This window comes from Lissotriton helveticus, chromosome 12 (assembly GCF_964261635.1).
Source record: "Lissotriton helveticus chromosome 12, aLisHel1.1, whole genome shotgun sequence".
NCBI classification, from domain to species: domain Eukaryota; kingdom Metazoa; phylum Chordata; class Amphibia; order Caudata; family Salamandridae; genus Lissotriton; species Lissotriton helveticus.
Window position 1 is genome coordinate 635423392 of NC_136073.1, and position 1117719 is coordinate 636541110.

The window sequence follows — 1117719 nt, forward strand, 5'->3', positions numbered from 1 at the left end:
TTATGCTTGCTGATCCAGAAGTTTGAGGTTGGATTACTTGCTAAGTATTTTATACCATCACCTTGGACCTGGAGATTTGCCCATTTCTCAAACTTTTCTTTTCTCCAGTCATATGTTGCTGACAAATTCAGTTCATAGCTCAGATAGCAACTGTCCATAATGTGGAGTTTGTGTGTTTTGATTATGTTATCAATTTTATCATTTATATTTTCTCCTACATACATGAATGAACGTGCTATGTACCGGTCCTGAGCATCCCTGAGATACAATAGACTATTGATTTTATTGATACCAATTTGTGTACATAGTTTTGGTATACTGAGGCCCCCAAAGGATCTTTTCGAATATAGGAGACCATCACATGTGTATGCAGGAAGGTGTAGAAAGTGTTTGACATACTTTTTTATTGTTTGATCAAGAACATTCAATGTTTTTGCTTCTGTTGTCTGACATTTCTAATTTGAATAATAGTTTAGGTATCAAGTACTGACATCATATTTCAATTTTCTGCGTGGGCTTAAGTGGTAGATTATCAAGTTTTTTAGCCCAATTTACAAGAACCTCATTAATTCTGTTGTTGCTTGTATGACCCGTGTGTGGATCAAAGTTCAATCCAAGGTATCTCTCACTTTCTCCTGGATGAATATTTCCAATATTTTTTTTTCAAATTGCCATGGTTTACAGTTTGTGATCAGTATTTTGTCTTTATGGTGACTGATATAAAAACCATGTGTCTTTTTCACATTCAGTTTTAGTCCTGTAGCTTTACTGAACTTTTCAATGATCTTCAGATTAGTACTCATGCCTTCCCAGGTACTGCTGAGTACTGCAATGTCATCAGCAAAGGCGAGAGCGGTGATTTGCTCACTAAGATCATCTGATCCAAGTGTGAATCCCTTGCCATTTTTTTGAAGATCACAGATCAGAGGATCCATGGCAATGTTAAATAGTAGTGGGGATAAAGAGTCACCTTGTTTGACCCCAGATTTCATTGTTATTTCAGGAGTTTCTTCGTTGTTCTTTCCCTTGAAAGATGTTGTTGAGTCAGTGTATAAGTCTTTTATTATTTCTCTGATGTTTGGTGGAACTCTTTGCCTTGCGAGACTCTGTATAATGTGACCATGGCTGACAGAGTCGAAGGCTTTTGATATATCAATCAACACAACTGCTAATGAGTGTCTGTTTTTTCGTGCTCCTTTTATGGTATTTTGCAGGATAGTCAGATTCTCGAGACAGCCTCTTACCTTCATGAAGCCTTTTTGTCTCGTATTCAATTCAACAAAAACTGAGAGTCTTCTAGTTAATATTTTTGTGAATAGCTTCATGAATGCAGTACCAATGGTAATTGGACTCCAGTTACTGATTTTTGTAAGTTCATTAATCGGTACATTCTTGGGTATCAAAATTGATCGATTCTTTTTGATAATTTCTGGCACTCTTCTCATCAACAACCAAGACGATAGAATTCTGGGCAGCAGTCTTGGTTGCCTGCTGTGCACTTTATATAAGTCATTCAGACCTATCTTATCAGGACCCACTGCTTTCTTCATATTGGAGCTCTCAAAGGCATGAGTTATTTCGAGCAGTGTTATTTCTTTGCATAGATGTCTAATTTCATAGTCCTCTGGTATTCGATCAATCGGCATGAATTTAGGGTTCTTTTTGTTTTCTTTTTCAATTATGCTTTTGTAGTATTGAAAGATTTCATCAGCACTGATTTGGAAAGTGGCATCTTCTGCCCCATCAGTGATAATCCTGGCAATTTTCTTTTTGTCTTTCTTAAACATTGCCTGGTATTCTTTATAGCTGCCCTTTGCTTTTGCATAATTTTTCTTGTGCGTCCGATTAAGCTTTTCGTTTTTCTTGTCTTCTTTTGTTATTTTGTTTCCTGCTGAGGCATTCTGGTGCTCGTCTTGAGCAGAGTTCATAGGCTCATTATTGATTACACTTGTTGGTTCATTTGTTGTTACTCTTGCTAGATGAGGACTTACATCAGTGGTGTTTTCTGCAATATAAGTCACTACTTCTTCCATCAGATCCATAGCAGCATCGTGCTGCTCTACGTTTTGAGTGTATTTTTCGATTTCTGATATTCTGTCTTCCAGTTCATCAAAGTTCTTGTTTTTTTGTGCATGATTTCGAGTGATAAAGTCTATGTGCTTTTCTGTTGTTACTTCCACTGTAACCTCTGGTTTATCGCAAGAGTCATTTTCAGAAACATTTGATGCTTTCAGTACATCTTTTGCGGATTTTTTTCTTTTATCTCTTCTATCTCTTCTTTTTTCTGCAATTTGTTTACTGTTCTTGTTGTCAAAATGTGTAACCATCAGCACATTAATATTCCTCTTATTTTCATATACTTTTTCCAATTCTGCTAGTAGCAGTATTTCTTCCTGTGACCATAACTTAGACGGTTTGCTGCTTGCTAGAGCTGCTAGTCTAGCCTCATTTTGCGCTCTTGGATGCGCATGCCGAGCATGTTGAGAAACACCAATTTTTGTTTCAAATCTGATATCACAGAAGCTGCACAGGAATGGCAGCTCTCCCTTTTGAGGTCTTCCTTTACATTTGGCATAATGGCATGCAATATTGTGATATTCGGCTTCTTTGTCACATTTTGAACAGTACGTTTTGAGATAGAAGCCTTTGTGCTTGTTGGAGACATGTTTTCTCAGTTCTTTAAAGGTTCCCAGTATGTCTCCACACAAGTCACATTTATATTTTTCGTTTGGGTATTTCCAGTAAGTGACTTTTTTGGTGTAATCACTTTTCTTTATTGTTACATCTTTGCTGACCTCGTACACATCGGGAAGATCATCAAATTTTGCTGTACCAATGTCAGTCTTGGCTGAGGTGGCTACAAACTCAATGGATTTGCTGAGGTCTACTGTTGTGTCTTCTTCTACTATAGTGGGTGTACTAAGGTCTATATCGTGATCTTAATCGTTGTTATTCGTTGCATTGTTGGAAGCTAGTGCTGGTTTGTCAAATTCGGTGAGGAGGTTAATAATTTCTGGGAAAGACAGCACCTCCTTACGCCATCTTAACGGGGTTTTTATTCTCCGGGAACTACCCTATGTGGAATTGGGTTCGTTTGCTTCGCCATTTCTCACTATCACGCTCGCTGCCATGATAGAACCTTGTTTGGCCTGTCTCTATATGCTTCTCTACGCAGAGTCTAGCATTTCAGAGACAGTTACCGGCGGGACCACTGGGAGGTAAAGGCCACTACAACCGAGAATAGGTTAAGAGAGTCATAGTTACTCCCGCCTTTACCCGCGCTTCATTGAATTTCTTCACTTTGACATTCAGAGCACTGGGCAGAAATCACATCGCGTCAACACCCGCCTCGGGCCTTTGCGATGCTTTGTTTTAATTAAACAGTCGGATTCCCCTGGTCCACACCAGTTCTAAGGTAGCTGCTAGCCGGCTGAGGCAGAACGCCAGCCCCGCGCCCCCGGGGAGGGGGCACGGGAAGAGGCGACCGCCGCAGCTGGGGTGATTCACAGGAAGGGCCCGGCTTTCGTCCAGAGTCGCCGGCGCCTCGTTCAGCCGCGGCGCGCGCCCAGCCCAGCTTTCGTGCCCCAGCCCGACCGACCAAGCCCTTAGAGCCAATCCTTATCCCGAAGTTACGGATCTGACTTGCCGACTTCCTTTACCTACATTGTTCCAACATGTCAGAGGCTGTTCACCTTGGAGACCTGCTGTGGATATGGGTACGGTCCGGCGCGAGATTTACACCATCTCCCCCGGATTTTCAAGGACCAGCGAGAGCTCACCGGACACCGCCGGAACCGGAACGCTTTCCAAGGCTCGGGCCCCTCTCTCAGGGGGAACCCATTCCAGGGCGCCCTGTCCTTCATAAAGAAAAGAGAACTCTCCCCGGGGCTCCTGCCGGCTTCTCCGGGATCGTTTGCGTTACCGCACTGAACACCGCGAGGGCGAATGGCACCTCATCGGGACTTCCAGGGAAACCGGCCATCTGGTCGCCCCATTCGGAAGCATTGGGTGCGACCAGATGGCCGAGGCGAGAGGGGCGACCAGATAGCCGGGACCGAAATGACGCCAATCTGGGACCCATGGAGGCTGTCCCAGGTACTTTGCCACGCCGCGGGCCGGAGGAGGGAGCCCCGGACGCCTGGGAGGTGTTGCCCTGGAACACAGCCCATCTGGTCCCCGGCAGGGAAACGCCGGCCTGGGAGGGGTCCCAGAGTACCTTGTCCCTAGTAATCCGGAGGAAGGCTACCCCTCTTTCTGGGAACAAGTGCGCACCGCACGGCTCCGGGGACCCTAGGCGCGAACGTTCCCGACTTCCTGGAGCCCTGGCTGGGATCCGGGAGGCGAATGGCACCTCATCGGGACTTCCAGGGAAACCCGGCCATCTGGTTGCCCTATTGGGAAGCGTTGGGTGCGACCAGATGGCCGAGGCGAGAGGGGCGACCAGATGGCCGGGTTCGAAATGACGCCAATCAGCCTGCCCCGAGCCTCCGCGGGAGGGCTCCCGCCTGCCCTTCCAGGGCTCCGGGACCGCAGGGCTCTGAGGCTCCAGGGCTCCGAGGCTCCAGGGCTCCAGGGCTCCGGGGCTCCGGGGCTCCAGGGCTGCAGGGCTCCAGGACTCCAGGGCTCGGGGCTGCAGGGCTCCGGGGGCTGCAGGGCTGCGGGGCTCCGGGGTTCCGGGGTTGCAGGCCCCGGGACCCATGGAGCCCGTCCCGGGTACTTTGCCTTGCCGCGGGCCGGAGGAGGGAGCCCCGGACACCTGGGAGGTGTTGCCCTGGAACACAGCCCATCTGGTCCCCGGCAGGGAAACACCGGCCTGGGAGGGGTCCCAGAGTACCTTGTCCCTAGTAATCCAGAGGAAGGCTACCCCTCTTTCTGGGAACAAGAGCGCACCGCACGGCTCAGGGGACCCTAGGCGCGAACGTGCCCGACCTCTTGGAGCCCTGGCTGGGATCCGGGAAGCGAATGGCACCTCATCGGGACTTCCAGGGAAACCCAGCCATCTGGTCGCCCCATTGGGAAGCATTGGGTGCGACCAGATGGGCGAGGCGAGAGGGGCGACCAGATGGACGGGACCGAAATTTCGCCAATCTGCCTGCCCCGAGCCTCCGCGGGAGGGCTCCCACCTGCCCTTCCAGGCTCCGGGGCCGCAGGGCTCTGAGGCTCCAGGGCTCCGGGGCTCCGGGGCTCCGGGGCTCTGGGGCTCCAGGGCTCTGGGGCTCCAGGGCTGCAGGGCTCCGTGGCTGCAGGGCTCCAGGACTCCAGGGCTCCGGGGCTGCAGGGCTGCAGGACTCCAGGCTCGGGGGCTGCAGGGCTCCGGGGGCTGTAGGGCTCCGGGGTTGCAGGCCCCGGGACCCATGGAGCCCGTCCCGGGTACTTTGCCTTGCCGCGGGCCGGAGGAGGGAGCCCGGACGCCTGGGAGGTGTTGCCCGGGAACACAGCCCATCTGGTCCCCGGCAGGGAACCGCCCACCTGGGAGGGTGTCCGGGCATACCCTTGCCCCTAGTAATCCGGAGGAAAATTACCCCCTTTCTTGTAATCTGTGCACTCAAGGTGACAGAGGGGACCCACGGCGCAAACGTGCCCGACCTCCTGGAGCCCTGCCTGGGATCCGGGAGGCGAATGGCACCTCATCGGGACTTCCAGGGAAGCCTGGCCATCTGGTCGCTCCATAGGAAAGCATTGGGCGCGACCAGATGGCTGAGGCGAGAGGGGCGACCAGATGGCCGGGACCTTAATGACCCCAATCTGCCTGCCCCGAGCCTCCGCGGGAGGGCTCCAGCATGCCCTTGCAGGGCTCCGGGGCTACAGGGCTCCGGGGCTCGGGGACTGCAGGGCTCCGGGGCTGCAGGGCTGCAGGGCTCCGGGGCTCCGGGGCTCCGGGGCTCGGGGACTACAGGGCTCCGGGGGCTGCAGGGCTCCGGGGACTGCAGGGCTCCGGGGGCTGCAGGGCTCCGAGGCTCCAGGGCTCGGGAGCTGCAGGGTCCCGGGGGCTGTAGGGCTCCGGGGCTGCAGGGCTCCGGGGCTCCAGGGCTCGGGGACTGCCGGGCTCTGGGGCTGCAAGTCTCTGGGTCTCCGGAGCTGCAGGGATCCCGGGCTCCAACCAGGCCGGGGAGATCAGGGAGTGTGCCCAGGCACGAGGGACCCCTGTCCCGGGCACACGGACCCTCAGGACGCGCCCCCGTTTTCCACGATTTTTTTCCCAAAATTCTGCATAGTATGCATAGTGGCACTACGCAAACTACGCCCAGCCCTAATTAGTATCTGTATAAGTGATTGGGTATATGAGTATCAGTATGGGTGAGTGATTGGTTGTGTGCCTGTATGAATGAGTGAGTGGCTCTATGCATGAGTGAGTAGGTGCATGAATATTTGTATGGGGTTGTGAATGGGCATGTGATTGGTTGTGCTGGTGTGTGAGTGGGTTTATGAGATGTTGAATGGGTGTGTAAGTGGTAATGTGGATGATATCATTATTGATATCATTTGAAATGCCATCAGTGATGTCACTGACCATGTCATGAGGGATGTAATCTGTGAAGTCATAGGCAGTGCACTTTGGGGGCGTAAGTTATAGTTAGCTCAGGTAACTGCTGAATGTCTATGGATTTGTACAAGTTAAACATGAGCCTAAATATGATGTAGTCCCTGAAACCTTTGATTTTTTCATTGAATTTCTAAGAGTTTTTAAATTCTATTTTCTAACTATAATGTCCCAATAACCTTTAACTTTTTCAGTGAATTTCTCCGTTTAAAAACATTCTATTTCCTAACTATATTGCCCCTATGACCTTTGTTTTCTTAAGTCATATTTTACAGCTTTTTAATGTTATTTCCTAACTGTAACCTTTGAGGGTGAGTGTGCTAGTGAGTGCATTAGTTAATATCATCGTGGGTATGTGAGCGAGTGCTTATGTGTCTCACTGGGTGTGTGAGTGGGTGCATGAGTGTCTGAGTGGATCTGCGAGTGGGTGCATGAGTGTCTGACTGGGTCTGTGTTTGGGTGTAGATGTCGGAGCTCATCTGTGAGTCGGTGCACGAGTGTCTGAATGGGTCTGCAAGTGGCTGAGAGTTTCTGAGTTGTTCTGTGAGTGGGTGCATGAATACTTGAGTGGGTTCAGCTCGTTTTCTGCTTCTTTCTGTTTGTTCTGAGCATTATTCTTCCTCTTTCTGTCCTTTACTTTGCCTTCTTCTGCTTGTTTCTGACCTTTGTTTTGACTTTTGCTACTCGTACTGACCTCTATTTTGCCTCTTTCTGCTTGTTTATGACCTTTATTTTGCCTCTTTCTGCTCGTTGCTGACCATTATTCTGCTTCTTTCTGCTAGTTTCTGATCTTTATTCTGCCAACTCACCACATTCATTGAAGAGCACAACATCCTTGACTCCTCCCAATCCTGCTTCAGAAATAACCACAGCACGGAAACCGCCCTCCTCGACGCAACAGACAACATCTACACCCTACTGGACAAAGGAGAAACAGTAGCCCTCATCTTCCTTGACCTCTCAGTGGTGTTCGACACAGTCTCCCACCGCACCCTTATACACAGACTCCATGACGCAGGGATTCAGGCCCTCGACTGGATCCGCTCCTTCCTTTCCGGCAGAAAATAGTGGGTCAGACTCCCCCCCTTTCTGCACGGACCCTACACCAACCACCTGCAGAGTCCTTTAGGGTCCTCCCTCAGCCCTACGCTCTTCATCGTCTACATGGCTCCCCTCGCCCCCATCATCAGAATCTATGGACTCAGCATTGTGTCATACGCAGACGACACCCAGCTCATCCTCTCCCTATCCAACGAACCCAATACGGCCAGACACAACTTTTGAAAGGCATGGAATAGACCGAATGTGAAACAAAGTAAACATTTATCCCCAGTCAAAAGATTTGGGTTAAATCCATTGTTCTGTTGCTCACCATGCCACCCTAGTTTAAACCCAGCCATATGCAAATCAGTCTGAACCCTGCTCCTCATCGGAACCGTCCTGTCTGAACTGCAAAGCCAAGTTCTCCCTGGGCAATGACACAAGCATCCTTGGACCAGTTTCAGAGTATTACACCTCATCAGCCAGGCTAGCTTGAATCCAGTGGCACAGTGAGTCTGGGACCCACGTCTGGGCATACCCGGCGCACTTAGGGCAATAATACAGAAGACACATGGTTCGGGCTGGATTGTTCCCAAAGGGGAACAGGGTTAAGACTGATATGCATAACATGCATCATCATCGGCAGTCCTCGCTCTCCAAAAACTAGGTTTGATGGAGAGCGGGCCTACACCTGTAGACAGGGAGGCACTTCTAAAGCTAAGTGGGGGTCCATATAGAGAGTGAGTTTGGTAGGATAACACCACTGCGTAGGCTGATCCACTGGGATGGAGAGTAGACACACACAGGTTAGGTGAGAGAAGGACCTTGACGAAAGTGTGACTACAGGGGTCTCTCCCTCACTCTCCTTCCATGGGGCATCTAGGTTTCCTTAATATGACTATATGAAATGTATATTAGGTAGAGCATTGACATACCCGCACTAATAGCTATAGGCCCTTTCACTTGATCTCCCCTGAAGCCATGAAGAGCGCAATGAGTTGCCACCCCATTCCCATCAGTGGAGTTCTGGAGACAGATGTTCATTCCTTAGATAGCTGGATCCAGCTCCGGGCTCTCGAACTTGCCTACTATGAGGGCTGCAAAAACCACTAGAGTCTCTGCTCCTTGGTTCATGGAGGTCCTCCAGAAGAGTAAAAGCGCTTGCAAACGCCTCAAAAGAGTATGGCGGTCAAATTATTATTTGTCAGATAAAGCCATATACAAAACAAGCGATGAAAGAACACTTCGCGAAAGTCCGCGAGGGCAAGAAACTCTACTTTTTTGCTAAAATTGATCAGGCCGGCAATATAAGTAGAGAACTCTTTAATATTGTAAAAAACCTCTTCTCTCCTGTGGCAATGAGCTGCCTGTTTCTCCCCACGAGTGACTGGACCGATTGCATGGCCCATTTCTTCCACAATAAAATCAAAAAGATTCAACTCTTTTAAAATTCAGGCACCTGTGCCCTTAGCTGCCACGGGCTTGCTCCCCGACGCCAGTGGTGAGATTGATTTTCGCTTCACTCAGTTTCCTGTGATCATTCCGGAGAAATCCCTGGAACTTATGATGGCTCTCAAGACAAGCTCACCATCCGACGCCTGTCCTGCTAAAGTACTTTCATCTTTGGCTGAAGTGCTCAACCCTGACGTCAATGTGATCTTAAATTCTGCTTTACGAGAGGGTTATATGCCGCAATCCTGGAAACAATCAAAAGTTCTCCCACTTTTAAAGAAACCTATGGCAGACCCTGAGGTCCCGATTAACTACCCTCCCATATCTTTACTCCCTTTCTTTGCAAAGGGTTTGGAAAAATACGTGAACTCCACTATTACAGATTATGTGGAGACTAACCACCTCCTGCACCCGAGTCAGTCGGGTTTCAAAGCTAATTTTAGCATGGAAATGGCCTTACTTGAAGTGGTGGAAACCATAAAAGCCACCCGGAATAGAGGAGGCAATGCGGCTCTAGTGCTGCTGGACCTCTCTGCGGCCTTCGATACCGTTCCTCTTGACAGACTATTACAAAGACTGATGGAGGGCGGTATTGGTGACACAGCACTAAAATGGTTCATAGCCTTCTTAAGTGACTGTAAACAAACTATCTGGGCCCCTCCTTTCGCTGCTAATATATCTCCCATGAATGTTGGGGTCCCACACGGCTCTATTCTGAGCCCTACTCTATTTAACCTGTATATGGCCCCTCTTGCCGATAAATTTGGAGCCAAAATAGTGTCATACGTGGACAACACTCAACTATTGTTCACGTGCGAAAAGGGGGCCGAATTTAAAGGCAATGTCATCAACACCTGCCTCTCAGAGGAGTTTTCCTTGTTCGGTCAAAATCAATTAAAGTGTAACTAGGAAAAATCTGAGATCATTTTCTTTGGCGCACGCCCCTGTGAATCATGGCATAAATGGTGGCCGCAGGACATGTCTCCTCCCTTAGCCCCAGCCACTATTGTGAAAAATGTGGGTGTAAAACTAGATGGAACCCTTTCTATGAAAACCCAAATACAGACAGTGGTAGCAACTTGTTTTGGGTCTCTCACAGAAAAACAGTAGTCCAGACTTTGGTGGTCTCGAGATTGGACTACACAAACTCCTTGTACTTGGGGCTCCGAGACTATTTGGTTGACTGTTTGTAGGTGGTTCAGAATGCGGCGGCCAGAGCCATCTGTTTGGCAGGACCTAGGACGCGCATCTCCCCTCGGTTATCTTCTCTTCACTGGCTCCCGGTTGGAAAAAGATCCACTTTAAGGCGTTGGTTCTTGTCTTTAAAGCCTGTCACAAGATAGGAGCCCCATACCTGGGGAAAAGATTCCAACAATATACTCCCAATGCACCCTGAGGTCTTCTGCCCAACTTTTGACATCCACACCTAAGGTCTTGCTTTCCAGGGTGGGAGGGAGATCCTTTCAAGTGGTGGCCTCCCGTCTGTGGAACAGCCTCCCGTTGTCTCTTAGACAGGCTCCGGACCTTATCTCTTTTAGAAGGAAACTAACGACATGGCTGTTTTCAATCTAGGCCTTGGGCGCCTTCTGCTTTGGGTGCTTTTCTTTTATTGTTGTGTGGTGTTTTTTTTCGGGTCTACGCCGGGACAATCCTAGGAGTAGCCGTGCGCTATAAAAATACCTTTAAACATAACATAACATAGGTCAGCCTATGCAGTGGTGTCATCCTACCAACTTGTGTGGTAAGATAAGGAACCCTTTCTCTATTTTTCTTGCCCTGATGAATGCCACGGCCCCTTGGGCCAGATAGGCAGAAACATGTTGACAACACTTACCACTACTGTGATGGGGCAAAAAATTCCCCATGCTCACCTGTCTTGTATTTTAATATCATATAAACCCCTCCTCAGAATAAAATTAATTCTGGAGATTATACAGATTTTTAAACTCACTCACTATATGGGCCCCCACTTAGCTTTAGAAGTGCCTCCCTGTCTCTAGGTGTAGGGCTGCTCGCCATCAAACCGGATTTTTGGAGAGAGAGGACTGCCGATGATGAAGCATGACATCTGGTGGTGTGTGAAGACAGTCCATACCTTTTTGTGAGATGCCATTACTCACTTCACTTTTCATTGTCTAGGTTACAGTCGCGAAACTTGGAGTATCTTCTGTTGTGTTATTCCTTGCTCACCATGCCACTGAAGTCAAGCTAGCCTGACTTATGAAGGGTGATACCCTGAAACCGGTCCCAGGATGGTTGTTTCTGATCTAGAGACGACCTGGCCTAGCAATTCGGGCTGGACTGTTCCCATGGGGAGCAGGGTCAAGACTGACTTGCATATGGCGGGATCTAAACTGGAATGGAATGGTGTACAAAAAACCAACAGATTTAGGTCTAAATGTATGTATTGGGGTGAATGTTTGACATTGTTTCTGCATTCGTCCATCAATTGTTCTTTTTGCATTTGTAGGCCTGGGGTGCTGGTCCCCAGGGCCATATTTGGATCCAGGAGGCGGGCTACATAGCTCCCCTCCTTTCATTTGACAAGCAGGCCCAGGGAGCTGGTGGTTCCTGGGGCCCTATAAGGCTGGGGGAGCAACGTGGTCCCGCTTCCTTTTTTTAAAAAGGAATTGGCCCCATGGAGCTGGTAGTCCCTGGGGCCGGGGGTGTCCGAACAGCCCGTTAAATGTTAACACTAGCCATGGGGAAGTGATGGCCCCCAGGGAGCAGGGGTCCATGTAGGCCCTCCCACTAAATTGTATTAATAACCCTGAGGATGCAGTGGTCCCCCAGGTCTGGGGGGTCCGTCTGCCCCCACTAAATATAAGCAATACCTGTGAGGAGGTGGTGGTCCCTGGGGCAAAACAAATGGCCCATGGAGCGGGGCCATGTGCCCCCCTCCTTTTCTGTTTAAAATACCAACATGCCCCTGGGTCATGGCTCACCCGGGGGCTATAATGTAAACAAGAGCTGGAGACAGATTCACAGCTCTGTCACGTTCCTGCAGCAAAAACGTTTCTTAAAAGTGCTTTTTGGCCCTGTTGGGGTCACAAGGGGATCCCAAGACCACAGTTAGTGGGTCAGGGTATTCCTACCCTGCCACTGTTTCTTCTTTTTTAACCTTTTTTCAGGTACTCGGCTGAAGCCTAGTCCCAAGATGGCTGCCAACACTTCATGGTGTAAGTGTTGGCAGCCTATCAGATCTCATCACGAGATCGGGAGATTTTGCAGAACCTTCATGTCCCTAGGGATCCAAAATAGTTTTTTCTTTAATATCTCACAAACTACTGAGCAGATTTGTACCAATTTAGAAAAAGGTCGCTCCCTGGACTAACCGTTACCTTCTGCCAAATTTGGTGTATTTCCATTCAGCAGTTCGGGCTATGTTTGTGTCTAAAATTTTTATGGAAATGAACATGAAAAAAATACTTTTTTTTTTACTCCCCCTTTTTTATGGAACACGCTTGATGGATCGCCACTAAACTTTCCATGCACAACAAGACTGTGAAGATTCAGCAAATGGTTCCAAAGATATACGATTTTCCTATGGCAACATGGTCCTAACTATAGCTACCTAGGTGTATGGGTCAATAAGAGAGGTGGTCACAAAGAACACTTACATTTAATAGACCAAAAAACTACTTTTTGCACTTCCTATTTAACACTTTACTGAGATTAATAAAAAACAACTACATTATCACCAAAATTTAAAGTTCCAAAGTCCAAGCTAATTCCCATTCTAGTGGATGGAGTGAAAGCGATTCCTGGCAATTTATTTTTTAATGTATTGCAATGTTAGGTCAACAGACCTTTATTTATGCTTCCACAAAAGTTATCCCAATGCCAGATCAGAATGGAGTTGGGTCTTGTGGACCAACATCTAGTGCAGAAATCTGTTTCCTAAAAATGTTCCTTTAAACCGAAAATTGCTCAGATTAATTCTTTGAAATCCTTTATCTGGCAAGAAATTAACCTTTGGTTAAGTATAACAAAAAGCTCTTGGCACCAATGATGTCCCTTATGGCCAGAGGCATGTGAGAGTCAGTCTATTTTCTGCATTCAAAATTGTAATCAACATAACTACAAAAAGAAATTCATTTCTTGAAGACAAATTTATGCTTCAAAAGAGAAGGCAGGCTTGACTAGTAACAAACAGCTATAAACAACTCAGACTGCAAAAGTACTTTACCGATTCACATTCAGCTTATTACAAATTTAAACTAACACAGCTGAGATCGGCTATCTTACAAACACTGTGTTGTCCCTCAATGGGCACAACGCCTGATTTCGTTGAGGCTGTGTGAATATAAAATAGAATCACTTCCCCAAATTTAATGGTTGAACACATGAAATGGTTACTAGATTTGTTTACTGATTATAACATCCATAGTTGTCGTCAGTCTATCATATTTTGCTTGAAAGGTGAGCATCTGCAATTGGTGACTAGATTCATAAAATATATGAACCACGCCACAGCCATCCTGTCAAAAAAGGAATGACATTAGATCAAGATGGAAGGGCTGTAAACTTTATTACTGTCTCAAACTTAGACCCCGGTCTTCCAGTACTATCCTGGAATATAGTGGGAATTGATTGAAAAATAAGAAACAAGGATTGGTTGGATTTTGTTTTGGGCTATCTTTCAATCTGTTTACAAGAGACATGGTCAGTGGTGAATTTCCATATAAATGGGTTTCGTTCCTTTTGTACTGCAGCAATTCCCTCTACTTCTAAGAGAGCAGCGAGGGGGGGGGGGCTGGCACTTCTTATATCTGTTAAATATGTAAAAGTCAAAATCATATGCTCTGCTTGGTGTAAAATTTTCCTATTGTCAAATCTAGGTGTGGTAGATTTGTTGATTAAAAATTTCCACTATAATGTATTTGATCATCGTATCTCAATAGCAGTTGTTAGCTTGCAGGATGAGATCTGAGAGCAACCTCTGAAAGAAACTTACTATGTAGTATGTGTTTTGGGGATTTTAACTGTACAGTGTGCAACTATTGTGGTTCACAAGTATGCTGGATGGAAAATAGTGAAGGTTATCCAATGTCACATTTTGGGCATTCCCCTTATGAGGAGGCATTAAATGGCATAATATTGACAAATGGCTGCTCTTTTGTAAATGAATGTGTTGTTGCTCCTGTGATACAGTGTCCGACCTTTGTGGGGGGAGTCATGATAGTGTCATTAATTTCATGCTATTATCCAGCAGCTTTGTTAACTTAGTCGAGGAATATCAAGTTGTACCCCATTGTTTGAGTGACCATAATCCGCTAGTTCCATTTTTTAAAGTAAATTTAGGTTATAAACAAACTTTGAAATCTCCCATTAGATATGACCCTAAACAAGGCATTAGGTTAAGATAGGGTTGTGTTATCCCATCGATCATTGAGAAAAAAATAGTCAGTGAGAACCTTAAACTTATTAACAGCTGTTTAACCCAAGAAAAATGTCCACCTGTAATCATACAAGATTTTCAGGCATTAATCGTTGCTATTTCATCTAGCCTCATGGTTAAAAGTCACAGTAATAAGGAAAATCCAGTAATTCGATGGTTTGATAGCGCTTGTTCAAAAGCACTTACAGACTTTAAAGGAGCTTTACAAACTATTCCCGAGACAAAATGTTTGTTAAGGCTGTCAGGACGAAGTATATGGCCACGATTGGCCAAAGAAAACAGGATTTGAGAACAGAAGCATGGATGGACCTAGTTGCAGGAGGGCCCCTTAAGACCATGAGGCATTTTTTAGAGGTTGGAATCTGTGATATTAGGGGAAGCCTGGGAGGCTCATTCTACTTATATTTTTGACCCTTCAAATCATATACATGTTTTAGACATCCACGAATCAGTAGAGCCATAAAAGCAGGTGAAATGTTACTTCTCAGTGAGGATATTTCAGTAAAAGAGATGGAAAATTCGCCCTAAAGTGCCTGGTCCAGATGGGGTACCCTTAGATTTGTTTCAGGAGCTGCCATTGTTGGTCCTATGTCTGGTTCTTGGGGTGAGGCAACAGTGGACTGGTTTTTAAAAAGGGGGACAAAAATGACCTGGCCTGCTACATACCGATTTAATTGACATTACCGTAAAGGTTTTAGGAAGACTACTCCTGGCTCGATTAACACAATGGGCACCCAACAATCATGTATTATCAAGGGTCCAGTACGGTTTTCAGCAAGGATTAGGTACCATAGAGCAATGCCTCAACTTGTCCATGATTGAAAGTAGATTCACTAGGTCCATGAAGAGCTCTTTACATCTTGCCTTCATGGACCGATCAAGTGCTTGTGACACTGTCAGTTGGTACAAGTTAAGGCTCATGATAGGCAAGATGGGAGTGGAGAAACCACTTGTCATCTTAGTACGCAGATTACACTCTGAGAACAGAGGGAGGATTAGCTACAGCCCAAATGAGGAGAAAACGAACTCCATACCATCAATATAAGGAGTTCAGCAAGGCTGTATGTTGGCCTCCTTTTTGTTTATTATTTGCAGGAATAGCTTAGTGTCCGACTTGTCGAAGGAAAAACTTGACTATCCCAAAGTTGGGGGTCATTTTATCCCTACATTATTATATGCGGACAATACTGTCCTAATAGCTAGGACAGTTTACAGAAATCCCTTGATGCCTTTGTAGTTTTTATGAAATCTCTGGACTTAAAGATGAACCATAAAAAAAAATCATATTTTGGTGTGCGGTCCCAAGAGAACTAAGTCCAAGATATTGAAGGTACAGTGACTGTGGTTGAGAAGGTTCCAAGCTTCTCCTACTTGGGAATTGTTTTAAATTCCTATCTTTCTTAGAGTCTTTTAGTGGTACTAAGAACTATACAGACCACCAGAGCTATGGAGGCTCTATTCCATTTTGCTGCCCCTTTGGGTTTTAAACTGTCAAAGAGATAAATTACCTTATATAAAGCACAACGCCTTACGTTTCCTTCTTATGGGGCAGGAGTTTGGGGCTACAGTAACTGTTCCAAGCTCCAGGTGGTAAAGAATACTTTTATATGAAGGCTTTTATCAGTACCCAATGGTTCATCTACTGTCCTTCTGCCATCACGAATTGGTCTTGGGACACATTAAAAAACAGGCTCTGAGTGGCTCTGTACCTGCTATGGGCAAAGATTTGGCTTACCCCAGAATTGGAATTTACAAGGTACATTATTCTAGATTGTCTTCTTTTATGCAATATTGATTTCATTCCCTGTTTCAGTTATCTTAAACGTGCATTTCAGGAATCAGACCTAGCTGAATTTTATCTTAATCCTTCTAACTTGCCCCATCAAGCAAATTCTATTATTAAAACAGCTTATGGAAATAGAGTGAGTGCAAAGCATTTACAGTTGCTGAATCAGCAGAGTTGTTTAAGTCATCGGACTGTGGGTGACTTAGTCACAGAACCTCAACCTTATCTTATTCTATTTACAAATCCGCAACACAGATTTTATCTGAATAGGTTCGGCTTGTCCTTAATTCATTTTCTGGTTGCCTTCCCGCAACAATGAGTATGGGCAAACAATCTTTCATTGTGCCCATGTAATAATATGATAAAAAAAGCATTTGCACTTTATCTTGTTTTGTACCCTGTATGAAAGAGAGAGAAATAACGTTATGTTACCTTTATTAAGGACTCATCTACCCCTTTTTTATATGGAAGGTTTTAGGTTTCTTCTTTCTCTGGATTCTACTGATATATGTTACTGTGTACTTGAAATTATTAAAGCAGCGATCACAATTAAAAAAGAGGTATGGATAAGAGGGAGAGTTTGTGTTTTAAAGTTATTTTGATATAGCATTCTTCAATTATTTAATTTTAAGAATATTTTAAAGGACAATTGTTTTAATCAAAATGATAATGTAATTTTCTATGAATTGTACTAATTGTGATAGTGTTATAATGTCTGCAATGCTTTTATGATACATATATGAATTTGAATATAGCTTATTTGACTGACTGAATAAAATTAGTTGAAGCATGGTCCCCATACATTTTTACTAAACTCACCGACAGTCTGCAAGAGGATGGGCTATTTCCGTTAAGTCGATCATAGCATATACAACACAATTCTATATGAAGACTGAAGGCGAGGATTATGCTGTTCTTTCTCCATTTTATTTTTCCCAGCAGCCATAAATTCATAATATCATAATTTTGATAAACTAATTTTCCCAGCAACACTTGGGAAATTAAAATACAAAATCCTATCCAATCACAATCCACATTCCTCATTAGAGTCTTATCTCTCTTTTCATGTTCTCTTTTTCTTCGCTGCTGCAGTAGCCGTTCAGTTAAGTGAATGTAGGTCTCCTCTGTGGGGCTTGGGTTTAATGTGGTGAAAACTGTTTTGCAATATTTAAGAGTGGTAATAATCGATTTCCCTTCATAGATGATGTACACCGTCCTCATGTGGCTTTCAATTCACTGTTTAATACAGGGGGGACGCATCCATAGAGGGGTCCGCCAACCACAAGAGGGTGCTCGCACTCCATAAAGAAAGTCTCCATTGGAGATGCGCTAACTTACTTTCCTTTCGAAGATGAGTCCTATGAGGTTGAAATGCTCCAACAGGGTGGTCTCCTATGCCATGACACCCCTAGGAAAGAAACTAGTACAGCCAGTACAAAGTTCTCTTGATGCACTCTTTTTGAGGGAAGGCCAATTGGGACTCTCCCTGGTCCCTAAGCCTCAGGAAAGCCTTGCACGATACCCTCCAAAGCGAGGGTAAAAAGGAAGCATGACCAGGGTGTTGACCTGGATGCATTTGATAGACTCTGGAGGGAATTTTTCTCCCAATGACATCCCATCCATGGGATCCACGACCACATACTCCTTCGCCTGGGGGTAAGAACACAGGAAAATATTCAATTCAATTTCAAATCTTTATTTCGATCATAAAAGATATACACAGGATAGAATAATCATTAATATACATTATAGAATAATCATTAAAATACATATAAAACCCAAGGAACCGTATACAGATATACTCAGTACAGCACAGGCCCATATACAAGGGAAGTAGAAGAAGTGTTCACAATGTTGTGGTGTCCTTAATTATTCGAGCTCGTGCCCGCCACATTGCAGTCAGAAATTTTGCCATAGCGAACACTGTTGGCGGAGATAGATCCGACTTTAGTACTCTATACGCCGGAGCATATGTTCTGAAGCCCAAGTTTTTTAAGAGAGGGACCAGCCAATGTCTCCTAATTCTAGTGTAGGCTCCACAGAACAGGACCACATGCAAGTCATTCTCCGATTTGTAGGCACATGCCGGGCACGCCCCTGTCTCCGATCCACCTGCCCAAGCCTTTGTAAAGGACCTCAGGGGGAGAGACCCATACCTCCATTGCAGGAAGATCTTCCTTGTAAGCACCGGTGTCATGCCATCCAAAACACATTCATGGCTGTACGAGTCTTTGATTTTGGTGAAGAGATCTGTTAAGGACCCCTCCCGAGTGGTATCCAGTGTTTTTTGAAGCATGTGGTTATAGAACAGAGTAGATAATGCTTTTCTGGACATCCTTGTGCATGCGCTTCCCGGATCCGACCATAGGTCAGGCACTCCAATAGTCACACACATTCTCCTTATATACTTTAACGAAGGGATTTTGGTGGCATTAGGTAACATAAGGAATTCCTGCAGCTCCGCTCTGTAGTTGGCAAGATCCTGGCTACTCCAGAGACGACGCCAGTAGATCAGAGGTTTGAGGCCCAGTTCTTCCGTAATAGGTCTCAAAGCCAAGTCCAGTCTCAGTGGGAGAAGTGGAGTGCTTGGGGGGAGGGCAACCAGCTGTCTGATAAATTTATTTTCTATGGTTTGAATGGTGTGTGTAGGGGTGTGGCCCCACAGCTCTCCTCCATAGATAATTCCCCCCCGAGCCTGGGCTTTGTAAATCTGAATGGCAGGTGCCAGCGGGCGAAGTGGGGATTTCCTGGCGATTCTCGTGATACCTCCCGCCCTCTGCGATAGTTTCATACTAGCTTTTGTTATATGGGTCGACCATGTTAAATTCTGGTTTAGGGTTATCCCAAGATAATCTATTGTATGTACCCTTTCCAGACATGCTGTGCCCAGGCGGGGATTTGGGCGATTATTGTCCTTTGGATTGAGAATCATGAATGTAGTCTTTGTAGGGTTAATTTCGAGCCCCCTTTCGTTACAAAAACCTGGAAATCCGTCCAGCACCCTCTGTAGCCTCATAGGTGATTTGGACAGCAGCAGGGTGTCATCCGCAAACATGATTGCGGGCACCCTGCTGGCGTTCAATTTTGGTGCATCGATGTTACTAATCCTCCTCAGGTGTTCTATCACCCCGTTCACGAAGAGGCAAAACAGGGTCGGGGCTAGCACACAACCCTGCCTCACCCCTCTGCGAACGGGGAACCTGTCAGTCAACATGCCGCCTTTCCCACACCTAACTCGTGCATAGTTATCTTTATGGAGTCTGATTAGGATTTCAAGGATATCTCCCGGGACGCCCAACTCGGCCATTACCTCCCACAGTTTTGCCCTTGGAACCAGATCGAATGCGGCACGTAGGTCCACAAAGACCGCATACAGAGTGCCACCCTTGATCAATGCTGTCTTCCACTAGATGATGTTTAGTCGAAATAATTGATCGACTGTGGAGACTCCTCTTCTAAATCCTGCTTGGAGTGGACTGAGGGTGTCTGTATCATCCAACCAGGTCTGTAGCCTGTTGAGTATTAGCCTACCAAATAACTTCTGCGATACATCAATGAGGCTTATTGGGCGATAGTTGGCTGGGAGCAAGGGAGATCCCTTTTTGAATATCGGGACCACCTCCGCCCCCAGCCAAGTATCAGGTAGTTCCATCCCCTCTAGGACTGCATTGAATATCAGCAGAAGGTAGGGGGCCCAGATGCCTGGTTCCTGTTTAAATAAATCTCCCGGGACCCCATCCAGCCCCGGTGCCTTACCAGAGGATAACCCAGCAATCGCCGCCTTTACCTCTTTTTCAGTGAAAGGCTCCGGGGCCTGGATACTTTGGGGGATTTGTGATGGGGATTCCAAGGATTCAGCCTCCGGGGCGTATAAGGACTGGTAGTGGTTTTGCCACACGCTCGGGGCAATGTTTGGTTCGATTGCCGATGGAAGGTTTTCAGAACCGTGGTTAACCACACGCCAAAATTTGCGGGAGTCCCTGGTTGCTAGTGACTCAGAGAGCTTCTCCCAGTGTTGGAGATCCCATTCCGCCTTGGCATTTGCCACGAGTGTCTTATACGCCCGCCTTCTGGCACGAATCTCGTCCCGTGATCCTCCCGCTTTAATTGTAAGCACATGGTCACGTTTGGAGTTTCGGCATGTGATGTTAAACCAGGTGTCTTTGTGTATTCCCCTGGTCCCGGAGGGTCCACTACTAAACAGATCCACCTCTAGGGTTTTAATTAGATGTTTGTGTATACTCCGGAGGTGCTCTCTATTTTCCTGAGTACTCGGTGGCGCCCGCGAGGCAAATGCCTCTTCTAAAATCGGTGTGATCCTGTCATAGAGGATCGCTATCTTATCGTCCCTAGTGGACAGCTTCTCCCATCTTATTCTCTTCCTATCATTTTCTAGGAGATATCCTGCCCTGGCCCTTTGGTCGTCCTCTACCCTGTCCTCAATGCGAGGGATGACATATTCCAGTTCCAGGGCGTTATGGTCGCTGTCTTCTCTGGGTATCACTCTAAAATCTATAACCCGTTTCCAAGCAGATAGCTGTACAAGGAGGTAGTCTAATCTTGATTCTCTCCCTGTTTTATTATATGTACATTTACTCGGGATGTCAGATTTGGTGCGGCCATTGCAGGCCCTAAGCCCATGGGTGAGGGTATGTGTGTTTATCTGCACAGCTAGTGGTGTCCATGCTCTCGGTGGGGGGGCCTCTGAGGGAGGAACCTGCCAACTTGAATCCTCCTCTAGGGAGGGTCCATCAAGTAGGCCCGGTAATGGCTCGAAATGGGAATTGAAATCCCCCCTACTATATAAGGCGTACCTCCAGGGATGGCCTCCAGGGAAGACGACAGCTCTTCTATGGTTTTTGAGACGCTAGATATAGGGAGTGGTCTGGAATAAACATTTATTTTAAGTAGTTTGAGTGATCTGGGCCATTCCAAAAGGACGGCCAGTATGTCTTCTGAGTCCACATCTTGGCGTGTGGCTAGACAGCCCAAATGGGATGCCACCCAGATTGCGAGTCCTCCCGATAGACGACCCCTCCCTCCCCATTTTGCCGGTATCTCAAATATCTCAAAGCCCCGAAAAGTATGCTTCTCCCTTGCCCAGGTCTCTTGAAACAGGCATACACTTTTGGAATCGATTAGGGCAGCCCACGATTGGGAGTCTATTTTATTGGCGAGTCCGGCTACATTCCATGACAGCAGCTTTAGAGTGTGGTACTCTCTTGGTTGGGTGGCATGCTGGCTGCTCTCCAGTGTACCTAGGTTTGAGTTATTATAGTATTTTGGGGATGCCCCCCGTGTGGGCCCTTGTCCCCTATGGTCATCAGGTGATTCGGGTGCCATTTCTGCTCTATGTTGGGGATCTCCTAGCTTTGTGCGGGGTGCTTGCTCTTCCCCTTGGTTAGTGTTACATAATATGGCAGGCAAGTTATCCCCGCCACCCTCTGTAGTAATTGGTGTAACTTGCCCATAGAAGTGTGCCCTACCTTTGGACTCAAACTGTCAGTCCACCATTTCAAGGCAATCATACCGATTGGAGATTGGGAGATAAGGGGGCTGGTAGTATCTAGGGGGCCAGGGTGCTCCTCGCTCTCGTCCACCCCTTCCCAACCCTCTCCTGGTGACAGTTTCCCAGCCCTCAGCCTCGTCATGTATCATAGCATGCCCCAATGCCATTCTCCTGTGATGGTATGGGTCCCTCCTCCCTCCTTGGTTGTACTCCCAGCTCCCCGATAAATCCTGGGGGCATCCCCATCTCTGTTCATTAGCTATATGGGTATTTGATGGGTAAAAGAATGAGAGGGAGCGACTGGATATTATTCCCCTCGTCGTCCGGAAAGCAACCACAAATATAGGAGACTGTTCCTTGTTCTTTAAAACTAACCAGTATGCAGTCGCCACTGATTGTTTTGGGCCTCTTCCCCACCCAGGAAACTCTTCTCACCATACGAATGTCGCTAGTCATGCCTCTAGGGAGCGGCCTGAATGTAGATAGCCAGTTTATAACCTTGTTTTTTAGCGAGGCCCCTGTTTCGATGGCTGCTGGTTTTAGTTCCGGCACCCCAGCCAGGATTACGGTATATGTAGCTACCTCTGGTGGAAGATTCACTGTTACAGATGTTTGTGTCTTCTGTAGTATGATATTTGGGTGTTGGGAAATGGTTTGTGGAAGGTTAGGAAGTGGAGTGGCTATTGACTGTGATTGTGCTGCCTCGGTCGATGTTGCTAATGACTGTGGGCATGGAGGAGGATTGCTGGTTTTTGCACTAGCCGCCTGCTGGGTAGTGTGTATTTGCTTAGGGTTTGGGTTCAGGGATTTGGCGGTTTCTGTCCCCTTTTCCTTGATCAGGTTCTGAGGCTTCGAACCCTTCTTAGTCTTTGGATCTACGCTTGCTGTAGGGCCGTTCTTCTCGGCTTTCCAACTATCCACAAACTGGGTGGTGGATTTCTCAAGGTTGGTCAACCTTGCCTCTATCCTGGTCAGGCGAGCTTCTATGGGGCTAAGCAGGGACCTGAGCAGGTTACCTATGTCTGCAAGTGTGATATCCTCTCCATCTGCCTCCAAGGTGTCAGCCGTTATGAAAGGTGGAGGTTCAGTGGAAACGTTAGCAGATGGAGGAGGTTCTGTTCTGTCTAATATGGAGGTCTCCACTCTAGTGTTATCGGGACTGCCCTTATCTAGTGTGGTGCCTAGTCTCGGTGTTTTGGCCTTCCTCTCTTTGTCGCATGGTCTCCCCATCTTCCTTTTTCGTATAGCCCCTTCCCTTGCTCCCCCAACTCTACTTAGTGAATCTGCTGTGTCGGGGGTATGCAATACCACCGGGGCTTCCTCCCTGAGTAGGTTAAGGGGTTGAGGGGGAGCTTCCTCCGTGGTTGAGTTTGAGGGTTGTGCTGTTTGGGTCAGTGGGAGGTTCAATAGGCTCATGTCTTCCAGATCACTTAAGGTTTCCTCAGAGAGGTCCAAGTTGGCGGGTATCTGATCACCCCACACGCCCCGGCCAGTGATCCATTTACATCCATCCTTCCCTCAGGGGTCTTGGCTAACGCTAATCTGCCCATGGATGATCTCCTGACCCACTCGATTTCCTGGGAGATGCGTCTTTCTAGGACTGTAATGTCATCAATCAAGAGAGATCCTGCCTTGAGGAAATAATTGTCGATTTTACCTTGGGCGGATCCAGCCGCGACCGGTCCAACCGCAGCCAAAGTTGTTTTGCTCCTGGTCTCCATATTACTCATTATGGAGCGGCTATTATACAGCTTGGGTGAATCCTGAAGCCAGTACGTGGGCGAAGAAATGGGCTTAAAAGAGGGAGGGCCCGGTCCGGTCTCTGCCGTCCTCGAACGGCCTCAAACGGCCCGCTCTTTGCCCCGCGCGCGTCCCGCGATGCGCGTCCAATGCCCCTCTGTTGTCAATGGAAGGGGGGGCATGACATCCAAGGGGCGGGAGGCGTGGTCAGCAGGAAGAGCCCCAGGTGCGGCTCCAAGAACGCCGCAGGCTCCTGGGACTCGCAGTCCCACTCTGTATCAACACGCCCGGTGTCAGATTTGCCCCGGCTACTCCGTTCGGTGAAGGTTTTCAATTCTCGTGCAGGGAGACAGCAGTCCTCAGTATCCTCTGGCAAGCGACTCGAAGCGGCACCCGCGAAGCGGGGGCTGCGAGTCGTGATGTAGCACCCAAGGGGCGGGAGGCGTGGTCAGCGGGAAGAGCCCCAGGTGCGGCTCCAAGAACGCCGCAGGCTCCTGGGACTCGCAGTCCCACTCTGTATCAACACGCCCGGTGTCAGATTTGCCCCAGGAAAATATGATTTTGACTTGATCAACCATCCTATCCCAGGCCAGGTAACTGGGGACACCCGTGATGTAGCACCCAAGGGACGGGAGGCGTGGTCAGCGGGAAAAGCCCCAGGTGCGGCTCCAAGAACGCCGCAGGCTCCTGGGACTCGCAGTCCCGCTCTGTATCAACACGCCCGGTGTCAGATTTGCCCCAGGAAAATATGATTTTGACTTGATCAACCATCCTATCCCAGGCCAGGTAACTGGGGACACCCCTTAAAGGCATTAAGATGGGGTTATAACACTCACCAGTATCTGGCGCCCGTCTCCTGATAACCCGAAACTGATCTTCAGCTGGCAATATCAGTAACATAACAGCAGATATACTAGGCCCCAAGGATGACTTCCACTCCCTCCAGCAAAGAAAGTTGCCATGTATGTAGCAGGCAGCTTCAGAAAGTTCATAGATAAAGAAATTCACAAGCACCTTAGGACGGATAGGCCATGTCCTTATGTAGAAATAAAAGTAGTTCTGACTCCAGAAATGCATACTAAAATGGCAACATTCCTAACTAAATATGTAAAGAGCGGTGTGGACTGCTCCGAGTGATCATGCCGGGACATACTTCTTTAAGTCCTCATACAAAAATGCTAGAGATGGTTGAAGAGGCCAAGGAGTCAGGTTCTCTTACACTTTCTGACATCCTTTCTGGGTGGGCCCAAAGCGCTGCCACATTTCTTGAAAGCGTCAACTGTGCTCTCTCTAAGAGGTGTAGATCCCTCTTCATCAAGTGGTTCTCAAATTGAGGTACATTGCCACTCAGAGGCAGGGTCGGTGGCCAAAGGGGGATTATTCGGCAGCCTTTATTAAGGAGTTAGGGAAATTAGCCACCAAGTTCACATCCCTGGATAAAGCCCAAGCTTCTATTAAAAGGATTTTTTGCCTCGAGATTTTTCCCTGGGACCAGTCAGGCAAGGGGCACTCGGCCTCTGTTTCTACTCTCAAGCTCTCTTAAGAGCAAAAGGCTCCAGACATGGGTTTCTCCGCTCCAGATGCTGGTGGCATCAACTGGGATCCAGAGTCACCTTCCACAGAAAGGATACCCAAGGAACCCTTAATGGTGAGTATTCACCCTTCTTCCCAACTAAATGTAAAGGGCAGATTGGCAAATGTTACACACAGAAGGCATGCTCTCACCATGAACGCCTGGGTCCTACACATAGTATGGGGTTCCAAATAGAGTTCTATGAGTTCCACTACCATAAACAGAAGCCTCAGATCCAACTATCAAAAACAGAGGCCACCACCTATAGCCCTCTCAGAAAGAGACAACTCCCTCCTAGACAAGGATGTTGAAGATTTACTTTCAAAAGGAGCCTGTTCCTCAACAACACTCTTTTCATACTAAACATCTTTCTGGTAGAAAAGAAGGATAAAGGATAGAGCTAAGTCATCTCTTCAGAGACCTGTTATGCTCAAAGACTGGATGGTCTGCTTGGACCTGACAGACGGTTATCTCACGATTCCCATATTCCCACCTCATAGCAGATTTTTCCAGTTCATGTGGAGATAACAAGCCTTCAAATTCGCAACCTTTCCATTCAGATTGTCATCGGCAGTGTAGTGCTTCACCAAAGTACACAGACCAGCAGTGGAATAGCTCAGAGCAAGGGTCATCTGTTGATAGTTGATTGAGACGATATTCTACAGATGGATCAATGCTAGACTAAGCTCTCAGAACAATCACAAATGACGGTTTACCTCTGCTTTATCTTCAACAAGAAGAAATCCTCGCTGACTCCATCACAGAACACGACATTCCTTGAGTTCATGATAGACTCCAAAAAGACTACACTGAGCCTCCCATTGATTAAATTGGCAGAGACCAGGCAGGAACTTTGTTAGACTGTTGCAAGACCCAGTACATCATTGCGTCAGATTGCCCATCAAGTTGGCCTGTTCTCCTTGTCTATACAAGCCATATTCCCAGATCTAAGGAATTAGAGGGTCTTTCACAGTGCAATATTGGATCAAGGGCAGGGCCCAATGCTGCATCCTTCTGAAGATAGACAATATTTCAACAATATGCTGCATCAACCACTGGGGGTGGAGGATATGAGATCCAAGGCCCTTTCAGAACCGGCCAAGCATTTCTGGGACTTTTACCTCAACAACCGAATATCAGTGATGGCAGAACACATCTGCGGTAGGTCCAACAATGTGGCTATTGGCACTGTCGACATTCACAAGACATGAGCATGTGGAAACTTGACTATGGAGCATTGTAAAAAATATCGGAAAGATGGGGACTGTTCATGGTGGATTTCTTTGCCTCAAGATTGGATCACAGTGGACAAGGACTTCAGCTGGAGGAAGGATCCAAATGCAGCAGTGACGGATGCCTTCCTTCAAGTATGGAGGAAAGAATAGGTTTCTCTTTTCCCTTGTTCGCAATGATCACCAATCAGGTGAAGCAACAACAACGGGACTTGGTCCGAATGACCACGAAATGGAGATGTCAAGTATGGTATCCAATTCTGACAATACTTTCTAAGGATTCTCCAATCCGTCTTCCCCTATCTCAGGATCTCTTCTTGGATCCATCCGGGTATCCTTAAAGACTAGTGGTGGAAGGCACACTACAACATTTGGCATGGCAGACTACAGCGAACAATAGAAAATTCCAGGAGTCAGAAAACCTGCTTTCCAAAGTCTGGACAGATGGCATGGTTAAACGGGCTGGACTGTTCCCATGAGGTACAAGGTCAGACTGATTTGCATATGGCCATGTGTGAACTTGGGTGGCAGAGTGGGCTAAAGAACGGTGATGGATTAAACCCAGATCTTTTGACTGGGTGTGAGTGTTTGATTGGTTCAGATGCTCCGTCCATCACCACCCCCTTTTGTACTGCTTTGTTCGCCATAAGTTGGCGCTTTCTCTATAGAATGTAGCAAATAATACGAGTCCCAATATCGCTATTACAAGGGATGCACTCATGCCAAATGTCAGAGATAACAGTATCGGGGCACACTATCTAAAAAAGAGAATCAAAATGGAACATACAAAAACATGCTTCTTAAGTTTTCAATGGTTAAAATAATTGCATGTTTATCCTATTGTGACTCAGGATAATGATTGGGGGCGTGGCTTGGTCAGTAAGATGGCGGAATTGGAGCTTCCGATTTTCCAACAATGGTGCTGGCCCGTAATGTTAAAATACATTATACGACAAGCAGGGCGCATGAGAGGAGCTCAAGGGCAATGGAAAGAGAGACTAATATGGACTAAGTGAGAGAAAAAACTATTATTTGGTAAAATAACCAACATTGTTGAAAACTTTCAAAACAGAGAGGGAAAAGAGTGTGTGTGTGTTTTTGTCTGTGTGTAGGTTAAAATTCCTGTTGAAATCTGAGACATCTCACCATACCCGACTGAAAGCACCTGAACCCAAATATTTAGCAGAAAATACATTTATCAGGGAGGTGTAACACCCCAAATACCCTCTCCCCAAAGCTAAGCCCCTGATAATGATGGGCCAAACACACTACCAAGCGAGGAATACGACAAATTAAGATCATGTCCTCCTTAATCAAACAGGCTATTAAGTAAATCCCCTTTAAATAATTTGTGAGTATAGTGAAAAAAGAGATCGAGTCATCACTAGGTGGAGAGCCATAACGAGATCCAGGTGATTGAGAAGGAAGCTTAACTGGTGTTGCATGAGCGTGTGAAGATTGTAGATGTCTTTAAAGCATATTCCAAGTCATATGCAAACAGAGACTCTGCACGGCTAAACAAAACTACGAACACCTTAAATGTTTTGGTTCACACCTAACTTACCAATCAGCAACCTGAAATTTAATGTACCTAATAAGATTCAGTCTACCATTAATAATTTGCCTAAATCAAAACCAAAAAGGCAAGGATCGATTGATAGCAGAAATATAAAAAAACAACTTAATCTGAGATTGGCTACTACAAAGATATTTAAATGAAGGCCCGGTTGCAAACATTTCTGAAAAAGAAACCAAAATGAGGGAGTGATTCATAGTAATTACAAATGGATCAGAAGAACAGGAATGGGGACCACATATGATTTGGTTCCAAATCCAATCAATTTGTAAAATGTGCATCTTAGGAGATAGAACACTTGAGTAAGTATACTTTCTCAATACTAACTACTCTGAATGACTTTCCTATAAACCGCTGATAAGCAGTCTACTGATTTCTCACATCTAAAGATCACTGCAAGGACACAGACACCAACTCAGTACTTTTTGCCTCTAGTCTTTATCCTCACAGGTTCTTTAACATTATCTTTTGGAAATTCATTAGAATTAGAAGTAATTAGACATAATTGTATTTCAAACTGTTAAGAGCTTATTGTAAAATTACGCCACACCACCACATGGCCTTGTATTCTAAAGAGGGCCTTTAATACTAAGTAGACAAGGGGATATTTGAGAAACCTAATATTGCATAGACAGAGGGAAGAGGTGTAGTAAGGAAAAATGGAAGCAAGCATAATCAGAATCATGCATTTTGTAGCTGATTCAGACTAAAGGAGTGGGCCAGGTTTTGAGGAAACATTGTAGTTATTCTCTGAATTGGGCCTGAACTATATGATGTAGTTCCTCTGCGTCAATGGATCAACTACATGAGGTTAGCAACTCTACGATATAGAGTATATGGTACCTAGCATCTTTCCTGATATTGTAGTTACTGTTTTTCTGACACTTGACGTGCACCCAATATATTCCTTGTTCAATTTGAAGAACTCTGTTGCACTTGGTGGCTTGGCCGATAATACTTTAATTCCCTTAACAGAGAAGAATTAATTGAATAGAAAATCTAAATGCTAATCAGTCTTGACCTATGAACAAGCATACAGGACTTCACAGCTTTGGCAAATGTAAAATGGTTGAACTTGCTTTCAGAAAGGTGGAATCATACAAAAGTATGGGTATCTGGAAAATACGTAAGTATGACAAACGCATAATAGGCATTTCACAATATTGTGTGTGCTTGGGTATCCATTTGATGAAGTCTATGTAGGTCATACAACATGTAGACTGAAAAACATGTGGAGCATGTATCTGCTATTAAGAGCCAAATCACAGTCACCCTATGGTTCACATTCCTAGAAATCTATTCACATTTGTTTTACTAAAACATAGCACATAAAATTGGCAGCTAAGAATCTAGGTATATACTCGTACTCGAGAAACATACACCAATAGGTCAGAATGCAGACAAAGAGATTCACATCTTTCATGGCTAATCTATGTATAAGAAGTACATGCTCCCTTGATCTGTTGTTTGGAAAGACCCCTCCCTACTGCAGATACGCCCTTTAATGGTTTTGATTGGGAAGGTTAGCTACAAGGTTGGGGCAAATTGTTCGACTGTTTATAAGCAGGATGCGAAGTATCTTGTAAACATATTATGAAGTCCTACTTTAACAAACATGAATTAGTTCTGAGATGAACCACAAGAAAACATTTCAACACTGCTGAAATATTATTGGACACACCATACACAGAAGAGCTTCCAATGGGAGCAACGCTACCTAATGAACAAAGAAAAATTATTTGCAGTATGCAGCACCTTTTACGGGGAGAGATGGATATTATGGGTTTTAGCTTTGAACTTACTGCCTGTGTAAATGTGTTGTATAAAGTTCCAGGATCAAAAGCAACATTAGATAATAATATTAAAATTGGACCTGTCACCCCTTAAAGGTTCCCAACTTCTCCATTATCTTTTGGATTGGCAAAGAAGCCTCTATTTTATGTGGTTCTTTAGAAATCGAAAATCTTTCCTGTTCATTACCAATCTGACTGAAAACGTAGTGTAGATCAACAAACTGTTGTAACATGTACAGTATACCCAGAATGAGTGGCACACAGATTAGAATTTCTTGCACATAACTTAGTGAGGGCAGAACTTCTTGCATATACATTAATGACATAATTGGGTAACCACTTACACACGTACAAAGCTAGTATCATCACTTTTACCTAATTTAGAATCACTATTAATTCTAAAGCAACTTACATACATGGGGATAAAGGTGGCTGCAGACTATAACAATTTAATGGAAACCAAGTTTTTCTTTTACTTTCAAGAAACTGCATATTTTTTGCCACTAGGAGAACTATGTAATGTCATCAAAATGATGAGTCTGCACACACTATTTGGGGTCTCGTTTGTGCATTAATTGTCCATAAGCCTACTAATGTCTTCAAACATTGTACTCAACTGCATGCAGTTTTTCAGCTTATAAAGAATTAATACACTTCAAATGTTTCACCATCATACAGTGGGACTGAACTCTATGAGAGTTCCACCTTTATTTAATGATAGCAAAAGCAGGCCAACTTTAATGATCTTCATTCTTGAGATGGGAACAGCTTTCTTTTTTGCAGATTAAAATGAAACAATTCGTATTTTGATGTCTCTCTTTAAATGCAAAATCCAAATATATTTTAGGTCTGGATGAATATTCTTGGGACTTATTTAAAGATTTGGACCAATATTTCATGTAAACACAAACTCCTATCCTTCTTTAGAATCATACTGCTGTGGAATAATCTATCACTGCATTAAATCATGTGTGCCCATGCTATAACTAATTTGCAAAACTCTGCACTCAGACCACTCAATTAACTTTTAAAATAAGACCACATTTTGAATATTTTCTCTGAATGTAACCTACCACATACATGCAGAAAACTCATATCTTTATAGTAAGTGTGAGATTTCAAACTGAATATTCAGCTAAAACTTTCTTCTCTCAGATGTGCTAAATCATCATAGTTACCCAATGGTTCTGTTCAAGGTTTGATTTGTCCACCAACCTTTGAAATTGGCTGAACGGCACGCCCAGAAACAAATCAAGCAACTGCCCGACCAAGACCTTCTTTCTAGATAATATTCCATGTCTATGCTAGACTGCTAACCAACAGACTTTCTGTAATGAAAGGGTACTAAAAGCACAAACACTACTATCCTCCTGGCTTGGTCAGTTCATATGTTTTCTGTCTGCATGGAACACCAATTTGGCTCTTATATTCACGCCAGTAGGCCTCACAGCAGTTTCTTCAATCAGCAGATTTACTTTGTCTGCTATTTCCTCTAAACATCCTTACGGGGTCCCCATGGCTGTGTCACTGAACAAACAAAAGAAACATGGCCAGAGCCTTCAAAGCTAGCACAATTTCCATTGAAATGGCCACTAAATGTTCACAGACAGTTTTACTGATAAACCTATATAGCACACAAATGATAATGCGTGGAAATAAGGTTTCGGTGACTATTTACCATTTGTGCATCACCAAGTAGGTGTCTTGATTTTCTGATCCTATTAAAATCTCTGTTTCCAGCACACTTCAGAATTACAACACAATTGCTTCATTTTTGCTTCCTAACTGCTGGATGCATACAATTTATTTACAGGTGTTTACAATTTGTTATGTATTGCAAAAACCAACATCCTACATTGTCACATAAATCACATTAAAAACTCCTCTCACTTTACAGACAGAAAAAATGTAAACACCAATCCCCATGTTAAAATAATAAAGCAGCCAGACATCTGACCTCTGTCTTTGAATCGGATGTATGACGGTACGACGCGTACCGTCACAACGCGTGCTTTAACAACGCGTCCCTTACAACGCAAGTCGTTACCACGACTTGTTTTGGGGGCGCGGATTGAGAATAGTATAATTTACTATTCTAACACCAGTACCCGTGGACAAATAGTAAATATACTATTCTTAATCCTCTAGCGCCCTCCAGCGCAAGTCGTAGTTACGACTTGCGTTGTAATGGACGCGTTGTTAAAGCCTTGCGGAGTAAAATCCGCGTGGTAAAGGATGTTTCCCCTATGAATCACTAGCAAATACAACAAGTTACACATAGAAGTTAGAGGCATCTTTATTTGTTGCTATGATTTTTGCGACCCACTAAAAACACGCTTGCGACCCACTAGTGGTCATGAACTACAGTTTGGGAAATGCTGATCTAGAGGGATCTCTTAATTGAGACCAGTTTGCAGAATGGGGAGGATGGGAAAGGTCCGTGAGGAATCTGTGGTTAGATAGTTTGTCTACCAGAATAAGTGTTGCTGATAGTAACTAACTTGTTCTTATGGAGATTCCTAACCACAGATTATTCCCTTAGATTATATACCAAAGCAATACCTCCCCAGAGATGGGGCTGCAAACATTCTCAAACCAAAAACTCTGGGAGGACTGAACTGGTGAAAAGCCTGTCTCAACAGGTCTATCTATCCAGGCAGTAGTTTGGTGACTGTGTGGGGTGACACCCACATAGCTGGCAGATATCCAGACAAGGCACTCCACATGCTAACACAGTAGTAGTGGCCTTGACTCCATGGGAATTGGCATGCAAGCCCTCAGGGAACTGTGTGTTACCTAATGTGTAGCAGATGTTAATGCAGAGTACAATCCATCTGGAGATGGACTTCTTCCGCACTGGCCGGTCTTGTTTTGCGCAAGGGAACCCAATGAAGAGCTAATTGTCCTTCTGGTGTTCTCTGATGCGATCGATATACAAAGACTTCGAAACAGATGCGCTACGAGTCTTCTCGTCGGCCGCTAATAGCCCCGCAGTATAGTGCGACACTTGATGCGCTTTGGTTCTCGACTTTACTTAGCGTGAACCTCCTATGTTTTCGTGATCCTCGTACGTTGTGAGATCAAGCGTGGATAAAACTTAGTATTTAATTCAGATGTGTATTAGGACTTTGTACCAAGCTTCACCTTCTTACCTGGGTGAATACCCTGCAGAACCTTTTGAATGTTTTGCTTCTTGGACCGTATATTGCCCTGAAGAAGCCAGCAAGGGTGAAACGCGTTGGCTGTGTTGCACAAATTAAAGCATTTCATGGAATTATGAAAGCTGTTCCTGTCATCGTGATTCTTTCTTGTTTTAGGAATTTAATCCAAGGATTGTTCTTCAGTTGTCCTTGCATATGTGCCTCTCTTACCTTTGTGTTTATATGCTGTATTTAAGACCATTAACGGTGGCTGGTCTTTAGAGGTGGGCACTTTGCTAGAGACTCTTCAGGAAGCCATACCTAGGTTTTTTTCTGAATATATTTTGTATAACACTGGTAGTGGTGCTGCATTGTATACCCTGCCACTGTGACGTTGTGTGCTCGATATACAAGGACACAGCTTTTTTTAGATCCAGGCAATGGAGTCTATTCTCTTCTTTGGATGTCGGCACATGTTGTTTTGCCCAACATGGAAGGGAGTCACTACCTTGGGCAGAATGGAGGCCCAAGTTCAAAGAACCAGTTTGTCTGGGTGAAAGCTTGTGTACGGAGTGTTAACTGAACAAACTTAAAGCTTGTTGACCCTCCTAGCTCATATAATGGCCACTAGGAAGACTGTCTTAATAGTCAGAAGTCTTACAGGAAAGCTGTGCAAGGGTTCAAATAGAGAACACCTAAGATGCATCAAAACTAAATTAAGATCCCATTGGGGCAAAACAAAGGGGTATAGAAGAGAAAAAATGTAAACCTTTAAGGAAGCATGTCACAATTGGTGACTTGAACAGAGAGGGATAATTCGGCAACCGCAAAAAAGCCAAAATGACAGAAAGGTAGCCTTTAACAGTACCCAGAGCAAGGCCTTGCTGGGCTAACGACAACACAAACAACATCACCTCTGACAGAGAGGTACAGAGTGGTTCAACTTGTCATGAGGAGCACCAAGACACAAACTTGTCCCAATTGCAGGCACATACTGTTTTGTTGAAGGGTGCCTGGCTGCCAGAATGACATTGCAGATCTTGGAATGAAGATTAAAGACACTCAACAGCCGCCACTCACTCTCCAAGCATGAAGGTGGAGAGTGCACAAAATTGGGTGCAAGACCAGGCACTGTTGCTGTGACAGGAGATTTTCCAGAAGAAGCAGCCTAACCAAAGGATACCACATTCTCCCTACTCAATCTGGAGCCACAAGGATTACTTTGGTTCGGTTAGTTCTGCTCTACTTGAAAGTTCAGGCTAGAGAAATATCAGCAGAAATGTGTACAAGAGTCATGAATTCCATTCGATACAGAACACGTCTCAGAGTGAGAGCCACTTTGGAAACTCCACAGCGCAGTACTGCTGACATTTCACGTTCTCGACAGATTGATCCAAGTTTCACCCCAGATTGTAAGACCCTTATGATGTCCTGATGTTCCAGCCATGTCCAGAGGCTTAGGACCTCCTGACACAGGGACCACATGGAAGTGGTTTTGCTTTTGAACACTTGGACCAGTATCCCTAGATGGATAGGAGGAAGACTTTCAATGCCAAGTAGATTTCCCTCAGCTCCAGAAAGTTGCCTTGGAGCAGTGTCTCTTCCACAGACCAGAGTCCTCTGATCTCCCCCTCTCCCAGGTGGCCACCCCATCCTAGAAGTGGTGTATTGGTCACCAATGTCATATCCGCGTGGGAAAGGGAGAGCAGACTACCACTGACCAACCTGCAGTTCAGCAACCCCCACTGCAGATGGTTTGCAGGCTCCTTTGAAATGAGGACCAGATCAGAGAGATTCCCTTGTGCCACGCGCACTTGGACTTCAGGTCCCACTGCACAGCCCACATTTGCAATCTGGTATGCTTCACCAGCAGGATGCAGGAGGCTATCATACCCAGCAGCCTCAGAGTCAGTCTCACTGAGATCCAGGACTGAGGCTGAAACATTAGGATCATAGCCTGAATGTCCTGGACCCACCTCTTGGGAGGATAGACTCGAAACTATACCGTGTCCAGAGCAGCACTGGTGAAAAGGAAAATCTGGGAGGGAGTTAGGTGAGACGTTAGCATGTTAATAGTGAAGCCAAGGGAATGCTGGAGGTTCGTCGTAGTCTGGACGTAGGTGATGACTGGTTGTAGAGAGCCTGCCTTCAGTAGCCAGTCATCAAAGTTGGGGAAGACTGGAACCCCTGACCTCCGAAGATGTGCTGCAACCACTGCCATTACTATGGTGAACACAAGAGGGGCACTAGTAGGGCCAAAAGGGAGCACATCAAACTTAAAGTTCTCCTGATACACCGCAGGTAGGGCTAGTGGGCCTGCAGGATAGGAATGTGAAAATACACATCCAGCAGGTCCAACGCTACCATCCAATATCCAGAATCTAAGGCAGATAGGACCTGGGCCAAGGTGAACATCTTGAATTTCTCTTTTCGTATGAAAGTATTGAGCGTGTGAATATATAAGGGTAGAAGCCTCCATTCTTTTTAAGCACCAGAAGGTAGCGTGGATACAACCACTCTTCATTGCTTTTTTGGTCAAAAGAGCCATCACTTCATTATGTAGCAAGTAGAGGTGGACCTCTGTTAGGTGAACTGAGGATGGTGGCAAGGGCGATGGGGTTTCCAGGAACAGAGGGCATAAGCCCACTAGACGATTGGCAGCACCCACTTGTCAAAGGTTATCGCTTGCCATTGGGGCAGATGGTACCTGATCCCGCCTGCTGCCAACAGGGTGAGTGTGCTGTGTTGAGGGCATATTAAAAAGGTTTTGAAGCTGAAGCAGCCAGAAAGGCAGTGAACAACTGGACAGTTTGCTGGCTCTGGGTCCCACAGCCTTTGTGGGAGCCGATTCCATGGTCATGAAAAGGCTGAAAAGACTCGTGGCCTAGGGGTACTTATGGTATTGCGGACGCAGCTAGGTGCTCCTACTGTAGCAATGGAAGGGTGGAAGAAGTGCAGTTAGCGTGGAGCCAAGGAAAGGCCCAAAGATCTGGTGGTGAACCGACTCTCCTTGAAGCGCTTGAGCGCTGTATTGGCCTTGTCGCTGAACAGTCAGGAGATAGCAAGTGACATATCTATCAGAGCAGAATGGACACACCCTGAGAAGCCAGTTGATTGGAGCTAGGAGTGACGACTGAGTACCACCTTTGGGGGAATGGCCCTGCCTAGCGAGTCAGTGGTTTATGGTGAACTTTGCTGTGTCTGAGCCATCCATCATTGCCTGGTTCAGTATGGCTCGGGCCTCTTCCAGGGCCATAGGCAACACTTGCACAACCAAGTCCCACACAGTATGGTTGTACAGGCCCTAGAGGCATGGGTTGTTCACCGACTACATTGCAAGGCTGATTAAAGAAAAAATCCTCTTCCCTAAATTGTCCAGGTTTTTGGATTATCTGTCTGGTGGGGTGGTATGGAATGTACTAGGGTTGACTTTGGTGGCTGAGGCCTGCACTACCAGGCTCTCAGGGGTGGGGTGTTGGGTGAGGAAAGCTGGGTCCCCCGTGCAGGTTAGAGAATGGTCTTGTGCACAAGCGCTCCTGTGCAAGGTTTGGCCCAGGCCTCAAGAGGAATATCCATGAGGGATTCATTAAAAGGGAGTAGAGGCACCACCGATCTTAGCTCAGGTTGATGCACCTCAGTCGACTTGACTTCGATAGAGAGAAGCTGCAGATCAAGGACCTCCGTTGCTTTCCTCGCCACTATAATGAAGAATGCACCTTCCTCTTTGGCAAGTCCAAGGAAAGACCAAACCAGATTCTGGAAACATGTCCATTCTGCTGGCATCTTCTAACTTCTCATACCAGTTGTCTTGGTAGAACTGGGCCAGTTTGCTGGCTGGGTCTGAAAACTCATATTTGTTGCCATCATCACCCTCCACAAAGCTGAGACTCTCAATGGACAGAGGCCATGAGTCTGAACCAGAGGGGTAGCATAGTCTGGTCAGCGCAGGTGTTGACATCGAAGGGCATCGTGGAGGTGCAGAGTCAGAGTCAGACATGTGATGGGCGATGGGTTCTGCATCACCATGAGGCACCGGTGAATTAGCTTTAGCAGAGCAGGTCCTGATCTGGTAACAGCAGTAACCCACCTGGGGCACCTCTCAGCTCCCTAGGGCCCGAGGGAGTCGGTGGCCCAATGATAGAATGCACGGATATGTGAAATGTCCTAGGTTGAGAAGGGGGTCGCTGGGCCTCTCGGGCAATTCGGAAAGGCGCAGAGCAGACCAAGCTGCCAGCTCCCCCGGCGGAGTGTGGGAGCAGGGCCCATAAGTGACAAAGACTTGGAAATTGAAGATGACCATCTGTGAGACTGGCTCCATGACCGGGCTCGAGATCTCCCCCAGAACCAGGAGTGGAGCCTTCTTACGTTGTGCTGTAAGAAGCTTCATTGCTCACACCCCAATCACCTTCAGGTACATTGACCAGCAATCAGCGCTGGATCCAGGGTTATGGTCCGACCCTAGGCACCATAGACAGACCAAGTGGGGATTAGACACAGGCATCTGTCTGTGACATTCACCACAAGGTTTGAAACCTGCAAGTTTGTTAGGGGACATGTATCTAGCACACTGGGAGAAATTGATCCCAAAAGGTCAACAAAAGGGTCAAAAATGATGGTCAGAAATGACGATGGTAGCTCTCTGGATCTGTGACGATGATGCTGAAAGAAAGGAATGAATGTAAGTGTGCTGGTGTTGCACTTATAAAGACACCACTAAGAACCATAAAAACCATGACAAACAGGTGTGCAATCATTTGAGGTGGGTTGTATCACTAGACTATCTGTGGAAAGTAAAGTGACAGAGACCACTAACCTGGTCACACGTAGGAAATAAACATGGGAAGTACCACAAGAAAGGAAAGTTAGGCTCACTACTTAGGAGCATCCCGGAGGAAATATTACACTTCCCAAGACCACTCACAATAATTGTTGAGACAGCTTAAACAGCGAGGGTAAGGGAGGAGTTTTTGTAGACCTGAAAGTGAAAGACAGAGAGGGAGATGTGTATTTTAGGGAATGCTTACTGGCTCATATCAATATAAAGGCAGCATATTTTGCCGATAAACTTGAGTCCAACATTAGGGGAAGTTTTATAGGTGCAGAACAAATGAGAATTCTTTCATCCTGTGATGAATCCCAAAGTGTTGACTTGCTGCCTGGATTACAGGAACTTCAGTGTGGACGACACGCATTGTGATATCCTTTTGAAGAGATACTTTCAACAAAGCTATACTTACATTACCCTAGCTTTTGGTGGAAAGTTATACATCCCACAGGAAGGTTTATCTGCTTATCTGGGTGGCACAGATTTTGAGGTTCTCCCGTTTACTCTTCGGACCATCCTCAGACCCATTTTGTTTCACTCAAGCCAGGGGCGGAGTCTCTCTGGGTGAATCCTGTCTGGATGACAATTTATGTGTGGGAACCGATCTTAATGTCCAGGGCAGGCTTGATACACAGGTATAAATGGTCCTTTTGAACTGATTGAGTTTCATCATAAACAAAGTCAAGTTAGATCAGATGTCAAAACAGAGACTAGATTTCTCCTGGTTCACAATATTTGTAGCAGCAGCCTCCATTAGCCAAGATCAGAGCAATAAAGGAGGTGATTGCCAGCATGCTACAGAAGGCATCGTGTCTATGGATGCTGTCCATGTGGGGGTATGCAGGAGGATTGCCAGCATGCTACAGAAGACATCATGTCTATGAATGCTATCCATGTGGAGGGTATCCAGTAGGCCTTGATTCAGCATTTTTCTCAGACAACTCCACTGTCAAGATAGTGCTGGAAGGATCTAAATCTAAGAAAAGGTATACCTTATATGAAGCAGGAATCCCTTCAAGGACAGACTATATTTGGTGGCTTCGTCACAAAAGCATGGAATGGTAAAGTATTACTTGGCAAGGACCTGCACCTCACATTCAGATCGGATGGCAGCAGATCTGGCTGGGATATTTGATGTAGGCACATCCTGCTGGGGAAAGCGACTGAAGGAGGAAATGCAGTCTAGTGGGTCCCATTGCAATCAAATGTCTTGAGAGGGACCAAGTACACTGTTGATTCTGCTTGGATCAGCAATATTCCCTAGTAAAGTCTATAAATGACGTCCGATGGCCATGACCCAAACCTTTAGCATATTTCTGGATAACCCTTTGACATTTCTGCTTGGAGTATAAGATTTTTGTCAAGCTGACCATCTGTCAGGTTATCTCAACACTTACTTGGCCCGATGACGGGTATCTCTGGGATTTGAGGAATTCGGTGTTGGACTGGATGTAATAAAAAAGCCAAGCTGTAACAATTATGGCAGATGTATTTAGGAGAACTAAAGTAGCAAGCAGGTAACATGCCTCAAGTAATGAGGTTTTTCTCGTGCATATCCAAAGATACCATTGGGTCTCCAAAGCATGCACAATTTTTATCTATGGACCCATGGCCTCAAAAACATGAAAAGAGCTAGAAATGTTCTGTGGGAAAAAAGATCCTCCTGCACGGCTTAGCAGCCAGTCCCTATTAAAAATGCAGACCGATAGACAACCCCCCGAAGACTAAAACAGGGAAAACAAGGATACTCTGAAGACCAGTGTGAAATCTGAAGTGAAATGGGTTGTAATGCAGCCAAGTATTATGGCTGTTAACTGTTTGCAACGTATCTGACTTTAAAAACGCAGTGACTTTTAATGTCAGAAAGTTTAGTATGTGCCTGATCTTACAGTTTCCTCCCTGAACGCGAAGGTATATCAAGGCTATGACTATGGGAAATATAATTATGTTAGAAGGATTGATGTGGCTAATTATATATGATTCATCAGCAAATAGGACCTCCTTAAAAAAAATGTATTGCTCATAGGAGGATTTATTAATGCATGATATATGACCACAAGATAGATTTTTTAATAGACAACATGCTTAATTAAATGTGATTTTTAAACTGTTGGCAATAAGGGCCTCAACTTAAATTTAAATACAATTAGACCACTTTGTTTTATATTGTCAGTTTTGTATTGGGCCCTGTTTTGTTTATAGGAGGTTGGAAGTTTTTTTTGCAAGACCTAGGCTACTTTTGTGTTGGATTAAAAAGGAAGAAGCAGGTCACACGTTATTTTAGCATTCAGCTATTATATAACAGACTTCTCCCTTTTTTACCTGCATGTGCGTTGTGGACTTCTCTTCTCTCAGATCTGTGATGGGACAATGAATAACGTCCATGTGGAACTAACACTAAAGCAGGAAATCTAAAGAATTTTACAACATTTGATGCTTCAGTACTGCAACCACCTTGTACCAACACATGGGCTTTTATCTGTCTCTACTCCCATTTGGGTTCTCTTGAGTGAAATATTGTGTTTCCCCTAAAAGAAGCTTTTTTCACATTCATTACATTATGCGTTCTTTGGTGTCCAATAAGATGGTGTTTTAAACTAAAGTTTTTTCCACACTCTGTACAGTTAAAGGGTCTCTCTCCAGTATGAGTTCGCTTGTGTCGGGTGAGATGATGCTTCATTTTGAAACTCTTTTCACATTCAGTACATGCATATGGCCTCAAATGTGGCTGTACATTTGGATGATCCTTAAGAAGCTTTGCCTTCCACAAGTTGCCAGCAAGCTCATCATCCATGTAAGTTTGTTTTACTGTGGAAGTTCTGCGACTGCCATCCGAATGTTCAGGATTAGTGAAGCTAATTTCATGAGACGATGAAGTTCCTTCTCCAAGTTCTATATTATGATCTGACCACAACTGGCTATCGAACTTCGTTCTCATGTCAGAGCTCTGGAGTACTTCCGCCTCCTCTTTTGTTTGCTCATGCTCGTTGTTGACTGCTGTTGTTTTATCAGTGTATTCCACAAAAAAGTCTGTTCTCCTTTTCCTGCATTTTCTTCCTCCACCTGTTGGATTAAAACAAAATTCAAGTAATCAGACATATATGTGTGAATAAATGTATCTTGTGTCAGTCTGCATTATGGATGAAGTACATCGAATTTAATTCATGTGCACAGATCAGCAGGTTACACACACATGTATTTATAGGCACCTGATCTCCATGATTAATTAGTAATTATTTTATTGTATTGATAACAAATGAAACTCTTTCTTCTCAATATGTAATTGTTCGGCTTTAGGAACTTTCTCAAGGCTTAAAATCATGCAATTTAATGACTGTTTTTCACAGAAATTCAGTTAATATTTAGTCACTTGATGGTTGAGTTCATTTTAAATTTCCCATTCCCGACTCTGAAGCCAAGAAGTACCAGATATAATTCAAGAATTTGGCCTGCACAGCTCTTTCAAAACATAGTGGCAGGGGTTTGTTATCTTTTCTCTACAAAGACAGGGTTAAGCTGTTGCACTAAAATGTTCACTGTTGAGGTAAAGTGTCACAGGATGGAGGATAAGGATCACATTACCATCAGAAGATTATTGGAAATCCCTTTTGCAGGTAGATAATGAATGACTGCATGAACCTAGTGGGGATCCACTTGCATGCTTAGAAAAGGGCTTATAGAGAGGAGGGACTGTAAGCCGATCTGATTGAGTATTCTTTCTTCTACTGCAAACTATTGTATCAGGAATGGCTGCAATGTTAGGAAGAGAGAAACAACTTTAGGCATTCCTTTACGGGCCAAGAGCAGAGCCTATCTATTAACAAATGCCAAACCTAAGGGTATGATGCACTGGAAAGAGAAAGGAATACATATGGATTAATATAACAGAAGCGGGTCAACATGACTACTGAATAAGTAAAAGTCAGGTACCATCTGAGGAGTAAGAACTTCAGCAAAGAGTTCTCCAAGCCCAGCAGATATAATCATTTGGCAGAGTTTCAGAAGAGAAGCCTCTCTAATAGAGGGAACAGCACTTAATGCCAAAGTAGAATACCGCACTCAAGATAATAGGATTAAAGATTGAGTCCATTCAATTCAATTATCTTTATTGCATGATTAATTAAAATCTTTGCAGTAGAAAAATATATTCAGAATCGGCCTGTGCCAAATACGCATGAATTACAGTAAGATTAATTTACAAATCATTTAAAACTGCAAGTATTCATACTGTTGTGAGTCCAGCCCTCCGCCTGTTTTGCTGTTTGCTGGAAATCACAAAAGAGGAAAGGTTGCTGGCTAAATCAAGGACACCAATTAGCTGTCGTGCTTTTGGTAGCAGAAGAGACACACTGAATAGTAAGTTGGGAACTGGGAATAGACCCCTTCATGGTTATTGATAATATTCTACACAGCCACAGAAGTTACCTAAAGAAATTTGTGACAGTTTGGACGAAGTGACAAGAAGTGACTTAGAGGACGGAATAAAGGAAATTAAATTATGACATTATGATGAGAAAGCTGAATTATTAACGTGGAGAGCCTATAAATGAGAATGAACCATACCAAGGCTTTCCTGACTTCAATTTCTATTAGTTGTTGATCCTAATAGGGTTATGCAGTATTTTCCAAAGTTTTCAAAAAGTATAAAGATCAGTGGTAATCACTGATTTGCTTTTTCATTCCTTACAAAATTGCAGGGATGGCATTTTTATATTGTTTGTACAGAAATTTGCTCTTATCAACTCCCTTCACTTTTCATTTGCACAGTCAATTATTCCTCCCTTGTTTCTTGATCCTAACTCCCTTTCATTGAATTTGATCTTTTAAGTATATTTTCATTATTTCGTTCCATTGAATGTTTAATATCTCAGTACTCAAACCCCTCTTTCCAGCAGTCCAGCTGATATAATATTTGGGTTTTCTGCTTATGTACTCGCCTATTGAATTTCCTAGATCTCAAATATTCATACAAGTGTACATTGTCCATATATAAACGAGTACTGCATTTAGTATGCTAGTATTATTGGCTTCATAATTATTTGATAGTGCATTGATTATTCATATATATGTAAAATTATGTTTTATATTATTTATAGAAATAAGTGGATTTGCATTGAGATTAATATGTTACTACTTGCATTAAACACCATTCATTGTGAGGCCTGCTCTTTTCAAAATAATTAAAAAATGTATTCAAGATGAGACAAGCAGTAGGCAGAGAGAAAAAAACTTTAATTTCCTGGGAGGCTTGATTTTATGCAAGCAGAAGCTGTGAACATCTTTCATGAAGGTCGCAGGCAGGCTTTTTGGAGCCAACTTTGTCTTGCAAGATTGCTGAGGACTCAACAACTCTGACTGCAGCGACAAAGAAGAACAATGATCTTCTTAATACAGGATAACACCATTGTTGTTCAACCTACGTTATGCGGGTGAGGGGCCACCTTAGAAACGTATGCAGACCTCATTGAGTGCTAAGGAGAACAGACACTGTTTCCTTCATTTTTATGCAAGTAAATTCTGAAAACATCACAACTAATGTCAAACACGTACAAGGATGGAGAAATGTTTCCTCATTTTAATATTTCATTGTAGTAGATAAAAGGTGAATTATAGGCATTTAACATACTTTCCTGCTGCTCTATTCTTTAGACAAATGGCAAAGATCAGCTGAATTAACATTTTCTATTTACAATAAGAGACATATGTATTATGGGGTGCTCAGTAATCTGCTATTACAAGCCAGTGTCACACTGCCCTGTCTCGATATACCATGCAAGAATTGAGCTAATAAACGTATCATTACTGTCTGCTCTGCCTGGTTGTAGGGAGAAGACTGCTTTGGAATTAATAAGCATTGTGTTAGCTGTGGACATTGGTGGCAGCAAACTATGCTCCTGAATGTAGACGTAGCAGCGGTTGTAAAGAAATGCTATTATCTGCAGTACCATTTGCCTGTGCAGCTAGAATGAAGTTTATATTACATTCTTTTACTACGTCTATTTGAAAGCCAGAAAAAGGACAGCTTAATACTGATTTTTACCAATCATGACGGCCTTTGTTTATTGGAAACTAGTACTGGATTGTGTTCCTGCCAGGCATCTGTGAGAACTGCAGAAGGTACTTTACCTTAGTGGTCTGTGCAGCTTTTACTGTTCTAGTGCATCTTCCATCTTGGGAGAAAGAATAACCTCAGTTCAATATGTTTCCAGTAAATGCAGTCACAGTGGTGAGCACTGATGATGTTTAAGATACGGCCCCTGGTCCTTCTGTACAAGGGGCTGTGACTAATATAGGAATCACTTTTCAGACTATCATGGAGTAAAACTAGAAAAAGGAGTGCTGGGTGCAGTATTTTTATCAGAGACCATTGATTCTGTATGCATCTTTAAGCACTATCAGCATTTGAACTTGTCCCCCGTATCAAACTATGGGTGGTTCTGCAAGAAATGGGGATACCTCTTGAACTACTAACCCTCATTATCAGACTACATGAGGATAATTATGCTGAAATTTGATGTGGGTCACAGGGTAATGTTACCAGGCCCTATCAAATTGAGAGAGGTGTGCGCCAGGGCCGAGTCATGGCACCCACACTATTCTCCTTGTTTATCAACGGAATAGTGAATTGTATGGAATCTACTGCTACTAACTCTTCAATCTTACCAGGTGTAAAAATCCCGATTTTAATGTTTGCAGATGATGCATTAATTATTTCAAACACTCCGAGTGGTCTTCAACGAGCCCTGTCAATTTTTAAGGAGTTTTGCTTTGTGCGAGGCTTGTAAGTTAATGTGTCAAAAAACTAGCTTTATGTCTTTTAATCCACATAGAGAATTCAAAAGTGGCATCCTAATGAACAACCGCCCCTTGGAACAAGTCAAATCCTTTACATACCTGGGGGTTAATATACAGAATGACGTGAAATGAAATCAACAGATTAATCTGGCAACATTATAGCAACGGCAACTATCGGGAGTGCTTCAACTCGAGTATAACGCCTCACTCACCAAACCAGTCAGTCCGGTGCTTCAGATGTACACTATGAAAGTGGTCAGCTCAGCCCTTTACAGGGCTGAGCTATGGGGTGATGAGAATCTGTCTAAGCTTACCGTAGTAGAAAATAGGTTCCTATGCAAGATCACCAACCTCCCACAAAGCACTCCAGTGTGTCCCCTACTTTACGACCTTGGCACATACAGCTAAATTACACCCCCCTACTATACTGGCCTAGAATTTAGAGTACACCTGAATTGGCAACATATGCTGCAGGCTTTAAAGATGTAATAAAGGCTGATAATTTCCATTGGCTATGGGAGGCTAGAGCCACTTTAATAAGCATTGGCATGACAGCGTTGTGGGATGATCCCTTTGAAAAAGAGCTTAAAAGAAAAATACTGGGACATGGTAACGTACAACACGCTGAGAAACAGTGAGTCATCTTCGATAACTGGAGGCGTCTTGGAAGTTAAACTAACTCCTATTTTAGAGCAATACTGGGACACCATAACAAACCTGCACGATCGGAAGTTATACTTCCAATTTAGGGTGGGCTCACTGCCAATAAGAGATTTTACTGCCAGATGGGCTAAAATAGGCAAGAATATGTGTCCCTCATGCCAGGCCAATGTGGAGTCGCTGGCACATCTATTGTTTGCTTGCCCAGCATATGCTGTCCTGCGCCGTGCATGGCTTGTTCCAATTTCCAAATTCCCAGGCACCCAAAGAAGTGGTGGAGCACTAAGGATACTATGCACCGACACGTCAACTGCTATTGTCATTGCACTAGCAAAATATCTGGGGTGGTCTTAGGCTATAAGATCGCGTTCTCTCCCAGTAAAATAAGGCCAAGCCTGTTATTGCCCATTTGCACATGCATTAGGGAAGCCGTAAGCCACATACTCTGCAATGTAGGTAGGAGTTGCAACTAAGTGCCTGGATTAATTATCTGTGGCCAAATCATTGTACCCCTTTGGTAACAAATTTTAGTAAAGGCTATTGTTTTATAAATTGAGAACATGTAGTAGTCTTAAATGTTTTAACTGAAATTTGTTATTTATGATGACATAATTTAATTTCCTCAAACAGGCTTTAAACCATACCTTCATACTGTGTTTTGTGGAATATTTATGTATCGTGCTTTTATGACTAATATGTCAAAAAATGCTTGTTTGGATTGGATTGGGTATGCATCTGTATGCACTATGATCTTTGTAACAACAATCCTGTTACCAGAGCTTGGATAAAGCAAAACTCAATTGTTCTCTCAGTGAAGCAGGATGACATAATAAGGCACTGTTTGCCTTGGAATTTAGCTGCTAACATATAGGCCACTAGACAGAAACATTTGAGCTGGAGTGTCATGAAATTTTCAGGCTCATGAAACCGGAATGTAGCAGATCCTGGGGATCCAGGGACATTGAAGTTGGACACAAGGGCATATGACCAGAGCAGGAGCATCCATCACAGAAAAGAGCTTAGAGGTAGGGGCTGTGCCTAAAATGTTTGAAACCAGAGGGTGCTAAAACAGTAAACGTGCAGTATATGTGAAGTAAAGTAAAAGCAGTAAAACCCAATGTTTTCTGCTTTCTACTATAATGTGAACATGCTTTGTGGTGGTGGTTTATCAGTTATAATATGTTTAACTGAATGCCAGAAACTAACTCTGCTAAACAAATGTTAAGCAATGAGACACCTTGGGGCCTATTACGTTCTTGGTCGGAAAGCTTCCGACCTTAGGTCTGGGGTTTTTCGACAGAGATCTTGGGTTTCAATTCCAACCATCTAATAACAATATAGGCGGTCAGAATTGAAACTGGCCGGTCATTTCGGCTGGATTGCAATGGGCTCAAGGAGCCTGTCGGCCAGTTGGAGGCCGTCCCATAATCCCAATGGACAGCATCTCCACCATTGGGATTACGATGCTCGGTTTTCGACAGGCTTTCCATGCCGGGCTTTCTGACGGGTAAAGCCTGTTGGAAAGCGAGTTTGGGGGCTCCCAGTGAGGGCCCCCTTCTCTTTGCGGCCTCCGGTTGGGGACCGAGGGGGTACCAATGGTGCCACCCTGTTGATCCCTGCATCGTGTGGCAGGCACCCTGAGGAGCCTGCAATGCGGTGCAGGGATGAACACAAGCTCCCAGTTCCCTATTGGACCTTGTGCTATGGCCGGTTTATGGCTGTAGCACAAGCTCCCATAGGGAAATGTCAGTATGCAACCGCACCATGTGCGGTTGCATCATAATTCGGCGGTAGGGACAGCCGACCAGAGTTCGGTCAGTCCCTATTCCACCATGATATTGGTCAGAGGCAACTCCGACAGACATCATAATCGGGCCCTTTGTTGTTTAGAGGACTAGAAATCCTCAGTTGACAATACATGGTGCACTGTGAGCACTTTAATGAAAAATATTTGTGTTTATTGCTGAAAAATGCCAATTAAGAAAGGTACTAAAAATGTTACTTTCAAAAACAAAAGTTTAAATTTGAATAGTACAGTGGCACAAAAATGATGACCACGAATAAGGATCCTGTAGATCTGGGGCATACCAAGTGTTCTCTTGGTAGTCCTGAGGTTGCCACCCTCTGTAGGGTCCCTTCATACTGTATTGTGCCGCTTGGATAAACTCTAGCAAAGTTAAGTCTTGTAGCATTTATAGAAGATATTTATTGCATTTTACATCTTGTTTTCAAAACAAAAGTATTTTTATGGTGAATCTCCGTGGTCTTTTAAAATTAAAATGTCTCTTCTCTGCTGCTACTGTAATGGACCGACAAAAGAGTATTCAAAAGTTTTATGTTGTATCATTTGTGTTTGTAACTGCTTTGTTCTGTGTAATAATTTTTTGATCTAGAGTGATTGAAATAACGTTTTTTTAAATGAATTTAATTAAATTACAATATTTGTATTAATGTATAATATGTAATAAAGATTCTAATAAATACTTAATTTGAATATTTCTTTTCAAAAATTGATAAATATTTTTTCTACTTAATTACTAAAAATGTTATTCAATATTGTTACTCCTCAGCAATTTAACATTTTCTCTACTATTGCACTGATTGGAGTGGGAATGGTAAATGTAACCCCTCCACAGTCCAACCGCTTCCCTACTGTTGCGCTGACGGGAGTGGGAATAGTAATTTTTACCCTTCTGCAATCCAATACTTTCCCTACTGTTGTACTGATTTGAGTGGAGATTGTAAATGTAACCTCTCCGCAATCCAACACTTTCCCTACTGTTGCACTGACTGGAGTGGGACTAGTACATTTGACCTTTTTGCGATCCAACACTTTGCCTACTGTTGCACTAATTGGAGTGGGAGCCCGTCTTCGCACTCAGCACTTTTCCTAGGGACTCCAACCTCCGCATGGCTTTGCGGCAGGCACTGCCACCATTTGTGACTCACGCCAGGAGGTGCTTAACGGCTGCTCACGGCTCGCACAGTGCGAGTGCCCGTCATCTTACTCAGCACTTTTCCTGGGGACTCCAACCCCCACCAGGCTTTCCCCGCAGGCGACGCCAATGTTTGTGACTCATGCCAGGAGGTGCTTAAAGGCTTCTTGGGGCTTATGCAGCACGGGACGCATGCAGGTGCACCCAGGTGAAGCCTCAGCCAAGGGGGGCCCATCTGCACTCGTCAGTGACTAGCAGAGGCTGGGCTGGGGCCCCCTCTTTCGTCCACCCTACAGAAGCCATCATGGGTAAGCGTAAACAACCTTGTCGCTCTGATTTGGGCAAGACTAAAGCTAAAGTTCCACTGAACTGTGCCTCTAATATTTCGTATTTAACTAAGGCTGTGGGAGACCTAACAGAGTAGATCCAAAATGCTGAGGAGCAGCCTGATCTGGGGGCTGAGCACTTAATGTCGAGTACATTATCAGTTGTTGCTTCATTGATCACAACACCATGTGAGGCACCTGTCACTACCATGGAGCAGATTGTTTTAAGGCAGGACCGCAGGATCTATCACGGGGTCTCTGACAGAGGAAGGGGAAATCTGGGTGGGGCTGTCCCATCTCCACCTCACTTGATTACGGTCTCAGTAAAAAAGAAAAAGAAGAAGAAAGGCACAAAATCCGGCACAGGCACGGCTAAACCTCTGTTGTGCCAGGACCGGGGAGGAGGCCTGGACTCTGATTACTTATTATACCCAGCAGAGAGACAATCTGTGGGAGGTCTTTTTCAGTCATGTTTGGAACCACTTTTTTCAACACTCCTAGAGGATATTTCCAAACTTTGTGAAGACATTGGTGGAGGGGCTGATGGGGAGAATGGCACAAATTGAGACTCATTTAGTGGATTTGAAAACCAAGAGTGAGATTAAAAATATGCTTGATGCAGACATTTTGTCATATACTGCTTATAGATGAAAAGGAGGGGTGTCACTGAGTCAGGAAGGCCAAAGCACCTCACATTTTGGCCCAGCTAACTACGATAAGGTGAAGTCTGGCGATAATTTGGGTGCCAAGGTGGTAGACACGAATTTCAAGTGTATAGGCGAACACCTTCCCTCAGAAAACCAACTTCATGCTGGGCAGGGTAAAATACCTACAAGTAGGAATGCAATTACGATTGCTAATAGCTGTAGGCTACATCTCCCCCCTGAAGTACCCCTTTGGTAGCAGTATTAATAGGAGTACCCCCGCTTATAGACAAAACTATTGAATCTACTGAAGAGCTCATGTGTAAAACAACATTTGGGTGTAAACAACTGTCAGTAAACGGGGCCCTAGCCTCCGACCATATCATTATGGCTAGACAAGTGAGTTGGGTAGGAAGGAGGGAAAAACAGGGAGATGAAGTCTGCATTATTATAAATTTTGACCAGACAGATATGGCAGGGAAGTTGTTTCAGGGAGGCCTAAACCAGGGCCCGGAGGATATTATAAGGCTTTGCCTCTTGTTTTTTTTTATCCTCATATAGTGGGTACCCAGGTCAAAGGCCCGAGTGATTTGTGGAGATTAGTACTGGAGTCAGCAAAGGCAAGACTGGTTAATAGATTAAGAGTCAGGGACGGCCTCTCTCTTTTGGACGATTCTCCCAATATTCAAATACCTTTCTCAAGACCAGGAGATCTAAATGGGGGGTGGGTAGGGGAAAACAGACCCAAAACTACTAACAGATTCCTTCCTTTGAGCCAGTTGGATAACAGTGATTGACTGGCATCATCCCCTCCCCACTTGAACCAGAGTACGGCTGAGTTAAGAACTACCAATCCTCCTGGCCCCATTAATTAGAATGACTAGGTAGTTAAATCATATCTAAGGGTTCTTAGCTGGAACATAGCGGGTCTTGGAAATAAAAGAGATGATCTCAGGTGGTCTGATGTTCTGAGGGAGTATGATATGGTGGGCTTAAAAGAAACATTGGAAATGCATAATAGCTACTGGGTGGATGGGTATAAGAGCTACTGGGAACACACACAGACCTCCCTAGCAGATAGAGCAAAGGGGGGCTTAATAACTTTAATTTCCCATAACCTCTCAGGAACTTACTGCATATTGGACTCTGGCTCCCGCAACTGTTTAGTGAAATAACGCCTGTTCACATGCTAACATTACTCATTGTAAATATTTATAACTCTTTTGAACGTACTTTTATAAATGAAAATTTATGGAAATTTAAATGTTTTTAGACTCATATAGGGAAAAGAAATCCACTTTTTATTTGGTAATAATCTTAGGCGATTCAAATATACATTTATGTACAATGAATTGTCATGTTGCTGATATTCTGGGCCCCTGAAAACTGTTCTTGCTTGCATTTTGAGCACACATAGCAAGGAGGGTTTCTTGAGGAGCTTTTGTCTGAATTTGATTTACTACAACCAAGTGTAAACCTAAGAGAGTCCACGATCCCCACTTTTAAGGGGCGAGGCTTGAATACATAATAGACTACATCTTTATTACTCCAGGCATCTTAACTCACATGACGTCCTACAACGCGCTGTGGTCACATTTTTGTTATCAGAATCCCATATATCTAATATTGGGTGGGGGCACCGGAGTAGTTAGAAAATTGGGAGAGGCCACCGCCAGTTGTGTTTAAAGCTAAAAGATCAGAGCCGTAGGCTGAAATGGAGTAAGGTAGTCCCGGGACTTTTTCTTAATGATCTATGTGAAATCTCTAGGGAGGACATTGGTTTCTGTCTTGATCATACTAAGGTGTGGTAAAAACGCTCAGAGCCTTTGAAAGGATCTGCAAACAAGTGGCAAGAGGTCTCATATGCCCAAGAAGGAATGGTAATGAAAGAGGTGAGAGGTGATTTGATCACAAATGTTCTGAAGCCCACCAAAAGCTTTTTAATGCCCTTAAGCAAGTACCCCCAAGATAAACCCCAAATAGCTGTTCTTAGAAAGACATATAAGCCTGTGATAGAAAATCGTAAAGCTGAAATTACACAAGAAGCCTGGAATGACTTACTCGCTGTGTATGTACTTAAGAATAGTGCTAGGTTCTGGCCGATTGTAAATAAACCTTATTTCACTGGGACCAGTAATTCCCTGCTGGAATGTAACATACCTGAGGATCAAGGGTTCACTCATTTTAAACATATATATGATGATCAGGTTGACGTAGGAACCCTATGCCCACACACATCAAATATGGGTACACACAAAGTCTAACGAAGAAGAAGTAGGAGTGGCAATAATGCAGATGATTAGTAATAAAGCTCCCCGTCCACATGGCATCCCGGCAGACCTTTATAAGCTGAACGTGGCACTTTGGTCTAAAATGTTAACTCTTGTTTTTAATGTGGCAAGTCAGCATGGTTCCCTGAGGTCGTGGTCCCAATCTATTTTCATACCTGTTTTTAAGAAGGGGCAGAAAGGAGATCCGCAATGTTATAGGCCCATATCGTTGATTGGTTCCGCTGTGAAACTATTGGAGAGAGTGATCCTTAGCTAACTAACAGAATGGTTAGAAGAGAGTCTTGTGTTATCAAATCAGCAGTACAGTTTTAGGAAGGGTAGGAGCACAATGGGCCAGTGCCTAAACCTGCAGCTGTTAGTTGAGAAATACATAGGTGCTAAGAAAGGGACACCACCCATGGCCTTTATGGACCTGTTCTCGGCCTTTGACCGAGTTCATAGATTAAAATTATGGGTCCTATTAATAGAAATGGGAATGGACTGGTGTATAGTAAATTTCCTGTCAGATTTGCACAGGGACCTCTCTGCCATGTTAAGATATGATCAGAGGGGTAATCATACCAAGCACATTTGCATTGGAAGAGGAGTCAGTCAGGGCTGTACTTAGCTCCCTTTCTTTTTACTCTATATATAAATAATCTTGACTCCTCTCTGTGTACAGCCTGCAAAGATATTCGTCGAGCGGGGGATTGGTTAATCCCTGCTCTTTTATATGCAGATTATGCAGTTTTACTAGCTCGCACAGCAGTGGGGCTCCAGAGCCTCCTGGACTCCCTTGCGGTCTTCATGAGATCCCTGTATTTAAGCATTAACTTTTCCAAATCACATACAATGACCATGGGTCTGAGACCGAAAAAGATAAAAACGTATTTCTGTGAAGGAATCAAAATAACAAGGGTGACAACGTTTACATACCTAGGGGTATTGTTTGATGAATGGGGCTCATGGGTACCGCAAAATTGTAATGTCTTTGTTTCTCTGCCTACCTTATTATGTAATGTTTTGCTCGTATCTATGTACAATTTTGCTTAGCGCAGCATGCTAGACTCCCTTACTATCTCTTCAACGTCCCCTTACTTTGTTTCCTCCCCCCTCTACTGTGAAGCGCTCTAATACCCTTCGGGGTCTTGTTCACGCTATCCAAAACTTTATATACATAAAAAAAAAAAAAAAAAAAAATGCTATGGCAAGATCAACAGTAAAAGTCCTGGGCTGTGCACGCAGGCTCGGGAGTAAGCCAATTGAAGCAATGCTCAGATTTCCCAGAGCTGAATGTGTTGCAATCTCCAAAAATGGGTCTGAAATCTGGGGCTACGAGGAGGCTGAGGAACTACAAATAGTGGAAAACTAGTTTCTTAGAACTCTGCTCTCGGTCTCGCAATCAACTCCCTCCTATATTGTGCATCAAGAATTAGGTATAGGCTTGGTTTCCGACTTGATAGGTTTGGCGCCACTTATGAGCTGGATACCGATCTGGATCAATCTAGAACTGGTGGAGAACAGTGAGATTGCCAGAGATTGCTTACACCGGGACAGAGCTAGCAGTATCCTGTGGTTAGGGTATGTAAAGAACTCAACAAAGAAACTAGGGTGCCCCCCATCTCTCTGAGTCCCCAGATAACCTTAGGAAAGAGGACTTTCCTTGGGTTAAAAAAACATTTTTTAAATTTGATGCATATTACGAGAGAGGCAAAAGAGCTATTGAAACCCAAGGAATGAGCCTCTTCTGTTGAAAACAGCCCCAACGACAGAACCTTATCTAAGTGTAGTACCAAAGCCTTACCGTCACTTTCTTTTAACCAGATTTGTCATGAGTGATATCACTGACCATGTCATGAGTGATGTAATATGTGACGTCATCAGCAGTGCATTGCTGGCGCGTGAGTTATAGTTAGCTGAACTAACTATAACGGGGGAATTTCTATGGATTTGTACAAGTGAAATGTCCAGCTAACTATAACGCCCATGAAACCTATGGTTTTTGCAATGAATTTCTAAGGTTTTTTAAATGCTAATTCTGAACAATAACGTGCCTGAAACCTATGTTTTTTTCAGTAAATTTCAAAGGTTTTTTAAATGATAATTTCTAACTTTAACGTGACTGAAACCTATCGTTGTTTCAGTGAATTTCAAAGGTTTTTTAAATGCTAGTTTCTAACTATGCCTACAGAGGTAGTACATGTAAAGAAAGAAGAAAAAACGCACAGAAATAAAATATAAGTAATGCAGAAAGAAGCAACAGAAGTCCTCAAAGATGAAGAAAAGTGCAGGAAGAAGGAAAACGTGCAGAAAGAACAAACAGAGGAGCATAAAGAAGCCTTGTTGCAAAATCATCCTCTACCCTCAACTTTTTCAGACGGGTACTGGTGGTAACTGAGTCTGACTAACCAGTCCTAGAGCCAGTGCTATGTTAAAAGATACTTAGAATACAGTTAAAACACCTACATACACTAGGGAACACTATGCGTTGGGGTCCCCCTGTGATTAGCATGACCTCCTCTGTAAGCCTCTAGTATATAATAGGGCAGGGGATTAAAACTACTTCTTAAAATGCATCACAGGGTGCATTTGCACACTGGTGAAGGGAGGGGGGGGCTGAGGTGACATGTGTGAAAATACTCCTTGTGGCCGTTTTAATTTGGGGGATAAAGTCCCCTTGAATCCAGAGAGTCCCTAGGGTCAAACTAGCCCACTAGGTACCTCTAGTAAGCGCTGTTGCGGAGAGGTGTAAAAAGGGGCACGGCCTGGATCACCTCTCTTTAACGCAGCACAATGGCGCTTACTGGAAGCACCTGGTGGGCTAGTTGCCCCCCAGGGGCCCTCAGGATTGAAGGGGAATTATTTTCCCAACTTAAAATGCGCCACAGGGCGTGTTTTCACACGTCACCTCAGGCCCCATCCCCTCCCTTCCCCACTGTGTAAACACGCCCTGTGGCCTTTTTAAGTTGGGAGATTAAGCCCCCATGAATCCTGAGAGTCCCTAGAGTCAAAGTAGTCCACTGGGTACCTCCAGTAAGCGCCGTTGCAGAGAGGTGTAAAAACTGGCACGACCTGGACCACCTCTTACTGGAGGTACCTGGTGGGCTAGTTGGCCCCCAGGGCCCCTCAGGTTTGAAGGGGAATTATTTGTCCAACTTAAAACACACCACAGGGGATGTTTGCACATGTCACCTCAGGCCCCGTCCCCTCCCTTCACCACTGTGTAAACGCGCCCTGTGGCAGTTTTAGGTTGGGAAATGAAGTCCTGTTGAATCCTGAGGGTCCCTAGGGTCAAACTAGCCCACTAGATACCTACAGTAAGCACCACAGAGCTGCGTTGCAGAGAGATGTAAAACCAGACGTGGCCTCTGAACACCTCTCTGCAACGCAGCTCCCTGGCGTATACTGGATGTACCTGATGGGTTTTTTGGCCCTAGGGGACCCTCAGTATAGAAGGGGAATTCATTCCTCAACTTTCAACTGGCAAGGAAGCACGTTTGCACAATGGTGAAGGAAGGGGGCGGGCCTCAGATGACACGTCTGCAAACACGCCCTGTGGCGTGTTTTAAGTTGGGGAATTAATTCCTCTTCAATCCTAACGGAACCAAATATATGCGAGCGCTTTACATTAGCACCGATTACGATATATACAAGAACACATTGGCATGGACATAACGTTATATTAACAACTACTCACAAGTGTGTGTGTTCACGCAGGCGAGTACGCACACACATGCACACGCCCCTACTGTATTCCTTTCACAGAAAATAAGGAGTGTGTGGTTGTAGGGCTCGCACCCCTCCCTCCACACCCCTAGCAGTGAGCGGCCTCTGAAAGGCTGTGAAGCACTTTGCTGCTGTGTGTGTGTATTTATATATATTTTATATAGCGCAAACTCAACCGGATATATGCAAGCGCTTTACATTAGCACTGATTATGATACACAAGAACACATTGGCATGGACATATCGTTATGTTAACGACTACTCACAAGTGTGTACACACAGGCGGGTACGCACAGACATGCATACGCCCCTACTGTGTTCCTTTCACAGACAATAAGGAGTGTGTGGTTGCAGGGCTCACACCCCTCCCCCCACAGCAGTGAGCAGCCTCTGAAGTGCTGTGAAGCACTTTGCTGTTGTGTGTATTTTTATTTATATATATTTGATATAGCGCAAACTCAACCCGAACATATGCGAGTGCTTTAAATTAGCACCGATTACGATGATCAAGAACACATTGGCATGGACATATCGTAATGTTAATGACTACTCACAAGTGTGAACACACAGGTGAGTATGTACAAACACGTGGATACGCCCCTACTGTGTTCCTTTCACAGACAATAAGGAGTGTGTGGTTGCAGGGCTCGCACCCCCCCCCCCACTCCCCTAGAAGTGAGCGGCCTCTGAAGTGCTGCTGTGCGTGTGTATTTATATATATTTTATATAGCGCGAAATCTACCCGAATATTTGCGAGCGGGATTAGTGGCCCGGGGAGGTGGCGGTCCCTGGGGCATGTGGAGGGGCTCGACCCCCCCACACAGGTAGATTATTACAGGCACAATCTAAGGACTAACACAAACGGGTTAAATACCGATTGGATCAATGTATTAACTGATGCGTTTTTGAGTCCAATTTGATGTGCACTTGTATATGACAAACGGCTGTGTCTTACATTTGTGTTTGTCTTTATTATGCTGGCCATAATTGTGAATTGTTGCTAACCAATTTCCCCGTGATTCATATGTACTGTATGTTTTTATAACAAAAGAAGAATCTGTTTTAATGTGTTGTAATTGTGATGCTATGTGCGGTTTTAATCTTTGTGTAATGGAATGTGAATATGAAGGTTTTTTATAATAAAATGCTGTCATACCATATTGGATATAGTATTCAATGTTTTAATGTATTGTCAACTACTGTATTCAAACATTTGAATTGTTGGGTCAAGGCAATTCTTTTTTATTTTGGTTATAAGTACCTTATTTCCCTTAAGAGTCTTAATGGGTCCCTCTCTGTTTTTCACCATTCATTATGTAGTAGACAGCCTATGAGGAAGGGAGCATTTCTCAAAACGTGTTGGGTCTCTGCTGATGTCGAGTGCGCCTATTCTTCCCTGACCCTATGGATGTTGAGAAGTGAGTGCGCCCCGCCCCACAAGGGCACAACAAAAGATATCCCCATGCAGCACCTACCTGGAACAGGAGAACACTGGGACTTGCAGTTCCGATGAACAGCGGACGGTGAGCGGACACTGATTTGGGGCGGAGTGGGTTCCCACCAAAGGGAAAGCGGCAGGACATACATAAGTGGGTGTTACCAGCCTCCTGAACATTAAGACGAAGTCCGTAAGGGCCTAAATGCATTACGCCGTTCGTTTAATAAAGGAGCTTCCTCAGAATCCCCTGCGTTGCCTCTGCTCTTTCAACTGGAGGAGTTTGGTGTATCTGTTACTCAGTCAGAGACGCGCTACAGAGGCCCCCATCCCACAAGTTGGCCCAGGCATCACTGGTTTCTGCTTCGGCTGTTTTTTCTTCACATCCAGGGTACTGGATTGGCCTGGGCCAGCCTCCTAGTCCAGGCGAAGCAAGGGCGGCTGCAGCGTGGTCCGTGACTTCACGGAGGATGGGGTGCACTGTCATTCCTGCCCCTGCCCGGTGGAGTCTTGGACCTGGCGGCTGGAATGCTTGGGGACCCGAGGAAGCCCTGTGAGTCATCCAAAGCAGGAAATTGGCAATTGCTATCACCACGAACTGCCCTGCTCCCCGCCAGCCCACAAGGGCACATCAAAAGATATCCCCACGCAGCACCTACCTGGAACAGGAGAACTCTGGGACTTGCAGTTCCGATGAACTGCGGACGGTGAGCGGACACTGATTTGGGGCGGAGTGGGTTCCCACCAATGGGAAATCGGCAGGACATACATAAGTGGGTGTTACCAATCTCCTGATCATTAAGGCATCTGACGAAGGCCGTAAGGGCCGAAATGCATTATGCCGTTCGTTTAATAAAGGAGCTTGCTCAGATTCCCCTGCGTTGCCTCTGCTCTTTCAACTGGAGGAGTTTGGTGTATCTGTTACTCGCGTCAGCCAGAGATGCGCTACAGAGGCCCTCATCCCACAAGTTGGCCCAGGCATTACTAGTTTCTGCTTCGGCGGGTTTTTCTTCACATCCAGGGTACTGGATTGGCCTGGGCCCGCCTCCTAGTCAAGGTGAAGCAAGGGCGGCTGCAGCGCGGTCCGTGACTTCACGGAGGACGGGGTGCACTGTCATTCCTGCCCCTGCCCAGTGGAGTATTGGACCTGGCAGCTGGAATGGTTGGGGACCCTAGGAAGCCCTGTGAGTCATCGAAAGTAGGAAATTGGCAATTGCTATCACCACAAACTGCCCTGCATCCGCCAGCCCACAAGGGCACAACAAAAGATATCCCCACGCAGCACCTACCTGGAACAGGAGAACTCTGGGACTTGAAGTTCCGATGAACTGCGGACAGTGAGCGGAAACTGATTTGGGGCAGAGTGGGTTCCCACCAATGGGAAATCGGCAGGACATACATAAGTGGGTGTTACCAGCCTCTTGAACATTAAGGCAACTGACGAAGGACGTAAGGGCTGAAATGCATTATGCCGTTCATTTAATAAAGGAGCTTCCTCAGAATCCCCTGCGTGTCCTCTGCTCTTCCAACTGGAGGAGTTTGGTGTATCTGTTACTCGCGTCAGCCAGAGACGCGCTACAGAGGCCCCATCCCACAAGTTGGCCCAGGCATCACTGGTTTCTGCTTCGGCGGGTTTTTCTTCACATCAAGGGTACTGGATTGGCCTGGGCCCGCCTCCTAGTCCAGGCGAAGCAAGGGCGGCTGCAGCGCGGTCCGTGACTTCACGGAGGACGGGGTGCACTGTCATTCCTGCCCCCGCCCGGTGGAGTCTTGGACTTGGCGGCTGGATTGGTTTGGGATCCGAGGAAGCCCCGTGAGTCATCAAAAGCGGGATATTGGCAATTGCTATCACCACGAACTGCCCTGCACCCCGCCAGCCCACAAGGGCACAACAAAAGATATCCCCACGCAGCACCTACCTGGAACAGGAGAACGCTGGGACTTGCAGTTCCGATGAACTGCGGACGGTGAGCGGACACTGATTTGGGGCGGAGTGGGTTCCCACCAATGGGAAAGCGGCAGGACATACATAAGTGGGTGTTACCAGCCTCCTGAACATTAAGGCATCTGACGAAGGCCTTAAGGGCCGAAATGCATTATGCCGTTCATTTAATAAAGGAGCTTCCTCAGAATCCCCTGCGTGTCCTCTGCTCTTCCAACTGGAGGAGTTTGGTGTATCTGTTACTCGCGTCAGCCAGAGACGCGCTACAGAGGCCCCATCCCACAAGTTGGCCCAGGCATCACTGGTTTCTGCTTCGGCGGGTTTTTCTTCACATCAAGGGTACTGGATTGGCCTGGGCCCGCCTCCTAGTCCAGGCGAAGCAAGGGCAGCTGCAGCGCAGTCCGTGGCTTCATGGAGGAAGGGTGCATTGTCATTCCTGCCCCTGCCCGGTGGAGTCTTGGACCTGGCGGCTGGAATGGTTGGGGATCTGAGGAAGCCCTGTGAGTCATCGAAAGCAGGAAATTGGCAATTGCTATCACCACCAACTGCCCTGCACCCCGCCAGCCCACAAGGGCACAACAAAATGTATCCCCACGCAGTACCTACATGGAACAGGAGAACTCTGGGCTTTGCAGTTTCGATGAACTGCAGATGGTGAGCGGACACTGAGTTGGGGCGGAGTGGGTTCCCACCAATGGGAAAGCGGCAGGACATACATAAGTGGGTGTTACCAGCCTCCTGAACATTAAGGCATCTGACGAAGGCCGTAAGGGCCGAAATGCATTATGCTGTTCGTTTAATAAAGGAGCTTCCTCAGAATCCCCTGCGTGGCCTCTGCTCTTATATATATTCCCAACAAACAGTTGCCTGCTATGATGGAGCCACACACAGGTACGTTTCTATAGCCAACTTTAATGGAGGGGTACAATGTTCAGCTACAGCAGTAGCGCCTTGTAAAGAGTAATGTCCTGCCCAACGCGTTTCATGCTCGATAGCACTTACTCAAGGGCTGTGGGCATCTTCATGAATGCAAGACACAGCAGTTTTTTCGGCACCATTTTCAAGAGGTCTCTTCCGCCGCCCAAAGGTGCGTGGCCATCCACATGGCCTGATGGTTGCAGTAGTGCCAAAGTATTGCTCATGTGAGTCGTCGTGCATTGCTTCATATTACGAATATTTAAAATCCTCAGTGGGTTACGGGCATTCTCCCGCTGTCTGTTATGTTCGTGAATCCTCCACCGGCATACCTGTCCCTACGCTACAGTGCCGTTTGACTCCACAGCGGGACTGCTCAAAAGCGCAGCGCGGTTCCCATCGCGGCCCAGGCTGTGCCGCTTCAATTCCCAACAAACAGTTGCCTGCTATGATGGAGCCACACACAGGTACGTTTCTATAGCCAACTTTTAATGGAGGGGTACAATGTTCAGCTACAGCAGAAGCGCCTCGTAAAGAGTAATGTCCTGCCCAATGCGTTTCATGCTCGATAGCACTTTCTCAAGGGCTGCGGGCATCTTCATGAATGCAAGACACAGCAGTTTTTTCGGCACCATTTTCAAGAGGTCTCTCCCCCCGCCCAAAGCAGCGTGGCCATCCGCATGGCCTGATGGTTGTTGCAGTGCCAAAGTATTGCTCATGTGAGTCGTCGTGCATTGCTTCAAATCACGAATATTTAAAATCCTCAGTGGGTTACGGGCATTCTCCCGCTGTCTGTCATGTTTGTGAATCCTCCGCCGGCATACTTGTCTCTACGCTACAGTGCCGTTTGACTCCGCAGCAGGACTGCTCCGAAGCGCAGCGGGGCTCCCATCGCGATCCAGGCTGTGCCGCTTCAATTCCCAAAAAACAATTGCCTGCTATGATGGAGCCACACACAGGTACGTTTCTATAGCCAACTTTTAATGGAGGGGTACAATATTCAGCTACAGCAGAAGCGCCTCGTGAAGAGTAATGGCCTGCCCAACGTGTTTCATGCTCGATAGCACTTACTCAAGGGCTGCGGGCATCTTCATGAATGCAAGACACAGCAGTTTTTTCGGCACCATTTTCAAGAGGTCCCCCCCCCCGCCCAAAGCGGCGTGGCCATCCGCATGGCCTGATGGTTGCTGTAGTGTCAAAGTATTGCTCATGTGAGTCGTCGTGCATTGCTTCAAATTACGAATATTTAAAATTCTCAGTGGGTTACATTAAGGCATCTGACGAAGGCCGTAAGGGCCGAAATGCATTATGCTGTTCGTTTAATAAAGGAGCTTCCTCAGAATCCCCTGCGTGGCCTCTGCTCTTTCAACTGGAGGAGATATATATATATATCCTACTGACGGTCACCAGTAGGTAGTTATAGTTAGGGCCAAGTTTCCATAGGAAAAGCATTTGTTGTTTTGCTTATAAATTGGCGTTGTTTGATGAATCTTCATGAAATTTGCCAAACTAATTCTTTGTTCATATTAGCTCCTATGTTGAAAGTTCGCGGGTGATACGTCAAGGGGGGGCCGAGAATAAAGGGGGGGTCCCAAAACGTATTTTCTCAATGTTAATTTCCATAGGAAACTTTAGACAGACCTACAGGTCGAACGGGCGAACGGAATGACCCCAAATTTGGCAGGGAGAGGGGTCTTGGTCTAGAAAGCACGCTTTTGTTTATTGGTGTAAATCCATTCAGTAGTTTTGAAGAAATATCGAAATGGGTATGAAACCGAGAGTCTAAACTGTGAGCTCCTTGCTGTAAAGTGATGTGCTCTGGTCTTTGTAGCAAACGTGTGCATGTAGTGGTAGTAGGCATTTATACCATACTGGTAGTGGAAAGCGAACTACTGACCTCTACCGTGCGTTTATACTATACCAGAAGTGGGAAGTGAAGTACTCACGCCTACCAGTGTGAAGACTCGGGGATCAAACCGAGGTGATTGCTGTAAAGTGACGGACTCTGGGCACTGTAGCATACTGCCCGCTGTAGTATAACTGTGTAAGTAGTGTTAGCATGCATTTATACTATACAGGGAGTGGGAAGCGAACTACTCACCCCTACGGGTTTGAAGACTCTAGGATTAAACCGTGAGCCTAAATCATGAGCCCATTGCTGTAAAGTGATGTGCTCTGGGCGGTGTTGCATACCTGTGTAAGTAGTGTTAGTTTGCGTTTATACAATACAGGGAGTGGGAAGTGAACTACTCACCCCTACCGGTCTCAAGACTCGTGGATGAAACCATGAGCTCATTGCTGTAAAGTCATGTGCTCCGTGTAGTATTCCAATGTAAGTCATATTAGAATGTTAGTATGTAATGCTAGTAGAATGTAAGTATTTAATGTTAGAATATAGGGCTGTCATGAGAGGAACCTTGGGGAGTTTGTACATGGTGCTGGAGAAGATGGTTGCCTTGCTGTCTGCTCCTGTTGGTGGCTGTTTAAGCTGTCTTCTTTTCCTGCAATAAATTTACTTATCGGATCCACTGCTGTCTGCCTCTTCACTACATACATTTGGCGACGAGCAGGAGAAGGTATAAAAAGGCAGCACTCACCAATATTTCGAGCTTCCTTGTGTTCTGCTGAAGACCAGTTTTCTTCGTGAAGCTATTTCTACTCATCCCAGGGTCATCGGCTCATTGAACTATGTCATCCGACCTCTGGTAGGATTTATATTTTTTGATTTTGGGCTTCCTCTGCCTCTTCACTACTCTCTGGTCGCTGTATTACATGTTTGCAAGTAGTGTTAGTATGAGTTTATACTAATTCTGTAGTTATGCAGTAACCAATGCACCATGACAGGTACGCCTCCATTGCGCATGCGCTGCTGCTAGCGCTGGTCATATTTTAACTTGTTCTACCTTTTCTTATAATTTGCTTATTTTTAAATCGTTTTTGCTCATTTTAGCGGGATTAGGCTGGGCTTTCCATTCTCCCATCCCTCTCACCGCATATAACGGAACAAACATCGCCGTTTTGGCGAGTCCGGGTCCCGGGGGTTGCTTTGCCCAGGAGCCATCTTAGATTGGGCAACTTTCAACTTTAACGGGCGCCATCTTGGACCGCCCTCACGATCGCGCTGGGCTTGGAGGGCCTATTTAAGGCGAGCCTACCTTTATTTCTGCTTTGACAGGTACGCCTCCATTGCGCATGCGCTGCTGCTAGCGCTGGTCATATTTTAACTTGTTCTACCTTTTCTTATAATTTGCTTATTTTTAAATCGTTTTTGCTCATTTTAGCGGGATTAGGCTGGGCTTTCCATTCTCCCATCCCTCTCACCGCATATAACGGAACAAACATCGCCGTTTTGGCGAGTCCGGGTCCCGGGGGTTGCTTTGCCCAGGAGCCATCTTAGATTGGGCAACTTTCAACTTTAACGGGCGCCATCTTGGACCGCCCTCACGATCGCGCTGGGCTTGGAGGGCCTATTTAAGGCGAGCCTACCTTTATTTCTGCCTTGACAGGTACGCCTCCATTGCGCATGCGCTGCTGTTAGCGCTGGTCATATTTTAACTTGTTCTACCTTTTCTTATAATTTGCTTATTTTTAAATCGTTTTTGCTCATTTTAGCGGGATTAGGCTGGGCTTTCCATTCTCCCATCCCTCTCACCGCATATAACGGAACAAACATCGCCGTTTTGGCGAGTCCGGGTCCCGGGGGTTGCTTTGCCCAGGAGCCATCTTAGATTGGGCAACTTTCAACTTTAACGGGCGCCATCTTGGACCGCCCTCACGATCGCGCTGGGCTTGGAGGGCCTATTTAAGGCGAGCCTACCTTTATTTCTGCCTTGACAGGTACGCCTCCATTGCGCATGCGCTGCTGCTAGCGCTGGTCATATTTTAACTTGTTCTACCTTTTCTTATAATTTGCTTATTTTTAAATCGTTTTTGCTCATTTTAGCGGGATTAGGCTGGGCTTTCCATTCTCCCATCCCTCTCACCGCATATAACGGAACAAACATCGCCGTTTTGGCGAGTCCGGGTCCCGGGGGTTGCTTTGCCCAGGAGCCATCTTAGATTGGGCAACTTTCAACTTTAACGGGCGCCATCTTGGACCGCCCTCACGATCGCGCTGGGCTTGGAGGGCCTATTTAAGGCGAGCCTACCTTTATTTCTGCCTTGACAGGTACGCCTCCATTGCGCATGCGCTGCTGCTAGCGCTGGTCATATTTTAACTTGTTCTACCTTTTCTTATAATTTGCTTATTTTTAAATCGTTTTTGCTCATTTTAGCGGGATTAGGCTGGGCTTTCCATTCTCCCATCCCTCTCACCGCATATAACGGAACAAACATCGCCGTTTTGGCGAGTCCGGGTCCCGGGGGTTGCTTTGCCCAGGAGCCATCTTAGATTGGGCAACTTTCAACTTTAACGGGCGCCATCTTGGACCGCCCTCACGATCGCGCTGGGCTTGGAGGGCCTATTTAAAGCTCTCCTCTACCGCGCAGCGGGACGCGCAGATGGGTCGCCCTCGCTTAGCCGGAGTCGTGCCTGAGTCCTGCCCGTCTGCGCCCGTCCGCGCTGAGGACGGGCTGCAGGACGGGCTAATGTTTGCCAACGTGACTTCAGGTACGTTAAACCGGAATAGCTATGTTATGTATCCATCTGCAATTCTCCACTCAATGAGACCCCGTATTTCCATTGACTGTGCCACATGTATCCTGCCTTGCCACAATTTTGTATGTTCCGGCTGTGGTTTTTCCACTGGCAAAATGCAGCTCTCCAAAACTCAACAGTACATTAAACACTGTAGGGGGAAAAGGAAGCCTAAGAAGGGTGGTATTTCTCCTCCCTCCTTGCTCCACTTTTGGAGCTTAAATTGTAGATCGCTTCCTAAGAATAAACTTGACATTTATGATTTCATAATTGAGGAATCGCCGGACGCCTTATTTTTGACCGAGACCTGGATTCATGGCAGTTCAGGTCCAGATATCGCCGCAGCGATTCCACCTAACTATGTTATGGTACATCAGGATAGACCCTCAGGTAAAGGAGGTGGAATTGCTATTATTTTCAAATCCACCTACCAATGTAAACTGGAGGCGTTACATCTCCCAGGTAGTGAAGCTGCATTATTTAAACTCATGATCAATCCCCGACTGACGCTTTCTGGCCTGTTAATTTATCGGCCACCGGGGAATGCTGCTTCTTGGATTCCTTTGCTCGTGGATTGTCTATCTACTATACTTTTGAAATCAAATAATTTCACCATACTTGGTGATTTAAATATCCATCTAGATGATGTCAATAATTCCCTCACTAAATCATTTTTGTCTGATCTTGAGGTCTTTAACCTCAAACTTTATAATACTGGAGCTACTCATCTTGCCGGCTATTTGCTGGATCCAGTCATTTCTACTATTCCATTTGACTGTTCGCATCCGGCACGCCCGCTGGTTTGGTCCGACCATTACGCTGTACTTTTTGTGTTACCATCCGGTCTTTTTATAGCTAATGATCACGTAGAGGAAACTAAACCTTCACATCGATGGGACAGGATTGACATAGCTGCTTTTAATCTGCATCTAACTGAGACTATTCCTTCTCTCAGCAATACTGAGCAAAATTTGAATACCCCTATTTTCAAGTGGTTAACTGATGCAGTATCTATTTATGCTCCTTGTACTGGCAGCAAATTTCGATCCTTGCGTCCCCCAGCACCTTGGTACTCGGATGAGTTAAAAACCCAACGTGTTAAATGTAAAGCTCTGGAGAGGAAGTGGAGACAGTCCTACTCCGCTCCCTCTAAACTGATTTACAAAGATGGGCTAAAGGCTTATCATGCCAATTGTAAACGGGCCAAAGCTGCTTACATTACCTCTACCATCACCTCAGTGCAGAATTGTCCTCGGACTCTTTTTTCCACTGTAAAGAAACTTACAGGTGCTGACACTGTTCCTGCGTCGCCGGCTCTAGATGGTAAACACTGTAATAGCATTGCGGACTTTTTTGTATCGAAGGTTGAGGGCATTCACCAATCCCTAGCTTCTATTTCACCCTCTATGGATTCTTCCTTGCTAGGCATTTATTGTAATGTCCCTGCTCCTCCCACTGAGTTTCTGTACAACTGGAAATTATTTGATGATGCTTCCTTTCTATCATGCCTAAAAAGCATCAGGTCAGGCTCTCCTCGGGACCCTGTCCCCATGAAGATTCTAAAGCAACTCGACCTTGAACCACGTAGATTTTTAATGAGGTTACTCAACATCTCCCTCAGTGAATCGCGTGTTGAACAGGTTTGGAAACATGCCATGGTCGTTCCCCTACAAAAAAAATCTGGTGTGGACATTACTAACCTGGCCAACTTTAGGCCTATATTCCTGCTGCCAGCTTGTTCTAAAATACTAGAACGCCATATTAACATCCAGCTAAATGAGTTTGTTCAAAAAACAGGATACCTTCATCCATCCCAATCAGGTTTTCGCGCTAACTATTCCACCGAATCCGCACTTCTGGGGGTGACTGAGCGACTCCGACACGGTATCGACAGCGGTGAGACCTTTGCGCTTATCCTTTTGGATTTAAGCGCGGCTTTTGATACCGTGTCGCATTCTATTCTATTGGAGTCCCTTCGCTCCCTCGGTGTTGCTGGATCGGCGCTTGCCTGGTTGGCCTCATTTCTAAATGAGCGTACATTCCAGGTTTTTTCAAACAAAGCTGAATCGGCAATTTGTTCATCTGCATACGGCGTCCCTCAGGGGTCTATATTGAGCCCTCTGTTGTTCAATATTTACATCAGACCCCTTGCTTCCATCGTTGAGGACGCCGGTCTGTCCATATATTCATATGCAGACGATACGCAGATTGTGTTTTCCTTGTCTGGCAGCAGGGACCAGGATACCTCTGCCCTTAAAATCGGCCTTTCTCGGGTAGCTGCCTGGATGCAGGCCAATCTGTTAAAACTTAACGGTGAAAAGACCGAGGTTATTATACTTGGCAAGCATAAAGATCTGTGGGGCTCCAAACACTGGCCCTGTGTTATGGGTCCATTGCCTACCCCCGTGCCAGTTGCTCGTAACCTCGGCTTTCTAATCGACGAGAAACTTTCGATGCGACAGCAGGCAACTAAGGTCGCTGCAATCTGCTTTAACACCTTACGCTGGTTGCAGAAGATCCTATGGATGTTGCCTGAGTCCACTCGTCGAATGGTTGTTCAGGCTCTGGTAATGTCCCGTATCGACTACGGTAATGTGCTTTATTTGGGAGCCGATAAAGCCACTATGAATGTTCTCCAGGTTGTGCAGAACTCAGCTGCCCGCCTGTTGTGCAATGTCCCACATAGAATGTCTGCTACGCAAGCCCTGTGTGACCTTCATTGGTTAAAAATTCCTGACCGCGTGGCTTTCAAAACTCTATGTTTTCTGTTCAAGATTCGCCAGGGCTCTGCCCCGACTTATTTGCATAATCTTGTTCAGGATTATCAGCCTTGTCGTTCTCTCAGGTCCTCTAACCAAGCCAATCTTGTAGTTCCCAGAATTCGTTTGGCAAAAATGGGTGGCCGCTCATTTGCCCATTTGGGGCCGAAGATGTGGAATGCTCTCCCACTGGCGCTAAAAATGGAGACTAATCTTCTTATTTTTCGCAAAAAATTGAAAACTTTGTTGTTTAACTGATCACTGCTCTGTGTACTCTTTACTCAGCAATTACCTGTCTTCTTCTTCAGTCTGTCCCTGGCGCCGGGAAACCCATTACGGGTAGCTGTGCGCAATATAAATATAATAAATAAATAATAAATAAATAAATAATGGTCCTAGGGAGCACCACCTCCCAGGCACAGCTCATACAATGTCCCGGGGTGTGCATCTGCGGGACATTTAGGTTTGCTATTACAGGGCGGGTGCATGGCTTCCACCCTGTGATAGCAAATCCTTGTTTGCCTCGTTGAAACTTGTGGAGGAAAACCTCATATCGCTTTAATAGAGCGGATCCGGATGGTAAAAATGGAGAAAAAAAATGAAGCGGGGTCTCACCCGTTAATTTAAATGAGCCCCCTGGTGGGTTATGTTCCAGGGCCAAGCCTATTAATATATGGCGGGGTTTCTACAGCACTGGGGTCCTTAATCTCACATGTAAATTAGGCGTGGGAGGGTACAGAGACGTTTTGCAGCCTAGGGGATCGCCAAGTCCCGTGGTATTGTTTACTAATTGTTCGGGGGATTCAAGGCCAACTTAAGTCCGGGGATCACCACCCTCCGGGGCTTTACTTAAATATGCAGGGTGGGCCTCACCAGTCCCTGAAGCCTCGGTGGCCCTAGGCAGTGCCTTTTTGGTTATGTAATCACACTGGCAGTACTCATGGTGTTATAAAGTGATGCACTCATAGAACCCTAGCAGTTGTAGGATTAAGCAGGCTTCATTTCTGTAATAGTTTGTTGGTTTATATTTGGTAGTTAAATTACAAATGTTTTCCCTCATAACCTTCTATAAACAGCCGATTTTCAGAATAAACTACAGAGAAGTGTTGTCAGAAAAAGAAGACCCATACACTCACGTATTTATAGGGTAAAAAAAAATAACTTTATACAACAAAACAAATCAATGGAAACGCAACTTTATCCGGACAAAAAACAGTATAACATGAAATAAGTGGGTGGGACTCCTCTGGAAGCAGCGTACAAAACATGTAAGACAAAAAAGAAACATACGTATGTGTGCCATGTCCAAGAGAAAAAGAAAGGTAGTCAGAAGGAAAGTTCTTAGTTCTCTAGGTCTGTTTTTGGCATGTGAGAGTTGTAGATGGAAGAAAGAAGCTTTTTCAGTGAAGATGTGTTTTTTGTAAGAGGATCTTGCAGTTCTGAGGGGAGCAAGATGGGATGGTGAGGGGTGTTGTCTCCATGTTCTTTCTGCTTATCTGAGTGAGTGTCTTTCTTTATTAAGGTCAAGGGTAATCCATGATTTGGCCCTAATTTCCATGGAGGTCTGCCGGGACCCCTCAATCCCTCGCTTGAGACTGTTGCTTGATTCAGTACATCGAACCCTCCCCCAATCCTGCCCCGAGTACAGGCTAATCCAAACCAGCAGCACCCCTACGGCCAACGAGTCCTGCTGTAACAGCCACCCTATACCCCTGGCCCACACTGAGTTTGCGTGAGGCTGAGGCGAGATTCTGGGTGAGATTCTGGGCCTGCTGAGCCCCCGAGATCATCTGAGGCCTTCCGGGACCCCTAAATCTCTGCATCGCCTGAAACCGACAACTTAATTGGGCCACCTAGCCCCTTGTGCCCTGGATAGTCCAAACAACGCCTCCCCGTTGCCCACTTGAATCCCGCTGATACAGAAATCTGGTTTTCGTCCTGCGGGACCCCATCAAGCTTCGCTAGGGACTGATAAGTCTCAGCAGTGGCCCCTGCTACATGCCGGAAACCTCTCCTCCACTGTAGAGCATCAAGGCTCTTGCCGGCGGCCCTGATGACCTCCCCCAACATCCGATTGATCTCTGGATCACCTCCACCGTCAGGCAACGCCTAACAATCCTTGGCGTGAATAACAAATTCACCCCTTAAACACTATTGTGATTGCCTTGACACTGCAATTCCATTTTATACCTTTGCTGCCAATGTTGTTCTCCACCACGTATCTACTCATTACTACTACACTTCTACCCTAACCTTTTTCCTGTCCCTCTTTATCCTTGCTCAGCCACTAATCTCCCACACTCCCATCTAACCCCCTTCCCACATGCACGTTACCGGCTGCTTTGAACTCTCCCACTTGAGATCCTCCCCTACCGCTCTCAATTTCCTCTTCCTCTCCTACAAGCTCTCCTTTTCTTCATCTCGTCTCATAGTCTATTTATTCTAACCAACATGTATCTTTAACCGAATTTATTGATCTTATCACCTACAAGTTATTGTCTCTTCCCTTTTACTCATAACCACTCAATCCTCCTTGACTGTTTAATCTGATCCATAAATATATGCACGACTATGTACACCTCATAAATTGCCTGTCTTGATTGTATGTTTATTAGTTCTGTGGTTGTATTTCACTCCCTATATTTCCAGGGAGTAACACTACTGCTTATTCGAACTCTGAATTGTACTGCACCTCATCTTCCTGCATACTTCCTCTTGACCCTTGGTACAAACCTTAGCCCCCCTACCCTATTAGCACCTTATACCTTCATGGACGTCACCCTCAGCCGGAGTTGCTGCCGGGACTTCCAACACTTACCCCCCTCCTTCCACACCATCCGCCTCCATGCTCTTACCTAACCCACCCTTATAACCCCCCCCCTCTGGCCTACTCACCGATTCTTCCCCAGCCTATCCTCATCATGTCCCACCTCAATACCATCCATGCACCTTACCCTCCTCATGCCTTTATCGACACACATCCCGCCCTTACCAAATATGGACCCAACTCATGAACCATCCCATACCCTTCCAACCTCTCAAAAAATGCTAAAAATAATCTTAAACACAAAGTCCTAATCCGTCATAGTGAAACCCTAATTGAAGACAACTACCACAGCCCCACGCCCCCATCAAAACTAACTACATCTTCTACACCAAACGCCCCTCCAAATGGAAGAGCACCTTTTTACGCCACCTCTCAGTTTCCAGCGCAACAAAAATCCCCCACGGCTTCAAACTCACCACTTCTTCAACACCTCTTTTCCCTGGTGAAATATCCATTTCCATCTACAAAACTGGAAACATCCTGTTCCAAGCCTCAGAGCAGCACCTCACAATTTTTGAACTGCTCTTCAGCACACTATCTGCCCAGTTGTCACTACCGACACCCCCCAGCACCCTCTCAATCCCAAAACCCTTCCTGGCTCCCCCCAGCTGCACCAACTCATTATCACCTCCCTAACAACATCCCCTATCTTGAACCCTCTCCTTTCACAATTCCTCTCCCCCTCCCCAACCTAGCTCCCAGCCATACCCACCCCCATCCGTCCTCCACCTCTTTGAGACAAACTCCACACCCCCAAGACACAGCTGCCCCAACTCCTAACACCCTCCCCAACGACATTCCTTCTCCTGAACCCTCCCCTGCCGCAATCCGCTCCCCCTTCCCCACACCAGCCCCCTCCCATACCCCCGCCCAGCTCTCCTCCGCCTCTCTAAGACAAACCCCTCACCCCTAAGTCACTCCTATCTTTATTGATGCATCCATCTCCCTAACTCCTATTCTGCCTCCCTCATTGAATCTAGCCCCCTACACTCCCCTCTTACACTCCACCAAACTCCCACGTACCCTAATGACAGCATACCCCAAGTACCCTACCACCTCCCTAGCACCCCTCCTCCCCCTCTAAACCGTCCCATAATGTCCTTAACTCCTCATACTCTTACCCCCTCCTCCACAAACAATACCTCCACGCTTCACGTCATCACAACATCCCCTCTCACCCCTCACATTCTCCTCTCACCTCTCCCCCTTTACCCCCCTCTCCCCACCAGTCCCTCTTACTCCACGCCCACCCCCCTCCCAGTACCGACCAACACCCCACCCCCCTCCCCTGGCCTTCCCCAACCCCCCTTCTAACACTGAACTCCTTACATCAATCCCTCCTCCCACACGTCATCTCCAAGTTATAAACCCTCTCACCATAGCCAATCCATCCCTAACTACCCCTCCATTCTAGCAACCGCCACCACCCTCCTCTCCAACCTCAACCACACACTTCATAACGTGGACTACAATCTCACTACGCTGATTAATGAACTTACCCTACTCAGAAAATACTTCAATCGGATCATATCCGACAAATCCACAGCCCGCCCCACCTGGCCCCCTGCCCCAAGCACCAACCCTCATAAACGCACATACCCCAAGCATTGGTTAACTATGCCTCTCCTCTCCTGCTCTCACAGACCCCTCCGAACCTTGTATACCTACTCCACCCTGACATCTCTATCCTCTGAAACGCGTACATTACAAACTCCCACCTAATGATCTGTCCCCCTCACTCGATTATCCCTGTTACCTTCAGGACTAGCAGAACCCTGCCTACCCTAACTCCCCAGACGCCCCCTCAACTCACCACCATTCAACTACTCCCCCCCAACACCGACCCTGAACCCCTTACTTGTATGCTCGTGAACTGCCGCTCGGCCGTCCGGCAATCTATCGAATTCTCAGAAACCATTCTTAATGAAGATACCGACATCGCCTTCCTCACTGAAACCTGGCTCAAAGACCACTCCGCACCCATCCTTGACCTTCTGGCCCCCCCGGGCTACTCTATTCTCAGAAAGGACAGACCTGATAAAATAGGGGGAGGATTAGCAATCATTAAAAAAAAAAAGAACTTCAACTCTCCCTAGTCAATAACAACGACTACTCAACTTTTGAATACCTACGAGCCGAACTTAAAATGAAAAGCTCCCCCCCAATTCGACTTCATAATATCTAACACCCTCCTGGTGAACACCTTACCTTTGCCGAAGAACTTTTGGACCGTCTAACAAAATCGCTACTCTCCAACTCCAGAAATATCTACCTAGGTGATCATAACCTGCACTGTAATGAACCAGATGATCCTTCTACCAACCTCTCAAAAACCTCCTTGAGATTAGTGACCTCAAACAACTCTGCCACTCCCCGACCCATGCCAAAGGAGCCATTCTAGACGCCATCATCTCCAATCCTGATTTGACATCCTTAACCAACATCATCCCTATCGACTGGTCTGACCACCATCTCATTCTGTTCACGATCTCCCCACCAGCCCCACCCGCCCCAATTAAAAACACCAAAACTACAATTATGACCAGAAATCTTAAGCAAATCCCCCCGGCGCACTAGAACTCAAACTCCAATCCCAACTCAGTCTCGCCCCCCCTCTTCAAATGCAAATGAACTCACGGAACACTTTAACAAAACTGTCTCAGAGGTATGAGACCAGCTTGCCCCTCTGAAAAGTAAAACGCTAAAAAAAGCCACGCCAAATCATGGTTTACCCTTGACCTTAATAAAGAAAGACGCTCACTCAGATCAGCAGAAAGAACATGGAGACAACACCCCATACCATACCATCTTGCTCTCCTCAGAACTGCAAGATCCTCTTACAAAAAACACATCGTCACTGAAAAAGCTTTTTTCGTCCGTCTACAACTCTCACATGCCAAAAACAGACCTAGAGAACTATTCAACATTATTAGAAACCAAACCTCCATGCACCCCCTAACCCGGTGGCCTCCATTAACATATGTGAAGAAATTACCAACTTTTTCTCCCAAAAAATTGCCAAAATTGACCGTGCTTTTCTTGATACTCAACCCTCGCTCACCCCTCAACATCCCCGGGATACTAAACCTTACTCTCCTCTCCCCTAGAAAATACTACTGATGCCCGCACCCACCCTCCCCGCACACTCCCCCTCTTAACCCCCCCTTATACCACACTGTTTAAAAGCAACGCCTCATGGCATAATTTCCTCCCCGTTTCTGAACAGGAAGTCTTCAACATCGTATCCAAACTTAAACCGTCCTCCCACACCAAAGATCCTCTCCCCTCCTCACTCGTCCAAGATCTCAAACATGTCATAGTCCCCTATTGGACCAACATCATTAACGCTTCCCTCTCAACAGGGAATGTTCCCCCTCCCTTCAACTCGGACAAATCACCCCCATTCCCAAAAATCCTAAAGCCGACCCTAATGATCCGAACAATCTCCACCCTATCTCCAACCTCCCCCTCCTCTCTAAAGCCCTCGAAAAGTGCCCCCTACTTCAACTGGATGAATACATTAACACATTCAACCTCCTAGACCCCCTGCAAACTGGCTTCCGTAAAGGTTGTAGCACGGAAACTGCACTGCTCAACATATTCGGTGACATACACTTTGCCCTGGACAAGGGTGAGACCTACCTACTCATCCTTCTTGACCTCACCGCTGCATTTGACACAGTTTACCATCCAACCTTACTCAATACACTCAAAGATCACTTTGGCCTAAATAGCACTATCCTTAACTGGTTCACCTCCTACTTCCAACATAGAACACAACAAATTAAAATTCAAAACTGCGTGTCTAGCCCAACTCCTGTCTCCCTAGGCATCCCGCGAAGGATCCATCCTCTCTCCTGGCCTCTTCAACCTCTTTATGGAACCCCTTACCATGATACTTAAACAAGCCAAAATCAATTATCACCTGCACGCTGATGACACTCAACTGTACTGCAAAATAAAATCCCATTCAGATATCTTACACCTTAACACAGCACTAATCAAGATCCAAACTTGGTTCCACAACAACCATCTTAAACTCAACCCTAACAAAACTGAGATCATCCTCTTCTCGCCCAAAAACAACCCTCTCCCCATTCAAACATGGATCGTTGACCTTAATGCCCTAAACTGTCCTCTCTCCCTCGCTGAATCTGTCAAATCACTCGGCATCAACATCAACAATAATCTTACACTAAACTCCCATGTTAAAAATTCAGCAAAGAGTGCACTTTTCACACTTCGGCATTTAAAAAACAAACAAACCCTTTATTTCATCTGAAGACTTCAAAGTTATTACCCAATCTCTTGTCCTTTCCAAAATCGACTAGGGAAATGCCCTTCTCTCTGGTACTCCCAAAATCCACCTTGCCCCCATCAAATCCATCCTCAACCTCACAGGCAGACTTACAACAGACTGTAAACATTTTGACAACATCTCACCTGCCCTCAAGGCCCTCAAATGGCTCCCTATTGAAAGTAGATCCTCCTATAAAGTTACCTGTATTACGCACAAAGCCCTCCTACCTACCTCTCAACTAAACTTAAAAAAGATGGCTGCACCCAAACACTGAGAAGCACCAACTCTCTTCTTCTCATACCCGCTCTACTGAAAAAAAGCTCCTCACAATCCCGCTCCTTCTCTGGCAAGGCCCCTACCATCTGGAACGCCCTCCCCAAAGACATTCGCTGCAACCCCTCCTATGCCCACTTCAAAAGAAACCTTAAAATACACTTCCTCACTAAATATTGGGAAATGTAACCCCCTTTTCTAATTTTTTGACTTTTGTCCCTATTGATGTTCTGTTTTTCTTATCTGCTCTCCTCACAATATGTACTCTAAATGGTTCCTTTTATTTTTGTCTAATCAATTGTTAATTTGTGTCGAGCATTACTATTATTGCTTTCCTGAGTCCTCATTGGCACACTGTAAAATAGCTTTCTACTATGACATTATGGTTTCTTTAAATTGACGGTCTGCATATATGTTTTGTACTCCTCACACTATGTACTCCAAAATGGTTCCTTTTAAATTTTTGTCGGACCAACTGTTGAATTTGATTGCGTGCAATGCTAATGTTGTTTTCTCGAGTATTACCATTCTTTTTTTTAAATTTTTTTATTAAACAGTTTTTATTTGCAATTGAACAAACGGTGAGAACAAATCAAACGAATACAGTTGTCTCCTGTTCCAGCAATCAAGGCTAATCATCCTCATATCCCGAACAGTATGTGAGCTTAGGACATTATTACTATAGTATAAACCCCTCAGACCCTTCCACCCCGCATACCACCCACCGCCCCTCCGTCCTGTTAACATAATCAGGCTATCGGCATCAGTAGGATCATATCTTTCACGGGCTGCTCTCTGGTGTGAGTTCTGTGCGTGGCGGCTCACATAAGTTCCCTCTAGCTTCATTCCATTTACCCCACACCCGTGTCCACTTCTTTGGGCAGCCCCTATTCGTATAGACCGCCTTCTCGGCTAACATGGCGATGTCCATGTCTTCTTCCCACTGTGATTGTGATGGTGTCACCCCAGAGCCCCAGTTCCGTGCTATGTTCCTTTTTGCCAGGGCCAAACCCAACGTCACCCATGTTTTCTGTGCCACATTAAGATCTGTCGGTTGCCATAAGTTCAGGATACAGCAGCGGGGATCCGCCAACACCTCCACTCCACTCACTTCCGAGAGTTGCTCCAGGACGCACTCCCAGTATGATTGTATGTTGGGGCAGGCCCAAAGCGTGTGGTAGTAGGTCCCGGCTTGACCACATCCCCTGAGGCACAACGGATCAGACCCCCGCCCTATTTTGTGTAGCATTGTGCGGGAGTAGTAGACACGATGTAGGATTTTAAGCTGTATCAATCTCAAACGGGAAGGGATTGCGGCCTCTCTCGTTGATGCAAGTGCCTCCATCCAGTCAGAATCATCTATATCCCCTAGTTCAATCTCCCACCTGCTTCGCAGTACCACTGTGGGGTCTGGTAGGTTGTTAATCAATTTCCGGTACGTTAGTGAGATGGCTTTTTTGTCTAAATGATCTGTGAGGAGCCTATCTTCCAGCGGGGAAGCGTCCACCAGAGTGGTGTCGGGGGCAATGGCACATTGTAGTGCATGCCTGATTTGAGAGTAGCGGTACAACTCCGTGTCTGCCATGCCGTATTTTTCTTTGAGCGCAGCAAAGGGGAGGATTTCCCCCCTGACCCATAAGTCCCCAATGTTTGTAATACCTATGAGGTCACAATGTCTAAACCCTTTTGTGTTTGCTAATGTTCCTAGACTTCGTGTTTCCCAGAGTGGAGTAGCCAGCGTGAAGACTCACTTCCATCCCAACGCCCTCTGGGCCGTGTGCCATATCCGAATCGTGTGGGCCGTGGGGCCAGTCAATGCCATGCGTCTCTTAGTAGTGTATAAAGCCCTCATCAGGCGGTCAGCCGGTAGTACCTCCCTATCCAGTCTGTAAGCTGGGTCGTCGTGGGGTGCATGCAGCCACTGATTGATTACCACTAATTGAGCCGCCCAGTAATACAATTTTACACTTGGTAGTGCTATGCCCCCATCATACCAACTTCGAGTCAGTTTGGGTTGCGCTATGCGGGCCTGACGCCCATCCCACAGTAAAGTCGTCACTTCTGCATTGATGGATTGGAAATATGAGAGCGGGACCGGGAAAGGAGTGTTCTGTAGTGCATAGAGAAATCTGGGGAGCGCTAACATTTTAAAGAGCGCTGCTCTACCTAACAGGGTGAGCGGGAGAGATCGCCAGTGGGCCACATCTGATTTAAGTCTATGAAGTGGTTTCAAGAGATTCTCCGCCATGAATGTGGTGGCCTGAGGCGTAATGTAGATTCCCAGATATTTAAATCCCCTGGTCGCTATCTGTACCGGGCAGTCTGGGGGTAGGGCCGGGGCCTGGCCGCGCAACACACATAGCAATGATTTGGACCAGTTAATTGTGTAGCCGGATTTCTCCCCAAAGCCGGTTAATATATCCAGAAGGGTCTGTAGGGATGCTGTCGGGGATGTCATGTATAACAAAACGTCATCGGCATACAGGGAGATACGGTCCTCCCAGCCCGCCTCCCATGTGATCCCTTGATATAGAGTGGTGTTGTGCGTGTCAAGGTAGCCAGTGGTTCCAATATTAAGGCGAAGAGGAGCGGCGAAAGTGGGCACCCCTGGCGTGTCCCCCTGCCCAGTGTGATTTCTCTCGATGTGTGACCGTTGGCGATCACCTGTGCCAGGGGTGCTGTGTAGAGGAGTCTAATCCAACCACAAAAATTGGGGCCGAAACCCATCCGTCGTAAGACAGCAAACATAAATGGCCACTCCACCTGGTCAAAAGCCATCGTCGCATCTAGGGAAAGGATGGCCGCGTCCCGGCTAAGGAGGTGGGTCCGGGTCAGCACGCCATGAAGGCGTCGTAGATTAAGGGAGGTGCTGCGGTTGGGCATAAAGCCGGATTGGTCTGGGTGAACCAGCGTTGCTAGATGGGGCTGTAATCGCATCGCCAGCGTTTTGGCCAGTAGTTTCGCCTCTACATTAATCAGGGATATCGGTCGATAGGAAAAAGGACGTTCCGGGGGCTTACCCGGTTTATGGATCGTTACTATTGTCGCGAGTCTCTGGTCTCTGGGTAGGGTTCCCTGCTTTAGGCTGTCATTGTACATCTGTACCAAGTGGGGGGTGACCCTACTCGCCGCTTTTTTGTATAGTTCTACTGGCAGCCCATTGGGACCCAGTGCTTTACCCGTGTGTAGTGCCCCCAGTGCTTTCAGGACTTCTTCCACCGATAGGTCGGCTTCCAACTCATTCCTCTCTTCCTCCTGTAACCCTGGTAGTGGTATGTCCGCCAGGAAAGCCTCACATTCCACCTCTGTTGCCTGTGCCCGGGGAGTGTAAACCCCTTCGTAGTGTGTTGCCAGCTCCTCGACAATGAGCCGGGGGTCAGCAGTCCGTGTACCATCACTAAGTGTCAGTTGCGCTATCCATCTACTCGCTCTTTCTTTCTTTTCCAGCCATGCAAGCATTTCCCCGTTTTGTCCCCTAGGTCATAAATCCTGTGCATCGCGCTCATGTGTCTTGCTTTGGCCTCGGTTTCAGCATGTGCCCGAAATTCCTGCCCTGCCAGTGTTAGTGCGTGCGCTGTGGTGGCCGTAGGCGCTAGTGTGTGCTCCCTCTCCGCTTGCAACGCTGACGCCTCTAAAGAGTCCATGAGTTGTTTTTGTTCTCGTTTATGTCGGGTGATAGTGGAGATTGCCTGCCCCCTAATGACCGATTTGTACGCCTCCCACAGTACACACGGGGAATCTACTGATCCAGTGTTTTCAGCAAAGTAAAGGTCTGTGGCCGTCAGTAGAGTCTTTGCAATCTTGCGGTTATGGAGAAAGCTTGGGTGTAGCGGGTAGATCCGCTGTGGCCGTGGACGGTGTGTATTGTAAGTTAGCTGTACCGGGGAGTGGTCAGAGATTCCCCTAGCCAGATGGTCAATCGCTGCCACATTCTCAGGGGAGACTGCCAGAGTAAGGATACAATCGATACGGGAGAGGCTGTTGTGTGCTGCCGAATAGTATGTATATTGCTGATCAGTGGGATGTGTGAGTCTCCATATGTCAGTTAACCCCATAGCCCCCAGGAAGTCTCTAATAAGTTGGCTGGGTCTAGTACTATCCCTGGGGGGGCAACGGTCTATCGTCGTGTCAAAAACAGCGTTTAAGTCCCCACCTAGGAGTAATTCACCTTCTGGTAGTTCTACCAACAGTGTGCCAAGGTCCTGAAGTGTCGCCTGGTGCAGTGTCGGTGGAATGTATACCGAGACCATATTGTAGCTGCGTCCCTCCCACTGGCAGGTCAATGACGCAAATCTACCCTGGTCGTCCCTCCACGTCTTGGTGATCACTATTGGGAATTTTTTTTGTATCAGGATGCCCACACCTCTGGAACCGGAGGAGAACTCCGCGTGTACTGCCATTTTAAACCCCCAGCGGTTGAGCGCCCCACATGCCGGCCCAGTCAAGTGGGTCTCCTGCAGCATAACCACTGCCGGTGCCTTCCGCTTTAAGTATTGCAGGACCAGACCCCGTTTAATTTTGTGGCCCAACCCGTTGACATTCCATGATATCACTGTGAATGCGGGGGTGACCATTCGTGGCGTCCGGGGATCATCTCCCTCTCGGCCGGTGTTCTGCATGGTGTCTGTGAGGGGTAGTATCAGGATTGAAGCCTAAAGTAGTGTATCCATGTCCTACATGTGGTTCCCGACTGTCAGATCTGCCCACCACTGATCCTAGGAGCGACTGCGTGATTACAACCTGCAAAGAAATGCATAGAAACATTGCAAAACTAGAAATCCCGTCCCCCCTCCCAGTCTCCCTGCCCGGCGGAATCTGAACCTGTAAACAAATGCATACTAACAATGCGTAACTGAAAGTCCCTTCCCCCCTCTCTGCCTCCCTGCCCGGCGGATCCTGAACTATCCACCTCCCCAACTGAGCAGAGTGCTTACAGTCCCTTATATTCTGCATAGCGCTGGAGGGTGCGACCCCGTTGGTCCCAGTGAACCCCCTTTCGGAACTAGTCCCCTTCTGGCTATTTAGATACAGCATCTCCTACCTCACGCGGTCTTCACCAGGCAGTCTGAAATGTTCACACACTATCGGTACTGATGATTCAGGTCGAGCGGATTCCCCCCTCCCCCTTTAATGTGTCCGAGTATTACCATTCTTGATGTAAAGCGCTCTGATACCCTTGGGTGGAGCTAGCGCTATATAAAACCTTCACAATAAAAAATAAATAAAACAAATAAATAGAATGTACAGGTTTTGCAAATTATTTAAAAATGTTGAACGATGAAATTGATCAAGAAGCTACTATTGCAGCTGAGATTGCTAGAGACAGTTCTCAAGACAGTCAAAGTTCTGCTCCACTGAGTCAAGATCCACAGGACAACCAAATCTTGAAAATGAAGCAGCAATCACGATGAATGAAGTGGAAACAGCAATGCATCAAGCTCAAGAAGATATTATAGACTTAGGAAACTTGGAAGAACAACTAAATGTTGAACAGAAAGAAATATATCAGCAAGTGAGAGAACAGATTAACCATGGATTTCTTCATGAAAAGAAAGAATGCACATGAACATCATTTCAACCTATCCAAATGTATGTCAGTGGTCAACCTGGAACAGGAAAAAGTTTCTTAATTAAAGTTTTGACCAGTTATCTACAGAAAACAACTGATTGACATTTGTCTTGTGGTGTAACTGCTCCAACTGGGTTGGCAGCACACAACAGTAAAGGAATTACATTGCATTGTTTACTTATGCTACCTGTAGAGCATGAAAACAAATTGGAATATCACAAGCTATCTGGAGAAGCTTGTTATGAAGTTTCAAGAGTGCTAAAGAAAAAGAAACGTCTAATTATTGATGAGGTAAGCATGGTCTCAAACTTAATGCTTGCTTTTGCGCATTTAAGAATGCAGCAAATTCTTAAAACAGAGTACGATGTCTAATTTGGAGGAAAACATGTCATAGTTTTTGGAGATCTACTGCAACGTACTCCCGTAAAAGGACAACCAGTATTTAAAACAGTTGTGCATGAAGACACCAGAAAGTCTTTGGGAAGTGTTGGAAATGTTAACATTTGGTCATATTTTGAATACAAAGTACTCATTGAAAATATGTGACAGGCAAATTATGCTGATTATGGAACCATTCTTCAAGATATACAAATTGAAGTACTGACAGAACATGGCAAACAAGCTTTGCAAAGTTGACCACTTACAAACTTGTTTCCCAATGAAAATATAGTTCCTGAAAAAATATACATGAAAATTGCAGAAAATCTATAATCTGCTTAATGTCAACACTGCGAGAGTGTTCTATAGTCAAAGAGCAACTTTTGAAGCTAGAAAATGAACAAATAATAAAATTGGAAGCCATTGATAAAATAGAGCATGAAGGAATCACTATTATTTTGATGGAAAAATTGAAAACAAAATTGGATTCTTTAGAACAATCTATATCTAAAACAGCTGGTTTAGTAAAGAATCTATAAGTATGTGTAAACTGTCGGGTAATTTTAACGCGTACTTTGGATGTAGAAAAAGGTTTAGTAAATGGAGCAATGGGTAAAGTTGTTGATTTTGTTAATTATCAATATAGAGATGGAATTGAATTTTTAAAAATCAAATTTGAACAAATTGAAGAAGTAAAACAAATTGGTTGTTGTTCAGTTCGTTTTTTGCTTGTTAAAGATTTATATGTCCGTAGAAAACAGTTTCCACTTTCTCTGGCATATGCAGTGACTATTCATAAATCTCAAGGATTAAGTGTAGACAGTGCTTTGGTGAACATTGGAAGTACTGTGTTTAAAGAGGGTATGGCATATGTTGCTTCGTCCCGAGTCAGAACTTTATCTGGATTGTATTTGATTGATTTTGATGAGAGAAAGATTAGTGCAGATGCAAACTGTGTAAAAGAGTATAATCGGTTAAGAAGAGTATATGCTCCCAATTTTGGTGAATATCCTGTATTTGAAAAGTGTGTAGTGGATCAAAAAAGAAGATATGAGAATATATATAGTGAAGTTATAGAGAAGGAAAAAAATCAAGATAATGTTGAGATTGCAACCAAAAAGAACAAGCATTTACAATGCAATGGTTTCGCCTTTTGAAAAGTTTGAGCTATTGGCATTGTAAATGACATCATTTGTATTTATGTGTTGGTTTTAAAAACAGATAAATAAATGGCATTGTCATTTACAATGTCAATAGTTTAGTCTCTGGCAAATGCCACACAAAAACACACAGACCCCCACACACACACAGACCCACACACACCAACAGAGCCCCACCCACACACCTGTCAGTTGGCTGTTTATTATTCTGCATCTTCCCCCGCCCTGAATTGACCCACTGCACATTTTTACCGACCTAGAAAAGATGAGAGCCAGACTTTACCCGGCGGCTGTACGAACATGTGACGGACAAGGTCCCGGATCTCTGCAGCAGGCGCTGCACCCACTCATCTACTGCGTGTTATTAACTTCTCCCGAATCAGTAAAAAGCTGCAACTGTGTGCAGTGGGATATCATAGTAAGCATCAAAGATACGCCAAGCGGTGCATTACGTCACTGGCAGCTACTCCGTGTCCTCTCTCAACAGAAGCAAGAACAGAATAATGTCCCTGCATTCAAACAACACGTAGGAGTATCGTTAGTGCATGGCCGCCTACCTCCACCACCCCTCCTGTGCCACCTTCGCCCCTCCCCCAGCGCATGATGTATTCACTGGGCTACAGATTCCATTCCCTTCTGGGCCGTCTCAGATTTTCATCCCTCTGAGGCCGATGATATGAACATTATTTAGTGGCCTAATAGTTCCCACCTGTTGCCTGTAGCACTATCAAACGACAAATCGGTGGCGTTTAAACTTGTACATGAACAACATGTTCATTAAATACCATGTTTTGAAGAGCACCACAAACACATGCAGGTGACGTGATGGTGAAAGAGCGCGCGCGGTGGCAGCCCGTCACATACCTGGCCTCCTTTCTGCGTGGCCCACGCCGTATCCAGTGTGACCCACATAACATGGGTAAAAGCAGTTCTTCCACGGGTGGTGATAGCGCGTGCTATTGCCACTTGCAAGGCGCCCCGAGACGATAAAGTGCAACAGACAACGGGAGGGGGGAGGGGGGCGGGAAGGGGCACACGGACAGCGGGAGGGGGGGGGGCGAAAACTGGATAAAAAAAATATTTAAAAATGCCGCTTACCTGCAAATAGGCCGGGAAAACCTTCCTTACCTGATCGCTTCGTGGGAACTTACATCTTGCAGCCAACTCCAGCAACAGACACTTCTAAAAAGAACAAAACAGGCCGACACGAAAAAAAAAGAAAATAAACACGCCCACCGCCGCATGACGTTGTCAAAAGGGGCAGGATGAGTAAAAATGGCCGGAACGCCCCCGAATCTGGTCCGGCCATGACGGACAGATCTCTGTTCCAATGGCTAGCCTCCATTTATGGAGCTAGCCAATGGAACAGAGGGCGGATTCCAAAGCCACTCTACTGTTCTCATTAGGTTTTCACCTGCGTGAAAAGCCTGCGCAGTGCGCAGGCTTTCACTTAGGCGAAACCTAAAAAGGACACTATTGAAGAGATTGTTGGGTATCAGTTAGAAAATAGTTCAGGTATCAACTGCTATGCTAATGTAGTGGCCAATGTTGTTTTTTTTCTTGAAAGTTTGCAACTCAAAATTATGGAGAATCGTGAAAAAAGATTTTGTTCCTTGTTGCATTGTATTTATGAAAAATTGAGAACTGATAAAAGTAAAACGCAAAGTGTTTGTGATATTTGTAATCTTTTGGATATATGTTCTGGTTCTACACAATTTACGCAGAATGTCTAACAAGATGCTCAGGAATTTCTAATGTATATGCTTGCAGTATTGGAAAATGAAGGAATAGAAATTGAAAATCTTTTTGGCCTCTGTTATAAATGGGAACATCAATGTGAAAATTGTATGTTTACATGTAGCACTAACATAGATACTGAAAGATTTATATATTTGACATTACCAAACTGTAAAACAGTGTCTTTCAACAAATTAGTTAAAGCAGCAAATCAAAACATGGAGTGTAGCCAATGCAAATCAGAAATATTATGAACATTATTTATACGAAAATATGGACAATATATAATTTTAATGATACAACGTTGTACAGCTGATGGAAGAAAATTGGAAACTTTAATTAAACATTTTGTAGCAAGTCAAGTATCAATATCAGGAAGAACTTTTGTAGCAGTAGCAATTATTTTCCATGATGGTCCTTCAACATCATCTGGACATTACACTGTCTATTTAAAATGCAGTAAAGGATGGACATATTGTAATGATGCTCAATTGGTTTTTAAACAAAGTTTGCCTAGCGAATTACCAAATTCGTACCTAATATTTTTAAAGCCAAAGTTTTAAGAACATAATTCGGCTTATGAGGAATATGTTAAAAAGTATTAATACAATTACTATTGAACAATTTCAGCATAAAGGATTTCATGAATACCATTTGGCCTAGAGAAAAGGTATACATTTAAATTAAGGACTTTTTTCTTGGACATTCTCACAGCATACATTTTTAAAGAACATCATTTAAATTATATGAAAATGATAAAGAATTGTTCATTTAATTATTAATTCAATTCTTTAAAATTGAAGTAAGAACATTTTCTTACAAGAAAGCATTTAATATATATGTGATTTGTATTATATGGTATGTTATTGAGGATGTTGTTTTTATGGAATGTTGAGAAATAGTTGAGTATATTGTAAATATTTTTTACACCCATTTGTTTTTTTTTAAACAATCTTATTGATTGTTTTTTTTGCCTGCTATTATGTGATGAATAACATTGAAATCACTGTTTGTAGTAAAATTCAATATATTCTGACAACAGCAATAAAGGCAAACAACATATTTTATATAATGTTCAAATTATGTTGTGTTGTAAAAAATATTATGTTATATATTATAACTGTTTTTTTCTTTTCTTTCACAGATCCTAATTCTTAAATATGAAATTTTTAGAAATTTAAATTATAAAAAACTACTGAAAAAAATGTTTAGCATTTTTTCAAATCGACTACTCTCCAGGTAAGATTAACTAGTATTAAAATGCACAATGGGCTGTGTTTGCAAACTGGTGAAGAAAGGGTGGAAGGACTGAGTTGATATGTGTGCAAACATGCTCTGTGGGCGTTTTAAGTTAGGGAATAAAATCCCCTTGAATTCTGAGGGTCCCTGGGGACCAACTAACCCACCAGATATGTGCAAGAAGTACCAGATAGTTGTATTGCAAAGAGGTGTAAAGTGGGGCATGTTCTTGAACCACCTCTCTGCAACGCAGTTCTATGATGTTTAATAGAGGGACATGGTGGGCTAGTAGGACCCAGGGAATTTCAGGATTAAAGGAGACTTAATTCCTCAACTTAAAACACAACACAGGGTGTGTTTGCACATGTCACATAAGGCCCCATCCCCTTCCTTCACCACTGTATAAACACGCCCTATAACCTTTTTATGTTGGGAGATTAAGTCAACTTGAATCCTAAGGGTTCTAAGAGTCCAACTAGCCCACTAAGTATGTCCAGTAAGCACTAGAGAACTGAGTTGCACAGAGATGTAAAAAGGGGCACAGCCTAGACCACCTCTCTGCAATAAAGCGCAGTGGTGCTTACTGGAAGCATGTATTCTCTTTACAACAATAATATTATTTAATTAACTAGTCAAGTATCAAAGGAATGGCCTAAAAAGAAAAACTAGTACAGCAACAATATTCTGTGCAGTATGTATGCAAACTTCTAATCACCTACATAGAATTGATACACTCTTTTAAATACTCAGTTAGTAACTAAGCAGTCTAGGAAACCTTCTGTCTGTCCCAAACACTTGTCCGTTCATCCATCCAGCACTATGTATGTATCCTATCACTTTGCCAAAACATAAATACTTATAAATGTATCTTGCACTCTCTTTGTAGTACTGAAGTTACTCTAGTTATTAGTCATATACTTAAGGTTTGGCCTAGCCACTAACCCTAGTACAAGGCAATTTCTTTATATGCTATGCATACAGACCTGCAAGAAGCTACAAAGTGTTAATACACTCTTCAAAATACCCAGTTTATACCTATGTAGTTTTGGAATCTGTCATAGGATCCCATGTGACCTGAAAAAAAAAGATTTGATTGGTTCATAACATTTTCCATTGTACCTATTGAAAGCCTGCAACAATTTCAATCATTCTTCTTTGAGCATCTTTAGAGAGATCTCTCTGTGCTTACCTCCTGTCACTCTCATGCAATTTTTCAATCAATCAACTAGGAATATGTTTTTATTGTGATAGTTTGCCAATACCCAAGCACTTAAGAGGCAGATTTAGAAGCATCCTGTACCAACAATATGTCACTTTTTGTAACATAGTGATGGTGCCAGACACTCCTTCATATTTACAAGGAGAGGAAAAGGCACCCTGTGTAGCTTTTCTTCTCCTTGTAAATACGATCTGTTCATACACACCACTTTGCGTTGAAAGGGCGTTCCATAAGTGTTGCTGTGGGTGTTCCCACACAATACTCATAGAACAAGACACATCTCCAGATTTACCAGAAATTATAAATCTGGAGATGTGTGTGAATGCTGCACCATCCTCCAGTTGGTGTAGCTAGGCACAACAAGGAGAATTGTTTTCATTTCTCCTCATTTTATCTCTTTCAATGTATGCTGCATTGCACAGCATACATTGAAAGAGGAAAATGCCTTTACTGATTGTTTTTGTGCAGGATGGTGTCCCTTCCTGCACAAAAACAATCTCTCCACGACACAGACGTGCTTGCACCATGGTGCAAGTATGCCTGTGTCACTGTATGTCTGCAGTTTGTGCAGCAGTGCAGAGGGAAGCATAGAGTTGCAACATATTTATGTACATATGTTGCATCCCTGTGCTTCGGAAGTACCACAGCACAGTGCAGCTAAAGAGCTTACAGTGTCATGCTGCAGCACTTCCTTATAGCTCTGCACTTCGCCATACACTACTAATGCATTTTTTCAGTCAATTAAGCTATACACATACATTCAACCAAACTTTCACACATTAACATACAAATATAGTTCTTTCTTTCACCAGAGAAGTTAGTTCTGAGAAGAACTTCTTTTTGTCTTTTATCTTTTTTTTTATATTTTTCCGAACAATTTTGTTATTTTTTTGGTGTTTTTTCAAAAGAAAATGAAAAAAGAACGAAAAAAAACAGGAAACTTCAGGGAATTAACAGGCATTCCCTCAAAAAGACAAACAAAAGTCTAGCAACGATGATTATGTTGCGTAGCACACACTGCTTCAACAGACTGCTCGCCATATGAAATCAGTTTGTTGCACTTCACGCAGTGCTGCTTCAAAAACACAAATTCAGGACGTATGTCCGGTGGTGATGTGGTTGTAGAAGCTCCAGATGTTCCAGGAACTGCAGGTGGAGGGTTTTGTTGGGCTCTCCTACACTCCTAACGAGCCAGATTCACTGGATGGAGAGTCTTATGGTGCTTGTACATTGAGGCAGTACCGCACTAATATTTTTTGTCAGCACTACCTCTTGAAAAGACTCTTTCGCAGATCTGGCAGGTATTCACCTTTTTTTATCCCTCCGGAAAAGTAAAAAACTTTAACATGTATGATGAGGTGTATCTGATTGTGACGTGGATGATGTTATCAGTGATATCATCAATGATGTCATCAGTGATGTCACTGATCATGTCAAGAATGATGTAATATGTGACATCATCAGCAGTGGATTGCGGGCGCACGAGTTATGGTTAGCAGAACTAACTATAACAGAGGAATTTAAATGGTTTTCGACGAGTAAAATGTCCAGCTAACTATAACAGCCCTGAAACCTATGGTTTTTTCAGTGAATTTGTACGGTTTTATAAATGCTAATTCCTAACTATAACATGTCTGAAACCTATGGTTTTTTCAGTAAATATATATATATATATAAAAATATATATATAAAATCCGACTTGCCTCCAAAGTGCCTCGAGCACAGGCAGGTACGCAGACAGCAGAAATGGGCCAGAGTCAGGCTTCTTCTTTTCAAATGCTTTTATTAATGCATAAAGTGGTACATGTCCTCAGACGCGTTTCGGACATGTCCGTGCCCTTGCTCACTGATGATAAAACGGTGATTAAGCACTGTGTTTTAAAAGGATCTCCCATGAATTTCGCGCCAAACAATTGCGGTGCATTGACATAAAAACAGGACTGATAAACCAGCACTGGCCGTTTGTCGTTGCTAAGGCAAGCGCCATTTTGGAGTGCATAGCGCTAAAAGTTATAACATGGTATGTATACATAGCGTAGGGATAACCAATATTAACTGACAGATACAACAGTAAGTATATATCCGTTAAAGTGCTGAAGTGCAAATAGGATTCAGAAGGTATTCATAAATTCATTGCAAAGTTAAAATACAGTGAATAAAAACATTATCTATACAAATACAAAACCACTCAAAATCAGTCCAATATATGAATAGGCACAAACTACTGCGCAAGTTGTAGCAGGGAGTTATAGATTCTAAATGCATTGAAAAAATGGACTACAACAATTTAAATCAATGTCTGTACAAATACAAAAATATTCAAAATCTACCCTTGCATAAGTTGAACACAACCAACTGCGCATGTTATCACCGGGACTAATAGATATTCCTATATATTTATACTAAAGTGCTTATATGCAATTGGCAATTTCATAGTTTGAAATACAATCGAAAATCAATCATATTGCACCAGTCAATAATCTTTGGTAAATTCAATGAATCCCATACACAAAGTATACATAGGTGCATATCATGTGCGGTGTGTAAATAAACTTTTTACCTGTATAAATACATAATATTTAACACCCATCATGGATAGGCACAACACATATAACATTTTGCCACATAGATATACTATTAATAGCAACATCCAATGTAACATATTGTCTTTTTTATGGCGCTTTTAATTTAATACAATCTGTCCGCTTCTAGGTATGTCATGCGTGCACAAATGTACTACGCTAAATCACCCCGATGTTTGGTTAGTCTATCCTACAACGGATAGATATGGTACACCCTCACTATTTAGGTATATCAAGTAGGTGATCTAGGCCTAGTTATGTACTTAATGCAAGGCAGGGCCGGATTCCCGGATCCTAGAATATTAATAAAGTGCTCAAGAAAATGTGAAAAATGAGTGTGAATATAAATGTGAAGTAAAATCTAAGAATTCAATGCTTTAATGCTCTGTTCGGGAAGTGCACAATCGATTAGATCTTATAGCAGTGAGGAGAGAATCCATAGGCGTAAAAATTGGTATATATAGGCAATATATAAGACGCTGAGAGCCCTCAGCCTAACTTATTACTGCTGGATACCAATACAACATCACTCAAAGACAAGGCTGAACTGATTCAAAAAGACCTAATTAGTGAAGCTCTGTTAGATGTGCCAGTTTATAAGAAGTTGCGTAAATCTTCCCCCATGTTGAGGCCTCCTGGGGCCTTACTATTCAGTTGGACAATGTATCTGGACTCCAGTTGTCTTAGAGTCTTTGCATTGTCTCCCCCTTTCTTGTTGGGGATTACTGCATCAATCACGAAGTACTTGAGGTGTGAAACATCTTTGCCATGCGTAGTTTGAAAGTGACGCGCTACGGGGTAGCTTTGGTCAGCATTAATTATCGCTCGTAAATGTTGCAAGATGCGAACGTGGACTGCCAACTTTGTGCTGCCCACGTATACTAGATTGCAACTACACCGAAGTACATAAACCGCCAGTTCTGTGCGGCACGTGAAATGACCCTTTATGGCTACCGGGGTTGCATCAAACGGGTTAACATAGGTGGAGGTATTGACCCCGAATTTGCAAGCCCGGCACGAACTACAACGGAAAAATCCTTTCTGTGGTGATAGCCATTCAGTTTTGGATGCAGTTTCCGGGCTACTGGTAACCAGATCGTTTCGCATTGAGTAGGCCCGTCTGAAGGGGACCATGGGGGCGTCTGGTAGAACCTCTTTGAGAACATGATCTGTCATTAAAATAGGCCATTGCTGCTTTATTATTTTGGTGATTTGGCGTGATTGGCGGCTGTAGCCTGTTATCAGCCTGATCATCCCACTGTCCTGGCTTTTAGCAGGTGTTTCCATGTTCGATCTATTCGGATCTATGAGGTCAAGGCGATTCAAGGTATTTGCTTTTCTCATGGCCTCCTCCAAGCTCATGGGGTTATAGCCTCTAGCCATCAATCGACATTTGGCCTCTCGTTGGTGTTGGTCCCTCAATTCAGGAGAGTTACAGGTTCTGTGTATCCTGAGAAACTCTCCGTAAGGGATACTTTTGATGGTGTGGCGTGGGTGGAAACTCCCTGCGTGTAAAATTGTATTGCCTGAGGTGATTTTGCGATACAAGCTAGTGACTATCTTATTCTCTTGTATTTCCACATGCACATCAAGAAAATTAGCTTCTTTAGGACTGATATTGGCAGTGAAATTAAGGTTCAATGTGTTCGTGTTGATATCTCTAACAAACTCATTGGCCTGTGCCACAGAACCCCGCCAAATGACGAACACGTCGTCAATATACCGCCAATACCTCACAACATTATTGGACCAATAGCCCACATGTTGTCCCTTGAGTACATGTTCCTCCCACCAGCCTACGTGGAGCCCCGCGTAGCTGGGGGAGAAACATGCGCCCATTGCCACGCCCCTCAGTTGTTTATATACCATGTTGTTAAATAAGAATACATTGTTGTTTAAACATTTATCAACCATCTTGATGAGCATCTGGTTGTGCCGGTACATCTCTAGTGGGCGTTTGTCAAGGTAAAAATTGCATAGCTCTGATACCATCTATGTGGGCTATACTGGTATACAATGTTGATATGTCCATAGTTATGAATAAAAGGTCATCCGACCATGAACATTGACTGATGTGAAATAGGAACTCTGTTGTATCTTTAATATACGCTGGTAATGTAATAACAAACTCTTGCAAATAATGGTCAATGTATATGGACGTATTTTCAAAGGTGCTGTTGATTGCAGACACGATGGGTCTGCCCGGTACAGGGGTTTGTTGTTCATGCACCTTAGGAATAAAGTACATATTGGGAACTACAGGAAATTCCTTGTAGAGGAATTTGAGTTCGTCTTTAGACATGAGTCCATCCCGCTTCCATTGGTGTAAATCATTACGATACATTTCTTGGATGCGTTTTACTTCTGCCATGTCTGTTTTTAAATAACATGATTGGTCGCTCAAATGTCGATTTGCTTCCTCAATATATTCTTTTTTGCCCCAGATCACAATGTTCCCGCCCTTGTCGGACTGATTTATTAGTTTTTATTGTATTTCAGTTTCTTCATCAAGGTGGAATATTTTCTCATTGTGTTGGAGGGCAATTTATGAAATCTTGACGTTTTGTGTTGCAGTGTCTTTAGTTCTTCTATCAACCTGTCTGCATACACGTCAATGGCGTCCCTTGGCATGTTAGGAATGAACGTTGACCTTGGTTTAAAAGGGCTTGAAGATAGATGGCCCAATGATAGGCCTTCTTGGTCGGCTATTTCTTGGGTACTGCTCAGATTTGTGTCTTCATCACGCAATCCATGTAAGGCACGCATTAGCCCCATATCCTTTGCTTGTAATCCGCTGAGATCACTTTTTTTCCTTCGATCTAAGTTCTTTTTGGCTTCCAAGCTGGTTTTGATGGTATAATATTTTTTACGTTTAATTTTGCGGATGAACTTGAATATGTCTATTCTTGTATTACAGTAACTGAAATTGCTCTCTGGGCAATAGGAAAGTCCTAGGGATAGTAACTGTTTCTCTGCTAAGGTTATGTCCATTTCTGTCAGGTTGATGATGGTGTTGTCATCCATTATTTTGTTTTTTTCCAACAGCGCTTCTTCTGTTGTCTCCCTTTTGGTTGTGGAGCACCTGCGTCGTTGTCTCCGTCTTGCGTTTCTCCTTTGTCTTGCGTTTGCTTTTGAGTCCTCGGTCGAAGAGTGGATTTCCGTTGCATGCGGATATACTCTATTTCTTCGGCAAGGGTCAAGTGCCCCATATCCCCTTGCTTTGAACCTGGGACACTATCTTCCGATTCATTTTCACTGGGTACTAAGCTGGTGTCTGACCCAGATGCGGTTGACTCGCTTACGCCTGCTGCTGTGCTGGGCATTGTTGTCTTTGTATTAGAAGCTGCAGCTCTTTGTTTGCGCATCTGGTCGAATTTCCGGGCAAATGTATACATTTGGCCCAGCTCGTAATCTTGTTGATCACGAGCGAACTTATAGGCCTTCCTTGTTTTTATGACGTCTTCCTGTTTTTTTTAGATGTTCTTTCATTTCTTTGATTGTTTTGTCAATGTATGCCCGGTCTTTGTTGAATTGTTCTTTCTTTAATTCTTCGGTGATGCGGGCAACCTCATCTAAATTAGTCTGTCGATCTATTTTAGCAAATTGAACTAGCAGACAGACTAAACGCATAGAAGCCTCAAGATTGCTTTCGACCCAGGCTTTTAATAACAGCGGGTTAGGATTCTCAAAGCTTGGGACAAGCATAATGCGCCGGCCGCGCGGTACTCTCCCCACCTCATGGTACTTCTCTAGTGACCTTATTTCCCATCATTTGAGATGTCATCAGTGATGTCACTGACGATGTCATGAATGATGTAATATGTGACATCATCAGCAGTGGATTGCGGGTGCGCGAAATATAGTTAGTACAACTAACTATATAGGAGCAATTTCAATGGTTTTGTATGAGTGAAATGTCCAGCTAACTATAACACCCCTAAAACTTATAGTTTTTTGAGTGAATTTTTAAGGTTTTTTAAATGCTAATTCCTAACTATATAAGGCCTGAAACCTATGGTTTTTTCAGTGAATTTCAAAAGTTTTTTAAATGCTAATTCCTAACTATATAAGGCCTGAAACCTATGGTTTTTTCAGTGAATTTGCAAGGTTTTTTAAATGCTAATTCCTAACTATATAAGGCCTGAAACCTATGTTTTTTTCAGTGAATTTCAAAGGTTTTTTAATGCTAATTCCTAACTATATAAGACCTGAAAACCCACCAGGAATCTCCAGTATGCGCCAGGGGACTGCATTGCAGAGAGGTGTAATGAAGCCACACCCCTTTTTACACCTCTTTGCAACGCAGCCCCCGTGCATGTTTAAAGAGGGGGATCTAATTCCCCCTGCATACTGGGGGCCCCTGGGGGCCAACTAGCCTACCTTGAACCTCCAGCATGCGCCAGGGGGCTGCATTGCAGAGGTATAATGAGGCTATGCCCCTTGTTACACCTCTCTGCAACGCAGCCCCCTGGTGCGTTTGCAGAGGGGGAACTAATTCCCCTTGCATACTGGGGGTCCCTGGCGGCCAACTAGCCCACCAGGAGCCTCCAGTATGCGCCAGGGGGCTGCATTGCAGAGAGGTGTATGAGGCTACACCCTTTTTAACACCTCTCTGCAACGCAGCCCCCGTGCATGTTTGAAGAGGGGGGACTAATTCCCCTTGCATACTGGGGGTCCCTGGGGGCCAACTAGCCCACCTGGAACCTCCAGTATGCGCCAGGGGGCTGCATTGCACAGAGGTGTAATGAGGCTATGCCTCTTTTTAAAACTCTCTGCAACGCAGGCCACTGGCGCGTTTGCAGAGGGGGGACTAATTCCCCTTGCATACTGGGGGTCCCTGGGTCATATATGCCCAAACGCCGAAATTCCGAACGATTGAAAATGACTTTTCTTGAGAAACATTTGGATTTGGATTATCATGTCCTATACTTTGGAGTTTTTGAAAGACTGACTTTGAGGATGCTATAAATTACTCAAGTCTGCCCGAATTGGGTGGGTAAAATTGATACCTAGTCACTTTGAATAAGAATGTACTTACGTCTCGTCTAACATTTGGAAGAAATATCTAGTTATATGACAACAGGATACCGACATAACTTGAAGGAAATAAGAACGCCCTGAAGAAGTTCTGTTGTACAGAACGAAACGCGTCAGCTGGCTGTGGTACATAAACTTAAGGAAAATAAAAGCATTTGAATATACACCAAAATTCAGCACTTCAATAATGACTAAGTGATATAATTTGATTGGACTTATTGTGAAAGTGGTGCTGTGCCAAACTTTGGAATATTCTCCACTACTCTCTAATACTTACTCTTTAATACTCACTCTCTACTACTCATTCTCTACTACTCTCTCTCTACTACTCACTCCCTACTACTCACTATCTACTACTCTCTACTATTCTCTCTCTCTGCTACTCACTCTCTACTACTCTCTACTACTCACTATTTACTACTCTCTACTACTCACTTTCTCCTGCTCTCTACTACTCACTCTACTACTTACTCTCTACTACTCTCTACTACTCACTCTCTACTACTCACTCTCTACTACTCTCTACTACTCACTCTACTATTCACTCTACTACTCTCTACTACTCACTCTCTGCTACTCTCTCTACTACTCTCTACTACTCACTCTCTACTCTATTACTCACTCTCTTCTCTCTACCTCTCTACCACTCTCTACTTCTCTCTCTACTAGTCTCTACCTCTCTACCTCTACCTCTACCTCTCTACCTCTACACCTCTACCTCTACACCTCTACCTCTCTACACACGCACACATATACACATATATATGCATATATATGCATATGCATTTATGTATGTGTATATATATATATAAGCAAAGCTAAAAAGTCAACTCATTACAAACAGAATGGCTTTAACTTAAACGAGGGCGAGATCTATTGCATTTTCAATGCTTGTTTACTTTGGTTCCATCAAGAAGGCATTCAGATGTGTCACACATTTGCCATAAATTCTGAATGTTAGCACTCTAGTTGCTCATTAGATCACTGTAGTAAAGCTACTGCTCACCAGGGAAGTCTGCTGCTAATCATACTTTCTATGGCAAAATGAACACCCTCATTTTGTTCCTTTTTGAATTAAATGTTTTCAGACTTACCACTTCATTCCAATCAAGATGGCTTCTGGTGTGCCATACTTTTGTCATAAGTAAGACTGTTAGCGCTCTAGTTGTTCTTTAGAACACTCTGGGACATTCTGTCATTGAGCTATACTTGGGCTACATCTGGGTGATATTTGGGCTACATTTGGGCTCTTTTGTCTCTGGTGGCCATCTTGGGAGACTGCATGTCAGAATTTTTTAATGAAATAGAAGAGGATTTGGGAAGTCACTCAAAATGTGCCCTAATTTTTCTTTCTGCAGCACTAATCATACTTTCTATGGCAAAATATACCCCCTCATTTTGTTCCTTTTTAAATTAAATGTTTTAAGAGTTACCACTTTATTCCAATCAAGGTGGCTTCAGGTGTGCCATACCTTTATAATAAGTAGGACTGTTATCGCTCTAGTTGTTCTTTAGAACACTCTAGGAGGCTGCAGTAGAACACAAAGGAATCAACTGACAGTCTCTGTCCTTGTTGGATGTACATGTTTTACTGAGAATGTCAGACTTCATGCTCACATGACTGAGAAAGATAATGTGAATTTACAGAAACTATGCTTCCAGTTTAGCTTATAGATCCCCTTCCAAACCACTGTGGGAAAAGCATGAGATAATAGTTTTCTTTCAAACATGATTCATGATATCCCAGCAGAAGGTTTTTTCACATGATAAAATCACCTTAGAACACACCACAATTCCTAAAATGAGTATGGTACCATCAACAAATGATTTATAATGTAACTAAAGTCCAAAAACCCTCTATTAACTACAATGCTTTTTAATGAGGTGCTATCATGTATATTGGTCCCAAGATGGCTGCCAACACTTCTTGGATGAAGTGCTGTCAGCCAATCAGATCTCACGATGAGATGTGTGGTTAGGCTCCGCCCAGATATATATGTGTTTTTGAAGTTAATTTTCATAAAAACCACTGAAGCAATTTTCACCAAATATAGCAAAGGCACTTCTGCGTACCAGTCCCTACAATTTTGCCAAGTTTGGTGTAATTCCGTTCAGCGGTTCGGGCTGTAGCCTTGTCAGAACGTCCTATGGAAATTAACATGGGGAAAACACATTTTGGGACCCCCCTTTTTTCTCAGGGGGTCCCAAAACGTCAGTGTTACAATTCATAAACTTCCCAATTTGTTAATTTCTGCCTGTGGGGAGAGGATACGTCTTGACATTTTTGCTATTGGCACAGGCTTTGCACTTGCCACATTTGTAAAAGCCTTTTTGCTCTTTTAGCCAATCCTTTGTCTTTTTCGGTGTCTTAAAGTAACTCCTCACTAGCATGTCTTTCAAGGAGCGAGCCTTCCTGTATGTTATCTGGGGTTGTCTATTGATTGTTTTGCCAATCACCGGATCACTCCTGACAATGTGCCAGTGTCTCTTCAAAATCTCGCGTACACTACCCGCCTCTACATTGTAGGATGTTATCAGCCTAATATTGTTAGATTCCTGGCTTTCTGTAGTTCTTGATCCCTTTTGGGTCAAGAGTGTCTTCCTGTCTCTGGCTTTGGCTTTCTCTTTTGCTGCTGTAAGTACCTGGTCAGAATAACCCCTGGCCCTAAATCTCTGTCTCATAGAGACCTGTTCTGTTTCATATGTGGTTTCTGAACTACAGTTACGTTTTGCCCTTAAGAATTCCCCATACGGGATACTCTCCTTTAGACTATTGGGATGGTGACTCTTGGCATGTAAAATGCTGTTGCCTGAGGTCGGTTTTCTGCACAGACTTGTTTGTATGGTCCCTTCCTCAATTCTAACTTTTATGTCAAGGAAGTCCATTTCTGTCTGATGTGTCTTGGTGGTAAATTTTAGATTTATATCATTCCTGTTAAGGGAGGCAAGGAATTTGTTTAGTTCTATTTTGGAGCCATCCCAAATTAGAAAAATGTCGTCAATGAACCTCGTATAGAAGGCAATGTGGCGGGTAAGGTTGACATTTGCATCCGACCATAGTACTTGTTCCTCCCACCACCCCATCAACATGCAAGCAAAACTTGGGGCAAAGCAACTTCCCATCGCAGTGCCCACCTCCTGTTTATACCACACATCGTCAAACAGAAAGAAATTGTTTAGTAAACAAAACTCCAACATTTCGAGTAGCATTTCCGTTTGGTGAAGAAAAAGACAGATCTGTCCCTTAGGAAGTGTCTACATGCCTTCAAACCATCAGCATGCCTAATACAGGTGTACAGTGATACCACGTCAACAGTAACTAGCCAGTGACTGTCCTCCCACCTGATACCATCAATTTTGGAAAATTACACGCAAATTCCTCAACCGGCGCCAAAGTTATTCCCAATAGAATGTTGCGGATTTCCTATGGTAGCCAATCCTAACTATAACTACCTACTGGCGACCGCCAGTAGGAGAGAGATATATATATATCTGGAGTACGAAAACTCAGTGAAAGCATATAACATTCAGCTTTCACAATGGAGGCATACAGAGGTAATTGAAGAAGAGGAATTTAAATTTTTAGAATGTAAATTCCCCAAATTACCTGCTATGTATCTTCTACCGAAGATACATAAGAGCATTGAAAATCCCCCGGGCAGGCCGATAATTTCATCAAATGGTAGCTGCCTAGAGAATACTTCGAAATACGTGGACCACTTTTTACAGAGTGCAGTACAGAATCTTCAATCCTACGTAAAAGATTCTGGTGATTTTTTGAAGCAAATTGAAACAATTGAATGGAAAGAGAGCTTTTCACTTCTGTCCTTAGACGTAGTGAGCCTTTACACAAGTATCCCCCACCAGCAAGGCTTAGATGCTTGTAGATATTTTTTGGCTAGAAGATCAGTGTCATACCTGCGCCACACACAAATGCTCATACAAATGATGTATACATGCCTTATCCAAACTTATTTCTTGTTTGATAATAAGGTTTTTAAGCAAACTCTCGGTACTTCCATGGGGACTTGCTTTGCTCCTTGCTTTGCGGGTCTCTTCATGGGGTACTGGGAGGAGGAAATCACGTACCGATCATCTATGTACAAAAAGCACGCAATCAAGGTGATGCTGTATATAGATGATATTTTCGTGATATGGGAAGGCACTGAAGATGAAGCTTTGAAATTTGTTCACATACTAAATGAAAACACGTTCAACCTGAAATTCACGAGTCACTAGTCAAAAGATTCATTGGAATTTTTAGATTTGAAACTGAGGGTCAATGACAATAAGTTAGAGAGTGAACTGTTTAGGAAAAAGACATCAGGGAACAGTTTGTTGCACGCGCGCAGTTGTCATCCGAATTCCCTTATCCAAAGTATCCCGGTAGGAGAATTGTTGCGAGCGAAACGTAATTGCAGTACCAGTAGCGCTTATGCCATAGAAGAGAAGATAATGTGTGGTAGATTTGAAGCAAGAGGGTACTCCCACAAAACCATTGTAAATGCCCAGAAGGTAGTAGCGGGAAGAAGCAGAGAATCACTACTCGAAAAACAACCTGAGAAAATAGAGCTAGGAGCCAAAACACGTTTCATTACAACGTATAGCAGTAAAGCGTATTTATTGAGGAAAAGCCTCAATAAATTCTGGCCAATGTTGCAATCGGACCCAGATATAGCGACCAGTGTTGAAACATCACCGCAAGTAACATTTAGGAGAGCAAAATCCCTAAAAGACCAACTGTGTAAGGCGATTGAACCAAATAAAAACACATTGCAGAATATACAGGGATTTTTCACTTGCAGGAACTGCAAAGCCTGAAAGAACAGCCGCAATGTGAAAGTAGCCTTGTTATCTCCGGCAGCAGAACCATTTGTAATTCGGGAACACACATCCTGTAACACTGATTATGCTGTCTACGCATTGTTCTGTCCATGTAAGAAGACCTACATTGGCAGTACGATTAAAAAGGCAAAGCTACGTATATTGGAGCATTTGCGAGCAATCAAGAATATGGATAAGACCTATCCTATAGCAAGACATTTCCAGAGTTATCACAATCAGAACTCTGATTTGTTAAGCTTTTGCGTCTTAGACACAATAAAACACAATGAAAGAGGTGGAAACAGACAGCAGTGTCTGCGCAGATTAGAGTCGAAAATTATAATCAAGTACAGAACCATGGCGCCTCTGGGACACAATAATGATGAGGAAATGGAAGTACATTTAGGCTGATTAAGTCTACGCTGTATAGCAATGTAAACTGATAAGTTCTGTTCCCCCTAAGTGCCCTAGAGTCTGTCCTAATAGAGTCTCTGATTGCTGACAGTGACATATGTGCCCGTATGTAAATATTCTCTTTTTAACTCTGTACAAATATCATGTTTGTGTGTTTTAAATATAATTAGTTTATGTTTATTATTTTTTTCAGGGAATGTGGATCCTTTTGACAGTGAGAAAATAAATGCAGTTTACTACACTCAAATGTTCAAGGGCATGCTGTAGGAACTTACGCCCACATGGGCAAAACTGTTGTTGCTGTGAGAGGTCTCCGATATGTTATAAACAATGTAAACCCTTAGTTTGGAGATTTGCTTGCCCACTTGGGCTGAAAATGTAAATTGCAAATGTTGAGTGCCAACTGTTTTTTATGCGGTTGTAAATTTTCAATTTAAGGACTTATTGGAGCATAAATATAACGTATCGCGTTAGCCGTGGAATTGTTCTATAACCGCAGTGTAAACAACAGCACTTATTGAATGTAAGCCGACTCCGAGGTACTAGAGTTAGCTATTGGAGCTGATCGATAAATTGTGCTTTGAATTTGAATTGCACTGAAATGAACTCCTTGCACTATATCATATTATTTAAAGGCATGAATATAAAATGTAAATTGCACATTACAACGTTGTAAAGAAGGAACATTCCTGACCACCGCTTTGTTTATTTAATCGCGGCAGTCTGTTGTTTATGTTATTTTGTCACATGGTTGCTTATTTAACCCAATGAAATGCACACAACTTGACTCGTGAGCAAGGGAAACTTCCCGAAACGCGTCGAGTTATTTTTCTGTTGCCAGTTACATAAATAAATCTTTGGATGCAACTTTGGGCTCGTGGTTTTCATACAACCTTGGACGAGGAGTATTGTGTGGATCTGAGAATTGATATATATATTGATATATATATATATATATATATATAAATATATATATTTTTTTCCATACGCATTATTTTCTTTCAACATGAGCACTTATGCACTTTATCTGTCGCCGTTTATAACCCACGAAATGTAAAGTGAATTTAACACATTGTAAGATGGCCACCGCTTTTTACAATTGAAATCCCTCTTCTATTTTGGAGAATGCAAAAAGAGGGTGGGGAGGGTTTAAAATGGTGAATTCTGGCAATACACAAACTGACACGGACGAAGCTAGTAGAGCGAAACGCGTCTGTCTGGGCGAGGGGGGTTTGCAATAAAGAAATTTGAAAACTGGATACCAGTCTGCTGACCATTTTTGCGACAGGATCGTGTTGCATCGTGTTGTAGTCTGTAAGCGTCTCACCAACGCTGGCCAAGAGCACCCGGGAAGTAGGAAGAGCGACGGCGGTGAGGAACCTGTGCCTGAAGTTAATATGGCCGTCTGCCCCGAGGCACTGTGAGCAACCAGCGAATTGGAGGGACCGATCACGGCCGTCCGAGAGGAACGTGAAGGAAACGGAGCATCCGCTCCGCTGCGCAGGAGCGGCCGGAGGGTAGACGTCGGCGGACATCTGCCCAACGCCGGGACCGGCAGCGGTGAGTGAAGCTTCGCCGAAACGGCGTTCACGAATAATACCTTGCTCAAGCCTCTGTCCCGTTTGGTACCGTCTTAGACTATTGCAAACCCCTGAAAGCAAGTGGTTATCCACCGCCCGATGTTAAGAATTGTTCTAATTGAGCACATTTCCAAGCTGAGCTAAAATGTCAAATAATGATGATATCACAGGCGAAAGAGAGGCAGCAGCTAAGGCAATGTTCAAGGCCACTTCAGAAAGACCAAGAAATACAGAAAATCTTGAAACAACATCCCAACTAAACAGCAATTTAAAAACACTCTACATGAAACTGGAGAAGTTAAAAGAAAGAGAGGTGAGAAAATGGTGGGAAGCCACCTCTCTAGAATGCTATATAGAGTGTAACAGAGTCCCCAGAGGTCTGCAGATTTTCATAATACCATCATATGAAAACCCAGACCCTGCGCTTCTGAAGGATTGGGCGGAATACACTGAGGAATCCTCGAAAGGGATGGTTCGCATGCTCATCCAATACGCATGGAGCGACAGGGAAAAATGTATAAAAGAAATTACTGAATTGGAGGAGAACAATGCGAAAGACAAGGATACACAGACAAGTGAACAACTTAAAACCACCGTGCTTATAAGATTGAAAGAGTACGAACTAACAATAAGGAAAAGGAAACAAACGAAATTCCTTTGTGACGAGCAAGATTATCTAACTGGCAGAATTTTAACCTTTGCTCGCAGATTTGATGCGACTAGGAGATGACTAGCTCAAGGAAATGCAGCAACCAACGCTGCTGATACTGAAGAATCGGAAGTAGAAGTCTCGGATGGAGAACAACCTTCAACGCTGGCAACTAAAGAGAGAACAACTAAACAACCTTTTTTAGACGAATATCAAATAATGAAGGAAACCCGCCAAAGACCGCAACAGAGAAATCACCCTCCACCAACAAGCCAAAAAGGAGGTCAAGGCGGGGGAAAAGGGGCAAAGGTAAATACGCAACAAGCCACCTCGCCAAGAGTAACGGGGAGTGCGGCAAACCGAAAGAGACGTTAACATCACAAGAAGACAACAACATCATCAATCTATCTAAAAGAGAACTAACAGGTGATGAGATCAAGGTACTGAAAAAGGGACTTAGTTTCTGTCCGGCGAGCGACTTTAATCTTGTGGACACGAAAATTGATCTGTTCAGATATAGACGCAAACTAAAGTTCAAAAAAATCTTTCTCTTGAATCCAAAAAATACGGAAGTGGGAACGTATTCTGAATCCACCACGGAGGAATCAGCAGAAGAACAATCCAACACGCTATTACAAGTGCTGGTAACCCCAACTCAAGAGCTTCTGGAAGAAGGAACGCAAAATCTGACAAACTGCGAGACATCTAGAACACAAACAAGCGATCCCAGCAAGTTGAAGAACAATTCGAAAAGACTGCCGAATGCTTGTCATGATGCAATAGATGTTTTTAGCGATGCTGTGTTTTCTGATCTGGAAAAAATGGCAAAGGACAAGATGGACATGAGATCGTCTAATATCACACGAAGAGAATGGGAGGCAATTAAATCCCTTAAAAATGACAAATCTATAGAAATAAAATCTTCGGACAAAGGGGGAAATATAGTGATTTTTAGTAAAGAGAACTATGAACAAGAGGCGCTGAGGCAATTAAATGATTCAGATTGCTATACGGTCATACAAAGAGCAGAATATGTTAACAGCGTGACACAATACCAATCAATGCTAACGGAATGGAAAAATGATGGCATGCTGAGCACAGAAGAGTTTCTCTTTCTACAATGTGAATCACCAGTACTCCCCACATTTTACCACCTGCCAAAAATCCATAAGAATGCCAAAAGGCCACCAGGGAGACCGATTGTGTCAGCGATTGGTGGACTTCTAGAAAACACATCTCGCTTTATTGATTCCTACCTGGCCCCATTTGTTAGAGACTGGTCCTCGTACGTGAGGGATACACAGGATTTCCTCCGGATGATGGACAATATTACATGGGAACCGGACATGCTTCTCATAAAACTAGACGTGGTAAATTTGTACACCTGCATAGCACATGAAGAAGGCCTAAAAACAACAAAGTGGTTCCTTGATAAAAAACCTGAGAAATACAGGACACACAGTGATATGTTGCTAAATATGATACGGTGTTGCCTGTACAACAATATCTTTATTTTCTCAGGTCAGCTATACAAACAAATTAGAGGAACCTCGATGGGCTCGTGCTTCTCCCCCAGCTACGCGAATCTCTTCGTGGGCTGGTGGGAGAAGCACGAGGCATGGGGAGGAGTGAATGACAGTTGGAGTGACAGAATACTCTTATGGACCAGATACATTGACGATTTGTTTATTGTCTGGAGGGGGGACTATACCTCGGCTGAGGAGTACATCGCCACTCTAAACAATAACAATCTTAACCTGAGATTCACGAGTACAATTAGCCCCACCAGCGTATGTTACTTGGATTTGGAGGTGTTTATCGACGAAAATACCCTACAGACCAGACTGTATAGAAAACCTACAGCGGGGAACACCGTGTTACACGCGGCAAGTTTCCACCCAAAAAGTCTGATCAAAAATGTACCCTACGGTGAACTATGGCGACTAAAAAGAAATTGTTCTGCAAACTCCGATTACCATCAGGCCCAAATAGAGGCTACTAAAAGATTTCAAAATAGGGGGTACTCCAGTAACATTCTAAAATCAGCATCAGAAAAAGTTGAAACAGTGAACAGGAGGGATCTCCTGGTGGTAAAAGAGGGTAAGAAGGAGGAGGATCAGGTACGAATGATCACCAACTTCAACACCAAGTCTGGTGAGCTGGTACAAAGTTTAAAAAAGAATTGGCATATTTTATCCACAGACAATGTACTGAAAAAATATCTTTCGGATAGGCCTTTAATAACATACCGCCGATGCCAATCATTGTCGGACCATCTGGTCCATAGTCACTTTTCTTCTAAAGTCCAACCCACAAATCTGGCAGGTGTAAATGGATTCTTTCCTTGTCTCTGCTGCAAAGCCTGTAAATTTAGCAGAAAAACTACTTCTTATCCTGGTAGAACAGGAACAGATGCACCCACCAGAAAAATAACCAAACTCCTAAATTGCAATTCGGACTATACAATTTATTGCTTAGTATGTCCATGCAAAAAGCGATATATAGGGAGTACAATCAATCCCACGAAGCTCAGAATCCTGGAACATATGCGAGCAATTGCTAATAAGGATAGATCCTATCCAGTTGCTCGCCATTTTTCAGAACAACACCAAAGTAATAGGGATCTTCTGAGCTATTACTGTATAGATCAAGTAACAAGATCGGAACGCGGGGGAGACAGAGTTAAGGCACTCCGTACCTGGAGTCTAAATACATCATCGACCTTAAAACATTAACACCATGGGGTTTGAACAATGATGATGAGATGTGGGTTCACCTGTAATTTAAGGATATACATGGGAGCATGTATAATGAAAGCTGTATTGACTATGACGGGGGATTAGATGTTTTTTCTCTTATCCATAATGAATAGGTCACCTGTGATGTTTAATAATGAGACAGAACCACTCAGCAGAAAAGAATAGTGCAGACATTGCCCATACAGGGCAAGAATTGGCTGTTAAACACATCCAGATAGGAAATAACAAATATAAGTTAAGTGGAGAACTGAGGTTTAACAGATTTCTATGCACTTTAGTATTTGAATAATGAAATGTAATCAGAATTGTATTATTTGTGGTGCCATACACATTATTTTCTTTTAACATGAGCACTTATGCACTTTATCTGTCGCCGTTTATATATATATATGAGAGATGTCATCAGTGATGTCATGAGTGATGTCACTGACCATGTCATGAGTGATGTAATATGTGACGTCATCAGCAGTGCATTGCACGCGCAAGTTATAGTGAGTCCAACTAACTATAACGTGGGAATTTCAATGGTTTTATGCAAGTAAAATGTCCACCTAACTATAACTGGTGTGAAACCTATGGTTTTTTCAGTGAATTTAATAGGTTTTTTAAATGCTAATTCCTAACTATAACTGGTGTGAAACCTATGTTTTTTTCAGTGAATATATATATATATATATATATATATATATATATGTATTTATATATATATGTATATATATATATATAAAATTTCTATGGCAAAATGAAACCCCTCATTTTGTTCCTTTTCAAATTAAATGTATTAAGTGTTACCACTTTATTCCAATCAAGATGACTTCAGGTGTGCCATACTTTTGTCATAAGTAAGACTGTTGGCATTCTAGTTGTTCTTTAGAACACTCTGGGACATTCTGTCATTGGGCTATAGTTGGGCTACATCTGGCTGATATTTGGGCTACATTTGGGCTCTTTTGTCTCTGGTGGCCATCTTGGGAGACTGCATATCAGAATTTTTTTAATGAAATATAAGAGGATTTGAGAAGTCACTCAAAATGTGCCCTAATTTTTCTTTCTTCAGCACTAATCATAATTTCTATGGCAAAATGAACCCCCTCATTTTGTTCCTTTGCAAATTAAATGTTTTAAGTGTTAACACTTTATTCCAATCAAGATGACTTCAGGTGTGCCATACTTTTGTCATAAGTAAGACTGTTAGCGCTTTAGTTGTTCTTTAGAACACTCTGGGACATTCTGTCATTGGGCTATAGTTGGGCTACATCTGGCTGATATTTGGGCTACATTTGTTTTTTTTGTCTCTGGTGGCCATCTTTGGGCTACACTAGGCTACATTGGGCTACATTTGGGCTCTAACATATATATAGCCCAATGTAGCCCAATATATATTTTTTCAAAGTTAATTTTCGTAAAAACCACTGGAGCATATATCTTGAGACATAGCACACATCGGGGTACCAGTCCCTACAATTTTGCCAAGTTTGGTGGAAATCCATTCAGCCGTTCGGGCTAAAAGTGAGTCCAACCGCCCTATGGAATTTAACATGGGAAAAACACGTTTTGGGACCCCACTTTTATCTCGGCCCCCGCTTGACGGATCCCCCCTAAACTTTCAGGGAAGGAGCGGAGCGCAGCGAGGCAAAGTTAAGGAATATATATATATATATATCCTACTGGCGATAGCCAGTAGGTATATATAGTTAGGACCTAGCTACCATAGGAAATCCGCAACATTCTATTGGGAATAACTTTGGCGCCGGTTGAGGAATTTGCGTGTAATTTTCCAAAATTTTGGTTAGCTCCGCTGCGCTCCTTCCCTGAAAGTTTCGGGGGGATTCGTGAAGTGGGGCCTGAGAAAAAAGGGGGTTCCCAAAACGTGTTTTCCCCATGTTAATTTCCATAGGACGGTCTGACAAGTCTACAGCCCGAACCGCTGAACGGAATTACGCCAAACTTGGCAAAATTGTAGGGATTGGTACGCAGATGTGCCTTTGCTAGATTTGGTGAAAATTGCTCCAGTGTTTTTTTTGAAAATTAACTTCAAAAACACATATATATCTATAGGCGCTCTCCGAGCGCTCACAGGTGCGCGTCCCGGTGAGCGCACCCGGCGCGCTAAGGCAGTGCACGAGCGGAAAGCTGATTGGCTGTCGGGTGTCTATCAACATTCTAAACAGTCCGGAGAGTCCGCCATCTTGTGTCTCGGTAGAATCGAGATACAAGAGGTGAAAAAGAAAGGGGGAAATAATTAAAAGGGGGCAGAGTAGACACCCCCTGACCCCCTAGGTTTTCTGAGGGGGGTCTAGAAGGACCCTGAAGGGCAAAAAAACTTTTTTTTTTTTTTAAATCGCGGGGTAAGCGCTGGGTGCGTTCCCAGGTGCGCGCTACGGTACGCGCACCCTGAGCGCACCACAGGGAAAAACATTGTAAAAAATTATAGTAAAAACGTCACTCCTCTTCTATCACACTCACTCACTCACTCACTCTCTGTAACACAGCCACACTCGCTCACTTATTTTTCTTTCCTCTCTCACTCAGGGCCTCATTTATGAGAAATGACGCATCGCTGCGTGAAAGCAGCGATGCATCACTTCTCAGTGCGCACTCCTTGCGACATTCCTGATGCGTCATATTTAATGTATGACGCATTATGTCGCAAGGAGTTACAGATACGTCAGTATTTCTGACGTATATGTAAGCGCAAAAGTGATGCATTGCTGGAGTGTGTCACAAAAGTGACGCAACTCCAGCAATGCATCCTTTCACATGGGGCCAGCCCTATGTGAAAGGGCCTGCGTCAGTCTTACGCCTGCTGTGAGGCAGGCGCAAGATTTTGACGTAACGGCGTCCTAAAAGTGACGCAGTGAAATCTCATAGATTTCACTGCGTCACTTCTACGACCCTTCCTTGCGTCAATACGCCCCCTTTGCATACATTACACCTGGCGCAGGTATAATGTGGCGCAGGGGTTTACAAAGTGACGCATCTACCTAGATGCGTCACTTTGTAAATATGACTCAACAAGGTGCATTTTTTACACCACTGGTGCGTCACAAAAAGTGACACACCGGCGGCGTAAAAGTGACGCATGGCCTCATAAATGAGGCCTTCAGTCTTCTACTCTCACTTTTTCTTTCACTTTCTCTGTCTCTTCACTCCCTTACTCACCTTGTCTCACACTCACTTGTCTTTATCCAGTCTGTATCTCCACTCTTTCCTAAACATCAGTGCTCTTTTCTTACCCTTCCACACCCCCGTTCCTTTACTACATTTTCTTCACTTATCCTCATTCCCCATGTTCACTCTTCTTCTCCTCTCTCTCCTTCCCCACACTCACCTTCTTTCAGTCCCCCTACTTCACTTCCCTTCCCCTCTCGTCCCTTTCTTTGCTTTCTCACTCATTTTCCTCTCCTCTCTCACTGCACTTCAGTTACTCTTTTTCATTTTTTTAAGAATACAGCTCTTTTTTGAGAATTGTAGTGCTAAAAAGAACTTTTTTTTTCTTCTTTTTTCGTTTTTTTCAACAAAAACAAAGAAAGGGAATGGCAAACTGCTCAACAGGAGCAAAAAAATAAATAATCAAAATTAGGGCTGGGGACGGCAGCGGTGGTTCTCTATTGCTCGAACAATGTTCATAACACTTTGTTCCCCATAACAAAGTAGTTGATCACAATGTTTGCATTTGATTGTGGCTTCATTAAAAACAGGCTGAATAGCTGTTCTGGTTGCCCCCTCACCGATACAGTTGCTCCTCCAGTTGAAGTAGAAGCACCATCCCTTGGAGCCTCTCATGCAAGAGCCCTGACACTCTCCTGGGCATAGTTCTGGGGGTGCCTCCTCTGGACGTGCCGAATCATGGTCGATTTTCCGAATGAGTATTTTCTGGTAGGGTCTACCCGTGACAGGACAGTGTGACAAATTCGGCACTCCACCTTTGGAGCATTTACTTTTTTTTGGTCTGCAGGTATTGAAAAAAATTTCCATATGAAATGCTCATTTACTCTAGGCTGAGGAGCCTCTTCCTCCAGGAACCCATCTGAGTCCTCACTGCTACTGGTGGGTCTAGCAGCCATGATAATCCAAAAAAGATTAAGCAAGAAAAAGACAGGTCTTGCAGTCACAAAAGTGAAAGAAGAAGTGAAGGAAATAGGTGGGGATTTCATTCTTTGTAAAAAAAACTGTTAGCAACCAATGAAAAGTGTTATTTTAAGGTCACATGACTTGACACGCTTACGCTGCGTGCACCGGAGCGCTTCCGGGGGCGCTTACGCGGCTCGAACGTAGGCGCTTCCAGGGGCGCTTACGCGGCACGCCTGAGTGACGTTTTGGTAGCTTTACAGAAATGCAAAATCATTTTCATTCGGAAAATCAAAAATACTACTTTTATAAGCATGGTACTGAATGTCCTGCATTATTATTTAGTTTTCATACATTTTTTTTTTACGAACGCAGAAATAGTGCTCTCGCTGCGCTCTCGGGAGAGCTTACCGGTGCGCGCACCCTGAGCGCTCCAAGTCAAAACGATACGGGTAAGCTTACCAGTGCGCGCACCCTGAGCGCACCAGGAGAAAATGATACAAAAGAAAAATACAGTGAACAAATAATTCTTTTTAAAAAATAATTATAATTAATAGTTATAAAAAAAGCTAATAAAAAAATAAAAAATCGTAGGTAACAAAGTCGATATACAAAGGAATTAACTTTTAAAAAAACTATGAAATTCACTGAAAAAACCATAGGTTTCACAAACATTATAGTTAGGAATTAGCATTTAAAAAACCTTTGAAATTCACTAAAAAAACCATAGTTTTCACAATCGTTATAGTTAGGAATTAGCATTTAAAAAACCTTTGAAATTCACTAAAAAAAACATAGGTAGCATGTAAAGAATCAATCACACTCCCATTTCCTCATCTATACAGTTATACAAACAAAACCTTACTTATTTAAACATAGACTAACACATACTTACTCTCTTTTACAATCACTGATACAAGTGCACATTGATAGATACATTCACTTATGCAATCACAGGCTGTCATATATAGTCATTTATATATGCCAACTCTCACATGCACTGTGTTTTTTCATATGTACTTACTTGGACATGTAGCACTGAGATATCCATTCACTCACCAACACACCCATGCACACAGTAAACCGCCTATACAGATGTTCCCACATACACTCTTGAACCCATACACCAACTGAATCAACTGCTCGCACATCTATGCACAGAGTCACACACCTCCCAGCCACCTCCACACACACTCACCCTCACATACAAATACTTGGGTTACCAATTAATAACCCATATAGCGAGTCATATAGCTACTAATCAATTCATGCAGCAGCTTACACAACAACAGACATAATGATGCACACATTCTAACAGTTTAGTCACTAACCCATGCATTCAGTAAGACGCATTTAATCTCCCACTCTTACAGTCAGTCACGCACCTACTAAATCCATTATCCAGACACTCATACATACACTCATTCTTCAATATGTTAAACACATTTTAACTTTACAGGAACACACATTCACTGGATGATGTCATCAGTGATGTCATCAGTGATGTAATTTCAGATGTCATCAGTGATGTCATCAGTGATGTCATTAGTGATGTCATCAGTGATGTCACTGACCTTGTCATGAATGATGTAATATGTGACATCATCAGCAGTGGATTGCGGGCGCGCGAGTTAATAGTGAGTCCAACTAACTATAACGTGGGAATTTCAATGGTTTTGTATGAGTAAAATGTTCAGCTAACTATAACTGGTGTGAAACCTATGGTTTTTTCAGTGAATTTCAAAGGTTTTTTAAATGCTAATTCCTAACTATAACGATTGTGAAACCTATGTTTTTTTTAGTGAATATATATATATATATATATATATATATATATTCACTGAAAAAACCATAGGTTATAGACCATATATAGTTAGGAATTAGCATTTAAAAAACCTTATTTTACTCACACAAAACCATTGAAATTCTATATATAGTTAGTTGCACTAACTATATATCGCGCACCCGCAATCCACTGCTGATGATGTCACATATTACATCATTCATGACATGGTCAGTGACATCACTGATTACATCACTGATGACATCTCAAATGACATCACTGATGACATCACTGATGACATCTCAAATGACATCACTGATGACATCTCACTTGACATCAATGATCACATCACTGATGATATCATTCATGTCATAATACAATGCATCTCCTCACACTGTAATATAACCTCCGTTACACCCAGTGTTAAATAGAGAGTATCATTTTTGAAACCATTGACACACCAATACTAGTTACTACATACGCACTCACTGATTCCTATGTCTACACACACATTCACTCATACAATCATTCATACATACAATCACTCATCTTTACAACACTATCGTATGCACTCATACACCTATACAGACACTCACACTCTGCCACTCATCCATGGAGTTACTCACACACCTAGTCAGTCCTGAAAAGAATCAATCACACTTCCATTTTCTCATCTATACAGTTAAACACAGAACACCTTACATTTTTGAAACATATACTAACACATAGTTACTCTCTTATAGAATCACTGATACAAGTACACATTGATCTGCACAGAGTCACACACCTCCCAGCCAGCCATACACACACTCAGTCTCCCATACAAATACTTGTGCAACCAATCAATAACCCATATAGCTACTTATATAGCTACTGATCAACACATGCAGCAGCTTGCACAACAACAGACATACTGATGCACACTTTCAGACAGTTTAGTCACTAACCCGTGCATTCAGTAAGACGCATTTAATCACTCACTCATACAGTCAATCACGCACCTACTAAAACCTTCATTCAGACACTTATACATCCACTCATTCTTCAATATGTAAGACATATTTTAACTTTACAGAAACATAGTCACTGGATGTTGTCATCAGTGATGTCATCAGTGATGTCATTTGAGATGTCATCAGTGATGTAATCAGTGATGTCACTGACCATGTCATGAATGATGTAATATGTGACATCATCAGCAGTGGATTGCGGGTGCGCGATATATAGTTAGTGCAACTAACTATATATGGAATTTCAATGGTTTTGTGTGAGTAAAATAAGGTTTTTTAAATGCTAATTCCTAACTATATATGGTCTATAACCTATGGTTTTTTCAGTGAATTTTCAAGGTTTTGTAAATGCTAATTCCTAACTATATATGGTCTATAACCTATGGTTTTTTCTGTGAATTTCATTGGTTTTTTAACAGCTAATATCTGTAGCTGTAAAATGTATTCTTCTTTAAATCCAAAAATATATTTTATATGTTTATGAATAATTTTTTTTTAAAATATTTTTTTTTCTTCGTTCCCGCTTCGCGAATCGGGAAGCTTCCCGTTAGCTGACCTTGATGCCGCGAAATAGACCGCGAGCCGGTAAACGTTTCTTTACCGCAAGTGCCGCGTTAGAAAACAACATCGTGACGCCTCCCGTCCGCATGACGTTTCACGTTGTCGCGTGATACGTCATATGACGTGCTACGTTAGCGAACTGGTACGCGAAGCGAGTCGCAAAGCGCAGGTTTCTAGAAGCAAACCGGGAGGCCCTGCAAAGCGCTTAACGTAAACACAGCAAGTCATGTGACTTGGTAATAACACTTTTCATTGGTTCATTTCACTTTTGGTTTCCTAATGATGTAAGACTAGGTCATATAATCTAAAATGAACACTTTTGATTGGTTGAGAACTCTTGTTTTTCCCAAATGATGAAAATCCCTCCTTCTTTCCTCACTCTGACTTTCATCATTGTGAGAGAAAGACCCTTTGTGATCACTGAGCAATGGCTTCTTTAGTAGCTTCAGCTGGTGCTTCCCCACCACCTCCACCACATCCAAGGAAGAGTGGACCACCTGCTCAAGTTGTAATTCAACAAGAAGAAGAAGAAGAGGAACAGGAGGAAGAGCACGAAGAGAGGCAGTTTTTGCCTGAGCAGCCCAGGACGTCTCACCGGAAAGAAAACTTCATTTGGCAATTTTTTAAAATTCCCAAAGGTCAGAAAAAAGTAAATGCAAGATACGTAACTTGCCTTATATGTCAAGATAGACTGTCCAGAGGGACCGACAAAAAATACAGTTTCGGAAACTACACAATGCATCGCCATATGACTAGGTGGTATCCTAACAACTACAGTGCTGCACAGTTTCGGAACGACCTAGATAATCTCCCTATTATGGCCAGAAGATCTGTTGTACCGGAAGTAACGGGACCAGAGGGCAGGGAGATGGTGCCAAATATACAAATGAGATTTGGTGATGTAAAACACATCTGCGCATTTTGCGATGGATTCATTTCCTACGGAGAAAAAAGCATCACTCTGATCAACAGAGCTATTGACTATCATATGCAAGTTTGTCCGAAACGCCCAAAATAATAAATACTTCTTTTTTTTGTTTTGTTGCTCCTGTTGAGCCCTTTACAATGAATCGTTTTCATTGCCCCCTCCAAGAAAAACCCAAAAAAATATAAAACTGTTCCGAAAAATTCAAAAACAGTAAAAAAATGTTCAGAAAAATAAAAAAAAAAGTTCTTTTCAGAACTACCTCCCCGTTATAAAAAAATTGGTACAATATTTGGAACTGTGCCAACCTCTATTTCTCTTAGTTCGCTTCCCAGTTCGCTCGCGGGTACGCGAACCGGAAGCGACCCAAAAACAGTAAGTATAAGGGAAGGAAACAGACACTTATGTTAAAAGAAAGACAGCTATAAGGGAGTAAACTAGAGATACCATTACCCGTAATCCACTGCTGATGATGTCACATATTACATCATTCATGACATGCTCAGTGACATCATCAGCAGAGGATTGCGGGTTTTTTGGCAACATGCCTTATCCACGGTTTAATAACGCTGCCTTTTGCTTTATATAAGTTTTCAAATTGTATGAAATATATACCAATAGGTCGTTATGAACCTTTAGGTAGTGCTTTTCTTCATGAGGTCTGGTCGCTTCCATACACATACAGATGTTTCAAAGATGATCAAGAAGTTTATCTGAATGGAGAGGAATGCACTGAGACGCCAGATCATTCACTAATGTGTAGGCACATACATTTACACGGTTCATGCAACAAACACCGACCAAATATGGCTTGCGTGTTGCAAGGCACGCCAGTTCCTGCTATCATCCCCACGTTCAAGTTGTTGGAAAATGGTAGTTATTTGATGCTCAATAATGAAGATTGTTCTGAGTTAATTAAAAGTATTCCTTTTATCGTAACAGTAAGTGAACGGGTTATTTGCTGCAGAAATGTTCTATTTCCTCCCACACATGAACATAGGGAGTTTTCAATCTGGCCACAAATACCAACCTTGAGACACGTTTCAACGGCATGGCAAGAATAAGAGCTCTTTTGTCTCAGAGAGAGGTGGCCTTGAGTTCGGCCCGTGAAACTTTCGTACTTCACATAGCGAACACCCATACAGAGGTGCAAAACCTTTTTCAATTAACATTTGCCTTTCAATTTCAGCAACATGTTTCCGACTATCTTTAACGCATCCTCCACAAAGTCCCTGGTGCACTTTTTTAAAGTTGTTACCAGTGGTCTCGTCACTTCATTTGAGAAAATCTTTGGAGTCATCCCTGCTTCCTTTCATTGTATTTTCTGCACTCTGGTTCGTGGATTGGCATTTTTACTTGCATTACCAGCGGACGCTCTTGTGCTTTTTTACATTTTTAAATATGGATGTCCCTCCTATGCAACCTCCGACCCTGCAGCTGCTGACACTGTTCCGCAATCGCATGCTAGAATATTATGGCACAATGCCGTTGGCGATATTAAGCACGGCATATGGATTATCTTTTCGGTTCTCCTACTTCACCTGTGTCCAGCCTGTATTTCACTGCCTGACCTGTGATTTCGATTGGGCCATTGATTTGTGTCTCTGCGGACCGGTTTCTCCTGACGTCGACTTTAATCAGCTGATGACTCCTATCATTACTCACGAGTTGGTTTGTCCTGGCGAAAGGATTATGGCTGTGGCATTGATGCATGGACTACTTGGTCCCTGGAATTTACTGGCGGCAGCACAGTCTTTCTTGGAACAGAGCTTTCTTGAAAACCCACCGAGCTGTCCTCTGATGGTGATAGAGGATCCGGTGCTGGGAGAGCACGTATGTTCTTTTCCGCTTTTAAATTGGATGGCTGAACTGTTTTCGGATGAAGACGGTGACTTCCTATTGGAGGCTGTTGCAGCTTATTTTGCATACACAGTTATGTCATAGACCTTTTTCATGTTTGATATGCTGAGTACTAGCATTTCATTGACAATTCATTGACTTATTTGTCAAGTTTGTATTATTTACCTTGCCTATTGGCTTAAGACTCGATAAAGTACTTGGCTGTTTTATTTTTCTTTAGCATTAAATTTTCCTAGTTTTTAATGCTTTACCTTGCGGACCGTCCACATATAAACTTGCAATCTGCTCTCATGAGATGGCACTTCTATTATCTTATTCAGTTCGTTTCCGGATCATGAGGAGGTGTCATCTAGGTCCTGGATATCTTTACACCGTGTTAAGTTAGCATGGGCTCATTACCGGTTTAAACGCCATTTTTCCTTTTTTGCAACTTCTGCACACGACACTTAGTTGTTGCTTTAGCTTTCCACCTAGTAGTTCATCGTGGTTTACATGAGAATAATATGTTATTGGTCTACTATCTGCTTTACTTGTTAAACTATATCTGTACAGCGAGTGCTAAAGTTTCAAGAACAACACGATACAGAATTGTTATGAGGTCTGATCTCCACGACTTCATACTCATAACATAAGTGCAACTTCTGCCAATTCTGGGCATGAGGCGGGTTTTATATTGCTTTGCCGAACACACATACACAACAGTTGATGCGGTTCACATGAAGAGAGAGCTGGTGTATGCTGATGTGATTCCTTCAAATCTAAGACACTAAAGTATGGGCACGCCCTAAACCAACACAAAGAGACCTTCTTAGCAAATAATATAATATGTGTATTAGGGAGGGTGAGATATAAGCAGCCGCGGGCCGTGGAGGGAGTTACGGTGAAGCAGGGAGGCGGGGAGGGGGAGAAGCAGGGTGGAGCCCTCTCTACCTTGCCCCTCCCCCTCCCCGCCTCCCTGCCCCACCGTAACTCCCTCCACGGCCCGCGGCTGCTTATAAGTGTTGCTAACTCTTATTCATTTACAGCATGTTAACATACTGTCACCATTCGCTTTTTATGTACTAGTAACTATGCTGGTAATTTTGCTACTGATAATATGTGTACTTGTATTCTCCACCCTGCTTCTCCCCCTCCCCGCCTCCCTGCCTCAACGTAACTCCCTCCACGGCCCGCGGCTGCTTATAAGTGTTGCTAACTCTTATTCATTTACAGCATGTTAACATACTATCACCATTCACTTTTTATGTACTAGTAACTATGCTGGTAATTTTGCTACTGATAATATGTGTACTTTTATTATCTAAGGTACTACGCCTGAGAAGACGGCATTAGTAAATAAACATTTCAAATACACATCTGTTCTTCTTAACTCCATGTTCTGGTTTCTAAGAAATCTATAACGACCGACTGTTCATGAGTTCCACGTATCCTGAGGTACTATAAGTTCATATTCTGGATTGTCTAAACATTGAGAGTTTGTTATATCCAATGTGACACTGTACCTAGCTTGCTAAGGAGTTTTTGATTACTAACGTGAGTTTTGGGACACCCTAATTCGCCGAGGTTCCAATCCTCTGTCCACAGTTCTGTGTGAGAACAGAAACCCTGCGACAAGGGCACCCCCGACCCTTGCTGGAGCTTCATCACACTTGCGATACAACTCCAGCAATGCGCCACCTTTACGGCACAGATACATCACGCATCTGTGCTGTTTTTGCCCCATGATGCGCCGCATTGTAAATGCAGCACACCATAGGTGACGGAACAGCGGCACAGAATGACTAACACATCCCTGGTGATGCGCCAGTCATCATAAATGTATCCCTATGCTTCTTATCTTGTTAGAGATGAACCGCCATATGTATCATCAAAGTTTTTTGCATTTCCTAAATAGCGAACTTTAAGCAATAAATAGCGATTCTTTACCATTCCTAGTTTGCGATGAGCTATTTGCTAATTAGCCGAATGTAGCCCAATGAAGCCCAATGTAGCCCAAAGATGGCCGCCAGACACACAAAAAAACAAATGTAGCCCAAATATCAGCCAGATGTAGCCCAACTATAGCCCAGTGACAGAATGACCAATCAGCTTCGCAAACCTCCGTTACGCGAAGCGGAGCGCTGTTACAGATATATATCTTTTTTTAACGTTAATTTCTCAAAATCCACTGGAGCACATATATTGAGACCTAGCAAAGGCACATCGGGCTACCAGTCCCTAATATTTTGCCAAGTTTCGTGCAAATCCATTCAGCCGTTCAATTATTATTATTATTATTTTTTTTTGCCCCGCGGGGCCCTTTTAAAACCTCCACATCAAACCTAGGGGGTCAGCGAGGATCTACTATGCCCCCTTATAGTTATTTCCCCCTTTGTTTTGACCTCCTCTTGTCTCTCGATCCTACCGAGAGACAAGATGGCGGCCGCTACGGACTGTTTGGAATGTTGACAGACGCCGGAGAACCAATCAGCTTCGCTTCACAAAGCTCCGTTGCGCGAAAAGTCCGCGAACCAGTGCGCTGCCCAGTCCGCGCTTACAGATATATATCTTTTTTTAAACGTTAATTTCTCAAAATCCACTGGAGCACATATATTGAGACCTACAAAAGGCACATCGGGCTACCAGTCCCTACAATTTTGCCAAGTTTCGTGCAAATCCATTCAGCCGTTCGGGCTAAAAGTGAGGCCAACCGCCCTATGGAAAACTCAATGTTAAAAACACGTTTTGGGACCCCCCTATTTTCTCGGCCCCCACTGGACGAACCCCCCCCAAATTTTCAAGGGCTGCTCAGAAACAAAATGTGCCATTTTCCTGAAAATTTCAGCCAATTCCGTCCACAAACGCCAAAGTTATTAGACATAGAATTTTCAAAAAACCCATAGAGAAAAAATCCTAACTATATATACCTACTGGCGACCGCCAGTAGGTAATATATATAACACACAAAGGTGTATTGAAAAAGGAGTGGGTGTATGAGTGTCTGAATGGATGATTTAGTGGGTGTGTGACTGACTGTATAAGTGAGTGATTAAATGTTTCTTAGTGAATGCATGCGAGAATGACTGATCTGTGTTAATGTCTGTATACGTCTGTCAGTTGGTGTGTAAGTGGCTGCAAGGGTTGGTGAGTACCTACATGAGTATCTATATGGGTTAATGATTGGTTGTCTGAGTACCTGTATGGGTGCCTGAGTTTCTGTGTGGGTGGGTGGGGGTGTGTGACTCCCTGCATGGATGTGTGAGTGGGTGAGTCACTGGGTATATGGGTTCATGAGTGCATCTGCAAGGGGTTTTATAGGTGAGTGAGTGTGTGTACGGCTATGTTGGTGAGTAAATGGCTGTCGCAGTGGTATATCTGTGAGTAACTACATATCTTAAAGGCAGTATATGCGAGTGTTAGAGTATATAAGTTACTATTTGTGAGAGTGATTGATTGTGAGAGTGGCTGTATGGATGAGCGTGTGCTTGTGTCAGTGATTGTGTAAGAGAGCAAGTATGTGTTAGCATCTGTATGAATAAGTGAGGTGGTGTGTGTATAACTGTATAGGTGAGTGAATGTCAGTGTGATTGATTCTTTGGGGGACTGACTAGGTGCATGAGTAACTATGGTAAGTGGCGGTATGTGAGTGTCTGTATGAGTGTATGAGTGCATATATCAGTGGCTATATTGATGAGTGACTGCGTGTTTGAGTGACTGTATGGGTGAGCGAGTGCATGTGTATAGACCTATGAATCAGTGAGTGAGTATGTACTAACTGGTATTAGTGTGTCTGTGGTTTTGAGAATGGTAGTCTGCATTTTAGAGTGGGTGTATGAAAGGTTATATTAGGGTGGGAGGATGTGTATCAGATATTAAGTGGATGATGTCATCAGTGATGTCATGACTGATGTCATTTGAGATGTCATTAGAGATGTCATCAGTGATGTCACTGACCCTGTCATGAGTGATGTAATATGTGACATCATCAGCAGTGCATTGCGGGGCGCAAGGTATAGTTAGCTAAGCTATCTATAACAGCTGAATTTCTCCGGTTTTGTACAAGGGAAATGTCAGCCTAACTATAATTTCACTGAAACCTCTGTTTTTTCAGTGAATATCTAAGGTTTTTTAAATGCTAATTGTTAACTTTAACGTCCCTGAAACCTCTGGGTTTTTCAGTGAATTTCTAAGGTTTTCTAAATGCTAATTCCTAACTATAACGTCCATGAAAACTCTCGTTCATTCAGTGAATTCCTAAGGTTTTGTGAATGCTAATACTAACTATAACATCCCTGAAACCTGTGTTTTTTCAGTGAATTTCTAAGGTTTTTTAAATGCTAATTTCTAACTATGCCTACATAGGTAGGACATCTACAGAAAGAGGAAGAAAGGTGGCACAGAAAGAAGCAAGAGATGCAAGAGAGGTACAGAAAGAGGAAGACAGGTGCTGAAAGAAGTAAGAAAAAATGCAGAAAGAGGCAACAGAAGCAGTCCAGAGAGAGGAAGAAAGGTGCAAAAAGGAACAAGAGAAGTGCAGAAAGAAGCAACAAAGGTGCAAAAAGAGGCCTACTTTGACTGTACCTTACCACAGACTCCTACAAAGTACCCTAAACACTAATCCTTCTACCAAGATGTATTAAACTTCACTTTTCTCTTGAAGGTTCACTATTCATCAACTGCTTAGAATGCCAGGCCTACCAAATGTAAAACAGCAATCCTAACCATATCACTATTATAAGTCTGACCAAGTTTGTAAAGGTATGCATGCGTGTGTCTATGCTGTTACCTAGTGACATGTTACATAAAAATAAACATACTTGAATACCTGTGTTTAAACCAGCATACTCTGTAAATGTGTGTACAAAAAGGTGTATGTATTTCTTTCTGCCCATAATGCAGGGCACATGGGTATTCCATAGTATATTTAGGAGCTCTATAACACCTATAAACATAAGACATAAGACATGTCTGCCTGTGTAACTGAATGACAGAGAAGCACAGGGAACATTTACCCATTTACAGAAGCTACCTGCTTTTTAAGCGAACACATGCGAAAATACATATTCAAGTAGACATATAACTCAGTCATGAAAGCACAAAGACCTTTGAACTTGAAAGCCTGCACTTTCCAGTTGAGTACAGAAAGCAGCAAGAGAAGTGCAAAAACAAACTAGAGGTGCAGAAAGAGTGACAAATGAGCAGAAAGAAGCAAGAGAAGTGCAGAAAGAGACAAGAGGGCTGCAGAAAGAGGCAAGAGAAGTGCAGAAAGAAGCAAAAGTGGTACGGAAATAGGCAAGAGAACTGCAGAAAGGGGCAAGTGAGGTGCAGAAAGAGGAAAGACAGGTGCAAAAAGGGGAAGAAGGATGCAGAAAGAGGCAAGAGGGGTACAGAAAGAAGCAAGAGAGGTACAGAAACAAGCAAGAAAACTGCAGAAAGAAGCAACTGAGGTGCAAAAAGAGACACGAGGGGTGCAGAAAGAGGCAAGAGAAGTGCTGAAAGAAGGAAGACGACTGCAAAAAGAGGCAACAGGGGTACAGAAAAAAGAAGGAGTACAGAAAGAAGCACCAGAGATTAGAAAGAGGCAAGAGAAGTGCAGAAAGAGGCAATAGAGGTACAGAAAGAAGCAAGAGCAGTGTAAAAAGAGGCAAGAGGGATGCAGAAAAAGGTAAGAACGGCAGAAAGAGGCACAGGAAGTGCAGAAAAAGGCATGAGAGGTACACAAAGAAGCAAAAGAAGTACAGAAAGAAGCAACAGAGGTACAGAAAGACACAAGAGAAGTACAGAAACAGGCAAGAGAGGTGTAGAAACATGCAGGAGATGTGCAGGAATAGTCAAGAGAGGTACAGAAGGAAAGAAGATGGGTGCAGAAAGTGGCAGGAGGGGTGCAGAAAGAAGCAGGTGAGGCACAGAAAGAGGCAAGAGAGGTGTAGAAAGAAGCAACAGGGGTGTAGAAAGAAGCAAGAGAAGTGATAAAGGAGACAAGAGAATTGTAGGAAGAAACAAGAGAGGTCTAAAAAAGCAAGAGAAGTGCAGAAAGAGGCAAGGGAGGTGCAGAGAGAAGCAAGAGAAGTGCAGAAAGAGGAAAGCGAGGTACAGAAAGAACCAGCAGAGGTGCAGAAAGAGGCAACAGGGATGCAGAAAGAGGCAAGAGAAGGGAAGAAAGATGAAAAAGGTGAACAGAAAGAGGAAAGTGGGGTACAGAACTTTATAAGAGAGGTACAGAAAGAAGCAAGAGCAGTGCAGAAAGAACCAACAGAGGTAGCACAAGAGGTGCACAAAGAGAGAAGAAGGGTACAGAAAGAGGCAAGAGGGCGCACAAAAGAAGCAAAAGAGGTGCAGAAAGAAGCAATACAAGTGCAGAAAAAAGCAACAGAGGTGCAGGAAGAGGCTAGAGAAGTGCAGAAAGAGGCAAGATAGGTGCAGAAACAGGCAAAGAATGACAGAAACAGGCAAGAAAAGTGCTGAAAGAAGCAACAGGGGAGTAGAAAGAAATAGGAGAAGCGATGAAAGAGACAAGAGAGTTGAAATAAACAAGAGAGGTGAAGAAAAAAGCAAGAGAAGTGCAGAAAGCGGCAAGTGAGGTACAGAAAGAGGCAAGAGAAGTGCAGAAAGAGGCTAGAGAGGTAAAGGAAGAACCCACAGAGGTGCATAAAGAAGCAACAGGGGTGCAGAAAGAGGAAAGAGAAGTGATGAAAGAGACAAGAGAGTTGTAGAAAGTAACAAGAGAGGTTCAGAAAAAGCAAGAGAAGTGCAGAAAGAGGCAAGTGAGGTGCAGATAGAGGCAAGAGAAGCATAGAAAGAGGCAAGAGAGGTACAGAAAGAACCCAAGGAGGTGCAGAATGAGACAAGAGGGGTACAGAAAGAGGCAAGAGAAGTGCAGAAAGTTGCACAATATGTGCACAAAGAGAGAAGAAGGGTGCAGAAAGAGGTAAGAGGGGTGCAGAAAGAAGCAAGAGAGATGCAGAAAGAAGCAATAGAAGTGCAGAAAGAAGCAACGTAGGTGCTTAAAGAGGAAGAGAAGTGCAGAAAGAGGCAAGAGAGGTGCAGAAACAGGCAAACAAATTACAGAAACAGGCAAGAAAGGTGCTGAAAGAAGCAACAGGGGTGTAGAAAGAAGCAAGAGAAGTGATGAAAGATACAAGAAAGTTGTAGAAAGAAACAAGAGAGATACAGAAAGAGGCAAGAGAAGTGCAGAGCGAAGTAAGAGATGTGCAGAAAGAACCCACGGAGGTGCATAAAGAGGCAAGAGAAGTGCAGAGAGAGGCAAGAGAAGTGTAGAAACAGGGAAGAGGGGTGCAGAAAGAGGCAAGGGAAGTGGAGACATTAGCATAAGAGGTGCACAAAAGGAGAAGAAGGGTGCAGAAAGAAGCAAGAGAGGTACAGAAAGATGCAAGAGAGGTACAGAAAGATGCAAGAGAGATACAGAAAGAAGCAATAAAAGTGCAAAAAGAAGCAACAGAGGTGCAGAAAGAGGCAAGAGAGGTACAGAAACAAGCAGCAGAGGTGCAGAAGGAGGGAACAAGGATGCAGAAAGAGGCACGATAGGTACAGAAAGAGGGAAGAGGGATGCTGAAAGAGGCAAGAGGGATGCAGAAAGAAGCAAGTGAAGTGCAGAAAAAGGCAAGAGGTGCAGAAAGAGGAAATAGAAGTACAGAAACAGGCAAGAGAAGAGCGGAAAGAGGCAAGAGAAGTGCTGAGTTAAGCAACAGAGGTCTACAACGAAGCATGAGAAGTGAAGAAAGAGACAAGACAGTTGTAGAAAGAAACAAGAGAGGTGCAGAAAAAATCAAGAGAAGTGCAGATAGAAGTGAGGTGCAGAAAGAGGCCAGGGAAGTGCAGAAAGAACCCACAGAGGTGCAGAAAGAGGAGTGCATAAAGAGGTAAGATAGATGCGGAACAAAGTATGAGAAGTGCATAGAGAACCAACGGAGGTGCAGAAAGAGGTAAGAGGGGTGCAGAAAGACACAAGAGAAGTGCAGAAAGAAGTGACAGAAGTGCAGTAAGAAGCAAGAATGGTACAGAAAGAGGCAAGAGAGGAGCAGAAAGAGGGAAGTGGGGTACAGAAAGAGGCAAGAGGTGTGCAGAAAGAAGAGAGTGAAGAGCAGAAAGGAGCAAGTGAGATACAGAAAGAGGCAAAAGGATTGCAGAAAGAGGCAGGAGAGAATCAGAAAGAGGCAAGAAGGGTGCAGAAAGAAGGAAGAGGGTACAAAAAGAGGGAAGGGAATTGCAGAAAGAGGCAACAGAGGTACAGAAAGAGGCAAGAGTGGTACAGAAAGGGGGAAGAGCGGTGCCTAAAGAGGCAAGAGGAGTGCAAAAAAAGCAAGAGGGGTGCAAAAAGAGGCAAGAGAAGTGCAGAAAGAAGCAACAGAGGGGCAGAAGGAGGTAAGAGAACTGTACAAAGAGGCAAGAGAGTTGAAGAAACAGGCAAAAGGGGTGCAGAAAGAGGGAACAGGGTACAGACAGAGGCAAGAAAGATGCAGAAAGAAGGAAGAGGGGTGCAGAAAGAACCACCAGAGGTGCAGCAAGAGGCAAGATGGTACAGAAAGAGACAAGAGGGGTGCAGAAAGAAGCAGGAAAGGTGCAGAAAGAAGCAAGAGAAGTGCAGAAAGGGGCAAGTGAGGTACAGAAAGAGGCAAGAGAAGTGTAGAAAGAGGCTAGAGAGGTGCAGGAAGAACCCACGGAGGTGCATAAAGAAGCAACAGGGGTGCAGAAAGAGGCAAGAGAAGTGATGAAAGAGACAAGAGAGTTGTAGAAAGAAACAAGAGAGGTGCAGAAAAAGCAAGAGAAATGCAGAAAGAGGCAAGTGAGGTGCAGATAGAGGCTAGAGAAGCACAGAAAGAGGCAAGAGAGGCGCAGAAAGAACCCAAGGAGGTGCAGAATGAGAAAAGAGGGATACAGAAAGAGGCAAGAGAAGTGCAGAAAGTTGCACAATATGTGCACAAAGAGAGAGGAAGCGTGCAGAAAGAGGTAAGAGGGATGCAGAAAGAAGCAAGAGAGATGCAAAAAGAAGCAATAGAAGTGCAGAAAGAAGCAACAGAGGTGCTTAAAGAGGAAGAGAAGTTCAGAAAGAGGCAAGAGAGGTGTAGAAACAGGCAAACAAATTACAGAAACAGGCAAGAAAGGTGTTGAAAGAAGCAACAGGGGTGTAGAAAGAAGCAAGAGAAGTGATGAAAGAGACAAGAGAGTTGTAGAACGAAACAAGAGGGATACAGAAAGAGGCAAGAGAAGTGCAGAACGAGGTAAGAGATGTGCAGAAAGAACCCACAGAGGTGCTTAAAGAGGCAAGAGAAGTGTAGAAAGAGGGATGAGAGGTGCAGAAATTTGCAAGAGGAGTGCAGAAAGAAGCAGGAGCAGTGCAGAAAGAACCAACAGAGGTGCAGAGAGAGAGAAGAGGTGTGCAGAAAGAGTCAAGGGAAGTGGAGACATTAGCATAAGAGGTGCACAAAAGGAGAATAAGGGTGCAGAAAGAAGCAAGAGAGGTACAGAAAGAAGCTAGAGAGATACATAAAGAAGCAACACAAGTGCAGAAAGAAGCAACAGAGGTGCAGAAAGAGGCAAGAGAGGTACAGAAACAGGCAGCAGAGTTGCAGAAGGAGGGAACAGGGATGCAGAAAGAGGCAAGATAGGTACAGAAAGAGGGAAGAGGGATGCAGAAAGAGGCAAGAGGGATGCAGAAAGAAGCAAGTGAAGTGCAAAAAAAGGCAAGAGGTGCAGAAAGAGGAAAGAGAAGTACAGAAACAGGCAAGAGAAGAGCAGAAAGAGGCAAGAGAAGTGCTGAGATAAGCAACAGAGGTCTACAAAGAAGCATGAGAAGTGAAGAAAGAGACAAGACGGTTGTTGAAAGAAACAAGAGAGGTGCAGAAAAAATAATGAGAAGTGCAGATAGAGGCAAGTGAGATGCAGAAAGAGGCAAGGGAATTGCAGAAAGAACCCACGGAGGTGCAGAAAGAGGGGTGCAGAAAGAGGCAAGATAGATGCGGAACAAAGCAAGAGAAGTGCATAGAGAACCAACGGAGGTGCAAAAAGAGGTAAGAGGGGTGCAGAAAGACACAAGAGAAGTGCAGAAAGAAATGACAGAGGTGCCGGAAGAAGCAAGAATGGTACAGAAAGAGGCAAGAGAAGAGCAGCAAGAGGGAAGTGGGGTACAGAAAGAGGCAAGAGGTGTGCAGAAAAAAATAGAGGTGCAGAAAGAAGCAATAGAGGGGCAGAAAGATAAAAGAGAGGTGCAGAAAGAGAAAAGAAGAGTACAGAAAGAACCAACTGAAATGCAGAAAGAGGCAGGAGAAGTGTAGGGAGAGGCAAGAGAGGGGGCAGAAACAGGCAATAGAGGTACAGAAAGAGGGAAGAGGGGTGCAGAAAGAAGAGGGTGAAGAGCAGAAAGAAGCAAGTGAGGTACAGAAAGAGGCAAACGGATTGCAGAAAGAGGCAGGAGAGGTTCAGAAAGAGGGGTGCAGAAAGATGGAAGAGGGTACAGAAAGAGGGAAGGGAATTGCAGAAAGAAGCAACAGAGGTAGAGAAAGAGGCAAGAGTGGTATAGAAAGGGGGAAGAGCGGTGCCTAAAGAGGCAAGATGAGTACAAAAAAAGCAAAAGGGGTGCAAAAAGAGGCAAGAGAAGTACAAAAAGAAGCAACAGAGGGGCAGAAGGAGGTAGGAGAACTGTACAAAGAGGTAAGAGAGTTGAAGAAACAGGCAAAAGCGGTGCAGAAAGAGGGAACGGGGTACAGACAGAGGCAAGAAAGATGCAGAAAGAAGGAAGCGGGGTGCAGAAAGACCACCAGAGGTGCAGAAAGAGGCAAGAGGGTACAGAAAGAGACACGAGGGGTGCAGAAAGAAGCAGGAAAGGTGCAGAAAGAAGCAACAGAGGTTTCTGCGGTACCTTCATTTAGGTTAAAAAAACTCTAGTTTCCATTCTTTAGTTAGAGCCACCCAGTTGATATCTTGGAGGAGTAGCCGATCCATCTGCCACCTAGATTGAACCTTCCCTCCCCTTTCGATCCCGAACTCAACTGTTATTAAAGAATGAACTGAAAAGGAATTAATCCCTATGGTGGTATCTAAAACCTTGAGGGATCGCGAACTGAGGAAAAAGTCAATCCGCGAGGCCGTGTGCAATTGGTTGGAATAACACGTAAATTCAGCCGCAGACGGGTTACAGTTACGCCATTGATCTACCAATAAGTGCTCCTGTTTTAGGGCTTCCAAGACTTTCTTTGTTTGGGGTTTCATTCTTTTTTTTTTATTTCAAGTGTCTTTTTTTAAATCTTGAATGAAATTGAAATCCCTGCCTAGAACTATTTTTCCAGGGGTCCCTCTGAGTAGTTCGGTGATCCTGAGCAATGGGGTAGTGTCATCTACTATTGGGCCGTAGTAGTTTATACAATTTAAAATCATCCCATTCAATTTGGCCTCCACCCAGATCCATCGCCCAAGCGGGTCTCTCCTAATTTGCCCAAATTCCCAAGGAAGATTGCAGATAAAATATATAGCAACCCCTCTTTTAGCTAGCCCGGCAGAGGCGAAAAACACATGAGAGAAATACCTGGGAAGATATAATTTAGGAAAACTTGTTTTTAAATGGGTTTCCTGAAGAAAGAATACCTGTGCGGAGCAGGATACTAGCCACCTTATTAATGCTCCATACTTGGATTTATTTAAAATCCCATTGACATTGATAGAAAAAGTGTGACACCTATTAACCACATCGCTGCTTGATAGTTTCCCCTGCTGTGCTGGACAGCAGCTCAGCTCGTCATGAACACCTGAGAGGTATATGCCATGACGAGCTGAGCTCGTCATGAGCATGGAAGGGGTTAACCATTTTTTCCCTTCTTTTCAAACATAACTATAAACGTATACCGCCATTTTTTGATTTCTTTACCTTCAACACCCCTGCTACTGCTCCTTTTACTGCTTTTCTTTTTAACTCCCCATAACACTTCCCCTACCCACCCCCCCAAGATGTGTAACCCCAGCCGGCCAAACACTCCACTTTTTACCCCCCCAACTACTTTGAAGGGTGCCATGGATCTGCACCCAGGTTGACCCTCACCCCCCCGTGGTATATGTATATATTGTAGACAATCTGGCTAAAAAAGACAACCTTTGATTCATGTTTGGTTCATATTTTCATCACCCACCAAATTCTTGAACAAAGGAAAAAAGAAGAAAGAAAACCCTTCAACCCATCCAGTACCAGGAGGCAACTGTCTACCAACTTACGGAGGCCCTGACATTTCCTTAAGAAGTTCCTGTGCATCTTCCATATTAGTAAACATATGGAACTTCCCCTTAACAAGGACACGTAATTTAGACTGTTGATGCCTGCGCGCCTTGTGCCTTAAACAAAAAAAGCAGTTTAACAAATTCCTTTTGCCTCCGGGCTGCAGCTGCAGACATATCTGGAAAAAATCTACAGTTAGAGGTATTGTTCACTGGAAACTGCTTTTGTTGTATGGCTTGGCCAGGATCTTCTCCTTAATCCGATAGTCTGAAAAATTAACTAGGATTATACGTGGACCACTTGAGCTAGGCAAAGGATGAAAAGGAACTCTGTGGGCCCTGGTGATTGTCAAGTCTCCACTGAACTCCGGGAGAACTTTTTCTTTAATGAAGGACTCCACCCATTGCGGCGCTTGAGCCCCCTCCCCCCTCTCTGGTACACCCACTATGCGCAGATTTGAGTGACGTGAGTGGTTCTCCAACTCCTCCAGTTTATTTTGTAATGAAACTTTGTCCATGGTTACTTCACACATTTTGATGAGCAGCCCAGACATCTGATCCTCCAGCTGGGAGATCCTCGTTTCTGCTTCCTTACTCTAACCGGAAGACATGCAACTGCCTCCTCTATTTTGTTTAATCTTGAATGGAGAGAAGTGATTTCGTTCTCCTGTGATCTCTTCATGTCTCTATTCTCTTCAAGAATAAGGTTCAGCAGTGTTTTAATTTCCAACTGTTTGGTAGTACCAGTGACTGCTGGATCCTCTATTAAAGCATTAAGAGATTCTAAATCAGGCTCTGAGGCAGGCACTTGCTGGTTTTGCATGTCTTGTGGCCCCAGGGAAGGTGTCGGACTGCTCCCACTTGAAATCTGAACTTGGTTAGACTGGATTGACAGAGTTGATGGCTGAGCAGATGGCTGCAGAACAGGGTCAATACAAGGTGGAAAGGCCGAATTTGGCAGGTTCGATTTCAATTCTTGCGGCAGAGAGGTTGAGGGTGAAGCTAGAGGATTTTGAATGTGCGAGACTGCTGGAACCACCGAGGAATTGTCAGGTGATGATGATGAGCTTAGGTCCAATGGAAGCTGGCGGGGGAGGCAAGATCTAAAACCACATTCTGAGATAGATTAGGCTGTGAGGGGATAGGCTGTGCTGATTTTTTCACAAAAAGGGGAAACTCCTTCCTACTCTTTTCCTCCTTTTTGCCGGTTTTATCACTTTCAGATGTTCCTGTCTGACTAGTAGTATCACCTGGTCCGCCCAAAGATACTGCTGGGGAGGTTCTAGCTCCCAGGAGTGTCTCAGAAGACTCTGCTGTTAGTTCCAGTGCTGGTTCTTCCTCTGAGCTCTCAAAGCTGGAATTTTGTTGATGGCGCTCCCCCAACAATCCTGCTTTGCCTCCTCCCACAGACGAGTTTTTATTCTGTGCCAGAGCCAACCGAGTTTTTGCTTTTAGACCGGTGGCAGTCTCCACTCTGGGTGCTGGCTGATTTAGTTTATTGTGTCTCCCCATATTAGCCTCAGCCAAAGAATATCACTATAAGGAGAGGAGTAAAACCATGCGAGCAGTAATACTAGTCCAAACCAGACTTTCCTCTGCACAAAAAAAAGTGTCCTGCAGGTGCTGCACAATCCGTTATATTTCCTTTATCTGCGCTTTATATTTTTAACACAAGTTGCCTCTCCACCTCTCCTGTCCCTCCTCACCTCCTCGCTTCTCTCTCCCCTCTCCGAACGCTTCAGAGCGTTTTCGACTCCAAGCTTAGGTGTCCCAAACCACCTCGGCAGCGCCTAGGCCCCCAAACAACACCCGGAACCACTCCTCCTCCTTTCGAACGAAGATGAGAAACAGTCAGATGCCGCTCTGCAGAAGGGCCCGCACAGACAGACGCCCTCTCGTCCCTCCGCATTCAGCATTCAGTATTCAGTATTTCGGAGCACCTTTCCCCCGAGAGCCGCGATGTTCAGAAACATGGTTGTCAGCTCGCACTCACGCCAGGTATGTCAGGATTCACCGCCATTACCACAGGGGGCATGGTCACCTACGGCTATCCGGAGGTGTGGTTCTCCGGCATAGCTACCCAGTCCCAATGAAGGTACTGCAGAAATCTTTACAGTTTGGTGAGGGTTTAAGGTAGCCATCAGAGGCCGGATGATAGCACGCTCTACTGCACAGACGAGTGAGAGGCGTGATAAGATCAATAAACTTCCGCTGGACGTGTCTAATGCTTTAATTTCTAGAGATACTATACCTCAGGGGAGGGTAGATGCTGCTTTGCAACTGGAAAGTGCTAAGGCAGCCTTAAAAGATTTTTTTGTAATTGAGGAAATTAATAGCTCAAAAACGTATCAGCAAAAAGTATATGAGGAGAGCCAAATGGTGGGGAAAATGTTAGCAGGGCAAATAAAAACTAAACAGGAGAAAGCTATAATAATGGAGATCATCAATCCGAAAACGCAAAATATTGTTAGAGACGAGGACGATATACCCAGAGTGTTCTTGGACCACAATTCTCAGCTATACTCCACGACATATGAGGTAGGGGCAGACCTTATTCACAGATATTTTGATGAAGTCCATCTCCCTGTTTTACCTGCCCTATTATCGGATAAACTGGAGAGTGAAATTTTAGATTTAGAAATTCTGGATATAGTGAAATTAATTGCCGGGGCAAAAGCGTGTGGGGCTGATGGGATCCCAATTGAATTTTATAAAACTTTTGCCAAAGAATTGACTCCCTTCTTGGTTAAATTATTTAATGCTGTTAGATTGGGAGGATCTGTTCCTTCGAGCTTTAAGGAGTCCATTATAGTCAGTTTTGTTAAGAAGAGGAAAAATGAAAAGGACATCAATTCATATAGGCTGATCAGCCTTCTCAACGCTGATTTCAAGATCCTAATGAAAATACGGGCCCAGCGTTTTTCCCCGATCGCCCAGGCATTAATTCACTCTGATCAGTCTGGCTTTGTCCCGGGGAGATCTATGGCCTCAAACACCGGGTTTTTAATACAGGCTTTAGACTTTGTTTCTAATAATAAAATTCCAACTTTAATTTCAATGGTCGATGCCGAAAAGACTTTCGACCTTGTGAATTAGGATGCTCTATTTATTGGTATGCAAAAGTTTAGTTTTCCGGATAAGATACTTAATATGTTGAAAAATATTTACCAGGATGCGCAAGCAAGGGTAGTAGTAAATGCTAACTCGATAGGGACAGTTAATATCAATCGAGGTACCAGGCAAGGCTGCCCGATGTCCCCATCCTGTTTACTTTTTTCATCGAGCCACTAGCGACAAGAATATGTGAGAATTTTGAAATCAAGCCACCCATAGTAGGAATAGCCAAAATTAAACTATTCGCCGACAATATTATTTTATACCTACATCCTGATAGATTAAATCTTGATCAAGCATTAGGTGAATTTAGTTGGTTTGAACTGATTGACGGATATAAAATTAATCAGAATAAAATCGAGGTATTGGTACTGAATTCGGATTGTAATTCTCTACCTGTAAATTTAAGATCACAAGCTTTAAAAAAAAGAACCAATCAGATACCTGGGTATTTATGTTTCCAATCAGTTTGATCAATTATTCAACTTGAATTATTTAACAACGCAAAATAAAATTAAAATCTTGCTGGAGAGATGGACTCTTTTACCATTGACTCTGATTGGTCGGGTAGCCCTTGTTAAAATGTCGATTCTTCCTTATTTGTTTTTTTTTTTAAACGTACCGTTAAGGATTAATTCTTATTATTTTAGAGAGATTGAGTCCATGATCAGGGGTTTTGTTTGGAACAAGAAGGTTTCAAGGGTGAAATTGAGTACACTTCCGCTGGGAACTACACAAGGGTGCCTAGCTTTATCAAATATACGCACGTGTTATATGGCAGCGATAATGGAACTCACAGCACGTTTATTGAAGCCCAATGGACTGTTTGATATGTTTTTTTATGAAAAAATGGTTCATGAGGGAGGTTCACAAGTTGTGGTTTTTTTTAAAACAGCAAAATTACCAAAAAAGACCAGGTACAAGACTATTCGAGATTTTGCTTATAGATTACAATTCTTTTTTAAGCAGGAAGGGGTGGTGGCTTGTATTACTTGAAATTAGAGGAGTGCAAGATCTTGGGGCTTCAAATTCATTCGAATAAGCTCTAAAAGTGGAGAGACTTAGGTTTTGGTGATCTAGCTTCTTTTTTTATATTGCGGAAACTTATTACTTGGCAAGAGATCCTGGTTAAGTCTGACATATAAATATAAATTAAAAACGGGATTTCTTCAATTTCTGCAGATTACAAACTTCATAAATAAATATAATTTATTGGCAGGCGTAACGCCTTTGGTTACCGTTCTGTATAAAATAAAATTAACTGGAGTAGGGACCTGGTATAAGTTTCTGAGAAAGGGTGAATAATCTCCTTTAGATAATGAAATCCTGGTTAAAATATCTCAGGAAACCAATTGCTCCTTCTCGAGACAGGAATGGGATCGGATCACCCAGTGAGGAGGGAGGGCTCTAAGAGCGGCCAATTTTAAAAGGATGTCTTTTTGATCCCGGTGGTTGGCCTATCTAACCCCCAAAGCTTTGAATAAACGCTTTTCGGGAGTAGAAAATAAATGTTTTAGATGTCAGCTTCATGAGGGGGGAGATTGGCTTCATATTTTTTACACACGTCCGAAATTGGAGAATTTTTGGCGAAAAATCTTTTCCTCAATAAGTCAGGCTATTAACAAGGTAATTGAACCTGAAGCCGAGATCGCTCTTTTTGGCATCTCAATGAAGAGAAATGATTTGCCTAGTGCAGAAGAAATTTATATTGCAATCTGCACTTTGGTTGCCCATTCTCTAATCCTTCAAAATTGGAGGTCTGAGGAGGCACCATCCTATTTTAAATGGGTGAACAAAATGAAACGGACAAAAAATTTCGAAGAGGCTTATGCTAAAAGAGTTGGATCAACGCAAAAATGTACCAAAAATTGGAAATACTTTATTAGTAGTGAGTCTACTAGCACCACATAGCACTTTAACAAGTAATATCTTATTTACCCCTTCAATGCTCATGACGGAATTGTTCCGTCATGAGCATCGGTGCCCCTGTGCTCATGTCGGAACCATTCCGTCATGAGGCCAGGGGCATGAAATCCCTCTGCTGCAGACAGCCCCAGGAGGGCGATCCCCAAGCAGGGATCCACCCACTAGACACCAGGGAAGGGAGAGCGGCCCCTTGGGCAAGGGCCTTCACTCCCCCCATAAGGAAATTACCATTATTCAGTCTTTCTGCCCCCCCTGGGGGCAGATGGGGCAGCAGCCCCCAATCTGCCCCCCCCGGGGGGGCAGAAGTCCCACTATACACCAGGAATTTTTTTGGGGCACTTTTTTTGGGGTGGGGACTGCCTAAAACGGGTGTGCCAATGCCCCCACCCCCCCCGGCACCATTACAGCCTTGCTGGTTTTGCAAGGGGGGGTCCCATGAGTTTTTGGGCCCGGGCTTGACGGCCATCTAGGGAATCCTACCAAATGCACACATTTCTGAAAACTAGACACCCGGGAGAGTCCAGCGAGGTATGGCTTGCGTGGGTCCCCTAACGTTTTCCTACCCAGAATCCCCTGCAAACCTCAAATTTAGCACCACGCTGGGTATTATGATATTTGTGCTGGCACGGTGATCCCACACAAAAATGTATGGAAAAAGTGTTTTTTTTAAGCTAAATTTGAGGTTTGCAGTGGATTCTGGGTAGGAGAATGATGGGGGACCCATGCAAGCCATACCTCGCTGGACTCCCCGTGTGTCTAGTTTCCAAAAATGTGTGGGTTAGGTAGGTTTCCCTAGATGGCTGCCGAGCCCCGGGCCAAAAACTCATGGGACCGCCCTTGCAAAACCAGGTTGGTTTGTGATAGGTAATTTTGATGTCGCCTCAAAAGGTTTTGGGCCCTTGCCTGTCACGGGTCCTTGACCAACCCACGCAAGTGAGGTACCATTTTTATCGGGAGACCTGGGGGAACACTGGGTGGGAGGTAATTTGTGGATCCACGTAGATTCCAGAACTTTCCACCACAGAAATGTTGGGAAAGTGTGTTCTTTTAAAATGTTTTAGGTTTGCAAGGGATTCTGGGTAACAGAACCTGGTGGGAGGAAGTCAAGTCACCCCATCCTGGATTCCCCTGGGTGCCTAGTTTACAAAAATGTATAGGTTTCCTAGGTTTCCCTAGGTGCCGGCCGAGTTACGGTTCAAAAACTACAGCTAGGCACTTTGCCAAAAAAGGGTCATTTTTCACTGTGAAATTGAGGTGTGTTCATGTTGCGTTTTGCGCCGTATCCTGTCACGGACACTAAACCGACCGAGACAAGTGAGGTACCATTTTTCTCGGGAGACTTTGGGGAACGCGGGGTGGGTGGACAGTTGTGGATCCACGTAGATTCCAGAACTTTCCACCACAGAAATGTGGGGAAAATGTGTTTTTTTGGACAATTATTTAGGTTTGCAAGGGATTCTGGGTAACAGAACTTGGTGGGAGGCAGTCAAGTCACCCCATCCTGGATTCCCCTGGTTGCCTAGTTTTAAAAAATGTATAGGTTTGGTAGGTTTCCCTAGGTGCCGGCCGAGCTAGGGTTAAAAAACTACAGCTAGGCACTTTGCCAAAAAAGGGTCATTTTTCACTGCGAAATTGAGGTGTGACCACGTTGCGTTTTGCACCGTTTCCTGTCGCTGGCACTGGGCCGACCCACATAAGTGAGGTACCATTTTTCTCGTAAGACTCTGGGGAACGTGGGGGGTGTGGGAATTTGTGGATCCACGCCGATTCCAGAACTTTCCACCATAGAAATGTAGCGAAAATTTGATTTTTTTGACAATTATTTAGGTTTGCAAGGGATTCTGGGTTACAGAACCTGGTGGGAGGCAGTCAAGCCACCCCATCCTAGATTCCCCTGGGTGTCTAGGTTTCAAAATTGTATAGGTTTGCTAGGTTTCCCTAGGTGCCGGCCGAGCTAGGGTTAAAAAACGACAGCTAGGCACTTTGCCAAAAAAGGGTCATTTTTCACAGCGAAATTGAGGTGTGACCACGTTGCGTTTTGTGCCGTTTCCTGTCGCGGGCACTAGGTCGACTCACACAAGTGAGGTACCATTTTTCTTGGAAGACATTGGGGAATGCGGGGTGGGTATAAATTTGTGGATCCACGCAGATTCCAGAACTTTCCACCACAGAAATGTGGAAAAAAATAGTTTTTTACAATTTTTAAGGTTTGCAAGGGTTTCTTGGTAGCAGAACCTGGTGGGAGGCAGTAAAGTCACCCCAACCTGGATTCCCCTGGGTGTCTAGTTTTAAAAAATGTATAGGTTTGCTAGGTTTCCCTGGGTGCCGGCAGAGCTAGGGTTCAAAAACGACAACTAGGCACTTTGCCATAAAAGGGTCATTTTTCACTGCGAAATTGAGGTGTGACCACGTTGGGTTTTGTGCCGTTTCCTGTCGCAGGCACTAGGCCGACCCACACAAGTGGGGTTCCCTTTTTTTCTTGGAAGACTTTGGGGAACGTGGGGTGGAAGGACATTTGTGGATACACACAGATTCTAGAACTTACCACCACAGAAATGTGGAGAAAATTTGTTTTTGGGACAATTGTGTTAGGTATGCAAGGGTTTCTAGGTAACAGGACCTGGTGGGAGGCAGTCAAGTCACCCCATCCTGCATTACCCTGGGAGTCTAGTTTTTGAAAATGTATAGGTTTGCTAGGTTTCTCTAGGTGCCGGCAGAGCTAGGGTTAAAAAACTACAGCTAGGCACTTTGCCAAAAAAGGGTCATTTTTCAGTGCAAAATTGAGGTGCGACCACGTTGCGTTTTGCGCCGTTTCCTGTCGCAGGCACTAGGCCGACCCACACAAGTGAGGTACCATTTTTCTCAGAAAAATTTGGGGAATGTGGGGTAGGTGGGAATGTGTGGATCCACACAGATTCCAGAACTTTCCACCATAGAAATATGGGGAAAATGTGTTTTTTTGTCAATTTTTCAGGTATGCAAGGGATTCTGGGTATCACAACCTGGTGGGAGGCAGTCAAGTCACCCCAACCTGGATTTCCCTTGGTGTCTAGTTTTAGAAAATGTATAGGTTTGCTAGGTTACCCTAAGTGCCGGCAGAGCTAGGGTTAAAAAAGTACAGCTATGCACTTTGCCAAAAAAGAGTCATTTTACACTGCGAAATTGAGGTGTGACCACGTTGGGTTTTGTGCCGTTTCCTGTCGCTAGCACTAAGCCAACTCACACAAGTGAGGTACCGTTTTTCTCGTAAGACTTTGGGGAACGCAGGGTGTGTAGAAATGTGTGGATCCACCCAGATTTCAAAACTTTCCACCACAGAAATGTGGGGAAAATGTGGCTTTCTTGACATTGTTTTAGGTTTGCAAGGGATTCTGGGTAACAGAACATGGTGGCAGGCAGTCAAATCACCCCATCCTGGATTCCCCTGTGTGCCTAGTTTTAAAAAATGTATGGGTTTGCTAGGTTTTCCAAGGTGCTGGCAGAGCTAGGGTTAAAAAACGACAGCTACAAATTTTGCAAAAAAAGGGTAAATTTTCATTGTGAAAATGTGGTGGGTTCACGTTGGGTTTTGAGCCCTTTCCGGTCGTGGACACTATGCCTACCCACACAAGTGAGGTACCATTTTGATCGGGAGACTTAGAGTAATTCAGATTTGTAAAGCAACTGTTATTACCTATTGAGTTTTGATGCATTTCTGCCTTCCAAATGAAAGACAGTGTGTAAAATAGAAGTCATTTTAAAAAAATGACCAATAATTCTCATGCTAGTATGAGTATTGTTATGTTATGTTATCAAAATTTTATAAAGCGCTCGCACACCCAAGGGTTTCATGGCGCTAAGAGTATTCTCAATTTTGACAATGTGCAAATATGTACTGTTTCTAAACTCTTTAATTTGTACCCATTTCAGAAACACATAGGTGTCTTTCATACCGATTTTTCCATGTATACATTTTCGCACAATATTTGCTATATACTTGGTATATAATAAAAAGCCATTGCAAATTGCTACTCAGTTTTTAACTCTTGGTTCATCTGCTTCTTGGTGAACCTACAAGTCCTATATATTCCCACAACTAGGAAAGTTCAGCGGATGTAACGGTATATTGCTTGCAAAGAGCTGTCATAATTACAAGAAGTTACAGGTGAAAACGTTGACATAAAAGGCTGTATTTTTCAACTAATTTTCAATTTCTCCAATATTTAATTGTTAGTTTCTATAAAGAAACCTTGATGGATCTACACAACTGACCCCTTTCTGAATTCGGAATTTTGTCTACTTTTCTAACATGTATAGCTTTCCAGGATCCATTATTGCTTTCATACTCATTTGTACCATTAACTGGAAGGAGGTTGAAAGCACTAAAAATAGCAAAAATAGGCTATGTCCCAAAAAAATGCCAAAACTGTGTAAAAAATGTTGGTTCTCTGAAAAAAGACTATCATTCCCTAAAAGCTGGGCAAATGGTGATTTCAGCCCCACAAACACTTTTTTGAAAACATTTGCAGGGAAAAACCCAGAGGCTTTCATTTGTAACCCGTTTTTCCAATTTTTCTGAAAAAAAAACAAAAATGTGACTGTATTTTGGCTAATTTCTGGGACCCCTCCAAGGGAAGCCACAAACCCTGGGTACCTTTAGAATCCCCATGATTTTGGAAGAAAAGGACGCAAAATTGGTGTGGATACCTTATGTGGTCAAAACGTTACAGGGGCCTAAGCGCACACTTCCCCAAATAGCCAAAAAAAGGCTTAGCACAGGAGGGGAAAAGGCCTAGCAGCGAAGGGGTTAAAACAGAAGTACAGGCCAGGTAGGGTAATACTCGTTGCTATTTTGTATTTTGTATTTTTTATTTCTTTATAGTACTGTGGCACATAGCACTCCGACACTTTAGCACAAGACATTTTATAAATACTAATAGTCTAGGCTAGACATGTCAACACATTCTCTTGTGTAGGGATCGCATACAAGTAGCTCTGACCAGACTACAATAGTTTGAATTAACTGCACTTTGATTATTCTAACTGTGAAATTGCGATTGGAAATAGATTGCACTTGGCACTTTCAGGCTACATATATTTTTGCTCTGTACATAAATTGTATATTGATGACTATTGCTGAATTATGATGAATTATGATGAATTACTGAATTTTACTTGATTTCTCTCAATGTTTACAAATACCCCTGGAGCAGCATTTTTCTTTATATAAATGTTTTAACTGCCTTCTGCTTTGCTCAATAAAAAAATATATATAAAAAAAAGAAGCAACAGAGGTGCAGAAAGAGGAAGAGAAGCGCAGAAAGATTCAAGAGAGATATAGAAACAGGCAAAAGAATTGAAGAAACAGGCAAGAAAAGTGCCGAAAGAAGCAACAGGGTTGTAGAAAGAAGCAAGAGAAGTGATGAAAGTGACAGAAGAGTTGTAGAAAGAAACAAGAGAGGCACAGAAAAAAGCAAGAGAAGTACAGAAAGAGGTACGTGAGTTGCAGAAAGAGGCAAGAGAAGTACAGAAAGAGAGAAGAAGGGCGCTGAAATTTACAAGAGAGGTGCAGAAAGAAGCAAGAGCAGTGCAGAAAGAACTAACAGAGTTGCAGAAAAAGGCAAGAGGGGTATAGAAAGAGGCAAGAGAAGTGCAGAAAGTACAGCACAACTGTGCACAAAGAGAGAAGAAGGGTGAAAAAAGAGGCAAGAGGGGTGCAGAAAGAAGCAACAGAGGTGGCGAAAGAGGAATTAGAAGTGCAGAAAGAGGCACGATAGATGCAGAAACAGGCAGGAGAGGTGCAGAAAGAGGAAACAGGGATGTAGAAGAAAGAGGCAAGAGGGGTGTAGAAAGAAACAAAAGAGGTGCAGAAAAAAGCAAGAGAAATGCAAAAAGAAGCAAGTGAGGTGCAGAAATAGGCAAGGAAGTACAGAAAGAGGAAAGAGAGGTGCAGAAATAACCCACGGAGGTGCAGAAAGAGGAAAGAGGGGTGCGGAAAGAACCCACAGAGGTACAGAAAGATGAAAGAGTGGGACAGAAAGAAGCAAGAGAAGAGCAGAAAGAGGGAAGAGGGGTGCAGAAAGAGGGAAGAGGGGTGCAGAAAGAGGCAAGAGGGGTGCTGAAAGAAACAATTGAGTTACAGAAAGAAGCAATAGAGGTGCAGAAAGATGGAAGAGAGGTACAGAAAGATGGAAGAGGGGTGCAGAAAGAGGCAAGAGGGGTGCAGAAAGAAACAATAGAGGTTTAGAAAGAAGCAATAGAGGTGCAGAAAGATGGAAGAGGGGTACAGAAAGAGGGAAGAGGGGTGCAGAAAGAAGCAAGTGAGGTACAGAAAGAGGCAAAGGGGATTGCAGAAAGAGGCTGGGGAGTTTCAGAAAGAGGCAAGAGAGGAGCAGAAAGAGGGAGGAGGGGTGCATAATAAGGCAAGAGGGGTGCATAATAAGGCAAGAGGGGTGCAAAAAGAAACAATATAGGTACAGAAACAGACAATAGATGTGCATAAAGAAGAAAGAGGGGTGTAGGAAGACGGACGAGGGGTGCTCAAAGAAGCAAGTGAGGTGCAGAAAGAGGTAAGCGGATTGCAGAAAGAGGCAGGAAAAATTCAGAAAGAGGCAAGAAAGTTGCAGAAAGAGGGAAGAGGGTCCACAAAGCAGTAAGAGAAGTGCAGAAAGAATCATCAGATGTACAGAAAGAGGCAAGAGAGGTACAGAAAGAGGGAAGAGGTGTACAGAAAGGGGGAACTGGGGTGCAGAAAGAGGCAAGAGAGTACAGAAAGAAGCAAGAGAGGTACAAAAACAGGCAAGAGAAGTACAGAAAGAAGCAACAGAGGTGCAGAAGGAGGCAGGAGATCTACAGAAAGAGGCAAGAGAGTTGCAGAAACAGGAAAAAGAGGTGCAGAAAGAGGGAACATGGGTACAGAAAGAATCAACAGAGGAGCAGAAGGAGGCAAGAGGGTGCAGAAAGAGCCAAGAGAAGTGCAGAAAGAGGCAAGAGAGCTACAGAAAGAGGCAAAAGAATTACAGAAGCAGGCATGAAATGTGCTGAAAGATGCAAAAGTGGTGTAGAAACAAGCAAGAGAAGTGATGAAAGAGACAAGAGAGTTGTAGAAAGAAACAAGAGAGGAGCAGAAAAAAGCAAGATAAGTGCAGAAAGAGGCAAGAGAGCTGCAGAAAGTACCAAGAGCAGTGCAGAAAGAACCAACAGAGGTACAGAAAGAGGCAAGAAGGGTGCAGAAAGAGCCAAGAGAAGTACATAAAGTAGCACAAGAGGTGCAGAAAGAGAGAAGAAGGGTGCAAAAAGAGGCAAAAGGGATACGGAAAGAAGAGAGGTGCAAAAAGAAGCAAGAAAGGTGCAGAAAGAAGCAATAGAAGTGCAGAAAGAGGGAATCGAAAAGTGCAGAAAGAGGCAAGAGAGGTACAGAAAGAGGGAAGAGGGGTACAGAAAGAGGCGAGAGGGATGCAGAAAGAAGCAAGTGATGTGCAGAAAAAGGCAAGACAGGTGCAGAAAGAGGCAAGAGAGGTGCAGCAAGAGGCACAAAAGTTACAGAAAGAGGCAAGAGAAAAGCTGAAAGAGGCAAGAGAAGTGCTGATATAAGCAACAGAGGTATAGAAAGAAGCAAGAGAAGTGATGAAAGAGACAAAATAGTTATAGAAAGAAACAATAGAGGTGCAGAAAAAGAAAGAGAAGTGCAGAAAGCGGCAAGTGAGGTACAGAAAGTGGCAAGGTAAGTGCAGAAAGAGGCAAGATAGGTACAGAAAGAACCCACGGAGGTGCAGAAAGAGGAAATAAGGGTGCAGAAAGAAGCAATAGAAGTGCAGAAAGAGGGAATCGAAAAGTGCAGAAAGAGGCAAGAGAGGTACAGAAAGAGGGAAGAGGGGTACAGAAAGAGGCGAGAGGGATGCAGAAAGAAGCAAGTGATGTGCAGAAAAAGGCAAGACAGGTGCAGAAAGAGGCAAGAGAGGTGCAGCAAGAGGCACAAAAGTTACAGAAAGAGGCAAGAGAAAAGCTGAAAGAGGCAAGAGAAGTGCTGATATAAGCAACAGAGGTATAGAAAGAAGCAAGAGAAGTGATGAAAGAGACAAAATAGTTATAGAAAGAAACAATAGAGGTGCAGAAAAAGAAAGAGAGGTGCAGAAAGCGGCAAGTGAGGTACAGAAAGTGGCAAGGTAAGTGCAGAAAGAGGCAAGATAGGTACAGAAAGAACCCACGGAGGTGCAGAAAGAGGAAATAAGGGTGCAGAAAGAAGCGAGATGCAGAAAAAATCAAGAGAAGTGCATAGAGAACCAACGGAGGTGCAGAAAGAGGGGTGCAGAAAGACACAAGAGAAGTACAGAAAGAAGCGACAGAGGTGCAGAAAGAGGCAACAGTTGTGTAGAAAGAGGCAAGAGAGGAGCAGAAAGAGGGAAGCAGGGTGCAGAAAGAGGCAAGAGGGGTGCAGAAAGAAACAATAGAGGTGAAAGTAGTAATAGAGGTGCAGAAAGATAGAAGAGGGGTGCAGAAAGAGGGAAGAAGGGTGCTGAAAGAAGCAACTGAGGTACAAAAAGAGGTAAGAGGATTGCAGAAAGAGGCAGGAGAGATTCAGAAAGAGGCAAGAGAGGAGCAGAAAGGCAGAAGAGGGTACAGAAAGCGGTAAGAGAAGTGCAGAAAGAAGCAAGAGATGTACAGAAACAGGCAAGAGGGGTATAGAAAGGGGGAAGAGGTGTGCATAAAGAGGCAAGAGGGTGCATAAAGAAGCAAGAGGGGTACAGAAAGAAGCAAGAGGGGTGCAAAAAGAGGGAAGAGAAGAGCAGAAAGAAGCAACAGAGGTGCAGAAGGAGCCAAGAGAACTGCAGAAAGAGGCAAGAGAGTTGCAGAAACAGGAACAAGAGGTGCAGAAAGAGGGAACAGGGGTACAGACAGGGGCAAGAGAGGTGCAGAAAGAAGGTAGAGAGGTGCAGAAAGAAACAACAGAGGTGCAGAAAGAGGCAAGAAGGGTGCAGAAAGAGCCAAGAGGTACAGAAAGAGAGAAGAAGGGTGCAAAAAGAGGCAAAAGGGGTACAGAAAGAAGCAAGAGAGGTACAAAAAGAATCAAGAAAGGTGCAGAAAGAAGCAATAGAAGTGCAGAAAAAGGGAGAGAAGTGCAGAAAGAGGCAAGTGAGGTATAGAAAGAGGCAAGAGAAGTGCGGAAAAAGGCAAGAGAGGTACAGAAAGAACCCACGGAGGTGCAGAAAGAAGAAAGAGGGGTGCAGAAAGAGGTAAGAGAGATGCAGAAAAAAGGAAAAGAAGTGCAAAGAGAACCAATGGAGGTGCAGAAATAAATAATAGAGGTGCTGAAAGCGGTAAGTGAGGTACAGAAAGTGGCAAGGGAACTGCAGAAAGAGGCAAGAGAGGTGCAGAAAGAACCCGCGGAGGTGCAGAAAGAGGAAATAGGGGTGCAAATAGAAGCAAGATAGATGCAGAAAAAAGCAAGAGAAGTGCATAGAGAACCAGCGGAGGTGCAGAAAGAGGGGTGCAGAAAGACATGTGTTTGCACAACATATGTGCAGAGGCCAATTCCAGGGGTACAACAGGGTGTCTTTTTGACACCCTTGCACCCTGAAATTGCATACGCAATTTGCGAGTACCTATTGGTACTCACAAATTGTTCTTGCAATTTCCCATTCATTCCTATGGGTCTGTAGGCCCATAGGAATGAATGGGAAGTTATTCCTTATTTGCGACTCACAATTATTATAGCGATTCCTACATGCATAGGATTTTGAAAGTTCTTATTTGCGAATCCTTAGTATTCGCAATTAAGGACTCGCAAAATCCTAGCTTGATGCATGTGCCAGAATGTCCTTATTGCTTGTCTCGACCTAACATGTAACTATGTAGCTATGCTCTAATAACTGTGTAACCTTTGTAACGATGTAACCTGTAACTATGGTCTGATACTCATGTAAAGCGCTCTGATACCTCCGGGTCTAGCCAGCGCTATATAAAACCTTTCAAATAAAATAAAAGAAAAATAAAACATCTCAACCTTAGTCTGTACAGTGAGTGCTGAAGCCTCCAAGGTTATCATAACAATGTTAGCTGTTGTTCGGGCTGATCGTCCCACGCTTAGACACAACATGCACGCAGCTAACTGAAATTCTAGCGCCTTTAATACTGGACTGCATGCATGATTTGAGCACTTGGAGAAACTCCATTTCCAGAGAGAGAGAGAGCTTTTGCAGATCCTGATGAAGTTAATAGTGCAATAAATGATTCAGGCAAAGGAACAACTTCAGGCTAGCCAAATGCTAATGAGGAGTGGTGCAGCCAGAAAGCTACGCTGACTGGCTATAAGGAAGGTGAGAACACGGTGGTGCTAAAGCTTATTTGCCCTAGGGCTTTGAAGGACAGATGGTGGAGGTAATACAAGGAAATTCAGAAGGATTCTGAGGTTAGCCACTTTGTGGACATAGGTGCCACAAGGGTTCCCAAGAGGTTTTCTATGTGAACAGAATAAAACCTTAGAGAGATTACACAGAGAATGTCGTGGATAAGTTGAGGAAGACAGTGAGCCTCTTCCTGACTTGCTGCATAGTGGCATGAGGGGTGGCACTGTGGATGGAGTTCAGTTAACCCCATAGTTAATGCCTGAACAGCAGAAAGAGGTGTTGTGACCCTTTTCCAGCTTCTTCTCACTGGCTCACTGTGGTTCTATATGAACTACTGAGCCCTCAATGCAGTAACCAACACTGTTGCCTGTCCAATCCCAAGAGCAGATGATCTTGTGGATCAGTTAATTGCTGAAAAGTACTTGAGCACCTTGGATCTAACCAGTGGGTACTGGCAGATTACTTTGGAAGCATATGACAAGGAAAAGACTGCATTTGTTATGCCAGAGGGGCTATATCAGTTTAAGGTAACGCTCTTTGGTTCGAAGAATGCACCTGCCACTTTTCGGCGCCCTGTGAACCATGTTCTCACAGGGCTGGAGGAGTGTGGCCTATCTGGATGACATTGTGGTGTGCAGCACCTCATGGCAGGACCCCTTCAGGTCCCTCAACAGGTGATGGCTAGAATACAGCAAGTAAAACTTACTATGAAGGCGACCAAGTGTCAGGTGGGGCTGTCCTGTGTGGCCTACCTTGGTTATGAGGTGAGAAACAGGCAGATTCGCCCCATAGATACCAAGATTCAGTCTGTAATGGAGTGGTGGTCCTACTACCCAGACTGAGGTGAGGTCCTGTTTAGGACTCACTGGTTATTACAGAAATTTTGTGGGACACTATGAAAGCATAGTTGCCCCACTGACTGCTTAGACTTTCCAAAATCAGGCCAAGAAAGTGATGTGGACTGAGGAGTATCAGAAAGCATTTGAGGAACAGAAGAAGTCACTTTTACTGAAAGCACCTGAGTATAGTGAGCCTTTCTTTGTATAGACAGATGTCTCTGACAAGGGAGTTGGAGCGGTGTTAGCTTAACTGGACGACAAATGTAGGCAGTATCCGGTAGCCTATTATTAGTAGGATGTTACTACCCAGAAACCAGAACTGGACGCTATTGAGAAATGCTTTCCATAGGTTGGTCTTGCATAGGTTTCGCTCTTACTTGTTTGGCTCTTAGTTTGTGGTAGTAACGGATCATAAGACACTGAGTCAGAGTCCGGAATACTTCCTCCCTAAAATGTACTAGTAGTGTTGTTATCCAGAGAAAAAAATCGCAAGTTCCGAAGTGATCTGACTGACTACCAAAGGGGTAGAGTTTATACATTTGCCAAAAAATATGACAAAATTACTACCACAATGTCATCGACTAACAACAACATCTCAACAGAAACCATGCAATCATCTGAAGCAGAATCGGTGGAAGAACCAGAAACTGCTAGCAACATCCGTCCAAAAGAAAATTTTCTGGAGGAAGGACAACGACCAGACCACCCAATCCCTCTACATTAAACCCAAATGGAATGGGAGTACAGACAAGAGCAAGGAGCAAGGAACTGAACAAAACACCGAACCCAATCCAAAAGTAGTTACTAATAATTTGGTGATCAATCTTTCCACAATCACACTTACTGAGATACATGATCAAATCCTTAACAAAGGCCTATCATTTTGTCCAACTGGACACTGGGATCTTGTTCAAACTAAGGTTGATCTCTTTAAGTTTACGCGAAAACTTAAATTGCACTCCTTCTTCTCGGATTGCCTTACACAGACAGCATCAAGAGACTCTCCCCGAATAATGAGTGATCTCACTGTGCAAGATTTGGAAAATATCAACTTGCTGACTCACTTGGCCACCGATGATGCCTCAGACAACTTGGAATCTCAGACAACAACTGCTGAGGAACTGGGAATAGATATGTTCCATTCTAAACCAACTCCTTTCAAAAGGAAATCTAAATTTATACCAGCCTTACCTTCTGGCAACTCCATTGATATGTTCTTTACAGCCGTAAATAAAGACTTGGATAAAGAATTTCTAAAATATCAGTCTAATCAAAAATACGCTCACAAAAATATTACATATAAAGAAAAACAAGCATTGATGGAATGGAAACATTACCCCAATTTAATAATTAAAGAAGCAGATAAAGGGGGAATGTTGTCTTACTCAATACCACAGACTACCTGGCAGAGGCCCACCATCAATTAGGTGACTCTACTTGCTATCAGAGGTTCAACCACAATCCCACAAAAGAGATTCAAGAAAAACTCCTGCAACTCTTAAATACTTGGTACGCAAAAGAACTCCTTACCCTGGAAGAAAAACAACTCATATATTGATAACCCGACCACTCCGACCTTTTATTTACTACCTAAGGTTCATAAGCCAGGGAGACCACCCAAGGGAGACCAATCATTGCAGGAATTGACTCAATCTGTTCAAATGTGGGAACCTTTATTGACGCAAAGCTTCAACCGTTCATGAGGGACCTCCCTTCCTTCATTAAAGATACCAAAGATGTTCTACAAAATTTGGAGAATATAGTTTGGCAAGACGATTATGTACTGTCCTCAATCGATGTCACCAGTCATTATACTTCCATTAAGCATCCGGATGGAATAGCAGCAACCAGAAAATTCCTTCAAACTAGATCAGTTCAACGAACAGCAAGAAACTACATGATCTTGGATTGGCTTGAATTTTGCAGTTTTTAACAACTACTTTTTCTTTAACAGCAACTACTTCTTACAACACCAGGGTACGACTATGGGGGCTAAATTCACACCACAATATGCCTACCTCCTGATGGGGAGGTGGAGCGCCAGTGGCTTTGGGGCGAAAGAACAGACGACCTGACTGGCAACATAATTATGTGGGGAAGGTATATCGATGATATCCTGCTCATATGGCAAGGACCAGAAGAACTCCTGAAACTTTTCATTGATTCCCTCACTTCCAACAGATGGGGCATTGATATCACCTATACCATCTCGAAAAGCAAAATTGAATATCTGGATCTAACAATCTACATTGAGAACACCAGACTGCATACTAAAATTCATAAAAAAACCACCTCTGCCAACTCTATCTTACATGCGTTAAGCAGTCATCCATATCACACCATTGTCAACATTCCAGCTGGAGAATATCATTGAGCCCGCATGAACTGTAGCTCCAATATGTAATACTCAGCTAATTCCAAAGAAATAACCCAACGTCTGAAATAAGGGGGATATAAAGAGTAAGCACTCAACAAAGCTCAGAAACGCTTTGCTGACAATGAATACAATCTGTTGCTACATAACAAACGTGTCGAAGATCACAAACCAGTTATTTGCTTCATTACACAATACACCAACGGACAACAACACATCCGGAGAACCTTCAATAAACATTGGCAACTCTTGAAACAAAACTCTAATGTTTCCAATGCTCTTCCTGTTACACCACAATTCAGCTTCTCTAGAAGCAAAAATCTGAGGCACATGCTTTGTCCCTCTTTTCTAGACACTAAACAAGAGTCAACCACTTTCCTGCAACAACCCAAAGGTTTCTTCACCTGTTCAAATTGTTCACTGTGCAAACTGGGCAAACCTAGAACTAGGGATGTTAGAGTCAATGGCCATTCTTACAAAATAAATGACTTGATCAATTGTGAAAGTACTAATGTGATCTATCTTATTTCTTGCCCCTGTGAACAACATTACATCGGGAGTACAACGGGTCCACTCAAAGTACACATCAAAGAGCACTATCGCAATATACCTAAAACGGACACCAGGCAACTACTAGTGGAACACTTTGCAACACACCATCTGCATCAACACACTTTCGTCTTTATCGGCCTCCAAAAATTGAAACAGCACAACCGAGGCGGAAACCTGAAATCATGCCTCCGCAAAGAAGAAAGTGCGTTGATTTTTGGACTGGAAACAGTGAAAAAAGGTCTTAACAAAGAACATGAGTGGCACCACTGGCTTTGAAAAATAGCATGTAACATAGCCCTCATATCCTGATTTCGCAAAGGATACTCTATGGCACCCGGAACTCAGTCTACCATCAAGGGACACTGTTTGGGGTTGTTTCTACTACTGTTGTTATTATCATCGTTAATGTACTCCTTCCTAATATTTCCTGCATTCTTTTTCTACATTTGCATGCATTTCTTCTGTTGCTCATGATTCTAGTGCCAATTTGTGTTTGCTCCCTTTTCGAAAAATTGTGGATTCTCGGAGTTCTTCACTGGCTACTGCTTACAGGATATACTTTCTCTGGTTTTTATTTTATATATTTTATTTTATTGAAGCTACTGGACTCGTTAGAGTCACGTAGCGATCATCCTAAGAGGCTGCAAATCATATATATTTGCCCTCTGCTGTTATCTCTCTTACACATTTTTATGCTAGGGGCTCCTGGCATATCTCTGTCTTTGTCAAAAACTCTGAAAATGATAATTTATGGTTATCATTTTCATAGTTCGCCTTAAATGTAGCAATAACTCGATTTGTTCCTATGATTTATTCTTTGTATTAGTTTCTCTGCCTTCAGTGACTTTAAAGTATGATATTGCCCTTGGATACTCTTTCTCTCCCCAAAATACTGCCTTCCGCTCGTGTTCCTTTTATGGCATAATCTGTTTTCTTTGTTATGCGTAATCAATAGTGTTTATTTTCATAGCCAGTGGTAGGTACCCACTAGGCTGTACACATGCCACTTTCATTACCACACAGCACCGCTGCTATACAAAGAACGTAGGTCTCGTTTGAGACTCACTTGCAATGCCGCTTTCTTGTGTTAACTGAACCTACTCCATCATGATGGCTAAACTTTAGCCGTCAATCTACGTGAGCAACAGTGGCGCCTGTGGCCAACGTCACACCCATTGATTTGACGCTGAGGGAGGGTGCCAGATATGCCTTCCGGGTGCTCGCCCACGACCACATTTATCTCGTATCTGTCATACATGCATGGCATTTTATTTTTGAAGACCACGCACAACATATGGGTCTCTATAATAATAATTTTCCATTCTTTCATCACACGTATTATCCTCCCCGTTAGCATTCTGATGTTTCTGACCTTTTACTTCCGTCACAATGCCCCAAATGTACTATTTAAATATGGCGACGGACACCAACACCGGTTCATCGCTGGATGAACACTAAATGGGATTACCTCGGGACCCTTTCGCCTGTACAGATATGATATGGACTTAAATGTAAGTTATTCTCTGCTCTGTTTTCCCGTTTTATGCTCCTCCCCATTTCACCCTTTCGTATAGATTTGGATGCTCATTTCATTTCTTGCTTTGGCTGAAAAAAATATATTGCGCTTTGAAATCGCTTGCGCTTAGTTTCTATTGCATCCTCTTTGCTTTTAATCATTACGCTGTTGTTAATACAGATACGGGCGTGTCTCTATGTTAGCTGTCGTATTTCCATAATACTGCATACAGCATGTCAAACTATGTAAAAGATAGCTCGACATGCATTTCATGTAATGTACACCTTAGATTTACACATAACTATTTTCCCCTGCCATTTTCTAGAATGACCCCAAAACTATGCTAGCTGCTAGCTTAGATGTAATATATATGTAATCATTTACTTATACACAGTTTTATTGAGTGTCAAGGCAATTACACAACAGCTTGTCTTTGTACTCAATTATATTCATATTTTTTGCTGAATTGATACTTCTCCTTGACTCCACTTCTATCGGATTTATTCTCCTCTTGTAGACATGTTGATGTTGATATTAGTCCTCTGAAGCAAATATGAATTCATATATGAATCCTTTGATCGCATGACTACTGAAAACAACAATTAGGTATTTCAATTCACTATTTTTAAGGATAAAACTTGGTCTTATGTTTCACGCTATTAGGCTGGATGTATGCACTTTTTTATTTTCATCCTTTATCACACCCTTATATAACTATCCTCTTAAACACCCTTTTATAACTATCCTCTTACGAGACTAACAGCATGACTTCTTTATAAAACCCTAGAATACGCCTGACTAGATACTTATGTCGCTCGCATGATTCTGTAATATATTAGATTAATTTTGATTCAAGACAAGCCGTTCAGTACCACACTACACTGCTTCCTGCCTTTTTTTGCCTTTCCTTAGTCCTCCTACTGTCTTCTTCAGGTTGTCTACCTTTATTTCACTTTTTTGCTCTATTGTCTACAGAACCCTGCCTGGTTGATTGGATTATTCTGCTCATCACTCACCACGGATGCATCACTTAAGTTTTTAGCCTTTTTAAATAATAATAAAATGCATACTTTTTTTTTTTACCTATCACAATTTTTCACTTACAGCATGCTTTTGGTGGCATCTCTCTCTGTCTTTCCGCCGTGCTGTTACATCTGGTACTTACTGAAACTCCTTTCTTACAGCCTTGAGAAAGCCCTGGCTAATAAACGCAACGAAGGGCGAAACACGTGTCTGCTGTTCCATTTGTCCCAAAAAGTGAATTTTTTGCACAATAGAAATAACAAAGTGGCTGATGCCAATAAAAAACTTTTTTATACACAAAAACGTTGATGATCATTGTTTTGTGTCACGAAATTGGAATTATCCTTTTGATTGAACCTGACTATGAGGGAAAGAGAAACACAAGCTCATACCCCCACCTTCATTTAACACATTTGAGGCTGAAAAGGTCCAGAGCCTTAAGTACAGTTTCTCTATTACAATAGAATTAATATCCAGATCCAGGACCTCTGGACCTTCCTTCTTTGCCTTGAGCCACCAGTAACCAATGTAGGAAGTTTAATCTACATCTTGTCAGCAACAACCAATGGTGAGGTATTGTGACCATGACTAAGTAGGGCTCTAGTGAAGGACAACTTTTTAATAATATGTGGGCTTGATTGGAAGGTGTATAAAGTTCTCTTGCCTCTCTTTCTGACTCCATAATTGAGCAGAAATGTACCCAAACCAAATCTATATTTATAATGCTCTTCAGGTTTTCAAATAGCTCTGGACGTCCCAGTTTAACTGTTACATCCTTAATTTATTTTACTTGTTTAGATTGTATTTTTCATGAAATTATACAAAGAAAAAAAGAAAATACACTGTTATTGCAGTGTGGATCACTTGAACCACTCATTGCCGGATAATAACAAAAACATTAAACCACACATAGCATCGATAGGTCAGTGATCATGAACAACGAAACAACAATAGAGGCTCATTTAACAGAAATATTTTGGCATTCCCGATCTATAGGAGCGGTCGGCTAATCCAACATAATTTTATCCATTTCAGTCAGTGAGTTCCGATGTGATAATAGATAGGAGCGGGGCGGCTGCCAAATGTTTTAAGGGCGGGAGGCAAGCAGGAGTAGGGACGCATACACATCGCTAGTCATATCACAGTACATCATATCTCTGAGCCATGCCCCAGCTTGAGGCGAAGCGGTGCCACCCAAGGTCAGGGACACCTGCCTTTTGGCCAGCACTAGCGCAATTGCGGTGAAGAATCTTATACCCTTGCTCAACAGGAGTACATGACCCAGCAGGGCCAACAAGGGTGTATGTGGTGGTTCAACTTCAACCATTTGTTCGAAATGCCCAAATACCAGCTCCCAATAGGCCAGCATCACGGGGCAATTCCATGCCAAATGTATGAATTCGGCATGCGCCATCGCACATCTCTGACAGCAACCCTACTTCGCACAGTCCAACTTTGCAAGCAGTACAGGGGTGACATAGATTCTGTGTAGGTATTTGAAGTGCAGGAGTTTATGTTTATAATTATTGGATACTAAGCGTGTCTGCTCATAACAGTAAGCTCACATTTTCTCAGTCATAGGCTGCACTAGGTCCCTCTCCCATGCTGCGCATGCTCCACTACCCACCATCAGGCCTGCGCTTGTCGGTATAGCCTGGAAATGAAATGCGCACCATTGGGCGCGGTGATTATCTTTGTTAGTAGGGAGAAGTCTGAAGGTTCCTCTGTCTCATGTGTGCAGCGCAGTGACCAGTGCCATTCTCATCCTATGCACAAGAGAGCGGACCAACGTGTTTACGTCCCAGTCCGTTGTCAAGTCTGCCAACGTACGTAATTGACCATCCCTGAACATGCTGCCCGTGTTTTGTATTTGACAGCGGGTGAGTGCCCGCTGCGTAATCATTTCAGTCATGGGTGCTAGCCATGGATTATTGAGAATCGGTAAATGTAGGGAATACACTCGCTCAGCACCCAGGTATCTGCGCAAGCGCTCCCACGCCCAACCCATGGTTTGTAAGGTATGTATCTCAACCGGCGTTCTCCTTAGCCCGCAGGGAAGGATAGTGAAAAGAGGGTAAGGGCGAGCCTGCATGTGCTCAAGCCTCAGGAACTGTAAGCAGATGGTACCAAAAGTAGGCATTATGGGCCTGCGCAGCTAGGTAGTACAGGTAGAAGTCAGGTACTCCAAATCCCCCTCTCTCAAAGGGTTGAATGAGAGTTTTCCAACCTACCCGCGCCTGCCCTCCCACCCACATCAGTCGGGTCAGCAGCCCTTTAATGGTTCTACAGAAGGAGACTGGGAGTGGAATATGTATATTAAAAAATAGGTATAGAAACCTGGGCAGCACAACTACTTTAATGATCGCAATGAGTCCTGCTACCGATAAGGGAAGTGGAATCCAGCGATCTATCTGTCCAGATAATCGAGCAATGGCCGGACCATTATTTAGCCGCCCAACCTCTGAGGCTGTGCAATGAATAATTACCCCACGGTACTTGGAGGGATCGTCGCACCAGCGCAACGGGAACTCCAGTGTGAATGGTGTAGTGGCATCTGTCAGAGGGAATAGTCCAGAGTTTTTCCAATTAATGACCAGGCCAGGAAAGATGCCAAATACACCATCTCTCTCATAATAGGAGGAAGATTTAAAGCCGGCTCACAAATGAACAAAAGGATGTCATCTGCATATAGTGATGCAAGTAAAGGGCATGGTGAAATCCTATTCCCCGCTGCAGGTGCCGCTCCTGCAGATGTCGCACCAGGGGCTCCATTGCGATGATGAAGATCAGTGGCGAGAGCGGACATCCGTGTCGGATGTCTCTTGACAAGGTGAATCTATCAGATAATACCCCATTTATATGTAGCTGTGCAAATGGACTAGTAAACAGTTGGTGGATCAGTGACCGAAAGTTTTGATGGAAGCCTAGTTTGGTCAGTGCTGCATGCAAAAAGTCCCAATCTGGGGAATCAAATGCATTTTTCAGCATCTAATAATATTGCCACGGCAGGAAGCGCAGGGTTGATCTAATTGATGACTTTACGAATAGGGGGGTGGACTCAATGTAGACCAGCGTTTTTATTTTTGCAATTTTAGACAATTAATGTTTTACTAATGCAATCGCCTGTTTTTAAAAAATTACACTGAAAATCAGAAAGACTATCTTGCTTTAAGTGTTACACAGGCATGTGTTTTTGATATTCTGTGATGAACTTAAATCCGTAAGGCATTGATCTAATGGTCATTTTTTTTTTACTTTAATTGCTTTTGCTGTTTGTTTACAAATAAGATTTTTATACAAGTTGTTGTGCTTTTAATTGCTGTGTTTGCTTTTGTGATTTTACAAGCATAAAATCGAATAAAGCTTGTTCTGATCTGATCTGATTGATGACTGCAAACAGCATAAGTAAATTCACTGAGGTGGACCTGCACAGCATTAATCCCGATTGAAAGGGGGATATAATCTGCCCAATAATGAGCGAAATACGTGTGGCCAAGACTTTAGCTAATATTTTATAATCCTGGTTTAGTAGGGACAATGGCCTATACGAGGCACAATGATCAGCCGGCTTGCCCGGTTTCAGGAGCAAAGTTACTATTGCCTTGTGTATAGTGGTGAGGAGTTCACCGGATTCTAGCGCTTCTGCATAAACCTCCAATAATTACAGGACAAGTTGCTCCTTGTACGTTTAATAAAACGTGCCAGTTAGACCATCCAGGCTAACTATGGCCCCAATAATCTCATCTGCACCAATAGGTGAAGCGAGGAACTCTTGCTGCCCTCGTTCTATCCGCACCATTGCTATTTTATTTAGATAATCTGCCAGCACTTTGCCAGTCGGTGGTGAGCACATTGTGTAGAGGCAAGGGTAATAGGACAAAAAGCTTGATTGAATGCCAGCACTATCCATGACATGCATCCCTTTTGCAGTCGGAGTTGTGTAATATATGCAGCGTGGTGCTTGGGAGTGAGTAAACGTGCCAAAGTGCGTCCCAGCCTCTCTCCCTCCCCGCATATCAGGGCGCAAGCATACTTTCCCAGGTAGGCAATTTCCCGCTGTGCCAGCTCCTGGAATTCTCCCAGTAGTTCAGCATGGTGATGGAGCGGAGAATGGTCCGCACCAGTCAACGTCCTGGTATCCAAACCTTGTAGTTCCTGCTCATTGCATCAAGCTTTGGATGAATCGTACGGAGCACCACTGCCTTTTTAGCAATGCAGATGCCCATGATGTAAATTTAAAACGCCTCCTACAGAGTGGCATAGTTAGGCACAGAGCCAGTATTTATCTGAAAAAACTCTACAATCGCATCCTGTACTTCAACCCTGAAAACGGTATCTAGAAGCGCCTCAGCAGGAAAGCGTCATGACGCGGAGGGGCGCACAACAGCGGGCAGGGCCAGGGACAGCAGCACCGGCAAGTAGTCAGATAGAGTGCCCAGCAGGTGGTACACCTCCTGTATGTTGAGGAGAAAGTCAGGGGTAACATACCATCGTTCTATACAGGACCAACTACCATGCGGTGCTGAATAAAATGAATATCCCTGAACAGCTGGGAACCGGTGCCGCCAGGCATCTGCCAGGAGATCCATGTGTATTAGTATCTGAAGCTCCCTCGCTGAACAAGATTTAGTGTTGTGTCCAGTGCCCGTGGTGTCTGACCCGGTTTGTAGTGTAAGGTTGAAATCACCACCAAATATTATAGAGTCAATTGGAATGCCTGTATTGTGAGTTTAAATGTTAGCGAAGAAGCCCAGGGCATCCATGTTAGGGGCATATACATTTATGAATAGCAGGCGCTGTGAACCAATAGATCCAGCCACCAGCAGATAGGGGCCCTCCGGGTCCTTGATCAGTCTGTGTCGTGAAAGGGAGCGATTTACGAATTAGTATACTGACTTCCTCTCATTCCTCAAAGTTCGTTTGATATCTTGAAACGTGCACCGGGCCTCCTGCACCATGGGCGTAAAGTCTGGGTAGAGCGATAAGGTCATTCCCTGATATTGCAGATTTTCCATTCCCCGTCCATTTCTCAATGCAACATCTCTATCATGGTAATTCAGCAATCGAGCAATGACGAGCCTAGGGGGCGCATAAGGAGCAGGTCTGGGGACCAGGGACCGGTGAGCCTGCTCCAACGCAAATGTAGTTGAAAAACTGTCTCTGCCAAAGAGATCTGATAACACCCGCTCCACATTAGCCTCCATGGGGCCAGTGTTGGTGGACTCCACGATCCATGCGATTTGTAGGTTATTGTGGTGCATTCGCGCTTCAAGGTCCTCCGCTTTTGCCGCTGTTGTTTCCAGAAGGCGCTCAACACGGTCTAGGCGCTTAGACATTGCGGCCTGTGCATCATCGGTATTGGAAATGTGCTGCTCAGCAGCCTCTATGCGGGTCTCATGTTGTTCAAAGCAGCCGTTATGCCATCCATCCACGTGCCCAACTCATCGAAGCACGCATCTATGGCCTTAAATCCAGCACGCAGCTCAGCCATAATGGCGCCTGCTACTGCTCAGCCATAATAGCGCCCGCTACTGCACCACCAGCAGCCGGGGGATTGGCGCGGCCAGGAAGGCTCCATTTCCAGCCGCCATCCTTGGGGTCCTGGGGCCCCAGAAGGTGAGCTGGCTTTGTTCAGGGTCACCCCGACCCATGGCTATCAATTGTATTCTGCGGTGAGGTAGGGGAACAGATCGTCTCTCCCAGTCCATAGTGCAGGACGGAATGCACAGGGGGGAGACCACTATTCCCGCCGCCCCACTGCTTGTGATTCTGGGTGTGAGTAAACGTCAGATCTTAAAAGCACCTCTCCGCTTTGCAGCGCCTCCTTACTATTCTGCTGCGAACTGCATCCAGATTAGTCATTACAGAAAAGCATGGGGTCTCACACGCACAAACCACACAGAGGGGTCTCCACAGCTATCCACCACTCATCCCAATGATGGCAGATGGTTGTTTTCCGTCACAAGCCATGCTGGACACTTCTCTTCCCTCTCTTGCACATTGAAACTATAGTAAAAGGGGGGGAGGCCCCACATCCAGGTGCTGACTCACCTCCACCTCCTGCGTCAGAATCAGGGGAGTGCTGGTACCTTGCAGCCGCTTCAGAGGAGGCCGCGGCTCCCCAGGCCAGAGTGAGTCTTGCAGATGCTCTCGGCGATCGCGGCCCGCCCCCAGGCTCGCCCGCGAACCCTGAAGTCGCGAGGCCTCCGAGGGCCAGATCAGGCCACAACCCAGAGACAGCCGCTACGTAAGCCTCGGGGCACTCTCACTGCCCCTGCAGTTCTTCCTGCATGCCTGCAGGTCATAGCCCACCAGCGCCACCCCCGGGGGTTAAGCTCTTCACGATAATGCATCTGTGTGCAGCATTAGCAGCGTGGTTGCTGTGGAGCTTCTCTGTCAAGCCACCATCTTGGTGCTCGACCAGGCCACGTCCCTCGAACCGTTACATCCTTAATATATTTGAGCCATGGTATATAAATCGCCCTATACAAAGCCATACAATCATCTATCAGTACCCAATTAAGATCTAAATCCAGGTTAATCCTGATCCTCACCTATCTCATCAAAGGAGCGAGGGCTATTAAGTCAGAAATGTGCCCCATTCCCAGTTCTTCGTGCACTTTGTATAGGAATACAGACTGTGTTACTACTAACAACAGTCTTAGGAATTTATTTTCCACTATTTTGAGATCTGAAGTATCCTTGGAGCCCCAAATATCACTACCATAGCTGGCAATGTATATACCCTTTGCTTTGTAAACTTTAATGAGAGCTTGGACTGGTTTCGCTCCCAGTCTTTTTGCAAAATCAGAGATCGCCACTGCAGCTCTTGACAGTAAATTCCTTTTAGCATTCCTTTGGGGGACCCACAAGCCGCGCTCGTCAAAAAGAACCCCCAGATAAGGAAAAGTGGACACCCTAGATATTTCTGTTCCACCTCCAAAACATTTTTTTTTACATTTGTTTTTGGGGCCCACAACCATAGCATGTTAAATCGAGCGAGTTTATGAAGGCTACAGAGGAATTGAACAGCTGATACAACCCCATTGCAGTTCTAGCTATCAGAACTGCGTCATCCTCATATAGAAGCATGGGTTCAACTGGGTTCTTGGCCGTAAGTGGGGCCCAAATCATCAATATATAAAGTAAATAAAAGTGGAGCAAAAATAGAGCCTTCTTTTACCCTCCTATCCATGTTTAAGTGGGCGGACAGGCTCACATCCTGGTTGTACTCACTGACACTGCCAGGTTCACATAAAGATCATGTAAAAAAATTTACTAAATTACGATCCACCCCAATGTTGAACAACACACAGCAAAGTTTGAATCTATTGACTCGGTCGAACGCTGATGTTAAATCTATGAAGGCCATGTGTAATGTGCCTCTCTTAACCACAGTATATTTTCCATTAATCAATTGTAAATGTAGGCATTGATCTAATGTACCTTTCCCTGGCCTGAACCCATATTGTAAGTTGGAAATAACATTGTTTTGGTTCAACCACCTAGTTAGCCTAGAGAGAATCACTCTACGCATGATTTTTACAGTTGAATCTTCTAAGGGAGATAGGCCAGTAACATATTGAATCTGATCTAGATACCTTCTTAAAAATAGGTACTTTTGTGGAGCTGGACTATAAGAGGAATAGAGACCTTAGAAACCATAGAGGAATGGAGACCTTTTCACCATGCAGCAGTAAGCACACGGGTTAAAATTGTGGCCTAAGTGAGTGGGTCGACTTTATAGAAATCTGCAGGGACTCCATCAGGACCGGGTGCTTTATTTTTGACATTGTTGAAAATGCCTCTAAGTCCTCACCCTCAGAAAAAGTAAAGACATAAAAACAGCAGGGCAAGATCTGGGTTCTGTAGCTCTCCTGATATTTTACCACAGATGCTTGAGAAGTGCAAGACCCAAATGTATTGGGCAATGGTGTAACCTATCATACTGTTACTAGACAAAACGTTGATTAATTATCTCCCAGAATTTAACACTGTCATTCAAAACATTCATCTGAAGGATGTCCTCCCATGCCCTCTCCTTAATTTCTTTCTTACAGGCTGCCAGGGCTTAATTATATATTTTCCTCCTCGCGTTTATCTCGTACCTGTCTCTGGGATTCTGCTTTAGGCCCTTCATCAAATTCTGATGGCCTTTGAACATTTGTGATTGAAGCACCTCTCCCCAACTAAATTACTTTTCCCCATGTGCCTCTAGAGATTGTTTGCAACCTGCCCGCATATCCAATCTAAGGCAATTAAAAAATCCCCATGATTAGTGGTGGCGGCATCTAAACAGGCACTGAAGTCATGTCCACATTCGGTATAGAGACTGCTAGGGGTAACTTCAGTGTTCCTAGGTCCAACTATCGAGCGATCAACAACACCTTTACCCCATTCCAACTCAATGAATAAAAGGTTATTATCGGTAAATTGGCTACATTTGGTCTCAAAGTGTTTTACATATTGGATCAGGGCAACCAATATTAAAACGTGATCAATTAATGAGTTATAGCCTCTCCCACTACTGTTTAAATAGCTTCTCCCTCTGACTCATTATTAGTATACTGTAGGTTACTATCAGCAATAATACCCTCAAGCAAATCCTCCTGTGGAAGGTGCTCAAAATGTACAGTCTCAGGACTTTCAGAACAAAAAGAATCATAGATAAAACAACCCATTAAAATAATAACCGAATAAGCTGAACTCTGTTTTTCAGCATAAAAGTCAAGAAACTATTTTAGACTTAACAAGTTCTCTGTGGTATTGGTCTTCAAAAAATAAGCTATAAAAATGTATGACCAGTAGGCTTGGGGCTTTCTTAAAATCTAACTGAGCCACCAACATGTTACTAGAACCTGTCTCAATTAAAAGGGGGTACATGATATTTCCAACAAAACTAGAGTACGTAAATCCCTGTTAGCGCTTCCAGAATTTGAGGGTATGGCAGCTTCAAAAAATGATAGGAACCCATCCATACAGAATGAATTGCCACTATCCCCGGTTTTCTGTAGGTCCATTATATGATGACCTGTTAAAGTACTAAGCCACCTTTATCTTCTCTTTCATTGGTTATGCCTGCTATATTCCAGGTGATTACTTTCAAACCAAGGCCAGGCCTAGTGGTAATCATCAGCGAGGAACAAGTCATGTCACAGTCCCTGCTTTCCCCAGCCTGGATTAGAATTGTAGGAGCAAGGTTCAGTCTATTATTAATATCCAGGCCACTCAGGGGCTGACATCTATTAGTCAAACAGATAGGCATTGTCTGTTCCCCTCTCACTGCCTCTTGGTGTACACATTGCTATGTACCCCCTCTCCTTGGACTAGGAAGGATTCTAGGGAAGAAAAAATGCCCAATAGTGGTGCTCTAAAACCCGTTGTGAGCTTGCTACCATGCACCCTATGTTGTAAAACCCTTCTGGATCACTCAGGGTGCCTAAAATTTAAAACTATTCAATCCCCCATCCTCTTTTTTTCCATTTCTCAGCCATCCCACTCTTCTTGACTATATTAAATTGGAGGCTCCCTGCTTCCGATCCAGTGTTTAGCTTTACGCATTAACTCTGGTGTTGGTTCTGCCATTGCATCTTTTATAAGGGAGGGGCGCCCACCAAGATGGCTTCTAGCAGGTGGATTCTGGTAGGAGTTGCAATCTAATGGTGCTCCCAAAGGACTTCTTCTTGTTCCCTGGAAACTTCTCCAGGCCTCTTGATGTTCCCTGTCGGGATTGACTCTAGGGCACTGAATAACTTAAGAGGAAAGTCCTTCTGCCCAGACCCCCTTAAAGTTTGTATCCGTATGCTGGAGTAATCCATAGAGGCAATCCTAGGCCCTCGAGAATCTTGCCCAGCATCTACCGGCAATGATCCAGTGGTCCTGGAATATGAGGGATGGGGTATTGTACTAGGGCAGGTTTTATAAGCCCCTAGAGCACTCTGAACACCAAAGGATAACTAACTGCCCACATCCATTCCCAGCTATCATGGATTTCAAATGATCTACTGAGCATTCTATGGCACCCAGTTTTGTCCGCAAGCCCTCAAATAAGCTAGAAAATGTATTTATAACATTGTCATATAAAGCCTTAAACAAAGGTTCCACGACAGTTTTTAGTATCAGACAGATTTACAACTGTGGAACTAACACTAAGAGAAGTTGCCATCAAATTATTGGTTACATTGTTATCCTTATGTGGGTCTGCAGGCATCACACTGGTAATACTTAGTCTTCAGGCCCATCATTTTCCTTTGTGCCCCTACGGGGGCATATCATACATATGGGGTCCGCCAGTGTGGTCGGTTTCAACTATAGTGAGCCTCTCTGAGGGGGTCCCACCACCCTGTAAGTCACTCTGCTCCAGGCTCAGGAGTATTAAGGCACCCCCTCCTTGAACCCTGGACACCCATTCTTCTCCTGAAGACCAGTGCAAACTAAACCTTTGTCTGCCCTAAGCCCCAGTGTTGCTTCTGCACTTTATTTTTCTTCAGTTAAGGCCCCCACCACTGATGTAAGGTATGAGATAATAGAGGCTCGCTTGTGTGGGACTTTGAGGTGTTGACTTTTGCTTACCCATAGTTGGTATTTGAAAGGCAAATGAAACAGGGGCAGCCCAGCCCAGCCTATTCCAGTCACTGATGGGCCCACCCTTGGCACGGTCATTGCCCAGACAGGGCCAGCACACATACTATGCTGCAGGACCTTTAACTACGCTTTATAGCACAATCAAACAGGTGCGGGCAGACTCCTGGCCCCAGTGAACACTGGAAGATATAGTCCTGGCTGCTGGTTTCTACTTGCTTTCTACAGCGCTGAAGGACCTTTCACAGTACTTGATTGCACAATCAATCAGGTGCAGATGAAGGTGTGGACATCCTTCTGGCCCCCATGAACACTGGGACATGTAGTCCCAGTTGCTGGCTTCTTGCTTTCTCCTGCACTGCAGGACCTTTCACAACACTTTATAGCACAGTCAGTCAGGTGTAGATGAAGGAGTGGGCCGCCATCTGGCCCCCATGAACACAGGGACCTAAAGTACTCTCTGCTGGCTTCTCCTTACTTTCTCCCACGCTGCAGGACCTTTCACAGCAGTTTTATAGCCCAATCAATAAGGTGCAGAGGAAGGTATGGGCTGCCTCCTAGACGTCGGGAACACTGACACACGTAGTCCTGGCTGCTGGCTTCTCCTTGCCTTCTCCCACTGAAATTGTTGATGGCTATGGAGGAAAAGAATCTCAAGTTGGTGAGATGGTCTATTTCTTTGCAAGGGTTAGACTTTATAGTGGAACACAGAGCATGATTGAGCCACAGGAATGCTCATGGACTTCCTTGCCCTGTTTTACCAATCTGACCACCTAGACTCTCCGGATTAGGAGTGGATGTGGGGCAATCTGATCTGGGAGGGGTGTCTGTTTGGTCTGAAAAGTCCCTAACATGGTGATGGAGGTCTACCCCTGCCCGGAGTGCCCCCAGCTACAATGATGTCTGGATCCCTGGTGCTGATGTTTGTTGTCATGGGTGAACACAGATCATGTCTGTGCACCATGACATAAACCTGTCTCACGGATTGTGATCTTTGTGGACATGGAGGGGCACCCAAAGCCTGAGTGCCTATGAATGGTGGACAACACGTGAGATTCTGGGTTCCATTTTGGGAGACCCAAGGCTGACAGGAGATAGAGGAATCCCACCAGGCAGACTTGTGGATTCCTGCATTCTTGTGAGCTGGTTGGAGACACACCAGAGGAAGGAGACCCAGGCTCTCTAGCACACATCAAAGAGTACTCTTTTATTCAAAGAGAGGTCAATGGAATGGGACCTGGGTACCTCTCAGGAAGGAGATGGGCTGAAAAGAGAATCATAAATAGTAGGCCAGCAGACCAGGGGTAACCTTTTGAGGCACATATTACTGTAGCGGACCTCCAGGTATGAATTTCTAGGCACTCCCAGGGCCTGTGTTGGGGTGCTATCATATTTGGAGTTGCTGCTGCTGTGAGAAACTGCTTTCAATAGGAAGGGCAGGACAGAGGAGAGGGCACTTCAAAAGTAAGCAGACCCCCAATATAAACTTTAGTGACTCAGACAAAAATCATATCTGGAAAGAGATTATAAGAAGGGAAGCTCGAGGCCCCAGAAATGGTCAACTGTCAAGCAGCCAGATGGACTGTGTGAGGAGGGAAATCTCTGCAAGACTTCTGCCTGTGAGCAGGGCTGGAGACTGTGGCCTGCCAGCCTCCCAGCTGGGTGAGGGGACATCACCCAGGGACATCCAAAACCACTTGACCCTGGAGCACCAGTGTCTACCTACTTGCCAAGAACAGAGAGCTCTGTGAGGAAGAGGAGAGAGGGAAGGAGAAACATCAAGTGGGGGAGCCTGGCGATTGGATTCCTGCTGCGATATTTGAGAAGATGGCTGCCTATGTGGTTGTTGCCTGGGTGCAGGATTAAGCCGCCAACTCCTGTAAGCTACAGCAGGGCTGCAGTGAAGATTACTGTGCCAATCGTGCCATCACAAGTGTAAGGTGTGAGTAGGCAATCCTGTATACCAGAGGGGGCAACGTGAGGAGGCCAAGGAGCACAGCCTGGTGGATCCCTTTATCGTGAAGAGAGGTCTGACTGAGGATCGGAACCAGGAACAGCTAACAATCCCCCCTTGTGGGGAAGACCAAAGGAAACTTACAGTAGCATTTAAGAAGCACTGAGAACAACCAGTATTGGCCCCTGCAGAGCTAAGTGTGTGATACTCACCGAAACAGCCACTGCAGCCGCCGCCTCATGAGAGAGACACTCGCTGAGACTTTTATAGGGACCTTGCCTGCCATATAGCGCTTCGGGCTGGAACACTTTTGCCTTTTATAATAGATTCGGAGGGAGATTCCTGAAACTCAAACTGCTAGTGGGGCCTGACCTGGATGTTGTCAGTAGTGAATGGGGAATAACCACAACTGCCATTGAGAGGTAAACGAGACTCAATGTACTGCCAGTCAACACTGGCGCCCTGCCCTTAATGGGCTGTGTGTACTATGAGTGTATGCTGTTTTACACTGGTTGTATATAAATGCTACTTTTGTCATTAAAAAGTATTTTACTGGACAGTTATTTATTGCTGGAAATGAACATATTTTGAGCTGCGAAACTGTATTCATTAACTGTATCCCACCCCCAGACAAAGTTTTGGACTGCTAGACCCATGCTACCACTGAGAGACAAGTACTGATTGGGCACTCAGCCCCAGTTGCTCAGAATCCTTAGTAGGTCAAGCCCCAGGACATAAGGAGTAAAATGCCTCATCCCCCACTGTTGGGCCGGGTAGCACCTGCTTCCCCTTGGTCTTCTGAACATGGTTCTGACACACCTGAGGAAACGAGTACTTTCCACAATGGGAACTATGGGCCTGATTTAAAATTTGGAAAACAGGTACTCCCTCCTAAACATGACTGATATCCTGTTTGCCTCATTATGACTGGATTATATCCTAAAGCCCTTGTAATAAGGCAAACAGTACCTGTTCACTAAACTCTAAATCAGTGCTTAATTTTAGCCGGTGGTTTCCGGTGCTAAAACCGGCACTTAATCATCAACACCGGTGCTTTTAATGAGCACCAATTCAGGACACATTCACATTCATTCATGGTAGCCACAGGGAAATTAAGTGATTTGCCCACAATCACAGGATGTTGAGCCGATGTCGAGACTCAAACCTGGTTCCCCAGCACCAAAGTTGGCAGCTCTGGCCATAACGCCACATCATCTCTGAAGAGTGAACCACTGGAATTCCTTGAACTACCTTATAATAAAGCTAGAACTTGTAAAAGTTGACTTTGGAAGTGTGTTATGGGAGCAACGTTCACATGTTTGAAATATCCACCCCCAAACATTAATGCAGTCACAGTGTTTTCTAAGGCACACTGATTAAAAAGCTTAAGATAGACTAGTTTTCAAATCACTTGCATAAGACAGGTAAGAAAAGTATTAACTCAGTGTGCAAGAGGCGATGTATGTGAGGCAAGTTTTTCTCTGCACATGGTAACTTTTGCTTCTGAGAAGACCAAAAACCTTATGTCATTTTACTTTAATCGCAGTGTTTCCATCTTTTATACTCATGAAGTATCGAAGAGTAAAACTACTTTAAATTCCTCCAGTCCCCAATATCACAATTAAGTCAAACTGGTTTCTAAGGTAGTAACAAAATAGGCAGCTGGGACTAGTGTACCATTTTTAGATCATCCAACTATCCAGCTGCAAGCAAGCCTTCATTCAAGGGCCTGCAGCTCTTTAAGGACTATGGAAGGTGAAGATGATTTTCCTCAGCTGTGTAACACCACCCAGTTCTCACCTAGATCCAATTTCTTACCCCAATTGTTATGGTTTTCACTCACCAACACATTTGTCATCAGACTTTAGCTCCTTCTGAGGGTGTGTTTGTTGCGTATGTTTCATACTTTGTGAAACCACAGATGCAAATACAGGAGAACCTGGACAAAAGAAATAGCACATATTATTGTGTTTAGTAATAAGTAAAAGACTAGTTGCATCGTTATAAAACATTAATATGAGTTACATTTTTCAATTCTAGAAAATCTGGACACTAACATAGAGTATCTTTAGCATATACACCAATTATAGTCCAGATATTTGGCATTGCACCAATCCAAACGTTAATACTGTAAAATCAAAGCGTAGGTATATTACAAAATTATAAGGTTTATTATATTGCCTGTTCATTTTTAACATCGCAAAGTATTTTGAGCTATCAGGCTATTGATTTACAACTCTTTATTCAGTCTTGGCAGTGCTAGAGCACAGAGTTTTATGTAGGAATGCGGTAGCCATACAGTTATGGTTGTGCACGCTGAATGTATAAGGCGTGTCCTGTAATTTAATAAGGTCGGCCATCTTTATCTCTATTTCTCTAGGCCTTTGAGCTTCCGACCCATTAAATGAGAAGGCTATCACACCCTTTAGCTTCAATTGTGAATACCACCTGATCATGCACAACCAAATATTTATTATAAGTGGGAAATTTAAAAACTCTTTGATTTTTAAGTATTGTCACTACCAAACAACCATTTAAAAAAAACCTGCGTACAGACTACCGTTGCATTAACAACTATAGACTTTTGGGAGGGCTTGCAGATACTCTTATTTTATTGATTTGTAAAAAAAAATCTAAAAAAGTTCCTGAATCAAATAGAACTAAAAGAGATCTTCAGCATGATAGTGACACATCTGGCTTTTATTTAATACCAAGGAAGTTAGCTGTATGTAAATCCTGGTATGTTAGTTAAAATTGAACATTAACCGTATACAAAACAAACACATATGCTGATATATTAAAGATGCTAAATACGTTTTGAAGGTGATTCTGAAAACATTTTTCATGTGCAAGGTAGCAGTAGGTATAGAACTATATTAAATTAAATTGTGATTTGCACTAGAAATAATTCATTTTTCTTTTAAACATCTTTGTTTATTTTTTTGTTTTTCAATTACTGATAGAACACAATTTCAGCACCATATTTGATAATGTGCAGATAATACAAATGCTACCCCCTACCCAGATAATCTAGTACATTTTGGACACACATTATTAAAGGGGGTGGAATTCCAATGTACAGGACAAACTGTTTTTGGAAAATAAGCATTGGTAAAGCCTTTGGGACCTATTGGATTTGCCAACGCCCTTTGGTCATGCTGTGGAGCACGGTTCTCCAAAGTTGATTCTCGAAGGCCAGAACCTATAAGGGTTCCAGAGCAGCGTGCTACTTGCCGAAAAAGTGCTTCAATGCCTCGTCATGGGTAGTAAGTGCTATATAAATGCAATTACAATTACAATTACATACAGGAGAGAGCTGGAAAACATATGCACGCTCATGGGGTGCTTAGGCAAAAAGAAAAATATAGTTCTCTAAAAGTGAGCAGCAGAAGAATAGGATCGAGTCGATCACAGAGATGGTAAACGAGTTCCTAGGAGAGGGACAGACACAGGAAGGATAGACTGGAAGAAGGGCAGTCATTGAATAAGCTGCAAGCACATGATAGTGACCAAAAGGCTAGAGAATGGTAAGCAGTTGGCCGAATGTAAACCCATTGTAAGTTCTTGGTAAGGCCACAAAAGGACTTTTGCAACCAGACAGTGTGCACTTTCTAGTGTGCTAGACTTCACGAGGAACGTAGAAATGCCTCTGATCCCTTGCGGGTCGGATCTGCTTTGGGTACTTAGGTCAACTAACTGTAAGAAATCAGAGGACCAAGGCAACTTGCACAATAAAAGAAGGGTATTCATTTTTATTTGTAAGTTAGTAACTACCAATGATCACACTCAAAGAATATTTAATCGATAAGGCCATCTTGCACCTTTTCGGTATGTGATACTAGTTAGGAAATGATTGGCAAGACGCCCCATTCACCGCACTGCAGGGTGTTATTTTTATTTCAGAAATCTTTATTCGGCTATATTCCAAGTCATAAAAGAATGCACAAAAATAAAGGATTTCTGATTTAGAAAAATAGATAGTATAAACAATATTTCTTAAAAACAAAAAAAAGAGACAATTCATATCACTGCCCTATACAGAACAATAATTTTACTCAGACAGAAAGGAATCTACATTCCTGGTGCCATATGGCAACATTTTTAAAGGGTCAGTATGTATATAGTACAATGATAAAATACAATATAAGCTCATTTCCCCAAAATATTTCAAAGTCGAACTGAAGAGGAGATATAGCTATAAACCATCCGACAGATAAATTCATCCTTTAAAAGCTGGAGATAGTGCAAAGCTGCCTGGCATCTTCTTATTTTCAAATGTTTTAAAAGTAGTATTAAAAAAGAGCGCCTTGGAGTAATATAAAGATTGCAAAAAAACATATCGGGATGACGTCGTCGGAGTACTTAGACGCCGCTCTCGCACGCTGACGTCAGTTCTGTACATAGCTTTCCGCGCCAGGAACGCAGAGCCATGATAGAAACCGACACTGGTGCAATCAAACTAGGGCCCTGAAAGGGATGACCTTAACCCTAGATATCGGTTCGCAGAACGGGGAGGATGGGTGGGGCGGGAAGGAATCTAACACTAACTACTGTTTCTTACAGATATATTGTTACCGAAGGTAAGTTACTTGTGCATCTGAAAGAAACAGGTTAGTGTTAGATTCCTTACCTTAGAATAGAGACCCCAGCAATACCAACCCCGGTGGTGGGTCTGTGAACCAAGATCACACCAGAAAGCCCTGGACAACGCAAAGGCCGAAAAAGCCATCTCTCCGGACTTGGCTGTCCAGGCAGTAGTGCTTAGCAAACGTGTCCATAGAGGCCCACGTAGCTGCCTGACAGATGTCCTGCAAGGGGACTCCCCGACCCAGGGCAGTAGTAGCTGCCGTGGCCCAAGTGGAATGGGCGCGAAGCCCCACAGGAGGCTCCTTTTTCGCCAAAGAATAACAGACATTGATGCACAAAATGACCCACGAGAGATGGTCCTCTTGTGCACCCCCCGTCCCTTCTTAGCGCCTACATAACCAACAAAGAGCTGGTCGTCCACCCGGAACTGGCGTGTGCAGTCTAGATAAAAGGAGAGTGCACGTTTTGGGTCCAGACGGTGGAGCCTCTCTTCCTCTTTAGAGGGATGCGGAGGCGGAAAGAAGGTGGGCAAGGTGATGGACTGCCCGATGTGAAAGGCCGTAACCACCTTGGGCAGGAAAGAAGCACGAGTTCTCAGTCAGAACGACTATGTCCAGATGGACATAGAGGAAAGGAGGCTTCGAAGACAGAGCCTGGAGCTCACTCACTCTCCTGGCAGAGGTGATGGCAACCAGGAATGCAGTTTTAAGAGTCAGAAGACGAAGAGGACAGTTATGAAGTGGCTCAAAGGGAGCGCACATCAGATAAGTTAGTACAAGTTTCAAGTACCACTGAGGCATCACAAAGAGAACAGGAGGAAACATGTGTGTGATGCCCTTCAAGGATCTATTGACAACCGGGGACTTGAAAAGAAAAGGCTGATCAGGAAGCCTTAAGAAGGCTGAAATGGCAGAGAGATAGCCTTTGATAGTGCCCAGAGCAGAGCCCTGCTGGGCAAGAGAAAGAAGGAAGAGGAGAACCTCTGAAAGGGGGGCATAAAGTGTATCCACAGCCTTTGCTGTGCACCATGCCACAAATTTGTTCCACCTGCAGGCATATACCGTTTTTGTGGATGGACGCCTGGCTGCCAGAATCACATCATAGACTTCAGGAGGCAAGTCAACTGGCCTCAACTGTCGCCGCTCAATCTCCATGCATGTAGGTGGAGACTGGACAGGTTCGGGTGGAGGACCGTCCCCTGTTGCTGCGACAGAAGGTCCTCCTGAAGAGGCAGACGTGTCGGGGGATCGACTGACATGCTGAGTAGCTCGGTATACCAGTATCTTCGTGCCCAGTCTGTAGCCACAAGGATGACTTGGGCCCGTTCTCGCCTGATCTTCTTTGAGCAAGTGCCGCCTTGGAAATTCCAACGCGCAGAACTGATGAGATTGCACGTTCTCTTCGGTGGTGAATATATCTAACCAAGGCTCTCCCCACTGCTGAAAGAGACCTTGCGCCACGTCCGAGTTCAGACGCCATTCGTGATCCATCATGCACCGGCGGCTGAGTTCGTCCGCCCTGGCGTTCAGGGAACCTGCCAGGTGTTGAACCACTAGGGTGATGCCCTGGTGTTCCAGCCATGTCCAGAGGTGCAGAGCCTCCTGACAAAGGGACCACGACCCCACCCTGCCCTGTTTGTTGCAGTACCACATGGCGGTTGTGTTGTCCGTGAACACCTGCACTACACTTCCCTGGACAGAGGGAAGGAATGCCTTCAGTGCAAGCCGGATTGCCCGCAGCTCCAGAAGGTTGATATGGAGCCGGGACTCCACCAGAGGCCTCTGATCTCTGCCTCTCCCATGTGGCCCCCCCCCATCCCAGGAAGGACGCATCCGTCACCACTGTGTGCCCTGGTTGTGGAAGGGAGCCACCACTGCAACTGTCTCGCAGTGCCCTCCGAGATCAGGACGTGGTCGGACAGGTTGCCCTGATGCTGTGCCCACTGAACTTCAGGTCCCACTACAGAGCCCGCATCCGCCACCTGGCGTGATGCACCAATAGAATGCAGAAGGCCATCAGCCCCAGGAGCCGCAGCATCAACCTGACCGAAACTCGGGATAAGGGCCGAAAGATTGGAATCAGAGCCTGAATATCCCGAACCCGCTGCTCGGGAGGATAAGCCCGAAACTGCGCCGAGTCCAGAACCGCTCCGATGAAAAGGAGCTTCTGAGAGGGGCACAGGTGTGACTTCGGCACGTTGATGGAGAACCTCAGCGAGTGCAGGAGATCGGCTGTAATCTGGAGGTGGGAGACGACTGTCTGGGGCGAGCCCGCCTTCAACAACCAGTCGTCGAGATAGGGGAAGACTGGAACCCCTGATCTGCGCAGATGAGCCGCGACGACCGCCATCACTTTCGTGAACACCCGAGAGGCACTGGTGAGGCCGAAGGGGAGTACGGTTAACTGAAAGTGCTCAAGGCCTACCGTGAACCGCAGGTAGCGCCGGTGGGCCGGCAGGACGGGGATGTGGAAATATGTGTCCTGCAAGTCCAACACTACCATCCAGTCTCCAGGGTCTAGGGCAGCCAGGACCTGATCTAAATTCAGCATCTTGAACTTCTCCTTCCGGAGGAAGCCGTTGAAGCTCTGGAGGTCCAACATAGGACGTAGGCCTCCTTTGCCCTTCTTGGGTACCAGAAAGTAGTGGGAGTACCAACCACGTCCTACTTCTGGCCCAGGAATGCGCTCGATAGCCCCCTTGGCCAAGAGGGCCGTAACTTCCTCCTGCAGAAGTTGTAAGTGATCCTCCGACATGCGGTGGTACTGCGGTGCCATGGCTGGAGGGGTCGCCTCGAAGGGGAGGGATTAGCCCCTTCGGATGATTTGCAGCACCCACCTGTCTGAAGTGATGGTACGCCAGTGGAGAAAGTGATGGCAGACCCTGCCCCACACTGGCGTCAAATGGGCCTGAAAGCTCGGACTAGGAAGGCTTTGAGGCAGATGCTGCGGGAGTGGATGTGGACTGACCTGGCCTTTGTCCCCCTGCACCGCCACGGCGGTTCCCACGTCCGCAACCGCGTTGAGGTTGGTTCTGCGGCCTGTGGCTGGACAAATGTGTGGGGGCGCCCCTTCCTTGTCCACGAAAGGGGCGAAAAGCAGAGGTCTGCTGGCGCTGGCCCGACAGGACCAAGGACTTGGCCGTAGCCCTGGAGTCCTTGAAACGCTCAAGCGCACTGTCTGCTTTGTCGCCAAAAAGGTGACGGCCATCGAAGGGCATGTCCATGAGCGTGGACTGGACATCCCCCAAAAAATTGGTGGACCTCAGTCAGGCATGGGGACGGATCGCCACCGTCGTGGAAATCGCTCTGCCCAGCGAGTCCGTGGTATTAAGTCCACATCGGATGGAATAACATGCTGCATCCCGCCCCTCAGCAAGAGCTTGGGCGAGCCGTGCCTGGGCCTCCTTCGGACACTGGGGCAGCACGTCCGCAACCGTATCCCACAGGGAGTGGGTGTAACTGCCAAAAAGGCAAGCGGTGTTGATAGACGCAACCCCAGACTAAGTGAAGAGAACACTTTCTTCCCAAACTGGTCAAACCTTTTGGATTCCTGATCTGGAGGAGCAGTCCGGAATGCGGTCTGGGAAGTAGAGGCCTGAATGACCAGACTCTTGGGGTGGGGTGTACGGACAGAAAGCTGGGGTTGCCCGGATGTCGGGCGACGTTCCGATCCACAGGGGGCACTGTGGAGGGCTTGGACCAAGTGCCCATCAGAACGTCCGTGAGGGCCTCATTAAACGGCAGCAGAGGCTCCGAAGGCGGCTGAAGCACCTCGGTGAGGAGATTAGTCCTCACGGCCGCAGCAGGGAGCTCAACAGCCAAGGCCTTGGCTGCCCTGCGCAACACCACACCATAAGTAGAACCCTCCTCCATAGCCACGGAAGGAGGAGAGATGAAGCTAATGTCAGGCGATGTGTCAAGACCACTGGCCCCCCCCAGCTCATCTGCCCAGTCCTGAGATAACTGTCACTGTCATGCCAGAGGGTCATCAGACCCTTCCCAGTCCTCCCCTTCATCCGTGTCGTGATAAACAGGCAGAAATGACAGAGCCGGGTCATAGGTGAATTGCTCACCCACCGACGCCGGAGACGGCGCCGAGCAGTGCCGCTCCGACGCCGGACCCAGACTGGGGCTGAAACCGGGAACGACGTCGTCCGAAGACAGCACCAGGAGCGACACCAGAGGGGTCGGCGCCAGCGGAGGAGTCGTGTGGTCAACTGGCGTCGACCGGGATCCAGGCCTGGATCCCACAGGGTCCTGTGGCGTCGGGACCGAAGTCGACGACGGTGCCGGGGCCGAAGCTGCCGGCTCACTAGGACTCACTAGGACCCCCAGTCGGGTCTGCGGAGCCCGAAGGCACGCCGGCAGGCCTCAACGGAGGGAAGTGAGCCCTCATGGCAATTAGGAAAATCACAAATCTCCTCCAGCGTCTCACGCCGTCCAGGGACCGGAGGGTATGTGACCGGATGCAATGCCTGCTGCTCTGGTCGCTTCTTCGACTTCTTTTTAAAGTGCCTCGACCTACCTGAATGCGAGGACTTGGAGCCCGAGGAACGGTGTGGGCTCCGGCTCCGCGACCGGCCCCTCGACTTCCTCCTCGACCGGGACCTTGAGCGGTGCGGAGCCGACTGGCGGATCTCGAGGAGCTTGCGGGACTGCTCCCGCCTAGCCTTTGACGTTAAGGCCCAGCAGTCGAGGCACGACTTGTCGTCGTGGTCGGCCCCGAGGCAGTAGAGACACCGGCTGTGGGCATCGCACAGCTTGAATCCAGGCATTCCTACCGGCACCAGGAGTCGATATCGACTCAAAAAGAATAGCCAAAATAGGCTAAAAAAGTAGTCAAAAATTGACGAGGGTACGTTCTTCCCGGATCTGTGCTTGCTGGTGCGGAAAAAAGAAGAACTGACGTCAGCGCGCGAGGGTGGCGTCTAAGTACTCCGATGACGCCATCCCGACGAACACGACGCCGACAACAGACGCGGAGCCGCAGACGACGCCGACCGACGCGCAAGGTTACTGCTGGCGAAAACTTGCCGGATCCAGCCTAACGCATGGGGATATTCTAAGGTAAGGAATCTAACACTAACCTGTTTCTTTCAGATCCCTTCTTTTACCCATCTCCTGCATATCTTTTTCCAAGTACAGATACTCCATGTATTCTTTCTTTAGCTTGGCCCTTGGAATTTTAGCAGTACTTGCTGGGTTGTCGAAACAATCTGACAAACCCAGGTTCCTCAGTTGGGCTTTGACATAGTAGAGCCAAGGGATTTTGCATACCCACTCTAGTTTTAAACAATCTACAATGATGGCACGATTCAGGACTGTTTCTTCTTTTGCCCAGATATTGTGACACAATAAGAGCGGTGCTAGTTGCATTCGAAAGGACAGGGGATCACACCAAGTTCGCTATGGCACATGGTAGCAGGGGTGCTCCGTGAAAGGGTCAGTAGGCATTTCAAAAACGAGTTTTCAACTCGCTGAAGAACTAAAGTCTTACAGGAGCCCCAGACTCCTGCGCCATATAAAGCGGCAGCGCATGTGTGAGCTTTATAAATCTCTATTATTGCATTTACAGGATGTGAGCCTAGCTTTTTACTGAATCTAAAAATAGCTTCCAGGCAAGACCCCCATTCACCGCCCTGCAGGGAGTTAAAAGAAATCATGTTCACTGTAAGAAAAATGAATAGGTGTATTTATCTCCATTATAATTTGTTGGTTCACTGGTTTTTATAAATATTATACACCTTAAATCTTCTATCAAAACATTCCAAAGTAGCCAGTAATTGGATATTTGGACAACCAATTTCGACTATTTACAATGTCATTGTGTATACACTCGATACTCAAGACTTGTCTCCATACTAATTGCTTTACATATGGACAACAAATACCACCCTTAATGACTAGACCTGAACATGGAAGGTAGCCTTTAAATTATGGGGGAGGGAGTTTGAGCCACATTTTCTTGCAGACTTTTGGTGCTTTTCTCTTCACTAAAGCGCTGCCACTCCAGATCCAGCATTATGGAAACAAGGCTCACTGTGTTGAGGCTAATTTAAACTGAATATGCCAACTACAGAAGTTGCCCGCCAGTAGGCCTAAAGGAATAGGTTTAAAAAAAATTAAATGGTCCCTTTGAAAGATAACATTCGTGCTGGTGGGGATCCAGAGGAAAGTATTTTTTTTCCAAAGTGGAAAACTAGACAGGAGCTGCAAGGAGTTGGTTTTGTACTCGTGCAGATTTCATAGACAATCACAGACAGTCTAAGACTCTTCTCCCAGGCTTTTGCAGAGTCGACATGCGCCTCAATGGACCTTAATCTGTTTAAAAATGACAAGGTATGTGGAGAAAGTGTTCAGGCAAACGAGGTCAGACTACACGAAAGGCCTGTAGGGACCTGTAGTCACAGCCTCTCATAAGACTGCTTTAACAGCAGAATGCTTCGAGAAGTGGTGTGTAGGCGTATTTCGTTTTTAAAAGGCAACTCCAAGTAATAATAATAATAATAATAATAAAGGGGTTTATAAAGCGCCTGGTGACGCCATCCCGGCGTATCCCCGCGCTGTGGAGCGAGAGTCAAGAGGCACAATCAGGATAGCAGAAATATGAGAGAGCAGGCAAGGGTTCTAAACAGAGCGGAGAATACATGATGAGTCTCTGGGCCCCTACACACACTGTTCTTCTCGAGACACCTATCACCCTCCCACTCACGGCAGGATGTACGAGAGGGGGGCTAGAAAGCCAGCGGAGACCATTCTACAACAGAGCATGAGGAGGACTAGACCATGGTAAATGATGTGCTGTGAGCTGCCAGATTGAGTATCAGTTCCTGGAATTGCAGTTCGCATCATTGATCGTGGAATTTCACACACAAAAGAAAAAAACAGGACTTCGTACTAGCCCACTGTACTTGTGTCAATCAGCCAGATTCATCATTGTCCCGTTTTGCGGGTCCTTATTAGCGATTATTAAGGAGTCGCGATTAAGGACTTGCAAAACGGGATTCATGTAGGAATAGCAAAAAAAATTGCGATTCCTACATCTTCCTTATTTGCGATTAGCAAATTGCTAATCGCAAATAAGGATGCGATTTCAAGGGTGCCAGGGGTGTCCAAAGGACACCGAGTAGCACCCCTGAAAAGCAAATGTACACAGGTGTTGCGCACACACATGTCCAAAGGACATGTGTGTGTGTAACATACAAATTAGAAAAATGCACTAAAGCGCATTTTTCTAATTTTTCGCTATTTACCACGAAGTCAGACTTCGCGGTAAATAGCGGCCAAAAATTGCGAATTCGCAATTTAAAAATCGTTAATGAATTGCATTTAAGGATTCTCAAATAGAGATTCCTTAAATGCAATTCCTCGCAATTTTGCTGTTACCGATTTTTGCATTTGGGATGCGCTCGAACCTGTTCCAGGTGAGGTTGCCCCACCTCCGCTGCTCCTGCCCGCCGTGGCCAGGACCCTGCCCTGCTGAGTGCCGCGCACTGCCTTGCACACCCTCGTTTCGCCGCTGTCTGTCTGCTGCGGCGTGCCTGCTCCCCCCCTGTGTCTTCTGTGCGCCTGCTGCTTGTACTATCCACTAGCCCCCCTGGTAAATTCTCCTGTTTGCCTCCACTCGCATCTTCTCCTTCCCCCCGTTGTGTAACTTGCCTCCACTTGTTTTTCTGTCTCCCCCCGGTTTCTACCTGTCCCCCCTCGCCTTCCCTCACTTGCCTCCCCCTTTTGCCTTCTGTACCCCTGTGCTGCCCTCCCCCTCCCGTTCGCTCCCTCGAGCCGCCCTCCTTCCCGCCACTGCCCCCCGGTGTCTCCACCCCCCTCCTGCCCATTGGCCGCCCCGCTCCCGCCACCCAGCTGACCCGCCCTCCCGGCTCCTCACTTATGACGCCCCCTGAGCGACCGCGCAGCGGACGCGCGCAGCGGGAGCACCGAATGAGCGCCGAAGGTGCGCCAAAGGTAAGCCCGTCTGCGCCCGTCCGCGCCTGGACCGCGCCCAGTGCCAGGACCCCTGGCCCCCACCGACGGAAGCCGACCCGACGGACCTACGACGCCACCGAACTCAACGCACTCAACACCGGCCGAACCCCGGGTTGCTACCGAGCCACACCGAGACGCACCCACGGACCCTTCAGCTGCCACTCCTGCAAGTTCACCTGCAACCGGACCCACGCCAAACCAGCACCCACCAAGCCGACCTCCAGCAGCACCCACCTGAAGTGCATCCTGCTCAACACCCGCTCCATCCACAGACACGCCGTCGAGCTCTGGAACCTGCTCGACACCACAGACCCAGACGTCGCCTTCCTCACGGAAACCTGGATGAACGCCTCCTCAGCGCCCGACATCGCCATCGCCATCCCAGAGGGTTACAAGATCTCCCGGAGACACTGCGCCAACCAGACCGGAGGAGGCATCGCCATCATCCACAGGAACACCATCCGCATCACGACCAACACCGACGACACTCTCGCACCCGCCGAACACCTGCACTTCCAGATCCACGTCAACCCCAAGACCACCCTCAGAGGCACCCTCATCTACAGACCCCCGGGACCACGCACACAATTCAGCTAAGACATCGCCGACTTCATCAGCCTGCACGCCCTCCCCTCCGCCGACTACATCCTCCTCGGGGACCTCAACTTCCATCTGGAGAACAACAACGACCGCAACACCACCACCCTGCTGGACAACCTCGCCAACCTCGGACTCAAGCAACTGGTGACCACCCCCACCCACTACGCCGGACACACACTAGACCCGATCTTCTCTTCCAGCAAGGACATCGCCTTCAGCCACGCCACGGGACTCCACTGGACGGACCACAGCTGCGTCCACTTCAGCTTCAGAAGGACCACGCTCCACCATCACCAGCAACAGGCTCCCCTGCAGAAGCTGGATCAAGATCACTGCAGACCAGCTCGCCACTTCCCTGAACAAGAACCCTCCCACCAGCACAACAAACCCCAGCCAAGCAGCCACCAACCTCACGAAATGGATCAGCGACTGCGCAGACGACCTCGCCCCGCTGAAGACCCCGCCGAGCTGACCCGGCAGCAAGAAAGCCCCATGGTTTAACGACGAACTCAAGAGCTCCAAGAAGAACTGCAGAGCACTCGAGAAAACCTGGCGCAGAGACCCAACACCGGACAACATGACTGCCCTCAAGCTCGCCACCCGAAAACACCACCAGCTGATCCACGCCACCAAGAAAAACACATTCAAGGAACGACTGGACAACAACGCACACAACAGCAAGGAACTCTTCAACATCGTGAAAGAGCTCTCCAACCCCAACGCCGGAAACAACGACATCACCCCTTCGCAAGACCTCTGCAACTCCCTCGCCTCCTACTTCCACAACAAGATCGCGGACATACACAACAGCTTCATCACTCAACCGACGCACGCCACGACCGAACCACCGCCCCCCACCACCACCCTCCGCGCCTGGACCCCGATCAGCACCGAAGACACCATCCGCACGATGAACTCCATCCACTCCGGATCTCCGACAGACCCCTGCCCTCACCACGTCTTCAACAAGGCCGACGCTGTCATCGCACCCCACCTGCGGGACATCATCAACACCTCCTTCGACATCGCCACCTTCCCGGAGAGCTGGAAGCACGCCGAACTCAGCGCTCTACTAAAGAAACCATCAGCAGACCCAACCGACCTCAAGAACTACCGCCCCATCTCGCTGCTCCCGTTTCTGGCCAAAGTCATCGAGAAGACAGTCAACAAGCAACTGGCCGCCTTCCTCGAGACGAACGGTTCCCTCGACCTCTCGCAGTCTGGCTTCCGAGCCAACCACAGCACCGAGACCGCCCTGATCGCAGCCACCGATGACATTCGAGCCCTGCTCGACAACGGAGAAACAGCGGCCCTCATCCTCCTGGACCTCTCCGCGGCCTTCGACACTGTCTGCCACCGTACCCTAGTACAGCACCTCAGCAACGTCGGAATCCAGGAGAAGGCACTGGAGTGGATCACCTCCTTCCTCGCCGGAAGGACACAGAGAGTCCGCCTTCCCCCGTTCAGATCGGAAGCCACCGAAGTCATCTGCGGCGTTCCTCAAGGCTCCTCGCTCAGCCCAACACTCTTCAACGTCTACATGAGCCCCCTCGCAGCCATCGCACGCCAGCACAACCTGAACATCATCTCCTACGCCGACGACACCCAGCTGATCCTCTCCCTCACTAACGACCCCGCCACCGCCAGAGCCAACCTGCACGAAGGGATGACAGACGTAGCCAAATGGATGTCGAACAGCCGCCTGAAACTGAACTCGGACAAGACGGAAGTCCTCATCCTGGGATCCTCACCCTCCGCCTGGGACGACTCCTGGTGGCCCCCCGCCCTGGGCAGCGCACCCAAACCAACAGACCACGCACGCAACCTGGGCTTCATCCTGGACTCCTCCCTCTCCATGACCAGACAAGTCAATGCCGTCTCCTCGTTGTGCTTCAACATCCTGCGCATGCTACGTAAGATCCTTCAGATGGATCCCCACTGAGACCAGGAAGACGGTCACCCAGGCCCTCGTCACCAGCCGTCTGGACTACGGCAACTCCCTCTACGCCGGAACCACCGCCAAACTCCAGAAGAGACTCCAGCGGATCCAGAACACCTCAGCGCGACTCATCCTGGACATCCCCCGCCGCAGCCACATCTCCGGACACCTGAGAGACCTGCACTGGCTCCCGGTCAACAAGAGAATCACCTTCCGGCTCCTCACCCACGCACACAAAGCCCTACACAACCAAGGACCAGGATACCTCAACAGCCGCCTCAACTTCTACGTTCCCAAACGCCAGCTCCGATCGACCAGCCACGCCCTTGCCGCCGTCCCCCGCATCCGAAAAGCCACCACAGGAGGAAGGTCCTTCTCCTACCTGGCTGCCAAGACTTGGAACTCCCTTCCGACCCACCTCCGCCTGACCCAGGACCACCTTGCCTTCAGGAAGCAGCTCAAGACCTGGCTGTTCGAGCAGTAGCGGACCCCCCCCCCCAGCGCCTTGAGACCCTCCGGGTGAGTAGCGCGCTATACAAATGCTCTGATTGATTGATTGATTGATTGAATCCCAAATGCAAAAATTGCGCTTGCAAAGGACGAGATTCTCAGAATCTGGCCCTTTGCGAGCGCTATTTGCAATGATAAATCAGGCTGATAATTCTTGTACAACACCACAGTGGGCAATTTATATTATTTCTACACTTGGCTGTACGTGCCCCTTTGAAACACAGCATCATTGAGCTATCCACGTTCTGTTCCAGCAGAATCTAACATGTGACAGTCAACCAATAAAAATTAAAGTACAAACACTAGAAAAACACCATTGTGGTAATGAACCAATAAAGACAACAATGACAAGTGTTCATGTTGCATGCAATACTTGGTGCTGTGCATAGGTCGCAGAAGGTTAAAATTAGGCCTGATTCCTTTAATCATCCCTCTGTTGATTGCGACATGCTATTCCTTTCGAGTATCCCCTCAGATCTGGCTTCGTTAGTTCATCTGCAAGTCTTCTTGTTTGCTACCTCTTGAAGCAAGACGTCTGGTATTATATATGCATTACGAATAATAAGTAGCCAAGCATATAGTCCTGCGCAAAGACGTACAACCTTAGGGCTAAGGCCAACATTGCATTTCTAGATATTTTGTTTTTGGTTTGTTGAAAGGTCCTTCACCTAAGGGGTCTCCATACCGGTCCTGGAGGGCCGGATCCCTGCCAGATTTTGTGCATATCCCCATTTAGATACATGTATTTATTTTAAAAATCTGTCATGGATCTGGCCCTCCAGGACCGGTTTGAATCCTCCAGAAATGAGCACCTACAATAGAAATGGATTATTATAAAATACATGATAATGCGAACAGCAGCTCAGGTTGGATTGGAATGTGTTTATATGACATAAAGCACATCAAAACTGCTGCATCATGTTTTTGGCAGTGAAACCTTATGAGCGTATTACTTTTCAGTTCACAAGCTACCTAAGGTACTTGTGGTTGATCACTGTGTGGTTGCGAAAAATAAAATAAATGCTAAGTACTCACCTTTGGGGCCGCAGATACGGTCAACTCTCCTATTGTTCTTCGAGTCGATGCAAAAGGTCTCTTCCTCTTCTTTTATACGGGCTGAAATAATTTCATGTCCTCATTTATAAAAAAAAAGAAAGTTCATTACGACACAACATAAAGAAATAATAATTTTTCAATAGATTGCTTTTCTGCAGGTAATGGTTAAATTCAAGAGGAGAGGGACTCAATGTTCAAGTTATATCAATACACCTATTTTGATCTAGCATGCATTAAAAAGTGATATTCCAGTAATGTATCCATTAAGGTTAAGTGGCTTTAGAGAGCTTATGTATTCCATAAGGGTCTCAGGACATGGTTCACAAAGTTAAACTTACTCTTCCCTATAAGTTTACGATTGTTTGCGATTAACAAGGGATTTATTTACGAGTAGTATCTTTATGAGTGCAGAGTTTCTGCACATAAAAACATAAGTCTTTTTATGTGCTAAGACACAATCCCTGTTAGGGTGAGGCACAAACCAACCCCAAATTAACCTGCCACTAACCCCCTCAGAGCATCAGGCTTAACTTAGAGGCAATGTGGAAAGTATTTGTACAACACTTCAAACAGTAATGAAGTGAAACCACCACACAAAAAGGATCATATACCAAGTTAGAAATATAAGGCTTTCATTAATAAAACAAGACCAAGTTAACAAACACCTTTTACACAGCCCCACCCGAGACTATGAACACGTCAATTAGTCCTTCTGTCACTAGGGTCTTTATATTGGTGTCAGAAGTTGAGGATGCCATACACCAAAGCGTAGGCAACAAAGCCCCAGGGCAGGATGTGCTTTCTATTGATCTTATCAAACACGAACCGGACTTCTGGGCAATGTTCCCTCTAATTTTTTTCCTCTGTGTGCGTCAATGTAGGGTCTCTGTGCACTGCAGCCATGGCTATGTGCGCCAGGAACCAGACCGTGCGTGTGTGCAGCGCCAAATATCACTCCAAACTTTTGCCTAAAAATCTTAAAAGATGGTACATTTCCACACATACAGTGCCACGTTAAGGGTCTTAAGGCAGATTTGCAATTTGGATATACCTGCCATGACATGAATTGGTTACACAGGCAAGTACACTTCAGGTTTACAAAAGCACAAGATTCCAACGGTGGTGTCATCATAAGATTTTACTAACGATTCTTAACTGGAGCACTATTCATTGGGTGGGTAAATGTTGAGAGCCTACACAAGATTACATATACACAATACGTTGTGGAATGGAATATTTTTGCTGTTGCCTAAAGCGTTCATCTTCATTTGGCAATTTCAACTATTGCCAATAACTGTGGGATAAAGTACTTAATTTGTAAAACAATAAGTGTCAGGGATCAAAGCTTAGCTCAGTAGATGTGCATTGTTTTCTGTCTGTGGCCCTGGATGAAATTTTTTCAAGGAAAAATATATAATCGTCCTCAGGGTGCAGTAATGATGGAATCCGCAAAGGTTCAGTGGACTCTGGTGCCCCAGAGTTGTCTCTTAGAAGGTCTGGAAGGAGAGCTATCCTACCTGCTTACGTAGGGGAGTATTTAAGATAGATATACTCTTTACAGGTGGGTGGTTGGCATTTTAAATACTTATGTTTGTTTAAATCTGCTGAGTGAAGGTACCCATGGATATGGAATGAGGCTATGCCATTTTGAATGCCTAGGGGGGTGTGACTCAACCAATGGATGCTGAACATATTATACCAATTCTGAACCCATCAGGTTTCACGTGCATGTCTTCCTTGTAGGACTGATCAAGAAGAATACTGCCTGAAGATATTACCCATTTGATTAAAGTCTTTTTACTATTTGGATCCTATGCTCTGATCTCTTCCCCATACTATTCAATGTTTATAGGGTTCCTCTTGCACCCTGTCACAGTCCATAGCTCTTAATAGGTCAAGTAACTTTATACGTCTGCAGTAATGCCCTGATACACAGAAAGTAGGTATTGCATAACCATGAACCATCTGTCTTAATATCAGTAAGACCTAAACCTTATTTTCAGTCATGAAGCAAAGCAGTGTGAATGTGGTCCAGTTGAATTCAATGATACACCTCCGCCTTCTCAAACACTTAAACCGCTGGAAGTTTTAGGTGATGCATCCTTGTTAATTGACAAGAATATCTCCACCCTTTTTCAAAAGTAGTCTCCACGGTGAGGACATCTCATTTACTCTTATAAATGTATACCGTATTTTTTCTAGCTTACTGTATTACTCCGCTGTCTGTTTACATGTCATGAAACTGAGTCTGAATAAGCCGCAAACTATTCAAATCAAGCTTTGAAAGGAGTGCGATGTCTTAAAAAATCTGACCATCTATCATTGCCCCATAGGTCATTTGGATGGTTTCCTCATTGACAGATTGTTTCCACTATCCAAAACGGAGGAGGGTACTTTCTTCCATTGCATGGCTGGGTTGGCGGTAGAACATGAATTGGTGAAGTTGGCGGTCTGACGGCAGGCCGGGGGAGTGCCTCGAATCTTCACCACATCCTGCCTTTGTAAAGGTTGGGCATAGCCCGACATCTTTCCCAGCCATGGATCGCAATATTAAAAAACCCAAAAGAAAGTGACCCTAAATTGTGGTAGCCTTCTAGCCTGCCGCAAGAGGCCATGTGAAACGTTTCTGGTCCCCTTCCTTAATTTTTGCTCTTGCCTTCAAATTAAACCTAGCATGGCAAAGCAAGGCTTTAGTTAGCGGCTTAGACTATAGCGGCAGGTTTAAAGACTACATCTTATCTGCTGTGAACTTAGCCAGGTGGCGGTAAGAATGCTGCTGTGATGTCCTCCTGTGCATTGGGACAGATTGGCATAGCTTTATAAAAAGTTTCGTCTTGATATGTAATGAAAGAAGAAGTTGGAAATAGTGTTTATAGGTGTCACAAAGTTGTTGCAGAAAATTCCTGATATGAACAGGAAGGGAACGGACAGAGTCGCATTTGTGGAACAGCTAACTGCTATAAATGAATGCTCCTTTCTTCATTTGAGGAAGGGCTGGAAGACGGAAACAAACACTGAAAGTTTCCGTTCCTATTTGCACCGCCCGGCCGCACTCCAATTAACACAGTCTGATCCCGAGGAGAGACCGAGAGAACAGGGCAGTGGGTTTGTTAGCGAGGGGCTGGCTGCCAGTTACGTTACACTGGCCAAAACCAAGTGCCGACAGCACACATACAGTGTTATTAGCTGTTTGAACTCCGCTTTCCATTTTGGTAAGCCATAAATATGCCTGCTTTATAATTTATTATTTCTTTTGCGAAGTTTTTGATTGTGTCAGTAAACAATGCATTTTTGGGACATTTGTAGCATTGACTGGTGACTGTGGGTAAACTTTAGCTGTGTGATGATTTAAAAACGACTTGCATTACTAGGCCTATGAAATCACTAGTAATGCAGCTGGCATGTTGTCACTTTTCACCAGTGGGTGCATTTACATAAAAACATCTTACTTTTCATTTTTTTTTTCCCTTGTCACCAGCCCAGTTGGTTTTGTGCACAACACTTGCGCTGGTCTGTGCTGTACTGTGATGTTGAGTTTTTGGTATCGGTGCAGGATGTTTTCTCTAACTGCAGCCTCCCCCAACCCATCTGGACATAATTGGCAGGCCAGAAGGATCTGAACTTCACACTTACCAGTGAAGCCCTCCAGTCATGTGCGTTTGTCACAGTTTGGAGGACAGGCTTTTATTTCATCCCTAACGAGACCCGTGGAAGAGAGATACTACAACAGAAAGGCTGTCTGTCAGATGACAGCGCCGGCACTATCAAGCAGCCCTGCAACAGTTTCAGGGAGCAGAGCTGGCCAGAGGAGCCGAGAGCTTTACTGTGTGAATCACCGCTCAGGTGCAAGGCCATCCCTGCTGCTGTAGTACACTTGTCACAAGCGTTTTTAGTTCAATAGCAATTTTGCATTCATTTATCACTACAGGCCCTCGTGTGAAGTTGGTGCCCTTCCATTTCTGGTGCTGTGCAAAAGTTTTAAGATTTCCTTAGAGTGTTTTGTTGCTCAAATTGGTGTAATTTCTGATATTTATGTTTTCCTCATCTTCATTGCTTGATTTTGCACACAGGAAAGTGTCACTCATAGTCACTGTATCTCACTCATAATTACACTGAAATTATGAAAATGTCACATAGCAATCTGAAACCTTGGCGGCTATGTACAGTTTAATAATTAGTGCTTGTGTCGGCGGCGCCACGGAGGGGTACGCACAGTCTTATCTCTGATACATTATTTTAGTCACACACAATCAATTTAGTTTAAAATCTGCAGGCTGGGCTGCTCTGTCTCATCATCGTTCTGAATGAGCCTGGTTTATCTCCAGATCGATGTAATCACAGTAAATCTGTAGGCCCAGCCAAGGGCTGCTCTGTCTTCTAATTTTTTTTTTTTTTTTTTTTTTTAAACTTTATGTGTCATTTTCAGAAGCATCATACACAAACCATTAGCAATGGAAACAATACACCCCATCTTGCAGTACAAAAACACCCTGAATGACAGCTTTCGGCGTAGGAACAAGTGCAAAGTCCAAAGGGATTGGGGATATCCACAACAGTTTATCACAGCCAGTAAATAGCCCCGGATGCAATAACAAGCCCAACCGGCCCCCACAGATAGTGTTCAGCAGCAGCGCATAAGTTGTACCAACAGCACAGGCTAACCCACTCCCTCCGGGTACAGTTGGTTGTCTAGCTGCGCCTGGTGGTCAGCTGCGAGTTTAGCAATGTATGCGCGGTACGGCCCCCATATGTCTAAGGGTCTAGACGATGTAGGGATGGTGGAGGAGTACTCTACGCAGTTGACATTGCAGGAGGCCAAGCTCTTCAACCAATATTTCACCGTCGGGCTTCTTGCGGAGCACCAAAGTAAGGCCACCTCGCGCTTAGCTAGCAAGAAGCCCAGCGTCGCAAGCCTGCGAACCGCTGGTGGGAAGTTCGTCACAAAGCCTAACAAAGCAATTTCAGGGGTCGGAGTTAGGGGGACGCCTAGTATTTTACCAAATGTGCTGTGTACCTGTAGCCAGTAGTCTTGCAGTCGGGGGCAGGTCCATGATAGGTGAGCAAAATCAGCCTCTGTAGTTTTACATTTCGGGCACATAGGGGATCGGGAGGGGTCTATTCTGTGGGCCAGAGCAGGGGTGTGGTACATGCGCCTCAGGAATTTGAAATGAATGAGCTTGTGCCGGGTGTTCAACGATACTGTTTTTGTTACAGCACAGCACCGAGCCCATTCCTCATCCGTGATCTGTTTCCCCAAATCTCTTTCCCAAGCCAGGCGGACCTTCTCGTCTGCTGCAGGAGCAGCCGCTAAGCTAAGTCTGTATATCTTAGTAACCATGTGTGTCCCCGATGGATGTTGAATAACTGCGGTCAGGGGTTGCGCCTCCTCTGGAGCCAGTGGGAAGGCGGGAAATGTGGCTCGCAGTAAGGAACGCAGTCGGGACAGTACAAAGGAGTCCATAAAAGTACGGTCCTGGAACCGGGGGTCCTCCGTCAAACTAAAGGCTTTTCCGTCTGGGAATAGGTCCCCCACCGTGTGTAGGCCGAACTTAGAGAGTGTAGTACGCACCACCGCCTCACCAGTGATCGGAAGCCAGTGTGCATTAGGGAGGGGGAGGAGTGGGGAGTATAGTATATCAAGTTTAAGTAACCTCCGGATTTTCTCCCAGGCCCAGCATGTGGACGATACCGTTTGGATATCCTGGGGGTCGCGGGGGAACCCTCTCGGGAGCAGTGTAGCCAAGGAGTGAGGCAACACCAGGTCTGTTTCCGGCTTCAAGAACAGTATGCGCGCATCTGGGTGGAACCAAGGGTATGCGAAGGAACCCTGTGCTGCCAAAAAATATCGATAAAAATCGGGCACTCCCAGGCCACCTCTTTCGTAGGGCAGGGTCAAAACGTGCCACGCAACTCGAGGGGTTTTGTTGCCCCATATCAACCGCAGCAGCAATGTTCGCAGCTGCGTGAAAACATTTTTTGTCAGAGGTATTGGGATGTTATTAAATAAGTACAAAAACCGAGGTAGCACCACCATTTTCACTATGGCAATGCGTCCCACCATTGAGAGCGGCAGCCTGAGCCACTTGGTAATGTTGTCCTCCAAAAAATCCAGCGCTCTGCCATAGTTGAGCCGGATAATGTCCACCGTGTTAAGATGGACGTGTATACCCAAGTATTTCACCGATTCGTCGCACCACTCCAAGGGGTACTCGCATTCCCAGGGCGTAGTGGCGGCGGTCAGTGGAAAAATGAGGGATTTGCGCCAATTAATGCGCAGGCCGGAGTATGTGCCAAACCGCGTGATTTCCGCTAATAATGGTGCCAAGTTTTCGGCCGGAGCCCGGACATAGAGTATTAGATCGTCCGCATACAATGAGGCGAGCAGAGGACCCGTGCGAAACTGTAGGCCCCGGAAGCTGTGGTTGTCCTGGAATTGACGGACCAAGGGGTCCATCGCTAAAATGAACAACAAGGGGGACAGGGGGCACCCTTGCCTCGTGCCTCTGGACAGGGAGAACGCCTCTGTAAGGGTGCCATTTAGGCGTATACGAGCCGTTGGCTTAGTATACAGCAACGCCACTGTGGAGACAAAAACCTCCGGCATGCCCATCCGTCTCATAATGGAGAGGAAAAAGGGCCACTCCAGGGAGTCAAACGCCTTCTCAGCGTCTAAAAGCACTGCGGCTGCCGGAGTGTCGGGGTCTACCAGGTGAAGCACTGCGAATAAGGTGCGCAGATTCAGCGAGGTGGATCGATGCGGCACGAACCCCGATTGAGCTGGGGATATGATGAATTCCATTAAAAGGGCCAGCCGCGTGGCCACTACTTTTGCCAAGATTTTATAGTCAGTATTCAATAGCGAAAGGGGCCTATAGGAGCCACAGAGGGCAGGGTCCTTTCCGGGTTTCGGGAGCAAGATGATAACTGCCTCCCTAAACGTGGGGGGCAAGACACCCGTCTCCAGAGCCTCAGCATAGACCTCTAATAACTCCGGCACCAGTTCCTCCTTGTAGGCCTTGTAAAAATCTGCCGAGAAGCCATCGAGACCTGGAGCCGCCGAGCCTCGTAAAGCGTCTATGGCTTCCACTACCGAGTCGGATGTTATCGGGTGTGCAAGGAACTCTTGCATGTGTCTTTCCAGAAAGACCAATGCAATTTCGTCAAGGTAGGAGCCTTGAGCGCGCAGGTCGTTGGCAATGGATGAGGAGTAGAGGGTAGTGTAGTAGGAGAAGAAGGTGTGGGATATTTCGGGGGTGGTATGCCGCCGCGTACCATCCGGGGCCGTTATTTCCGTGATGTATTGCGCCTGTCGTGGCGGGCGTAGTAGGTGTGCTAGCAGCCTCCCGGGTCTGTCTCCCTCCCCATACTGCCGTGCCGAGTGCTGCGTGGTCAGAAAATGTAGCTCTCTATCGGCCGTTTCCCGAAACTCCAGCAGCAGGGAAAGGCGGCGCGTTTCAAGTGTCTCAGAAGGGGCTCGGAGCTGGTCCTCCTCCACTTGTCTGATGTCTTTCTCCAGGCGTGTAAGCGTGGTTCTAATAGAGCGCAGAACTCCCACATGAGTGGCAATGCATACCCCCCTTATAGTGGCCTTAAACCCCTCCCACAAGGTAGGGTGTGTGTCCACTGACCCCGTGTTCAGCTCAAAATAGTCCATGATAGCAGTTCGGAGTGTTTCGGTGAACACCGTGTCAGCAAGGGCCTTACCAGGGAACCGCCAGTGCCGTTCAAAGCCGCCAGGTCGTGGTATATCTAGCTGTAACGCCACTGGGGAGTGGTCCGAAAGTGTACGTGGCAGTGTGGTGTGTGATGTCACCCATTCAGCCACCCCGGGGGAGAGCAGCCAGTAATCTAGTCTAGTCCAAGTGTTATGGAAGCTGGAATGGTGTGTATACTCCGTGGAATTCCCGTGTAGTCTAGCTTCGATGTCTACGAGGGAGTAGTCCTCACATATTTCAACCATGACCGGTCTGGAGTGTTTCTTAGTGTCTGCAGCGGTGGAAGTCCCGTCCCGTGTGGGGTTAAGGAGTAAATTAAAGTCCCCCCCGACAAGTAAGTGGCCAGTGGCTGTCGTGGTCAGTTTCGTCTGTAAGTTGTGAAAGAAGGCAGGGGTGTCAACATTGGGGCCATACACGTTTACCAGGGTAACCGTCTGATGAAACAGTGAGCCTGTCACCAACAAGTATCTGCCCTCCGGGTCTTCCACCGTGGAGTGGAGCATGAAGGGTATTCGCTTATGCACCAAGATAGCCACCCCCCTGGAGTATCTGCTAAAGTCAGAGAAAAAGCGGTGTGATCCCCAGCTCCTCGCCAGCAGCCGGGACCCCGTAGGACTCAGGTGCGTCTCCTGAAGAAACGCAATATCGATTGTATGTCTGCCGAGGTAGTTGAAGACCTGCCTGCACTTCCTTGTGTCGTTTAGGCCCCTGACATTCCAGGACATCAGGGTAATCCGGGATAAGTCATCCCGCCTAGGCTGTCTGGTCATAAGAGATCGTGTCTATATGTGCAATCCAGGGTGAGCCAGGGGCTACTGAGACGTGCGATGGAATGTGGTGTGTGTCTGCCATCTGTGCGCAGAATGCTTTCAAACTAACTAACAAACTTACCCTCCCCCCTCCCCCCACCCAGCCTCCAAACAACCCAGGGAGGCATATCCCTATGAACCAAGCAGCGAGCCAAACAAAACACAGAATTGCAAAATACAATGAAAGAGTATAGCTCAGCTGCATTAAGAAAAAGAGTAGTGAGACAACAGTGGCATCCGCCATGGGGAGTGGCAACGCCACGCCGGTTGGGGAGTAAACGATATCGGATGATCTGCGCACGAGCGACCAAACCAGTTCGTGCGCCAGGTAACAAGAGCAAAAAAAAATTTTCAGCCCAAAATGTCTAGATAAAATGTTCAGCCATTGCCCGTCTCAGCAAATAAATCAACGCTGGTTTGGGAGGCATGTCCGAGCGGGGAAGCAGGCGGGTGGGACCCAGACCGAGAGGGGCCCTCGTCACGTCGCTTGTAATGGTGGCCAAATTCCTGGGCCTCCGTGGGTGTTTCAAAGATGCGGGGCCTGCCATCAATGTCCACTTTGAGTCTAGCTGGGTAGAGCATTCCGTAGCGCAGACCAAGATTCCGAAGTGTGGCCTTAACCCCGTTGAACTTTTTTCGCGCTTCCTGGACTGTGAAGGTGAAATCAGGAAAGAAGGAAAGCGTGTTGCCCTGCCATGTCACCTCACCACGGTCCCTTGCCGCCCGGAGGACTGTGTCGCGGTCTCTGAAGTTCATGAGGCGGGCTACGATGGGGCGTGGTGGGAGACCTGTTTTGGGCCAGGGCCCCAGCGATCTGTGGGCACGTTCCACCACAAAGCCCTGAGTGAAGGATTCTCGGCCAAAGAGATCAATGAGCAACTGTTCAACAAACGTGTCCATCCGGCCAGTTTGCGTCGTCTCCGCCAGGCCAGTAATGCGCACGTTGTTTCTTCGTCCCCGGGCTTCAAGATCCTCATTTTTGATGGCCACCTCCTTGAGGATCCTCTCCACTCTCTCCAGCCTCTTCAGGGATTTCGCTGCGCCATCTTCTACATCGGAAATCCTGGATTCTGCTAGGTCCAGCCGTCGGTCGTGTGCCTGGAGTTTGGAGCCCATGTCGTCCATGCGGCGCTCCAGACTGTCAAAGCGCCCGTCCAGCGCCTTGAAACCTGCTCTCATCTCTGTCATCATGGCTGTCATGAGGGAGGTGGTATCTTCCCGGTCCTCACCCCCAGTCGCCTCCATTCGGGGCTCCAGTGGGGGGTCGGTGACGGGTAGGGAGGCCCCAGCAAAGTTCAGTTTGCGCTGATTGAGGTCGCGCTTTCCCATTGTGGTCGCGCTGCAGGGCCACCCGGCCCAGGTCTTCGTGTGTCTTCTCGTCCCCTCGCACCGGCGCTGTCAGAAATGGCTATGTGGCCGTGCCGGGCAATGGGTCTTGTACCCTCTGTAGTGGCTGAGTAGGGCTCTGTCTGGTTCGGGTCACCCGCAGCAGTGGATGGCGTCCTGTGAGGTGTGGGTCAGGCGACCACGGAGCAATTCCTCCAGGCGCCCTCGTGGTCCGGTAGGACAGGCTGTGAGTCCTTGTAGTCCCCTCCCTAACGTACCGGGGGGGGGTAGAGGGGGCAAGCCGCGCCGCAGACGCGAGGACGGGCAATGCTGGCGCCAGCGGCACCCAGAGCGGCCCCACAGGCCAACCGCCAAGCAATCCGCCCCCGCGCCGGGCCTACGTCTCCGCCACAGGCCCAATGGAGCACCCGGCTTTAGCCCGCCCCCAAGGCCGCAAAGGCCCGAGAGCGGATCCGGCGCGCAGCGCCGCCCTACGGTAGCCGGGCAGCAGCGGGCCCGCCGCGGAGCCGAGCCCCCAGCCCTCGGAGCACAGAAATCGCAGCGGCCGGTCCCTGCAGGCCACCCAGGCGCCCCCCGCGCTGCTCGCCCTACCTCCGCACTGAGCCGCCGCCTCTCCTCGCGCTCCGCCCGGCCGCAGGTCGGGTCACCGTATCTCCGGATCCGCTGCCGCCACCGATCTGGAAGTTGCACCCGTCGTGCTGTAGAGGATGTAGCGCAGGATCGAGGGTGTGGGTGCACTGTAGGATCTGGGGTTACCGCATATTGCGAGCGCTAACTCCCCGGACCGGCGGAGCTTCAACAAGAGGCGGCCATCTTGGTCTCCTCCTTGGCCACGCCCCCTGTCTTCTAATTTTTCAATAAGTAAAATTGTGTTTGTTGCTGTGAGTCAAAGCACGAAACAAAACTATGGCTACGCACTGTTTACCTGTTTGAACTTGAACTTTCACAGTGTAGTCCTCTGTCTGTTTCGAGAGCAGAGAGCAGGGAATCCGTGTGTGTCAGGAAAAGGCAGGCTGAATGTGATTAGTTGCAGGCTTCGACTATGCAGATTTTTAAAGCAGTGAGTCACCCAGGATCTACTGAGAATGCTTTATTGCGAAGAATGCGTCAGCCTGTGCATCTTTAGATTGTCATTTTGTGGTGTTATACAGCCATATATTTTTGTTGGAATTGATGATGACAAACCTTTTCTTACTGTATGTTAGAAAGGTTTTTACTTTTCTAGTCCGTGTGAGCTGCAATCGTCTGTTCGACTATGGAATCAGATATCATTTCCGTTCTTTGAAACTGAAGAAATGAGTCTCTAAAGCGTTCTTTCGCTAATTACGAGGAAGAGATGTTATGATCCCTTCTGAATGCGGAGAGACTGGACAGTGTTGCATTAATGCAGCTACTGTTTGCCTTGAACGTAACGCTTTTCATTACTCTTCTAATAGTGCACAGTTGCTGGTGTGCGCAGTATTGAACACGAATATCAAATCAAACTCCGCAGCTGTGCACTCTAAGAGTCGTCGCCTAACGCAATTAGGAAATGGCAGTTTTTCGCGCCGCTCGGGAGTGCGCGCTAAATATAGCACACTGCGCGCTAAAATTTGAGAGTCACTTGCCTAAACATTGTATTTTATTTCTCACCTGCTTGCAGCTTACTCTTAGGGCAGAAGCCCACACCCTGTCATCCCGCACAACCGATTCTGAACGCTGTCGCGGACTTTGGGCTCAACAAACATTGCTGCCGCCATCTCCGGCGTGCACCCTGGCCACGCCCCTTCGAGGCCACGCCCCCCCCGCCCTGCTTAAAAGGCGCGGAATACGAGCGTCCACTGTATACCTTACTCCTGAAGCGGAAAGCCGGGAGCGCTAGGTGTGCTTTTTTAAAATTTGAGAGTCACTTGCCTAAACATTGTATTTTATTTCTCACCTGCTTGCAGCTTACTCTTAGGGCAGAAGCCCACACCCTGTCATCCCGCACAGCCAATTCTGAACGCTGTCGCGGACTTTGGGCTCAACAAACATTGCTGCCGCCATCTCCGGCGTGCACCCTGGCCACGCCCCTTCGAGGCCACGCACCCCCCGCCCTGCTTAAAAGGCGCGGAATACGAGCGTCCACTGTATACCTTACTCCTGAGGCGGAAAGCCGGGAGCGCTAGGTGTGCTTTTTTAAAATTTGAGAGTCACTTGCCTAAACATTGTATTTTATTTCTCACCTGCTTGCAGCTTACTCTTAGGGCAGAAGCCCACACCCTGTCATCCCGCACAGCCGATTCTGAACGCTGTTGCGGACTTTGGGCTCAACAAACATTGCTGCCGCCATCTCCGGCGTGCACCCTGGCCATGCCCCTTCGAGGCCACGCCCCCCCTAGCGCCCTCCTCACTACTATAAAACATGTGTATTTGTCGGAAGCGCAGCGGGAGCGCCGTCTGCGCGTCCGCGCCAGTTCCGGGCCTAGGGCCAGCCATAATGTCAGTATGCCACCCGCTCAAAGACTGACCTGGACTAGATCACAGCTCCTATACATAGGTAAGACATCCTGCCCATCCCCCACCGCATGTAACCTCCCCCTACCCATTCCATTCCTACACAAATGCTTAAACTGCCCTTACTCCCTTCGCCCCGATTGGTCTCACCCCCGTAAACCTGCACCTTATAATTCCCCTTCGACCAAAACATACAGCATGGGCTTAGTGAACTGCCGCTCCCTACCATGCCACGCCAATGACATATGGCTTCTACTATCCTCCACATCCTGGGATGTATTATTCTTAACGGAGACCTGGATCAAAGACTCTTCCAACCCAGACATCGCCTTAGCTGTACCCACGGGTTACAGCTTCACCGGATTAAGCCGTGAAGGCTCCAAAATGGGTGGGGGAATCGCTGTGATCCTAAAAAATCACCTGAAAATCTCATCTAGGAAAATCTCTAACACCAAACCTATAGAAGCTCTATACTTCTCAATCACAGACTCCACCACCGCCATCTCCTCAGGGATCTTGGTTTATAATCCCCCGAACTCCCCCCAACCTGCTACTTCAGAGCTCCTAGCAGTCGTGGCAGACCTCTCCCTTAAACACCCCCATTTCATGGTACTGGGAGACTTCAACCTTCATGTTGACGTAAGCAATTGCAAACGTGCCTCACAGCTCCTGGAATCTATGCAAAATCTTAATCTTGCACAAAAGGTAATAGGCCCCACTCATACCGAAGGACACACCCTCAACCTTATTTTCTCGAACTGCGAGACACTTAAAACCCTCCCCCCCTTACCTCTTACTTGGTCTGACCATCACTTAATACCTTTCGAGGTCCCCGTGGCCAAACTTATCAAACAGGAGTCCGCCATTAGAACACAAGGCAGGAAATGGCACAAGCTCTCATTAACCACCCTTGAGCAAAAATACCACACTAGTCCAAACACCTCACCGGGTGATCTCGATGCAGCAGTACACATACTCACTACCGACCTCACGTCCGCAATTGAGAAAATTGCCCCTTTACAAATCCTTACCTCCCACAGACAAAAACCTTCTGCCCCTTGGTTCACTCAAACACTCAGGACAAACAGAAGCAAGTGCAAAAAATTGGAACGACTGTGGAGACAGCACTATGACCCGGAAACCAAGGCCCTCTATCGTCAAAGCCTTAAAGAATTTCGCAAACTCAAACGTCACGCTATGAGTACCTACTTCTCAGATTCCATTGCCAAGGCAAAAAATTCGACCAAGGCCCTTTTTAATATAGCAAAAGACTTCACTCATCCCAGTGCTCTGGCCACCCCTGTTCCTATTTCTCAAGCCTTGAGCGAAAATCTTGCTAACCACTTTGAAGAAAAAATAGCCAACATTGCAGTAACTATCCTTCAGAATGGCTCCAACAATATAGAAGGACCCACCTCTAACTGCAAACATGCATTCACAGCATTCCAACCACTTACTAAGGAATTAGCCCTAAAGTTGTTTATGGAATGTAAATCAGGCTCTCCCCTGGACCCTGCCCCGGCATTAATCTTGAATGAAATTGCCCCCCTAATCATCAACCCCCTTCTCAATATCTGGAACTCCTCTTTAAGCTCAGGAGTTATGCCTTCCATCTGGAAGCATGCATTATTAATCCCCATCCAAAAAAAATCAGGCTTAGATCCCTCATGCCTAAACAACTACAGGCCGATTTCACTTCTACCCAAACCCGCCAAAGTACTTGAGAAAGTTGTCCAAATACAACTATCACACTACATAGAATCAAACTCTCTGTTCCACGACTCCCAATCGGGTTTCAGGCCGGGCTACAGTACCGAGTCGGCACTACTCGAGGTATCTGAGTCGATCCGAGAATGCACGGATAGGGGAGAGGAGGCCATGCTGGTCCTCCTCGACCTTTCCGCGGCATTCGATACCATCTCTCATGACAAACTACTGACCCGCCTTCAAGAGATAGGTATCGGCGGGCCCCCCCTCTCATGGGTAAAATCTTTTCTCACGAACAGAACTCAACAAGTGATGCTTGGACCCTTTCTTTCTTCCAAAAAATCACTGATTTGGGGCGTCCCGCAGGGCTCTGCCCTCAGCCCGCTTCTTTTTAATGTATACCTCCTACCTTTGGCAAAGGTGGTGGAATCCTGGGGCGTCGAAGTAACCTTTTACGCTGACGACACCCAGTTGGTGTTCTCTTTCAAAGACCACTCTGAAAAATCATTTGACAATTTCCGTCATTGCATGCTGAATATCACCTCCTGGATGTCGGCGAATAATTTAAAACTCAATACAGACAAGACGGAAATCTTATTCTTCAATCAGAAATCTCCCCTACCCTCCTATCTCTGGTGGCCGTCCGAACTCAACCCTCCTCCAGATCCAGTCCAAGCCACCCGAAACTTAGGCTTCCAATTTAACACCTCTCTCTCCTGTAATACCCAAGTCAACAAAGTCACCTCTGCCTGTTTTGGGAAACTACGTATGTTAAAAAAAATCATCCCCTTCTTACCGCTGGACTCTCGAAAAACGGTAGTCCACGCCCTCATTACCACCCATCTGGACTATGCTAACAGCTTGTATGTAGGTGCCCCCTCCTACATCATTAACCAACTACAGAGAGTCCAAAACGCTGCTGCCAGGCTGGTATGCAATATTCCTTACCGCCATTCCATTGCACCCCACCTGATCAAACTTCACTGGCTCCCTATCAGACTGCGCATCCATTTTAAAGCCTTAACTCTGGCTTTCAGAGCACTCAACAACCAAGGCCCCATATACCTACGTCGCAGAATGAGGCTCTCTCAAGTCCCGCTAAACCTCAGATCTAACCATCTACGCCGCATGGCCTGCCCCCGTTATCGTCTGGCACACACGGGAGGAAGGGCCCTTGCAGTGGCCACCTCCAAACTCTGGAACCAACTGCCCACAGAGTTAAGATTTCTGACATCAGAATCCCTGTTCCGAAAAAAACTGAAAACCTGGTTCTTTTCTCAAATTTAATCCTTAAAGCCTCCCTTCTCTCCCCACTGACTCTTCAGAGATAAGGTCCTTAGCGCCGGGACACCTCCGCTGGAGGTAGCTGCGTGCTTTATAAAACTCTAAATAATAATAATAATAATAATAAGGATGACTTCTGTACGCGCGCGCTCACGCGCGCAGGTTATTGGGAACAGTGCTTCTGGGCACCCCTTTTACGTAATGTTTTTAACAACTTAACAAATACCTTTATTACAAGCACCTGGTCTATCAGCATTATCGTGCCTATTTTTAAAAAAGGACATCGATCTAATCCGAGGTGTTATAGACCGATCTTTCCGATTGATAACAACTTAAAAATCCTAGGGAGGGTCGTGTTTAGCAAAATTAGGACATGGGCCGAAAAGAAACAAATTTTAAATCGGTGCCAGCTGGGTTTTAGAAGCAAACTGGGAACAATCGAACAGTGTCTTAATTTAAATCTTATTATTGCTACGTATACAATAGCACAGAAGTCACCTATTTATTTGGCCTTCATGGACCTTACCTCGGCGTTCGATTTTGTCAACAGGTTACGCTTATGGTCGGTCCTTTTAAACTATGGGTTGAACGAGGCTTTGGTTCACTTTTTGGCACATTTTCACAGGGACTTGAAGGCGCGGGTAAGGATCAGTAATGATGGGGAGGTCTCAGGAGACATCGTTATTGGTAGAGGGGTCAGACAGGGATGTGTACTGGCCCCTCTCCTATTCATTCTTTACATAAACAAATTACATTATGCCCTGTCAGAACTCACTAAAGACGTACCAAAAGTTAATGGAAATGTACTTCCCGCGCTCTTTTATGCAGATGATGCGGTCCTTATGGGCCGCACTCCGAATGCACTATGCACTTTAGTTGGGTTTTCGTGTCCTTTATGGCAGAACTAGACCTCTGCACCAATTTTAAGAAATCCTTTATAATGACTTGTGGCCCAAAAAAACATTGTATCAATTCAATAACCTTAGGTCATGAACGCCTACTAGGCACCCGCACTTTTCCCTATTTGGGTTTAGTATTTTCTGACACTTGATCTTGGGCAGCCCATGCTGCCCATAGTAGAAGTACGTTTTTAAAAGCAACTAACTCTATTCTAAGTCTACCCTTAACCAAAACAGGCAGAGGTAGTTTTACCCTTAATGAAGATCTATAAATCGCAGTGTATCCCCACCGCCACATATGGCGCTGAGGTCTGGGGCTTTATAAATTGTAGTGGAATCCAAAGAGAGGAGAATACATTTTGCAGAAACTTCTAGGGGCGCAAATTTCCTTCCCGAATTATGTATGTCATAAGGAACTAAAATTGTATTATATAGAAGATTTTATCAGGTCACGCCCAGCTATATTTTGGCAAAAAATCTGGCTAAACCCAGCAGCAACTTTAATAAGGGAGATCATTGTAGACTGCCTTAACTGCAACAAGGGAGGATCCATACCCTGGCTTTTCGCTGTTAGAAAAAACCTAACCAGCGTGAACCTTGAACATATCTTCTTAAACCCATTAGCACTAGAGGGTATGAATAAAAGAGTCCTCGTGGGTACATTGTATGAATCTTATAACATCGAAAGACACACCACAGAGCGTCTAAAACCTTCAGTCGCTAGGTATATGTCCCTACTGGAGTTAAATAGTCCTCAAACGCATATGCCATCTAAATACCTTCTGAAGAGTATTGGACGTTGGGGGGAGGAGCCTGCTTTTTCGCCTTAGGGATGGCAATTTAAAATACTCACTTTGCTTCCCTCTGGGATTTAACATTAATCTTGAGCAAATGCCCTGCCCGTGTGGCACCGGCAGCAACCAAACAGTAGTAAATTTTTAGGTCTCGACTAGCGTAGGCTGCGCACATGCGCAGTCGTGCTGGCGAAATTTAATGAGATAGAGAGAACATTACTAGCGAGGTTAAGCCCTGCCCCTCTTCTCCATTGGCTGGCCTCCTAAACGGTGGCCAGCCATTGGAGAAGAGGTCCTAGTGACGTTCTTCTTTCTATCTAAACCCCGTCCTTTTCAGATTGGGTTACTTGACTTACTGCTGAAGTAAAAGGTTCCTTATCTTCTTTATGGGTCGAGATGGCCCCATAAAGAAGATAAGGAACCTTTTACCCCAGCAGGAAGTTGCGGCGCCCAGTCTGAAAGGGACGGGGCTAAAAGAGAAACTTCCATCTGTGCCTGCTACCTCGCTGTAAAACCTGCTCTGTTTAATTGCCACCTATTTATGTTATTTTCGCATTTATATTTTTAATTTCTAGCGGGTGGCCACCCAGCGTTATGGCCGCCTATTTTTGTTATCTTAATTACGGGTGCCCACCTCGCTTAATATTTTGAATTAGAGGGAGCCTACCCCTCGTTTGCTTAGAGACCCCAAACTGGACGTCAGGCACCTCCTGCCTGGGACCCTCGTTGGCTCTACACTAAGTCCCGGTCCCGAGATAGGGGACCGGGTGAAACGGGGCCCAGGCGAGGCGGGGCTCCCCTGAGTAGGGAGAGCCCTGCCGACTCCAATACATGCCCCTTTGTGCTGCCGGGCGTGAGGCCCTCCAGACCCGCTCCCCGTGAGCAGAGGGGTCCACGGGCCAGCTGAGCGCAGGTGAGTGTGGCACCGCGACCCTGGAGCCACGCGCAAGATCTGCCGTGCCTAGATTTTTAAACCAGGCACACCCATCAGTGACCCACTTTAGTATACAAATATTTGACTTCATCCTATTTGGCAAAGTGGTGTAATGCATTTAAGGGGCCATGTATGAGTCATGTGGCATGGGATGCTCGTATGTCTGAATCCTAGACATGAACCTTGAGGTATGTCAAGAACGCGCCCAGATGCTCACGCGCAGGCTTTGTTTGCCCACCGTGGAGGGAGAAGGAACAGCATCCGGAACAGATGGCAGAAAGGTGGCTGCTTCTGCCTCGGTGATCTCAACAAAATGGTGGCCACTAGCGGGCGCCCTGTGCATAGCAGCTACTGCTTGGTCCTGTCCTTAAGGTTGATGGCGGGCGGTGGAGGAAAAGGCTGAGCTGCGCAGGGGAGGCGATCAGTGTGTGTGCTTAGGGGCCTACCTGTCACCGGGGTGACGCAGCGAATAAACCTGGCAGTGATGGGGAGGGGGCACAAAGCAGGACTCATAAATGTGATTCTGAAAGCTATCCTTTTCCTGTACGGCCCCATAAAATGTGAACATGTTGACACTTTATGTTCTGTTGCACTCACGACCGCCAGAACCCAGCTGCTCGACAGTGGCTGTTCAAAGTCTCATTAACTCGCGCCTGTCGTCGTACCTCTTCTTTTGAATGTGGGCATACCCGAATCGGGTGGTGAGGGCACACCGCAGCTTTGGCCCGGGCATGCATGTACTCCCCTTCCCTTCAGCGGTGTCGAGGGGGAGGGCTGGCCCGGAGCGCGCTGTCAGTGTGCACTTGTGCGTAACGCTATAAAGTTGTAACATTTTAAGGTTGCCTGCTGTTAATTACACTTTTGGATTGCGCCAGACGATGGTCTATAATACTCCCTACGGGAGCCCACCTAATGTATACATGTTCTTATAGTTTACTGTCTGGCCCCTGTCACTCACATCAACTGCTCTCAAGTTAAAAGTCAAACAATTGTCATCATCTAAAACTAGCTTACCCAGGCTGTACTAAGGTGGCTAACTGGGCTAGCGCCAATTCGACCCCAGGTTTCGTCATCGGAGTCTGAATTTTTAACCATCAGGACTCGCAAGCTGAGTGGCGACATTTGTTAGTTTGGCTACATCTTTTTATATTTCTTTTCTCCTTCATTCTACCAGTGGCAGGTTTTTTTGGGGAGGCGGTGTACATTTTTTTTCTTTCTAAAGCAGGCGTTTTGCTTTACTTAGGACCGCGGTCCATCCTCTTGAGTGCGCTCGTTCATGGGGTGGATGCAGAGCTGCGGATTGGGGTGCATATCTTCACACGACTTTGCTGCAGTATTTGGCTAAAATCCATCTTCTGCCGTGACCTTGCAGTTGTGATGGATCAGTCATGGGGCTTAAGCGGTTGCTGTGCAAGGACTTGGGTTCTTTCCTAGGGTCGCAACGTGGACTACACCTTACAATGGCCTGCAGTGTGTCGGTCTCTCCAACACCATTGTCGTAGGAACGGCAGCCCCTTCTGTATTGTGTAAACTGTGGCTACTCCCAGCCCTGCAGACTGTATTGTGTCATCTGCTTCGAGTTTCTCCTTGGCTGTAGTGGGGGTGATGCTCCTTCGTTTATGGTGCGTGAGTGAAACCTTGTTCAGCAAAAGCTTTCACTTATGATGGGCTCCTGGTCAGTGGTTTCAGCAATGGCTTCTTTTTCCTGCAATAAACCTCATGTTCATGGCCCTATTTTCAGTTCCTAGGGGATCACTGCTTGTTAGCAGTGGTGCCACCTTTCGTCTCCTTTAACTTCTCATGGTGTCGGCGAGACTCCTAGGCCGCGATCTTATTAGATCGTTTGCGGAGTCTCTTTGCAGGTGTTAGCAGCTTGTTCTTTCAGTTTCTCACCGTGGGCTTGTGATTAACCCTCTGGTCTGTTATCAATGGCTTCTTATAAGATCCCGGCGATGCCTCCCGCCCCACAGACCTCCGCAATAGATTGTATTTTGGTTGTCCTGCAGTGTATATTGGCGAGGGAGCCTCCTGTGGTTTGTTGTGACCTGCAGGCCCTCGGTGCATCTCCTCCTCTTGTCCTGCAGTGTGTATCGGTGACGGTGTCACCTCCGCCAGTTAGCTTCACAACTTGTTCCAGAGCCAAGTAATCTCTGTCTCTGTTTGCAGTGCAGACCGGTTAGTACCAGTTCCTCTCTGTCTTCCTCTCTACCAGAAGAGCATATGTTGCGTTGGAGTGCTGTGTATGTTTATGTTAGGCCGGCGTGCCCCTGTTGAGCCTAGTGTGTGGCTCTGCGTATGGCTCTGTGTGTGGCTGTGTGTGTGTGTGTGTGTGTGTGTGTGGCTGTGTGGGTGTGTGGCTCTGTGTGTGTGTCTCTGTGTGTGTGTATGGCTCTGTGTGTGTGTGTGTATGGCTCAGTGTGTGTGGTTCTGTGTGTGTGTGTGGCTCTGTGTGTGTGTGTGTGTGTGTGGCTCTGTGTGTGTGGCTCTGTGTGTGCCTCTGTGTGTGTGGCTCTATGTGTGTGTGTGTGGCTCTGTGTGTGTGTTGCTCTGTGTGTGTGTGTGTGTGTGGCTCTGTGTGTGAGGCTCTGTGTGTGTGTGGCTCTGTGTGTGTGTGGCTCTGTGTGTGTGAGTGGCTCTGTGTGTGTGAGTGGCTCTGTGTGCGTGTGGCTCTGTGTGTGTGTGTGGCTCTGTGTGTGTGTGTGGCTCTGTGTGTGTGTGTCGGGCTGTGTGTGTGGGGGGGGCTCTGTGTGTGTGGGGGGTCTGTGTGTGTGTGTGGCTCTGTGTGTGTGTGTGTGGCTCTGTGTGTGTGTGGGTGCAAATGCAATAGGTCTCGCATTTGCGAGAGATTAAGCTATTGGCATTGTAAATGACAATGCCATTTATTTATCTGTTTTCAAAACCAACACATAAATAAAAATGTTGTTATTTACAATGCCAATAGCTTTAACTTTTGCAAAGACGAGCCCGTTGCATTGTAAATGCTTGTTTATTCTTCTGTAACTTTAACGGAAAGTACACAAACAATACTTGATTCTGTATTTTAAGGCATTTGCTAATATTGATTACAGAACAGCGCACCTTGAGATTCTTAGACTTGAAAGTGACGATCTGTTTTTCTGTGTCAGCTCGTTTCTGAGTGCGGCAGTCCGCTCACGTATTTTTATGAGCAATCTTAAATGTGTTAAGGGCACTCAAACACATAATATTGTTCTTATGCACGCAGTTACATCTATTTTCTTAGTTGAACACCAATTAAAGTGCTATTTGTAGGCCGGAAAATAAAATCTTAAAAGCCTAAAATTTAATTGCACTTATACTATGCTGCTAATATTGTTTTTTAACAGTGCTCAATCCTAGCAGGGAGTCCGAATGAGGGACCTCTGTGTAGAACGCGCAATTTGAGATACATAAGGAACATTGGCTGTGATTGTGGCCCTTGGATTCCATCTTTACATATAGTAATTATATGCATAATAGACATCAAAGTTATTTGAAGGACTCTTTGGGTTCTCTACAGAACAACCCTTTATCTGAAAACTGGGATTACGAATGTGCTGATTATCTTTGCCCTGACGAAGTTCCGTCTGGAACGAAACGCGTTGGCTGATGTCCATGTTTTTACTTGAAATTATATAAAGAATTTATTTTGGAATAAATACGGAATCCTTTCACTTCATCCTGGTGCACCGTCTACATTCTCTTAATACGTTTATCTGGCTTCCAGTGGAGCATAAGTCTGGCTTACTCCGGATGTGTTTGCACGGACATTATACAAATTGGTTGATTTAAGGAACTGAGGTGCTGAGCTTCTGGACGGCCACATTCTCTCTTTTAAGTGCTCAATCTGGTTGACATATCCATCCATTAGTCACAGTGCATCGGATAAACAGGCAGTGTACAGCATGAAGAATAATCATATTTAGCCAGCAACAGGACAATCACAATAGAACCCAATAACCTAGGCCTCCTCCATTTACCTGTACCTTCTCCAAGGCCCCCAAATCTTCTTCTATTTTTTTGGGGCATCCCCTGCTTTTATAAACGGTCTCCTCTGCCCTCTGGCACCTGTCTAGGTCCCGCTCCCACTGATCCCACTGCGGAGGCGCTGACCCCCCCGGCCCACGTGATGTTCCTTTTTGCCACTCCCGCCGCCATAGCCAACCAGATTTCCCCATTCCTGGTCCAGTCGGTGGGCCCCTTTATCATTAAAAGCAGCCATTTAGGTTCCCTCGGGACAGGGGACCCCACCACCTCAGTCATTATGTCTGTGACCCTGATCCAAAACGGGACAATCGCCGGACATTCTCAAAGTATGTGGTAGAAGGACCCTTCACCTCCAAATCCCCATGTACACAGAGCAGACTGGCATCCCCCCAGGTGTACAAACAAATGCAGGGATAATACACCCGGTGCAGAATTTTAAGCTGCACCAATCGGAACCGGACCCTGATCGTGATTTCCTGTGGGCTCTGCAGGGCGTCCTGCCAATCGTCTTCTTCCAGGGGGCCAAATCCCTCTCCCAGGGCGCCCTTAATGACACCAACGGGTCTGGCATATTGTTAATTAACTTGCAGTAAATCGTGGACGTGGGCCTGTCCAGAATGGGATCAAGCAGTAATCGATCCTCCATGGGGGAATATTCCAGGATGGAGGCGCCCCCGCGAATATGGGAACGCAGCGCGTGTACGAGACGCATGTAATGATAGCGCTGCGAGTTCCGCAAGTTATATTCCTTCTGTAAATATGCAAACGAGCGTGGGGCGTCCCCTTTTCACACATCCCCCAAATAGTCAATGCCAATGAGCCGCCAACCCCGGAAGCCCTGTAGTCTGGCCACCTCACTCAGCTGCTCCCCAATCCACAAGGGATTCCAACCCGTCAGGGTCCCCGTCCACCCTAGAAATCGATTAGCTTCTTTCCAACATTGGGCCACCACGCCGGTATGAAAGGGCCAAGCAGTGCGTGTCTTCCTGGTGTACAGCAGGGACTCGCAATTTCCGCCAAGCATCACTGAGCGATCCACTCTATAGGCCGGCTCAGACCTATCCGCGTACAACCAGTCGTTTACCACCTGCGCTGCTAATATTGTTAATAACCAATTGCACTTTATTTCAACATGATGTTGCTGCTACATGTCTGTCCAACCCTTTTAATGTGCTAACATTTTAACACCGTTATCTTCTTATCAACTTGAAAATTTTAATTATATTGTTGTCGTATATTAAGCCCTTTTTAATGTTGTACACAATTGTAATCTTTTTAGCGAAAGTTCCTTTTAACTGAAGCTTCTATGCTCCGTGCTTTTCCAACAAGAATTGTATTACTGTTGATGGTGTTTGTACAATGGTTTTATGGATATTTGTATCCGAATAAAGAATATTGAATTTAATTATTGCTCACACAGTCGAAATGATTAGTCAGTTCCAAGGTGTGGCTTGGCTGCGATGCAAGGTCCTGTGTAATTATCAAGGTTACTGTTGATTGGGGCTTGTGATGAAAAGTCAGGCATCATGCATGTGTTGCGCAGTCGGTGCGATGAGTTAATTCAGAGGAGCTGTGAGGCAGCGATGCAGAGTCCGGCATAATTTTTTAGGCTGACAGTGATGAGGGATGCAAGGGTCTGTGCCAAGGATGCGTCATGCAGCAGCGGTTCTGAAGAGGGTGCAAGCTGCAGGGGCGATGCAGGACATTGCGAAGGGTCTAAACTACACAGAAGCGCAGGTGTGTTAGTTCTGCTTGGGGTTGGAATGTGCCGCAGAGGAGATGTGTCAGTTCCACAGGCACCGCAGCAGTTAGTAGAACACCTTAGGCCCACTTCCAAGGGTCCAGTACTGTTGAGGGTCCACTTGGCAGGGTATACTCACAGATGGGAGTGTCTAAGTGCAGGATCAAGGTAATTGGAAGCCTGTTATGTCCCTGAGGCTTCAGATCAGGAGCCCAGCCAACTAGTCCATGGAGTCACTCTGGGTTTTTGGGTTCAAGAGATACAGGTCAAGTCCTTTCAGCAGGACAGCAGTCCTTCTACCAGGCAGATGATCTACAGGTACAGAGGTGTACTCAAAAGTTGGTGTTCGAGCTCTTTATTTAATACCCAGTTGTGCCTTTGAAGTGGGGAGAATATTCTAGAGGCAATCCTTTGAAGTACGCAGTTGCCTGCCTTTCTGTCCCTGGCTCCAGCCTACCTACAGGGAGTATGCATCCCTTTGGGTGGAGCGAGGACACAGTCTATTCAAGTGTAAGAGGGTCTGTGCCCAGCTCCTCCCTCCCATCCTGTCAATGATGAACTACCCAGGCACACCTAAGCTTCCTATTGTGTGTGGCTGTCTAGGAGGAATACACAAAGCCTAACTGTCAACTACACCCAGGCATGTAACCCAGAGACAGGCAACCGGCACCAAATGGATAAGGCAGGAAAACGCCAACTTTCTAAAAGTTTCTTTGTATGTGGCAGAACGCGTACAGAACATTGCATGCGCTCAAATGAAAAAGTTTACAATTTAATCAAACGCTCAAAGCCAGACATTTTTTATTGCGATCCTGGTTCGTTTTCTGTCCAGACACGCAAAACTTGATCAATCAGCTGGTGCCCAAATGGTGCATTATGCCCAGGATGCACATCCATAATGACATTGATCCATTTTTTCATCATTTTTAACCATATTTTCACACTTTTATCATCTATATTGCAATTTTATCATAGTCTTTAGTCATTTACAATCAAAACAAGGATTTGCAGATCTTCCTTATTTTATTCGCAAATAGTGGTATGTAAAAGTCATACACTCAGTCGCTTCAGGCTCATTTCTACAAAGTGTGACGATATAAATGCATCCATCATAGCATAGACTCAATGCATTTCGGGAAGATTCCCTTCTTCAGTAGACACTATGATACAAGAAGTTGAACGAAATCCTGCCAGCATCATAAATGAGGAATGTTAGTCTAACAAGAATTCATAATAACACAATAGTTTCAAACCAAGTATGCATACCGTCAAAATGTAAAGATACAGAAAGCAATTAGTATGAAACCCACCCCAAAATCTGTACTTATAAACACTTTTAAGCAACAAACAATGTGTAAACACAAATGTAACCTGTCGCATAATTGTGAATACTCCAAATCAACAAAATAGAAACTGTGGGGCTTATTTACAAACCTCTTGCGCCGCTGGTACATCACTTTTAATTAAGTATGGGCGCAAAATCCGTTCAGCTCGCGGAATTTGCGAATTTTCGGCAATTTCGCAATCCGCGAATCTTGTGAAATTGCTGAAAAATGTGCAAATTCGCTCGCGGGCGGATTTTTGCACATGCCCGAGTTGAAGCTCAAATAATCAGCCCAAACAACTAGTGAACACGGTCTAGGCTAGGCAGGTGTGCTTCCTACCTATATCTACCGCCTCCAATTAGATGTAATCCTTGATGGAGGTCTTTGCATCCACGAGTTTCGAGCGTAATCCCCGTGTACTTCCTGTGACCAGGAGGCTGCTTTCTTCTCCTCTGCTGCTCTGATCGGTCTCTGACCCTTTATGAACAAGAGGCATGTGAACTCGCATAGAAGCCCCACCCGTTTGGCCCCGCCACACACACACTAGGGTATGCAACGTCTTCCCGCCCTTTCCTCACTATGATGGACAGCTCACTCGAGGGACCTCGGCACTTTCGGCGCGGTGGCAAAGTTACAGACACACGTGGTCACTGGAGACAACTCTTCTGGCCCTTTACGCACCTGTAGTGTAGCAAAAGCACTATACATTTATCCAACGAGGTAGGACTTACTAATTAGCCAGTAGAAAGTACTCCAGTTGTGTAGAGGTATGGCACAACACAGTGGCATCTTCGTGGATAAATATGCAGGCAGGATTCATTCTGGCACGATGCTCCTGTCACAAAAATTAAACCTCAACAGGAAGCACTTGCAGATATAAGCATGGGCCCGAGTTGAAGCTCAAATTCAGTCGCGCATTATAATCAGCCCAAACAACTAGTGAGCACGGTCCAGGTGTGCTTCCTCCCCATATCTACCGCATACAATTAGATGTAATCCTTGATGGAGGTCTTTGCATCCACGAGTTTCTCGAGCGCAGTCCACGTGTACTTCCTGTGACCAGGAGGCTGCTTTCTTCTCATTTGCTGCTCTGATCGGTCGCTGACCCTTTTTAAACAAGAGGCATGTGAACTCGCATAGAAGCCCCGCCTGTTTGGCCACGCCACACACACACTAGCGTATGCAGCGTCTTCCCGCCCTTTTCTCACTATTATGGACAGCTCACTCGAGGGACCTCGGCACCTTTCGGCGCGGTGGCAAAGTTACAGACACATGTGGTCACTGGAGACAACTCTTCTGGTTCTTTACGCAGCTGTAGTGTAGCAAAAGCACTATACATTTACCCAACGAGGTAGCACTTACTGATTAGCCAGTAGAAAGTACTCCAGTTGAGTAGAGGTATGGCACAACACAGTGGCATCTTCGTGGATAAATATGCAGGCAGGATTCATTCTGGCACGATGCTCCTGTCACCACAAATATTAAACCTCAACAGGAACCACTTACAGATATAAGCAGGTGCCTGAGTTGAAGCTCAAATTCAGTTGCGGGACCTCGGCGACTTTCGGCGCGGTGGCAAAGTTACAGACACACGTGTCACATTATTTGTGCAAATAGCAAAAAAAAACGCGAGCTCGCGGGAAAATCGGCGCACTCGCGGATTTTGTTTGCCATTTCGCACGAATTCTCAGACCCCGAATCGGCAAAATTCACCCATACTTACTATTAATATGGGAAAAGGTGACATACCGGTGGCGCAAGAAGCTTTTAAATAAACCCCTGTGTGTTTGAAAACATGCTTAACTTAGTGTAAAAACCCACGGCATCACTAAAAATAAGCTCATGTATTGGTTGTGCTGCACATAATGCAAAGTAATTACCCACAGAAAAACTCAGTGAGAGCGAAAAGTTAAAACAAAATGTAACTAGATCCATTTACAATGTATTAGGCTTGAGATGAAAGATTTCTTACATGTATTCAGTCAGTCCATCAGTAGCACAATTGTATAAAATATGTAGGCCGATTGTTGAACCCAAAATCTTTCCAAGCATGTTTAGGTAAAATAAACTAATCAGTGATCTGGCCACTAGCATATGGCCCCTCAAGTGACTGCTCCTTACAGGAAAACAGGTGAAACAAATTACTTTAAATATCCCCAGGACGAACCCGTGCTCGTGAACAAAATAAACACAATACTATACGTCACCTCGACATCTTTTCTTGATGAGGAAATTGAATCTCCTAACTCAGAGGAGGAGAGGGCGCCAGAGAGCTAACCTTCCGTTCAAGCTTCCTGTCGGCGTTTTTCCTCGACTGCGGCGGCGGTTGGAGAGAGGAGCGGCGAGGCTTTTGGACGATTTTTGGAGCCGTGAGCCGTTCAGCCGGACCGCTGGTAATCTGGTCCGGTCCGGAGCGGAGCGGAGCGGAGAACAAGCCCGCAAGTCCACAAGTCCGCAAGTCCAGGCGCAACCTGCGAGCCCAGAGGCAGGACCAGTCTGGTGAGTGAAGCCGGTGGGAGCCCCGGGGGAGGCGGCCGTCTCGGACGCGGAGGCAGCCGAGGCAGAATTAAAGGACAGACTTGCAGCCGGCAAAGGCGGAAAAGGTGAGCGGGCAGGCAGGCGGGCGGTGTGAGCGCTGGGGAGAGCAGTGAAAGCAGTGCGATAACGCCGTCATGCCGCCTGCCACCACCACCATCTACTAATAGGGACACTGACACTGCCACGCCGTATCCCCAACGGCAGGTGAGTCCTGTGGTACGGTACGGTGTAGCCTACGGTGTAGCCTACTACGGAGTCCCCACGGAGTCCCTAAAGGAGTGAGCTAATCTGAAAAGGGGGGCAGACCTTAAATCCCCGAAATTTCACCCAAAAAATAAATAAATAAAGACCAGACACTCCTGTCCATAAACGACGGCAGAGGGGAGCAGAGGGGAGCAGCCCACAGGAGTGGAAAGGAGGAGAGTCAGGGGTGGGAGGGGGTGTGCACGTTAAGTGCTGAGCCCCATACACTGAGCGTAGTACGACAACAACAGCAGCGTTCCTACCATCGCACCACTGCACCCACCATCGCACCATCCTCACTGACCCCCAAATCCCTGCCAGCTTGAACAGGAACATTCGAAGAAGCAGCTAGAAGCCAGCAACGCCTCAGTTAAAGGAAAAATAACCAAAAAAGGGCATCACCAGGGAGCAAAGCAAGACAAAATGAGATCCGGCACAAAGAGGCATACCAATCCCAGCAAAAAGCAAAAAAAAAAACCCAACCAGAAACTAACCCCCAAAGAGTTTTTATCTTCAGCATCAGACGGAGATAACGAGAGAACAACGGAAAGGGATAACCAGGGGAAACTAGGGTCTACACTGGTTAAGTTGGTGGCAATATCGGAGAATCCTTGTTCAGAGACACGCAAATACGGCCAGCGTAAAATAAACAAATTCTTTTACTTGAAAGACCCGGTATCGGCGATCTTTTCAGCTACAGCAGAGTCACAAAACCTCCCAAGCCCAATACTTCCTGAGATATCAAAAACGCTCACAGCATCAAAGGTTCATACCAAGGATAGAATGCAAATAAATCGAAGTACACAGGAAAACGTACAAGGCAATCCTGAACACAAGTACAAACAGACAGAAACAGTCCAGGTCCAAGTACACAACGTACTCAGTCCATCTGAGAAAATGGGCGTCAGTCAAGAAGGCGATAACATACCCACTGCTTGTTCACGCATTCATGAAACAAAGGAACAAAAGAACTCCAAAAACTTCCTGTCATCAACACAAGACCTTGAATCACTGGAAAATCTTTTTGCACAATCAGGTTTACAAAACAGTAGTTACAAAGAACACACTAATATCAAGAAACAAGTAGAAGGAGTGGATACGGGAGTCACACTAAGACAAAAACCCGACCGGGAGAAAGAGCCCGAGAAAGAGCCCGAAAAACCTGTCTCAAGTAATAACACAAGAAAGCTGATCAGCATTACTAAGAAGAAAACAAAAAGAGCACTAGATTTTGATTATTCGACAACCGAATCCCCGTCCTCAAAGGGGCATACACATGAGCAAAAGGCCTCTACTCCACGAAACACAAAGGATCATGACAATGGCCGAATTATTTTGATCGACGATACCATTACTGTCAGGAGCGAAGCAAAAATCCAAGGCCAGACGGACCCCATTCTAATCTCATCAACAAGTAGGAACGAACAGTCAAGCGCGAATTTAGGAAACAGAGCAGGTCCTCAATATAACCAAAATTGGGGGAAAGCCCTAATCAGTGCATTGGACCAAGCAATAAAGGCTTTAAACTTCCAGTCGGACAAAATGGAAGTACAAATAGATTTGATAAACATCATAGCTGAGCACATTTCTAAAATAAGCGCAAAAGTAGACACAATATTAACAGCACTACCCAAAAAGGAAAATGGGGTTAACAGTGTGATCAAAAGTAGAAATAACTCAAACATAGGAAGTGGATCACAAACAAATAACAACACAAAAACTAGTCGGTGCAAATGCGGCAGCATAATTGAAAAACTGGCAGCCCTCCCAGAGATTCTAACCGACATCCTGGGAGCAGTCAAATCCTCCGGAGAACAAAACAGAAACTGGGAACACGTGATCGACACACAAAAGGAAGGAACCCTAATAGTCCAACCCGGAAGCCACATTCAGGACCAATCCCCCAACAGGGGAGAGAAGAAAACAGTCAAAGGTCCAGACAAAGGGTCGTTGGAAAGCCAAGAAGAGCAAATTAACGAAGGCTCGCCAACGCACTCGACCGAACAACAGGACAAACTTACAAAACGCCAACGAAAAAGAGCAAGGAAGGCCCGGCCCAAACAAAAGAAAAAACTCATCTGCGTTCCGGACCACATCTTCCCAATGTTCAGAGAGACAAAGCCAAGACCCTGAAAAACCAAGGGACAGGCTCAATAACTCAGCCATTTTACAGGACCAACAAGACCCGGAAAGGGTAAGCTTTTCCTTTGAGAACTCCGCAAAGATGGAAGAATCGCAAAAATTAGAATCAAAGGCCCTTTATGGGCAAACGAAACCAAAACAACTAACAGTAGACAAAATTAAATTCAGACGTAACTTCAAGGACACCCCTCGAATACGATATGATCTAGACAATGTCCCACAGGCCAGGGATAAAGACAAGGTCATCCACACCATCAGTAGCAATCTAAATCCAACTCTTTCACCACCTCAACCAAAAGAGGTAGAGGAAACAAGTAACAAGGAAAAAAAGCCCCTGAGGAAAAATGCAAGTTTGCCTGTAAGAGAGCAAATAACGACTCAACGTGACCACGACCTAAAAGCATTAAAGATCACGACCCATGCAATAGGTAGAAGTGTTATAAGAAAGCAAGATCTCAACGAACATGCGCAAATAATTCAAGGTACAGGAATTAGGTTTGGGATGCAAACTGTAACTGGAATGGAAATGCCACCTGCCACCGTAACAGAAAGCGATTCTAAAACTAGTCCTACCAGTACGAAAAATATTTCAAAACCAGAAACAGACAATACAAGAGTATTACCAGAAGAAATCGAACCAATAGTTACATTTATTCCAGAGTTTGAAACATTGGGAAAACACGACATCCTCAATCGAGGAAACATCTTAAAATTGATCAAGGAAATTCCAGCACTTAAGGGAATTGTCTCCCAAGATATGGAAGTAGTAGAGTTTCAGCATAACAGAGCAAGGCCAGGAATAGAAAATTCAGTTACTACTTGGAAATCGAAAGAGATAGCAGCACAAATCTATGCACACAAAGAAACATTCAAGAACTGGGGAATTAAAATAATTCAACACAAACAACCGAAATATCCCTATCCCCTATATAACAGCACGGATAATCAAAAATACAAGGAGCCACAAAGGCCCCAAACAAAATCGTGTTTATACTCAGCTCGAGCAACCTCCCCAGAGAAAGGAATAGTAACAAAAACTACACAGAAAAATCAGACACTTACTTATCGGGTTCACGGTAGTAACCAAAACTGGTCTTGGATCCCAACCGCACTAAACGAAAAGAGCTCCTAGAACTAACAATGCAAACGTATCCAGAAAACAAGCAACCAGCAGACAAAATGACACAACATCAGGAGATCAAATTAAACTATGTTCTTGGAATGTGCATGGTTTTAACTCTCTAGAGCAGGATCACGAAACTCTAACTTTTTTTGACAACTCAGACATAATACTCTTGCAAGAAACATGGAATTTAACACAATTAGGAATTCTGGGTTTCTCGGATTATCACATACTTGCAGAAAAACATGCCAAATACGGTCACCCTCGTGGTGGTTTATCAATCCTCATCTCTCAGAAATACAACTGGACCCAAGAAACAATGGACCTTGGACTAAACTGGGTACAAGCAATAAAAATAACAATACAGCCTCTGCAACAACTACTAATATTAAACATTTACATACATCCAGATCAGAAAACTAAAACCGATAAACTGGAAACATTACTAACCCTTATCAAAGCTTTACAAAAAACAAATAAACAAAGTTCCATGATAATCTCAGGAGACTTTAATCAAAACGTACTTACTACAAATACGTCAAGTTCGCAAAGAGTAAAAAGGGCAGCAGTTGCAACCACCCAAAACATTCGAAGGAACATAGAAAAAATGGGCCTAACAACACTAAAGAGTAACAAACCGTGCATCACCTACGCGAGCGGCAGTGTTAAATCAGTACTGGACTTCACACTGGTATCAACGAATCTAACAACTGCAATTGTGGACTACACAATAGCTCAGCGTCCTGAAAGTGACAACTTTCCGCAAATTCTCAGGCTTGACATCTTTGTCCCTATAGCTGAGAGAATGAGACAACTAATTCAAGAAACAGAGAAATTTAATTTACGGAAATTGAAATGGAGGGGCGAGGACACTCAAAACATTATGATCACGGCCACCACTTTCATGCGCCAACACGGGAGTTTTGACAACGGTGAGACAATAAAAACTTGGGAAAATCTATTAGAGGTACTAATGGAAAACCACTCAGCCCACCCGAGAAGAAACAAAGACCACACAAGAAAACCAGTGCCCTGGTTTAACAAGGACTTAAAACAAGAAAAAAAGAAATTAGCCAGAGCCCAGCGATTGGCAGTAAAGAGCCAACACACAAACATCGCAGACCTTAGAATTATGAGAAAGGAATACCGAAAAAAACTGTGGGCAGCTAAAGGCCAATACAAAGAACAAGTATGGACAAAGCTACTGATCTCGACAAAAAAAGCATCCCCCAGAGAGTTCTGGGCAATTATAAACGAAATAAACATGGGACCCACATTACAACAGGACCCCGGGATCAGCAACACGGAATGGGAGAAACATGTGAAAGATCTTTATTTAAAAAAAGAACCCCAAATACCCAGAAAAAAAGAACAAGGGAGACCAATGGAGGATGAGGACCCTAGTTTAAATCCACAAGACACCGCCATAACAGAATCAAATCCTACCCAAGAAGAACCAAAGATAACACACGCACAAATAAAAAGACTAATACAGAAATTAAAATCAGAGGGGGCCCCGGGGCCAAATGGCATTCCAACCGCAGTCTATAAATCAGACACGGACTTCTGGGCCAACCTCCTATCCACACTTTTTAACGACATCTTAAAAAAAGGAACGCTCCCGGAAACTTGGAGAGGAAACATCATCCACCCAATTCACAAGAAAGGGGATCGGAAAGAGCCTGGAAACTACCGTTTAATTTCCTTAATAGATGTTGAAGCCAAGTTGTATGCATCTTGCCTATTGAAAGAGCTGCAGGACTGGGAAACCTTAAGGAAAATAATCCCAAGGTTTCAAATTGGATTCAGAACAGGGATGGGGACAACTACCAATCTGGTCAGCCTTTGCTTAATAACAGACAAGGCAAAAAAAAGAAAACAGAACCTATATGCCTGTTTCGTCGATATAAAATCAGCTTTCGACCATGTTAGCAGGCCCAGGCTGTGGAGCAAGCTAAGAGAGTGGAAGATGCCGGAATACCTAATAAATGCGATATCTACACCATACAGTGACACATGGGTTAGGGTTAAACAAGGAAACGGTCGCAGCCTGACCAACAAAATCGAAAAACAGGACGGACTTAAACAAGGCTGCGTCCTTGCTCCTAGCCTCTTCAATTTATATCTTGCTGATATTGGAAGAATAATTGAGGTAATAGAAAGCCACGCACCAAAACTAGGAAACGCTCCCGTTCCCATAATGCAGTATGCCGACGATATTGTCTTACTTAGCAAAACACCAGTCGGGCTGCAACGTCTAGTGAACACGCTGGTTACGTACCTATCAGAGGAAAACCTGGAGTTGAATAAAAACAAAACTAAAGTGCTGCGAATCACGGAGGGAAAGAAACTTAAATATACATGGACAATCAACAAATCTCCACTCGAAGAACAGGATTCGTACAAATATCTGGGGATGACCATCGAGAGCGGTATCAAAAAAAATAAGCACATCCAGGTACTAAGAGGAAAAGCGCAATCACTAATTTATGCATATAGACAATTGCACAAGACAGTGGGCGGCCCAAACTACACCCACTTACTAAAAGTCATGGCCGCCCAGATTATTCCAATCTTGTCTTATGGTCTAATTGGATGGCTCGGGAGCGAATCATCAATCTTAAACAGCTTACAAAACAAAATATATAAAGTGGTGTTTGGGTTGCCAAAAGGAGCATCAGCAGCCCAAGTTCGATTAGAATTTGGTTTACAAAATCAAGTAATTAGGTCAAATTCTACATTCGTAAAACTTTGTCACAAGCTCCGTCTCGCACCAGGTGACTCCTGGGATAAAATGTGCTGGGAGGATATAAACTTCCAAATAAACAAGCCGAATACCAACCATTGGGGAGAATTCCTTAACCAGAGCTTGTCAACCCTTGGACTCCACGAGGTGTGGAACAAAAACATTGACCACAAGCAGTTTTGCAAAATTGCAAATGGATCAGCAAAAAAAATCTCCTTGCTTACAGACAAAAAAACCCTAAGCAAACGGAGACACGCCTGGACAGTAATCAATACATATTCCACCCAAAAACCGCAAGCTTTTCTAGCCCAACACTACTGTCAATATTTAAAAAAAACTTATATATCGTACCGTATGGGCTCGCATTTTACAAAAGACTTAATGCCTTCCTGGAAACGCAAAATAGATAGTGCCAACTGCAGACTATGTGGAGACAAGAACGAAACAGTGGCCCACATATTATGTGTATGTCCTACACTCCAAGGCCTAAGAATAAGACATCTTCGGGGAATTTTCAACTCACTGAAAATCCGGACCTGCAGACAGGCGGTTATACGGTGGCTAAGCGGCGTTTCCCCCATTCTCACATGTCGAGGAACTAAGTTCATGTCCATGGCATTAAAACAGATACAAGAAAAGGAACAGGCAAATGAATTGACAAAGACTAAAGCAAAATAATTGGACTCAATATCGTTGAATGAGGCATATGACAAACCGTAAAGACTATTGTTAGATAATCATTAGACTTAATGACAATTTTTAAACCTGTATTTTAAATTTTGTGGATGTACATTTCTTACTGATTGTAAAGATTGTAAAGATTTTTATTAATCATACAATAAAAACACTATGACTATACGTCACCTGTGCACTTTTCTGGAAGCCAAAACGAAAACATCAGATCTCAAACCATTATCATCAACAAATGCTTAAAACCAGAATGATACATTAGAGTGACTCGAAAGATGCTTTACTAAAACCATCCTTTAAAAAATATATATCTATATAACTATATATAACTATATATATAAAACTATAAATATATATAAATATATATATACTAGCAGCCCGTCCCGACGTTGTCTGGGAGCAATTAGGCTTCAGGGCCCCCGCCCGCACCAACGTTGTCCGTGGGTCCCCCGGAGCCTTCCTCCATATATTGCAGTATTATACCTCTATGTTTACTTTGTACGCTTTTGTAACCTGCACACGTCACTTTTTCCTCCTGTAATGCAGTATTATACCTCTATGTTTACTTTGTACGCTTTTGTAACCTGCACACATAACTTTTTCCTCCTGTAATGCACCGTTTGGCTCACTTTTGTAATGCTCCGTTTGCTTCCTCTTGCTCACGATGTACGCTTTTGTAACCTGCACACGTAACTTTTTCCTCCTGTAACGCACCGTTTGGCTCACTTTTGTAATGCTCCGTTTGCTTCCTCTTGCTCACGATTGTCATTTTTGCTTCCTTTTTCCGCCGCTCACCGCTCCTAACTAAATAAATAAATAACCTACCTCATCCGCCGCTCACCGCTCCTCCCCGCCTGTCCGCCGCTCCTCACCGCCTGTCCGCCGCTCCTCCCCGCGGCATGTCCGCCGGTCCTCCTCGCGCTCCTGGACGCCGCTCCTCCCCGCGCTCCTCACGTCAGCACGCACGTCGCTTCTTCCAAGGGACTACTTTTCTAATAACGTATATTTATTAAGTTTATATAGCCTATGTCCATCTGCACACCCTGACGATTACAACAATGTATCGGGTGTGTGGATTGGCGCTGTGGTTCCCGAGTTTACCCGGCTCAAAGGTTCAAAGTTCTTCCTTTATAATAGTAGTATATATATATATATATATATATATATATATATATATATATATATATATATATATATATATATATATATATATTAAACACACAAAAAGCACCCCTTTTGGAAGAGCCACATTTGCAGGTTGGTAAATATTCCGTGTTTATTCAGCAAGAAACAGCACAGTGAATGAAAACAAAGTCCAGAGAAATCTGTAAGCCTGACGCGTTTCATGCTGCTTTAGCATTTCCTCAGAGGCTTCTTTTGACAACTCTGCGTGAAGCACCAGCCTAATTTAAATCCCTTACACCTGCCCCAGTGGGCGTTGGCTCACCCAGAGCCTTCAGGTAAAGGTAGTATAATGATGTCACTCCAGTGAGCTGCTCCTTCGCATTGTTCAATGTTCCACAATTAAAATACCCCAGTGGGCCTGGAAATTGTCTCACATACTCGACGCTGTTATTTCAAACCTGCCACACGACCTTCCTGCCCTTGCACTGCTAGCCGAGTGACTGCAGCAAAGACCACCTTTCAGTAGCAGGGCTCCTCCACGACCGGGATCGGACGTTTTTCAATTAAACACACAAAAAGCACCCCTTTTGGAAGAGCCACATTTGCAGGTTGGTAAATATTCCGTGTTTATTCAGCAGGAAACAGCACAGTGAATGAAAACAAAGTCCAGAGAAATCTGTAAGCCTGACGCGTTTCATGCTGCTTTAGCATTTCCTCAGAGGCTTCTTTTGACAACTCTGCGTGAAGCACCAGCCTAAGGTGTAAGGTGTAAGGGATTTAAATTAGGCTGGTGCTTCACGTCAGGCTTACAGATTTCTCTGGACTTTGTTTTCATTCACTGTGCTGTTTCCTGCTGAATGCTATAAATAATGAGTTACCATGAAAATTGCTGTATACTGCCGACCACTGTGCAAATATTGGAGTAAATAAAAATAAATGTAAAGTAAGACAATTATATAAATACCATATAACCACTTGTGTGCCATGGGACCTCACCAGCAGACATTAAGTCACAAATATTTATAGTAGCAAATGTATTGATCAATCTTCAATGTGTGTTGTACATGTCAATAATTTGGACAATTATTGGGGGAAAACTGTTGGTGGACAGAAATGTAAATGCTTCACTGTATGAGGCATAATGCAGGGCAAACATGGATTATGGGGTGGGTTTCTCACTAATTGTTTTTTGTATCTTTATATTATGTATTTTGAAATCATGCATACTTGGTTTGAAACTATTGTGTCATTATGAATTTTTGTTAGATTAACATTGCTCATTTTGGGTGCCAACAGGGTTTCTTTTAACGTCTTGTATCATAGTTACTCCTGAAGAAGGGAATCTTCCCAAATGCTTTGAGCCAATGCTATGATGAATGACATTTATATCGTCACACGTTGTAGAAATAAGCCTGAAGCGACTAAGTGTATGACTTTTACATACCACTATTTTTGAATAAAATACGGAAGATCTGGAAAGGTTTGTTTTGATTGGACTTACATTGAAGACTATGATAAAGTGCAATAAAAATTAGAAATATGTGAAAATAGGAGCAATGTTGTTATGGCTGTGCATCCTCAGCCCGATGCACCATTCGGACACCAGCTGATTAATCAACTTTCTAAAAGTGGCATTTTTAAAATTTTCTTTTAAATTTTTTTATTTTTATTGATAACATGAGGTCAGAATAGCAAAACAACAATATACAAATCATAAAGAAAATATTTTCATAACTCCATACTATCCAAAGTAGAAAAGAAAGGTAGGTATAGATACAATTTACCGTCAAAATCAGAAGTAATAAGAGGAGTAAGGAAAAATTCATAAGAGTATTTAAGAGGTTGAGATTTTATCTTTACATTTACACAAATTCTCCCCAGATTTTTTCTAGTTTATGCAACGACCTGGTCCCCCTGGTTTTAGCTAGTGCGAGCTCCATGTTATATATATCTTTGACAATGTCCCACCATTCCACCGTCACTGGTGGGCACCGTGCAATCCAAGCCTGAGCTATAGATAGCCTAGCACAAGCCAGTAGGATGTTTATAAGGTCTCTCTGACTAGAGTCTCCTGTCTGTAAACCCAGTAACACGGCTGATACTGAAAATGAGATAGATCTTCCAAGCTTATGAGATATAGTTGTTTCGACTCCTCGCCAGAACTTTGTTAGTGACGGTCATTGGAAGAACATATGTAGCAGGTCAGCTGCAATTAGAGTGCATTTTGGACATCTAGTCCTATCACTAGTAGAATTGCCTTGTGACCATTTCGCTATCGTTCAGGGGTGTAATACAGTGAGCAAATAGTTCTAATGATTGTAGCCTCAAGTTAGAGGAATGTACTGACTTACAGATACTGATAAGTGCATATGAAATAGTGTTAGCATTGATACTAAACCCCATTTTCTGACTCCACCGTGCAGCTAATCTCCCACAGTCATCTTCTTTATGGGAGTTAAAACCTTTATATCCAACACTAATCAATGATCTATCTTTAGCTACATATATACAGTCCCATATGTCGGAATCTGACAGTTTTACAAGATTCATGCTATGTATGAAATAAAGGAGTTTCAGTCTATCAAACGTTGAGAACCCGGTAGAGACATATAAATCCCTGAAGCTTTTAATACCCAAATTAACCCACTGTCTCCCACCCCCCTCATGAAAAATACCTGGAAGAGCTGGGTTATCCCATAAGGGAAATTTGGGATGATACATCGGTATTTTATATTTATTGATGATAGCCCTCCAGATAAATGCTATGTCCCGTGCAGCCTTAAATTTGACCCGCTTAAAACAATTCGGGTCATTGATGCGGTACAAAAACATTTTGGATTCTGCTCCTAGCGCAAATACATAATAGAAAAAGGGTTATTGCTAGGATTTAATTAACTGAGAATGCGTCCTAGAAAAGCAGACCAAAAAATACTCTTTGAAATCTGGGAAGTCGAGGCCCCCTTGGCTAAATGAGAGTTTCAGTGTCTCAATTGCCCAACAAGCTTTTTTATAACTCCAAATAAAACTACTTAAAACACCCTTTAGAAGTTAAAAAAAAAGTGTTATTAAGGCGTAAGGGAATCGACCGGAATAAATAAAGACATTTAGGGAGAATCTTCATTTGAATTAAGTTTATCTGCCCAATTATACTAAGAGGAACCTTGTGGGGAGGAGCAAGATGGCGGACTGAAGCTGCCACAGAGAACAGCAGTGGAGGTCCGTCTCTCGCCGGCATGAAAACGGCTGAAGAAAGATAGCGCTATTTTTGTTTTGTTTATATCCTGCCAGAACCAAGTGCTCTTTTACGTGCGGACATCGAAAACATTAGCAGGAGTGAGAGCTGTCGTTGCAGCTGAAAAGGAGGAGGAAACGGCGCATGAGTAGATCTCGGCTCAGACCGGGTGAAAAGGTGGATGTGACGGCCAAGCGGGGCTCACACTTGGTGGCTGCTACGAGCTGTATCCTGTTAGAAGCAAGCGCTCTCTTACCTGCGGACATCGGTTGAAAAAGATTTTGGCCCAGACTGGGTGAAAAGGTGGAAGTGGTGGCTCAGACCGGGTGAAAAGGTGGATGTGGCGGCCAAGCGGGGTTCGCATTTAGTGGCTGCTACGAGCTGCACGGCTGCCCACAGTGAGAATCTCGGGCCGACCGGTGCTCGATTGGCCACGTCTGCCGGTTTCTGTTATTCTCGCCATACCACAGAGCACGACGGAGGTTGGAACCCAGGCTCTGTTACTACGAGAGATGGCACCTAAGAACCCGGCAAGGTCCACGCGTGCTGGCAAGATCACTGTTAACGGTGAAACGAATACTATCGGAGCTGAAGTCGCCACGCAGGAGAAAACAGGTCAGACCTCTAACAATCTTCCTACTCGTACTCCACAGCTCCTAAAAGGAGGGTATGAGAATACTGAAGGTAAAAACGGAAAAGAGAAAGAGCAAAAGGCAACTAATAGTAACACTGTTGCCATGACACCAATTATAGCAACACAGCTGGGCAACATAGTCGCAGTACAAGGCAACAATGATTCCTGCCCTAATGGGGTTTCAGTTCCAGCTCTAGCTAAGGGAATAGAAGAGACAAATGAAACGCTGACCGAGGACTCGAGGGCAATATATGATAAGGATACACTGATATTGGCAGCAGAACTCATGGGTAAAGAGCACATAAGCCCCCTTGACTCCTCCGGGGAGGTTGATGCAGCTAATCACTCGGATCTGCCAGATACATTATCGAGCATACTGGACTCTTTAAACCTCGGGATGCTCTCCCCTAATGTAGGTGTGGACCCGATCAAAGAGCTGGGCGCAAAGATGTGTACTGCTATAGACAGCATGACTGAAAATACAGGTGTATGTATGGACTCTGGCTCTAATGATGAATTTGAAGAGTTGGAAGAGACTGCACTAGGAACCTCACTGGAAAATGCTCTGCAGGGAAGAAAGGCAGAGGGAAATTTAAGAATAAAACCAAAAAAACAGTCAATGTGCTATCCGCTGTAAAAGCTAAAGCTATCGCCGATAACAGTCCTTTGCGGAAATGGGTGCAAGCAAAGGGAGGCGTAAAGACGATAGCACTTCGGCTGTCAGGCCCCAGCCCATTGGAGGGGGGCTCCACGAAATCTCATACAGCAATAACAATGGCATCTGATAGCCCCAAGCTTGACTTGCCTGACCAAATTATACCCCCAGCAACATCTCCTGCCAACGGAATGGCCCATATTATGGATAGTCAGAATGGGAGTCTGAGTCAATCGGCCGCTCAAATGAGGGCTGAGAATGGGATCAGCAAAGAGGATGTACCACTCGACCTGATAGTTCAGCTTCTCAGCGAGCAGAGACATGAGTCACAGCAACACTATTTACAGGTTCGCGAAGATAATGACAAAATACAATGTTCCTTAAATGAGCTGGCAGGCAAACTAGGAGGCCTGACGCAAGAGATGTCAGAGCTACAACAAAGGGTGGTTGATACTGAAGACCTGTCATCTAGCACAGAGGTCTGTGTGCACAAACATGAAGCTCAGATTGCAAGCCTACAAGCAAAGGTAGAGGATATGGAGAATCGAAAACGAAGACAAAACCTCTGACTTTTTGGCATTCCAGAAGGGGCTGAGGGGGGAGACCCAAGAGCGTACATGGTTCAACTTTTTCAAAGACCATTTCCGGATCTCTCTGATTGGGACTGGGACTCACAACTGCAAAGGGTCCACAGATTACCATTAGTACAGCCGAATAAGGGTAGCCAATATCCTCAGCTGTTTCTGATTTATATGGGGAATTTTCTGCTAAGACAGGCAGTATCATTGAAGGTTCGTCCTAATAACCCAGTCACAAAAGAATCTGTAACTTTCTTTGTCAGGTCTGACCTAAGCAAAATTACTATCGAGAAACTTTGGAAGCTGCGACAGTATATTGATCCAATCAAGGCTCTCGGGGGCAAGCATTTCTTCAAGAACCAGCGCGGCTAAAAGTACTTAAGAATGGTCATACATACTTTCTCATGGATGATCAGGAAGTTGAAAAGATGCTAGTCAAATGGCGTGGAGAAGCTACAGACAAATAGTAGAATCATAACATAGATGCCTGTTATTGATAACTTGCTAATGGTTAAGTAGTATAAGAATATATAGTACTTTAATTTAATTTGTCATGGGGGGTTTTGTTTTATCTTCCTTAAGAAGAATATGTATAGCGTTATTTAAGGCACTGATATGATGAGAGTTAGGGGGAGAGGGGTTTACCATGGCTGTGTCTCTTTTGGCTGCCTAAACCAACGGCAGCTGGTAAGACAGAGGAATCCTCCTCTATGGAGAAGGGGGTGGTGTTTGGGAAGGGGGTGCGGGGTGATGGTTGGGGTGAGGGGGTTTATGGGGGGGTAAAAATCAGTAAAAATGACATGAGGGAAATGTATAGCGAGAAAATAAGTGGCAAGACCTTCTGGTTTTGTTATCCTTTTCCTTTTTTTTATTTTATTTTATGCACAAGAGAGAAGAAAGGTCAGGGAGGAGGGGGGGAATTCTTTGAAATGGATAGAATAAGATGTTTAGCTTGGAATATCACCGGATTGAATAGCAGGAACAAACGAAGGTTGGGTTTCAAAGAGCTAAGGATGTATAATCCACACATAGTCCTACTCTCTAAAACACATATCTCTTATAAAGACCGCAATTTATTAAAACAGCTAGGCTATGATGTAGCTGTCAGTTCTGAATTAAATGCTTCAATTCGAGGCGTTGCAATTTTACAGCATGAACAATTCAAAGCTGAGATTATTAAGACTTACTCAATAAAAATGGTAGATATGCTATAGCTCAGTTTTTTGCTGAGGGCAGTAAATATACATTTTGTGTGGTGTATGGCTCAAATACAGATGATCCTACTGTTATTGATAAGGTTAACATGGAGTTGCTTGGTTGGGAGGGTGAGCAGGTGGTAATGGAAGATTTTAACTGCATTTTGAACTATGATATCGACACTACTAGACGGGGGGCATTTAAAAGGATGCGTAAAACACGGGCCGCAATTAGAGAAATAGGTCGAATACCTGATATAAAAGTTGCTTGGCGGGTATTACATCCTGATATTGCTGGTTACACCTATTACTCAGCTGCGCATAAATTGTGCTCTCGCATAGACATGGCCTGCGTGTCTGATAGAATTTTGGAGACAAGCAACATGGAGATATGCCCAAGGGTCACTTCTGACCATAACCCCATCCTTCTCTCTTTTAAAATTAAGACAAGAAAGCAGAGTTCCCGTCCTTTTTCATTCCCTAGGCATCTTTTGTTAAATGAGGATTTTATATTAAAACTTAAAGCACATCTAAAATAATTTATTGAAATTAACATTGGCTCAGCTTCACATAATGTGGTTTGGGATTCCTGTAAAGCCAGCATTAGGGGCTTCGCTCAACAGTATATATTCAGACAAAATCATGAATGTAAAAAAAGGACAGATTAAACTATTGCTAGAATACTCTCAGCAGAAAGACAGATGGCTGAAGCACTCCTGCAGGGCTCAACTGAAGTAGTAGCATTGGGCTATATTTTAGTTGATCTTAAATCGGCTTTGAAGAACACACTGAGGGAAAAAAGCCTCATCAAAATGAATAAATACCATCTATCTCAGTATGAGGGCGGGGAAAAAAATAGGAAAAATACTAGCATATAAAGTGGCAGATGATAAAGCAAAAACTCTAGTCAAGTCTGTCTAAGGGCCTAATATTTTAACGTATAATAATCCTCAGCAGATACTCGAGTAATTTGCTAATTACTATAAGGATCTATACACCCCTGAAAGTAGACCAGTGTTAAGTGACATTTATGCTCTACCATCAGGCAAAGCGTCCGGGGAACATTCAATTCCTCTTGAGCTGTATAAAAAATGTATTGAGGAACTAGCCCCACTATTTAGCATGGTAGTTGGATATATTGGATTGGGAGGAAAAGCCCCTGAATCATGGAATCTTACGCAGATTTTAAATTTTATTTTTTAAAACAAAACAGCGGATGAATGTGGGTCATATAGATCTATTTCTCTTATAAATACCGGTGCGAAAATATTTACTAAAATATTGGCAAATCGTCTTGCTCCGATAATATCTGGCTTGGTATCCCCACAACAACATGGGTTTATCCCGGGCAGGGATACTACGAATCACATAAACACGGCCTTCATAGCATTTGATGTTGCCAGGGTCAAGTCAACCCCACTCGGTATGATACTATTAGATGCTGAGAAAGCATTTGACCGAGTAGGGTGGGACTATCTCTGGGCTGTATTGGAAATATTCGGGATTAAAGGCCAGTACTTACAGTGGATACAGGCCTTGTATGATAACTCTTGTGCTAAAATCTGATATGCAGGGATGCAATCAATGTCATTCTCTATATCTCGGGGTACCCGTCAAGGGTGCCCTCTGTCACCTTTATTATTTGCCTTATCTATGGAACCTTTTTTAGTGGTATTACAAACCCAGCCATGCAGAATACCATTTGCTTCAGGTCTGAATACTCTTAAAATAACGGTATATGCAGACGACATCGCGGTTTACTCAGTCGATGTAGTAGAAGCAATGAAAGGAATTGTAATGGAGGCTGAGAGATTTGGGGCTGTTTCCGGCTATAGACTGAATACAAATAAGACTCAAGTAATAATGAATTATAAACCACGGACTCCGGTACAAGGAGTATGTAAAGCCGCTATCTACCTGGGGATTAAAGTTTCTGCTAATTTGGAAGAAATAGCTATATTAAACTACGAATTATTATTAAAAGAGACATCTATTTCATTAAAAAACTGCATTTTTAAAATTTTCATTTAAAATTCGTCTTCACCATAAGTAAGGATTTGTCATTACAATTCCAAAGACACCAAACATGAACTGGTTACCTGCTCCCATTTGGAAATTGCAGTTTATTAAAGGTAATAAGTGACTCCACTGTCGTCCTATGGGAGAGGTAAGCCTTTCAATAGTGAAAAATTAATGTAAGAGTTTTTCACTATCAGGACATGTAAAACTAAAACATTTATGTTCAACTTTTTAAATATACTATACACTGCCTGCTGGGCTGTCCGGGGCCAGCCGTAGGGGTGACTAATATATATTTTAAAAAATGGTTTGGGCCTGACCAAAGGTTTATTTTGCCAGATCGAAATGGAAGTTAAGAACTGCAAATAGAGGCTGCACTGCCAAGCCTGAGCCATGTTTAAAGTTAAACTTAAGTGGGTGGCACAATCAGTGTTCCAGGCCCACCAGTAGCATTTAATTGACTAGCCCTGAGCACAGGTAGTGGTACTTTACCAGGTATTTACAGTTACATTAAATACGTCAATTAGTTATAAGCCAATTCTACCATGTTTAAAGGAGAGAGCACAAGTATTTTAGCACTGGTTAGCAGTGGTAAAGTGCGCAGGGTCATAAATGCCAACAAAAACGGGTTCAGAAACAGGACGGTGAAGGAAAGAATTTTGAGGATGACAGTGCAGAAAGGGCCAAGTCAAACATTCTCTCTTCTTGTATTTGCATGAAAAGTTGATATGGGGTTAGAATGATAAATGCCTGTCAAGTTTGATGCAGATTCATATCAGATCCCAAAGATATAGGATCATTAAAATTGGTTTGCCTGCTTTTCAACATTGCCCCCCGCTGATGGAACCGCTCAAAGCCTGCCATATCTACAGTAGATTAAACATGCTATATGACCCCCCTTTAAAAATGTCTATTTAATGAATCTGCACAAATTTAAAAGTTTCAAAAAGTAAGCTAAACATCTGCAAAATTTCATGTACATTCATCAAACAGCACTAATGTAATAGGCAAATAAAAAATGCAGCTTCAAAACTGTCAAGATATCTCTTCATGACGAACCAAGCACCTCTTTAAACTGTAATTTCTAGAAAACAATTGAATGGATTTACACCAAACCAACAAAACACAATCTTTGAGTAAAGTTCTAACTGTGTGGAAGGTTTTGTGAACTTCCATTCCGCTGTTTATTTCTGCATCAAAGAGTAAAGGACTGTAGGGGGGATGTATGACGTTATAACGCATACTATTACTCCGCATACCATTACAACGCGACTTTTACTCCGCATACCGTTACAACGCATAGCGCCTTGGGGCGCTGGATAGTGGTAAGTATAATTTTCTATTCCAACACCAGTCCCCATGGACACTAGGGAAGGTGTTGGATAGAAAATTAAACTTATTCCCTATCCTACAGCGCCCCCCAGCGCAATGCGTTGTAATGGTATGCGGAGTAAAAGTCGCGTTGTAATGGTAGTGCGGAGTAAAAAATGCGTTGTAACAGGTGTATACCCTGTAGGGGAAGTTAAAATTCCAAGTTGCATTTTTGGGATTCCTCCCTCCAGGCAGGATCATAGAAATAAAAACAAATATGTTATTTCTATTTTCTAATACAAAACATATTTTATATATTCTATTCATTTCAATAGCTATCTCAAATATGAAATCCCAAAACTTCATCTTACCTCAGTTCCCTTTTTAGCAGACACCAGCACCTGAAATGTGAGATGGCATAGCACATAACTTATAGTGGCCAATATTACAAAGAGATTACCCATTTTATGACCTTCTGAAGCAATTTATGTGACACTAACCAAAAGTTCGGACATTTCTAACATGTTAGTATTAACATTGGAGTCTTGAAAAAGCTTCTCGTCAATCTGTAGGAACAAAACACATGTTTGCTGAACCAAGTCTCATCACAAGTAAACACTACTTGTTACACCTTCTTTGATTCGATCTCTATTATTAGTTTAGTTATGAGACTTAAGGTGTTTTGCCACGCTTCCTAAATCTTCCTTTTCAGTAACAGTAATGCTGTAAAACCTCCTATAATAGGCGTTATTAGTATGTATAGCCCTCACTTGAGACCTTTTGATTTAGTTGAGCACATATATTGATATAGATATTGGTTTGAATATCCTTCACTTGAGAACTATTATTTAGGTGAGCAAATTTGTATCACTCGAAAGCCCCTCCCCAAATTGATAACGTTAACCCCTTGCGCGCTGCGTGCGAAATAAAGAGTGGGCGGTGTTTGGACGGCCCCCGGCCGTCCTCCGCACACGCCCACTGTGACGTCAGACGGCCCGGAGGCCGTGCGCAGCATGCAAGGGGTTAAGGTTGATTTACATCAATGTATGCAGATAGCATTGGAAGGTTTGATGTGGCACAGAGATTCCTAAATAACCTGAACATCTACTTTAACTTCCACATCCAAACAATCAGCATGGAATATGTTTATTTGTATTTCAATTTACTACCACCTAGTACTTTATTAGAGTTTCACTTCCATTATTCTAGAACTTTTAAAACCCCTCATGTTGATGGCCACAAACCTTCTAATTTTGGGTGACTTTAGCAGTTGCGCTGACCACAGCGCCTGGACATATACAACTAATTCTTGTCCATATTTAGGGCTGGTCCAATTTCTTAACTCTCCAACCCATGAAAAAGGATCACATATTCAACTTAATTTTCTCTTGCCTAAGCAATGTCAAGCTCACAGAGGTATTCCCCAACACCTATGGGGATCTATTCGACAGGAAGTCAGGGGGACATCAGGTGAAGAAATCATTGAAGAGCTGTGCTTAGCGCAGGACCTGCCACAATGTTTCACAACAGTCTCCATGCCAAGCATTGGACTCAACTCTTGTGGTGTCCTAGATTAAGTATTACATTTTGAACTCTCGCATGGAGAACTGGTTAAACAACTCTGGATTATATGGCGTTGTTCAATTCGATTTCTCCTCTATGTTCTCAACCTTTGGCATAGTTTACTCCTGACTGAGAGACAGTATAAAACATGAAAGGAGGTGGAGACGATTTTATGATAGGTCTATCTGGCTACTCTTTCTTAAATGGAAAAGATCCTTGAAGGATGCCTGCGGTTAATTCTGTGTACAACAAATTTCCTCTTCATCTAATACTTCAAAGGAAAGTTTTAAAACAGAACTTCACAAGCATTAACATTCCTGTTTTAAATGCCAGTGATGTATGTAAGTCCCTGACTGATTTATTTCTGAACAAAATAACGAAGATCTATTCCAGCTTGTACGTCACTGACATTTTTCAGTTATACATCGCTACTTACCAATTGGAAAAATGTAACACTTTCGTTGATCATTAAATTTGATCATATTACTCCAGAGACTGCAAAAGCTGTCGACCTATTTTTTAGATCGGGGTATTCCTGGGAAATACCCCCAGCAGGGATTCTACACTTGGGGATGTGATACGTCTGTTATAGCAGCCAATTTCTGTGAAGAAGCTATCTCTACTTCCTATGTGTTAGCCACAAGCAAATAAGCTGTTGTAACTCCCATACTGAAAACAAAATCAACAGGTTCTAGTGCCATGGGCAATCATCCCCCTTCCCCACTACTTCCTGATCCCATCAAAATACTGGACAAACGTATCGACAAGCAATTTCTTTGCATCAGAATACAGCATATAACCTAGCCCAATTGAGTTTCAGACCTCTAAATTTCACAGATTTAACCATTGTCTCTGTCGTGGATGAGCTGCCTTGGCTATTTGATGAAATAGGTCAATCTTGTTCCATGCCATCCCCTCCAATAGCTTGCCGATCCTGTTTAGTGAAATGGGGATGAAGAACAACACCCTGAACTGGTTTGTCTTCTTCTAGAATGACAGAACCTGAGCAGGGAGAATGTTGTCTTTTTAACAGAAATTCATTAAGTACGACTCTGCTTAATATCAACATTTGATTCAATCTTATGGTTTTAAGTTTATGACCTTTGTGACTGATACACAATTGATCACCTGTTTACATGACCCTTCCAGCTATGACACAGAACAATTAGAAAACGGTCTCTCCTCCATAGCCCTTATCCTTGGTGGTCCCCAAAACGATTGGGGGGGCCTTAGATCTAGGAACTCATATTCTACCAATCAGAAACCATGGGTTCATTCTGTGGTTATTCTTGAAAATTCATAGACCTTTATATTCCAAAATATTAACGTCACATCCTACTGTTTTAATAAATAAAGATGCTCAAGAAAAGCTGTCCTTTCGTGTCATTTAATAGCTGTAAATTAGTTTTATGTAACTCTGCAAAACTGCTGATATCCAAGATGCAGAAGCTTCAGAATTACGACATATGCGTGATTTAGGTTTACTGGATGCGCACCTGATACCCGATTCCTCTTTTCAGACACATCTGAGTTGCCACCGACTGAGAAAAGAATATTGTTTACAGCTGGGTGAGTCATATGTCACTCCTTTCATCATTGTGTAGCTAACTACATCAAAGCTATCCAAGTCATGGAAGCGCACCTAGGCAGGAATCCAACCACCCGAGCTTTAGGAAAACCTTAAAGACTCTGCACTTCCTAAAACAGTAAGTTCCTTCAAGTGGCATGTCCTCTCACCACCAGTGCACCATAAAGGACTACAGCTACACATCACAATTCACTAACGTAACATAACATAACATGAGAATTAAAAATATTGACTCATTTTTGAATGAATGCTTCTTTGCTGAGCTCAAAAAGACACAAACTTGGACACACTTTAGACCACATTTTCAGCGATTTGCATGTGGAGGTGGATTCTCCAATACTTCTAATATGGACAGACCACTTCCTTGTTAAGTTTCGAATACCAGTCATGAGGAAGCATATCTCACCAGGGGAGGAAAAGGCAGAAGATATATACAGAGATCTCCATAAAGTATCTCTGCCTGCTCTTGACTCCTCAGCCCCCTTTTTTGTGGGCAGTCCCGTGGCAGACGCTCACACTCTAGAAGCATGACTGAGAACAAATATCGATGCAGTCACCACCCAGACCGCGCGCAACTCTAGGAGGACAGGCCTTTCGATGCCTTCATTCAATGAATCTCCGAGAGCCAGCAAAAGCAAATGCAAAGACCTGGAAAGAAAATGGCGTAGGCAATATCTTTCAGAGGACAGGAATATTTATAAGACAGCACTCAACTCACACTGCAAATTGGCGAGAATGGCCAAAGTGAACTGTCTGGAGCGTAGGATTGCAAAAACCAACAACAGGGGCAAGGACATTTTCAATATCGTACAATCATTTACTGCCCCTAAGGCAGTAAACAAAAAAGCACGTCTATCAGCAGATTGGACGAACCAGGTGGCCCGTTCCTTCCATGAAAAGATAATGACGATCCAGCAGTCATTCTCCATGGAGGCGGAGGAGGAAAGCTCCTCTCCTCACACCCAGGAGGGAAGCATCACTCAACCCCTGCATGGCTTTTTCACAATGGCCACCTCTGTTGCAGATCCCTGCCATTGAACTTAAGGACTCACTCACTTATCTCTCAGGCCTCAAGTCAGGCTCATCAACAGATGCGTGCCCAGCTAAACTGATACCGGCTCTTGCAGCTACCTTAAACGCACCTGTCAATAAAGTACTCAACTCTTCGCTTGAAATTGACATTGTGCCGCCACTCTGGAAGCAGGCTAAAATGTTGCCTCTCCTGAAAAAAACTAATGCGGACCCCAACATTCCCACGAACTACAGACCCATCTCCCTCCTCCTGGCTTTCTCCAAAGTATTGGAGAAACATATTAAAAAAGTACTCATGTAGTATGCAGAGAATCACACTCTCCTGCAGCCCACGCAATCCGGCTTTAGGGCCAATTATAGCACAGAGTCAGCCCTGCTGGAAGAGACAGAACATCTTAGAGACAAGCTGGATCATGGGGGCAAAGCAATGTTTAATTTACTCGATCTGTCGGTGGCATTTGACACGGTTCCCCATGGGAGGCTCCTAGACAGATTGAGGAACATGGGCATTGAAGGAAAAGCATTAGCCTGGATTCCATCCTTTTTGGAGGACAGAGAACAGGTCATCTGGCCCCCGTTTTCAGTCTCTATGCCCAGAATTCAGTTTGGAGTCCCGCAGGGTCTCTCATTAAGTCCAACTCTGTTTAATCTATACATGTCACCTCTAGCATCATTGGTAGAGGCACAGGGTGCCAAAAATGCCCTCATGTTGATGATACACAGCTGATTTTTACATGCAACAAAGGCACAGGCTTCAATGGGGATGCAATTAGATCTTGCCTCCCTAAACTTTTTAGATGGCTGAAGGATAACCAGTTCAAGTGCAATCCCGACAAAACTGAGATTGTCTTCTTTGGCCAACCCGCTGTGAACAATTGGAGCCAGTGGTGGCCCTCCGTTCTCTGCCCTCTCAGTACTGCCCTATCTACAGTCAAATACCTGGGTATCTACGTTGATAATAAACTCTCGATGCAGTCCCAGGTTCAGGCCCTAGTAGGACCCTGTTTTGGCTTACTACGGATGCTGAAGAAATTCCTCCCGCTTCTCCCCCTGGATTTCAGAAGACAGTGGTGCAGGTGTTGATCACGTCCAGATTAGACTATGTCAATGTCCTCTATCTGGGACTACCGGACTATCTTCTCCAGCGCCTTCAGGTAGTGCAAAATTCATCAGCCAGGGCGATTCTCAAACTGAAACCCAGGTCGCATATGACCACCCATCTTAAGTCCTTACACTGGCTCCCAGTAAGAGAACAGATCAAATTCAAGGCCATGGTTATTTTCTTTAAAACCTTCTATGGCATGGGCACCGCCTACCATAGAAAACAAGCTAGCCGATACACACCTACCAGGGCACTCAACCTCTGCCGATCTGGCCTGCATCCCCAAAACATGTCTGGTGCGCAGACGTGGTAGGTCCTTCGGCTTCTTAGGAGCCCACGCTTGGAACAAACTGCTGGCAGCTCTGAGAGCATCAACAGTTCTCTCCCACTTCAAAAAACAGTTCAAAATATCGCTTTTTAAGAACTAAGCCTTCTAATAGGGCAGCCATATATGAACTGTTAGCGCCGGGACACTCCAGTTGGAGTAGCTGTGCACTCTATAAATACAGGTAATCCATTCATTAATTCATTTGCTGAGAAGAAAAAAAAGAGGACCATTACAAAAAATGAGAAACTATTGCTCCTTCCCTCCCTGTGCTTTTATGCACATTCCAAAACTCCTCTATTAGCCATTATGCCTTCTTGAAACATAGCTGGATGCACCCCACAATCCACATAGAAATTGGCTTACTAACGGCTGGCTTACCATAAGCACAAGAGATCAAAACCAGTCTACTTTATATGAAATCCCTTTAACTTAGTATGCCACTGCCATTCCCACTTCCAAATTAAAGAGAGTGCTTTCCACAGGGTTCGTTGTGTGCTGGAAGTAAGTGATAAGGTAAAAGGATGGGGTTAGTGTGAAAATCCTGAATGTTTTATAATTTAAGAAAGTAGTATGTGATCTAAGCATCTTTCTTCCTCAATGGAATATTGTAAAAGGCTCATGCAAATGGAGCACTTTCTTACTAAACCTTCTGACCAAACCTTGTGGCGTTCAACACAGATCCCCTCTGTGGTCAAGACTTTCTAGTATTTATATGGTGCACTTATTTAATTTATTGCGCACCAACAGTGCTGGATACCAAATACACGCCAGTGACTCCCAAATTCACCTCAAATTGGAAGATTAAAACATTACACAACAAGCATACTGCCTCCAACACATCTAGTCCTGAGTGCTACAGAATTGTCCTGCTTCAACAGTAAAACACAGAAACCAGTTTTCCTGGGTAACCTTAATCCAATTTTAGCTCTCTCTTGTCTAGCTTCACTCCATGGGTTCCCAACCTAGACCTTCCATAAACATCCGAAATGTATGAGTCTTCTTTGATACAGACCGTACCTTCTCCCACCACGTGAATGCCATTACCAAAATTGAATTTCTGACATGTCTGTGGTATGTTTACACTCTTATATTTGTCCCCAAAGAAATGCACTCATTCTTGCAGAAATCATTTCTTTCCTGGACCACAGCACCAGCCCATGTACTGGCAACCATTCTTACAAGAGCCTGAAATTAGCATCCACCAATCATCTGAAATTTCCTATAAGGCCCAGAGATCTGGAAGACAAAACGTTGTATGTACAGGATCTAACCCTCTGTATCGCTGCACCTTCACTTACACTCAAAGAGGCCAACCTAAGATCTAGAAAAAATCTCAAAACCTGAAAACCTAAGTCTTTTGTACTACCTGAATCCAGCCTAATCCACATCAGATTACAAAAAACTCAAATCCTCTTCGATGCGTCCGACGGCCGGCCGACGTCACGGTGCTCGTGTGCGTCGGACAGCCGGGGGCCGTTCAAACTGCGCACGCGTCAAATTCCACTGCACCACAGCAGAATTTGCGCCACGTCAAAGAGGTTAAAGATCCCTTTTTCTATTCTACCTTATTGTTCAGACACTGAAGACAATTCAGCATTAATGACGTAGCATTCACACCAAATGAACTATTGCAAGATAGCTTTCATGTTCAAGTCATCTCTGGAATCCATCCTTGTTATTATACCTGGCTTTCTTTCAAAGACTTTGGATTACTGTACCATTTTCATGGCTCATTCTCTTGCTACTCTCTACCCTTGACCCCATGATGCTGCTTTTGTTGTGTGCAGTGCCTTACAAGGCGCAAAACATGATTAAATAAATACATAAATATCATGATCTGAAATATTATATAAACAGCCCATTTCCCAAACACCAGGACTTGGTTGCCTGGATGATTAAAGATGACATTTCTTTTTCTTTTCATAAGCAAATTAATTTAGAAGAGGAAATAAATTGCATCTGGCAGCAATTGACATTTCTGCTTTCTTGAGAAGTCGCTGGTGGTGGTACATACCTGGGCCCGCATTACATATAGAGTGATCTGTGCTTGTTTGCACCACAGAGCACCCTCAACAGACTGCGCCGGGCATAAACAGGAACTTTTAACAGTTAATGCACTGTACTCAGGGCAACAGCGAACATGCTCTTACCTTGGGGGCAGCGCATTCGGTGAGATATGGAGCAGCTGTTTACAAGCGCTTTATGTTTCAAATTGCAGGTGGCATGCCGCCTACACTTTAACACCTTCGCTGCGGCGGCTACTCCGCCGCATCGCTAAGGGGGCGCGGGGGCCGTGCGGCGCGCCCATGCTGGTGACGGAACCGCTCCGTCACCAGCCTCGGTTGAGCTGTGCTCATGACGGAGCGGTTCCGTCATGGCCCCGCCCGCTCAATAGAACGCGCTGCGTAGGTGCGTCGGGCGGGCCATGATGGAACCGCTCCGTCATCAGCACAGCGCTACCGCGGCTGATGACGGAGAGGTTCCGTCATCAGCACGGAAGTGGTTAAAGAGAGGAGTGAGAGAGATGCCCTAGCAGAGAGATCAAGTACCAGGCAGGTGAGGTGGGCACTGCACCTGTCTACAGGGGAATTACTGGGGGTACATAGGACCCTCTTTAGCTCCACCAGAGGGCTGCCCTCAGGGGGTGGGCTGACATTACACCACATTTTTATGGCACACTGTCAGCGCACCGCCTAAGGGCCTATTTACCTCTGCGCCCATAATATGGCACAGGGGCAAAGTAATTTAATCATTTGCATGAGACTACACCCTCATGCAAATGAGGGAACACCCTCTGAATGTAGCTCTATTAGTGTTACAGAGGGGTCTGCACAAATGTCTGCGGCCCTTTCTGTAATACCATAGTGCCCCGGTGGTGCAAAAAGCAGGTAGGCAAGCCCATCACACACCCGGAGGGCTATTTGTAATAAGGTATCTTGTAGCACGCTGTGGTGAATCACCCAGTGCCCACTTGTTGGGCTTTCCTGACCCTTGCCACATAAAACATTACAACCGCCGGAAATTGCCACATTCGAACATGTGGTGTACAACAAACTCACAGCTGCCACTAAATATATACCCCCCCCCAGCTACAACATCTCGTCTGAGGAACATCAAGCCCTCACAGAATTGAAAACAGACCAAGATATCACGATCAAATGTTGTGATAAAGGGGGAGGTATAGTGGTGATAGACACCAATCAATATATACTGAACATGGAGAAATTACTACATAATACCAACCATTATATCCCAGTTCAAAAAGATCCCACCAAAAGAGTCCAGTCTGCAATTTTGTCTCTAACAACTAAGGCCCTTGACGACAATGTGATATGTGATAAGGAGTGGCAATTCCTTAATGTTCGCCAACCCAAAATGGCAGCTATCTATGGAGTCCCAAAGATACACAAAAACAGCCATGATCCTCCGTATAGACCGATAGTCTCCACCATCGGATCCATTACCGAACCCTTATCAAAATACATTGATACCATTCTTAGGCCTCATATACTAAAAACTCCATCCCACGTCAAAGACACAAGAGACATCATTAACATCGTTGAATCTCTCACCTTTGACCCTGACAAACAGTGGCTAGCCACTATGGACATAGAGGCGCTGTATTCTAATATTCCGCAACCAGGAGCAATTAAAGCCGTCTCCTGGTTTATTGATACTTACCAAATTGACTGCCCGAAAGATTTCGTCCTAGATTGCTTAAAAATAGTTCTATCGGAAAATACATTTGAGTTCAATGGCTCCCTCTATCAACAAACCATGGGCGTAAGCATGGGTGCTTCATGCGCGCCCACCGTAGCCAATATCTACATGGCTGAATTTGAGTCTAAATTCATTTACAATGAAATCGCTCCCTTTAGCGAGTCCATCTCATCATGGGCTCGCTATATTGATGATATTTTTTTCATTTGGTCCTCAGACACAGAACCATTATCCACCTTTGTGTCATGGCTTAATTTATGTGACACAAATATGCACTTCACTGTTGCGTCCAGCCAGACACGTGTCGAGTTCCTAGACATCAACATCATCAGTAAGAACTACCGCCTCAGTGTAGACCTGTATGTGAAGCCAACTGCTCGCAACACGTTACTTCACTATACGAGCTACCACCCCAAAACCCAGAAGTCCAGCATCCCATTCAGTCAGTTCCTTCGGGTCCGAAGGAACTGCTCTTCTGTCATAGATTTTGACAAAAGAGCAACTGATATGAAACTCAAATTCATATCCCGTGGGTACCCCAAACGCCTAGTACGAGAATCTTACAAAAGAGCAAGGTTTTTCGACAGGCAGCACTTATTAACACCCCAAATCAAAGAACCCCAATCTAGATTGGTCTTCGTTACCAGGCACTCCACCATGAATGCGAAGCTTCAACATATCATATTCTCTAACTGGCACATCCTGAACGCAACAAAACCCAAAGAAAGTCAACTCCCTAAGCCCATGTTTGCATACAGGAAAAACAAAAATCTAAAAGATCTGGTAGTAAGATCAAGAATGGAGCCGAATAAAACAGCTCCCACACAACGAACACTCACTGGCTTGAGTCCTGCAACAGGCAACTATAAGTGCCTGGATTGTGTAGCCTGCAAATTCGCAATTGAAACCAAAGAGCTGAATTTCAACAACTGTAGTATTCGCTCTCAAACCCTTACCAACTGTAAAACCACCAATGTGGTTTATCTTCTACTGTGTCCATGTAACAATGGCTACGTGGGCGAAACAGCAAGGATGATGTCCACACGCCTATCAGAACACAGATCAGCCATCCGTACAGGCAAAACGCAGGCCCCCCTGGTTAAACATTACCAGGAGGCCAAGCACAACTCCAACGACATTCGTTGGTTCATCCTGGAAAAGATCCATAAAACATCCGGCACACTAAGCACACAGGTGCGCAAATGTCGCGAAGTTTATTGGATTTTTACCCTTAATACTTACCTTAAGGGTATGAATAACGAAATACCGTGGGACCAAGTCTTGAGACACAACTATGGTTAAATACACAAATGGGGCCCCACATCCTACCATTCCGGACATAATTTTACTTTTTCTCCCCCACTGAGGCGCATTATATCTTTTTATCTCTTTTTTTTCCCTTTATTTTTTCAAACAATACCCTTCACCATATCCACTCTCCTGCAAACTTTAATAAATTGTTAACATCATTCAGTATCAAGAGGTCTACTTCATCCTCTCCAATATGGCTGCCAGCCCTTAATAATTTTTCACTTCTCTAAAAAGCAGATGGTACTGAATTAAGTCTGGCTTCTACTACGAGGCATTAGACACCGAGAGGTTTAGTCCACCCTCCCAATATGGCCGCCAGCCTCATGGCATCTCCATATGACGCTATTATACATAGTCCTTCATCGAGCTTTAGGCTATGTATCCATTAAACAACGAGAGGCTCATTTCACCTCTCCAACATGGCTGCCAGTTCTCGCCATTTCCTCAAGGCGCCACCAAACATAGCCCGTCATCGATCTTTATGCAACTCGAGACGCGCCCACTTTCGAAACTGACCGCAATGGTTTAAATACGGCTCCTTTTAGCTTTCTTGACCCCTGGCTCTACGTGGTTAGATGCCGGCAGACCCCTCCATCGGACAGCGTAGGCAAGACAACTATCAGGTAAGCCACTTGACGTAGATCTAAGCCCGACTAAATAGCGCTTACACCCGCCCTGCACAAAACAGCACGATAATAACTGCTGGCTTCATTTATCCTTGTCACACAGATTGCCTCCGCACTGCCACTAACATGATGGCACACGTCGGCTAAACAGCGAAACCGCTAGACCCCCAACTTAAATACAGTGGACCGAAGCCAAAGGTAAATGGTTGTAAATTAATAACTGTTCTTTACTATCCACGTAACACAACCCGCCATCCCAACACGCTGTTATTGTCTGTACCCATTTTAGCCGAGCCCACGCTTGAAATTGACCGCAAGGGTGCACATACAGCCGTCTCCGTTCAGACGTTCTGAATCCTGGCTCTACATATCTAGACGCCATCAGACCCCCTAATTGGAAAGTTAAGAATAGACAACCATCAGGTAAGACAGCGGTCACCACAGATTCTTGCTCGACTTTGTAGTGTCCATACATGCATGGCAAGACATAGCCCGACAATAACTGTTGGCTGCATGTCTCCACTTCTCTATCTTTGCCATACAGATTGTCCCCGCACCGTAACCACAATGACGGCATCCAGCAGTTAAATTTTAGAACCTTACAGACCCCCAGCGCAACCGCAGTAGACGGAAACTAAAGGTAATTACTGTTAAGCATATAACCGTTCTCCACCATCTGCGCACAACTATATGCCTTTTAACATGTTATCATGGCCTGTATCTTTTTTGACACACAGATAGTCAGCGCTATAAGAAATGCTCAACGATCCTTCCCAGAGCACCTATGACCTATAGCTACAGGTATTTATTACCATGATTGCCCAATTTCCCCCCCTTGGATATGCATTACCCACAGTTTACCATGCATGTCCTCCGATAATTAGGCTAACTATACCATACTTCCTCTGCGCCTAGAACGCTCTACTAAGCAACTGTACACAACCACCTGTACAGGCAACACCCCTGCTACGCTCCTTCAATTAAGCCTCCTGATATTAATATGACTTAATAATTCCTCCCCATGTCTCCTCCATCTAGCAGCTCCAAAGTCAAAGTCTGCCGCATGATAGCAGGATACTGATTGAAAGAGAGACACAATACTCAACACGACTAACTATACAGGTAGTTCTTAATTTCCTTGCGATACTTTCCTTTGACAATCCATCTGTTCTGAATTATTAAACATCTCATTTTTAACCATGTCCCCCTGCAGCGCCCACGTCTCCGAGTCAGACCCATCACAGGTCTAAATCTCTCTATCCTCTTGGGAGAACCAGCTTCTCTTATTTAACCAGGTACAACTATTGCTCCTTACATGCCCCCCCTGCTCTGTCCTCCCTTTCTTCCCCCGGACTTTCAGGGTCTCAATCCTTCTCTTTGACCTTGTGTCATCATTGACACTCTTTCTATCCTCCACTACTCCTCTTCCCCTTCCCTCTCTCATGGCTATCTGTACAACATTATCGCTTTATGCCTTTTTGGCAGTTAGCATCCAGATTTGTTTAAATATGGTGTAGACAATTTCCCCTTGTGTACCCCCTCATTTTTTCATCGCCCCTATGTTGTAGTTTGCTGCATAGAAATATAATGACACCAGCAATGTATTAGCCCATATGGGCATCCAACTGTACATAACTGTAAATAATAGGAAAGTCTGTTTCAGTCTGCATTTTTCATCGCCCCTATGTTGTAGTTTGCTGTATAGAAATATAATGACACCAGCAATGTATTAGCCCATATGGACATCCAACTGTATATAACTGTAAATAATAGGACAGGTTCAAGAATCTTCATAGACTCTATTGTCATGCTATGTATTATTGTATAAATGTATCATAATGTTCTTTCGCTGTATTTTAACATGTAAATATTTTAGACAATTTACGGACAATGACAAGCACTGTTATTACTTATTTTCTTATCTGTATAGGTCCATTGGGATACACACATGGCTCCCTGATGAAGGCCCCCAGCCGAAACGCGCGTAGATGTCATATCTAGCCATGTTTTTATGTATTGTGTGTTGAAATAATCTTCCACATAACCTCCAAGCCCTTACCAATCACTTGAAATATGTATAGGATGTATATGTAGACTGATAGTCACATGTATAGTGGAGGTATACACAGGATAATTACTTGTAACAGAATAACGATATTGTGTATAGAATATTATTTGAATAAAATAAAATAAAAGCCATATTTTTGTATCACACACCTTGTTTATGCAATAGTTCTTGCTGTCATTTGTCCGTTTTCACGTTCTATTTCAAACCAGTTCCTAATTATTTTTCTTCCAAATAGTACACATAAAACATTACAACCTTGTTGTTACATCTGTGACAGGAACTTACCCAAGGCAATGAGATGCAGTTGAGAGAAGGCAATACATTTGTTCCCTTATTTCTTCAACTCATTCATCACCTATTTGCTATCATTTTTGCTCTACTTAGCAGATGGATTCCTGCCTGGATTTTAGTCATGACAGATCTGTTCTGTGTTCTTTCTCATCTGTTGTTAAGGGTTATTTTGGAGCCTTGCTTTTCAACACCGACATAAATTCATGACAGATCTGTTCTGTGTTCTTTCTCATCTGTTGTTAAGGGTTATTTTGGAGCCTTGCTTTTCAACACCGACATAAATTCATGAAAGATCTGTTCTGTGTTCTTTCTCATCTGTTGTTAAGGGTTGTTTTGGAGCCTTGCTTTTCAACACCCACATAAGTTCATCGTTTTCAATCAAGAACTACCAAGTTCTATCCTTAGTGTCGTTTTCCTCTTCACCAGGACCCTCTTAGAGAGTTGCTTGACACTTTTCAGTTGTTTATTAACTGCATGGTAGTCTCCAGGCTACAGAGAAGAGACATCCTGTAGTCCGGCAGTCAAAAGGGAGACTTGTTAGATCCTCACAGTGTGCAGTCCTTGACGGCTGTGTGTCTATGAGTGTACCAGTGTCACCACCCATGCATCACTCAAAGCAATAGTGGATGAGCTGGCATTTTGGCTCTGATGTCCAAAGCGTTTATATGGTCCAGGATCTCCAGAGGGGACAAAAGGCTAAACTAAAAGATTGTATGAGCCTCCCAACCATTGACTGAAGCATGCGTAGTGGGGTTACATGCTGGGACACTGATGCTAATGCGAACCATCACAAAGAGTTCTTAATGCCTATCCAATGTTGAAGAGACTGAAGCGCATGGGATGATAGAGTTATCTTGTTATCCCTGTAACTCGATATCTAAAAAGTGAAATTGAAGACAATGCTGCAGCAGTTACAAGTGCAGCTTGATGTGTAGGATCAAGTTGTGGGAGCGCAGCAAACTCACTAGAGAGGCATTTTTTTAACATAAATCTTTTTTATTTGTACAAACAAGAACATATAAGTGCATATGCTGATTAAACCAGCCATGCAATATGGCTTGCTCTGGCTACACATATTACAAAGACAACTGGATTTATAAAAGCTTGAAAGGGCAATTTAGTCTTCATTTTGACTGCAGAAAACGTATAGAAAAGGGCAATCTGACTTCTTCTGGCAGCAGATTCTGTGTTTCTGATACTTCTTGATCTCCTCTCCATCGTGTGACACCAGTTTCTGATTCTACATACTTTCACACCCTTGGGAGCCTTCATACCATCGCCCTGTATTTCCGCCAGTGATCCCAGTTCTTGTTGAATTTCTGGGGGAGCCCCTTGCTGTGTAAATGGATTCTCCTGCCTGCATGCACCAATCAACATTCCAAGACAAGCTGCCTACCTTGTTGCTCAACATAGCTTAAATAATCACACAGAATATGATTAAAAAGGTAAACATTGGTTACATCGCAGTGTTCACACCGCAATACCTTTACAATGCGGGCATTACAACGGAAGTCATTACAATGACTTGCGCTGGATGGCGCTCTAAGCTAAGGAATAGAATGATTTACTATTCCAACACCTTCCCTACTGTAACGTATGCTGGATTTGGAATAGTAAATCATACTATTCCTAAGTCCTGCGCTCTCCAGCACAAGTTGTTGTAACAACTTGCATTGTAATGCCTGCTTTGTAAAGGTATCGTGGTGTGAACATCCGCAATGTAACATCGTATTTTCGATTAAAACAGCACAAATTCATGTTGCGAGCAATGAGAATAAAATGAAAATTTCTGACATGGTTAAAAAGTAATCTAAAAACCTAACACCCTAAAACCTACTTCTTTGCACTAGGCCAGGAGAGCATGGAAAGTAGAATAATTTGCCAGTAGCTTTTCAGAGGGAAGATGAGCACACTGCATACTTTACTTATAGCAAATAGTTATAATTATCAGGAATCAGGAAGGCTGTGTTCCCTGTGAAAAGCAAACACGCGTTTAGCATCAGCACTTCCTGGTCTTGGGCTTAGTATTATTTTTCAGTACAGAGTGTGCTAAGGCAGAGACATCTCTAGCAAGCAGGATCATCTTCTGGACTGGCAGTATCTTGCTCATGACAAACTTGGGCGAAGGACCTCTCTTAACAGGTGGGCAAGAGGAAGTCCTTATTTACTGTATTTTACCTGAGATGGAATTTTCATTGTCACCTTAGGAATGTTTGATTGGATCATTAAGCATCAAAATGCTAGTCTAAGATGCATTTCTTTAAACATATAAGGTAAAAGCATGAAAATTCAAACTGCGCTATGTTGACTATTGTTCTTTGTTTGACCTTCAAATTGAGATGATAAGGCACCAGACTGAAGTTGCATCAGGTATTATCATGTTGATGTCTATATCTAAATGACTGGACACTTTCGCAGTTCTTGGAAACATAAGGACAATCATCTGTGTCAAATCAATCTTTCAAACAGGATTTATAAAGTGCAGCCAATTACCTGCAAGGGTAGCCAGTCCCTGGTAACCTTTCTGCTTAGGAAGGGATCAGTTCAACAGCCAAGTCCTGAGACCCTTCCTCAATTCCAGAATAGACAGTGAGGTCTGGAAGTGAAGGGCATGTCGCTCCAGGGCTTTGCAGGGAGGTAGGAAATGGAGCATCTTCCTCTATTGCTTCGGCAGACGCGGGGTGCGTGCACGAGGGAGACAGGAAAACAGGTGTATGTCAGCATCCTGAGTTGACATCCCTTGTAAATGAGGAGCCAAGAGAGCTTCTGGGGCTAAGGGGTGATGTGGGTCCACTTGGGGAGGTTGAGGATGAGTCTGGATGCTGAGTTCCGTATAATCTGCAGTCTCTTCAGGATGTGTGTGGAGATTCCTACGTTAAGTGCGTTAACTGTAGTCCAGTGGGCTGGTGACTAGGGCTTGATTGGCAAATTGTCTGGTACTGATGGGGAGTAATTGGAAGATTTTACGAACCATGTGAAGAGTGAGGAAGCAGGCAACAGAGACTGCATTAATCCAGCTTTCTATGAGCTGGCTGTCCAGGATAATGCTCAGGTTGTGGCCATTGTCTGTCGAAGTGGGTGATGTCCTAGTACAAGAGGCAACCAGGAGTCATCCATGGGGAGGTATTGTTCTTGAAGATCAGCACTTCCAGTTTATATGTGTTGAGTTTAAGGCAGCTATTTTTTAGCCAGTAGGCATCGCTAATCATGCACCTGCGGAAGTTGGTACTTGTGGTGGAGGGAGGGGTCTTATGATAGCGAGAGGATGAGCTGGGTATTGTCTGCAAAGCTTATGATGCTTATTCCATGGGTTCTGACGATGTCGGCCAGGGGGGCCATGTAGGTTTTGAACAGTGTAGGGCTGAGGGATGAGCCTTGAGCGATGCCATAGAAGATGTTCTTTGGTTTGAAGGCGAATGGTGGTAGGCGAAGTCTCTGGGTACCTTCGGTGAAAAAGGAGGCAATCCATTTGAGGGCATTTCCTTAGATTCCAATGTAATGAAGCCTCTTGATAAGGGTGTGGTGGGATACAGTGTTGAATGCTACTGAAATGTTGAGGAGAATCAGGGCCGCCATTTCTCCCCAGTCAAGGAAGGTTCTGATGTTGTGAAAGGCAGCAATAAGGGTGGTTTTGGTGCTGTGCTTATTGTGGAATCCATATTGGTAGGGTGTCCAGAGATTGTTGTTCTCCAGGTGGTCTGTGAGTTGGCAGTTGTTGGTCTTTTTGAGGACTTTGACAGCAAAGGGGGGCAGAGAGATGGGGCGGTAGTTCTTGAGGTTGCTGCTGTCTGCGGAGAGTTTTTTGAGAAGGGGTTTGACATCTGTGTGTTTTCATTCTGCGGGGAAGGTGGCTGTGGTGATGGATGCATTGAAAATAGAGGTGAGATTGTTGCTGATCATCCGTCAAAGGCAGACACGTTGATGATTCTGTAAAAATACAGACTAATGAGTTGCAACCAACTTAAAATAGAGTTGGGTATTATATCTTATATCTATTCTAGGGTGTGCTGAATCAAGGGAGACATTGTTTAACACAAAGGTACCATTCTTAAGTGGTGATGTACGATGGCATGTGGGCTTAAATTCCTACATAGGCAGTATGTCAGACTAGTAAATGACAGCAAGCAAAGTGAATGCATTTTCCTGGTTTGTGACTGGTCCCAAGTCCCACAGGGATATGCAAGGGCCCCTCCATCCTTGTAGTTGTCATGTAAATCTGCTTGGGTGCAGTATATCAACACCATTGCAATGTTGAACCATTTAGCTAAGAGGGGTCACAAGGTGTCCCTACAAAATCGCAGTACTGTCAGAGGGAGGTCTGTATCTATGACATCATATTGAGTTGGGAGATAGGTAAGTGTCGCAAGAGACAATCTTTACAACCCTGATAATGACCCCCATGACACAGAGAGAAGTCGGGATGTTTCTGAACATGGTGGACTACTGTCATTAGTGGGTTCCCAACTTTTCCCTATTGGCAAACCCTCTAAAGAGTCTTTCACTCAACAATGTTTCTGACCCACTACCCTGGGACACTAAACACATGAGCACCTCCCATAAGCTGAGAGAAAGTCTCTGCTGTGCCCCGGTTCTAGAAATGCCAAAGTATGAAAAATATTTGCCTGCTATGATTATAAACACAGAGGATGCACCTTGTCTGTGTTGACAGAGGCCCGCAATGAAGCTAAATGACAAGTTGCCTATTTCTCGGCCACCCTTGACCAGGTAATCGCAGCATTATCTGGATGTCTTAAGATGGTGGCTGCATTCAGCAGTGTGACGAAATCGTGATGGGATACTCACTTACTCTAATGGTCCCATACACAGACAATAGTTTGTTAACTTAAACACAACACACGACAAACAGCAGACCCAATAGATAGGCACAGGTTATTCTAGTGGCTGAGAATGTCACTCTGCGGAGATGCCACACCCTGAACCCTGCTACACTTATGCCTTTGCCTGTGTCTGTGTCTGATAACGATGATGATGGGGTTGATTCTGACTATGTTAATGTGACAGAATTATTTATCAAACCAAGGCTGATATTCGAGACATCCCTCTGAAAGTGCCCAATTTTACCTTGTTCTTGGACAGGTCATGCCTGAGAGTTGGACATGGAATTCTGAGAGTGCCTTATACTGTACGCACCTTAGAAGGTGTAATGGAAGTTCTCTATTTGTGCAATGTAACATCCACATGGGTAGCTGAACTGATTGCTCTTATTAGAGCAGGCTATGGCTCTAACAATTTGAGAGTTATCCTCTATACGGACAGAGAGTATGGGTTTGTCATGGTCTCCTGAATTCTTTGGGTTTCCCAATTAGGAATGGAAATAATGTGATGGATTTGGTTGATGTATTGTAATTGTCTACAGAAATAGCTGTAGTGAAATGTTGCGCACATAAGAGTGGATGAGATTTTGTAACTGCTGGAAACCACTAAGCAGACAAGAAGACAAGATACTGCGCTCTTAAGTCCTGTATATTCAATGGAGACCATTCATGTGACGCTGTTTCAAACATGTTATTGACTGTTGCTGATACCTGGAAGGAAATAAAAGTATTCAAGAAGAAGCCCCAGAATGAGAGCATGAGAAGTGGGTTAGAACAGGGCGTTTAAAGAATTAGGATGAGATCTGGGTTTCGACAGATGGGAGACCAGTCCTTGTCACTACTATGTTATCTACCATGGTGTAGGGAAGTAGAATCTGCTTCTTATAGTTACCCCCACTTTTTGCTTCATGTTACACTGTTTCTGAATAGTCTGACTGGGGGAACAGCCTTTACAACATGGGCATTACCACGCGCTGCCATTACTATGCTGCTTTTGCAACGCAAGTCGTTTCAACGACTTGCGCTGGAGGGCGCTGTTGGCAAAGGAATAGTTTAATTTTCTATTCCAACACCTTCCCTACTGTCAACGTGGGCTGGAGTTGGAATAGAAAATTAAACTATTCCACTATCCAGCCCTTACAGCGCAAGTCGTTGTAACGACTTGCGTTGTAAAAACAGCGTTGTAATGGCACACGTGGTAATAGCCCGCGTTGTAGTGACATACATCCGTCGGACTGGGATCCTGCTAATCAGGACCCCAGTGTATCTGCTTTTCCCCTAAACTATTACGTCATGTACTTGGGTACACTCCAGATTGGATACTGGGGTACCCTTATCAGTCCATAGTATATGGTACCCATGTACCCAGGGCATATGTACCCCAGGGGCCTCCCATGGGCTGAAGCATGTATCATGCCACCCATGAGAGGCCATGCAAAATGGATCTAAAGGCCCGCCATTGCAGCCTGTGTAATTTGGTGCATGCACCAATTACTAAAGGTATAGGTTTACTATATCTAAGGGTCACTACACTTAAAACCTATAGGACATCCCTATAGCAGTCCTTGACAATCCTGAAGGCAGGGTGCTTGGTTCTAAGTGAGAGGGTGCCACTGCATGAGCAGGACACACCTGCAGCCTATGAATTCCATTCTCCCGGGTTGTTAGTGCTACAGCCAGTTACGACATATAGAGTGGCATTATGCGCCCACGTGAGGACCAACTCTAAAACGGCTGAAAGTAACCCTATCGTGTTTGATATCAAACATTGTGGAATCATACCACCACACCGGTAATCGTGTGTGGTCGGTATGATTCCACCTCTCAGAAACAAGCTTTGTGTGACCACCTCCCAGACAGGATTTAGTGTATTATGCCTGGGCGGGTGTGCTTGCCAGCCACCGAAAGTCTGCATGAGGGGCACATTTGGTGTCCCTGTGCATAGTCCAGTTCAAACCAGTCCTGGGAGCCGTTGGCTCCTGCTCTGGCATGCAACTAGACAAAGGACATGGGAGTAACATCCCCACTGTCCAGAAACTACCCTGGGAGGGTCCCCTGAATCTGGGTACAAAAGGGCTTAATGGGCTGTAGGACCCTAGATTCGATGTGGATAAGATTCTGATCAAGAAACCACTGATCTTCGACAGTCTGCACACTCTGGACTTCGTTTGGGCCCGACTTCGTCTCAACCTCAGTCCAATGCATCGTCTGTGCCCATGCACCATACAGGCACTGTGCAGGACCTGTGGCGCATCAAGGACAACTGAAGATATCGGATGTATGACATTACAACGCATGCTTTTACATCGCATGCCTTTACAATGCGGTTTTTACAACGCAAACCTTTACAACGCATAGCGCTTTGGGGTGCTGGATAGTCAATAGTTTAATTTACTATTCCAACTCCAGTCCCCGTGGACACTAGGGAAGGTGTTGGACAGTAAATTAAACTTATTCCCTATCCTAGAGCGCCCCCCAGCGCAATGCGTTGTAATGGCTTGCGTTGTAAAAGTTGCTTTGCAAAGGCACTGCGTGGTAAAAGTTGCGTTGTAAAGGATGTTTCTCGAAGATATCTCACTTGGAGTGAAGGAGTCACTCCCCTGGAACCGCAGGCATCACATCTCAACTGACTCGTCTGCTACTCCTGAGCTCCTACCGACTCTGAAGGTTTCAGCAACACAGGCAGTGGGTTCCAAGTCTCTTGAGGTCTGGCTGCCCTCTCACCAAGTTTGAGGGGATGTATGTCGTTACAACGCATGCTTTTACCGCGCATGCCTTTACAACGCAGGTTTTACAACGCAAGTCGTTACAACGACTTGCGTTGGGGGGCGCTGGATAGTGAATAGTTTAATTTACTATTCCAACTCCAGTCCCCGTGGATAGTAGGGAAGGTTTTGGATAGTAAATTAAACTATTACCTATCCTACAGCGCCCTCCAGCGCAAGTCGTTGTAATGACTTGCGTTGTAAATCCTGCGTTGTAAAGGTACTGCGTGGTAAAAATTGCGACGTAAAGGATGTTTCCCGTTTGAGGTCAAAATCCCTTGTGGGGCCCGTATTTCCCGTACCCCTCTGGACACGTACTTTTGCAAGTGCATATACTTGTTGACGTTCCCAAAACAAGTGCACTGGGCTCTGAGTAGCCCCAACCTCTGGCATCATTTACACCAAAGAACTTTGGCCTCTTCGCACTGAGTGCTCCGTGGGCTGTTGCTTTGTAAGCTCGAGGTCCCCCAACTCCTGTGCCTCCAGCCTGTGGGTCCTCTTGAGGGTCAACACTCCTTTTCTTGGGTTTCCCTGGTTACTCCAGGCTTGCCCCAACTCCCTTGTGTTTGTGAGTTTCCTGGATCTTGCTGGTCCGAACTGTAACCTTTCTTGACCATATTTGTGCTTTGCCTTTGCCAAGGCTTGTTTGTTAGTGCTCCAGCCGGACACTGACCCCCTCAGCACTCAACATCCTTTGTGGGACAGCTCGTATCTAGCTCCTGGTCATCCTTGATGTCTCCTGTCCCGGTGGCTGCAGAGTCAAGAACCCCCTCAACGCACCAGAAGCACCCGACATCGGTTGGCATTCATCTACCTGGACCCTGGTCACTCCTTAGTGACCCAGACTCTGTCCCCTCTACTTTCAGGTACTCTCCATCTAGAATCCACCTTTGGTTTCCATCAGACACTTTTCTTCTACCCGGCAGTGGCATTTCCTTGAAGTGTTCCATTGAGATTGACGGCGGTTTTCAACACCATTTCAGCCCTATGCACCTGGCTTCCGTGGGATAGGTAACTCTGATAACACGGTATCCACGGGTGGGTTGGCTCTTCAACCTCCTATGATTCGAAGTGCCTCCTCATAATCCACTGGGAAGGGTCATTAAACTTTAAAACTACAACCGTGACTCTCCCATAGAATTGTACGGCGCGCGCTGTCGTGTTTCCACACTGCACCCATCCTCTGTGGGGTCCCTACTTATTCATCACCTTGGGTGGTTTCTTGGTGTCCCAGTGATTCTACATCCTCTAGGCACTGTTTGGACTCGAGTCGTGAATACCACTATTTTAGTTTATGGTTTGGTCTCCCCCTGGAGCCCACTGTGTATTATTGCTACTTACGATTGTTTCTGTGCTACACTATTGTGTGCTTTGTGTTTATCTGCATGTAGCAGATAATGTGAGGTATTTAGAGTGTGTTATAACAATAAATACATATTTTATAACTACTGTGTGGTTCTCCTTTCATTTAAGCAATACAATAAGGTTGCATTCTGGTGAAACAAGCTGCTTAACATTCCTTCAAGACTCAGCCTGTAGGCTGCTCTCCACAGCTACCACTTGGATAGCTTTCAAAGGTTATCTTTGACCTCTTAAATTACCATAAGGGTTGTTTGGAATGGTACACGGTGCCCACTTTAATTAGTGGAAGGCATATACCAGGCTAACTTCTCACACATGACAATGCATTTCTGCGATCCCACTCATACATGGCTAGATGCTGCAGTTCATCTCTTCAAAACCTATTGGTTCAACTCCCACTTCTTTTTCATTGCAGCAAACCTGTCCCACAGATGCATTACTTCACATTTGTGATGCAGTATTCAGTACGCCAAACTCTAAATAGGGCCCACTGAGTCACATTGGAAGATCAGGTGGTTTTTTTCAATTGCATGCAGCTTGACTTCATGAAAATGCTCATTTGCAATGGACTCTGCTTTATCCTGGCACTAGTCTTTCTCTTTTCTTATTGGGTTGAAGCATATCAGACTACAAAAAATAATAACCGCACTTTGGCCAAACTGTTGTTGAGGGAATTGATTCCCAGGTTCGGACTACCAGTTTCTCTGGAGTAAGATTGTGGAACCCATTGCAGGAATGAGTTTAGGAAGATGCTGTGTGTAGCCCTTCAAGTAGAACAAAAGTTCCCTTGTAGTTACAAACCAGAGGAATAAAGGATGTCCAAGCATAAAATATATATGAAGAATCGTTCATCCACCTTGCAGTTAATTCTCTATTTTTTATCTGCTTGAAGAGCGTTTTTGCAATATGCCTATGTTTCGAGAAATACTCTCCTGGTAGAGCCTTGTATGTGTGCCAGGTGTGAGATCAGCTCAGATCTGCAGCTTTTCTTGGAAATTGTGATTTTGCATTACTAGGATCTTCGAGACTAAGATAAGAGTGTTGAAAGTATAAGTGAATCATTTGTTTGAACTCTTAGGACTGACCCTTCAATCATTATCTGCTTGGGGGTTTCAAATCAATCAACATTATTTGCATTTGATAAATGCATAAAAGTACATAAGACAAGAAAAGATATATAGCATGATAAAAGGCCGACATATAGATAACTATCCATATAAAAAGATATATAGCTTTAAAATTTCATTGGAAGATTACAATGACCTATCTGTGTTGTGCAAAGCTCACAGATAAAAGAAAAAATGACAAACACTAACACTTATGGCTTACAAAGCACAGACATCCATTGGCCAAGGAAGACCTCTTTATAATCAATACTAGCAGCCCGTCCCAACGTTGTCCGGGAGCAATTAGGCTTCAGGGCTCCCGCCCGGCCCGACGTTGTCCGTGGGTCCCCCGGAGCCTTCCTCCTTATATTGCAGTATTATACCTCTATGTTTACTTTGTACGCTTTTGTAACCTGCACACGTCATTTTTTCCTCCTGTAATGCAGTATTATACCTCTGTTTACTTTGTACGCTTTTGTAACCTGCACACGTCACTTTTTCCTCCTGTAATGCACCGTTTGGGTCACTTTTGTAATGCACCGTTTGCTTCCTCCTGTATTTTGTTGGCTCACGATTGTCATTTTTGCTTGATTTAAAGTAACGTTTGCTTACTTTGTACGCTTTTGTAACCTGCACACGTCACTTTTTCCTCCTGTAATGCACCGTTTGGATCCCTTTTGTAATGCACCGTTTGCTTCCTCTTTTTTTTTGTTGGCTCACGATTGTCATTTTTGCTTCATTTAATGTAACGTTTGCTTTTGTATTTTGCCGCCGCTCACCGCTCCTAAATAAATAAATAAATAACCTACCTCATCCGCCTCTCACCGCTCCTCCCCGCCTGTCCGCCGCTCCTCACCGCCTGTCCGCCGATCCTTACCGCCTGTACGCCGATCCTCACCGCCTGTCCGCCGCTCCTCACCGCCTGTCCGCCGCTCCTCACCGCCTGTCCGCCCTCCTCACCGCCTGTCCGCCGCTCCTCATCGCCTGTCCGCCGCTCCTCATCGCCTGTCCGCCGCTCCTCATCGCCTGTCCACCGCTCCTCACCGCCTGTCCGCCACTCCTCAGCGCCTGTCCACCGCTCCTCACCGCCTGTCCACTGCTCCTCACCGCCTGTCCACCGATCCTCACCGCCTGTCCACCAATCCTCACCGCCTGTCCGCCGCTCCTTACCGCTCCTCCCCGCGCTCATGTCCACCGGTCCTCTTCGCGCTCCTGTACGCCGCTCCTCCCCGCACTCCTAACGTCAGCGCGCACGTCGCGGCCGGCGCTTCTTCCAAGGGACTACTTTTTTGGGGGGGGTAAATTTTTTAAATTACGTATATTTATTACGTTTATATAGCCTATGTCCATCTGCACACCCTGACGATTACAACGATGTATCGGGTGTATGGATTGGCGCTGTGGTTCCCGAGTTTACCCGCCTCAAAGGTTCAAAGTTCTTCCTATATAATAGTAGTATGGATGACTAAGTGCAGGAAACTCACTGTCATAAAGCATAAGGAAGGAGTTTCAAATGATTAAATTGCTACAAGAGCTTGTGAATGTGAGCGCAAACTCAATCTTCTCAAAAGCGGGATAATTCATTTTTTCCTCATATCTTTATAAAATGAGCACAAAAAAAAGAATATGAGAAATAGATTGAGCAAATCGCTTGTCAAGGGGAATAAAGACAGCTGGTTAAGCGAATATACTTGGGACAGGTAGCCACCATTAGGGGAAAAATATTCAATCTGAACATTAAAAGCAAAAAGCGGTGGATATTATTAGATACAAAAGGTAAATATGAGGCACGGCCAAATGCCACCAGGGGCAGTACCTAATAAGTTAGCACCAAGGATTTAGAAAGATTTTGCTGCCATCTATCATGAACACACTTGTCAAGGAAGAGTTTATTTAAACTAGATTCGGGAAAGGTCACACAATGAGATGGAAAATCATACAGAGATGACAGGCCCAGATTATGGAGCGACTGCTTCACATATGCTAACCAGGGAATACAGAGTCAAGAGTGACAATGTCCTCAAGCAGCATTTGATTTAATTTAACAGAATTATTTTTCCAAAGTGTTAACCATATATGATCAGAGCCATTTTAATGGTATCACTTATATAGGGGAGACCTAGTTTTTTATCGTCAATAATATTATGTCAAGGAGCTAGGATTTACAGTAATCTTTTTAAAAACGTATCTTCGATAACTTGCAAAGTGCCCACTTGGGCTATACCCCAGATTGCAGTGCCATAGGTTGCTAGAGATACTGATTTAGCCAAATATATTTCCGCCATTTCCTTGCTGAGTTTCTTTCCTAGATTTGAGGCAAATTTCTATAGTGCTGCAAAGCTCATAAGATTCGACTTATTGGACACCATTGTGGACCAATTGAATTTGGCATACAAAGAATCCCCAAATGCATAAAGTTCGCCACCCGTTCAAAGATTCAACCCTCTATATGTAAGGTCATTATTTTTTTCTTTCCGGTGTCAACCACCATTACGAATGTCTTAGATTTATTTACAAAAATACCTAATTCTGACATATAGTCCGAATATAGGCCTTTGGAGCGCTGTGGGTCCATTGGGGTTCAAGCCATTAAAACCGCATCATCCTGATAATGCAGGGTGGGTACGGGTAAAGCTCCAATGGCTGGGACATCCTTACATTTGAGACTAAGGGCTTCACTTAGTTTGTTAGTGAGTAAAGAGAAAAGGAGTGGAGCTAGGATACAGCCCTGTCTCACTCCTAAATGGAGTTGAGATTCGTCCTGTTTCCCATACCGAACTACTGTCCCTACGTCTCTATGAAGTTCCCTAATAAAATGGATTATGGAGTTGTCTACACCCGTCGATTCCAAAATGGGACACAATTTACTGTGACACATAGTCGACGGCCGCTGACAAGTCCATAAAGGCAAAAAGAACAATTGATGGACAGAATGCAGAACAAAGTCATACATTCACCCCAGTACAGAGATCTGGGCCTAAATCAACAATTGATTGAAAGAATGCAGAACAATGTCATACATTCACCCCAGTACAGAGAACAGGGCCTAAATCAACAATTGATGGACAGAATGCAGAACAATGTCATACATTCACCCCAGTACAGAGATCTGGGACCATAAAGGCCATATACAACTGCCGTTTCTAGCAGAAGCATATTTAGCTGCAATTAGGGATATATTTAGACACTGGTCTACTGTTCCCATGCCCTTTCTGAATCCATATTGAATTCCTACCAAGACATTATTCTCAGCAGCCACTCCTCCAGTCTATACACGTAGCAATCTCCCAATTAGCTTAGATGCACTGTCCAATGGGGAGATTAGCCGATAATTAGCAGGGTTCGAAGGGTCTCCCTTCTTACAAATTGGAATAATCAGGGATTGTTTCCAAGATGGCACACAACCCTATTTGGCTATAGCATTAAAGGCTAAAGTCATGAGCGGAGCACACAAATGTTTATTATCAAGAAATATGTCCAGCTGGAGACCATTCGGGTCTGCTGCTTTCCGAGCCGGTGATTGGGCCAAGGCAAGCACTACTTCCTCTATGGAGAACTCCAATGCCGGTAAGGCGGGAAGACAGTGCTCCATATTCAATTCGCTATAATCCACCTCAGAATGAAATATATTTTGGAAATGGGATAATCATGTGGACTAATCTTTATGAAGATCTAAAGATGGACCACCCTCCTCCTGAGGAAAGGGGCAATAGCCGCTTTCCAGAAGCTCCTACTACCTTTCCTCTGTGAGGCTTATCTCAAATTTCCCCACTCTTCCTCACGTAGCTGTCTCTTCCTCTCCTCCATTGCTGATTTGTAGATCGCCCTCAAATTTTTAATGAGAATTTTGATTCTAGGATGCGTTTTGAGGGCTTTCCGTTGACTACTGGACTCTTTGGGGCAGTTTTTCTCAAACCACCTCGTAGGTGTAGGCCTATTTTGTGTTACTGGACAAAATAATTCAGTTCTAATGGATAATAAAAATTTGGTAAAAGCCAAGGCATCTTGGGTGCTGGTGGTTTGTGGATCCAGATATAAATGAATCTCGTGTAACAATGGCGATATGACTTTAGGCAATAAAGAATATGAATCAATTTTATCCAACTTTAGAATATAACAATTTTTTCTAGATTAACATGGTTTGGGGACACGATGATGACTACATTTCTTAGAGGAGGCCCATAAAAAAGATTACAAAATTAAAGCGTGGTAGCTGTATTCGGTCAACTGCACCATCAGATTCTTGTAAAAACTCTTAAAATTAGCAGGGATGATTATAAAATTAGTAGTTGAGGTAGTTCCCACCCACTGGAAAGTTGGGAGCATATGTCCCATGGAGGGGGGTAGTGGGTTTATTATAACTAATTCCCATGTCACCAAAAGGCTGTTTAAAACATTACCATAACTTTGATGATTAAAATGACGGATCTGGGCCTCATTTGAGTCGATTAACCCACATATTCGCTGGTCAGTTCTACTACATATGTGTATATTGAAATCTCCAGCCCAAACAATAAATAACAGTCTGGGGGGATGATATAACAAATCCTCAAGGGTTCTCCCCAGGTCTTAAGCCCCTAATGTGTGGTTAGCAAAATTATTATTGTTAAAATATATCAACTAAAGGTCTGTCTTCCTACGCCCAATAGCTACTATGATATGAAAATAAGGTGAGGTATTCCGGTAAGAGAGCTTTTCAAAAGAGATGGTATTTGCAAAGAGTGTTAATAATCCCCCGTTAGCTGCCTGACTTTGAGGGCAGAGCTGGAGTAAGAAAGAAACGATAACAATTTACGAATATAGGATTCTTTTTCCAGGTTTACTGGAAACAGATATTATCCGGATTCCGCAGCGAATTTATGCTATTCCAGATTATCCTTCATATTGTCATAACCTGCTATGTTCCATGAAAAAAAGTTGACCTCCTCATGACTTCCCTAGGAGGAATACTCCCCTTGATGCCCTACAGATAGTTTACTATGGGGATTATGCAGGCTATCTAGACCTTGCAATTCATGATCTTAAGTCTAAACCCCTGCATTAATTGCAACGTATAATGGGTTTGAACTTCTTCTCTCCCGCTTGTTTAGAGACTGTGGAAAGACGGGAGAAATAGGAAGGTAATCCAGGAGTTCATGTCCTCCAGAGAGGCAAACCTATTAGATGTAGGAAGAAAACTGTTAGGTTGCTGACAAGGAATGGCCACATTTCTATCTACCAGGTGGTTCAGACCCTGTGTATTTAAACTGTACAAAACTGGTGGCTTATAAAAGAAACCCACAGGAACAGTGTAAATCTGTGACTGAAATGATGGAGTGAAGTGGTAAGTTGCCTAGCAAATCTTTAACCAACCATTGGTTGTCAAAATGAAAAACAACACAATCATTGTCAATTGCCTTAGAGTCCAACCCAATCCAAGGTGTTCATCTAGCCATAATTAAAGGGTTTTGTAGAAGATGCCCTATGTTTGATGCTTGCGACATCCAGTGCCGGGCTTTAGCCATTAACTGGGATACTCACTCTCTTTGGTTTTCCATGAGTGGTAGAACATTAACCAAAATAAGTACAAAGGGACTTGCTGCAGGAGGTAAATTCATAAACTGATGGTTATTTTCAAGTAAGGAAGAGGTAGGGTAAGGGATACGTGTGTTAATATTTGGTAGAGTACATTCCCTGCCTATATTGACTGGTTTGTGCACCTGAATTGAGCTTCGTTTTAATACAGGGGCTGGGGTACCCACTGGAATAGTCACTGATGGATTTGTGGAATTTGATGTTTGGTATACTTGTTATTCCTTTGTGAGACAAGACTACATCTGATGTGCTTTTACAACTCTGTCATGTGTTGTACTTATTAGAAACACAAGGAGGAGGTGGATTATCAATTGGTTGAGATACAGGAGTGGTATTATCTGAATTGCAGTTTACACCCTCCAGTGGATGTTGCAATATTTTGTTAGATATTAACACATCGAGTGCATGATCAATGGCATCTAAACGTGACAAGATTGGTTCCAATAACTGTTTAAAATTATCCTGGAATTCAAGCAAGTTTGTAGGTAACAATACCGAATCCTAAGGAGATCTAATGCTGGATAATAGGCCCTGGGGGGTAGAAGTATTTTTGTTTGTTTTGGTGGGACAAACAGTAGTTGACTTGACAAGTCCTCTTTTCTTTTTGTCGTTTAACAAAGTTTAGTATTAAATCTGTTTATTAAGCAGAAAGAATAATCACACTGCACCTCACAAAGAGAATTAGCATCGACGCCGAGGGGCGGCTGTCTGGGCCAGTGGCATAGTACACGCCCAACATAGTGATACCAGACGGTCATAGTTAACACAGCAAGCCGCCTACAACCCATCCGGGCCGGCCGCGTCTAAAGAGGTGCTCGGAGGATGCAAGTGGAGCTAGTGACAATGCGAAGAAACAAGAGTCTGCAAAATGAAACAAAACTAACCCCAAACTCCCTGCCCCCCCCGCCCCCCCCTCCTTGTCCAGTAGTCAAGCACAGGGTATCACATCTACGCCATCTCATCTACGAACCCAGTGGAGCCGCCGTCACCGGGCCCTTGCGTTTGCGTGTACGCGCCTCAGGCTCCGGCAATGGGGTATCTGCGAGGCGTAGCAGTCGGAGATACCGGGGACAGCTTACCTCCCGGAATTCCCCGGTCAGCAGGGAGAGGAAGGGCTGCCACAAAGCTGCAAAATCCACCCCCCTCCCTGTCGCGGTTAGTGAGAGCTTTTCCATACCCAGTATTGCCCAAAGCCTATGTAACCAGCCCAATTGCAGTGGAGCCTGCGCCGCCCTCCAGTGAGCCACAATGTTCTGTACCGCCGCCCCCAATGCCAGTGCAATCAGTCTACCCCTCCAGGACTTCAGAGGGTACATGAGGGCGTTAGGGAGACCAAGTATGATGTAGGCAGGGAAACGGGGCAGTTGTGTATCTAGGTGGGAGTCAATGAGTTCCAGGATGGGGGTCCAGTACGGACGGAGCTTATCGCATCCCCACAGCAAATGCTCCAGTGTCCCCAATTCCCCACACCCCCTCCAACAGCGATCGCTCACTCGGGGGTCCCACTGATGCAACCTCTCGGGGGTGTGATACCAGTATGTGGCAATTTTGGTCATCGTCTCAGTGAGGCCTGTGTGATGGGCCGAGTGTCTGGCCCTGTAGTAGACACCCTCCCATTCCTTCCTCGTGAGTTGGCGCCCCAGGTCCCTTTCCCACCTAATCTGACCTGCGTTGTATGAGTGAGTATTGGTGAGGAGAAGCTGCTGGTATAGATCCGAAATGATTTTCTTATCTGATGTGCGGGTCCATAGCCACTTCTCATAGTGTGTGAGATGTCGTTGGGCGCCCGGTGAGATGGAAGGGTGAAGGACCCAGTGCCGCACCTGTAGGTATCGCAGTCGGTCTGCCTCAGCAACACCATAGTCCTGCTGCACCTGGTGAAACGGAAGTATCCCTTTGAGGTCAAACATGTGGCCCACCGCCCTGCAGGGGGTCGCCCGCCATGCCTCAAAAGCCTTCGTGTCCAGTCCCGGTGTGAAATCCGGGTTATCAAAGATCGGCGTCATCGGCGACGGAAAAGAAGTCAACCCCTTCTTCACAGCAACCTTGTCCCAAACCCCAAGGACGGTGCTCGTGATGTCGGAGGCGTATAAGTTGGGGGGTCTGTGGCACCGTGGGAGAAATGGGACCCCCTGTAGTGGACGGCCGGCCACTGCCTGGTCTTGAAAGAGCCAGTGCTTGCCCGATTCTAGTTGATGCCACTCCACCAACGTGCGTAGTTGTGCCGCCTGAAAGTATAGCGCGAGGTCGGGTATCCCCACTCCCCCATGTTCCGGTGGCAGAGTCGCTATAGTATGCTTGAAACGCGGACGTCGCCCATTCCAGATAAATCTCGACAAGTCCGACTGTGTGTTCTTGAGCCACTCACGTGGTGGTCGCAGGGGGAGTGTCTGGAACAGGTACAAAATCTGTGGGAGCAAGGTCATCTTGACCGCCGCGATTCGGCCAAGCCACGACAGCGTGAGAGGCCTCCAACGCCGCAGCTGGTCACGGATCTTTCCCGTCAGAGTCGCGTAATTGGCCTCTGCAGTGGCCCGCACTGTCGGCGCCAAGTGGACTCCTAAGTAGGAGATGGAGGAGGCCGACCATTGCACCTGAAACTCCGCCTTGACCTCCGTCAGGACGTCGGGGGCCAGTGAGATATTCAGGGCCTCCGATTTCGCCTCATTGATTTTAAAGCCCGAGGCTTGCGCGAAGGTGTGGAGTTCCACGAAAAGCGCTCACAGTGATTGCATCGGGTCAGTGAGGGATAGCAGTATGTCGTCCTTATACAAACTAATTTTGTGAGTGTCACCACCAAAGCGGACACCCGAGATGCGATCGTGTTGTCTCACTCTCTGCGCCATCGGCTCCATATAGAGGGCGAACAGGAGGGGAGAGAGCGGGCAGCCCTGTCGAGTACCCCTGCCGATTTCGAACCTCGGGGAGGTATGGCCATTGACCCGCACCGCGGCATTGGGACGCCGATAACAGTTGAATATGCGGTGACAGAGAGTTTCCCCAAACCCGAAGCGCTGCAACACCTGTTCCAGATAGGGCCAATGCACCCTGTCGAACGCTTTTTCTGCGTCGATGGTGAGAAGCATGCAACCCGGTCTCGTGCGCGAGCCAGCCTCGATGAGATGGAGGACTCGCCGAGTATTGTCGCTGGTCTGCCTCTGGGGGATGAATCCCGACTGGTCAGGGTCTACCAGCTGCTGCATATACGGCGCCAAGCGGCTCGCAATGATGCCGGTGTAAAGTTTCAAATCCACATTTAGCAGGGAAATGGGCCGATAGGAGCCGCATTCCGTCGGGTCACGACCAGCCTTAGGGATCACTGATATGGCCGCCTCCAGCAATTCAGGGGGAATGGCACCGGGTCGATCAAAGGTGTTAAACAGGTCGCGCAGAATGGGGGCGACCTGCTGGCAGAATGTCTTATAGAAGGCCGCCGTATAGCCATCCGGTCCCGGCGACTTCCCCACCTTGAGGCGGGATATCGCTGATATGACCTCCTCCAGGCCAATGGGCCGGTCTAGGAAGTCCGCTTGTGCTTGCGTGAGGGTGGGGAGCGTCGCGCCGTGCAGATAGTCCAGGCCCACCTGGGGGTCAAGGCGATCCGCGTCGTAGAGGCCGGCGTAGAAGTCGCCAAAAGCTGCCGCTATATCTGCATCTTCCGTAACCTGCGTCCCGCGCGTGGAGTTGAGGGCGCCCACTTGGCGTCTCTGCTCCTGTGCCCGCAGCCTACTCGCTAAAAGCTTCCCGCAGCGGTCACCACCGGTGTAGTACACGTGCTTGAGACGGATGGCGGCGTATTCTGCCACATCCTGGTCTAGTGCCGCGAGCATCTTCCGCTCCGTGCATAACTGGCGCCACGCCCGCGCGGCCCCAGTGCGTTGGTGCATCTGTTCCAATTCAGCCACCCGTTGAGTGAGTTCGGCTCTTTTCAGTGCTCTGTCCTTGTTATCAGCGGAGGCGATAGAAATGATCTCGCCTCGCAGGACTGCCTTGAGGGCCGCCCATTGAGTGGCCTTGGACGTGTCGTCGTTGGCATTGTGGGCCAAGAATTGCGCGAGCGCGGTCTTGAGCCTATCCTGTGTTGCGGGAGACAACAGGAGTCCGTCCCGAAGCCGCCAGTGGCGCCGTGGTGTCGGCGTAGGTGCCATCCGGAGAGTCGCCACCACCGGGGAATGATCAGACAGCGAGGCTGGGAGTATCTCTACGTCCTCGGCCTGCGCCATCAGCTGTGCGGAACACAAGAAGTAGTCCAGTCGCGCGTAGGTCTTATGTGCCGCTGAGTAGTAGGTGTAAGCCGCCGAATGTGGGTGGAAATGTCGCCATAAGTCAGTGATGGCCAGGTCAGAGAGATGTGCATGCCCCGATTCTGAGAGTGCCCCCACCTGTCCAAACCTCTGCCCGGTGCGGTCAGCCGTGTTGTGAAACACCAGGTTCAGGTCTCCCCCAAGCAGTAGGTGTGGATGTGTAGTGGCTGTGGCAGCTTCCAGTGCCGTGAGAAGGAACTTTTCCTGCCCCTCATTAGGTGCGTACACCGAGCCCACCAGCAACGTCTGCCCCGCCACCTGGAAGCTGTGGAGGAGAAGCCGCCCCTTGATCTCGGCCTCTTTCTGCATGACCCGCCCCTGGAAGGACCTGGCAACCAGTATAGCCACCCCAGCAACCTTTTTGTGTGAGGAGGAGAAAATTTGCCACGGGAAGGCGCGCGACCGCAGCCTAAGGTGGTCCTTGGGCACCAAGTGTGTCTCCTGTAGGAGGCAGATATCTGCCTTCGAGTGGTCTAGGAAGGACAGGACTGCTCTGCGTTTGACCGGGTTGTTGAGGCCTCGCACATTAAGGGAAAGTATCCTCAGTGGGCGTGTCATGGTGGGCGTAGTGAGTGGTAAGCTATCGTTATGTCTGGTGCTCGCGATGTGGCGGCATGGCGCGGGGCAGTCCCCTGGTCTGCGCCACCCCAGTTCGTGACCCCCAGTAAAGAGCCCACAGGCCCTGGACAAGGAGAGTGCCCTCCCCCCTCCCTCCCTTCAACCAACTCCCTTCCAACTCCCTCTTGCAGAACACCCCCTACCCACCCCCTCCCCCTCCCCCTCTCCCCAACTGACCCTTCCCCCAATCCCCCCCCCTCTCTAGCCCCAAAAATGAACTGTCCCCTGCGCCCCCACCCTCGCTTCCCCCCCCACCCCAATCCCCAAAACCCAACCAAAGAAACCAGAATGAACATCATAGTCCCAGGTCAACCTAGTGAAGGAAGGACCTGTGGAGTAGTCAGTGTCCAAAGTGACCCAAGCCAGTTGGAGTCAAAGTACAGATAGGGTACGTGGTGGTAGCGACCGTCGTGGCTCCCCACCCCGCCACCCCTCATGATGCTACTGTCTCTGCATGCCCCCGCAAGGAGTGACTCATGGAGGTCCAGAGGTGTCCTTTGCTACTTCCTGAACAGCGTCAGCCTGCTCCTTGGCAATTGTCAATGGGTCCGGTCGGGCCCGCTGCTTGGGCTGTCTCCGTCTGCGGACCTTCTGCCAGCCGTCGCGACGGGGTCTTGATGAGCGTTCCTGTGACGACTCCGTATTAGTGTCGTCGCCGACATCCTGCTCCGGGAGCTCGATCCCCAGCAAGGTGCAGACGTCCTGGAGGGAACGCATCTGGTGGAGAGAGCCATCCCAACGGAAGATTAGTCGAAACGGATGGCCCCAGGAGTAGGGCACCTCCTAGTCTCTCAAGAAAGAGGTAACAATCTTGAATTCCCGTCTCTTTTGGAGTGTGATCGCCGAGAGGTCCTGAAAGAGCTCCACTGATGCATCTCGGAAGCGGAGGGGTCGAGACTGGCGCGCCTCTCTAAGGATTCTCTCCTTCAGGGGGAAGTCTGGGAGGAACGCCAGTATGTCCGGGGGAGGTGCAGGAGCCCGGCGGGGCAGGCCCACTCGGTGTGCACGGTCAATGCGGATGGGGAAGTCCGCCGGCTCCTTGAGGATTTCCCGGAACAGCTCCTGGAGATATAGGGTGACACTATTCCCCTCCGTCTTCGATGGCACGCCCCGGACCCTGATGTTGTTCCGCCTGGAGCGGTTCTCCAGGTCCTCGGCGTGTGCCTGTAGACCTATCTGCTGTTCATGGAGCCGCAGGACTTCTTGCTGAAGATGCACCATCTCCTCGCAGCGGACCTGGTTCGATTCCTCCATCGCGGCCACCCTTTCCCCCAAGCCGTCCATGTCTCTGCGTAGTTCCTTTTGTTCGCTCACCAACTCCTGCTTAAGAGTCTGGAAGTCCTCTCTCAGCGATCCGAAGAGGGCCTCGAGGAAGGATCTCGTGACCGGGGCCTCCTCCTGGTTCCCACTCTTACTGGACGCGGGTATGGGCGACAACGACGCCGGTTGAGCCTTGTCCCCTTTCTGGGATTGTTTCCCCAGCAGGTCGGCGATAGAGCGGCCTCCTCTTCGATTGGCATTTGCCATCTTGGTGTGGTTCGCCGAGCCCTCTCTCTACGTTCACGTTCCCGGGCTGACGCTCCGGCAGGACAGTCACTACCCCCCGGGGGATCGCTGTGACTCCGGGGTTCAGAGATTATGCAGTGTCTCTGGGGGGCCGCCGGGTCTGACAGATCGCCACTCGCCAATGGCCCAATGCCCCTGTTGTCCCGTGAGTGCTCCCCGGGCGTCCGCGGTCGTCGCGGCCTAGTCCGTCCGACGCTAGTCGTGCCCCCACTCACCGCCAGTAATGCTCAGGGCTCCTCCGGGGGACACCGCTCCTTCCGAGATTGCAGACGTCTCCAACCCCCTGGCTCCTCTCCGCTGGTCCGCCTAGTCCCAGACCGGGCCCTCTATTCTGGCGATGGCCGCCTCCCGCCCGGCTGCCGGTCAGGGTGCGCGCTCGTGGGTAGATCCTACGGTGATCAGGGCCGCAGGTGTCACTATCGCCTCCCAGCCGCCTCCGGCAGCCCCGATCACAGCCCTCACTCGCTGCTCCCGAATCTGTGCGCTCCTCCAAGTGGCGCAGGTGAGGTCCTGTCCACAGCCGGCCCTTTTCCCGGCCGGTGAGTAGGCCCCGACCGGGCCTTTGATGCCAGCACTGCCGGCCTCCTACGTCGCAGGGTGGCACACCTCGGGGACTCTCAGCGTGCCAGTCAGTGGCGACCGGGCCCCGAGCGAGGAGGCGCAACAACACTCAGCTCGGCCGCCAGCCACCCGGCGCTCCCCTTTCAAGCCTGCTCAGGCCCAAGCCGGGGCCTCGATTTGGGCGCCGGTGTCATCCGCTCCCGGGGCCGCTCAGCCGGGACCAAGGCTGCCGCGGGCCCCGCCGCTTCTCCGTGGCTCCCTCACCGGCAATCCTGTGCTGTGGCTACGCCTGCCGCTCCACTTGCCGCCGACGGCGAACTCGCCGCCTCACTAGCCACCGGGGAGCACGGCCTGGGTTGGGCCCCCCTCTCGACTGTTCTGTGGAGCTCACCGGCCGCCGTCAGGAGCCAGGTACTCCAGGTCTGAATACAGGACCATCCGCCCACCAGGGGCCAAGGCGGGCGGGCGAGGCGACTCCCGGCCAATGCTCCAATCTCCCAGGGTCCCGACTCTGCACCCGCTCGGCCCACGCTATCCCGCCAGGCCCCGACCGGGCCCTCGATTTATAAGCTCCCGGCCCACCTTGTCACTCACTGCCGGGAGCTCCACGGGCCGCTCAAGTCTCTTCTCTCCCTGCCAGTCGCCTCAGGGGCCAGGTGCTTATATTGCGTGGGCCAACTCCTCCAGTGCTCCGCCGTTGCCCAGTCGCATAGGCCCAGACCGGGCCCTCAATTTTCGCGCTCCCGGCGTATCAGATTTCAGCCGCCGGGAGCTCAGTGCGCCAGGCCAGCCCCTTGCTCACTCGGCGCCTCCGGAGGTTGGGGGGGTGCGCGGCGTCCCCCGATAGGGTCCCCGGCCGCCCAGCACCTCCTCGGTCAGTCCGCTTAGGCCCAGCCCGGGGTCTCGATTTGGCGCCTTCCGCACCTCTCGCTTCTCTCGGTCGGGGTCTCCCCCGGGCGGGACCAATCTCCGGCTTCCCGGTGTTTCAGGGGACGCCGCTGGCCTCTCAGTCGCGTCGGGGGTACTTGCGGCGGCTGTGGGGAGCAGGGCCTCTTGAAGGTCGATGTTTGGGGGCAATTCGCTATGTTTATGGGTGCTGAAGGGGAATTAGGGCAGGGAGCCACGCAGACCTGCGACTGTTCAGGTCGCCATCTTGGCCACGCCCCCGTTTAACAAAGTTTAAACCGGCAATGATGGATCCCCAGTAGCACTAGAGGTCGCAGATTGGGTCTGTAGGGGAGTTGGATAGGGTTGAGGATATTCAATTATATCCGTTCGATCAGATGTATTGTGCACCCCCAGAGGCAAAATGGGATTGAAAGATTCCCCCCCAGCAACAGACTCCTTTCCTTTCCTTTGTAAACTCTTCAATCCACAGTATTTGTACTAAACTATCACTTAGACAAACTAGATCTACAAGTTGATCACCTAAACACACTTGCCGTGTATACAGGGATTGATCATAAACTGGAAGCCCTCAACAAGCTGATCACAAAAGCACAATCCAATGCCAAACTAGTACAAGCAGTATGTTGCTGTTCCCCAATAATAGACAGTCTGTGCTCTCTCCCTCAGTTTCTTACTACAGTCCTAACAGAAATTACCACCATCTAGACAGGACCGAACTCAGCAACAGCACTCCTGTTCAACGGACTCAGCAGCGCCGATAGTCCCCAAACAGCATAATGTGAAACAAGGTCTTAACATATGCAATATGTATTCTGATGCAATTAAATCTGCCCGGCAAATAGTTATTCCAGCAGACAATCCAATGCCGGATAATCGATCTGCCACATTGAAGAGTAGTTCTAATTATCAAGATAAACTAGTCAATGGGGACCTGATGGTATCAGGGATTGACCAGCAGACCATGCCAAAGTTAACATTTTCATCGGGCAATGGGGACTCAGTGTGCACCAGACCAGATAATGGTACAACAAATAACTCACCACAAGAGCATAAGCTGAGCATAAGGGAGACAAAAAGATTACGAAAAAAGTGTAACAAGCACACTACAGAGACTCAAAATATAATTAGCAATTATTTTTCAAAACATAAAATCAGTAAACGATCTGGCTCGTTAAGTACACCAAGCACCATCAGCAGTCTGTCTCTGCTACAACAACTATCTCCAAAACCAGCAATTGTCCCGACAAGCAACTTGCTCCCAGTAACACATCCTCATAACGAGCCCAGACAACCATCTGGGAAAAAACAGGAAGCGGTACCAAAGAATTTACAAGATCAGTCTCCTGCGGTACAAGACATAGATCTCAAACAAGTGTCTGCCCAGAATCCCCTAGCATGAGGACTCGAAGTTTGAACATCCCCCCTAATACCAGTAAGAAAGACCAAGTCAAAACAGAGAATGGTAGTCACCGAACAACTCACTGACAATTCAAATCCAATAGCCAAGGAAAGACTTCGGATAACACTAACAACGATTCAACAAACTTGTGTAAAACTGTCTTCAACAAGGCGGTCCCTTATCTTCATGGCAAACCCGTAGGATCCCTACAACGACCAATCATCGTCCAACGGAGAATAGATCAAACACAGAAAAAGGACAAGAGCATTCCTATCGCCACATGACATGTCCCGGCCATAAAAAGCCTCCACTCTAAATTATTATTTACTCCAGAGTATATCTCCTGAGGCCCGCATGACATTTTAAACAGTGGGAATATCCTCAAACTCTTCACATTTATTCCGAAATTATGAAATATGGAATCCAACGACGTAATATATATTAAATTCATCCCCAGTGAAGGCAATCAAATATCAGAAATAACATTAATTTCATTAGCATCAGAGGCAATAAAGGAACTGGTCCTATCAAAGGCCGACCAATTCAATAGCTGGGGCATTAAGATATCTATATCAATTGGACCACTGTACCCGTCGGTAATTGCAAAATCTCCGGTTCCCCCACGTAACTCTGGTAATCTACCTTTCTCAAAACTAAAATTGGCTCAAATCGGAGCCTTCAATGAAAACGATCAACTGGTAACCGGGAATCCAGCTATTACGATGCCAGAATGGACTTGGCTGTCAGCTGCCCTGTCTGGGGGTTCCCATGATTGAAATAGCTCCCATTTTAGCTTCACAATATGCTCTTGGAACATTAACGGTTTTATTGTGAAATCCCAATCTCCTGACACGTTAAAGTTTATAAAAAACAATTAGATCAAATTCCTCCAGGAAACATGGTCGGAGGCAAGCATTCCAATAGAAGGTGATCCAATGAGCCAGCAACCTGCGAAAATCTATCACCATACATTCATCTGGGCCCATATACACATTCACTCATATAGGCTGGTTAACACCGTTGGGGGTCAATGCTTTAATTTAGATCAGTTACCTATCATTTCTCTAATCTTTCACTGATCATAAAGCCTTTCTTTAGTCAATGAACCTATTTAGTTGGAATAGTAATCGGTGATATGACATAGGTTCATTTACCTCCTATTTATTAAATAACCAAAGACTCGAGAAAGTTTAAATGTTTTATCTAATTATATCATATGAGCAAACAAATTACAGTGTTAATTCCATCTTTCCAAGGAAGTAAGATCTTTACCAAAATGTAGTATTCTATTTCAATGAGATTATCACAACAACAGTACCTCAGGAAAAAGAGGATAGAGAGAGAGAAGTACATTGACACAATAAACTGAGATATATTTACCTAGGATGGTGTGAAAAACAGACCCCTCTGGCAAAGAGTTTAAGGGGTCCTCTGGGAAAGAACAGGTTACAGGGACTTCAGGATAGGATTCAGGACAGGATAGATGACATCTTCTTGAATTTGACGCCTGCGTCTCACCCAGTGGCGTAACAAAACTTGAGAGGGCCCCCTGCAAAGTACATAGAGGGGCCCCCCCCGGCGGCCCGGCCCATCACCTACCACTTCGCACCACAGCCCAAAAATCTGATCTATTTTGATTTGAAACCTCCAACATTTAATGAATGCTTCTATATTGTCTTGATCAAAGTTCTAATAAGAAAGTGGGAAACACTCAACATATAAAATACCCCATTTGTAACATTGCCAGGATTAGACTATTTAACTGAGACAGCAATCAGAGCAATGCCAAGGGGTGATCCTATTGTCTCAGGAACTGCCTATTGCTAAAGAACAACCATGAAGGGTCTGAGTTAGAATTTATATTGATGGACAAATCTTGAAACTTTGAAAGTCTAACCTAAACCTGCAATTACACATACTCGACTGACAATATACATGAGTACACAAGCTATAAGACAGTATCCTGCCAACACACATTATCTTCATGCCATACACTTGTGACTGTCAATTTTGTGCATGAAAATAATGTCAACTGAGGCAATTTCCATTCCTACCATCATGTCTTTATGAGTAATCAGGACAAAAACGTACAAGCAAGAGGCTGAGGATACAAACTGCTTCAATGTTTCAGAATTGAAGGCCTGCGTATTACAAGCAAGTGCAATCAACACCATAAATAGCACAGAATGTAGAATAAAAACTAACCATATCAGCAAGCACCTAATTACAGAATCTATACAAACTATAGTTGGTAAAGCAACGGAAAAAGTGCAAATACTTTCAAAGTGCTTAATAAAGCAATCACAGTTCAGCAATATACAAAACAATCAAGCATATTTTGTAAAACAATCCCCCTTTCTTCTTGCATCAAGGTGATCCAGGGTCTTCCCTTGTCTGTATCTCCAGCGTTTTCCCAGGTTTGTGTCAATCCATGAATCCTAGTGCAGGTGTCTCCCAGTGGCTGTTTATGTATCCCAGTGTCTTCCCTTGTCTGTATCTCCTAGTCTTCGTGTCTCAAAGTGTCTCTTCGAGTCTCCCAATGTCTGTGTCTTCCAGTCTCCCAGTGTCTGTGTCTTCCTGTGCTTGTGCCTCCCAGTGTTTTCCCAAGTTTGTGTCTATCCAGGAAACGCAGTGCAGGTGTCTCCCAGTGTCTGTCTATGTCTCCCAGTGTCTATGTCTTCCTGTGTCTACCCTTGTCTGTAGTCTTCATGTCTCCCAGTGTCTCTTCGAGTCTCCTAGTGTCTGTGTCTTGCAGTGTCTGTGTCTTCCAGTGCTTGTGTCTTCCAGTGTTTTCCCAGGTTTGTGTCTATCCAAGAAACCCAGAGTAGGTGTCTCCCAGTGGCTGTGTATTGCAGTATTCATGTCTCTAAGGGTCTTCCTCTTTCTACGTCTTCCAGTGTTTGTGTCTCCCAGTCTCTTCCTTTGTCTGTGTTTTCCAGTGCTTGTGTCTCCTAGTGTTTTCCCAGATTTGTGTCTATCCAAGAATCCCAGTGCAAGTGTCTCCCAGTGGCTGTGTATTGCAGTATTCATGTCTCTAAGGGTCTTCCTCTTTCTAGGTCTTCCAGTGTTTGTGTCTCACAGTGTCTTTCAGTGCTTGTGTCTCCCAGTGTTTTCCCAGGTTTGTGTCTATCCAAGAATCCCAGTGTAGGTGTCTCCCAGTGGCTGTGTATTGCAGTATTCATGTCTCTAAGGGTCTTCCTCTTTCTATGTCTTCCAGTGTTTGTGTCTTCCAGTGTCTTACTTTGTCTGTGTCTCTCAGTGTTCATGTCTCCCAGTGTTTTCCCAGGTTTGTGTCTATCCAAGAATCCCAGTGTAGGGGTCTCCCAGTGGCTGTGTATTGCAGTATTCATATCTCTAAGGGTCTTCCTCTTTCTATGTCTTCCAGTGTTTGTGTCTTACAGTGTCTTCCTTTGTCTGTGTCTCTCAGTGTTCATGTCTCCCAGTGTCTGTTCGCGACTCTCAGTCTCGGTGTCGCTCAGTGTTCTCGTCTCCGAGGGTCACTTGCCTGTGTCTCCCAGTGTTTTCCCATGTTTGTGTCAATCCATGAATCCTAATGTAGGTGTCTTCCAGTGTCCATTTGTGTGTCACAGTGTCTATGTCTTCCTGTGTTTGTGTCTCCAGGTGTCTGTGTCTCTCAGTTTTCTGGTCTCTCAGGGTCTTCCCTTGTCTGTATCTGCCAATGTTTTCCCATGTTTGTGCCTCTCGGTGTTCCAGTATCCCAGTGTCAGCCTTTGTCTGTGTTTTCCAGTGTTTGTGTCTCCCAGGGTCTTCCTTTTTCTATGATATTTCCTCAGGTATGTTTCCATTTATAGAGCACGGTGTTAATTGAAGGGAAAAAATATGCACCTTTATTACTTATATCTTACTCTGGGCATATCCTTGCAAAGTGTGACTCCACGTCAACAAAGTGAGACAATTCATTTTTTTCTATTTTATTTTACAATTATTATTTTGAGGTGTGTTAATAAACCTGGATGAACTGAAAAGCACCAGGACCACAACACCAAGAAGGCAATAGGCCGCTCAACTGAAATTCAGCTTTCTTGATAACATTGAGTCGTCTTTGAACTTGCAATCTACGAACCTCGCCGCCACATCACGCACACACAACTGTGAACATTATTGCATGAGTTCTACCTGCAGCCATTTAAAACCACTATATGTTATACCATGTTTAGTTCCAACCTGCATTTTGTAAAACAGTTTGGAAGGCTCTCTGCTATAGTAACCAAGTTATACACAATATACTTAAATAGACGATTTTAAAAATGTAATTGGTGCCTTTCTTTACCATACTTCAATTACCAATAGCTGCACGATTTGCCTTGAGCTCTAAGCAATGTGATGAAACACGTATTTTTATCTAACAAGATTGGCTTTCACAACACAGTAAACAGGTGTCCATGCTACCACTGCGCCTACTAAAGTTGGCTGACACTTGACATGATCTGGTCACTGATAACGGTAGTGTATCTACAAGAAAACCATTTTTGTTGGTTTTTTTGTAGAGTTTTATATAGCGCGAACTTGATTGTGTATCAGAGCGCTTTACATAACACCAGTTACGTTACATGAGGACACACATTCATTTTTGCTAGGCAAGGGAAGATTAAGTGATTTGCCCAGAATCACTGTCACAGGATGTTTAGCGTCATTACCGAGACTCGAACCCAGTACCGCCATGTCGAGCGCCCTAGCCGTTAGGCCAACTCATCTCCCCTTGATTGATAACATTCTTTAGGCTTAATTTATTCATGCGGCTTGTTCCCTTTAATCATGGCCAGGATACCCTTTGGGTGGCAGCCGCGCTTAACAAATAAATAAATAAATACATACATACATACATACATACATGCATACATACATGGCTGCTTTACTGACTCTAGGTTGGCCGTGTGTGATTATGATAATGTTTCAATTAATGAGAACTTGCATACAGTCTTAGTCTGTCTGAAATATAATTATTTGCGTTCTAAATATATACTTCCACTCTTGAAGTCAATGAATTTCAACCAAGTGAGTCCTGCATTACTGTTCCTTCAGTTTTTAACCACCCCCACAGGGTGCTACTTTTTTATCCCGCCATCTTTCTGGCGTTTTAAAGTCAATCTCATTGTAATTTATCTGATTCTTATTTTTATTAAATGTATTGTACTGTGCTTGACTTTTATGATTTTAGTTCCCAAAATGGAATATTGATTGACTTCATATTGAGCTCATTCACAGGGAAGTAGGCTTACACTATATTAGGGATTTAGTCGCCCTGCGTCCACTGACTTTATGGCGGTCTATATGGTCCAAACCCGAAACTAAATTCACCCAAAGCGTAATCAAGGATTGTTTAAAACTGGAGTATTGTATGCGTATACCATGGCTCAGACATATCCGGTTTTGGTATAAGTCACTTTTTGACTTGGATCCCTTTCTTGATATGGAACAGGGCGTCCCCATATCCAAAAAAGAGCTGAAGGAATCCTTCTTAGAACATGCAAGGAAGGTCAGGGCTGTCGAATATGCAAAACAACGCACCTTTGTTTCCTATCAGGAGTATAATGTAAACGAAGGTTTTCAGCAATATTTGACAGAAGTTACAAGAAGCTCTCACCGCTTTGTATTGACACGGTTAAGATTAGGCACTGTGCATCACCTTGTGTCCTTCCCTTATACCAGACGGAACAGCACCTCACCTTGTCCTTGTGACGGGCTATCCAAACAGAGCTGTTGCCATTTTATGCTTTTCTGTAAATTTTATATTTTTTTAAGGAAATTATATCTAAAGTCCATCTTTTTAAAATATAAAACAAGAACAACTAAGGATGCACTGCAGATAATGTTTGAATTGAATAGTTCGGATGTATGTTTTTATGTAGCTACTTATATTTTAAAATGTGTATCTGCAAGGAAATCAATCAATATATGATTATGAATTATCTGATTCCCATTGTGATACTTTGTAGTATGAGAAATGAGCCCATATGTACTGTTTATTAGCACAGGTCACTTTAATTGCATTTTTCATACTTGGATTATTGCAGAATTTTTTTTTATACTAACGAGTTTTTTGTATATGTGTTTTTAGGAATCCACATATAATTAATCCGAGATTGGCACGAATTACTATATTGCGAATTTTGCACATGTATTTAAAAAAAACCACTTTTTTTAAACTTGTTTATTTCTGTAAAAATTATCTTATGCCTGTGTACAGAAATTGTAAGGCTTGCATCATTATAGAAAACTGTTTTTATATGTACTGCAATGTATAATTTTATTCTGTCTGCTATATGGTTATATATATATATATACCGAATGAAGCATTTTTTAATTTGAATTTGACTTCATATTCAAGGGTGGGTGCCAAAAAAAGCAGGGATCGTAGTTCATCTTCTTACAGATGGCAAACCAGAACTGTTCCCTGCAACCAGAAGCCAAGGTTATAGGCATTATGTTAGAAAGATTTAATAGAGTGCATTTCTGGGGAGGTATTTAAAAGGCGTTCACAATGAGAAACTCAAATTGAATTCCACAGAAGCTCAGACAGGTGTAGCAGGGTTTTGATGTCAGCCTCCAAAAATGGAGTCCTAAAGCATACAGAATAATCAACCTCCTGCTTGTAGGGAGAAAAACAGAAGTGGGCAGGGGGGCTACATGCATTGCTGACACAGGCACCCAGGATGCCCTTTCTTTTAATCATAACTCGTGCCGGTTTACATGGGGCAGACTCTCAACACTTCACTTAGAAGCCCAAACTGGATGTGTGCTTACTCACCACCTTACACAGCAATGGGTAGACATACCTAATGTTAAATGCCCTCGTTGGTGCACGGGACCAACAGCCAACTGTGTGGTTTGATTCAGAACATTAAATACAGTCGTCATAAAAGGTTCCTAGATGAAAGAACTGTCAGAGAGAATTTTATAAAACTTTATATGGGCTATGAAGAAATGGAACTTGTGTCTATCATCCTGGCTTTGTGGCATTAAAAGATGCTGATTAGTTAGAAGTGCCTGTGCCAACGAGTGAGACATCTAGCAAACAATCAAATTTGGCACAGATAATATGTACATTATCCCATCTTTGTGTGTATGAGGTAGAGAGCATGCATGTGTGTAAACGTCTTTGCAAGAAAGATGTGGGTAAGAGTGCAATCCTGCAGACACTAATGCCAGCACCTGAATCAATAAGGGGGAAATTAAAATGTGTTCACGTCATTTATGCTTATAAAGGTTTTTTTTTTTTTAAGAAATTTACTCTCATAAGTGAGTGTAGTCTGCTGTCTGCTAGTTCACTTTATGTTTAGTGGGCAAAGATGTAGATATGCAGTAAACATCTATCTGCAATTATTTATGATGGACAAGAATGACAGTCAACAGTTTAATTTCGTGAAATGCGCTACTTTGTAAAAAATAAAATAAGCATGAAAAACAAACTAATAAGCACTATGGAAAGATGCACTGTAACTCTAATAAATTTGGCTTTAGATTTCTAAATCTGCTTCTACAAATATTCAATCAGCATTCGGACAGCATCTCGGTCTCTCAGCATTTCCTAATGCGACTGTGTGGTGATGTGATGCTGGAGGCCTGTGAGTATTCCATATTGTCATTTAGAGTGTTGGCAGACACCCTGCCCTGAATGTTCTGTCAGTGGCAGTTGCTGTCTGTGCCTTGGCTGTACCAGCTGGGACGGGTTTCTGTACTCCCTCAATAAACCTTCAACTGGAAACATATTTTATGTGTCCATCATACCTCTCTTCAGTGGCGACAGAGGATGGGATACGACTCGTCTTAGAGGTATAAAGGTATTGCCTACCTATGCACTACGGCTCAACTGTGAGTAATTTTTTTTAAAGCTTCACAAGGAACTTCTGCTTCGCAGAAGGCACCTCTGTTTCAACAGGTACAGAGAGCCGTACCCTTGCTTGTTTCGGCGCCTGCCCGCGTTGTGCTACCGTCTCTTTTCCCGCTAGTTGCTTTATTTCAAGAACTTGTTTAATTGACATTTGCTGCTTCCTGCTCTGAATGTATTCCACATTGACTGTTTAAAGGGCCTTACTTTACGATTTTGGGAGAATCCGGAGCATTCAAACGTGAGCTATTTCTAAACACGCGTAATTCTAAACCTGCCGTTTGTTCACTTTCAAACGCGCTTCCCCTCACCTTGGCTCCTGTGACGTCTTGCTCGGCCATCTCACTGACACGCAGTGCCTTCCTGGAATCACGTTGTGGGATGCAGCGTCTATGCGCAGTTGTTCCATTCCCTTGACAACGCGCTTTGCTGCCTCCGTTTGCACGCTGATGCGCACATCTCTTTGAAGAATGCTCATTCTTGTTCCACTTCCGATGCCTGGCATTCTGCGCTGACACGCTCAGCCTTTGTGTGCCAATTTACCCATTGTTTGAGACCTCGCTGACACGCACCGCATCCAAGCAGGGTTAAAGCCTACATTTTTATTGCTTTCTCAACGGGTATCAGATTACTTATGCCCTTACACTGACACACACAGTTACGACAACAGCAGTTGTCTCCGATAACTTCCTCACCGATCTTATACAAGAACTTTTGTGGATCTCTTTCAAGTCTCCCATCTCACAACTGAACCTTAACGCAACACTGCCATCTTGTGGCTAAATTGTGACCAAGCTGTCAAACCATATAATTTTTCAATTTTGCACTGAAGCTCACATTTTGCGCAAACAACCAGCTCTTCACGTGGAATTTCTTCAGTGTGTTACTTCTGTGACACACACACTCATATTTACATTGTTCCATTGGTATTCTTTAAATTTCTTTAGTGTGTTATTTCTGTGACACACACTCATTCATTTGTATATCACTCCACTGGTGGATTTGTATTTTATTACATCATATTCCTTTCAATTGCCTTCTTCTTTGCCATTCTTCTTACTAGCTCTATTGTTTACTTTTCTTTTTCGTTTTCTTCTTCTCTTCTTCCTGGTTCTCTTTCTACATTCTTCTTCTTCTTTACTGACATGCAGAGTGTTACAGCCCCTGTACCTTTTTTACAGGAACCCAGAGAACCTCAACTTGAATGGAAGTTATGGATTAGATCCTTTAAAGCATACTTAGGTGCAATCGATGGTCAAAGATACAGACCTGAGAGAAGGAAGAATCTTATGTACGATCATTTAGGAGTTGAGGGTCAAAATGTTTTCGACTACCTACCTCCTGTGAACCACCTGAAGGTGAAGATCCAGATGAGTTCGATACAGCGGTAATACAATTGGACAAGTACGAAAAACATAGTGGTACACATTTTTCACAAGAACACAAAAACCCAATGAAAGTATAAACACCTTCATTACTGCTTTAAAAGTACTAGCTGCAAAATGCGAATTTGAGAACTTTACATCCCAACTCGTAAGGGATCAACCTGTTGCATGATGTTATTGTAAAAAGGTCCAAGAAAGATTATTTACTTGCAAAGACCCCACCCTAGATGAAGCTGTAGACATTGCCAAGAGCATTGAAAGCTCCATGGGTGATGCAAAGTAACTTGAATCTGCTTTATCCAATTCTACCATTTCCGGTGCCATCCCTGCTAAACCTCCTTTTTCTTCCCCTTCTCTCCCAAATATCTCCAGAGGATCTACCATATTTAGAGGTGGAAGAAACTTCACACTAAATAGAGGTGGAAAAACGTGTACACCTAACAGACAGTTTAACTACACAATAAGTTGTTATAGGTGTGGGTCATCTATGCATGTTTCTTCTTTCAAAAACTGTCCTGCTATTAATCAACAATGTGACCAATGTGGTAAAATGGGTCATTTTGCAAAAGTTTGTATGGGGGGAAGAAGAAGAAGTGTAAGATGTGTACTCAACGATTCTGATGACCAATTTGATGACAATGTCACTAATCAAGAGTATGTCGTAGTAGTCAAAAATTGCTCAGACAAATGCATTACGCAACATATTCCTGATCCCGAAATCGATGTTATCATTGAGACTAATCACATTCAGCTCCTTGTTGACACAGGAGCGCGCATCACCATAGTATCTCAAGACAGGTATCTGAAGTTTTGGTCTACCAAACGTTTGCTACCCTGACGTACTAACAGTAGCCTTTGAAGGCAGTAGGATTAATTTACTAGGCTATTTCTGGGCTAAAATAAGTGTTCTAGGAGTAGTTATCTATGGTAAATTGTATGTGGCTAAACGTGGGATCAATGTTCTCGGTCTAATTCATCAGGCTGAGTTTGGCCTCACTATCAAACCTGGCCTACCCAACCCAGTTTTTATTGCTCATCAATTCAACCATAATCACTTTACCCCCACTAAAGACATTATCTCTCTGTCCAGCACTCAATTGGCCACTCCTTGGGAACAGAAGTACAGTAAAATTTTTGAAGACCGTCTAGGCAAGATCACAAACTTCCAACATTTTATTAGAATCAAAGAATATGCTGTTCCCATCAAGCATAGACTGTGCAACGTCCCTTTGAGCATTAGAGGTGATCTTTCCAAGCATTTACAATCATTATGTGACCAAGGCATAATCGAAAAAGTTGACTCCACTCTCTAGGTTTCACCCATTGTTTTGGCCAAGAAGAGGTCTGGGGACCTGAGGATGTGTGTCGACTTGAGGAGCCTTAACAAAGCCATTTGGGTTGCCAGATTTGCCCTTCTGCGCATTGAAGATCTCATCGCCAAAGTGGGTTCCTCCTCATGGTACACTAAACTCGATCTTAAGGCTGCCTACCATCAAGTTGAACTACATTCTCAGTCCTGACATCTCACAGCTTTCGTCACTCCAGATGGTGTATTTCAATTTTGTCGTTTACCCTTTGGTCTCACCTTGGCTGCTGCCGTATGCCAAAGATTAATGACTGAGATGTTCCATCACAATCCCCATGTTGTTGTTTTCCAAGACGGCATTCTCGTTTTCCACAAAACTGAAGCCGAGCATGATTCTGTCATTGATCAAGTATTCAACGTTCTAGCAAACAGAGGTGTCCCTTACAAAAAAGCAAGTGTACCTTCAGAAGTGAAGGAGATCGAGTACTTAGGCCATGTCATCTCTGAACACGGTATGAATCCAAGACCAGTTCTTATAAAGAGCATAGTTGACACACCTCCTTTCCAAACCAAGGACCAACTCATGTTCTTTCTTGGCCTCAGTGAATTCTATTCGAAGTTTACGAAAGACTTTGCCAAGACCACAGAGTGTTTCAGGGCGCTACTAAAGAAAGGAGCAACCTATGTATGGTCCGAGGAGTGCCAAAAAGGTTTCCAATCCATCAAGGACCATATAGTTCAAGCCCCCGCTCTGCAAGCATTTGTAGAAGGAAAACAAACAATTATCACCGTTGATGCCTCTGAGTATGGTCTGGGAGCTGTTCTATCGCAATATGCTGATAGAAAAGAACACACAGTAGGATTTGCATCCAGGAATTTTTGTCCTGTTGAATGGAAATATTCCGTCATTGAAAAAGAACTTTTAGCCTGTGTCTGGAGCATTGAAAAGTTCAAACCATATGTATGGGGCAGATCCTTCATCCTCAAGACTGATCATCGTCCCCTGGTTGACATCCTCTCTGGTAAAAACATCAAAGGAACCACCGCTTGTTTAGCATGATTATCCACATTAATCCTAGAATACACTTTCACTGTGGAATATATTCCTGGAGGAAAGAACTGTAGAGCGGACTGCCTATCAAGACTCCCCATTTTCCGACACGAATGAACAAGACTGGGAAAATGAAGTCGAAGAGTGCTTTGTGGCACTTATTGGTAAAGACAACTTGTCTTTTGCAGAAGAAGACTGAAATATGCAGATTGACAAAGATTTCATTCTCAAGGATGTTGCATCTTTGATTAAGAAAGGCTGGCCAAAAGAGAGGTGTATTTCACCCGATCTTCAGATGTTCTGGAAAGTTAGTGACAAGCTTTCAGTGGAAGGTGGAAAAGTAGTCAGAGGTGACAAACTCATTCCTCCTTGTTATCGTGAAAAGATCATTCTAGCTGCACATTCTGGTCATCTTGGAGAAACTATTACAAAGAGGAAAGCCAGGACTGATTTCTGGTGGCTCAGAATGGACATCCAAATTGATGACTTGGTAAGGCAATGTTCACCTGTAATGCCAGCGATAAAGTCTTAGTATTCGAAGGTACAGTTGAATCCCCTGTACCCCCTCCTGGCAGAGCTTGGCAAATACTCTGCATGGATTTTCTTGGACCATTCCCTGTTCTCCCTTCCAGCTCTAAGTACTTTTTAGTCTTCATTGACCATCTGTCCAGGTGGGTGGAGGTTGAACCCATCTCTACACCCAACTCCAAAAGCGTCATTAACTGTTTGAATGCCATTTTCCTCAGGGAGGGTTATCCTGAGGAAATTCTCACCGATAACGGGGTTCAATTTATCTCACATGAAATGACTTCATTCCTGCACTCCTGTCGCATCAAACACACCAGGACTCCACTCTACCATGCACACAGTAATGGCAAAGCTGAGAGGTTTAACAGGGTTGTGGTGGAGTGTGTGCAAGCAGCCTTTAGGTCTAAATCCTGTGCTTTCCAAGCTGTGAAAGATCTTTTCTGGGCTTATCGCACTTCACCTCATGTCGCTACCAATTTTTCTCCCTTCGAACTTATTAGGAGCAGAAAAACACCCTCCCAAGTGTATCCCTTCTGGATGGTCAAATCCTTCCATTTTGGTTGCGACATGAGATGCATGTGGGAATCTACCAAGAAGACTTCAACTGAAGCTTGTTCCAAACCTCACCAATTCTCCACCATGAAAGAAGCTCACAAACTCCGTGTTGGAGACTGGGTCAGGGTCAAAAAACCTATCTCAGTAAAAAAAGGTTTTTCTAAATTTCTAGACTCACAACAAATTGTAGATATTCAAAAGAACGCTGTTAAGTTGTCTAATGGAAACTGGTGGAGCGCTTCTCGTGTTGCCAAAGATCCTTCTATTTGTTCCGAAACTGTCAAGGTCAACCAAAATGTTTCAAGGGGGGATGGTGTTAGGAAGAGCACCAGAGTCAGTGTTAGACCACGAAAACTACAACACTATGTTTACGTTTTATTGCTTGTTCTCTACTTTGTTTCCTGCCTTCTCTAGTGCCTTTTTCCTTTATGTATCCTTTCCTCTTTTCCATTGTCACAGGTTTTATTTTATCAAAAGAGGGGAGGTGTGGTGATGTGATGCTGGAGGCCTGTGAGTATTCCGTGATGTCATCTAGAGTGTTGGCAGACACCCTGCCCTGAATGTTCTGTCAGTGGCAGTTGCTGTCTCTGCCTTCACTGTACCAGCTGGGATGGCTCTCTGTACTACCTCAATAAACCTTCAACTGGAAACCTATTTTATGTGTCCATCATACCTCTCTTCAGACTGCCTAACTATGCTAACTAACTGCCTCAATTATACCTTCCTAATGGCATTTACCGCCCCATGCTAAGTTTTAATAATTTTCTTTAGTTAATTGTTTTAAGTTCCCGCCCATTAATTTGTTGTCCCAAGCTTTATTTCCCACCTATATTTTCAACTTTATCAACAACAATGTATACAATTTACAGTTACCAAAAATCAAAAAAGAGGGAGTGAAGAGGTAGTGCTAGAGAGCACTGGGGTGGATGCACCCTCCTCCATGCAATGGTATTAGAAAACAAAAAGATCCACCTCTAGGAGGTTTGCTGTGAGCCAAGGAATAAAAGGCATACACAGTATTTGTTAAAATACCCCTCACACACCAAAAGGGCCCTTGGTGTCATGCTTCATCATCGGGGTCTGCCCGCCCCGCTGCGAGACGGGGCGTGCTACGACTGGCGACTACGCTGGAGCACTTTCAATTTGTAAGTGCTATGTGAGGTGTGTTTGAGTGAGTGAAGTAGGGTCAGGGGTGAATGGAAAAGTGAAATTAAAAAATACCTGGCCTTATGAATTAAAAGTTTTTTTTATTAGTCATAGGCTGGTATTATTAAAAAGGGGTGTATCGGAGAAACAAAGCTTTAATGTGCTGGTTCTCCTGGTGATGTCAACATGTTTCGAGGCTTTGCATGCCTCTTCGTCAGGACGGAGTTAGATCCCTCTGTCACTCACTTAGTTGCTATCAATATGTGCACAGTGTATGTACAATTGAAATAAAATACAATACCTATGTGGTATGAAAGTATATCTAATTATAGCCCTGTCAGTATTTCTGAATAATGAGCCTGTAAAAATAAAGAAAGAAAGAGCACAGTTACTCTCCGTGCGCTTCCCAATGCGCATGTAAATGTCACCTAAGGAAGGAAAAGTGTAACATATAGTGACTTTTGATTGAGAAAGTCTCCTACTGTTAAACTCAGGTGTTGTGACCAGTTGAGGGAAAAAGGGGGGAGACACTACATAACATAACGCACGCAGAAAACAGAAAACACACACTCTATATCGTGAAAATCTGAGTAGATAATAGTGAATTGAAAAACATGGCATGGTTATTGACTGTAGACTAAATACATGCTGAAAAAGAAAGGAGTCAGTGCCCCATGAGCCGTCCAGGTCGAGAGGTAAATGAAACTCTCATCTGTTGGTATGGGAGAGAGGTAAGATAAAAAATGTAGAAGGAGGCTTAGTTCCTGCAAATTAAGGTCGATCTCAAGTGAAAGGCAAAAGTCAGGTCTCTCCTCAAAGCGGCTATGCCGTACTCACTACAAGTCGATCAGTCCTCGCTCCTTCTCTCTCCCGCGGCTTCCGTGGTATGAGGGAGAGGGTGGGCAGGGGTGTATTTATGCTCAGCCAAATTGATTAAGGGTTTGCACCGGGCCGTTAGTTATCGCGGCCACGATTGTGGGAAAAACTAGAACGGTCCGTGTTGCGGCGTGTTGGAAAGCGTGGTGGCCATATTGCTTCCCCGTTATCCGCCATGCGCTAGTACACCCGTTCATGGGTTACCGATTAAAAAACTCGGACATTAGTTCACTGGGTTTATTTGAAAAAATGTGATGCTTCCTCACTAGGGAAGGGCATACACAAGGCATGGAATGCGCGCCGAGAGACAGGGGGTGGGGGTCGTAGTGCGCATGCGCCGACGAGCTGCTCTGTTTCCTCGTGTTCACGTATGATGGCAACTTCTGTCCCGATGGTCCGCCATTTTGAAGTGGTTTCAGGATAACCACGAGCCTGATACTAAGGACTATATTAATAACTAAGTGATCAATTCCGTGCAGTTAGTTAAAGATATAATCTTTTTGGCCATAATTGGTGGTAATTGGACTACGTGGTCACGGAATTGATCACTTCGTTATTAATATAGTCCTTAATATCAGGCTCGTGGTTATCCTGAAACCACTTCAAAATGGCGGACCAGGGAGGGGGCGTGGCTAGCGGCCAAGAGAAATGGCCGCTGCTTAGAGGAGCTCCGGGGACAGGATCGCTTCCCCATTAATCCTGTAATTTATCCGACGCCTAAATTGCACCCAGAGTCGCCACATAGAAACCGGAGACAGAGCGCCATCCGCCGATCCGATTCCAGAGCCCGGGAGTGCCCAAAATCGTGCGGGACGATCTCCGTTAAGAGAGGCCTACGCAAGTCACAGAAGCCGCGGCCTCCATTAGTGCCGGTTGCCCAAGGAGGTAGGCCAGCAAGCTGTAAGGAGGCGGGGTGCGGGGGAGCGGATCCGGGGCACCGGAGGGGGAAGAGGTGCACCGGCTGACGCTCGCCACCCGCGGAAGTGTACAGAGGCCCGTGAGGGGCCGCCGTGACGGCTCAACGGCAAATCCTCCAACGGGGGCAGAAAAACAAGCAGCCGGTCCGGCCTGCGGCCAGCATTTTGGGGTCGCAGACGGCTGGAATTCCTGCGGCCCTGAGAGACGGTACGGGGTCCAGTGCCCAGCAACGCTGCAATCTGAATTCTGCTTTACTGCCGCATACAAGAGAGGATTGGAGGCCTCGGCGGGCGTTCAGAGCGTGACACCTGAGGAGAGGCCCAAAAGTGAAGGGCTACATTTGCTGCCTGGGAAAACAGTGACAACCGGGTTTTGGGTCTGCCAGAGGACAAGAAACACTCCAACAAGACTGGCCTTGGACTATCCTAATCTCCCTTGAACCCCCAGTAGTGCAGGAGTTGTTGAATATGCCTGCGCTGTAGAGCTCACATAATACTGAACACTTGCGTGCCACCAGCTGGAAGAGTGTTGCGCCTGCAGAACCCAACATTGGAGTTACAGCCACCAGCAGCATGAGTGGTAGAGGTACAGGTACGAACCACCAGGGTAAGTTGGACCAATATGCCTACACGAAAGACTTCCCACCACTCCCAGGCAAGGCGGACCAACCGAAGGACTCAGTGGCGCCGGGGGGACCCAAGGTTACACTGGAAGACATTATGGCGGCCCTAAATAGCGTTCAGACGACGGTGGGCTCCATATAGTCGGACATCACCTTCCTGCGCGCTGACTTCCACAAAATGTTGGCTAGAGTCACAGATGTCGAACAAGTGACTACATCCCTCTCAAAGGACTCCGCACTCCTAATCCACAAAGTCACGCACTTGGAAGAAGAAAACAGACGGATGGCGGCAAAGCTCGACGACCAGGAAGGACGTTCCCGCCGCAACAACGTTCGAATTACGGGGATTCCGGAGTCGGAAGGCGGCCCTGCAATGGACTTATATGTTGAGGAACTCATCAAATCACGCTTGCAACCGAAAGGCCTCGCTGCCTTTTTCTCAGTAGAACGGGCGCACAGGGTGCCGGGTGGACGTCCAAAACCTGGAGCACCTCCACGGCCGGTGCTGGCCCGTATCTTCAATTTTAGAGATAGAGGCGCCGTATTACAAACGGCCCGGGTGGCACCACCAGTTAAAGTCCAAAACTCGGTCGTCTCCTTCTTTCCAGACTATACTACAGCGGTTACGGCAAGGCGCAGGAGCTTCCTGGAGGTAAAGAAGGCACTGAGGGCCAGTGAACTGCCATACTCCATGTTATTTCCAGCTAAATTACGTGTTATAGTGGACGGCAAGACATGGTTCTTTGAATCACCGGAGGAGGCCCACGACTGGCTAGGGATGGAGAGTGGCGGGAAAGGACGGCAAGACACCTAAAGGTAGACGACCCCGTGGTAGACATGAAAGCCCGGAGAAGGATGAACGTACTCAAGACGACAGCAACCACTCACAGGAGAGGCTGGACGACGCGGTGGGCTGAAAAAGAACACGGACACTTCTTGGCGCTATATGGACGATGAACTATAGCTGAAGCAGACTCTGGAGCGTGGGGAGCTGATATCCTCCCTGGACTTCCCGCTCCCAAACGTGCAAGTACTGTTTTCAGGGTTGGATATTAAGCACTCTGCTCAGTTGGGGTGGCGGGCAGTTTTGAGTCCGCAGGGCAGGGAGGCAGGGAGAGGTTTCGGGAGGGTGGGAATGTTCTATGCTTATTTCTACAGGAGTTTTCTTAAGTATTCACACACGGACAGCAATGTTGTAACACGGTTCATGGAACATGATTCTTATTTTATCCTAATTGATGGCGTCAGTGGGGGTGGGAATGGCGGGAATGTCAATGGAGAGTGTATGGCGGACTGAGCCTTTGAGGGACACTGATGCCATGCGACCTACTCTCTCCCTGCTAACATGGAATGTGAGGGGCCTAGGACACAAAATAAAGAGAGGCATAGTATTGTAGAGTATCAAGAGAACGGGTGCAGCAGTGATATTACTGCAAGAAACACACTTCATAGGTACAGCCAGTAAAGCGATGGATAGATGGGGATATAAAATGGTAGTACAAAAATAATTTACGTCAGGCTCCCGTTGGGTAGGCATACTACGGAAAAAGCAATTTCCACTAATAGTGCTTAGTACTAAAAATGGATGCACAAGGGAGATTTGCAGTGATCAGTACACAATGGGAGGGACGTCCCCTTAACATTGTCTCAGTCTATGTTCCCCCGGCGCTACATAATGTGGCTTTACCGGACCTCAGTGACTTCCTACTTAGCCTTCCTGAGGGAGAACTCCTTATCGGTGGGGATTTTAACGCGACCTTGCACAACACTATAGATAGAGTCCCGGAGAGAGTGGGTACATCTGGAGGATCGCGCCTGCAGAGCTTTCTGGAGGCATTGGGCCTAATAGATCTTTGGAGACTAAACCATTCTACAGAACGCCAATATACGTATCATTCCGGGGTACACAACAGCCTCACTAGGATTGACTACTTCCTGGGATCATTGGGGAGTCTACAGAATATAGACAATATAGAAATCAGATCCCGAGGCATCTCTGACCATTCCCCACTCTTCCTTCAGTACACACATCACCAACATACACGCCGCAGGGTGTATCCAATTCGCCCGGTTATTTACGCATACCCCACATTAGGAGGGAGCTTAAAAAAAGGGATTGACCAGTATTTTCACGAAAACGTGGGCTCAGTGGAATCACGTACCACCCTCTGGGAGGCCTTTAAAACAGTGTTAAGGGGTAGAGCCATCTCTTCTATAGCAACACATAAAAAGGAGGGTCAGGCAGAATTAAACAGCTTGGAATCTGATCTAGGTACAGCAGAGGACTCTCACGCTAGAAATCCCACCCCTGACACGGCTGCTGAACTCCGGCGCCGACAGCTTCAACATAAGGAACATCTCACCACACTGTCCAAGCAACAGATGCAAGCCATAAGATATATGAGGTTGGGGACAAAGCAGGGAAGTTATTAGCCTGGTTAGACAGGAGGGAAAAAAGTGACAGATGGATAACACAGCTCAGTACTGTAGATGGAGATGTCACAACTGAACCAAACACGATAGTAGACATGCTGGCGCATCACTTCCACGCAATTTATTCTTCCGACTCCGACATGACCGTGGAAGAGGCATTAACTTACATCCAAGACCTGCATATACCTAAGCTGACGCCTGAAGCGGCTACCGAATTAGAGGGCGACCTGACATTAAGTGAATTGATGGGGGCAATGGGGGCACTGCAGTCGCGTAAGGCTGTGGGGCCGAACGGGATCCCGATCGAATTATATAAAAGTGTGGCTGATCACCTGGCGCCTCACATGCTAAATATGTTCCTTGACAGTTTGGAAAGGGGTGAATTGCCCCCGGACCAACGCACAGCCACAATCGTAGCAATTTTAAAACCCGGTAAGCCAGCGGAGATGTGTACCTCATACCGACCCATCTCCCTTATGAACGCAGAAGCAAAAATCTTGGCGAAGCTACTGGCTAGACGACTCACGCCACACCTCACAACACTCATACACCCAGACCAGTCCCGCTTCATGCCAGGCAGGAACACGGCATTGAATCTAAGGAGATTACATGGGGTGTTGGCCCGAGCGGAATACGTGGAGGAACCAGCAGTAGTACTATCGTTGGATGCCCATATGGCTTTCGACATGGTTAAGTGGTCATTCTTATTCGCGGTATTAAAGCATTTAGGGTTCGGCCCCAACTACATTTCCTGGGTCCGACTCCTCTATTCCAAGCCGTTGGCACATGTTGCTGCTAATGGTCACATATCACATGACTTTCCCCTGGTGCGGGGCACACGACAAGGCTGCCCGCTATCGCCCGTTACTTTTTGCATTGGTACTTGAGCCTCTGGCGGCGTGGCTACGGTGGGAGCCAACGATCAAGGGCATTAAATGGACGGACGACTGGGAGGACCGAGTGTCCCTCTATGCCGATGACCTGCTACTTTATTTGACCGACCCGAGACGCTCCATACTGACCCTCCTAAATGTATGTGCGGCCTATGGTGAGGCCTCGGGATATACCTTCAACTGGTCACAATCCATACTCTACGTACTTAGTGGCCCTCCGCCACTCCTCTCTGACGGCTGTCCTCTTACGATAGCCGGCAGCTCATTCAAATATTTGGGGATTCATGTCACTGCCGATGATAGGGAATTTTACACAAAAAAACTGCAGCCCCCACTAGAACGGCTTAAAAGGGATGTGCGCCACTGGGAGCAGCTACCACTCACTTTGTTAGGAAAGGCGGCGCTTTTCAAGATGATGGCACTGCCTCACTTCCTCTATGTTCTGGAGGACACACCGTATCAGGTACAACCTCACTACTTCAAAGCTATCAAAGCACAGGTCTCTAGTCTCCTATGGGGTAACAAGCTGCCGCGCATAGCTCAGGCCAAGCTGGTGAAGGGGTGGTATGACGTGGTATGACGGTGGAATAGCGCTCCCTGATGTACAGCTCTACTACTGGGCAGCAAAGCTTAAGGTAATCAACCACTGGCTACATGTCCCGCACTCAGACTCGGCATATAAGGCAGATCGGGCGCAACTCGGCACCAGCAGCATACTCTCTCCCCTCTATGATAGAAACCTGGCATTAACAAAGTTCGGCCCCATATGGCATGTTGCGCAGACAAAATTGGGGTGGAGGGGGGTACTGACACAACTCACTCCGTTATGGGATAACAAAAAATTGGGGCAGCTTCGAAACAGTAAGGGCTTCACCCATTGGGACGACATAGGAATATCTACAGTGGGTGACCTGTGGCGGGATGGGGAAGTGGTGTCGTTTGAACGTCTCCAGCAGTTATACGATATGGCACCCTCTGAACACTACAGGTATAAACAAATTAGACATGCCCTAATGTCGGTGATTACTCCCGGCTCAGATGTTCCAGAGGCGTCACCTATGGAGGATAGACTATTGATGGACTTTATGCATAAAAAGGCTACATCATTCACATATCGGAAATTGATAAACAACTTACCCGACCCCACTAGCCCGCTTAAAGAATAGACCACCCCTTTTGTCTCAGAGGGTGTGGGGATGAAGGAACGTTCTACCACACGATCTGGGAATGTCCCAGAATAGTAACATACTGGGCCCAGGTGATGCGTACTGTGTCTCAGGTGCAGGAGGTATCGCTGGTACCTGACCCACGTTGATGTTTGTTAAACAAATGGGAACCCAATGATCTTACACGCCATGGGCAAACTTGTGTCACGCTTGGAATAGTGATAGCGAAGAGGAACATAGCACAGAAGTGGGGCGGGGTGGAGATGCCTTCCCTCTCAGCATGGAGCATAAACATGGATGAGACTATGATAACTGAACGGGCAGTGTTTGTTAATAGAGGATGCCCCAGAAAGTGGTCTAAAATTTGGGGAGCTTGGAATGATTATAGGGGGGGTATTTGTGATCCACCTGCAGACAATGAAAGCGATGGCTCGGATGAGGAATGATGGGTGGGGGGAGGGGGGTGCGGCTGGAATGTTACTGACAAATAATTGGAGAAATAGAATTTGTATGTATTTTGCAGAACTATACAATGATGTGTTGAGAAATGTTCCAAAAATGCCGTATATAATATTGATACAACTTGCTTATGTGATGAAAACAATAAAATGTTGTTTTTTTTTTAAATGGCGGACCATCGGGACAGAAGTTGCCATCATACATGAACACGAGGAAACAGAGCAGCTTGTTGGCGCATGCGCACTACGACCCCCGCCCCTGTCTCTCGACGCGCATTCCATGCCTTGTGTATGCCCTTCCCTAGTGAGAAAACATCACATTTTTCAAATAAACACAGTGAACTAATGTCCGAGTTTTTTAATTAGTAACCCATGAACGGGTGTACTAGCGCATGACGGATAACAGGGAAGCAAGATGGCCACCACGCTTTCCAACACGCTGCAACACGGACCGTTCTAGTTTTTCCCACAATCATGGCCGCGATAACAAGCGGCCCGGTGCAAACCCTTAATCAATTTGGCTGAGCATAAATACGCCCCTGCCCACCCTCTCCCTCATACCACGGAAGCCGCGGGAGAGAGAAGGAGCGAGGACTGATCGACTTGTAGTGAGTACGGCATAGCCTCTTTGAGGAGCGACCTGACTTTTGCCTTTCACTTGAGATCGACCTTAATTTGCAGGAACTAAGCCTCCTTCTACATTTTTTATCTTACCTCTCTTCCATACCAACAGATGAGAGTTTCATTTACCTCTCGACCTGGACGGCTCATGGGGCACTGACTCCTTTCTTTTTCAGTATGTATTTAGTCTACAGACAATAACCATGCCATGTTTTTCAATTCACTATTATCTTCTAAGATTTTCAAGATATAGAGTGTGTGTTTTCTGTTTTATGTGTGCGTTATGTTATGTAGTGTCTCCCCCCCCTTTTTCCCTCAACAGGTCACAACACCTGAGTTTTACAGTAGGAGACTTTCTCAATCAAAAGTCACTATATGTTACACTTTTCCTTCCTTAGGTGACAATTACATGCACATTGGGAAGCGCACGGAGAGTAACTGTGCTCTTTCTTTCTTTATTTTTACAGGCTCATTATTCAGAAATACTGTCAGGGCTATAATTAGTTATACTTTCATACCACATAGGTATTGTATTTTATTTCACTTGTACATACACTGTGCACATATTGATAGCAACTAAGTGAGTGACAGAGGAATCTAACTCCGTCCTGACGAAGAGGCATGCAAAGCCTCGAAACATGTTGACAGCACCAGGAGAACCAGCACATTAAAGCTGTGTTTCTCTGAAACACCCCTTTTTAATAATACCAGCCTATGACTAATAAAAAATGTTTTTAATTCATAAGGCCAGGTATTTTTTTATTTCACTTTTCTATTCACCCCTGACCCTACTTCACTCACTCAAATACACCTCACATAGCACTTACAAATTGAAAGTGCTCCAGCGTGGTCGCCAGTCGTAGCACGCCCCGTCCCGCAGCGGGGCGGGAAGACGCCGATGATGAAGCATGACACCAAGGGCCCTTATGGTGTGTGAGGGGTATTTTAACAAATACTGTGTATGCCTTTTATTCCTTGGCTCACAGCAAACCTCCTAGAGGTGGATCTTACAATTTACAGTTGTCCATTGATTCTTCAGGATGTTCAGCTGGTTCCCAGGACATGTACCGAGAACGTCCTTGGACGAGTTTCAAGATTTGACATCACTGTTTCTGGTTTGCCATCTTTGCGCACATGTGAGGAACCACGTGGGGTTCAGGCTTTTAGTATCATTCAGAGGCCCAAAAGGAAAAGCATTAATTTCAAATTAAAATGATTTCATTGTATACCACCTATCTCTACTCTAATCCCATTTACTTATAAAGACTCTCCATACTTTAGCATTTAGTATATAACTCATTTTAGTTTCACCAAAGCAGATGCTTAGCATGCGAGTTTCCAAACGGCCATTTTAGGTGCTTTTGCGCAGAAGCAGAAATTTCCCTCCAAGCGTAAAGACATCATTTTGCGTAGATGCAGCTGACGAATGCGCAATACAGTTTCCTGCGTTAGCAGCCATTTTAAGTCACACTCTGGTTACTCATTAGTAGAACACATAAGCAAGCCTCCTCTATCTATAAAATAGATGAAATGTGGTGCATATTAGTTTCACAATACATTATTAATACTTCGTTACGGTTTATATGAGAGGCTTGCATCCGAGCAAGTCTCTTTCATACCAGTCCCTGCTCCATCAATCCCCTCTCTAATGGCATTTAGGCCATCATAAACTAGTTATACCCAACCAAATGCCAACTTTAGCACATCTCAATTCCCTTCCCTGTCTTTTCAATTTCCACTTTATCTTTATCTTTCATGTTTTTAATCTTCTAGTACAATTCTCCTTTCATTTCTTCACGTTTAATTTATTCATATTTTCTTTCCTTTCTCACTTTATTTACTTCGTACTTTCTTCTCCTTCTACAACATTTGCACTATATCATTATTACTAGAGCTATTATTGTTATTCCAAGTATAGGTAGTATTATTTGAGCTACAACTCCTTTACCTAGGTTAGCAAACCAAGACCCTATTGATGTTAGGCTATTTGTTAATTTCTTCCATACATTATCAACTTCCAGTGTTTTCAAATATTCTTCTAATTTTGTAACATTTTTAATATACCTTCCAATTTCTACACTTTTATCCAGAATATAAGTGCAACAATGTTGCGTTTTCAGCATTTTACAGAATCCACCCTCTTTTGCCAATAATATATCACGGGCAAGTCGATTTTTTGAAAACCATTGATCTGATTACAACCATTTCAGTATTGATCTTGAGAAACCCTCCTGCAGTGTCAGTCGATAAGCGATCAACTACTGTTGATAATTGACAAATTCTTCGTGAATTCAGAATTACTTCCACTGAAGGTATCAACGCACCAAATATGTCACCTACTATTTCAGAAAAACTGGCTCATTTATTACGGACTAGTTCATTATTGTTTTCATTGCTTAAAGTGATTCTTTTCCCATGATAACCTTTAAGGAGTACTAGTCCAAAATAGAAACTCCCATATCGTCTTGCGGGTAGCTTGAAATAAGCTTTATCCCCACATACATAATAAATTCCAGGAAATACTGGATCAGTTCCCCCTTTAAGTCCCCAACATCCAAGAAGCAGGAGGTTATGTTCACATTCACTGGAACCAATGAATGCACTATTATAATCAGTTTTTAATCTGTGGAGACAGAATTTTCCTTTCTTTTCAAAATCTAGAAACATCGCAGCCAGGTGTATAAATCCCTTCTTTTCCAGCCCATGGTGGAATATGACTTTTCTGTTCAATGTCCTTCTTCTGAAAATCCTGTCTCCTTTCTTCTACTAAATTCAAAAATATATTCTCTTCTTTTAATGAGCAAGTTAAATTATTCTTATGTGCTTCTGCTATATCTATTGTCTTTTATGTTAGGAAAAATTCACCCATAAACTGTGCAGCTTGATTACTAAGTACTGGATTCATATTCTTTCGAATAGGAACCTCTGGAAATATCACATCTAAATTTGAATAATAATATTGTATCTTTCCTGTTCTATAAAACAGACTTGTTAATACACTACATGATATGTATGTTAGCGGTAAATGGTGACATGTAACACCTTCTGCTACTAAAGCTGGTAATTTCATACATACATAACAATCATTAATTTCCATAGTGTCTACATACTGGATCAATAACTTGGTGAGTACATTTAGAGCAGTGTTATTATCTGTTACGGTGTGATGTATTTCTAACTCATCTGATGCTTCTAATTCTACTCTATCTCCTTTCATGTTAGCTAACTTTCCATGGGTGTCAGCATTATTTTTCTCTTCTACTTTCATCAAATACGGTATTGCTATTGTCACAAATAACCAAACTACAATCACTAATAAAATGCTACGTATACATAATCTACAACATTTTGTTTAAGCAATTTCGTTTCAGTCTTTCAGCAACTCTACCTCTAGCCATTTTAAGAAGATTTTTCTTCTTTCACTTTATTTTCATAACTTTAATTTTCTTTTATTAGTTCAATGGGGTCTCACTTCTCCTTCATCAATCTGTTCTACATTTAATTCTTCGTCACTCTCTTCATTTAAGTCAAAATTCTCAAGTTCTTTAAGAATCACATAGGTCCATTCAGGGCCTTTGAATTAATTATTCAGTATTTTTAGTCTTTGACTTCTTCGCCAGTGTTTCTCAATTGATTGTCCTAACTGACTAGTAATTTCATTCACTTGTTCAGGTTCTTCATCTATTGTCTTTAGGTGATATTTTAATCTTTTGACATAACTGGGCCAATTATGAACTTTTCTAACCCTTTTACCTTGCACTGTACTTTCACTGTCCTCGTCTCTTTTAAGAGACCTTTTATTTTTGTTAAGTTGTGGCAAAATTTGATTTTCTACGTCTTCTAAGTCCCTCTCTATCTTTCCTGGTTCAGGTCTTATTTTTGTGGCACCATTCGCCTGAACACATTCTTCTATATGATCCTGTTCAGGCCTTGCTTCAACCCTTTCTTCTTCTCCCTGAACTTGTTTTTCTTTTCCTAACTGGCCCTACTCAGGTCTTACTGCACCTTGTTTGTTGGTAGCCTGAACATGTTCTTCTAAGCCTATCTGTCCTTCCTCAGATTTGTGAATATTTTAGTTCACCTCTGTCTGGGTATATTTTTCTTTCCTTATCTGTTCCTGTTCAGGGTCTCCAACAATCTCAAATTCAATTTCCCGAGCTTGTTCTTCTATACCTGTCTGGTCCTCTCTAGTTACTTGCTTTTCTAATCTTGTTCTATTTCTTGTTTTGATATTCACATCAGGTATGTCAACCCCTGGTATCCAATCCTCCTGACTTGTGCTTCGTTGTACTTGATCAGCTACTTCAGAGTCTGTTATTCCAGACTCTTCAGTTGCACAACCTTCAGCACCCTCAACTGCTGGTATCAGTTGTGAATTTTCTTCCTCAGGAGCTGGTACTATCTTGGTATGACTGGCGTGTATCCAGTTAGGCAAACCTGCACATTTCACTGCTGTTGTTATAACCAGTATGACCTGTCTTGGTGTATCCCACCTGGGTGCTAGGCACGTCTCTCGGGTGTGATTCTTCACCACCATCCAGTCTCCAGGATTTAGTGCTTGATCCAGCTGCCTGGCAACTGCGCCTTCTCCAACCTGATGAGAGACAGAACGCACCAGGTCAGCCAATCTTTTACAATAGTCTAATACCAGATCATCAGTTATACTTAACAGTTTAAGTCCTGGTATAAAGGCTAATCTCATTGTTCTTCCCATGAGTATTTCATGGGGACTCAATCCTGTGTTTCTGTCAGGATTGTTTCTGAGTCCCATCAAAACAAGAGGTAATGCATCTGGCCAACACAGTGATGTAGATGTGCACACCTTTGCCAATCTTGATTTTATTGTGCCATTCAATTGTTCTACCACCCCAGAAGCCTCTGGACGGTAAGCACAGTGCAATTTGTGTTCAATTTTAAATGCTTCACAGATCAAATGAATTATTTCATTATTAAAGTGCGAGCATCTATCTGATTCCACAGTTACTGGAAAACCGAAACGTGGAATCAGTTCTCCCAAAAGTAGTTTGGCAACTGTTACGCTGTCATTTCCTCTAGTAGGATATGCTTCCACCCATCGTGAGAACAAACATACTATGACAAGAATGTACTTCAATCCTCTACATGGTGGTAACTAAATAAAATCAATCTGCAACCTCACCAATGGTCCCTCTCCGTTTCCAATTTTTCCCCAACTGACCACTGTTTTCCTGCCTGGGTTATTCTTTTGACAAATTAAACATCTCTGGCAAAGACTCTCTGCGACAGTTCTAAACCTCGGATTGTACCAATTTTGTCTAAAGAGTCTGATCATGGCATCTCTCCCTTTATGTGTATCTCCATGGTACATCCTGGCCATTTGTGAGAGAGAGCAGTCTGGCATAACCGGTCTACCATCAGGATAAATCCAGACATTATCTTCTGCTCTCCTTTGACATCCCGTTTTCATCCAACCTTCCTTTTCACTCACTTCCACCTCATCCTATAACTGTCTTAATTAATCCGATGTTTCGAATGCTGAGATTAGCATACGTTGGCATCTGATTCCACTTGTTTCAATTTTCTTGTTTACTGCCATTTTGTATCAGCGTATCGATTACCAGCAGTCACATTGTCATCTCCAGACTGATGTGCAGCACACTTGACCACTGCCACTTCTTTTGGCAATTGTATTGCCTCTAAAAGCTCTTTCACAAATTTCCAATTTTGATAGGGGTTCCTGAAGAAGTCATGAAATCCGTGTAAATGGTTACTCAGCAATTCTTCCCAATTTTACATGCTTTAATCAAAGCTATTAATTCGGCTATTGCCGAAGACTTGACTCCTGGTAAATAGGATGCTTCAACTATTCCAGCCAATGTACAGACAGCATAAGCAGCACTTAAACCTCCTTCCTGATGCCTCATGCACGAGCCATCTACAAATAGCTCGTTTTCGCATTCCTTCAGGGGCTCTTCCTGTATGTGTGGGTGAGGTTTGGTATAGTATTTAGTAAAATCTAGACAATCGTGCTCAACGTCATCTCTCACTTCTTCCCCATGTACATCAGGCAATAGAGTAGCCAGGTTTTTGATAGTATACCTGATCACTGTCACATTTTCTGCTCCAAAAATGGTTCTTTCGTACTTAGTCATTTGATTTGGAGTAAGGTACTGAGTTTGTGTTCTAGTTAAAAGAATTTCCACTGAATGTGGGACATAAACCTTTACGGGATGTCCCATTACAATGGGCTCACTTTGTTCAAGACTCATGCATGCAGCAGCTACTGATTTTAAGCAGCCAGGTAATGCTGACGCTACAGGGTCCAAAGTAGCAGAGAAATATGCTACTGGATGTCGCATCAGACCATGTCGCTGAGTTAATACTGATAAAGCACAATTTTCTCGTTTACAACAAAATGGCATACCTAGGGCAGGAGCTTCACATAAACAATTTCGTAATTTCACGAAAGCCTCTATGCTTTTATCATCCCAGACTATTGGGTCCTTTGCTCGCTTTCTTGTCATTTGTACTAGTGGTTTGGCCAGTAAACAAAAACCTAAAATCCATTGTCTACAATACCCTACCACACCAAGAAACATTCTGATTTCTCTCTGGGTTTGTGGTAACTGCATTTGTTTTATTAATTTTATTCTTTCAGGTGTCACTCTTCTTACTCCTCTTTCTAAATGATGTCCCAAATATTTAACTCTAGTCTGACAAAATTGTAATTTCTCTGGTGACGCCTTGTGTCCTCCATCAGCCAAATGATTTAATAAAGCAATGGAGTCAATGACACAATCATCTCGTGACTTTGATGCAATGAGCAAATCGTCAATATATTGCACCAAAACGGAATTCCTGGGCATTTCTAGTGTTTCTAAACACTTTTTCGAAATCTGATTTAATATCTAAGGCCCGTCTGTGTACCCTTGAGGAACCCGATTCCACACAGAAAAACGATTTTCAAATTTGAATGAAAAAAGATACTGGCTGTCTGGGTGTAATGGGATGGAGAAAAATGCATGACATTACTCATTTACAGTAAACCTTCCTGCATTCCATGGTATTTGATACAGGATTACTGCTGGGTTCTGCACTACAGAACAACAAGGCATCACAATTTTATTACATTTTTTAAAATCTTGCACTATCCGATATTTCCCGTTAGGTTTCTTAATGGCAATTATAGGTGAATTACAAGGAATGCTCATTATTTCTTTTAAAATGGCCTGTTCAATCATTCGCTCTATTTCTGCCATAACACCTGCTTTAATTTAGGGGCTCATTTTGTATTTTCTCGTGTTTGGGTAGACAGCACCTTCCTTTACAGTCACTTTTACTGGATCTACATCTGCCATTAACCCTACTGCTTTTCCAGTGAAGTCCCACACTTCTGGATTTACTTTTAAATTTCAATTCAACAGGTAAGTCATCTTTTGTCAGCATCGAATACATCTCATCTACTTCTGTACCTTGTTTTGCTAGCATTATTTTATAAATACCATCTTCATCAGGGGTCTGAATCGCAACACCATCCGATGTGCAATAAATTGTACACTTAATCTTGCATAATAAGTCTCTTCCTAGCAAATATACTGGACTATAATAGCACACTACAAATGTGTGCATCTCCCTAAAATTACCAATGCATAGCTCCATGGATTTTGCGATTGGAGTACTAATCTGTTTATTTGAAACACCTACAACTTGGATGGCTTCTCCCGAGAGGGGTAAGTTTGGGATGTCTGCTGTTCTCACAGTAGAGCGGGTAGCACCAGTATCCAATAAAAAGGTAATATCCTTTCCTTCTATCTTCCCATCAGTACATGGACCTGATTGATCTACAGGTAAGGAAGCACCAAGTACGCACTCCTCTTCCTCCCCCCTCAGGCTCCGTCATTGATCATCTTCAAAAGAACAACTGTTCTGCAAAAGAAATAATGAAGTTACAGAATTTATCTTACCACTTTCACCTGGGAATCCGGCATCTGCACTGTACTTTGCTCTGTTCATAAAATTCAGCATAGGGGCAGGGGGTAACTGACTCTGTTGACTAACAACCTGTTGCGGCTGACTCATTATCACCTCATTCTGCGTCTGTGGATTTAAATTTTGATATGGACCATCTTTATTTTGAATATTTTTACACTCGTTTTTCGAATGCCCCAATTTTCCGCACCCATGACAAGGACATTTCTTCTTTGCTTCCTCTCTACTCATTTTCCCTTTTGGTTTTACCCCATTATTTTCATTTTGTCCATATCCTTTTGCTTGATCATTAGTCTGACTATTTAATTTAATCTCTTGTTGTTCTGCCAATTTTACTTGTGCCCACATTACTTTTTCTTCCAACTTTTTGCATCTATTTTCAATGTCATCTCCGCAATACTTTGCATATTTAAGTATTTCATCTATTGGTTTTCCCTGTCAACACAACATGTGCTGCTGAATCATCTGTGAAATTTCAGGTCTAAGTCCAGATACAAAACGATACACAAAAAGTCCCATACCTTTATTTCCGATATTCTCAAATCCACTATACTACTTGAACATCTGTAGCAGGCGTTCATAATAAGCATGTACAGTCTCATTTATTTCTTGAGTTGTTATGTCTATTTTGATCCAGTCTGTTTCCTTTGGAGGAATGTTCCCTTTCAAGAAAGTGATCACCTGTTGATATTTCTTTATTACCTCCTATGAAGGTGCTCTTGTTTTCTCATCTCTTTGGTATTCATCACTAGGCCAATCAACTGTAATTTTACATTCAGTCCATAAATCTGTAGGCACTACTATATCAAACAGACCATCTAAATCCTTCAACAAAACTTTAGAAACTTTCACAAACTTGTCAGCCTGTCTATACCATTCAACAGGCTTTTTCCTGATTTTCGGGAAGTCATTAGTAAATGACAAAATATCTTGTCGAGTCCATGGGACATGTACATATCCTCCTCCTGGTACCTCTCTCATTGAGCATAATCTTTCTGTCTTTTTAGATTCTCTTAACAAATATTCGGATGCGGTGCCTGTGATTCTTCCTTTTTCTTTGCCCACCTAGTTTTCCACCTGTCCAATTCTCCCCATTTCTGTAAAATTGTCATTAATTCCTTAATCTTAAATTTTTTTCCGGACATATTAATATTTTCCAAGTCTTTGTCAGTAAAATCTGCTATGTACGGTTTCTGTAATACCTTCGATCTCCCTATTTCAATTCCCAACTCAGAAGCAAGCTCCATCAATTTTTCATGAAATAATTTTACGTTTCTAGTTATACTCCTGCATATAAACAACAATTCTTCTTCACTGTACGTATTTAGCCTGTCTATTGCAACATTTCCAGCTATCATCTCTTCCAGTTCTACTTTTAATTTGAAGATGACCAATATTCTCGGCTGTTGATTCGGTTTGTCTATTTCCTGTGCCCACCTTTCTAATTCTTCTGGTGATACTATTGTGGCACGTTTAGTTCCGGTAGATGTTTCTAATCTTACTTCTTTTTAACAACTGGGAACAACTCTTTTCAGAGTTTCAATTGCGTGTTCTCTTATCGGTAAATCCATTAGAGATATTACTGATTCGCATTCACTGACATGATCTTCAATTTGTATGTTTTCCTATTGTAGGTTCTATTATAAGAGTGGCCATAACTGGTGGTTTTGGACAACTTCCCTTATCTCCATACAATGGAACAACGGGACCTATAGTCACTGGTATAGTTAAAGTTTCAGGGTGTGCACTTAATTGGGTTATTTTCTGTATTAATTCTTCTCTATTTTTGTTTATTGATTCTCTTTCTTTTTCCTGGAGTATCCTTCCATTTATTTAGTCATGCATAATCTGAGGAACCAATGGTGTTTCTAAAGCGGGGGCACTTGGAGTAGTTCTACTCGGTTCCTCCTGGTATGGCGGATGATTCTTTGTTAAGATATCTTCCATAAACTCATCTTCTGATTCCCCACAGCCTGACATTGTTAAATGCTTAGTTTTCCCAGACTGTTACTCTAACATTAATACAGGATACAGTCCTTCTGTAACCATTGCCTGTCTCCATTGTTTTGTCTGATCTTCACGTGATTCACCCACTCGTTTAGGATGGAATCCTCTATAACTCCTAGTAGTTCTAGATCTGTCTCATTCAAATGCCTCTGTTTCCCATTCTTCTAGAGCGTCATACTGTGTTTGCCTGGGTCTGGGCTCTAATTCATTCACAGTTGTCCTTAAATTCTCAAGAATTCGCCCATTGAACGTGCCAGTTTCTCGGAAAGCTAATATTCCGTCACTTTTAGTATATTCAATCCAATTTTCTATCCACACACAGGTATGATAGCCTCTTTCCATCATCATAAATGAGGCACGAGTCTTAAGTGAGGGAATAAGAATCCCCTCTCTAGTTTTGATGGGTTTATCTTTCTTGAAGTCATTTTTGATTTTCTGCATAAACAACATTTTCCTTTTCTCTCCCTACATTCTAGGACAAGATCTTCTTATATACTCATCTCTTACAAAACCTAAATATCTCCTATCTGGGCGATTTCCTATTAATGTTGGGCCGTGTTTCCACATACAAGTTCCACTGTCTATTATTTTTACTGCTTCTATTTTATTACCCAATTAGTCCTTTTGTTTACACTCAGGTTTCTCCAGTCCTGTTGCAGCTTTTATTCTTTCATCCAACGAAGCTCAAATTTACAAAATTGACTCAGGCAATACTAGCGCGGCTCTATTGTGACGTCAGTATCACCCCTTACTACTGACCCCTCCTTTACAAACCCCCGTAAATCACACACCCGCTGTTTCAACCAATCCCGGCGTGGCACTCTGTGACATCAGCGCAACTCCGGCAGCTGACCCTCCCTTCACAAGGTAATACGAAAACGTATTTTCTTTTAACCTTTTTTCATTAATAACAACATAAAAACATCTGCTACTCTGTCTGTTTCATTAAACCAAAGAATGGTTGATTTCTTTTACTACGAGTAAAACCTTCCACTTACTCTTCATACACTGCGAGTAAAACCTTTCTGCTTACTCTTCACCCAAGCTCAGAAGAACCTGCTACTCCTCAAGTGTTACCCTTTCTAGGTGATATACCCCCAAAGTTTCACCAGTGAACTCTTTGCTAACAATCACTCTCACTTTTTCACAAAACTATTTAAAAAAACAGACGAGTAACCTCACTGCAGTGTGGCTTCCATTCACCACTTCCTGTGAATTTCCAGACTACATAATACAATATACAAACATGTTTGTTAAAGCATAAATCGATAACCAATAATCACTAAACTAATCAATAAAAACCATATCTCTGCTACCAGCAAACTGATCCAGCGATCCACCAAACTGAGAAAATCTATCACCATACATTCATCTGGGCCCATATACACATTCACTCATATAGGCTGGTTAACACCACTGAGGGTCAATGTTTATAACTGCTTTAATTTAGATCAGTTACCCATCATTTTTCTAATCTTTCACTGATCATAAAGCCTTTCTTTAGTCAATGGACCTATTTAGTTGGAATAGTAATTGGTGATATGACATAGGTTCATTTACCTCCTATTTATTAAATAACCACAGACTCAAGAAAGTTTAAATGTTTTATCTAATTATATCATATGCGCAAACAAATTACAGTGTTAACTCCATCTTTCTGAGGAAGTAAGATCTTTACCAAAATGTAATATTCTATTTCAATGAGATTATCACAACAACAGTACCTCAGGAAAAAGAGGATAGAGAGTGAGAAGTACATTGACACAATACACGAAGATATATTTACCTAGGATGGTGTGAAAAACAGACCCCTCTGGCAAACAGTTTAATGGGTCCTCTGGGAAAGAACAGGTGACAGGTACTTCAGGACAGCATTCAGGATAAGATAGATGATCTCTTCTGGATTCGATGCCTGTGTCTCACCCCTCTCTGACACTAACTTCAACCTCGATTCTTCCCCGATCTTCTTCTAATATTTTACCTCCTCGATTCTTCCGCGATCATCTTCTAATAAATTTGGCTTTAGAATTCAAAATCTGCTTCTTCAAATATTCGATCAGCATTCGGACAGCATCTCTGTCTCTCAGCGTTTCTTAATGTGACTGCCTAACTATGCTAACTAACTACCTCAATTATACTTTCCTAATGGCATGTAGCACCCCTAAAGGTTTCAAATTTATGAAACTCCTATTTCTGATTGGACAGGCTGAGGGGATGATCATGACATCATGCAATGTTTTAATAATTTTCTTTAGTTCATTGTTTTCAGTTTGCGCCCATTAATTTGTTGTCCCAAGCTTTATTTCCCACCATATTTTCAACTTTATTGACAACAATGTATACAATTTACAGTTGTCCATTGATTCTTCAGGATGTTCAGCTGGTTCCCAGGACATGTACCGAGAACGTCAGATGCCCTAACTTCATCAAACAATTGCTCGTGATCACGTATATATTCCACCAAATGCCAGAGAGAAAAAAGCTAAACTGGAACCCCTGATCCGGACTATGTGTAATCAAATAATGGAATACAGGAGCACACCCTGTCTAATTTCAGGCTATTTTAATAAAAAAATCATCCAAAATACACCAGAAGAGCTTGATGATATGTACCTAGGGGGGACTCAACATCTTATGGATCAAATAAAGCCCACCAGTACCTGGCCCTGTAAAGGAGGAGAATATACGGTCCTACAATTTAGTAGTTTGGGTTACACAATACCGAATGGCCATTGCCCCTTGGACATACCGTCAAACTGGACTAGAACAAACAGACATACTCAATCCTATTTCGATTACACACTATGCAACAATTAAATGCTCTCCTTGATAGAAAATTTCTCCATCACATCACAGGGACAGAGCGACCATCGCCCCTAAGTAATAAGTTTGTCTTTCAGTGTCGCCCAGCATGAGGCAACAAGTCATACAACAAATGGAATCTATACAGAGAACCGTAAAAGGTTAAAATGGTCAGACTTTTCCATTACCAATATAGTGACAAAATGTAGAGTTCTTCTAGGTGCAAGGAGCACCGTTGACACTGCACCGACTGCAGCATGGGAGTCCTTCTCAAATCAATTGTTCAGCAAATTCCTGTCCACTCTACGAAAACGTTCAACGGGGAATCTACTACTCACTTCTGCTGAGACCAAAAAATTAAAAACCATATGTAATTCAGCTAGAAGACATGCCCGGAAGTGCCCGGGGGATGCTCAGTTATTCAGCATCTAAAGGCAAGCCCAAAAAGCATTCAGGCAAGCAATACACTGAGACAAACAAAAAAACTTTGACTAATTCAAGTTAAAATGAGTACATGCTTGCAAAAACCCTAACCCAAAGTTATTCTGGTCTCTTGTGAACAGGAGGAGACAAGGCCCTAGAGGGCAAAGCAGCGCTAACATAGGTGAAGTCAAATGAGTATAATTTTTAACAAATCACCTCAAAAATGTCCAAAATTGAAGAGGGATGATCTGCTAAACCCATATCATCTGCCTCCTCGTTCATCTCCAACTATTCGCAGCTCTCCCTGGGAACAACATGTACCTAAAGGCAAGAGCAACCATCAGATACAGCTGCCCAGACACAAGTCGCAAACATCACCAAAATCTCAAACCAGTAAGATGAGCCTGTGTCAGGCATCAAAGGTACCTGAAGTACTGAGATCCAAAATAGCATGAATTATAAGCAACGGCCAGTCGGATGGGGCTCCTGGGCCAAATGGTTTTCCTCAGGCTTTCTATAAAGCAGACATCAAGCTGTGGTCTGAACACCTGCCACCCCTATTCTCCTATTGTTGGTTCAGTCAGCACATACCAGAGACCTGGAATGGAGCCATCATCCATCCAATTTGTAAAGGGGGTAGGAAAGCTGACCCAAAAACTATAGGATGATAGCCCTCCTGGACGTTGATTCCAAATACTATGCCAGCCTGTTGCTCGAAGAGCTGTCGTCTTGTCCACACAATAACCATCTCTTATCCTTCAATCAGATTGGTTTTGTGGTAAAATCAGGAACCACAACAAATCTGTTTGCACTATCTGTACTGATGGAGAAAGCATCATCCTCAAGAATGTCACTCCACTGTTGTTTTGTCGACTTCAAAGTGACCTTCGACTGCGTGCCCAGGGGCCTTCTATTGCTTACACTGCAGAAATGGGGAATCCCTCCTGCTCTCCTAAAGGTCATAATCCAGCTTCATTCCAATACCTGGATCCTCATAAAGTTGGGGAATGGATCTTACGTCTCTAGCTAAAAACACAAACATTCTGCAGTATAAAACAAGGATGTATGCTGGCTCCCCTTCTTTTTAACCTTTTTATCTCAGATTTATTACAGCTATTTGACGATGTTAATTCCCACTCTCCAAAACTCATTGGTACCCGCGTATGCAATTTGCTATACACAGATGATCTTGCTTTGCTTAGCCACAGAAAGGTCGGCCTGAAGAGGCTTCTTGATCAGCTCCTCCCCTATACAATTATCAAAGAGCTGGAACTGAACCTATCAAGGGCAAAGACAATTACCTTTTGGGAAAAGGAACCCACTAAATGGCGGGTGGCAATTTAACGGCAAAAGTATCAAAAACACAGCCTTTTACAAATATTTGGGGGTTAACATGGACTCAAGGGGCACTATCTCCAAACAGAAGGAAGTGGTCGGAGCCAAGGCTCTGTCAATGGAGGCAGCATTAATGAAGCTCGCGAGGCAGCTATCAGGCCCAAGTCTGACCCCGCTCTTAACTGATATGAAAGCCAAAACATCCAATTACTTATCATATGGCCAGGAGATTAAGCTGGGGAAAGACTCCCGTATTGTGAACAAGACAATAACAAGAATTTCCAAGGGAGTATGGCATCTACCCAAATCTTCATCTCCAGCTCAGTTAAGACTTGAGTTCGGCCTCCTAGACAATTGAGGGGTGGGGGCTGACGCCTTCATTTAGCTGTGTAACAAATTGCACTCCTCAAGTGAAGGAAGCCTGGAGGCCCTGCTGTGGCAAGAAATATCGTCCAGCCAAGTGGGACAAAAACATCGCTGTTATCTAGAACACTCATTGAAAATACTCAATGCAACTGAATACTGGGGAACTAACCCACCCCAGCAGGCCTTAAAAACGTACTTTAAAAAAAGAGTCTGTTCTTGGTCTTTACACTATGGCAGGGCACAACTGGCAAAACAGCAACATGCCTGGATGGTTTTATCAGGCTTCAAGGCTGGTGTTGGTGTGCCATATCTATCATGCCTCTATGCAGCAGCATGGAAAAAATGATTCTTGGCACTCAGGATGGGTGAATGGCTTCTTTTGCATCACCTACCTGATTGGCGCCATTCAAATGACAATACAGTGTGCAGGGGGTGCGGATGCACCTCGGAGTCAATCGAGCATGTGGGATGTGTTTGTCCCACCTTATTTAACAATCGAAGGACACTGCTACGGGGAAAATGGAAAAATCACGGTGTTCACTCCTGCCGCCAAGCCATCATAGCAGCCATGAATACGGAAAACCTGATGCTTAACATCCGGTTCACCAGGTTCGTCACAAGAGCGGTAAAAACTTTAACGCAGCGGGAGTGCCAGTAACCCTAGCCACATTATTTTTTTTATTTCTTTATTTGACTCAACCCGTTAGCTGCACCGTGTGGTCTATTGGCATTCTCACCTCATCGCATCAGTTTGAGTTTCTCGGTGACTCCAGAGACCACATTGAACAGTTGGACTCTGTTAGATCTGGGGGTCTATAGTTGGCAATGGTTATCACCTTTGTTCAAATAGGGACCCTTACTTCTAAGTCAGGATAAGGGGATTACACTCCTTAATAACCCCTGCTCACCCCCTTGGTAGCTTGGCACGAGCAGACAGGCTTATCTCAGAGGCAGTGTGTTAAGCATTTGTGAATATACACAGTAATACAGTGATAACACTACAGATGGACACAACACCGGTTTTATAAAAAATAAGTATTCTTTATATAGACTTAAACACAAGACCACATATGACAAAAATCCACAATACTACACTTAAGATTACTTAAAAGATGATTAAAGTCTCTTAGTTCAAGCTGATGGTAGATGCTACAAAGTTGTCAACAAAGTACCTGGATGCGTAATGCAAAGTAAAGAAAAGGACTCGCAGAAGGGGAGATACGTTGGTTCCGTGACCCGGGGGAACAGTTGCGTCCTTCCTCAATGCTTGCGCAGAGTAGGGGACTCGTCGTGAGCCTTACCGGTGCGGAGGTGATGCGTACATTCTCGACCTTTTGCGGTGCGCAAAATTGCGCCGCGATGCGATGATCCAGTTGCGATGCGAGAAGATGGCGCCCTTGATGCGGCGATGCAATGATGATCCGGTGATGCCCTGGCAGCCTTGCGACGACTCTGTACTTTGGAGCCGCGACAAGCCCTGCGACGTGCTTCTCCGGCAATTCGATGGCGACTCTATCGATGGGTCACGCTTCTCCGGTGATGCGACAGCAGGCAGCTTCGATGAACACACGCTTCCAGGAAGATGCGACGAAGGCTCGCTTCTCCAGCGTTGCGACGATTTCAGCTGCGGCGGCGACACGCTTCTTTTCGATGCGTCACGCTACCAGCTCCCAGCGGCACGCAAGTGACTGGAGTCAGAATTCCCACCAAGGAAATTCAGGAGGGAGCTGGAGGTGAAGTCTTTTGGCCCTGAGACTTCAGCAGGAGGAAAGCACAGTTCAAGCCCTTGGAGAATATTCTGTAGTTGAAAGTCCTTACAAAGTTCCTTCTCCTTTCCCTTGGCAATGAAGCAACCATTGCAGGCCAACCCAGCAAACAGCACAGTGGCAGAGGGGCAGTCCAATGCCTGCAGCTTCCTTGGTTCTTCTCCTTGGCAGAAAGATTTCTTGTTCCAGAAGTGATCTAAAGTATGTGGGACTGGGTCCCAATATTTATACCCAAAATCCTTTGTTCTCTGAAGGCAGAGAGGCCTCTGCCTAGTTCAAACCAGTTCCTGAGCACTTTGTTGACATGACTCTCCTCTTCCTTTCACTGTGCAGGGCAGAGACATCAGCCGCCCCACAGGAGGTGGAGCCAGCACAGGGGAGGGAAGATACAGCTCTGGAGCACTCTGTTGACAGGATTCTTCTTCTCCTTTCACTGTGCAGGGCAGAGACATCAGACAAGCCACAGGGGGTGGAGCCAGCATTGTAGAGGGAAGGCCCAGCCCTATTCAGGTCCCAGGTGCACTCTCCCCCTCCCATATGGATGTAAATCTCCCTATTCACCACTGGGCTGTCCCAGACTGTCTCCTGGAATTTCCCCAACTCTGTCACACACAAACCCAGACAAGGAATACACAACTCAGCAGAGGCGGGCTCAAATGGTTAGGCAAGCAAATACCTACTTTCTAAAAGTGGTATTTGCAAACACAGCATATTAAAATAAACTTTACTAAAAGATGTATTTTATTATTCTGAGTTCAGGCATACTAAATTCGAATTTCTACCATGTTCCCTGAGTCAGTTAGGATTATAAGAATGTAATAATCTTCACTGCCCATTCTGGCCTATGAGAACAGGTAGCCTTCAATAGTGAAAAACGAAAATGGCTGTAATTCACTATTAGAACATGCTACACACATCAGAGCATGTCCTGCCTTGTTCTTACAATGCACCCTGCCCTTGGGCCTACCATAGGGGTGTCTAATATGAAGCAATGGGAAGGTTTAGGGACTCTCAAGTGGGTGCACTTGGCCAAGTCGACATGGTAGTGCTAGACTGCACACAGGCCTTGCAATGGCAGGCATGAGACATACTTTACAAGCTGCTTCTGTGGGTGGCACAACCAGTGCTGCAAGCCCACCAGCAGCATTTGATCTACAAGCCCTGGGCACACAGGGTGCACTGTACTAGGGGCTGACAGTAAATCAAATAACCCAATTGTGGAATAACCAATCAGTACATCAATTTAACATATGGAGCACTTGCGCTGTGGCACTGATTAGCAGTGGCACAGTGCCTAAAGCATAAATCCAGCAAAAACATATCAAAACAGAGGCAGTCCGTCAAAAATGGAAGGCAGACTCACGCCAATGATGTCAGGTCTAACAGACTCCTTGGGACTTGTGCCATGTATGTCTTTCTTACTATGTTTTAATGTTCCCTTTTTAGTAAGGAAGCTTCTGCACCCCTCGGCATACATCTTTTTATAGATGACGCATGTCATTGGAAAATTGCGGAAACTTAAATCTTGGATTTGTGGCCATGTGCACTATTGTAATGTCAAAGATTTTAACTTTAATATAATTGGCTTTTAAAAATATTTTTGTTTACTGTTCTTAAAGTGTTTTTCTAATGTAAAGATTTTAATTTATCAAACAATAAAACGTTTTTCAACTTTCAGTAAAGGCGATCTCCTTTTCCAGGGCTGTGATTGCCTTGATCAGAAATGTATCCAATGATGTAGTAATTACCTCGTCCGTAGTTACTTGAATCGCCTTTTTCCTGCCCATGTTGCTTTAAACAATTGGGTGACCACATTAGGGGGGGGGCAAGTCCAGCCTCCTCCTTGCTCCAATGGGCGTGGACGGGTCAGCCCTTGGCCCGAGTGCGTCCCGTGCCACGGGCAGGTGTCATATATAAGAACGCTCTCCAGGTGCTTGGGGTGATGGGAAGCGTAGCCCCCTACCTAGTCCACAACCAGGCACGACCTCTCCCCTCCTGGGGAAACAATGATGACGTTTTCAGCAGCTACGGAGGCTGCGGGCAGGTGTTGCACTTAAGAGCGCTCTCGAGGTGCAGGGGGTGATGGGAATCGTAGTGCCCCCCTGAATGAGTCCACAACCCAGCACAACCTCTCTCCTCCTGGGGAAACAACAAGGAAGTTGTCAGCAGCTACAGAGGCTGCGGGCAGGTATTGTGCTTAAGAGCTCTCTCCCGGCACAGGGGGTGACGGGAAGCGTAGTGCCCCCCTGAAGAGTCCACAATCAGGCGCGACCTCTCCATTCCTGGGGAAAAAATGAGAATGTTGCCAGCAGCTATATAGGCTGCGGGCAGGCGTAGCCCTTGAAAACTCTCTCCAGGCGCAGGGGCTGACGGGAAGTGTAGGCCCCCTGAAAAGTCCACATCCAGGAGTGGCCTCTTCCCTCCTAGGGAAACAATGAGAAAGTTGTCAGCAGCTACAGAGGCTGTGGGCAGGCGTCGCACTTAAGAGCGCCTCTAGGAGCAGGGGGTGACAGGAAGAATTGTCCCCCCTGCAGAGTTCACAACCAGGAGCGACCTCGCCCCTCCTGGGGATACAATGAGGAAGTTGTCAGCAGCTATAGAGGCTGCGGGCAGGCCTTGTGCTTAAGAGCGCTCTCCAGGCGCAGAAGGGTGACGGAAAGTGTAGTTCCCTCCTGCAGAGTCCACCACCAGGCGCGACCTCTCCCCTTCTGGGGAAACAATGCGGAAACTGTCAGCAGCTACGGAGGCTGTGGGTAGGTGTCATGCTTAAGAGTGCTCTCCAGACCAGGGGGGGTAATGGGAAGTGTAGTCCCCCCCTGCAGAGTCCACAACCAGGCGCGACCTCTCCCCTTCTGGGGAAACAACAAGGAAATTGTCTGCAGCTGCTTGTGGGTTGTTTTTCCAATTTGTTTGCTTAGGCAGAAACTTGTGAGCTATCACTTTTTCCTCGCAATTTTCAGAGTGCAGGTGCAAGACGTATGGTACTCCCACTTAACTGAAAGATGTTTCCACTGCCTTTTACAAATTGAAAGAATGTACAGACAGACATGTAAAAGCTGCCTTATCTCCACTTTGCACAATTAGGAGGTCATATGTCTTGAAACTAAGAAAATATTTAGTTACTGGCCACATATTTACTGCCAAAATGCTAGTCTTTGAAACTGATGCTTTTAAGTTCTTAATAAGAGTGGCCTTGCAGTTGCAGAAAGTAGATGATTTAGCTCTTAATATGTATTTCTATAAGTGACTTCACCTGTGTAACACTCTAACTGTAACCCAGTTAAGGCGGAATACTTGGCAGTTGGTCACTGCATGTGTGCTTCCACTGTAACTTGTGCAATAAACTTTGCTCTTTGTTATTTCCATGACTGTGTATTAACTGTTCATTTCTTTGCGGATAAATTGTGCTTTCACAAATGGTGCTATGACTCGGATAGACTGATAGAGGATCCAGCAGGAAAAAGATACCACAGTCAAGGACCAGTGAATTCCTGCTGTCTCAGAGCATGCATGCCAGATTGGACTTGGTTCCCAGCAGACCCAGATGAAGGAATTCCCTGGAACCATCCGAGGCATGTGATCTCATCTGCTCTATCCGGACAATAAGCGGTGAAGTGACTAACAGTCATTCACAGTGATCATGGACCAGATAAGGTAAGACCAGGGGATTGGAAGGGCTATGAGACTGCCTGCAAGTGCCCTTGTGAATATCACAGATTATATGGTATTGGACTACTGCAAGACAATGGCTGGCGTAGTTCTGTCTCTCCTCAGGTACCGGCTGCTATACTAGAACCTCACCAAGAACAGTGCCACAACCTCAATCCTGGTGACTGGGTCATGATCAAGACTGGTCTAGAACCCAGATGGAAAGGCACCTTGTAAGTCATACTGACTACAAACTCCGCTATAAAATGTGCTGGCATCCCGAACTGGATACATGCCTCACACACCAAGAAGGTGAGCAATCCAGAAGGTGCGCCTTTGGTCTATTAACCTCAAAGAAGACCATTAGTGGTCGCACCACCAGTCAAGAGACAACCCTAGACCTGCAGCACCAGCACCTGTTCCGGTTCAGAGAAAGGAACTAGGAGAAGAAAGGGGTGAAGATTTGCAAACTGAGAAACAAGTACAAGTGCCTGAAGTAACACCAAGTGGCATGGAAATCTCTGACAATGACCAGGCAGAGACTGAACTACATGCTGAAAGCATCTGTGAAACAGTGCAAGGAAACAAACAAGACCCTGAGGAGGAACAAGCTCTGAAACAATAAGAGTTCGCCGACAAGCAGAGTGGACAAGTAGTCTTAGAAAAGAGAGACTAAAGGAGAAGCTCGTTGACAGCACAAATTCCATAAAAATAGCATGAGGAAAGTGAAACAGAAGACAAAGGTGATCTTGATCCGAATCACCAAGTCCTAAGGAGATATTAAGCACCTGAATGTTCTTATTATGTAAATGCAGCTCTGAATGTTACTTTGGAAGATCTGTACAACGGGAGTCCTGAAATGTTAGCACCCCCTTGAAGTAAAGAGACATTAAACTGGAGAAATCACTTTGAAAAATAAAAACTAACTCACAGCTCAGTCAATTGTTTTACAGAAGACTAACGTAGGTCCGAGAAGAAAGTTACAGAATAATAGGTATGACATTTTGTAAGAACACGGAGTAGGGTTAAGGATTGGCTATTAGGGAACTCAGCAACTAAGAAAAAAATAAAAACTTACCAGCAACTTAAAAGTGTTAAAGAAGATCGTCTACTAATCTTCTACAGCAAGCTGGTCAAATACTGACTCAGAACAATGTGTTGAATTAGAAATAAGTGTAAATGTATCATTGGCATGGTTTTCATATTAACAGTTATAATGATCACAATACTACTAATAGGATTTTATCTAACGCCTGAATTAGAGCCGCCAAGCATGACTGGCACTAATACACATGCACACAATATTAGGGATAACTTGTTCAATAAAGCATTTGTGAGTTACAAAAAAATTATTATTCTACTAATGTATATTCTAGGCTTGTTCAGGAATACACTAATGCTATGGATATTAAACATTGCTATGTCTGTGCACAGTTACCCACTTCCGTTTCTGAGGAAGTTACATATTATCACATACCTTTGTCTTACGCAGTTTCGTGTAGTCTTTTGCCTTCACCAGTTTATAGTTGAGGACATTTCGAATATTTTTATGTAATTATGATTTAGTTTTATATAGGGTGCCTTTAATGGAAAGCATGAATTTACACCAGCAAGCAAAGATGATGGATACAGCTTGGTATTATTTATTCCCGCATACAACTGTAGATAGTGTAAAAGCTTACAAAAACAATCTAACTTGCTTAATGTGACCTGTAGAAAAGGCATACATAAAGGCGTTCGCAAAAATATACATGAACATGACAACAGCTACAGATAGCAAAAGAGACGTTTTCGAGAGCGTGTGGAAGATGGAAGAAAATGAATTTAGAAGTAAGGTGATTTATCCAAAACTCAGACTAGACAGCTGACACAAAGGGAAGGTTTCTTTTTACAAAAGAAGAATGCCAAAAAGAACAAGACATTTAGGGGTCAGTAGTTGCGAACACACATTTGACTGACAGAGGGAACATGGCAAATACTGCAGAGAGACGAAAATGCAACGCCAGGGATTTATTACATTTTTGGACAAAAAGCTTATTTCTAATTACCTGCTGATTGGGAGGAAACTTGCTATTTAGGCATACTAATCCCAAAGATGTACCATGTCACAAGCTTGGATGCATTGACTTTAAACGCCAGCACACAGATAGAAATGTAGTACAAAGAAAGGACTTAGTTTAGTGGGGGATATATTTGGATCAATGATACCACCTCTAGGAGTCATTTTGAATGAGGAAAAGATCAGAAAGTTAGCAACTGTAGTTGACAAAATGGAAACCAACACTTATGGAGCTTTTGATTAAAACTAAACTAATTGCAATAAGGTCCATGGTTTTGCAAGACCGTCTTGCTTCAGACATATTATTTGCAGAGATGGGAGGAGTCTGCCACATGCTGTAATTAACACACTGATGTGTATACATACCAAATGAAAGCAAAGAAATAGAAGGTTATGCAAAGAACATTTCAGGGTTAGAACCCGAATTACATGAATTGGAACTTTGGGAAAGGACTAAGGACCATTGGAAATTGGTTTTCAGCAGCTGGGAAAGGTATATTGAAAGCAATATTAATGCTGATAGTAATAGTAAGGATTTGTCAAATATTCCTTTATGTCCTATTTCTGAGCTGTAAAGGTTTCATGCGCAAATGACAGGAAAAGTTTTGGTTTTTTTTTCCCAAAGGGACATGGAATTATGGCATTATGAATGACGACTACATGAAGTCACTAAAAGTTAATAGGGGAATAAAGAGAAAAAGACAAGACACATTTGAGGATGAAAATACTTTGTGTGCCAATTTAAAAAAAACACAGAATGAAGGGACTGCAAGAAATCAACGTCAAAAGCAAATTTTGACCTGCACACCATATTAGAATTGTACCTTGGAATGCGCTAAAACCTTTGCAGGAATGAATTTGCATAGGAAAAAACATATGGAAAATGTGCCTACTTTAAGTGTGTAAAGAATCACTTTTTTATGTACATGTTTTGTTAAGGAAAAACAATAAAAATATATTTTTTAAAAATGTGCTTGCTTTAAACGAATAGGAAAATAATGTGGGAAAAAATTTGAAGGCAATCATTCTCAACGAGCCTCTGTAACTAGGCCCAAGCCATGTTTTCTTTTGAGTCTTGCTCACAGCTCAGTAGACATTTATTCAGAGTTTTGGCTAGCACCAGCATCCTGGTAAAGAATGTGATGATTTCAAGATGATGTTCTTTTGCTTCATCATACATATTAGGTCATCTTCATTAACAATGAACTTGCTGAGGATTCATACTTAATAGACTGTCAGAATGAGTAATAATTTAGATATTTTATGTATGCTTAACCAGGACATTTTTGATAGATTTGTTTCATTGCATTTGACTACCCTTTGTATTCGGTATACAACCTTTACAACGCAACTTTTACAACGACCTACCATTACCACGCATTTTTTACAACGCAGGATACATTACAACGCATACCATTACCACGCATGTATTTACAACGCAGGTACTTTTACAATGCATACCATTACAACGTAAGTATTGGTAAGTATATTATTTTATTAAAAATATTATTTGGGTTTTTGGGTAACGCGGTATTTTTAGGGTTCAGGGTCAGTTTTCAGTTTTTGGGTAAAAGGGTATTTTTAGGGTTCAGGGTCAGTTTTCAGTTTTTTGGGTAAAGGGGTATTTTTAGGGTTCAGGGTCAGTTTTCAGTTTTTGGGTAAAGGGGTATTTTTAGGGTTCAGGGTCAGTTTTCAGTTTTTGGGTAAAGGGGTATTTTTAGGGTTTAGGGTCAGTTTTCAGTTTTTGGGTAAAGGGGTATTTTTAGGGTTTAGGGTCAGTTTTCAGTTTTTGGGTAAAAGGGTATTTTTAGGGTTCAGGGTCAGTTTTCAGTTTTTTGGGTAAAGGGGTATTTTTAGGGTTCAGAGTCAGTTTTCAGTTTTTGGGTAAAGGGGTATTTTTAGGGTTCAGGGTCAGTTTTCAGTTTTTGGGTAAAGGGGTATTTTTAGGGTTCAGGGTCAGTTTTCAATTTTTGGGTAAAGGGGTATTTTTTAGGGTTCAGGGTCAGTTTTCAGTTTTTGGGTAAAGGGGTATTTTTAGGGTTCAGGGTCAGTTTTGGGTTTTTGGGTAAAGGGGTATTTTTAGGGTTCAGGGTCAGTTTTGGGTTTTTGGGTAAAGGGGTATTTTTAGGGTTTAGGGTCAGTTTTGAGTTTTTGGGTAAAGGGGTATTTTTAGGGTTCAGGGTCAGTTTTGGGTTTTTGGGTAAAGCGGTATTTTTAGGGTTCAGGGTCAGTTTTGGGTTTTTGGGTAAAGGGGTATTTTTAGGGTTCAGGGTCAGTTTGGGGTTTTTGGGTAAAAGGGTACAGGGTAAAAATTGATTAAATTAAATTAAATTAAATTAATTAAATTAATTTACATTAAATTAAATTACATTAAATTAATTAAATTAAATTAAATTACATTATATTAATTTTAATTAAATTAAATTTTAAAAAATATTATATACTTACCAATACTTACGTTGTAATTGTATGCGTTGTAAAGGTATATGCGTTGTAAATACATGCGTGGTAATGGTACTTCGTTGTAATGAATTCTGCGTTGTAAAAATTGCGTGGTAATGGTAGGCGTGGTAAAAGTATGCGTTGTAACGTCATACATCCTTTGTATTCACAACAGGACATTGAACGCAGCTAATAGTTAATGTCTTAGGTAAGAACATTCTCATGAGAATGAGAATTTTCCTTCATGGTTCAAAATTCACTACACTTGTTCAATTATGTACTGGCATGAATGTTAACCGTGGAAATCGGATGGAGATGCAATGGATGTTGACAACACCATTGGATGAGTGGTTTTCATTGAATGAGAGCATTGTGCAGCTACTAATTTTCATTACATTATTGTATGATTATTTACTATATTTGAATGTTACTAGTTAGAGAGTTGAAGTTCTGTCCTTCGTCCGCACCTTGTTCCTAGATGCCAGAAGCTACTGCTGACAGTGACTATACTTTCCTTCGCCCTGATTCTTCTTGATCAATGCTTCTGAAATGATCAATCCTCTGCCACTGATATTTCAATAGTTGCTACTGCAGCTGTAGGGAATTTGGCTGGGTTTCGAAAATGCCTCTTTATAGGAAGTTCAAGACCTTATCTTTGCTATAAGAACCTTGCTCTTTTCTAGAAAGAACTCTTCATAGGTTCCCTATTTAGGGTAGGTTAGGCTCTTTAGCTAGTTTAGTAACAATCTTCTTTATGGAACACTCTGTTTGATTTATGCTGTCACTAATCAATATTTTATTTGAGGAAAGGCTGCCCTCTGTCCCCATTATTGTTTGCACTGACCTTGAAACCATTGGCTCACTGGATACATCGAGACGCCTCCATTCGAGGATTAAAGTGGAGCTAAGATAAGGAGGATAAAATCTCGCTATATGCTGACGACATCCTTATTTATTTAGCTTCCCTCGAGCCTCCATCAACAGCTTGCTCAATGTCATTATTAACTTTGGTAAATATGCCGGCTACTCTATTAACTGGCCCAAATCGGTCTTATATGTGTTACATGGTCCCCCACCCCACTTGCCCCGTGGCTACACCATCAAACTGGCCTCAGAGGGCTTTAAATACTTCGGCATCTTTATCACACCAGATCCTAAATTGTTCTATGAACACAATCTTTTGGGGCTTCTTAAAAGACTACAAGAAGATGTTACGCACTGGCTGTCATTGCTCCTGTCCCTCCTAGGCAGAGCGGTCTTATTTTAAATGCTAGCGCTTCCTAGATTCCTATACGTCCTCCAAAATTGCCCCCTCCCAATTGCGGACTCCAATTTTAACACCCTAGAAGGGGAACTTCTTCTCTTGCTCTGGGATGGGAAGGCACCTCGTATTGCTCTCCAAAAGCTCACAAAGGGGTGGTATGACGGAGGCATTGCCCTTCCAGATCTGCGTCTCTCCTACTGGGCCTCACAGCTGGTGGCCACAAATCAATGGCTCTATGGATCCCCTACCAACCCGGCCTTCCACCTTGAGCACTATCAGACGGGTCGAGAGGGGTATTTGGGCGCACTTTACAGCAAGACCCGGATAAAACGATACCAAGGTCCAATGGCACAGATGGTAGCCACATGGCACAGAGCTAATAAACGTCTGGGGTGGGCCGACAAATTCACAAAAGCCATACCGCTTTGGTCCTCACAGAGGTTGGGGTCTCTATGCTTCCACGTGGGATTTGACAAGTGGGACATCATTGGCATAACTACATTGGGGGGTTTAGTCAGCAAAGGGAAACTTCTCACCTTTATAGACCTACAACAGAAATATGCTCTCACACAGGGTCAGATGTATTTTGTGACCCTTGAATGCCATTGTATTATTGTATTGATGACTCTGCACTGCTTTAACTCAATAAAATTGTTATATTAAAAAATATATATTTTATTCAATATTTTTGTAATCTGGACCAACTGGAATATATCCACTAATCCTTTGAAGATATAATAAAGGTTTTGAAAAATTCTACAACTTCTCATCATTGATCGAAAATATAGAATCTGACAGTTGATGCTATTTATGACTTGTATTTATTTTCCTTTCTCAATTCGCAACACAGTGGCAAAGGTCCATCTGATCTTTCAAGCGCCATCTGGGTTTGGAGGGTTCAAGCTATAAGCCGGGGTTTTTGGCTTAATACCCTATTTTTGCCAATCCTTGGGCGCTAACTTGCCAGCACTTCCAGATTTTATAATACTTCTGAGGACAACCCGATGCAATGTAAACAGTATACTCAAGGTCTAAGCAACAGTCCAGTTCCCACCTCAACTTTGGTGACCAGATAAATGCTGTAGCGTCAATCACCTTCTATACACTCAAAATGATTAAGAAAATCCTACACTTCTTGCCGGAAGACAGTAGGCGGACAGTTGTCACGGCACTTATTATGTCTGTTACTGTAATTGTCTCTAACTAAACATTCAAGAATGCTTTATGAACAAGCTTTAACTGTTGCAAAATGCAGCAGCTAGATTGCTCACTGACACACCAAAATTTAAGTCTATTGCTAAAGAAATCAAAAAGCTCCACTGGCTGCCTGTGAGGAAAAGAGTATGTTTTAAAGCTCTGTGCAATGTGTACAAGTCACTGCAGGGCACCGACCCAGGCTACCTCAAGCAGCAGCTGCAGTACCACCCATAAAAAGAGTTTCATGGGGTGGGAGAAGCTTCATTGCTGGTGCCGCAAGGGCCTGGAATGATCTCCCCTTCCACTTAAGAAACTCCACCAATCTCCTGACATTCAGAAAACAACTTAAAACCAGGTTCTTTAACCTTTAATTGTGCCTCCACCTCAACGTCCAGAGGAAAGCAGTTACCGCCAAGACACCCTTGGGTAACCGTTCGCGCTTTAGAAATGCCCTTAACTTTAACATAACACCTCCAAACGTCCAACAAAGAAGCCAAAGCCCCCTTCCAAGATTTCGCTATGTCGCGTTTGTCAACAGTGAGCCACAACCACAATAGGGCCTGATGGTATATACTACCTGGGAAACAGCCATCACATTGCATGCGTTACAACGCATGCGATTACAGCGCGGGATAGTTACAACGACCGCGTTGTTACATCGCAGTACCATTACAACGCAAGTTGTTAAAACAACTTGCTCTAGAGGGCGCTCTACACTAAGGAATAGTATAATTTGCTATTCAAACACCTTCTCTACTGTTGCACACACTGGAGTTGGAATAGTAAATTATACTATTCCTAAGTCAGCGCGCCCCCTAGAGCAAGTCAATATAATGACTTGCGTTGTAATGGCTATGCGATGTAACAACAAGGTCGTTGTAACAACATCATTGTAAACGCATGTGTTGTAAACACATGCGATGTAAACGACTATATTCCTACCATCCACGTCATCCGACATGCGCAGTAATGCACATTGTGGCAAGTGGGGCAAGGAAAGGCCCAATAAATCCTCTAAACAATCTAAGCATCCATTCCAGAAAGGAATAAGAACAGCACAGTCTCAGACAGTATGAACAAAGTCCCCCATTTCAGTCTGACACCTCAAGGGATTGACAGATGCAAGTTGGCCTCTTTGCCACAACCTCTCCCTGGTATAAGAGATCCTGTGTAAATCGCACAGCTGAATAAGGTGGTACTGGGAGGAGATGGCTGCCTCAAGAAGAGAAGCCAGTCCTCATCCTCCAGGGGTCCCAGATCACAAACCAATGCCTATCTGAAGTCCCTTGAAGAAGAAGGTATACTCCCTATACAAGGGATGAGAAAAGTGCCAGGCTTCCGACAAGCCCATTGCTTCAATGAACTGGGCGAGGGGCATCTGCAGTGAAGATGCTCACAGGCTTACAAAAGACCAATCCAGCTGCGTGGAAACTACACAATTCATGTCTCTACCAAGCAGCCAGATCCCCATGGGGAACTGTAAAACAATGGCACGAATGGTGTGCAAAAACGCTTCAGACAAGGAGGAGTGCATACATATTGAGAAGAGAAAAGGGGGTGCACCAGAGGGGGCCAGAAATTGCAACATACCAGTCCTGGACACAGTGTCTAGTCCGAATGCGATGGAACGAGTTAAGCGCCAGGTGAGTGTAGCCACACCCCTGGACCCTCTATGCAACACATAATGAAACATCTGTTCAAATCCCAGTCGAGTCCAAAAAAGAGCATTTGTTCCCAACTAAGTGAGTTTCCCGTAAAGGCAGGAAATCCGCAACCGACCTCCGGGCAGCCTGCAAGACCGTGCCCCATTGATCTTGTCCAGACATCCACTGACATTCTTTTTTTTTTTTAACACTTTTTATTGAGTTTTTCCCCTTTTTTTTTTTAATAAAATGTACAGAGCACAAAGACAGTAAAGTTATACATAATACATATATAGCAGTGATTATTTCATACGGAGAGGCATCTTCTTGAAATTACAATCTTAAATTCAATCCTACTAACCAAAAACACATAATCATCAAGCTATATTTAAGTGCAGAGGCACAGAGAAAACAGTGATGAAAGAAAACAGAGAAGGGAGAGAGAAGAGAAAAAAAAGGTATGGAAAAGAAGAAAAGAAAAGAAGAGCAACAAAGCAGCAAGGTATCTATTAACTAACATTCCCTTCTTTCCATCGTGTAATCGGATCCCAGATTTGTACGCCCAACATTCTTCCCTTTTTCCCCTTCCTAGCATATATAGTAATTTCTAACTTATAAATTGACAGTAATTTAGCTAACCACTGATGGTACGTCGGGGGGAGGGGATCAAGCCATGCCGAGGCTATACATAATCTCAAAACTGTCATTGCCAAAAATATAAAGCTTCCGCCCCGTGTCCGCCCCTCTGTTACAACTCCTAGTAGTATTATTGATGAGGTTAATACAATTTCTAATCCTTATGCGTTGTTTAAGAAATTCTCTATATCTTTCTTTGTTGTCTCCAAGCGAGGACATAATGCAAAAATATGTTCTAAATCAGCCTCTGAATTATCACATCTAAAACATCTGGTACCTGATGTCGCTCCCCATTGGGCAAGTTTGGCTGGTGTATAATACAAATGGTACAAAGTTTTATAGTGCTGAGACTGTAATGAGGCTGTGCATAGTAATTTCTTACCCATATCTAATGATAAAGAAAACTGGTCTCGGCCTATATCTAAGCCAGTTGCCCATTTATCGACCCATTTCTCCAAGTCATCCTTCTTCAAGTTTAACAGTTCTGAATAAAACCTCTTAATCGTACAATTTATGCCAGTTTGTATAACCTCCATTATTGAGTTCTTCGCAAATCCCGCAGCACCACCCTTTTTTTTATTAATAAAACTTCTCACTTGGAGATATTTAAAGAATTGTCTAGTCTCTAAGCCATAACTTGCCTGTAACTCTGAAAATTGCATCATACCTTGTGGGCTTAGAATATCGCCCAGTTTCCGAATTCCTTTCCTCCCCCACTCTTTAAAGACTGCGTCAGAGAAAACCTCACTAGGAAGAGTAGGGTTACCATTGATTCTTGTATATGCGTTATACTTCCCTATACCAAACCTCTTGGCGAATGCTTTCCAAATGTTGTAAGCTGCTAGGATAGTCTTAAATCTTGTCCTTTTGAAATAGCTTGCGTCTGTGTATTTCAAAAGTAATTTTTCTGCCCCCGGTCCGATAGCTAATCCATAGATAGCTAATGTACCAAATTCATCCTGCCCTTCTGCCTCTGCACCTCCCAGCAAACCCACCATATATTGTAATGCTGATGCCCAGTAATATAGCTTTATATCCGGTAGCGCCCATCCTCCCTTTTCTCGTGGAAGTGCCCTATACCCGAGCGCTCTCCTTGTTTTCCCCTTAGCCCAGATAAACCGGTTAATCATATGTTCACAGATCTTAAACCACTTGTTTTCAAAAGTTAGTGGAACAGCTCTAAATATGTACAAAACTTTTGGGAGAACCAGCATTTTAACAATATTTGTTCGACCAACAATTGAGAGGTGTAAATTATCAAGTCTATCTAGTTCCTTCCTTACTTTAGTGATTATTGGGGCAATGTTTTTTTCCACTAACATATCAAGATCAGCAGTGATATTCACTCCAAGGTACACCCCTGCTTGAACAACTCGGATATCGTTACAATATGTATGTGAATTTTTAATTATTTGCGTCTTAGATGTATTTAGAGCGTATCCAGAGATACGTCCGAACCTCCGGACCTCGATCTCCATCTGCCCGATAGCCTCCGTGGAATTTGGTGTAATTACTGCCACATCATCGGCATATGCAAGAATCTTGCATTCCCCCAAATGAGTGGACAAGGGTGTAATTCTGTCGCACATCTCTATCCTGCGAATTAATGGGTCCATATACATTGCAAAAAGGAGTGGGGAGCATGGGCACCCCTGCCTCGTCCCCCGTTTAATCCTAAATTGCAGAGTAGAACCTGCATTAACTCTTATAGAGGCAACTGGGTCAGTGTATAAAGCTCGAAGTGCTTTAGTATATCCCTCTTTAATCCCTGCCCTCATTAACACATGCCACAAATAGTCCCAGGAGACCCGATCAAAAGCCTTTTCGGCATCTAACAACATGACCGCCATCGGGTCTCCTGTGACTTCAGTGACATCGAGCAGAGTAATAACCTTACGTATATGATGTGTTGTACCCCTTCCAGGGATAAATCCATGTTGATTATTACTTACATGATTTCCTATTATTTTAGCAAGTCTTGTTGCCAGTGCCTTAGAGTAGATTTTGGTATCAGTGTTCATTAATGTAATCGGCCTATACGATCCGGGGTCAGAGGCAGGCTTTCCCTTTTTTAAGATTAACACAATGTCAGCTCCTCCCCATGAGCCTGGGATAGATTCCCCTATTTGGGTTGCCTGTTTTTTTTCAGAACAAATTTTATTTGGTTTTAGCAGTTGACAGAATGTAAAAGAAACACTGCTCCCATTGAAGCAGGAAGACAGTGAGCTTATAAGCGCAATAATGGTCAAAGTATTCAATCAACATTCCCCTAAACCGCCTCCCCGTAAACCAGCCCAGTACCCACCCCCCACCCTGCACGGTGTTTACATTGTCTAGAACAGGAGCTTAAGCATCTCAGTAACAGCATGTGGTTCAGTTCACTCAGGGGTAGTGCGAATTGGGTCCATATCTGTGGCACGTGTCGTCGGGGGGTCCAGTAGCAGGCCCCTATAGTCTGCCCATTTTTTCCAGATCCGATAGTGCTTCATGGGGCAGCCCCTGGCCTCAAAGATTGGGCGTTCCAGGCCCATGTTGAAATCCATGCCTCGTTTCCACACCCCTACCAGTGGAGCCCTGGGGGCCTTCCAAGCCTGGGCTATGTCCCTCTTGGCCACCGTAAGACCCAGAAGAAGCAGGTGGCGTTTGTATCTATTACCCCCCACTTGTTCCATAACATGAAGGAGGCCCAGTTTCGGTGTGCGAGGGAGTTCCCATGCCAATACTTCCTCGAGACAGTCCCACAAGCCAGTCCAAAATCTCTGCAGTCGTACACACCCCCATACTGTATGTAGGAAGGAGCCTATCTCACTTCCACACCTCAGGCACTCCGGGGAGGCTATCAGCCCCGCCTTCCACAGTCGCTCTCTCGTATAGTACGCCCTATGTAGGTACTTGAATTGGATGAATCTCAGGCGTACTGCTATCGCAGCTCCCATAGGGGCCTCCAGGGCTTCCCTCCAGTCTTCCTCCTCTAACTCCCCCAGCTCATCCTCCCAAACCGCCCGCAGTTTATCAAGAGAGGGGGAACAATGGGTCACCAGTGTTTGGTATATGGTCGAAATTTTCTTGGTTTCCAATTCACCCATAAATATCTTAGCTTCTAATGGACTAAATTCTGGTAAAGATGTTATGTCTGCTATTGCGGGGGTCAGAGCGTGTCGGAGCTGTAGATATCTGAAGAATTGGGACTGGGGCATGTCATATTCTTCCCGCAATACTTGGAACGATTTGAGGGTCGTGCCCTTTAGAACGTGGCCCAGCGCCGAGATGCCAATAGCGTCCCAGCCTTCAAAGCCCCGCAGTGCTGCCAACCCTGGCAACCTCCCATTGTGCCACAGGGGAGTCTCGCTCGTTAACCTATTCCACCACCCCATGCGGGGGAGAGCGTCGCGCCATACTCTGAAGACTACCTGGGTGACCATCGGAAGTCGGTTCCGGAGAGCTGCCGAGTATAGGATAGTGTGGAGCGTGTCCGGGTCCATCATATACCTCTCTAGGGCGTAGGTCGGGTCACTTCGATCCCCATACCACCATTCGTTAAGGACAAGTAGGTGCGACGCCTGATAGTAAGACTGGACGTCCGACGAGGCCAGCCCCCCACAGTAGGTCAACAGGAAGCAGGTGCGGAGCGCCACTCTCACTGCTCCCCCGGTCCACAGGAAACGACCCAATGCGGAGTTCACCTGCCGAAACCACTGCAGCGGAACAGGGTACGGGTGATTCTGCAGTTGGTAGAGAACACGGGGCAGGGCCACCATCTTAAAAATGGCTGAGCGGCCATAGACATTCAGGGGCATCCTGGACCACGTCTGCATATCCGAACGGATTTTGTCCCATACTGGCACTATGTTGCGGGACCACGACACTCCCGGTATATCCGTCAGAAAGACGCCTAAGTATTTAAGGCCTCCCGTCGCTTCCTGCAAACCTGAGGCCCAGGGACCCAAGGTCCCTGCGTCACCCAGGACCCATAATTTCGACTTCCGTACGTTAAGGCCAAGACCCGACACCTCACCGAAAACGCGCATGATTTCCAGGACTCTCGGCCCTGATTTATTGAGGTCCGTGAGAAAGAAAAGCATGTCATCCGCATAGAGGGCAATCCTATCAGACGGGCCTCCCACCCACTCCACTCCGCGCAATTGGGCATCAATCCTCACCCAAGCCGCAAGCGGTTCCATAGCTTGCCTGTATTGTTTTAACCAAATCATCTCCTAGTATGTCCCAGAATGATTTATAGAATTCCATAGGGAGCTGATCCGGGCCAGCAGCTTTCCCTGAAGGGAGATTTAATATAGCTGTTATAATCTCAGCTGAGATTAGAAGAACCTTTGCACTCAGCTGAGATTAAAACATCCACTGACATTCCAGGTAAGCAGCCACAAGGACCAAGGCCTGTCTTCTAGAGAAAGGTCAACGGCCATGGAGGACAGCCACCAAGCCAAGCTTAGGGTGTGGAGAAGTTATGCAGTAAAAGAGCAGGAACAGCAGTGTGCATATCTGCAGTGTGGTGTAAATGAAATCAAAAATAAGACAACAATACAAAAACCAAACCCCAACTACCTCCATACTTGAAGTACCTGTTGGAGAACGAACAGCAGGGTGGCGCCAACCAGGTGTGCTAGGGAGCAAGCCTCTCTCGGACTGTCACACAAAACTCACCCCAACTGAAACCCCCACCCATAAACCGGGAGACATGAACAGATAGGTCAGAGGCAATGCAGTATGCCCTCCCCCGCACACAGGATACAGAACTGTAAGGGTAACAGAGCATGTGCAGAGGCAAAAACAGAAATACAAAACAGAAAAGTGAACGAATCATGACGGAAGCAGCATAGAAGAAAAAAGCAAAGCACATCACATCAGACAAAATGCAAGCCTCCGTGACCAACATGACAATAGGAAGATAAACATGAAGAAGCTGCGTCAGAGGGTATGTTTGTCGCAGCAGGAGGGGCTAATTCAAGTTCCACGTTAATGGTCGAAGGAAGATGTTATTCCTCTTCAATGGCATCCCGGCGATCAGAAGAAGGCACCATCTTAGAGCAATGGGAATCTCGCCAGTATTGAGGCCTCTGATGTCGGGCGGCAGTCTGTGTCCCTCTAAAGTAGTGTCTGGCACCAGACCAACCCCGCCTCTTGGTGACATTGCTCTTCGGTCCAGAAAAGATCTCTCCTCTGCCCACTCCCAGGCCATCTCTGGAGTGTCAAAAAAGTGACTTGACCCCCAAAGAATACTTTTGGGTGCATAGGAAAGAGCAGCATACATTGAACACCCAAAGTCTTGAGTTTTCGCTCTAACCCCTGGAAAAAGCAACCTTGCTACTGTACGCCTGGGTATAATCGAGGTACACCATCACCTAGGCAGAGTCACAATGCACCGACTCTCGGGTATGAGAGAACTTCAAGATAGCATCACAGTCAGCGTAATCCAACACACAGGATATGATGGGCTGTGGTGGGGATTTGTCTGCTGGAGATATGTGGGCACGTCCCACAATGAAAAACTGTGACACAGCATCAGGCAGCACCCGGGACTGGAGTCAAGTAGTAACAAAAGCAGTCGTATTCGAACCTTGTGCTCCCTACGTTCTGCCCACCACTCGAATGCTGTTCCACCAGGAGCACCCCTCTGCATCCTCCCCTCACCTCTAGGACAGCCACGAGGCACCGCAAAGTTGTCACCTCGGGTTGGCAAGTTGTCAGGGAACACTCCACCAGAAATAACCTAGTTTCCAGGTCCGCAACCTTGTCTGCCGTATTGTGTAATTCTTGGCGAATAAGAGAGAGATTAAATTGGAGTTCCCCAATCTTTCCTTCCTTTGACAGATGTGTGAAGTTCCAGGATTGCTTGCAGGATGAGGGAGGCTTCCAAAGCTGGAGGGGCAGCTCCTTCAACGTACATGGAGGCAGGCGAGGTCTCTGGGGGGGATCATACATTTGTATATTTGTCAGTCCTCCCCTGTATGGAGGGCTGGGGCAGCTTATCCTTTCTATCGAAAAAAACATTGGAGGAGGGTGGCTCCACTCCCAGGAGTGTCAAGGAAGAACAACACAAGCTAGGGAGCCTCTTTCAGGTAAACAGATAGAGCTAAGACAGACCCACCACTCAGCAATGTACCTTAGTGCTCCCACAATGAAGACAGGGTAATAAAAAAGAAAGAAAAATCTGTGCCGGGGAAGGCCTTCACCTCAGAGTCTATCCCCCGCTTCTGTCAATCAGGGCACAAGCCGCTGGTGTACACTGGGCAGCGATCCGCAGACCATGGGGGAAAGGAAGGTGCACAGCCAGCCCCCGTGCAGCCAAAAGGGTTCAAAAAGTGAGCAGGAAATGTCCAACATGCCGTGGTCCAAAAATGGCTGCCGAGCACACACCAGCACCCGGCCTAAACTAAGACCCAGAAGCGTTACTGCTCTAGAGGGAGACCCCCACAAGAGAATAGGGGATCATTTGTTACGAGACACAATCAGCAATGACTGATTGACCCCCATAGACAGGAGAGGTTGGTAAAGCATCCCAGATCATGCCCCATGGCCCGGCACAGCCGCTGAGCTCAGGCTGGAAGGCATGGCAGTCGGCAAACGTAGACAGGATCCCCTGCCTCACAGCTAGGGCAGACCGTCCCAACAAGAAAGGAGCCTCATCTCCTGCAGCTCTTCAGCTAGAGCATGGCCCACGGCCTGACTCTCCGGTTTCCTGGCCAAATGAAGGGAAGACCTGGGGGAGGGGAAGACATCATGAGTGTATGCTGCAGGCGTGGGAACACCCTGAGGCAAACAGGGGGCTGCAGAAGGACCTTCCAATCCAGACACCAATGGCAGGGCAGGCCTCTACCCCGCGGTTGGGACACTTTGTGGCTCAATTGGTCTAGGATTCAAATCAGTGCCCAGCTGCACAACAATGCCAGCGGCGATTCACTGAGCTCAACCGCCCTCTGGCCCGGCAGCCACAGCACGGACACCAGAAGGCAAGAGAAGGGACAACTCCACCAGCCACTGCTAACAGGGGAACAGAGACTGAACCCTGGGACGAGTGTATGCCCTAGTGGCCACACCCAGCATCAGCGACGGTGCAGGAGCATGTGCCTGCCTCGCAGGCTGTCCCGTAATCGTGGTCAGCCCAGGGTCAAAAACAGGCAGCTGCTGTCCCCTCATGATGGCCGCAGCACTCACGAGACTGCTGGAATGACAAATCACTGTGGATTCTGATGGATGTGGTCCGGGCAGCTGGAGCTCAAAACAGAACGACCACCATCTTTCATGGCAATGCCAAGAGACAAGTGATTTTTAGTTACTAACTCTAACTTCTGCATTCAAGGAGTCACCTACTGAAACAAGTATAGATAATGGCTCCACAAAAGAGGTTATTTGTTTTTCTGCACCTTTAGAAAGGCTCTGTCAGTGTACGATGACTTCAACCATTCAGGGTCACAGATGCCAAAAGTTAAGGAGCAAGGAGGTGATGGAGCAGGGGTGAGACAAATATTTTTGTGTACCCCTTGCAAAGTTACACTCGCATGACTATAATCAATCTAATCGTTTGAAGCATGAATAATTAATCAACAATAGTGCATTTAACATCAACATTACACGAGGGTACCAACTAAACACATTTATTAACAATTGTGAACGAGTCATTCTAATATAGTGCTATCATACGAAAACCGCATGTGTGTTTTGCTTTTGTAAACGTGCGTGTCTTATCGTGGCTAAAAGAAAATAAACGCGTTTGGTAAGTATACGAAGCGTAATTTACTAATGGGAATATTAGAAAAGTGGGAGGTTAACAGTGAAAATAATAATTCTATATTTAATATTTTATTTGTGTTTGTTTTCGCACTAGTTCTCATTGAGGTCTACGTGGCCTGGGCACTAAAGATGGCTGCTAACTGCAATCTTGACAGTGACCTGAAAGAAAGAGTCTTTACGCATGCGCACAAAAGAAATGGTTGGATCAGCGAGGTGCCTGGTACACTTAGCGAACGATGTCAAGTCCAGTCTGACACAAGAGTGTAAGAGAGTGCCAAGAATTGTTGTGCATCTGAAAACCTGGGAACGGAAGACCAATGTATTGACTGAATTGAATGACAAAATAAAATACGGAGATGACATCAATGGGAAAAAGTGAAATGATTGTGCATTTTGGAAAACCAGTTCTGCCAAGGATGGATGAAATGATCGTTGTCACCCCATTGCTGGACCAATCAGAATAAACTATGGACCCTAAAAGTTTCAATTTTAGTCAGATATTTAGTGGAAAAGGGTATAAAAGATCTTGTCTGAAAAGGGTAAAAAAGCTTGCTCCTGATTTTTATTTTTGCACCACGACATGATGTAGGTTTGATCGATTTTCATGGTGCTAGAGACTTTGAAATATTATTAGACTTTAATGTTCGTGGAGCAATGAAGATGACCGAATGCAGCGATTTTATTTTGAGGCGTTAAGAAGAATAGAGAGGCAGATTGAGACTCGTGCGACTCTGTTATTCTCTTACAACAGAGTTAGGTAATATGATTTCTAATTTCATTTTTCCTTCTAACATGTACTAAATAAATAGCTAAATCTTCATTCATTTGAATAAACTAAACTTCTGTTTCTTAAATGAATAGATACAATTCTTTTAAAATGTAAACACGAGTTGTGTTTCATTTAAATAAAGTCATGACAAGATAAATGTTAATGTTTTATTTGGATTACTATGATTAAGCTGGTCTTTGTCTCCATCAACTAACTTCTACTAGATGATCTATTGACCAAATAGTGGAGTATCTTGGTGTAGGGTTTTCCAAGTAACATGTTGGCATATAATAAATAAAAGCTAATGTATAAAATTTAAACCTAGGTACCCCGCTAACCAGCAGCTCTACCTCGTTGTCACCGATTCAGATGCGATGTGTATGTGTGTGAGTGTGTGTAACTCGCAGTGTTATGGGCCCCACCGATGAGTAGATGGTAGTTGCATCTGAGCCGAGTAAAATAGGTATTAAAGGTTGTTAGAGAGCCGCGCTGGATCAGAGGCACAACAACAAATACAAAAGTATTTATTTCAGACATATTCTCAAAGATTTAAATTGTCTTTCTATTTTGCTTCTCTCCATCCAAAGGCTTAGTGTAATAATCTTCATATGTCTGTAAGGCCTCCATTTTATTTGTGATAACAAATTCTCATGTAGCTAAATCTAGCTTCATTTAACAGCCTTGTAAACTGATTTTACCATCAACCTGATGAAGAACTATCTGGTGAAGTTGATCTTATTAAAATATTGGGGAGCTATCTAAAGAAGTTTGTAGTATTTTTTCAAGCAACCAAATGCATCCTAGCCCAATTAGACCTCGGAAACTTTGGACACAGGTACATAGGAGGTTCATAGAGAGCTTGTGTTCCAAAGGATTGCGTGAACTCCACAGAAACGGAAAACAAATTAGTCATTTGTGGTAAAATGTATATACTTTTTTTCTATTATTTTTTTCTATTACTTTATTTTACTTCCCTTAACTTTACTGCACTGTGTACACTTCTTACTTGTATTGTTATGATATAATTTGTCACTATTATCATTCGTTTAATTAGTTGTTTATTTCTTGAAAATCAATAAAAAATTATTTGAAATAAAAATTATGCTACAGATAAGAAATCAATCTAAAATGGATTTGAGTGTTAAGTGATCGCTATTTAAATACAATTCTAAGCAAAGGAACATTTGAAACTTACCTAGGTTAGTACCAGTGTTGCTTTCATGGACTTCTACACCAAAATGATCAATGAGAATAGGGGTTGGCTCTTCTTTTCTCGAAGAAATGTCTATGTCCAAAAAAGTATATCCTACAGAACAAGCAAAATATTTTGTGTTAAATGAGATTTACTTGAAACGATAGATGGAGAGAGAGAGAGAGAGAGAGAGAGAGATTGACAGAGGAGTTTGATAGGGTAAGCACACGTGTGTCTGTTGGTGTGCTTGTGAGTCAAAGAATGGTTTTTCAACATTTTACAACCTAATAATATAAATGAGCTTTCCAACCATTTATCGAGAAATCTTTGCCAACACAGCCACATGTGCATTAGTGCAACCCTCACTGAATACCTAGATAGGTCATTGCAGGATTAATATGTAAATCAAACAGGAAAATGTTTTGATTTAGGTTTCAAAATTGCTGTAAGTTGCTCACATCACCACAAAAAAAACCTGGAACCCAAAGTAGAATTTTGATACACGTGGGGTATGGAGTCTGACAATACATAATATACAAAGGTTTATATGAAAAACTCTGGCTACCTTAATACTCATCTTCCTTTTGAAGGCAAGCAAAGACAGTAACTCACCAGCATGTTAAGACATTAGTTGCAGGAAGGCAATACACTAATTGAGGTATTGCCATTCTTTTAGTTAGGTCTTAGTTAGTCAGCCACAACAGGATTGCAACTTTTTTTTAATAAATCCTGACTCAGCCCAGAGGAGTATAAATCTCTAACTCAATACAACTGGATGGTTGCATCTGCCTCCAATGGAGTGCATGTGTTGTAGTGCATGAGGGACTAGTTGAGTTCTCCCTGTCTCTTCCTCCATCAGCTACTCATTACTACCGAAAGCACATATCCGTGCATGTGTATGCCTTTTTTTAAATACTGTAATAGCATTTAAACCTAGACCGACTGTCTCAGTCAATGCTTGTTCTTGCGAGATGTGTTTCTACTGAGGTTTTCTGGTTGCAAAGATTGTGTTAATGAGTGTGAAACACCTAATAAGAGTCTTAACTTGGTGCTCAACTCTCCTTCTTGATATAACCCAAGTGCAGTGGGTATATGTGGGTAACGTGGGGGATTTGTGTTTAAACAACTTCATAAAAAGGTATGCTGCATTCTCTTTTCCTCCATACGCAGAAATAATTAGATAGATGCATAGGAGTAGAAAACAATTACACTTCAGTATTTCCTAGGTTAGGGAATTTGTATAGCATCTCCAATGCTGTGCCTTTCAAAAATTTGTAATTTAGTTCAATGAGTGAATATTTCTATTTATGGGAATTTCTGCCGAACTGAGGTGTATCATAATTCATTGGGAAATGTGATGTCTTGCCTCAGTGAGACTAGCTTTTAGGGATTTGTCACTGTAAGGACAGGTTTAACATTAAATTCCGTCATTACATTCCTACTTTTAAATGCCATAATCTCTGTCTTTATGAGCAATAAGGCCTGCATAGGAGTGACTTATAAATATGTAAAAGGAAAGTTTTGACCCGGCAAACGGGGTAATATTGACAAGCTAATTTGCAGCTTCATCATCAAATATTCTTTATTTATTTTTGCAACCATAAAATACTATAAAAGCAATCATCAAAACAGCAATAAATATCAAATATATAAATTAAATTGCGCATTGCCACTCGCAGTTTAATACTGCAAAAGTCAGGCCTGCAGTCATGTTTGCATTATCACTGTAGTGCGTGCCAAAATGGGTGCTACAGCCCACTAGTGACAACTAACTTACACTAAATTCTCCATCGTGAAAGGGGACGTACAGGCAATTTATCACTGGGTAGCAGGGGTATGTTACACTGTTCCTATTAATTTAGTAAGACTGTATATTAGGTAAAATCATCTGTAAATATTGGTTTGGCTAGTTCACAGTACCGCATCAAAACCCCTAACCTTACAGAGTTATAGATGTTGTTGTTAACCTTGTACATGACCGATCCGATTCCTAAGGAATTTGAGGAAACCGATCTAACGCTTTCGTTAGTCACTTTCGCATGCTCAAGGTTCTACATAGAAAAATATACGAGAAGACATTTTAAAATATTTATTGAAATGATCTGATCCTTGTAACTAAAACATGAGCTACGATTACTAAGTAGATGACACACCAGACATGTCCTCCTGACCTATTTTTAACCTGCACCTTCTTGATACACATTTTGATTACTCACACCAATCTACACTTCTGTAGCCCTACACCTAGGCTTCTTATAAAACTAAGGGAGTACCAAAAAGTTCTCCGGTAAAGAGCCCCTTGTGGGTGCCTGTCTGGCATTGCAAAACCAAAGGGGATGATGGACGGAGTGTTGAACATTGCAAGCAGTCCCCCCCAGTCAACTGATCTGGGTTTAGTCCATCATCATTCTTTAGCTCACTCCGTCACCCCAGTTCAGGCATGGCCATATGTAAATCAGTTTGACCCTGTGCCTCATGGGAACAGTCCAGCCCGAACTACCAAGTCATGCCTTCCCTGGACTGGAAACGAGCATCCTGGGACTGGTTTCTGGCTAATCAGCCATCATCAGCCAGGCTAGCTTGAATCCAGTGGCAAAGTGAGCAAGGGATCCACGTCTGGGCATACCCTGCCAACTTAGGGCAAACAATTCAAAACCATAGGTGATGATGGACGGAGTGTTGAACATTGCAAGCACTCACCCCCAGTCAACTGATCTGGGTTTCATCCATCATCATACTTTAGCTCTTTCTGCCACCCCAGTTCAGACATGGCCATATGCAAATCAGTCTGACCCTGTGCCTCTTGGGAACAGTCCATACCGAACTACCAAGCCATGCCTTCCCTGGACTGGAAACAGGCATCCCGGGACCAGTTTCTGGCTAATCAGCCGTCATCAGCCAGGCTAGCTTGAATCCTGGGCTCACTGTGCCACTGGAATCAAGCTATCCTGGCTGAAGAGGGGTGAAACCCCGAAACCGGTCCTAGGATGCTTGCCCACTGGATCCATCTTGGATGTACAGCTTTTGCTTTAGGTACATTAGCCTTGGGGCCAGCCTCTAAGGCAGGAACAGGAGACATCACAAGTATGATTTTCCTCTGAGCCAATGCACATTCCTGGTGTACAGCAGTCATAAAATGTCAGTGGAAGCAAAACGCATTTCAACATTGGAATATAGAAGCGATTTATAGGCAATCAGCTCTGTTTCGCCTTCAATAAATAAAACATATGTGGGGAGCCATTTGTTACTTTTCTGCCGGTATTCAGAGGGGACTCCAACCCCCAGCAAGCCCTGCCTCACGCGCCAGGAGGCGCAGACGCTGCTGTGTGCGCCCAGAGGAGTACAAAACCACTCGCGGGATGTGTGCCGGGTGAAGCCTGGGCCAATGGCGGGCCCGTCTGCGCCCGTCCGTGGCTCGACACGGCTGGGCTGGGCCAGGTCTCTTGGCCCTATAAAGACAAAAGAATTGGGACATTATATCGGTGAAGCAATTTAACCCCAAGGTAAGGAGCAATGAGGAAACGCAAAACTGTCATGACATCTGCTAAGGACCGTGCAACTGATTCAACAATTACTAGCTTCCTGACCATAGCTATGGGTGCGATTGCAAGTGAGATAGAGTCTGTGGAGGAGAGGCTAGGGGTCACACAAAGAGCATTAAATGACGATTTATTGTCTGAGATAGCCTCTGAACAAGATCACTCGTTGGGCTCCATCACGGCTGGTGAGATTTTATTGGACAGTGAACAAGCTGTGGGGGGCTCAGTCAGAGCTGACTTGGACACATCCAGGACCGTTGCAAATACTAGTGCTATGCATCGGGGGGATTTACTAGACACTCTATGCCCGCCGCCATTCAAAAAACCCAAGGCATGTGGCAAGGTCAAGAAAGACGTACTCCCCCCGTAACAAGAAAGAGACCTTTGGTGCTCAACCCAAGGATAGGAGAAAGGGCAAAAATCCTAGATACTGGTCCAGCCACTAAAAATACTGAGCCTACAGGGGGGTCCATCCCACTGACAGTTCTCATCCAGCACATTGGAGGCTTCTATTAAATTATTGTTACAACCATTAATAGGGGTGCTGAACAGTATCGACACTTTGTTAAAAATATGAATTGGTTCCAGTGCCTCTAAGTTATTTTCCACTCCTGGTAATGTGTTTGACTTAGCACCTAATCTGAATCAGAATACATTACAAGAAATACCTCCTCGGCCGGCAGCCCCAGCTAAAGTCTGTCCTATTAACATCCCACAGAAGGTTTCGCATCTAGAGAGGCCGCAGGTGGCTGATTTGCAAATACGGGACTATACCAGGCCAAGCCCAATACCTAAGCATAGGATACCTGAACCCTCTAACTCTATAGATGGACAATGTAATGCTCTTTCAAGTGGCAATCGGAAAAATGCCCAAAGAACACTTCATCTCCCCCCCGGATGGGACACCTTATGTCATAATTCTTAAAAATGTTCCGCCTTTGCCATCAGACAAAGAGGAGGAAGGGAAACAGCTTAAGAATAAAACTGTTCATTGGTTGGCAAAAGCCACGGTCTGGCAAAGTACTAGTGAATTTCAGTTTAACATAAACAATGTCGAGCGGGTGTCATGGGTAGGTCTGCAAGTCAAAACAGATTTAGGGGATTGTATTGTTATCAATTTTAGGGATAGGTCTCTAGCCCATTGTTTCATGGATAGGCTTTCCTGGGGTGGCAACACAAGTGGCTCCATTGAGGCAGTCCCACTTGGGTATTTTTATAAACCGGAATTAAAAAGAGGTCTAGGTCCCCAATTACCAGCTGTTAACATCCCTCCTGTTTTTGCTATCCCAACTTTTAATTATTTTTCTCCCTTGGAATATGTAGATTGACTGCATCCCCCAGCTATGAGCTCCCGTTGGGCTACTTATGGGTTATCACACATTTCGTTAAATACCAAGGAGCAAGGGAAGGTCAAGTCATTACCATTCAATATGACCATGTAAACAGTGCCGACCACTTAGCTCCCTCGAATCCTAGTACTTATGTCACAACACATAATGCTCATGCATGCAGTGTAGATAACTCTGCTTCCCCTGCGAGTTCAAACTTAGTTAGTTTCACCTCACACATATTATCAGAGAGTATTGCATCACTAAGGAACGCTTCGCTACATGGAAAGTTGGAATCCCCTGTGGCACAAAATGATATGAGCCCCAAAGTCGTTCCTTCCTCACCTATGTCTTCCATAGTGAACGGGCTCACTACCCCAAAAATTATGACCACTTCTGGAAGTCTATTTTGGAATATTGCAGGACTTTTACATTAATTAGAACTCACCGAATGGGTCTCTTTTTATCAAAAACTAAAACATAGTGTGCCTTCAGGAAACATGGTTGAGAGACATTGTACATATAAATGGTTTCTATTCTATTCATACACCGGCTATTGTTCCTTTGGGCGGTCATGCAAAAGGAGGTTTGCTTAAACTTGTTTCAACAACAATGAATGGTAGATTGGGTAGGATCAAATGTGATTCATCGCACTTTCAGATTATTAATATCTCCATTGGACGAAGCCTGACATTGGTTCTTATACATTTTTATCACAATAATTTTAATGTTACAAATATAAGCATTGACCAAGAACTGGAATACGCACTGACAAATCACTTAGAGGAACTAAAAACTGATTTCATAGTGTTATGGGGAGGCGATTTTAACTGTAAATTGTGCCCTCTCACAAGACAAGGCGCTTATCATCTGAAAGCCGGAGATACAGATGACAGTTGTTATTTTATTCATAATCCCTGTGGGAATTTTTTTCATTACATTTTGTCAAAATTCTCACTTTTTCTCACTGTGGATCTTATCAATTTAGCAGGTTCTGATATAGTAACATACCCTGGGAGAGGCCAAGGCACTTTAATTGATTTTATTGCTCTTTCAGAGTATTTTAAACCCCACTCTTTGGTTTTGAACATGTACAAAATTCTTTATAGCGATCACTATCCTATTTCCTTAGAGATGGTGACAGAAACTGATGTCCAACCGGTCTCAGTCAGTACAGGTCCACTATTTTACGATAAAAATAAAGGGCTACTCTGGAAGTGATCTACAATAAATTCTGACCGGGTCTTACATCAAATTATAACAACTAATTTGATTAAAATCTTAGATTGCTTGTAAGAAAACATAAACCCCTCAGCTATGGTAACCTCTTTTGAGGGAATAATAGAGACCGTTAACGCCATATTACACAAGAATTTAAGTTCTAGGTCCCCAAGTGCCAAAGGGTGGTTTAATGATGACTGCTCCTCTTGCCATAATCAACTAGCTAAGGCACTGAAAATAAAACGCCGAAACTCAAGCTTAAAATTAGGCAGGAAGCATGGTACCAACTGCACATAGCCGGTCAGAGCAGAGATTCCAAACTGTTCTGGCAAACTGTTAATCAGGATTATTTTAACGAGTCTAAAAATGGTAAAATTGATGCAGCCATTATGCCAGAGACCTGGGTCGAACACTTCTCGGGTCTTTATCAAACAGATAGTGACCCTGTATTTGGTTTTAATATTAATTATGGGGCAACTACCTTGGCACCCCCGACACTAGATGAGGTAGACAGGCCCCTAACTCAGACCGTGAGGAACAAGGCCTCTGGCCCAGATGGTGTCCCAGCGGACTTATTCCTTGCCAATATACCCCTGTGGCTTCCGCTTTTAACAAGCATTTTAAGCTGCTATACAGCCCAAGGACCTCCTGATTCCTGGAGAACTGTGACAATAATTACCATTTTTAAAAAAGGGAGACAGGGCAGATCCTAAATGTTATCGGCCTATATCCTTGATCGACTGAACTTGTAAGATCATGGGCAGAGTAATTTTAGAAAGGTTGGAGGCCTAGGTAACAGAGACCGACAAGTTCTCTCATATGGCTTTAGGAGAGGGTTGGGCACTGTAGAACAGTACATAAACCTGCACCTAGTCATAGGCAAATATACTTTAGCCAGGCCGGGATCCCTATATCTAGGGTTCATGCACCTGACGTCTGCCTTTGACTGGGTGCAGAGAGGAAAGCTCTGGAAGAAGATGTTGAAGATGGGCATTGATTCAGCGATAGTCCATTTCGTAGCAGCTATGCATTAGGATGTCACCGGGAGGGTCAGCTATGGAGCAGGTGGGGAACTCACAACACAAATTAAAATGGGCTGTGTGGTTCGCCAGGTTTGTGTGCTTGCCCCTTTTTTATTTTGTCTGTATATAAATGACTTAGAAACCGCTATTACAAATGGGCGTGTGGGTGCTCCACAGATTGGCCAAAGGCCGTTACCGGCCTTATTATATGCGGACGACTGTGTTTTAATGTCTCGAACCGGGGTGGGATTGCAACGACTTTTAACGAGTTTTAATAATTTTATGAATGACCTTGGCCTCAAGACCAATGTGGCTAAATCCCATGTTATGGTGGTGGGCAAACAAACTACACTTGTGAAGACTTTCTTTATAGGCAGTGAAAAATTGTTTTATGTGTCCACTTTCCCCTATTTAGGAATCCTTTTTGATTCAAAATGTGAATGGCACCACTTAATGGAGTCTAAGATTAGGGGATTCAACAAAAATCTGGAGGCTATTTTTAGATTCGCAAAAAACTAGGATCGAGCCCCATAAAAGTAATTCTTGAAATATATAAGGCACGCACATGTGCCTCTACCTTATATGGTGCTGGAGTCTGGGGCACTTGTAATATCTTAGGCCTGCAGAAAGCTGAAAACATGTTTTTGAAACGCTTGTTGACTGTTCCTACAAGTACTTCCAAAACTATGTGTCACACTGAACTAGGCGTGACTCCCCTATCCTTTCGCACTAAATTAGCGCCTCTTCTTTTGTGGTATAATATCTGGGCAAAAGAAGAGCCAGTCCTGAATCGTGCTCTTATCACAGACTGTCTAAAGCTAGAATGGGTAAACAAAATCCTGTGGATTGCTTATATTAGAGCCCAGTTGAGGGATTTGGGATTATTAGATTGTCTTCACAATCCAGGAAACATTCTTAAAATGTCAAGGGTAAAGCTGAAGAAAGATTTTTGGGTATTTTCATATCCAAAAAGAGATAAGCAGGACAAGGGTAAAAAAAGAGTCACTGAACATTCGTTTTTAGTCTCTTCCTCAGGCACTGAACGTTACCTCTCCTTTTATTGTAGTCATTCCAAATTATATTATTTTATAAGGTTTAGGTTTGGAATCTCACACTTATTGGTCTCATACCCAAGAACTGCATTTTCTGACGCTAGCCTGGATGTATGCCCATGTGATTCGCAATCAAGGCAGAGCACGTTGCACTTTATGTTCTTCTGCAAACTTTATATTAACCCTAGGCGTGCCTTTTTAATCCCACTTTTAAAATTCATAAATATAAGGAAATGTCAGGCTGCATTGTATCACCTTCAGCTTTTCCAGGATGAATTTACTTGTTCAATGGTCTATAAAAATATCTCCTCTGCAGTTCAACTCGGGAACATTGTTGGAAAATGAGGTCATGTTACTGGTGACAATGCCATTTAAATTGCCATCTTTAAGCCTAGTGTACAAAGATTGTCTTTTGCCTCCACTATTATCATTAATTCAAATATTGTTTCATGTAGATTACTGATGCATATTTTAAGAATTTTAAGAGTTTTTATATATGTATTAATTTTATGATGGCAAGAGAACACAACCCTGGATTGTGTCATTCCAGATGATCAATGGCTATCACATTTTAGGGAGATTTACGGTAATGAGGGCCTTGGTTCTCTGGTAGATGATAATATTCTTACACAGCCTTTGCCTCCCATAACTTATGAAGTGGCTGAAGTCGAAAGAGCAATACTGGATATGTCAAAAAACAAAGCACCAGGCCCGAATGGGGTCCCGGCGGACCTGTACGGAAACATACCTAAATTCTGGGCTAAGATCCTAACCAACGTATATAATGGCTCAAGTTCCAATGGGTTTCCTGCCTCCTGGGCTACATCCATCATCATCCCGGTTTTTAAAAAGGGGCAGAGAGGGGACCCTTTGTGCTACAGACCAATCTCTTTGATAGACTCAGCAGTAAAAATTCTGGGCAGAGTCATCTTGTACAAACTCAGGGATTGGTTGGATAGCAGGGGTTTCTCTCTAATCTTCAATACGGCTTTAGGGAGAAGAGAAGCACCCTAGATCAGTGCCTGAATTTACAGCTTCTGATAAGTAATTATACAGTGGCGAAGGAAGGGTCCCTTTACATGGGTTTTATGGACCGTTCCTCAGCTTTTGATTTGGTTAATCGGGCAAAACTTTGGTCAATTTTATTAGATGTAGGCATTGACCCACCTTTGGTTAATTTTTTAGCTGTTTTACATAGGGGTCTTTTAGCGTCAGTCAGGGTTACACGGGATGGTAGATGTACTAGTCACTTTATCTCAGAGAGAGGTGTCAGGCAAGGATGTATTCTGCCCCCCCTCCTTTTTACCTTATATATCAATGCTCTGGAGAAGTCCTTAGGGGGGCCTCCCTGGATGTTCAGCTTACAGGAGACTCGGTAATCCCAGTTCTCCTATACGCGGATGACGCTGTTCTATTGGCCCGTACTGGCCTAGGTTTCCAGAGGTTGTTGGACTCCTTTGGGGATTTCATGGGGTCCCTGGACTTGAAAGTACATATTAGGAAGTCACATGTCATGGTGGTTGGGAAACATTGTAGGAAATTGAAGTCGAAATCCTTTTTTTGTAATGGTGCTGAGGTAACGAAGGTGCCCGTTTTTACATATCTAGGGGTCCTCTTTGATGAAAGAGGGACCTGGGGTCCTCAACAGAAGCTCAAAAGTAATGCTGTAGCAAGGTCTACCTCAGCACTTATGGGTTTTGCAAAGCGGCTGGGGGCAAGACCAATGGAGGCACTCTTGAAAATTTATAAATCTAAATGTTTGGCTATAGCCACGTATTGCTCCTCTATATGGGGCTATGCATCGCAGGATAGGATCCAAGTTGCGGAAAACAAGTTTTTAAGATCTCTTCTCTCAGTACCTCAGTCTACCCCAACTTTTTCAATACATACGGAATTAGGGTTGGGATATGTAACGGATCTGTTGAAAGTTGCCCCACTGATTTGCTGGGTAAAGACCTGGCTAAATCAAGAAATTACATTGAATCAATCAATCAATCATAGCATTTGTATAGCGCGCTACTCACCCGGAAGGGTCTCAAGGCGCTGGGGAGAGGGGTCCGTTACTGCTCGAACAGCCAGTTCTTGAGTTGCTTCCTGAAGGAGAGATGGTCCTGAGTCAGCCAAAGGTGGATGGGGAGGGAGTTCCAGGTCTTGGCTGCCAGGTAGGAGAAGGATCTTTCTCCGGCAGTGGCTCTGCGGATGCGTGGTACGGTGGCTAGGGCGTGGCTGGTCGATCGTAGCTGGCGGGTGGGCGTGTAGAAGGTCAGGCGGTCGTTGAGGTACTTGGGGCCCAGGTCGTGGAGAGCCTTGTGTGCGTGGGTGAGGAGCCTGAACGTGATCCTCTTGCTGACGGGGAGCCAGTGCAGGTCTCTTAGGTGGCCGGAGATGTGGCTGTGTCGGGGGATGTCCAGGACGAGTCGTGCGGAGGCGTTCTGGATGCGTTGGAGTCTTTTCTGAAGTTTGGCTGTGGTTCCGGCGTAGAGGGTGTTCCCGTAGTCCAGTTGGCTGGTGACGAGTGCCTGGGTGACGGTCCTCCTGGTCTCGGTGGGAATCCATCTGAAGATCTTACGAAGCATGCGCAGGGTGTTGAAGCACGATGAGGAGACGGCGTTGACTTGTCTGGCCATCGAGAGGGAGGAGTCCAGGATGACGCCCAGGTTGCGTGCGTGGTCCGTTGGCTTCGGAGTGGTGCCCAGGGCAGGGGGCCACCAGGAGTCGTCCCAGGCGGAGGGCGATGGTCACAGGATGAGGACTTCCGTCTTGTCTGAGTTCAGTTTCAGGCGGCTGTTCTTCATCCACTCAGCGACGTCTTGCATCCCTTCGTGTAGGCTGGTCCTGGCGGCGGAGGGGTCGTTGGTGAGGGATAGGATCAGCTGGGTATGGTCGGCGTAGGAGATGATGTTGAGGTTGTGCTGGCGTGCGATGGCCGCGAGGGGGCTCATGTAGACGTTGAAGAGGGTTGGGCTGAGTGATGATCCTTGTGGTACGCCGCAGATGACTTCGGTGGCCTCGGATCTTAACGGGGGGAGGTGGACTCTCTGGGTTCTTCTGGCGAGGAACGAGATGATCCACTCCAGTGCCTTTTCTTGGATTCCGATGTTGCTGAGGCGCTGTACTAGGGTGCGGTGGCAGACAGTGTCGAACGCTGCGAAGAGGTCCAAGAGGATGAGGGCCGCAGTTTCCCCATTGTCGAGCAGGGATCTGATGTCATCGGTGGCTGCGATCAGGGCGGTCTCGGTGCTGTGGTTGGCTCGGAAACCGGACTGCGAGGGGTCGAGGGATCCATTCGTCTCGAGGAAGGCGGCGAGCTGTCTGTTGACGGTCTTCTCGATGACTTTGGCAGGAAAAGGGAGGAGCGAGATGGGGCAGAAGTTCTTGAGGTCATGGGGTCCGCTGTGGGTTTCTTCAGGAGGGCGCTGAGCTCGGCGTGCTTCCAGCTCTCCGGGAAGGTGGCGGTGTGGAAGGAGGTGTTGATGATGTCCCGGAGTTGGGGTGCGATGATGGAGTCGGCCTTGTTGAAGACGTGGTGGGGGCAGGGGTCGGTTGGTGATCCGGAGTGGATGGTGTTCATCGTGCGGGTGGTGTCTTCGTTGCTGACCGGGGTCCAGTTGCAGAGGGTGGTGGTGGGGGGCGTTGGTTCGGTGGTTGGGTGCGTGGTTGGTGCGCCGAAGCTGTTCTGTATGTCGGCGATCTTGCGGTGGAAGAACGAGGTGAGAGAGTTGCAGAGGTCTTGCGACGAAGTGATGTCGTTGTTTCCGGCGCTGGGGTTGGAGAGCTCTTTGATGATGCTGAAGAGTTCCTTGCTGTCGTGTGCGTTGTTGTCCAGTCGTTCTTTGAATGCTGTCTTCTTGGTGGTGCGGCTCAGCTGGTGGTGCTTGCGGGTGGCGTGCTTGAGGGCGGTCATTTTGTCTGTGGTCTGGTCGTGGCGCCAGGCTTTCTCGAGGGCGCGGCAGTTCTTCTTGGAGTCCTTGAGTTCGTCGGTGAACCAGGGGGCTTTCTTGCTGCCGGGCCTGCTGGGAGGGTTCTTTAGTGGAGCGAGGTCGTCGGCGCAGGCGGTCAGCCACTGTGTGAGGTTGCTGGCTGCTTCATTGGGGTCCGTTGTGCTGGCGGGGGGGTTCTGACTGAGGGAGGTGGTGAGCTGCTCGGCGGTGATCTTGCTCCAGCTCTGGCGAGGAACCTGTTGCGGGTGGTGGTGGGTCGTGGTTCTTTTGAAGCTGAAGTGGACGCAGCTGTGGTCAGTCCAATGGAGTCCGGTGGAGTGGCTGAAGGAGATGTGCTTGCTGGAGGAGAAGACGGGGTCAAGCGTGTGGCCGGCGTAGTGGGTGGGGGTGTTCACCAGTTGCTTGAGTCCGAGGTTGGTGAGGTTGTCCAGCAGGGTGGTGGTTTTTCTGTCCTTGATGTTCTCCATGTGCAAGTTGAGGTCCCCTAGGAGGATGTAGTCAGAGGAGGCGAGGGCGTGCGGGCTGATGAAGTCTGCGATGTCTTCGCTGAATTGTGTGCGGGGTCCCGGGGGTCTGTAGATGAGGGTGCCTCTGAGGGTCGTCTTGGGGTCGGTGTGTATCTGGAAGTGGAGGTGTTCGGCGGCGGTGAAGGTGTCGTAGGAGTTGGTCGAGATGCGGATGGTGTTCTTGTGTACGATGGCGATGCCTCCTCCAGTCTGGTTGACGCGGTCCTTCCGGGTGATCTTGTATCCGTCCGGGATGGCTATGGCGATGTCGGGTGCTGAGGAGGCGTTCATCCAGGTTTCTGAGAGGAAGGCGACGTCTGGTGATGTTGTGTCGAGCAAGTTCCAGAGTTCGACGGTGTGTCTGTGGACGTAGCGGGTGTTGAGCAGGATGCACTTGAGGTGGTTGTTCCTGATGCTCGGCTTGGCGGGTGCGGTGCAGGTCCGGAAGCCGGTGAACTTGCAGGCTTGGCAGGTGAAGGGTCCGTGGGTGAGTTTCGGGGTGGCTCTGTAGCAGGCGGGGTTCCGTCCGGTGTTGAGTGCGTTGAGGGTGGCGTCGTCGTAGGTCCGTCGTGTGGGCTGGTTTCTTCTGGGGCCAGGGTTCCTGGCACTGGGCGCGGTCCAGGCGCGGACGGGCGCAGACGGGCTTGCCTTCGGCGCACGTTCGGCACGCCCGCTGCGCTCGTCCGCTGCACGTACGTGCGGCGACCTCCATAAATGGCGAAGTGGGAGGGAGGAGCAGCTGGGAGGCGGGAGCGGGGTGGCTAATGGGTGGGATACAGAACGAAAAAAAGGGGGCGGGCCGCAGGGGAGCAGCGGCGGGGAGCGGGGAGGGGGAGAAGCGGCGGGAGAAAACAATCACGGGTACACGGGGCAACGAAAAGCAGGGGTACAGCTAATAAAACAAGAGACTGGCAAAAACAGGGCAAAAACAGATACAGAACTAAAAACTGGCACAAGTTACTAACACAACAGTCCAGGCGCTCAGTCAATCCAGGCGCGAGGCAGTGAGGCAGCAGCGGAGGGGTCAGGGGACCTGGAACTCACAGGGGGGGGGGGAGCCGCACGGTGCGTGGAGCGACCGGCCCTGCAAGCAGGGACAAAGGTCACAGCTCACCACCGTGCGGCAACCTCCATAAATGGCGAAGTGGGAGGGAGGAGCAGCTGGGAGGCGGGGCGGGGTGGCCAATGGGTGGAATACAGAACAAAAAAAGGGGCGGACCGCAGGGGAGCAGCGGCGGGGAGGGGGAGAAGCGGCGGGAGAAAACAATCACGGGTACACGGGGGCAACGAAAAGCAGGGGTACAGCTAATAAAACAAGAGACTTGCAAAAACAGGGCAAAAACAGATACAGAACTAAAAACTGGCACAAGTTACTAACACAGCAGTCCAGGCGCTCAGTCAATCCAGGCGCGAGGCAGCAGCGGAGGGGTCAGGGGACCTAGCACTCATGGGGGGGGGGGGGAGCCGCGCGGTGCGTGGAGCGACCCGCCCTGCAAGCAGGGACAAAGGTCATCAGATCCTAGGTGATTGTGTATCCATGGATAAAGCTAACAGGGTTCCCTGGCTTGTGTATGTAAGACTAATGTTTACAAGACTAGGGCGCCCCGAGATTTACACATCACCGGACTGTATTAAAAAGGAGGATGTGAGCTGGACAAAGACTAGTTTTCTAAACATGTTAGCAATGGAACGTGAGGAGCAGGAGCTAAAGAAACCTTGTGTAAAAGATAATTATGTGTTATTAACTACCCCCTCAGTTGAGCCGTATTTAAAAATTGTAACTAGACCTTTTCATCGCCAGCTTCTGATTAGATTTCGATTCAATTTAATTAATTTAACATTAGGTTTTTTTCCCTACTTGGGGCAAACCTGAAAATTCGAATCCATGTCATTGTGATAATTCTTCAACACAGGACACTTAGCACTTTTTATGTTTTGTTAATTCTACTCTGACATTCAAAAAAAAAATGTAATACCGATTTTAAGAGAGGCAGGTTTTTTACAAGTCAGGCCCGCTCTCACTTATTTACAGATGCTAGTAGCACTCGCAACATTTTCTGTGTTGCTAATTTTTTGGTGGCTGCTGTTCGGAGCAAAACTAAAAGATCAGCCACCCTTAACAAGCCTGTCTGATTTTATTGTTTTTTAAACGAAATTATGGGTATTTATTGTATATCGATTGTTATTGTTTATTTTACACATATGAAATATTTGTAATTATGTGTTTTAGGATTTTAAATAATCAAATAAAGTGTTTTGACTGACTGACTGAGTATCATGAGTAATTACACAAATGGTATCAAACACAGTACCCTAGGTAGTACACTCCTGAATATGGGGAACAATACTACGTAGAAGACACATAGTGAGCGTTCTAAATTTATCATGCGGTCCCATAAGGGGAAACACAACATAAATGTGATTTGTTATTTGTGTAATACAAAACAGAATTTCATCAAATTTAGTAGGGATTTTATCCATAATGACATTAATGGAAACTAAACTAACTGCAGGCACAGTTATCTGAGCCGGACCAGCTTGAGGAGCCCTTGGTGGGGCAATATTTAATGTACGCATAATATACTGCATCAGACGTTGATACAGGTTAACCAAATGATTCAAGAGAGCAAGTGTTTCACGTTGGTTTAATGCATTTGCATGCGCCTAACCTGCCTAAGACTGACCAGGTTGCCCCTTCAATACTGAGATGGCCCGTCTTACATTTTGAAGTGTATGTGGGGGCGTACATAGGAACCAATTATGATGTTCCTGGTAACTTAATGGTATTTCTAAATATTCATAAGGTCTATATGCATCTGGGACTGCAGCCTCAGTGTATGTGTGAAATGTGTGTCAAGTGGCATTGTCTGCTGGAAAATGTACTCTGGAATAAAACAACTTCACATTTATACTCTTCATGTGCCCCTGCCATAATGGTAACCTCTCTACCACTATTGGCAAGACCATAGCTAGACAAATGATTAGTGACAGGTTTTCTACAATTAACAGCAATAATTACTGGTTGCGCCATATTTAATTAATGATATTCAAAGAAAAGAAAACACTTTGGGGGTAATTGTTTTAAAAGAGCAATCTTGTTCAACATACAGACAATAAACAGGCGCTTCCTATTAAAGCTGAGGAGGATAAACTCTTATCAACTCGGACATCTTCGTATAAAGGTAATAAAGGAGCCTTGGGCACACACAAGACAACTACTCAGGAGACCCATTAAATAGGTACCAAACCTAAAATGTTGGCGGCGCCCTGTTATATGGTTCCTACAAATTTAGTAGGACTGTGAACGAGGTCAACAAAACTTCAAAATACAAGACTGAGCATATGTTGGTTTGGCTAGCTCACAGTACTGCTTTTAAATCTCTAGCTCTACAGAGTTATAAATGTTGTCAATATCCTCGAGCATGACGACTCCGATTCGCAAGGAATTCATGAAAGCATATCTAAACCTTTCTGTTGTCACTTTTGCATGCCCAACGTGTCACAAAAAACATCTGATCCTTGGAACTTAAAAAATGAGCTACAATTATTAAGAAGATGGCATCATTGTAGTAAGCATTATTAGAAAGGTGAAAAAAGACAACCAATTCAACCATAGTAATTGTTCCTAACATTACTCCTATCTATCACTAATGCCTCTATACTGGCAAGAGCACAGAGGGAGTACCCTTCTGCCAGACCTGTTGGAATGATCTAAACCCCATACCTTTGTACATTGTGTCAGGGGCTGTCTCAGCAGGAAGGCCAGGGCTGCATCTCAGTCACAGCTCGCAGCAGTTTCCATGATAGCTCCAGTGTGAAGTACCTCTCACCGACTTCAGCACGGATGCAATAATCCACAACAGGCTAATTGTACTGCACCAGAGGTACAGAACAACATCTTTTGTGAAGAAAGAGTTGTCTCCTATTAGCTAAATAAAACAAGGGCATATCGTTCTAATATGTATGACCCTGGAGCTATTTGTGCAGACTAAAAGGTGACAATGCTTACCAGGAATATTTGGGTGTGTGGCACATTCTCGAATTGGGAAAAACTTGCTCAAACCACCATTAAAAAAAGATGCCAAGTTAAAAAGGAAAGCTAAAATGAAGACTAAATGCAATCTCTACGACAGGTAAAGTGCAGCGAGTTCTACAGCCAGCAAGAACATAGGGACCAGCAAAAGGCAAAAATCAAGCGTGATCCTGCCGAAAGGGAACATTTCCGATAGCAGGAACACCAGAACTGAACCGCTCAGATCAAAATGGATATATCTCAAGAAGGAGCAACTCTTTACATCAGACGTTTATTGTAAATACTAGATGTTGCGCCCCTCCACCAGGCCTATTTTGCACACGTATTGCTTGACTGTGAAAAGGCCTTTGACACTTAAAAAATGTCAGTCCAATTATTTGGCTTTGGTAGAAATCTCATACAGTGGTTAAAACTGCTGTATGCAAAACCATTGACCAGAGTGATAGCAGGCAATCATATCAAAGATAATATCTGTATGATGTTCGACAGCAGGGGCAATGCTAATCTTTTTTTTTTTTTTTAAATATAACTATATTTATTATTTTCCGAAAATAAAACCAAAAGCAAAAAACAACAGACCCGAAGCTGGGCCACACCTTATTACATACAAACACGAATGGTCTGGACAGGTCATAAGCATATACAGTGCATGCAGATACAGACAAATAATTCACAGGACTAATGGAGATGGCTTATGTATACAACTGTGTAGTGAAGCCAATCTCAGCAGTTAAGGTTACACATCTGAAGGTTACTAGACATATGTGGGGGTGCAGGGGGTAATTTATTTGGGGTATCTGAATCTAATATTAATAGATAGTCTTGGAGGGGTTGCCAGATATCCCTCAGCTTGGAGGTGGGTGGTTGCAACATTGCATTCATTTTGCTTGTGGTGTCACAATGAATCATACTTTTTAATCAGGTCTTAGCAGTGGGGCGAAAATTGCTTCCCCGTCGTAATGCTAGTTCTCTCTTGTCAAAAAAGAAGGAAATTCCAGTGATTCTATGGATGGATTCTGGGAAATCCGCCACTAAGCCAAAGAGCACCATAATGGGGTCTGGCATCAACACAGACTCCACCATCTGGGAGAGACACTCAAATATGTTGCCCCAATATGAATTAACAACGGGACATGTCCAGGTCAGGTGCACAAAGTCTGTGGTTGGTGAGTGCCATTTCGTGCAGTTGGGCAATCTGAAGGAATCTATTCCAGCCAATGAGCTAGGGGTTGTATATGCCCTATGTAGAAATTTAAAGTAGAGCAGTTTGTGTTGATGATTTGGGGACACGAATTTAGTCTGTGTGCAGGAGTAAGCCCACTCCTTATCTGAGAGGGTTCAGCTCAAATCAGCCCCACATTTCTCTCTGGTTCTTGCATCAAGTGTGGTTTTGATGGTTATACTGGCCTTATAAAGCTTGGATATCAGTCTCACACCTTCAGTATCAGAGATTAGGGATGTCAACGAGGGGTAATCATCAGGAGCAATGAGGTAAGACGGAATGCAAGTGTGCAATGCATCATGTAGTCGATGCAGCAAGAAGTGATCCATAGGTGTAGCATGTGTAAATCTGGTATCATCAGCATGTGTAAGGGCATGGCCGTTGGGAAACATATCTCCCACTGTATGTAGTTTGAATTTGGTAGGTGTACATTGTACTGCTCTCTCCTAACTAGGGGGAGTGGGGAAACCACAGGTTGCTTTTTTTTTTTGCAGAGTTTTATATAGCACGAACTTGACCCGAATCCGAATCGGGTATCAGAGTGCTTTACATAGCACCAGTTTTGTTACATGAGGACACACATTCATTTTTGATAGGCACAGGGAGATTAAGTGATTTGCCCAGAATCACAGGATGTTTTAGCGTCATTACCGAGACTTGAACCGGGTTCCCCAGGCCCGAGGTCCAGCGCCCTAGCCATTAGGCCAACTCCTCTGCTTTCAAGTGGAAGTTATGGTGAGTACAGAGGACCCCCCAAAGAAGCAACTATGCTTCCTCCATGTACAGCTCATAGTCAATAGATTTTGAATATCAGTTTGGTCTAACTTAATTCCATGCAGTAGAATCGATGAAAGTGGGGCGTCTTCCACTTGCTCATTTTCCGGGACAGCACATGGAAGATGTGCATCAGCATGGACCAGTGAAAAGCAAACTGGCACTATGCCACTAGATAGTACAACTGAAAATCAGGGCATCAAACCCGCCTCTATCTTAGGGAAGCACAAGTGTATTCCAGCTAATTCTAGGCTTGTGGCCAGCCTAAATGAGTTGAAGCAAAAAGTTTTGAAGGAAATTGAGGCAGGGCCACTATCTTGACAATGGCTATGCAGCCAGCCATAGAGAGAGGGTGACAAAGCCATATCTCAATTTGGACGGTTAGCCTTTCGAAAGCAGGGCCGTAGTTCAAGTGCAGTACCTGCTCCTTATCTTTATGGTCTATGATACACAAGTATTTTGTGGAGTCATCATACTATTTAAGTGGATATGTGCAGGTCTGTGGCGAAGTGGCATCTGTAAGCGGGAATAATTCTGACTTCGCCCAATTAATATGTAGCCCAGGACCCTCCCAAAATTGGATAATCTCACGAACCAATGGGGCAAGATTTTACAAGGTTTGGCAAATAAACAACAAAATGTCATCTGCATACATGGAAATGAGCAGGGGACCCGGGCAAAAACATAGACCATGCTGCATGTGTTTTTCTTGTAGCTGAGAACTAGGGGAACCATAGTAATTTTAAAAAGAAGCGGCAATAGGGGGCAACCTTGCAGCGTCCCTCTAGCAACTGTAAACTGACCTGTAAGGGAGAAGTTCACCTTAAGCTGTCCCACTGGTTGAAAGTAAGAGGATAATCAGGGTAGTGAAGACACATGGAAGTCCACTTTTTGCAGTTTTGCAAGAAACACGGGCCATTCCAAAGAATCAAATACCTTATTATTATTTTATTGAATTTATATTGCGCACAGCTACCCATAAAGGGTTTCCCGGCGCCAGGGACAGCCTAAAGAAGAAAGATAGGTAGTTGCTGAAACAGGAAAAGCAGAAGCATTTGACCAACTAAAACAGAAAAGTTTTTAGCTTTTTGCGAAAAGCCAGAAGATTGGTCTCCGTTTTGAGCGTCAACGGAAGAGCATTCCACATCTTCGGCCCCAAATGGGCAAAAGAGCGGCCTCCCATTTTTGTCAAGCGAATTCTAGGAATTACAAAATTGGCTTGATTTGATGACCTAAGGGGACGATTTGGCTGGTATAGCCGGACAAGATTGTGCAAGTATGTGGGAGCGGAAGGAACCCTGACGGATTTTAAACATAAGGCACAAAGTTTTAAAAGCTACACGGTCAGCAATTTTTAACCAATGAAGGTCACATAGGGCTTGTGTTGCAGACATTCTGCGTGGAACATTGCACAGAAGGCGGGCAGCTGAGTTCTGCACAACCTGGAGTATATTCATTGTAGCTCTATCAGCTCCCAGATAGAGCACATTGCCGTAATCAATACGGGACATTACAAGAGCCTGGACAACAGTTCGACGAGTAGACTCAGGCAGCATCCATAGGATCTTCTGCAACCATCGTAGAGTATTAAAGCAGATTGCAGCGACCTTAGTTGCTTGTTGACGCATCGAGAGTTTCTCGTCGATTAGAAAGCCGAGGTTACGAACAACTGGCACGGGGGTAGGCAATGGACCCATGTCACTAGGCCAGTGTCTAGAGCCCCACAGATCTTTATGTTTGCCAAGTACGATAACCTCGGTCTTATCACCATTGAGTTTTAGCAGGTTAACCTGCATCCAGGCTGCAACCCGAGAAAGGCCGATTTTAAGGGCAGAGGTGTCCTGAGACCTACTGTCAGACAGGGAGAACACGATCTGCGTGTCGTCTGCATAGGAATAAATAGACAGACCGGCGTCCTCTACAATCGTGGCAAGGGGTCTGATGTAAATATTGAACAACAAAGGGCTCAATATAGACCCCTGTGGAACGCCATAAGCAGATGAGCAGATCGCCGATTCAGCTTTGGTTGAAAATACCTGAAAGGTACGCTCATTAAGAAATGAAGCCACCCAGGCAAGCGCAGATCCTGCAACACCAAGGGAGTGAAGGGACTCTAGAAGAATGGAATGCGACACGGTATCAAAAGCCACGCTTAAATCCAATAGTATAAGCGCAAAGGTCTCACCACTATCAATACCGTGTCGGAGTCGCTCAGTCACCCCCAGGAGTGCGGATTCAGTGGAATAATTGGCGCGAAAGCCTGATTGGGATGGATGGAGATATCCCGTATTTTCAACAAATTCGTTTAGCTGAAAGTTGACATGGCGTTCTAGTATCTTAGAACAAGCTGGCAGCAGGGATATAGGCCTGAAGTTGGCCAGGTTAGTAATGTCCATACCAGATTTCTTCTGTAAGGGAACGACCATGGCGTGTTTCCATTCCTGTTCCACCCGAGATTCACTGAGAGAGATGTTAAGTAACCTCATTAGGAATCTACGTGGTTCAAGGTCAAGTTGTTTCAATATCCTCATAGGGACAGGGTCCCGAGGAGATCCTGACTTGATGCTTTTTAGGCACGACAGGAAGGAAACATCATCAAATAATTTCCAGTTGTGCAGAGACTCAGTGGGAGGGACAAAGACATTACAACAAGAGCCAGATAAGAAGGGATCAATAGGGGGCGGAAGGGAAATTAAGGATTGGTGAATGTCTTGAACCTTCGATATAAAAAAGTCCGCAATAGCATTACAATGTTTACCATCCAAAGCTGGCAACACAGGAACAGTGTCAGCACCTGTAAGTTTATTAACAGTAGCAAAAAGAGTCCGAGGACAATTTTGCACTGAAGTGATAGTAGAGGTAATGTAAACTGCCTTGGCCCGTTTACAGTTGGCATGATAAGCTTTTAGCTCATCCTTGTAAATCAGTTTAGAGGGAATGGAATAGAATCTTCTCCACTTCCTCTCCAAGGCTTTACATTTAGCACGTTGGATTTTTAACTCATCCGAGTACCAAGGTGCTGGGGGACGCAAAGATCGAAATTTACTGCCCGAACAGGGGGCATGCACAGATACTGCATCTGTTAGCCACCTAATAATAGGGGCATTCAGATTCTGCTCAGTATTATTGAGAGAAGGAATAGTCTTCGTCAGATGCAGATTAAAAGTGACTATATCGATTTTGTCCCATCGATAAGAGGGTTTTGTTTCCTCTACATAAACATTGGCTATGTAAAGACCGGGCGGTAACACAAAGTGTACGGCATAATGATCGGACCACACTAGCGGACGTGCCAGATGAGAGCACTCAAATGGAAGAGTGGAAATAACTGGGTCCAAAAGGTGACCGGCAATATGAGTAGCTCCAGTATTGCAAAGTTTGAGATTAAAAACCTCTAGATCAGAAAGAAGAGATTTTGTAAGGGAATTATTAACATCATCTAGATGAATATTTAAATCACCAAGTATGGTGAAATTATTTGATTTCAGGAGTATTGCTGATAGACAATCAACAAGTAAGGGAATCCAAGAAGCAGCATTCCCCGGGGGCCGATAGATTAGCATCTTCACTTCACCTTCACTGCATCAAGTAGGGCAACGGCCTCTGGAATCTCCAGCGACACCCTATTAAGTATTGCAACGCAGGGCAGAGGTTGAGGGAGGTAGACCTATGGGGTACAACCCCAGTCTGGCCTGGTGAGATGATCTGGTCCATCAGCAGCAAGAGTCGGGTGGAAATGACTTTGGCAAGGATTTTATTGACATTGGCAAGGATTTTATTATCAAAATTTGGTATGGAAAGGGGTCAGTAGAAGTTACAGAGTTGGGGATCCTTGCCGCGTTTCAGCAATAGAGTTATCACTGCCTCCCTCAGAGAGGGTGGCAATGCGCAATGCGCCCTCCTCTAGGGCTTTGGCATACATATCCAATAAGGGACAAGAAAGTGTTTGTATTGGGGTCTTCGACCGTCCAATACATCAATGGCCTGTGTGATCTCCTCCTAGGATATTGGCTCACTTAAGAACTGACACTGTGCATCACTGATGCACACCATCGTCATTTCAGCCAGGTATTCCATCCGGGAGGTATCACCCCCTCTAGCCTGGTTGAGTACAACTGTTCATAGTAATGGAGGAGTGCTTGAATAATGTCAGTGTTATCAATGACCTGTATGTCGAAACTCAGTTGGAGCTCGGATATAAAATCCGGACCACGGTTGGGCTGGAGGAGGCGGGCCAATGTACATCCAGGATACTCATCCTCTCCGTACTGGTGAACGCATGCGCCTAAGTATGAAGCCTCCCATACGGCCAGAGAGTAAAACTCATCCAAAAGCATTGCACGACGGTGCAGCTGGGTCCCAATCTGCTGTTGTGTGTCAAACCTGTCTGTGTCTTTAAGTTCTGCTTCTAGATTTTTTATGCTATTTCAAATATCTCTGAGGACCCCAGCATGTTTTGAAATACAACCGGATATATGCCTTAAAAGCGTCTCACAAATTAGCCTGGCAGGTTACAGAACCAGCTTTTATCTCAAAATATTTCACTAGGGCGTCACAGAGATCAGTGGGAGCACTTGCTCCAAAGGGCAGTACCAAGAAAGCGCCATTTCTTTTCTAGGCCATCAGTATTAGGGATGCATAGTACCATCCTCACCGGACAGTGATCCGACAATGTATGTGGCAAGTGTCACGTGTCAGTTAGCCAGACAGCTGCATTGGCCGACATGAGCCAGTAGTCAATGCATTTCCATATACCATGGAGAGTAGCGAAAAAGGTGTATCTAGGTGTGGTACTTTGTATGTGAGGCCATACATCCCTCAGGGAGTATATGTCGCTGATGTCTTTGAAGATCCACGTAACGTAGCATGTGGTTTACTTATATTGGGGATACCGGTAGAGTCAGCCTTTGGATTCTGTACCATAAAGAGATCTCCCCCGAGTATAAGAGTGTTTGCGTCAGTACATTCCATATGGGAGGAGAGCTCATGAAAAAAGTAGAGGAGTCAACATTAAGTGCATATATGTTCACAAGTAGTACTTTCTGATCTACTAGTCTGACTGCAAGGAAGACATAGCGGCCTTCCTTATCAAAGAAACTAGTTGTAAGATGGAATGGGACACTTTTGTGAATAAGTGTACATACCCCTTGAGAATATGTGTTGTAGCTAGAAAAATAACTATGGGGGAGCCCCACATTTTTGCAAAGTTGGGAGAGTCTTGCAGCAGAAGAGGTGCTTCCTGCAGGAAAGAACCTTTCCTCCATGTCTACTGCAGTATGCTAGCTTTTGCCTGCACTCTTGAGGGTTATTTAAGCCTTGAATGTTCCAAGTGAGAAAAGTAACCTCTGCTACCTGTGCTTGTCCACTCATTGTCTCAGACATGAAAGGGATTGAATGTAATGCATGGCAATATGAGAAACATTTGCAGCCCTATCCAAGGGATTGACCATGAGAAAGAGCAAAAATGAAAAACCCAATAACAGTCCCTAGTCAAACAGTTTACCTCCACCCCCTCCCAAACAATCAATGAAAGTCCTAAGTGATAATGTGAAGTCCAGATAGAAAGAGGCAGTGGTGCACTGCTAATGTATAGGACGTTGCTCAAGAGCCAGTCAGAGTGTTGTGTCCCCGTCTCGGAAGTTAAATAAAGATGCAATGATGCGACAAGGAACAGTTCCAGGAGGTAGACGGGCCCCAAAGATATATGGGCTCATTCATCTATAAACATGTATGTGAGGCTTTGGTGGTCAAAGATATCCATAGGGAACTGCTCTACAAATGTGTCCGGAGGTCCCATATTCGTGGTTTCTGCAATCCTGCCGATGCATATATTATTCCTGTGTGATCTTGCTTCAAGGTCTTCATTTTTAATGGCGACTGCCTTAAAGAGTTGTCCCATTTTTTTCAAACATTTGGTAAGCGATGCAGTGACATTTTCCAAGGCTGAGAAGCCATCTTCTGCGCCATCCAGTCTGATGCCCTGGCGATCAATTCTCACACCCGTTCGATCCAGGCGACTCATTAGTGAGTCAAACCTCACGTTCATAGAGTGGAATCCAGCCCTCAGCTCTGTGATGCTGGCGCTCACACCGGCCAGCTGTTCTTTTTGGGTTAGGATAGGAACCCTTGTCCTCTGTGTCCAACATGGAGTCAGGCCTCCTGGATTGTTTAGCCAGTTCCAAAGGGAGGTTACTATGTTTGGGATCTCCTCTCCCCATGGCAGCGTACAAGGCTGCAGGTGCCGTGTTAATGGGTATTTTGTGGGCTAGGCTCACTGTGTGAGATGGTCGAGGTATAGCACAGCCAGCGGTCTAGTTTAAGCCATTGTTTAAGAATGATCATGAGCGGGCAGTCACCCAGCAGTCGAGTGGCAGGAAGATAATAGCCTGATGGTGAGGTAGCTGATTGTAGGTATAGGAAGCAGACCAAAAATGGGCCCCAACAGTTTACGTTAAGCATAGGGGACTCCCCAACATGGTACAGGTGTAAGAATGCAGGATCATGTAGTAAGAAAGGCAACAACCAGACGGGAACAACACAGCAGGCCGCAGGGTGTCGCAACACTTCGCAGGTCTCAAGGCCCCAGTATTCTCAGCCAAATGGAGGGTGAAATTGCAGATGTATTAGAGTGGAGATCAGGATGGTGGCTATGTCATACAGGCAGGAACAAGTAGGAAATACCTCAGAGTGATCCAATCCCAGCCATCGAGCCACTAGGCTGGAGCAGCCACCGCAGGGCCATTAGGGGGATTCACAGTCAGCAGATGCTGCGCCTCTTGAGGCATCTTAAAGGTAGGTGGAGAGGCATCCCAGGCCTCACTGGAGTAGCAGTGATTCAGGCCTGTACCACACCTCAGCCCACAGCATAAGCGAGCTGCCTGGGCCACGCCCCTATTCCACAGCTGTAGCGGGTTGTGGCCCGATCCCAGACACAGGAGTGGTCACCGATGTCTGCAGTTGGCAGAGAACAGCCAATGACTTGAGTAACAGGCGGGGACTCAGCAGGGCTTGGTAGTCTGGTCCTCATGCTCACCCGTCGCCCCTGTCACGGTGGGCCATCTGAGGATATGCCATGACAATCTTGTCCGCACACAGTTATACCATCTACAGATCTCACATCATGGTAAAAGTGGCATCATTGCACTCCGCAGGGGTTAGGGGCACGGAGATGGGTTCTGGTGATGCCAATGGGTATGGATGAGGATTCAGGCCTGTAACCAAAAATGTAGGGCTGTTGAGGCAGGAGCTTCACTGCTGAGCAGTCATCTTTGTCACCAGTGTGGCCACTCCCCAGGGCAATACTACTCTTATATCGATGGACCATAGCTCTGTTTATGATACCATCTCTCATGCTATTGTCATCAATCAGCTTAGGAGTGTTGGTGTAGTGGACCTCAATGGTTTAAATTATTCTGAGCAATCGGACCCAAGCAGTATATCTCAAGCTATTTAGATTAAGTTCCAAGCCTTAAACTCACATTGTTAAACTGATCTGAAGTTTTGGCTTTGCAATTAGGTCTTGCGCTAATGAAACACAGATTGTTATTTACTTTGCCACAAACAAAGTCGCTCCTAAGATTAAACTTCTGAGTTGCACATCTGGAACTGGAGACTGAATGCAGAGTTCCTCTCTTAAACATAATTGTGACTTAAATGCACCTTTTCGGTGACAACTCAATGCTTTGGCTCAGCGAATGGCGGCCTGGAGATTAAGACCCCGTCCCTACCGCCAAAGGACGTGGGTAAAATCCGGGGGTGAAATTGGTCACATCTTGCTGCTTTGTCAGTGAGCCAGATTCATTCAATAAGGTCTTCTTGCATTATTTGGGTCTACTTAGTAAGCCACTCTCCTTACTTCTAGAATCAGCAAGTAAGTTGATTGTCTGTGTAATGTGTGTTTGTGATGTGCTCTTTGTTGGCCTACCAATAAAATCAATCTTACTTCTGCAGCAGATTCAAAATGCTGAAAGAGTCCATTTGAATATGCCTCTTTTTTTGCTCCATCCCTCTTTTTCTTCATTTTTTGCACTTGTTACTTTCACTTACGCATTCAATCCAACGAACTTTGGGGCATATGTAGAAGGGAATAGTGGAGTGTGGCACTAAGCACAAAATGCTAACGCCATGCTCCGCCATTCTGAAAATGCAGGGATGAGCCGTATTTACAAAGATACAGCACTTCCCTGCATCTTCCCTAGCGCTGGAGCTAAATTAAGTAGTCTAGCTCTAACGCAGGCACTCTTGCACCATAGTGCAAGGGTGTCTGTGTTGTTCTTTCTATGTGTTTCCTAAACTATGCAGCACACATTGAAACAGCAAAAACGAGCAGAAATAACCAATTTCTTCTTGTTTTGCTATGCTAAGACCAGGTTTTCCCTCGGCTTAATTTTGGTGCTGCCTACCATTTAACCCACCCTTGTAAATAGGGGACAACGTCAAAATCAATGGGTGTTGCGGCAAAATGACCACAGCAACACTCATTGCCCATCCCTTTCATGCTAAGTATAGGGTGAAAGGGTACCTTATTTGCAAGAGACCAAACCAAAAACAAGGGCTCTCATAATTTGTTTCAAACTATCTAATAACTTTGTACATGAAAAAACTCCCTTGTGGGCACCATTACCGTATACTACTATTTGCAAGGTGGGCAATAAGCCACGCTATGTGGCGTAACACAGCCTTGTAAATAAAGGCAAAGCCCCTATCGCCACAGGAACGTCCTTAAAAGTGACGTTCCTGTGTCAATAGGGGCTTGCAAATATGCCCCTCTGTCTTTATCATCAAGCCTTTTACCGCATGGGTCCCACATTTCTTCAATCTATACTCACGTGGTAAACACCTTCCTACTCTCTTAGATCTACTAAGGTCTTGATTATGGTTGTGCTGTGCATCAAGTATGCAAGGTTGGGTGGCAGAGCACTTTCTCTTCCACGTCCTTCTGTGTAGAATTTGTTGTCATTTTCTTTTTAAGAACTAAGGGCCAGATGTAGGTAAATCTGAAATACAGATTTCTTAATAGCGAATTTTACCGATTCGCTATTATGAAATCGGTATTTCCTATGTAGGTAAAGAGTCGGTAAAAAATACTGAATCCCTAATATTCCTTATTACCGAATAGGTAATTGAGATCCGGTAATAAGGAATACCTACCCATTCATTTCTATGGGCTTGGAGCCCCATAGGAATGAATGTGAAGACATTCACTATTAGCGATTCGGTATTACCGAATCGCTAATAGCGGGGGCATTTTCAAGGCCAGGGTGTCAAAAGGACACCCTGTTGCACCCCTGAAATGTGCCTGTGCGCACATGTGGCGCACATACATGCCCTAAGGGCATGAATGTGTGCCACATGGCACTTAACAAAAAACAAAAAACAAAAAAGTGATTTTTTAAAGGAAATCGGTAATTACCACCAACTTGAAGTTGGTGGTAATTACCGATTTCTTAAGGCTCAAAAGCACTCTTTAATGTGCTTCCTACATTGCATTTAAGGAATCGGTATTACCGATTCCTTAAATGTAAGAGCAATAAGGAATCTGTATTTACCGATTCCTTATTTATCGATTCCTTACCTACATTAGGAATGGCTAAATACCGGTCGGTAAGGCTGAAATTTACAGAATTTCGGCGTTACCGACCGGTATTTAGCCGCCTACATCTGGCCCTGAAAGTCAACTATGCACCTCAGAAAAAGTATGAGTAAATCCTCTACCAGTTTTTATATTTTCTAGCACACCTTTTGGCACCGATGGTGGCCAGATTAGGACGGAAAGAGTAGAACTGTCAAATAGTCAAAATTGTGATTGCTCCTCATCCACACCAATATGCCTGTTCAGACAGTAGTAGATCTGGTGTAGAGAAACTGAATTGAAACTAACAATCTTTTGTTATTTGGGGAGAAGGTATGCCACTTTACCACTTCCAAGCTGATTTACCTAGATAGAAACATGAGAAAGGCTATTCGTGCACCGAGGTCTCAGGTAATATTTTAGAAAATAGCAGTAAGAGAGAGAATTGCAATGGACACATTGTCATACACCCACACTGTTTTTGTTTTGTGTGCAAATCATCCATTGCAACTACCCAGAAAGTCCTTTGAGGCAGTGGAAATGCTGTTGATTGACTTAGTCTAGAGCACCAAGAAGGTTTATTATTTTGTAGCCCAGTTCTCAGAGTACTCAACTTGACACCACCCTTACATTCTCAAAGAATAGCTGAATACGCTATTCCTCTCTCATACACAAGCTTGTCGTGGAGTGTCATGGCTGCAGCAGGTACCAATAGGTTGTTTCAAGCAGTGTTTACCGATCACAAGGCAAATTACACAGTATGCCCCAGTGATACCAATATTAGGTATTCCTAAACATAAAATTTGTTTCACAAAGAGAGAACTGGCCATCTGGAGTATTTTGATGTTAAGTGATTTGTTCCAAAAGGCCCAGCTAGCCACCTTTGAGATGTTAGTTGAACAATATAAGGTACAAAGGGGACAATTCCTCATCCACTGCAGATTGGGTAGGGTCCTTCAAATACATTGGGGAATCAAGGACCGCAAACTCTGACTCCTAATATAGTCTAAGGTTTACACACCATGGGAGATGGTAGGAGGCTGGTCAGGTAAGGCAATACTGGCCCATGCAGGAATACCTCTGACTTAGCATAGAGAAAAATGGGAGGCAGAGGCTGGGAGAGCATTCTATGACTGGGAGCAAGGTCTATCCTACCTGCATAAAGTGTTTTACAATGCCAGATTTTAGTTCATTTAATTTAATCTCCTACATAGGATCTACTTAATACCAAGCAAAATTGATCGACGAGAGATGTTATGAGATACAAGCTGAATTAAATCATATGACGTGAGACTGTTCGGAGATTACTGGATATTGACTGGGAGTTGCAAACACAATAACAATTAGAACTGGCAGGAAAGACCTATATAATATAGGGAGATGTATCCTGGGACTTTTTAGACACTTTAAAACACACAAAAGAAGATAATTATTTTGGTTTTAACCTTGCTCCTAGTACGGAGGGCTAATATGGTGATTGAAAACACTACCACACCCTTTTCGATGGCTAAGTGGGGAAACAGATGTTGGGTGGGCTGAAACAGTTCAGTACAGAGAGGAAATCAGTGGGCTGAGAAATGCTTCCATCACCATACAATGATAGTGACAGTAGAGAAGCCCCAAATATAACAAAAAGGTTATGCAGCATGCTCAACTGTTTTATTAGATTTAGTAGACTGAATTAATCTCTCTTGAGTTAGGCTTGAAATGTTCCAGAAAAATTGTAGGCAAGCTCAAACCTCCTTAATGACTATTGATGACTGTCCTCTTACCAGGATTTATGCTTTCATAAAATATACTGCTTGTGCAGCCTCAGTCCAAGGGGTCTTCCAAATCTGTAGCAGGCCACCTTACCAGTTGTCGTTTTTGCTGTCTACACATTTCTTAAATCATTTTAATTTGTATCTAATAATATGAACATGTCACAAAATAATAGGTTTGCCTCAAATTAGCTGTATTATTGATACAGCGACTTTACACACCTAAAAGTAATATTTGTCCATGCGTAACGAAATAAATAAAGATAAATAAAAAAACTATGACTGATGAACAAATTCAGTGTGCTGATGAAGAAGCCAGTGATTTATTAGTCCTTGAAACTTTCAGTCATCATGTACTGAGGGACATATTCGGAAGCAATGTCCAAATCATTGATTTAAGAGCCTTTAAGTAAACAAAATGAGTGCAAGAGTCCATCGGTTTTGACCACCATTGTGTTGTATTGCATTTTAGGACCCTAGTGTAATTTTCCCGATTCATGCCCTTATATAGGTACAAATCACCTTGCCCTAATATAGGCATAGAAAGCATAACCATATTTAGACATAGCCCATGCAGTCCAAATACAGGCATGAACACTTCCACCAGTTCCGAAAAGTCACAACGATTTCTTGGAAAACTCGGCTTCAGCAGTCAGGGTCTTCCCCTTGCTTGAATATTGATTTGTCCAAGAACTCATGGAGTTTTCAAAGAACTGCCATTCTTTATGACGTTATTATGTCCAACCTTACGTCAAACTCAGCACCTTCAAGGTATAAATATGCCCACACTTGCCCTAGCAAACACACGGTGGTTTGGAGCAGTTTGACTATCTACTTGCCCGACGCAGCTCGCTACAGCAAGTGCTGAAGGAAAGCGACCCTCCAGCTGACGCACTGAGAGAGATGCTGTCTTTTCTCTAGCCGAGAAATCCAGCTCCAGTGTTTCCAAGCTCCCCTTGCGGGGTGTTGGGAAATTGAGTCCCGAGACAGAGATACCAGACCTCCTTCATTCAAACCAAGGTACGGAGATGATTAGACCCTAAGAGAAATCTTGGATAGATTCTTGGCAAAGAATACTAAAGCTATGCTACAACATACTTACTTCTTCCCTCGTACTAGACTTCGGTTAGGTACATTGGGGTAGGCGTATTTTAGAAGCACCAGTTGGGTACTTTTAGTCTTTATTTATTTATGTATGTACTTTATGGCTTAGAAACCATACCATGCTTTTACAGTATTATTTTATAATACTCTTCTTGCTGTAAGCATTATACTTTGCAGCCAGTATTACGATTGTAGCAGTTCATTTCTTCTGCATGAGAAAGAAGACTGTTCAATAAATACTTGTATTGAAAACACCTGTCTCTCTATTTCTCTGCACCTCTGGTGAAACGAAGCATGCACGATTGACTGAGTAAAATATCTATCTATTGTTTCCACGACTCTGAAAATACGTTTTATTCTTGGGAAACAAAGTTGTCATGTTTATGCGGCTCTCAGAAACTAATCCCTTCTTGTTTATTCGAGAAAGTTTCTAGTGACCTCTGAGCTAGCTGGCACTCACTATTAAGTTTAGTATATTCGATAGAGACCTAGTCTACCTAAGTCCTACGTCAATTCTATAGGGTATATTATTCCAATGTGCAGAGCCTATTGGGAATATAGGAACTACACTACATGGCGCCCAACATTTGGTAAGGCACTAATTTAACTCTAGATACTAGAGTACCTCAGTTGTGCTTTTCACAGAGACCCCTTTTCCTGTAAAATACTCCAATAGACGTCTGGAGTGGGTAAAAGGAAAATATCCGCCATAACTGAGTAGGACGAAATATCCTAGGTATTAGTTTTTGGGTTAGTTCAACATTGAAGGATATAGTGTTCCAAAATATTGTGCACCTTATCTTTGTTTCCTTGAAACTTGCTCTGCAAACTTGCAGTCAACAAAATGTCGGATAGCGATACCGAGACCGGTAGACCGACAGAGAAATATTGCAACCGGTGGAGCTGCAGCAGCAGACCAACCAGGTTTAGACGTTACAGGTTTTAACGAAACCGACCCGGATGCCATAATCATCCCGGTAAATGTAAGGAAAACCATCACTATAAAGCTTATAACAAACGGTGTATCATCGAGAGGTGGTAGGGTAATTTTTGTTATAGAGGCACACGAATATCGGCAGACAGAGGTATTCTATTCATGGATTGTCTTCCTGCAAGCAAATCCAGTAACGCATGAGTTCCACTACTACAAAGTAGAGGAACCTCCAGCGGAATACACTCCTTTCGAGGATGTTGAAATTCCATTAACATACCAAAAGTATGCGCTCTGGTTTAACCCCTTCGACGCTCATGACGAGCTGGGCTCGTCATGAGGTAGCCTCCCAGCACGCTCATGACGAGCCCAGCTCGTCATGAATAATGGGTTTTTTAAAACATGAGCACAGGAGGGGAATTTCGCTAGCGCTCATGTGGTTAAAGGCGCCCTATAACATCAAAATCACATTACCAGGCTTGGTCCACTAGGTAGACCAGGAGCAACATGGCAGGTACTAGCCAGCTATACACCACATCCTGCCACTGAAGGAATGACAGGTCCAGAACTATTAGTTCAACTAAAACAATTAATCAAAATACATAGACAATTGGTTCAATATGTCATGCGGACTTTAACAGTCCAACCTGCTATAAGGATTCCACAATTTGTAGAATTTGAACTGTTTAATTTTATTTCACTAGGTTTGATTACATGCTTCTTTTGTTTTCTTCCCAAGTTGCAGTAAATTGTTCACACATTTGTTGCTTGAGAAGGAGGGTACTATTCGCTTTCTTACATATTTTTGATTTAGCAAGGTCAGAGAAGGAAAGTCGCAAGGCCAAGGAGGCCATGTTGGCATAAGAGTACATGAAACAAGCTTTCCAGAGGGCTTAATTTGAGCTGGTGATTTCCGGTGGCGACCAGCTGTACCTATTTATAACGCATCTGATTTTTACCGAGCTGAAGAGAGGAAAAAGAACACAGATCAGAAAGACGAAAGAACCATAACAGAGGGAGAAAGCAGGAACCTTCTAGAGTTAGAGAAAGGGGCGAGGGGGTCTGGTAGGGTATTTAAGACTACCAGCCTTGGCACTTGGCACGTCCACGTTTTATTAAACCGGCCGCTGAGCTTCGGGCACCGGCACTCTTTCTTTTACAAACTAAGCACTAGTTTTCAGGTTGTTGTTTTTAACCCAGGCAGTAATTCTCTTCCTTGTTTCCTGGTGGATGATCAGTTGCTTTTTGACAAATACGCGCTGAAGGGGTGTACAATATCACATGAATTCACTGAAGGCATCTGTGTATGTTTAAAGTGTTACTGTAGCAAGGAACCAGGGATAAACAGACCAAAAGTAGGCCCGGACACCCCAAAAAAGTGTCCCACATTTGTAGATCGCAATTTTTCACGAACTGTGGCTTTATTAGAACTGAGGGCTAATTTGTGGCAAAATATTTGATAAATGACAAGCGTTCCCTTAGCTCTGCTCGGCCCTACTGATTTCTTCACCTACCCTCATGCAACTCTCATTCTTCTACCTTCTGTCCTGCACCTCTAGCTCTTCATCCCTCTTTTTCATCGTCTCATACCACCAGTATTCCCCATTCAGCTTGTGTGTCTTTCCTCCCATGTTGTCTGTTCTCCTTTCCTTTTCTCTACCCCCTTTTTGCCCTGCCATTCCCTTCTTGTATTTGTTCTGAGAGGGAAAAAGCTCGCCCTGTTGCTACCTGGTTTTTCATCGTCCATGTACATGACAGTACCTTCTGCCCAAACCACAGCCCATGATGCTCTTGCCTCTTCTTTTCAGAATCATTAAGGTTGGTAGGGGAAGGGCAGAGATGACCTTGTAAAGGCGAATACCTTCCTAAAGCTAATGGACAAACGTTAACACTTTTTAAAAACAAATGGGCCTGCTGACAAAACTTTACCTAAATGTAGTTTTACCTGCACCTACCACTCCCCATGTGTTGACCAGCATTAGCAGCGTAACATACCTGAAGAAACACAGGAAAAGTTCTGTGCTAGGGAAAATTAACCTCCTTTCCCACATACTCTAACTTATACTCTTCTGTGGAAGTGCCTCTGCTCAGAGCAGTGCTGCAAGAGAGCAGAAACAAGCCACACTTTGTGTTCTGCCATCCCATGTCAGCCCATCATACTTCTCAGTATGACACTGAGCCAGCCAGGGTGTGTGCATGTTCAGGGTGGCGGCAGGCTGTTGGACTGTGAGGAAGCTGTGATAGTTGGCCCACACACACAAAGCAGGGGGAAAAAGCCAATGGTTGGCAGGCCTTGGGCCTCGGGCCTCCGTCGATTGGTTGACTACCCAATCAGACCCTTCAAGGAGCTTATTTTGGTGGATATAGCAAGTTTACTGGGTAACTTTCTATTAACCCACTCCCTGCACCATCTTATAACATACATTTTAGGCAGTCACCTAGCCTTGTGAAATTGCACACTTACTTTGTCTAGACTAACTTTACCTTATGACCTGCCTGCCTGGGTAGGACATGGCATTGGTAATGCACACATTCCTCCAGCAAAAGCTGACTCTTGGACCCGAAATCACCAAGCTAATTGTATTCTTTCAAACTCTCACCTTCGCAGTGGCGCTTGCATGCTGTCCTTTGGTAACAGCTTGGCTCCATCCTCAAGTTCTCTGTCCCATGGCACAACTGTTCAAGTCCCCTCTTGGGCTTGGCCCCAACTATGGTGCCAGCCTTTTCACCATTGTTCCTGTACAAGCCCGGAGTTCCTCCCATCATCAACAAGCATTAGAATAGCCAATAGGTCTCGCCTTTGGGACCTTATAAGTGTTTAGCCAGGCAACAGTTGATGTTGTTGCACCAAGGATATTGTGCTGGATAACCAAACACTTATAAGGTCCCAAAGGCGAGACCTATTGGCTATGCCAATGCTTGTTAAAAATTGGGATGATTATGGCCTTTACCCACAATGAGGAAAAACTACAAGTACTAGCAGCATTAAAAACCCGCACCAGTATTACAGCCCATACCAAAGGATCTGCCTTATACAGATCAGCTGGTACACCAGGGGCCTTTCCACCCGCTGTGGCTAGAATAGCTCCCTCGACCTCAACAGCATTAAAATGAAGTGATTTTAGCGGCAGGGCAGGCTCTCACTGTGGCTCCAACCTCTCCAACTCATCATCACTATACATTCCCCCCCAAAAATGTAACCCACCTTCCAGGGGTTACCATACAATCTGTGTTGGCATTTCCAGTCTCAGAGAAAAACAGACTATGCACCACCGCCCAGAACAACTTGCTATCCGAACATATACTTGCTTGTCCAAACTCCTCCCAGGCCCTTTCCCTGATAGCCTTCTTCCTCTCCTGGATGGCCTTCTTATAGTCTGTCCTGCATGCCCTGATTTCCCTCACATTTCTAGGTTTTTGTTTGAGGGCCAATGCTAACTTCTTATGTGTGCTAGAGCAGGTGCCATCAAACCACCTCTTCAGTTTGGAACTGTTGCCCATGATTGAAATGGTTAGGTTGTTAGCTATCTTATTGGTCAGTATTCCAAAGGTGTCTAATACCTCCTGGTCCGCCCCAGTGCCACCCATGCACACTGAAACCTCAGCTATACACTCCAAGTACAACTTATCTAGAAACTGTTCAGGGACCACTTTCGTCCACTTCTGTCTGAGTGACTGGTCCTTGGTACTGATGTCAGGATTTGTGACACCCCTACTCTCCCTTATTAGAGGCAGATGAATGTAATAAATCAAGTGTGAGGGGATTATGATCACTATGAGTGTTCCAAGAAACACTGAAACTGCCTAACGCAGGAGCTAAAGATGCAGAAATCATTATAAAATCAATGATGCTGAGACAACCCCTTCCGATAAAGTGGGGATAGGAGTATTCACCCCTGTTTGCTCTAGACAATACAAATTATTTGCAGTCAGAAGTCCCTCTAAAAGTGTACCTGACTCTGTATGTTAAAAGTGTGTATTTGAGGCTAAACAGTCCCCAAAAGGTTTGTTCATAATACAGTTCAACTTGCAAAGGTGTGTATTAAAATCACCCAAGATTAAGATCTCTAAATAAGTATGTTTGTGTTTTTTTTTATGTTTCAACAAAATCTTCCAAGGCATCTAAATGTTCATTAGCAAATGTTCTAGTAAAAGAATTGTAAAAAATATATTAACAATAGAGGGTAATGATCTTTAAAAGTCAACTCTATTGCCAAAATGTGGGGAGAATTACACTCTAAACGGTTTACTTTATAGGCTAGGTCAAGAGAAACCAATAAAAGAAGACCTACCCTTGCACGCCCTGACATGGAGGGGACTGCGCGCTTAGCATATGAGTTATAACTATCCAGTTGAAAGCCTTCACCTGTATCCCATGTCTCTTGTAGTGCAATTATTTGGCAACCCTGGAATGTCCTGTGCCAGAGAACATCATTCCCCTTAGTCCCAATATCTTGTGCATTCCACGTGAGGACTCTCAACCCAGCGGGGTCTATCAAAGAAGGTGTTATACTGAGAGGGGGAACAGGATCAGGCTTCTCAGATGGCATTATGTTTCCCACTCCCATAAGGGATAGGCTAGGGGGTGAAGGACTTTCAGTTTCTAGATAAATACCTTTATTGGCAGAAGGGGGATGATCAAATGAGGGAATAATATTAATACTCAGGTCAGGGGATCTTAGCCCCTGTAGTTCTTTTCCAAATGGTTGTCAATCTACAGCATCCAAGCCCTGTAAATTTTGCAGGGGTTAATACCTATTCGACAGAATTAGGGGCTGACCTACACTAACAATTTGACTTGGTTTGGTCATCATGGTAGCCTGCAAACATGGCCTTTTTGATGAAAGAAAATTAGTGGGCAGGTAAAAGTACGTGGGAGGGTAAAAGTACTGTAGGGGAGCTATGCTAATCAGTGTTTTAGAGCTACCCTTGAGCTCACAATCTATTAATGCATCAACTTTTATGGAATGTCTCATATTGACTATCACACAGTCACCCCCAATATTTTTCTCCACCCTATAACTCAACCAGCCCACTCTTCAAGCCATGATAATGTCCGGAGATATGCGTTGGCTATTCCCAATGTTCGTGTTACACCAGCGTATGACCTTGTGTTTCAAATCCACAGTGGTTTCCTTAGTCTACTGTGTGGTTGAAGGGACCCCCACCAAAACTACTGCCAAGGGTGCAACCTCTGGAGGCAGATCTATGATCTAGTAACTGTTAGTCAGGGGTTTGTCAAGGTAATTGGTAACAGATTTGTTAGGTACATGCCCTCTTGTCAATTGAGCCTCACTGGTTGGGCCGTCTTCCCTAACTACATCACAGCGGGGGATTCACAAGATGACTTGTACGTCGTACTCAGGAACCTGACCTTTTTGGTCACCCATTGATCCTGGGACCCAGTTTTTTCAGTTTTTTCGGCTTTTTTGTGGTATTGTAGGTCGGAGGGCATCCGAGTTGGGCAACCTTGGACCACTGAGTCTTTCAATATGTCTATGTCTTCTAACACCTATCAGGCACCTGTGATTTGGTGTTCCTGACAGGGCCAGTATGACCACCTCCCACTGCCTCCCCTTTAGCAGGATGAGATGATATAAATAGTAGAGCAACGTTAACTCTTGCACCCAACCCCTCCAGCATTTCCATTATAGGCCTTAAAAGATTTTTAAAATAAAAATTCCAATTTGGGTAAAAGTAGGTCAATGATATGTTTTGGGTCGAACTCAGTTAAAGTAGCAGATTTTTCATGGAGAGGGTTATGAGCAGGTCTTTTCCTACTATTTTCTTCCTCTTTGTAGGGGGCTGAAGAAATGACCCTCCGCCAATCTTGTGACCGTCTCTAGCGTGGAATCTATAATGTCTGTGTTAGCCTCAGGGGCAGACATAGGCCCGGGATCGATTCCATCTGCTCCACACCCAATCAATAATGTTTGAGCGGGGGTAGATTTTCCAATTTCCAGAGTTAGTTTTCTTTCAGTAAGAACAATCTCTTTTGAGATAAAACTGTCCGCCCTTGTTAAAAAAGAATCAACAGTTGTGGCATTGTTGCCCCTGTGCCCTGCACCTCCAGCTGTTGTTTTTCTTTTGACCATGTTTTGATGGTTTGGCACAATATGTATTCTGTAGCTCGATAGGAGTCTGGGAAATAGAGTCCCTGCCTCTACACCAGGTGTCTCCAGAAGCGTATCCTGTGCAGCAGGAAGCCTTCAGCAGCCTTATGCAGACCCTCCAGGATTTCGCGATTTGCAAAAAAATTGCGAAATCTTCAGTTTTGTAAAAAGACTGCCCGCAAAATTTGGAAAATGCGTTTTTTTCCGGCAAACCACAGAGGAGAGAACCACTGGCACCTCGGATACTGCTGGGCCCGCAGAACCACTCACAGAGAGGTGGCAAGATGAACTCAAGCGCAATCTCAGGATATTTGAAATCAGTAGTACACACGCCCCCGAAACCGTTTTCATCCATTACTTTTATGTGCTCTTGGTATGGCTTTACTTCATCTCAAAGGGGGGCCCGGGCTCCGTGCCAACTTTAAATGGTTCCTGTTTGCAGTTGGTGCTGTTCCCATTTTTTCACGAAGCATAATTTGCATTTGGGCTCAGTCACCTGAAGCAGCCCCTCCCGCGTCACCATGGCTTCTGAGAATATCAGCAGAAACCATCACAGACCTCATTTCCTAAATGTAATGTCCTGGAGAGGCAGAGGGTGGCTGTGGGTGGGGCACTGATTTCCTCCATACGGCTCTGGACTCTGGAGGACGCCCCCTCCTCGGGTCATCAAAGATGTGTGGTGAATCGGATGGGAAGCTCCCGTCGCAGCACGTGGGTGTTGCAAACCCCTGTATGCACGAGCCTGCAGCAGAACTCTGTGTGCAAGACTTCAGCATGTGCTACAATGCTAGGATTTCGGGCCTAAAATAAACGTTACTGGAAACGTAAAATGTAACGTAACTGGAAAATATGTAAAGCGCTCTGATACCTGATTCAGTTCGGGTCTAGTTTGCGCTATATAAAACTCTGCAAAAAAAAAAATATATAAAAAAATAAAAAAAACTGCACCCACTCGGTGCTTAGTGGCAATTTAACATACAGTGCTACCTTATTTATTATTTTTATGTATTGGTTTGTTTTTGGCGACATTAGACCATATATAAAGTAAAACAACGACAAACAAAATGTGATGCAAAAGTCTTAAGATGATCTTTTTAAGTTACACATTGAACCTAAACTTATTAGACAAAGGAATGTAGGATTGGTCCTGTAGAAGACCCAGCAGGTGCAATTGATTGCAACTTGGTATTCTGCTTCGCACTGACAACGTCCTCTTAGGTTTTATGATGCCTCTGTGTATTACGCACAAGGAATAGTATTAGGGTATTAGGTGTATGCTCAAGTCGACCTATGAGGACTGGACCAGGTAAGCAGGAGGTGACCTCCCTATGCAGTCTGTCTTATTTGGATCAGCCACTACGATCCTGCACCCTAAGGGTGCCTGAAGAAGAGGTGTCCTGCCTCACGGATCCGGGAGGCAGCAGTGCCCCTGCAGGGGTGCATACATGGGCACTGGAACATCCCAGGGAGAAATCCAGCTCCCTCCCACAAGGTTAGGCCTGGCGCTGTCATTCCATAGAGCTGCATAGACTTTAAACATGCCTATTGCAAACTGGAATCCTCTGATAAAACAGTCTCTATTGATTTTAGGTTGAAAATGAATTATTATGAGTAAAAAAAAGTGCCACAAAAATGCCGCTAAATTCCCATATTTGTGCAGCTAAATTTCCATATTTGTGCCGCTAAATTTGCTAATCCATGCCGCAATATCCTGGGGGGTCTGCTTATGCTCCTCCGGGAACAGAGAGGGTGGTGAGATGCAGTGGTGAGATGCGGTGCGGGGGGAGCCTGGGAAATGGAGTCCCTGCCTGGGACACCGGTGTCTCCAGAAGCGGATCCCGCGCAGCGGGAAGTCTCCAGCAGCCTCATGCGCCTCCGGCGCAGAGAGGGCATCAGCGGTGAGATATGGTGCGGGGGGAGCCTGGGAAATGGAGTCCCTGCCTCGTCTTTACCCCCCCCCCTCCCCCGGTGTCTCCAGAAGCGCGTCCTGCACAGCGGGAAGCCTCCAGCAATCTTATGCGACTACAGGTGCAGAGAATGAAGTAGCGGTGAGATGCAGTGCGGGGGAGCCTGGGAAATGGTGTCCCTGTCCCTGTCTTGGCTCTACACCCGGTGTCTCAAGAAGCGAGTCTCAGAGGGATTTTGAACTGTGCACACTAAATCCACTTTCTCTGGCAGACAAAAAAGACAATCGGACAAAAAATGTTTGGCTCCAGGTACATATTGAACTTGATAATTGTATTCATGGAGCCTATACTGCTATTTGACCATTCTTGGAGTCGCTTGTCCCCTCCCTCCTTTAGTGGTAATAATTTTAATAGCAGTTTATAATCAACATGCACAGTAAAGTGTCTGCCCCATAGGTAAGGTTTGAAGTGGACAATACTACAACAGCATGCAAGAGCCTCTCTTTCTTTTATTGACTATAGTGACTCAGCTTCTCTGGCTACATGATGCAAATGCAACAACTTCGCATCTACCTCTCCAGCGTTGCATGAGAACTGCCCCCAATCCCTTTCTGACTGGAATCAGTCATGACTATACTTTCATCTCAAGTATCGAAATAATTCACTGAAATAGCATGTACCACGTCATTCTTAACCATATTGAACCCTTGATTACACTCATTACTCCATTCAAACTGGAGGTTCTTTTGCAAAAGATTTCTCATATTATGTTTTTCTGCAAATTTGGGAATAAATCTGGTATGAAATTCAACTGATCTCATGAAAGATCGTACCTGATCTTGCTTTTCCGGTGGAACGAAATCTTCAATACCCTTAACAAGGTTTGGTTTTGCTTTGGCTCCATTGGCCGACAATTGATAGCCTAAATAATCTATGATGGGAGTGCTGAATTTACATTTTTCTCCACTGAGGGTCACCCCTCTGCCTCTTAAAATGGATAGCACCCGATGAAATCTATCATCAAATTGCATCTGATCTTTTCCAAAGACCAACACATAGTCCTGGAATGCAATCACACCTTCTTTATCTTTAAACAGGCTATTGACCACCATGACTGAAGCTGACACCAGCTCGAAGGGCATGCACCTGAAGTAATGCAAACCTTCCAGGCTTATGAAGGAAGTATAATGGCACGAATCAGAAGACAGATTGAGCTAGTGGTATGCTGAGGCCATGCTGAGAAAACTGAAAACCTTACCTCCTAAGTTGCACCTCTGTTATATTTGGAAGAGGGTAACGATCAACCATATGTGATCATTTAAGTCATGAAGAGCCACAAACATACGAATGGATCAATTAGCTTTAAGAGCCAAAACAATTGGAGCTACCCAATCAGACCTCTCTATAGGTTCTATGCCAATCTGACCACATATTGTATCCAATTCCTTCTTCAGTTCTCGTCATAAGGCTAAAGGCACTCTCTGAACGTTATGCACTACTTGTTGTACTCCATCCATTATACTAACTTTCTGCATAAAGCCCTTAAATAAACATACATTTTCTGGAAAAGGAAGAAGCTCCTTAATGTGACCTGTGCACTGATGACAAGATGATGAAACATTTAAAATGTGAGTCAAAATATCTATTTCATAATCCTAATTGGAGAACCTCACACTTGCAAATCTGACTTTAAAGATGCCACAATGTTAATGGGTGTAAACTGAGTGCAAAAGGAAAAAAGCCAGGGCAAAAAGTTAGCAACCAGCAGAAACAGGCAAGGCAGCAAGAACAGGCAAGGCTGAAGCGAGAGGTCAGTGACGGAAAAGATGAGGTAAAAGCAAGGCAGCAACTGCAACAGAGAGATGGTGATGTATCAGGTGCAGGAATGAAGCTGATTTGATTAGCTAAGTGCACAACAGTGTGCAAGGGCTGGTCATGGACAACTGAGACTGCCTACTTTTCTTTACCTCTGTCTCATTTGTACTTATCTAACAGAAGGACTATTAGAAGTCTGTTTACCTCAACCATCCCACTTTTCTTTATACCTCTAGCATGTCTGCAAACTGCCCTGTAGTAACACCAGTTCCGGAAACATGTTGTACAGCTATACGGAGGACTACACAGTGAAATGTAGAGGTTTGACACCCTTGGCCTACAATTGATAGCCCAAATAATCAATGATGGGAGTGTTGAATTTACATTTTTCTCCACTGATCGTCACCCCTCTACTAATAAAATGGAAATCACCCGATGTAATCTATCATGTTGCAACTAATCTTTTCTAAAGGTAATTCAAGACTAACCCATCGTCCTAGAAGACAGTCACACCTTCTATATCTTTAAACAGGCTTCTCACCAGCCTTTGAAATATGGCCAAAGCCGACGCTAGTCCGAAGGGCCTGTGCCTGAATTGATTTAAACCTTCCGGGCTTATGTAGGAAGTATAATGTCACGACTCAGGATGCAGGTTGATCTGGTAGTATGCTGAAGCCATATCGAGCAAACTGAAAACCTTACCTCCCTTAAGTGTGGATAACATATCTGTGATATTAGCAAGAGGGTAATGATCAACCTATATCTGATCATTGGTGTATTCTCGCTGCGCACAAGATGGCCGCTCTCGGAGTATGCTCTGCCGGCCGAGACTTAATCCTGTCATAATACACACATAAAATAACCAACGATGCTTGAATTTGCGCAATACCTGTTCCTGATGTGGTAGAGAGCATGATTTCGGCTTCTTGCTAGTAAATGGGCCACTGAATACTGCACCAATGGCATAGCTGCCAAGGTTTCAGATTGCGATGTGTGACATTTTCATAATTTCAGTGTAATTATGAGTGACATTTCAGCGACTATGAGTGACACTTTCTCACGAGCAAAATCAAGCAATAAATACAAGAGGAACATATAAATATCAGAAAATACACCCATTTGAGCAACCAGAAACTCAAGATATTTGAACTGCTGCAAAGCACCAGAGCCAGGTGTAGCGTTGAACGCCATACGTTCCAGGCTGCATTGGCCACAGAAGCAGTCAGAGTGAACCCCCATTCTGTGTACTCAGATGATTACTACAGGCACCCCAACCACCATGCTATCTTTCTCGGTTCAAACTCGTCTTGCGGGATGAATACACAGGTCTTCAAGGGTGGCACATAAAGCCACTCCATTAACATCCAGTAATCAAACTTGTAAACTGTAGTTTACACATAGTTTTCCTCCAGCAAGCTCACTAAGTGTCTGTGCTCTGTCACCATGGTCGCCTCACTTCGGTCCCTGCAAGATGTATACACATTAAAGCAGGGGCACACAAATACCCCGAGCTGCAGTGTTTAAAACTATAATTTGCAGTTTACACATAGATCACACCTCCTAAAACATAAACAGACCTTTACAGCAGGCACTCTGGTCACTCCAAAAACATAACCTGCACACACATCTGCAGCTAGCGCATGACCCACTTGGGCTGTTTTATCGTGCAGATACCTTTCCCAGTGTTTGCCCCTCCTGTTGAGTTTGCTGCTGTCCACTGGGGGCACTGGTTGGCTTCTCAATGCATGCCCACTGGGAGCCCCACAGAGAGTCCCCATGTACAGATACCTTTATGGCAAGCCTCTGTAACTCAAAACTCAAGATTGGACAGATTTTGTTTTGATTGAGCATTTTATAGCAACTATTTACAGGTTCAAAATCAGGGCAGGAAGAGGGAAATGAAGGAAATTCAAAGGTGCACCTGGTATGGACTTTGTTTCTGACCGTCACCACCCACCTCCCAAAACCATTCCCTTCCATCGTCCACCCACCTCAAGTCCCTCCTCGCCCAGTAACATGATACAGACCTATGTACAAATATTAGTATTGTATATATTTGTACGGTTACAAGCCATAGCATCAAGTTATTGCACAGCAGAGTTATTAAAGTGGGCCTTCAGCACTAATAACACATTCTATGCGTGCATCCAATGTTGCGGTTTGATCGACCTAATGAAGATGAAAGGCTGCGCTCCGCTGCGAGAGGAATCTATGAGGAAAGGATAAACTCGTAGGCACCTTAATCCACTGAGCCACCTGGCCGACTTGAACATAAAGGTAGGTGAAAAGTGCTGTGAGCAGAAGGAACCACACAAATCCTCCCGAAAATACACAATAAAGCAAGGCGTGAATGTGTGTAGATGAGATCAAACTCAACTTTTTTAAACCTGTTAAAAACATGATGTTTTTCAAACTGCAAGTGCTGCCATACGTCTCCCTAAAATCGATTTGTCAGTGCACAAAGAAAGATAGCACAATACAGCAGAGCCTGCACTTGCGGCTTCACTTACCACTCAGAAAAGGTGTGGAGCTACCTCTGGTCTCTACAGGGCCTGCTGGACTATGGAGTGCTGTCTGGTTGTGCACTGTAAGCAGGGGCTGAGGCTCTCTCAGAGGGTCAGGGCTGCTGCAAGTGTTGCGCCGTCTCAGTGAGACCTCACTCTGTGCAGTGCTTGGAACTCCCTTTTTATGGCCTCGATCAGTTTTCGCTCATGAGTGTTTTTTTCATCCTGACTTGATGGTAGCAGTGGCACCTTTATTATTGAGTGCTCTTCGCCCAGCTGCCACCCGAGCACTCATCCCCTAACTACAACTTACTATAGAAAATTAGTTGACTAGCTCTGGATGGTGATTCAGTTTCTGGGGCCGCCGTGAGAGACACAGCAGAGTAACCACAGGGCTCTCTGGTGCAGTTAAGAGAGAGAGTCCGAGTCTAAGTACTAGTAAATAACAATAAATAAATCACCGAGAATATTTTACCTTATTGTTACCTGGTGTCTTTTCTATCCTGCAGTAGTATATGGGTTGTGTGACATGATATACCAGTGACAAGCCGTGATAGTGCGTTAGATTGAAAACTGAGTTTTTGTGGTATTGTATCTCCCAAGGGGTAGCCTTACTTTTACTGTTTTAAACGGTGCCTTTTAACCTTGTTGATAGGGCCCTCTCTCTAATTTTGTGTGTCTTTCACCTTCTCTATGTGGGATATTTCCGTGGCCGCTTCTTACGTCTAATTGTCAAATATTTGATACGTCATCCCTTTTATAGCGTACAGCCACAAACGCTGCCTCTCCTCCACCAGACATGAGGTAAGCCCTCATCCTATTTGGAAGTGGCAACCAGCCTGTATACCCAGTGGCACCATCACTCATTTTGCTTTTAGTCCGGCTTTACCACTCAGGGGGCTCAACCCTTTTGGAATATGTGTCCACAGGGTGGCAACAGTTTTCTCCATGCTATAATTTACAGCCACTTCTTTGGTTGTGATAGTTACTCCTGGGGCCAGCACTCTGTTCTGGAGACTAAGCTGGAGATGAAGGGGTGAAAAAACAACAAAGCCTGGTTAACACGTAGATGGTCTTTTAAAGACCTGTGAAGTACTCGGGTGCAGCTGCGATAAGCTTTACACCCCTTGACCCGGGCTCCACTGGGTGCGGCTGCGTGTCCCGATCCTGGCGGGCATCAGAGGGAGTGCAGGTCCGGGACAGATGAAGGTGACCCCAGATGCTGTGCCCGTCCTGGGCGGCCTGTCGAGAGATGAGACGCCCGCCGATAAGCGGAGTTCCTGCCCGAGATAATAAACCCAGAAGGCCGGCGCAAGACATGCGGCAGAGAGGCCTCGGCCGAAGATGGTCCACGGGGCCCTGGAGGGGCCAGACCCCAATAAAGGACAAAGGGAGATGAAAGGCGCCTAGAACAACAGACGTGTGTGCACCTTAAAAGTAATGAGGCTGCAAGCAGGGAGAGGATAGAGAGAGGTTTGTGGGGGTGGGGGGGCACTCTGGGCTCCTCACTGCCTGGTGGGGGTCACTGCCGGTCACCCAGCAAAGAGGCAACTGGGGCAGTGGACGGTAGAACCTTAATTAGCTGGAAATTGATTGCTGAGGCTCAGGGATTCAGAAACCGGCGCAGACCTCAAGGAACAGAGGAGGCCGGTGACCCAAACTGGCATATCTCAAAGCGCTACTGCACCGTAAGAGCAGGGAAGTGTTGGCCCTTTCAGCTATCCGTACCCAAGAGAGCTAGTCTCTGTCCCGGAATTCCGTCTTGGGTCTTTACTGCTTTACACACGCTACAGCCAGAGTGAGAACCAATGGCGTCCGAACAGATACATTCCTTGACCAGCGGTACGAGGCAGGGGTGTCAGATTGTATTCTGGCAACGCTCCCCAGATATGTCTCCTCCTGCCTGCACTTCAGATTCCCCCGCCGCTTCTGCCTACTTGAGTCCGGACGTGACGGCACATCCGGATATTATCCCGGCCCCCATGGTGCCACGCCAGTGACTGACAGCAGTACTATCACGTCTGCTGAGAGGGCATCCCCTCACTCCCCCTGCAGTGTGTGATGAGAAAGCCCCGAGCCGCCTGCGCCGCATTCAGTTTCCAGGCCAACACAGCAGGCAGATACATTGTAACGCTCTCAGCCACACCACAGAGGCTGAGAGCAGTTAACTATTTAGGAACTCGGGCTGAGGCAGCACAGCACATCTCGATCAGTAGTCAGAGCCCAGGCACAGGCACCGCTGGTGGCGTGCCTGGCACTGGTGGTAAAATGCGTGACAATGCATTTCAGTGCGGTGATGCGGATCACCGCACTGAAATGCGGGAGTGTCACACCTGTTGCGTGACGCTTGGCAGGACTGCAATGGAGCACTGTGCCAGGCCCGGCGGGACAACCTGATGGCCCAGGGCAGCCGCGGTGTCTGCCTCAGGCAGAGTTGCTGCTGATTCCTGTGGGTGGGGACCAGCGGTCTGAGCTGCCGTCGATGCGCCCCCCACGGGAGACCCCACTGATATTCCTCTGAGCCGCAGTCTGCATTTGACCAGGACGTTGCTGCTCTGATACCCGTGGCAGAAGGGGCCGCCATCTTGCAGCGAGGAGAGGCGGCGTGACTGCTCGGGTGGCGCCGCGGTGGAGATCGAGCCAGTTGGGGAAAGAGCGTGGCCAACATTGCCGGGACAGCACCCTGCGGTGGCCGGCGCGCCTCTGTTGAGGAGACAGTCATTGGGCTGAGAGGAGGTACGGGGGGTGGGAGGATTAGGACACGCCTGCTGTGTACCCCGTGGCGGGCACTGGCCTCTCCCCTGTGCCGACTCCGGCAGCGTTCACCGTGAGGGAGTCTGGCTGGTCTTTCTTAGCGTGTGCTTGGTTCCCCAGGCCCCATACCAGCTCAAGCCACTGACGCGCTCTGGCGACAAATTCGCCGGAGCCCGGGACGCGGAGCATACGAGGACACAATGCTGCTTTGAGCGCTGAATGAACTGGGTTCTGTTACACACAGCCGCCCGCTTCTGAAAGGCCGTCATAGCCTTCATCAATACCCGGTCTGTACGCACATAAGTGCTTTTTTAAAGAAGATCCAGCAGCAAGACCGGGTGAATGCGGCTACCTCTGCATTAGCTATCCTACCGTCTGCTGGCTGTGTCGAGGCCCCCTGACTATTGGCCTGGTGACTACATCCCCATTGGGCATATCACCCCTTGAACTGCTTTTGTTACCCTCGGCAACTGGTGCCACGAACGAGTGTAAGTGGCCTTTAATCTCAGAGCAGGGATCGCTGTCACTTTCCAAATTGCCGAGGCTGAACTTACTGGTCGCTCTGTACCCTACATGTCGCACTGTGCGGAGCCTGGGTGTTATTTGAAAATAAGAGACTTACACGGCTGGCGGACTCTAGTACTGAGGGGGAAGGCGACAACCCTACAATGGTGCCTGCGGACGATAGAGATGAGGATCTCCACGCACTCTTTCCAGAAATGAGGTCCAGCCTAAAGACCATCGACAACAAACTAGACGTACTTACCTCACAAATCGACCAGGTCACGAAGAGTGTAGATGCGCATGAATCAAGGCTGGATCAACTCGAAAATCGCTCTTCAGATGGCCAAAGAGCAGCTATTGCAAATGGACAAAGTCTTAACCCTGATAAGAGCAAAAATGATGATTTAGAAGCCCGGTCAAGATGAAACAACATTCGCATAACGGGCATTCCGGAAATGACAGTCATTTCCAAAATGGAAACCACATGGAGCATCTTCTGTGCAACTTGTTTGGGCCTGACCTATCGCCGTTTTTTATCGTTGAGCGGGACCATCAAACATTAGGGCCTAAACCTCCGGTGGGACCCACTCCTCGACTGATTCTGGGCCGTCTGCTGAATTACCGAGATCGGGATCTTGTTCTGTGCCTGGCCAGGGAACGTGGGACTATTCAGCCCAAAGGTAACACCATTGCATTTTTCCAGTACTTCACACCTACAGTCTAAGCAGCATGGCGCGAATTTGTCCCAGTCAAAAGCCTGCTCCTGTCTGCAGAGGTCCCGTACACTTTACTGTACCCAGGTAAATTGAAAGTCACACATGATGGCACTGCCCATTTCTTTACCGATGCTAAGTCAGTGATGAAGTTTGCTAAGCAAGCGGGCGGAAGAAAACAAACTGCTAAAACCAAAGATAATGGGAGCCCTGCTAATTACCTCAGTGATAATGACTGATTGTTTGCAACAGTTGATGAGCACACAGCCAACTGTTATTGATTCTGCATAGGTCCGGAGACAGAATATACTTACGCATATCCCAAGGTTCTGAAAAATCTGAGCTCCTGCGAGCACCTCAATGACAAAGACTGAACACTGTGTATAACTGCCAATGCATGTTCAGTCCCGAAAGGCCTTTGAATTTATTATGTCTTGGGTTTCTTGTGGGTGAATAGTACCGACATATAGATACACTGTTGGTATGGATTTGATGATTACTAGGAATCCTTGTTTATATGCCGTTGGTTTCCTGTACTGTTCTCAGCCACCCTGCCTCTTGGCAGGGCTGTTTGCCGGTACACCCACGCTTCCGGGGAGAGTTCCCAAGTTTTGCTTCCAGCCATTGATCTGGGGCGCACTAATTTGTATTTCACTATGGGGGGGATGTCTTACACAACGTGATTGGGGGGTTGGTGTGTGCAGGGGCAGCGAGGGTGTTGATATGTTGGGTAAGTTTGTCAGGACAGCTTTTCATACAGAGCTATATGATATATCGAATCGCAATCTTCACAGAGCAGACTAGCATGGGACTCACGAAGATTCACTGTTTTAAAGATATTGGCACACGGGGCAAACAGGGCACCCTCTGCATTGATCTTCCCAGACCAGGTACTCCATACACATGCCCCAGATGAAGATGACTGACTACAGGTTCCTATCCTGGAACATCCAGGCTTAAACGATCAAAGGCAAACCAAACAAGTACACTCTCACCTATGCAGACATCGTATGACATTCGTATGATCCAAGAAGTATACTTGAATAGCACATTACACCTTACATGCACAACAACTATTGGGATCATACCTTCTTCTCCATTTATTCTCGTTATGCGAGAGGGGTGGCGATAGCGCTTCGGAAAGGGCCAGCCTGGAAAACTGTAGATCCACAGACAGACCCTGAAGGCCGCTTTGTGATTCTTTGTGGGGTATTGGGAGGGGTGGAGGTGATCCATGAGGCAGTTTATGGACTAAAGGTTGATTGCTTGATTGATTGATTGAAATGGGTGCGCTTCCCGCCCAGTTTCAGAGGGGCACAATCTGGGCATCATCATCGATGAATCCCTCAATATGCACCAGCAATCGGTAAAAACCTCAGCCACGTGTTTTGCCATCCTCAAATGGCTAAAAAAGATCTGCTGGATGTTGCCTGACTCTACTAAGAAAACCGTAGTCAATGCCTTAATTACCTCCAGGATTGACTATGGAAATGTGCTTTATCTGGGTTCAAATAAAGCCACTACACGTAAACTGCAGATGATACAAAATTCAGCAGCTAGATTGTTATGTAAGATCCCTAGGACTACCTCCACTGCCCAATGTCTCCGGGATCTTCACTGGCTCAAGGTTGAAAACCGAGTCAAATTCAAAGCACTCTGTTTCATGCATAAGATTAAAGTTGGTAGTGCCCCGAAATATCTTCAATCGCTTGTTTGCCCGTATCTCCCATCTCGTCTTCTCCGCTCCTCCATACTAAAGAAGTTAGTCATTCCTAAAATCAAGCTTTCTCGGATGGGCGACAGATCTTTTTCCTACTTAGGGCCCTCGCTGTGGAACGCTTTGCCTTTCTCATTACGAAATGAGATTGATTACATTAAATTCCGTAAAGCCCTAAAAACTTGGCTATTTAACACCTAGACACTCGTCTTTGCTTGACTCTTTTACGCAACTCCGTTAAACCGCGCTGGGAAACCCTTTTTGGATAGCTGCAGCGCGTTACAAGTGCAAATAAATAAATAAATAAATAAATCGCCCTGAATTATTTTGTACTGTGTGGGCCAAGATACAAATCAGTGGGTGTGACATCATATGGACACATGGGGTTGCCTGGGCTTTCTATGCAATTCTCTTTCTAAAATTAGGCACTAGTTACACATGCCTCAGGCAAGGGTGACTGAATACAGATTCCTAACTTGGAATGTCTGGGGACTAAATGATCATCAGAAAGTTAGATTAGTCCACTCTTACATAAGCAGGCATCACATCGACATCTGTATGCTCCAAGAGACACACTTGAACAGCACCTCTTCCCTTAAATTACACATCAAACATTGGGGTCGCACCTTATCCTCCATCTACTCTAACTATGCGAGAGGGGTGGCGATAGTGATTTGGCAAGGAATTGACTGGAAGACTATAGACTTGCAGATGGACCCTGAAGGTCGATTTGTGATTCTTTGCGGGCTCTTGGGGGGAGTGAAGATGATAATTGCAGCAGTATATGGACCCAATGTCGACTGCCCCAAATTCTTTTGTAATGTGTGGGCCAAAATGCTAATTAATAGTTGTGACACCATAATATAGTGGGCGATTTTAACGTGGTGCTAAATGATACTATGGGTAGAAAAGGGCAGCGCTCGCGACCTGCACTCCAACTCTAGGGATGCTCTACACACCATACTAGAGGATGGTGCTCTTATCGACATTTGGAGGCTGAGAAATCCAGGGGTGGCAGAGGGCACTTGCATATCAGCACATCATAGAGCTTGGCTCAGGTTGAATTACTGGTTGATTTCCCGGGACATTGCGGCATGGACCATAGACATCACACATCTCCCCAGAATGCTGTCTGACCACGCCCAGTGTCGCCTACAACTAACAGGCCCAAATGCACCGCATACAATGTTAAGCTGGAGACTAGCCCCTAACGCCCTGCTAGACTGTGCCTTCGGGGAGGAACAAAAACATTGAGGAGTATTTTGACACAATGTGTCGGTCTCCAAGCATGCAACATTATGGGAGGCATTCAAAGTGGTTATTATGGGGAAATGCATTTCACTTCAACCCGGGGTGCTCAACCCAATTGAAGTACATTAAAGGCTCTAGAGACTTGCATCAGGGAATTGGATACCACATACTATGCTAGAGGACCCGGCACGCTTACTGTCAATTAAAGAGTTACTCATTGAATTTGAGAAGGAGGCCCGTAGGGATGTACAATTCCTGGGCAAATATACTCTAGCAAGGCAATACAGGGAGGGAGACAGACCTGGCAAAACCGAAGCTAACATGCTCAAAAAAACCACATACGGTCACTTACATCTCTGAGATAGCTGGCGAGGATTTAACAGTAGTCAGCGGTCCTCAGGGAGTCATGGACTGCTTTACTAAATTCTATACTAAACTATACACCGCCACTCATCAGACGGTACCGGAGGAGCTTCAATCATTCCTTGAGTCTATCGAATTACTGTGGCTCGGGAGGGCTCATAGAGAATACTTAGATGAACCCTTCACATCTCATGATATTCTGCAGGTAATTAGCAGTCTGCCTGTGGACAAGGCCCCAGGATCCAACAGCTTGACAACCGCCTTTTATAAGGCATATGCTGACTTACTGGTACCCCAGCTCCTCACAGTGTTTGAGGAGGCTAAGACGTCTGGAATACTCCCTTCGTTGAAACGAGAGGCAATAATTCAGACCATACCGAAACCCGGTAAACCAAGTCACGAGATAGATTCTTACAGCCTGCTTTCCCTGATCAATATTGACACTAAGATATATGCCAAATGTATTGCTAACAGACTGCAACCTCTGCTCCTTTAATTGCAAGACCTGATCAATCCGGGTTTATCCTGAGCAGATCCACTTCCCACAACCTCCACACATTTTTTACGGTGCTGTATTATTTGACTCTCAAGGTTAAGGCACTAGTGGCATTCCTTGATGTGTCTAAAGCATTTGACTCGCTCGAGTGGCCATACCTTTTCACTATCCTAGAAAGAATGGGTATAAGTGCAACCTTTATAGCATTAATAAAGCTCCTTTACACAGGCCCCTCAGCTGGACAGTGCATGAATGGGCTCATATCAGACCCTTTTTGGGTTTCGCCTGCCGAAGGCTGCGCTCTGCGCAGCTTTTCGGCGCAGGTGAAATCCTATGTTGACCATAAGGACTTCGGGAACGTCCCCCGGCTCTCATTGGCTAGCTCCATAAATGGAGGCTAGCCATTGGGTGCCGGATCTGTCCGTCAAGGCCGGACCAGATTCGGGGGCGTTCCCGAGATTTTTTCCCTGGGCGGAGTTACGTTTTTTCCCGTTCCCTCCCCTTTCACTGAAAGTCTGTCCATTCCCGCCCCCTCCGTGTGCCTTTCCGCCCCCCCTCGCTGTCCTGTGCACGTTTCCCGCCGTCCGTGTCCTCTCCCGCCCCCTCCCGCCGTCCGTGTCCTCTCCCGCCCCCTCCCGCCGTCCGTGTCCTCTCCCGCCCCCCTCCCGCAGTTTATTACAGGAGGATTGAGGCACCTCTAGACCGCTCCATTAGTGTTTTGGGAGTACCTTCTCTAGAAGATTTGAACTTAACACTGGGGCCTTCGCTCGCCCTTTGAATGCTTCAGCTTCACTTTCCTGAGCCACCTTCCGATTTTTAGGGGATCCCCTCACCCTTTCACAACCAAACACTCCCGCCCCCTCCCGCCGTCCGTGTCCTCTCCCGCCCCCTCCCGCCGTCCGTGTCCTCTCCCGCCCCCTCCCGCCGTCCGTGTCCTCTCCCGCCCCCCTCCCGCAGTTTATTACAGGAGGATTGAGGCACCTCTAGACCGCTCCATTAGTGTTTTGGGAGTACCTTCTCTAGAAGATTTGAATTTAACACTGGGGCCTTCCTTTAGCCCCCCGCTCGCCCTTTGAATGCTTCAGCTTCACTTTCACTTTCCTGAGCCACCTTCCGATTTTTAGGGGATCCCCTCACCCTTTCACAACCAAACATACCATGTCTGACCGCAGCCAGATCAAGACAAATAAATAATCCCGGCCAACTTGTTTCATATCATGTCCGACTTGCCAGTGTTAATGGCAAACGAGGATCATATCACTGGGCTTCTGTACTCCTGTAGTAGCAGGATCCACAAGTCATGCCACAGAGAGCAAGATCTGGGGAATGTGAGGCAGCAAAGGAGAACAGGGCGAGCAAAGAGCACCAGGTGAGCTGTGATGAATCTGAATGAGGTGCTGGGCCTGGGGCTCCAACTGTTAAGAGCTGTGTGTGCGCGCCTTGGAGTGGTGTGCATGTGTAGGGGAGCAATGTTGGAGCAGTTTGATATACATAGGTTATGAGATTTTAGTACGGTGGGTAGGTTTCTACATGCCACAAGAAAAGCAGCATTTTAAAGGCAAGGTGCAATACAAAATTCACGTACGTACTTAGGTTCTCCAAGACCCCTCTTTGGAAAATGTTCACATTACAGCGCAAACTTCTTTATTGACGTACACAGTTGTTTTTGTGAACAGCTAAGATCTCCGGCTTGTGAGTCAACGCTCTTAGCGTCTGATTTCCAAATCGGTAATGTTCCGATTATTGGCAACACTAACTGCCTCTCAGTTTTCTAGAACGATCCCCCCAATGTTCTATCCAGACTTGTAGTGCTTTCCCCTTCACCCTCTGCCTCTAGTCCAACTGCCTCCTTTCGACTATCCACCTTCTTGTTGAAATAGTTACGTTTGGTCAGAAAACACCACACGCAGGTTTTTTTATCATCACCTTTCTCTTGTTCCCTCATTCCGTTTCTCATGGTCTTACGGTAACATCTTCTCCCTCAAGCACTTTGAAGCAATTTTAGATTAGCGTAAAACACTATAGAACTCAGCAACATACCCTGCAACATAAACAAATTACTGATGAAAGAGCTTAGCCCGCTGCACAGGAATGAGACCTTACAACGAATAACACTGAAGCTTTCTGCCAAATGTATAGAAGCATATTAGAAGGTAGTCCAGCAATGAGCACATGGGAACATAAAATAACAATTATCCAGTGGGCCACTTAGACAACCAAACCTTTAATTGTGGACCTTCAGCGACAACATCACATGATCAGGTTCAGTATGATGCAGTGCTGTTGTGGGACAATACTCCACACAATTGTTCTGGAGTATGCTTGCGGGAAGGGAATACTCTTGCCACCTTAGTTTTTCATCCTTATAATAATGGTGCAGGTAGGTTTGCACTACAGACAAATTATGATCAATCAATCATTTGCCATGCCAACCAGTTGCACGAGAGCGAGCCCAGGTTACAATAAGCCTTGCACGTTCTCTAGTTACTTAACACCTGGCTAATGTTTTTTGGATCATGCCAACACACAAAAACAATTGTTGTGCAAAAACTTGAGAATGTTGGGCAGCCTAACACCAGGTTTAAATTAATTCTAACAGATTAGCAAGTATTAGGTGTTACACGTTTTCATAGACATAATCACGTAAGCCTACTATCTACAAAAAGGAATAAAAGGATGAAAAAATTCACACCCAACCTAGCTGGGTATGCAGTCTGAGAACCACAATACCCTCTAATAATGGCGCAGCATCTGCGCGTTTCAGGATCTAGTTTTTAAACTCTGTATTATTTGCTTGAGCTTAGGCGAACAGGACGAGCCATCGTTTTAAAGTGTGCCCAGGGTTCATTTAAACAGTAGTGCTGTGCTGGGCTGGTATGTAGGTGTGAGGTTTATATTTCCATGGACCTACAAATAACAGGTAAAAGAGGTCTAGTTAAAGACTTTCATGTCACGCAGCTAGAAAGGAGTTGCTTTTATCATTGGATGAAACTCTTTGGTTAGTTCACACAAGTGGAAATTCATAATTTAGTACACCTTCAGTCTTTCTCTGAAAACGGAAACGTCATGCTTAGCAAACTCACTCTGGGACAGGGAAGAGGGAGGTAAGCTTGAGAGAGCAGGAGAGATTTAGGAGGGAGTTTGAAGACACCAAGACCGGTAGTCGGTATTCGAGATCCAAGTGGAACTGACTAGATTGGAGTCGTCGTCAAAAATTATTTGTTTTCATTGCCAGGGGCTAGCATGCGAGATGGGATGTTGCAGAATGCTTGGAGGAGCCTAAGGCCTGCTAAGAGTCGATAAAATGAGGCTGTGACTAAATGATTTGCAAATGGTCCCCAGGCATTTTCTGTGGTGACCTGCATACAGATAGGGCAGGGTCAGGTGCAGGAGTTAAACATTTGGTGGTTTATTTAACTAGGAAGTTATATGGCAACGTGAAGTTGGGCAGAAGGAACATGCTTTAAGAGGTGAAACTGGCGTTATGAACTTAGATAAAATAGAGAGTTAAACTGCCATTTACCGGTTACACGCTTTGTTACAATACAACTGCCAAGGTGTCATTATACCGACTTGCGTGCTTTCCGATATGACATGAAACAGCCAGCATGGAATTCCCAAACTTATCACAACCAATAGTCTACTGTTGAAGATATAGTTAAGTTACACAACAAATGTGTTACTCTGCAGAAAGACTCAACTGAAATATATTACAGAATATAGTAGCAAACAATCAAATGATTATTTGCTTAGGCGAACCATCATGTGCAAGGTAACAAGAGAATTTGTTTGTGGCTAACCAAAGTTTATAAAATAAAAGGCAGCGAAATGTGGTCAAACCAAAGTAGTGCTCGATTAAGAATCCGAAGCATTTACAGAAAACAGCACCAAATAACATTCAGAGAAGGGTTTTTAAAAACAGTTATCTATTGACATGATGTTCCTAATCTCACATCAGTTTGCAAGGGTGTGTTTGGAAAAGCCAACCCACTGAAACCCCCCACTAAACAGCACTGCCAGCAGAATTATTTTTGGAGCTATAATCGCTCGAGGACAGGCTCATGAAGAGAAAGCCAAAGAAAATAGGCAGATAAACTGAATAGCATCCAAATCCTCAAAGATCCTAGGGCAAATTATTTGTACATTATTCCTTCACTCTTTTATCTTTAAGTTGAAAGGTTATTCGAATGACATAGATAACCATAAATAGGGTTTGTGCTGCTGAAAAGTCTCATACGCGCTTTCATGTCGCCCGCCCTGCCAGATATTGTATTTCTCCATGCCCATAGCACGCTGCCAACTGCAGTCACTCCAGGCAGAGGTGTTTTGCTTTAAAAATAAATAAATATTTAGTGTGCATTTTAATGTGTGCACCTATGCGCCCCAGCTACCGAGGAGGCATGCCTCCGGCGCCCCCTGCAGCCCTGGTGAAGTCGATGCCCCCGTGCCTGCAGCGGATTTCGCAGGACGAACAGCAAAGAAAGCCTCTTGACACAAACCCAGCCGGGTTGCGCCGCACTTGGCATTTGTTTCAAATGACTTTGCCGTGAACTTTGAGATGACACATTTCACAAACAAGAAACCTCAAACTGCCGTCCTTTAAAGGGGGCGCATTGTTTTAATTTCCACACGCGCATTCCAGATACGCCAGTGGTAAAATCCTCGTTGGCGGAACGATCAGTTTGTGTTTCTTCTTCGGGCAGGTCGGCCAGGTAATTACATGGCACACGTTTTGCACAAGAAGAACCGATCTGTTTATGGAGCAACAACGGAGCGGCTGACAAAGGGACTGCTGCCAAGTTATTTCTTTACATAGCGCTGTTACCAGCTAGTGGGGTAACTGTTTAGGGTGGCATAGAAGGGTGCGAATACAAGCAATAGTATGTGTATGGCACGTTACTGAGGCTCTACGCATTGGAGCTTTCGGGTTTTGAAGGAGGTTAGACTGCGAGAGTTTGAGGCGTGCCCTTCTCCACCATAGTATAAACTGAAGGCTCATATCATGAGTCAGGAGTCCATGGGCACAGACCCCGGCCAGCGTTGATTACTGTTAAAGCACCTCTGCCCTTTTACACTCCTATTATGAGTTTACACCTCTTGGAATGGGTGAAAACTGTGCGGATATTGATTGAATTAGCCTGTGCTGCTCTGCGTGTTATTCTCTCTACCGAAGTGTGTGCATTTGCGAGAGATTAAGCTATTGGCACTGTAAATGACAATGCCATTTGTTTATCTGTTTTCAAAACTAACACATAAATAAAAATGTTGTCATTTACAATGCCAATAGCTCAAACTTTTCAAAAGGCGAAACCATTGCATTGTAAATGCTTGTTATATATCCTGCGGCACTCGTCAGGGTTGCCCCCTTTCCCCTGTCCTCTTTGCTATTGCGATGGAGCCAATAGCTGCTCGGTTACACCAACATCACGCAGTAAGAGGACTGGGATTTAGTACTAGAGGACTTCTTATTTCTTTATAAGCAGATGATATGACACTGTACATTTCGGACCCTGAAACTAATTTAAATCCGTTGCTTAGGGAGCTGACCAAATTTGGCAGGCTCTCTGGTATCTTTATAAACTGGGTCAAGTCGACCCTATTCCCACTTACAGAGGATACCAGGTCTTTTGATTTGGACCACCCATTGAAATAGGCAGATGGCCCGGTAAAATACTTGGATGTTTGGCTAAGCCACATTGAACAGGAAATTTGGAACTTTAACTATGGGCGCGCGATCTTCTGGCTGGAGGAAAAGGCAAAGCTGTGGTCTCGGTTACCACTATCCCTTGCTGGTAGGATAGTCACAGCCAAAATGGTTGTTTTGCCTAAATTTGTATATCTTTTTGTGAATATCCCAATTCCGCTCACCCGGTTCTTCTTTATTCGCTCACTGCTGATCTCGATGCTGTGGGCCGAGAGGCAGGCGCGTGTCTCCTGGGAGCTGCTTACACTCTCCCTCGTGCAGGGAGGACTGGGAGCACCGAATATTCCGCTTTACGTGTAGTGTGCGCAAGCTCAATTTTTACATTACCGGTTACACCCTACCCCATTTCAGCTGTGGAGACGGACGTGGCGGCTCTGGCTCCCCTTCAAGTTGCTATCTGTCAGCCATACCCAGATCACGGGAAGGCATAGATACTGTTGAAGCCCTTACATGGTCCTGGGACAGACTGTGCACCAGAGTTCGCTTGCAGATCTTATATGCCCCATTTATCCCACTTGCACGGACTCTGCTCTGGCATTGACTGACGGTGGAAATATTGCTGTGGCCAAATCCATGGAATTTAAAACCTTCGCTGACCTCTATCCTGATGATGCTTTTTGTGCCCAGCCGAGTCCCATGGCTGAGGGCGCGAGGAGCTTCTAGGAGCTGTTTTTATATTACAAGGTGAAAGCGCCTTGCAGACAACTTCACACCACCTTTCCGAGTCCCCCCCACGCCACTACCCGCACTCGAACAGATGATTACAAATGCATCTCCGCACAAACTAATCACATGATTGGATAATTCCATGCAATCCACTGCACCAGTGATTCTGCTTACTGCCCAATACAATTGGAATTTAGATCTAGACAACCTGATCATGGACAACATCTGGGACTTCTGCTGTGGCCAACTCCTAATGCTCTCACCAAACTATAAACTGAGACTGATTAATTTCAAATTTTTACTTAGGTTTCATAGGACCCCCTCTCAGCTGCATCGTATGGGGATCAGGTCTGATGAGAGCTGCTGGAGGTGCGGCTACGCCCCCCCTACTTTCCTCCACATGTCCTGGAGCTGTCCACTTGTGGCGGCCTTTTGGGCAGACATATTTAGCAAACTACAGGAGATCCAGGGGATCTCAAGGGAGCCACAACCGCTCATCGGACTGTTGGGATATGTCAAACACAGTAAGCCTGAGAATCGTAAATTAAACCATATACTTCTGCTTGGATTAAATATGTTACTTTCAGCCATACTCAACTGACTACCTTTTGGGGGAGCTAATGCCAATGGCCTCTCGCTCCAACAATATATGGGGCCCCTTTCTGGATTGGCTGGAAGCAATAAAAGCTGGTAGCACTCCTTCCTCTACCACTGCAGACACTTGAAGGTTACACTAGCAAGGACTGTACAGGCGTGGATGGAGTAGTAGGTTGATATCTTGGAGGGTTATGCCGACCAGATGCCTATGAAATGCCCGTCAGTGGGATTCTATACGAAAATGTTCTATGTGCCATAGTGATGCGATGCACCTGCGACCCAGTTCGTTCCTAAGTTTGTAATTTGACTCTGAATGAGAATGTATTGCTTCCTGACTGTTTTGTTATGTTTTGCGGTTAATCGAAATGCATCCTGTTGCTTTTCTTGTTTGAAAATGCCAATAAACAAATAAATAAATAAAAAACGAATAATTTAAGTCATGAAGATTCACACACATACGAATAGATGCATTAGCTTTACGATCCAAAACAATTGAAGCTACCCAGTCAGAACTATCTATTGATTCTATGATACCCAAACCACATAGTTCATCCAATTCCTTCTTCAGTTCTCGGCATAAGGTTAAAGGTACTTTCCGAACTTTATGCATTTCTGGATGTGCTCCATCCATTATTCTCACTTTATACATAAAGACCTTGAATAAATCTTCATTTTCTTGGAAATGTAGAAGCTACTTAATGTGGCATGTGCACCGATGGCAAGATGATAACAAATGTATATTGTAAGCAAACATATCTATTTCAAACTCCTATGCAGATCACACACTTGCAAATATGATTTTAAAGATGTCACAATGTTAATGGGTGGACAAAAAAGCCAGGGCAACAGTCAGCGATCAGCAGGAACAGGCAAGGAATCATGACTTAAGCAAGAGATTGGTGGCATAAAAGATAAGGTAAAAACAAGGCAGCAATTGCATCAGAGAGATGGTTGTGTATCATGAGCAGGAATATAGCTGAGGTGATCGGCTCATTGCACAACAGTTCACCCCGAGTTGGACGGGTATGCTCAGACGTGAGTCCCGTGCTCTCCATGCCACTGGAATCAAGCTATCCTGGCTGTTGAGGGCTGAAAGCCCGAAACCGGTCCTAGGATGCTTGTTTCCAGTCCAGGGAGTACCTGGCTTGGCAGTTCGGGCTGGACTGTTCACATGGGGCACAGGGTAAAGACTGATTTGCATATGGCTGGGTTCAAACTGGAATGGCATGGTGAGCAAAAAAACGATGAATTTAGGCCCAGATCTCTGGACTGGGGTGAATGTATGACATTGTTCTGCATTCTGTCCATCAACTGTTGTTTTTGCATTTGTCACACAACTCATCCAGCATCCGGTGGTCTATAGTGCAATATTTCAAAGAAGATGAAACTTCCTAACTCAATATATTCAGTCTTCCTGCAAAGTAGGACACAACCTCAGACCTGGCTACACCAGTCTGATAACAATACCCAAATAAAAAAGAAAGGAGCACAGGTGAAAAAGAGCGAGAGCTCGGGGGGCACGTTTTATAAATTCATTGGTTATACTTTTTTAAGTCCTTCTCTATATACATCCTATAAAATACAAAACTATCATAAGACACCCATAGCCTGTAAGCAGACTTTACCTGGGACTATCCTCACTTTTCATTGGTATAGGACCCCACACCTTGCATTTGTCAACAAGCTCCCTGACATGTCTATCGTGAAGGTGAAATCCTGACTGTGGCAACACCTTATCAATAAAATTAATCTTTCTTACCTGTGTTAAAACAGTCATTTATTTCTCTTTCTTGGCTGTCCAGAGAATTCATTTGATATTGATGTCCCTCTCTATTAAGCCTGGACAGCACTTCAGGATGAGCAATCCTATCACCTGTTGGAAAAGCAGACAGAAATTCACAAGTCACAGAATGGCATGAAATGATTTAGCATTCACCTTCAGGCTAGTACCACATCTTTAATTTCCAATTTAATTCAACACATCTTCTCTTTCAATATCTTTGTGGTATGTAATGCTTAAAATAAAAAATTTCCTAAGAATGACTGTATACTACAGCAATATTTAGTGATACAGTAAACACAACTAAGTACCTCAGACCCAAAATACGCCAGGTTTTGCTTACCTAGATAGGTTACACGTCCATATTGCCCTCCTCCAAGAATCCCATTTAGCCCCTACACATAAAAGTAATATAGGCAAAAGATGGGCAGAGACAGTGTTGAGCTCTTCATACTCTTCTTATTCAAGAGGCGTGTTAATCTTAGTAAAGAAAGGGACACAATTTCATATAGATAGCACCATTATGGATGATCTATGTCGTTATGTGATTGTAACAGGACACATTAGAGGACAACGACTGGCCTTGGTTAACACTTAAGGCCCGAATGTGGATGACCCTGACTTTTATAAACTTATTTGGCGTAAAATTATGGAACTACCTGAAATGACTCTACTGTGGGGTGGGGATTTTAATCTCCCCTTAAATGATAGACTGGACAGGTCGGGCGTTTCAAGGGAACCTCATAAATGGGCGGTGGGGGTGAGGAGAGCTATCTTAACCGAATGTCACTTAGTTGATCTTTGGAGACTGCGCAATCCCCAGAGTATGGAGGCCACACATACTTCTGTGATCCATAAAAGTTGGTCTCGGATAGACTATTGGCTGGGGACGGAAGAGATAGCCATCTGGACACGAAATATACGACACCTGCCCAAAACCTTCTCGGATCACAACCCGGTACTATTAACATTAGACCTCACCCATTACACACCTCCACCATATATGTGGAGATTTAATGCGAAAGCACTACTAGACTCCACATATACTGACACCATTAGCCAGGCCATAGCGGACTACATTGTGTTGAATCAATCATCTACTGATGACCCATGTTTACTATGGGAGGCTTTTAAAGCCAACTACGGGGAATCTGTATTAGCACCAATGCTGGCATATTGAAGGTCATTCGTAACCAACTCATAACACGGGAAGCCACATTACGTGCTCTGGAGCGCGAATACGAAAGTATGCAAAATGAGGCTACATTGGGGTTTATTAGAAAGGTCGTATCGGAGTATCAGACATTTGCAGATGACGAGCTTAAATATCTAATGAAACGCCAAACTGCACGGTCCTACGATGAGGGGGGTAGCCCAGGGCGAACTTTAGCGAACAAAATATGCTCTGGTTTTACGCTGCAAACGGACCTTTCCATACGGGACGATAAAGGTAAGCCCCACTACGATATGAAACACATATTGAGTGCATTCATGGAAACATATGGGGACCTGTACACGTCATGTGATACTGCGGAAATGGCTGAAATATTGACCTATCTGGAAGATGTGGCGATAGCATGGTTGTTGGATACGCAGAGAGAATAGCTCTCACTGCCGGTAACGGTGGAAGAAGTTATTGAAGTAGTTAGATCACTCCCGAATGGTAAGGCACAAGGTCCAGACGGCTTCACCAGTGAATTTTATGAGGCATTTATTGAACAACTAGCATCCCATCTTGTGGAAATGTATGGGGACGCTCATGATAAACAGATATTACCACCCACGTTAAGGGAAGCCATGATTATTGCTTTATTAAAACCAAATAAGGACCCTGAGCAGTGTGAATCCTATAGGCCGCTGTCCTTAATAAATACTGATACTAAAATCCTGGCCAAGATCCTCGCAAAACTACTGCAGCCATTAATGGCTAATCTTGTAATCCCGGATCAATCAGGGTTTATACCCGGGTGATCGACCGCTCAAAACACCAGGACACTGTTTGCGCTATCACATTACCTTACCCTAAAAACAAAGGCTGCTGCAGTCCTTTTGGACGCAGCTAAAGCCTTTGATTCAATCGAATGGCTCTACCTCCACACTATACTACAACAAATGGGAATCCCCTCAATCTTCCTACAATGGGTTTGGATATTATATACAGCACCTATGTCGCAAATTAGAGTTAACAAATATGTTTCTGATGCTATACCAATAGCAAGAGGCACAAGGCAGGGGTGTCCATTGTCCCCCCTGTTCTTCGCGATAGCTCTTGAACCATTGGCATGCAAAATTCGACAAAGTCATAAACATGCTGCGCTCTAATTCCCACAACGACCATTAAATATCTCGCTTTATGCAGATGATATGGTGCTATACGTCTGTGACCCTGATACAAACCTGTCCCCACTTTTGAGAGAATACATTAAATTTGGCCATCACTCTGGACTCCAAATTAACTGGTCTAAATCTATCATCCTTCCATTAACAGATGACACATACCCTCACCCAGCGGAATTCCCGCTTGAATGGCAAACTGATCCCATCAAATATCTCGGGATCTGGTATCATCGTGATCTAGACATAGTAATTCGCACAAATTATGAGAGGGCAATCAGTAATATTGAGGATAAAATAGAGCGCTGGATCCATCTCCCATTAACATTGGCGGATCGATTGGCCATTGTCAAGATGGGCATTTTACCTAAATTATTATACCTTTTAATAATATTCTCATCACACCACCACACCATAGTAACTCGACTAATATGGGCAGGTAAACAAGCCCGCATCGATCTGCGTGCACTTACACTACCTTTCTCCAGGGGAGGTTTTAAGGTCCCAGATTTTCTACTCTACTTTTTGAGTGCTCAAGCGCAGTATGCGCATCATTGGTACCACAATGTTCCCTACCTACCACATGTAGCGGTTGAAGAAGGGGATGCGCACCCCATTCTGCTAAATGCTATATTACCACATCATCTGCCCCGCTTCACACTCGCGACATTAATACAATTGACACTACTAATGCCGCATGGCGGAAGCTGGGCAAACTGGCACACAAATTGCCGCTCTATGCACCTGCATTGCCACTGCAACATCATCCAGAACTATCAGTAACTCAGGAAAAAGTGGGAATTGGGCTGTTGGGACAAGTAGGTATCGATACAATGGGGGATTTGTATAATAATGGCACTTTCATAGAACCTAAAGAACTGTTCTATATCAGCAATCAGACTTTACTCTTCCGGTTCACATATTATAGACTTCAGAGGGCCATCAAGAAACTCTACCCTTCTTACCCTAATCAAACGACACAACTATCCGCATTACAACTGCTACTCACCGAACCTCGAAATACACATATGGTATCGAAACTATACATTAAATTACAGGCAGACATTGATAACAACACACACAAAGCATTAGAGAGATGGAATAACACGCTTGAAACCACCAGACGGAGGACGAATGGGCGATCTGTGGCACCATAACCAGCATGCTCACACCTACAGGCAACCTGCGCATGTTACACTACAAATACCTGCATCAAACGTGTCATACTTTATAAATATGGTCTCCGTTCGGACGCACGGTGTAAACGCTGTACGGTAGAGGATGCCAATTTTATACATCTTGCCTGGGAATGTGAGTTGGTTAGTAGATACTGGGGAGAGGTTGTGCGGATGCTAGGTGAAATGGTGGGTGTTCAGATTGAATGCACGATTCGCACCTGCCTGCTAGGTCTCATCAACAATGTACGAGCTACCAAGAGCAAATTTTGCATGATAGCATTACTCCTGGCCAAGCGGAGGGTTTCACTGCGTTGGCGTAGTAGGGAAGCCCCAAGAATCAAACAATGGCTTAAAGATATGGTCTATTGTAAAGACACTTTACAGACGTATGAGGAGGAGCTGCCCACGGGTTCCAAACCAAGAGATTATTGGATATACCTCGTTACCTATCTACAAGTAAATCAAACTGCCTAAATGTGCATTGAGATGTAAAATGTATTTTCATGTTCAAAGGTGACACTGATTGTTCTGCAATATACTGGATGATGAACATAACTATACTGTAATCTATATGTTGACAATATGTTTTTGGACATTGTAAGCCTTGACAAAATGTTAAAAAAAAAAAAAAAAGTACCTCGGACCCTTGCTGTTATTCTGTGAAAGATATGCAGCATCCTGGCTGCTCCTTCAAGATCTACATAAAAGGTAGCTAGATGCTGGCCAAGCTTAGGTATTCAATTCAGAGGCTCCGAGCAGCCAAGTTGGATCCTGGCTCCTAATCCTTTCCCCGAGGTGACACCCCAGAATGCAGCACTGAAGCATGGCCCTGATATTTATGGTAAGGCGTCCCTCAGTTAAGTATACTTGCAGAGGAAGGAAACAAGCAAAACCTCACTGTGCCTTCCGGTGTGCGAGGCACCCAAAAGGTGGTATTGCGTGTCACAGGCGGTGTGGCAGGAGAGATTAGTAGCAATGGTGTCCCAGGCGCTTGTCTGCTACTGCTTGGGCGGAATGTCGGTGCTTTCACTGGTGATAACGCCTTCTGGTGGCCACCATTTTAGGGTCAGGCAATGGCAGTCACTGCGACCAGCCCGCAGTTAGGCACTTCCGCGAGTGGGTGGGGGGTTAGTAGAGCGGGGTTTAGTGCAGCTGAATCAGGTCCCCGTCCCTCTCACCTCCTTTGTTGCGGCTGCCAGATGTATGTTTTGAGGAATGGCCCATCTCCAAATGTTCTGCGCGAGCTGGGACAGTTGCAGAGAGTGTCCCCCCCCTGTTTTTGTATATAGTACATGGCTGTCATATTGTCCATCCGGATTAAGACAGCTTTGTTTTGTACTTGCAATTGAAAAGTTTTGAGTGCTAGGAAAATTGCTAGCAGCTCTAGATGGTTGATATGGAACAGTCTTTGTTGGTTGTTCCATTGGCCTTGTGTGGTATAATGTAAGAGATGGGCTCCCCATCCTGTGAGGGATGCGTCCGTCGTGAGCACTATCTGTGGAACAGGCTCGAGGAACGGCCGTCCTTTTGTCAAGTTTTTGGTGTTCCACCATTGCAGAGAGCGATATGTACGGCTGTCTACCAACACCAGGTCTGTGAGCTTACCTTGAGCTTGATTCCACTGTTGTGATAGACATTCTTGTAATGGGCGCATTTGCAATCTTGCATGTGGAACTATGAAGATGCAAGATGCCATCATGCCTATTAGTCTCATGAACACTCTGGCTTGGAGAGGCTGCTGGTGTTGAAAAATGGAGACTAAGGCTTGAATGCTGTGTATCCTGTCTGGACTGGGATACGCTCGAGCTGTAGATGTGTCTATGGTGGCTCCTAGGTACTGATGCACATGCGAAGGCTGCAGGTGCGACTTGGTGTAGTTTATTGTGAACCCCAAGTTGTGCAATGTTTGAATTGTCTGATTTTTGTGTTGGACACATTGACTGAATGATGTTGCTTTTATGAGCCAATCGTCGAGGTAAGGGAAGACATGTATCTGTTGTCTTCTGAGATGTGCCGCTACTACTGCTAAGCACTTTGTGAACACTCGTGGTGCTGTTGTGACCCCGAATGGAAGGACTTTGAACTGATAGTGCTGTTCTTGTATGACAAACCTTAAATACTTCCTGTGAGCAGGATGTATAGGAATGTGAAAATAGGCGTCCTTTAGGTCTAGTGTTGAAAGAAAATCGCATTGTTGTAGTAGTGGGAGTACTTGTTGCAGAGTGATCATGTGAAAATGATCTGATTGTATGTAATGGTTGAGGGGCCTGAGATCGAGAATTGGCAGTAGTGTCCCATCCTTCTTGGGGATTAGAAAGTACAGGGAGTAAACTCTTGTTCCCTGTTCTTCTAAAGGAACTAATTGAATAGCATCCTTTTGTAGAAGCGCTAGAACTTCCTGTTGAAGCAGAGTCAGATGGTCTGTAGACATTGGACGCTGCCTGGGTGGTATGTTTGGGGGGGTTGCTGTGAGTTCTAGGCAGTAGCCATGTTTGATAATCCGTCTCACCCACCTCTCTGTTGTGATGGAATTCCAGACAGGTAGGAACTGTGATAATCTGCCCCCCACAGGAGTGGAATGCTGTAGGGGAAGCAGAGGGAAGTCACTGTTTGGGAGTGGAAGAGGAGTGGTTGTTGTTGTTACCTCTACCTCTTCCCTTATTATTATTGCCTCTGTATCCTCCTCTAGAGTAGCCTTTGTTAGAGGAGGTCTGTGTGTGCGTTTTGAAAGATTATGTTGTATCTGCACCTGTTTGCTTGGAGCCTCCTCTATAATAGGAGCGGCGAAAAGAACTTCTAGTCTGTGTGGATTGTAATGCTCCCATAGACTTAGCTGTGTCTGTGTCCTTTTTCATTTTTTCTAGTGTAGTGTCTACTTCCGGCCCAAACAATTGGTTTTGATTGAAAGGCTTGTTCAAGATGGTAGTCTGCACCTCCGCCTTAAACCTGGAAATTCGTAATCACGCAAGTCGTCTGAGTATAACACTAGTATTGACTACTCTGGATGCTGTGTCAGCTACATCTAGTGCACATTTAATTGACGCATTGGATATTAATTTGCCTTCTTGTATGAGCTCTGTTGCCTGATCTTTGTATTGATCTGGTAGGTCCTCCAACAGTTATTCTAATTGATCGTAGTGAGCCCTGTCATAGCGTGAGAGCAGGGCTTGTGTATTTGCTATGCGCCATATATTTGTAGCCTGCGCAGCAATCCGTTTACCTGATGCATCAATAACCTTGGATTCTTTGTCAGGAGGGGGCGTGTCGCAAGAAGTCTGGGAATTAGCTCTTTTCCGTGCATTAGATACTACTAGGGAGTCTAGTGGCAAATGTCCCTTAATATAGAGTGGATCAGATGGTGCTGGTCTATATTTCTTTTCTATTCTTGGATTTAACACTCTACAACGCACAGAGTCTTTAAATATTTCCGGAGCATGTTTGATGACTCCTTTGATCATGGGTAGTATTTGTGTAGACCTTTGCGACTGCTCAAATGTGTCCAGTAAAAAATCCTCCTCAATGGCATCAGAGTGCATTGTAACCCCGTGGTAAAGGGCAGCTCTATTTAAGAGGTGATTAAACCCAATACTATCTTCTGGAGGGGAAGGTTTCGTCAGGTAGGACTGAGGATCAGGAATGTCAGGCACATTATTTGGTGGGTACTCATATATATCTTCATCTGTAGGATATGTATCTGGGTTGATACCTTCATCTACAGGGTATGTGTGTGGGTCTGGTGTGTCATCCCCCCCACCTATATCATACTCATCATCAGTGTGTTGTGATGATGCAGGAGATTGAACAGGAGAAACTCTTGGTGAAAAGTAAGGAGGAATAGGGGAGGAAGAAGGTAAAGGAGAGGAAGGGTGCATTGGCGAAGTTGCACAATCCTTCTTTTTGGCAGGAACCACAGGTAGAAGTGGTGTGTCTGCTGGTCTCTTCTTGTGAGGAATAGCTCCCACATGTCCAGTTTTTGGGTTGATATGGACCTTCTTTTGTTTAGGATCTGGTCTAAACAGTTCTTCTTCCTCTACAACCTTCTTCGGCGTTGATTTTTTTGGTGCCGATAGGGGTTGTTTTGTGTTTTTTGCTGTAGGAGGCGTTACTGAGTCCCGTGGCAAATTGTTCGGTGCCAAAGGCGGTTTTGGCTTGGTAGGCTTGTTAGAGGGTTTAGGTGCCTCTGAATCAGGCCTTGGAGTCTTTGGTACCGAGGTTGGAGTGGAAGCAGGTGTCTTTGGCTTTCCATCCTTATTCTTGTAACCGGAAGGTTTCGGAGCCGGAGCTTTTTGCGGATCCGGTACAGTTTTTGGCTCCGGCACCGGTGCATCTTTGGGTTTGGGTGCCGAAGCATCTTTGTCATTGGGCACCGAAGGGTGTTTTGGCTTCGGTGTCGAAGAATCCTTCGGTGTCAAAGGAGGTGAGTGCTTCGGTGCCGATGGAAGAGGTAGAATTGGCACGTGTGGCTTGGTCGGTGCCGAGGCACCTGAAGGCGTAGTCGTTTTCCTCGGAGCCGAGCCCGAAGGCGGGGCGTCTGAGGGAATATTTCGGTCTCGACTGGGCCCCATGGCGGAGTGCTGACCATTGCCTTTGGCTTGGGCAGTGTCTGTGGTGCAGGGGCAATAGTACTCACTGGTTGACGAGATGGAATCGAGTCATCTGAGTCCTCTGCCTCTGATATGATCTGGAGATCAGGCGAGTCTTCTTCGGCGGCGAGTGGAGGCTCGTCCTCGGAGATGTCTTCCTCGAAGATCTCCTCCTCGAAGATGGCCTCCGGTGCTGGGGCCATTCTCCTCATTTCGTGTCGACGTGCCCTCCGATCCCGAATGGTCTTCTTCGATCGGAAGGATGCACAAGCTGTGCAGGTCGACTCGTCGTGTTCCGGTGATAGACAGAGGTTGCAGACCACGTGATGATCGCTATGAGGGAATTTTGCTCGACATACCGGGCATCTCTTGAATGGAGTTCTGTCCATGAGGCGTAGGCCGTACTGCGCCGATAGGCCCAACGGCCCGCGTCGACGCACCGGAATGTAGCTGATGGTGTCGAAAGTAGTCTATTCGATGTCGATATTGTTTGTATAAAGTTTTTACGCTTCGAAGTTGCTGGAAAGGTTTTTCTAGCCGGAGTGGAGAACTTTCATCCGAACCCAGTGCCGGAAAAAAACAATCTGAGGATGGAGTCGATGACCATGCGCAGTATTGTCCAAGGGAGGAGTCACCTATCTCGTGACTACAAAGACTTCTTCCAAGAAGACAACAACCTGCAATCATCCGAGCCCAACACCAGGTGGGGATCTAATGCTAAGTGTACACTCTGCAGCTCATATGCCTCGAACAGGAAGGCTTTATTAGCACAGAAAGGTAAGGTCATCACAACAAGGGGCGATTTTGGTGCAAAAAAGAATGCTTGGCACACTGATAGTTAAAGGTTACTGCCAGAGCCATGAGAAGCAAGTGACAGAAATTACTGCACGGGACAAAGTACGCAGCAGCACCACGCACAGGGATAATAAAAAGGGGTGGGCAAGGCTATGCTGCACTACAGTACAGCAACAGAGTCCGAAAATAACAGCTCCCCTTTAGCGTAGTCATATGGCAGATACACTAAGTCCCTCATATATGCATCCACAGCAGGGAAGACTGGTGCAAAGGAGCGATTAGGGGGGGTATCCAAAAGATTTATATATTTGTTGAGCTGCAATAATATTTTGAGAAGAAACGTTGTAGACAGTGTAAGGTAACGGTACATAACGCAAGAGTGGAGAGTGGTTAAATGAGTGGGAAGCGGTATACAAATGAGGGAGTAAGAAAGCAAATGGTCTCCCACGAAGTGCTGAAATAAAAAAAACAAGCAAAGCAATAAAGTGAGGGCTTCGGATGGCAAATGGTGATCACTTTCGCGGCCGCTTTGATGTTCTCAGTGGCCGCGCCGCTCACTGAGAACATCAAAGCGACCGCGAAAGTGATCAGCAGGCGGACGAATGGCGCGCATGCCCGGCGCACAGGCACTGTACCCGATCCGCACTTTGGGAGCACTTTTGAAAGCCCCCTTACTTAATATCTCGCCAAAGCATCGCTAACGTGATGGCTTAGGCGAGACCTAAAAAGGAAGGTTTGGACTTGGCATAAAGGGCTATTTTGCCATGTGGAGTTGGCATTTTAAAAGCTACAAGCCTACAGGAGGCAGACCTAGATCAATGTGTTCACTGTCGCAGCAGTGGTGGCACAAGGGGTGGGTGACGTTTTTTTTTTAACTGAGTTTTACATAGCGCGAACTTGACCCGAATCGGGTATCAGAGCGCTTTACATAGCACCAGTTGCATTACATGAGGACCCGTTCATTTTTGTTAGGCACAGGGAGATTAAGTGATTTTCCCAGAATCAGAGGATGTTAAGCGTCGTTGCCGAGACTCGAAACCAGGTCTCCAGACTCGAGGTCAAACGCCCTAGCCGTTAGGCCAACTCCTCTCCCCATTAGACTTACAAGCCCTAGGTACACTGAGTACCACATAATAGGGACTTACAGGCAAGTTAAATATGTCAATCAGATATTAGCCAATTGTACATCAAATTGAGGGGTAAAAGCCATGTGCACTGGGGCCTGATCAGCAGGACTTATTGCACTTCAGAGTCTGTAAACCAGCACTACATCTAGCAAAACGTTGGGGATATCCTGTAAAAAGGGCATTTCCTCACAGGCTGTACAAATCTTTTCTCAACCATTTGCTTGCACTATATTCCTTCTCTGCCTTTCTTACATCCTTCTTCCTTTATCACTTACTTGATCCAGCCATTTTTCACTGCATATCTTAACTCCTTCCTTCTTAATTGTTTTGCTTTACTGCTTTTTTTCTTTCTTCACCTTAAATTTTTAAAGCCCTCCTTTGTTTTTTGTGTCGGCTGTTTTCCCAATGCAACATCTTTTACAGCTCCTTGGAAACATGTACAGACTTTTCTGAAAAAATATAAATTTTACACAATACCAATTCAATGTTTTAAGGAGTATCTATGTTCAATTCCTCAAAGCTCTATAGAATATTCCACTTTAGTATCAAAAGTGTGTTTAAAGTAGCGTTCATCCCAGCATGTAGACCAGCATCTTCACAACGCAGGGCCAGAAGGTGTTAGGTCTACCACTACGTCTGAAGGTTCTGCCTCACCGAGATGCTTCTTTTTTTTTTCCGATGAGCAATAAAGACTGCAGACCAAAAAATGAAGGAGAGCCCTTCCTTCATCTGGGACCTGTGACAACACAAATAATGGCCCCCCACCCATGAGAGCACCCACCACTCTTTAAATTTCCACAGTGGGTAAAGATGATTAGGCAGGGTTAGCTAAGCTTTCACACCACCCATGATTTGACTTGTGAGGGAAGGAGCATTCCCTTGCTGCCCTCTATTTGAGTTAGAAGACTGTGCACCAACATGTCACACTGTGACTACTGCTGAACAAGCTCACCAGAGGGCAGTTCTCGTTCCTTGGCAGCATGGTCTGACATCGCACCAGCGCAGTGGAAGGCAGTGCCTTTCTTGTGTAGTCTGCATGTCTTGGAAGGGTCCTTGTGCCCAGTTGCCAGGGAGGAGTCCCTATTAGATTTCCCTTGGACCACAAGTTGGTATCAGTGTGCAGCTGTGTCCCAGAAAGTTTCCTCTTGGTGTTTCAGAAGCAGTTGAGGACCACAGGCTGAGGAGTCAGAAGATGAAGCATTGGGACGGAGGAAGGGCAGTAGGGAAGCTAAACGCTCGGTTTCCATTCTTGTGCATGTTATACAAGGGCAATGCCATGTTCGTAAGAAGATGGGTGTGGTTGAACTTATCTCATTCCTAACCAACATGTTTGATAACTTTTGTCCTATATTTTTAGGTCTCGGCCTGCGAAAGACAGCGCACATGCGCAGTCGAGCTGGCGAGATTTAATGATATAGGGTATTTTTCACTAGCGAGGTTAAGCCCCGCCCCTCTTTTTCATTGACTGGCGTCACCGTTCATGCTAAACGGTGGCCAGCCATTGGAGAAGAGGTCCTAGTGATGTTCTTCTTTCTCTTTTAGCCCCGTCCTTTTCAGACTGGGCTCCTTGACTTACTGCTGTGGTAAAAGGTTTCTTATCTTCTTTACGGGGCCATCTGTTTCGCCCCATAAAGAAGATAAGGAACCTTTCACCGCAGCAGTAAGTCATGCCGAGCCCGTCTGAAAAGGACGGGGCTAAAAGAGAAATTTCTTTTATTTTAGTATGATCGCGGCAACAGCGCATTACTTCTAAAATGTTATTAAGTGAAGCGCGGGTGCCGCGATTATACTAAAATGAAAGAAATAGAAAAAAATCTATTTCTTTCATTTTGGTATAATCGCGGCACCCGCGCTTTACTTATAACATGTTAAAAGTAATGCGCGGGTGCCACGATTAACCAACATGAAAGAAACAGATGTTTTCCTGCTGCTTCCTCAGAGTCAAAGATCACACAGTGAGTCCTGGTTCACCTCTCACAGTGAGCCTTATGTACTTGACTTTGATGCCGTCAGAGTCAAAGATCACACAGTGAGTCCTGGTTGTGCAGGCTCGCAGGGGTCTGAGTGAGGGACTACTTCAGGACCACAGACCCTTCTACGCCTCACACTAATGTACGAGGGGCGTTCGCTCGGGCAGTAACCCCAGCCCTGCTGGCCTGCGTGCATGTGAATCAAGGCGTCAGAGTTTGGAAGGAAAGCAATTGCGCTGCGTTTGATTATATCTAGATTTGATGCCGAGAGGACATAGGTCTGGCATCATGATTCCTAAAGCGCCTCCTGTGACGCATGCAGAGCTGTTACTGGAGCAGCTTCTTGGCGCTAAGAGGAGCTTCGAGGGACACCATTGTGTGATCACAGGATGAAATTGGGCCCGAAGACTCATCTGAACACAGAAGTGTGAACACGGAAAGAAACTGACACAAGTATTATTTCTTTATTACACGAAAGGGCGGGGCTTGCACGCTCAGTCATTGCACAGATTGTACACAAACTGTTCTACCGGCAAGGGCGGCGCCACAGATACCTCGATCCAAGACAGAATCCTGGATTTGTATTGACTGACATCTCCAGCAGGACATGAAGGATGTGTACACTGCAGAGTTTAATATTTAAAAACGGCTGCTGTTTCCTCCAGCAGGGGGCGCCCTTTCCTCAGTCTCTGTTCGAATCCCAGCGCATCCACAGCATGTCTCAGGCCGGGCCTCTATCATTAATCTCTCAGGCCGGGCCTGTAATGTTAATGTCTCAGTCCGGGCCTGTAATGTTAATGTCTCAGACCGGGCCTCTAATGTTAATGTCTCAGGCCTGGCCTCTAATGGTAATGTCTCAGGCCGGGCCTCGCAAAGTTCCTTTAATCACATCCATTGCACACGAAGGAGGAATCGTGAATTCACAGACAGCTCATACTGTGAGCTTGCCTCTTAAAGGGGGTCGGGCGGGGGAAGAGACAGGCGTTTTTTCTGTCTCTTTTCGCTAAGGCCAGTAGGGCTGGGCAGGAGTCTGTCCCATGTCAGTGAGTTCTCAATGAAAGGGCTGCAGGGCTGGGGCTGACTCAGTGCGAGAATTAAGATCAGTTACACTCCAGGCTACTGTATACAGGCTAGGTCGGTAGAGCTATGGGGAGTCATATATGCTACCTTGTTTGCGAAAGGCAGGTAGGGCTGGGGCGGAGAGATTCGGGGAAGGGATCAGTGACATGCTAGACCACTTTATTCACGGCCGGTGGGGCTGTGGTGAAGCCGGCCGGGTCCGGTTGGGACCCGTGGTTGGGGGTGGGGCTGTTGGAGTCTGAGACAATCTCGCACTCATTGGGGTCTCTTTGTTAACCCCCTGGTTTCTGGACGGTCGGCAGTCCGCGCCTTTCTTTCTTTTGTGTAGTTATTCATTAGTTTTGTTTATGTTTAATTGTCCGCACTCACTGCAGCGCCCATTTCAGCAGCTCCCTGATGTTTGGAGATAGGTGGATGATTGTCAAAGGCTCCGCATTTCACCCGGCCTGTCCCTTTAAGAGGAGGCTGGGCGCCTCCCTCCTCGGTTTGCCAATGGTATCTTTCTCGACTTCTGACAGAGGCTGAGATAAGAGACCTGAGGAGATTATCAGCCTTTGAGGGGGTCACGTGAGCGCGCCCCATCCAGAGGAACAGTCCAGACACACCCCCGGCAGCATTCACACCAGAGCGAGCTAGAGGGGTGTCCTGCACTCACGCGGAACCCCCAACCTCTCCTCCGACTGAGTGACCGCCGCAGAGCCTCGCCCCGCCTGTGTGTGTGGCTCTGTGTGTGTGTGTGTGGCTCTGTGTGTGTGGGGCTCTGTGTGTGTGTGTGGGGCTCTGTGTGTGTGTGTGTGTGTGGCGCTGTGTGTGTGTGTGGATCTGTGTGTGTGTGGCTCTGTGTGTGTGTGGCTCTGTGTGTGGCTCTGTGTGTGTGGCTCTGTGTGTGTGTGTGTGGCTCTGTATGTGTGTTTGTGGCTCTGTGTGTGTGTGGCTCTGTGTGTATGTGTGTGGCTTTTGTGTGTGTGTGGCTCTGTGTGTGTGTGAGACTCTTATGTGTGGGTGTGGCTCTTGTGTGTGTGTGTGTGTGTGTGTGTGTGGGGCTCTGTGTCTGTGGCTCTGTGTATGTGTGTGTGTGGCTGTGTGTCGGGGGCTCTGCGTGTGTGGCTCTGTGTGTCATGACCTGCCTCGATCCACGTGAAGCGCCTGCATGAGTAGCTGACATTAGATGTGCAGAATACTATAGAGCTTCTTATTTGACTACAAGTCCCAGAATCCTAGGACTGAGAGGAGTTGGGTGGTTACTTAGGTGGCCATTTTCGGCAAGCAAACTGTACGTGATTTGCTACCCGAACTTGAGACTGGTTCTGATCTTGTTTGTGCTTTTCCTGTTCGTTTCCGTTCAGCGGCTGCTGAGCGTCCGAGTTCCCGAGGTCGTGTGTGTCTCGGCTGGTACACGCAAGGAGCTGTGGCCTTTGGATCGTTTGCTGGCGTTGGGCGGCTGCCGAGCCTCCTCTGGACTCGCTTGTGTTGTTAATCAAACACGAGAGGAATTGTTGGTATTTCCCTGCTACGGATGCACACGTTCAGGCGGCTGCCGGACGCTACTCCCAGATCCGTTTCATTCCTTCGGGCAAAAGAGGGAATAGCGAAAAGGTCTCGGCCGAGACCTTTCATTTTTTCTCCTTGTTTTTGAAGAGAACGGAGTCCCAGCGTTTTTGACTATCTAATGGATTGATTGATGGGATTGCATCTTTTCGTGAGTACTCATTGTCTTGGATGAGATGTGTTAAAAACATTAGTTTCATTTATCCGGATAAACTATCACTTGATAAAGAACCTGGCTATTAGTGATTGGAACTTTTATTGACTTCAGGAGGAAAAAGACTTATTTGTTCCTCACCGTTTTTTGGATGAGTCGGACACAACTGTTGTTCAGCCTTGGATTAATACCGGAACTATTTCTTTTTCACTTTATGCATTTGGAGTGAACTAAGGGGATTCTTTTCAGTTACAAAGGGAAGGCTGGAAGGTATGCATGGTTCTGTAGAGTGCTGAAGGTTGGGGCCTGTTGTGAGACCTTCTGATTTTGATCATTTTCTTGGTTTATGTATTGCAGAAGTGGATGCTAGGGTATAGAGACTATTATCTGATACCTGCCACGAAAGAGGAGGAGAGCAGTCCACAGTTAGTTGAAAGTGGTAGGTGCTGTTCTAGCGAGAATTGAATGAGCATAGTCAGAGATTTCTTGTACTTAACCTTATATGTGTTCTTCTTTTCTCGTTTCAGCCTCCCTTCCCGTTTCGGTCCCTTCCTTACCTTTTCCCTCGCCTGATTTCCTTTATGCTCTGTGTAATAATTAAAGTCGGAGTATAGGGCAATCCGGAGGTGGACCCCTTTTAAGCATCACCTGATCCTGAGGAAGCGTACTCGTGACACTGTGTGTGTGTTTGGCTCTGTGTGTGTGTGTGTGTGTGTCTCTGTGTGTGTGTGTGTGGGTGGGTGCAAATGCAATGGGTCTCGCATTTGTGAGAGATTAAGCTATTGGCATTGTAAATGACAATGCCATTTATTTATGTTTTCAAAACCAACACATAAATAAAAAATTTGTCATTTACAATGCCAATAGCTCCAACTTTTGCAAAGGCGAGACCGTTGCATTGTAAATGCTTGTTTCTCTTTTTCTGCAGTAGTATTTCCAGATGGAATCTCTTCTCTGAAGGACTATTACCTAGACTCCTTCTGTACTCTCCCAGGGTGATTTTGATATCTTGCTTTCCCAATCCTGTAAAACTAATCATCTGCAATCAATAAGTAATATGATTGCCAAGGAAGTTGTTTTTTCTGCCCTTAGTGGCCGTTTTCTCGGACCTGCACGACAAGAAGAGCCACTCTTACCCAATTAAGAAGGGAACAAAAGATACCGTCACTGCCTTCAGTCCTTAACACACTCAGCCAGCGATTGGCCTGGGCAGACCACTCTCTTACAGGGTAAAGTCACCCCTGAACCATAAAGATTACAAAGAATAGTAGTCAGTTTACCTAGCAGCATGGAGGCGAATGACTTTGTAGAAATCGAGCCCAAACTGAAGAGCTGCAGTTACTTGGGTATTAACCTCCACAGCGGAACCAAAATCAGAGAAAACTCTGAGGCAGAAGTTGAGAAAGAATTGAGTTATAGGTAAGAAAAGGTCGAACAGATCTGGGACTGAAACCCCACACATCCCTCTTCTGAGATCAACAGTAACAAAGGAGGCTGTGCTGTTGAAGGCTGGAGATGACGCATTACAGCTGGTTTCACCACTAGTGTGGATAGGTCGTTTGATGTGTAATTTTGTTAGATCTGTTTTCCCTGGTATTCTGGAAAATGACGGCGATCAGTATTTATTGTGATTTGCTTCGTGTAGGCTACAGACATTTTAGAAAACAAATAACGTATGCATAACTTTTGCCTCCATATCTTTAATAAATGTATAATTTCACTGACAATAGTTGGCAAAATCCACATAATGAAAATGTTGAAAAAAAGTAACAATCATGCAGCAATATTTCAAAGGTACATGGATCAGGATATATACTGCAATTAAGAATTACTGTCATAAATTTTATTTAAAAGTATTTAGCAAAAAACATGGACTGACGACCTTCCCTGCCCGCAAACGATCTAGCCAGCAACAGCCTGGGGTGGGACTACGTACCCCAGATGCAATGTGGAGGAGGCGGGGACAAGGACAGGCCAGGTGCTAGACACGCTTTTAAGTGCTGGAGCTATCTTGCGGTGTGGGTTGCCAAATGCTCTTCCCTGTCTGCAAACAAATTAGCCAGCAACAGCCTGGGTTGGGACTACGTCACTCAGACTGCTATTAACCCCCGCACTGTGCCCCAACTCCAGAGTATGTACACATATGTATGGGACCCACGTTGGTCCTCCGAATGAACAAGCAAACACCAGTTTGGTTTCTTAGTGGTCAATGTTGGCCGCAGTTTTTATTAAAATACATGCATATACTGTCTGTCATATGTTATATGCGATTGCCATACAAAACTATTTGTGAACTGTCATGCATGGTCATAAATCATCAGTCTGTGTTTGCTGATCACTTCCATTGTCCACTCGCCTTTAGACTGGCAGTTCGTTCGTTAGTTATTTTGGGTTGTCTCTGCGCTAACTTTGCGCGGGGGTAGCTTCCTTCCCGGAGTTAGGACCATACTCGCTACCTTGTTAGGCTCTGTTGTGCCCTGCCAACCGGCGGGGGCTGGGCAGCGAGTGCCATCTCAGTTTGCTACCCCCTTCTCTTTGTTTGGCCACTCACCCTGCCGTCCCGCATCCCAGTGTGAGGGTGCCAATTCTTACACACCGCCCGTCAGTGTGTCTCCGTAGCAACCATTGTCTCCTTATATTCTGCCCATTCCCTGCCCGTTTTCCAGCACTGCGACGTTGCTGCTCCTTTGGTGTGGGTGGGTGGGACAAGATTCCTTCGCCGTGCTGCCACTGCCCCCGCTCCAAGATGCCAATTGGACCCGGGCGCAGGGCTTATATGCCCCCCTCTTTGCATCCTTGGCTAGCTGGCCTTCTCCCCCATTGGGGGCTTTGTCCCCCGCACTGGCCCCATTGGCCGGTGGGCTAGGCTCCCACTTGGCGCAGCTAGCGGGGGGGGGGTGGCACATCAGTATTGTGACACCTCCTATCCCATCTTCTATGCCACCAATGCCCCCAGGCAGGCTACCGCACACTCAAATATTGGCCCCTGAGCCTCAGGGGCATGATTCGTCATCAACTAGCCCAGTAATCAAGGAGAAGATGACTTGCCGTGATCCCATTACTATTAATTTGACACCAGCCTGATGTCCCTATGTGGCAGTAGTGGTTAACGTAACACCGCTGAATTTAGGATGGAGTGAATTCACTGAGTATTTAAATAATAAAGTTGTACACTGGCTTGATATAAACGATATATTTCTATCTATATCTAATAGATCACATCAAATATTGCCGACTCAGTGGGTGGGATGGGTAGGGCCCTTAAGTAAGATCTTCAAAGGTAATTGTATCATCATTAATGTACAACAACCCGACTTTCCTGGAGAAATCCTAGCAAGGCTTCTCGCCTGTCTCCCAGTTCTCCAGGTATATTGCTCTACACCCAATGGGTTTTTTCTATGTCATTTACGACATTTAGAATCAGGGCAAATGATGAGCTTAATAGTCAACAAATGGCAAGGAATGTCTTTCTATTTCCTCCCCTACTAGCCAATTGCTTCAGGTTCCAAGTGTTGGCCTCACTAAACATAGCAGGGTCTGTGTTGTGGGGGTGGTATGATATAAGGGTGGGTGCTGAAAATAATACAAAGGAGTCTGTCAAATCCCAATAATACATAGCCAATCAAAAAATCAATCAGCTTTTGTAAAGCACAACTCTATCACCCCAAGGGGTATCTGGGTGCTGTGTCTCTGATGAAGAGCCAGGTCCTGAGTCTCTTTCTAGAGCCTGCCAGAAAGGGGGCCTTAATGGAGCTGGAAGGGGAGATCATTCCGGGCCTTGGCTCCGATGTAGGAAAGGGAGCGCCCGCCGCTGTGGGTGCAGTGAATGCGGGGTATCTTGCCGAGGGTGAGTGCAGGGGAGCATAGGTGTCTAGCGGGTTGGTGAAAGTTCAGTAGATGGTTGAGGTAGGCAGGTCCTAGATCACATAGGGCTTTGTAGGCATGCATGAGGATCTTGAACTACTATCTTTCCTGGTTGGAAAGCCAGTGGAGGTTTCTCAGGTGAGGGGCGATGTGGGATCATTTGGAGAGGTCCAGGATGAGTTTAGCTGCAGCGTTCTGTATGGTACGAAGTCTCCTGAGGAGCTAGATAGGGATGCCGTCATAAATGGCATTGCCATAGTCGAGGTGGCTGGTGATGAGGGCCTGAGTGATGGTCTTCCTGGTGTTGGTAGGGTCCATCTGAAGATTCTGCGGAGCATGCACAGTGTGGGGAAGCAGGAGGAAGTGGCTGCATTGACTTGTCGTTTTATGGTTGAAAGAAGAAATTAGCTTTACAAAATTGTTTATACTTGATTGTTTAAAATTGGATTATGTTTCTCGTATTCCATGGTTGGCTCATAAAGTCCCTATGTTTAGTTCTATATTTAATTTGCCAGTAGGGGTGGAGCTATCCCAGATCTTATCACTAACTAAGAATCTCATCAAGGTCACTTTTCTACATCATAGGTCTGAACATAGCTTATGTGACGAGATGCGAAAAGGAATATGCTACTTACCAGTATGCATCTGTTCTTGGCATAGAGGGCTGCAGAGTGGTACATTTATGAATAGATAGCCATCTGGTGTTGGGATCGGATGATTGCACTTGTTTTTCTCTTGGAGAAGTCTTTTGTAGTCAAGAGGCTGGTGACTCCTCCCTTGGGTGATAGTGCGCATGGGCATCGGCTCCATCCTTAGATTGTTTTGCCATAGTAGGGTTAGATGGAGTAGTATGATAGAATACAGAAAGAGATGCCCATGTAAGTGTATCTAAATAAGATAATGTTGGAACAGACACAGGTTTCCGGGGAGGTAGGGAGGGCATGTACCACTCTGCAGCCCTCTATGCCAAGAACAGATGCATACTGGTAAGTAGCATATTCCGTTCGAGGCATATGGGCTGCAGATGGTACATTTATGAATAGATTACACAGCAGTTAACTCTCTAGCGGTGGTCACCGGTGTCTGTTGCAACAGTTTGAAATAAAGCTTTTAGTACAGCCTGGCCCACCCTTGCTTGCTGTGTTGCTTGTACGTCAACACAATAGTGTTTTGTGAAGGTATGCGGTGTAGACCAAGTTGCTGCTTTGCATATGTCATCTAGGGGAATGTTCCCTAAGAATGCCATAGATGCCCCTAGTTTGCGTGTAGAATGAGCTCTAGGGGGAACAGTTAATGTTCTATTTGCTTTAATGTAACATATTTGTATACATTTTACGATCCATCTGGCAATGCCTGCTTTAGAGATAGGATTGCCTTTATGTGTTGGGGAAAACGCTACAAATAGTTGTTTAGTTTTTCTGAAAGTTTGAGTTCTTTCTATGTAGTATAATATTGCCCTTTTGACATCTAGTGTATGTAGGGCCCTCTCTGCTACCATCTGTGGCTTTGGAAAAAAGACTGGTAGTTCCACTGGTTGATTGATGTGGAATGTTGAAATTACTTTAGGCAAGACCTTTGGGTTTGTTCTAAGAACCACTTTATTCTGGTGTAACTGTAGAAATGGTTCTTGTATTGTTAATGCCTGTAACTCACTAACTCTCCTGAGGGAGGTAATGGCTATAAGGAAGGCCACCTTCCATGTAAGAAATTGTATTTCACACCTATGCATAGGTTCAAAAGGTGGCCCCATTAGTCTGGTGAGTACTATGTTGAGATTCCAGACTGGAGAATGTGGTAGTCTTGGTGGGATAACTCTTTTGAGTCCTTCCATGAAAGCCTTAATTGCGGGCACCCTAAACAGGGATAGGTGTTGCCTGTTTTGCAGGTATGCTGCTATAGCTGCAAGATGTACTCTAATTGACGGGTAAGCAAGGTTACATTGCTGTAAATATGTAGTAGGTAGCAAATGATATTTTGTGTAGATGCGTCCAGAGGGTTGATGTTGTTACTGTTACAGTATATAGCAAACCTTTTCCACTTTGCTGCATAGCAGGCTCTGGTGGTGGGACGTCTTGCTTGCTTGATAATTTCCATACAGTTTGGAGGTAGATTTAAGTATCCAAATTCTAAGATAAGATCTCAGGAGCCAGATCGCTAGGTTCAGTTGTTTGGGATCTGGGTGCATTATTTCTCCATGGTTCTGTGTAAAGTGCATGGGTGAGATTCTTAATTTTTGGTGTGGCGCCTGTGAGAGTTGTAGGAGCGTGGTGAACCAAGGCTGCCGTGCCCACGTGGGTGCCACTAGTATCATGGTCATTGAATGCTGGTGCAGTTTTCGAACCACTAATGAAATTAGTGGGAGAGGGGGAAAAGCGTATGCAAATTTGTTGGACCAATTTATCCATAATGCATTGCCCCGCGACAGGTGGTGTGGGTACCTGGAGGCGAAGCTTTGGCATTTTGCGTTCTGATGAGTGGCAAAGAGATCTATCTCCGGTTGTCCTCATCTTTGGAAGAATGGCTGCAGTATTTGGTCGTGCAGTTCTCATTCGTGTATTTATTCTGACTCTCTGCTTAAGATGTCTGCTATCTGATTCTGAAGCCCTGGTAGGTGTTCGGCTAACAGATAGAAGTTTTGAGGAATGGCCCATCTCCAAATTTCCTGCGCTAGTCTGGATAGTTGGAGAGAGTGTGTCCCCCCCTGTCTTTGAATATAATACATTGCTGTCATGTTGTCTGTTCTGATCAGGACTGCTTTGTTGAGAATATGCATTTGAAAAGCTTTTAATGCTAGGAACACTGCTAGTAGTTCTAGATGGTTTATGTGTAGTTGTTTTTGCTGTACACTCCATCTCCCTTGTACTGTGTATCTGTCCATATGAGCTCCCCATCCGGTGAGCGATGCATCCGCTGTTAGCACCACTTGTGGAATTGGTTCCAGGAACGACCGCCCTTTGGAAATGTTTGTTGTATTCCACCACTTCAGAGAGCAGTGTGTGCGGTCGTCTACCAACACCAGATCTGTAATCTGACCCTGAGCCTGATTCCACTGTGTTGCTAGACATTCTTGCAGCGGCGCATTTGTAGTCTGGCATATGGGATCAGCAGTATGCACGAGGACATCATCCCTAATAACTGCATGAACACTCGAGCTGTTAATGAGTTTTGCGTTTGAAATTTTTGAATTAATGTGAGCATTGTTTGAATCCTGACTGGATTGGGGTATACCATGGCTTTTTCTGTATTTATAGTAGCCCCTAGGTATTGTTGAACCTTGTTTGGTTGCAGGTGGGATTTTGTGTAGTTCACCGTAAACCCTAGCTGGTGTAGCAGTTGAATTGTCTTTTGTGTGTTTTGAAGACATTCCTGTTGTGACGTGGCCTTTATTAGCCAGTCTTCCAAGTAAGGGAAGACATGTATTTGCTGTCTCCTTAGGTGTGCTGCAACCACTGCTAGGCATTTTGTGAACACCCTTGATGCTGTTGTGACTCCAAACGGAAGGACTTTGAACTGATAATGCTGTCCTTCTACCACAAACCTGAGGTATTTCCTGTGGGCTTTGTGAATTGGGATATGGAAGTAGGCGTCTTTTAGATCTAGTGTAGAAAGAAAGTCCCCTTTCTTCAGTAAAGGAAGTACCTGTTGGAGCGTGACCATGTGGAAATGTTCCGAATTTATGTATGCATTGAGAGGTCTGAGGTCTAATATTGGCCTTAGAGATCCATCTTTTTTGGGAATAAGGAAGTATAGAGAGTATACTCCTGTTCCTTGTTGATGTTGTGGAACCTTCTGTATGGCATGCTTTTGTAGTAGTGATAGTACTTCCTGTTTTAATAATGTTAGATGATCTTGACTCATTGGACGCTGTTTGGGGGGGATGTTTGGTGGGGTAGCCGTGAGTTCTAGGCAATAACCATGTTGGATAATTTGTCTCACCCACCTGTCTGATGTGATGTTTCCCAGACAGGTAGGAACTGTGATGGGCGTCCCCCGACCGGTGTTAAATGGTCTGGGGGGAGCTGTATGAAGTCACTGTTTTGGGGTAGGAGAGTTGCGGTTGTTGTTGTTTCCGCGACCCTTACCTTTGTTGTTATTACCTCTGTAACTGCCTCTAGAATTCCCTCTGGGTGATGTTGGGGTAAAAGATGTTGTTTGCTGGCTTGTGCCTGTATTCTTTGATCCGCCTCTATAGGTGGACCTACGAAAGGAACCCCTCTGAGCTGGCTGTTGCCATGCTCCCATTGACTTAGCTGTTTCTGTGTCCTTTTTCATTTTCTCTAACGCCTCATCTGTACCTGAGCCGAAGAGTGTTTTCCCATCAAAGGGCTGGTCCAATAAAGCAATTTGTACCTCCTGTTTGAACCCTGATACCCTTAGCCATGCATGTCTTCTTAACATGATACTGGTGTTTATGGAGCTTGCTGCAGAGTCTGCTGCGTCTACAGCGCACTTAATGGAAGTGTTAGTTATTATCTTCCCTTCTTGTATCAGCTGATCTGCCCTCTTTTGGTGTTCCTTAGGGAGATGTGTAATGAGTTTTTCCAACTCATCATAATGGGCTCTATCATAACGTGCAAGTAGCGCTTGAGTATTTGCTATGCGCCAGCTGTTTGCCGCTTGGGATGCCACTCTTTTGCCAGAGGTATCTATTAACTTTGACTCTTTGTCAGGAGGAGGAGCTTCTCTTGCTGTTAGTGAGTTTGCTCTCTTACGAGCGTTTGATACTACTAACGAGTCCAGAGGTATTTGCCCCTTAATAAATACTGGGTCTTTTGGGGCTGCCTTGTATTTTTTGTCAATTCTTGGGTTTAACACCCTAGCTCTCACAGGATCTTTGAATATGTCTGATGTGTGAGTGAGGAGACCCTTAAGCATAGGTAGGGTCCCTGAAGATTTCTGTGCAGCAGGTAGTGTTTCTAAAAGGAAATCTTCTATCTGAGGTTCCGCACGTAAATCTACCTTGTGTTATTTAGCTGCCCTATTAATCAGTTGTGCAAAACCCGAATTATCATCAGGAGGAGAGGGTTTTGAGGGATACAGGTCAGGGTCATTATCAATATCTGACACTGCGTCATAATCCTCCCATGGGTCTGTGTCTTCTGGGATAGTATTGTTATCATCCCGAGGAAGGTCCCCATCCCCTGTGTCACTTTCTACATCTTTTTGAGGTGTAGATGGGTGTGGTGTAGAAGGTGGAGGATTAGCTGGCAGAGTATGAGGAAGAGGAGAAGAGGGTGTGTCCATAGGCTGTGGAGAAAGGGGAGGAGTTGAATTTGTTCCCATTGTTCTCTTCTTAGGAGGAGGGACCTTGTCCTCCAACGGCTGAGTCTTCCTCTTTTTAGGTAGTTTTGTCACCACCTTGCCAGATTGTGGATCTATAAACAAAGTCTTTTGTCTTGGATCTGTTTGTTGCTCCTGTGTCGGTACCGAAGTTTTTGAGTCCGAAAGGTGCTTTTGCTTCTGCGTCTCGGTGTGATGTGTTTTCAGCACAGAGAGTTTGCTCGAGTCCGATTTTTCGGTGTCGAGGGAGTCTTCGACGTCGAAGCATGTTTCGGTTTCGACATAGAATGTTTCGACTGCAAGCTCTCTTTGGTATGGAGCTTTGGTGTCGATGTCGATGTCGACCGTTTTTCGGATCCGACATGGTGGGAGTCCGAAGGTTTCGGTTTCGTTGCCGAGCTGGAAGACGGGGCGTCGAAAACTTTTTTCGGTTGTCTGACTGGACTCGAAGGCGGGGTCGACACCAATCGGGGTCGGTTTTTCGGTAAAGGGACGTCGTCACTCACGGTTTGATGAACGTCGACTTCAGACTCGTCCCCTTCCGACCCCGACCCGTCTTCATCTTCTTCTTCCTCCTCAGGGTGTTGGACCTCGAACAGTTCTGGGATTGCATCTGACTACATCCTCGACATCTCGTGTCTTCGGGCTCGACGGTTTCTAATCGTCGACTTGGAGGAGAAAGCCACACAGGCTTCACAGTCCCTGGATTCGTGGTCAGGTGATAAACAGAGGTTGCACACCTCGTGTGACGTTGGACATTTTTTGAATGGAGTCCTTTCCATGGACTCCGGGCTGGACTACGTCGAGATAGGCCTCCCGGTCTCGTCGACGTAGAGTTGTAATTTTTTCTTGTTGATGTCGAAGCGCATCGAGATGTAAATGAAGTCGCGCTCGATCAACAATACCATCGAATTGGAAGTGGAATACGCGCCGAAATATAACTTTTTCCTCGAAGTCGATCCGGGGCACTTCGATCCTCATCCGAACCCGATGGCGGAAAAAAACAATCTGAGGATGGAGCCGATGCCCATGCGCACTATCACCCAAGGGAGGAGTCACCAGCCTTGTGACTACAAAAGACTTCTCCAAGAGAAAAACAAGTGCAATCATCCGAGCCCAACACCAGATGGCGATCTATTCATAAATGTACCATCTGCAGCCCATATGCCTTGAACATGACGGTTTCGCTTTACACGTCTTTGATAGATAGGGAGAACTGCCAGGAGTATTTGATATATATCAATAACTTTCAATATTAGTTTCTTCTTTCTAGATTTAGATGTGAGATAGCTCACCATTTGGTTGCATTTCGGAAAATAAATTAATGCCTTCTTGGTAACTTGATAAGGTTCCTTGCCAATGCGATGGGACGAGTAAACAATGCACACAGCACTTTATTCTTAGTTTGCAAGTTCTATAAGAATTGCGATGCCAACATTTGAAACCCCTTTTTATCCCACAGAATATAAGAAATCATAAAAATGCACTGATGGTTCTGCCTGCACTAAATTATCATTTTGTATTTTTTAATGTTGCCTTTTTATTCCGAAAGCTATTTATTTAAGGAAATATATTGTGTAAGAAATTGTATAGTGCATATCGTTATTTATTTATTTTATGTGATGTATTACTGAGCTGGTTTATGAAGGGTTTTTATCGATTATATTTTATTTTAATTGTATTTTATCATGTATGAGAATTATCAGTGCACTTTTATGGCAGTTTTTACTATCCTCATTTAGTTTTGAACAACGACTGAAAGGAAATTGTAACTCTTTTAAAGAAAATGTACATTCAGGAACCCATTTAACTTGAGGAAGTCAGTAAGTATTACCAGTCTGTGTTTGCCAGTAACAAGGACTCAGCTAACGAATGTCTTCCTCCATCCTTCTTCCCATAGTGTGGCAAAGAGAGAATGTTTGATGCTGAAAATTCTTTGACTAGAGGCCTGATTTAGAGTTTGGGAGACAAGTTACTCCATCACAAATGTGAAGGATATCTAATCCGCTGTATTACAATTCCATTATGTCCTAAAGAAACTTGAAATGCGGAAGACAGGATATCTGTCACATTTGTGATGGAGTAACCACATCCGCCAAACTCTAAATTAGGCCCTTATTCTCATGTGCAGGGTTATAGCAAACTGAGGAAAACTCCCAAGCAAATTTGCCAAAAGTCTAATACTTGTAATGAAGTTGTAATGGGTGAAGCGCATGTTGAGTAATACTTCAGAGGCTGATGCCAGAAAGCTAAACCAGAGGATTGTCACACTCCTCTGACTGCTGCTTTATTGATAAGGTCAAGAAAATCTGGAAAGGTTCCCCACAGTTACTTCTCCTATGACTAAGGACACAGATATATTTGAAGTTGGACAGGTGAATGGAAATTGAATATAACCCTCTTCTTTAATAGGATCATGTAGTAAATTAGAATAGAAGCAGCCTGTATATCTTAAAATGTGCAGAAAATGCAACCTCCTTGCTTGGTGTCTGACTTCATCAGGCAGGAAGAAAAAAATGTATGTATAAGAATGTGTATTTCTGCTACAGATGTACCAAAATGGAGTATCTGCTGACCGCATGGTGACTGTGGGGAAGACAGCCTCTCACATCATATCTACATCACACTTACTGAAAGAATAATCCATGCCTTGTCTTCTCTTGGACTCCTGGTTACCCTTTCTGGTAGACTCAGCCTGCTCTTTGGCTCTTAATGAAAACACAGTGGTGGCAATAAGAGGGCCTGAAATTAAAGTAGACATAAATTAGCAACAACTCTTGATGCAATGAAACAACACCCTCTTAACAAGACATGGTGTAACAAACAATGACACAACTCAACTGAAGAACTGCCTAGAAATGGAAGGTGTATGCTTAAACTATAATTTTATACCAATAGTCTGAACTCACAAAGTCACTATGTGGGAAGCTGGGTTCATGTTGCATACCTGACCCCACTTTTACCTGTTTTTTTATTTAACTTCGACTGAGGTGTAATGAATCCCTACTAACCAGGTTCCCAGTACCAGTGTTCTTTCCCTAAAACTGTACAACAGTGGGCACACCTTCAGCAACTCCTATAGGTCCCTAGTAAATGGCACCCCTGGTACCTAGGGCATTGAGACTGAAGAAGGACCACTGGGGCTGCATCCCAAATTGTGCCACTCCAGAGACCCCTCACCAAGACCATGCAAACTGCTATTGCAGGCTGCGTGTCTTTGTGCAGAGAAAACCAACGAGTCGCCATGCCCCCATTTACTGCATGAGGTATAGGTATGTCACCCCTACTACAGTCCTTCCAGCCATAAGGCAGGGTGGACTAGATCACATGTGTGGACATATCTTTATGAGCAGATTTGACCCAATAATATCTTAGTCCATTCTTATATTGTTAGGGCACAGGAAAGCCATAGAGAGTACATAGGCTGGATACTGGCGTCACTGTACCCTGAGATGTTTGGTACCAAACATCTCATCTTAATAAAGCCTCACTGATTTCAGTGTTGGATTTATTAATACATGCACACAGGAGACACCTTAGAGGGTCCTTGAAACCATACCAAGCACTGCGGTGGTCTCTGACTAGTCTTAGCCAGCCTGCCACCACCAGACATGTTTCTGACCTCATGAGGTGAGAGCCAGTGCTCTCGGAGGCTAGGAAGAAAGCCTGCTCTGGGTGGAGGTGCTTCACACCTCCCGCGGGTCAGGATGGCCTTCCAAGGAGGGACGCTTCAAAGGCAATGTCACCTTTGAAATGCGATCCAGGCCACTCTAGCTAGTGGAGGATGTCTATCCCCCTGTCCTGCTCCACATTTTGCAGCAGGACAGGAGGGAACATTTGCTAAATTAGGAGGTGACGCAGGTAATGTGGAGCCCACTTTCCATTTCCCTCCATCTTGGTTTGAGAGGGAATTAGCCAATTAGGATTAGGGTAGTGCCCCTTCCCACAGGAAGTGGTCACTTAGAGGGTGTAGACACCCTAAAAGTAGGTAGCCCATTGGCTACTACCTGTCTCCCACTGTAACACCCCCGAAATTTAGTATATAGGTGGCATCCCTGACCCTAAACTTGAGATTCGATGGACACAAAGAAGATACAGACAAAGGTAGAGCTGCTGACCCGAGAACAGAAAACCTGCTGCAGAATTTTGGTGCGAAGCCCTGCCTGCCGCTTCCAGGACTCGACAATTGTGGTGTGCTGACCAACACTGAAATCAGTGAGTCTTTATTAAAATGAGATGTTTGGTACCAAACATCTCAGGGTACAGTGACGCCAGTATCCAGCCTATGTACTCTCTATGGCTGCAGCTTTCAACCCACTTGTAGTGCCATCTCTGTTATAACAAGGAACGACAAAACTAATATGTCTCGCCTTTTGGACCTGTTGGCTTTGCCAGCATTGTCGATGCTGTATGACATGACTTGTAGGTGCACCCACCATGTATGCGCACACGCCTAAAAAAAGATGAGTTTTTTTTTCTTTGAAGTGCTATTGTGGGAATGCAACATATAGAGGGCAGGTTGGGGAGGAGAAGCCATATGGAAAATGGGGGAAGAGAGGAGAAGCATATCTGAGCGAGAAGGAAGGTACGGGTGGACTTAAGCAAAACATAGGGCAGGAGTGGGAGAGGAAGCAATGAGCGAAAGAGGAGGGAGCAGATGAAGGAAGGCAATATGGTGGACGGGTGTGGGAAAGAGAAGTAACTGGGGAGAGAGCAAAGTGGAGCGGCGTTGGGAGAAGCACTTGTGGGAGCAACAGAGGAAATACAGGGGTTGGGAAGAGAAGCAACAGACGTGAGAGGAGGGCACAGGTGATGGATGGGAAGCAACATGAAGTGCGAGTTGAGAAGGAGAAGCCACAGACGAGAGAGCAATATGGGTGTGAGGAAAAAGTTCACAGGTGAGATAGAGAGCAACACAGAGGGCTGAGGTGGGAGAAGCACTCCAGGAACAATCGGTTGTCTATGATGTCAATAAGTTCTTTATTAGAATGTTAAGAGTCACGTGACTGAACAGCAGCAGGTGTCTGTAAGCTTTGCTAGCACAACCTCCTCCTTGGTGGTCTCTATATTACTGTCCAAATCTTCATGATCAAAGTACTTGAACAGCGTAATTACTACAACTAATTTGGCGACAAACTGTTAAGAGACTGCAGAACCCACATTTAAGCCATCGACCACTGTGCCTACCGCACTATGAACCGATATGGAAGCATCCATCCTGATCGTGCTCACATCAGAGAGTGTATCTTCTGAAACTGGAAGGAACACTGATTTGAGAAACAAATCTTTTCGCAAGTATCCCGCAAGAAAATATTAGGAGAGACACAGAAATGGCCAGTGTGCATTCTCAATAATCATCAGAGGGAAAGGCTGTTGTGGCGTATGACATAGTGCGGTGTGTTCCACAATATTGTTGCTGTTCCACCCGAGTTAACATGTTTACAGCCTAGCATACGTTTGATGTTACAAGTAAAGCGGTCTTTGCCAACGTATCACCATTTTGCGATAATATTAATTATCTATCAGTCTAGTAGTTCTCTAAGCGTTATGTGGTACCACTATGGGAGACATCGAGGTGCCGCCATCTTGAATGCAGTGTTTTTATTTACTGCTTGCATTCTACTTCTACATTAAGTGAAACTGTTTTAAAAATAGCGCTATTTTCTTGCATTTTGGACGTAACATGTACGTTGCACACATCACTGTGATGAGGAGACTTGGAAAATTGACATGTTTCTACAGTGTGTGCGCATCGCGGTGATGTGCACACCCCTTTAATTAAAAAAATGTAAAATACAAGCTTTGGAAGTAGTGGCACTTAAGCACTGTAAAAAGAGGTGGAGGCGAATGTAGGGGTTCAAGTAAGTTTATTCCACAACAGCCCCCTACCAATGGTGCGGTTCAGGGATCAGCTCGCCACTGCTGTTGGAACTATTGGTGGACCAGTAAAGGGGAAAGGGAACGTGGAACGTTGGGGACCAATGGGATGGCAGGGTGACAGTGGGTGCTCTCGCGCAGGAGAACTATGAAACACATGTTGTCACGCTTCAGAGCCTGGCGCGTGACCGTAACAGTAAATACAACACATCTTCCTCTCTTGAGTGTTTAACAACATAACGGTTATTCACAAACAAAGTCATCAAAACGTTTTGGTTTGTTGATGGTTCTACCAAACCTGCCCCAGAGACCAAGATTGTCGGACATAACCTCAGTATCAGAATGTGGATCGCTAATGGTTCTACCAAACCTTTGCCTGAGACCGCGATTGTCGTTCATGGCTTCAGTATCAGAAAGTAAATCTCCTTCATCGCTCTGATAAGGCATGGGAGCGTGAGGACTAACTTCATCATTCTTGTCCGGTGAGCGACAATCAGTGGACTCAGCGGTGGGTGGAGGACCACTATCTTGAACGTCAACATTTCTTGAATACATTCTGTTATTAGAAGGCATGGAACTGTGACCACATACAGGTTCATCGTAATCAACCCACAAATCATTATTGGCTCTTATTGGCTCTACTGGGCTGGCACTGACTAGACATATCTTCATTATGAGAGTAGTGTGGGCGATGACTAAACAGTTTTCCATTGAATGGCATTCGGCCAACCTATTCATATGCCATACTTTGCCGCCACTGAGTCGGGCAGCATTGGTTTACAGTTAGCTGATGCGAAGGGGGTGGTGAATCTGCTTTCTCCCTTCTTGACTCTCCTTTCAAGACGAACTTTGACCAGATCCCCAATTCTGAAGGAAAATGCTACTTACCAGTATGCATCTGTTCTTGGCATGTAGAGCTGCAGAGTTACACACTATGCATAGATAGACACCTAGTGTTGGGCCCGGATGTTTGCAGTTTGTTTTGGTATAGAAAAGTCTTTGGAAGTCACGGGATAGGTGACTCCTCCTTTGGATGATACTGTGCATGGGCATCGGCTCCATCCCCAGATTGTTTTTCGCCATTAGAGAAGTGATGGAGCTGTAGAAGAGGTAGTGATGTCCATGTGATTTGTATCTAATTAAGATAATACTGGAACAGATATAGGTAGCCGGGGAGGCGGGTGGGCGTGTGTAACTCTGCAGCTCTACATGCCAAGAACAGATGCATACTGGTAAGTAGCATTTTCCGTTCGAGGCATATGAGCTGCAGATTACACACTATGCATGGATTGTATAGCAGTACCCAGACCTAGCGGCGACCACCAGTATCTGTTGCAGTTGTTTGAAACAGTGTTTTTAGTACAGCCTGGCCCACAGTGGCTTGTTGTTTAATTTGCACATCTACACAGTAATGTGTGCGGTGTAAGCCATGTAGCTGCTCTGCATATATCATCTAGGGGAATGTTCCCCAAGAATGCCATTGAAGCCCCTATCTTCCTTGTTGAATGGGCTTTTGGAGAAATTGTTAACGTACGTTTGGCTTTCTGGCAACATATTTGTATGCATTTAACAATCCACCTAGCGATCCCTGATTTTGATATGGGGTTGCCTTCATGTGGCGGTGAAAAAGACACAAAAAGTTGTTTTGTTTTGCGAAAACTTTGTGTCCCTTAGATATAGTACAGTAATGCTCTTTTGACATCTAAGGTGTGTAGAGCTCTTTCTGCGACTGTTTAAGGCTGCGAGACAAATACGGGAAGCTCAACTGATTGATTTAGATGGAATGGTGAAATGACTTTAGGAAGGAATCTAGGATTAGTACGAAGAACCACTTTGTTATGATGAATTTGCAGAAAAGGTTCTTGAATGGTAAATGCTTGTAGTTCACTAACCCTTCTGAGAGAAGTAATTGCTACTAGGAAAGCTACTTTCCAGGTTAGGAATTGCAATTCACATTTATGTAATGGTTCAAAGGGAGGACCCATTAATCTTGTAAGAACTATGTTTAAGTTCCACACTGGTGCAGGTGTCGTTCTGGGAGGAATTATTCTTTTGAGTCCTTCCATGAAAGCTTTTATAGCTGATACTCTAAAAAGAGATAGATGTTGTCTATTTTGTAAGTATGCTGCTATGGCAGCAAGGTGTAGTCTGATAGACGTATAGGCTAAATTACACTTTTGAAGGTGTAATAGATATCCTATGATGTGTTGAATAGACACGTCTAAGGGATTTATTTGGTTGATTTGGCAGTATATGACAAAGCGTTTCCACTCAGCAGCATAGCATGCTCTAGTAGTGGGACGTCTAGCTTCTTTGATAATGTTCATACATTCTGGAGGAAGGTTGAGGTAACCAAACTCTATGACCTCAGGAGCCAGACCGCTAGGTTGAGCTGAGCTGGGTCTGGGTGTCTGATCTCGCCATGGTTCTGTGTTAATAGGCGTGGAGATAGGTTTAGTTTTTGGTGTGGTACTACTGACATCTGCAACAGCGTGGTGTACCACGGTTGTCTGGCCCAAGTTGGAGTGACTAGAATGAGCGTCAGGGAATGTTGTTGTAGTTTGCGTACCACTAACGGAAGTAGTGGGAGAGGAGGAAAAGCATACGTAAATAGTTTTGACCAGTTCATCCATATCGCATTGCCTTTGGACAATGGGTGTGGGTATCTGGCGGCAAAGCTTGGGCATTTTGCATTTTCGTGGGTGTCAAAGCGGTCTATCTGAAGTTGTCCCCACTTTTGAAAGAATGGATGAAGAACTTGCGGATGAAGTTCCCACTCGTGGATCTGCTGGGTTTGTCGACTTCGCAGATCCGCCATAGTGTTTTGAACTCCTGTGACGTGTTGGGCTAAGAGGAAGATCTTTAGTGGTATAGCCCATCTCCATATCTGCTGTGCTAACTGAGAGAGCTGCAGATAGTGTGTTCCCCCTTGTTTATGTAGTACATAGCTGTCATATTGTCTGTGCGGACTAAGACAGCTTTGCCTGACACTTGCATTTAAAATTCTATTAGTGCTAGAAACACAGCTAGCAACTCCAAATGATTGAGGTGGAGTAACTTCTGTTGCGGTGTCCACCTGCCTTGCATGGTGTGATGCAGTAGGTGAGCTCCCCAGCCGGAGAGGGATGCGTCCACTGTCATGACTATTTGAGGAACTGGCTCTAAAAACGGTCTCCCTTTGGAAAGGTTTTTGGTGTTCCACCATTGCGGAGAACGATGAGTCCGACCGTCTACCAACACTAGGTCTGTTAGATGACCTTGAGCCTGGTTCCATTGGCATGCTAGGCACTCTTGAAGTGGACGCATTTGCAGTCTTGCGTGAGGTACTACAAATATGCAAGATGCCATCATTCCTATGAGCTGCATGAACACTTGAGCTGGTAGCGAGTGTTGCGGTCAGAATTTTGTTAAGAGAGTTTGTACACTTGTTATCCTGGCTGGAGAGGGATAAGCTAGTGTTACTTGGGTGTTTATTGTAGCGCCGAGTTACTGTTGTATGTGCGAGGGTTGCAGATGTGATTTGGTGCGATTTATTGTGAATCCCAAGTCGTGAAGCAGTTGAATAGTAGCGTGAGTGTGTTGTACGCGCTGGCTGTATGAGCTGGCTTTTATGAGTCAGTCGTAGATATCGGAAGACATGAATATATTGTCTTCTTAAGTGTGCTGCTACTACTGCTAGGCATTTGGTAAACACCCTTGGCGCTGTTGTGACTCCGAATGGGAGCACTTTGAACTGGTAGTGCTGCCCGTCTAGCACAAATCTGAGATATTTTCTGTGCGCTGTGTGGATGGGAATATGGAAGTATGCGTCCTTGAGATCTAGGGTGACCAGGAAGTCATTTAGTACCAGAAGAGGAAGGACTTGTTGGAGTGTGACCATGTTAAAATGGTCCGACTTTATGTAAATGTTTAGAGGTCTGAGGTCTAGGATGGCTCTTAAAAAAATATAGGGAGTATACTCCTTTGTTTTTCTGATGCTCTGGGACTATTTCTATTGCATTTTTCTGCAGGAGGGATATTACCTCCTGTCTGAGCAGTGTTAAATGTTCTTGTGACATTGGATGTTGCTTGGGTGGTATGTTTGGGGGGGTGGATGTTAGTTCTAGACAGTAACCTGACTGAATTATTTGGAGCACCCACCTGTCTGATGTGATGTTTTCCCAAGCTGGCAGGTATTGTTGAAGTCTTCCCCTGACAGGAGTGGAATGGGACGGGGTCAGGGGAAGGGAGTCATTGGGCAGGGGTAGAGCGGGAGTTGTTATTTTTCCCTCTGCCTTTGTTATTGTTACCCCTGTAACCACCCCTTTGGTAGCCCTTGCGGTAAGTGGACTGTGTAGGGGCTTTGTACAAGGTAGAAGCTGTGTCCGAAGAGTATCCCCTGGTGGCACCTCGATAGGATAAGCGACGAAATGAACGTCTGGGAGCCTGCGACTGCATGGCTCCCATAGATTTGGCGGTATCTGTATCCTTTTTTCATTTTTTCAAGTGATACATCTACGTTAGGCCTGAATAGGTGTTGCTCATCAAAGGGTTGATTAAGAATGGCACTTTGTACTTCAGGTTTGAACCCTGGTATGCGTAGCCAGACATGTCTACGTAATAGGACGCTGGTGTTAACTGCCATAGAGGCAGTATCTGCTGCATCCAGTGCACACCGAATAGAGGTGTTTGTAATGTTTTTCCCCTCTTGGATACGTTCATTTGCTCTATCCTTGTACTTATCAGGGAGGTGCCTCATTAATGATTCTAATTTGTCATAATGTGCCCCGTCATATCTGGCTAATAATGCCTCTGTATTGGCGATATGCCACATGTTTGCTGCTTGAGACGCTGTTCTTTTCCCTGATGCGTCATGTAGCTTAGACTCTTTATCTGGTGGTGGAGCTTCACCTGATGTTTGTGAGTTTGCTCTCTTGCGTGCATTGGAACTACAAGTGAGTCTAGTGGTACAGGACCTTTAATATATGCTGGGTCTGAGGGAGCAGCTTTATATTTTTTCTCAATGCGAGGGTTAATGACCAGAGTTCTGACTGGGTCTTTGAAGACTTCAGGAGCATGCTTAATTACTCCTTTAAGCATTGGTAACATGGATGAGGACCTTTGTGCACTATCAAAACTATCCATTAAGAAGTCTTCATCTACAGGGTCTGTATGCATGTCTAACCCATGATATTGCGCAGCCCTGTGAATTATTTGATTGAAACCCATAGTGTCTTCTGGTGGGGAAGGCCTTGAGGGGTATATGTCATCCTGAGGGACAGTTGGGACATCTAGGGTGTTATAATCATCCCACGGGTCAGGTGATCCTGTAGGAGTAGCTGGATCAGGAATGTTACTCCCCATGTCATCAGAGCTATCATCCCTGTTGTCATCGTCTGGTATGATAGAGAATGCTGGGGAATGTTGTGGTATGGGAGGATGTGGTGATGGCACAGGTGAAAGAGAAGGGGAAGGCAGTCTTAAGGGAGAGGTAGCCATATCCTTCTTCTTTGAATGCGGAACTGGAGCTGGTGTGTCCAGTGTTCGCTTTTTTGAAGCCAAAATCAGCTGTCCAGTGATTGGATCTTTAGCTAGAGTCTTTTGAGCAGGGTCTGGATAAAGTAAGTCCTCTGCAGGAGGCTGATCTTTTGGTGCGGAGGAAGGTTTTGGCACCAAAACGGTTTGTTTTGTTTTTTTGGCAATTTCTTTAACCGGAGAAGCAGGAGTCTTTTTCGGCACCGAAGCTTTTTTCGGTTCCGAGGAATTTTTCGGCTCCAGTATGTTTTTTTTAACCAACGTTTTTTTCGGTTCCGGTGTTTTTTTCAAATCCGAAGCGGGTTTGCTTGGTTCCAACCTGGGTTTCCGTGCCAAAGGAGTAGTGGTATGTTTCGGCGCCGATGGTTTGGATGTCGGCGTGCCGGTGAAGTTGTCTTTTTCGGTGCCGGTAAGTGTGTGCCGGCACCGTGCGAAGGCCGACTCTAGCCTGAGCCGCCTGAAAGCTTCATTAGCTTCTTAGCCGGGCCCGAAGGTGGGGCAGTAGAAGCAGTGGGTCGGCGTGCACCCGAGCCCGAGGGCGAGGGTGAGACTGGGGCCTTCTTGGGGTGTGTCGAGGAAGGGTCGGGGTCGACGGTCTTACTTACGACCCGCTGTGCTGGAGTGATGTCCTCGACTTCGGAGTCTTCTGCCTCGGAATTGCTGTCGACGTTGTGTTGTTCTGGAACGTTGACGCCTTCCTCAAAGATGTCGTCCGAATCGAAGCTGAAGATCGAGCCATTGTTCACCTCACTCTTCGGTCCCGGATAGTCTTCTTGGAGCGGAAAGAGGCACAAGCGGAACAGTCTTTGGCCTCATGCTCCGAGGAGAGGCAAAAGTTACACACTTCATGAAGGTCGGTGTGGGGAAACTTCGACCCACATCGAGGACACTTTTTAAATGGCGTCCTTTCCATGAGCTGGAGTCGAGGCCTAGTTAGGCCCGAAGGCCGTCGACGACGACCGGAATCGAAGTTTTCGGGGTTGAAGAGTAGCGTCGACTGGAAAAGCGTTCGAAACTTAATTTCTGTAAGTTGGTGAGGATTGTGTGCCGAAGGAAATCGGTTCCAACACAGAGCGCTGGAAACACATCCGAGCCCGGTGCGGAAAAAAACAATCTGGGGATGGAGCCGATGTCCATGCGCAGTTTCATCCAAAGGAGGAGTCACCTATCCCGTGACTTCCAAAGACTTTTCTACAGCAAAACAAACTGCAAACATCTGGGCCCAACACTAGGTGGCCATCTATGCATAGTGTGTAATCTGCAGCTCATATGCCTCGAACAGAATGTTTTTTGACACTGTGTCTGGTGTCGTACTAGTCTTTATAGCACTTTTGTGCCTTCTCAATGTTTTCTCTGTTGGTTTCTGGTGACCATTCAATCTGTTTGGATGTGGGCATCCAACCTAAGTCTTTGCTCAGGGGTTGTCTGCTTCTCATGAGGACAAAAGGTGACTCGTTGGTACTGGCACATGGCTAGATCCTATAAGCCCACATGAGTTTGAATACTTCTTCTTCCCAGTTGAGGTTGGTATTCCTGGACAATTGTATGTTTCCTTTAATGACTCAATTGAAATGTTCAACGAGGCCATTACCTTCAGGATGATAAAGAGAGGTGGTGAGGTGAGTGATACAGTTTCTCTCCAAGAATGATTTGAATGCATCTGACAGGAATGAGGAGCCATTGTCGGTCAGTAGGTATTTGGGTAACCCTGCACTCAAGAATAATCTATCTAAAAATGAAATGACTGAAGAACTGTCAGCACTGTGAACAATCTTTATTACAGGCCATTTGGAGAAATGATCCATAACCACCAGAATGTACTTGATCGCACCATCGTGGCCTTCCATGGGTCCAGTTATATCTAGACCTAACCTCTCCCACGACATATCTGGAGGGTTGAGGGAAGTGAGAGGAACTCTGGAGGTTCTAAGGCTTTTGTCTGAGTCATTGCAACTCATGTAGTCTCTAATCATAACTTCAACTTGCTTGTCGATTCCTGGCCACCAATAGCTTTATCTGACTCTTTGCTTCGTTTTGGAAATGCCTAGGTGACCAATGTGGCACAGACCGAGGATTCTGCTTCTGAGTGTGTTGGGTGGAGTTGCCTTACCTGTTCAGTTTGTTCCTTATTTCCCAAAATGTTTTAACTTCATCATTAAGGCGTTTCTTCTCAGGCCAGGAGCTGTTGGTGTAATTGCATACCTTAAGAAGGGTGGAATCTTTCATCATGTGTTCTTTCCACTCATTCGCTGTGATCCCGTCCAGGTCTGCACGGAACAGTAATGCTACTTTCTCTGCTTCTTCTTGATCATTCAAGACTTCCTCACGGGGTAGGGGTAGTCTGCTTAAGAAATCAGCCACTTTGTTCCTAACTCCAGGCCAATACTCAACTGTATAATTGTAGTCCAGCAATTTGACAGACATCTTGCTGAACCTGGAGGAAGCATTCTGCAGGTCCGATGCTGAGAGGATTTTGATGAGCATTTTGTGGTCAGTACGTAGATGTATGTTGTAACGCCAGACATACACCCTGAAGTTGTTTAGAGCCCACGAACAAGCAAGCATCTCCCGTTCGATCACTGAGTACCTTTCGTTAGCAGAAGTCATGGAACTTGACGCGAAAGCTACTACCCACTCATTGTTGTCCGAGTATACCTGTGTGAGCACAGCACCGAGACCTTTGTTACTGGCATCAGTGGTGATGTATGTCTGGGTTCTGGGGTCGAAACCTTTAAGAAAAGGTGCATTGCCTATTTCTTTTTTGATGACATCAAAGGCATTCTGACAATCTTAGGACCACAAAAATGTGATCTTACTTTTTAGTAATTGTCTCATGTTGTACGTTTTTTCAGAGAAGTTGCGAATGAATTTCGAATAATATTCGGTAAGACAGAGAAAAGCTCTCACATCATCTTTGTTGGAGGGACAAGGAGCTTTAAGGATGACATCCACTAATCCCTGCTTGGGTTTTATACCCTCATGACTGATGATGCGACCTAGGTAATTAACTTTACATTGAGAAAATTTGCATTTGTCTAGCTCGACTGTCAACCCATGCCTTTTAAGATTTTCAAGTACCTGCTTTAAGACGAAATCATGTTACATTTGGCTGCTGCCCATAATCAGGATATCGTCCTGAAAGAACCTCACACCGGTAACGCCTTCAAAGATGGAAGCCATCATTCTTTGAAAAGGCGCAACAGCCGAGGCCAATCCAAACAGTACCCTGGTGAAACAATAACAGCAAAAAGGTGTGATGAAAGTCGTGTACTTTCTGCTTTCCAAATGTAATGGTACCTGATGATACGCAGACTTTAAGTCTATGATAGAAAAGACATTCATATCTTTCGTGGCATTGAACATTTCACTTATGCGTGGCAAGGGGTACTGATCAACTATAATGTTCTTATTTAAGTCTCTAAGATCAATGCAGAGTCTAATTTTTCCATTGGGTTGTTTAACAACTACTAAAGGTGAAACCCACTCTGAAGATTCGACCCTTTCTATTACTCCATTGGTGACAGTCTGTTCAGTTCTGTTTGGACATCATCTCTAACGGAAACAGGAAGATGTCTGACTTTATGTACGCACGGAGAGGCATTTTCTTTTAATTCAATTTTGTGCTGGAAACTGTTAAGTAGGCCTACTTTTCCAGTAACTACTTCGGGGTAGTCTCCGAGTAGGGTGCTATTACATGTATTATTATCCTCGATAGACATAACAGGGTCATCACTGTTTGGATTTAGAATGATCCCTAGGTCAGCTTGATCATTCCATCCCAAGACGGAAGGTCCTTTTTTAGCGACGAAGAGTTCGCAGAACGCCTTCCTGCTTTTGAATTTGAATTCCAGATCACGAGTACCTATGAATTCAATGTTATCACCAGTGTAGCTCTTCGCAATTACATTGGATTTTTTCAGGGTGGCACTAATTTTACTAACAAAATGTTGTTTCCAGACATTTACCTTAACAATAGAAAGAAGAATTGTATAATGTTGTTTTAATTGTAAGTTTTTAGTAACTGAACAATAATTTTTTTTCATTTCATTTCATTCCTTAACAATAGTGAATGGGGAACCAGAATTGGCGACAATGTTCATGGGCACACCCCCCATTTTGATTTCACATATAGGTTTCTTGATCCTCGTGGGATCAAGCTCCAGAACATCATACTCTATTGAGAACACATAGTTGATGTTGCCAGACTCTGAATCATCAGACTCCTCTGACTTGGAGTCGTACTCACCCTGGATGTGTTCAACTGGCTTACTGCATCTGGAGGATTTCCTATGGCATACTTTAGCAAAATGCCCAGTGAGTCCACATGACGTGCACTTCTGAAATCTGGCTGGGCACTTTTCGAAGTCAGCAAGATGAGACGGGGACCCACAGCGATAGCATTTTCGTTCCGTGTCTTCTGTATATCTCTTGGTGTGTGTTGTCTCATAGTTGTGTTTTTTCTTGTTTGAATCATTTTTCTTGTCCCTCTCACCTGAATTCTGACAAGTACCTTCCTTGGATCTGATTTTGCTTGCATTAGAAGTGTTGACAACTTTAACGACGTTAGGCTCATCTAGAACAGCCTTGGCACATCTGCCTGTAAGTTCTGCCTTTTTAACTAAGCTACCAATTCTTTAAGTGGTGACTCACCATTTACCCACAGTTTGTCCTGGATGTTGGGGTTACTCGTGTGCATTATGATTTGGTCACATATGAACTCTTCTTGAAATTGTCCAAATCTGCATGTTAAGGCTAAATTACTTGATGCAGCAACATATTCATCGATACTCTCATTTTTGCCCTGTTTTGTCCGTGAAAATGTGTAGCGGTCTACCGCCACGCATATAATAGGTGAAAAATGGGCATCTAAATCATCCAACGGATGATGAAAAACATTGGCACCCTCCCTTACTTTCTTCTCAATCTGGTTGTAGGTTTTTAACCCACCTGGGCCAAGGCAATACAATAGAACTTTCTTTTTCTTTATAGGAGTGAAATCCTCATCTTCGCTTGTTTCTATGTAATTGCAGAAATATTCCTTCCATTCCTTCCATGGCATGCATGGTTCCACTTTGAATGGAAGAAAAGGTTGTGGTTGGGAGAGATTCAATGAACTTAGAGCACACATATGGTATGGAGTGAATAAGAAAATCTCTAAAAACTGCGTGACAGATGCTGATATTATGTAGAATGGGCTTGCAGTGTGCACATTACTGTAAAATTTCCATCAGGACAAAGGGTAACCATGTAGAAGGGTGTGCACTTCACTGAGACATGATCGAAGAGGTGAAAAGGATGCAGTGGAAATGGCAAAAGTATGCGTATCACTTGAGATAGGAACGCACTTATAAAACGCTGGGGCTGGAGTCAATAGACATTGCACCCTGCTGAAAGAGAACGCTGACGAAGCACGAAAAATGGATGAGGCTGTGCCTATCAGCGAAGAAAAGGCACCTTGAAGGAATTATTTCAGTTGGATGTGTGAAGGCTCCTAGCAGGATATAAACACACTGAAAGTTAATAACTTCAACAGCTGTGAGGAGTTGACCAAACTGAAGCAAATGTGCTTTAATTCTTCCTTGACAGGATTTCTCTCAGCTGAGGAGAAAATCCTCCTTTGCGCATTACTGGGGTTCTAAAATACACACAGCTGATAGGCAGTTCACTGTATGCGCAAGAGCAATAAGGAATCCTCTGAGGAGGTTTGAAGAGGCGGCTGGAGAACACTGGCGCGCAAATTGGAGAGTTCGGTAGTGCGCATGAGCAGAAATCCACTGAGAAGGATTGAAGCGGAGACGAAAGAATGCTGGAGCACAGTGACGTGTACTGTGAGAGAAGGCGGGAACCGCTGTGAAGAAAGTATGAGGAGAACTGCTGAGGCGTTAGCGGTCACAGAGTGGTGTGTGCTGGCGGCAACGTGCTCAAATATGTGCCAATCTCACCATGATTGATCGGTGTGGAGATTCATTGTTCCTACATGGTGATCAGACGTCGTAGCTGAGGCAGTGCAGGATCGTAGGAAGGATGCTTCAATGTCGCTGTCAGCCTGAGTGCAGTTCAGAAGTTCAACATTTGTAGTGATGACAGTGACTTTCACGAAGTTGACCGGTTCCGTAGAAGTAACAGGATACCGCGGTGGGGGGCTGTTTGTGAAGTCCGCTCGTCGCCACTTGTAATAACGAGGTGGAGGTGAATGTAGGGGTTCAAGTAGGTTTATTCCACAACAGCCCCCTACCAATGGTGCAGTTCAGGGATCAGCTCGCCACTGCCTTTGGAACTGTTGGTGGACCAGTGAAGGGGAAAGGGAACGTGGAACGTTGGGGACCACTGGGACGGTAGGATGACAGTGGGTGCTCTCACGCAGGAGAACTATGATACACATGTTGTCACGCCCGGAGCCTGGCGCGTGACCGTAACAGTAAATACAACAAGCACATATTCAAGCTAACACGCTGATTAAAAGTTTGCTATGAGTTGCACATGTTATGTTATGTTATGTTATTCAGTTTTTGTATAGCGTACAGCTACTCACAGGGAGTGTCCCGACGCTTTCCACCCTCAACTCATAGGAAATAACACAACACAGCTAAAAACCAACAACAAACAACGCAGAAACAGTGAAAAAAAAAAAAAAAATTAAAAACCAGACTAAGAGTTAAAAAGCCAGGTCTTCAGGCCCCTCCTAAACTGGAGCAGATTGACAGTACTCCGAAGAGAAAAAGGAAGCAGATTCCAGAGCTGGGGGGCTCTGCAGCCAAAAGACCGCCCTCCCGCACGGGCCTTTCTCACCCGTGGGACCACCGCTTTAAAAAGAGCTTCCGAGCGGAGGGAACGAGCTGGATGATAGAAAGATAATCTCTGCTGCAGATAGCCCGCTCCTGAACCATGCAGAGCTTTATGCATCAGGGTCAAGGATTTAAACTGAATCCTCTTCCTGATGGGGAGCCAGTGAAGCGTCTGGAGCAGGCCAGAAGCTCGTGCTCGTCTCCCTAAGCCAAAGATCGCCCGGGCAGCAGAGTTCTGCACCACCTGTAGGCGCTGGACCAGATAGTCAGGGAGGCCGAGAAAGAGAGCGTTGGCATAATCTAGCCTCGAGCCGACCAGAGCCTGCACAGTAATCCTCCTGTGCTCCTCAGATAACAAAGGCAAAAATTTGCGGAGCATTTTCAGTAATCCGTAGCAAGTGCCGGCCAGGCCAAGAATGTGAGTTCGGAGCGACAGCTGATTGTCTAGCTTGACGCCCAAATTTTTGGCCACCACGGAGGACTGTGCCGGAGGACTCATGTCGGGCGGCCACCAATGCTGCCACTCTGGATCGGCAACGCAACCAAAAAATAAAATCTCGGACTTGCCTGAGTTGGCCCTCAGACCGTTCCGTTGGAACCAGTCGAAGACCAGCGCCAGGCAGTCCCGGATTCTCTCTCCCACAAACTCTTGATCTTTCCCGCATGTGAAGAGGAGTTGCGTGTCGTCGGCATAGGAGACGATCTGGGCCCCATACGCCTCCACCAAGGCGGCCAAAGGGGACATAAAGATGTTGAATAATGTGGGGCTCAACACAGAACACTGTGGAACCCCAACTCCCAATGGCGGCATCTCGGCGGAGCTCTGGGAAACCCAGACCGTCTGGCGGCGGCCTTCCAGGAAAGAAGTAAACCACCTGAACACCGTCCCCCTCAGGCCGATGTCATAAAGCCTGGCTAGAAGCGCCTTATGGGGAACGGTGTCGAAAGCCGCCGAAAGGTCTAGCATGACCAACATGGCCCTTCCGCCGACATCCAGAGTCTCCCTAATGATCTCAGTCACCTCTAACAATTCTGTTTCCGTACTAAAATTAGGACGGAAGCCCGACTGAGATGGATGGAGCAGATTATTAGCTTCCAAAAAACTAGAGAGAACCCCATGGGCATGCTTTTCCGTCAGCTTCGCCAGTGCAGGTAGCAACGAGATTGGCCTGTAGTTCGCCAAAACTTCGGTGTCAAGGCCCGTTTTTTTTAGGAGGGGGATCACCATCGCTCTTTTCCAAGAGCTGGGGACCCGTCCCTCCCTCAGGGAGGCATTGAGGATGAAGTTGACCAGAGGGTTCACCACTGCCTCCATCCCGGCCAAAAATTTAGCAGGGCAGGGGTCAAGTGGCGAACCAGATTTAAGGTTGGCCAACAACGTAAAAGAGGCCTCACTGGAAACAGTGGGGAAGTCGGACAGCACCGCCACCGAAATCTGCGGCAGTCCACAATCCAGCCTCACACCACTACCTCCATCCGGTTCCTCCGCAAAGGTGGCCTGAATGGCCTTGATCTTATTTGTGAAGAAACCAGCGATGCAAGGATGCAAAGGCCTCTGTCCAGCATCACAGCTGATTTTCGACGGTATATTTGGGAAGAAGGCACATCTGCCCAGCCTCCCACATATTGAGGTGATGCGCACACCTGGTACTGGTATTGGTGCATTAAGATCTATCTGTACTACGCGAGCATCTGGAGAAAAAATATTACAGAAATGTTATAGAGTCTGCTGCACATATGGGTGATGCGCACACCTGGACATTAAGTGTTCCATTCTTGTGCATCAATGTGGTATTAAGAATGAGTATGGGAATTCGCAGTTTACGGTAATTCACAGACCTGCTCGATGCTCTCTATTCTTCATTGGAAACAGTGCAGTGGAGTTCAATGGGTTGACTTATAGGTCATTGTTACATTTTGTCAACCTGTAAAGTAGGAGATGAGAGGAATCTCATAATATTATAATATATCATATACTTCCATCATATGTGTACAATGCAGTCAGTTACACCTCGACTTCTTCAGGGCTGTTGGGCGGTATGTGGATAACCTTCCACCCGGTAAGTATTACATCCATAGGACAGGATAGTGCCAAAGTCTGGTAAAGTCAAGGGGGGTGTGGCTTGGTAGCCGAGAATGGCGGTCGCATGAGTGAATGCACACAAGATGGCAGCCAAGGCCAGAGACTCAAGAGGAATGGACCGGGGCTGAGAAGTCACCAGAAGCGATGATGAGGGCCTGGCAGCGTATGAAACATGCTCAAGTACCTAGAGGGCTGGTTCTGAGATGTGGTTGCACCGGAGGGCTTTTTATCTTTCTACACAAATGTGAGAGAGAGCACGAGTACCTGGCAGGCCTACGGCCCCGGGGCGGCGACCGTGGCCGGTGGTGGCCAGACTCCTCCACTTCAGGACAGAGACACCCTCCTGCAAAAGGCTCGAACTGAAGGGCCTTACGTGGTTGAAAATAGTAAAGTTTCACTCTTTCCCGACTATACTTTGGATGTTCAGAGGTGTCGTACCTCTTTTCTGGAGGTTAAGATGGCCCTGCGAGAGAAAGGGATCCAGTATTCATTGATGTTCCCGGCCCGGTTCCGTGTCCAGTTAGACGGGAAGACGCACTTCTGTGAAGATTCCAAGGCTGCGTGGGACTGGATTGAGGCTTATGAAATGGAAGGCCTACCTGCAACACAGATGACCGAGGCATCAGCAAGGGAATGAGAACCTGGGAAAAGACTCAGGAGACGCAGACGGAGAAGGAATGAGCTGAGGCGCTGAAGGCGGTGGCAGTCATGATGCAGCGCAGGAGATCACCATCGGATAAGGGTTCCAGATCTGGGAAAGGGACTGATGGATTGGACTCAGACTTGCCCCGCAGTGGTAATGTAAAACTACCAATAGTGACCCCAAACACAGCTGATGAGATTATCCAATCTGTTGTCTGCCATGTGATTTCTCTCTCTCTTTTTCTTTACGGTCTTGCCTTTCCTCCTTAGTTTTGGGGTTCCTGAAAGGGTGGGTGGGGCGGCTGGGTGTGCCCCTCAGAGCTGACCTGTTCGGCCAATTGCGGCCGTAGCACCACACGCATAACCTTCTTGTATTGTATTCCTCATTTGGGGTGATTGACACTCTCCCTTTAGGTCCTTCGCTAGCTTCTTTGGGCCTTTACTCGCTGATACAGTTCTATCTGCAGTTTGGGCGGATGGCCGTTGCCAGACGGTTCTGGAAGTTGTCTTACTGGGATTTTTTTAGCTTTTTGTTTTAAGTGCAGAGGAGGGTGGGAAGGTGTACCTGAGAGAGCTAACAGCTGGGAGTGCAGCATGGACGGGGAGAGGGGGGTACTCCGATGCTATGTTACCTACTCGTACTGCCCTAAAGTTCATAACATGGAATATAAAGGGGATGGGATCCATGTCTAAGAGACACAAGGTGAACGCATACTTAGAGATGGGATGTTCATGTAGCCCTTTTGCAGGACACCCATTTGATTGGTAGTGAGGTTGAAAGCTGTGGAGGAGATGGAGGGGTTGAATATACGCTACTACCTTTTCGGCGTATGCCAGAGGGGCGTTGATATGGGTGAGACCTGGGGATCCCCTTTGATCATATTGGCACCAAGAGTGATAGTGAGGGCAGTTATGTATTAGTAACTGGGAGGCTAGCACGGAGGGAGGTGATGCTGGGCAGTGAGTATGCAACCAACACAGAACAGGTGATGTACCTTAATGCCCTTTTGACTCGGATGGCTGGCTGCATTGGGAGGTACTCAGTGATTAGGGGTGACTTTAATTGCATCGTGGACATCGCGGCAGACCGCTCACATCCGCCTCTCCTGGGAGCACAAGCCCACCGCGTGGCGGCGGGGTTCCGAGGTTGGAAAGAACAGTGGGATTTAGTGGACAATTGGAGGGTACAACATGCGACTGACAAAGAATACTCATTCCTCTCCCCAACGCACCAGGTAAACACCAGGTTAGACACTTTCCTGTGTAAACCAGATTTTAGCGCCTCTGTCACACATACGGAGTATCTGGGAAGGACCACTTTGGACCACAGTCCCCTGCTTATGATGCACCAGCCACTAGGGAAATGTCCTCCAATCCCACTGTGGAGATTGAACCCCAGGACACTGGAGGATGCACCTTTTCAGGATTCCCTCGGGACCCTTATAGACACATATTTTTCCGATAAATGCCAATTCGGCGTCCTCTGCGTTCATGGACTGGGAGGCCTTTATGGTGGTAGTGAGGGGGCACCGCCTAGGCCAGTCAATTGGAGCTCAGAGGAAAATCAGACAGGAGCTCATGGATCTAGAGTCTAGGATCCGATGGCTAGACAACGCCCAAGTACATGATACCACCTCTGCAGCGCAATCACGGCTGGCGTGGCCGATCAAGCCTGAGAGTAGGGGGTCGCCGATCATGCAGATTCGGATGGATGCAGGTGAACTGGTTTATGACTCTGATGCCATCAATAACCTGTTTTGTGTATACCATGAATGGTTGTACACTGTTCCTGCGTCGACCTCTCACTCCAGTTTCTGAGATTTCTTGGACCCATTGCCACTCCGGATGCTGGACAAGGAGGTGCAGAGAGACCTGGGGGGCCCTGTGATGCTGCAGGAGGTGGAACAGCCATAGCAGACATGGTGACCGGGAAAACACCAGGGCCAGATGGCTTACCAGCCGAATTTTATGCGAGATATGTGGACCAACTGGCACCACACTTAGTGACCCTGTATGCAGAGTCTTTAGGACTTGGCGGCGTCCCTAAATCCACTCAGAGCACACTGGTGATCCCCCTTCCCAAGACGGAAGAAAACAGTGTTCCAGTTACAGAGTATAGACCGCTATCTATACTTAATCTTGATTTTAATATTCTTAGCAAAGTACTAGCGCTTCGACTTTTCTCGCACATGCACTCCAGCATACATTCTGACCAAAATGGTTTTATTCCCTCTCGGAATACATCATATAACCTATGCAGGCTCTTCTCAGTCCTTCTCCACGATGAAACGAAGTTTATGCCTTCGGCCGCAGTGCTCTCGGTCGACTTGGAGAAGGCCTTTGATACGGTCGGGTGAGACTACCTTTGTGAGGCAATGATACTGCTAGGTCTGGGGGAGGGTTGGGTGAAATGGGGGGTACTCTATACAACGAGGAACCGACAGGGGTACCCTCTCTCGCCTTTACTGGTCGCCATAGCGACAACCTCTTGCAGCACTGATCCGGGAAGACAGGGAGGGGATAGGTCTCCAACAAGGGGCACCGATGCACACTGTCTCCTTGTATGCTGACAACCTGTTTTTTTTTTTTGAGGACGGAGGTAACGGGCACTGTATCTGCCCTTTCACTTTTGGAGTGGCTTGAGGCTCTATCGGGCCTGCGGGTCAATAAGAAGAAGACTTATCTTTTTCCATTGGTGGAGCAGACCCCTCGTCTGGTAGGGTTACTAGCAGGCATTAACGGGGCCCCATATTCATTTAAATATCTGGGCGTACATGTCTTCCATTCTGTGGAAGACCTGAAAGAAGGGAATTTGGGAAGGGCGTTGAGGTCCCCCCAAGCCTGCGTGTCTTTCTGGCACACCTTGCAGCTGCCCGTTATGGCACGGATCTCCTTGACTAAGATGGTCATGTTGCCGAGGTTATTGTATTTATTTGTGAATTTGTCAATCTTGATGCCCCGAGGATGGTTCAGACCGTTGAACTCAGTATCGCGAGACCTGATATGGGGGGATGATAGACAAAGGATTTCCCTTAGGACGTTACAGCGTCCCTTGACAGAAGGCGGGCTGGGAGTGCCTGATTTTGAGCTGTATATGTTGGCTGCCTAGCTACAATGGCTGGCATAGTGGGTGGAGGGGGTGAACACAGAAGGCACTTGGTTGATGGAACCAAATGACAGACCTGAAGTCCTGATAGCAAAGTTGCTGAGACCAACAGTGGTCGCTCCTGCCCTTGGTTGCGCTCCCCCAATGGGATCCTGTGACGACGTTCTCGGCGAGCAATTGACACCATAGACGGAGGTAGGGCTGGACACTGTGGGTGACTGTTACCAAAATGGCTCTCTGGTCCCGTTTGCTAACCTGATGGACAGTTGTGGTCTTCCCCCCGGACAGTTCTTGCACTTTGAGGCTTTGGTCTGTACCTTTGAACAGCTGTGGAGCAAGGGTAGGGAGGAGCCGGTGATCCACCTAGTGCTGCACGCGCTAATTACCTTGGGTACCGCGAGGCACCAGGTGAAGTACCATTTAAGTCCCTGTCCTAGGAATTGAACTATCCATCATTCAGGGGGTCCTTGTTTTTTCTCACCAGGTGAAGTGGCATCATGAGGCCTTGTTCTCTGCGTCTGTCGCTCCACTGGGGTAGCTCAGGGGGAGGTGGGAGAGGGCGATAGATAGAGAATTTACTGAAGCAGAGTGGAGTAAGGTCCTTCGGTCCCCCAAGAAGATATCCCGGAACACTAGGCTCAAGTATAAGCAATTCAATTACATACACATGGTTTATAGGACTCCTCACAAACTCAATGTTATGTATGGGGGAGAAGTGACAGGCTGCCCGAGGTGTAAACAGACAGATGCATGCTTTCTGCACATGACTTGGAGCTGCAACATTATCCGAACATATTGGGAGGGGATTTTAGCCAAGATTAAGGAGGTACTGGAGAGGGCATTGGCCCCCGCGATAGAAGCCTGCTTACTTGGCCTTTTACCACGACCAGCTAAACTGGAGGTGGGGAATGGACTAATTGACCTGGCATTGGAACTGGCCAAATGCAGGATAGCCCTAGGGTGGAAGACTTTTTCTGGACCACAGGTGGCCAGCTGGAATTGGGATGTCATTAGTTGGGCTGGAGCGGAGAGTAGAGCCTTAAGCTGGGAGGAATCTAGAGGCATTCAGAAGCGACCCATAGTAGAACGTTGGAGATAGGCTCTGACAACCTGGGAGAATCCAGAGCAAGAGCAGGATACAGGAAGGGAGACTGAGGGGGACAGTGGGTGACCCATGTTTTACTATAATAGAGGGCCCACCTTTGGTAGGGAAGGCCTCGCGCAAATGCATGCTAAAGGGACTACATAGACCCCTGGTTGGGTAGCAGGAATGGACCCAGATGAGGATTAATAAGAGGAAGAAGACCCCCCTGAAAAGTAAAAACATTTTGGCAATGGTAGCTCAAAGTTATCACTGAAAAATACCTTCCCTAGAGTGAGATACTCCAAGAAGCCCCTCTGCACAAAGTTTTGTTATCTGTTTAAATGTTCAAAAATAGGAACTGGAATTGATGACGACATTACTGAGCCTGGTCTATGGCTGGAGCCACTTATCGAGACGGGACCATAAAAAAGAGGTAGACATTTTCCATAGAAAATCTGGATGCAATGAACAATAACTGGCAGGTATGAGTCGAGGAGGATGCAATACACCTGGAATAATAATGGTTTGTGCCGCGATGTATTACCTGACTACCATGTATAGGAAATGCCTCAGCAATAATCATGGAATGTACAGTAAATAATTGAATAATATGTATGTACAAATGTCTTAAATACAAAATGTCAATAAAAGTATGTAAAAAAAAAAAGTCCGGTAAAGTCAAAAGTTGTAAAGATCATCAATACAAATAGGGATCACTGTCTCACAGGAAAGTGCTCCTCGTGTCCATGTCTCGTGTCCATAGTTACATTTACTACAGCCCTAGCCACTAGATCCCATCACACATAGGGGAGTCTCTACTTGACCTCCCATTCACCCATACATTTCAAGATGGCCACCACTTTATAGACTTGATGCCATATAGAACCCTGACATCCACAGTTCAAAGAACTGCAACAGTGAACCTGTCACAGTTGTCTCTTGTCTCTAATATGCAATACGCCCTTATATGACATTCAATAAGGACGGCTATTACGTTAACATGCAATTGTACACTAGAAACCGCTTTTTGTTACCAGTCAGACCGGTTTTGGTTAAAGATAACACTTGAAGATGGTGCCCTTCCCACTAGGTGCCCGTGACCCAGAATACGATGCTTCGCCCGACCACGGCGCAGAAAAGGCTCACCCCCTACAGGATGCCTGCCTTGGCCGACTGATGCGCATATTGACTACACTCGTGACCATATGAGACCAAAGTAAGTGTTAGCTAAATAGCCATGTCCAGTGCGGACTCCCTTTTTTAGGTCTCGCTGAGCCAGCGCATGCGCTGCCCTGCAAGACATTTAGTGTGTGGGCTTTTAAAAGTCCTACCACATGCTTTTGGCTGGCATAAAGAGTGCGGTTACGCGCACAATGACGAGCAGAGGTGCCATATGGCTTTCCTCTCTCGTCATGGTGCGCACACACCACTCGCCAGCCTGCGTGTTTTTTTTAATTTCTTTTTGCGTGCGCGCACGCACACAACTCCCGCTTCACCCCCTCCCCCACCACATATCGCGTTGCGCGGCCAAAGCTTGTTGACCTTTTTATCACGTCAGGCGCCTTCCGGTGAGGGAGGTGGGTGTTTGGCCGTCCGAGCGCCTGTTCTCTTTGGCTCGGTCTTCTGGGCTCTTCTTTGTCGGGTTAGCGTGCTTGTGTATTGCCTGCTATTGTGCTGCGCCTCACTGTGCCTGTCATTGGCTTGTTATTGGGGTGGCGCCTCTTCTCTGGAGGTGTACCTGAATGTTTGGGCCTGTGTGCTTCTTGCTTCGCTCTTTCGTCTAATCTGGGGGTTGGGGCCTTCTAGGCGCTCCTCTTAGTGCTCCGGGATTTATGTGCTTTGCTGCAGGTGGGACGGTGGGCTTCAGGCATTGGTAATTTCTCGGTTAGGAAGAGGAAGGCTTGAGAAAGTAACACGCTGATTACTTAGCAGTAATCCTCATTATTCCAGTTACCTTTCCTTGTTCACAGCTCACATGGTGGCCTCGCCTTCGCTTGACCCTCGACCCCAGTGCTTGGTGAGGTCAGGACAGATGTGGGCGCGTTGAAAGGGGCCTTGAGGGAGGTCAGAGGGTTGAAGTGTATATTTTATATTTGGCCCATACGAGTGACATAAGTACTGGGGCGTGAAAAGGGTAATGAAGATTATCGTGAAGTAATCAGTGCATTATCCTACTCATCTACATGCAATATACGGGCTCCCTTCCTACCCAGGCAGGCCGTGGCAGTACTGACCCCAAACGGGACCCCCGAAAACAAGCAGCGCACACTAATTGTGACATTCACCTCGTGACCAGGACGCAGCACCCCTCCACCCTCCCACCCCCTCCCACTCACTCCCTGCTGCACTATAACACACGCATTACTTAAAAGAAGCATTTACAATGCAACGGTTTCGCCTTTGGAAAAGTTAGAGTTATTGGCATTGTAAATGACAAAATTTGTATTTATGTGTTTGTTTTGAAAACAGATAAATAAATGGCATTCTCATTTACAATGCCAATAGCTCAAACTTGCATAAATGCAAGACCAATTGCTTTGCAGATGCTTGTTTAATGTCACGCTTCATACTGAAGACTACCTAGCTTTCTAGCTTCCCACGTTTTAGCAGGTAGGGGGCTGAGATTCAGGGAAAATAAAAATAAGGTGCTGTTTCCATGGTCACACAATGTGACCACTAGGAAAGCTAGGACCTGAACTCAAGTTTGCAGGTTTTAAAGCAAGCAACATAGAGCCTTATTTATGGAGGCCTTGCGCCGCCGTTGCGTCACTTTTAACATAGGAAAAAGTGACGCACCGGTGGCGCAAAACTTTCATAAATGAGGCCCATAATCTCTAGAATATGTTTAGCAAAAGGCATATTGACAGGCCTGGGAGAAATTTGCATTATGCTGGCATAATTAGCTTAATTTTGATAATTTTGCGTTAGTATTGTTACACAGAACTCCAGAAATTATGCTATTATGCCACATTGCATGATTATTGGCTATTTGTGGTAACAAAAAAACTACAGCGAATGTGCTGTATTTGGTGAAAAAATACCATGAGTGCAGGGTAACAACGTGAATGACAGAGTTCAAACAGCTGTTGTTCAAGTTGCTTTTGTTTTTGTTGCACTGGTTTTTTTTAGCACCAAATGCATTCTTGTGTCCAAAGTGGATGTGAGGGCGCATTTTGTGCTAAAATACAGTGCTGGGTATCTGTTTACAGTTTAGGGTAATTTCACCCAACTGTGCAAAATAGCAAATCACACGATTTTTGCGTACCTACCCCTAAAACTGATGCTGTATCGCAACTGTACATTGATGTAGTGGTTTCTCCCTAATGGGGTGTACGATCAGTCGTCCACGTATTCAGTTATCCTCTTACACCTGTGTGATCTTGGATAAATGCCTAGAAGAGACTGTAAACCTTTATTTCCGCAACACTTTTTAGAGTACTTGGGAAGGAGGTGGAATAGGGTGTGTGTGTGTGTGTGTGTGTGTGTGTGTGTGTGTGTGTGTGTGCATGTCTGCCTGTATGTGTCTGCGCGCATGTGTGTATGTATGTATGTGCGTGTGTGCAATATTCTGCATTAATGCACTGCTCTGCTTACCTATCTGTGTGCTTCGCCTGTTTTATTAGGAAAAGTTGAAAAGCAGCAAGCACTGTTTAAACCTCTTTCTTATTAATAATTCAATTAAAAGGGCCAAAAAGTCCGCAACGATAAGGATCTTTGTGACAAACAATGTTGTGGCTGTTAGGATTGTGTCTGGAAAAACAGTGGTGAAGATGCTGGTCTGGGAACTAGGAGCCCAACGTCCAATCCCAGCTTCACCATTTCCTCAAAATGTGTGATCTTGGGAGAACCAAGTTATCTTGCTGTGCACTTGTTTTCTTATCCGCCAAAAATTGGGAACGCTTAGAAACGCAAGTATTTAAATACCGATAGATTTAAATGTTCAACCCTAAGGGGTGACTATCTCTTACCACAGCATGTGATTGATTACAGCTCTCTGGTAATTTTTCCCTGTCTCCAACGGAGTGGCAACATCAATACTCATCGGCGAGATGGGAAACCGGGGGTGTAATCAAGACAATCCCATTAAAAAGGAAGTAATGCTAATGTACACACTCATTCAACTCAAAGAAGGTTTATTTGGAAAATTTAAAAAAAAAGCATGTCCCACCTGACGGTGGATTGCTCGCTGAGCGTCACTTCTCTCTCTCTCCTCTCTCTCTCGAGCGCACACTCTCTCTCACGGCATCTCATAAATCTCCCGCACAGCTGTGTGACATTGTGATTTTGTAGCACTTTGATGCATGCGCTCTGAAAGAAAAATCTGCTTCGGTGGGGCTGGGGAGTGCTGCAGGGCTGGCGGGCGGATCTGCTTGGCGGGGTCTGGCTTTGGCAATCAATCATACTGCAAGCGCCGGCTGATCGTGAAGGCGCGGAAGGTGGGGGCGTGGGGTGGTATATGCCCGTTCCTTCTGCCCAGTGATGATCACCAAGATGTAACCCCGGAAAGAGCCAAAATAAATAGCTCCTTGGGTTCCGCGCGGGCATGGTGACATTGCTAACCACTTCCTGTGTCATTCTGCATGCGACCGACAAAGTAGCAGCTGGCGTACACGAAAACCAATTAATAATGAAAAGGGTATTTTTTAATTCAGAGCTTACATCCCAATGTGACGTCCTTCACGTTCATTTTGAATCTCACACAGCCAACTCAGTTCGACACTTCTAACAACAAGCATGTACAGGTGGGGCCGGAGACACGGACAGCGGGAGGGGGGGCGGGAACGGGCACACGGACAGCGGGAGGGGGGACGGACAGCGGGATACAACCATGCGGGACCAGGACGATCTTAGAAATGAGGAAAAACATCCATGTAAAAAAAAAACAAGCATTTACAATGCAACGGTTTCGCCTTTGCCAAAGTTAGAGCTATTGGCATTGTAAATGACAATATTTTTATTTATGTGTTGGTTTTGAAAACAGATAAATAAATGGCATTGTCATTTACATTGCCAACAGCTTAATCTCTTGCAAATGTAAGACCTATTGTACCCTACTGGATTTCACTGAAGAAATTCAGAGTCTGGTCTGCAGGTGTCACGTGACAGATGCCCAATTGACAGCTGAGGGGGTTAAATCGTGCTGGGGTGGCACATTAAGGCAACGCTTGCTGAAAGCACTTCACTACCCTACTGGAGTGTCAGTCTTTTTGGACATGGTTCACTCACTCATCTTGAAACAGGAAGCTCGCCACCAGTTCCACAAAAAATACCGTCATTAAATCTTTCCTTTTTAAGGGTTGGACATTTCAGTTGGCGTCTGCTCTCAGTCACGCTCGTCTTGTCGCCCATTGTCAATCAGGCGCCTCTCTGTGCCTGGCTGTCAAGTGCCGGCGCCATCCTAGTGCGCATCTTCAGTCAGCCACGGTGTGCTAGCCAACCGAACTGCATTATGGGATGGCATGGTGGGTTAAAGAACCTGTTTTACAAACATGTGTCCGTGCTTGTGAGGAGGTAGTGCACCTGTTGAGGGAGAGAGAGTGTGTTTGCATATGTGCGTGCATGCATGTGTGTGTGTGAATAAGCACTTCCAAGATTTAGTGGGACTAGAGTTTTTATCTACAAATATTTGTTTTCAGCTGTGTTCTAATGGAATCAAAGCAACACTACACCCCCCATAATGCATAGTGTGATCACATAAAAGTACAGAACTGGAAAGAGTGTCCATAATGACCAGCAAGACGGTTTTCACCCTAAGAAGGATGTGCTTCAGTCTCCAGTGCCACGGGCGAGTGGAAACACACACTGTGCTGGTGGAGAAGTAGAAGAAGTACAAGTGTCCATAGAAGAGAAGTAGAGGGGATGCACTCTCCATTCCCTATGCACTCTCCACTCCCTATGCACTCTCCACTCTCCACTCCGTATGCACTATCCACTCCCTATGCACTCTCCACTCCCTACGCACTCTCCACTCTCCACTCCGTATGCACTATCCACTCCCTATGCACTCTCCACTCTCCACTCCCTATCCACTCTCCACTCTCCACTCCCTATCCACTCTCCACTCTCCACTCTCCACTCCCTATCCACTCTCCACTCCCTATCCACTCTCCACTCTCCACTCCCTATCCACTCTGCACTCCCTATGCACTCTCCACTCTGCACTCCCTATGCACTCTCCACTCCCTATGCACTCTCCACTCCCTATGCACTCTCCACTCCCTATGCACTCTCCACTCCCTATGCACTCTCCACTCCCTATGCACTCTCCACTCCCTATGCACTCTCCACTCCCTATGCACTCTCCACTCCCTATGCACTCTCCACTCTCCACTCCCTATGCACTCTCCACTCCCTCGAGCTGCACTCCCTATGCACTCTCCACTCCCTATGCACTCTCCACTCCCTATCCACTCTGCACTCCCTATGCACTCTCCACTCTGCACTCCCTATGCACTCTCCACTCCCTATGCACTCTCCACTCTCCACTCCCTATCCACTCTGCACTCCCTATGCACTCTCCACTCTGCACTCCCTATGCACTCTCCACTCTCCACTCCCTATGCACTCTCCACTCTCCACTCCCTATGCACTCTCCACTCTCCACTCCCTACGCACTCTCCACTCTGCACTCCCTATGAACTCTCCACTCCCTACGCACTCTCCACTCTCCACTCCCTATGCACTCTCCACTCTCCACTCCCTATGCACTCTCCACTCCACTCCCTATGCACTCTCCACTCTCCACTCCCTATGCACTCTCCACTCTCCACTCCCTATGCACTCTCCACTCTCCACTCCCTATGCACTCTCCACTCCCTATGCACTCTCCACTCCCTATGCACTCTGCACTCCCTATGCACTCTCCACTCTGCACTCCCTATGCACTCTCCACTCCCTATGCACTCTCCACTCTCCACTCCCTATCCACTCTGCACTCCCTATGCACTCTCCACTCTGCACTCCCTATGCACTCTCCACTCTCCACTCCCTATGCACTCTCCACTCTCCACTCCCTATGCACTCTCCACTCTCCACTCCCTACGCACTCTCCACTCTGCACTCCCTATGAACTCTCCACTCCCTACGCACTCTCCACTCTCCACTCCCTATGCACTCTCCACTCTCCACTCCCTATGCACTCTCCACTCCACTCCCTATGCACTCTCCACTCTCCACTCCCTATGCACTCTCCACTCTCCACTCCCTATGCACTCTCCACTCTCCACTCCCTATGCACTCTCCACTCCCTATGCACTCTCCACTCCCTATGCACTCTCCACTCCCTATGCACTCTCCACTCCCTATGCACTCTCCACTCCCTATGCACTCTCCACTCCCTATGCACTCTCCACTCCCTATGCACTCTCCACTCTCCACTCCCTATGCACTCTCCACTCTCCACTCCCTATGCACTCTCCACTCCCTATGCACTCTCCACTCCCTATGCACTCTCCACTCCCTATGCACTCTCCACTCCCTATGCACTCTCCACTCTCCACTCCCTATGCACTCTCCACTCTCCACTCCCTATGCACTCTCCACTCTCCACTCCCTATGCACTCTCCACTCTCCACTCCCTATGCACTCTCCACTCCCTATGCACTCTCCACTCCCTATGCACTCTCCACTCCCTATGCACTCTCCACTCCCTATGCACTCTCCACTCCCTATGCACTCTCCACTCCCTATGCACTCTCCACTCCCTATGCACTCTCCACTCTCCACTCCCTATGCACTCTGCACTAAGGAGGAAAAGTTTCAATGTGTCCAGCACTTCAAACAATCATAGAACATAACTTCAAATGACCAAAATGCCAGGAGCAGAAGTAACATTAAATAACTTTTAACTCCTGATGCCATCACAAAATTAACGTTCTTGAAGGATTTTTTTTTTTTTTTGGAAGGGAGAAAAATTCCTTTAATTCAGTCTTAAAATAATGCGTATAAAAGAACAGGGTGAGGTGACGGGCAATTCTGCACAGGTGGAGGCAGGTGTGTACTTCTGCCTGTGACGCATCTTGTTAATTACTATATTCCATTGCTTTCCGTCCTTATAAACACTCTAAAAAAACATAAAAAGAACACTGGGTGAAAAATACGATTTCCATGAATTAAATTCCGAATACAATTGAAGAAATGTCAAAAAAGAATTATACCTTTCTAATGCAAAAAGCTGACTTCTGTACATGTGCTGCTTCAAGTGATGGACATATCTGCCTCGAATCCCTCCAGCACACAGCCTCTCCACATGAGTCACATCGGTACTTATCATCGCCCTTTATGAGCGACACTGAATTATTGACAAAGATCACGGGCTCGGAGGCATGGAAACGATTTCTTTGTTAACCCGGAGCTGGAAGGTGTTTTCTGCCCGCTCCTACCAAGAGGCTGGATGAGGCCCCTGGCGATGAGGCCCCTGGGGTTTGGCGGCCCTGTGCAGGTGCACAGCTTGCACATGCCTAAGGCCGCCCCTGGTATTTACAGTGTGGGTTTGTGCAAATATAATCTCTCCTCCAATCAGTGTGTTCCACTGGCGGCGAGATGAGTGCCTCCGTGGTGCCAGCTGAGATGCCACTAACAACCATTGACAAAGCCAATAGTCCCGACTTGTAGGTATGATGTTACTTGTTGTATCATATCTGGATGCAATGACAGAAACTGCAAAATACAATTTGAGTGGCACATTGTGCTAAGCACAGATTCTTAGCGGACGTGTATGTAAGCCACGCCCATAATTAGATTGGCCGCGCCCCTGTGAGAGACCCTGTGTTTTTTCATCTCACTTAAAGCCCTGACACAAATACTATAACACAACACTGCGCTCTGCTTCCCCACTAGCTCTTGTTTCCACCCTGTCGGACAGAAGGCCAGGGCGAAAAGGAAGGGACAGAAGGAGGAAATAGTTCAGCAAAGGGGGGAGTTTAGAGAAAACAGGTCAGAAAAGGGTAAATGAGGGAGAAAAGTTACAGAGTTGGGACTCGAGGGGGGCAGAAATGCTGAGAGTGACTGGGGGATCATAGGACCTGGGGCCAGGGGAGAACGTGTAGTGAGGCACTGAGCCACCCGGAGGATGGCAGAGGGAGACCTGTACAGTGATCATCCCTTGGAGGAGGAGATGTATGTGTGGGTGCGGGACTGTGTGAGTGGGATAAAAGGTGAAACAGCGCTCTGCTGGAGGGTCTGCAAAGTTTGGAAATGTGCGACCTTCCGGCCGCTTCCTTCGCCCCGCCACCTCACCCTGGTACATCTGCCATCTCAATCTCCTGTACGGATATGACCCTTCCTTAGTGGGGGTTGTTGTGTTGCTGAGGCTCCTGATCCGTCATAGAGAGAAGCGCTTCCGGCCTGCACAGCAAGGCAGGCGGGGGGGGGGGGGGGGGGGGGGGGGCGGGGGAGGACAGAAGTGGTGCTTTGTGTAAAGTAGGAACCAAGTCAGAACATTAACTACACTTTAACCAGCTGACCTTTCAAAATGGAAGATATCGTCGCAGTTATATTTATTTCATTTGCAAAAGCATGTCTTTCCATACAGCCATCCAATGCGTTCAGTTGCTCTTGGAGGCCCGTTTGAGGTTGTATTCTGAAGGATACATTGGGGAGTTGGTGCCTCACACAAGCAGTGACTCTGTGACGGGGAGGAGATCATGGGGGAGAGGCAGGGAAAGTGAAAGCACCCCATCCGCACATTGTACTGAAAACGCTGCGAGCCAGCGGATGTGATCTCCTCCCCGTCACAGTCACTGCTTGTGTGAGAGATGTTGTAAGGCGTTCTGCGTTATTTAAAACTGTATAAAAAGTGTTCAGCGCTATTGAAATGCATTGGAAAGTGATCTGCGCTATTTAAATCTTAATAAAAGTGTTCCACGTTGCTAAATTGCATTTAAAAGCATTTAAAAGTGCATTTTTAACTGCGCTATTAAACTGCATTAAAAGGTGATTCGCGCTATTTAATACTGTGTTTTCCGCTGTAAATCTGTATTTAAAAGTGTTCCAGGAGCTGTTTTCTAGGAGCAGCAGAGCTCATTTCGTAAGGGAGGGGCTGTTTTGGAGGAGTGCGAGCGTGGGGGGAGAAAGACAGACTGCAGCACCACTGTGCGTCACTGCAGCGCGCTCTGATAGGCTGAAGTGCTTTTCAAAGGGCCGTGCCGTGTTGGGTTTCTCTACAGCTGATTAATTAAATGTACATCACAGCTGTTTGACCAACAACAACAAACAAGCATTTACGGACGGACAGTGGGAGGGGGGGGGGGGCGGGAAAGGAACGGACAGCGGGAGGGTATAATTTATTGACACATACATTTAACAAGCACTCACCTGGGGAACAACGGAGGCCCAGCACGGAGCGGGCATTTCGGCAACCCCGCCCACGGCCGCGGTAATGTGCGCTTGAAAAACATGAAGCACAGGGGGTGGGGGGGCGGGAACGGACAGCGGGAGGGGGGTCGGGAAGGCTTTCTCCGTTGGCGGTCGGCCGCGGAATGGCCAAAAAAACCTGGTCAACAAAAAATAAATAAACCCCGCCCACGGCCGCATGACTACACAGAGGGCACGCCCAGGGAAAAAATCTCGGGAACGCCCCCGAATCTGGTCCGTGAATGACGGACATATCTCTGTTCCAATGGCTAGCCTCCATTTATGGAGCTAGCCAATGGGACAGGGGGGCGTATTCCAGAGGCCTTACTGAAATCAAGAGATTTCTCTTGGAGGCGGAGCTTACGCTCCGTTCTCCAGGCGAAACCTAAAAAGTACACGACCACAGTGGCCACGTCTTCATGACGTTGCGGAGAGGGAAAGAATCTGCGGAACGCCCACCAATCGCCTCAGTGAATGACGGACAGATCTCTCTTCCAATGGCTAGCCTCCATTTATGGAGCTAGCCAATGGAAGTGATGGAGCAGATTTCATCTGCAGTCATGCATTGTTTTATTTTTTGTGCTTCAGACAGGCTGCATTTAAATTGCCACGCACATTTTGGTGCAAGTTAAAAACATGGCACATGAAAAACATGAAAGTGAGGCCTATTTAGTCTGTAATGCTTGTGCTGAATTAGCATGTGTTTTACAGTGTAGAGAAAAGTGGCCTTTTTAGCTTTGAAGATTAATAGAATGTGTTTTTCTCTTCCCAGCTCATCCCTTGCCAATCTAAATTTATTATTCCTGTCTTAATAGACTTTGACTTGTTGCATATTTTGATAAACATTTTCAGTTAATAACACCTCTTTTTATAATGTGTGTGAATTAATAATGCACCAAACACGACACAAGGGACTAAATGCTTGTTTGCATGAAAAGCTATCTAAAACAATAAAGCATGTTGTGTGTGCTGTATTAACAGTGTGCGCTATATTAACTGTGTGTGCTTTTAAATGTTACACTAAAAGCATGAAAATGCTATTTTCACATTTATTTTGCATGTTGTCATAAATAATAGAAAAGCTGCTTTTCACTAATAGCTTGGCTAGGTAAACATTTATAAGGGGTATTAGTATGAGGGAGGGAAACATAATGGACTGATTTACATGAAATTAATATTATCTTTGTGTTTGTTTTATTTTTGGGGCCTACACAAAACATGGCTGCCTGTGAATCCATCAAGGCTATGGCTTGCAATTTAATGAGAAGGGAGCATGCGCAGACTGTGGCAGCTTTCCTCATGACAAAAAGTCAAGGACAACCTGAATTTTTGTAACTGTGCCAATGTACCAGTTAGTTAAAAGTGTCCATCTACTGCGCTGAGAAGGAAGGAAGGATGAATTAGATTGAAACATTTTTCCTAGTAAATGTTGCAAATGTTTATAAATGTAGTTATTCATGTATGCTTCTTTTGTTAAGACTAGTGAAGTCAGGTTTTTAGAATGAGTCAGGGAAGTGTGACCTCATGCATCATGACTGACCAATCACGTAAAGGTTTTACTGAAAAATGTTACATCTTTGTGTACTCTGCCAATAATTATGGTATAAATATTGTCCTCTCTGGATGGGGGCTGGCACTTCTTCTTTTTCTCAGCTCAGCTGGCTTCTATGGGTTAGGTACGAGAAACGTCCCGGGAGATTGCTGAAGGGCGGGCTTGCGTCCGAGGAGTGTCAGGGGGAGGTTTCTTCCTTCCACGTCATATCTTGGCACTTCATGCCACATTCCTTTGAGGCCTGTGAAGGGCGGGCTGCTTTCCTCTTTAGACACAGACAGACAGAGAGTGCAGTGGATCAGGATAGGATTAGATGCTAAACTTTAAGTTTATGTTTTGACTAATTAATTAGGTCTGAAAAGATTTATTTGATTTATGCATTTATTTCTCTTAATAGCATATTTTTGCAAACTATTTAAGTACTGATTAGCTTTGCAAGACTATTTTTCTTAGAAACTCTTTAAGACTTTTGCGCCACATTTTTCATAACTACATGTAATGCTTATATGCAGACTGTAATGTGTTCTGTATTATTGATATTTTTCCTGTTTTCCAAATTCTGTAACCTGATTGATATTTTACTAATGAATAAAGGGTCAGAGAAAAATTAACTTTTTGACTAGAAAATAAAACCCTTTAAAATAATCAACAACTCTCTTTATTGGCTTACAATAATAATTGTATTTTGACTGTTCATCTTTATTTAAAGTCTCCTGAAGGTAATACATGGTGTGAAGGGCCCAACACCTTTTGAGCGGTAAATTAGAGGTAGTATGGAGGTTTTACATTGAGAAACTACCAGAAGAAATTACCGCTCTCCATCAGTTTTTGGTAAGCAGAGGATGGTCATTATTGATTAGTTTGGTGATTAGTAATTATTGATTTCACCATCAACTACTCAACTAATGGATCATTGACCTTAAGAGGGAGATAAAATAATTGCCCAAGTTAGATAAATGTCCAAGTCCTGATTCCTGACTCCAATGCTCAGAACCTGAAGACTGGCAAAGCAGTACTGGCAGGTGATGCAAGAAGTGGTGTGAGTATCAATAGGGTTGTGAAATGTTGTTAATATGCTAGCATGTTTTGTGAAGTGTTGAAAATAGTAAGGATTTTTTACTGTTGGTGATATTTGCTCATTTTGAATTGATGGTGTTATTGATTATATTGGTAATTTCATAGGACATACTTTTTTGGTTATTGATTACATGTTTTAACTCTTCATGTTAAGTTAGTGTCTTGTTCTTTGTTGTCTGGAACACGCAGGTATGCACACCTGTGGAATCCCGGGAAGGAATAGCGGGTGGTAAATGGAAGCCACACTGCACTGAGGTTACTCGTCTGTTGGAATAGCACTGAGAAGCTAGGTAGGGCTGGCAGTGTTAAATTAGGGACTATTTTCTGTGTGAGTGATTAATAGCAAAGAGTTCGCTGGTGAAACTTTGGTCTGATATCACCTAGAAAGGGTCACACTAAAGGAGTAGCAGGTTCTTCTGAGCTTGAGTGACAGCAAAAGGGTTCGCTGGTGAAACTTTGGACTAAGATATATCCTGAAGGATAAGTCCAAAGGAGTAGCAGGTTCTTCTGAGCTTGAGTGACAGCAAAAGGGTTCGCTGGTGAAACTTTGGACTAAGATATATCCTGAAGAATAAGTCCAAAGGAGTAGCAGGTTCTTCTGAGCTTGAGTGAAAGGTAAGCGGAAGGGATTTACCTGTAGTGTTTGAAGAGTAAACGGAAAGTCTTACTTTGTGAAGGGTAAGCGGAATGTGTTACTCGCAGTGAATATAAATCTATCCTTTATTTAGCACAATAGACAGAGTAGCGAATGTATTTATGTTGTTACTAACAGAGTTATTGATTAAGAGAAATATTGCAGTAAGATTTTGTGGAGGGTCAGTGGTAGGTGTAAAACTGACTAAAATTTAGACTGACAGCTTTGGAGAAAAGAAATTGCATTGAACTATTGCAAAAATGAAACTGTTTGAAGGTTTAAAGAAGCTGTTAGGAGGTAAAGTGAAAAATTCGTTTTTTATTGGTGATGCTCCTGAAGGAACACCTGTGCATTTTATGTCTACCAATGTGGGACAAAATACATGTATGTGGGTTCACCAATGGTGCAAGATTACTGAAAAAGAAGGTGTTTTGAGGTTTCCAAAAGATGGTACTTTTGAATTGCAAATAATTGACAAATTAAGGGAAGTCTTATGTGAAATAAAGACACCATCTAAAGCTGCACAATTTGAGGCCTTAAGCCTGTGGGAAAAAGCAGCAAGAGAGAAAGCAAGTGAGGATGAAAAGGTAAAGCACCAAATGCAGGAGAAGGGAATTAGTGATGATAAAGAGCTTCAAATAAATAATAATTCAGGGGATGAAATAATGGATGAATTGTTAACTGAGTGTCCACCACTTTATGTGGTTCCCATGAAAAAGACTGAAAATAGTGCACCAGTAAATACTACAGGGGCTACTGCTTCTGTTGAACAGAGAGAAATACAGATTGAGAAAACTGTGCAAACATTTTATATTGACCCACAACCTGTTGATTCAGTACTGACAGTGATACCTCCAGGTATTACTGCGTTAAATATGACTGATTCAGTCCAAGAATTGCAAACTGCAGATGCACAGTTAATGCCTAGAAAAACTATGACTGTCCCAATTAATATGGTCCCTACTGAAAAAGTTCAAATAGCTGCAGAATCAGTGATTTTGCCAGGGTTTATTTCAGAAACTCAGAATTCACAGATTTGTGAACAAAAACTAACCCAGACAGATCAAGCACTGAAAGGTGAGGGAAAAATGGTATTTACAACTTCTGCAGCCCAGGATAAAATAAATATATTTGAAAATGGGATTTTTCAAACCTGCTATGAGGAAGCAGCAGTGATTAAAAATATAGAGAACATGGGAGAACATAACAACACAGGCCCTGAAAAAGAGAAACAGCTTAGTGTTTTAAATTCAACATTTGAACATGAAGAAATTAACTGTCCCTGCTGTTTAAATAATGAAAATGTGAACCATTGTCAGGAAAAAGAATTAATTTCCCTGAGTAAGGAAACAGCTGCATGTGCATTAACTACACATAATGGACTGACAGATTTGGCTCAAAAATATGAAACTGATGTTTCAGGAAGTTTTCCATTTCAGAAAAGTTTTAGGGTACACATGGATGATGAAGCAAATGAGAAAATGTGTTCTTCAGGAATGCATTTGCACATTGCAGAAATAAAATATGGTTTTAAATGCAATGAGCTTGAAAAATTAGGAGACAAGTGGGCAAGAAAACATGAGAAGAAAAAAACCACCAGACCTAGCAAGGAAAATGGATAAGGAAAAGAAGCCACCAGATATAATTGAGAAAAATAATAAGCAGAATGAGGGAGAAGCTTTTGCTTACTCATTGAGAGAAAAGGTGGGAGAAATGTATGTTCATATGCCACAGAATAAAAGTGAACTTGCAGCATTTCTGAACACAATCCCACAATTGAGAGACAAAATTATGCTGTGGTACCCACAAGTTGATGGATTTGTTGAAATTTTGAAAGAGTTGTGCATTCATTTGGAAATGTTCTTTTATATTGCCATGCTGACTAAATTGTGCTTTGAATCTAAAGTTGTTGTTCAAGGGCCAAGTGAAGAGACAATGAAAAGGGTTTGCATGAATGCACCATCATTTTCTGTTGTTATGGAGAAAAACATAGCAGTGATTATTTTCCTGAAGGGCCAAGTGCCAGCAAAGGATGTTGATTGGGTACAGATTAAAAGAGCACAGGATGGAAGTAAAGGTATTTTGGTTAGTGCAAATTCAGGTATGGATGTTGTACTGCTGGAAAATGTGTCCTTTTGCCATCTTTATAGCAGATTTGAGCATTGGAAGAAGAAATATAAATTTAAACATGATGCACAAAAACATGGAGAATTGCAGATGCAAAATATGCCAGGTAAGCAAATGCAAATGTCAGTTCAGAAACAGGTACCAATGGCAGGAATTTTTCAAGCACAGATGGTCCCACAAAATATGGAAAATGCCAACATGAATTTAAATAAGTTGTCCAGAGCCAATGTGAATTATTTCCAGAGACAAAATCAGAACACAGTTCAACAGGTTACTGTGTTTGCAAATGAGAGTTTTAACACTCACAATTCTGAATTTACCAAGTCCATTGTGAAGGCAGTGGAAAGTCCAGATTTAGTTGCAGGAGTTTTAAAGAAAGAAATTACAAACCCAGTTTTAGAAAAATGTGCACCAAAAATAGGCCCATTTGAGGAAAACTGCAAAACTGTTGTCTGTGACTCAGGCCTAGCAGGAAAACAATTATTTTGCAAATTAAGCAGCACAGATTACTGTACACCAGATAATGCTATTTTTCAGATTCCTGATGAGGATGTACATTTTAAAATGGCGCAACAAGAGGCAGTTGTAGCAATGTTTTCAGAAAAGACAGTTGAAAAATTACCTTCTGCTTTGGAAAAAATAATAAACACAGAAATAAGAGAGTTCACAGAGAAGGATGCCAGATTAATAAAATATGCAGAACATGTCTTATTAAAATTAGAATCAGATGACATGTATTCAGGAACACAATCAGTTGCAGGAATTTTACCAATAAAAGGATTTTTGATGGAATTGATTAGAAGTTTGTGTAACTTTCTGATCATAGGTTCACAGAAAATAAATGAAAAGAACAGAATAGTGCAGGAGATTAAAAGCATATTTTTTCCATGTTGTCCTGTGGTACCGAATCCAGCCAATATATTTTTTCACATTCCATGTGGTGAAGAATGGCTTATTTTTATTGATTTTTGCCAAGCTCATGTCACAGTGCCATTGCATGAGAATAGTCAGGAGTACTGTCAAAAAGAAGATGAATGTCTGGGACACAAAATTGGAAAGGGAGGTAGAAAGGTGTCACCAGAGAGGGTGGAAATAATTTCCAAGATGAATTCACCTCAAATTCAGAAAGAAGTCAGGAAATTTTTGGGAATGGTTAGCTGCTGTGGAGAGTGGTTACTAAACCTTTCCCTAGTGGCTAAGCCTTTACTGAGGCTGACACACTCAGGTGTGTCTGATCCGCTTCCATTGGACAACAACTGCACAAAAGCATTCCTAGAGTTGAAAGAGAAAAAATGGCGCGCCCCAGCACTAGGAATGAAAGTTTATTTGAAAGAAAATACACTAATTTGCAGTGAGAGGGAGGGCTGCGCTCTCTCATTGCTTATTCAAAAAGATGAATGTTTTCAAGGGTCTGTGATGTATTGCCCAATGACCCTTGACCCTAACTTCACAGAAATGTCAGCAAATGAATTGGATTATGATGAAACTGAATATGAGTGTCTAAATATCATGAAAATATGCATACAGCCAAATTCAGACTTGAAGGATGAACATCTGAGTCAGCCCAACAATGTCCATTTTGTAGATGGCCCATGTTTGAAAGATGACACATTAAAAGCAGCACATGCTGTGCTCCTTATACATGATGTTGTCAAAGCTTCATGGCTTTTAGTAATTACCCCAGCCCAAAATTCGAAATTGATTGCCCTAACCATAACATGCAGTATATCTGCTCAATTGGGAGTCACTGTAGTCATGGGAGAGAGAAATGCTAATTCAGTTGCACAAAATTGTGTTCTGTTAGCATATACATTCTATGGAATCTTCACAGTTGAATTAAAAGAGGCTCAAGAAAATGTTTTTGAAGCAGCACAACAGGGTTGTATCAGAACTGTTTTTGAGAAAAATGACAACTGCAAAGTGGCAAATGTGTTATTGCAAAGACTGATGCCCAGGTATAGATTGCCAGTTTCTCTGAAATCAGATCATAATGTGATCTCAAAGATAATGAGTGCAGAACAACAGATTGGACAAGAAATGGATTGTAGCCATCTGCCTGAAGTGTCACGCATAATAAAGCAACACAATGGCAGCACAGAGTTACCTTTTGCAAAAGACTGTGTTTCAGCAACACTAAAGTGGCTTGAAAATGCATATGCAAATGCACTTGTGGAAAACACTAGCCATTGCTGTGTAGGTCTGGTTGATGTACAGTGTGCAGTTTCTCACCAGATTGCAGCTGCTACACAAGATCTGCATAATGGATGGTGCAACGGTTTTGATCTGAGAGATGCTGTGCTGAAACATCTGAATGTGATCAAAGTGAAATTAAGAGTGAAAGGCCTTGGTTGAAAAAGTGCAAAGGATTGATGGTGCTCTGTCAGAGTTTCTCTGCACCTAAGTAGTCCAATTTGCATGGAAAGTATGAGCCAATCTGATGGCAAGCTGATGACAATGAGCAAAGAAATGCTGAAACTGTCCTGTTGAATTCCTTTTTTATTATTTTAGTTACTTATTTTAAAGAAGACTAACTGTTCCAAGAAGCTACTTACAGATCTCTGCACTAAAACATTTGAGCTTGGCTATATATGATCTGATTACAGACCAGACTTGTGTTTGCCTTAGAAATAGAAGTAACATTATTATATGCTCAGCTTTTGCAATTTAAAAAAAAAAAATAAAAAAAAAAATTGTCACTTGTGAAATGAAATATGTGTGATTAATTATAAATCATTTTATTATGATTTGAATTATCAGAAGGGTGGATTGATGGAGCAGATTTCATCTGCAGTCATGCATTGTTTTATTTTTTGTGCTTCAGACAGGCTGCATTTAAATTGCCACGCACATTTTGGTGCAAGTTAAAAACATGGCACATGAAAAACATGAAAGTGAGGCCTATTTAGTCTGTAATGCTTGTGCTGAATTAGCATGTGTTTTACAGTGTAGAGAAAAGTGGCCTTTTTAGCTTTGAAGATTAATAGAATGTGTTTTTCTCTTCCCAGCTCATCCCTTGCCAATCTAAATTTATTATTCCTGTCTTAATAGACTTTGACTTGTTGCATATTTTGATAAACATTTTCAGTTAATAACACCTCTTTTTATAATGTGTGTGAATTAATAATGCACCAAACACGACACAAGGGACTAAATGCTTGTTTGCATGAAAAGCTATCTAAAACATTAAAGCATGTTGTGTGTGCTGTATTAACAGTGTGCGCTATATTAACTGTGTGTGCTTTTAAATGTTACACTAAAAGCATGAAAATGCTATTTTCACATTTATTTTGCATGTTGTAATAAATAATAGAAAAGCTGCTTTTCACTAATAGCTTGGCTAGGTAAACATTTATAAGGGGTATTAGTATGAGGGAGGGAAACATAATGGACTGATTTACATGAAATTAATATTATCTTTGTGTTTGTTTTATTTTTGGGGCCTACACAAAACATGGCTGCCTGTGAATCCATCAAGGCTATGGCTTGCAATTTAATGAGAAGGGAGCATGCGCAGACTGTGGCAGCTTTCCTCATGACAAAAAGTCAAGGACAACCTGAATTTTTGTAACTGTGCCAATGTACCAGTTAGTTAAAAGTGTCCATCTACTGCGCTGAGAAGGAAGGAAGGATGAATTAGATTGAAACATTTTTCCTAGTAAATGTTGCAAATGTTTATAAATGTAGTTATTCATGTATGCTTCTTTTGTTAAGACTAGTGAAGTCAGGTTTTTAGAATGAGTCAGGGAAGTGTGACCTCATGCATCATGACTGACCAATCACGTAAAGGTTTTACTGAAAAATGTTACATCTTTGTGTACTCTGCCAATAATTATGGTATAAATACTGTCCTCTCTGGATGGGGGCTGGCACTTCTTCTTTTTCTCAGCTCAGCTGGCTTCTATGGGTTAGGTACGAGAAACGTCCCGGGAGATTGCTGAAGGGCGGGCTTGCGTCCGAAGAGTGTCAGGGGGAGGTTTCTTCCTTCCACGTCATATCTTGGCACTTCATGCCACATTCCTTTGAGGCCTGTGAACGGCGGGCTGCTTTCCTCTTTAGACACAGACAGACAGAGAGTGCAGTGGATCAGGATAGGATTAGATGCTAAACTTTAAGTTTATGTTTTGACTAATTAATTAGGTCTGAAAAGATTTATTTGATTTATGCATTTATTTCTCTTAATAGCATATTTTTGCAAACTATTTAAGTACTGATTAGCTTTGCAAGACTATTTTTCTTAGAAACTCTTTAAGACTTTTGCGCCACATTTTTCATAACTACATGTAATGCTTATATGCAGACTGTAATGTGTTCTGTATTATTGATATTTTTCCTGTTTTCCAAATTCTGTAACCTGATTGATATTTTACTAATGAATAAAGGGTCAGAGAAAAATTAACTTTTTGACTAGAAAATAAAACCCTTTAAAATAATCAACAACTCTCTTTATTGGCTTACAATAATAATTGTATTTTGACTGTTCATCTTTATTTAAAGTCTCCTGAAGGTAATACATGGTGTGAAGGGCCCAACACCTTTTGAGCGGTAAATTAGAGGTAGCATGGAGGTTTTACATTGAGAAACTACCAGAAGAAATTACCGCTCTCCATCAGAAGCGAGAGGCGGAACTAAGGCCACACTGTTCTAACATAAGATACTACGGCCACACTGTTCTAACATAAGATTTCGCCTGCGCGAAATGCTGCTTGCGCAGCTGTTCGTCAGGCGAAACCTAAACACCCTGAAAAGACGAAAGCCTCAATCGAAATGTATTGCCCATGCAGATAGATATGGGACTTTTATCAACATAGCAAGGATGTAATTGTGAGAATAAGGATGCTGTCACCTGAGCTTGCAAACAAATTCACATCGAAGGTGCAAAAGTTCTCCTGAAATAAAAGTACTCAGGGAGAAATAAAAATGCCCTAGGGGAACCTGTTGCAGCGATGTCCCCAGTTTAAGGGCGGTGTTTTCAATTTGCTAAATGTTTGAGTTGACGATTTAGAAGATCTATTCTCTAAACCCAGCTCCACCCTGTTGACAACAAGAGTTGTGTGATCCTGGGATTCGCCCTTCTCTCGTCTCTCTTGCCAACACAGTGGTCTCTCTCCCTTTTTCCTTCTCCATATGTTACCCCTGAAGAGGATTGATGGCCATTGGCGGGCAGGGACAGTACTTCAGGCCGCAGTACTTTTGACCCCACACCCCTCACCAGTACTAAATGCCCACCCTATCCGCGAAGCAGACGGTGGGGTACCAGGTCCCCTTCGTTAAGGAAAAGGGCGAGCTCACTAGAGCCCTTAAGCACACGTCAAAGATCACACATCGTAACGTATCATACATCTTGCTTCGTACTTAATCTGTGGCAGAGGGTTGGTTTTAAGTTCACTTTGCTTAATAGCAGAACGTCTGGAAAACATTTCCAATTGAGGTTTTCCCTTAATGACCAGAAATCGAACTCACATGATCACTATTCGCATTCGCACATGATATTTCGACAAAGATCATGGCCAGTCTGGGCGATCTGTGCTTGAATCTGCCTTCCACCGGCGATCTGTGTGGATCCTGGGCAAACCTCTTTATGGCTTTGCCTGTGCTCTGTTTATTTTCTCTGCCAAAACTATGGGTGCTCAGAAACAGACTAAAACCAACACAATGACTGTTGCATCAGGAATTACATTTGTCGAAAAATCCTCGCATCTCCATACATAGCGTCCTAAAAACATCACCAAATAGACAGGTTTACATGTTCGTCGGTATGACAGGTTTACACTAAATGAATTAATAAAACAAACTGTTCGGAGCTCGTTGCGGGGATGTGCGAGTTTCATGCGGCCACCAGGTTTCAATCTACGCAGAGTGAACTCTTCCTTTCATTGTATTGTAATTGTATTGTAATTGCATTTATATAGCGCTTACTACCCCTGACGAGGCGTCGAAGCGCTTTTTCGGCGGGTAGCACGCTACTCCGGGACCCACAGAGGATTAGTGTTGAATTAGTATAGTGAAACATGCAAGTACATTTTAAGTGGTGGATAAGTTAATCAGTTATTTGGATTTGGAATGATAGCAGAAGGATAGAGTAGGACAAAGGTTCGTATTTATCTATCGCTCGCTTGTTGACGCATGCTATTCAGGGAGCCTATAGAGGATTAGTGGTGAATTAATATGGTGAAATATGAGGTAATTTCAGTGGTGGATATTAGTCTGTTACTTGGAGTGAGAAGGATAGCGGATGGATAAAAGGGGAAGAAAGATTTGCATTCATATAGCACTTGTTACCCCTGATGGGCGTTGAAGCGCTTTTCTGGCGAGTAGCACGCCACTCCGGAACCCATAAAGGATTAGTGTTGAAAATTAGTATAGTATAAATATGAAGTAATTTGAGTAGTAGATATGTTATTCAGTTATTTAGGCAGTATATTAGTATAGTTGAATATGGAATTTGAGAAGTGAAACATGTTAGTCTGTTAATTTTTATTGAAAAAAAGGATAGTGGAGGGATAAAAGAGTAAAAGATTTTTTTTATATATATATTAGTAGTAGGAAGAGGCTTTTGGATGAGTAAAAAGGAGTTTTGGAGGGAAGGAGTCAGAGGGGAGAGTTTAGAAATGTTTGTTTTAGGGGATCGGTGTAGTAAAAAGGTGTCAGATGATGCATGGAGGGGTAGAGCAGGAGAGAGTCTAGAAAAGGTTATTTTGGCGATCATAGTAGTGGTATGGGGTTTGGGATAAATGAGAGAGTGGATGTAGAGGATATATTGATAGATCTATAGGATGCGAGATAGGGTAGTGCATTAGAAGGAGTAGTAGAAAGAAGTTTGAGAGGAGTCTGAAGGTTGGGCTAGAAGATATATTGAGTGAAGTATAGGCTGAGAAATAGGCTAGTGCATTGGAAATGCTAAATTAGAAGAAAGAGATAAGTATATAGATCCATAAGTACATTAAAAATATATAGATACATAAAAAAGTAAGTATATTTAGATTAAATATATTGATAGAGGCACAGGATGAGAGATAGGGTAGTGCATTGGATATGCTTTTTTTCAGGAGAAAAGTAACAGACACACAGATCCAAGTACATGGATGGTACATAGATGTACAATGGAAGTATGTACATGTAGACCAAAAATGATTTTTATTTATTGATGATTATTATTTTTTTTTTTCTTCTCTTAACAACATAATTGTTTTACATGTTTTATAAAGTAATACACAAAGATAGATACATATCTATAGTGAAAACAAATGCTTATATACAGAGGGATATGCTGTAAATTTCTATTTCCGTATGGTACCTATGTGGGGAAGAGCCAGATCTTGAGTAGTTTTCTGAAGATAAGGTGGTTGTCGGTGGATCTTATGTTGGGGGGTAAAGAGTTCCATAGTTTGGCTGCTTGAACAGAGAAGGATGTGCCACCCATTGTTTTTTTCTTGTATGGTGGGATTTTGAGGCGAGATGCTCCTTTAGAGCGTAGGTTCCTTTGTTGAATGTGTTTGGTGATTTTATTCCTGATGAAGAGTGGTCCTACTCCATGTATTGCTTTGTGGGTAATACAAAGCAGCTTGAACGTGGATCTTCTGGCAACCGGTAACCAATGCAGGGCTTTCAAGGCAGGGGAGATGTGGTCTCGTGGTTTGATATGCAGGAGTAGTCTGGCAGCCGAGTTCTGAATCCGTTGTAGTCTTTTCATGGTCGTTAAAGGTGATCCGTGGTAGAGGCTATTGGCGTAATCGAGTTTGGATAGAACAAGGGAGATGGTAGCTTGGACCTTGTGTGGAAATCCCAAATGAGGGAAAATTCGTCGCAGCGTTTTTATAGTAGCAAAGCTTGATCCTGCAAGTTTATTTACTTGGACATTCATCGACAGCTTGGAGTCCATGGTCATTCCGAGGTTTCTTACTTCCTTCGATACTTTAGGCAGTGATCCCAGTTCATCAGGCCATGCGGCAAGCGGGTTGTAATTTTTCCAATCGCCACACGTGAGTATTTCAGTTTTTGAAGCATTCAATTTGAGATGGCTCCAAGTCATCCACTGATCCACGGCTCTGAGACAGCTGAAAATTGGTGATTTTCCAATGTCTTTGGGGCATTCCAGTTGAAGGAGTATTTGCGTGTCATCTGCATAGTTGTAGCACGTGAGGTGAAATTTATTGATCAGTACTGGTAAATACTTCATGTAGATGTTGAAAAGCATGGGCGAGATGATAGAACCTTGAGGGACCCCTGCTTTTGTGGAGTACGGTTTGGACGAGAAAGGTGGGGTGTGGATGACATTAGTTCTGTTTCGAAGGTAGGACGCGATCCAGTCTAGAGCAGTTCCCTCTATGCCGGCTTCATAAAGTCTTTGTTTCAGAGTGTCATGGTCAACCGTGTCAAAGGCTGCTGAGAGGTCCAAGAGGAGTAGCGCAGCAACCCCGTTGCGGTCAACTGTATTCTTTAGGTCATCCCAGATGGCAAGGAGGGAAGATTCAGTGCCTCTTCCCGGACGGAATCCTGTTTGGAAATCTGAAAGTATGTCATTCTCTTCAATGAATTGGGACATCTGGGCGAACGCTGCTCTTTCTATCAGTTTGCCCAGGAAAGGTCCATTTGTAATGGGTCTGTAGTTTTCGGGGTTCAGCGGGTCCAAGTTTGTTTTCTTCAGTAAAGGGCGTATGTATGACTTTTTGAGTTCTTCTGGAAATATTCCAGTAGTTAAGGAATCGTTGATGATTCTTCTTACTGGAATGGCAGCAGACGTTGATAAAAGAATTGTCTTGAAAGTTTGTGGCGGACAGGGGTCAGAAGGGCTGCCGGCAGGCCTGCTTGCTTTGACCAGGTCCATAAATTCATCGTGTGAGATGTGTTGGAAGGAACGGAGAGGCTTGATTAGAGCATTCTTGGATAGTTGTTTTGAACAAGGGTTAGTGCTGGTGCTTTGTTTCTGTTGTAAGTATGAGTCCAACGTGTCTGCTTTGTCCTTGTAATGATTTGCCAGTTTGTCTGTGAAATCTTGAGTAACAGGATGAGTTCCTTCTAGGCAATTTGGTTTTCGAAATTCATTGAGTATTTTATAGAATTCTTTATTTGCACATTTAGCGTTTTGAATTCTGTCTGAATAGTACCTTTTTTTAGCTTTTTTGATAGCAGACTTATATAATCTGTTAATTTTTTGTAGGTGAAGTTTGTCTTGTTTGGCGTTTGTTTTGAGCCAGGTACGTTGCAGCTTTCTAATTTGTTGTTTTATGTTTTTTATTTCTATGTTTCTCCAAGGCGCTTTTTTCCTTTTGTTCTGTTGTGTGGTTTTGAGTGGTATCAGGATGTCAAAAGCTTCCTGTAGCCACTCGTATAGATTCTGAACAGAATTTATGGTTTCCAGATTTATACTGGATGTTAGTTGTGTTTCCAAGTGTTCCAAATTGAGTTTGTTCCACGGCCGATAGGTGGATGGATGTAAGGTAGTTTTAGGTGAGTTGCTTAGTGTTGTTATTATTCACAGGTCGATAAAAGGCAACCATTGGGTCGGAGAATAATGACACCTGTTATTTACTACAAACTATTAAGCAAAATTCGCCGCAGCTGTCAGGTCCCAGTGGGGGGTGAAGGTTTCTGCCCCGAGGTTTCGTTGTCAGATCAAATCCGGTTCTAACCACTTGCTCTCTGCTTGCTTGTGGAGGCAGATGGTTGCTCAAGCGAGACACAGAAATACCCTTCCTGATGGTGCCACGGTTGATGGGCTTTAACGTTCTAGTCTTCCGTTGCGGCCATTTTGTGCGCTCGTGCCTTTTCCTCAGCGCACTTCAACGGTCATTTTCCAGCGGAATGGACGCATTCGTGAGAGCGCGTCTTGTTTAGTTTAGTTTCCTGTCAGCTCACAGTCAAGTTAGGTATTTCCCATTCCTCAGAAGTCTGTGCGCTTGTCTAAGTAGCGCTTCCCTGCCCTCCCGTTCCAGATATCCCGCTTCTGCAGAGACGCAGATTTTTTCTCGCCACAAGGTCCTGGTAGGACGCTTCTTCTTTTGGAACAGTTCTTAGTTGGAGGGAGGTAAGAATTTGATTCTGCACTGTATTCCTAATTTGAATCCTGTATCCAGCCGTCAGCACGGGAGTCCTTCCTGGTGCACTGAACTCTTGTATATTGGTGAATCTCTTGAGGCACATGAATGACAGCAAAGACTCATGATCGATCCAGTGTCTGTCAGCCAGCGGAATACTAAGATATAAGGCTTATGAACTAGAGACTCTTTGAGGAGTTGTGCAAGCAGCTATTGTTCTTCATCCTTCCGGAGCCTAGAAGACAACAAGTATAGTGTTGTATATGTTGATATGCATATTAATTATACATAGTTATACCACCGTAAAATTACAGCAATTGTCGAAATTACCAGAACTGTCTGACGAACTCAATCTGGATTATTTCCTTTATCTGGATTTCTAAACCTTCAGACTCAATTATAGAGAGAGGCAATTGTCCACACACATTCAGGTACTAAGATTGGATTCTTGGGAGAGAGAGTAAGGAGGTTGTGCCCGAGTGTAGTGGGGAACTGTATTAATGTTTTGCTTACTTTTACAGGAGATGCCTTTCCTGAAGTAGAAGTAACCGAAGACCTTTTGTGTGGTAGTCTCTCTGTGTGTTATCCACTTCCCCTTTCCCTTTCATTCCTGGGCTCAGAGTCCTCTGGGTGCAGGGGTGTAGGGGAGCTGGGAATTTATCCTCTAGCAAGAACCCACTGGCCACCTGCTCCCACGGATTCGAAGGATTACAGGTACGCTCTCTGACAGCAGCACGCGATATAATAAAACATGTCATTATTTCATGTCCACAATTCTTACCGTACAATCCGCTAGATTCATCAAAGACCCGTTTTGCGAGTCTTTAATAGCGATTCATAAGGAATCGCTATTAAGGACTTGCAAAACGGGATTCATGTAGGAATTGCAAAAAATATTGCGATTCCTACATGTTCCTTATTTGTGATTAGCAAATTGCTAATCGCAAATAAGGAATAACTCCCCATGCATTCCTATGGGCCTACAGGCCCATAGGAATGAATGGAGAGTTATTCCTTATTTGCGATTAGCAATTTGCTAATCGCAAATAAGGATGCGATTTCAAGGGTGCCAGGGGTGTCCAAAGGACACCCTGTAACACCCCCGAAATGCAACATTACACAGGTGTTGCGCACACACATGTCCAAAGGACATGTGTGTGTGTAACATGCAACAGAGAATAATGCACTAAAGTGCTTTTTTCTATTTTTTTCGCTATTTACCACGAAGTCTGACTTCGTGGTAAATAGCGGCCAAATATTGCGAATTCGCAATTTAAAATTGGTTAATGAATTGCATTTAAGGAATCTCAAATAGAGATTCCTTAATTGCAATTCCTCGCTAAAATGCGATTTCTATAATAGCGATTTTTGCATTTGGGATGATGAATCCCAAATGCAAAAATTGCGCTCGCAAAGGGCCAGATTCTCAGAATCCGGCCCTTTGCGAGCCGAATTCACGTTGATGAATCAAACTGAATGTCACTACAATATTCACGGGTCTTACACACACACATGCCACAGTGAGGTCAGACCGTTGAATTATCGACAGGGAAACCGTCAGATCCCGGCTCTAATTCCAGCTTTGCTGCCGGTACACTGGGTGAGATCCTGGGCAGACTGCTTTATCTCCGCGTGTGTCATGTTTCCTAGCTGTCAAAGTTGGGAGCGCTTCGAAACGGGCTAACGCCACTGACGTGTTATTTATATTAATCAAACAAATTGATATATCTTCCCCCAATTAACGCTTCACAACATAACATGTAGACAAGACACAGACAGTGAAGAATCCAGAAATAACGAACTCACCTGCAATGTCTTTTTTGCATCATTAGAGCACGCGTCTCCGGGGGCGTTGTCGGGGGTTGTTGGTCTTGGGAGGGGGTGCCACACAGCGGGGGCCTCCTGCGGGCGATGGTAGAGGGTCCTGGGGGGGAGGGAGGTGGGGGGATTAGGGAAGTGAGGTGACTCCCAGATCTGCCGTGGTAGATCGGGCCACACCCACTCACGCACGCACACATACCAGACACTCATGCCATGATGAAAACTGCCTTGCGCCGATATACTAGCTTGAAGGTGCCCCTTAACTATCGGTCACTCTCCTTAGTGAAATACAGATTATGCCGGGAGTTGGAGGCTGGCCACTTGAGGTGCAGGAGCACTGTCCTCTAGACAGAACAAGCCTTGGCATAGCCAATAGGTCTCGCCTTTGGGACCTCATCACTGTTTGGTTATCCAGCACAATAGCCTTGGTGCAACAACATCAACTGTTGCATGGCTAAACACTTAGAAGGTCCCAAAGGCGAGACCTATTGACTATGCCAATGCTTTTTTTTTGTCGCATGGTTCTCCTTGGCAGGGGGGTGGGGTGCCCTTCTCTTTTTGAAACTCAGGAGCAGCAACATTGTTGTGGTGTCACCAGCGCTGTAAGTGGCTGAGGACCTACTACACATCACCCGGACAGTTCGAGATGCCTTGAATTTTGCAACATCGAACAGCATAGAGTAGTGTTGCAACTTTAAAACAATTTTGGACCATAATAACACTGAACTAAATACATGTTTAGCATCCAAATACTGCAGCCGAGAACAGCAGTCACCCATCCAGACTCACACACATCAAAGTTGGACAACGTTACAAAGTTTGTAAACATTCCGAAGTCACTGGGACTCTTGAAGCATACTCTCTTTCAAGAACAAAGGGAATAAACCTCAACAGACTATCAAAACAACAATAACACTTTTTTTTTTATTTCACAAATTTTTATTAAAATGCACATATCGTACAGAAAGCAAATGGCTCAAGATGTCCACGTATGCTCCAGGAAACTATTTTTGCACAAGCATCTTAAAACCAATAAGGAAGCAATAAATTGGAATGTTTTCATAAAAAAGAGTGACTACATTAACTTGTTCTGGCACATCTTAAAGCTTTGCACTAGTAATGGGGAAGGGGTCTCCCACTGTCAAGAACAAGTAACCTTCACCAGATATGCTCTATTAATGCAGGATTGCTAAGGATCTAGATCCATTACCCCATCTCTCTGACCATGACTTTCTTCCAGGGTCTGCTCAATTTCTGTTCTTTGCTGGGGATGCTTTGAGTAGTGACATATTGTAATGATAATGTCAATAAATGATGGTCTGACCAGAGTATTGGGATAGGGGGCTCCACTTTATTATGAGGGGTGTTGGTAAACAGGAGGTCGAGGGTATGACCTGCGGAATGGGTGCGCCAGGTTACCAATTGTCGAAGACCCAGAGTGTTAAGACTGGAAATCAGTTGGCACGTGTTGGTGTCAGATGGAAGTTCGGCAGGGAAATTGAAATCACTGATTGGAAGAAAGTTGTTAGCCACAAGTACATGTGGTGCAATAGTCTCCATCAGGTGGTTGGTAAAGTTAGTTTTAGTGCATGGGGGGGGGGTCTGTAGTCTAAGGCACCTCTCCAGGCTCCCTTAGTAGAATTCTCCATTCTGAAAATACAGATTTCTCCCTATTCCAAGAGAAAGGTTTCCAGTTTTTAAACCTTAGAGCAGACCCTGGATGCAATTGCTAGGCCGCCTCCTCTCTTATTGTTCCTATCAAGTCTAATCAGCTGATATTCCGGTGAGTGTGATTGCGATATCAGGGAGGTCAGACTCATGGAGCCAGGTTTCAGTGATGAAAAATAAGTCAGGCTTTTCGGAGTCTAGCAGGCTCCATATTTCAAGAGAATGTCTTGGAATTGAACGGGCGTTACAGTATAAACCTAGTTAATTGTTTAAGTTGGTCAGCCAAATTAGAACCTGCAGGGTTAGTCGGGCAAAGTTTGGGGTGAGGGACCGGTTCAGTTAGAACGTTTCCTGTGTCTTTTTCGGGAGGACATATTGGCAGGGGTTATCGTGAACCTCTCAGTGTGGCTGGCCGAGTTTAGTGCCCTACATTCTTTGCTCGAGTAGCGTCAGATTGCTATTGGTATGGGCAAAGATGAAGGTAAACAGGTGGATAAAGGAGGGTGCGAGTAGAGAAGGAGGCAGAGGGCAAAAAGGACAGGGGGTACGGCGTCCAGCGGCAGCCAGGCGTGGATGGGCGCAGACAGGCTTGCCTTTGGCATGCCAGCAGCGCGCTGGCAGCTCTCCGCTCTACGCAGACACTGCACGTCTGCGCTGTTTCCTGATTTATGAAGAGAGGGAGGGAGAGGGAAGAGAGGCAGCAGCTTTTAGAGTTATAAATGACTTAGACTTAGGTTGGTTTGATAATAATTGTACCAAAAGCTACTCAAACCTAAAGAATGCCTTACACAGCGAGGTGAGAGATATGAACGAGATATGGGTATGTAGAAAATTATATCATGAAGCAAGGAAAAATAGGATATCTGAGCTGAAAGATAAGGCCTAGAAGGACATTAGTGAGGCCGCTGAGTCTAAAGATAGCTCGAAATTCTGGGCAGCTGTAAATGCACCCTTCCTTATTAATACAATAGATGCACCAGCCATTGAGCTGGCCATAGCAGAACAGACTTGGATTGACTTATTTTCTAATGTATATGCTAGACAGAAGTCTAATGAGGAGGCTTCCCAGAGGCCCGAAATAGGGAATTTAGATCAGTCTTTTACACCCATTAAATTTGATATCTCGCTTCAAGATGTAAATGCCGCAGTCAAAGCAAGTAAGAGTGGTAAGGTCGCGGGCCCTGTTGGCATACCAATTGACCTCTACAAGTCAAACCTGGAGGTTTGGGGCCCCATTTTAGCCAGGGTTTTATAAGCATGCTGCGAAAGAGGATTCATTAGTACATGGTCCGAATCCATCATAGTCTCCATTTTTAAAAAGGGAGATCGAGAGGACCCTGCCTGCTAACGTCCGATATCTTTGTTGGATTCCCTGATGAAGGTAGCAGGCAGGATTGTTCTAGATCGATTACAGGGATGGACCGAAGAAAAAGGCATTTTAAGCGACGTCCAATATGGTTTTATAACTGGCTTAGGAACTAACAAGCAGATTTTGAACTTAAGCCTTTTAATTGGTAAATATTCTAAGGCCAAAGTAGGTAAGTTTTATTTGTCCTTCGTAGACCTTTCAGCGGCTTTCGATTGTGTAGTCCATGAAAAGTTGTGGGGTGTCCTCAATGAATTGAAAGTTGACTCTGTTGTTTTAATTCAGTTTTTAAGACAGTTATATACCGGAGCCACTGCAAAAGTCCGCTATGGTATCAAGGGAGAGTGCACCGCCTATAATCTTGGTCCACATAGGCAGTAACAGAGGAATGAAGTCTTTTAATTGGCTAACGGGGAGGGGGGGGTCAGTGAAATGGTTGGATGGGTTCAGAGAAGTGAGCATTTTCGCTATCGCATCTTCACTGTATGAGGTGAAGGAGGCCCAAGAAGCATTGGTTTTTTTAGGTTAAACTTAGAGGGGCATATGAGTAGGGCTCCTGGGTGGGGGTGGGGGGGGGGGGGTTAGTGTTTTTAAATGCCAGAAAGGGTTGAGTCGTTGAGCAGGTCCGCTTTTATGTTTTCTGTCTTCAGCATGAAGGAGGCAACTTCTTCGCAACTGAGCATGGAATCTGAGTTGGATTGGGGGAAGGGGCTGAGGTATGTCCTATAACTGTATTTTGATTAGTTCAAATAATTTTTGGGGCCGTTTTTTTGCTTGGTCCAGTTGATTTACTGAAAAAGATTGCCTTTCATTGTTTAATCTTTCTGTAGTAGTTTTTTCTTGTTCTTAACAACTTGAGGTGACATGAGGAAGGAGTTGACCTCCATCTTCCTTCAATTAATCTCAGGGATCTTCTCTCCTCATTAAGTCTACCATCGTACCATGGTTTGGAGTCTTTTGTAGAGGTTCTTTTCCTTTGTAGAGGCTCTTTTCCATTGTAGTGGAGCGACTTTGTCTAGGAACTTATTTATGGAACAGAAGTAGTGATCAGTCAGATCTTGTACATGCGTTAGACCCTTCGGGGGGCAGCAGGATGTTGGGACAGGAAGTTGTGACTACATCTGCATCTACATTTTTTAGATTTCTCTTCCAAATTTTTGGTCCCCGGGGTTGAGTAGTGAGATGTTTTATTGCTTCATTGATGAGGAAAGTGATGATGTGATGGTCAGCCAATCACAGGGAAGGATCGCTACCAGCTGGGTGACTTCCGCTTTGGAGATGATTAAGTCTAGAATTGATCCTTTATCATGTGTGGGGGTGCTACACATTTGGGTGAGGGCGAGGTCTGAGAGGAAAGAGTTGAGGCTATTGACTGCTGAGTCATTGAGGTCAATCCAATAGAGGTTGAGGTTTCCGAGGTATATTTGTGTATTTGGTTGTCCCATATTGGCAGAAACAGTGTCCATGAGATGTTCAATAAAGGTAAGGTTATCCCCTAGGGGGTGGTTAAAAGTGTGCAATGTACACACTGGTTTGTTGTTATTCTTGATTTCTAGGCAAAAGTATTCGCAGGAAGAGAGAACCGGTGAATGGGAGCGGTTCACTAAAAGGTTGGACCAATGTATGCAAGCGATGCCTCCTCCAGGAATAAGTTAGGGGGAAGATTGCTTGAGCTTCCGAAACTGTCCAGAGAATGAGTGGGAGAGGAGGAAAAGCGTAGGCAAATATCCCTAACCAGTTCATCCATAGGGCATTGACTTTGGAGAGCGGGTGTGGGAACCTGGAGGTGAAGCTCGGGCATTTTGCGTTTTGATCTGTGGTGAACAGGTCTTATGAACTTACCAGAACTTTCCGATCGATAGTCATGTATAAATTAATTTTCTTTCAATGTAATATATGATGATGTACTTTCTTTTTTATATGCTTGCTTTTATGATTTTAATGCTCAAAATCGAATAAAGTTCGTTTTGATTTGATTTGAACTTTCCTGCCTGTTTGCTGATGAAGACGGCTGCTAGTCTTTGTCAAATTTGAAACTCTGCTGTCTGCCCTGAACTCGCTCAGCTACTGAGTTCTCTACAGCGCTATTTGGAAGCGCCAGTGCTTTCTCTACATTCTGCAGCGCTATCTGTCAGCGCTTGACAACCACCGCTCGCGTTTCCCGCTCCGCGGGAAACACTCGCTGACAAGGGCTTGCTGGCCGGTTTGGAGGACACGGAACATCAACGCCCACAAGCCAGTTGGGCTCAGAGAACCTCCCTGCCACGCCCCCCTCAGCTGGAACAAATTGCGCTGAGGTAACGCGCATCGCGGGACGCGCGCGGGCGACGCCGGGCTAAGCCCGGGCAAAGGGCGGGCCCTCTGTGGCCCTCAGAGGCCGAGGTAGGCCGGGCTGGGCCCCGTTATTTTAGTTTTATTTCTTTTTCGTTGCTCTGATATTGCAGCAAACTTACATACATCAATATGCGGATGATCTTTTGACTATATTCTTGTTTTCTGTTTACTGTGATCTCTTCGGCTATCTTCCGTAACCGACTATTTATATTTTTATAATTTAACGGAAGGACTATATCTTAAAGATTAATCATGTCTACCAAGAAACTACGTTCTGGGAAAGTACTAAAGGATAAAGAAGAGGTGATATCTGACCCTATACGCCTGAGGAAAAAATCAGAAAATAGTGCGTTAATAAAAGGTCAGATGCAACTGGAACATATTTGGGAAAAATCAGGAAATAAACTTGCAAAAGACCCAATAATTTCAAAGTCTGGTTTATCGCCTCACTCCCATTCACAAATTAAGTTAGAAATAGATTCAAATATTGGTGTACCGATTGAATTAAAACAATCTATTTCCCCTCAAAAGATGGATAGTATCTTCTTGGCGCATGATCATAATATTTTTATTGAGAGAGAAAAGGAAGATGAAGACTTTGCTGTTACATCCATTTCCACTAGTATTGATCTTGAACTTTGTGGTCGATACATGGATAAGAAATCATCTGCCCAGGTTGTGGACAGTAAAATTCCAATTAGAGCAACACCATCTGGAATGGTTCTATATAGTAGCACACCATCAAACAAATCTCAAGATGACTATTTAACAAACAGTGATTTGAAATCTCCTCATCTTAATATATCAGGGATTTGTTCTTTTGTTCAATCTAGCTATCCAAAAAATGAGAAACCGATATCAGAATCGTTGATTGCACTTGAACAAATATTGTCATCTATACTGTTGCTCCTTGGTAAATTTGCTGTGAGTTCTGATTGTATTCTATCATCTGTGTCTGAGATTTTGAAGGAAATGTTGGCAAAAAAGGGTGCGAATGTTCAAGCACCGACCGCTGAACCTGTAGTAGAAAAGACTAAATTACCTTCTACTGAATCCGCAGTTCAGAGCCTGCCAATTTGTACTAATCCTTTGCAGGGCAATATTCCTTCGAAATTAATTGTTAAAGTAGACACCCATCCACCCCCGAAGAGCTCTGTCCTATTTGGAGAGAGTAAATCCATAAAATACACTGACAAAGATGATAGTCTAATAGAGACGGTGCAAACGACGGGAAATGAACTTTTCCCAATCTTTGTCAATGAAAAAAAGGGCCATGATGGAGTGCAGGCTCAGACTAAAACTAGAAAAGAAAGAATAAAAGGAAAAAATAGGAAGTTATTACGTAAATATAAGAAAAAAAGACCAAGGCAAATTGTTTTTCAAAGCATATGTGCTGATGCACGAGAGGAGCCAGGAAACGGGGAAAATCCACTATTGAATGTAACTAAAAATAAAGCAGTGGCCGTTGAACTTAATGATGTATTAGATGATAGTACGATTAAGAACTGTACAAATGAACAGTCTTCTGCTCATGTGGTACTAGTTCCGGAACCTCTATCTGTGTTGACTGATGTGATAGACATTCCGCCACAAATAGTAAAAGTACTAAATCCAACTGCATTTACTTTCCGACCCCAACTTAATACTATTAGTGGCCCAACTCCTCAACCAGTAAAATGTGAAATGAGAACAGTAGATACATTAATACTGGATTTTCTTCCGTTGTTTGACCAAGATGTAAAAATGAATAGATCTTGGCTCCTAAACTGCTTTAAAGAAATTGAAAATTTAAAATTGATTTTGTCAAATGATATTGACCTGGTTTTCCCAGTAAAATCAAGCATTGGACAGCGAACAAGAGTAATATTTTATTCAAAAATAATTTCTAATCTTGTTCTACAACAAGCGGAATTTTTCCAATGTAGAGGAATAGATGTATTGCCATTCTATAATAGATCCACATCTACTACCCTTAGAGATAGTATTAGTAATCCAGTATCTATATATAATGATGGTTATTCAGGTAGTAAAGATCTGAAAATCTGGATCTCAAAAGGCAAAAGAATGGTATCTCAGGCCTTGTCATTGCCTGAACATGCAGATGTTCCTTTAATAGAAGACAATCAGAGGTGGAACTGGCTACCGGGGGTTCTTTCTACTAACTGTGTGAACAACCCAAGACTTTTCCAACATCTTTAACAATAACTTAAAAATTGTCTCTTGGAATGCTGCTGGCATGTTTAATTCCCCTGAGAAATTCGACTTTCTATCCAAATTAAATGTTGATGTAATATGTTTGCAGGAGACGTGGTGTAAAAAGCTACCCTATATAGGGAATGAGTTTTATGTCCTAGAGGCCCCTGCAAAATCTTCAAAAAAAGGCCATGCGAAAGGAGGAATTGCTTGTTTGTTATCTACCTCTTTTCAATGGCATTACACGCATTATTCAGATTCTAGCAATCTTTTTCAATCTGTAACTATCACTAACCTGGGCAAAGTTGGAACACGGTCTTCGTTTGTTATTTTAAACGCATACATTCCCCCTGAGGAATGTTTTAATTGTATCATGAAGCGAATGTTTTCCTATGTAGCGAATCTAATGAATGCTGAATTTCCCCCCTTTATACTAATGGTTGGAGATCTAAACAGTAAAATATCCAACTCTACTCTAGTTAAGTTTAGAAATAAACTGAAGGAAGAAGTATATAATATACCCCAAATGTCCTGGCCTCCTAATATAAAAACTAGTAAAAGAGGTAAGATCCTGTTGGAGGAACTAAGCCTTCTAGAAGGACTTATCATTAATGGCAGAATGCCCTCTGATAGTCCTGCCCATTTTACACATGGTTCGTATAGGGGAGAGTCTATTTTGGACTATGCCATCACGGATTTTGAGTCATTCCACTTGATTGAGGATATGGAGGTCACTCATTCTATACTGAGTGATCACAAAATAATAAATCTGACTCTTCTATTAACCCCTTCTGAAACTAATACTTGGTCCTTAAAGCATAGAGATCTTACTATCGATCGAAGATCAGGTAGATGTTTTTGGGGTTCCTCTTCCATGAAGGAAGTACAAAGCCTTTTGGCTCAAACCCTATTAGAACTTGATCAGTGGGAGGGAATAGAATTCCTGCAATTTGAAACTTTTATTAAAAAAGTTATTGGATTCGCCAAGAAAAAGGGAGGTCCAAAAAAACCCCACTTTTCACCTACTCCACTATTTTTTCTGAATAGGGAGATAAATGCACTTATCAGGAGCCAGTATCTTAATAGAACGGTAGAAAATGAGTCTCTACTAGCGTTATTAAAACGCAGAAGAGTTAGATTGAGACTGAAACTGAAAAAAGAAAAAGAGGATCTTCTTTGGATTAGCCTGAGGGAGGCAATAACCTTTAATCGAACCAGAGAATTCTGGTCTATAATAAGAAAAGGCTGTGGTACTATAATAACTCCCCGTCCTATATCCATAAGCGAAAAAGTATGGACAGTATTTGTAACCGCATTATATGCCCCAAATGAAGTATTGGAGGATACTGGTATGATGGAATCAAATGATTTACAAAAATGCAATTTACCTACAGAAAAAATAATTGTGTCGGCAATAAAGAGTATGCGCTCTACTGGAGCCATGGGTCCAGACGAACTCCCTATGACAATTATTAAGCAGGATATTTGTACTTGGAGCCGGATTCTTCTCCCCTTATTTCAGGCCTGCTTTTTAACTAGAACTGTCCCTGACTCCTGGAGGGGCAGTATATTAATTCCTATATTTAAAAAGGGGGATCGGGAGCTGCCATCTAATTATCGCCTAATAGCGTTATTAGATGCCATAGGGAAAATTTTCGCAAAATGCGTATTAATGTTAATTATAGAATGGGCAGAAACTAATAAGATTTTACCAATGGAACAAACTGGTTTTCGTGAAGATCACGGAACGCTTGATAATTTGACGATGCTACAGGTGATCAGTGACAAGTATGTACGTATCCGTGATGGTGGCTTATATGCCGCATTTATTGATTTCTCCGCGGCGTTTGACAGAGTGGACCGCCCAACGCTGTGGAGAAAACTGGCGACATTGGGTATGCCAGGATACTTACTTGCGTTGGTCCGTTCTTTGCACATGAAAACATGGTGTAAGGTACTACAAGGTGGTGAAGAGGGTATTACAACATCTATTCCCTCTCAGAACGGTCTCAAACAAGGATGCATGTTAGCACCTATATTGTTCTCTTTGTATATAGCTGACCTCCCAATTCTTATTTCATCTTGCGAGGGTGCTGCTCCGAAAATTGGAGGATCAGCTATATCTATCCTAATGTACGCAGACGATATTCTTATCTTGGATTTGACCCCGAAGGGTCTATCTAATCGCCTGCTTGCATTGCATGAATTTGCTGTAGCGCACCATATGAAAATTAATTCGTCAAAAAGTAAAATCATGTGCATTTTTGGTAAAAGAAAATGTAGATCAAGCAATTATAGGTGGTCTATAGGGGGGCAAAGGCTAGACGTGGTTAAAACATATCAGTTCTTGGGTAAAATAATATCATCTAATCTCAGTGAGACACCTCATATCGAACATAACTCTCGTAAAGCTTTGGCCCATGGAAGGGGGTTATGTTCGTTATATAATGCTACGGGGAAGAGACATTTTTCTCCTCTTTTGGAAGTCTTTAAAGCAAAAGTGCCAGCTACTCTCCTGTACGGAATAGAATTAGTGGAAATGAAATATTGGGGGTTCCTTCAAAAAATGGAAGGACGGGTGCTACGGAAAATTATGTCCCTAAGCAATGCATGTTCTACATCTTCATGCAGATTAGAACTTGGACTCCGTAGCTGTTGGACACAGGCATTGGTGGCATTAGTAAGATGGGTAGCATGCTTGGCTAGAGGAAAACCAGGTACACTAAGAGAGCTTGTTAAAAAGGAATTACTGGGTAATCTTAATGATTTTTCCTCTTTACTAAAAAACTTTAGGAAAGCTGTAGCACTGTTGGAGGTAGATGAGGATACCCTATTCTTACTTTCTCCTTCTGAGCTTAAAATTTCACTAAAAAGAGCCTCGTGGGAGCTATGTTATAGGTTGGATACTCTTGCCCAACCCAAATTATATAATAGGGAACCTTTGTTGGAGACATACTCCCCCAAACTGACCCAACAATATTTGACGTGGAACGTTCCCCATGGAGTGCGTAGGTTATGGTATCTCCTACGACATGATCTACTCCCACTTAATTCACTCCTAGCAAAATGGCACGGAAGCTCCCCGATATGTAACTTTTGTGATGTCACTGTTCAAGATCGTAACCACGTCTTGTTCGTTTGCTCTGCCTTACGTTCTCTGCGACTTAAATGGATTAAGCCTATTTGTTTACAATTGGGAATCTTAAATGCTAAACTGTTTATACATGCACTTTACTGCCCTCCGAATGAATTGTTTTGTTGTAGGATTTTTAAATTTTTTAAAGGGTTCTTAAATATTTATTAGGTTGCTGTAATGATGCCGTGGCTCACTTTAAAAATTGATAACTCTTGTGATTTGTCCTGTATTATTGTTTATGTAAGTTCATATATTCATATTATTTGTGATTATTGTATTATGTAATGTTTATTTTTCTTTTTATGTGGCCCTCATCGAGAGCCAAAACATAATAAATAAAAACTTGAAACTTGATTTGATTTGATTTGGCTTAGACTCACTAACTGAGGATGTAGGAGCGTTATGCAAAGCGAGTCCCTCAGCTCAAGCGCCACAAGCCGTGGCGGAACAGGAACAGCTTTATGGAAGCTAAGAGGTGAGAGATAAAAACATGAAAACGGCAAAAGTTAAAAGATATAAAAGTGTGATACAAAAAGTTAGGCACTGTGATTGAGTGATAGGCGCGCTGAGTGCCTTGCTGCATCTAACCTTCAGCAGCAGGGATTGGGCTATGTGTGCGTGCTCTTTCCTGGTTTATGAAGAGCAGGAGGGAGGGGGAAGAGAGGCAGCAGTGTCTAGAGCGTTAACAGAGTAAGCACTCACTTCTGGAGGATGTAGGAGCATTATACAAAGCGAGTCACTCCGCTCAAACGGCACAAGTCGTGGCAGAACGGAGACAGTTTAACAGAAGCCAGGAGGAGAGAGATAAAAAACATGAAAACGGCGCAACTTAAAAGATTGAAAAGAGTGATGCAAACAATTAGGCACTGTGATTGAGTGATAGGCGCGCTGAGTGCCTTGCTGTGTCTAACCTTCAGCAGCAGGGTTTGGGCTCTTTGGGGAAGCTGCTGAGAGATTAGACATGAGCGACAGGGTAAATTTCGAAAAGGCTTTGGCTGTGGTTGACAATGGTATGACCACATGGTCATCTAGGATTTATTCACCGGGCAAAATATTGTCTTCTGCAATTGGCAAAATACAGCAAGGCATGTCTATTTTACAACATGAGCAGTCACAATTACCGACGATTGTAGTTCTGAGCTGGACTTTACCAACAATCAGTTCTGGCCCTGTGCCATGGCAGTACATCAACAGTACTGGTCTGGTTTTTTAATATGATTAAACAGATCGACAGATGGTAATGGCATGCAGAGATGCAAGGTATACTATGTTGCACATTCAAAAATTAGAACAATTACCTTTCACCGTGGCTGAGACACCATCCACAGACTGGATAATCCATGGTTACATCACCCTAACGGTCACAACTTTCCAATTCCAAAACTTTCTCCAATACCAACAGGAAGGCAGAAATGAAGACCTAGGGGATGGTTGTGTGCATGAATATTGGGAATTTCTGTTCAGGTTTGGATGCAGGAATGGGCACACAGAGGTTTTCCTTAGTCGTTCAGATTGAGAGGATGCTTTAAGCGGTTCCTTAGTCTGCAAGGACATTTCTCTCCATGGGGCTTGCAATGCTTCAGTAGAAACATTGTCTTGTTAGCTGAAGGGTTGTCCAGCTGCCATGATTCATCCAGTGTTCAAGCTCCTCTTGAATGCGAGCTATTTAATGCTGCATGATCAAGGTTGCTGAAGAATGGAACCAGGCACCGCTTATCTAGTGACAGTTAATTACATAGTGACTTGTTGCACACAAGTTCTGTTTCCACCTGACCGTACAGTTAGGGAGGCAGCGCTATGGCCTTTGATAAATGTTTCCGACATACAGTTTGATTCTTTGAGCAAACTGAAATCCATGTTTTTAAAAAAAGATGTGGCCTTAATTTCAGCCAGAGAGATGTTTGATCTCCCGGTTGCAAGGTCCTCGTCTGAGATACAGACACTACTCCACACTAACTTCCCGCTGCATTTTGGGGAGCTGGTCCACCGTATTGTTAACATGTCAGATACATAAGGAATAGTGCACTTTTTCAAGTGTATCAGCTCTGTTCTGGTTCGCACCTTTGAGACGATTTTTTGGACTTATACCATCTTTCATACACTCCACGATGGGAAGCGTTTTTGGAGGGCTCCCACTTGTCCTGCTACTTGTGGCAAAAATCCTGATTTTATTTTTTCTGCTCCTCAATGGACGTGTTAGTTCAACCTGGAATGGAGACAGCACTGCCACTAGAAAGGGAGGAAAAGACAGAAAGGAAGGCAGCCCAGCAATGGCACTGCCCCTTACACAAATCCCAGGGAGGTGGTCGAAGATAATAGGATGAGAGTCATTGTCACAGGCAGGGAAAGATCCAACAAGATCAAAACTGCTGTCCCCTTCATCAAGAGGCAGTCTAGTATTGTCAAGGGTAACTGTAATCAGAGACGTATGCTAGATCAGGGCTGGAAACCAACCTAGAGCGGAATCAAATATCTTATGCTACTCGATAAAAGTTTAAATTTAGAGTCGATGGAGCTCTCACTGATTTCAGAGGGGAGAGAAAGCATAGAGATATGATGGTAATTGGCTAGGATGTAATAACTGTAAAGAAGGTGTGTTAAAATTGCCAAATTCAATAACCCTTATCATTTCGGCTTCAAGAGGTCTAAGACTAAGTTGTTGATTTTTGTCTTATATAAAGGCAAGGAATCCAATCTTTCATCCTGAAAGGTCATGACCATGTAAGGGGATAGACTTTGCATGGGACATTGTTGGGATGGGCCAGACAATTCTTAGCAACTTCACTGTCAGTAGCATGCAGGTTATACATCTCTCATCAAAGACCAGGAGAGCAGAGCTTTTTTTTCTGGTGAAATGTTAAACCACTTTCAGTGGTGTACTACATCTACATAGAACAAGAAAGTGAGCCTTCAAAGATGTCCAGTATCTGTGAAAGACTAGTGCAACAGTGCAGTGCTTGTCTCACCTCTCCAAGGTTCTGCAAAAAAGTTAAGGTTGAACGCCTGCATTTACCCTATAATGTAAAATGGTTGGAATGCAACTGGGCTCAGATATTGCTCTGCGAAACCAAAAAAAATATTTTTCCACATCTATTCAAGACATAGCAGAATATAAAATATAGCATGGAAATCGCAAAAGTAAATTGTGATAATGAAAATTTGTAAAACAGGCACCACAAAAAAACTGTCTTTAGGAGGTGAAAATCTTATTTCGGTGAGGGAACATTTCTTAGTACAAAATGAACAGAAAAAGATAGAAAGTGCCACATTACCTAGTGAGATTAACGCTTGATGAATTTCTTTCATCACATTCCGATAAAGGTCCTGCTGCCATTCTTGCAAAAGCTTCCAATCATCAGCAGAGAAATAAGTAGAAACATCGAAGAATTCAACCTGCGATTCAAACAGCAAAGTTTACATAAGTAATGTTGCAATTTAAACAGGAGCGGCTTGTATCAGGGAAAAGAGGCGGGCTGGGGGTTCAGGGTTTTTTGATAGGGGCGACAGAGAAAAATGAAAAAAAAAGAAAAATAACTCCAGTGTCGCGATCTTTTGGCTCTACTGCAGGCAGGCACAAGCTCCCAGACTGCCCTGCAGCCAATCCTGAAGCTGCTCTTATGCATGAGAGCAGCTTCAGGATTGGACTGAGCGCTGTGAATTTGCACTCTCAAACAGACTGGGCTCTCTCCAACCCGGCAACACAGTTTGGGTTGGGGAGAGCTTCAGTGCGCATGACGGTTTTGCCGGCCTAAGACGGTATCCAAACCGCAGTGCCCACCACTCCCTCTTCAGTACTGTTACCCCCAGGCCCCACCTCCAAGACTTGGCACAGAGAAGAAAAATAAACAAGAAGAAAATGGGTTTTAAACCCATGTTATTTTTGTTTTGTTTTTCATGTTTTTGAAGGTGATGGCAAGAAGGGGGCGATGCTCCTCCGCCATTGCGGGAGAGCCCCCACTGAACTTAAATGGCCCGAGTATTATATCTTATGCCAATTCCATTCCTTGCTCATTCACACATTCACATTTTGAACAGAAATCTCAATACCTGACTGATCTAAAGACCTGATCCAAAACCAACAGGGGTGTGAGTGCTTTGGCTGGATTACTTACAGTTCATCTTCCTTATTTTCATTTTTCATCCCAGCACATGCTAACCTTTCTGTAGCATTCCTAACATCTAAACTCAGAACTTTTTCACTTATTCTCTGGAAGACTCGCCTGCCATTGTGTATGGATAAAGAGCATTGCTGCATCATACTTGGACTGGCTAATAACACAGATCCTTTGGCAACCTTTTGTATCTCAATGGTCACAAACCAAGTAAACATTATAACAAGCATTGGACAGCCAATAGCTGTCTCCTTTGGGACTGGCAGGCTTTGCTCATGCTTTTTGGTGACACTGAAGTGGTAAAAATCAATGCTTTTCGTTGTTGCTGTTTAGCATAGGCAAAAAAAACAGGGCATGATGATGCAGACACTGCTGATGATCGAGTCATTCTGTAAACGTGTGCCTCTTCTTGCTGGTGTGTGCCAACAAAAGGAAGAGGGTGGCCATTCTTTTATTTTTTGACAGTACTAAGATAGTGGGCACACTTTAACAAAATAAAAGAATTTGTAGAAGTGCCAAAGTGCTTTTGCAGCGGGACGGCAGCAATTTGCTGCCCGGCACTCCAACAAATGAAATTAAAAAAAGAACAAAGGAGGTGGGGTAATGAAGGAGTGGGTTGGAGAAAGCAATGGGGCTTGGCGGGGCTCGAAGAAGAGAGCAACAATTGGTGCAGAGGAGAAGCACATGAGGGAGACAGCTATATGAAGTTCAGTGAGAGAGAAGCATACGAGCAAGAGAGAGCAACACTGAGCTAGATGGGGAGAAAAGTATGAGGACGAGGGGGTTACATGGAGCGCATGGGGAGAGCACAGGTGAGAGCACACAAGGGAGATAGCTGGAAAACACATGCACTCCTATGTAGTGCTTAAGCAAAAAGAAAAAGTAATTCCATAAACGTGAATAGTGGTAGGACACAAATAAAGAGCATATGCTCCAGTGAGAGACAAACACTAGATGGACAAGGTAAGCCATTGAATAAGAAGCAAGCTAATGCGAGTGACAATAAATCCAGCCAATAGAAAGCAATGGGCGGGCTTTAGGCCCACTGGTAAATTCTTGTTAAGCTGACTTTTGCAACCAGACACCTTGCATTGTCTGGTAGGCTCTGCCTGAAAATCAATAACCACTGAATTAACCCCTAACACTAGTTTCTAGAATAGATTGTTACTTGTCCTAAAACGCTTCAAGGATTGTAGGCACTAAGTAAAAGCCAATACAATACAATACCAAAACCTAAAATCTTAGTTTTCTTTTAAGGGATATAAAACCTTGTGTCGGCTGATTCAGTACTTTCAGATATAGGCACATATAAGGAAACAAAAATAATCTAGTCTTTACTTGCACTTATTTGAAAAGTTGGGTTACAAAATATAGGCATAAATGCATTGAAATTGCTTTTTATTATGTATAGTGCTTATTAACCTAGACCAAGCGTCTATAAAACAACGGGGCATATTATCAAGGACCGGTGTTAAAATTATCGCCGTTTTATCGGCAGGAAACTGCCGATAAAATGGCGATAATGGGCTTGATAATACGCCCTTGTTCATTCCCATAGAACCCCATATTAACACAAGAACATGGGCTTCTATGGGAATTAACAAGGGCGTATTATCAAGCCCATTATCGCCGTCCTGCCGATAAAACGGCGATCATTTTAACACCGGTCCTTGATAATATGCCCCATAGTACCAAAAAAGTCACTACTTCGCATTTCAGTGAAAGAAGGAATTTAATGAGAATGTTATTTTCTCATCCCTGCAGAGTCCGCTCCTCTTTTTCACACCTGCCCATATTCTACCTTAATAGAGAAGACTGTTATTTTGATAAATTAACCAGGTTTATTGGATTGCTTATTTGTCACCCCCTCATCTCCTCTCCTGTCCCTTCCTTCCCAGCTCATTTCAAGAGGCGAGGAGGAGGAAGAAAGAAGCAGGGATGTGTGGGAAAGCGCATGCCAAGGTGATCTTTTTCCCCTCTTTCTTCCTTTTCTTTTTTTGCCTCCAGTCTCACACATCTGTTTCCATTTCCCTGCTGTTTCTCCCACCTCATATTTATCTTCCTCCAAAAAAAAGCACACTGCAGGTGGCACAGCACCTTTAAATGCATTTCTCCTCCTCCTCGCTATCGACTGAAAATATTTCGTTTCAACCCAAAAGCAAAAGACCCGGAGTGCTCCCCCCTCGCCCATACCTTGTTTGTGTAACCTAGAGGTAAAAAAAAAGGCTACAAAAAGGGGAAAGAATAGGGAAGGAAGGAAGCAGGAAGCCTGGAGCAGGAGGAAGGAGGCTTGGGGGTCAGGGCCATAAAGGTCCCAGCACAGCAAACATGGCAGCTAACGCATATAGGGTCAGAGGTAAGAGGCCCTGCAAATACATCAGTTCTTGCCTTGTTAGCTTGTGATTTACAGATAGATAATGTTTATTGATTGATTATTTAAAATCTTTACCAAAAGAGAATGCACAATATAACATTTCAATTATAGTAATACAGTAAAAGGGCGATGACTTTAAAAAAATAAGCGATAATTTCATAAGATTAAAAATTTAGAAATGTAAACAGTATAAAATGTGCTTTACAGTAATGTAGATTTTTTCCTTTCCAGACGCAATCTCGCCAACCTGTGCCCTTGTGGTTGTTATGCAGAGTAACCAAGGGTTTTCCCTGCACCAATATCTTTATTTACCGGAAATGGCGGCTTCAGTTTTTGTTCTACTTGATGGGTACAAATGTTTGTTTCGTGCATTTTATGAGCATGCATGCATCTGTAAAGTTGAGGGGAGCAGCAATATTCCTCAATGATTTGTGCAATGCGGTTGGAAGTTTTTTTTTTTTAAATAACGAAATGCGTGGGGATGGGACTCACTTTGTGAGGGTTTCTGGACACTGTGCATGTTTTTCCCCTAAAAACAAGATTTTACAGCACTCCACTAACAAGGGGAAGTGTTTAGGAGCAGAGGTGAGAAAGGATCCTAGGAAAAATCGATAGACTATAGGAGGAAGTGGCGAGTAAGTGCTGCTTGTGGTGTTTGCTGCTGGTTTTCAAAGGCTCTCCCATACCAGTCCTCATCCCCCTAATAGAACCATGCTTAAAGATGTAACACAGCGTGCCATGTCAATAAGCCATTTAGGAGGATGACAGCAGAGGCCCTCTCGTAACACCTGATAAGGGTTTCTACAAATGATGGACCAAAACCCATCGCTTTTAAAGTCTCCCAGAGGTAGACCCAATTGACACGATCGAACGCCTTGGCGGCGTCGTTAGCCACCGCCAAGGGTTCCGACCGTGCCTCTGCCAGATCGATGCAGCCAATTAGTTGTAACGTTTTTTCTTGAATAGATCTTCCCGGAATGAAGTCCTTTTGATCTACATTGATCAGCTGGGAGGCAACCCTGACCAACCTCCCTGCCAAAATGCTAGTAAAGATCTTATAGTCTGCATTCAGCAGGGAGATTGGTCTATAAGAGTCCGCTTTAAACGGGTCCTTTCCGGGCTTCAGGATTAGCACGATTGTTGCTTCCTTCCATGACGGGGGATCCTACCTTCAGGGCTATAGATGTAATTAAACAGCTCACATAATCTAGGCACTATCACATCTTTCAGGGTCTTATAAACTTCGCCCGGGAGAGCATCTGTCCCTGCAGCTTTGTTATCCTTAATCCTTTTTATATGGAGATTAATTTCTTCTTCTGAAATGGGGCAGTCTAGCATGTCCCGGCCATCTCTTGTCAATGTTGATCGTGCTTCATTTTTTAACCATTCTTGAATTGAGTCAGTACTTGGCACTGTCTCCTCTTTGTAAAGCCTAGAGAATAAGGAAAGAAGGCACCTCTGCATATCCTCCTGATTGCATGAGGTCGCACCAGTCTCGTCTATAATCAATTTGTTAATATTATTCTTTACTCTGTCAGCCTTTACCTTCCATGCCAAAGTGGCTCCTGCTTTTCCCCCATATTCATAATTTTCCATTTTATGGGCTGCCCATTGAGCTCTAACTTTTTGGTCTAGTTTACCTCTATAGTCCGAACGCAGGCGCTCCAAGTCCCTAAGGACTTGTGACAAATCGTCAGATTGGCAACTCAACCTGGCTTTTTCTAGCCTGGATATCTCACTTTCCACCTTTTGGAATTCTAACGCCTCTTCCTTGTTTTTAGAACATATCAAGCTGTGTAGCACGCCACGAATATGGGCCTTAAATGTGTCCCATACGGAATCTAGAGATGTTGAGCCTATATTTTCAGTAAAATACTCGACGGTTGATGTTTTAATAACACTAATTATCTCCTGGTTAGATAACATAGCCCTTTTTAGTGTCCACCTGGGGGGGGGGGGGTTAGGTTTACTACCTAAATATGAAAAGGTTATAGGGGCATGATCTGATAAGATGCTTGGAAGGATGGAATTAACCACTAGGTTATCCAAACCCTGTCTATCAGTAAGAATATAATCTATACTCGAGGAGTGGCCATGTTTTTTACTAAAGAATGTAAAACCTGGTTCTCCGTCCCTTTTAGCCCTCCAAGCGTCTACCAACCCAAGCTCGTGGATCATATTAATCATCGCCCGACGTGGGCGAGGTGCGGCCACATGTCGGCCATGATTTGACCTATCTTGAATAGGATTAAGGAGAACATTAAAGTCACCCCCGATTATTATCGGAACGGTGACTTCTACAAGTTTGGTCTGTACTCTAAAAAGGCAGGCAGGGTCATCAACATTGGGGCCGTAGTAAGATACCATGGCGAGCTCGGACCTCTCAATGACCACCTGTACCAAGATCCACCTGCCAGATTGATCAGTTAGCGTGGACTTAATGGTACCACCTACACCAGATCTAATCAAAACCACAACCCCCTTGTTGTGTACCGTCTGCTCAGAACATCAGAAATGTTCAACCCATCTATATTTACCAAAAACAGTTCAAGACTCGAGGTGACTTAAGTGAGTCTCTTGTAAGAGACAGACCTGGGCTGAAGATTGTTCCAAGAATTTCATAATCAGCCTTTGTCTTCGGGTACATCGTAGCTCGTTGACATTCCATGAAATAAACTTTATCTTTATGTGCGTCATTCTTTACCAGGTCTTCCTCCCTCCCTCGCCTTGGCCAGGCATGCTAAAAACAACTTAATCTTCAAAAGAAAATGGAGAAAGAGGACATTATTTATATTTTCTCCCACTGCAACCCCACCCGTGCACCCTCCCCCCCCTTTGCTCCCCACGTGACCCCATCAGCCACCCGCACCCCTCGGGAACCCTACCTTTCCTTCAGGGCATATGCCCTTGGTCAGAACCCCCCTCAATGTGTGGCTGCGAAGGAATAATTACACAGTTAAGGCTAATAGACAGACCCTGCCCAGCGGCAACGGCACATCTCTATTCTATTCATTCCCCCCTGTTGTTACTCGATTAAGATATTACTTTATTGTAACCTTTATAGTTAAATTTGTGTAAGTGTCATACACGCCCTTAGAGGTTACACCTTACTAACTCAATACACAAAAGAGCAGACCAGGTCTGGGAACAATGTGTAGCTCTACCAGTCACCGCAGGCAAACGTAGTGTATGTGCGGGTGGAAAGTTGCTGTCTGTGTGGATTCTTTGAGAACACATTTTAACAACAATGGTTGAACAAAAACTAAAGCAATTCCCATCAGACCACCCTTTTTGGTGGATTTTGCGTCATGTGGGGATTGCTGAACATTCCATCCGACCATATAGTGCCAGTGTGGGAATGACAGGGCGGCATCTCCTACACCTCCACTTCCGCTCGCCACCAGACGGGAGGTACCGACGGAGAGGTGAGCCACCCGCTGTCCCGTTCGTTAACCCTCTTTTTTACCGGTCCCTGTACCTTTTTCTACACTACAGAGCGGGGCCTCATACTCCCGAGCGGTCGCCGGGTGAGGTGAGGTCTTCACCCACACAAAGCTGGGTGAGTATCATCCTAAGGAAATGCCTCAGGGTGATGAAGCTAATATGCTTGTTTAAAAATGTTTAAAATGCAGAATGCAAATTACTCTTGCAGTTGTGGCCTATCGGTCTCTGTGTACACGTGTGGTTGTTTGTGTATGGTTTTAGTGTTGTCTGATGAAATGTTTTCAATTTTTTAATAGGAAGAAAACACATTGATCACCTTCCAGTGGACACTTAAGTATTGAAGTTCCTGGTAGACAATAATTTATATGTTGTTTTTGTAGTACAAGTTTGCATATCCTTCACTAAAGGTGCAGTAGCAAATTTATGTTATAAGGTCCTGAAGAAAGCCGGGGTAATGGCCCCTATGGCTGAAACATGTCGACCGCTCTGCACTGCGCCAGTAAGCAGCTCTACTACTTGGCGCATTTTTTAACTTTTGGCACATGGACTCCTGTTTAAACCTACTTTTTGAGTCTGTGTAGTCATTTTTATCCATCACTATCACTGTAGCACTGCACTTGTTCACCAACACCACACTGAGATGTTGATCATGACTACATTATTGTTATTCATTCCCACACTGGCACTATATGGTCGGATGGAATGTTCAGCAATCCCCACATGACGCAAAATCCACCAAAAAGGGTGGTCTGATGGGAATTGCTTTAGTTTTTGTTCAACCATTGTTGTTAAAATGTGTTCTCAAAGAATCCACACAGACAGCAACTTTCCACCCGCACATACACTACGTTTGCCTGCGGTGACTGGTAGAGCTACACATTGTTCCCAGACCTGGTCTGCTCTTTTGTGCATTGAGTATATGGCATAAGGGGTATGAGCAGACAGGTCGTTAAAGATTCCCCTTGACCCTCCACATACCTGTTTTGTTTAATACACCTTACTAACACCTCCACTTCCACCTCCGCCTCCATTTCTGATCTTATCTATTAAAGAGTCAACTTCATCTAGTTGGCGCAAGTTGTACATGTGGTTATTCCACATGATCCGCAGGGATGCAGGTAATCTTAGTTGGGTCTTAGCTCCTAATGCATTCAAAATTGTCATCCTTTTGCCGAGTTCCCACTGCTTTATAGCAGTGATATGAGAAACATCAGAACGAATGGAAAAAGAGAATGGGCTGGAGAACGAGCTACACTTAAGATGGTATAAGTGAGAAAATTCACCGACATTTTCCTAGGACGCTCCTTTCCGGGCGTTCTCCTGAATGGCTCATGGTGGACCCTTTGGATATCGGCAATCAAGTCCAAATCCACATCCAGGGAAAATCTTTCAAAATAGATGCTTTCAAGAGAGAGACAACAAAGTTCTTAATATCACTCCCGTCCAGATCTTTGGGACATTTAAGATTTTCAAGTTGTTTTTCCTGGAGTGGTTTTCCAGGTGCTCAATGTCGTCCTTCGAATCTTGATTCCGCTTAACCAACTTGATCATCGTGCGAGAAGAAGAGCATAGAGCCTCCTTAATTTTAGGGATCTCATCCTCAAGAGCATCCGTTCTCTGTGAGACCTCCTCTACCTTCTGTGCTAGTAGATCGCAGGAAGCCTGGATAGCCTCCTGATTGACCTCTGAGGTTGTAAACCTCCTACTAATGTCGTCATTCAAACTTAACAGAATATCAGCCAGTGTCCCAGGTGCAGACAGGGAGGGTGGCAAAAGAGTGATAGAAGGTCCAGTCGAATGAGACCCCGATTGAGACTCCAATGTCGTAGAAAAGAGGACCTCTTCCCCCCTTCTCAGATACAGTGCTGAAAACATTTCCCTGATCAAGGCTCTGAATTTCTAGGGCTGAGAAGCTATTTGATAATTCAACCGATGGGTGTACTACCAGATGATCTTGCAAGGCTAAACCCTCCACTGTTCTAACAGAAGTGCTAGGAGGGGGCTGGGGGCTCTTCTCACTAACCATAGGGCCAGCTGAGGCGGCAGTTGTGGAGGTAGCGGAGGCAGCAGGGGCGGTAGCCATATTGGTAACTTTATCTTGCCCACAGACCACGGTAGTGGTGGAAAGAACCTTATAGAAAGACGATAGAAACCCGCTTATCATATTTCCGGGAGCTTTTTTGAGCAAGACTCATCAGAAAGTACAAATACAGGATTATAAACAAAGCCTTGAAGAAGTCTAGTGGAGATGAAACGCGCCGTGTCGGCTATGATCTTGTATTTTGTTTTTATTGAATGAAAACTTCATCTATCAAATAAAGAAAGAAGAGAAAAACTTTTTGGACAAAACAAAGTCTCAAGAAAACTTATTGGGCCTTGGGAGTCTATCCATTATAAGTGTGGCTGATACTAGATTGCATTCGTAAAAACTGTATTACATCATTCTTTGATGTTCTAAATATACTGGTATGTGCTGAGCACCTTCTTGTCTGTGGCATTAATTTTAGCTTTACAATAGCAATCAGATAAAATGGATATGCAGCTATCAGTCTTTCCTTCTCTAGTAGTATAAATGTCTAGAATTGATGAGAAGCTCCCAAAACTGAATGGTCTATTTAAATGAGAGCAGTTGCACTCACAAGTAGTACAAGCAGACTACACTTGCATACCAATTTTGGAAAAAATTATCTACGCTTCCTACTATGCTGGGAAATGTAATAACGGGCCTGAAACAAAACAATAACCTGAAAAAAGCTGCCCATCTTGAACATTCAACCTCACAACCTGGGACAAATGGTCCAGAACTACCCCATGTTGTGAACCAGGATAAGGATGACGGGGCAAGCAGGACTCAATACTCAAACAATTCTCTTGCACTCCAAAAACAGTGATAAACTTGCCCTCCTCTCCTCTGTATCAGCAGGTGGACTGCAAACCTGAGCTGAACAATGCTCAAGCCCACCGAAAACAAAGAAGGAAAGGCAGAAATAGGAAGAATGAGATTGCTGGTTATTTTCGGATGGTAACTACCACTCAGGCGCCACTAGACCTCAAACAGAGCCTTCATCACACTTTCCAAACTCCCCACTCAACAGCCCACTAACCATGATAGAAGAGATCTCCACAGTGGCATTGGAAGCAGTCCCTGAGAACATCAGAGGGGCTCAGGATATTTCCAACACCAGGGCAATTATACCAAGCCAACATGTGATAACCCTCTTGGGAGCTACATCAAGCCCATCACTGCCACCCAAAAAAATCACAAACTGGGACCAACACAACCTGGCTGTGAACCAACCAATAAAGGGAAAAACAACTGCCCAACAGACAAAATTTCACGGCAGCAGCAACACTGTCAGCCACGAAGCACATGGCCATCACAACTGGAATAACCAAAGAACCTAATTCAACAATGACATGCATTAATCTTCAGCCATAGTTTAGGGGCCAGCAGGACACCACCTTCTATAATAATAATAATAATAATAATAATAATAATAATAACAATAATAATATTTATAAAGCGCATGGTTACGCCATCTCGGCGTGTCCCTGCGCTAGGTGAGAGGGAGTAGACAGAAGCGACCGCAGGAACTGCCTTGCGCTAAGCAGAGAACAGGTGGGTTTTTAACAGCTTTCTGAACTTAGTTTCAGAGCATTCTAGCCTCAGGGGGATCGGCAGTCTATTCCAGTTCTGAGCAGCTAGAAACCGGAAGGAACGACCACCCATTTTGGCCTTCTTTATCTTGGGGATTACCAGCTGTCCCCTCCTGCTGGATCTAAGAGATCTACTAGGAACATACTTGGTAACTAGGTCTCTTAGGTATGCCGGACCCTCGCCATGGACAATACGGTGGCATACGACACACATTTTTAACAGTATTCTTTGCTTAACTAGGAGCCAATGCAATGAGTCAAGTGCCTTTTTTGAAGCCGCTCTCCTGGGCTGCATGAGAGCCAACCGAGCTGCGGCATTCTGTAGAACCTGTAATCTCCCAAGGCCCTTTTGCAGTGGCTCCCAGGTAGAGTACGTTCCCATAGTCAAGGCGAGACGTAATTAGTGCGTGTATCAATGTCTTCCTGGCCCCTAATGGGAGAAGATCCAGCGTTTTCCGTAGTTTTGTTAATACGCCAAAATATTTCCCCACAACTCGTCAGATGTGACCATCATACGAGAGAGTAGGATCAACCCAGCCTCAGTGCAAGGAGTAGGGATAGGACCCAGACTCGGAGGCCATCATTCCGAGGTCCAGCTAGAGTTGTTGCCTCCCACCACCAGCACCTCCGTCTTGCTGCCGTTCAATTTCAGGCAGTTCTTGTCCATCCAGGAGACAAGCTCCTGCATAGAGGCTCTGAAATTGGGAGCCGCAACCCTAGGCGCCTAGGATAGGGAGATCAGTAGCTGGGTGTCATCAGCATAAGAGACTACATCTGCTCCGTAGCCCTGCACAATCTCCGCCAAAGGAGACATGTATACATTGAACAGGGAGGGACTAAGGGCAGTGCCCTGGGGAACTCCCTGCTCCAATTCATGTCTTCGGAGTAGTGTACACCCTGCCTGACCTGGAAACTGCGCCCAATTAGAAAAGATTTAAGCCATTTCAGGGCCGCAGCAGAGACTCCACCCTTGTTCAGACACTGTAGCAAGGTGTAGTGTGCCACAGTGTCGAACGCGGCACTTAGATCTAGCATAATCAGTGCCATGGTGTGTCCTGCGTCTGTCCCTTGTCTGAGGGTTTCCGTAGCGCGAAGTAATGCAGTTTCTTTAGAGTGGCCCACCCGAAAACCAGATTGTGAAGGGTGAAGGAGACAGGCGGCTTCCAAATGGGCCATAAGTTGGTGATTGACCACCTTCTCCGCCACTTTAGCCAGATAAGGCAAGAGGGAAATAGGACGCAGATTTTCTAATATGTCAAGGCTTACATTTGTTTTTTTTCTGATTGGGAGGACAATCGCTCGTTTCCAACTATCAGGCAACATGTGCTGTGTAAACGAGGTTTCTAGCACATGCCTGATATAAGGTTCAAGGGCGTCCAAACTGGCCCCCATCACTTTGGGTGGAGCAGGGTCTCTAGGGGAGACAGATTATACGCTCAAACAGATGCTCTTTAAGGACTCAGGGGGGGGGGGCCACGAAGTTACTGAGTCTCAGCCCTGAACTACTGTCCTGCATCTGTTCTTCAAAATCAGCCCCACTGACTGTGCTACCTGAGAAGGATGAATTGATTTTTTCCACCTTCTCCGAGAAGTACTCTGCTATCCGATTGCACTCTCCAACGGACTCACAGCTCGGCACTGTAGCCAAGGAAGATATTTCTTTAAAGATTTTTAAAAGTTCTTTGGTGGAATTCTCAACAGCTCCAATTCTATCTTTGTAATGGGTGGCTTTAGCCCGTCTAAGCATGTTTCGATAGCTCCTCTGCTCCAGCCGATATAGCTGTCTGTCCTGGATCTTAAAACCTTTCCTCCACTGCCTTTCCAGGTGCTTACATACCGCTTTGGCCACCTGTAGGGCGGTTTTGCGCCCTCTGTCCCTAACTTTGTTCGGGAGCAGCTGTGCCACCCTATCGAGAGCAAAATTGATGCGCCTCTCCAGATTCTCACATGCAGTCTTAATATCAGAACCTCCCGGCGGGCCACCCCCTAGACAGTTCTCTGTTAAAATTGTCCTGGGCAAAGTTTTTTAACTTTCTACATGGGTTACCGCTCGAATTCCCCTCCTTGCAAACACTCGTGGGCAGCAATAATATAAACGGGACCAAAAAGTGGTCAGACCAGGGGACAGGGAGAGGAGTCATAACCTCAACTTCCTCCCAGCTGGCAAACACCGGGTCGAGTAGGTGTCCTTGCTGATGTGTAGGACAACAGGATTTTAAGTCCAGATGTAATGACTGTAAGTCCTGACGCAGATCGGCTGCCTCCTTATGCAAGGGGTTCTCCAAGTGTAGATTCAGGTCCCCTAAAACTAAGAGTTTGCTACGTCTTATAACTAGATGGGCAATACTTTCAAGCAGACTGGATCTAAAACGAGTAGAGGAACCGTGCGGCCTATATATCAAAATCCCAGTAACCGAGATATTGGAATTCATCTTTATTGTAAAAAGGCCCGCCTCGCTGTCCCATATAGAAATAGGCTCCATAATACACTCCAGGTGAGCTCTGGTGATAATCGCAATCCCACCCCCTCTGCCTTCTGCTCTGTCAATTCTAGTCATGGAATATCCGGGTGGAAGTGCCTCTATGATGTCCGGATCGGAATAATCTCCCAGCCATGTTTCCGTAAGGAACAGAAGGTCTAAATTTGCATCTGCGAGTAGCTCCAAAATTTCAATTTTATGTTTGCTCAGGGACCTGCAATTTAGTAAGCCACCTGAGAGAGACCCTCTTACCTCCTGCCGAGTGTGCCCTAGGCTCCAAATAAAAGAGCATTGTTGACACGTGCTAACTTGCATAGCTGACATGCTGTGCCTGCAAGCAGGGTGCAACCGCAGGCATAGATTTATCAATTCCTCCCTGCTATACTGTATTTTCGCATTAAAATGGCCAGGGGTTGGGGCCCCGGCCCTCGAACGTCCGCGGACGGGCGCAGACAGGCTTATCTTTGGCATACCTTTGGCTTACCTTCGGCACGCCCGCAGCGCGCATCCGCTGCGCGTCCGTTTGAGCATTTGCCTTATATCCCTAATGCCTGCTCAGGGTCTGGCGACTGGAGCGCTAACCGTCCCCCAACCAGAAGTGCCTGTCTGTACACCTTCCACACCCTCCGCGCAACGGTGCTCTCACCGCGTCGGACCGGGGCGGGAAGGAGGGAATATAGACAAGGCTTCCAAGTACCACTATTGCGGGCCCCCAAGCAAGTAAGTGCCTGTATTTCAGTACCGTAATAAAGACTCTTCGTGCCCCAGTAAAAATTAGTTAAAAGTACTGTGCCGGTGATTACAGCTACGGCGATACACAAAACAGGTTTAAACAGTAATAATGCTCAGCAGTAAGCGGCCCTGCCACAGCCCACTCACCACATCGCGGCCATCCTGTCTTCGCCTTATATCCCTAATGCCTGCTCAGGGTCTGGCGACTGGAGCGCTAACCGTCCCCCAACCGGAAGTGCCTGTCTCTACACCTTCCACGCCCTCCGCGCAACGGTGCTCTCACCACGTCGGGGCGGGAAGGAGGGAATAGAGACCAGGCTTCCAAGTACCACTATTGCGGGCCCCCAAGCAAGTAAGTGCGTGTATTTCAGTACCGTAAAAAACACTCTTCGTGCCCCAGTAAAAATGAGTTAAAAGTACTGTGCCGGTGATTACAGCTACGGCGATACACAAAACAGGTTTAAACAGTAATAACGCTCAGCAGTAAGCGGCCCTGCCACAGCCCACTCACCACATTGTGGCCATCCTGTCTTCGCCTTATATCCCTAATGCCTGCTCAGGGTCTGGCGACTGGAGCGCTAACCGTCCCACAACCGGAAGTGCCTGTCTCTACACCTTCCATGCCCTCCGGGCAACGGTGCTCTCACCGCGTCGGACCGGGGCGGGAAGAAGGGAACAGAGACCAGGCTTCCAAGTACCACTATTGCGGGCCCCCAAGTAAGTGCCTGTATTTCAGTACCGTAAAAACCACTTGTCGTGCCCCAGTAAAAATTAGTTAAAAGTACTGTGCCGGTGATTACAGCTACGGCGATACACAAAACAGGTTTAAACAGTAATAACGCTCAGCAGTAAGCGGCCCTGCCACAGCCCTCCTCAGTGAACCCCCGTAATTACAAAAACACCAATGCAACACTTTGCAGCCCAATGGTGAGCCAGCTAATGAACAAGAGGAGACATTCTTAACAGAGGAACCATACTTCGCCTCTTAGGAATGATCAAGGGACTGGAGAACCTGCATTCATCTGATCTTGTGTCAATCAAGTGTATTCACACTGACAATCAGCAGGAAATCAAGGCAACTAAAGCCACATGGTCAACAATTGAGACAGGGAGAATGGTCTTGGACGAACTGTCTACATTCCAACGCTAGGGAATAAGGCTATTAGCCCACTACAAACCTGGCTATGTCACGCCCTTGCAAATTGGAAACCAACCTAGGACTACCCCTCAAGGCCACAATACTATTTATTCAGTACTCAGGAGCACAAAAATAACATCTCCCTCTAAAAGTGACAAGGTTATCCACCAAACGATAGAAATACCCTAAGGAAAGAAGCAGATGAAAGGAACTGGAACTGGCTAACATGCACAATAATGTCAGCGACACCCAATGACATACAATTCAACGCCCTAGTTCCACCCCTGCTGAAACCAGACCATTTTGTTTATGCCCGTGAAACATCAATGGCTTGGCAAGCAAAGCGTCAGATTTGCAGCTCCGGTTCTATTTTCAATCTTTTGACTATATACTACTGCAGGAAATCTGGCTTGAACAACCCCTAAACTTTCAGGGGTTCAAGAACTTTCATGTTTCCATGCAGAAAGGTGCTAGATGTGGCCATCACATTAATGGTCTGGCATTATATACATCAATAGCAACCATGGGTCTTACCAAAGAGTTAAAGGTAAACTTTACATCCCCAAGCGAAATCCAAACAGTAAGAATGACACATAAGTAATAATGAAGAATGGACAGTAGTGATAGTAAATGTCTATCTGCATCCCAGGAATAGGACCAAGGGTCCAAAGCAATTAGCTAGTGATTCACTGAGGCTCCTTGAAGAAGAACAAACAGGCAATGTTATATTATCAGGAGACTTCAATCTCCACCTCTTGGGTTCAACAGCAGACGAAGACCTGCTAACGGATCTGACAGAGGAATGGAACATTCCGGTACAGGGGACAAGAAACTCAGGAACTCAACTTCTGAGGAAACTGGAGGACCTCAGCTTCCGGGCCCTGAAAGAAGACAATCTGCCAGCACCAGCGTTTCAATCAACATCCACCAGTTCCACTCTTGACTACACATTTATCAGTCTCCAAATGTTCTATTAAACTTCCTCCTTCGGCTTGGGGGTTTCACAAATGAGTGACCAAGTTCCACAATAAGTCACCCTCAAAGGCTTAGTTAAACCTCTCTTCCCCCCAACTGGAACAATGAACTCAGTATTCACTACTAAAAACAGGCGGGTAAAGTGCCCCTGATTCTCTCAGGATAAACTACTGGAATCGGCTAAAGATTTCCTATATTAGAAGTGAACCATACGGGGAACCATTTAGCCATATGGGTGATGTTCCTCACAGATTTCAGCAATAAATGTGCCACCGATTTAATTACTAGAAATGCGCCTTAGGCCGAGCGATGTCCATTACACCTTAACATCTCCCACATTAAAAGGCTTAAGCACTTCATAAACAAAATATTAACAAAACTTTGCAGGAGACCCCAAGAGCTCATTCTGCAGTGTTAACTAAGACGCCACAAACCCACCAAGCCGCCTTAGAAAAGCAATATTGGACTACAAAGAGACAGAGCTGGGTTGAATCCATCATCGCTTTTTAGCTCACTTCGCCTCTCTAGTTCAGACCCAGCCATATGCAAATCAGTCTTGACCCTGGGCATCCTCACTCTCCATAGCTAGGGTAGCTGTACCACTGAAACAAATCTGGATTGTTTGTAGAATTGAAGACATGATGTAATCTGGCTTCAAATCTTAGCTATATCTTTTAAAAAATTGGGCATTTCTTGTTGGATATGTATAGTGCAACGACAGAGTATCCCTATTGCAGTTGCCAATTGTTCTACATCTTTAGGTCTTGCCTAGGCAGCGCTTGTGCTGGGTCTTCGAGATATGGGAATTAAGCAACACCCATCTTTCTCATTGGCTCCTTTAATTGTGCTTTCTAAATGGCTGCTTTTCATTGGTTAATATTGTTACTAGTTCCTCCTTTTTTCTTTTGTAACCTCCAATGAGGACTGCCCCCTTACATGTGATGTTCCTCAATTTTCAGCCATGCTCTTGCCGCTTCTTCTCAGCGTCTCGCGCTTGTGAGAGCAGCTTTTCCAATAAAGTTCATATCTGCTGTTTCAAAAACTCACACACTGATTTTATTGTTTATTTGCAAAGCATGATTACAATTAACCAGCATTGCCTCTTTAACAGGTCCCACGAAACTGCACAGAACTAAGGTGTGTGATGTTTCCTTGGGGTGGTGTTGCATTCCTTTGAGGGAATGTATAGGGGCCTCCCAGTATTTCCATGGAACGCCCTAAAGAGTTTACACGAATATGAGGATGACGTTGTGCACAGGGTACAACTCTTTTCAATCATTGATTGCTCCAACCTGCCCTTCTTAACTCAACCCCTCCTCCCTCGCGCCCTCTCTAAGTTATGCCGTATCCATCTCCATGGATTGCTCTGACCTCCCCCTTCTTAACTTACCCCCTTCTCCCTCGCCCCCTCTCTAAGTTATGCCCTGTCCATCTTCATTGATTGCTCCGACCTACCCCTTCTTAACTCACCCCCTCCTCCCTAAGTTATGCTGTGTCCATCTCCATTGATTACTCCGACCTGCCCCTTCTTAACTCACCCCCTCCTCCCTCCCCCCTCTCTAAGTTATGCTGTGCCCATCTCCATGGACTGCCCCAACCTGCCCCTTCTTAACTCACCCCCTCATCCCTGGCCCCCTTGTAGTGTTGCGCTCTAGTGTTTCCGTCGTCACGTGACGGAAGACGCTAGGAGCGCGGGGCGGCCATCTCAGGCGAGAGGTAGCCAGCCATAGCCAGAGAGCCGAGCTAGGCAGATACGACCACAGCCTGTCCACGACGCGGCAGCCGAACACACCCGGTGGCGTGGCATCGAGATAGAGCGCGGCAGGGGAGCCAGCACACGGAGGCGGGAAGAGGCACCGCAGGGGATAGGAGGAGAGCAACACCAGCAGCAGGCAAAGCAGCTGTCCAGCCTCACTCCCATGCCAGAAGGAGCGGCAGAACTGTGAGTAAGCAGTGCCCCTCTCCCGCAACGGAAGCGTATTGGAGCTAGAAGCGGGGGGTGCGTGCACCAGCCTCCACGCTGAGGGTTAGGTGGAGACCGGGAGCAGGGCACAGCGACCCCTTCCCGCAAGCAGGAAGGGTGCTGCAACAAGGGCCAGACTACAGGGTCCCACAACAGCCACACAGCAGACCCCGGTCCCAGGGAGCAGCAGCTAGGGGAGCGCGCCACCGCTGACAGGGAGGTACTCCTAGTCTCCTACTCCAGGGGTGTGGAGAGTACCCAAAGCCACTCGAGCACCGGGTCCCCCAATGACAAGGGCATAGGCTGCTAGGAGAGGGTGAGAGAAACCCAGCACCAGTGGACACCACAGAGCAGGACAAGGTGAGAGCAGATCAGCCGGTCACGGGGGAGCAAGTAGCCAGGAGGCACCGCCCTATACCCCATGTGACGGCCAGGAAGGAGCCAGACCCACATCGGAGGTTGGGGAGACCAGAAGCAGCTATGCCAGGCACCCACGGACCGGCGGGGGAAGGCACACTGAGCGACAAGTGGACAGCCGATCCTTGTGCACCAGGCTCAAGGCAACGTGGCTGAAGACCTCGAGGCCCAGGTAGACACGGCGGGTCCGCAAGACCAAAGAGTGCCAGGGAGCCCTCTGCACAGAGCAGATGACGCCCCACCAAGACGGCAAGCCGCCATGTGTGCCCAAACCTTCTCCCTCACAAACCCCATCCCCTTCCTACCGAAACCGGGGAACCGGCCATGAAATGGGAGGATTGGAAAGAATACTTCCTGAACTATTTGTCAGCTCTGGAGGACGAAGGCTGTGAAGTTTTTTCTGAGAAAGCGGAAAAAGAAGATCCCATTGCACAACTTGGGTACGGAAGGCATCAGGGTGTACATGAACTTGGTAAAGAAGACCAGGGCTCAGGACGACAATGATGTGTTTCAACACGCCATTGAGGACTTGGACAGCCAGTGGTGTGCATTGCAATAGACCGCTTCAAATTCTTTCAACGGAAACAGAACGTGGGGGAATCAGTGGATGACTACGTGGTGGCGTTGAAGAGACTAGTGATCACCTGCAAATTTGGGTCCTCCACGATGACTTCATTAGGGATCAAATCATCATGGACACGGTGAATACATCCATACAGGAGAAGTTATGGGTCAGCGGTGAAGCCCCCCTCAAGGAGATAGTGGCCATGGTAAAAAAAGCGGAACTCTCAAAACGGTGTGCGGAAGCCGCCAAAAAGGAAAGTGCCAGCAAAGCCATGGTGGGCAAAGTATCAGACGCCACCCCTCAAGTGCGCATGCAGCCATTCACGGGACGCTCAAGACAGTCCACAAGGTATGCTCCCAAGACACCTACGAACCGGAAACCCCAAGGGGAGGACATGAACCCTTGCTACAGGTGCCGCAGTCAAGCCCACTCAGCCACTGACAAACGTTGTCCCGCCTTCAGAGCCAAATGCCTGTACTGCGGTATCATGGGACACTTCGGGAAGGTCTGCAGACGCAAACCCAAGAAACCGACAGTCAAATATGTGGCCCGGGACCCGGAGACTGAAGAAGGAGGGGGCGAAGACGACGACGAAAGGGTCCTGGGCATAGACGACCAGGCCTTAGGCATGGACTGTTCACACACGCGAAAGCCGTTGTGCGAACTTTTAATAGGGGGGGAGTCCAAGTAGCAATGGTGGCCGACTCGGTATAGTGAAAACAAAACAAAGAGCCAAACAAGCATACTGGTGGCCGGCGCTGGATAGCCAGGTGGAGAGGCATGTCAGAGAATGTAAACAGTGCAGCAATGCACACAAAACACAGACCACGATGCGACCCCCGTCAGGCAAGTTCTCCAACCCAGCCAATCCATGGGAAGAATTGTCAGTTAACATATTGGGCCCCATATTAGATGCAAACAGTACCCAAGTATGCCATTGTGCTCATCAACAGGTACTCTAAGTGGCTGGAAGTTGAGATATGTGAGACCGTGGACAACGATGCAGTACTGGCCATTCTCAAATCCACATTCCTGAGAGAATGGATCCCACGAGTCATAACTTGTGACAATGGACCCCAATTCGCGTCTGAGAAATGGAACGCATTCATGGAAAGGAACGGAATACAGATCAAACACACCCTGATATACCATCCAGCAGGAATGGCCTGGCCGAAAGATTTATATAGTGAGAAAGAGTTCTCCCAAATACTTAAAGGTCCAGAGGGGGGAGAGATAAACCAAGCACAAATAAACAGAACCTCAACAAGGACCTATATTTCTTTTTAGCATTGAATCAATCTTATCATTTTTTAAAACGATGCCAAAAGAGAGAACATATGGGTGATTATTTGAACAAGTTTATTAATATTTTTACATTTTTATAAGAAGGAATTATTTTAACACATTTTTACACTGAATTGTACATTGTCGAAACAAACATTAGAATTACTCAATTTACATATAGACTTTCTTAAGAGACATTAAGAGTGCCCTCTAATAACAACTAATCTAATCTTTCATACATACATACAAACATGACAATCATACTATAATCTAGTCTAAAATGACATATATTTCTTCATATACACAAAAAGTAAATTTATACTAAACAAAAAAGACTAATACATTTGGCAGTTGTGAGGTGTACTAAGTGGAATACACAAAGGATCCAAGATGGTATGGGTCATCTAGTTATGGTGGAATAAACTAGCTTGTATCCAAGACAATTGGTGTTAGGCCGACGTACGTTTCGGTAAGAAACCTTCCTCAGGGCCAAGGACAATATAAGCAACAAATTAACAACACAATATATTAAAAAGGTTTGAGGGCATCAGACAAATTTCTGAAAAGTAAAAAAAGTACAACAAAAAACATGTGAGTATCAATATTACTATTTCTTTTACATACTCTGTTTCTTTTACATGACATACTAAATCTGTGGCATCATGAATAAACCCAAATTTTTACTTTAAATAATGACAAATGTTTGCTCATAGCTAGTGATTACTCCTTGCTAGTGATTTTTCCTAATGAATAGTTTAGATTAGGTAGATCATAGAGATGAGTGTTTAGCAGTGACAGAAGTAGAAATCAGATCCTGAGTATTCCCTTTATATAATGTGCACCAAGAAAGAGGTGGGTTTTAGAGCATGCAGTGCTGGTAAGATTTATGAAGAAATTCTAGATTTTAGTAATGACATATAGGCAACATAATTTACCAATTATGTGATCTTTGTAGGTATAGAATGTAGATCCTGGTTTGAATCTGGGGACATGATCCTACACAACTGTAATGAAGTAAAATAACAGGATATCTAAAAGGCGATTTTATGTCTACACAGAATATTTGCTATTTGCACGGAAGCCTCATGCCCTATCTCTGTTGCTCTCACAGAGAATTCTGCCACTCACATCGAAGTGGCAGACATCGCGCCAACACAGCCTCCAGTATTTAAAAACCGCGGTTCACCGTTTTAGAGGTAAAAATAACAGGAGCCCATTGACATTTTCTAACCGTACCTTATGCCCACATAATCATGAAAGCTCTTTTAATTTTCCAGTTCTAACGTTTCCACCAAAGACTGACCAGGATCTACATTCTATACCTACAAAGATCACATTATTGGTAAATTATGTTGCCTATATGTCATTACTAAAATCTAGAATTTCTTCATAAATCTTACCAGCACTGCATGCTCTAAAACCCACCTCTTTCTTGGTGCACATTATATAAAGGGAATACTCAGGATCTGATTTCTACTTCTGTCACTGCTAAACACTCATCTCTATGATCTACCTAATCTAAACTATTCATTAGGAAAAATCACTAGCAAGGAGTAATCACTAGCTATGAGCAAACATTTGTCATTATTTAAAGTAAAAATTTGGGTTTATTCATGATGCCACAGATTTAGTATGTCATGTAAAAGAAACAGAGTATGTAAAAGAAATAGTAATATTGATACTCACATGTTTTTTGTTGTACTTTTTTTACTTTTCAGAAATTTGTCTGATGCCCTCAAACCTTTTTAATATATTGTGTTGTTAATTTGTTGCTTATATTGTCCTTGGCCCTGAGGAAGGTTTCTTACCGAAACGTACGTCGGCCTAACACCAATTGTCTTGGATACAAGCTAGTTTATTCCACCATAACTAGATGACCCATACCACCTTGGATCCTTTGTGTATTCCACTTAGTACACCTCACAACTGCCAAATGTATTAGTCTTTTTTGTTTAGTATAAATTTACTTTTTGTGTATATGAAGAAATATATGTCATTTTAGACTAGATTATAGTATGATTGTCATGTTTGTATGTATGTATGAAAGATTAGATTAGTTGTTATTAGAGGGCACTCTTAATGTCTCTTAAGAAAGTCTATATGTAAATTGAGTAATTCTAATGTTTGTTTCGACAATGTACAATTCAGTAGTAAAAATGTGTTAAAATAATTCCTTCTTATAAAAATGTAAAAATATTAATAAACTTGTTCAAATAATCACCCATATGTTCTCTCTTTTGGCATCGTTTTAAAAAATGATAAGATTGATTCAATGCTAAAAAGAAATATAGGTCCTTGTTGAGGTTCTGTTTATTTGTGCCTGGCCGAAAGATTTAACAGGCCTAGCCACACAATGTTGGCTCTCACATAACATGTAGAATGAAAACCTCCGCCTATTTTCTATCATTTTGTCGGGGAGATTTTAGAAGCAGCAATTCAAGTGAGAGATTTCAAGGCAGAGTTCGGTCCGACCCTCTCCCACCCTTGTACCTACTGCAGCACTCTCCCTTCTTACTCTGATAGTTTAACTGCTTGATTGTTCCCTGCATGGTAATTTTTATATCGTATGTATGTGTTTGTTTCTTTTTCAGTGCTTTGAAGCCCTTTTTGGTCTAGTGCGCGCTACATGAAACTCTAATTAGGTAAATATTGGAAAAGTTTCTTCCTAATGAAATGAATGAATCTCTTTCAGCATGCAGACTGATGTTGAGAGCAACAGTTTTAATTCCCTGCTAGGATCTAAGGAGCAGCTTTATTTTGCAGCAATTTAGTTAAACCATAAACTGGTTTCCAGATTAATAATCCTTAAATGAAAAAAACATTATCAATTTATAAAGCCAATAATCTACTTCAAATCTTGTAACCAAGGAGACATATGTAAATATTTAATGAAAAGAAAGTGTCTCTGTAATGCTGCGTTTAGATACCTACTTGTTTTTAGGTAGAGCTTAGGCAGCCCATGAGCTGCTCTGTGAGGCATGCTGTATATGGTATATGGGCTTTCTGGGACATTGGACATGTCCACCGCTTTTGGTTGGTTAGTTGGCCTGCCTTTTAAAATTCCCTTTCTCTGGTTGGTTAATATTGTCCATCCGTCCTGCCTTTAAGTGCGTGGTATCCTGCCACTGGACACCACCAATTGATTCTTTTGGTTGGCCATCTTTTGACTCCTTGTGTTCCTGCCTCATATAACAGGATGAAGTCTTATCTGATAGGGTATGAAAGTAAGATGACGAGGAACACTGAGGCGATGTTAAAACGGTCATTTTCCTTCTATTTATATCAACTCTGCATTAATGTTACTTTAATGGGAATTTTACTTTGTGTATTGGTAATGCTTTTTTTTCTTTTTATTTGCCGTAAACTAGTGTTTTTCCTAATACCACTGTTAGGAGAATTGCATGAGCCATTCACTGGATGGAAAATGGCAATATATATTTGTAAATCATTATGCAAATAAGAACGATGTTCTATTGAGCGGGCTTAATTCAATTTATTTATTTTGTTTTGGAACTCCTACGGAGGTCCACAAAAACACACCAACAATTAAAAGGACAAACTTTACATACAATACAACATTCTTCCTTATACATTGCTATAAAAATTATATCAAACATACTGAGAAATGTGCAGATAATGCTATAAATACATAAGACAATCAAATAACCGAACAATAAAACATTCTTATATCAAACATACTATGAACTGTGCAAATAGTGCTATGAATACATGAAACAATCATATAACCAACCAGTTTGTATTAAATCATAACCAGAAAACTACTGTTAGAAAAATTTCTAATAAATAAGCAAAAATGTTTTAAAAAATTGAAATATCTTAAAACAAACCATTTCATTCAGAGGGGACAAGACCAAAGATTGTGCGTCCTGAACAGAGTGAATATTAAACCTGATGAAAACTGGTTTTAAGAACATTCGCTTGGCACTTGGCAGCTTTGAACATACAAATAAGACATGACTTAGATCTTGGATTTGCAACTGGCACAATTCACAAATTCTCTCCTCTCTAGGTGTTTTATCCCAGATGCCAGTATCACCTCTTAGAGGCAGCAGATTGAGTCTCAGTAGGAGTATCAGCCTTCTAATCCCGTGAGGGATATTCCAAGTTAAAAAAGGCTGTGGTTTATTCCCCAAAGCGCTCCCACTGACCGCCACATTACTGGACCTGGACTGGCTTAAAGCAACGTCTCTCGCCAAACTGATAGGGGGTCTAAACTTCTTTAAGAACTGTTTCAGAACAGATTTAAACATAAGAGAAACAGGATTTAAATTAAGACCGAAAGTATCATGTGTACATACAAAAGACCTAAAAAACGTTGATTGTTTTTTCAGTGTGCCAAAGATTTCTATTCTCAGGGCGGCCCTAAGTGTTCCCTCTTCCCCCAGAAGGAGGGAGTTACCCCACCTGAGAACCGCTGCCTGGGCTAAAATGAAGGACAAGACTAATCCAAATTCAAGGCACAGTACATGTGGGGCAGCCAAAGAGTTTAAATTGCAAATTTGACACATGATTCATCCTTCCGCCTTATCAAACGAGAGCCAATAATTCATGTCCAACATCTCAGCAGCACATATTAATGAAGGAGGGATTTTGACCTTAAAAACAGATAAGACATGGCTAAAATGGCTTCTCCCGCAAATTTTATAAAATCTGTTTGTTGCACTTGCCTGGGAGACAGCTTTACTAACACAATGTTTAGTATGCCCCAAGTCTTGACCGGCTTTGAAAAAAACTTTCCCTAAATATACATACGAGCCAACCAGTTCCAGTTTTTCAGAACCAAGCATCCATCTTAGACATCTCTTTATTCTAAGCCCCTTCTTGCAAAAAAACAAAATCTTGCTTTTTGCAATATTAATGTTCAAGAAGTGAGTCTCTGCATATCTACTGGGCGTTAGATCGAATATTGCAACATCGTCTGCATATGATAGAGAGCCAATGGACATTGTACCAACTTTGGAGGCATCCCCCCTTACAGAGTTCAGAGCACCAGGGAGATCAGCGATATACACAAAGAAATAAAAAGGGGTTGCCAGTAGACAACCCTGCGTAAGCCCATTATGCGTTCTAATTTTACACGATAACCCCCGCGAACCTCCCATCAGAAACCTGAGCGGCTTAAGCAGACCTTTCTGTAAACCGCCGGTTAAAGTACAGAACCACAAATATGAGCATCTTATTTTGATTCGGATTTAAGCTGCCTCTCCATGGGGCACAGTTCCAGCCTGAAAAAGAGTGAAAAGGCTTGTTTGTTCACCTCCTTGCAGAGCAGTACATTGTGAGCACAACTGTTATGTTATGTTATGTTATGTTAAATTTAATTTCTATAGCGCACGGCTACTCGAGTAGAGTGTCCCGGCGCTTTATTTTTAACTGACAATAGACGGTCCCACATGCTGTCATCGGCAGAAATTTGCTGCGTCCTGTCAGATCTGGTCCTGCAAGTGGACATTTTTTAGAGGGGAGGCTGTATTTGCAGTGTTGACAGCTGGCTGGAAGTGTTTGACTTTTTGGCCTCTGCACCCATAATCCTGACTTGTAGGGCTGTCAGGAGAGCAGCCCTGTCTCTGCCCTCGGAGATGTGTCCAGCATTAGCCTGTTTGTCTGCTCTGCTTGGAAGGGACAAGCATGACAGGCATGATTGTTCAGGAAGAAGTTAAGGTTTTAAAACCTTTAGGTTGGCGTAACTTGTGCATAATGACCGTTGCACTGTAGAATGACGATTATTTCGATACAATAATGGCTTTCCATGGTGTTGTGACTTTCCCCCTCAAGTTATCTGGTGCATTTCCCTCAGTCCCCGTCCCTCAAAAACTGTAGTGTGAAGCTCTGTCCTAAAATTGGTTCCTTTCCCTTCCATGTGCCAAGTCCGGGAGGAGAACGGGAAAAGACGAGGAGGAGCCAAGCGCCAAGGAGGAGAATCAAAGAATCCCCTGACGAACACGCCATTAGAGAGGAGAATCCCCTGCATTGAACTGTTAATTCTTTAATAAAAAAACCCTCAAGCATCAAGTTCAAGTGTGCTAATATTGGGTACAGACAACCCTAGGTTCTTATCCCTGTTCATAGGTAAAATAAGGGAAGAAAAAACCAAGGCTATTACCACTAAAAACATAAAACAGACCCTGCTCACAAAAGAACCCTGGGAGAATGACAGAGATTTTAGGTGGGCACAGAACAATGACCCTTACCTAGCAGTAGCCTGGCAACAAGCCTGTAACCCCGGCTGTACCCCGGCCATAGAGTATCCTTCCTTCCATATAATCAATGGGCTCCTATATCGACTTAGTGACAACAAAGTGGAACCCCAGTTGGTAATACCTAGGGCCTTTCAGGAACAGATATTGTGTAATGCCCATTCCCACCTTCTAGCTGGTCATATGGGGGCTCTGAAAATGACTCACAACATTCTGAGACACTTTTATTGGCCCGCAATCTACGCTCAGATAAATAAATACTATCAGGAGTGTCCCATCTGTCAAAGGAAAAACCCTTATAAACCTCCCGGTGTCCCTACAGCCATTGCCAATCATCGGGAAACCCTTTGGATGAGTGGGTATGGACCTTATTGGTCCCCTAACCCGTTCTGCAAGGGGATACCAGTACGTCCTTGTGCTCGTGGACTACTGTACCTGCTTCCCCGAAGCATTTCCTTTACGGGCTCCTACAACTGCAAACATTTCGGACAAACTCCTAGAATACTTTTCTCGGGTCGAATTTCCCAAACAAGTCCTCATGGACCAGGGTACCCCCTTTGTATCAAGGCTCATGTCCCAGGTCTGTCGGATGCTGGATGTAGGACACATAAAAACCTCTGCCTACCATCCACAGACTTATGGAAAGATACAATGGAATGCTAAAACTAACCTTGAAAAAGATGCTGGTGGCTGAAGGAAAACAGTGGGACAGACTCCTTCCCCTCGCTCTGTTTGTCATCAGGGGTCAAGTCCAAAGCAGTCTGGGCTGTTCATCCTTTGAGATGTTATATGGCCGACAGCCCCGGACTTTACTAGAGATGACTAAGGAAGCGTGGGAAAAAAAACCTGATAACACCACTGATCTCCTAGAGTACACTCAGCATCTTCGATCCAGACTAGGAAAGCTACAGGACTTGGCTCATACCAATCTTGAAAAAAGTCAGAGGCAACAAAAGCGATACTATGACAAGGGAAAAAAAACAAGGTCTCTGAACGTAGGGGACTGGCCCCTGGTTCTCCTACCCAACTCGGTTTCCAAAGTAAAAAGTGAATGGAAAGGGCCCTATAAGGTGGTAAATACTATCGAGAATACCACCTACCAACTGCAATTAAGCCCCGATAGGTTCCAACTTTTCCATAATAATCTGTTAAAAAAATGGTTGGGCCCTCCACCTGCTACCAACAAGGTGGCCCTGATTCCCCAGGAAGATACATGTACCCTAGAACACCTCGTGATTAATGAACAGTTGTCAACCGAACAATGGGAGACCCTGTTAGATACCTTGGTGAACTTCTCACCCTCTCTTTTCTGACCTCCCAGGGAAAACCACTTTGGTAGAACACCACATTGATACTCATCCTGGTGCTGTAATAAGATTACGGCCGTACAGGATACCGGCAGCACGAAGAAAGGAGGTAGTAGAGGAGGTAGAAAAGATGCTAAGGATGAGAGTGATACGCCACTCATAAAGTGACTGGTCTTCTCCCATAGTCCTGGTCCCCAAACCAGACGGGAGTATACGCTTTTGTATTGATTTCCGACACGTTAACTACATTTCCAAATTAGATGCCTACCCCTTACCCTGTGTTGATGAACTCATAGAGCGATTGGGGGAAGCCAAGTACATCTCCACCCTAGATTTGAGAAAAGGATATTGGCAGGTTCCCCTGCGTGATGCCGACCAAAAAAAGACTGCCTTTTCCACTCCTGAAGGCCTATTTAAATTCAATGTGTTACCCTTTGGATTACACGGTACTCATGACACTTTCCAAAGACTTATGAACAAAGTTTTGGCCCCTCATCACGCATACACCTCTGCTTATCTTGACGGCATAATCATCTTTAGCCCCACTTGGTAGAAACATTTGGAACATTGCCATGCGATACTCCTGGAGCTAGGAAAAGCTGGTCTCCACATTAATGCCAAGAAGTCTAGCATTGGGGTTTTCCAAAGTAAAATACCTGGGTTACGTGTTGGGCAATGGGTGTATTGAACCTCAGAAGGAGAAAATCAAAGCAATCACAGAGGCGCCTCTCCCTACTACAAAGAAAGAAGTCAGGGCTTCTTTAGGTCTCCTGAGGTACTACAGAAGATTTATTCCCCAATATTCAGAGCTGGCTGCCTCTTACGGATCTTTTAAAAAAGGAGACCCCAAAAGGTGTCCTCCAGACTCCTCCCCCATCAGTCAGAACAGCCTGCCAAAAACCGAAAAACGCCATCACTCAGAGTCCGGTCCTCATTTCACCTGATTATTCACGACCATTCATATTACAGACCGATGCCTCAGATATAGGCATAGGTGCTGTTCTCTCTCAGATCTCTAAGGACGGACAGGAACGCCCTGTCCTGTTTATCAGCCGGAAGCTATTCTTCCGAGAACAACACTACCCTGTCCTCGAAAAGGAATGTCTAGCTGTCAAGTGGGCCATCGAAAAATTGCGATACTACTTGGAGGGGACCAGTTTCACTCTTTATACCGACCATGCTCCTCTTGTATGGATGAGCCGGAATAAAGGAAACAACCCTCGAGTAATGCGTTGGTTCCTCTCCTTGCAGCCCTTTTCCTTTGATATTCAGCACCGCAGATGCAGATTTTTTGTCCAGCTTCATCCCAGAGCAGGAAGGCTCTGGGGGGGATGTGTCTGAGTTTACTGCCCTCCAACCCCGTTGTCAAAAACAACTCACCCCCGCAAACAGTCTCTCTCTCTCTTTCTCAGCCCCCAGACGCTCACGCCAGTCCAGGATATCAGACGCAGAACTTCTCTTCCGCGGACTGGCCCTTTAACTTCAATGAAGAGGACAAAGACCCCGCCTCTAAGGGAGAGGCTAATGATGATACTTGGCTGATAAGAATGGAAGGTGTCGACCAGCAGGTCGTCATCGACCGGAAGCAGGAAGTTGGAGCGCCCGGAGCGAGCGAAGACCGGGACTTAAAAGGACCTACAGGACGACGCTGCGTCCCGCCACGGCCCGGAAGGTCATGGCTACAACAGGTGCGTGCCCGAATCCACGAGTTTGGAGTACGGAGGAGGTACGAGGGTCTACCGGCAGGGCTGGTTCTCGGGCTGGGTTAGGCTAGGAACCTTTCTGTTAAAGCCTTATACCCCGAGTTGACCGCCTCTTTCCATGGTGTTGGGACCTTCCCCCCCTCACGTTATCCAGTGCATTTCGCTCACTCACCGTCCATCAAAAACTGTAGTGTGAAACTCCGCCCTAAAATTGGTTCCTTTCCCTTCCATGTGCCGAGTCCGGGAGGAGAACGGGAGAAGACGAGGAGGAGCCAAGCGCCAAGGAGGAGAATCGGAGAATCAAAGAATCCCCTGACGAAGACGCCATTAGAGAGGAGAATCCACTTGTTTCCCCTGCATTGAACTGTTAATTCTTTAATAAAAAAAACCTCAAGCATCAAGTTCAAGTGTGCTAGTCTCTTGAGTAACCCAGCAAAAATATAACAGACTGCGCAACAATTCTTATTGGATCTTGGTACTAAAATAGTTCCATTTTATGTCATCTGTACCGCGCTACACTCACCAAAAGGGGTTTCTTGGTGCTTCTTTACTACCCTTCCCCACATCACAGTTGCTGCTCATGATGGGGGCTCTACAAAGCCTTAATACAGCAAGAATCATAGAAATGTAAAAAGCAAAACTGCTAACTGTGGTTAACTATGCCATTAAGTAGTAAGTTGTAAGTTGGCCAATTGATTATTTTGGTTAGAAAGCCATGCAACCCTCCCAATGTCAACGAAGCAAATTTTACACTGTATAAACATACCTAAAAATAAAGTCATTCTTTCATCCTAGTACAAAACAGATACATCTTTTAACGTTTTCCGAAAAGGAAAACAATTAGAAACATAAACACGACCTCGCCGTTTACAAAGCAAATGCTTTATTTGGAAATAAAATTAATTAAAATCCCTTTATTATTTTGCATGCCCGAATACTGTTTTCCTCGCCCAAACTTGTTTTTAGCTTCACACTTGCCCGTTTTTACTTTGAAAAAGGACTTATAGGCTTATTTGTCTTGAAGTTTTGTCAACTGCTTCACCAGGCTTTGAAGTCACCGAGTGAATTAAATGTGCTGCCCTCAGTGCAACACGTGGGTTAAACATTCAGTGAAGTGGGGGTAAAAAAGCAGAGGAACTGTGGGTGGAGAATCAGAGGGTGGGAATAACCCGTGGATTGGGTCAGTGGGCAAAGTTAGAGGTGTGGCAGAAAGAGCAAAATAACCGACTTTTTAGGTTTCGCCTGGCGTTCACTGCGCAGCAGTGTCGCGCAGGCGAAATTTTTTGATCTCCAGTATGGGGCTTTAACCCGCCTCTCTCCTTCATTGGCTAGCTCCATAAATGGAGACTAGCCATTGGAAGAGAGATGTGGCAATCATTCTCGGAGCAGATTCGTGGGCGTTCCTGTCTTATTTTTAAGCCCCGCCCCTTTTTTCCGTCATGAAGTTGTGGGCCCATTGTGGGTGTTTCCCTTTTTTTTTTTCCCCGGATGTTTGAGGCCGCCATTTTTTCATAGAGCTGGGGCGGGAGGGTGGGTTTACGTATTGCCTTGTTTTAAAATAAAGGTGGGTGTTACTGTCTTTCTGTAAATATTTCATCAGCCAATCAACGTCTATTGACTTGAAGCGAAACCGAGTCTCTACTTCACGTCCAGCACAGAAAGGAGCTGTAGTCGTCCTAGGCGCGCGATAGCCTCAGAGCTGTAAACACTCGTCGAAATGGCGTCCGAAGCAGCTCCGGATCAAGCCTACCTCTCCCCCACAACCAAACAAACCGTTGAGTTAAGAACTTCTCTATTTCCTGACGAGAATGATTTCGCTGACGAATGCTGGGGTCCCCTCATTTGTGACACGATTAAGCCAGAGCAAGCAATAGACATAGAGAGACAGACACAGAACGCTGGTGAGGGTAAGAGAGTGGCGCGGGATGCGTTCACACGCACTCCAGCCCAGCGCTGCGGGTCATTGTTCCCGTGCAGGGTTGAGGGCGGCGGCAGCTCCTTGAAGTTGCAGGTCTTCGCCGAGGTTGTAAATTCCCCCAGAGGCAGCCTCTCTCTTCGCAGTCGACAGGCAGTGAGGATAGCGCTGTGGGTGCGGCAAAGCGGTTGTTAGCGTGTGCATACATGGTGCTAACACTTTCAACAGAGGCCGGCTTTCTAGCGCTGTGGGTCACGCTTCTATCGGTGGGCATGGCTCACACTCGGGTAGGGACACTGCAGTTCCGGCCGTTTGCCAGTGGACATTGCGGCTCCTGGCAGACTCTAGGGAGGCGATGAGACGCGCAGGGTGGCACACATGTAGCGGCTCTGCCCCCACGGGGTTAATTATAATTTAATACCGCTTGCCTGCTGTGCTCGGCCATTATCCTGCGGCAACTGGAATTTCGGATGAGAAGCGGGCGGCCACGTCCATGGCGCCCTAATGGTGATTTCTCGCTTGCCACGCTGTTTACCTCGGACCACGATCGGAGGCTCGCGGGCCCGGGAGTCTGTACATCAGGCGCAAACCTATTTCTCAGTTCGAAGGTCGGTTGCTCTAAGCTCAACACACAACCTCGCCCGCGAGAGCTAACCCATTTTCATACTATACACAACGAAGTAATAGTTGTTGCTTATTGATGGTATGCAACGGAAAACCACTGACAAAGCCAATAGTCCTGGCTGGTTGCAGGTGCAGTGTTACTTGTGTTATATATCGGGATGAAGGGACAGGATGAAGGGACAGAGGCAGCAAAAACCCAGGGGGGCAAGGCACGTTGCTAAGCTCAAATTTTAGCTTAAGCGTTTTTAGCCACGCCCTTAATTACAGCGGCCAATCGCCATGAGAGACCACCCCAGTGTTTTCATCCCGCGTAAACCCCTGGTGGTAGCTAAATATTGTTGGTTACGCTGTCTGCAAAATACCTGGACTCAGTCCCCGCACTCCCAGATAACACGTTACCATATGTATCGGTCTTCAATATGAAAGTAATTGGACAGGAAAAACACAATGTGGTTGGTATAGGACGACAGCAGTGTGAAATTGGATAATTTACAAGTTCAGTACTGTAACAATCAATACTTTGAAATCATTCTGGGGATGTGTGCACGGTTCACACCCATCTGCATTCTGGGACCTGCAGTTAGTGTCACAGTCAGGACTACAAGTACCAGAATGCAATTGGTGCGAGCTAAAAACAAAACGGATGAAGAAACTGCTGACCCTTAGACACTTACATCTCTGCCACTGTCACTTTTTATTTATAGCCATGTTGCACTTGTGAATGAAAACTAGCGGTGAAATGTTAATTATGCTGAAGTAGTCGGAGTAAATTCAGTGTTTTTGTGTTAATTTGTGACATGAAATTAGCAAATTATGCCCATACACGTAATTTTGCTGCCATTTCTCATAATCGCACTATAACAAAGTATGCCCACCCAGCTCATACGTTCCTGGTTCCAACTGTGTCCGTCTGATCCAGGTCCCGTTTTTTTCTCCCTCCTTTACAGCTGTAGTCCTGTTGATTCCATTATAAAATCAAAACTATACGTCCAAAAATGCTGAGAAAAACCTGGACTGGGAGTGCCCCCGAACAGAGTTCCCCAGGGAATGAGTCCATACAATATGGGCCAAGAAAGCCTACAGAGCGTATGTGTACTTTTATAAATATTTTGTATTGGAAAACATGAGGCTGGAGATGTTTCTCGCCAAGTCTACAAACAAAATGGAACCAGGGACCTTCAGTGTGTGGCTCGGTCTGTGTGTGGCTCTGTCCGTGTGTGGCTCTGTCTGTGTGTGGCTCTGTCTGTGTGTTTGTGCTCTGTGTGTATGTGCAAATGCAATAGGTCTCGCATTTGTGAGAGATTAAGCTATTGGCATTGTAAATGACAATGCCATTTATTTATCTGTTTTCAAAACCAACACATAAATACAAAATATGTCATTTACAATGCCAATAGCTCTAACTTTTACAAAGGCGAGACCGTTGCATTGTAAATGCTTGTTAGTATTTGTTTCCCATTTCACTAACCGGTTACAGCTTATTACGTTATTCAATTTAACCAATGGATACACATGTTTATTTAAGGTTTAATATGAGTTATTGACGTTAAAAAACGTTCACAAAGTGTTATACGTTTCCAATCACAGAATATCCAAAATATCCTTAAAAGTTGAATCGCAAGCCATTTGTTTCCCAGCCATGGAGTTTCTGTCATCAGCACTTCTCATCCCTTTTTTCCACAAGAGCAGTTCAAACATGTATGGCAAAATATCCTAGTTTGCAAATGTTTTTCACATAATTATGGCTCTGCCATATTTGGCACGTAATACATCATCTGCTGCATAATCTAATGATTTTAAGTAATAAATTGTTTATAGTTCAAACGAATCAAAAGTTACTAAAACATGTGACTTGTGCTGCTGTGAAGTGGAGGGCCATATGCAAAGTTTGACTGGTCACCTTTATCACTGCTGCAGTTGTATGTTTCACTGGTACTAATGAGGAAAAATCTTTGTAGAGACTGTTAGCATGTTTAAAAATGTCAAAATAATAGTATCAGAAAAATACAACACCACTAATAGCAGTGTAGGGTGTCAGAGCACTTTACATCACACATATTACAGAGACAATCAATCATACGCGTGTAAATCACTGTATAGGAATTGTTACTAAAGACAAAGGACACTAAGGAAATTATTTGATTTGCTCCCCCTGCACGCTAGAAAGACTGTTGCTGTGGCCCTGATCCTGTCACGCCTAGACTACGGCAACTGTTTATATGCAGGAACTAAAAAAATGGTGGTTAAAAGATTACAAGTAGTCCAGAACTCCGCCGCAAGGCTGGTACTGGGGCTCCCTAAGCAGTCATCCTCGGCCGAAGCACTAAAAACCCTCCACTGGCTACCAATCCATAAAAGGATTCTGTTCAAGGTTCTAACCACTATTTACAAAGCTACTAGTGAAACTGGGCCACATTACCTGAGGAAAAAAATCAGACCCTACATTACCAACAGAATCCTACGGTCCTCATCTGAGAATCTACTCACCATCCCCAACTTTAAAATGAAAACCCGAGGAGGAAAAACCTTGGCCGCACTTAGTGCAAAGGCCTGGAATTGCCTGCCAACCCAACTGAGGTACAAAAGGGGGTGGTGATGGACGGAGCATCTGAACCAATCAAACACTCACACCCAGTCAAAAGATCTGGGTTTAATCCATCACCGTTCTTTTGCCCACTCTGCCACCCCAGTTCAGACATGGCGATATGCAAATCAGTCTGACCCTGTGCCTCATGGGAACAGTCCAGCCCGAACTGCCAAGCCATGCCTTCCCTGGACCGGAAACAAGCTTCCGAGGACCGGTTTCTGGCATTACAGCCGTCTTCAGCCCGGCTTGCTTGAATCCAGTGGCAAAGTGAGCAAGGGACTCACGTCTGAGCATACACTGCCACACTTATGGCGGCCAAAAGCGGTACAAAAGGGGGTGGTGATGGACGGAGCATCTGAACCAATCAAACACTCACACCCAGTCAAAAGATCTGGGTTTAATCCATCACCGTTCTTTAGCCCACTCTGCCACCCCAGTTCAGACATGGCTATATGCAAATCAGTCTGACCCTGTGCCTCATGGGAACAGTCCAGCCCGAACTGCCAAGCCATGCCTTCCCTGGACCGGAAACAAGCTTCCGAGGACCGGTTTCTGGCATTACAGCCGTCTTCAGCCCGGCTTGCTTAAATCCAGTGGCAAAGTGAGCAAGGGACTCACGTCTGAGCATACCCTGCCAAACTTATGGCAGCCAAAAGTGGTACAAAGGGGGGTGGTGATGGACGGAGCCAACCCAACTGAGGCATACCAATAACGGACCCACCTTCAGAAAGCTCCTTAAAACCTGGATCTTCAGCACCCCAGACCACCAAATCTTAGCACTAATATGATGCCCCCTTCTCACCCCCTGTCCTGCACCACTGCCCTCCCTGTCTTTTCTTCGGTCTATGTCCAAAAGCGCCAAGATGCTCCTTGGAGTGAACACTGCGCTATATAAAAATGTATTTCATTTATACAAGTTGTAGGAGTCACATGACACCCATACTAGTAGGCAGCATAGTTTAATAGTGATTGGTCTGGAGAAACACAAACTCAGATTTTAAAATGTAATACCATGGTTGGGGGTTCTCTTTAATAATCAGAATTTATTTATATCCATATGAACCCTTTTTTGCAATATTAGGATAATCAGAGACTGGGGAAAAAAACATAAAGCTCTAATTTATACTTTGCAGTTTGCATGCAGCTCTTTCATGACAGTTAAAAGCTCACTATTCTATGTTAGGATGTCTAACTTATTAACTGCAAGTAACAATAGGGTCTCTCTGACAAAAGCAGTAACCCAGAGACCTATTTATATTATGCGCACGTTGTGGTCTGCATGGTACATGTTCTTTGCAGCAGGCACATTAATCCTCTGTGCTTCCTTTCCATGAGTCAAAACGTCCCCTAGACAAAACACCATCTCTCTCTACTAAGAACACTAATCATGACATTGTTATTGTTGCTGAAAATTGTTGGAGGGCAGGAAGGAGGAGGCAAGTGCTTTTAAAACCATATTATAACTGCAAACGCGACGCCCCCAGCCGCGGTCTGTGCAGGTAACAGCGGTGGGGTGGTGGGGCAGGGTAAGGGGGGATTTCAAGGGACGATGCAGAGGGAAAATTAATTATTTAATTCATTTTCCCTCAACATTTTCCCTTGAAATCCCCTCTCACCTGACCCCTATGCCCCACCGCTGCTACCTGCATGGATCGTGGCTGGTCAGCGCCTGGTGTGGTCGCACTGACCTAGAGCCACCCTGCTCAAGGTCCTGTGATCTCAGTGACAGAGTCGCTGTCACTAAATGGTGTGCTGCTTCATAGGCCTGCCTGACAGACTGGAGGTGCAGTTCAGAATGAATTGTGGCTAACAGGCCTTCAAGGTTAACCCACAATTGCCACTGCTATGGTCCACCTGCTGGTGCTAAGACACCAGGGCTTTTAAGATCTTGCGGGGCCTTCTAAGGTCTAGCATGGGAATGTGCTATTCTATGTTAGGATGTCTAACTTATTAACTGCAAGTAACAATAGGGTCTCTCTGACCTCTCTGATCTGGTGGACTGGTCATGAAGGCTAAACCTGGTTCCCCAGTTCCAAATTCAGCAACTCTGACCGTAGTGCCACATCCTCTCCCCCACTAAACACCATACTGCCCCACTGAAAGAAACTTACACTGCCTTAAACTACAATTCAATTGTGCCCCGCTATAAACACCTGGATGTGACTCAATTCAAATGACACACTAGACAAGAACAATATGCTGCCCCAAAAAAAATTAACAACATCCTAGAAAAAGCAAACACTCATAGGGAATGCAAGATTAAGTAAAGTATGTGAAATGTAAGCAGGAACAACATGGTTACTTTTTTCTTTTATCACTCATTATTCAGAAATGAGTGAGTGTTTTTGCCTGAAAAGTTAAGGTCATGACTACAGGGCCCAGAAGGGACCTGTTACAATGCCCATTGCTTATATCCTTAAAAACCGTAAGCAGTATGCTTAAAAAAGACCACCTTGTGAACACACAGCCGCTGCTAAGTTAGCATAACCTCGTTAGACGTTTACACGCCATTTTTCCCTTTTGACGCTTTTGCACACAACACTGCATGTAACTGTTGTTGTAAGTTGAACTGCGTGGATATCTTCACATGAGAATGGCTTGTTTTCAACATCCCTAGACTTACACTGTGACCGTAGTCTGCACAGTGAGTGCTAAAGCCTCCAAGGTTATCAAAACAATGTTAGCTGTTTTTTGGGCTGATCGGCTCACTTTTAGACACAACATACACGCAGCTGCAGCTAACGAACTCTGGCGCCTTTAATATGGCACTGCATGCATGATTTTAGACATTTGGAAAAATTCAGTTTCCAGAAAGTGAGAGAGCTTTTGCAGATCCTGATGTGGTTCACCTCTGCTGATCTAGGAGGTATGGGGTCCCCCATTCAAGCCTAAGAGATCTTCTATATTTTATAAAACATAGTTCCTAGCTAGGGGAGGGTGTCATACAAGGCACTATAGGACCTGTTTGCGCTATCATTATAATATGATTTCTCCATTTTGTGTTTTATGGAATTGTAACAATGCTGATCGTATTATTTTTAATCATATGCCTGCTTATGTTAGCAAAAATACTGCATCTTAGAGCACGTGGTTAAAATAAACATTTTAAACTTTACCGTGTCTCTTTTTACCCATGTTGTGGACTGGTATGAGAGTAACAAATGAAAGAGTGTTCTTTATTCCCACCATTCCTGAGAGTAACCTAAGTCGCATGTTCTGGGTTGTCTAATCATTGATTCCTTTGCTCCAGGACGAAGAGCTAATGTGACACTGATGCTAGTCCGTTAGGGGTTCTAGGTAGTGAGGTGAGTTAGTTTTGGTCCACCGCAATTCACTGAGGTCCTGGGTCTCTGTGCACAGTTATGTGTATGAGTAGAATCCCTGCAACACCCCTGTACACATTTTGTTTTCCAATTCACCCATCAAGCAGGTATTTCAGTATCTCCAGGAATAGTACAATTTCCCACCCTGGGAAAACAATGTTGTTCAAAGAGAGACCTGTTTCTTGAAGTCTTGGGTTTCACTAAATGAGGGAAATAGGGAAGAGGAGTAACAAAGAGAGGGGGTGGGGACAGTTGCCAGCGGCAGGAGAACTGGACACTGTCCTCGTTTTCTCTGGTCACAAAGGAAAAGACAGAGTCCCTTTCGTTCTCTGCCCGTGCCCAAAAGCCAAGCCTTAACTATCGGCCTTGGCGATTTCTGCCGTCCAGGAGGAATGTTTAAAAGAAGAAACCAGGGGAACGGACTCTATAAAATTAAAGAAGTAGGGGCACGCCGTGCCTTGCCGATCCCACCCACTTTGACCACTGAGTGAACCCCATGCAAAAGATGGGCACACTTAATAGGCCTCCTGCCCTTAGTGAGACGATGGTTTGTGGAAAATAACTGTATTTCCCAAAAATTGTAAATAGCCGCCCTATACCTCCCAGCAGAGAACCCCCTTTACACGGCAGGGGAGACAGTAATGCTTGGTGCTGTCTAAGTCTGATTCTCAAGAGGCCAAAACTTTGATTGGATGTTTACAAACATCCTCTTAGCATTATGTTGGGGGAGGGGCTTGCAGCTGAGTACTCTAGGGTCCGGAGGATGGGGGCTGCCTACTCACACATACTAAGTACAGTCCCTTTCCTTTGCAAGGTTTCCATCGCTCAAACCCACACTTTCCTCCTTTCCTTAGGGTGTGTTCTGTGTACACAGGTCCTCCCTCTTTATGTGTCTATGGACTGCTCTTTCCATCTTTCTCACACACTCTTTCTGCTACTGTCTTGAGTTCATTCACCACTTCCTGCACAAACTACCTATCCCTCTCTATCTTCCTTTCCATCTATTCTGTGCAGTTCTCACCCCTAGCTTTTCACAATGTCACTCAATTCTACTACACAAATATACTCCACACCACAAAATAAAACCCACTCAACTCCACTACTAACAATTCCAATGTAAACCACAAAATTCCACTACACACCACATACATCCACTCCAAACCAAAACATATAGGTAAAAGACATTGTCATTTACAATGTCTGGACTGACTACTGCCTTAGATCTACACTGCGGTCAGCAGACTTTACAACTTGATACCAGTCTCGATTTATTTAAGGTAGAGACAATTGTACTCTGTCCTCAGATTTTGTTAAAGTATGTGACAAAAAGCATTCCTCGATGTTTGTGCCGACCACTGCCTTCGATCTACACTGCGGACAGCAGGGTTCACAACTTGAATTCAGCTTTGCATCCACACTACGGACAGTAGGTAATTCAGCCTTGATTTATTTAATGAAGAGACAATTGTACTGTATGTCCTCAGATTTAGTAAAAGTATGTGACAAAAATAATTCGTCGATATCTGTGCTGACTACTGCCTTCGATCTACAGTGCGGACAGCAGGGTTCACAACTTGAATTCAGCTTTTGATCTACACTACGGACAGCATGAAATTCAGCCTTGATTTATTTAAGGCAGCGATATTTGTACTCTATGTCCACAGATTTTGTTAAAGGATGCGACCAAAAACCTTCATCAATGTCTGTGCTGACTACTGCCTTCAATCTACATTGTGAGGGCTCACGATTCAGGCAGAATGGCGATTGCACATGACGCATTCCAGTAGGCAAGAGACATTGTACGAATACGACCCGCCCGAACCACGAATCATTGTAGGGTGCGCACACGCTGAGTTCTTCAGGTACCACTAACTCACTGCACCACAAGTCATCTCCAAGTGGCCTTGTTAAGGCAGAATTCACTAGGCAAAAAACATTGCTCCCAGTGCGGCCCCCCTTTGACCACACATTATAGCAGGGTACGTACAAGCTCAGCGCCAAAGATAATACTAACTCAGTGCACCATAAATCATCGCAAAGAAGTGTGAACAGTTTTATGTCAGCAATGAGGCATACTATCACTTTTAAATGGAATTCATGCAGAATTCAATCCACAAAAGACATTACTCCAATTACTGTGCCTCCCCCCAAACCACGCATCATTGCAGGGTACGTACACGCTAAGCGCCAAAGGTACTACTAACTCAGTGCACCAAAAATCATCGCCACGTGGCCTTACTAAGGCAGAATTCACAAGACAAAAAACATTACTATCAGTACGGCCTGCCCGGACCACGCATCATCGCAGGCTCCACAGAACCTTGTTGTTTCAGGTGCCACTAACTCAGTACACCACTTATCATTGCTGGCTGTACACACGCTAAATTACCAATACTGTGCAGCTCTACTCAACCTCACGTGGCCGTGGGTTCTTGCTAACCGCTGCCTCCTGCCTACACTGCGGTCATCAGAGCTCACAATTAAATAGACTGTTGATTCATTATTTGCAGAGTACAATACCAAACTAAGTATAACACCTATCAAACCTATACAATATCCCTTTAGTATGCTTACTTCTTTTATATCAGTTATAGATTTAGTTGAATATTAAAAGTCATGCTGCAAGTGCAAAGGCACACTCAATGGCAACAGGGCCGGACTGAGAACCAAAACCGGCCCTGGCAAAGTGCTCGGCTGGCCCCCTGGGGGTGCGACCGAGCTCTTTGCCGGGGCCGCTTTTGAACGGCCCTGAAAGAAAACCGGCCCCCAGGGCCCAAAACCGGCCCCCACCCTTGCGGCGCACCGGGGGATTGCCCGGTGCCCGCAACGGCCAGTCCGGCCCTGAATGGCAATCTACACTGCGGACAGCACAGGTCACAATTTGAACTATAATGTCCCTAAAATATACAAATTTCGACAATGTATTCCATACATGTTTCATCTTTTATTTCAATCGTGATTACAGATGATGCAGTCCAGCCTAAGATCTACACTGCGGAAAGCAGGGTTTACAACTTTGATTCAGCTTTGCATCTACACTACAGACAGTAGGGAATTCAGCCTTGATTTACTTAATGCAGAGACAATTATACTGTATGTATTCAGATTTTGTTTAAATAAGTAAAAAAAAGCATTCTTCTATAACTGTACTGACTACTGCCTTCGATGTACACTGCTGACAGTAGGGTTCACAACTTGAAATCAGCTTTAGATCTACACTACAGAAGCATTGAATTCAGCCTTGATTTATTTAAGGCAAAGACAAAAAATACTCCTGCGGCACCGTTAGTATGTGCAAGCACCCCCAATCTCTGCATCCTGTGAACTATGCTCACAAAGAATGTAGAAGACTGCGCCAAAATGTACCTCCACCAGTGGCAATAGCAAGTATCTCTGGGGCATCACTTTCAACATCTCCACCAGAAATACGTCCCCATTTTGAGAAAGTTAGAATGCACTGTGTGAAGTGCAATCATTTAATTTGTTATGGGGAGCAATCAGTAGACCTAGTTTGCAGAGCAATTGATAACCATCGATGCTAGTTTTTTTTTATTCCTCAAAGTTCATGCAGTCCAGTATGCAACCAACAGTCAATGCTTTGAGTGCAGCCCGTTCAGACAACGCATCATCGCAGGGTGAGCACTCGGTAAGCACCAGACGTACCACTAACTCAGTACACCATAAATAATCACCACGTGGCCTTATTAAGGCAAAATTCAGTAGTCAAAAGACATTCTTACCAGTGCGGTCTCCCTGAACCACGCATCATCGCAGGCTCCACACAAACCGCCCCTACCTCCGTGCACCACAACTCATGAACCCTTTACGATAGAATCTTCTGTGTATTATTTCACATATATTGCTCCTACCTTCGTACAGCAGAAGTCATAAACCGTTTACGATTGAATATCTCTGTATGATATCATGATTACTATTCTACTTGTTACGAACAGCAACATAATAAAATGGAGTTGAGCACACATGCCCTACCCACATCAACTATCTATCTGTGTCTGTGTATTTATTATGTTTGTAAAATGCTGCTCCTGCGCCCTACCACATTAGATTTTGCTATAAATAGCGTATGCAACCATCTTCCCTCTGCCAGTAACAAAAACTTTGATTATATAACTTTCTCTCGCTAATTCTACAAATACGAACGTACAAACTGGATCATTACAATACTGCAAACAAAGTGTATAGTAAATTTATAAGTGTGTGCTATTGCTCGATTCAAATTTTTTTTTTTTTTTAGCATATTGATATAGCGTGAAGTCGACCCAAAACTATATCAGCAATTTACATGAGCACCGTATTTACAGTACATTTTCAGGCACGCATAGAGTACGTCATTTCTGTACAATAACAGGATGTGGATGCGACTCCGAGCCTCGAACACTGATTTCCACCACCAAGTTCGATAGTATACCCGAATGACCACAAACGTATATATATTAGCTGCCCTTCATGTGCAAAAAACTGCATCCTAAAGCTTTCATAGCCCTGTATTACTATAGCTACAACACTCCAATGAATGTACAACAAACATTCATATTCGCAGAAATGCGTTGTGTGCAACTATAGATGAATATAGGGTCAGTGATAGCCCGTACCTTCCATATTGGCCATGTTGTGGGACTTTACAGACATAATGACACATTTACGTTTATGACCCAGGTGACGGCAGCACTACAACATGGACACCTGAATCAGTTGATTTCTCATATAGTTCACGACGGAACCACGCCCATAGTTCTGGAGTCATCGTTCACAGCCTCGCGCAGCACTGCCATACGTCGGTCCAGCCCACTCCACTTACGCTTCCAGGAAAATACAACAATGCTACAAGGCCCAGATTTCCATTGTAGTGATTTCTTAGTTCCAGGTCTAGTTGTCAGAGGGCACACATACACTTCCTCATGGCTGGTATACACCACCACCCACCCATCCAGGACATGCGTCACAACACACATGGCCCAACCAATAAAAAAGACAATCTGCATGTGCTCTACGTCATTTTAGAGTTGCTCCCATCGCAAGCGCTGTGATGGCCCGTCCTAGTGGTTCGAACGCCTCATGTAGGCCCGAACCACCGAACAGGTGGGCCCACTACCACGTGCGTGGCCTCTTTGGTCACTGAGTTAGTGGTACCGCAAGGACTGAGCGGGTGAGGAACCTGCAATGATGATGGGTGCACGAGTATGTCCTTTCCCATAGCGATATCAAGACTCAGCACCAAATGTGAGACTTCTTGGTGGCAGAGCGGGACTGCATGATATAGAACCTCCCCTGTCCGGAAAAGGTGAGCAGTGAGGCCTGGGTGCGCAGCGGAGGGAGTAGATGGGGTGCAGAAGACTGGATACAAAAAGGCGACACAGCGATTCAGGCGTGCGCAGTCCTATATACCCTATCTTATTGCATTTGTATTTTTTTCAAAAGTCCGTCGCTCGTGATGATTGAAACCAAGTGTATCACTGCGCACCACTTGTTTTCTATAAACGGATGGAAAACATTACTACTCTACTAATTCTTCATAAATCGAAGCCCATTAAATAAGTTGGAACTGTACAAATAGTTGTATTTTTAATGCGGGAGGGAAGATGTGTGAAAGGGCGATATTATTCTACTCCACATTAAGATAGTGACAATTACCAATCATGACATCTTTCTTTTACTATCTTTTAGATGTGGAGCTTCAGGGTGCAGTATGTCCCGGCACATGGAGGAAGACACACCGGTGACACAAAGGTGAGCTGCGAATATTCTTTTCATTCACTCGCTCACTTCCTTTCTCCTTTGATAAACAAATGACGCACAATCTTATCTTCCTTTTAATCTAACAGGTTGTGTTTCACAAATTGGCGTTCCCCCCACCTCCAAAGCTCAACGTTTGAGGATTCTGCGATGATGCGTGGCCATCGTAATAACGCATGAGAAGGCTGCTTCGACACGTGATGGACCCACTTTGAATCACGCCAATGGCACAAGGTGAGCAAAGAAGCTTGTTTCAGAAGCAACGAGTAGTCACCTGTGGGCGGGGAGAGTGGATACTGTGCAGCAACTTGAGTGCATAGGATGTACAATCACCTCCGGGCAGTGGGAGTGGATAGGTTACAACAGTCTGGGTCCGCAGGAAAGGGCACTCACCTCCGGACACTGGGAGTCAATGGGGTGCAACAGTCTGGGTAAGCAGTAATGAGAACTCACCGCTATGCAGTGGGAGTGCATGGGTATAGTACTCTGGGAGAAAAAGAGCGCACAGACACCTCCTTGCAGTGGAAGTTGATGTGATATAGTATCCTGAGAGGCCAAAGGCATAACACAGAAATATACATGTGCAGTTCTATGTACTCTGTTATTACTAACTCTATACTATCTTTCAGATCGCTAAACTTGAGGGGGCACTAAGAACCGGCACGTGCTTGGACGCACACCGGAGGCAAAAAGGTGAGCTACGAAGATTTTCTCCAGTATCAACACTACCTCTCCTGCTCCATCTATTACTTTCTCTCTCTCACACTTTCAATGTCGTTTTTTCTCTCTCTCCCTCTCTCTCACATTATTTCTCTTTCTCTTTTCAAGTTATGGGCGCTGCTGTCCACTCTGCAGATACATAAATCAAGGCTGAATTTAATACAGTCTGCAGTATAGAATCAAAGCAGACTTCAAGTTGTGACCTCTGCTGAAAACAGTGTTTCCAAAAGGTAAGCAGAGCGACCTAGCTACACAATGCCACCAAGTAAAAACAATATTGTCCTGCATAATGACGTGAACTCTCACCTAATTCTGTCTCATCTCTGAATCATTTTAAAGACCTGCTGGACCATACTGTAGATCTGACCCAGCAGGCACTCCCCTACAGACACCTCTTCAGCGCGGGCCTATGAGAGGGGTGGGATGTATCAGGCACACTACACACATGAGAATAAGCAATATTGCCAAGTGTTATGTTAATTTGTGATCTTTGACCTCATTCAGTCACATCTCTGTCTCATTTTAAATACCATCTATACCATAAGATAGGCCTAGGCCTACAAGCAGCACTGCCCTACAGACTCCTGCTGAGGGTGATTCTGCGGGAGGGGTAGGGTGCACTACCCTAAGTGTGCATGTGAGAAAAAACGATCTTGCCTTTCGTAAAGATGTAATCTCTCACCTCATTCAATCACATCGATCTAATTTTAAAGACGTATTTTCATTTTTGTTTTGCAGGTTACCTACGCTACCATTGGAGTCCATCTAACATTTTATTCATTATACTGTTATGTTAAAGTTACGTTTTTATTTATTTATGTTGGTTTTAATAAAAGTTAATTAAAAAAAAGCTGAGTGTATACGTCTTCTTTTTCTGACAACATTTCACTATTATTTAGTGTGATAATCATATGCTTAGAGAAGATTTAAAATACAAAGTAGAAATTATGTTTATAACTAGAAGTATAATACTGAGGCTAACTATATACCAGCTCTTTACCAGAGTCTGTAGCTGCAATTAATGGTTCCTATGGCAAATTTTAAAAAGTCCAGAACACTTGCTGTTTGGATTAGCAACATTGTGTGGTGAACTTGTGACCTGTGTGCTCAGTTAAGTGTTCCATGAACTGTTACTATGGTAACAGGTAGTAAGCAGTTTGGGGGTAGGGTTGAAAGGTACTGGCTGTACAGAAGCAGTTATATTTACCCAGGATCCTCTACATGACAGAGAGGAAAGCAAACTGAGACACTAGAACACTATGTACATTACGAGCAAAAGAAGTACACAACTCTTCGAATTAACCTCAAGAGAAGGCTCGAGGAATAGCCACTGACGTTACAAACCCCATGTACAGTTTGCCTACTCTGTACTGAACAATGGGCAATTCTTTATCGATCACAATCAGACACTGATGCTTTACGATTCACAGTGTGCACTTCACTAAATACTTCGTGCCTATTTAAATGGGAGACGGGATTGTCGACATTCCAAAACTTAGGGGCATATTTACAAGGACGGCGTTCAAATGATCGCCGCTTTAACGGCAGCAAACTACAGCTAAAACGTTGATAATGGACTTCAAAATCCTTTGTTGTCTTACCGAAAGATTTCTTCAACACTGCTGTTTGCTATGGCAGGGTGAGAGCCGAGACTTCCGCCCTGCCATTGCAAACTTGGTTTGCATTTTGAAAGAGAAAACACAAAAACCTACTTTATCTTTTAAAATGCAAAGCAAAATGCTTTTCCCCACGGGGGAGCTACATATTAGCAGGTCCCCGTTTGGAAAAGTAATGGTGGCTTCTGAAGGACCGAGAGAGCTGACTGGCACTGTAGGGACATTGGGCCTCCACCAGTCGTGCAACGCCCATTGGGCTCAAAGGGCTTCAGCCACCCCCCCCGTCGTGTGTGGCAGCCCGGGATGAGACAGCATCCTGGGCACACACACAGCCGCACTGTATTTCACAGGTCTTTTAAAGACCTTTTGCTTGTTAATGAGGCTTTGATGTCCCCCTCCACTTTGAGCCCCCGCTTTGAGCCCCTGCAGCTCCACTCTGCCTTTTGCTTGAAGAATCAGCCCCCCTGAAATATTTTTTAAGCCCCCCCCCGAAATTTGACTCTAGTTGCGCCTCTGGCCTCCACCCACAGTCCTCAACGATGAATATACGCCCATTAGATGGGTTCCCAAGGAAGACTAAAAATTAGTAGGAAATTATATTTTTTTTACGGTAAAATTAGGAGTCTGTAATGGGCATATTTACAAGGATAGCGTTAAAATGTTCTGGTGTAAACCTGGGCTTCTATTGAAATTCTCCCCAATTCTCAAAACCCTATTATTCAGCCCACTATGGCCGCTTTAACGGCACTTTCCTAACGCTAAAGCGATGATAATTTTAACGCTGTCCTTGTAAATATGCCCCCAATATCGCAAGAAATACAGCGATAATTAATGTTCGCAAGTGAAAAGATTGTTAATATAAGACTGTAGACTTAACATATCAATCCACCTCGCATATTAAACATGCTTAGGTCTACTTCAGAACAAATGTTAGGATCTGACATAATCCGCAATTACCAAGAGTTTTGCTATTGGTCCTCAAGTCCTCAAGAACCGTTAGCAAACCAGCTGTTAACATGCGTTAATGCATCTTAGCATCGGCTAGTAAAGAGGGCGATATAATTTTCAATGCATTTTTGGCCTTTTTAAAAAAATTGCGCGAAATGGCACTTGTTAATATGCCCTCAAGTTTGCTATGACAGAGTGGGAACCTCGACTCACGCCCTGCCATAGCAAACAGCAGTGTACCGGGGTAGGCACCCCAAGACACATCAGGAGCCGCTCCTGTGGGTGGTGTTCCCCAAGGCTTTGACTGCTCCAGAATGGAGACGACGCGGCCCCCCTCCCAAAATATAAAAAGACCCAGAGGGTGGTAATCCCCAGGGTTTAGACGGACCTTTGAGCTACCTCACCCATTTATTTTGTAGCACCGAGGAATGGCAGTCCCTGGGCTACAGAGCCCCTCTGAACCCCCATCAAATGTAATATTTTAGACCCCGGGATTTGGCCCTCCCAGGTAGCTAATTTTTAAACAAGCACAGGAGCCCGCGCTTCGTTTATATTTTTTTTACGGCGAATCCATGCAACCAGCGCACATTTCTCCTATTTTTCAACAAAAAATATTAATTTTTTTGGGGCCTTAGCTGTCCTTGTGGGACCCCCTAAGCAGGTCTAGAGGGTCAAGATATTTCTAACCTGCCCCTTCGTACGTTTTGAACACTTATTCCACTAATTTCTAAATCCTCGCTTCTACCGAGGCACAAAATGGCTGCCAACACTTCCTGGTTTTGAATGTTGACAACCACTAGACAGCCAATTAGCATTCAGCGTGTGATCGGGACGGTGCGCTCAGGATGCGCGGATCCACAGAGGCCATAGATATATATGTACTTTGAGTTGTACAAATATATATATTATAGATGTGATCAAGGGCATTCTTTGCCCGAAACGCGTCATGCCGAGATAAGACCTATGGAAGATAATAAACCTACCTACTGAATACTATCTGCTGCGTGGTGGTCCGTGTATCTGTGGTGGTGGTGATAGACCAGTGAAACAGAGACTGGGAATATATATATATATATTTATGCTCCAAAATTCCTGCGGTACTCCCCGCAAAGAAGACAAGCACTCAGGGTGGCGAGCTCAAAGGTTTATTGCAGAGCTCACAGTGTCCAGACGCATTTCGGCATTCGCCTTTGTCGATGGTAACATGGCGGTGCCGAAACTGCCGTTTTTTATGTTTACTTTTTCATAGACATTGTTAACGGACAACAGATTAATTCATCAATCGCCATCTTGGAACATGCAAGAGATCACATTTCATTCAAAACATGAAGACAAATCGATAAATTGGCATGTGATTTACATTTTGTACAATATTACGGTCTTTCAATATATATTATATTGCTCCTTTATGAGATCAAAACCAAAATCGTATTCTCGCCCACAAATGGGCCCTTCGGAAGTATTCACTTCCGCTATTATCATTATATCGCCCTGAATGGGCGTATGCCATGTAAACCTCTGCCCAATTATGTCCCTCGGTGGTCACACAATGTCCGTAATCAATAGTCTATATCACAACCATCTCATCTGAGTTCATTATTCACACCACCTTTCACAGCTACCTATTCTCCCAGATGTACAGCCAATTCCTCATGTGTATTAAGACCTCCCGGGGTCTTTGTTTGGAGGTCGATTATGTACCTCGATTCCAACCTCCTCAGGGTCATAAGCCTGTCCCCACACCTGGGGTTGATAGGTACATGATCTAAACAGAAATAGGTCAACAGGTCCCTGTCTCCTTTATGTAAATTCTTAAAGTGTCGTGCCACGGGATACGTCATATCACCGTTAGCTAATGCCCTGGCATGTCCCAACACCCTGATCTTAGCTTGATGGATGGTACTTCCTACGTACTTCAACCCACACGGGCACTGCAAGCAGTACACCGTATAAGGAGTAGTACAAGTTAGGAATTTGCTTATCATTTTTTGTTTTTCTATCCCTGGTATCTTATAAGTAGCAACTTTCTTGCTTCTTTCACAGGCTTTACATTTATTACAGGGATGAAAACCTTTTACATCCTTAGCGAAACCTTTCTGTTCCTTCTTCTTGTAACTACATGTGAGGCTGTCTCTGAGTGATCTGGCTTTTCGGAACGTGAGGAGGGGTCTTCTTGGAATCTCCATTCCAATGATAGGGTCCATCTGTAACAGGCCCCAATGTTTCCTGAATATCTGCCTGAGTCCTGTAGCATCCTTTGAGTATGTGGTGATCATTCTGAAGCCCACATTCTTTTCTTCTTTCTTACTTCCCTGAGCTCGGGGTTCTAACAGTTTCTCCCTTTTCAGATGATCTACTCTGTTCTTAGCTCCCCTCAAAGTCTGTGTATTGTATCCCCGATTCCCGAATCTCTTTATGTATCCCCCCACATCTTTCTGGAAGTCTATCTCCCGTGTGTTATTCCTCTTTATACGGAGAAGTTCCCCATAGGGAATGCTATTAATCAGCCTAGGAGGATGCCCACTGCGGGCATGCAAGATCGAATTGCCCGCAGTGGGTTTCCGGTACAGTTTGGTACATATCTTATTGTCAACCACTGTTACTTCCAAATCTAGGAAGTTAACCGATTGAGTGCTCATTTCCACCGTGAATTCCAGATTATAGCTGTTGTCATTGAGAGCTCTCACATATTCTTCCGCACTCTCTCTCGGACCTCTCCAAATAATGAAGAGGTCGTCGATATATCTGTGCCAGGTGACTATTCTCTCAGTCCATAGCCCTTTCTCTGCTGCCCAGGCCACCTGCTCCTCCCACCAGCCCACGAATAAATTTGCGTAGCTGGGGGCGAAGCAGGTTCCCATCGCAGTCCCTGCCACTTGTTGAAAGTGTTGATCTTCAAAAATAAAGATGTTATTGTATAGACAAAATCTCAGGAATTCTAACAACATATCGTTGTGTACGGTGTACTTTGCTTCCCTGTTGTCCAAGTAGTATTTTATCGCCTCCAGGCCTTGGAGATGTGCAATACTCGTATACAAGCTCGCGATATCCATTGCTATCATGAGGTCTCCTTCTCTCCAATTTATCCTTCCTAGCTTCCCCAGGAAATCTTTTGTGTCCTTAGTATACGACCTTAATTTGACCACAAACTGGGATAGAAAGTGATCAATGTAGATCGAAATATTTTCCGCCAGGCTATCTATAGAAGACACAATAGGTCTGCCTGGCGGACTGAGAGCATTTTTGTGTACCTTGGGTAGGTGATAGAAACAGGGGGTGATCGGGTTCAGTTTTCTCAAAAATAAATATTCTTCCGTTTCTAACATCCCCTTCTCATACCACCTCTTCAACATTTCATGACACTCCCCAATACTCTTCTCATACACATTTTTCTTTACCCTTACAGAGGACTCAATACTGTTCAATTGCCTCAGTGCCTCTTTATTATAGGCTTCCGCTGTTTGCAAAACAATATTCCCCCCTTTGTCCGAAGGTTTCAAAATGATTTTGGGGTCGCTCGTTAGATCTTCAATTGCCTTATACTGTTCTTTCGTAAAGTTACACTTGGTATTGCTTCTATTGTCACAGTCACGCATATTCATCAGGTCCTTCGTGACCCTTTCTACAAAAGTGTCAATAATGTCATTAGGCATTTGAGGAACAAAAGTGGATACTGGCCTGAAGCTCGTTGGGGCACTGCTTTGTTCAATCCCTCCAAACCCAGCTGGACTCGCTTCGACCACCGATTCCCTCCGTAAATCTTCCAGGACCTGTACTGCAGGTATGTCCCGTGCCGCCAAAGTGTCTGTGTCAAGAGCAACCTTCCTCTTGTCACGCCCATCCAGTTTTTTGGGGCGTAGTTTGAAAAATTTCCGTAACTTAAGTTTTCGGGCAAATTTAAAAAGATCAATCCGCGTTTGCGTGTATTCAATTCTTTTCTTGGGGCAAAAGGTCAGGCCCAACTTCAGTACATCCTTCTCAGTTTCTGTAAGAACACGTGGCGTCAGGTTAATGATCGTTAAGTTATCAGATGTATTGTCGCTTACCGTCGCCTGTTGTACTTCTTCTTGCTCCTGGTCACAATCGGGGAACCTATTCCTTCTGTTCCCATACCCCCCTCTCCTTGTTTTCCCCCTTTTCTTAGTTCCGGGGGTTTCCCCCTTGCGTTGTTTTGCCATGATTGCCGAATTACTTGAAACTCGTCCTGAAAAATCCCTTGCTTTTTCCCTAGACTCCTCTCTTGTTGTTGGTTCTCCTCGTCCGATTGTTCTGATATGTTTGCCTCCGATTCACTCGTTACTGGTTCCGCAACTGCCTGTGTCTTTGTTTTATATATATATTACCTACTGGCGGTCGCCAGTAGGTGTATATATAGTTAGGACCTAGTTACCATGGGAAATTCCGAACATTCTATTGGGAATAACTTTGGCGCCGATTGAGGGATCTGCCTGTAATTTTCCTTAAATTTGCCTCGCTCCGCTCCGCTCCTTCCCTGAAATTTTCGGGGAGATTCGTCAAGCGGGGGCCGAGAAAAAAGGGGGGTCCCAAAAATGTGTTTTCCCCATGTTAATTTCCATAGGGACCTTTAGACACGGCTACAGCCCGAACGGCTGAATGGAATTACACCAAACTTGGCAAAATGGTAGGGCCTGGTATGCAGATGTGCCTTTGCTATGTTTGGTGAAAATCCCTCCAGTAGTTCTTGAGAAAATTGAATTTGAAATTTTGCAAATGGCATTTTCTATGGGATATCTTTAGACACGGCTACAGCCCGAACGGCTGAACAGAATGAAACCAAACTTGGCAAAATGGTAGGGACAGGTATGCAGAAGTGCCTTTTCTATATTTGGTGAAAATCCCTTCAGTAGTTGTTGAGAAAATTGAATTTGAGAAAATTATATATCTATATGCGCGCACCGTACGTGTACGTTACGCATACGGTACGCGTACGTGCGCATACCCTTACGTGCGCGAGCGAGTTTCTGATTGGCTGTCAGTCGACTGTCAACATTCCAAACTGCCCAAACCAGGAAGTGTTGGCCACCATCTTGTTTTTCAGGAGAACTGAGGCACAAGAGAGCCCAAAACAAGAGTGGAAAACACGAAAAGGGGGCAGGGTAGAGACCCCCCAACCCTCTAGCCCTTCTCAGGGGGTCCCAAAAGGAGCCCCAAGGGCAAAAAAAAAAGAAATTCAAAACAATCGCGGGGTACGCGCACCATATTCGTACGGTACGCGTACCGTGCGCGTACCCCATGATTTGCACTTGGTGGTCCTTCTGGGACCCCCTGAGAAGGGCTAGGGGGTCAGGGGGTCTCAACCCTGCCCCCTTTTCGCGTTTTCCACTCTTGTTTTGTGCTCTCATGTGCCTCACTTCTCCTGAGAAACAAGATGGCTGCTCAGGTGGTCCCATAAGGATAATAACATATATAAACGTTATCCGCTAATAGAATTAGCATTTAAAAATATAGGTTTCACGCCTGATATAGTTAGGAATTAGCATTTAAAAAACTATGCAAATTCACTGAAAAAATCATAGGTTTCAAGCCTTATATAGTTAGGAATTAGCATATAAAAAACCTTGCAAATTCACTTAAAAACCCATAGGTTTCAGGCCTTATATAGTTAGGAATTAGCATTTAAAAAAAACTTGCAAATTCACTGAAAAAAACCATAGGTTTCAGGCCTTAAATAGTTAGGAATTAGCATTTAAAAACCTTGCAAATTCACTGAAAAAACATAGGTTTCAGGCCTTATATAGCTAGGAATTAGCATTTAAAAAACCTTGCAAATTCACTGAAAAAAAACATAGGTTTCAGGCCTTATATAGTTAGGAATTAGGCACAAGAAAGCAGAAAAACAAACGTGTAGAACACAAAAAGGGGGCAGGGTAGAAACACCCTGACCCCTTAGGGCTGCTCAGGTGGTCCCACTAGCATATTAATATATTTAAACGTTATCCGCTAATAGAATTAGCATTTAAAAAATTCGCAAGGTTTTTTAAATGCTAATTCCTAACTATATAAGGCCTGAAACCTATGTTTTTTTCAGTGAATTTCAAAGGTTTTTTAAATGCTAATTCCTAACTATATAAGGCCTGAAACCTATGGTTTTTTCAGTGAATATATATATATATTATGTTCACTAAATAAACAAAGGTTACAAGGAAGTTATAGTTAGGTTCAGATTTTATCCACACAAAATCTTAGAAATTCAGCAGCTATAGATATGCAAAACAATGCAAAATCTGTATTAAACAAATCAAGCACGGCTACGCTAGCAACCAAGATGGCCGCATAAGCTCCCGGCTCTGCCGACCTCCGCCGGAGGCTCATGAATCCTGACTCCCATCCTGATTTCCCACCGGACTCCCGTGCAGCTGAAGTGCGCCTGATTCTAAAGGGGCAATCCCGGAATTTCTAGCTGCTCGGATGACGAAGATACGTCGTGCGCCATTCTTGGCCTAACTCAGAGTTGCAGCCGGGGCCTCGAGTTATAACCCGGCCGGGTTGGAGTTGAACAACATCGGCCGCGGGACGTGGGTGGTTCCGGTCTTCCGAAGTGGCATCTTTCTTTTCCGTTTTGGATGGTGACCTGGTGGCAGCTTTCTCTTGCAACTACGGCGGCTTTCATATCGACTGCTTTGACCGGGGATCTGCTGCACGGACGCCCCGTTGAGCTCCCGGGGTTGATGGGCTTGGTTCCTCGTTGGCGGCGACGGCACTGCGATCGTGCTTTGGTAGCGCCCACAGTTGTCATTTACTTTGTTTCTGCCTGGTGCCCCGGAGAAGTCGACCTCCGGGGTTCAGATACCCGCCCGGTCGCTCACTGAGGGGCGATGGAATGGGCCGAAACTACACCGTCGCTGCGCAATGTAATGGCCGCCATTGGGGAGTTCCACAAACGAGTCACCGCCACCTTCCGAAGGATGGTCTTAACGGTTGATCACATCTGCCGGAGACCGGATTCCGACCCTTTGCTGGTCGTGAGCCGAGATGCCTTACCCGCGGAGCAAGCTCCGATTGCTACCGAGGACCCTGTGCGGACGTCGGACTTGGAAATTTCTTGCGACCCTAAGATGGCGGCGAGCGAGCCCGAAAGTACTGGCTGTGTGTTCTGCCCTCTGTCGATACCGCCCGAGATGGATGTGACTATTTCTGTACTTCAGTGTGTCTTCTCCACGGACTATCGGACTCATACCTCGCCTCTTTCAGAGAATGCTCAAAAACGCTTTGCTGACTTATCGTTGGTGGGCAGTGGACCTGGTTTGACTTTTGAACTTTGTCAGCGTTTATCCTGGTATCACTCCTTCTGTGGCGACCTTGAGCCGTTTCTGTCTTTGGATGTTCTTGTTGTGATGGCGGTTTGAATGGTCAGGGCTCGCATGAAGAATCGTAGCGGCCTGGTCGTACTTGATGGGGTCTGCGTAATGGATCGTCAGGGCCAGGGCTGACTTTGCAATGTTTTCTTTTGGCTTTGCCGAGTTGTGTCTGTGGGAGCGAGGGCCAGATGGGATTTTGATTGTCTGGGTATTGTGTAACTGCTATGTTCGAAACGGGATGTGCTGCCTCTGTGGTGCCGGGGGCCGGGCGGGACGGTCCTTTCTCTGTTTGTGGCTCCCCTATTGAATTTTTATTGATCTGCTATAACTTGCTTAACGCTGCGGTAGGGGATGTCTGCTTCTGGTGGGGGGATGGGAATCTGGGAGCCCGTATCGTTTTGTACCATATCTCCTCCTCCAGCTTTTCCCTTCCTTGGGGTGTAGTTTAGTGGGCGACAGGCACGCTGCTAGTGGGGTTAGGTCGTAGCCATCGGCAGGGGTGTAGGGTGGGGGGGTTGTGTTTTTTTTTTTCCTTTATTTTTTTCTATGACCTTTCTATTCCCTTTTCCTTTCTTCACAAGAAATGTGGCATACTCTCCTGATCTTTTGTCCATCATATCTGGGTGTCGCATGTCCAATTCGTATATCCTGTAGTCCTGGTGGGCGGGTGCTGTTGCGATGTACTTGTGGTCCTTCGCATCTTATTGTTTTGCTTCAGCTTTAAGCTGGTATTGATCTTTTTTCGATGCCTATGATTGTGGTGTATTTCTTCAACTTATTTGCCTGTCCCCAGCTGGACTGTATTTCACCAAATGACACCTGATATGTATATTTTCTTTCTTGTGTTATAATCAATAAAAAAATATATAAAAAAAAAAAAAAGTCAAGCACGATCTCCTGCATTTTTTTTCAAGTCCCCTGGGTGGGCCAGGTCCCGGGAAGAACAAACATATATATTTAGGGGGGAGTGGGGCGTCCGTGGCCACCCCCTAATCTGGAAATTTCGTCTCCTGGGTCCCCATACCCCCGGGCCAGTCCTTTTGAAAAAACTGCCAGGGGGCAAGTAGCTCTCCTCCTGTGCATATTTCAGACCCAGGACCCCTCATTCCCTGGGAGACAGGCAGCCCCCCTCATGGGCCAATTTCTAACTCGGGATCACATCACCTGGGGCGGGCCACATTAAAAAAGGGGAAAGGGTTCATGCAGCCCCCCTACCTGAGCTATTAATAGCTCGGGGGATCTTATCCCAGAGGACCGGAGCATTGCTATGTCCATGGGTGCTCACCCCCAGCAAATTGTTATAGCCATGCCTGCACTGGCACAGGCAGGAAAACCTGTGTTTGCCCTTGCTGGAACGGAGCAATTTTAAATCTCCTGAGTAGCAAACATCAAGTCTTCTCCCACTGGGAGGGAGCATGAAAAATGCTTCCGCCCACTAACAGCAGACTTTTCATCTGTTTCCCTACCCTCACCGAAGTTGGCAGCAAAACAGATGAAAAGATTGCTCCTGCCCCCAGGGTGCAGCATTGTTAGCAGCTCTCTGTGGGTGGAAGCAATACTGTCAGCCTCTGGAGATGAGAAGCCAGCTGGAGCCACGGGAGTCACAGGGCTTCTCCTGCAGCCCTCAACCATAGTTTGGTGAGTGCTCTGGTTGGGTGCCAGGGCACCCACCCTTTGTTGGCATGGGGGTGAGGTCATCAGGGCTGAAATCAGCCAGGGAGGGGGACTGTGTGCCCCCTCCCACATAAAGATTGTGGTTGGCCCTGGGGATAGGGTCGCAGGGGCCAAAAAGAGGCTTGGGTAGGGGGACCGCATGCCACCTCCCCCTCCAAAAAATGTGTCGGGGTCCCCGGAGACAAAAGAGGCTTGGCGAGGGGAGCCACACTCCCCTTAAAATGCACTAGGCCCCAGGTGATGGGTTCCCTGGGGCCAAAACATCCCAGGAGGAGGCCACATGCCCACCTCCCCGTAATATATTGCGGGTCCAAGAGGGTGGGGTCCCCAGGGCCAAAAGCAGCCAGGGAGGAGGGCCCTGTGTTCACCTCCCCCTATAAAATGTGCCAGGCCCCAGGCGATGGAGTCTCTGGGGCCAAAAGAGGCCTGTGGAGTGGGCACGGGGTTAGCTACCTCAGCCAGGCCCTGTGGCCAATCCCCCAATGTGTGAGCCCCTAAAAACCTTATGTCTCCCTTTCCTTTAGTGTTGTGCTCTTTTTCAGGGTGTTTGGCATATCCTCAGATCCATTGCAAAATTATGTGTGGGGGTGTACTGGGGCCCATTTTTTGAAAATTTTAGTTTCTATTTTTGAATGTGTGTATCAAGGGTTATATTACGCTATTACGCTGAGAGGAAGTCTGTCACTCTTTCACAAGGATGTCATCAGTGATGTCATCACTGATGTCATTTGAGATGTCATCAGTGATGCCATGAGTGATGTCACTGACCATGTCATGAGTGATGTAATATGTGACGTCATCAGCAGTGCATTGCGGGCGCACGAGTTATAGTTAGCTGAACTAACTATAACGGGGGAATTTCAATGGTTTTGTAAGTGAAATGTCCAGCTAACTATAACATGTGTGAAACCTCTGTTTTTTTCAGTAAATTTGCAAGGTTTTTTAAATGCTAATTCCTAACTATAACATGTGTGAAACCTATGGTTTTTTCAGTAAATTTCTAAGGTTCTTTAAATGCTAATTCCTAACTATAACATGTGTGGAACCTATGGTTTTCTCAGTGAATTTCTAAGGTTTTTAAAATACTAATTCCTAACTATAACGTATGTGAAACCTATGGTTTTTTCAGTCTATATATATATATATATATCCACCAAAAGGAAAGCCCAACTCTTTGTAAGGGAAGTGCCTGTTTAGTTTTCCTGTGTGTGTGTATATATATATATATATATATATGTATATATATATATATATATCTCCTTGTGGTCACAAGGAGATTACAAATCGCACTCACCTGTGAGCAAGGCTAGGATGCCGAAACCGGTTGGGATGTAAATGAGTGTGGAGGCTGCTGAGCACTTGACGAATTAAAGTCTGCATGAAAAGCAAGTCGGAGTTGGGCTTTCCTTTTGGTGGATGTTGTTAAGCACAGGATTCTCCGTTCCTGTTTAGAAAGTCCGCCCTGCAGGGTCGGGGGCCCCCAGTAAAATGGAGACTTTGGAAAACAGTCAAATTGAGGGGGCATGACCTGCTCTTGTAACGCACCAGCCACAGGAATTACCGAGGCAAATTGGTAACGTGAAGGAGAAAGGGAGAGGAGGAAGATGATTCTTTCTCCATGACACCGCATTTTCATTCATTTATTTTGGTGCAAGGCAGCAAAGGGCACTGCGCTTTTGATGATTTTAACAATTTGTGCACCTTTGAAGAAACGATCATTGTGACATTAATATGAACTTTTGGGTGCATGCTGGGGCCTGTAGTTTTTGCTATGGACCATGTGACCACAAGGAGATTACAAATCGCACTCACCTGTGAGCAAGGCTAGGATGCCGAAACCGGTTGGGATGTAAATGAGTGTGGAGGCTGCTGAGCACTTGACGAATTAAAGTCTGCATGAAAAGCAAGTCAGAGTTGGGCTTTCCTTTTGGTGGATGTTGTTAAGCACAGGATTCTCCGTTCCTGTTTAGAAAGTCCGCCCTGCAGGGTCGGGGGCCCCCAGTAAAATGGAGACTTTGGAAAACATATATATATATATATATATATATATATATATATATATATATATATATATATATATATATATATATATATATATATATATATATATATATATATATATATATATATATATATATATATATATATATATATATATATATATTCTCACATGCCATACTTCGCGATTAAAGAAGGCGCTGACTCCGTGAATCTGAATCCAAACTTTATTCTTTTATATATATATATATATATATATATATATATATATATATATATATATATATATATACATATATATATATATATATATATATATATATACACACACACAGGAAAACTAAACAGGCACTTCCCTTACAAAGAAGTACAAAGTTTGCATGTCTGCAGCCTTTCTTATTTTTCACCTTCTTCATCTTCTGCTCAATCAACACATCATCCACACATACACACACCTACTTGCTCCCTTTCTTGGCTTGGGTTATCAATCATTCTTCTTTAATTCAAGTTCAAAGTACAGGCCCTTTATCGACGCTTTTTATTATAACAACTACCCCGGCCGAAGGCACTATGAAATTTGAACACTTGCTCCCTTTATTGGCTGCACTTATCAATTATTCTTCAATTTCATATTTTAATTCAAACTCAAGGCCCTTTATCGAGCCTTTTTGTTGTAACTACTGTTGCAGTGATTCTGCTCCTACACACAACTGTGCATAAAGACTTACGACCTCAGTGAATTACGGTGTTCCAAACCCCACCTAAGTACCCAAACCCCCTAACAGACTAGCAATCAGTGACTCATTGGTTCTTCCTCCTATAGCAAAAACACCAATTATTAGTCAACCCACAACATGCGACTTAGATAACAAGAGCACTCCAAAACAAAACAAGCACTTAATAAACACACCTCCAACTTTGAAATGTTTATTTCTAACACCGTAATCTCATGCCCAGTACCTTACATAATACAAGCAAACATATTATCAGAAACAAAGTTGTCAGCAATGTTACTATTCTATAAAATACAAAGGGAGAAAGCATCCTATAATGCAAAAGGGAAACAGATTTAAAATATACCTAAATTTCACACTCCCTACTTAGAAGGTTAGTTTATAACTACAGAAGATCTCATACGACTACATAGGCAAACCCATACCTCTGTTACTCAGCAGTAGTGGATCACATTGAGTTCTACACAAACTGTCAAGATACGAATGTTCTCAAACTGTGTGTAATTATGCCTGCACACTTCATTACTAAACGCGCAAGTATAAGAGATGCCACAGCTGCTTATCTATTATGGCTCAAACGTGCGAACATCATTCCGAATAACACACACAGTATCCAACATAACCTTGATGTTTCATGCTCTCACTATACACACCAAAGTAGCGAGACAGTCTACAAATGTAGTATATCAAATTATTCTCATATGAAGCAAAATACTCAGCCTTCTCTAAACAATATTGCAAGTGCGTGTTGTGTACAAACCAGAGCAGGAAAACAAAAATGGCGTTTAAGCTTCTAATAAACCCATGCTAACTTAACACGGTGTGAGTGCAAGGCTTAGCCCACGACACATTTCCTTGACCAAAGCACATAATATAAACGTGGGCAAATTACGAACGCAGAGTCCAAGCCTAAAAAGCAGAGTCAAGTTCAATTTTGCAAAAAAAATTATTCGATATTTGATAAAAAGCAGTAACTAAATAATAAAGAATAGGTAGAAAAATCAAACAGTCTTATTCCACCAGCGTATAAGCACAGTATGTAGCAACAGCCTCCAACAGGAAGTCATTGTTCTCATCTGAAAACATTTAAGCCATCCAATTCAATAGTGGGAATGAACATACGTGTTCCTCAACGACCGGAGCCTCTATCACCATCGGAGGAAAACTCGGGTCATCTTCAATGTAACTGCGTGCCAAGAAGTCATGCGCCGCTGCAAAAACATTCCAACATCCCATTATTCCATGTGTCGCTGCTAAGGCCATAATCCCGCCGCCACAACAGAAAAAGTCATGAACCACTAAGGGGCTCATCAGCTGGTCATAATCCGCGTTGGGAGACACCGTACTGCAGAGACACAAATCCAGGGCCCAGTCGAAATCACAGCTCAGGCAATGGAACACAGGTTGAAAGCATGTGAAAAAGGAGAATCGAAACGATAATCCATAAGCTGCACTCAACGTTGCGAGAGGCAGCGCTCCATAGTAACTAAGCATTCGGTTTCGGACCAGCAACAACCGAGAAATATTGTCGTCTGCTGCAAGATGTGCATCCATATTTAAGTAAACAAATTAATACAAGCACACCGGCAACTAATGTGAGCATTAAGCACAACTCACCAAAGATGCTGGAAAAAATCGAATGAAAAAACACCGACAAGACACCAAATATAGTTTCTACAGAAGTCACAAGGCCAATGCTTATAACTTAAAAAAAGTAAGCTAACCTCCTACTCGAGGACACATTAAAGATAGTCTAAATTAACTACCTAAAATTCCGGGGCACGTCTGTATTTAATAAAGCATACACTTCTGTGCGGGTGTTTGCTACATGAAGGACAAATGTTTCTCTAGCAGATGTAAGAGCGACCTCTTTTTGAGACAATAGCGCTCTTATACGGCTCATTTGGTTGACTCTTCTTTCAAGGTCGGAATCGACGGCCAGATGGAAACATCCAGCTTCCCATACAGAGGAGTAAACACAACTTTGTTATAGCAAACCACACGCTCAGTTACCGTAATCATGTAAGCGATGCCTGCTAACATCGCACAATAAGCCACACAGCTGAATCGGATCTCCAATAAGTGACCACTTCTAACTATTCTCATAGTGCACCCTGTGCTCTGATATGACAGTGAGAGAGCAATCGCACCATAGTTTCTACTGCTAATCATTCTCAGCATACGCTACGAATACGATAAAACAGCGATAATTTTAACACCGGTCCTTGATAATATGCCCCGAATTTCGTAGCGCGCGGCACGGAACAAAGGGGCATATTATCAACAACATAAGGCGATCCATTATCGCAGCTTTTATCGGCAGGAAACTGCCGATAAAGCAGCGATAATGGGCTTGATAATAGGCCCTTGTAAATTCCCATAGCAGCCCAGGTTCGGGTATTAACCTGGGCTGCTATGGGAATTCACAAGGGCATATTATCAAGGCCATTATCGCCGCTTTATCTGCAGTTTCCTGCCGATAAAACCGGCGATAATGTTTCGTCTTATGTTGTTGATAATATGACCCAAAATTCGTTTTATTAATTTAATTGTTTACTTACCTACAATCATCCAGATTCCGTTGTTTATCACCCCCCACCCTGCCCCTCCCCCACCCCGCCTGTCCCACTGCAACTCCCTCAACGGGCCGCGTCTGGGCTTGATAATACACCCTTGTTAATTCCCATAGAAGCCCATGTTAACACCAGAACATGGGCTTCTATGGGAATTAACAAGGGCGTATTATCAAGACCATTTTCGCCATTTTATCGGCAGTTTCCTGCTCATAAAACGTTGATAATCTTAACACCGGTCCTTGATAATATGCCCATCAGTGCCATATTATCAGTAAAGGGCGATACATTATCGCCGCTTTTATCGGCAGGAAACTGCCACTAAAGCGGCGATAATGGGCTTGATAATAGGCCCTTGTAAATTCCCATAGCAGTCCAGGTTCTAGTATTAACGTGGGTTTCTATGGCAATTCACAAGGACATATTATCAAGACCATTATCACCGCTTTACCGGCAGTTTCCTGCCGATAAAAGCGGCGATAATGTATCGCCCTTTATTGATAATATGGCCCATAATCCCTTAATGTACAGAGACGCACAAACTGATATTAAACAAAAAAACATAACAGCATGCATTATAGCAAAACACATTTACTACTATAAAACATTTAACAACGGACGAATATAGGGGCCTATTATCAAGACAGGCGATAACATTATCGCCGTTTTATCCGCAGTATTCTACCCATAAAGCGGCAATAATATTATCGCCTGTCTTGATATACCCCATAATTCCTTCATGTACAAAGATGCACCGCACACACTCCCATACAACTTATCAACTCACCTTTCAAATTGATTTGTAGATCAAGAAGAATACCACTCACACAGTGGATATTCTTGTACAGAATCTCTCTAGTTCCGTGTTTGCAGCAGAACCGTCAAATGGAACATTTTCTCCTCTCATTTTACACATACATACATATCAATAACCAATTAAAATCCTGCACACATTAATTCAAAACACACATTTCTATTGATTTAACATTCCAAAGCTTTCCAACTGACATAACTTTCCACCCTACCCCCAACAGATCATGCAAAACTCAACTGTCAACAGAGGTCAAAAGTTCAGCACTGTATAAAACACTGCTCCTCAACAAATTTAGACTATGGATAAGCACTTACTTATAAGTACCAATAAAGAAAAACGTCTCATTACAAGCAACAAAGATATAAACACATAAACTTGATAAATATCTGTAAAAGATTTATTTTTAATTCATTTTTCTTGCTTACGTACTCTTATGGAACAAATTCCAAAATTCGCACTGTACGCGCACAATAAATATACCGAAAAAAAAATAGCATACATCACTCATTTTTTACAATCACCGGACACCCTATCCGCCAAGCCTCAAATATAATGTTCAAAACCGTAGGTAGAGCCCCAAATCCACCACGGTACCAGCCGGCTCCCTGCATCATTCGGGAGCCGGAATTGCTTTTGGTCAGAAAAACTACCTTACATACTGCTCTCTCAGACGAAAAACAATCTGCTTTCCTACTTCAAAGAGAACTCTCGCCCAACCATAGAAAACAGCAGACTCCCATGAATAGGCACCCTATAACACTACAAGAGCCGACCCTCGGAGACGGTGCTCCCCAAGGCCATCAAAGGCTCAACAAAGGCCATCAAAGATTTTGAACTTGGACATCATTGTAAATCCCCCTAAGCAGTCCTACGGGATCAGGAAGTCCTATAGCAAATAGCAAACTTTTCCGATCAAACTACACACTCAATCTACACACATATACAAATAAATAAAAAAATCACATTTATTCCCACATTACATTTAAAATGAAACACATTTATATTGCTTGAACTTTTGCAGCCTTTCCAACTGACAAAACTTTCAACCCTTCCTCCATTACACAATCTGCCAGTTGCCATAGAAACACTTCAGGGAACACCTAACTCAGCACACAGGTGAAAAGTTCATCATACATTGTTGCAAATTAAAACAGCAAGTATGCTTCCCTTGAGAATATACCAGCTTATTTTATGTAACGTTCTTTGCTAACACTTATTCTTAACCAATAAAAATCAGCCTTTTAAAACACAGAAACTTTCATCGTAGCTTAGTGCAGAATGTTCTCGAACAACTAATCAATCCTTTTCTTTTTTCAAAACTGCATGTTGTCCACCATTTTAGAAAAAATCTCACTTTTCAAACTGCCACTTCATTTACAGAGACCTTCGTAGTGTATCCAGACCTCTCTTCAAGATGCTTACAGTGTGGATTCCCGAGCACCCCATCCCCCTGGGCTCAAATCTAACGTTGCGGACCGTGGGAACAGCCGCAAAGCCTCCACGATCCCAGCCGGCTCCCCACTTCCTGCGGGAGCCGGCATTGCTATTCCTCACAGAGAGCAGCTTTCATGCTTCCATTCTAATTTCAAACATCATTTCAACACTTTGTTATACATTTTATAAAATAATTTAGTATTGCACGCTAAAGCAGAAAAGTCAGCACAATTATGATAGAATACAAAATAGAAAAAATATATATATATACTTCTACACTCAAAAAACTCGTAACCAGAGTACACAGTTTAATTTAAAAAACACCCTACCACAACTAGTTTTTCAAACGCATTGTACAATAAAATGCGTCACAAAATAGGTCACATACATGGTGACTCTATAACATCACATAGAAAAAAGAAGGCTACTCTTACGCTACCAGGAAAACACAACAAAAGTACAAGGCCCAAACTTCCATTGTAGTGATTTCTTAGTTGCAGGTCTAGGTGTCAGATCGACACACACACTCCCTCATGGCTGGTATACACCCACACCACACCCATTCAGAGCATCCGTCACTACACTCGTGACCCTATCTATAAAAAATATGGAGCGCACGTGTTGTACGCCATTTTAGAGTTGCTCCCAAAACACCGAACAAAGGACCCACTACCACATGAGTGGCCTCTTTGGTCACTGAGTTAGTGGTGCCCGAAGCACTGAGCGGGTGAAGAACCTGCGATAATGATGATGATGATGGGAGCAAGAGTATGTCGTGAGGCATAGAGGTATCAAGACTCGGCAACACATATGAGACTTCTTTGTTGAAGATCGTGACTACATCATGAAGAAACTTGTTTCCACAAAAGGTGAGCAGTGACACTTGAGTACGCATCAGAAGGAGTCAAAGGGTTGTAGCTGACTACATACAAAAATGTGACTTAATAGTTTAGACGAACGCACTCCTATATAATGTATTAATTTACATATTACATTTTTTTCCCAATAGCAGTATCGTTTTTATAATCGCTGAAATGTCCGGAATATATTCACGCAACTCAGTTTACGATGACTAATCAAAATGTCCTTTTGTTTCCTTCAGCAAACATCCTTCAGAAACAACCACGGCATATCGAGCAACAGCAATCGAATTGTCTGCAACATATTGAATATACTTTGACGTATAGAAGCAGAGTTCAAGTCGAGTGGTGAACTCAGGTGGCCGCATTGTTTATACAAGGTAAGCACAGCAGCCTACATATACAATGCCTTCATAGCAATGCATTAGAAATAAATCGGCATATTTACAATGCCGTTATGCTACTTTTGCGTCAGTAACGCAGTAGGCACTTCCATATAGACACCACTTGAACACAGCACTATATCAAGTGAAATGTTACAGGTACACTGCACTCGTAAAACTGTAGTGTTACCTTTATTTGTGAAATGAGAGACGGCCATATTATCAAGCCTTGGTGACAAAATATCGCCACTTTATCGGCAGGAACGTGCTGCTAAAGTGGCGATAATGGGTTTGATAATATGCTCTATGGAATTCCAATCGAAGCTCATGTTAGATGTGAAGGACATCTAACATGAGCTTCGATTGGAGGTAGTAGCAACATCACGAAAATGTTTGTGGACTGCAGGATTCGAAATGTTGAGAAACCGTATTGCAGAATGACAGGTTTTGCGCATTTAATTTCAACGGACACAGATTTGGAGGCCCAACTAAGGGTTTGATTTTATCTTGCAGGAGGCAGAGCCCAACATGGGTCATATGGTGGTTGGAGGACTACGAATCCCATAAGTCCAAAGATGACGTCAGCAATAACTGCTATGAAACAGGACGAACCAGGGACTTGTTCTCTTCCTACGTCTGCCGCTGCATGCCCGCCCCATGAGCAAGGAGCATAAGGAGCTCAGAAACGCGTTGGGGCTGAATGAAATATCCAGCGCTGTGTCCCGTTGTGCCTCAATAAAGGACTTAACCGTGGTGGCTGAGTTTGCCTGTCATTGCGTGCGCCTCCAACTGTGGCAGCTTAATGGAACATATTTACCGGCCTAGCCAGGTCGGGGAGGTAGCAACATCACGAAAATGTTTGTGGACTGCAGAATTCGAAATGTTGAGAAACCGTATTGCAGAATGACAGGTTTTGTGTATTTAATTTCAACGGACACAGATTTGGAGGCCCGGCTAAGGGTTTGATTTTATCTTGCAGGAGGCAGAGCCCAACATGGGCCATATGGTGGTTGGAGGACTACGAATCCCATAAGTCCAAAGATGACGTCAGCAATAACTGCTATGAAACAGGACGAACCAGGGACTTGTTCTCTTCCTACGTCTGCCGCTGCATGCCCGCCCCGTGAGCAAGGAGCATAAGGAGCTCCGAAACACGTTGGGGCTGAATGAAATATCCAGCGCTGTTTCCCGTTGTGCCTCAATAAAGGACTTAACCGTGGTGGCTGAGTTCGCCTGTCATTGCGTGCACCTCCAACTGTGGCAGCATAATGGAACATATTTACCGGCCTAGCCAGGTCGCGGAGGTAGCAACATCACGAAAATGCTTGTGGACTGCAGGATTCGAAATGTTGAGAAACCGTATTGCAGAATGACAGGTTTTGTGCATTTAATTTCAACGGACACAGATGGGAGGCCCGACTAAGGGTTTGATTTTATCTTGCAGGAGGCAGAACCCAACATGGGCATATGGTGGTTGGAGGACTACGAATCCCATAAGTCCAAAGAGGACGTCAGCAATAACTGCTATGAAACAGGACGAACCAGGGACTTGTTCTCTTCCTACGTCTGCCGCTGCATGCCCGCCCCGTGAGCAAGGAGCATAAGGAGCTCCGAAACGCGTTGGGGCTGAATGAAATATCCAGCGCTGTGTCCCGTTGTGCCTCAATAAAGGACTTAACCGTGGCGGCTGAGTTCGCCTGTCATTGCGTGCACCACCAACTGTGGCAGCGTAATGGAACATATTTACCGGCCTAGCCAGGTCGGGGAGGTAGCAACATCACGAAAATGTTTGTGGACTGCAGGATTCGAAATGTTGAGAAACCGTATTGCAGAATGACAGGTTTTGTGCATTTAATTTCAACGGACACAGATGGGAGGCCCGACTAAGGGTTTGATTTTATCTTGCAGGAGGCAGAGCCCAACATGGGCATATGGTGGTTGGAGGACTATAAATCCCATAAGTCCAAAGATGGCGTCAGCAATAACTGCTATGAAACAGGACGAACCAGGGACTTGTTCTCTTCCTACGTCTGCCGCTGCATCCCTGCCCCGTGAGCAAGGAGCATAAGTCGCTCCGAAACGCGTTGGGGCTGAATGAAATATCCAGCGCTGTGTCCCGTTGTGCCTCAACAAAGGACTTAACCGTGGTGGCTGAGTTCGCCTGTCATTGCGTGCACCTCCAACTGTGGCAGCGTAATGGAATATATATATATATATATATATATATATATATATACATAAATCCAAAAATATAAATCCTAAATTCAGTCAAGTGACTAAGTAATCACATACAGTCAAAAAACTGACCATAATTGCAGAAAATAGCCAAGTGGCATTATACACTGGGCCTAATAATCAAATCTCAAATTCATATATTGGTGTACTTTGGACCTTTGCAGAGTAACATATAGACACTTGCCGAATCTGGTGCAATATGAGCGTCTCAGCAGGAAAGAAACCCCAGTTGGGAAGTAATTTTGCTAGATTACTACGTAGAGGTTGGAAGAGTACCATGTGGATTCTGCATTTTGATTACTCCAACTTTTCAAAATTCCCATCTCGAATTATTGGAGGAATGGTCGTTTTTGATGGCAGGCAAGAATATGTTAGGGCTTTTGTCAAAATATGCAGCAATGGAGCTAGAACAAGTAGGGTTAAAAAACTTAAGGATGTTTTGGAGAAACATACTTCCCAGGATAAAATTAAAACCTCCTTCAAAGGAATGGATTTAAGGTTAAGTGAGTATGAAGAAGAGATCAAAGTCAAGAAAAAAAGGAAGTTCTTCAGGTACAAGATCGATTATGCCACAGGCGGGTACAACGCATGCACTTACAACACAGTTTTTACATCGCAACATCCACTACAACGCATTCCATTACATCGCATGACACTACATCGCATTTTAAAAAACTAACTTTACAACGCATTCCACACACATCGCATACTACCTTTAAAATGCATACCATTACAATGTATACCAATACAATGCATTTAAGGTAAGTATTGGATAGTATAGGGGTAAAAATTACTATTCTAACTCCAGGGGGTGCAACAGTAGGGTAACTGTTGGATAGTGTAGGGTTACAAATTACTATTCTAACTCCGGGGGTGCAACAGTTGGGTAAGTGTTGGATAATGTAGGGGTTAAAAATTACTATTCTAACTCTAATGGTATGCGTTGTAATGCTATGCGTTGTAATGCCTGCATTGTAGTGACATGTGATGTAGTGTCATGCGTTGTAATGGTATGCGATGTAATGCCTGCATTGTAGTGTCATGCGTTGTAAAGGATTTTGCGATGTAATACCTGCGTTGTAAGTGTATTGAGATGTAATGGTTACGTTGTAAAGGTTGTTTGCCCTCACCTTCGGGAGGAAATTTAATGTAGCAAGAAAAGAGTTCAGACACACAAATGCATGGAAGCTACAAGAGTTGGCGACCTTGGAATCCAGTTCGGATAATTTCTCCGATTTAGACGAGGTCTCTTCTAATCAGAATGCCTTGCCTTTTTTAACACGAGAGGGATACCGTTTTTACAGCCAAATCAGGGACAAAGCAGAGAACCATCAAGAAGAAGAGGAGGAGACCATGTGAAAGGAAAACCAGAAGAGGAGGAGTCAGAAAGAAAAAACAACATATCACATGGGAGAAATACACTACAGGCAAAGAAGAATAAATGATGGGTAAGAAAAATATAACTGTCAATATTGTATCTACCCATGAACTATCAGATGATGAACGTTCACTCTTAGAGTTAGGTTGGTCCATTGGTCCGATCGCGAATTTCGATTACGCAGAAACACAAATGTATCTCTTTCTCTTTGTTGTATAATGCAACTTGGCTATCCTCAACAATATGGTCAATTTTTTGACTACTTGTGATTACTTAGTCACTGGGCTAAATGTAGGATTTATTTTTACGGATATATGTATTTATTTCAAAATATTGAGCTGATCTCAGTAATATGTATACATATTATATTTTGGAAAGATGTCCTTTTTCAAATTACGTGGTTTTCAAAAACTATGGATTTCAGCTTTAAAAAAAAAATGCAAACATGTTATTGTGTACCCCAGTATTTTCACTATGTTCATGAATCAAAACGGACTTTAAAGGAAGTAGGCACATTTCATTCAGTGAAGCTTCAGCAAAGACTGCAAAAAAATAAAAAAATAAAATATATATACATACTACTAGTGGTCGCCAGTAGGTATTTATAGTTAGGACCATGCTTCCATAGAAAAATCATTTATTGACTTGCTTATCTCTTTGGAACTGTTTGAAGAATCTTCACAAAATGTTCCCCAAAAAGTGCCCTGGTGATTCTAGTTGTGCATGGACAGTTTCGGGGTGATCCGTCAAGCGTGGACTGAGAAAAAGGGAGTTCGAAAAAAGTGTGTTTCCCATGTTAATTCTCAGAATCTATAGATGTGCCTGCAGCTCGAACCACTGGATGGAATTACACTGAATTTGGCAGAAAGGTAGCTTTTGGTTCACAGATTACGCTTTTTGCTATTTGGTGTGAATCCACATTTGTAGATCTAGGGTCACAAAGCCTTTGCGAATAATAAGGAGCTTGTGCAGAGATCTGCAGAGCTCTGATTGGCTGGCAACACTTCAACCAGGAAGTGTTGGCAGCCATTTGAGACTCAGCTTTAGTCCCACAAAAAAGTGCAAAGAAAAAGGGGGTCCGGGAATGAATACCCTAACCCCCTGGCCTTGGTTCCGTGGTCCCAAAGGGGCCCCGGCAGGGCAAAAAAGCATTTGTTTATTCACTGCAATATTCACGAATATTGCTGCAAATTTATTTTTAAAGCACAGTCTTCTGCGCTCACTTTAACTATTGCCCCCTGGTGGGCCAGGTCCAGGGGACATATGTAGTATCATTATTAAGTTATTAAAATGGTGGTAGCACAGGACCCCCCTCCTAGGGCTTTTTTATGCCCCATGAACCACCACCACCTGGGGCTCATGTTTGTATTATGGTGGGTGGACTGCATGGACCCCCGTATCCTGGGGACCACCGCCTCCCGGGGCTTTCAATTTAAAAATAGATGGGAGTCCCTGCATACACCCCGAGCCCCGGGGACCACCACATCCCAGGGGCTTTAAATTAAAAACTAGATGGGGGACGCATGGACTCCCCGGCTCCAGGGACCACCACCTCCCCATGGCCTAATACTTTTTGAAAATGAAGGAGGAGGGGCTGCGTGGCCCCCATCCCAGACCATAGACAGCCCCAGAAACCACCACCTCCCGATGCTGGCAAGTGCACAAGGAGCCCTGGGGACTGCTACCCCCCAGGGCCGGCTCCTGCTATGTCCTGGTGTGCCCACCTCTGGCACATAGCTGTTTGCTTTTGCATGGCCGGCACTATGACAACTCCAGACAAACAAAAGGCAAACACTCCGCTTCCAGCAAGCGGGAGTTGTCAAACTGCTTTTGCTTGCTAGAAGCAGATTTTCATCTCTTTCCCTGCCGGCAGACTTGCGGGTAGGGAAAGAGATTAAACTATTGCTCTTGCACGTATGGTGCTGCATTTCCAGCAGCTCCCTGTGTGCAACAGCAATGCCGGCTCCCGTAGGAGGTGAGGAGTCAGCTGGGAATGCAGGGGTCTTAAGGCTCCCCCCACAGTCCCCAACATGCAGACTGGGTGCCCTGGATGGGGCAAAACAAGTGCGTTTTCTCTGCAATTCCATATTGAAATACAATCTGAAATGATTTGTGGGGGTGAATGCATCGTTGAGCTATTGGAGCACAATCTGTGGTGACTGTGACGAGTGGGTTCTTTTTTGCCCCTACCTGGTGAGATCAGAGTTCATGCTTCTTCCTTTAGAAGTGCTACAAATATTCTAATGTACAAATCACCTGGAAGCTTTGTTGTATGGCCTGCCCACCTTGGTAGTATGCAAAGGTCTTCCTGCCTTTTACCAGGATGACAGACAGCTTAACAACCGCCCGCCCCAGAGTGTTTTCCACTGATTTTGGTGAGGTGTTGTTTTTGCAGGCTTTTCCCTTGTTTGTTTTCTACTGCTTTTTCCTTCTCCGCCCCCCCCCCCCATTTTATGAGTGTTTTATCCTGCACTTGCCTTGTTTTCCCTGTTTTTTAATGCTTTCTCCAGCTTTTGCCTTGATTTTTACTGCTTTCTTCTTCCTTTATCCCATTTTTTTAGTACTTTCTCCTGCTTTAACCTCGTTTTTCACATTGCTTTGTCCTCAAAGCAGTTAGCAACTCTGGCATCTAGAGGCCCTCAGGTGATTTGCCGCGCTTTAACAAAACTGATTAATTGACTGATACAGTCTTCATATGGTTGATCAAAGTAGTTCAAAACTGCAGATTCCCCAATAGTGTATAATCATCATTTACTGTTTTTTAGGTCTCGTGACCTTAAATGCGCGCAAGCGCATTGAGGAGCGAGAATTCAAGTGCTCGAAATCCTCTTCAAACTAAGGGCTTCGTTCCTTGGCGTTTTCTTGAAGTTCACGTGGCCACAGGCACGCGCTTTTGGGCCATAAACTCTGTTCCCATTCATTTCTCCTCCCCTTCCCCAGCCAGCTTCCCCCAGGCCGTAGCAGCACTCCTCCCACACCAGCACCTCCCCTCTCTCTCCCCGCAAACACAGCCTTTACATACTTCAAAGGCTTATCACTTCACACGGCCGCAGGCCGTGCAACCACTTCACACGGCCGCAGGCCGTGCAACCAAAGCACTTCAGTTGGTGCGCAGCCCCCCTCCCAGCACTGCCTTGTTACTCTGGGACAGGCTCCGCATTTCACCCATTGAAATAACTTTAGAGCAGCATAAAAGGGTATACAAACAAAGTAATGTAACTAAACAGAACATATATTCTTAACTAAATGTGGCATATACATGGATAATATATGGAACGTATGTAAGCATAACATACCATATGTAGAGTGCAGAGTGCAGATTGCAGTGTGCAGAGTGCAGTGTGCAGATTGTGAGTGCAGATTGTGAGTGCAGATTGTGAGTGCAGATTCAGAGTGCAGAGTGCAGATTCAGAGTGCAGATTCAGAGTGCAGAGTGCAGATTCAGAGTGCAGAGTGCAGATTCAGAGTGCAGATTCAGAGTGCAGAGTGCAGATTCAGATTCAGAGTGCAGATTCAGAGTGCAGATTCAGAGTGCAGATTCAGAGTGCAGATTCAGAGTGCAGATTCAGAGTGCAGATTCAGAGTGCAGATTCAGAGAGCAGATTCAAGATTCAGAGTGCAGATTCAAGATTCAGAGTGCAGATTCAGAGTGCAGATTCAAGATTCAGAGTGCAGATTCAAGATTCAGAGTGCAGATTCAAGATTCAGAGTGCAGATTCAGAGTGCAGAGTCAAGATTCAGAGTGCAGATTCAGAGTGCAGATTCAAGATTCAGAGTGCAGATTCAGAGTGCAGATTCAGAGTGCAGATTCAAGATTCAGAGTGCAGATTCAAGATTCAGAGTGCAGATTCAAGATTCAGAGTGCAGATTCAGAGTGCAGATTCAAGATTCAGAGTGCAGATTCAGAGTGCAGATTCAAGATTCAGAGTGCAGATTCAGAGTGCAGATTCAAGATTCAGAGTGCAGATTCAGAGTGCAGATTCAAGATTCAAAATGCAGATTCAGAGTGCAGATTCAGAGTGCAGATTCAGAGTGCAGATTGTGAGTGCAGATTCAGAGTGCAGATTCAGAGTGCAGATTCAGAGTGCAGATTCAGAGTGCAGATTCAGAGTGCAGATTCAGAGTGCAGATTCAAGATTCAGAGTGCAGATTCAGAGTGCAGATTCAAGAGTCAAGAATCAGAGTGCAGATTCAGAGAGCAGATTCAGAGTGCAGATTCAGAGTGCAGATTCAAGATTCAGAGTGCAGATTCAGAGTGCAGATTCAAGATTCAAGATTCAGAGTGCAGATTCAGAGTGCAGATTCAAGATGCAGAGTGCAGATTCAAGATTCAGAGTGCAGATTCAAGATTTAGAGTGCAGAGTGCACTCAGCAGCACCACTCAGCACCTCCACAGCACCACTCAGCACCTCCACAGCACCACTCAGCACCACCACAGCACCACTCAGCACCACCACAGCACCACTCAGCACCACCACAGCACCACCACAGCACCACTCAGCGACATCCCAGCATCAATCTGTGCAACCATTCAACAACAACTGGTTCAATTATGGTCTCTCAATGTTTCAAGCTTTATTACAAATGTCACAAAAAGATGTTATTTCACTTCTGTTCTTGGATTTTCATCACAATAAAATACACTGAACATAATCTTCACAAACGTTATTTACAAAAGTTTAAGCTATCGCCAATATAAATTACAATCACTTTTATTTAAGTATTAATTATTTTTAAAAATTAAAAGCCGTTGCTATTTGTAATATCAATACATCTAAGTCACGTAAATACAAAACATGTTGCATTACAAATGCTATAGTCGTCACATGTGCGAAAGTTATAACTATTGGCATTGAAAATGACAAAGCTATTAATTTAGCTATTTTCAAAATCAACACATAAATAAAAAAATTGTCATTTACAAGACCAATAGCTCAAACTTTCATAATGCGAGACCTATTGCATTGCAAATGCTTGTTTTCTATGTACTCAGGTCTTCCTTTTTTGCAAGTATTATATGTGTTTTATTCACAATATAAGCTAGGACAACAGGTTAAATGGTTACCCTACATTGAATATTCATACTCATATTTGATGTTTTCAGCGTAACCATTCCAAGATGGTGGACACAGTACGCTATCTTCCGTAAGGTTCTAACAAACAGAGAAATCTACTTGGGGTATGTTTTATACTTGGGATTCTCAAATTTGGAGTTCTTGTTAATTCTAACAAATCAGATTCAGTCACTTCTGGCTTGAACTGTATTGTATGTTACAGCCTTCATATGGTTGATTGACTGAGTCCAATAGAGCAGACTTTAAGATGGTGCACAATTATCACTATAGCGCTAAGTGATTTGTTGCCTTTTGTGAATTCAGGTCTTCTTTTTATGCAAGTTTCACAATATAAGCTTAAGCAACTGTTTGTATAGTTACTTTGAAGAGAATATTCGTAATCACATTTGACACTGTCCCTGTAACCATTCCAAGATGGTGCGCCTGCTTTCAATCACTTTAACCAGGCATTTTCTTGTGTATGTTTCAAACCCCCCCCTCCCCCCCCCCCCAAGTAAAATGGATTTTGAAATGATTAGCAAATTAATTCATGTGAATTCCAGGTAGCACATAATATTGTGCTAATGGGCTGAAGCAGACAACAGCACATATGTGTTACATGTCATCTTAACTAAAGCTACCTGACGGGTTGTTTTGAAAAGCCTGTTTTATTAACCACACCACTACCACCACAAATTCCACCACCATCAATAGCACCACCTCCACCCATACCACCACCACCAATACCACCACCACCAATACCACCACCACCAATACCAACACTGCCAATACCACTACCAATACCACTGCCAAAGCCAATACCACCAACAATACCAATTCCACCACCACCAATACAACCACCAATAATACCACCACCACCAATACCACCACCACCACCAATACCACCAATAACACCACCATTAATATCACCAATACCACCACCATTAATACCACCATCACCAATACCACCAACACCACCGTCAATACCACCACTACAAATACCACCACAACCACCAATTCCACCACCATCAATACCAACACCTCCACCAATACCACCACAAATACCACCAACACCCACACTACCAACACCAATACCACCACCAATACCACCACCAATACCAATACTAAGGCCAATACCACCACCTCTAATACCACCACTACCACCAAGCACCACCACCAATACCACCACCACCAATACATCTGCCAATACCACCACCACCAAAACCACTACCACCACTACCACCACCACAATTACTACCACCACCAATACAGCGACCAATACCACCACCAGTACCATCACCACCAATCCAAAATCACCACCATCAATACCACTGCCAATACAATACCACTGCCAAAACCACCAATACCACCACCACCAATACCAGCACCACCACCACCAACACCACAATACCACCAATGCCATCACCACCAATACCACCACCAGTACCACCACACCCAATACCACCAATACCAACAACACCAATACCACCACCACAAATACTACCACCACCAAAACAGCCGCCATTACCACCACCACCAATACAACCACCGGTACCACCACCACCAATCCAAAACCACCACCACCAATACCACTGCCAATACAATACCACCGCCAAAACCACCAATACCACCATCACCACCACCAATACCAGCAACACCACCAATACCGCCAACGCCAATACCATCACCACCAATATCGCCACCACCAATACCACCACTGCCTACAACACCACCAATACAAATACCACCACCACCACCAATACCACCGCCAATTCTACCACCACCAATACCACAACCACCAATATCAATACCACCACAACCAATACCACCAATACCAACAACACCAATACCGCCACTATAAATACCACCACCAATACCACCATCACCAATCCCACCACCACCAATACCATCACCACCACCAATACCACCATTAATACCACCACTATCAATACCACCACCACCTATACCACCACATCCACCAGCACCACCACCAATATCACCACCAACACCGCCACCAGCAAAAACACCACCAACACCCACCAGCATTACCACCAATAACAATACCACTGCCAATACCAATACCACCCCCAATACCACCATTACCACCTTCACCAATACCACCTCCACCAATACCCCCACCAGCAATACCAATACCACCACCACCAAATACCATCACCACCACCAATACCATCACCACCAATCCCACCATCACCGCCAATATCACCACCACCAATACCACCACCACTATCACTACCACCACCAATATCACCACTACCATCAATACCACCACCAATACCATCACCACCAGTACCAATACCACCACCACCACCACCACAAATACCACCTCCACCAATACCAATACCACCACCTCAGCGCCTCTCGCTCACTAGTAATAGCAGGGGCACTATAAGAGGCCGGAGCTGCAGCCGAGTTCACCACTCCCTCCTTCCATGCCTGCCATAAAGCATAGTCCGCCCTGCACCAGGAAGTGAAGCCAGGGCCCTACTACAGCTGGAATGTTTTTATTAGGCCAAAGATAGTAATAACATTACGCAATGCTACACTGCCAACTCAAATACGAAAAGGGCAGGAAATAGCCACCCCTCCCACTCTTCTTCCTGAGCTGCGACAGTATAATCGCAGAGTGAAAGGTGTTGGAGGGCTTTGATAGTGTTTATAGCTCAGATCATATGTAAAACTCACTTCACACTTTGTGTCTGGGTAATTTACAAAACGTAAACATCTTCTTCACTGCACTATTAATCACTCCTTTGAATACATTGCAGGACGTTCTCTTCCTCTGATATTTACAATCTAACAAGCGGTTGCGAAGGACCCTTTATTGCAATTCAATAGTTCTCGCATTTCCAAGAGTTTAAGTATTGTTAATGACAATGCCTTTTATTTATGTTTAAAAACCCAAAACATAAATAAAAGGCATTGTCATTTACAATGCCAATAGCTCAAACTCGCATGAATGCAAGACCTATTGCATTGCAAATGCTTGTTTGTGTATGAACGCCATAAAGTAGTCACTTTATTTGATGTACCAGCAGTGCAATGCGCTTGCCCATATTCATAAGGCCATGTAAAGTCACCCTGCGTGACATTTCATGGCCGTGCATTACTCTGCGTGAAAGGGTCGCTTTATGTGTGTTGCAGTGGGCGTCCCACGCAACACCCATGGAACCCGATACATTCCCATATTTACAATGTTTTGTAAATCTGTGAATGCGTCAGATAAGCCTCCCCAAGGCGTAGGAGTGGGGCAAAAACGAGAAAAACGTTTATTTCTCCTCGTTTTTGTATGCATACTACAGTATAGAAAAAAGGAGATTGCCATCAATTATTGCTTTTGTGCAGGAAGGTTTCCCGGTGCAAAAACAACCATCCCTGTAATGCAGGCACCCTTGCAACATTATGCAAGGGTGTCTGCGCTTGCGCACTGGCTTGTGCACAGGTGAGAAACGCGCCATATCTTGTAAATAGGGCACATTCCTGCCCTTTTTTTCGAGGCAGGAAGCGCATCAAGGCTCGCTGTGTTGCCCTGCCTCACGATATAGTAAATACATGAGGCACTTTGTATTTTCAGTCAGGCATCGAACCCCGCCCCCGTGCTCACTCACCCCGTCCCCATGTGTGCTCAGCATCGCTTGCACCTTGGTCGAGTGGGGGAGCAGACTCCTATGGTGTGTAACAGTGAATCGCTGCAGCACGTAGCATCATGTTGAACATGTCTGCGATGTGTAGGGTGGTGTAAAGCGTTCTCGCGGATTATTTTATGCGGCATAAGGTTGTACCATTCAGGCATGCAGTTCATGCCACCAAGTGCGGTTTGCTTGATTATTTATTTATGTATGCGATTTTATATAGCGCGAACTTTACCCGAAGGTGTCAGAGCGCTTTACATAAGAACCAGTTGAAAAATTAACCAAAACATGATGGGGCTTTCTGCGAGTTCAAGCAACAGACGAAAGGCAGATCCTGAGCGTCCGATGCTAAATGGCAAGATTTGTGTGGTCCCGTGTATAGGTGGGTCAGGGTTTGGGAGCACCCCCTTTTCAACAAAAAAAGCAGACTTTGGAGGATGCGTGGCTTGGTGAAAGCATGACTCACCTCGTCTGAACCATGCCCGTGCATGTTTCCCTTTTATTTGAGGCAACGTTCCAATGTAAATATGGTTCAGCTTTGAGTAATAAACGACGACCGCAGAAAAATGTGATGGAAACAAAGCTTCCTCCAGGAGCACCAATGGTTTCACTGCACTGGCCTCGAACAGAAAATACTACTCATCCACGCTTGCTCAGAAGGAGACACGGCAGAGACACTACTAAATAACCCGGATAGAATCACAGAGAAAAATACTACTCGGGCGGATATAGACCGCAAGAAAACGTCACATAGCTTTATCGTGGCTTCGTGAAAATTGTCGTTTCCTATGGGATGTGCAAAATCCCAGCGCCTGTTGCAACAATAATCCTCTCCTTTGCCTGTACATCCAGATTTTTAGAAACTGATTTATCTCCCCAATTATACGTATGTGAGTAACTCGCCAATGTCGGCTGTTCTTGAATTCCGGAATTCGATGTACCCGAACGCAAAGACAAATGATTCTAAACTTGAGGAATCATTCCTGATTGGAATTGGATAGCTCTGAAATAAACCTGTATATTATTCTGATATATAGGAAATGGCTTTGCAACGTTATGTTTGAAAAAACACTTTAGCAGATGATTACCTCTATATATTAATATGTTTACCATTAGTAGTGCGCTTTTTGTAATCTGTTCAGGGTTGGCCCTAGTATTTTTGGGTCTGGGCAGAAAGAGGAAAACATGAGTGTAGAGTCTTGCGCTAGGCCCGCATGCTGGAAAGTAATGGTCACACAGACACAGTGAGGTACTGGGTGCAACTGGCCCAGAGCACGTGTGCTCGGCCACTTTTATTTAAGTAGCGTCACCCTACCGGTGACGTCTGTGGTGGGTGGGTGCACAGTGTAGGACATACACTGGGAAACACTAGTGTGCTGACTGCACGTCACTACATCCCTCCCAAACTTGGTGAAAAATCAAAACCCCGGAAAAAGTCCGAAAACCTGTGAGAGGAAAGTGAAACACAAAATACAATAACTGAAACTTCAGCTAAGTCCCTTCGGATGCTTGCAGAATAGCTATGGTGGCAAAAAACAGCTTGGACTACCAGTTTACGTGGGCACAGTTCAGGAGTGCTCGGCGGGTCCGGTCTCCACTTGGCTCTGCAACTGGACGTTGTTCTGCAGTCATGCTCAATCCCGCACTTGTGGTGACAACCATCAGCTGGAGAGATGGTGGATGGCTAGGTGTTGTTTTTCCGCCGTTTAGTCCTGGTTCTTGCGGTGTCTTCGGGCATGCTTCAAAGTGTCTCTTGGCAAGTGAAAAGAGTAGGCCCAAACATCCCTCTCACTAGGATGTCCCTCTCACCGGTGTTCCTCTCTCACAGGATGGCCGGGAGGCCCTCTTTGCCAGGCTTCCACAGGACTGGTGCTTTCTGTCGTGTTACTCCACCATAGCCTTCGGGCCGTGAGTGGGACTCGCTACGAGCTTCACCGTTCTGTCCTTCGTTCCACCTGAAGGGTTGTGCTTTGTAACTCCTGTCATTGCATGCGAGGTCTTCACCCTTCTGGGACCTGCAGATGTGCGGCTGTGGATCTATCTCTCGTCTGGGATCTGCTGATGCCAGAGTCCCTTGAGGCCTCTGCCCCTTGGATTTCCACGGGCTGGTGTGGAGTGGTCAGTTCCTTTGTTTCCGGATGCCTGAGCACTCTCGCCATCCAATCTTCCGCTCAACCCCAGAGGTAGGTGTTGCTAATAGTCCAGCCTGCTCCCACCTGCGATCGCCTTGGGGATGTAGTCCTCGTCGGTAGACGTCTTTGCTCCGTGCCGCTGGTGTTCTTCCCAGGCCTTATGCTCCGATGCACTCTGATGTTCCAGCGCATGTCACCTTCCTCTTCCGGTGTGTGTGTTGACTTGTCACACCTCTTTTCTTCTCCCTGGACGTTGTTATTTCTGGTGGCTCCATGCCACTCAATTCCCTTCTTCTCTTTCTTTTCCTTTTGCGACATGGTCAGTCCCTTTCCTCTTATCTTCTTCATCCAGGCCATTTCCATGTGGCGTGCACCCTGGTTGTGTCCTACCCGTAGGACAACACTTGCTTGTCTTCTGCTGACCGGACCAGGCGTCGCACCATTCTTCCTGTTGATATCATCAGACTCTTTCTTGGTCCCGTCCATAGAAATCTTCACACGGTGCTAGTTGGTCTTCCTCCTTCTCTCCTTTTCCTTTTCCGCCGCGACGTAACCTGGGGCGATCTCCTTTCATCTTCTCTGGCCGGGCTTCCTCATGCAGCACGCGCACTATGCACATGTCTTCCGGGTCTTGTCCTTGTCCTAGGACACTGTCTTCTTTTCACTCGAACCACCAGAGTTCGCGTCGCGACATTACCTTCACCTTCAGTTTTTCTCTGTTAACTTGTGATGTCGAAGTTCGTTGGTCCATGCTTGCGGACCACGCCTTGGTTGAACTTCTTGGACCTCTAGCCAGTCCACTCTGCCGATCTCTAGCAGGCTACCTTCAGTCCACGTGTCGGACTTCTTGTTATGTGGATTCTTGCTGACCTCTGCTTCGGTCACCTCCTGTCACAACCTTCCCATGGGTTGGCTTTTTTGCTGGGGCGACCATTTGGCTGGTCGGCTTGTTTGCTTGGGCTACCATCTGGCTGGTGGGCTTCTTTGCTTGGGCGACCATCTGGCTGGTCGGCTTCTTTGCTTGGGCGACCATCTGGCTGGTCGGCTTCTTTTTTCCTATTCGGGCGGCTTCTGTCTGTGACTTTCTTGCAAGTCATCTTCGCTGTGACCTTCTGACAAGTCTCCGAGGACGCGCTCCCAGCGTCTCTCCATCATGGTGACGTGGTTCTTTCTTCGTGGCCTTTTCCAGGCTACCTTGGCAGGGTGAATCACGTCGTGTGACTACCTGTGTCCTTTTGCTTTTCGGTCGCAAGTTAGTGCTTCACTTCGTACTGTCTGTGGTGCACCTTCAGTGTAGCGTTGCTCCTTGCGCTGTGTGCTTCTTTACTTTCGCTGGCGTCATCGCGCTAGTCAACGTGCATGCGGCACTTCCTCAGGAGCTCACTGCGTTTCCATTTGGTTGCCCTTGAGCCTTGCGGTAGACGGTCTTGAATCCCCACTGCTGTGCTTCGTGATGCTGTTCTCTTTACTGCGGTTGCGGTGAGCACCTGTGGCCACCAGGCGTCACCACACTTCTTCTCAGCAGTGAGTGTGGGTCTCAGTCTCCGTCTGCGTCGCTGCAGGCTTGTTTTCTTCTAGTAATCCTTTCCTTGGCTTGTCTTGGGCTTGTTTACTACTTTTGGCGCAGTACCGCCCGGTGTCCACTAGATGGCAGTGTAGGATTAGGCTTTAACCCAGCAGCAGCCTCCTTTGCTGCTTGACTTTCTTCACGTGTTGTTTTTTGCCTATAGGACCTGCTTTTCATGGACTGTACAGGGGATTGGAGCCACTGCTGACCCCAGACATCAGGAGCAGGACGCCACCCCTTCCCAGGTAAGTCTAATCTTTTTTTTTTTTTTATTCTTTTAACCTTGGGGGCTGTAGGGCACAAGCATTTCTGTGTCTATGGCGCGAAGGGGGGAAAACTGTCCGCTCTATCGGGGGCACTGTGCACAGTCTCTCGTGCCCTGCAGGTACGTGGATAGCTGCTGTCCTCTGCAGGCCTCCGCAGTTCGGCTCACACTGCGGGCCTTTCACTCCTGTGCCAAGGACCCAGGAGGTGGGGGCACCTTCTTTTTTTTTCTTGCGGCGCCCATATTCTGCATTTTCTCTTCTTCCTCCGTGCCCGCGGCAGCCTGTCACAGTCCTCGCGCGGGCAGGGGGGGGGGGGGGGGGCAAGAGGCCGTGTGTAGCCGTGCGGGGTTGGCATCCGCCGGCTATTCCTTTGTTTCGGCGCTGTACCGCGGGTGGGCTCCGCTTTCTTTAGGCAGTGCCCGGCAGCTCTCCCCATGTTGTAATTTAACAGCAATTAGATTAAGCATTAGCAGAAGACATCTTAGTTCTATCCGGTATCTTGCCATTTAGTGGACTCCATTTTGTATTTACGGCAGCCATTTTGTCTGCTACATGCTGCCTCGTGCCGACCATGTGCTTTGTCCTATCTTCCTGTTCACGGCGCTTGGATTCTGCCCGGCAACAAGTTATATTTAGCATCCCCCACTTTTGCTCATGTCTATTAGGGTCCACATCTGTTAGTGATTAGTTCCAGATAGGAATGTGTTTGTCAGCCCCCAAGACTGTTAGCTCCTCCCACTGATCGATTGTGCTTCTCGATATTACCTTATATGTACATAAGTTGTGCACTTGTGTTTGTACCGCCTTCTTTTGAGTTGAGCCCCTGTGCGGGTATAAATAAACCATGCTTTCTTAGCTCGTGGTGCTACTTCTTGCAATACCGAAGGGTACTGTCTGAACCGTAGCACCACCTCATGAGGTGTAATAAATGTTACTTTTTCTATTCCAGTTTCTGTGCCGACTTCTTCCTATTGGTCTGAGGACTTTTGTGCAGAGAAGGGAGAACCCCTTGCACTAGCGGGTCTGGCTGAGGCTTGCTACGAAAAATTGGCGCCCGACATGTGGGGCTCATCGGCGACTCGGATGCCCGAAGGATTGGTCGTGACGAAGGTATGAAATCTCGCCGCGGACGTGATCACTGCCAGAAGAGACCAGAGTCTTGACATCCATGGCATTTCTTCCCTTCTTTCCGATCTGACCATCCAGGTGGCACCGGTCCTCGACTGAGATCTCTTCTGTCGATTCGCTGTGCAGTGGCCGTTAAGTCGAATTTAAAACTTGGCAGTTGGAATCTGGACACCCTATGATTGGTAAGAGACGTTTTTGCGGCACATACTACGGGTTTTGGATGCCCTTGTATGGTAAGGTAGTTTTAGGAACACTTACCGTGGCATATTTGTATTTGGAAAAGACTAGTCTAATTTATATTTGTATTTGGCAAATATATGTGTTGCAACCCATATAGGCAGGCAATGTGGAGATTTTTCTTCAATGAGTCGAATTTGAACTGCGCAACGTACCAAAAGTACTTTAAGTGCTACATTGTGTATAATACTGCATATTTTGCATTATTTTTGGCATGCCTGTTTTTAGCGCACTTCGAAGGATGTGTTGCTTTTGTAATGGTACCAGACTGAGACTCGAAGAATCGCAACCGGCTCCCCCTGTTACATATATACGGATTGAGCGCCTCACGATGACGAATCAATACTAACGGGAAGACTACATGTCCCAGAAACCCTGAAGGCGAGACTTGGATGTGGGGGCGGTCCTATAGAGACGCTCGCTTCCGGAAGAACATGTCGGATATTTTGGTTCTGAATCGCTGCAGGAAGTAGTGTTCTGCAAAGCGTCCCGACCGGACGAATTCTGTGTTCCCGAGGTAGGAGAGCTTTGGGTGCCTCTCCGCTGTGTTTTCCGTTGTTCCGAACAAACGGCATTTTCGTCCGCTCTTCGGTGTTGTCCTCTGTTGGCAAGTCTTATTACTGGCTCATGCAGAGGACGGTTCTGTTGTTGCTGTAGTTCTGGCTTCCGTGGAGTCTAGCGTCTTGCCCTCCGTTGGAAGAGCCTGTTTCCTCTATGGCTCATGCGGAGGACGAATAGTCAGGTCCCGCATCAGGTGGAGCTGGATTCATAAGTTTGCCCTCCGTTGGGGAGCCTGTAATTTCCACGGCTCATGCGGAGGACGAAATCGTAGTTTGGGGCACAATACGAAGACAGTGGCAATAAGAACCATTATTGCCTTACGGTCCTCTGTTGGGGAGCCAGCGTCTTGCGGCTCATGCAGAGGACGTTTCTTGTTCTAAAAAAAGCAACAGTGTTTCTAGTCCGCATATTAAGAGCCTGAATTACTTGGAAGCACATTGGGCATTACCGAATTAAGTTATCAGTTGGTTGCTCATACAGGTACTGTTCTTTGTTCGTTATATCACAGGGTGACGCAACCCGTCTTGTATTTCAGTTTATTATTACCAGGCAATTGGTTAATTGTTCGTGGGCTGCAAGGGATTGTTAAGACACCTCCCCATAAACCTGCAGGAGATCTCCCCATTAGGATTCTCCAAGGGGTATGTATTGCCTCTTCCTGTAATAACCCCATCACGTATATCTACAGGATAGAGGTTATAATAGTGTGTTGTCCTTTGTGTATTACAGTTGAGGATAGCCAAGATCACATTCCTTTTGGGTCTATGAATTTTCGTGAAGAGTCTTATCTTCCACATTATCGTGACAGTCTTTTACTTTACAGGTATAGTGTATGGGTCACTGTGTATTGAACAAACATAGAATTGATGAGATAAGAATATAGGATTGTCCAGGAAGAAGTACCAACGTTGGTTGTTTGTCGTTTCAGATCTCCCTCCCTGCTGTACCCTTCCTACCTTCCCTCACTTGATCCTTCCCTTGCCCACGGCTATCATAGCATTCGGGGCTTGGATAGATCAGGAGGTGGACCCATTTTAGCATCACGCTGATCCCGAGGACCAAGAAGCTGACACCCCCAGAGGGGATGCCTAATAGGGATATGTATGTAAAATTTGGTCTTTCTCCCATAATGTACAGTACGTTATGGCATAAATACACTCGTAACGTTTCTGAATTACGTTGGCCTATGCATGGGTCATTTGATATACGAAAGTTTGAGTATGTAGAGCAATGTTTGTTTGAGCGGAAGTCTAGACGTGATATGTTTGAATGCGTGCGTATGTGGGAGAAAGAAGTGCGTGAACGAGCGAAGCGTGAGCAAGCATTGATTGAGAAAGAGCAGCGGAAGAATGTGTATGAGAAAGCGTTGGAGTTGAGAAAGAAATAAGTGAAAGAGTTGAAAGAGAAACAGGAGAAAGAACACAGATTCTGGCCAATACCCTGTCCGACAACCTCTCTATCCTGTCTTTAATAAACCACAAGATGATTTTTTGTAATTAGATCGACCTCCACCTCCGTATGCTGTTCCGTCCACTCCTTCCGAAGGTGATGAGGATTCTGATGCGGATCAACGAAAGGTGCAGGACACTCGTTCTATGCTGCCTACTCAACGTGCGGCCGATATCAGACAGGCTGCTCGTAAAGCATTACGTAGCACTGATTCTGCTTCCGATCTTTTAGCTAGTATACAGGGGTGGTCGGAGAAAGAGCAGAAATATTTCACTGAGACGTTTGCCTCAGAAGTTGTTGAATTATTTCGGAAATTCTCTCCAGCTTTAGAACCTGATGATGTAGCAGCTGATTTTAAAAACATGCGTGATGGTCTTTTTATTTTCTCTCAGGTGTCTGATACTATTAGACGGTTGGTTAAATTATGAACTGATGCGGTTCACTTGAAGGAGAAGAAAAAGCTTGCAGACACAGCTGCGCAGAAATCTGAGGCCGGAGAGTCGCAGTCTTCTATCTTCGGAACAGATAAGATAATGACAGTCCATATGAAGCCTATGCGGGAAGCCGCACCCTTGTATGTTCCCCCTAAAGGAGCGGGTGACAATGATGATAAAAATTCTGTTGATGCTAAAGGTTATTTTATTTAAAATTGGGTGTATACTCCTTGTAATAGGGCAGATGTAATGGCGCTTAAAGCAGCATTACCCGATCCACGTAAAAATCCAGCCGCTTTCTATGAGGAAGTCGAAGGCGCTATACATTCTTGTACCATGACTTTGTGCGATATTGATTTATTTTTCGGATTAATATTACCACCGGATATGTGGAGGACCGTCCGTAAAATTAATGATCGCACTACTTTTGGCGCGGAATGGAAGGATCTAGAACAATTGGATGTGGAGAGGGAGCCCGCTCAAAAGCCACATAAGTTAATATTAGATATTCCTGCAGCTATATTAACTAAGCTTAAAACAGTTATCCCCCCTAAAAAGATAGATTGGACTGTTTTAGCATCGTGTAAATAAAAGGTAGATGAATCGGTTTCTGATTTCTTTACGCGCTTTGAAGAAGCTTTTCACGGTTTTAGCGGTCAGTCTTTGACGGATGATACAGGCAGATATCTTTTTGTCAACAAATATGTTACGAATCTGTTACCAAGGATAGCTAGCCGTTTAAAAGCCAGTGAAAGTTCTTGGACTACATCTTCTCCAGCATCTGTTTTAACGATGGCTCAATATTACGAGCGTCAAGAATTAGAAGCGAAAGGTAACGAAGAAAAGAAATCTAAAGATTTGAAAACGAAGGTTATGTTAGCTCAAGTTTATGGTCCGCCCTCTAGAGGCTATGATAGAGACGGACGTGGATATTTTAATCCCCCCTATACTCGTACGAATCTGTCTATTAATCAAGGTGCGTATTGTAAGAAATTTGGCCATTGGATGGCCGTATGCCCAGTGTTAGATGCCCAATAGAATTCACGAGGGCGGGGACAAATGAGAAATCGTTCAGGTTATTCAGGGCCTAGGGGAAATGCGAATGATTGTGCTCGATTTGATACTAATGTGCGAATACAGGATGGGTTTAATACCTTTGATAGACGAAATCAGTACTAAATGTCTGATTATGTTCAGCCTGACCTTTATGATTCTGTTCATGCATAGGATTGCCTAGGATGGGGTAAGGAATCAGTTGAAGTTCCAGTAGATCAGACGGGTCCCTATATTACAGCACATGTTTTGGGTTCTACTGATCAGTTTCTGGTTGATACAGGAGCTACTCGTAGTGCTTTGTCTAAACAATTGGTTCCAAGGGCTCCCCTGTCTGGCGTAACTATTACTTCAATAGGTTTCGATGGAACACCTTCCCTTAGCCCATTGTCACAACCACTTGCATTCCATGTTGATAAATTTAGTGCTCCATGTCCGTTTTTGCTTTCTCCAAACACACCAGACAATATTGTGGGTCTCGATATGCTCAAGTATTTCAGAGCCACAATACGATGTTCTCCTGAAGGAGTGCTTGTCATTTTGAATGATAATCACTCTGTGATTGAAAGAGCTTGTCTTGTTAAAGAGGATATTGCATTGGCCTCACTCCCTAAAACTTTGTGGGCTACCTCAGATATTGATGTGGGTCAAATGGTTATCCCACCGGTATATATTAGTGTCAAGGAGGGGGCTGTGTTGCCACGTTTGCCTCAATATAGGATTTCACAGGAGGGTGAAGAAGCACTCATACGAATTGTACATGATCTCATTCAAGTCGGGGTTGTTGAGGAAGTTCCATTTAATGTTTGTAACAGCCCGATTCTTCTGAATTTGAAAAAAGATATTGATACTAGGGTTTATAGGTTTATCATAGACCTGAGAGAGGTAAACAAGATTGTTGTACCACAGTACCCTGTGGTTTCTTACATTACGACACTTCTTACTTTGGTTCCCCCGACTGCAACCACGTTCTCTGTTATAGACTTGAAGAACGCTTTCTTTTCGATCCCTATTCATCCTGATAGCCGATATTTGTTCGGTTTCACTTTGAATAATCGATCGTATAGATTTTGCAGAATTCCTCAAGGCTATACCGAGAGTCTGAGTATTTATAGTCAAGCATTGAAAAGACAACTTGATTCCTTTGTTTTGCCTAAAGGTGTGGCTCTGATACAATATGTCGATGACATCTTGTTGGCGGCCGATACCCCAGAACAATGTGAAACGTGCACTCTGTCTTTGCTTTCGTTTCTTGCTTCACATCATCATAAAGTGTCACAAAAGAAATTGCAATATTGTAGACCAAAGGTAACCTATTTAGGTCACCTTTTGTCTAAGGAGGGACGTGTATTGACATCAGATCGTATACAAGCAATTTTAGATACTCCAGTACCTACTACACAGAAAGAAGTGCATGCATTTCTTGGTCTTACTTCTTTTTGCAGGCAATGGATTTTGGGGTTTTCGTATATTGTTAAACCTTTGTTAGCACTTTTGACAAAAGACACTCCAATACCCCTTCCATGGACAGATGAATGTGAAACTGCCTTTCAACAGTTACGACAAGCCCTTTGTTCAGCACCAGTGTTAGGTACACCAGATTACACGAAGCCTTTTACACTTTACGTGCATGAGAAAGATGGATGCGCGTTGTCAGTTTTAGTCCAGTTACATGGTGATAAGCAACGTCCCTGTGCTTATTTTTCAGCAGTTCTTGATCCTGTTGCCCGAGCGTTGCCTGGGTGTTTTCGCTCAGTTGCGACAACGGCTGTGTCAATACGACAGAGTGAAGGAATAGTTTTGTCACATAAGCTGTTAGTGTTGGTACCCCATGCGGTTGATCCCCTTTTAAATCAAACAAAGACGCAGCACTTAACTAGCGCTGGTGTGACAGGATATGAACTGACACTGCTAGCTCCTCACATTACATTGAAGAGATGTGCAACTTTAAACCCAGCTACTTTGTTGCCGTATCCAGCAACTCAGCCTCAGTCGCAAGAAACACATGATTGTATATTCTTGACTGAGGAACAGACAAAGGGTCGTATTGATTTGCAGGATACGCCCCTTCCAGATGTGGATGGTGAATTGTGGGTTGATGGGTCTTGTTTGAAATTGCCAGATGGCACAACCTCAGCCGCATATGCAATCACCACGGTTGAAACAATAGTGGAGACAGCCCGCATACCACAGAAATCGGCTCAAGCAGCTGAATTGATAGCCTTGACACGAACATGTGAGCTTAGTACTGATTTAGTATTGAATCTTTTTATTGCAAGAAAATACAAAAAGTGCCACGGTTCATGCTAAAAGTGGCCCGAATCACCTATGATAATACAAGCAAGTAAGAAGGTCTATACTGAGCCCAGTACATTTGGTGTAAAACACAGCAAGTCGCCTACAACCCAACTGGGCCGGCCGCGTTGTTGGGTTCCGGGAGCCACCCTCGAATATAGTATGTTGTTAAGCAGAACCGTGACAACCCCAACAATCCCCCCCCCACCCCACCCATCCCACACCCCTCCTTGTCCAACGAGTAAAGAAGTCTGCAGGTGACTGACACTACTTTAAAGCAATTCCCGGGGGGTTGCGCGCCTCCGAGCTCTCAGCTTACGAGATTGTGTGGCAGGGTCTGCAAGTGGGGTGTCCGCCAAGCCGCAGGTATCGGGGACAGCTCAGCTCCCTGAACTCCCCTGTGAGTAGGGTCAGGAATGGCCGCCAAAGTTCTGCAAAGTCTTCTCCCCTCCCAGCCTTAGCCAGTGATAGCTTCTCCATCCCTAGTATCGTCCAGAGCCTATGTAACCACCCAAGTTGCTGAGGCGGCTGAACATCCCTCCAGTGTGCCACAATGTTCTGTATCGCTGCTCCCAGCGCGATTGCTATGAGTCTCCCCCTCAGGGACTTCCGGGGGTACATCAAGGCGTTGGGGAGGCCTAGCAGCACATAGGCAGGGAATCTGGGAAGTTGTGTGTCTAGGTGCATGTCTATTAAGTCGAGGATTGTGGTCCAGTAAGGTTGCAGACGTCCGCAGCTCCAGAGTAGGTTTTCTAGGGTACCTAGCTCCCCGCATCCCCTCCAGCAGCGGTCAGTGACTCGAGAGTCCCAGCGGTGCAGACGTTCTGGTGTGTGATACCAATATGTGGCCACTTTAGTGAGCGTTTCAGTAAGGCCCATGTGGTAGGCTGAGTGGCGAGCCCTGTGATATATGCCCTCCCATTCCTTGTGAGTAAGTGCCCTCCCGAGATCCCTCTCCCACCTGGCTCTACCTGCGTTGTATGAGTGAATGTTAGTGAGTAGTAGGTGTTGATATAAGTCTGAGAGCAGCTTTTTATCGGAGGTACGTGTCACCAGCCATTTTTCGTATGGCGTGAGGTGTCGCTGTGCGCCGGGCTTAATAGATGGATGAAGAACTCAGTGGCGGACCTGTAGATATGGCAGGCGGTCGGATTCCGGTATGCCGTAGTCCTCTTTCGCCTTCGGGAAGGGAAGAATACCGTTGAGGTCAAACATATGACCCACAGCCCTGCAGGGTGTTGTCCTCCATATCGCAAACGCCTGTGGGTCAAGGCTCGGGGAAAAGTCCGGACTGTTGAAGATCGGTGTCATCGGGGAGGGGAACGAGGTGAAGCCCCGTCGTACCGCTACCGTGTCCCAAGTGCTCAGGACCGTGCTCGTGATCTGCGACGCGTAGAGATTGGGCGGCCTATGGCGACGCGGCAAAAATGGGACCCCTTGCAACGGCCGGCCCGCCACCGCCTGGTCCTGGAAAAGCCAGTGTTTACTGGATTCTAGTTGATGCCATTCTACCAATGTGCGCAGCTGAGCTGCTTGGAAGTAGAAGGTGAGGTCAGGTACACCCACGCCCCCATGCGCGGGAGGGAGTGTAGCAATCAAATGCTTAAACCGCGGGCGCCGGCCATTCCAGATATATCGCGTCAGGTCAGATTGCGTTTTGTGGAGCCACCCCGCCGGCGGGCGCAGGGGGAGGGTTTGAAAAATGTAAAGAATCTGTGGCAGCAGAGTCATTTTAATAGCCGCAATGCGGCCCAGCCAGGAGAGCGTGAGGTGTTTCCACCGCCGGAGTTCTCCATGGAGGCGCGTGCTGAGCCTCGTGTAGTTGGCTTCTGCTGTAGCACGTATCGTCGGTGCCAACAGAACCCCTAGGTAGGAAATGGGGGAAGTGGACCACTGTAGATCGTACTCGGCCTTGGCCTCCGCCAACACGTCAGGTGGCAAGGAGATGTTCAGTGCCTCCGATTTCTCTACATTGACTTTGAAGCCCGAAGCCTGAGCAAAAGTGTGAAGTTCCACAAAGAGCGCCCGAAGGGACTGCATCGGCGACATCAGGGAAAGCAGAATATCGTCTGCATACAGACTGATTTCATGCGTGTCCCCTCCGAATGGGATGCCTTCAATGAGGCCGTGTTGTCGTATACGTTGTTCTAATGGCTCCATATAGAGAGCGAACAGTAGGGGGGACAGTGGGCAGCCTTGCCTCGTCCCCCGGCCAATGGGAAAGCGCGGAGATGTATGGCCATTAACTCTGACTGTCGCGGTCGGCCGGCGATAGCAATTAAAGATCCGGTTGCGGAGAGTCTCCCCTATGCCGAACTTCTGGAGAGTCAGATCTAAGTACGGCCAGTGCACTCGGTCGAACGCCTTCTCGGCGTCGATGGTGAGTAGCATGCAGCCCGGCCTCGTTCGAGACCCTGCCTCTATCAAATGGAGGACTCGCCTAGTGTTATCGCTGGTTTGTCTCTGCGGGATAGATCCGGCCTGATCGGGTTCTACTAGTTGCTGCATGTATGGGGCGAGTCTACTCGCTATGATCCCCGTGTATAGCTTGAGATCTATATTCAACAGGGATATTGGACGGTACGATCCACACTGGGTGGGATCTCGGCCAGGTTTGGGCAGCACCGATATCGCAGCCTCCAGTAGATCCGGGGATATGGCACCTGGTTGGTCGAAGGAATTGAATAGGTCACGTAGTAGAGGGGCTATTTGTGGGCAGAACGTCTTGTAAAAGGCCGCCGAGTAGCCATCCGATCCCGGTGATTTACCCAGCTTGAGGCGAGATATCGCTTAAATCACTTCCTCTAGTCCAATGGGACGATCGAGGAACTCCGCCTGCGCCGTATTTAAAGAGGGGAGGGTAGCGCCTTGGAGGTAGTCCCTGCTGGATTGCAGGTCTAAGCGTTCCGCCTCATAGAGGTCAGCATAGAAGTTCCCGAAGGCAGCAGCAATTGCCCCATTCTCTACTATCGGGTCGCCACCCCCAACCTGGATGGTCCGAATGTGCTGCCGCTGCTGCTGCTCCCTCAGCCTGCTCGCCAGGAGTCTCCCGCACCGGTCCCCCCCAGTATAGTACGCATGACGCAGCCGGAGAGTGGCATATTCAGCCACATCCTGATCTAAGGCCGCAAGCATCTTCCTTTCCGCGCACAATTGGCACCATGCTCGAGCCGCTCCTGTACGCTGGTGCATTTGTTCCAGCTCCGCTACGCATTGTGTGATCTCAGCTCTCTTTTGCGCGTTTTCCCTATTATTGGCTGCGGCTAGGGAGATAAACTCGCCCCGCAGGACGGCCTTGAGCGCAGCCCATTGGGTAGCTTTGGTGGTGTCGTCGTTCGTGTTGTGCGCGAGAAATTGGCTCAAGGCTGTCTTGATGCGTTCTAACACAACTGGGCTGTGAAGTAAGTTATCACGCAGTCGCCAGTGCCGCTGAGGTCTCGGGGTGGCTGGCATCGTGAAGGACACCGCCACCGGGGAATGGTCAGACAGGGAGGCCGGCCGAATCTCAACACCCCGTGTACAAGACGCCAACTGGGAGGAGCATAAAAAATAGTCCAGACGCGCATAAGTTTTGTGGGCTGCCGAGTAATACGTGTATGCCGTGGTGTGTGGGTGCGAGATTTAAGTCTATGGTGGTCTTTGGGGAGCAAGTGAGTCTCCTGTAGGAGACAGATGTCCGCTCCAGAGTGCTCCAGGAGTGAAAGAATCGCTTTGCGTTTGACTGGGTTATTGAGCCCTCTCACATTGAGAGTGAGGATAGTCAACGGGCGAGTCATGTCAACCCTGCAGGTGGAGAAGCTATGCCGTGCGTGTGAGTCGCAAAGGCGGGCCAGGAGAGCCGGCCCCGTGTGAAACTCGTGGACAAGGAGGACCCCCCACCCACTCTCCCCACCCCCCTCAGTCCCCCCCTGCCCCTCCTCCAACTCCCACCATCAACCGTCCCAGTCCCCCCCAGACCCCCCCTAACCCCAACAAGAAACCAGGTAGAAACAGTTCAGTATCAACCCTGAAACACACCATTGTCCAAGTCCAGCCCCACTGGGGGGCAAGTCAGTGGAAGTTTACCTGTGTGGACGTCCAGCCACCAGGCCCCTCTCCCTCGCCCCCCCTCCCCAGAGCCCAATACCTGCTAAATGAGTAATGCTGAAGTGTTATCCCCCTGAGAAGGTCTCAAGCAGTCGGTGCAGTGTCTTGGGCCACCTCTCGCACCGCATCGACCATATCTGCTCTGATAGTCTGTGGGTCTGGGCGCGCACTGGATCCCGACGATCGACGGTTCGGGACCTGCTGCCAGCCGTCTCTGGTGAAACGCCGCCGCTGCGGGGTGTGAGAGTCTTCCTCAGTGGCCGTGATCCCCAACACCCCACAGGTGTCCTGGAGGGAGCGAAGTTGGTGCAAAGTCCCATTCCACCTGAAGATGATGCAAAAGGGGTGACTCCAAGCATACGGTGTTTCATGTTCCCTCAGAAAGTCTGTCGCAATTTTAAAGGACTTACGTTTTTGGAGCGTTATCGCGGATAGGTCCTGATATAGGGCCACTGGATGGCCTCTGAACTGCAAGGGCTGCTTCTTCCTGGCTTCGTTAAGAATACGTTCCTTGAGTGGGTAATCCGGCAGAAAGGCCAAGATGTCAGGCGGTGGAGCTGAGGTCCGTCTCGCAAGTCCCACACAATGGGCCCTGTCGATCCGAATGTGGAAGTCCGCCGATTCGCCTAGAATGTCACGGAACAAGTCCTGCAAGTAACCCGCCACATCGGTGCCCTCTTCTTTGGATGGTACGCCTCGGACCCGAATGTTGTTCCGACGGGACCTGTTTTCAAGGTCCTCGGCGTGGGCCTGGAGGTCCAGTTGTTGGTCTTTCAGGCGTATCACTTCCCGTTGGAGCTGTACTATCTCCTCATCTCTGGCGGTGTCTGCGCCCTCCATGGCGGCTACTCTTTCCCCGAGGCTGTCCACCTCCCTCCGCACCTCTCTGACCTCACCCGCTACCTCCTGTTTCAGAGTATGGAAGTCCTCCCGTAGGGAGTTGAAGAGGGATTCCAGAAAGGTGTTAGATGAGTATGAGGGCCTCAGGGCTCCGCGGCCAGGCCACGTGGGCCTTCGACCCTTAGGGCTCCGCTCGTTCCCCCAGACAATCGGCGCCCCCCAGCAGCGCCGGCGCGTCCGGCGACTCGCTCACGGCGGTAGTGGCAGGTTTCGGGCAGCGTAGGCAGGCACACCGGCGGTGGGGCCGCGCTATGGCCGGTGGCTCCAGCCACGCCGGAGCCTGTCCGTTCACACCCGGTCTCGTTCTTGCAGCGGAGTAGACTCCTTCACCTCCGCGGCACTGTCCCCGCTGATGTAGCCAGGACCTCCTAGGGGCATCCCCAAGATGCCCCAGGCCAAATCGGAGCTGCAGCGTTCTGGCCTCAGGAAGTTTTAGTCCGAGTGGGTCGGGCCGCGGCGCCCCGTGCTCCTCCAGGCCCGGGCTTGCTCAGCCAAAATGGCGGCGAAGGTCCGGCGCCGGTCTCTCCCTTGGGTCCCTCCAATCAAGCTGGGTTCTCTTTCTATCACTGCTGCCGCAGGGGGTCGGGATCGGGCTAGTGTGACGGGCGAGGCGCCAGGGGCCGCCCGGCGTGCCCTCCTGGTGCCGCGGTGACTGTCGGCGGAGGCCTCGCTCGTATAGGCCGCAGCCGCGGCCTCGATTAGCTGTGTGGGCCGTTGTCCCCGCCGCCACCGGGCTCCAAGACCCTACGCCCGCCGGATCGCAGGGCTGTGTCGCGCCGCCGGGTCGGGCGTAGCCCCCTTGATTCGCGCCGGTTGCAGGGCGTGAATTCCGACCCGGTCGGGCAGTTGTTGTCCTCCGAGCGACACCTCGCTCGTTGCTTCCCGCTCCGGCTGCCGCGGCGGGCTGTCGCGTCGCCGTTTCGCTCTTTTGCCGCAGAATCACCGGGACCCCAATGCGCAGTGAGGTGGTCCGGGCTGTGGCGTTCGTCCCCGCAGTCTCCACGGGATGGGGCAGGGGGAGAACGCTAGTATGCAGGCTTGGGCCTAGTCGGGTCGGAGGAGCTCCGGAGAGAAGCGTCCGCTCACTCCGCCATCTTGGCCACGCCCCCTAGTACTGATTTATGTGTGAATATTTATACAGATAGCCGCTATGCTTTTGGAGTGGCGCATGACTTTGGCCTGATCTGGAAATAAAGAGGCTTTCTTACATCTTACGGGATGCAAATAATGCACGGAGACTTAGTACATAATCTTTTGACTATGTTGACATACCCAAAGAAAATAGCTATTGTGAAGTGTAGTGCGCACAAGAAAGTGACAGATAAGATTGGCAAAGGGAATGCCTTTGCAGATCATGTGGCACGTGAGACTGCGACGCAAAGAAGCACTACTTCTATGTATGTAGTGAAGTCACAAGCTGAGCGCTGGCATGATGCTAGGCAAGAAGTACGAGAGATACAGAAATCTGCTTCTGTAAAGGAACGTGAACAATGGTCTGAAGAAGGAGAGTTGGATGATGAAGGTTGTTGGCGGAATAAGCAGATGGATAGATGGAAGCTGCCTATAGCCTTTGTTCAACCTATGGTTCAGATGGCACATGGGCTAGCACATGTTGGAGCTACAGCAATAACGAGATTGCTTACGCAAGTTTGGGAGCATCCAGAAATTGCTAGCACAGCTAAGAGAGTAGTACAGTCCTGTTTGATTTGTTTACAATATAATCCTGGAAAAGGGACGCGAGCTCCAGCTGGAGGATTTGCTACACCAACTGCACCTTTCGAAGTCTTACAAATAGATTATATCCAACTTGAGCGTTGTAACAACTTGAAGTATGTCTTAGTGGTGGTCTGTGCCTTCGGAAAATGGATTGAGGCGTACCCCACGAAGGACAATACTGCTATCACTACTGCAAAGGTGTTATTGAAGGAATTCTTCCCGAGGTTTGGTGTCTGCAGACTCCTATGGAATGATAATGGACCTCATTTTGTTGGGGAAATTATCAATTATGTCCTGAAGGGATTAGGAATTAAACAGAAGTTCCATACAGTGTTCCAACCACAATCAGCAGGATTGGTGGAAAGGTATAAGGCTACTCTGAAGCTGAAAATAGCGAAAATTCAAGCTTCTACATCCTTGACTTGGCCAGATGCGTTGCCACTGGCATTGTTGTCTATTAGATCAGTACCACACTCTCGAACAAGTCTTACTCCTTACGAGGTTGTGTTTGGGAGACCGATGAACATTTGAGGAGTTCCGTACCGAGTTCTGTGTATGATGTACCTTGTGTCTTGATGAATGACTATTTGGCACAGTTAACTGACAGCTTGGTTTCTATTGATCAACAGGTTCGAGAAGCACTTCCCGACAGATCTACAGGTGATGGCCATGCACTCCGACCTGGGGATTTTGTCATGATAAAAATATTCGAGAGGTCAAGTAGCCTTGCTACGAAAACAGCAGTTCAAATGACACCAACAAGAAAAACTGGGTGCATAGTACCCATTGTCGAAAGGTATTGTCAACCTTGGTGGAACCTGCTGTGCTAACCGATCATCGAGAGATCCTGACTACGGAGAAAGGCCATGCTGTATCACCTGACAAATCTGCGGAGTTCTTCCCGGACCAGATGATCCCTGGAGCATCACGATACAATTTGAGACCGAGGAAAGAATCTACAGTTTTGAGAGAGACAGGTTGAGCAACCACCCTGGATAGTGGAAACGGAGTGCCGATATGACAAGGGGGGGGGGGGTCAGCCCTGCGTAGTGTAGTGACACCCGTCTTGATCTTCGGTGAAGAAACCAACGTCTACCCACGGGAGAAGAGCTCCTACGATTATTTTTTGTTTTTGTTTTGCTCTTAGAAAGAGTTGATTTTGTTGCTAAAATGAATAAGCAAAGGAAAATCTTAGGTGTTATAGGGGTTTTTGCTGTTTTGACAATCATAGCAGTAATCACTTGGTCTGTTGAAATGATGACTCCTGCTCATGAGTTTTTTGTAGTTACTACTCCAGTCCCAGAGGAACACCAGCATTTAACTCTTCCGTATCATGAGCAGAAACACCGTCAATCTTATCTCAATAACACATTCGTTCAGATGGTGCATCACACCCATAATACCACGAACACTACTAACTGTTGGGTATGTGGAATGCTTCCAGCGCATCAAAAGAAAGGAGGAACGCCTTTTATCCCACTTCCTTTCTCGCATAATGGCTCTTGTCGAGCCTGGTACACTCTTTTGTTTGCAACTAGAAAACCTGCAGTAGTTGGACTTCTTTTTCGTTTGAATAAGGAGTGTTATCAGGACAAAGATGGGTATCCTCAAGCAAATGGAACTAAATGGGAATGGGAGGAATATCGACTGGAGAATATTTCTACGCCATATGTTTTCACCCACACAAGAGACTTTGCCAAAAGTGAACAATTTGTGATTACTGTTACAAAGACTAAAGCAGATTTATGTGTACAAAGTATTGGACGAATCCCAGTGGAATAAGTGATTGCATTACAGTTTTGAATATAGATGGAATAAATTATAGTTCTTTTTTAGCTTCGCATAACACATATCTTTTTTATTTTTTTATTTTTTATTTTATTGAAGGTTATGGAGCAGAAAAAAGATACATCAATTTAACTTTACACCAACGAAGCAATAAAAATTAATACAAAAATACAATATCATAGAAAAAACATTCAATATAATAATAGATTGCTAGATGCACAATTCATGATGTGGGGATGAAATCCAATTTACAGTTAAATAAATATGTTGGTAAAATACTATTCCAGTTTCAAATTCTGGCTTCCCTCCAATTCATAATAGGAGCCCAAATGCGTCTTCCCAACTCTCGTTTTTTAAAACCTTTAAATTCATATAAACAAGACAAGATGTTATGTATGCCCAAGAGTCTGAAAAGCCACATCTGGAAGGAGGGGGCGGTGACATCTTTCCAACCTGCTGAAATTAGAATTCGAAGCACGGCAACCGACATAAAAACCAGAGCTTCCTCATCCTCTGCCAAAGCCAATTTAGAGTCTGTACCCATTAACACCAGAGTAGGGGATAGATCGGTCTTGTGACCTAGCAGCCCCTCCCAAAATTTCATAATCTCATCCATCAGTGGGCCCAGCTGGTCACAAGTAACAAACATATGTACTAGATCCGCTTGACCTGCATTACACCTCGGACAGCAATCATCTGGCCTGACACCCCATGCAAATAATTTGGCCGAAGTATAATACAGGTTAAAAATGGTTTTAAAGTGTTGGGCCCGCAAATTAGAGGCCCGAAAGAGCTTTTTGTTTAAAGTCAATGCAAGATCCAGATCCACATCTGGATTCCCCAATTTGGCTGCCCAATCACTTTCCATTTTCCCGATATCATCCTGTATCTTCACCACCAGAAGGTCATAAATTATTTTAATCTTCCTGCAACCTCTAACCAAGGCCTCAAACACAGGAATCTCAACCGGAGGCTTCAGTTTAGGTCTTGGTGCCCTTAGGGTGCGTGCAATTTGACCGTACAGAAGCCACTGGTTGACGGGAACACCAAACCTCCTTTGCAGCTCCTCAAACCCTATTATCTTGTCCCCCTCCATAATATCTCCGATGGTCTTAACCCCCAGTCCTTCCCAGGCCTGGAGATTCCTGTCAGCCCTCAGCTGAGGAAAAAGACTTGAGTTTCCCAGATGTAAATAAGAGTGACCTTAGGGGCATTGAAAAATTTCAAAATGGCTTTCCAGACCAACCAGGCCCCGTGTAGAGTCTTAAAACGGGCCTTCTTATAGAACCTACGTTCAACTTCACGCAGCAGCAAGCCTGTTGCTTTCCCCCCCATCAACATATTAAATATTGGGGGAGGCCCCTGGGTACCTATATCTAAATTTTCCCCTCCAGATCCAAGATCGAATTGAAAGAAAATGGACATTTGGATCAGGAGGCAAGACCAATGGTACAATCTTAGATTTGGTAGTGCCATCCCGCCCCTTTCCCTTGGTAGTGACATAAGGGTTGTGGATCGTCTCACCTTTCCATACTGCCAAATGAACTTTATAAAAACGTACTCCAGCTGTTTCATTATTTTTTCCTCTATAAATAGGGGTATAGCCCTGAACAAATACAACACTCTTGGGAACATTATCATTTTTAGAGCTTTAACCCTACCCACCAGAGATAGATGCAACACGTCTATTCTTTTTAATTCTGTCTCTATGGATTTGATTAGAGGGGGATAATTCTCTTCCACTATTCTACCCACTGAAGCATTAATTTTTACCCCTAAATAAACTGCTGAATCCACAAATCTAGAGTCCGATTTCACAATATTTTCTGAGCAGATTATCTGTGTTTTAGATTCATTAAGAAGGTATCCCGATCGCTGACCGAAAACCTGCGCCATCTGTACCAAAGCAGGGAGTGCCTGCTGGGGGTTCGTTGTAAAAACAGCCAAATCATCAGCGTAGGCTAATATCTTGTTGTCATAGCCATTAAAAATCACAGGAGGTATACTGGTGCTCTCTAAAATTCTCTGGATAAGGGGATCAATATACAGGGAGAAAAGAATAGGGGAACAGGGACAGCCCTGGTGGGTCCCTCTACATATATTGAATTTATCCGACCTTACCCCCATAACCGTAACTCTTGCGACTGGATCCACATACATGGCTTTGAGCGCTCTAATGATTTTCTCCCCAAAACCCCTCCCCTCCAAAATACCCCAGAGAAAGCTCCAGACAACACGATCGAACGCCTTCTCTGCGTCAAGCAGGATCATGGCGATCTCCCCCCCCCCCGTGGCTTCCCGGGCGTCAAACAGTGTTATAGCTCTGCATGTATTATCTGTTGTACCCCGCCTGGGGACAAACCCATCCTGCCCAACCTCTTAGCCCAGATCTTTGAATAAAGCTTAGAGTCGGCGTTGATCAACGATATAGGGCGGTAGGACCCGGGTCTCTCCGCTGGTTTCCCCTTCTTGTGGAAGACTATGATGTTAGTTTCCTTCCACGAGTCCATCACCACCCCTGAATACAGAATCCCGTTAAATAGGTCAACCAACAAAGGAACAATCTCCCGTTCTATGGCTTTGTACACTTCCAGGGGGATGCCGTCTGGGCCAGACGCTTTTCTGGGAGCTAACTCTCGCAGAGCAGCCAGGACCTCAGAATACGATATATCCTTATCGAGGTCCGCTCTGGTTACGTCATCCAACCTGGGACCATTATCCCGACATTCATCCCCCTGATTACTCTCAATATCTGCCACATCATACAGTTTTTTGTAGAAATTTTCAAACACCGTGACTACGTCCTTAACTTCCGTAAATACATTCCCATCCTCTTCTATACACGAAATCAGGTTCTTCGATTTTTCTTGCCTTAGCCGAAGGGCAAGAACTCTACCGGCTTGCTCCCCTGTTTCATACCTTCTAGCATTTGAAGATTGAAAGTCAAGAATTGCTTTCTGTGTTATCTCTTTCTGTAATGCCGCTTTAACCACCAGCAATGCATTTTGACTTTCCTTACCCTCCCCACCGGCAACAATAACTCTGATATGATGTTCCTCCGCGGTAGCGAGCTTGCCCATTAGTTTCTCTACCTCCTCTCTATCCTCTCTTCTGAGCCTGGCTGAGCAGCAAATCGTTTCGCCCCTTAAAGCGGCTTTAAAAGCATCCCACACCCCATTTCGAGACGTGCTATACCTATTTGCTGCAAAAAACTCTGCCACCCATTTATTCAGATGATCTAAGTATCTATTATCTGCCAGCAATCTCCTTTCAAACGTCCAATTTGATTTTGGCCTTTCCACTCTCCCCAGATCGAATATTAGCACCAGCGGATTATGATCTGAAATGATTATTGGGAGTTTAGTAATCCCGACTTTGCCTATTTCCGAAGAGGAGATAAAAAGTAGTCCAGTTTTGAATACCTCTGTGCAGGGTTTGAAAAGTACGTAAAACCCGGATTCTGGGGCTCTTTGGCTTGCCATACATCCTGTAGCCCATGTGAGCTAATGAGGGCCTGAACTGATCTAAAAACTCTGGATTTCCGCCCCCTGTAGAGTATTCCATTACCCCAGTCACAAGAAATTTTTAAATCGCCAGCAACTACTAAAGGGGCAGGCCAGTTAGCTAACTCTACTTCTAAGAAATCAAAAGTTTCCGGATCATCATCATTTGAGCCGTATATCCCGCAGATTGTAAAGCCCAGTTCCAATTCGGCTATCACCCATCTGCCATTACTATCAGATCTCACTTTCCTGGCCTTTCCCAAAGCTGTTCTTACTAATATGGCGACACCCCTAGTATTTGAAGATTGTGTCGAGCATGCCACCAATTCAAAACCATTTAGGAGCAGCAGATTTCTCTTCGCCCAGGGAAGGTGGGTCTCCTGCAAACAGAGGACATCTATTCTATTGTGCTTCACCACATATGCTAATCTCTGCCTTTTCTTCCAGTCATTCAAGCCGCCCACATTCATTGTGCAAATTTTAATATTCACCATCTAATTATCCAAAAAGTACATATAACAACAAATATCTAAATATTTTTTTTTTTGCTACGTTTGCACACTTTGTACTTGTCCGAAACTGCTCCACTCCCTCCTTTTTCCTGTTTTCACCCCTACCCGCTCCAACCCTCCCTTCCCCACCCCAGAAAGCCCCCCCTACCTCCCTGACCCCCCCCCCACCCTACTCTGTGAGGCGCTCAGACAAGGTCTGTGCATGTGATGGAACACGGTGTGTGCGGTGAGAACATGCTTAACCAATACCAAATAACAAACAACAAAATTAAAGCCGATGGTCAAACAGTATTCCACAATCAGGTATTAAACAGCAGCCCAGTCCAACGACAGAAGAGCATGAAAACCAACTAGGTTCCTACGGAGTCCAAATATTCCTTTGCTTTAATCTCGGAAGAGAAGAACAATGTCCTCCCTTCATTAATAATCTTCAGCTGAGCCGGGTTTATTAGAAACGCCTGCATCTTTTTGTCCTGAAAGGGCTTAATCAGACCTCTTAGACGCCAGCGTCTTTCTACCGTTGTGTGGCAGAAATCCGGTCGCACGAAAAATGACAGCCCTTCACAGCCCTGTTTAGCATTAGGCCTTGCTAGATCAGAGATAGCCTGTCGCAGGATGAAATTTCCCAGGAAAATCAAAATTGCCCTGGGCTTATCCCCTTCCTTCGCATTCCTTCTGACTCTAAACGGGGTACGATGAGCTCTCTGTAGCTCAGTGGACCTGTTCCAGCTAACCAACTCGGGGAAAGCCTGCTCAAAGAGCTTGATGATAAATGCCCTAATGTCTGACCCCTCTGATCCCTCCGGGATTCCCAGGACCCTCAGGTTGTTCCTGCGGAGCCTGTTCTCCATTTCTTCCAGCTTCCACTGAATGTCTACAACCTGGGAGCTTTGTGCATTGACCTTAGCGACTGCGACCTCCACCTCAGCTTCTGTTGAGACAATCCTGTCTTCCAGGTTTGAGACTCTGTCCCCAGTGTTTATACAGGCCTTCGACAGCTTCCTGACCACACACCTCATTTTCCGCATTGCTGCCTGTGACTTCCGATTTTCCTGTCGCGATTCCTCCCTGTGGGCAATAACTTCCTGATGAATTGTTTCTAGTGAGGTCATTTGTGAGTTTTCAATACCCGGACTGCCCTGTAAAGGCACAGTAGCGGGATGATCCAAGCTCAGTTTGCACTGGGGGTCCGACTGAACCATCCCAGCAATTCCTGATATTTTTAGTATAGTCGCCGGGTGCTCCAACTCCAGCTCACTCTCCGAGTCTTCAAAGGAGCTACAGTCAGCATCCTCCTCTTCCTCCTCCTCCGTCCAACCCTGGCCGTCAGATGCCGAGAAAAATGCATCACTTTGTGCCTGATCCCCAACTCCAGCGATCACCCCGGCATCGGCCTGATCCAGAGGGGGTAGCTGATCCTCTCCACCAGCATCGGGAGCCCCCTGTGCCTGTATCTGGGAATCGGTAGAGACAATTGTAGACCCGGCCATCTCCCCCGGTCCCAAAACAGAGTCTCCAGAGATAATTCCCTCCTCTGACAGTGCCTTGCTCAGCACGACTGTCTCCGTCTGGAGAGCCTCATTTATTAGGGGGATCGTTTCATTATCACCGCTAATGTCGGTAACAGCTTGGGGAACCTGCAGGGCCTCAGTCTCAGACTCGGGTACAGTCACCTCTACCAGCATGGTTACACCCCCAACAGGCCTAGCCGCTGCTTCCACCGCCTTCTCCTTACCAGTCTTGGAAAACATGTCGGGGATCAGGGCGGAGACCTGCCGAGACCGGGTTGCAGTCAGCTGTTTTCCCTTAGGGTTCTCCTGCATCGGTGTTTGTGCTCCTGGCGTCTTAACCAAGCCCTCCTCTTGCTGGTTTTCTCGCTGTGCTTTCTTCTTCAGAGCGGCTTTAGAGGTATGACTGTTTTTTAGGGCCATAATCCCGCTCGACGCTTCCTTCTGCAATCCAGATGAGCCTGGGTATGTGAATAGCTTTTTCCCCGACCGCTCTCCTCCGAGCAGAGAGCTCCTACGCTGCGCCTGCTTCCTTGCCAGACTCCGCCCTCCGGTGGAACCGCGGTGTTTCAGGCTGGGGGAGAGAGCCGCTAGGACAGTTGTTAGCTCCCGAAGCAGGCGGGTTATGGACCCGCGGCAGGACAGCGTTGTTGCTAGCATGCCTCTGGGGTCCCTGCTTGCCGACCACAATTTGCTCTGAAGCTCCTCCACAATATGAGGTAAGCGTCTGACTTGGGCTGGGCTTTAATTCAAAATCCTTTCAACCTTCAGGGACCGTCCTCACCACACCGCCGTTTCAGCCACAACTAAGCGGCCGCCATCTTGCCCCCCTCGCATAACACATATCTAGTATGTGGCAGTCATGGATATCAGCGACTACCAGTTGGGTGGTCAGGTGTATGTTATGTATCTTTTTTGTTACCTCCTGTTTTTCTGGCACCTGCATCATATCATCGAGATTTTAAACTGTTCAAGAATATTTCATTGAATTGAAACAAAAGGACAATAAGTACTGATGAAGTAGACCAGACAGATACTAGTCTACAGCAATATGTTGATTTTAATTTGGGTCTGTTTTCTTTTGTGGGCGCTGCATTAAATAGCAGGAAAGTGAGACGGTTAACTAGGGTTGTAGAAGCTGTTACTAATCAGACTGCTATAGCACTTGGAAACATCACTGAAGAATTACAAGTTGCCAGAATTGTAGCGCTCCAGAACAGAATGGTTTTAAACGTGATGCTAGCCGATGGAGGTGGTATATGTAAAATTATCGGTAGTAGTTGTTGTGTCTTTATTCCCAATATTTCGCCCTCAGTATATGACGCACTTTTTAAACTGCATAAGATAGCTACAGATATTCACACTAAGAATGGCACCTGGTCTTTTGCTGGATGATTTTGGGCTCTAGTCTCTGCTTGGGGTTTGACATTACTGACTATTCTATGTATTGTAATTGCAGTGATTTTCACCTGTTGTATGTGTATCCATTGTGGCCCAATGCTATGTTCTATGTGCATTACTGCTTGCATACCAACCAGGAAGGATGTTGTAGAAATAAAAGCACAACACATGTTAAACAAGGAAGTAGCTGACATGATGCGTATAGCTATACAGGATGAATATTTAGACTATTCCAGAAAAGCGAATGTCTTCAGCTAATGCTAAAAGGGTAATCTGTTGTAATTTAACAGCATTTAGATTAAACATTAGCAGAAGACATCTTAGTTCTAGCCGTTATCTTGCCATTTAGTGGACTCCATTTTGTATTTACGGCAGCCATTTTGTCTGCTACATGCTGCCTCGTGCCGACCATGTGCTTTGTCCTATCTTCCTGTTCACGGTGCTTGGAATCTGCCCGGCAACAAGTTATATTTAGCATCCCCCACTTTTGCTCATGTCTATTAGGGTCCACATCTGTTAGTGATTAGTTCCAGGTAGGAATGTGTTTGTCAGCCGCCAAGACTGTTAGCTCCTCCCACTGATCGATTGTGCTTCTCGTATTACCTTATATGTACATAGTTGTTCTCTTGTGTTTTTACCGCCTTCTTTTGAGCCCCTGTGCTGGTATAAATAAACCATGCTTTCTTAGCTTGTGGTGCTACTTCTTGCAATACCAAAGGGTACTGTCTGAACCGTAGCACCACCTCATGAGGTGTAATAAATGTTACTATTTCTATTCCAGTTTCTGTGCCAACTTCTTCCTATTGGTCTGAGGACTTTTGTGCAGAGAAGGGCGATCCCCTTGCACTAGCGGGTCTGGCTGAGGCTTGCTACGACAAATTGGCGTCCGACACGTGGGGCTCATCAGCGACTCGGATGCCCAAAGGATTGGTTGTGACGAAGGTTTGGAATCACCACAGCAGCCTTGGTCACATGCTGCGCGGCGGAGGCAGGGGTTGCTGCTGGCAGGCCGCGGGTGGGCTCCGCTGGCCTTGCTTCACTGGGGGCGCAGTTGCCGCCGCCAATGACCGTTCGTGCTGTTGGGGGCAAAGTTTCTATTTACAGTGGGTGGGCTCCGCTTTACACGCTTTCTCGGCATCGCTAGCTGGCGGCCGCCATTCTCTCTGCTGTGACCGTTGCAGGTGGGCTCCGCTTTCGGTATCGGTCTCTGGCCGCTGCATTTGCGCATAGGCTCACCTTCGGCCAACGGGCCACTCTTGCCACGCGGGTGGGCTCCACGAGGGCTTCACCATGGTGGGGCTCAGTTGCGGCCGACGCGGGTGGGTTCCGGTCGGTCCGCTGTTTCTCCTGCGCTGGGGGTCCTGGGTGCGGGTTGGGCTCTCGCTGGGCCTCACTTCCTTGTGGCGCAACGGCAGGTCAGTCACGCCGATGCGGGGTGGGCTCCCGCTGGGCAGCTCCGTCGTCCTGCTGTCGCGACTGATGCGGGTGGGCTCCGCTTGGCTCGTATTCTTCCCTGCTGGTGATTATTCGATCGTGGCCGACACGGGTGGGCTCCGGTCGGTCCGCTCTTGTCCACGCAGGCTTGAGAGGTGCGGGGTGGGCTCCCGGGCACCCTCTCAGTACCAGGCAGGCAGGGGCTCGTCACATGTCCCGTGGGCCTCTCGGCGCATCGCGCCGTTCACTCAGGGGGGGGTGCCTTCAAGGCAGGCAGCTCCCTCCCTTTCCTCCACAAATTTTTTGTGAGTTGTGGCACGCGTGGCACAGCTTCTGCCTCGTCGCCAGTGTAGAGTCGGGCGCTAGGCCCACATGCTGGAAAGTAATGGTGACACAGACACAGTGAGGTACTGGGTGCAACTGGCCCAGAGCACGTGCGCTCGGCCACTTTTATTTCAGCAGCGTCACCTGACCGGTGACGTCTGTGGTGGGTGGGTGCACAGTGTAGTACATACACTGGGAAACACTAGTGTGCTGACTGCACGTCACTACAATGAGGTCAGTCTAATTTTATGTCAGGACAGAGGCTCCGAATATGCCTCTCTTTTCCTCACTGCAACTTTCACAGCAGCCAATTAAAACATTAAACAACACAAAAATTACATTCTCCATGATAACACAACATATATACTGTCCAGTCCCCTAATCACCATTTACTCCACCGACCAAACTGGGCTCAATACCATCTTACTGCCTCTTTCTTGCTTGTTGCAGCCAAGATACATGCGTCCCGTTGTCACTTACTGTATAATATATGGCTCATCTTTACTGTTGACTAAATGAATGGTTTTAATGCTCTTCCAGCTACATTAGGGAGTCGGTACGGTAATGGTTATTCTTGAGGTTCGGTTCTTTTCTTTGTATTTCTTCCACACCTAAAGCACTTTTGATGAACTGGGAGTCCTTTGGATTTTGTTGCTCCTAACTAGATATGGTCAGCATATACATTAAATATCAAATAACATTTTCAGAATGAAATGTAAAGCACATTAGACTTCAAAATAAAGACTGACAGGTACTACAGTGAAAACTATGAAGGTTTATTGAAAGCTAAGGTAATTACAGAAAGCAAATGGCAAGAAGTCAGTTGGTCATTTTATTATATAAAAGTACAGAGCTCATAATAAAATGCAATGTGTAAAATAGCAAAACAAAGTATAATCCAGCTCAAATAAATAAATCATAAATCAGAGTTCAGACTGATAGAGGGTGCGTTTCTAAAGATCACAGGAGAGTTAGCCCAACAAACTCTGGTTAAGGCACATTTTTTAGTGTAAATTACAATAGGGTTCATACATTTGGTGTGAATGTGCAGCAAAGTCTTAGAAATCCCACCAAATCATGTTAAAGAAAAAACGATGCAGTTAAAATCACATTTGTCTGCATTGTCCCACAGATTAATACAATGTAGTTCCTATCCCCGCTGCTCCTGTCACACCTTATCGCTAGTACGCATTCTCATGAGAATCCCATTGTGGCATAGCTGCCAATGTTTCTGATTGCTTATGTGTGACATTTTCATAATTTCAGTGGAATTATGAGTGACATTCAACTACTATGAGTGACACTTTCACGCAAGCAAAATAAAGTACTGAAGACCAGTGACCCTTTTAAATATCACACCTGATGCGTGATACTTCTCAGGACTGCAGAGCGAGAGAGAGAGCATGAGGCTGGCGCCCTCTTGTCCAAATGGCACTTAATTAGCAGTGCACTGTGCTATCCTCAAACCTGAGAGGGTCGTGAGCGCTCATGACTGGCAGGATGTTTTTAACTTTGTTATCCTGCCAGCCCCCAGCATCACTGGTGCTCAGGCGGGCCCCCCCGAAAATAACATGCTCGAGTCGGGGTCCTGTATCAAAAAAACTGCTACCAATTAGATCAGGACAATTTTAACCGCATGCGTGCAGCGGCTTTTTTCGCGCTGTGCGGCTTTTTTTAAAAAGCCGCGTTACATGACGAGCTGAGCTCGTCATGAGCATGCGAGCGGCGCAACTCATGACGAGCTCAGCTCGTCATGAGCATGGAAGGGGTTAAGGAGAGCTGCCTCTGGCTCTCTGTGTCCTGCGACTCAGCTTTAAACTCCAGCTGAATCACCGAGACACGTCGCACTGACAACAGTGTGAAAAAAAAAGTTAGCTGGCGAAGCATTCAGCCTTCAGACCCACTCCCAGGCAGTGGTGGAATGGACAGCAGTAGTCAGGTGAGTCAAGCACTCTGACTAGGTTGTCACATTCCCAAGAGAAGTTTATATGTTTTATCAAGTCTGCTAAATAGAACTGTAAACAACATCAGATGTATTCATGTGTAACATCCTATTTCTGTGTTTGGTTACTCTAAGTAATAGTCATGGATCAGCGCTAGAACACGTTTAAAGTGCTTTCTATTTGCATTACTTCCTTGTAGTATGTTCAGTTAAAGGTTGGAAATATTTACCAGCTTCAGGTGAATTTGCTTACTTTTTTACATGCCGGAATAACATATATGCCCTGAGTTCATTTAATTTCTGCAGCATGTACTTACCTGTATTAGGCCGAAATAAAGTGCAATGGCATGAGGATGTGAAAGGTTTTTTGATATTTTCTTTACTTTCATATCTTTTATGCAGACAAATCATTTCGTATCAGTATCTTAATCTTCTATTTCAAGTGTTTTGAAACAGTTTCAAGGTATTTTAGGGTTTCTCGTTGATAAAAAGTGTCTGATATTTGAATATTTATCTCTTTCCATACACTTCATTGCTTCGTTTTACTTGAGAGAAAATGTCCCCCCAAGTGTCACACATTTGGCAGTTCACTGACAACACTAAAAGCCCTTTCATTTCTGGTGTTGTTTAGCAGTTTTAAGATCTTCTTAGAGTTTCTTGTAAGTCATTTGGGTGAAATTTCTGATATTTAAATGGGTCTCTGGTCTTCAGTACTTTATTTTGCTTGCGTGAAAGTGTCACTCATAGTAGTTGAATGTCAATCATAATTCCACTGAAATTATGAAAATGTCACACATAAGCAATCAGAAACCTTGGCAGCTATGCAGGTTGGCCATTAAAGTTGTGTACTTTTCAATGAGATTCTGCAGTGCCAAAGGTGTTCTGGCCAGTAGCACTGCGTCGTCTGCATAGAGAAGAAAAGGAAGGGGTAGAGAGTCAACATATGGGGTGTCTTTTACTTTTTCCACCAAGGCTTTGTCCAGGTTGTTATTATAGGGAGCAAAAAGAAATGGGGCCAGGACGCAGCCCTGTCTTATGCCTTTTTCAATTGTAAAAGGTTTTGAGCATTCCCCTTGCTTCCTGTATCAGATGCTTGCTGTTGCTCCCATATATAGTAACCTTATAAATATTATTATTGGAACATCCGCACCCATGTTCTCCATAATGGTCCACAGTTTACAGTGGACCACAGTCAAAGACTGCAGAAAGATCCATAAAGGCCGTACATAGTTGACCTTTCTTTACCATGGAATATTTCGCAGTCACCATCATTAAATTCAGACATTGGTCTATTGGTCCCTTGCCCTTCTTGAAGCCCTACTGGACGTCAGAAAGGGTCTTCTTTTCCTCTACCTATTCTTCAAATCTGTTCAATAGAAGGCGACCCATTAACTTGGCCGTGCAGTCACTTAGGGAGATGGGTCTATAGTGTTTTGGATTAGAACTAACCCCCTTTTTAACCCCTTCGACGCTCATGACGAGCTCAGCTCGTCATGAGGTACACCTCTCGTACACTCATGACGAGCTGAGCTCGTCATGAACCGCGGGTTTTTACAATCTTCAGCGCACCGCGGTATATCAGACCGCGGTTAAGGTGTTAAAGACAGATATAATTATAGAATGCTCCCAAGAGATAGGCGGGCCCGTTTAAGGTATTGAGTTAAAAATACCTGTTAATAGTGGAGCCTACGTTAATTTATTAGATAGAAAAAAGTCACCAGGAACCCTGTCTGGTCTAGGGGCCTTCAATGAGGATGACTGATGGAGGGTGAGTTCTATTTCTGCCACTTCAAAAGTTAGATGTGGATGATCTATTGGAACGAGACAGGTTACCTAGGGGGTTACTCTATCATTGTATTGAAATATCTTTTCATAGTGCGTAACCTAACTGTCCTACTCAATATGCACGTTTAAACATGGTTCCCCTGCATCTATTAAAACCAAGGCGTTTCCCACCTTCTAAAAATCTTTACCATTTTTTTTAGAGGCTTGCCTTAGGTTTACCCATGCTTTGTCTCCTAACTGTTTCAACCTATTGTCTCTGGCTTCTTTATACCTTAGTCAGAGCTTTACACAAGTTTACTAATGCCTTAGAGCAATTACTACCAAATCAGCGTATTGATGGGATCTCTTTAGTAGGTACTGGGTGAGTTAGATACTGCTTGATTCCTTTTAGAACTTTTTCAATGCCCCCACCACCTGATTTGGATTGGCTGCATCGTCTAAACATGTCGTGATCTCCTTGTTATTAAAAATATGAATCGAAGGAGCCACGCCAGCGACCAAGATGGCCGCTTGAGCATCGGCTCCGCCGGCCGCCACATCCTGACCGACTATCCGGCACACTATCCTGAACCCCGTCCTTGCCGACGGGTAGGGGACCAGTACCTGAGCCGCCAGGTGAAATTTCAGCTCGTTTGGCCGTTTCGGTGACTGAATATCCTCATCTGAAAGATTTGGGCCTGTGGTCTCGGAGCCCGGGACCCCTGGTCTGGAGCCATCCGGGGTGTAGTGCAAAAACATCGGCATCCGGGACCGGAAGTGGCCGGTCGGATCTTACTTTGTCACCTCCGGGTGGTGGCCGAGACGTCTCGGGCCTCTTTATTCAGTTCTGAGGTCGCCCATCGTGGGACCCGCCTCCACTCGACTGAGGAGTGGTGGGTTTCTCCAGCCTTTGCGTTCGAGATGGCGTCGAGGGATCTTGAAAAGCCTCCGCCGAGATCTTTGAAATCCACTCGGCAGGTCCAGTCGAATCGTATTGATAAATACGCCGTCTCCAAGGGGTCCCCAGTGGAGGCGAAACGAACCCCGTCCGTGGGTGCGGAAGGGAGTCTGGACGTCGAGGACCCCACTATGAAGGACTTAATGGCGGCCATCACTGGCGTTCAATCTTCCTTGGGCAAGATGGACACAAAACTGGACACTGTCACTATTGAGGTGGGTCTCATCAGGGCTGACCTCACCAAAACTACTGAGAAGGTCAAGAACCTTGAGATTAAGACGGGGAATCTCCTCGAGGATGTCTCGGAGCTCCAGAAGGAAGTGCGTGATCTCCAGGCGGCCCGACTCAAATTCGATGGGAAGCTCAATGAGTATGAGGGTCGGGCTCGCCGTAACAACGTCCGTATCCTGGGGGTTCCGGAACGGTCCAAGGGGTGACCCCAGACTTGTTCATTGAGGACCTTATTCTAAACCATCTCAAGCCTAAGGGCCTCAGTAATTTCTTCACCATGGAACTGGCACACAGGATCCCCGGCGGCCGCCCGAAGGTTGCGGCGCCTCCGCGTCCCATCATTGCACAGGTCCTGAACTTTCGGGACCGGGACGCTATCCTGCAAGCAGCAAGGTTCAACGGCCCGTTGGCCTATGAGAATGCTTCGTTGCTATTTTTTAAGGACTTTACTCAGCTGGTTCAGGGTTTCTGTCTATCAAACGGCGACTGAGGGACCGTGACATCAAGTACTCTATGATGTATCCGGCTCGTTTGAGGATTGAACGCGACGGAAAAACTTTGTTTTTTGACAATCCTGAAATGGCAGCGGACTGGCTGAATCGAATTGTGGGGTCGGAGCCGGGAGATCGGGACCGATCGGATAGTGAGGAACAGTGACCTGTTTTAGACTGATTGATGGCGCATAAGGGTCTGGTAGGGGTTGTCCCCCATTTTTTCCCCCCTCTCTGGACTATTTTTTTGTTCAAGACTCTTTTTTCTTTTTGTGCTTTTACCGGATGGGGGAACAGTGGTTGGTCTGGGGTGGTGGGGGTGGGCGGCCTATTGTAAGGTCCTTCGCCGTTTTTCTACTTTTAGATAACTGTAGTTAGTTGGGGGCGACAGGCACACTGCGAGTTGGGGATGTGCATTTGCTGTATGCAGGGGTGCAGGGTGGGGGGTTGGGGGCTTGGGTGTTGGGGGTTTCTGTGTTTTGCTTGGTTTGTTTCGAATGACCAGAGTTTGCTATGGGTGCTCTTGGATCTCCTGTTCTTTGAAATGATGTATGGCTTCCGTTAGACATGGGCTGGGGTTCTCCGTCCTTAGCTGGAATGTGAATGGTTTGGGTGACAAGATAAAGCGAACCATGGTGAGTCAGCTCATTAGACGGAACATGCTAGACGTTGTACTGTTGCAAGAGACGCGTCTCATGGGAAGGCGATGTATGGATTTGCACAGGGGCGGTTACAAACTTGTTGCCCATGCTGGCTTTACATCTGGCTCTAGGGGTGTGGGCATCTTAGTGAGGAAATCCTTCCCCTTTGCAGTCCGTTCGACCTGGTCTGATAATCGCGGCCGATATGTAGCCATATCGGGTCAATGGGAGGGTAGGACTGTCACACTTGTGTCTATCTATGTCCCCCCGGTGCTGCAGGTTGACACGTTTCGTGATTTGGGCCAAATGATTTTAACTTTACCCGTCGGCACCGCGGTGCTGGGCGGGGATTTTAATGCAGTCATGGACGGGGAGCTCGACAGGCTCCCCTCCCGTGTGTTGTTGCCCTCTCGGAGGTGGTTGCCTGACTTTATTGCTGCGTCGGGGCTGGTAGGCTGCTGGCGTCTCAGACACCCGAGTGCTATTGAGTACACTCACGCCTCGGCGGCGCACCACTCCTTTTCGAGGATTGATCACGTGTTATTGCCAGCGGCACAGGCGGCCATCGTTCGGGACGTAGCTCATTTGGCGCGGGGGGTCTCCGACCATTCGCCGATCTGGCTTCGGCTGTGTGTGGGGCAGTGTGATGTTGGTAGGATTGCCCCCATAAATGCGTGGCGTCTGAAAGACCCTGTGGTTAACAGGGAGTTGGTGCGGATTACTGATAGTTATTTCCGTGGAAATGAGGGATCGGTCGCCTCGAGGTGCTCCCTTTGGGAGGCGTATAAAACAGTCGTGAGAGGGGAGGTCCTCTCCCTTGTATCTGTACAGAAGAAGAAGAAGAGGGCGGAATTGGATAGAGTGGAGGCGGAGCTCTTGGCCTGGGATACTGCTGTTTCCTCCGGGGGTGACCCTGGGGCGAGCCATCGCCTCGGGTTGCTCTGGGATGAATATAGGACTTTGACACGTGACAGTGCTAAAGCACAACACGCCACCACACAGAATAGGATCTATGAGCACGGGGACAAGGCAGGGAAGTTGATTGCCTGGCTGGAAAAGGGTGACTGGGGGTCTCGCTTGGTGCCAGAGCTGAGTATCGCGGGCTCGGTGGCCACGCCGGACCCCCAGTTGATAGTTGAGGAATTTGCTCGATACTATGAGGAGGTGTATACCTCGGCCGGAACTTTTACTGAGGCAGATAACGCTGAAATGATACGGGATATACCGATGCCTGCCCTGTCGGATGATCATAGGGAATTATTGGACTCTGCTCTTACGAATGATGAGGTGGCGATGGCCATCAGGGGGGTCCATTCTGGTAGGGCCTCCGGCCCTAACGGTCTCCCCATTGAATTGTTTAAGCCCCATGCTAACCGATTGGCCCCGTACCTGAAGGACATGTACATGGAAAGCCGCGATCGTGGTGTGTTGCCCTACGATCAGCTTGTTGCCAATATTGTGGTCATTTACAAGGAGGGTAAGCCTCGGCTGGATTGTTCTACATATCACCCGATGTCTTTGTTAAATGTGGAACCTAAGGTTTTGGCCAAATTGTTGGCCGCCCGCCTGGTGAAGGTCATATCCACTTTGATCTATCCGGATCAGTCTGGCTTTATGCCTCGGCGCAACACCGCACTGAATCTTCGTCGGCTGCATGGCGTGGTGGCGGGTGTGTCTCGCATTCATGAGCCGGCTGTGTTATTGTCTCTAGACGCAACTATGGCCTTTGACCGGGTGGAGTGGCCCTATCTTTTCACAGTTTTGACGAAGCTGGGGTTTGGCCCAGTGTTCATCGGTTGGGTACGCCTTCTGTATTCTGCCCCCTTATCTCGAGTCGTCGTGAATAATCATAGGACCCGTGACTTTTCTCTTGGTCGGGGAACTCGTCAGGGCTGCACCCTCTCGCCTCTTTTGTTTGCCTTGGCCCTGGAGCCGCTCGCGGCCAGGGTGCGGTGGGATCGATCAATCAGAGGGCTGCGTTGGACTTCGGAGTGGGAGGACAAGATATCGCTCTATGCTGATGATATTCTGTTGTACTTGACCTCCCCTCGTAGTTCCCTCATTGTTTTCATGGATGTTCTCGCAATTTTCGGGCTTCGCGATTCAGTGGGCGAAATCGGTCCTTTTTGTTTTGAGTGGAGATCCTTAGGGGCCCTGGGAACTGCCCCGTGAAAGTGGAACCGGTCAGTTTTCGCTACCTTGGGATTCATATTTCTAAGGATCCTAAGGTGCACTTTCGGCTTAACTTGTTGCCCTCCTTGGCCAGACTTCGCGCTGATGTTGAGAGGTGGAGGACGCTACCGCTCTCTCTGTTGGGAAGATCTGTCCTTTTCAAGATGATGGCTCTTCCGCGCTTTCTATACCCTTTACAAAATTCCTTTGACCCTGTGCACCCATCGTATTTTAACGAGATTGAGTCTTTGCAGCGTAGCCTCCTGTGGGAGGGGAGGCCGCGTATTGCATTATCGAAATTGATGCTGCCTTGGTATGACGGGGGCATCGGTCTGCCTAATATCCGGAAGTATTACAGGGTATTACTGGGCGTCCCAGTTGGCCCCTATCAATCACGCTATTTATGGCTCACCAGTTGATCCGGGGTATGCGATGGACCGCGGTCAGGTGCCGGGGGGAGAGTACACCCGAGTGCTATATGCGAGGCGTGGTCATTCCCCGCTGGTGGGGCCCCCCTCGACTTCTACTAAAGTGTGGCATGAGGCTAACAGGGACCTTAAATGGGCTGGGCGCCTGACACTGGCTACTCCGTTGTGGAGTTCTGAGAAGCTGGGGATGCTTTGGAAAACGAAAGGGTTTGACCGTTGGGATTTGATTGGTATAACTCAGGTGCGTGATATGTGGGGTAAGGGCAGGATGTTGACGTTTGAGGAACTGCAGGCCAAGTATCAGCTGAATGAGACGGAACGTTTTCGATACCTACAGATTAGCCATGCCTTGAATGCTGTGATCCCCAGAGGCGAGACGCCACCGGTGGCCTCCTCACTGGAGGATCGTTTGCTGGATGGCCTTGTCCCCACTAAGACGATTTCCTTAATATATAGCATTAAAAAAAATATATATGAATCGAGGTAAATAGATTACCCTTGTCAACTCTCTCCCATTTTGAAATGTAACCATTATTTCATGCTAATACAGGATTGGGACTACCTTCTCTGCCACATTACTAAACCCTCCCCAATTTGCAAGTAAATGGAGCGTGATTGCTAAAATCAGTGGACTGTACCTGCATATTTTTAACATTATGTATCAAAATGTCTGAGACAATACAGTAGTCAATCGAAGAACCCCTACGTGAACTATCAAAGGCTTTGTCCATTAATCCAGTTTTGTGGATTTATTCTGTTATTCTGTTTCCAACCACAAATCCCCATGTCATCACAAACCTATTTAGGACACTCCCATAGGGAGTGTGGCTAAAATGTATAATAGGGTCTCCATCATAGTCTATTACTCCACCAATCGGGGATTTGAGTTTCAGAGAACTCTTAATGTTAAAGTGGTCCATCCAAATAATTTAGTGGGGTTTAGAATGCTCATGGCGAATTTAATTAATCCTCCTATCAACTTCTTCTGCCACTGATACCATATTGCTAAAATTGTTATAATAGTAATTTATAATCACTTAATCCACCTTGCACCATTCAAACCAGAGTATGAAAATAGGGGGAACTGTTAAAAAATGTTTAAATGTTAAGAATGACAGTATTTGCCATCAATGTCAGTATGCAGCCCTTTCCCCTTCCAGCTCTGCTAAGCCAGGGTTTGGTATGATGAATAACCATCTACAAAGATTTGCCCCTTCTCCCAAGTTTCCTGGAACAAAAACATGTCAAAGTTCATGATTTCTTCTATCCACTCAGCATTGTCTTTCTTATTATTGTATACTACAATGTTCCATGATATTAGCCTCCAATCCATTTTTGCCTCTCTCTTCTTCTCTTTTACCCCTTTATCTACTTGTCTATTGATACTCTTATTTACCTCGTTTCTTGCGGAGCCAGAAAGTCAGTCGCAGGCATCTAGGTTTTCCAGAGAGGCAATTATTTTATTTTGCCTTGGGAGGTGGGGAAGAGCTTCCCCAACCTCCTGAGGCCTGTTAGGGGTTTTCATTGCAATGACGATCACGCGCATGGTGTGCTGTCGTCATTACAATGAAAACGAAACTGAAACTTAGTTTCAGTTTCATAGTTTCTGTGCTTGTGGGGCTATCTCAGCCTCCCGAGCACGAAAACACATGGGAGAGGTATTGTTGGAAAGGAGAGAATCTCCCGTTTCAAATGGTATCCTTCTCTAGTGGATCCCTGCTTGGGGATCACCCAGGAGGATGCCAAGGAGGAGGGAGCGGCCCCTTGGGCAAGGACCGTTTTTGCCAGAGACAGTCTTTCTGCCACCCTGGAGAGCAGATGGGTCAGTAGCGCCTATCTCCCCCCGGGGGCAGAAAGCACCGTAGACACCAGGAATTATTTTTTATTGGCCGGGGGCCACTGCCAGAATGGACATCGCAATGCCCCCAACCTACCCCGCAAAGAAGGCTAAAGACTTTCTGCCCCCCAGGAGGCAGATGGGGCAATATCCCCTGATCTGCCCCACGGGGGCAGAAAGCCCACTAGGCACCAGGAAATTATTTTTTATACATAAGTGTGGGCGCTGCCCAGAATGGGCATGCCAATGCCCCCACCCCCAAAAATATGGTACAGTCTTTCTGCCCCCGGGGGCAGAAAGCCCACTAAGCACCAGGGATTTTCCTTTTTTTTTGCCTAGTAGGATTTCTGCCACCCTGGGGGGTGTCGGGGGGATTGGGGAGGTTGCCCTGAATTTAAAAAATAAATATTCCCTGATGCCTATTGGGCTTTCTGACCCCCCCCCCTGACACCCCCCAGGGAGGCAGAAAACCTATACATGTTTGAAAACTAGACACCCAGGAGAATCCAGGATGGGGTGACTTTCTCTGGCTCTCACCAGGTTCTGTTACCCATAATCCCTTGCAAACCTCAAGCTTTGTAAAAAAAACATATTTTCCTCACATTTCTGTAATGAAAAGTTCTGGAAACTAGCTGGATCTACAAAATCCGTTTGTATTTATCCATATTTATTTTTTGTCCATTTTATCTGTATTTATCCATATTTATTTTGTGTTTTACTTATAAACGAAGTTGTTAAACTGTACATTTCCATATCTATTTAACTGATAGATGCGCACACATACCCAGCGTCCCCCAAAGTCTTCCGAGAAAAATGGTACCTCACTTGTGTGGGTAGGCCTAGTGCATGCAACAGGAAACGGCCCAAAACGCAACGTGGGCACATCACATTTTCACAGTAAAAACTGACCCTTTTTTTGCAAAGTGCCTAGCTGAAGATTTTGAACCCTAGCTCTGCCAGCACCTAGTGAAACCTAGGAAACCTATACATTTTTAAAAACTAGACACCCAGGGGAATCTAGCAAGGGGTGAGTTGTCTGGTTCTCACCAGATTCTGTTACCCACAAGAGTGAGGTACAATTTTTATCGGGAGACCTAGGGGAATGCTGGGTGGTAGCAAATTTGTGTCAGCCAGGTGATCCTACAAATTTGAAAAGAATTTGATTTTTTCATCAAAATCTGGGGTTTGCAGGGTATTCTGGGTAGAGAAACGTTGGGTTATCTACACAAGCCATACCTCCCTGGACTCCCCCGGGTCTCTAGTTTTCGGAAATGTGTGGGTTTGGTAGGTTTCCCTAGATGGCTGCCGACCCCGGGACCAAAAATGCAGATGCCCCCTATGTATCCGAAAAAGACGGGGGGCGTTGCCAAGCAGGCTACGAAGGTGGACGTGCCTTGCTGAGGCTCCACGGCGGACGTTTCATCCGCTTTACAGCATCGATTCCGGCAAAGAAATGGACATTCAGCAATCGGATGCACGGGGCGTCCGGCGACGATGAGCCCCTGCTGAATCAGAGCAGGCCTATGGGACACGCAGAGCCGCTAAGGGACCCAACGCTTGGCGGCAAGATGGCGGCCACCCATGCCTTCGCCCGACATCCGAGGGTATGGGTCTGTTGAGAGGGATATGACCTGAGCTGCAGATCACGAGCCCGGGGTGACCGGGCTGCGAAGGACTGAGCACCAGCACTCAGCGGATAAGACACCGCCGACAACTCCGGACACCGAGCGGGTCCCCGGAGCCCCCGCTATATGAGCCGTAGTGAACATTAACTGACAGGCGCCGCGGACAGAACCACAGCCGATCGAGGCCAAGAAGAGAACACACGCTGGACAGCAGAAGACCGGTGGCGCAGGGTCGACTCCCCCTCACGATCCATCGGAAATCGGAGTATTATCTAGGCCGAGGCTGCCTGCTCCAACATGGCGCCCGGCAAACACGACTGCTGAGCCTCCCTGGGGAGGAAGCAGAGAACTGGACCGGTTGGGAGTGGACAACGCAGCCTTAAAGACGGTGAGTGGTGGGGACCTCACCTGGAGCTGCCAGATATCGGGGAGTGTGCGTGGTAACCCCCCACCGCCGAGGCCCAGCTCGACAAGTGCCTGACCTTAAGATGGCAGATTAACAGACCGCCTAGATAAGTGCTTGGCCCTCACCAACCTGACGGTCGCTGGGAGTGCAGCACATCACGCTCCACCTCGGCCCCACAAGACACTGGGGGGCCATACCGGTCTGGGCCACCCTGGCTTCAATAGTCACCTAACAGCAAGGACAGCGGGCGGGGAAGGAGGGAGGGACCGGTGCCCATGACGGCTGTGCCCCACAGAGTGACCCATACGGTGCCCACCGCAGAGCGCAGTCAGGGAGAAGCCTCCCCAGATCAGACAGCCGGAGCACGCACCTCGCCCGACGGAGCAGGCGGGGGACAGAGCATACCCAGAACCCACATCAGAGGGAAAACGTACTCTGCACAGTGTCTGCCAGTCCCCAGCACCACAACACACGGACCCGAGAGGGACATGACGCCCCAGGAGGCACGATGGGGAAACCTAGGGCCTCGCAAATCACCAGGGTGCCAGAGACAGCGCTGGCAAATATGCCTCATCCCAAGACAGGGACCAAGTTGACAGCGACCCTGTCCGACCTATCCAAATCGGGCAAACTGGACCGAGTATTGGCAGCCATCGAACTCTCCAGGGTGTCTATGGAGGAGGGGCTTGGCACCCTGATCACCGACATCAGCCTTATCAGGGACGACCACCGAAAACTAGCCGACAAGGTCAATGAAGGGGAGAAATCATGGCGTACTTGGAACCTGCAGTAAAAGACCACCAAAAGACAATCCGCGATGTCCTGTCCCGCCTATCCATAATGGAGGAGCGAATGGACGTCCTGGAAGGACGCTCAAGGCGTTGTAATATACGGGTGCTTTGGCTACCGGAAGGAATTGAGGGGCAAGACCCGGTGGGGCACATGGAGGCATGGGTGAAGTCCTTTACCCCAGCTGCCGACTGGTCGGCCTTCTTCTCCATTGAGCGCGCCCACAGAGTCCAGGCTTGCAGACCCCAGCCTGGAGCACCCCCCAACCGATGCTAGTGAAATACCTCAACTTTAGAGACCGGGATGCAGGGCTTAGGGCCGCTAGACGAACAGGCCCCCTCCGGGTCGAGGACAAACAGGTGATGATCTTTCCAGATTATGCACGGGCGGTGCAGCAGCAGAGATTGCTCTTTCTGGAGGTGAAAAGGCGGCTAAGGGTGAATAACAATCAATATTCCCTGTTATTCTCCGCCAGATCCAAACTTATCTACGACTCTGCTTTATTTTTTACATGCATGGAGGACGCAAGGGACTGGGTGGACCTGCACTGCCCGCAGCTATCCGGGCAAGGTACCGTGCGAGGGCCGAGAAACAGGGCGCCGCAACCCAAACAGGGGGCGCAATGGCGAGAACACTATAGCACGGAGCCCTGCATTAGACTCCCCAGATCTGGAGCAAATTATACAGGAACGCCGAGATGCTCGACGGGCCGTGACAGCATTACAGGCCTCACCGCCCTCAGACGACATGGACAGAGCTCAGCTCAGCTAATGCTCCGTACCTCCTTGAAACGCTGCAGTTACTCGCTGCATTTCAATGAAGGCACACCTTGAGCACCTCCACGTATTCACAGTAATACGAACCCTGCATATCCATATAGAGTGTGTATCTAAAAACCCTCTTTGAGACTGTACCCGATATGGAGCTTGACATTAAAGCCAAATACAGAGACCGAGCAATGTTGCCTAACCAGAGCTGATTATTAACTTCTCTCCCACCACCATTAGGCAACAGTGTAAATACAATTCATGTTAAATGGTTTATACCATCTGCTGTTGTGCTTGTTTTCCTTCCCTCTCTCCCTCCCCCCTCTTAGCCTTAAACCCCTATGGTTCTTTCCTTGATGTAAATCCTACCGGGTACTGTTGACACCTAGACACCTTGACCTATAGGTGAGTATATATGAGACCTGCACTATAGGTTGTGGACGGACGCCTGTACCTTAAATGCTGCTGCTTTTAAACCTCTTATATTATATTATTTTTAATTTTACATAGTAGTGCTGTGTCACGTAGCAGTGTGATATGGAGTCACCACATACTGGTCACGAATTTACCACTGGTATGTCACTATCTTTATGTCACTGCACTCACCACAGCACGACGTATTCACGGTCACTTGAAGGGAATTGTTGTAACTAAATCATGGTAATGATCTCTTTTGTCTCTCCAGGCAAGAGCTGTCCCATACAGGTAGTACAACTATTTTGAACTGATACTTAATAAGGTCATGTCTTATTTTAGATAGATGTAACCACTAGGTCCTGAAGAATCGCCGCCAATGTGCACAGGCGAGAAACATGTTGACCTCACGATATGTACTGTAGTTCTGGATCGTCACGTGGAATCCTAATTTTCCAGCGATCATAGGCTACTCACTGTTTTTACTTGTGGCAAGGGACCACCAGAATAAATTGCTCTCCGGTACCTTGTGCCACATTTTAACCCACTTATTTACACTATCCGCTTTCCTCTGGCCCCTCACTCGCACTTCACCCTTAGGCAGTTGGTAAAAAGATCTCCGCTAAAGAGCCCCTCTATGAGGTGAGCCCGTTGGGCATTGCACCGCCTGCCCGGCGAGGAGCAACCGCCAATGATGAAGCATGACACTCGCAAGGGTGTGTGAGGCCATTAATACCAACATATTGGATACCCAGGGTAGCACTCCATTGAGCACTACCTTACCCCTCCTTGTGACCGCCATCTTACGCTTAACTTTTCCTATCTACTAACCTTTAGGAACAGCCTGGTTTGTCTTTGCTTAAACCTTGTCCTTTTGGGCTCTAACTGCGGCTGGACCTTCCATTCTGAGGTTCTTCCTGAATGGTAATTTGAGCCCTTGGATCTTGAATAGATCCATCTCCCCTCCTTTTTGATACATATTCTGCACGGCCTCCACCGTGGGGATCTACTTCATTGGTGGGTAAGATTTGTTCTATCCCCCACTACCTTCAGTTCCTGGCTACTATCCCAAGAACGGGGTGTATACTTCCCTTCCTTCACAAGTATCAACAACTCTATCGTTATCACCACTTTCTTTCATCTCCCCACTGACACCTGACCGTCTCACCATGGATGGACAGGGACTTAGTTTTGGGGATGATGATGCAGCAGCGATTCATAGACTTCCGTCCATCTTGGGGATGGACATAGACACGTCTACAGCGAGTAACTCTGCAGACTGGAAATCCCTCTCTGACATGAAGAGAGAGTGGGTAAGAATTACTTTACACGGTGCGCTCATGGCAGAATACTTCAAAGCTAAAATAGCACCGAATGGCCTGATCGTTAAAAACTTCCCACAAATTTTTTGGGAGGACGGCCAATTCAAGGTCGAATGGTCGCTAATTTCGTGGAAGTGCACACATGACCTCCTAATTCTCCTGGTCAATACGGCCAAACGACTGGCAGACGAACTTCTCAGTAAAATCCAGGCAGCAGAGAGCGCCCTCAAAAATACGGGACAAACCCCCGGATTTAAGACCAAATTAGCGGAGCTCAACAAGGAAATTTCTGAACATAAAGATTTCCTAATGAAACAAAAAGTTGCCAAACTACAGAAGGATATCGAACGCTTCTCCAAAGAGAAGGTGTATCCCTATCTTAAGGACGATTACGTTCCCCCGGGAGCGGGAGCGGGAGCAGGAGACCTCTCTGACTCAAGCACCACCTCATCAAGACGAGGTTCTAATAGTGAAAGCAATTCGAGCGGCGATGAGTGGCAATCGGGACTCCGCAAGGGGAACAGAGGGTCTAGACAGGGTCAACCCTTCTATCCACACCCCACATTTCAGGGGCCACCAATGTGGCAATTCCCACATTTTCAACATCCCATGACACCTTTTGTACCCCAATACCCCCCTCACTTTGCTCCCCAAGGCGTTAACCAGCAACCTTTTTTAGGCAGAGGCTGGGGCAGAGGGCGCAGGCGCAGGCGAGGAAACGCTCAAGAAAAGAGGGTACAGTGGGAAGATACACAGGCCCCCGGGGTGGAAACCAGGAGCAAGACAGGACGGAAGTAAGCTTGGTAGTGAATCTTTCATCACGCCAACTTACGGCACCTGAAGAAAAAGTCCTTCAGAAAGGACTGGGCTTTGTTCCCACACCCAAACTAGACAACTTCGAGCTAAACTGCGAAATTCAAAATTTTTTCAGGACGATCAGATTGAGATCATTCTTTGACGGTAGACCACTCGAGACTCCAACTGACTCAGGCCTCCACAACCCTTCTACCTTCACGCCACACAGCGGGATGGTTCCAAATGAAATCCTTACTTTTGAACAGGCAGTGCTGAAGGACATTGGAATCCTAAGACCCCCCCAAAGACACCGTAATCTGTCCAAAACAGAAATGCAGCTTTTGAACTCCCTGGCCAATGATGGAACAATCACCATTAAACAGGCAGACAAGGGTGGGGCGACAGTAATAATGGACATGACTGATTATGAAACAGAGTGTCTAAGGCAACTAGGGGATAGACGGTACTATACCCCTATTCCATCTAACCCAACTGAACGATTGAAAACTGTAATCACAGGAATCGTTGAGTCCGCTGAATGTCAGAAATGGATCTCGAAGAAGGAGGCTGAATTCCTTGTGAAAAAAGACACGAAAGTGCCCTATTTTTACACACTGCCAAAAATCCACAAGGGGACCACCCCAGTACCTGGACACCCAATTGTGTCAGGCATAGGCTCTGTGTTAGAACCTCTTTCGCAATTTTGCGATCACTTTTTACAACCTCTAGTGAAGAGAATCCCGTCATATGTCCAAGACACCAAGGACGTTCTCCTTCTCCTCGATAACCTGCAAGAAGACGTACAAATCGACTTCTTGATCACCCTCGATGTGGAGGCCCTCTACACAAACATCCCACAGAGGGCCACACTCGGGGTGATTGAGGGCATACTCAATACTGAAGAATGGACCTCCCCAACACCTCCCTCCTTCATCATGGAGTGTGCGGACCTTGCCCTGACAGAAAATTTCTTCGAGTTCAAAGGGCAACATTACCACCAAACCCAGGGAACGTCTATGGGCAGTACTTTTGCTCCCTCGGTGGCCTGCCTCTACATGGCAGATTTTGAGGAGAGACACATCAATGGACCCATGAACCCCTATCAAACCAACATCCAACTTTGGAAGCGGTTCATTGATGATATCCTTATTCTCTGGAAAGGGACTGAGGACATCTACCTAGAGTTCTTTAACTGGTTAAATACCCTAAACAACTACCTTACCTTTACCATCACTGCCTCTAGCTCTAAGATAGCATTTTTGGACCTGACGATTAGACTAGAGGAGGGTAAAATTGATACTACCATGTATCGTAAACCTACAGATCGGAACAGTCTACTCCTGTTCACCAGCCACCACCCTAAAGCCCTGAGGCTCAACCTTCCCTTTGGCCAATTCCTGTGGGTTAGACGCAACTGTACCCGACTCACAGATTACAACAATGAGTCCAGAATTCTATCTCGGAATCTGAGAGAGAGAGGGTATCCAGCTAGGGAGGTCTATAGAGCACAAAAACGGGCCAAGAACAACCACAGAGGGGCTCTCCTGGAACACAATACTCCTACTCCACGAGACAAAGATCTCTTGACCTGTGTAACAACTTTCTCCCCAGCCTCTACTGAAATCAAGAAAATAATAAAGAGACACTGGCAGATTCTCAACACAGGAGATCTGAACCTTTCGACTCCAAGGTTTGCCTTCAAAAGGTCCAAAAATGTGAAAGACATCTTAGTCCACACGAGACCTAAACAGGTAGAGACCCTCAGACAAAACACACTCTGGCAACTTCCACCAGTGAAAGGCCACTACCCATGTGGCTCTTGTAGTGTATGCCCCTTTACTAGTATCACCAAGTCTATTCAACTAACTGAAACATTCCTGTGGGAACTCCGTTGCCACACCAATTGCAATACCGCTAATTGCATCTATTTGCTCAGATGCCTCTGCGATCTTCTATATGTGGGCATGACCACTCGCCCAATCAAGATCCGCATCTCTGAACACAGAAGCAACTTCCGTTGCAAAAAAACTAATACCAAGATGTCTAGGCACTTTTTAGATCATAACCACACTGCAGACTCGCTGAGATGGCTGGTTATAGATACACCCAGCAACAAATCTAAACAGAACCAATTCCAGAAGGAACAGAGGTGGGTGCACAGGCTGTCCTCAGACAAGCGGGGACTCAACGAAGACATTCCTTGGAGCGCTCTATGAATAATAACTAACATATCAGCTTAATACACCAAGTGTCTATATGTATGAAAGCACGTTGAAATATATGCAATATTGATACCAATGGCTTTTAGAGAAACCTGTATTTAGTTTCACTTATAACCTTACCACCCTGACACTGTATCTATTTTAATGCGGATGGGTCCCTTCCAAGATGGCCCCCTTAGTAACTTGGGTTCCCACATGACCTGGAGGGAGAGTCTACCCAGACCACGCCCCCAACAAACCTCTTAACTAGATTCCTACCCGAGGACCCAGCACTATCCGGATCCCGGTAGAGATGGGTAGGCAGACCACGCGCTGACCAAGGCTTTAAGAAGTAAGTGTATTCCCCTTGCAACAACCTCCGTGTCTATGGGTAAACCTCATGGAGCGCCGCGCTTACCAATAAGTAGAATTAAGCAGCGTGCTCGCTATCCCAGCGCGTTATGTTTAAACACGCCTAATATGCTGACACGCCCTACCAGCGTTTAGATAACGCACTCGGCAACTCTCCTAGACTGCTTTAAGCGCCGCGCCGATAAACCCAGCGCGTCAGGTTTTACAACTCTTGATTAACCGATACGCCCTCACCAGCGCCTCAAGCACACTTGGTTATCTGCCTAACAATAGCTCAGCTAACGCTCCGTACCTCCTTGAAACGCTGCAGTTACTCGCTGCATTTCAATGAAGGCACACCTTGAGCACCTCCACGTATTCACAGTAATACGAACCCTGCATATCCATATAGAGTGTGTATCTAAAAACCCTCTTTGAGACTGTACCCGATATGGAGCTTGACATTAAAGACAAATACAGAGACCGAGCAATGTTGCCTAACCAGAGCTGATTATTAACTTCTCTCCCACCACCATTAGGCAACAGTGTAAATACAATTCATGTTAAATGGTTTATACCATCTGCTGTTGTGCTTGTTTTCCTTCCCTCTCTCCCTCCCCCCTCTTAGCCTTAAACCCCTATGGTTCTTTCCCTTGATGTAAATCCAACCGGGTACTGTTGACACCTAGACACCTTGACCTATAGGTGAGTATATATGAGACCCGCACTATAGGTTGTGGACGGACGCCTGTACCTTAAATGCTGCTGCTTTTAAACCTCTTATATTATATTATTTTTAATTTTACATAGTAGTGCTGTGTCATGTAGCAGTGTGATATGGAGTCACCACATACTGGTCACGAATTTACCACTGGTATGTCACTATCTTTATGTCACTGCACTCACCACAGCACGACGTATTCACGGTCACTTGAAGGGAATTGTTGTAACTAAATCATGGTAATGATCTCTTTTGTCTCTCCAGGCAAGAGCTGTCCCATACAGGTAGTACAACTATTTTGAACTGATACTTAATAAGGTCATGTCTTATTTTAGATAGATGTAACCACTAGGTCCTTAAGAATCGCCGCCAATGTGCACAGGCGAGAAACATGTTGACCTCACGATATGTACTGTAGTTCTGGATCGTCACGTGGAATCCTAATTTTCCAGCGATCATAGGCTACTCACTGTTTTTACTTGTGGCAAGGGACCACCAGAATAAATTGCTCTCCGGTACCTTGTGCCACATTTTAACCCACTTATTTACACTATCCGCTTCCCTCTGGCCCCTCACTCGCACTTCACCCTTAGGCAGTTGGTAAAAAGATATCCGCTAAAGAGCCCCTCTATGAGGTGAGCCCGTTGGGCATTGCACCGCCTGCCCGACGAGGAGCAACCGCCAATGATGAAGCATGACACTCGCAAGGGTCTGCGAGGCCATTAATACCAACATATTGGATACCCAGGGTAGCACTCCATTGAGCACTACCTTACCCCTCCTTGTGACCGCCATCTGACGCTTAACTTTTCCTATCTACTAACCTTTAGGAACAGCCTGGTTTGTCTTTGCTTAAACCTTGTCCTTTTGGGCTCTAACTGCGGTTGGACCTTCCATTCTGAGGTTCTTCCTGAATGGTAATTTGAGCCCTTGGATCTTGAATAGATCCATCTCCCCTCCTTTTTGATACACATGACATGGACAGAGCCCCACGCCTGTTCTCCTCAGCGGGTGAAGAGAATAGCGACGATACCTCATCTAAGGGAGACTCAATCACCCTCCCCCAAGTCCCTCCCCAGACAGCAGATCTCATAATTTAGGGAGCACATAGAGTAACACAAAGGAGACTACCACAGAGACACAACCTACTCCACCCTCGCGAGAGGAGCGCTGATCTAGATTCAGCCCGGAGTACACTTTCGCGAAAACCAGTAGAAGGGTGGACCCCGAGTGATGCTACGCACTACTAGAAGGGTTGTTGGATGGACAGCCAATCCTCGTAGGCAGCATCTACACCCCCAATATGGACCAGGCACCATTTTGGGGGAACTTGACAAGCACACTGGCGGGATTCACGCCTTTCCTGTGGATACTAGGAGGGGGTTACGATTGCTCCCTAGATCTTGCACTGGATAGATCCTACCCCCCACCAAACACTCCCCAGCCCACGCGCACACAGCAGCACTCCACGCCTGGGCTGCCCACTGGTCCCTAGCGGACGCATGAAGACATACACACCCGACCACCACAATATATTAATTTCACTCTATACCTCACAACTTACGAGTCCGCTTGGACCACTTCATGTGCACACAATCTATCCTTCCACACATCAGACATTGGACTACTTAGGCAGGGTCATTTCAGATCACGATTTGCATGTCGTGTCACTCGCATGGCGCCGACCCATACCACCGATCCCTATATGGTGCCTCCCCTAGGACTGCCTTATAGACCCAGTGTTCCAATGCGAGCAGTCAGAAACCATTCAACACTACAATTGCTGAAAATACAGGCACTACACCAGCTAGGTCACTAGAATGGGATGCTTTTAACGTAGTCTTACGGGGAGCATGCACCAGGCAAATTACGGGAGTGAAACACACTAGAGAGGGCAGTACAAGCCGCAGAACAACAAGTAGCGCAGTTATCTAAAGCAGCAGATCAACGGGAGCTCCCCCCGCGCAACTAGCGGAGGCCAAAACCAAATACGAGGAGGTGGGTGCGGACCTATGGTGCTATAATTTTCGCAAATAAACCACTAGAGTCCACAATGAAGGGAACCGTGCCGGCACCCTGCTAGCTTGGCTCATTCGTCAGGACACGCAAACACAACCGATCACCGGTATTCGCAATGCCGTAGGGGAGGGGGTCTATGCGCAGGCTGATATTTTATCAGCCTGCCACGACTACTACGCCATGCTATACAAAGAGCCGACCCAGGACAGGGGGGAACACATTCGGAATATACTAATCACAGATACCATAGTCCAAATTACGGACGAGGAGCGCACAACAGCGAGATCAAATCCGCCATTCGTCGCTTGGACAAAAACAAGGCTTCGGGATAAGACGGTTTCCCGATAGAATTGTACTCCACATTCTCCCAGCAGCTGGTCCCGCAGCTCGACGCAATCTTTTGTGAGGCGTTAGAGGTGGGGCTACTCCCTCAATCTATGCGGGAATCCGGGCTGGTAACGTTCCCCAAACCCGATCGGGATCCTCTGCTCCAAGCTTCCTATCGCCCTCTCACCCTGCTGACCGCGGATTGCAAAATTCTGGGGAGGATCCTGGCAGATAGACTCACAGAGATACTCCCTAGGCTGGTACACACGGACCAGAGTGGATTTGTCCCTGGGAGAAACACCTCCCAGAATATACGTCGGCTGTCGGGGTGCGGGGCAGGTTCCCACATGCGGCGTGCCTTGTACTTTATCTCGAGAAGGCATTCGACACCCTGGCGTGGCAATACCTTTTTGAGGTGCTCCAGAGGGTGGGCATAGGGCCCCAATTTATAGCATACACGCGGCTATTATACACTGACCTCACCAAAAGGGTTAGAATAGGCCGCTACATCTCCTCTCCCATCCCGATCAAGCACGGCACACTCCAGGGTTGCCCCCTTTCCCCCATCATATTTGCCATCGCCATGGAGCTGCTGGCAGCACAGATATGAGAGGTGGAAGAGCACTCGGGCATCCCACTGGGAGGCCACACACATTGCGTCTCCCTCTATGCGGATGATCTCCTCATTTATGTTATGGACATCACATCAGACCTCACCACCCTCTGGACCACGCTCACAGATTTTGAGGAGACTGCAGGGTCACGGGTGAATTGGGAGAAATCCTCTATCTATCCCCTACACCCGAATACCCCACACAGGGAACTTCGACTGGGAGATGCCTCACTGGCATGGACGGGCGACGCCCCGTGCTACTTGGGTGTCAGACTCTACCATGAGCCCCGGGACCTCCTGTTAGGCAACCACTACCGGGCCTTCTGACGACTTAAAAGTCAAATTGTTTTTTGGCGGACCCTACCCTTGGCTCCCATCGGGAGAATAGCCTTATCTAAAATGATCATGGTGCCCCAGCTTCCTTACTACTTTGCTAATATCCCGGTCATCCCGCCGCGAACCTTCTTCCAAAAGCTAAATTCATTACTAATCTCCCTGATCTTGGGTAGGGGCAGCTGCAGAGTGGCCTTATCGGCCCTGCAGATACCTCGCGATAAATGAGGGATGGGTGCCCCGTCATTTGAAGCCTATTTTTTAGGGGTGCAGCTGCAGTGGCTATCATGCTGGACAGCGCATCGCAACCTTGGGAAAACGGAAGCCCAGGACGGACAGATAACAGTCCCGGAGCTGACCCGAACACTCCTTCCGGGGACCAAATCCAACCCGGCTCACCCGTTATTGGTCAAAGTGGCCAGATCATGTAACATGCGGGTTCACCGTATGTCCAAAGGGACGCCGATATATTCTCCATTACTGCCGCTGGCAGGACTCCCTAAAGGGCACGAGTTCTACACCACGGGAGAGCTTAGGATTTGGACCGAACACCAGCTCACCAAAACTGAAGCCCTGTTCTCCGACGTCCGACTGATCTCGTTTGCAGGTTTCGCCGAAGAAAGCGGGCTCCCAGCCAGCCAATTCCTGCTGCACCGGCAGCTGCTGGTGGACTGCAGACGGACTTGGGACCTTGGGGACGGAGAAACCAAGACTCACCCGGTGTTGCACACACTACTACATATGGGGGCTGGCAGGCACCATATCACATGGATCTATAAATCCATTATGGAACTCACGCACGTACCGCTGACACGATTACGGCTCCGCTGGGAGGAGGACTTCAGCTGCAACCTCCATGATGGAGAGTGGCTGATGGCCCTAGAACATCACAAAAAAGTGTTCTGCAACCAAAGATTAAAAAATGTCCAGTTTAACGTGCTGCACCGTGCTTATCTCATGCCGGCGCGGCTTAAAAGCTTTTACCCGACATCCCACTTTGAATGCCCCCGCTGTCACACTCCGGACGCCCCATTTATTCACATGTTTTGGACATGCCCCGTGATACAAACCCTCTGGATGACAGTACACACCACGCTACAAACAGTCACAGGCCTAACAAATTTCCACACATGGGAGGCATGTGCCCTGGGCATCTTTAAACGCAATAAACGAAAGAAGGTAGAGACCAAATTTGCTTTGCTGGCCATACTACTAGAAAAACGTAGTGTGGCAATGCACTGGCGCGTGACAGAGGGTCCCCAAATAGCAGCATGGTGGGGGGCGGTAAAGAAATGGGCTGCGGCCGAAGAAGATCTCATCCGTCAGGAGGCAGCTCGTGGCATACGACAGCGTCCTATTTCATTAGAATGGGCGATGCTCCTACATGACTTTAAGCAAACACATACTGCTGATGCAGGACTCCTGCAAGACGCCCAGGCGGAACCAGGACCAAGCGCATCCTAATCCACCCACTCTCTCCCCCCTATTACACCAGCTCACCCCCCCCCCAGGCTACCCTCCGGGAGTCACGCCATCGGTCAGGATAGGGAAAAGTGCCTACAGTTAGTGGAACAACACGGAGCTCCGCTACACTTGCCCCCACCTCATGCGACCCCAAGCCCCTCCCCTCCCACCTGACCCCTCAGTTCCCGAGTTACGAATCCCCAAGTTCAGTTTAGAACCTGGATTACCATTTAACGACACCCTTTGCAGGGGACTATGGACTAGAGACTGTCATGCGGGTCGGAGAATTGCGGTAACCTAACCAACGGCCGCTTCCTCGATGCCTCCCAGCATCTCCAGCAGAGATGATAGGGAGGTTATCATCCATTAATGAACTAATTAATTACTTGATTAATTGCCACGCTGCTCTTTGACATGAAAATGTTAACATCAATTGTAATACTGCAGCAGACAAGTATGATTAATGTATGACGTGTAATTATGAAATCCAATAAAAAGGTTTTACAAAAAAAAAATGTATCCGAAAATGACCTGGTTTTGAATGGGGGTCACATGGGTTTTTGGCCCCGGGCTCGGCGGCCACCTTGGGAAACTACCAAACCCACACATTTCTGAAAAGTAGACCCCTTGGGGAGTCCAGCGAGGTATGACTTTTGTGGATCCCCCAATATTTCCCTACCCAGAATCCTCTGCAAACCTCATATTTTGATGAAAAAATCTATTTATTTCTGTGTGGTAAAGTACTGGAATCTGCATGGATCCACAAATCTCCTACCACCCAGCATTCCCCCAGGTCTCCCGCTAAAAAATGTACCTCACTCGCTTGGGTGGGTCAAGTTCCCATGACAGGCAAGGGCCCAAAACGTATTGAGGAGACATCAAAATTATCTATCACAAAACAACCTGGTTTTGCAAGGGGTTCACCTGGGTTTTTGGCCCCGGGCTCGGTGTCCATCTTGGGAATCTACCAAACCCACAATGTTCTGAAAACTAAATTCTTCTGGGAGTCCAGCGAGGTATGGCTTGCTTGGATCCTCAAACATTTTTTTACCTAGAATTCCCTGCAAACGTCAAATTTAGCTGAAAAGAATACATTTTTCACATATTTGTGAAAATCGAAAATAATTTCTTTTAGCATAAGCTGAAGCCATCTTGTCTGTGGCATCCATTTTGTTAGCTATGTAATTCGTCTGTCTTCACTGCTGCTTGCCCTTCTCTTCTGCTTGAGTCATCAACTTTAGTTAACTCCTTCTGTACTGGGCCAAAGCAATGTATGTGCTGAGCAAAGGCCTGTAGCTGCTGAAATGCTCCTGGTTAAAGATGTAACTGTCGACTATTTGTGGCTGCTGTAAGCAAGCTGTTCCCCCTCTCACTTTGCTGAATAAGTGATTACTCATCTGCCCATGTCTGGCTGTAACTATTTCTGTTTATGCTTGTACCTTCTATTTGTAACTAAATACTTACTCTGCAACAAAGTCTGTATATAAGAACCATGGCCAGTGTATTCAATGTACTACCTCCTGGAACACTTGAGGGCGTTGTATGGACGTAGTCCCACTCATGAGTGATTAATAAACTTGTTCTTTGAATTCAAGCTTCAGTGCCAATCTCAATTTTTTGGTTTATGGACTTGTGGGCAAGATAAGGGTAAACCCTGCACCGGTGTGCCCAATAAAAGGTACATTTCCACAGTTGGCGCCCGACACGTGGGTCCTTATCGGAGACGTGGCCATCCAAAGGAGGGGTCTTGACGAAAGAGTGGAATTTTGCTGAGGAGACGTCCTGCATGAGGAGACCCTTGTCTTTACAGCCGAAGTGATTTTTTTTGTTTCCTTGATTTGACCCTCCAGGTGGTGGCCGGTCCCGACTGAGGTATCCTTTGGCGTAATTTTTTGCAGTGACTATTAGGTCTACCAAGAGATTGGCAGTTGGAAGTTGGAGACTCTTGTTTGGTAAGGTCGCTGAAGCGGCACTCTTCATTTGCTTGGCCAAAATTCTGGTTTTGTTTTTTTGATTTATTTTTTGCAAAAGATAAAGGCATGTAATGTGGAGATTGTTCTCTACTTTTGAATATTTTAGAAAAGTAATATTTTACAAAAACTTGGCAGCATGCCTGTTTCCAGCACACTCCATAGGCTGTGTTGCTCTCTTGGAGGTACCAAAATGAATTTAGACAGAAGTCAGCCAGCTCCCCTAGATTTGTACATTAAATACAGTATTTCTTCCATAATGTATAGTACACTGTGGAGCAAATATGCGAAAAAGGATCCTAACCTCCAATGGCTAGTAAATGGTGATTTGGATCTGTGCAAATGCGATGGTTGTTCCCTTATGGATACTGTTCATTTTCTGTTTTTCTGTGGTTACTTCACTCGCATAAGGCAAAAGTTTATTATACCCTTATTAAAGGGGAAAGGTTTTAGTCAAGTGAAGCCTGCTTTATTGTACCTTCAATTACTGTCAAATATTTGGAAAATCTGCAATGTTGCTAATTTTTAACCATAGCAATGAGACTTAGTAAAAAGATTAATTGGACTTAGATGAATTACAATATATTTCATTACTTTTAAACATAAGTGCATAATGTCTTTATCCCTCTTTTTTAACTATGGACTGCTGTTTTTAACCTTTTTCCAAAGTGGACACAATGTACTTGTATTTTTATTTATTTTCTTATTTTGGACCTCTTTGCATGTTTTTTGTATACTTTTGTGGTTTTTGTAAATGAACCGAATAAAGTATTTTTGACTGACTGGCTAGTAAATGGGCCATTTGACTTTAAAAAGATTCAATATGTAGAACAGTGTTTGTTTAAAAGAAAAAGTCAAAAAGATATGTTTGATTGCGTACGAATGTGGGAGAAAGAAGTGCAAGAGAGAGTGAAGAAAGAAGAAGCTATGGCAGACAAAGAACAGTGTAAAACAATATATCAAAAAGTGTTGGAATTAAAAAATAAAGAGATGAAGGAAATAAAAGAAAAAGAGGAAAGGGAGCGTCGTTTAGAGGCAACTGGCCAGTACCCTATTAGGCACCCAATTTATCCCATACTTAATAAACCTCACGATGATTTGATCTTGTTAGATCAGCCTCTGCCCCTGTATAAGTTTCCCTCTGCCCCTAGGGATGATCTTTCTGATGAAGAACATCTTTCTTCATGACGAGAAAGACACAGATAAGCAAGATGGGCGGCAAACTCACTCTACTTTAACTGTTGATGAAAAAGCCACTATTAGATCCACTGCTCGCAAAGAAGCTTGTGGGACTACTTCTGCTCCAGACCTTGTAGCAATGGTTCAGCAGTGGAAGGATTTATAGCAGTTATATTTTACAGAGCAGTTTACCTGGGAGGTAATACTTTTTGGTATTGTTTATTATTTCTGTATTTGATTATTTCACTTATTCCCCTTATATCACTATGCTCCATCATATAGCCCATTCCTCGTTCACTCAGGATTTATAAATGAGCTGTTATGTGTGCACTATTTGATTCAATGCCTATTATACTCCCCATGTTAGACTCATGTATTGATTGTTACCTTTCCCTATAATTGTAAAGCGCTCTGATATCCTTCGGGATCAAGTTTGCGCTATATAAAACTTTATAAATAAATCAAATAAATACTTGGTTTTAGAAACGTTTCTAAAACCTTAGAGCCCAATGATATTTATTTTGATTATAAACAATTAAGTGATGGAACTTTCCTTTTTTCAAATATACCTGACCTAATTAGGCGAGTAGTTAAATTAAGACATGATATACAACGTTTAAAAGCAGAGCAAAAATCAGCTGGTAAAGTTAACACTGCACAAACAGTTCAGACCCCAGTGCAAAAAGAAGAAGTTTTGAGGACAGACAATGACCCTAGTGATACTGTAGTTGCTGTGAGACCAAACTGTGAAGCTGCGCCTTTGTATGTTCCTATAAAGGGTGCGGGAACAAGTCCTGATAAAGATTCAGATGATGCAAAGGGATATTTTGTCTATAATTGGGTCTATACTCCTTGGAGTAAAGCAGACGTTATGGCTCTTAAGGCTGCTTGGCCTGATCCGTGGAAAAATCTGGCTGCTTTCTATGAAGCAGTGGAAGGAGCCATTAGCTCCTGCACTATAACCTTGTCAGATATTGATATGTTTTTTGGACTTATTTTGCCCCCTGATATGTGTAGAACAATTTGGAAAATAGATGATAATGTAGCTGATGGTGATACTTGGGTGCATTTAAAAGAAATAGATGCGGCTAGGGAACCTGCTCAGAAACCACATCAGGAGATATTAAAAACTCTCTTACCCCCTAAGAAAATAGATTGGACAACGTTAGCGTCTTGTAAACAGAAAGCAGATAAGTCCGTTTCTGATTTCTTTACACAATTAGAAGAGACGTTCCATGACTTTAGTGGGCAGTCATTCACAGATGACAAGGGTAAGCATTTGTTCGGCGACAAATTTGTCGCTAACATGTTGCCAGAAATAGCTAGTCACCTCAAGGCCAGTGAGAGTTTGTGGACTACGTCTTCCCCAGTCTCCCTTTTGACTATGGCCCAGTAATATGAGCATCAGGAATTAGAAGCAAAGGACAAAGAGGGTAAGAAGGTAAAGGATTTAAAGACAAAATTTATGTTGGCTCAAGTATATGGTCCACCGTTCAGAGGTGGTGGAAGAGGCGGCCGTGCAGTATATACCCCTGGTGTACCCCCTTTCTCTCGAGCAACTTTGTCTCCTGATCAGTGTGCTTATTATAAAGAGATTGGACATTGGCGTTCTGAGTGCCCCCTTTTGTGAGGTCAGCAGTATCAACGGGGTAGAGGAAGCATGAGAGGACGCCCAGGGAATTCAGGACAAAAGGGGAGGAATAGGAAATCGTCCCAAGTTTGAGGCAGTTGAACATGGACCAAATGATTCTAATACTTTTGACAGACTGAATCGATATCAAATGTCAGATTATTCGTCTGATGGTCTTGGGGATTCTGATTATGCATAAGAATGCCTAGGATGTGGTAAGGAACCACTGCAGAATGTCCATTTTTGCTTTCCTCTAACATGCTGGATAATATTGTGGGTGTCGATATGCTCAAATGTTTTCGTGCAACAAAAGTTCCCCAGAAGGTGTGCGTGTTATTTTAAATGATAAATATCCAATGGTTGAGAGGTCTTGTCTCATTTAAGAGGATATCGCTCTGGCATCTTTACCTAGTACTTTATGGGCTACATCAGACACCGATGTGGGACAAATGGTTATCCCACCAGTACATATTCAAGTGAAGGAAGGTGCTTCATTGCCTTGACTGCCTCAATATAAAATATCTCGGGAAGGCAAAGAAGCATTGACAAACATTGTTCAGGATTTGATCAAGGTGGGGGTTGTGGAAGAAGTCCCTTATAATACCTGTAATAGCCCTATCCTTCCTATTTTGAAAAGAGACACTGATACTAAAATGTACAGATTCATTATTGATTTACGAGAGGTTAACAAAATTGTGGTGCCCCAATACCCGGTAGTCTCTGACATCACAACACTTCATACTATGGTTCCTCCTACTGCCACTACATTTAGTGTCATTGATTTAAAGAATACATTTTTTTCAATACCTATTCATCCTGACAGCTGTTATTTGTTCAGCTTCACTTTGAATAATAGATCATATAGATTCTGTAGAGGTACACAAGGGTATACAGAGAGTCCTAACATTTATAGCCAGGCATTGAAAAGGCAGCTTGATTCTTTTCCTGTACCGAAAGGGGTGGCTTTTATTCAATATGTCGATGACATCATGTTGTCCACCGATACCCCTAAACAGTATAAAGAAGGAACACTGTCCTTGTTATCATTTCTTGCCTCTCATCATCACAAAGTCTCTCGGAAGAAATTGCAATTTTGTAGACAGCAGGTTACCTATTTAGGTCACCTCCTGTCTAAGGAGGGATGTGCACTCACACCAGATCGTATTCAGACCATTTTAGACACTCCTGTGCCCCATACTTGGAAGGATGTCCGTGCACTGATTGGCCTTACTTCTTTCTGTAGGCAGTGGATCCCTAGCTTTTCGTACATTATTAAACCCTTGTTGGCCCTTTTGACTAAAGACACTCCCATGGACTACTGAATGCATGCATGCCTTTCAACAGCTACGTCAAGCTCTTTGTTCTGCACCAGTATTAGGAACTCCAAACTACACTAAGACTTTCACACTATATGTACACGAGAGGGAAGGTTGTGCCCTCTCGGTTTTAACACAGACACACGGTGATAAACAACGTCATTGTGCATATTTCTCAGCTGTCCTTGATCCAGTTGCCCGCGCACTGCCTGGTTGTTTTCGAGCGGTGGCGGCAGCAGCTGTGTCTATATGTCAGAGTGAGGGAATAGTCTTGTCACAAAAATTGTTTGTGTTAGTACCTCTTTCAGTCGATGCCTTGCTAAATCAAACGAAAACACAGCATCTGACTAATTCTCGCTTGACAGGTTTGATTTGACACTTTTGGCTCCTCATATCACGTTGAAAATATGTTTGACTCTGAATCCTGCTACATTATTGCTACTTCCAGCTACTCCGTCTCAGTCACACGAGTTACATGACTGTATATCTCTTACTGAAGAACAAACAAAGGGTCATGGTAACCTACAAGATACACCTCTTTCTAACATTGATGGGGAATTGTGGGTTGATGGGTCTTGCCTGAAGTTGCCTGATGGCACTACATCGGCTGCTCATGCAATTACAACACTTCAGAAAGTAGTTGGGACAGCTCGTATCCCACAGAAGTCAGCAAGCAGCCGAGTTGATAGCACTGACAAGAGCATGTGAGCTTAATACAGATTTGCTTGTTAACATTTACACTGATAGCCAATACGCCTTTGGCGTGGTAAATAGCTTTGGCCAGCGTTGGAAAGAAAGAGGCTTTCTCACTTCACATGGGACACAAATAGTGCATGGGGAATTAGTACATAATCTCCTTACTGCCTTGACCTATCCTAAAAAAGTGGCAATTGTTAAATGTAGCGTACACAAGAAAGTGACCAATAAAATATGAGCAGGCCTTGCCTTCGCGGATCACACAGTCCGGGAGACTACAATGCAGCGAAGTACCACATCTATGTATGTAGTTAAATCACAGGCTGAACATTGGCATGATGCCAGGCAAGACGCGCTGGACATGCAACAATCTGCCTCTGTCGATGAATTAGACCAATGGTCCAAGGATGGAGCATTGGATGATGAGGGCTGTTGGAGGAATAAAGAAATGACAAAATGGAAGTTACCCACAGCCTATTTACACCCTATGATTCATATGACACATGGGCCGGCACATGTTGGAGCATCCTCAATAGCAAAGCAACTTATGCATCTTTGGGATCATCCAGAGATTGACGGTATGGCTAAGAAAATAGTCCAGTCGTGTCTGATCTGTCTCCAGTATAATCCTGGAAAGGGAACATGAACTCCAACAGGAGGGTTTGCAATACCTATTGCACCTTTTGAGGTCCTGCAAATGGACTACATACAGCTTGAGCATTGTAACAACCAAAAGTATGTCTTGGTAGTGTTTGTGGCTTTGGTAAATGGGTGGAGGCATACACTACGAAAGATAATACAGCTCTTACTACAGTAAAGGTGCTCCTAAAGGAGTTTTTTTCCCAGATTCTGCATTTGCTGAGTTTTGTGGAGTGACAACGGACCCCATTATATTGGGCAAGTTGTTGAGTATCTCATGAAAGTGTTGGGAATTAAGCAGGAATTTCATGCTGCTTTTCACCCACAATCAGCAGGACTAGTTGAACATTACAACTCTACCCTAAAGTTAAAATTGGCTAAGATACAGGCTTCTACATCTTTGAAATGGCCTGATGACCTGCCTTTAGCATTGCTATTCATTAGATCGATACCACATACACGATCTGGCTTCACATCGTATGCGGTGGTTTTTGGAAGGCCAATGAATATTTGGGGAATTCGTACGTCACACCCTATACATGATGTACCCTATGTATTAATGAATTACTATTTGTCTCAGTTGACTGACAGTTTGTCATCTATTTATCAACAGGTTCGGGAGACTCTTCCAGACAGGTTGCAAGGTGAGGGTCACTACTTGCGCCCTGGTGACTACGTCGTCACAAAGTCCTTCCAGAGAGCCAGCTCCCCAGCACTGAGATGGGGAGGCCCTGAGCAGGTGCTGCTGGCTACCAGGACTGCAGTTCGAGTGATGAACGGGAGGAACTGGGTTCATGCAACACACTGCCGGAAGGTGTTGCAAGACCTAGTGAGCCCAGCTGCTTTGGTAGATCACCGCGACATCCTGGTCACCGCGACATCCTGGTCACCGAGAAAGGACAAGCTGTGTCACCTGAAAGATCTGAGGAAGTCTTCCCGGACCACACGTTTCCTGGTACATCTCCATATCAGCTGCGACCCAGGAAGAAAGACACTTTGTTGCTGAAAAAACAGTTTGAGCCACTGTCCTGGGTGGTTAAAGCCTAACTACAAAGGGGGGGTAGCCTTTTAGTGACTGCTCGTCTTAACCTCAGTGAAGAAATCAATGCCTGCCCAGGACCTTAGCGCACCATCTGTTTAGTTATCAACAAAATGAATATGCCTGAGAAGAAGAAACCAACTGCTGCAAGAGTTTGTAGCAAAAGAACAATGATTGTTACTGGACTCACTTTAATTGTTGTTAATGTTGCTGCAATAACCTGGATTGTAGAGGAAGTAGCTCCTGTTCGAAATCTGCTGACTGCTACTACTCCTGTTCCCACTGAACATTATTATTTTACTCTTTATCATGAACAGATGCACAGAATGTCCTACCTCAATAACACTTTTATTCAGATGTTGCACCATACACACAATGCTACAAATGTTACCAACTGCTGGTTATGTGGAATGTTGCCAGCTCATCAGAAAAAGGGAGGTTGCCTTTTATTCCCTTGCTGTTTTCACATAATGGCTCTTGCAGAGCCTGGTTTGCATTGTTGTGGGCTTCTGAAGTTGCTAACATTACTTATGTTGATGTAGGAGGACTAAACGCTCAATTGAATAGGGTTTGCTACCCTGATAAGGAAGGAGATTCACAAGCTAATGGAACTGTATGGGAAATGGAGGAGTATCATCGAGGAAATTCCTCTGCGTGCTATGTTTCCCGAACACACGAACAAGCAAGGGAAATGGGCCTCCTGTTATTGCTGTCACTAGAGTTCGAGCAGATCTCTGAGTGAGCAGTATTGGGAGTATACCTGTGGGAAAAAGTGACTGTACTTTAGTGTTGAATATTACTGGAATGAACAATAGCAGCTTTTTGTCCTCACATAATACTTATTTCATTTGCGGAAGTAAAGGTTATTATCACCTACCTATTGGGTGGTCTGGTAGCTGCTACGTGTCCTTTTTGCTTCCACCAGCAGAAAAATAAGACGTTTGACACGTGTTGGAGAGGCTTTAACCAATCAGACAGCAATGGCGCTTGGAAATATTACAGAAGAACTACAAATTGCGAGAATTGTGATGCTCCAAATTAGAATGGTCCTTTATGTCATCCTGGCTAACCGTGGTGGAGCATGTCGCATCATCGGGAGTAGCTGCTGCATTTACATCCCTGACCACGCCCCTTCTGTTTTTGATGCAATTTCCAAGATGCACAAAATAGCCACTGAAATCCATCAGGATTCAGGAACATGTACTTTGACTGGATGGCTATGGAACATGTTTACTGTATGGGGCTAGAAATTACTGTCAGCTCTATATATATTTGTTGCTATTATTTTCACTTGTTGCCTATGTATCCAATGTGGCCCGATGCTTTGTTCTCTTTGTGTTTCTACTTGCACCTCATGTATACCGACTAAACAAAATGCTAAGAATGTAAATTGCCGATTAGCAAGTGATCAAAAAATCAATGAAATGATGCAAATTGACATAAGTGATATTTTTCGTATTCCTTCGAAAGTATTAGAACATGTCTTCAGCATATGCTAAAAGGGCTGTCTGTGGAAATCAAAAATAATTTCTGTTAGCATAAGCTGAAGCCATCTTGTCTGTGGCATCCATTTTGTTAGCTATGTAATTCTTCTGCCTTCACTGCTGCTTGCCCTTCTATTCTGCTTGAGTCATCAACTTTAGTTAACTCCTTCTGTACTGGGCCAAAGCAATGTATGTGCTGAGCAAAGGCCTTAAGTCGCTGAAATGCACCGGGTTAAAGATGTAACTGTCGACTATTTGTGGCTGCTGTAAGCAGTTGTGTTCCCCTCCCACTTTGCTGACTAAGTGATTACTCATATGCCCATGTCTGGCGGTAACTATTTCTGTGTATGCTTGTGACGTATTACAAAAATAATCTATGGAGCTATTTATTTATTTATAAAGTTTTATATCTACCAATAGCCCCCAGTTATCGTCTTACCAAATGATCAGTCAGTTAGCAGTGAAGAAAAGTCAATTGTTTATTATACAACCAATACTTTATAGAGGAGCCTCTACGACGTCACCCAGCCAGTGCGTGGAGAAGACTGCCTATTCACACTCAAGTCATGGCATATATACTTTCATTGCATCACATGAGATCACCGTACAAGGAAAAATACTGGTAGGCACAGTAGCTTAAAGGAAAGACCATATATGGCACACAAAGCTCATTTAGAAGTCTGCTTCTGCTATTATTGGGGAGGGTCAGGAGGGGTGACTCCCTTTCGTCTCGGTGCCTGGGGTTCATGGGTACGGCTACTCCAGGAATGTGCTTATCACCTCTGAAACCAGATGCAACCTTGGGTCTCAGAACAAGAAAGAATAGTATGAATTCAGCTGTCTACATAACTCAACTAACAGAGCTTACTCGGCTGCGGGAGGGTGGCACGTGACCACCGTTCAAGTCTAATACATGTACAAGCAAAATAGAGTCTGTTTGGTTCTCAGTCTGCGTTCAAAGAAATATATTGCAAAAGCGGGAAAGGAGTTCCTGCATCGACATAACTAATTAGTCTAAATTATGATTAGGGCTCCCGGTTTTATGGTATTTATTTTTTTGACATTTCCGTCTGTATTTATCCATATTTATTTTTGGGTCATTTTATCTGTATTTATCCACATTTATTTTTGTCGCAAGCAAAAGAAGATGCTGCAGCCAGTAATTTTCCACATTTATTTAAATAGGCACTGCACACTTGCACTCAGTTGTAATAGGTTTAGATATATGTATATATACATCAAATTAAGTAAACACAATATATTCATCTGAAAACTTTGCCAAAATAATTTAAAGAGAACATAGGGCTAAACCGACCTTGTGTAACTTGCATGAGGAAACCTTTACTACGGGGCTGTACAACCTAGGGACATTTAAATCCTGTTCTTCTCTTGTCACATTTGATGTGCCTTCAAAGACAGAGGTCCAATGTCAGGCTGTGTCTTTGAGGGAGCAACCCACTTTTTTCTCATTGCAGAACAATTTCCCTGGGATTATTTAGGCCTACACAGGAATTATTTTGACTGATTTTTCTACCTTTTTTTTAAACGGAGGAGATATTTTTCCAGCGTACACTATGATAAATATCTATTTATAACTTGCTAAAATGCAAGGTGACTGTTCATATTTTTGAGGGGATGAGGGTGCAAAATACTTTGTGTCCGCATCGGAAACAGTCTTCCCCCGGAGCCAACACAAAGTATAATGGAACTGGGCCTGGACGTATTGGGGAGCTTTACCCGAGCGTCCGTTCAGTTTTACCTGTTCAAAAGCATTGTTTACAGGCATGTGGAAATGAAGTGATATGCTCAGAATCACAATTGTTTTCTGATGCAGCGTCCAAGATTACCCACTGAAAGCATTTACATTTATTAACTGGCCCAAAGTGTTTCCCTCTGCAACAATGGGGTTGCGAAAATGTGTACACAATGCACTCCTCCCCTTTCTCCTCTGGAGTGAACCTGAAGTCAAGGGGCTGCTGAAAGCGCGGACCCAAGTAAAGCAATGCACATTCTATAGAGGAAGGCACCCGGAGACAGGAGCAAGAGTCTTTAACACTGCCCAAGCTCACCTTAATAAAGCAAAGCACTCTCAGACAATTAGACGCTTCACACACCCAGAAGGAGGCGCGCAACACTCATTGGGCTCAACTGGCTTCAGCCTCTCCCTCTCCCCCCCACATTACTGTCTTTTCCTCACCCTGGCCACCAGTGCCAGATGTTCACACTGCCCACCCCAGTTCTTCACAATACCCAACAGTGCCACATTCTAACACTGTTCACCAGTGTAACTTTACTATTCTGAACCCCACAGCCTCTTCTCACAATGTTCATTGTGGCAGCTTCTTAAACTGCCCATCACTTGCAACTACAAATTTTGCCCCCACTGCCCGTTCTTCATACTGCCCACTCGGGGAGATCCTCACATGCTCCCAATTGCCAGTCCCTCATGCTGTCTATCAGTGGCAGCATCTCACAGTGCCCGACAGGGTCGGTTTGTCACATTGTTTACGTATGCCAATAGCTGCCACTGCCCATCAGACTCAATGCCCATTTAGTCCTAGGATTCTTTGCTGTGACTAGAAGCTGTAAGACCATGTTTGTGCCAGCTGTTCATGAGTGAAGTGAGGGATCGCAAGGAGAAGTGGGGTGTAAAGCTGAAAGTGGATGAAAGCCTCTGGAAGTCGGGGGGGCCTCCAGGGGCCCAAACATGCTCCAAATGACCAAGAATCAAGCATCCCCCATCTGTGCGCCAGGATGTTGAAAAGGCCCCTCTCCAGAGAGGCTCTTTGACCCCTAAAGCGGCCAGATAGGAGGGGGCACCACATCACCGAGTACCTAATGTTCCATTGACATGAGTTCTCGGACCCTCACCCCTCCCCGTGGCTTCAAGTCCACAGCATGTACTGGCCTGGCAAAGATAACATACACTACTGAGCAGGGTACAGCTGAGGCACAGTAGCGAGCAGGCGGGCTCTGAATTCTGCTGGCTGTGCCCTCTTCACTGCCTCTGCTGGAACCAGCGCCTCCCATTTACTCTCTACCTTTCCCATTACACCGTCTCTCATCTCTTCCCGAAACTCTCACCCCGTGTCTTTACCCTCTGCCGTTACCAGCCCTCACTTCTCTTTCCGTACCCTTCAACCTTGGTCTCTTTCACTGCAGTCACCAGGTCTCTGGTCCTTATCTTTCTTTACTCTCCGATCTTATCTGTCCTATCATGCAGGCACGCATAGCCCCCCTCCCACCTGCCCCCCTGTCTCATGTGTCTGCTGTCTGCTCGGGCTGAGAAACACAGCTGCACCCGGGTACTTCACAGGTCTATAAAAGACCATCACTTCACTTGTTAGCAAGGATTTGTTGTTATTTTCACCCCTTCAGCCAGAAGAATTAAGCCCTCCCCCCTCCGAAATTTTTATTGTGCCTCTACCCAGAAGTGAGAGCATGCTGGATGGGGATGACTACCCCAGGCTCCCCCCAGGGGTCCTGGGGAATGACCTGTGAAGGGAGAGTGCCAAATGCTGCGCTGAGTCTGGCCTCTTAGTAGTGCGCGCCTTTCATGTGCAGAGAGCAGCCTGCATTTTATGTTTCAGAACAGGCAACCCTGAGCTAAAGCACTTTGCCAGTATTTTTCTGTCTTTATTTATAAATACAGACGAAGGACAAAAGGTTTTCCATCTGCATTTCTAAGTAAAAATCTGTTTAAACGGAAAACCGGGAGCCTTAATTATGATATACATGTGAATATAGATATATCATGCTAACACAAAAGATTATAATAAATGTAGAAAAACGATTGTATCCCTCAGCTTGTACCTTCTATTTGTAACTACATGCTTACTCTGCAACAAAGTCTGTATATAAGCACCATGGCATGTGTATTCAATGTACTACCTCCTGGAACACTTGAGGGTGTTGTATGGACGTAGCCCCACTCATGAGTGATTAATAAACTTGTTCTTTGAATTCCAGCTTCAGTGGCAATCTCTATTTTGTTGGTCCATGGACAAGATAAGGGTGAACCCTGCACTGGTGTCCCCATTAAATGGCACATTTCCACATATTTATGTATTGAGTCTCCGTGCCGGCACAAATGTCCTCCACAACAGCGTTCCCCTCAGTCTCCCGAGTAAAATGATACCTCACTTGTGTGGGTGGGGCAAGGGCCCGTGACTGGGAAGAGCCCAACACATAGGGATTAAATGTATGGCACTGAGAATTCTAAGCGCTATATTTTTTTTTAAATACATTTTTTGCCAATTCTGCATAGGACACCCATAAAAGTGAGGTAACATTTTACACGGAAGACTGAGAGGAACGCTGTGGGGTAGGACATTTGTGTCAGCACGGTGATTCCACCTAAAATTTTAGGTTTGCATGGGATTCTGAGTAGGAAATCGTTGGGGAGATCCATGCAAGCCATACTTCAGAAAGGTGTGGGTTTGGTAGTTTCCAAAGGTGGCCGCCGAGCCTGGGGCCAAAAAGTCAGGTGACCCCCCCTTGCAAAACCAGGTTGTTTTGTGATAGGTAATTTTGATGTCTCCTCAATACGCTTTGGCCCTTGCCTGTCACGTGTACTTCTCCCACCCACGCAAGTGAAGTACCATTTTTATCGAGAGACCTGGGGGAACACTGGGTGATAGGAAATTTGTGGATCCATGCACATTCCAGAACTTTCTCACACAGAAATTAGAGAAACATTTGATTTTTTCAGCTAAATGTGAGGTTTGCAGGGGATTCTGGGTAGTAAAACATTGGGGGGTCAACGCAAGCCATACCTCGCTGGACTCCCCCGGGTGTCTACTTTTCAGAAATGTGTGGGTTTGGTAGGTTCCCAAGGTGGCCGCTGAGCCCAGGGCCAAAAACCTAGGAGACCCCCTTGCAAAACCAGGTTGTTTTGTGATAGGTAATTTTGATGACTCCGCAATACATTTTGGGCACTTGCCTGTCGCGGGTACTTGACCCACCCACGTGAGTGAGGCACCATTTTTCTCTGAAGACTTTGGGGAATGCGGGGTGGGTCGAATGTTGTGGATCAACTCAGATTCCAGAACTTTCCACCACTGAAATGTGAGGAAATGTGTTTTTTTGTCAAAGTTTGAGGTTTAAATGCAAAAGTAGTGTCTCCTGGTTAGGGGACGTCCGCCTAAGCACTACGTAGTGTCCGCTTCAGCAGAATGTCAAAGTCTGTAGATTTGTTACTATCACAATGGTAGACTCGCAGATTGATGTTGAGTTTTTATGATTATATTCATGGAACGATATTCATTTCATCATATTGAGTGCTGATATGTCAGCTTACATACGAACTGTCACCTAATTCATTCATGGTTCCCGATGCATTCCGGGCAAGGCCTGCCCTTTATCAGGGGACAGATTCTACAAAGAAAATGGGCAAAGATGTAATGAGGAAACCAGGCCAGGAATCTCGAGCAGGCCAGCACCTACACCCGTGTGAATATATGGGTCTGAATAATAATATGGAAGGACAGAAATGTGTGAAAATCGAGTAATTGTGTCAGAAACAACATAAGATTTTAGAAAGTGCCACATGCTTTTGTGGTCATGGGATCTTGATTATGCTGGTGTGAAAAAATGGAAATTAAATAATAAACATGCGCCTTAAGGTATTTAAATGGACCAGTTATAGATCAGTGCGCGCGTCGTGTCCTAAATGAATACAAAAATGTTTTACAGCGAATATAAATCATACTTATGACGTGAAGTGATTAAAACTACCTCTATTTGTATATAACGAGAAGCTTCCCGATATTGTGGTATCTGCGCTTAGGGGATACTCTGAGGCGTGGCTAGGCCACAGGAGCGGGCGGTTACACTAATGATGACACACACACTCTGTACTTGCTCATCGGGCCAAGGCTCCGAGCGGTCTTGCGCCCCTTTATTTAAACCCTCGGGCGAGCCCACCCTCGGGGTGCATGGGTGCGTGCTAAGCGTGTGTGAAAGGGCCGGGTGGCTCCGTCACTACATCCCTTCAATCTTTTAGATACAGCATCTCTTTTCTGGGAACTGCTCAGTCTCTCTTGGCACATCACGCAAAGTCTTTCAGTCTCTGACTAGGGGTCAGATTTGGCCGGAGACCATACCTTTGGCTCCAGGAGTTCTTTCTTGCCTCTGACCTTTCTGGGTCTTTCTCTAGTTTGGGGGACACAGTTTCTGGGCTTTTCGCTTCTTCCACTGCTCCTACTTCTCTTCCAGGTTGTGGTCGCATATCCTCAGGATGACCTCGCACGTTTTCCGTGGGGACTGCTCCGTCTCGGTCTTCCGGACTTTCCATGGCTTGGTCAGGCGGTGTTGTGCCACTTGTGACTCTCTTGAACCATGAGGTGTTCCTTGTGACCACACGGGTTCCCCGCATGGCGGATACCATGGTGCTGTGTATGTTGATTACTTCGGGCTCATATGGGGTGTGGTACTTCCAGCTTGGGTGGCGGTCTTTCACTACTACTCTGTCTCCAACCCGGACACTTGTTGACTGGACCCTTCAAGCTTGGCTCGCCATGTCATTAGACGCTTTCCTTCTGTCCTGGGCCGCACCTTGATCCAGCTCTGGGGGATTACATGATGAATCGGCAGGAACGCTGTTTCTTGGAGCCCGTCGAAACAGCCGGTGAGCCGGCGCACACCGGGTGGTGCAGTGTGGGGTTTGACGATACGCGCTGAGAAACTGAGAGAGGCACTGCTCGGCATCGTCTCCCTTATCCACCCCGATCCTGAGAGCCCGGTTCATCGTACGCTTGCACCGCTCCACCTCTCCATTCACCTGGGGCCACTGTGGAGTGATCTTCCGGTGTTGGATGCATCTGGAGGCCAGGTAGTCTTGGAAGTCTCCGCCTTGGAATGGCAGTTCATTGTTGGATTTGATCTCTTCCGGCAGTCCCATTATGGCAACTGTGTGCTCCAGAGCTATATTCACTTGGAGGAACGCTGTCAACAGCACTACCTCCACCACTGGGAACTTTGAGTGTGAATCAACTAGCACCAGCGTGCGCCGCCCATTCGGAATGATCCAAAGTCAATGCTTACTTTGGACCACGGCTCCAGGCACGGATCCTCAGTGATTACTGGATAAGGTGCAGGGTCACTACCTGTGATGTTACAGGAGTGACACGTACTTACAATTTCCTCCACCATGGCGTCCATCCCTGGGAACCAGACTGACCTTGGTTTTCGAGACACCCTGATGACCATGATGCGCTAGGCGGACCACCTCCTTCTGCAGACTCTTCGGGAACACAAGAGCGGTTCCCCTCAGGACCACTCCATGTAGGCCTTCACTGAGCTCACTTTGCACCCTCCACACTTGTTGCCGGAATAGCTGTTCCTCTGCAGTTAGGGAGCTGACACCGTCCAGAAAATGGCTCCATTTCCGATTTACTAGCATGGCTTCGATGAGGCACTCATCGGAATCTGATGCTTTCCCAATGCCTTTGAGCGTGAGGGCAGTGGGGCACGCTTCAAGAGAGACCATGCAGATGAACTCTTCGGTGCAGTCCTCGTCCGCCGGTGCATGGAGTGGCCGGAGTGGGCCAGGGTGCCGTGAAAGGAAGTTGGCTGGGTTGCTGGACCCCGGCCAGAAGATCAATTCAAAACGGTACGTCTGCAGCTGCACTGCCCACCTCTCGATCCGGGGAGGGGCAAGTAGAGCGGTGCCGGCAAAGAGCAGGACAAGGGGCTTGTGATCGGTGACCACTCGAAATTCGTGCCCATAAAGGTACAGATGGAAGTGCTGGCATGCCCATTTGATGGCCCGAGCCTCGCACTCTATCTGCGTATACCGCATCTCTGTGGCGGTCAGCGCCCGGCTGGCATATGCGGTGGGGACCCATTCTTTGGACTCAATCTCCTGCATTAGGACTGCCCCTAGTCCTACGGGACAGGCGTCCACCACGACCTCTGTGCGTCGATGCGGGCGAAAGTATGCCATGACTTGGTCATCGATGAGGGCTTCTTTAACTGCCTGAAATGCCAGATCTTCTTCGGCGGACCAGGCCAATGGCTGGCTGGCCTTCATGAGTGTACGGAGTGGCTCGGATAGGGACGCGAGGTTGGGGATGAACTGGCCACTGTCTGTTGCCATTTCCAGGAAACTCCGGACTTCAGTGGGTTACGGGGTCTTGGGGCAGATCGTATGGGCCCCGCTTTCTTCAGGTCCACATGCAGCCCTTCTCTGGAGAAGATGTATCCGAAGAAGTCCACTGACCCCTGATAGAACGAGCATTTGGATTTGTGCAGGGTGAGTCGATTGTCCGCAAGTCATTGAAGGGTGGCTCGGAGGTGTTTATGGTGCTTTTCTAGTGTCTTGGAGAACACAAGGATGTCATCACTTTGATTTTTTACACCTTGCAGTCCTGAGAGTGTTTCTCTAATAGTGTTTTGGAACACCTCCATGGCCGATGAGACGCCAAAGCTCAGCCTCTTGTAGTGACGTAGTCCTACGTGGGTGGAGAACGTCATGATGTTTCGGCTGTCGGGGTGTAGTTCCAGCTGGTGATACTCCGCATTAAGGTCAAGTTTGGTGAACCATTTGGCGCCGTTCAGGTCGGCCACGATGTCGTCCATCATGGGTGTGAGATGGTGTTCCCTCTGTACGGCCCTGTTCGGTAGGTGCATGTCGACGCAGAGTCGAATGGCTCCCGGCTGCTTTGGCTTTGGTGCTACGACAAGAGGGGACACCCACGGTGTAGGGCCCAACACCTTCTCTATCACCCCCAAGTCCTCCAGCTTCTTCAGTTCCTCCTCCACTTGCGGCCGTAAGTGGAATGGCACCCTCTGGTGCCTCAGCACCATGGGCCGGACAGTTGGATCTACGTGCAGCTTGAATGTCTTTCCCTTTAAACATCCAAGGCCTTCAAACAACATGGGAAAGTCCCTGAGTGTGAGAAGTTAGCCTGGCACATGATGTCCACTATTCTAGTGGGAACCTTGCACCAGTCTAATCGACCCTTATTGATGGTGGTTGTAAAGTCAACCTTATAGACAACTATCCTAGTGGTAGCATGGACCAGCAGTCTTAGGCTAAGACTTCAGAGAGCATCTGAAGCAAGCTGTTTTTCCAATTATAATCCCTTGAATACCAAATGAAAGGACACCACACAAGGTATATATCAAATACATATGTATTTATTCTAAACACAACCCCTCTGCACTCTTTATGAGGTCAGAGGTACAGGTGCATCACAAGTTACTCAATTAGCATACGATAAGTTGCACAAATACAGTTATGCCATAGGGGCCTCACAAACCATATACTAAAGAAGTGGTATAAGAACCACGTGAGAGTCAGACAGCAGGCCTAGGGCCTGTAGAATCGCTGAAACTACACTAAACAACCAAAGGTTAGGAAGTAGGAGGCCCACGGGAGACGTGGGCAGTCTCTAAACACTGTTGCGAGTTAATATTGACTTATAATGGGAAACAAAGAAGTTACAAAGTTACTGTTTAAGGACACTTCCGGATGGACTACGATAAAACCCCTCTAGACTAGGACACTTCGAGAGTCAAGACCCACGGGAGCACCGGAGTACTCGTGTTACCTCACCCAGGGAAGCCGAGTACATAGGTGCCTTTTGGTGTCGGGTTTCCTCGTCGTTTTCTATGGAGATCTGCAAAGAAGTGCTGCAGGCGACCAGAGGAAAAGTGTCTGGGTGGATCCAAGGGTGGATAGACAATGTGAAGAACCTGAAAGCAGAGGGGACAGAGTCTGGGTCACTAGCCAGTGACCAGGAAGGAACCAGGAAGGAACCAGGCGATGTCGGGTGCTTGAAGGTGAAGAAGGTGAACTTGTCTCTTCAGCCACGAGGTCCAGGAGGCATCTACGATGACCAGGTGCTGGATTCAAGCACTCCCACGATAGATCTAGTTTACTGCTGTGACGGTATCCAGATTTGGACCCAACAAGCCTTGGCAACCGCAACCCACGCAGGATGTCAAGATTGGCTCTGTTGCAGACCAGCAAGATCTGTGGCACTTCTCCTTTGAAGGGAAGCTAGAGCAAACATGGAGCAACCAGGAAAGCAGTTTAGTTTGAAAGAAAAGTCTTCAGGGGGCTCACTTAGCCAATGGGCAAGGAACCGGGAAGATGTGTCAAGCTGAAATGCAAGAGCGAGCCCCACGTGGCACTCGTGGAGTGTGGAAGGCTGAACTTCGGTGCAAATAGTGCTCGAGTCTGGGGCTTCTTGTACCCCAATGCACAACTGCGAGGGTACCTCCGTAGTCGAGCAGTTAGCAAAATGCTGGATGTCCAGGGTGTCCAGTCCCACGTCTCTCGTGTCCGCCACGGATCTCAACTTTGCTGTGGATGTGGGTCGGAGTTAGAGAAGTCTGAGAGTCCAGTTCCTGTGTTGCTCAGTCTTCGGGTTCCGGTGGGAGTGTCGACAAAGCAGACCAGCAAGTTACTGGTGGTGCCTGTTTGCACAGGGTGGCCACTCCTTGAACACAAGGGAGATGTCTTCCGTCTTCTAGTCAGAATAGAATGTCGAAGGTCCAAGAGTTCTGTATCAAAGTTTCGTTCAAGGATAATCTAAAGTCCTGGGGACTCAGCTCATATACTTATACTAAGCTAAGAGGCTGGATTACCTGCTTAGGTCCCTCCTATGTGTGGACCTGAGAAGGGGGTGGTTACACCCCTTTCCCTTTGTCCAGTTTCACACCAGAGCTGGGGCTGGAGTGCACCAGCAACTGGTTTGAACCCGGGCTATGCATGGAGCACCTTGTGTGCCCCAGGCAGTGTATCAAAAAGCGAAGAAGAACAGATCAGTGTCTCAAAAAGCATCTGCTGATGCAGCCCTCCCTGTCCCAATACACATCTGCCTGTCTGGGGAGGTGCTGGCACCTCCCTGGACAGGAAACCTATTGTCCAGGCCTCCCCTGCTGGAGTTTCGTCCAGCAGCAGGAGGTCAGACTTATGTCTGTGGCAGCTGCATCCATTTTGTGATGCTGGGGCTCTGTTTAACTTTAACGAGGTAAAGCAGTAACATACATGTCTTTTCCCTCTAGAAGGGTGGAATTGTACCCCCGCTGCTAGAATTGGCGGGGGGTAGTATTCCAAAGTGTTTGACACCTTACACGACATGTTTTGATAAAGCCAAACCAAAGTTAGCATTAACCGCGAGGATTATAATGCACTTAAGAGTATATGGTATGGCTATATCATAGAACAGCTATAAGGAGATGGTTACAAAAGCTGTAGAGGGGCTCAGCTCATGCTAGGGCACCCTGTCACAGAAAACCAAGCACTCTGCCTCCAGGATTGTCGAGGCCTACCATAGGAGTGGCTTATAGGTGTATATGTGTCTATATGTAAAGGTAGATATAGGTATACTGGGCCTCATTTATGAAAGCCTTGCGCCACCGGTGCGTCACTTTTTCCCATGTTAAAAGTGACGCACCGGCGGCGCAAGGCCTTCATAAATAAGGCCCACTATATCTAAGTAAGGGGTGATTATACCACCTTACCCAAGCTGAGTGATCAGCCTGTGGTGTCAGTTTGGAGGGCCAGCTAGGGGTGGCATAATACATGCTGCAGCCCCTGGTAGGCCTTGGATGCACCTATGCCCTGGGTAACTATGGTACACTATACAGGGGCTCACAGAGGTGACCCAATACCCTATCTGGTATGTACCTAAAGTACATGGTATCAATTTAGAGAGAGAACAGCTGGGCTGTGGGTCTGATTAGAAGGCCCACAGCCACACTAAAGTCGAAAAACCGGAAAATCACAGCAAAAAGTGGGAGTGACCATAGGAAGGAGACCCTACTCTCCTACATCTCCTACACCCCCCCCCCCAAACGTAAGGACATTAGGCTAACCTTGACGAGTTGAGTCTTCATGTTCTAAGTGGAAATATCTGGAGAGTCCATCTGCATTGGCATGGTCAGTCCCAGGTCTATGTTCCACTGTAAAGTCTATCCCCTGTAGGGAAATGGACCACCTAAGCAGTTTGGGATGTTCCCCCTTCATCTGATTTAGCCACAAGAGGGGCTTATGGTCTGTCTGAATCTTGAAGTGAGTGCCAAACAAGTATGGCCTCAGCGTCTTCAGTGCCCAAACCACAGCAAAGGCCTCCCTCTCAATAGCTGACCAACGTTTCTCTCTAGGGGTCAGCCTTCTGCTAATAAAAGCTACTGGCTGGTCTTGACCATCTTTATTCTGTTGTGAAAGAACAGCACCTACACCCAACTCAGAAGCATCTGTTTGAACAATGAATTCTTTGGAGTAGTCTGGACTTTGCAGAATAGAAGCAATGCACATGGCCTGCTTCAGGTCATCAAATGCCTTTTGACAGCTTACTGTCCACTGAACTTTCTTTGGCATTTTCTTGGAAGTTAAGTCATTAGGGGTGTCACTTTGGCACCATACCCCTTGATAAATTTCCTGTAGTACCCAGTCAGGCCCAAGAAAGCTCTGACCTGTGTCTGGGTGGTGGGAGCAGTCCAGTCCTTTATGGTCTGGATCGTGCTCTCCAATGATTGAACCTGACCTCCACCTACAAGGTGACCCAGGTATACAACCTTGCTCTGCCCTATCTGGCACTTGGTAGCCTTGATAGTTAGGCCTGCCTTTTGCAGGGCCTCCAAAATATTCTTCAGGTGGATCAGGTGATCTTCCCAAGTGGAGCTAAAGACAGCAATATCATCTAGATAAGCTGCACAGTAGTCATCCAGACCTGAGAGGACTTGGTTCACCAACCTTTGGAATGTGGCAGGTGCATTTTTCAGACCAAAGGGCATTACCACAAATTGATAATGTCCTCCTGGGGTTGAAAATGCTGTTTTGGCTTTTGCATCATTAGCTAGTCTGATCTGCCAGTAGCCAGCTGTCAAGTCAAATGTACTCAAAAACTTGGCAGATGCCAATCTGTCAATGAGTTCATCTGCCCTTGGTATTGGGTGGGCATCTGTCCTAGTGACAGCATTGAGGCCTCTGTAATCCTCGCAAAACCTCATCTCTCTCTTAACATCTTGGGTGTGAGGTTTAGGCACCAGGACTACTGGACTGGCCCAAGAGCTCTCTGAGGGCTCAATGACTCCCAACTCCAACATCTTTTGGACCTCTGTCCTGATACAGTCCCTGACATGATCAGGTTGCCTGTAAATCTTACTTTTAACAGGCAGACTGTCCCCAGTGTCCACTTCATGAGTGCACCAGGTAGTCTGACTTGGAGTCAGAGAAAACATATGTCTGTAGGACTGTAGAACTTGTCTGCAGTCCTGTTGCTGTTGGTCAGTGAGGCTGCCTGCCAAGGCTACACCATCAACTGAACCATCATCAGGGTTCTGAGAAAGCAGGTCTGGGAGAGGGTCACTCTCCTCCTCCTGTCCCTCATCTGTAGCCATGAGCAAGCCCATGTCTGCCCTGTCAACATATGGTTTCAATCTGTTGACATGAAGCACCCTGTGGGGGCTCATGGGAGTTCCAAGGTCAACCAAATAGGTTACCTCTCACTTTTGGGCATGCCAGGCTTTCTGTAATTCCTGGCTAGCCTCAAGGTTTTTGGATGCCTTTTTCATATACTCAGCCATCCTGGTGCGGCGACCAAGTACATAATCCACAATGTCTTGTTTGGGAGGTTTAAGAGGTAACTCCCATCCCTCCTTCACCAGACAAAGGGGTCCTCTTACAGGATGCCCAAACAGAAGCTCAAAAGGGCTGTAGCCAACCCCCTTCTGTGGGACCTCTCTCTAAGCAAACAAAAGGCAGGGCAACAGGATGTCCCATCTTCGCCTAAGCTTTTCAGGTAAACTCTTGATCATGCCCTTTAAGGTCTTGTTGAATCTCTCCACCAGACCATTGCACTGTGGATGATACGGTGTGGTGAACTCATAGTTCACTCCACACTCCATCCACATAGCAGTCAAATATCCAGACATAAAGTTTGCACCTCTGTCAGCAGGTGCTGTTGTGGTCCTTAGGGGAATAGCTTCTGGGTATCTGGTGGCATGATCCACTACCACCAGAATAAACCTGTGCCCAGAGGCTGTTTGAAGATCCATTGGTCCAACAATGTCAATCCCTAGTCTTTCAAAGGGAACCCCCACCACAGGTAGTGGTATTAGGGGGGCCTTTGCGGTGCTACCTGATTCGCCACTGGCTTGGCAGGTGACACAGGAGCGACAAAACTCCTTGGTGTCTTCTGACATGTGGGTCCAGTGAAAGTGAGGGACAAGGCTGTCCCAAGTCTTGTTCTGGCCAAGATGTCATGCAAGGGGAATATCATGGGCTAGTGTGAGAAGGAAGCCCCTGAATGCCAAAGGTATGACCAACCTCCTGGAAGCACCAGGCTTGGCGTCTCTAGCCTCTGAATACAGGAGCCCATCATCCCAATAGACTTTGTGGGTCCCACTAGCATTCCCAGCAGCCTCAGCAGCAGCGTGCTGTCTGAGGGGTTCAAGAGAAGGGCAGTCCAACTGCGCCTGCCTCAGATCTGCCCTGGAGGGTCCCCCTGTCCCAAGAAACTCAACCTGATCAGGCTCAAGCTCTTCTAGGACAGTTTCCTCCTGGGTCTCACAATCAGCTTCCTGAGAAGGCTGATCCTCTACTTGAGGCAAGGGGGAAGGCATTGCCTTAACCCTACTGCTTCTCCTCCTGGTAGGCAACTGGTCCATTATTTCAGGGTCCAGGGCCTGTTCAGTGTTGCAATTTGTGACCAGTGACCTGGTCACAGCAAGGACATGTGCTGATATACCTAATATCTCTGCATGAGTCCTATACTCCACTTCAGACCAGACGGAAGATTCTAGGTCATTGCCAAGCAAACATTCTACAGAGAGGTCTGAACTAACAACAACTCTTTTGAGGCCAGTTACCCCTCCCCAGGAGAAATTAACAATTGCCATACTATGTGTGGTAGTGACATTGCTTGCATTGGTCACTAGGTAATTGTCACCTAGTATTATCTGTCCAGGGTCCACAAAGCTGAGTGTCACCATTGTGACACTAGTACATGTGTGCCTGTAGGCCTGAACCACTTTGTTATTAATTGAAGGAGTCTGTCTGTATTTGCCCAAGTTACTGGGGCTCACAGTAGAGGAGATAGCCATGTTCACATCACAGACAAGAACAGCTTGAGTTGGTATTCTGACTAGGCCAGAATCTACCTCAGTTCCCAGGGTTAACCCTACTACACCCTTCTGTTGAGAACCACCACTATTAGCTAATCTAGGGGGAACATTTGCCTTAGGGGCAATGTTGGCTGGAACTGCCTCCTTCTTGGTGCATTCACTGGTCCAGTGAGTATTTACCTTACATACTTTGCACCATGGTTTCTTGGGACCTTCTTTCTTTTTTGCAGGTTGGGAACCCCCACCATTTGAAGCTTTTTGGGGACCTTGAGAAGACTTCTGGTCTTTTGCTTTCTCCCCACCCTTTTGGTCTTGCTTCTTCTGATCACCACCTTGGTTCTGTACCTTCTTCTTCACCCTGGTTCTGACCCATTTTCTGCCTTCTTTCCCAATTCTTGGGGAGAGGTCAGATCAGAGTCGATTAGGTGTTGATGCAATAACTGGTTCTGACATTTGTTAAGAATTTGTTCTCTCATGATCAAATTATACAATCCTGTATAGTCATTAACCTTACTGCCCAGTAATCAGCCTTCCAGAGCCTTAGTAGCACAATTTACAAAGTCAGTCCAGTCCTGAGTCTGTGTCTTCTGGGTATCTCTGAACACCAACCTGTACTGCTCAGTGGTTAAGCCAAACCCGTCTATCAGAGCACTCTTCAGGACATAGTACTTGTCAGCATCCTGTTCATTAACTGTCAGGAGCTTGTCTCTGCCTTTATTTAAAAAGGAGAGCCACAAGATTGCTGCCCACTGACTTTGGGGTACCTGCTGTACTTTGCAAGCCCTCTCCAAAGCAGTTATCCATTTGTGGATATTATCCCCAACCTGGTAGGGAGGGACAATCTTATTCAAGTTTCTATGGTCATGAGACCTTTCCCTATCTCTAGGTACTGTGCTGCCACCAGTGGGCTCTAGCCCACACCATTTTCTCTCTCTCTCTCTCAAGAGCCAGGGTCTCTTTTGCAAGGGCAAATTCTTGCCTCCTGATTCTAAGCTTGGATTCCCTCATCCTAGCCTTATGCTCTCTTCTCTGAGGGGAAGTCATTCTCCCTAGAGCTGAGGCATGGGACCCTACTGAGACATCAGAGTGGTTGGACCCACTAGAGAGTGACCTTCCTCTCCTGTGCTCAGGGTTAGGCCTACTTGGGGGTCTGGATTGGATTCTTCCTCCTCCAGTCCCAAATAGTCCTAGGTTAACCTGGTTCAGTTCCCTGACTTCTACCTGGTTAGCATCCATATCACCATCAGACTCCCCTTGGTTCTCACCACTGGGATCTTCTGTTGAGGGATGGCCCCCCTCTGTACTACCTGTTTGATCTGGGGTAGATGCCTTTTCTACATCATACTCCACTAAAATATCTACCAGGTGGTTAAAGGTTGGACTTTGTCCTTGCCTCAGCCTTCTGGCTGTACACAGGCTTCTCAATTCATTAAAAGTGAATGTGTCATATTTAGAAGGTGCCCTGGGAGGGTTAGCTTCTGGCAGAGGCCCACTAAGCCCTGCATCCAAGGAAATTTTCTAGTGAGGTGTGGTGTGTGCACCTATCTACACTAATTGACGTGGTCTACAGATTCCTGTACTTACTTGCTGGCTATTCCGGGGGCAATCTTCATCTGCTGGCCCTCACCGCCCAGGCTGCTGTGAGGCTAGTGTGCTACCAGGTCCACGGAACGCCGTGAGGGGAACGGCTGTCGACCGACGTAGCTGGAGCCAAACTACAACTCCCAGCAGTCCCAGTCTCAGCCCAGGCGCCTGCCATTGGTGTCATCAGGCAGCGCCAGGGCTCTTCATAAGTGCAGCCGGTGTTCCGCAGCGCGGGACGCTCTCTACAGATTCCTGTACTTACTTGCTGGCCATTTCGGGGGCAACCTTCATCTGCTGGCCCTCACCTCCCAGGCTGCTGTGAGGCTAGTGTGCTACCAGGTCCACGGAACGCCGTGAGGGGAACGGCTGTTGACCGACGTAGTTGGAGCCAAACTACAACTCCCAGCAGCCCCAGTCTCAGCCCAGGTGCCTGCCATTGGTGTCATCAGGCAGCGCCAGGGCTCTTCATAAGTGCAGCCGGTGTTCTTCAGCGCGGGGCGCGCTCTACAGATTCCTGTACTTACTTGCTGGCCATTTCGGGGGCAACCTTCATCTGCTTGCCCTCACTTCCCAGGCTGCTGTGAGGCTAGTGTGCTACCAGGTCCACGGAACGCGGTGAGGGGAACGGCTGTTGCCCGACGTAGCTGGAGCCAAACTACAACTCCCAGCAGTCCCAGTCTCAGCCCAGGCGCCTGCCATTGGTGTCATCAGGCAGCGCCAGGGCTCTTCATAAGTGCAGCCGGTGTTCCGCAGCGCGGGACGCGCTCTACAGATTCCTGTACTTACTTGCTGGCCATTTCGGGGGCAACCTTCATCTGCTGGCCCTCACCTCCCAGGCTGCTGTGAGGCTAGTGTGCTACCAGGTCCACGGAACGCCGTGAGGGAGACCGCCTGTTGACCGATGTAGTTGGAGCCAAACTACAACTCCCAGCAGCCCCAGTCTCAGCCCAGGTGCCTGCCATTGGTGTCATCAGGCAGCGCCAGGGCTCTTCATAAGTGCAGCCGGTGTTCCGCAGCGCAGGGCGCGCTCTACAGATTCCTGTACTTACTTGCTGGCCATTTCGGGGACAACCTTCATCTGCTGGCCCTCACCTCCCAGGCTGCTGTGAGGCTAGTGTGCTACCAGGTCCACGGAACGCCGTGAGGGGAACGGCTGTTGCCCGACGTAGCTGGAGCCAAACTACAACCCCCAGCAGTCCCAGTCTCAGCCCAGGCGCCTGCCATTGGTGTCATCAGGCAGCGCCAGGGCTCTTCATAAGTGCAACCGGTGTTCCGCAGCGTGGGACGCGCGCGGGCGGCGCCGGGAGAAGCCCGGGACAAGGGCGGGGCCGTCTTAGGCCATCATTGGCCGGAGGTGGCTGGGCTGGGCCATCCCTCTTGGCTTTTGCATGCGGGACTAAGGTAAACGTGTTTTATGATGCCTACAAATAATGCTCCTGTTCGTATCCAAAGGAAGCGTGCATGCACTGTTAAAGGGCCCCGCATCAACCCAGACACTTCTTCAGTAACTTTGCCTACAGCAATTGACTTAATGCTACAAAAGGCGATTGGAGTAGTGTAACCTGCGGGGTAGGGAAAGGCAGGAGACGTGTCTTTGTTCTAGAAGGTTTTATTTGGTGGAAAAGTAAGTCTGTACAAGTCTTTCTTGGTACACCCCTCCTTGGAGATCTACTCCTTTTTCTCCTCGTTTTCCTCAGTAGTCCTTCCTCCCTTCTTCGAATCGGACTCCTCCTCCGGCTTCTCTCCTCGGGCTCCGTTGTGACCCAGGCTCCGCAGATGAGGGGGAAACACAAGAGAGGGATGTATCAGAACACACTCTACTTCGCAACTCAATCAGGGGAAGGGGAGTGAGGGAAACCAAAGTGCTGGAGAAAACACAGGACGTGAGTGCGGTGGACACCGGGAGTCGGGGAAAGGCTCAGGGGATGCTTCTACCCTTCTTTCCAACCCAGCCCACGATACGGTTACGCACCTCGGATAGCCACACCCCTCCTGGTGTGCGGCTGGGCGAAGTGTGGTGTCGTTGGCCTCCGGGCTTTCTCCTCTCTGCCGGGTCCCTTCCGTCCTCAGATTCGGCTGTTCTTCGCGGCTCCTCTGCCTCCGTTGACACACGCGTTGTTTTCGCCTCCGTAGTTTCACCCGTCTCCACCTTCTCCTCCTCCTCCGCTCTCGTGCCTCCGCTCTCGTCCTCTTCACTGCTCCACGCGCTCCTCTCTCCCACTCGCTATCCGCTCCACCGGTGTAATAACACACCTGTGTTCTCTCTCTGCTGTCATTTAAGGCAAGTCCTGGCCCCTCCTCCTCCACACTCCCGCTAGTCCAGTTAAAGGGCCCAATACCGTCTTCCTCATCGCAGCTGTATTGCTCTTCAATCAGGTTCCAGGCCGGGGGCCTCGGGGGCTGTTGAGACAAGAGGGGGGGTTTAAAGGTTAAAGGCCCGCCCCGGGTTTCGGGGTGCGGCGGCAATCCTTCGCCCTCCTGGTTACAGGTAGTCACTACAGAAATTGAACTCACGGAAAGACGCTTATATATTACTCCTGATTTTTTGCCCTTGGTAACACCGACCCCAGCGAATGGACTATCTACATCTGTGTCATCTGTATTTGAGTGTCCCCCCCTGTGTGACTCTGTGCTAATGTCTCCACCTAAGGCAGAAGCTCGTGGAGAGGCTACTGCCAAATTATTTAAAACGACTAAGAGAGATAGGAAGAGAAAACAGGGCAAAGCTAGAGGGTCCAAGGGCAAAAAGGCTGGGGATGGCAATCTGGAAGGTACTTCAAGTGGTCCTACATTAGAGAACCACACGGGCAGTAATGATATCTTTCCAGCATCTCAACCCAATCCATCCTGGGCCCAAATATTACTAGCGGATCTTCTCACCCAATGTAGGACCATTGTGAAGGAAGAAATTGTACCACTTCTTGCCCATGTTCAAAACTTAATGGCTACTGTGGGCAAAACTCAGGTTAACAATCAACAGAATGATAATATAAATCTGTTATCTAGACACCTGGTAAGGGCAGAGATCCATCACAATTCTACTGAGTTCCAACAAATTCAACCCTGCCCACTAACTACCCAGGCCCCAGTCCGAGTAAATTCTAAAGAGATAGCCTCCACCAATCAAAGAGTAGACAAGATCACCCCTCAACTGGTTGGGCAAGCCCTGAATGAGACCCATTCCAAAGTCAGGAAGGATGACCCAAAACTAAAGCAGACCATAGGGGTATATCCAACTCACTCTGGGGAAATGGGCATTACAACTACGGAGGGTAATAGAGATGGGGCTCCGAATAGGGAAACACATAAACTGTGCCTTCCAATTATCAACCTACCCCTAGCGGCTGTGCCTTATGTAGTTGTCTTGGCAAGCATTCCTGAACTTAAACACAGCCAAAAATAGTCTCAACTTGATCTTAGAAATAAGATTCTGTTTTGGCTGACCAGGCACAAGCCATTTCCCTATAGTAGGGCTGGTGACATCCTCATGGTGCGTAGGTTGGCCTGGGTAGGCCCCTTAAAAAAAACAATCCCGGGGGACTGTGTGATTATTTTTTTTTTAAAACATCTTTTTATTAAAGCGAAGGCACAGAAAGTAGTATACAGAGCATAACGGCATTGTCACCAGCAATAGACGATCACTAAGAATATGCAATACCAACAGCACTACACGGCCATAGTCGGCCCACATCCCGGAGGCTGGGCGGCGTCAGATCAAAACATGGTCGTAAGTAAAGGATACTGCGGTCATGCTCCAATGATAGAAAACCCAGCAGTGGCTTCGCAATTACTACCAGTACACCCTATTGTAATAACAAACAACTCAAGAACAACTAGTAACCCCACGAATGGCATCGACAGTACTGACTCAATAGTGTAGGACATTTGTGTAGGGGCCAGGGTTGGTCTATGCAATTGATGACAGCATCTACCCATGGGGATCAGATCAACAAACATACATACATATCAAGGGTACGTAACATGGCAGCGTGGAACACCTACACCGTCTCACAGCCCTCCCCACCAGTCCCCTCCCCTCCACTCTCAGACTCCGAGGGATCAGAGGAAAACAGCTCAGCACTGGTGGCGTCCGAGTCATCCTCCGCCAATCCCTCCATGCACAGTGTTCTCCAGGCAAGTAAATCATCCTGCAATTTGTCGTCCTTGCGGGTGCGCTGCATGTGAGTCTCCTCCGCCAGGGCCCATTCCCTCGCGTCCCTCAACCACATAAGAACATCAGGGGCTTTTTGACCCATCCAAGTAATAGCCACTCGTCTCCTCGCCAAGACTACCAGGAGTTGCAGTAACTTATCCGATAGTTTCTTTTTTTTAGGTCTGGGCACCAATGCCAGGAGGCATTGGAGTGGGTCCAGCCAGAGCCTGAGGTGTGTAGCCCTAACGACGTACCGCACCACCTGTCGCCAAAAATCCTGAACAAGAGGACACTCCCATGCCAAATGCAGGAAGCCCGCCCTCCCCATTCCACATCTAGGACAGTGTGACTCCTCTCCGCCGAAATGCGGTGGAGGGAGACCGGTGTCATGTATGTGCGATGAACGAAATTAAAGTGGATAAGCTTAAATCGAGCATTACAGGAGACCTTATGGGTCAAGAGACCAATCCGCGTCCTTTGTGCGGGCTCTAATTCCACTCCCAGGTCTGCCTCCCACGCCCCCCATGCTGGGGCCAGTGGGGGAATCGAGTCCCGACGCATAGCGGAATAAAGGAGGGGGATTAGGCGTTTACCTCCCCCACAGGACATGATGACGTCAAGGGTATCGGTGAGCGGAGGTGCCTCCGGGAATTGGGGCCACGTGATCCTGGCCACTTCCTGTAGGCTAGCGTAATGAAGATATTGGCCCTCAGTCAGTCCAAACGAGTCCCTGGCACTCTCAAAGGTCACAAAGGAGTCATTCGGGTAGAGGTCTGCAAGAGTCCTACAACCACCAGAGCGCCACTCCCGAAAGGACATGGTTTCCTCCAAGCGGCGTATCGGGGCCAGGGACCAAACTGAGAGCTCTCTGTGGAATGGCGCCCGCAGCAACACCCTTTCAACAAAGCGCTGCCAAATATTAGCCGTGTGACGCACCACAAAAGGTAGAGCGACGTCGGCTCCGCGCCCCTGCATCAGTGCCACCTGCAGGGTCGTATCAGTAGCGGCACCGGCCAGCAAAGCCATTTCCCAATTCTCACCCGCAGCGAACCATCTGGCGGCGGGGAGAAGCTGCGCCGCGTAATAATATAAGTCAAAGCGCGGGGCCCCGAGACCACCCTCCTCCCAACATCTTGTCACTGTGCGCAGGGCGACCCTACTGCGTCCACCTGCCCAAAGGAGCGAGGTGAGGAGAGAGTTCAACGTGCGGAACACTCGGGGAGGAAGCGGACATAGAGAGTTCTGCAGGACATATAAGACCCTAGGAAGCATCACCATTTTGGCAATCGCCAACCGCCCCATAAGAGAAAGGGGGAGCGTGTTCCAAAAGACAATGGATTTACGAAGGGCCGTGAGTATCCTGTCGATGTTGTAAGCGAGCAGGGCCTCCGTAGATGTGGCCACCTGGACGCCCAGGTACCGGAATGCCGTACTCTCGTACCGGAGACCCAGGTGCTGAAGCTCCTCGCCCAAACCTGGGACAGAATCCGTCAACGGGAAAACAAGGGACTTGGTAAGATTTATACGCAACCCAGAGGCCGCGCCAAATCGATCCAAGAGTCGCAGTAGTTTGGGGAGGGCCTCAACAGGAGAGGACAAATAAAAAAGTGCATCATCCGCATATAGGGAGACCACATTGGTAGTATCATGCACCACTATACCCCAAGCCCGCAGGTCAGCGCGAGCAGAGACAGCAAGTGGCTCAATTGCAAGAGCGAATAGGAGAGGGGAGAGAGGGCAACCCTGCCGGGTGCCTCTCCCCAGTGACCACTCCGCCGAGCGGGCCGATCCCAGCCGTACCCTGGCGCGTGGCGCCTGGTAGAGCACCCGGATCCAATCCCGAAAGCGAGGTCCGAACCCCATCTTCTGGAGAACCTGTAGCAGAAATCCCCAGTGCAGCGTATCAAATGCTTTAGCCAAGTCAACGGCGACCAACACGTGAGGACCCTCCCGTCCCTGCACCTCATGCAGTATATAGTTGAGGCGACGCAGATTCATCGCCGTGTTACGACCCGGGATGAATCCACACTGGTCAGGGTGGACGAGGCTCGTCATAAGTGGAGCAAGGCGCGTGGCAAGCAACTTGGTGAGGATTTTCTCATCCGTATTCAGCAATGTGATAGGGCGATACGCCGCGGGATCCGTGGTGTCCCCGCCAGGCTTCAGGATCATGCACACTTCCCCTTGATTCATGGTAGGCGGAAGGGTGCCAGCGTGCAGAGCCTCATTATAAACCTGCAAGAGGAGGGGGGCCAGGACGTTCCCAAAGGACTGATAAAACTCAGCCGGATAGCCATCACTCCCAGGGGTCTTGGCACAGGGGAGGGCAGCGATCGCTGCCGTAATTTCACCGAGTGTCAGATTCGCGTCGATCTCCTTCGCCGCAGCCTCCGGCAAAGTCTGGAGGTGGAGGCCCTCGAGATACGACTGACCGACCGCCTCCGAGATCAACGGGTCAGCCTCATAGACAGTCCGTAAATGGTCACGGAGAACGTCAAGAATCTCCGCCTCCGAGTGGACCACAGCACCCGCGGGGTTTAGTAGGGCCATGATCCTCTCAGGTGCGAACTCTCGCCGCAGAATCCAGGCCAACAAACGGCCGGACTTATCGCCCTCCCGGTGGAGGCGTTGCCTGTACTGGCCCAACGTAAATTTATCGAGCCGTGTAAGTATGTCATGGATCGATACCAAGGCCTCCCCCTCCACCTGGCGCCCCAGGGCATCAGGATGAGCACTGGACTGAGTGCGTTGTAGCGTCAGTTCCGCGTCTCGCAAGTCAGACAACAATTGTTTCCGGACTCCATACGTGAGGCCCATACATGTGCCACGTACCACCGCCTTCAATGCTTCCCATTTGGTGGAGTAGGATAAACCATCCCCCCCCAATTGAGGTCCAAGTAACCCGACAGCGATTCCGCCACATGGTCCTTAGCCACTGGATCAAGTAACAAGTCAATCGGTAACCTCCACGTACGCGGGCGCGCAGCACGATCAGGCCACTCCGCCACACACGTCACCGGAGCGTGATCCGACAAGTATCGAGCCTGATGAGTGATCGACAGGGTAAGGAAGGCAGTTAAGTTTGCTGCAAGTATGCGGTCCAGTCTACTATGCGTACCGTGGGTCGGTGTGTAGCACGTATAGAGCTTCTGGGTGGGGTGGCAAGTTCGCCACACGTCACTTGCACCCAGATTGTGCATCACGTCCCGCAGACGCGCTGTCATCCGGGGCTTAGTGCCCGCCCTAGGCGGATGACGGTCCAGCTCATGGTCCAGGATGCAATTGAAATCCCCAAACCAAAGGAGGGGCGCATCTAAACTTGGAGCCAAAAGATCCTGAATCTGAGAGAAAAAGGTCGGGTCATCAGTATTTGGGGCATATGTGTTAAGTAGCAGGAATTCCTTGTCATCCAGTCTAAGCCTCACCAATAAATACCTGCCTTCGACATCCGCCTCTATGTATTGTACAGCGCATGGAATCCCCGGGGCCACCCAAATAAGGACCCCCCTAGCGTACGTAGAGTAAGAGGAATGAAAGAACTGGCCTCTCCATTTCCTAGACAATCGCTGCGCGCCTTCATCGTCTAGATGGGTCTCCTGTAAGCAAGCCACTGACACCCCATGGCGTTTAAGAAAGGTGAGGACCCTGTGTCTTTTAGTGCAGGTGCCCAGGCCACGCACATTCCACGTCAAAAACTTGAAACCCATGGCAGAGTAGTACGCCCAATCGGGCTATATCGTGGATAGAACGCAAACCTGACCCCCGCGACCCCCACTACGTGTACATCCGGGGGTGTAGCCCAGAAATCAAGTCCCCCATAAGGTCGAATCAGTGTGTACATGATGCCAATACAACGTCTGCAATGAACCCCATTCCAACCCCCAACATCCCCAAAACACAAAACATTCGCGCACACCCCTAAACCACCCCCACCCACGAGCAAGAGGATAGCAACACAAACCAACGCCACCCCGCCCTTCCCCCGCCAGTGCCAGGACGTGCACAGCCACCCAATACAACCCAAACAACCCACACTCACACACACCAAGTCAGCCCCCCCCACCACCCTCCCACCCAGCTCCCCGAAAGACCCAACCAACCCGAGAAAGAAAGCCCGGGCATGTCCACTCAATGCTGCCAGCAGTGGGGGTACAGCAACTCACAGATCAATAGTGCGGTCCCCACACCCCACCCCCCCTCCACGGAACAGCAGAGCCCCAGGTACATGACATGTTCCAGCGACCAGGAAAACACCCACAGTCAGCACGGTGAGCGGGGACCCCGTACAGTTGGTACCCAGCCCGAGGACAGTTCCACACCCAGGCTCTTGAAGGGCAAGATGAATGAACAGAGGAGGCCAGACCAATAGCAGGGAAAAAGTCATTCCAACCGTGATTCAGTGAGGGCCGTCTCCGGGATCACAGGAGCCTCAGGGTCCGCTTCCAGGGAGAGTTCCTGCAATGTGTCCGGTACCAAAACATCACCAGGAGTGGGAGCCTCGGGCAACCCCGGGTCCACCCCTCTCTGCGAGGATTCCATGTGTATTGCCCCATCCGCTCCCACCGTGGGTCGAGATTCAGGAGAACCCCGGGACCGAGATCGGCGCCCTCTCCTACCACGACGTCTCCTCTGCGGCCTGGTCCCCCAAGTCTCACGGGGACCCCCACGTTCACCTGGGGGCAAATCGTCTCCTCTAATCTCCAACCACTCCCAGACCTCCGCTGGCGACTCAAAGAAGTGCGCACGGCCTTGAGAGAGCACTTTAAGCTTGGCAGGGTATAACAGCATATACTGAAGCTGCATGGCCCGTAACTTTTGTTTCACCCCCAAGTAGGATTTTCTCTGTTCCTGCACCTGCTGGGTATAATCAGGATAGATTGATATTCGAGTGTTCTCGATCATGAGGGACTCCGATTCTCTAGCAGCCTTCAGGATGCAGTCGCGGTCTTTATAATTAAGGATCTTGGCGATAAGGGCCCTGGGAGACTCACCCGGTCGCGGAGGGGGGACCAAGGCCCGATGCGCCCGCTCCACCACGAAAACACTGGACAGGCCATGCGGGCACAAATGTTCACGGATCCACGTTTCCAAGAAGCGCTCAGGGTTCCCCGCCTCAAGTCGCTCCGGAACCCCAAGGACTCTGATATTACTCCGGCGCGCCCTCCCTTCCGCGTCTTCAGCTCGTCGTTCCAACGCGCGGGTAGTAGAGGTAAGTTGGGCAAGCGACTTCTGTAGAGATGCAACCTCTCCCTGCAACTGAGTGATGTTGCCCTCCGCATCCGACACCTTGTCCGCCACTTTGCGGAGATCCGTCCGTAGCAGATTGACATCGATAGAGACTGTTTCTATCTGGCGCTCCAGAGCAGTGTGGGATCCCTGAATGGCCTTGAGGAGTTCAGCCCTGGACGGCTCCGAGGCCCCCTCTCCGCCACCCTCTGCCCCCGACTGCCGCGTGATCCTCTGTGGCGGGAGGCGAGGGGTGGTATACTGGACAATTGTGTTGGGCTGGGAAGCCTTTGAAGAACGGCCTGAACGGGCCGCCATGGCGGAGACTGAAGCACCAAGTAGGAACGTCCAAGGCAGCTATGCCTACCCCAGGGGCACAGGAGGAACTGCCGAGTCAAATCCGGGACTAGCTCCCGAGGGGGTAGGAATCCACCTCCAGGTCTCCAGGCAACACAGCGCGGGCGGCACCCAAGAGGAGGGAGCCAGCTCCTCACGACCCCGGCAGTGCAGAGGAGGCAAGGGCCCCGGGACACCCCCGAGACAGCAAGGAGCAAGAACGGCAGCAGGGCAGTCCCGTCCACTCCCTCGCAGTACAATCACTCTCCGCTCCAGGCAGTAGCCGAGTGGAAGAAGCCTCCGGACTCGCCCTCCCCCCGAAGGGGTCCACAAACGCAGGCCAGGCCGGGGGATAGGCGCAACGCTGCACTCTACCGCACCGCTTCTCCCAGGGACAGTCAAGATGGCGGCCGCGTGGGGGAGGGGAGGGGGCGAGAGGCCACAGAGGAACACCAGCGTCCGTTGTCCCCCAAGGACAGTGCGATGGCGAGAGAAGGAGCCAAAGCGGGGGGGGCCAACAGGAGCCGATGCTCAGTCTTCGCAGGGCGCCGTGGGAGGGTCAGGCTAGGTCAGGCACCAGAGATCCAGGAACCCCCCTCCAACCGGGGGCACCGGCAAAGCAGGGGGCAGCAGTACTCACGCCCTCCACCACAGGCCTCCGACTCCAGCGATGCACCGGACAACCCCGGTCCTCAGCAGCATCAGGGGCAGAGCCGCGCCTCGGGTTCCCATCCAAAATGGACGGCGGGTCCACTACGTCATCCTCCGCACTCCGGTCCCAGGGCGCAGAGCCGCTACACCCCTCTGGGCCAGGACACCTCCGGAGAAACCAAACAGGGCAGCGGGACCCTCCAGGGGCCCGGCCAGCCCGGCAGGAGCAAACGGATCGCCCGCAGTCCGGCGCCGCCACACACACAGGCCCAGTCCCCGGCGTCGCGTAGGACAGGACGCCGGAGCCTCCCCCAGCCGAGATCTCTTCCCCACGTACGAAGGGCTCCGGGGCCGCTTCTCCAATTCAAGGGGTCCGGTCAGGTCAGGGCGGGTTCCGAGGCAGCTCGCAGAGAGCAGGACAGCCCGGGCAGGATTTTGAACAGGATTTCGTCGGTCTTCGGGACGGAGCTGGAGGAGCTCACGTCCTGTCGGCCATGATGCTTGGCCACGCCCCCGACTGTGTGAATATTAACTTTAAATACCCTGAAGCGGTCCGCAAATTGTTAATCTATCCCTCTTGCACTTTGGGCCAACAAACTTCCATCAGAGCACTTTCCTTGGATTCTTTCTATCTCCCCTCCCAAAGTGAGGGCGAAGCCCAGCCTCCCTGGGACCGCAGTAGATGGGGTGTGGACTCCTATATGATCCCCACAAACGTCCAGTCTTTATTTAATATTCCGGTGGCAAATAGGTATGCCATTTTAGAGGACGTAGACTGACTAAAAGGCTCGGAAGTTTCTATCAACCACACATTTTTTTTTTTTTTATATTTTATTGTTGCATACTCAATAGCACGGTCACATTTGTATACATTCTGAAATGTGGCTTCAACATTCAGCCACGTTACTGCAACATTGCAACTTTTATTTTAATACAGTAACGATGAACTGAAAACTTCATTGATTGGATATATGGCATTGACCATCACAAGCATCCTCCCCATAAGTACTGGCTACTTTTCATCATAAATGTAACATATTACGGCCTACGCAATCAGCGCCCTCTTCAATAAGTCACATCCAATGTGCATCAATCCCATACCAAGCTCCAGCTCCCTTTTCTTCCCCCCCTCATTCTGTTTCCTCGTCCTCCCCTCCACTATCTAGTTCTTCCCCTTCCGGTAAAGGCTCACAAATATCTCCCCTATAAGTGTTCCATGAGATCCATATTTTGTTCCATTTACGTGGGTTACACCTTTGTTGATACACTGCCCTCTCCGTTATCATCACCATATCCATATTCCTACACCATTGCGTCAGGGTAGGGGTTTCCAGTGCCCCCCATTTCTGCGCTATATCTCTCTTCGCCAACATCATGCCGACTATCACCCATTGCCTCCCATATGTCGTCAAGTCGTTAGGGCCCCATACATTTAATAGGCAGGTTCTGGGGTCAGGTGTGATGGGGACGTGTAATACCTGAGCCATCGTGCGTGTTATTCTCCGCCAGTAAACTACGATGTCAGGGCATTCCCACAAAGTGTGAAATAGTGTATCCAGTGCTCCGCATTGTCTTAGGCAGTGTGGGTGATCAGCTCTATGAATTTTGTGTAGCAGAACACGTGTATAATAGACTCGGTGCAGTATTTTAAACTGCACCAACCGAAATCTTGTCGATATGCCCGCCTCCCTGGGTGATGCCAATGCGGCATTCCATTCCTCCTCATTCAGTTCACCCAGCTCCTCCTCCCAGGTTTCTTTTAGTTTTCGCAACGGGTCTGGCATGTTATTTATTAATTTACGATAAGTGAGAGAGGTGGCCTTAGTTTCCATGTATAATAGCCGGTCTTCTAACGGAGCCGACTCCGGGACCGTCCTCCCAGGTTCCAGTGCCGCCAGGAGTGCGTGCCGGATCTGTATGTAGCGGTACGTCTCAGTAACTCTCAACTCGTATTGTTCCCTGAGGGTCTCAAATGGCACCACTCCTTCCCCTGTCCACATGTCCCCAACCGTGGAAATTCCTATGACGTCCCACTGGTCAAAGCCCTTGCTACTCCTTAGATTACCCAAGACTTTGGAGTCCCACAAAGGCGTCATACGCGTAATCATACCTCCCCATTTCAGTCGCGTTTGGGCTCTATGCCATATTGCTACGGTATGCCTAGTGGGGCCTCTCAGTTTCCTAATCATCCCTTTGTTGTAAAGCGGAGCCAAAAGGGTGGCAGTACCTAGCTGCTGCCTATCCACCATGAATGCCGGGTCATCATTGGGCCCATGTATCCACTGGTTGATCACCTTAAGGTGTGCCGCCCAATAGTACAGTTCCAGGTTTGGGAGAGCTATCCCTCCACTATACCAATCCCTGATCAGCTTTAGATGTGCTACTCTCGCTGGCTTGTCGCCCCAAATGAGGCCCGACAACAGTGCCGAGACTTGTCTAAAAAATGGTGGCGGAACCGTCGCTGGGGTGTTTTCCAGGACGTAAAGGAAGCGGGGCAGCGCCATCATTTTGAACAACGCAGCCCTGCCCAGCAAAGTCAGGGGGAGAGTCTTCCAGTGCCTCACGTCTGTTCTCAGTCTCCTGAGCAGTGGCTGCAAGTGCAATTCTAGAAAGGTATCGTGATCTCGTGTAATATGGATCCCCAGATATTTGAAAGAAACATCGCTCACTAGCAATGGACAGTCAGCGGGCAGAGCCGGTGGCGCGCCGTGTATCATATATAGCACTGATTTCGCCCAGTTTATTTTGTAACCCGAGGTCAGTCCGTGTCTCTCACACACTGCCAGCAGTGCCGGTATCCCCGTTGGTAGGTCCATCAGGTATATTAACATGTCATCTGCGTATAATGAGACTCTGTCCTCCCAACCTTCACCCCACCGCACACCCCTCAGCAGCCGAGTAGTCCTAATGACAGTAGCTAAAGGCTCCAGGACCAAGGCGAACAGTAGCGGCGAGAGCGGGCAGCCCTGTCTCGTACCCCTCCCCAACAATATCTCTCTGGAGATACGTCCATTTGCCGTCACTCGTGCCGTCGGGTTTTGGTACAACAGCTTAATCCATGCTATGAATTTCGGGCCGATACCCATGTGTTCCAAAACTGCGAAAAGGTATTGCCACTCCACTAGATCAAATTCCATTTTGGCGTCCAGTGAGAGGATTGCCGCCGGCTCCGTTAACAGTGGAGCCCGCGCCATCACCCCATGCAGCCGCCTGAGGTTCATCGCCGTGCTCCTATGTGGCATAAATCCTGACTGGTCCGGGTGTATTAGGTGCACCAAATGCGGCTGTAGCCTATTCGCCAGTAGTTTAGCTAAGATTTTGTTCTCAGCGTTGAGGAGGGAGATCGGGCGGTACGAGCCGCACTCCTCCGGCGGCTTGCCGGGTTTTGGGATTGTCACTATAGTCGCCGCACGCTGGTCGGGCGGCAGTTGTCCCTGCTCCAGGCTATCCCGAAACATGTTGCATAAGGGTGTGGAGAGCTTTTCCGACATTACCTTGTACCATTCTATCGGTATTCCGTTAGGTCCTGCAGCCTTCCCTGAGTGTAACGCTGTTATAGCTATTTGAATCTCATCAGCGGTTATGTCCCCTTCTAGGTCGTCGACGCTGGCCTGTGACAAGGCGTGAGTGGGTATGTCTACGAGGGATGTCTCTGCCATCCCTCGAGTCACCTCAGTATCGGGGGTGTACACCGCCTGAAAATGGTCCGCTAGTAGCTCAACTATCTGTGAAGGGTGGGACTGCAACACACCCGTACGGTCTCTCAGATGTAGTATGGCCCTTTGTCCCTCCCTCTTCCTATCTAACCAGGCCAGGAGTCTACCCGCCTTATCGCCCACATCATACAGTCTGTGTTTCGTGGACGTTATAGCATTCACCACCCCGCTGCGCACATGATCATAGTGACTCTGCTGGCATAGTTGGAGTGCGTGTCGTGTGGTTGTCGTCGGGTCGATCTCATGGTCTCTAGTGGCCACTTCCAATTTGTTTTCGAGTTCTAAAAGTTCCTGTTTTTGTGTATGTTTATGTCGTGTAATCGCTGAAATAGCTAATCCTCGAAGAACCGTTTTGTATGCCTCCCATAGAATTGAAGGAGACTCAACCGTCCCCTCGTTTTCGCTAAAATATGACCTAGTCCCCTCCTTCAGTGTTTTGGTTATCTGTGGTATTTGAAGGTACCCCGGGTGTATCGGGAAGATACGTTTCCTCGTTCTTTCAGGGTTAGAGAGAGTCAGTGTCAGTGGAGAGTGGTCCGAAATACCCCTAGGTCTAATGTGTACGTCCTCGATAGTGAGGAGGCCGTGTCCTAGAGTCAAGAAGTAATCAATCCGTGACAGACTGTCATGGACCACCGAGTGGTAGGTATACTGCCTATCCTCCGGATGTAAATGTCTCCATAGGTCCACCAAACCTTGTGCCACCAGGAAGTCATGTAGGCGTGAGGGCCCGGGTGATTGAGTACGTATCGGGAATCTATCTTGTGCGCTGTGTGCCACAGTGTTAAAGTCCCCCCCCAAAACAAGATCTCCCTCTGGTAGCTCCAACAGAAACCTCCCCAATTCAGGGAGAGCCACTGCATGCAGAGCCGGCGGAACATAGACCGAGACCACATTCAGCGGCCTCCCCTCCCACTGACCATGTGCAGCTGCAAAACGTCCTTGTGTGTCTGTTTTAGTGGATTGAACAATGAACCCTGATGAACGGTGCATGAGGATTCCTGTGCCACGGGACCCCTTCGTGAATTCTGAATGGGCGATCATACTGTATCCCCTCCTATCCAGGGCCCGTGTAGCTGTGCCTGTTAAGTGTGTTTCTTGCAATAGGACCAAGGCAGTATTAAACCGCCTTATATTTTGTAAAACCAGTCCCCGCTTGATCTTGTCCCCCAAGCCCCGTACATTCCAGGTCATAACGCCCAATGGCGATACCCTCTTCATTTCCTGACCCTCCCTCTCCGCCTCAGACCGCGTTGTGTGTGCCATAGGTGCCGTGCGTGGATGTATCAGTGTGTAGCCATGACTGAGCTCGATCGTTGTACCTAATTCCTGCTATGTGGTGCAAACTAGCCATATATATCCCAACCATACCAACAGTACAATACTCAAAACTCAAAACCCCCCCTCTCCCAACTCCCCCCCTCCCTGCCCCCCTGCTCAACGGACTAAAAACTGCCCGCCCCCCCAACTCAGCAGAGTGCCTGAACCCATCCCAAAACATAGTACTTGCGCGCTGGGGTGAAGGACCCTCCGGAGTCAGCGGCCTCCCTCCTCATTCACGGAGGTCCTGCGCCCAGTATCCATGGCGGCACGCCCGGGCAGCGTTACAAGTGATCCCTAATGGCAGTTGGTAGAGATCATAGTTCTTCCGTATCTTCCGCTTCTTGAATTCCGTGCAAAGGTGAGCGTTGACTTGTTTCTTCTCCTGACGTTTGGGAGCTTTGGTGTGCCTCTCCGTTTCTGTGTCCGGTCGGCCTATTGGAACGGCGCGGCCACGCTGCTGTTCTCCATCCCTCTAGCCAATCCTGTGCCGATTCCGGAGTTTCGAAAAACCAAGTTTTATTGTCTGCCACTATCCTGAGCTTGGCTGGAAAGAGCATTGAGTAAGGAAGTTCTCTGGCCCTGAGTACATTTTTTACCTCAAAAAAGGTTCTCCTCCTCCGTGCCACCTCCGCCGTATAGTCCGGAAAAAACGCCAGTGTGGAGTTGTGGATTCGAACTGGTGGTGATTTCCGCGCTGCTTGCAAGATCGCATCCCTGTCTCTAAAATTGAAGAGGCGCGCAATGACCGGCCGCGGGTTCGCTCCTTGTTTCGGACGGCCTCCTGGTACCCGGTGTGCCCTCTCTACTGAGAAAAAGTCAGAGAGGCCTTTCGGTCGCAAGTGTTGTTTAATCAGCTCCTCGACATAGAGGTCCATGGCTCCTGTGCCCTCCGACTCTGGAACCCCAATAATACGGATGTTATTCCGTCTGGAGCGTCCCTCTTGATCATCCAGCTTATCACGTAAGTCCTTGTTCTCTTTTGCGATCCGCTCCATGTTGATCTGCAGCTCCGAGACGTCCTCCACCAAAGATTTAGTTACTACTTCCATCGATTGCACTTTCTCAGACATTTTATGGAGGTCCGCCCGCAGGAGTGTGATGTCGGTCGACATTGCTCCCACCGTCACCTGTACCTGAGCCAGGGCCTTCATGACGTCGTCTATTGTCGCCTTCTTGCCTCCCGCCGTCTCCACTGTTTTGCCCTGCATCGTTTTCGCATCAGGTGAAGAGGATGGGGCCTTATCGTAGGCATATCTTTCCAACCGGGCTTGTGCGGCTCCACCTTTCGACCCCTTCCCGGCCATCTTGGTGGTGACCTCCGACCTGGCGTTCAGGGAACGATCTTAGTGCACAAAGTCACTGCAGACACGAAGGCTAAAGGGAGACCACCCCTGCGTAGACCACTCTGGAGTTGTGTGTGTCGCCCTAGTACAGTTATTGCTCCGTTGATCCAGTGGTGAGCGAGGCCCTCACTTCCGTCTCACCCAGTGTAGCTAGCGTGGGAGGTGTTGAGAGTAGGGTGGTAAGACACGGTGAGCCCCTCGGGGTGTGCAGGTTAGTTCGCCTCCACCTCTCCTATCCCGCAATGTCAGGGGTAGACTCCGTAGTTCTATGTGCGTCTCTGCAATTATCGTCGCGAGGCCACCACACTCCCACCTAAGCGATGCTGTGAGGTGCGCCACACCCCATGAATTGCCAAAGCGTGGCGTCCGCCCCGGCAATCGGTTCAAAGGCACATGTACACCCCCTCGGTCCCAATGCACTGCGGGGCTCCAGAATACCAGGTCCGGGTCCGGAGGACAGCGTGCTGCGTTCAATTGCCAGAAATTGCCAGGCGGCAGTGCGACTCTCCTCTCTCTCGTGCCCCCACCCGGCAAGCCGTCTCACTTCGGCCCCCCTCCTCACCGGTGATTCCACGTTTCGTCGGGCAGCCCTCGTGGGTCAGAGCAGTGTCCGGTCCTCACCGCGGCTCACGCCACCTCCAAACCTTCCGGGTCCCCGGGTCTTACTACTATCTGCAGTTAAGATGGCGCCCACGACCCTCGCGGCGGCCCGGACACCTCCGCTGTCTTGGTCCGGTCGGGTGAGGTAGGCAAGCTCCACAATCGAACACCTCTCGTCCGGCGTTATCCCCAGCGGCGGCTCCGTCTGGGTGTATCTTGTGATTACGGGTCCTCGGACCCGAGCGGATACTTCCGGCGTAGCCTCTCCCGGTTCGTCGCACTTCCTGTCCGTCCACCGCCGCAGTCAACACCCCGGCTCACGTCCACCTCAACGGCCTAGCCGGGTCGTTTCGCCAACTGCACTTCTCGTCTTCGGATCTGAAATCCGCCGGTCTCCGATTGTGCCGCCCGGTCCCGGGCTTCAGTACCTATCCGCCTATGACAAGTGTGTGACGGATTATTAGCCGGATTGTAGAAGAGGCCGCTTCAACCACGGAGCTTGCCCTCTAAGCTGCCGCCATCGTTGGCTGCTGGCCACGCCCCCAACCACACATTTTTAACGTGGACGCCCGAGCTTTGCTTGAACAAATCCAAGTTCTGCAAAAGATCATAACCCATATGGGGGAGGGTATGGAGTTACACAAACAGGACATTCTCCCCCTGTAAAGGCTTAAACGAATCTGGTGGCTCTCATATGGCTGTTTCTACCTCCCTAGTCCCTACCCCCTTGTGTCCTCTGGGGGGGGGAAATTTCGCAGTTGGACAAAATTAAAATATTATCCTGGAATGTGGCAGGCTTAATTAACAAAATTGCCTGCCCTGATTGGGGGTCTTTTATAGACCAATACAATATATGTCTATTTCAGGAGATATGGGCTAGGGAGGAGACTGTGAGACTGGGGTTTGCTTCATTCAATCAATTGGCATTGATGGGGGAAAGGGGTAGACCTTTTGGGGGCTTAACTATACTGTAGCATCACACCTGGGCTGTATCGTGACACAAGTACCCACACCAACTATTGACCTCCAATGTGTCACACTTAAGTTTCCATCGAATCTCAGGGTGACTTTTATTAAAGTGTATTCTCGTCCGGTTAGTATAGGGAAAGAATCTATAACACTGGCTCTGCTAGATACTTTTATTTCCACTGTTCTTGGTAAAAATCAATTGATTATTGCTGGCGATTTTAATTGCCAATACGAGCCCCTGTCCGCCATTGGAAATGTTATAAATACAGAAGAGGACGAGCAATGGTCAATACCTGAGCTCCAAATCACTCCAATTAAGGCCTGGTCACCACTGGCTGTTCAACTGAATGCGATAACTATGGCCCACTCTATGAGAGCATGCAATGGCCGTACCCAGTCCGATCGTGAGGGAAAGGCCACGTTTAATCGCTTTGGCCAAACATCCCGGATAGATTACATCTTGGTCGAGACAAGGTCATGGCCTATGGTCACCGATTTTGAGATCCTACCCTGACACGACAGTGATCATAATGCTCTGGTTCTAAATCTGAGACTACCAGACACTGGTGTCTCTGATGGGAGTAGACCAAGGCAGAATAGTGAATTGAACTCTCAAACGATAGGAGAAGGCTTAAATGGTCCGTGGTGAAACAATCATTAGATAAAATGACTGCCTTATATTTAGTGGTCTGTAAGACCTTTACGGAGATTAGTGGCTGTATTGAGTCAGGACAAGAAGAGGTGATAAATAAAATTGTTAATTTGCATCTGGGGCTGGTGACAGCATTGGCTGACCTACTTAATCTGGAAGTGACTAGCCATAGGACAAACCAGAAGATTGACTCATGGTTTAACTATGATTGCAAAATGGCGAAGTCCCTTTTGATTGAGTCAATTAAAGCCCTATCTAGGAGCTTAGTCAAATTGAGGAGGCAGGAATATAAGCAGGCCATTGCTGAGGCTAAGCAGCAGTGGGAAAATAGCAGATGGGATAGCATAAAATGTGCTCTGGGCTATAGGAACATGCAGGAGTTTTGGACAGTTGTTAGAACGGGTAGTACTCATGGATACCTTGCAGATGAGCTGAGTATAGCGCCCGAGAGGTGGATGGAGCACTTTGGGGCACTATACTCGATGGAAGTAGGCTCCTGTATGAACCAGGGAACCCCTCAGAATACCCGTAGGGTCCCACAATATAAATCAGAAGGTGACCCCGCACTCATTATTTCTAATTCAGCCCTAGACAGAAAGATTACACTGCTTGAGGTGGAGGGTGTGATTAGAAGGCTCCCATCAGGAAAAGCCCCCGGCATTGATAAAATCCCTGGGGATTTCTACAAAGACCATCCCAAGATTTGGGCTCCATATTTCTCCTTGGTGTTTAATGCTATACTACAGGGCTGCCCTATACCTGAAACCTGGCTGGGGGCGGAAATTGTGCCAGTATTTAAAAAGGGTTGCCCATTATTCCCTGCAAACTACCGCCCGATCAGCTTGATTGATGTGAGTCAAAAACTGTTTGCACAAACTATTATTGATTGCCTCCAGACTTGGATGGAGGAGTCGGAAATATTGACCCCTACCAAGCCGGATTTAGGGAAAAAACATCGACCGTTGACCAACTTTTAAGATTACAACGCGCTATATTGGAAAACGGTTAAAGTAGAGGTTGGTAGCCTCTACTTAATTTTCGTTGACCTTAAGACGGCATTCGACCTGGTACCCCGGGAACTTTTGTGGGAAGTCTTGGCGGACATGGGGATTCCAACCTACCTCCTTAATATCCTTAAGAGACTCCACTCTAACAACTTTGCGCAGGTCAGAAGTGGCAAAAGGGGTGCTTTGTCTCCTAGGTTTGTGGTTAACAGAGGAGTGAGGCAGGGATGCGTTTTGGCACCCACCCTTTTTTGTCTCTTTGTTAATGCCCTAATCGCCCACCTCAAAGGGGTTAAAGATATTGATGCACCCAAGTTACGTGGTGAGCAGGTAGTGGCACTTATGTTTGCCGACGACACCCTCCTGCTGTCTAAGTCCCCGATGGGAATACAGCGTGCACTAGATAACTTTGCCATTTTCTGCCAAAAGAGGGGATTGGAGATTAACATCTCCAAAACAAAGTACATGATCTGCAATCCACCAAAGACCACCCGCTCCAATCCCTCTCTAAATGGCGCTGTTTTAGATAGGGTCACTGTATTCGAGTATCTAGGTATCACCCTTAGCGACACTATGGAGTAGGGCCCTCCGATAGTAAAGGCCAAACTTAGGTTGATGCAGTTGACCGTGTTCTTAAACTGCACCGGGAATCGACAACTAAACCTGTTGCTCCAGTCTTGGAGATTTATAAAGCACAAGCCCGGGGAGCAATCTTGTACGGGACAGAGCTGTGGGGGCACTCCCGAACTGAAGATGTTCTTAAAGTGGAAAATTGTTTTCTGAGATCTCTACTGTCCCTTCCAGTGAGTACTCCCCTCATCCCCCTAAGAATGGACCTAGATATCAGACCTATAGATGAGGTAATTGGTCTCCGCCCTTTAGCCTACTGGCGTAGACTATGGGTAACCCCTGAACTGAGGTACTTTAAGGAAGAAGTAAAGGAACTTATGAGACTTCCTGGGACAGAAAAAATCCAATGGTTTGCTCATATAAGAAAGGAGAGTAAGAGGCTGGGTTTTCCAGATCTCTGGAGCAAGCCTGAGGAAGCATGTATGAAGGTGTCCCGTGCTGACTTGGTGAGACTCCATCGTAATAAACAACTGGAGGATGTTGTCACCAACTCTGCGCTGGGTACCCTAACCCTAGAATTTTTGAGACATAAAGATGAGTACAAATTTGAGCCCTTCTTGGACGAGATTATTCCTAGCCAAGCAAGGAAACTCTATGTCCAATTTAGGCATGGAACACTACCCCTCAGAGATTGTTCGCAAAAATGGACTGGTAACAAATTATTGGAATGTCCAGCGTGTGGGGCAAAGGAGGAGTCTGTGCACCATGTCGTTTTTTCTGTCCATCCTATAGAAATCGTAGACAGCGGTGGCTTACCCAATTATGCAGAAATTTGGGGCTCAACCAGTACCATCAGGCACTCAGGATTATAAAATGTGATACTTCTCAATCAGTTGTATATTCTGTTTCTCGCTATTTATATGCCATGTGGCGGAGACGCTGGTCATTTATTAAGAACCAGTCGTTTGGTCAATTATCTGCTTAACTTTGTTGGCTGCGTGATATCTACGTCCTGATTTTACCACATTTTAACCTGTACATATTTTTATACACCTTTTTAGCTCATTTTTATTTTTTTAGCCTGTGAGAAATGTAATTTGTGTATCTTTTGCAACTAATGGATTTATTCATACTTGTCATTATGCTTTTTAATGAGTGTATTGGGTACATTGCATCTTTTATGGTCTATGACCGAAATAAAGATTATTTGACTTGACTTGTTTTCCTACTAGAACCTCTCCCTAGGAGTTGTAGTCAGGGTGTGCTAGGCCCTTACCACCTACAACTGCTAAGTTCAGTAGAACATATGTATTATAAGAACTTGATTTATATGTACCTACAGGTACCTTAATGTGATCTTTCAAATGATATCTTAAGATTATATGGTAAAACAACAGCAAGCTCTTATCCCATCCGCTGCACACCAATGTGAGAAGTTAGCCTGGCATATGATGTCCACTTTTCTAGTGGGCACCTTGCACCAGTCTAATCGACCCTTATTGATGGTGGTTGTAAAGTCAACCTTATAGACAAGCTAGTCTGCTGCCGTGTGTTTATTTCCCTCCTGAGGCGGAAGCCGGGAGGTTTGCTGTGTCGCTATTTCCTTCGTGTTTTTAAATACCTGTAACTTGATTTAATAAATTTTCACCTGGCTTGATTTAATAAGCTTTTTAACTCACTACCTCCTCTCCCCATTTTCCCGCTACCTGGGCCACTCTCAGCCGAGTGTTGACGCTGAGTAGTTCGGTCCCGGGCAGGCGAGGATTCATAGCGGCCATATTGGGTGGGTGCAAGCGCTCTGACGTGCTCTAGCTGCGCATAAAAGGGGCATTCCAGAGCCCGCGCTCGACTCTGCTGCCGTGTGTTTATTTCCCTCCTGAGGCGGAAGCCGGGAGGTTTGCTGTGTCGCTATTTCCTTCGTGTTTTTAAATACCTGTAACTTGATTTAATAAGTTTTCACCTGGGTTTATTTAATAAGCTTTTTAACTCACTACCTCCTCTCCCCATCTCCCCGCTACCTGGGCCACTCTCAGCCGAGTGTTGACGCTGAGTAGTTCGGTCCCGGGCAGGCGGGGATTCATAGCGGCCATATTGGGTGGGTGCAAGCGCTCTGACGCGCTCTAGCTGCGCATAAAAGGGGCATTCCAGAGCCTGCGCTGAACTCTGCTGCCGTGTGTTTATTTCCCTCCTGAGGCGGAAGCCGGGAGGTTTGCTGTGTCGCTATTTCCTTCGTGTTTTTAAATACCTGTAACTTGATTTAATACATTTTCACCTGGCTTGATTTAATAAGCTTTTTAACTCACTACTCCTCTCCCCATCTCCCCGCTACCTGGGCCACTCTCAGCCGAGTGTTGACGCTGAGTAGTTCGGTCCCGGGCAGGCGAGGATTCATAGCGGCCATATTGGGTGGGTGCAAGCGCTCTGACGCGCTCTAGCTGCGCATAAAAGGGGCATTCCAGAGCCCGCGCTCGACTCTGCTGCCATGTGTTTATTTCCCTCCTGAGGCGGAAGCCGGGAGGTTTGCTGTGTCACTATTTCCTTCGTGTTTTTAAATACCTTTAACTTGATTTAATAAGTTTTCACCTGGCTTGATTTAATAAGCTTTTCAACTCACTACCTCCTCTCCCCATCTCCCCGCTACCTGGGCCACTCTCAGCCGAGTGTTGACGCTGAGTAATTCAGTCCCGGGTAGGCGAGGATTCATAGCGGCCATATTGGGTGGGTGCAAGCGCTCTGACGTGCTCTAGCTGCGCATAAAAGGGGACGGTCTTATCTCCGCGCAGCGGACGCGACCAGCGGACGTGCCGGACCTGTGCCGGAGTCGTGCCAGAGTCCTGCCCGTCTGCGCCCGTCAGCGCCATGGAGGCGCCGGGGGCCGGGACGGCTGTCAGACTAGACAACCCTGTCCAGGATAGCTTCTACTATGACCCACAAATGCTTATTGCACTCAAACCCTCCACTAAGAGCTGTTACCATACGCTTACCCCGGAACTGCTTGTAAATACTCCCTTTTGCCACTGCTTTGAGAGTGATATCACCTTGCCTCGCCTTACGTCCCGCCATAATCGAATTAGGGCTGAGAAAACTGAGCCCCCTACACCTATTACCGAGGCTGGGTTTCTCATCAACGCTAGGTCCCTAGTTAAAAATAACTTTGCCTTTAGGGACTTTATCTCGGTAAGAAACCCTGCATGGGCATTTGTCACGGAGACCTGGGCCTCCAAATGCTCTTGGCCGGTACTTTTAAACGCCATTCCCGAGGGGTATTCCTTGGCCAGAATGGATAGGCAGGTCCGGATAGGGGGAGGGTTAGGTATACTGCACCGAACCTCGATAAAATGCCACGTTGAACACCTCCCGGTAGTGTCTTTCCAGGCCATGTATTTTGTCCTTAGCCCTGCCCCTACTACCTCTTTTGCGGGCATCCTGATTTACAGACCTCCGGGCTCCAGGTCGACTTTTGGCTATGATCTACTGCAAGTGCTGGAACCCTACATGGGTAGGCCTAATTTAACTATCCTAGGGGATTTTAATTTCCATATGGAGGATGGCACCTCCAGAGACACTATCCATCTGTTGGATTCAATGACTTCGTGTGGGCTAACACAAAAAGTGATAGGGCCTACCCACTCCGCCGGTCACACGTTGGATGGGGTATTTTCAAACGACACTAGAATAAACATAGGGACCCCCCTTCCCCTGTCCTGGTCTGATCATCTAGCTGTCCCTTTTGACTTTTCCTTCCCCCTTCCCAATGCTGCACAGGGAGAATCTAGCAGATGGGAACTAAAGAGAAACTTTCGGGGTATAAACAATGAAACCCTGGTCCCTCTTCTATCCAGCTCTATGCCCCTCTCCATTGAGGTAACTGACTCCTCGGCAACTGCCCTCCATAATGCTATTTCTAAAGCCGTTGACATTCTGGCTCCGCTGAAACAGCATTATACGGCTAGGAAACGCCCAGCAGCACCCTGGTTCTCAAACACTCTTAGAGTGCTTAGACAGGGCTGCAGAAAGCAGGAGAGACTCTGGAGACTCCACCTGGACCCCCTCCAAAAATATATCCACAAGAGACTGCTCAAGGAGTATAAAGCTGCGGTGCTGATGGAAAAGAAATCTCATTTCACCAAGATCACCTCCTCCCTTAGCTCCCCTCGGGAGCTATTCAAAATTGTGGACTCTCTCTGTGCCCTTCAATCCCCGGACCCTATCGAGGCTTCACAGGACCTATGTGACCAAATTTCCATCTACTTCCATGAGAAAATCACGGATATCTACTCGGGCCTAGAAGCCCGTAACCTTGATCTAGGGCCTCCCTCTGACCTGGAGACTCTTCCACCAGCGGCAACCCCTGCTACTTTACAGGGTTGTTTTCTTACCAACTTCCCCCTGCTCACCGTAGAACAATTTAATCTGCATCTAGACAATTTGAAGTCAGGTTCTCCCCTTGACCCCTGCCCTCTTAAAATCTTTAAGGAATGCAGGGATGTCCTACTTCCTCCTTTCCTAGAGGTGATTAATCAGGCTATCCGTGAGGGAGTTTACCCGAAACCCTGGAAACTGGCCATTGTTAAGCCCCTCCTTAAGAAACCCACGTTAGACCCTGGCATTCTTAAGAATTTTCGCCCTATCTCCCTGTTCCCGGCCCCTGCGAAAATACTGGAGACCCACTTAAATTTCCATCTGAGTGCCTTTTTAGATCACACCGGCCTTCTTAACTTGGCCCAACACGGCTTCCGCAAAGCCCATAGCACCGAGTCCGCCTTAACAGCTGTCTCTAATAACATACGGGCTAAGGTCGACAGTGGCCAGGCCACCTTGCTGGTCCTGCTCGACCTTACAGCCGCATTCGACACGCTGTCCCCTGCCATTCTGGCTGGACGTCTGGGGGAGATAGGAGTGGACGGTTCTGCGCTCAGCCTTTTAACATCTTTTCTGACTCAGCGCGAGCAAAGGGTCAAGTTGGGTGACTACCTTTCTTCCGTCAAGCCTGTACAGTGTGGGGTCCCTCAGGGCTCGTCCCTGAGCCCCATGCTTTTTAATATATATGTAACACCTTTGGCCAGGCTTGTCAGATCCTTTGGTCTGGAAGTCGTATCCTACGCTGACGACACCCAGATCATGGTCTCCATATCACATACAGCTGACATTACCGCCCTGAATTTTAAAGCTTGTATGGAGGCAGTTGCAGAGTGGATGGTAAGAAATTACCTTAAGCTTAACGGGGAGAAAACGGAGGTGATTATTTTCGGAGGTAAGCAAGAGATCTGGTCAGCGGACTGCTGGCCCTCTGCTCTCGGTGCTTGCCCCACGCCCACTCAGTCAGCTCGGAATGTGGGCGTTATTTTCGACTCCTCGCTTTCCTTTGACAAGCAGGTCAGCAGGACGGCCTCAACTTACTGTGGGGTTTTGCAAATTTTGAGGAAAATCGTACATTACCTGTCAATCGAAGCCCGTAAACAGGTTACGGTAGCCCTCATAGCCTCCCGTCTGGACTATTGCAATGTACTCTATCTGGGAATCACCAAAAAACTTGTCCAGCGTCTCCAAATTGTGCAAAACGCGGCTGCAAGGTTCGTGGTTGAGGCTCCTAGGCGTTCATCGGCCTCAGCCATTAGGAGGGATCTGCACTGGCTCCCCATGCAAGCCAGGATTGATTTTAAGGCCCTGTGCCTCACCCATCGTGCACTTCATGGGCTTGGAGCAGAGGACATCAGCTCCCTTGTGTCCCTCTATGTCCCTGGTAGGGACCTTCGCTCAGCGAACAAAAACCTTCTGATAGTTCCCAGAATTCTGAAGGCAAGATAGGGCGGGAGAGCTTTCTTCTCCCTTGTCCCAAGGATGTGGAATACCCTCTGTTAGACCCGTCTGTTTCTGAGATTCCCCTCACCACTATGATTTCTTTTGTTCCCCTGTACCTCCCAAATTTTGTCGCTTTTTATTTGTCTACCAGGACTTTTTATGTGTTGTCTCATGGGGTTAGATGTTCCTTGATGCCCAGTTGCTCACAAGGTTTGTGGCACCTATTTACAAGGCGCCTGGCCCAAACCTGTGGCATTACAAACTGGGGTTGTCAACCTGTATAAATGAACTTAAAATGGTGGACACCCTTTTTCCTCATGTGAAGTGACTCCCATTGGAGCCTTCATGAACCCTGGCCTTTTGAGGTTTTGGCGCCCTTTGGTTGGCGCGCATTTCTGACAGGAATTCCTTTATTTTCCTCAGGTACACAAAATGGCGGCTCTAGAACCCCAGTACGGTGGCTGTGAGTGTCCTAAATACCCCTCAAGAGTGCCTTGTCATTGTCACAGCCAGAGAAGTTTCTAGAACCTTCTGGCTCGTGCCAGTACCCCAGGGCACTGGCTATATAAGGCCCAGTCCCTGGCGGCCATTTTAGATGAAGATGATGATGAAGTTCAGATAAGAGAAGAGATTCCAGACTTGACACCAGATTGACACCTGCCCTGTTGACCCCTGAGGTGGCTGGTAGCGCAGGCAGTAGAGCAGCAAAGGGTTGCTGGGGTTGTGTCTGACTGGCGTTCCAGTCAGCTACGTGAGAAGTGATCGAGCGCCTACAGCGCCTGCCCAGCGAGTACCTCATTGCCCCCAAAAGACTGTGGCCAGATTCGTGTGCCTCCCCGCCCCTCGGTGGTGAACTGTGATCGATTTATCGAGTCACGAGGCGAGAGCAAGTTCGCCGCGACCGCGATCGTCAGCTGTGCCCCCTTCGCGACAGGTGCCTCTAGAGGGGAGCTCGGACGTCTCCGAGCCCCACCAGCGTAGAGCGCTTCCTGCGCAGATAGAAGGTGAGGTGGTGCACCGGGGCGGGGAAGGGCCGGCCTTCGTTGGGCGGGACTAGAGTCTCTGCCACTCCCCAGTGACCCGGGAGCTGTAGCTGTGGGCGGGAACCCCCCTGTATGCGGAAGTCGGAGGGAGGTCCGTGGAGCCCCTGAGAGCCCCGTCGCTAACGAGAGGAGTGTTGTGCCCGACTGAATCGTATCTTGACTGCAGCCGATGTGAGGTGGGCCCGTTTCCTCACGGTGAATGCAGCGTTGTGAAGGAACTGTGAACCGGCATTTATTTGACTGTGCGCGAAGGTTGTGTGACCTCTCCGGCAGCCCGTTCGTCGGTCTAATGACTTTGAACTGGTGCCGCCTGTGCTCAAGTGGTGCTAAAGCCCGTAGGCGCGCATAGACTTCACCGGCAAAGCAGAGATCCTCTCCCGGTGACCGCCGAGTGCAAATGATGTATTTACTGTGTTTCCTTGCCTTCTAGATATACGCGCATACGCCTTGAGTGATTATTAAAGAGTCCCAAACCTTATTTTGTGCTCAGAGTAGCCGTATACCTGGTCATTGAAAACAGCATAAACTGTAAGAGTTATCTTTCCCATTTGAAACGTATTGCAGATGTAATGATTCGAAAGTATTTAATTGGTGGCAGCGATACCAGAAGAAACATGTGGTTGTTTATTTAAATGAACCAATATTTATTCTGATATTTATTCTGATATTTATTCTGATACTCATTCCTGAAGTTATTCTATTTATTAATACAATTTATTACCAGAACTGTATGACCAAAAGAAATGTATATGTGCTTTCCCAGACAACCCTATTTACAACAAAGAACTTTTATATAAAGGAATCGTATTTTTCTACAGCAGTGGTGTGGTGTCCTTCTTTTTGGTGTGGATGTACAAGGAGTTATTATTGGGTCAGAGCCGGCTTAACACTACAGCCTTCACTTGCCTTGTCACTTGAGCCAAGCTACCCCCTTTGTGCTGGGCTTGCCCATCGCAGGTCCAACACCCTCCCAGTGGAAATTAGGGATCAACCTTCTCATCTACATTTCCGGAAGGCCTTGAAGACCTGGCTTTTCAGGGAAGCCTACCTCTAGCCGACACTCTGCTTCTTTTACACGCAGCTTGTTTCTTTCCATCTCCAGCGCCTTGACGCCTTTGGGCAAAGTCGCGCTATACAAGACCCCTATCATCATCATCATCATCATCATCATCATCCTAGTGGTAGCATGGACCAGCAGTCTTAGGCTAAGACTTCAGAGAGCATGTGAAGCAAGCTGTTTTACCAATTATAATCCCTTGAATACCAAATGAAAGGACACCACACAAGGTATATATCAAATATATATGTATTTATTCTAAACACAACCCATCTGCATTCTTTATGAGGTCAGAGGTACAAGTACATCACAAGTTACTCAATTAGCATACGATAAGTTGCACAAATACAGTTATGCCTTAGGGGCCTCACAAACCATATACTAAAGAAGTGGTATAAGAACCACGTGAGAGTAAGACAGCAGGCCTTGGACCTGTAGAATCGCTGGGAGTACACTAAACAACCAAAGGTTAGGAAGTAGGAGGCCCACGGGAGACGCGGGCAGTGTCTAAACACAGTCGCGAGTTAACATTGACTTATAATGGGAAACGAAGAAGTTGCAAAGTTACTGTTTTAGGACACTTCCGGATGGACTACGATAAAACCCCTTTAGACTAGGACACTTTGAGAGTCAAGACCCACGGGAGCACCAGAGTACTCGTGTTACCTCACCCAGGGAAGCTGGGTGCATAGGTACCTTTTGGTGTCGGGTTTCGTCGTCGTTTTCTATGGAGATCTGCAAAAAAGTGCTGCAGGCGACCAGAGGAAAAGTGTCCTGGTGGATCCAAGGGTGGATCGACGATGTGAAGAACCTGAAAGCAGAGGGGACAGAGTCTGGGTCACTAGCCAGTGACCAGGAAGGAACCAGGAAGGAACCAGGTGATGTCGTGTGCTTGAATGTGAAGAAGGTGAGCTTGTCTCTTCAGCCATGGGGTCCAGGAGGCATCTACGATGACCAGGTGCTGGATTCGAGCTGTCCCATTATGGATCTAGTTGACTGTGGTGTCGGTATCCAGATTGGACCCAACAAGCCTTGGCAACCACAACCCATGCAGGATGTCAAGATTGGCTCTGTTGTAGACCAGCAAGGTCTGTGGCACTTCTCCTTTGAAGGGAAGCTGGAGCAGACCTGGAGCAATCAGGAAAGCAGTTTAGTTTGAAAGAAAAGTCTTCAGGGGGCTCACTTAGCCAACGGGCAAGGAACCGGGAAGACACGTCGAGCTGAAATGCAAGAGCGGGCCCCACGCGGCACTCGTGGAGTGTGGAGGGCTGAGCTTCAGTGCAAATGGCACTCAGGTATGGGGCTTCTCGTATCCCAATGCACAACTGCGAGGGTACCTCGGTAGTCGAGCAGTTAGCAAAATGCTGGATGTCCAGGGTGTGTGGTCCCACGTCTCTCGTGTCCGCCACGGGTCTCAGCTTTGCTGTGGATGTGGGTCGGAGTTAGAGAAGTCTGAGAGTCCAGTTCCTGTATTGCTGAGTATTCGGGTTCCAGCTGGAGCGTCGACACAGCAGACTGGCAAGTTACTGGTTGTGCCTGTTTGCACAGGGTGGTCACTCCTTGGCCCCAAGGGAGATGACTTCCATCTTCTAGTCAGAATAGAATGTCGAAGGTCCAAGAGTTCTGTATCAAAGTTTCTGTCCATTATAATCTAAAGTCCTGGGGACACAGCTCCTATACTTATACTAAGCTAAGGGGCTGGATTAACTGCTTAGGTCCCTCCTATGGGTGGACCTGAGAAGGGGGTGGTTACACCCCTTTCCCTTTGTCCAGTTTCATGCCAGAGCTGGGGCTGGAGTGCCCCAGCAACTGGTTTGAACCGGGCTATGCATGGAGCACCTTGTGTGCCCCAGGCAGTGTCTCAAAAAGCATCTGCTGATGCATCCCTCCCTGTCCCAATACATATCTGCCTTTTCTGGGGAGGTGCTGGCACCTCCCTGGACAGGAAACCTATTGTCCAGGCCTCCCCTGCTGGAGTTTCATCCAGCAGCAGGAGGTCAGACTTGTGTCTGTGGCAGCAGCATCCATTTTGGGATGCTGGGGCTCTGTTTAACTTTAATTCGGTAAAGCAGTAACATACATGTCTTTTCCCTCTAGAAGGGTGGAATGCCACCCCCGCCGCCAGAATTGGCGGGGGGTACTATTCCAAAGTGTTTGACACCTTCCACGACATGTTTTGATAAAGCCAAACCAAAGTTAGCATTAACCGCGAGGATTATAATGCACTTAAGAGTATATGGTATGGCTATATCATAGAACAGCTATAAGGAGATGGTTCCGAAAGCTGCAGAGGGGCTCAGCTCATGCTCGGGCACCCTCTCACAGAAAACCAAGCACTCTGCCTCCAGGATTGTCGAGGCCTACCATAGGAGTGGCTTATAGGTGTATATTTGTCTATATGTAAAGGTAGATATAGGTATACTATATCTAGGTAAGGGGTGATTACACCACCTTACCCAAGCTGAGTGTTCAGCCTGTGGTGTCAGTTTGGAGGGCCAGCTAGGGGTGGCATAATACATGCTGCAGCCCCTGGTAGGCCTTGGATGTACCTATACCGTGGGTACCTATGGTACACAATACAGGGGCTCACAGAGGCGACCCAATACCCAATCTGGTATGTACCTAAAGTATATGGTATCAATTTAGAGAGAGAACAGCTGGGCTGTTGGTCTGATTAGCAGGCCCACAGCCACACTAAAGTCAAAAAAACAGAAAATCACAGCAAAAAGTGGGGGTGACCATAGGAAGCAGACCCTACTCTCCTACACTGAGCATCTCTCGAGCGTTCAGGTCGTGTACCTGGTTTGCAAAAAACACGAGCTTCAGGTCTTCCGCCGTGTGGCAACTGAGTAGGGTGCCTCGTCTTCCCTCAGTGACATGGAATTTCATACTTAGGCTATGGCCATCGCTGGTGATTTCGACTTCCATGACTCCTCGCAGAGGAAGCGGCTAGTCACTGTTGTACGTGTAGATCCTTGCTTTGGATGGTAGAAGTGACGGGCGCGGCAATAGCTTTTCATACTGGTCGCTGTCCATCACATTGACTGACGCCCCGGTGTCTATGAGGGCACTTACGGGGGACTCTGCTATGGTGATGTTACGAATGGGCGGCGGTCGGCACTTTGCTCCTTCCCGGCCGACAAATGATACAAAGAATACCTCGTCTTCTTCCGTCCCAAAGTCGAACTCTGGAGGGATGTTGTCAACTTGGTCTTTTGGATCCTACAGCGTTGTCTTACTGCCGTTGCGAGCCCATATTTGCTCGGGGCACTGCTCCCCCTCTTCCGCTCCTGCTCCTGCAGACTTTCGCGAAATGGTTGAGTTTTCCACATTGTGAACACATTTTTCCTCTTGCGAAACACCTCCCCCCTGGAGGGTGATCTAGTCCACAGTTTCCTGACTGAGATGGTCTTCTTTCGATCACATCTACTTTCTCCTCCTTGACTATGGGTGTCCGCTGTGGCGCAGAGGGCCGGTTGAGGGCTGCTTCCATTTCGTCCGCGCGAGCGTTGGGCAGCTCATGAGACGTGGCGAGCACAAGAATTTCGTCGAGACTGATGCCGGGTTGTCGTAGTATAAGGCGTCACAGCGTGACTGACCGACATCCTTGGATCAGCTGCGCCCTGATCTCCGCTCTCTGGTCTGGCAGCGTGCACGAGCTTGCAACCTTCCGTAGGCGGGCGTAGAATATGTCTATGTCTCAGTCTCGCCCTGTCGCGCCTGCCGGAGCTTAAACCATGCAAAATCAAGGTTTGTTTGAGGATCGAAGTGGCGGTTCAGGGCCGCGCCAGCCCCATTGTAGTCGTCATCTGCCCCTCTATCCGGTAAGGTCTCGAAAAGGTCGTACAATTCACCTCCTCCATAGCACATGAGGAGCGACCTCTTCACCCTCCCATGGTCCAGGCACCCAATCCAGGACTTCCACCGCGGCAGTGGACGGATCTGAGAGCTTGCTGAAAGGTGGTAACGGGGCAGCCGTGGCCTGACTGGGCTGAGCGTGTGCTTGTGGGTCGGCCAGCTGAGGGGGTGGTGCCACTTGGGGTGCACCCCCGCCATCGGTGCCCTGGACAATCATCCTCTAACGCGGGACTGCTTCTTGGTGCGTCAAGGCACAACTGGTCGGTGGCGCTGGCGACGTAAGGTACGTGTGGGAGGGGGTCCCTCGCCGCTCTGCGGGGCAGGTGCACGTGGGTGTGGCGTTGGCGTAGACGCCGTGAAGCTGGGAAACCCAGGGCGGCTGCAGGCTGTGCTTGGTGGCCTTAACTCTGTGTGGTCACTTGGGACTCCATTTCTCTAGGTACTCCTTTGTCGAGGTCCTGAGGTCAAACTTCTCTTTTGTGGATGCTCTCAAACTGGTGATGGTACCCCTTTCATGTGGTTCCTTTGGCGTGCATCTCTGCACTGTGGCACGTTAGTGCAGGTGTCCTTCCCAGGGACTTGCTGGTTGCTGTCTGTTAGAACTGCAGGGGGCGCTGGTCTGAGGGCCTCCTGTGGGAGAGGGAGAGGACCGAGTCCTCTAGCAGCGCTGGTGTGCTCCTTACAGCGGGACAGGCTGTGACTGATGCGGGGCTTCACCTGCCGGCTCGACCACGTGACTGTGGGAGCGCGGCCAGGCTGTGACGATGCAGGGAGTCCGTGCGCAGAGGCAGCACGGTGGGGGGCCTGGGCGGCGCACGCACACCCACACATGCAGGGCAGGCCTCACCTCTGGCGCCATTCCACGTGCCGACGACACCCCTCGCGATGACGGCAGTAGCGGGACGCGCCTGCCGAAGTGGCGCACACTAAACGTAGCTCCACTCCAGGCAGCTTCCCGCGGGGTGGGCAGCCGCCTCCGGCACAAATGGCGCCGTGTGCGCGGACTGCGCAGGCACCGGGACCACAGCGGCAGGAGCTGGTCAGGACCCTCTGGTACCGGGTCTTGCAGGCGTGAATACAGCGAGGCGTGGGGTAGACCCGCCTCGTCACCAGTGTGGTATCTGCGCTTAGGGGATACTCTGATGTATGGCTAGGCCGCAGGATCGGGCGTTACACTAATGATGACACACACACTCTGTACTCGCTCATCGGGCCAAGACCCCGGGCGGTCTTGCGCCCCTTTATTTAAACCCTCGGGCGAGCCCGCCCTTGGGGTGCGTGGGTGCCTGCTAAGCAGGCCCCGCTCCAGGAATTTTTATTTGGGTGGGCCAAGAGTGCATTTGGGTGGGCCACTGCGGGCTCGATTTGTCGCATATATGTCTGGCAGGCCTGCTTCAGGGCCCTCCTTTATCTCTTATAAGTCTTGCAAGGCCCAGTAAAACGCACTCTTTTCCAAATTTCTTTCTAAGTATTATCACTCTCAAAAAGTGTTTTTCCATACAATGTTCCTTTGATGGGAAGGGGAGGTTTCTGAGGTAGGAGTATCAGGCAAGTGACACTTCTCTGGCTCCCTCTGTGTGAGCCTTCAGGGAGAATCCCTCTTCATTACTACCTCCACCTGACCCTGGACTCTGTAACGCGCTCCCTTACAGGCTTGATTATCCACTTTTCTGCCACCCCTCTCCAGTGCACCTTATCGCACAGCTGACCTTGGGCCCCAGCCCCATCGGGCTCCACTTTCATTTTTCCCAGTAAAAACATTAGTAAAATCACCTTCAAACCTAAAACATTGAATATAGCAGTAAATATAATTAGCACACAGTTTAAAGTATGTTCCACAGTAGCCCTTATGACCCGATTGCTAATTAAATAAACAAAAACAGAAAGGCCATGACAAGGCTGGCTTCAGCGCTGATGCGAAAGTCTTTTTTGGCGCCACACCAATAACCTCTTTCTTCGTAAATACCTTTACTACCACCTTCCAACAGTGCCCCTCATCCCTCCATGGCCCCACTATTGACCTCTTCCTTGGATTCCCTCACTGCCACACGTCACAAGTGCCCTTCATCTCCCCATATCCCCTGCCCCTTATGCCCTCCTCCTCGGATTCCCTTACTGCCACCCTCCAGCAGTGCCCCTCATCTCTCTCAAGTCCCTCCTCCAATGACCTCCTTCTCGGATTCCCTAACTGCCACCCTCCACCAGTGCCCCTCATCTCTCACTAGCTCCCCCTCCACCCCATGACCTCTTGCTCGGATTCCATCACTGCCACCCTCCACCAGTGCCCCTCATCGCTCCGTATCCCCTCCCACTACCTCCTCCTCAGACTCCCTCACTGCCACCCTCCACCAGTGCCCCTCATCTCTCTGTAGAACCTCCCCCTCATGACCTCCTCCTCGGATTCCCTCACTGCCACCCTCCACCAGCGCCCCTCATCTCCACATAGCCTATCCCTTTTATGATCTTGCTACAGCGCGTCTCCAGAAATCATTTCTAATCAATACTCACCATTTTCCTGAAACCTTAAACACCCAAATCATGCATCAGTGGGGCCTATAACACTGCGCATTTACCCTGTTCACTTACACTTGGCTTCAAGGCTTTGGTGAATCGCAATGGAGAAATGCTGTAACATTTGGTGGAGCGTCTAAACCTATTTAACTATTTATTATTTACACCTGCAGATTTAAAACATTTTACCATGGTTTTATTCAGACTTTAATGATTCAGACACACCACCATAGCGGCAATGGATCTACTAGAATGAAAATTAGGCGTAGGAAGAATCAAAGACCAGCTTTTACTTCTTCATTTATCTAATTTTTATTCAGAACAAAACTGACATTTTTGCATTAGTAAATCTTTATTCAATAAGAACTTAAACTTTATTTCAAAATGATAATTTTATTTAGAGCTCAAGAAAAATCGCTTTATTTTAGAAAACAGTTAAAGTTTAGCAAAGAACAGATAGTTCCAAATTCATTCTCTCCTAACATCCCTAACTAACACCCTCATCTTATCCTTCAATCCTGCAAAGCAAACAAGTAAAAAATCATTAGGATCTTACATCCAGGAATCGGTCAGCAATCGGGCAGTAGCTCCATTAGAAATCGGAAAAGCGACCCCTTCTAGCTAAAACCAGGGGTTTTTATACCCTATTTCTCCAACGTAATCTATCTAAATTGTAACTACCATCATTTATTTGGTCTCTGATTGGACAAAATCGGGGTGGGTGAACATCTCTTCACCATTACAGTATCATTTTCTCAACGTGTCAGCGAAAAAATAAAGGGTCTTTGTTTAAGTCAGTCCGTGGCCTAGGCGCTTCCTTGCATTTGAAACATGCATCAACTCTCCCAGGCTCTGAGCATTACATCGTCCATGCTTAGCACCCATCCTAGGTTCCGGGCCATGGTAGCCTTGAACCTCCTCGAGCACAGGCAGTTCACTCTGACTTGCAGGTTTTTGGCGCGCCTGCGCAGCTCAGCTCTTGCTCACAGTTTACCCGAGCAGCCATCTTTCGCATAGGCCTCAGAGACCACTTTTGGAATTATTATAAAAACAAACACAGATTCATGTTAATTATTGAATTTAAACCCGTTCTGTTTACCTCCCACCTTACTAATGTTTCCCAGTCAGTTGTTACCTAGCAAATAAGCCACATAAATGCATTTTATACTTACATTTTCGACCTCTCCACCACACAGAAACGTGTAAAATAAGCACATTAAATCGCATTTGTTTACAATTAAGCTGCACATTAGTTCACAACACGACAACAATACATATTAGCTGGGTTTATTGCAACATGCTAGCAAAGTTAGTTTTTCCCGTGTGTAATAATAAAAAATAATGTGTGCATTTTACTCTATGGTTGGTTAATTTCGCAAAACATGCAATCAGTAAATATTAACGTTATGGGACATTAACTTTGCGAGGGGTACGCAAAATTTTGCGTTTGCCACCTCGCTCCATCAATCTCCTCCTCGGATTCCCTTACTGCCACCCTTCACCAGTGCCCCTCATCTCTCTGTAGCCCCTACCCCTCATGACCTCCTCCTCAGACTCCCTCACAAACACCCTCCACCAGTGCCCCTCATCTCTCCCTAGCTCCTCCCTCTACCCCATGACCTCTTCCTCGGATTCCCTCACTGCCACCCTCCACCAGTGTCCCTCATCTCTCCCTCCACCCCATGACCTCTTCCTCGGATTTCCTCACTGCCACCCTCCACCAGTGCCCCTCATCGCTCCATAGCCCCTCCCACTACCTCCTCCTCGGATTCCCTCACTGCCACCCTCCAACAGTGCCCCTCATTGTTACGTAGCCCTTCTCTCATATTCATTTCCTTTGTTGCATAGTGCTACTCATATCATTGTAGTGTGTGTCAGTACTTTACACCACACACACATTATACTGAGACAATGAATCATACAAGTATGTAAATCAACCTACAGGGAATGTCACATAAGCCAATGAGGATTACAAGGTGTAGGAATCACCTGTCATCCATACTGGTGGGCAGTATATTTTAAGAGGATTTGGTCTGGGGAAACACAACCTTACGATTTAAAGAGTATTCCAGGGGGGTCAGCTTTACTGATAAAAATGTATATCTACCCAAACATACTCTTTTTAGCAACATTAGAATAATGAAAGACTGAGGAAGTTCTAACTAAATCACAAAACAAAAAAAGTGAAGCTCTAACTATACCATTCATGTTTGTATGCAGCTCTTTGGTGACAGTTCATTGGTCACTCTCCTATGTTAGGATTGTAACTTCTGAACTGCAAGTAACACAAGGATCTCTGACAAAGGCAGTAACCCACTGAGCTGCCACATAAAATACAGTTTATCTGCATTTAAAAACTACCAACAGACAAATGATTGCTCTCCAGCAGGATCATTAATCACCAGTGTTATCTGGGGATTTTGTATTGTCTTATTGTTGTCCTGCATCAGCCATGATAATGATAAAAACTGTTTAAATGAAGCGCACGAAGTATGTGTCCTGCTGGGCCTGTGCAGATTTAAAAAAAGAAAACCAAATAGTAACACATTATCTTACCTACTACTCCCTTAGTCAAACTGTGTCTCACAGGCAACCTGATGCGATAAGCAGCTGCAGGGGTCAGGAAAGGTGAATAGGAATAAACAAACTTATTTTCTCCTGTGCTGCATACAAAAATAAAGTTCCAAGCACAGAACAGTAGGCAAAGGTTACCATTAACAAAGAAAGGATTTGTCGCCTTTGCCATGTGGAGATGAAGTGGTGAAAAAATAAACAAAGCCTCGTTAACATGTTAATGGTCTTTTAAAGACCTGTGAAGAACTCGGGTGCGGCTGCGATAATCTCTAAAACTGTCTGTGTGCGCCGGGAAGCTATCTCCCAGCCCAGGCGCACACACACACACATATAGACACCCTTTGAGGTCAATGCCGGTCGGTGCGCGCCTGCCTTCGAGCCCTCACTGCGAGGGCCAAGGCTCCTGTTTGGGTGGGCCAGACTCATGTTTGGGTGGGCCTGGCCCACCCGGCCAACCCGCTAGAACCGGGCCCGCTGCTAAGCGTGAGAAAGCAGCGGTTAATCATGGACCAACGACAACGAAAGACCACGAACATAAGTGTGAGTTTTATGCAGCTAAAGGTGTCAAAAAGAACGATTTCTCGTTTCGTTTTCTAAGACATACAAATGATTAGTTTAGTAATCTGCTCTCATGCAGCTGCAATAATAAACATCTATCTTTCGATAATATGCAACGCAATTGTTCAGTTGCATTAGCTGCTTCGCAATGCCACACTCAAGAGCGGTCACCCCACCTTAATTACAGAGCCGTCTTTTTCTGAGCATGTTTCTGTTATAAGTATCTCCTGCTCTGCGCATGAGCAGTAGAGCTATACGTTTGCTCATATTGCACCGAGGAGGAACTCTTTTGTACATCACAGTTCTTCCTTGCAGTCTACTTTTTCCTATTGGTTATATTGCGAAGAATACATTCAGGATTATCGGGGAAAAAATGCCCCTCCAAGATTCAGATGAGGTAAGACGACAGACGTGCCTTTTTTTTTAAATTAATTTAATGTGTGTGGACCTTACAGGAGCACCTCTATTTTTTATATAGCGCCGAACTCGACCTGAAGTTATTGGCACCAGTTACGTTACATATTCATTTTTGGTAGGCGCAGGGGAGATCAAGTGATTTTCCCAGAATCACAGGATTGAGCCAACGCTGGAATCTGGTCCCTCAGCTTCAAAGTCGGCAACTCGGGCCGTTAACCCACATCCTCTTTACCAGCTGACTTTGGACATTATCTCTAGCGTTGCAGTACAAATCAGGGGCTGATTTTAAATCAGATGTAGAGACAATAAACCATAGAATATTTCATTGGATTAATACTGTTGTGGTGGCTGTGTGTATAATCTGTCGATCTCAAGTCCGGATCTTGGTACACAAAGACAACTCCTTATTTTAACTGTTTTCACCCTGACTGATTTTTACGAATCACCCCTTACATAATAATGTTAATCATTTTATATAGCACGTTACACTTCACTCCTGCCGTTTCTAAGCGCTGGACCTCTAAAGGATGTTATTAATAATCAACTTAATGGTCGTCACTCGTACACTTTCGAAGGAAGGTATATAACGAAAAATGTATACACACTGTTCCATCACACAGTACTGAATTACGAACACCAATACTCACCCACACGTACTGTGTTCTCCTACCATCACTCATTCAGGGAGTTCTGTATGCAGGGTATTTTGCTGCCCTCAATACTTTTCTATTTTAGTTTTTTGTAGGATATATGTAGTAGTTTGATTGGCAAATCATGCAGTCCACATTTGTAAAGCGCACAATCACCCGTAAGGGTCTCTAGGCGCTGGGGGCCGTCGGGAAGATTAAGCGAGCTATTGCCCAGAGTCACATGGTGCTGTGCTAACCTGCCGCCAGAGCCGGGGATCGAACCGTGGTCCCCAGATTCCAGCGTCAGTCGCCCTGGCCGCGGCGCCACACCTCTTCCTCGCTTATGGCCCTTGAGCCAGAAGCCCTGGCCATGATCTACAGTAGTGATTCTTAACCTGTGGGAAACCTATTCAGTGGGTCGGACCTGCTTAGAAAATGTAATTATATATTAACATATTAATATAGTGTCTCTAAATAAAGAAGCAAAATGTCAAATTTAAAATTTGAAAACGTTCTGTAAATATGAAGGAATCTAAAAATGGATGATAAAAATTAAGTTTGTATCCTCAGATTGATTTGTGAGAACAGGGCAAGTGCATCAACCAGAATATAGTATGGAGGATGAGTGTCCTTAATTGAATTTAGAAAAGCTTCAATATTCCAATTAAAATTTAAATTTTGTTTTATTTGTTTGTTAAATCAATTTTAAATAAATGTCAGTATTTGCGTATTTGCTTGATAAATGCTTGTTTCTGTATTTTGAGTGTATTGTTTTGCAGTTCAAATGATTGGAAATGCTTAGGACGGGGTCCCTGAATTCCATTAATGACTCAGTTGGTCACTGGATCCAAATACTGGTTCCGTGACGCTACCTGGGATCCAGTAATGATTAATTTGGGGTCCACAGAAGTCATATATTTAAGAATCATTGGTCTAGCATATTTAGTGGGACTCACAATGGTTCTGGTGCCATCTCCTGTGAGTTTGATCTATTCATATCACTCAACACCATCGTCTGTTTTTATCATATGGAGCAGGTAGTAGGCTGTCCAAGATAGTCCCTCTTGAAGTTAAAAAGATGAGCCCTAGGAAGTACTGGCACATTGGAAACCTTTGACATTAGCTTCCTCGAATCCAGAAACAACATTAATTTGACCACATAATTAGAGAGTGGGGCAAGCTCTCATTGGCAAACCTGTAGCAGGTAGAAGGTAGGCTGTAAAAGATCGTCCCTCTTAAAGTTAAAAGATGACCCCCAGGACTTACTGGCACCATTTGACAAAGCCAAACCAGTCAAGCATGTGGAAGGTAACAAGAGCTTGCAATCCTACACGAGGTTCTGCAATCAAAAGAGGGCCTTTTAAGCTGTACAAAGCTCGTTTTGCAAAGGCTTCGAGCAAGTATTTGGCTGGACATAATTAAGTGGTCAATAACTCAGAAAAATAGATATTTACATTCATTATGGAACTCTTAAACCTTACTATGCAAAATACAGCGATTACCTGTCAACACAATGTATGTGGTGATTAAAATGTCTAGTATCAGGCATCTTACAAAAGATAGTATTTTTGCATTCAGTTTTCTTGTGGTTACTCTCCAATCACACACTATTCTGAATTTGATCTACTCTCGTAAGAATACATTTAATTGAGTTTTTCAGCCATTAAATCTGATTGACTTTTGGGCTTTTGATGAGTGCACATGCTAGAGCTCAGCACAGTGGCTAATCCTGTATTGCTATCCATACTTAATCTATCTCTTCCACAATGGCGCAAAATATTTAAATGTACTACTGATATCGTTGCTACTAAATGGTCGATCCAGGTAGCGCGGTCAGCATTATGCCTAACCTGCAACTTCCAAAGGCAAACAAGATTCTAGAAACTCAACAGTAATCACTGTTAGCATCTTATCTTGAAAATAAAACTGTGTTTGAGCACATTCAGGTTGGGTAGTTGGATAGAATCTGTAATGTCGCAATGTTAGACAATTTGCACCTGGTACCTCATGATGGCACTACTAGTGCCTTGGTCTTGCTAGATTTATCATTAGCTTTTTAGCCCATTGACCGCGACATCTTGATCAATCATTCCAGACAACTAGGGTAGAAGGTGTCATAGTAGGCTTGTATGCTTCCTTCCTTTCTGGAAGGTTACAGGCAGATCCCTGACGCTCAGAGGTCTGAGATGTTAACAACTAGTGTCCTCATTTCGAGTGTAGAAGTCATAATCTCCACCAACCTAATGGACTATCCCCTACCATATTTAGAGATCTCCACCAGCCTCACAGAGATTTCAGTGCATTCTAAGGTGCCAGCACCACAGGGGTTCCTCATAAGGCACTAAGGGCCAGATGTAGGTAAATACCATTTACTGATTCTAAAATACCGAATTTTACTGATTCGGTATTTTAAAATGGGTAAATGGTATGTAGGTATTCATTCGGTAATTTTTACCGAATCAGTAAAATTCGGTATTTACCGATTTGGTATTCCCAATATATTCCTATGGGATGAATGGGAATTACCGAATCGGTAAGAGGGGGAAGACCTGCAAGGGTGGCAGGGTGTCACTTTGACACCCCGTTGCACCCCTGAATAGTGCATGGGTGCACATGTGGCACACATACATGCCTATGTCTGCAACATGGCACTGTTAAAAAAGCACAAAATTGCTTTTTTAACAGTTTTCGGTATTTACCACCAACTTGTAGTTGGTGGTAAATAACGAATCCTTACAAGTGAAAAGCACTCACTTGAGTGCTTCCTACATTAGGGATTCGTTACGGTATTTAAGAATTCGGTAATTTACCAATTCCTTAAATTACCGATTCGGTAGAATCCTTAAATTAGACCCCTACATCTCAAATGCCTAATACCGGTCCCGTTCAATTTACGAGATATCTATTATGGGACGTTTCCTCTGTTCGGACATACTATTGGTACTTGGGGAGGTTTTTATTTTTCAAGCGTATCCCTAATTAAGTGGAGTGAATGATCTTACCTTCAGGACTCCACACGCATTTTTGAAGATTAATATTTGGAAGATTTGTGTTCTGAACCTCTCCACAACACAACATGGTGGTGCTTGACATCCTCACTGTGGGATGCGCCTTGTAGTCAGCATTCTAGTCCTGGTCTAGATACAGACGTCCTTAACTTTGGATACAATATACTCACCGGATGGGGAACAGCCTTTAAGCAAGGAAGCCTATGATTCATCAGCCTTTGGATGTGTTTGACCCACCCAACATTTAGTGCCCTGCAGAAAGTCCTGCACTAGGACAAAACACGTCGGCTGTATTATGTGTAGAGTCATAAAAGTTTGACTCCACTTTTTACTTATTGCAAATGGAATATAAAGAGAGAAATTGAAGAACATCTTTACTGATTATGGACTTTATAACTGTTCTTCTTGTCTAAGTTCTGATGTGTGGTGCACCTGCGCTTGTGTTTTGAATTATTAGGTTCCTGAGGGAACAAGCATTGTGACGGTGGGAGCAAATCAGTGTGCACACAGACCCTAGCTAGTATAGGGGGGATAAGATTGATGGAGGGATAACCTGTTAGGTGCTGGTAGTCTGAAGGCTCCACTGTTAGGTTAAAATGTTTATGCATTGTAATTTCTCCCACTCTGAGCTTACCCAGCAAAACCCAACGGATTCACCAAGACTTCATCTAATGCCTATGTGACCTCATGGCGCTCTCTTCAGCTACATTCTGCTTCATTGCCTGGCTGAATACTTTTGACTTCCCTTTTAGAGGCTAAGTCCCATGCTAAAACCTCTAAACTGTGTCAAATCTGGCCCCTTTATATGACCCATGCTCCATCGTGGTCGGACTGAAATTGTATCTAGGTCCCAGTCTACCGCAAGCAATTGATCGCAGTTGGTACTTAACGCATTTTGGCCCTATTTTCCATTCATGCTAGAAATTAATATCTCTGTTTCCCCATTTTGGCTTTCTGCCATTTTATTTAATAAAATATGTCCTATTTTTCTAAATCATTTTGTTTTTTTTATTGTGTTGTGTTTTGACATTATTATTGTTTTGATGCTGCATACATACTTAGCACATTTCCTTTAAGTTAGGACTATCTTCTCTTTGCCATTGCTACCAGGGGGGTTTTGCTCAGGTTAATTTAGTGACGTTAGTGGTTCATCCTCACATGGATTGTATTTATTACTTAAGGTGTGTAGTCGCCTCCCCTCCCCTTAACAAATAACCCAGTTTCTTACAGCAGGTCTTCAAATAGTTCCATGCTGAGTAAAGCTGATCTGGCCTCAGTCCTCCACCAGGTATCTATTACCTGGGAGTAAATGGTTATGTGTGTACCATGCATACTGGTGTCCTTATGTCTCCCAAGGACCTCTTCGAGCCTATTGATGTAGTGTGAGGACTGATTCAGGGGACCAAGGGCTTTTATAAGTTATTGAGCTTCAATTGTTCCAATTCATGTTGTTTACGTCTGGTGTCCTGGGATAACTGTACTGCTGTTACCCCAAATTGAAAACCAAGCATACCCTTTCACCACTTGGTCTCCAGGTAGTGGCAGGGAAGCAATCAAAGGCTCCTTTATAGAGGCGATGTGGTTTGGAAACTCAGCATTCAATAGCACACATAATAGTATTCAATAAATGTGAATCAGTGAGTTTACTTTAACAAATGAAAAGTAAGTAAACATGTTTATTGAGTAATTTCTTAAATTCTTTTCAAATTCAAAAATCACCCAATGTTATACAGTACTACCAATGCACTAATCAGAATTTGTCTCAATAAAAGTATCAGCTATGTTAGTCGCTAATATTAAAAAAACCAAATGCCACATGCTTAAAAAATGAGCAGTTAATTGAGAGCCAAATCCATTTAAACATGCTATAATTGCCTCTTGACAGCTTTGTATCTTTGCTGGTGCAAAAATCAGTTTTAGTTTAAAAAAAATTTGTGTCATTAAATAGACCTTAGTTCAATAGTGAGAGGCATATAATACAGATCATGAATCATATGCACTACATATACAATAATTTGCTTTAAAAAAGAAATGTACACAGATAATTGTAATATATATATTAATAGATAGATTAAGAAGGAGAAAAACCCAGATAACTATAAAATAGATTAAAAGTGAAAATCAATATATCTCATATGACATGCATCCAGAAGCATTCAAACATATTTCAACTACATATCTTAGGGCCACTGAAACTTATACAATAAAACTATAACACCAAGCCACCCACCCACAATTGTCCCATATCAAGTAAAGCACTCATACAAAAGTACCAAAATATTCCAAAGTGAACAAGTATGTATTTTCGCCCAATATATCTGAATTAAACTAGATTTCCCTTCTTTCACCCGCAAGGACAGAGGGAGGTATTCGACAAATCTGTATCTGCTTCCATGGCCCACAAAATATCCACTAGGCATTCCCATGCTTTAACTCTTTTTTTTCTCGCCTTCTCTTTATTTCATGAAACAACACAGCACTCTTCAGACTTGCCCATTTATCTAATTCCTTACGCCATCTGGTAATTTGATGACCATGGGCCTATTTCCAGTGCATAGTCAATTCTCTTTTTGCCAGAATAAAAACTAAGTCAGTAAACCAAGTAGTAGTATTCTTTTTTTAGGGCGAGGGTATCCCCCTAGGAGTCAAATGAAGGGTGAACAATGAGATATCCCAAAAGGTTATTCTATTAATATTTTCTATTATTTCCTTCCAGAACTCCCCTAATGAAGGGCAGCACCATTTCTTTTTTCTGTTTATTAGTTTTTCAACAACAAACCAGCATCAACGTTGCTATTACATCCATATACATTTCTTTAGTAGTGTAAAACTTGTCTCAACGGTAGCCTTCATAAGCATACACATCATTGATCATATCTGAAGGGTTGTATGACATTACAACGCATGCTAATACATCGCATGCCATTACATCGCGGTTTTTACAACGCAAGTCGTTACAACGACTTGCGTTGGAGGGCGCTGGACTTAGGAGTAGTATAATTTACTATTCCAACTCCAGTCTACATACAGTACGGAAGGTGTTGGATAGTAAATTATACTATTCCTTGTCCTAGAGTGCCATCCAGAGCAAGTCGTTGTAACGACTTGCGTTCTAAGAACCGCAATGTAATGGCATCGCGATGTAACGACCGCGTTGTAAACGACGTTTCCCATCTGAAGCAATAATGATCACATCTTGTACGTCAGGGGGCAAGAATTAACATATATGTTCAGGATATATTGAGCCTACATCTTCAGTATTTAGTTATATAACAAGGGAAACACACTACCCCATCAGTTTCACAGCATTGGTGGGTGTCCATCCACTTTAAGTCCCATCACATTTTCCACATTTTAAGCATGCAATACCATCTTTCCCTCCCCGCCTCCCCCGACCAGCCAAGAGTCCACCATCTCATATGACTACGTCACAATACAGTTATCGCGCAGTTATTGTCATGCCATCCGCCCTCGTCTCTCGTGGGTGTGCTAGCAAGTAACACGTCAGTGGAGCCCAGATATCTCTAGGCCTGGACGCATACTGTAGTAATTCAGCGTATGCATTTAATTGTTCCTGACACGTCATCAGGTCAGCCATCCAATCCTTGAATTTGGGCGCCTTCCCTCTGCCCCAGCGGCAGGCCACCCGCCTCTTAGCAACGAGCAAGGCAAGGGCAATATATTTGCGGTGTGCCGCCTGTACCGGCTGTACATAACTCAGCAAGGCCATCAGTGGTGAGGGTTCTAGGTGCGTGTTTACCATTAGTGTCAGCGCCTCGAATACCTGTGCCCAATTTTCGCCCACTCCTGGACACTCCCAGCCTAAGTGCAAAAAGTCTGCCCCTGGTGCTCGACATCTGTCACATCTATCTGACTCCCTCAAGTGGTATCTGTGCATCCGTGCCGGTGTATAATATAGCCTGTGTAAGAATTTATAATGTATTATTCGAAGTCTGCTACTCAATGACACTCTCTCAGTTTGCGAACAGCAGTATTCCCACTGTTCGTCCGTCTATTCGAGGCCTAGTTCCTCCCCCCATCGTGCGCGAGCGGGCGCATTCGGCAACTCTCTTTGTGTGTGAACTGACCGGTAAAGCATAGAGACAAGAATTGTGGCCGTTTCGCTCTTGAGCAACAGTTGTAGTGGTGCTAGCTCCTGTGGCTCATTGGGGAAGCCCGGGGTAAGGGATTTGATGCCCTGTCGAAGCCGGAGATATAAGAAGACGTCGATCGGGGTCCGCTCCAGTCCCTGAAGCACATGTTCCAGTGTGCGGAACTGACCCTCATGATATAAGTCTCCCCAAGTGTGGATAAGCGTACGTTTCCTGAAATCATGAAATAGCAATACTTGCAGAAGAGGCATGTTCGGGTGGTATGTGAGAGGCAGGCAGGAGGAGTACAGCTGGGGCGCCTTCAGCATGCATCCTATATGATGCCACGCCGCCGCCGTGCATGTAATGGTAGTCGGTGTCTTTTCCCTGGGGTTAACCGGATCATGAATCACCCCATCCAACGGAAGGGGGTGCGCCAGCTAGTGCTCCACCGCAACCTGCGGCATATACTTCGGCTGCTTCACCCAGAACCACGCGTAGTGCGCCTGTGCACTAATGTAGTATAACTCAAAGTGTGATATCCCAAATCCGCCCTGAGCATATGACCTAGTAAGGATATTCCATTGTAACCTCGGCTGTTTCCATCCCCAGACTAGGCGCGTCATTTCTGACCTGAGCGTATTGAAAAAGAATTTTCCCGGGTAGTATGGGATATTTAAAAATAAATAGAGCTGTTGTGGGAGGATCACCATTTTAATCAACGAGGCTCGACCAGCTATGGACAAAGGCAGAGCAATCCAGCGGGTCACAGAGTCCGCTATTCGTGTCATTGCAGTGCCATAGTTCAAGCACATAAGTTCTTCTCTGTCTCTGGTTACTCGTAGTTCGTCCTCACACCACTCCAAAGGGTAATCCAACGGAAATCTTCCCATGGATGCCGTCAGTGGGAAAATGCAAGACTTCCCCCAATTAATTTGGATTCCCGATAGCTTCCCAAAAATTATGAATTCACAAAGGTCCGGATTAAGATTGGAATAGGAAACGTCTGGCACACACGTCCATTAACAGATACCTTAGCCACCGGCATATTGTATAGCAACCTGATCCACGAAAGAAAGAGAGGGGGGAAACCCATTCTCATCATCACCCCAAATATATAGTCCCATTCAATGGAATCGAAAGCCTTAGTGGCATCCAGAAAAATAGCAGCCATTGGTAGTCCGGGCGATATATTATTAGGAGCAGCAAAAAGCGGCCTCAGATTATGGGACATGGCCCTGCCAGGCACAAAACCCGATTGATCGGGGAGGATCAGGTTCTCCATCAGGAGACTCAAGCGGGCGGCGATCAGCCTAGCAAGTATTTTGGCGTCGCAAATGAGAAGCAAGAGCGGCCTGTACGAGTCACAATGTTGAGGTGGCTTCCCCGGCTTCAACAGCGAAATGATCATAGCCTCCCTCATAGATGCAGGGAGGCAGCCCACCTCCAAGGATTCTTCATACACTTCTCGCAGGATGGGGGCAATGAGGTCAATATATGTCTTATAAAATTCTATTGGGATCCCATCCGTCCACGTAGCTTTCCCGGATTGCATACCCATGATGGCCTCCTTGACCTCATCCAGCTCGAAGGGGGCACATAGAAATGTTCGTTGTACATCACTGAGCCAACCCGGGGCCACATCCCCCAGGTAACCTTCCAAGTCCAAGTCATCCCTTCTATTTGACGTGTACGGACGTTGATAATGCTGTGTGAAAGTAGTAAGGATATGAGCCGTGTCACAATATACTGTTCCCTCTAAATCTTCTATTTCTAACACACAATTGGCGTGGCGAGGGGTTCCTGATCATTTGCGCCAGTAATTTACCGGGGCGTTCCCCCTCCCCTTAGCGTCGGGATACCCAGTGCTTACCCCTGAATCTCGTTTCCCTTTGAGCTGCGTCCATATATTCTGTGAGTGTCTCTCTAAACTTAACCTGAGCCGCTACAGTAGGTGCCGCAGCCAGGTCCGCCTCCAGCAACTTAAGGTCCATCTCAAGCTTCGCTATTTGGGTGAGCATATCCTTGAGTACCCCAGCCCCCTTTGCTATGCAGAAGCCATGGATTGTGACCTTTATCGCCTCCCATATACTCTCCACCTTGTCCACGGATTCTTTATTACGTACAAAGAAATCCTGTATTTCCTCCCTCAGCTCTTCCTGAAATACCACATCTAGCAAGTTAGGGGCATGCAGCCTCTAGGGGCCACGCGGCACGGCCAGGTCTGAAGAGAGCAGCGTAATCTTAGCAGGGGCATGGTCCGAATATGTTCTGGCCAGATGCTGTACATGATCTATTGCAGGGCCCAACCCACGGGACAGCAGCCAATAGTCCAGTTGCGCCCAAGACGCAGCTTGCGCCGTGAAGTGCGTTCCCTCCCTTGCGTGTGGATGCATGTGGCGCCAGGCATCAATCAGCTGACACTCAGAGATTGTGTCACAAAGGATTGTGCGTGCTTTGGTGTAATGATGAGGGGCAGGATGCGACCTATCCATGCCAGGATTGAGTGTTACATTGGAGTCGCCACCCCAGATAACATGATCGGAGCCCCTTTTGAATATCTTAGCCCAAAGCGTAGTGTAGAAATGCGGGTTGTCCACATTGGGCCCAAAACAGCAGGCCAACGTGACAGTCACAGATCCCAGCCTTCCCCATGCCAAGCAGTAACGGCCCCCCTGGTCCCATGCTGCCCCCGACAGCTGAAATGGCACCTGCTTTTTGACGAGTATTGCTGTTCCCCTCGGGTATGAGGAGTAGGATGAGAAAATTCTATGTGAGGCCCATTTGCACGCAAACGAACCAGTTCCTTGTAGTGCAAAGTGCGTTTCCTGCAAGATGGCTATGTGTATCCTGTGTCTTTCCAAATACGCCAGAACGTGCGGTTTCTTCCTGGCATCCCCCAACCCCCTGACGTTCCAGGTAATTAATTCAGTTTCCCTCTATCTTGATCAGCCATTCTCCCAGACACTTGCTGTTGCTTTGCTGACTACCCAGAGAAGACAGACCCCTCCACATACCTCAGCCCAGAATATTGATCTAATGCACTGTGGATGCATACCTTCTAACTTAGTTGCTAACCACCCTACATGAAAGTGAGTCACATTGTACCTGAAAGTTAGCATACAACAAACAAAACATAACAAAAGTCCCCCCACCCACTGAAGCAGCCCCAACTTGCCAGTACAACAACAGTAACACATTTTATTTGGTTTGGTACTCCACTGAGGACCACAAATAATATATAAAATTAAATTCTTACAGCTTTTAAAAGTTCTCATGTTAATACAAAGATAAAAGAGGTTTTAAAAATTTATAAAGTTTATAACAAACTAGTTCATTAGGGGGAGTTTTGCAAGCGATAATCAATTCCTTGCCAGTACCACATTTCCGCCTGCCCCACCCCCATCTCCTCCCCAACAAGATCAACTCTACAGCCCCTACATTCTGCATGTAGCGGATAGTCCCGGGGTATTCCCTTTGGGGGCCAGGTCTAGGTGGCAACACTGCTACCCTACACCCAGAGGGCCATCCATGGTCAAGACCGCCCGGCCCTTCCGGGCAGCGGGTGCCTGGTGAGCTTCTATTAGCACCCAGTATGGGTCATCATTCAAGTAAGAAACGTTTCCTATATATAACTGCCTGTCAGGTAAGGACTCAAGTAACCTAGTGTACAGTTAAGGCGTCTACTGTCTGCAAGTATTGTCTCATTTAGAGCGGCCTTCTGCTCGCGCCGACTGACTGGGACTGGGGCGATGCATTTTCTTCACTTGCTTGAGGAAGCCCTCCACCTGTTGAGGCTTGGTGAAGAACCTCTGATTGCCCTGGTACGTCACCCTCAGGCGAGCAGGATACAATAGTGCATAGTAGATTAGCGCTTTCCTCAGCTTATTTTTGACGTCTAAGATTTTCCGCCGCTCCTGCTGGACCACAGGTGTGAAATCAGGATAGATGGAAAATGAGTTCCCGTCATATGTCAGTGTCTGTTTACTCCGTGCCGCACGCAGAGCTACATCACGATCCCTGTAGTTCAATAATCTGGCTATGATGGGTCTGGGAGTTGTGCCCGGCTGAGGCCGCGGCCCAAGCCATCTATGTGATCGCTCTACGATGAACTGATTAGAGAACGACTCGGAACCAATCGCAGACATCAACATTTTCTCCATGTAGTCTTCCATCCTCCCAGTATTGGTATACTCTGGTATTTCTAAAATGCGTATATTATTGCGCCGACTGCGCGCTTCCAAGTCCTCATTCTTTTCGGCAATGACCCTCAGCAGGTTATCCATGCGCGCCAGCTGTGTGGTATGACTCGCTGTCACATCCTCTGAGTCCGAGATGCGCCTCTCCGCTTCTTTGATTCTGTCAGCATGGACATCCAGCTTATGCGCAATGGCGTCCATTTTGGACAACATTCTATACACTTTGTCAACGACAGTAGCAAATCCCTGTCGCACCTCTCGGAGGATGTCTTGCACATCCATAGATTGCCCTGGGGGCGCTTCCTGGGCCTCATTTCGTCCAGTATGTTCCTGGTCATCCTGCACGCCTCGGTTGCTCTTTCTGGCCTCTTCAAAGTTCAACTTCGGCTGCCTGGTGTCTGGCTTGCCCATAGTGTCACCAGGGACGTATTCTCCTATCCCCACTGTCTCCTCTTGTCTGCAATAGGACTACGAGCGAATTGCTAATATTTCACTTCGTGCCGAGCCCTTCCCCTAGGTCCCTCGCTCAATGGGGGGTTCAGTGCACAGTCAGCAAGCCTCCTCCCCTCCGTGCTATCTTGAACTAGCGTCTCTTACCGCACCTAGGGCTCAATCCCAGTAGCAAGTCGCTCCGCTTACCATGAGTCGATTCGCCTCGCCGCAAACACTCCACTCTACGCGCTATGCACCACCACGGGTTGCAGCGCCTGTCACTCCACGGTCAGCGTGTTCAGCGTGTTCCTGCACTGGCACGCAGGGTGTCCAACTGTCTATCTGGGGATGTCCCAGAGACGATCGGGGGGGGTCTCCCCTCACAGACTTCTTCTTGAGTTTGGGGTCAGACGCTTTCCTATACCCCAAGGCAGGAAATCGTACCTCTGGCACTCTCACCTGTCTGATCCTACTGGCAATGGCTGTTGACACCTCCCCGCAGTGGCTGGGGCCAGTCACTACTCCTCTCACCTCCAACCGGCATGTAGCCAAGGAACTCGTCTCCTCACAGCCCACACAAATCCCTCCGGCACCACAGTCTTTAAATCGCTGGTATCACACCCCAAATCTTAGCGCACTGGATGCTGCAGTCTTCCTGGGGAGCACTGCTCTTCCGCTCGGCGTGTGCGGCCCGTCCGTCCCGATGAGTGCAGCTTGAATGCCAGCGGGGGGAGAGGGGCTCTGCAGCGTGCCCCAAGAGTGCTATTGTCCTCGAAGCCCCGCAGGTCAAACGCTCCTCCGTTCCGATGCGGGGAATCAGCCGCAATCACACCTATGCGGGGTTAGCAGAAGCGGGGGGGGGGGGAAAGCGACAGCGATCGACGCACCTCCAGCAACCCGGCACCCTCCCAGCGTCGCAGGCCGAGCACGTCCCAATGCCGGCGCAGGGCACAGGCCGCCCGCCGTCTCGCAGCCTCTCCGCAACTCTCAGTTCGCTCCCCGTCCACTTTGCCAGTAATCATGCACCGTGCCAACTCATGCCACTCCAGCGCCTCCAGCCAAGATTAGCTCCAGTCCTGCCAGGCAGCTGGGGAGGTGACCAGGATCGTCCTTTCGTTACCACCACTCTCGCCCCAAACAGCGGCCCAGTCGCCTCGTGTGAGGCCACAGACTCAAGTACTTTTAGCGGCTGGTCTCGATCCTCGGAAGACTCCGCCTCCTCTCACGGGTCCAGCTTCAATCCCGTAGCGCAAGCGCCGGGAGCAGTGCACACTCCCGAGTTTCGCACTGCAGCAGCAGACAGGTCAGTTCCTTCAAATAACTATATTAACAACCATCGATGACTCCATATGGCAGGATAATTTATAGGATATTGTCACCGGGTGGCAGGAGCCTCACATCAGAGCGGCCATCTTGCACACGCGCTCCCTAGCGCCCCCCCACTTGGACAATTTCTGCCCCCACTCCCCACATCTAGGGCATTTGCAGCAGCAGTCACATAGAACCTGTTAATCCTGCCAGCTGTTAGATAAGCTCTAAGCAGGATATAGAAATGACCTGGCATTTCTAGACATAGCTGGTATATGTGCTACAGTCATATCCTAGTCCACATCATTAATTTGGAGCTCCAAGACACTCTCCTATTTTATTTTCAATTCGGCAAGAGGAGAAGAATATTTGCACGAATTGCACAATATAGATACCAGATCGCTCTTACACACCCTCTTACATATCAGAGCTGTTGACACATCTGATGCGTAGCAGGCTCAGCATCTCCATTTCGCTGATAATTCCTTATTGTTGCAATCATTGACCTGTGTACTAAAAGTTGTCCTCTAGGTATATCAATTTCTTCAGTCAGTTCTTCAAACCTAAGTAATACTCCATCCAGCTATACCCCAAGCCATCATCTTCTCAATCGGATCAATTTTTCGCAAAACACAATACATGAATTAGAGACTCCTTCACCTAAGCACACAGTCAGTAATTAATATCTGTTTCCACCTTTAGTCTCCTGTTGCTGAAACCTTACAAGAGATTCAGCCAAAACCATGGTCTTAGTAATTCTCTCTTTTGTTTTATAGTCTGTGATAGGTCGAAGTATTTTTGCTTTGTTTTTCATTCAAATCGTACAACTGTAGACATTCCACGAGTGGCTCCTTGGCTCTAGTACAGCCTTATCGTGCTTGGCTTCTTGATCAGATTTTTGTAAGCACATGACATATACCTCAAAGTTTCAAGCCCTTTAATTTTGATTGCCACGCTAAAATCTTCAGTGTGCTAGGGGATCCATATATATGTTTTGAGCAATGAACCACAAAGGAAGCTTGTAGCAAATGGCATTGTTGCATCAGATTGACTTCTAAGCACACTTGAGTTAGCACAGTGTTAAAGACAGGACTTGAAAAATTCTCGCTCGCTATGGCGAGCCAGTTTTAAACCGGACCAGCTACTTTTAGGGCCTACTCACCTGTTCTGTGAGTTGACGTCAGGTGTTCTCCTTTCTCGCAAGATGAATGAGCAGTAAAGGTACCTTTAAATCTTGTTATCCCATGACTTTTGCTTGGCTTTCAGTGACGGGGTCAAAAGTCAGTGTGTCTTCCTACATTTACTTTTCTTTCTGCGACTGAAGTTAGAGGATTTTGTAAAGTAAAGTCTGTGACACACGCACTGTGTATAGCATGTGAAATGAAAGGCTTTAAAATGTCAGGCTTTTTTTCTAACATGAATAGCTAATAGGTTAACTGTTCAAACATTTCACATATATTTTACTAGTTATGAAGACACATTTTTGTAATTCTGTAGTGAAAAAAAAAGTTTTTTTATAGGAGCAAAACATTTCAGAGCACTTTACTTGGTGATATGAAAACTTTGAATATTTTTGCTGAAACCCAATTTCCAAACATTGTTTATGCGCTGTATAGTTTTATCAGTAAAACTGCATGTTAGTGGGAACGTTCTGTGCCAGTTCAGTGGAAATGTTCCATCTGTAATGACTGTGCACTACCATGTCATGCTTTAGTGATATATATTGATGAAAAGTGAGTATTTACATATGAACTAGGAAATATTCCTTCACCTGCGCAGATGAGAATGTAATTAGTGATCTAAGAGACAAGCCATTGATCATGTGTACCCTATATGTGGACTTGGTTCATATTATACATTGAACAAACGTTTAGTCTAGTAAATAAAAAGGAGTATTTTGTACGGCAGAAATAGTGAACTTGCATATATATATATTTTTTAAACACTTTATTGAGAAAATAAAAGAAAAGGTACAAGGCATTGATAGAACAATCTTTGGGTCCACGATAAAGATTTACCAAATGCAGCAAATAGAGTGCGCAGTGTGCACAGCCCACTTCCCCACATCCACACAGAAGTACAAGGATCGTCTCAATCATGAAGCATCGTACATTTAGACATAATACTGTACAGAGTGTAAGTCCGCCCCACTCGGCTTCGTGCAATAGAACAGGCATATCTGTCCATTTAGGGCAGGAGTGTGTCATCAAATCCAGAGACATCCAATATTTGGTGTCTATCACGCTGTAATCCAATGGTAGAGGATACACAGATGTCACCTCTATTTCTGTCCACCTCCCCCACTTTTGGTCCCATTTATTGGGGCACCCTCTGTGCTTAAACACGTCTTTCTCTGCAATCATTGCCCTGTCCATGTCAATCGCCCAGTCCCTCAAACATGGGGCCGCCGCCACACCCCACCTTTGCTCTATATTCCGTTTTGCACCGGACCACCCCATTGAGGCCCATGTCTGTTCAACCTGTGTGAGGTCCGTGGCTTCCCACATGTTGAGGAGACACAGTCGGGGAGAGGCCCCTAGAGATTTACCACACACTCTCTCCATCTTCTTGGTGATCTTTTCCCAGTACTGTTGCACCTTGGGGCATTCCCACAATACATGAAAGAAGGTGCCCGGTAGGTTACAGCGCCGAAGGCACAGAGGGTCAGGTCTTCTACCCATTTTAAACAAGGTCCACGCGTCGAAGTAGACGCGGCGTAGGATTTTCAGTTGAACCAGGCGCAGTCTCAGTGGAATGGCCACCTCTCTAGGGGAAGCCAACGCATCGTGACAGTCCTCATCTTCCATGTCCCCCAGGTCCACCCCCCAGCTCTGCCGCAACCGGTATATAGGGTCAGGACCTTTGTTTAGTAATTTCTTATAGGTGAGGGATATGGCTTTTGTGGGCATACGGTCGAGTATCAGTCTATCCTCCAACGAGGTGGATGCAGGCAAAGAACAGCTCTTAGGTAAAGCAGTGGTAATTGCATGGCTGATCTGTAGATATCTGAAGGCCTCGGACTGAGCTAGTTGATTCTTAGCCTGCATATTTGCAAACGTTGCCAGTTTACCCTTCACCCACATAACTCCTACTGTCGAAATCCCTATCATGTCCCACCTGGCTAAACCAGGGCACTTGCTAAGCTGACCCAACATGTCGGGCTCCCAGAGTGGCGTGGGCTTGGTAAGTGTGTTATTCCAACCCCATTTTTAGTTGACTCCGTGCCAAGTCTCCACTGTGCATGCCGTGGGCCCTGAGAGGTGACGTTTGCGGGGATTTGTGTAGAGTGCCCTGTTGTATCCACTCCATCCCTGGAGCCAACAGTCAGTACGAAAGTTTGGGTCATCATGCTCCCCGTGCACCCATCCATTAATTGCGATCAGTTGAATGCTTGATAATATAGGTTTATATCTGGCAATGCAATGCCTCCATCTTACCACCCCATCGTTGAGTGCTATGCAGGGGGCATGTCCCTCCCATAGTAGGTCTCGCACTGTGTCCTCCACACCGGCGAAATAGGTATCAGGGATCACGTTGGGGGAGTTCTGCAGCACATAGAGAAAGCGAGGGTAGCGCCTGCATTTTAAAAAGAGCAGCCCTTCCCAGGAGAGTGAGGGGGAGAGATTGCCAATGCTTGATGTCAGATCGAAGACGGGTCAAGGGCATGAGCAAGTTAGACTCGTGGAATAAGACTGGGTGCGGAGTGATGAAGATACCAAGGTATTTGAAGCCCTGTAAAGCCACTGGTATACTATATCCCTTAGGGTTACACGGTGAGTCACCCCAAAGGACATAAAGTTGTGACTTAGCCCAGTTGATAGAATAGCCCGAGTGGGCACCAAATATACGGAAAATATGGAGGACTTGGTTGAGGGACCGCGCAGGCGAGGCTAGATAGAGGAGGATTTCATCCGCATATAAGGAGATGCGGTCTTCATGGTCCTCTGTCCATTTCAGACTCCTAATTACCGGATCCCCCCCTGATCCAGACCGCCAAGGGCTCCAACACAAGCGCAAAGAGAAGGGGTGACAGGGGGCACCCCTCTCTAGTGCCTCGCTGCAGTGGAAAGGATCCCGATACATGGTTGTTGATGATAACCTGTGCGGCGGGCTGTGAATAGAGTAGTCGGATCCACTTAAAGAACTTGGGACTGAACCCCATCCGAGCCAAAACCGCAAAGAGAAAGTCCCACTCGATGGTGTTAAATGCCATAGAGGCGTCTAGGGACAACAGGATCACATCTTCCCTAATGGTGCCTATTCTGCCCAGGAACCCATTCAAACGGTGTAAGTTCAAGGCTGCGTTCCTTCCTGGCATGAACCCAGATTGATCGGGATGCACTAGCAAACCAGCAGTCCTCTGCTGGTTTGCCTGGTTTATGTATAACCACAATTGATGCCATCCTGACTTCAGGTGGTAGAACCCACACATCAAAACTTTCAGTATACATGTGTAAGAGATGGGGAGAGAGCCTGGATGCCATTGGTTTGAAAAGTTCAATTGGGAGCCAGTTGGGTCTCATGGCTTTACCGAAAGCACATCTAGAATAGCGTTCCGAATTTCAATTTCCGTGATGTCGCCTTCTAAGAAGTCCCTGTCATGTTCGGACAAGCAGGCAACTTTAATAGTTGACAGAAGTTCGGTAGCCATGGCGGACTGGGACGTCTCGGCAGGTGTGTACACTAATGAGAAATAAGAGGCGAACGTGTCCATAATATTTGGGGGTCAGTGAGCAATTTCCCGTTAGCCCCACGGATCGAGTGCACCAACCTAGATGCTTTTTCCTTTCTCTCCAACCAGGCCAAAAGCCTGCCCGTGCGTTCGCCATGCTCATATATTTTGTGCCGGATGGCAGTATATCTAGCTTTAGCCGCTTCAGTCAGAAGCTGATGATAATCTAGGCGCACCATGTCTAGCAAGTGTTGCACCTCCAAGCCAGGAGCAGTCGCCTGGGCCCTTTCTTTAGTGAGGATTTCCTCCTCTAGCTCAACCACACGCTTTGTGAGTTCTCTCCTATGCCCCATCATAAGCGACAGAGCTCTGCCCTTTATAACAGCGCTGAACGCCCCCAACAATACTGATGCTGAAGTGACCGACCTCACATTTTCAGTGAAATAATAGTCGGCGTCTTTGAGCAGTGCCTCCATAATGTGAGGTACCTTAAGTACCCAAGGGTGTACGGTGAGAGTAGAGCGGCGCTTAGGTTGCCCCATGGTTAGTATCTTAAGAATCGGGGAATGATCTGTGATTCCACGAGCAAGGCATCTGGACGCAGAGAAGAACTGAATGTCTTGCGCAAGTGTAAACATGTGGTCAATCCGTGATTGACTATTGTGAGCCCCGGAATAAAAAGTAAATTGTGCGGTGGTAGGGCTAAAACAACGCCATATATCCACTAGACCCAGCGCTGATGAAAACCCAGACAGCTGGGATCCCCCTTGAGGATCACTCCGAGGAGGAACGCGATCCCTACAGCCTTCCATTGCCAGGTTAAAGTCACCCCCCCAACACCAATAGTCCCACTGGAAGGTCAAGTAGGAGCGCTCCGATATCTCGCAAAACTGGACGCTGTATTCCAGAGGGGGCATAAACAGACTCAACATTGATTTCATGCCCCTCCCAAGTGCCCGAGAGTGCAAGATATCTACCCTGGTCATCCGACCAAGTCTTGTTCACAATATACGGACACCCCCTATGCACGAGCACACCCGAGGTGAACCCTGAATGACCGACCAGACGATAACCCCATCTATTTAATGTCCCACATGAATTGCCAAATAGGTGTGTCTCCTGAATCAGGACTATGTCCGGCACCTGGCGCTTCAGGTACTGCAGAACTACCCCCCGTTTGATCTTGTCACCCAGGCCATTGACATTTCATGTAAGGAGTTTTAGCTCTAATTGTGATCCCATGAGTGCATGAAACGCGGGCAATTTCATGCCGAAGACCAGGTAACAGGCTCAGAAGAAAGCCATCGTGGTTCCAGGGCCAAGTGGGCATGCAATGTGGGAAAATGTAAGTGCACACAGCGCTGTGAGCCACTCGCTGACAAGCAGATCTTATCATAAAACCTGGGTGTGTATGCCATGGCGATGTGGGCTGAGTCAGAAAGTGAAGTTGATGAACTAATTGTGAATAAGTGAGGAAGCGTAAATCTAGTGGACCCAGCAACGTGAGAAATAACAAGAAGCAATATCGCTCAAGTACCAAGAACAAAACATAAGGAACAACCCTCCCACCCCCATCCCCTACCCCACCGCCCACCTTGCCTCCCTGCGTAACGGGCATACTACCCCCAGCCACCTCCAACTTGCAGAGTGCCTGTCGCCCACCCTCGACAGATTAGGGAACATGATACAACCCCACTCCCTGGAGCATCTATGCTTAAAGACGCTAACAACCCTAGCCATCAGACCCCTTAGCGTGTAGTTCCATCATCCTCAGAGAACCTGCTGCGATAACATGACAACAGAGCCAACACCCCCGCAGCAAGGCAGTAGTCGATAGAAAACGTGTATATATTCAGTGTACAACATGTCAAGACAGTGCAAGGCATAATGCATTCAAGGACAGTCTGTATCTATATATGGCATGCTCAGGGAGCCCACCGACTCTGTTGGTAGTCACTTATACTTGCTGTTCTGTGTGCGTCACCCTTCCGGGCTTTGAGTCGTAGATTCACCCCCGGGCGGTGACCCCTGCTGCTGTCTTTGCCCACCGGTGGCCCCAGAGCCACCCCCGGACCTGTGGGGCAGCTTGCCAACAGTTCTCCAGCCCTCGAGACAGTCCCATGCGTCCACCGGTCTAGTGAAGAACCACAGTTTACCAACAGACTCAATCCGCAGCTTGGCTGGAAACAACATAGCGTACTTGATTTCTTGATCCCTCAACGCGCGCTTCACTTACAGGAAGCTACGCCGCTGTTTCTGTACTCGCAGGGTGAAGTCGGGAAAGAAGGTGACTTTCCCATTGTCAATCACTATTGGTGGGGCCGCCCTCGCCGTCTGGAGAATGGCATCTCTATCGCAGAAATTAAACACCCTTGCCAGAAGGGGTCGGGGGAGCACCCCAGGCCTAGGTCTACCCCCGGGTACACGATGTGCACGTTCGATTGGAAAGCACTTAGATAAGCCCCTTGGCTGAAGCTGCTGGAGAATCAATTCCCCCAAGAAGAGGTCAGCCGCTTGACTCTCCGCCCGTTCCGGCACACCCAGGATTTGAACGTTATTGCGTCTCATGCGGCCTTTGTAGTCATCAAGCTGCAGGGTCAGCTTCTCCTGTGCATTTTGAAGGTCTGACGCTTGAGGAGGTCTGTATCGGTTTTCAGTCTTTTGTAACTTCCTCGACAGCCCCGACCCGGTCCGACATCTTCCTCATGTCAGTTCTTATCAGGGATACCTCTGCGGCAACTGTGTCAATACGGGCTTCAAGGGAAGTACGCACCGTCGTTATAGCCGATAGAATGTCCTGCAGTGTAGGTTCCAATTGCTCCCCCGGTGGCTTGGGGTTCGACTGCTCCCCCTCATGGCCCTTTTGCCACGCGAATTTATCCAGCTTAGCTTGAACAGCATTATGACCACTGCGGCCGGACGCCATTGTGCCAAAGGTGGGCCCAAATTGCCAAAGAGAGGGGGGATGTCAAGCCCCGCCAGCTACTCTCCGCCACCTGCAATGGTAGTAGCCCACACCGGCCTGTCCGTTTCCGCCGGCCAGGCTCTCCCCACCCATCCAGGGGGGCTCCAATAAGCACTGCGCGTCAGTAGCGTGGGGGGGACCGCCACTCGTTAGGGGGATACACCACTGTCAGATGAGGATGCAAGTGCGAACCTATCCCATCCACTGGAGACAAGGCGCAAGTGGAGCCCCCAGGGTCTCGCTCCACCCCAAGGCATCAGGGGGAATACAGGCCAAGTCACAAGGAGTCTGGGTTATGGAGCGACCCCCACCACACACAGAGGGCCCGACGTTAAGAGACACAGTTCCTTGGGTCTCGGTAGGGTTTTGCTCGTCACAGGGTAGTGTAGCTGGACTCACCGCTACTGTTGCGTGCTGCTGCTCCCCGTAGAGGCGCCTCTTGGTGGATGTGGCGGGCGCAGCATGCCAGAGTTGCTGCCGTGAGGCTCCACAGGCCACGCTGAAAATGCGTGCCTGCCGCTTGGGTTTTTCCAGAATATTGCCACTCATGGGGTGCAGGAGAAGTCAGGCCGCAAGGTGAGGGGTGGGAGCGGAGACGGCTCCAGCACCGCAGGGACCGATAGGCCAGGAATTTCAGCGGAGCCCCCGCTGGCCCGACTATAGGTCCTCATCAACCACGACTCAGCCGCGGCGTCGATTTACGTGCGTGCCCAGGAAGGAGCAGATCGCACACAGGTCTGCAAGAGCCTCCGCCACGGACCGGAGGGCGTTTCCACGCATAGGCACCTCCGATTGAGGCCAAACTCAACCTGGACGTGGGGCAAGATGTAGTAAGCAGCCAGGCTCCACTTCAGGCGATAATGGCCAGAGCACGAGTAGTAAGGACGGATGAATCGGGAGTGGCGCGACGGAGCTCGGCTACCGTGCAGCCATTCCCCTCAGCAGTTGGCCACGCCCCCGAACTTGCATATTTGAAGGTGCTCTCTTATGTGATAATGAAGAAAAAAGCAGCTCCATTAGACAAAATATTTGCCTAGGCAAATTTGAGACCAGTTCACAGGTCAAGACCATTACAGTTCAGGCCAGTAGATTATTCAAATTACTAGACCTGAAAGGTCTAGTAACATTTCTATGATTTTTGAGCCCTGATTGGGTAAGTGAAACAGAAGTGTATATGTTTGACATTGTGCAATATCCATCCATCTGGCTACTTATCCATGCAATATTACCATTACATAAGTACGAGTTGGCATTATCCTGCTAGCTACTGCAGGCAACATTGGTCCTTAGTGAACAGGCAGGTAAGTAGGAGCATTGGGTTAAAGAGGTGTTAAGTGCCAGTGCAGTTGACTTTAAAGATGCTAACTGCATGCTTGAGCCGCCTCATTCTTCAAGTCATACTCCAAGACACAGAATATGGTAGTTGTGGTACAACAAACACTACACATCTACATATCACAGTATCAGGTTAGTAGTTACAACAATGCATTGTAATGAAAAATGATACTATCATAAAAGAACATAAACCCCGCTATCTAAATGTCTCAACATAAAAATCCTCTGCTCTTAATAGCATAACATTTGTTAATCGGAGCGATCAAAATAGTCTGTGATCAAAAACAGTCCACAAGCAAATATTGATTTGAATTCATTATCTGAATCCAAATGATTACTATATTGATTTTGTGTTTATTAATCCTTAAACTATTTTCCATGCAGTGGCTTTTCTGTTCTTTTAATGCTCTCTGCACCCCTCCAGGAGTCCTATCCAAAACTACATTGTCATCCGAACATTGCAGATTATTCACATTTTGTCCAGACACTTTGTGAGGGAAAGGATTTGCAACTGCCAGCTCCTCTCCAATATCCACTATATAATAATGAAAAAGTAGAGGCGCTAAAATGCACCCCTGCTTCAGGCTCGTGTTTATAAATATTTTCTCTGTGGTGACCAATCCAAGGGATAATAAAACTTTTACCCATGTACGTTAGTATATACTAATAATTGCTCTAAAAAAAAAGGAGAGAATAACCGACTGTTCAATTTTTCCTCTGTCCATGCATTTGAATGCTATAGCAAAACGTACAAATGTATCGTAAAAGGAGTTTGCCCTTTAAGAGCTAATAAATTATTCTATGTGCTGCAACCCCTCTGTATTCCTGTTTGAAAATATGTTATGAGCCCTTCCATTTTGGCTCAATCTTCTAATAGTTTGTATAGGAGTTTAGCATTAACTTTGCACTCTACGTCTAACAAAGTGTAAAGATGATAGTTAAGATAGCTGTCCCTTTTATGTAGTGGAACCAGTAATGAGTCCTGACGACTGACTGACTGACTGAATTATTTTTTAAGCGCTCTTATGCCGAGGCGTCTTGGCGCTGTGAGATGGAAGGGAAGTAGAGAGATGGTTACAGCATCGTGAAGAGCCAGGTCTTCAGCGCTCTTCTAAAACTTGCTCTGTTCTTTTCCGAGCGCAGTGTAATGGGCATACTGTTCCATAGCTTGGGGGCTAGATGGGAGAAAGATCTACCGCCCCACCGGGCTCTCTTTATTTTGGGCAGTTGGAGTAGGTCTTGACTACAGGATCTTAAGGTGCGCGCAGGCACATAGCGAGGGAGAAGGTTGGTGAGCTCCTCAGAAATGTTCCCATGCAGCGATTTCTGAACTAGGCACAAGGCCTTAAATTGGATTCTACGCCTAACTGGGAGCCAATGTCCTTCCCGTATGGCTTTAGAGGTGGGGTGTCTTTTGGGGAGGTTGAGTAGGACTCTTGCCGCTGTGTTTTGGATGGACTGGAGCCTGGCAAGCTGTTTTTCACCTGCTCCCAAATAAAGAGCGTTACAATAGTCCACCCTAGACATGATTAAAGCTCCCACCACTGTTTTCCTAAGAGAAAACGGTATATAGGGTAGGATTTTCCTAAGTACCTTCATTGTGTAGAAACATGCCGAGATAACCTGACTAATCTGTGCTGTGCAGGTGAGATCCTTATCTATTATGAAGCCTAGATTTCTGACCTTGTTGGCTGGGACCGGGCAGCTGCCCGCTTCTGGAGGCCACCATAGGTCCTGGTGTGAGGGCTATAGTCGGCACGCCATAATCTTTCCTGGCGCCGACATTTCAGTTTAATTAATTTCACCTCAGGGGTGTACCATTGTGAAGTGGCTGAGCGTTTCCTGGGCTTCTTAGTTTCCTCAGGGACTAGCTCATTCACCGCGTGGCTAATCCATGTGTTGAATATGTAAGCTCCATTATTACTATCACAGTTCTCGAGTGAGGGAAGATCTCTTGATAGAGCGTTCGAGAGTTGAGCAGCTTCGAGCTTCTTCCATGGGCGGGTTTTTATTGGGAGAGAGAAATCTCTCCGCCTGATGTTTACGAGAGTTGTATTAAGGTTAAAGTGAAAGACTGTATGGTCAGACCATGGAACTGGGGTAATTGAGGTGACCTTTAGGTGCTTGTTATTAGTGAAGACCGCGTCGAGCGTGTGGCCCGCTATATGAGTGGGCCCTACAACTAATTGGTTCAGCCCGAAACTACAAGTTTTCTATTAGGGTGGATGTTTCCACAGAATTATTCTCCTTAAGGTGGAAATTAAAATCACCTAGCACCGTAAATGTTGGTTGGTCTAGGGTAGATTCCAGGTAACTTAAAAGGGCCTTGGTGAAAGGACCTCTAGGGCCTGGGGGTCTATAGAGCAGGAGGCCCGCAAATATTATTTGGTTACTCAGTTTGACAATGAAGGATATGGACTCGGCCTCCAGTCCGTGTTGCGGGAGGATGCTTATTTTAAAATGCGAGCGGTGAATGATTGCTATTCCACCGCCCATAGATCCCGGTCTGTCAGCATGTACCACGGAATAGTCCGCGGGTACTGCTGTGTTCCAGTCGGGTCCTGACGCTTCCGAGGCCCAAGTTTCCGTTAGGAAAGCTAAGTCTGCCGCGTTATCGGTTATTAGTGCTTCTATTTCATACTTATGTTTGGGCATCGATCTTACGTTTATAAGGATGTTTTTTAGAGTCCTTATATTACAGTTGCGCTGGTTATCCGCGCCTTGGTATTGAGTGTGGGGCCTGCTTGCCACTGTGCTCTGACTCTGCAGGCTAAGGGGGGTACACAGTGACTTTCCCTGTAGCATGAATCCGCACGCGGAGCACTTGTGATGTTCCAGCATGCCTTTGTCATGCAGTAATAGCGCATGTGGGCATGCGCCAGGCCTTAGAGTGGTTAATGCTTCTAATGAATATATATTTTTCGGTAAATGGGCAGGGATTTGGGCACTGGGCACTGGTCCGGCGCGGACGGGCGCAGACGGTCTTGCCTTAGGCGCGCCCGCTGCGCGTCCGGGAAAACATAGGGCTAAGTAGGCTCGTAGCCCGGAAGTCGCGACTGCTAGAGGGCGTCCCACCAGTCCCACCACACCTAAGATGGCGGCTATGTGGCCTGATAGGTTTTTGGATACAAACAAATAGAGGGGGAGAGAGAGAGTCAGTGGATTCAGTCTCCCTTGGTAATGCGAATAAACAGAATGGAATCCACTCAAGGTGGTGGTGGTCCCTAAAGTGATGGGGAACACACAGTGTTGTTTAAATGCCCCTCACACACCAACAGGCCCCTTGGTGTCATGCTTCATCATCGGGGCCTTCGCACCCCTCTACGGGATGCGGCGTGCTACGATTCACGACTACGTAGGAGCACTAAGTAGTGAACTATGTGAGGGGGTGTGTTACTAAAGGAAAAAGTGAGTGAGGTGAGGTGAAAGTGAATTACTTAAAAAATACCTGGCACGTAGGGAAAAATGTATTTTATTAAGTCCTCGGCTGGTATTATTAAAAAGGTGCAGAGTGGGGTTGTAAGTATACGTGTTAGGGTATTACAACCATTTCAGAGTGTCAACATGTTTCGGAGCGCAGGGGCTCCTTCTTCAGGACAAGGATAAGCACATATCCTCACCTTACTCACATGCAGATGTAAAAGTGTTTAAAAAGAAATTACAACAATGTGTAATGTACCTAACAATGTTTATGTGTAGGTGAGTTCAGTTGCGCCCAATTGGCGTTGAAGAAAACCTGTAAAAAGAAGACACAATAAACACATTGATCTAAAGTTCAAGAACTAAGGAAAAAACAGTTTCTCTTAGTACGTACGGGTGATAGGTAGAACCCAAAATGAGGTTCAAGAAACCCTGTAAAAAAGGCATTAGAGGGGTGCGAAGGCCCCGATGATGAAGCATGACACCATGACACCAAGGGGCCTGTTGGTGTGTGAGGGGCATTTAAACAACACTGTGTGTTCCCCATCACTTTAGGGACCACCACCACCTTGAGTGGATTCCATTCTGTTTATTCTGATAGGTTTTTGAACAGCCCAGTTATCCCTCCGCTTCAAACGGGACTTCCCGCGGCAGAACAGGGAATTGGGTGTCAGGTAAAAGATAGTACAATTTTTCAATCAATTGTGCAAAAGGAGGCTATCGGTTACAGACGGCTAAGCAAAGTACAATTTCCAGTCAATTATGCTGGCATGTGCAAGGTTAAAACAATACAGTGGTAAAACGTTGTAATCACGATTTTAAAATGTAATTTGTTCTGGCAACAGAGTTAGTTCAAAGCTTAAGGAAAGCGCTACCCGCTCTGCTTGCTTCCGTCTTAGTGCTGAGCCTCCGGCCGAGTCCTGTCTAAATAGGCTCGTAGCCCGGAAGTCGCGACTGCTAGAGCGCGTCCCACCAGTCCCACCACACCTAAGATGGCGGCTATGTGGCCTGATAGGTTTTTGAACAGCCCGGTTATCCCTCCATTTCAAACGGGACTTCCCGCGGCGGAACAGGGAATTGGGTGTCAGGTAAAAGATAGTACAATTTTTCAATCAATTGTGCAAAAGGAGGCTATCGGTTACAGACGGCTAAGCAAAGTACAATTTCCAGTCAATTATGCTGGCATGTGCAAGGTTAAAACAATACAGTGGTAAAACGTTGTAATCACGATTTTAAAATTTAATTGGTTCTGGCAACAGAGTTAGTTCAAAGCTTAAGGAAAGCGCTACCCGCTCTGCTTGCTTCCGTCTTAGACGACTACTGTGTTTGTACAGTACCTGTATAATGGGAGAAAAATCTGTGTCTGTAGTGAGTTAGTAGCTTAAACACTGTTGCAAGTATTCCATTTGGGCTCAGTGCGTCATTACTACTGATGGTTTAATGAGCCACACACACTTCTCTTAAGACATTCATACTTTTCACAAAAGCATGCACTGATGGAGTTTCTGTCAGATATAATTTTTTGTATTGATTGATATTCTACAAGGGTTACGCATCTCTTCTCACATTTCTTTCCTTCTGATAATGTTTGGTTTACCATTATTCAAACCTTTCATGTGTCTGTAAATCTAGATGCTTCATTTAAAGGAATCTAGTTTCGCTCCTCCCGCTTGCAGCTTCTTCTCAGAGTTTCTTTCTATATGTAACTCTTATTGAAGTTATTTAGGTTTTTCAAAATTGTAATGTTTATATATGTTTTTACTCGATGCGTTATTAAATTTGTTCTTTAGGTCCTAATTTCTTTAATATGCCCGATCTCTGTTCTAGGCCCATTTGCTCTATGTCCAGGAAGAAGGACAGTTTTTAATTGTCCAGGAAAGACGAATTAAAAAATGGCCATGTCTGAATGCAGTTCCTTATTTGCAAATTGCTGCTATTATGTCCTCCTTATGTAATTGAGTAATTATGTAATTGAGTTCAAGTATTCAGGGTACTCATGTTCCTAATTTTGCTCTTCATCTTTTTTAAGAGGTTATATGTCCATTGATATCCTTACCTGTAATAGTGCTTCATTTCTCAAATGGTTATAAATTAGTGCTATATTTTTAGGAAAATGGGTGCGTGCAGTTCAATTCAAACACTCTTTATTATGGTTTCATAAGAACAATCAAATATATAAACCATCTATAAACAACATATCCAACTGCATCAGACATAAATAATTAAGTAATGCCTTAAAAGTGATAAAAAAGGGAGCAGTATAAGCACATACGTTTCCTAATCTTTATATCACAAATCATAAACACTACATCTGCGAGACATATCTCAACAGAGTCTAGTTGCTGTAGGTATAAAGGTGCTGGCTTGCAGTTCCTCAAGTGTGTATTATTTAGTAGCGGTCTAGAATAAAATCTCCTTGAAGCTTTATAATACTTACAGAGCCAAAAAAGATGGAGCCTTGATTGAGTTCAAATGCCTTCACATGGGCAGCCTGGTGCCTCTCTCATCCAGGAACATGTTTGGAAAGGTCACCAAAAGATGAACCAACTCAAAGCGAAAATGTGTCAACATAAGTCTGTGCACTGCCAGATATGCAGGCACCTCTCACACCACTAGGAGCAAGGGCCCTGCCTCCAGGAATGATGCAAAGCCCAGCAGGGCTCTGAACATTGGAGTCCTTACCAGCAGACAATGTGCCCCATGCTGCGGGAGATGCAAGTGCCTCTCATGACTCTAGAAACAAGGACTCTGCCTCCAGGTGAGCTGCAAAGCTCAGCGGTGTTCTTTGTCTTGGAGTCCATTACCTGCCGACAACCCTATCATTCTCCTTAAGCCATTCCACATTATCATCTTTTATGAGCACATTTGAATTAATGTCCCGCTTAAAATCCACAAGCTGTATCTCTATTCTGCTCTCAGATTACACAGTATACTAGGTAAAGTACGAGCAATTCCCATTTTTCCTGTAAAAGTAAGTTCAACATACATATTACGAATAATCATGTTTTACAGGCCTGCTCTTTATTTGTGAAAATTGCTTATTTGACCAATAGAAGAAAATGTCTACCTGGTAACAACTTTACAGCTTTATATATAATTGCACGTGTGAATGATTAGTTACTCAAGTTTAATCCCTTCTCAAGAATGACAATTTATTGCAGCAGGTAACCATGTCCAGTCCTCTTTCTTCTACTGTTTATTTAGAGAATTGCACTTTATTGTTATGTAGACATTTTTTTTATAGTATTCACAATTTCTGGGTCCTTCCCCCAATTAATATTGACATGTTCATTGAGATGTTTTTGAGTTTTGCTGTGAGTTTTGTGAAAAGCTTAATTCTAACACATGCATATATCCATCATATTCTGGAAGTGTTACTCTGATGCCCCTGTTGAAAAAACGCCTTTTATTTTCTGAGATGAGCTGTCCACTCTCTTTGTTTAAGAAAGGTACTTCCAAGAGGAGGAGCACCAGGGGTAAGGCAGTGCCTTCCTCGCTGGCTCAGAGTACAAATCAGTCTCTTGAGGGAGAGGATCCCAGGCCTGAAGAAGGAACTGTCCCAGATGAACTTGAACCTGATCAGGTTGAGTTCTTGGGGACAGGGTGACCTTCCAGGGCAGATCTGAGTCAGGAGCAGCTGAGCTGCCCCTCTCTTGAACCCCTCAGACAACAAGCTGTTGCTGAGGCTGCTGGAAGAACTAGTGGGTCCCATAGGATCTATTGGGATGATGGACTCCTTTACTCAGAGAGTAGAGACCCCAAACCTGGTGCCACCAGGAGGTTGGTTATACCTCTGAAGTTTAGGGGCTTCCTATTGACACTAGCACATGACATCCCTTTAGCAGGTCACCTAGGCCAAAACTAGACTTGGGGCAGGCTTGTCCCTCACTTTCATTGGCCTCACATGCCTGAAGACACAAAGGAGTTTTGTCGCTCCTGTGTCACCTGTCAAGCAAGTGGCAAGGCAGGTGATACAACACCCCCCCGATACCCCTATCTGTGGTGGGGGTTCCCTTTGAGAGGGTTGGGATTAGGATATAGTTGGTCCCATGGATCATCAGACAGCATCTGGGCACAGATTTATCCTGGTGGTGGTAGACCATGCCACTAGGTACCCTGAAGCAATTTCCCTTAGGGCCACCACAGCACCTGTGGTGGCAAGGGCCCTCCTGGGAATATTTTCCAGAGTGGGTTTCCCTAAGGAGGTGGTATCAGACAGAGATGCAAACTTCATGTCTAGTTACTTGACTGCTATGTCGAAGGAGTGTGGAGTAAATTATATAAATGTACCACCCCTTATCACCCACAATGCAATGGGTTAGTTGAAAGGTTCAACAAAATCCTCAAGGGCATGATCAAAGGTCTCCCAGAAAAGCTTAGGCGCAGATGGGACACACTTTTGCCCTGCCTTCTATTTGCCTACAGAGAGGTTCCCCGGAAGGGGGTTGGTTACAGCCCATTTGAACTTCTGTTTGGACATCCAGTTAGGGGTCCATTGTGTCTAGTGAAGGAGGGATGGGAGTTACCTCTCAAACCTCCTAAACAGGATATTGTGGACTATGTACTTGGTCTCCCCTCCAGGATGGCTGAGTACATGAAGAAGGCAACTAAAAACCTTGAGGCTAGCCCGGAATTACAGAAGGCCTGGCATGACCAAAAAGCTGTGATGACTGTTTACCAACCAGGGCAGAAAGTATGGGTGTTGGAGCCTGTGGCCCCAGCAGCCCTCCAAGACAAGTGGAGTGGCCTTCATACTATAATTGAGCAGAAGGGAGAGGTTACCTACCTGGTAGACCTTGGAACTCCTAAGAGCCCTCATAGGGTGCTCCATGTCAACAGGCTCAAACCATATGTTGACTAGGCAGACATGGGCTTGCTCTCGGCTACTGATGAGGGACAGAAGGAAGAGAGTGATCCACTCCCTGTCCTGCTCTCACAGAACCCTGATGATGGTTCAGTAGATGGTGTAGCCTTGGCAGGCAGCCTCACTGACCAGTAGCAAACTGATTGCAAGCTATTTGCCCAGGAAATGAGATACCCTACCATTGAAAAAGAATGTCTGGCAGTAAAGTGGGCGATAGAGAAGCTCAGATATTATCTAGAGGGACACCCCTTCACCTTGTACACTGATCATGCCCCTCTCCAGTTGATGAGTAGAAATATGACTAACAACCCCAGAGTCTTGCGTTGGTTTTTGTCATTACAACCATACTCATTTGTGGTTAAACACCGAAAGGGCTCAGACAATGGGAGTGCAGACTACCTTTCCAGGGTGTTCCCTCTCCCCGATAGGGAGAATCCGGTGGTGGAGGTGTGTCACGAGGCCGCTCGCACACAGGGTAATACAAGACCAGAGGAGGACTGGTGGTGTGTGACCTCTTCCAATAGCCCTCTTATCTCCCCATAGCAGGACGAATGGATCGGGCCCTCGAGTAACCCGTTGGACGCGGACACTGGAAACGAGTGTGACTCCATTAATTGGAATGCTTCGCTGGAAGACCCGCCCCCTAGTAGCGACGTCACTCTCCCTTGGCCAATAAGAGCGAGCAGACCCTTGAAGACGGTTTGTACAATCACCGGAGGGAGAGAAACCTGAGGACTGGAAAACGCAGATCGAAGGAGAGACGCACCAACCCCTAACGAGGAACCGGGCCTGGAGACAGTCAAAGACCGGACGAGGATCCCAGGAAAGCAAGGAGGCTACCATCCCCATGCTGCACCCAACCACACTTTCACAGGTACGAGACCGCTTTGCGGGCTGGATCAGGAGAAGGGAAAAGATGGACAAATAGGGCGTGAAGTCTTCTCTATTCCCCTGCTCGTACCCCGTACCCGTGCACTATCACTTTATTACTAGACGTGCAACACGGTTTTGGGTGAACCCTCAGTCCCCTCCCTCATTTCTGTGTTCACCACCCTTACATCCTCTCCCCTCTTTCTTTTTATGCCGAACATCTTGGATCACCGTACCCGGGGACTCCTGAGCAGTACCTGGAGAAGGCGCAGAGAGCTCAGGACTCCGTTCGAGGCGTGGATAAGAAATAATTATCTCCTAACATTCCCCATTGGAATACTGGCTTCCCGATGGAGGAAGGTGTACAATAAAATAAAACCCTCATTTCACAGACCTGGTCTGGCCCTTGAGTTTATTGATCCGCTACAGCAAGACTTGTTCCAATTGATCAGTAACCAGAATATCTGCCGAATGTTGTAAAAGTATCCAATACGCAGCTTAGAGACATTTTGGAGGAGGCTAGGAAAAGGAGTACGTCGTCCGCATAAAGCAAGATGCGATCCTCCCAGTCTGCCGACCACCGCAGTCCATGAATAACCGGACTATAGCGGATCCAGGCCACCAATGGTTCCAGCGTGAGGGCAAATAGCAGGGGTGATAGCGGACACCCCTGTCGGGTCCCCTGACTCCGTTGGAATGTGTCCAATCTCTTGTTATTGACTACCACTTGGGCCAGTGGTTCCGAGTAGAGGATCCTAACCCATGCTATAAAAGCAGGCGCAAACCCCATTTTGGCAGGAACAGCTAGGAGGTTTGGCCATTCGAGGGTGTTGAATGCCATTGAGGCGTCTAGGGACACAATTACGGCTGACTCCTTGATAGTATAAACCTTCCCCAGAACTCCATTAACCCTTCGCAGATTAAGGGCCGTGTTACGTTGGGGCATAAAGCCCGAGTGGTCCAGGTGAGCCAGGGTGTTTATCACCCGAGACAACCGAGTGGCCAAGCGTTTGGCAAGGATTTTAGGTTCTGCGTTGAGCAGGGTGATGGGTCTGTAGGAGGTGCACTTGTTCCTGGGTTTCCCTTCCTTATGGATCACAACCAGTGACGCCAGGCGCTGGTCCAGAGGGAGAATTCCCACACTCCTGCTCTCCTCAAACATGGCGCAGAGATATGGGGCAATTTTATCAGGACGCAGTATGTAGAGCTCAATGGGCAATCCATTGGGCCCGAGCGCTTTTCCCGAGCAGAGGCACCTGATTGTCTGGCATATTTCAGCATTGGTGATGTCGCTATCTAAGAAGCTTTTGTCCTCTTCCAAGAGGGTGGGAATACGGATATCTCGAAGGACGTCTTCAGAGTCCTCCTCGAGGAAGGATGAACCTGGTTGTGTTGCGTGGCAAACTCATGCACGATTTCAAGAGGCTCTGTGATTACTCTGCCCACCTCATCTGTCAACTCTGGGATGAGCCTGTTTGCCCGTTCCTTCCTGTCCAGCAGGCCAGGAGCTTACCAGCTTTATCACCACACTCATACACCCTACCATCTCTCTCGCTCCCCAAAGTCCTAGCCCTGTCAGTGGCAATACTTTTATATTCGTCTCTCTTCAGTTGTAGAAGGTGAATTGTTTTTGGACACAGTTCCTCGACAGGACAGTCTTCAGGATGGAGGATCTCGCCATCTATATTTTCAAGATCTTTTTGTTTTTCTTTTTAACTCCTGCGATCAGCGAGAGAGCCTGCCCCCTAATTACTGATTTGAAAGCCTCCCACAATATTTGGGGGGAGTTGACCGAGCCCTGGTTCTCCTGAAAATAGTGATCAATGGCAAGCAGGAGCCCTTGGTGGACCAGGGGGTTGCGGAGGAACCAGGGGCTGATGGGCGCGATCGTACCCACCCATGTGTCTCCCAGGACCAATCGAGCCCATACCAGGGAGTGGTCATAAATACCTGCGCCATATGTCGAATCTCGTGAATGTGCGTTGTTTGAGGCGCTGGGGTTAGGAGGAAGTCAATGCGAGAGAAGCTGTGATGAGCCCCCGAGAAATAAGTATGTTGGATGCTACTGGGATGAAGTGCCCTCCACACATCCGAGAGGCCGAGGGCCTCCAGGAAGTCTGGGAGCCAGCGGGACGAGGGGACGATTTTGCTAGGGGGTGACGGTCAAGGGAGCCAGAGGCAACCGCATTGAAATCCCCTCCCACTACTAAAAGAACCTCAGGAAGTGAGAGCAGCTGGGTCCCCAGATCAGTGAAGGTTTCGTTCTGCAATCCGGGCGGGACATAAACCGACAGACATAAACCGACATTAAGGTAAGTGTGTTTCCCTCCCACTGCCCCGTACCTGCGGTGTATCTGCCCCATTCAACAACGCGCGTTGACTGCATAGAGAAGTGAAAGGAGTTTTTATCAGGATACTCACCCCCTGGACCCTGAAGTGAAACAAGAGTGGGCTACCAGCCTATATCCCCATCTATTAAGCGCTTTACATGTATTACCAACCAGGTGTGTCTCCTGGAGGAATACCGCCTCTGGGGAATGGCTCTTGAGGTACTAGAGGACTAAGGTGCGCTTCACCTTATCACCAAGCCCATTAACGTTCCAGCTCAATTATGTAAAACTTTTATCCCACTGCGTATCCATACAAACTGTCAAGTGTGGTCTTGTCTTTCCAACGCCCTCATATTTGGTGCTGCAGATTGAACCTTACCAAACTAATCCCCCCCAACCCCAACTCCAACCACCCCCCTCCCTGCTCCCCTGCACTCTGGGTCTAAAACTACCCATGAGATCAACTTTGCAGAACACCTGTCGCCCAACCTGAACACTAAAAGTAGCTAAATGTGGGGAAAGACGCTCCCTCCCCCCTCCCAACCAACATTCTCAAAACAAACCAGAGTTATTCCCTGTGCGGGACAGTCGCCCTTGTCTCTGAGGTCAGAAAGACATGATATGCCTTGGCCAGCCAATGTACCTCTGGGCAGTCAGTACCACCCACATATCTCTCTCCGTTCAGCACTGGACACAGGGCAAAGCTGGTACACAAGTTCATCCGGTCAAGCCTGTCCCATGGTCACGGTTCCATATCAGTATATCTGAATCCTGGGCACACCTACACAAGTGTATATATGAAATTTCATAAACTTAAGTCCATTTGAAAAATATCCCATTAGAGTCCATAGAAGAATAGTTTCTTGTTTCTTGTATTCATATCTTGCTGAAAAGCAACCAGCCAACACGTGTTTCGTCAAGGAGGATACTCCCACGACTTCTTCAGGGCCCAAGGCCGGTGAAACTTTCAACCCGGCTGGAGAGTATAGTGTGCGGGTATTATTTATTGTGGTGTTTCAAGTATTCAGACATTGGTATTTTTGGTAGAAGCAACCGTGTATTCGAGATGCCGGGGTTTTTTCTAGCCCGGCAGGTCTGAAACTGCCAGGTGAGGGAGTTCCCAGAGACGGTATCGATTCTTATTGTGTGTATTTTGGATATTAGAAGGTACGAGTAAAGACACAGGTGTGTGTCCGGTAGTTCACCATTTGCATTCTGCAGCACAGCGTTTTCCATTGGCTTGCGTAAGTTCTGTTCTGGTGTGAGCTCACACGGGAACAGAACTTATGCAAGCCATGGGAAAACGCTGTGCTGCAGTTCGCAAATGGTGAATGAATACAAGAAACAAAAAAATATTCTTCTATGGACTCTAATGGGATATTTTTCAAATGGACTGATGTTTATGAAATTTCATATATACACTTGTGTTCGTGTGCCCACGATTCAGATATACTAGTTTGGTGTGGGAGCTGTCCTGCACATATATAGGGATTAGAGGAGTCTTTCCTACCTGGTCAGCACAGTATTTACTTTATTTTCCTATTACCCACGCTAATTTGCTGAGCACCACCACTTCCTAATCACTTAAAACCCTCCAGTTAGATTGCATTAAAGGTTCCATATCAGTTTAGGTTCAGCAGGCATTATGTTCCTCCGCATCTCTCCATCCCTCCAGACAATCTGCCACATCCTCAAGAGCGATTGAAAAACTAGGTCTTTCCATCTGCCTCAGCCCACAACCGAGCCTGGAAAAGCGTGGCATACTTCAGGCCTTCATCTCTGAGTCTTTTTTTAACAGCAAGGAAGGCTTGTCTCAGTTTCTGCATGGCCTGAGTAAACTCCGGGAAGAAAGAGATAAATGCGCTTTCGTATTTAAGTGGTGGTGCCACCCTAGTGCTCTGTAGGATTATATCCCGGTCACGAAAATTAAGCAATGTGGCCAGCGAGGGACGGGCAGGGGCCCCAGGTCTCTGACGCCCCCTGGGACCCAATTGGCCCGCTCCACCACAAAGAACTTTGATAGTCCCTAGGGGCGTAAATGATTAAGTATGAGGTCCTCGACAAATAGGTCAGGTGCCTGCCCCTCCACTTTCTCTGGCACTCCAATAATCCGCACGTTGTTATGCCTAGAGCGTCCCTCATAATCATCTAGCTTGTCCTCTGCATATTTCCTGAAGGTTTTCAGTTCTTGGATTTTGGTTTGGAGCTGCGAGACATCTTCAACCAGGCTAGTCGAGGTCACTTGAAGTTGTTGGACCTTCTCCCTCATTTTGGTAAGGTCTGCCCTGATGAGTCATTTCCACTGTGATCGCATCTGTTCTCTGTTCCATAGACATTCTCACTTCGGCTATCGCATCCATGACATTCTTCAAGGTGAGCTCGGGGGGGCCGCTCTCTGATCCCCCAGTCAGCACCTCCTGAGAGAAGGGTTCGGGAACAGCCAGCTTTGGGAAGGCGTATTTGTCCAACCTGCTCTGTTGCGTCTGTTTGGTGCCTTTTCCACTCATTCTGTCTACGAGTCCGGCACTCCTCACCCCCTTATCTGTTTCCAGGTCTCACTGGTCAAGTCCCAGGCTCGTGTAGCCTCAGATGGCACCCGATTGATCGTCACTCCCAGGGTAGTAGACCGGAGAATATGTGGCACACGGTCTCTCGCCTCTATACTGCGACAGGCCCGGTGGCCACAAGGAGCTAAAGTCTGCACCACCGCAGCCTTTCGCCCACGCGGGGGATGTCATCCCTCGATGTGGGGGCCTTCCACTCCCAGCCCACAGCAACTGTAGCGTGAAGTCTCACAGTGGTGTCTCAGGTCATGCGGGCACAATTTGCCTTCGTGAGGGGCACATAGACAGCAAGCCCAACCCTCACCACGTCAGCCACTCTTATCCTACACCCGTATGGACAACACTCGGTCACAGGAAGTCTGGCGCCCCACCGGGCCAGATCCCCTTCACTCGCCGTGACCAGTCGGATGCCGCCAAGGGCAGCGGCCTGTATACTGTCTGCGCCCTCCGCCACTCCAGGAGAACTGCCTGCACCGCCAAAGGTATGCACTCGCCGCCTCGAGCAGTACTTCAGGGTTGGTGGACTCTCTGTGGCGTCGGCCCCAGGGGCGGCACCCCTCTGTCCAGCCAGGGGCAGCCAGCGCTGTTGGTTGGACGGGGCAGGCTGCGCCGCCGGTCAGGGACGGTTGATGGGTCCCACTGCTGTATTCAGGTACGGGGGGCCCGCTGTTCCAAGGGCCCCAGGATCTCTGCAGGGGAAGGCGCAGCCGCCGTGCCACTGCCCCAGGACCAGGCCTCAGTCCCTGACGTTGCGGAATGTGCTAGCCGCACGCACACCCGCCCTCCTCGGGCTCCGCTGGCACTACAGGACCCGGTCTGTCACTCCGGGGAGGTCGCAGTATACCAGAGCCTTCCACTCACTCCGCGTTGTCTCTGCGGATTCAGCAACTGGCTAGGTCGAGTCCGGTACACATAGGGCAGCTGTCCCCGAGTTCGGGGGTTGGATATGTGGGGCGGATGATATGGTTTGGGGCCGGGTGAGAAGGAGCTACTCCTTTACGCGGCCATCTCGCTTCAGCGCGGAGCCACGCCCCCAAGTATTCAGATATTGAATATCCTCTGTTGCTTGATTACCTTGGCCAGTTAACAGAAAGTTTGCATTCTATTCACCAACAGATATGGGAGTCTCTACCTTCTGTACCAGAGGAACCCTGCCACAACATTCAGCCCAGGGACTTCGTGCTTATCAGAAATTTCCAGCGGAAGAAAAGTCTGGAACCGCGCTGGAAGGGTTCTGATTAGGTGTGGGCGGCAAATTCCGTTTCGCTCACAGAATTTGCAAAAATTCGGCAATTCCACGATCCAAAGCAGAACGGAATTTGTGGGCATGGATGGTGAGTATATTGACTTGACTGAGTAGAGGTATTGCACAAAACTGTGGCATCTTCTTTGGATCAATGTGCTGCTGGGCAGGATTCATTCTGGCACGTCGCTCCTGTCACAAAAATTAAACCTCAACAGGAAGCACTTACAGATAAAGCAGGTGCCTGAGGCTCATGGTCACTGGAGACAAATCTTCTGGCCATTTACGCTGCTGTAGTGTAGGAAAGGCACTATACATTTACCCAACGAGGTAGCACTTACTGATTAGCCAGTAGTACTCCAGTTAAGTAGAGGTATTGCACAAAACAGTGGCATCTTCTTTTATGTGCTGCTGGGCAGGATTCATTCTGGCACGTCGCTCATGTCACAAAAATTAAACCTCAACAGGAAGCACTTACAGAATACAGATAAAGCAGGTGCCTGAGGCTCAAATTCAGTAACGTATTAATCAGCCCAAAATATTTGTGAGCACGGTTGAGGCTGGGCAGGTGTGCTTTCTCCCTATATCTAACATCAAAAATTAGTTGTGATCCTTGACGGAGGTCTTTGCATCCATGACTTTCTCGAGCGCAATCCCCGTGTAGTTCTTGTGACCAGGAGGTTCTTTCTCCTCCTCTGCTAGTCTGATCGGTCTCTGACGCTTTATAAACAAGAGGCATGGTATCTCACATAGAAGCCCCACCCTCCACAAACACTACGGTATGCAACGTCTTCCTTGCCTTTACCCACTATGATGGACAGCTCACTCAAGGGTCCCCAGCGAGCGCCTTTCGGCGCAGTGGCAAAGTTACAGACACACATGGTCACTGCTGGAGACAACAATTATTCTGGTGGCACAGCAATTCCGCGAGCTCGCGGATTTCCGCGTGCTCATGGAGTTATTTACCATTTTGCAGAACTTTGCGAAGCGCGACCACGCAAATTCCTCCCACCCCTAGTTCTGAGCAAGTTCTGTTGGTGACATGGATGGCTGTAAAGGTTGCTGGGCGAAAGAACTGGGTACATGCTACGCATTGTCGAAGGATTCTTTTGCCGTTGCCATATGTCCAGTGGGTGAAAGAGGGCATGGGCTATACAGAGTGCGAGCAGGTGCCCAGGTTTTTTCCCTTCAGGGACACCCAGTCGATCTGGACACAGACATATAAGGAAAACTATGATGTTTTGAATGAGGCTGTTCCCCCAGAAATTCGAGTTATGCAGGAGCCTTTGTTTGTTGCTCGCACTGTTCCTGGTGCTACCAGGTACAATTTGCGCCCTAGGCTGAGGGATACTGAGTCCAGAAGAAAGATTTAGGATGGACCGTACCAGATAGGTAGTACTGAGGTAGTACTGAGTACAAAGGGAATACATTGAAAATTAGTGGAGGATTTTGTACTCACTTTGCTTTTATTTTCTGAACATCAGCTAGGGAGACCAGAAGTATACCTCGAAGGTATAGCATCTTTATCAACGAAGGATAGATTAAAAGAGCTTAGGACAGAGCAAGCTCCTCCACTGGTGCTCAAGAGGGCCAACTTATTGATGGATGAAAAGAGCCTGTACCAGTGAGGCTCTGATGGACATCGGGAACTTGTAAATTTTCTTTGCATTTTTGCCTCTTTGCAATTCATTAATGCATCCTTTTGGTAGAAAGGTTGCTGACGAAGAGCAGCCAATTGTTCTTGTTGCACAGCATAATATGTTGTGGACACAGAAAAACAAAATCATATGTGCTGTTCTTTTGGTTTTATTGATACTAATATTGTGTGGGGTGTCATGGGTTTTGGAAAATGATCAAAGTGTACCTTCACATAGTAAGGGTAAGATTATCTCCCAGAAAAGAAACTAAAGAACAACCCAGAGTAATGTATTTTTGGAGACACATAAGAAATATTTTAGAGAATGGACAGCTTATTACCTCACTCAATCTGTTACTAGTCTGTGGACTGCATACTCATTGCCACTTGTGAATTATACTTATACTCGGTCACCCCAATTTATGGAATTGAAAGAAGTATTTGGTTTTGGTTACCCAGGACCATGTTTATACCATATAAAGCCTCTAGGAATGGGTTATCCAAGTTGTGATAACAATACATACTGCAACAATTTCTATATGGAAAAACAAAATGTTACATTGGTGTGTCGGCATTACAAGGAATTGATAGTTACCCGGCATCAAGTTATTATCCTGCTTGTTGCCCCATCGTGAATAGTACTGACACTTCACTGTATATAAATTGTTCAGGAATAGTGCTGTATAAAAATACGATCCCTTTGGTGAATGACGAGGATCCAAGTACTTTTGGAATGAACTCCAGGTATGCAGCAGTGGATTATGAGGGACCGGTTTATGCACACCCGGGGTTTTTCTTTTTGCCTAATGGGACATATTCTAATGCCCATAATGGTGCAGATGATGTAGCTCTTGGAATGGTGTTACCCATGGGTGTAACCTGTATATATCCTAAGCCCAACATCCGATGGGTTTAAAGGACTCTAACAAAAGAATTCTGTTAGGGAGTGACCAACATAGCGGTTAAAAATTATAGTAATGGCATCACTTTTGGATACATAATTTTTTCCATTTTCACTTTGGGTGGTACATCTATGGCTAGGGCTGAGAAAGCTAGAGAGTATTTCGGATGCAGGCTGCAAATTTCATCTAATACCACAGTAGCAACTTTATGTGACATCACCACTCATTTGGAGAGTATGCAATATATTTGTAACAGACCAGAAATGCAGTTGATTTTATTCTTGCTAAAAGTGGTGGTGTATGCGCAGTAGTGGGCGATCAATGTGTGGTTTGGATCAAGAATATGGAAAATAATATTACCAAACATATTTTAGATATTCTTGAAAATGTCGAAGGAATGAAAAGTGGCAATTGGAGTTGGTCTCTCTTTGGCAGCTGGGGCTGGATTCTTGAAAAAGTGATTTATCTGATTGTGATATTGGTGCTCTGCTGTGCTCTTATTCAGTGCCTTCCCTTCTGCTGCTCTTATTGCACCACTACTCTCAACCCTAAAAGGAAAGGATCGATTCATGATGCCAATGCTGCCAAAAGGATATTGAGGGCATGATGAACATCGATGAAGGTTTTTTTGAGAATTCTTCCCTCCTTACTGTTTCACTTACTGATGTTGGTAGTATGGAGTGCTCATAACTGTTTATTAATGAAATATTTCATTACTGTTTTGTTTCCTCTTGTTGCCGTTAGTAAATATTTTAGTACATGCTAAAAGGAGGGTCTGTTAGAATAGAAATTGTTTATGCCTTTGCAGTGTTCCATGTCAGTTAGATTTCGCAGCGCCATTTTCTATTTGGGCGCCATTTTAGGCTGTTCGTAACTGATCCAGTTCAATTCTGCAAAATGCTCCAATGTAAGTTTTGTTTCTTCCTTTCTGTCCTGTTTTAGTACTAAGCATACTGTTCATGTTAGCACATAGCTTTCTCACTAGATAGAGGCCCTCTCCCCCTTGTCTGTTGGCGAGCTCTAGATGGAATGACCTTGGACTATAATACTTTGTGAAAGATACGAGCGCTAAAACCGTTCCTTCTCTATTACACTGTTTAACTGCACCAGACCGGGAAAATTCCTCTGTGGTCGCCCGGTTACGAAACTTACATAATGTATATTTTTGCTTGTTGATTTCAGTTCCCTCTGCAGCACTCTCAGCATCTGGACAGATGAGGCTCTGCTCTGTGTGTATATTAATAAACAGTTATTGGTTTGTATTCTCTACTGTCTGACCGACTCATTTAGTGCGGAAGGCTGAGAGGTGGTCATTAGTGACCCGGGTGGCCCTAAACGGGTTACTTCCTTCACATCCTATTAAAGAGACACTCTGCCCATAGCAATGTCTTCCCAACAGGTCATGTAATGAAAAAGAAAAACCTTATAGCCACTCATCAACAGCAGAACGTAGCTTCCTGTTTATTAGGGAGCTTCATATTTTCAACAATGGCCGTCCTGTCTATACTTTTCAATTTAAGAAACAAATGGCTGTGTCATTTATAGCAGGGCAAGGTTTATTAGTCCATGCACATGGCTGTAAATAGAGTAGAGCTCTGGAACAGCCATGGGCTGCATTCCTTCTTGCAAAGCCGTGTCACCATGATTATCAGTTAATATGGAATGGCACATGCCAGCAAAACGTATACACGTGCAATAAAGGCCTCAATTCCTAAAAGTTTAGGAATATTGTTTTATTATTTTGGTTAAAAGCAGCATGAAAGGCTGGACTTTCTTCCCTTTTATTTTGTATACATTATTTTGCGATTTCTTCCCTTTGGAGCACATTAGTGGTTCTTTTTGGAGACCCCAGTTTGAATTCACAATTTTAATTTAAAATTGGCAACACATCACATTTGACAACCCCACGTCTAGAATAAAAATTAAATAAATTGTGTGTCTTGTAAAGCGCACTGCTACCCGCATCGCAGGCCTCGTAGCGCTATAGACCGCTGGGGAACCCGTCCTGGCTTTCCCTGAGAGATAGTCCCTCCTGGGAGTCTCCAAGGTGAAACCAGGCATCCCCGGCGTTTGTGAGGGGCCGTTGTGGAGATGAGGCAAGCTTAATGCCCAGAGTTGCCGAGTGTGATCCCTGGTTATAGTAGGCACCGAGGCGAGAATTATCGAGTCCGCTGATCCTGGTCCAAGACCCTGCCGCGTCGGGAATCGAACCGTGGTCCCAGGCCGTTCTCTGCTCTCGGGTCTGCCGCCTCTAACCAGTGAGCCACACCACTCCACAAGCAGAAGAAGGTTCTGGTAAACACATGAAAAGCAAACAGTGAAAAATAACTCAGTACAGTAGTCATTTCACAAAATATGTTTCGTTTAGAAATCGTTCATGGCTGCAATTTAAATAGTAGTGGCAGTTTTCTTGTATGAAATGTCTACAGTGTTCTATTGCATATTTTAAAACAATAGGTGACGTGATGTAATAGTAAGAGTAAATGCAATAGTATAAATGTAATAGTTAATTTCCTGAAATTTACAATACCAACCGACTTTCCCAACAACTAGAGGCTTAGCAAGTGTTGATGCTAAATAATTACTTGTTTCTAATGGGTAAAATGAACTTGTCTATGTTTCAGTGGGAGTTTATTTTCACAGCAATAAAAATATCAACATGAAATGTAAATTCGCAAAAAAGACATATTCCATTGTAAAGCATCAGCTCGAAGACCATAAACAAAAGCCTAAGTAGACATAATATTTGGCTTAAAAAAAATGATCCACCTTACTTAGGGGTGACAATTCGTTTTTGTGCTTAGTTTCAAAATACATCTTTTGTAAGTGTTCTGCACTTGCTTTTTGCAATTCAATATTATCTGTATGGCCAGGTCGACACTATATTGTCAGGGTTCGAAGTTCAGCCCATGGCGCACGTCTTAAAAAGGAAATGTACGCACACCTCAGTCTTTTATGAACCATGCTTTCTGTGCCTCACTGTTCAGTTCAGAGTATATGTATATGTATATATATATATATATATATATATATATATATATATATATATATATATATATATATATATATACACACACATATATATTCCCCGGTTATAGTTAGTTCAGGTAACTATAACTCGCGCGCCCGCAATCCACTGCTGAGGACGTCACATATTACATCACTCATGACATGGTCAGTGACATCACTCATGACATCACTGATGACATCTCAAATGACATCACTGATGACATCATCCTTGTGAAAGAGAGGCAGACCTCCTCTCACCCTAATATAGCCTTTGATACACACATTGAAAAATAGAAACAAAAATTTTCAAAACAGTGGAGATACCAATACAAGTTAGAACAACCTATTCAGTAATTCCGAAATCTACATACACATCCACTCATTCCAATTTTTAAATGTATTAATTGTTATATTTATTTTTTTGATACTGATTTACTACTTATTATTATTTATTATTTTTAGCTATTTTATTTTTTAAATCACATTACATATTTTTAATATTAATTGAAATTTTTTTTTTTAAAAATATTGAAATTGTAATATTTGTTTTTTTAAATTGTATATATTTTTTAATTTATATATATATTATATAGCAGGCAATGATATCCTATGGAAGGAAATTCAAGTTAATCTAAGTACGGTTAGAATTACTTTTCAGGATCAGTAGTGGCCTGAAAGATGCAGCACTGAGGTCTCTCCTGATAATAGGTGATTAAATCGGAATTCGTAGTTCGGCTGATTTTATAGGAATATTTTAAAGTTCCAAAACTCCACACTTAAAAGAATTTCCAAGTGAAACCAGTCAATGTTATCCTATGGAAGGAAATTCAAGTTACTGTAAGTACAGTTAGAATTACTTTTCAGGATCAGTAATTGGCATGAAAGATACAGCACTGAGGTCTCTCCTGATAACAGGTGAGTAAATCGGAATTCATAGTTCGGCTGATTTTAGAGGAATATTTTAAATTTCCACAACTCCACACTTAGAAGAATTTCCAAACAAAACCAGTCAATGTTAGCCTATGGAAGTAAATTCAAGTTACTGTAAGTACGGTTAAAATTACTTTTCAGGATCAGTACTGGGCTATTTGGCCCTTAGGGACCATCAGTATTGTAAAAAATTAATTCCACAACTTAAAACACGCCACGGGGCGCGTTTGCACAGTGGTGAAGGAAAGGGGCGTGGCCTGAGGTGACATGTCTGCAAACAGGCCCTGTGGCACGTTTTAAGTTGGGGAATTAATTCCTCAATCCTGAGGGTCCCTGGGGGCCAACTAGCCCACCAGGTACCTTCAGTATGCGCCAGGGGGCTGCGTTGCAGAGAGGTGTTCAGAGGTCACGCCCCTTTTTACAACACTCTGCAACGCAGCTCCGTGGCTCTTACTGTAGGTACCTGGTGGGCTGGTTGGCCCCCAGGGAACCTCAGGATTGACAAGGAATTAATTCCCCAACTTAAACCATGCTACAGGGTGTGTTTGCAGACATGTGAACTCAGGCCCCGCCCCCTCCCTTCACCACTGTGCAACCACACCCCGTGGCATGTTTCAAGTTGGGGGATTAACTCCCCTTGAATCCTGAGGGTGCCTGGGGCGCAACTAGTCCACCAGCTACCTCTAGTAAGCGCCACAGAGATGCATTGCAGAGTGTTGTAAAAAGGGGCGTGGCCTCAGAACACCACTCTGCAAAGCAGCCCCCTGGCGCTTACTGGAGGTTCCTGGTGGGCTAGTTGGCCCCAAGGACCCCCAGTATTCAAGGGGCATTCCGGCGAGATGCAGTTGTTTTTTTTTTTTTTAGGAAGGGTGTAGCCCCCCTTCTTTTTCTATTTTTTTTGCCCTGGGGACCCCATCCTCCAGGGCTTGCCCCCTAATTTTTTTAATATACAAAAAATGGGGAGGGGGCTGCGTGGCCCCCCTCCTGAGGTTTCTTTTAGTCCCGGGGTCCCCATCCCCTGTGGCTCTGCCTCATTGTTTTTTTAACATTTGTTGGGGAGGGGGGCCACGTGGCCCACCTCCCTGGCCACTTCTAGCCCCGGGGACCCCATCCCCCGGGGCCTGGCCTCTTGTTGGGGACCGAGGGGGGGGTCCCCAATCCCCCCACGGTCCCTGCTGGCTCCCCGCGTCCTGCGGGAGCCAGCATTGCTTTTCTACATGGGGAGCAGCTAACGTGCTGCTCCCCATGTAGAAAAGCAATAGTCTTTGGTTTTTGGAAGAGAGAGCAGGTTTCCTGGGCCACCACAAGGCTCCACGAGGGGGGACGCGCGGCCTCCCTCCCAACATTTAAAAGCCCCGGGGGTGGTGGTCCCCGGGGCTGGGGGGTCCGTGGACCCCTCCAATTTAAAAATGTAGTGCCCCGGGGAGGTGGCGGTCCCCAGGGCGTGTGGGGGGGGCTTGAGCCCCCCCACACAGGTCTTTTAATTTAATTTTTTATTAAAATTAGTCCCGGGGGGTGGCGGTCCCCGGGGCTGCGGGGGTGCCTTGAGCCCCTGCATATACAGCATTAAAGCCCCGGGGTGTGGCGGTCCCCGGGGCTGGGGGCCCATCTGGGCCCCCTATAACTAAATACATTGCCCCCGGGGGCTAATTTCAAATAAAGCAGGCTTAGTTTTTTTTCCACGGGATATGCGTATCCTACACGCATCCCTCAATTAAAAAAAAAATTAAAATGTTTTGGGGCCTTGGGGGTCCTTGCGTCTTTTGCGCACTTGTTTTTCAGTTTTCTTGTGCCTCGGTTCTACCGAGACACAAGATGGCTGCTAACACTTCCTGGTTTGGAGTGTTGACAGACAGTTGACAGCCAATTAGCATTCAGCTTGTGCTCATAAGAGTACGCGCATGATCCTCCGAGGATATGCGTACCCTACGCGCCCATAGATATATCTATGTTTTTAATTTTGATTTTCTCAGGAACTACTGCACAGATTTACACCATTTAACAAAAAGCGGGATCTATGAACCAAACTCTACCTCTTTGCCAAATTTGGTGTAATTCCGTTCAGCAATTCGGGCTCTAGCCGCGCCTAAATGTCCCTATGGAAAATTGCATGGGGAAAACATGTTTTGGGACTCCCGTTTTTCTCGGCCCCCACTTGACGAAACATCCCGAAACTTTCAGGATAGGAGCAGAGTAGAGCACCCCAACTTCTTGGAGAATTTTGCGAAGATTCGTCAACCAGCGCCAAAGTTATTCCAAATAGAATGTTGCGGATTTCCTATGGAAACTAGGTCCTAACTATACCAACCTACTGGCGACCGCCAGTAGGTGATATATACCTGCACATATATATATGTGTGTATAGATAGATAGTTAGATAGAAAGATGGATACACACCCTTTCGCTTGCCCAAAATGATAAATATAGGGATGCTTCTATAAGTAGATCAAATAGCATTAGTACATTAGTTTCCAAACTCAGTACTCACCCATTCCAAAACACAACTTTGCAGAGTGAATGAAAAGATTAAACGCGTGCAGGCAATAGGATGCCAATACTCTTGCATCTTAGAGGCTAAATAAATGTAAGTTATTATTTTGGTCGGCCTAGCGCCTAGTGGCTGCAGTGTGTCCCAAGTACTCCAGCTACTCCAATACTTGTCGCAGCCCACTATGAAAGTATCCTAGTTTTCCAGAGTGGTGCAAGTGTCTGCGTGAAAACATCCCCAGTCCTCAGCACTGCCTACTCCTAAAAAATTAAACTGTAATGTTTCATTTTTGTTCTTGAAAAACATCCTGTTTTCCTTTAAAGAGATTTGGCTCCAATTAAAAAAAAATGTTGCTTTATTGAAAAAGCAAACACAGACATGGGGTCTGCTGCCCCAGCTGCCCATCAGTGCTGTATTATTGCCCATTACCAATGGGTCGCAAATTGCGACCTGCCTCATGAATATTGACGAGGCAGGTCATTTGTGACCCCATTGGGAATTATATCCGAGACTCATTAATACATTTCCATTTGCGACTCACAAAATGCTAGTCGATAAAATTAGCAAATTATGAAGTCACCTTGTTGTCTAATGCTAAGACCACCATTAAAAGGGGCCCACCTGGTAACAGTATTACCTGGAGTAGGTTGTTCTGATAAGAACCCTAAGCATGTCTGTGTTAAGAGTGTAGCAACTTGCACTTCATCATAGCCAGATTACAGTAGACACCATTAGATATGACAGGCTATAGGTGGTACACTGATGGTTACTCCAGAAGGCTGATTGACACAAATTATAGAGAAGGGTATGGCATTACAACAAGTTGACACTATAGTTGAAAGTCTTCTATCAATGCCTAGTCTGTATTCAACATTGTAAAGTTGTTCCCCTACTAGTCATAATCACTTGCCGATGCCACAGGGTCCGTTTTACAACTTGCAGATAGATTGTTTTTCCCAGTGAATGGTTTGAAATATTAGCTGGCGTGTGTGTGGATCATTTTTCAAATTGGGTGGAGGTTTTTCCCACAAGGAAGCAACGGTTATGCAATGCTTGATGAAAGGTATAGTACCCCGGTTTGGGGTCCTCCAGCGCATAAATAGCAACAGAGGGGCTGTATTTGTGGCTGCATGTATGCAAAAGATGTGTGAGTGCTTGGGAATAGAATAAAAATTGCATGCCCCATACCATTGCCAACGGTCAGGCCAGATGGAGAGGATTAACAATATAAAATAGGTTAGTGAAGACACCTGATGTAGCAGGCTTAAATTCGTCTGATGCTATGCCATTAGTGCTGCATGCATTAAGGGTGACACCATCTAGAACAACTCTTTTACCCCCCATCAGGTACTGATGGGGATGTCTATGTCAGTGGGGGTGAGGTTGCCTCTCACAGTGTCCCAAGCAGCATTAACATTTCTGAATATGCTGTACAGTTGTCAGCGGTTTTGAGGTATCACCATCTCCAGGTGAAGGAAGCTTTGTCCCATCTGTCCTCTGAGCCCACACACCCTTTTAAAGCTAGGGACATGGCCAATGTATAAAAATAAGAGCTGTTTCTCTTAGTTCTAGGTGTACTGGGCCCCACCATGTGCTCTTGGTATCGTGGACAGTCCTGAGTGGATTCATGGAACAAGATGCAGAGCTACTCCACCAACGCTTCAGATGGAGGTACCAGAAATTGATGAACAACTGTTGCCAGTGGAGCTGCGCAACACAACAGAAAAGGAGAAGACGGACCTGACCATTCCCAAGAACCAGGCTGATGGCCCATGATCAAGTGTCACAGAGACGGTGTCAACAACTGATGCTGTTGAGTGAAGCACGCAGCAAAGTCTCAAAAGAGGTGCACCTGCAGAAAAATAGACCAAAAGGACAATGCAGGGCAAGTCCGTGAAACCGCCTCTGAACAAGATGACTGCGGACCAGGAGGAGAAGCAGATGAAAGCACCATGTTTGCCTTTACATTACTGAATCTTAGAGAAAGTGCCCTGGAACTTAGTGACTGAGGGACAATGTAGCAATATGCATTACATAGTGCAAACAATATTTGTTAGATACTATTATTGATTTGTTCGATCAATAACATGATCATACACACATTTCATAAAAACACAACACATATTAATAAATCTCAGTACATAAGTTCATCAGTAGTATATACAAGTAGTAAAAGGTTAAGCATCAAACACCAGGCACAATGTCTAAAAGATAATATAGCAGAATAAATCACTTAAAGATTCAAAAAATAATATAAGAATGGGTTAAAATGTGCCAAAGAGAGCCTGAAGAGAGCTAAAATATTTAGCTTACAACACTAGGCTCTCATCAGGGCCCTCACTAGGATTTCCCCCTTCTTCAGAAGTGGGGGTTTGTATAACCGCTTTGGACCTCAGCCACCAGGCATATAAAAGATATCTGGATAAGGTAAAAACAAGCCATTTGGTTGTGTCGCAAGGGATCTGAGGGATGTTAGAATGACAGCACCTGGCATGCAGGAATTATCAATTTTTTCCTCAGTGTAACATATACAGGGCAGAAAAAATATAATGACCAATGGTTTCGATAGCAGAGTTACAGGGCGGGCACGTAGGAGTAGTGGTTGAGTTTGTCCACCTGCTTCTAATAGCATTTAGAGGAAGAGTGCCAAATATGAACTATATATAAAGTGCACATGCTTGTGGTGGTTCTACATCATCCAAATACATTTCAAAATTAAAACAGCATTTGACATTTAAAAAATGTGTAGTTAAAATGCCTAATGACCGAGATTCAGTACAACCAGTATTACTGAAATTCCAATACATTATTTTAAATGAGGAATCATTTTTTAGGTCGAGCGACCTATCTCAATGCGCATGCGCATGCGCATTGAGAGCAGGAGCTCGATCTATTGCGGCTTAAACAGAGCTTACCGAGATCAGGCGATTCCCAGGCGATTTCTTCCAGTGCACGTGAAAGCGCGTGCACAATGCCACCAGCCGCTTGCCTCGCATTACCACATCAAAGGCAAGGCGGCCTCGTCTCAGGCCCCTGCTGCTTCACACCCTCATGCCGCTCTCCCCGCTCCGCCCCTCCCCTGCCCGCCGTGTCCACTTCACTTTGACGGCCGCTGGCCGTCTCTCGTGTTTCTGCTTGTTCAATCTTGCATCGCCCGTTGTATACTTTGCATCCCTCCCCATGTAATGCATTTTGCCCCCTCTAATTAACTTGCTTATTCACGACAGCCCTTTCTCCATGTCTATTTGACTTCAGATGCCTCTATCTACGGCATCCTTCTACTACACAACATGGTGTCTCTTGTGCGCCCTTGCAGCTTGGCCCAGGTGCACACCATGCCCTATACTAACTTGCACATGTGCATCGGCCTCTGCCCCGACTCACTCATGTGCCTTCCACCCGCACCTCCCTATTTCTCTTCCGCCCTTGTAGAAGAGTTTGTGAGGATTTCTCCCTCGGTGACACCGAACCCCTCCGGTGCACCACGCTCACTAACCCGGCGCCACTATAAGTAATTTCGGCTGAGCCCAGCATCCCCTGCTGCGCTCATCACATCTACCACTAATCGTCTTCCATTCTTTTAGAAATTGTAACACACACACGCCAGTCAAGAGCCTGTCCTCCCCGGTGATTTATGCAACATGGGACCTGAAGCACCTCGTGCATGGCCCCCTGCGGTCTTTTAAGTAAGTCCCCCGCGCTTCTTCACGCAGCCATCCTCGGCGCCTCGCATACCCTCATTAATGCTGTGCCTCCTCCCCAGCTTGCCGCCACCACACTTGGATTCTTTCCCTAAGACGCCTCGGTCTGATTACATTAGACACCGCTACAACCTACTTGAGTCCCTGCGGCTCGTCCAGTAATTTCTTCTCTGGTTCTCTTCAAGCATGCCCCTGCTGTTGGTCAGTCACATATCCTAATCCTACTTATTATCCGCTACAGATCATTTGGCAAGCTAGACCTGCGCTACACTCGCTCCCACCCACTGATTGCTGCCAGCCCCAATCTTTGGAACGACATAGCCTTGACAGTAAGAACAGCACCCACGCATTTTTCTGAACTGCTTGGGCAATTGGGGCTGCATCAAAAGAACACTAGATTGGGGTTTCCTCTCCATGATCCAAATATTTTTGCTTTTTTTTTACGTTGAGCCTGGTAGCAGGCATGCGCTGCTCTCCGAGGTTTGTTGTATTTAGTCACGTTGGTCAGCCATGCCCACCACTTTCCATTTGTTCCTACTTGTCCATTTCTAACAATTGCTAAGGCATACAATCAAGAAATCGCTGTAACAAAATGCCCCTACACTTGTGTATCGGATCTTTCCCTGTTTGCTCGCATACTATGATTACTTTAAGGTACACGCAAATAGGAAAACAAACAGACTGCATTTTTACTTATGTTTATTTTGTAGGGGTTTCCTTTTTACTGTATTTACTGAAGATTCATAAAATATTCTGAAGAAAAAAATAGCCAGGTTTTAAGGGATTTTCCAAATTTAATTTGGGATTGTTTCTTGGAAATTACTATCACAAGTTTATTCCATTGGCTATTACTTTTTTTGCATTACTTCTTCCCTATGTCTCTCTCCCCCACTCTCTTTCTCTCTCTCGCTCTCTCTCTCCCCCTCCCTCTCTCTCTCTGTCTCTCCCTCTCTCTTTCTCGCCCCGCTCTAATTCCCTATCTCTATTCTTTCTCTCTCTCTCTCTCTCCTTAATTCTCTGTCTCCTCCCTTTCTCTCCTTCTCTTTCTCCCCCCTTCTTTCTCTCTCTCTCTCTCTCCCCCTTCATTCTCTCTCCTATCGTTCTCTCTTCTCTCACTCACTCCCCCACTTGAGTTCAATCTGCCATTGCTTCTTCCATTCTTTCTCTCTTGTATTCGCTCCTTCACTTTCCTCCTCTTTGGCATGCAGGTTGTAACAAGCATTGGCATAGCCCATAGGTCTCGCCTTTAGGACCTTATAAGTGTTTAGCCATGCAACAGTTAATGTCGTTGCAGTAAGGATATTGTGCTGCATAACTAAATACTTATAAGGTCCCAAAGGCGAGACCTATTGGCTATGCCAATGCTTGTTTAAATGAGGAATCGTTTTTTTTTGTTGAGGAGCGGGGTTCGTCCCACAGATTACCCAACCCTATTTTCAAGAGCCACCCCTTGACTTTTCCAAACAAGGGCAAAAGACCTGATTTCCGTTGGGGAGATAGTAATTCTTCCACAGCATCTTTTACGGGTACTTGGGAGTTACTGGTCCAGAGTCTCATCTAGAACATAAGCACCTTCAGGACAGCACAGTGGGAGATGGATTTTAGCCCAAGGTCGAGGCGTAGTGGCAATAAGCAGACCCTCCAGCATTTCGCGATTTCGCGATTCACGAAAAAATCGCAAAATCGGCAGACTACCGCGATGGCCGCGATAATAACAATATTGGCCGCCATATTTACAATACTACTGGGAGACAGCATAACAAACAATGCCCTTTAATTGGCTTTGCGCCCCCTCCCTTCGTGTGTGTCAGCCGGGGCCCGAGGCAGCTTCCGAGCACACACAGAGCCACACGGAGCTCTTCACAGGTCTTTGAAAGACCCATTCACCTGTTCATGAGGCTTTGTTATTCACCCCTCTTTCTCTCTCTCGTGGGCTCTCGGGGCGGAGTATCGCCGCCTCTGCTGGGCGGCGGGGGAGGGGCTCTGCTCGTCCCTTTTTCTGCCCTGTCTTCTCGGCCGCGGTGCTGCTGAGGACCAAGCCCGCTGCTGGAGCTTCCCTGCTCGGAGGCAGCCGGGAATCGCGATTGACTGGTGCGCTTTCAATCTGGTGCAGCGCGCTGAGAGAAAACAGCGCTAACGGGAACTGAACCCCCTCCCCACCAGGGACCAACTTCAGGGCTCAGGACTGAGGCAGGAGACAAAGCCCGCGCACCTAGCAACGCGTGTGCCCCAGAGGAGACCGGCGCCAGCCGAGGCCTCCCCGTGCTTTGGCAGCATCCTCTATTTTCACCAGACACCAACGTCTCCCCACCCTCGCCCACCTACCCCTCCAAACCTCACCCTCCACCTCGTCCCTTTTCATTTCTCAGAAACTTCTCTACCCTCGTCTAACAGCAGTCCATCTCTCCCTCGCCCACCTCTCTCCAGTACTCTTATGATTTCATCTAAAAGGAATGTGAAGAAAGCATACAGTGTCAAGTATGAAATATGTTCATGAAATTTAAAAGTGTAAATCAAGAGAAAACTAAGAATGTGACGAGTTAAAGAGCAATTGTCGGATTTTTTGTTTCGCAATATGGGAAACGTTGTTCATATTTTTTTGACACATATTTCCCAAACGCTATTAGACTTTTTTTCAGCCTGTGTTTTTATTGCGTGCATGTGAGGATGTTTTGCTCAGCTGTTTTGTAATGCTTGTTTAAAATATGCTGTAAAACGCAGGTGGGTGTGGAACCTGTCAGGAGGGCTAAACAATGGCCTCTTGGTTACTAATGTTAGAGGAGAGCGGCTTTCCCGTGGCTTGGGTTTAGACAGTTAATTCCACTGAAATAACTTCCATCCATTCACGAGGATGATGATAATGGAGATAAGGAGACAGATGAGTATGATGCTACATTAAACAATTTTAAATTTGGGGGGGGAATGAAGTGGTGACGAGGTTCAGGGCCTGCTGTTTGTGAGCCAATCATGAAGGCGCCTCCACGATGGCACAAGTGAAGACAAAAAACTGAAATCGTGTGCATTATTATTCATTAACATTTTTGTGTCCTATATGCAGCCTTGAAGCAAAACAAAGTGTCTACATTGTAAATAAACCAAATATACGTGGTTTCATGTTGTTAAACAACTAAAAAAACGAAGATATCTGTGTTTGTTGTAGGAAAAACCGCTAAATAAAATGCAGCTAAATTGCCGCTAAATTTCCATATTTGTGCCGCTAAATTTCCATTTTTGTGCCGCTAAATTTGCTAATCAATGCCGCTATATCCTGGGGGGTCTGAATAAGGGTGTGTTATTTGGGATATTTAGGAGAACTCTTAAAAATTTATTTTCAGCAACTTCTAATTGTTTGGTATCCTCAAAACCCCACAGTTCTGCCCTGTAGATTGCTGCACTCAAGCCTTTGGCCCTGTGTATTTCTATTACGGGGGAAATAGGGAGAAAAGCGTTTAGCTCTTTTCACTATTGCACAATCCACTTGCTGGAGTGTCAAAACACTTTTTAGAATTTGGGGGACCATGCCAGGTTATCGCTAATTCTAACGCCTAGGTAGTCAAAGGCCTTGACCTGTTCTAATAATTGACTTCCAGCAGCACTTTCCCTTGGCCGATTGATAGGGGTTGAAAACTATGTACTTGGTTTTCAGGCAATTAATTTTCAGAACTCGGGATTTACATGCTTTCTAAAATGTGGTTAAAACATTCTGGATGCCCATTGGAGTTTTGGATATAAGTAATGTATCGGCGACAAACAGGAGTGATGGCATTTGCTTGCCTCCCAGTTTCGGTGGGCCACCTCCACAGTCATACAGCTAATTTATAAGCTCATTCATGAATAAGGTAAACATAGATGGAGCCAACACACACCCCTGGTGCACTCCTTTCCCAATTAAAATATTTTCAGACAGCCTCCCACCTTGATTCCATCTGATTCTGGCATAGTAATCGTGGTGTAACCTGATTAAAAGGTGAAGTAGGGCAGGGGGAAGGCCTATGTCCCTTAGTGCAGTCCAGAGCCTAGTGCGATCGATGGAGTCAAAAGCGGTTTTGAGGTCGACAAACACTACATAGAGGTGGCCTTTCTTAAGTTCGACCTGTTTCCAGATGAGCATTAAGAAAACAAAACACTTAGTCTAGAGTGCTGGTAGCAGCTCTGAATCCCGCCTGCAAGTGTGAGAATATGTCATTGTCCTCTGCCCAGTTTTGGAGGTGTGTTAGAATTAATTTGCTAAAAATTTTCTGAGACACATCTATAAGGCTGATAGGCCTATAATTAGCAGGGTCCCCTTTGTCCCTTTTTAGGTCGAGCTAGAGTGCGCAAGCGTAGCATGCGTCTAGCTCGACAACTATTGTTTTCAGTTTCCTGGGAATCTGAGACAGCGTTCGGCCACGCACCTCTGTTGTCTCAGATTTGTCCTCGTGAGCGCGCTTTTGCTGCTGGCTGCTTGCTGTGTGCGCGCTGTTTACAAAACAGTGTGGGTCAGAAAGTGGCGTCATGCTATGCTAGGCAGGCAGACAGACACTCGGGTACACACCCCCTCGCCCCCAACCAGTCATCGGGCTCTTTGTACACACACACACGCATACATACACACGCATACACACACACGCGCACACACAGACACACGCGCGCACACATCCCCCTCACACCCCACTGAACAGGTTCTTGTCGCGTGTCCCTCGGCAGCTAGCGGGTCATTCTTGTTAACAGGCGGGGGCCGCGGGGATATCCACGAGCACGGGAGCCTCGCTAGCTGAGACGGAAATCTTCAGGCGGGCACAGGAGCGCGAGGTAGGCTCCCGTCTGCTTCCTGTATTCGTCCGGCCCCGCCCCCGTCCCAACAAAGGTTGCCTGGCTTCCTGTTGAAGCCGGGCTGCGGCGGTGAGTTTGAAGGGTTCAGCATTCGATCCTGCCGGCTTCATTTATTAGACGTGTAATACTATACAAAATCCTTTCCACACTATCCCACAAACGAAATCATTTATTTGTGAAAAGAATCCAATACAGCGCTGATTTCTTCTCCTTGGGCAGATAATGCCCTGATTAATGGGTCTGCCTGCATCGAAACAAGGCTGGGAGAATGAAAGGCAGGGATCGGAGACGGGGGCGAGGGAGGGAGACCGCGGCCTGCCCCCTCCTCCTGTTTTCCCAAGGCCGGCTCTGCAGCGAAGCTTAAGGTTTTATTACAAAGCGCAGTCTTGCTTCCCTCCAACTCCAGCTCTGCTGCCTCCCGGGCTCGGTAGACTGCTTGTAGCCATCGAGCACTGGAGAAAACCTTCTGGAACCTGGACAGGTTTTAAATATAAGCAACTCTCAATTCCTTAAAGCCTTTAGAACTCATTACTTATTTTTTTTGTGGGGTGTTCGCCATACAACAATAGAAAGAAATTACATATGTGACCCGTTTGACCTTTTTGCAAGAATAAAGGAATTTCTCTTCCTTATCACGAAATTAATATGCGCCTTGAAGCACTGTACTTGATATCGTTTTTGGCATACAATTTGAATATTTTTTTTTACTTTAAACAGGACTGAAATGATTTGTGTTTGCTGCGTGGGAGTGAGATTTTACTTTGTGTTTTCGAAATTATACGATGTGGTGATTTACATAATATTGAAATCGCTCATTTCTCCCGATGTAAGCCCCAGTATTTTGATGTAAAGGGCTGAAACATTCCTATGTCTGCCTGTAGCTCCTGTATTGGCGCAGTCGCCTGAGAACCTGTTCGCAGAAACAAACATTGCTTTAGTGACTTTAGCAGTTACATTGGCTACAGAGTTTCCCTATATTCATATATTTGTACAATTAATAGTTTTTTTAGACTAATACCGCCTGTCGCATTTTGCACCACTCCCTGCACACGTAAGATCACGGCCCTGCACTTGTAAATTTTTTCATCTTGGTAGGTGCATCACTTACAGATAAAAGGAAGTCACACATTTACTGTTTGGCTAACTTTTCTCGCACTGCACCCCCACTCCTTTTACACAGCGACACCGTGGCGACTAGTCTGAGCCCGGTGATGCCAAACCCGTCCACTGTGACACATTCCCTACCAAGAAACAATGTGATACAAAATACACCTTCCTCTGCACACCACACACACACACACTGATCCCACCCACACACGGATATACTCCAGACAAAATCAGCCACGCCTCCATCGTGTGCGCTGCACTCCATTGCAGGGTTGCTGCCAGGGACATCACCTCACTAAAGGCCGAGGGGACAACGTGTGCCCCGCTGTCTTTGAGAACACCACTAATGCCACCAGAAGAAAGGCACGTGGACAGCTCCTTAATGCTCGCGCCCCATCTTTCAAGTTTTATGGAGCTGCTGCTACCCCCCTGGTTCCGGCTCCACTGCTAAGCTGCGAGTGATCTTAGGCACATGCTACTAGCCTCTCACTATCCCGCCAGCTAGCGCTGTGGTGCACACTCCAGCGCATTTAATGTTGCACAGACGCTACTGGGAGTGCACATCAGCGTGGACCGTGTTCCTCGCACGCACAACAGTTCACTAGTTCTTGCACCAATCCTACACACACGCACACACTCACTCTCTCCCCCACTTGGAGCAAGGCTACATCAGTAGACTCCACGCACACACTCTCCATCCAACACATCACCCTCCGTCGCAAGACTCTTGCCACTAGTGCAGGCCCGTCCCTCACTTAGTGACACTCAACATTCCCTCACCTCACAGGGAGTGTCCGGAACGTGGAGACTGAGACGACAATAATTTGGAAGAGCACATCCCGCTACTGCACAGTTTCCATGGCGACGCAGAGCATCTGTAACCCCAGGAATAGTTATTTGTGTCTGAATCCATCACTGCATCCGTGCAGAGACCCAGGTCAATTGTTTTACGCCACTGGGAGGGGGTCTGAAGTGTGTCATCTATTCGGTATATCTGCTGATCATTGGGATCCATTCTTGCAGCACAGAGGCTGCGACTCTCTGGAGGGCTTGTGTTGCGACGGGTGCTACAAATTATACAAAGAACATGATTTCCCCAAACATTTCCTGCAGTTTATCAAAAGTAAAATGACTTTATGAATGTTTAATCCACAGAGCCGCTGTTACAAAGGAGGGTTTCTGAGGACACCAGGGCTTCATTTTAACAAGCATTTGCAATGCAATAGGTCTCGCATTTGAGAGAGTTTAAGCTATTGGCATTGTAAATGACAATGCCTTTTATTCATGTTTTAAAAACCAACATGTAAATAAAAGGCATTGCCATTTACAATGCCAATAGCTCAAACTCTTACAACTGTGAGACCTATTGCATTGCAAATGCTTGTTTCAATATTGGGATTATTTTGGCTCCCTTCCACGTTCCTGGGATGTCACTTCCATGTGTAATGGCATTAAAAACTAAGTGGAGCAGAAGGCCCCATATATTGGGTTCCGATTTGTATAGATCTCTGGGGAGTCTATCAAACCCAGGGGCTTTGCCGGATTGAAGTGAAGTAATTGCATTCTTGATTTCCATAAGGGAAAAGCTCCCTTTCTCGATTCGAACAGACACATCATTGCAATCCCTAGGTTCCTCCTCTGCATCAACCACAGCCTCACCATCCAGTATAGTGCCTGAAAATACTCTTCCCAAATATGCGGCTGTATGTGGAAATCGTTTTCACTAACCTGATGGTTTACCCCCTTAGAAAAAAAGATGCCAGAATAGCCAGCAATCCTTTTGCCTGGATGGCTCAACTAGGGTTCGGTAACTCTCTATTTGCCAATTACTTTTGGCTTCCCTTTAAATGCTCTTATAGGACTTTTATTGTATATCTTGGGCCTCATCCCCCCCTTTACCACCTCCATAAGTTCAACTCTTGCCTTCCTGCATGCCTTCTTAAACCATGCAGCATTTTTACGTTTTTGCGGGAGTGACCTTCCCTAGTTTCTAAAATAGGGCGAGATATCACTCGAGAGATCTTGGTAGCTGGCTAGAATAGCGTCATCATTTATGGTGGCATTAGACATCTTCACAAAAAACTGCACCACCTCTTTATAAACTGCAGGGAGAAGCTTACCATCAGCAATTCCATTAGCCCACTTGACTCTCCTATTGTTGTTGGTTGTTACTACCTGGGCCTTTATTAGATTTTGCTGGGATTTTAAAACCGGTAACCCAGAAAAGCTTAAAAGTAAGGCGTTGTGGTCGCTATCATTTCGATTAAGAATGGCCATGTCGCTTACTTGTGGCCAGAGATTGAGATCGAACACGATATAATCTATTCTGCTTCTAGTATTCCCTCTCTTTAATGTGTAATCTCCACTAGGGGCTGAGAGACTCCTCCCATTACATGCCCGCACACCCGAGCAAGAGTAAACGATAAAACTTGCTGCTCTACACAGGCGCATGTTTTGAGTGTTGGAATCTGGAGCCTTTTGATGCCTCTGGCTTCTTCCTGCTCCAGGACTATTTCCTGCACATAATCCACAGGTTCATACGTTGTGTTAAAATCTATGGCTATAATGAGGGGGAATTCATTATTGTCCGTTTCAAGGAAATTAATTAAGATTGACATGGTGTCTGAGGGTTTGTGGGGGCTTTTAAACCTATTATATATATTAATGACCCTAACATGGGTATCCCCTATAAACGAAGCCATGTCAATGGGCAGAATCTCCTGGGAGTCTATGTCGAGGTGCTTTATTTTACAAGCAAGTATTGTTTAAGCCCAGGTTAACATTCTTCCCGCAGGTCTGCCAGAAGATGATTGTTTTACTTCTTTGCTTAATGAGGTGAAACCCACCCTGTGGATCGGTTCAGTAGCTGAGGTTTCTTGAAAAAGACACATATGGCAGTTGTCCCCAAGTGTACCCCACTCAAAGTCATTACGTTTGGAACCTAACCCTGCAATGTTACATGAAAGATGTACACCTGCTGATCAATAGCTGATCCTCCCTTCAGTGTCTGTCTTACTTCGTGGCTAACACTTGTTGTGGGTGTGGGGATTGCCCTATTGTCATATGGACTAACTAGAGTGTAGATCTCAGATTCATTAGAGAGTGAATATATCTGCACCGCCGCTAGAGAGCCGTCCTGTGAGGTGCCCTGAGGTATCATGGGGACATCTTTACGGGGCTCTAGTCAATCTAGTTTATCCATGACTGTGCCTCTTACCCATGCTAATTGCAATGGGGGATTGTACCTTTCTCGTCTGGTCATGGCGTATTGGCAAGGGATTTTGTAGGTGAGTTAGACCGCTAGATTTAAGATGTGTATAGAAAAATCCCAGGGGCATTGTGCCTATCCCCTAAACTACACCCCTTCTGGAAATGTTACTCCCACTCCTGATTATAGACCCTGCAAGATCCGCACTTTGACAGTTTATCACAACACAATCTCTGTCAATGGACTTGCATAGGGGGACCAAACCATCCTACTTTTCTTACCATCAGTATGTCATTGTAACTTGAGTTATCATACTCCGTGGAGTGAGATAGCCAGTGCCAAACCTTAGTTTTTAGCTGGCCTGTAGATTCTTGAAGGTTGGCCTGAAGCAGAGGGACATTAGTGAGTATAACAACATAGGGACATTATTTGGGTGGTAGATCCAGGGTAGCCTCATGTGGTTTATTATCAGAATGGGCCAAAGCATTTGTCTGGCGGGGTAGCTGCCTCAGTGGGCCGTTCTCCTTTTGGTAAGTATTAAGACACGGGATTTCAGAAATAGGCCCCTGTTTTTGGTGTTAGCTTCCACCAAGGCAATCCCTGCCACCCCAGGCAGGACTACTGGTGTGTGCAGACTGTTCTAGTTCCCCAACCCATTGTGAGTATCTACTAGGCCGTGAGACCCCCCATGCTGGAGCTGCCCAGATGTTGTACTATATCTTTTCCTACCCCTTCCAGAGCACATGTAACTGATCTTGTTCAATGTTCCAAGTTATGCTTGTCAAGTCTAGACAAAATCTGGTTTGAGGTTTTTAGACAGTAGTTCTTCCAGCCGATTTAGGAGAATATCTGTCTCATGTAATGGGCACAGTAAGGTGACTAGTTCTGGTTCTTGCACAGTAACTGGTGTTGGATTTGGTGCTGTTAGTCCCTTGCGATAGGTCCTGCAGCTTTTTCTTGGACCTTGTTTTAGCTCTAACTGAGGGTTCCAAATGCTTCAGCTTCTTCCTTCTTTTGGCGGGAGGACCAGGTATCAAGGAAACTGAATGAGGGGGGGTGAATTCTCTGAAGGTGGCAATGGCTCAATTTGGGATATAGCTTGAATTTGTAAGCTTTCCGTAACTCCATGTTCATTAGACTCATAATCCCCACTGTTCATTAGGTCTTGCTTCAAGGTGGCAAGGGAACTCCCCCCCCCCCCAAGGATAACTGTTGTTCGGCTGCCATTTCTTTGTCAATAGCAGAGGCAGCCTTTGTTAGAAAGCAGTCGAGAATATAATTTTGGAGAGTCTTGGGGGTCTTAGGTGTCCCCTCCCTGTTCCCCTGCTGCTTTCCTGTAGCCATTTATAGTCAGGAATTAGCTTTAGCTTTACAGAACAGAGGTCACCACCACAGATAGTATGGGGCCATACGTAGGAAAAACTCAAGCAACCTCAAATAAATATTGTTACTAGCAACTTACATCACCATGGAGCTCCCACAGGAACCAAAACATGAACAGCAGAACCAAGAGAATGGGCCCAGCCCAGTCTCATCCGGGCTCTGATGGGCGCGTAAAGGCCCACACTTGGCCCACGCGCGTCCCGCGCTGCGGGAGCCCTGGTCGATTAATAAGCACCTCCTGGCATGGACAGGAAGCGTTGGTGGCATAGTCGCCACAAGGCAGGCTGGGGGTTGTGTTTTCTGCCCCTGCTAGTGGAACAATGTTGGCAGCAGAAAAGTATTCCCGGGCTCCCCCACAGCGGCAACAGCAGAGGCTGACTTGCTGGAACGGGCTCTGTGTTAGATACTTATTTATGTGTTTGCTGCCTGTATTACAATTACCTGCTGATAACATAATCAGAGGTGTAGCTTGGTTAGTAAGATTGGGTCGGTGGGTGAAGTATGGTTTTCCCAACAATCAAACTGGAATATATTAAAATACATAATATGACAAGTACGGTGCATGAGAGGGGCTAAAGGGGAAGTGGAAAGGGAGATGAAGAGCGATTCATACGGGTACGAAGTGTGAAAAAACACAATATTTTGTAAAATAACCAACTTTTTAAAAGTCTTTTGGAACAGAGAGGAAGAAAGTGTGTGTGTGTGCGTTTTCTTCTGTGTGTATGGAACAATTCCTGGTGAAATCCGACTGCCAACTTCACCATACGCATCTGAAAGCACCCGGACCCAACAATTAACCAGAAAATACATTTACTTGGGGGGGTTGAACAACCCAAACACCCCCTCTGAAGCTACGCACCTGACCATAAATGAACAGGAAGTAGAAGTAGCATATAAATAAATAATACAATTATTGGCTATTGACCCATATCACATAAATGTATTGAATACTAGTATACTATTTTGACTATGTTTCAGTAATGATTATCCCATCAGTGTTTATATATGTGACAACATATGCATTTCATCTAAGCACTGTGTAATGCCATCCAAAGATATAGAACTATGTTTCTACCACATAGGGCCTCCCCCAAATTAAAAATAAATAAAGTCTCAGAGAGGATGTGGTCACCGGAGCTTCCATGAAGCCCAAGAGGGGGGACCCATGAGCCCCCCTGCTTCATGCCTCCGGAAGATCGCATATCTTTTTTTAAAAACATTTTGCTGTGGATTTGCGGCTCCACAGCGACTCCACGACAAAAAGAAAATGCTTTTAAAATGTGGTGGGGTCCCTGTGGGACCTCCCAACATATCTGGGGGGTCGGGATATTCCTACCCTGCCCCCTTTTCTTTATTTGTTACTTTTTCTCTGGGACTCAGCTTCAAGTCGAGTCCCAATCCTGGTTGAAGTGTTGGGAGCCAATCAGAACAGTGCATTTTCCTGTATGAGCTCATCTTTGCTCGTGAAGGCTTCGCGGCCAGAGATATCACTATCATTTTCAGCTTAAATTACTCAAAAACTACTGAACGGATTTACACCAAATAAGCAAAAGGGACTTTCTCAAACCGACATCTACCTTCTTGCCAAATCTGTTGTAAGTCCATTCAGAGGATCTGGCTGTAGTTGTGGCTAAAGGTTCCTATGGCTATTAACATCACAAACGCTACCTTATTTCGAGCCCCAAATTCTCGTTTCCCACTGCACGGATCGGCCCCCAAACTTATTCCATTGTAAAGCTACAGCTCGAAGACCCTAAACAGAAGCCTAGGTAGACATAATATTTGGATTAAAAATAATGATCTGCCTTACTTTGGGGTGACAATTCTTTTTTGTGTTTAGTTTCAAAATACATCTTTTTTAAGTGTTCTGCACTTGATTTTTGCGATTTAATAATATCTGTAGGGCCAGGTCGACACAGTATTGCCGGTGTCCCGAAGTTCAGCCCATTGCTCAAGTCTTAAAAAGGAAATGTACGCACAACTCAGTCTTTTATGAACCATGCTTTCTGTGCCGTTCTGTTCATGTCAGAGTATATATATATATATATTCACTGAAAAAACCATAGGTTATAGACCATATATAGTTAGGAATTAGCATTTAAAAAACCTTATTTTACTCACACAAAACCATTGAAATTCCATATATAGTTAGTTGCACTAACTATATATCGCGCACCTGCAATCCACTGCTGATCATGTCACATATTCCATCATTCATGACATGGTCAGTGACATCACTGATGACATCACTGATGACATCTCAAATGACATCACTGATGACATCACTGATGACATCTCATTTGACATCATTCTTGTGCTAATACGATAAACCTCTTCAGACTCTAATATAACCTTAGATACACTCAGTGTATACAGACACTCACACACTTCCACTCATCCATGGAGTTACTCACACACCCAGTCAGTCATGCAAAGAAACAATCTCATCTCCATTTCTTCAACTATACAGTTAAACACACCTTACTTATTGAAACATATACTAACACATATTTACTCTCTTATACAATCCCTGATACAAGTTCACAATGATCGATACAACCACTCACTCATTCGGTGGCTCTCATGCACAGTTATTTATATATGCCAACTCTCACATGTACTGTGTTTTACATATGTACTTACTATGACATGTAGCATTGAGATATCCATTCACTCATCAATACACTCATGCACACAGTCAACTGCCCATGTAGCTGTTTCCACATGCACTCTTGAACTCATACACCTAGTGAATAAACTGTTCACACATCTATGCATAGAGTCACACACCTTCCAGCCACCCCCACACAAACTCAATCTCCCATAGAAATACTTGGGCAAGCAATTAATAACACATATAGCCTCTCGTATAGCTAATGATCAACACATGCAGCAGTTTACAGAACAACAGACATAATGATGCACAAATTAAGACAGTTTAGTCACTAACCCATGCATTCAGTGAGACACATTTAATCACTCACTCATACAGTCAGTCACGCACCTACTAAATCCTTCATCCAGACACTTATACATCCACTCATTCTTCAATATGTAAGATATATTTTAACTTTACAGAAACATACAGTCACTGGATGTTGTCATCAGTGATGTCATCAGTGATGTCATTTGAGATGTCATCAGTGATGTCATCAGTGATGTCACTGACCATGTCATGAATGATGTAATATGTGACATGATCAGCAGTGGATTGCAGGTGCGCGATATATAGTTAGTGCAACTAACTATATATGGAATTTCAATGGTTTTGTGTGAGTAAAATAAGGTTTTTTAAATGCTAATTCCTAACTATATATGGTCTATAACCTATGGTTTTTTCAGTGAATTTTCAAGGTTTTGTAAATGCTAATTCCTAACTATATATGGTCTATAACCTATGGTTTTTTCAGTGAATTTCAATGGTTTTTTAATAGCAAATATCATAAGCTGTCGAATGTCAAGTACGTGGTAAGTGAAAACATTTTCGTGTTTATGCACACTGATCTGCTTTGAATGGTGCCCCCCCCCCTCATTTCTATTAGGAGTACTCTCTCTTTGCAGATAGTGAAAGGTAGTTAACGCAGGTCTTTGCCCCCATTGTAATCCGTCGTGCCTGCTTCTCTCTCCATTTGATTGATTGTTATCCAAGTATTTACTGTTTTAGAATTAGTTCTCTTTGGTTCATTCTCTATTTACAAACAAACACAGAGTCGCAATACTCTGTTCAGTCTTTGCAGATAACGAAAAATCGTGTAAAAAAAAAACAGAAAAGGAATCGAGCAAAATCAGTAGGCCACTAATGGGATCTCTTTTTGACCTCGCTAAAATAGAAACATTAGGAACAACCCCTCATGACAAATACAAAACTAGTGAGATGAACTGAACTCCACACAATGATGGCTGCAAAACAACTCGGCTCCGCCACCCACCCCGCCCAAAATAACGATAAAGAACGGCTGCCATGATTGGTTGCGGAATGACCACGACGGAGCTACGAAATGGTGCTGCTCTCATGCTAACCCCAGCTTCAGTCTGAAACATCCAGAAACACTGTAGACTACCAATTCGATCAGTTCCGGTAGCGCCCCAATGTAACCCGGTAGAGAAGAACTAGCTCTCCCCTCTTTGACTGATGGTTCTTGTTGCCTGTCCCTTCTGTTGTCATTTAACAGAACTATTTAGCCTGCTGAAAGGGGTTGTGTTCCGACCGCTGGTGGTGGAGACATTTTGACTATATTCTGTACCTGCGTTGTCGCGTAATGCGTCATATGACGCGCCGCGTTAGCGCATCCGGAAGTCATCCGGGGCGCGCAGCGCGTAACGTAAGCATAACAAGTCATGTGACTTGTTAATAAAACTTTTCATTGGTTCATTTTACTTTTCTTATTGTAATGATGAAAGGCTTGGTCATATCACCTAAAAATTACGCTTTTCATTACTTCCGAACATTATTTTTTCTTAAATATATGTTATAATGTTCCAGGCTAATGTACTTTCCCGGAAATTTTACAACTGTCCTGCAAGTAAAATATATTCTTTTTTCGAGAAAAAGAGCGTTTCTTCGTCCCATGACGGAGCCGTTGAGCAAAAGAGGGTCGACCTGCTGTCTTAGTCGCCGATACGCCTGAATATGAGATTCTTATCGATCACTTTATGTTGCAGGAATAGAAAACACAACAGCCCTTGACCATTTATCTTTACTGCGTTCCTTCGTATTATACCTTTTACCCTTCATGTAATTGGTCTGCTTTATTTCACTTGCCTTTTAATGATTCTAAAACAGTCACTATTATTAAAAACTTTACCAATGTATATACTACTACCATGTTTTCTTTTAAAAACCTTTATTGAGAAAATTTCATTATACAAATACGAGCCTATAACCACGTGGGCCTGCCACAGAGCAAACTGTAATCGTATATGATGAATAGACATTTACACTGTAGAGGAACGTAACGGGCGGGCCATTAGGTTGCAAGAACTAAGGTGTCTAACAGTTACGGAATCGGTGGACGTACATTTTATAATTAAAATACGACAGGGCCAGTTACAATAAAATTATCTAGATATACATTTGCGGGCAAGTACCATGGGTGACGTTAATTCGAACTTTCAACAGTACAGTAATCAATAACACATCAGAACTTAATATCAATAGGGATGTCGAAATATTCAATCAATTCTCGTCCCCGCCCGCCATGTGCTTCAAAACTGCATACGTATCTCGTGATTTCAAGGTTCTGCAACCAGTACACAACAAGGAGTTACGAGTCCCATTTATTCCGGCGCCATTTTGGGCGAGGACGGGCAGGTCCAGGATATAGTCAAAATGTCTCTACCAACCATCGACTATGATGATGTTCATATGCTGTATTTATTAGAGTAACACTCATCTGTCCACATGAAATTAATTTGCCACAATCTAAACATGTCATTTTAATCTTTCCAAAGTTCTTCTAAATATTTGGGACCGTTTCCCTTGCCTCTGATGCTGTCAGTGCCACTTCTTTGATGAATGTACTAGCAGGTCAGGGGTTCTCCTCCAAATCTCTCTTTTATGCAGCACTATAATTAATTGGTGCCACCTCTCCATATGACGATGCATGGTATAGTTACCACAACTATATATTTTTTCGGTTCCTCTGGAGAGTTCATCGTGGCAGATGAAGCGTGTAACATACCGGGCATTTACCTTTTTTTGCATGTACAGGAAAGGAAAAAAAAATCGAGCGTTCGAGTTCTTAGGTGTCCCAGGGCCATTTTAGTGGACCAGGCCCAAATCCAAAGAACAGCTATCTCACAGGCTAAAGGGGCGACCCACGCCGAGTTTCAGCATTGTAGGATGACCACACAAGTACAGCAACTTGCTAGACATCACCTCGGTGCCATCCGGATCTCGGCGCCCCACTGCAGATGAAGTGCCTCAACTATGAAACCACCACGGTGACATCCGGATCTTGGCGCGTTGTGCTGCCTTCGGCCTATTCGCACATCGGTCCGCTACTGACGCCATCTCACAGGCTAATGGGGCGACCCACGCCGAGTTTCAGCATTGTAGGATGACCACACCAGTACAGCAACTTGCTAGACATCACCTCGGTGCCATCCGGATCTCGGCGCCCCACTGCAGATGAAGTGCCTCTCAACTATGAAACCACCACGGTGACATCCGGATCTTGGCGCGTTGTGCTGCCTTCGGCCTATTCGTACATCGGTCCGCTACTGACGCCATCTCACAGGCTAATGGGGCGACCCACGCCGAGTTTCAGCATTGTAGGATGACCACACCAGTACAGCAACTTGCTAGACATCACCTCAGTGCCATCCGAATCTTGGCATCTCAACGCCTAGTGGTATCTTCCATACAAAAAATATTGTTACGCTGCCTTTCGCCCCATTCGCACATCAGTCCGCAACTTAGACACCACCTCGGTGCCATCCGGATCTTGGAATGTCAGCACCTTTTGGTGTCTTCTCGTCAGAAAATATTGTTGCGCTGCCTTTGGCCCCATTCGCACATCAGTCCGCTACTGACGCCATCTCACAGGCCAACGGGGCGCCCCACGCCGACTTTCAACATTGTAGGATGGCCACAAAAGTGCGACAACTTACTAGACACCACCTCGGTGCCATCCGGATCTTGGCGCGTTGTGCTGCCTTCGGCCTATTCGCACATCGGTCCGCTACTGACGCAAACTCACAGGCCAACGGGGCGCCCCACGCCGACTTTCAGCATTGTAGGATGGCCACACCAGTGCGGCAACTTGCTACACACCACCTCGGTGCCATCCGGATCTTGGCGTGTAGTGAAGCTGCAGCAGCTGCAAATAAGCTTCAGACAGTGTTACAACCGCTGCTCAGAACTCTCAACTATGACACCACCTCGGTGCCATCCGGATCTTGGCGCGTTGTATTGCCTTCGGCCTATTCGCACATCGATCCGCTACTGACGACGCCTCACGTGCCAACGTATTTTCTCCGCATTTTATACCCTATGCCGCATAACAGGTCATGTGACTTGTTTATAAAACTTTTCATTGGTTCATTTTACTTTTGGTTTCCGAATGATGGAAGGCTTGATCATATGACCTAAAAACAACACTTTTCATTGGATGAAAACTTTTTTTTTCCCCCAAACGATGAAAGCCCCACCTTGTTTCTGGATGTTTCAGACTAAACTGGCGTCACCATGAGAGCACCACCATCTCGTAGCTCCGTCGTGGTCATTCCGCGAGCAATCATGGCAGCCGCTCCCCACCAGAAGCCTGCAGGAGTCGGGGCCCCCAAAACTTTTGATGAATTCTCAAGGCGGAGGGGACGCTTTCGAGAATGGGGTCCAAGACCTAGCAGACAAGCGTCCGATTTCCAAGGTGTCCCAGGGCCATTTCAGTGGACCAGGCCCAAAAAGGAAAGAGCCTGCCGCCATTTTGAGAGTCCTGTGGCAGCCGCCTATCGCTGCACCGCAAGAGTGGGCGCAACTCAGCTGAATGGCGGATTTTGACACAGTAGACCAAAAGCGGACGGAATGGCAACTGAAACGGTAAAGGGGCGCCCCACTAAAACAGATGAGACTCCACCTGGAGAGGCCCGTTCACGCCGCCTCCCCCGGGGCGCTCCACGCCGTTATTCGGAGCAGCATTGTAGGATACCAAAACCAGTGCGGCAACTTACTGGACATCACCTTGGTGCCATCGTTCTGCTGCCTTGGAACTATTCGCACAACAGTTTGCTACTGATGACCCACCCCCCGCGACGCCCCACGCCGTTATTTGCTGGGTGGCAACTTACTAGACATCACTTTCGTGTCATCCAGATTTCGGCGCGTTCTGCTGCCTTGGAACTATTCGCACAACAGTTTGCTACTGATGACCCACCCCCCGCGACGCCCCACGCCGGAAATCTGGACGTTGTGCTGCGTTGGGACTATTCGCACAGCCGACCGCTACTTCGTTGTTTTTCTCTAAAAATGTTTATATGTTATTACTATTTTTGTTTTCTTGTATATATTTATAAATTATTAAAGTTTTATAATCTTACTATGTCGGAGTGCTATATATTTTTAATGTGACACATAATTGTAAAAACTTTGATGTACAAAGAGTCATCCCTGGAATCTTCCGCTTCACGCTCGGTCCCCTCCCCAATCACAATACAGGATGGTTTTCAGATAATAGCAACGCTTCTGCTGTGACGGATCTCATCGAGTGTGGGCCTTGATCTACTATAACTCCTTTGAAGAGGGGTGATTCTTTACAGCTGTGGCCATAAACTACATCTGCAGGGCTAGCTGATAGCCTAGCACCGGCCTGGACAATCGGACACAGAGGAAAAGGAGTGTCAGAGGGTGCGGTAGTGAATAGGGCGAAAGGGAGGTGTCGGGCGGGCACAGGGTGTGATTCTCAGGGAAGAGCAGCGCAGATGGGGGGAGGTTTATTACCCATGCATAAGACAGAGAGCGGGGGTGACCACTGCCTGGGTGAGATGCTTGCGAGGGTGGGGAGCCATGCTAAGGATCGACAGCGTGCACAGAGTGGGTCTGGTCAATGCATCTAAAATGGCTGCCGTGCACGACAAAAGTGTGGCATTTGAAAAAAGACAAGATGGCGCACACAATGTTTTTCAACAATTCCTGATTTCCTTCCAATCGAACGTTAACAGACGTTGGGGCATATTACCAAAGTTAAGCGATATTTATCCCTAACGATGCATTGCAAAGATTTTTTTACCGTCAGAAATTATCGCAGATAAACCTTGCTATTATCAAGGTTTATCGGAAATACGATAAAAAACGAGCGCAATGCATTAATATCGCTGAAAACTCCGCGATATTCATGCATTACCGAGCTAATGCTCTTAGCCATGTTATCCACCTCCCATTGGATAACATGGCTAAGAACTGCTCAGGGCAGCTGTTACTTTTTGGAGATATTCGCGCTTATCTCGAATATTTCCAAAAGTTGATAATAGGAGATAGCGATGTTAGCGACTGTTTCCAGTCGCTAACATCTTGGCATGCCCACTTTGCATGTCATTAGTGATAAATATCACTCACATGCAAAGTGGGACCCAAGATGGTCGCTATCTCCTACTAGCCGTCGCTAACTGGTGTTAGCAACAGCTAGATAATACACATATAATTTTATCTCCGCGAAGCGGAGCGCTGTTACAGATATATATCTTGTTTTTGAACGTTAATTTCTCAAAATGCACTGAAGCACATATATTGAGACATAGCAAAGGCACATCGGGCTACCAGTCCCTAATATTTTACCAAGTTTCGTGCAAATCCATTCAGCCGTTCGATTATTATTATTATTTTTTTTTTTTTGCCCCGCGGGGCCCTTTTAAAACCTCCACATCAAACCTAGGGGGTCAGCGAGGATCTACTATGCCCCCTTATAGTTATTTCCCCCTTTGTTTTGACCTCCTCTTGTCTCTCGATCCTACCGAGAGACAAGATGGCGGCCGCTACGGACTGTTTGGAATGTTGACAGACGCCGGAGAACCAATCAGCTTCGCTTCACAAAGCTCCGTTGCGCGAAAAGTCCGCGAACCAGTGCGCTAACTGGTCCGCTGTTACAGATATATATCTTTTTTTAAACGTTAATTTCTCAAAATCCACTGGAGCACATATATTGAGACCTACAAAAGGCACATCGGGCTACCAGTCCCTACAATTTTGCCAAGTTTCGTGCAAATCCATTCAGCCGTTCGGGCTAAAAGTGAGGCCAACCGCCCTATGGAAAACTCAATGTTAAAAACACGTTTTGGGACCCCCCTTTTTTCTCGGCCCCCACTGGACGAACCCCCCCAAATTTTCAAGGGCTGCTCAGAAACAAAATGTGCCATTTTCCTGAAAATTTCAGCCAATTCCGTCCACAAACGCCAAAGTTATTAGACATAGAATTTTCAAAAAACCCATAGAGAAAAAATCCTAACTATATATACCTACTGGCGACCGCCAGTAGGTAATATACATATATATATATATATATATACATATATATATATATATATATATATATATATATATATACATATATATATATATATATATATATATATATATATATATATATATATATATATGAAGAAAGGATCCCAACCTGTCAATGGACGACAGGCTACGGCAGGGTGCAGATCTCAAGACGCCACATCGAACGGTCAGCAAGGCTCAAGAATGTATCAACTCCAGTGAGTATGCAGGAAAACGTTTTTATTTTAAATGACGCGTTTCACTCCACAAGGGAGCTTGTTCACATAGGGACACTCAGAAAAAGTGTAGGTATATATACAAAACATAGGGAGGGGCTTATTTCAAGGAACACGCCCAAAAGTAAAAATAGAAATAGTGCACATAAGAATATTTAAAGTGATACACGCATGACAAGAAGGCAGTTACAAAATGAACACTTAGTAACAGTAGAACATGTGGAAAAAATACAATAATTAGACACATGGTAGTAGAAATAACAATGAAGTGACTGGCAAAATATGCTCAGACACAGACTAAACGGATCGCAACCTCTAATAAAGGTACCACATTGGGCAACAGACAAATATACTGACAAAGTGCCAAATATGAATAGAGTGCCAAACAAATAGGACCCAAAGGAGCAGAGGATTAGCCAATAATATAAAATTAACCAATAGTGTCAGCAAAGTCAGGACATGGTGCCTGAAATGAAATATATATATATATTCAGAATATTCTGAACACAACGAAATGTTGTTGGAATTTGTAGAATTTGTTCTTTGTAATAACATTTTCCTTTTTGATAAGCAACACTACCGGCAAATAAGGGGGACCGCGATGGGCACTTGCTTCGCCCCCAGCTATGCGAATTTATTCGTGGGCTGGTGGGAGAAGCAGGTGGCCTGGGCGGAACCCTTTAATGAATACGTGAACTGCACTGTAGCATGGCATCGGTATATCGATGATTTATTTATCCTATGGAAGGGCCCCAAATCACAGGCAGAAACATACCTTGATCTACTTAATAACAACTCCCTTAACCTCCACTTCAGTGGGCACATGAGTCAAACCATGGTATCCTTTTTAGACCTTCAAGTTTTTATCAAAGATGATAAAATCTGTACGAAGCTGTTTAGAAAATCCACAGCAGGTAATTCGACCCTTGAGGCAAGTAGTAGTCATCAGACATCTTTGAAGAAAAGTATCCCATATGGGGAGCTACTTCGCATCAAGAGAAATTGCTCAAATGATAATGATTTCGAACAAGCAGCACAAGATGCTATTGATCGTTTTAAGGTCAGGGGATACAAGAGCGGTTTACTAAATCAGACTTTGGAAAAAGTAAAGAAGATTTCACGCAATAGCCTTTTGAAAGAATGCAGACAATCTACAGAAAAAGATGTCAAATCGAGTAGATTCATCACCACATTTTCTGCTGAAGCAGAGGGACTGAGAAAGATACTCTACCGGAACTGGCATATTCTTAAGTCAGATCTGGTGATCGGTAAAGATCTACCAGAACAACCACAGATAACTTTCCGGCGTAGCAGATCACTGAAAGATCATCTAGTGAAGAGTCATTATCAACCAGTTCCCTTTGTCCCTAGGCTAGATACCATGACAGGATTCTTTCCATGCTCTAAATGCAAGGCATGCAAGAACAGCACAAAGGTTCAAACATTTCAATTGCCAGGTACAAAGGTTACCAAGAAGATAACATTTTTCTTGACTTGCACTACACCTTTCTGTGTTTTTTTTGTTTAGTTTGTCCTTGCATGAAAATTTATGTTGGCAGTACCAAACACCCTGCCAAAAAGAGAATTCTTGAGCATGCACGGGCTATTGAAAATAGGGATCCCACTTATCCGGTGGCGAGACACTTCTCCGAAGTTCATAATAGTGACCGAACATTGTTAAAATTTTATTGCATTGACCATATCCCAGTGAGTGAGCGAGGTGGAGATAGACTGCAAAGATTGCGAAGGCTTGAATCAAGGTATACTATTGATTTACATACTGGCATTCCATTTGGCCTTAACTCTGAAGAAGAACTTTCAATACATCTTGGATAATAATATCTTGTTTCTTAGATGTATCTAGTGACACGTATATATACCTTTTCTGCCAGTCCGATGTAAATATTTCTATGTTCTTGGTGAACATCAATAATGTAATTCTTATACAGCAATGAGGAAATTGATTTTTTGTTAATTTGTATGAACTACACACACCACCAGCATGCCCATACAGGGCTCAATTTTGTTGATATATTATGAATTTAGTGGTATTGCCCATACAGGGCTTAATTGCTTATATGATTTTTCATGAATGACATGATGAAGGACTCCAAATCATGTATTGCGGGATAGCAATTTATTATTAGTGAAATGGTTCTCTTTTTGATTATTTAGAAAACCACTTCAAAATGGCCGCCAAAGAAATAAATATGTTTTTGTCCATTTTTTATTTTTATGAATTCACAGAGAAAAAAATGTGTAATTATTTGTTTGAATGCTTTAAATGGCGGCAACTCTTGTAAATCAGGTTGACACAGGGGAAAAAGGCACGTCTGCCGAAACGCGTCCTGTTTGTGCAATAAACTAATCGTTTAAATCTTCCACGCGAGTGCAGCCGCTTCCTTCCCTGGTGGGGGAGTGGGGCTTTTGGAGCATATATATATATATATATATATATATTTTTTTTTTTTACTCAATTGTAGGATGTAAATATCCTAAATGGAGGATTGTTGAATATATATATATATATATATATATATCCATATGTATGCACTACATAGATATCATACTTAGTTCCAGTTTTCACCCACACTATCTCAAACCTACTGAACTATCTCACTTCTCACTGTAACAAGCTGCTCGGAGCTGCACCGGTTTTTCAATCTGACCTTGCCTGGACAATCTTCAAAAGGTTTTCAGAGCCCACTTAGAGGTCACTTTGCTTTTCCTACCTTCCACATTAGTTTGCTCATCAGGTCGTTCATTTCTGCTTACACTGTATAAGTGCATTATATTTGGCACGGTGCTGATCTTGCATTTCTCCGTTGCCCATGTATGGCATTGTGTCCTTTTCCTTTTTGGCTGAGGTTGCATTACTTTATTGTATATATAGCCCAAAGACCAATCAGTCGGGGATGAAGCAGACTGAGAGCACCATTGTGTGCAACAACTTCTTCCTTGCTTGCCATTGTGTGCAATAACTTATTCCTTGGTAGCCAAAAGCATTGGTACCTACAAATACATTTATTTTTGTTCCTCAGCAACTGCTATTTTTTGTGTGTTTCTTTCATTGCCCCTGGCAGGGTGCAAATGTTTTTCCCTGACATAGATACCATTACATCTGTTGTGCACCATAATGGTGAAGGGTGCCTACCTAGCCCGCAAAAATCACTTGTTGGCTGACACAGTATGCCTATATGACCTCCTAACATACCAGCTGAAGGGTATATCCAACTCTTGTTGTTCTGATGAAGACACGGTTCTGGAACAGATTTCAAAGAGGTTGAAATGTTGATGCTATGGTAAGTATATGCTTGCTTTTTGTAAACTACAAATCAGCAAAAGTTTGAATTGAGTGTTTGGTAACTGTACATTTATTTTACATTGTTCCCAAACAAGCCATTTCTTCTAGGTTTTTTGTAGTTTTAAATTCCTTTGCATCTTCACAAGCACAAGTACTTCCAGCCAATCCCCTTTGTTCCTCCCACATTTACCACTAAGGGGCCGATTCCGATGTCGGATGGACTCGGGTCCGTCCAACATCGTTCAGGAGCTGTAACCGACCGACCTGCTGTCGTCGGTTACGGCCCTGCAAGTACGATGCGACCGAACCCTGTTCGGTCGCACTCGTATACTTCACAATGGGAGCATGCATTCCGTGCGGAATGTATGCCTGCATTGTGAAAAGCAGGGGTGCAGTTCATCCCTGCACCCTGTGGCCGGCACCCCAAGGTGCCTGCCACCGGGTTCAGGGATCAACAGAGGGGCACAATAGGGTACTGGGGGCACCCAGAGATAGTTTCCGACTGCCTTTTCATGCCAGAAACACAAGCACAAAAAGGCAGTGAAAAACTGCCATCGTACTCCCTCGTCGTAAAGAGGCCACCGGGGTAGTACTGAAGGATTTTCGGATGGCGGACGGGCTCTACGAGCCCGTCGTAAGCCATCCAGAAATCCGAGTCGGATTCCTTTCTGACCGAGCCCATCGGAATGACTCGATCGGAAAGGAATGTGGTCAGCACACTCCGATTCGGTCGGAAGGACTCCGACCATCATTCGGAGCCCTTCCGGCCAAAATCGGAATCGCCTCCTTAATCGTAAGCTTACGTGTACAGCGACTGTGCAGTAAAAACGTGGTGATCTACGCATAGAAAAAGATAGGCGGCAGCAGAACCTCCGCACGTAGGCCTGTAAATAGAATTTTGTAAAAGGTTAGTAATAAAGTCCAAAATGCAGTTTGTCCTTTTTTCCATTAAGTGTGTATAAAAAGGATGCATTTCCATATGCCTGTATATACAAATGCACTCAAACTTTTCCCTTAACAAAGGGAAAAAGATTTCATTTTTAATTCCTAAATGTTTCATACATATTATGTTTTCACTGAAATTCAGGTGCTCAGTTTTTGATTTAATATTTTCTGTCCATGCACAGCTTACATTCCATGATGTTGCTTCTTATTTCACTGAAGAGGAGTGGAAGCATTTACATGAATGGCAGAAGGAACTCTACAAGAATGTAATGAAAGAAATACATCAAGCTTTAATCTCACTTGGTAATATGCTCAAATTTTTCTAAAATATAGAAATACCTAGTTTGTTTTTATGTGCTTTTCATAACCCTGTTTAAAGAATTGCAAAAAAATGAAGACTAAGGGACTTTAGCATTGTGTGACATTTATTCTTATAACTCTTAAAAATATTTTTTCTAAACTGATGTTTGGGTAGCAGCAACTGGAGTAGTAAATGAGTTATGTTGTGATACAAATGTCAAGGGAGCAAGAAAGGCAATGATGCTCAAAAGGTTTTTCCCAAAATATTTATTGGTATTTTCATCTTTCTAATGAAAGTGATATGTAATCTAATATTCAAATGGTCCTGCAGTGTGTATCAAGGTAAATTCAAGAGCAAAACGGATCTTATTCTGCTGATGTCATTCCCTGGGTTTAATTCTGGCAGTGGCGGCTGGTGAAATTTTAAAGTGGTGACCCATAAAATTATTGCCGCACAGCACTGCGGCGAGTGAGCATAGCGAGCGTGCGCAAACAACTTCCGGGGGTTTTGGGGGGTACTCCACCCAAGAACATTTTGAAAAAAGAGTGGATAAATGGTGCATTTTCAATCAAATTTGAGGAAGCAGGAAAGTTAATAAAGCAATAAGATTGAATTATTTATCATTTAAGAAATTGCCAATTTTTATGAGCAATAGAGGACAGTCTTTGTATATGCTGATGTTATCATTTGGTCCAAGAGAAGGCTTACTAGGAGTAAGAAACAATCCTGAGCACTCTTATAGCATCAAAGCATGCATAATTGAAAGGGTAGACAGATGAAGCTCATAAGTTTTATTCCTTTGGTACAACCAAAATGATATCCATAGTGATATAAACGACAAGTTATCACTTATTTGCAATATCCATTCTTAAAGTAAATCCATTGTAAATTCATGGAATCGGGTTAACACAAGGTGAAATGGAAAAACCCCAATGCATTTCGTGCTATGTCAGCACTTCTTCAGGGGAATGTAATTCCATCACCATAGAAAACAGGCGGGTATAGGGGAACACGTCGGTAACTCGGGACACGACTGTGCTGGTAATTCGAAAATGCCACTCCTCATGACGAGCTGGGCTCGTCATGAGCGTGCGAGGAGGCTACTTCAGCCCAGCTCGTCATGAGCGTGGAAGGGGTTAAGGGAAGGCAGGCCTGCAGGCCATGCTCCTGGAAGGAAAACTCAACTTGATTTCCCTTGGGCTAAGTAGCCCCACAGGAGCTCCACAAATCCCCCGCAGTACTACCCCAGAAAATGCCAGCCCTTTGCAAGTTAGGCGGGTCGGATAAAAAAATATTCCGGGCACCAAAATAAAAGTGCTCCCCATTAGCGAACTACATGATTATACAAGCATTTGCAAAGCAATAGGTCTCGCATTTACGCGAGTTTGAACTATTGACATTGCAAATAACAATCCCCCAGATGCATGAAGCACCCACTCTGCGAATCCTAAATAGCGAAAAATACCGAATCGCTATCCAGAATTCGCAGAATGGGATGCATCACCAAAATCGGTAAATAACTACGATGTGCAACCGGCCGCAATCGCCAAATGCGAATTTGCCAAAATCGCTATAAAATCGCAGATTCGGCTGTTTCCCAACCCCAAATTGCGATTTCGCAAATAGCGATCTCGCAGATTGCGACATCGCAAAAACGGGAAGTCGCATTTTGAGCACAATGATGACATCACCACCAGGAAGTAGCCTGCTCCATGCTTCATTTGGATCACAGAGCTGGATAGAGGAGGAGGCAGAGCACTGAGCTCCAAGAGACACACCCTGCAGTCCCAATACAGGATGCACATTGATATCACAATGTCCCAGGAAGCTGCAGGACCCAGTGAAACAGCCAGGAAGTGCAAAATCAAGTTCTCTGAATAAGAACTGGAGTACTTGATAGAGGGAGTCAGCAGGAACCATGACCAGCTGTTTGGGAAGCTGTCCCGGAAGGTGCCTGAGGCTACCAAAAGACGCATCTGGCTGCACACCAAGACCAAGGTCAACGCGGTGGGAGTCACGCACCGGTCCATCGATGACCTCAAAAAGAGGTGGTGCGACCTCAGAGGCCATGCCAAGGAGCGCATTACAGAGAGACAGGGGGAGAGACTGGCCACGGGAGGAGGAGACTCCACAGTCCCCGAGAACACACCAATGGAGGACCAAGTGGAGGACACCATCAACCCTGCAGCCTGCGTGGGGGTCACACAACTGGACACTTCCCGTGCCACACACCAATCACAAGGTAAGAGCGATGCAACTGTGACCCCGTCCCCTAACAATGCCCATGCCCCCAGAGCAAGCCATATTTGTAACCCCAGTAATCCAATCCCTGCCCCTCCCAAACGCCCAACTGCATTGTGGGACCTGTAGTGTGACAATGTGCCCTGATAGCCACACACAGTCTGAATAGTCAAGTGAAACATACCCCTAAAGCCAGTCAGGGAATGCTAGCCTGCATGCATGTTGCTTCATCCCAGGTGCCTGAATCATATCATTAATCATGCACTCATTCACATCACAGGTGCTGCAGATGCTGAGACTGCAAAACCGGGAAACATATGAGCATGTCCTCATCTAGAACGAGGAAACAGAGGTCCCTGCAAGATATCTTTAGTAGAGCTCAATCCGTCCCCACTTCGGTGACTGCAGCTCCCAAAATGGCGTCCTCGCAGCAGTCCCCCAGCCCCGCCGACGAACCCATCATTAAAGCCTTCTTGGAGTCGCTCTTCAACACTCTCAGAGCCGACATACAGACGGTGAAAACAGACCTGACGGCTGAACTAAAGGAGATCCGCAAGGATGTTGATGACGTAGGAAAGCGAGTGGCTACGCTAGAGGATTACAGTGACACTACAGCGACTGAAATAACCATGCTTCAGCAGGAAATAATTCACCTTCAGGATCAGCATTTGGATACCCAAGTACACCTAGAGGATTTGGAAAATAGATCTCGCAGGCACAACATTAGAATCCGGGGGGTCAAGACTTCAGATGACACTAAAGACCTTTTCGCCTTCACAGCTGGCTTGTTCCGACACATTCTGGCGGTTCCAGACAGTACGGACATTGTCCTTGATAGAGCACCCCGGGTGGGCCCACCACGTGCGTCCAACGCCCCCAGCAGATATTCTAGTGTGTCTACAAGACTACAAGACAAAGGAAGCCATCCTCTCGAAAGCGACAACACTTTTTAAAAACATTTCAAAAACCTTTATTGCGTAAAGGATGATGATATACAATCTCAAACAGAGCAGTCTGCTCATCCGGAGCGTTTAAACTTACAAACGTGTATCAAATACATTCTCCTCCCCTCCCCCCAACTCAATCGGCCGCGTATAGATTCAAAGTTCTGAAGTCCACTCGCCAAGCGAGAAAATGTCTCTGGGTCCTCGGCCATTAGTTCAGTAGGATCTGCGGCACCTCCACCCTCCCACCCTCCCCCGTTGCAACTCCCCACTCACCCGCTCTACTACAACCTTCCAGCCTCCCAACGCCTCTCAGTCACTCCCTCTGCGCACTTTCTTTGGTTCCTTCCCCTGGCTCATTAAGTAAGTTGTCAAGGGACCCCATATGTCCCGGGGCCGCGACCTCACCGGTAGTTGCTCTGCATACACATGGAGGTATTCCTGCCAAGTGGACATATAGTGGAGCCAATCCTTAAACTTAGGGGCTCTCCCTCTACCCCATCTGCAGGCCACCTGTCATCATGCCAGGAGGATTCCTATGGCAAGGAAGCTGTTTGTGCGGTGTTTGTACATCACCTGTCAATCCCAACAGGGCACCGAGAGGAGTCAGCGTCAGCGGGTTGTCCACCATGCTAGTTAACCCCATAAATACTTCCTCCCAGAAAGAAGCTACTCGGGGGCATCTCCAAGCCAAATGCATAAAGTCCACCCCCCCTTGACCACATCGTAGACATTTGTCATCTTCCCTAAGGTGAATCTTATGTAATTGGGCCGGGGTATGATAAAGTCGGTGCAGGAACTTGTAGTGCACTAACCAAAGCCTACAGCTACTGGATATGGCTTCCGTTTGAAGACAGGCCGCTTCCCACTGTTCATCCGTCAGGGGGCTGTCTAGGTCCGCATCCCACTCCTATCGGGCCCGAACGGGATGAATGGGGGGTGCGCTGCGCACCCGTTTATACAACATAGAAATGACATGTGTGGGGGCTTCAGGTTGCAACATTAAGTGTAATAATGTCTCCGGGTCCTGCGGGAACTCCGGGGTTTGAGCCCTAAAGCTCTGCCTAAGGCGCGTGTATAGGAACACATCCATGAAGGAGTGCACATGGTCTCCAAAAAACTGCTCTTTCGTGCGGAATTTCCCTCCAATATATAGATCTCCCCATGTTCCCAACTTTAGTCTTTCTAGCATACGTTGGCAAATCCTTTCACTCGTGACAGGCAATAACGGACAGTGGCGCAAGGGCACTGTAGGGGAGTACATCAGTTGTATACCCTCAGCTTTCGCTAACCAATTACACACTCGGACTGTGCAGTCCACTGTGGAGGGTCTTCGTATCGCTCCTTAGAGGGCGTATACTCATACTCGGACGTCGGAATAGGGGCCATGTAGCCGTCCACTACTGCAAGGTGAGGCATATACGGGGCGGGTGAAACCAGTATACCACAAAATGTGCCTGCGCGCTATAATAGTATTGCTCGAAATTAGGGATGTCAAACCCGCCCAGGCGGTACGGCAGCATAAGTGTAGTTAATTTCAGCCGTGCTTGCTTACCCCCCCAAATAAGGCGCACTAGCTGTGAATTAAGCGTATGAAAAAAGAAGGCTCCAGGGTAGTACGGAATGTTTATGAATAAATATAAGAATTTCGGAAGTATGTTCATTTTAATCAACGATATCCTTCCTGCCATTGAAAGGGGTAGTTTAATCCATTTGGAGATATTATCTGTCACTTTGTCCATGGCCTGCCCATAATTAAGCCTCAGTAGAGGTTCCCGATCCCTGGTGACTTGGATGCCCAGATACTTAAAGTCATCTGTCTCCCACGTCAGGGGATAGTCCAACGGATGTGGCCGAGTGTGGTCGATCAAGGGGAAGACCGCAGATTTATTCCAGTTTATTTGCACTCCAGCCACTGCACCGAACTTAGTGATTTCCCTCAATACTGGGTTTAGATTATCCTGTGGCTTGTGAACATACAGCGTTATGTCGTCTGCATAGAGCGACACTAGCAGCTGCCTGGATTGGTATATGAGGCTCCTATGGTTATGGTGCTGTTGTAACTTCGCAGCCAGGGGCTCTATCGCTAGGGCGAATACAACAGGGGAGAGTGGGCAACCTTGCCTTGTGCCCCTGGCGACCGGAAAGCTCGCAGATCTAGAGCCGTTAAGGAGAACTCTGGCACATGGCTGAGTATATAGTAACTGAATCCAATTAACAAAGGAAAAGGGCATCCCCATATGGTGCAGTATCCCTATCGGGTAGTCCCATTCGACCGAGTCGAACGCTTTGGTGGTGTCTAAAAAGACAGCCACCGCCGCACTATTTGTGTCAATGTCTTGTAGGACCGCTAAGAGGGTTTGTAGATTATGAGCTGTAGCCCGATGGGGCACAAAGCCCGCTTGGTCAGGTAAAACTAGTTTTTCTAGAAGTAAATTAAGCAGCGTTGCCAGTACTTTGGCTAGGATATTTGTATCGCTATTGAGGAGCGATAGAGGCCGATACGAGTCACAAAGCAGCGGTGTCTTACCGGGTTTTAACAGTGACATTATTTGTGCCTCCCTCATTGTGGCAGGTAAGCGACCTTCCTCCAGGGCTGCACAGAACACTGCTTTAAGTATGGGTGCCAGGGTAGTCACGAAGGCTTTGTAAAAGTCTATAGGAAGACCGTCGGATCCCGGCGCTTTCCCGGACGACATGGACATAATAGCCTCCGTGATCTCATCGTGAAAGCGACAACACTTCACGCTATTATCTATAATGGTCATTCCCCGGTGCTCTACCAGGACCTCGCCCTGATCACCTTGCAACGCCGCCAGCAATTCCGTCCAGTGACGGAACATCTTCGGCAACACGGGATCCAATACTCATGGGGCCACCCATTCCGCCTCATATTTCGTTTCAAGGTAAACTCCACCAGATGTGCTCGCTCGTGGACTCCTGCCGCCTTCTGGGCTTAGCGGTTCTAAGTGAGGAGGATGATAGCCAGAGCACCACCTCGGGACCTGGAGCTCTCTCCGCCGAGGTGGCAGCAAGAGGGCCGACACCGGCGGTCCCGGAAACCAACCAAGGCAGACATAGCGAAGAGTCAAAAGGATGCCCTCGCCTCTGCAACAGAGGCCCTGGCTGGGGCGAGCCAGACAGCTGAATGACCGGGGATATTGTATGCTACCGAAGCTGGCTCCCTGACTAGGGGTGGACGGTGGGGGGAGCAGGACCCCTCCCCTTGGTCACACCATGAGCCCCACTACGACGACCTCCTGGGTGTCCCGGGATGGCGGACACTATTTTTGGACCTTCTCCCTATTCCTTGTTTCCCTTCCCTTGTCCCAGTTGGGGCTGTTCCTTGGACCATGCTCTTTTTGGGGTTGTCTTTTGGCTGTGGGTACCCTTGTCCACCTCTTTTCTGTTTCCTGTATGCATTCCATCAGTATTTGCGTCACTCAGTTCACTTTTCGACTCTTGCTTCCCCACATCGAACACAACACACTTCATAGCCTAACTCACTCACTGTCTACTGATGCCAGGTGATTCACTTAAGGTCCTCACGCTTATCCTGCGGGACTTGAACAATCCGATTAAGCGCAGAGCGATCCTTAATTACCTAGAGCAATCCGAAGTAGACATATGCCTCATGCGGGAGACGCACCTTCTCTCCAGAGATTACTTTAGGTTGCGATCCCGAGCCTTTCCAACACAGATGTTCTCCACCCATTGTTCCAAGTCAGCAGGAGTTGCCATACTAGTCTCCCGCTCTTTCCGGGGCCATGTTCTTCAGAAAGAGGCAGAAGTCAAGGGTCGTCTACTCACATACCAATTCTCTTTAGGGGGAGATACATTTGTAGTGGGTTCCATATATGCACCTAATGATGGGCAGATCAAATTCCTTCTCCAAGCCCTTTGGGGGTCCGCCGCTTCCGCAGACCGCCAACTACTGTTATGTGGAGATCTTAACATTGTCTATGACAACGAATTGGACCGCTCCTGCCAAAGAGCACACCAAGCGGGGGTACTCACTTCCACAGGGCGGGCCCACCTTCAGGAGCTGGGACTGTTTGACCTCTGGCGCCACCTTCATCCATGCTCCTGTAGCTTCACCTTTTACTCTGGGGCACACAAAACATATGCACGACTGGACTACTTTCTCTGCTCCTCCTCCCTTAGAGTCCATGCGCTCAGCTCTGACATTCTGACGGCTTCCTTGTCAGATCACTAACCAGGCCTGGCTTCTTTTCTCCTGCCAGCATCGGAACGACCTCTAAGACACTGACGCTTGTGGGACACGCTGCTGCACAAAACTTATGTAATAGACCAAATCCAGGAAGCCATCACAGATTTCGCTGCCCACAACGCTAACTCTGATACTTCCTTGGCGACACAATAGGGGTCGTTGAAGGCGGTCTTGCGAGGAGTATTCATAGCTATATCCTCAGCCACTAATAAGGAGCGAAGCCGCAAACGGGCGGAGCTTACTCAAAGGGTTTCCGAACTAGAACAAATGGACCAACGCACGGGCGCTTCTCGTGCCTGGCGTCAACTTTGTGTTGAACGCAAACACCTTGCCGCCCTAGATTAGGATAGAGCCGAATATGCGGCCCTCAGACTTCACCACTCCTACTATGTGGAGGGGACAGGTGTGGCCGTTTATTAGCCAACAAGCTGAGGGAGGCTTTTATAAGGCATTCTGCAGCCAATTAGCTCACACCTTGACAGCACTGTTTAATACTTTCGATCAGGCCGGAACGATACCCGGGGAAATGTTAGAGGCAGCGATAGTTGTTATTCCGAAGCCTGGGAAGGACAGGACAGTCTGCAGTGCGTACAGGCCCATCTCTCTTTTAAATATCTATATCAAATTATATACTAGCATCATAGCGGCCCATTTAGCGCCATACATGGCCCAGCTGGTTGAGCCGGATCAAGCGGGGTTTATCCCACAGAGGCAGACCAGTGACAACACTAAACGCATTCTGCATCGGATCGAGCTGGCGTCTCGCACTCGGGGTGAATACATGCCCCTGGCCATAGATGCAGAAAAGGCCTTCGATAGGGTGCACTGGCCTTATCTTGAGATGGTCCTGCTGGCTGTTGGCTTTGGTAAGAAGTTGCGGACCCGCATTTTAAACTGCTTCCGTTTCCCAATAGTGAAAGTTAGAGTCAATGGTCACACGTCCTCTAGATTCCCTATTGGGAGGGGCACCAGGCAGGGGTGCCCCTTGTCGCCCCTCCTCTTTGCCCTTTATATGAAGCCTCTGGCGCGTAGGGTCCCCGGAAGCTTGTTTCCTTTCCAGTGAAGAATTGGCTTGGTAGTTTGGTCTGCCCTGTTCCCATGATGCACTGGGCCAGGGACAGACTAATTTGCATAGGCCAGGTTCTGAATTGGGATGGTGCAGTGAGCTAAAAAACGGTGATGGATCAAGCCCTGATCTGTTGACTGGGTAGGAGTGTTCTGATTAACTCAGATACTCTGTCCATCACCACCCCCTTTTTGAAAAGATTTTGGCCACCATGAGTGTGGAAGGGTATGCTCAGACATGAGTCCCTTGCTCACTGCACCATCAGGATTCAAGCAAGCCGGGCCGAAGACGGCTGTAATGCCAGAAACCGGTCCCCGGAAGCTTGTTTCCTTTCCAGTGAAGAATTGGCTTGGTAGTTTGGTCTGCCCTGTTCCCATGATGCACTGGGCCAGGGACAGACTAATTTGCATAGGCCAGGTTCTGAATTGGGATGGTGCAGTGAGCTAAAAAACGGTGATGGATCAAGCCCTGATCTGTTGACTGGGTAGGAGTGTTCTGATTAACTCAGATACTCTGTCCATCACCACCCCCTTTTTGAAATGATTTTGGCCACCATGAGTGTGGAAGGGTATGCTCAGACATGAGTCCCTTGCTCACTGCACCATCAGGATTCAAGCAAGCCGGGCCGAAGACGGCTGTAATGCCAGAAACCGGTCCCCGGAAGCTTGTTTCCTTTCCAGTGAAGAATTGGCTTGGTAGTTTGGTCTGCCCTGTTCCCATGATGCACTGGGCCAGGGACAGACTAATTTGCATAGGCCAGGTTCTGAATTGGGATGGTGCAGTGAGCTAAAAAACGGTGATGGATCAAGCCCTGATCTGTTGACTGGGTAGGAGTGTTCTGATTAACTCAGATACTCTGTCCATCACCACCCCCTTTTTGAAATGATTTTGGCCACCATGAGTGTGGAAGGGTATGCTCAGACATGAGTCCCTTGCTCACTGCACCATCAGGATTCAAGCAAGCCGGGCCGAAGACGGCTGTAATGCCAGAAACCGGTCCCCGGAAGCTTGTTTCCTTTCCAGTGAAGAATTGGCTTGGTAGTTTGGTCTGCCCTGTTCCCATGATGCACTGGGCCAGGGACAGACTAATTTGCATAGGCCAGGTTCTGAATTGGGATGGTGCAGTGAGCTAAAAAACGGTGATGGATCAAGCCCTGATCTGTTGACTCAGATACTCTGTCCATCACCACCCCCTTTTTGAAATGATTTTGGCCACCATGAGTGTGGAAGGGTATGCTCAGACATGAGTCCCTTGCTCACTGCACCATCAGGATTCAAGCAAGCCGGGCCGAAGACGGCTGTAATGCCAGAAACCGGTCCCCGGAAGCTTGTTTCCTTTCCAGTGAAGAATTGGCTTGGTAGTTTGGTCTGCCCTGTTCCCATGATGCACTGGGCCAGGGACAGACTAATTTGCATAGGACAGGTTCTGAATTGGGATGGTGCAGTGAGCTAAAAAACGGTGATGGATCAAGCCCTGATCTGTTGACTGGGTAGGAGTGTTCTGATTAACTCAGATACTCTGTCCATCACCACCCCCTTTTTGAAATGATTTTGGCCACCATGAGTGTGGAAGGGTATGCTCAGACATGAGTCCCTTGCTCACTGCACCATCAGGATTCAAGCAAGCCGGGCCGAAGACGGCTGTAATGCCAGAAACCGGTCCCCGGAAGCTTATTTCCTTTCCAGTGAAGAATTGGCTTGGTAGTTTGGTCTGCCCTGTTCCCATGATGCACTGGGCCAGGGACAGACTAATTTGCATAGGCCAGGTTCTGAATTGGGATGGTGCAGTGAGCTAAAAAACGGTGATGGATCAAGCCCTGATCTGTTGACTGGGTAGGAGTGTTCTGATTAACTCAGATACTCTGTCCATCACCACCCCCTTTTTGAAATGATTTTGGCCACCATGAGTGTGGAAGGGTATGCTCAGACATGCGTCCCTTGCTCACTGCACCATCAGGATTCAAGCAAGCCGGGCCGAAGACGGCTGTAATGCCAGAAACCGGTCCCCGGAAGCTTGTTACCTTTCCAGTGAAGAATTGGCTTGGTAGTTTGGTCTGCCCTGTTCCCATGATGCACTGGGCCAGGGACAGACTAATTTGCATAGGCCAGGTTCTGAATTGGGATGGTGCAGTGAGCTAAAAAACGGTGATGGATCAAGCCCTGATCTGTTGACTGGGTAGGAGTGTTCTGATTAACTCAGATACTCTGTCCATCACCACCCCCTTTTTGAAATGATTTTGGCCACCATGAGTGTGGAAGGGTATGCTCAGACATGAGTCCCTTGCTCACTGCACCATCAGGATTCAAGCAAGCCGGGCCGAAGACGGCTGTAATGCCAGAAACCGGTCCCCGGAAGCTTGTTTCCTTTCCAGTGAAGAATTGGCTTGGTAGTTTGGTCTGCCCTGTTCCCATGATGCACTGGGCCAGGGACAGACTAATTTGCATAGGCCAGGTTCTGAATTGGGATGGTGCAGTGAGCTAAAAAACGGTGATGGATCAAGCCCTGATCTGTTGACTGGGTAGGAGTGTTCTGATTAACTCAGATACTCTGTCCATCACCACCCCCTTTTTTAAATGATTTTGGCCACCATGAGTGTGGAAGGGTATGCTCAGACATGAGTCCCTTGCTCACTGCACCATCAGGATTCAAGCAAGCCGGGCCGTAGACGGCTGTAATGCCAGAAACCGGTCCCCGGAAGCTTGTTTCCTTTCCAGTGAAGAATTGGCTTGGTAGTTTGGTCTGTCCTGTTCCCATGATGCACTGGGCCAGGGACAGACTAATTTGCATAGGCCAGGTTCTGAATTGGGATGGTGCAGTGAGCTAAAAAATGGTGATGGATCAAGCCCTGATCTGTTGACTGGGTAGGAGTGTTCTGATTAACTCAGATACTCTGTCCATCACCACCCCCTTTTTGAAATGATTTTGGCCACCATGAGTGTGGAAGGGTATGCTCAGACATGAGTCCCTTGCTCACTGCACCATCAGGATTCAAGCAAGCCGGGCCGAAGACGGCTGTAATGCCAGAAACCGGTCCCCGGAAGCTTGTTTCCTTTCCAGTGAAGAATTGGCTTGGTAGTTTGGTCTGCCCTGTTCCCATGATGCACTGGGCCAGGGACAGACTAATTTGCATAGGCCAGGTTCTGAATTGGGATGGTGCAGTGAGCTAAAAAACGGTGATGGATCAAGCCCTGATCTGTTGACTGGGTAGGAGTGTTCTGATTAACTCAGATACTCTGTCCATCACCACCCCCTTTTTGAAATGATTTTGGCCACCATGAGTGTGGAAGGGTATGCTCAGACATGAGTCCCTTGCTCACTGCACCATCAGGATTCAAGCAAGCCGGGCCGAAGACGGCTGTAATGCCAGAAACCGGTCCCCGGAAGCTTGTTTCCTTTCCAGTGAAGAATTGGCTTGGTAGTTTGGTCTGCCGTGTTCCCATGATGCACTGGGCCAGGGACAGACTAATTTGCATAGGCCAGGTTCTGAATTGGGATGGTGCAGTGAGCTAAAAAACAGTGATGGATCAAGCCCTGATCTGTTGACTGGGTAGGAGTGTTCTGATTAACTCAGATACTCTGTCCATCACCACCCCCTTTTTGAAATGATTTTGGCCACCATGAGTGTGGAAGGGTATGCTCAGACATGAGTCCCTTGCTCACTGCACCATCAGGATTCAAGCAAGCCGGGCCGAAGACGGCTGTAATGCCAGAAACCGGTCCCCGGAAGCTTGTTTCCTTTCCAGTGAAGAATTGGCTTGGTAGTTTGGTCTGCCCTGTTCCCATGATGCACTGGGCCAGGGACAGACTAATTTGCATAGGCCAGGTTCTGAATTGGGATGGTGCAGTGAGCTAAAAAACGGTGATGGATCAAGCCCTGATCTGTTGACTGGGTAGGAGTGTTCTGATTAACTCAGATACTCTGTCCATCACCACCCCCTTTTTGAAATGATATTGGCCACCATGAGTGTGGAAGGGTATGCTCAGACATGAGTCCCTTGCTCACTGCACCATCAGGATTCAAGCAAGCCGGGCCGAAGACGGCTGTAATGCCAGAAACCGGTCCCCGGAAGCTTGTTTCCTTTCCAGTGAAGAATTGGCTTGGTAGTTTGGTCTGCCCTGTTCCCATGATGCACTGGTCCAGGGACAGACTAATTTGCATAGGCCAGGTTCTGAATTGGGATGGTGCAGTGAGCTAAAAAACGGTGATGGATCAAGCCCTGATCTGTTGACTGGGTAGGAGTGTTCTGATTAACTCAGATACTCTGTCCATCACCACCCCCTTTTTGAAATGATTTTGGCCACCATGAGTGTGGAAGGGTATGCTCAGACATGAGTCCCTTGCTCACTGCACCATCAGGATTCAAGCAAGCCGGGCCGAAGACGGCTGTAATGCCAGAAACCGGTCCCCGGAAGCTTGTTTCCTTTCCAGTGAAGAATTGGCTTGGTAGTTTGGTCTGCCCTGTTCCCATGATGCACTGGGCCAGGGACAGATTAATTTGCATAGGCCAGGTTCTGAATTGGGATGGTGCAGTGAGCTAAAAAATGGTGATGGATCAAGCCCTGATCTGTTGACTGGGTAGGAGTGTTCTGATTAACTCAGATACTCTGTCCATCACCACCCCCTTTTTGAAATGATTTTGGCCACCATGAGTGTGGAAGGGTATGCTCAGACATGAGTCCCTTGCTCACTGCACCATCAGGATTCAAGCAAGCCGGGCCGAAGACGGCTGTAATGCCAGAAACCGGTCCCCGGAAGCTTGTTTCCTTTCCAGTGAAGAATTGGCTTGGTAGTTTGGTCTGCCCTGTTCCCATGATGCACTGTGCCAGGGACAGACTAATTTGCATAGGCCAGGTTCTGAATTGGGATGGTGCAGTGAGCTAAAAAACGGTGATGGATCAAGCCCTGATCTGTTGACTGGGTAGGAGTGTTCTGATTAACTCAGATACTCTGTCCATCACCACCCCCTTTTTGAAATGATTTTGGCCACCATGAGTGTGGAAGGGTATGCTCAGACATGAGTCCCTTGCTCACTGCACCATCAGGATTCAAGCAAGCCGGGCCGAAGACGGCTGTAATGCCAGAAACCGGTCCCCGGAAGCTTGTTTCCTTTCCAGTGAAGAATTGGCTTGGTAGTTTGGTCTGCCCTGTTCCCATGATGCACTGGGCCAGGGACAGACTAATTTGCATAGGCCAGGTTCTGAATTGGGATGGTGCAGTGAGCTAAAAAACGGTGATGGATCAAGCCCTGATCTGTTGACTGGGTAGGAGTGTTCTGATTAACTCAGATACTCTGTCCATCACCACCCCCTTTTTGAAATGATTTTGGCCACCATGAGTGTGGAAGGGTATGCTCAGACATGAGTCCCTTGCTCACTGCACCATCAGGATTCAAGCAAGCCGGGCCGAAGACGGCTGTAATGCCAGAAACCGGTCCCCGGAAGCTTGTTTCCTTTCCAGTGAAGAATTGGCTTGGTAGTTTGGTCTGCCCTGTTCCCATGATGCACTGGGCCAGGGACAGACTAATTTGCATAGGCCAGGTTCTGAATTGGGATGGTGCAGTGAGCTAAAAAACGGTGATGGATCAAGCCCTGATCTGTTGACTGGGTAGGAGTGTTCTGATTAACTCAGATACTCTGTCCATCACCACCCCCTTTTTGAAATGATTTTGGCCACCATGAGTGTGGAAGGGTATGCTCAGACATGAGTCCCTTGCTCACTGCACCATCAGGATTCAAGCAAGCCGGGCCGAAGACGGCTGTAATGCCAGAAACCGGTCCCCGGAAGCTTGTTTCCTTTCCAGTGAAGAATTGGCTTGGTAGTTTGGTCTGCCCTGTTCCCATGATGCACTCTGCCAGGGACAGACTAATTTGCATAGGCCAGGTTCTGAATTGGGATGGTGCAGTGAGCTAAAAAACGGTGATGGATAAAGCCCTGATCTGTTGACTGGGTAGGAGTGTTCTGATTAACTCAGATACTCTGTCCATCACCACCCCCTTTTTGAAATGATTTTGGCCACCATGAGTGTGGAAGGGTATGCTCAGACATGAGTCCCTTGCTCACTGCACCATCAGGATTCAAGCAAGCCGGGCCGAAGACTGCTGTAATGCCAGAAACCGGTCCCCGGAAGCTTGTTTCCTTTCCAGTGAAGAATTGGCTTGGTAGTTTGGTCTGCCCTGTTCCCATGATGCACTGGGCCAGGGACAGACTAATTTGCATAGGCCAGGTTCTGAATTGGGATGGTGCAGTGAGCTAAAAAACGGTGATGGATCAAGCCCTGATCTGTTGACTGGGTAGGAGTGTTCTGATTAACTCAGATACTCTGTCCATCACCACCCCCTTTTTGAAATGATTTTGGCCACCATGAGTGTGGAAGGGTATGCTCAGACATGAGTCCCTTGCTCACTGCACCATCAGGATTCAAGCAAGCCGGGCCGAAGACGGCTGTAATGCCGGAAACCGGTCCCCGGAAGCTTGTTTCCTTTCCAGTGAAGAATTGGCTTGGTAGTTTGGTCTGCCCTGTTCCCATGATGCACTGGGCCAGGGACAGACTAATTTGCATAGGCCAGGTTCTGAATTGGGATGGTGCAGTGAGCTAAAAAACAGTGATGGATCAAGCCCTGATCTGTTGACTGGGTAGGAGTGTTCTGATTAACTCAGATACTCTGTCCATCACCACCCCCTTTTTGAAATGATTTTGGCCACCATGAGTGTGGAAGGGTATGCTCAGACATGAGTCCCTTGCTCACTGCACCATCAGGATTCAAGCAAGCCGGCCCGAAGACGGCTGTAATGCCAGAAACCGGTCCCCGGAAGCTTGTTTCCTTTCCAGTGAAGAATTGGCTTGGTAGTTTGGTCTGCCCTGTTCCCATGATGCACTGGGCCAGGGACAGACTAATTTGCATAGGCCAGGTTCTGAATTGGGATGGTGCAGTGAGCTAAAAAACGGTGATGGATCAAGCCCTGATCTGTTGACTGGGTAGGAGTGTTCTGATTAACTCAGATACTCTGTCCATCACCACCCCCTTTTTGAAATGGCGTAGGATCCGCCAGCACCCCCTTATAACTGGGATCAAATTTGGGGGGATGTCCACACTGTTAGCCTCTATGCTGATGACCTTCTTTTCTCTCTCTCCAATCCCATCACAGCATTACTCGCCCTATTTGTGGAACTGTACTGTTTTGCACAAGGGTCGGGTTTTAAAATTAATATGGACAAATCAATAGCATTCGACATCTCTCTTTCTCCACACACTATTGCCTCCCTGCAGGAGGAACACCCGGTGTTATGGACATCTAACATGGTTCCTTACCTGGGAATCCAACTGGCTCCTACCTTGCCGGCCACAGCTGACATTAACTACTTCAACCTCTGCAACCACATCCACAAGGCACTTAATAGGTGGAAGCACTGCACATTATCTTGGCTGGGACGAATAGCGGCCGTCAAGATCACCATTCTCCTTCAAAACCTGTACATTTTTCAGACCCTTCCCCTTCGGCCCCAACGAGGCTGGATCTGGCAGACACAGGCAGATTTGTCAAGATTTATCTGGTACGGGCGCAAACCGAGATTCCGACATCAAGTTGCAATTCTCCCACCTGAGAAGGGGGGTGTAGGGGTACCTGACATTCAGCTCTATTTTCATGCTGTCCAACTTAAATACCTGGTAGAGTGGCAACGCCTGGAATCCGAAAAACACTGGCTGTTCCAGGATCAAGCGGTAGCGGGTAGGCCGCTACAGGGGATACCATTTCTTTATAAACATCATAGGCCTCCAAATCTGTATGCTTCCTACATCACAAGCACTATCATGGACCGCTGGGATCGCGGAAATGTTCCCAACCAGCTGACCACCTTCCCGTCACCACTCACACCGCCTTTTGATAATACCGAGTTCCGCCCGAGTATGGTTGCGTCCGCCTTTAGGGCAAGGCGTTCTTCCCCCTGTAGGTCATTGGGCTACCTCTTCGACGTGGATGGCATAATTCAGTTCCCGCAGCTCAGGAAGTTACGGCCTTCCGGAGTCGGAGCGTTTGCCATATTTGTAGGTTAGGCACTGTGCACTGCATCCAACTGTTAGACCACAGGCGCAGCGACTCCTGACACCATATCAAAAGTGGCTAATAACGCGCGCCTCGGATAAGAAAGTAATTTCTGATCTCTATAAGATGCTGCAGACTACTACCACGCGCACGTACAGTGCCGGCCGCTGCAGATGGAAAAGAGACCTGCGAAGAGCATTGATCCATGATGAATGGGACGGTATTTACCACAGAGCAAGGCACTCAGCGTATCATATGGGCCTCACAGAGACCGTGACTAAAGTTGCCACTTATTGGTACTACACGCCTGAGCGTATACACCGCTTCGACCCGCGTCAGTGCGACCGGTGCTGGAGAGAATGTGGGGAGGTGGGTACCCTGGAACATGTCCTCTGGAGCTGCCCTGTTCTGCAACCATACTGGTCGAAAATTCTTGATGAAGTTGACCTACACCTTGAGACACAGTTCCCACGCTTCCCCTCATACATTCTTTTGGGCCTGCCCAATCCGCAGACGTATCCACTCAAATCACGAAAAGGGCGACTGCTCGCTATTGCTTTAGGAGCGGCAACACAAAACATTCTGATTCACTGGCGCTCTACCCAACCCCCGACACACACTGGTTGGATCCAGCGGCTGTGGTTAGTGTTGGGAATGGAGAAACTTTCTCTTACACTGGCGGGCAGGGGGTCTGAGTTCCAGGAGCTGTGGCGACCTTTCCTCACCTTGCTAGTGTTGGAATTCCGGGAGCTCATATGCCCTCGTTATCTACAACTCCTCCGCCTCCCAGACACGCAAGTTCCAGACGCTGACCCTAAGAGGAAATGTAAATCTAGGCGATGAGCATTAATTCTTTCTTTCTTTCCTTCGTTGATTCAGGTGGATGAGTGGGGGTGGGAGGAGTGGGTGGGAGGGGATGAGGGTTATGCTTAATGTTCTTTCTTTATTAAGTTTGATGGCTCACTCCATGCTTATTACCTTCGGTAAAACGTGTATTGAGACCTTGTGGTCCTGCATGCTCTGATTTATTGGAGTAGAGAGTCTTATTTTTTCTCCTTTTGTCTATTATAATCAATAAAAAGATTTAAACCTAAATGTGTTAAGTATTAATAATGCATGCAATATACTATATATATTAATCTGGGCGGGGGATTTCAATAGTGAGGTATGTAACATTTTAACAGCGGATCGCTGTGGCCATGGAGACACCCATATCGATTGTATTTTCCCCTTCCCACGTAACCCCTATGTTGAGGCAATTAACCACGTCGTCATGAGTCACGGGCGGCGTGTGCTCATGACGGCATGGAGCCGTCATGACCCCGCCCACTCACTAATTCACCAGCACAAACGGGGAATTAGTGCCGCGCAGGCGGAGCGTGGGCGGAACGCCAGTTGAAGACGGCTCCACTCCGTCATGAGCACATGCCGCCCTTGGCTCATGATGGCGTCGAGCCGTCATGAGCATGGAAGTGGTTAAGTATAATGCTGATCTTTGGTCCCCGATTTTAGTTAACTTTTTTAATGCTATTATTCACGGGACGCTGCCTATAACCTGGGCGGAAAGCATGATTGTCTCTATTTTAAAAAAAGGCGACAGAGGAAGCGCAAAATGCTACCGACCAATATCCCTTTTTGACTCCACGTCCAAATTAATGGGTAGAATTATGCTGAATAGATTGGAATGTTGAGTCAAGGAGAAAAACATCTTAACAGCCGCCCAATTTGGTTTCAGAAGGGGTATTGGCACGGTTGAGCCATGTGTCAACTTTGAGATGTTAATAGGGAAATATACGATAGTTAAGGAAGGTCAGCTTCATTTATGTTTCGTCGAGCAGCACCTTTGATTTAGTGAATCATGTAAAGCTGTGGCAAACGCTGGTTGGGATGGGTGCACCACACAATATATTAAGCCTTTTATCACAGTTATACGCCCATTTAACATCAAGGATACACCACGCCCTCAACGGGGAATGCACCACACAATTTAGAGTTACCCGTGGAATCAGACAGGGTTGCGTCCTTGCGCCCCTTTTATTTTCACTTTGTATTAACGGTATTGACTCTTTACTGCAGAATGTAAGGGCTGATGCCCCAGTTGTTGGTAAATGGATAACCCCAGTTTTATTATATGCAGACAATGCAGTCCTAATATCTAGGACTGCAAACGGTCTACAAAGTTTGATAGACCACTTTACAAACTTCATGAGTGTAAACGATCTTAAAATCAACTTAAGTAAAACACTAGTCATGGCTTGCGGGAAAAGTAGAGCTAAGGATAGAAGACATCATGTCGATGGAGTACCCATCGAACAAACGTCTACTTTTTCATATCTCGGGCTTCTTTTTAATGGCAGTGGTTCATGGAGCGCACACATTCATTTATGTAAATAAAAATTTATGAGATCGAGCGAGGCTATTTTCAGATTTTCTCATAATATAGGCAGTAAGCCGGTGCGTGAAATCCTCAAGTTATACGTTAGTAAATGTATTACTGGGGCCTGTTACGGTGGAGCATTTTGAGGTAGGACAGACGCTATTGCATTACAAACCCTTGAAAATACATTTTTAAGGAGGGTAATATCGGTACCTAACACAACGGCTACCTACATTGCTCATAAGGAATTAAACGTACCTTACATTAGCGATTTGATTAGTATTGCTGTGCTTACACTGTGGTTTAGAATATGGTCGAAAGATGAGACGCAATTTACCAAAAATATAATAATGGACTGTCTTACACTTGATCAATGTAGGAACATACCATGGTTAAAGTACATTTATAGTCTTTTATCTGAGTGCAACGTAGTAACCGATTTCCGTGACCCCAAAACTATCTTGAATTATACCAAAGTGGAGTTAAAAAAGAGATTGTTGGAATCAAGAGAATCTGCAAGAGAGGTTGAAGCAAGGAAAACATCACTTGTTAGATCTTATTGTGAAGGCCCGATTTCAGTAGGCATCCAGCCATATCTTGTTGCCTTAAGAAATCCACAATATAGATTTCACTTAACCAGATTAAGGCTGAGCACTCTGCATTTTCAGATCGTTTCCCCCAAGATGGGCAAGGGAAGCTTTAATCTACCCAAATGCCCGTGTGATGGTAAAACTGCTCAGTCCACTTTTTACTTTTTACTTTTTTGTAAATTTTACAGGGACATCAGAAATGCAATTTTTCGATCTTTATTTATTGACAACGGATTGTTTACGTACAAATCTGCTTTTGAACACTTATGTAATTTGGAAAATGTAACAACATGCAATATGGTTATCCTCTTTGTTCAATTGGCTATGAAGAGAAGAAAGGACCTTTCACTTTTGGAAGCGTTGAGTTATGAAACTGAATAGCCACCCACTTTGACGAAATTGTAATGCATTTTTCAATTACTTTAATTTTTGACAGTTCGGTGAAGTCAAGCTATAATAATAATCTCGTTTTGATAACATTTTTGAAATATTTTATGTACAGGAAACAGTATTTTAAATTTCACACATGTAATACATTTAATGAAATTTTTAGCACAATGAATTGTTTTATTATGTAGTATGCTTTTATGGATTTATCGCATATATTCTGAATAAAGCTGATTTAATTTGATTTGCACGCAATATACATAACATCACCTACAACCAAGAGACTGGCTAGGGGCTGGTTGAGGTGCATGTTAGAGATGTCTCTGATCACATACCCTGTGTTGTGGAGAGAACCAGCCATTAAAGCATGAGAGGTATCCTGATAGTCTTACTCTCTAGTTGGGTATGAGTTGCGAGACCTCATCGGGAATGAGCCATAGAGCTTTAAGATATGAAGGGCATGAAAGCTCCAAAAACGAATAGGCCTACATATGAATAAAAGGGTGCCAATCAGCGTTGCATGAAATCAGTTTATTGTCTAGTCCAAGAGCAATATTTTCCAAGGCTAATTTGTCCCATAGCTGGGACACCCATGCAAAGGTATTGATTGGGTTGTAAATTTTTGCCCTATAGTCAGAGGAAACATTGTATCCCTTCAAACCTGGCCATCGCCACATTGCCAATTGATTTGCCTTTTAAAAAGTCTCGATCATCTCTGTTAGGGGCATGAGCACACCAGGATCTTTAGGGATCTGGGTTCTAAATGCTCTATTCAACTTGCCAGCGATCTCTACCCAATAACTCCCCAGCTTTGGGCAGTGCTATATTAGGTGCAAAGGTAGCAGGGTGGCCCACAGCCCCGCCAGCATTTGTCACTACCTGAGCCATTCCATTTATCAATCCTCTTGGTGGTTCTCTACCAATAAGTTAGTCATTTGTATTGTGTTTCCCGATGCCAAGCATTAGTGGTGAACGTGCAGGCCCCATCCTAAAGCTTGGAACAATTCCTTTGGGGATAGTTTGTGGCCCAGCCCTCGTTCCCATCTCTTTTGCCCTGATGTTTCGAGATCCGGTTCAGAATTCAATAAACATTTGTCCAACATGGCTATCAGGGTCTTATCATTAGGGCCGTCTTTACACCATTTTTCAATTCCAGTGAGTGCTCGTTAGGTTCCTTCCCTTGCTGTTGGATAAAGCACCAAATAGCGAAATTGTGTCTACTCCATTGTTTCGGTTTCAGGGAGGTTGACGCAACGCTTGAGATTGTCAAATGATATGATCTGGTGTTTAGAAATGAGTGACCCAGTCATAAGACATTCGTTTTCCCACCTTACCCTGAATTGTGAGGGAGCTGATGCAGGTGTAAATGCAATGAGATGTTCAATAAAGCATACTGTTTTGAGGTTTCTTTCTTCCCATATTCTGTGAGAAACTGTAATTGAGTCGCTTGAAAATGCAATAAAATGTGTGGGACCGTAAAACTCCCTGCCCCGAGATGTACAATAATGCACCACTGTTTTGAGGTCTCTCTATTCCTCTTTTCTATGAGAAAACAGAATTGAGTCACTTGACACGAATAGTACGTTATTTTGTTTCCTCTGAGCACTCTCTAGGATATGAAGTAACATTTTCATTTTATCTCCACATTGTCTACCAAGTATGGAGCCTGTCCTTCAGGTGGGCTAAGTGTGAGGAGAAGAGGGCCCAGTCTAGTCGCCAGTATTCCTGTGAGTAGCTTCACATCAATATTGAGGAGTGAAGTAGGCATGCATTCCGTCGCACGAGAAATTTTTAGCTTATAGTCGGCTTAGAGCTAGCCCATTGCTTACTATTAGTTAGCTTCATTGTCATTCTAATTTACTTGCTTCATATTTGTTAGCGTGCGTGGACTTTCTTTCCTCTTCTAGTCTTTGTCCATCCCGTGAAGCATAGACGCATAACTGTGTCCTTACAGTGCTCAATAGTTCTGGTGTTACTTTTCCCTTTACTTTTAGGCACTCTTCAAGAGTGCATGTGTTTTCCAACAGTCTTTCCTTGTGTGCTTCTCTCCGTTCTGTGCAGTGCTTCGCGTTCCTCTCTCTTGGCTGTGTGTTTCTCTACTCGCCTACAGTAACTTCTCACCAGTGTGCTTTTTCCCTGCCAGCTCCACATTTCTGTCTATGTTTTGATTACCCCTACGGGGCCCCCATGCTGCTTCCCCACCCGAAAGACACCGTTTGGCTTCCACATGCCCAATGTGTTGCTTCTGCCCCTGTTTAGGTCTCGCCTACGCAGCACGCATGCGCTGAATTGGATAGACCTTTAGTAATTGGTTCGTCTTTTCGCCCCAAAACGTGCACGCGTTGCATTGCTTTTAATGGCAATGCGTGCAAGTTTGGCGATTCCTTGCTGGAGCTCGCTTTGGCAACATCTGTTTGTAATTAACTTCCACACAGATGGTGCTCAAGGCTCGCTCCCTCAAGGGAATCTATGTGTGTTCTCTCGGCTGCACTCCCCCCACCCCTCCCACTTGTTAACCCGTTTGTTCGCTGTGTTTTAAGAGTTGACAGGCAGTTGTTGAGTTCTCAGTTGTAATTTTAATATAATTTGAAAACTTCAGCAAGCGTATATCGAAGGTGACATTTTTTTAAAATAATTTTATAATTTCAGACAAAAAGACTGTGCAGGCAAAATAGATATTCCTTGTATTTATTTTAAGGGAGCTATGCAATTTGCAACATGGCAACCTTATTGCTTGCGTACTCTCTTCTGTTGTCATGAGGCGTTCTATAGATTCTAAAATGGACTTCTGCTGTTTATTACACCAGCATATGTCAGTAGCATTTCTTTTTATGAGAATGACAGTCGAAAGATGGCGGCATTTACATTAGCTTTGTCCTCCCCAAGATGGGCACTATTGGCACTTCCGGCAGATTGATACGGCCCATGTCGGGAAGTAGGAGGGGGTACCCTTATGGGCAGAGCTTCGCTTGACGGACCTCCGGGCTCTGCGAGAGAAGCCTTCCGAGCGCCCGGGGTGGACACAGCAGCTGCCTCCATGGTAAGCGCCTGCTAAAGAGGGGAGCATTGTGTGAGGAGGGCAAGGCCTTTTCGTCAGCTCTCTTTTAGCGCAACAACAGGCATACACTAACTGGGTAACACTGGGAGACCGAGCCCTGGTTCTGACCTTCTCAATATGGCTCAAGACTCAGTATTTCCGTAACGTCATTTTGAGGCATTGTTTGAGTATGGCTGGACTTCGTTCTCTATAGCATTGGGCATTTGAGCATCATTGCGTTTAATTCTGGGGAGACTATCTTGCTTTATTCGGAAAATCGTTCTCTTCCTTCTAAATCGCTTCCCCCATTCCTTAAGATCTCTATTAGTGCAACCTCACCTAAATCAAGAGCGGGTAGCTAGTGATTTTGATATACTATCTTAGTGTAATGGGAACCTGTTTTGGAAAAGGACGGGTCGGATACAACAACTCACTTTTACATACCCACTTTGGTGGAGTTTTGGCTTTTTCCAGTGCCCTTTTAGTGGACCGCCACACTTAAGATGGAACCGCTTCTGCTTTAGATTATTCTGGATTGTCAAGGGCTGGGCATTTTTGGGGAAAGCCATTTTGTTTTTTTTTCTCATAAGAGCACAGCGAACCATACGTACTACTTATTTCCTCTTAATAGCCACACATGGCTCTATACCATTCCAGATAAACGTTTTTTTGTGAAAGTTGTAGGATATTACTATTCAAAGGGAAATCAATTACAATCTGGTGCTCTGGATTCTATGCTTGTAGTTCAGTCTATTCCTGTAGTAAAATATGAAATATCACAGCACCTAAGTAATCAAAATTCAACAATCAGGCTGTGGGTGTTTTTCCGTCGTACGATATTAGTAACTTGATGGAGATCGGATATTTTTTTCGTATTTCTGTGCAGTATGTATCCTTCTCATCCATTTGCTTAATTGTAGACTGGCTCGCGAGCCTATAGGCCTAATAGTGAGGCCAATAGGTCTCGCCTATGGGACCTTATAACTGTTTAGCCATGCAACAGTTGATGTTGTTGCACCAAGGGTATTGTGCTGCATAACTAAATACTTATAAGGTCCCAAAGGCGAGACCTATTGGCTATTCCATTGCTTGGTTTCTTTTGCCCCTACCCATGCCCTAGTGTTGTTTCCCTTTGCATCTTTGCTTCCGACACACCGGCTTAAAAAAAATAAATAATGTTTTCTTTTTAGTTACTGATCCAACTTGGACCTGTAACTAAAAATAAAATAAAGCGGGACTGTCATTGTGTAGGTGTGTGCGTCTTGCACATGCCTACAAGATGACGCTGCTATCCACGTCAGAAGTTTTTTTTATTCTGTAGCCATGATGTACAGCGTCAGGGATGCTGTGTTGCATGGCTAAACCATTGGCAAAGGCAATCTGTACCAAAGCAAGACCTATTGGTTTAGCCAATCCTTGCTGATATACTGGGAAAACACAAAATAATGACAAGCCAAACCTAGACCAAGACCTTCGTAGGGCACCAATGATACGTTTCTTAAGGTTATTTAGAATAAGACTCGAGATTTGGGATCTTTACACCCTATGGGGCCGCAAGCATTGTTTTTTTTCCAAAACTGTTTTTATGGTAATTTCTTAAAAGATACAACAGTGATGTGAAGGCCTTTAAGTTACAGGGGGAAAAAAGGGGGGCACAGGGGGTACAAGGCCAAGTGGAAAAAGCAATCGTAAATTCAGTACATTTGGGCAACATTATGACATGATCAATTCATCAAATCACACTGAGATCAAGATTACAGAGACACCAGCGGAGCATATAGAGAAATTGTGCAACAGAGTTCCATCCATCGGGCGGCTGGGGAAAAGATAAAGCACAGTTTGCAGGGCTCACACACTCCTAGGGGGTTCAGACAGACTGGGGGCAGGGCCATCTGGTTCTTCCAGCACACTGTCTGAGCTGGTAAGGGGGTCCATGATGGGCGGGTTCCCTCCCAACACAGGGAGGTCTGAGGTAAGTTAGTAATGGTTCCCAGATATCTCTCGGGTGGGATTTTGGTGGCATCAAGTTCCAGTATGTGGACTGTTGTTCTTGACAGTAGACTGTGTTGCAGCCAAGAGTCGGCCTTGGGTGAGGGACTTTTGCCACAATACATAGCCACTTGTCCTTTGGCTAATAACAGGAGCACAGCAGTGAGGCATTAGAGGCCAGGGGAGACATATTTGGCATATCCTAAGAGTGCATCTAGAGTGGTCTGGGAGTGGATGGCTCGTTATCTGGTAAAGAATGGAATACACCTCGGACCAATATCCTGCCACCTGCGGGTATTCTCTGGCAAGGTGAAAGAATGAGACTTGTACAGCCGAGCCGCGCATACAGTGCGTGTCGCCCACCAACCCCATACTGTGTAGTCATTACCGTTAAAGACTAATTTCCAGGCGGGGTTCTTTTCTCTTAGCATGGCAGAGAAAGACACGCTGTCCTTCACGGAAAGCCATATTCAGAGCTTAATAGAATCCTCTCCATTCTCTACTATAACCCTCAGCTCCTCAGCCAAACAGCAAAACGAGACAGATAAACTAACTCGTCTCCAGAAAAAACATATTCGAACCGAACTTCATGGCCACTTTTTACTCAAACATTTAAAAGCAGGAACGATCCCTTGGGTATACAGGTAAAAAACATTCCCGTCATATTCACCGAAGATCCAGAGTATAAGAACGTTTTTAGTCAAATAAATACAAAGTGCAGCAGAGATTTAATGGTGCACACTATAGAGACAGCCCAACGGATTTGCAGCCAAGAAGAGAGCGAAATAGAGGAGCTCATAAAAACCATCTCAGACTGTAACAGAAGCAAAAGTGCTCCTTGATAAGATAGAAAAAGAAATTTCGCTTTTTAAGGACAACACTCTCAACGCAAAAGCAGCTCAATTTGAGAGAGACTCCAAATTGTTTAAATTAGACCAGGTGTATCCCTTCCTCAAAGAAGATTTTTATACCTCTGGGGAGTCTAGGCGGGCACTAACAACATTCCAAGGTAGACCGAGGAATAGGTTCTACACATTCTCTGACACAACCTCATCTGATTCCTCCTCCGACTCTAGGCAGGACAATTCCAAAAGGCGAGGCGCTCCAGCTGCACCTTCTTTTTTAGCCAGAGGCGGGCAATCGAGAGTCCACTTCAAGCAGCCATGGGAGATGCGAACTCGCAACAAGCATTAAAACAACTAGAGAATTCCACTATAGTCAACCTTTCCAATAAACAACTAATGAGAGATGAAGAAATGCTTTTGAACCTGGGCCTCAAATTCGTTCCTAACCAAAAAACAGATTTCACTAAACTCAAGTTAGAGGCATTAGATTTTTGCTGGAAAATAAGGTTGAAGGCCTTCTTCGCTGGCGCCGAAATGACGTCAAGTCAGAAAACTACTGAACTCAGGGTCAAATCAAGTTTCACTCCAACACTTTGAACAAGCGGTCCTATCATCCCTCACCAAATTAGAAAAGACAAAAAGCTTTGTGCAGAATAACATCAGCAAAGGCCAAACAGCCGCCATTCGTGATTTTAAAGCAGACACTTCAATTTTAATAAAACAGGCTGACAAAGGCGGGGCAGTAGTGCTATGGCCCCGTTCCATGTACCTTGATGAGGGCAAATCACAGGTTAACAATCGTGAGTGGTACAGGCCAGCAAAAGAGGACCCACTGCATGCAATTCAAGATAAAATTGCAAGAATTACTAAGACAGGTCTGGATGAAGGCTTTTTAGGTCCAAAGGAATTTGAATACCTAAACAAGAAATCGCCGAGAACGCACGTTCTCTATTTCCTGCCAAAAATACACAAAAACGATCAGGTACCACCGGGCAGACCCATCGTGTCTGGCTGTGATTCTGCATTAGAGCCAGTCTCTAAATACATTGATTTTTTCTTAAAACCTTTTGTATTGCAGGTTAAATCGTACCTTAGGGATACCACTGATTTCATCACCAAAATAGAAGGGCAGTCATTTGATGAACAAACACAACTGTTGGTGACACTTGATGTCGCTTCACTCTATACTCAAATTCCTCAGGATGAGGCATTAGAAGTGATAGAACTATATTTAGATCAACGTGACAGACCCCACAAGGTACCCACTTCATTCATTGTAGCATTGGCGGAAATCACTCTACGGAGCAATTATTTCAAATTTAAAAATGATTTCTTTGTTGAAATCAAAGGGACAGCCATGGGCTGCCCTTATGCGCCGGAAATGGCAGTGCTCTATATGGCACAGTATGAAGAAAGATTCATATATAATAACAATCCATTTTCAGACAATATAATCCAGTGGTTGAGGTACATTGACGACGTCTGGCTCCAGTGGCAGGGGAGCCAGACCGAGTTAGACCTCTTCCATGAATGGCTGAACTCCAGGCACAATGACATCAAATTCACGTTGGAATCTAGCAGACACAAAATTACTTTCCTGGACGTCACAGTAGGCGCTTGCGAAGAAACACTGACAACCACCTTATATAAAAAAGTAACAGACAGAAACACCATTCTGCACTACACAAGCTCACATCCACAGTGCTTGAAAGAGAACCTGCCTTTTGGGCAACTACTGAGAATAAGACGCAACTGTACAAATGTGACAGATTTTGAGTCACATGCAACATCATTTTGCAACGAAATGGCGAAACGCGGCTATCCAAAAAAGCTATTGAAACACTCAAACAAGCATTTGCAATGCAATAGGTCTCGCATTAGGAAAGTTTGAGCTATTGGTATTGTAAATGACAAATTTTGTATTTATGTGTTGGTTTTGAAAATAGCCAAATTAATAGCTTTGTCATTTACAATGCCAATAGTTTTAACTTTCGCAAATGTGACACCTATAGCATTTGTAATGCAATATGTGTTGTATTTATGTGACTTAGATGTATTGATATTACAAACAACAATGGCTTTTTTAAAATAATTAATACGTAAATAAAAGTTATTGTAATTTATAATGGCAATAGCTTAAACTTTGGTAAATAACTTTTGTGAAGATTATGTTTAGTCACAGATTGATGCTGTGGTGGCTCTGAGTGATGTTGTGGTGCCCCTGAGTGATGCTGTGGTGGTGCTGAATGATGCTGTGGCGATGCGACAGATAGAAAGAGCGAGTGCGATATATAGATAAAGTGAGGGTGACAGATAGCTAGAGGGAGGGCGATAGATCGATAGAGGGATTGCGATAGATAGAGTGAGGGCGATAGATAGATAGATAGATAGAGGGTGATAGATAGATAGACAGATAGATATAGTGAGGGCAATCAATAGATAGATAGATAGATAGAGTGATGGCGATAGATAGAGTGAGTGCGATAGACAGATAGAGTGAGGGCGATAGATAGAGTGAGGGTGATAGATAGAAAGATAGATAGCTAGATAGATAGATAGATCGAGTGAGTGCGATAGATAGATAGAGTGAGGGCAAAAGATAGATAGATAGAGTGAGGGCGATAGATAGACAGATAGAGTGAGGGCGATAGATAGATAGATAGATAGAGACAGAACTCTGACATCCGAGAAAATCGGAAAATAGTCTGAGAAGAAGACGGCTGAGGGGGGGCGAGAAAGGCAGGGAAGGAACTTAGGAGGCTGCACAAGAACTGGCCACCCAGGAGAACAAGAAAAAAAGTTGCACAATACATATCAATAAAACATTATCACGAATATCAGTTTCCTGCGTACATTGAATCACAACCAGCTGCACGGCGCCGAGGCATGCACAGCAGCCAAAGTTTGTGTGCACACATTGATAATTGCTGTTTAATAAATGGACATCAAATGGCTGGCTGCACTGAAAGCGTCATGAAGAGCAGAAGAAAGAGTGGTACATCCCAATGAAAGATAAATTACCCCATGACCTTTTTTTTTTTTTTTTAACGCTCCTCGAGAAACCGACGGAAGTTTCAGCTATTTCAAAACAGGAAACCAATGAAACAGTCAAGTGCCGTGTGCACGCGCAGCATGTTGTATAATTTGTTATTAAATGTATTAATGTTTTTAGAGTTCGTTGTGGTCCGTAATGCTCTCTACCTGTTGGATTTTACACCACTTTCCTATATACAGCTACAATGTTAGAATACCATATTATAATACAATTATAATATTACGTGTTTCTGAAGAAATGTTAGTGCTTAAAATATCACATTGAAAGAGAGATCTAATTCCACAGCAGCATCAAAGTCTGTCAGTGGTTATAATATTTATTTTATGAGTAATGCACAAGGCAACCAGCATCATGTATACCAGGTCTTCTTTATTTCTTCGTGTTTTAGAATGGCTTACAAGGGCTAATCTCGGTCTTTAGAACACAAAACATTCTTCGCCTTCACAAATGTGACAATACAGTGCAGAGGTGGGCTGCTCAAAGGTGGTGCTGTGCATGCGTTGCATGTGTTAAGGTTGGGAGTCACTCCGGTAACACACAGTGCAGATGGTAAGAAACAGATGTAATGCGGGAACAAGCAGCTAAGTAAAAGTTTATTCATTAAAAAAATATATAATGCAGAACCCTCACCTTAAAGCAAGTGGGACTGCATTAAAAAACACTAGATAAAGCCGGGTTCCTTCTACTGTAAAATCCAGGCAGAGTACACTTTGTGTGAAGAAGTCCTCAACAGACACCACCACAACAACAACGTTAAACGCTATTTTTGCATTTTGGCAATGGTAAAGCATCAGCTATCACAGAGGAAACAAAATGAAAAGTAGCTGTTTGTCATTGCGGAGTCATGGTTCCTTCTTAGGGCAGTTCATCGCTGCTCCCGCCCCTGGCTGCCCCCAGCAACCCATGGGATCGGATGGAAAAGTCTTAACTCGCTCTCCTGATAAACTCACTTGCGTGACCCCACTGACCCCTGATGACATCACCCAGCACAGGCCTGACCCGGTATGGCCATGGTGGCATCCTGACCAGCATCACCCAGCCCTCCTCTCTGATGACGGACTCATCTGCGGCTCAGTGCTGGCTGGCTGCAGTCTCGGGTGCGCGAGCCAGTCTTCTTCATACCAAAAGAAGCAGTGACGCACAAGAACCCACAACAAGTGATAACAAGATATGCGCGCGCACTCATGAAAACGAAACTTAGCGTGGGGGCGGGACTTCCGTCTTGTGCGCGAATCAGCGCCCACGGAGTTCCTGGCCCGAGTAGCAGTGGTGACGTGGGGCTCCCATGCCCAAGGGAGAGCCCCACGGAGGCTACAGAACACCGGATTGGCGGTAAGTGGGACTGTATTCGGGAGCGTGGGGGGCGCGTGTGTGTATGTGTGCGCGTGTGTGTGTGTATGTGTGTGACGGCGGGGGTGTCTCTGTATGCGTGTGTGTGTGTATGTGCGCTCATGTGTGTGTCTCTGGTGAGGTAAAGGGGGGGAGCGTGTGTGTATGCAGTGTGTGTATGCAGTGTGTGTGTGTGTGCGCGTGTGGGTATGCGACGGCGGGGGTGGGTTCTCTGTATGTATGGGTGCGTGCATGGGTGCTCGTGTGTGTGTGTGTGTGTCTGGGTATGCGCATGCGTGTTGGAGCTTCCGAGGCAGGAGATGGGCACGGCGCCGTGCGCGCCTACGAGGTGCAATCTGCGCTCGTGCACATCTCTTGTCCACATTCCCAAATACGGCTGACAATAGGTCTAGAAGCAGACAGCAATCAAAGCTTCGCTTTGAATGCAGGTCTGCTCGACCTAAAAAACGGGCGAGGTTCACCCCGAGGGAAGACCTTCTCCAGATAAAAGAAAAGGGTGAGCTAGAGAAATTGGTTTGCGTAACGACCTTCGGTCAGCACACAAATCAATTCAAACGCATCATCCTAAAAAATTGTCATTTATTGGAAACACTAGAACACCCCTTACAAAAACATATACCTTATATATACCATGTGTGGTTCTCCTTTCATTTAGTCATTCAAGTGGTTATAATCTGGTAAACCAAGCTGCTTTACACTCCTTCAAGACTTAGCCTGAAGGCTGCTCTTCATAGCTACCACTAGGATAGCTTTCAATAAAGGTTGTCTTTAACCTATTCATCAATAAGGGTTGTTTGGACTGGTACAAGGTGCCCACTATAACCAGTGGACAGCATATACCAGGCCAACTTCTCACAATGTATTTATTTATTTGAGAGTGGATTTTTCAATTATAAATGCATTTTGCATTTATTATTGTTAGCACAACTATATTGTATAATGTTTATTTCAGTAAACTTTAATTGTTCCACAAATGTTTATATATGTAATTCAGTCAACATTGTTTCATACAGTGTAATGTAAGTTTCAGCAATTGTTATTACATGAAATTCAAAACAGTCAATATTATTTCATAGAAGCAGAAGTAGGTGAAGTAGTCATCCCTCAGCCCAACCCTGTTTAACATCTACATGGCACCGCTCGCCCACGTCGCCCGTCGGCACGACCTCAACATCCTCTCCTATGCCGATGACACCCAGCTGATACTCTCCCTCACCAAGGACCCCCACACCGCCAAAATCAACCTTCACGGAGGAATGAAGGCCGTTGCTGAATGGATGAGGAACAGCCGACTGAAGCTGAACTCGGACAAGATGGAGGTCCTCATCCTCGGATCCAACCCTTCGGCCTGGGATGACTCCTGGTGGCTGACCGCACTGGGAACCGCTCCAACACCCACCGACCACGCACGCACCCTAGGGGTCATCCTCGACTCCACCCTCTCCATGACTAAACAGATCAACTCCGTCTCCTCCTCCTGCTTCAACACCCTCTGCATGCTCCGTAGGATCTACAAGTGGATCCCCACTGAAACGAGAAGAACAGTTACCCTGGCCCTTGTCAGCAGCAGGTTGGACTATGGAAACGCCCTCTACGCAGGAACCTCGGCCAAACTCCTGAGACGGCTCCAATGCATCCAGAACGCCTCTGCCTGCCTGATCCTCGACATCCCTCGCCGCAGCCACATCACACCCCACCTGAGAGACCTGCACTGGCTCCCGGTCAACAAGAGGATAACCTTCAAGCTCCTCAGCCACGCACACAAGGCACTCCACAACACCGGACCAACGTACCTCAACAGACGACTCAGCTTCTACACCCCCACTCGCCAGCTCCGCTCTACCGACCTCGCCCTCGCTACAGTCTCCCGCTTCCGAAGAGCGACCTCAGGCGGCAGATCATTCTCCCACCTCGCCGCCAAGACCTGGAACACCCTCCCCATTCACCTACGGCAGACCCAAGACCTGCTGACCTTCAGAAAACTCCTCAAGACCTGGCTTTTCGAGCAGTAGCAGCATCCCCCACCCCAGCGCCTTAAGACCCTCACGGGTGAGTAGTTCGCTTTACAAATGATATGATTGATTGATTGATTGATTGAAAGTGCATGTGGATTGTTGTTTTTGAAAACATTCAACAAGAAACCCATTCTTTTCAAACCAAACTGACAGGAGTACTGAAGCAACACATAAATAAGTGTTAGGGAGAGAGAAATCTTCATACTTCAAGGGAATTGAGAGCTGAGCGATTGGGCAAGTGCATACTGGACCTCGGGCACCAGTCAGGCCTTACCTACTTGCTGGGCACCTAGATCTCTTTAAACAGGAACAATATCTCTGTTGTTTCATCAAGGTATCCAAGTGAAAGACAAGGCAAACTATGCCGTTGAACAGGACACGCAATTGCCACATTTATGATGCCCACATATAGGTTTTAGGTTCCACTGTGCTATTAGGTCACTCTTTGGTTTGGGAATGTAACTATCCGCTCTGATTAGCTGTTGACCTATGATACACAATATCAACACACTAGGAAGTAAGTAAATAGCACACTATACAAAGGGCCCCAGGGGGAGACCAAACCATATATTAAGAAAGTGGTATAAGAACCATGACTTGACTAGACACAGTGCCTAGAGCACGTAGAATCGCTGGGACCCCAAGGGACCACCCAAGGTAGTGACACAGGGGACCCACGGGTGACGCGTGCAGTGTGAGAACACAGCCGCAAGCTCCGTACAATCCTATGGGAAAGTCGCCGGGGGCATAGGTGTCAAATAGTGTCGGGAATCTTGTTTTCAATGGTGAGTTACTGCAAAGTGCTGCTGCCGTGGAAAGGAAAAGTGTCCGGTGTGATCCAAGCCTGGATCAGAGCTGTGAAGAACCTGAAAGCAGAGGGAACTGAGTCTGGGTCACTTCAGGGTGACCAGGGGCACGGTAAACCAATTCCCACCAATGTCGGGTGTTTCAGGTGCGATGAGGCGAAGCTTGACTCCACTACCACGGGGACCAGAAGATGTCGACGATGTCCAGAGTCCGCAGGTGAGCTGTCCCACAAAGTATGACGAGTGCTAAGGGGTCGGTGTCTTGATCGGAGACCAACAAGCCTTGGGAACAACAACCCACGTGGTGAGAGTAAAAAGGCTTCGGTGTGGACCAGCAAGGTCCTGGTGACTCCCCAAACGATGGAGAGTCGGGGCACATCTGGAGCAACCAGGTAAGCCCATTGAAAGTTACAGTACACTTCTCAAGGACCCACAAGTCAAAGGACAAGGGATCGCAAAGGGACCTCAACAGGAATCACTAAATACCAGCCCACGGGTCACTCGTGGAGTGTAGGCCAGTAATCTTCGGTGAAATCCCTGCTCGGGGTCTGGACTACAAGTAGCCCAAAGCACAGCTTTAGGGATTGCCAAAAAGTATATGCTGGGGGAGGAGCCAAGATGGCGATCGGAACAGTCGCATGAACGCTTCGCTCTGAGGTCCCTTCCTCCCCGCTTACCTATCCTGTCGATAATCCTGTTCGAGGCTTTCTGATTTCTACTGCTGGAGAAAATCGCTCACTTACCGTCTGATTTTGGGGCTCCAACGTGCAGTGGTTCCTGCGATCTGCCCCTGTCTGCTTGCTGGCCTTCCCGGCCCTGACGCCGGGGCCTCGAGTGAAGCGCCTGCCCGGCGGTGTTCGGAGTGTTGGTGGCCCTGGTCCGGATGAGAAGCCTGTTGGTGGGAGCCTGAGAGCCGCGAGCCGGGAGAGATGGAGCGGACCCACTCCCAATAGTGGGTCGCCCCGTATGCCCGAGCAGTTGGTGAACCGGAGAGAGGCCGTGTTGTCCGGTTCCCCTTGGGTGGGACGCCCACTCCTGTTAATAGTCCCGTCCGGGAACCGGTGCCTGGCTCCCGGAGAGCTGCTGGGAGCACACCCGGCCTTCTGGTGACTCTCCTTTCTTCGCCGGGCGCCGACCGCCGCTGATCGGCTGTGGGTCCTGTTGCCTCTGGCGGTCATGATGGACTTGGAGGTGGAGGGGATAATGGCGGCGAACGATGTGCTCAAGATGGCGGATGACCCCTTGGAGTGTATCCCTCCCGGAGACGGTGACACTGTTGCATTTGAGACCCCCAGACCTCGGTTACTTTGGGCGGCGCCTACACGAAGTCATGTGCTGCTTGCGCTGGTTACTCTGCGGACCGATCTGCTCTGGAAGTCCCGGGACCTGGAGTTACGGATCGCTGCCATTGTTGATCCGCCATTTTGTGGCGTAGTGCCTTCTCCCCGAGTTGGTCCCGTTGATTCTCCTCCGGTTGCTGAGCCAGGGTCCCCGGATGAATCTACGATTTTGAGGGAACAAATGGACCTGGCGCCGGTGCTGCAATGTTTCCCACATCTTGTGTTCTCCAATCCGTGCTGGGCAGACCTGATTTTGGACTTGGCCGCGTTGGTGATTGGCGTACTGTTGCATTCTGGCTCCCGCCATGTATCGTTGGCTACTTCTTGGTGGCTGGGACGGTGTTGTGCGAAGATGCCGCCTGCCTCACCTGACTGGTATGGACTTTTTGTATCGTACTGTCTCCTGACTGCACGGATGTTTGGCAGTTCTACTATTCACAGAAGTGGCCAGGGGTGACCTTGCCTAGGTCCTGGCGGGACTTTCTCTTAGTTAATGGCGTATCCGGGACTCGTCTTGTGGACTGTTATTGATTGCACCCTGTGCGTTGGCTTTTCTCTGTATTCTTTCTGGCCTCGATCTGTAAGCTTTCTGTTGCGGGGATGGGGGGGACCGGGTGTTTCTATCGCCGGCTCCTCTCCTCATTCTTTCTTTTTCTCCCTTTCGTTATTTTTTTCTTCTTCTTCTTTTATTTCCTTTCTTTCGGGTGACTCTGGGGCGACAGACACGCTGTTAGTGGGGTAGGCCATAGCCATTACGGTGATGTAGGGTGGCGAGTGATGGGGGGGTTTGTTATTTTAATTTGTTTTGTTCTATGGTCCCTTTTTCTTCCCTTTCAAGGGGGTTGGCTATGTCTCTTTTTTCTCTCCTTTATTTATCCGGTGTCTGCACTTGCCTTTCTTACTGTCTGGTGCGGGTGGGCTTTCTACACGACGTCTTGCTAAATTGCTTGCTATGGTTTGACCTTTACTTCTGGCCCACCTTTGGTGGGCGTAGGGTGTATTTGGCCCCGTTACTTATTATTGCTTTCTGATTGCATGGGGGGATATACCCCTCCCGTCTCCTTTTCTTTGATTGTGTTGCATGACGCCTTGGTTGATATAGCCGCTGCCTCCTCTTAATATCATAAAAATGAAACCTCTTTTATCCTTGCGCTTTCCTGTGTTACGACCACGTCTTACGACTATACTGTACTTACTTTTTATCGTACACGTCTAAACTGCTCTGTTTTTGATCTCCTGATTTTGCGGCCGGCCCCTGTGGTTGTAGGCCTGCGCTTGTATTGCTCTGCTTATATGAATAAAGGTTTAAAAAAAAAAAAAAAAGTATATGCTGCTGCAAATGTGCACGGTGTCCAGGGGTTCGGGTTGCACGGGTCCCCATGAGGGCTTTGGGCCTCAGGTTTGCTGAGAGCATGGATCGGCCTCGGGGAAGCTTGGAAACCCACCTCCTGTGTTGCAAAGTCTTCAAAGTCCTTCAGGAGCTGCGTAGTTGCAAACTGAACAGATGCATCTTTGGTGCCTGCCTTGCAGGGGACTAACTCCTTTACTCCAAGGTAGATTCTTCGGTCATCCGACAAAGTGTAGATAGTTGAAGTTCTGGGATACTGTAGCAGAGTTTTGTCCAAGTAAATCTAAAGTCCTGTAGTCAGGGGTGGGACAAACTCTGGGGACCCTCCTATCGGAGGGTCAGGACAGAGGGGTGGCTACACCCATGTCCTTTGTCTAGTTTCTCGCCAGAGCAGGTGCTGAGTGCCCCTGCAATCAGTTTGAGCTGGACTCTGCACAGGGACACCAAATGTGCCCCCAGTGCAGACATCAAAGCACTCTTGGAGTGCACCCACCCAGCCCCAATACACTAAAGCCTGTCTGGGAGGTAGTCACACCTCCCTGTGACAGGAAACCTATTGTCCAGCCTCCCTTGCCAGAGTTTCGTCCAGCAGCAGGAGGGCAAACGCGTGTCTGTGGCTGGCAGCATCCATTTTGTGATACCAGGGTTCTGTGGAGCTGGTACCGGGTGTACCAGTGTAGTCATATTTCTCCGTCTAGGAGGGTGGGATCATACCTCCCCCGCCAGTACTGGTGGGGAGGTATGATTCTGAGGTGTTTGAAACCAAATACGACTTGTTTCGTTGCAACCATTTCAAAGTTAGCATTTACCACAAGGTTATAATGCACTTAAGATTATATGGTTGGCTGCATCACAGAACAACCCCAAGAATAGTTTCTGAAGGCTGCAGAGAGGCCCTGCTCATGCATGGGCACCCTCTCACACAAAACCCAGCACCCTACCTCCAGGATTGATGAGGCCTGCCATAGGAGTGACAGATAGGTTTATATGTGCAGTGATATAAGGTAGATATAGGGAACCTATGTCTAAGTAAGGGGTGCATGCACCACCTTATACAGGCTGCTGTAGCAGACCTGGTGTGTAATTTTGAACAGTCTCTCAGGGGTGGCATATTATATGCTGCAGCCCCTGAGCGGCCTCTGGGGTGCCGATGCCCTGGGTATATAGGATACCATATACTAGGGACGTACCCTAGAATACAATCTGTGGTGTACTTAAAGTACATGCAATCATTTTAGAGAGGAAGAAGCTAGGCTGGGGCCCTGGGTAGCAGGGTCCCAGCCAGACTAAAGTCGAAAAACAGTGATACATCAGCAAAAAGTGGGGGAAACTATAAGAAGCAGATCCTACTCTCCTACACACATGAAATGCAATTAGTGTTTAACAATATTTTCTGTCTTCTTGAAGCACTCGCATCTCGCTATTCAGACTCAACCCCTCTTTTAATAATTTAATAATGCTACTTATTTCATGAACTTCAAGAAATAAAAAATATAAGTTGGCAATGCCCTAATTGAAACTTGCGCACCACCTCACAGCAATCACAGAAATAGTGGCCCGCAGGGGTCTGAAGACCACCATACCTGTGTTGCTTTTTATTAAAGCAAACATTTTCTTTTGTTGCAGCCCGTTTGCCTTACAGAAAAACTGGATGCATTAAAAAAACAACTTTTAAGATGGATTTTTTAAGTCTATGGGGCCACTACCTGCTTTAAAAAATATCTTTTAGCATTCTCAAAGGGGAAGGGATCATTTCGGGACTCCTTCCCATTTGCAAATGAGTTATCACCTCATTCCCTCAGGCATCAGACTGAAGCTGGAAAATCAAATAGCTCCTCAGCTCCAACAGATAGAGGCACTGTGTCATTTTAGCCTCAGTTCTATTTTATGTGTGCTTTTCAACACAGATGCGGAATTGCTGTCCATTTCAAAATGATTCAAATATTAGACTTTTTACCAGTGCTTTAAGGACAGTACCATCAAAGAAGAGTTACGGTTGCCATCTTTTCTGCTTCTACAGTTCTCATGACCCTTCTTTGAGTTCACACAACAGTTGCTGTGGCTTCTGTAATCAATATACTCCTGTGGGTTGGTAACATCTACGACTGTTTGCCAACAGCATATATCGAGGTCTGGAAGTGGCACTATTAGGTGTAGGGAGACCACAACTAGCCTCAGCATCGGTGCCAAACCAGATTCTGCTCCTAGGAGAGCTAAGGTGATTCACCTCTCATCCAAGGAAGTATTTTTGTTGCAGTTGTAGGACTTAACATATAGATGACTCAGCTTCATCTCTATTCTGCTCACAAACATGGGGCACGTCTTCAGGTGGGCAGATCCTTACTCTGACTTCTACCTCAAAAACATCACTTGAGCAGTGTCCTACTGTGGTAGGTATAAACTCAACATCAGTGCACTATTCTGTTCTGGATCCATTCCAGTCCTTTCCTGCTCCTGGTATTCACTCTGGATGCGTGAGGTGATGAATCTGCGGATATAAGCATCCACCAGAGCAGGTGATTATTACACCTCTGTTAAAGGAGCCATCAACAGGACTTAGGCAAGTTTAGATAAATTGCAAATCTCCTGTGTTTAGATAGTGAAAAGGGGTATTACTAAAGAACTCAAAGATCATCTGGAAAATAATAACCTCCTTTATTGCCAACAGTCAAATGTTAGAGCAGAAAGAGGCACAGTGTCTGTGTTAATATATACAAATATATCTTCATAGCTTTGGTAGCAAGCCAACTAGCAGGACTGATCCTTACCCTGTCTGCAACACATGACATTGTAGACCTTTTTCAAATCACCTGAAGGAATTATTAGAAATGTCAGGAGTGCTTTGGATTTGGAAAGCTCAGCCCTGTCAAAAAGAGGCCCACAACTCAGGAAAGGCTCCTGTGAATCCATCTGGAAGCCAATCCTATGTAAGGGTCCCTTTGGGCTCATTGCTTTTTCATCTTTTTAAAAAATATTTATATGTACCCTCTAGCTCCAGTCATCAGCATCTACCATATCCGGTTCCAGATGTATGCTGATACCCAAATCTTTCTTTGATTAGACATCGAGACTAGTTGCCAATACACAACAGCTAATATCTTGAAACACATACTCTACTGGATGGGGTAAAGCACCCTTGGCTTCAGTATAAATAAAATAGAGGTTTTCCTCTTCAGCAACTAGCTCAACGACAACCCACTCCTTCCATTTGTCAGGCCTGTGTTCCTGGGTGAAGTCCATCTCCGACACTATAAGCAAAAAATCTTGGAATCATGAATCATCATGGAGAATTCCATGTCTTTTGTTCATATATAAACTTAGTGGGTGACCAGTAAAGTTAACTTCCAGTTAGCTAGGGTCAGGACAATCTTTCCTTTCCTTCACTCCGCATTTTATTTAATTGACGAGAGCATTAATCCTTTCAAGGCTGGACTACCACAATACTGTGTGAAATGTCTTCACTGGCTCCCTATACAATAGTGGTTGAAATTCAAGTTACTGTGAATCATATACAAAGCATTACATGAACAAAAGTCCTGTCTAGCTTCAAAACGTGCCTATGCCTTACAGTCTAGCGTGGGACTTGAGGTCATCTAATACATCATAGCTCGATAGACACAAAGACTTGGAGCCTGAGTTAGAGGTTGGTGGGCGGGTTATCCATCACATATGTGACACCTGTTCGCTTTACTTCCAGTGCATTAGGATATAATGCACTTGTAATAAGGTTGATGGGATATCTGCCACGTTTGTGTCAGTGTACCTGCCTGCTACACTCTAAATAAGGCCCTTAAAAACAGAGGAAGATCCATAATGATCTTGGATCCCCACTTCTGGAATGATCTTGATCCATCCAAAAGATGACAAGAGACCTATAATCCACTAAATGAAACCCATAAAATATTCCTTTAAAAAATGTTTTTAAAACACCTACAGATTTTTAGGCCTATCTTTTCAAAATGGCGTGTCCATGCTGCCCTAATTTCTTAGATTCTATGAAGTCTAAGTGATTTACTTTGTCAATGCATTGTCTTATCTTAATTTTATTGGTGATTTGATTTCCTAACTTCTGTTCATCCTTTACTTAGGGCCTGATTTAGAGTTTTGAGGATGGGTTATTCTGTCACAAACGGCATTAGCACTTTTAATACGCAGACAGGATGTTTGTTAGGTTTGGGATGGAGTAAAACATCTGTCGAACTCTAAACAGGCCCTTACTTGGTTCTCCACTGTGATTTCCTTTGCACAGTGTTGTGAAGTAGACATTAGGGCTACATGTTAGTGGTGTATAAAACTCCTAAATAAATAAGTATTGTATCGTCCTCTAATGACATTCTGCCTTCTCTGTTGTGGTAATCTCTGTATATGTCACAATTATGTAATGGCATTGATGGAGTGATCCCAGGGCAGCTGCTATGGGGCCACGGTGGTGGGGTGAGCAGGGAGGTACCCAGGAGGAGAGGGTTAAAACAAAGAAAGAAAATTGCCCTTACCTGGCTGCTGCCTCACCTCCGCTCTTCTTCCATCGCGGATGCAGGAACAGGAAGCACCCAGGATCCCAGTCCCCCCAGCCAATCACGACACTGCTGAGAGCAGGGTTGTGATTGGTCTGAGCCCTGTGGTTCATCGCTCAGACAGGCAGGGGGAGCCTGCGCATGTTCTCCGCCCAACCTGTAATACAACCTGGTTGGAGAACATGCAAAGTGCACATGACAGTTTGGCCAGGCCGAGACAACCGACCAAATCTTCACACTAACAAGTGCACATACCACTCCTCCCCCTGCTGCTGACAGCCCAGCCCTGCCCGTCCCTTAAACAAAACTGGGTCAGTACCATAAAAATAAAATTATAATAACGTTATGTTATTACCATTTTATTTTTCGTTTGATGAGTCGCTCCTCCGCCTTAGCCGATGAGCCGCCGCCGAGTGATCCACCAGTGTAGTATTACCAATGTGGAAGGGTGTGCTTTCTGATAAGTCAACAGAGTTGAAGACTTATGGTTCTTTGGCTCTTTGGTAAGTGCTCACGTTTGGCCCTGGCAGAGGCCAGCCCTAATACCAGCAGAAACATAGTATACTAGAGAATTTACGTATAGATCTCTTCCTAAAGCGCAGTATGACTGCTAGAAAATCACATGAAGATTCCCATACATTTTAAGCACGCCCGAACACAGAAGATCCATCTGCAGAGCTATAGTCAGCCAGTGGCTCTAACTTTATTTGGCTGTTCTCGTTCCCCTTTTTAGGTTGAGCATTCGAGACCTCTTGTATATACTTTAGTATATACTTATTATATATTAATATATGTATGTACTATGGGGGCTTTGGAGATCAGCCCTAGGATTGTCTGCTTCCGCTTAGGGACTTTTTTTCAGTTCTACTGCCTCTATTGAACTGTCTTGATAGAAAACGACCAGCAGAGGTCAGTAAAATACCATAATTGCTTTCTGCTAAGAGACTTTTTTTTAATTATTTTTCTGGCAACTGCCTCTATTTAACTTTCTTGATAGAAAACAACCAGCAGAGGTCAGTAAAATACCAAAATCACTTTAGCATTCTCTCGATTCCAGTCCATAGAAATTTCCACGAGCACCCGTAGACAATAATATTTTTTTCAAATCTTGTATTTTCAGTGATATGACCACCAAAGGCCCTGATTTTATTTTAAAAACAGAGCATTGGAATACACCATTTCCCACTGAAAGGCAATATTTCTCTCCATGTGTTCCCATACCTGGCATGTCACACAGTTTGGTGCTTACTTTTCCTCCATGTTAAAGAACAGTAGATGTTACCCGGCTAATGTGCTGCATAGCTAAATACATAGAAGGTCCCAAAGGCGAGACTGATTGCATTGCAAATGCTTGTTGTCTTTGTAGCAGGTAGTGTTGCCCACTTTGTCAACATAGAAAATTACAGCAACTGGATACTGGGGAGACTAAATCTACTTTTGCTTTTCTTCCATTTCTTAGCCATTTTCATTTGTATCCTCTGCTTTTCTTTTAGTTGACAGTGTGTGCAAAAGGTGAGAACGATTGCATTGCAAATGCTTGTTGATCCAGCGGCGTGCCAATAACAAATATTCTACTACCATATACTCACCTGGGCTTATAAACACACAATTGAGTAAACCGCTGGAGTCAAAGTTTATGGGTGTGATCACAATTTCAGGATTAGTTATTTATTATCCTTAACTAACTTCTCACTGATCAAAAAGTTCTTTCCTCTGGTCGTGTGAAGACCAACCCTCTGGTCAAAGGGCTGGTAAGGGTTCCCCGGGATAGTTCAGGAGACAAAGACTGCAGGACAGGATTTAGGACAGGATAGTTGACCTCTCTAGAACAGACGATTGCGCTGAACCCCTCTCTGACACTCTCTTCCTCCTCTAGATTCTTCCGCGATCTTCTTATCTAACCCAATTAAATTAGGATAGAAAGTTCTGCTTCTGGCTCTGCATTCGATTCTTCATCAGCATCTCACAGCATCTCTCCTAGCATCAGCATCACCCGCTACACTCGACAGCATTCCAAGCTCTGCAGCATTCAGCAAATCTTCAACTGAATAATTAACTAAAGCTATCTCAATTATTCCTTTCGTTCTTCATGTACCACCCACTAAAGTTTCAATATCGTAAAAATACGAGATCTAATTGGTCAGGCAAGGGGGAAGATAATGACACCATGCTTACATATGACCTTTCCAGTTACCCCATTGTTTACAGACCAATCCCCTTAATTTTTATTCATGATTTTTTATTTCCCACCCGCATTCACATTTCATTTGCAACAATTGTAAAAAAATCTGACATGTAGATCCATTCATTTGAAATTTTCACCGTCTGTTCTCAGGCTCGGACACACTGCAACCTTGTCCTTCTTCCAACCTCTGTGTCATCATTCCGGGTTGTCATGCGCAATTATCACATGGTTCTGCTTACTTCAGTCATACACAAGAGGCCCAAATGCGCACTAGTGATAAAGTCAGAAAAGACAAATGTTACTCTCACAAAAAATGGTTTCACTGTATACCACCCATCTCTACTATATTTCCCTTTACTTACTAATACTTTCCCCGCATTAGCATTAGTAAAATAGCTCATTTGTGCTTCGGCTAAGCAGGTGCCATACACGCGAGTCTTTAAGACTCCATCTTAGTGCCTTCTGCTCATGCACAAGAATTTCCCTCCAAGCGTTATTTTGTCACACTGTGTCGATGCAGTTGACGCATGCGCAGAATTTTTTTTCCCGTTGAAAGCAATTTTAGTATTTCGTTCATGTTATTAGCATTAGTAAACAAATAGGCAAGCTTCACTAACCCGCGTGTTTGTGTGGTGTGCATTAGTTTTATACAAAACGGATTTAATAACTTGTTACTAAGTTAAAGGAGTGGATTGCCTCCGAGCAAGTCTCTTTTCTACGAGTCCTTGATCCATCATGTAGTGTTGCTCACTTTGTCAAAATAGAAAATTACAGCAACTTGATACTGTGGAGACTAAATCTACTTTCGCTTTCGTTCCGTTTGTAAAATATGTTAGCCGTTTTCATTTGTATCCTCTGCTTTTCTGTTAGTTGACAGTGTGTGCAAAAAGACTAAATGAGTTACTGTCAAGCTCATTTATTTTGTCCCACATAATGTGCTTTCATAAATTCCATTAACTGCACACTAACGTTGCATCAGAACCTGAAGATGAGTTCTTCTTTTCTGTCTTCTCTTAATGACAGGTCCTCTTATTGCCACCACTATCTATTCATTACGAGCTACAGAAAAAGAGGAAGCACATTCGACAGACGACCAGGACACTAAGAGAAGAGGCAAGCCCTGTTCGTCCCCAAGTGAGTACCATATGTGACTGCTGTAACCTTACAGAAATACTCAGCCATCACTTTGCCACTTACACTCTCGCACATGCTCACACAAGTGAAAGCACAAACCAGGAACTAGCTTGTGGCAGCTGCAGTTTGTAAAGAATGTGGACGATATTGAAGACATGTCCGAGGGACGGGAAAAGAAAGAGGATGGATCGATTATTAGGAAGAGGTGAGGCGCCTAAATGAGAAAGTGAACAACATATATGCTGAGAAATAGAGATACCTAGGGGAGAAAAGTAAAGAATGTGACATATAAGTGATAGAGGAACAAGAGGGAGACTCCAAGGCACTAAGAAATAGAAAGAGGCATCGAACAAGAAAAGCTTGGATGTCAAATGAGGGTATCAAAGGTGCAGGTTTAACGCCTTCGCTGCAAGGCCTTTCCCTCCCTTGTGCTAAGCCTTTTTTCGGCTATTTGGGGTAGTTCGCTCTTAGGCTCCTGTAACCTTTTGACCACATAAGGTATCCAAACCAGATTTGCATCCTATTCTACCAACATCATGGGGATCCTAAAGGTACCCAGGGTATGTGGATTTCCCTGAAGGGGACCCAGAAATGAGCCAAAATACAGCTACATTTTGTTTTTTGGGGGAACAATTGGAAAAAAGTGCTGCAAAGGAAAGCGTCTGGTTTTTTCCCTGCAAATGGTATCAATGAAGGGTTTGTGGGGCTGAAATCACCATTTTCCCAGCTTTTCAGGACTGACAGACTTTTGTCAGAAAACAAAAATGTTTTACCCAGTTTTGGCATTTTACTGGGACATAGCCTATTTTTGCTATTTTTTGTGCTTTCAACCTTCTTCCAGTTATTGGTAGAAATGGGTATGAAAGCAATAATGGATTCTGGACAGCTATACGTTTTAGAAAAGTAGACACAATTCTGAATTCAGCAAGGGGTCATTTGTGTAGATCCTTCAATGCTTCTTTATAGAAACTAACAGTTGAAAATAGGAAAAATTGGAAAATTAGTTGAAAAAACAGCAATTTGATCCAACGCTTTCACCTGTAACCTCTTCTAATTATGACAGCTGTATGAAAGCAAAATACTGTTACATCCTCTGGACCTTTCTGGTTGTGGGGATATATAGGACTTGTACGTTCACCAAGAACCCGACGAACCCAGAGCCAATAACTGAGTAGCATCTTGCAATGTTTTTTTATTATGTACGGAGTATATAACAATTATTTTGGGAAAATATATGCATGGTAAAATCGGTATGAAAGACACCTATGTATTTCTGAAATTGGAACAAAATATAGATTTTAGAAATAGTAGATATTTGCACATTTCGGAAACTGTGAGTAACCATACTAGCATGAGAATTATAGGGCATTTTTCAAAGTGACTTCTTTTTTACACATTGTGTTTCATTTGGAAAGCAGAAATGCATTGAAAGTCAATAGGTAATTACAGTTGCTCTACAATCCTGTGTTACCCTAAGTCTCCCGATATAAATGGTACCTCACTTGTGTTGGTAGGCCTAGTGCTCTCGACAGGAAAAGACTCAAAACGCAAAGTGAACACACTTTATTTTTACATTGAAAACTGACCCTTTTTTTGCAAAGTGTGTAGCTGTAGGTTTTGAACCCTAGCTCTGCCGAGACCTAGGGAAACATTTTTGAAAACTAGACACCCAGGGCAATCCAGGATGGGGTGACTTCTCTGACTCTCACTAGGTTCTGTTACCCAGAATCCCTTCCAAACCTCAAAATATGTCCTAAAAAACACATTCTCCTCACATTTCTGTGGTGGAAAGTTCTGGAATCTGTGTGGATCCACATCACTCCACCCACCCCACATTCCCAAAAGTCTGCTGGGAACAATGGTACCTCACTTGTGTGGGTAGGCCTAGTCTCCACAACGTGAAACGGCCCAAAACGCAACGTGGACACACCACATTTTCACAGTGAAAACTGACCTAGTTGTAGATTTTGAACCCTAGCTCTGCCGGCACCTTGGGAAACCTAGCAAACCTATACATTTTTTAAAACTAGACATCGAGGGGAATCCAGGATGCGGTGACTTTTCTGGCTCTCACCAGGTTCTGTATCTCAGAATCCCTTGCAAACCTCAAAATCTGTCCCAAAAAAACATTTTCCTCACATTTCTGCAATGGAAAGTTCTCGAATCTCCGTGGATCCACAAAATTCCACCCACCCCGCATTCTTCAAAGTCTTCCGAGAAAAATGGTACCTCACTTGTGTGGGTTGGCCTAGTGCCCGTGACAGGAAACGTCCCAAAACACAACGTGGACGCACCACATTTTCACAGTGAAACCTGACCCTTTTTTTTACAAAGTGCCTAGCTGTAGATTTTGAACCCTAGCTCTGCAGGCACTTTGGGAAACCTAGCAAACTTATACATTTTTGAAAACTAGACACCCAGGGGAATCCATGATGGGGTTAGTTGTCTGGCTCTCACCAGGTTCTATTACCCAGAATCCCTTGAAAACCTCAAAATGTGTCCCCAAAAAATCTTCCTCACATTTCTGTGGTGGAAAGTTTTGGAATCTGCTTGGATTCATAAAATTCCACACACCCTGTATTCTCCAAAGTCTTCCGAGAAAAATGGTACCTCACTTGTGTGGGTAGACCTAGTCCCCGTGACAAGAAACGACCCAAAACGCAACGTGGACAGGAGATTCTGGGTTGGAAAATGTTGGGGGATCCATGCAAGCCATACCTCGCTGGACTCCCCCGGGTGTCTAGTTTTCAGAAATTTGTGGGATTGGTAGTTTCCCAAGATGGCCGCCGAGCCCGGGGCCAAAAACCCAGGTGACCCCCCTTGCAAAACCAGGTTGCTCTGTGATATGTCATTTTGATGTCTGCTCAATAAGTTTTGGGCCTTCCCTATCGCGGGTACTTGACTCACCCACATGAGTGAGGTACCATTTTTATCAGGAGACCTGGGGGAATGCTGTGTAGAAGAAAAGTTGTGGATCCATGGAGATTTCATAACTTTCCTACACAGAAATTTGAGAAAAAAATAATATCTGAAAGAAACACTTTAGTTATAGATTTCTTACCTTAGAATTACCTCCAGGCGTCAGTCTGGACCTGGAAAGTTTTTTTGTCAGCAGTACCTCTCCGCGTCAGAAAGTGGCGTTGGTCGGCTCCGCGTCCATCGTTGGCATCTTGGTCACCGGGATCACGTCGTGGTAGCTACTTAGACGCCGCCCTCGGGCGCTGACGTCAGTTCTTTTTTTTTCTGAGCCAGCAAGCGCAGATCCGGGAAGAGCGGTACCTCCAGTCACTTTTTGACTGACTTTTTCTCAACTATTTTTGACTTCTTTTTCGAGTCTTCGACTCCTAAGGGGCACGAGAGATGCCCGGCTTCAAGTCCTGCAGTTCCTGTCATCGGATGATGTCAGTGAGGGATCTGCATCATGTGTCTTTTTTGCCTGGAACGCGACCACGACCCCAAGTCGTGCTCTGACTGCTGGTTGATGGCGCCGAAGGCTTTGCGGTGTGGTAAATAAATAAATAATACCTCTCTTTTTGACTAGACATATATCATAACAGATAGCTCAATAAATAAGAGTCAAGATTCGAGGTAGTAGGAGTTTCTTGCAGGTTTAATACGGCATAAGGACAAGAACAGGACAACCTGCACAGGAATAGGATGGCAGCGCTGCCGGGGGCAGGATCTGGACAAGGGATAAGGATCACTTTTAATAACAATACATGAGCATATATACATAACGCAAACACATAGCATTACATTGCAGTAGGCGTAACAGTGGGTGGAGCAAGAGGCGTGACGCGTAGCAGTCGCGAAAGATAAGGGCGAAAGTAGGTGTAACTGGGTGTAACAGGGCGTATACATAGACATGTGATGCAAACGTAACAGAATATGTCATGAATGGGCGGAAACATTGGAGGGGGCTACCTAAGGAGCCGGGACCTCTAACCTGGTGGTGCGCGCAAACTGACAATGACGTGTTACTAGGAGAAGCTGGGGGCTATGAACTCTGTGCTAGGAGCAGAGACTGAAGTCTAGAGAGTCAGGGCGACATGTACCTAAGCAGTATCTAGTATCTGATGTTTAGGGAACATGTTGATATAAACTAGAAGTCAGGAGGGGAAAGGCTAACGGACTCTAAGACTGGAGCATGCATTATTCTACATGTAGTGCGTGATGAAGAATATTAAATGACCATTAAATACAGTATTTCTCTTAACATGGAGCCCTAAAGGCTAGACAATGACGGAAACTATTGATGCAGTTCAGTAGCTTAGGAATGCAGAGAAGGAGGGCTGAACTGATAACTGGAATCATAACATAGTCTTGGCAGACTCAGAGGCAGAGCCAGGCTGCACCGGGCACTGTGAGGCAGGAAGTAAGTGAAGGGTCGAGGATACAGGTGGGGGCCGTGTTGCTCCTCAGCGAGGGTTCAGGAGACAGGAGCTGAATCTGATGTCCGGGCCCTTTTGAGGCCTAGAAACGGGGACTTTTCAATGAATTAACGTGCACACTGAGAATCGTGGCAACATAACTTTACATAGGCCTGATACTCTTATTATTCACGAGGACTGGAAACTGGCATACCAGAGGTGGACACAACTGTAATTGCGTCTTTAATCGAACATGGGGAATAACATATGCATATTAATCATGCACACGTAACATATGATGGATGACACGTAGGGACACAGAACATGACAAAATTTACTTTTCCACATTCCCTCCTTGTCACTACGTTTCCATCAGGAAACATCAATATTCATGATACCATCTATCATTTCATACAATATCATTTGCTCATCTCGAATTCTCTTGGAACGGGATTTAGAACGGGGCTTGGGACTAGGAATACAAGAGGTAGCACAAATGCCGCAAATCGCAGGGCCACATTGTATACAGAGGCAGCAGCTGAATATGATCGCTACTGCTATACCTAGAAAGGACAAGACTTTCCATCCCCAGGCGGAAATTATACCCCAGAGCCAACCGGACCATGTCCAGGTGCCTGGATTTTGGTGGATCAGATGGGCAATTTTATGGAGTCTGGTTATAGCGGAATAGACAGACGGTGCGTTATTTGGAATGAAAATGCAGCAACTGGATCCGATGACTCTACAGGCCCCGCCCCTATCGGCCAGTATGACGTCAAGGACGAGACGATTCTGTAAAACGACAAATCTCATAGCAGATTGCTCTTCGGTTAAGTTACCTAGAGCAGAGGCAGTCTCATTTACTACAGCTTCGAGGGTTCTGGTTAATCTACGGATTAGTTTACTATTCTGGATAGGTCCTATAAAGAAGAAGAAACCTCTATTGAAATCTGTATATTGTTCTAGAGCAGTTTCAGTATAATCGGCAATTGGGGACTCGACCTCCCTTCTATGTCTAATGTGTACTAGATGTGTGTTTCTATGATAATCAGATGGGGCTAGAAAAACAGGTGGCAGTAGGAAGGCAATGTAACAGGTTCCCTCCCAATCGAGGGGCAGACGGACATATGCAGTTTGACCACAAATAAAATATGAATGGCGTGAAGCTTTGAAAATACATTTCCCACTGTCACTATACTTGATAATAGTATTACAATCACTATGTCCTACATGTACAGAACCATAATTTCGGACACATAATTCACCTTTAACTGGTAATACTGAAATAGCAGGTAAGTCTGGAGTGGTATCAGACTGAACATTCAGGACCATGAAATTCGACGATTAATTACCTAAATTGTACACTTCATTTTCTAGATCTAAACCTGTTCTGTGGGGGAGACCTTGCTTGTCTGGGAAACATGTACTGTTAAGAAAAGACATATCTGTTGAGGATGACGTCAACGTGGACCATGCTCCACACGAACCATTATGTGAAAAAGGATAAGGAAAGAGTGGCAGAACTCCCTTCGGTGTCTGGAAAGGGGGGAGTCGACCACACACCCAACAATTAGTGGCATTGCTGGTCTGGTGTGAATAATGTAACATGCGGATAAAAGTATTATTTCGCATAGCGAGGCGGTATGAGTATTCATGAGGAGGCAGATCACTAAACGTGTGCTCTACTGTAACATTAGCAGACTTATTCACATGAGGAACTGGAAGATACAGATAGAACGCATAACTGGTGCAGGAAATCATAATGCTGAGAAATAATATGAAACTTAGAAAAATGATACATCGGATTGAGTTTTGACTGACTCTCTCACTATGGGGGTCTATTTTATACATGTCAGAAACAGTCTAACCGTTTCACCTAGGGGAGGACTTAGACAATCAAACTGACTGACTTATTTTACTAGACCGTAGCTTCTGTTTATACTCCTGCTGCGGAGTTTTCTCTAACAGGGGAGGGGTTGTAACAATGTCTTTTGCGGGACAGTCCTTGAGAACAATATTTTGGCAATTCTTTAAATCCTGGGAAATGTTCTTTAAGGCGGGTTTCAGTCCATTAAAAAGTTTAATATGAGAAAGGTGCACCCAGCCTTTGCGTCCTTCCAACTTCACGGCTGTACGGGTGGTGAGGAGGACTTGTCGGGGCTCTTTCCATCGAGGCTCCAGCGGACTTGATCTGTCAAAGTTGCGGACCATCACCATGGATCCTGGAACGATTTCATGCGGTGCCACCTCGGTATTGTCTGGAAATGCAGCGGCAACCTGTGAACGACATGAGTTGAGGGCAGACATCAAGGAAGCTAGGTAATCTGTCAGCATATTACTTGAAACATCGGTAATACTTCGGGGTCTAGGAGTACCCCACATATTTGGGGGGCGGCCGAATACGACCTCGTACGGGGACAGACCTGATCTGGAATGTGCGACCATGCGCATATAAAACAAAGCAACTGGCAGAGCTACTAGCCAGTCCACACCTTTTTCTTTACACACTTTAGCAATGCGGATTTTCAGAGTCTGATTATGTCTCTCGACGAGACCGGCTGCTTCAGGATGGCGTACACAATGAAACTTCCACTGGTACCCTAACAACAGGGAAACGTGCTTCATGAGTTCAGATGAGAATGGCTGACCATTGTCAGAATATACGACTCTAGGGAGTCCATAACGAGGGAAGAACTCACGAACCAACTGCTTGGCAGTGGTCGCGGCTGTGTAATCTGGGACTGGATATGCTTCTGTCCATCTGGACAAAGCGCATACAACTACAAGGACGTACTTGAAACCTCGACATCGCTCCATCTGGATATAATCCATCTGGAGGACCTCAAAAGGGTGGTCAGGAGGCTGGAATCCACCTTGTTCCACCGGGACACTTTTACCTGGATTAAACTGACAACATATCATACAGGTACGGACCTTCTGCTTGGCTGCAGCTCGTAAATGCTTGTTGAACCAAATGTTCTGGATACTGTCTAACATAGCTTTTTCTCCTAAATGTGCTGGACTATGTGCGGTATTGATAATGACTTGAACCATAGAGTCGGGGAGAAACCATGCGGTTCTTCCCTTCGTCACCCATCCTTGATCTGTCTGGACCCCTCCTTGTTCAGACCATTTCTTGATTTCATCGGGAGTAGCATGTAACTGTATGTCTATGACATCTTGTGTAGGGTCCTTAACTGTCATACATGTAGTCGGATCTGGAGTATGTGTCTGTGTCGGATTAACTTGAATGTCTGGAGTCTGTGCTGTAAGCTTGGCTGTGCGATCTGCTAGATCATTACCTTGGGAAATAATGTCAGTAACTTTCGTATGTGCTTTGCATTTCATGATGGCAATGGATGTCGGTAAATGTATTGCATCTAACAGAGCTTGGATAAGGAGACCATGCTGAATCTTGGTTCCATGAGAAGTCATGAAACCTCTCTCCTGCCAGAGCACTCCGAAGTCGTGGACGACTCCAAATGCGTAACGTGAATCTGTGTAAATATTAACTTTCTTTTCCTTGGCGTGTATGCAGGCTTGTGTCAGAGCAACTAGCTCTGCTGCTTGAGCGGACAGAGTGTCAATACGGTGTGTCTCAATAACTTCAGTGTCAGTAGTCACTGCATACGCGGCGACTAGATCTCCCGTACTAGTTCTCATACATGACCCATCCACATAAAGTGTCAGGTCGGGATCTGGTAATGGAATATCTGTCAGGTCTTGTCTTGGCTTTGTCGTAATGTTAACTACTTCCACACAGTCGTGTGCGGCAGAAATTGAATTAACTGATGGCAACAGTGTAGCAGGATTAAGGATGTTGCAGCGTCTGATTTCTATGTGTGGCTGGAACAGTGTCAGTTCATAACCTGTTAAACGTGCAATTGTCAAGTGCTGAGTTTGTGTTCGATTTAAAAGAACTTCCACGGAGTGTGGAACTTGTACTGTCAGGGAGTGTCCTAAAACTATGGAATCACTTTGTCTGATAGCTAGTGCTGTGGCTGCAACTGACTTGAGGCATGCAGGCAAAGCCTGGGCGACTGGATCTAATGTGCTAGAAAAATAAGCACAGGGCTTGTATTGTCCTGCTTGATCTTGTGTAAGAACAGATAATGCTGTACCTTCACGTTCTGTGACGAAAAGTGTAAAAGGCTTACTGTAGTTCGGTGTAGCTAGAACTGGAGCTTGGCATAGGGCTTTCTTTAACTCGTTGAAACTAAGTGTATGTTCAGATGTCCAAGGGAGGACAGTCGGTGCGGCTGCCTCCTGTGTCGTTAACTGTATCAGTGGTTTGGCTAGAAATGCATACTGCGGAATCCATTGTCTACAATAAGAAGTAAGGCCAATAAAGGCACGTACCTCCTTCTGGGTCTTGGGCTGAGGAAGACTCGCTATCAACTGGATACGGTCTGGTGTCAACTGCCTACCCCTCTTGGACAGTAAGTGTCCTAAGTAGACCACTTGCTGGACACAGAATTGAAGCTTCGAAGGGGACACCTTGTGCCCCATCTCGGCTAGGAAATACAGAACCGTCAGTGACGCGCGCTCGCAGTCACGTTCAGAACGGGCTGTGATCAGTAGATCATCGACATACTGGAGCAGGGCAGTGTCAGTTGGCATGTGAATGTTGTCTAGTTGTCTCTTAAGTGCTTGACTGTAAATACTAGGGCTTTCTGTGAAACCTTGAGGAGCGCGTGTGAACATATAGCTCCTTCCATTTAAACAGAATCCGAAAAGAAACTGGCTGTCTGGATGAATGGGAACACTAAAAAATGCATTCTTAAGATCGATTACAGTAAAGAACATGGCTTCGGAATCAATGGCTGTCAATAGGGAAGAGATATCTGGGACAACTGGATACTGAGGAATAATACATTTATTAAGTTCTCGTAGGTCAATCACTAATCGATATACCGGGGGTGCATTTGGATCAGTACGTTTCATGACTGGAATGATCGGAGAATTACATACATTGGAGTCAGTTTCTACAACTACTCCTTGAGCGATGAGCTCGTCAATAATTTTGGATAAGGCTGCTACAGCCTCAGGTGGCAATCTATACTGCCTGATTCGTGGTAACACTACACCTGGTTTGAGAGTCACACGATGGGGTGTGATTTGCATGTAACCTACATCGGTTGGACCTTGCGCCCATAGATGCTGCGGGACATTAGACAGTCTGGGATCAAAATCTCGTAATACATAGTGACCCTTAAAGTCACGTAGGAACAATCGTATTCCCTCTGGGGAACAGCATATAACTGCACCTAACTCTTTCAGTGTTTTAATGCCTAATAGATTTTCTGGACATGACTTAGTAAGTAACAGATCAGTAGTGCGGGACAATGGACCTACTTCTAGAGTGACTGGCTTTGAAATCTCATTTACGATAGGCTTTCCTGAAAATCCAAGGGAAACATTTCTTGAGCCTGAGAGCGGAGCCCCTGGAACTTCAGCATGACTAATTGTGGTCCTACTTGCCCCTGTATCAATCAAAAACTTTCTGTCTTTCCCTAACACCTGACTGTGAACATAAGGACCTTCTTGATCTACAGGTATCTCGATGAGAGGCAAGCCTACCTCCCTCTCTAGGCTGTTTCATGAATACTGCTGGTATTCTGGATACTCAGACTGTGCATACTGGTACATCTGCGATGTAACATGCTGTGTTGCAGCAATAGGCTGCGGAGCTGTAACTGTCTGTGGTGCATTCTGTGACTGAGGAGTCTGTGAAACTTGTTCTTGTCTAGGCGGACGTGGTCTTTCTTTAGTCTTACCAGTAGCTATGTTATGTTTCAGAACTGCACACTCGTTTATAAAATGACCTGGCTGTTTACAATAATTGCAGTTCCCTTTAACGGGAGCTGCAGGATGACTAGCTTGATTTGGACCCTTCTTCTGACTGTCTTGAGGAACAGATTGTGCAACTAGTACTTTCATTTTCGTATCTTTCATACGTTTTCTCTCGTGTTCTTGCTCTTCCCTGATTCTATTCTGGTGATACTGGAGCATCTGTAACATCTGGGACGGGGTATTAGCTTGCCAGGTACTTTCGACTTTCAGGACTCGGTTTTTAATTGGTGGACTTGAATTCTCGACTAATTTAGTAACAAAGAGATGAGGGTATGACTCACTACTGGTCTTGAGGCCACTGTTGATGCTAAAGCACTTTTCAAATCTAGAATAAAAATCACTAATGTCTTCTTCTTGTTTCTGTTTACAGGCTGAGATTGCATCCCAGTCTTCCTTTTTAGTTGTCAATAATCTGGGCAAAACTTGAATCAATAATTCTGGTAATTCTTTACATTTATCTCCGAGACCGGTACCTGGTACTCGTATCTTATCTTCAGCTTCTAGGACTGCCCAATCTATCTTTTTCTCTCCCACCTCCCATTCTTTTTCCTTGAGCTTTTCATACACCCCTGCGGGCAACAGAACTTTTAACATTTTAATTATATCTGGGTATGTGTATTCTCCCATACGGAGCATGTCCTTTAATTCTCTATGGAACCCTGCTGGATCTTTGTCATGACAGGGAATTAATTTCTTCATCTCTAGAAGTTCCATCTTTGTGATCGGAGTGTATACAAACACTCGCTGCATTTCGCCACCCGTTCCTCTAACTGGGTGGACTTCTCGTAACGGATTCTGTCTGTCGATGTAAAATGGTTTACTTTCTGGGGGTGAGACATGAACGAAATACGGGTTCAGGAATGTTCTATATTTGTGGCGCTGTTCTAGAATGACACTAATTAAATCGGTACCTAGACCTCTCCATTTGTACTGGAGTAACTCATTCAGGATATCATGTAACGGACCTGGATCAGAATGCTGACCCTCATACAATGTAATGAGGTGCTGGATCATATACATACCCACCAGTCGCTGCTCGGCTGGGGGCATTTTCAGAAACATTTGTGCCACTATTTCGTCTGGAAAAGTGGTAGAATCAGTAGTCCATCGGACTGCTGATCGGGCTAGTTCTTGTTCATGCATAGTACTTAACTCGCTATAACCGATTCGTGATTTCAGAATGTGATCGGTAGCTTGAAATACTTGTTCTAGGGAACCTTGATCTGGTACCGGATGGTGGAAAGTAGACTTGGGTTCTAGACGTAAATGGCGATCTGGAAATCTAGGTTTTCCTACATACGCTATCCTGGCGGTATTCTCGTCGTCTTCCTCTTCAGGATCAGAGTTACTTTCTTTCTCGCTTACTTGTGCTGCTTTACGTTGTTCATGTATCTTTATTATTTCTCTACGTATTTTCTTGTACATACTCTCCATGGCACTAATAGTCTTATGCTTACCCTCGGCTATACTATTACTCCACTTCATCAGGGCTTTCATTTCGGCCTTATTATTGGACGGGTAATCTTGTTCTCTTATTAGACAATTGATCAGGAACTTTAATATCATGAGCTGGGTCTCAGCTTTCCTGTGGGACATGACGTCACCAATACTTTCTGGATCTTCCCCTGTACGGATGAAACGATATATTCTGTCTAGATCTTCCTTCATATCTGGTAAGGTGACCAAATACTCGGCCACATTTCTTACACGTAATGAATATAAAACCATATCATCTTCACCTGGGACTGGGTCATAACAGCATTCGGCAAGGGACTTTCTTATTTCTGCAACGGACAGTCTGGGCGTACGTTGTGACGCTTGCATATGTAATGCGGCTGCATCTAAACGCTTATGTGGCGGCGGGGTCTGAGGAGGACCTCCTGCGGCCCCTAAACTAGAATCATCAACTGACGCTTTTCGTCCTGGCAGGGTGGGAAATTGAAATGCGGGCTGGACTTGTATAGCGGGCTGAACCGGGGGGACTGCAAAGGGTACCCCGGTGTCTGGAGGAGCAGGAATTACCTGATTTACAGGGACTGGCGGAGCAGGAACAGGATTTGCATATTCCGGGACTGTGTCGTCCAGATAGGACGAGATGAAAATATCAGCTGCGGTCTGTTTGTGACGTAACTTGATCGGAACTAGTGGTGGCGGAAAGTTACTGGATGCCTCCGGGGTCGCTTTTGGCAAGCCCTCGGCAAGAAGAGGATACATACCCTTAATGAGGGCATTCCTCTGTCTATCTGATTGTTCAGTTCTAACTCGTTCACCTATCTCGATTAATTCTTTTTCTTGTGCTCGTTCTGAGGATTCTCTACTTAATTCTGACTTTCTGATTTCTTTTTCGGTTCTTTTATGAGCTTCTTTGCGCCATAGCTCGATGGCATCCTTCTGTGATTGTCTGGCTTTCTTTTTCCATAATGCCTCTTCTACTCTCATGATGCACTCGGCATCCCACGTACCTGATACGGGCCATCTATACTTTTCTTCTAGCTCCTTGGTATACTCTACCCATAAATCTAAATATAATATGGCGCTTATGCCATGTTTCTGATACATAAAGTGACCTGGACTGTCCCTAGGCGGGACAGGAACTGCTGCTTCCAGCAGACCTTTTCTGGTTTTTAACTGACGTAATTTTGAGAAGAGCGGCATGGCTGAACGTTAATCTAGACAAAATACAATACACAATAAAAACACGAAAATCACGTCGCACTCATACCACAACATCAAAATACATGAAGAACATTATAAATAACAGTTCGAACAGAATACCACCTGGAAGACTGACTACAGGAAAACAGAATGCATAAATTTTTCTCGAGAACTGAACTGACTAGAACAGAAACTAGATGCACTGCTGAAACAGTACGGAACTTACCGGTCTCATAAAGAGACACGTCAGGACCCGCATCCACCGAAGTGGATACTTCGTTTGTGGGACTGTGTACCACCAACCCACGGACCAGAGTCAATTAGATTGACCCTGTCTAGATACCACCCCAGTAACGGTACTCACCGGGCAGCAAGAACGGAAGGCCTCGGACTGAACTGGACTGCTTCGACGACGACGACGAACTTCGGACTTCAGTTACGGGTGGACCTCCGGATACCTCGGACCTTGGACTCTCGGCTTGGGCTCTGGTCGGGACTCGCCGCGTTCCTCCACCGTCTCGTTTGGATGCTGGACCGCCTCCTCCGTCTCCTCCGTGGGCCTGAGGGATACTTGAGCAGAAATATCTGCCACTGCGCAGAAGAGTTCCGTCACGACTGCAGAGGGTCAGGGGGTCGGCGTGGCTTCACCGACGCGTGGGGAAAGGGCAAGTCCCTATTCGGGCGCCATTATGTGGTAAATAAATAAATAATACCTCTCTTTTTGACTAGACATATATCATAACAGATAGCTCAATAAATAAGAGTCAAGATTCGAGGTAGTAGGAGTTTCTTGCAGGTTTAATACGGCATAAGGACAAGAACAGGACAACCTGCACAGGAATAGGATGGCAGCGCTGCCGGGGGCAGGATCTGGACAAGGGATAAGGATCACTTTTAATAACAATACATGAGCATATATACATAACGCAAACACATAGCATTACATTGCAGTAGGCGTAACAGTGGGTGGAGCAAGAGGCGTGACGCGTAGCAGTCGCGAAAGATAAGGGCGAAAGTAGGTGTAACTGGGTGTAACAGGGCGTATACATAGACATGTGATGCAAACGTAACAGAATATGTCATGAATGGGCGGAAACATTGGAGGGGGCTACCTAAGGAGCCGGGACCTCTAACCTGGTGGTGCGCGCAAACTGACAATGACGTGTTACTAGGAGAAGCTGGGGGCTATGAACTCTGTGCTAGGAGCAGAGACTGAAGTCTAGAGAGTCAGGGCGACATGTACCTAAGCAGTATCTAGTATCTGATGTTTAGGGAACATGTTGATATAAACTAGAAGTCAGGAGGGGAAAGGCTAACGGACTCTAAGACTGGAGCATGCATTATTCTACATGTAGTGCGTGATGAAGAATATTAAATGACCATTAAATACAGTATTTCTCTTAACATGGAGCCCTAAAGGCTAGACAATGACGGAAACTATTGATGCAGTTCAGTAGCTTAGGAATGCAGAGAAGGAGGGCTGAACTGATAACTGGAATCATAACATAGTCTTGGCAGACTCAGAGGCAGAGCCAGGCTGCACCGGGCACTGTGAGGCAGGAAGTAAGTGAAGGGTCGAGGATACAGGTGGGGGCCGTGTTGCTCCTCAGCGAGGGTTCAGGAGACAGGAGCTGAATCTGATGTCCGGGCCCTTTTGAGGCCTAGAAACGGGGACTTTTCAATGAATTAACGTGCACACTGAGAATCGTGGCAACATAACTTTACATAGGCCTGATACTCGTATTATTCACGAGGACTGGAAACTGGCATACCAGAGGTGGACACAACTGTAATTGCGTCTTTAATCGAACATGGGGAATAACATATGCATATTAATCATGCACACGTAACATATGATGGATGACACGTAGGGACACAGAACATGACAAAATTTACTTTTCCACAGCGGGAGCAGTCCTGAAAGCTGCTTGAGCACTGGCAGTCAGCTCCGCGCCATTCAAGGTCCCGGTCGCGAGGGAGGTCGAGGGACCGGTCGTGGAGCCACCACCAATTTGTCCAAGTCTTCAAAATCTTCACGCTCATGTCGGGTAAGTCGAAGCATAAGAAGAAGTCGAAGAAGTATCGTCGCTCTTTGACTTCTCCTTGTTGGTCGGCCTACCCGATGAGGCTCCGCGCGTGGAGCCTAAAGAAGTGACTCCGCGTTTCCCTCCCTTTCCGGGATCCGGAGCGACTCCCGCACAGCTTCGTACGTTCTACGAGGCGATGCTCGCCATCTTTGAGTGGCCCGAACCCGCCGGCGTGCCTTCGGACCCTGTGGACTCGGTTTGGGGACCTAGGTATTCTCCGCCAGAGGCTCCGGCGCCACATGGCCCCCTTGGATACAGGCCTGGATCCGGATCAGGCCGGTTGACCTGATTAGGCCTCCACTGGCACTGCTTACTCTGGCACCAGTACTGCGTACAACGCTAGTCGGCTCCCCGGCCGGTGTCGACTCCGGTCTCCAGCTCGAAGTGGACCCAGAGCCGGACCAGCGTCGTCACTCCTGGGGCCAGTTTTCAGCCAGAATGGCACCCAGAAGATGAGGAGGAGGACTTGGAGGGGTCAGGTGACCCTCTAACTGACCAGGTGGACAGGACTGGAGAGAGGAACTGGAGGCTGCCAGTCGTTTAGACACCTCCCCTGACCTTGGCATGTTGTCTCATCCTACTCTGGCTACAGAGGAGGGCGTGTCGTATGCAATGGTGTTACGTAGGGCGGCCGAGGCTCTCAACCTCGAGCTTCCTACGCTGGCAGTCTGGACTAACCTCCTGACAGAGGTGCTCCAACCGGCTGCGAGCTCTTCAGAGCCCTTTCTACCGTTTAATGAGGCCCTCACCGACATCCTTTTGGGCACATGGTACAGGCCCAACATGGGGGCTCCCGTGGACAGGATGATTGCCCGACACCAACGCCAGGCTCTGGGCGACCCCACTTTCCTTTCCCAACACCCAACTCCGGAGAGCTTGATGGTCTAAGCTTCCACTTCCAAAAGCACCTTCCCTACTGCTCCACCGGAAAGGGAATCCAAGAAGCTGGACCATCTTGGAAAGAAAATGTTCTCTTCCGCCAGCTTACGACTGCGGTCCGTAAACACTGCATGTCTCTTGGGCCGTTATTCCCACTCAGTGTGGGAGAAGAAAGCGCAGGTGTTTCCTCAGTGTCCGGAGGAGGCCCCGGCAGTGCTCTCTCAGGCTGTTGCCGCCGAGAGGGATGCAGCAAAGTTTGCGATACGTTGTGGGCTGGACACCGCCGACTCTCTGGGCAGAACCATTTCAACGTCAGTAGCGGTCTGTCGCTACGCCTGGATGAGGTCGACTGGTTTTTCAGGGGATGTCCAGAGCACCTTGATGGAAATGCCCTTTGATGGCCTTCTCCTTTTTGGTGACAAAGCAGACAACACTCTAGAGCATTTCAAGGACTTACAGGCTACAGCCAAGTCCTTGGGCCTCTCCACGAATCCTGCGCAGTCTGCTTTTCACCCCTTTCGTGGCTACGGAAGGGGTGCCCCGCTACGTCCCGCCCAGAGCCAGAGGTCACAGAAAGTTACCCAACATTTGCGCGGCTGGGAACGTGGGAACAACCGTCGTAGTTCCGGGGGCCAGCGGGTGGGCCAGTCCACCAACCCCCCCTCTGCCGCAGCCTCCAAACCCTCCTAGTCCGACAGTGGGCGGCAGGATTCGCCTTCACCTCCACCACTGACTCACCATCACGTTGGACAGATGGGTTTTGCAAATAGTCCGAAGGGGCTACTCCTTCCCCTTAGAGATTACCGCCCCAGCCATGCCACCAAGATACCACCGCATGTCGGAGGATCTTCTGGCCCTTCTCCAGCAGAAAGTTACAGCCCTCTTGGCCAAGGGAGCCATCAAGCGCGTACCTGTCCCAGAAGTAGGTCGTGGTTGTTACTCCCACTACTTTCTGGTCCCCAAGAAGGACAAGGGCCTGCGTCCTATCTTGGATTACAGGGACGTCAACCGCTTCCTCCGGAAAGAGAAGTTCAACGCTTGCTCAGGTCTTGTCTGCCCTCGACCCGTAAGACGGGATGGTAGCGTTGGACTTGCAGGATGCTTATTTCCACATCCCTGTCCTGCCAGCCCATCGGTGTTAGCTACGGTTCACGGTAGGCCACAAGCATTTTCACTTTACCGTGCTCCCCTTTGACCTTACCAGCACCCCTCTGGTGTTCATGAAAGTGATGGCGGTGGTCGCAGCTTATCTGCGCAGATCAGAAGTTTCGGTCTTCCCCTATCTCGACGACTGGCTGTTGAAGGCGGGCTAGTCGCAAGCAGTCATCTCCCACCTCCAGTGGCATGGTGCACAGCAAAGTCTGTAGATCCCCTTTCTGCCCCTCTTTCTGAGGTTCTCTTGTTTCTTCTTTCTCTCACCCGGCAGGGCTCTGCTCTGGGCACTATCAAGGGCTATCCTATGGCAATCTCTGCCTTTCTTCGGCTTCCTGATCAGCCTTCCCTTTTCAAGTCCCCAGTTGTAAGTTGCTTCTTGAAAGGCATAACTCATCTATTTCCTCCTATTCCCTTCGTTATGCCTCAGTGGGACTTGAACCTAGTTTTAACTTTTGAAATGTGCACTCCCTTTGAGCCACTTCACAACTGTCCTTTAAGGCTCTTGACTCTCAAAACCACGTTCCTGGTGGCCATCACATCTGCCAGACGAGTTAGTGAGCTCCTGGCGCTTTCTTTTAAGTCCCCTTTTCTCTATATACATCCAAAGTTGTCCTTAGGACTCGTCCAGCCTTCCTGCCCAAGGTTGCCACTGCCTCCCACATCGGGCTGACTATCACTTTGCCCACCTTATTTCCGCCTCTGCATCCTTCGAAATAGGAAGAGCAGCTCCACCATCTGGACCCAAAACATTTGCTTTCTTTCTATCTGGATCGCACAAAACAGTTCAGGGTGGATGAGCAAATCTTTGTTGGCTACGTGGGTAGCAAGAACGGTTGGGCAGTACACAAGCAAACCATTTCTCGATGGGTCATTTTGTGTATAAAAGCATGGTATTCTCTGACTAAAAAGGAGCTATGCGCCCATTCCATCAGGGCGACGGCAGCCACTACTGCCTTGGGTAGAGGAGTTCCTCTGAATGACATCTATCAGGTAGCTACGTGGGCATCGCTGCACACGTTTACCAAACACTCCTGCCTGGCCAGTCAAGTCCGGGAAAATGGCTTCTTTGGCGGTTCTGTTCTCCAGGACTTTCTGGTGTGATCTTGGTTTGCAGACTCACCATCAGGGTTGGTATTGCTGGGGTATCTATTCTAAGGTAAGGAATCTATAACTAACCTGTTTCTTTCAGATGAACAAGTTACTTACCTTTGGTAACATGATATATGTAAGAAACTTTAGTTAGTTACAGATTCCTTACCGCCCCACCCATCCTCCCCGTTCTGCGAACTGATTTCTAGGGTTAAGGACATCCTTTTAGGGCCCTAGTTTTGTGCACCAGTGGTCAGTGTCTTGCAAGGCTCTGCGTTTCTGCTGCGGAAAGTCGTGTACAGAACTGAAGTCAGTGTGCGAGGGAGGCATCTAAGTAGCTAACGTGATGTCATCCCGGTGACCACAACGATAACGACAGACGCGGACGAGATATTGCTGACGAAAAAACTTTCCGGATCCAGTCTGATGCCTGGGGGTAATTCTTAAGTAAGGAATCTATAACTAACTAATGTTTCTTACTGATATATTTTTACCAAAGGTAAGTAGCTTGTTCTTTTTCAGCTAAATTTGAGGTTTGCAGGGGATTCTGGGTACAGAAAAGTTGGGGGAACCACACAAGCCATACCTTGCTGGACTCCCCTAGGTGTCTAGTTTTCAGAAATGTGTGGGTTTGGTTGGTTTCCCTAGATGGCCGATGAGCCCGGGCCAAAAACTCATGGGACTTCAGTGCAAAACCTGGTTGTTTTATGATAGGAAATTTTGATGCCTTCTAAATAGGTTTTGGACCCTTGCCTGCCACGGGTGCTTGACCCACCCACACAAGTGAGGTACCATTTTTCTTGGAAGACCCCGGGGAATGCGGGGTGGGTGGAATTTTGTGGATCCACAAAGATTCCAGAACCTTCCACCACAGAAATGTGAGGAAAATGTGTTTTTTTGGGTGCAAATTTTGAGGTTTGCCAGGGATTCTGCGTAAGAGAACCTGGTGAGAGCCAGACAAGTCACCCCATCCTGGATTCCCGGGGCTGTTTTGTTTTAGCAAATGTATAGGTTTGCTAGGTTTCCCTAGCTGCCTGCAGAGCTAGGGTTCAAAATCGACAGCAAGGCACTTTGCAAAAAAATGGTCCGTTTTCACTGTGAAAATGTGGTGTCCACATTGCGTTTTGGGCCGTTTCCTGTCGCGGGCACTAGGCCTACCCACACAAGTGAGGTACCATTTTACTCGGAAGACTTTGGAGAACCCAGCTGATCTTCTCCCTCACCAAAGACCCCGCCACAGCCAAAACCAACTTCCATGAAGAAATGGAGGCCGTCCCCGAATGGATGACGAGCAGTCGCCTGAAACTGAACTCGAACAAGACAGAGGTCCTCATCCTTGGCTCCACCCCCTCTGCCTGGGATGACTCCTGGTGGCCGGCCTCGCTGGGAGCTGCGCCAACAACCACCAACCACGCACGCAACCTGGGGTTCATCCTGGACTCATCTCTGTCAATGACCCAGCAAGTCAACGCCGTCTCCTCCTCCTGTTTCAACAGCCTCTGCATGCTTCGCAAGATCGGCAGATGGATCCCCACCGAAACCAGAAGGACAGTAACCCAGGCCCTCATCACCAGCAGGCTGGACTATGGCAATTCTTTCTATGCGGGAACCACGGCTAAACTCCAGAAGAGACTTTAACGTATACAGAACGCCTCCGCTCGCCTCATCCTCGACATCCCTCACCACAGCCACATCACCACCCACCTGAGGGACCTGCACTGGCTCCCTGTCAACAAGAGGATCACCTTCAAGCTCCTCACCCACGCTCACAAAGCACTCCACGACGCTAGACCAGCATACCTCAACAAATGACTCACCTTCTACACTCCCAACTGGGAGCTGCGCTCCGCTGACCTCGCCCTCGCCACCGTCCCACACATCTACCGAACGACCACCGGTGGCAGATCCTTCTCTCACCTCGCCACCAAGAAATTAAACACCCTCCCCATCCACCTTTACAGACCATGGACCTGCTGACCTTCAGGAGACTCCTCAAGACCTATTCGAACAGTAGCGACTCTCCCCTCAGTGCCTTGAGACCCTCACGGGTGAGTAGGGCGCTCTACAGATGTTTGATTGATTGATTGATTGATTGATTGGAAGTTTCTGGTCCCATGCAGATTCCAGAACTTTCCATCACAGAAATGTGAGGAAAATTAGTTTTTTTTTTTACAAAGTTTGAGGTTTGCAAGGGATTCTGGGTAACAGAACCTGGTGGGAACCAGAAAAGTCACCCCATCCTGGGTTCCCCTGGGTGTCTAGTTTTCAAATATGAATAGGTTTGTTAGGTTTCCCTAGGTGCCGGCAGAGCTAGGGTTCAAAATGTACGGCTGAAAAAAGGGTCAGTTTTCACTGTATAAAGTGGTGTGTCCACGTTGCGCTGGGGCCGTTTCCTGTCACGGGCACTAGGCCTACCCACACAAGTGAGGTACCATTTTTCTCGGAACATTTTGGGGAATGCGTGGTGGGTGGAAGTTTGTGGATCCATGCAGATCCCAGAACTTTCCAGTGGGCTTTCTGCCCCCCTGGGGGGGCAGATTAGTGGCTACTGCCCCCATATGCCTCCTGGAGGGCAGACAGATTATGGCGTCTTTATTAGGGTTGATGTGGGCATTGGAAATCCCATTCTGGGCAGCCCCCACCCCGAACTTTGAAACAAAAAATCCCTGTTGGCTAGTGGGCTTTCTGCCAAAAAGATGGTACCATTTAGGGGGGGGTGGGGTGGCGGGGTGGTAGCCTTGACATGGCCATTTTGGGCAGCCTCTACCCCTACCAATATAAAAGAAAAATCCCTAGCGTTTAGTGGGCTTTCTGCCCCCCCAGGGGGCAGATCAACGGCTATTGCCCCATCTGCCTCCTGGGGGGGAGGAAAGTCTTTTGTTTTCTTTGGGGGGTAGGGTGGGGGCATTTGCATGTCTCTTCTGGGCCGCCCTCACACAGGGCCTATAAAAAAAAGAATCCCTGGCATCTAGGATGCTTTCGACCCCCCTGGGGTGCACAGATGGAGGACTGCTGCCCCCATCTGCCGTCCAAGGGGGGGGCATAAAGACTGGAGTTTTGTGGGGGGAGGGGTGGCGGCATTGGCATGCCCATCTTGGGTAACCCCCACCCCTAAATTCATCAGGGGAAAAACTCTGGTGTCTAGTGGGCTTTCTGCCTCCCCGGGGGCATCAAGACTGCAGTTTTGCTGGGGGGAGGCGGTGTGGAATTGGCATGCCCATATTGGGCAGCCCCCACCTCAAATTGCTTTTAAAACAAAATCCCTGGTTTCTAGTGGGCTTTCTTTCCCCCGGGGAGCAGATTGGGGGCTACTGCACGCATCTGCCCCCCCGGGGGGTCAGATAGACTGTATATTTGCGGCATGGGGGTGGGGGCATTGGTATGCCCATATTGGGCAGCCCCCACCCCCAATTATCATTAAATAAATCCCTGTTATGTAGTGGGCTACTGCTTCAGCTGCCCCCGGGGGGGGGGGGCAGAAATACTAAATCTGGCCAAAATAATATGGGATGAGCAAAGGTCCTTTCCCATGGGGCCGCTCCCCCCTCCCTGATGCCTAGTGGGGGGATCACTGCTTGGGGATTGCCCTCGTGGGGTGATCCCAAGCAGGGATCCACTAGGGAGGGGTACAATTGGAATGGGGAGATTCTCCCTCCCTTTCCATCAATACCTCTCCTGGCTTTCTTCGTGCTCAGGGGGCTGAGATTGTCCCCAAAGCACGTAGAAAGCGAAACTGAAATGAGCCTCTTGGCTAATTTCAGTTTCGGTTTCACTGAAATGACGTCAGCACGACGTGCGCACTGATCTTCTTTTCGGGTAAACCATGCATGCAGCCTTGTGAGCTGGAGAAGCTCTTCCCCAGCTTCCGAGGCTGTTGGGAGGTTTAGGGAATCCCTCTGGTGCCCGCACCAGATGGATTCCCTGTGCCATGTGCGAGCATGGGCGGGGGCGTCCTACGCACATGAGCACTGGTGCATCGGACAGCCCCCAGGCCGTCCGATGCACAGAAGGGTTTAAGAAAGGACGGCACTCCCATGGAAGAAAGATAAAACGTAATGTAACAAAGAGCGAAGCACGCCCAGGGGGTTAAGAAAATGGAAAATGCCTATAGAAGAAAGGTAATGAAAATAATTGTATAGAAAGAATAAAAGAGAAACTAGTGAAGAAGAGATGCAAGAGGCGAAAGAACAGATGTTATCTTTAAAAGTAGGAACTCCAAGGAGAGGGAGACACATAGATGTCCCCGAATAATGCGACAGAGAAAACGTGTGTGCGTGTATGTTTGTGTGGGTATTAAATTGTGCATGAATTTCCCAAACTGGAACATATGAGTAACAGCAAAATGGAGAGGATTTCAAGGAGTGTAAATCATGGATTTCCAGCATTACATTATATGTGGCATGACCTGTGCTTAATGTGAGCCGACGTTTCTGGGGCTCGGCACCTGGACTTATTTGTCAACACCAGGAGTTGAGCACAACAAAACTTGTTTATTAATTCACTACACATTAAAAATTACTACTACCTGCTTTGCAAACCATTCTTATAGCTTCGGGGGCCTGGAATAGTCTAAATTATCACCCTTGTAGGAGTGTGATGATCAGTTGTGTTTATATTGTCATTGGCAAAACCAAAAGGGGATGATGGACGGAGTGTTGAACATTGCAAGCACTCACCCCCAATCAACTGATCTGGGTTTAATCCATAATCATTTTTTAGCTCACTCCGCCACACAAGTTCAGACATGGCCATATGCAAATCAGTCTGACCCTGTGCCTCATGGGAACAGTCCAGCCTGAACTGCCAAGCCATGTCTTCCCTGGACCGGAAACAAGCATCCTGGGATCGGTTTCTGGCTAATCAGCCGTCATCAGCCAGGCTAGCTTGAATCCAGTGGCAAAGTGAGCAAGGGAACCACGTCTTGGCATACACTGCCAACTTAGGGCGAACAAAGCAAAACCAAAGGGGATGATGGACGGAGTGTTGAACATTGCAAGCACTCTCCCCGAGTCAACTGATCTGGGTTTAATCTATCATCATTCTTTAGCCCACTCCGCCACCCCAGCTCAGACATGGCCATATGCACATTTGTCTGAACCTGTGCCTCATGGGAACAGTCCAGCCTGAACTGCCAGCCATATCTTCTCTGGACCGGAAACAAGCATCCTGGGACCGTTTTCTGTCTAATCAGCTGTCATCAGCCAGGCTAGCTTGAATCCAGTGGCAAAGTGAGTAAGGGAACCACGTCTGGGCATAACCTGCCAACTTAGGGCGAACAAAGCAAAACCAAAGGGGATGATGGACGGAGTGTTGAACATTGCAAGCACTCAAACCGAGTCAACTGATCTGGGTTTAATCTATCATCATTCTTTAGCTCACTCCGCCACCCCAGCTCAGACATGGCCATATGCACATTTGTCTGAACCTGTGCCTCATGGGAACAGTCCACCCTGAACTGCCAAGCCATGTCTTCTCTGGACCGGAAACAAGCATCCTGGGACCGTTTTCTGGCTAATCAGCTGTCATCAGCCAGGCTAGCTTGAATCCAGTGGCAAAGTGAGAAAGGGACCCACGTCTGGGCATACCCTGCCAAGTTAGGGTGAATAAAGCAAAACCAAAGGGAATGATGGACGGAGTGTTGAACATTGCAAGCACTCACCCCCAGTCAACTGATCTGGGTTTAATCCATCATCATTCTTTAGCTCACTCCACTACCCCAGTTCAGACATGGCCATATGCAAATCAGTCTGACCCTGTGCCTCATGGGAATAGTCCAGTCCGAACTGCCAAGCCATGTCTTCCCTGGACCGGCAACAGGCATCCTGGGACCGGTGTCTGGCTAATCAGTCATCATCAGCCAGGCTAGCTTGAATCCAGTGGCAAAGTGAGCAAGGGACCCACATCTGGGCATACCCTGCCAACTTAGGGCGAACAAAGTAAAACCAAAGGGGATGATTGACGGAGTGTTGATCATTGCAAGCACTCACCCCCAGTCAACTGATCAGGAAGAAGGAATGTACAATTTTTCTGTTCTGAATCCAGAACATTTGACAGCATGTCACATGCCCTCTCTGAAAACACAGTACCTCCCAGATGATGTACCCATCTAGCAATGTTAAAATGGTAAAACTTTGGAACTCTGCAGAAATAAATGTGTTTTTCATAATAACTGTTAATGTCATGGTCAAAAGGCTAAACAAATTTTTGTGCAGACACGGTCAAGTGACCTACTAAGGGCCTTATTACGAGTTTGGCAGTCCTCCTGACTACCCACCGCCTCTGTGCTGACAGGAGGACCGACATGGCCTTAGTGAGCTTGCCTGCCTTATTATGAGTGTAAGCAATGGCGGGCAGGGGGTGCTGTGGTGGTGTCACATCCGTGGGCCGCCACCATGACAGTACCTGCAGAACGTTCCTGTACAGTGTGGCGTGCATGCCAGACCTTGCAGGAATGGGGGTTACCATTCCAGGGGGGCACAATATATGGCCCCCTGGATCTACCCCCACGCCCAGAAGTTACTTCCATGTCCACCACCATTTTCATGGCAGGCTCTCTGCCATGAAAAAAGCAGCGGAAATGAAAGTCGGAATATGCCTGGTGGTTCCCCAGTGGCACCACCAACATTTTCCTCCCTATTTACAGACCTTCCACACAGCGAGTTCCTTGATACCAGCAGAGCCGGTCGCCTCATGGCCGTCTGACATGAGTTTGAGCGCAACACCCGGACACATAGCATTGGGTAGTCGCAACTCTTATTTTAACTTCGTTGGGAGCCAGTTCCATTAAAATTGAATTATTCTGGACTTCCTTCCCTGTTTTAACTCACTCTACACATCTGCACTCAGTAGGTCCCTCACACCCATGGCACCATATGGCAAGGAATAAAAGATCTCCGTTAAAGAGCCCCTCAAATGGTGCCCGTCAGGTATTGCAGCGCCGACCTGACAAGGTGCATACCATATGATGAAGCATGATACCCAACTGGCTGGGTGTGTGAGGGCCCTAACTCCGAAAAGAGGGATTCTCCTTTTTCCCCAGTTCGCAACAGGACATTCTATTGTTCTTTGATCCACGCTCTCCCTTCTTTGCTTACTGAACTACATATGAACTGTATACCCTTTTTAGGTCTTGCCTGTGCCAATGCGTTAGCAATGCATGGCGAGATATAATGTAAGGGCTTTGAAATGTGTTCCTGGAGTGAGGATTGAGTACAGTGCATGTGAGCACAACCACACGCTTTGTGCACAGCTTCCATTTGCCACCAGACACTTTGTGCACGCGCGCGTGCCGCGCTCCGCCTTTGCTGCCACACACATTCAGCTCATCAGGCTGCACACCCACTCACCCCCCATATGCTCGCTCGCCAATGTCCCTCCCACGCTTCCTTTGATCTTCTCACAGGCTCCTCTCCGCCCCCTTCCTTTAATGGCCCTCCCCAGCACAGAGCGCGCATCGCTTGTTGTTTTCTCCCTGCCTGCTTCTACACAGCCCCTGTTATTGCCTTTTGTTCGCTCAGGTGGTCACCCCTCACCGCTTTTCTCTAATACATGTTCTTTTCGGTGAGTGTCCAGCGCTCAGATTCTATAATACTCTGCTTGAACCTGGACCCCTGCTCAGTCCACGGTGTGCTTAAATGCTTAAAGTTTTCCCCGGTTTCTAAATGTCTGTGCTGCTACTTATATCAATAATTTTCCTGTGCTGGACTTCGCACTAATTGCTTGTTTTTTTTTTGCACGTTATTTAAGCCACTCCCTTTATTACATTACCCACGCTGCTGGCTTATCCTTTCAATCCACTTTGTGCTGCTGTACTGTCCCTCACATTTTAGCAAATTAAGGCGTTATGTGGGGCTGTTAGGGCTAGACGATGGTAGGTTGTATTGCAAGTTATTTCAACCTTCACCCCCTCTCAACCCATTGTAACCTTCAGCGCTGTGCACCCCTTCACACATTCGCACATAGCTGACCATCGCTGCGTGGTCTCTTCAGAGAGGCCAGGTATTGGATGGGCGTACATCAGCTGTGTGATGTGACTACAGGCCAGGTAATGTTCCCCAAGTGACTTGTGTTCCCACTACCTTTCAGCAGCTTGCGCCTGTTTAGTCCTCCCATGCACCCAAATGTGCTGCATTACACTGCATAATTTGGCCTCGTTATTTTTAGTTTTTTTTTTTATACCCAACCCTGCCGCATACTATAGCCCAAGCCATCGTTGCTTATTGTCAGTATTCTGCTACTCGTTGTATCATATATCTGGATGCAATGACAGAAACAGCCAAAATACAAGTGGGGCAGCACACTAAGCTAAGCACGAATTATTATTTTTTTGCACGTTATTTAAGCCACTCCCTTTATTACATTACCCACGCTGCTGGCTTATCCTTTCAATCCACTTTTTGCTGCTGTACTGTCCCTCACATTTTAGCAAATCAGCCGTGTGATGTGACTACAGGCCAGGTAATGTCCCCCAAGTGACTTGCGTTCCCACTATCTTTCCGCAGCTTGCGCCTACACACTCTGCACCCTCACACACTCTGCACCCTCACACACTCTGCACCCTCACATACTGCACCCCTGTTTGTTTACCACACTTATTATTACTTCACTCATATCCCTAGTTTTTTAGCAATAACGAATTACACACAATTGGAAACACCTCTCTGCATTTTTCACTATTATTTGTCACTAAAATGTCCTGTATTTGTAACAGACATAAAATAGAACTATTACACAATACAATCACCAAACAAAGAAACAAACTGCTACATTCCTTATAAAAAAAAAGATCATTCAGGCATAAACATGCATTTGATGGACGGAGTGTTGAACATTGCAAGCACTCACCCCCAGTCAACTGATCTGGGTTTAATCCATCATCATTCTTTAGCTCACTCCACTACCCCAGTTCAGACATGGCCATATGCAAATCAGTCTGACCCTGTGCCTCATGGGAATAGTCCAGTCCGAACTGCCAAGCCATGTCTTCCCTGGACCGGCAACAGGCATCCTGGGACCGGTGTCTGGCTAATCAGTCATCATCAGCCAGGCTAGCTTGAATCCAGTGGCAAAGTGAGCAAGGGACCCACATCTGGGCATACCCTGCCAACTTAGGGCGAACAAAGTAAAACCAAAGGGGATGATTAACGGAGTGTTGATCATTGCAAGCACTCACCCCCAGTCAACTGATCAGGAAGAAGGAATGTACAATTTTTCCTGTTCTGAATCCAGAACATTTGACAGCATGTCACATGCCCTCTCTGAAAACACAGTACCTCCCAGATGATGTACCCATCTAGCAATGTTAAAATGGTAAAACTTTGGAACTCTGCAGAAATAAATGTGTTTTTCATAATAACTGTTAATGTCATGGTCAAAAGGCTAAACAAATTTTTGTGCAGACACGGTCAAGTGACCTACTAAGGGCCTTATTACGAGTTTGGCAGTCCTCCTGACTACCCACCGCCTCTGTGCTGACAGGAGGACCGACATGGCCTTAGTGAGCTTGCCTGCCTTATTATGAGTGTAAGCAATGGCGGGCAGGGGGTGCTGTGGTGGTGTCACATCCGTGGGCCGCCACCATGACAGTACCTGCAGAACGTTCCTGTACAGTGTGGCATGCATGCCAGACCTTGCAGGAATGGGGGTTACCATTCCAGGGGGGCACAATATATGGCCCCCTGGATCTACCCCCACGCCCAGAAGTTACTTCCATGTCCACCACCATTTTCATGGCAGGCTCTCTGCCATGAAAAAAGCAGCGGAAATGAAAGTCGGAATATGCCTGGTGGTTCCCCAGTGGCACCACCAACATTTTCCTCCCTATTTACAGACTTTCCACACAGCGAGTTCCTTGATACCAGCAGAGCCGGTCGCCTCATGGCCGTCTGACATGAGTTTGAGCGCAACACCCGGACACATAGCATTGGGTAGTCGCAACTCTTATTTTAACTTCGTTGGGAGCCAGTTCCATTAAAATTGAATTATTCTGGACTTCCTTCCCTGTTTTAACTCACTCTACACATCTGCACTCAGTAGGTCCCTCACACCCATGGCACCATATGGCAAGGAATAAAAGATCTCCGTTAAAGAGCCCCTCAAATGGTGCCCGTCAGGTATTGCAGCGCCGACCTGACAAGGTGCATACCATATGATGAAGCATGATACCCAACTGGCTGGGTGTGTGAGGGCCCTAACTCCGAAAAGAGGGATTCTCCTTTTTCCCCAGTTCGCAACAGGACATTCTATTGTTCTTTGATCCACGCTCTCCCTTCTTTGCTTACTGAACTACATATGAACTGTATACCCTTTTTAGGTCTTGCCTAAGCCAATGCGTTAGCAATGCATGGCGAGATATAATGTAAGGGCTTTGAAATGTGTTCCTGGAGTGAGGATTGAGTACAGTGCATGTGAGCACAACCACACGCTTTGTGCACAGCTTCCATTTGCCACCAGACACTTTGTGCACGTGCGCGTGCCGCGCTCCGCCTTTGCTGCCACACACATTCAGCTCATCAGGCTGCACACCCACTCACCCCCCATATGCTCGCTCGTCAATGTCCCTCCCACGCTTCCTTTGATCTTCTCACAGGCTCCTCTCCGCCCCCTTCCTTTAATGGCCCTCCCCAGCACAGAGCGCGCATCGCTTGTTGTTTTCTCCCTGCCTGCTTCTACACAGCCCCTGTTATTGCCTTTTGTTCGCTCAGGTGGTCACCCCTCACCGCTTTTCTCTAATACATGTTCTTTTCGGTGAGTGTCCAGCGCTCAGATTCTATAATACTCTGCTTGAACCTGGACCCCTGCTCAGTCCACGGTGTGCTTAAATGCTTAAAGTTTTCCCCGGTTTCTAAATGTCTGTGCTGCTACTTATATCAATAATTTTCCTGTGCTGGACTTCGCACTAATTGCTTGTTTTGTTTTTGCACGTTATTTAAGCCACTCCCTTTATTACATTACCCACGCTGCTGGCTTATCCTTTCAATCCACTTTGTGCTGCTGTACTGTCCCTCACATTTTAGCAAATTAAGGCGTTATGTGGGGCTGTTAGGGCTAGACGATGGTAGGTTGTATTGCAAGTTATTTCAACCTTCACCCCCTCTCAACCCATTGTAACCTTCAGCGCTGTGCACCCCTTCACACACTCGCACATAGCTGACCATCGCTGCGTGGTCTCTTCAGAGAGGCCAGGTATTGGATGGGCGTACATCAGCTGTGTGATGTGACTACAGGCCAGGTAATGTTCCCCAAGTGACTTGTGTTCCCACTACCTTTCAGCAGCTTGCGCCTGTTTAGTCCTCCCATGCACCCAAATGTGCTGCATTACACTGCATAATTTGGCCTAGTTATTTTTAGTTTTTTTTTTTTATACCCAACCCTGCCGCATACTATAGCCCAAGCCATCGTTGCTTATTGTCAGTATTCTGCTACTCGTTGTATCATATATCTGGATGCAATGACAGAAACAGCCAAAATACAAGTGGGGCAGCACACTAAGCTAAGCACGAATTATTATTTTTTTGCACGTTATTTAAGCCACTCCCTTTATTACATTACCCACGCTGCTGGCTTATCCTTTCAATCCACTTTTTGCTGCTGTACTGTCCCTCACATTTTAGCAAATCAGCCGTGTGATGTGACTACAGGCCAGGTAATGTCCCCCAAGTGACTTGTGTTCCCACTATCTTTCCGCAGCTTGCGCCTACACACTCTGCACCCTCACACACTCTGCACCCTCACACACTCTGCACCCTCACACACTGCACCCCTGTTTGTTTACCACACTTATTATTACTTCACTCATATCCCTAGTTTTTTAGCAATAACGAATTACACACAATTGGAAACACCTCTCTGCATTTTTCACTATTATTTGTCACTAAAATGTCCTGTATTTGTAACAGACATAAAATATAACTGTTACACAATACAATCACCAAACAAAGAAACAAACTGCTACATTCCTTATAAAAAAAAAGATCATTCAGGCATAAACATGCATTTGACTGTGCCACAACACACACACTGCGCCCTCACACTACTTTAGGCCACACACACTGCACCCTCACACACTCTGCACCCTCACACACTCTGCATCCTCATACACTCCGCACCCTCACACACTCTGCACCCTCACACACTATGCACCCTCACACACACTATGCACCCTCACACACACTACGCACCCTAACACACACTCACTCTATCTATCACCCTCTATCTATCTATCTATCTATCTATCTATTTCCCTCACTCTGTCTATCTATCACCCTCACTCTATCTATCTATCGCCCTCACTCTATCTATCTATCTCCTTCACTCTATCTATCTATCGCCCTCACTCTATCTATCTATCTATCGCCCTCACTCTATCTATCTATCGCCCTCACTCTATCTATCTCTCTATCTATCGCCCTCACTCTATCTATCGCCCTCACTCTATCTATCTATCTATCGCCCTCTATATATCTATGGCACTCTATCTATCTATCTATCGCCCTCACTCTATCTATGTGTCTATCTATCTATCGCCCTCACTCTATCTATCTGTCTATCTATCGCCCTCACTCTATCTGTCTATCTATCGCCCTCACTCTATCTGTCTATCTATCGCCATCACTCTATCTATGTGTCTATCTATCTATCACCCTCACTCTGTCTATCTATCTATCTATCTATCTATCTATCTATCTATCTATCTATCTATCTATCTATCTATCTATCTATCTATCTATCTATCTATCTATCTATCTATCTATCGCCCTCACTCTATCTATCTATCGCCCACACTCTATCTATCTATCGCCCTCCCTCTATCTATCTATTGCCCTCCCTCTATCTATCTATCGCCCTCACTCTATCTATCTATCGCACTCACTCTATCTATCGCATCACCACAGCATCACTCAGCACCACCACAGCATCACTCAGGGGCACCACAACATCACTATGCGCTACTACAGCATCACTGAACGCTACAGCATCACTCGTCGCCACCACAACATCACTCAGCGCCACCACTGCATCAATCTGTGCAACCATTCAACAACAACTGGTTCAAATATGTTCCCTCAATGTTTCAAGCTTTATTACAAATGTCACAAAAAGATGTTAATATTTCACTTCTGTGCTTGGATTTTCATCATAATAAAATACACTGAACATAATCATCACAAAAGTTATTTACAAAAGTTTAAACTATTGCCATTATAAATTACAATAGCTTTTATTTAAATATTAATTATTTTAAAAAAATTAAAAGCCATTGTTATTTGTAATATCAATACATCAAAGTCACGTAAATACAACACATATTGCATTACAAATACTATAGGTGTCACATTTGCGAAAGTTAAAACTATTGGCATTGTAAATGACAAAGCTATTAATTTCTCTATTTTCAAAACCAACACATGAATACAAAAATTGTCATTTACAATACCAATAGCTCAAACTTGGACTTGTCTGGGCATGTATGCTGGACCTTAAATAAGCCCATAGTACCCCTCTTTGCATTAACGGTCTGACCGCCACGCTCATACTATGGAGGTGCACCAGTGTGGCAGTGGGCAACCTGCTATGAGACCACCGACTCCACCTGAATCAAGGATCCCACCACGAGTACTACGGTCCTGTGGACCACCGTTCTCGCAATGAGGCCCTAAATGCTGATTAAATGCCCCATTAAATCAGGCAGGTAAGAATATTTTAGTACCAAGATACATCAATGGATTTGAAGGTAGAATGATGGGACGTCATTTCCTATAAATCATATTCTTACACTAACACTGAGAATATTCAACGTTTGAAGCTCACACTTATTTTCTTTCTTAAAAACCTTACTTTATAAATATGTTTCATAGGATTTGTCTATGATGTTCAATTGAGGAAAGAGGAAGAACAAATCCCAGTTTTTAATTAATCATCGTATTACCAAAATCGGGGAATCTGGCTTTGGGGCATTGGAAGGATAAAAGTTCTATCTAGATGACTGGGCTTCTTGGGCTAATCTGGTAAAGAACCTATCCTAAGGGATATGTTGTATACCATTTTGGGCTCCCACCGTGTACACCTACAATAAAAAGGGTTCGTGCACAGCATATAGGAGAGATTTTGTTGCCACTTACCTGTGAGGCATCAGTGCAGTCGTGTGGCACTATGGAGGAGGAGCAGGTTTAGAAGGTGCTCCGGCTGTTGACAGAAGTTGGGTGCTTAGACCTCCTGGTCGATGGCAGTGCGCCTGTTCAGTTGATGGGGCTGGCGAGGCGGGCGTCCAGCGGAGTAGTGGCTGCCGTACTGGCATCATCTCCGCTGCGGGGTCAAGACAAGGCCCAGGTGAGTGTTTGGGGCACTCGCGAATGTGCTGAGCAGCCCTTGCAGTAACAATGAAGAAAGGTGAGGGAGGGGCCATGGGCTATGAGAGGAAGAGAAGGGGCGGGGAAGCCGAGCATTACTAGCCGGTCGGGCCCCATAAAGGCGAGACAAGGACGGGGAAGCTAACACAATTAGATTGACACAGTCTTGTGGGAAGAGGGAGGGGCCCCTAAGCCATGCAGAAATAGGGCAGGCAGGCACATCTGTTGGGGAGAGGGCTACAGAGCAGGCCGGAGGCATATATTTAGTGGAGGAAGAAGGGGTGGAGATTAAGGGTGCTCTGTCCTTGCCCCCTAGTTATGAATCAGTAGTTTGGGCCTGTGCAAAGTGCTGCATATGGCCAACTGAAGGAGCTTTTGGTGTGGGGAGGTAATGGGCAGGCCAGCTTGGGAGGAAAAGACAGTGATGAGGACAGCAGGGCTGGGTACTCAGGTCAGGTGTCATGGTCATGGATGGACTTGGGACTGGGTAGAATGGGCCCCAGAAGGTGCGCACGGGAGCTGGCAGTTACAATCTTCCAAGGAGAAAATGGACCATTTGACAGGTGAGTATTGCAACCACCACGTGACTCCGGCAGTAAGTCACAACACCCAGGCGGCACAATGCAGCAGGGCACCGGTGATTGCCACCATGCCCAAATAGAGCATCTAAGAAGAGACGGGGATGGAGAGAGAGGCCACTACATGCAAACCCCAAAAGGTATATATGCTAGGCAGGTTAGAAGGGGTCAGGGTGGCAGGGGCAGTGATGTGGCAGTCTGGCTTTTAGGAGATAGGAAGGAACCAGATCAGATAAAAGAGTTCGCAGGTGCTGCACAATGGGCCTACCTTCTTCTTTGCAAGCATCAAGCTTCATACGGGATCCAGACTCTGGAGAGCACAGTGCGGCTAGCTACCACAGGGGAAGAGACGGCATGGCCCAGACCATTCAGCAGGACCATGTCTTGGGACCCAGCATCATCAGGCACAAGAAGGTCCAGGGAGGCCCCACCATGGAAATTGCAGGTGCAGAGTGGAGCATCTGTGGATTGGAAGCACCACAGGTCATGAAGGCCTGCATCGGCGAAACAGCTCAGATAGTTTGGCACAGCTCCTCGGGTGTAGTAGAAGGAAGCCATATGGTAGAGCAACAGGTGTTTAAGGTGTGGCTGGCATGGCAAGCAGCCCGGAGGGGCCAACATGGCAAGAGGAGGTTGAACTGTATTATGGAGCCGACAGTCTTGAGAATAGAGAGATTATTGGCGTGGAGAGGCCAGGGCTCTTGGCACAGCCAAAGGGGAATGTAGACAACATGGGAGGGGGGTCAACCTAATCCCACATCCTGTTTCCCATATATGCCTTATATATTGTGGAAAATACCCAGAAAGGAGTGCAGCATTATTTAAGCACATGGATGTCATAGACAAGGCCCAAATGTCCTTTTGAGGTAATGCCTGGGCCCAGTATGAGAGCCGTTTTGGGCGCGCATGGCCTGGGATCCCTAAGCAATGTGGGGGGAGATGGATACAGACCTCTCACAACAAGCAATGGACCCAGCTAAATTCGGAAAAACCTTATACCCAGCAAGTAGTTTGTCCATAGTATATCAGCCCTTTCAGGCCTGTCCCACCCAGGGAGGGGTGGTGACTAAGGGTAAGAGCCAGGGAGGCACTTAAGGGGCCTGTTGAAACTTTAACAAGAGGGTGTGTATGAGGGAGTATTGTTGATTTAGACATGAATGCTCCAAGTGCTCGGGAAAGCACCCCCTCATCAAATGCTACGGAATGTGAGTGGTACATCAGGGACACAGTCTGATGGTCACATTTCACAATGGCAATAGAATTCAGGGGGCGCAAGAGCATACAATGCAGGGAGCTATGAGGAGGGAGAGGGGCACAGGGACCTAATGGGAAAGATCATATGCCAGTTAAAAGGGACAAGCTAACATTTTGGTTGGGATCTTACCCGAACAGGGAAGATGCCCGTATTCTGCAGGAAGGTTTCGCAAGGGGTTTCAGCTTAGGATATGAAGGTCCAAGGGTAAGGCGTTGGGCAGAGAATTTTAGGTCAGCTGAAAGAACATCCACAAGGGGTGCAGGATAAGTTACAGAAGGAAGTGCAGAAAGGGAGAATAGTCGACCATTTGACACATGGCCAATGGAGGACTTGATTGTTTTTCGGATAGGTGTACTGCCCAAGAAGGAGAAAGGGCAATTTAGACTCATTCAGCGCCTGTCATAGTGGAAGGTCTATCAGTATATTATTTTATTGGGGAGTAATTGTCACCAGTGTTTTATTCCTCGGTGGATGTGGCAAGGGCCATGGTGGAACAAGCAGGACCAGGAGCTTACATGGCAAAATGTGACATAAAATCAGCATTTCATTTAATACCTGCGTACCCAGATAATTTTCACTTACTAGGTATTCAATTTGAGGGGTCCTAGTTTGTTGGCAAGGCCCTTCCAATGGAATGTCCTATTTCATGTGCCTTATTTGTGTGTCTCAGCACTTTCCTGCAGTGGTTTTTCTTGCAAATTACGAGTCATGCAAAGGTTACACATTATCTTGATGGTTTGTTTATAGTCACAGACTCCAGTTCTGCGGACTTCCAGAATTTGCTGGTAAGTTTTCAGAAGCTTATGGAGGACGTAGGGGTTCCATTGGCACCGGAAAAGACTGTGGGACAGGTGACCAGAATTTCCTTTTTGGGAATTGAGCTGAATTTGGAGGCAAAGGTAGTTTGTCTTCCATTCGAGAAGAAGTTGAGAATGCAAGTACTGTTGGACACAGTGCTGACAAAAACGAAATTACCAGTTCAATAGGGTCAGGTACTCTTGGGACACCTACATTTTGTATGTAGGGTGGTGAAGGTCGGCAGGACATTTTGCAGGAGACTCGGTTTAGCACTATCGGGCTGTCCCTGCCATACCATCATGTAAGGTTGTCTGCGGGGGTGAAGGAGGATTTTCGGATGTGGCGTTGCTTTCTGGACTCTTTCAATGGTGTTCCAGTTATGGTACAGCAGGAGTTGGACTGTGATGTTCAGATTTATTCTGATGCCTCAGGTGGCATAGGCCTTAGATTGTATTGGCAGGGATTCTGGTGTGCGGAGGAATTGTCAGACTGCTGGAAAAAAGGAGGATGAAATTTACCATTTCTTGAGTTGTTTCCGTTGGTGGTAGCATTCCCCTTGTGGGGTAGGTTGTTACAACACAGGAAGGTAGTCTTTAGTGTAAACAATATGGCGCTGTCCAAGTGGTTAACAGGCAGTCCACAAGAGATGCTCAGGTCCTCAAGTTGCTGAGGTTGTTGTTTGCTTGAATGTTTGCGGCTGTTTTTTTTTGTTTAAAGCCAGGCATGTCCCGGGTGTGGACAATGACATTGCGGATGCTTTGTCTCGTTCACAGTTGGAGATATTGCATAGACTGGCCACAGAGGCAACCAGGGACAGGATTTGCAAGACACCGGAGTTATGGAAATTGGTAGACAGAGGATGTTTCAGCTGGTAGTGGGGTACCTAACTGCATTCACATATAAGGCATATTACCAGGCTTAGGGCGAGTTTCTGAGCTCATGAGCTTTTTGCCGTTTGGGGGAATGAGTGAGAGTAGTTCATATTAAGACTGGACGAAAAAGGTTTATCTAGAGTCACAATTGCAGAAAAACTGGCAGTCATTGCCTTCATGGGGAAACTGTTATGAGGGTATGATCCATCGACAGGGAAGTTGGGCAAGAGGATGTTCAAAGGTTGGGCTAAGGAACAAGGTAGGGTGGGACAGAGGAGGAGGCCCATTTTTTGGCAGGTTTTTTGTAGAGTGATTATCTTTGCCAGGGGTTTGCTTTTCACAGGATGAGACTCTTCGGTTTTCCACTTAAATGTTTTTTGTGTCTTTTGGGGTTTTAGTGCTGTTGGGGGTTCGGGGTGACAAGGGTTTTATATGGAAGAATATTAGCTTTAGGCCAGACTTTTTGTAGTTGCGCTTACTTAGATCCAAAATTTACCAGTGGTCGAAAGGAACAACAGTAATAATTCAGGTACAAAAAGAGGCGTATGCCCAGTGACTTAGGGCAGGAAACTCAGAACGCAGGCATCGGGACATACTGGGGTGGTTTTTATACACCAAAAAGGGGATTGATAACTTCCTTCCAGTTATTGGCAGTCCTAAGGAAAGCGATAGCGATGCTGGGTATGGTGGGTAAGGATTTTAGGCTCATTCTTTCTGTATTGGTGCAGCGACAGAGGCAGGCAGGAGGGGATGGTCACTGGAGCAAATAATGAGGTTGGGTAGATGGTCGTCTGATTCTTTACAGAGGTACGTTAGGAACACTGAGGGAGAAGGGTTTGTTTGTTAGTTAGTACAATGTTGTTTACACTATTTTCTCTTTTCTGTTTAGTAGGGTAAAACTGGGGGAGTCCCAGGGTGGACGAGCCACACTCGTCACGGAGGTGGAGGGTTGAGGGGACATTAATACATCCACTGTCTCCTGGGGCCCATCAAACCGCCCTCCTAGAGCCTCCTCCTTATAAAGTGATGTAAAGTGGGTAACCCATTTATCGGGCTGGACAACAACCTCCAGGTGATCATCAATGGTACGTGTGCCTTCAGCCACTAACTTCCAGAAGGACGTGAGGTTCTTGCTATCAAGTGCCTCGGTAAAGTCAGCCCATTGTCCCCACTCCCATCTTTTTTTTGCAGCCAGCAGTGTGGACTTATACTTTTTCCTGGCCATAGATATCTCAGGTTTGCAGCCTTTTTAAAATATTTCTAGCAGGGGGTTCTGTTCCCGTTTAGAATCTTTACCAAACCAGCTAGGTCATTTCTTCATGTGCCTTCCCTTGTTCTAGACTTAAGGAAGAGGGGCTTTATTTGGTCCGATATTTGGCAGTGCCTGGTGACAAAGTCAAACTGACAATGAGCGGTAGCAGGTGCATCATAGGCCGAGCAAGTGTAAATAAGGGCTTCATAGATTTTCCTCTGGAACACCACATTAGATGAAACTTCCACCCATTGTAGATTACGCCTATTATGAAATGTCTCGATTGAGCTGTAAAACATTGTGGGCGCCAGGGTATCACTCATGAATATGCCTGCGGATCGCTGTTCGGCCTCTGGATGATGACCATGTCAACTAGTGCTGCCCAGAGTGCCTGGTCAATAAAAAAATAATCAATATGGCTAGTTGAAACATCACTTTTAAAAGTTGGATGTGGAGGGAGGTCACAGTGGTTGTTACCATTGGCAATATTCAGGTCAAATGCCACTTGATCCCTAACACCCTTTAGAGATGCTAAGTCTTCTGGCTCTGCAAATCTTGTCATAATATCTCCATCCAGAGAGACTCTGATATTGCAATCCCCTGCAATTATTTTTAAAACACTTTGTTGAATTGGGTCAGCATATCTCTGAGCAGGTCTTCTATTTATTTTGTTTTTTCTGCGTTTTATATAGCGCAAACCCGAAGGTATCAGAGCGCTTTACATAAGCATTAGCTGCGTTACACAAGGAAACAATCATTTTTTTTAGGCACTGGGAGATTAAGTGATTTGTCCAGAATCACAGGCTGTTGTGCGTCATTGCAGAGACTTGAACCCGGTTCCCCAGATTTGAGGTCGACCGCCCTAACCGTTAGACCACATCCTCTCCCCTATCTATTGGGGAGAGAGAGTTGGGTCAGACTGATCTAATGTATATATTTGCAATAAAAAATTGTCTCTCTCCCTGTAACATAGCCACTGTTATTTTCAGGAATAAAAGATCCTTACTGTTGCATAAAACCAGTTTAGTTCTTGAACAAAAGATCTGACCTGAACCAGATTAGCAAACCCCCTGACGCTCTACAGACAAAGATGGAACCACATTGACGGAGAAGGTGTAGAACCCCCTCCTGTATACTGGGTCACTGCCCAAGTCTCCTGCAGGAGAACAATATGATGCTGATCTATGAATGCTCCCCATTCAGGGTCTGAGAGTTTAGCTCTAATACCTCAATATTCCAAGATAAAAAACTAAGAGATGCGTCTCTCATCTCGTTGACCCCTTGAATAAGCCCTTCTGAAGCAAGACGCCCGGGGGCTACATCAAGGGTGCCTTTCAGTTGGGACAGAGACCTCCCCTTTCTGCTAGGGCTCCACGCCCTATTGAGCTTGTTAACATGGGTAACTTTAGTTAGATTACTTGGCTTAGGCATTCTCTGAGCAAGGCCCCCTTAGTATGGTTGACGTCAGTCAATCTGTGAAACATTAGATGATTCCACTATAGGAGCCACGGGCTGGGGGCTTTCACATGGTGTGGGGAATGGGGACGCTGGTTGACTATGGGGGAAATTATATTTAAGATGTATTAATGAGTTGGTCTGAAGCCAAAATCTTAACTCTAATGATATTAACACATCGGCTAGAGTGCTAGACTTAAGTTTAAGATTTATGCTGTCACATGTGCTCTGCCCCAAGCTCATATGTGTGGCCTGTAGTATATCTTCCCAAATTATCAATCTACATCCCCTCACACATGTTTCATCCAGTGGGTCACTTTCTTGATTCTTTTTTTTAAACATCTTTTTTTAAATTAAATTAACAGCACCTGGCAGTACATCTGACAGTAAGTCATCATCATCATCATGATCTTTATTTCGGCAACATATGCCATAAAAGGTACAAATAACATTGCATCAGAAACAACTAGTGATAAAATATTAAAATATTAAAACATGTAAAACCAATGTACAAAAAATAGAAGCCAGCCTTAGACATACAGATATTGTCGATGTAATAAATTTATAATTTGACAATTGTCATACATCCCCAACTAAAAGATATCTTCTCTTGTGCCAAACCATCCCCAAATATTTAGCTAATGCAAAAACTATATGCCCAGATAGGTCGGTCTTAAAGACCCTATATGCATGCAAGCAGTGAGAGAACCCCAGGTTTTTACACACTGGGAGAATCCATTTCCTCCTCACCTGCGCGTAAGCATTACAAAAAAATAGTATGTGCAAATCAGTTTCCTGTTCGAATTTACACCTTGGGCAATGGGTCGGGGAAGATTCGGCCCATTTACTAGTATAGGCCCGTAACGGCAAACTGCCATACCTCCATTGGAGATACAGTTTCCTAATAGTAGTTGGGAATATGACATCTAGGACAGTTTCAAACCTATAGATGTCCTTAGTTATTAAAAATGATACCGTTAGAGTGCCTAGGCCTGTTCTTTGTAAGTATGTGGCAAGTTTGCTTTCCTGATACTGAACGGTAAGCTGCCTCCGTGTGACCCTGGAGCATGATGACAGTGGGTCAGACCATAAGGTGGATAACCCTAGTTTCCCTAGTTCTTTCTTCATGTAATTTAACCAGGGAATTTTCCAAACATTTGGGAGGGTGAGAATTTCCTGCAGTTCTACCCTATAGTTAACTAGCTCTGGTACAGACCATATCCTACACCAGAATATTAAAGGCCGTAGTGTGGAAAAGTAAATTTTGCCATGTTCTGTGTCCCTACGTGTCAACCATCATATGTTATGTGTGCATGATCAATATGCATATGTACTCCCCATGTCTGATTAATGACGCAATTACAGTTGTGTCCACCTCTAGTATGCCAGTTTCCAGGCCTCGTGAATACTACGAATATCAGGCCTATGTAAAGCTACGTTGCCACGTTTCTCAGTGTGCACGTTATTCCATTATAAAGTCCCCGTTTCTAGGCCTCAAAAGGGCCTGGACATCAGATTCAGCTCCTGTCTCCTGAAGTCCTCGCTGAGGAGCGATACAGCCCCCACCTGTATCCTCGACCTTTCACTTACTTCCTGCCTCGCAGTGCCCGGTGCAGCTTGGCTCTGCCTCTGAGTCTGCCAAAAGTATGTTATAGTTCCAGTTATCAGTTCAGTCCTCCTTCTCTGCATTCCTAAGCTACTGAACTGCATCAATAGTTTCCGTCATTGTCTAGCCTATGCGGCTCCACGTTAGAGAAATACTGCATTTAATGGTCATTTAATATTCTTCATCACGCACTACATGTAGAATAATGCATGCTCCAGTCTTAGAAGTCCGTTAGCCTCTCCCCTCCTGACTCTAGTTTATATCAACATGTTCCCTAAACATTAGATACTAGATAGGGTTTAGGTACATGTCGCTCCGACCCTCCAGATTTTAGTCTCTGCTCCTAGCACAGAGTTCATAGCCCCCAGCTTCTCCTCGTAACACGTCATTGCCAGTTCGCGCGCACCACCAGGTTAGAGGTCCCGGCTCCTTAGGTAGCCCCCTCCAATGTTTCCGCCCCATTCATGACATATTCTGTTACGTCTGCACCACATGTCTATGTATACGCCCAGTTACACCTACTTTTACTCTTATCTTTCGCGACTGCTACGCGTCACGCCTTCTGCTCCACCCACTGCTACGCCTACTGCAATGTAATGCTATGTGTTTGCGTTGTGTATATAAGCTCATGTATTGTTATTAAAAGTTAGCGCGCTCATCCCAGACCCAGCCCCAGCAGCTGCTGGGCCCCTGTTCCTATGCAGGTTGTCCTGTTCCTGTCCTTATGCTGTATTCAACCTGCAAAAACTCCTACTACCTCGAATCTTGACTCTTATTTATTGAGCTATCTGTTATGATATATGCCTAGTCAAAAATAGGGTATTATTTATTTATTTACCACATAATGGCGCCCGAATAGGGACTTGCCCTTTCCCCACGCGTCGGTGAAGCCACGCCGACCCCCTGACCCTCTACAGTCGTGACGGAACTCTTCTGCGCAGTGGCAGATATTTCTGCTCAAGTATCCCTCAGGCCCACGGAGGAGACGGAGGAGGCGGTCCAGCATCCAAACGAGACGGTGGAGGAACGCGGCGAGTCCCGACCAGAGCCCAAGCCAAGAGTCCAAGGTCCGAGGTATCCGGAGGCCCACCCGTAACTGAAGTCCGAAGTTCGTCGTCCGTCGTCGTAGCAGTCCAGTCCAGTCCAAGGCCTTCCGTTCTTGCTGCCCGGTGAGTACCATTGCTGGGGTAGTATCTAGACAGGGTCAATCTAAATTGACTCTGGTCCGTGGGTTGGTGGTACCCAGGCCCACAAACGAAGTGTTCACCTAGGTGGATACGGGTCTTGATGCGTCCCTTTATGGGACCGGTATGTTCCGTACTGTTTCAGCAGTGCATCCAGTAACTCTAGTCTGTTCTGTTCTCGAGAAATTCTTGTGTTTCTGTTCTCAGTATTCCAGGTAATATTCTGTTCGAACTGTTATTTATAATGTTCTTCATGTATTTCAATGTTGTGGTATGAGTGCGACGTGATTTCGTGTTTTCATTGTGTATTGTATTATGTCCAGATTATAGTCCAGTCATGCCGCTCTTCTCAAAATTACGTCAGCTAAAAACTAGAAAGGGTCTGCTGGAAGCAGCAGTTCCCGTTCCGCCCAGGGACAGTCCAGGTCATTTTATGTATCAGAAACATGGCATAAGCGCCATATTATATCTAGATTTATGGGTAGAGTATACCAAACAGTTAGAAGAAAAGTATAGATGGCCCGTATCGGGTACATGGGATGCCGAATGCATCATGCGAGTAGAAGAAGCATTATGGAAAAAGAAAGCCAGACAGTCACAGAAAGATGCCATCGAGTTATGGCGCAAGGAAGCTCATAAAAGAACCGAAAAAGAAATCAGAAAGTCAGAGTTAAGTAGAGAATCCCAAGAACGAGTCCAAGAAAGAGAATTAATCGAGATAGGTGAACGAGTTAGAACTGAACAGTCAGACAGACAGAGGCATGCCCTTATTAAGGGTATGTATCCTCTTCTTGCTGAGGGCTTGCCAAAAGCGACCCCAGAGGCATCCAGTAATTTCCCGCCACCATTAGTTCCGACCAAGCTACGTCACAAACCGACCGCAGCTGATATTTTTATTTCATCCTATCTGGACGACACAGTCCCCGAATATGCAAATCCTGTTCGCGCTCCGCCAGTCCCTGTAAATCAGGTAATTCCTGCTCCTCCAGACACCGGGGTGCCGTTAACAGCCCCCCCGGGTCAGCCCGCCATACAAGTCCAGCCCACGTTACAATTACCGACCCTGCCAGGACGAAAAGCATCAGTTGATGATTCCAGTTTAGGGGCCGCAGGAGGAGGTCTTCCTCAAACCCCGCCGCCATACAAGCGTTTATCAGCACTCGAATTACATGCTCAAGCATCACAGCGTACTCCTAAAAGTAATAAGTCTGTTGCAGAAATCAGGCAAACCCTTGGCGAATGTGTCTATGACCCAGTTCCAGGCGAATTTAATATGGTTTTATATTCAGTACGCGTAAGGAGGGTGACCGAGTATCTAGTCACCTTGCCGAATATGAAAGAAGATCTAGACAGAATATATCGTTTCATCCGTACAGGGGATGATCCAGAAAGTATTAGTGATGCCATGTCTCAAAGGAAAGCCGAGATTCAGCGTATGATATTAAAGTTCTTAATTAATTGTCTAATAAGAGAACAAGATTACCCGTCTAAAGATCCAGCCGAAATGAAAACTCTGACAAAGTGGAGTGATAATATAGCCGAAGGAAAGCACAATACCATTAGTGCCATGGAAAGTATGTACAAGAAAATCCGTAGAGAGATAATAAAGATACACGAACAGCGTAAAGCAGCACAAGTAAGCGAGAAAGAAAGTACCTCTGATCCTGAAGAGGAAGACGACGAGAATACTGCCAGAATAGCGTATGTAGGAAAATCTAGATTTCCAGACCGCCATTTACGTCTAGAACACAAGTCTATTTTTCATCATTCAGCACCAGAACAAGGTTCCCTAGAACAAGTATTCCAAGCTACCGATCACGTTCTAAAATCACGAATTGGTTATAGTGAGTTAAGTACTATGCATGAACAAGAAATAGCCCGATCAGCAGTCAGATGGATTACTGATTCTACCACTTTTCCAGACGAAATAGTGGCACAAATGTTTCTGAAAATGCCCCCAGCCGAGCAGCGACTGGTGGGTATGTATATGATTCAGCACCTCATTACTCTGTATGAGGGTCAACATTCTGATCCAGGCCCGTTACATGATATCCTGAACGAGTTACTCCAGTACAGATGGAGAGGTCTAGGTACCGATTTAATTAGTGTCATTCTAGAACAACGTCACAAATATAGAAAGTTTTTGAACCCGCATTTTGTTCATGTCTCACCCCCAGAAAGTAAATCATTCTACATAGACAGACAGAATCCGCTACGAGAAGTCCACCCAGTCAGAGGAACGGGTGGCGAAATGCAACGAGTGTTTGTATACACTCCAATCACAAAGATGGAACTCCTTGAAATGAAGAAATTAATTCCCTGTCATGACAAAGATCCAGCAGGGTTCCATAGAGAATTAAAAGACATGCTCCGTATGGGAGAATACACTTACCCAGATATCATTAAAATGTTAAAGGTCCTGTTGCCCGCAGGGGTGTATGAAAAGCTAAAGGAAAAAGAATGGGAGGTGGGAGAGAAAAAGATCGATTGGACAGCTCTAGAAGCTGAAGACAAGGCACGAGTACCAGGTACCGGTCTTGGAGATAAATGTAAAGAATTACCAGAATTATTGATTCAAGTTTTACCCAGATTATTGACAACCAGAAAAGAAGACTGGGATGCAATCTCAGCCTGTAAACAGAAGCAAGATGAAGATATTAGTGATTTTTATTCTAGATTTGAAAAATGTTTCAGTATCAACAGTGGTCTCAAGACAAGTAGTGAGTCATACCCTCACCTTTTTGTTACTAAATTAGTCGAGAATTCAAGTCCATCAATTAAAAATCGAGTTTTGAAAGTCGAAAGCACCTGGCAAGCTAATACTCCGTCCCAGATGCTCCAGATGCTCCAGTACCACCAGAATAGAATCAGGGAAGAGCAAGAACACGAGAGAAAACGTATGAAAGACACGAAAATGAAAGTGCTAGTTGCACAATCTGTTCCTCAAGACAGTCAGAAGAGGGGTCCGAATCAAGCCAGTCATCCTGCAGCTCCCGTTAAAGGGAATTGCAATTATTGTAAACAGCCAGGTCATTTTATAAATGATTGTGCAGTCCTGAAACACAACATAGCTACTGGTAAGACTAAAGAAAGACCACGTCCGCCTAGACAAGAACAAGTTTCACAGACTCCTCAGTCACAGAATGCACCACAGACAGTTACAGTACCGCAGCCTACCGCTGCAACACAGCATGTTACATCGCAGATGTACCAGTATGCACAGTCTGAGTATCCAGAGTACCAGCCATATTCATGAAACAGCCTAGAGAGGGAGGTAGGCTTGCCTCTCATCGAGATACCTGTAGATCAAGAAGGTCCCTATGTTCACAGTCAAGTATTAGGGAAAGACAGAAAGTTTTTGATTGATACAGGGGCAAGTAGGACCACAATTAATCACGCCGAAGTTCCAGGGGCTCCGCTCTCAGGCTCAAGAAATGTTTCCCTTGGATTTTCAGGAAAGCCTATCGTTAATGAGATTTCAAAGCCAGTTACTCTAGAAGTAGGTCCATTGTCCCGTACTACTGATCTGTTACTTACTAAGTCATGTCCAGAAAACCTATTAGGCATTAAGACACTGAAAGAATTAGGTGCAGTTATATGCTGTTCCCCAGAGGGAATACGTCTGTTCCTACGTGACTTTAAGGGTCACTATGTATTACGAGATTTTGATTCCAGACTGTCTAAAGTTCCACAGCATTTATGGGCACAAGGTCCAACTGATGTAGGTTACATGCAAATCACACCCCATCGTGTGACTCTCAAACCAGGTGTAGTGTTACCACGAATCAGACAGTACAGATTGCCACCCGAGGCTGTAGCAGCCTTATCCAAAATTATTGACGAGCTCATCGCTCAAGGAGTGGTTGTAGAAACTGACTCCAACGTATGTAATTCTCCGATCATTCCAGTCATGAAACGTACTGATCCAAATGCACCCCCAGTATATCGATTAGTGATTGATTTACGGGAGCTTAATAAATGTATTATTCCGCAGTACCCAGTTGTCCCAGACATCTCTTCCCTATTAACAGCCATTGATTCCGAAGCCACGTTCTTTACTGTCATAGACCTCAAGAACGCATTTTTTAGTGTTCCGATTCATCCAGACAGCCAGTTTCTTTTCGGATTTTGTTTAAATGGAAGGAGCTATATGTTCACACGCGCTCCTCAAGGTTTCACAGAAAGCCCTAGTATTTACAGTCAAGCACTTAAGAGACAACTAGATAACATTCACATGCCAACTGACACTGCCCTGCTCCAGTATGTCGATGATCTACTGATCACAGCCCGTTCTGAACGTGATTGCGAGCGAGCGTCACTGACGGTGCTGTATTTCCTAGCCGAGATGGGGCACAAGGTGTCCCCTTCGAAGCTTCAATTCTGTGTCCAGCAAGTGGTATACTTAGGACACTTGCTGTCCAAGAGGGGTAGGCAGTTGACACCAGACCGCATCCAGTTAATAGCGAGTCTTCCCCAGCCCAGAACCCAGAAGGAGGTACGTGCCTTTATCGGCCTTACTTCTTATTGTAGACAATGGATTCCCCAGTATGCATTTCTAGCCAAGCCACTGATACAGTTAACGACACAGGAGGCAGCCGTATCGACTGTCCTCCCTTGGACATCTGAACATACACTTAGTTTCAACGAGTTAAAGAAAGCCCTATGCCAAGCCCCAGTTCTAGCTACACCGAACTACAATAAGCCTTTTACACTTTTCGTTACTGAACGCGAAGGTACAGCATTATCTGTTCTCACACAAGATCAAGCAGGACAATACAAGCCCTGTGCTTATTTTTCTAGCACATTAGATCCAGTCGCCCAGGCATTGCCTGCGTGCCTTAAGTCAGTTGCAGCCACAGCACTAGCTATCAGACAAAGTGATTCCATAGTCTTAGGACACTCCCTGACAGTACAAGTTCCACATTCCGTGGAAGTTCTTTTAAACCGAACACAAACTCAGCACTTGACAATTGCACGTTTAACAGGTTATGAATTGACATTGTTCCAGCCACACATAGAAATTAGACGCTGCAACGTCCTGAATCCTGCTACACTGTTACCATCAGTTAATTCAAATCCTGACCCACATGACTGTGTGGAAGTAGTTAACATTACGACAAAGCAAAGACAAGATCTGACAGATATTCCGTTACCAGATCCTGACCTGACACTTTATGTGGATGGTTCATGTATGAGAACTAGTACAGGAGAACTAGTCGCCGCGTATGCAGTGACTACTGACACCGAAGTTATTGAAACACACCGTATTGATACCCTGTCCGCTCAAGCAGCAGAGCTAGTTGCTCTGACACAAGCCTGCATACACGCCAAGAACCTGAAAGTTAATGTTTACACAGATTCACGTTACGCATTTGGAGTTGTACACGACTTCGGAGTGCTCTGGCAGGAGAGAGGTTTCATGACTTCTCATGGAACCAAGATTGAGCATGGTCTCCTTATTCAAGCTCTGTTAGATGCCATACATTTACCGACATCTATCGCTATCATGAAGTGCAAAGCACATACGAAAGTTACTGACATTATTTCTCAAGGTAACGATCTAGCAGATCGCACAGCCAAGCTTACAGCACAGACTCCAGACATTCCAGTTAACCTGACACATACTCCAGATCCGGCTACATGCATGACAGTTAAGGACCCTACACAAGATGTCATAGATATCCAGTTACATGCTACTCCCGAAGAAATCAAGAAATGGTCCGAACAAGGAGGGGTCCAGACAGATCAAGGATGGTTAACGAAGGGTAGAGCCACATGGTTTCTCCCCGACTCTATGGTTCAAGTCATTATTAATACCGCACATAGTCCAGCACACTTAGGAGAAAAAGCTATGTTAGACAGTATCCAGAACATTTGGTTCAACAAGCATTTACGAGCTGCAGCCAAGCAGAAAGTCCGTACCTGTATGATATGTTGTCAGTTTAATCCAGGTAAAAGTGTCCCGGTGGAACAAGGTGGTTTCCAGCCTCCTGACCACCCTTTTGAAGTCCTCCAGATGGATTATATTCAGATGGAGCGATGTCGAGGTTTCAAGTATGTCCTTGTAGTTGTATGCGCTTTGTCCAGATGGACAGAAGCATATCCAGTCCCAGATTACACAGCCGCGACCACTGCCAAGCAGTTGGTTCGTGAGTTTTTCCCTCGATATGGACTCCCTAGAGTCGTATATTCTGATAACGGTCAGCCATTCTCATCTGAGTTGATGAAGCACGTTTCCCTGTTGTTAGGGTACCAGTGGAAGTTTCATTGTGTACGCCATCCTGAAGCAGCCGGTCTAGTCGAGAGACATAATCAGACTCTGAAAATCCGAATTGCAAAAATATGTAAAGATAAGGGTGTGGACTGGCTAGTAGCTCTGCCAGTCGCTTTGTTTTATATGCGCATGGTCGCACATTCCAGATCAGGTTTGTCCCCGTATGAGGTCGTATTCGGCCGCCCCCCTAACATGTGGGGTACTCCTAGACCCCGAAGTATTACTGATGTTTCATGTAATATGCTGACAGATTACCTAGCTTCCTTGATGTCTGCCCTCAACTCATGTCGTTCACAGGTTGCCGCCGCATTTCCAGACAATACCGAGGTGGCACCGCACGAAATCGTTCCAGGTTCGATGGTGATGGTCCGAAACTTTGACAGATCAAGTCCGCTGGAGCCTCGATGGAAAGAGCCCCGTCAGGTCCTCCTCACCACCCGTACAGCCGTGAAGTTGGAAGGCCGAAAAGGATGGATACACCTTTCTCACGTTAAACTTTTTAAAGGACTGAAACCGGTCTCTAAAAACATTTCCAAGGATATCAAGACTTGCCAGAACATTGTTCCTAAGGACTGTCCCGCAAAAGACATTGATATAACCCCTCCCTTGGTAGAGAAAACTCCGCAGCAGGAGTATAAGCATAAACTACGGTCTAGTAAAATAAGTCAGTCAGTTTGATTGTATAAGTCCTCCCCTAGGTGAAACGGTTAGACTGTTTCTGACATGTATAAAATAGACCCCCATAGTGAGAGAGTTAGTAAAAACTCAATCAGATGTATCGTTTTTCTAAGTTTCATATTATTCATCAGCATTATGATTTCCTGCACCAGTTATGCCTTTTTCCTATATTTCCCAGTTCTTCATGTAAATAAGTCTGCTAATGTTACAGTAGAGCACACGTTTAGTGATCTGCCTCCTCACGAATATTCATACCGCCTCGCTATGCGTAATAACTCATTTATCCGTATGTTACATTACTCACACCAGACCAGCAATGCCACTAATTGTTGGGTGTGTGGTCGACTCCCCCCTTTCCAGACCTCGAAGGGAGTTCTGCCACTTTTTCCTTATCCTTTTTCACATAATGGTTCGTGTGGAGCATGGTCCACGTTAACGTCATCCTCAACAGATATGTCTTTTCTTAACAGCACATGTTTCCCAGACAAGCAAGGTTTCCCCCACAGAACCGGGTTAGATCTAGAAAATGAAGTGTATAATTTAGGTAATTATTCGTCGAATTTTATGGTCCTGAATGTTCAGTCTGATACTACTTCAGACTCACCCGCTATTTCAGTACTACCAGTCAAAGGCGAATTATGTGTCCGAAATAAGGGTTCCGTACATATAGGACATAGTGAATGTACTACTATTGTCAAGTATAGTGACAGTGGGAAATCTATTTTTAAAGCTTCACGTCATTCTTATTTTGTTTGTGGTCAGACCGCATATGTTCGTCTGCCCCTCGATTGGGAGGGAACCTGTTATATTGCTTTCCTACTGCCACCTGTTTTTCTAGCCCCACCTGATTATCATAGAAATACACATCTAGTACATACTAGACACAAGAGAAACCTCCCGATTGTCGATTATACTGAGACTGCTGCAGAGCAATTCATTGATATTGATAAAGGTGTTTTCCCTTATTTAGGCACAATTGTAAATAGTAAGCTAATCCGTAGGTTAACAAGAACCCTTGAAGCTGTAGTAGATGAGACTGCCTCTGCTCTAGGTAACTTAACCGAAGAGCAATCCTTTATGAGAATTGTCGTTTTACAGAATCGTCTCGTCCTTGACGTCATACTGGCCGATAGGGGCGGGGCCTGTAGAGTCATCGGATCTAGTTGCTGCATTTTCATTCCAAATAACGCGCCGTCTGTTTATTCAGCTATAACCAGACTCCATAAAATTGCCCATCTGTTACACCAAGATCCAGGCACCTGGACATGGTCCGGTTGGTTCTGGAATATAATTTCCGCATGGGGATGGAAAGTCCTGTCCTTTCTAGGTATTGCAGTAGCGATCATATTTAGCTGCTGTCTCTGTATACAATGTGGCCCTGCGATTTGCGGCATTTGTGCTACCTCTTGTATTCCTAGTCCTAAGCCCCGTTCTAAATCCCGTTCCAGGATAATTCGAGACGAGCAAATGATACTGTATGAAATGATAGATGGTATCATGAATATTGATGTTTCCTGATGGAAACGTAGTGACAAGGAGGGAATGTGGAAAAGTAAATTTTGCCATGTTCTGTGTCCCTACGTGTCAACCATCATATGTTATGTGTGCATGATCAATATGCATATGTACTCCCCATGTCTGATTAATGACGCAATTACAGTTGTGTCCACCTCTAGTATGCCAGTTTCCAGGCCTCGTGAATACTACGAATATCAGGCCTATGTAAAGCTACGTTGCCACGTTTCTCAGTGTGCACGTTATTCCATTATAAAGTCCCCGTTTCTAGGCCTCAAAAGGGCCTGGACATCAGATTCAGCTCCTGTCTCCTGAAGTCCTCGCTGAGGAGCGATACAGCCCCCACCTGTATCCTCGACCTTTCACTTACTTCCTGCCTCGCAGTGCCCGGTGCAGCTTGGCTCTGAGTCTGCCAAAAGTATGTTATAGTTCCAGTTATCAGTTCAGTCCTCCTTCTCTGCATTCCTAAGCTACTGAACTGCATCAATAGTTTCCGTCATTGTCTAGCCTATGCGGCTCCACGTTAGAGAAATACTGCATTTAATGGTCATTTAATATTCTTCATCACGCACTACATGTAGAATAATGCATGCTCCAGTCTTAGAAGTCCGTTAGCCTCTCCCCTCCTGACTCTAGTTTATATCAACATGTTCCCTAAACATTAGATACTAGATAGGGTTTAGGTACATGTCGCTCCGACCCTCCAGATTTTAGTCTCTGCTCCTAGCACAGAGTTCATAGCCCCCAGCTTCTCCTCGTAACACGTCATTGCCAGTTCGCGCGCACCACCAGGTTAGAGGTCCCGGCTCCTTAGGTAGCCCCCTCCAATGTTTCCGCCCCATTCATGACATATTCTGTTACGTCTGCACCACATGTCTATGTATACGCCCAGTTACACCTACTTTTACTCTTATCTTTCGCGACTGCTACGCGTCACGCCTTCTGCTCCACCCACTGCTACGCCTACTGCAATGTAATGCTATGTGTTTGCGTTGTGTATATAAGCTCATGTATTGTTATTAAAAGTTAGCGCGCTCATCCCAGACCCAGCCCCAGCAGCTGCTGGGCCCCTGTTCCTATGCAGGTTGTCCTGTTCCTGTCCTTATGCTGTATTCAACCTGCAAAAACTCCTACTACCTCGAATCTTGACTCTTATTTATTGAGCTATCTGTTATGATATATGCCTAGTCAAAAATAGGGTATTATTTATTTATTTACCACAGTAGTCCCATATCTTCATCGAGGGGTCTCAAGCTCAAGTCGAGTCTCATTGGCAACAGGGGGGTGCTAGGGGGAAGTGATAAAAGCTGTCTAATAAATGTATTCTCTATTGCTACTAGATCGCGGTTGCACATGTAGCCCCAGAGTTCACTTCCATACATGACCGCACCCCTAGCCTGTGCTCTGTAGATCTCTAATGGGGGACCAACCTGCTTAGAAGAAGATTTATTTTTAGTAACAAGCTTAATAATTCCGCCTGCTATTTAGGCCAGCTTTAGTTGTGATTTCTCCCGTTGGTGCTCCCACGACATCTTTTCATTTAAAGTAATCCCCAAGTACTCGAAGGTTCGAACCCTCTCTAGCCTGTTAGCACCAATATACGGGTTAGGGCGAGTTTTAGATGGTGGGTTGAAGACCATATATTTTGTCTTCAGTGCATTGATCTCGAGGCCATGGTCTTTACAAAATGCCTCGAAACCATTGAGAACTCGCTGAATCCCCATTGGCGACTTGGACAGCAGCAGGGTGTCGTCTGCGAACATAATCGCCGGCAACCTGCTGCCTCCAAGTTTGGGGGCATCGGTGTTTTCAACCCCATTCAGGTGGGCAATTACCCCGTTGATGTAGAGGCAAAACAGGGTCGGTGCAAGCACACAGCCCTGTCTTACCCCTCTGTCAACGGGGAATCTATTGGACAATGTTTCCTCCCTGCCACATCTGACCTGAGCATAGTTATCAGTATGTAATCTGACAACCATGTTTAAAAGATATTGCGAGACCCCCAGGCCAGAAAGCACGGACCAAAGTTTACTACGAGGTACAAGATCAAAAGCCGCTCGTAGGTCAACGAATACAGTGTAGAGGCTGCCACCCTCCAACTGTACCGTTTTCCAAAATAAGATGGCAAGACGAAAGACTTGATCTATAGTGGATACTTTATTCCTGAACCCGGCTTGATAAGGGCTCAGGACTGAGTGGTCTAGCATCCATTCTAATAGGCGATCCAAGATCAACCTAGCAAAAATCTTTTGGGGGACGTCAATTAGGCTGATGGGCCTATAGTTGACTGGGAGCAGGGGTGAACCCTTCTTAAAGATGGGAACAATCTCCGCCCCCAGCCAAGTAATAGGCACCGGCATCCCTCCTAGAATTGCATTGAATAAGACCTGTAGGTAAGGAGCCCAGACCGTGGGTTCATTTTTGAATAAGTCACCAGGGAGTTTGTCCAACCTTGGGGCTTTTTCTGCAGCAAGTCTGGCAATAGCTGCCCCAACTTCTGCCAAGGTGAATTTATCCGTTTCCAGAAATGGCGTAGGGGTCAGGCCTGCCACCAGGTCTTCTTGGTCCCCAGAGGGATCTACATTGGCTTGGGCATACAAAGATCTAAAGTGATCCTCCCATGCACTAGGTGCAATATTAGCCTCTACTGCCGGAGTGGGATCAGCCGAGCCATTTTTGACAATCTGCCAGAATTTCCGGGCGTCTCGGAACTTGAGAGCGCCCGTCATATCTGTCCAGTTGTCATTATCCCATTCAATCTTGGCATTACAAATAAGGTATTTGTACTCCTTCCTCTTAGCTCTAACCAGTGAAATGTTATCATGTTGCTTCATGGTCTCTAGTAGGTCGGTTTTAGCCTTCCTACAGGCGGCATTGTACCACGAGGCACGCCTCCCCTTCCCTTTCTTTACCCTCTGCACAGGGTTCAGCACCTCAGCTAAGGTGCTACACAACTCCAGATGAATTGCACCAAGTTCTCTTTGGCTCTCCTCAGACGGGAGTTGGTGGATGAGGTTATCAACTTTTTGCAAGACTGGAACAGTCTTTGCATACAGCCTCTGGATATCCTTGGGGTTTCCTATAATTTTGGGTCATCGAACTCTGCGCCGGTTACTAGATAAAATCATATTCGAGTCCGTGAGATCATCACCCCCTGCATAAAAAAAGTAACACCCGGGACCGAAATTTTTAGAATCAGCACGTTGTGGTCACTGTCATCTCGCGGAATTACATTAAAATCTACAACTCTGGCCCATTCAGACATTTCCACAAGTATATAATCCAGGCGGGAATTGTGCCCCGGTTTGTTAAAGGTTGGTTTGGGAGGGATATCTCCACTTACCCGGCCATTACAGGCCCTTAAAGAATTTGCTAAGGTCAGGCACATAATTTGTGTTGCTAGTGGTGACCAAGACTTCACTGGCGGGCCAGCCAGTTTAGGAATTCCCCATTGATCATCCTCCTCAATGGTTGCACCTTCTAAAAATAGTGGGAGAGGCTCAAATTGGCAATTGAAGTCTCCCCCAACCACGTACGGGGTACCTTGGGGGATGGTACTCAGAAACAATACTAGTTCCTCGATGGTGCTAGAAACTTTTGCTGTGCCCACTGGTCTTGAATAAACATTGATCAGTGCCAATTTTACGGCATTAGGCCATTCCAGGAGTACACATTGGACATCTGGAGAATTAGTTACGAGAGCCCTCGCTTTACAGCCCAGATGGGAGGCCACCCAAATGAGTAGTCCGCCAGACGGGCGTCCCTTCCCCTTCCAGTTCGCCCAGATTGAAAATGTATCAAACCCTACACGCCGATGGTCTTCTCTAGCCCATGTCTTCTGGAACAGGCAAACGTCCTGTAAATCTATGAATGCCCCCCAATCCGGGGAGTCAAGTTTATTAACCAGACCCGCCAAATTCCAGGAAACAATGGAGATGTAACCCCTGTGACGCAGGTCTACATTGGAACAGTTGTTTGGCCCAATTACAACTGGATCCGCTAAATCCCGAGTGGCCTGCAGACAATTCCGGTCACAAGGGATGGGACTCCTCTTGTTGGTATTAGGGGAAGATTTCTTGGTTGACCGGGGTGCGGTAAGCGGTCCGACGCTAGTGGACCGCTCACAGTGCCCATTTACTCCCCCCCTTGGGGCTACAAGATCCATCCTCTCACCCTCTGATAAGCTAGTAGCATTTAGCTGTCAGTCGACCATCTCTAGGCAACTGAATCTATTAACAGTCGGGAAGCCACCCCAGTTGTCCCTATATGCTTGGTCTCTAAAGCCCTGTGCCCCCCAAATCCCCCAGTCTCCACCCCTTACGCGACGCCCTACTGTATGCCAATCACTATCATTGTTCCAGTCACGTATCGATCCACTCCTGGGGGGATAAAAGAAGGAAAGGCGTCTAGTTGCAATCCCCTCATATCTGTCCTGTGTGTTCCATGTACATACGTGATCAGCTGTATGAGGGTCCGCAAAATTAACCAGGATGCAATCACCCTGGACTGATTTCCTCTCATGGCCCACCCATGTTACCCTACGTACCGTCAGAATCTTACTTGTTCGATTAGATGGTAAAGGCCGATTTAAGTTAAGCCAATGTTGGACCTTGTTTTTAAAGACCAATTGGCCTCCTCATCGGCCTCACCCAGTTCTGGGACCCCTGTCATGACCACCACATAGGGACTTACCTCGGGGGGCAAGTTCACCGCTCGTCTCCTAAGTGATCCTCCGTCAATATTGTTCTTGTTTGGCTGCGTCGTGTGTTCCCTAGATGGAATATGCCCCTCTCGGGGGGGGGGGGGCGGGGGGGGGGAACACAGGTTTTAGTTTTTGTTGGAGCTATCTTCGCGGGGGCCAAAGCAGACTTGGGTTTTGGGTTAGTCACTGTTGCTGATGTTTTTTTAATGACAGGATCAGTGGATTTATCTATATTTAGTTTAGTTCCCCCTGTTTTATGAGTCCCCTGCGGGTTTAGTTTTTTTGGGACAGCACACAAATCAGCTATCTGTTTTTCAATGTGGGCTAGTCTTATCTCAATAGGGATGAGGTAAAGTTTAAAAAGTTCAGCTATCCTAGGCAGAAGTGAAATGTTAACCTCATCATCCCTAACACTAATCCTATCTAGAATATCCGGGGCCTCTACATTCACACTACACGATGCCTCATTTGTGGGGACATTACAAGGGGGATCAAGGTCTGTAGTCCGGTTTGGAACAAGAGCCCCAGAAGCCTTTCTCGATTGTTTACCCCTCTCCCTTACTTTTTTTGGCTTGAGTTTTTTGGGGATGGCTCCCTCCCTCTTGCCCTTCAGCTGGCTGGCACTCAAGTCAACGGGTAAGGTGATAGCGGCTAAATCTGGGTTTTTTTCTAGGTCTGCACTTAGTTGTGAATCTAGCGAGAGATGGGACACTGCTAGGTCTACCGTACCGGGCAGACTCTGTCTGTGGACATGTATATCCGCGTTAGTTATTACGAAGGTTTCTAGAGGGACCAGACCCTTTGGTTGTTCGGGGGTTTTGGCTGTAGCAAAGTGGCCCATAGAAGATCTTTTTGCAAGGGCAAGGTCTTGGGATACTCTGCGCTCCATCGATGAAATTTCTTGCTCTATGAAGGAGTTAGCCCTTATGATAAAATTATCCAGAGTGCCTATTTGTGGTAACCCTCCCGCTGCCGTTTTGCTTCTCGACCCTCTTGTGCACATAGTTATCAAATGACAATAACTGACAATAGTCTATAAAGAATATGCCCAAATGGCAAACAAAGAAATATAGTATAATACGTGCACCTAGTTTTAGTCCAATCTCGGAGTCAGAAGTTGGAGGGGTGGCCCGGCCCGGCCGTACACAGTCTCTAACGGGCTACAACGGGCCCGCCCTTTGTCCGGGCTTAGCCCCTGGCTAAGTCCCGCGCGCGTCTCGCGATGCGCGGTGATAACGTCAATTAAGTACGCAAAAGGAGGCGGGGCACGCCCGGGAAGAGGCACCAGCTGTGGGTGTTGCAGGGAATGCTGGTCCTCGCAGTCCCGGGCTCCCGCTGTGGGTCCTAGTGGTCAGGGTCCTCCACAATATTACAGCCTCCAGACAGCCACGACGGGGAAAACAGCACGGGGATAATCCAGCACCAGTTCGGGAAACAAACAAACACCAAAGGTCCTGCTACGAGCGGCACAGTAAGTGCATTCCGGGCAAATGCTTCATTACCAATTCCACTTGTTAACATTTGTTGCAAAATCCCTATGACAAGGCATGATCCAGTAAATATTTATACATTGCAGTATCATATCTCCCTCAATTCCCACACATAGTTGAATAACCGGTGATTAAAGTCCCTTATACTGTACCCAGCTTCCTCATATCACTTTCTTGATTCTTGAGTCAGAAGATTGATAAGCACCTTTCAGGAGTTTGGGCACATTTAGCAAATAGATATCAAAAGGCTTAGAGGTGATAGTGAAAGTATCATTCAATGTTCTTTAAGTGGAAAAACTATGTGGAACATCATGCCTATGGCCTTGTGATATAGGTTTATTGAATGGGCCACTACTATTAGACCTATAAATGCCACCACTTGAATCCTCAGTCACCCTATGATTGCCTGTTAGGTTTACTAATCTCAAATATAGGGTCTTAGGTTGAGTACTTGACATGTCACTGCAATACGTTGTGCTAGGGGCAACCTGTTGCTTGGTAGATGTCTGGGCCGGCTCTTTTTCCTTACAGTAGCGACATTAGTTAAATTAGTGACTATCTCTGATAATTTGTCAATTTTCTCAATGAAGCTCTTAGACAACTTTTCCAACGTTCCCCTTAAGCTATCATTTTCTCCTCTTAGTAAGTGGATTTGATTTGGGGACACTGCTTCAATCGTGCCATTCACCATCAAGGGATGGGGGCATAACTGGCCAGGTACTGTCTCCATTTCCATATCTACCAGAGCGACAAGTCTGTTTGAACATTCATCGTTTACCATGGGGCTTAACGCACCTTGCATTTGACTAGAAGAGGATGCCTGGGTTGGTGTTAAAATGTTTCTGGCTAATCAGCCATTATCAGCCAGGCTAGCTTGAATCCAGTGGCAAAGTGAGCAAGGGACCCACGTTTGGGCATACCCTGCCAACTTAGGGCGAGCAAAGCAAAACCAAAGGGGATGATGGACGGAGTGTTGAACATTTCAAGCACTCACCCCCAGTCAACTGATTTGGGTTTAATCCATCATCATTCTTTAACTCACTCCGCCACCCCAGTTCAGACATGGCCATATGCAAAGCAGTCTGACCCTGTGCCTCATGGGAACAGTCTAGCTCGAACTGTCAAGCCATGTCTTCCCTGCACCGGAAACAAGCATCCTGGGACCGGTTTCTGGCTAACCAGCCGTCATCAGCCAGGCTAGCTTGAATCCAGTGGCAAAGTGAGCAAGGGACCCCCGTCTGGGCATACCCTGCCAACTTAGGGCGAACAAAGCAAAACCAAAGGGGATGATGGACGGAGCGTTGAACCTTGCAAGCACTCACCCCCAGTCAACTGATCTGGGTTTAATCCATCATCATTCTTTAGCTCACTCCGCCATCCCAGTTCAGACATGGCCGTATGCAAATCAGTTTGACCCTGTGCCTCACGGGAACAGTCTAGCTCGAACTGCAAAGCCATGTCTTCCCTGGACCGGAAACAAGCATCCTGGGACCGGTTTCTGGCTAATCAGCCGTCATCAGCCAGGCTAGCTTGAATCCAGTGGCAAAGTGAGCAAGGGACCCCCGTCTGGGCATACCTTGCCAACTTAGGGCGAACAAAGCAAAACCAAAGGGGATGATGGACTGAGCGTTGAACCTTGCAAGCCCTCACCCTCAGTCAACTGATCTGGGTTTAATCCATCATCATTCTTTATCTCACTCCGCCATCCCAGTTCAGACATGGCCGTATGCAAATCAGTCTGACCCTGTGCCTCATGGGAACAGTTCAGCCTGAACTGCCAAGCCATGTCCTCCCTGGACCGGAAACAAGCATCCTGGGACCGGTTTCTGGCTAATCAGCCATCATCAGCCAGGCTAGCTTGAATCCAGTGGCAAAGTGAGCAAGGGACCCACGTCTGGGCATACCCTGCCAATTTAGGGCGAACAAAGCAAAACCAAAGGGAATGAAGGACGGAGTGTTGAACATTGCAATCACTCACCCCCAGTCAACTGTTCTGGGTTTAATCCATCATTATTCTTTAGCTCACTCCGCCACCCCAGTTCATACATGGCCATATGCAAATCAGTCTGACCCTGTGCCTCATGGGAACAGTCCAGCCCGAACTTCCAAGCCATGTCTTCCCTAGACCAGAAACACGCATCCTGGGACTGGGAGCACTATATAGTTAGTTTTCAAAACCCACTGCGCGGGGCACGTGCAGGCCTTTCAGCGACAAAAAGGAGCAGGCAGAGCCATTGCCCTTGGCTCTATCTACTTGAATCCCTTCCTCCAGCATCAAATGAGAGTACCTGGCTTAAGCTTTTTACAGCTGTAATGGGTAAAAGAAAGGCCCAGGACATTATTGCAGACAAAGGGCCTGAAGGAAAGACTGCCAAGAGGCACATCCTCAGAAAACTGCTTCTTGGATGCCATTAACGAAGAGGTAGAGGGCATCCTGAGCAATGGAAAAAACTTGCCCAAGGCTAGTAGTCCCAATCGCCAAATCACTAATTTCTTTAAGCAGAACTGTAAGATGGGCACTGCCAGCAAAGCAAGTCCTGTCCATGATCCCATTGCGGGTCTTGACCCTCCTACTACTACTAAGGGAATCTGCCCACCAATTACCCCTACTGTGCCTGAATTAGTTGATACAATACAATCTACTGCAGTTGAACTAGTGCCTGATATCCAATGTTCTAACTGCTTCACTCCCTTTGCAAATCTAGGAGAACAACTCCCCGGCCCAAATATTGCAGGCTCAGTCCAAGGTGAGGCTGGGGAACCTGATTCAGCAAACACTTAGATCACACACCTCTGAGGTGAACTCAATGATATGGAGGAGACAGCCTAGTCGCTGATTTCAGGGGAAACGGAGCTTGAAAAAATGCAAATTTAGCTGACAGTCTAACGCACACCAGCTGGGACAATGCGAGAACTAGTTGTGGTACCAGCCTCAGTTAACTATTCTCGAGAGTGCAGCACCAGTCAGCAACCTTCTGTCAGGACCTGCAAACTACTGTAGCTCAAGAGCCCAGGAAGGGCCTTGCAGGATCTGTCAACGATTTCCATTAGGCAGAGGGAGGTGGTATCTAGACCCTAATGCCTATTCTGCAATCCAAGACCTCCAACCACCATAGATGTCTGAGTAATAATCCACTCAATCTCCCCCTTACCACCAACTTTCTCATGAGGCGGCAGGTGGAGTATCAGCCTCAGAAAAATCTACTAAGGCGAAATTCTCTACCCCGTTTACCGCTTTATTACAACAAAAATGCCACATCATCCTGAACACTGTTTCAGGCAGGAATGATCCTGCCCATTTATATGACAAAGTTTCCCAGATTAGCAACTGATCAATGGGAATCAACCGAGTCTCTGATCAATAAGGTGACATGCTGGATTTGCCACAAGCGTAAGTGTCTCTCCAACATTCGCTCAGACATATCCTCTGCGTAACGCCTAACTAATCATCAGGGATACTAGAATAACATCAAGTTGACCCTAAAAGATCAAGCTATGGTGGACAGCATTTTGGCTTTTGATGCAGGATCATTTCCACCCCATTACTCTAATGTTCAATTTAAAACTGAACCAGCTATATACAATGGTGGCAAAACCAACTCTCTTGATTCACAACAACCCCATATTTCCAAAGCACCCTCTCCAGCAGCTGTGCAACATGGGATAGGTAACTGTGTCCCCCTAAATCGTGTAGAGGCTGCTAATGTCCGGATTCTTTTATCATCATCTGTAGGAGGGTGGATACCTGACTATGGTTACCCCAGATTTTTTGCCTAGTGTTTAGCTGGTTTTCGACTTAGTTGGCCTGGGATCCTGCTAATGAGGGTCCCAGGCTATCTGCTCTCTCTTTAAATGGACTCCATGTACCCTAGGTACATCACCAATTTGGTACTGGACACCTTGTCAGCCCCTATACCATGCACTATAGGTGCTCAGGGCATAGGTGCATCCAAGGCCTACCAGGGGCTGCAGCATATCTTTTGCCGCCACCCCTGGCTGGTACTTAAATCGACACAACTGGCTGATCACTCAGCTGGGGCAAGGTGGTGTAATCACCCCTTGCTTCGATATAGTATACCTATATCTAAACCTATATCTGGACACATATATACCTATCAGTCACTCCTATGGCAGGCCTTAACAATCCTGGAGGCAGAGTGCTTGGTTTTATGTGAGATGGTGCTCTAGCATGAGCTGAGCCTGTCTGCAGTGGTCGGAACCATTTCCTTACTGCTGTTCTAGTGATACTGCCATACCATATACTCTTAAGTGCATTATAATCCTCGAGGTTATTGCTAACTTTGGTTTGGCTTTATCAAAACATGTCGTGTTTGGTGTCATACACTTTGGAATACTACCCCCTCGCCAGTTCGGGCGACGGGGGTAGCATTCCACCCTTGTAGAGGGAGAAGACATGTTACTTTACTGAAAACACGGTTAATCCTAACCAGAGCCCCAGCGTCACAAAATGGATGCTGCTGCCACAGACACGAGTCTGACCTCCTGCTGCTGACCGAAACTTGGCAGGGGAGGCCTGGACAAAAGTTTCCTGTCACAGGGAGGTGTCACACCACCCCAGACAGGAGATAGTGGATTGTAGCAGGGAGGGTTGAAAGAAACTAGACATTGCCTGGGGCGCACAAGGTGTCCCCAAGCAAATGCCAGTCAAACTGGTTCTGGGGCACTCCAGCCCCAGTCCTGGCGCCAAACTGGACATAGGAAAAGGGGTGTAACCACCCCCTTCCTGGGTCCCACCCATAGGAGGGACCTAGCAGGTAATCCAGCCCCTTGATTTGGAATAAAGGTAGGAGCTGTGCCAATGCACATCAGATTATCCTGACTGAAACTTATGAAACGAAACTCTGGACCCTTCGACATCCCACTCGACGTGGAAGACTGAAGAATCTCCCTTGTGGTCAAGGAGTGACCACCCTGTGCAAACAGGTACCATCCAGCACCTCGTCGTTTGCTTTGTTGCAGTTCCCGCCGGAACTCGAGCGACAGAGATCGACAAGACCCAGCTTTCCTGCCTTCCAACAGCCCGATCCACAGTCTATGCAGAGCTGAGACCCGTGGAGGCGACCTGAAGCGTGGGAGCGGCCATCTTGGAAAAACTACGAAGCGCTGACCGTGCAGCTCCCGAGGCTTCCTCGAAGCTGTGCATTGGAGTTTGAGAAGCTCCAGCCCCGAGCAGCTTTTGCACCAAAGCTCACCCCTCCACGCTCACCCCTCCACACTCACCGAGTGCTGCGTGGGGCCCTTTTGTATTTTCCTGCTCGCGCGTTGGAACGGTCGCTTGCCCGTTGGCTAGTGGCCCCAGAACCGACGAACCTAAGAATTTACACTGCTGGTCTGGTTGCTCCAGACTGGCCCTCGCTCCCCGGAAAAGGAGCACCCGCTCTGACCTTGCTGGTCCGAGTAAGAAGCGATCTTCGAATCCTGCGGTTGCCTTTGCCAAGGTTTGTTAGCCCCAATCCGGAAGCCACAGCGAGAGCCTTCGTGGGACAGCTCGTGATACACTCCTGGACATCCTCGGTGCCCCAGAGTCCACGTGGCAGCGGAGACAAGCTTCACGACATCAACCTGATTGCGCCCGACATCGCCTGGTTCCTTCCTGGTTCCTTCCTGGTCACTGGCTAGTGACCCAGAATCTGTCCCCTCTGCTTTCAGGTACTTTGCATCTTCGATCCACCCTTGGATCACACCGGACACTTCTCTTCTGGACGCCTGCAGCATCTTCGTTTCCAGGCACCCTAGATCTTCGTGACGAAACCCGACACACCTTTGCACCTGTGCACCCGCTTCCTGTGGGTGAGGTAACTCTTGAACGCCGGTGCTCCTGTAGTGGTTTACATCTCTAGTGTCTAAGTCTAAAGTTTTGTCCTTCTAGTCCAGTCGGAAGACTCCTAAAACTGTAACTCGATAACTTTTACGCACCATTGACTTTGCATTGGTGCATGCGTGTGCTTTTAGCGCTGCACCCGAAACCCGCGGGCTACTCCCGTCCTAACTGCTGTTAGTCCAGTGTAGTCCAAGCGATTCCCAAGGCCCTAGGCCTTACCACTGATCGAATGGTGATACTTATACCACTTTTTTGATATATGGTTTGAGTGGCCACCGGCCTCATCCATAATTGTGCAACTTTCATATGTTATATTGTGCTTTTGTTTAAACGCTTGTGCTTCATTACTCATAAAGAGTATTGGGGATTATTCTGAGAATAAATACATATATTTGTATAATATATAATTTGTGTGGTGTCCTTTCATTTGATATTACAGGATTGCATATGGTAAAACAGCTGGCTTCACATGCCCTCTTGAGTTAAGCCTTTAAGGCTGCTTAGTCCATGCTACCCTTAGGATAGCTTGTCTATAAGGTTGACTTACAACCACCACCATAAGGGATTGTTTGGACTGATACAAGGTGCCCACAGAACTGTGGACATCATACATCAGGCCAACTTCTCACATTGGTGTGCAGCGGTGCGGATTTGAGCTTGCTGTTGTTTTACCATTGCAATCTTTTTTATCAAATTGAAAGATCACATTAAGTACCATAGGTACATATAAACAAAGCTTACATATTTAAGTTCTACTGAACTTAGTAGTTGTAGATCAAAGGGCTTAGCACACCCTGCCTACAACTCACTAGCAAGGTACAGTAGGAAAACACTTAGTGTAGGTAAGTGCATCACTTACACCTCACTAGAGTCATGTCTGGCACAGGTGAAGCTCCAAGCTCTCTACCTGTGGTGGTTGACCTTACCAAGGCACCCTCCAGCTATGGCAAACTCCGCCACAAGGACATGGGTGCCCTGTGCACTGCAAGGGGGGCTGAGAAAGGGTCACAACCCTACCATTCCCATCCTGATAGCCATCCTAGAAAAGGATGATCTTGAGAAAACTAGAGTAGTTCCCTCAGGGTCAAGAGAAGGAGTGAATCCCCCGGATAATGAGAACACCACCCCAGAGATAGAAGATGAGGAGGTGAACCCAGAGTCAGATGGTGATGATTCAGATCATGATCAGAGGGATAACCAGGTACCAGTTGGCATGCTTAACCAAGTCAACTTGGACCTACATGGAAATGGAGAAGGCTAGCACTTCCCCAGAGTACAAAACAGAATACTTCCTGGCAATAGAATGGAGAGATCTCCTTCAAGGGACTCTCGCCTTTCTAGTGCCTCAAGGGAATCTCAAAGGGGAATGACTTCCCCCCAGAGAAAAGAGCATAGGGCCAGGATGAGGGCTGTCAAACTCCAGATAGAGAGGGAGGAGGTAGCCTTGGCCCAAGCTAAACTTGCTTTAGCAAGGGAACAAAAACTGTGTGGGGAGATACCCACTGGTGGCAGCATTATTCCTAGAGAGAAAGACAGGTCCTATGACAATAGAAACCTGACAAAGATTGTGCCCACCTACAAGGACGGGGATGACATCCACAAATGGATGACTGCTCTTGAGAGAGCCTGCATGGTACAGCAGGTTCCTGAAGAACAGTGGGCAGCAATCTTATGGTACTCCTTTTCTGAGAAAGGGAGAGATAAGCTCCTCACTGTTAGAGCTGAGGATGCTAACAATTACACTGTCCTGAAGAGTGCTCTTATTGATGGGTTTGGCTTAACCACTGAGCAATACAGGTTGTTGTTCAGAGATACCCAAAAAGCTCAGACTCAGGACTGGACTGATTTTGTAGATTGTGCTACTAAGGCTCTGGAAGGTTGGCTACTTGGCAGCAAAGTACATGACTATACAGGATTGTATAATTTGATTATGAGGGAGCAGATCCTAAATAATTGTCAAAACCAGCTTTTGCACCAGCACCTGGTGGACTCAGATCTGGCCTCTCCACAAGAATTGGGTAAGAGGGCAGACAAATGGGTCAGAACCAGGATTAGGCCTAAGAATCAGGGTAATGACCAAAAGAAGGATACTTCCAAGGCTCAAGAGAAGGGTGGGGATAAATCTAAAGACAAGTCTCCCACAGGGCCCCAAAACTCCTAGGACGGGGGTGGTTCCCAAAACAACTCCTCTACCCAGAAGAAACCTTACTGCCATACCTGTAAACAGACTGGCCACTGGAAAACAGACAGCTGTTGTCCAAAGAATAGCAACAAGGAAAATATTCCTCCAAGTACAGCTCCAACACCTCCTGTTACTGGTAGCAGTAATCCCCCAGGTGGTTGGGAGCACCCCCAAGAATTTGGGTGGGTTTACTTATGGAACCCAGGTGGACTCTGGCCTAACCAGGTCCCCCAATACAGTTACTCTTGTCTGTGAAAATGGCATGGGGTTTGCCAACTTCACTGATTGCCCAAACACTTTGAGCAAGTACAGGCAAGAGCCCCACATCAATGGTCAAAAAGTTGAGGCCTATAGAGACACAGGGGCTAGTATCACCATGGTGACTGAGAATCTAATCCCCTCAAGGCAACCTTTACCTGGTGCCACATACCAGGTGACAAACATTGATGGAGTGCAGAAAAATCATCCCATGGCAGTGGTAAATCTTAGCTGGGGAGGTGTCACTGGCCCAAAGAGAGTGGCAGTGTCCCCAAACTTGCCTGTAGATTGTCTACTTGGGAATGATTTAGAAATCTCAGCCTGGGCTGAGGTGGAACAAGAAACCCATTTTAAAATGGTAAATCTCCATGGAAAGGTTATTGGGGCTGTGATGGCCACAGCCCCAATCCAATATGTCCTTCCTGAAAAGATTAGCAGAGCTGTTATGGTAACAGCTCATACCCAAACTGAGTCCCTTCCTGAAAAGGTTGGTGGGGCTGTGATGGCCACAGCCCAAACTCAAACTGATTCCTGTGTTGTGAAGCCTGAAACTATGGATTACTCCACACAAACAGAGAGCATTGAGGAGGAAGAAAAATCTCCCTCCCACCAGACATTAGGAAAGGATTAGCCTCCTCAGGGAACTGATCTTACCCCTTGTGAAGAAACTGCCCCAGAGGTAGTCAGGCCTAGCCTGGCAGAGCCCCTGATGTCAGTGGACCCTTCCAAGGTGGGACCCAGTCTGGAGCAGGTAACCTGCCCCTCTCTACCCTGCCTCAGTCAGCCCAGGGCTACAGAGGTCAAGGAGGTCAGTGAGCCCAAAGGGCCCCCTGTCAAATAAAGCACCCCCGTCAGCAGATTAGGGGCACCAAAGCTAGCAGCCCTAGCAAGGTGAAAACTTTAAAAACTTCTGAGGGATCCCCCTTACAACCAGTTAGGGACCTCCCCCAAATGGACACTGTTGGGCACAGCCAAACCTGGGACCCCAAGACCCCAAACCTGACCTGTCCCTCCAGTAAGCCAACCAAAGGGACCCAGCCTCCAGCTTTAGGTAGCCAGAGGTTGACCTTGAGAGCACAGTGCAACTCAGTCAAGGAAAGAAAGGCACACATGGTGGAAGATGATTGGAGGAAGCTGAGCCCTACATTAGTGGAGCCTCACTTCAGTACTCCATCTCAACACCAGCCTTTTACTTTGCCAAAACACACCACAGGTAGTAATTCCCCATGGTGGAGACCCTCTGATACCCCTAGGGTGAGGGATTACTTGGTGGACCATGACACAGGGGGTAACCATGCCAGTGCAGATTCCTCCTTATATGGCCACTCAGGTAATATAGGCTTACCTGGTCAAGGATAGCCTTATCTCCTTTCGTTTGGGTGGGGGGGGGGGGGGGGGGTTATGTAGGAGGGTGGATGCCTGACTATGGTTACCCCAGATTTTTTGCCTAGTGTTTAGCTGGTTTTCGACTTAGTTGGCCTGGGATCCTGCTTATCAGGGTCCCAGGCTATCTGCTCTCTCTTTAAATGGACTCCATGTACCCTAGGTACATCACCAATTTGGTACTGGACACCTTGTCAGCCCCTGTACCATGCACTATAGGTGCTCAGGGCATAGGTGCATCCAAGGCCTACCAGGGGCTGCAGCATATCTTTTGCCTCCCCTGGCTGGTACTTAAATCGACACAACTGGCTGATCACTCAGCTGGGGCAAGGTGGTGTAATCACCCCTTGCTTAGATATAGTATACCTATATCTAAACCTATATCTGGTCACATATATACCTATCAGTCACTCCTATGGCAGGCCTTAACAATCCTAGAGGCAGAGTGCTTGGTTTTATGTGAGATGGTGCTCTAGCATGAGCTGAGCCTGTCTGCAGTGGTCGGAACCATTTCCTTACTGCAGTTCTAGTGATACTGCCATACCATATACTCTTAAGTGCATTATAATCCTCGAGGTTATTGCTAACTTTGGTTTGGCTTTATCAAAACATGTCGTGTTTGGTGTCATACACTTTGGAATACTACCCCCTCGCCAGTTCTGGCGAAGGGGGTAGCATTCCACCCTTCTAGAGGGAGAAGACATGTTACTTTACTGAAAACGCGGTTAATCCTAACCAGAGCCCCAGCATCACAAAATGGATGCTGCTGCCACAGACACGAGTCTGACCTCCTGCTGCTGACCGAAACTTGGCAGGGGAGGCCTGGATAAAAGGTTTCCTGTCACAGGGAGATAGTGGATTGTAGCAGGGAGGGTTGAAAGAAACTAGACACTGCCTGGGGCGCACAAGGTGTCCCCAAGCAAATGCCAGTCAAACCGGTTCTGGGGCACTCCAGCCCCAGTCCTGGCGCGAAACTGGACAAAGGAAAAGGGGTGTAACCACCCCCTTCCTGGGTCCCACCCATAGGAGGGACCTAGCAGGTAATCCAGCCCCTTGATTTGGAATAAAGGTAGGAGCTGTGCCAATGCACATCAGATTATCCTGACTGAAACTTATGAAACGAAACTCTGGACCCTTCGACATCCCACTCGACGTGGCAAACTGAAGAATCTCCCTTGTGGTCAAGGAGTGACCACCCTGTGCAAACAGGTACCATCCATCACCTCGACGTTTGCTTTGTTGCAGTTCCCGCCGGAACTCGAGCGACAGAGATCGACAAGACCCAGCTTTCCTGCCTTCCAACAGCCCGATCCACAGTCTATGCAGAGCTGAGACCCGTGGAGGCGACCTGAAGCGTGGGAGCGGCCATCTTGGAAAAACTACGAAGCGCTGACCGTGCAGCTCCCGAGGCTCCCTCGAAGCTGTGAATTGGAGTTTGAGAAGCTCCAGCCCCGAGCAGCTTTTGCACCGAAGCTCACCCCTCCACACTTACCGAGCGCTGCGTGGGGCCCTTTTGCATTTTCCTGCTCGACGCGTTGGTCCGGTCTCTTGCCCATTGGCTAGTGGCCCCAGAACCGACGAACCTAAGAATTTACACTGCTGGTCTGGTTGCTCCAGACTGGCCCTCGCTCCCCTGAAAAGGAGCACCCGCTCTGACCTTGCTGGTCCGAGTAAGAAGCGATCTTCGAATCCTGCGTGGGTTGCCTTTGCCAAGGTTTGTTAGCCCCAATCCGGAAGCCGACAGCGAGAGCCTTCGTGGGACAGCTCGTGATCCACTCCTGGACATCCTCGGTGCCCCAGAGTCCACGTGGCAGCGGAGACAAGCTTCACGACATCAACCTGATTGCGCCCGACATCGCCTGGTTCCTTCCTGGTTCCTTCCTGGTCACTGGCTAGTGACCCAGACTCTGTCCCCTCTGCTTTCAGGTACTTTGCATCTTCGATCCACCCTTGGATCACACCGGACACTTCTCTTCTGGACGCCTGCAGCATCTTCATCTCCAGGCACCCTAGATCTTCGTGACGAAACCCGACACACCTTTGCACCTGTGCACCCGCTTCCTGTGGGTGAGGTAACTCTTGAACGCCGGTGCTCCTGTAGTGGTTTACACCTCTAGTGTCTCAGTCTAAAGTTTTGTCCTTCTAGTCCAGTTGGAAGACTCCTAAAACTGTAACTCGATAACTTTTACGCACCATTGACTTTGCATTGGTGCATGCGTGTGCTTTTAGCGCTGCACCCGAATCCCGCGGGCTACTCCCGTCCTAATGGCTGTTAGTCCAGTGTAGTCCAAGCGATTCCCAAGGCCCTAGGCCTTACCACTGATCGAATGGTGAAACTTATACCACTTTTTTGATATATGGTTTGAGTGGCCACCGGCCTCATCCATAATTGTGCAACTTTCATATGTTATATTGTGCTTTTGTTTAAACGCTTGTGCTTCATTACTCATAAAGAGTATTGGGGATTATTCTGAGAATAAATACATATATTTTTATAATATATTACTTGTGTGGTGTCCTTTCATTTGATATTACAGGATTGCATATGGTAAAACAGCTGGCTTCACATGCCCTCTTGAGTTAAGCCTTTAAGGCTGCTTAGTCCATGCTACCCATAGGATAGCTTGTCTATAAGGTTGACTTACAACCACCACCATAAGGGATTGCTTGGACTGATACAAGGTGCCCACAGAACTGTGGACATCATACATCAGGCCATCTTCTCACATCATCGCAGGAAGAAAATGACTGACTGTCAAGCACTGCCTTGATTTCTCCAGTCAGGCTCCGTAATGACTTGTTAGTCCCTTCACTCATTCTGTGGCACAAGCAGCAAGTGTAAAACTATCAGCTCACAAGCCCTTTATTGCTCATCTTCCTGGACCATTGGCAACAAGGACTCATGATGTGTATTTTTGTGTAACTTTGCTGGAATTAAATCTAAACTTGCAGATCCTAACTGGGGCCCCTTTATAGATGCTCACGAACTATGTGTGTGTCAGGAATGAATCCTGGAGTGTTAAACCAGTATATAGGTGTGGCTACACCACATTTATTTGCCCTGCTACGGCCCAGGGTTGAGTCCGCCCAGCTGGGGGCTTAATCATCTGGGTAAAAAACTCTCTCAATTGCAGAATGAAGAGACTCCCTGACATTTCACCTGATTTGTTTGGCTTTGCTTTAGGTAATGAAAATAGCTGTGTCTACACATTTAATGTTTACAGTAGCCCTATAGGTGTGAACAAGGAATCTCCTACCTTAGTGTCACTTGAAAACGTTCTTGATGCCTTACCTCTTGAAGCTCGCTTGATAGTTGCAGGCTACTTTAAAAAAAAATGTTATTATTATCTTATTATATAATGGTCAGCATAAGAAAATCAAACGATTCCACAGTATTATCAGCCTATCGCTGTAGACAACTACAAAGTACGTTTGCAAACATTCAGTATTCTATATGGCTCGTATATTGACAACTTACAATGGGATAACCCCAAAACAGAGCAACCATTCACTGTGTGCAAACCAGATTGTTTACTATTTACCACCCCTGCTATTCCACACAGAGCACAGCCTCATCCCCAATATCACAACATAGCACAAGTCCTTCAGTCTGTGTTTTGTGTGGAGCTAAGGTATTTTTCAAAGGGTGTCCAGAAGTCTTTAGGTCTGGAGGCTTGGGGTAACTCTTCTGCATATACTCCCAGTGTCTCCTTGCAGTATGTCATGTCTTTAATCCAGTCGTTAAACCTTGGAGGACGATTGTTACCCCACCGAACCGCGATGCAGGGTTTGGCCAGGAGTAGCGCCACCGCCAGGAATTTCCGGCTTCTAGTCAGTTTTTTTTGTATGTTCCCAGCAGGCATGTCAATGGAGTATGAGGTATTGTTTCCCTCAACATGTGTGTGAGAGCTGTCATTACGTCACTCCAGTATGGTTGGAGCCGAGGGCATGCCCACGCCATGTGCAAAAAATTTCCTCCCCTGGTGCCACACCTATGGCAGGAGTCCTCCGGTTTTAAGCCATATTTGTGGAGTTTTGCAGGTGAATAGTATGTTTGATGTAGGAATTTAAAATGAGTTATACCCAAATTGCAGTTTGAGGTAAGCGTTCTCAACAATGTACAACTGTAATCCCAATCCTTTGTAGCTATCGGTCTGCCCACTGCCTCCTCCCATCTTTGAAGCGACCTATTAGGGGGTTGCCACTGTTCTGCCTCTGCAGCCACATACAACCTTGTTACCAATCGCTACCGCGTGGGCGCAGCCAGTAAAATTTGCAGCGCATTAAGTGAGTTTGGTTCTTCCGGAAATGAGGAGTATAATTCCCTGACTGCCATGCGCAGGTGCAAGTATACAAAGATCTTTAAAGGCGTACAATGAGTACTGAGTGACGGGTCGTCTTGTGATATAAATTGGCCATGTGGAAACATTGCACCCACTGTGGTCAGTCCCATTTCCCCTAGAATGGAAAACATTTTCTTCTCCTGTGCCACCGTTATTTGTGGATGGTGTGCGACTGGTAGCGCAGGAGCGTATATAGGGACCTTCTGCGCTCTTTGGGCCAGCACGTGCCATGCCTGCGATGCACAGTGAACTGGGTGTATTAACTCTTTTTGGGAATGGGGCCTTGGATTGGAGATGAACGTTATCAGGAGGATCGGTTGTACACTGTCGTGCTCCACTGCTATATGCGGTATATCTAGGCTGTGGGGTTTTAGGTTTAAACCTATAATAACTGATAAAACCCCACTGAAAGAGAAATAGCCCTCACCAGTGAAAACATATAAACACTGAAAAAACACCTGCACAACCACAAACTAAATGCCATTCAAAGAAAGGAAAAAGAGAGTGAAAGAGTAATTTATTTTTGTCCTGACGGGGCCAATACAATGTAACGTTGTTATACAAGCTAGCAGTAACAAAGCCTGGGCTAACGTTATTCTGCTTGAGTTTTGTTGTTTAGGGATGCCACTAAAACATTGTTTCTTCATCCTTTTGGTTTTTTCAGTTTTGTGGTCTTTGGTCTAAAGATGCAGGGTTTAGAAGCATGGTTTAGGTCTCGTTTAATTATTTTATAAATTGTAGAGAATCAGGAAATATCAAAATCACTTGATATTTTGGCTGCGTTTGATTCTTTCACTGATCGGTAAAATGGCTTGTTTCTTAAGAATCTTTCCTATCACATTTCCCACAGAGAATGGGTAAAATAAAAACCCTTAATACATCAGCCCACAGTTTCTAGTGGGTCCGTATTGACAGTAGGTGAATTGCCAACACCTCAGGCTTAAAACATTTAACACAAGGTATAGTGACAAGTAAATGTATAAAGAGTGCTATCACCAAGCATCTGGGATAGTGATGAAAACATGACACCAGACTTTTGAAAAACATGGAGTGTCACTTGGAAAGCTATGCAAAAAATGTTCTTTCCAAGTTCAACAAAGATTGGAGTGATATTGTTCGTATTTGCAGTGATTCAGCTACATATATGAAAAAGTTGTGTGATGACCTGTCAAAATTGATACCGGAGCTGAAGTGATTCCCTGTATGAGATCCTTGCCACTTGTTACATGGTATGTGGAAAGCATCTATGCAATCTTCAGGGTTAATGAGCGATGCTATTGACTTTTTAGTCCATTCTGGTGCACTGTTTCCATATGCACAGGAACTAAAACGCAAATATTCATAATTTTGTGCTTTGTGTGGCGTCAAAGAAAGAGTCATCTCAACTGTGTCCCTTAGCTGATGGTTCTCACTCCAAGGGGCTATGAATGCTATATTATTATTTATTGTGGCAAGCGTTTACAGAATGTTTGCTGAGTGATGGTGCCAAAGGCAAGAAATATGAGGATCTTTGGTCGCATAAAGATATCGATGTGAAAAAAGTGCACTCTATTGCATTATTAGATTTTTACAGGAAAACATAACTTCTGTAGTGGACATAATAAAAAAAACTAGAGTTTGTAAAAACCCTTGTCTGCCAAGTGTTCAGCATAATTGGTGTAGATGTGAATCCTCTCCTTGAGAGTAGGATGGGCAACACCTTTAGTGACTTTGGCACTGCAACCAGTATTGGCAGGGAAAGCTATGTCAGTGGCCAGAGTTAACAAATTGTGTACTGGCTGTTTTGGAGTTGCCCGTCTCAAGTGCCAATGTTGAGAAGGTCTTTTCACAGAAGTTTACAGGGGAAGGAAAGGGCGAGCGCACATGACCAAAGACTCACTGAAGAAGTATTGTATGGTGTATTACAATAAGTTTCATTTGCAAAACTCTATTTGGACCTCATATATACTATACGTACATTGTCTATATATCATGTTCTATAAGTGCAGAAAGCAAGCAATAATAAAAGCAAAACGTTCCATAAACACTGGAAAAACACTTTTTCTGTGGTTTTTAGTGGCGCGAAAATGTGTAACCACTGACAACAACTGTTTTTTGAGGTATTGAAAACACTGAAAAAACCCCACCAGAATTTACCAAAAATAGAAACTGAAAACAGTAAAGCCTAGGTATATCGCTGCTCACAGCGGCCTGCAGGGCAGTAGCCGTACTGCAGTTTTAACTATACACCAAAACAAACCAATCATTTACGTTGGCACTATAAACCTTGTGCATATGCAGGGCATTCAAACATATTGAGTTAACACTGTTGCATAGTTCTCGGGTACACTTAGCTGTTGTCCATGTTTGGGTCTGCGTTTTCTCACATGCACCTCAACTATGAGCAACACTGCACAGACTCAGTTCAGTGCCTCTGTTGCAATCAGTGACCCCAACACCATATCCTCTATAGCCATCAGCATACAGTACAGCCCTCGGGCCCATACCATGGACCACCCATAAGCCATTTCACGCACTTCCTGCCATAGACCGGTGGGCGTGGTCCTACAGTTGGCTTGTGAGCTGTCCATGTAGCCTTTTTATTCGACATCAGAAGTAGAAGATTGTTCCTCCAACTCACCTCTCGACGTCTTCCTGCGTGAATCTCGTAGACCTCTTTGTTGTAGAAACTTAAGTACATCTTTTGGGTCGTTATAGACAGTGTTCTTGCCACCATCTGTAACCCGCATTCAAGCCGGGTAGAGCATAGCATATGATATATTTTGGTCTTTTAGTTTCTTCTTTACACATAAAAACTTCTTCCGAGCCTCCTGGACCAGTTGCGTGAAGTCCAGGTAGAGAATGCTGTCCATTCCGTCGTACGACAAGCTACCCAGTTCTCGGGCCCTTAGGAGCACAGCATCATGATCTCTGTAGTTTAATAACTTAGCTATAATTGATCGAGGCCTGGCTCCGGTCGGTGGTGGGGGAGCCAGCAATCTGTGCGCTCTTTCTATAAGAAACACATCAGAAAATGACTCCCTGCCCATCAGGGATATGTGTAGTTGTTCAATATAGCGTTCCATTGGCCCCATGTTTGTTTTTTCTGCTATACCCATGAGGCATATGTTACTTCGTCTGGAGCGCGCCTCGATAGCTTCAGCCTTTGCTAGTAGGGTACTCAAGCTTTTGTCCATTTTTCCTTGGCGCGCTTCCATCTGCTAGTGGGCATCTTCTGCCTCTGAGATACAACGCTCCGTCATATCAAAGCGTTCTGTGTGCTTGTCCAGTCTCTCAGACATGCGGTCCACCCTGTACGTTAAAGAATCTATCTTCCCATCTATACTTGAAAGGGCCACCTGTATTGTTGAGAACATAGCCTGTACATCGCGCCGCTCTCCGCTTGTTGCTGGTCTTCAAGGCCGGTCTCATCCGATTTTTTGGGTGGTTCGAAATGGATTTTGCACTGATTACGATCAAATTTGCCCATTTTGCCCAATTCCGTCGCCCCAACCCGGGTTGAGCGCCTCGTCCGCTGGGCGGCCTCGGAGAGGATCAGGTTGTCCAGGGCTTGTGTCGCAGAGGCAGGACAAGCGTGGTCAAGCAGAGTTGAAGGCAACCCACCCAGCTCCGAGTTTCCAATTGGGTCCTCACTGCTGGCTCGTAATTACCCACAGAGTAGGCGGCTCGCGTTGAAACCCAAAATAGTGGTGGATAGATAGTGCGCCGGTTATGTAGCGCCTCAGTTTGCACATGCACCCTTCCAGATCAGCCTGCTAGGGTCAGCGCTTCAACCGTTGGCCCAAGCGCACAGCCTAGTGTGTCAGTCCAGCAGCGTACCTCATGCAGCACACTGGGGGGGACAGTCTGCAGGGGCTGCGCGGCACTGATGAAGACCTGCTCCTTATCGCTGCACCCCCAAGTACAATTGCAGCGGTGTCCACATATCCAGGGAATGTCCTCCCTCGTTGATCATCTCAGACGAGGACCCTGCAGCACGTTGTAAATCCTAGTGGTTGTGGCCCGCACAGGTTAGAGCACGCAGTGGCCCAGTATGACGTCAGGCGCCTTCTGTTACCACCCTTGGTTGGGCCTTCAGCCTGCATTGCATGCGAGGCCCCCTTCCTCTCAGAGTCTTGCACCTCACCTCACTCATTGTAGCGTTCGGAAGACTTCCATCGGACCAGCCTTCCCCAGTAGATCGCATCCCGCCGGAGCAGGAAAGCAGCCGTTGCGGCCTTATGTGCCTTGCGTCGCGGGCGTGGCTCACTCAAGCCTGCGGCCTCGTAGTTGCACTTTTCGATATAGGCCTCCTCTGCGCATTACCTCCGACTCTCCACAGCAGCAAACACAGCGTTTCAAATATAAACCATCTATAGTCCTGGTGTTCCGGTGTATTCGTTCTACAAATTCAGTGCCCTACATGCACCCAGTGAGCAGGATAATTGCAGGATAGTATGGCGACCGGAGGAGCTCGCTCAAAGAGCAGCCATCTTACATTGTGGCTAGCTCCGCCCCCCAGTTGCAGGCTACTTTAACGTGACATTCGAGCCAATTGACAACTCTGAATTAGACCTAAGTGAAGAAGAAGCTACCATATGGCAAATACCTAAATTCAGTATCCCACAAATCAAGAGACGCTCGGTTCTAGCAATCGAACTATTGGGTGTCTCGTTGAAGGTTGGATTAAGTGTGTGTGATGGTAAGATCCCTGTCTGCCCAGGAGGGTTCTCACACTTTTAAGCACCTAAAACAAACATCCAGAATATACTACATTTTGTTATCTTCAGACCTGGGTACACATGAGGGATATAGTAGTTTTAAGAAAAGGGGGCAGTGACTGTAATGCTCTTAAGCAAGATTTGGTAAGGTTAATAACTATTGATCTCTAGGCAATGAATCCCAGCCTCTTAGGCAACACTGTTCACTCAAATAACAAAAAAGCCCTGAAATTGATATACGTTCTAGCCCATCTTGACATAATGAAACAGGCACATATCTAGGTAGCTGACACATTGGACAAAATGGCCAGCTTCCCCTCCCATGTCTCCATTCTTGATTCTATTGTAGCATCTCACAAGGAATTCTGTAAACGTCTGAGAGATTTGCTCTCAAGAGAACCAAAAATATTGCCTAAAACTAAACCTTCCTCACACTCTATGATGTTCAGTGTAGATCAGCAAAATCCACTCTCCTGAAGCGTATCAAAGCTAAAGACCAGGGTGGGATTTCCACAGCATGAAGAAACTATATGGAAACGGTGGCTCATGCCAGACTTAGCTGAGAGGATGCGGTCTTGTCAGAACTAGTCCTCACAGCCAAAGTGAGAGATTCTAGGAGCTTTTGGGGGTATTGTGGCACATGGTAGGTGCTCCTTAATCTCCACAGTGGCCTTCAATGTCCAACCACATAGGTGGACAGATACTTTTGAGAAGCTGTATACTAGCAAGGATTTGGACTGTATGGCCCAGTTGCTCAGGACCTTATCAATCCTTCTAGGTGCCTAGAACCTCTTGAGATTTGTATCTCAGATTTATATACAGCTTTAAAACCAGTCATTCCTAGGAAAGCCCCTGGCCCACATTGCATACTAGCTGATATGTACCTAGCTGAGCCCTGACATCTGTGTCCCCTATCTCACCCATCTTACAAAGGTAATCATGAAAAGAGGTCAAATACCGAAATCATGGCTGAGTGCCGAGATCGTCTCGATTTACAAGAAGAGGTGGCAGGATGGTCCTGGAAATTATAGACCTATTAGTTTACTAGACGGGTTCCACTGTGGTGTAGTTCCTATATTCCCAATAGGCTCTGTGCATTGGAATAATGTATCCTATAGATTAGACATAGGATTGAGGTCAACTAGGTCTCTCTCAAATACATTAAACTAAACTGTGAGTGCCAGCTAGCTCAGAGGTCACTAGAAACTTTCTCAAATTCACAAGAAGGGATTTTTTTGCCTCCAATATTTTAGAAAACTATCACACTGGACCGTGGCGCACCGCATCTTTTCGGATTTCCAGGCTGACTTTAGGCCAAAAACTCGGACACTTGACCAAATACTGAGATTTAGTGTGATCTACTGGAAAACAATGGTGCTTGAATAAGGCCATCTCTACGTGGCTTTCGTAGACTTAAAGTCAGCATTTGTTTGGTCCCCCGCAATACCTGTGGAAGGTCCTAGCCAATATGGGGTTCCGGAGAACATCTTGGATATCCACATAAGACTGCACAAGGATAATCACGCAAGCGTAAGGTATGGGAAGAATGGGGAGAAAACCAATTCCTTCAGGATAAAGAGGGGAGTCTGCCAGGGAGGTGTTTTGGACCCAACAAACGTCTTCTTGTTCTTTAATGACTTGGTGGAGTTCCTTGATTTCCCTAACAATGACGCCCCAAAAGTAGGCTTCACAAAATCCCTACTCTATTATTTGCAGGCAATACTCTCCTTATGCATAAAACCCCTGCTGGACTTCAGGCCATTATAGATCACTTCCTTCTGTTTTGTGCAGATAGAGCTGATGTTGCCGACCTTATACTCTCGCAAGTACTAGACCTCCTGATCCTAACAGAAACCTGGCTTAATGATTCCTCCTCACCAATTTTGGACATTCAAGTTCCCCCTGAATCAGACATCATCAGATTGGATTGACCTTTCAAAGTCGGGTGGCATTGCAGGCATCTTTCGCTCAATTCTCACCCTGAGACACACTCAAACTGTTCTGATGTCCACCTGTGAGCACCTGGGCATCGAAATCCGGAACAATGACAACTTAGTTCATATTCTCCACACTATCTATCACCCCCAGGTGATAATCTTCTCTTCATAGACAAAATAATGGAGACCATATCCTCCAACTCTGACCAACACCCTAACCAAACCTTCATTGGGGATTTCAACTTAACTGCTACGATACAAATGATCCCTTACTGTGCACCTTCAAAGCTTTCCTCCCCGACTTAAACTTCACCCAATCCTGAAGTGAACCTACCCACATCAAGGGATCCATCCTCGATTTAATCATTGCTAAAGACAACGTTATACAACTGGATGCCATATCCCTCTGTGACTGGCAGGAACATTACCTAATTGTATTTCTTATCTTGGAAAGCGTGCTGATTAGACAGGGACAACCTTGTAAGGCCAAACAATGGTCACAAGACTTGAGGAACATCAATTTAAATGATCTAACCAGCATTAGTAATAACTTACTTCCTCTACCCCCTAACTTGACAAATGTGGATGACCTTACCAAACACTATATCCACTCTATGACTGATATATTCATCTCAATTGCTTCAAAGCAACTCAAAAGAATATCCAGCAAACCTCTAGTTCAGTTGCTCACTTAACAAGGAAAGACGCAAACTAAGACTGGCGGAGAGGTCATGGAGAAACTCTCCCTCCATAACAGACCTCATGCAGATGAGGATGACAAGAAGTACGTATAACAAACATATCCACAGTGCCAAAACCAATCACTCTAGGTCACAACTCCACCACGTCAAAAACAGACTGGAAAAACTGTTCGAAATCATCAAACAACAAGCCAACTTCTCAACCAACCGACACTCTAGACTCAAGGACTTGACACTCAGCAGTGAGGAGTTTTCTGCACACTTCATTGAAAAGACAAGAATGATCGAATCATAACTAAAAGGCACCTCACTAAATATACATTGCCTGGCCCAGTCCAGTGCCTCTCCGCTACCCTTGATGAGTTCCCCTCTTTCTGTCTCTATGTTTTACTCTCCCAAAAATAACACCTTTACACTACCAAACGATGTTAAACCACTCAAAATGATAACTTCATCTAAACCTTCAAATCATTTCAATGATCCTCTGCCCGCCAAGCTCTTCAAAGAACTTATATCCTCCATTCTCCCAATCTGGTCTAAGATTTACGATGAAATCTCTCTTGCAAGGTTTGATGCCTGATTGCCTCAAGATAGGTCAAGTCACCAAATCTAAATGCAGACTGAACTGATCCTAACAACTTCAGACCTATTTCCAGTATCATGACTATAGCCAAGCTACATGAGAAACGCTTACACACAAAACTCTGTAATCACATCGAGCAGTTTCAACTACTCGACCAATACCAATCAGGCTTCAGATTGGGACACAGTACTTAAACTGCTCTGATACACATTTTTGATGACGCCCTTAGACTACTTGACCAGAAATAAAGTTGCCTACTTATACTTCTTGATCATTCCTCAATGTTTGACACGTTCAAACATGACAACTTGATTGATCTTTTTGAAAAAAGGATGGGTTTATCGCGCCCAGTTTTAAAGTGGTTTGCCTCGTTCTTACATAATAGAAGAGAATCAAAGTTAACCATTCCCTTTCTTACAGTACCCCTGTCTTAATTGGAGTGCCTCAAGGATCTGCTCTGTCACCAATGCTCTTCAACTTGTTCATGGAACCTCTCACCGCAATACTGAACCGCTTGAACATGCACAATCACATGTACGCAGACAATAATCAATTGTACATGAAAATGTATTTCCTCACCAGATGATATCAAAACTCTTCACTTGTGAAAACTCAACATTTGTTAACTCATAATCACCTTATGCTAAATATTCTACAGATGGAATTCCTCTTGATTGCCCCACAATCACTTTACTCCCATTCAAGACTGACTCAAACAACTTACGTCCCTCAATTGCACTCCACATGTTGCTGACTCCACCAAATCATTAGGCATACCTCTGGACAAACACCTGAACATGCAAGACCTCATCAGTGCACCAACTTGAGGAGCCAACCTCCAGCTCAACACGTTAAGGAAAATCAAACCATCCAGGCCTCCTGCTGACATGCAACTACCAGTCCAATCCCTAGCTATCTCCCGCTAACGTTACGGAATTGTGACCTTGGCTGGGCCTCCCAAAGATAGACTGGTCCCTTTAAGGGCTGCTCTGATCTCTGCTGCCAGACTCATCACGGGTTCATGAAAGCATAATCACATTACTCCATACCTAATTCAACTCAAGCGGCTCCCTTTCGAAGCAAGGGTTCGGTTCAAGATAGCATGCTTGATGGACAGAGCGCTTCATTGTAACACTCCAATTTACCTGGCAAAAACCGTGACTATCCAGCTTGAATCAACCCCATAGAAGCTCTGATACTCTATTGTTGAAACCACAAAAATTCAAAAAGAAAAGATCGTATAACTGAGTCTAACCCTGGTCTTGCTCCGAGAATATGGAATGCTCTTCCTCCCGAAATCAGAACTAACCCCTCAATTGCCACATTCAAAAAAGAAGTCAAAGGGTTGCTCCTGAATTGCTACCTTCAACAATAGATCTGAAGCCACCCAAACTAACTTTTACTTCTTCCTTACAGCACTGATTTTAAGAATCTGCGATGTAATTTGTACTGCTTTATACCTTCTATGACGTGGGTTGTTCCTAATTGTTTTTCTTTTCTGTTTACATTCTGCTTACCTGATTACCTACATGTTTAGTATTTTACCTTTTCCTGTTGATTAGCATGCTTTTTTGTACAGCACTCTGATACCCTTATGGGTCATGTGCGAGCTATATAAAACCTTTCAAGTAAATAAATAAATTAAAATAGAGGTCTAGAGCATAACAAAACAGAAACAAAACTTATGGCACTACACCCATATAGGTCAGGACGGTCAAGAAAATTAGTCCAAAATTCACCCCTTGAACAAGTCCAGGACTTTGTCTATCTCGGGGTGAATTTGACTCATAATTTTATCTGAAGAGTTCAAACAAATAAGAGTACGCTAAACTTTCATCATGAGACAGGAGCGATCCTTAATATGGCAGGGAAATTGAAATCCAAAAACCTTTCCCCAGCTGTAGAAATTTACAAAGTGATAGCAAAAAGCTCAGCCCCATAAGGTGCTAAACCTTGGGGCTACACAGGTGCTAAGGAACCCACACTGGCTGAAAACAGATTTCTTAGGTCTTTAACCAACCTACCACAAAGCAGGTCTCGCCTTTCCTTGTTACAAGATTTGGGACTGTATCCAATCTCCATCACTTGTGCAGCAGAGACCCTTGCTGTTTTGGCATTGGTTATGGTCCAACGAAGAATTGGAACCCGATAACTCCCTCTTAGGGACCTCTGAAGTACCAAGGGCCATCTAAGAGTACCATGGTTGGCCTATATAAAAGAAAATGTTGTATAAATTAGGCCACCAAGCCGCTCAAATCCCAAGCCAATTAATCAAGGATAGGTGTACGGAATACCTCTGGGCTGGAGAGGTCAAGACAGGTAGCTTGAGCAACCAGTTCCTTGACCACAAAAATATCCGAGCCTGTGAAGCTCCATTGACGCTATCCAAAGCTCCCTTCCTAGAAAACTATTCCTAAAATGTAGATATGGGTTGCTCCCAATTCTCGGGTTTACTGATCGCTGGGGAAATTACACCGGGTAAAGCACTGGGTCCTGTTTGCAAATTGGTCCCTGAAACCCTGTACCATTTTTACTATTCTGTATCGCTTAAGGGCCTCCATGCAAGAAGTGGATCATACCGTTATGCCACCTTCTAGTTGTCAAACATTACGTACACGTTATAGGGATTCTGAAGTCTGACACTAAGGAAGTTGTAGTTATTAGTGTGTCCAAATTCTGCAGGCTGCTTGGCTTATCCCCAAATTACACCTGGAGGGTTCCCTTTGCATCTCTGATAATGGCATAAGATAGTTGTCGAGCGCTGAAAAAGAAAACTGTGGGGCATGTTAGCAAGAACCTTGTTAAAATTATTGCAGTTTTAGCGACAGGAAACTGTCGCTGAAACAGCGATAATGGGCTTGCTAATATGCGTTATAGAATTCCAATAGAAGCCCAGGGTAGATGTCCTGCACATCTAACCTGGGCTTCTATTAAAATTCTATAACACATATTAGCAAGCCCATTATCGCCGTTTTAGCAGCAGTTTCCTGCAGCTAAAACGGCGATAATTACAACGAGGTTATTGCTAATATGCCCCTATGATTCTACACTCTCCTGCCAGTATAAGCCATAATCATTAGCAATTGCCATTTGTGCTGAAGCAAGTTTTTATTTCCCATTTCTTTTTCCCCTTATTAGGTCTCGCCTGTCAATGCGCATGCGCATTGAGCTTGCGAGACTATAGCGTCTTAAACAGACTTTACCTAACTGGGCGATTTGGTGCTGTGCCCGTGGCTTTTAGGTCAATGCGCTTGCGCATTGACCTAAAATGCGCGTGCACATCATCAAATCTCCGTCTGTTCCCTCAGCCGCACTCCTCCCACACCTTTGAAGTGAAGCTTAGCTTCACTTCAAAGGCATCCGCTCCCCCCGCCCCCTGCTTCACACGTCTCACGGCCGCATGGCCGTCTCGTATTTCTCCTCCCTCCCTCGCCTCCCAAGTGAATGCCATGCAACTGTGGGACACTCTGTTTTTGAGAATCCAGTGACTGCCTGAATTCACTGATTTGCCAATTGTCATGAAAAGTTCATTTTATAATTCAATAAAACATTACCTACAAAAAAGTGATGGCTGTCTGAACATAGAGCTCGGTATTTACTCACATCATCCAGTCATAATAGAGGAACAATTGATAACTTTAGAACAGCTAAAAAGACTTCCAGATCGGCCTTATCCTTCCGTAGGTTCTGTGGTGATGGAATGTATGACATTACGCATACATTCACAACGCATACCATCACAATGTCTTTTAAAACCGACTGCCCCCTCCTCCTGCTTTCCTCTGTTTCTAAAACAAACCGCCTCCCCCCTCACCCCCCCAGCCGAATCCACTTTCCTGTTGAAGAAATGCCATAGCTGCTTGAAGCTTTTTCTATATCTGGTGCTCTCAGAGTGTACTTTACGTATTTATTTTTCTAGCTGAGAGAAGTACACCGAAGGGCACATGTACGTTTCACAGAATTCATAAGTGTATACTCCTGTCAAATGTCAATACTGTGGTCTTGCGTGCAGCTGCATTAAACCGATTTGCATATTCTGTGGCCAGCACGCCTGTGTTCATTCACCTTTGTTTTAGGATTCAAGTTATACTTTCTTATTTCGCTGTGATCTTGTGTTTTTTTGGTAACTAAATAATGGTATTAATTACTACCAAACGCTCTCATTTTAGCAAATACCTCGCACATATTCAAACGTAAATCTCGCCATTTGCATGGAAATGTTTGCTCCAAAGACATAGCCCACTGCGTTATTTTGCAAGGACTGGAACTTGTTACCTTATTCACAACCTTCGGTATCAATCAGGCAAGTTAACTGTAAGCTGTGTCTGAGGTCTGTGGCACAAAGGCCCCTGCTGCTTCACACTACGGCCCGTGTCTCTCCCCCATCGCCGCTCTCCCCGCTCCGCCCCCTGCTGCGGCCGTTTTGCATTTCTCCTCCCCCCTCCCCACAGCAATGCTCTCCGTCTTGTTCGTCTTACTGTTTTAGTTTTTTTGGTAACTAAATAATGGTATTAATTACTACCAAACGCTCTCATTTTAGAAAATACCTCGCACATATTCAAACGTAAATATCGCCATTTGCATGGAGATGTTTGCTCCAAAGACATAGCCCACTGCGTTATTTTGCAAGGACTGGAACTTGTTACCTGCAATTACAACAAGAACTCCTGCTATAAACAAATTAACCCTCTGTGGTATCTTCTCTAAATTCAGTGATCGCTTCAGGTTATTCACAACCCTCGGTATCAATTGCCATTATAAATTACAATAACTTTTTATTTAAGTATTAATTATAAAAAAATAAAGGCCATTGATATTTGTAATATGAATACATATAAGTCACGTAAATAAAACATATTGCATTACAAATGCTATAGGTGTCACATTTGCAAAAGTTATAACTATTGGCATTGTAAATGACAAAGCTATCAATTTAGCTATTTTAAAAACCAACACATAAATAAAATATGTGTCATTTACAAGACCAATAGCTCCAACTTTTCTAATGCGAGACCTATTGCATTTCCAATGCTTGTTTTTATGTTGGAATGTGTCTACCCTCTCGATTATGTTACAATGTATTTTAATAAGTTTTATCTTTCCTAAACTCCCTATACTGTTGTTCTAGATGTACTAGGATCTTAGTATCTTAACAATTATACAAGGTTATTTTTTATCAATTTTGTAGGAATATCATTGTAATTGATATTTTGCTTAAAAGGAAATAGCTTCAAAATGTACATTGTGTTGGTTTTATAGATTTATAACCTACTATTGTGAACAAACTATTAAGGAGTTGTGAATTTACTGTTATGTTTTATCTTGAATGTTTTATGGATCTTGAATCCAAAATAAACAGTATTTTCATAAAGGGTAATATAGTCAAGGAAGTTAAGACCGCCTGAAATCTTAGGAAGATTTCATTTTTACAAAGACATTTGAGGTAGTTAGCCATTCCACACAAAGGTAGAAAGGAGCTTGTCAATAGAGCTAAAGAATCCTTTAGAGATCTTAATCTGTAATATCCTGAGGAATTAATTAATAATGGGGAGGAGCATCATGTTGATGGTATCTAAACAACCCCACCATGAAAGATATAGAGGAGACCAATTCTACAAAAAGTGATTAAGTTTAGCTGTAAGGATGTCTAAATGTGTCTTTAGAGTATCCTTGAGAGTAGTAACATACCAAACTCCTAAACATTTGATTTTGATGGAATTCCAGGATAATCCTGGCTCAATAAAAGGTTGTTTGATACAGTATTTACTGAGCAGCATTATTACTGGTTTGTCTACATTTAATTTGTAACCAGAAAGAATGGTATAAAAGTTGAGCTCATGAAAAAAAAGCAGCAAGAGAACATTCAAGATGTGACATAAAAATAAAAATATAATATACAAAGTCAGTGAATTTTATGTGAACATCCTTGATTTTGGACCAGGAACATTTTTCTGTGGTACTTAATAGACGAAGGAAGGGTTTCAGGACTAACACAAAGAGCAAAGGTGATAAAAAGAAACACTGTCAAGTTCGTCTGTCAAGATAGAAGTAAGGAAATAGTATACCATTAACTATAACTGATTCATGTGGTGTGGAATAGAGCAAGAAGATAAGTTAGAGGAGATAAGGACCAAATCTGTGCTACTGAAAAAAAGATTTCATTAAAAATCACAAATCAACCCTACCAAAAGCTTTCTCTGCATGCAGAGATATTGCTGCCAAAGAGTCTTTTATTTTGTGGGCTTTGGTAATGATATTCAGAAAGGTATGAGAGTTGTCAGCAACATTTCTGTGAATAAAACCAGATTGCTCAAGATCGACTAAATCAAGCATCAGGGGAAGAAATCTTAAAGCTAAAGCCTTAGCAAATATCTTACAATCGGTACTAATAAAATAAGCCTGTAATTTAATTAAATTCCTTTTATTTTGTTATCGTCAAAGCATAAAAATGTGTACATAATCACAAAGAATAAAATCCATATAATTATAATAAAAGCATTAAAATACATATGCCATGCTAATATAAAAATATAAAACAATCATTTAATCATAACATTTAGAATATAATACAACGTGCATTAATAAAAGGAATTCAATCTAGCTGAGAACTTTCTTGATTTGTTAACTTGTACCAAAAAGCTGACTACTGAAGAAAGTGTAACCCTGCATTATACAAAATGCCAAAGTAAAGTACTGTAAGTTTTACATTGGGTCAGGTCTCTATCTTTCATAGGAATTAGACACAATGTGGCTTCTGAAAAGGAGCCAGAAGAGGAGTTTCAGATTCATGAAGCAATTGAGTAGTCTGAAAAGCTTGAGAAAGAGGAGTTTTGAAAACTGAAGCTAATATTCAACAGTGAAACCATCTGGGACTGCTGCTTTGCCCTTGTGAGGATGCTGCACTACAGAATGAAGATCATCTTTATGTAAAGGGTGTTCTAGAAAAGAGAGATCCAGCAACAACGAAGATTTGGGTTTAAGTTCAGAAAAGTAATTATTTAGGGCCTTCATACGACTGCCTCGTGGTGGCAGACTTGCGGTACACCTGCCATTTCTGATTATGACAGTTGGATCACCACAGAACCACTGCTACCGCCAGAGAGCCAAAATCCCTAGCAGTCTTGCAGGGGTGCGAGGCTGGTAATATGCTGGCGGTGCTCCTGCGGCACCACCAAGCATATTACTAGTTTCCTCACCGCCACAGTTTTCATGGTGGTGCAACCACCATTGAACAGTGTGGCGGTGAAGAAACTAAGAGGGCCCTACTGGGATGCAAATTTGAGGAGGCGGAAGTCTGGGAACATAGCCAATGAGCTTGCTGAATAGTGAGAGAAGGTGTAATTGGCTTATGCAATATTGTAGAGATAACTGTTGTGTAAAAAAGCAATCATATTAGAACCATCTGAGCCTTCTTGAATACTAAAGAGTCTAAGGTTGTTCCTTCTGTTCCTATTTTCCAAATTCTCCATCAGTCGCTTTCGCGGATCAACCTTAACCATTTGAGATATAGCATAAGTGGAATCCTCTAAATTGCTCACCTGTTGTTCAAGTAGGATAATCCCCAATTCATTGCAAAAGAGAGGCACTAGTGTAAATAATAAATGGTTTGAGGGGCCTAGTTTCCGCCATAACATCCTTCAAGGTCAAAGATGAAGGTGATTTAGAGGGGGAATCGAGGCCTTTCTTTAGCCGTTTAACAGAGGTAGCAAGAGCAGATTTCTTTGAGATGGCTCCAGAGACCTGAGGACGAAGCAAGCACTACCTCCCAACATCCAGGACACCTTCCATGAGTTCTGAGGGTGCAGCAGTAGTATGGGAGACCTGTTGAATATGAATTTAACTTGCAAATTTAAAAAGCGTAAGTGATTTCCAGCCACCTTGCGGTTTTCAGGATCTCGCATGGAAAGATAGAAAAAAATAATGATGCAGGGAAGGGAGTACCAGTAACTTAGCCCTGACCCAGGAGTGACGCCGTTCAAGATGAAATAGCTAGTCAAAGTCTATGCATCAGATATTTGTATAACCAGAACTAGTACCTGTACACAACAAGCAAAAGCGTAGAGGAATGTAATGAGGCAGTCAGGGAGCAAGATTAGAGGTGCCTTGTGCATTCAAGAATATGCCACATAAAAAACGCCATGCACTCAGGAACAACAAGAACTTCAAGTCCCCATGTGAAAAATGCAGTCATAAATCCGTGTGTAGAACGTTTCAAGATCAACTCCTGCGTAGGAAGAATGGGGTCCTTCAGGATGCGTGTCAACTGTGGGGTGCACGTGCAAGTGTTGGCATTGCCGTTTGAGAGAAAACTAACAACTGTCCGAGTGGCGCCTAAGTTCCGACGGCACTGGCAACCGATATTTCAACAAAGGAGAGGCACAATCTGTCCACTTGGAGCTCTGAAGGCCTGCATTCAGCTTTTGCGGGTCCAACACGCCCCCCCGCCACACACACACACACATACACGTGTATCTTTCGCTTCTAACTCATTCCTTAAACAGCCCACCATTACCAAGTTCCACGAGCTGTCTATGCCAGCTGTCAAAACAAATTTAGTGGCATTGTTGAGCTAACTCCATTTCACTTTATACTACCCGTTTTATAAATGGATGATCTATTGAGTAACATCTTTTTGCATCAAATATATTTCTGTTTGTTTGACGATAGCACTCATACTTTATTTCTGTATAACAGGATGTGAAGTTGTTTCAATCCACATAAAAGAAGAAGCTGAGGCTTATTCCTTGGACTATGAGAGGATAGAAAGCAACAGCAACCACACTGGTGAGTAGCCCATATACAACGATGTGCTCTGTACTTTGCCTAAGACACAAAATAGTATGCAGAAACTTGCACACTGTAGTTTGTACAGAAGATTTTTCACATAGCAAGACGGCAGTATTAGTGTTTGGAATAATAAAAAAGAAATCGTTCATGTTTAGATTTCTGTTTTGATCCAAAAGCAGTTTTAACTGCTGAAGCTATTAAATAAAATTGGTCTGATGCGTTCATGTTGCAATTAATTGATTTTAAAGAAGAACTAATTTCTTCACATTCTTAATACTTAACAATTGGGCCTTCTTTGTTTTCTTACAGTTATCACCTCATTAACCCACCAAGACTAAACAGCGGACCTAATAGTACATTTATTTTATGCAATCAAAGCATAAGAACTAGTAAGGATGCACACAGCATCAAACTGTATATGGATACTGAAACATCACCATGCAACCCGCCTAAAGTTGTCTTGTTCTTGCTGCCTACCCACCACAAACCACTTCTTTGTGCGTGCAACAGCCTTAATTCAACACTCTGTTTATCATAGCTGGGTTAGCTACGCGTCGCTTCATTACATTTATGGTAGAAATGTCCCCTCTACTCATGTAAATATATTTACAAATTACCACTGCTGTTGTTTTACAAGAGGTACAAAAGGGGGTGGCAGGGTATGCTCAGACGTGAGTCCCTTGCTCACTTTGCCACTGGATTCAAGCAAGCCGGGCTGAAGACTGCTGTAATGCCAGAAACCGGTCCTCGGAAGCTTGTTTCCGGTCCAGGGAAGGCATGGCTTGGCAGTTCGGGCTGGACTGTTCCCATGAGGCACAGGGTCAGACTGATTTGCATATAGCCATGTCTGAACTGGGGTGGCAGAGTGGGCTAAAGAACGGTGATGGATTAAACCCAGATCTTTTGACTGGGTGTGAGTGTTTGATTGGTTCAGATGCTGGACCAATTTAGTAAGAAATCCCATAGTGCTCTCTTTTTATTGCCGTGAGTTATACACAGATCTCTCCTGGATGTCAAAAGCAAAGAGGGCAGCCAGTCACCGTGCAGAGGAGGAACAGCTTCTACCCATCTCCTTCACATTTCCCTCCTGGCCAGCAGTATAGCATAGACAAGAAATTATCTAGCATGGCCTGCAATTTCACTGGGTATTCCAAAAATGTTCAAGATAAGATTTATTTGAATTGGGAGGCCTAGAATATCCGTGATGGTGTTCCCCACTCTTTCCCAAAAATCTGCTATGGCAGGGCACTCCATAAACATATGCACATCAGAGGCTCTCTCCATATTGCATTTTTTACAACTACCTGGAGTCCCCCTCAACATTTTAGTCAACCTTAACGGAGATAGATAGGCCCTGTGGAGCGTGAACTAATGATTCCTCCTAAGCCAGGCTGGTTTAACAATGTCAAACAGGATGTTAAAGGATGTTTGCCACAGATGTTCCCACTGTTCATTTGGTTTGAGACCCCTCACAGTTCTTCAGCCAATTTGAAATCTCCATCCACTGCCTTCTCGATAGCCCAGTACAGGAAGGAGACCTCCTTCCTTCCAGTCGGTTTTATGACTAGGTGCTCCTCAAGAGTGTTACCTATTCCTATGGGTTTTTTCAGGTTTTGGAACCAGCTCTACAACTGAATGTATTTCAATTTAGACAAGCCCTCTTCCACCCTGTTGTATAGTGCTAACCAAGAAAGAATCATGCCCTCATTAGCCAGGTGTCCCCACATCTTCAACCCTGCTGCTCTAAGTGGAAGAGCTAACCTGTCCTTCAGGCAATCTGGTGCGCCAGGAGAGTCCCACAGGGGGGCCAGGTTTGAGAAGTAATTTAGGCTTGTCAGCCTTTTAATACTGGCTCATGTTCTAGCCATTCCCTGCGGGACTTTTAATTTGATCTTTTTGAAGAATTTTGGTTCTCCAAACTGAAACAGGAAGCCCTCCATAGATAGACCAGCCCCCTTTATCATTGCAGAAAACATAGCGCCCACCCCTATGTTGTCCGGAGTTTTTAAGAGCATCCTGGAGTGCGAGATGAGCCCAGGACTTCATACGCTTTTGACACTCCCTTGAAACATTTGCCAGGTTAATGGCTGAGATCTTATCGATTTCTTGAACAATTTTGACCCCCAAATACCTCATATCGCACTTGGCCTGATGCCGGCACCCTGCCAGATTACAGGTCATGACCTCTGTCTTCTCAGCATTCACCTCATAACCAGATACCTGCCCAAAATCTCTGACCAACCTTATAACCGTAGGGAAGGTCCTAGCAAGGTCTGCTGAAAAGACCAAAATATCATCAGTGTACAGGGCCACTTTTCTCTCCCAAGCCCCATGTTTAAATGGTAAAATGCTGGCCTCCACTCTTAACCGCTGGGCAAAAGGCTCAATATACAGGTCAAAGAGGAGGGTAGAAAGAGGGCAGCCCTACCTGGTACCCCTAGTGATCTTAAAAGGTCCTGTCAGCATGCCGTTTACCAGAAGTCTAGCTCTCGGATCTTGGTAAATCAGCTGGATTGCACGGCGGAATTTTTCCTACAGATTAAATTTCTCCATGATTGCAGATAGGTGCACCCAGTTGACCCTGTCATAAGACTTAGTGACATCCAATGTTATTGCAGCAAGGGGGGCAAATAGGTTGTGGCTAGGTCTATTGCCCCAATAAAATCATAGGTCAGGTACTATAAATTCCTACCTTTAATAAAACCTTTTTGAACGGTGTGGAACATATCGCCCGCGACCAAGCAAAGCCTGCCCGCCAGAATCCTGGCAAAGATTTTATAATCTGGATTCAGCAGCGAAATAGGCCTATAAGATCCACAACAGGCTGGGTTCTTTCCCGGGTTCAATGTCAAGGTGATGGTAGCTTCTCCCCATGAGGCTGGAGGCCTCACACCTTCAGATAAGATCTTGTTAAAGAGCTGTACCAGAATGGGAATTGCCACCTGTCTCAAGGATTTATAAAGTTCTATTGGCAGCCCATCTGGGCCGTCAGCTTTCCCACTTTTACAGGCAAGAATAGCCATTCCCACCTCTTCCTGAGAGATATCCTGCTCTAGGTCTTCCTGCTGAAATAGATTCAAGGGGGTAAGCGTACTCCCATGCAGCCACTCCATAACTGCCGTTTTGTCCACGGGCTATCTTCTTGATACAGATCCTGAAAGAAATCGAAAAAGGCTCCCCCTATCTCCTCGTCTTTGTACAGAGTAGTATCCCCACCCGTGTTGTGAATTTGTTTGATCAGGTTACGCAACCTATCAGGCTTTACCTTCCACGCTAGGAGCTTGCCTGCGCCTTCTCCATATTCAAAGTGGGCAAGCTTACTCGCCTCCCATCATTGTGCAACCCTAGTCTGAAGGATGGTATCCAACTGATCTTTTTTTTTTTTTTTCTTCTTTTTTTTTGGGTTATAAACTTTTATTCGGAGTCAGTGCACACACACAGCTCTGCGCCTACAACCCGGAGGCCGGCAGCAATGTAAAGGGACATCAATACCCATCACATTAGGACCAGTTGAACAAGCAGAATAGCATCATCCCAAGGTTCAGTAGCCGCAGTTCTTTGTCATCACTACCTTACTAACGTTACAAAGGTATCGTGGCCTCTCTGTCCCGACCTCACCTCCCTCCGTTGGTGCGTACTCAACGTCACTATATGGACAGATGTGTTTATGTGGTATGCCTGTCCGACACCTAAACCCAGTACTATAACCTCTCTTACAGCTACCCCTCCCAACCCGCCCCTCCCCCCCCTTAACTGCCCCCGTGCTTGCCTCTGCCTCACTCCCATAACCATAGCTCCTCATCTCCCCGCCCACCCAGTCCGCAACCCACTCTCCGCCCGCCCCACTCCGCGGCGACCCTTTCCCGCATGATCGACCCGCTCTACAAGTGTCCCATTGATAAGTGTTCTCAAGTGTCGCGTATCTACTAGACCCCTAAGACCCTTGAAGTCCCGCCCATCATCGCACTCAGGCCCTCATGAATCACTCAATCTGATTATATTGAACCCCAATCCTCAGTGCCCTCTTCCCTATTCTGTCTCTCCCCCGTCTCCTCCTGTTCCGGATCCGCGTCTTCCTTGTTGGTAGCATACGTCAGATACAGGTCCCAGAAATTTTTTGGTCTACTGACTGGGGGAAGAAGCTCGCTATAGAGCTGTGACTGGGTGCACCCATACAACATGTCTCTGGTCCAACCTCCTTTTGTCGGGAGAGGTCCCCGCATCCAGCACCGCGCTACCGTACGTCGGGCTATGATTAGCCCCATATCTGCCAGGCGACGCATCGCCGGAGGGAGAAGTCTGGAATAACCCAGTGACGCCAACGCAGGGTCAACTGGCAACTCGGTCTCCAGTATGCGACCTAGCTCCTCAAAAACGTCTGCCCAGAATTTGTTGATGCCCGGGCAGGACCACGCTAGATGCATGAAGTCCGCCACCTGGGCATGGCAGCGTTCGCACTCCGCTGATTGTCGGAGGCCGTACCTATGTAAGCGTTCAGGAGTATAATATACTCTTTGTAAAAATTTAAAGTGGATGAGTCTATGTCGAGCGTTAAGGGACACCCTTTTCGTGTTGCGGCAGCAGTACTCCCACATTGAATCGCTTATATCCGCCTGCAGGTCTCGCTGCCATGCCGATCGGGCTTTGGAGATAGGCCGTTTCCCGCCGAGCTGGCCTGCCCTATACATTCGGGAGATAAGATGGCTGGAGGACGGGGTTTTAATAACGTACGTTAGTTCCAGCAATTCAGGAGGCTCCTGCATGGTCGAACCCAGCAAGGCCTGTAACGCCGCACGTACCCTGTGAAAGTGGAAACGCTGCAGTAGTGTGGCCGGTGGCTGGGAATGGACCAATTGTGTCCAGGTGATTGCCGTCCCGTCCTTGAATAGATCTCCCAGCTTGAGTATGCCTAATTGTTTTTTTTTTTTTTGTTTTTTTTTGAAAACCTTTATTGTCACATTGCTCAGGTACAGGTATGGGCCTACAACCTGCGTGGCCGGCCGCTAGTACAGTAAGGTCCAGGCAAGTAAAGCATCACAATAAAGCAACTGTCCGCCACCCGCAGTCCCCGTAACAAAGCAAAGGAACAATCACCCTGAGGAGAACACAGACCCGGCAGGAGCAGCGAAGGTTTGTCTTTTAAAAGGTTAAAGAAATACAGGATCTGGCAACGTATATTTCACCAACAACAAAATAGGGAAGTAAAATAAAGTAGGATAGTCACTTACAGGATCACCGTAATTGAGAAGTCGGCTCCGGTGCATATAAAACAGGATAATCAATAAAGACAACAACGTACAGCACCGGAAAAACAGTCCTAGCTCATGGCTATGAGCCCCGGAGGAGCATTTCCCCAAACTGAATCGATCAACAGAATTTTAGAAACATACTACCCAGATCCCGAAAGAGAAAAAGGGAATAGAAGGAAAAGAAAAGGCCATAGAAACAATAAAAGGACAAAAAGAAGAAGAACCCATCCCCCACCCTGCACCACTGTAGATGGCTACGGCCTACCCCCCCTAACAGCGTGCCTGTCACCCGTAGGAACTAAAACCCCGAAATGAAAAGTACACAAGGAAGAGAAGAAAATAGTGTCAAAGAAGACAGAGGAGGACCCCAGGCCAACCCCCGACCCCCCCCACCCGGCGCCCACCTCAAGTACGACAAACAATAAGAAATCAATTAACAGCCTCTGCGCAATCTCACCACCTCCAACCCCGGCCCACCCTAGCAGGATCACCCACCCGCGAGATAATTTCAAAAAAGGGGAAAAGACAGGAAGCACGGGCCCCTAATATCAGGAGCCCCCAGTGAAACAGGATAATGTCACGTAACAATCAATTGTTCGGAGAGTAGAGACACAACAGCGGGAGCACCCAATGAAATCAGGATAAAGTCAATCGTCGGCATTTCAGGTCCCACAGGAGAGTATAGATCTCCCCAGATAGCAACAATGGCACCCCAAGTGCACTCGAATCCCACGGGCCCATCAACAGTACAGAGAACACAGGGCACGGTGTGTCGGGCCGGGCCAGAAAGTACAAACTGGAGCACACAAGGTCAGGAGTCGCATCCACGGTCGGCCGCGGCCCCTCCGCAGGGAGCCGCAATATTCAATCCACTATAAGCGACGGGGGAAGCTGATGTCGGCTCACATGTAATCGGCTGTCCAAAGGCAATCAAAACCCTTCACGCCAGATCCAGAGCGTATTCTTCCAACCTCCCGGGGGCATACAGTCGCCATCACCCGGTATTCAGCACACCCGGCCGCCACCACGACGAGGCAGAACCCATCGAGTCGCCATTTTCTAGGGAGCACCCCCTCGGCGTAGTGCAGACGAGCTCCGGGACCACCGGCCCCCGCCAGACAGGGGTCAGGGTGCATCGGTGCCCCATCGTGAAAGAAACACAGGATGCCGCTCTCCCCACACACTAGGCTGCGCAGACGGGCCCCCCCAGCCCGAGAAGTACCATAGCAACAGTGTGCCTCCACCGGCCACAGCGAGCCAGAGTCTCAATGGCGATGCGATTTAGCCAGGCAAACAGCGTACCTCCAGGGAAACAAAGAACAGGTCCCAGTGTCCGGCTGCCGATGAAGTATACCGAAGTGGGGGGGGTGGGGGGGGGGGGGGGGGGGAAGAAGCAGACCTCAGAAGGGGAGAGCGAGTCAGGTCAGTTGCGGGCACCAGCCGATTTGAGATGGAAATTGGTCTCCATGACGGGGGGCCGGCGTCCCACAGGTCTGTGTGGCCACGATCAGATAACGGGCGGCCGGGTGCAGTACAGCGCGAGGTCCCGGCTGTAGGCAGTGGGCGGGCCGCATCCCGCAAAGGAGCGCCGGACCGGCTGTGGAGCGCGGATTTTCACCGGGATAAAACGCCTCATCTCTGCGTTCCTTCCGACGTGCGGAGGCTCCGTATTCGCACGGAGCAGGTGAGCGAATCGAGCGGGGAGGGAAGAAGGTCGGCGGAGCCGGGACCCCGTGCGGCCATCTTGGTCGCCGGCCCGGCTCCGCCCCCTGAGTATGCCTAATTGTTGAAGCGCGCGCGTGACCCCCTTCTCTCGTAGCGGTGAGAGCCAGACTGCCCAGTCTATAGGGACGAGCGGGGAATACAGTATTTCGTATCCATGTCCCCTGGCCAGCGAGTGCCATGCGTGGTTCGTCGCGGTGATGGAGTCCAACGTACCTATCCGACGTGGAGCCGGTTCAAACACTGTAGCCGGCGGAGGGAGAGGGTCAGTGAATAGGGTTTCCAGTATCACATGCGGGATATTGCGATCCCCGTGCGTCCAAGTATGCAAATGTGTTGCTTGGGCGACCCTATAGTATCTTTCCAGGTCAGGAGCCCCTAAACCTCCTTGGTCATATGGAAGCGTTAGAACTTGCCACTTCACTCTCGGTTGCTTGCCTCCCCATGCCAGCCGAGTGAGTACCTGTGTCAGTGTCTTGAAGAAGACCTTCGATAATGTCACCGGGATGTTATTGAACAGAAACAGGAACCGTGGGAGGACAATCATTTTTATCAGGGCAATGCGTCCCGACAGAGATAACGGTAATCTGCACCATCTGTCCACATCATCGGTCAATCTAGAAAATGCCACCCCATAATTTTCCCTCACCAGAATATCAGGATCTGGGTGCAATTGTATACCCAGGTAGCGAACCGGGTCCTCTGACCACTGTAGTGGATAATCCATCCCAAACTTGCTCGTCACTGGGGTCAGTGGAAATGCAACAGATTTATTCCAGTTTACTCTCAGTCCTGATAACGCTCCAAACTGAACTACTTCACGTAGCACAGAGGATAGGTTGAGCTCCGGGTCCCTGACGTATAAAAGGGTGTCGTCTGCATACGTGGATATGCAGATCTTGTAAGTGGGGAAGCTGATTCCCTCGTGACTATGGTATTCTCGCAGAGCACACGCCAGGGGCTCCGCAACAAGTACATATAGCAATGGAGAGAGAGGGCAACCTTGTCTGGTGCCCCTACGTATTGCAAACGCATCCGTTACTCTGTTACCCAGTCTGATTCTGGCTGATGGTTCATAGTACAATGCTCCTATCATCTGTAAAAAGGGTTCACCCAAGCCTAGCTTCCGTAGTACTCTCGACATGAATGGCCATTCGACAGAGTCGAACGCCTTTTTCATGTCTAAAAATACTGCCAGCGCCTTACACTCTGGCTTCACGTGCTGCATTGTTCCCAGCACCGTACGTATGTTATATGTGAGATTCCTAGTAGGAATGAAGCCGGCTTGTTCTGGAGCAACCAGTTCCGGGGCCAAGAGAGCGAGACGCGTCGCCAGGACCTTGGCATACAGTTTCGCATCAACATTTATCAAAGAGAGTGGCCTGTACGAACTCCGTTCATTCGATGGTTTCCCCGGTTTAAGGAGAGTGATAATGAGTGCCTCTCACATGGATGGGGGCATGCTGCCTTCCAGGCATATGTCGTCGAACAGTGTCGAGAGGAAGGGTAACAACTGGTCTTTGAAGGCCTTGTAGAAGCCAACAGTCAGCCCGTCGGCCCCCGGGGCGCTGCCAGATCTCATGCTGTCTAGTGCTTCCACAATTTCCTCCCTCTGAATAGGCATCATTAGGAATTCTCTCTGTGCGTTTGATAGTTGTGGCATTTTGATAAAACCTAAGTAATCATCTATCGCCCCCTCCATTCCGGTAGATTTGGATTCATAAAGAGTGAAGTAGTATTGTCGGAACTCTTCAAGTATTTGCTCTTCGTCGGTAAGGATCTCTCCCGTGCTCGACACTAACTCACCAACCACCAGCTGACGTCTTTCGTTGCGGACCAGGTTGGCCAGCAAGGAGCCAGGCCTCTCGCCTTCACCATAAGTGCGTGCTGTGGCGTATTTACCCATGTGTTGGACCTCCCTGTCGGCTTCCGAATTATATTCTGACACCAGCTGTTTAATCTGATCCAGTGCATCCCCATTAGGGTCAGCCTGCTGTTTCTGTTCAAGTTCTGTCAGCCTTGTTTCTAGGTGCTTGAGCCTCTGTCAAATAGATTTAAGGACGCTGGAGTGTTTGGCCATTGCCACGCCACGTACATACACCTTAAATGTCTCCCATAGCGTTTGGAAGTTTTCCACTGAGCCCACGTTAGCATCAAAGAAATTTTGGATCTCATCTGCAAGTTCGCCCCATCCAGTAAGGAATATGGGGGGAAGCGCCACGTGAAGGGGGGGAGCCTAGGCGTCTGCAGTTCAAGAATCAGGAGGAGAGGAGAATGATCTGACAGCGTGCGCGGCAGAATCCGACAATCCATCACCCTATTAGTTAGGAGTTGTGTCGTAAGCCAATAATCTATTCTTGTGTGAATCTCATGGTAGGCAGAATAATCCAACTGATCTTTTAATCTTCTTAATTTGACCAAATCTTCCTGCTGTTTCTCAGAGTCAGTCTCCTTATTCAATCCCAACTCTACTGTTTTCAACACTGTCTTCTTGCAAGCCACCTCTTCTCTATATTGTCTGTTCCTAAAACAGACCCTGCTCTTGATCATGCCCCTTAAAAAAGGCCTTTAAGGAATCTCAAGCCACTGAAGTTGCAGCCGAGCCTGCGTTGACAATCAAAAGCCCTAAACCTCCTGAGATAAATATTTCATCTCCTCACCATCGAGAAGCGGAGTTCGATCAAACGTCCAGCCACTAGGCTGCTGACCATCTGCCAGGACAAGGTCCATCCATACTCCTGAATGATCAGACAGATGGGGAGTTACATAAACGATGTCCTTAATCTTACCCCGCAAGCTATGACTAACCAAGATATAGTCGATTCTCGACTTGTGGCCAAACTTACTGTTGTAGTATGAGACACCCAGCCGAGAACCCGATCTGTCTCTCCAGATGTCACAGAGTCCCGTCTGTGCCATCATTCATTGGAGGTACATGCTAGATCTAGAGGGCACCTTAGCTCTACTACTTGCCGACTTATCCAATTTTGGATTCAAGACAAAGTTAAAATCACCAGCCATGATCACCGGGTCTGGATAGTCCAGGACATTCGAAAAAATTGTTTTAAGAAAAAAGGGGTCATCTTGGTTTGGGCCATAATAGCCCACCAAGGTAAGTGGATGAACCGAGATGATCACCTTCACAATCACAACCACAGAATCTAGAATGCAGGTTTTTGCTTGTTTTTTAATTAATATAGCAATGCCCCTTATATTGGCACTCTGGTTAGAACAGTTTAAATTATACACCCATTTATGATTGTTACATACTTCAGAGATCTCTTCCTTCAAAAGATGAGTTTCCTGGAGTTTAATGAACTGCGCTGGAGAGTTTTTTATGTATTTCAAAATTTTTACCCTTCTGGCAGAAAGAGCCAACACCAGACCAATTGCAGCACAATTAAGGCAATACGAACGAACATTAATCTGAATGAGAACATTTTGTATTTTTTACCCCTATGCTCCCCACCCCGTGCACCCCCCCTACAAACTCCTCCAAGGAGAACCCCCCTCATTCACCTGGACAGATAGAGTCCAGTTTCTGCTCCCGGGGAGCCACCCATGCAGTCCCTTTACAATAGTGAGAAAAAATAGAAAGAAATGTAGAGGAAAGGTTTAGAGCCCAACCCTTAACTTCCACTAACTAAGTATCCCCATATAGATCCCTATATGGCAGCTCTGTAGCTACCTCTTGTAGGAGAGATTACCCTGGACGAAACTCTGATACATAAATCGTGGACCTTCGACATTCCATTTCGACTGGAAGATGGAAGAAATCTCCCTTGAGGTCAAGGAGTGACCTCCCTGTTCAAACAGGCACCAAAGAAGCATCTTGCAAGTCAGCATTTTCAAGGCTCCCGCCGGATCCCGAAAAATCTGCAACACAGGACACAGAATTCCAGACATCTCCGAGGCTGACACCGAGTTCACAGCAGAGCTGAGACCTGTAGCTATCACGAGAGACGTGGGACCGGAACTCCTGGACATCCTGCAATTTTGCAAGTGCACCTACTTCCCGGAGTGTCCCAAAGTTGTGCATTAGGGTATTTAAAGCCCTTGCCCCTTTTGCACCGAAGCTCAGAGGCCTACACTCCACGAGTGTTCCGTGGGCCCGCTTCTTGCATTTCCGCTCAAGGCTCCTTTGCAATTCCTAGTCCGTTGGCTCGTGGGTCCCCACGAAGGACAATCCTTTGTTTCTTGAGCTTTCCTGGTTGCTCCAGACGTGCTCTGACTCCCCTCCAAAGGGTGAGTCCCTCAGACCTTGCTGGTCTGCACCGAAGCCAATCTTGTCGTCTTGCATGGGCTGCTGTTGCCAAGGCTTGTTGGGTCCAATCCGGATACCGACGCTACAGCACTCGACATCCTTCGTGGGACAGCTCAAATCCAGCTCCTGGTCATCGTCGACGCCTCCTGGTACTCGTGGCTGAAGAGTCAAGCTTCACCTGCATCACTTGAAAGCACCCAACATCGGCTGGCATCTTCGTGTCGCCATCCTGGTCACTGGCAAGTGACCTAGACTCTGTCCCCTCTGCTTTCAGGTTCTTCTGAGCTCCGATCCACCCTTGGATCCAACCGGACACTTTTCTCCTGGTCGCCTGCAGCACCTCTTTGCAGCTCTCCATAGGAATCGACGACGAAACCCGACACTAAAAGACACCTATGCACTCGGCTTCCCTGGGTGAGGTAACACGAGTACTTCGGTGCTCTAGTGGGTGTTGACTCTTGAAGTGTCTAGTACTGAAGTGGTTCCCTCGCATTCCACTCCTAGGTGTTCTAAATCTTTAACTTTGTAACTTTAACTTTCATCATAGAAGTCAATGGTGATTCGCTGCTGTGTTTAGACACTGCACGCGTCCCCCGTGGGTCTCCTGCATCCCTACCTTGGGTAGTTCCGGGTTGCCCCAGCGGTTCTACAGGCCCTAGGCCTTGTCTCTATGCTCACAGAGGTACTTATACCACTTTCTTAGTATATGGTTTGTGAGGCCACTAGGGCAAAACGTATACTTTGCTAATTTACTGTGTGCTAATTAAGTCATTGTATTGTACTTTTGTCTCTAGCCTCATAAAGAGACTTGAGGGGGTGTGTTTAGAATAAATACACATATTTTATATATATACCTTGTGTGGTGTACTTTCATTTGATCATTCAAGAGATTATAGACTGGTAAAAACAAGCTGCTTTACATTCCTTCAAGACTTAGCCTGAAGGCTGCTCTCCACAGCTACCACTAGGATAGCTTTCTATAAAGGTTGTCTAAACCTACCATCAATAAGGGTTGTTTGGACTGGTGCAAGGTGCCCACGAGAATAATGGACATCATATGCCAGGCCAACTTCTCACACCTCTCTGATACTATTTTTGAAACCAAGAAAGGAAAGAAAAGAGAGAAAAAATAAAAAAGGAAAGAGTGTATATTGAGGAGCCCTACTAGCGAAATCTACCATGTGTGTTCACATAGGTGGATAGCATAGATGAGCGCCCAATATCCAGGGATAGGCCTACCTGCTATACTTCACCCTTCCCTAGACTTCCCAATAACTCATCTGCCTTTTGGACGAATCTAATATCGTGCATTTTGTTATTATGCATAACTTTGAGTGTCGCTGGGAATTTTAGTTGAGCCACAGCCCCAAGCTTCTTAAAGTCATCCAGCTTCCTGGCCAACTCTTACTGCCTGTCAAGGGTAGCTCGGGCCAGATCCAAGCGTATTTCAAATGAAAAGTCTCTGGTCTTCAATGAGTTCCCCTTTAAGGCTACATCGGGGATCTTTTCTTTCAGAGAGTAGGTGTGAAAGTTAATGAGTGTTTTCCTGGGCTTTATTCTATTAGGGTTCCTTCTAAAGTGGTCTCTGTGGACCACCTGGATGTCTTTCCTCAAATCTTCTTCTGACTCTTCCATCTGCAATGATTCTTTTAAAAGTGGAATCATATAAGATTTGAGGTTATTCCCCTCCCTTCCCTCCGGGACATTCATAATACGGAGGTTGCTTCCTCGGGAGTTGTTCTCCAACATCTCAAGCCTATCTCGAAGAACCAATTCCTCCCTCTTGAGAGACAGTATGTCAGCATTTGCCGCTCCGAGGTCATCCTTCAGTTCTTTTACTGTGTTCTCCAAGGTATCTGCTCTGATATGTAGGAGATCAATTTTCTTCTCCAATGTCTCACAAAAGTTCCTAATCTCTTCTTGATTTCCTTCTTAAACAGTGAGCCCCTTTTTGATATGAGGGTGAATGAATGAATGAATGAAACATTATTTATATTGCGCAGCTATGCCCAATGGGCGTCAAGGCGCCTAGTCCAAATAACGACTGTGAGCAGATAGAAACAGAGCCTACTTGTATGCATTGATAAAGAGCCAGGTTTTCAATGCCTTCCTAAAAAGGTCAAGGGAGGGCAGTATTTTGATTTCCAGGGGGAGTGTATTCCACATCAGAGGAGCCAGTATGGAAAAAGCTTTGCTCCCCCATCTAGCCTTCTTGGCTCTGGGAATAACCAATTGATTAAGCTCACTGGATCGGAGACATCTACTCGGAACGTATCTAAAGAGTAGTGATCCAAGGGCATCAGCCGAACCTGCCGTTAAAGCCTTATATGTAAGGCAGAGGAGTTTGAAAGTGATCCTTGAGGGGATGGGGAGCCAGTGAAGGATCTTCCTCGCTGAGGTCATAGAGGCCAGCCAGGGCAGAGCGAGAGCAAACCGCGCTGCCGCGTTTTGTATAACCTGCAAACGCTGGAGCAGACCCTTGTTGGCCCCGGCGTACACTGAGTTGCAGTAATCAAGCCTTGAGCCAACAAGGGCGATCACCACCTGTTTCCGTGCCTGTGGGGACAGGTAGTGTACGATTCTTTTCAAGGTCTTGATGACTCCCCAACAGGTCGCCACCGTTCTGTTGACCTGAAGCTCCATGGAGAGCTGGGTGTCAAAGATGACGCCTAGGTTCCTGGCAGATTGTGTTGGTATTGGGCAGCTACCTAAAGAAGGAGGCCACCAATCATCTGACCATATGCCCTGGTCCTTGCCAAAGACCAGGACCTCTGTCTTGTCCCCGTTCAACTTTAGGGAGTTGGCAATCATCCACTCTGCAACAAGTTGCATGCAGGCCCTAAAGTTAGAAGCGGTTTCACCCACAGAGTGAGTCAGGGATACCATAATCTGCGTGTCGTCGGCATACGACACTACCTCCATCCCCTGAGATCTTACTAGTCTTGCAAGTGGGGCCACGTAGATGTTAAACAGGGTCGGGCTCAATGCCGACCCCTGTGGCACCCCACATTGCAAAGACTTAGCAGGGGAGAGGTATTCACCTAGCATGACACACTGCTCTCGTTGTTGAAGAAAGGAGCTCAGGAGACTGAGTGCCGATCCTTCTACCCCTGCCTCCCTTAACCTAGCTGTTAAAGTAAGGGGAGACAGGGTATCGAATGCTGCTGAAAGATCTAGCAGCACCAGTACGGTGGTTAGACCCAAATCCACTTTTCTGCGGATGTTATCAATGACTTTCGTCAGAGCAGACTCCGTGCTATGCAGCTTTCTGAAGCCATGTTGGAACCCGTCCAAGAAACCAGAGGTATCGAGGAAGTTTGAAAGATGGAAATTCAAATGGGTCTCCAACATCTTAGCCGGGGCCGGCAGAAGAGAGATGGGTCTAAAGTTCTTCAGTACTCCAGGGTCCAAGGTGGTCTTTTTCAGCAGCGGCTTTACAATGGCTTTCTTCCAAAGTGACGGGAAGATGCCCTGCTCCAATGCTCCATTCATGACTTCCAGCATCGAAGGGAGAATAGTCTCTCTGCAGTTCTTCAGTACTTTAAGAGGAACAGGATCAAGTGGAGATGACGATTTAGTTTTGTCCAACAGGCTATTAAGATCCTCTAGCGAAAGGGCAGGGAAATGATCAAGGGAGTAAGAGGATTCTGTAGTCCAGACTTCCAGACGTGTAATTTGGGAGAAATCCTCAGCATTAAGCAAGTTCCCCTGCGACTTTAGAGCTATGTAGATATCATCTATCTTTTTGTAGAAAAAGTCTGATATATCATTGCATAGCTCCTGGGAAGCGACTACAGGATCGGGGACCTGGAGAGAGCACAAAGAGTCCACTATTTTGAAGAGCTCTTTGGAAGATGTTAAGGAACAGGTTAAGTTGGAAAAGTAGTCCTGTTTCTCCTTAATGACTCTCTTTTTGTACTCTCGTAGTAGACTCTTATAGCCTTCTCTATCCTTGAGATCCCAGGATTTACGCCACCTGCGTTCCTTCTGTCTGCAAGATTGTCTAAGAAGCCTCAGATCGGCGGAAAACCAGGGGGCCGTTGGCTTCCGTCTAGCTGCAGGTTTCAGGGAAGGGGGGGCTAATTCGTCAGCGGCTCTGGTGATGGCATCAGCGAGTTCTTGGGCCGACTCATCCACCTTCCGCTGAGTTGAAATATGGGCGTTGAGAATAAAAGGGGCCACAGCCTCCGAAGTAAAATTTTTGAAGCTCCTTTTGAGTTGTTTTTTACCAGAGCCCGCAATGACAACGGGGCAGGGGATGTCTAAAAACAGCGGGACTGCTAAGTGGTCAGACCAGGTAATCGGGACCGGAGTACCAACACCTAACCTGGGGTCGTTGGAAAAGATCCCGTCAAGGATATGCCCCGCCTTATGAGTCGGGAGGAGAACTCGTTGGACAAAGTCACATGCCTCCAGAGAGTTGAGCAGGGAGCAGGTCTCTTTCGAAGTAAAATCCTCTAAATGAAAATTAATGTCGCCCAGAATAGTAAGATGGGGTCTACCAAAATAAGGTTCCAGAATTCTAAAAAGTTCTGAGCAAAAATTAGCTCTAGACCCAGGGGGCCTATAAAGTAGTATGCCAGAAAAGGAGCTCACCGGGGTATGCACAATACAGAAGTAAAGCGCCTCAAAAGGATCCGTAGAGACCGATAAGGGTTTTATGGTACATGTGAGAGTAGATTTAAAAAGAATGGCAATTCCACCCCCTCTACAGCGTTCTCTGTCTAACCTTAAAAAGGTATATCCTTCAGGTATGGCCAAAAGCAGATCATGGCCAGAGGACTCGGTAGCCCACGTTTCTGTAACAAAAATCCAGTCTGGATTCCTTGAACTAACAAAATCGTGAAATTCAATCCCATGTTTGATCAATGAGCGCGCATTGATCAAAAAGCCATGTTTGGATTGGGAGGTATGACTGGCCGGCAGAGAAGAGATTGAATGACTGCGGTCCTGAATAGGAGCGGCAAAAGGAACGTTACAAGAGGGACACAAATGGGCGCGACCCAATACCTCGGGTCTAAGCTGATGATGACAGCAGAGCGCAGGGGGTCTCAGGGATAGAAGGGCGCCATATAAGTCCTCCCGGGAAGGAGGCGCGTAAACGCCAGGAGTCCCAGGGTCCAGCCCGTCCTGCAGCGCGTCCTCAGCGCGGACGGGCGCAGACGGGCTGAACTCTGGCGTAACTCTGGCGTCAATCTGGCGTCCCCGCAGCGCGTGACCGCTGCGCGTCAGCATGACTGGCTTAAATACACGCCTAGCGTCCTTCTGACGACTAGAGCGTCAAGCCTACCTGATCGCGCCGAAAAGCGGCACCGAGTACTTTCAAAATGGCGCTCCTGAAGTGCAATTACGCAATGATGCGGACCCGCCCAACAGCGGTGTGGTTCCCGTAAGTTAGAGTGCAGGTGAGGGCCAGGCAAGTATTAAAAACAGGGGAAAATGCACAGAAACCAAATAAAATGAATAACGAGGTAGTTTAAAAATACACAGCAGCTCTGGTCCTGCAGCGCGCACAGCGCAAGTAACAGTCGAGAGATCAGCTGAGAAGGGAGAGCCTAGCGTTTACGTGGCTTAAATACACGCCTAGCGTCCTTCTGACGACTAGAGCGTCAAGCCTACCTGATCGCGCCGAAAAGCGGCACCGAGTACTTTCAAAATGGCGCTCCTGAAGTGCAATTACGCAATGATGCGGACCCGCCCAACAGCGGGGTGGAGAAAAGAGCCTCAAGAGAAGCTACTGATGACCCGCTAATTTCATGATCTTTGAAACCTTTGCCCACCTCTTTGTCATGTCCAACTTCCACCCCTAGAGATGCCAAGTCCTTCTGCCCTTCAGTATCCTGTGCTTGCTCGGGACCCCTGTTAAGCTATAGAGTTGAAGTTAAAATTGATACTGTAGGCAAGGGGCCACAAAAAACCTCCTTCCCCTCCATGCTGGAACTTGAAACAGGTAGACCTACTGACCCCCTTCTGAGGGCTTCACCCTGCCTCACAATATCTAGTACAGGTGGTTGTACTTTGAAATATGTCCTTAATGAGGGAGTAATTCTAACTTTAAGATCTAAAGGATTACTTTTATCCCTCCCTGCTTTAATGGTCCTCCCTTTAACCTCACACAGCTGGAAGGAAAAACAGCTTGCTTCTGCGTCTATACTAATGACAGTACTTTTTCCATGATTTTCCCGGTAATACTTAGGCCAGATTTCTATTCCCGGGGCTGTTTAGTACCTTTGCTATCCGTTTTAATTTTACTGGCCCCTGCGTAGCCCCCCCCTCCCCCACGCCTTTTGGCTTTCCTTGACCTCTTAATTAAGGGCACTGTGCTTAATTCCGCCTGGGGCGATGGACTCATCCGCTTCGCCTGGGCCCCCTGAATCTTCTCCTGCTCCTTCAGCTGTAAATGCGTGGGGGACCGCAGAGAAACGCCACAGCCTGGGTCCTGTTCCTCTTGAACTTCCATCCGGTCTCAGCCTGCTCCAGGATGGCGAAAACTTGACTGGTGCTGCCGTTGCCTGTGCTGACACGGAGGTGCCCGCAAGCCGCTGCTCTGCAGCCCCTCCTCAGCTCCAGGGCGGCCAGCACCTACAGAGACGAGCGGAACGAAAGAGCGGGCGCCGTGGCTCCACAACACATGCCCCGTGGAATGGAGAGAGAACGCCGCAGAGCCAAGAGGGAAAGAAGGCAAACTGTTCACCACATCAAAGAATGACTCTAAAGCAGGTATGCCGGTTCTCCGCTTCTCCTCATTTGGCACGGGACGCTAGTGCTTCCGGAGAGCAAGCGGCTCGTCAACTAGTGTCCGCCATATTCCCCCATCGATGTTTTTTAAATTTTAATATTGTAGTTGACTAGGTTTCCCTTGAGCTCTTATCCAGCTCTTGAGAAAATATAGAGGTGGCCACAGGTCTTCTTCACCCTTTCATTTTTGTTGGATAGTTTGACGTTTCGGATCCCACAAAGAGCATTAATGTCTAGCTAGTTCATTATTTTGAACTTAAGGCTAGATGTAGGAAGCACTTTAATGGTCCCAAATACTCTGATTCAGTGTTTGTGACCGATAAAACATTTTGAATGCACAAATTCCACTTTAGGAGTCAGCAAACATTTATCAACTCCTAAAAATGGGATTGCGACTCATTAACAATTCTGTATTCGGAAGGGGTGTGTTGTATGTGTCCCTTTGAAATCAGGATGTCATCAGTAGTGTAGCCAGGGCATCTTGGACCCTATTGCATGGAAGGAAATGGGCCCTCTGGCTGCTCTTTGAATTATAAAATGCAACACTAATCAGGGTTCAAGTTGGGGAAAACCTCCAAAAGGCGTCCTGCCGCTGGACCTAGGTGTCCCCAAGGTGTTGAACTATTATTTTCCTGTAAGTGATTAGCACAGGGTAGTGCCAGACTTTGTGATAGGAGGTTGCCGACAGTGACCTGCATCTTGGACACGCCCCCTATTCCCGCTCAAAATGTCTGCAATTTTTCCAGAGGATAGGTATGTTTTGTGCAAAACATTGAAATGTGTAAACTTTAGTCTGGTGTTTCGTGACACTTTTTGAGTATTGAGTACTATGTTGTCCCTTAAATGCAGTCTCATGACCTAGGTCCACCTCCCACCATCCTTTGCCCTTATTCAAATCCTTCCGAACCATCCTCTTAATTGCCCTGTAAAATCAAGTGATCAGGTGGGCGCTGTCCCTAAATGATATGAGCCAGAGGCGCAACTAGAGGCACATTTGGGGGAGGGGGGCTACTAACTATTTGGGGGGGGGGGGGAGTTCTTCCAGCAATAGGCAAAGTGGAGATGAAGAGGTGAAAAAACAACAAAGCCTCATTAACACGTAAAAGTAAAAGTAAAAGTCCACATGGTCTTTTAAAGACCAGTGGAGTACTTGGGGAGTACTCTAGTGCTACTGGGATAAGCTCAAAAACTGTGTGTGTATGTGCCTGGGAAGCCGTCTCAGTCAGGGCTGACACTCACAATGGGGAGGCCGAAGCTCTTTGAGCCCAATGGACGCTGCCCGCCTGACATGAGCAACTGCAGCACCCTGTGTTGGTGCGGCTCCTGAGTGCCTGCATGCCTTAAATTTGAGAATGTTCAGATCAGAGCCCCATAATTTAGGAATTGCCCCAGTGCTAGGCCGTGGTGTGCCATTAACTGTTCCAGCAGCATAATGATGCATCCTAAAAAACAATCACCAGCCGCAGGTAGGCTGGCCTCAGTCTATTGCACTAGTGAGCTGTGAAAAAACAGTCTCAATTCCTGTGGAGCAAACCAACCAAAGTCCACACTGGGGCATACAGGGGGCACTGCATAGTCAATTTGATGCATTTTCTCCAAACTCTGAGAGCCACTGATAGTAATATAGGCATTTTCCAATGTTTTGCAGGCGTACGTAACAGGACTGCAACCAGAGCCCCCTGACTAGAATTTGACTTTAATAAGCCAACCTATTAGTACATAGTAGGTTGGTCAAAATTCTCTACTGGTCATAAAAATACTAGTTGCAAATTGCGACCAGATTTTTGTTACTATTTCTTAATACAGCTGGCCATTAATCATCATTTTATACTTTCTATTTTCAAAAACACACCTTCAAAACAAAGTCATAAGTGACAAAGAAGTTTTGTTTTATTTATTTATGGTTTAACTGATTTTTTTTTATTATTGCCATATAAAGATACACATACCATCACGTGCAACTGGAGGCCAGCGAGGGGTAGTGAAGAACTGCATAGTGAGTTAACTTTCCAACACCGTAAGAGCGAACTGTAAACTCCATTAACTCCTCCATTGCCCCACCCCTGGACCTTCCATCGATGTAGCGCCTGACATTTTTGTATAGAGCAAGATGAGAAAATTACCTCTTCTTTAGAATGGAGGATTTAAGGCATGGAAATTGAATGGTTCCTGGGCGTATTCAGATGGTAGAATGTATAGTGAAGTGGGGCATGTGAGCTCTCTATATTCCGTAGATTGAATTCCAATGATCAGCGCCCAGTCAGTGTTGTATGTTTTGTGTCTGTGTTCATGAAACAAAGGGATTTCCTTCCATAGCTAAGATCGTCCAGAGTGTAATAAGCCAGTCTAATGACTTGATTAATCTTCACTAAATCAATCAGGATTTATAAAGCGCGGCTAAACACCCGATAGGGTATCAAGGTGCTTCCAGGCTCCGGACGCTTATTCAAACAGCTATGTCTTGAGGGCCATTTCGAATTCCAGAAGTGAGGTGATGTTCTGGAGGTGTGTGGGGAGTCTTTTCCAGGTCTTTGCTGTGATGTGGGAGAAGGAGGGTACTCCACTTTTGCTTTGGTAGATTCAGGGAGTATGGTCAAGTTAAAGGGACGTGGAGTATAGGATTCTCGATGGTTGGTGGAGATTTCGGCAGTGGTTAATGTAAGCGGGTCCTTAGTTTTATAGGGCCTTGTGAGTGGGTGAGCCGCTTGAATTGCCTTCTTTTCTGCATGGGGAGCCAGTGAAGTTTCCTGAGTTTGAGAGTCCTGATATTCCATGTGAATGTTTTACATGGTGCTTGAGATGTAACCCAAAGACATTTTAATATTAAAGACTGGAAGACTCCTAAACTCTAGTATAATTGACTGTTGTAGTTTTGGGGTCATTACTGAATCATGTATGAGAAGATGGAGGTGAATGCTTGAGTGAACGGTTGGTGGAAAACACAGTGGTGGTGTAGTTCAAAAGTGAATCTTTGTTGAGTTTCTAGTCGTATAACCAGCTGTAAGAATTCCACAGCACATCCCTTATCAAGGGAACACAAACAAAATTACACCACAGACTATACAGTCAGTCATTGGTAAATTGCCCGCAAAACGAGAACAAGTTCCGTTCTGGTTAGCACAAAAAATTACTCAAATAGTGGGAGTATTCCCTGATAGTACACCTCATGAAAAACACAGGATTCTGACAATCTGTTTACCAATGGGGAATGCACCACACGTAGAGGACTGCAACACTTGGGGTACAGTCTTTGCTTTAATCTACACAAAAACACATGGTGTCCCAAAATTAATACGGTCCAGAACCGGCCTTAAATCTGGGTATGAAATTACTGAAGGATTTCAAACAGGTCTCGGCTATACTATTAGCCATTAATAAAGGTGAAGCAGCATCAGTGACGATCCCCAAAAACTAAAAGAAACAGATATTACTGAGCAACCGTATGAGCTTGCCAGAATTATTGAAAAATCCTATGAAGAACTAGGTAGAGATAGTTTGGGTGGGAAACCATTAAAACCCCAACTAACTGAAAATCCTGAAAACGTTTTTATTAAAAATAATCTCACTACTCCTAAAAAGAAGTGGGAAATCACTAAACAGACACTTCCTAAAGAGAAGCGTTTGCAGTCCAGCAGAAGGTCTCCTCAGCAGGAGCCCTCCGAAAAAAGCTACAACCTTAGAAATAGGGATAATTTGAGAAAACCTGATAGATATCAAGATAATGATACACGTTCCTCTCGTACCTATCAGACTTCTTCGCAGAAATCCGAAAGAAGAGGACGATCAGAACAAAAAGAAGAATGAGTGAAGTCCAAAGACGAACAACACGTTCCAAAAAATAAGAAAAGCCAATTTCCAAAAAAGATGGTAGCAAGTCTAAAGATCAGACATGCTGAGGATCTTGAGGACACAACTCAAGAATGGAGAGTGGGCCCAAACAATGCTAGACCGCGCAGCAGAGGTAACCATAGCTCGCAGGATCCTGAAGGATCATCTGGAGACGGTGGACTTGAATGAAAGCATCCAAGTTGAAACTGCAGATACCAGGGTTAGTGTACCCCATAAGTTATATGAAGTAACACTCCGGATGGAGGGGGACAAACCATGAAAAATTAGAGCGCTCTTTTGGGAGAAGCTCTCTAAGGGTTATGACATCCTACTAGCTGAACAAGAGTGCCCACATGGCGAAGATATAATTATGCCAGCCTTCTCAAATCACATTCTAATTCATAAAAAATACACATATGCTAGGAAATGGGCTGTAGCCCAGGCCCCAGCACTATACAAAAATCATGTAGGATATGATGAGGATTCCCCTCACCATAAAATCCAGTTGAAAACTCAACCAACAATGCAAACGCAATATCCTGTAAAACAGGAAGCTAAAAAACAGGTCAGGGAGATTTTACATCAACTTGAATACCAAGGGGTGATTGAAACATGCACCTCATCAATGAACAATCATTTGTTTCCTGTCTCTAAACCAGACAATTCATATTGTCTAGTTTTGGATTACAGACATCTAAATTCCTGTTGCAAAACTTTTGCAGTACAAAATGCACATAGTGCAGCACTGATGAATAACATTGTGCGAATAAAATATAAAACTACATTAGATATCTCAAATGGTTTCATTCATTTGATAACTTTATTTCGGTCAAAGACCATAAAAGTGCAATAAAATATATACAAGCACGATAATAAAATCATAAATACAGTCAAGTTAAAAAGTTATTAAACAATGAGTTATCAAAGAGTAAAGGTACGGGTAATTATGGGCCATTATTTCATACTAAAGAAAAGAGTTCTTCTCCGCCACATGCCATATAAAAAACGGGAAACAGCAAAAACAATGGGAGGGGCAGTATCATAGGTTAAAACTCTTGAAGCTTGTGCGCATTGTCTGAAACCCAGATTTTAACACAGTGGAAGGATCCAGCATTTCCGAATTCCACTGTATGCCGGGCAGAAAAAAAAGATATGTACAATGTCTTCCCTCCAATAGTTGCAAGCAGGGCAATTGGCCTCCATCGAGTGTGACCATCTGGATGTAAGTGCCCCTATCGGTATGGAGCCATGCCTCAGTTGAGTATATAGTTTTCTTGCAAGTGGAGGCTGTACCAGGTCCAAAAACACCTCCGTCCTGGGACTAACTTTCGTCAATAAAAACTCTGTGGACAGCCTGCCCAAGGAGGTCGAGCAGTGTAGGGTTTTGAGGTTGTATGACCTTACAGCCGCCACTATTTGGGACCTTTGCATCCTCACGCAGCTGTCTTCAGGTGCATCCCAAAGTTGTGGCATACCAATTTGATGGAAGAAAGCCTTAACATGGGCCAGCCAGGGTATGTTCTTATGCTGTAACTGTCCCGAGATTGCAGTGAACTCTGTTCTAAAGGGTGCAAGATCCGGCACAGACCAAAGCCTTCTCCAATAGAGCAGAGGTCGTGCAGCTGCCAGTTCGTCGATAGGTTCCAAGCCTAGGTCTAGGCGTAGTGGTATGAGGGGAGTACTTTGTGGAAGGGCAACCAGGTGACGCCTGAAGGCATGTTCGACTTTCAATAACTCATGTACTTTCGTGTGTCCCCAGAGTTCTGCGGCATACAAAGCTGCTGACCTGACCTGTGTTTTGTATATCTCAAGGGCAGGGGTGACAGGTCTAAAGGTCGAAGCACTATGGAATCTACCTATGCCTCCCATAATCTGAGCCAGTCTCAGGGATGATTTTGAGATTTGGTGATCCCAAGTGAAATGCTCAGTCAATGTGACCCCCAAGTATACAAAAGTCTTGACACGCTCCAGGGAAGTTCCATTCAGTGTGGGATTTGGGCGGGTGTGCCTCGGGGGATTGAAGATCATAAACTTGGTTTTCTCCAAGTTGACCTCCAGCCCCCGTGAGGCACAAAAGGACACAAACCCGTCCAAAACCCGCTGGATGCCCGTTGATGTCCGCGATAACAACAAGATGTCGTCCGCGAACATCAAAGCGGGCACCCTACCAGTGGCCAGGCGAGGAGCATCGTTGTCCCTGACGCCAGAAAGTACATCTATCAGACCATTGACGTACAGGCTAAACAGGGTGGGGGCCAGTACACAACCCTGGCGTACACCCCGGGTAACGGGGAAGCGAGCTGATAGTTCCCCGTTCCTTCCTCACCTCACCTGTGCATAATTCCCTGTGTGGAGTCTGATGAGGGCATCTAGCAAATAGGGAGGGAGACCAAGCTCCTCCAAGACCATCCAGAGCCTCTCCCTGAGAACCAGATCAAATGCGGCCCGCAGGTCCACAAAGACAAGGTAGAGGCTGCCACCCTCTACTCTTGCGGTTTTCCAGTATAGGACCTGGAGTCGGAAGATCTGGACCAAGGTCGAGATCCCTGTTCAGAATCCGGCTTGGAGAGTGGTCAAGATTTTATTCTCCTCCATCCAACCCAATAGTCTATCTAGTAGGATTCGCCCCATCAGCTTCTGGGTAGTGTCAATTAAGCTGATTGGTCTATAGTTAGATGGGGCGAGCGGGCAACCCTTTTTAAAAATTGGAACAATCTCGGCTCCAAGCCAGGTCTCAGGCAATGCGGAACCTTGTAGGACCGCATTGAACAAGACCATCAGGTATGGGGCCCAGATTTTAGGTTGAGAACGGAAAAGATCTCCTGGGAGCCTATCAAGACGGGGAGCTTTGTTCGGGAGCAATCTCTCGATTGCCGACTCTACTTCCTTAAGGGAGATAAAATCGGGATTAAGGGGCTCACTAGGATGGCGGACGGACTTGCGTCCGTCCGCCACCCTAGAGGAGGAGGGACCGTCCGCAGGGGCAGCGGCGGTCCCTCCAGTGCAATTAGGATGTGACCGCCAGCCTGGCGGTCACATCCTCAATCTTTAACATTGCGGCGGGTGCAGCTTCAAGCTGCACCCGCCACAATGTTAAAAATGCATACATGGCATTTGTATGCAGCAAGCGGCAGGCACCGCGCGGTGCCTGCCGATTACTGCATACAAATGCAGGGGGGTACCATAGGTACCCCCCATGTGCACCCCCCACCCCCCCTTCACCAGGGGGCCCGCAACGGGCCCCCGCAGTGAAGCTCCGTATGCTTTTCCACGGCGGAAAATCCGCCGTGGAAAAGCATTTCTTTTTGGGCATCCTAATATGGCTGACGGTGTCTGATAGACACCGTCACCATATTAGTGCTTTTCCGCCGCGGTTGTAAGCCAACCGCGGCGGAAAAGCTGCGGACGGAAACCAGGACCCACCACCCATCCTAATGTGGCGGTGGGTCTTTGGTGGGTCCGCTGCGGTTTTTCCGCATCCTCCGGGCCGGCGGTGGCTTCCGCCGGCCCGGAGGATGCGGAAAAACCGCTATCCTAATGAGCCCCTAAATGTGGTAATCCTCTCATGGGCACCCAATTGTCCCATCCGGTCTCCAGGGCCCGAGTCCCCCGGCAGTCTATGCTTGTGCGGGGAGCCTGGGGCGGCGGAAGCCCCAGGGGCTGGCTGGATGTCCTGAGTTTTACAAATTGAAACCCCAAGACCCCCGGCAGTCGATGCTCGTGCGTGGGGTCTGGGGCCGTAGGAATCCCAGAAGCGAGCATAGTGTCTTGATTTTTACGGGGGGGGGACCCAGACCCCCGGCAGTCTATGCTCGTGCGGGGGGTCTGGGCCGTGGAAACCCCAGGGACTGGCATAGTGTCCTGACTTTTACAAAAGGAAACCCCTGGCCCCCAGACCCCCGGCAGTCCATGCTCGTGTGGGGGGTCTGGGGTCGTGGAAACCCCAGGGACTAGCATAGTATCGTGATTTTTGCGGGAGAATGTCCCGGGCCCCCGGCAGTCGATGCTCGTGCCGGAGGTCCCGGGCCGTGCAGATCCGGGGGGGCAGAATCGCTCTAGGCAAGTTGTCCCGACCTTGGCGCTAAAGTGTCCCCGACTCAGGACTAGTGTAAAGTGACTTAAAATGTGTCTCCCAGACTATGGGAGCGATGTTCGAGACCCCACCATCTCGCTCACCATCCACCGAGGAGGTAACAACGGCCCAAAAGGTCTTAGAATCTTTTAAAAGGAGTGACTGTCTCATCTCAACCCATCTAGCTTCCTCCCACTCGCTCTTGGCCCTGGTGAGTTCCTTCTTATAGAGCAATCTTGTGGCTTGGATTTTTAGGGTGTCCTTAGATTTAATTGCTGTAAGGAGGTCTTACTTGGATTTTTTACAGGCATGGTCATGCCAAGGGTGTGTTTTAATCCTACGCGGCTTAGTCCCGCTAGCTGGATAAAATACATCCCCTAGACTTAGAACTAACTTTCTGTGGGACTCAATAATCTGCCCATGGGAGGTAGCGCTCCCCATATCACTTATAAGTGGGGTAGCAATCTGGTAGATTTCGGCAAGACGACTTGGTGAGTCCACACACGAAGGCCATTTGACCCTTCTCCTATTGTTAGATATAGTATAAGAAGGCACTACCATATTATTACTAGGGTCGGGATTAGTTAGTCCAAATGATCCAGGCTTAAGCGTCAGGACCAGCGCGTTGTGGTCACTGTCATGCCTTGGGATGACCCTAAAATCTTTAAACCTGTCCCAATGTTTGGCTTCCAACATAAGATAGTCAATGGTGGAAGTACGGTTGGTCCGATTATATGTAGACAAGCCCGAACTATCATTATTAGCCCTTCCATTGCATGCCCGCAGGGACATTGCAAGGGTCAGGGATTTGATTTGTAATACTAGCGGGGTCCAGGCCATTACCGGAGCGATCCTTGGGGCAGGGATATGCCAGAGCAAATCAACCTCATCCTCATCGCACAACTCGGGTCCACCCAGGGGCTCAAACTGGCAATTAAAATCGCCACCAAGGATTATCGAGGTTGTCGGGTCAAGTGTTTGGAGAAAAAGAGCGAGCGCTTTGATAGTGCTCGATTCCTTTCCATTCGCGGTGGGCCTTGAGTAAATATTTATAATAGCCACACGGGATTTGTCTATGGTCTTTAGTACGACACATTGTATATCGGGTGATTTTGTATCTACATGGGTGGCCTGTGCACCAAGGTGTGCACCCACCCATATGGATAGGCCGCCAGAAGGACGACCTTTCCCCCCAGATACTGCATAAATGTCATAGGTGGCAAAGCCGGGACTAACGCTCTCCTCTAGGGACCAAGTTTCTTGCATCAGACAAATATCGTATGTGGCTATAAAAGAAGACCACCCTGGATCAAGTAGCTTGCTCTTTAGCCCGGCCACGTTCCATGAAAGGATTTTTATACTTCCTTCCATGGCCTCTTTTGTACATTGCGCACCCCCTTGTTCTAAAGGGAGTTCCTGACCCAATCTCTGCTCTGCACTTGACCCCTCCCTTGTCGCTGCATTGGCAGAGGAATTCTCACCAATAACCATTGGTAAGGTCTTCTCCTTGGTTCCAATCCCCTCCGCTAGGTTGCTATTGTTAGATTGCAGTGGGGGAGTGCCTTTCAAGGTCAGTCCATCAACCTCCTCGAGGACGCTAAACCTATTCCAGTGGGCTTGCAGTGGGTAGGTAGGAATTGTTGGAGAAATACCCTCCCCAAATGACTGCCAGTGGTGAATCCTATTAGGAGGCGGGTAGCAATTTCTAATCAGTTGGGGTCTCCTGTGGGAAGTCAATTTGTAGTTAGGGGTAGGATAGAAATAGGATAGGTGCAGAGGGAAGATTTGGGATTCTCTGTGGAAAGGGGCTTTGCAGATGTGGTCCACAGCGGAGGAGTCCCTGAAGTTAATAGTAACGACATCCCCTGCCACTGTTTTAGGGCCCCTTCCATTCCAATCAATTCTTCTCACTGCTAGTATTTCCCCCAAGATGTTTGGAGGCAGAGGTCTATTTAGGTCCAAAACTGTACACACTTGTTATATAAGTCTGCCTCATGTTCTCTTTTCCCCCCACTAAGAGCCGGGACACCCACTAAGGCAACTACATATGGTTGAGCTTCCGGGGGCAGGTTTATTGACGGCAATTGACTAGATACTGCCTTTAGCACAGGAGGTCTTGGTAATTGTACTGTGTTATTGTTTCCCACATTTTTGCCCTCTTTGTGGTGGCGTCTAGATTTGCCATTAGGGTCCCCTACGGAAGGAATGGTGTGTCCTGGTGTATTAGTAGTTGGCGGGGGGGGAGGTACAGGGTTTAAAGGCTTTGCGGTGGTTGGTACTGGCCCTGAATTTTGGTTCAATGCTACTGGGACAGTAGGCTTAGCTACTACAGAGAAAGGTGTCTTTGTAGGGGCAACTGCAGGTGCTGGGGGTGCCAATTTGCCTTGGGGATTTACTAACTTCGTTGACCCTGGAGTTCTGTTATTTAGGATGGAGGTTAATCTGTCCAGTTTTGAAACAAGAGGTTTAAAGTGTGAGGCAATAGTTTGCTCAAGGCTTGCCTGAAGGTCGGCCACCATGTTGGTGACCCAACAGGGTATCCCTGTGGATGGGTGGAACGTGTTGGCAGACGGGGACACCAAGTTATGATTGGCCTGCTTCTTTTTACCCGTGTTTTTGGGGAAACTATCCTTTTTTGTCTTAGGACCAGCTCTGCCGGATTTTAAAATTGCCGCAGGGGGAGGAGAGGTCAGGGTGCAGAGTTGGTCGTCGTTGTTAGTTGGGGACCCTGTTAGGACCTGTACCAATTCGACATCTACTGAAGTCTCAGCTGGCACCTGCGCACAAGGCAGCTCAGCGTAGGTAGATGTTAAATAGGAATCCAAGATCGTGGGATCGTTCATAATAACTGAACAATCCTCAACACGGTCTTTAGTGCATGCTGTGGGTGGGAAGGATAATCTTCTTTCAGTGTGTTCAATTGCATTGGCCACCACCCCTATAGTTTGTTGCAGCATTTTATCAATGGCCGTCAATGTGGGCAAGGGCTGTGGTAATATGGCCTGAAGTCTAGTATTTGGGCGAGATGCAGGTAATCGAGATTTCCTGCCCGAGGTGATCATTTTGCTAAGGAACAGTAGCTCTACTAGCAACTATAAAATAACAAGTCCCAAAATGATCAAAGTATATACTCTTAGTCCGGCAATAGCCCAGTGAGTCAGCAATAGCTAAAAGGCAGAATGCTCCAAATGACAGTACCTTTGTAGCAGGTGCCGGCTGAAATGGCGCTGGTAAGGGGGGTGGCCCGTCCCGTCCCCGGACGGCCACAGACGGCCCACCCTCTGCCCGGGCTCAGCCCGGCGACGTTTCGCGCGCGTCCCGCGATGCGGGAGGAGCGCCTCCGGGCGCGGCAGAGTGATGCGGCGGTCAGCGTCCAGGAAGCAGGGGACGCTGGGAGTTGTAGTTGACCCCCAAAGGCTCTCCTCTCTCGGCGGCCGCGATGTTCCCAGCGGCGGCGGAGGAGAGCAGAGGTGCTGGCGGGACCGGAATGCTGCCTCAAGAGGTAGGAGTGAGTGGCAGTTAGTAGGACCCCCGGCCAAAGTTGTTCCCCGCTCAGCCACAGGAGCGCCTCTCTCTTATGTGCCTCCGGGCGCGGCAGAGTGATGCGGCGGTCAGCGTCCAGGAAGCAGTGGACGCTGGGAGTTGTAGTTGACCCCCAATGGTTTCTATTGTCAAAACATTGCACCAGAAAGCAGGTATTTGACCGCTTTCTCTATAAATGTGGGCACAGCGACAATTTTGCTGTCTCCCCCAGGGATTCAAGAATAGTCCAAGGTTATTTTCAGCCAGAGTAACAGAGTTACTACAAATGTACGATGATGAGGCAGTATCATATGTCGATGACATCGATCTTACAGATGATGATTTGGTCGTACACTTGAAAAGAGTGAACACCATAATACTTGGGTTTGCTTCTGAAGGGTATAAATTCAATTTCAAGAAATCACAAATTGCCCATCTCAATGTCCTATTTTTAGGATATGAGTTATCAAGTGAAGGCAAAAGCCTGGTAGCAAACTTTTTAGAGAAATGTGCGCTGCTCCAACCTCCAAAAATGCAGAAAAACTTAGTCAATATAAGATTTCATGAATTTTTGGAAGAACTTATGTTCTAAATTACTCAGAAAGGGTTAAACCTCTCTACGAACTAATCAAACCTGATTTCAAACCTACTAATTGGGCACAAAAACACACAGAAATTTTGCGTTCAGTGCAAACCGACATGTTAACAAAAACACAGTTACAAACACGCGACAACGTGTGTAACCTAGTGGTCCGAATCATCCCAGGGAGATGCGGATTCACGTACCTAACCTTTAACGAAGGTGAGACGGTACCAATAGCATACACATCACACTTGCACACACAAGCTGAAATGAAATTCACTTCAACAGAAAAAATACTGACAGCAGTTCAGACTGCAGTAGCAAAAGAAAGAGCCCTCGCACAGGGTAAACGCATAAAAATCGTTACACCTGTACCTGCTTAGAGGCAGTGACAAAAGCAAGCATTCCAAATGCTAAAGCTTTACATCCGAGATGGATACAATGGGTTTATTTTTTTGCTGCAACAGACGTTGAATACGTTTTTGACCCATATTTAACAAACACAAGAATTCCTAGAATACGAATTAGAATGTCCTCTGCCGACTGGAATTCTGCCACTTGAACACATACGGCTGTATAATATATACAGACGGATCAGCACAACCCGCAATTGGGGGTAAACAAGCTTACAGTGCTGCGTGCGCGATTGTTAAAGGTCACTGGCGCAAAGGTAAATTCAGACCTATGGTCACAAAAACTCAATCACTCGGAGACTATACAGCTAAGCGAGCTGAACTACAGGCTTTCAAGATGGCGCTTGAAAATACCGATCGCGAATTTCCCACACTCATAGTGTGCGATTCTGCGTCCAGTCTTACAACGAATACTTGCAGAACTGGGTTCAGAATGGCTTCAAAGACGCTAAAGGTGGGACAATTAAGCATAAACTGCTAAGGGAACAAGTAGTTCTTTTGCAAAAAGAACTACAAAAGACTCACGTGATTCATACACTGAGTCATCAGCGGGATGGCGTTCACGTTGCAGGGAATTCATTGGCTGACGAAGCCGCAAAGGCAGCTGTGCAAACGGCTTCCGTAGCTGCAATCACTCGTTCAAAAACAAAAATAGACGGTGAAACTATGCTAGCAGTCAGAGCCTCAATGGAAGGCAGCTATGCAGCGTTACCTCTAAACTATCCACTCGGTAATACATACATAATTGATGCAAACTCCGTTCCTTTTGCTCGAATCCCTGGAGTGGGGGACAGAGTAATCCCAAACAGGAACCAGAGAGGTGCTTTGGTTTACGAAGCACATATGGGAAAGGGTCTGAGACTTCAAGAGATCTTAGAATCGCTAATAGAATTAGAAGAGATGTACTGGTTGCCGGGAATGAGCGTCGAAGTTTACAAACTCGGAATTAACTGTGACACCTGTTACAAAGATCATACCTTCAAAAACCACCAACTACCTGACTACAGTATAGCCAGCCCAGTCCAGACACCATTGTTAGACAACATCAGGCTTTCTACACGCAGACGTCGCCATAGACATACGCGGTCCCACAAATATTAAGACAAGATTCATTTGGATGTGGCCCCAGCGCTCGGCTGACGCCAGAACTGTTATAAAAGATTTGCGAGTCTTTATCGGCACATACGCAATCGGTACGCTACATTCTGACCAGGGTCCTGCGTTTAGCTCTCAAGCTTACAAGGAGGCCATGGCCAGCTTTGGCGTTGCATTGCGGTTTTCGAGTCCCTCCCATCCTGAGGGAAATGCGGTAGTGGAAAGAAAAACCGTGACATAAAGCAATCTATAACAGCTAGGGTATTAGGTTCGGGTGACGGGTGGGTCAAACATCTAAATAGTGTCCAAAGAAGTCTTAATAATCTGCCAAGAAATTCTCTGGGGGGAATCACTCCATATGAATTATTATTTGGTACTAGAATGCTTATCCAGGACCTTGATTGTTACACTTCAGTGGTGGAACAGAAACCCTTTGATATCAAAGACTGTTTGGCTGTTTTACAGGACTTAAATGAAACAAGAAGTCGTCTGAGTAACACAACACAAAGCCCAACGACCACTGAAGAAAAAGCACCTGTCCCAGCAAGACCTGTCTGGATTCCAAAGATTGGGGATCTAGTCAGGGAAAAGATCGTGGTGAAGAAGGAATTTGGGCCTTCTTATAGAAAAGCAGTACCTGTCTTAGCAATTCTTGGAACAAGATCAGTGTTACTACCGCCGCTTGCTGGTAAAAGGGAGAACAGAACAGTATCAATTGACCTGGTAAAACCACATCATGTGGCCAATAATAAGTAGTAGGCCCAGTGGACTCCCAAGAAGTAGCAGACGAGCAAATCTGGCTACTATTCAAGAGGTTCAAACTGAAAGACTTATCACCTTTGATAAACCTACAGTGAGAAAAGAAGGACTAAGCAACAAAGCTATGGAACTCGTCCCTCTTGATACCCAAATATCAGTTCGTCAAGAAACTCCTGTCTACAATGATGTAGCATCTGACTATACAAACATGTCAAAGGAGGAAGCAACTCCAGTGATTTCAAAGAATCCGGATGCGAGACCAACTATTGACAGAACTGCCTCTGGCTATTTTATCAACTTCGATAAATTTTCTGAGGATCCCAGTGAACCTGAAACAACGACAGTTAATAAAACTTTCAAAGAAAAAATAACAGAACTCTTTAATCAACTTGGAAAAACATATCTGGTTTCACCATGGGCTGAATTTTGGATTGTGTTAGGTGTACTTTTTCTCCTGCTCTGACTCATTCTGGTTTTAAGTTTGGGACGAATGATAGATGGAAAATACAGTACAATGGACACAGCCAATAAGAACATCAACTTACTCCTGCAACCTTACAAATCATCTCATCGTGAGCGAAGAGACCTGTCATCAGTGAACATCACAGCAGTTCCTATACCTGGTGGTATAGCATGGGACTCAACTGACTATGACATTTTGGGGCCGGTGGAACTGTTGAAAATTCTACACCAGTTCAAGGTTTCTTTAAGTGATTTTGTTTCATCAAGCACCTTTTCAGATGATTGGGACTTTGAAACTGTTAATAATATGATGTCAGACTTAGAAATGTCAGCAAAATTTCAAAAACATGAACACTTAGAAGGTTCAACACGTTATGAAAAACTGTATTGTTACAATCATTTTGGTCACCATTATTTTTGCACAAATCTTTAAATCCTAGAAATGTTTTTACTTATAATCAATGGGAACATTGTCCAACACCGCCAAAAGGCAGCTCTAAAACATTTTATGAGAAATTTCCATTCTTTACTGGCGTTAATGTGACAAATCCAGAAACATTTTATTTTAAAAATATAAATAAGACAGGGATGAAAACGATGTTGACAAATACTAAACAAATGTATTCTGCAAACTTTTATGCTCAGCTGCCTACATTAGGTTTTAACTTTTGGAAAGACAACATTGAGACAAAAACTGTCTGGGGCACAAAAGACTGGCGGGTGCAAGGTTAAGAAGCCTTATTCAGAGCCTGCATTATACCAGAACAAATCATATTTTTGAACAACACCGTCCAACAAACATCATGTCTTGGCTTAGCTAAGATAAAAGATTTAAACAAACCGTCCATACCTAAGGCCACACCTGACAGTAATGGCACTGCAGATGAGGAGGTAGACGTAAAACAGATTTTAAAACAAAACAGAACCAATCCGGATTGGAAACAATGGTTAATCTGGCCCATAGACACAAATACCTGTCAAGATAGATTCATGAACAAAACAGAAGGGTTCAAAATGAATAGGTCAGACCCAAGGTACTCCCAGAGACAACATCCAGGGATAGTCACCACATTCAGTGTAGGAAAACTATGCCTTGATTGGCTACAGACATCCACCCTCCCAGAAATTAAACAACACTGGACTTTACTTAAAGAAGGCGTTGACTTGAGAGACTTCTTATTCGGGCCTCGCAAACAAAGACTAAAACGGTTCATATACGCTGGTATATACGCTGCGTACAACGAAGCTTGGAAAATAATGCAAATGGAAATTACAGAAAAAATACGAGAAATTGATTGTATTCATTTAGAGAAAGCACTCTCTGTAGTGGGTAATGGGTTAACGACTCTGTCCTCCAGAATTTATTCTTTGGACAGCATTGTATCATCTGCCATTGCCATAATAGAACAGGATTTGCTAATGTTACAACATGGCCAGTCTCAATTGCGTTCTATAATGCTACTAAGCTGGACGTTGCAAAATCTCCCTTCAGGCTATGTGCCATGGCGTCTAATCAATACCACGTCATTGTTTACTGTCCTTAATCTTACAGATAAACAAATCTCTTTGGCACAAAGAGGAGCAGACTATACGGTGCTGAGCATTGAAAAACTGGAAAGATTACCATTGACAGTTTCTGAGAAACCTGTTGTTGAATGAATAATACATGGCACCATCTCAATACCGGTGACGATTTTCCAATTTCAGTATTGTCTACAGCACATACCAGCAGGCCTGTGTGAAAGGTTGGGTAAAGGATACATTAAGTCAACCTGGAATTTACCATATACACACAAATGTTGGAGTGGGGGAAAGGAGGTATTTCTTAGTACAAAGAACTTTAAAAATTCACTAAGCGGTACACTTTTATATGAAGGTATTCATTTACATGGAGTCTGCGAAGGTTCTTTAAATAACCTTTCTTGCCAGGTACTCCAGCGGCCGTGATAGAACCAATTTTTAGGCAGCTTTCCAATGGGAGCTACGTTATGCTCAACGATCACAGCTGTTGTGGCATGTTGCCAGGAAGAGCCTATCTGGTTAGTGTGTCAGCCAGGGTCACTTGTTGTAAGCAAGTATTGTATCCAAAGAGTACTACAGACAGGGAGACGGCGTTATGGCCTTCACTGAATATCTCTACTATACAAATTGATACTTTAAGCAGAATGAAAGCCATTCTTTTTCAAAAAACTGTGCAATTGACCTCGTCTAGAGAAACGTATGATCTGCAAGTTGCAAGGACTTCTGCAGAGATACATGCCTTATTATCAACAAACTGCCCAGTACATTTCGCAGAAATGTTAGCTCAAATCTTAACATGTCTGATACCAGTGGCATCGCACATGTATTTAAGACGATCTTTTCGGGACTGTTAACACCATTCGAAGCAGTCCTCTGCATTTTTTTCAAATTTTGTGCACTCTGTGTTCGGCGGTCTGCCTCTCATTTTGGGACTCGTAGCAGGAATTCTATTTTTATTTCTCCTGCTCCGATATGGCAAGTCCAGTCACCAACGATACCCAGACTTCCATGGAACAGGCTCTCCTAGCCATGCGGTATTGTGACAGAATTACACAGATTCTTGGCTTGGCTCGTTTAAGAGATCTGAATACCACTTGGTTCCTTTCATTCAGATCAATCTGGCAAGATTGCATCTTACCTGTTCTACGATGCCTGCTTTGCGTAGAAGAATGCGTGTTGGACATTTGTCTTACACTTCCGTCAGTTCTGCCAACGGATGTTGGCGTCTTGCTAGGTCCAGTAACGACTCATGCATCGTGTTGCCCCCAACGGGTGCCAATCCTGATGACGGCATTCATTGAGATCTCACCAGCAAATCCAGCTCTTGCTGAGGTACGTGGAACAACAGGCACACAGGTACCATCAACATCGAACATTGCTAATGCAACTGACGCTGACGGCGATGTTTCACATCTATGCACATTTGATCTACTTGATGAAGTAGTTCCACTTTCACCAACTATCGACGCGTTTCGGTGGGCACAGTATTTAGGAGCCAACACCTTCTTCAGGATATGATAATTAGATCCCACAAACTAAAATCTGAAATGTAAGAAAGAATATCTTAAACAAATATAGCTGTAATGTTTACATTAAATACCACCATCAACATTATTTCAAAAGAGGAGGAGCTAAGCTGGCAAACAAGATGGCTGCTTAGGCTCCCGGCTCCGCCGACCTCCGTATCCTGCCAGATGATTCTGTCCATTATCCTGTTTTTACGCCCTACCTCCGTGTAGATGAACTGTTCCACACTCCGATGGTGTAATCCTGAAATTTTGATCGGCTTGTTTGACGGAGTTGCGTCGAGTCTAAGTTTGTGGCCTAGTCCAGCGGGGAAGCCGGGGCCTCGAGTATCTGCATAGCCGGGTTGCAGTTCAACAACATCGGCCGAGTGATTCAAGCAGGGTCCGGTCTATCGAAGTGGACGTTTCTTTTTCGCCCGGATTTGTCGGCGATCGTTTGATTACTTAACATCGAGGGAGGAGTGACTTGGCACGATATCGACTGTGGGTGGAGATCCCCGTCCCGCGGACCCGGTTTTGGCCCCCGCCGGGGTTCGGTGGGTCGGGGCCTTTGCCTGCGGTGTCGACGGGCGGATTACTGCCGCATATAACGAACAGTCACCCTCCGACGCCGCCCGTTCGTTATCCAGTTTGTTCCCCCGGTGGATACCAGATTCACCGGGGGAGGTGATTTTGATTGGTACCGGGCGAGAGATAATGGACTGAACGGAGCATGAGCCATCGCTGATGTCAGTATTGGCAGAGATCGGGACATTTCATTCGCATATGGAGGTCCTGATACACAAAATGAATACGGGCCTATCTGAGATGGTGTTTGTGGAACCGGACCCTACCCCACTGCAGGAACTGCAACCGGCTGCGATTCAAGCAACGGCCATTTTGATTCTGTTTGAGGACCCCGTGAGGAACCAAGTGTCGAAACCCTCGGTTGGTGCTCTGGAGAACTGTATTCCCGAGGTCATGAGCATATCGCTAAGCCTTCCATCATCGCTGACTTACAATACAATGAAACTGTTAGTCTCGACTATAAACTGGGATATATGTTTTTTGACATTGACATCTAGAGACCAAAATCTCGATATAATCTTTAATGGTCACTCTAAGGTTTAATTTATCTTTCTAGATTATATTATATTGTCGTCCTTGGGTGGAGGTACGGCTGTGTAATGAACTGTTGAATGAAGATTCTCTCGCAATAAAAGGTATGTGCTATCGATGAGACAGGAGATGATATACATACTTCTACAGTTGTAAAGTATCTTAGCCCTTGAGGAGTATAGCACCTAAATGATCTCTCCTTCTAATATTTAGATAGCCATTTAAGTGGCATCGTTTTGACATTCCGAAAAATGAGATCCTGAGTGGTCCTTTCATGAGGTAAATATGAATTTGTACCCCCGACACCTAGAATTTGACAAAATCAGGCTCTTGAACTCCCCAAATTTTTTTAAAGCATTCTGATCTGTGTTGGCAACACCATAATGTGTGCAAACACTATGCATATACAGACAAAAAAACAAATGCCAAATATGTAAATTGCATAAAAGTTTAGTTTTGTGGGATCTAATTATCATATCCTGAAGAAGGTGTTGGCTCCTAAATACTGTGCCCACCGAAACGAGCGATGCCCTGTGTTTGAGTTGAAATACTCTAAGTATAGGTGATAACAACTCTGACTGGAAAAACTAGGTGAATGTCAGAGTGTGATTATAAGTGTGACTAGTGTATTTCCTCATGTCAATAGGATTTATGAATTCCTTTAGTTCTGTTTCCCACTTGTAACAATTGACTGTATAATGTAATGTGATTTTATTTTTTATAAACTGTGTACATTTTTAACTGTGTTTTATGATAAGAAATGACTAATCTTTGAACAAATCTAATTGAATAAACTGTCGTATTTTAAATAATTTCTCCTTTTTGCTCCTGTCTGAATGAGTTGTTGTGGTTTAATAATAATAATTCTCATGATATAGTGTTGTACCCAAAAGGGAACTTCTTTCTGACAATTGATTATTAAGTTATCCAAGAAATCATGGAGTTCTCAGAGAATTAAGTCTCTGATGACGTTATTATGTCCAATCTTACGTCAAACTCGGCACCTTCAAAGTATAAATATGCCCACACTTGTCCAAACAAACACACAGTGGTTTGGAGCAGTTCGACTATCTACTTTCCCGATGCACCCTGCTGCAGCAAGTGCCGAAGGAAGTCGACCCTCCAGCTGACGCACTGAGAGACGCTGTACTTTCTCCTGCCGAGAAATCCAGCTCCAGCGTATCCAGGCTACCATTGCGGGTTGCTGGGAAATCGAGTCCTGAGAGAGAGAGATACAAGACCCCCTACATTCTAAACCAAGGTACGGAGCTGATTAGACCCCAAGAGAATTCTTGGAATAGATTCTTGGCAAATAATACTAAAACTAGGCTACACACTACTTACTTCTTCCCTTGTACTAGACCTAGGTTAGGTACACCGGGGTAGGCGTATTTTAGAAGCACCAGTTGAGTACTTTTAGTCATTATTTATCACTGTATGTATTTTATGCATTTTAGGTATCTTATGGCTTAGAAACCATATCATACTTTTACAGTATTATTTTATAATACTCTTCGTATTATATGCTCTGTATTTTGCTGCCAGTATTACGATTGCAGCAGTTCATTTCTTATGCTTGAGAAAGAAGACTGTTCAATAAATACCCTTTTATTGAAAACGCCCGTCTCTCTATTTCTCTGCACCTCTGGTGCAAGGAAGCATGCACGATTGACTGAGTGAAATAACTATCTATTGTTTCCGCGACTCTAGAGATATAGGGCTAGATGTAGGTAATTTGGATTTACCGATTCATAAATACCGAATTTTACCGATTCGGTATTTATGAATCGTTAACTCCAATGTAGGTAAAAATTTGTTAAAAAATACCGAATCGGTAGGATTCGGTATTTACCGAATCGATATTTACCGATTCGGTATTTGCCATTGATTCCTATGGGCCTTGAGGCCCATAGGAATCAATGTCAATTACCGAATCGGTAAATACCGATTCGGTAAACTACCGAATTGTCAAGGGGGACAGGTTGTCACTTTGACACCCTGTTGCACCCCTGATTGTGGCTTGTGTGCCATGTGACACACATACATGCCCTTAGGGCATGTATGTGTGCCACATGGCACAGGTGTACATGCACAGATGTGCATGTATACAGGAATTCATTATTTATTTTTTCATTTATTTTTATTTATTCATTATTTACCATGAAATAGTATTTCATGGTAAATAACAAATTCTTAAGTGTGTCAGCCAGGGTCACTTGTTGTAAGCAAGTATTGTATCCAAAGAGTACTACAGACAGGGAGACGGCGTTATGGCCTTCACTGAATATCTCTACTATACAAATTGATACTTTAAGCAGAATGAAAGCCATTCTTTTTCAAAAAACTGTGCAATTGACCTCGTCTAGAGAAACGTATGATCTGCAAGTTGCAAGGACTTCTGCAGAGATACATGCCTTATTATCAACAAACTGCCCAGTACATTTCGCAGAAATGTTAGCTCAAATCTTAACATGTCTGATACCAGTGGCATCGCACATGTATTTAAGACGATCTTTTCGGGACTGTTAACACCATTCGAAGCAGTCCTCTGCATTTTTTTCAAATTTTGTGCACTCTGTGTTCGGCGGTCTGCCTCTCATTTTGGGACTCGTAGCAGGAATTCTATTTTTATTTCTCCTGCTCCGATATGGCAAGTCCAGTCACCAACGATACCCAGACTTCCATGGAACAGGCTCTCCTAGCCATGCGGTATTGTGACAGAATTACACAGATTCTTGGCTTGGCTCGTTTAAGAGATCTGAATACCACTTGGTTCCTTTCATTCAGATCAATCTGGCAAGATTGCATCTTACCTGTTCTACGATGCCTGCTTTGCGTAGAAGAATGCGTGTTGGACATTTGTCTTACACTTCCGTCAGTTCTGCCAACGGATGTTGGCGTCTTGCTAGGTCCAGTAACGACTCATGCATCGTGTTGCCCCCAACGGGTGCCAATCCTGATGACGGCATTCATTGAGATCTCACCAGCAAATCCAGCTCTTGCTGAGGTACGTGGAACAACAGGCACACAGGTACCATCAACATCGAACATTGCTAATGCAACTGACGCTGACGGCGATGTTTCACATCTATGCACATTTGATCTACTTGATGAAGTAGTTCCACTTTCACCAACTATCGACGCGTTTCGGTGGGCACAGTATTTAGGAGCCAACACCTTCTTCAGGATATGATAATTAGATCCCACAAACTAAAATCTGAAATGTAAGAAAGAATATCTTAAACAAATATAGCTGTAATGTTTACATTAAATACCACCATCAACATTATTTCAAAAGAGGAGGAGCTAAGCTGCCGAGAAATCCAGCTCCAGCGTATCCAGGCTACCATTGCGGGTTGCTGGGAAATCGAGTCCTGAGAGAGAGAGATACAAGACCCCCTACATTCTAAACCAAGGTACGGAGCTGATTAGACCCCAAGAGAATTCTTGGAATAGATTCTTGGCAAATAATACTAAAACTAGGCTACACACTACTTACTTCTTCCCTTGTACTAGACCTAGGTTAGGTACACCGGGGTAGGCGTATTTTAGAAGCACCAGTTGAGTACTTTTAGTCATTATTTATCACTGTATGTATTTTATGCATTTTAGGTATCTTATGGCTTAGAAACCATATCATACTTTTACAGTATTATTTTATAATACTCTTCGTATTATATGCTCTGTATTTTGCTGCCAGTATTACGATTGCAGCAGTTCATTTCTTATGCTTGAGAAAGAAGACTGTTCAATAAATACCCTTTTATTGAAAACGCCCGTCTCTCTATTTCTCTGCACCTCTGGTGAAAGGAAGCATGCACGATTGACTGAGTGAAATAACTATCTATTGTTTCCGCGACTCTAGAGATATAGGGCTAGATGTAGGTAATTTGGATTTACCGATTCATAAATACCGAATTTTACCGATTCGGTATTTATGAATCGTTAACTCCAATGTAGGTAAAAATTTGTTAAAAAATACCGAATCGGTAGGATTCGGTATTTACCGAATCGATATTTACCGATTCGGTATTTGCCATTGATTCCTATGGGCCTTGAGGCCCATAGGAATCAATGTCAATTACCGAATCGGTAAATACCGATTCGGTAAACTACCGAATTGTCAAGGGGGACAGGTTGTCACTTTGACACCCTGTTGCACCCCTGATTGTGGCTTGTGTGCCATGTGACACACATACATGCCCTTAGGGCATGTATGTGTGCCACATGGCACAGGTGTACATGCACAGATGTGCATGTATACAGGAATTCATTATTTACCATGAAATAGTATTTCATGGTAAATAACAAATTCTTAAGGGCCTGTGGCACTGTTTTCAGTGCCACCTACATCTAGATTTACCGATTCGGTAAATTTACCAATTTGGTATTTTACAGAATCGGTAAAATTACCGAATCGGTAAATTTAAGGCCCCCTACATCTTAAACACCAAATACCGGTCGGTAACGGCCGAAATTCGGTATTTCGGCCATTACTGACCTACATCGGGCCCATATTTCTTATTCTTGGGAAACAAAGTTGTCATGTTTTAAGCAGTTGTCAGAAACTAATCCCTTCTGTTTATTCGAGAAAGTTTCTAGTGACCTCTGAGCTAGCTGGCACACACACAATTAAGTTTAGTATATTCGGTAGAGACCTAGTTGACTTCAGTCCTACGTCTAAACTACAGGATACACTATTCCAATGCGCAGAGCTTATTGGGAATATAGGAACTACACTACAAGCCCAAGTCATAATATAAAGGGTCCTTAATTTCATACAAATGACCTAAAAATAGATTATATTTATGCCTCGAAGGTGTCATCCCATATTAAAAAATGTTTTAACAACTTCGGTTATCCTTCCTTAAGGCTTTTTTGCCTCGCCCACTTATTCAGGCTGTGGGGCTACAATGGTATATTGTTTTCACCACGAAACCATAATCCTTCGTTATGCCCAGTCAGGCCTTTTTCTTATGGCACCAACCACTTGGTTCCTGATACCTATGATATGTTCATTCCTGTTCAGAGACCTGCTCTTTCCCCCCTGCAGCCCGCTATTGTGCCGCTGTGCAGGTAGGTGTTCAAGGCCCTTCTCCACCCGCAGGCTCGTGCCTGCACCTCATCTCTGTTGGTCCAGTCGGAGAGCCTTGCTCTTATGCTGGTCCGCTGTGGTCTGTCTTGTGTCTGTCTTTTTCCTGTAATTATGTGCCTCTGTTTATTTTGCCTGTTTTTATTTTGCCTGTTGTTGTGCCCTTGTTTGTGTCCTCCGTGCCCATTTTCCCGCCGCTGCTGCCCCCACGGCCTCTTCCCCCTGCAGGTTCCCACTACCGCCTCTCAGCTGCGCGTCCCTCCCCCTTTCTTATTTAATGGCGGCTGCTGGCTCACCGAAGGTGCGCCAAAGGCAAGCCTGCGTGCGCCCGACCGCGACCAGTGTCACGGACCCTCGTTCTCCGACCACCCATCGCTACGACTCTGCTGCCCTCCTCGCACTGAACCCCAGAAAAAACAACAACTGACAGCTGTCTATGCTGGCCACCAGCCATGGGCAGTTCTCCTGCTGACACTGCCGACAAACCTTTACCACCCTCCACACCTCCACAGCCCACATCCCCACGCCAGACGCCAGCAGCCTCGAAGCCCTGAGTGGCATCCTCCTCAATGTGCGCTCCCTGCACAGACACGTAGTAGAGATCTGGGACCTCCTCGACACCCTCTCGCCATTTGTCGCCATATTCACGGAAACATGGATCAACCCCACCCCGACATCTCCACCGCCATCCCCGATGGATACAAGATCCAGAGAAAGTACCTCCGTAACCACCCACAAGGAGGACTCGACATTGCACAGCAGAGCTTCCTCCGACTCACCACCTCTAGCACGAGCAACTCCCCGACCACCACCAAACACCTCCATTTCCATATCCAGACCAGCCCCAGAATGACCTTACGAGGCACCCTCACCTACAGACCTCAAATCACGTTCACCACTACCCTCGCCAACCTCATTGCGCCCCCGCCATCACCTCCATGGGCTACATACTCATCGGAGACCTCAACTTCCACCTCGACAACCTCAGCGACCCCAGCTCCACCACACTCTTGGACAACCTTGCCAACCTCGAACTGCAACAACTCATCACCACCCCTACCCACAAGGCAGTACACACCCTCAACCCCATATTTGCATGAGGCAACAACATCCACTTCAGCCACATCACGCAACCCCTCTGGTCAGACAACTACTGCATTCACTTCCACATAGAAAAAAACACGGCACCCAAACTGGCACCCCACCCACAGCGAAGAAACTGAAGCAAGATCACCGAGGAGCACCTCAACTCCACTCTAAATCGCACAGCCCCTTCCCACCACTACCAACGCCAACCCCTCAGCCAAAGAACTTCACGGATGGATCACCAACTGCACAGACGAGCTCGCCCCCCTCTGCAACCCCGACAGACAGCGACCCAGGAAGGCCTCCTGGGTGACCACCGACCTGCAAGAAACCCGACCCACCTGCAGACATCTCAAGGAGAACTGGAGAAACGGCGAAACTTCGGAAAAAAACACTACACTTACAAGAACGCTATGAGCGAATACCACCAACTCATCAGATCAACAAAGAGGACATTCATCCGTAACAAAATCCACGCCAACACCAGCAACTCCAAGAAACTCTTCAACATTATGCAGGAATTCACTAAGCCGTCCAGCGAAGCCACCGACATCACACCCTCCCAGACCTCTGCAACAAACTCGGCTGTTACTTCCACCTGAAAATAAGATCCCTCTACAGCAGCTTCGACAAACAGACACATGACACCAAACCCAGTCCACCCCCCCCAGGAACGAATGTCAGCCTACCATCTCCTCTTGGACCACAGTCACCACCGAAGACACCACATCGACCATGAAAGGCATTCACCCAGGAGCCCCCACGGACCCCTGCCCTCCACATATCTTCCACAGAGCTGCCGCTACCATCGCACGTGAGCTACGACGCACCATCAACGCTTCCCTCGAATCCAGCACATTCCCAGATGACTGTAAACGTGCAGAAGTCAAACCCCTCCTCAAGAAGTTCCCAGCAGTTCCAATGGACCTCAAGAACTACCGACCCATCTCTCTCCTCCCCTTCGCAGCCAAAGTCACAGAAAAGAGGGTCAACGTCCAACTAACGAAATTTATAGAAGAGAACTCCATCCTCAACCCCTCCCAATCCGGATTCCACAGCAACCACAGCACCAAGACCGCCCTACTCAATGCCACAGATGACATCCGCACGCTCCTTGACCAAGGACACACCACGGCCCTGATCCTGCTTGACCTCTCTGCAGGCTTCAACACCGTCTCCCACAGCACTCTCACCACCAGACTCCACAACGCCGGCATACAGGGGACCCCCCTCGACTGGCTCTGCTCCTTCCTCACCAGCAGAACCCAAAGAATCAGTCTTCCTCCCTTTCTCTCCGAACCCACAGAGATCAGCTGCGGAGTGCCCCACGCTCTTCAACATTTACATGGCCCCCCTCGCCGCCATCGTCAGACAGCATGGACTCAGCATAGTATCCTATGCCGATGAAACCCAGCTCATCCTCTTCCTCACCAAGGACCTCCAGACCCTCACCTCCAGACTCAGCTTCCAGGAAGGAATGAAGGACTTTGTAACAAGGATGAGCAGCAGCTGCCTGAAGCTCAACTCGGAGAAGACAGAAGTCCTGGTCCTCGGACACTCTTATTCTGCATGGGACACAACCTGGTGGCCCACTGCCCCCGGCAGCCCTCCCACACCCAAGGACCATGCCCGTAACCTCAGCATCATACTCAACTCCTCTCTCTCCATGACCCGATAGATCAATGCAGTCCCCTTCACCTGCTTCAACACCCTCTGCATCCTTCACAAGACCTTCAAATGGATCCCCCCAGAATCAAGAAAGCTCATCACCCACGCACTCATAACCAGCAGATTAGACTATGGAAACGCCCTCCACACCGGGGTCAACAAATCCCTGCTCCGCAAGCTCCAGACCATACAGAACACTGCAGCCAGACTCGTCCTTGGTGTCCCTGTCATGAACACATCACCCCACACCTGCGAGACCTCCACTGGCTCCCCATCAAGAAGAGAGTGACTTTCAAGACACTCACCCACGCATACAAATGCCTCCACAACATCAGACCCCAATATCTCAAGAAAAGAATCTCCTTCCACATACCCAAGAGAAATCTCTGATCTGCCGACCTCTCCCTCGCCGGTCCCCTGCACATCCGCAGAGCCAGAACATGTGGAAAAGCCTTCTCCTACATCGCAGCAAAGACCTGGAACGAGCTCCTGATCTACATCAGACACGCACCCACTCTGCACATATTCAGGAAGACCCTTAAGACCTGGCTCTTTGACTGACTGGAGCTACACCCCCTCCCCCCCACCAGCGCCTTGAGACCCTCACGGGTGAGTAGCGGGCTTCACAATTCCCTGATTGATTGATTGATGATAATACTAAGCTGCCTGTTTTTTAGGACCACAGATTTAAGAAAGAAGCTGCTAGCCTGCTGATGAGGGGTGTTAGCCAGAAACCGGCCCAGGATGTTTGTTTCTGGTCTAGGGAGGACCTGGCTTGGCAGTTCAGCACCTTGTCCATCATCTGTTCTTTTTACATTTCTTGCAATAATTGGAAAGGGTATGCCCAGACGTGGGTCCTGTGCTCGCTACACCACCAGATTCAAGCTAGCCAGGCTGATGTGGGGTAATACCCTGAAACAAGTCCCAGGATGCTTGCTTCTGGTCCAGGGAGAACCTGGCCAGGTAGTTTTGGCTGGTCTGTTTCTATGGGGAACAGGATCAAGACCGATTTGCATATGGCTGAGACTAATGGACAATCACAGGCATTGTAAGACACATGAGTGACCTGGGAGTGACCTTGTTGTTCTGAAGAAGGTGGTCAAAATTACGGTTCACCACCGAAACGGGCCAACGCTAAATCTGAGGAACATAAGGATACAATAGATGTTAATGCTCTGAATAAGCTGTTTCCCATTTTTCAAGTCACACAGATTGGCAAACTACAAATATAGATGTAACAGTCTTGCTTGCTCTCCCTTGTTGTAAAAATAATTGTTTTGTGTGTATATTTTTATGTATTGAATACATTATATATGCTTTTTAGCTGTGGTTTTTTAACGACTTGATTAATCTTGATATGCTATGTGGATGTTTTACATGGCACTTGAGATGTAACACAAAGACATTTTTATATTAAAGATTGGAAGGCTCAAATACTCTGATACACTTGACTGGTTTAATTTTGGGGTCATTAATGAATCATGTATGAGATGATGGAGTGAATGCCTGAGCGAACAGTTGGAGGAAACCACAGCAGTGACTGAGTGTAGTTCTAAAGGGATTCTTTGTTGACTTTCTAGTTCTCACACCTTACTACAGTGGGCAAGGATCCTGGCCTTGGAAACCCGCAAGGGGTAGAAGCTTTGCACTGTGATACGATTTTGTTCAGCACTTTGAACAATAACAGTATATTATTTTGTTAACTGTAATTGTGTTTATATTTTTTAATTTCATAATGTATACCTGATGATTTCCTTGTCAGAACATTACACTCAACACTATAGGCCTGAGATGGTTACAGTGACTAGCTAATATTAAAGGTTATAGTCCCGATTAGTTCATTGGGTAAAATTGTGCTGAATACCGTAAGTCTGATCTTTTCATTATAAAATAGGTTACAACAAAGGCAGTAGGCCTTACATATTCATTATGAAAAGCATACCTTAAAGCCAATGGACCTTTAAGGGTGGATTGGTATTACACTGGGTCAAAGGATGTAGACTAGTATATTTTTTTACATGGAACCTCACAGATTACTGTCATTGATAAGGCATTTGGTGTTAGCTACACCCTATGACAAATGCTGAGGTAGAATATTTGTACTGTGTTAATCATTGTTATGCCATTTGATGAGGGATTGTATATTGTTTCACTAACTGAAATTGTGTACACATTTTTAATTGATTGTTTGATTGTATGCCTTGTGACTGCCTTTTGGGAAAGCTTCCGCTTAATACAGTGGGTCCGAGTTGGTTAAGGTGACAAGCCGGTAATAAAGGCTGTAGGCCAGATTGGTTCATTGTGAAATGTTATGCTGGAGGACATAGGAACATATTAATCTTAAATTACGACAAAGGCACTAGGTCTGACTTATTTTTGTGTGAAAGGGCCATGTTAAAACCAATAGGCTTTTAAAGGTATTACATGGTGTTAACACCTGTAGACACGTATCTTGTTACATGGAATCCCACACATTACTGGACTAGGCAAGAGTGTTGGTGTTGAGTTACTCCTCTGACAAATTCTGGGGTTAGAAGATGTGCTCTGTGACAATCCTTGTAGACACTCTGAGTTTTTATTATTGTTTTGCTAACTGTAATTATGTATATAGTTTTAATTTTATAACTGGATGCCTGATGATTGCCTGTTGGTAAGCTTCCGCTTAATATAATAAGACTGAGTTGGTCACGGTGCCAAGTCAATTATACAGAATGTAAGCCTGATTGGTTGATTTGGAAATAATACGTGAGAGGCAATATGTCTAATCTGTTTAGTATGAAAGGTTAAAGCACGAGCTGTAACATCTATAATAGCTGTAATATGTCTGGCCTATATATTGTTTAAAACCTGTGTGAAAACAAATAAGCTTTTACGGGTGGATTATCATTACACAGAGAGTTATAACCTCTGTAGACAGGTATTTTGTTAAATGGAATCTCACAGATTACAATGGCAGGCAAGGGTTTTTGCCAGACCTCTGACAAACCCTGTGGCTAAACTAGTTATGTATGCTTCTATAAGAGTCGCTGTACATTGGTATGCTAGCTGTACTTGTTTAAATATTATCAATGTTTTGGCTCTCTGCCTTATGTTTGCCTTGTGCTTAAGTTTGTGGTTATTACAGTAGGCCTGAGTTGGTTTTGGTGTGATGCCACTGATAAAGAACATAGCTTGATTGCTTCAATGTATAATTTCATGCCAGAGGTCATAGATCTGATCTGTTTATTATGAAATATTATTGCGTAGAAAGTAGGTCTGACTTATTTATTTTGAAAATCCTATGTTAAATCCAATTGGGTCTCTAAGCTTGCATTGGTATTAGATTGCGTTAAAGCCTGATAAATGGATTCTCAACGTTTTCTATAGTAGCAAGAGTGTGGGTGTTCGCTACCCTTCTAGGAGGGCCTGATGATTTTGGTAACCTGTCGGTCTCTTACACCCAAATTCATGAAAAATACATATACACCTTTATATTCATATGCTCATATACATGCTTAGTTCGTTTTAGGTCAGCCATCTTCTGCCACTGATCTGTATTAAAATAAAAATACATTCACATTCGTCTTCCACCTGTAATAGGATTCTGCATGATACAGTAGGACAGCCCATTTAGGCCAATGGCGAAATGTTACTTAATAACATGAGCTTATATAAAACGGAATGTGCTTCAATCAGGGTTGGTGGGCTAGACCTTTGGGTTTCCATTTTCTACCTGCATAGGTCCCTTTCATTTCTTCCTTTCTCCATTTTTTATTTTGTTTGTTTTTTAAAGCAGCCTGCGGCTTCCGAGACCGTGCTACCATATGTGCACCCCAACTTGGAATGGTGTTGTCCAAGAGCATACAAGAGACCAAGTGCATTCAGAGAAAGTTTACATTCTACACGCTGCCTATCAACATGTTGATAGACGCCACCCTAAACTCATGGCTGGGTGCCCTTTCAGTTGAGATTTTGGTTATAATTCGTGCTCTCAGGTTTATGGTATTTATGTTTTTAAAATTTCCGCCTGTACTTTTCCATATTTATGTTTGGCTGATTAGTTATATTTATTTTGGAGTCTGGAAAAAATGTAATTAGGCTGAAGATGGTATATTTCTACATTTGTTTAATCAATAAATGTACACTCATACATGAAGACCTGACAGGTTTTAATAATATAAACACCCAGAGATGATAAATGAATACAATCATATGCATTTATATCAACAAAAAGTATCAGAGGGTCACGGAGAAATAACAAGGATTATCTGAATATCGACTGGGAATTAGTACCACATGCCAGATTTCAAAACTTTCAGAAACTGATAAGAATAAGCCAAACATGTGTATGGTCTTGAACACCCATCAGTCACCACTCGGAACCGCCCTTCATCATTTGGGGTTCCAGAGACCCACACAGCCAACAACTGCCTGATGACACACAGAAAAGGGCCTAGTAGATGAAAAAAGGGGTCCCTCCTGTGGGCAGTGTGGGGTCACTTTCTTGTCAGAAGTGATTAGTTGTATATAAATGAGTGGTGTGGCTCATGGGGTAACTATCTAAGGTGCAGTGCAAAGAAGCTGTGATAGCAACAAAAAGAGGGAGTGTAATTAAAATTGGTTTAGGAAGCAGAAAACTATTTTAATCAGATATAGCTTCCAATGCCGTCTGAGGAGATGCCGGTTTGAAGTACCGACGGAGAGAGCGGTGCTTCATTTCTTTCCTGAGCCGCAGCCAGGTGGGGTGAGGTCAGCACATCTTACACATCGGCATACAACCGAATTTGTAAGAAGATACAGGAGAGTCCACCTAGGAGGTCCAGGTGACTTGTATACCAGTATCTGATTTGTATCACTTTTTAGAACACTGTTTCTTTTTAGTTGATTCACTTGTTTGTGCAGTAGCAGTAGTCACTCTTGACAAGGTCCTGAAGAAAGCAAGGCCACATGGCCGGCATTTGCTGAAACATGTTGACCACGTTCCACTCCTAGACAGTTCATACATTTCCTCTGTCTTTGCTATTTTTTAAACATTGGCATTGGAAGCTATATCTGATTAAAATAGTTTTCTGCTTCCTAAACCAATTTTAATTACACTCCCTCTTTTTGTTGCTATCACAGCTTCTTTGCACTGCACCTTAGATAGTTACCCCATGAGCCACACCACTCATTTATATACAACTAATCACTTCTGACAAGAAAGTGACCCCACACTGCCCACAGGAGGGACCCCTTTTTTCATCTACTAGGCCCTTTTCTGTGTGTCATCAGGCAGTTGTTGGCTGTGTGGGTCTCTGGAACCTCAAATGATGAAGGGTGGTTCCGAGTGGTGACTGATGGGTGTTCAAGACCATACACATGTTTGGCTTATTCTTATCAGTTTCTGAAAGTTTTGAAATCTGGCATGTGGTACTAATTCCCAGTCGATATTCAGATAATCCTTGTTATTTCTCCGTGACCCTCTGATACTTTTTGTTGATATAAAGGTTTGGAAGGACGTGTATCTAGAGCATGGTCATTAAACTGGTCCTAGGGTCCCCCATAACTGTATGTGTTTTATGTACAATCATATGCAAACATACACATTTTAGTATCAGCCTTCTGCACATTCACTGTTGTTTAAGCCTCATTAGGACACTTTCTTTCTTTTTTTAACTCCCTTACTTGTTGATCCACACAGTAATTGGACTGACAGCATTTAGAAACACTCACTAAACAACTTAGTTTCTGTTTTTATCCCTATATTAAAATGAACAAAAACAGGAAAATAGCAGTGTTTCTGTCTGTATGTATCTGTCAAACAGAAATCTGGAAGCATAAGTAGACCACTGGACAACCCTGTATTCTTAGGAACCTGGGTTTGATGTGCAGTTATAACAACAATGATTCCTTCTGAGGCATTACATTAATAACTCCAACAGTTTAAGGGATTTAGTAATGCATCCCCCAAAACAATGTCTTGATACAGTATGAGAAATCCAGGGTCAAGTAATTCCTAATTTATTGTTTAGTATTGATAATGATTTATACATATGGTAAACCTTTGGAGTGCTCCAAGTAAGTGAAATGGTGTAGTGCATGTGAGTTGTGAAGAAGTGATTGCAAATTAATATTCTACGTAGCCCTTAATGGTAATTTTTTTTATCTGGGATATCTGTTGTTAGCCAGGACAAATATATCTTTATTCATAATTGACCATCCTAAAGTTGTCTATTCTACATAAAACATTTAAAATCCAGTCCAACACAATAATTGACATTTCAGCCCCACTGCTACTTTAATACAAGGTCTTTATTAAAACATAGTAGATGCACCCTTTGTGCATGTTAACAATATGCCACCAGAAGAGAAACAAATCTCTTTGGCTTCACACATTAAACCAATGCAGAGTTAAAGAATCCAGTAGGCTCAGTGCTAACATTGGCGTTTTTCTCAAAGAAATTGGGGTATTTGTTGAGGAGGGTGAGTACCCACCCCTCAATAATAACCACAACCCTTGTAAAGGTGAATCCTTAAAGTCACTAAATTAACCTCAACTCAACCCCTGATAGACATGGCACAGAGTAGACCGGATTAACTTAGAGGCAATGTGCACATTTTTCATGCAGTATAAAACAGCAATAAAGTCAAGACCCAACACAAGAAAAATCCCAAACCAATTTTGAAAATTGGGTAAAAACTGATACCAAAACAACAAAAATCCAATAAGGGAAACCATAGCTGTGAATCTTTAAAGTTTAAATATAATTGGATAAAACTCCCCCTCTCGCTGGCAGGAAGAGTGGCGATTATCAAAACGGTGGTGCTCTCCAAATTCTTATATCTGTTTCATGATATTCCCATCCCATTGCCCAACAGTTTCTTTTGGACTCTTTGCTCTCATCTCATTAGGCTGACTTGGGGAGGTGGTAGAGCCAGCGTCATCTGGAGCACATCGACCCTTCCATATGAAAGGGGGGGACTTGGGGTCCCTAATTTTCTGATTTATTACCTAGTTGCACAATGTAGTTTTGCATACTCCTGGAACCACCGTGACACACAGATTCCTTACTCTAAACCTGATGCCGATCTCGTACTCCCTGGCCAGTTGAGAACGATTTTACCGAAGAGATTCCCAAGAGACCCCGTGACATCCAGACTGTGTCCACCACCAGCTGGGCTTGGTGGAAATTAGCATGTGTGACAGGCGGACACACCTTATACTCCTCCGCTCTCTCAATAGTTAACAACCCATGGTTACCCATCACAGAGGAAAAGCTGGTTCAACGCACACTTACATCATATTCATTAGATACTGTGGGAGATCTCTTTACGGCATGCCTTCTCTAGCTCTGAGGAAGTGAGGTTCAGCAAAGCATCCTTCATTGACCACTTCAATTTCAGTAGGATTCGTAGTGCACTTAGAGTGCAGATCGTTGAGTTCCCATTGGAACCAAACTCCTTCTCACCACTGACATTATTCATAACAAGCAAAGGGGGGGACCACCTCATCTCCAAATTGTACAAAGCCTGTATGGCCCTAATCCCTAGCAGAGACACCAAGATCCGAGAGATCTTGGAGCACGACCTGGGACATCCTACACAGGACCCCCAAAGAGCCTTCTGCTGTACCCAGAACACTTCAAGTTACTGTGGAGGGCGTACATGTCCCCTGCAAAAGTCAACTCCATTGATCCGTCTCGACCACACATGTGCCCCAAGTGTGGAGCACATAGGGCTGACTTCTACCACATGGCCTGGAATTGCATAAAGACAGGGAATTATTAGAGAGAAGTTTACATAATCCTATCGCGTATGACTCACCTTGACATTAGTGTCTGAGGTCGCCCTGCTGGGTATGCGTGTGAGTTTCCTAAACAATTGCGCAGATTTGTTTCCATTGCTCTATTGCTTGCCAAGCGGGAGATATCGCTGCACTGGGGCAACAGAGTCACCCCCACAGCAAAAGCTTGGCTTAATAGCCTAATTTATTGTAATACAAATTGTGAGTTGTTTGCAACAGCCCTACCTTTGACATACAGACCCAAGGATATTTGGAGCCCGCTGAAGTGCTATTTCTAGAGATTGAACCGGCCCCTTCATCACAGCTGCCTGCAGGGATAGTTCCCACATGGGGTGTGTTAACCCTTCATTTTCATGCTGTATAAAGATTCATACTGTGTGTTGAATGGGCAGATGGGAGGCCGGCGTCGTTGCGGGGGTCTCTGGACTAACAGTGTATCACATACATTTTGCCCCTGGCTGATAGTGTTTTGTGCTTTCTGAGACTGTATTCGCCCAGATTGATATGTTTCTGTACTGCTACATTGAGGAACCATTCCATGCTTGTTGTGATTTAACATGAAAATTGTAAATAAAGTTTTTTAACAAAAAGGGTTTAAATATAAAAATAGTGCCAAACATTGTTAAGCGCCAACCATGGTCATCTAGTGTGAGTGAACATGGTTTGGACACAGAAAATAATTTCAGCCAAGTTGTAAGGTTTTCCTTCAGACGTAGGGCCTGATTACAAGTTCAGCGGTACCGAGTTCACTGTACCAGCGATGGCAGTCCAACCGCCATGACCTCGGCAGTCAGGCCCCAGAATTCGGAGACAGGCAGTTACATAGACGAAAGACCACAGTGGTACCCTGCCACAGCCAGCCAAATTTAACTACGGTGGCCAGAAAATAGGCCAATGAGTCTGTCTGATGCTCGGACTGCAAGTGAAATCATCGGCCCAATTACGAGTCGCCTTACAGCCGGCGTGACGGACCAACCATAACATCTGAGCAGGCATAAGGCTGAAACTCACTTCTGCTCAGCTCTACACATCCTGTGCCACCATTGAGCCAATCATATACATCCTTTTTTTATTTTAAACAATTCTTTATTGGGTATTTTCAATTTTTTTACCATTCTAGACCAAATTCACTTTTTAATTCTTCGAATGAGCTAAAGCCAATTGAGTTATAAAATGATCCAAATTGAGTAATGCCCGATCTGACCCATCGCAACATACATGTGTCCGTAAAGATCTCTGGGAGGTTATTATTTCTATGAAGTGTTGTGTAATAAGAGAACCTTCCAATCCCCAGAAGTTTGCGTATGTGATTTCATGCACTATAAATTCCTTTTAGGGTTTTGAACCAAACTTTTTTAAAGTGGCAATCATATGTCAATTTCCAGAGATGTTCCCCTGTTTCTTTTCCTAGGATAAGTTCCTGTGGAGTTGGAAACCCCCTCTCTTGATCAGGCTCCCGATTTGGAATTAGTAGTGCCCTGCTATATTTAAGTATTGTGGCCCACCAGTAAGCTTTAAAGTTAGGTAAGGCGAGACCTCCTCGTTCCTTCGGTAATGTGATGTATCTATGAGCTCTTCTTGACCTACTATACCCCAAAAGAAAACGAGAAAAAATATGATCAATTTCTTTGAAAATCTGTTGGTCAAAGTGTAAACAAATAGTTCTAAAAAAATATAAGAATTTGGGAATAAATAACATTTTGATTAGATTACATCTTCCAATAATTGTTAGATGTAAATTATGCAGTCTACTAAGGCTCTTGTCTGTTTGTTTCAAGAGAGGGTTCAAATTAAGTTTAACCAGGTTATTTAATTTTGAGGTAATATTAACTCCTAAGTATAGTGCATTATCAACTATCCGCGCATCATTATAATTGCTTTTGTTGTTGATAATAATCTGGGTTTTATTTTGATTCAGTTTGTAGCCAGAGATTTTGCCAAAACTACTTGCTTCTTCTTTCATGGAGCTAACTCCTTCTTCTGGGTTGGTTGTGACTATTGCTATGTCATCCGCGTATGCCAAGGTCTTAGTTTCTCCGTTGGGGGTCATCATTGGTGCTATAGCTATGTTGGTTTCTAGCCTACGTATGAATGGGTCTATAAATATGGTGAATAATAGAGGGGAGCATGGGCAACCCTGCCTTGTCCCTCTAGTCACTTTTATGTTATTTGAGAGTTCCCCGTTGATCATAACCACAGCTTCTGGATCAACATACAACATGCGAACCGCGTTGATAAATTGTTCCCCGATCCCACTCCTTGACATAGCAGTCCATAAGTATTGCCAGGATACCCTATCGAAGGCCTTTTCTGCATTTAGCAATATAAGCGCCATAGGGTATGCTGCCACTTCTGCTATGTCAAAGAGTGTGATCACCCTCTGAATATGATCAGTGGTATATCTGCCCGGTGCGAAACCGTGTTGCCTGACTGAGATAATTTTATGAATTACTGGGGCAAGTGTACTAGCTAGCAATTTAGAATACATTTTAGAGTCACTATTTATTAATGTGATTGGGCGGTAGGCCCCTAGCTCTGTGGGGTCTTTGTTCTTTTTCGGGAATACAATGACTTTAGCACGAGCCCAGGATTCAGGTGGCCGTCCTCCTTGGTAAACATGAGTCATTAGTTTTGTTAAGATTACTTTCAGTTGCTTGTGAAATCTAGAGTAAAATTCCATAGGGATCCCATAAAGACCGGCCGCTTTTCCAGGTGAAAGGCTGTTTATTGAAAGAAGGATTTCTACCCATTGCGGTATTTCTGACAGAGTGTCTTGGTCAGTTTGAGGGAGCTGTAACCCCATGACTGAATCCAGATATTCCTCAATTTTAGATTGTTTTTTGTTTGTCTCAGTATATAAGTCCTCATAATAACTCTGAAACGCATCCCTAATCTCCTTGGGGTCTTGTGTAAGGCCCTTAATAGGGTCCCTGATCTCTTTGATCATGTTTTCCAAGCTTTGCTGTCTTGTTTGGACCGCTAGATGGTGTCCTACCTGCTCGCTTAGTTCATAGATTTTCTCTCTATTCAAGGTGGCTTTGCATATTGCTTTTACTATAAAGATCTCTGTTATTTTGTTCTTTGCGATGGCTACATCTCTTACTGCATCCTCAATGTCTGTGCCCCCCTGAACTGCTCTTATAAGATATTCCTCCTTTGATGCTAGATTCTCCTGCAGATTATTAAAGTTTTGTTTCGCCTCTTGGTTGCTTTTAATTGAAAATCTAAGAGTTTTCCCCTGATTCCCGCCTTGAGTGCGTCCCAAACCATTTCCAACGGAGCACTACCCAGGTTATACCCAAGAAATTCTGGGATCCAATCTTCAATGTGCTGACAGTATTTTTCATTTAACAATAATGCCCTTTCGAATGTCCATCTACTGTGGTTGTGTTGTATCTTCCCGGTATCAATGCTTACTATTAGAGGATTATGATCTGATAGAACCCTGGGTAATCGATCTATGGAGCACTTGGTTATGATGGTGTGGGAGGCAAATATGTAATCCAGCCTGGCAAATTTTGAATGTGGGTGAGAAAAAAAAGTAAAGCCGGGATTATTTGGGAATTTCATCTGCCAACAGTCCGAAATCCCGTGTGTGTTGCATAATATCTCCAGGGCTCTGAATACTTTTGGTTTCCTACCCTGATATACAAAATTGTGCCCCAACGACCAGTCAGATGGTAGATGTAGGTGAAAATCGCCACAAACGATCATCGGGACTGACCAATGTACTAATTCATTAGACATAAATTCCAAGAGGTCTGGATCATCTGTAACACACCCGTATATCGAACAAATAGTTACTTTTTTCCAGCACCATATTGACACTCCGTAATTGCCCACCGTCTCAATTTATCGGCGGCTGATCGTGTAAATTGGAGCCCTCCTCCACCTGCCAAAATAGCCACCCCTCGTGTTTTATTAGCCTGGGTTGTTGCAGTGACCAATCTATATACGAGGGTTTTCAGAAGATGCATTTGTGACCCCTCCACGTGTGTCTCTTGAAGACAAACAATATCTGCCCCAATTGATTTGAGACCTATTGCTGTTCTCTGTCTTATTTTCGGATCATTGAGACTGCAGATATTGATTGTTACTATTTTTAAGTTAGCCATTCATGCGAGTAGATTCTACATTTCCTAATTTTGAAATTTTGCCTAATCTAGTAGACCTTCTTTTTTTGCAAGTCCTATCTGTTATGAGTTTTAATTCCGGAACATTGGACAAAATTAACGCCCTGGCTAAGGCTCCTGCCCTGGTTTTGTGCCTGTAGGCTCCCCCCTCCCCTGTACACCCCCTACAAAACCCTGCACCCCCAACCCAGGAACCCACCCACCGCCCTCTACCACCCATTGAGGCAGCCTGGTTCAGGAGTAACCAAGGTGCGGGCATTGGAGTTATCAGCACGCCTCGACCCCCCCCGCTCCCCAATTCCTGTATCCGCCAAAAGGGAAAAGGGAAGGGAGTCTACTTTGATAAAGGTCTCCAAATACTTTTTGCAAATATCCATATATACAGTAATGTTACGATTGTTTTCAGTCTTTTCTTCCCCCCCTCCTCTTCCCTACTCAGCCCACCCCTTTCTTGTGCTTCTAATATTGTTGCTGGCGGTTTGGTTATGCTGTAGTAGTTATGTTTTTTGTTTACTCTAATTATTTTTAAATTTGTCCCTTCCTGAGTCAGTAATTTCCTTTAGATATGCCTGTGCCTGGATTTCATAAGTAAAGCTTCGAGTAACTCCATTAAAAATTATCTTTAGTCGTGCCGGGTTCTGTAGATATACTGTAGCGTCAATTTGCTCAAAGGGAGTAAAGTGTTGTCTCAACCTCCACCTTCGTTCCACCGTAGCATGAGCATAATCTGGTCGGGTAAAGAACATGAAACCTTTATGAACCCTTTTACTGGTGGGCCGTGCAAGATCGAAAATAGCTTTGCGCAAGAGAACATTTCCAAAATATACCAGCATTGCCCTTGGATAGTGTGCTGGTATGTGAGGTCGCTTTGGGAGGGTAAAAGGAAAGCGGTGAGCGCGCTGTACTTCTCTGTCCATTTCCCAAGATTGCAGTTCTGGAAATGCTTCTTTAAGCAGAGATGTCATGAAGCCCCTTGGGTCATTCCCCTCTGCTCCCTCGGGAATTCCAAGAAAGCGTAAATTGTTGCACCGAGCTCTATTTTCTTGATCTTCGACCTTTAGCATCAAATCTTTTACAATTTCCTCCTGTTCTTTTCCCTGTGCCTGGAGAACTGAGACGTCTTTCTCAAGGTTCTCGGTACGCAGTTCCACTGAAGCCATTCTGTCGGAAATCTGACAAGTGTGACCAACTTTTTTAATTGCTCCTTGTAGTTTCTGGATGGCGATGTGGTTCTTCTTTTTGTCCAATTTAACATCTTCTCGAAAATTCTTAATAGAGTTTAGGACATCACACAAGGAGGGTTCTGCTTGCTTTTCAGTACAACCATTGTAGTCAGATTGCTTATGATCGGTCCCTTTGGCATCTCCCGAAAAGCATAGATTATGGTCTGATTCAGTTGTGAGTTGTGAAGCGGGGTTCCTCCGAATGTGATCGATCTGATCTGTATTACTACCTTGGTCTGTAGTATCTTCATACATTAGTTTACTTTGTCTTTTTTGTCTTCTTTTCTTTTTTTCCAGCTTCTTTCTTGGGGTGTTATCCTGCATAGACTCATTCGGTTTCCTTGCGTTTGGATCTGGATAGCCTAAAGACTCTGCACTTGATTGTTCTAGTCTCTGTGCCTCACTTGATGTAGATTCGCCTGTTTCGTATATTTCAGAGTCTGATTCATCAGAGGTAGCTTGGCGTTGAGATTGTGATTGTGATCTCTTACCGAGAGAAAGGGATTTTGCCGAGGGGGAGGAGGGATTTGATAGAAGAGTTTGACTTGAGTCCATGTGCTCCCCCGAACCTTCTTGAGACATATTCATGTCCGAAGCTATCTCCGAAGTTATCTCTGAGACTACTTCCACAGTACCTGGGTCGTGATCTGGGCCTGGATCTGGGCTTGATTCAGTTTCAGAGACAACTGCTTTTGTATCTGCTGCATTTTCCTGAAAGGGGGGTGAGGCTGGAGTTACAGAGGTTACTGGACCAACAGGTCCTAGCGCCATTTCTGCTTCTTTTACTGCCGCTGTTTCTGCTTCTGTTACTGCAGTTTCGGTCACTTCGCTAGCCTTGGCTGTTTGGGTTGCCCGTATATCTAGCTGAGCCCTCCGTCTCTCAGATTTAGCAGAAATGTTCACTCCTTCTCTGGTCAATGGGCTAAAGATGTTGGAGATCCTTGGTTGAGATTCGATTGATTGCCTGCTACTTTTGGCTGCCGACTTCAAGTCTATAATTGTTTGGAGTCTCTTTGCTTTCTTAGCAAGCAGTTCCATTTTATCACTAGCATGCATGCCACCCAGATCCTTGTCTTTGTCCTTGTCTTTGTCTTTGTCCTTATCTTCTTTGTTTTTGGACCCCCTTGTCTCGGGTCGTCTCTGTGTGCTCTGTGTGCTCATTAATTTTTGTGTACCTTTTGTACCTTGTGAGCTCTCGGCCTGATTGCCGGCTAGCGTGCATCCTGCCCCCCTCTGCCCCGCCATTCTTACTTGTATTTGTGCGCGTTTTTGTCGAAGTCCTGGTCCTTTTCTCCCCACTGGCTCGCGATAGGCCTTTAATTGCAGCTCGACACGGCACTTTTTCGCGGTCTTTGATGCTGCCCAGGTCCACAACCCACTACAGGTAGCTTGAATCGTGATGCTGTAGATGCTGAGGATTCTGTGGAGCACTGTGGCTGAATGGAGCAGGCAGCGGTTCTGGCAGCATTGGAGGTCGACCAGCGTCTCCCTTGCGTTGCCCCTGGCAACGGAGCAGCGCGGGCCGGCAGAGGAGGGCTGGCTGAGCCGTAGAGCATCGGGCCGTCGAGGACGTGGATCAAGGCAGCAGCAGCAGAGGTAGCAAAAGCAGTCCAGTCGATGGAGCAGGAGATGGAGACGGAGAACATTCAGCCCGCTGGGAGCTGCAGTAAGACACAGCTGAAGACACAGCCGAGTGACAGACCCCCCTCTCAGCCCGATCCGACCATCAGAGACATAGAAGACATCGGACATCGGGCATCGGATGTCGGGGGCCAGCGGAGGATGGAGGATGGTGAGAAAGCCACGGCCAGGACCAAGGCCGGGGTAAGCGAGATGCTTATAGCGCTTGAGCGAAGCGATGCTCATGGTAATTGCTCTGCCCGGTATACCAGTACTCTGCGCTCGGCACTCGATCGCTCAATCACAATGGTTTGCGATAGTTCACCGGCAAATAATTTTTACATAAATCGTCAAATGGTCAAATCTGAGAAGTCTGTCCCATTCGCATCCCTTCAGCAGCAGTATGAGTTGGGAAACACAGAACAGTTTAGATACATACAAATTAGACATGCCCTTCTGGCAGTGATCCCACCAGACACCACACCCCCGGAGTCCTCACCGCTTGAAGACCGTCTGCTTACAGACTTTATGCAGGAGGGTGCGACTTCCCTAACGTACCGTAAACTGCTCAATAATCTACCTGACTCACTGGGAAAGCTGAAAGATAAATGGGTGGAGGACGTCGGGGAATTTGACGAATCTGAATGGAACGCAGCTATTACATCCCCACGTGAGGCAGGCATATCAGGTAGGTTCCGCCTGGTACAACTGAAAATCCTGCACAGGATATATTACACGAGAACGACTCTACACAACTTGCAGAGGGCGGATCATCCATATTGTCTAGGGGGTGCGGTGAAGAAGGCACTTTCATACATACACTTTGGAGCTGCGCGGGCCTCGTGGGGTATTGGCAGCGGGTACTCCGTACCATTCCACAAACATTAGAAACCACACTAACACTAGACTCACGTGTGTGCCTGTTGAATGTGTGGGGGCCTACTGATTTACCATATTATGGTAGGCTGTGGACCACGATAGGTCTCATGACAGCCAAACGAGACATTGCACAAAAATGGGGGACGGCGGAGCTCCCCACCGTGGCGCAATGGAGCAGGAATATGGACACACTCATGATAACAGAGAGGGCGGTGTACAAGGTGAGAGCCAACCCGCGCAAGTGGAATAGGATCTGGCAGCATTGGAACACCTACAGAGGGGACATCTGCGAGCCACTGCCGGAGGATGACATCGATAGTTCTGAGGACGAGGAAGAAATTGTCTGATTGTTACGGGGTATTGAATGAGACATGCTCAATGGACATACGCCTTATCTGATACAGGAAGAGCAGATGGGAGGGGTTAGGTGAAAGGGGAGGTGGAGTCAAGTGAGGCTTGTAGATACGACACCCAACAGGGTAGAGCTGATACCGATAAGCAGGAGAAATATTGTGTCTGTTAATACTGAGTCACGTATTAAGTTCTTTTTTCATTTTTTTGTTTTACATAAAATATAAAATGCAAGTGGTTACAATGTCCGTATACTAATTGTTTTTGGAGATCCAACAAATTTTCAGATCCGTAGAATGCAAACGGCCGGAGAAGGCCTGTACGATTGCATAAATACCAATCGTGTGGACCCTTTAAGCCGGCCTCAGGGTTGTAGGCGCACGTATGTACTGTTGTTGGAAATGGCAATAAAGTCTTGCAATAAAAAAATAAAAAAATAAAACAATTCTGAGAAGTCTTCTTCACTGCCTATCCGCCGATTGGTAAATAACCGCATATCTGTATTTATCTGCATATATCATCCATCATTCACTCATCAGATGGGTGCATCGGGCTGATACAGGGCCGGGGTCCACGAGCAGTGCTTTAGCTGCCGATCACACCAACGCCATCTTGCCTCTCAATCCATCCCATATACATCCTGATGCTGCTGTACCTGCTTGATCACTTCCAAAAACCCACACTGTTGCTGACGCAACCAACGATAAGTCATACTCCTACCTGTTTCTATAGACTCCTATGCAAAACAATGTTCCGCTAGGGACCAGGCAAGGCTTGGTCAAACATATTTACTGAGACTTGTGTGGGTTTATTTCAAAGGTACAACCCAGATATATCTGTATAATGCCCTCTTCCCCAAATCACTGTAAGTGCACATGAACATTGCACACAGATGGAAATGTGTTTACAACTCATAATCAGTGATACTGATGTGTGCATTAAATTGTGTCACCCAACAGCACCGCCTCATAAATATCACACCTATTAATCTCTCTTACACACTCACACTGCACACATCTCAGTTCAGTCCTGCTTTGATGTCAAAGATACATCTCTGGATGTGTCATTAAAGTGAAACACTCCTTCTCTGCTGCTGCTCTCTGTTGAAATCTCACACATCACCCACATAAAAAGGAAATGTCAGTAGATGGAATTTGAAGGTGTGAGAAGCATTCTAAGGGCACAATGATAACACACTCTGCAGAATAGGTATGCCTCTATCATGGGGAACCCTGAAAGGCTGGGGACCTGAGGCTCAGTACATTTTGCACATGGCTGAAAAGCTCATAGTGCAAAGAACCTGTGAATTGAGATAAATCTGGGATACCCAAAAGCATTAACAAGTGTCATACATGTGTAGGTAATGTGAATGTGCAAGTCAGAAAAGCAAACACAGCACTAACAGGATTTCTCACACATTTGATAAAAAGTAGGTGTAAAGTACACACTGGAAAAGAGAAATATTTCCATATAAAACTCCACAAAGGTGTGACAATTTAACACCCTCCATGTGTGGATAGACATATATCTAACTTCAACATTTCAAACACAAATCCAACCTACATCATAGGGAGGAGTGATGTTAACAGTGGCCAGGTGAAGCTGAAATACTTACCACATATCATGTCACCCAATGCAATGTCTGCCCCATTTGGTTTCCTCCCACAAAGACATCCATCCAGCATTTACCCTTGTCCTGTGTAACTCCAGCACTGGGTTCAAGGTCACATCATACTAACCAGATCCACTGGATCAGCAATCGGTGATGAAACAAATACAACTGTAGTCACACCCCACTAACTACATAATAAAATAAAATAATTAGAAAAGCGGGTGGGGATCTGGTTTCTCTGGGGCGAAGTGGGGTGTAGATGGGATGGGCTGGCCTTTGGTTTTTTTCAGTTTTCTTTTGTTTTTTGACTTGGTTCATTGGGTGGGGATTCTTTTTCTCAGGGGTGGAGTGGGATGTGGAAGGGATGGGTTGGGCTTCGGGGAGGTCTTTATTGTCTTTTTTGTTTTTGGGCTGGGTTCAGTGGGGTGGTTACCCAGTTTCTCTGGGGGTAAGTATGATATGGATGTGGCGTTTGAATGGTGTGTTTTGTGGGTGACTGTTGTGTGGGTGATATTTGCCTGTGTGTGCTGTGGACGTGCTGGGTATTGTGGAGGGGTCTTTGTCTCTGTTGCTCTTGTGCCAGGATGTTTGGTTGTGGATATGGAGGGGTGTGCTTCTGTGTTGCCTGGGGGTATAGTTGTGGGAGTGAAGGTGTCTGTTGCTGAGGTACCTGGGGGTATGGTTGTAGGAGTGAAGGGGTCTGTGTCTGTTGCTGTGGTGCTTGGGGGACCTGGCCTGGCAGTTCGGGCTGGACTGTTCCCATTGGGTGCAGAGTCAAGACTGATTTGCCTATGGTGGGGTCCAAACTGAAATGGCATGATGAGCAAAAACCGATGGATTTAGGCTCAGATCTCTGTTATGGGGTGAATGTATGACATTGTTCTGCATTCTGTCCATCAATTGTTCTTTATTGATTTGTCACCCCAAGTGGGACGGGTATGCCCAGACGTGGGTCCCGTGCTCTCCATGCCACTGGAGTCAAGCTATCCTGGCTGATGAGGGCTGAAAGCCCAAAACTAGTCCTAGGATGCTTGTATCCAGTCCAAGGAGGACCTGGCCTGGCAGTTCGGGCTGGACTGTTCACATTGGGTGCTGGGTCGAGACTGATTTGCATATGGCGGTGTCCAAACTGGAATGGCATGGTGAGAAAAAAACCGATGGATTTAGGCCCAGATCTCTGTACTGGGGTGAATGTATGACATTGTTCTGCATTCTGTCCATCTACTGTTGTTTTTGCATTTGTCACCCCGAGTGGGACGGGTATGCTCAGACGTGAGTCCCGTGCTCTCCATGCCACTGGAATCAAGCTATCCTGGCTGATGAGGGCTGAAAGCCCGAAACCGGTCCTAGGATGCTTGTATCCAGTCCAAGGAGGACCTGGCCTGGCAGTTCGGGCTGGACTGTTCACATTGGGTGCAGGGTCAAGACTGATTTGCATATGGCGGGGTCCAAACTGGAATGGCATGGTGAGAAAAAAAACGATGGATTTAGGCCCAGATCTCTGCACTGGGGTGAATGTATGACATTGTTCTGCATTCTGTCCATCAATTGTTCTTTTTGTATTTGTCACCCCGAGTGGGACGGGTATGCTCAGACGGGAGTCCCGTGCTCTCCATGCCACTGGAATCAAGCTATCCTGGCTGATGAGGACTGAAAGCCCAAAACCGGTCCTAGGATGCTTGTTTCCAGTCCAGGGAGGACCTGACTTGGCAGTTCGGGCTGGACTGTTCCGATGGGGCACAGGGTCAAGACTGATTTGCATATGGCTGGGTTCAAACTCGGATGGCATGGTGAGCAAAAAAATGACGGATTTAGGCCCAGATCTCTGTACTGGGGTGAATGTATGACATTGTTCTGCATTCTGTCCATCTACTGTTGTTTTTGCATTTGTCACCCCGAGTGGGACGGGTATGCTCAGACGTGAGTCCCGTGCTCTCCATGCCACTGGAATCAAGCTATCCTGGCTGATGAGGGCTGAAAGCCCGAAACCAGTCCTAGGATGCTTGTTTCCAGTCCAGGGAGGACCTGGCTTGGCAGTTTGGCCTGGACTGTTCCCATGGGGCACAGGGTCAAGACTGATTTGCATATGGCTGGGTTCAAACTGGAATAGCATGGTGAGCAGAAAAATGATGGATTTAGGCCCAGATCTCTGTACTGGGGTGAATATGACATTGTTCTGCATTCTGCCCATCAACTGTTGTTTTTGCATTTGTCACCCCGAGTGGGACGGGTATGCTCAGACATGAGTCCCGTGCTCTCCATGCCACTGGAATCAAGCTATCCTGGCTGATGAGGGCTGAAAGCCCGAAACCGGTCCTAGGATGCTTGTTTCCAGTCCAGGGAGGACCTGGCTTGGCAGTTCGGACTGGACTGTTCACAAGGGGCACAGGGCCAAGACTGATTTGCATATGGCTGGGTTCAAACTAGAATGGCATGGTGAGCAAAAAAAATATGGATTTCGGCCCAGATCTCTGTACTGGGGTGAATGTATGACATTGTTCTGCATTCTATAATTCCAAAGACATTGGCCCCTAGACAGCGAAGGATACACATGAAAAATAAATATAGATCAAATGATTTCTATATTCTCTGTCCAGCTGGACAGGATTTAATATATCATATATTTGTGTAGTCAATTTATCTATACAATATCAAGTGAGGCACAGCCTGTGTCCTACTACCACACATAGACAGGTGTGACATACATAAAGTGGAGTGTCAGGCAAGGGGAGACAGTCTGCGTACGATCAAATTTTGCAGGCTAATAAATCGTTAATACACTATTGTGACATTTCATATAGTATAGTCAAAGACATATGGTGTCGACGACGTTTCGATCCCTATGCTAGGATGAAGGGATCATCCTCAGGACATTGTAATTCATGCCTGTGTTACATTTCCATATCAACTTCAAGCCCAGATAGAAATTAAAAACACATCACATAGACGATACATACACGTGGATTGCCAGTGGGGGAAAAAAGGAGAAAAATTGGGAGAAAAATTTGTATATACATTATATAAGCATTATGTACATATTTAAGACAGGCATGTGTAACCGGTGAATATAATAAAAACGAGCCATGTGACAAGATGCCCTAATATCAACATTGTTTACAATGCATATGGATTGCAGGAGGGTTGGACGAAATTCTCCAGAAAGTGGCGGTCTGGTGTAATGAAAAATCATGCTGGTGTTTAATTAAAGGCATTCTGGTGTTTAATTAAAGTGGTACAAAATGGGGTGGTGTTTAATTAAAGACATACAGGCTGGCAAGTACCGGAGGAGATCTCAAGGGGCATGCGCGGCTTTGATGTGGTAAATCGTAGCCGTGGGCAGTGCCTGAAAGAGTTATTCGAGGTGGAAGAATCGTCACAGAATATGTACAATCGGGCGCAGGTGACATTAAACTGCAGAAAGGTATCAGGGAGTGCGGTGCAGCAATGCGGGTCACGACGCTTACCTATGATAAGGCATGTATGACAATGATCGTACGGGCCGGTAATTCGACGCAAGTGAAGATTTAAAATCCTGCAAGTGAGAAAAGGTGCAGATTGTGATTAAGATGCTACATGGAGCATCGTGTGAGCAGTAATAGCCCGCCGTGTCCTTACCACAGATTACGGTGTGCTGCGTTCTCGAGGCTGGGAGAATCCGGCAGCTGGGGAGGGGAAAGTTAAGGTCAAAGAGCGGAATGGGACGTACTGAGGCATGCTAATAAAAAGCCATTGGTGCCGCTTACCTTAGAAGTAGTATACTTTTGTTAAGGTGGCAGATTGTGCCTAAGAAAAGAGAGAAGGAGGAATGAGGAGCCGTTATGCCTGTCTTAATTGCTAAACTAAGGCAGAGGGAGCTAGTAAGTGCTCTTACCCTGTGTTTTGATCAGAGGCGGTCCTAAAATGGGGTCCACGCCGACAGTCGAGGCAATACTCAGAGTGACTGTTCGCCGCATGGGGATGAGCCTCCATTATGTTTGGGCTGGTCATGTGACAGTAACCATGTGACCGGGAGAAGGTCTCCAGTTCTTAGGCTAGGCGAAGTGAACTAACGAGTCGGCCATTTTGGAAGGGTGCAAAGAGAAGATCTCATGCTACTACATAAGGGGAGGTGAACTAATGAGGCGGCCATTTTAGACGGGCTGTTGACTAAGGCATGATGAGGCCTAGATAAGGCCAACAGTTTTAAGTAATCATCCAACCAATAACATTAAAACATTTAAATTAAACATGTATGGAGATATACAGGGCAAGGTGTAACAGTGGCATATTCATTTAGTCCGGAAGAATTTTCATGTTCAAAGCAAAGAATTCCGGTCCTCGAGACGGTTGAGACCAGTGTGGATACTTTTAGTCTTAATTATCTATTTGAGCTCTTCCTTGTTCATGAGTTGGTTGAGATCTCCACCCCTTGGTGGGACTTTTATTGCGTCAGTGATTGTCCATTGTAGATCCAGTTCGGTATGATCTTTTTCGATGAAGTGGTCCACAAGAGGCACATTTGGTGTTTTGCATCATATCCTGCTCTTGTGCTGGCAGATTCCGATGCATGCCTTCTGTGTTGTCTGCCCTACATATATTTTGTGACAGGGGCAGAAAATTGCGTAAATAACATTCATGCATTTACAATTTGTGAAGTGTTTTCTTTGGAAGTTGGTTTGTTCAAAAGTGAAGTCTTTCCCTTCCACTGTACAATCACAGACACTACAAGACCACATTTCACATGACCCGTTAATCGCGGGTGCCCCCACAATTCATTTATGGTTCCTCTTGTGTTTTCAGTGGGTAGAGCGGCGCGTACCAAGTGGTCCCTGATATTTTTAGATTTTTATAAAGCAAATAATGGGCGCTCAAAGTTTAAGGTGCCAGCGTTGATTGTGGCCCAATGTTTCTTAATACTTTTTTTGATAGCATTGGAGGCTGGAGAAAAAGTTGTCACACATACTAGCCGGTTCTGAGTCTTTTTTTCTTTGGGTTCCAGCAGTACTTCCCTTGGACAGTACCAAGCCCTTTTTAAGGAGCTACGGATTAATTTGCGCGGGTACCCTCTGGATTGCAGTTTGTTACTTAGAGTACTTGCTTCCAGAAAGTAGTCCTCTTTTTGAAAACAATTTCTCTGTATACGGAGAAACTGAGAATAGGGAAGTGAGTCATGCAGAGCCTGTAGATGGTGACTTTGGTAGCTCAATAGCGTGTTGCGTTCTGTTGGTTTCCTGTAAAGACTTGTGAATAGTTTGCCATCATTATGTTGGATGTTCAAGTCAAGAAACGGAATAGTTTGTTTGTTTACAGAGAGGGTAAAATTGAGACCGCTGCAATTATTATTTAGCCAATGTACAAACTGCAGTCATAAGTCATGGGATTCCTGCCAGATGAGGAACATATCATCTATGTATCTCTTCCACAGGGCAATGCCGCTGTGGATGGATTCATAGATGTCAAAATGTGTTTACATTCCAGGTTATCCATATAGAGGATTGCCAGGTTGGGAGCAAAAACTGCTCCCATTGATGTACCCCTGACTTGGCCGTAGTACTGATCGTTAAACAGAAAAAAGTTATTAGTTAAACAAATTTCCAGGAGCTGCAAGTTAAAAAGTGTGGGTAGTGCATGTCAGCGAGGGCGTGTATCAAGAATTTGTTCTATGGCCAACAGTGAATCGATTTGCGGGATATTTGGTTTAGAGCGACTCCACAGCCAAAGTACACATTGTCTTAGATGTGGGGTCGAAGGGGTACTCTTCAACCATGTTAATCATCGTCATACTATCACATATGTAGCACTCTGTAGTAGGCACAAATTCTTTAATAAAGTGATCCACATATTGCCCAAGGGGCTCCAGAATGGAGCCACATCCAGCAACAATAGGTCTTCCAGGGGGGGCTTCTCAGTATTTTTGTGGATCTTGGGCAATGTATATATCACCGGAGTCCTTGGGGATTTTGTGTTTAGAAATTGAAATTCCTTTTGGCTTAAAAAGCCAGCCGTAAGACCTTCAGTGGCAACCTGAGGTATAAGGTTCTGTATTTCTTTTGTGGGGTTAGTCGGTAGCCTACAGTGGTGGGCTGTATTGCCGAGTTGTTGTAGAATCTCTGTTTGGTATTTGTCTTTCTCTTGTAATACAATCCCCCACCCTTGTCTGCTGGCTTGATAACTATGCAGCTATTTACTTTCAGATCAGCTAAAACGTGTTTCTCCGCAATTGAGATGTTATATGGAATGAATGCTTTTTTGCTTTCCAATTCGGAAAGATCTTTAAGTACTACTTTCTCGAAAGTTAAGATCTCACTGGGGATCATACTCCCTGAGGGGGAGAAGGTAGAGGGTGGGCGAAATGGAGTGTTGGTAGCTATTGGTGTTGAGGGATTGAGGAGAAAGAAACTGTGTAGTCTTATCTTACTTAAAAATGTTAAGAGTTTCGTCTGGAGGTCGAGGAAGTTAGGGCGAATAGTAGGAACAAAGTAGAGGCCTTTATTCAGAATTGAAAGTTCACTCGAAGATAGACAATGTGTTGTTAAGTTGAAGATGGGTATCGTATTGTCAGGTAAAGGCTCAGTATTGGTGGTGGCAATAGTCAATGTGGTGTTATCAGGGGATACTGTTACCACTGGTAGTGTTGCCTGCCCAGATCTCTGTATTGGGATGAATGTATGACATTGTTCTGCATTCTGTCCATCAACTGTTGTTTTTGCATTTGAAAGAGATAGTGACTATGTTGTGGAGAAAGATATGCCCTATGCCGAATATAGAATAGAATTAATTTTAGTCGTGCAAAAAACCTTCTGTGGGTGTATCAGTACCCTTGTCCATCCCTTGTCCGGAGGACCATACCTATGTCTGTCTCTATGAGATTGCATGACAGTAGGAACCCAAATTACTGGGTTCAGAGACCTAGCTTGTGTTGTGGTCACTGATCAAAGTTTGTCAGTAATGACCAATAAGAAAGAAAGATTTCTTTCTAGTGTCCCCTCACTCACCGGGGTTTCCCCACGGTGACATGCTTCATCATTGGGGCCATCCCAGTTCTCTACGAAAAGGGGCGTGCTACGACTTGCGAACTACGTAGGAGCACTTGGTTGTGAAGGACTATGTGTGGTGCAAGTCAAAAAATGGTGGAGTGGGTGTAAGTGATTTAAAAATACCGTGCTAGTGGGCCTCAACAATTTTATTTGCTCCTAGGTTGGTATGTTAAAATGGGGTGTGATACTGCATTTTAACCTGTAATGAGGATTAAATCAGTGTTCGAGATTGCAGACAGAGTAGAGGGTTTACGATCATGGCCTTAGCAAGCCAGGTTACCAATCTTCTCCCATATCTAAGAGTGTGGAGGCTATCAATCACTGGATTAATGGACAGTTCAGAGTTATTGAAGTACCAACGTTCTCTCAAGAGGTTGTGGAGTAGGCCATATGTCAGGAACTGTCCCTGATGAAAGCCATAATGTTCCACCAATTCCTCGAAGGAGAGGAGTTGGCCATTGGTAAAGAGATGACAGAGGTTGAAAGACCGACCCTTTCCCAGGCTCAGAGGTCAAGCCCGGAGGGAGCCCGGGTTTCCCTATGAAGGCCCAGTAGGGTAATAGAAGGAGAGTATATCGGGGTTCTGTGGGAGAGCCATCAGGCTCCCCAGAGACACTTAATTGCCACTGATACCAGGTTTTAGGAGCTCTCGGAGGGCTGGCTTCTGGCGATCGGGAGTGATGACCAACCGACGCCACGGTAGGTATTAGTACTAGTGTCCTCCAGGCCATGTCTCACCAATCAGTGGGCCAGCCATTGTAATAGAGTGGCTAAAAGTATCAATTGAAATTGGGGCTCTGAGGCAGCCAGATTCCAGTGGGAGCTGTTGCTTTGTAAAAGCCACTCTACGCCTGCCTCAGTGCCATATAGGAGGCCCCATCAACTGGTGCAGGTCATGAAACAGTGACTGGCTGAGAATCACCGGGAGTGTGATGAAATAATATAACAGGTGAGGGAGCATTATCATCTTCACGAAGGCTGTGCACCCCTTTACTGAGGACAAAGAGTTTTTCAGAAGGTGACCTGAGCTCAAAGCAAGGACACTGTCTTACTCAGGCTACAGTTCTGGAGGTCTCGGTCGGCATGAAATATTCTGCTAGTGAGATAACGGAAGGACCTGCCATCCCAGCGAAAGGGGATACCACCCATCATAACTGGGGTGCAGGGCACTGAGGGGTACATACAGGATGTTTCCCCAGTTCACTCAGAGTCCTGATAGATCCTCAAAGGTGGACAGGAGATTGGCAGTGTTGCAGAGGTCAGCGGATAAGACCTTGACATAAAAGAAGACGTCATCTGCATATAAGGAAATGAGTGCACTCTGGCAGAAAGATGGCCTAATGGCTCCTCATGTGACGTGTGTGCGTCACCAAAGGCTCCACTGCTAGAGCAAACAGTAACAGGGATAGCGGATTACTCCTGAAGTGCGTCCCTCTCCACCGAAATAGAGATGGACACACTACCTCCTGTGTTGACCTGCATCATTGGCACCTCTTAGAGCTGTCAGATGAGTTTGGTTGTGTGGTCTCCAAACCCAAAGACACGAAACACTACAAACAAAAGACATACAAGGCCTCAGGGATATCCCCTTAGGAGTAATGGATTGGGGACTGCTGTGATTCCTTTCTGCTTCTCAACTGTTTTCCTCGACAGAGGAGAAGTAGGGAGAGTGGGAGCTGGATTAGAAGGTCCAGAGCCCGTGCTCCTAAGAATAGATCACAATCTCAAAAAATGGGCTACTTTTGCTGTGAGAAGAAGAGAAAGAATCTGAAAAGGTTGTGTTTGACCAGAGCGAGGTCATGGAGACAGTCAACAAAACTGTTTCATGTTGCCCACTCACATTCCCTAGGGGATGTCATGCTTGAACATAGGGTAGTGCTCCTCGTTGTGCCGGTGCTGCAATGCCCTATGGATACCCCGAAGGGCCGTTTTAGCGGAGATCTTTTTTAGAAATTGCTGTATGATTAATGCAAATGAGGTGGTAAGTGCATTGGAGTAGTGAGTGTGTGGCTGTGGATTAAAACTGATTTGGGAGGTCACAAGCAATCCTTTAATAGGTGGACCACCCTGTTAGGAATAAAAACCTATTACAGGCAAATGCTACCATAAAGCTTTAAAAGGAATCCTGGTTGTCAGTGTACAATAACTGGGTAAAGAAAAGTACTCTGTAGTCGTGAGAAGCTTCCCTCAGGTATCTCTCTCAGTAATTGTTCAACATGCCTATCTAGCACAAGAGCTCCAGTAGTTGACCCTCCTGTTCTCAAACCTGTTCCACATAGACTAGTCCCCCCCAAGAGGCTTCAGCGCTCACCATAGACAGCGCAAATACAAGACCCTCTAAGAACCACTTTAAAGGCCTCCTTTTCAATGGCCATAAAGATGGTGGAGCCATGATTTTGGTCAAAATAGTCCATAATCTGGTCCCCAATCAAGGTCTGGAAGGTTGTGTCTTCCAAAACGGAAGATTAGAGCTTCCACATGTCGATCCCGGAGGGTTTTTGCCCCATCACAGGCCCATCAGCATGGGGTTATGATCAGAGATTTCCCTGCCCAAGTTGTCGGGGAAGAAACTTAGAAGCAAATTGAAGTTGAGCACATAGTCCGATCAAGGCAGATGTAGAGGTTGCGTATCAGGTAGTAAAATCAGTACAGTCTGTTATGAGGGTTGAGGCATCACCAGGCATCACTAGGTGACCACTGGTGGAGCCAAGAAGTTACGCTACCAGCAGTGGTCGACGTGGATGATGCCAGGAGAGGAGGGTGGAAACAGTCTATGGAAGAATGAAGGACACTAATACAATCCCTCCCAGAGGTTCCAATAACTCATATTTACTGTTTAAATCACTACAGTATGTTTAAATGGAACAATATTGCATTCTATTGTTTTGTATTGGCATTTACATAGAGGTATCTACCCCGATGAAGTGCTGAAGCTCATTTCGTGCTCGTAGCATGCTGCTCCATGGAATACCTTAGAGTAATTTTGTCAAGACGTTTATCCATCATTTGTCACACCATTTGTAAGCAGGTGTAGTGCAGCCGGTCTTGCAATCTTTTACATACAATTCACTCAAACTGTCATGCAGTATGTCCTCAATAGGTTATGCAATATGTCATGCAGGGGTGATTGAGTATGTTGTGAAACAAATAAAATACCAGTCATGAAGTGGCCATTCATGCAAATACCTACCATATGGCAAATAGTATCAGTGATATACTATGTGTAGTCTCCCATGGAGCATCAAAAATCCCGCTCCAGGTGGATGTGATACACCATCAGAAATAATATTGTGTGGAATCAACTCAAAAGTGACACACTGATAGCACTCTTAAACCACCCGTGAGTCCTATATAGATGCTAACCCAGTGCGTCATAGGAGCAAAGCATTGATGGCACTGCTAATCCTCCCAGGAGTCTTATATAGTCTACCCAGGAGTTACAGTGGGGTAGCCCATTGATGGCACTGTATATTAGAGTGCACTAATGTTTGGTGTGTGGATGAGTCTGCATAAGTGGGTTGCACACAGACACTGCATATCTAGGCATGTACACCATTTTTGATACATATAGATAAGATACCTGATAGGCGAATAGATATAAGATATGAGGTTTTTATATAACATTGTGAACTTATCAAGATATCCACAATTAAATTAGAATTGTAGAACAGCATATAATTTTATATATATTTTATATTTGAAAATATGTATAACCTGGAATAATTGATCGCAGAAGGAATTATAATATAACTCATGACCATTGCAATATGGCCACCATACACAACACTCCATTTGTTGCCATGTTTACTTTTATGCCATGTTTTTTGTGTTTACACATTAGAATGAGATGGTTAAAAATGAAAGAATCCAATATGGCGCTTATCGTGAAACCGAAACGCTTTGATATTCCTTGCATGCCAAATATAAGATACATTTTTGCCTTAAACTACAGGGAGTGCCGAGTTCTTGCTGTGGAGTGGAAACGGGAAGTTTGGTATAGTTAGAACGGAGATGGACATGCTGGAGTGACTGCACCCCTGATGGTTGGGTTGCACGCCTTAATTCGCTGCATGAGGAGGATGTGTATATATATATATATTTTTTTATCAAACATAATTGCTAACCACTTCAGGATAATGCAAATCAAGCCACACTACCGTCCTACGTAACCAACTTTATTCAGGCACTAGCAGGTCATATGCATAACGCGTTTCAGCTCTAACGAGTCTTCTTCAAATGCATCAAACAAAGTGACAGCCTGTAAGTTTCTTTATAAAAGTAGATGGAAAGCAGTGATGAGGGTCATGTGACATTCACTCGATTTTTTAATTAAAAAAAACATTGTTCATGGTAGCAGTCACTTCCTGACAAATGTCTCTTAATCTGTTTGGATACAGTGCATAATTCAACTTTTATAGTATTTAGGTAAATCTTCAGTTTATTTAATTATCCCCATGGTTAATTGCTCTGATACAGGTTCCATGTTATTTAGGGACCACATTATCCATAATGCATCATTGTTGTCACTAATATCAGTGTTCCTTCATCACTCTCAATTTGCAGTTCTTAGTTTAATTTAATTTGACTTTACTTGCGGTTTATCATTCTGCCTTTCAAAGGATTAAATTCCATGCGTGGCAGAGTCAAACTGCAAGCAAGCTTCGGTGTTGTCACTTGTAAAACTGTCTTCTTGGTTTCAAATAAATCCTTTTGCCTTTCACTCCTCTCTCGAAGGTACGGGGTACAAGGGTAAAATGCCCCCGCAAATCCTATATAGATGTTGTCGCCAGTAGGCAATTATATTTAGAACCTAGTTTCCTTAGGAAAAGCGTTTTTTGAGTTTCTTTTTACTTTCACGCTGTTTGACAAAACTTCACGAAATCTTCCAGATAAAGTGCCTTCCTGATTCTAATTGTGCATGGAAATTTTTGAGGTGATCCGTCAAGTGGGAGCAGAGAAAATAGGGGGGATCGAAAAAAGTGGGCTTCCCTTGTTAATTCCCATAGAGGTTTTAGACACGACTACAGCCTGACCGCTGAACAGAATTAGACCAATTTTACAGAAAGGTAGCTCATTGTCCAGAAAAAGCCTTTTTTGTGATTTGGTGTAAATCCATTCCGTAGTTATTGGGATATTAAAGGAAAAATACATTTTTATGTCTGGGAGGAGCTTAAGCACAGATCTCATGGTGAGATCTGATTGGCTGTCAGCACTTCTACCTGGAAGTGTTGGCAGCATCTTGTGTTCAATATACATGATAACACCCAATTGAAATGTATTGTAGTGAATGGCAGATTTTGAGGGTCACAAAAAGGAGAGTATATAAAGAGTGATAACAGATGTCAGTTACAATATAAATCATTTGTGGATGGTAACATAATTACTTTAGGAATTGTGGATTGTTCCAAGGTGATTTTACCAGGAAACGGCATTTATGCCACGGGCAGAACCATGTGTTCCGTTACCCCGCAAGTGTTACCACACTTGCCTTTACCACGCATATGAGTGGTAAAGGCAGTCAGTGCTCTAGATAAAGGGTGGATGGGCAGGAAGAATGGAAGGAGGAACAGGAAGGATTGGGACGCTGCTTTGTTAGTAGGGCTGGGTTTTAGGCCTCAGGGCTGGGTTACCGGGGTAGTTTTTAGGGCTGGGGGTCGGTTTTAGGGCTCAGAGCAGGGCTGGGGTCAAGGTAGGTTTTAGGGCTGGGGGCAGGGTTTTAAAGCTCAGGGCGGGGGATTGGGCCATTTTTAGGGCAGGAGCTGGTTTTAGGAATCAGGGGAGGGGGTAGGGCAGTTTTTAGGGCTGGTGCATGTTTTAGGGATCAGGGCATTGGGGCTAGGGTTGGGGAAATCTTTAAGGGTGGAAGTGGTGGGCATAGTTGGCAGCGTACTACTACGTGGAATTCCAGGAAGTTGACCAAAAAACTCTGTCAATTCCGCAACTTCGCTCCGTCGGACTCCCAATGAATAAAACAGAAACCTCATATACTTGTGGTAAAATAACAAGTATCTCTATCTTTACATGCAAAAATGCATATAGTCATTTCACAAACATGAAAATGAAAATTTAGCAAGTAGTGAGAGAGGTGATGATTTTGGGATCCTCCCCAACCTAGGGAGAGAACCAAGCAGATGCCTTGAAAACAAAGAGCTTATCTTGCTGAACGATTCGGTGGTGGTCCCATCCTCTTAGGACCACCCCAATCACAGTTATGGTCAAAAATACAATCCCAACCAAAGGCCCTGCAAAGCATTATGGGACAAGATTAGCAGTGGGCAGTGAATATTATAGTATCCAATATCAAAATAATTCTACAAAGAGCTGCAGTTCAACTAGTCGTTACTAGGTGTCCCTCACAAGTCAAATGCAAAAGCATTGAAATTATTACATCACGCTGCAGTTCCACTAGTCGTTACTAGGTGTCCCTCACGGGTCAAATGCAAAAGCATTGAAACCCTTTCATGAAGCTGCAGTTCCACTGGCCGTTAGTAGGTGTCCCTCATGAGTCAAATGCAAAAGCATTTGACTTGAGGGACACCTAGCAACGACTAGTGGAACTGCAGCTTGACGTAATAATTTAAATGCTTTTGCATTTGGCTGGTGAAGGACACCTAGTAATGACTAGTTGAACTGCAGCTCTTTGTAGAATTATTTTGATATTGGATACTATAATATTCACTGCCCACTGCATTTAGAAAACCTTATAAATTCACTGGAAAAACACAGGTTTCAGGGACGTTATAGTTAGTTGGACATGTCACTCGTACAAAACCAGAGAAATTCGGCCGTTATAGTTAGTTCAGCTAACTATAACTCGCACCCCACAATGCACTGATGATGCCGTCACATATTATATCATTCATGACATGGTCAGTGACATCACTGATGACATCTCAAATGACATCATCCAGTGACTGTGTTTCGGTAAAGTTTAAATATGTATATCTCAGGGTGAAAAAACATTTCTGTATCCATGTGTAACATATATGATTATGTAAATATTTGATTGTCTACTGTGGAACATAAAATGTTAAAAAAAATAAGAAAAGTGTTGTAAATTGAGATATGTCTATTCTGTATCACATAAACATAACCATACTTGAAAGCCTTCTCTGCTTCAGACATCCAAATTCTCAAACACTGCTACCACATTATCCATATATGGATGTCTAGGGTTTACAGGAAGCTCAACACAACCAAGACAGAAATCTTGTTATTTGCCAAGAACAACAAACAATATACAGTGCAAACCTGGTTCAATGACATGAACTTTGACAGCTCAATATCCCAACGCATGATGAATGCCAAGTCACTTGGATTCACCCTGGATATAACTCTCACCCTTGAGGAGCACATTGCCAAAAACACAAAGAGAACATGTACCAGATCCCTCTTTTATCAGCAGTGACACCGGACGGACCACTGTGTGAGCTGCCTGCGCTGTTTAAAAACTTTTAACTAGAAATTGCTTCTGTTTTGTAACTTGCTTTTAGTTTCACTTGCGCCGATTATCACTGACATCGACACTTGATGCTGGTAAACTTTTAATGCTGCCCACTTTTGACAACCACTTGTAAACTACGGTACTGGCACTGTATTTAGCCTGTTGTTAATCACCTTTCGTTCTGCTGTCCTTGCCTTGGTCCGCCGCGGCTGACGTGCCGTTTGAGCGGAGGGCGGGACCTGACTACACCAGCTGCACTTGATTCCGCCCTCACTTCCGGGTCGAAAGTTGATGGTCGGCATTCTAGTGTGCAGACCATGCTGAAGCGGAAGCGCCGTCGGCATGACCGTCTGCGCCCGTCCACGCCAGTTCGTCGCCAGACATGCTGCCAATCTCGACAAAATGGGGTACACCTATGCCCGCAATGAGTTACTAGCAATCAGGATGCAGGTTGGCAAGTGTGAGCAATCTGGTCTCGGTGGTTTAGAGGGTCCTTTCGGCTGCAAATGCTGTGGCTTCATGTCTGTCATCTCAGCAACACCTTGCAACCGCCACCTCCCCAAGTAAAACACTACAATTTTTCACTTAAACTGCCGCTCCCTAGCCAAACTTTTTGCCAATGTCCATGATCTTCTGGAAGCAGAGTCCCCTGATGTCCTGTCCCTCACGGAGACCTGGCTCTCGGAGGACATGGGCACTAAGCCAGGGCTAGCACTCTCGGAGGTCTATAACATCTACACCCTCAATAGGGAAACGAGAGGCGGGGTATCGCGGTTATGTTTAAAACCGGCTACCTCTGTGCCTTCATAAAGCAGCCTGTCGCTGGCTGTGAATGTGCTCATTTTAAAATCACCCTCAATCCTAACTACACTATGACAAGCTTACTAGTTTATTGACCCCCGGGTCCATCAAAAGTCTTTAGGGAAGCTCTTATCAAGACAGTCAGCGCCCTGGCGGTTAATGCCTCGAATTTTACAGTCACAGGAGATCTGAACTTTCACTTGGATAATCACTCTGACTCCAATGTGGCTAATTTTGTGGCCGATCTCGCGGCTTCTCAGCTTGATCAATGGGTCTCAGGACCAACGCATTCAGCTGGCCTCCTGTTGAACCCAGTCTTTACAAATATACCTTCCCTTTCTGTCCGACCCCCTGTCCTGTTTGGATGGTCCGATCACTATCTGGTCCCCAGGTCCATTCAGAGCATCGCGCCAGCGCGTAATTTAGACAAAACACTCTCACTCTAACGCCCTTGGCATTAACTGAACTGGGACCAAATCCTAGCCCACCTCCCCGCCACTACCCCAGTTATGCTGGCTGACCCTAATGAGGCTAACTCCGCCTTTACCGATTGTATTAACCAGCCGTTGGATAGCCTGATTCCAGCTAAGTTGTCCATGAATCGCAAATCAAAATCTAATCCGTGGTACAATTCTAAACTAGCTGAACTGTGCAAAATCAGTAAACGGCTGGAAAGAACCTGGAGAAGGCATGTTGACCCGGCCTCTAATGATTGCTACCGGGTAGTCGTAAGAAGTTATCATAGGGCCATCCAAGTCTAGCGTGCAACATTCTATGCTCAGCAAATCAGCAAGAGTACCAGCCCGGCGAAGAGCATCTTTTCGATAGTCTCCTACCTTAAAACTCAGAAAGGTGCCGCAGGCCCACTGATCACCTCTGATCAGCGGTGTGAAGAGGTCGCCACCTTCTTTGTTAGGAAGGTAGAAGACATTTATAAGTCCTTCCCTACGGACCAAGCCAGCCCTCTTGAGGTATTTTGCAACCACAATAACAACATATTGAAGGCTTTTCAACCGATCCCTCCTGATCAATTACTAGCTCTATGCTCCAAAATCAAGTCAGGCTCTCCGGCGATCCACTGAAACCTGACCAATTTAGGAAAATGTTATCTACTATCTTACCTCCCTTAGGACAGGTGATCAATGGGTCTCTCAATACAGCTGTCATGCCTATAGCTTGGAAACAGGCCAGGGTGATACCACTGAATGAAAAAACCCTCCTTAGACCCTAAATAAGCCAGAAATCTTTCGGCCGATCTCCCTGTTACCTTGGGCCGCAAAGATCACGGAGGCTTACGTCAACTCCCTCCTCATGGACTACCTGAACTCCAACAACAGATTAGACCCTTCCCAAAATGGCTTTCGCCCTGGCCACAGCACAGAGTCTGCACTCCTGGCTGTGAAAGAACATCTTTGGACAGCTTTGGATGCAGGGCAGACGTCAGCACTGATCCTTCTGGATCTCAGTGCCGCGTTTGATACAGTATCCCACGCCATTGCCGATGCCTGGAGGAGGCTGGAATTGTAGCCTCAGTCCTGAAGTGACTCGCCTCATTCCTTGCTAATAGGATGTTTCAGGTGATAGCCCCCCTTCACCTCTGGCATCTTTCCCATCAAGCAAGGGGTGCCACAGGACTCCTCCCTGAGCCATCTGCTTTTTTAACCTATACATACAACCCCTGACTGTAGTGGCCAAGAGCAGAGGGCTGACCATGGTCTCCTACGCCGATGACACACAGCTGGTGGTGGCTCTCTCGAGCAATTTTAAGCAGGACGCTCTTAAGTTTCAGAGTGATCTTGCGGCAGTCACCGAGTGGATGACCGCCAACTGTCTCCAACTTAATGCCAACAAGTCAGAGGTGTTGGTGGGGAAAGACCATAGTCAGTGGCGTGAGCTATGGTGGTCCAAGAGCCTAGGCCTTGCCCCCTCCCCCAAGCAGGCAGTGAAGAACTTAGGGGTTTGGATGGATTTATTCCTCAACTTCCAGACCCAAATTAAAAAGGTGGCTGGAACCTGTTTTGGGCTGTCGCAGGGCTCAACCCCATCCTGGGCTTCTTTGATGCCCCTACCAGGCATATCATCATTCAGGCCTTGATTATGTCTGGACTTTATTATGCCAGTTCACTGTATATGGGAACCAACAAGACAGAAATACATAGGCTACAGAGGGTACAGAATGCGGCCGCAAGATATATCCTCGGTTTGCGCAGAGCTTACTCTGTGACAAACCTCCTTCATCATCTCCACTGGCTGCTTGTGGCTGGGCGGATTGGGTTCAAGGCTCTCTGTATAGCCTTCAAAGCCCTAAAATCTGCCTCTCCTGGTATTTTGACCAACCTGCTTTCACCTTATGTTCCCCCCCACCAGCTCCTTTCCATGGGACAACACCTGGTGGTGGTTCCCCGGGTTAGAAGGGTTTGCCCCGGAGGTCACTCTTTCCAGAACAGAGCGGCCATCCTTTGGAACACGCTGCCTTCCCACATTTGTGGGCCTAACAATTACCTAGAATTCAGGAACCATAAAAAACATTCTTTTTCCCACTCCGTAGGCCTTCCCTGGTGCCCTCCCTGATCTTGTCCACCTCACTGCTATCAGTGCCGGGACGCCTCTTTGCTGGGGCAGCTGTCGCACTTTACAAGTCTATTAACATTAACATTTAATATAAAACAGTTTCTTCATCCCTTTTGTTCGGTTCGTGTACTGTAACATCTGGATAGCGGTAATGCCCTTCTCCATGACCTCCCAGACTCCACACTATCCCTTTATGTCCCCCGTAACCAGTACTACACGTGTCATCCAGAGCCTGAAAAAATATGATGACATCATCCCCATCCTTATGGAACTCAATAGGCTCCCCTTATTTGCTCACACCTTCTTGAAAACCAGCAGCATAATTTATAAAGCCATCACGACCAGTGCACCCCCTTATCTTGCAGACAAGCTCATCATCTCTGATCGTTCGTGGCCCACCCAGAGTTAGCACCCCCACAGACTACAGAGTAAGAAGCCTAAAGACATAAAAACAAGACAACATGCATTTTTCATCTTTGCACTCAGGACCTGGGAAAACATCTATCTCCTGTATTAATATGTTCTGCATAAACGTTGCTCCAATAAACGCAAGAGTTGAAGACTCACCACTTCAAAGAACACTACATCACAATGAATTAAACATCCACAAACCTGCTTCATTTCGATATTGATCATTTACTTTAAGTTTGCCTTTGACCATGTACAGTCCTTGCCTGCTTTTTGGCCAGGTTTGTATTATAGCCATACCATATACATGAGTGCAAACATACATACCAAAACCAGCAGTAACAATTACAATCACATGAGCAAACCCTGGCTGAACAGTTAAGAAAGAGTGTGCAGATCTCTCCGTCCACCCAAAGTTCGCCAATATGGGTATCGTCCATGGTGTGTAAAGTACCATACTTTGGAGGAGCAGAGGGGTTTGGGCCAGAGACTAACTGGAGAAATATACAGAAATCTCTCCAATTTCATGAATTCTTTGGTAAATTCTTCCTCCGAGCTAAATCCTATCCATACTCTGGCACTTTCAGTCCTATTCATCCCATGATGAATTGAAGACTACACGTACCAGAACATAAAGAAATCCCCAGCCGGTATGAACTAGCCATGGAAGGACTTGAGAGCTCTGTGTATAGTAGGCACTAGGCCTGAGAGAGTACTGCTCGTGTGGTGCCAGGCTTTAGGGCGCTGGTCTTCTTTTATGCTAGGCTCAGACAGCAGTAGTCACCTCCTGATGTCAGGCCCAGAGGGCATCCGTCCTCCCCTGGTACCATGCAGAGGGCAGCAGTCCAGGCTGAGGGAGCAGCCTCCCTACAATGGTGACATCAGTTTCTCTCCAACATTTTTTAATCTAGTGACAGTTCTCCAGAGCCTGAAAAAATATGATGACATCATCCCCATGACATTTTTCCATAGGCAGATTTCTATAAATATTTTATGACACAAATAACCATTTAGTTAAACAGCATTTCTAACATATCAAAATAGGGTTCTGCTATGTATTACTTTATGTCTTATCAGTTATGGGTTTTATGTCCACATCTGGCTACACAACTCAGTCCTGACCTGTTGCTTCCCTGCTTTCACAGTATCAGCAACACACAGCTCTACCAATGAACCCCAATCATAATTTTCAGATTCTGTAAACACATTTTGTGAAAGCAGTACCTAACACAAACAGCCTACACTGATTTCACAACATATGCGTATTATAGCTCAGGTTTCTTCTATAAATAAACTAGTCAGACCAGAAATGAGAAATACATATTTATCTAACCTTGTTTAATTTTTGGAAGGTATTTTTTTGACTATTCTCTTCATTTTGCAGGTTATGGAACAGTCAGCGGACAGGGTGAAGAAGATTATATCATTGATACTCAATATGAAGTGGCAGATACAGCTTTATCAGACAGTGACACAGTGATGATGGCATGCAGTTATGAAAAAGGGACGCACACCGGGAGCCAGCTGTGGTTAGAAAATCAAAAAATGAGAGGAGAAGAAACTACTAAATGTGAAAATGGTTTCATGGATCTAGCACACCTGAACTTTAACCAGGAACCTCCGTTACTACAACCCTTTGAAGCACATAATAATGTTAGTAATTTGTGTCATTCAGGCTCGTTTACATGTAACCCAAACATAGAAAAAAACTTAAGGGTATACTCACATGCCAAATGTGAGAAACCATTCATTAAGAAGCAACACATTTTTAAGCAAAAAAGAGTAAACATAGAAGTTAGACAATTCCAATGCACTGAATGTGGGAAAAGCTTCAGAAAGAAGGACAATCTCTTTGTACACAAGAGAATACACACAGGAGAAAGACCTTATCATTGTACTATCTGTGAGAAGAACTTTAGTCAGAAGGGAATTCTTGATAGACACTTGATAACCCATGTGGGAGAAAGGCCATACCAATGCAATCAATGTGAGAAAACATTCAAGCAATATAGAACTCTTATTGTGCACCAGAAAATCCACACCCATCCAAAATACAGATCATCTTCCCAGACGTAAATTGGAAAAAAGACTGTTCTAGCTTAATTATTTTATGGATCCCAGCTCATCAATATCTTTGCCTCTGGTTTTAATCCCATACCCTGGATTGTCAAAGACGCTTTTTCATTTATGGCTGTGAAAATCTCTTCTAATCACCTGTGTGTGGACTACACTAGTATACTCTGAAGTCATTTCACAAGAAAATTATATGAAATAACTAGATCAAAAGTGGGTATGCAAACGCCTATACACAGATTAGGATGTCTATGTCAAACAATATACTATGGAAAGGAAGATCAGCAAGAAATACTGCTGGCATTTCATTGTAGATTTATTGTCAAAATAGAAATCCAAACTGTTGTAGATTCCCTTTATTCCTTACTGTTAATATGTTTCACCATTTTGCGTGGCTGCTAATATTTTAGCCATTCTTGTTTTATTATTAATAATCTTTCCTCTCATGTTGCAATATTTCTTTGTAAATTCGATAGGCATAAAGAAATCCTATACTCTGTGGCTAAAAGAACAAAAGACCTGCTACTATAGCAACCAGGAAAAACCTGTGTTTCTTCGTTGGCAGTTGGACTTATTGGGCCTGAGCCAAAAAGATGTGTCCTTGAATATATGTGATTTACTCATGAATATCCACGAATAATTGTAAGAAACTTTGGGTAAACTACAGTCTTCTCTTTTGTTTCGGGTGTCTAGAAAAAACAGTAGGTCAAAAACTTCTTGGTCTGCTTTAATAATGTTTTTGTGAGGGCAGTGCGAAAATCCTGTTGACCATCATCACATAGCAATGGAGTGCCAAATTAGTAAAAGCACACATATTTACACAATGAAAAGTGGTGGTGGTGTTGATTGCTTGGCATTTGTAGTTTAGATCTTGGCGCGTATGACTGACAAACATTTGAATTTATCTTTTGTTGTGAAATAAAAATATATGGTGGTGCCGACTGTACAAGGACAGCCTGCTTAATTGTCACCAACGCAAATTAGGACCGTCTGTTGATGTGAGGGTTCCTAAGATGTTGGTTAATAGTGGCACTAAAAAGCTGGTATAAGTCCTTGAATCTGTTTCATAGGAGTTTGTTGTTCGTGTGTTCCAATGGTTAAGCCTTGATATGCTGAGACGGCCAAACTTGTGCCTGTTACTTCATTGAAACTCTTGATCATGAGTAAATCCCACGTGTGGCCCTATCAATGATTCACTTTGGTATGGGAGAGACTTGCCTAATGGACAGATGGTTTGGACAAATGATTTTTTTCAAAGCTGAGCATCCACACCGCTTGAAATTTATGTATTACATACAAGCATGATACCAGAAAGTTTGTTTTCCCTTCCTGAAAGACCGTAACAGAATTAGAGACCTCTAAACATGAGGGAATACCTGAGGCCTGCATTTCCGCACAAGAGCTACTTATAATAAATACATATGTATTTATATGTATTCATTATGGGCATGCAGGTGTAGAAATGAATACACCAGCCTTTGGCCATGCAGTCCACCCACTACTCCTTTAGTCATTTACAGCAACAGCCCTGTAAGTTTTGGGTTTGGAGCCTGAGGTTTCCGTTGACCCTTGGTTCAGTACTGCCCCTTCAATGCTGGCACACTGTGCACTGGTCTTGGCCTTAACAGGCAATACATCATAGCCTTTGACCATCTCCAACAGGCTCTGCATTTATGGCTGGACCAGCCTTCAAAGACCTAAGGGAATGGCTGTTGGTCGTGGCCATCGCCTCTTTGGTGTATGTGCAGCCTTTGGTCATGCACTGCACATACCCACAGCGAATACTGGGCGAAGCCTTCAGTCATGCCAGGCCCTGCAGTGACAGCATGGTGTGCACACATCATTTATATGTAAATGTCAAATGTAAATGTCAAAGGTTCTTATATAGCACCTTATCACCGCAAGTTCTCAAGGCGCTTGCTTTGGGAACCCGTCCTGGCTTTTTCCCCTGTGAGATAACCCATGCTGGGCATCCCCAAGGTGAAAGCCAGGCATCCCGCCGCGGGGGGGGGGCGTAGTGGAGATTAAGCAAGCTATTGCCCAGAGTTGCAGAGTGTGAACCCGTGATTCGAGTAGGCACCGAAGCGAGAATTATCGAGTCCGTGGACATTTGGGCTCAAGACCCTGCCGCGTCGGGAATTGAACCCTGGTCCCGGGTCTGACCTCTGCTTCAGGGTCTGCCTCCTCTAACCAGTGAGCCACACTTCTCCATTTAGTTATGCCCATCAGGCTCTAGGCATCAGTAATGGCATTGAATCATGCTCCAAGCCAAGTTTCACAAGAGCTTACTGACCTTGACCATCTCCAAATTATGGTCAGCAAAATGAAATATTTAGGATGACCACAGAGGCGTTTACTCATGCTGATCTTTGGTCTTGTGGGCTAACTTTCTCTATCTGTTTCCACTGTGTATCACAGGCTTTTCCTTTTTTACATACGCAACACATAAACACACTGAGGTTTTGGTACAACACTCATTGAGGTCTCCGGGCTCTCATTTTTCTTGATTGTATGGAACAATTTCATTCATGATTGTCTCATCTTTATCGTTCTGGAACATGATTTTCATAACTTTGCCTTTATGCACTGTTGCAGCCTGTCTGGCAAAACACATGTCGGCTGCCTATGATTCGTAATCAATTTTCAATCAGGCTATCTGAAAACTGGTGAATTAAATGAAGAAATAAAGACACTTGGAGTCTCTGGCTCTCCACGACCTATTGGACTTGTTGTACTTTGGACTATATATGAGAGTGTGCTTTGGTATTAATATTGAATTTAAGGATCGAGAATGGCCGTTCTTTGGTCTTCGTACATCCCAAGGTAGTGGGGTGTACATACCATGCAGATATTTCAACTGATTAGTAGTTAGTTATTAAACCACAGCTTGCGTACAAAAATCATGGGTATCAAGCTGCCATTGCCTTTAAGCCATTTTAAATGGCAGGATAAAGGTGCGTTTTCAGTCTTTTATAACAAAAGATTGGAGGGAGCATGGTCGCCCTCCAGAGCTCCCTCATGGGACACGCATTTCTCAGATCTTGTTTCCCTTGTGGGCTCAGTCTTTGCAACCCTGCAGAAGGAGATCGGGGAGAAGCCGATTGTGTGTCCATTGACTGAGTCCATAGATCAACTTAGCCAGGCAAGGACTTTGGCATAGAGGTAGCATCCCTCCTAAATGTGGAAGACCAGGAAGGCACCCGCCATCGGGTGCTGAGTGCGGAGATATGTATTAACCTTGTGAGAGGCAACTAGTCAAAGACAACAGCAGAGGTGGAGATCGGCCATGGCCTGCATCAGAGCTGGCCAGCTGAACTAGAAGGGGCAGGCAGCTGAAATCTGGACTTCGACCATTCCTACAGAGGGATTATGTATTTCCCCTCCAGTGAGTGACAGATCACCTGCCACATACTGAACAAGGTCTAGGCCCAGATGTAGGTCGCCATTTACCGGTCGGTAACGGCCGATTTCGGCCGTTACGACCGGTATTTTGGATTTGGCATGTAGGGGGCATCTTATTTACAGAATCGGTATATTTACCGATTCGGTAAATATACAGAATCGGTAAATTACTGAATCTGTAAATTTACCAGTTCTGTAAATCAAGATGTAGGTGGCACTTCAAAGAGTGCCACAGGCCCTTTAGGAGTCGGTATTTACCACCCAATCCAATTGGGTGGTAAAATACCGATTTCCAGCGTACATGCACATCTGTGCATGTACACGTATGCCATGTGACACACAGAAATGCCCTTAGGGCATATATGTGTGCCACATGGCACACAAGCCTACAATTGGGGTGCTACAGGGTGTCAAAGTGACACCCCGTTCCCCTTGCCAGGATTCGGTATTTACCGATTCGGTAAATACCGAATCGGTATTTCCCATTGATTCTTATGGGCTTCAAAGCCCATAAGAATCAATGGGAAATACCGATTCGGTATTTACAGAATCGGTAAATACCGAATCTTACAGATTCGGTAATTGTTATTTAAAAATTACATACATCTGCCTCCTTCTAATTTACCGATTCATAAATACCGAATCGGTAAAATTCGGTATTTATGAGTCGGTAAATTAGATTTACCTACATCTGGGCCCTAGTGTTTAGTCTCTATGCACATGGGGCAGTGCTACAGGATGAGATGGTCCTGATTAATATTTAGTAACTGTGCAGTTATGGAGTCTTGAGGTATAATGGGGAAATTTCATATGAGCTATCCCATGGGGGCCCTGGGGTACTTCGACAAGCCTCTTAAAGGGGACCTGCCCTCCCTAGAATTATTATTTAAAAAGATGGTGTCATTGCATGCTAGTTCTTTTGGAGGAGGCGGGAGGAGCTGATGGCCTGAAGAGAGGTGGGCCATCACTCTTTGCCTCAATGGAGAAAATGTGCAATAAGTTTGATACATTTGATAAGAGGCTGGCTGATTTTGAAGCCACAGTGAGACAGGCGTAAAACAGGTTGAATAATGTAGAGCAGAGGGGGATCACTCTGAGGTAGAGGCAGCGAAGATGGAGGCTGCCTTACGATACATGCAGAAAGGAAGCCTCTCAGGCAATGGAATTGTAGTGCTTTGTCCTGCCCTAAGTGCGCCTGCAACAGAGTGTGGAATGTCTGGACATTGTCAGGATTTAATACAAAATTGAGCTGCAAGGAGATGTAAGAAGAGAACTCCAACAGAAACATCAAGGGGATAGGTAGTATGTAGGAATGTTTCATGAGCACATAGGCCTTCATAATCATCAGCTTATACGCAGGCAGGTCATACATTAACTGCCCCCGAAAAAGGATAATAAGGTAGGGATATAGTGGCAAGTAAAAAAAATAAATGCTACCACTGCCTTTACTATTAGCTTCAAAAAGGTGGAGCAGTTGAAACTAAAAAAAAAAATTGAAACTAAAAAGGTGGAGCAGAGGTTAATCTCAAACGACTCCCAATGCAGGTATACTCTATATCACTGGGTGACAATGCACTTAAGTGCTCTTTGCACTTACCATAGCTATACTATATAGCATATAGCACTCGCAGTAAGAGAACAGAGTGCAACATCTTAAAGTTAACTAAAGACACTTGGTAATTGCTAAGTAGCATAAAGCAGTGAGAGAACAACAGTTTGTAAAGCAAAAACTAATACGCGTGCCTTAGCAACTTATTCAAGTTAGCCACAGACACTCTAGAGAATAGTTGTACTGGTAAGCTTCTGTACTGCTATCCACTATACAATAAGTATTGCTAGTCATTGGTGTGAGAAGTTGGCCTGATATGTGATGTCCACTATTCTAGTGGGCACCCTGTATCAGTCCAAACAACCCTTATGGTGATGGTTGTAAAGTCAACCTTATAGACCAGCTATCCTAGTGGTAGCATGGACAAAGCAGTCTTAGGCTAAACTCAAGAGGGCATGTGAAGCCAGCTGTTTTACCATATGTAACCCCTTTAACACCAAGTGAAAGGACACCACACAGGTTATATATAAAATATATATGTATTTATTACTAACACAACTCCTCTGAACTCTATGAGGTCAGAGGCACAAGCACATAAAAAGATACTCAATTATCATACAATAAGTTGCACAATATACAGTAGGGCCCTAGGGGCACGTAAAACCATATACTAAAATAGTGGTATAAGGACCACGTAACGAACAAAGGATAGGCCTAGGGCCTAGGGAATCGCTGGGACTACGCTGTACTACCAAAGGATAGGAAGCAGGAGACCCACGGGAGGCGTGTGCAGTGTCTTTTCACGCACGCGAGTTACCATAGAGTTATAATGGGAACAAAAGAAATGGAAACTAGTTCTTTTAGGATACTTCCGGATGGACTAGCAGAAAGCTACTGAAAACTAGGACACTAGGATAGTCAATACCCACAGGAGAACCGGAGTTCTCGGGTTACCTCACCCACAGGAAGCGGGTGCATAGGTGTCAAAGTGTGTCGGGTTTCGTCGCTGAATCCTATGGAGCCTTGGAGAAAGATGCTGCAGGCGACCAGGAGAGAAGTGTCCGGTTGGATCCAAGGACGGATCGAGGATGAAGAGTACCTGAAAGCAGAGGGGACAGAGTCTGGGTCACTAGCAGTGACCAGGAAGGAACCAGGCGATGTCGCGAAGCAATCAGGTGATGTCATGAAGCTTGACTCTGCAGCCACGTGGACCAGGGGGTGTCGACGATGACCAATAGCTGGATACGGACTGTCCCATGAAGGATCTCCCTGTTGGCAGTGTCGGCTTTTGGATTGGAATCAACATGTCTTGGCAAATGCAACCCACGCAGGAATCGAATATTCGCTTCGGGTTTGACCAGCAAGGTCTATGGGGCTTCTCCTTTGCAGGGAAGCAGGGGCCCACCTGGAGCAACCAGGCAGGCAGTTCAGATTCGAAGGTTCGTCGTCACGGAGGCCACTAGCCAACGGGCAAGTAACCGGACCGACGCGTCGAGCAGGAAAATGCAGAAGGGCCCCACGCAGAACTCGTGGAGTGTGGAGGGCTGATCTTCGGTGCAGATGATGCTCGGGGCTGGGGCTTCTCAATCCCCAATGTACAACTTCGAGGGTGCCTCAGAAGCTGCACAAGTAGCAAGGAGCAGGTTTATCAAGATGGCCGGTCCCACGTATCTCGTCGCCGCCATGGGTCTCAGTTTTGCAGGGACTGTGGATCGGGGTCAAAGAAGTCTGGAAGTCTGGCTCTTGTCGGACTCTGTGCTCGGGCTCCGGCTGGAGCGTTGACAAAGTAGACCGCAGATTGCTGGATGGTGCCTGTAGGTACAGGGCGGTCACTCCTTGACCACAAGGGAGATTCTTCAGTCTTCTAGTTACAGTAGAATGTCGAAGGTCCAGAGTTTCGTTACAAGTTTCAGTTCAGGATAAATCTAAAGTTTCTTGACTCAGCTCCTACCTATATACTAATCTGAGGGGCTGGATTACCTGCTAGGTCCCTCCTATGGGTGGGCCCAGGGAAGGGGGTGGTTACACCCCTTTCCCTTTGTCCAGTTTCGTGCCAGAGCTGGGGCTGGAGTTCCCCAGCAACTGGTTTGAACCAGGCTATGCATGGGACACCTTGTGTGCCCCAGGCAGTGTCTCATTTCATTCAGCCCTCCCTGCCCCAATGCACTATGGCCTGTCTGGGGTGGTGCTAGCACCTCCCAAGACAGGAAACCTATTGTCCAAGCCTCCCTCGGTGGAAGGACTCCCAGCAGCAGGAGGTCAGACTTGTGTCTGTGGCAACAGCATCCATTTTGTGATGCTGAGGGTGTGGTTAACTTTAACGGGATTAACAGGAACAACATGTCTTCTCCCTCTAGAAGGGTGGAATGCTACCCCCGTTGCCAGAACTGGCGAGGGGGTAGTATTCCAAAACGTATGACACCTTACACAACATGTTTTGATAAAGCCAAACCAGAGTTAGCATTTAACCACGAGGATTATAATGCTCTTAAGAGTATATGGTATGTCTATATCATAGAACAGCTATAAGGACATGGTTCCGAAAGCTGCAGGCAGGCTCAGCTCATGCTGGAGCCTCATCTCACATAAAACCAAGCATTCTGCCTTCAGGATTGTTAAGGCCTGCCATAGGAGTGACTTATAGGTATATATGTGTCTATATATAATGGTAGGTATAGGAATACCATACCTAAGCAAGGGGTGATTACATGATCTTGCCCCAGCTGAGTGATCAGCCAGTTGTGTCAGTTTGGCTGGCCAGCCAGGGGTGGCATAAGATATGCTGCAGCCCCTGGTAGGCCTTGGGTGCACCTATGCCCTGGGTACCTATGGTACACTGTACAGGGACTCACAAGAGTGACCCATTTCCCAATTGGTGATGTACCTAAAGTACATGGTATGAATTTAGAGAGAGAACAGCTGGGCTCTGGGTCTGATTAGCAGGACCACAGTCACATTAAAGTCGAAAACCAGTGAAGCAAAAAGTTGGGTGACCATAGGAAAGCAGACCCTACTCTCCTACAATCGGCCAAAGACCTGTGGACACAGTTTCAGAACATATTTGTGTGTTTGTGCACACACCCAAAGGTACACGGGCCTGTATGTTTGCGTGCAGACATATATGCACTATTACACATTTCTCTCACTTGCACACCCACCCAACATCAGGATACTAATAGTAGTCGTTTCTCCTCATTACAAAACAAGACATCACTGATTAGGTGACATTTGCAGAATTCCACAGCCAGGGATGGGGGCGCTATACATAGATCATGAAAAAATCTCAACACTTTTATCAAATAAATAATTCTTTACCAGTTACACATTATATTATTCCTACCTCAGTTGTTCTTGGGCAATCAGGTACAATCACATGGGTCTGCAACATGTAATAATGAATCTACTGGGGTTGTTTTTCAGGCTCTGCTTCTTACAAAGCAGTCTCACTGCCTGACAGTATCTTTACTCCTACTCCAAAAGCACTTTTTTCACATTTATATTTTTAGTTTCCCCTTTTTTTAAAATAGTTTTTATTGTTATTGCAAGAATAACATCATCATTTTACATACATAAAAAAAAGATAACAGAATGCAAATTTTACACCTTGTAATTGAGACAGAGGAATACGATACAGAGTTTATGTACATTTAATTATTCTATATAAATAAAAATATAGATTAGCCTGGTCTCATCAGATAGTATTACACCGTATCAAATAAATGTTCCCCAGATTTTCTCCCTCCCTTTCAGTGCTTTGGGACCTCTTATTTTAGCTAATGCTAACTCCATTGTGTGGATTTCATTAATGAGACCCCACCACTCCATAATGCAGGGAGGTTCTCTAGATATCCAAGACCTAGCTATGACTAGTCTTGCACAGGCGAATACTATAGATATCAGATCTTTATGACTACTATTAATGTCTTGAATGTCTAGCAGAATCAAATGAGCCGATAGTGGTGGGGATATTATTTGTTTATTGTTTAGAACGTCTGTTATTCCCTTCCAGAACAGGGCAAGCTCCGGACAATGGAAAAGCATGTGTTCAATACCTGCTGCTTATATTTTTAGTTTCCCAATAAAACAAATTGCTAGTTTTTTTACCAAACTTACTCATGTATGCATTTACACAGGAGGTCAAGTAATAACTCTCTTCCACTACCCATGAGTTGAACTGCAGCAACATATCAATCAGTTAATGGCACTAAATACTAACGTTACTATACCCCTAATTATACATCAAGGGAATATAAAAAATGTTACTGCTAGAAAAGCACTCACAGGGAAAAGCCATATACTGTAGCACTAAATATACACAGTCAATTTCTAGTGAAGAGATCTCATTCACATAAAAGGCCTCGCAAACCTCTACTGATGGATCCCAAAGGGCAGCACATCACTTTCTATCACAGTAACCTACCCTCACCACAAAAAATAATTTCAAAACAAGATGTCTCCCAAGAACAGGGTGCCAGTCCTCGGCAATGGAGCTGGATCTGGACCACATGGTTGGGCGTGGCACCCCCAACCATTGCGATTTTTCATTCTTAAATAATATATATGGCGACTCAGCTTCTACAATGGAGACTCTTCTCGATCAGATAATATAATGTGGCAACTGCTATCACGGCAATTGATCATGGCCCAAAAATGCACAACTTGTATGTAAAAAAAGGGGAGCGACCCCACTCACCAAGAGACAGGGTACCACAGGTAAAGGGAAAAGAGGACTCTCTTGGGATTAATATAAATCAAAGATAAGCACAAAATATTCAAACAACCATATTCAACAGCCAAACAGTTTCCAAATTGTACGTGTGTAACGCTCAATGAACCCAAACAACTGTGATACACATAAGGGGCAGGGAACTCAGAAATCCATGTTAAAAACATTCATTTATTTAAAAACAGAATTTAAAAAACGTAATTCCTACAATACATCAAAAAGGAAAATGAACAAATAAAAGACTTTGAGAGACAGGGAAAAGTGCAAGACAATCAAAACATCAAAAGTGACGTTGCTTCAAAAAGGAATCACTAAATAATAACAATTTCATAAGCCCATTATATTGTAATGCTATTGGACATGAGGAGGTTAGTTGAATGCAACCACATACCAAAAAAGGCGTCAACGCGTTTCGGTGGCGATGAATTATTAGAACAGCACCTTCTTTTTTTTTTGTAAATATATTTTTATTGCGGGAATCAATTACAGTCACAGATTAGGCACCTGTATGACGTTCCATAGCAGATGCACCGACAATATAACAACACCCATACACGGCCATTCAGCCCACAACCCGGAGGTCGGGCTGCATTTACGTCGATTCATTGTTTAATGGCTCAGCGCTCTGCTAATGTGAAACAGGTGAAAATGAGTAAATCTCTTCCGCTTTTCTAAACAACCTAGATAAACACCCTTCCTTTCCCAAACAATCAAACCCCCCCAGAGGATTAAGTTCCGAGTCTCCTGTGTCATAGAAGTCCAGTGCTTAGCGGAAGCTGATGACGCTCCCTCTCCCTCTATCCGCCACCCCCCTCCCATCCCGCCATCGGTAATCTAGTATACGATCAAAGAGCGCGTGGTAAGAGACAATGTCCTTTCCAATGAAAGTACCCCGCCTGCATGACTCTACGGGGGCATGGGCAGATCTCCATCAACACTATCAGAGTCAGTGTGTATGTCGTGGTCGCGCAGGGCCTGCACCAACGTCTCCCAGGCTTGTGCCGCCTCTAGTGCTCGCTCGTCCTGGCGCCGCCTCGCCAGCTGATATCGCAAGGTGCTCTCGCTCCCAGCCCACTTAAGAAGTTCATTGCGCCATTTAGTGCCTGTTGGACCAACCCGCGCCTTCCAATGTCTGGTTATTTCCCGCTTAGCCAGGAGCAACCCCAAGTCAATGAACTTACTAGAAATGTTGTTTTTGGGGGTATGCGGGAACCAGTGTAGCACCCCCACCGCAGCGTCAAACTGCAGGGACCGTCCAGTTACCCCGGTAAGTGTGTCTCCCACGAACACCCAGTAGGAGGTCAGCGCGGAGCAGGACCATAACATGTGAATGAGGTCAGCTCCGAGTGCCCGGCATCTAGGGCAGGCTGCCGTGTCCGAGGCAAAATATCTCTGTATTTTCTCCGGGGTTAAATAGGCCCGATGTAATATATAGAAGTGGACCAGTTGGAACCGAGCATTACGCGTGCCTTTCCAGGCTCGGCGTAACAGTTGGGCCCATGTGGCCTCCGGGATGTCCCTCCCTATGTCTGTTTCCCAACGGGTCCTGAGCACATCTAGGGGGGATAGTCTCTCGTTGATCATCCTGGAATACAAACATGTGACCGCTTTGACCGTCCCTGCTGCCATCATGACGTACTGACACGCCGCTGACAACTGCGGTTCCGCAGGACCGGTCTTCCAGTGTGCTTGGAGCGCCCTTGTGACCGCCGCGTGAAGCAAAAAGTCACCCCGGGGGATGCCAAAGCGGTCTAGAAGTGCCTGAAAAGGCAGCAGCACCCCGTCCTCATAAAGGTCGCCCATGAGCTGTATGCCCGCGTCCTCCCAAACTTGCAGCCCCGACCAGTCGCCGCCATGCGGTAGGGCAGTGAGCATCCCCAGCGGGATCTCTGGGGCATAGGGACGTGACACCCCCAGCCTGCGGTGCACTCGGTTCCAGCACAATCGTATGGTGCGTTCTTCTTGAGTGAGGTCCCTCAAAGCCAGTCTTTGTTGTAGCGCGATATAGGACAAAACATGCCTGGGTATGCCACATCCCCGCGCCTCCTCCGGGCCCCGAAACTCCCGTGCCACCTCCTGAGTGTAAGTCTGCAGTTGGGCAGCCAAGTAGTATGTTTCAAAGTCGGGTACGGCCAACCCCCCCTCCACCTTCGGTCTCATCAGGGTCCTGAGTGCTACTCTGCGGCGGCCCGAACCCCAAAGGAATGCCACGATCAAGGAATCCAGGTTCCGAAAGCTAGACGGTGAGATCCAGACCGGGAGCGTCCTGAAGTAGTATAAAAGCCGAGGGAGCGCCACCATCTTCAACAGTGCAATTCGTCCCGCCACCGAAAGCGGCAGGGTGGCCCAAAAGGGCATGCTACCCTTCAACGCTCGGATGCATCTGGAGATGTTGCCCTCAAGGGTGTCAGCAGGGCGATGATAAACATGCACCCCCAGATATTTAAAGCAGCTAGGTTCCCATCTAATCGCCCTGGGAGTGTCCGGCTGGGGTTCATCCCTGCGGACCGGGAACAGGCAAGTTTTCGCCCAATTTACCCTGAGGCCTGATATCTCGCCAAAAACCGTGAGCACTGCATCAGCCCCGGCCAAGGCTGTACCAGCGTCCTCAAGGAAAAGCAGTAGGTCGTCTGCATATAGGGAAATGTAGTGGTGTCCCGACAAGGTCCGCAATCCCCTGTAATGGGCCCCCGTGCGGATCGATATCGCCAGAGGTTCCACCGCAAGGGCGAATAGCAACGGGGACAGCGAGCATCCCTGTCTCGTGCCCCGTTCCACTGGGTAACGCTGGGAGATCAGCGGACCCGATCGAACTCTAGCCACCGCTGAGGCATATAATACCGTAGTCCATCGCAGGAACCCCTCTCCCAGGCCAAAGCGCTCAAGTACTCTGCGGAGGTAGTCCCACTCTAAGCTGTCAAAGGCCTTCTCTAGGTCAATCGAGAGGATCATGGGACTAGGAGCCTCAGCATGGTCCCCTTCCAGCAGGCGAAACAAACGGCGAATATTCATCGTAGTATTACGCTTGGGAATGAAACCCGCCTGGTCGTCATGCACCAAGGAGCCCATATGATCCAGCAAACGTGAGGCTAAAATGCTGCTCAAGATCTTATAATCAACTGTAAGCATCGATAGCGGCCTGTAGGACGCTGGCTCACCGCCCTCCCTACCAGGTTTGAGCAGAGGTACCACTAGGGCCCCACGCATCGAGCCAGGCAGGCGCCCCAAGTTCCTTGCCTCTCTGTAAACCATCAAAAGCCGTGGGGCCAGGAGGTCTACGTAGGTGGAGTAAAACTCCACCGGGAGTCCGTCTAGGCCTGGCGTCTTATTTCGCGCCATCTTTTTTATGGCGCTACGGATCTCCCCTAGCTCCACATCCCTCCCCAAGTCCTTCGCCTGTGTGGGCTCCAGGGCGGGGATCGGCAAGTCACGTAGGAAGACGTCAATAGGGGTAGTGTCTAGTGGTAGTCTACTGCGGTATAGTACCTCATAATAACGCCGAAAGCAGCCAAGGATCTCGGGCTGGGTATAAACCTCCACGCCCTCTGCAGTACGCATGGCCACCGTGGGTGAGGTACGCCTCGTTGGGTTGTCGAGCCAAGCCAGAAGCGCCCCTGATTTGTCACCCTCGGCAAGCGATCTAGTCAGGTAATCCTTGTGATCATAGCTTCGCAGCCGCTCAACCTCCACAGCTACCGCCTCTCTCGCCGCCAAGGTCTGTTGTTGGAGCTCCGGGCGGCCGGGTCGGAGGAGTTCCAGGTCACGTAGTTTCTGATCAGCCTTGGTCAGATCCTCCAGGATGACCCGTCACACCCCCACCTTCTGTGTTATGCAATAGCCCCTAACCACTACTTTAAAGGCGTCCCATTCCGTGGCCCTCTCCTCAGTCGTGCCCTCGTTCGTCTCAAAGTACCCAATGATCCTGTCCTCCAGGTCACTCCGGAACACCAGATCCTCCAGTAACTCGGGGCGCAGCCTCCAAGTCGGCACACAAGGGGTGCCCGGAAGCCATCGAAAATCAGCCAATAACGGGTTGTGGTCAGAGATGGTCCTCGCCAGATACTCAGATCGCACGGCTGAGGAAACCAGTTCCGTCGACCCCAGCAAGCCATCCAACCGTACATGCAACTCGTGCATGCCGGAGAAATGGGAGTAGTCTCGGGTGCGGGGGTGCTGGGCCCGCCAAATGTCCGTTAGTCCCCATTTGGTCTGCCAATCCATCCTACCCCTGGCCACTCGATGGGCTGGGGAGTCTAGGAGGGGAGGGTGAGACCTATCAAGGTCAACGTCCTCTACTGAGTTAAAATCTCCCCCTAACAAGAGGGGTCCCGACAAGTAAAGGGCCAGGGAGCCCGACAGAGCGGCCAGAAAGGCGAGTTGGTCCGTGTTAGGCGCGTAAATGCAGCAAATGTTCAGATCCCTTCCCCCCAGCCTGCCAGCAAGTGCCACGTACCTCCCCTCTGGGTCCACAGTATATCTATTCACCTGCAAGGGAACCCCAGCCCTCACCCATATCAGCGCGCCTCTAGCATAAGCTGAGTATGTGGTGTTGTATACCTGCCCTCGCCATCTGCGCTGTAATGCTAGTCCCTCCGACTTGGTGAGGTGTGTCTCCTGTAGTAGTGCAATCTGTACGCCCCTGCGTACCAGGTAGGCGTGGACTTTGTGTCGCCTGGACATGGAGTGCAGACCCCGTACATTCCAAGTGATACATTTCAGGGTTGATAGATCAGCCATTGTCCCAAAGTATTTCCTCTAGTCTCCCCAAACACTGCTCAAACATAGGCAAGCACCTACTCAATCCCACACTGATGGCGAGTTCCCTCTCAACAACAAAAGAACAACCCCAAAACATGAACCCCCCTCCTCCCCCCCAGAACAGGTTCCAAATAGTACCATCTAGTTCCCATCCAAACTACGCCCACAGAAATCCCCCCCCGAACTAGCCTGACGGTAGTCACCGCAGGTGTGCCTTAAGGGCAATGTGGGGGCCGAACGTCGATAGGGGGTCTCCGCACTTCAATGCTACCTAAATGCGATCGAGCCCTAGGTTACTAGGGCCAAAGAAGGGTGCAACCTCAACCCACCACACAGTCAGTTACCCAACAGTACCCCCCACAAACCCCCTCCCCCTCCACCCGCCTCCTCCCCCCCACCCGAAGTCATCATTGTCCATCAAGCAGGCCTTCCGCCGTCTCTGGGGTGATCACTGGGAGTGTCACGCTATCAGATTCAGATCCCTCCGTGTCCGAGTGGCCACCACTCTCACCAGGCTCTGAAAGTTCAGGTACGTGTCAACCTTGGGAGCCAGAGATAGTAGAGACCATCTCCAGCGCTCCTCGTCGTTCCGCCTCAGCTTCCATCGTCGAGGGTCGAGCAGTTCTGCCTCTGCGATGTCGGATCCTCCTAGACTTCCGCTGTAGGTTGCTCTCCGAAGTGGACTGGGAGGAGGCCCCAAATCCATCTTTACCAGCTCTGTACAACTCAAGCCAACTGCATGCGTCCTCTGGGGTATCGAAGAACTTGGTTGTGCCGTCCAGGATGATACGGAGCCGTGCTGGAAACAGTAAGGAATACTGGATGCTCTCACTCCGCAGTTCCCTCTTAACCGCCAGAAAGGAGGTCCGTCTCCGCTGTGTCTCGTACGTGTAATCTGGAAAAATGTTCACCCGACTGTTTGCCACCTGGTATGGTCCTTTCAGTCTGGTGGCATTGAGAAGAAACTCCCTGTCGCGAAAATGAAGTAGCCGCGCGACCACTGGGCGTGGGGGTCGGCCCTGCTGCGGCGGCCTAGCCGACACCCTGTGCGCCCGTTCCAGGGTATAGAAGGAGGAAAGCCCCTCCGGCGCCACCACCGTCCTTAGCCAATCTTCCAGATACGCCACCATGTCCTCACCTTCGATTTTTTCCGGTAGGCCTACTACGCGAATGTGATTCCTCCTATTGCGCCCTTCCGCATCCTCCGCCCGTCTCTCCAGAGCATCTATGCAGGACAGAGCGTCCTTCACTGTAGCGTCCAAAGATTTTTGTGCAGGCTCCAGGAGCCCCACCGAGCTCTCCACCTCCTTAACTCTGTCCGAGAGCTTACCATGGTCCGCTCTGAGTAGACCCAGACTTGTCGCGACTTGAGCAATGTCCCGCTGGATCGCCACCAGGATCTTGTCGAGCTGCTGTTGAAGGTGCGGGTTCCCCGGTCCCTCCGGGTTTAAGCGTTCGTCGTTATCAGGCGCCTCCACGTCAGAGACAGTCTGGGCGCCCCCCTTAGCTCCTCTCGGTTTCCCCATGACGGTCAGGGCCCTCAGCGGGGGTCTCAGCGGGACCTCAATCGGGGGTAGGGCAAGCGGGAAGCTTCCTGTCGATGCGGTATGGTTGTGGGAAATGGCGTTGCTACTCGGTCATCCACTACGGAACGGCGAGTAGGCGTCCCAGGAGGCCAGACCATCTGTCAAGAGTTCAGAGGGCCAAGAGGAGCGTCAGTGGCTGGTCCGGCAAGATCCCCTAGGCCAGAGTACAATGGCGGCTTCCGCTGGCTCCACGCGGCGCGGGAACTCCGGGCGTCCCTTCCACTCTCAGTGTGCAGGTCGGGTGGGAGTCAGCGACCCTGTCTCGGGGGACGGGGGGGGCTCGGGTCACCACCAGGTATGAGTGATCCGCCGAGGATGGTGGGTCCCCGAGGCACCGTCGCCCCCGCCACCAGTTGGGGGCTCTGCCGGTTGTCCAGCAGCCAGCCCAAGCACCGTTGCACCACTCACGCCGCTCTCCCGTTCTCGGGGGGGGGAGGCCCGAGTCCTCCCCAGTGGAGCAGTCACAGGACCGCTCACCGCCAAAGCCGGGAACCAATGCAGCGGATGGCCGCGGCGAACCGGGCTGCACGATGCGGGCCTCCGTCCTCTCTCTCCCCTCCTCCACGTGGCTTTGCGGCGGAGAGCGGCGGCGGTCACGCGAGGCCTCACCCGGTGCAGTCTCGGGCGTCCCCGGTCTCCAGGCAGTCGGCTGTCAGTATCGCCCCCCCCCAAGGGAGAGAGGAGAGCAACAGCTGCACCGGGGGCGCCGGCTTCCCCAGGGCCATCGGCCGCCTCAGGATCGCGGAGACGAAGCGTGCGCCATCTTGGCCTTCGCTCCGTATGTTCTGCGGGTGCTCGGTTCCAGCAAGCGGGCTTCGTTACGGGCCCCCAGCGTCTCCCATCGGTGCAGGACACACAGCGGTCACCGTTGTGGGGGTCGGGGCACCCGTGATGCCCGGAAAAACAGGATGAAAGACGGCTCGATCACGGAGCCGAGCGTCTAGGCGACCTCCGCCATCGGCGTTCAAGCCACGCCCCCTCATTAGAACAGCACCTTCATCAGGACATTAAAAATATTTGTCTCTCATGGATGTTGTGATTTCGAAAATCCTGTTTAAAAAAAAACACATACAAACAAGGTATGAACTAAACCCAAATATTACACATGAAATACAATTACAACAAAAACACCTATTTCATCTAAAAAGATTACATAAACAACATATTCACATATTTGGTCTAAAAGTATTCCTTAAAAAGCAATATATCATCTCATTATGCATTATAGAACTCAAATTAGAATGCAAGACCACGTCTTGTAGTAAAAACTGTTCAATGTGCCCATGTGTACACGGTTATCTAAACGGTTCACCTCACCTATGATTCATACAGCACTCATGCAAACATACCAGAGCAATCATTATCAATCTTATGTGTACTGGATCTAGTATAGCCATTAGGGTATGTACTGGATCAAGTAATACCATGAGGGTATGTCCTTCAGTGGTTCACTTGTGTGGAAAGGATCCTTTAATCTTATTCTAAAGGCATACCCTGAGGCGTATTATTAGTAAATTTCGATCTATGACAACATGCCTATGGGAAGAGTCATTATTCTAATCCCCATAGTTCGTACTCAATGGGTAGACTTTTGGTTATTTTTAAGCAGAATTCTTATGAATATTTGTAACTTAACACCCACCTATGGATGATCACAAAAAGTGCACTCGGTTGTAAATCTGTGTCTGAATCCTTCACGGATACAGGGGGAATGCCTATAATATAAACCAACGCTGGTGTAAAACTAGTCAGGCTCTAACCACTCTAGGTAATATTCGTCATACTCTAAATACGATACATACCGTTTTAAAAGTGCAAGTTCCCTCTAATGTCAATCTGTGTGAATGCGTTTGCTGTCCTTCCACCTATGTAGAACCCATGCTATTTTTTAGTAGTAGTGAATTTCAGTCTCGTGGCACAACGTGTGCAGGATACTCCCTAATGTGAGAGAAAAAAGATATAACCAGATGCATCATAAATTGTTATTTGTCCATAATATCATGTGGTACAAATATACCACCAATAATTGTGTAAGCCCACTCACCTTCTTTATATAGTAATGTGCCTATGTAGTTTATGACCTAATCGTTTGTACTAGTCCTGTATATCACGCCTGCCAACTCGGTGTCTGAAAATATGCACCTGAAAAATAATAAAATAACATGATGTTTCTAAAACCTACATCAAACCTCAACAAACTACATTTAGTTATGTGCCAAATTCACATACTATCGTCCCGCCTGAAAGGTTTGTCTCAGTGACATAATGTAATCACGATATGCTATTGTGCTTAAGTTTAATAAGGACCCTGAGCTGATACGGAGATGCCGGATGCGACCGCCAGGGTGGCCGTTGCATCATAATGGGCCTGGCGGGACCGCCACACCTCTGACGGTCAGTCCCCTTTAGCGTTCGGTGGTCGGCAGACAAAGTCCACCCGCCATCGTAATGGAGCTCTTAGTGTTTCACCCGTGTCCATTATCAGTGTGGTAATCAATGTGTGTAATGACATACATTGACATACCTAAAATGGTTCCTACCACAAATAGTTGGATCCAAAGCCTACTGTGCACAGTAAGAGTTAAGGGCAAATATGACCTGAATGACAGTTGATATATTGTATCTTGACCATCACTTCACCACAGAGGCGAACCAATCTAATAAATATGAATAGATTCCAGATATTTAGCTTGTAAAAAGGTGGAAACCACTGGGTATTTATAGTTAGGACCACATTGCCATATGAAATAGATTTTTTGGTTTGCTAATAACATTAATGCAGTTTGACAAATTTTCACTAAACTTTTAAAAAAAAGAGTCTTATCCTCCGGAACTCCTTTCTAGAAAGTTTAAGGGTGACCCGTCAGGCAGAAGTCGAGAAAAAGAGAGCAGCTCCCAAAACACATTTTCCCCAAGCAATTTTCCTTCTGAAAATTTAATAACTGAATGAAATTCCTCCAAATTTGGCAGAAAAATCGTTTTTGGTCCAAAAGGTGTGGGAACCTCTTCAGTAGTTGAAAAATGAAGGTTCAAAATATTTGTATATTTCACATTGCAGAGGATCCACTGTGCTGCATGACCTAGAGATAAGATCAACAAAGATGTGGTAGAAGCTAATTTAGGACTCAGGAACTCAATCTCCTGTCCTAAAAATAAGTAAAAAACATATGGGGTGGCAGGATGGGACATATAAGTACATATATGTGCATGGGGGTGTTTATTACAGAATATTGCATTATATATATACATATGTGGGTTGATATTTATGCATATGTGTGTTCATATAGGCATCTTTGGTATGTAAGTCTTTTCATATATGTGTATGTAGGAAAAAAAGATATATATATATATATATATATATATATATTTATATCAAACATCAACCTCATTAACAACGAGGAGAAACAACGCTATGTGGTGATTTCACCTGCTTTTATTGGCGATCTTCAACGTGTTTCGCCTGTGCCAGCAGGCTTGTTCACTAATAAAGTTTACAACACAAAAGCACCATTTTTAAGTCCCGTGCGAGTGACGTGGGTCACGTGAAACTACACAGTGCTAGACCTAAAAAACAGACTCGCAGTTTATCTGCACAATGCTCCGCGTACACCATAGCACCAATAGATGCTTGAATTAAATTGACAATATACTTGAAAAAAAAATTAATAAACTAAGTAGCATTTAAAACACTCAGTACAAATTATTATTTACACACAAGTAGAGATTAATCATTACATCTCCTAATTCATTACACCTGTTGTCCACAACAATCGAACAGTTTCTATGCAGTGTCATACGTCATTTGTTTTCATTTGGATTTACCCAATTACCGGTGACGACGACGCGCCCTCTGGTCTGGTGGTGGCAGCTGTAACTCAAGCAAAGGAGGAAGATATATATGCATATATATTACCTACTGACGGTCGCCAGTAGGTAGTTATAGTTAGGACCTAGTTTCCATAGGAAATCCACAACATTCTATTTGTAATAACTTTGGCACTGGTTGATGAATCTTCGTGAAATTCTCCAAGAAGATGGCCTGCTCAGTTCCGCTCCTTCCCTGAAAGGTTGGGGGTGATTTGTGAAGTGGGAGCCGAGAAATAAGGGGGGTCCCAAAACGTGTTTTCCCAATGCAATTTTGCATAGGGCCCATTAGACACAGCTACAGCCCGAACTGCTGAACGGAATTACACCAAATTTGGCAAAAAGGTAGAGTTTGATCCGTAGATTGTGCTTTTTAAATGGTGTAAATCCATTCAGTAGTTCCTGAGAAAATCAAAAGTAAAATCATAGATATATATCCGAAGTTATACCATACGCGTACTGTCCAAGGCTTTTACGCGTACCATTAGGAGCACGAGCTGCATGCTAATTGGCTGAAAACTGTCTGTCAACACTCCAAACCAAGAAGTGTTGGCAGCCATATTGTGCCTCGGTTGAACCGAGGCACAAGTAAATTGAAAATCAAGTGCGCAAAAGGCACAAAGGGGGCAGGGTAGAAGCACCCTGACCCCGTAGGCCTGCTCAGGGGGTCTCACAAGGACCTCCAAGTTTAAAAAAAAAAAAAAATCATAGGATTTATTTATTAATTTTATTTAAAAGGTTTTATATAGCGCTGCTGGACCCAAGAGTATGAGAGCGCTTTACATGATAATAAACGACATATTAAGATACAATATATAATTGACAGTGAACAGAAAAAATTAGAAATGATAAAGACAATGCGTAACATGAGTGAAGGGGGCAAGGAACAGAGGAATAATAAAAGGGACAGGGGGAGTTGAAATAAGAGCGAGGGAAGGGGGTGAGGTGAGGGAGTGTGAGATGGAAGGAGGAGAGGGGTTGGGAAAAAGAGCTGATAAAGGGGAAACTAGCCCCTTTGGGGTGTGGTCACCTCAACAGAACGTCACAGGCCACCGGCGCAACACTTCACTGAGGAACAAGGAACAAAGAGATGAGATGACGAAAACTCATGTTGAAGTGGCACGTTTACTATTAATTCACAAGTGGACCAATAAATGCGTATCTTTAGCAGAACAACAAATGCATATCATTTCATGCTACTAAGTAAAAGCCATTTAAGAAATCCCGACTTTACTCTGTCAGGAGTAAATGCTAGATGACAAGTGCTCAAAATGTTGCAAGGCAAGCTGAAATGAGTATCTTTTAAAAAGGCATAATTGAAAACGGCTAGAGCTCCAAAGACATAGAGTACATTTGTAATAAAATTCTAGTGCCTAGAAGCAAGCCTTTCTGATGAGAACTTTAAGGCAAGCTGGAGTGAGGATCTATTAAAAATCACGTTTAAATCAGCTAGAGACTCAAAAAGACACAGAATATATTTTATGAAAATATAGGGAACTTGAAACAAGCCTTCCTGAAGAGAATTATTCATGCGGGTTAAACATTTTAAAGAGACCCAGAATGCGAGGGGCCAGGATTATTAAAAAGGCACAATTGAAATTAATTAAGGAATGAAAAGGGGGGCGTGGCCAAGCAGCATGGCCGACAGGACGTGAGCTCCACCAGCTCCGTCCCGAAGACCAGCGTAATCCTTGCATTAATCCTGCCCGGGCTCTCCTGATAGCTGGAAAGCGTGTTCACAGGAGCTGTGACCCTACTGGGACCCCTGAGCTCGAAAGATCGGACCCGCGACCTGTGCTCCGCAGTGGGTGACAACTCGGGTGCTACTGGAGGCGGCGACGGCGCGTTGCATCACGCACCGCCGGGGATTGGGCCTGCACGGTGAGGCCGGACTGCGGGCGCACCACCCGGGGCTCCCGACCTGAGCGAGCCCCCTGATGAACGCTGGTGATCTCGCCGAGACTCCCGAGGCGTAGGTGGAGGATCGGAGAGCGGCGGCTCGGCGACCCTACTGCTGGGAGGCGAGGAGGGAGTCCGGACGGAGGCGCCGTCCATTTTGTGCATTGCTCCTGTGACGGAGCTCTGGGGGCCCCCCCCCTTTCTCTACTGCTGCTGGGGTCTGTGTGCCCGACCATCGGAGCGGATACACCCGGTGTAGGAGGACGTGAGTACCGCCTACCCTGACTCCCGATTGAGGCACCTGGTGACCGCGAGAGCCCCAGACTGCTGTGCGCCTGGCTGGACCCGGCCCCTTCACTGCTCCCTTGCACAGACTTGGTGCCTGCCTCCCTCCTCCTACCGGACTCCGACCTGTATCCTCATTTTGCCCCTCGCCACCTTACTACACCAGAGGGGAGTGTGGAACAGCGTCGCTGGGGCCACGGTCAGGCTGCGCCCCTCCCCCACACGCCCGCCATCTTGAGAACTGTGCCGGGCGGCCTCCAGGGAGTCCGAGGCGGCTGGTAGCGGAGCGCGCCTCTGTCCCTCCTTGCCCAGATCTGCGGAGCCTGGGAGATCCTCTGCTGGACTGCCAGTAGTGCGTTCCGTGAAGTGCGGAGGCGACGATACCCGCGTTCCCGCTGGTCCTGCTCATAGTTATTTAGGTGGGATCCCGTATCCTGACCCCCCCTTGGAGAGTGGCGGCCGCGTGCTGCCCCTGCGCTATCTTGCCTCTCGGCTTGCGTGGACTACCTGTACTGCGCCATCTGTGCGACGTGGGGTGCACCTACCATCTCTGACCTGGTCTGGTTCGGGGGGCCCTCCTTGGTCGGCCGGGCCTGAGGTGCGCATCTTCTATCACACAGACTCGAGCTCCTTATTATGGCGGCCCGCGCAGGTCGTGGTTCAAAGGCCTCCCAGCCTAATACGATCGTCCAATACATTACCCCTCGTCAGCAGCCGCAGAGGATCACGCGGCAGACAGGGCCTGAAGACGGAGGTGAGGACCCATCGGAACCGTCCAGAGCTGAACTCCTCAAGGCTATTCAGGGTTCGCACACGGCCCTGGAACGCCAGATAGAGACGGTCTCTATAGATGTGAACCTTTTGCGGACTGACCTTCGCAAGGTGGCAGACAAGGTTTCGGATGCGGAGGGCAATATCACTCAACTGCAGGGGGAGGTCGCGTCCCTACAAAAATCACTTGCTCAGCTCACCTCTACTACCCGCGCACTGGAAAGGTGCGCTGAAGATGCCGAAGGAAGGGCGCGTCGGAGCAACATACGAGTACTGGGAGTGCCGGAACGATTGGAGGCGGGGAACCCTGAGCGCTTCCTAGAGACTTGGATCCGTGAGCACCTGTGTCCGACTGGATTGTCCAGCGTCTTCATTGTGGAACGGGCGCATAGGGCCCTGGTGCCCCCTCCGCGGCCAGGGGAGGCTCCTAGAGCCCTCATCGTGAAAATACTAAACTACAAAGACCGTGACTGTATTCTCAAAGCGGCGAGGGAGACGGGGCCCCACATGATTGAGAACAGTCGCATTTCAATTTACCCTGATTATACCCAGCAGGTACAGGAACAGAGGAAATCCTACTTGGGGGTTAAACAAAAACTCTGTGACATGCAGCTTCAGTACATGCTTCTATATCCCGCCAAGCTCAAGGTGCTTTCCCAGGGCCGGGCGCATTTCTTTGAGACGCCAGCGGAGGTTTGGGAGTGGCTTGAGATCAGAGGGGATGACCTGCCCCCGGGTGAGAGAGGGGGCTCGCGAGACACTTGGGGGACCAGGCCACAGAGACGGCGTCGTGGTAGGAGAAATCGCCGCTCTAGGTCCCGTGGTTCTCCTGAAGCTCGACCCACGGTGGGACCGGATGGGGCCATCCTTCTGGACGACTCGCTGGCGAGAGCCAGCTCGAGTTCGGCTGGGGCGGCTGCTCCCCATGACATCTTGGTACCGGACACCTTGCCGGAAACACTGCTAGTAACAGCTTCTACAGCTCCGGTGGTCCCGGGGACTGCGCTACCGGCACCGGAGTTGGAATGATCCTTGCTCTAACTGACACGACTTTTTCTGTACAGTCACCCTTGGTTGTGCGAGCCTCCATTGTCCTGCAATTCTCTGGCCTGTAGCATTTCGTCATTGTCGCTGGGACCTTTCCGAACATTGGTTAGTACCTTGGGATTGGTATTTGGGTCATATGAGCTATGGGGGGGAATGAGGTGGGATTGGTTGGTTGGTGTCGGGTCTACATTACTGGCACTGCTGGGGAGACATGCCCGGGTGATTATCTCGGAATCATTGGGTCTTTCGGGGAGCTGGGAGGGTGGGTGGGTGGGGTTGTTTTGCTGTGTGTGAGTGTGTGTGGAGTGTGTTGTATGGGGTGGCTGTGCACGTCCTGGCACTCGCGGGGGAAGGGCGGGGTGGCGGTTTTGGTTGTTGCTATCCTATTGCTCGTGGGTGGTGGGGAGCAGGCACGCAACACCCATTGGGCTCACCGGGCTTCAGCCCCCCCCGTCGCCTCCTCTGCCCGGGCTAAGATGACACGCACTGAAATCACTAACTAACGCTGCGCATCGGAGCCGAGAATGTGATTTTTATTATGCATTCTGAGAGGCCCAGCAGCCCGAACAGTTTCCTCGAGTGAACGCCCCCTGCCCTCACCTCTTGATTTCCTTTAGAGTGGCGCCGCCGAGGTGAAATCCTTGCCTGAAGGCAGGGATTTCACCTAAGCACTTGATGGGTTATAAGTATGGGGTGTGAAGTGCACAGCAGAGGGGAAGGCATGGCCAGTGCAGGTGACGCTTTTCTTTTGTATGGGAATTTCTGCTGGCGTCATAGCCCAGGGTGTGCTGTCTGTGCACTTGTATAGATGTGTATTCCATACAAGTGCACAGACAGCAAACCCTGGGCTAAGACACCAGCAGAAATTAATTTTCAAAGGAAAAGCATCACCTGCACTGGCCATCCCTTTCACCCTGCTGTCTGTGCACTTGGATGGAATTCACATCCACCGCACTGCTCACCAGATAAATGGTGAACAGGGCCATGGATCTTTCTATTTTCGCATCCAAGGTCAGCAGCGAAGAAGCAGAGGGGACCCAGGCAAGGAGAATCCAGGAGACCTATCTACTCTGAGACCTTCGAGGGGCTGGATGCCAGGACGGAGTGCTGCTGATCAGCCCGACTCCACAGTATAGTATCAGAGGAGCAGGCAGCAGTTTTTTATGTAAGTTCCAGTAACTTTAAAGCATTTTTCAGCACAGCATTACCCACTGCCTGCATATCTAGGTTACTGTGAATGTTGTTCTTGACTTACATGCATAGAAACGTCAAAGAGGACAGTCCCCTCCAAATATGCAACTGTAATGTAAGTTTGTAGTGTTCATTTTTTTTTTTGGGGGTGCTAGTGGGTAACTTTAGAGTTCAGAGTGGGTGTGGGTTTTAGGGAGCCAGTGAGTAATTTTATGGTTCATGGTGGGTTACAAATTGGGGTGCCAGGGGTTAATTTTAGGGTTCTGAGCGGGTATGGGTTTTGGGGTTCCAGGGGGCAATTTTAGGGTTTAGGGTGGGTATGGGTTTTGTGGTGCCGGTGGTCATTTTAGGGCTCAGCGTGGGTATGTGTTTTGGTGTGCCAGGGGTAATTTTAGGGTTCAGGGAAGGTGTGGATTTTGGGGTGTCAGTGGGCAATTTTAGGGTTCAGGGTGGGTATGGGTTATGGGGTGCCGGGGGAATTTATGGTTCAGCATGGGTATGGGTTTTTGGGTGCCAGAGGGTAATTTTAGGGTGTGGGGTGGGTATGGGTTTTGGGGTGCCGGGTGGGGGGATACTTTTAGGGTTCAGGGTGGGTGTGGGTTTTGGGGTGCCATGGGATTAATTTTAGGGTTCAGCGTGGGTATGTGTTTTATAGTGCCAGGGGTAATTTTAGGGTTTAGGGCAGGTGTGGGTTTTGGGATGTTAGGGGGCTATTTTAGGGTTCAGGGTGGTTATGGGGTGCCAGAGGAGAATTTATGGTTCTGCATGGGTATGGGTTTTGGGGTGCCTGGGGTAATTTTAAGGTTCAGGGTGGGTATGGGTTTTGGGGGGCAAGGGGGGAATTTATGGTTCAGCATGGGTATGGTTTCTGGGGTGCCAGGGGTAATTTAAGGTTCAGGGTGGTAATGGGTTTTGGGGTGCCAGGGGGTAATTTTAGGGTGTGGGGTGGGTATGGGTTTTGGGGTGCCGCGGGGGGGGGGATAATTTTAGGGATCAGGATGGGTATGGGTTTTGGGGTGCCAGGGGTAATTTTAGGGTTTAGGGCAGGTGTGGGTTTTGGGATGTCAGGGGGCTATTTTAGGGTTCAGGGTGGGTATGGGTTATGGGGTGCCAGAGGGGAATTTATGGCTCTGCATGGGTATGGGTTTTGGGGTGCCTGGGGTAATTTTAAGGTTCAGGGTGGGTATGGGTTTTGGGGGGCAAGGGGGGAATTTATGGTTCAGCATGGGTATGGTTTCTGGGGTGCCAGGGGTAATTTAAGGTTCAGGGTGGTAATGGGTTTTGGGGTGCCAGGGGGTAATTTTAGGGTGTGGGGTGGGTATGGGTTTTGGGGTGCCGCGGGGGGGGGGATAATTTTAGGGATCAGGATGGGTATGGGTTTTTGGGGTGCCAGGGGTAATTTTAGGGTTCAGGGCGGGTATGGGTTTTAGGGTGTGAGGGGGTTAATTTTAGGGTCCAGTGTGGGTATGTGTTTTGGTGTGCCAGGGGTAATTTTAAGATTCAGGGTGAGTATGGGTTTTGGGGGCAAGGGTGTAACTTTAGGGATCACTGCGGTATGGGTTTTGGGGTGCCAGGGGTAATTTTAGGGTTTAGGGTGGGTATGGGTTTTGGGGTGCCGGGGGTAATTTTAGGGTTCAGGGCGGGTATGGGTTTAAGGTGTGAGGGAGCATTAAGCGATCCTGATTATCTACCATTTTAGCTCCGCCACATTGATTAACATTAGCCACGCCCCTTCTGTTGCCATGTTAGCCCCCCCCGAAATGAAGACCTAGTTGCGCCCCTGGTGGGGAGGAGGGTGTTCTTGCGAAAGTTTCTTGTTTTGGGGTTGTTGAGGGGTGGGATTGGGATTGTGATAAAGATGACAATGACATTATGTGCACATTGGTTCCGATTTGTGGGAAGCTTGTCCTCAGAGCTGCATCCCTAGATTTATATGTAGCAGGGGCCACTTGGAGGCGGTCCGAGTTGCACCTATACTGTAGCCCGTCTGGGCGTAATCATTGGCCATGGGATTTAAGTTTTTAACGTGGAATGTGCGTGGCTTGGGCACGTGCACCAAGAGACACAGGGTCCTCACCTTCCTTAAACGACATGGGGTTTCAATTGCTTGTTTACAGGAGACTCACTTAGATGAGGAAGGCGCACAACGCCTGGCTAAGAAGTGGAGAGGCCAGATTTTCCATTCCTCCTATTCTACATATGCTAGGGGGGTTCTCATTTGGGTGGCCCCAGGGATTCCCTGTGCTGTTCAATATATAGACGCAGATGTGGAAGGTAGATATATCTTAGCGCGACTCAGACTAGATGACAAAGACCTCCTGCTTCTAAACACGTATGCCCTGAACGTTGATGACCCGGCCTTCTTCTCCCGGATACAGGATCTTGTGGCTCCGAGCTTGGACGCGCCCCTCCTCTGGTTCGGAGATTTTAATTGCGTACTGCACCATGAGTTGGACCGTCACCCGTCCAGAGTGGGCACTAAGCCCCGTATGACGCGGCGCTTACAGGAAGTGATGCATAATCTTGGGGCAGTAGATGTGTGGCGTACCTGCCACCCCACACAGAAGCTTTACACATGTTATACCCCGACGCATGGTACACATAGTCGGCTGGACCGGGTTCTCGCGGCTAATCTTCCCTCTTCTCTTAGATTGACGGTTACACACCAGGCCCGATACCTTTCGGATCATGCCCCAGTCACATGCGTGGCGCAGTGGCCTGATCGTGCGGCACGTCCGCGCACGTGGCGACTGCCGGCTGACCTGCTTCAAGATCAGGTAGCCAGAGATCATGTGGCAACGTCACTTTCCGACTACTTGGAACTTAACTGGGTGGGGAATGACCTGTCCTACTCCACCAGGTGGGAGGCACTTAAGGCAGTCGTACGTGGAGCGTGTATGGGCCTGTCGTACGGGGTCAGAAAACAATTGCTCTCTGACCTACAGACTGCGGAGGATGCGCTCATGCACGCCCAATCCCAGCCCGATCCGGATGCGTCGGACCAACGGGCGGAGGGTATTGCCCTGGTATCCATACACGACATACTAACACGGCTTGATAAATTTACGCTGGGCCAGTACAGGCAGCGTCTCCACCGGGAAGGGGATAAGTCGGGCCGCTTGTTGGCCTGGATACTTCGTCGCGAGTTCACGCCCGAACGAATCGTGGCCCTACGTAACCCTAGTGGCGTTATGGTCCACTCAGAGGCTGACGTTCTAGCAGTCCTTCGGAGCCATCTACAAACCGTATATGAGGCTGACTTGTCCATATTGGTGGATGCCTACCACTCATATCTTGAAGATCTCCGCCTACAGACCCTACCAGAAGCTGTGGCGAAGGAACTTGATGTCAGCCTGTCGCTGGGTGAGATTACTGCGGCGATAACCGCCCTCCCCCGGGCCAAGACTCCTGGTGGAGATGGATATCCGGCTGAGTTTTATCAGGCTTTCGGACATGTCCTGCCCCCCCCCCTCTTACAGGTCTATAAAGAGGCTTTGCGTACTGGCGACCTTCCACCCACCATGAATCAAGGTGAGGTGTGTATGATCTTGAAGCTGGGCGGTGACAAAACAGACCCCGCAGCCTATCTACCTATCACATTGATAAACTCAGATGCTAAAATCCTTACTAAATTGCTAGCCAATCGCCTGGCCCCGCACATGGCCCACCTCGTCCACCCCGACCAGTGTGGCTTTATCCCGGGTCGTAATACGGCGATGAATTTGCGTCGCCTGAATCACGTATTACATGAGGTGCGGGGACGGGAGGGTCCTCACGTGTTGGTCTCCGTTGATCTGGCTAAAGCCTTTGATACGGTGCACTGGGGTTATCTAATGCACGTGCTCCTGAAAATGGGGTTCGGTCCTGGATTTTGCGATTGGATCCGGGTGCTCTACAAGGCGCCCCGCGCCAAGGTGCGACTGGGATCGGCCCGCTCCGATGAATGGTCATTGGGGAGAGGGACCCGACAGGGCTGCCCTCTCTCCCCTCTCTTATTTGCTCTTGCCATTGAGCCCCTCGCCGTTTCTGCCCGCCAGGAGTTACATGACTGGGGCATAGTGGTGGGGGATACTACCAATATTATCTCCCTCTACGCTGATGATGCGCTCTTCTATTTGACCTCCCCGGTGGAGGCCCTCCCCGCCTTGATGCGGCTTTTGGACCGCTTTGGCGCAGCCTCTGGACTGCGTATGAATGTCAACAAGTCTCTGGTGTTTCCGCTGACAGATGCTGTCCCTGTCCCGGATGCGGATCCCCAACACTTGGGCCTCAGGTATGAACGCCTGGCGTTTCGGTACTTGGGTATTCAGGTAGCCGCCTCTGACGAGGCTCTCCTAGCTTACAATATAGACAAAATTCTCGCGGCCCTCGGTAAATCTATTGCCTTTTGGAACACACTCCCCCTCTCTCTCATGGGGCGGCTAGCAGTTGCCAAAATGGTGATGCTCCCTAGAGTCCTTTATGTGTTGCAAAATACTCTATGATCATTGCCACCCCGAGTGTTCCGAACCCTGAATTCACTCCTCACCTCCCTGCTTTGGGCGGGTGGGCGCAGCAGGGTCGCGCTACATACAGTAACGAGGTGCTGGGATGAAGGCGGCCTCGAGGCCCCGAGGTTTGACCTGTACTACTATGCGGCACAGCTTCTCCCAGCCGCCAGGTGGTTTGCTGAAAACGAGAACTGGGAGCTGGCATTGTCGGCTGACGCGACTACTGTTAAGGGCCTACAGGAGGCCTTGATGCAGGGTCGAGGCACTGATGACACTCTACCTTATGTGGTGAGGCATACGGCCAGCATTTGGCAGCGCTTCGTAGAGAAGGTTCTGCGGCGCGCGCCGTTCCATAGGGAACTCCCACTTTGGATACTAGCCCCGATACTCAAACTGGAGGCGAATATGTCCTTTCGAGAGTGGCGTTTGGGCGGCTGCAAGACCCTTGCGGATCTCTACCCGGACGACTCCTTTGTGTCCTTTGAGAAGGCCGTGGACTCTTTTGACCTCGGGGAGGGCCAATACCTACACTATGGAAGTCTTAGGGAGGTGGCCAGGATGACATGGCCCCAATTCCCGGAGGCGCCCCAGCTCACTTACACTATGGACATCGTTTTATCCTGTGGGAGAGGCAGGCGCCTGATTTCCCTTCTTTACTCTGCCATGCGCAGAGACTCGACTCCCCCGTTGGCGCCGGCCTGGGCGGCTTGGGAGGCGGACCTGGGGATAGAGTTGGATCCGGCCCAGAGAAAGCGGATTGGACTGTTGACTCGTAAAGTATCCTGCAATGCACGTTTTAAGCTTATACACTTTAATTTTGTTCACCGCACTTACATGACACCTGTCTCCCTCCATCGTATATCGTCAGATAGACGTCATAATTGCCCTAGGTGTGGGATGGGAAGGGCGGGGTTCCTACACCTAGCGTGGGAATGACCCTTAGTCCAGGATTTTTGGCGCAGGGTGGTGGTATTGATTACCCGTGCCACCCATCTTAGGTTGCAACTGGACCCACTTCACTGTCTGCTAGCATTAGTGCCTAAGCCGAAGAAGAAAGGCCTGTCTTATAAATTACTGCAACTTCTCCTGGTACTGGCGAGGAGACGGGTGGCCATTACCTGGATGGGTCAGAGGGCACCTGAGATTTCTCATTGGTTACGAGATGCCAAGGAATGGACCTTGGCAGAGGAGACGCACATGCAGCGCACTCGCAGAGACGAGAAGCTCCAGGATGACCTACTCGCCTGGAGAACTCTGTGTATGGAGGGGTTGCGGGAGGATGACTCAGACGCCACCAGCGCTGAGTTGTTTTCCTCTGCGTCCTCGGACTCTGGTGATGGGGGGGGGGATCTGGGGCGGGGTGTTTGGAGGTGGTGCGGATGTCCACCGATGGTCACGCCGCTATTCCTTGACGGCCATGTTTGTATTTCGCTGTGTTTCCCATTAGGCCACACTACATTGTGATGACTGCGACCTAGCTGGCCCGTGCATACTTCTCCTCCTATATTCGGATCTGCACTGGAAATGTCATTCACGGGGTACTTAGTTACTGTTAAGCTGTTATATAGTGTAAAAATGCAACATAAGAAAACTGGCGTGGACATTGATAATGCTTTATTGTTACTTGGAGCACACTTGCACTATTCCCTACTCGTATGTATGTTTACTCCTGCGCCGCCCTGCCTCCGGGATGTGGGCCATACATGGCTGTGTATTGACTCTGGGATTTTTGTTCCTGCCGTTTACATACCGACTGAGTTGATGACTGTATACCTTGTGCCTTTTTACTATTTCCGCCACAATAAAAATACTTAAAAAAAAAAATTAAGGAATGAAAAACACATTTCAATAAAAATTCAGTGCCTGGAGGCACCTAACTAGGGTGACTAGCCAAACAGGATCTACCGCTATATGTATGAAGCCAAAAATCGATCGCAAACGCTGCGAATCGCAATAAATAGCGTTAGCGACTAAAAAATCGCTATTCGCTATGTATGAAGCAAAATACGCTTGCGAAATAAGGATTCAGTAAATAGCGATTCCCAAACGTTGCGAAAGTGCAACATAGCGAATACAACAGCGAATCCTTATTTAGCGTAGAAATCCGTTAGCGAGATTCGCTAAAGCGGAAATCGCAATTCTGAAATCGCTATGGAATGTATCAACCAATTTGCATTAGCGAATCAAGCAAATTCGCAAAATAGCGCCTCGCAATTACCATCAAGTGGGAGCAGGTGGTAACCAGGTGCAAACTATAAATTGAAACCCAGAATGCAACACACTCCCTACCACAATGTCCGGGTTGTACATGATAGTGAGGAGGCGAAGAGTGAGAGCTCTGGCGCAGAGGAGGAGACGGCAGGAGAGGATATTCCGGTTGCGCATTACCATCTTCCAACGCACTGATGAGGATATCCACACCCATTACAGACTGGAGGAAGAGAGCATAATTGAATTGATTGAGGAACTCAGGCCCTACCTAGAACACCCCACCCGCAGGACCCAAGCCATACCCACACACATCCAGGTCCTGTGTTCACTACACCTGCTGTCCTCAGGTAGTTTCCAGGGGGTCATAGCCACTGCAGGAGGGGTGTCTCAAAGTGCCCTGTTGCGCTTTTTCCATGCATTCCTCGACGCCATGACACATAGGATGCAACATCACATACACTTCCCCAGCACCCCACAGGAACTAGCACAGACCAAGCAGGATTTTTATAACATAGCCCAATTCCCCCACGTCATAGGATGTATAGACGGAACACATATTGCCATTTCACCCCCCACAAACATAGAGTATGTATTCCGGAACAGGAAATGCTACCATTCCCTGAACATACAGATGGTGTGTGATGCCAAAAACATTATCACCGATATAGTGGCAAAGTACCCAGGAAGCACACATGACGCATTTATATTCCGTCACTGTGGCCTATACCGTAGACTCTCAAGAGGGGAATTTGGAGAGGGATACCTACTAGGTAACAGCACACATTGTCAGCCCATATTACTCATGACCTGCATGTGCATCACATTGACTGACCTTTAAACTCTTCCACCCACAGGGGACAGTGCCTATGCAGTCAGGGACTTCATCCTGACACCCTACTTGAATCCTGCCACTGCTGGGGAGCACCGCTACAACCGGGCACACATTACCACAAGAAACACCATCGAGCGAACATTCGGGATTCTGAAGAGCAGATTCAGATGCATCCACAAAAGTGGAGGTGCCCTTCAATACAGCCCTGAGACATGCTGCAAAATTGTTGTAGCTTGTGCCATGCTCCACAACATTGCAACCAGGAAAGGGACACCTATGGAGTCGAGTGACTCAGATACCTCGGACGTGGAGGGACCCGGACACATACACATGGAAGCTGGCGTAGCTGCTGCTGCAGCTGGGCGCCAGAGGCGTGATGAGATCATGCGGAACTACTTCTAGGTGAGTAAAAATGATACAATGACAACTTCTTGCTCTGCAAACGTGTTTAATTTCCAAAACCAACAATGTGACTTCCAAAAAAAAGCAGGATGAACTCTCCTAAACCAAAGCACATGTTCAAATCACAGTGCAACTAAATCAGTCATTGGTATAGCAAGTGCTACCCAGTTGCTGGCCCCATATCCCCCCTGTGTGGAGTAGTCATTTTGATGCAGTCCCTATTGTTGTGTGGCAGGCCTGCAGCTCCGGCCACTACGGCGCCTCTCAACAGTGGGTGGTGGTGTATTAGAGCTCCGCACCGACTGTGAGTCCTCCTCACTGGGGGTAAGCACCCCGGGTCCAGCAGTACGCAGCGCACGCAGCTCATCCAGGGTGGCAGTTGACTGCACTACCACAGTGGCTATGTCCTGGATACCATGCGAGAACTCTCGCTGGGTCTCTATGGCACGCCTTGCCAGCATATTGGTGGAGGAGGCGAGGCGATTAATAGCACGCGTGTAGTGGTCCATGCGGGCAATTTCTTTGCGCCTGGCTGCGCGTTCAGCTCTCATCTCTGCAGTCAGCTCCTGCACAGCCCCCCTGATTTCCTCGCGTAGTCCTCTGTTCCCTGCCCTGATCTCTCTCTGAATGGCCTTCATGTGTTTCGCTTGCAGGCGGTGAACCTGGAGCATGTGCATTTCAAGACCGGCGAACACTGATTCTTCTTCTTGCACATTGGTGCTGATGGCCGTGCGGGGTCTACGCCTGCCTCTGGACTCTGTTCTGGACTCCTGCTGCTGGGGTACTGGTGCTTCAGACTGGACATTGACATTTTCCTCTTCCTCATCATCCATTATTCTGAATGGCCTCACGTTCCTCCTACTGTGTCCCTGTGTTTGGATTAAAGGACTGTCCTCCCCATCTGGATCATGGCCATGCCTGCCTTCTCCTGAGCCTCTGGCTCCTGTCTCTGTTGCACTGGCTGTAGCCTTCCCACTTGCAGGTGCTGTGGATAGAACAGCACACATTACTTATTTGATCGTCACAAGTGATGTACTAATAAATTTTTCACAGTGTTCCCTGACTTTACTTGTGTCATTCACCTCTCCTGACCTGCACATGTGTACAATTTGACAATCTCATGCTACTTTCTACATTGCTGACTGTTGTGACTACATCTCCCATAATGCATTGCTGTGTACTTGGTCTAGCCTGACATGTGGTTGCCCTAATCCCTAGGTCGCCTCAGGGGGTTCTGGGGGTGGTTTAGGGTGGGGAGGCATGCTTCTTACCTGGTCTTGCTGCTGGTTGTGCTGAGCTGTCGAGCACGGACACGCCCGCAACACTCTGATGAGGCAGTGTGCCCTCTACCAGCTCCTCCAGTGGTGTAGAGTCTGGGACGTTGGAGGTTCCCCCACCGGTGAGCTGGGACTGCTCCAGCCTGGCAGCCAACCTCTCCTTGGAGCGCTGGCGCAGGTCGTACCAGCGCTTGCGCAACACATCAACTGTCCTGTGGGTGACTCCTAGGGCATTCACTTTGGCTTGGATGCCCTCCCAAATCCTTCTCTTGCTGGCTTCTGGCACCTTGTGGGAAGTGGCCCCAAATAATGAGTCATGGTGTGGCACCATTTCGGTGATTAGGGTCTCTAGTTCAGCCTCAGAGAACTTGAGCTTCCTCTTCCTGGCTGCTTCCCCTGCTTGCTGCTCCTGCTGGCTTGCTGGGACATCCTGGCTTCCACTTTCTGCCATGGCTCAAGAGTTCCACACAACACTCTCACTCTCTCTGTCTCACTCCAGATGCCCCATGGGAAATCACTCTCTTCCTGGTTGTGATGTCATCATATAGCATCAGGATAGCAATTGGATGTTTCCAGATTTGTGCTAAATTGCGATTTTTCCCGGGGGTACCTCTCAATTTAGCGCTATGCTGGGCGCGGTCGCGCTATTTAGCGGCGCGGTCGCGCTAATTAGCGTATTTAGGGGTGCGGTCGCGCTATTTCACGGCGCGGTCGCGCTAATTAGCGTATTTAGGGGCGCGGTCGCGCTATTTAGCGACGCGGTCGCGCTAATTAGCGACGCGGTCGCGCTAATTTTGCGTATTTAGGGGCGCGGTCGCGCAAATTAGCGACGCGGTCGCACTAATTAGCGCTTTTCGGGGCGGGGTCGCGCTATTTTGCGAGTTTGGCCGTTTATGGAATCGCTGATTCATATTGTGCAAATATTTAGCGATTGTGGCCGAATCGCTAAATATTTGCTAATGCGTTGTTACATCCCGATTAGCGATACAGATTTAGCGTTTCGGTAATTTTCGCTATTTCTGAATCGCTAATCGGTCCCTTCATACATATAGCGGCTAATTATTTAAAGAGACCTTAAATGCAAGGAATTGGGTGTGGATGGAAAATACCGAGCATGGTCAGAGATTTAAAAAGGCAAAAGTATTATCTTGCTTGGGAGTTTACCACCTGAGAAAGGCTTTGACGTCCCAAATTAGATAATCGGCCGGCCGGAGAACCCACGCATGTGAAGGTCACAGCAGCAGAGTTCTGGCTTCAAATTTGACGTGTTGGATCTGATATACCTGGAAATGCGGAACCATGGTTCTATTCTGACGTCTTTGCTGACCCATTTTCGGTGAAGGTGGCTGACCGCATGTCCAAGAACACGGAACTGGCCAAGTGGTTTGATCGGGTGGTTGGCCATGTTTGACCACAAGATATAAACAAATAATCATCTGATCACGAACATCTCTCTAAAAAAAAGTATATGTGAAAGTGGAACATGGGACATGTGCTAATATCACAAGACATTGCGGTTTTCAATTGAGCAAGCTATCTTTCAAAATAATGTAGCAAGATGTACCATCTGTACCAGCTGATCCTGTGTACGTGCGTGTGGGGGGTGTCTTGCAATGGTGCTGTGGAAAGCTACTGTACTTTCCATGGTTGCTCAAGTTACCTCGCTGTGTTCAGCACATCAGAAATGCACGTTTGAAAATCATTTAGGCCCAGTGGATTTTGTTATTATAAGGCGGTGGTCTTTGGCTTGAGCCTATAAACCCGGGATTCAGGGGATCTGTGGGATTTCATTTGCTGATTGTACATAGCAAAAATTGTGGGATTTTAAGCATATTTTCAGATTCTCTCTAGCAGGGCCATATAGGACCTTCAGGCTATCAAGGTCGATAAAAAATTATCTTCTTGGCAATCAGATGGTAGAACGTGATCCTGACCCTCAATCATCTCCCTGCTCTTGTTCATTTATGAACACACTCTTAACTGAGTATCTCGGTGACCCTTCAGCTAGTGGGGGTATCCAGGGCATGTCTTTAACATAACACTTAAAGCTGCCTTGGAGTTGCTCTTTTTTCTTGGCTCTTTCTCTATCTGGCCTAAGGAGTATTTTGACATATTCTGCATCTCCTTCATTAAGCAGACGTTCATATTGGGCTGCTGCAGGGCTCTTGCTCAGGGTGTCCCTACCTGGGAGAAGTGGAGGAGCTGTTGGTATGCCATAGTGAGTGCCAGGTGCTGCTAACTCGCTCATTTCTAATGGTACTCCAGTCCCATCCCCAGGAACCCGATCCATGTCTTCATACTTTGCTACCTGGTAGATCCCTGTGCTAGCATAGTTCATCCCTACAGCTTTGGTACTTAACCTCTTAATACAGTGACTCCCTATCTGAAAGGCGCAACACAGAAGCAACATAATTCCAACTATGGGTATCACTAACTTAAGTATTGCTGTGAGCCATGAGGGTATCCAGCCAAAGTCAAACCAGTCCGTCGGAATAATGTTTGCAGGGGCACCTCCCGCCTCCGTCATTTCTTTTCCCAAGTTGGTCAACTCCTCAATGGCTTTTGCTATTGATCCGTTATCCTCATCATTTCCAGGTATGAACGTGCAGCAGGATTTTCTGATCCTATGGCACAAATCACCATCTTTGGCAGTTAGCATGTCGAGGAAGTAGTGATGCTCCAGAACCATCAGTCTTAAGGGGGGGCAGTTCTTCTCTAATTGCATTCGGTCCGTCCCTGGTGCTGTTGATGGCCTTCATGACCTCATAGCGGGTCACTTCCAGCCAGCGAGCAATTGCATTGATTTGGAACATTGGAACTGCCCCTCCGAAGGAAAGCTGGGCCTCGTTGAAGAGGCGGAATTCTTCTGGAACGTTACCAAGGGCCTCTGTTGCGAAGTACTCAGCTGTTCGCCGGTGACGGTGTAGGAATGTAACGTCACCTGTCATCGGGTGTGTCAGTATGTGGGAAGCATTCGATGCCGGCACAACCAGGTGTACTTCATGCAGAGTCACCAAAGAGCACAGTCCGAGCCACTGAGGAGGTAGTTGGAGATAGAGGTGTTCTCCGCAAGCCCAGTAGTAGTCCATCATGGTGGAGGTGCCGTACTGCATATCGAAATTGAAGATAATCGAGTTGCAATCTGTGTTACACCCAACAGAGACAGAACCATTACCTATGAAGCAAAGAGAAGGATTTTTTAGTTTAAATGCTTTTTTATGTTTGGACATTCTTTCCCCACCCCAGGTGTATCTCTTTCCTTCCTCATTCCAAATTTGTTCGCAGTCATCCTCAACATCCCAGTCAATGTTTCCTTACCATTTTGTTTCTCCTGCCCAAGGGGGACCCAGAGATGCTGCTTTGCAATACACGTAGTCAGGTTTATGCCACTCATTGTTGTAATATGCTCATGCCCGTAGCTGCAGCAATGTTCTGTTTTGGCATGGGCACTTGCTAGGGGGATGATAGCCATGAGACTCGCTTAGGTTACATGCTGCTAGGGGTGTCGATAGTACAATGGTGGAGGAGTGTGGCTCAGTGGTTAGAGCGGCAGACCCTGATGCAGAGTTCTGGCCAGGGACCAGGGTCGGCGGGGTCTCGGGCTCAATTTCCTCGGACCTGTTAATTCTCGCCTCGGTGCCTATTCTAATCACGGGCCCCATGCTGCAACTCTGGGCAATAGCTTGCTTAGCCTCCACACCGGCCCCAACAGCGCTAAGGATGCCTGGCTTCACCCTGGGGGTGCCAAGGAGTAGACACTTCACAGGGAAAGCCAGGAGGGGTTCCACAGCGGTATGAGTATCAGCGCCAGGAAGCCGAATAGGCGACACCGCAAGGTGACCGTCTGGTGACAGTGCGCTCTATAAGTACCATGCCATTTACATTTACAATGTATCCCCTTCGTCTTATTCTTGGCGCCAGGTAATTCATATTAGATGCATTTCTTCCGTACATCCCCTGTATCATCTCTTCTATTTCTGACCTGTCAGAAGTAACCCTGTATATGATGTTGTTGTTGTCCCATTCCGTTATATTTACAAATCCAACCCATATTTCAACCCCAATTACTTGGACCAGTCCCTGCATGCGGCAAAGGTACAGGTGCAACAGGCCCATGACAATGTGTGGTGGGACTTCTTTAGGAAAAGTTAGTCTGTCAGCTCCTACTCCATGGGGGATGTATGAACATACATAGCAAGAATCATTCGTTATCGTTCTCCCTACGGCTGTCATGTCCCTATACCAGGAGTTGTCTACAAGGGAGGAGTGGACCGAATGATCTCTTATTGACTGCTGTAGACCTATTATTGACCCTAGGTCTTTATGTATCTCTACAAGGTGTTGGAATGTCTTGAATGTCTTGTACCCTGTCCTCTTTTCCGTGGACCTGTGGGGGACAAGGGCCTTAGTCCTGCGGGGGAGAATAGCAAATCGGCGTGTTCTATGGACCCGGGAAAGGCGTTGGCGGGAAACTTGTTGTGGTTCTTTGATGTTGGCAGACCTATCCCATGAACTATTCCTTTCCTCTGGGGTGAAGGGTGAGAGTTCAAGATCCACACTGGTGCATATATTGCTAGCAGTGCTACTGTCTGGGAGCTCGGGCCTAGCATGCTGTATGTTGCTGTCTGCTGATTGAGTGTGATCGCTGGTACAGTGGATGGAACAGTGGATACTAAGGCATTTTTGCTACCTATATCATGATACATTTTTACAGCAAGAAAAAAGATATACCAATTAAATGTTGCTAGTGCCACTCCAACAATGATACATAACATAAGTGTAGTAAGAATACATATCTTGGCATCACGGCTGCTGTATTCGTGGAGCAGCACGTGGGTGTCTTCTTCTTCTTCTTCGGCAGTGGAAGGGAAACCGCTGTCCTCATTCAGGGGGACCATGGGCATGTCGCTTTCTTCTTTTAGTCCATTGTCTGTTGCTGCGGAGGTGCAGGGTCGAGCCGGACGTCTTTCCGGTGTATCCATGCTTTCCTCTCAGCTATCCGGACGGCAGTTGGAGATGAATCCGTCACCTCGAAGGGTCCGTCAAATTTGGGGTCCTTCCAGCGCCTGACGTGCCTCCAGACAAAGATCAGAGTCCCAGGCTGAATAGGTGGAAGTTCTGGATCGATGGAGCTCTTCTCCTTCCTCTTGGATACCTGGGCAGAAAGGAACTGCGCAGCGCGGGTTAGTGTGCACAAAAAATCATAAAGCTCAGCTTTAACAATTTCGGAGGATGACTCACTATCAGTTTTGGGCCTGGTAGAGGGGACAGCTACATTTATGGATCGTCCGGTGACAAGCTGGTGGGGCGTGAGGTGGTAATCCGAGCTTGGGGAGTTTCTTAGTGAGAAGAGGGCAAGTGGAAGGCAGTAGAGCCATTTTTTACCAATGGTGGTGCTTATTTTGCTTACTTTGTTTTCGAGCAAGCCATTGAGGCGCTCACAAATGCCGTTACTTTGGGGATGGTAAGCAGATGTCAGCTTGTGTCTGATGCCTAGCATTGTGGTCAGAGAGGAGAAGATGGCATTTGCAAAATGGTTTCCGTTGTCTGTCCTAATGGCGTCAGGAATTCCAAAGCGGGAAATGACGTCACGGAGTAGGAATGTGGCTGCTGCTTTGGCTTCGCAGTGGACGCACGGTCCAGCTTTGATACAACGCCAGAATGGGCATACCACCACAATGAGATACCGGTAATTTTGGCACCAATCAATCATATCGACATAGTCGAGGTGGAGTTCTTTGAAGGGGCCAGAAGGTTTGGGGATGGTGGAGGCGACTGTTTTGAGAGTTGGATTTGGTGAATACTGTTGGCAGATGAGGCATTTATTCACAAAGAGTTGTATTAGTTCGTGGGCATTGGGAATGAACCAGTCTGCTTGCAACGTTGTGGACATGTTATCTCGGGAGACATGTGCGGGAAGGTGGAGTTGGTCCAGTGCCACCTGCAGTAAGGCTTGTGGCATGACAGGCTTCCCAGACATGGTCTGCCTGTAAATGAAATCAGCAGGGTCCTGCTGTACTCCCCTCTTCTTCCATAGCTCTTTCTCTTGATGTGGTGCACTTTCTTGTATTTCTCTGAGATGCAGTTGGGCAATGTAATCATATTGATGCGTGTTGTCGATAGGGTAGGAAGCATTTGTGTCAAGAGTTTCATTGTTCATGTCTGTGTGCTGTGCTGGAGCTACACTATCTTCATGTGTGTTTGTCTGCTCTGCTGGAGCTACAGCTTGGGCAAGTAAGATAGGGGGGTTTTGAGGATCTGGTGTAGTCAAAGGTAGGGAGGTCTGGCTGCAGCTTTGGCTGCCCAATCTGCCAGAGCGTTACCTCTGGAGACAAAGTCCTGTCCATTAGTGTGCGCTGCACATTTGACAACAGCTACCTCAGTTGGAAGTGTAAGGGCCTCAATTAAGTCTTCCAGCAATTGTTTGTGGCACACAGGTGTTCCATCTGATTTGAGAAACCCGCGCCTCTTTCAGCGCAGGATGCTTGAGTGTGTCGTTGTTGTGACATATGCAGAGTCTGAGTTCACTGTGATGCGGTCATCAGCCCCGTAGTGCAAAGCGGCAATTAGTGCCAGTAATTCAGCAGCTTGGGCTGAGTAGTGTGGAGGCAATGCAATTTGCTATACAATGTCTAGGGAACCAAAGGACTCATGCTGTTGGGCCCTAACCACTGCGGCTCATGTGTACCTAATCCCTGTCTCCTGGTCAATGGTAGAAGACCCATCAACAAAATATACAGTGCTGTCTCTTTTGCTGCTCCTGACTCATCTGGAGAGTATGTGGCACAGTCATGGGTGTCATCATCTGAGGCTGCCATGGGATGGGCAAAGAACATGGCAGGATTGACTGCGTGACATTTGACAACTTTCTGAGAGGCAATGACAGTATGACTTTGTAACCTGACACTCTTTGTGTTGTTAATGTTGTCTTGGCTTTCTGAATTATAGCAAAGACGGCGTGCTCAGTGTACAGTGTCAGCGAGGATCCCATGACAATGGGGTACTTTTCTCTACAGCAAAGGCTGCAGCAGCGAGAGCTTATTCGCAGGGGTAATGGCCTTTCATGACTGAGTCTAGCATGCCGCTGAAGTAGGCAATGGGCTTGTGGCCCATGGGGTATTTCTGGGTAAGTACAGCTGTCATAACCTGACCATTGCAGTGGGTGAACAAGTAGAATTCTTTTGTGTAATCAGGTAAGCCTAACACTGGTCCGTTTGTTATTTCATCTTTTTGCTGTTTGAAGGATTCTGTCATTTCAGGTGTCCAGTCTATTTTGTTGCGTCTGTCTTTGGCTGCTTTAACTGCTTTTAGCAAAGGGGCAGTTATCATGGAGAAATCAAAGACCCATTGACAGACATAATTGACAAGTCCAAGGAATTTCTGCATTTCTTTTACAGTTTGGGGCTCTGGGGTGCTTTTTATGGCCTCAACTCTGCCTGGCGTGACTCGTCTCCATGATGCTGATAGTACCTGCCTAGATAGTGTACCTCTGTTTGGCAGTACTGAAGTTTGTTTTTGTCCACTTTATGGCCCCTGTGAGCTAGGGTGGTAAGCAGAGAGATGGTATCTGTTCTGTGGTGATGCAGAGTAAAATGTCATCGACATATTGCAGCAAAGTGCTGTCACATTGGAAATTTGATAGATCTTCTTTAACAACTCTTTAAAGACGCTAGGGGACTCACCGTACCCCTGAGCTAAACGTGTATACGTCATCTGCACCCCGCAGAGCGAGAAAGCCAATAGGTACTGACTGTCTGGGTGAAGGGGTACACTGAAAAACGCATTTTTCAGGTCAATCACGGAAAAGTATTGTGCATTCGGGGGAACATTTCTGAGGATGACAGAAGGGTCGGGGACGATGGTAAACTCTGGTACCACTATGTTATTGATCGAGCGTAGGTCGTGTACTAGATGTCATTTATTGGTCATAGCCTTGCGCACTGGGAAAAGACAGGTGTTGCAGCAAGAAATACTGATCCAGCAAGGCCTGTATGGTGGGGGCAATGCCCTCCTCTGCTTCCTTGGAAAGTGGATACTGTTTTATTCTGGGTAATATTGCGCCTGGTTTCAGTGTTATCTTAAATGGGGCGGCAGAATGAATAAGACCTACATCATCGGGGCCAGTAGTCCACAGATGTGGCGGGATTTGAGCCAAGTCTGTTTCACCCACAGAATCATACTTTGGTGGGGCAGTGGGTGTTCTCTTTTGTACTGTGACTGAGAGGGGTACGTCATTCCTGTAAATGATCTCTGTTTTGGAATATTCGTCGGGATCACCAAAGAGTTGTTCATCTGAAAGGCTTCTTACTAGTTGTCCAGGCTCAACAAAAATTACACAGGCCCAGGTGCACATATTGTCGTCTCCGCCTATGAATGCCCCGTATGTAGGTGTGATTTCGAGAGCGTGTATGCCTAAGATCATGTTTCTGTCTGATATCTGGGAGTCCTGGGACTGTGGGCAAAAGAGAAACTCCTTTGGGAGCTGAGCAGTGCGATTGTGCAATTCTGGTGTGTTAGCTACAATGATATGTACCGCAGTGGAGAACGCTTGCTCATCCACAGGGCGAGCTCTTATTTGATCCTTCAAGGAAGAGTCAACAGTGAGTGCAATACCCTAGCACACACTTGCGCCGTGAGGGCAGCAGCAGTTCTTTTGCACCTACCTGCCACCGCAGCGCCGTGAGGGGAACGGCCGGACTTCCAACACATCTCTCCCCTACCAGTGCAGGACTACATCCCCTAGGTGCCCCAGGGTCGAGCAGGCGCACCTGGGATGACACTGACAGCGCCCGGAGGCGCTACTTAACACCAGAACGCCTCCCGTCCCGCGGGACGCGCCGGGAGAAACCCGGGACAAGGGCGGGGCCATCTGTGGCCGTCAGGGGACAGAAGAGGACGGGCCGGGCCACTCCTGCAATGGGTAAGAGGAAAAACCGATGTTTGGGGGGGCCGGATGGCAATCAAGCTAAGGTGGCGTGCAGAAATTAATCAATTATCACATACTTAACATCTGCTTTGGGGGTTATATCAAAAGAAATCGCAAACGCGGAAAAAGAACTGGGTTTGGACACTACCCCTTTACCGACTGATTCAGCAAACACTCAGGCCCCCCACATACCACTCGAGCCAATCATTGTGATAAAAAAAGGCCATGATGCAGTGGAGCCTTTGTTAGTCCAGCCAGATGGGGCGGGAGCTCTGGTAACAGACGCGATTAAGGAGGGTATAAGCTCGGGCCTGCCTGGACAACAAGGAACTATTAACCATAGAACAGAAGAAAAAAAACGTCGAAAAGGCAAAACACCGTAAATCCAAACCAAGGCATAGATCGAGGATCTAGAGACTATCTTAAGAAGCTGGTGGAAGATTTGTTTATTGCCCACCTGGAGCTCGCACTAGAGGCTATCACAAAAGACATTGTGGACACTTTAAACACATGTGTTGCAGGATTGTTATCTAGATGCGACAAAATAGATCGATTCATAAATCAGCATAGCTGACAGCGAGGGTGCACAGTGCAGGCGCAAGCAGGCAGCGGGAATCAGGCTAAAGGTGATAGCCGGGTGGTGGAGAAATACTCTGGTAACGGATGTGATGTAGGAAATCTTAAAGGATGTCCAGGGCCCCCTATCCCTAAAGAGGGGGGAAACCGTAGCTCTGATGAATTTCTTATTGGGCATGACAGTAGGGAACAGAGTGCAATCAGAAATAGGCACACAAACAAGCCGGGCTACACCCTAGAGTTACCCACGGAGGTTGCCCCTCTGGTGGCTGTTTTCATAGGGGTACCTCCTCTAGCACAGGACGCTAAGGAATCCACCCATGACATGATAAATCAGGCAAGACACTGGTGCGCTCAGTATAGTAGCGGAGGGCTAGATATTACAGGCTCCATCATCATGGCCAGGAGGGTCAGTTGGGTGGGGCGGAGCCCTAAAAAAATTGGTGGGGACTGTGTAGTGGTTAGCTTCAATAAATGGGATTGTGCAGATAGATTATTCTGGGATGCCTCAGAGGTGGCAAACAAGGGGTTGAGGCCACTCCCCCTGGGTTACTTTTATCCCCCGGGGAGGCTCTTTGTACAGGATTCAATTCCATTGTATGCACGGAGCAAACAAAATAACCTACACAGGACCCAAGATCTACGTGTACATATTATACACCCAAGTACAGCAAGAGAAGTGACACCGAGGGGTGAAATAGAGGAAAATAAGATAATACCTACTACCCCTGCACAGCAACAGACACAGGCAGAGGTAGTTCTAACTAACCGCTTCTCTCCCCTTTCATCATTGGAAGCCAATGATTGACAATCCACTACCATAAGGGGGCAGGTTGCAGGGGTAGGAGGTTTTAGCTCCACAGTGGCCTGTAAATTCTTGAGTTGGAACGTGGCAGGTGTTAGAGCCAAACGGATGGATGACAACTGGGTAGACTTTGTAAGCCAATATAATGTCATTGCCATGCAGGAAACATGGGATACGGTTAGTAGTTTTAGCTTAGACGGGTTCGTGAGCTTTGTTACCCCAGCAGTGGCAGGGCCTATAGGGAGAGCAAAGGGTGGCCTGCTCTTCCTTTTCTCACTGAACCTTAAAGGGGTCTTTAAAAAACTAAATGTTGACTCGGCTAATATCCTGGCAGTGGAATGGACTGGTCCAGACCAAAAAAGTTATTTATTAATTAACTTTTATAATTAATTTGAGGGTTCACAGGATAATGAGCATATATGTGTTTTGGATCAGTTTGTGTCAGATTTCAAGTCAAAGGGTAATTATATTTCAGATTTTATTATTTTAGGTGATTTTAATATACATCCTTGTAACTGGAACTGTCATTTAGGAGAATCTTTTGGTTTCTCGAATGGGGGAGTGCCCCACTTTGAGCACACTAGGCAGGGGGAGGCACTTGAAGATTTCTTGTCCAATATGAACCTCTCAGAACCTATTACTGATACAGGAGAGGAGAGACCACCAACCTTCATAGGACGGGGGGCTGGTTCTGTTATTGATTATATCTTCGTATCTCCCTTACTACTGGCTAAAACCACCCAATATGGAGTAGTGACTGCAGTTTTTAGTAACCATAATGCAGTCCTGCTGGAGGTGGCACTGGACAACCCCTGCTATAATAAACAACGGAGGGGGGGGGGGGGGACTTAATAACAAAGGATCAAGGAAAAAGAATCAAATGGGACAGGGTTGTTCCGGAAGTGTTCTTCGAAGACCTATTAAAGAAGGAGGAAGCAGATTTCGCAGTCTGTCTTAACAGCAAGGCGGGGGGAGTAGAGACCCTGGGTGCCTATGCGGCTATTTGTAAGCAGATTGTAACAGATCTAGAAGCCTATAGCAAGGTAAACCTCAAGAAAGCATACAAATGGTTTGATAAAGATTGCTCAAGGGCACATAGTGCTTTATTAGCGGCACTCAAACAAAGACCCAAGGATAGGGCACAAATTGCACTTCTGCGTAAAAAGTATAAAACAGCTATGGCACGACGCAAATGGGAAATTAGAGAAGAGGTGTGGGACAACCTCCAATCCATTGATGTCCGAAGGGACAGTAAAAAGGCCTGGGCCACAATCAATCACCCACTGTTCATGGAACAGGAAAATGAGGAGATGGATTGTGTAATTCCTGGCCAAAGGTGGCTCCAACACTTTAATAAGATCTATGGGACGGAGCACCCAGGGGGAGACGATGATACACCTGAGGGCGAACAACAAGTAAATCCTGTCACCTTTGACACTCCAGAAGTGGAAAGGGCCATCAGGGAAATGTCTAAACACAAAGCCCCGGGTCCCGATGGGGTGCCTGCAGATTTATACAGTGCCCACCCAGCCTTTTGGGCAAATATCCTTACAAAAGTCTTCAATGCAGCAGCTCAAATAGGGGTTCCACCCTGTTGGGCCACATCGGTTATAGTTCCAATTTTTAAAAAAGGGGACAGGGAGGACCCCGCCTGCTATAGGCCAATCTCGCTTCTCGACTCGGCTGTAAAAATCTTGGGCACGGTTGTTCTACGGAGATTGGGGGATTGGCTTAATGGCAGGGGGGTGCTCTCTAACCTACAATATGGTTTTAGAAATCTGCGGAGTACCGTGGACCAATGCCTTAATTTACATCTTTTGATAGGCAAGTACACGGTCGCCGGTGATGGATTATTGTACATGGGTTTTATGGACCTTGTGTCCGCGTTCGACCTGGTTAACCGTACAAAACTGTGGGGAATGCTTAGAGACTTAGGGGTGTAGCTTCCACTGGTAAATTTCCTAAGTGACCTACACCGCGATCTTTCAGCTTCTGTCAGGGTCAACAGGGAGGGACGATGTACTGAGCACTTCAGATCAAGGAGGGGTGTCAGACAAGGGTGTATTCTGACACCCCTACTCTTTACCATTTACATCAACGCACTGGAAGAGGCTTTGAGGGGGGCCACTTTAGATATTCCGCGTGCAGGGGGACTGGGTATTGAGGTCATCCTGTACGCGGATGACGCAGTGCTACTGGCCAGTACTGGTAAGGGACTTCAGCGCCTTCTGGACCACTTTGGTGGTTTCATGGAGTCACTTGATCTGCAGGTGAATACCAAAAAATCGCATGTTATGGTGGCTAGAGCTGGGAAAAGAAAGATAAACACTAAAACTTTCACCTGCAATAATGTAGTTTTAACGAGGGTCCCGGTCTTCCCCTATTTGGGGGTACTTTTTGACGAAAAGGGTAATTGGGGTCCCCAACAGAAGCTGAAGGGCAACGTGGTCGCGAGATCGACGGCAGCGCTCATGGGCTTCTCGAGTAGGCTGGGGGCCAAACCAATAGAGGCAATGTTAAAAATCTATAAAACCAAGTGCCTGGCGATCGCCTCTTATGGGGCAGAATTATGGGGATATACTGCTCCTAATAAAATACAAATTGCAGAAAACAGATTCCTTAGATCACTCTTGTCACTATCCCAATCATGCCCGACCTACAATATACATACTGAATTAGGAATGGGGTACATATCAGACCATCTTAAAATGGCTCCATTGTTGTGCTGGGCAAAAGTGTGGCTAAATGATGAGATAACTTTAAACCATCAAATCCTAAAAGATTGCGTAGCCCTGGAAAAGGCAAATAAGATCCCATGGCTGAAATACGTTAAAGCGGCATGCTTTAGGCTTGGGCGACCAGAACTGTATACCTTACCAGAGGGCATAGTTAAAAAGGGCCTAGTGTGGATCAAACAAAATTTTTCGAATCTGTTAGGTCTAGAAAGGGAAGAGCGGGAGCTGAGGAAACCAGTGGTCAGAAATAACTATTTGCTAGCCACCTCCCCCTCCATTGAGCCATACTTAACATATGTCAACAAGCCATTCCATCGCTTCCTATTGTTAAGATTCAGGTTCAATCTGATACATCTCTCCCTGGGTAGTTTCCCAGTCTGGGCCAAACTGGAAACTTCACCCCCCTGTTCATGTGATATGTTTTCCACACAGGACACTCTACACTGTGTGATGTTCTGTGAGCACTACTCAGAGCCAAGAAAGAAATACCTAAACCCATTATTGCGGAAAGCCGGTTTTTTCCAAGTAAGACCGGCGCTGCTCTGTTTACAAATGCTCAGTACCACACATGTCACGTACAGTGTAGCATGCTTTTTAGTGGCCGCTGTGCGGATTGAGAACCCGCACATAAACAGATGGAGGGTGGTTTAGAGAATAGAGTGTGGGCTTGTAATTGTAGCTATCCTTTTGGTTGATGAATTTTCTACTTTTGTATTGTAAATAGTGTGACCTGGGACTGGGATAATGAAATATAAATCGTATTTTTTTACTTTTTATCTGTTTTTAGGATGTAGAGGATTGAATGTTCTTTTATGATTTTAAATTAATCGAAATAAAGAATTTCTGAACTTTCTGAGTGCCATCATCCTTGTCAGGGGTGTGCCTGGTATAGAACAAATCATTGTTCCATTCTCATGGAAGTGAATGGTCATGTTCAATTTTGCCATGAGGTCTCACCCTAAAAGGTTCACTGGAGAATGTGGCGAGTAAAGTAGTTGTTGCTCCAGCACCCGGTCTCCTATTGGTATGGGTACTGGTTTGGTGAAAGGGACCTTTGCTATTGCCCCAGAGAATCCCTGTGTGTCCGCTATTTGCTCAGAAATAGGCAGAGGTCCGCCTGTAATGCAGGAGTACATGGCGCCTGTGTCAATGAGGAAGCTATATGTTCTGTTATTTGTCATGACCAGGACGGTGGAGTCATCTGCACCGCTCATGATGCATGATAAAACTGGGCACACAAGAGTTGTCTGTGGGCTGTCCTAGCAAGTGTATCCTCCTGCTTGGTATTGTTGGATAGTGCCTTGTGCGATTGGATTGTTGGAGGGTAATCACCACTCCTCCTTGGGGTGTAGCATTTTGGGCTTGAGGCATCACTTGGTAGGTGGGTGTCTGCTGCTGCTGTTGCATGGGAGCTTGTGTCTGTTGGGGTGACTGTGGGGTTTGGGCAATCACTGGTGCTTGTAGCTGTATTTGCTGCATGTTTTGCTGTGGGGCAGGTTGGGCATAGGCGTACAGTATCTGGGGTTGCTGAGTGTACATTGGCTGTTGTTGTTGTTGGAATTGTGGTGGTGCTTGTTGGGTGGGACCCATAGATTGCTGGCCTTGGTCTCGAAGTCTAGTATGGCATTCTCTCTACATATGGCCCACCTTGTGACAATAAAAACAAGTGCGTTGCCCTTTCTGCAGTGGGACCCTTTGCTGTCCCATTCCATTACCTCTTCCCTGCATGCCTGTGTTTCTGTTAGTATTGTTTCTGTCATTGTTGTAATACTGTTGTTGGTCATTACCGTAGGTAGGTTGCACTGCTATGTATTGTACTGAGGGCTGTTGTTACACGTACTGCACGGTAGGCTGGGGTTGAGTCTGTACATACTGCACAGGCTGCTGGGGTGGGGTCTGCACGTATTGCACTGGCTGCTGGGGTGGGGTCTGCACGTATTGCACTGCTGGCTGTGTTTGCTGTTTGGGCTGTGCCTGCGCATATTGTATGGCCGGCTGTGCCTGCATCTGCATCTGCTGGGGGGCTGGCTGTGTATTAGTTGTTAGTGTGTTTAGGGCATTCTGTGGGAATGTGGGTATGGCCGTCATCTGACTGACAGGTGCCGCCAACATGACTGTGTCTAGGGCGTCTTTTTTTTCTTATTAAGTTTCTGCTGCACCAATTTTGCAGCTGCATTCTCTATAGCTAGCTGTCTACTCTTTTCCTGTTCTATTTTCTTTTTGCAGAAATGTATAATGTGGTCTTGGATCTCAGGCCCTGTTTTGCCTCCATGGCTACTACCCCATCTAATTTTTCCTGTACTTCTTCTGGTAGCCCTCTCTTGACCATGTGGTTAAAAAGCCTTCTATTCCCTCCAGTCGCATTCCATGAGTCTCCTAACTCCTGATGCCACTTTTCTTTCATCCTGGAAATAAAGTTAATCGGGTCCTCATTCGTTTGCATTGTCAGCGACATGAGAGACCCAATATCGGGGACGTCCGGGAATTTTGTTCGCAATTTGGCGCAGACCGCTGACCTTATTTTATCAAAGTGTTCTCCATCGTATTGGTAGTCGTTCATAGTTATTAGCCCTCTACTGACACTTTTGAAAATTTCTTCTGCTTCCCCTCCCATGAGGGAGATGAGCAAACTTTTCATATCGCCTATCCCTATGTTGGTGCCTGTAGTATTCTTTTCTAGGGCCACTATCCATTTGCTAGCACCCTCTGCGAGGGGCGAGAGGCTCTTCTTAATGTGTTCTTTCTCCTCGTAAGACCAGCAGTTGTAAACTGGGGGGGTCAGTGGTTCTTTTGTATAAGAGTGGCATCTGATGTGTAACTGCTGCATCTGGATCTTTTGGCCTCGTGAGGTCGTGTTGTCTGGCATATTTCTGCCAAACCTTTAGACTGCCCCTCATATAGGCATAATTCCAATCCTCATCTCCTGCCCCCTGCAAGATGCATTCTACTGCTGTTGCCATATGTTGCGGCTCGAAGGACCCTTCTCTTGGCATTGGGAGCATCTGTGGGGCCAAGACTCTGTCCAACCTGCTAAATCGTCTGTGAAAGGGTTAACAGCATAATCAGAACCTTCGCCTAGTATCACTATCTCGTTGGGTGTTAGACCATTGTTTTGCAGCGCACATGATCTGCTGAGGAATATGCCGTTACTCATCCTGGCTCGGGTGTTGCGCATGGAAGCAGTACCAGAGACATCATATATCATGCCGTCTGGACGCCCGTGTGTTCCCAATATCCTGAGGCTTTCTATCTCTGTTGTCCTAGTCCTCCTTCTCCCGCCTGTATCCCCTGTACTTCGGAATTCCTGCTGTTGTTGGTAGAATGGGTTTGTCGTGTTTGTGGCACGTGACTGGCTGGAGGAGTCTACCATGGCTGTGGTGGATGGTGGGCCAAACGGATCTACCACAGGTGCAGTGTTTTGTGGCGGTGGCTCTGGTTGTGTGAAGCGGACCTGTGTTGTCGTGGTAGTTGTATGTGTTTGTTCCGGCGCCTCTGTCTGAAGGCAAGGGGACCGACCCCTGTGGCCCAATCCTTCATTCCTGCCTATGTTCCGAAATTTTTTTCAAAAAGGGGGTGGTGATGGACAGAGTATCTGAGTTAATCAGAACACTCCTACCCAGTCAACAGATCAGGGCTTCATCCATCACCGTTTTTTAGCTCACTGCACCATCCCCGGGCCGAAGACGGCTGAAATGCCAGAAACCGGTCCCCGGAAGCTTGTTTCCTTCCCAGTGTAAGAATTGGCTTTTGTAGTCTGGTCTGCCCTGTTCCCATGATGCACTGGGCCAGGGACAGACTAATTTGCATACAGCCAGGTTCTGAAACTGGGATGGTGCAATGAGCTAAAAAACGGTGTTGGATCTAGCCCTGATCTCTTGACTGGGTGAGAGTATTCTGCTTAATTCAGAGACTCTGTCCATCACCACCCCTTGTTGTAAATATTTTTGTCCACCCTAAGCGTGGAAGGGTATACTCAGATGTGAGTCCCTTGCTCATTGCACCATCAGGATTCAAGCAAGCCGGGCCGAAGACGGCTGAAATGCCAGAAACCGGTCCCCGGAAGCTTGTTTCCTTCCCAGTGTAAGAATTGGCTTTTGTAGTCTGGTCTGCCCTGTTCCCATGATGCACTGGGCCAGGGACAGACTAATTTGCATACAGCCAGGTTCTGAAACTGGGATGGTGCAATGAGCTAAAAAACGGTGTTGGATCTAGCCCTGATCTCTTGACTGGGTGAGAGTATTCTGCTTAATTCAGAGACTCTGTCCATCACCACCCCTTGTTGTAAATATTTTTGTCCACCCTAAGCGTGGAAGGGTATACTCAGATGTGAGTCCCTTGCTCATTGCACCATCAGGATTCAAGCAAGCCGGGCCGAAGACGGCTGAAATGCCAGAAACCGGTCCCCGGAAGCTTGTTTCCTTCCCAGTGTAAGAATTGGCTTTTGTAGTCTGGTCTGCCCTGTTCCCATGATGCACTGGGCCAGGGACAGACTAATTTGCATACAGCCAGGTTCTGAAACTGGGATGGTGCAATGAGCTAAAAAACGGTGTTGGATCTAGCCCTGATCTCTTGACTGGGTGAGAGTATTCTGCTTAATTCAGAGACTCTGTCCATCACCACCCCTTGTTGTAAATATTTTTGTCCACCCTAAGCGTGGAAGGGTATACTCAGATGTGAGTCCCTTGCTCATTGCACCATCAGGATTCAAGCAAGCCGGGCCGAAGACGGCTGAAATGCCAGAAACCGGTCCCCGGAAGCTTGTTTCCTTCCCAGTGTAAGAATTGGCTTTTGTAGTCTGGTCTGCCCTGTTCCCATGATGCACTGGGCCAGGGACAGACTAATTTGCATACAGCCAGGTTCTGAAACTGGGATGGTGCAATGAGCTAAAAAACGGTGTTGGATCTAGCCCTGATCTCTTGACTGGGTGAGAGTATTCTGCTTAATTCAGAGACTCTGTCCATCACCACCCCTTGTTGTAAATATTTTTATCCACCCTAAGCGTGGAAGGGTATACTCAGATGTGAGTCCCTTGCTCATTGCACCATCAGGATTCAAGCAAGCCGGGCCGAAGACGGCTGAAATGCCAGAAACCGGTCCCCGGAAGCTTGTTTCCTTCCCAGTGTAAGAATTGGCTTTTGTAGTCTGGTCTGCCCTGTTCCCATGATGCACTGGGCCAGGGACAGACTAATTTGCATACAGCCAGGTTCTGAAACTGGGATGGTGCAATGAGCTAAAAAACGGTGTTGGATCTAGCCCTGATCTCTTGACTGGGTGAGAGTATTCTGCTTAATTCAGAGACTCTGTCCATCACCACCCCTTGTTGTAAATATTTTTGTCCACCCTAAGCGTGGAAGGGTATACTCAGATGTGAGTCCCTTGCTCATTGCACCATCAGGATTCAAGCAAGCCGGGCCGAAGACGGCTGAAATGCCAGAAACCGGTCCCCGGAAGCTTGTTTCCTTCCCAGTGTAAGAATTGGCTTTTGTAGTCTGGTCTGCCCTGTTCCCATGATGCACTGGGCCAGGGACAGACTAATTTGCATACAGCCAGGTTCTGAAACTGGGATGGTGCAATGAGCTAAAAAACGGTGTTGGATCTAGCCCTGATCTCTTGACTGGGTGAGAGTATTCTGCTTAATTCAGAGACTCTGTCCATCACCACCCCTTGTTGTAAATATGTTCCGAAAAAGATCTGCGCACAGCGTGGGTGAGGATGGGGTATAGGCTATCTGCTGTTCACTACGGCCTAGTTCTCCATTCCCTTCCGTACTTTCATAAGGATCTACCTGTACTGTGGGTAGCTGTGAAGTTTTTATTGCTGCTTGGGTATTTGACGGTCTGGGGGCGGCAATCTTGATGGTCTCAGATATATTTTCACTTATTTGTTCTAACTTTAATGACGCGCGTCGGATTGTCTGGGATAGATTATCGGTATCGGGGCTGGGTGACATTTCTCTGTTGAATATGTCAGTCCGTGTATTCCCGTTTGGACTGCACTCTAAGCTTTTATTGAAGTCTGTGGCCGTTCTCCATGTGTCATAGTGGACTGGGTATGGTGCCGGAAGGGCCTGTAGCTCCCTATCCCTATTCTGTTGTTGGCCAGAGGAGAATGTGATCAGTTGTTCGCCTGTGTTCGTGTGGCAAAATGGCATGTGGTCTTGGGGGGGCGACCTCCCGCTCTTGGGGCTGTGAAGTATTTGCAGCACGGAGGCCGTCGAGATCAGGGTAGAGGGGGAGTGAATGGTGAGACGAGGTGGATGAGTGGTGAGATGACGTGCGTGAGTTGTTTGATGGTGCGAGGGACACACTGTCTGAATCTTCATCTTCTTCCTCAACAGGTGGGACGGTGATGGAAGTAGGAGTGAGTTGTAACGGAAATTACGCGTTTATTTGCTCAGGTAGTCCTGGCACTGTGGTGTGCAGTGTTGGACTAGCACTGGTGACAGGTGGTACAGGTGGGGGGATGGCAAAGGCTGTCGCTGTGACAGGTATTGTTGGGCCACTGCTGGTGCTGGGTGATGCCAGTGGGGCTGTACTACATTCAGTGGCAGGTGGAGGGGAATCAGATATGGTATTGAGATCACCTGGGAGTTGATTGTATCCAGCAGTTTGCATATTATTTGTGGTACAGTGTAGGTCTGGTTCTTCAGTTTGGGCGGACACTATTGCGGGATACATGCCATTGGCCTGGTATGATGGGGTGCCGAAGGGGCGGTGGCTATTGTAGCGGTGTGCTCCTGCATATTGTCTTTAAAGATACGCCAGAGATCTAAGGTGGCCTTCCTTTTTTGTAACTTGGTGCCGGAATATTTGGTGTCTAGGAAGGTAGTGGCATGCTCTAGGATCGTTTTATTAAAGCTACCCTCTGAGGGCCACGGAAAACTCATGTGTTTTGTAAGTTTGTGAAGTTCTCTACAATGTTTAAGTATGCGTTGCTCCTGCCCACCGAATGTTTTCAAGACGTGCTGGAGAGGTGTCGCCATAATGAGATATCTGTGTGAACGCAAGTTAAATCCTTCAATGGGGGGGTGGTGTTGTCTATGCTTTTCTAGATCAGGTACGAGTTCACCTGCTACACCCTCAAGGACACGGTCATATATGCCGTTTTGTAATTCGATGTTTTGGGAAGGAGTGCACCAGGGGAAGAGAAGCTGGCCACCAAAACAGGCGTCAGCTATTTTGGACTGGAGTGGGTGTCTGGGAAAAAAGCTTGATAGGATTGTCGGTCCTTCCCAACCTTCAAGGTTTAGGATAACATATATGTAAAAGCCAGTAGGTGTTTTGTATACAGTAGAACTCAGTATCCTATTCATAGGGACACTAGTGTATAGGCAATACTGTGGGCCTGTGAGGGGAGGTATTGCTTGATTGCACAGAAGGGTGGGTGTACTCCGCCTATGTATTTTTACCCTAGATGCTGGGAAAGTTGGGGAATCGATCTTTTATAACTTCGTCTCCTACTTCACAAAAAACAATGTGCATAAGTATTAGCCTTAAATCCAATTCGTCAGGTCCCCGATTCATTCCTTCAGCTGAAAAGTCAGAAATTCAAGATTATAACGGGCAAGGGCAAGGATAATCTTACTCTGTATGGGGTTTCGGGGTCAGGAAGAAGTAAATGTGGTGGGTATTTCTAAGCCTGGGTATAATAGACGGATATGTATGTGGATCCACTCTGGTGTTTTGAGCGATGAAACGCCTATTGTTCTTTTGTCGAATACTGCCTGCAGAGCTTGCATTGGGCTTGTCGCAAATGGGTTGTGCAAATGTATGGAAGTATACTATTTGCGTTTGTGTTTCAAGATGTTCGGAGCTGGCTCATGGGGGCATGAAAATGCTGGTGCGATAGATAGAGTGATCTGGCTAGTATGACTATAGTCAATGTTGAGTGCTTGAAGTATTGTGAGAAGAACCGTGCTGGTGAGGGGTGTCACGTGAATGAAGCAAGACAGGCGACCGTGAGAGATGCCCACAACGTTATCGTTGATCAGAAATATGGTGATATTGTCATGGGGATTACCATTCATTCCCTTATATGAAGTTGGAACAGTGAGGTGGGCTCTCAAGGTCAGGCAGGGATGCAGGGGCTGCAGGGTCTTGCAAGTAGTCGGACAACAGTGCTCTTAAAAGAGGTGTTGTATCGTTCTCAGACTGTGGGTGGAAAGAATAGGCGTCGGAGCCAGAGGGTGTAGGGGAGTCAGGACCTTCACCTTCAAGAGGTGGGATCGACGCTACTTCAGATGAAGTGACTGACTGTATGGAATCCAATGAAGAATCCTCGTCAGTGATAAAGATGGGTGAGTTGGCAGGTTGGTTAGGGTAACCTAGGTATTCAATGGGAAGAGAGGGGGGAACAGATAGGGTGGAGGAATTAGAGGCTTCTTCTGCGTACAGCAGGTGAGGGCGAGTAGTGTCTAGAGATGTCGGGTGAGAGATATATCTGGGAGGGCGTCGTATATGTCGTTCATAGAAATTGCAGAGATGCAAACTTGGGTGTTTTGAGTGAAGGTGATGCCTACAATTGGTGCAATGGGGAAAGAGGCGCTGATGTTATCAAAAAGCACAAGGAGGCAATTTCAAAGCACACAGTTCACATAGAGCAAGGCAAACAAACAGAAAACAGGAAACAAAAACAATCAAAAATCAACCAAAAATATTGATGGAACAATAAATACTGATCAGATAAAAAGGATGCATCCTGAAAGAAAAAGCAAGGACCTAGGTATGAAATCTCACTAACGCAAGAGGCGCGGTGGAGCACAATGAAAAAGGAACAGGAGAGCCAGTCGGAAGGCAAAAGTGCCGGAGGACAAGAGCCAAGACAAAGGCAGGCGGGAGTGGGGGGAGGGGATGGTGGGGAAAAGCAAGGGTAAAGAGAGGGAAAAGGGAGAGATAGAGGAAAGAGGGACCTGTGGAGAGAGGGAGAGCGTGGAGAGAGGGGGAGCGTTAGCGTAAAATAGAAGGAAGGTGGAAGAGGGAAGGAGAGAAAAAGCAATGTGGAGGAACGTATGGGTCAGGAAGGGGTGGGTACGTGAGAGAGCAGCTCAGCAAGGTCCGTGAAAGGGAGAGAGCAGAGGCGCCAGGGGAGGAAGTGAGCCACAGTGGGAGGGTATGTTCTGCAAATAGCACAAGTGACTTCCTCTTTCTGTGCGTGCGCAGGACGAGCTGACAAAGGCCGTCGGTAATGCTGAAGAAGAAGTGGAACTGAAGAACAGATAATGACACCCAAACCTTGCAAGAATATATCGTGAGTAGAAGAAAGGAAAAGAGGGAAGGACATGAAGGCCGCCCTGGAGGAAGAAAGCATGGGGCAGGCCCGTGGGGGAAGGCACAAGCAGGACACAGGTGTCAGAAGTGGAGGAAGAAGAGAACTTACGCGAAAGAGAGAAACGGTCAGAAAGAAAGAGGAAGATGACGAATTAACAGAGGCGAAGGAATGAATTAACAGATGCAAAGGAATGCAAGGGAGAAGCACAATATGCAATGTAAAACATGTACACAAGGCACTGGAAAAACAATATGCAATGTAATGTCAAACCATAATCCAAGTCAGAAAAATGCAGTGGCTATGCACAACAGGACACACGAGCACTGGAGACACAAACTTTGACCTCGGAGAATCAAACTCCGACCCCGTGCACAGACTTGAACTGCTGAGGGAATAGAAATCTAGAACCCTCTAAGAATTGAACTCCGACCCCGTGCACAGACTTGAACTGCTCGGGGGAACATAAATCTAGAACCATTTGAACCTAGAACCATCCCTTCCGGACTAGAACTGGCAGGGCAAAAAGGAAAACCACGGCACCCGAAGCCACAAGACATACACAAGAGAAATGGACACTGTAAGTTCTAACTGACACGAAAAGCCGATAGTGGCATCTGACAAGAAAGTGACAAATCGTAACCACTCAAAGAAAGGAGGGTTTCAATCGTGACCAGAGATAGTGCCGCAGTGGGTCAGTTGCTCAGCCAGAGCCAGCCCAAAAGAGTTCGCCACACACCCAGGTAGCAAAGACCAAGGAAATTCAAGGGAAAAAATAGACCTTGTCTTACCCGTGGTCTGCAATGGGCGGAGGTGGGACCCCCTCTGAGGTGGGACCCCCTCGGAGGCGGCTCGTGGATGTGCACCAGATCCACCGCAGAATGGAGGTACGATGAATTTCGGTGGTCGCCAGCTGATAAAGGGGAAACTCTAGCCCCTTCGGGGTGTGGTCACCTCACAGGCCACCGGCGCAACACTTCACTGAGGAACAAGGGACAAAGAGATGAGATGACTAAAACTCATGTTGAAGTGGCACGTTTATTATTAATTCACAAGTGGACCATAAATGCGTATCTTTAGCAGAACAACAAATGCATATCGTTTCATGCTACTAAGTAAAAGCCATTTAAGAAATCCCGACTTCACTCTGTCAGGAGTAAATGCTAGATGACAAGTGCTCAAAATGTTGCAAGGCAAGCTGAAATGAGTATCTTTTAAAAAGGCATAATTGAAAACGGCTAGAGATCCAAAGACATAGAGTACATTTGTAATAAAATTCTAGTGCCTAGAAGCAAGCCTTTCTGATGAGAACTATAAGGCAAGCTGAGTGAGGATCTATTAAAAATCACGTTTAAATCAGCTAGAGACTCAAAAAGACACAGAATACATTCTATGAAAATATAGGGAACTTGAAACAAGCCTTCCTGAAGAGAATTATTCATGCAGGTTAAACATTTTAAAGAGACCCAGAATGCGAGGGGCCAAGATTATTAAAAAGGCACAATTGAAATTAATTAAGGAATGAAAAACACATTTCTATAACAATTCAGTGCCTGGAGGCACCTAACTAGGGTGACTAGCCAAACAGGATCTAATTATTTCAAGAGACCTTAAATGCAAGGAATTGGGTGTGGATGGAAAATACCGAGCATGGTCAGAGATTTAAAAAGGCAAAAGTATTATCTTGCTTGGAAGTTTACCACCTGAGAAAGGCTTTGACGTCTTAAATCAGATAATTGGCCGGCCAGAGAGCCCACGCATGTGAAGGTCACAGCAGCAGAGTTCTGGCTTCAAATTTGACGTGTTGGATCTAATATACCTGGAAATGCGGAACCATGGTTCTATTCTGACGCCTTTGTTGACGCATTTTCGGTGAAGGTGGCTGACCGCATGTCCAAGAACACGGAACTGGTCAAGTGGTTTGATCGGGTGGTTGGCCATGTTTGACCCCAAGATATAAACAAACAGCCATGCTTGACCACAAGATATAAACAAATAATCATCTGATCACAAACATCTCTCTAAAAAAAGTATATGTGAGAGTGGAACTTGGGACATGTGCTAATATCACAAGACATTGCGGTTTTCATTTGAGCAAGCTATCTTTCAAAATAATGTAGCAAGATGTACCAACTGTACCAGCTGATCCTGTGTACGTGCGTGTGGGGGGTGTCATGCAATGGTGCTGTGGAAAGCTACTGTACTTTCCATGATTGCTCAAGTTACCTCACTGTGTTCAGCACACCAGAAATGCACGTTTAAAAATCATTTAGGCCCAGTGGATTTTGTTATCATAAGGCGGTGGCCTTTGGCCTTTGGCTTGGGCCTATAAACCCGGGATTCAGGGGATCTGTGGGATTTCATTTGCTGATTGTACATAGCAAAAAATTTGGGATTTTAAGCATATTTTCAGATTCTCTCTAGCAGGGCCATATAGGACCTTCAGGCTATCAAGGTCGATAAAAAATGCTCTTCTTGGTAATCAGATGGTAGAACGTGATCCTGACCCTCCATCAGAGCGAATCAGCGCAGAGAGGTAATGAGCAGGGTCAAAGTCATTAACATTAAGAACCCCAATATTTATTGAGGAGAAGTACTTTGAGTCTTTTTTGAAGAGAGGGTAAGAGGGGTTGCAACGAAGGTCTTTGGGGAGTGAATTCCAAATCATTGGAGCATTACCAGAGAATGCATGTGATTTGGTCTTCATACATTTAAGTCTAGGAGGGATAAGGACAAGGGAGTTAGTGCTCCTCAGGGACCAGGAGCAACCTGCTTTTTGTAGTTTGCTTGAAAGGTAAGAGGGGGTGTTTTGGTGAACAGCTTTGTGTGTGATGCAAGCAATATTGTAGGTGGATCGACCTTCAATTGAGAGCCAGTTTAGGTTTTTGAGGACAGGAGAGATGTGGTCAAATTTTTTGCAGTCAGAAATAAGTCTGGCAGCTAGGTTGAGGACAGATTTAATTGGTGCTAGGTGGAATTTAGGGGTGCCGGCCAGAGTGGCGTTACCATAGTCAATCCTGGACAGGACAAGGGATTGGACAACGATTTTGAAGTCATCAGCTGGAATGAAAGGTTTAATTTTTTTGAGGTGGTGCAGGGTGAAAAGAGCACTTTTGGTTGCATATTTAATGTGGGGGATGAGAGTAAGATTCTGATCGATGCTGATACCTTGGGATTTGACAGAATTGGAGGTGGAGAGGGAGCAATTAAGTGCATTGATATCATTGATCCAGAGTTAAATGGGAAGGGAATTGATTTTGGGAGTGAAAAGGATGATTTAGTTTTTTTTAGGATTAAGTTTGAGATGATTAAGATGGAAACAGGTTTGGACTTTAATCAGAGTGTCATTGAGGTGCAGGATGTCATTGTGGGATTGAATCTTGTAGTATAGTTGAGTATCGTCGGCATAGAGGTGGTAAATGATTTTGGCTTGTTTGAGAATGAAGGTGAGTGGTTCCATAAAAAGATTGAATAGGGTTGGAGAGAGGATAGACCCTTGGGGGACCCCGAGTGAGACAGGTTGGGGTTTGGATAGGCAATGACTGAGCTTAATTTGTTGTGATCTATTTTGGAGGAACGAGGAGAACCATTTGAGCACAGTGCCTTCAAAACCAAAGCGATCTTTGAGGATGTTAAGCAGGGTGGTATGGTGTACAGTATCGAAGGCAGCCGAGAGATCAAGGAGGATTAGTAGTGAGGATTCGCCTTTGTCAAAAGAGCGATGAATGTCATCAGTAATATTGAGCATAGCAGTCTCGGTGCTGCATCCCTTTCTAAAACCAGATTGGAAAATGTCAAGGAGATTGAAGGAGAGGATATGGTTATTTAACCGAGACAGGACACATTTTTCAAGGGCTTTAGAGAGGAAGGGAAGGTTAGAGATAGGGCGTAGATTATTCAGGTCATTAGGGTCAGTGGTGGGATTTTTAAGAATGGGAGAGATTTGACCTAGCTGAAAGGAGGCAGGAACACAGTCAGTGGAAAGTGAGGAGTTGATGATTTCAGTCCATAATGGGGCAATGGTGTGTTTGAGTTCTTGAACTAAATGGGTGGGGAGAGGATCATTGGAGTGTGAGGATGGTTTGAGATTAGAGATGATGTTGATGATAGTAGTTTCAGAAATTGTACAAAGTTTGCTCCATGAGGCCTTGTTTTTAGGAAGGTGATCTGTCCGAGATGAGTCGGGGTGGGGGAGAATAGGGAGGGGTTGAGAGGGGTTGAGGTGTGGGAGGGAGGAGGAAAAAGGTGGACTAGGAATATAAGGGAGGGTGTGATGGTTGAGGGGAGGTTGGAGAAAGAGAGGAGGGGAAGAGAAGGATAGTTCGATGGTGTTGACTTTATTCGAGAAGAAGCTGGCAATTTCTTCACATCTTTCCACAGAGGCTACTAATTTAGGAGGGCCGAGGCAGTTTGTTTTTTAACGATGTTAAACAGTTCTCTGGGGCGGTTTCTGGCCTGGTCAAGTTGTGACCGGAGAAAGGAGGCCTTTTCGTTGAAGATATGTTTTTTGTAAAGGGCTCTGGGGGTTCTCAGGGGAGCCAGGTTATCAGAGGAGGGATGACTCCTCCAAGCACGTTCTGATTGTCTGAAGGCTCGTTTTTCATTATTGAGTTCGACATTGAACCAGGACTTGGGAGGGAAGTTTTTTTGTTTATTGAGTTTAATTGGGGCAATTAGGTCAAGGGCATCAAGAATAGAATTGTTGTAATGGTCAGTAAGGTCGTTGGTGCTAAGAGAGGGGGGGAGAAGTAAGCGAGTTTTAATTGTGGATTCCAATTCGTCAGATGGAATAAGGTGAAGCTTTCGAGTGGGTTTCATAGGTAAAGAGCTAATAGGGGCGGGGCGAGTAATGGGGCTGTTCAAGGTGAAGAGGATGAGGTGGTGATCAGACCAGTCTACAGGAAGAATATTAGAGAGAGAGGCCATATCCTTTTTCGTCAAAATAGCATTGAGGGTGGCGCCTTTGATGTGAGTAGGGGCATGGCAGAGTTGGGTCAGGTCAGTGATATCTAAGGTTTCTTTAAAAAGGGTGACAGCAGGGTCATCATTATTGTTCCAGTGGATGTTGTAATCACCAAGGAAGAGATTCTTGGAGTGGGAGAGCGATGCTTGAATAATAAGATCAGTCATCTCTTCTGTAAAGGGGAGGCAATTTCCAGGGGGGTGGTAAATGGTGTGTAGCCGAGTGGTGGGAAAGCTAGGAAAAGTGAAGTCAGCGCACAGGTATTCAAAGGACGAGGGCTCTTGGAGCTGGACAGGTGAGATGTCGAGTTTCTCTTTAAAGTCAAGGGCTAGGCCACCTCCTAATCGATCGATTCTATCTTTCCTAATGATAGTGAAGCCTGGTGGGACGAGCAAGTCGAGGATAGGAGTGAAATGGGCGGTGAGCCAGGTTTCAGGAAACAAAGCGATGTCAATGTTTTCACTGAGAATGGTTTCCGCAATCTCAGTTGCGTGGCATGAGGCGGATCTGCAGTTTATCAACATGCAGCTGAGGGGAGAGGGGACAGGTAGTGGGGTGGGGGGCAGGGGGGATAGGTCTAAGTAGTTGGGGGGTCTAGGTGATGTCAGGTGAGGGGTGAGTCTGTTTGTTCTTAAGAGTACTGAGATAGTAGATTGACAGATCGGGGGATAGTGGGCGAGGCAGAAGAGAGAGAGACAGGGGAGTTCCTAGAAAAGTTGACTCCAGAGGTTATAGGGCAAGTATCACGTTGCGGTAGGGAGGTCGTGACGGTATTGCAGGATGGGGCGCTTAAGGAGGGTTCATTGTGTTTGGATCGGGTGGCGTAGTTACAGAGGAGGGGAGGGGTGCCGGTGTTGGTAATGAAAATAGGTGGACTGTTTGTGAGTGGATTGAGGTGGGTGTCGACGTGCGACAGTAAGGTGCATTGAGAGGAAGTTGATGAGTGGTCAAGATCAGAGGGATGGGCTTTTAGAAGGAGTGAGATATCGCTTCTGAGTATGGAGAGTTCTAGTACAAGGGACGGAAGTAGAAGTTCAACTTTAAGGAGTGATTGAGTAGGAATTGAGGAGTAAAGAGTATCAGTTTGTTTAAAAAGATTGGTCGGGTTGGAATTATCAATGGGGGGATAGCAAGGAACGGAAGGGGAGGAAAGCCTGGAGGGAGGGATTATAGTGAGGGGGTGGATCGTTTTTAGGAGTAGGGGGTGTATGGGAGGTAGACGTAAGGGAGGCTATCAATTTAGGAGGACAGATCGGTGAATGAGGTGGAAAGCCAGTAAGGCGTGGTGTACTTGGTGTATTGTGGGATGTAAGAGGGGGCAAGGGAGTAAGAATGGGAGATATCGGTGGAGGATGAGGCAGAGCTGTTGGGGAGGTGGGGGAGACGGTTAGGCGCAGGGGTAGACGATGAAGTGCATCAGAGGGTCTGGTGGTGTGGGAGTGGGAGTCTGAGGGAGGGAGGAGGATAGAGGAGAGAGAATTATTAGAATAGGGGGATATAAAGGGGTAAGTAGGTGAAGCTAGAGGAGTAGCTGAGGTGTTGGATAGGGTGGAGGATGAGGGGAGATTGATCAAGAGGTGATCGTCAGGAGGGGAACGAGTGGTGGAGCATCAGAAATTAGGGGTTGGGGAGCCTGAGTAGGCATGCGGGTATCAGGGGATTTAGGCAACTTAGGGGAATCATGAGGGGAGCGGCAGGAGTCAAATGTTGGGGGAGATGAAAGGAGGACAAGTACATTAGAGGGCTGGAGACATTAAACGACTGGGAGATAAAAGGGGACTGGGAGACATTAGGGGGCTGGTAGAAATTAGGGGATATGGAGACAAGGGTGTCGTAACAAGTTATAATATTGAGGGCGAGGGTGGTAAGTAGTGATTGAGGATAATCTGCATGATTGGGGAGGAGGAGTGTGAAATGGTGTGAGGGGATAAAGGTGGAAGGAGAGGAAGGGGATCATTATTTGTAACAGTGATGGAAGCAGGGGAGGTCAGGTGTTGATGGGAAAGGGTGACTGTGTTGGGTGTAAAAGAGGAGGAGGGTTAGTCAAGGGGAAGTGAAAGGGGGGTAGGAGAGACGATGGGAGATGAAGGAACTGACAGTTGGGTTAAGTCCAAGAGAGGAGACAGGGGGGCAAGGGACGATTGTGTGAGGGAATGTGATAGAGAGCTGAAGTGGTGCTCAAAGATGTGGAGGTGGTTTTCAGAAGCTTGGATGAGAATGTTTCCAGATTTGAAGATGGAGATATCAATTTCTCCCGGAAAGGAAGGGGAGGGAGTGGTGGAGAGTTTCAGACCGTATGGGATATTGCGGGAATTAGTGATAGGGAGGAGTCAGAGAAAAAGGCTTTTCCATTTAAAAGTGCGTTTGGTAAAGAAGATGTAGTTGGTGATAATGGAGGAGTTAAGGTTATTATGGTGATCCGCAAATAAGGTTTCTGGGTGAAGACAGAGAACTATATGCTTGAAGGTTTTCTTACCATGTTTGGAGAGATGGGAGGGGTAGAGGATAGACCAAGAGTTAGGGCCGAGTTTAGAGATGGGTGAGGCTGAGATAGTGGGGGAGAGCGAGAGGGGAGGCATGATTAGGAGTATAGGTAGTACCGCGTACCGCGTGAAAAAAAAAAAAAATCGATGCACCCTTTATTGTTAATTAGCCCCCGGGGGCTAAATAACGGGGGCAATGTCTTATTTATAATGGAGGGCCTAGAGGGGCCCCTTAGCCCCAGGGACTGCTACCCCCTGGGGCTTAAACAATATGTATGCCGGGGGGGGGGCTTACGGCCCGCCGCAGCCCCGGGGACTACCAGTCCTTGGGGCTTGTTTTAAAATAAAAAATAAAAAAAACCTTTGGGGGAGCTCAAGCCCCCCCACACGCCCCGGGGATCGCCACGTCCACGGGGCTCTAATATTGAAAATAGGGGGGTCCATGAAGGACTACCCAGCCCCGGAGACTTCCACCCCCCTGGGCTTTTGAATGTTGTGAGGGGGGCCACGCGGCCCCCCTCCTGGAGCCTTGTGGTGCCCCTGGGGACCGTCACAATCCAGGGCCGGCTCCTGCAGTGTCCTGGGGTGCCTTCCCCCGGGACACTGTAGTTTGCTATGGTAGGGCGGGAACCTCGCCGCTCCCGTTCTACCATAGCAAACTGCTTTCCTATTTGGAAAATAGGAAAGCAGATTGCTTTTCCTCAGGGGGAGCATCATGTAAGCTTCTCTCCCTGACGAAAAGCAATGCAGGCTCCCGCAGGACGCGGGGAGCCGGCTGGGACCGTGGGGGCATTGGGGCTCCCCCCACGGTCCTCATCATTTTATTTGAGCCCGGGGGATGGTGTCCCCGGGGATAATAAAAATTAGTGATAGGGCCTATTTTTTTTTTTTACGATAAAATTATAGTACGACGTATGGTGCGAGGTTTCTAAGTCGTCCCGTACACGTACCTAAGCAAGAAAAAGAAAAATATTTTTCAGATATTTATTACGTTTATGTGTTTAGATGTTGGGTGGCTCTAAAAAGAACCCTTGTGTTTATTGGGAGATTTTAGTACCTACAAGTAAGTTCCGATGCAGAGTCTAAAGTTCAAGAGGAAGATTCTGTTCCCCTCATCTGTAAAATGTACACCATCTCTCCTATAGATGTCATGCATATTGAAACGCAGATTGTTGTTGTAAATGGAACCCATTCTATTGTCTCGGAGAAAAGCAGAAACAGATTTATTCACGTGTTTCCTAGCTTTCTCAGTCTGTGGACAAAATTGATTGGACCAGTTCCATTTCTGCCTTTGGCATATATTAGAATAGACAAAGGCAGTTTGGGGGAAAAGTGACATCAGTTCAGTAAAGGTGTCCTTAATAAACATTTCCAGACCTACCGCAGTCAAAGTGCCTAGGTCATTGCCACCACAGTGCACAATTATGAGGTCAGGGTGTTGGAGATGTAAGAAGGATTTCACCAATGGCATCAATTGGTGCCACTTTAATTAACCCTCTCTGTCCAATCCATTTAATGTCTACATTTGGTAAACCTAGGTCTTTGTGAATTTCTTTCTGTTCTGCGTACCTTTGGCTCCAGAAAGTATAGCTGTGTACCACAATCCACACTCTAAGCATCGTGAAGGGAGGTCTGGATGCACTCAGATGGTGTCTGTAAATGAAGTGGCAGTTTGAAAAGTTACATTTTGATAATGGTGGATAACATGCTGTTTTGAAAAAAGAAAAGAAATGATTGGTTGTTTGAGAACATTCCACACTGAAAACTAGGGTGTATGTTTCTGTTTTTTGGAAGCCTGATTTTTATTGGTTAACAAAAACTGATAGAAAAGAACGTAACATAAGATTAGCTGGTATATTGACAAGTCAAGCACACTTGGTGTTTTGATTTGCAACAATGTATGATGAACTTTTGACCTGTGTTCTCAGTTAGGTGTTTCATGAAGTGTTTCTATGGTAACAGGCAAAAGGCAGAATGGGAGTAGGGTATAAAGTTATGTCATTTGGAAAGGGTTCAAAAGTTCAAGTTCGTATTATAGCGGGGGCACATGGCCCCCCAGCCCTGGGGACCGCCACCCCCGGGGCTTAAGTTTATAATGATGGGAGCCTCTAAGGCCTCCCGAGCCCTGGAGACCGCCACCCCCGGGTCTTCAATGTTACGTATGTGGGGGGCTCACGGAGCCTTGTGGTGGCTGTGGGGTGGGGACTGCCGCTCCCCAGGACCAGCTCCTGCAGTGTCCCGGGGTGCTTACTTCTGTGACACTATAGTTTGCTATGGTAGGGCGGGAGCCTCGCGGTTCCTGCCCTATCATAGCAGACTGCTTTCCTAATTGGAAAAGAGAGCAGGTTAACGTGCTCTCTCTTCCAAATAGGAAAACATATTGCTTTTCATTATAGGAAGCAGCATGTAAGCTGCTCTCTCTGACGAAAAGGAATGCAGGCTCCCAAAGGAGGTGGGGAGTCGGCTGGGACTGTGGGCGCATACGGGCTCTCCCCACAGTCCCCAACGTTTTATTTGAGCCCCGGGGATGGGGTCCCCGGGGATAATAAAAATTAGTGATAGTGGCTATTTTTTGTTTACGGTAACATTTTAATACTCGTAGCAAGCGCGGCCGTACGACGTATGGTGCAAGGTTCCTAAGCCATCCCGTACGCGTACCTAAGCAAGAAAAAAAGAATAAAAAAATATGTTTTACAGATATCTATCAAGCTTATGTGTTTAGATGTTGGTTGGTTTTTAACAAGAGCTTTTCTCTTTATTGGTACTTATAAGTAAGTATCTGTTGCAGAGTGTAAACTTGTTGAGGAGGAGTGTTTTACAGTGTGCTGAACTTTTGACCTCTGTGGACAGTTGACTTTTGCATGATTTGTTGGGGGTAGGGTTCAAAGTTATGTCAGTTGGAAAGGGTTCAAATGTTGAACCAATAGAAATGTGTGTTTGCTTTTGAATTAATGTGTGACGCAATTTGCTTTGTTATTAACATGTATATATGTGTAAATTGAGAGGGAAAGTGTGCCATTGTTTGGTTTTGCTAAGAACACTGAAGTAGAGAGATTCTGTATAAGAATATCTGCTGTGTGACTGGCATTCTCCTTAATCTACAAATCAATTTGAAAGGTGAGTTGATAACTTGTAAGTGAATGTACGTGGTGCATTTTGTTTTTAGTAAGAGTAATGTGTTTATCCTTCTAAAGTGTGTAGAATCACATTCTGAGTTTGTCTGCATTTGGATATCTATTGTGATAAAAGCATTTGGTAAGTTAATGTGTTTAGTGGGTCAGCTTTGTGTAATAAAGTGCAGTACTAAAAAATGTAGAATGTGTGCAGTCACTTTTTCAGTTGTAGAGTAGTTAATAGTGGTGCATGTTTAGAATTAGGCTTGTGTTTTAAATCTAAAATTTTCAGTCAGTATACATATACTACTGTGAACTCTCTGGGACATATTTACCAGCCTCTTGTGTGTCTTTGTGCTGCCATTGTGTTACTTTTTTGATGCAATGTTCGCACAAATAATGCAGCAAATTGTTTATGTATTTGTAAAATGAGTCAGGGTTGTGCATTGAAATGTAGTGGTTATATACATGGAATGTGTGTAGTCACTTTATCGTTTGTAGATTAGTAAATGTGTTTTTTTGTAAAATGCAAGGTGTAATATTTTTGTCTAGAATGACACTGTGTGCATTTAGGTATTATTCTGAGTGAAGCATTTTTGTATGTTTTGTGTTTGCGGAGATATAAGTGCTTAATATCTACCCTTTTTCAAAGTTTTGATAGAAATATAAACTAGTTATTGTTTTTGTGTTTGCAAAATGACTCATGGTTATACAGAAAAAAGCAGTAATTATATTTCTGAAATGTGTGCAGTCATATTAGCCCATGAAGAGTAATTAATAGTGTTTTTTTGTCTAGAATCACACTGTGTGTCTGTGTGCATTTAGGAATTGTTCTGAGAGAAGCATTTTTGTATGTTTTGTGTTTACAGATACATAAGTGGTTATAAAGCTATCTTTTTTTCTAGTTTTGATAGAATTGTAAACCGGTTATTGTTTTTATATTTGCAAAATGACTCATTGTTGTACAATAAAATGCAGTAGTTATATTTCTGTAATGTGTGCAGTGATATTAGCCCTTCAAGTGTAATTGATAGTGTTGCTTGTGTAGAATCAGACTTCTGTTTTAAATCTACAATTCTCCAGTCAGTATACATACACTGCTGCATACACTCTGCGGCAGATTTACAAGCCCCTTGCGCCTTTTTGTTGTTCTATTGTGTCACTTTTTTGATGTAATGTTGGCAAAAATAATGCAGCAAATTGCTTATGTATTTGCAAAATGAGTCAGGGTTGTCCAATGAAATGTAGTAGTTATATACATGGAATGTGTGCAGTCACTTAACTGTTTGTAGACTAGTAAATGTGTTTTGGTAAAATGCAAGGTGTTATTTTTAGAATCACATTGTACGTCTGTGTGAATTTAGGAATTATATTCGCCCCTTTTTTCACATTGTCCCTTCTCTCTCCTCATATTCCCCCATCTCCCCATACATACTCCTCTCTGCTAATAGTCCCCCTATCTCCTCACACTCCTCCTCTCTCTTCATAGTTCCATGTCTCTCCTCATAGGTCCCCCTCTCTCCTCATACTCTCCCCTCTCTCCTCATACTCCCCCCTCTCCTCATACTCCTCCCTGTCCTCATATTCCCCCTGTCCTCATACTCCCCCCTCTCCACATATTCCCCCTTTCCTCATACTTCCCCCTCTCTCCTCATACCTCCCTCACTCCTCATACTCCCCTATCTCCTGATACTCCTTCCTGTCTCCTCATACTACCCCCTCTCTCCTCATATACCCCCTCTCTCCTTAGATTCTCCTTTTCTCCTCATACTCACCCTGCTTTGCACATACTCCCCCCTCTCTGCTCATACTCCTCCTCTCTTTCCACATTCTCCCCCTCTCTCCTCATACTCCCCCCTGTCTTCTTATACACATCCCTCTCTCCTTATACTCCCCCTCTCTCCTTATACTCCCCCTCTCTCCTCATATTCGCCCCTCTCTACACATACTCCCTCTTCTTTCCTCATACTGCCCCCTCTGTCCTCATAGTCCCCTCTCTCCTCATACTCCTCCTTTCCATCATATTCCCCCCTCTCCTCATACTCCCTCTTTTCCTGATATTCACCCCTCTCCTCATACTCTCCTCTCACTCTCCATATCCTCCTCACTCCTCATACTCCCCCATCTCCTCATAGTCTTCCCTGTCTTCTCATACTCCCGCCTCTCTTCTCATATACTCCCTCTCTTCTTATACTCCCTCTCTCTCCTCATATTCGCTCCTCTCTCCACATACTCTCCCTTCTCTCCTCATAGTCCCACCTCTCTCCTCTTACTTCCCCCTCTTTCCTCATACTGCACCCTTTCCTCATTCTTCCCCTCTCCCCTCATACTCCCCCTTCTCCTCATATTCTCCCTCTCCTTATACTCCCCTTTGTTCTTATATTCCCTCCTCTCCTCATATTCCCCCCTCTCTCTTCATACCCCCTCACTCCTCATACTCCTCCCATCTCTGCATACTCATCCCTCTCTCTTTATAATCCCCCTTTTCTCCTTATACTCCCCCCTCTCTTCATACTTCCCGTCTCCCCTCATACTCTCCTCTTTCCTATTATTCACTCCTCTCCTCATGGTCCCCCTCTCTCCTCATACCTCCAATCACTCCTTATACTCCCCTATCTCCTCATACTCCTTCCTGTCTTCTCATACTACCCCTCTCTCCTCATGCACCCATCTCTCCTTATACTCCCCTTTTCTCCACATTCTCCCTCCTCCCTCCTCTCTCCTCATACTCCCCTCTCTCCTCATACATATCCCTCTCGCCTTATATTCCCCCTCTGTCCTCACACTCGCTCCTGTTTGATATACCCCTCTCTCTCTCTCCTTACACTCCCCTTCGCTCTCCTTATACTCCCCCTCTCTCCTTATGCTCCCCCTTTCTCCTCACACTCCCCCTCTTCCTTCTCATACTCCCCCTTCTCTCCTCATACTCCCATGTCTCTCGTCATACTTCCCTCTCTCTCCTCATACTCTCCCCTCTCTGCTGATATTCCCCCTCTCTTTTCATACTCCATCCTTTCCTCATACTCTCCCTTCTCTCCTCTTACTCCTTCCTCTCGGCTCATACTCCCCCTCTCCTCATACTCGCCCCTCTCTACACATACTCCCTCTTCTTTCCTCATATTGCCCCCTCTGTCCTCATAGTCCCCTCTTTCCTCATACTCCTCCTTTCCGTCATATTCCCCCTCTCCTCATACTCCCTCTTTTCCTGATATTCAACCCTCTCCTCATACTCTCCTCTCTCTCTTCATATCCTCCTCACTCCTCATACTCCCCATCTCCTCATATTCTTCCCTGTCTTCTCATACTCCCGCCTCCCTTCTCATATACTCCCTCTCTTCTTATACTCCCTCTCTCTCCTCATATTCACTCCTCTCTCCACATACTCTCCCTTCTCTCCTCATAGTCCCACCTCTCTCCTCATACTTCTCCCTCTTTCCTCATACTGCACTCTTTCCTCATTCTTCCCCTCTCCCCTCATACTTCTCCTCATATTCCCCCTCTCCCCCTCTCCTCATACTCCCCCTTGTTCTTATATTCCCTCCTCTCCTCATATTACCCCCTCTCTCTTCATACCCCCTCACTCCTCATACTCCTCCCATCTCTTCATACTCATCCCTCTCTCTTTATAATGCCCCCTTTCTCCTTATACTCCCCCCTCTCTTCATACTTCCCATTGTCGTGTATTTCTACAGGTTCTGAATCAGTCCCCCTATTCCTGACCCTATTCTGGTTAAACTAACTATCAAGTTAACTAACAGTCAGCCCATGAGGCAAGAAAACCCCCATGATGCAGATACCGTTATCTGACGCAGTCACACTACGGCACAGGAACGTGTTATCTGATTAGGTCATAACGCTTGAGATCTAATTAGACAAGCGACATTCCTCCAGCCCCTGATAAGGCATACGACGTTCTCATAACAAATCAAACCTATGACAACCTGGAAAATCCGTGCGGCCATTGTTTTGATTTCACAGAGAACTTTTGCAAAAGAATGTGCTAACGAGCAAGTCGTATGACATCTTTATTGACGTACCTATGTCCATCCTTACGTCAATCTCGGCACCTTTAAGGTATAAATATTGCCGACCTTGCCCTATGCAAACACACGCGTGGTGACAAGACGGAGCAGCCATACTTGCCGAAGCCGAGAGCAGAAGCAGACCCCGCTGGCAGCAGCCCCGCCTTCCTGACGCGCTGAGAGACGCGCTGCTATCTCAAGCCGAGAGACCCAGCACCGGCGCTTTCGGGCAGCCCTCGCAGGCAGCCTGGAATATCGAGAGCAGAGAAAGAGATACCATTCCTCATTCATCCTAACTTCCAGGTACAGAACTGAATAACCCCTCACAGAGAATTCTTTAGTTATTCACTTGGCAAAAACAAACTTAACTTAAACTGTAACTTTCTATTCCCGCCCACGCATTAGACTTAGGTCAGGTACACGGGGTAGGCGTATTTAGAAACACCAGTTGAGTACGTTTAGTCAAATGTATATGTGTATGTAAATATATTTTAATCATTTTAAACATCATATGGCTCAGAAACCATATCAATGTTTTTACAGTATTATTTTATACTATTGCTTCTAATGTATGCACTTTACTTAACTATAAGTATTGCAATAATATCGATCCATTTCTCTTGTACGAGAAAAGAGACTGATCAATAAATAACATCTTTTATTGAACACGCCCGTCTCTTCCTTTTCTCTACATTCTGATGAGACTAAGAATGCACGTACTGACTGAGTAAAATAATTGCCTTGTGCTCACACGACTCTTGAGATTGACTCTTGATTAGGGGAGAGCAAAGTTGTCATGTTCTATGGTTGTCAGAAACTAAATCCCTTCTTGTCTAATCAGGGGAGTTAATCCCTTCCTTGAACATTCGAGAAAGTTTCTAGCGAACTCTGAGCTTAGCTGGCAAACCCAAAAATTAAGTCTAGCATCGACAGTAGTAGACCTAGTTAACGTCTGGCCTAGGCCTTTTACTGCTGTAGGTACTATTCCAATGAGCAGAGCCTATTGGGAAGATAGGAGCTACACTACACGGCGCCCAACGCGTTTGGAAAGGGCGATAAAACTAACGTAAGACATTTAGAGTAACTCAGTCGTGCTTTCTCACTCAGACCCCTTTTCCCGAATACTCCAAAGACGTCTGGAGTGGGTGAAAGGTTATATCCTCCAAAACCTCGCAGGAGGGAACTCCTATGTATGGTTCTTGGTCAAGTCAACGTTGAAGGATAAAACAGTTCCGAAATATTGTGCATCTTATCTTTGTTCCATAAAGAAACCTGATCTGCAAACAAACATAATACCATCCTGACAGTAAAATGTCAGAAAGTGATGAAGAAAGAGAGGCAGTTAGATTAGCAACTGAAGTCGCAGATGCTGATGCTACCATGCAAGCAGCAGACGCGGATATAATACTCATTCCGGTCATTAAAAGGAGATCTATAACCTTAAAACTTATAGAAAATGGACTGACACCTAGAGGTGGCACAGTCATATTCGTAATTGAGGCACACGAATATCGGCAGACAGAGGTATACTATTCATGGATACATTTTCCAGCAGCAAATGCTGTAACAAAGTACTTCCACTATTACAAAGTAGAGGAACCTCCTGAAACGTACACTCCTTTCGAGGAGGTGGAAGTACCACTCAAATTCCAAGAGCATTTGCTCTTATTTGAAGGCGCCCTAAAACATAACAATCACATTACAAGGCTCGGTCCTTTAGGAAGACCAGGAGCAACGTGGCCGGTCTTAGCCGGATACACACCACATCCAGAAATCGAAAGAATGCCTGCAGCAGAGCTGTTAATACAGCTAAAACAACTACTAAAAATTCATAGACAATTAGTTCAGTATGTAATGCGGACTTCAACAATTCAGCCAGCGATTAAACTTCCACAGCTGACCCCTCACCAGGGGAACACAAATAAAATTACACCACAGAACATCCAATCCTGCCTAGGTAAAGTTCCAGCTAAACGGGAACAAATACCATTCTGGTTGGCACAGAAAATCACCCAAATAGAGGCGGTGTTTCCTGACACCACCCCGCTGGAAAAACACAGGATTCTGACTATATGTCTCCCAATGGGAATCGCACCACACATTGAGGACTGTGACACTTGGGGTACAGTCTTTGCTTCCATCTACACAAAAACGCACGGTGTCCCATCCATTTCGGTGATACCAGATGTGCTAAAACAAATTCAAGATGAATACGGTCCAGAACCTGCTTTAACTCTTGGTATGAAATTACTAAAAGACTTCAAACAGGTTTCGGCTATATTACTAGCCAACATAAAAGGTGAAGCAGCAAACGTGGCGATCCGCCAGAGGTTAAAAGAGACAGATATAGCAGACCAACCAGCTGAAATTGCCAGAATCATAGAAAAATCCTATGAAGAACTAGGCAGAGATAGTCTAGGTGGAATACCAGTAAAACCGCAACTGACTACAAGTCCAGAAAAAATATTTTTTAATAATAATAATTCACCAAAAAAGAACTGGGATGGAAACAAACAATCCAATCCTAAAGAAAAGAAATTCCAGTCCAGAGGAAGGTCTCCTAGGCGAAGAGAGAAATCTCCAAACCAAAGACAGAGGTCACCGCAGAGTGACCCCTCTGGGAATAGATATAACCTTAGAAATAGGGATAATATTAAAAAACCTGATAGATATCAAGACATTGATACACGTCCCTCTCAATCTTTTCAGACTTCCTCGCAGAAATCGGAAAGAAGAGGACGATCAGAAGAGCACGCCAAGTCCAAAGACAAGGAACCTGCTCAACAAAAAAAGAAATTACAATTTCCAAAAAAGAAGGTAGCCAGTATCAAGGTAGTTAACAATGCCGAGAATACTGAGGACACAACTGAAAAACGGAGAGTGGGCTCAGACAATGCTAGACAGCGCAGCAGAGGTGAGCATAGCTCGCAAAGTCCTTATGAATCATCTGGAGACAGTGGACACGAATGAATACCTTCAAGTGGAAACTGCAGACACCAGAGTTAGCAAGCCCCACAAGATATACAAGATAACATTACGTATAGAGGGAGATAAGACTAGGAAAATAAGGGGACTATTTTGGGATAACCTCTCCAAAGGCTATGACATCCTTCTAGCTGAAAAAGACTGGCCACCAGAGTTTGTCAGGGAGTGCCCTCATGGCGAAGAAGTAATTATGCCTGCCTTCTCGAATCAAATACCGATTCATAAAAAATACACACTTGCTAGAAAGTGGGCAGTGGCCTTAGCACCTGCTTTATATAAAAATCATGTAGGATGGGATGAGGATTCTCCTCCTCACAAAATCCAGTTAAAATCACAACCAACTGCACAAAGGCAGTACCCAATTAAGCAAGAAGCTAAAAAGCAAGTAAATGAAATACTAGATCAGCTAGAATACCAGGGGGTGATTGAAACTTGCACCTCACAAATGAACAATCCTTTGTTTCCGGTCTCCAAACCAGACAATTCGTACCGTCTAGTTTTGGATTACCGACACCTTAACACATGTTGCAAAACCTTTGCAGTGCAAAACTCACACAGTGCTGCACTAATGAATAACATAGTGCGCAAAAAATACAAAACTACCTTGGACATTTCCAATGGATTCTTTTATCAAAACATAGCACCAGAGAGCAGATCTTTAACTGCATTCTCAGTAAATGGCACTCAAAAACAATTCTGTCGGTTAGCCCAGGGGTACAAGAACAGCCCGGGGGTATTCTCAGCGAGAGTAACAGAATTACTACAACTATATGATGATGAAGCATTATCTTATGTCGATGACATTTACTTAACAGATGATGACTTGGATACTCACTTGAAAAGAGTGAACACCATAATACTTGGGTTCGCTGCAGAGGGTTACAAATTCAACTTCAAAAAGTCCAGAATTGCCCATCTGACGGTCCTATTCTTAGGATATGAGTTATCAAGTGAAGGCAAAAGCCTGGCAGACAATTTCCTAGAGAAATGTGCCGTAATCCAAGCTCCTAAAACACTAAAAAACCTACAGTCAATTCTAGGCTTCCTAAATTTCGGAAGAACATACATTGCAAATTACGCAGAAAGGGTCAAACCCCTTTATGATCTAATTAAACCAGACTTTAAAAGATCCAATTGGACTCAAACACACACAGAAATTTTGAGATCCTTACAAACAGACATGCTAATTAAAACAAAATTAGAAACACGTGATAACACACGCAATCTTGTGATCCGAATCATCCCAGGGAGATGCGGATTCACATACCTAACCTCTAATGAGGGAGAAAAGGTACCAATTGCATTCAAATCACACTTGTACACAAAAGCTGAACAGAGATTCAGCAACAAAGGAAAAATTGTTCAAGCAGTTCAAACCGCAATAGCTAGAGAAAAAGACATAGCTGACGGTAGACATATCACAGTCAGAACAGCTGAATCAGCCTTTGAGGCATTAACAACACCGTGTAATTTACCATCAACAACATTGGATCCGGAATGGATACAATGGGTGAATTCAATCACAACGGACAAAGTATCCTACTACTTTGATCCAGAACTAGAAGAATTAAAAAATCTAAAATATGAAAAGACGTATCCTCTGCCAATCGACATTCTGCCTCTACGACATTACGCCTGTGTAATCTATACAGACGGACATGCTCAACCCTCCGTTTGGGGAGAACATGCATACAATCCCACATGTGAGATTACAAAAGAAGTGTGGCGCGGAGGTAAACTAAGACCTCTATTAACAAAATCACACTCAGTAGAAACTAATTCAGAACTACAAACTGAAATAATAGCTTTGAAAATGGCGCTAGATAATGCGGATCGCGAATTCCCGACACTTATAGTGTCAGATTCATATTACTGCGTCAAAGCATATAACAAGGATTTGCAGACATGGATTCAAAACGGTTACAAAGATGACACAGATGCACCAATAAAGCAGAGACTGCTCTGGGAACAAATAGCTCTTTTACAAAAAGAACTACCAAAGACTCACGTGACACACTCACTGAGTCATCAACGTGATGGCGTTCACGTTGTGGGGAATTCATTGGCTGAAACAGCCGCAACGGCAGCCACTAAATCGGCTCCCGTAGATCGAAAAAAGCGTACATTAAAATACATTGACGGTGAAACAATGCTGGCGGTGAAAACGTCATCAAAAGGCGACTGCTCAGCGTTACCGATCAACTATCCACTCAATTATACATACATAATCGATGCAAACTCCGTCCCTTTTGCTCGAATCCCTGGAGTGGGGGATAGAGTGATTCCAAACATGGACAGGAGAAGCTTGTTAATCGCAGACGCACACATGGGCGAGGGTCTCAGACACCTTAAATTAAAAGATTCTCTGGAAGAATTACAATCACGGTACTGGTGGCCAGGCATGAGCCTGCACTACACCATGTTTGTAAAAAACTGCCCAAACTGCAACAGAGATCGCAGTGGGGAGAGAAGCAGTTTAATACCTCGTCGAATCAAGGCAGATAATATTATCAGCAAAAAGAATGGCTTGCGATTAACATATACAGGCTAGTTTCCACTTATAATGTAGATCACCAGCACTCGGCTGACGTCCGGACTGTTATACAAGATTTGCGAGTCTAAATGGCATATACGCTAAGAGCATGCTACGTTCGACCATTGTTTTCACTCAGGCAATCCAGCCTGGGGGGGAAACATGGCCAAATGAGCACAGCCCAGCGGGAATCTTCTCACTTCCTTCCTGAGGGTACGGGATGGTGTAAAGAAAAAACCAAGGCAGAAAGCAATCTATAATAGAAAGGATATTAGGTTCGGGAGCTGGGTGGGTCAAACATCTAATAAGTGTCCAACGTAGTCTAAATAACTTGCCAAGAAATTCTCTGAAGGGATTCAGTCCGTACGAATTATTATTCGGAACTAGGATGTTGATCTCTGACCTTGATAGTCAGACTTCAGTGGTAATAGAAAAACCTTTGATGTCAAAGACCGTTTGGCTATTTTGCAGGACTTAAACAAAACAAGAAAAGACCTGAGCAACATACAGTTGAAACAACAGCCAACGACCACTGAAGAATCACCACCTGTCCCAGCAAGACCTGTCTGGATTCCAAAAGTCGGGGATCTAGTCAGGGAGAAGATCGCGGTAAAGAAGGAATTTGGGCCTTCTTACAGAAAAGCAGTTCCTGTCTTGTCTGTCAACGGGACAAGATCAGTTGTACTACCGCCACTTGCTGGAAAAAAGGAGAACCGAGTTGTATCCATCGACCTGGTAAAACCACAACATGTGGCCAATAACAAACAGTAGGCCAAGTGGACTCCCAATAAGTAGCAGAACACCAAGGTTTGCTACCAGTACAGAGGTCCTAACAAAGAGGCTCATCACATTCGAAACGCCTACAGAAGAACAAGAAGGACTATGCAACAATGCAATAGAACTCAGACCTCTGAAAACCCAAATAAAAACATTTAGCAGAGACACACCAATCTATACTGAAGTACCAAGTGACAATGCAAAAAACAAAATCCTGAACCAATTGGAACAATTGACAGAACTGCATCTGGTTACTTCATCAACTTCGATGATTCCTCTGAAGGCTTCAGTGAACCAAAGACACAGCCATCATCAAAATCCTTTAAAGACAAAGCTAAGGAACTTTTGAAACAACTGAAAGAAACATATCTGGTTTCTCCATGGATTGAATTTTGGGTGGGTTTTGGTGCATTTATCCTCATACTTTGGCTCATCATGGTATTTACTTTGGGACGCTTCATTGAGGGAAAATATGCTAAAATGGACACAGCAAGTCAGAACATCAACTTGGTCCTCAAACCACACACATCTTCACACGTCGAGAAAAGAGAACTTTCTCCAGAACTTTCTTCAGCCAACTTCACAGCCAATCCTATACCTGGTGGGGTAGCCTGGGACAACACTGACTATGAAATTTATGGTCCGGTCGAGATCCTGAAATATCCACACCAAATCAAGATCTCTTTGAGTGACTTTGCAAAACCAAACTCATTTGCTGATGATTGGGACTTTGAAAGTATTAACAATATGATGTCTGACTTAGTAATGTCTGCTAAATTTACAAAACATGATTATTTGCAAGGTTCTACAAATTATGATAGTATGTATTGCTATAACCATTATGGTAACCATTTTCTGCATAAATCTGCACAACCTAGAAATGTTTTAAATTATAATCAATGGGAACATTGTGCTACGCCTCCAAAAGGAAGCTCTAGAACCGTTTACGACAAATATTCATATTTTTCAGGTTTTAACACAAGTAATGCTGAAACATTTTATTTTAAATTGTCAAACAAGACAGGGATGAAAACCATGATAACCAACACAAAATTGATATATTCAGATTCATTCTTTGAAAAAATGAATACTTTTGGATTTGATTATTGGGACAAAAATGTTGATTTGAAAAGTGTTTGGGGTACAAAAGAATGGCAAGTACAGGGTATAGAAGCTTTGTTTAGAGCCTGCATGATCCCAGAACAAATGATATTTTTAAATGACACTGTTCAACAAACCACCTGTCTTGGCTTAGCCAAAATCAAAGATTTAAATAACCCGTCTATTCCGAAGCCAACAATGTTTAGCAATAGCTCTGATACAGATGAAGAGATAGACGTAAACCATATACTTAACCAAAACAGAACACTTCCTGATTGGAAACAATGGTTGATCTGGCCCACAGATACAAATAACTGTCAAGATAGATTCCTGAATAAAACACAGGGTTTCAAAATGACCAGGCCAGACCCTAGATATCCCCAAAGACATCACCCAGGGATAATAACAACCTACAGTGTGGGCAAATTATGCCTTCAATGGCTACAGACTTCCACACTGCCTGAAATTAAGCAACACCTAACTTTACTTACTGATGGTGCTGACTTGCGTGATTTCATACTGGGACCACGCAAACAGCGTCAAAAGCGTTTCATAGCAGCCTCTGTATATGCAGCATACAATGAGGCCTGGAAGGTTACTCAAATTGAGACAGCAGAAAGAATACGGGAAATTGACCGTATCAATTTGGAAAAATCACTTTCTGTAGTGGACAATGGGTTAATGACTCTGTCCTCCAGAATTTTTTCATTGGACAGCATTGTGTCTTCAGCAATCGATATATTATCGCAAGACTTACTGTTATTACAACATGGACAGTCACAATTGCGTTCCATTGTACAGCTTGGCTGGACGTTACAAAATCTGCGTTCAGGCTATGTGCCTTGGCGTTTAATCAACACAACGTCACTATTCCAAATCTTTAACCTTACTGATAGACAAATCGGTATGGCGCAAAAGGGTGCTGATTATACAATCTTGAGCATTGAAAAACTAGAAAGATTACCAATGACAATGTCAGAACGACCTGTCAGTGAATGGATAATCCACGGAATCATAAATATTCCAATCTCAACCTTCAGGTTTCAATACTGCCAAAAATATATACAGGCTGGCATGTACGAGAAATTGGGAAAGGGGTACCTTAAAACAACTTGGAACCTGCCCTATTCACATGCATGTGTCAGTAATAAAGGACAGAAAGTGTTTCTTAGTGGCAACAATTGTGATATGTCACTAAGCGGCACGCTTCTGTGTAACGGAATTAGTTTGCATGGAGCCTGTGAAGGGAATTCATACAACCTTTCATGTCACCAGCAAGGCGCACCTGCAACTGAAATAGAACCATTCTTTCAAAGACTCTATAATGGGAGTTACATTCTTATTGTAGACCGCAGATGTTGCAGTCTTATGCCCGGGACTCCTTATCTAGTAACTACAACAGCGAAGGTCAAGTGCTGTGGACGTTCTTTGTTCCCCAGCTCCTTTCCAGACAGGGAGGCAAGGGCATGGCCCAGTTTGAAAATTACTTCTATTCGAATAGACACTTTAAGCAGAATGAAAACAGTGCTTCTTCAGACGCCTACAAGGCTCACGTCATCAAAAGAAACGTATGATCTACAAGTCGCAAGGACGACTGCAGAGATACATACATTATTATCAACTAATTCCCCCGTACATTTCGCGGAAATCCTGAGCGAAATCTTAAATATTTCTGATACCACTGGGGTCTCAAAGGTATTTAAGACAGTATTTTCGATGGCATTAACACCATTCAAAGCCATACTGGGTATTTTTCCAGATTTCGTCCATTCGATTTTTGGCGGACTTCCCCTGATCCTGGGACTAATTGCAGGAATCCTATTCCTAGTCCTTATTTTTCGTTATGGCAACCCATGTCACAGATCAAACTCTCGCGACAATGGAAGATACGATCCTAGCCATTGGATACCGGGACCGGATATCAAAAATCCTGGGACTCTCCCGGCTTAGAGACCTGAACATGACTTGGTTTCTATCATTTCGACCAATGTGGCAAAGGTGTGTTTTACCTGTACTAAGGTGTCTGCTATGCGGAGAAGAATGCGTGTTAGACACCTGTCTGACGCTACAATCGGATGCGCCGGTGGATGCAGATACACTGTTGGTTCCTACCAAGGTTCACGCTTTGTGCTGCCCTCAAAGGCTGCCAATCCTGATGACGGCATTCCTGGAATCTTCACCACTACGATTGAAGAGTAGTGAAGTTCAAGATGAAAGCAACATCGAACAGGTACGACCTTCTGTCAGCAATGCAAATCAGAATGTCAATGGAGAAAATCATGCGCACGAATGCATGGTTACCCCTATTTCCGACTTAGTGGAACTTTCCCATGAAGCTGTTGACAGTTTTTTCGAAAGTCTGAATGATATGATGTTCTCTCCAGAACAGAAATAGAGACTTTTGAGTAAACTCGCACACGGCGTTCCCTGAATTCGGCCCTCAACTTTAAAAATAAAGTCACATGAACAATTACAATCCAGTTCACGGACAGCAATTTTTTCAGCATGCCCCTTAAAATATCTTTCTACATATTTTTTCCCGGGACACTGATCTTCTGCTTAAAGTAAGAAACTATTCCTAGAGAACTAAGATTTCTATTTTTAGATACTTTATATAGACTTTAGCTGCCCGCTGGTAGGTTCACAAATATTTTATTATGTGATGAAATGGTCTCAAACTTCCTTTCTGTATAGCCATATTAAGAGCCATTTCATGTGTATTTCTCATATACCAATAAGCAATAATGCATAACAATGCGTGTTTACTTTTGCATTTAATTCATAGCTTAAGTGCATACAATATATATGACTGCAATTTTTCAGTATATTTGAAAATTTCGAAATGCATTTATGTATTTTGGGGTGGTAAGGTATACACTATACTCTATAGTATGTTGTACTATGTTATACTATGCATAGATTAGTAGATATGACCATAGTTAGCGTGGAGTGGGTGTCGTGTATTTCTACAGGTTCTGAATCAGTCCCCCTATTCCTGACCCTATTCTGGTTAAACTAACTATCAAGTTAACTAACAGTCAGCCCATGAGGCAAGAAAACCCCCATGATGCAGATACCGTTATCTGACGCAGTCACACTACGGCACAGGAACGTGTTATCTGATTAGGTCATAACGCTTGAGATCTAATTAGACAAGCGACATTCCTCCAGCCCCTGATAAGGCATACGACGTTCTCATAACAAATCAAACCTATGACAACCTGGAAAATCCGTGCGGCCATTGTTTTGATTTCACAGAGAACTTTTGCAAAAGAATGTGCTAACGAGCAAGTCGTATGACATCTTTATTGACGTACCTATGTCCATCCTTACGTCAATCTCGGCACCTTTAAGGTATAAATATTGCCGACCTTGCCCTATGCAAACACACGCGTGGTGACAAGACGGAGCAGCCATACTTGCCGAAGCCGAGAGCAGAAGCAGACCCCGCTGGCAGCAGCCCCGCCTTCCTGACGCGCTGAGAGACGCGCTGCTATCTCAAGCCGAGAGACCCAGCACCGGCGCTTTCGGGCAGCCCTCGCAGGCAGCCTGGAATATCGAGAGCAGAGAAAGAGATACCATTCCTCATTCATCCTAACTTCCAGGTACAGAACTGAATAACCCCTCACAGAGAATTCTTTAGTTATTCACTTGGCAAAAACAAACTTAACTTAAACTGTAACTTTCTATTCCCGCCCACGCATTAGACTTAGGTCAGGTACACGGGGTAGGCGTATTTAGAAACACCAGTTGAGTACGTTTAGTCAAATGTATATGTGTATGTAAATATATTTTAATCATTTTAAACATCATATGGCTCAGAAACCATATCAATGTTTTTACAGTATTATTTTATACTATTGCTTCTAATGTATGCACTTTACTTAACTATAAGTATTGCAATAATATCGATCCATTTCTCTTGTACGAGAAAAGAGACTGATCAATAAATAACATCTTTTATTGAACACGCCCGTCTCTTCCTTTTCTCTACATTCTGATGAGACTAAGAATGCACGTACTGACTGAGTAAAATAATTGCCTTGTGCTCACACGACTCTTGAGATTGACTCTTGATTAGGGGAGAGCAAAGTTGTCATGTTCTATGGTTGTCAGAAACTAAATCCCTTCTTGTCTAATCAGGGGAGTTAATCCCTTCCTTGAACATTCGAGAAAGTTTCTAGCGAACTCTGAGCTTAGCTGGCAAACCCAAAAATTAAGTCTAGCATCGACAGTAGTAGACCTAGTTAACGTCTGGCCTAGGCCTTTTACTGCTGTAGGTACTATTCCAATGCGCAGAGCCTATTGGGAAGATAGGAGCTACACTACACCATCTCCCCTCATACTCCCCTCTTTCCTATTATTCCCTCCTCTCCTCATAGTCCCCCTCTCTCCTCATACCTCCCCTCACTCCTCATACTCCCTCATCTCCTTATACTCCTTCCTGTCTTCTCATACTACACCTCCTCATACACCCCGTCTCTCCTTATACTCCCCTTTTCTCCACATTCTCCCTCCTCTCTCCTCATACTCCCCTCTCTCCTCATACATATCCCTCTCTCCTTATACTCCCCCTCTGTCCTCACACTCGCTCCTCTTTGATATACCCCTCTCTCTCTCTCCTTACACTCCCCTTCGCTCTCCTTATACTCCCCCTCTCTCCTTATGCTCCCCCTTTCTCCTCACACTCCCCCTCTTCCTTGTCATACTCCCCCTTCTCTCCTCATACTCCCATGTCTCTCGTCATACTTCTCTCTCTCTCCTCATACTCTCCCCTCTCTGCTGATATTCCCCCTCTCTCCTTTTTCTCCCCTTTCTTTTCATACTGCATCCTTTCCTCATACTCCCCCTTCTCTCCTCTTACTCCTTCCTCTCGGCTCATACTCCCCCTCTCCTCATACTCCCCTCTCTCCTCATACTTCCCCCTCTTTTGTCATACTCCTATCTCTTTTTAAACTCCTCCCTCTTTTCTCAATCAACTCCCTCTCTCCTTATACACCTCTTCTCTCCTTATACTGCACCCTCTCTCCACATTCTCCCCCCTCTCTCCTCATACACCCCCCTCTCTCCTTATACACACCCCTCTCTCCTTATACTCACCCTCTTTCCTCATACTCGCCCCTCTCTCCTTATACTCCCCCTCTCCACATTCTCTCTCTCTCCTTTTACTTCCCCCTCTCTCTTCATACACACCGCTCTCTCCTTATACTCCCCCCTCTTCACATTCTCTCTCTATCCTTTGACTCCCCCTCTTTTCATACTCCTCCTTGTTCTTATATTCCCTCCTCTCCTCATATTCTCCCCTATCTCCTTATACCCCCTCACTCCTCATATTTCCCCATCTCTTCATACTCCTCTCTCTCTCTTTATAATCCCTCTTCTCCTCATAGTCCCCCCTCTCTTCATACTTCCCATCTCCCCACATACTCCCCCCTCTCCTATTATTCCCTCCTCATCTCATATTCCCCCTCTCTCCTCATATCCTCCCTCACTCCTCCTACTCCCCCATGTCCTCCTAATTCTTCCTGTCTTCTCATACACCCCCTCTCTTTTAATAATCTCCCTTTTTTCCTCTTACTCCCCCTCTCTTCATTCTTCCCATCTCCCCTTATACTCCTCCTCTCCTCATACTCCCCCATCTTCTATTATTTACTCCTCTCCTCATACTCCCCCTCTCTCCTCATACCCCCTCTCACTCCTCATACTCCCCATCTCCTCATACTCTTTCCTGTCTTCTCATACTCCCCCCTCTCTCTTCATATACACCCCTCTCTCCTTATAGTCCCCCTCTCTCCTCACACTCCCCTTCTCTCTCCTTATACTTCCCCTTCTTTCCTGATACTCCCCCTTTCTCCTCACACTCCCCCTCTTTCTCCTCATACTCCTCCTTCTCTCCTCATACTTCCCTCTCTCTCCTCATATTCTCCTCTCTCTGCTGATATTCCCCATTTCTTCTCATTCTCCTCCTCTCTCTTCTCATAATCCCCCTTCTCTCCTCATAGTCCCATGTCTCTCCTCATAGGTCCCCCTCTCTCCTCATACTCTCCCCTCTCTCCTCATACTCCCCCCTCTCCTCATACTCCCCCCCTGTCCTCATTTTCCCCCCTGTCCTCATACTCCCCCCTCTCCACATATTCCCCCTTTCCTCATACTTCCCCCTCTCTCCTCATACCTCCCTCACTCCTCATACTGCCCTATCTCCTGATACTCCTTCCTGTCTCCTCATACTACCCCCTCTCTCCTCATATACCCCCTCTCTCCTTATATTCTCCTTGTCTCCTCATACTCACCCTGCTTTGCACATACTCCCCCCTCTCTGCTCATACTCCTCCTCTCTTTCCACATTCTCCCCCTCTCTCCTCATACTCCCCCCTCTCTCCTTATACACATCCCTCTCTCCTTATACACCCCCTCTCTCCTCATACTCACCCCTCTCTACACATACTCCCTCTTCTTTCCTCATACTGCCCCCTATGTCCTCATTGTCCCCTCTCTCCTCATACTCCTCCTTTCTGTCATATTCCCCCCTCTCCTCATATTTCCCCATTTCTTCATACTCCTCTCTCTCTCCTTATAATCCCTCTCTTCTCCTCATACTCCCCCTTCTCTTCATACTTCCTTTCTCCCCTCATACTCGCTCCTCTCCTCATACTCCCCCCTCTCCTATTATTCCCTCCTCATCTCATATTCCCCCTCTCTCCTCATACCCTCCCTTACTCCTCAAACTCCCCCATCTCCTCCTACTTCTTCCTGTCTTCTCATACTACCCCCTCTCTCCTCATACACCCCCTCCCTTTTTATAATCCCCCTTTTCTCCTCATACTCCCCCTCTCTTCATACTTCCCATCCCCCCTCATACCCCCCCTCTCCTCATACTCCCCATCTTCTATTATTCCCTCCTCTCCTCATACTCCCCCTCTCTCCTCATACCCCCTCTCACTCCTCATACTCCCCATCTCCTCATACTCTTACATGTCTTCTCATACTCCCCCCCTCTCTCTTCATACACACCCCTCTCTCCTTATAGTCCCCCTCTGTCCTCACACTCGCTCCTCTTTTATATACTCCCCCTCTCTCCTCACACTTCCCTTCTCTCTCCTTATGCTTCCCCTTCTTTCCTGATACTCCCCCTTTCTCCTCACACTCCCCCTCTTTCTCCTCATACCCCCCCTTCTCTCCTCATACTTCCCTCTCTCCCCTCATATTCTCCTCTCTCTGCTGATATTCCCCATTTCTTCTCATTCTCCCCCTCTCTCTTCATACTCCCTCCTTTCCTCATACTCCCCTTCTCTCCTCTTACTCCTTCCTCTCTGCTCGTACTCTCCCCTCTCCTCATACTCCCCTCTCTCCTCATACTTCTCCCTCTTTCGTCATACTCCCATCTCTTCTTATACTCCTCCCTCTCTTCTCATACTACCCCTCTCTCCTCATACACCTTTTCTCTTCTTAAACTCCCCCTCTCTCCACATTCTCCCCCCTCTCTCCTCATACTCCACCATCTCTCCTTATACACACCCTTCTCTCCTTATACTCCACCTCTCTCCTCATACTCGCCCCTCTTTCCACATACTCCCTCTTCTCTCCTCATACTGCCCCCTCTGTCCTCATAGTCCCACCTCTCCTCATACTCTTCTTTTCCTTCATACTCTCCCCGCTCTTTATACTCCCTCTTTTCCTTATATTTACCCCTCTCCTCATACTCCCCTCTCTCTCCTCATACCCTCCTCACTCCTCATACTTCCCCATCTCCTTATACTCTTCCCTGTCTCCTCGTACTCCCGCCTCTCTCCTCATACACTCCCTCTCTCATTATACTCCCCCTCTCTTTACATTCTGTCTCCTCTTACTCCCCCCTCTCTCCTCATACACACCCTTCTCTCCTTATACCCCCTCTCTCTCCTCATATTCACTACTCTCTCCACATACTCTCCCTTCTCTCCTCACAGTCCCACCTCTCTCCTCATACTTCCCCCTCTTTCCTCATACTGCACTCTCTCCTCATTCTTCCCCTCTCCCTCATACTCCCTCCTCTCCTCATACTCCCCCTTGTTCTTATATTCCCTCCTCTCCCCATACTCCCCCCTCTCTCCTCATACACCCCTCACTCCTCATACTCCCCCATCTCTTCATACTCTTCCCTCTCTCCTTATAATCCCCCTTTTCTCCTCATACTTCCCCATCTCTTCATACTTCCTATCTCCCGTTATACTCCCCCCTCTCCTCATACTCCCCCCTCTCCTATTATTCCCTCCTCTCCTCATACTCCCCCTCTCTCCTCATACCCCCCTCACTCCTTATACTCCCCTATTTCCTCATACTCCTTACTGTCTTCTGATACTACTCCCTCTCTCTTCATATACCCCCTCTCTCTTTATCCTCCCCTTTTGTCCACATTCTCCCTCCTCTCTCTTCATACTCCCTCCTTTCCTCATACTCCTCCTTCTCTCCTCTTACTCCTTCCTCTCTGCTCATACTCCCCCCTCTCCTCATACTTCCCCCTCGTTCGTCATACTCCTATCTCGTTTTATACTCTTCCCTCTTTTCTCATACTACCCTCTCTCCTTATACACGTCTTCTCTCCTTATACTGCACCCTCTCTCCACATTGTCCCCCTCTCTCCTCATACTCCTCCCTCTCTCCTTATACACACCCCTCTCTCCTTATACTCCCCCTCTCTCCTCATACCCGCCCCTCCCTCCACATACTCCCTCTTACTGACCCCTCTGTCCTCATAGTCCCCCATCTCCTCATACTCCTCCTTTCCTGCATACTCCCCCTCTCCTCATACTCCCTCTTTTCCTCATATTCACTCATTTCCTCATACTCCCCTCTCTCTTTTCATACCCTCCTCACTCCTCATACTCCCCCATCTCCTCATACTCTTCCCTGTCTCCTCATACTCCCGCCTCTCTCCTCATACACTTCCTCTCACCTTATACTCCCCCTCTCTCCACATTCTCGCTCTCTCCTTTTTCTTCCCCCTCTCTCCTCATACACACCCCTCTTTCCTTATACACATCTCTCTCTCGTTATATTCTCCTCTCTCTCCTCATTCTCCTCCCTCTCTCCTCCCTCTCTCCTCATATTCCTCCCTCTCTCCTCATATTCCCCCTCTCTCCTCCTTCTCCTCCTCTCTCTTCATACACTCAATCACTTATAAATTCAGTCAGGCACTCTCCTTACAGAACTGTACTCATTTAGTCAGTACCCAAGTAGTGATGCAGTGAAGTAGGCCTTAGCACATAAAGTGCTTCAGACTCCTATCCAGTATATATGCATTGTTCTATCAACCTGCACACTTGTGTTTCACATCTTCAAATCTTCAAACCTGCACTCTGTATTCTTATTCTTCCCCCAAACACTCTGTGAGTGTTCTTGTACTACTGTAGTGACCCATTTAGCAGTCTGTGATAATCCTTTGACTGCACTAACACTCAAACACTTATATATTCAGTCAGGCTCTCTCCTTACAGAACTGTAATCATTTAGTCAGTGCTCAAGTACTGATACAGTGAAGTAGGCCTTAGCACATGTACTGCTTCAAACCCCTATCCAGTATGAATGCATTCTTCTATCCACCTGCATACTTGTGTTTCACATCTTCAATTCTTCACTCTGTATGCTTATACTTCTACCAACCACTCTGTGAGTGTTCTTGCAGTACTGTAGTGACCCATTTAGCAGTGTGTGGTAATTCATTCACTGCACTAACACTGAAGCACTTATAAATTCAGTTAGACACTCTCCTTACAGAAATGTAATTATTTAGTCAGTACCCAAGTACTGATGTAGCGAAGTAGGCCTTAGGACATGAACTGCTTGAAAACACTATCTAGTATATATGTATTCTTCTATCCACCTGCACATTTGTATATCATATCTTCAATTTTCCATTCTGTATCCTTATACTTCTACGAAAGGCTCTGTGACTGTTCTTGCAGTACTGTAGTGATACATTTAGCAGTCAGTTATAATCCTTTAACTGCACTAACACTCAAGCACTTATGAATTCAGTCTGGCACTCGCCTTACTGGACTGTAATTATTCAGTCAGTACCCAAGTACTCATGTAGTAAAGTAGGTCTTAGGGCATTTGTAAGTCCTTTAGCTTTAGCACGGTGAATGGATTAGTACATTATGTTGAATGGGTCACTACAACAATGGAATAGCAGTGATGGAGTGGTTGGTGAAAGTGTAAGGATAGAAACTGGGAAATTAAAGGTGTGAAAAACAAGTGTGGAGGTAGATACAAGACTGCATGTATACTGAGAAGGGGTTTGAAGCAGTCCATACCCAAGGCCTACTTTGCTGCATGAGTATTTGGGTACTGACTGAATGATTACAGTTTTACAAGGAGAGTGCCTAACTGAATTTATAAATGTACACTTGTCTTTCACAACTTCAATTCCCCAGTTAGAATCCAGGATGTTGCAGAAAATAGTTAGTGTCTCCCCTTATATTGTTCTTCTGTTGTATTCAGTACCATGTAGTAATGCATTCAGTGCTCCAAAATTCAACGTCTGATAAATTCATTCAGATAGTCTTCTTACAGATGTAGTTTTTCAAACTCTTTTGCAGTATGTATACATTTTTTAATTAATTACATACTTGTTTTTTATACTTAGTAAATATGTATGTTTAGTAATAGAATGTTATATTTTTATAGATGTATTTTTATAATATTGTATATATATATATTTTTTTTTAAATAGATTCTTTTTATCAATACTAAAATAAATTCATCATGCCATCAAAAAGTCAAAAGAGAAAACAATATAAAAAAGATTATTTTTTCCTAAAAAGTCATCCACAAGATTTAGCTGAACAACAATGTGTGAACAAAAAGAAAAAAAACTCCTGGTAAGACAACTAAGGATGATTTTTTGAAGAAGTTATCAAACAATAGGAATAGTGCGGAGAATGTGAAAAGTAAAAACACAGTATCTGCAACAAAAAAGAAAAACAAGAAAAAAAATATGGGAAATCATGTTGTAAACAAACACTGTATAGTAAAAGGCGGAAGAATCAATTTCAGGAAATTAGAAAAAGAATGTTTTATAATAGAGTTGTTTTAAATTTGATAAAGGTAATGAAGAAATGTAAAAGACAATCAGCATTTTATAAGAAAAATAAATATATTGAAAATATTGTTGAGAAGGCTTTTCAATTGAAAAATTAGTTGTTTATTTTAGTAATCAATAGAATTCGATCACTAGATAAGCCAATCCATTTAATGAAGGCCCAAAGTAAGTGGAGAAGGGAAAATAACAGAAGTAATTTGTGTGCGTTTGTTTGGGTGAATGGAAACATAGTTCAAGTTCTGAGCCTTTTTTTAATGAAGAGAGCTTTTTTCAAAGTAATGATTTGTTGCATGCAGTTGTCAAGCTTATGAGGTTAGAAATGGTTGTCCTATGGAGAAAGAGAAAATTGTTCTTAGAAATGTAGAAGAGGTGTTAGCTGATGAAGTTTTAGGGAGACGTCCTAAAGCTCCAGTGTTCACTTGGAATTGCAGTAGTATTTGTAGTGTACGGCAGGAATCTATTGAGTTTTTTACGCAATTTCTTACGTAAGTATACTAAGAAAAGTGTTAAACAAAAGATTAAGATGTTGCAAGGACTAGACTCTTGCAGAGTGAGAGAAAATACTGGTTTACAAGGTCATTCTCTGGCTTGTCTTTCTAAAAGAGTATGTCGAAGTGTTTTTCACCATTTCAGGATGTTAGCAGTACATCATACTCAAATGAGGAAATTAGTCAGAACATTGTATTATGCAAAAAGTCCAGCACTAATGTTAAAAAAGTTGACAGTGCTTTTTTGCATGGATCTGTATCAGATGTAATGAACGTTTGTGAAGAAATTGAGGTTAGTTACTTTAGTCCTGAGGAAGACAGTGCAGAAACTGATACTTTAATAGTAGGAAATTTGGAAGAGAATGTACAACATTGTAGTACAGAAAAGTTTGAGCAAGAAATTACGAAGTTTAATGTGATTTCAGGTGAAAGGTCAAATTATTCTTGTATTTGTTGTCGACGAACTCATTATAAAAATCAGAATTTAAAAATTGATCTGTATTTAAAAAGTGAAAAAGAAAATAATAATGAGTGGAAAGAATTTGCAACTTATTTGTTAGTAGAGAATTGTTTTGATTTGGGTTCTGATCAATGTATTTTTAAATATTGTTATAACAAATTAGACGAGAACAAAATGCCTGCTAGAGCTGTACATAATAATCTTGAGTTGGTAAATATTCCTTCTGAACTTATGGATTTAAATACCTATGGGGCTTATTTACAAGCCTCTTGCGCCGCTTTTGCGTCATTTTTAACATGGGAAAAGTGACGCAAAAGTGACCAAGGGGTTTGTAAATAGGCCCCTATCAGTCTTTTCTTATTTAATGTGTGCATCCATTTCAGGCTATTATTCGTATGGAGCCTAAGACAGGGAAATTGCCTCCTTCAGATTTATAGAGAGGAATAAAGGGAAGAGTTGTATATTTGCCTCTAGATTTTAAGAAAAATATTGAAACAATTGGTTTCGAAAATGTAGAAGATGAACCTCCAGTTATTCTTGTTAATGGCGTTCCTACTAAGAGTAAGAAAATATGGCAAGAATTAGTGGATGTTAGGAAAGTGAAAAAGGCAACGTTGTATCTGGTAAAAAATAATCAGTACTATAAAGATGTGTATGTGGGAGAAGAAGAAATAACTGTAGAAGAAGATAGTGACTCGTCAACTGGACAAATTGAAAAAGTGGATGTGTCCAGAACTGAAGAAATCTATGAACATTACAGTGTTCATCCACTTCATTCCAAAGAAGTGATGGGGAATACTATTGAGTTATTCCAAATGAAAGAAGCAAAGGGAAGTCCCATTAGTGTATGGGAAGAAAGCTTGGAAGCTCGTTGTTTCCCTCAGTTGTTTCCAACCGGAAAAGGAGGACGATATGATGAACGAACTGTGCAGATTCCTGCATCTGAATACCGGACATCAAGATTGTATGCAGAAGACCCAAGATTTCGACAATGTATTCCATATTTGTTTCACCTTTTGTTTGAGAGTGACTTGTCTGGACTTTCTTATGCAGTCAATCATATAATGAAAACCGGTGCACATCTGCAAAATGTTTCGGCAAAGGAATTTATGGATAAAGTACAGCAGAAAAATAATGTTTTGGAATCTCAGCTGATTAATTTCATGGCATGTCAACGTGGTACTAATGAGTACTGGTACCGTCGTCATGGAGAACTTAAATGTATGCTTAGGAACTTAGGAACTCCTACATGGTTCCTTACTTTAAGCTGTGCTGAATATGCTTGGGATGATTTACTTCAATTTCTTCGAGAGGCAAATCCAAATATTTTTCATTCATTCAAAAAAACTTTATTTCGGTTGGATATAACCATAAAAGCACATGCATGTTAAAAAGAATACAGATTTCAGATATTCCTCCATCAATTTTAAAATTACATTCGATCACAATCCAATTAATTTAAAATACGTAGACGCTGCAAAATATCACAATGGGAAAGCACAATTTAAAATTTATAAAAATTTTAATTAAGTCTAAATGTTATTAAAGGAAAAGGAAAATTACATGTTTACACAAATTCATTCCCGATATCTACATGATTTAATTAATACAAGAACATTACAGGTTTTAGCTAATTAATTTCCTGCGTATTTGCCACATTGAGAGCAGAAACTTTGCAACTGCAGCAACTATCACAGGACTAGTATCGGTTCTCAAAAGATAATTCCTGATGCCCAGGTTTTTACATAACTGGATGACCCACTTCTTCCAAATCACAGCATAAGTAGGACAGAAAAGTATAACATGAAGAGGGGATTCCTCCTCCTTCCTACATTCTGGGCATGGGCGGGGTGGGCTTCCCGACCACCTGTCGGTAAGTGCATGCAGGGGCAGAGTTCCATATCTAAATTGTAAAAATCGCTTCTTGGCTAAAGTAGGTTGTATAACATCTCATTCAGACTCAAATTCATAATGTGGCTTAAAGTCGAGGAACTCGTAGGTTAGGCTTGGATTTATGGCGGCGGCAAGTACTTTCGTTAGGTTATGATCTTTTATTGTTAGGGCAAGAGTTTTCTTAGAAATAGCGGAGCTAGAATCCTCGGGAGTAGTCCAGAGGTTCTCTAGCCCAATCGAAATAAAAGACTGCCTAACAAATGAGAGCCAGGGGATCTTATCGGCACCTAAAGAACCCAAAACCACTTTAAATTCTTCCTTTTAGCTCGCCAACTCGGGAGTGCTCCATAGTCTCCTCCAATACAGCAAAGGCCGCGAAGCTATAACGTCGGAAATAGGACGGATGTATAAATCAAGCCTTAGCGGCATGAGCGGCGTATTTTTTGGGAGGGACATAATCTGCCTTATAAAATTATTTTCTGTACTAATTAGTTCATTTGATGGTGTGTGACCCCAAAGTTCCGCCCCATAGAGGGACGAGGACCTTGCCTGAATGCTAAAGATTTCAAGAGGGGCACTTATTGTTTTTACAACACATTTTTTTTGAACTTTTAAAATGCCCCCGACAGCCTGCGTTAGTTTTAAGTTCGCCTTGACTTTTTTGTCATTCAGCGTTAGACCCAGATACTCAAAGGTAGGGACCCTATCCAAAGGCATACCCTCCAGAATAGGGTGAGGACAGTTGGTGGTATTGGCGTTAAAAGCCATATACTTAGCTTTATCAATATTGACCACCAGGTTCCTTTTTTTGCAGAAAATAGTAAACTGATTTAACACCCGCTGCATGCCCATTGGCGATTTAGAAAGCAGCAGGGTGTCGTCTGCAAACATAAGAGCAGGAAATCTTTGAGAGGCCAGTTTGGGGGAGTCAATATCTTTAGTGGCCAGAAGTTCATCTATGAGCCCATTAAGAAAAAGGGAGAAAAGGGTGGGGGCGAGAACACAGCCCTGTCGAACACCATTTTCAACCGGATACGGGCCCGTTAATTATCCGTTCTTACCAAATCGAACTCTGGCATATGTCCCTTCGTGGAGGAGATTGAATTGATAACATAGATATGGTGGAACTCCCATTGATAACAGTATGTTCCAGAGTTGATTGCGATCCCCCATGTCAAATGCGGACTTCAAGTTCACAAAGGTCAGATAGAGGCTACCCCTATCCAATACAACGTGTTTCCAATGCAGGACCTGGAGCCTGAAGAGTTGATCAATAGTTGAAATTTTAGCCCTGAAGCCCGCTTGAAGCGGGGTCAGGATATTTTTTTCATCAATTCAGTCCTGCAAACGTTGCAAGAGAAGCCGAGCAAAGATTTTCTGACTCACGTCAATAAGGCTGATAGGCCTATAATTGGACGGTTCGAGCAGGGAACCCTTTTTGTAAATGGGAATTATCTCCGTGCCCGTCCAAGTAGATGGTAACGATAAACCCTGGAGGATAGCATTAAACATTAATAACAGGTAAGGTGCCCATACTATCGGTTCATCTCTGAAGAGATCGCCTGGGATCCGGTCTAACCCTGGCGCTTTATTCTGTTTGAGGCTTTTTAGTGCCGTTTGAACTTCCATTAACGTGCAGGGTGGCGTACCCCACGTCGGGTCAATGGTCAATAGGCTGGGCGGGGGTTCACTATTCTTATTCAGGGTAGTAGAATAGAGCTCTTTAAAATAAAGGGCCCATGATTCTTCTGGAATGTTTGGGTCGATCAAGATTTTACCCTCCGGTTTCCCGGTATGGACGAGATTCCAGAAGGTCCTTGAATCTTTTATGATGAGGGCAGCCCTGATGGCTTGCCATCCTTCTGTTTCCCATTCTGATTTTGCGTTATGAATGATTTTCTTATATGCCTGCCTAGCTTCTGTGACACATACCTTATTGCCTTGCTTAAGGGCTTCAAGGAGTGCACTCTTGGCATCCCTGCAGCCCCTGGTGAACCAGGGGTTTGTATCCTCCAGCTTTTTAAGCTTGGTAGGGGCTGCTTTGTATAGGGAATCCGCCAAGGTTGTGACTAATTCCTTGTGGATTCCACTTATATCACCTTTCACGCCGGTAGCTGGGGAATTACCAAGGATGAGGTTTACCCTTTCAAATTGGGGAAGAATACACTGATACAAAAAGGCCATATTTTCTCTTGACTGCTTGATCGTTGCCCAGCGGACGCGCCTTGTGCCTTGCACCACTCTTAGATCACCGTTTAAGGGTGTAGCATTGACATGGTCCTCATTCACTAACGGAAGATCCAGTTCGATCGTCAGGGGATCATGATCGCTCTCCGTGCGTCTAGTTATGGTGAAGTCTAGAATCTTGTGCCAAAGTTCCAGACTAGCCAAAAAATAGGCATCACCCATTCCCCTATAAGTCGGTTGCCCCGGGGAATCCCCACGAAATCGCCCGTTGCAAGCTCTTATAGTGAATGAGTATGTGAGGGAGGTGAGCTGAAGAACCAGGGGGTCCAGCTTTTGGCACAATACATACTCGGGGTGGAATTGACCAAATTTCATCTTCCTCTGAAGAGATGGAAGGGACGCCACTAAGGGTTCGTAGTGACAATTAAAGTCACCTCCAATAAACAGAGTGATATCACGCGGGAGAAATTTCAATAGAATAGTTAGGGACTCTAAGGTCTGAGAAATTCCGCCGTGCCGTACAGGCCGCAAATAGATGTTAATTAGTGCAAATTTGGGTAGTTTCCTGTGGCTCATAAGAATACATGTAAAGTCTGGGCTATTTGTATTAATTCTTTTTGCCATGAGTTCGAGGTGTATACCCACCCAAATGCACAACCCACCTGATGGTCTTCATTTCGAGCCCTTAATGGCTTGTTCCGCATAGGTAATGTATCCCATTCTATGAAGGGGGGTTAGAGCCCATGTTTCCTGGAATAAGCAGATCCTGTGAAGGTCTACAAATGCACACCAATCAGGGTTATCTATGTTGGTTACTAAGCCTGCAATATTCCAGGAACAAATTTTCAGGGATTTTTCCTGAGGCAACAACATGTTTCCCAGATTGACCTGCGGCTTTAAATAATCATGACCACCCCTATTATTAAAAAGGGTAGGATGTGAGGGTTCAGCGCACACTGTTTGGCCACCAGCGGAAGGAGTTGTTGATTGGCCCATAGGTGCTACATGATAAATTGGCCCAACCACATACTCGCCCAAAATTCGGGGCGGGTTCTCACCGAGGATCATATCTTCCACGGTTATTGACGGGAGGTCTAATGTCCCTACAAACTCCCCGAGACTTTTAGACCTCTGCTGAACTATAGTGGGCTATGAACAACACATAGTAGACACCCTTAGTCAGTCAATCTGGTCTAGGAGGCTGAACCTATTAGTTACCGGGAAATCTAACATTTCATTACTGCCCCCCCCCCACCCCCACAAGCCCTCTTCATTATACCTAGTATCCAGTTGTGGCTGCCATTGAGCAGGAAACCTAGAGTGGTGGGTGAAAGAGGTTTTTGGTGGGGGGTAAAAATAACTTAGCTTCATGGTTTTAATTTTGGAAACTACACAGTTAGGATTGCTCCTACAGACATGATCCACTACCATAGGGTTTTGGAAATTAATAACTACCCAGTCCCCATCCACATCTTTAGTTTTGGAACCCACCCAACCAACCCTTCTGGCAAAGAAAATTTGTGATCGCACGTTCCTTGGCAGTGGTCTGCAAGTGTTCAACCAGTACATCACTTTGTTTTTAAGTTCCGTGTATGATTCCGTTTGGTCGATTGCCAGTTTAGGGACCCCTGTTAGGACCACCACATAAGAAGCGCTTTCCGGGGGAATATCAATACGGGGTGGTTCCAGGAGAGAAGAATCCTTCTTTGGTCGATCCAAAGACTTGCGATTTGCCAATGGAAGAGGTCGTGAAGTTACTGCTACTTTGGGTAGAGATTGGCTTTGCTGTACACTGGCCAAATATAGTAAATATTGAATACAAGACACCTGGAGAATTGTGCTCTTTGGATCCAGTTAATGTATGCAGATATTTCAATCATAGATTTGAAGCTATGATGTCTTTTATCACCAATAAAAAAAATCCTCCTCTTGGAGAAGTTGTGGAATTCTTTAGGAGAAAGGAGTATCAAGCAAGAGGTGCTCCTCATATACATATGCTAATATGGATCAAAGATGCCCCCAAATTCGGAACAGATTCGGATGATACTGTGTTGTCTTTTATTGAAGAATATGCTACATGTGATATACCCAAAAGTACAGAAGAAAAGGATTTAAGACAACAAGTCTTACGATTCCAAAGCCATCGTTGTGTGAAATACTGTCGTTGAAAGTACAAATCCAAGGACAAATTCTATACCAAATGTTGTTTTGGATTTCCACGTCCTGTAATGTCAAAAGGAAGAGTGAACAGTTTTATGTCATCTTTGCGACATACTATCACAAGAAAGTCTCCAAAAACACCTATAACTTAATAAGAAATTAAGAGTCAAAATATATAAATGACTACAACTCAGTTATTTTGTCCATGTGGAATGCTAACATGGATATTCAATATGTTGCGGACAATTCCATTGCTGTTGCTCGATATGTAACATCCTATATAACAAAATCAGAAAAGACGAAATTGAAGTAAATGTGGGAAGAGATTTCCCACGAGAAGAGTCTAAGTAAGAAATTATACAGTTACAGTTTGAAGATGTAATCTCATCGAGAAATTGGAGCGTATGAATGCTCGGATCGCTTATCATCTGCAAGTCTATACTCGAAATCAATAAGAATCATTTGGGTGAGTCTAGGTCTTGCTGCAACACGAAATCGAGTACTTAAATCTGTACAAGAAATTGAATATTTAGCTGAAAAAGAGCCAGAAAATACAGATATTGTGAAAACAAATATGTTGGATACATATTATCCAAATAGAAGTCATCATCTTGAGAACATTTGTCTCTATGAAGTGCTGCAAACTATATTTTTAAACAGAATATTGCAGAAAACATCAATAATGGTATATATGCTGTGATTGGGTCTGAAGGATGTTTGGTGAAACAAAGAAAAGGACATTTAATTAATCACCGTAAACTGAGTTGTGACACTCCTGACAAAAGGGAATTTTACTATTTAGCTCTTTTGCAACTCTTCAAGCCGTGGCGTTCAGAATTGGAATTACCTGGAGATTTTCAGAGCTACGAAGATTCGTTCAACGAAACTAAAGATACTATAGAATGTCCTGTTTTTGCTAATTATGTGAAAATGTTGAACAACGAAATTGAGCAAGAAGCTACAATTGCAGCTGAGATTGCTAGAGACAGTTCTCAAGACAGTCAAACTTCTGCTCCATTGAGTCAGGATCCACTAGGAGAACCCATCGTTCAAAATGAAGCAGCAACTGCCATGGATGAGGTGGAAACAGTAATGTATCAAGCTCAACAAGATGTAACAAATTTAGGAAACTTGGAAGAACAACTAAATGTTGAGCAAAAACAAATATATGACCAAGTGAGAGAACAGATTGACCATGGATTACTTCATGAAAGGAAAGAGTGCTCATGCTCGTCATTTCAACCTATCCGAATGTATGTGAGTGGACAAGCTGGAGCAGGAAAAAGTTTTTAAATAAAAGTAATTACAACTTATCTACAGAAAACAACTGAGTCTCATTTGTCTTGTGTTGTCACTGCTCCAACTGAGTTGGCAGCACACAATATTAAAGGAATTACTTTACATTGTTTACGCGCCGGACTAAGCCCGGACAAAGGGCGGGCCCTCTGTGGCCCTCAGTGGCTGAAGTAGGCTGGGTTGGGCCCGCTTATTTATAGTTTTATCTTATCGTTACTGGTTTCATATTTTTATTTTTTCTTTCTTTTTTATTGTGTGGCTCGATATTTTTTCATTTCCCATTCAGGCCTATATAGACATTGACTTGTTTGTTAGTGCAGGAACTCTGACTCACATTCTTCAAGCATTTTTATTTATATATTTAAAATTGTTGACTATTGACTTACCCATCTATATTGAGTCTTGCTCCTGCTCTCCACTTTTTTGTTATAAACCTCAAGATGACTGCTAAAAAATTACGATCTGGGAGACTTTTTGGGGGAAGGTCTTGTGTTAAGACAAGATCCAACCTCCTACGAAATAAGGATTTGCAAAATCATCAATTAAAGGGGCAATGTCAGTTATTCCAGTTATGGGAAATACCAAAGGATAAGGTCTTGGTGAAGATGGGTGTCCATGAAGAAATTGTTAATAATACGAACAAAGGGGTAGCTCCCTCACTCAACATAGATGTAGTATTGGTAAGGAAAGGGCTTGTTGCGGTTGATAAATCGATCCCTACCTTACAGTCCTGTGAGGGGACTCATCCAAATCCCGTAGAATGTCCCAGTAGTGTTAAGTCCCCGGTTGTTAGAATAGAGAATGTGCATCAAAATAACGTCTCCCCAAAGCCTGAAATGTGTTTGACTAGTGATTCTGTAGGAAGTACCCAGGCAAAGGAGATATGTAATGGTGACTCCCAAGGGTTAGATATTGACATGGTATTGTGTGGTCGCTACTTAACAGAAGGTTCATTGAAATTATTTGAAGCCACTAAGACCCCGATTGGCGCCACTCCCTCTGGCTTGCAGCTTTATAGTAGCACCCCCTCTCTTAAATCTCAAGATTTTTCTATGCAGTCTAACCTCTCAAACAGTCCTGAGCTCAACATATCAGGTATTGATCCCATTATACCACTAGGCTTGGATAGACATGAAAAGCCTATTTCGGAGTCACTGATTGCATTGGAACATTTGTTGTCGTCGATATTGCTGTTATTGAGTAAATTTGTGGGGAGTTCCGATTGTGTCTTGGAATCAGTCACTCAGATATTAAAGGTTTTATTACTTAAATTACCAAAGAAGACTTTGGACCAAAATCCTGGAGTGGGCTCACAGGAATTGGTGCCCAATATTGCCTCTCCCTCCGGAAATAATTCTGTGCCCATACCTTATAATTGTGATCAAATTATTCCGGGGGTTCCAGTCAGTAGCGAGCTCCCTCCAGTCCCTAAATCTTCTGCTTATAACTGTATAAGGGATTCTGTTCTTGAAATTGTAGAAGAAGAGGGGGTTTCTGCAGATTGTAAACTTGATAAAGCGCTTTTTCCAATTTTCATGACAGAATCCAAGGGGACAGATGAAGGAGAAAAAGTGTCAATGGGCAAGCTCAAAAGGTGTAGAGGTAAAAAGAGAAAACCAATCCATAGACATAAGAAAAAAAGGCTGAGACAAATAATATTTGAGGATTCTCAAAATCAGCCAAATGATCAGCTTAGTACGGAAGAGCAAGTTAATGGGGTCTCTAATCAGGAGTCTAACATTTGTATCCCCGATATCCAAGTACCAGATTGCAATAAAATTCTCCCTAATTTATCCATTTTGTCTACAGGAGGACCACCCCGTGATGCGGGGAAATCCATGACTCTCTCTTCTAAAATAGAGGTGACAAAGGCAGGCCCCTCTAGCTCAGTTGTCCTCAATCCCACAGCGCCCATTTTTCATTCCCGGGGTGAAGGTACAGCCTGTTCGCAAGAACCTTTTAGAAAAATTAGAGAAGATTCTGTAGATACACTGATCTTAGACTTCCTACCGTTGTTTGACCACGATTTGGCACTAAATAGATCACTGTTACTTAAATATTTTAGTGATATAGAGAGCCTAAAATGAATTCAAACAAAGGATATTGATTTGGTTTCTATGTTAAGAAGCGATAACACATCATACTCTAGGGTAACATTCTATTCCAAATTAATAGTGAACCTAATTTTGAATCAAGCTGAAAACTTTCAAAGTCGAGGAATTGATGTGTTACCTGTTTTTGCGAATGGTGGTGCTAGATTTTGTGAGAATAGTCCTAGTCAATCAGGTCTCCCTTTCTCCTTTGAGGATTTAAAGATATGTGTAACTAAAACTAAACGGCTAGTGTCCCATGTAATTCCTGCCCCACAAAAAATTTACAGCATGCCAGGAGAGGATAACCAACAATGGGATTGGCTTCCTGGGGCTTTATTAAGTAAATCAAAAGACAACCCAAAGCTATTTTCCCATCTTTAGCAGTTGCTTAAAAATTCTTTCCTGGAACGATGCAGGGATTAACAATAGTCCTGAAAAATTACTGTATCTTTTCTCGCTGAACCCCGATGTGATTTGTATCCAAGAGACCTGGTGTATAGACAGAATGGATGTGGGGAAAGACTATTTTCTCTTAAGGTTGCAGCCTCCCCCTCGAAGAGAGGGCATGCAAAAGGAGGAATAGCGTGCCTCCTCTCTAACAGAATAAAGTGGAACTATTCCCATCATGTGGATAAGAGTAACCTTTTTCAGGCGGTTACATTTAGTAGCTTTGGTAGTGGGGAAAACAAAAACCCACTGGTTATAATACATGTTTATATCCCCCCTGATGACTGTTACAGTAGTGTATTAAAGCAGGTTTTCATCTTCATTAAAAAGATTAAGGAGACAACACTTACTCCTCTGGTGCTGTTAGTGGGAGATTTCAATTGCAGAGTTTCTAATTATAGCTTGGAGCTTTTTAGAAATAAGCCTAAAGAGGAAGCTCTTTTGATACCCCAAGCCCTCTTCCCTGATAAAATTAAAACCAACAAAAGAGGGAAAATGCTGTTGGAAGAATTGTCTCTTATGGATGGTCTAATAGTGAATGGTAGGCTCCCTTCTGATGTTCCAGCAAATTATACCCACAAATCCAGCACAAGTGAGTCCATTTTGGATTACGTAATTATAGACCATTGCTCCTTCTCTTTATTGAGAGATTTGGTGGTCTCAGAGACCATATTTAGTGATCATATGATGATATCTTTAACCCTCTCATTACTCCCTCCTAAATCCGACCCTTGGTCACTTAATGGTGATATGGTTAACTATCATAAGAAGTCTGGGAGATGTTTCTGGGACTTTAAAGCCATAAAGGGTTTGGAGCGTATTTTGAATAAAACTATATTAGAGTTAAACAACTGGAAAGGGTCCGAATTAATCCATTTTGAGGTTCTTATGGAGAAGATCATTCTGGATGTTAAAAAATCAAATTTGGTACCAAAAAAGATTCACCTCCCAAGATCGATTATTCTCCTCAATAAGGAAATAAATAAGCTAGTGCGGGAGCAATACTTGTGCAGATCATCTGAAAGACTCCATAAAATTGATCGCTTAAAAAGAAGGCGAAGTAGGATTAAGAAAAAGATAAAAAAAGAAAAAGAAGACTCTCTTTGGATAAGCCTACGGGAGGCAGTGGTTCACGGCAAAGTCAGACAGTTTTGGTCCCTTATTGGGGAGGGTTGCAGTGCTAGAGTTGGTCCCCTCCCAATTCCCATCCCTGAATCATCATGGGTCAAATATATCTCCACCTTATATGCTTTGAATGGGCAGTCGGTTGAGCTTAGGGGCCTTAGTATTGAGCATGATTCCGCAATAGAGCCCCCTTCAGAAAAAATTATTGAACAGGCGATTAGGGATATGCGTACTTCAGGAGCCATGGGACCTGATGAACTCCCAATATCTGTCTTGAAATAGGAGACAGTTTTATGGAGCAAAATACTGTTTCCTGTTTTCAGTTCTTGCTTCATGAAGAAAATTGTCCCTTCCTCCTGGAAAGGGAGCATACTAGTGCCACTATTCAAGAAGGGCAATAGGGACATACCGAAGAACTATCGTCAAATAGCCCTCCTTGACGCAATCGGAAAAGTTTTTTCCAAATGTTTGTTATCCTTAATTAACGATTGGGTTGATGCGAACCATATATTACCCCTGGAACAGACTGGCTTCCGCAAAGGGCACGGCACATTAGATAATCTTACCGCACTACAGATCATTTCTGATAAATATGTAAGGGTCCGTGGGGGTTATGTGTATGCGGCATTTATAGACTTCTCCACAGCATTTGATAAGGTGGATCGCCCCCTGCTGTGGAGAAAGCTATCTGCCATGGGCATGCCTCCTCACCTGCTAGATCTGGTGCAGGTTTTACATACTGATACATGGTGTCGTGTCCTGCAAGGTGGAGTAAGGGGGTTGTCTCGAGTCATTCCATCAATTAATGGATTAAAACAGGGTTGTCTCCTTGCTCCACTGCTCTTTTCCCTGTATATAGCAGATCACCCTGCATCTCTCTCCTCCAGTGACGGTATAGCCCCGGTTGTAGGGGGATCCCCTATCTCCTGCTTGTTATATGCAGATGACATTATAATATTAGATTTAACACCTAAAGGGCTGGCTAACCGTCTTCGTGCACTTGATCTTTTTGCCGAAGCCCACTTTCTGAGGATAAATGCAACAAAAAGCAAAATTATGTGTATTGCAGGGAGAAAAAAGCTAAAGTATAAGAACTTTGTCTGGACAGTTGGTGGCCACAAATTGGAGGTGGTAAAGACTTATGTCTTTCTAGGAAAAATCATTTCCAATAACTTGAGTGATAAACCCCATATCGATAACAACTCCCGCAAAGCTTTGTCTCAGGGAAAAGGCTTGTCTGCATTATATTCAGCCACGGGGAGAAGACATTTCGATTGCTTACTGGAAGTCTTCAGGGCAAAAATTACATCTTCCCTTTTGTATGGAATGGAACTAGTTGATCTAAGGCAATGGAATTTCTTACACTCTACAGAAGGGAAGTTGTTAAGATCTATATCTTCTCTTAACACTGCTTGTTCAACAGCCGCCTGCAGACTTGAATTTGGCCTTCGCAGTAGCTGGGTGCAGGGCCTGACAGCGGTAGTACGGTGGGTGGCCAGTTTGGCTAGAGGAGAAATGGGTTCATTAAGAAATCTTATGACGGTTGAACTGTTAGGCAGCTTAAAGGAGTACTCGCAAATTGTTAAGAATTTCAGAAAGGCGGTTGCCCTTCTCCAATTGGAAGAGAGTACTCTTTTTATTGTTTCTGCTGTTCAATTAAAGTCTCTTTTAAAAGAGGCATCCTGGGATCTTAGCTTTAAAATGGACAAGGAGGCTATATATTCTAAGAAGGGAGCTAACCAACTTATTGACTCGTATATAAGGAAAACTATGCAACCTTATGTCGCCTGGAATCTACCACATGGCATTCGGCGTTTTTGGTTTCTCCTAAGACAGGATTTGTTGCCATTAAATAATTTATTGGCAAAATGGTATGGTACTCCTGCAATTTGTAATTTTTGCAACTTGTCCACCCAGGATTGCTTGTATGTTCTCTTCATATGTCCTATATTGCGCCCATTTCGACGTAAGTGGTTAAGATATATTTGTCTGCAATTGGGTATTTTAAATGCTAACTCTTTCTTATTTGCACTGTATAATCCCCCAAATGAAACCTTTTGTTTTAATATTTGTAACTTTTTAAAAATGTTTTTTAGCTATTTATTGATGAAATTTTGTAGTTTGTGAAATTTGATTATTCTATATTTTTGTAAAACATTGTAGATGTCTTGAATGGGTCTTGTACTGTGTTTGGTTTTTATGTGGATCTCCTCGGAGTTCCAAAACATAATAAAAGAAAAAAAAAAATTTAATACTAATGCTACCAGTAGAGCATGAAAACAAATTGGAATACTACAAGCTATCTGGAGAAGCTTGTTGTGAAGTTTCAAGAGTCTTGAAGAAAATGAAACTTCTGATTATTGATGAGGTAAGCATGGTATCAAACTTAATGCTTGCCTTTGTGCATTTAAGAATGCAGCAAATTCTAAGAACAGAGTATGACGTTTTATTTGGAGGAAAACACGTCATGGTTTTTGGAGATCTACTACAACTTACTCCTGTAAAAGGACAACCAGTGTTTAAAACACTGGTGCATGAAGATACCAGAAAGTCTTTGGAGAGCATTGGAAATGTTAACATTTGGTCATATTTTGAGTATAAGGAACTTATTACAAATATGCGAAAGACATATGATGATGATTATGGAACTATTCTACAAGATATACGAATTGCAAAAGTGACTGAACATGGTAAAGAAGCTTTACAGAGACGATTAGTTTCCAATTAGTTTACAAATTAAAATATTGCTCCTGAGAAACTCTATAGGAGAATTGCAGAAAACAAATCTGTAATCTGCTTAATGCCAATGCCAACACTGCATGAATGTTCTTTATTCAATGAAGAAATTTTAAAGTTGGAAAATGAAGAAATTATAAAATTGGAAGCTATTGATAAAATAGAGCATGAAGGAATCACTATTATTTTGACAGAAAAGTTGAAGAGTAAATTGGATTCTTTAGAGAAATCGATATCTAAAACTGCTGGTTTAGAAAAGAATCTATATGCATGTGTAAACTGTCGGGTCATTTTACGACGTAATTTGGATGTGGAAAAAGGTTTAGTAAATGGAGCAATGGGTAAAGTTGTTGATTTTGTTAATTACGTAAATAGAGATGGTGTTGAATTTTTGAAAATCAAATTTTATCAAATTGAAGAAGGACAACAATTTAGTAGTTGTTCAGCTCGGTTTTTGCTTGTAAAAGACTTGTTTGTCCGCAGAAAACAGTTTCCTGTTTCTTTGGCATATGCGGTGACCATTCATAAATCGCAAGGTTTAAGTGTAGATAGTGCTTTGGTGAATATTGTAAGTAATGTGTTTAAAGAGGGTATGGCATATATTGCTTTGTCTCGAGTCAGAACTTTATCTGGATTGTACTTGATTGATTTTGATGAGACAAAGATTAGTGCAGATGCAAATTGTGTGAAAGAGTATAATAGGTTAAGAAGAGAATATGCTCCCAGTTTAGGTCAATATCCTGTATTTAAAAGCGTGTGGTAGGTCGAAAAAGAAGATATGAGAATATCTGTAGTGAAGTTGTAGAGAAAGAAAAAAAACAAGATGAAGCTGTGATTGCAGGCAAAAAGAACAAGCATTTACAATGCAACGGTTTCGCCTTTGGAGAAGTTAGAGCTATTGGCATTGTAAATGACAAAATGTGTATTTATGTGTTGGTTTTGAAATCAGATAAATAAATGGCATTGTCATTTACATTGCCAATAGTTTAATCTCTCGCAAATGTGAGAACTATTGTCTCCTACGGACGAGCTCAGCAGACAGCAATTACTACCACACACACACACACCCAGACCCAGCCCCACACACCCAGAGCCAGCCACACCCCGAGCCCCCCCCCCCCCCACACACACACACACACACACTGGAGCAGTCACACACACACACACACACACTGGAGCAGTCACACACACACACTGGAGCAGTCACACACACTGGAGCAGTCACACACACTGGAGCAGTCACACACACTGGAGCAGTCACACGCACACACACTGGAGCAGTCACACACACACTGGAGCAGTCACACACACACACACACTGGAGCAGTCACACACACACACACTGGAGCAGTCACACACACACACACACACACACACACTGGAGCAGTCACACACACACACACACACACACACTCTGGAGCAGTCACATATACATATACACACACACACACACACACACTCTGGAGCAGTCACACACACACACACACACACACACACACACACTCTGGATCAGTCACACACACCCACACCCAGGAGCAGTCACACACACACACACCCAGGAGCAGTCACACACACACACACCCAGGAGCAGTCACACACACACACACCCAGGAGCAGTCACACACACACACACACTGGCGAAACTTAAAAACCTCCCGCCCATGCTCATTACTTGATAAACAGTACCCTCAACTCAACCATACCCGACATGGGTGACCAACGCCTATAACCACCAGCTATTCACAAGGTTTAGGTTACATTTTTAATACAATGAATCAGCTGCCCCAAGGGCTAGTCTGCTCATGGTTCACTAAGCCGCAGTGAGAGCAAAAAAGACAGCCCAGTGTCCACAATTTACCTGGCCAAGAAAGATTTGTAATAATTCTTAAAATATTTAAAATGTAACCAACTGAGGCCGGATAGGCTACACCTCCTGATGCTAAAGGGTGTTTGTGCTTGCCTATGTAAAGGAAGCTTTCTAAGCAGTGCAATTAAGCTCCTGGAAACCCCTCGAAGTGATAAGCGCGCTATAAAAATGCTGAATGATTGAAGCTCTGGGAGGCGTGGAATGTACTAACGTCGAACAACGTAAAATACAGTCTGCAGAAGCGCTTATAAAAGTAAATGTCCCTCTTCTACGCAGATCTATGGCGCACTTCATAAAACAAACTGTTAGATGTTTACTGAAGCGTCGGAAGACACATCTGTTGTTAGAAGACATACTTATATGCTGTGCAATTACACAAGCCACCAAAGTAAACATTTCTTGATTCAGCCAATACTGCTTGCACGAAACGTTGCCTCTGAGTCATGCCCCTACGAACAATAAATGAAAGTGCAACACCGGCTCGTAGAGAAACGGCAAGCAAGTGTGCTATGTGTGTCGGGGATTTTCACGCACAACCCTTGTTGCCGCCCCGACTGGGCTGAATGCTCATTGGCTAGCTACTGAATTAAATTCTCTTCCGTGGCTATGAAAAGCAGCATTTTTCAAAGAAATGTGTGCGTGTGTTTTGAAAATTCGTCGAATCCATAGAGTGCTTCGCGCAGCAGATCAGCTGGTTTCCACACAGCAGAAGGCTTCCAGGCATCACTAACACCAGCAAAGTGCCTTTTCAGTATTCAAATTTCGGGTAAAAACGAAGCTCAGAGTACTTAGAAACACAATAGGTTAGCCTCTGAAAATGGGAATCAAATGTGCTCAAAGCACGGGAAACTTGAGATCACGGAAGTCAAAGCACCCATCGGGAATTTGGCAGTCCCCGATTATTCATCCCCATTTGGTGTATTCCTAATAGACGTGCCTTCATCCCTCGCCCTCCATAACCCATCTACAACCCCCCCTGTACCCTAGGAACACAAATGGAACACCTAAAACACTGTCAGAGACGAGGGGCCGTGAAGGAATGATTCGAGGCTGCAGAAGGGATGGGGCGGAAGGGAGAGACGGATGTATTGTATTGTATTGTAATTGCATTTATATAGCGCTTACTACCCCTGACGAGGCGTCGAAGCGTTTTTCGGCGGGTAGCACGCTACTCCGGGACCCACAGAGGATTAGTGTTGAATTAGTATAGTGAAACATGCAAGTACATTTTAAGTGGTGGATAGGTTAGTCAGTTATTTGGATTTGGAATGATAGCAGAAGGATAGAGTAGGACAAAGCTTTGTTTATCGCTTGCTTGTTGACGCATGCTATTCAGGGAAGAAGTAAGAAGTAAGACTAAAAAACTTTAGTTCTACTTTTATTTCTAGCCTGTCCCGGTTTTTGATTTTCAAAATCTGGTCACCCTAATTGTAATCGTAGCTAGATAATGTACTGTGTTTTTATGCATATAATGAAATAAGTGTGCAGTTTGGATGTAGTTCCCAATACTGCCCACGAGATGGAAATATGGGACCATAAATAATTGCTCACTTTTAAGTCGCCATGCAAACTTGTGCTGTCGTTACAATGTTCTGTCCTTTTTCCCTTTATTACCAAAAGCCAGTTTTACAACGTGCTTCAAACATCACCTGCTTTTAAAGGCCTGCGGCTGTTAGCTTTCCTCACATGCCGCAGGGTCAACAAGGGAGGGATTTAGAAATGCACTCCGAGTGGAGCCATCATTCGAAGCAGAGTAAATGTTTATACCAGACGAGGTTAATGTAAATGTGGCAGAAACTTCCGTCGGATGCATGCATTAGCCACCATTAAGTAGGCAATGCATAGAGAAGATGTGAAGGCATGCATGCTGACAGGGGAGGTAAGCATACAATTTAAGAAGAAATGTATGGAAGGTGGGAAGTGGTTTATGTGAGTCAGGAAAAGATGTGTGTATCAGGGAAGAGGTTTATGGACAATGAGAAGTCCTTTCGGCTAGGAACACATTCATGCAAGATGTTTATGTAAACCTTGATCTACGTAGGAGGAAGGAAATAAGAGATGATCTATGCACAAGGAAGGGACTGACATCGCGAGCCGGCGGAACTATAAAAATGGCCGCTGTGATGTCATTTTGTAGTCCCGCGGAGAGATTTCCTCAGCGTTTTGCCGTTTTTTCACCGATGGTCAGTGTTGCCAGCTCCAAGGGCAGTGAGCTCGAGATGTGGCAGACGCACAAATAAACAAACATTTAGGACAGCGGGAGGGGGGCGGGAACGGGGAGAAGCACACGGACGGGGGGGGCGGGAACGGGGAGAAGCACACGGACGGGGGGGGCGGGAACGGGGAGAAGCACACGGACGGGGGGGGCGGGAACGGACAGGGGGGGTGGTCGGGAAGGCTTCCTCCGTTGGAGGGGGGTGCGGGAAAGCATTCACCTGTACTTCTTCCGGCGGCCGTGGTCGGCATGGAATGAGGCAAACAAACGAATAAAAAAAAACGAAACTCCGCCCACCGCCACGATGACGACATCGCAGAGGCGGAGACGGAAAAAATCGCGCGAACGCCCACGAATCTGGTCCGGCCTTGACGGACAGATCTCTGTTCCAATGGCTAGCCTCCATTTATGGAGCTAGCCAATGGAACAGAGGGCGGATTCAAGTGTACCTTACTGAAGACTACAGATTTCTCCTGGGGGCGGAGCTAAAGCTCCGTGCCCCAGTCGAAACCTAAAAAGGACACTATAGAAGAGGTTGTTGGTTATCAGTTTGAAAATAGTTCTGGTGTCAATTGCTATGCTAATGTAGTTGTTAATGTTGGTTTTTTTTCTTGAAAGTTTGCAACAGTAAATTGTTGAAAATCAGGAAAAACAATTTTGTTCGTTGTTGTATTCAGTTTATAAGAAATGTAGTAGTGATTAAACTAAAATACAAAGTGTTTCTGATATTCAATATGTATTGGACATATGTTCTGGTTGCACTCAATTTACACAGAATATTCAGCAAGATTGTCAGGAATTTCTAATGTATATGCTTGTTGTATTGGAAGATGAAGGTATAGATATTGAAAATCTTTTTGGCCTTTCTTATAAAAGGCAACATGGCTGTGAAAATTGTTTGTTTATATGTAGCACTAATATAGACACTGAAAGATTTATATATTTGACTTTAGCAGACTGTGAATCAGTGTCTTTTAACAACCTAGGTAGAGGAACAGGTCAAAACATGGAGTGTAGGCAATGCAAATCAGAAATGTCATCAAGATTATATATAGAAAGATATGGAGACTATGTAATTTTAATGATACAACGTTGTACAGCTGATGGAAGAAAATTGGAAACTTTAATTAAGAATTTTGTTGCTACTCAAGTATCAATATCAGGTAGAAGTTTTGTAGCTGTAGCAATTATTTTTCATGATGGCCCTTCTACAACATCTGGACATTACGCTGCTTATTTAAAATGTCCTAAAGGTTGGATACAATGTAATGATAGTCAATTGGTTTTTAAACAACGTTTGCCTAAAGAATTACCAAATTCTTACCTAATATTTTTGTAGCCAAAGTTTTAGGAACAAAATTTGGCCTTTTAGGATTACTGCTGTTAAGATAGGCTACAATTAAACAGAAAGAACCACCTCGAAGGGGATTATTGTATGCCTAGAAATGTAAGGTATACACAATGTTTGTTAAAATATCCCTCACACACCAAAAGGGCCCTTGGTGTCATGCTTCATCATCGGGGTCTTCCCGCCCCGCTGCGGGCTGTGCTGTGCTGCGACTGGCGACTACGCTGGAGCACTGATATTTGTAAGTGCTATGTGGGTGTATTTGTTGTGAGTGAAAAAGGGTCAAGGGTGGATGAAAAAGTGATGCTAAAAAATACCTGGCCTTATGGATTCAAAAAAACTTTATTTGATCATAGGTTGGTATTGTTAAAATGTGTGGTTGGAGAGATCACGCTAGTAACGTGCGTATTCTCCTTTAGGTGTCAACATGTTTCGAAGCCAGGGATGCTTCTTCGTCAGGACAAGGTACGATCCCTCAGTCACTCACTATGTTGCTATCAATATGTGAAGAAATTATATACAAGTGATGTTAAAAATACAATACCCAATTGGTACAGGTATGACTTTTCTAGAGCTTTGTCAGTATTTCTGAGTATAAGCCTGTAAAGAGAGAGAGGACAATTATTTCCGGTGTGCTCCAAATGCGCAGATATAGTATCACCTAAGGAAGAACGGTGATGCATAGGGAATATTTCTATAGTTTATAGTGAAGGAAGGGGGAAACAATACACACAACGAAACAACATAGAACAGAAATCACATACTTAATAAGATGGTTTTCAGAGTGGTTTGGTGTTGGCTAGGAGGGAAGGAAATTTCGTTTTTGGTAAAACAAAGCAAAAGTACATACTAGAAACATAGGGAGTCAGTGCCCCATGAATCTCTGGGTCGAGAGATGAAATGAAAGTCTCATCTGTATATTTGGGAAAGAAAAACAAAAACAAAAAGCACTAAGTCGTTTGTTATCGTTCTTTGGGGAAGAAAATACCTCCAGAAGTGCTCCTGTGTCAGAGGGATTAAGGCATGGTCCATCCTCGTCCCACAAGCGGCTACGCCGTACTTACATACTGTTGTGAAGTCACTGCTTGCTCTCTCGTCAACTCGAAGTTCCATGGTGTGGTTTGAGAGGGCGAGCAAGGGCGTATATATACAGGGCTTAATTGGATAATAATCTGTAAAACATGTGCACCTGGCCGTGAAAACCTGAGGTGGGTTTTCGAAAAACAACTAGCGCTGCTCATTGTTGTGGCAAACTCAGAGGCCATGTTGGAAAAGTGCTTGTTTTCCATGATTTGCTAGTAAATTTAAAAATACGTCTCGTGCACCTGAGCGGCCCACTCAATAGAACTGTTCAAATTTAGACATCCCTAGGCATAGGGGTGATGAAGTTGTAGTCTTTCAGAAAGTAGTGGTTCAGAGTGTGCGGCCATGTTGCGCAAGGAGAGCACCAGCATATAAACACACGTGCTACGCGGTCAACGTCATTGGTTGACGCGGTATTTGTTATCGTCAGCCAGTTGGTCGGTATTAATATCGGTATCAGTGTTGTGCGTTAAGGCCAACTACTTGACTGCTGCAAGGATATTAGGCTCATCCGTATGAAAGCATCTATTTATAAAAAAAACAGTAATACACAGTCCGTATGGTGTGGATTATAACACACTGGTCAGCGCAGTGTTCATAGTTATTGCTGCAAAAAGGTTTCACACGCTGATTTAAAAATTCTGATTAATATGTGGGGGTCAGTTTATTAGGGCTCGGGCCTACGCCACCACGAAGTGGGGGGCGGAGCTTCCGAGCTCTTATGCGTTAAAAAAAAAAAAAAGAATTCAGAAAGGGGTCCGGCTGGCACATTCCTTAGTTTTTTATGGCATCTGCCTAGTGATTCGCCTTCGCTGTGCTGTCTATTTAGTAGCGTTTACGTGATAGGCTATATGTAATGTACGCGTGCCCGATTTGGCATATTTTTGGCGGTTTCGCACACGGCAGACTTATTAATCTTAATTAGGAGCTGTCAGAGTGCCCGTGTAATGCAATCCAGATGGTGCGAGCGCGTTCACCATTGCATTGCATACAAAAAAGTCATCTGATCTCTTCAGAGAGTGTCCGCAGGCGCTGCTAACTAACTTCTATGGCTTGATGGTTACCCTGAAATTAACTTGCTTAGCTTTGCAAAGCAACTTTGGGAAAACTACTATATAATTTTAAAGTTCGCACAAAAATGCAAAATGTGTTTGTTTGATTGATTAACGAAATTGCACTGCTGATTGTAGATGTGTTACATCCCAGCCAGTAGAGCCAAGGCACAACTCTTATTCCAATACAGACACACATCATGTGCAAGGTGTCAGAGTGGGGCCGACCGTGTCTTTTGTATTGGGATTGTAATGTTTTTGATGCCTTCATCATGCCTGAGTAAAATACACGGTCTGCTTTACTTTTGCGTTGATCCTAGTTCAATGTATCTTGGTTGATGTAGGCTGGCTTGTTACATGCCTCTCACTCACTGGTTTTATGTAAAGATGGTTTGGGCGCTGGGCCCGGACAGAGTACAGTCAGACTCTTGTATACTCTTCCCGCCTTTACCTCTTCTGGCCTCAAAGTGTGTGATTACTTCCTTAAACTGTCCTCTGCCATTGGTGTGTTTGCTGACTTGGCTGCATTCGGTCTATGGGTTGTAACTTGTTTCTTTGCGTCCGTCACGCTGAGCATCAGTTGAATCTTTGCAAGGAGGGGACAAGGCTTCAGTGGCAGCTTTTACCTCTCTCTGTATTTCTACCACTCTGACTCGCTCTGCTTCTCCCACTCTGTCACTCGCACACTCTTGTTCTCTCTCTCACACACGCACGAGCACACACACACTTTCTCACATGTACGCACACCACGTCTATCCATGTCGCAAGAACACATAGTCCCATATGATGCATAGATAGCTCACCTTCGCACAACTTCTTCCCTCTGAATTTAGTTCTCTCATATACTATATGCTTTTTCTCTTCCATCTTCCTCCCCAATCTCAATCGCCTGGAGTCCTTGTCCTACCTTGCCCTACCTTGCCCGAGTCTCCTTCCCTTGACAGTGACTGGGATTCTCACAGACTCCATCTGTAGCACTAGGGGAGCAGACACTCAGTGTGGGCAGTGCAAGCACAGCGGAGTAAGAACTGAAGCAGGTGTGAGCTACGAGAGAAAAACAATGTGAACATTGAAACCAAAGAAAATGATGGATCATGATCATAAAATGAAAAAAGTGAAAAGACTAGTTCGCTTCGGAGACTCCTGGCAAGAGAAGAACATTTGCCAATAAGAAAAAGATGATATTGAGGTTTGCTGCGTGTGAGGGGTGTGGGAGGTGTTTGCTGTGGGGTGTGTGTTGTGTGTTGCGGTGTTACATGCTCTCTGTACGTGCTGAACCCTGGCTTTGGAATGTGCTGTTGTGATAATTCTTAAGATGGGACGTGCTCAGTGTATCAGTGCTGAGCCTGGCTTTGGGTGTGCTCTGAGTAAAAATGCCGCTGTTACTGTACATTAGGGTACTATAGCTTGGGTAACAAGAGGTGCCTCAGTTTGTGATTTGAGCTCTAAGAATTGTTATAGGCACAATCTTCGAGAAAGTGTGCAATGGGCGCATAGCAAACATAGCCTCAAACTGAAAGAGTGTGCAGATATGGAACACTATGTTCATACTGCACAGGTGTGTCACATGGAAAACTACTGAGTAAATGTATTTTTTTCATGCATGCAAATGCATTACTTATGATAGAAGGGAGTGTAAACCATGCAATGGACACAGGCATTGGCAAAGTCAAGAGTGCTGGTGGCGGCTGCCAGCCTTTAGGGTTTGTCAGAGCTGCTTCTGTTTTATCAGACAAGCGGATGAAGAGGGTTCCCTGAAAGTTTCTATGTTATAGTATAGTATATTTATTCTACATATCATTTTAGTAAAATCAAAAGGTCTTGCCTAACAGAAGACAGTGTAAAGTAATACAAGAAAAGTTCTCCTTCTGCTTACACCTGTGTAAATTGTTGGGCTGGAAATGGGTCTTAGTGTCAACAGACAATGGCACCCCTATAGTGAGTTCGGTAGGATGAAATACCTCTTAGGCCCTGCAAGGATGAACACCTGTGAGCTGCGGGCTGTACACAGATCGATGCAGTGGGCTGATTACACCACTGAGCGGCAGTAAATATAGCAGTATAGTTTCTTCCTCTTTCAGACTTCACAGATGAGGCTTTTTAGCCGGGGACTTGTTGTTTCTAAAGCTGAGACCGCGGTGTGGATTTTCGAATACGTGGCACAGATAATGCTGATTTTCCTACTTTATAAACATTTTTTTGTTTTTGTATCTGAGGTGGTAATACAGTACGGTGCTGTGCTAGCCATCTCTAACAATGTTTTTTTGACCATAACACTTCCCGGTTTCATATGTTCATTTAAAGGTCAAGTTAACCTGGTTCAGGATAGCACTGGGCCTGAGTGAAGTTCACACCAAGATGCCTAATGTCGTTTTTGAAGCGATTGGTACTCACACATACTGCACCGAACCTAGAGTATGGTTGCTGAAGCACTGTGGATTACTGAATTCAAACACTTTACATGTCTGTGATCTGCTGTGTTGCAGTCTGCACGCGCTCTTGCTCCTTCCGGCACAGTTAGCTGGCTAGGTATTGGAACCTGGGAGGCGAGCCTGGGCTTTCTGTATTTATATAAGTGAAAAGTGGGGCTCTTGAAAAGTCTCCTGTGGTACAATCCCCCCTATTACCACCTTTAGGGAGAGTTTCCCCCCTACCTTGCTAAAGTAAATGTAAATCTGGAGAGCTCTAACTACATTTGATTGGTTTGTTCCTGTTGAAGATGCTCTCTTATGGCCTACCTCCTTCTGCTAAGCAGAATTTACACCTTGTCAACTTGCATAACTGGGTAATGGCTCCCAGACTGATTTGGCACTAAAAAAAACGACACATTAGTCTTGATGAAGCAAAGCTTCGCATATTTTGCGACTTGCCAAAGTCATAAACCTCGTTTATGTGTAACAAAGTAATAACATGTACGTTTTACTAACGTTATTTTATGTTTAAACGAGGTTTCTTGACGCTTGGCTATGTGTTTTACTAAAATAATTTACTCGAGTCACTTAACATGGCCGCCGCTTGTATTTAGTTACTGCGCATGCGTCAGTCACACCCACGTGTCCTGACGTGTCTGCAGGTTTGGAGGGAAATTTATGCGCATGCGTAATACATAGCTTTGCCAGTAACGTGGTACTGCTCGTGCCACCGCTCTTGTGCCTGTTATATGTAGCTAACATTTAGACTGCATAAGTATATTTTATAGTGATAAGTTGAAAGTACAAAACCAAATGATGTGTTTTCATAATGTTATTTTTATGTATTAATTTGTTTTCGCTTACTTTTCATGTACCGCGGGAAATGGGGGTCTGTCTATACCGAAAGCCATCTTGGAGGTCCCTTCTGCGCATGTGCGACTTTTCGGGGACCTGACAACCTTGGCTGATGGAACTTAGCCAGCTGGCAGTGATGGGCAAGATGCTCCTGAGAACTGACCTGCGAACTTGGCTGAGCGGAGTCACATGTCCCTGTTCAGCTACATTGTACAATTGTCATTGTATTTCTTTGCAGTTTCTCATGGGAACCCCAATCTCGCTAGGCGGTACCCAGATATGTAAATGAAGCATCCAAATAGTGTGTTATGATTGGTGTGTTACCCAAATCCTATCTTAGGACCAATCCAAATTGAGGGATTCTGACACTTTGCAACATTGGGGGGTGGTACACCGTCCCCAAACAGTATAACTACCCTGGGTTCACTTAGGGAAATTGTCCGACTTGTCTGGTTTAGCTGACCTGTCACTGACCCATCGTACTCAATAGGTGACTGAAGATACAGAGCGCTGCGGAGCACTCTGTCTGAAATTTGACCATAGACTAAGGTTTTACTAAACCTTAAAGTGCTGGCGAAGCACTTTGCTGGGAGTTCGCTGACCCAATCGGGGTCTTGATCGATAGCTGCAGAGAGGGTGGAGCGCAGGCGTTGCTTCCAAACTGCGGGTGAGGTCCTGTCCTAAGCGGTCCTGTTGTGGAAAAGTAAATTTTGCCATGTTGTATGTGCCTACGTGTTCCCCATGTTATGCTATATGTGCATGATTGATATGCATGTAGTCCCTTCTGATCGATTAAAGACGCAATTACAGTTGTGTCCATCTCCAGTATGCCAGTTTCCAGTCTTCGTGAAAGCAACGAATAATAGGCCTATGTAAAGCTACGTTGCCACATTTTACAGTGTGCACGTTAATTCATTGAATTGCCCCGTTTTTAGGCCTCAAAAGGGCCCTGACACCAGATTCAAGCTCCTGTCTCCTGAACCCTCTCCGAGGAGCGATGCAGCCCCCACCTGCATCCCTGACCCTTCACTTACTTCCTGCCTCACAGTGCCCGGCCCGGCCAGGCTCTGCCTGCCTGTCTGCCAAGAGTATGTTATGCTTCTAGTTATCAGTCCAGCTCTCCTTCTCTGCATTCCTAAGTTACTGAATCGCATCAATAGTTCCAGCTATGGTCTAGCCTTTCTGTCTCCATGTAAGAGAAATACTGTATTAATATTCATAGAATATTCCTATCACCCGCAATATATGTAGAATAATCTATGCACCAGTCTTAGAGTCTAGTAGCCTTTGCCCTGATAACTTTTGGATTCTGTCAACATGTTCTCCAAACACCAGATACCAGATATGCTTTAGGTACATGTCGCTCTGACACTCCAGACTTTAGTCTCCTCTTCTAGTGCAGAAGTCATAGCCCCCAGTTCTCCTGGTAACACGTCATTGCCAGTTTTCGCGCACCACTAGGTTAAAGGTCCCAGCTCCTCAGGTAGCCCCCTCCATGTTTCCGCCCCATTTCATGACACTTCTGTTACGTTCACATCACATGTCTATGTACACGCCTCTTGTTACACCTACTTTTTGCCTTATCTTACGCCTACTGTATTGAATGTAATGTAATTATTTTAGTATATATATATTGTGCACTGTTATGCTTTGAGCATTATTCCCCTGCCCCCGGCAGCTGCCATCCTATTCCCATGCAGGCTGTCCTGTTCCTGTCCTTTATGCCTGATTAAAGACCTGCAGACTCAAGATACCTCGAATCTTGACTCTTATTTATTGAGCTACCTGTTTATTGATTATTCTGAAAAATAGATCCGGTAATAAATTATTTATTTACCACATAATGGCGCCCGAATAGGGACTTGCCCTTTCCCCACGCGCCGGCGAAGCCACGCAAGCCCCCTGACCCTCTGCAGCCGTGACGGAACCATACCGTGCACGTGCAGATATTTCTGCTTCAAGTATCCCTCAGGCCCACGGAGGAGACGGAGGTTGCGGTCCAGCATCCAGACGAGGCGGTGTGGAACGCGGCGAGTCCCGACCAGAGCCCAAGCCGAGAGTCCAAGGTCCGAGGTATCCGGAGGCCCACCTGTAACTGAAGTCCGAAGTTCGTAGTCCGTCGTCGTAGCAGTCCAGTCCAGTCCGAGGCCTTCCGTTCTTGCTGCCCGGTGAGTACCGTTGCTGGGGTAGTATCTAGACAGGGTCAATTAATTTGTCTCTGGTCCGTGGGTTTGGGTACGCAAATCCAACACGAAGTGTCCACCTAGGTGGATGCGGGTCCGACGTGTCTCTTTATGGGACCGGTATGTTTCGTACTGTTTCAGCAGTGCATCTAGTAACTCTAGTAAGTTCTGTTCTCGAGAAATTCATGTGTTCCGTTCTCAGTATTTCAGGTAATATTCTGTCCGAACTGTTATTTTTAAATGTCATTTAATGTGTTTTTCAATGTCGTGGTATGAGTGATTTGTTTTTCCAGTCATTATTGTGTTTATCGTGTATTATATTGTGTTCAGATTCCAGTATAGAATGCCTCTATTCTCCAAATTACGTCAGTTAAAGACCAGAAAAGGGCTGCTCGAGGAAGCAGTCCCTGTCCCTCCTAGGGACAGTCCAGGACATTTTATGTATCATAAGCATGGCTTAAGTGCCATAATATATCTAGACTTATGGTCTGATTATACCAGACATCTCGAAGAGAAATATAGATGGCCTGTATCAGGCACATGGGATGCCGAGTGCATCATGCGAGTAGAAGAAGCATTATGGAAAAAGAAATCCAGACAGTCCCAGAAAGATGCCATCGAGTTATGGCGCAAAGAATCTCATAAAAGAACCGAAAAAGAATTCAGAAAAACAGAACTAAGTAGGGAATCCTCAGAAAAAGCCCAAGAAAGGGAACTTCTAGAAGAAGGTGAACGAGTTAAAGCAGAACAGTCAGACAGACAGAGGAATGCCCTTGTTAAGGGTATGTACCCTCTTCTTGCCGAGGGCTTGCCAAAAGCAACCCCGGAAGCATCCAGTAATTTTCCGCCATCACTAGTTCCGACTAAGCTACGTCATAAACCGACCGCAGCTGATATTTTTCTCTCGTCCTATTTGGACGACACGGTCCCAGAATATGCAAATCCTGCTCCGCCAGCTCCTGTAAATAATGTAATTCCTGTTCCACCAGCCACCGGGGCACCCGTGGCAGCACCTGTTACGGTACCCCCGGTCCAGCCTACAGTGCATTTACCAGTCTTACCAGTCACTCTCCCAGCCCGTACAATACCCGTCGACAATTCTAGTTTAGGAGCCGCGGGGGGAGATTCTCCTCGAACACCGCCTCAACACAGACGTCTAACGTTACTCGAGTTACATGAACGAGCGTTACAGCGCTCGCCCAAAATTCAGTCAGTTGCAGATATCAAGCGAGCACTTACCGAATGCCGTTATGATTCAGTCCCAGGCGATGATGATATGGTCCTGTATTCATTGCGTGTAAGACGGGTGACCGAATATTTGGACACCCTGCCCAATATGAAGGAATATTTAGACAGAATATATCGTTTTATCCGTACAGGAAGAGATCCAGAAAGTATTCGCGAAGCCATGGTTCAGAGAAAAGTCGAGATCCAGCTCATGCTTTTAAAGTTTTTAATTAATTGTTTAATAAGAGAACAAGATTATCCAGGAAAAGATCCAGAAGAAATGAAAGTCCTGACCAGGTGGAGTGATCATATAGCCGAGGGAAGACACAAGACACAGAACTGTATAGAGAGTATGTACAAGAAAATCCGTAAAGAAATAATAAAGTTACACGAGAAACGAGAAGCAATACAAGCAACCGAGAAAGAAAATGACTCTTCTACTGAAGAGGTAGACGACGAGAATCCTTCCAGAATAGCGTATGTAGGTAGAACTAGACTTTCCGACAGGCATTCACGTCCAGACTACAAGAAAACTGTTCCCACTCCAGTACCAGAACAGTGTTCCCTCGAACAAGTATTCCAAGCTACCGATCACATTCTGAAGTCACGAATACGTTATAGTGAACTTAGTACTATGTATGAACAAGAACTAGCCCGATCAGCAGTCCGATGGACTACTGATTCTACCACTTTTCCAGACGAAATAGTGGCACAAATGTTTCTGAAACTGCCCCCAGCCGAGCAGCGACTGGTGGGTATGTATATGATCCAGCACCTCATCACTCTGTATGAGGATCAGCATTCCGATCCAGGTCCTTTACATGATGTATTAAACGAGTTACTACAGTACAGATGGAAAGGTCTAGGTACTGATTTAATTAATGTTATTCTAGAACAGCGCCACAAATACCGAACGTTTCTGAATCCGCATTTTGTTCACGTCTCACCCCCAGAAAGTAAATTATTCTACATAGATAGACAGCATCCGTTACGAGAAGTACACCCAGTTAGGACAGCGGGTGGTGAGCTAGAACGAGTATTTGTTTACACCCCTATCACAAAGATGGAACTCTTAGAAATGAAGAAATGAATTCCCTGTCACGACAAAGATCCAGCAGGGTTCCACCGTGAACTCAAAGATATGCTCCGTATGGGAGAATACACGTATCCTGATATTATTAAAATGTTAAAGGTCCTGTTGCCTGCGGGCATATATGAAAAACTCAAGGAAAAAGAATGGGAGGTGGGAGAGAAAAAGATAGATTGGACAGCTCTAGAAGCTGAAGATAATACACGTGTACCAGGTACCGGTCTTGGGGATAAATGTAAAGAATTGCCCGAGTTATTGATACAAGTTTTGCCAAGATTACTAGCCACGAAAAAGGAAGACTGTAAACAGAAACAAGACGAAGATACTAGTGATTTTTATTCTAGATTTGAGAAATGTTTTATTATTAATAGTGGTCTGAAGACGAGTAGCGAGTCATACCCTCATCTTTTTGTTACTAAACTAGTCGAGAATTCAAGTCCACAAGTTAAAAATCAAGTCCTGAAAATCGAAAGTACATGGCAAGCTAATACTCCGTCACAAATGTTACAGATGCTCCAGTACCACCAGAACAGAATCAGGGAAGAGCAAGAACACGAAAGAAGACGTATGAAAGACACGAAAATGAAAGTATTAGTTGCCCAATCTGTTCCACAAGACAGTCAGAAGAGGGGTCCGAATCAAGCCAGTCATCCTGCAGCTCCCGTTAAAGGGACCTGCAATTATTGTAAACAGCCAGGTCATTTTATAAACGAGTGTGCAGTTCTGAAACACAACATAGCTACTGGTAAGACTAAAGAAAGACCACGTCCGCCTAGACAAGAACAAGTTTCACTGACTTCCCAGTTACCACAGAATGCACAACAGACAGTTACAGTACCGCAGCCTATAGCTGCAACACAGCATGTTACATCACAGATGTACCAGTACGCACAGTCCGAGTATCCAGAGTACCAGCAGTATTCATGAAACAGCCTAGAGAGGGAGGTAGGCTTGCCTCTCATCGAGATACCTGTAGATCAAGAGGGTCCCTATGTACACAGTCAAGTATTAGGGAAAGACAGAAAGTTTCTGATTGATACAGGGGCAAGTAGGACTACCATCAGTCATGACGAGGTTCCAGGGGCTCCGCTCTCAGGCTCTAGAAATGTTTCCCTTGGATTTTCAGGAAAGCCCATTATTAATGAAATTTCAAAACCAGTTACTTTAGAAGTAGGTCCATTGTCCCGAACTACTGATTTGTTACTCACGAAGTCATGTCCAGAAAATTTGTTAGGCATTAAAACACTGAAAGAATTAGGTGCAGTCATATGCTGTTCCCCAGAAGGAGTCCGATTGTTTTTGCGTGACTTTAAAGGTCACTATGTATTACGTGATTTTGATCCAAGATTATTTAATGTACCACAGCATTTATGGGCGCAAGGCCCAACTGATGTAGGATGTATGCACATCACACCCCATCGTGTGACTCTCAAGCAAGGTATAGTTTTGCCACGAATCAGACAGTACAGATTGCCACCTGAGGCTGTAGCAGCCTTATCCAAAATTATTGACGAGCTTATTGCTCAAGGAGTGGTTGTAGAAACTGACTCCAATGTATGTAATTCTCCTATCATTCCAGTCATGAAACGTACTGATCCAAATGCACCTCCAGTATATCGATTAGTGATTGACCTTCGAGAACTTAATAAATGTATCATACCTCAGTACCCAGTAGTCCCAGATATTTCCTCACTATTGACAGCCATTGATTCTGAAGCTACATTCTTTACTGTAATTGATCTCAAGAACGCATTTTTTAGTGTCCCCATTCATCCAGACAGCCAGTACCTTTTCGGATTCTGTTTAAATGGAAGAAGCTATAAATTTACACGAGCACCTCAAGGTTTCACAGAAAGTCCTAGTATTTACAGTCAAGCACTTAAGAGACAACTAGACAATATTCACATGCCAACTGACACTGCCCTGCTCCAGTATGTCGATGATCTACTGATTACAGCCCGTTCTGAACGTGACTGCGAGCGTGCGTCACTTACAGTCTTGTATTTTCTGGCCGAGATGGGGCACAAGGTGTCCCCTTCAAAGCTTCAATTCTGTGTCCAGCAAGTGGTCTACTTGGGACACTTACAGTCCAAGAGGGGTAGGCAGTTGACACCTGACCGTATCCAGTTAATAGCACGTCTTCCACAGCCCAAGACTCAAAAGGAGGTACGAGCTTTTATTGGCCTCACTTCTTACTGCAGACAATGGATTCCTCAGTATGCATTTCTAGCCAAGCCACTGATACGGTTAACGACACAGGAGGCAGCCGTATCGACTGTCCTCCTTTGGACCCAGGAACATACACTTGTTTTTAATGAGTTAAAGAAAGCTTTATGCCAAGCACCTGTTCTAGCAACACCGAACTATAGTAAGCCTTTTACACTTTTTGTTACAGAACGTGAAGGTACTGCATTATCTGTTCTCACACAAGATCAAGCAGGACAAAACAAGCCCTGTGCTTATTTTTCTAGCACATTAGATCCAGTAGCCCAGGCGCTACCTGCGTGCCTCAAGTCAGTTGCAGCCACAGCACTAGCCATCAGACAAAGTGATTCCATAGTGTTAGGACACTCCCTGACAGTACAAGTTCCACACTCCGTGGAAGTTCTTTTAAACAGAACACAGACTCAGCACTTGACAATAGCACGTTTAACAGGTTATGAACTGACACTGTTCCAGCCACACATAGAAATCAGGCGCTGCAACGTTTTAAATCCTGCTACACTGTTACCGTCAGTTAATTTAAATCCTGCCACACATGACTGTGTGGAAGTTGTTAACACTATGACGAAGCCAAGACAAGACTTGACAGATATTGCATTACCTGATCCCGACCTGACACTTTATGTGGATGGTTCATGTATGAGAACAAGTACAGGAGAACTACTAGCCGCGTATGCAGTAACTACTGAAACTGAAGTTATAGAGACACATCGTATTGACACCCTGTCCGCTCAAGCAGCAGAGCTAGTCGCTCTGACCCAAGCCTGCATACGTGCCAAGAACTTGAAAGTTAACATATACACAGATTCACGTTATGCATTCGGAGTCGTACATGACTTTGGAGTACTCTGGCAAGAAAGAGGTTTCATGACTTCTCATGGAACCAAGATTCAGCATGGTCTCCTCATTCAAGCTCTGTTAGATGCAATTCATTTACCGACAGCTATCGCTATTATGAAGTGCAAAGCACATACGAAAGTCACTGATATTATTTCTCAAGGAAACGATCTAGCAGACCGAACAGCCAAGCTTACAGCTCAGACTCCAGACATTCCAGTTAACACGACACTGACACACACTCCAGAACAGACAACTTGTATGACAGTTAAGGACCCTACACAAGATGTCATGGACATACAGTTACATGCTACTCCCGAAGAAATCAAGAAATGGTCCGAACAAGGAGGGGTCCAGACAGATCAGGGATGGTTGACGAAGGGAAAAGCCACATGGTTTCTCCCCGACTCTATGGTTCAAGTAATTATTAATACCGCACATAGTCCTGCACATTTAGGAGAAAAAGCCATGTTAGACAGTATTCAGAACATTTGGTTCAACAAGCATTTACGAGCTGCAGCCAAGCAGAAAGTCCGTACCTGTATGATATGTTGCCAGTTCAGTCCAGGTAAAAGTGTCCCGGTGGAACAAGGTGGTTTCCAACCTCCTGACCACCCTTTTGAAGTCCTCCAGATGGATTATATTCAGATGGAGCGATGTCGAGGTTTCAAGTATGTCCTTGTAGTTGTATGTGCTTTGTCCAGGTGGACAGAAGCATATCCAGTCCCAGATTACACAGCCGCGACCACTGCCAGGCAGTTGGTTCGTGAGTTCTTTCCCCGCTATGGACTCCCTAGGGTCGTGTATTCAGATAACGGCCAGCCATTCTCATCCGAGCTCATGAAGCAAGTTTCCCTTCTGTTAGGGTACCAGTGGAAGTTCCATTGTGTACGCCATCCTGAAGCAGCCGGTCTCGTAGAGAGACATAATCAGACTCTGAAAATCCGCCTTGCCAAAGTATGTAAAGAGAAAGGTGTAGACTGGCTCGTTGCCCTGCCAGTTGCTTTATTTTATATGAGGATGGTTGCACATTCCAGATCAGGTCTGTCCCCGTATGAGGTCGTATTCGGCCGCCCCCCAAACATGTGGGGTACACCTAGACCCCGCAGTATTACCGATGTTTCCAGTAATATGCTGACAGATTACCTAGCTTCCTTGATGTCTGCCCTACACTCTTGTCGTTCACAGGTTGCCGCCGCATTTCCAGACAATACTGAGGTGAAACCGCATGAGATCGTTCCAGGGGACATGGTCCTGGTGCGAAATTTTGATCGTTCAAGTCCGCTGGAGCCCCGTTGGAAAGAGCCACGTATGGTCTTACTTACAACAAGGACTGCAGCGAAACTAGAGGGAAGAAAAGGATGGATCCATCTGTCCCACATAAAGAAATTTCATGGACTCAGAATTAAGACATTTGCTAAGGACTGCCTTATCCCTAAGGACTGCCCAGATACAGACTCTGAAACGAAACTTCCCCTGTTAGAGAAAACTCCGCAGCAGGAGTATAAACTGAAACTCCGGTCTAGTAAAATAAGTCAGCCAGTTTAATTGTCTAAGTCCCTCTCGGGTGAAACGGTTAGACAGGTTCCTGACATGTATGAGATAGACCCACACAGTGAGAGAGTTAGTCAAAACTCTAAAAGATGTATAATTGTCCTATTTTTCCTAGTATTTTTGAGTCTTATGGTTTCCTGCACAAGTTATGCTTTTCATTTATGTTTTCCAATTTCACATGTACATATGTTTTCTAATACTACAGTAGAGCACACATTTAGTGATCTGCCTCCTCATGAGCTATCCTATCGTCTTGCTATGCGAAACAACACATTTATCAAAATGTTACACTATTCACACCAGACCAGCAATGCCACTAATTGTTGGGTGTGTGGTCGATTCCCCCCTTTCCAGACACCGAAGGGAGTTCTACCACTCTTTCCTTATCCGTTTTCACATAATGGTTCGTGTGGAGCATGGTCCACGTTAACGTCATCCTCAACTGATATGTCCCTTCTGAATCGAACATGTTTCCCAGACAAGCAAGGTCTTCCCCATAGAACCGGGTTAGATCTAGAAAATGAAGTATATGATCTAGGTAATTATTCCTCGAATTTCATGGTCCTGAATGTTCAGTCCGATACTACTCCAGATTTGCCTGCTATTTCAGTACTACCAGTCAAAGGCGAATTATGTGTCAGAAAGAATGGTTCCTCACATGTAGGTCATAGTGATTGTACTATTATTATCGAGTATAGTGACAGTGGGAAATCTATTTTCAAAGCCTCACGTCATTCTTATTTTGTTTGTGGTCAGACCGCATATGTACGTCTGCCCCTTGATTGGGATGGAACATGTTACATTGCCTTCCTACTGCCACCAGTTTTTCTAGCCCCATCTGATTATCACAGAAACACACATCTAGTACACGTTAGACATAGAAGGGAGACTGAGTCCCTAATTGTCGATCAAACTGAAACTACTCTAGAACAGTATCAAGATTTCAATAAAGGTTTCTTCTTCTTTATAGGCCCTGTCCAGAATAGTAAGTTAATACGTAGGTTAACCAGAACCCTTGAAGCAGTAGTGAATGAGACTACTTCTGCTCTAGGTAACTTAACCGAAGAGCAATCTGCTATGAGATTTGTCGTGCTCCAAAATCGTCTCGTTCTTGACGTCATACTGGCCGATAGAGGAGGAGCTTGTAGAGTCATCGGATCTAGTTGTTGCATTTTCATTCCTAATAACGCGCCGTCTGTTTATTCAGCTATAACCAGACTTCACAAAATTGCCCATCAGTTACACCAGAATCCAGGCACCTGGACATGGTCCGGTTGGCTCTGGAGTATTATATCTGCCTGGGGATGGAAAGTATTGTCATTCCTAGGTATTGCAGTAATGATCATATTCAGTTGCTGCCTTTGTATACAATGTGGCCCTGCGATTTGCGGCTTGTGTGCTACCTCTTGTATTCCTAGTCCTAAGTCCCGTTCCAAGACAATTCGAGACGAGCAAATGATGCTATATGAACAGATAGATGGTATCATGAATATTGATGTTTCCTGATGGAAACGTAGGGCACAAGGAGGGAATGTGGAAAAGTAAATTTTGCCATGTTGTATGTGCCTACGTGTTCCCCATGTTATGCTATATGTGCATGATCGATATGCATGTAGTCCCTTCTGATCGATTAAAGACGCAATTACAGTTGTGTCCATCTCCAGTATGCCAGTTTCCAGTCTTCGTGAAAGCAACGAATAATAGGCCTATGTAAAGCTACGTTGCCACATTTTACAGTGTGCACGTTAATTCATTGAATTGCCCCGTTTTTAGGCCTCAAAAGGGCCCTGACACCAGATTCAAGCTCCTGTCTCCTGAACCCTCTCCGAGGAGCGATGCAGCCCCCACCTGCATCCCTGACCCTTCACTTACTTCCTGCCTCACAGTGCCCGGCCCGGCCAGGCTCTGCCTGCCTGTCTGCCAAGAGTATGTTATGCTTCTAGTTATCAGTCCAGCTCTCCTTCTCTGCATTCCTAAGTTACTGAATCGCATCAATAGTTCCAGCTATGGTCTAGCCTTTCTGTCTCCATGTAAGAGAAATACTGTATTAATATTCATAGAATATTCCTAGCACCCGCAATATATGTAGAATAATGTATGCACCAGTCTTAGAGTCTAGTAGCCTTTGCCCTGATAACTTTTGGATTCTATCAACATGTTCTCCAAACACCAGATACCAGATATGCTTTAGGTACATGTCGCTCTGACACTCCAGACTTTAGTCTCCTCTTCTAGTGCAGAAGTCATAGTCCCCAGTTCTCCTGGTAACACGTCATTGCCAGTTTTCGCGCACCACTAGGTTAAAGGTCCCAGCTCCTCAGGTAGCCCCCTCCATGTTTCCGCCCCATTTCATGACACTTCTGTTACGTTCACATCACATGTCTATGTACACGCCTCTTGTTACACCTACTTTTTGCCTTATCTTTCGCGACTGCTACACGAAACGCCTACTGCTACGCCTACTGTATTGAATGTAATGTAATTATTTTAGTATATATATATTGTGCACTGTTATGCTTTGAGCATTATTCCCCTGCCCCCGGCAGCTGCCATCCTATTCCCATGCAGGCTGTCCTGTTCCTGTCCTTTATGCCTGATTAAAGACCTGCAGACTCAAGATACCTCGAATCTTGACTCTTATTTATTGAGCTACCTGTTTATTGATTATTCTGAAAAATAGATCCGGTAATAAATTATTTATTTACCACACTGTCCTGAGGGTTTGCTGTCCTGTCCTGAGGTCCTGTCCTGATTCCTAATTTGAGGGTATCCTGTCCTTTCCTGGGTGTCCATTCTGCACCTGCTGTCCTTTGAGGGGTATCCTTCCTTGAGGGTTTCCTGTCCTTAACTGACCCGTGGCCAGGGTTTGGTTTCCACACCAGTCTAGGTAAATACTGCTCTAAATTCTTTTAAACTTGCACCTTTCTATTTTCTGTCTTTTGCTTTAATAAAGACACACCTTTGCACATGTTGATTTTTCCATGCTTTTTGCCGCAACTACTGACACGTAAAGTCAATTGCATATTTTCTTAAAGTGTTCTTATGCTACCCTGCCTTTTAGAAATCATATTTTGCATTGCAGTTTGTCATTTTCTGATATGGTCTAAGAACAGCCTTACTTAAATTTTCTAAAGAGTTTTTGCCTTGAATACATAGCATATTTCCCTTGTATCTCATATTTGCATTTAAATGGTTACCCTGACTTTATTTCTCTATAGTTATGTATTTTTTATTATCTTGGTTATTGACTACCTTATTCTTGTAAACTTAATGCTCAACGAAAACGAACTTTAGATAAAGCTTTTAAAACTTCCAGTTGTCCGTGGTCATTTTACAACAGTATTGAATGTCATTTGAATTCGCATTTGCTGCCTTTCCTTTTACAGCTAGGCCCCTGATCTGTTGAGGTCATAGGTACCCGTGTCGGTGGATGGTAAGTCGGGTACACTGAGTGATAACAATAGCGAACACACACAATTGGTAGCAGCCCGTGAAGTCGCCCTGTCAATGAATAGTGTGAATTGAAAGTATATGGGCCCAGAAGCCGGAAACGGCGGAATCATTGGCTGGGTGACCTCGCGCGCTCTATCAGTTTTCTGGTAGATCAGAGGATGGTTAGGGACTAGCTAAAGGTTAGGTAGGACTAGTTAGACTAGTTAAGTCGGTAGCTGCTAGTACATTAATGCTGCTATAAGAGCGGCTGTTCCGAGAGACCCGATCAATCTCTTGTGAATACGCTGCTGAAATCAATGAACTGTTTTTTCATTATTATTCTTGTTCTTATATTGTTATATGTATTAATCCATGCATTTGTAAACCGTCTCGTATTGTGTTGTCCGAACTCCCCGGGGAATTGAAAGGGCAAGTGGTGAATAGAATCCATTGTCCGGAGGTCACAGGCTTAAGGAAAGTTAGGTGCAGGTTAGGATAACCGGGAAGCACTAACTAGGGTTTTTCTGAATACGTGTGTGAATAAATGTCAGTAACGAGATTCATTGGCAAAATTCCCATAGTGGCGTAACCTAGTAAGGGTCACATCGGAAGAGTAGCAGGTTCCTCGGAGCTAGGGTGAAAGCAGAGGGGTCCGCTGGGAAACCTTAGACTCGGATATATCCCGGAGAAGTGGATGAGTTTAGGGGAATAACAGGTTCGCCGATGCTAGAGTGAAGGGTAGGCGGAAGAGATCTACCCGCAGCGCGTGAAAAGTAAATGGAAGTAGTTTACTTGCAGTAAAACAAAGCTATCCTGTCTAGACACTTGAGCACTGTGGCGAATGTGTATTTGTTGTAAAATAACCAAGCACTGAGCACTTTAAAAGGAAAGAAAGTTTCCGTTACCTTGTGAAGGGAGGGAGTCAGCCGCGAAGCGTCTCTGACGTCACTCCGTGCCGCGCTGGGTTTGGTAGAAACAGCGGGCGGGTAGCGGGGCTGGAATTGTAAAGAAGGGGTGAAGCGCCGGAGCGTGAGAACAGTCTCACGAAGGGGCCGCGCACCCATTGGCCGAAAATATTTGAACGCGTACACCTCATTGGTCGCACGGAATTGCAAGACGCGTTCTGATTGGAGGTGACTTTGTAAACAGAGTAGAGCGTAGAAATCGTATGTGGCACTCGTATTGTCCAGAGACTAGACCTGATCCAAGAAGCCAAGGGTTTGAAAGAGATCAGTGGAAAGCTAATAGATACGATATTATGTACGGAGCTAAGAGAAAATTGTCCCTTGTAAATAGGGTAAAGAATTATTTCAAAACGGACAAACCGATTAAATCTAGAGAGGGCGTTACTATCCCGCCACCGAATACCCCCGCCTCATTCATGATGTTTGACCGGGGGTACAATACCTGTGTGTGGTTGGAGAATTGGGTAAGGTACACAAAAGATGACGGAGTATTGGCTTTTCCGTCAGACGGTACTTTCAATGGCAGAATTTTATTTAATTTAAGAACCCGAATGAATGAATTGCATCCCAGACCGAGACTAACGCAGTATGAGGCATTAGAGGAATGGGAGATTGAGGCTTTCGAAAGAGAGAAACCCCGAATGGACAAAGGTCTGACCAAGTGGTACCCAAGGCTGAAACAAGAGACCAGGGATAAGAGAATGAAACAGTGGAGGCAGAGCATGATTGTTGAGGGTCTGTTTCCCATGATGCCAGCAGGTAACCCTTCTGGGGAAGAGAAAAGGACAGAAAAGAGTAAGCATTGGGGGGCCCTTGGGGAGTCAGACGATGAATTATTAGATGACATCTTTACGAGAAGTCCGCCCCCTTATAATGAGGGAGCCCGACCTTCCAGTACAGGAGAGAATCCCCAGCGTCCATCTATTAAAGAGGAGGACAGATCCCTAGGTAGGGGGGGAGGTGGCCAGGTGTTGCCCTATTTTGAGAATCCCGGACCCGCGGAGGTACGAAATATATATCCTGGTATGCCCGTGAGCCCGGAGGAAAAATATTCCCGTGAAAGAGCCTTCTTCCCCAGACCTCTTTATGAGAACGAAGAAAAGCCAGTAGGTTCAGGAGTGCCCTTTTTGCAGCCTCCATATGGGGAAGAGCGCAGGTCATTTGGCACAGGAACTTTGTTCCCAAAACCAAATTATGGTGGGGGACCAAGTGAAACGCATCCTACTGCCCCGAGTCTTATCCCTCACCTGACCCCACAGATGATACCTGACCGGACATTAGGAAGAGTACTAGATGAAAGGGAGCAAGAGGCCCTAGCTAGACAGAGGACAGAAATAATTCAGAAAATCTCCCAGTTAAATACCAGTCCTGAGGCTTTGACTATTCCGGTAACAATCGGACCAGTGGTTCCGTTGTATGGGAATAATCAAGGAAGCCCAAACCCTCCAGTTATGAACCCAATCATGGCCCCGCCGAGGCAGGAGCCCCTACTGATAGACGATCAGTCCAGTGAGTGCGAGTCTGAAGTTGTGTTCTTGGATCTGCCAAACAAACAGACCGGGAAAGGAGTGCAGAAAAGGCATAATCCTTTTGATGCGAAAGAAATTAAATTAGAATCAGCAACAGGGACTAGGAGTGTTTCTTTGGTAACCCCGGAAGAGATTGAAAATTGGAGTCGTGATTTAGAAAAACAGGCTCCGCAAACAAAACCTTTAGACCTCTATAAGCTGAGGGTAGAAATAGAGGAATTGATGGCAGGAAATGTGGGGTTAGACAGATTAAACACCTATTCTGAAGAAGAATTGCTGTTTATGTGTAAAAGCCTTACCAGAAGTACTAGGGTGCTCCACGAAAAGTTGACAGACACTGCAGCTAGTATGGGGGTAGATATTTCAAGATCCAAGCCCTTACAAAAACCTTACAGAGCTGAATTCTCAGACAAGGATTTAGAGAACCTGAATGTGTCAGGGAAGAAGGTGCAGATTAAAGAGTTGCTTGCAGTTTTGCAGAAATGGGGAGACGTGGAAAGGTGGAGAAGCAGGTGGGCAAGAAAGAAAGATGAGGCTCGATCCAGACAAACTACCCCTGAATTCCCTTTGAGAGAAGTAGACAAGCCCGAAACATTATGCCCCATGCGTGAAGTACCAGGTGGGAGGTATGTGCACGTTCCATGGTCCAGACAGGATATTGTGTCCTTTACTAACGATTTTCCGAAACTGCGTGAGAAGCCGGTTGAATGGTACCGGCAAGTGGAAAGGTTCGTAAAGGTACAAAAATGCCTGTGGAAAGACCTGGATGGGTTTTTCGATATTGTGGTCCCAGTCGATCTATGGACCGAATGTAAAATAGGCATAGGCTGGCCTAGTGAGGAGTACCCGAGGGACTCCGCCACGGGGGAGCCGTCAATTGAAGTGATGAAAAAATATGAACAAGTGATTCAGCATTTGAAAAATAAGGTACCAGCAAAGGAAACTGATTGGACCAGGATAGATAGAACAACGCAGGAAAGAGAGGAGACGGTCCACTCCTATTATGAAAGGCTGTTGCAGGTGTTTAAAACATACAGTGGTATAGATAACATCGAGATGAAGGATATGACGCATTTCATTTACAGGTTTGTAAACGGTTTAAGGCCTGAAATTTGTCAGTGGATAAAAGATAATAAAATCTGTTGGCATACCAAAAAGGTAGACGAGGTCCTGCGGTACGCAAAGTACTGCGAGGACGAAATGGCAGAAAAGAAAAAGGCTCTCAAGGAAAAGGTGATGTGGGCTCAGGTGAAGCTCGCGGAACAGCAGGAAAAGCAGTTGAGTACAATGGTCAAAAATGCTAAGAACGAAGGTTCTGGGGGTGGGGGAGGAAGTAAGCCCCGGCCCAGAATGAGCAGGGAGGAAGCTATGAAGAAATTTCCCTGTCATCAGTGCGGCGAAATTGGACACTGGCGTAACGAGTGTCCTTACTTGCCCGATGATAACCCCAAAACACCTGATTTAACTCCACAGACGCAGAAAGAAAGACCGAGAAAGACTCAACCACAGTGCAGGTGCCCCGCGCACCAAAGCAGGTATACAAGGGAAAACAAGCAGAGGGAGATGAGATAGAAGTCTGGGAAAGCAATGAGAACAGAAATGCAGCAACTCCGCAGTATCTATTAAATGATACCTTCTTTTGTGATGACCAGTACTGACGGGGCCTGAGAGGGGAGGACGAGGAGTGCGTACTTGGCGCCTCCTTGCCGGTAGACCAGTCCGGACCATACATTGAAGGAAGGGTTGACGGAAATGATGTCACTTTTCTGTTGGACACTGGCGCTACCCGTTCTACTGTGAGAACAGTGGACGTTCCAAACCTACCCCTCTCGGGAGAAGCCATCCAAGTAGTGGGTGTATCTAATCAGTTGATTAGTACTCCTGTTACCAAGCCCATGGAGATCTCAATTGGAAACTTTAAGGAAATGCATAGATTTGTCGTCTGCGACACCAGTCCAGTAAACTTGCTGGGACGTGATTTGCTGTGCAAAATGAACTGTACCATCTTTTGCACACCAAAGGGTGTTGAAATTCAGACCCCAGATGAAGACGGCATTTATAAAATAATGTTAGTCCGCCCTGACTCGGCAATTAAACGAATGACCATGCAGGATTTGCCCAAGGAACTCCAAGAAGCAGTGAAGCCAGAAGTATGGGACTTTACTGGGAAAGATGTAGGGTTAATGAAAAATGTGGACCCCATACAGATAGCCATCAAGGACAATGCAGTATACCCCAATACTAAACCCTACAGAATGAATGCAGAAGTGAAAGCTGGTGTTACTCTGGAAATACAGAAATTGCTAGAAGGAAACATCATACAGGAAATAATGAGTAGCCCATGTAACTCCCCGATTATGGGCATTAGGAAGCCTAGTGGCAAGTACAGAGTAGTGCAGGATCTACGAAAAGTCAACAAGATAGTAGTCCCCTGTTGCCCTATTGTCCCGAACCCAGCAGTGATTCTGTATCAGATTCCCTGGGATGCTGAGTGGTTCACTGTGATAGACCTGTGTCATGCATTCTTTTCCATTCCTTTGCATCCAGATAGCAAATTTCTTTTCTCATTTGCCTTCAATGGTCACGTGTATTGCTGGAACAGGGTCCCTCAAGGGTACACAGAGAGCCCCTCTATCTTTAATCAAATCTTGAAAAAATGTTTGGAAACTTTGGTCTTACCTGGAAACTCTGTCCTAGTGCAATACATAGACGACCTCTTGGTGGCGTCTAAAAGTCATAGGGATTGTGTGATTGACACCATTGCCCTACTGAATCACCTGAGTGAAAAGGGACATAAAGTGGCCCCTGACAAATTACAGTTTTGTGCAAAGTCAGTGAAATATCTGGGGCACCAGATAGAGAAAGGTGTCAGGAAAGTGACATCAGAAAGAGTGAGAATAATACAAAAGATGCAGTTACCCCGTACTCAGAAAGAGATCAGAATGTTCCTGGGTGTGATAGGATACTGCAGGCAGTGGATTCTGGGATTTGCAGTCCTAGCTAGGCCCTTGATAAAAATGACCAAGAGAGGAACACCAGATGTTGTAGAATGGGATGATGAAAGCTTAACAGCCTTCACGAAACTGCGAGATTGTCTGTGTACAGCCCCTGCATTGGGAATGCCAGACTATTCTAAAGAATTTGCCCTATTCTGTGACACTCGTGATAATTGTGCATTGTCAGTCTTGACACAAGATCATGGTACAACAAGAAGACCTGTGGCATATTTCTCTGCCACCCTGGATCCAGTGGCTGCTGGATTACCAGGTTGTCTGAAAGCAGTAGCTGCTACCTGCGCAAGTTTAGAGCAGAGTGAGTCCATTGTTATGGGACATCCGGTAACTGTGTATGTCCCACATGGAGTGGTAATTTTACTGACCAGAACAAAGACTCAGTATCTCACCCCTAGTCGGCTGACTAAATACGAGAGGATCCTTGTGGGTGCTGCAAATGTAAACATTGTTAGGTGCAGTATTCTGAACCCAGCTACCTTACTCCCCGACCCAAAGGATATGGAAGGAGGGGTGGATGATGAACATGATTGTATTGATTTAACAGAATTTAATACCAAGCCACGTCCAGACATTAAAGAAACGCCCTTGCCTGTGCATGATAAGGAATTATTTGTAGATGGTTCATGTCTGAGACATGAACAAGGAGGCCTGAGTGCTGCCTATGCGGTAGTCTCCTTAGACAAAATTGAAGAAGCAGGATATCTATATCACATAAAGTCTGCACAAGTAGCTGAATTGATTGCTATGCTAAAGGCTTGCCAAATTGGGAAAAACCTACGCATAACAGTGTATACTGACAGTCAGTACTGTTATGGGGTTGTGCATGACTTCGGCCAGTTGTGGCTACAGAGGGAGTTCCTGACTTCATCAGGTACCCCTATTCGAAATGGAAAGGTTGTTCAAGACCTTTTAGAGGCAATCCAGTTACCAAAGGAACTGGCAGTGGTAAAATGTGTTGCTCATAAGAAGAGCATGGACAAAGTATCACTGGGAAACGATTATGCTGACCGAGTGGCCCAATGGTGCGCCAGAGATCGGTATATCGTAAATCCAAAACGAGGGGGGCCAGGAACCAGCTGCCAACTTCAGGTGTTTGAAGAAGTGCCTACATGGGATGAAGTGAAAGAGTGGCAGCAGGCGGCACCTTGGCAAGAAAGAGAGAAGTGGAAGGAAGATGGGTGTAGACCAAGACGTGTGGATGGTGTCATCATAGGTCCAACTGGTATGCCTGTGTTACCTAGACACTTACTTAGCACAATGGCGAGATTGATACATGAAGGATCACACATTGGTAGGGACGCCATGATTCTAGTGTTTCAACAGACTTGGTACAGTAAAAAGTTCAGGAAAGTAGCAGAGTCCCTCTGCCAGAGGTGCCTGACATGTCAAAAGATGAACCCAGGGAAGAAGACGGTGGTTGAACTGGGGAAAATTGGGAGGTCAGGGGGTCCCTTTGTGAGAATACAGGTTGATTTCATCACCATGCCCCGTTGTGAAGGGAAGCGATATGTCCTTGTCATGGTCTGTTTATTTTCCAAGTGGGTGGAAGCTTTCCCTACTCCCCAAAATGACGCAAAAACAGTAGCTAAGTGTTTATTGAAAGAACTGATACCTAGGTTCGGGGTTCCAGTCACTATTGAATCAGACAAAGGCTCACATTTTCACAATGAAGTGATCGACGAACTCTGTAAGGCCTTTGGAATTTCACAAAAGCTTCACTGTGCCTACCGTCCAGAGGCTTCTGGAGTAGTGGAACAAATAAATGGAACTATCAAAAACAGACTAGCAAAACTGTGTGATGCATCTAAATTGACCTGGGTGAAGGCCCTGCCCTTGGTCCTGATGGGACTCAGAAGTGTTCCTGATCGCAAGACAGGCCTAAGTCCCCATGAAATCATTATGGGAAGAGTGATGAGACAAGCATGGGTGCCTGGAAGCAAACTGTTGAGTATTACTGATGATTTGGTGCTTGAATACTGCAAGAGATTGGGTGACCAAGTGCGTTCTATCTCTCGCCAGATCGGAGAAGACGCCATCCTCAATCCAATGACTCCCCTCCACAAACTGGTCCCGGGGGACTGGGTGAAGATAAAGAAACATACTCGGAAGAGCTGCCTGGAGCCAAGGTGGGGAGAGAAACGTCAGGTGATCCTGGTAACTACCACAGCAGTAAAGTGTGCAGGAGTTCCACGCTGGGTACACGCCAGCCACACCCAGAAGGTACCACCAGACGAAGTGCCTGAAGCAGAAGGACGTCCCGCAGAGGACTCTGCAGGAGCCAGACCAGAAGTAGCTGACGACGTACAGCCCAGTACCAGTCGAGCTGCAGAATCAGCAGATGTCGGCCCAAGAATAGTTGATAACGAACTACCAGGAGCCCAGCCTGCTGAAGGGGTCCAAGAAGCTGAGCCAGAAGTAGCTGAAGACGAGCTGCCGAGCATATGGCCAGAGGAGTGGATTCCCTTGATTGATCTCACCGAAGATCCCATTCGAACAAGTGAACGACTTTGGGAAGGTAGAGAGTGGACTAGAGAGGAAAAGCAAGGCACAGGCGAAGAACCTCAGTCTCTTGAGATTCACATCAAAACTGAGGAAGGAGAAGGTCAGACAGGGACAGAGCAAGTAAATGATACAGAGCAAGTGCCCGATACGGAACAAGTGAAGGATACAGAACAAGTGATTGATACTCCTCCACTGACTCCTGATGTCGGGAAGGGACAGACTAGACATAGTGTAATCGTTCGAGCAGAAGAAAGTCCAGAGATCGAAGTGCTTGAACAGGATCAGATAGGATTAGAAGAACGTGTTCAGGAAACAGAAACAGAGACATTTGAGAATCAAACGCAAAACTGTCCTGAACAAGGCCAGATTAGTACCCAGGCAAAAGAAACAGATGCTAGCCCTGGATTTAGTGAGATAGAAGAAGAAGAAACTGAGACAGAATTGTCAACCGTGAATGAGCACAAAAGGGCAAGAGAAGGAAACGAGGTTCAAGTACCAACCAAAAGACTTAAGAAAAGAAAGCATCTTGAGCCTAAATACATAAAGAAATTGAGACTGAGAATAAAAACAGTAGAAGAAAAACGTGCAGAAGAAAGGAGAAGTGCTCGCATAGCAGAACAACCAGAAGACACTTCCAAAAGAAGGAGTGATCGAATAAAGAGACAAAACAAAAAGTACAAGTCACCTGAATGGACACTTGTGTTAGAAGAACTTGAAGATCTCGATATCACTGACGTAAGCGACGGAGAGCCCGTCCCTGAGTACTCTGACGAAGAAGAAGAAGAGCCACCGTGAATTTGCACAAAGTAAGATACTTGTGTAGAGACACAAAGAGGGGTTGAGAAACTTCTACTGAAGCCAAAATGTCTGATTCAAACGTGAATGGTAGACCTAGTCGCAGCGGTTGCAAAACTTGCTGCAAGGTATGTGTCTGTAGTATAGTTGTCCTGATATTACTTTGGATAGGACTAACAATTTTCATTCCCTTTGCTGTAAGCAAAGATACTAATATTGTCCCTACTGAAATTGTAAATACTGACAGTGAAGAGCTGACAACACAGAGTGTAGCTAGACATGAGAGAGCACTGAGACAAACAAAACAAGACTTAGAAGCATCAGATGAGGGAGAATTACATTATCATGGAATTAAAAACAGGACACGCTTAAATGTTTTCGCAAACTTATTAATACACTGTGTAGAGACTATGGAAATTGAAGATTGCTATGTCTGCATGAAGCTACCTACTTCTGTAGCTGAAGGCGTGACATACCATCACTTGCCGCTAACATACGGAATCTCCTGTAGCATTTTAGCTAGTTTATTTTACAAAAGAGGACCGTTACAGTACTATTACTCTAATAATGACGTGATCTTTTCTGAGCTTCCTATACGTGGGAACTTGAATCCTGTACATACCAAAAGTGACGTGATACGATATATGGGAGACTATTTCCTGACTATTGGTGATATTGACATAGGTGAAGCACACAGAGATAACTCGACTTGTTCTTTGCATGAGCAGGAAAAGATGTTCCTGAACATGGCAGAGAAAAGGAGAATTAAAATACAAAAGAAAGCAAATGACGAAAGTCAGAAAAGACCAAGGTGGGCAGAGAACATGGAAGGCACCTCAACTGGTGGGGCGGGTCCTGCTCTGTTGCTGGATTTTGAAAAGAAAGGCAAGCTATGTCTTCACCGCGAGAAGACTAGCTATTATAATAACATTTTCATTGGTTCCAGTGAATGCGAACATAATTACAAGGTAATTGGAGGTTGGGGTTTCAAAAATGGGTCAGAGCCTGTGTTTCCTGGAATTTATTATATATGTGGGGACAAGGCTTATTTCAAATTGCCGGATCACTGGTATGGAAGTTGCTATTTTGGCATTGTCTTCCCGAAAATATACCATGTGAATGGAGTTGCTGGAAGCAGTGAAAATACTAATGGCTTAGTGCGTAGTAAAAGAGAAAGCATAGGTGAAATAATAGGTAGTATTTTCAGTGCACTGATACCTGGAGTGGGAGTGGTTCTGAACACTCACAGAATTTGTAAATTGTCCACTATAGTGGATGTGTTGTCAACTGAGACAGCTCATGGATTTCTGCTGGTCAATACCGAAATGGTTGCGATCAGATCAATGGTTTTGCAGAATCGACTTGCTCTTGATACCTTATTGGCGAAAGAGGGCGGAGTCTGCCGGATGTTGAAGGCGCAACATTGTTGCACTTATATTCCGGACAAAAGTGTCCAGCTCAAAAGATATGTGAGAAACATTACTAATTTGGCAAAGGAACTCAGACCACTCGAGGTTGATAGTGCCTGGAAGAGACTGGTAGATGGTCTCTCAAATGTAGGTCATTGGTTTGCTAGCTTAGGTAAAAGCTTATTGTTTAAAATACTGATGCCAATTGGAATTATAGGTCTTATCCTATTTTTCATATTTGTCTGTTGCAAATGTCGTAAGCACACCAGAAAGCATGAAGTGAATGCAAGAGGGGTGAAACGAAGTGTGGATGAGCTCGAATTGGAGGAAGTGAATAATCAGATCTATAAAAAGGTGAAGAATTCTCACCCTACCAAAACTGAAAGGGAAAAACTGGAGAAATTGCTGGAAGAGATAGAGTTGTACAAAGTGTGAAAGAAAGTTGGCATCTGGTTCCACTTAATTTTGTGATGATAGTAAATATCATCAAAGAGGGGATTGATGAAGCAAAGCTTCGCATATTTTGCGACTTGCCGAAGTCATAAACCTCGTTTATGTGTAACAAAGTAATAACATGTACGTTTTACTAACGTTATTTTATGTTTAAACGAGGTTTCTTGACGCTTGGCTATGTGTTTTACTAAAATAATTTACTCGAGTCACTTAACATGGCCGCCGCTTGTATTTAGTTACTGCGCATGCGTCAGTCACACCCACGTGTCCTGACGTGTCTGCAGGTTTGGAGGGAAATTTATGCGCATGTGTAATACATAGCTTTGCCAGTAACGTGGTACTGCTCGTGCCACCGCTCTTGTGCCTGTTATATGTAGCTAACATTTAGACTGCATAAGTATATTTTATAGTGATAAGTTGAAAGTACAAAACCAAATGATGTGTTTTCATAATGTTATTTTTATGTATTAATTTGTTTTCGCTTACTTTTCATGTACTGCGGGAAATGGGGGTCTGTCTATACCGAAAGCCATCTTGGAGGTCCCTTCTGCGCATGTGCGACTTTTCGGGGACCTGACAACCTTGGCTGATGGAACTTAGCCAGCTGGCAGTGATGGGCAAGATGCTCCTGAGAACTGACCTGCGAACTTGGCTGAGCAGAGTCACATGTCCCTGTTCAGCTACATTGTACAATTGTCATTGTATTTCTTTGCAGTTTCTCATGGGAACCCCAATCTCGCTAGGCGGTACCCAGATATGTAAATGAAGCATCCAAATAGTGTGTTATGATTGGTGTGTTACCCAAATCCTATCTTAGGACCAATCCAAATTGAGGGATTCTGACACTTTGCAACATTGGGGGGTGGTACACCGTCCCCAAACAGTATAACTACCCTGGATTCACCTAGGGAAATTGTCCGACTTGTCTGGTTTAGCTGACCTGTCACTGACCCATCGTACTCAATAGGTGACTGAAGATACAGAGCGCTGCAGAGCACTCTGTCTGAAATTTGACCATAGACTAAGGTTTTACTAAACCTTAAAGTGCTGGCGAAGCACTTTGCTGGGAGTTCGCTGACCCAATCGGGGTCTTGATCGATAGCTGCAGAGAGGGTGGAGCGCAGGCGTTGCTTCCAAACTGCGGGTGAGGTCCTGTCCTGAGCGGTCCTGTCCTGAGGGTTTGCTGTCCTGTCCTGAGGTCCTGTCCTGATTCCTAATTTGAGGGTATCCTGTCCTTTCCTGGGTGTCCATTCTGCACCTGCTGTCCTTTGAGGGGTATCCTTCCTTGAGGGTTTCCTGTCCTTAACTGACCCGTGGCCAGGGTTTGGTTTCCACACCAGTCTAGGTAAATACTGCTCTAAATTCTTTTAAACTTGCACCTTTCTATTTTCTGTCTTTTGCTTTAATAAAGACACACCTTTGCACATGTTGATTTTTCCATGCTTTTTGCCGCAACTACTGACACGTAAAGTCAATTGCATATTTTCTTAAAGTGTTCTTATGCTACCCTGCCTTTTAGAAATCATATTTTGCATTGCAGTTTGTCATTTTCTGATATGGTCTAAGAACAGCCTTACTTAAATTTTCTAAAGAGTTTTTGCCTTGAATACATAGCATATTTCCCTTGTATCTCATATTTGCATTTAAATGGTTACCCTGACTTTATTTCTCTATAGTTATGTATTTTTTATTATCTTGGTTATTGACTACCTTATTCTTGTAAACTTAATGCTCAACGAAAACGAACTTTAGATAAAGCTTTTAAAACTTCCAGTTGTCCGTGGTCATTTTACAACAGTATTGAATGTCATTTGAATTCGCATTTGCTGCCTTTCCTTTTACAGCTAGGCCCCTGATCTGTTGAGGTCATAGGTACCCATGTCGGTGGATGGTAAGTCGGGTACACTGAGTGATAACAATAGCGAACACACACAATTGGTAGCAGCCCGTGAAGTCGCCCTGTCAATGAATAGTGTGAATTGAAAGTATATGGGCCCAGAAGCCGGAAACGGCGGAATCATTGGCTGGGTGACCTCGCGCGCTCTATCAGTCTTTAAGGCCAATTTACAGCATATTTGCTGGGAGGAAATCAGATTGGCACTAGCATAAGGTGGATTGTGCAAATGGCCCCATTTTCGAGACTTACTCGAATGTTAGGGAGTGTACACCTTGATAGGGTCATTCATACATGTGCTACTTGCAGATTGAGGCATTTTTACCGGTGAAAGTTAGAATGTTGCTGGGTGTGCTGTGACAGTGGTACATTCCAAGTTAACTAAGACGTGCAATATCATCATACACCCCTTTTCTAGACCTTTGATTTGTATTAACACTTGATTGGCTCTAATAACAACTCGCAAGGGTCAGTGTTTACCTCTGTAGCTATCAAGGCAGTGTACAGCTAGTCCTCTTCAGAGCAGGAGTTCCTTACATCTCATGCCACACTGTAAGCCAGTGAATGTGTTGGAGCATAGTGTCACCCGGCATATTAGTTATGGGTCTGCAGTACTTTTGTGCGCTATGACACTGTTTTTTCCTAAACTGTGACAGTTCATGTTATGGGTAAAAGACCTGGACATTTTTCAAGATACGCACAAGCTACACACATCCCCACAAATAAGGATCTTGCCGCTTTAGGGAAAAGGTCTTGGAAGTTGATAGCCTCCAAAAAGACCATTTTTAGGGCTCGGGCCTACGCCACCACGAAGTGGGGGGCGGAGCTTCCGAGCTCTTATGCGTTAAAAAAAAAAAGAATTCAGAAAGGGGTCCGGCTGGCACATTCCTTCGTTTTTATGGCATCTGCCTAGTGATTCGTCTTCGCTGTGCTGTCTATTTAGTAGCGTTTACGTGATAGGCTATATGTAATGTACGCGTGCCCGATTTGGCATATTTTCGGCGGTTTCGCGCACGGCAGACTTATTAATCTTAATTAGGAGCTGTCAGAGTGCCCGTGTAATGCAATCCAGATGGTGCGAGCGCGTTCACCATTGCATTGCATACAAAAAAGTCATCTGATCTCTTCAGAGAGTGTCCGCAGGCGCTGTACGGGGCATTTTTTTCCAGGCGCGAGGGGTCTTTGTAAAATCGTAGACTGTGTCCAATGGCTGTCCTGTTCCGATGCAAGTGCATAGCCCAGCTGCAAGAAATACTAACTGCAAAAGGCAAGACACACGTTACAGATGCGTGCCCGCAGTTTCCCTGGCAGTCTGCCCTCCCATTCTTCCTTTAGAAGGAAGCCTGTGAGGCCACGTGCCCCCCCAGGCTAAATCTGGAAGATGAGCTCACCCCAGGCAGGCCTTGGGTTTGAGTTACAGGCCCGCCGGCTGCTGAGGGCGCCGTCTGGACATTATCCTTGTCAACTGTCTTTCCTCAGCAGCCGCCTGGCCTTAGCGTCCCCATGCTGCGCACGGGATCAAACCCTCTGTTTTGTAGGATTACATTTATTTGGGAGCTTGTGACCGTATGCTGTGTGTTGTCTGCAGATATTCGCGAGTGCCACAGTGTGTGCGTGGGGTCGAGGGGTCAGGGCACACGATTATAGGATATGCATTTCTAAGTGACTTTTTGGATGGAGGATGTGGCGCAGCGCCCACAGCTGCCGATTTTGGAGATTGGGAACCTGGCTTGAATCTCGGCGTCGGCTCAACATCCTGTAATCTTGGGCAAATCACTTAATCTCCCTGTGCCTACCAAAACTGAATGTGTCCTTGTGTAATGTATATGCTCATGTAAAGCACTCCAATACCTTTGGGTTGAGTTTGCACTGGATAAAACTGCAAACAAAAAGAAAACGGAGAATGTTTGGAGGTGTAAAATTACAACCATTGGAGGATGGGCTAACACTTCAAACAGTGCGGCAGAACGATGCTTAGGGCCACCAGAAAAATCCAAAGTGATTGGTGAAACTTGATAACAAATAAAACAAACTAGTTATAATACATTTGACACAATTTTTCGTCTACTGACCGCTCTTTAAAAAGGGAAATGAGTAATTTTACAACTAAAAAGTCGCTTTACAGATTTCAATGGAAAGCACTTTAGAACCAGTTTTCTTAAAGATTTCAGCAACCCCCTTTGACAATTTTTTTCTGTGAAATGACAGTGAATTTATTAAATATTTTAATTCCTTCTTCAAGTGAGTAGAGTAGTGAGTAGAGTAGTGAGTAGAAAGTAGTGAGTAGAGTAGTGAGTAGTGAGTAGAGTAGTGAGTGGAGAGTAGTGAGTAGTGAGTAGAGTAGTGAGTAGTGAGTAGAGTAGTGAGTAGTGAGCAGAGTAGTGAGTAGTGAGTGCAGAGTAGTGAGTAGTGAGTAGAGTAGTGAGTAGAGTAGTGAGTAGTGAGTAGAAAGTAGTGAGTAGAGTAGTGAGTAGTGAGTAGAGTAGTGAGTGGAGAGTAGTGAGTAGTGAGTAGAGTAGTGAGTAGAGAAGTGAGTAGTGAGCAGAGTAGTGAGTAGTGAGTGCAGAGTAGTGAGTAGAGTAGTGAGTAGTGAGTAGAGTAGTGAGTAGAGTAGTGAGTAGAGTAGTGAGTAGAGTGTAGAGTAGTGAGTAGAGTGGTGAGTAGTCAGTGCAGAGTAGTGAGTAGTGAGTAGAGTAGAGTAGTGAGTAGAGTAGTGAGTGGTGAGTGCAGAGTAGTGAGTAGTGAGTAGAGTAGTGAGTAGTGAGTAGTGAGTAGAGTAGTGAGGTGAGTAAAGTAGAGTAGTGAGTAAAGTAGTGAGTGCAGCGTAGTGAGTAGAGAAGTGAGTAGTGAGTAGAGTAGTGAGTAGAGTAGTGAGTAGTGAGTAGAGTAGTGAGTAGAAAGTAGAGTAGTGAGTAGTGAGTAGAGTAGTGAGTGGAGAGTAGTGAGTAGTGAGTAGAGTAGTGAGTGCAGAGTAGTGAGTAGTGAGTGCAGAGTAGTGAGTAGTGAGTGCAGAGTAGTGAGTAGTGAGTAGAGTAGTGAGTAGTGAGTAGAGTAGTGAGTAGAGTAGTGAGTAGAAAGTAGAGTAGTGAGTAGTGAGTAGAGTAGTGAGTAGAGTAGTGAGTAGAGTAGTGAGTAGTGAGTAGAGTAGTGAGTAGTGAGTGCAGAGTAGTGAGTAGTGAGTAGAGTAGTGAGTAGTGAGTGCAGAGTAGTGAGTGCAGAGTAGTGAGTAGAGTAGTGAGTAGAGTAGTGAGTAGAGTAGTGAGTAGTGAGTGCAGAGTAGTGATTAGAGTAGTGAGTAGAGTAGTGAGTAGTGAGTGCAGAGTAGTGAGTAGAGTAGTGAGTAGAGTAGAGTAGTGAGTAGGACATCACAGGCAGCAGCTGTGCAAGCTTCTTACACTCACAAGGAGACCACAGGCAGCTGAGGTGCAATCTTCTCCCACTCACAAGAACGACATCACAGGCAGCAGCAGTGCAAGCTTCTTACACTCACAAGGAGACCACAGGCAGCAGAGGTGCAAGCTTCTCACACTCACAAGAAGGACATCACAGGCAGTAACGGTGCAATATTCTCACACTCACAAGGAGATCACTGGCAGTACACACCACATGAACACACTCCATAACACATAGCAACAATACATTGGCATTTACAATGCCATTAGCTCAAACTCAAATAAATCCGAGCCCGATTGCATTTCTAATGCTTGTAAAGTGTGGTGTGGATTATCACACACTGGTCAGCGCAAAGAGGTTTACACACGCTGATTTGAAAATTCTGATTTGCATATGGGGGTCAGTTTATTGAGTGTGGTGTGGATTATAACACCCTGGGCAGCGCAATTTCATATACTACTTATAGTTGAGGGTAACAGTTACCATAGGGGTGCCTAATGGCTCTGGGTATCGAAGTGAAGTTCAATACTATAAGTGCGCTAACCACATACCCAAGATGGTATGGTGGCGTTGGTGTATAACAGGGTCAGAAAACTGTTGCATAGAAACACCGTGGAGGTGTCATATTAACTTGGCCCAAGGGATGTCATCATTGAGCCCTGAGATGTGTGTACCAAGGCAAAAGACCCACCGTTGTTCTTTTTCCAGTAGACCTGTCTCGTTCGGGATCTGTTCTATAACAGTCCACTGGAGACCTTTTATGCTCTGACCCATTGTGAGCTAGTGGTTGGCCATTTTGGTCGTGCTTTTGTTGCATCGGATATTACTCTTATGTTCGCCGATCCGTATCTTGACCGGTCTTGACGTCATTTCTACATACTCCTTGCCACAGGGGCACATGATCAGGTAGATGACATTCTTGCTGTTACAGTTTGTGAAGGTTCTTTGGTCCCATATTGTACCATTAGCAAATTTTATAGTCTTGCTCTTTTTGGTTAAACTGCAGGTGCTGCATTAGCCGCAAGGGTGATGTCCTTGTACTGATTGTAATCTTGGTTTTTCTGGGTTTTGTCCTCCCATTGACCGTGGTCTAGTATGAACAAGTATGTCTCTAAGATTTCTACCTCTCCGGTGCGAGAACATAGGTTTAGGGAAATCAAGGGTGCCGCAATTAAGGATTTTCCAATGCTTATTTACTATTTTTGAGATTTTATTGGGAATTGGTGTTGTAGGTTGTCACACATATCGGGCGTTTTTCTGGTTCCTTGGGTGAGTTATTCTCTAACAGTGCCTCCCTGTTGTTGTTCCTTGCTCTCTTGAGACCCGTTTGAACAATTTTTCTAGGGTAGTTCCTTGTTAGTAGTTTTTGTTCCAGATCCAGTGCCTGTTTTTTAAATTCAGAGATGTCAGAACAGTTTCTCCGGAGGCGAAGAAACTGTCCATAGGGGAGATTGTCTCGCAGATGTCTAGGAAGAAAGCTAATATATAGCAAGAGACAGTTCTTGGCTGTGGGTTTGAAATGAGTGTTAGTCTTTAGTCTTCCCTGGTCTGGATAGATATTGAGGTCTAGAAATACCAGATTTCTATTGGATGCGGTATGGGTGAACCTTAAGAACCTATCTTGTTGGTTTAGCTATGCCATAAAATCATTAACAGATTGTGTGTCACCCTTCCATATTACAAGGACATCATCAATGTACCTTCTCCAGGTAATGACCCGGTTGTAGAAAGGATTTTGCTCATTTAGAATCCGAGTGGATTCTAGGTGGTGTACATAGAGACCAGCAAGGCTAGGAGCAAAAGTGCTTCCCATGCTGGTCCCATGTTTCTGTAAGTAGTGGACCCCTTCATAGAGAAAGAAATTGTTTTTTAGTGCTAGGCCAATACTCTCCATGACTACATTCCTGGGTGTGTGGTACTCCCATGGGGTAGAAAACAGAACTTCTTCAATTATATCCAGTGTTTCATTGTGTGGTAAGCTGGTATAAAGGCTCCCCACATCGAGTCCCAAAAGTAAGTTAGTTTCAGGGTCAAAAGGGAGGTCCTCAATGAGTTGTAGGACAGCCTTTGTGTCCTTTAGGTAGGTGTTAGTTTTCTGTACTAATGGCCTTAGAAAGGCGTCTGCGAATTTCAAGAGCGGCTCTAGTATGGAGCCTATGCCAGACACGATCGGGCGGCCGGGTAGATATGCTGCCTTCTTGTGGATCTTCGGGATCGTGTAGAAGTATGGTGTTTTTGGTGTCTTTTGGGTGAGAAACTCCGCTTCATTTTTTGACGCCCAGTCTTGCGCCATGGGCTCCTCTACCATAATTAGGATTTTGATACAGACCTCCTCTCTAGGGTCATCTCGTAGAATTTCAAAGTTTCTTTTGTCATCGAGAAGCTTTATGCACTCCTTGTCGTAGTTTTCCATTGTTTGGATGACGATGGCCCCTCCCTTGTCAGCTGGTTTTATTACGATATCGGGGATGTTTGCTAATTCATGTAGGGCTTCTTTTTCCAATCGTGAAGTGTTCTGAAAGGTGTCTCCTTCGTTCGTGGTCAGTCTTAATAGGTCCTCCATGAACGCTTTCTCAAAGGTTAGTATCTCCACAGGTAGGGTGGAATCCATTAGAGTAAAAGTTGATTTCTGTTGTAACCCTGTGTCAGTTTTTTGTTCAGCCAAAGTGTCATTGCTTTCAGAATTTTTGAAAGGCACGCAATTTTAATCTGCGTATGAACTCTTTCATCTCTTGGCAGATGTTGAATTTGTCCATTTTATTAGTAGGGACAAAGCCCAGGCCTTTTTCTAAGACTTTGTGTTGTGGTTCCATCAATTGTAGATCAGATAGATTGAACACTAGGTGTTCAACCCACTGGTTGATGGTTGATGAGTGGATGCCGTCATGCTCCGTGTTGAGACCCGTGGTGGATCTACCAGATTCTGGTTCCAATGTACTTGGTTTCCTCTCCGGTTTCTTCCTCTTCGGGGTCCCCGGCGTTGGCCTAAAAAAGGCAGTGGACCATAGTAGCCATAACCTGGCGGTGGGTTTTGGTTCCATTGGGGGTAGGAGTTACCTGTGGCTTGGGGGCCTGGAGGGTAATAAAAGTATCCAGGGGGGCCTTGGTAGGGGTCCCATCCTCTCCCTCTTGGTGTGTCGGTCTTTGAAAAAGGGGTCCACCTCCCTGATTCCGCGGGTTACTACCTCTGCTGGATCTGGAGTCATTTGAGCTCGTACCTGAGGGGTCAGTATCTGAGCCTTGTTCGCTGTTGTTTCTTTTGGATACTTAGTCATCCTTGATATAGGGGTACACCCGGTCGTGGCTGAAAATGTCAGTGTCTTTTTTACATTTTTTATACTTGCTTTTTTTTAGTGTGATCTCAAACTCTGCCATCTCTTGGTTTAATTATTCAAGTCTTTTTTTCAAAGAAGCAGGGGACTGATAACTTTTAATTTGTACCTCCAGTTTTTGTATATCAATTTTTAATTCCTGGGTTAATCTGGCTGCTGTTTTTATGATTAAAACCAGCCAATCTCTGGTACAATGCCAGGATATTAAGGACCAATCTTTTTTGAAAGCTGCATCATGTGTAAAGATAAAGGGCTCGTTGTGGACAATCAGGCCCGGTGGAGCTGCTTTTGCCTTCAGGTATTCGGTAATCAGAAGACCATGTAAAGCCATCTTTATCTGGGTTCTCCTTAAGGTGGCTAATTCATCCCATTCTGTGCTGTTAGGACCAGGGTCTGTGTTACTCAATCCTTAAAAAGGATTAAGGGTTGCTAGAATCCTGTCGACTTCTGCATCGTCAAACGTTAGACCTCCTGTTTCAGCCATCATCTACTCAGAGTTTGTTCTTAGTGTATTGTGTTACTTTGTGTGTCTGCTATGTGTATCCTTTCTAGTCCTCACGGAAGGAGGTGTCACGGAAAAATGCCGTTGTCACCTAAGACCAGAAATCCTGGTTTGCTAGGAGAGGACTTCCACAGCTGTGCGCGGTCAAAAAGGTAAACAAAAATCAAGGATTAGGGAGTGTAGAGGTAGTGCTCCTAAGAGTACTGTGGTGGATGCATCCTCCAAACAAAATTCAACGAAACAGAAGGAACCACCTCGTAGGGGATTATTGTATGCCTAGAAATGTAAGGTATAAACAATGTTTGTTAAAATACCCCTCACACACCAAAAGGGCCCCTGGTGTCATGCTTCATCATCGTTGTCTTCCCGCCCGCTGCAGGACGGGGTGTGCTGCGACTGGCGACTACGATGGAGCACTGATATTTGTAAGTGCTATGTGAGGTGTATTTGTTGTGAGTGAAAAAAAGGGTCACGGGTGGATGAAAAAGTGATGCTAAAAAATTCCTGGCCTTATGGATTCAAAAAAACTTTATTTGGTCATAGGCTGGTATTGTTAAAATGTGTGGTCGGAGAGATCACGCTAGTAATGTGCTTATTCTCCTTTAGGTGTCAACATGTTTCGAAACCAGGGATACTTCTTCGTCAGGACAAGGTACGATCCCTCAGTCACTCACTATGTTGCTATCAATATGTGAAGAAATTATATACAAGTGATGTTAAAAATACAATACCCAATTGGTACAGGTGTGACTCTTCTAGAGCTTTGTCAGTATTTTTGAGTATAAGCCTGTAAAGAGAGAGAGCACAATTATTTCCGGTGTGCTCCCAATGCGCAGATATAGTATCACCTAAGGAAAAAAGGTGATGCGTAGTGAATATTTCTATAGTTTAACGTTGATGCCGTCACCTGTATCAGTGAAGGAAGGGGGAAACAATACACACAACGAAACAATAGAGAACAGAAATCACACACTTAATAAGATGGTCTTTAGAGTGGTTTCGTGTTCGCTAGGAGGGAAGGAAAGTTCATTTTTGGTAAAACAAAACAAAAGTACATACTAAAAACATAGGGAGTCAGTGCCCCATGAACCTTTGGGTCGAGAGATGAAATGAAAGTCTCATCTGTATATTTGGGAAAGAAAAACAAAAACAAAAAGCACAGAGTCGTTTGTTATCGTTCTTTGGGGAAGAAAATACCTCCAGAAGTGCTCCTGTGTCAGAGGGATTAAGGCATGGTCCATCCTCGTCCCACAATCGGCTACGCCGTACTTACATAGTGTTGTGAAGTCACTACTAGCTCTCTCGTCAACCCGAAGTTCCATGGTGTGGTTTGAGAGGGCGAGCAAGGGCGTATATATAAAGGGCTTAATTGGATAATAATCTGTAAAACGTGTGCACCTGGCCGTGAAAACCCACGGCGGGTTTTTGAAAAACAACTAGCGTTGCGTTGTCTTGTTGTTGTTACAAATTCGGAGGCCATGTTGGAAAAGTGCTCGTTTTCCATGATTTGCTAGTAAATTTAAAAATACGTCTCATGTGCACCTGAGCGGCCCTCTCAATATAACCGTTCAATTTAGACATCCCTAGGTGTAGGAGTGATGAAGTTGTAGTCTTTGAGAAAGTAGTGGTTCAGAGTGTGCGGCCATGTTGCACAAGGGGAGCACCAGCATATAAACACAGGTGCTACGCGGGCAACGTCATTGGTTGACGCAGTATTTTTTATCGTCAGCCGATTGGTCGGTATTAATATCGGTATCAGTGTCGTGCGTTAAGGCCAACTACTTGACTGCTGCAAGGATATTAGGCTCACCCATATGAAAGCATCTATTTATCGAAAAACCAGTAATATACAGTCCGTATGGTGTGGATTATAACACACTGGTCAGCGCTGTGTTCATAGTTATTGCTGCAAAGAGGTTTCACACGCTGATTTGAAAATTCTGATTAGTATGTGGGGGTCATTTTATTAAGTGTGGTGTGGATTATCACGCACTGGTCAGCGCAAAGAGGTTTACGCACACTGATTTGAAAATTCTGATTTGCATATGGGGGTCCGTTTATTCAGTGTGGTGTGGATTATAACACCCTGGGCAGCGCAATTTCATATTCTACTTATAGTTGAGGGGAACAGTTACAATAGGGGTGCCTAATGGCTCCGGGTATAGAAGTGAAGTTCAATACTATAAGTGCACTAACCACAGACCCAAGATGGTATGGTGGCGTTGGTGTATAACAGGGTCAGAAAACTGTTGTGTAGAAACACCGTGGAGGTGTCATGTTAACTGGGCCCCAGGGATGTCATCATTGAGCCCTGGGATGTGTGTACCAAGGCGAAAGACCCACCGTTGTTCTTTTTCCAGTAGACCTGTCTCGTTCGGGATCTGTTCTATCACAGTCCACTGGAAATCTTTTATGCTGTGACCCATTGTGAGGTAGTGGTTGGCCATTTTGGTTGTGCTTTTGTTGCATCGGTACAACAGGGAGGCACTGTTAGAGACCACTCACCCAAGGAACCAGAAATACGCCCGATATGTGTGACAACCTACAACATCAATTCCAATAAAATCTCAAAAATAGTAAATAAGCATTGGAAAATCCTTAATTGTGGCACCCTTGATTTCCCTAAACCTAAGTTCTCGCACCGGAGAGGTAGAAATCTTAGATACATACTGGTTCATACTAGACCACGGCCAATGGGAGGACAAAACCCAGAAATACCAAGATTACAATCAGTACAAGGACATCACCCTTGCGGCTCATGCAGCACCTGCAATTTAACCAAAAAGAGCAAGACTATAAAATTTGCTAATGGTACAATATGGGACCAAAGAACCTTCACAAACTGTAACAGCAAGAACGTCATCTACCTGATCACGTGCCCCTGTGGCAAGGAGTATGTAGGAATGACGTCAAGACCGGTCAAGATACGGATCAGCGAACATAAGAGTAATATCCAATGCAACAAAAGGACGACCAAAATGGCCAACCACTACCTCACAATGGGTCACAGCATAAAAGATCTCCAGTGGACTGTGATAGAACAGATCCCGAACGAGACAGGTCTACTGGAAAAAGAACAACGGTGGGTCTTTCGCCCTGGTACACAAATCTCAGGGCTCAATGATGACATCCCTTGGGCCCGGTTAACATGACACCTCCACGGTGTTTCTATGCAACAGTTTTCTGACCCTGTTATACACCAATGCCACCATACCATCTTGGGTCTGTGGTTAGCCCACTTATAGTATTGAACTTCACTTCTATACCCGGAGCCATTAGGCACCCCTATTGTAACTGTTCCCCTCAACTATAAGTAGTATATGAAATTGCGCTGCCCAGGGTGTTATAATCCACACCACACTCAATAAACTGACCCCCATATGCAAATCAGAATTTTCAAATCAGCGTATGTAAACCTCTTTGTGCTGACCAGTGCGTTATAATCCACACCACACTTAATAAACTGACCCCCACATACTAATCAGAATTTTCAAATCAGCGTGTGAAACCTCTTTGCAGCAATAACTATGTACACAGAGCTGACCAGTGTGTTATAATCCACACCAAACGGACTGTATATTACTGGTTTTTTGATAATTAGATGCTTTCATATGGATGGGCCTAATATCCTTGCAGCAGTCAAGTAGTTGGCCTTAACGCACGACACTGATACCGATATTAATATCGACCAATCGGCTGACAATAACAAATACTGCGTCAACCAATGACGTTGACTGCGTAGCACGTGTGTTTATATGCTGATGCTCCCTTTGCGCAACATGGCTGCACACTCTGAACCACTACTTTCTTAAAGACTACAACTTCATCACTCCTACGCCTAGGGATGTCTGAATTGAACGGTTATATTGAGCGGGCCGCTCAGGTGCACATGAGACGTATTTTTAAATTTACTAGCAAATTATGAAAAACTAGCACTTTTCCAACATGGCCTCTGAATTTGCCACAACAACGAGACAACGCAGGCAGCGCTAGTTGGTTTTTCAAAAACCCGCCTCGGGTTTTCACGGCCAGGTGCACACGTTTTACAGATTATTATCCAATGAAGCCCTTTATATATACGCCCTAGCTTGCCCTCTCAAACCACACCACGGAACTTCGGGGTGACGAGAGAGCAAGCAGTGACTTCACGACAGTATGTAAGTACGGCGTAGCCGAGTGTGGGACGAGGATGGACCATGCCTTAATCCCTCTGACACAGGAGCACTTCGGGAGGTATTTTCTTCCTCCCAAAGAATAATAACAAACAACTCTGTGCTTTTTGTTTTTGTTTTTCTTTCCCAAATATACAGATGAGACTTTCATTTCATCTCTCGACCCAAAGGTTCATGGGGCAATGACTCCCTATGTTTCTAGTATGTACTTTTGCTTTGTTTTACCAAAAACAAACTTTCCTTCCCTCCTAGCCAACACAAAACCACTCTCAAGACCATCTTATTAAGTGTGTGATTTCTGTTCTATGTTGTTTCGTTGTGTGTATTGTTTCCCCCTTCCTTCACTGATACAGGTCACGGCATCAACGTTAAACCATCGAAATATTCACTATGCATCACCTTTCTTCCTTAGGTGATACTATATCTGTGCATTGGGAGCGCCCCAGAAATAATTGTGCTCTCTCTCTTTACAGGCTTATACTCAGAAATACTGACAAAGCTCTAGAAAAGTCACACCTGTACCAATTGGGTATTGTATTTTTAACATCACTTGTATATAATTTCTTCACATATTGATAGCAACATAGTGAGTGACTGAGGGATCGTACCTTGTCCTGACGAAGAAGCATCCCTGGCTTCGAAACATGTTGACACCTAAAGGAGAATACGCACATTACTAGCTTGATCACTCCGACCACACATTTTAACAATACCAGCCTATGACCAAATAAAGTTTTTTCGAATCCATAAGGCCAGGTATTTTTTAGCATCACTTTTTCATCCACCCTTGACCCTTTTTTTCACTCACAACAAATACACCTCACATAGCACTTACAAATATCAGTGCTCCAGCGTAGTCGCCAGTCGCAGCACACCCCGTCCCGCAGCGGGGCGGGAAGACCCCGACGATGAAGCATGACACCAAGGGCCCTTTTGGTGTGTGAGGGGTATTTTAACAAACATTGTGTATACCTTACATTTCTAGGTATACAATAATTCCCTTCAAGGTGGTTCCTTCTGTTTAATTGAATTTTGTTTGGAGGATGCATCCACCACAGTACTCTTAGGAGCACTACCTCTACACTCCCTAATCCTTGATTTTTGTTTATCTTTTTGACCGCGCACAGCTGTGGAAGTCCTCTCCTAGCAAACCAGGATTTATGGTCTTAGGTGACAACGGCATTTTTCCGTGACACCTCCTTCCGTGAGGACAAGAAAGGATACACATAGCAGACACACATAGTAACACAATACACTAAGAACAAACTCTAAGTAGATGATGGCTGAAACAGGAGGTCTAACGTTTGACGATGCAGAAGTCGACAGGATTCTAGCAACCCTTAATCTTTTTGAAGGATTGAGTAACACAGACCCTCGTCCTAATAGCACAGAATGGGATGAATTAGCCACCTTAAGGAGAACCCAGATAAAGACAGCTTTACATGGTCTTCTGATTACCGAAAACCTGAAGGCAAAAGCAGCTCCACCGGGCCTGATAATCCGCAACGAGCCCTTTATCTTTACACATGATGCAGCTTTCAAAAAAGATTGGTCCTTAATATCCTGGCATTGTACCAGAGATTGGCTGGTTTTAATCATAAAAACAGCAGCCAGATTAACCCAGGAATTAAAAATTAATATACAAATACTGGAGGTACAAATTAAAAGTTATCAGTCCCCTGCTTCTTTGAAAAAAAGACTTGAAGAATTAAACCAAGAGATGGCAGAGTTTGAGATCACACTCAAAAAAAGCAAGTATACAAAATTTAAAAAAGACACTGACATTTTCAGCCACGACCGGGTGTACCCCTATATCAAGGATGACTTTGTATCCAAAAGAAACAACAGCGAACAAGGCTCAGATACTGACCCCTCAGATACGAGCTCAAATGACTCCATATCCAGCAGAGGGAGTAACCCGCAGAATCAGGGAGGTGGACCCCTTTTTCAAAGACCCTACACACCAAGAGGGAGAGGATGGGACCCCTACCAAGGCCCCCCTGGATACTTTTATTACCCTCCAGGCCCCCAAGCCACAGGTAACTCCTACCCCCAATGGAACCAAAACCCACCAGCAGGTTATGGCTACTATGGTCCACCGCCTTTTTAGGCCAACGCCGCGGACCCCGAAGAGGAAGAAACCGGAGAGGAAACCAAGTACATTGGAACCAGAATCTGGTAGATCCACCACGGGTCTCAACACGGAGCATGACGGCATCCACTCATCAACCATCAACCAGCGGGTTGAACACCTAGTGGTCAATCTATCTGATCTACAATTGACGGAACCACAACACAAAGTCTTAGAAAAAGGCCTGGGCTTTGTCCCTACTAATAAAATGGACAAATTCAAAAACTGCCAAGAGATGAAAGAGTTCATACGCAGATTAAAATTGCGAGCCTTTTTCAAAAATTCTGAAAGCAATGACACTTTGGCTGAACAAAAAACTGACACAGGGTTACGACAGAAAATCAACTTTTACTCCAATGGATTCCACCTTAACTGAGGAGATACTAACCTTTGAGAAAGCGTTCATGGAGGACCTAGTAAGACTGACCACGAACGAAGGAGACACCTTTCAGAACATTTCCCAGTTGGGAAAAGAAGCCCTACATGAATTAGCAAACAACCCCGACATCGCAATAGAACCAGCTGGCAAGGGAGGGGCCATCGTCATCCAAACACTTGAAAACTACGACAAGGAGTGCAGAAAGCTTCTTGATGACAAAAGAAACTATGAAATTCTACGAGATGACCCTACAGAGGAGGTCCGTATCAAAATCCTATTTATGGTAGAGGAGGCCATGGCGCATGACTGGGTGTCAAAAAATTAAGCGGAATTTCTCACCCAAAAGACACCAAAAACACCATACTTCTACACGATCCCGAAGATCCACAAGGAGGCAGCATATCTACCCGGCCGCCCGATCGTGTCAGGCATAGGCTCCATACTAGAGCCGCTCTCGAAATTCGCAGACGCCTTTCTAAGGCCATTAGTACAGAAAACTAACACCTACCTAAAGGACGCAAAGGCTGTCCTACAACTAATTGAGGACCACCCTTTTGACCCTGAAACTAACTTACTTTTGGGACTGGTTGTGGAGAGCCTTTATACCAGATTACCACACAATGAAACACTGGATATAGTTGAAGAAGTTCTGTGTTCTACACCTTGGGAGTACCACACACCCAGGAATGTAGTCATGGAGTGTATTAGCCTGGCACTAAAAAAACAATTTCTTTCTCTATGAAGGGGTCCACTACTTACAGAAACATGGGACCAGCATGGGAAGCACTTTTGCTCCTAGCCTTGCTGGTCTCTATGTACACCACCTAGAATCCACTCGGATTCTAAACGAGCAAAATCCTTTCTACAACCGGGTCATTACCTGGAGAAGGTACATTGATGATGTCCTTGTAATATGGAATAGGGTAGAACTTTTGAGATTCCTGTTCTGACCTACTTTTTTGAGTTTGGCCACCAGATATTCGGGTTTGCCTGTGTGAAGGGCTTTGTGGGTGAGGCAGGCTGCTCTGAAGTTCGCCTGCATTTCTATTGGTAGCCAATTGAGTTCTTTGAGTGCAGGAGAGATGTGATCAAATTTCATTATTCCAGTGACCATTCTGGCAGCAGCGTTGAGAGTTGTTTTCAGAGGAGCAAGATGTGTTTTAGCTATTCCCGAGAGGACTGCATTACCATAGTCCAGTCTTGACAGCACTAATGCCTGGGTGGCTTGTTTGAGATCTTTGGGTGGAATGAAAGGTTTTATTTTGTTTATTAGCTTCAGGTTGAGGAAGGCGCTCTTTGCCAAGATCTTAATGTATTTGGTCATGTCCAGTTTAGAGTCTAGCGTGATGCCTAATGATTTAACAGAGTCGGCCAGGGTGAGGTGCCCATTGAGCGCATTGATAGCTTTTAACCACTCAACCATTTGTGGATTCTCTTCTTTGTTTGAGATGAGGAGTAGTTTGGTTTTGTCCAGATTTAGTTTTATGTGGTTGCTTGACAGCCGAAGTTGCACTTCCCTTAGTGTTTCATTGAGTTTTTGAATGTCTTTAGCAGAGGAGATTTCCAAGTAAATTTGAGTATCATCAGCATATAGGTAGAAGGGGATGTTAGCTTTTCTAAGTAGGGTGGTGAGGGGTTCCATGTAAATGTTAAAGAGTTGAGGGGAGAGCACTGATCCTTGGGGGACTCCCCTCTTGACTGGGTGAAGGTCAGACTCAAAGCTTTTGATTTTGATTCTCTGGGAGCGGTTGTGCAGTAATGAGGAGAACCATTTGAGGACCACCTCGTCTAGACCAGCCCTTTCTTCGAGAGCCTTGAGGAGAAGTTTGTGATCTACTGTCGAATGCTGCTGATAGGTCAAGGAGAATGAGGATGCAACATTGGTCTGAATCAAGTGATTTGTGGATATCATCAATTATGTTGAGGATTGTGGTTTCTGTGCTGCAACCTTTCCTGAATCCCGACTGATGGGAGTCGAGGAGGTTGGTATTGTCCAAGTGTTGAGTTAATTGTTGGAGTACACATCTTTCTAGGATTTTGGAAAGAAGAGGAAGGTTGGAGACGGGTCTGAAGTTGTTTAAGTAATTTATGTCCAGGCCTGGTTTTTTCAGCAGTGGGGTGACTTGTCCCACTTTCAGACGAGCTGCTTATAATCCTGCACCAGATTTGGGCTAGGGAGAGTTTCAGTTTTTGGGTGAGTTGAGCAGGAAGAGGGTCTAGGGCATGAGATGAAGGTTTAGAGGTAGATATAAGTTTGACTATCACTTCTTCTGGAATGGACTGGAAGAGTGACCAGGGTTTAGTGATGGGAAAGGGAGCTCTACCAAGCACCCCAACCGGGCTGCTATGGGGAAGGGAGGCGCAGTTGATGTCCAGAGAGCGCTCGATCTTGGAGATCTTATCATTGAAGAAGTTGGTGAAGTTTTTGCACCGTTTTTTGGATGCCTGCCCCAGGGACGTATCAGGTTTGGAGGCTTGTTGTCTGATGATATTGAAGAGCTCCTTGGGTCTGTTTCTTGCGATATCCAGTGCGGAGCGGAAATACACGAATTTTTTGTTCTTGATATGACTGTTTTATTTCTTCTGGACAGTCTGAGTTGATCGCGATGGATGGTAGTGGGCATAATCCTCCAGCATCTTTCTGTGGCTCTTAGTTGTCTCCTTTCTTCATTGATGTCAGAGTCAAACCATGGTCTGGACGGAATGGCTCGATTTCTTTTTAGTTTCAGGGGTGCTAGTTGGTCAAGCAGGATTACCATATTCGTGTTATAGAGCGAGGTGAGATCGGTTGTGGAGAGATCATTGCAGCTGGGTAGGAGCACATTTAGCCTTTCTTCCATGACGTCCGGGGAATCTGGGTGAGATTTCTGGACCATTTGGGGGGTCTTGAACAAGAGGCAGGGATAGAACTCTTTGGTTGATGTGGAATAAGATCATGTGGTGATCCAACCGGTCCACTGGAAGAATGTTGTAGTAGTCAATTGGCTACTATCCCCAGTGGCCAATCTGTCCTTGAGGTGACCACATCCGGGGGGGGGGCACATTTTCTACCCAGAACCCTCTATTCTGCCACTTTTAAAAATGGCAGGACCCTTCTTTTGCTATACACGTGGTAACCCACCTTAGGGGTGTGGCTAGCCTTCTGGGGATGCACACATCCTGACTACCTAATTTTCCCACCTACCTAGGTGCAAATGAACCTGGGGGTGGGGGGGTTGTTTTCTCCTTTGAGAGGTAGCCTGGCTGCATATCAGAGATGGTGAAAGTTTTGAAGCTTGCCTCCTTGATGTGCCACTTCATTAGTCATCCTGTCAGGGAGGGATGTGTCACTGCATTCCCAGGGAGGCCTTTGTTTCAGCCTCCTGGGAGGATTCACACCTTCTGGCAGGGGCGCAGATCAAGTGTTGCTGGAAGCAGCTGCAGGCTGCAAGCCTGGGCCCCGGAAGGAATGGGGCAACCAGGTGGGCAACCTCTAAGGTACATGATAGTAATGGGATGAGATGCACACCTCGTAATCCTTATTTCAATACTTATTTCAATATTTCTTTTCATTCATATTTTTTGACGGCGTGCAATACCTGCTAAGCGCTTCGTCTTTTTGCTCTGCTGCGTAACACATCCACAGAGGAACACCTTTCAGTTCCACTAAATGATAATCTTTTCTTGTGTGCACTCACCATGGCTTGCTGTTCACCCAGTTATCTTACAATAAATCATTCCATCCTTGCGTGCAAATACGCTTACAACACGTTCATGAACGAGATAAATCCATGAATACTGAGACCTCCTTTTGTATGTTCCCTCCCGTATTTTAGCATCACGTGATGATTAGCTTACACGTGTATGCGCCGGAACTCTGGACCGGTATTAACAACCAACAAGCTCAATTAAAACTTCAACGGTTGTTTGAAAAAATTCACTACATCTCCCAGAATGCCATATATTCAAACCCATTCCATGTACTATTTCACATGCTGCTCCCCTTATTTTCCCTTCTAATAGAATGAGTCCGTTCGTTTTCTATTTATAAAAGTGATTCGTTCTTCTCAGAGTCTTCATAATGAATATGTAAAAAGTACTTCACTTGTCCTGTTGATTTTAATCTGGTAGGAAACCCGACTCCTGTGCATATTGCATTTGTCACTGTGTTATTTTCTGCTTCTTGTCGTTTACTGTATTCTCCTTGTAATCATGGGCGCAATCTCAGTTGAGACGAAACAATTCATGCACATGAGATTAATGGGATGAGATGCACACCTCATAATCCTTATTTCAATCCTTATTTCAATATTTATTTCCATTCATATTTTTTTACGGCGTGCAATACATGCTACGCGCTTCGTCTCTTTGCATTGCTACGTGACACATCCACAGAGGAACACCTTTCAGTTCCACCAGGCTGCACAGCCATTTTAAATCCAATGAATCTATTTTATACAATTTTCACTTTCTTCTTCATTTTCTCACATCTATTTTTATCCGTTACTCTTAACTTGTGTTCAATTCATTTTATCCAAAGGTAACTTGACATAGGTAATCACAAAAACTCAGGAGTATAAGTAGGTTTCACATGCCATGATTTTATTCCAATAGCCCAATGCATTTCGGGAAATACATTCTCTTCACCAGGGGCATCTACAAAAACAAATATATATTTGGTGTGTTAACTGTCTTCATGGATTAGAAACGCATCACCATATTTAAATAACGATTTAGGAAAAACGAAGTTCATCATTATAAACTATAACCAAATTGTCAGAGCATGTATGAAAATGATTAACAGCATTCCCAAAACCGCCGAATATATTTCATCCAGACTATTACATCCCGTCCTTAATCTCAGCACATTATTTGGTAGTTTAGCCCTCACAGTATGCTGAAAAACGATTTTCTTTTCTTAAACATAAATGATATTCTTTTCTTGTGTGCACTCACCATGGCTTGCTGTTCACCCAGTTATCTTAAAATAAATCATTCCAACCTGGCGTGCAAATACGCTTACAACACGTTCATGAACGAGATAAATCCATGAATACTGAGACCTCCTTTTGTATGTTCCCTCCCGTATTTTAGCATCACGTGATGATTAGTTTACACGTGTATGCGCCGGAACTCTGGACCGGTATTAACAACCAACAAGCTCAATTAAAACTTCAACGGTTGTTTAAAAAAATTCACTACATCTCCCAGAATGCCATATATTCAAACCCACTCCATGTACTATTTCACATGCTGCTCACCTTATTTTCCCTTCTAATAGAATGAGTCAGTTAGTTTTCTTTTTACAAAAGTGATTCGTTCTTCTCAGAGTCTTCATAATGAATATGTAAAAAGCACTTCATTTGTCCTGTTGATTTTAATCTGGTAGGAAACCCAACTCCTGTGCATATTGCATTTGTCACTGTGTTATTTTTTGCTTCTTGTCGTTTACTGTATTCTCCTTGTAATCATGGGCGCAATCTCAGTTGAGCCAGCTAGGTGCACGTCTCATTAAATTTTACTTTGGAAATAAGTCAGATTTAATGAGACAAATTCTTTGATACCAAAGACCATGTTACCCTATAGCCCCCAAACCATTATAGTAGCCCTTAATGGATAGAGGCTAGTATAGGGACAAATAAGCTTACACGGATATGTCCACACCTTTATTATAATTTACCCAGCATCCTGGTCTCAGAAGGCCTACCTTATGTGGTGGCTGACATATATTAAAGATAGTGCTTTGACATTGCCACTCATGGTGAGGGCAAAGTTGAGTCTTAGCAGTTTGCACTGCTCATGTAGTCTGCAATGGCAGGACTGCTGTCATCTGTTTACTTGGGTCACTCAGGGTGGCTCAACCAGTGCTGCAGCTGCTTGGGAGTCCTTTAAATCCCATGCCCTGGGTGCCACTGGTACCACTTACCAGGGAATTATAAGGGGGTTAAAGCCCTTACCAATTGGGGTTACCAATTTTCATTTTTAGGGAGAGAGCAGGCTCCAGAGCACTTTCAGAGTCATAACCTTCAGCATGGGGGGGAGGGAGTGTGGGTGTGACCCTACGCTAAGGACACTTTCCTACACCTGCTTACTTTTCATCAATTATTTACCCCCGAGGGTGCCAAGGAGCTCAATATTTCTGCAGCCATAGAGTGTCCTCTATCCGTAGCCACTGATTTAATAGACGACCTATTTTTTAATCACTCATTCAATCTTTATTGTTACAGCTTATCATTTGTAAGCCACACAATATTATACAAAATAAAAACATTAAAAACAAGCAGACATAAATCTAATACAAGGTTCACACATATGAAATCATAGTGGAGATAGCAGATGGTTTAAACAAGAAGGATACAACCCCGCTATATTCGGGAATTCAAGTCATAAATCTACAATATGCCTGAAAAGGCACAATAAAAAACAATGTGAACCTGACATAGTTCAATGACCGGCCTGTTAGTATAAAACCTGGATGAAAATTGGCCTTTAGAAAGGTGATTGGGCGCTAGTGTGCCTTGGGGTGATGGCCACGACAGACAAGTAAAATCAAAACCAAACGAAAATAACTAGCTTAGCAATATATGTGTAAAGCGCAACAGGCCAGTAGCTTTGGTATGTGTGCAAAATTACAAAATACAGGACCAAAACATAAAACATGGGGTTGTCAAGGATTGTACTTCAAACTTCTTCCAGTGGCTAAGGGGAGCGGTAATGCTGTGAATACCGTAACTGGATGACTCTGGCCCTGGGAGAAGGATAGGCCCTTAACCCGTCGGTGCTCGTCATGAGTCACGGTGGAGCTGTGTTCATGACGAGCTGATCTCGTCATAACGGCCCCGCTCCGCCCACGCACGATTAATGAATTAATCTGTGGGCGGGGTCGTGACAAGACTAGCTTTTCATGACACAGCTCCACCGTGACTCATGACGAGCTGGTCTCGTCACGAGCACCGCGGCGCCGCGCTCACCCCCCCCCCCCCGCCCTCCTGCACCGTGGGGGAATTACCCCCGCAGTGAATGGGTTAATTGATAACCCATGTTGATCTCTATGTCTAAGATGCAAAGGAAGCATCAGGATGCAATTTTGAGGCCAAGACATTGCCTAGAAGAACAGC

At 45.6% G+C, this 1117719-nt stretch overlaps 2 protein-coding genes and 1 pseudogene across 5 annotated transcripts; 1 reads left to right on the forward strand and 2 right to left on the reverse strand.

Annotated features, from left to right (window-relative positions):
- Positions 1 to 39913: 39913 nt before the first annotated feature.
- LOC144797574 (uncharacterized) lies at positions 39914 to 550249 on the reverse strand. The gene is made up of 8 exons (XM_078668235.1): positions 550049 to 550249; positions 472893 to 473013; positions 408866 to 408976; positions 382301 to 382414; positions 321437 to 321547; positions 176466 to 176564; positions 161656 to 161751; positions 39914 to 40672 (listed from the first exon to the last, which is right to left on the reverse strand). Exons 1-8 carry the CDS (start codon positions 550070 to 550072, stop codon positions 40095 to 40097), a joined length of 1254 nt encoding a protein of 417 aa, XP_078524361.1. The 5' UTR covers positions 550073 to 550249; the 3' UTR covers positions 39914 to 40094.
- Positions 130881 to 130952, reverse strand: LOC144801120 (small nucleolar RNA SNORA17; annotated as a pseudogene).
- Positions 550250 to 667311: 117062 nt separating the features above from the next.
- On the forward strand, positions 667312 to 958942 carry LOC144798262 (zinc finger protein 713-like). Of its 4 annotated transcripts, XR_013603492.1 has the most exons (7): positions 667312 to 667448; positions 705272 to 705489; positions 743218 to 743338; positions 786725 to 786835; positions 873554 to 873643; positions 955549 to 958087; positions 958454 to 958942. XR_013603492.1 is itself a non-coding variant. In XM_078669026.1 (5 exons), exons 1-5 carry the CDS (start codon positions 667425 to 667427, stop codon positions 956238 to 956240), a joined length of 1038 nt encoding a protein of 345 aa, XP_078525152.1. In that variant the 5' UTR covers positions 667340 to 667424; the 3' UTR covers positions 956241 to 957181. The 4 variants fall into 4 exon arrangements, 2 of the variants coding, with proteins under 2 accessions (XP_078525152.1, XP_078525150.1); XR_013603491.1 differs by lacking the exon at positions 705272 to 705489 and having other exon boundaries at positions 667315 to 667448; XM_078669026.1 differs by lacking the exons at positions 705272 to 705489; positions 958454 to 958942 and having other exon boundaries at positions 667340 to 667448; positions 955549 to 957181.
- The last annotated feature ends 158777 nt before the right edge of the window (positions 958943 to 1117719 follow it).

What these genes read in the sequence shown, in the direction of transcription:
- LOC144798262 (XM_078669024.1), top strand. Translation starts at nt 694,520, where the DNA reads ATGGCGGCTATGTGGCCTGATAGGTTTTTGAACAGCCCGGTTATCCCT. An exon ending in TCAAGCTTTAATCTCACTTG is followed by an intron (nt 743,339 to 786,724) that starts GTAATATGCTCA and finishes TCTTAATGACAG; the next exon opens with GTCCTCTTATTGCCACCACT. An exon ending in CAAGCCCTGTTCGTCCCCAA is followed by an intron (nt 786,836 to 873,553) that starts GTGAGTACCATA and finishes TCTGTATAACAG; the next exon opens with GATGTGAAGTTGTTTCAATC.
- LOC144797574 (XM_078668235.1), bottom strand. Translation starts at nt 550,072, where the DNA reads ATGCACGGGCATGGTTCAGACGAG. An exon ending in ACGGGCATGGTTCAGACGAG is followed by an intron (nt 473,014 to 550,048) that starts GTGAGTCATGCT and finishes TTTGAATCGCAG; the next exon opens with GTTGAATTCTTCGATGTTTC. An exon ending in GTCTGATGACAAATGTGTTG is followed by an intron (nt 40,673 to 161,655) that starts GTGAGTGAAAAC and finishes TTAATCCAACAG; the next exon opens with GTGGAGGAAGAAAATGCAGG.